The sequence below is a fragment of the Rhipicephalus sanguineus genome, chromosome 1 (assembly GCF_013339695.2).
Source record: "Rhipicephalus sanguineus isolate Rsan-2018 chromosome 1, BIME_Rsan_1.4, whole genome shotgun sequence".
Classification (NCBI taxonomy): domain Eukaryota; kingdom Metazoa; phylum Arthropoda; class Arachnida; order Ixodida; family Ixodidae; genus Rhipicephalus; species Rhipicephalus sanguineus.
The window spans coordinates 212,516,702-213,620,294 of record NC_051176.1 but is presented as its reverse complement, the minus strand read 5'-3'; the positions used below and the strand labels follow the sequence as shown (position 1 = coordinate 213,620,294).

Sequence of the window (1,103,593 nt, the reverse complement as noted above, 5' to 3'; positions counted from 1 at the left end):
ACGGTCCCGCGGTGACGGCGGGCGGTATCCTCGCGGGCTGTTCGTTTTATTTCTAACAATTTATGCCCACTTTTCAACAAGGCTTGCTATTCTTCGAAATGAAACACTAAGCATTCGTGCATATTTGCTCGTCCGAGATGGGGTCATGCCGCAACTTCAGAAAAGTATTCCACGCATACCGCGCTGCTTTTTTGCTCTTCGAGCAGCGCAAGTATTCGCCCCGAGATAGGGCTAAAGGGGGCAGCACCGTCGCCGCGGCGCGTATACAAATGTACGCGCTTCGCTGTGAGCGGTTTGAGTAAATGGATCGCGAATGAAACGCGTTGAATGCAGCCTAATAGTAATATGTACGTTCTCCAATGCCGAATTGATGCGTGAAGCCCGGCCAGTGTTACTTGCGATAGAAGCGCAATCTGCCAATGAACGGGATGCTCGTCCTGGTTGACAGTCTGCGCTTTCGCACTATATGATGGTTTTTTTTTTTTTTTTTGTACGTGTTTAGCTTGTGTTCCGCCTACTCCGCACTGCTGTAGCGCGACTGAACTAATTATTTACTTCTTGCTCATCTGGATACAAAAAAAAAAGCCCGTATCCCTGCGTGACGAGTTAAAATAGTACTGCGTGCACGAATGCTCGCATCCGCATTTTTTTCTTATTCAGTTCTCCATGAAACGTAGGAAAGTTGATAAGTTTAGTCAGGAAAGCTACGTGTCTGACAGCGCCTTAGCGCTACGGAGACGTCTAACACGTACGCGCTTTTTTTATTCCAGCAACCGTATAAAAGGTAACAGTTCCGCACAGAGCTTTCTTCGATTGATTACCTGCATGACAGTGATGCAACAAAGGTCCGGTTATTTTATGGGACAAAAGTATGTTTTTTTTTTTTTTTTTTTGTTTTTTTCAAGCGAAGAATATCCGCTGCCTTGCGTCCATATATATAAGAACGCCACACAAACGCTCATGATAGTGTAAAAAAAGAAAAAAGAAGAGGTTTCGTGCGAAAAAACTATGCAGAAATGTAAGACACACCGTCTGGATTAATTTTCACCATCTGGGTTCTTTAATGCGTAGCTAAATCTAAACGCACGGGTGCTTCTGTATGGGTCATTCCATGCCAAATCACCCAGCGTTTTTCCGACCATCTCATATATGGCTGAAAAAATTTCCACGTTTTTCTTGAAGTTCAAAACTCGTCCTGCTTGTTTATTTCTGTTGCCAAAAATTTTCCCGCCTGTTTGTGAGAGAGTGTAGTTTTGCGCCGACTGAGCTAAAGGGTATCAAACAACAATTTTTTTCAAAGGGCGTTTACGGGATGCACTCGATAAATTGGTATTTCCGGCAAGCTAATGAAGTGATGTAACTGTAAAAATAATGACTTATTTACGTATATCGATTCTTCGAGGGCTTTTCGCACGAGCAAAATTGAATAAAGTTGCAAAGTTTGATATTTTTTTCCAGGAACAAGGCAAACTCAAAGGGTAGAAATTAATTATATACTGGAAGCCTGTTCGACATACTACAAAAGAAAAATAATTTAGTCGCTGAAGGTGTAGCAAATCGTCTGAAAAAAAATTGCGAATATCACTTTTTTTGAGAAAAGCTCTATATTCATCGTCAAAAAACTTGCCTTGGTGGTCGGACTAAAGATATGCACGATACTTCATTTGAGAGCTCTATGTATTAGCTGTACATAGACAAAGTTACAAAAGGGTATTATTTTTTTAACTTGAGAAATAATTTTTTTGAAATTTTGCATCTCCACCAGCTTTTCGCCGACGTAACTCAAGCGGCATGAAACACTCGCAAAGGCAATCTTCAGCCCATGCCCACTGACCTGGGATGCAGACGTCAAACATGGTACTGTATATAAAGCAACCCCATTTCCTTTTCGATTACTTTATAGACAGCACCATGTTTGACGTCTGCATCCCAGGTCAGTGGGCATGGGCTGAAGATTGCCTTTGCGAGGGCTTCATGCCGCTTGAGTTACGTCGACGAAAAGCTGGTGGAGATACAAAATTTCAAAAAATTATTTCTCAAGTTAAAAAAATAATGCCCTTTTGTAACTTTGTCTATGTTCAGCTAATACATAGAGCTCTCAAATGAAGTATCGTGCATATTTTTAGTCCGACCACCAAGGCAAGTTTTTTGACGATGAATATAGAGCTTTTCTCAAAAAAAGTGAAATTCGCAATTTTTTTTTCAGACGATTTGCTACACCTTCAGCGACTAAATTATTTTTCTTTTGTAGTATGTCGAACAGGCTTCCAGTATATAATTAATTTCTACCCTTTGAGTTTGCCTTGTTCCTGGAAAAAATATCAAACTTTGCAACTTTATTCAATTTTGCTCGTGCGAAAAGCCCTCGAAGAATTGATATACGTAAATAAGTCGTTATTTTTACAGTTACATCACTTCATTAGCTTGCCGGAAATACCATTTTATTGAGTGCATCCTATAAACGCTCTTTGAAAAAAATTGTTGTTTGATGCCCTTTAGCTCAGTCGGCGCAAAACTACAGACTCTCACAAACAGGCGGGAGAATTTTTGGAGAACAGAAATAAATGAGCAGAACGAGTTTTGAACTTCAAGAAAAACGTGGAAATTTTTTCAGCCATATTTGTGATGGTCGGAAAAACGCTGGGTGATTTGGCATGAAATGACCCGTATAAATTTCGTCTCAAGTTAAAATTGCGGACGGCAACTCAGTGTTATCACTTCCATGTCATTCTACTTTTTGCTCTTTTTAGGGGACAATTTATGTACCGAAGTGTCAGACTTCACTTGACAGAAATATTTCTCTGTAACATGACTAAACGAAAGTCCCGCAGTTATACACCTAACAACAACGCGAAAGCGCATGACTTAGAGCCTTGTTTTTGCTTACTACCGAGTCGCCAAAACGCTGCATCCCAACGATATTTAATACTCCTCATATTTAGGACAACGTCAAGTGCACTTGAGATGTGAAGTGGCACCCACACTGAAATAATTCTGGTGAACGGACCGTACGACGACAACAGCGCTCTCATCAAGTGCACTCACTGATCTTATTACAGTGCCAAGGCCAAATGCTTCTGTACATCGTGTTAGGCATACGTACAAGCACATAAAAGTGCGCTAACACAGCGGAAAAAAACCGCCCTCTGAGGACGCGCTTGATGTACGCGCCCATGCAAACGCAACGTGGCTAGCAGACGACGCAGGGAGCAATGCCTAGAGGTGTGCACGGGCTCCGGGTAGCCCGAAAGCCCGACCTAACCCGCGGGCCGGGCTCGGGCGGGCTGATGTATTTTCCCCTCGGGCCCGGGCCGGGCTCGGGCTACTTGAAGTTTTATCGGGCCGGGCTCGGGCCCGGCGCAAAGCCCGACTCAAGCCCGAAATATAGAGAATGAGCGGGAATTGTTTTTCAGCACGCATACAGCGCCTTTTCCGCGACCGTCCTTTACCGCTTTTCCTTTCCATTGCAGTTGTTCAACGAGTTGTGCGACAGTGGTGAGAATGTAGCAGTTACAAAAGATGAGCTCTCCGATTATTTCTCCATGGAATCGCCCTCCGGTCCATTTGAAGTTTTAGTCTCCTGGAAAAACAAGCAGCAGAAATATCCCAAGCTTGCCAGGCTGGAAAAAAAGATATTAGCAATTCCGGCGACGAGTGCAAGCAGCGAACGTAACTTCAGTTCGGCGGGCTACATAATGCAAAAGCGCCGCACTTCGTTGAAGCCGCAATCGTTGGACTGCTTGCTGTTTTTGCACGACAATTTGTAATCTGTGTAATAGAGACTGTTCGTCGTGTGTCGTTTGATCATATTTGATATGCTCAATAAAATGCCAAAATTACCGGAAAACGATGTTTTGTTTTTGCAACGAACCTTCAAAAAGCCGGGCCGGGCCGTGCCGGGCCGGGCCCGGGATTGTGTTTTCGTACGTCGGGCAGGGCCGGGCGGGCTCGCAGCCTTTTGCCGTCGGGCTCGGGCGGGCCTTCGACAAAGTCAGCGGGCCCGGGCCGGGCTCGGGCTCGGAAATACGGCCCGTGCACAGCTCTACAATGCACACCACTAGGCGTGGTTCAGCCAGTAGCCGATTTTTTCAGTTTTGCGCAAGTGCCAACATTCATAAAGGGTGGTTTAACCGGTTTAACCGCCCCATCCCGAAGAAAAAATTTGTGGCTACGCCCCCGTGTTCCCTGCGCAACCCCTGGCGGAAAAAAAAAGGGGGGGGGGGTGTTACAATCCTCCCAAAAAAATATTCATGAGCCATTCCACTCTGATGAAAGGTCTTGAGCGGTGACGGCGATCATTACCGGACTTTGCACAGGCGTTCGCTGTGCCACGAACGTCTGCTTTTAGATGCGAAGTATCTTTTGCTCGGGGGTATGTAAGGCGGCGTGGTAATCCGCACGCAGCGTTGATGTCCGCACTCACACTACGCATGCGCGACTCTCCTCCTTCCCTCTCTCCAACAGCTGCGCGTTACTCTCTCCACTTTTCTACCAGCACCTGCGTGCGCTTCTGCGTTCTCGCTTCTGCTCTTACGGCGCATACGCTACTCTCCTCCTCTAGTCTCCTCTCCTTCAAATAGTAGAGCGCTGCGCCTGGCTGCGCGCGTTCAGTCCAGCGCTTGCCTCGGTTAGCTCCTCTGAAATGCGGGCTCGACATGCCGAAATTCTCTCCTGCGCAGCGCCGCGATGAGGGCCAGCGCATGCGCGTCCCCTCCCCCTCTCTCTCTCTCTCCTCTCCTACTCTGCCTCTCTCTCGCGCGCCTGTCGACGTTCCCCGCACGCCCTGTGAGAATTAACTGCTAGGCTAGAGGGAAGACGCGACGCGCGTAGTGTTCCTCTTCGCGTTCCACGACGCGAGGTCGGTAGCATGCCCAGCGAGCGCCAACGGAACGCGATCGTGCAAGTGATCCGGCTTCGCATCGCCTCATGGTCCCCTTTAGCGGGAGATGGTGTAATTTTTTTATTCGGTGTGATACCGGAGTCCTTTGATGGTAATACATGTGAACGTTCAATCATGAACGTCATGAACGTCCACAAACGAGCACCGTTCACTGCATTACCATTCATTAGTTTGTTTCACCGCCGATAAGTGACGCGACAAACGAGATCGCAATTCGTATTCTCGTACACAAAGACGCGGAGAGTTTCGCCATAGAGTTTCCTACATGAGTTTCGCAATGATTGAAGCATGGAGTATAGTGTACTAAAATTATTCTAGTACACTATAGCATGGAGGAAGGATATTTCCTCCATGATGGATGGGTGGAAGGATGCTATGAGCCGCCCGGAGCCGTATATTAATATACGGCTCTGGTGCCGCCCACCTGGCTCAACAAAAAAATCTTTTTCCTGTTTCTTTTTATGTTCGCCTAATGCCTCTACTTCGATAAAATTTATCTTACTACAGGAAAAAAAAAAAACGTAAATTCTCAGCCCAGTCCTCTGCCCTTTACGGCAGACTGTCCTTATTTTTTCCCCAAGCGGCGCGTTGGCGTATTAGCGAAATATGGAGAACCGCGAGAGGGCGCCATCTGAAAATGTAATTTTTGTGTGTTACCTGCTTAGCTCTCATAGTGCTCATAGTGTCTACAAATAATTTCGTTCTCATTCAACATGTGATTTTTTGTATGTGTGGAATCGCTATAATGACAGCATTCGATGCAGATGGGCTGCCCGACGTGGTGCTTCTGCAGATATTCAGGCTCTTGAAGTTCTCTGATCTATGCAAAGTTGGGAGGTGAGCGGTCAGATCAATCACTTCGCCAGCATGTCTAAAGGGTGCATTGCGAAAGCTATCTTGAACAGTGAAAGCAATACCCGATACAATATTAGCGGGCTGCACCCGGCCCAATTTCATACGTAGCATTGCTATTCCCGAGAATATGCCATTTTTAAGCTCCAGCATGCTGAACTTGTAATCATGTGTGCGGCCTTTGTTACAGTGTCTAGGCGTAGTCTTTGTTCAGATTGCGCCTACTTGATTGAATTACAATAACGCTAAGCAGGGGTTCATGTCAGAAATACTATCTCGGCGTTGCATAGTCCAGCGATCAAACTGAAAAAATGTGGAAAGGAGTGCCGCCAAATGGATTCAAATGTCAACAAAACGTTCGCGGCTTGTGGTACCATGTGTGGTAGTAAGAGAAGTTGTCCATTTGAAGTCTCTGATTAATAGCCTTAGAGCGCACGCCCATGTGGTCCTACTGCATGGACTAATCTGGCCGTGAATAAAGCTGCGGGATTCGAAATCGTGCTTTGTTTGCTACGTGGGCGCAGCCTCCTCCAATTCAAACGCAGATCCATCGCTATTTCAAGGTGTCGATGGAGAGCCAGTTTTTATCTTCTTGATTTCACACTGCTTTGTGCCGTTTGAAGTTCAACGTCAGTTTCACACATACCCTAACTCGGCTCTCAACAGAACTGCGGTCACTTCCGGCTAAGCTGCAATGCATTTGACTTGCGTCACTTCATCAACGATGGGTCGTATAGCAATTAGAATATGCAGCGTTCGAATGAGGAATGTTGAATAATTGAAAGCACATGTTGGAAAGTATGAACATGGTAGAATTCATCGGTATAAATTATCGGTGAACTCGACTGTGTAGTGGGTAGCGTGCTGTCAATCCGACGATGAAGACACTTCGAAGGACGCTATCGTGCGAACAGATACGGGCATAGAGTATGACATGAGTGCGGAGACGCGTATTCATTACAAGGCACTGGGCTATGAACGTTATTTTCTTTGGACCCCTTGTTCCGACAACTGTGTTTAGGTGCGCCATTGAGCGCATGTGACCAGTGTGAAGAGTGGAAACAACTGTCAAGCTGTCAGCAGGGCATCGAGTGCGCGGTGAAAGTTAGGAGCACTTCGTCACTGCTATGCAAAGTTAATAGCTGAATATAAAATCGTGAAGCTTTAACGCTCCGGAGGCTGTAGAGTGGGCTACGGGGAATGTCGTAGTAGAGGGCTGCACGTTAATTTCGTCCATTCGATGGCAGTTTTACGTGCAAAAAAAAAAAGCATGTCTCAATCCCGTTCCCAATCGGCATGCGGCCGCCGCAGTCGGGGACCCGCGACCACGCGCTCAGCGGCTGATTAACCCGTTATGCCAGTTGGTCTGTATTCGCACCTTATTGGGACATTGAATAAAGTGTATTCTATGTGGGCCGTACGTATGGCAGTGCTTTAAAACTTAGTAAATCCTCAGTGCAAAGGTGCAACCAGCACGCTGAGAAAACACAGGCATCATTTTGATCAAAGCACAGGAATCTCAATACAGCTGCAATAATTAGATTTGTACTGATAGAAAAGGCATGGAAGGTAATGAATATTGAATATTAACTGGAAAATAGGTGGGGAGATGTGTAATGTTCACCAAGGAACTTGTGCTTCTCCCAGTCCCATAACTAACCATTTCATTATGTTATGCCTTCATCAAGGTATTCCTCCCTGAAAGAGGCCGGAGCCTGGCCAACTGCCTTAGTCAGTGATTACCCTGATGAAGGCTAGACTCCGGCCAAAACATTAGAAAAAAACAACATTTTCGTTTGTTCTCTTTTTGAATGTCTTTTGAATATATATATATATATATATATATATATATATATATATATATATATATATATATATATATATATATATATATTCATCTTATGATTTCACTATTGAATCCAACTGCCTAAAGAATGTGCACTTTTGTTTGACAGTTGGATACCAGGGGTATGCTGAATGTGAAAGTGTTATTGAAACAAAAAGGGGAATGCCCATATGTCCCTACTTGTACGAGAGAAGTTAGGACGGAACGTGAGGTTGATGTAAATATGTTCTAGAAAACAGTGGTGTGTTTACCTCTGTGGCATGCTGAAAATTCACAGCTTTCATGTAATGAGAGTTCAGTAGTGGCCACACAGAGATCAAGCACTAAATTAGGCGAATTCAATGTCTCTCCGAGCTTGCAGCTTTTTTGTGCAGTTGCTGGCGAACAAAACAATTGGCAGCACCCCTTATTCTTTTCACGTATTGTACATTGAAGACCTTGAACTTTGCAGTCTTGATGCCATGCAGTAGAATACAAGGGTTCACTGGCCATTTTCCCGTGCCTATGTTAGCTGCATAAAATAAGTAAATAAACCAACAGTTAGTCCAACCGGCAACAGCCCAACTAGCCTTCTTCAGTCTTGCTGCTAAGTTCACATACTATGTGACACCTGCATGTAAAAGAATGCATTGTTTTGGCCACGAGTGGTGCCAGCTGGCAGACCTTGGGTTGTATACTCAAGAAAGTCGATGGTAGCTCTAAAAGCACCACACATATAATGCAGAAGATGTGGGTTCTCTCTCCACCTGCTGAAAGTCGCCTTTTCACGCGCTGTCATTTCCATCCACCTTGTTTTTTCTGCATACCAATTAAACATAATTAATTTACCATATGCTATGTCTTCAATGTGTGCTCCTTTGTGCAGTAGTGACAGACATAAAAAAATATTGAGCCCTAGGATCCCTGTATTATTCTTGCTTGTTGAACTTGGAACTGATTTTTCTATAATTAATCATTGTGTTTGATGGTACAAGCATGCCACTGACAATGAAGCATCGGGCTAGCCTTCTTGCATCTGCTATTAGTGTAGACTTGCAAGCACTGGTGTATTGATATTATGGTGCAAATTATAAAACCCAGTGTGGTTCATCTTGTGTCTCACCTAAACAACACCTTTCTTTAACGAAGTTTAGCAGTAGAGCATGAAACCTCCCAAATTTATTTCAATATCTTTTACCAAATGCCACTATGCATTAGGCTAAAATATAATGTGAAAGGTGCACTGAATGGAACCAAATGTAAGAAAAGTGAAGCTACATGGTAGCTACTCCTGCTCATATTTTTTATCACCTTTACGTAACTGTGGGAAACTTCACAACATTCAACAGGCGTAGAAAAAAGTGTGAGGTTATGGCCCTCTGTGGCTTAATAGCTGTTTTAATTGGATGTTTGCTGAAGGTTTCCACATGTACTGCGCAGTAAATATGCATGTTCATTGGTAGTTCAGAAATAGGCAGATGGTATTTATTCACCATGTACTACTCATGTACTTGTTGGTTCCAATTGGATTGGAGCAATCTTGAAGAACAAGTTAAGAATACTCATTGTGAATTTGTGCATTTCATTGTGAAGAGTGATGGACTATAAGTGAAACGTTTCTGTGCCTCTGGCAGGGTTTGCCGCCGTTGGTATGGTCTCTCACGGAGCCAGGCCCTGTGGACGTGCGTGGATGCCAGTGCACCTGAAATCAGCTCAGTGCAGATGGACAGGTTGGCCTCAGTGTTAACAGACTCCGTTCGGTGGTTGTACGTGTCCAGCTTCTTGCACTGCGGCCTTTTCCTGTCTCCAGGAGCTCTGCGTGACCTCCGAGCCCACTGCCCTTACTTGTCCACCCTTGTCATCAAGAGTGCCCTTTTGACAACTCTTGATGACTTTGCCCCTGTCACTGTTGGGGACCTCCCACCCACTCTCAAGACCCTTTCACTTCGCCACTCTTTTTTTCAAGTGGACCAGTTCTTCTCACTTTTGGCCATTCGTAACCTGAGCATTCTCGACTTGAGCTTTTGCTGGTGTGTCTCAGACCAGGACATTCCCTTTGTCACACAACTCCCAAACCTTCGTGAGCTCTACCTGGAATATTGCGAGGACATCCGGGACACGGGTGTGGCATTGGTTGTAAGCCGTGGCCATAATTTGAAAACCTTGGCCCTTGATGGTACTAAAATCACAGATGAGGCCATCCGCACTATTGCCGAAAACGCATTTGCACTGGAAAGATTGTATGTTGGCAGCACAGCAGTTACTGACATTGGTGTTTTACACCTCTCTAAAGGAAAGTGCTTTTCATTACAGGAACTTTGTCTATTTAGCACTAGGGTTACTGTACAGACAATGAAGGTGCTGGTTGATGTTTTCCCACAGCTGCAGTGGCTGAACTTGGAGAACACACTCATTGATATTGGAGATAGTCACCTAATTGCCAAGCATGCACCACCCGGCTGCACTGTTCTTGTGGATGGGGTACGCTTTCATCTAGGGGTTGGCTGCAACCATTCTGTGGACCGGTTGCGACTACAGGACTGAAGATGCAGCATGTCTGCCATGCCAACTTTTAAGTGTGCCTCGTGTGCTGGGGAGCTCAAAGAAGTATCATTGAGACAATGAAAAGGGCCAGAGTGGCACTCGTGATCATCATAAGTGGCCTGAACCAACACTTTTCATGTGGCCCATGCGGGCGCTGTATAGCCGGCTCATTTCGAGTAATAGAGCATACTATTGGTTTTCACTGGTGTCAACCATACGAGAGTCAACCAAAAGATAGCTTGCTTCTCACTACAGAAATTGGATGCAGCATTGTCATCCTAGAGCAAAGGGGCCCTGAAATTATTTCTTAATGTCATGTTGGAAAGCAAAAAAAAAAAATCAGTAGAGCCCATCTGTGCAACGATGTAATGGACTGAAAGTGGCCCCATGCATAGAGCACAAGACATTGAAAACACTATGGAAAAAAGAAAAGAAATGCTTGTACCTCTAGTATCATCAGAGTGGAGTGATGTTGTAGTGCATTTTCTGATCATAATGGAAATGTTGCTGCTGTCTTCATATCCAAGGAAAAAAGCAAAGCTGCAGCTTCAAGGCAATCACTTCACTGAAGTAGCATGGATATGTCCTTGAGTTGAGGTGTGTAGTGTGAACTTTCAATTCGGTTTCAACACAAGGTGAAGGCACTTGGTTTTCAGAGATATGAATATTTGATTTGTCATGCTCATGTGAAAACACCCCGGTGACATTGTTACAAGGCCCCATAACAAATACTTCAAATCCAGGATTTTTTTTTTATTGTTGCACTCTTTATAATTTACACTTGTATAGCCTGACAGATATGTGCATCTTGGCCAAAAAGTGTGATTACCACTAAATGCACCATATTGCTCACCTCTCTTGTTTTGAAAGGCACTGAATCTGTGTAGGTGAAATTGGATTTCAAGTCCAGTGCAGCTGTGCTTAGTAATTTTTAACACCACGTACATGGTTGTTGAGCACCGACTTGGAACATTTAGTGTGTGATCACTCAGAGTAAGAAGGGAAAGCCACTGTGTTTGTTACATCGAAATGTCTACTTAAGATAGCTCAGCAATGTTGCTGAGGTGACATTTTTACTGCTTACATGAGTGTGTGCAGGGCACGGTCACCGACATACAGTGAATGTCAAGTGTTTTTTTCAGAGGTGTTTTATGGATTTGCCTACCTGTGCATGTTGTTGCCTTGCTTTTATTTATTCTTATTTGTGTTTGCATATTAGTTTGTGTGTCCACAGCTTTCTTGCTTTTTTCATATGCTAGAAATGCATTTACTTTTTAGTATAAAGTCACCTGCGCACAAGACCGGCATAAGCGAATAGCGAGGATTAGCAAAAAGTGCAGAATTTTATTCACCTTTTATTTTATTTTTGTATTATCTTCATTATTATATTTTTGTAAGCAACTTTTTCTGGTTATTGCTTGTGCAAGTTTGACCTGCAAAAACTGACTCTTGATATGTGTATGTCCTGCCTCTTCTGACCTTTTAACTGTCAGCTTAAGCTAGATTATTTTACTGTGTGTGGAGAGGGAGTGGTGTCGATACCACAACATTGTTTATACAAATACCATTGCATTACTATGTGTATATTTATGTCTTACATGCTGTGTATGTGCAGTTCAATATTGCGTCTATCACTTCTGGCAGGAACTTCACAAGTAGCTGGCAGGCCAGCATTTTGAGTGTCCATGTGGAACCTGTCTTTTGCAATTGGCCTTTTGCACAAGAAGGCACTGGTAGAGTTTATGTTGATGGAAATTGTGTTTTTTTATGTGACAGCTCTATAGCAATTTTTTTTTTTCTGCCACCTATAGTACGGTTGGTGGCTTCAAAGTTAAACCGCTTATATATTCTGATCATATTGTAGCTTTCTCTTTGCAGTGTTGAGAATGGCAGTTATAATATTGTTTTAAGGCAAAAAATGGACTTTTAGATTTTGTTTGCTTATTTATACTACTCATTTCAAAGGCCTGATTGGAGTAGGATATACGCCTGTGAGTCTCGCAGGTTTAATAGGTTTTTCTTAGGACAAAGATGTGTAGTAAATGCTGCATACTGCACATCCTAATTGCTTTTTTATGCAGCTGTTGTTATAGCAGCTTCCGCTGCCAAAGTCATGTTTTGAACCTGTGTGTTTGTGTCTGTGTGGGAAGCTGACCATGTGCTTTGTGGGCTTTGGCCTTAACACATGCAAGCATTGATGTGTTCGTCCATTTGAGAAGCTATGTCTATTTATTAATTATTCACTACTTCCCCACTTGTGGTCTGGAATGGTTGAATGATCAGAGTTCAAGGAATCTGAAGGGATGACGCAGCATGAAATATTATAGTGTGAAGAAAGTAAAATGTGGAGTTTGACAGAGGGTGGGAGCAGATGAAGAGCTAACATGATTGTCTTTTCATTTCTGCCCTTTCCTGGCTTTGGAGGCTACATTGCCACCATTTATTTTCATAATCAAGTGGTTCATTTTGCTGCATTATCAGCAAATGTCCCTTGAAAAAAAGATGTCATTTAAATCTAAGCCTTGAGCAAAACCAGAGCCTTGTGTCCTGTATGGTCTTCCACTGTTCAGCCAAGGACTTCTCATTGAGTGCACCATGTTTTTAGGGTGCTGTTGTTTGGCTGCGTTTGTACTTTGTTCAATGTGTCTGCTGCTAAAAACCTAGGGGTGATGTCTTTACCAAAGTCTAGGCAGACTGTCTGCCTTAATGTAGTTGTTAGCCTCAGCCAGGGTGCAGTGCACACCTCAACCGATAGATTTTTTAAACATTTAACAATATGCAGTTTTTCATGACACCATTGGCCATAAGTGCATCAGCCACTCTTTCTGCAAACGTATTGTGCAAGATGCTATGGTACTTTAATAGTGCATGGTACAATATGCAGTCTGTCATCACTCATTGCTTATTGCAGGTCAACATCAGAGCACATATGTTGACATCCCTTCTTGTGTGGTTCCTGGGTTCTGTGTTGTACAGGGTAAATCTAGCTCATGTAGTGTAGTGTTGAGTGTGTTACTTTTATGCTTTTTTGAGCACTGTATATAACACTAGGCAAGAGGATTTCTGCTGTTCTGGTCTTTGGACTACGGACTTTGGTGAGGAGGACAAGCTTTATTGGCACAGCCTGGAAATTGCAGCTTGTGGTCATTGCAGAATAGCTTTGTAGTACAAGTGATGTCTTCAATGTCATAGCTAAGTACACTTAAAACCAAACTATTCAGAATACTTTCTCTTTGTATATCCATGATTGCTCGCTGCATTTTTCTAATGTCTGCAGGGTTTTTAAGGATGTACTGCAGAAAGACTGATTGAAATATTTTGGTGCCGTCACGATTTTGCCAGACTATTTTTCCCACTTTGTGCTTCTGCAGTGGCACTCACAACTTGTAGAATTTATAGCAGAAGTGTGTGGTTGCCACTGAAGAAATCTTTATGGCTAATGATGTGGTAATTTAATATTGGCAGGAAATATTCAAACATAAATAAGCTAGTCTTTTATTAAAGCTCTCTAAGTATTGTTATACCATGGTAGCCCAGTGGCTATGGCATTGTGCTGCTTAGCTCAAGGTCATATGTGTGAACCCAGCCACAGTGGCCACATTCTGATGGGGGCAGAATGCAGAAATGTTTGGTTAGTTAGATCTAGGTGCATTTTAAGGAACTTGTGCATTTTAAAGAGCTTCAAGTGTTAAAAGCTAAGCTAAGGTCTCCCGCTATGGCATGCCTCATAATCAGGTCATGGTATCACCAGCCAAAACTGCAGAATTAATTTTTTTCAACATTGTACTTCGTAAGCAAGATACATAGCAAGCATATTATACCACAGCAAATTACAGTTCAGATTGCACATTTAAGTTATGTGTTCCTCTTATTTTCATGTGACATACAAGGAGTTGCCATAGAACTTCGTTCTGCATTAAAGAAACCACCTCTCATGGCAAAACGTCACGTATAGACATTCTTTTCTGGGAGCTGAGAGCACAGGTTTTGTCTTGGAAGTTCACTGAATTGTAAATTGCGCATTGGCAATTGATACCTAGATTTGTTTTTCTTGTTAACATTATCATTGCAAGCATGTAATACAACCTGCTTTCCAATCATATATTCAAGGCAAAATTGTGTTGTTGATATAATGTTGACTAAGGTGCTGCAGAAGACTAATTTATAGTGTGTGTATGTTCGTTGACATAGCTATATGCCATTTTGAATATTTGTTCAAAAGCAACTAGAGGTGACCCTGAATAGTGTGATATACTGGTAATAAGAAGTAGTGCTCATTTAAGCTTATTTAATACATCCCCACTGAAAGAAAAAGTCTAACTTTGAGCGTACTTGTGAAGCCGACAGTAGAAAAATTGATCTTGGGTAATCACCTTGACAAGCATCCGGGATCTGTGATACATAAGAAAGTTCAAGTGAGAGAATAAACATACAACTACAGGAGTAAAGGGATAAACTATCCTGTCCGTATGTTTAGTACTGGTCAGTGTTATGTGTGTAGTCCATAGCTACAAAAAAAAAAAAAATGAAAAGCTTTTATGAAGTGCATGTGAGAACTCAAGAAAGATTGGTAAAGTGGTTTGTATGCTTGGTCTATGCATTTCAAACCATTCAAAAGCCAATTATGCAATTGTGTGCCTTTCAACAACCTGCCGAAGGCATAAGGAGTGTTAACAAAGAAAATGATGCTGCTGGAAGTGCCCTGGCAAAGAGCGTTTGTAAAGATGCATTTGTAGTGGCATAGCACGGTAAAATTTTTAACGTTTGAATGTGTAGTTTATGCGACAAGAATGAAAGAGTGCTGAAAGCAGTGTTTCTGCCATTTCTGTTAACCTTTGCTTCTACTGGTATGCATTAGTTTTTTTTTTTCTTTTTTTTTCGCACATTGCTTACATTGATCTGCTGAGTATTTTGTTTCATTATGCAGAATGTGTGCATAAATTGTATATGTACATGTTAATCCATGCATGTTATTTGAGGATACATATCGTGCTAGTGTTGACATTTTAAAAAGGTACTTGGAATAGTGTTTGGATATATTAACAGTCTGAACTGCTGTGGACATGGTTCTAGCTTGGTGCAAGTGTCGTACTGCAGAGCATAGCAATTTGTGTGTCAGCAGTTTTTTGGTAGAAAAAAAATGTTCGTTCTAGCTGATTGTCTTGCTTTGATGAAGTGGGTTTTTTGTAAGAGTCCATTAAGTGGACAGCCCATTTCAGCGAACGCTGATTGGATAGAGCTCGACAGCTGGTAGAGCAATGCCAGTCATAACCACTGCTCTAGAGCACCATCTAATCATCGTGCGCCGAGGCGGACCATCCTTTTGGTGGACTCTTACAGAATACCAGCTCTGGATTCAATAGAGTATTGATGAACAGAACAGTGCTGGCCGTATTTTTTTCTTGTGCTGTCTATGTTGGCACTGCTTCATTTATACTTGTTCTTGAAAAATTTTTCAGTGAGGTTTTAGTGACCTGCACCATCTTTACATTGTGTGTTACAATAGCATATCGATAGTGGGCAGCTGTACACAAAGACTTGTAATGCCACTTCTGTTAAGTTCCTATGAAAATGATTTTGGTACTGTGAACTAACTCTTGTAGGCACACAGATTTTTTGTTTAGTTTGGTGTCTATTTACTAAGTGGTTCAGGTCGCAATAATTGATGTCTGTTGTGGAACCACACAGCCCTGCGCAGGTTATTTCCGTCTTTGTTGAAGCAAGTTTTTTTTAATTTCTGTGCTAGCTGACATTACAACTGTGCCATCAGTTTAGTGCCCTTGCTTCTTCACTGTACAACTTAGCTGTGATACATGTATATATGACACCTACAATAAATGTGTATGCAAATCATAGTATAGCACTTGAATGTTTTTATTGACTTTAAAATGACTGGTTGACTTTAATGACTATAAGTGGCTGAATATGGAAGATGCTTGAAAGAGCTAATTTTCATCTTCAGCATTATACTCAACCAGTGCTAATTCACCCAAATGTTAATTCTTCCATTGTATTTAAGTTCATTGTACCTACTTGCATATGTATGCAATGGGTGTATTGGCCATTATTATTGGCTGAGGCGAGTACAGCTGCGGGGTGGTATTAATTTAGTTAAATTTGTAAAGAATGAGTAGTATATACCACTAAAGTAGTCTTGGCAAAGCAGCAGGTATGGTAATCTTATAGTTTTCACGTTACCAACCTTTAAACAGCACATAAGCTGGCGCATACAGCTTGTGGTTGTTGCTATGACGTGACACAGGGTGAATGCGCATAAGACGAAGTCAGATTAGGTGACGCATGTGTTTCAAAACTGTCAATTGCCCTTTCTAGGAAAGAGCTATGTTTCTTGCGTCGTGACAGGAATTTTGTGCAGACGGCGCACGCGTGATGTGTCACGGGGTTTTTGCTATACATTTGGTTGCTTGTGTCTAAATAAAATACTGTTGTAATCAGCGCTCATGTGTGTCAAGCCTCTTCACTGTCTTCGTCTTATGCGCATTCACCGTGTCATGTCACACCAACAAGCCCTGACTTCTACCTTAGTGTAGTTGCTATGACACAAATACAAGACCAGCTCAGTGGGTCCCACCTTATCTTGTAGACCATGCCAAGGAGCCATGCGTTTGAAGTTCTGCTTAATTCCTGGCAAACAGCAGGGTTAGCATTTCTTTTTTTTTTTTCACTTTCGGTACAAAAAACTGCTATTTTTGCAAGCTTTTCGTATGATCACCGCTGGTATTTCAAATGTCAAATATTGCATTCTGGATTTTCTGTATCTGCACCATCTTAAATGAGGCATTTATGTAGTCCAAACTTTTATTGCAGTTTGCCTTTAAACAGATATCTGTTACCATTCACATGGGCCATTTATTCCTCGATTTAGTAGTATAGCATATTTACCGGCAGCGCAACCACACACACGGACAGAGTAGTAGTAGTAGTATAGCATGTGTAGTAGTATAGCATGTGTAATCTGTGACGAAGAGCTGCATGTCCTGCTTAGAAAGGGGCATGCCCTTTCAGGGCATTAAGCTATACTGCCCTATATCAAACTATATATGCCCTATGTTAAAGGGCCGAACGACCAATTTTTATGGCGCCTCTTTAGTGCAATGGAAAGCATACTGGTGAGAGTGTCTATTCATGGAATGGTAACGTGGAAAACGCTGTGAAACATTTGTAATCAGAATTTTTCTATCTGCGGCGAATATGAAGTCGTAAACACAGGCGAAAACCCATGTTGCAAAGAGTGAGTGCGAGAGCGATTCGTGTTCAAGCCCGGCGACTTGCTGCGCATGCGCTGCGGCTCAACATGTTCCACTGGCAGCGCTGTGCCGCGAAGGCAGCACCTCTTCTCACCATGCAACTCATTTCACCTCGTAAGCAGAAAAAATTGACCAAGCATAGATAATAATATACCTACTCAAATTTTCAGGAGTAATTATGGTGTGCATGACAACATCAGACTAGGCGACTACGCACAGCCAAGTGATTGATTCCATAATCCAGCTTCAAGGCTCTTTAAACACGATTTAAAAATATAAATCCTGCTCACAACGCGAAAAGGATGCTGGAATCTGTCAGTCTGCTTCACGGTCTTTTCATTTCTACCAGGCTGTAATCACACGTTATCAGTTGTCAGTCCCTTTCACCTCAGTGCTTTCAATAAAAATTTGCATCACTTTTACTAATAAATTGTAAGGTGCTGCTCTAATCCGCTCACATAAAAATTTTATTCCAAGACTTTTTTGCGCAATTACTTCGTTTACTTCCATTCAAACCACCAATTATTAGGCTGCAATTTTGTGTATCATGGTATATGCTGAGCACAGTGGAGTCATTTCAGAAAAATTGCAAAGGGGGGACACAGATCTTGCCACATATTGTTTTTATAAATATAAGTTTTATTTTTATTAGAATCATGCTTTGAAATAAAAAAATGAGTATGGGATTCACATAGCATGTAACTGTATTGCGCTACTGAGTCTTCTGGGAAACCGGTTGAATGGCAGTTGCAATTTCAATAGTCTTGCACAGCCGAGGAGTATTGAACGCAGGTATCACTAGAAGATGAACAGGTGTTAAAAATAGTTGAATACAAAACATTCTGTACAATACGAGTAATGACCACCTAGGAGATCAAAGTATGCATTCGACTAGCGTAGTCCTCAACAGATATGTTTGAAAGATAAATCTCAAGGAGGGACACTTGCAAGAGGCGACACCCCAGCCTAAACACAATGGGGTCAAGACCCCCCCCCCCCCTTGATTATGCCAATGGTTGAACCTAACAAGACTTTTCATAAAACTTTAAAACAAATGCACCACAAATGCAACATATTTTCAGTGGTAGGGGTACTAAAAGTTGTGGCAGATTCCACATATTCTGGGAAACAATTTCATGTGAAGCAGTCATTCACTGAGTAGCTGCTTATGCCGCACTTTGAGCCAAGCATTACAAGGTGGGCAGACTCTTTTTGCTGTTCCGCGTTGATACCGATGGTGAATCTCCTGTGGCGCGTACCCACATACCATAGCCGTATGTGGGTATACACCACACGACTGTGAGAAAGGGTTTCGTGTTGTGACCTGTCAGTCACATTTGTCATACATGCATACCCTCCTATACCAATCTTGGTATATACCAAGTAAAGGAGACGACCACAAGAGTGCCCAGACGTAGGTGGATAGATAGACAAACACTCAAAGTGCCTTTGGTTCGCTAAGAATGCTGCACATTTAATATTGGTTGCAAGTTTCCGCACGGTTACTTTAAGAAGACAATAATGCCTGGCCATATTCATCCACATCTAAACTAAACGCCTTCAACGTCTACTACAACTGCTATTGGCCACGAGATCGAGCAGAGTCGGCACCTAGCGGCGAGCGGACGAAACCCCGTGGTGTGGATGGCTCCTTGCGTCGTCTGCTAGCCACACTGTGCTCGCATGTGTGTGTACGTCATGCACGCCCTCGGAGGACAGCTTATTCCATTGTGCTGGCACAGTATCGAATGCTTGTACGTATGCTTACACGGTATACACGAGCATTTCGCCTTCAGAGACTTGTATGCGCTCTAATAAGTGAGTGCAAGCACGTGTCCATATGTCGCTAGGTCTAACCATCGTACCGCCCATTCGCCAAAGTCATTTCAATGTGGGTGCCACTTTGTCGGTTCAAGCATATCACGTAGAGTGCATTTGGCGCCGTCCTAAACGAAAGAAATGCTAAATGTCGAGGTGCGGATGTAGCATTTTAGCGACTGCTTCTCGTAAAGTGTTGGCGATTTCGAAATCCTTGTGATAGCGCAAAGTATGAACTAGCGTCTGCAAAGGCCGGTTAGCGGTAAAAAAAACCCAAGTCACGCGTTTCTATAGCAGTACACGTATTCATGCAAACAGAAAAGTAGAGTGCACAAGGTTCTACTTCATCTAATTACGCAGAAATACAGGCTCTCTTTTTTGTAGCCGCTAGAGCAAGAAATAAATAATTATCTAGGTCGCGCAACACTACTTATATTGTGGTATATCGGCAGTATAGAAGTTAAACACGTACAAATAAAGCAAGAAAAAACATCGAGCACAATGCAAAACACGACTGTGACCGAAGGCCAGTACCCCTTTGATTGGCAGATTGCGCTTCTCTCACACGTAATAGGAACATTAGTCCGGCTTCGTGCATTCATGTGGCAATGGAGGGCGTATACCGTATTTACGCGAATCTAGGCTGACCCCGATTCTAAGCCGACCCCCGAAATTCGCAAGTCCAGAAAAAAGAAAAACTTAATCATTGTACTCGAATCTAAGCCGACCCTCCCACTTTCGCACATCGTTTTTTCGAAAAAAAAAAACATCGGCTTAGATTAGAATAAATATGGTATATCACCATTAGGCTGCTGTCAACGCGCTTTATTCGCCGACAATCTACTCAAACCGCTTACGACGAAGCGCCGCTGCGTATAATAGTATACGCGCCGCCGACCGCCTATCCACACTAACGCTGCGGTGGTGCTGCCACCTATAGCCCGATCTCGCCGCGAATACCAATTAGCCCTAGCGTTTACATAGTGTCTAATAAGCCTGAAGAGAAAGCAGGCCCTTTGAGAACTCCTATGGCTCATGTAGAATGCAGAGAAATTGTGTACCTGTTATATCTTGCACCATGTCAGTTATGCCACAGTTATGGCAAGGAGTGTGTCGAACAGTCCTCAGCAAGACAGGTTGAAATGACAGAACCATGAAATTTTTATTAACATATAGTGCATTACCATTTCATAATTTATATAAGCAATCATGGGAAGTGCTACAAATGGCAAATTTGCCAAGAAATTTATTTCTCATGGTGCTATGTCCATGTCAACTTGCCAAAAATTAATCTTTTAGACGAGCCACAAGACTCCTGTCCTTGTATACAACATTAAAAAAAAAAAAAGACAACCCACAAAGCTTTCATGTAAAAAGATTATTATTCTATCTAACAAGACATAGAATCCAAATTCCTAGTGGCCTTTTGATGAATGATCCTGGTAGAATCGAAGACCACAGTAGCCACAGGTGTGGTTGCCAGGTGCATCCTGCAAAAGAGGCCAAGAGTCAAGGTACAGCAACAAATTATACATACCTTACACTCAGCAATACAGTCCTCAAGTATGTATTTACATCATGGCCATACATGTGCATGAGTATACACACTCGTTACAATAAACCAAGGATGGTGCCAGGTGGGAGGAACTTATGCGCTGTGTGTTGACTATGTTTGCACGGGGGAAGGGGCAAGCAAAAATTATGGGTGGGTGGTGGCCTCCCCCCGACGGTGCCGCCCTTGCTATGAACTGGCCTCAATAAGCACGTATACATAACAGAACAGCTGCATGCTTTATTTTTTACATATCTGACTGGTTTACATCTTTACATCAACACTTCAATAGTCATCTATGATGATTATCCAAGTTGATGTAAAGCATTTCTAAACACTATAAAGACAGATATCAAAAAAACGGCAGGAAGGGGATAGGAAGGAAGATGGAAGCTTGCGATCTAAAAATCAGTAAACGGGGTGGGTGCTCGAGTCGACATTTCGACAAATGGACTTGTCTTCTTGCCTTGAAGTTCCAGCCTTGGAGAAGACAAGCCCACTTGTCGAAGCGTCGGCTCGAGCACCCACCCCTTGTTACCAGATTTTTTTCATCATAAAAGGCATACGTAACGTGTAAGCTTTTTATTTATATGTACTTGTTCTGTGATGCACTGAGCACTACTGCAGCCCAAAGTGAGCCATTCAATGATATGTCACTCCAACTGCATTTTTTTCTGGTAGGAGAAACCACAAGACTGTAGCTTCAACTGCACTTGCTATGTCTTTGTACAGTACATGCAACCACGACATTACATGGGTGACCCAGAGCCACATTTTGATCGGGGTGAAATTCCACTTTGATTTAGGCTGGTTGGTTGGTTTATAGGGTTTAACATCCCAAAGCGACTCCGGCTACGAGAGACACCGTAGTGGAGGGCTCCGGATAATATCAACCGCCTGGTGTTCTTTAACGTGCACTGAAATCACACAGTACAAGGGCCTCTATGATTTCGACTCCATCGAAATGAAACCATAGTGGTTTGCTATCACAGGAATTGAACCACTGTGCAGGGATGTGACCGCAAACCAGCCTCTTTCATGTCGGTAGCCAAGCGCCATAACCAAAAGCTACCGTGGTGGCATCTTTGATTTAGGTGCATTTTAAGAAACCCAGGTAGTCAAAAACTAGCCCAGAGACCCCTACTAGTGTTTCACACTGCCTTAGTGTTGTTTTCAGATGTTAAACCCAATGATTCAATCGTGTGGTTGACTGATAACTTCCCATTTTTGTAGGCTATGTCAAAACTAAATTAAGTCATGTTGCACTTCATTGTAACAAAAATTGCACTTCTACCAATGTTGGCATTATTTGTACCTGTGAGGCAACAAAAAGGGCCCCTCACCAGGCCTTATTACAAATTATAGTTACACTCTGGAAGTTGTAAGGTGCCATTTACAGAACTTTTGCCAGAAAGATTTTTCAAATTGGTCATTAGAGAAGTTAGAGAAGGAATTGAAATATTCTGTTGCCATGATGTTAGGAGGTGAGCGTCTTTGTCAACAGACACTACCCTTTGCTTTGGCTAATGTCTGCAAACAGAATTTCTTTTGTGCATTATTCCAGAGCGAACCAGTTGAGAGGCGAGCCCTCCTCTTTTCACTTTGTGTGCATTTGCGCATATGGCCCTGGCTCTCAATCAGAAAAGAAGGGTGTGATTTTTTTCTTTGACATTTTTACCACCTTTGTGCCACACAGCCATTCCACATGTGCACACATGCACGGTGAATAGATCACTTGGCACTTATTTACACATCATGCTTGTTTGTTTGCAATGCCTAAACTTGGTGAGGAGCACTGAACAGCATGCTGACAAATGGCTTGACACAAAATTTTGTCTAGGCTTTCTTCAGTACAGTCTCCGGTGGTGCATCAAGGCACTAGATGGTCACATAACTCCATGATGCTGAGAAGTATACTTGAAATCCTGTAACGGGTCCTAAAGTGAACTTAGGAGCCAACGTTTCTACACAATAGAGTAAGTAACTTGTGAGCTGGTGTTTAACATGCAAAAGCAACATCCTAGCTCCAGCTTTCTTTATGCCCTCAGACAGTCTCCCTTTGCTCAAGAAAGGCCCCCAGGGCACATGTGCAGTTTATATGCAGGTATTTGTGTGTGTGCAGGAGAGGGAGAGAAGGAGCTATGTATGTGTGCATGTATCGCTTGTCAGCCCCCCCCCCATTTCCCCTTAAATTTTGGTGGAGAACAGCCCCCTCCCCTCTTGACATTAAAGGCCCTGTCCTCAGAACAAACTTTACTTGAGTAAAAAGTCATGAGCTTCATGTTCAAGTATCTCCTCATCATACTGTTCTGCTTTGGCTAACTAGACAAGTCAGCATAATGAAGCTGAGCCAAGCCAACAGCATATGGCTCTGATGGTACCTGTTTCAATAAATATCACAGTCACCTAAACCACTGCCTTATGTTGCAAAATTAACTCGCTTGAAAACGAAATATGAAAGTATGACATACTTTGAGCTTAGAAATCTAAGCTCAAAGTTTGGGCAGCAAATAAAGCACAAGACCATATTTAGTGATCCTTCAAATTGGCATCCAGATGCTTCACAAAGGGCACCTCGAGAGCGTTTTGTAGTACAATAATTCTGCTGCATTTTCTATTGGGTATACCAGGTAATAATGAACCAGAATGATGAAAGGCTAACCAAATTTATGTAAACTCTGGGATGGCCCAGGGCTCCACTGCCACCATCACACCATGTTGTACGGGCATTGACTGCCTTGGGAGGTACTTCTGCGATCAACTTGATGGCAAAATTTGGGTTTATCTGGAAAAAAAAAATTTTAAATATGACAAACATAAAAGTCTCATCAGTGGAAGTACGACTGCTACAGTCATCAGAAGTTTTCGTGTGATTAATAGACTACTGCAGGACGAAGCAATCCCTCGACGAAGCAATCCCTCAAAGATTTCCCATTATTCAGTTATCCACCGAGGTGATGGAGTCAAATGGAGTTTGACTCCCTAAGATGGAGTCAAATTTTGGCTTGACTCCATCTTATGGAGTGAAATCATAAAGAGTACTCAATTGGCTTTTGTCAAAATGGAACAACAGGTGCTAAAATGTGTGTCCTCATTTTGGTTATTTTGGACTTTACCTTGAACCAGAGCAAAATTATGGGAATCTCTAAAATCAGCTAGGACAGGATATTACAAAAGTATGAATGCACAGAAATAGTACTCATGTGTAGCTGCAGAAGAAGTCTCAGAACTAAGGCCATACAGTAGTGTCAACTTTTGCAAGTGCTGCTGCACCATCAGAAGTAGGCTACCATAGCATAGCAGTAGTATTGTTCGGAAGTCTGCAAGTGCTAGAGTCTATCACTTGCAGACACTGGTGAAAGCATGAACAGGTGCTGACAAAGGTGTGAAACTTCTTCCCTTAAACAACTGATGTTTCAGCCTCCACACAAAAGTATTGTTCACAATGAAGAGTGAAGTAGGAAGGAAACCAGATCCTGACAAGATTTTGTCAAACCCTCAACTTGCAGACGCTGTTTTTTAAACATTTGCAAGTGTGAACAACTATTTCAATGGCTTGCTATTCCAATTGTCATTCACAGTTCAGTGCATGCTAGGTGAGGGCATCCTACTGAGGTGTTTACATGCACTGGCATAACTATTAATTACAATGAATTAGCTGCTTTTGTACAATGCAAATGGTTACTACAACCAGAGTCCTTTGATACTTTACTGGTTATGAACTTCAAGACCAGTTATCTATGCAAGCTGCTACATACACTAAGCAGAGAACTGTCTAGTAAACAACCAAACAGTAACTGCAATGCACTGCAGTTTCTACATATCTTATTTTCAACAGAACAGCTTCATACTGTTGGGCATACTGATGGCCCTCAGCTTCACTCTTTGGCACTACAATGTCAAAAGAGTGCCTTCCAGGATGCACTTATTGCTAAGAATGATGCCTTGTGGAAATACATTCCGCACGAGTGAACATTTGGATGACTGAAGGAGGAAATCCCCATTTGGCCCACTTTGCCTCCTCGTGCATTCCAGCGTCATTGTACAAAGCGAACAATGACAGTTTTTCATCCGACTCTCTGTAACATAGCAACATTGGCGCACCCAACAAGTCTTCGGCATCGTTCTACCCACTGATGATCATTTGAGATTCTCAACACATAAGTAGAAATAGAGCATGCATCCACGGCAAAAGCACCACGCCAATACATTGCTCATCAGGCCACTGCTTGCCAAATGTCTCCTTGCTACTAGTCGTGCCGGTTGGAAGCATATGAACACTCCCATAGCACAAGGGGGAGTTTTGTGTAAAAATATCAAAGGACTGCTACAACTACATCAAGTACTTGCACATTGTATGTAAGGTTTTATTGGTTCTCATTTGCCTGGGGAAGCCACACCTCACCAACAGGCATGCTCATCCACTAGGTGCAACAGATAAGGAATAAAAGTAAAAAATATGTAATGTTCACAAAATACAGCCCAAGGGTTATTTCATTCAGGTGGTATTTGTAGCAAGCACTTGCACACAGTGTGCAAGTGAGTGAATTAGTTTCGATTCATTGTTGCGATTTCATAATAATATGTAGCTCCATTCAAAGGTGTTCATGTCCCACTGCCAAAGGGTGGCGGAGGGGACCAAGAGCTGGCTTTGACTGGGAGGGAAGGGGGGGACTAAAGCCGGACTAACTGTACATTGCAGGAGTCACACAAAATAAATCTGTTGCGATCAAAATTTAGCAGTTTATGCAGATTTCATTCTAGCAGTATGCCACTTATCTAATGCAGCTGCTAATCAGGCATACTAAAGAATGTAGCTCGCCAGTGGACAAGATCAGGGAGGGGGAACATTCGCTTCCCCTACTCTGTAATTGATGCCTCCGTTTCCATTTACGACCCCAAGTTTTAGTCTGTGATGTGCAATATTAATGAGTCAGCAAGCTGGTGGGCAAGAATGAAAACTTTTAATTAGGTCTATACAACCTTTATCAGTTGATCTAAAACAAAGGCTCGCATAGTGTCCCCCCCCTCCTTTTTTTAATGCAGACATCGAACGTCCTGTTCATACATCCAAATATGAACTCTTGTAAATAACATCAAGGTGTAACGAAGGAGTAACTATGCAGTTTTCCGGCTTTGATTTCTTGCCAGCTTTTAGCTTTCCTCCATCTCACCACCTCCTTTCTTTTTTTAAAGGCAATAACATTTCACAGTTTTTTTTTTTTTTAAGCTTCAGCTTTAGTCTCATGGTATGTTTACGACTTTTCAGGACACTGGTAAAATATTGATCATGACTTGCGAATGTGTACGTTGGAGTAGGGACAAATACATGTTCAACTCCGCAGTTCCCCAGCTGCAAAGTCATAATTTTCAATAAAAGCAACTCAAGCGGGCACCATCAGAAGTATTACAGCTTGCAACTAAAACTTAACAACTGCAAGCATATCTCACCTGTTTAGGGGTTTCCATAAAACGAACAAGTCGATAATCATCCTTGTCCCAGTGCTGAAAAATGATATGTTTCGTAAATTTCCACAAGGTCAAGAACAAGAGCCGTTAGGTAGCATTTCATTCAACACAAATCCCGCACGTGTGACTCTACCTGAGCATTAAACTACGGTACACTACAACGACGCACAAGACCGAGGCTGCAAGTAGCATTAATGAAATGGGTTCCGCTAGGTTACCTGCCCAGTGTGTGTTACAGGATCTTTGGGGGGTTCCACATCTTTCACCACATTAGAACTTGAACGACACTGCAGTGCCAGGCGCTGTGCAATTTGAGTGAATTTCGACGGATTTCGCATGCACGAATACATGACCTCTACGGGTCTGTGGGTCTGTGGCAAACTGGACACACGGTAGACGGTAGAGTCAGGTAGAGTCAGTAGAGTGTACCGAGTGTAGACGTCGCGAAGTGTGCTGTACCCAGCCAAAGAGAAGCCGAAGCTGGCCGAAGCCAACGAAGGAGAGTCACAAATCTCAAAGGCTATGTAGCTTCTGTATATCGCGAGTGTCAAGTTCCGTTGTGAGAACAAGGTTCTATAAACGCTGGTTGTTGAGAGCCGTAAGCGGCGATAGCGGCGACAGCCAGAAACGCGTCATGGCCGCGCCGATGATTCAGTCAAAGCCAGTCAAATGATTAGCCAAGCGGGAGCTGCACGCTGCTAAGGTAGCTACTTGGTAGCTAAGGCAGCACATGCACGCAGTTATCGCGGTTATCGCGTTTTAACTTCTATGGTTCGAAGTTTCGAAGCTTGAAGAGCGAGCAGAAGGGTGGGCACGCCTTTTCGTGTCCTGCCAGAACCCGGAGCGTGCTGCTCAGCTGTTAACAGATAGAAGGGGTGGAATCTAGCACAGGTACGTTGTACTGAAAATACCACATGCTGAGAGCAAGTCTCCTACTAACAAGGAATATATTTTGTTGTCGCTAGCATTGATAGACATTGACCACTTGCATGAATGTTCGGTGATAGCAGTACATTTCGTCGAAACAGCGCGTAACTAGTCGAAGGACAGAAAGAGGGGTGCGCAGGACATGCACTGTCCTGTTCACTCCCCTTCTTGCCCCATGTCTAGTTACGCTCAACGAAATGAACTTCAACCAACTCGGCTAACTTAACATCTTGGTAACAGTGCAGGCTCATAACGCCTTTCTATAGTGTTCAGTCGGCCAATTTGATAGCCGTCTTTTGTACAATAAAAAACGGGCCTACGTTCCAGTGAGACCTAGCAGCCAGTGGCGGAACGCATGGAACGCGCCGCTTCTGAAGGTTGAAGTATGTCGAGATGTTTACAAGTAGGGACAGACGCAATTTAGGCAGACATAACCATCCATGGTCCTAGGACGGTGCGGGAAACCGGTGGGGAGACTTCGTTAGGCTGCTAGCAGGTGGGACCAGGGCTGGGCAAAGGTAATTCGATATTGTATCACGATACGATACAAGGTACTCGGTCATGAAGTATTTGAGATACGGATACAAGATACTACCGGAATTATTGTATCCGATACGATACTTCTCAATTGTATATTAAGATACTTGGATACATTTACAAATTTGTTATAGATCTATATAATTAAGCAGCAAGCGCCTATGCACAAAAATGTTGGCTTGAGAATTTCTTAGCTGCGAACAACTTTGTTTAATTTAAAGGAAATGTCAGTTAGTATCACAAAAGTTCTGTCTTTTCTGCTCATAGTATATTAGCTTCTCTCCGAAAGAACTTATTCGCATGCTTGGGTTGCTTAACATGACAGCTCTTCGTACGCTGCGCTGTCACTGGTTTTTGCTTGCCTCATTTGTAATTAATGGGTGTCGCTGCTCTCTTTGCGGACCAGTTGTCATCTACTTACAAGAACATCAATAAGAAGCCTTTGCACGGTGGCACAAATACCGCTGCACAGACTTACCTTGTCCGTAAATGTATTAGCATTTTCGCAATGCCAGATCACTCGACAGGTGCACAGCAGAAACAACGCTGGTAGCGATATTCTTTTTTGACGCATTGTGTGTACACTGTCGTCCCTTATGAAAGGGAACATGCGAGCGCGTGGCCTGCGCTCTGCGGCAGCTACCTGCAGCGCCATCAACTGGCAGCTAAAGAAAGCACGCCCGCTTCTGGCGTCATCTACTGGCAAACAAAATTATAAGTCATGGCCGGTGGACAAGCGCTGTTGGATTACGCTCCCGCTCCGGTAGCGCAACGGGCGATGCCGTCAAAAGCGGACATGCTTTCTTTAGGTGTCTGTTAATGGTGCTGTACGCAGCCGCCCCAGAGCGCAGACCACGCGCTCACGTGTTCCCTTTCATAAAGGATGACAGTGTACGTAGAGGACATAAAACTGCAGTAACACTTCATATGCTACTCATGTGCTGGCGTAAAGAGTTCGTTCGCAGCATATTCACTAAGAGACGTCTGAGATGTATTGTAGTGACACACAAGGCATTGTAGGATACCACTGCTATTCACACCATTGCCAGTTATAGCTCTGATTACCTGGTGATTTATGAAAGTAAAAAAAAGAAAAAAAAGTCTCTTTACGGTGACTCAAAAAGGAAAACGAATCCAAGTAAAATAGCAAGGCGGTTCCGTATCAATCAAGTGAATAAGTATACATGGTGTTTCACGTAACTAGAACCAAATATTTTTTTTACAAAGTGGTTAACCGGAACTGAATCAAACAAATGGCATGTGTTTTACAGTCATTTGGTGCTCGTTACGGAGCTTTTTATATTGCACTTAATTGTTGAGTAGCTAAGGCAAATTATGCAAAATATTAAGTATTCTTTTTAGGGCCAGGTGCGTTTCGCCACGTCATGGACGGCATTCCAAAACAACCGATCCATTTTTTTGAGGCTACATACATGCTGTGTGACGATTTTTACTGGCTTTTAAAGAAAGCCCACAAAATTTGAAATAAAGCCATGTGACTGTGCTGATGTGCTATCGTACTTCAGCACTCTAAAGGGACACTAAAGGAAAATAACAATCTGTCAGAGTAAAAGCTCAATGTATGACGTCTAAAATGGCAATATTATCAACAGCAGTGCCCTAATTACCGAGAAATTAAGCTAAATGTATCACACGATGAGCGCCACGAGTGGGACATTTTCGAAGTGACCCCGATGACGTGTGAGAGTCAATACAATTAATCGCTAGTAATCAAACTAGCTGCAATAAAGAAAGAACCTTCCGTGCATAAAGAGACGTAATAAAATGCTGCTTGTTTGTTTCTGTTTGATTCACGGAAAAAAGAACCTCTTTGGCGTTGCCATGGGGAACGGCGTGCGTGGTTCAAAAGTTCCTTTTTCGCCGAACTGCGCTTCGCCCGGCGCCCTGCTTTGCTCACGCGGTCGCGTCTCAGTAGTAACTTCGGTATCGCGTACTGCTGCGTGTGTTTTACACGCTCGTGAAAATCGCTTTGACAGAAAGTTCGACAGAATAACGCATGCATGTGATGTTGCCGGATGCCCGAATGGTGCACGCCGCCAGTGCATGCTGCCACGCAGTAAAGGCAGGCAACGTTGGATACGGCAACAGTGACGTGCGAAATACCGGTTTTAGGCGGGTGATTTGAAGTGCGCTAAAGCGATGTGGACCACTAAAACGTGATTTTATTTCAAAATAAGCACTTCCTTGGCATAAAAGTAACACTACGAGGTTTCTGGACCGCTATTTCAACAATCAACGTCAACTTAATATTTGACTTTAGTGTCCCTTTAAACCTGCTTCGGAGTGATACAACCGGCGCCAGACCATCAGCCTGTCGCCTCTCAGGGGCAATGGAATTTCCTTGCCATGTGCAGCCTTCAAAAATGCTAGTGCACTGGGAAGCCGATGCCTAGAGCCGCGGCCACTCATTGCGCCGCAGTCCATGCACCGGATGTTTCGCTCGAAGCACGTTTGAGAGCGCTGAAGTACGGTAGCGCACAAGCGCAGCCACGTGGTCTTATATCACGGGCTTTCTTTATACGCCGGAAAAAATCTCCACACAGCATGTACGTTGCCACAAAAAATTGGATTGGCCGTTTTGGAATGCCCTCTACAACGCAACGAAACGCACGTGGCCCTAAAGTGAGTAGTAGAAAATTTGCATAATTGATGTAAGTTTATTAACCAATTAAAGGCAATATAGAAATACCCTCATGAGCACCACATGATGATAAACAATATGTCGTTGGTTTCATTCAGTTGCGGTTCACTGCTTATTTTTTTTTTTAATATTTGGTTCTACTTACGTGAAACACCCTGTATAAACATAGTACAAGCGGCACCTCTAAAAGCTATAACAGTTGAGCATGATGCATTGTCATCTTAGATGTTAAGGTTAGACAAAGAAAACTCAGTGCCTATGGAAAATAGCATAAAACTGCTATTAGGGACGATCATGAGAAAAACTGAGTACTTGGTATTATGTTTCTCGAATCCCCCTCCTAACATCTTGAAGATGTTTGCTTAAAATTCCCATTACAACACAAACTGAATTTAGCTATTTTACTAATTCGTATTGAATACTCTAGGTATGCCCAGATTATTCTACCTTTGTCTTCAACATCGCCATGACACAACAGTAATCTCAAATGGAACGTAGATATGTAAATAGTAGAAATGACGCAGAATCGCATTTGTTTATAAGTCAAACTCATTGTGTGTAAGTTAGCTTACATCCACGAGATTTTCAAATCGCTGATGTGTGAAAACCGCAAGATGCAAAGTAACCCCATTCTTGCATTCTTCAGACTTCTTAACGAAGCATCATGCAAGAGAAACTTCGATAATGACACTATAGCGGCATCAGAATTTGTGCGAACACGCCGCACGCATAGCGGTATGCACCACGGTGCAGTGGCTACGAGCGAGTGTCATGGCACCGACACAACTAAAAAGAAATGTAGAGAAAACAAAAGGTCGGCTGCATGTAGACGTACGGGTGCTTGTTTTTTGTCGAAATGGCACGAGAGCCACCACGTGACTTTGCTCCACCACTTGGGATGTGCAGACCTCATCGCCTGCTCTCACTGAAGGACTCTGGCGGAAAGATAGCAGAATGCCACTGTTTTTAGGTGGCTTAGTGGCAGAAGCACCAGCTTGAGAGGCGGAGTCCAGCCAATGTTTATTGTTTCGCACGGTGGTGTTGCTATAGCAGTATCTTGTATCTTAAGATACACAATACATTATTGAATGTATCGGAAATTGAGATACTGATACACATATTGCGAGACGTATCGTGATACAGATACAAGATACCCAAAGAGTACCTAAGATAGTATCCAAAATACATGTATCTTCGACACTGCCCAGCCCTGGTTGGGACTACCAACTGCTAGCAGCTGCTACAAGGTAACAGCTGAGGACGCTGGTGCAATATGCAGCCAGCTATTCTAGACAAGTGCGGTTCAATCTATACTAGTTAGCTTGTTAAAACTCTGGCTGTGGCGCAAGACAATGCATCCAGAACATTTTCTTTTTGTGCGAAGACATTAAAATGTACCTTTCAGTAGGCTACATTCTTGGCTTGTAAAATACAGTTGCAGGTTAAAGTTTCTGTTTGGTTCTTTGTCACTTGATGGCTAGAATATTTATTTCTGCATTCTTGTTGTTGATTTCACATCTTCTGTTTGTTTCAGGAAGGTGTGAGGTTGGCCATCTGCTACCGTGATGTCCTTGATTCAGTGCTCGGCAATCATGCTCAACATTGCACGCCTGCTGAATACCAAATCATGCACAGCTATGCGAAAGTTCAGCGTCCTCGCTGCAAGAACCAGCCAGCTGAAGAAAGCTTCTACTCAACCTCTTACAGCAGAAACTCCATTGCAAGTTGCAGTGAGGACATTTAAAGACTTGGATGTTCTTACTAAACGATGCAAAGATTGCTACTTCAAGAAAGGAGATGATCGTTGGTATGTCCTGTGCAAGACGCATGGAAGGCACAAGCAGAGGCAGCGTCTACCTGATGAGCGTCACTTCTGGATAGTTACTCACAAGACACATGGCCCAAGAAAAAACTTTTAGATTGACAAAGCAATGTAACTACATTTGAATTAAACCTGATATTTGCTTGAAGTATTACAAGACCATAAGTTTTTGTGTTTGTACCGTGTTTGTTTCATAGCTACAGCAACTTTGCTAGTAGTACAAACGATAACAAGGTTAAGCCACCTGTAATAGCTTTGCCAGGGCACAGTTGTGTCTGCAAGGTTGCAAACGTTTTCACCTTATTACTTTTCCTCGCAATAAGATCTGCAATGTCATTCTAAAATATAATTTATGCTGCACCATACTACCACTGTAAAAAAACGCCAGGCCTGCGCGGAAAGCGCAGAACAGTTACAGCGAAAGCTCGAAGAGCGCCATTTCTAGAGCCCGTTATAAACTCTTGTGGCTACTAATACAACTACACTGGCAACGTACCCACTATGCCACAAATAATTTTTTTGAAGTTGGGAAGCACCCACCACAACATTACTCGTCATTCTGCGGAGAAGCGAGGTACCATCTGTAAGGCATTATGTGCAGTTTCTTGATGCGACGGCTGATGACGAAGTATTATGACTGAGCCTTTTGTAATGGGGTTGGAGGATTTAAAGGACCCACTAGTTACGTAATTCGCACTGTGTGACGCCCGGTCGTTATTTCACTCTCCCACCACGCTTTATAACATACACTAACGTTAGAAAGAAATAGAGAGAGGGAATTAACTTTATTGAGACCATGAAGAAATAGATCATGGGAGCCTTATGAGCTTCCTTGGCAACCAATAGAAGTGCACTTGCGAGGAACTCACTACGCTATAAATCATAATTTTTGTGAAGTAGGGAAGCAGCCACTATGCAATTTTTCGTCATTCTGCGCAGAACCATGGTACCTGCTAAACACCTGTAAGGCATTATGTGCACTTTGTTAATGCTGTGGCTAATGACGATGAAGAATTATGGCAGAGCCCTTTGTAATGGGTTGGAAGCATTCAACAACCCGCTCGTTGTGCAATTCGCATTGTGTGATGCCTGGTTACAGAATTCGCGTTGTGTGACACTTGGTTGTTATTTTACTCTTCTACCACGCTACATTACATATGTTAATGTTTCCCGACATGAAGCCTGTATAGGGTCTTTTTGCAAAGCAGTTTCAAGCACTGGCATGGCTCTGAGGTAGAATACTGGGCTCCCACGCAAAGGGCCCAGGTTCGAACCTCGTTCCATCCTGGAAATTTTTTCTTATTTTGTTTTTTTGCTTATTTTGAGCGATAGTGGTTACGGACACCGGCGGCGGACAACTACGGCGCCAAAAATGGCCCTTGTTGTGATCTCATAACAGCTTTCGCTGTAAAAGGGACTTGCTTTATTAGTGTGGTACCTGCACAGCATGATTAGCCGATATTGTGTCACAGAATGTTTTTTTCCCACATGTGGTGGAGGCCACATCTGACAGGCTCATTATTTCAATACCTAGCATGACCAATGCCACTTGGTGGACATCATCTTGAATTGCCTCAAAATGTTCACCAGTACACCCCTGGACTGGATTTCCTAACCTAGTGGCACATTTTGAAGCAATATATTTTGTACATAGATTAATAAAAGCCGTATACTGGTGCTTGAAGTAATATGAAACCGAACGTCAAACATGGTGGTGATACAACCCTGGTAATCAAGACAAGCAAGATATTTCTAATTGCATTCAACTGCTGAGACTATATTATGAAGTGTAATTGGCTAATTACTTTATTCCTAATTTTAAATAACACTTTTAGTGCGTAGGTTGCATTTGAAAAGCTGTAAAGCCTGCTCGAAAAGGAATGAACTAAGGGCTCGTTTCTTTGTTAGACACAACCTGGTTAAGCCAACAGACAGTGAAGCCAAGGGAGGCATAGGGAATATTATTTGTAGTTTTTTTTTTGAGGGGAGGGGGGGGGGGCCCTGTAGTGGTTTAATTACGACATAGATGGAAAGGAATTAAAGTGGATAAAAAATCGACTTTGCTGCGGGTTGGGACTGAACCTACAACCTTCAGATAACGCGTCCAATGCTCTACCAATTCAGATGCATGCTTGAAACATTCGATGGAGCTACAGTGCTTTCATGAATTCTATTTAAAAATATGGGTCTTTTTCCATGTGCTAAAAAAAAATCAAGCACTTGTGCTCGAAACTTAGTGAGTTTTTCATCCCAGTCCACAGGACGAACCGCATAAAAATATGGAAAGAGTTTCGTTCAGTTTTTCTGAAATGGTCGTACAACTTTTTATGCACAACTATAATAGGCCTTAGAGCAGTATAAAAATTTTGCATTAGTGAAATTAATTAGCTATGTAATTACACTTTAAAATTTTTCTGTAACTCAGGGGAGGGGAGACAAGCCAACCGTGCTATTTTGCTACAGTTTGCTGTCTGCACCTTGATTGCTGTGCCCATCTAAGTGAAACTAGTGCCAACTGTGCCAAGGTTCACTATTTTCGACTGTTTACATGACAATGGAGTGTTTTTTTGACTAAAATGTTTTTGGAATGGCACCAAGCACCTAAACAGCTTTTTAACATTGATGTCTCTCTTTTTCCACTGATGTGCTTTCTCTCACATCAGCGCTGCCGTGTCAGCCTCTACAAGTGACATCTTGGTACATTGTCTTTAGTCTGGAAGATCGTCGCTGTTGATGAGGCGATTTTTATTTTTATTATTATTACTTTTAGCCACTGTGCACATTTGGCCTTACGGCAACCACTTCAAGCACTGCGCTCTGTGAATGACGTGTTCATGCAAATCAAGTGTTGGACGTGTAAAAGTTTATTTTATTTCTCCCCCCCCCAAAAAAAAAATTGCATGCCAATTGTGCTGCGGAATGTTCTTCAAGGTACCGGTGGTAATTCTAAGCCTTGTGTAGCAGATGGCGGGCATGAAGCACCACTCGCGTCCTTTGAAGCACTGGTCGCACGTAAACCGACGTAAAGCTGTACATGGCAAACCAGCGTGCATAAAAGTGAACCATGTGGACCATAGAGTCTCCTACAAGTAATATTGTAAGAAAGTCCTTGATGCAGATACCGAAGCGCCATGGGCCACAACATCTGTGACCACAAATAATGCATGACTACACTTGCAAGTCTGTTATCAAACGCTGCTTGAACAGCTAATATTGTCATCAGTCAGCAACAACAGGCCAGACAAGTAGCTCTCAGCTTGTGAAACTTCCCTAATAATTCCCACTCGCATGTTACAAACTATGCTCGTGAGCACAAATCTGCAAGTCTCTGCAACTCTTGCAATGACTAAGAGTCTTGAGTGCCGCTGGCGCATGAATGCAGTGGTCTTCTGCATCTACATGGCTCACCTAGACGTGCTACTCATAGGCTACTGAAGTGTGGATGCGCAAGGGCGTCCGCAGAACTTTTTGCAGGAGGGTGCATACGCAGGGGGGGGGGGTCATTCAGCACTGGCAGCGTTTCTTTAACTGCCATGACATGACAGGCAAGATTATTCAGTAGTTTGTAAGTTGCGAAATTGAATGGCAAACCTGAAGGCCAGGACCTGAGTGTGCTAATCAAACTGTGTAGCTTATCGCAACTGCATAAAAAAATATTATCCGAAATTCCAAGGGGGGGCAGCTGCCCCCCTTGCACCCCCCTCCGGACGCCCATGTGGATGTGGCACTCAATGGCTTTGTTCAATCCAAACCCATGTAACAAAATTGGGTTTATAGCTTACTTGACTTGGCTTCATGGCAGCTTGTTAGAGCTAAATCAAGGCATAATAACATAGATATTGATCCACAGTGTGACATCCGCAGACTGACTTGTGCTTAATTGTTGCCAGGCATGCATTCCAGACATGACATGTAGTGAAAAGCTGTTTTCCTGTATTAACCGTTATCTGTGTAATAAATTTTGCTGCATTTCAGGTCCACTTGCTCTGATGCATCCAAACATCTGGCAGGTGCCAGCAAATGCACGTACAGATTGCAGCCATTTGCAGTGCTCATATTTTTCTGCTTTAGATGAACTGCTGCGCCTGCCACCCACAGAGATGAACTTCAAGCTTGGAACAAATAAATTTTTTTGTATAGCTATGTCATTGTTTTGTGAAATATGTTGATGATATGCATTACAAGCAAGGCAAACTTTAATTGAACATGGTTACGTGCTATTTACCAGCTTGTGGCTCACTGTGTTGAACACAAGTTCAAGTCGGATGTGCCATTCCCACAGTTAAATAGTGTAGAACTGTTGTAGGAGGATCAGTATCGATTGGAACAGAGCTTAGAATAAATAAAATGCTCTAAATTAGAAATGTCAGTAGTACAGCTTATCACTGAACAGAGCTTAGAATAAATAAAACGCTCCAAATTAGGAATGTTCGTGGTACAGCTTATCACTGCATTCCTAAGATATTATTGGAGGGAGCATTGGCCGACTATTTGACATTTATAGTCTTTCATGTCTGCATTCTTGTCTTGGCCAAGCTTAGCTGTAGATGTCTTGCTGGCTTGAGCAAGCTAGTAAAAGGACATCTACAATCCACAATGTGACAGAGACATACTTGCTATGGTATTGCCCAGGCCTGCATTTAAGCTGTCTTTGCCGCTTTGGAGTAGTAGTAGTAATAGACTTTTATTTCAGCCAAATTCAGAGGCCCTGCGTTTCAACCGCCTGCGTGACCAGTAGACGCTGTTCTTCCCCTTCAGCGCCGAATAAGTCGAGTCAGGTGGTGATGGAGAGGGAAGGAGAATAAGAGCAGGATTGCTGAGCATCTGGACGGTAGAAAAGGCAGTGTGACAGGTCTGTATATATGTAGGGGGACAATTGTGACAGCAAGGGTCAGATCTATATTTATAAAGAAAAAGGCGAGAGAGGGTGATCAGGCAATCCATTAGGATATGCCACAGAAGGCGAGCCTCTAGCACAGTGAGTGATGGATGTGGGGAGGGTAGAGGTGCTTGTCCAGTTGGAGCTGGAGGTATACCTCCTTAATAGCACAGCGCAGGGAGGTCAACAGGCCTCTGGCCTGACCAACCACCTGACCATGACCATTGGATCCATGGAGCATTTCATCATTCACCACTAGTCTTTCTGCACAAATCATACTTGTCTATTTTTTACAACCTTTTGCATATGCCTAAAGGGCAAGCTTGTGAAATTAAAAAGAAAAAAAAGAAAGTCCTTAAGATGGGTCTGTGTCACCTGGACTGTGGCCTTCTCTCTTTGTTTACATTATAGCAGCATTTTCTGTTAACACAGTGATAAGAATGTGCATCAAATAAATGCTTATTGTACTGCTGCAAGTGATCCCAAACACCATTTTGTCTGCTCCAAAACTGCTAAAAAAACGGCTGTTCTGCTCCAAAAATTGTTCCAAACCTTAACTGGTCGTATCGCCACTACACATGTCATTAGCATCATTTGCCTTAGATGTGACACCTTTTTAAAGGACCCCTGAACAGGTTTTGGCACTGCAAACAAAAATGAGCTGTGCTTTGAGTCAAGGTCACACGCACAAATGCCCTACGCAACATACATTCTACCACTGGATATGTGCAGTAAAGCAAAATAAGGAGGAAAAGAAAGGGAGGCTGGGATCATCATTGAAGATGACATGGCCTCTCTGTTCTGATACAAAAAAGAACACGGAAAAGGCAGCCCCAAGCAGAGGCAAAGCAGGTGGAGCACACCCACTATGATGCTAGCCTCATAGTGGCATGGTAATAGGACAGTTACACTTCTCAGCTGTTTTAATAATGGTTTATTAAAACCTTTATGTCAAATTATGGCCTGTGGTCCAAGTGTGGGTAAGGTATCAGGTGAAGGGAAGGATGTTTGCCTCTTTAGCGAAGGGAAACAGAGCTTTAATTTATTTGGTGGACAACGAATGTTAAAAAATTACTTTCAATGTGTAATGAAATTTGTAATGGGGCCCAGTGAGGGAGAGTAAGAGCTTAGTTCAAGTTCAATTAAAATACTCACTATTAGTAGTGAAAAAAACTGACGAGAAGGGAAGCACTTATCAGTCCCTTTTGACAGCTCTACCAAAATGAATGTCAGCCAATGTTTGTCATCTCCTTTCTGTATTTTACAGCAACACCAAAACTTATAACACCTTTCAGTAGGTGAACATGGTGAATCAATATTAAACTTTATGGTTTTCTGAACTATGTGGCAGTCATCTGACGGCGGTGCAAACAAATTTTTTGAAGCCTTTACTCCAAAAGCTTTTGTACTTAGGGGACACATTGCACAGAATGTGTGAAACGAGAACTATGCACAACATTTCATACGTACGAGAAAGGAAAAATGCCTGGGCATTAGATTAAACATATGCTAAGGATAAATTGGTATAAGTCTGGCAGCAAAGGTTAAGCGCAACTATTATTAAGCTTAACCATTATTGGGATAGACACTGACGAAGAATTTGACAATGTGTTCAACGCAGCTGCTGGAAAACAGCAGGAGTGCCTGTTGTTGATAGTTCAATATTTTGACGGAATATTTGCTGGCCATCTTAAATACATAGCATATTGCAGCAAACATTTAAAACTAGGGCAAATGACATTACTTCCGATCCAGTCATTGACCTTTGCTTTCAGTCTGCTTGTCCTCTGCCTTCATCCATATCTGATACTGCTGAAAGGGTACTTATAAATGCGAAACATATGGCCCACGAAGCGAAAAATTCAGCGTTAATACCCCATGGCACCAAAACCCATATTCATGTGCTGTTCCATGTGTGTGGAGCCGCACCTCACAGGAGATCGTACCTGCAAAAAGAGGCTGAAGCCAAACCGTTTCCTACAGCACACCGACGCAACTCAGCACAACAAACCATCCTGAAAAACCCCACATCAAGCCCGATGTGTCAGCTCAGATGAGGAAGAAGCAGCCTACATGTGACCGAGATTTCCTGAGCCTCAGACATGAGTTCTTCAAATGCACTCCGCAAGCGAGACACCAATGAAGATCTCGGACGAGATCTCAATCAAGATCCAGAGCTCGCAGATCTGCCACAACCCTCACCCTTGCTTCAAATCCTCCATCCTCCCCAAACACCCACCCAAAAGTCCAGACCAGGCCACCAGTAAGGGCAGCAGCAAACTAATCCACATGTAGGCTGGGTGCAAGTTGCATCACCCGCTGCCAAACAATAACTCAAAGTCCCGAATATCAACATATTGCCGAAAACAAACTCCTTAAAGCAAGCTTAGCAGAAGTGAAACAAGAGCTGGCCACACTCTGCTCCACCCACACTCAATCCAAACCCACAAATATGGAACTGGAGATAGCCAACGAACCTGCGAAGCAAAACTCTAAAATCATGATATGCATCAGATCGCAATTTTAGCACAGCAAATGCAGAACTTACAGCAAAAAATATGCACCGAGCTACGAAACATAAAAAGTAGGGGTGTGCGAATATTCGAAATTTCTAATATTTTTCGAATAGTGTTTGCTATTCGATTCGATTCGCACTGGAATTTTACTATTCGAACTATTCGAATTTCCCAAAAACAAATACAGTCAACGTCCGATTGAAAGTGACCCCTTCAGATTTTTAATATGCTTCACCTCATTACTCTCGTATTGCGGCAAAGCTGCCTTTTCAACTCCGTTACGGTCGAACTTTGCCAAGACACAGTCAACGTCCGATTGAAAGTGGTCCCTAGATTTTCAATATGCTTCACTTCATCACAACCCGGTATTGCGGCAAAGCTGCCTTTCAAGCTCAGTTACGGTTGAACTTTGCCAAGACACGATCAAAGTGGTCCCTAGATTTTCAATATGCTTCACCTCATTACACCCCGGTATTGTGGCAAAGCTGCCTTTTAAGCCCTGCTACGGTTGCAAATGTACTCGCTGAAGAAAACGCTGGTTCCAACATGGAGATGAAAGATGTGGCAGAGGTGGGGGCTCAATTAATGCTGTTTTGGACCTGAAATTTGAGCAGGAAGTCCGAAAAATTGGAAGCCGAAGCTTTTTAACATCCAAAATTTCAGATGTTCTTATATATCGACGTTTACGAGGCAGGTTTGGAACTCCGGACTTGAAGGGAGCTCACCCTTGTCTGCCACTTCAGTTGGGTTTCCACAGAAGTTGAAAGAGGAGGAGAGGCTGAGGAAATGGCATCTTTGTCTATCACGTGTAAAGTGTTAATTGTCAACAACACATTGGTTGCACCAAATCATGTACATAAATACAATTGGCTTCTACATTGCCTCATTCTTGATAAGACAACTATGAAACACCGCCCCACCAGTGCTTCATCAACCTAGTGAAAAGAAACACTTTCATGTTGCTATCTCATAAGAATATGCTTAGGAATTCTCTCTAACTTTTCTTTCTGCAATTTTGCTTCGAAGTATTAGAAAAAGATTCGATTCGCACTCACACTTAAATATTCGAATTTGCTTCGCACCCAAAATTTTGCTATTCGCACAGCTCTAATAAAAAGCTATTTAGATGAATCTGTTAACAGTGTCTGTGATGCCATGCGCAAGTGAGTGAATCTTGGCCCAGAAGCCCCAACTTGCTTGAAGGCAATGGAGATGACAGACAGTGAAAGCCCTAATCATGGCCGATTGTCGCATGAATTCAAACGAGACCCTCGAAAATTAGCAATGGAATTGTCGCATTCTACACAATAAGATAGCTTCATTATTCCACTTCATGCAAATGGCGCCAATTCAGCCAGACGCAATACGTTCTCAGAAACTCAGTAACTAAATTCCCACCCTAATGGGTTATGTTCACCACACCCACCCCGACCACACAAAGCTCACAGCGCTGGTTCAAAACGACATCACAGTGAGTGTAAGTTACATGTCCAAAACAAATATCCAGCACCAAATTCTAATGATCTGGCCCTGTGAATGTAGCGAATCAGAAACTGTCATAATGAACATCTATAACCCCCCCCCCCCTCAAGGAGGCAAATTCTCTATTTCAAAGATCTATCTTGGCATGCAAAATGCCTAGTGCGCAATCAAGATAAAGTACTAATACTTGGGGATCTCAACTCGCCACACACAGACTGGGGGTACCCGACCAACCATTAAGGTCGTAACCTTGTCGAGGCAATGGGGGGATCATATGAGGCTAGTCATGATCCTGGACTCTCCCATGCAAACAGAAAATAAAATCACGAGACACACTTTTCTGGACCTCATGTTCGTGAACACTTTACACCGAATCAGCTGGGCTAACCTTGAGGAAAATCAAGGCACCAACCACAGCATTATAAGCATCTTGGTAAACTCGACTAAAATAAGATGGCCACAGGGCCAAGCAACAATGACTAACTGGCAAGTGTATCAGTAAAGTCAACCAAACACCCAGCTAAACAATGCAGCAACATGGGCGGAACGATTATGGATGGCATATAGGCGGACTGCAAAAAAAGGTGTCACTAACCGACGACATCCCAGCAGTCAACCCCGCCTTACTACATCTCTGGGAAGCCAGGTGCAGCTTCATAGAATGATGAAAACGACAAAGGCATAATCAAAAACTAGAACTTAAAATAGTGCAAGCCGTCGAGACAAATAGCTGGCGAAATCCAAGGTACCGATGAGGAACTCCCCAATAGCAGCACTACCCTGCCAATGGCGGCGCAGCTAATTCTTAGACTGATGCCCGTGCAACCATCACTATTACTAAAGAAAACCACGGCCCCGGGCAGTGACCAACTCACTAATGCTATGCTAAGGAATCGCAGCCGCGAAACCTTCAATCAAATCACATTAACAAAGAGGTCTGGGATACTGGCACAGTGCCAAGGGAATGGAAGGAAGCTAAAATAATTTTAATACCTAAACCCAGAAAAACCAAAAACCTCCAAAATATGCGACCAATCTCCCTCACATTCTGTTTAGGAAAACTATTTGAGAAAGTCGTGCAAATGCGCTTAACTGAGCATATAGAAAGTAACCAACTGTTCCCACAGTCAATGTTCAGATTTGAGCCCCACCTCTTGGCCCAAGACATTTTCCTCATGTTAAAAAACAAAGCGATAACTCGCAGCTCTGATAGAAAAGTGGTAGCACTAGACCTCAAGAAAGCATTCGTTAGCATGTTGCCCTGGCTCAAAATGGAAGTGCTGCAAGGATTAGGCTGCGGTTATGTTATATCCACAGCCATAAGTTGGCAAAAGATTTGTAACTCCCTCAGACTCACTGATGAAATATATTTTGCTCTTTGGGCTCACTCGGACTCAGACTCACCAAAATTTTCCTCAGCTGGACTCACTCAGACTCAGACTCACTAAAATTTTTTTCAACCGGACTCACTCGGACTCAAACTCGCCAAAATATTACTCACTCAGACTCACACGAGATATTTTTATGAAGAATTTCCCGTGAAAGAGTTTGTGTGCAGATGTCAAGGCACCTTCTCCCTGCCTTCCTTCATAACTTATGCCTCTGAACAACAATATTGAGCTGGCACGTGCATGCTAGTGCGTTGAAGTATGTGTGAGTAGACGTAAGTATAAACGCGAGCCGCTATAAGGCTGATAGTAATGCTGAAGATGCGTAGATAGGACCATAAGTCGGCAATAAAAGGTAGAGCTCACTCAGACTCACTCAAGAAATATATTTTGCGCTTAGGACTCACTCGGACTCAGGTTCACCAATATTTTCCTCAACCGGACTCACTCGAACTCAGACTCACTAAAATTTTGCTCAACCGGACTCACTCGGACTCAAAGTCAACAAAGTACTAGTACTCCCCCGGACTCACTCAGACTCAGACTCACGGCTCCATCAGAGTCCTGAGTGAGTCGGCTCATGAGTGAGTTTGCCGACCTATGCCCACAGCAACTCGTGGCATTAGAGTAAGATTCAAAGCACACAGTGTGGCAGCATAAAAGCAACATATATAAATACACATAACATATACAAGAAGCTAGCTCACTAATGTAATAAGAAAGTGTATTTTAGTAATCAATTAAAGCATACTTATACGAACAATAATAAACAATAATAAATTACAAGCACACAAGCGTATAGCAGTGATCACAAGAGCCAGCATGAGTGATCAGAAACTGTAATGCAGGAAGAATTATTTCACCAGTGCAAAAAATAGGTTATTAGACAATGTAATTACGACACTCATCTAATCGATTCCAGTCACCTATTGTTTTAGAAAAAGAAGACATGCTAAATGAGTGTGTTTTGCAGGGGAATTCCAATACCTTATACTTGTAGTCAACTCTTTGGAAATTAGTTATAGGAGCTTTGATGCAAATATGCCTGTCAATGCCAACTTCTGAATGACAGATATTATGAAATCTATCATGTGTCGTCGACAATCTAGTGTATCCCATTGCAATAATTTTTTCATGCGTGTAGGACTGAAGCTTCTGTCGTAACGTCTACAAATCGAATGGCTAAATTCTGCACCCTTTCAAGTTTTTCTCTGTTGCGCACTGTTGAAGGCCCCAACAACACATGTGTAGTCAATAATAGAACGCAAGTATGTTTTATAAAGCAATTCTTTAGTAGGCATATCAAAGTTCTTCGCATTACGGCGAAGGAACCCCAGCGCCTTCCTGGCCTTGCCTGCTATACAGGGTGCCCCACCTAACTCTAGCCAGGATTTAAAAATATGCCGACGTACTCCATGACGACGCGACCAAATGCATGTTGCTGACTATTGCATTGAGCAAGTCACCCTATTTTTTGTGTTCTGCTTAATTGCCTAATTAGACACGTTTAATTAAGTAACTTTGGACGCAACGAAGCTGGGCAAAAAATTCCAGTGAGAAAACTGGAGATCGGTTTGCAAAACGTGCCATTAGACAATTTATAACTTTCTACCTATTAAGTATTAGTGTTTTTCTGCTTACTACAGATGCCCGTGAAATACAAAAAAAAGATACAGATACCACATGACATGACTGCCTGCATGCCTGCGCGTGCCGCGGTTCTAGTGCACCCTAGCATTCCACGCACAAACAATAGGCTTCCCTCGCAGCGGTTCATGACAGCGATGAGCAGAAGCAGCGGTTATTGCTTGTGTTGCCGATAGCAAAACGTGCACAGCCACCATCATCATCACTACCCTGTCGAGGCAGCACACCTCGCCAAATGCTACGGTCATTTGAAACACGTAACGTTAAGAAGCACTGCAATCACGGCATGCATAGGTGCGCAAGCGGGCATTTCATGTGGAATTTTTTGTATTTCGCTGGCGTCTGTAGTAAGCAGAAAAACACTAACACTTCATAAATAGAAAGTTAAAAACTGTCCAATCAGACGCTTTGCGAACTGATCTACAACTTTCTCATTTGAATTTTTTGCCCAGCTTCGTTGCTTCGAAAGTTAGTTAATTAAACATGCCTAATTAGGCAATAAGCCGAAAAAAAAAAAAAAGGGCGACTTACTCCATTAAACTCTGGCTAAAGATAGCTGGGGCTACCTGTATAGTCAACATGTCACTGCCAATTTAAGTTAGACGAAAAGTAAACTTCTAAGTATTTGTATTCGGTAACCTTACTTATAATGAGATTGTAAATTGTCTATGAGGTTTGCGACTGCCTACACAAGCTTTTCTGCAGGAGCGCATGACCACCATTGGTGCTGACTCAATCTGATGAAATCAAATACAGGTACTAGGCAGAGGCACCTTGCAAGGTTTCACCTTGTCACCACTGCTATTTAACATCAGAATGCGCGAGCTCATCTCTCCTGGCGACAACACCAGATCTAGGTCATGCACTGCATGATTATGGGTGTCAACCGGGTCAAGCAGGCACAAGGAAAAACCACTTTGAGAAAACACCCTGCAGGAGGCAATAAACAAAGTTAAAGCTCTCACTGACACCATGGGCATGTGCTGCACACCGAAGAAATTGGAATTTATTTGAATTCAAGCTAAATATACACACACTGACCCAGAGATCGAACTAATGCTCCAAGACCAACCAATGCAGCAAGTACAATAAATGTGAATTCTGGGCCTCTGGCTAAGCAACAGCAGCGTCAGTCACAGTCTACTGGATACAGAGTGTGATGGATGCACAGGGTAACTGACCACAGGAAGGGCTTTAAGGAGGTTGAATCAGATTAGTACAAGCTCTTATAATCAGTACGGTGACAGCCTAGGTTACCAGCAGCCTACCAACACTGAAGTAAGAGTGATTAACATACCAATACGCACTGCATACAAAACCGCCCGAGGACTACCTAAAAATACCACCACAGACCGACTAGAGGCACTAAGATTGTACAGTACGTGTGAAGAGCACGCTGCCACTGTAATAGTAATATAGTGTCTCAAAGGGAAAGACTGAGTATCGATACAGGCAGGACCCTGCTTGTGTGCTTAGACTTCAGTACCTAAACAAGGAACCCAGCCCAATGCCCTGGAAAATATGGAATAGAATAATAATATCTCCAATACCAAAACACATGAGCCTTAAATATCACCCAGCTAGAAGGCAGGCAAGGGCTAAGAATCTACAAAATCGTTTCAGCTTGCATTCCGGAACGCTCTACAGGGACGTATCTAAAATGCAAAATAAGAGATACTCCCTAGCATCTGAAGGCCAGCGATCAACCATAACAGCCTCTACCAAAGCAAGATCAGCGAGTATGGCAGAAGCTGTGGCAATTGTCCTAGCCATCAAAGATTAAGATCAGAGAGGTGAGTCGGCTTTGGTACTTATGAAATCCCAAGTAGCTTGCCGCCTATATTTAACAGGATACATACCCAAGGCTGCCTTGAAAATTCTGGGAGATAATTTGCAAGAAGATTATGCGATTGTGTGGCGCTCCACACACACGGGACTGGAGGGAAATAAAAGGGCGGAATGGCCAGCTCACACATTTAACGTACAAGTGCCAGCTAACCCTATCGGCAAACGTGCTCACGTGACATCAAAGAAAACCAACGATCAAACCACCAGAAATATGGTAATCTGCATCCTGACCTAACCATGGAGCAGGCTTGTGACTGGTGCCGACTGCAAACAAGCACATATGCAAATATTTGCAGACGGCACCATACAAGGCCCACACAATACATGGACATCTGCCTATGGTGTGGAGAGCGGCCCACTCTTGCCTACATAACATGGGAATGCTATTCGTGGCTCCTGAATATCAATTCCCCCAAATTGTGGCAAATACCCCAGAACAGGCAGTGGGAGACCTGGCTTAATTTCAAGCACAGAAAAGCAGACCCAACTGGCCCTTCTTGACCAAGCCCAGCGAGCCACAAAGGCCAGTAGAGCCCTGGACCGAGAACCCCATTCACCGACCCTAAATCCCCTTCAGGCAATAAACGTTTATTACTGCTATTACCAATGCTACTGCTACTCAACGGCACTCTGAAACTTCTAGTGTGTAATTAAAATTTGCAATGAGACCCAGAGAAGGGCCTTAACTTGCTTGAGTCAATCTTTTGTGCCCACTGCATTTTAACAATGAACAATTTCCAACTTGCCCAAGCTCCTTTTACTGATATTCAAATGATTAGGCATACAAGCACAAATTTTACCAAATGGCGAGCATGCCAGGTGTAACAAAAAGAAATCACTAGTCCCGACCCAGTCAGCACCATTGCTTTTTTCCACTTCTGACCAGTACTCAGGAAAAGGCTATGCTTTCTACGTACGAGAGGTTGACAAGCAAAAAGCTGCTGTTTCACTGTTTCAGGGCAAACTGCAGAATGTGGCCAAGCTTCTGAAGAGCAAGATTCGTCTATTCGGCCACAAAACAGGGTCTAAGCCATGCAATGTTGTGGCGATGTGGTTCAAGAAAGCCCAGCAACAAGAATTGGGCGTACTTCAAATACTGGAGCTATTTGCTCAGAGCAACAAGAGAAAAACAAAACGATTATTTTGAACACAGATAGCTGAAACTAAACCTCCTCATTGCAGTAGAGCAAAGAAAGCCTGAATGGACACTGAAGCTTGATATCTAGGGTCCTGAGGGTACCATTTATGCAGCAGGATAGTTTTTGAACTGCATTCTGGCCAAATTTCATGTAAATTGATCTACTGCAGTAGTAAAAGCATGTCTAGTCAGCTTTTAACTTTTTACTTTGTCTTACACACTTTGCCATCTTTATCGCTTGAGGACAAAAATGCATGTGTTTCAATCTTGGTCAAATGTTGTATGAAGCTGCACGGGTATATTAGGTGTTCTTGTACTTTCCGCAGTTATGGTCTGATGTATTTTACAAAACTGATACTCAATCTGATCAGTAACTGTAGTGTATTAACATTTCTTCTTTGAATAACAAATCTAAACGTCTTTATTTTTGCTTACTTGCAGTTACTTGCTTAAAAAGAGCATAAAAAGTTATAAAATAACACTCCTCAAGGTCTAGTACGAAGCCCAGTCCAGAATACAGAACGTCAAAAAAAAAAGTAACCAGACAAAGTATTGAGACATTAAAATCAGATTCAACTGACGCAGCTGCTCTACGGGCCTTCACTACCACTGCATTAAAATCGCTGTGAAACTCCCCTTACAAGCTTCACCATAAAAAAAAATTTTAAAAGAGTGTGCCAAGTTCTTTTTCAGAAATTTGATTTTTACTCAAGAAGGTCAGTGACAGCCACTCTTTTAAAAAGTTAAGATGGTGATCAGCATGCAGCGGCGAGCACAGATTCACTCCAATGCAAGGAGACTGGCAAGCTGAAAACATGTCAGCCTGCCCTCGCAACGAAAACAAAATATGAAAAAGAGGGGTTACATACGAGGGTCAAAACAGACCTGATACTAAAGTGAATAAACTGGGGAAGTTCAGCGATGGTAATGAAGAGTTGTATTCAATAATTTCTCGTATTATTGGTTGAGCATTATTGAGCTCTGCACAAATGTAATTCCTAGAGCTGTGCGAATTGCAAAATTTTGGGTGCAAAGCGAATTTGAATATTGAAGTGTGAGTGCGAATCGAATCGAATATTTTTCAAATACTTCTAGGATGTTTCTCGAATACTTTAAAGCGAAATTGCAGAAAAGTTAGAGAGGATTCCTAAGCATATTCTTATGAGATAGCAACATGAAAGTGTTTCTTTTCGCTAGGTTGATGAAGCAACAGTGGGGTGGTGTTTCATAGCTGTCTTATCAAGAATGAGGCAATGTAGAGGACAAATTTTATTTATGTACATGATTTGGTGCAACCAAAGTGTTGCCGACAACACTTTACACGTGGTAGGCAAAGATGCCATTTCGTCAGCCTCTCCTCCTCTTTCAACTTCTGTGGAAGCCCAACTGATGTGGCGGACAAGGGTGTGCTCTCTTCAAGTCTGGAGTTCCAAATCTGCCTTGTAAACGTCGACATATAAGAACATCTGAAATTTTGGATGCTAAAAAGCTTCGGCTTCCGATTTTTCGGACTTCCTGATCAAATTTCAGGTCCAAAACAGCATTAATTGAGCCCCCACCTCTGCCACATCTTTCATCTCCATGTTGGAACCAGCGTTTTCTTGAGTTAATACATTTGTGACCGTAGCGGAGCTTGAAAGACAGCTTTGCCGCAATACGAGAGTGTAATGAGGTGAAGCATATTGAAAATCTCAAGGGGTCACTTTCAATCGGATGCTGACAGTATTTGTTTTTGGGAAGTTCGAATAGTAAAATTCCAGTGCGAATCAAATAGCAAACACTATTCCAAAAATATTCGAAATTTCAAATATTCGCACACTCCTAGTAATTTCACAAATACAAAGTCTCATTCCATTTGTGTTTGAATATCAGATACACTGACCCGAGACTCCTGAATTGCCCTATCACTTTTCAGGTTACTCCTCAAAAACTTTTTTATTCAATGTACTCAAAGTAGTTAGTGTTGAAAAGCAGGATCTGCAGGCAGTATGTTAAGAACACTGGTAGCTTTAATGCTGCCAAGCTTGCTTATTTCAATGAAACTCTTGTGCTTGTCCGTCTCTCTGGTTCTGTGCCGAGTGACAACTTGCCTCACAGCCATCTTCACAATAGTGCACTCCTTAGTCGCCTTTTTCTTAGCCAATGCCTTTTGAATGAAGTCCCTGCCTGGTGGAGGGTGTAGCTTCCTGTAGTCAAAATTCTCTAAGCACATTTTCATTCACAGACTAGCCTCCCCAAGAGACATATGTTTTAGCCGAGTGTGTAGGTCTGTAGTGCCAGTAGAAACTGCTAGTTACAGCATGCTACAGGTGATGGCCTGCTGTAAAAATGGGCTTCTAATCTGTGAGTGGTTGTTGAGGCAGGAACTGCACTTCGCTTTGCTTTTTTCGGTGTATATATGCTTTAATTTCACTGCCTTAAGTGCATTCTCATCTGCAACTTCCACCTTAGACATGGCAGGCACTAAGGTGGCCTGAATTCACATCCCCCGTCCTAGATAGGCTCACAATCGAGTTGTGAAGATATGTTATACCACACCATAAGAGCAGGCATGAACTTTTGTTCAGAATTAGTGCCAACACTGGTGGGTTTCTGCTGTCACATGCTTGGCCGTAGCTTGGGATGTTGCCAATTGGGATAAAAAGCGAGAGTGAGTTACCATTGGTGGCAAGTCCACTCAGTGGCTTTTTTTTTATATGCTTCACTTACCTTGAATTCATTCCCGGTAATGTTTTGGATATGGAAATACCAGTGCAGTATACAGATTTAGAGCTCTTGATAAAAATGAATTTCATTACATATTCGAATAAGTAGATTGAGCCTAATGCTTGTCACACTCAGCCAGTCTCTGCTTACAAATGGGGTCCTCCTTGCTCACTGTACCAGGAATGCACTGATGCTACCGAGCACATCTAATTTGGAGCAGTTTCTGGAGCAGCAAAATTTTCATTTTGGAGCACTTTTGAGCAGCTAAAATTTTTATTTTGGGGGACTTTGGAGCTTCGGAGAGCACACTGGTGCAGCTAATTTAACATTCTGGAGCATGTTGGAGAAGCAAGTGGCATTGACATTCACACATCTGAATAATTATTATGAACTCTAGTGGTAGTTACATAGATATCTAGATTTGTTGTAAATCTTATGGAGAAAATGCTCTCCAGAGGAGAGCACTGATTATTGCACTCTATTATGCGAAAATAAGGGCGTGATGCCATTGGATGTTGTGGAATAACCTCCTCATCTATTTTCCTTTCTACACAAGCAAATAAACAGAATATTGGATCAATAAAATTGTATATTATGAAATAACACTCTAAATACAATTATGTGGTCATTAAAGTACAAGGCTCCTGCTACGAATCTGTAGTCTTTATGTTTATAAAATGTTGCCCTTTAAAACAGCAGAAGTGAGATAAAAGCCGTGGCATACAACAGTGCCTCAATACATGAGTGTCGGCAGAACTTTGAATTGGGGTTGGGGGGGGAGGGGGAGTGGAGGAGGAGATGGGGGTGCAAATACCCCTTTGGGTGCCCTTGCTGACGCCCATGCTTCATGCTAAAAATTCACTGCCCCTTGTTATGCATTCTAAGGCAAAAGCCAGAATTTTGTCTTTTTTCTTGTCAGTTGATTGTATTGATCCTTTTTGATTGATTATTGAATATTACCTTAATTACATGGCGTGCAGCACTTGAAATGAGCTACCAGCAGTGTTTCTGGAACAAATGATGTCAGCCAATGAATTGCCGCCACACTTGATCACCACCGATTGGCCTAGAAGTCACGAGCCTCTGGGGAGAGCGTGTTTCGCCATTGAGTCAGAGAATATCTACCACTTTAGAGAACGGAAACTGTACCTTTGACTGTAGTACGGAAATAAGGGTAGCGGCGGCGTACTGAACTGCAATAGAGCGAGGCGAGATGGCGCTGCAAGTACTATCATCATCATTAGAAAAACGCGTTTTTACGGTTGGTTCGCCCTGGTCGCGCTACTGCGCGTTTTGTTCCCTGTGGTATTTTGTTCTTTGTCGTTGCTAAATCGCTGCTCGCGTGTGTAATAGTTATCGCCAGGTGACCAAACTGGCCTCGACTGGCAAAAACAACGTCAATCAAGTAAGGTTTGCATCGTTTATTGTGAGTGCCCAAGCTGGTACAAGCAATGTATACAGTCAGGTCCAAGCAAAACAAGTCACTCATACACGTCGAAAGCTTTCAAACCGTACGTGTGTAATCAGTCTGAAAGCTGACAAATATGTGCATATAACTGAACACCGAGATCGCTGAAAGAACGTTGCTCTCGTTGTGTAGCAGCGTCCGAGTTTTAACAGCATAGCTTTAGGACAAGGGTCTTATCCTTCCGTTAGTTATGCGGCGCTTGCCAGCTTGTGTTGATCTTTGAGTGCATGGTGTGGAGTCGGAAACGAAACGTGCGCTACGCCGACAGATAGTTGGCGCAGTGAGAGCAATGTAGTTTTGATTAATCTTTTACGTAAACAATCGCGGATGCGTACAGTTCTGCATCCTTCTCGCTCTGCGATGTCACCTTGAATGCGTTACAAATAAAGAATATCGCGTTGTGTCTACAGGGCAGGCACGAATTTCTCGGCTATATTCTCGGCCGTGAAGCCATACCATAGGTATTACGTATTCAGGTAATAGGTGGAAGAAAATATTTCAGGCTCGTTTTGTTCCTCGATATAGTTCAGTTACACAGTTTCTACAGCTAGAATTTCTTGGCGCTAGTAGTAATCGGACTGCTGAGAGTGCAGCATAGATGAATGCTAAAGAAACAGAGATATAAGGCGAGTGCTTACAGATTCTAGAAGCACAATTCTAAGAAAATAAGCTTTAGGCATGCAGTGTACATCTTTGTTGGTGTTCGCACAGAACACTAAACAACTGCTCAGCCGTAAGCACAATCTCTGTATCACATAGACATGTCGATAGAACTTGAGCACTCTATTGCAAGCAGACTCACGAAATCAAGCTGTGGGGCATGATGTGAACCTGTGCCAATGCTGGATAAATAAAGGTCATATATATATTGCATACTTGTTATTGTGTTATTTACTTTTTCAATATATTTGGGCTTGGGAGCTCAAGTATGTATTCTCTCTGCCACTTTTAGAAGCTCCGGCTTGAAATACTGCCACATGCGCACCTTTCTTTCTATGTTTTATGTTATTGGCCAATTGCACGTGTAGTTACTGCGTTGCGCAAACCGTGCCAGAATGTCTCGGAACATTCCAGATTATTTTAGGATCTTCTGTTAGGCTGGAGCGTGCAACTGCAAACAGCTCACTTTATTGTCGAACTAACGCAGCCACCAGTGATAATGCTCAAATGTTCGATGCCGCAGGTACAAATGCCGACGCGCCTTGCCACAGATCAGTTTATCGACGGCCGACGCCTGTTCGCCGCTATCAGTGTGCAGTGTGTATTGCTGTAGTTTGACTTTTCGTTTCCCGGCCACAAGTTCGGCCGAATAAAAAGTTTCACCTTGGACACACCGACTGCTGCTTTCGTCGACGTCACGACCCCGTGACAATACGTAAAATCTTGTAGTGTGGCTGTGGATAAGTCCAAGTTCATGTATGTTTTAAATTACCTCTTCGATTTCCTAGTTTTTTTTCGTGACAGTAGTTCACAGACTTTCACTTCATAGTGGTAGGTGCTACAACTGTGACATGTTAATTTAATCAAACAGCAGAACTAGGTGTGTTCAAACAAAGTTGGGACGTTTCTCTGCTATGTAAAAAAGAAAACACTACCATACTCACTGAACACAATCTCACTCATCACGACAACGTAAACGTGCTTGGTGAAGCTGTGCTGGAAGAAGTGCTCGTCACACTTATAATTTGTTTATTAGCTGTAAATAATTTGAAGGAGCCCATTGAACATATGTGCAAAGGCTAATGTAATTGAGCACAGCCTTGTAAAGCTTTGTCGTATCTTTTTGTAAACTTCTATGATCTAAACACAGTTAAGGCAAAACAGTTTTGGGTATAGTTTGTAAACTGTCTCATAATACACAACTAAATGTTCCATTTATGTTGCGCGGTGGCTGCATTTTTCGATGGAGGCGAAAATGTTTGAGGCCCGTGCACTTAGATCCCAGGTGGTCGAAATTTCCTGAGCCCTCCACTACGGCGTCCCTCATAATCATATCGTCGTTTTGGGACGTTAAACCCCAGATATTATTAGATGTTGGAAAGACTGTTAATTCCCCTCACTGCCGTGATGTTCGTTTTGTAATGTGATTTATAATTAAAAAAAAAACTGACCCTACGTTTCGAGACTCGTTTGGTCTCTTAGTTTTTTTTAATTAAGAAGACTAATGATTAAATGTGGCTGGAGAGTCTTTCTATTCTTATCATCTTGCCCAGCCAGACAGACTTCTATATATTTACCCTTAAATTTATTATTTCTGATGATTCACATGCAAACCATGATATGATTATGAGTCATACAGTAGTGGGCAGCTCTAGATTGATTCTAACTGACTGGAGTTTAACAAACGCAGTTGTAGCCTTGAAGAAGACAGGACTGCTTGTCGAAACATTTGCTCCAGCGACACCTCTTGTTCACAAATTTTTCGTCTCTTCAAGCTTCTGTCTTTCCCTGAACTTCAGACGCAGATCTAAGCACACGAGTGTCTTTGCATTTCACCCCCAATGAAACGTGGCCACCGTGGCTGGGTATAAAACCTGCGTCGTTGAGCTCAGCAGTGCCAGGTAACGTAACTAATGCACGGAGCTAGTGCTCAATTTCAACGCTATTGCGGTGTAGATTGCATGACACAGTAGACAGCTAATACTTGTAGACGATTGTAGGCACAGCTCCATGAGATGCCTGGTAAACCATTCACAAATACAGCATTGCAAGCGTGAGGTTCAAGATGACCTGTTGTAGCAGCAGACGTTCACATGTTTCCCCGCACTTGCAGAGTGGACATTCGGGGGTAGTCACCCTGTCGTTGCCTGACAATCCTGGAAAAACAAGTAATGACATCACCAGATATTGATAAGCATAATCAATTAAATATTAAATTTTGCAAAAGTAAACATATGAACATAGTGAACAAAAACAGCGGTTTGTTATACATATATGTAAACGTACCTCATAATGCATGTTGTATCACTCGGGCTAGCTTCTTTACAAGGCGTGTCATGTAACAGGTGCCTTGCTCATTGCACACAGCTGTTTCCTTGTCAGGCCAGGAGGCTACAGCAGAAAAAAAAAAATATTTCTGATTATAGTGACGGTTTTTTATGACACTGAAGTGAAAGTACACTCATAATTATGTGAATCTTTTGTTACACTAAATGTGTAGTAAAGGTAACCTAAACTAACAGCAGGAGAAATGAGACCTCCCTGGCTTCTCAAATGCGATCCGGCAAACTATAACTCATATGTTTTTTGCACTGATATACGGGCTAGTTACGAAGATACATGCGAGGCGTTGGTGATGCAATTGCCTCCCTTTATTTATTGCAGTGGCCTGGTTAATGTTAACCGAACGATAAAACTCGGCAACCCGCTCCCACGTGAAGCCACGCCGCAAGGAACGCACGTTTTCTCAACGACAGAGTATGACGTTGAAAAATTGAATATTGCAGTGCGTCGCCTCCGTGTGACACCCGCACAAAGCCATTGGTTAAAAAAAAACTGAAGCAATGGGTTTTTACTCACCGGTCCGTGTATTCTCGGGCTTGAAACGAGTGTCATCCGGTGAAAGCTTCAACGGTCCCTTCGTTCCCCTGAAGTCAGCTGAATGCACTTCGCGAAGGGATTTTAATGAGTCAAAACGAACAGAACAAAAGCGAGTGTCGGCCGGCAGTGGCTCGAAACATTTACAGCGAAACGAAACAGCGCGAGACCCATCCCAATGCACCGCGAACCGTTACCCGTCGTTGCGCCGCGGTATATTTTGAAATGAAGATAATGATGCCGATAGGCTGCTGACAACTACGAGTTTGTTGGAGCAAAAACTATTACAAAAGATTGATGACGTGGTACCTGGCGAGGCAAGGCCACTTCGTATAAACAGCAATTTGTTTATTGAAGTGTAACAGTAAGCAAACAACTAAACTTCCTTATTTCAAGAATATTTTAATTTGAAGTTTGGGCCCGACGAGGGCGCCCCTACATAAAAAGTCAAATAGCGCGAATGGCGGCCACCACAAGGTCGCCATGTTATCCTAACGCAGAGGTTAGTAGATCCACTCCCGGTGTTTGAAGCTGGAACTCGCCGCGGTCGATTTTTTCGCCCTCTGTGGCGATCGCTGGAACTTGAGACTTTCCGGGGCCTGATTGAGTCGACTTGCTCAACAGAAGCTGCGTCGGCACAGTGCATGGAGTTTTGACTTAATCTAGATGCACATGCGAGCACTGTTTCGTCTGCAGAATAATCCTTGGTCCGTGAATGTGACTTTAATGGCCCCAAGAGCAAGCTCCACATGTTTTGATGTGCCGGCGGTACGATTGCCCGTGATAGACGCTGTCAAACCCGATACTTTGGCACAGTTTGGTGCAATTTACGTCGATTTTATCAGGATGGCACAGTAAATCCAATTTGGCACACTTTGGTGCAGTTGGCGCAAGAGTGGAATCACTGAGGAATGCAACCTGTGGCAGCAGCAGGTGTATGCCATTTCATAGCATGTATTTCAACCAACGTTACTAGAACAAACTCAGTTTCAGAGCTCCGTATCTCCGCCAGCGGAGGAGGGTGGTCCGAACGGCGGTCGCGAGAACTAGCGGCGCTGCAGTTCCGTCTTGCGTAGAGTTACTGTTAGCATATACAGTAACTCTAGTCTTGCGCCACTATCGGCGCGTCGTCTGCTGCCACGGCATAACGCTGCGGTCCGCCGCGCAGTTGCTCGCGGCAACTTTCTTATTGTACTAGTTAGGTGGATACTTAGGTGGATATGCATAAGGTCGTCTGTATGCATTGGCCCGCGTGCGTTGTTCATTGATTGGCTAAGAATCGATGTTCGGTCCATATTGCCACGCCCACTTCTTGTTTTATTTTTATGTATTCGGGTTTGACCAGCAAGGACGGTTATCAACGCTCGACGCTTTCCACGAAGCAGTGTTCGAGAAGCTTTGCGATTGTAATAGATCATTTTGGTAAGATTGCGCGCTGCACGCGAATGTTCCAGCTTTGTGGAGAGATAACGCCGCCACCAGCGATATCGCTGGAAAGTTCGATAGCGCCTATATATAAAAGCCAACGCGCTTGACCGCTTGTCAGTTGATCGACGGTCGACGCTCTGTTCGCCGCTATCAGTGTATTGCTGTAGTTTGACTGTTTCCCGGCCACAAGTTCGGCCAAATAAAGAGTTTAATCTCTGACCTGCTGACTGCTGCCTTCGTCGACGTCACGACCCTGTGTTGAGCTGTCTACATTGCGCTTAACTTCCAAGCATAGGAGTTTCTATGCGAATGAGGGTTTTCAGAGTAATTTTTATAACTACCACCACAATTTTAGCCGCTGCCGTCTTATCGAGACCAAGAACAACCCAACACGTTTGTAAAAGCCTTTATAGTGCACAAAGAAACGTACTTACTCGAGATACAAAAACGTTCTAGAAAAACAGTACTCATGTTTCTACAATTTATTGAAAAAATACTTTCTCGAAAAACATCACCAATGCTTTGCAATGTTTACAAGACACGTTTTCGCGACGGTTAAAGGGATACTGACCCAAAATCGGAAAATTTTACGAGAACTCGGTAAATGAAATCTCAGTGTGCGATTACATCGAATAGATGTCGTCTCTGAGCAATTACTTCAGCGGATAGTTGTATTTTCGGTGTCCCATCTTTCTACGCCGCATCCTTATACGGTGCCTTAAACAATTCGAACAGATCGGCCGTGCCCAGGTGAAAATGTGCAACTGGGAATCCAACTGGTTTCAACTGGTATTAACTGGAATCAAATGGTCCCAGTTGCAGTCCAACTGGCCCCAGTTGGAAACCAATGGGTCCCAGTTGATTCCAGTTGCAACTGGTTCCAGTTAGCAGCTGGTCCCAGTTACAACTCAACTGGTCCCAGTTGATTCCAGTTGCAACTGGTTCCAGTTAGCAGCTGTCCCAGTTACAACTCAACTGGTCCCAGTTGATTCCAGTTGCAACTGGTTCCATTAGCAGCTGTCCCAGTAACAACTCAACTGGCCACCAATGGGAACCATGACCAGTTGAACTGGAAGCAGCTGGTCCCAGTTGGAAACCCTAACCAGTTATATTGGAAGCAAGTGGTCCCAATTGTGCGCTGCCTGGAAGGGGGTGTTTTACCGAAAATAAATAATGAAAATAGGTGTTTTTCTCGAATAGTCAGGCCTTCACCAAGTGCCCCCCCCCCCCCCCCCCCAAAAAAAAAAGATTCCTGGCTACGGGCCTGATATCCAGGCTCCAAATAAACAGTGATTCCGCTTCATTAACCGCGGTTGAGCAGAGCACTCGATCGGCTTCTCATGTTGAAACGAAGATCATGATCGAGCGAGGGTGACGAGACACACGTGGCGCAACGAAAGGGTTTTTCAGCGCCGCTTTACCGTTCGGAAAAACTTTACCGTCGTGGAATTGGCACGTAGCTTTTCTAATCATGCCACTTTGATAATCTAATCACGTTAACGTACGCTGTCAGCAACTCGCGCGGCTATAATGTTATAGAAAAACTGCGTGTCGACCACGACAGTACAGTGTCTCCGTACCTGCCCTGCGGTAAACAGGCACTGGTAAAGCACACTAAAGAAAAATGTGCAAACGCACGATGCTTGCGAATGAATCGAGAACACAGCAGCGCCTAAATAGCGGTACGTGTTGTTAAACACCACAGAATAATAACATAGAAACCGCCATGAGACCGCAACCGGCATAGAAACAGCCGATTGACCAAAAAAGTGAACTGGTGCGCGGCGTGGCGCCAGAGATGCTGCGTGTTAATTGTTATGAACTTTCTTTTTTTCACGTTAACATAGAAACCGCCATGAGACCACAACCGGCATAGAAACAGCCGATTGACCAAAAAAGTGAACTGGTGCGCGGCGTGGCGCCAGAGATGCTGCGTGTTAATTGTTATGAACTTTTTTTTTTCACGTTCCTTGCTTCTACAGAAGGTCCTAACCTTAAAAAGAAGCTTTGAATAATATTTAAATTTTACAGCAATTTATGCTAAGCAAGACAAGTAGCGCTATAAAAATACAGGCGAAAATAATGTGGTGCAAACCAGGTGTAAACGTCGTTGTCGTGCGTCCGGCTCGCCCGATACGAAGACAAGCCGAGCTTGCGGCCAAGCCAGCCAAGCTAAGCCAAAAAGTTAACTCGGCGCACGCTTTGTGTAATCTCGACACGTAAGCCTGCTTACACGGTGTTTGCTTTAGTGTATTTCCGCGACGAGAACGTGAAGGCTATGTTCAACGTGCACCATAAGAACTCAGCCACAAATGTCTTGGATTATGACTCTACAAAGTGGCACCAAGAATAATGGCAAGACGAGCAACAAGCTTACGTCAAGGCCCATGTGCTCCGATTGTTCGGTGAGTTGAGTGCATGGTATTTACTCTTATTTAGTCTTTGTTTGATATTGCCCTTATTTTTTGTATTAAAAACGTGGGACGAAGCAGAAAGATCGGGAAAACAAGTCCCTCGTCCTCCGTCTCTGGTATCTGATGACAGCGAGACCAGCGACGCTTCAGTTCAGACGCTTTAATGGAGGTTGAATTATTGCGCACATATATTGTTGCAGTTTGTTGTTGTGTTTGTCTCTATGCACAAAGAAACATAAGCGTAGATCAGGGCTGAAGGACCGGTGCCCTGCTCGTCAGTGTAGTTGAAGTCTCGCAAACCCTTTGTGTACTTTATGCTCAGCGTGTGTGTTGAGCCAAAAACGCGTTTATCGGCTCTAGTCGATGCGGTGTGTGCGTTGGCGTGCGCACCAATCGGCTTATCAAACTTGTTCGACATAACATCACAAGAACGATATAATTCGTTACAAAATGTGCGTAACGTATGTTCATTGGTGCGGTTTATTAATGCTGTTGGCTTAATTGCATAAGCATGTAACGTGCAGCACGTGTTTTAGCCAACTCATTGCAGCCTGACTGCTGTGTTGGGCTTGCAACGATATGGAATCTAGGCTGCCTTGACTACAATCTGTTATATCTTTCTGACTGCCTCATCGTGAATCTACCATAGCTTAATTTAATTACTTCATGCCATCTTTAAGTTGACATTTAGTGGCATGCTCTATGCGTAATAGTCACCACCATCCCGAAAAAGATAACCATACAGATTGTAAGCGATTATTGAAATAGTTTGCAGTAATTCAGTGTTAACCACACAATGTATAAGCTTGGGCGAGTTTGCAGTTCATGCTTGGGTGAATCTCAAAGAACACAGGACGCAAGCATGTAAACAGGCTAAGGCACCACTCTTTTTTTTTTTTGCCCTCTCTTCTAATTTCCTTCCTCGATTGCCGCAAAATTTTGCAGATATGCTGTGTTCTTTTACGCAATAAGCCACAGTTGGGTGTGTAATATTTCACTCAGCCTTCCGCAACATTGTGAACATGTGCGGTGAATCACAGGTCTAGATAATTTTTCACTGTACCCCCAACTTTGTACACATTGCTATCAAAGTTAAAGTTCAATAAAGAAGTGTTACAGTTTTTCTGATCTCATGGCTCTGTTTATTTTCAGAATTTTGGAGGCATTTCCTCGAGTGCCGCTGCGGCTGCCCAGAAGAAAGTCACAATAGACATAGTTGCCTTGGCAAAATGGTCGCTGACATCATGAAGGGCCAGCATAAGCATTTGTAGTTTTGATTATGAAAATATATTTGAACGTATGCCTCATTCATCCACTGTGATTATCATTGCATGGGCGCTGCTATATTGCAGGCCTTCTGCATGACGACGGGACACCCATGAAACACTTACTCAAGGCTAATTCTAATAGGGCAAAAAATGACAATAGGACAAGCGGGCAAAAAACAATGACAAGCTGAGACCAGCTGCAGTGAGGAAACAACTGGGACCAGCTGCAGTGGGGAAACAACTGGGACCAGCTGCAGTGGGGACCCAACTGGGATCAGCTGGGACCAGTTGCAGTGGGGACCCAACTGGTCCCCGCTGGGAATTGTTCCATAAACCATTTGAACTGGGACCAGTTGGGACCAGTTGCATTCCCAGTTGCAAATTTTCACCTGGGTGATGTGAGCACAGAGCAGTTATTCGCGCGTACTCTGTCGCTAGAAGAGTCGTCAGTACTCAACTTCAGTTTTTCAACTTCACCGAGCAGATGTTCCATGCCCGCAGTACTTTACACTGTACGACAGCCGTTTGCATTTCGTGCTGTAGCCGTTCACTACGCAGTTAAACTGCTCGTCAACTACAATTATCTTTTGCACAAGTAAGTCTCCGTTCCCGAAGCAAAGTGTGGGATTGGGCTAGTTGGTATTCCATTATTATGCTCAGCGCAAAAAAATTTGACACGGTACACAAAGAAAAGACGCGAACCAGCGCTGGTCCTCGTCTTTTCTATATGTGTACCGTGTCAAATTTTTGCGCTGAGCAGCCCGTTCCCGAGCCGGCGGGTGTAAAATATTCCGCACATCTTGTTCAATACCTCTATCGTAAAATCTCTCGAAAATCCACTGCTTTGAAGGCATAGCGACAGCTGACAATTGATTGAATGTTAGTGTGATGCAACTCTCAGTCTCGGTAGCGTATATAGGTAATCGCCTTTCGTTTTGCTGTTCTATTTCTGGCGGCTCCTCCAGATTGGGCACTGGGCTTTCGCGGGACACCGTGCGTTTTGGGGGGGGATTTGCGCCTAAACCCCGAACACTTTGGCTTTGAAATGTGGGGTGGAAGTGCTGGGAACAAGCGCGGCACGGCACCTGGCGCGAGTTCCCACTTTCCACGTGGGATCAAAACTTCTTGTCCCGCAACGACACGACCATAGTGCTTTACAATGTCGTCACTCTCAAAATGAACGTCACAGACCATGCATTTCGCAGTAAGTTTTCCATCTTTGCGATGCAAAGCTTGAATGGCGTAGGGTCTTTTGCAGGTCCGAAGAAGTGTCGTGAAGCGGAGTCGTCGTTGCGGTAGCCGCTCTTGCAGCCCGGCGCAAAGCAAGTCGGCATACCGCACTGTGAATCTGTTCGCCCTCGTTACGCTTCGTACATCATGCACTTGTCTCGGTACAAGACGCTAAGCCTGGTCAAGAACAGTCGCAAATATGACGAGCTAACAAAGCGCAGACGACGCTGTAACCCACGTGCGCTCGTACATCGACGGCGCCGATCACAAGCGCCAGCCGCGGGAGCTAGACGTGACTGCAGCGCCACTAGTTCTCACGACCGCCACGCGGACCGCCTCTCCGGCGGAGCTTTTAAACTGAGTTTGTTCTAGTAACGTTGCTTTCAACTACATTTCTTCACTCATTCCAATCTCTTCCTTAGATGGGGTACTAATACTCATCACACTCTGCCACTCTTCATTCACACACAGGATTCTCCTCACTTGTCCTTCTAGCAGTGCGAACCATGAGAGCAGCAGGAGGCATATGCCATTTCATAGCATCTAAAAGTACCTGCTTCAATCACGCAAGCCACTTGTGATTGTACACCCTTCAATGTCTCAATGAAGTTACCACTTCCTTCTACACTATATGCATGTTAAATATTGCCAATGTGCTCCCAAATGCCATGGGAACTACTCACAGATGCAATGTTTATGAAGAGTTGTGTTCAAATTAATAGCCGTTACGTTCCGGTACCTTAAGTGACTTTGGACTGCTAATCACATTAGCATGATCAAGTTAGCTCCGTATGCACAGAGAGAGAGAGAGAGAAGAGATGAAGAAAGGCAGGAAAGTTGACCAAATGTAAGTTTCGATCTGGTTATGTGCAGCGTTTGCACCTGGGATTTGTGACTTTTTACAGGCTCAAAATTACTTTGACATCAAGAATATTCGTCCAGAGCTTCGTCATACACCGTAAAATCTTAGGGTTGAGCATATGAGTTGTATTTTTTTTATACTGACAAAAACAAGCCATTATATTATTTACAACATGGAAACGGTCATCTAGGTAAACCACTCTTAGATAATTTAAGGATATTAAGGGTATTAACGTTTTAGTCTCTTTGTCAACTGAAAACAGTTTCTGCTACAGCCTCCACTGTATTGCACAAGGGTTCTGAGCTGGGCTAGTTTATGTTCATTAAGACAAAAGAGTGCAGATGATGGGCTGGATAGAGAGACAAAACTATGCCAACTATCAACACTGCTGTACACAATGACTCCCATTTTATGTGTACCGAAAGCTTAATTTTTAGAAGTATCATATCCCCAACCAGGAATCTCAACTGAAACCAGTAAATAGTTATTTGGCACAAAGCTTCAGGATGTGCCTCCAACTAGAATGGCTCCTTACCGAATCGCATATCATACGTGATACACATTGAAGAAAGAATTTTTTTAGCACAGTAATACAAATGAAAAAAAAAAAAAGCGGTGCCTTTCAAGTTAGAGAAGTCGGCATTTGGAAGCATGCCTTGAAAAATTGGGGGACCCTTAAGCTTCGCCTTAAGAGTTGAACGCAATAACGAAATCCGGCCCCTGGTGCGCACTTCAACCACTAAGTGCATACTTATTAATGTGTATTGTTACACACAGACACACACAGACACACACGCACGCACGCGAGAATGGTACATACAGGTTTTTAATCTAAAGCAAGAGTCGCATGGCCTCCAAGATGCACGCCGCGCGCTTGCCATCTCGGAGGCCATGAAAAGTCTCACAATGCCTCACAGATGGCAGCACATTATCTAGCGTTCGCTGTTTGCTTGATCAACGCCTCCTCTGGAAAAGGCGGCATTGGCTTGATATGTTTTCCGCTAGATGGACATAATTGTCCATTTCCTTTCTCGATTTTTCGCTCACAACCAACGGTCCCCGCGGTCCCGACACCGACGACGGAATTTCTGCGACACGAGCTCTCTAACGCTATCGCGTTAATATAGCAACAGGACTATATTCAATCTTTGAACTGTGGCCTGCTTGATGATCGTGTGAATGGCTCAGCGAGGAAATGTAAGCCTCTGGCATCTGCAGCAGCAAAGTAAATGAAGCATTTATCACACAGCAACTGGCAACAGACTTCTTAGGCTGATTGAGCAAAACAAATAATCAACCCACTACGTTTATTTTCATACAAAGGCTGCAATTTTTCAGCTCCACAATTAAGTGAAAAATGGTAGGACACTATATATAATAAATTGTTTTGAAACATGGAAGACGAACTAGAAACCTAGAAATCCACAGCATGTCACTGCAACATATGTCGAGAGCTGCAGAGAAGCACTATGAAAATGAAGTCTGTTTAATGTACACATATGTACAATCTTGTAAAGACTAGACCTATAAGCTCGGTCATTGGAAGATTCCTATAAGCAGTAACATCATTAAACAAGAGAACAGCACCTGTTTACACCATTGCTAGTACAGCAGTATCGATGCTTACGTTAGTACAACTGCAATTACAAATACAATGCTCTGCTACCCCATAGAATGGGTTTCCCTGCAAAGGGTACACTTTAAAGCATGTTTACATACACCAATAAAATGAGTTAAGTTATCTTTTCCAAATACATAGAATAACAGCACATGGAAAAGGACTAAAAAGGTGAAGGATGAACAGGGAACTGTTTGTCAGTCAGCTCTTTAGTCCTATCCAGTGTGCTGTTATTCTATTTAGCTTCAACATGTACCGAATGGCCCAAGAAAGCACTCTTTTGCTGCACGTTTTTTTTTCATGCATGACATTGCAATCTAGTAAAACGTCAAAGTCATCCTGGCGTTTCTGGTATCTAGGACAACTAAAACAAATAAAGAAAAAAACAATGGTGGAAAAAAAAAAGGGAGGGGGGGGGGTCATTGATCTACTAAACTGTGTAAGTATCCGTTTACAAATAGCTTTCCTAGCTGTATACAAAATTAAAATTTCTGCTTCATTTGCGTCATAGAGCACAACACACCAAAAAATACGAAATTGCACCAAGCACTCTATTATATCGCAGGTCTCTTATCAAAGCGTAACAACATAATTTTCAAAACAGATTCTGCCTCCAGGTGACAAAGCCAAATAGCTAGAGCAAGGCCATTTAATCCATGACCATCAGAAAAAACGCATACAATAAACACCTTGCAGCAACCAGTTTGCACATTGGAAACAGTTGATAACAACAGTCATATGAAGACCCCCATCAATATCCAACCTTCTGCGAAGCTAAAAATGTGAGGTGAAAGCAGGAAACCAATTTTTTAGGTACAAATTAAGTTCACTATAATGTGGAATTAGTGTGCAGAATTTCACGGACATAGTGTTTCTTGTTTCTGAGAAAAGATACATTTAATTTCACACCCCAGCCTAAAATGTGGTTCTCAAATACAAAAAAAATGCAAGAAAGGTTGCAGGGAAAAATTACATCGCGTAAAGGCCAAGATCATTCTTATTAAACATGCAAAAGTTCCCAATAATACATGAAACAGTTGTTGAGATATAAAGCTGAAACCAGACGACCCATTTGTCCTACTATACCTTTTAAAGGGCCAGTAAACAGGCTTAAACTTTTTTTTAACACCTCCAAAACAAGCTCACTAATTCGTGCAGAAAGCCATGACGATCGCACTTTCAAATACCACAGCGCGGCGCAGACGCTCGATTTCGAAAAACAATTCCCACGCTCCTCTTGTGCGCCTAACCAATCCTTTTTGCCCGCACAGTGACGTAATCTTGCCCATGGGCAACATTACATAGCACTGACTTCATTGATTGGTCCTTTGCACTGCGACGACGCCTTGGCCCTGCGGTGATGCAGTTTTGACTGCACAGTCCGCATTTTAATTTTCCTGTGCTGCCCGCTGCCGTTTTGGTAGAGCTGAGACAACCGGGACAAGTGGTATCACCAGAACGAAAAGCCTCAGAGATCAAGAGGCATCTTGCGACTTTACTGCTTGGGGAAGTGCGCATGCAGCGTAGCATCTGTGTGTACCCCGCCAGAGCCTCGCACCCCTCTTCCTCACCATGCCGCTTTGACAAGAGCAACACGTAGAGGAAGCCTTGCTCGGTTGTTGGCTGCGTGCCAAGTAATCGCTGACGTCGTGCTTTGTTGCTGAAGTGGGCGTAGTCATGACAAAGGACTATGCCTACCCCTCTTCGCTGTTGAGAAGGCTGGGAAGGCCCAGCGAGAAACCGAAACCAGCCAAAGCGGGTTGCTCTATACACTGTAACTTCCTTATTACAGCACTTATTCGCAAAATTCTTGCAGCAGCACATTCACATCGTACAAGTGCGCAGTTATCTCTCCATCACAAATTTTGGACCGCGAGGTTGTTTACTGGCCCTTTAAGACAAAGTGCTTATATTACCTGTTTACTAGATGAATAATAGCCCTGTGACTTTTACGATGTATACCATACAATTATAACAAATGTAGCTGAAATGTAGTTCAACTTTTTTTTTTTTTTTGCCCTTATTGTAAGGTGAGGAAAACATGTCATATTAAAGGAGTACTGCACAAAGCTTTGAAGGCAAGCTAACCTGTGTGATAGATTTGTAAAGACACACACGCATCATCTGCAAAATATCAACAGCTAATATAGCCTAGAACATATTTAAAATCAATTTTAAAGTGCGTGTCGAGCAACAAGTTGGCTCCATTGTAAACAACTATCAACAACCGACATCACGAGTTTGTGCTGGCTGCCATGCTCCTCGCGAATGCTCTTTCCTAGCATACGTTTTCAATGGAGAGAGGTAGCACCTTCTTTATAGACCAGCCCAAGAGTACAAATGCTGACGTCGTTGCCTTGCAGTGCATTTTTAGGGAGTAACGCATACTTACAACCACCCAGAAGAAATTAAGGTGGTACCCAGGAAGCCTTCGTTGAAAAAAGGTGTCAATGCAGTGCTCAGTTTTGTGCGCTCATGTAGCCAGTTGTGTTTAAATAAAAACCCCGCTTGGTCCTACCGTTCTCTGAAACCAAAACTGCGACTGGGCACTATAAAACCATCTCCAAATAACTAACTGTCGCACGCTTGAGCAAACGAGAATTCCAGCCCTGATTAATAGGTTGTTAAACTACTTACTGCAACAAAACAAGGTGCAAATTTTTTGTGTCGGTACTCCTTTTAAAAACTGCATTCATGGGAACCTCCATACCTCTGTCGGGTGATCGTTTCGACCTTGGAGGATTAAAAGCTGCTTTGAAATAACAAAGTTAAAGCATATTTTCTATTCACACATCTTCCAGAGGCTTCATTTTATTTGCAATAGGCTTAATAACATTGCCCAGAGCATGCCTTGCAAATGACTTAAAATGAAATCACTTGGAAAGCTCAACAGACAAGAACATGCACTTCACTAGTTATTATGCAAATAATTTATTCAAATCATGTTTTATTGGCAAAGCTATAATTTCTGATTGAAAAGAAAGTGCCTGCCATTTTTCACTGTTGTACTGAGCAAGTTAGGTCACTTGAAGTTTCTAAATAACCTAAAAGTTTAAAACATAAACTTTACAAAAATGCCAAGTTCAAAGACACCAATGAAGAAATATAAGTCATAGTTCAGCAAGTTTAACATAGTGTCACATTTTCTCTTGTGTCTTAATTTGTTCAATTTTAAATATCCATCATTTCTCACTAAGCTCGCCTAACCACATACAACACCAACAGAGTTCCAAAATTACGTCCGCAATTTAAGAAACACTTTCCCAATGTGCAAATGGTCACTGTGAAGCTAACCTCCTCAGGAGATTTAATGAATTCGTTTGTGAGACATTCTCAAGCCCCAGTACTTCAAAAGTACTCGCTTTTTGCTCTATTAAGAACAGAAGGAAATGTAGCAAAACATTTACAATTAACAATTTGACAAAGAGGCATCCAACTTATGCCACACTATTATCTTTCATGTAAAAAAAAAAGCACACACACACACAATTCAGCCCCCAACTTTAAGCTTGCTACACAGCTCAGTAGCTCAAGATAAGCAGCTTTAGCTGAGTATTGGTTACAGTCCACTCTTCTCAATTTTGACCAACAGGGCACTGCAGAGAACTGCGTTGTTTTTCTATTTTTCATGAGAGCATATCTCAGAGACAATAGCACCGCACTGCCAGATTGGCCAACAAAAATTACAAAGAAGCCAGGGGTGCACCATCACTCTTCTCTCAAAGCAAGAGCAGTGTTCTACCTTCCACTGTTCTGGCAAGAGCATTGTGCACACACGCTAGCATTCCCACAGTATGGCTGTGTGCAATTTGTTAGTACACACCGCCCCAACATGAGCTGACTGTAAATACTGCTCAGCTAAAACTCTAAAAAAAAAAACACATGTATAATACACACTGCAATGTACAAAGCCTGTACCACTTGTTAAAAAAATTATGTTGTAGGCCACCTGAAATAAGCGAGGTATAAAAGGCAACATATAAAAGCCAACAAAGAGAGTACGAAAAAACAAAAACAAAAAAACAGATAAGATTAGTTCTCATGTAACCCAAGCACCGTTTCATTCAAATAGATGTTTTGTTGTCACATTGACGATCGTTTTCTTTTTACACCGCATCATATGTAACTAACACCACACAACGCTCTCCAAGGAATTGTTCAAAGGATTGACACATTAGACCTTCTGATTGTTGTATAAGTTGGATCAAAGAAGCTAGTGTCATCAACATTATCAGTATAGAGGAAAAAAAATGCTTATATAGCAAATAAAAAGAATTGCTAATCTGGCTGATCCAGTGGTTCTTATGAATTATCGTGCAAGAATAAGGCAGAATAAACACGTTCGTTCAAGAAATCTGTAAACAACTAAATACGATGAGCTGGTGACAGGTTGAGAAACCAAAAAAGTCTGCTTCACAGCCTTCAGAGTAAAAGCCCACTATTCAAGTTCTACCACAAAAAGCATGTGGCAACTTGTGCATGTTAAAATATAACCACATACTTAGTACTTATAAAGCACACAGTAAACACCCAATCACAGACTGAAGTGAGCTCGAGGCACAACTGTGAGGCCCGTAGTACAGATGCTGCACATGGGATCGAAACGGGTAACTTTGCATAAGCATCAAGCTTCTAATGATAATGACGTAAACATCCACTCATGCAAAACTTGAGCTTCTGCACTCTAGGCCTGTTTCAGTTCACATTCAACAATTCCAGGGTAGAAGAACCTTTCTGCCATCATTATCTGCTCCCTGTAAAGTGGACAGCACTGATCTTGAGGCCTGTGCCCTCGTCATCTATATCAGCTCCCTGAGAAGAAAATCCCTCCCCACTCAGGTAGGCCATACTTCCATCTTCCTGTTGTTGTACTGTCAAATAGAACTGGTCTTGTTCTGCCGGTGTTGCTAGAAGTGATGATCCACTGTCGTCTCCTGCTGCAGATGAGGGAACCTGGACCCATTGCACATGCACATTGAATTAGGAGTGAGCCAGAACACACTCTAGCCCTAAACATTAACCCTTTCAGACACCACACATGAAGAACTGTCTGAAAATGTGTCAAATTTACACAACGTTATCTCAAGGCACTCAATATTATATTGCTACAAAAATAATGTCGTAATACATTGATTTATACATTTTACAGTAATTAATGTTAATGTTTTTCTAATTACATATGTATTTATCCATAACTTGTTCATGTTCCGTTTTTGCATAAGTAGAATCAAATTTCACATTAGTACAAATATAGTGCAAATTCCTTTTTGGTTATGTTAATTTCGAGCTAAGAAAAATGATACTTTTGACATGGCTCACAGAAAGCGGCACGTTGAACGGCTCGTCGAACATCGTAGCGCCTTCAGCAAAGTGATTACATGAAACAGTACACTGCAAAATGTAGTCAAATGAAGACACATTTATGAAGCAGGATGTTCAATTCATCCAAACCTCAACGGATATTTTTCTTTCTTAGCCACTACTCGACACAAATAGCAAAATTAGGTGGTGTACACAATTGCGTACAAAGTGTCTCAAAGGGTTAAAGGTCACTACACATGTAACAAAGGTAAATACAGAGAGACAGGATGAAACTCCAAAGAGCTTTTACCACAAGCAGAGTTGAAAATACTGTTGTAGAATGGGTACCAGGGTAAACTAAAAGAAAAAGCAGAAAAAAAAGACACATCTGAACTTCATGTGCCTTGTTTGTTTACACATATAATCTTGTAAATATAGACGGCACAAGGAAGCGCATGAGATGAAAAAGGAGAAGAGGTCATCAAGGTGCACCTAGGTATGAAAGGGGTCCTGAGCCACACCTTGGGCTTGGTGGAAAAACACATTCTACGAACAGCAAACAATGCTGTGAACATCTCGGCTAAATTTTGTAGTCATGTGTGGCACGCAGAGTATCCAAGCGGAGTGTGAACGTGCCACTTTCTCAAGTGCCCTCTCTTCATCCAGAGGCCCCATGCTCGCCGACACTTCGGTGGGGGCGGGGCACCAGCTGTATGCTGTCAAACAACAGACTGCTGCTAATGGCTGATAGCTCAAAGAAATCAGGAGCGGCATTTGCATTATGTGCTTCTTGCCATGGTGTGTCGCCACATGCTGGCATAGAAACACTAGCACGCACTGAAATCACAATGGGAGAGAGCACGATGTCCGTGAGGCTGATGAGGGGACTGTCCAAGAAGGCCTGGGTGTGGCACCCAAGGAGTACACAGTGGTCTCTGGCTCAATGTACACAGGATGGTGAGCACCCACGAAGGTAGTGCATAAAGCTTGTAGACTCCCCCGTTGTAATTCTGAGATGGACACAAACGTCTGGTTTACTTCTTTACTTATACATCCTTCTCCTACTGCCCGCTGTACATGCATTCAAGGGGTCCTGAACCGCTGTTCCAAGTAATCATCAAATGACCTCAGTATCCTACTGGAGTTTATTGTCTCATGAATCGATTGCCGCAAAAATTTCTCGAATCCATCAGGCACAAGTAGAGTTGCAGGGATCTCACATTCCATTTTACAATTTGTGTATCCCTATTGAGAATAAATTGGTGCTGTGTGAACTAAAAGGAAGCATTGCCTTAGGTTACAGCGCCCTTTCCAGGCCCCTGGAAAGGTGGGAGGGGGTGATGATGATGATTGCGAACGGGCGGTGAGAAGAAGGAGCAGAGAAGAGAAGGAAGAAGGGTAGGGCACAAGCAGTAGAATAAAAGATGGAGTGCTTGGTCTAGGGCTCGGGTCTTTATTACACAACATTCTTTCTGGTGCCGAAATCCCCCGGTCATCGCCCTTCGAAGACTTCTAGCTTTGATGGCATCAGTGGAGTGGCTGCGCAAGAACTGTGGCGTCGTCAGGGCGAGCGTCATGCGAATACTTACACTCCTGACTGATGAACTGCAGGCCTCTGTTCCCGATGTTGCTCAAGTGGACTCTCACGTTGCTTAGCTGATTCAAAAGAACGCCGAGCTCATCAACCTCAACAAGGAAATCTTCAACGCTACTGATGATGACACTTACGAGGAAGAACTCGAGGCTGCAGAAGAATACGACCGAAAGGTATCTTACGCCGTGTCCTGAGTGCAGTTCTTTCTTCGAGAGCATGCCAACAACGTGACATCAACGAGTACTTCAAGGTCAGAGGCTACTTTACCAAACGACGATGACGGTGGTGCCAGCACCTCAGCACACAACGAGGTCAGTGGCTCTTCACCTCGAGTAGCAGAGACAACTGCCAGTCAAGGAACCGTGCCGCATCATCGCACAGTGGTCCTGCCGAAACTACAGATCCCTACGTTTTCCGGTGCGCTTCGCGACTGGCAGTCCTTCTGGGACCACTTCAGTGCCACGGTACATCTGAATGAAGACTTCTGCAGATTGAGAAGTTTAAGCACCTGCTCTCATATATGACTGGTGCAGCCAAGAGAGCCTAACTGAAGGTATTCGACTGACCGAAAATAATTACAGCATCGCGATGAAGACTTTGACGGAGCGGTTTGGTCGACGCGACTTGCTCATCAACGAGCACTTTGACCACATCCTCGCCTTGGCACCAGTCAATTCTTCGGCAGAGATTTGAAAAACTTCGACTGCTCTACGACAAAGTGCAGTTTCGGGTCTCCACATTCACTGGTTTGGGTGTCTCACCTGACCAGTATAACGTTGTCCTCAACCACGTCCTAATGAAATGCCTGCCTAACGACCTCGCGATGCTTTATCGCCAGAAGCCGAAGGAGGCGCCGCAGGATACGTCTGGTATCGTGACCCCTGAAGAGAGCTCGACAGGCTGCAGAAATGCTACGTTTTCTGTGCGTCCGGGTTGAGATAAGAGAGGGAGGCAGGCCAGAGCGAACAGTGTCAGCTTCCCCGCGTTTGATACCTGAAGAGGACGTCCAACCTCTGCCAGCACCAGTGGGACATCTGCCAACGGCGTCCGCATTTGCTGCCGAGACTGTAGCAGTTACGGAAGAAGCGTGCCCCCTTATGCAACAGTTCTCACCACACCATCGCGGAATGCAACGTCCAGCTCTCGGCAGATGAAAAAAGGGCTCGCTTGTGCAGTGCTCGATGCTGCTACCGTTGCGGCAGGAGCAACCACGTGGCTCATTTTTGCCGACGTGCGCACAGCATCATGTGTAGCAAGTGCCATTGTCGACATTTGACCATCCTCTGTGAGTTGTTCCAGCCAGCTGCACCAACCCGCACAAACGCGACAACAGTTGATCAGGACGAGCCACGTGTGACCAGGTGAGGCACGAACACGCCTCCAGTGACATCTGCCCCAAGTGCCCTGAGCGGAATCAACGCAGTCCTTCTCCAGACAGGCAGGGTGTGGATTGAGTGGGGGTCACGAAGGCGTCTCGTGCGCATTCTTATCGACAGCGGCAGCCAGCGCATATTTATTCGAGCGGGTGTCTCAAAGGATCTCAGATGACCGGTTATCGGAAACGAGGAACTTTCTTTGGTTACATTCGGCCACTCGAAGCCCCACAAAGCAATGCGCAGTCGACAGGTAGCTTTGACTCTTTGAGGCCAATGTAAGGACGTAGCGGTAACTGTGGAGGCCCTGGAGGTACCTGAAGTGTGTACGGTTACAAGCCCGTCGATCAACAGTACAGTCTTGGAGCTTCTGTGTGGGAAAAACTATGACGTTGCGAACAACTTTCATTCCGATACATGGCGCCTACAGGAAATCAGCGTGTTACTTGGTTCCTATGCGCACTGGAAGGTAGTAACTGGAAGGATCGATCACTTGACCAGCGATCTGATAGCCATGGAGACAAAGTTCGGATGGACTGTTCAGGAAACTATGGAACTCGCAGAAAGTTCAACACCTACGAGCGCTCTATTCCTGAACTGCAACACGACTTCCCTTACAGACTTCGATCCTTCTACGATGCGCCGTCTCGACGTCATCGGAGTCAAGCCATCCACTGAGGAAAAGGACAACGCTCTGCAAGCACTTGATATATTTGAAGAGAGCACCGTGGATTTATACGGACGCGACCAAGTGCCGCCGAAGACGCAAGTTCCAGGGATACCTTCAGGCAGTGATAGTCTAAGATTAGCAAAGCGTTATTTGCAAGCGCAATGCAACACGTTCAAGGTACAGCCCGAACTCCTGAAGCAGTATGACGCAGCAATCAGAGCGGATTTTAAGGAAGAACAGGCAAAGTGAATTGAAAAACCACAGTCACAAGAGAATGCCTATGATGTGCCTCACCGTGCAGTCATCCGCCAAGATGCTATCACGACAAAGCTTCGTGCTGCGTTTGACGCTTCACTGCGCATGCTGGTTAATCCCTGCCAGAACTATGTCCTAGTCAATGATACAAAGCTCAACGCCAACATTGTGCAGCTGCTACACGCCTACAGATGACAACCAGTCGTCAAATGGAAGTTTGTTGGTGATAAAGCTCCTTGGTGGGGAGACTGGTCAGAGCACATCATCATATCGAAGCATTTGGGCGCACCAGTCTAAAGATGAGGCCCTCGCTACTGTTCTCTGCGAAGTTGAAGCGGTCATTAACAGCGGACCTCTTGTTTATCTTGACTGATTAACTACAACCGCTGACTCGATCGCACTTCTTGTTTGGAAGACGCGCCCGTATGCCAAGTGCAGACCTTCTTCGCCACGCGCGCTATCATGAGTGTCTCACAGCGGAGCTACGGACCTGATGGAAGTGGCCGTACCTGCTCTTACTTCGATCCGCGCACAGTGGGCCTGTTCGTGAACTGCCTTGCCTACGTGCTGGTGATGTGATTGTGTATAACTACAGCGACCGTCACCTGCTACGAAAGCTGAAGAGTCCTGTCAGTGCACTCGGGAAAGGACGGTATTGCGTGAATTCTGGAGGCAAGTCAGCAAGAATCAACTGTCTAGTGACTGCCTTGGTCCCTTGGGAATATGTTGATGATTATTGTGGACAGACGGCGGGAAGAAGGAGCAGAGAAGAGAAGGAAGAAGGGTTGGGCACGAGCAGTAGAATAAGAGATGGAGTGCCTGGTCTAGGGCTCGGGTCTTTATTACGCGACAGGGGGTGCAGGGTAGTGAAGTAGGAAAAAAGCCTGCCATACGAACTTCTTTTGTTTGTTCACAAAGGAGCTGTACTTAATAAGGAAAGGTGATCAGAATTGTTTTCCAGCAGCATATTCTGCTGAATCTTTTGAAGTTCTGCATGATCAAATGGTGGCAGATGACATACGTGCGATCGGGCAGCAGCCAAGCAGCCATCCTGACCACAAGACAAACCACTGCAGCTGATCGCCGCCGCCACCCCTTCAAACGAGGGAAATTAAATCCATCGCCATCTACAATCCTTGTCACAGAATCACACTTGCAATGGACACCAGATGGAACACTGTATCAGGCAAGCACTCCTGTCCTTACTGTGTGACACAAATAGTTGGGCACAATCGGCTGCGTGAGGCAGCAGGTACCATGTTTCAATGAAAAAGTGCCAGTTTTCACTTGAAAGCAAATTTCACTAATGTGCACACAAAACCAGATGAGTTGTCTGCTCTGCAGTCACAGCAGCTGCTGTGTTCCCTGTCACTGCTTTGAAATGTTTCTTGGTAGCGCCACCGTACAGAAGACTCTTCTGCACCGTACAGTTTCACACAGCTATGCAACAGTCAGAATTTTTTCAGCATTTTGGTGAAATAAAAAAAAAAGGCAACATTTACAATGGCACTGCATGCATTTCTTTGTTGGTAGTAGCAGCAAATGCCAGGAGGTGCAAGTTTGTGCCTGGCATTCAGTGCATACTACTATATTTAGTGTGTAGTTATGCCATGGGGCCAATGCCTCCATGCTGCCCTGTAACATTCTGGGCAGCAGCATGCCAAGCTAAATGTGCTGCTTGCTTATGAGAGGCATGTTTAGGCTGTTGGAGAAGCCATTGCTTGGACCCTGTTGGGTTAATAACAAAACAGCACATTTCGGAAACCACATAATGAGTCAGCATAACAGTACACAGAAACCCCTCTATGTACGCAGTTGCCTCTAATTTGGGGAAGTGCCGGAAGTGCAACTTGCACCTTTCAAGGATGGCAATATACTACCAATGTTGATAGTGTGCCGTGTTGCCGCTTTTTTCTTTTATGTGTGGACTGTACGAAATGAAGACTGGTTGATTTTACACTCAAACCTCGATATAATGAACACGGATATAACGAATTATCGGTTATAGCGAAGTAAATGAAAAATAGTCTTGTCATAGCTACAGCGTTTAAAAATATCGCTTATAACGAATTTTCAAATATAACGAAGTTATTTTCGTGGCAGATGTGACTTTGTTATAATGAGGTTTGAGTGTATATCTGTATTGTCCAACTAACTTACAAAAACAGTTTATTCCCCTTAGTGGCTGACGCTTGAGTTCACATTTGGTAGCAGCGGGTACAAAAATTTGACAGCTGTGCTAGGCCTTGCAATACAATGGCTGAACATGATCAATGTTGGTTCAAATAGAAGTCAAGGATGTCAAGGGCTGCTAAGGTTCATGCTGCTGACAATAGAATTTAACTTGCTACCCACCACTTTCCCACACTCTAGCCCTCCACACAGAATGTAAATTCTAGTGACCAGCAACATTTAGTACCAAACACTCTCACGAACAATGAATCCTGATCACTGTCGATTCATTTCAAGAATGCTCAGCATAAGCTACCATTTACATAAGAACACAACTTGGCCAGTAACTATGAATAAACCAAGGAAAGTGCTTTGAGGCAATTAATAAAATTCCATTCTAATTTATCTGTGAAACTGTCAAGCTTGCTGTTTTGAAGAAATGACAGAAGTGTGCAGGGGAACATATTTAGCAAATTTCACTGAGGTCCACTAACCTAAAAAAATCACTGGAGTTGACGCTGACAGAAATCATGTGCTTTCTTCAAAAGCGGCAAAAATATGCTGACAGCTGCAGCAAGGTTTATCGAAGAGTAAATAAGAAATTTCAACGTTTGTATGGTGCTGGAGCTATCTATGTTAATGGGGTGCAGTGGCACTGCCCAGACATAAAAGATCAGCATGACAACATTTAGTGGGAAGGGACATCCTAGCATTACTGTGGCACCATGGCTTTCAGCTAACTCGGTGTGATAATAGAGAAGTTTTTGGAAGTCAACATGTGATAGTGAATAGCAGCTCATACAAGCATTACTCAAAATTTTTTGCTGAAAATAAAATTCACAGGGCAACTTACATTAATTACAAACACATTATTTAAAAGGTGTTAGACTGTTGAGCATTTTCTAACACGTGTCGTAGGTCTCTTTTATTGACTAAAATTAGCATTTTTATAGTGACAAATTGTATAAATTATACCCTTACGTAGTTGCCCGATGTGGGGAAGTGAGGCAGCAGATACACTACTTAACCAATGAAAATAAACGTGTTACACAACTGGCTGTAAATGTGAATTGTGCAGTTTTAAGACCCTGTACTCAAGGCTTCACTATACATACATTCTTACCTGTATAGTGATTGTCTGTGTACCATCACCAGTTGAGTATGTAGTGACACCAGGAGGAAGATTGGCAGATCCTCCTTCCTGCTGTAATGCACTTAGACAGCTATAGATGAGTTGAGCTGCATTCAAATTGCCTGGTAGAATACCTTCCAGCTGCTGCAGGGTGCCTGCAGACCAACAAATGTTAATAGGTGAGGTGCATGCACAAAGCAGACCACATTAGTTATGGGCACGTTGCTCTGAGCCTGGCATGACACAAATCAATTTGAACTTTGAAATTAAAGCATGTCCAAAACTATTCATGCACCAGACTTTCATCATAGCAAGTGTATTGGTTTAGTGTAGTGCTCACTGGTGTGCTAATAAAATAGTAAACTGAAAAGGCAGGTCAAATTGGTTAGTTACAATTGATACCTCAAATGCAAAGGAAAATGCTCTTGATCACACCAGGCTTTAATGTGATCTAAAGTGGTTTAACAAGGCTTGTTGCTGGAGCCAATGTTTCAACAAGGGTACCTGTTGTCACGTTTGCACTACACCCTTATCCCTTTTCAAAATGTTCACTCCAGTGGGGTCTTATCTTCGTGTGATGCTTTGTCTTGTTTGACAATATTGAAGAGCTTTACTGGGTGATTTTTAAAGGGAAATCAATCAATAATTCACTTGCACTAATAATTTGCTTTGTTTATCATTTATTCTTTAGTGCAAACGGTACTTCATGATTGAGTAGTTTACTTTTTTTTACTGCAGGTGATGGTCTGTGGCTGACAGGTGAGCTTTGGGAAATACTACCAGGTGGCCTCCGGATAAAAACTGTGCATGTTCTTCGTGCTACTTTATGGATATATATTTATATAAAAAAAAGAACTCCTGTTGACAAATATCTTGAGAAATGACACTTTTAAAGGCACTTTAATTGCTTTAGCTTCCTATGGCATTGGCCTGCAATAGTGACATTTCAATTCGAGCCTTAAAAACCTGTAATTGAAATGTAAACTAACTATTCTTGCTACTTAATGAATGGCTTGTGATGGCAGCTTGCCCATATATTGTCCAATGAAATACAAGTGAAGAAGTAGTCGCCAGTGTTCAGGCATTCTTTTATAAAAATCAGTTTTTACTAAAAATTAGAGCTGTGCGAATAGCAAAATTTTGGGTGTGAAGCGAATCCGAATACTGAAGTGTGAGTGCGAATCGAATAGAATATTTTTAGAATATTTCTAGAATATTTCTTGAATACTTCAAAGCGAAATTGCAGAAAAAAAAGTTGGAGAGGATTCCTTAGCATATTCTTATGAGATAACAACATGAAAGTGTTTATTTTTGATAGGTTGATGAAGCGCTGGTGGGGTGGTGTTTCATAGTTGTTTTATCAAGAATGAGGCAATGTAGAGGCCGAATTGTATTTATGTACATTATTTGGTGCAACCAAAGTGGTGCCGACAACACTTTACACGTGATAGACAAAGATGACATTTCCTCAGCCTCTCCTCCTCTTTCAACTTCTGTGGAAGCCCTACTAATGTGGTGGACAAGGGTATGCTCCCTTCAAGTCCGGAGTTCCAAATCTGCTTCGTAGACATCGATACATAAGAACATCTGAAATTTTGGATGCTAAAAAGCTTCGGCGACTGACTTTTCGAACTTCCTGCTCAAATTTCAGGTCCACAACAGCATTAATAAAGCCCCCAATCCTGCCACATCTTTCATCTCCATGTTGGAGCCGGCATTTTTTTGAGTTAATACATTTGCGACCGTAGCGAAGCTTGAAAGGCGGCTTTGCAGTAATACGGGGGTGTGATGAGGTGAAGCATATTGAAAATCTAGGGACCACTTCCAATGGGGCGTTGACTGTCTTGACTGTTCGACTGTAACGGAGCTTGAAAGGCAGCTTTGCAGCAATACGAGAGTGCAATGAGGTGAAGCATATTAAAAATCTGAAGGGGTCACTTTCAACCGGACGTTGACTGTATTTGTCTTTGGGAAGTTCGAATAGTTCGAATAGTAAAATTCCAGTGCGAATCGAATCGAATAGCAAACACTATTAGAAAAATATTCGAAATTTCGAATATTCGCATACCCCTACTAAAAACAGTTACCTGGTAGAGCAGAACTTCAGTGATACTTTCCTGTTTGCAATGTTCTCCTGGAATGCAAGCTGTGAAACACCAGTACCATTTACATCCCTAAAATGGTCATGTGTGTTAGTTTCTCATTTGTTATGTTCGCCAACCCAGATGTTACATTTATAACCTGCAACAGCATGTCATCATTATGGCATTATCTTTCAGTGGGGCCTACATTGACTGCCACATGTAATAACTGAAAAAACCTTCTCATATTGCTATGTACAGCAGCAGGTTCGCTTGTTGAGATGGTCCCCAGTTATACTAAGCTCTATATGCTTTATGATGTCAAAAGTGAACAGGAGGTGAACAAAGGCACAAGCAGTCGTGTTAGTTGACTGCACTGACATGTACTGTCATGGTACTCTATATCCTGCAAAATTAGATGGATATGAAATGCTACATATAAATTGAAAATGGGTTCTGAATGCTTTGGAAAAGGATCCTACTACTTGACAGTATTTGACTCAAGCACCAGATACAAATTACAGGCTTCTTGAAGTTTGCCTTATTCACTGTTGCTATATGTCGCTTTAAGAGCAGTATATTGTCCAATCTAATTGACAGCCAACGATAATGAGCTTAACTTAGCAGGGTCTCAATAGTTTGTTATTTCTATACAATGTCAACAAAGTTTTGTGTGAGAGTAGCTTTATGCATTGTCATATAGTATTTGCCTTGAGATCTTGGAGTGGCGCCCTCTCGCGTATGATGTCAGAGAGAGGACTCGGGTGACGCTCTTCGTATGCATGCTCGCTACGTGAAGGCTGCTTGACGCTGCCGGCCAGTCTGTCCTGCTCGAGTTATTGAAACATTATTGGGCAAGTTCATAAAGCAATTTGTACTGAATGTTCAAGCAAAATGGTGAGCCAAATCGAGCGGAGTTGCCGTCAGGAGCACGTTCAGTGTCAATTGTTCCTGGTGTTGTCTGCTAGCCATCGATGTGTACATCTTCATGTATGGCGACAATTTCTTTTCGCGACCGTTCTATGGCTGTGATGCACTCAAAGCGACTTTCCGGCCAATTTTCGATCACTGACTTCAGCGTTCGGGCTTTCGCTTCCGTGTCTGCGTTAAAGTGCAATATACGTATACTGCATGCTGCGCGTTTGGTTGCCAAGCCTGCTCCTTCGGTTCAATTCCTTTGTTCGGAGTTTTAAGCACATGACAAACGATGTGTGATATCATTCAAATAAATTAATTGGTCGTTACAGGCAACAACCTTTGATTAAATCCAAGTTTTCAGCAGCTGCCATGTAAGCCCGCCGTAAATACTTGAAATTTAAGCAAGAAATAAATAAGTTGAGAGCACGTGTCAAAAGGGGATGCACGACGGTGATATGAAATGTTGGTAGGTTGTGCGGAGCTTTTTTTTTTTTGCAGCATATTTTAATCCCTACGTTTACTTTAATAAATCAACATTTGCTGACTCGTTCACGTTTGTTTGAAAGTATCATGAACAGAATTAGTGTAATCATACTAATGTAGATAAATACAAAGCTTTTGCATTGGCTTTCCCCTTAAAATATTCATTCTTGTTACAGCACGGTAAAGAATAGCAATAACTAGCCAAAGGGGCCAGAAGAATGGTGGGAAAGAGCTCTCTTTCTCCTCTTCCTGGACACATTTGCCAATTTTTGCTACTGTTTACCAAGCTGTACTATCGGTGACAAATGAAACAAGAACAGCGGAGTGCGTTCCCCAAGCATTAGGAACTGTATAATGCGCACCGTCCTGTCACCATTGACAAGCACGCACACCCGATTTGGCAGCACTGCACAATCGAAAGCATGAATCTGGCTCACAAGCATCAAACCGCAAGAGCTTATCTATCTCTAATCATAAGGGTGCGAACTGTACCACGCGCACCACTGCTGGAGTTTCATTCGGAGCCGATAGTACGTGTAACAAGTTTTAATGTGCATCCAACTCGCCCAATTTGCGCTAGTTGTCTGCAATAACCGGCTGGTCGATGAAGTTATCAACTTTATTTTGTCAGCAAACGTGTTGTGTACACAGATCCACATTACTACAATTGGGAGTGGAGTGTGAATTTTCATTCAACTCAAGTCTGTTTACATAACGCTAACTTCTGCGAATAAGCTGTAAAATTCATCGCATTTCGCTTCCAAAGCAGCGTAGACTCTCTTTAACTAGCTTGGCACGACGTTCACGCTTTCACGTAAGCTATTTTAACTCCATCCAGCCCAGTGAGCGACGCTACAAACTTGGGGGCATGATCCTGACGGCGATGGCTATACGTATATAGAAGACATGTTAAGGGAGGACGTGGCAATGGAAATGGTAAATTTGGTCAAAATGTTCAATTTCTCAATTTATTTTTTTCTGCAATCATGAGACCATGTTTCATGTCGTGGTGAAATATTAGACCAAAATAAGCAGAACTTGAAAAAAAAAAATGGCATTTTACTAGCGTGCTGTCATCAAAAATTATGAGAAAATTGGGCTTTAGAAAATGTAAATCTGCAGTTTTCCCTTGACACAGTGCCACCATATTGGCGTCATCATAAAGAGGACAGATAGAGCTCAAGATAGCCACATAGCTGCATTTCTCCAATAAAAAATAAAACCAGCTTTTTTCTGAGGTCCATTTTCTTAGCTTTTACCTCCATTTTCTCAGCTTTCATTTTTTGAACAGCTGCTGTCAGTCATCCCTGTGCCATTTCACAACAAATAAAGATACACTCGAACCTCATTATAACAAAGTTGCATCTGCCACAAAAATAACTTCGTTATATCCGAAAATTCGTTATAAACGTTTATTTGTAACACTGTAGCTATGACAAGACTATTATTCATTTACTTCGTTATAACCGATAATTCGTTATATCCGTGTTCGTTATAACGAGGTTTGAGTGTATAACCATTCCGTTTTCTGCACTTAGATCCTGAGACATTGGGGAGTGTCGTAAAGCTGTCCATATTTTTTTTCAAAATTGGCTAGCGCGAAAATGGACAAGGACTGAGAAGGAACACTGATGTACTTCTCAGTCCTTGTCCATTTTCGCGCTAGCCAATTTTGAAGATTATGAACCAACTAGCCCAACAACGTATACTCTTAAGCTGTCCATATTTGTCTGCATGCCATATAGATTTTTATAATTGGCTTCTTGTGAAAGTTGTTAGTAAGAAAATGAGTACAAGAAATTTCAAAAATGTTTTTGTGCGCTCATTTGAATATTAAAAAAATAAACCAATAGATTTACGGCACAGAATGGGCCTTTGTGAATATGCTTATGCAAAAATCTTGACAAACTTATGTCCAATTCATTAATTCATTTTGGGATGACAACGAGAGTCTATCAAGTGTTGTAACTCAAAAACTACAACAGATAGCTCAAAACAGACTTCAGTTATGATATCAGCACAACATATCACATCTGCATGCCAAATTTCATCACTTTATCTCCATAAATAACCAAGATAGTTTTCATTGCCACGTCCCCGCTTAAATGTTAACATTTTTTAACCTCCTGTAATGCTAGCAGCCATTTAAAGAACTATCATTACAAGAAAATACAGCTAGTAGTCGAGGAATGCCGTGCCACGCAAGCGAACTATAACAAAAATGCTGCTGTTCTAGCCAGAGCCTAGCAGACGACAAAAGCCGAATACCCGCCTTTGCGTCACCGGAGCGATGTTCGCAGCGGCACCATCGGTGGCGCACGAGGCGAATAATGCTGGAGGAAGTGTTATCACATGCTACATTGTCAAGGGTTGTGCTTTTTCTTTTTTCTTGGCTTCATAAGAAGTGTATCAGTAAGGTTCTACTGTATAGTACTAAGCATGGTGTGTTTTTTGCTATCTTACTATGTTACCAAGTTTGTCACAAAATAGAGGAGACCTGTTACAGTGATGTTCTGCCCACACAATTAGAACAGACAAGTTCAACACTAGGCATTGGTTGCCATGTACCTTCAGGCAACTGCAGTCCTTCTCCCTCTGTGCTGGCTGTGGAGGTGGCTGTACTTGGGCTGGAAAGCTGGGCAGGCACCGCCAGGAAACCTCGTTTATGGTCTGACATGTGGTTGGTGTAGTTCTCTTTGCTCACTGAGCGAAAACTGCACAGTGAACAAGCATACAATCCATCCAGGCCAGGGTGCTTGTTCTTCATGTGCATCTTGTATGAGATGGCCTAAAAACAAAAAGGACTCTCCTATTAGCCCAGTGTATGTATATATAGAAGAAAGCATTGCAAGAAATGTTCTGTAGACACACACGTAGATGTTGCAAATAGATTTTCTTGTGTATATCCGTATATAAACCTTGCTGCTCCTTGCATTCGTACATTGGTACATGTAAGAAGCAACTCAATATGTTTGCTCCCTTCTGTTTGTGTTTTTCACCATGCCTGCGATGTGAAAGCCAGTGATCGGAGTTATCAAGTGAGATATGTTCAATGCATGCTGCGTGGACACACACCACACTAGCAAGATTAATAAGTACTATACGAGTGTTTACTGCAATATAGAAGGCTGACAAAACCATGAACCTTTTTTACAGCTGTCACATGCACTGCTACCACTTTCCAACACCATACAACTATAATTATGAGTGAAATGTACAAGTTGCGTTAAATTGACATGATGCTCATTTGATAGCAAGTTTTGCAAATGAGCTCCAAGATTATGCTTCATTTCCAAAGAAGTGCAAATTCTAATTCACTTGCCTAGCAAGACTTTTGCTCTTTCAAGCAAGATGTTCTTGCACCACCTAGCCCAATGAGTTACATCGGTGAGTAGTGAAATCATGTCCCTGACTGCAATGGCTGTCATCATATGAAAGATTAATTTAAATTAAATATAAATCTTTCTTGACTTTCTAACACTTGTATTTATTTAAACTAAAAATACAAAAATATGTGCATTAACCCTTTCCCTACCATAGACGAGGTGAGCTCGTACACACGGTTTGTACCATTCCCATCGAAGACTAGCTGGGCTTGTCAACGTTCAAAGAAGCGTATGGGAGCACTGCAGTTAAGCTATCCCGATTCATTTTGCCGAGTTCTCTTCAGCTTGAACAGATGGCGCAGTAAAAAATTTAAAAACGTGCTCAAAGAAAGGACTTCATTCTGGTAATCGGAATTAGAAAATGGTGCCGTCCTCTGTGCACAAGCGGTGCACGCGTGCTGGCAACAGCTCTGTTAAGAAAAAAAAAAAAAAGAAAAAAAGACACACTTGTTTGTCAGAGTTTTATGGGATGAAGAAGAATTTCAGTTCTCCTGTAAGTGTGGCAGCTACTAGACAGAGCAGCACGTTTCATCTAAATCATCGGATTCGGATGACGACCACATCTCGACATATGGGCAGTGGATGCTGATAGATGTAAACAAACTCCCACTGGTGTGTCCAAGGTTTTTTTTTTTTTTTTTTTTTCATGGGCTCACTTGTTTCTGTGCTTTATTTTTTAAATTTCAAAGAGAAATTTTCTTAGACTGGAGAGGTTGTAGTGCAGTGCAGTGAAACCAACCTTCTGCATACTTTCCATGTATCTTGCCAAATTTTACGTGTATTTTACGGATAAAGCACCTTTACATGCTTTTTTTTTTGTTGTTATTCAAGGACACATAGCATGAAATAGGCAAATAAAAAATAAGTCGGTATTTTTGTATCGTTTCTGGCCAAAACACTCGGTAGGGAGAGGGTTAACTGAAGAGTGCCGTGCTATGTGAACACAATTGGAGCGTGAACAAAATAAATGAAAATGCAGCTGTTCTAGCTGGAGTAACACCTCAATCTGTATTTTGGATCAGTACAGCATGTGCCCACAGATGCTGTCTTTAACAAGTACAGCAAGTTGAACGGTGTAATCACAATTCAGTATGCTTCAGTAACACATGTAATTATTAACATTAGACTTTTTGCCAGAGAATAACATTTCAGCTTAGCCACTGCACAGCTGCTTATGATGGATGCTGTAGGAGAGGGTTCAGGAATACTTTGGCTACCTCAGGTACTTTAATGGGCCTCGTTACATTTTTAAACCTCCATATTTCCTTTAAATCTATTCTCAGAATGCCGAACAACAAAGAGCAAAAAGATGATGCCCGAAAACCTAGCTTATTGCTCAGGAAATTTTCATAGTCCAAGAAAAAGAAGAGATACCCTCAATTCAAATTTTTGTGGTCCTAGATGCCAAAAATCCCACAATATCACAGTGTGGCTACAAATAGCACAAGTGTATTAGAGAAAGTCGAAGCACCATGGCTACCAAGCCTGCTCTGCTTGTAGATGGCATTCTATGTCCTTCATGACTAGGGCAGTTTGAGAAACCACGCCATCGTTTATCTGATTACAGCGGCTTCCACGAGGAAGCCATAGGTGTGCAAAGTGCTCTGCACGTTGATGAATTATTCCCATGGTTGCCACGCCTCACCTGTAGCTGTGCAACAGTTAGTTAGAATAGTTGTAATACATAATGCCACGTTTTTTTTTTCCACAAAGTACTTGCAACGTCATGCAAACACAAGTCACAAATTATATTTTATGTGAATGGCTACGGTGACCAGCATTATGATGCTGCTAATGGTGCTGCCCAACAAGGTTTCTTGGGAGTGCGACAAAGTATATCTGTGTTTTTGCAGTTCATGCTTAGCAACAGAGTGCCATAGCTATGTAGCCACTATTGCAAATATTGTGAATATTAGAACTAAATGCGTTTAACAATTAAACTTCCTTTTACTTCACGACAGTGAACTCAGCTACTCAAGCTGGTCAGTTCTGAAGGCATTTCCATGGGAATTCCCTGACTAGTGCCAGTTCATTATGGCCAAGCAAAATTATGAAGTTTAGTGTTTCAAATAAACACATAGACTAGGAGAGACGTCACAGTGTGAATGTTCCAAATTAATGGTCTCGCCCACACTACAAACATGAAATTTATTGTTGTCCCATTTATCTTTGTCTCATAGAGTAAGAGAAAGGCTTTTGGCACATCTGTCATTATAACTGGGAATAGAGAAACCAATATGGCTAAACCCACAACGAAACTGGGCACTTGGGATACACTTAAATTTCAAGTTCCACTTGCTGCCATGGTTTAGTGGCTGCAGTGTTGCACTCCAGAGCATGAGGTCGCATGTTCGATCCTGGTTGTGGTGGCCAAATTTTCATAAGAATGAAAGGCAAAAACATTCTAGTACAACACATATTTATAGCTGCATATTAAAGAACCCTGGGTGGTGAAAATTAATGCAGAGTGCATCACTACAGTGTGGCTTGGTTCATTCCTACAGCCGTGAGCCAAAGGGCAACTTCGGTGATTTTCTTCCCAAATTATATGCAGTTTCAAATAGTATGCAGTTGCAATGAGACACCTAACATGAGTGACTTGGACACGGATGTTCTGGCGGCGATGCACTTTAAGGTACTTCCATGCCTGTCAGGCTCCACAGACAAACTGCATGCGTGGAATGTACAGAGTCTGTTTCCAGGCTGTATGCCTTCGTGGTCACGTGAGCGTACGGAGAGTGTCACAACCCGCAGTTAATGAGCCTGAGCGGTATGCAAGAGCCTTGTCCACAGCACGTAATAATTGTTCAATGAATTATTCCAATCATATCTACATAGGAAAAAAATAAGTGTCGCAGAGATCATGAGGTTTAAAGATCACCTCGAGCAAAGATCACATGCCACATGACGCCTTCTGGCAATAGAATGTTCCTCACTCACCGCCTTGGCTATGAGTGGTGCTGGCTAAAACTCCCAGAGGTAACATGCACAAGAAATACTTGACAAAGTGGACGGGGAAGCGCCTTCCATCGTAGCTCAAGTGGTAAAGCATCGAATGCTTAATTCAAAGGTTGTTGGTTTGGACTTCCCCGACGAAAAGGGTGCTTTTTCATCCACTTTAATTCCTTTTAATTTATGTCATAATTATTACACTACAGTTAAAAACAAAAAATAATGTCGCTTATGCTTTCCTTGGCTTAACTGTCGGTTGGTTTCATTTGATGGTGCCTAATGTTGTTTACTAACCTGGAGTTTATAGCTCGCCAGGGTCTACAGACAAATGGGTCAAGGGATGGCTGTAAATGTTCACCTCTACTTCATGCACAACCATAGTTATCTTTTAAAAACATAAGAAATTGTGACCTCGTTCAATATGTTCATGGTGATGTGAACCAATCATTCAAAATATATGACTCTCCAAGGTACTTGCTCAAATATTAATTTCCATTGGATATGATGTGCACTGCAGAAATCAGCCCAACTGCATGCAGCATGATTTCAAGCTGCCATGTGTAGCAGTGGAAGGACAAGGCTTTACCAGAGTATATATGTTTTAAGGTATGCTAATGCGTGAGATGAAACGTTGAAAGCCAGCAATCTAGTGGTCATGACAGCTGTGAGCTCAAGGTGAAGAGCATGCGTAACCGTGCATGAGGAGATGGCAGTGAAGGCCGTACAACACATTTGCCCAGTTGAATGAAAATAACGTCCGTGGAAGCCAACTCTAAAAATCTTAAATTGACTAGCTTCAATATTCTAGCCTTGTGGTATAAGCACAAACTGTGGTATGAGCTTTGTTGGCATGTTGAACAGCCTCTAAGGGTCAACCTCACAGTTGGCACCCTTTTAGGAGCCAGAAGTATCCACATAGCTTGGTGTGTGTGTGCATAGCACTTGAGTGAAGCATCCATTTCTGAGTCAAAGTGCCCTCCAATGCAGATAAGCCCATTGTCAATGACGGACGGCCAAAGAAATAGAAGCTGAAGCAAAACAAGAACTGGTGTACGAACGGAAAGTATTACATTGTAAGGTAAGTGTGGACGTTGGACTTGTTTAATCCAGTAATGGTCAGCTGGTCTGCTTTCTACAGCAGTCAGAGACAATGAGGTCATGATTCTCACATCTCTGTTGTTTTTCCACTTTAAGTGAGAAAAAGGTACGTACGTAATATGGCGAGTCACGTAGAATATATCCAAAAATTGTAGTACGTGGACAGTAGGTATCAGTGAGGTTTAGGCTGCTTTTGTGAAAATTGCTTATTTTTAAATTAAAACTGCAACTACAGATCATATAAGCAAACCAATAAACAAAAAAATAACGTGACAAAGGCTTATTACCTCACTGTTGCACATTGCTGCAATGCATTTCATGCTATTGATTAATACTTAATCTTGGTTACTGACAGTTTTTTGGATGGTTTCATTAGTTTGATTTTTCATCACAGTATTGGATACAATTAAACTACGGCAATATATTCACAGAGGAACACGTTAAGTGCATTATATTTAGCGGCAGAGTGCACCTGGACTTCCTTTTTTTTTTTTTTTTTTCAGCTAGAACCATAAGGACAACATCCTGCGTTACCTGCCTTACCTGGCAAGTAAAGAACAATCATAAGTGGCAATTATGCTGGTTATTTTTGCCTGCACTACTAACAAGTTATGGCCAGGCTTCTGTTCAATCTAGGACATGTGAGGATTACATATTTGTGTAGCTGTTCAAACAGATAATGGAGCACAATAAGAAAAACATGTAAATGAATATAATTAATGCTCATACATCTAGTAAAGCAGAGAAAAAATAAAGCTGAAAGCAACCCACCTGGATGCAGGCATAAGGGCAGTGTGGACATTTGTATGGCTTGGTACCAGAGTGACGCATTTTGTGCCTCCGCAGTGAGTTGTGATCGCCTGTGCGGTATTCGCATAGGTGACATGCAAATGGCTTCTCTCCTGTGTGCTGGCGGAGGTGAAGTTGCAGCATGGCCTTCCGTGCAGACATGTGGCCACAGAATGAACACACGTATGGCTTCACCTGCAATGATTTATGGGCTTAGTCCCTACTTGCATCAGTTACCAATACATGACATGACAGAAATCGCTATATACGTGATCATGAGGAACAATTTGGACATCTTCCATCACAAGGTTTAACCCACATCCAAGAAAAAAGTGAAAGCAATTAATTCAGTGCCCAAAGGGAAGTAGCCAAAATAAAGCACAAAACCAGACCTATGCAGCCAAGCGGGGCAATTACAATACAAACCCCTCTGGCTTATTTTCAAAATTTTCGTTAAAGCTTAGGGGAGAGTCGGGAGGTTTGGCACGGTTAGAGGAATGGGACAACTCGTACATCTCTCCCGTAGTTAGGTCAAATATGTTAACCAACTACTGATAAAATGGTAATAATAATAATATCTGAGGTTTTACATCCCAAAACCTGAGCGACGCCGTAGTGGAGGGCTCTGAAAATTTTGACCATATGGTGTTCTTTAACGTGCACCTAATCTAAGTACACAGGCCTTCAACATTAGACCTCCATTGAAATGAGGCCACCACAGCCGGGATTTGATCCCGCGACCTTCGGGTCAGCAGACAAGCTCTATAACCATTAGACCACCACCGCGGGTACTGATAAAATGGTGCTAGCGTACCAATAGCCTGGCTGTAATGCCAGTCACCTTCGGCGGATGGGGCTCTCTGTAACCAGAATTCACCTCTTTCATGTGTCAAAAGTAAGTTTCTGCTATCTCAATAGCAGCTCTCTTAGATTTAAACCGCTTTGTGGACAACCAATACCCATTCGTCTTCGAAAACACACACCAGCATCATACGTTTTGCAAGAGTAAGTTTAGGCATAAAGAGCAGACTTTTACCGTTGAGTGTTGTTTACTATGCATAACTTAGCTTGAGAGGAATGGGACGGTTAAGTAGAGGCTGTCCCATTCCTCCCCAGTATACGGCTGGTGATTGGCAAATCAGCTTCATGGTTGAGCCACATTAGCCCAGAAAGCAGTTCATTATGTTTATTTCACATCTTAAGCTGGCCTCGAGTGCTTGCTGGATAAATCCGAACACCTTTTCTATCGACTCACGCTCAAAGGCAGACCACCCAAGGGATACAGCCAGGACCGAGCCGACAAAGAAATCCAAATTCGCACAAAAAATGGCAGGCCTATTCCTATAGTAGACCAAATCAGAGTCCTTGGACTCATCATCGAATCCAAGGGCACTAACAGAGAAACCGTCAGGAGGCTAGTAACCAAAGTCACCAACGCAATAAGGCTAATCAAGAGAATCACAAACAAACAGGGCATGAAAGAGGCTAATGTCATCAGGCTTATCTATTCCTTTGCCATAAGTCACATTTTATACGTAGCAGCATACCTCAATTGGTTTACAGCCAAAAAGCCAAGATCAACTCACTCATGTGAAAGGCAAGCTCTAGGCCTTCCAGATAGCACCAGCACAGAGCGACTACTTCAACTGGGCATACACAACACTTTAGAACAGCTGATAGAGGCTCAACAGAATGCCCAGTTGGAGAGACTAGCCAGCACGCGCATAGGCCCGAGTATCCTCGGCCAAGTTAGGGATAAACTATCAAAACCAACGACGATGTAAAGTGTCAGTTCCAAAGGTGATCAGGGAAAAGATCCAGGTCCCCAATCTACCCAAGAACATGCACCTCCGAACTTAATCAGACCAGAAGAGAAAGCAGAGCTACTCAAGGTCTACGGTACAGACAAGGAGGCGTTGTTCGTGGATGCAGCGGAGTACCCGAATCACGAATCCTACATTGCGGTAGTAATAAACTCGAACGAAAGTGCATAAGCGCATGCTCAATACGCTCAAATAACTCTGAAATCGCAGGAGAGGTGGCTATTACTCAGGCCATAATTTACCCTAACTGTAGGTATGTCGTCAACGGCTCGCAGTTGGCCATCAGGAACTACGCGCGAGGAAGAATATCGGCCGAGGCCATTAACATACTCCTCGGGAAGGCCAAGCTAATATCGTCTGAGGAATTCGAAGAAAGATACTACGTCATACGTAGTACCAGGTACCGTTTCTGCCTTTCTCCGGGATGACTGTCCAGTGGGTGCTTGTGCTTTTTCGGTCGATGTCAAGGACTTATATTATTCGTTACCTCAGAATGATGTGTGTGCTGAAGTTGGTAATTGCATTGACAGATACGGTGTTGTTAAGTTTCAGAACGCGTGTGGAATCACTGTAGACAAGTTTTTAGAGTTTTTAAAGTTTTACATGCAATCGACCTTCATCAGCTTCGACGATAAGCTTTTTATTCAACGGAAAGGAGTCTGCATAGGCTCATGCATCGCCCCTGTTCTCAGTGACATTCTACTAGCCAGCTATGACCGTAACCTCGAGAGCAAGCTCAGACAGACTAGCACGGTAAAGGTGATGCGATACGTGGACGACTTTTTAATTTTTTATAGCACTAACTCTCATGACGTGCAGCCTGCTGCGAAAATTTTTGACGTGTTCCTCGCGGAATTAAGTCCATTTGAATTGACAACTGAGCATCCCTCAGACAATAGGCTACGCTTCTTGGACTTGGAACTTTCGTTCTCAAACAGCCATGTATGTTGGTGTTATGCCCTAGGTCTCAAAAGAGCCTTCTTCCCTTTTCCTCTGCGCATTCAAAATTGTCAAGCGCGGTATTGCAAGGGCTTGCATGAAGGCGGCGCTTGAGAGGTCCTGTGACCACCAAGTCGAAGCGAGCTTTTTGTTCTCAAGTACACGCCTGAAGCTTGCAGGTTTTCCAGGAACGCTTTTGACCAGTATCGCAGAAAGCCTCGTGTCCTGGTTTTAAAAGCAAGTGCGCACCTCTGTTCAATCAGTGACACACCCGCTGAAGAAAGTAGTGGTTATTCCTTATGTGCACAAGGTGGCACATAATCTGAAGAAAGTGGTCAGCAGGGCAGGCGTTAGACTGTTGTTTCCTGCCAAAAATAAGCTTGGTAGCCTGTGTCAGCAAGTACATCGAGAGACCAAGACGAAAAGAATGCAGCAAAAAGCATCGCCAGAAGTATGTTGAATGTTGTGATAGTGTTGTGTATAAGATACCTCTTTCTTGCGGCCGTTACTATGTCGGCCAAACGGGGCGGTGCGCTAATGACCGCATGCGCGAGCATGCAAACAACGTCCTAAACAAGCCAGAGATAGTCAATTGGTCGCTTCACTGTAATGAATGTGGTTGCCAGCCATCTTTTAAAGATTCCGATTTTCCTGTCGAAGTACCATGATGAACGGGCGCGTGTCATTTCTGAAGCGTATCATATCTATAATGGCGGAGAGGCATGTGTCAGCCTCCCCTCGATCTCCTCCTTCCGAAGGAGTTAACGTTTCTGTCTGTTTGAAGATTTTTTGGCCTCTGCGCAGGCTAATCATCTTTTTTCTATGTTTCTTTGCCTTTTGCTTTGTTGAGATTGTGGCGGAGTATATAAATGCAGACTGGAAGAATAAAACACATTTGGTTGTTAGTCAGCGCCGTTGTTTGTGTCCTTTCCTCGTTCGTCCCGTCTTTTAGCGCTGTTTCTACAGTTAATCATGAACCAACCAGCCCAAATGCGTACCTTATTGCAGTTCATTTCTTCTACATCGGGCTCTTTTTTTCTTCGTTCACGCCTTTCTTGTGTTTGCGTTCTTCTGTTGTTTGCATCAATCTGCTTGCCACTGCAACTTGTAGAGCTCGTCTCTACACCTACTCGCTCAAAGCATTGCTACCTGCCGCCGGAAGTTTCCCGTCTTTTCGGGGCTCTGATGCCTTCGGAAGGCCACGTCAAAAGGATGTGCCGCATCTTGCGGTCAGAGGCATACCGACAGGTTCGCTTCTACTCGGACTGCTTGCAGGTTGTGAACCGCAATGAACTGCCTTTACCCAGTGCCCAGAAGAGGTTTCTGGAAGACCTGCGACTGGCGTCTCAGACGCCGACTTTCTTGGGGCAACTTAGTCGCTCGACTGCCAAGGAGCAGACATCAGTATCCAGAGCAAGGTAAAGATGTGATGGTACTCGGAGATGCCTCAATCCCGAAGAACGTGGCTGACCTTCTCAAGCTCGGACCCAAATTTTGTGAGCATCCTGCTTTGGACAAGACGGAGCTACTCGCCTCGTCAGAACAGCTGCTGGTAAAGCAAGGACAGATGAAGTTGACCGTGTATTAGGGAAGGAGTTGACTGCCTGCCTCAGAAGGTTAAAAAAGGCAACACTGTAAAGCTCCGCTCAGCGGTTGCTGTCCTTCGAGACGCCGACCTGAAGCTGCTCCTGTCTGACAAGAAGGAGGATTCGTGGTGGTGCCTCGTGGTCTGTACAAAGAAAAAGCTGACGCGGCCATTGACGGCAACTTCAACGAAGTGAAAGGAGTAGTTCTTACGAAGGTGAAAACAAGGGCTGTTCAGCTATGCGAAAAAGCAGGACTTGCAAAATTGGCATCATCCGTGAAGGCGTGCAAAGGAACCAGCCTTTCAGCCTTCTTCAGCGCTAAGACTCACAAGGAACTTTGCCCGTTCCGGGCGATCGTTTCTGAGCGCGGAACGTGGCAACGAGAAGTTGGTGTGTTCCTGCAAAGGTTTTTGTGCCTCCTTGACATCGACGACCCTTTCCTCATAAGGACACCAGGTACCGTTTCTGCCTTTCTCCGGGATGACTGTCCAGTGGGTGCTTGTGCTTTTTCGGTCGATGTCAAGGACTTATATTATTCGTTACCTCAGAATGATGTGTGTGCTGAAGTTGGTAATTGCATTGACAGATACGGTGTTGTTAAGTTTCAGAACGCGTGTGGAATCACTGTAGACAAGTTTTAGAGTTTTTAAAGTTTTACATGCAATCGACCTTCATCAGCTTCGACGATAAGCTTTTTATTCAACGGAAAGGAGTCTGCATAGGCTCATGCATCGCCCCTGTTCTCAGTGACATTCTACTAGCCAGCTATGACCGTAACCTCGAGAGCAAGCTCAGACAGACTAGCACGGTAAAGGTGATGCGATACGTGGACGACTTTTTAATTTTTTATAGCACTAACTCTCATGACGTGCAGCCTGCTGCGAAAATTTTTGACGTGTTCCTCGCGGAATTAAGTCCATTTGAATTGACAACTGAGCATCCCTCAGACAATAGGCTACGCTTCTTGGACTTGGAACTTTCGTTCTCAAACAGCCATGTATGTTGGTGTTATGCGCCTAGGTCTCAAAGAGCCTTCTTCCCTTTTCCTCTGCGCATTCAAAAATTGTCAAGCGCGGTATTGCAAGGGCTTGCATGAAGGCGGCGCTTGAGAGGTCCTGTGACCACCAAGTCGAAGCGAGCTTTTGTTCTCAAGTAGCACGCCTGAAGCTTGCAGGTTTTCCAGGAACGCTTTTGACCAGTATCGCAGAAAGCCTCGTGTCTGGTTTTAAAAGCAAGTGCTCACCTGCTGTTCAATCAGTGACACACCCGCTGAAGAAAGTAGTGGTTATTCCTTATGTGCACAAGGTGGCACATAATCTGAAGAAAGTGGTCAGCAGGGCAGGCGTTAGACTGTTGTTTTCTGCCAAAAATAAGCTGGAGCCTGTGTCAGCAAGTAAATCGAGAGACCAAGACGAAAAGATGCAGCAAAAAGCATCGCCAGAAGTATGTTGAATGTTGTGATAGTGTTGTGTATAAGATACCTCTTTCTTGCGGCCGTTACTATGTCGGCCAAACGGGGCGGTGCGCTAATGACCGCATGCGCGAGCATGCAAACAACGTCCGTAAACAAGCCAGAGATAGTCAATTGTCGCTTCACTGTAATGAATGTGGTTGCCAGCCATCTTTAAAGATTCCATTTTCCTGTCGAAGTACCATGATGAACGGGCGCGTGTCATTTCTGAAGCGTATCATATCTATAATGGCGGAGAGGCATGTGTCAGCCTCCCCTCGATCTCCCTCCTTCCGAAGGAGTTAACGTTTCTGTCTGTTTGAAGATTTTTTGGCCTCTGCGCAGGCTAATCATCTTTTTTCTATGTTTCTTTGCCTTTTGCTTTGTTGAGATTGTGGCGGAGTATATAAATGCAGACTGGAAGAATAAAACACATTTGGTTGTTAGTCAGCGCCGTTGTTTGTGTCCTTTCCTCGTTCGTCCCGTCTTTTAGCGCTGTTTCTACAGTTACGTCATACGGTTCCCAGCCCAAAGCTCCTGTGAGTCCGCCGTTCCCAACCTCAACAAGGAAGCCCACCTCGTTGCACGAGGTCTCATTCACCGCACATGCGAAGAAGCTTCCATCGAGATAAACGGGAGTGGAGGCCTGGAAGCAGAGGGACAGAATGTTTAGATTCTGTGACATTATCCAGTCCTACCAAAAGTTGAGGTGCACATTTCCACCACCTAGCTCCAAATCAGACAATCTCGGGAGGTTGACTAGAGGTGACTTCAAACCAGTGTGTTTTAAACCTCATGCACCTAAATCACATCTACTCCGAGCTATACCCAGATGATTCGTGTGAATTATGTAATATGAAACAAGCCACCCTAGAACACATTTTATGGGACTGCACACATATACAGGATGAAAATGCAGTCTCTTACGAACAGCTTGGGGCGCCGTGGAAAGCTGCGCTGATCAGCTCAGATCGCCAAGATTAAATATGGGCCATCCAGCGAGCACGGGAGGCAGCTGGGAGCACGCTTTCGAACTTAAGCACGCTTTCCATTTCAATCTTTGGGAAGATGTCAATGGTGAACAAGTGAACCTCTCGACAGGGATCATGCATCAAAACGTGTCATGCTGGGTGCTGTGAGATTAGTGTGCGATGAAAAGAAAGGTATACAAGATGCAGCAGAGGCTCTTAAGGTATCAATACCATCGCTTGGTCTAGTAGTAAAGAAGTACAAGAATTGCGGCAGCATAGGCAGCCTCTTTTTCAGGTCCAGTTTATTCTGCGGAGTGGTCTTTGCAGCAGAAGATGAAGCATTCTTGAAAGAATATTTGCTGAAGGCAAGCAAGATGCATTACGGGCTTATGAAAATACAGGCTTGTTCACTGGCATACCAGTTAGCAACAGCCTTAAAATTAGTACCCAGTGTCATGGGAAGTCAACAAATTAGCTGAAAGATATTGTTTTATGGGCTTTATGGACGGCCATCCTGAGCTGTCACTTTGATTGCCGGACGCGACTAGGCTCGGTCAGGCATCAAGCTTCAACAAGCAGAATGTGGATTAAGCTGTCTACGACCAATAAAGCTAACTCCAGAACAAATCCACAGTGGTAATGAAACAGGTTTCACAAGTGCACACAATCCACCAAAGATAGCAGCACAAAAGCAAATTCGTCAAGTCACATCAGGAGACTGCGATGAATTGGTGACCGTTTTTTGCACTGTTAATGCCATGGGGAACGCCCTGCCGCTGGTGCTAATTTTTCCACGCATGAAATTTGAAGTTTTCTTTTTCTGAAGTCTATTAATTGTCTATTAAACAGGTACAGTTGAGGGCAGTGATAACATAGACTTCAGTGTCCAGATCCTCTGGAAGAAAGAAGAGAGTTTAAAGGTTTACTTTCCTCCTCCTCAGGACATAGGTACTAATGACAGACATTGTGATGAAGCTGCCAGTGCCAAAACTCTCAGGTGATGAAAGCGTCTGTAATCCTGCTTCAAGTTCAATGTTGAACTATCAATTTATAATGTTGGCTGAAGATCTTTGGACCATTGTGTTACAGACGTCCCATACCTCCCAAGCGATGTCCCGCTCCACCCAGAGAGGCGGGTGGAATTGGACATATTTTAGCTATCACAAACTATCTTTTTGCAGCTGCTCCAGAAGTGGTAGCAACCACTACTTCTCACAACTTTTTCAGCGTGTTTTGACTTGTATTATAATCCATCAAAGATCATTTTGCGTTCCAAATAGAGAAAACTAAAAATACATTCGTGAAAAGTGTCCCAATCCTCCCGACTTTCCCCTACTATAATTCGGTTACCCCTGCTGTTGAGAATGTGAATGCTAGCTTCTCATCCACTAGACAGAAAACAAAAATTTGAGTGCTATTGCCTTAAGACAAACATAAACAGACTATGACAACCTGGGAATATTAACAGAGCTGATCCATACAAACTGAATTCCAATATCTCAAGGTGTGTGACCATCGGTCACACTCCATTTGTCACACATTTGTCACGGGCTTTCTTTATCAGTCGGAAAAAAATGAGTATGCAATTAGCACATTGCTGAAAATAGTGCAGTTAGATGCCATTTGAACATGCCTACAGATGCCTCAGTGACATTCTGACAGTCAGGTCAGTACTTGCAGAGTTCCACATCTAATTATGACTAATTAATTAAACCTCATTAATGAAAAAATTAGTAGCAGCTATTCCAGTGTACTCTGGGAATATGTACTCGATTTGCTTTGTGTAATGACATTCCTCTTTTTAAAAATCTTGCTGTACGATAGTTGGGGCACTGCACGTGTGTGTGCGTGCATGTATAACCCACGAAGAAAAATGATCCTGAAGAGAATTTCTCTGAAGCATGCAACCACAGAATCGAAACAGCGACCCTTCGCTTCATGGAAAGACACCTTAGACCACTCTGCCACAAATGCACACAAGCGATGAACTCCTGCACACAAGAGACGAGCAATTTATAGACAACCTTTACAGTTGGCAGTACGCACATTTCTGAGCTGCTTCAGTGTCGCAGAGGCTTGTTTACTAACACACGAGAGGGCGCAAAAGGCCTAAGGCCATGGTGAAGGCGCGTAGCTTACCGCGGCCTTGCTGGCATCGCCACTCACTCCATGTTCAGGAGAGTGCCAGCACTCAGTTGTTGGAGGTCTAGCAATGTCGGAAAGTTGCATCAGTTGTGGTCAGGCACGGTAGTTATGCTGTAAGTTCCTGTACACACGCCAGCAGCGTTTTGATTGCATCTCGGTGACACTGAAGCGTGCAGTGGCTCTGCTACAAGTTCTCGTGCACACATTGGCAGCATTCCGTGGCATTTAATATGATACACTGACGCCACCCTGTTGGAGCACCAGTACGGAGGGTTGCTGTGTACGTAACATTATGTGCAAGAAATCTTATGCTTTACGACCTAAAATGCCCTGCTCACGGGAGCCGCTTGTCAACCATTCTACATGCGGCTTGTCGTGGCCATTGAGTCTCTCTCTCTTGTTCCATGCGTCTGCACTTACTTAGCAAGCTGATGTTTATTAGCATTCATATCGCTCCTAAAGCTAGTAGCATTACTTCGTATAACATTCTTAATTTGTTGCTATCACATTCATTGCTTCGCCCAGGCAGCAAAACTGTGACTTTTTGTCAGCCGTTAGAGCAAGAAAATCTTTGCCCTTGCAACATTAAATATGCGACTTTCATGAGCATCTGGGTTGCCTGCCTCTTGTAGAATGGATGAGCCACCACTTTTGGCTCAGGCCAGTGACTTGTGGTACAGGCATACATCAGCACTGAGTATTAGCTATTCCTTGTAGTGCAAGTGAAGCTGCTTTAATTATGATGACTGCTTTGATGTGGCCTTTTCCAGTGTTTTTTTCTCGATGTTGACCAGACATGCTTTGTTCAATGTCACTCCCAGAATTGTCAGCATTGTTACCCCTGCTTGAAGCTAAGGGCTGCGAACAGAGCCTCTTTGCCTTGGCACCGGAGTCTAAATAGACATCAAGTTTTGAGTCATACAGAGGAAGAGCACAGAAAGCCGACGAAGACAAAGAGATACACAAGACAGATGAATAACCAACTGCTGTGATGAATAACGAACAAGCACAACTCATCTTTAAGCTTCTTTTCTGAAACAACACCCCTAACTCCTTTTTAAATCCAGACTGAAAAACTTGGAAGAATAGAAAAAAAGGTAGCTATTGAGCTCTTAAAAACCTCTAAAAAAGAGCTTAGGGACTCTAAAAACGCAGCGCTCTCTCGGTACAAAGCATAGAATGTAGCTCTCGGAACTCAAGCATAATGTCCCAGTGACTAGTATACAGGACATAACTTTTCACCACTCTGTTCAAAAAGCCAAGATTCTAGTTTAATTATGGTGTTATTATCTTCAGATTTTTTATCTGTTCTGTTATATAAACAGAACAAGTTATAAAATGGCTTTGCAACAAGGCTATGAAATGGCAAAACAATGCACCTTCAATTAAAGACTTCAGGGACCACGAGCTTACCCTGGACACCACCAAGATTACCTACATGTGGTGCTCACAACAAATAGGCTCCAAAAAGGAAACAACCCGCTTGTGATAAAAATTCAGTCACCCATTAACATGTGACAGATTTTTCGCACGCTCATAAGTCACAGTCGCTTTCTGTTGTGTCTACACTCCAAGAAAAAAAATAGAGTACCTATTTGGGGAGTATTTCTGCCACACAATTATAATCGTCACCTGCCTCGCGTAATTTCCTTGCGTTATCACAACGGTCCCGGGATTTCCTGGTCACGAATGGTGTGTGCGCTATCAGCATGACATAGCATTCTTGATAGGGCAGTGGCGAGAGCCGGGTTTTAAATAAAGGAAACGCGAGCGAGGCAGATGATGATTAGAGTTGTGTGGCAGAAATACTTCCCAAATACTGTCTATTATTTCTTAAGAGTGTAGTGGCATACTGGTTGCAGGGTATAGATACTATACTATATGATCCAGCAAACATATCGGCATCTTGCGGGTAAAGAAGCCTCAGTAATCCTAAACGTATTAAGAAAAGCTTGGCCATAGGCATGTCTCATTTTCTACCTTCGTTTACGGGTAAAACAGCAACAGTTGCTAGGAGTGCTGGTTTCTCTAACATGACTTTGGACGTGGCAAAGCTCAACGCAGAAATATTCTTCAAATTTAAGCCTGGCTTCAAATATGAAATGACCTTTTCTTAACACCTTTGCCTGGCAACATGCAGGTTGCATTAACACTCAGCGAGTGGTCACACTGTGCTGAACTTGCTAGTTGAGCAACCAAGCCAGATGCTACACTCTGTTCATATCCTGTCCTATTCTTTCTGTCTATCATTGCTCATGTTCACTTGTTTTGCTTGTTCGCACTTTGTGGTGGCCTCAAACACAAACTGTGAGCTGAAACCAAAGCCTATTTTTCTCCTTCTTATATGGAATGCTGTCACTGGTGTGTCAATACCGTTACGGCTTATTAATCAAGACAATCAGCACTTTGTGCAGGAGCAATTAGATCACGTTTCCCTCAAATGAGGCGAGCATGCATGGCCACACCACAGAGCTTTCACGAGATCCTAGCCTGAAACACTCACTTCAGGCTCGCATGACAGTGAGGCATTAGCAGTTATGTCACTCATGAGCATACCCTGAAAGCATGGATGTTGCGATCTTCTACAGATCAGGTTCACCTAGATTATGCTGCAGAAATAATCAGTGCCAATTTTCTGTATGTGTAGGACTGATTATGAGTTCCTCTGGTGATAAGTTTCAAGTACTGCATTAGGATATATGTATTGCCTAACTCGTGCAGGGTCAAGTAGATTGTCGTGAAAAAGCCAAAAATGCTGTTGCCCGCAGACATTGATGTGTCCATTCCTGAGACACATGAAATGTCATGAAAGTGGTCAAATGGTAAAGCTTCAGTGAGGAAGTTAACAGTTGCTAGCACCATGAAGGCTATATATGGTCCATGTATACTTGGCAGGGTTAAATTTTTCAAGCTTTCATTGACTAGAATCTCAGTTAATCTTGCATTTTGTTCCGGTTTTAACAACTTCTGAGTTCAGAGGTTTCTACTGTACTTACAAAATGTAAATAAATGTTCTTTATCCCAGATGGGTTTTTTGATAAAACTGAAGTGTCTGCATTCCAAAGAAAACTAACATGATCTATAAAAAGCCCTCCATCATAGTGCTGTAGTACAAATACAACACATGGTTATTCACTTTTAATCCTGAACCATGACAGTGTCTTGTAAAACCCACACAAAAGAAACTTCAACCCTATCTAACGCACACGATTGCCTAGGGTCACTACAAAAAAGGATCTACTACTTGCAGTAGCCAATTTGGCTGATTAGCCATACTGCTTTGCATGCAGCATGTAAACAAAAGATATTAAGCACCTGCTTTTCCAACGTCTGACGCAGAACTAGAAAATGCTTATGTGGAGTACTGCAAGACCTGAGCAATGTGGCAGTGCACTAAGGTTTCATAAAATAAAATCATAAAATAAAATCATAAAATACTCCACAAGTATTTTATGATTCTAAGTTATGGCCCTACATTGAAAACTTAAAAGAATCACAAAGCTTCCTCCTAATTGAATCAGATATGTTGTTAGGAGTTGTGCAAATTAATTTTAAGGAGCAATTGAAGATACTACCTTTCCGTGAACTGCCTGATGGTGCTTGCGTAAACATTTCGAGTCTGAGAATGTGCGCTGGCAGAGTTCACACGTCTGCTGGCTGTACCAACGCTTATGTGGTGTGTTTTTGCGGTCCAAATGCACAACATGATGGTTCCGTAGCTGTGAAAGTTGCTTGAAACCCTTTCCGCACTGAGCACATGTGAAGTCACGCTCCTCACTGTGAATTCGTGCATGATTTTCAAGCTTGAAAGCACTGAACGTCCGGTACTCGCACTGTGAACATCTGCAAATTGAGAAGAACCAACTTTAGGCACACTTAATGGTATTGATAGGGTGCATGAATTAGAAACTTTTGAATACACATCGAATAAAACTAAGGTAAAGAAATGTGTCTGAATATCAAATTGAGCAGTACAGTAGGACCCCGTTCAAAAGCAGAAATGCTACCCAGGGAAACGTATGATCCAACGTTACTAAAACTTGGAGCAGTTTTCCCTGAAAAGTGAAGGATTACCAGGATACCAAAGAATATTACCATTGCATGAAGATTTAGGCACGTGGTTTTATGAACAGTGAAAGCTGCAGTAAACACCAGCTTATTGACTGAAGCATAGTGTAACGTGCCCGAAGTTCACTCGACGACAGCGAGGATTAGCAAAGGATCACAACGGTGGCAGCGCTGGGAGCGGAAGGCACATGTGCTGTCTCTTGCTTCAACATATAAACTACACCACATCTCCAGGCAGATCCCGTAACATCCAACACTAATTAAAGTCGCCACTTTTCTCAGCATGCTTACACCGAACATGTGGTGCATGTGCATGGCGTGTGGGCTGCGTCATGCTCAGCCGTGTGTATTCGTCATGTGACCTCCAACATTCACCACATGGAAAGACGCATATATCAAGAGCATTGGTGTTGCACTAACAGATCACATGACCGCACACCAACGTCATACGAACCAAGACAAGATTGCTGGTCAACTGGGCCACGCATCATATGTGTGCGTGTTGACAGTTGCCACTGCCGCAGTCCAAGCTCAATCAGTGGCGATGTCTCTGTCCACTCGAGAATGTTCAGCATTTTCTTTGAAAGTTATGCTTCACCGATGCAATCGCTGCAGCTGTCAAGCAGATCAATGAAAGTGTAATTACCTAGTGAACTCTCTTCATGACTGTGCCATTCCAGGCTGTGCAAGCTGTGCACAAGGGCAGAAGACATAAAATGGAAACCACGCATCCACTCGGCTACAAAACCTAGCCAAACCACACGTATGCTTGTTGGTGCACACGATGCACAAAACATAGCAAAAAAAAAAGGGGGGGGGGGAGGAAGGGGGTGGACGAAGAGCAAGGGTGAGACAGGACAAGTGCCCTTGTCCCTACATAGCCAGGATTTGGGGACGTGCATGTTGCGTCATCTCTTGCCGGTGGCAGCGGCGGCCGGCTGTAACTGAAGGGTAAATAGGCGAAAAAAATCATATCTGATGTAAAAAGCTAGTTACCAAAAAGGACTCCAGGTTCTATACAGCAGAGACCCACTGGAACATTATGGTAAAATTGCAGTGTTGCACTACAAATCGTGTGGCTTCTCTGAGTGTTTAATACTTTTTAATGCGGCCCTATGTGTTTCTGATGGGTGGTGTTCAGCTGTCCTGGGAAGCCACATGCTTTGTAGTGTGATACTGCAATTTTACCAAAACATTTCAGTGGGTCTCTTCTGTATAGAAACGGGAGTCCTTTTTGGTAGCTAGCTTTCTTCATCAGATATGAATTTTTTCGCCCATTTCCCTTTCAGTTACGGCAGGACGCCGATGCTGCCGCTAAGAGATGGCACCACGTACAAATATCCCCAAATCCTGGGAGTGGTGCCTCGTTCATACGATGCCTTCTTTATTAGGATGAATTACCAGCACACCTAAACAGTCTCATTTCTATCGCACCCACCGTCCTGCAAAGTGCAGAGTCGCATCATGCGAGGCACTGACGACATGTTTAGTGCAGTGCGATGTAATCACCTGCACAATCTAATCAGCAGCTCTTGTCTGAACCGCGCACTAACAGTATCACATTTCTTGCAGTAAAAAGATGATGATGCTTGCACATCGCTTCAGTGTGTGTGTAAGCATTCAAACCTCATTTTGTTTTACTTTTTTTTTAAGCGAAAGCTGATGCGCAGCTTACGATTGGGAATGCCAGATCGATCATGTTTTCGAAGCAGGCTTAGGTGATGAGAATTTTGCTGGCAGGGTTCGTGTACAAGTTACTGCACCAGATTTTTTTATACATGTGATTTTTAACAGTGGAGCTGTTTAAGTGCAGCAAACTCTTGATTTGCCTTCGCAAAAACTACTATCATCATGCCGGCGAGCGCTCCATTCGTCCTCTTCTTCAACCTTTTCTTTGCTCCCCGAACACATGTGCCTGATGCGCGCTCTCCCGCTGCACTGATTTGTCCAGTGTGGAATGCAATCACTTGTATGGGCGAGATAACAAGTACAGAGAAACAGAGAAAGTTCTTTAATGAATGTCACTTTATAACTATGCATTCTAAGGAAACGTGACCTCATTTCAAACAGCAAAGCGCTTGTCCTTGAATGATCATAAAATGTATTCTTGCTTATTTCATCTTGACCATTTCGCTAGTTACTTAGAGCCGGTTTTCTTTCCATTGCTGCTATCCAATAAATCTTTTCGGCCTCTCTAACTTTTCGCTTAACTCCCTTAGTTGCCATATTGCTTACACTGCCAGCCGTAAGCTTGCTGATGAGTCTCCTAGTTCTTTTTCTCAACTGTGAGCGAAAGCTCTTCCCATACAAATACTGGAACGCTTCCTCTTCCCGTCTGCTGCCTTTCATGTTCTTTAGTCTCTCTTCAAAATTAATGTTAAAACTGCTGAAGTCGCTACCAACTTCAGTGCTACCACACATCTGCATGTTGTACAATGAAGCATAGTCTGTACTGTATTATTATTACACTGCGCTATTTTTTGTGTAGGGCAAAATGTAGGGTAATAAAAAAATTGTGTAAGGTAAAGTGGGATAATTTTGACCACGACCTACTGCACTCCTGACCTGCCCAGATGGCCCCTCTCCAGCGCCCATGTTCTAGTTCATACCTCCTGCCGCTAGGGACGTAACCTATGAGCATTGTGACGCTAGTCAGCAGCTGTTCGACGACGTCTGCTTTAATGCTCGTGGTGATGGCTTGCGAGTGCAGAGCGCTCACATCAAGTAGTTATTGTGCATAAATGCAAAATACTTCAGAAATAAAAAAAAGGAAAGTGATTTAGAACTTTTGTATTTAAAAGGACACAGCCGTCGTCCTACAGTATGCAAGTGTACGGCTTCTCACGTTAGTCAACCAGTGTGCAGTAAATACTTAACCGCACTGAATAGCTTACTTGGCCTTCCATCTAAGTTTGCAGAAACAGTCACATAATGCTGGCAGTTCGTCACATAATACAGGCGTTTTTACTCCAGCACTGTCCCAACGGTCGCAGAGTAGCAGACAAACAGGTTATAGGAAGTGCCACCAACGGCGAGTAGTTGAACGAGAGCAGGGACGTGCGCTCCCATAGGACCTCCGCTATCTGGGCAGGTCAGGAGTACAGTAGGTCGTGATTTTGACCGTGACGTAGGGTATTTTCCAAAAATTGGTTGGCAACACTGCCGCGCATGCACTTTTGCCAAAGGAGTACCCTTCGCAACACTCCGCTCCTGACCATACCCGGAATTCACGGTTGGGGTGAGTATCTTGTTGGGTCGAGGCAGCAACAGTGAGCTACTTTAATTTGTACAAGTTACACGCACTCCGCGCCTTCACGGTGCACTTAGCAGTTCTGCACCAGGTGGACACTCACACAATTAAACATTCACATAATTGTTCATATATTAAATCATGCACTGATTTCTGGAAAAAAAGAAAAGAAAAATAACACTTTTAGAAGCATATTTTGTGTGTTCTTTAGTACCCCAAAGGGTGAACGCGCAAGGCAGGTTTAGGGAAATCAATGTGGTTGCAATGTCACATGCGTACTTTAGATTTCATACTGAAAAATTCAAGTAAAAGCTGGGAATTAGTCATGTTAAACGTGATTAAATCTGGTTAAAATACTAACGGCTCAAATGTAGAGGTGATGAATCGCCGACCCAATCTCCATAGTCTGTGACCCACAAATACTTGTTTCTGCGTGGTCTTACTGATAATGTCGACTGTGATAACTTTTTGTCAGGTTAACAACCCACAACTTACAGTGTATCCAATACCACGATGTGCCGCAAAATACCGACTGCCTTTTCAGTAAGCCCAGAGAATGGGTGACCAATGATGCCGACTTTGGTGTAATTGTGGCAATGCCTATACGGATGAGCATCAAAAATGCATAGAAGTGTAGACGGTAGCTACCGACTAATGCGCCAGCATGACTTATCACCAACCGCTCTATAACAATAAGCATTTTCAACTATATTCTCCGAGTAGTCCGTGTAGCATAGCGCTGCTGTTGTACCATACCTCATGCTGTTAATGGGCGATAACCCGAACATGCTGTGCCACCAGTCGATGTACAGGACTGTTTCAAGTGTGCGTCAAAGAAATGAAAGCAGCATGGTATCACTGCGCCAGCCTATAATGATACACAACCCACCACAAAGACATTCCCATGGCAAAGGCATGCGTATGGGTACAGCAAGTGCGCTGGTAGCAACAGTGTGAGCTTAGTAGGAAATGCAATGCACGCAAATACCTAGCTACAGGGACAATCTGTTTCACACAGCAGCAGGTACTGCATTTCAATGAAGCAGTACTATTTTTCACTTATTAGCAGATTGCTTTACAAATGAGCACACATATACAGGAAAAAGCCGGACAAATCATTTGCTCTGCTGCCGTGTTTTCTGTCACACTAGTATTGCCAACGCGCTATTGCACAGTCGAGCAAGTCAAGCTTTTTTTTCCATGCTCTGGTAAAAAGAAGGAAAGAGCCTCCTAGTACTTCACAACTAGTGCGTAGTTAAGCTGCGCATTTCTGACAAACACGTAATAATGAGTGCAGGGTTCTCCCCATTTCACAGCCCACCGCTCTGGTTCAATGCCCATCGCTTTAGATAGACCACCCCCCACTCCGACTGACGCCTTTGATGCACACCTGAGGAATCAAGAAGTAGCAACTGTGGCCGCGCAACGCAAGCAAGCCGTGCCTCCCAACACTTGATTACTTAAAAAGGAGTCAAAGATCGACAACTCCAGCGACAGCACTAGAACACAAGTGCCCCTGCTTCCGTTTTCTGTCTGCGTCATAGATGCCAGAAATGTGTAACCAGAAGTGTAATGTAGATGTGCGTCGAAAACAGGAAGTTTGAAAACTTGAAATTCTTAAACTTAATATTTACACCCCCCCCCCCCCCCCCACCTTCCCTCTCACAAAATGTCCAAACCTTAAACCTAAAAAATTTCTAGGGACAACCCAAATGTAGTGTAAAACATTCTGGGATAGAAATTTATTGCCTTGTCAGTTTATTGCCGCATATCCTCCCTTCAGCTACTTCTGGTCAGCCAACTTTTTGGTTATATTATCAGCAGATTTTTTTAAGTTAGAATAGACTTAACTCAATATTTTGCACACCATGACATTAGTAGACATCCCCAAGAACGTCTTTAAGAAAATTTTGTGTTAATTTGTGCACCCCCTTCTCAAACTCTTTAAATAAAAAAAAAATATCTGCAAATTACACGGGTATATGAATACGTAAATAGAGTATTAATTCAAATTGCAGTTATCAAATGCTGAACAGTGCTATACACTGTCATACTACACTACACAAGTTTTGAGGCACCTGGCAGAAATCCTAGCTCTGACTGCTTTTTTACTTTGTTTCTCACCCTCAGGTAAACTTCACTGCAGGATACATAGCTTACATCAAATGATGCAAGGGAAGAAATATTCCAGCATTACAGGCACATCCTAGAGACTTAGATGTACACATGTACAATGTATACGTCTTCCTAGTATATTGTTATATTAACTTATAACTAATACCATCATTTGCATTTGGTTTAACGTGAAAATAATAAATGTAACCATGTTTTATTGCTTAGCCACATCACAGCATTTAACACAAACTCATACAACAGAACCAGGCTCTAGGTTTCAAATTCAACTACCCAATGAAAGTAGGCATGCATCAAGTAAAGTAAATACAGAAAAGTAAAAAGAACTAGAAGTGTAGCTCCCAGTTACACATGAAAGCCCATTCACAGCAAGAACACAGGATGTAGGGAGCAGTGTAATTGCAGACAATGAACAACTGTATGCAAGGTAAGCAAGTCTACAAGATGGTATTTTCAATATCTAAAAGGCACCTGTGTAAGTCCAAGTCCAGCACGTGACTTCTCCAAAGATGCATAGCAAGGCTGCGCCAATGATCTCTCTGTTCACCACACTCAGGACAACGGTATGGTCTGGGGCCAGCGGGTGTGTGGCAACGTCCATGGTATTCAAGGCTGCTTTCAGTGCGAAAACGATAACCACAGCTGCGTTCCCCGCACCTAGAATATAAACGAGGACATACCTATCTACTCACTTGTGCAATAAAACTGACAGATGAAAGGGCAGCACAATATACAAATAAACCTACACATAAATATGTTGATAAAATAAGGAACTTGCTTAGATACACTCAAACCTCGATATAACGAACATGGATATAACGAATTATCGGTTATAACGGAGTAAACGAAGAGTAGTCTTGGAGTAGATACAGTGGTAAAAATAAACGTTTATAACGAATTTTCGAATATAACGAAGTTATTTTCGTGGCAGATGCGACTTTGTTATAATGAGATTTGAGTGTATATCAAAACATTATTTAATTACAATTAGACCTCTTATGCAAAGTATAGCTGCCAATGGATTCCTTTTTACACGGAAAAATCTGTAAAAAATGTTCAAACAATAGGAAAGCTGGAAGTAAACCTAACTTCAATAACGAAATAAATTATAGTTTTCTTGAGCCTGATAGCCAGCGAGTGCATTTACAGCTTGAGCAGGGCCAATGAAGTTCTCTTCACAGCAACTGTACACAAGTAGAAAGCTGAAAGGAATGCAGTCTAGTTCACAGTGGTAATTCGGTCTAAGCAAAGCTATTGCGCCCATTCCATCACTGCGGCTGGCCAGGAAAACATTTAGTGTCCAGAGCAGTTCGACACCAAATGCCATGTTCACCAAATAGAACACCCCAAAAAACGAAAAGAGTTTTAGCGTGACAGTGCAGCAACACCTTTGTTCACAGTGTGCACATTTTCTGTTTTGTGAAATTGCACAAGCACATTATGTCAGAAGAACTAAACAAGATCTGGTACAGCGAGTTCAGACAGCATTTTTCGACTTCAGGGCGAGGTATGTAGCATTACAAAGCAAGCAGCAACATTTTTTTTTCTCTCTAATCGAGAGTATTTCCTATTTACTATCCTTGTTGACAACATCCTTTTTTTCAACAACCACTTGCAAGATAAGAGAGAGGACATTTCAATCAGTACTGCTGCCTCTACAGCAATCAAAGTTTGTCACTAGAAAGACGGTGACAAAAGTGTTGTATTGGGCACTGATGCAAGGCGCACACAGCACAGAATACAGAACTATGCTGTGTACAGTTAATAACATGAGGAGCCGATGCAGGTGCCCCATTCTGCTTCTATAGCCACTGCCCTAACCAGCTCATGGCCTTCAAGGTTTTGCAGTGCATGTTGGATGCCATGACCAGCTGCTACCAGACAAAAATGCTGCTCAGCTTTGGCGGGCCCTCCTTGATGTGCGGCGCACAATTTAGAGAATGAATTTGCAAGAACTATGTGTAATTCAACCATATGACCACTGGCCGCCACAGAAGTTTCAATTGATTGCCTTAACCTTCTTCCGCGGCAGCAGTGAAACTTTTGTTATATTGAAATTGTGGATAAACATGCTTCGTTTTATTGAGGTTAAAGGGACAGACAACCGCTCAGAACACTAATTGAGATAACCCTACTAATGGAAAGATTGTCTATCGTATTGGCTAAAACAAGCCATGTTTTTCTCATCAGATGTGGATTTATATTTTTATTTCTTTATTAAAAGTTGCGAGAAATGACTTTTGGAGCCCCATGTGGTAAAAAACATGAAGATGCAGAAAAGACCGATCATGTGACCTTCTACTGGTGTACGCAGCTAATGGCCTCTTTATTAGTATTGAAATGCAACACTTTTCTCGATTATAATCTTTTCAAACTTAAAATCTGCAGGTAAGCCTTCGTCTGGCATGAGCGGAACAGTGGCGCTGCCTTTGCTTGGCATATGATCCGATGCTCAGGAGTGGCAGCATGAAAGGTGTTAGCTGAGGGACTAGCGGCACCTCCCAACATGTTGGAGAAGTACTAAGAGTTCCTGGCTCGTGAGGTGGTAAAGAGACTTCACGTGACAAGTGTTCGGAAAACTTACTCTACATGCCTTTTATATTCAAAAACGATTGAAAATGTCAAAATGAAGGCGGTTAACCACAGTTGCACTCACTCATGTGAACGCAGAACATTGAATGTAATGAAGAGTTTGCAAGGAAGGCTATCGGCATCGCTATCACTTCTCAGCGCTGCTGGAAAAGGGAATTACTTTTTAGTGGCATCTCAGATTGAAAAATTCTGCTTACAAAATATCCACGCGCTTTTGGACCAAACACTGCAATGACCACTACCAAGGGGGAGCTTTCTGTTGCGCTTTAAAAAACTGGGTCCAGAAAAATAGGTTGTCAGTCCCTTTAGTATACATGGTGTTTAATGGACTTCAAGTTCTAAAAAGCTAGAAACTTTGTTATATCAATGTTTAAGTGTAGTACACTTCACCATTAGACTGTGCAGACCTCTTAAGACTACAATTCTGGTCCTTATTTTATCGGCTTTCAAACTGATAATGAGCATGATGTAGAGTTGATCCTCGTGAAATAGTCACATGCAACACAAAAATGCTTTTGCTATATGCTATAGTTATTTATCATAGCATACACTGATAAAAAAAGAGATTGATTTCATGAGTTAACAACACGAGTGTGACAATACCAATAAGCCAGCTGAGGGGCCGTGACAGATTTTAATTGTAAAGGGGCTCACAGTATCAATAATGCATGGGAGTAACAGTAAATTGCATAAAGGTAGCAACTTGGGGCCAAACACTTTCACAGGTTTTAAAGCCGGAAATTGCTGGCTTGTGCTGTGGCAGGTTTGGTTTAGGTTATATGACATGCAAAGAGAATGTCATAAGAACAATTCACTCCAATGAGGATGCCCTCCGAAAAAAAAAAAAAAAAAAATTCTGTCATTTGCACAATACAGCAGAAAGCAGTTTTGGATGCGTCAAAAACAGTGTCAAAAACGTTTTGATTCATAATAATAATAATAATAAAAAAAAACAAGTAAGCAGTACTGAGAGATAAATGCGCAGGTTTTTTTCTTTATGTACAGTAAACGCGACACCAAATTTTTTAGTACGACTGGTATGCGCAAACACTTGAGATAACCACATAATGTCACGACAAATCTGGTCTCTAAAGATAATGTTGGCTGTGATGTAGCTGTTTTGAGTTGAAATTAGGCCGATACGACTCAAATGAAGACGGCAGAAACGAAAATATGTGCATCACTAGCCCTAAATTGTTCTATTTCGATCCATGAGTCCTGTACCTCTCCTTTTCGGACTCCTTTTTTTTATTATGACCCCTAAATGGCCCAGTTCATGCAGTATGTTTGGGGTGTGCACAAACTTTATTTGGACAGTAGTGCTTTGTAAAGTACAAAGAGTCAGGCTAGGTGTCAGAAGAGTACTTGCCTGTATTGCCTTTCAACAGCATTTTCCTTCTTTGGACGCCGCCGTCTAGCTGGCGCAACTAAGTAGTCTTCTTCAAGGTTCTTAGGTGGGCGTACTCGACGCTTGCCAATGGCTTCATTGCTGCCATCATCCAAATCTCCGTCTAATATACACACATATATATGTATAAAAAAGTGACACAGATAAACATTTACATTTAAAACTCAATATAACAAACTTCAATATATATAAGCTTCTAGGTATAACGTAGCAAACATTGATTTTATAACTTCATGCCTACAGAAAACTACGTATTTTTAAAATCTCAATACAATAAAATGTGCCTATCCAGGATTTTCAATCTGTGGTTTTGAGACGTTAAACCCCAACAATTATTATTAATTACAATTAGGATTTTCAATCTAGCAATGTTTTACTGCTGTCACAAAGGAAGTCCGAGGCAATAAATTAAAACTTCTAAGGGTGCACTGGTCAAGTGCTTGAGTTATATACAGTCTTCGCGAAAGCATTTCTTCAAATCGCACACGGTGTGAAGTTGTTAGCTTATTAGCTTCTGCCAGTGCATTTCCAGAAAACAACAGGTTGAAAATGTCAAAACTATTTCTCCTCCACCTACTGCATGCATAGATATTAATTTGATATGGAATAAAAAAAAATGCATAAAAGAGAAAAGTGGCATGCATTCTATGCATGTGATGACCAAACAGTAGTTAAAAGAGCTGAGAGCGACAGCTACAGAACAAAGAGAGAACAACTTGAACAAGCATGGAAAAGAATTTCCGTCTGCCTTGGCATTGTTGCTCTCCTGCCACTTTCCTAGAGTGAATATAAAGCCTTAGGGTATCTCGGGGTTCGACTGCATATTTTTTTCTAATTCACAGCTTCATTATGAAGAACATAGATGTGCTGGCAATACCTATAGTAGGGTACAACTTTAGACAACACAAGCCTGCACCAATAAGCATGCAGTCTAGACTGTCACGAACCAGACAGCTGGTGATCCTGCTGACGGAGAACATGGCCGAGAACATAAGCAAGACTATTTTTTTAGTCGCAGAGGCATTCGTCTGCCGCGTTTCAGGCAAAGTTGCACCTGACCATAGTGGGGGTCAAAGCGTTGTGTTATTTTAGGATTTGCTGGAACCAAGAGTACCCATGGCCAAAGCAATGAAATGACAGTTATGAGCAAAGTTCTTAATTATTTTCTGCTCCCTGGTGAATGCACATTTGAGGATAAGAATGTGGCTACAATATGATACATCTACTACAGCCATCATCTTAGCCATCGATTTGTCATCCTTATCAGTATAACGGAAAGGATAAAACAGGCAGATGGACAAGTAAAACAATACTCAACAGTAAAAGCAGCATTACTGTTTTTGTGCACAGCAGGAAGGCTAGAGACAAGTATAAGAAATTAAATCACAGATCTCTTACTAGACACAAACATTCAGACAAGATATCAGTTCACAGAAGGTAAAGGCTTCAGTGAACAAAAGTGGTCAAAAAAACAACATTGCTAGAAATTTCTGAAGAAAACTTGTCTTTATAAGATGTGCAAACTGTACAGTCCACACTGTTCATTCTTTACATATTAGCTAGAATAGACTGACTGGCATGTAGACCCACTGACTACGCTTTCAAGCAGGAGCTTGCAAAGTGTGAGAATTCAGCTGAGGCACTCTTCAATCTGCCATCATTTTATGTTTCTTGGCTAATCCCACAGTCATGGCTTTTCACAATGATTTTGTGTGTGCTGCTGATTTGGTAATGCACATGCAGTGTGGACAGCTTATAATATAAGTTACCGGTAGTCACAAATCTCTACATTGAAAGTGGTGTGGCAACATAACCGAACATATTTTTTAAAAGCTGCGCACATGCAAAACGTACATATCAAGCGCATATCCAAGAATCACAGAGTGCTACTGGATGTTTGCATCGATTTAAATTTGTGAATGTTGAAAGGTTAATGTTTGAGCACCCGTGATGCAACAAAGAAACATGGGTAAAACAAAGAAACAAACAAACCAAAACGCACACACGCTATAATGAGAAAGGAAAGTCGTGGACTAATTTTTCTGACATGCTCAGCCTGCAGACTTCCCCACAGTACCACCACCAACTCCACAGATCTAAGTAAAGCGGTGACTGAAATTCCACACGCTGTAAGTACATCATTCCAACTTTTTAAATGCATCCATGATGTTAAAAACATGGTAACCAAGAACCAAGACAAGCTGCCACCATTTGAGCGTTACACATGTTACCCACTCTCTCGTTTTCATTGTAAATGTGATCCCCCCCACTCCAAATGTTGCCACTGGGAATGTTTCGTTGACTCAGCACCAAACTACTACTTTAGTCGCCCGCGGCACCGGTCAACAAAGCAGCGAATGGTTATCAGGCTTAGCCTACAGGGTGCCGGGAGGCATGATGTCATGGGAAGCTTGCCCTTGATATGTTCACACTGTAGACAACATGGAGATAGGGCACAAATGAGATAAGTGGTACGCGTATGGATGGGAAGTTAAGTAGGAGTTGGAATAGACCACATCATAACCGGTCTTGCACACCAAGTGGTTACATGATAAGGTCCGAGGTGCATTTCCTTTAAGTGTATACATTTGAGCTTTGATACTCACCATCAACTGACTGCAGTGCATCTTCAATCACATTAGAACCACTGGCAGTTGAGCAGGGTGTGACAGATGTGCTGCTCGATAGTTGAGGCAGAACTCGTGGCCGGCCTCGCTTGCGGCCAGCTGGAGTCTTCTTTAACTCTACATCACACTCAGCAGCAACTTTCAAATCATGCACCTGCAACCAGTGTTTTAATGTCACAACCACAGTCCAGCTGGAATTTCCACAGGCACAAAGGAAGAAAAATTACAATCAGTTGGTCACCTCCTAGGATACACTAATTTTGGGATATGTAACATGAAATGGCAGGTTTTGCAGCTGCGGAGTAAACGCTTATGTAATTACAGCATCACTGAAAAATTTTTTTACCAATTCATTTGCAATACATTCTGAAATACAGGGAAGCCTCACAAGAGATACCCTTCCAACAAGAAGAATCTAAGCACAACATGACTTCTCTCACAAGACCAAATGAAATTGTTTTCCAGCAATGGTTGGTGGCCAACATTCAGAAAAAATGGTGCTCCATTCGCCTTGAAGGATTACATAGTCACAGAGGCACAGATGAAGAGTCTCATATTCCTGCTGTAAAGAGTTCCTATGCAAAATATGGAGCTTGAATGTTTATTTTGTTTGATTCTTAAGAGTGCATAGGCATCTTTGACCAAGTATTACTAGCAAATGCTTCCAAAAACATATTTCAGCATGGACTTAATGTCTGCAAGGTTGGATCACATTAAATTGCAGCCAGTGTCATATCAACTTGTTCGCGAGTGGGGGTGCACAGGCATCGCTCACTGTCTGCCACACATACCCACACAGATATATATATATTTACACACACACACACACACACACACACACACACACACACACACACACACACACACACACACACACACACACACACACACACACACACACACACACACACATATAGCGAGAGAGAGAGAGAGAGGTGTATCAACTTGTTCACAAATGGGGTGCACGGGTGTCACTCACTCCGCCCATCTGTCACACACACACAAACACACATATAGCGAGAGAGCGAGAGAGACAACTACATATGCTCTTAATTTGATGTGATTTTTTATAGTCATAGAGATGGTGAGATGATTTGCTTTTAAAAACTGTTGTCTGAAGAATCTGCTCAAACAGATTGTGCAGGCTTGGCCACCCTATACCGCGACAACACAGCAGTGTTCAATAACATTACGGAAAAATTACCATCAATTTGAGAAAGTACAGCCACATTTAACCTGTTCTTCATCTGAGCATTCCATCTGCAAACTTTAGTCTCAGTTTGGCATTGTAAATACAATGAGTATGAAAAACCTGCTATGACTCTAGTACCTTAAATTCGCACTTATTAAAAAAAACATGTGGCTGACAAAGCAAGGTACTTCGCAGAAGTCTTCAGAATAAGCTGAGTGCCAACTTTTTTACTGTTAGAGCCCTCTAATATAGTCTTTCTGAAGAAGAAGACCAAGTTCAGTCGAGTAATATTTAGAGAAACCACATTGAGCTGATTACAAATGACTACGAATTTATATACTAGGTGTCGTTCCTTGCCCTCCTACTTTTCCCAGCTTGGGTGGGGGGTGGATGAGAAAGCGGTGAAGTGACCTTTTACTCCTCCCCTCTGACCCCTCCCAAGTAAATAAGCTGACGTAAACTGCATAAACGCAAATATTCTTTGAAAAAATGTGGGTGATTATAATGTTAAACTACTCCGCATTGTTTCCTTCCGTATAGCTGTTAATGATTGGCAGAAATTTTCTGGGTCATGCCCAAAGAACCTGCTCGTAACATGACACAACAAATGACGCATAAGTGATCCACCGTGTAATTACTGCTTACGCATGATTACGTAATAAAAAAAAAAACTTTTTGGTGATTGGTTCTTCACTATTCGTCAAAAATTTTCGGTGTGCCATAAGATCGCCTCCTTGTTACGCGATGTCACAAGCCTGCGAAAACTCGCGGCGTTATAATGAAGTGTGCACAACAAGCAGCGCATTACTGTGCTGAACAATAACAAATTTTTTTTGGAATAGCCAGACAGTGTCTCATACCGCTGCCAATCACATTGGCAGCGGCTACTTATAGCAGCGGGCAAGATGGATTCATATATGTATAATAAATATTTCTGTTGTAGAATAATGATGTTGAGCTATTTTTGTACGTATACAACTCTCTGTGAACTCATTGTTGCTGACAGAGGTAGAGAGAGAAATAAACATTATTAGGAACAGACACAATCCTTTGCAGGTGGGCAGCCTTTTTAGTCCAGAAAACGATGGACGGTGATCATCTCCTTGGTCAGGAAGATCAAGTTATGGGGCAAACTTGAAAGCTGGGCTTCTTAATGTGCTCTAGTCCACTGCCTTGTTACAAGCCGCCACGATCGCTGCAGGCTACACTATGATAAGCAAGGTGGAGCAGGCTAATCGGAGACTAAAGTGGGAATCTTTTTTAGCTCTCCTGGCTAGGCATAACTGAAACTACTCGACACTTCTGCACACTCATCAACTCACAGCAGCTTGGATATGGAGCAGTGGCGATGCTATTCATTTTCAAAGAAAGAAGCTAAATTTCCTGAAAAAGGAGACTGCTTGATTGGGCTATAAAACATTTACTGGTTCCCGCCCATATTTGCATCACCAATTACTTAAATTTCAGGCCAGGCAGAACAAAATAAAATCGTGACACACTGTTCTAATGTTATAGAGCCCCTGCTGAGCGATAGCCTCCTCTGCAATGCTCGAGCACAAGGCGCGAAAGCGTGGCATAGGCAGCCCACACCGCAAAGAGCCTACAGTGCGTGGTCATGACACACGGAGGACAGTCGTCACAGCAGAATTTTAGGACAAATTTTATTACATAATTATGTTATTGCTACGTTCAAGTAAAACTTTGCCTCACTTGTTAGTTTCCCAGTCTGCAACGGACAATTACCACTGCCGAAAGTGGGGGAGGGGGGGTCACACCCCCCTTGCCCCCCTGGTAGATACGCCTATGATTGCAGCATCTTGCAACATTAAGATCAACATGAAATTGACGGCTCTAATCCAATGAGTCAATGTTTAACAAGATGGAATGACCAACTGAGGCGGAATGTCCAAGACTAAATTTCCAACCATAAAAAGTAGCAAGAATTTGCACAACGACACAGGCTAAACAGTAAGTCACCAGGTATTTCATATAATGTCAAACCTTGAAATAGGAACCTCAATTGAACAAAATCCACAATGTAATTTACTACAGTTGAACCTCGATTTAATGAAGTGATCGGGACTCACAAATTAGTTCGTTAAATTGGGAACTTTGTAAAACCAAGAGAAAGACAAATTCATTGTCTCGTGAAAAAGCTTGTGATTTTGGGATTTTCATCAGCACACTTCGTGAGCACACAATTCTCGTAACTGGCCAGTGAAATCAAAGCGTCCTCGGCACCCTCATGTGCCCCAGCAAACCGCCTCAGAAGGTCGACGGCGTCCATCACCTGGCTTGGTGTGGGCACGGAAGCTTTGACGGTATCCGGATCATTAGCATCTTCAGACTCTTCTTGTGCGACAGAAACAAGCTGCACTATCTCCTCGTCGTCAAGAACTTCTGTTGTGTCAGTGTTCGCGTCAGCGTCGGCGATCACGAAGTCGTCTAAGTTATGACTTGCGGCCACCTCGTCACGCCGACAAAGCTATTCCTAACAAATGGGTGATGCCTCTTCCTGCTTGTGTTGGGCTTGTGGAGCCCGATGCAGCCTCGACGCAGCCTGGCAGCACACTGCCAGGATGCGTCTAGAATGTCTGGCAGCCACTGCCAGACACTCTAGACATTCTAGAATTTGGGAAAGCCTATGGGTAACTGCAGGGGAATCCAAATTTGTTTGTTAAATTGGGAAATTCGTAAAATCAGGTTTCGTAAAATCGAGCTTCAACTGTATTTTCATTTCCCAATCTTAACTCCATTAAAACCATGTACTGTTTTTCTGGTTACTTAGAGAAGTAACTTCGTGCTGCACTTTCAATTTACTGAAATTCTCGTGCAATACATAGATGCACCTGGTCCTTCCATGAAAAATGAGAGATTAGCAAGCATTGGGCAGGAAAGAATAGATTTTTTTGTAGCAAACCTTTCTGGTGGAAATGTTTCTGACAGGAGAAAAAAAAATTACAGCATATCCACGGGTGAATGATGAAGAGCTTGGCCGAAGCTCCTGAAGCAATCATGGTTACACCGTGAAATGTTCAGTGGTTTCGCTCAGCAGTAATCAAAGCGATATGCTGCTTTGATTACTGCACGCCATCTAGCGTGCAGGGTGCTGCTGCTTTTTTTTTTCTTTTTTTGCACACATATTGCACACATCTCTATGGGACAGCGCCATCTAGTATTTCGTCACCCAACTGCAGTTTGCATGCATCTCTATGGGACAGTGCCATCTACTGAACGATACGGGAGGCGCGACGGCCGGGGCACGCCGGATGGAGCGACGACCGACCAGGTGATGCTATAAGGAGCTTTGCCCCTAAAAAAACCCAGTGAGTAAACAGAATGGAATGCATAGCCATGCTAATAATAATTTCTTAGGTTTTACACGCTAAAACCCTGACGAGATTATGAGGCACAATGTAGGGCAGACTCTGGATTATTCTGACCTCCTGGCATTGTTTTACAAGCCCCATGTGACGACTTCAGAAGTTTGATGCCTATATGAATAAGGACTGAAAATAATGGCTGATATTGCCATTGAGTGAAAGGACTGGAAGGCACCCCTACACTATCATTTTTTTTGTCTGTAAAAGTTAAATGAGCTCTTCAACCACATCAGTGTGGCCTATGACACACCGTGCCTTTCTATTGCAAAGGCCAGCCAACCAATAATTATAACCTTGCCATGATGCCTACACGGGGAAGCATGGAGACGTAGTGGCAGCCACTGAAAAATGCAAGAGTATGACTTATTGCTGACAATCCTATTGTGATCAGCAGTGTATGCAGTGTAGTGCCGTTGTAACACGTACTGCCCACTTTTAATGGGCAACAACCCAAATGCATCACGCCACTCTTCTGCTGCCTCCTTGTGCAGGGCCTCTTCAAGCATGTGCAACCTGCAGAAACAAAAGCAGCATAGCTGCTACTGCTCTGGCCCAACAGGACACACACTGCACAACTGCACAGCCAGGAGCGACGCAGGCATGAATAAACTTGAAGGCACAGATGCTTTTAGGACATATACGCATGTGTGTTTGGTACAGGAAATGTCCTGGTGTGTTGAAGGTGATGCACTGCCCACAAATAGCTTGGAACGGTCAAGGCCCCACCCACAGTACCACTTTTCAATGTAGTTGCACTAGTTTTTGCTCAGTGGCAGACCATTCGACTAATACGCACACATGTGTCAGCGAAAGTTCTACGAGCTTCGAAATGCTCCTTGGTAGTATCACTACCATGCGCTAAAGCACGGTCAAGAGAGAGAGATTTGGAATATTTTCCATTATTAGAGTTTCTTCTCGGCTCTCATGGCATGTAGTTGCGCTTCTTTATGCTTACTAATGTGACGCAGGACTATTCTAGAAACCTCAACTAAATCAAATTTATGATAAAGCTTTTGCAGCAAGCATGATTTTGTGATATCAAGGTTTGACTTTACCATGCCGTGCCTCCACAGGGGCAAAGAGGGCACCAAAACTGGATCCCAAAATGGTTTGCTGGAGATCACAGAGGGCTACGTATACTAGGGATGTATAAGATTGCCTGTCAGCTGTTCACTACAGTGGATCTTATACACTCTCTGGTACGTTCTGGTCTCAGTAGCCCCAACCCACCAGTTGGTTCGAGCTTTGATCACCCCAGTGCCCTTTCAGCACCAAGAAGATCCTATGCTGCCCGCTTTACTATAATGAAAACCAACAGGCAAGGAAGACAAGGAAGGTGTAGGGGACATTATTTGTAGCCTTCTGACTGTATTGTAGTAATTATTATATAAAAGTGAAGAAATTAAAGTGGACGGGAGCACGACCGTCGTTGTAGTTCAAGTGGCAGAGAATCAGACGCGTTATCTGAATTTCGTCACATTTATATCGTAATTACAACAATACAGTTAGAAGGCTACAAATAATGTCCCCTATACCTTCCTTGGCTTCATTGTCAGTTGGTTTTCATTAAGGTTGTGCCTAACAAAAAAAAAAAAAATAAAATAAACAAGCCCTTCCCCTTCCTTTGTTCATTCATAGCGAGGGTGTCGTTCCAGAAGACTTGATACCTTCACATAGTCTGCGAGGGCTTATTGGTCAGCTGCCAGCTCGTAAAAGGATCATGTGCTACGTGACGTCAGCTGGCAAAAAAGTGTGTTCCACACTCGCTGTCACGGCTACGAGAAACGGCGACTAACACTCCCAGGCTTACATGCACAGAAATATGCGATAAAGCAGACGGGAGGTCGACTGCCGCCGTAGCTCGACCGGTAGAGCATCAGACGCATTATCCAAAGGTTGCAGGTTTGGTCCCTACCAGCGGCAAGTTGCCTTTTCGTCCACTTTAATTTCTTCACCTTTATATTGTAATTACTACAATAAAGTTAGAAAGCTACAAATAACGTCTTCGATTGTAAAATCCCGAGAAAACACTCCTACCCGAGCAAGCGCCCCCCTCCTTTTTTCAAGAGTTGAAATATCCGCCAATGACAAAACAAGTGCTCCCCGCCCTCCCCTCCTGTCATTTTCACTGTTTCATTCACTGTTTTGGGAACACCAAATGTATGCGTACTCAATAAAGCATTTCATTAGAAGCACGGATGTGCATTTTTTATTCTTAGGGGCTCTTCTGCCGCCATCTTGAATTTTGATCCGCGACCAAGCAAGGGCCTCCCCCACCAAATCTTGCCGGATCATCTTTCATCGTAGGGGCCTCTCCTCGATCGGGATTTTACAGTATACTTCCCTTGGCCTCATTGTCTGTTGGTTTTCATTAGGGTCGTGTCTACCAAAGAAAAATGAGCCCTTAAATTCCCCTTCCCCTTTGCTATAATCTCACGTGCTCTCCAGAGGCCTCCATTTGCCAGTTAGATGTGCCTTCATGAAGAAGTAGTGAAAAATCCAGCTCTCAACCAGTGAAAGGAGGGACCAATGTTGCCGCATTCCAGGAATTGCAAATGTTTAACATGGATAAATATCCAGCCAGGATATTGACCAATAAGCCTGAATGCCCACTATTAAACATTCCAGTTCATTGGACATTGAGGCTTGATGGATATCTAGGTTGCAACTGCCAACATGACTAATTCGGTGTCTTTTAGGCTTCTTCTGAGGCCTGCTGATGCCAATGATCAGGTTTTTTTATGCAAAGTATGGCATGAGAAGAGCCTCCTCCTCTGCGAGCTTGCTTGCCAACATTTTCCAGACTTCTTGCTGCCTATGTAAGCACTCAGAAGGCAATCTGCATAGGTTTATGTATGGCCTCCATGATGGAGCATTACTATATGGTAGAACTTTGTACCATGAAGTAGGGTATCAACCACAGCTGTTCATTCATTTGCTCATGCCCCATTTTGCAAAGAGCAAGTGGAAGGAATGGGTTTAGTGTACTTGGATAGAGAGAAGCATGTCATCAGCTGCTTAAAGGGGCCCTGCAACACTTTTCCAAGTAATCATCGATTGGCTTCGTTAAAGGAGTTTATTGCCTCACAAATCGAGTGCCCTAAACATTTTTAGAATCCAAATACAAGCGGAGTTACAGGCATTTGTTGCACGCTTTAAGTGCTTTCTCACTCCTTTCATACCAACGAGTGTGCTGAAAGCTACACGGGGGGGGGGGGGGGGAGTACTTTCTTTTCTTTCTTTTTTTTTTCCTTCGAACGACAAGGGGGCAACAAGATCTTTTCTTTTTTTTTTCCTTCAAACGCATGGCTTACTTTTAGCGTGATCTCGAGCATGCACGCTGGCCCGTGGTGGCATCCCACGGTGGCCGCGGTAAATATGCAGCTCACGATGCTCAAACCAGCCAATGGCAATGGACTTTGGGTTTATGGCACAGTCATTCGAGTTTATGGCATCATTTGCCGAGAGAAGAGAGAGCGATTTCTAGCTGACTTTGAGAATTAGCTGCAAATTCCAGGCAGCGTGCCACGCTATAATGTTTGGCTCACGTGTTCTCAGGAGCCTCCACTACAGATCGGCAGCGTTTTCCAACCATGCTGAGAAAGTGTAGCAGGGCCCGTTTAACAGAAAGGAGGCAACATGGCTGTGACAGTTATTACAGTCAGAGGGGGCACCGTTTGTAAACTGTATGACCAATGCTTGCTCCAACACTTTTAGGGTGGCAATAGTGCTCTCCTATTTCATAAGATCTGTTCTGCCTCGGTCACCTTCAAGAAAGCTAAGCAAAAGAAAGCTAAGCAGATGGTCAAAGGTGGCCCAATCACGGAGGCAGTGCAAAACCAGGTCAGGTGCAGAAAGCTTGCAATCAGGGGCGTAGCCAGGGGGGGGGGGCACACCGGGCCCGTGACCCCACCCCCGAATTTTTTTTCGCCATGGCATACACAGCTCAAAATGACACTCGATCACATCTGCCTGCCCGACCCCCACTTCAGATCAAGGAGGTGCACCCCCGAAAAAAATTTCTGGCTACGCTCCTGCTTGCAATGCCTCCGATCCTGGAGGCAGTGCAAGACCACGTTAGGTGTAAAAAGCTTTCAGAGTGGGGCGAAGGAGGATCAATACATCGACTGAGAAAAAAAAGAAGATGGCTTTCGCCTTTGAGTCGTCTTAGGCGAATGCATAAGGGACCCCGTGAGTTTTTTAGTGCCACGGGCAAGTCTCATCAATGCCAAGTGTGATCCAGTAACATCACAGTTGACTTGATAAAAAAAAAAAAAAAGATGCTTCAGGGAATAGGGCAATATACACCTCAACCATATGCTCCTTGCATTCGTCCAGGGAACCAAAGCCATGGCTGCACTGTCCACAGATGAAAATGTGTCGCTCCTGGGCTGGCACTGGTTGGCCATCCTCACCCCTTGGCAGCAAGCTGCTGCCACTTGTCAATATTTCATTGCTGCCAGCTGACACCATGCTGGCCAGAGCACTCTCCAGCACTAAGGAAGCATCCATGGGAGTACGACTGGGCACGGGGTCAGTAGCAAGCTCTGATGTGGTTTCACTGACTTGCATGTTGGCTGGTGTGCTGGTGAGAGGTTGAGGAGGTTCTACTTGTGCAGTCACTGCAGGCTCCATAGCACCAGAGTCGACTGCAGCAGACAAGCAGTAATATGGTGAAAGTCGGTTGAGGCAACTCATACTACCATATTAAATTTCATTTGTTTGCATACATTTCATGCAATGTCTTTGAGTAAGCAAAAGAGTGAACAATTATTTATCAGAATTTGATGTCCTAGGCACTTCTTTACCATGAATGCTCCATTATAATCAATAACCAAGAGGTTCTAGAAAACATGTTGCCCTGCCTTGAAGGAGAATGGTATCCTCCTCCTCTACTAAATGTTGTATCAGTAATGAGCTAATATGGAAGTTTTTGTACAGGAGGACACAGACCTTCGTTAACACTATGTGCCTTTATAGTAGTACAACGAAGCTCTTCATGATGTTTCCATCACTTCATTACTGAACAAAGGCAGCCTTGAGTGTAAGACCCACGGGAGTGGCTTAGGCAGCTAAGACATCGCGCTGCTAAGCACAAGGGCGCAAATTGAATTCCTGGCCACAGCAGGAGCACTTCGATGGAAGCGAAATGCAAAAACACCTGTGTACTCTGATTAGGGTGCACAATAAAGGGACACTAAGGAGAAAAAAGATTTTTCTCGTATTAATAAATGACTCTTTCACAATTCCAAGAACACCATGCCTGCTGCAAAAAGCTGCTTGGCAAGTGAGAAAATGCGCAAAAAGAAAACGTGGGTGGCGATGCCACCTTGAAGCTCCCGCCTCAATCGCCGTGACGGTGTCTACTAGGGCCTAAATAGTTCGTTATCTATAAAAATGAAGCACATTGTCTTCTGAGGGAGCCAGAGACTTAACATACCAAGTTTCAGAAAATTTCATACAGCCAATATGGCCAAAATACAAAAAAAAAGAAAACCCTTGAAATCCGTGACATCATTAATAGTTTCAGTGGGAAATGTAAAAGTTAAACTTTTGACATTTATTTTCTCAACTATTAATAAACCTGTGATAGTGAAATTAACGACACTAGAGTTTGCAGAGTGCAATTTATCAGTCTAAACTAATTTGACTTTACAGTTTCACTTTAGTGTCCCTTTAAAAAACCCCTGATGGTCTGATTTAACCAGGAGCACCCCACCGCAGCATGCCTTGTAATCATACAGCGGTATATTGGGCCTTGGTGTACAAACGAAACTGTTAAAGAACACTACGACCTCAGCCTGCTTCGAGGCATCTTTATAATTTGCCAGCACGTGTGTCCAAAGCTCTGGTACCAATTTATGAGCGCCTTGTCAGAAATAGAGCTTCTAGAAATGTGTCAAAGGGGTAAATGAAAGCCTTCATTCACTTATTTGGGCTTTGGCGTCTAAGGAACAGCATGCTTCACTATTTATGGTTGAAACTGTAGGTGCAGATGCAGTAATGAAGATCAAATGTGGCAAGTTGAGGACCTCGTTAGGTATCTTGGTAGAACTCAGTCCAAAACCCAAGCCTCAGGTGGACGAGTGAGGAGGACAGGCACCAGGCGGCCGAGTCTAATCTCAAACATGCCACGGCCAAGGGTGATCAGCTGGCACTAAATAAGGGCCATTACAGCACTAAGCAGCAGTCAGATTATAGTCCTGCTGTCTCTTTGTGTCTGCACTGCAAAATATGCACATTCTACTGGTTATTTTTGAAATGAACAGGGTGCTATTTCATTTTCGCACTTTTCTCAAAATGTAAATTTATGACCGTTCAATTTTGAGGCCCATATATCTTGGCATCTAGGGCAGGTACAACAATAATTCTTCTTGTAATGGAAACACAAATATGTAGAGAATCCAAGTATGGGAGCAGTATTTTAAACACCATCCTTTTTAATTATTTAGTCATCAAAATTGTAACAGGATGCCAAGTGCTTTTCAGAATGTAAAGTTCGTTCTGCTATAAAATAATTAAGAAAAGCAAACAAGAAAACTGCTTGCATACTTTCAATCGTTAGTCATTAGTAAACATCGCCATAGTTTAAATTTTGCTTTTAATTGAGCACTTTAATTTCTATTGAGGCCTTAAACAATAGGGGGTGAACTTAAGTTATCTCGGGAACTAGACGACTTAGAGGAAACGTAATTACATATTTGCAATCAGCAGAAAAAGCTGCACAAATCTGTGCAGATTCATCAGAATTGATGGAGAAATAAAGAAAAAATGTCTAAGATGAGTCCGCCCCCTTAAGAGATTTCCATTTACTGAGAGTCTACTGTACTATGAACACTCTATTGTACTCTCCATGCTCAATAAGTACTTTTCACTAGCTTTGTGTTCTAGCAATGTGTCATATTCATCTTCCTTGTGACTTCATAAGTTCAAAATTTATGAGGTTCTCTGCCATTGAAACTTGACACGGCACACCCCAAGTTTCATTCTTTCTTACGAGCATTCCTACAGTCTTCCTTCCACCAATGCATGTGTTGCTTCTTTGGAAACCCACTTGTTTGTGGAATGCATATTAATGTGGCATAAAATAAAAAGTTCCTTTTAAGTAAACAGCCAATCATATATTTCAATTTCTTGTGCAAATCATATTTGCCACATCAAGTAATAAAGTTGAAGGACTATGATTATGCCACTTGTCACAAGCAATAAAAAAAATTCTGTAAGGTATTAAAGGGCCAGTAAACAGGCTCTGACTTTTTTTCTTACACCTCCCAAACAAGCTCGCCAATTCGTACAGTAGACCGCTGCGATCACATTTTTCGAATATTACAGCGTTGCGAGCCATGCAGACACTCCATTTTGAAAAACAATTCCTGTGCCTCTTTACCAATCCCCCCTCGTACACACAGAGACGCAAACTTCCCCATGGGCAACTTGACGTACCACTGAGCTCGTCGATTGGTCTAAACCAGGTCTCAACACGTTAATGTCAGTTCCTGTTTCCACCCACCGCTACGAAACTGTGCCTCGTTTCTTGGCCCTGCGGTGATGTGGTTTCGGCCACACAGTTGTCGAGTTGTCATGCGTATATTCCTCACACTGCATAGCACCTGCGCACACTTGGCCTTCGACATGAGCAACACGTGGAGGAAGCGTTGTCGACTGCAAATCGAGCGGAGAGAATCCCCAGTAGCTCGGACGGGTCGCGCTTGCTTGGTTTTCCCATTGCATGCGCGACAAGCTGGGTTCTTTTCTCTCGCACTCCTTCGTCGTCTTGGAAAGCAGGCACACATTCCTGCTGCATTGTGAACTGTTACAAAGGTTAAAAAATACTGAAGAGCCAAAAACTGCCCGTCAAGTTACGGAGCACGTGCGACAATGTAAACAATAAACAACCAGGAGGCGCAGCAAGCAGAAGTGCATTGCGACTGATTGAACTCGCCGATGGCGTCAATTGCTGATGTCTTGTCACGTTGCCGAAGCGGGTGGAGTCACGACGACGGGCTATGCCTTCCCCTCCCTATGGCGGAGAATGGTGGCGAGGCCGCGCGAAAATTTGAAGCCAGCTGAAACGGATGTTCTAACCCCTGTAACTTCCTTATTATAGCACGTACTCGCAAAATTTTTGTGGCAGCATGTTCATATAGCAAAAGTGCGCATATTTCTCTTCATTACAATTTTTGGACCTTGGGGTTCTTTACTGGCCCTATAAAAAGGACATGCCATGCATATGGTGGTTTTACTATATGTTCCCCACTGAATGTATACTGCATTTCCTATCAAAGTGATAATGCAGTCATACCTTCTATGCTTGGCTCGGCTCTTGCACAGGTAGCAGTACCAGCAACATCAGTGTTCAAACCAGGACCTGTAGTATTTAAAATGTATTGAAAAAAAAAAAAACTAACTAACTAACTAACACTTCAATTTTTAAAAGCTTGCATCCTTGCAGCATTTAATTTGCTTCCATTAATAGTCAAGTACAACTTTAGAAGGCAGTGGCATTTCCACCGCAAAGGTGAATGCACACAAGCTTGCCCCAATGTGTGGCGTGCACTCAAGAACCACGTCGTTAGCCGGATGGTTGGTGACCCTGCTGTAGTCGAGCACAGTCGCATAGTCGAGCACATCAGTGGGACTATTTCTAGTTGCAGAGGTAATCAGCTGCCACGCTTCAGTCACCTGGGTGTGGCCTCTCCTGCCTTCTTAAGTTGTATCTGATTATAGGCTATCACTCAACGTTGTTATTTTAGTTCTTGAAGTAAAACACTTCATAAATGGTGCTTCACACCTTCTAGGGCACAGCAAAGTTCACCATGAGGCGTAGTGAAAGGATTTTTAGAGACATGAAAGAAAAATATTCAGGTTAGCTATACGTATAAGTAATTTATGTTCTTACAAAGCAAAATGACTAGTTTTGCTCTTAAGGGAGGTTTGGTATGCTTAATGAGATGCAAGAAAAGGCTAGCAATACATCCCTGTAGTTCCCACAAGAGCTCAGTGACATCGGCACTTTTGAAGTTTACTCGGCTTCACTTACAATCACTTATTGACAAAAAAAAAAAAAAAAAAAAAAAAAAAAAAAAAAAAAAAAAAAAAAAAAAAAGGAAGAAAGAAAAAAAAAAGAAAAAAAAAAAGGATCAGCGTGCTAAAGAAAAACAAACACCCAACCACACTGTCATGAGCTTGAGGAGTGCAAAAGATAGCGACTCTCCACATGGCTAGCTGGTAACAAAAAGCATTTCAGAGGCACCCAGACGCACCTGCTCTCAAGCTGTAATCCGATCCGCGCACCGGGAGGGCACACTGGGCTGTCTGTCGTTTACACTATGCGGCGTGTGTGTTACAGTAGGCGAGGCGCCATGCCACATCTCCCTCTCTTAAATGACTACCCCGTAACGGTCAGGCACAAAGACTCTGCAGCCGGAATGGTTGGTGGTTGCTGGAACCCTCGATGTCTCTGCTGGAGCATCGTTGAATGGCTTGGGCAGTGAATTATTGCTGTCATTCACAGCGGGTCACCTCGCTGGGACGAAGCTCCATTGTAAAGGGCAGCTAGCGGTACCGCGACTGTCAACGGCTCGAAGTCTTCGTTGTCAGTGTCGAAGAGTAATGAGGTGGGAGGCGGTTGCGCTTTCTTCTGTGAGGCTGGCAATAGGATAAGCATCTTTCTGTTGCGACGCACGTGTCCACGCTCTGTTTGGACCAAGTAGGAGTGGGGAGTGTCTGCTTGTTGAGTTATCTCCCCCTTGCAACTGAGGTCTCACATCCAGACATGGGTGCTTGGAGAGAGAGTTGGTAGGTCCCTGGCCGCATGACGATGGTTGAAGTTCCGCCTCTGGCATTGTTTCGCTTCAAGGTTCCTTTCCGTCGCTTCTTTGTTGTCGACATTTCCGGGAACGAGGAGGGCGGGAAAGGCAGGGACTCGAGAGCGTAGGTGGCGTCTCATGAGCAATTTAGCCGGGCTGAAGCCTGTCGGCCCCTGCGTGTGTCTGTAGGCCAGATGGGCGAGTTACAGATGGTCTGCTTTCTCGAGAAGATGCTACATTGTTTGAATGGCATGTTCCGCTTCCCCGTTGGTCTGTGGATGAAGAGGGTTGCTTGTGGTGTGGTTGAAGCCGTATGCTTTCGTGAATTCTGCGAATTCCGAGCTCGAGAACTGCAGGCCGTTGTCGAGATACCACTATCACAGGGATGCCATGACGAGTGAAAATGCTTGTGAGGTGGCTAATGACGACGTCTGCGGAGGTGGAAGCCAGGTGTGCGATCTCGGGGTACCGTGAGCGATAGTCCATACACACCAGGTATAGTTCTTTTCCCGAAGTTGAAGTAAGTCGATCCCAATCATCTGCCACGGAAGCTCTGGTATAGCTGTCGGCAAAAGCGCTTTAGCTCTTTGTGGTCAGTTCCTAGTGCAGGTTTCGCAGTTAGAAACCATTCACTGGGTTTCCAATGAAATTCCAGGCCACCACACAGACTGCTTTGCCCTCGCTCTGCAGAGTTCAATGCCTTGGTGATTCATGTAGACGAGTGAGAATTTTGCTTCTCACAGAATGAGGAATCAGCAGACATGTTCCGTACAGCAGGTTGCCATCGTTTTCAGACTTGTTCGGTACTGCCAAAATGGGGGGGGGGGGACGCTGCGTTTTTCCAGCCATCCGTTGAGGTAAAAGCACAGAAGACACAGGCAGACCTCATCCTCCTTTTGAGCTTTCTTCACAGGATTGAAGGCAGAAGTTTGCAAGCCCATGAGTGCACCCTGTACGTAGGCGTTCACTTCATCGCACGTGAGAGCTCCTGCTGTCGAACTGCTTGCAGTTGGTGCTCTCGAGAGAGTGTCAGCAGTAGCAATGCTGATAATCTCCTGCTCAACTGCTTTCTGTAGGGGCACAGGAATGGGCCTTGCCACGGTTACAGAATACAGCACAGCCGTGGGATTGAGGCGAATGGTGTACACACCCGGCAGCAGTGCCAGACCATTGGAAAGGTGGGGATGTCGTACTTCAACGCATTCTGTGGCACAGAGAAACTTGACGAGTCTCAAGCTTTCGATGGCAGGTAATCCAAGGAGTGGATGTTTCAGCTGCTGTACAGTGTAGACGACTTGGTTTGACCTTCGCGACCTCCACGTGTTTGTTGCGTCAAATTGTCCGACGATCTGAAGTGCTCTGCTGCTCGGTCCTGAGAGGGTTTCTCCTGCCGGCTGAAGATGTGCAGGAATTCCAGCAAAGGTAGCCGGGACAACAGAAACTTGAGCACCGGTATCAATCTTTGTGATCAGTGATCAGTGGATAGCCGTTCAGGTCAACTTCCACAAGCCTCGTGTCGCGCTGAGCGTCGACTGGTTGGTTTACAGCCCCAAGAAACATAGCTGAGGTTCCTTGCTCAGGTGTTTAGATGTCTAAACATACCCCTCTAGCGATGACAATGATGTTTGGTAGATTTTTAATAATCACAACAGTACACAACTCAATGCAGTTATTCCAGCTTGTCCCCCCCCCGGCAAATGGAAAACATACCCCTCTAGCGATGACAATGATGTTTAGTAGATTTTTAATAATGTGACTGCTCATTGGAATGCCCATCTTTGAAGCCACCCCATGCTTAGTGACAAATGATGCACCCCAGTGGTTCAAGCACAAGGGCAGCAATTCATCATGCTTAGGCAGCAACCCCGCTCTTTTGTCCCCACTTCAAATCCCCGCCCCGTTTTTGGGATATTTGTATCTCTCTGCCCATCCCTCGTTTACTCACCCCCACCATGACTCGGGTGACCTTTTCTCACCTCTTGGCAGACCTGTTTCGCCCTGTCAAAAAAAGTCAGACTACTCTGTGCCCTCAAGCTGTGAAGACATATTTCTTTCCTCCATTAGAATGAGCTCCCAACAAGCGGTTACCAGGTACTTTCAAGCTTTCTAGAATGCTAGCCATGCCCGACATTGGTACTACTGCTGACAGAGATGACACTGGAAATACACCTCCCATCATCGCCAAGCCTCATCTGCCTACCTTCTGGCCCAAGAGCATGCGAATTATGTTTACACAAGCAGGCACCCATTTTTCAGCTTCAGTGCATTCCAGTGCAGGCAGCAAAGTACCTGCACATTGTCGCTGCATTGTCCCCCAACATCGCTTATGCTGCAGACGACTTGCTTGCATGTACACCTTCTGCCACAGCATACGACAACCTTGAACGCATGGTTCTGCAGTGCCTCAAGGCATTGCAACTTCTTTCCCAAAAAAGAACTCTGTGATCAACGACTGTTACAACTGCTGCAACGGATGCGTCATTACTTGCTGAGCACTCTTCAAACGAAAGCCAACTTTCTATTTTGCACGAACTGTCCCAGTAAAGGCTCCCATAGATGACACGCGTGGTGCTAGCGGGCTCCAACGATACGAGTCTCGATCAGCTATAGAGCGACACTCGCCGACCACATCTGCTACTGTTCATCTTGCACATTGCTACCTATCACTGCTACAAAAGTCACAGAGCAAGAAGACCGACTTTTATGCCTGGAGAAAAAAGTTGACTGTCTCACTGCAGCACATGAGGAGCTGACAACTCGCAGCAATGCTGATGACCAACCTCGACACAACAGTTTTCCTTCCCATGAGAGGACAATGCAGTACCACAGTAAATATAGAGACCCACAGCAGCATTGTGGTGGCCCCACCATTGCTTTTGCGAGAAGGTCAGAGCAGTGATGCAAGCGGCAGCAGGCCAAGCGGAGTTGACCGACCCCGAAGCTATCGCTGGGCACGAGCTGAACAAGATCGGCAAAAGGCGTGCCCAGGAGACTTCCGAAGAATGTTCTAGGCCAAATGTGTGCAATCAAAGCATTTCTAAAACATTCTGCATGGAATGCCCAAAAAGGGAATGTGTAGCACCAATATCTTTGCATGTAACTTTCATTCACAAAGTGAAATGTCAATATAGTTCTTTACAAAGTTTATATGCTATAAAATCATTTTAATTTTAGTTTTCTACTTTGCACCCATAATATGTGGGTGTGTGTTCAATTCAGGGACGTATTAATATTGGGGCAAATCCTGTTAAGTTAATCACTCATGTTTTTTTTCCTTAACTTTGGTTAACTTGACCTGCTGGAAGTAAACTGCATTATCAGAAGTGCATACATGTGTCAGCTTTCAACCATACAAAAAAATGAAATGTCATGTGCAAACACTTATGTATTGGGTAGGCCTATTAAAGGGTGGCACTGACATTCCTGAGCAAGCACAGCTAAGCGTTGTGCCTACCCGCTTCTCCCCGACAGTGCAACCTTTGAGTTGATAGTCAGCATGTGTGCGTTTTCCATTTCCCTTCTCTTGTGTCACTTTTCCCATGATGAATGGCTACCAACTAGCTCAACTTTCTGTTGTGCTAAAACCACGGTAGGTTCTCACCTGCTGTAGTCAGGGCAAAAGCCACAGCATTGTTTCCTGCTCTGGCAGATTTAGATGCTGGCTTCACTGTGGACCTGCTGCTAACAGGTCGTTCAACAGGCTCGAGGCTGCCACTTGACGATGGGGCCACGTGGCAACTCCTGAAGTGGGACATAAGTCCAGAGCGCCAGGCACAGGAGAAGCTACAGAACTTGCAGTGATACGTAGTCACCACATCCATGAAATCCTCCAGACGCTCCACTCGCTCTACACGTCGAACAACAGTCTGCAATATTCAAGCGCACAACACACCACATTAATGGCACTGCAAAGAAACTGCAGTGTGGCATGTGGCAGAGATGCCAAACTTCAGTTTGTGATGTAATCACTATGGTGAAAGAGTACTGACAGAAAACTTGTTCACGAGAGCCGTTTAATAAAAGTACCCAAAAGATTCATTTTTACACTGCAAATGACGCAAGAATACTAGAATAATACAGCAGTCCAAAAAAACCTAATTTTTTTGTTATAAAAATCAATTTTTTAAAATATTTCTCTCCTAACGTGAATTTTTATTATTCAGACACATCTCGACCATAGAACTAAGTCTATGTAAGTGGCAGGCTTGTGTGAATAGTAAATTTTAGGTTCAAAGCGAATTCGAAGTCAACAGTGATTTGGTGAAATAATCCAAATTGAATTTGAGTAGTAAGTACCACATATTATAAAGAAAAATGAGCATATTTGTCATGACCCAACTAACCAGCACAATATTTTTTAAAAATTGAAACAAGGCACGTGCAAATGTCATTCTCTTTAGTTCAAAGGGAAGTGGAAGCAACTTTGAATAGCAGCAGGATTTGACTTTTGGTAGAATGCAAGTGATAACCAGCAAAATATGTTACGTTTGAAAATTTATTATACTTAGAGCATATAAGTGGTATAACAAGATTTTAAACTTAAGAAATGATGAATCGATGTGAGGGTAATATGTTCATTTCACCTTAAGGGGAGATGCGGGTCGAAAAACGCGAGTTTTCTAAAAAATTATCGATTTTTTGTTTTCATCTGCTTTGTTAAGATCAGTACCTCTACTGTTCTGAAAAAAAAAAAAATCTATGTCGAGACTAACTGGAAATGCTTTAAAATTGCGTCTAAAGAGCACAAGGTGGCTGTCAAAAGGCCGAAAGTGCGTCATCTTCGAGCACCTTGCCGCTGATAATGCGCTGCCGCTCGCCATTGTCGACCGCATGAGGCGAAGAGCTGAGCCTCACTCTTCAAATAACGACGATTTCCCGCGCTGCTGCAGCGCAAGAAATAATAAAGAGAAGCATAGTCTTGCCGCCTTTTTCGAGCGCTGCGACTGGCTTTAAATCACGTGGTACGGATCACGGGCCGCCATTGGGCGCTGCGTGCCTGTGTGTGCTGTGAAGCCTACTTGCAGGATCCGTGTCTTGTCGAGCAGCGCAGCTGAACAATGCTTTTCTCGAGTGCTTATCCGTTATGGATGTAGAAAGCCGTAGGAAGCGCGGTCACCGGCCTGTGAAGTTTCACGCTGTGCATAAATTTCGAGCACGCCGGCGCAAATCAAAGCCGAACACTCAAACCATGAAAAGATCGTCTGCTGCCGCAAGGAACAGTGGCAGTGACGTCGATGCGTCCGACGAGTTTGCCGCGGCATTCGAATATGTGAGTGCCTCCCAGAAAAAGATCAGACTCTTCGAAGACGAAGAAAAATCACAGGACGACGAGTCTTCGTTGATTGCTGATATGACAGCACTGAACATGCTTGTGTGCGGTGCAATGTGTCCGACGTGTCGCCATTTGGGATTACGTGTCCGGGAACCGGCCGACAAGTGGCAAGGACTTGCGTCGTTCGTGGAACTGCACTGCCCAAGCAATGAGTGCCCCGAAAAGGAGAAGCAAGGGCATGTCGGCGTGCGCTGAAGGAAAAATCTCTTGTTGAGGAGTCAGCTCGAAAGAGCCGTGAGGGCCAAACCTATGGTGCTGGTGCATTTTAATGGCAGTGGCCACTACAAGGAGGATTGTTCTTTCTTGTGTACAAATTTCGTCGCATTCAATGACACCTCTGATAAATAAACATGCAATTTTGACTTTAAAACTCGTTTTTCTCAAAACACAAATTTTGCCATTTCTGTCAATGTGCCCCTCCTTTTTCGGGTACTTCTGGTGCTCAGATCTGCATGAAATTTTTCCCAAATTTTTTCCAAAGTAGGAGAAATGCAATTATCTTGTTTAAGTTTAAATATTCTTATTATATAATAAAAAAAAGTTATGTAAACTTTTACTAGGGTACGAGAAATATGAACTTCCCACGTTAAAATTTTTGACGTCTAGTACATATTTTGTATGGACTTCCTAATTAGTTATTTGCATTCCACACTTTATTTGAAACATTATGAACTATCAATTGTAAAAAATTATTGAAGTTTAGGTCTGAAAAGAGGGGGGGGGGGGGCAGAAGGCTTAAGTTTTTCACTTTGTCATGTTGCAGAACTAAAAGTATGCAACTTCCAAGAAAACTAATTATATATTTGAAATCAGCGTAAAAATCTCTACAAACACCCCAAGTTTCATTGCTCTAGGATGAATATTAAAAAAAAAGTGTCTTCGACCCGCATCTCCCCTTAACCCTGGATATGTGTATTCACAGTAGAGCGCCCCTACGCTGCAGTGAAACCAGCTTTACAGGGGGTTAAATGCAGTTTATATATGTCTATTCGTTCATTTTGAATACTTCGAAATTTCCTATACGTGAATTCGAACACTTTAATATTCGTTCGAATATTCAAAGTGCTCAAATATTCGCAGATGCCTAGTATGTGGTATTTTGCACAAATTTTGATTACAGTAAAACCATGTTCATACACACAATTAATTAGACCTAAGTGGCACAGTCCAGCCAAGCACCATAGAACACCATATGATAAAAAGCACATTAATTCGCACACAAATAGGATATGACATGGATAACTGAACAACTGCTGGTTAATTTCTTCTTATCCACCAACTTCTAGTCAAAAGTACATAGCTAAATCCAACTGAGCTCACAGGTGCTGGAAGTTCATCAGCATCCGATTCATCACCATCAGGAGTGACAATGGCAACTGCAGTGCCAGTGTTTGTCTGGACAACATCCTCCATGGAAGTACTGTTTTCGTCAGCTGTTTCCTTGCCCACCTGGAGGTACATTTGCAGAGGCAGTGGCTCCCCATCTAGAAAAGAACAGGTCATGGAATTAATTGAAAAAGGTCATAGAGAAATAGACACCACCTTGTTTGTCACTGTGAACAGTGAACATATATGCATGCAATGTGTCTTTTAGATTACTCTGAGAAACAACAAGTGTTACACATCAAGTATTATGCAACAAAGTATAATCAGCCTATTGAAAAAGCTTGTATGCTCCCAAAGTATGAAAATGTTTGTTTCTACATAGACACTATATATTCTCATAAAATCATATGGGATTATTACAGATGTGGCAGTTATAGTACATATGAATTCTTTTCAACTGGGCACTATGATGAAAGACGAGTCATAGTGATTATGCTTTCATGATGAATATCCACCAACTCTCACGATTTATGAATCTGCTGCAGTATATGCCACAGAAATTGAAACAAAACAGCCATTTCAACTGTGTCCACACGAACCACTGTTTATGAATACTTAATAAATAGCGCAAAAAAAAAAAACAAAACGAGACACAAAAAGAACATGGGACGGGGGATTACTGCCAAATGATATGCTTATTTCGCAAAACCATGCTTTTCATAACATCTGTCACTGACACGTGTCCAGGAGGGTCCGAAAAAAAAGTTAAAAAGAAATTGTTTCATAGTTTTAACTTCTCTTATCGGACAGTCCTTTGCACAAAAAAGGCAATGCACTGATAGAAATAGCAAACTATCAGCAATTTCACAAAATAAGGGTTATATTACAGGCAGAATAGCTGCAGTAAGCATCAGCTTACTAACCAGAGCATGATGTAACACGCCGAACATGGCAACAACGCCAGAGACAACTCTGCATGATTGCCAGTAAAGGATTAGGATGTCAGCAATCACACTGGTGCTCATTATTGGTGCTGGTACAGAGTACACACGTGTGTAATGAAGGGACAAAATGTGCTGTGTTCAGTAACAGCAGGTAGCTCCCATCCCAATCTTAGTACGCTTTTCCATATGACACCAGAGTTGCAAAAGCAACTTAAAAAGTGTTCGAAACGCGAGCGACCAAGGCCAGACTGTCTCAGTGTTTTTTTAGTGGTACAAACGCCGAGTGACACTCGTTCTTTTCCAAGCATATCCAGTTGAGCACTTAGTTCTGGTTCCCTGGATATTCATAAAAAGGTCTACTAAGAAATAGAAATCAATTGTTCTGGTTCAAGTTAAGAGTTACATTGGATACATACGATATCGAAGCATAAGTTGACTTAAGATAAGGTCCAATAAAATGTCAGGACAATCAATGAAAATTATTTGAGTTCAGTGAAAAATTGTGAGCATCTGGGATCATTGTGGCACCTGGCGGAGCATATCTCAACCGCACGCTTCTGTCTATGTGGCTTCCAAGATCCGCTTCGGCAGCACGTGAAATGCAAATTTACCCAAGGAATGCCCCAGGACACACCAACGCTGATGTACAAGTGCCACTACCAGACACCTAAGTTAAGGATTAAGGTTGCCTCCATAAGCTTTTTCCTTTCTTCCTCAGTCAACATGCAATTGTTGGTGCATGCGATTTGGCTAGCTTGGCCCTGTTAGGAACATGAAAACGTAAATGTTCAGCTAAAAGCGACAAAAGCAGCAGATATCTTCAGGCATGGACAAGCAAAAAGTAAGAATTAACCGAATTTATGCAATGGAGGAGTTGAAATTAAGCAGCTTCAAAATACACTGACAACAGGGCAGGCCAACCAAAAATTTGAAATTGTTTGAATTAACTGAAAGTTTAAATAATCAAGAGTCTACTATACAGTGACTATAGGCTGCTTTCATTTCTGCAAGAAATGCATATTTGGCCCAATCCTAATGAAAGAGGCAATGGGGAACAACAAATTTGGATTGTTGCCTACTAAGGATATTCCGTACACTTTCAATGGAACTACATCACATGTGCTGCCATTCAGATAAATGAAGAAGCTTATTGCAATAGGGTTGATGATGGAGGCGATAGCTGTGAATGTGACATTCAACAGGCAGTGAGTTGATTTAAAGGGAGCGGAAGAAAAAAACTGAGCACATGACAATGTGTCCTCATGACACACGCAGGCAATTATACGGCAAGGATGCTGCTGCAATGAATGGCTATGGCACCGAATGCTCACAGCTAACACATTTCCTTGTTCACGAGACCTAGCAGCCTTAAAACGTCACATATGATCAGTTTGGCAATATACCGAAGAACATAGGGGTTGAAAAAGTGTTTTCTGGGAATGTATCAGTCGGTGAAAAAAAAAAGCATATCTGTATTGGGTCATTTTTTGTATTTTCAGTCGCAAACGTTGGTGCTAGGAAACCATACAAGACCCGAATGTATCAGTGAGGTTTGGTGAATGTGGGATTATTTATGCAGTGTGAGTGTTAGCCAGCGTTCTTCACCACCATGGCAGTGCATCTGAAGCACCCATTCAATCAGAGGCATCACATACCACAAGTTTCAAGTTAACCCTGGCCATTGTACAAAAACAGCCATAACAAGGCAATTCTTCTGTTAGTACCTTCAACTGGGACAATACAGTCACAAAAATGAAGGAGGTTTAGTGCGAGAAATTTCTGCCTAATGCAAGTAAACACACAGCTCTTTCTTCCATTGCAATCCTAAAGTGAAGGCACTGACCAATTTTAGCAATCCAGTAATGTAAAAAAAAAAATTAAAGCAGTCATAATTTACCATTATAACCCTTTCAATATCTGACAAATATAACTGACACAAATTTAATCTGAGCATCATGCCACAGATGTGAGCAAATGCCACTTCACACTGACATAACTTTTTTGTGTCAAATATTTTTTTTTCTGTTGCAGACCCTCACCCTCTGCCCCTCCCTTCCTTTTTGCCTAGCCTTGCACGTCACTGGAGGGCTCACATTGTTGTGCAATTAAAACTTATTATTATTATTATTATTATTATTATTATTATTATTATTATTATTATTATTATTATTATTATTAATGTATTAACACCATTTCTTAGCCCTCAAAAAGCAAACACAGTCAAAACACTATATAACAAAGTTGGTAAACTCACAAATTTACTGAGTTATTTCAAAACTTCATTATATTGAAATTCGACCTTTTAAGCAAAGTATAGTCAACAAGGAACACAAATTTCAAGAATGCAAAAAAAATAATTTAAAAAAATCCGAGATCCGGCAAGCGTGACTTTATGCTATGCCGGCGAAGTCCTCTTCGTTGAAGCCGAACGTCACGCGTGAACTACAAAGAAATGCAGGTCCTATGCACCGTCGTAATATGGGATAAGCAAAGCTATTGCACCTGCTCTGCCACTGCAGCTTGTCAGCAAAACCTCGGATGCTGCCTAGAGTGGTACTATGCTGACACTATCATGTACATTGAACTAAAGCACTTGCTTTCCACTCACTCCCATGAGCACGCAACATCAAAAACCGTCGCATGCCACGAAATTAAAAGAGCTGCGGTCTCACAAAAGCAAAGCAACAAACAGAGCATGTTTGGGTACAGCGTCCTACTACTAGCCCAACTAGCCCAACTTTCAATACTATTGCAAAAAACAGAATTATGACACCTCTGTTTATGGTGACGACATTTTCTGTTTTGCGACATTACAACCGCAAGTTTAAAGAATCGAGCAATACCCAGTACAGCGTCACGAATTTCGGCCTTCGCTATGCAATGGTTTTTTTAAGTCGTTTTTATCACTGAACATCCACATAGTACATGCTTTTTCTCGCCAACCGAGATCGTAGGCAGGTACCAGTCATGTAGGCACCATCCGTTCCCTTGATGATTGCCGAGAAGATAAGAGCTTGTCATGTTTAGTGCTGCTTCCCCTATGGCAAATCATGTCTCTTACTTGAACGAAAACACCATATCTGGCACTCGGGCACCACCTGTGCGGCACAGAATACCAAACTACATCACTACACTGCGTAGCAATGGGCCAGGTTTCCTGCATGCCACAAATTTGCCGCATGCTCTCCTTTTCCTCCGCTCTGAAGGTAAGGAAAGCAGTGCGGTGCACCCTGTCCCGTTGCCACAAAGTGCACTGCTCCACTTCGGCGGCCGCTCTCGGTAGCACTATGTGCGATTTGAAAAATGTGCTAGCAAAAACCACGTGCAACAAGACCATGTGACCACTGGCCCCTGCATGAGTTTCAATTTATCGTCTCGGCCTTTCTGCACTGCAGCAGTGAAACTTCGTTATATTTAAATCACTGATGGACATGCTTTGTTATAGTCAGGTTCAAAATACATGGGATTCTATGGACATGAAGTTGTGAAAAGTGAAATACACCATTAGATCTAGAATTTTATTATATTGAGGTTCGTTATACCAGCGAGGTTCAACTGTACCACCAGTGGATGTGCGCATAGCTAAACGTACATACATGTGGCAACAATGGGCACGTTAAGTTAAGGAGCTCGAGCATGCTCTAGCTGGCGGAGTGCACTCTTCTAAACATAATGGTTAAAAAGCAACTTCCGGTGCGTGATTACGAAGCGCGCTCCAACCCCAAGATGGTGCAAGAGAACTCACGCCTGCTATGGCTTCCAGAAAAATGATGTGTTTCAGACTCTCTCCTCCAATGAAGTGCGTTCTCCTTCCCCACTCGTCCCTAACGCGGAAGCAACATAACATTCGCCGTGTAATGCTTTTATGACCCCGAAAGCAGTCAGCGGAAATTGCCATTAAGCATAGAGTTAATATACTGCCGTTAAGCTAAGCTCCAAAGGCGTTGCACTCGAGCGCATTCGAGAGTGTTCCATTGGAGTTCGGAGCGCGCTAACTTTGACACACCCAATGTCTTAGGAGGTCTGTATGGAATCAGAGTAAGCTCTCCAGTACTAACTATCCCTCCTCCACGTCCCAGTAAGCAAGTGCAGCAACCTTGAAACATGGGTTCTTCAGAGTCTTCACAAGGTGTAGAGCTGCCAGCTTCTTCTCGCTGTTCCTCTGTGCTGTCAGTGGAGTTTTCAGCAACTGCACCTGATGCTGCCAATGCTATCTGCACATCATCTCTCTGGAGTAACGTCCCATCAGGTGATACCTGGAAGCATTTATGGCATAAATTTAAGTACAAAGCTCTATCCACATCAAGGGAAACAACAGAGCAACACTAAAACAAGGTATTTTCTTCAAGACCCTACTTTAGGTGACTTGGTGAGGAAAGATTAATACTTGAGAAAAATTACAGCCAAGCTTGCTTGTCACAAGTTTTGGTGAAACCTCCACACTGGTATGTCATTCACTAGAAGGACTCAGCAGTGGCGAACAAGGAATGTCTCTCGAGCCAGTGTGGCGACTGTGGGACTTGTCTCGTCGAGGCAACAATTGCCATGGCCACTCAATGGAAGAAATGCAGCCGTGAAATTGTTTTCCTCCGCAATGTCTACAGAGCTTACTCTCTCCCACCAACACTGGCATAGTTGAAAAAGTGGGTGCATACACTAGGATGACAAAAGCTGTAATGTGCAAAAATGAACGCATTTAGTTCTGTTGGTAACGGAAAGGGCAGTGGTGCAGGTGCCGTCAACTCTTTCACATGGTAGCAAAAACAGACAAAAATCTTTGCATGCAAGCAGTGGCTGTCAACCTCTGTGGCATATTTTTCCAATAAAACAAAGTAAGAGGAGACACTGGTTTGAGAGATGAAAACAAAGCAATAAGATCAACTCGAAAGAAAAAGGAGGAATAACTGAATTGAATCAAGAGACATGTATATGAATTCATTTCTCTCATGCACTACAGACTAGTACACGTTACTGAAAAGAAAAGTGACCAATTACAAGTCAGTAAAAAATGTAATCGATTACAGTTACCAATAACAGCCTCATGGAAGCAGTTGATGACTTACTTAAAAGTAATAAATTATTTTACGTTGCTTTCCTTCCAATTTTATGTTTTTATGTGCCTAGCATTTATTTGCCTACTCGCACCAGAATAGTCGCTTTTGGCATGACCCGGCCTACAATTGAATAGCCCATTCTTAGAAAAATTTTGTAGTTTGGAAGTTGTACATATCAGGGACCTCACACCCAACAGTGGAGTCCCCCAACTATTAAACTACGTACACAGTCTTTAAGGTATGAATAAACTTCAATCATATGCATAAGAAACCTGAAAAAAAAAAGAAAGAAAGAAAGATAGAAGAAAAGAAAAGGGGGAGGGGGTCAACAGTGAAGTTATGTTTGCATAACACTCCGTATTGGTTTCATTTATGTAGCAGTAGAGGTTGCATGAACAGTCGGAGTCACACGTGTCTAGAGAGGCTAGTCGGCCGCTTCAGCTGCCGTTTTTTGCAAAAGTATGCAGACATCCACACTGTAATGATACCAAACGTAGTCATACCGCATGCTAGGTACTTGTGCTATAATCCAAGCATGACCGTAAGATTGTAGCAAACGGCAGCAACTCTACCTCACATCTCTTGCCATCTCTTGTTACTATTCCATTGATATCACATATTAGTATCACCTATAGTGCAGCGAAGGGACAGGAACACAAAGAAACGACATGGACGCAGCGCTAACTTCCAACAAAAGTTTTATTTACGAAGCAGACGCATGAAAAATATAGGAAATGCCGAGCAACGCACGCAGGCGCATAAGTACTAGATTATTAATTATCATGACACATGTTGAAGACGTGTAGACAACGATAACATGAGAGCGCAAAAAATATTTACAAGATTGTTGGAAGTTAGCGCTGCGTCAACGTCGTTTCTGTGTTCCTGTCCCTTCGGTGCGCTATAGGTGTTAAGATGGATTAGTACCAACATGCCCAAGCTCACATTCTTTCATGATATCACATACTATTCAATTCTGTTTTTTTAATGATGCTGTACATTTATTCAATGTATAAGGGGGCATTGTTTCCAAATAAACTTTCAGTTGATAGTAGCACCTTGTCCTATGTTGTTCTAAAGTCTTCATTCTTAGTAGCACTGTACTATCAAGAAAGTGTGCTTATAGTGACTCTGTGGCTTTTCATAGTGTTATGGAGTTGTTTCTTTCCAAAATAATTGATCTTCATGTGATAAATGTTTTGTCATGCAACCTAAAAAATTTCATTTTTGTGATTAGGCATCTACATCAATAAGAGAAAAATACAGTATCAATAAATATCCTGGTATTAACATAGAGCACATCTGAGTTTTCACTTTTTTTACAAGGTGAAAGCACTTGGAAACACTTTAAGACATTCAGTGATGACAAAATATCACAACCTGGAGTAGCACAGGAACACCAGAATTCCCTTGAACAAGGCCAACCGTTCCTGGGTCAATGTCAACTTCCAACATATGCCCGTCAGCTGTTTTTAGGCGTGTCTGGCCATCTGCAAAAACAAAAGATATGTGAGGGCAGGGGGAGTTGGCAGAGGATATATCTAGTCATGGTAAGCATCAATATTAAATCGTGGAGCGATCCATCAAGAATAACACGGCTATACAAAACTATCCTCTTAACCTGTCCTGCTTAAAATTTATTAAGCTATACAAAATCAGCCTGCACCCAATGGCCCTATAGGCACACCAGTGTATACCTTTGATCTGCACAGTGCAATGCATTGTATACAAGACAAAAGAGAAGACATCTGGAATGTGTCCATGTGCTTTTTTTTTTTTCTAGCTTCCACTCTTTTTGCCCTTTATCACTGGCTTGGACAGACACCTTTATCACAATTCTATCTCTGTGACTGGCCACTCAGTGCAATGCATAAGAAAGGAATGCAGTGTAATGCATGTCTATCAACAAGCGCCTCAACGAATTTTGCGTTCAGTCACGGCCCTCCCTAATGTCGTGAAGATCCACCAAATTAGTTGAAACTTCACGCTTCAACCTCCCACCATTTTTCTCTTCGTGCACGACTTCAAAGTGGCCGCCCTTGTCGCAGAAGTTGCTGGATGCATGGTGAGCTGGGAACTCTGCATGGGAATGTGTCGCACACCCACAGAACAAGCAAAGATGGCCAGGTTTATCAACCAATGCTAGCTTCCCTTTAAGCATCTGCATAGCATCGACGGCAAGCAAAGGTGATTTTTCTGAGTCACGTTTAATTTTGCATTCATTATCAGGGTCTTTGTTTTCGTGCGCTTGAGTCAACGCTTCCTGTAATGTTAATTTAGGGCTTTGACAGAGTTGGTCTGAAAGCCTGTGGTCAGCCAATCTTTAATAAGTAGAAGATGAGCAGTTGCAGCGCTTTACAATGTTACAGAATGCAGTGAAAAATGTATTAGCGGTCTTTCCCGGCTGCTGCGTCCGGCGGTGGAAACGGGCAGACTCGTACAACTCGTTGACTAGGTGCACGAAATGGTTGGTGACAGCCTTCTTGACAGCCGATACATCCTTAACAGTCTCCTTGTGACTGCATTGTCAACAGAACAACCGTTCTCACTTGTGGCCTCATGCAGTAAAGCATGGACCGGACATGGACTTCCTGTGCTACTGCAATAAGTCCCACTGAATAAAAGAAGTCCTCGAACAGTAGCAGCCATGTCGGCCAGGTACCATGTCGGCCAGCGCACACCTTTGTTTCAGAGCGAGAAAATGTTAGCCGTAACAAGCTTGCAAATGCAGCTTACGCAGTTACAAGACGTTCCAACTTCGAGAGATTCTAAAAAAATTAATTTTTTCTACGCTTTCATGATTTTTATATTAACATAAAACAACTTTGCAAAAACATAAACGAAAACCAAAATAAAATAACACTACATAACCAAAATTAAATGGACTCAACTGTCTGTACAAGTCCACTTCAGAAACAAAATATGAAAAACATTGCTTTTCAAGAAGCTAAGAAATGGACATTTTTTAGCTATATTTTTCAGCGTCTTATGACTACCTGTTTCTTTTCAAATTTTTTTGTGCTTACTTTGTAAAATGCTAAACATGCAGCAAAATTAATTTTGTCTTTCCTGTGTAGCAGTATTTTCACTATTAGCGGCAAACTGAAAATTCGTGAAATGCCGGAAACTCATGACCAACATTTTGCTGCTTACCAGCCAGTTGCTCGAGAAAAAATTGTGTTGCTGGCCCACAGCCATCATCAGACTGCAGTGCTAATGTGGACAACATGGCGTTGCCATGAGCTTCCATATCTGCCTGGTCAGGGAGGCCACCTGACACCACCAAAGTCACAGGGACACTGATGCCAGCAGAATACAATGTGCTCTGCGGGTTGGGCTCATCGCTGCTGGTGTCACTGACAAGTATGCCACCCAGTTGTGGTGCAAGGTCTTCCATTCGCCCAACAAGCAGCTACAGCCTGGTGATGATAGTCCCAGCTGTTGCTGGCTGAAAAAGATTAAAGGTTTTAAATGAACTGATCTGTTCCAGACAATACGTTGATGTCCCAAGCTTCTAAAAAAAATTCTGTAAACTTACACATAGCAGGCAACCTTAAACTGCAAGAGCAAAAACTAGTGTATAATGTTAGTTTTAGGTGACCATAAAAGTCCATCTCCACACAACAATGAAGGGGCCCTGCCACATCTTTTAGACAAGGTTTGGAATGTGTCCAGTATAAAGGGTGTCTCACCAGGTTTACTGGGCATTGCAAACATGCAAGTATGGTGAATTGATCACGAGGCAACAGTCGTGTCTGGAAGGTTTGTGCCAATGTACAGATAAAAAATGCCAGGCCTGCGCGGAAAGCATAGCACAGTCACAGCGAAAGCTGAAAGAACAGCATTTCTAGAGCCGGTTATAAACTCTGTTGTGGCTACTAATACAAGTACACTAGCAACGTGCCCACTACGCTACAAATCATAATTTGTGAAGTTGGGAAGCACCCACCACGACATTATTCGTCATTCTGCGGAGAAGCGAGGTACCATCTGTAAGGCATTATGTGCACTTTGTTGATACGACGCCTGATGACGATGAAGAATTATGGCTGAGCCCTTTGTAATGAGTTGGAAGCTTTAAACGACCCACTAGTTACGTAATTTGCATTGTGTGACACCCGGTCATTACTTAACTCTCCCACCACGCTTTATAACATACGTTAATGCGAGAAAGAGAGAGAGAGAGAGGGAATCAACTTTATTGAGACCCTGAGGAAATGGATCATGGGAGCCTTGTGGGCTTCCTTGGCAACCAATAGAAGTGCACTTGCGAGGAACCCACTACACTATAAATAATAATTTTTGTGAAGTAGGGAAGCAGCCCCTATGCAATTTTTTGTCAATCTGCGGAGAACCGTGGTACCCGCTAAACACCTATAAGGCATTATGTGCACTTTGTTGATGCTGTGGCTGATGACAAAGAATAATGGCAGAGTCCACTGTAATGGGTTGGACGCATTCGACGACCCACTCGTTGCGCAATTCGCATTGTGTGACACTTGGTTACAGAATTCGCATTGTGTGACGCCTGGTTGTTATTTTACTCTGCTACCACACTACATTACATATGTTAATGTGGTTCCTTCTCGATATGAAGCATGTATAGGGTCTTTTTGCAAGGCAGTTTCAAGCACCGGCATGGCTTTGAGGTAGAATACTGGGCTCCTACACAGAGGGCCCAGGTTCGAACCTTGTTCCATCCTGGATATTTTTTCTTATTTTGTATTTTTCTTCTTATTTCGCGCGATAGTGATTACGGACACCGGCGGCCACGGCGGACAACTACGGCGCCAAAAACGGCCCTTGTTGTGATCTCATAACAGCTTTCGCTGTAAAACCACCTGAAAGTTCTACTGAAAGTCTGCATGCTCTTATTTTCAAAGGAGCTGCTTGCCCCTTTGGCAAGCTGACATCCCACATAATGGCACTTCCATGACACACACACAGCCTGCACACAATGTATAGCAGCATCAATGAGGACTCAGGAGTTGCAGTGACATAGACCATCGGATGCATTATTCGAAGGTTGCAGGTTGTGGTCCCTGCCAACGGCAAGTTATCTTTTCGTCCACTTTACTTTTTTATTTATATCATAATTACTACAAATAACATCCCCTATACTTTTCTTGGCATTACTGTCTGTTAGTTTTCATTAATATTGTGTCTAACATAGAGTGAGAGAGTGACATAGAGTGGGTAGAACCACCTCTGAAGTGTAACATGCAGCAAGACTGTAAAAAACTATGTGGATCCTTGGCTTTGAGGTGAGGAAAGGTTGTGGATCTTCGTAAAGTAATGGGCAAAGCATCTGCTATGTGAAGGCAAGCATGCCTTATCATAAAACTTGCTCCGACATTTTGTTTAGTCACCTGCTACTGAACATATTAAAATTTTTCTAATATGCTCCTTGGTTGGTATTTCACCTCCTTGTGTGTAACGAATTTTGTCCAACACTGCCTGATGAGGTGCAATTTTTTTTCTTACAGTAACTTTAATGAACCTCGTACAAGCATAATTATCAGAAATCAAATTCAGATGCTGCCAAGCTCTCACGATTCCCCCTCATTTTGGTTCTTACTGTTATGCAAGTTGTGCCACCATGCACATGTGGAGCAATTTGACCCTTTATCCTTTATCACACTGGGCTTTGACAACGGCATGACCTATAGAATGAGTGATATGAGCCACCATCGTGCTACGTTATCTTGGAGGCCACAGTAGCAGCCCAGTGGTATCATTATTGAGAATGACATCTTGAGGGCCTACTTGGTTTATGTTAACTGTATTACTTCATTGTGCAAGCACAGGAAAAGACAACACAGAAAAAACACAGATAGTTCAGGAGCAGACCACCAAGTGGTTTTTTGAAACTTTGGCTATTGCAATAAAATGTGCACCATTACAATGCATAGTAATTTCCTGGCACCCACACAACAAGATTACCGAGACAGCACCCCATCATCCAGATATGCCTGTGTCAGTGACATGGGCATTATTTCTGTTCTGAATAAAATAAGCTTCCTAAGCTTTTAGGGCATATATTTTATTGCTCCTGCCATAAGTTCTTACAAAAAATTATGGCAGCTTCGCACTAGTGGTGCCAAGCTTGAAGGAAGAGCACAGCTGGGTGGCCATCCTTTTTTTATCTCTTTCTATTTATTTCTTTCCCGCTCCTTCTATCTTTACTTCTCTTTCTTTGCTTTCTTTCTTTCTCTTTCTGTCTTGCTCTCTGTTTTTTCTAACTCTTTTTCGTGTCCGTTTCTTTCTATGTCTTTCTCTTTCTTTCTATCTTTTTATGTCTTCATTCCCTGTATTTTTCTCTTTCTCTTTTGCTCTCTCTTTTTCACGTTTCATGTGCTCCACTTTGACGAGCAGAGTTTTCGTTTAACGCTCGCACCTGCTGTACTCGGTAGTGGAGCTTGCCCAATTCCTGTGGCACATACCCACCTGTGGAGTTTTTGACGCCAGAGCACAAGTTACCAATAGCTTAAACAGCTTCACTGTTAAAAAAAAAAGAAAACAAAAGAAAAGGTCCCTAACTGCAGGTAACGCGATGGACGGGCAAGTTACACCTTTCATTATTTTGATTATCAGCTCATGTTCTCGTGCTCGGTTGTCCATGTAGAGTCTCATCTATTTTTCATGAACCTTGCCACTTGTCAATGGTACCTCACACACCACTCCCACACTACAACACACATATGAACTTGCATGGTTCCTGAAGTAGCCACCAGAGTGTTTATCACCACTGAAAAATATTGACGCGACACCGTTGGTGACACGGGCAAAAGAGCATGAATTTATTGGGCCCAGTTGCATATATATAGCCTGGGGTCATGACATGATGCCCATCGTCTGTGTTGAAGATCTAGAAACAGAACATAGCCGATGCAATCAGGAGAATTATCTGAACGCAACCTCACGAGTTTCTGTGCAGCAGAGAACACCACTGGTATGTCGTATCAGCTTAAAACGTTTCCAAGTTGTGCAACACCCTGTACATGTTGCATTTTGTTGCAAGAAAGGCATCATTTGTAGGAAGTGCAAGTGCTCTTCGAGAGACTCGCTGGCAGTCTAGCTGTTAAGAAACAAAACATTGGCCATGAATATTAAACCATTGGTAGTTTCTAACTGGAGAAGGTTTTGACTCTACAGCTAAACCGACAGTTACATCCGAGTGAGCTTGATATGCTTGCATCTGTGCATGCACAGAAAGTGTCACTGACAGCTTGGCCACTGTCATTTCAAATAGCACGCATTATGTTTTTATGCAATGTTTATGTATATTATCAGTTTCCCTTTTTGAGCTTGTGTGGAAGTCCCCAAATCTAAATGATTAATTACTCAATTGAAAGTATGTGAATAACCAAGTTAAAAATGTTTAGTAAGTTAGTCAAATGAGTTGCCATGGTGCAAAATCGAGTACGGTCATGCTGTGCCACACACAAGACTTCAGATAATGAACATTGAAAGCTGCGTAATTCTAAAACTAATATCAAAAGCTAGTTTTCCGTAAATGCTAAGCCCATCAGACAAGTGTACAAGTGGGTCAGGCCCGTAGCCAGATTTTTTTTTTTTTTTTGGGGGGGGGGCACTTGCTGTAGGCCTTCACTATTTTGAGAAAAACACCTATTTTCATTATTTCTTTATGGTAAAACACCCCTCCATCAAAATTTCGGGGAGGGGGGGGGCCTGGGCCCCTAGGGCACCCCCCTGGCTACGGGCCTCTTCTAGATATAGGATGAGGTGGAGAGGTACGTGTAGTTTGTATATTTTGTGGAAACATTTTTGCCTTCGTGCTGCGATACGAGGACACGTGATAAAATATGCACAATTGTTGATGGTTCTTGGCATTTTTTACATGTGGATTGTTCCACCTTTGTAGGTAAATAAAAATGTTTTATGTAATGCCCAGCCCTAGCTATGGTAAATTATCCATGGTGCTCTAATATTTGCCACATTTTTTTAAGGTTTTAAAAGCTTGATCCTTTACGAAATGGAAAAGAATGGGAAGTGAAAAATGTCATGACAGTGCAATGCAAGAAGGGCACGGGGTAAATAACATGAAAGATTTGGTGGCCCTTCAGATTGAAAAAAACTGATAACTATCTAGTTATCCACTGTTTTAGATTTCAAACACACATCGAGGATTCTAATTAAAAGGCTTGATGTAGGGCTGCGACTAGATAGCTGCTAGCAATGAGGATTCCTTAACCCCTTAGTAAGGCAATGTTTAGAGCAGTACACTTGCATGTAACAAATTAACGACTGAATTTTATTTTCAAGAAGATGCTTCTGCCAAAATGCAGGCATGAAGTTTATTAGGATAACAGAAAAGAACACAAATACATTACAGTGACATGATTAGACCAGATGTGCAAGGCGAAGTCACCCAGGGATTACAAAACACATGCGGTGTCACCCTTAGAGGAAGTTCCCTACTTTTCAAAGTTAAATGCATGGTCACGTTTTTTTGCAGATATATTCAAGTCAAGTTTGCCAAGACATCTTAGCTTATCACTTGGCTAAGCCGTCTTTAATTTGGCCAGAGCGAATGCGTGTCTTAATGTATGAATGAGGACACAAGGGCGTTGTTTCTCACAATTTGTTTTGCTTATTTTATTGTTTTCACACTTTCAATCATGACCCTTGCACGAGGTTGCTCAAACCGTAGCGGGAAATGTGCTGAAGTACAAAGTGCCTCACTAACACATAGAACACCTTGCTGCCACATAGCCACTATGTCCCAATACCAATTTGGTGCAGGTGCAAATCATGTAAAATTTCTAGAAGAGACTCCTCATCCTATAGTCTTTCTAAGGCATGTACTTACCAGCACCCTTTAAGAGTCCCTCAACAACTTTGCTGTACCCGAGAGTACTGCCCAGACTGCATATGTAGAGTATCCCTCATTAAGTGGTTTGTCAGGAGAATATAAAGTGAAGGCAGCAGAGGATTTCTGTACTGAACTGTACAGTTCTATACACAATGCCTTACAACTTCTATACCAGAGAATTGGAATAATGCCATCACTATAATCTGCAAGAAGGGTGACAAAAACAGCATTAGACCCAGCTTGCTTTCAGTATTGTGCAAAGTACACATGAAGATGATTTCTGATAGGATGAGGGCAACATTTGATTTGAGCCAGCCCCCGAGGACAGGCTGGTTTCAGGAAACAATATACTATGATGGATCATATTCATATCATTGAACATGCAGTTGAGAAATCTCCCGAGTACAACCAACATCTTTATATGGTTTCCACAGAATACAAAAAGCATTTTATTCAGTGCCACCCAAGAATGTGAAGTACTGGAACACATATATTTTGTTTGAAATGTTTGAAAAAAGGTTTTGTGGTTTCCACTGCACTTTTGTTACTTATATTTCACAAAAACATTGCATGTTATTGCACTGAACATTTAATGCAGCACTTGGCACTATTGCATAGTTTTAAAGGAGAAAGTTCACATTCGATTTCACTTATGAGGATGGTAGCTGCATCCAAGACAGCGTAAGAATGAACTTCTTTCACCATCTGCCGGCAGCTGCAGAAAACAGCCTTTCAAGGAGGGCTGCCGCGTGTGCTAGAGAAGCAAGCAACACATGGCAGCCCATCTTTAGTATTATGCTAGATTACTTCAGAGTTTGAATGATCACTACTCTGCCCGAGATAACAGGAGCAAATGTCGATGCATAACATTACATGGCATTCAAAACACCACAGCTAGTTTTTTTTCAGTTCTGAAAAGTGGTGCAGCGAGACAAAACATTAACATATATATGTGCACACATGCACCAGATATCAGTACATAATAATCCCAGACATCAAGTTTTTTTTCAGTGTTTAAAATGACTGTGACAAACAAAAGTTGACGAAGTCAAGAGTTTGCTTCTACTCATATTACTCACAGAAATACCTATGCTAAAACCATGTGTTCAGGAACAATTTCTTACGAACAATTTCAGACATAAAAGTGTGTTGAGATGAACAGGTGGTGAAATGTGGAAATCAACAATACAAGCTTTTGGATAGCGTCTTTTTATCAAAGACTAGAAACATAAAAAAATTACTGTTTTGTGTCAAGCCACTTTGGAACATTCGAGCGCCAAGACTCATGTTAATGAAGACTCTGAGAGCAAAATTAACCTGCATAATTTAATATACCACCGGCGGTACCATGTGAAAGCTAGATAGTGTCAGTAAAAAAAGCAAAGGAAGAAAGACAGAGGAAATGTGGAAGTCGGGCTACGCGGGACGTCGTTACACGCGTTACCGGATGTTTAGTATCGATGGTTTCATTGAACACCCTGTGACATGGCACACGTGGGCGTTTCTGCGCTTCGCCATAACGCAGCCAACTCCTGTTGAAAAGCCCCTAACTCGCACGCATTGAAACCGAAACCGCGGCATTTGGACTCTGCACGTGGGTCAGATTGTGCTACTTACACGAGTTTAATTTTCTATTAAAACATGTTGAGTTCCGAATATTTGCTGAATTTTATCTACGAAAGGGCATCCGGAGTTCTCGTAAACTGAACAACTATTGTCAGTAGTGACGTAACTTACGAGTTTTTATGGGCTTTAGCAATGCGGCTAAGACCGTCACAGCAAACGCAGTCGCAAATAAGTAGCATACTCGACTTTCTAGCGTGCGATGCCCGCTCGGTACCTGCGACCGGCACTGCACCAGTGACACCAAGCAGTAGCAGCGTGGCATGCGTAATAGTAACGCTACCGCTAGAGAAATTTTGGGCAGGAAATGACCTTCTAAAGCCTAACGTGCACACCATGCGCACGGAAATTTGCAAAGCAACTGACACTTCAGCAGAACGTGTAAAAGCCCACGTAATACACAAGATGATTTAGCGACACACAATGTGCTTAGAAGCCCACTCGCGGCAACTGCTTCGCAGACTTTCAAGAGCTCACAACATAGTGAAAGCGTTAGGCTACGAAAGAAGCGCTACTATCCACTGAATGCAGTAACAATACACCGAACAAAAGCAAAACAGACGTTCACAGCATATGTCTGAAGACTTCTATGTGCTGCTGAATCACTTGCGAAAAAAGGAAGCTATCAACGACTCCACATTCAGCACACAGGAACGCAACGCTAAATAGTGGTGCATACCGTTAACACGTTCTGAACCAATACATACTGAAACGTCACGCAGTCAGAGAACATCTAGTGATCCAGCTATGGCGATACGGCGATAATGTAGGCCTAGTCACGTTTTCCTATGCTACTCGTACAACGAGGACGCGTATTATATAGTTGTACAGCAATAACTACCAAATTACACATAAAGCCTAAGCTGTTTTATTGCAACGACAAGTTGAAGCCGCCGAATACGAGCAGACGTCAAGCCGCCGGCCATAGATGCGAGGCTTCTTGTCTTGAGTCGAGGTTATTTTCAGAAACGCCTTTGGTGTGAGGGTATAATACTCTTTCCGCCATGGCTGTATTGCGTGATTACTCGAATATAATTGACTGGAACACCTACAGAGCTGATCGTTTGTATGTTTCATTGTATATCTTAATTTTCAGGCATAGATAGCTTCGCTTGAAGATCAATAAAGGCAGAATTTTTGCATTCTGGGCTTACCTGTGAAGGCTTCGACGCCATTGCAGTTTCTTGGTTGTGTTGTCGCACTTTTATCCCATTGGCTGAAAGCAGGCGAATCGCAATCTTGCCTTGGTATGGCGGTTATTTCTCCAAGTCTCATTGGATGGCTCCTATTTGGATAGCCCAACCATATTTTTCTTCAGCACGCAGGAACCCCTGTAGAGACTATTCCCGACTTTGCACCTTAGGTAACAAAATTTCTTTGCTTGTAAATAAAAGACACGTGCACTTTTGGTCCGCTTTTTTACTTTGTTGAACATAGAAGTTTTATCTTGCACAGGTTGTAAAAGTTTGAAACGAGTGCCTATCGTTTTCAATTTATCGAGCTGTCCTCCCTAGCCTCTCGACGAGGTGTTCGTAGGCTTACGGAATCAGCGCCGCGTTTTTGAATTTCTCACTTGGCGGATGGAGCATGTGAGTTCGTGGGATGATATACTTCCTGAGAAAAAGAAAAGTAGCCAATAATTTATGGCTTGTTTTCAAATGTGACTTCGAAGTTTGTGTGATCACGCGAATTACCTGCTCTAATAGCAATCTACTTGTTCACGATGTATAAGTTCCTGGATTGCCGTCCTGTCATTCTGAACGCGGCATTTCGTCTTTCAGGTATCGAATGCGGCATGAAGGTGAAGCTGAAAAGTCTTTAATTACAGCAGCTTGGGGAAAATCTGGAATCAATGGATTTTGGAGCATCGTCAACCGATATCCTCAGCTGCGATATTTCCGCATCTAGTCAAGCGTCACAAATTGCACAGTGCCTCGAAAACTTGGAATCTTCAGCAGCCGGTGTTTCGGGAGGCACTCCTGCGGCAGGCACTCAAAATGGCAGCCTTCATATTTCATCTATACCGACTTGGCTTTCCAATGGAATGTTGGGCACTACAAGCACGTCCGATACCCAGTCAACCGGTGCGTTGCCTCCGGTATCGGAGCTTCGGCCGGGTGGGCCTCGTGCCGGAGGTGGTTTGCAGCTGTGGGCACTTCTAGCGCAGATGACGAACAATCAGACAGGTCCAGAGTCGCCTAGAGAGTCCGCGGAGAAGCATATTGATGACATGCAAGCCTGCACAAGTCAAAATGTTGAAACATACCATATTGACAGCGCTAAAATGCAGGACATCAATGAACAATCTCATCACCATGGTTACCAAACGGAAGCCACATATTCTTATTGCGACATCCAGAGGTCAAGCATCTCTCCTGATGAATCGCTGCCACCCCTTGGAATTGATGTTCAGCAGATGGCACATACAGAAACAGTGCTTGATGTAGACAATATGACATCAGCTTACCAGCAATACTCATGCATTCCACTCTTAAACATTCCAAATAGCAGTGTTTCATCTGAACAGCCATCTTCATTAAATGGGTTATTGGATGACGCACTTTATTGTACTGCTAAGTCAAATTGTAGCATTCCATGCCCACAGCAGGTGCAGACAGCTCAAGAAGAAAGGCAAATTGACAGCCCATTAAAAGCACCCAGTTTTACAAACTCTAGTGATATGACTAGTATGCAGCATATAGTACTTAAGCCATCCGTCTCTGACACACAAAGGATACTTACGACTGAGGCAGTCGCAAGCCTTATAGGTGACTCACTGAATAAAACTGGAAGATTAGTCCCTTCTCCAGCCTCTACATCCCCAAAGTTACCTCAGCCTGTTGCTTCTCACGACACAGACAGTAGCAGAAAAAAAGGTCTTAATCAAACTTCCATGCCAAAGAATACACAAAATGAACAAGTTGCACGGAAAGCTGCCAAGAAGAATTTTTCTGCTGCAAACCTCATTGAACAGGTTGTCTGCTATCGTTGCAAGGTTTGCATGTTTCTTCATGAATCAAAAACTGAAGCCCTTAGACATGCAGAGTTCCATCGTCAAGGTAACAAGCCATCTGTCTCTGCTATGCAGAGAAAGTCTATTCAACAGGGCTTTCAACAACCTGTTAATCGTGCAGAGAAGCGGTTTCTTTGCGGCAAGTGCCGCCGTGGCTTTTTCACGCTTGATGATTGTTGTCGTCACTTAAGTCAAGCCCACCAAGCAAAGTCCAAAAAGATACGCTTGGAGTGGATCTACACCAACCAGCCAGACCAGATGCGAGCTTCCACTCCAGCTGAAGAAGTGTCATTATTTGAGCCTGTACCCACCCAAGATAGTGCCCCAAAACAGCCTGCACAAGCATTGCCGGAGTTCAGAGCTGGGCCGCCATGTCAGGTTGCCATTGGTTCACTGAAGCAGGCTGTCAAGCCCGTTTGCTCAACACCAAAGAAGAAAGAGCAGTGCCGTAAGACATTACCAAGCGAGACAAATGACTCGGCAATATCTTCGTCTCAGATGGCTTGGAGGCAAGAGATCAACAAGGAACAGGGAAGTTTCATGTAAGTTTCAACTCCTGCTTCTGTAAACATGCTTTTATGAGTGCACTCAGAGCACTGTATTTAATGTTCCTCCAATTGTGAGGTGGCCTTTTCTTTATTTTAAGAGAACACGAAACAAAGCTGGATGTAGCTATATAACTCTTCTAGAATTGAAAATAGGTTAGCCATACTTTGAGTAGAGGCTTAATGAGCTGCAGGTTGGTGGAACCACACATACACGAGATCATGAAAGCAGTAAACATGAGAGCTTTATTTCATGTTTGCTGAAGTGTCCCCAATCTTTGCTTCTGTGTCGTCTCTCTGTTCATTGCATACTCCGATTCAGTTTTGCTCACTTCATCTCATTGGACTTCTACACGTCACATACCCATTGTTCACATGCCTACTTCTGCGTACCCATTGGCACATATGCAGTGGTCCAAGTTGTCTATTCGAAGTGGGGCGTATGAACTAGTCCATGAGTGGGGAGGCAAACATACCTCCCTCCATCCGCGTGCATTTACATATATTGCGGGGATCAAGGTGCCATCCCCTTGTGCCTCATTGCCAAGCTCGTGCTTTGTGCTGGCCCGGAGCCGGCTTGAGGAATGGCTGACATAAGTGCAAGCCTCGGCCAATTGGGTGCGACCAAAATGCAAAATTGCGTCTCAGTGCTGTGGAATACTAAAGGGGTGAGTGAGGATGGGTGATGTCTTCGGATGAGGTTTTCCATTTTCTGAAATTCCTTAAGAGCCGCAAAATTGTTTGTCCTCAAGCTGAGAGGTGGCAATGGTTTTTCACTCCCACAGCTGAGCTACTTTCAGGCCCAATCTCATGGGTCATGATTCTTATGCATAGATGGAAGCTTTGTGCATTAGGAAAATATAAGGACAACTGTCTATGCAAACATGTGGATTCTCTCAAAGTTTCACCCATGATGTAAATGTCTAGCCCAACCACAGTGGTTGTACAAAAAGCTTTCATTATTTCTGAACTACTGAGATTGAACCACTTCACAGAGCAGTTTTTGTTTTGTCTCTTCTGAAAATGTTTTTTGGGAAGGGAGACATGGGTCTGGCACCCATATCTGTGCTTTAGCTGGAAGGTTTAGGGAGGACAAAAGGCAGGTTATATGTCCACATCAAAAAGTACACACTGTCCCTTGAACAAAAATAAGGATTGCCCATTTCTCGGATATCACTCTATCCTCAATTGCTTGTGGGCTCAATGGTCAATCCTGTGGACCAGCTGGCATGAACTCATGAAATATTCCAAGTAAATTATGCTAATAGATGCTCTTGTGAACCATATAAGCTCTTGGTATCAGCATTGCTTTGCACCTAGTTATGGAAAAAGCGACTATTCTGGACAAACTGCTTCTGCAGCTGAACAATTTTGTACTATAGTTTTTCACTCTCACTGTCTCCTTTGCTAGAATAGGTACACATCTATAATATGCATATCACAGTGGAGACACGCAAGTGAAACCCAGATCTGTACAAACCAGATATTGCTGCACATGCCTGGAAGGTTGGGGGAAGCAGTGGTAAGTTGCACGTCCATTTCGAAAATGCCTCCACATTGGCCCATGAGTAAAGGTGGCAGTCCTACAAACTTCTGGAATCTCACTCTATCTGCACTGGCATAATGGCCTTTCCTACTCGCTTGCTGTTAGGCACTGGGTACGTAAGTTATCCAAATAGTCGTTACTAAGAGAAATTTTGCTAAATAGTCCCTCTTCCTTTCTCATTTTATACTTCCCATATTTTGCTCACATTTTATTGCACTTCCACCCCCATTGTGGGCCTTTGTTCAGATGTCAACTATCACCAGTGCCTACAGCATAACATATAATAATTAGTTGCTTATTTCTATAATAAGTTGGGACCTATCCAACTTCCATCTGCACATCTAGCTTCAAGAAAGCAGGGCAGCTCAATAGTTTCGGGGGAGGGGCTTGAGCTCCAATCACCTCTTAGCTGTGCCACTATTGAAAATAGAACATCGATACATTCTAGGACTATCTCTGGCTTAATGATCTGCTATGCTGCTGTTCAATGTGCAGCCCATTGTAGCAGATAACTAACCAAGCCAGAAGCATGTGCAAGAACATTAAGATGCTATGCTCTCCTGCTACTACATAACTGAGTCATGACATCATGCACATACACCTCCTGGGAAACAAAACCAAAACTGGCTTGTAGCAAAGCTATAGGAAAATATTTAGTACACTCTGACACTTGCCAGTATATATACTGGGGTTTCAAAATGCAGGGCCTTCATTTACAGCAAAAGCTACAAAGTAAAAAAGGTCACGTCGGTCTTTTTTTAAGTAAGGTAGCATTAAATGGACACTAAAGGCAAATCTTAAGACAACATGTATTGCTAATATACCATTCCAGGGACCTTGCAGTGCTGATTTGGTGCTTTAAAAAATGCTTAATTTAACAGAAAAAAACGTTTGAAAGGTCTGCATATCCCTGTGCAATCCAAATTGCCCGCCCATGAGCAGATAGAATAACCACATATGCCATCTGCACTGTTTACTGCTTGACAGGTGGCACTATGGTTTCTGGCCTAAAATGTGCCTGAAATGCAAAACTTGGGCACGAAAGCAAGCTGACAACATCACATGGACATGGCATGTTGTGTTTCTTGCAGTTAGAGGTGCTTTCACGATCAAGGAAAGCCAGCAAAGCACTTTACATTACAAGACTAATGAAATAGGAGTGTGCGAGTCATGAAACTTTTCTACCACCTGCATTGCCTGCACCGCTGTCAAAAGCAACATTGATCAAAAGTTGGTGCTTTGGGACATTAAACCCCTGATATTATTATTATTACATTATCAAAAGTCGGTGCCTTAAACATGGTGGCCACGATGTGTTTTTGGCTCCAGGTGTTGAATCTGGCACTTGCAGTATCGAAAAACATAGCATTGACATTGGTGGCTGTTGGCATCATCGCTGACATGCACACTTGTACAGCACCTAAGCTAATGTCAAGATGATTGGCTTGGCTTGGCGATGCGCTTATGGTTGGGTAACACTGCAGAGAACACAGTACTTACGTTGACTACACATGAACAGTAAACCAGTTGAAGTTTGCGCGCGTTCTGTTAAGCTGTGTCCTGTGTTCTTTGTAGTGTTCGCCAAGCACATAGCCAAGCCAGCATGAACCAACTAGCCCCTTTCGTCGCACGACTGTTAAGATGATCTTTTCTCCAAGAATTGAATAACCATTCCTAGCTAGCAGTTTATGCCATCTAGGAGTATGCTGCATTGATCTTTTTATTATGAGGGGCTGTGTATGTTCAGATACAACTTCAGAAGTCTGTGGCATTTCCTCCTCAAAGGCAGATGCACACAAGCGTGCACCAATGGGCGTGCACTCCAGACAGATGTCATGAGCTGGACAGCTCGTAGCCTCGCCTTTGGAGAACATTGCCTAGTGCATGAGTAGCACTATTTGTTTAGTCAAGGAGGCAATAGGCTGCCGTGCTTCGGACATCTAGGCGGGGCGTATACAGACTTCTTAAGTTATATCTTATTATAGGGACAGAATTATACTGTGGGCATACTATGTCATCAGGTTATTGCTAGAATGTCCTGCTGGAGCTGCCTTTTCTATCCTGCATTTACATTAATATCTCAATCACTACTGTGCTATGGTTCATAATAGTGACATTTTAATTCTTTGAAGTATTAACCTATCAATATAGCCTAAATTGTTATTTGCATTTTGTGTCCCTTTAAATAGACTCGAAACACTACATTGGTCTAGACAGGCAAATCATTCTTTCAGAATTTAGGCATAAATAAATGCTTTTTTGAGGGCAGTATGTCCTGGGGAGCAATATGAGCCACTTATTTTAGATGAAGAGGAAGTGCTTGAAGTCTAATGGATGTGAACGAGGGGTATTCTCTGGGTCTTTGGAAAACCAAGATTTTTTAAATCTTGTATTAGGAATTATTTTTTTATTCATAAAAATTCTTCATTCATTTATTTAAAATTATTTTTTTCATGTCACTAAAATTAGGATATTCACTTTAAAAAAAAAAAGGGGGGACTTTATTCTTTCCCTGCCTTTTTCTTTATGTTTTGATTTACATTAACCACCGGCTTCTTGGCCAATCCCTTATAGTGGGTAAGAGCCTGTTTTAAGGAACAAGCAAGCAAGCAAGGATTAGGTGTGCCGTAGTCCGCCATTTTCGTTTTGTGGCCCCACTCTCTGTTTCCTGCCCACCACATCGCCTTGTTGTTTGTGCTGCTGAATCATTAGTGGCATGTGTACCGTATGTATGAGCTTTGCTGACCACCAGACACCAGTTCTTTTCACCATTCTGCACCAGTGTCCCTATGACATCATCCAGACCATGATTTCCTGACCACTTACCCTGGCCTCATTGACTGCTCTTTTGGCCTTGTACAGTTATAGTTTCCTATGTGCCCAGCCTCGCCACCAAGTAAATTCCATGTTTATGTGTTCTCGAGTTTATTCACCTGTCTCCAGCCACTTTGACCCGCTACCACAACCTCTCATCTTGGCCTTCAAGTTTGTGTAACACGTCTTTTTGGTGCAGCATGTTGGTCTGCACACGGACCTCTGGCCTTGACTCTTGATGCCCCACAATCATCACCTGAAACCCCTTACAGTAGCGTTACCTCTGATGACCCTTTTGATAGTATGATTGTCTCAGGACCATTCCTCTTAGTCTGTTGACCTTCATTACTTGTTAGCATTTGATCAGAATGTTTTTCGTTTTTGTTCACACTAACTTAGCTAGACATGGTTGATAACCCATTGCATCAATATTGTGGATGCTAGGCCATAGAAGTCCATACCGAGTGCCGCTGAACACCACATAGGTTCGTTCCAAACAGCTCCGTTCAGAAAAAAAAAGAAAGAAAGACGCTTGTTTGCCAAAGTTCGCCTGCGAGTGTGGCAGCGACACATAGCAGTATATTTTTTGTAAATCATTGAATTTGAACGATGAGCGGGTCTCGACGTGTATGCACTGGACCCCGCTACATGTAAACAAACCCCCACCTGCGCGTCCAAGCTTTGTTTTCACGGACTCGTGCAGGCGCTTTGTTTTTTTAACTTCAAGGACATTTTCAGCACCGAAGACTGGAGTGGTTAGCGCACTGTCAGTGGTGCAGTGCAATGAAGCCAATCCTCTCCATAGTTTAAAAAATATATATATTGCTTGTATTTTGCGAATAGAGCGCTGCCTTTAAATAACTTTTTTAGTTGTTTCAAGACACGGAAAATCAAATAGGCAAATAAAAAAATCTATTTTTGTATCGTTTTTGGCCGAAAAACTCTCTAGGGAAAGGGTAAAATAAGTCTGCTAAGGATCCTTAATACTTGCTCTACCGGCTTATTGCATTAGTACAAAAGCATTTCAGGGTCCCCTCAACAACATTAGAAAAAAGTGTTTACTCTTTGCCACGAATATATGGTGCACTCGGCCTTTTCCATAGAGTGGTTGTTTTTCCGCCACTAAAATAAACTGAACTCATTTTCCCATAGCACACAGTACTCTTTCTATAGACTGTTTTTATGGCTATTGGCAGATTGCCACTGAAGAAGGTTCGGGGAAGACCCCCTTCACAACGCTCGTGGGCTCTGCCTATTTGAAGTCATGCACCCACTGTGGCAGCTTAGTAGATAAGGTGTGGTGCTACTAAGCTCAAGGATGCAGGTTCGATTTTCGGCCATGTTGGCCACACTTCAATGGAATGAAATGCAAGAACACCCGTATGCTTAGATTTCGGTGCTTGTTAAAAAAAACCCAGGCGGTCAAAATTAATCTGGAGTCCCCCATTACAACATGCCTCATAATCGTACTGTGGTTTTCACACGTAAAACCCCATAATTACATTAGTTTAATGCCTGCCCTCCTAATGGTAACATTTCATAGCAACATTTTAATGGTTGTAACAGCAATATAATAACGAATTATAAGTCCCTTCATCGCATTTCGAAGTAGTCTAAATTGACCAGCATCTGCGACGACTGTCAGAGACTCTGCAGGTATTTGGCAATGCTGGTTTTGTTACTAAAGTCTTCCAAAAGCTGTTTTGGCCATTTAGCGATCACTGCACTTGTTCATCATGTTGATGGTGCAAATATATGGCCCGACCCTGAAAAAGTGTGCACTATTCCAAACTTTCAATTCACCATCCTTCTCAAGGTGCCTACTCACATTGCAGCCTCTGCTGACACATTCGTTGTTTTGTTTAATTCTTTGCAGAGATAGGACAGCCCGCATGTGTGCTCCCAAAAGACATTTCTTTTTTCTGGGTTCCTGCTCATGCGTCTGCCATTTTCCAACTCTTTGCCCTAGTCACTTTGCCACTCAAGTTGGCTCACATTGACAAGCCCTATTATGTGCCTAACACTGCTTAACTGTGCGTGCAGTGAATCTTTTCCAGGCTGTTATTGTTTGATTTTTTTTTTGAAAATACTGCAGGGGGGGGGGGCTTACTCGGCCCTTGCAGGAGTGGTAACAGAATGCAACATGAAACAAAAAACAGTCATAAACAGAAATCGATGAGTTGTACTTTAGAAACAAAGGATTCCACAGTATTACAATGCACAACACTATCAGGCACCTTATTCCACCAAGAAATTACTGAGGGAAAGAATGAATGTTTGTGTAGGTTGACGCAGCTCGAAGGCTGTCGAATTGTTTTACTGTGGTTAGTTCTTGATGAATGGGGGAAAGGATGACGCGATTTACTGAGCAGGTACTTTTTGAGCTGTACTCTAATGTGATGAACCTTTTGTCTTGTGAATGAAGAGCATGGCCTTACAGTGTTGAGGAATTGAGGAAGGGAGAGAGGGCTGCCCCACTCTGTTATTTTAGTTGTGGTCCCACTCACTGTCTCATTGTATGGCAAATGGTTTATATGAACATCCTTTTTGACATATTTTCAGGGGGCAATTCACAGCATTGTTATTGCTTCCTTTGTACTCACAGGCCCTTTTGTTTTCATGACATACTGATAGCCTTCATAATCAAAATAAACCAATGTAGAGAAAAACTATTTTTAGCGCATTAGTATACAACAATTTTGCAACACCAAAAACACCACTCTTACCGCGAAAAGACGCCTGGTAAGCGAGAAAATGCGCAAAAAAGTAAATGTGCGTGGCGACGCCGCCTTAAAATTCCCGCACCAAACGCAGCGACGTCATAGATTTTGACGGCGTCTACTAGTGCATGCTAAATTGTTAATCGGTATAAATAAAGCACATTGTCCTCTGAGGGGGCCGTAGACATAACATACCAAGTTTCAGAAATTTCGTGGAGCCAATGTCGCCAGAATATGAAAAATAGACCTTGAAATCCGTGACGTCACGCACGGTGATTTTGGCGCGAAATTTGAAAATGATACTTTAACCTTGATTTTTCTCCTCTATTAATAAACATGTGATGGTGAAATTAATGACATTATAGTTCTCAGAGTACAATTTATCAATTTAAACAGATTCATTGTTTCACTTTATTGTCCCTTTAATAAGTTCTTATGAGAGCTTGCCGTTGAGCTTGTCTTTCGTTTTGGCATTGTTTCTGGCAATTACATTTTTCTGAACTTGTTATAGTTTTGTTAGTTTTGTTTATTTTCCTTGCCCTCTCTTCCTTTTCTTGTAGCTGTGAGCGTAAGGGCTGCAATGTTCGCTTCCGTGAGCTGGAAAACCTGGAATATCATCTCAAATGTCATCGAGCTGATGCACCTGACTTCGCCTGTCCCGAGTGCTCAGTGGTCTGTCTTCGATGGCGAACCATGACTGGTCACCTTTGGAGGCACCACTTGTGTGACATGGAGCTTCATCAGTGTGACCAGTGTGACTTCCGGTAATCTTTGTGCTTACTTTATTCAGCATTATTGCAAGTTCAGTAATGTGCTTGTCGTTACACATACCTAACAAAAGAAGTTCAGGCAAGGTGCAGTGTACATGGGAAATGGGTGCTATAGAGAAATCATTTGCTTGCATGATCAGTTAGGTGTTTCATTGTTTGCCCTCCATGCATGTTGCCATTTCAGAAAGCCACAGTATGTGATGCAGGGGGTACAACCTGGACATTTTCACTTTGGTGTGGATAAAAAAACTGCTGTGTTTCTCTGGTTAATTCATGAGTACCTGCCACATAAATAGCTCATTAAGATAAATAATCCATCTCTCTAGCTTATGTAAGAAAGCATTAGACCATCATTGAAGATATTGAACCTTATTGTTTGCATCATGCTAATTGAATGTAGTATTCCTTGAATTCAAGGCCTACAGCATTGCATATCTGCCTTGGAAAGGCCAGCTAGTGTATCATGACAGCACTCCCAAATGTGTCATAATTAAAGCATTGCTGTTTATAGACCCTGGATTTTTTTTATCAGACACTTAGACGTTATTTTTCATTCTTGTCTATGTAAATAAAGGAACTGCAAGCACATATGCAGGATGTCGGCGGGTGGTACACCATTTACTTATAGCTGTCACAGTGTTTTTTCTGACTTAGATTACATTAGTGATTTATTGACCTTGGCTTAAGCTAGGTGGACATTTTCAATGATGTACTACAACCTCATTTGCAGGGTCGGAGAATGAACAGTAGTCGATGCATTTTTTTTAATTGGAATTTATTATCCTCAGGATTGAGAACAGAACATATAGACTGTTCCAACATAAGTCTCTAACAATTAAAAAAATAACTGATGGCTTTACACAAATGGCTTTCACTGTGTCACTATGTTGATTAATTGGCATTTTTCGTGCTACTAGTCCTGTTTGTGTTTAAAAATTGTATATAAATAATTTTTTGAACTTTTAGTTAGCCCAATTGACATTGCATCAATGCAAAAGTTGTGGAGGATACAGATAAATTAATTAAAACAGCATTTTAAACCGCCTGATTCCTTGTAATCGTTTTTCCTTATGAAAAAACGAAACTAGCAAAATTTTTAAAATACCACATAGCAGCACGTCTGTTCGCCACCTACTCGGCGCAAAAGTTTCAAATGTAAGCCTCATTATCTTGTACACATGTTCAGCTGGGGTTTTGTTTTTAGTAAGGACTGAATAGACCTTTTTCAAGCACACGAGCGCCACCAACGGGCACGCAAGCGCTCATGGGAGATGTGTGTACGCTGCGATGAGCGTGCGGGCCTCGCGCTGTAGCTTTCCGCTTGCGCCGTGCCAGGACTTCTTAGATACAGTGAATTTAGCAAGGTGCAACATGTTACTGCGCAAATCAATCACGAACTTCAGTGTTTAGCTGTGACGGCCTCTCGACGATTTCCATCTGTCCCACTGTTGGACCAGTTGAGCGGCTCAGAAGCGTCGCCTTTTATTATCTTTTTTGGCGCCAGTGCGCCTTACGGCATAAATGGAAAAAAAATACAACTCGGTTGTTTATGAAGTACAGGAGCGGTCTATGATTCACGGATGTATTTGGAATCAATGTCCATCGACACTGTCGACGAGTACAGTGTGAGGTTCTGATATTTAAAGAGAACACTAGAAAGTGTAGTCGGCATTTGGATAAATGCGATACATTCATTGCGTCGCTCGCACCATATATGTAACGAACGATAAGTGCCTACTAACGTTCGTTGGTGCTATAACTACAGGTTGGAATAATACTTAGAGTGAAAAAAGAAAGGAGCAGTACAAGGAAGGAAATGCATGCACAAACCAGTGCTCACACACAACTGAAAGTTTATTGCACGCGTGAAAAAAAGCATGTATACAGAAATGGGAGTGCATCGCGCGTGTCATAAAGCGGCACAAAAAGTCAAACAACCAAGGCGCGTGCTTACAGTCTATTAATAAAGTTGAATTCCTCGTTTTGTAATGACTGAGAAGGTTGACTGACACAAAGTGTGGCGTTATTTGTGACATGATATGCCTTCGAAATTTCTCGCGTTGTCTGATTAGGTTGATGGTACAAAATTACTGTGCTTTCAAAGAGGGGATTACATTTTCATAGTGATGCAAGATGAGACGGCTCCATTCAATGAATTTCGATGCTCGCTGAGGCGCGTATTAATACATCGACCAGCCTGGCTGATGTACATGTGGACACAAGAAAGAGAAATTTGCAGTTAACTCCTACATAATTTACAAAACAATTGGCATGCCTCTGACCTAATTTTTCTTTGCCCACCGCAGACCCCTGCGACCTTAATGCGACTAAGCTTATTTGGGGCGGCAAACACAACCTTCACCCCCACATCGCTTCCCTACGTTTTTTAGGCCATGCGACTTCTTATACATATGTGGAATAACTGCAGTATCTCCAGTTTCTTCATTATTTACGGATGGAGGACGTCCGTGTTAATCTTCCTTTGCCATGCGAACAGATTTTCGCAAACCGATACAACGATATGCAGGATATCCCGCCTCTTTGATCACTTTGCATCAGGGAAACTACTGCTCATCTTATGTGTGCAAGTTTTTTCCAATGCCGTGCGTAATCATGACATCACAATTCCTTGTTTAACAATATGCATATGCGCCGACGCGAAATTAAACAGCGCTTTCGCTGAACGCGGGCTAAACTACCCGCAAACATGCTCCGCAGTGAAACTTAAAAGCATGTATAAAGAAACTGCAAGTTATCAGAGCAAGGCATCTCACAAGTGAATTCTAGTTCCATCCCTTTTTCTTTAAACACGTTTAGAATGTGCTCACTTCTTTGTAAGCACGTGACTTGTCAATTAAAATCAAATAATCATCTGTATACCTGAACACTGTAGCACCTCTCTACAGTTTGGTTAAACCCGATCACGAGCTGCTATGGCATTAAATGTCATAGCGGCTTGTGAACAAGTAATCATTGAATAAATACTGAGGGGGTGTCCGCTCTACGTACGGCTGGTGCAGAAGCCTAGCTCCGGTCCCAGCCGCAAATAGTCGTACCGTGTCAACGTCCCCTTCCCGTAGCGCGCGTCATCGCAGCTACGACGGGTTCGGGCGAATAAGGCAACAGGCTAGCACAACAAACAACACTTTATTGCTACGTTAGCAATAACGCGTAAATGTCGCGTAGAGGGATAGTCCGCTCTCGTAGAAAAACAAAGGGTATGGCTTACACCTTCGGTCGATGTTCGGCTCGCGGAACTTGGGGCGGTGAGGTGTTACCTCGCTGGTCAGCAGGGCACGAGAGAGCGTCTCTCTGCCTGGTCGGCAGTTTTGTTCACCTCCCGTGTCCCTCCCCACCGCGAGGGTTGATTCCCTCGCAGGGCGAGTTCCCTTTCCCGCGAGCCGGGATGCGAGGATTAGCGCGAGGAGTAGCGGGAAAGAAGGGGTTGTCCGGAAAGGGCGACTGTGCTCCTCTCCTAGTGGTTCCTTCGCTCCCGCTGTCAGTTCCCGATCGCGCCTGCCTTAAGGAAAGGAAATGGGCGCGCGTGCTCTCCCACATCCTCCTCCCCTTAAGAAAGCCCTCGGACGACAGAGACTGCACCATGAGGTAATATTTTGTTATTCCTCATCGAGAAAGGCTAGGACGGATCGGTCCAGGTCCGTGCCCTCCTGCGGTCGGCCCTCTGCCGTGGGTGTCGCCGGTGCCCCCACTGGCGTCGCCGCTCCCTCCGAAGTAGCCACCACCGGCCTCGTTGCGGTCTTCGCTGCCGTGCCACCTTGCGTCATGGCTTCCCCAGTCGTCGCCTTCGCCGTCACTGCTGCGGTAGGTCTGGCCTGCTCCTGCAGCCCCGTGGTCCGGACCGCGTCTCCTTGGGCCCCGCCTCTCTGGTTGTTGGTGGTGATTGAGAGGAGCGAGTCAGCGAAGCGTTTCATTCCAGGCGGCCTCTCCAGCATGGTTCGGGCTCCTCCGGTCTGGCGGGGCTCGGGGTTTTCGGCGTGCTGCGCCGTGGCCTTGAGGGAGCATAGGCCATCGGGGTGTCCACACAACCCTGGCACGTCCTGGTGGCTGCGGCCCTGAGGCAGCTGGCTCTCCCAGTTGGGTTGGCCTTGGTCTTCGGGCCTCTTGTGTGGAGGCCGGGCGGTGAGGCGATGGGGTAGCGTGGAAGTGGCGGTGTGATGTACCGGTTGACCTCCAGTCAGGCGTCCATGGCGATGTTTGCCGGTGGTGGTGGGGCTGCGACAACGACTGAATGTGAGTGTGGGCTCGCCGTGAGGAGGCGGTCTCCTCTCCGAGCCGTCCCGGCGGCACCTATTTCCCTTTTGCTTATCCAACATGCAGAGTTGTCTCCGCCTGTTTCGCAAGAAGTACCGCGGCTCAGGGCTCTTCACTCGGTTTCGAGCGTTCCCAGCCGCCGGCCGCGGCTCGGAGGGGGACTGATAGTCGTCCCCATGCTCCTCCCGTGACACGTAACGTTTCAAGTCGCATACGTGCACTGGTCCGCCGCTCAGTTTGCCTTTCATGTTCGCGAGCCGATAAACAAGCGAGGAAACCTTCTCTCGCACTCGGTACGGCCCGGACCATTTCGGTGCCAGCGAGGCTGCAAACTGTTTGCTAGCGTCGCTAAGAACATGATGGCGTCGCAGCACCAGATCGCCCACTTCGTAGTGTACGTTCCGATGCGAGCGGTCGTACTGCGCCTTCTGTTGTGCCCTAGCAGTGCCGAGATTACTGCGTGCTTTACGTAAAACTTCCGCTAGCTTCTCGCGCAACTGCGCTGCGTATTCAGCTCGTGCTGATGACGCCACTGGCACTCCACTGCGATCCGCGAGTACAGTCTCCATCGGATTCGGCAGTTCTCTCCCCAGGTTTAGAAAAGAAGGCGCATACCCAGTCGAGCGGTTCACAGTCGATCGCAACGCAAACCCGATCTCTGGAAGGTAGGTATCCCAGTCCTTGTGCCTTTCAGAGAACGCGACAAGCATGTGCTTGATGTTGCGATTAACTCGTTCCGTGGGGTTCGACTGAGCATGGTAGGTGGTTGTTTTCTTGTGCTTAATGCCAAGCGCGGCGCACGTGTCAACAAACACCTTCGCAGTAAAATAAGACGCGTTGTCTGTTATCAACTGCTCAGGGAAACCAAACCTGGTGAAAACCTCCATCAACTTATCCAAGATCACACGAGCCGTCAGCTTTCTAAGGGGGAAAAGTTCTACCCACTTAGTGAAGTGATCCGTGATCACCAGCAAGAATTTGTTTCTGCTAGGAGTTGTGGGGTACGGTCCCATTACGTCACATGCCGCGATTTGCCAGGGAGTCTGGCTGTTGATCGGCTGCATGAGGCCGGGCGGTCGTCCGCCTCGGGGCTTGACGCTTTGGCACACGTGGCATGAACGGGCGTAACGAATCACATCCCGCTTCATGCCTGGCCAGGTAGCGAGGCGACACAACTTAGCATAAGTCTTAGGGCCGCTCGCATGCCCAGCAATGCACGAGTCATGAAAGTAGCGAAGCAGTGCTCCTCTCAACTTGCGCGGTATCACGACCTTGAATGACTCACTTGTGTCATCGTCGGATGGGATGTACCTCAGCAGGACGCCATCAGAATCCAGCAGATACGAATCCAGCGCGCTCACAGCATTACCAGCTGTTGCCGAGCGCTCCGCACCGACAGCAATACCAGCTGCCCCCGTGTGCGCGGTGGCCTGGCCACCCGGCTCCCGGAGCCCGTCGAACACCTTTCGACAAAACGGATCTTTCTGCTGAGCTTCTAACAGCTCCCTTCTGCTGAAAACAATCCCCGCGCTAACGACAGCCTCTACGTTGTTCACGCTTGTGCCTTGAACTGACGTTTGTTCTACTGTTTCTGCTAGCGCTACTTCGATTGTCTCGCTCACAGTCCGTTCCGGGTCAGTCTCGTGACGGACTGGAGCACGCGATAGTGCGTCGGCCGCGGCATTGTTCTTGCCCTTGCGGTAGCGTACGGTGAAGTCGTAACGCTGCAGAAGCAATGCCCAACGAGCCAGGCGGCCACTTGGTTCGTTCAAGCGCCTCAACCACGTGAGCGCCATGTGGTCTGTCTCAATAACAAACGCCACTCCGTCGATGTAATAGTCAAACTTACGGAGAGCGAAAACTATCGCGAGACACTCTTTCTCTGTTACCGAGTAGTTCCTCTCTGCCGGCGTTAACGAACGGCTCGCGAACGCAATCGGTCGGAGGGCACCTCCATGCTCCTGAAGCAAAATTGCTCCTAACCCCAGGTCGCTTGCGTCTGTTTGAATCACAAACTCCCTGTTCAAATCGGGTAGCTGCAGTTCAGCCGTGTTAGCCAGCAACTTAGTGAGGCGACGCAGTGCGGCCTCCTGCTCTTGACCCCAAGCCCAACGCTCGCCTTTCCTCAAGAGCTTTGTCAAAGGCGCCTGCACTGTCGCGCAGTCTGGAATGAATTGGCGATAGAAGTTCGCCATCCCCAGAAAGCGCCTCAGCTCGCCGATGTCTTTCGGCGACGGATAGCTGACTATCGCTTCAAGCTTACCCTTATTCGGCAAAATGCGACCCTCGTCAAGCGTGAATCCCAACAATGTTATTCGGGTCGCCGCTATCTGAGCTTTGTTCGGGTTCAGAGTGATGCCCGCAGACCTCAGCCTTTCTAGAACGTCTCTTAAGTGGCGCAAGTGCTCATCGAACGTTTTCGAGTAAACCACTATGTCGTCTAGATATGCGAGGGCGTGCTGCCACTTTGCATCTCCCAGAACTTGGTCCATTAGCCTCTGATAAGTAGCGGGAGCCCCCACCAGGCCAAAAGACATTCTCCTGAATTGGAAAAGTCCCCTGTGGCATGTGAAAGCTGACTTCTCTCTGTCCCGCTCGTCCATTTCGACCTGAAAATATCCGCGACTAGCATCGAGCGTCGTAAAGTACTTCGCCCCGCCTAGGTTGGATACTAACGATGAAATGGATGGAAGAGGGTATGCGTCCTTCTTCGTAACCTCATTCAGCCTGCGGTAGTCTACACAAAGGCGATATGTATCATCCTTCTTTGGAACTAGAACCACCGGGAAACCCCATGGGCTGTTTGACCTTTCGACCACGCCTGTGTCGATGAGTTCGTCCAAGGCGGCGTCAAGTGCTTTCCGCTTAGCCAAGCTAATCGGTCGGGGATTGCATTTCCAAGGTCGTGCGTCACCCGTGTCGATTGTGTGCTTGACCAGCGTAGTGCGGCCCGGGCGGTCAGTGAAAATCGCGTCGTACTCGTACAACAGCGACGACAGCTGCACCTTTTCCCTTTCTGGCATGCTGTGTGCTTCTGCCAAAAGCGGGTGCACTGACCTTCCCTGTACTGCGGCACATTGCTCTGGCGGGGTTACTAGCTTACTCCGCGCGCTTTCCTCCTCTCTCACTCGCGCTGCTCCCTGCGATTGGCATGCCGTTGTCAATGCGGGTGCTTTCGAGAAAAGCTTTAGCGCGTCTCCGTCGCGCTCTCGGTAACCTCCTCTTGCAACGTCAATGACAATCCCTGACTTGGCGAGAAAGTCTCGACCCAGGATTAGAGGCATTGACAACCCGGGAAGATGGACAAAGCGTTGTCGCCTCACGCGTCTTTCCCAGCGGATCACAAGTCTAGCCGCACCGCTCGATTGCGCTGTGCCCGAAGCAAGGCGGAACGTGGTGTTGCTTTGTCTCAAGCGGATATTGTTTTCGCAGAGATGGTGCAACACCTCGTCCCCAAATAATGAAGCGCTTGCCCCAGTATCCAAAAGTGCTACAAACTTCTTTCGAGCTATCGTTAACTCGATTAACGGAGCGGGCGAGTCTACAGCATTACCTGCGCGACAGACTGTAGGTGCTAGTGATCCGAGCGCATCGGTAGGACTACTGATCGCCGCGCGGTGCCCGACGTGGTTCACCGGCGGCGTCGTCCGTTTCCCGAACCGCGCGTTCGCTCTTGAACCGGCGTGCGGCCGCATTCGCGGGCGATGTGCCCCGGTGCGCCGCACCGGTAGCAAGGACCGCGGAAACCACGCCGTGCCGGGCGCTCGTCGCCACGATCCGGCGGGCCTCGCTCCGCGTTGCGCCGCTCGTCTGGGCTCGTCTCGACCACGTGCTCCTGCCGCGGAACGTCACGTGCAGGCGCAGCACGGGCCGTACGAAGCGCGTAAGCGTAGGGGTCCAAAGCGCGGTCTGACAGTTCCCAACCGCGCGGTACGTGCTCATCAGCGAACGATGCTGACGCGTTACCCCTAAACGCCTCTGAACCATAGAGTTTTGTCTGAACTGACCGCGCCACCGTTCCACGCGCAGCGAGGCTCGAGTGACTGCGCTGCGGGTGGAGGCGGGCGGTACGCTCGCGCCGCGAGGATGTCCCCTTGTATGCGCTTCGCTTCGGCGGCGAGCTCTTCTAGGTCTGCGAACTTGCATCCCCTGAAGTGAGCCGCAAAAGTCGGGTGCGCTTGCCGTGTAACGCGCTCGACTTTCTCCGCGTTGGTGGCGAGAGGGTTAGCGAGGCGATACAGTTCGTCCATCGCCCGTACGTACTCCAGCAAGGATTCGTCCGGATGCTGGGTGCGTAGCTCCAACTCCCTCCTCAAACGCCACTCGTAATTCGCCGGAAGGAATTCGTCGCGGAAGCTCTCGCGGAACTCTTCTACCGTGCGGGCACGATGTCCGGTCAGTCGGAACCATCGGGCCGCTTGCTCTGTCAGCGACACCGGGACCACACGCGCGAGAAGTTCGGCGTCGGGAAGCCCCATTGCTTGCTGATGGTAGAGCAATCGGTCGAGATACTCATTTGCGCTCCTGCAGTCGTGGTAGCCACTGTAGGTAGGCATGTCTACCTTGACACGTGGTCCCGCACTTTGCGAAGGAGGCTGCGCTGTGTTTTGCAACGCGCTGGCTAAGCTCTGCATAACTGACAGCGCATTCTGCAAGAGTACCTCGCTCGAGGGCACACTATTGCCCGAAGACGCGACCACATCTGCGGCTTGTGCCGAAGCAACATGTGGCGGCATCTCGCTGTTCGCGTCGCGAGGTGACGGGGCGCCCGGCGTGGCGCTCTCCGTCGTAGGCCTAGACCCTCCTAACGCGGTCGCTGCAACACCTTGGTTGTCCCGCGTGAAACAACCAAAATTTACGCTGTCGGAAAGTCCAAACAATGCCCCCGCGTTAGCCATAGGATCGACATTCTGCGACGCGACATCAGACAACATGAACAAATCCTGGAATTCAGACATGCCCGTTGTCCTACGTTGACGGAGCGTCGGTAGTCGCTCGCGTCCACAAAACTAGCCGCGTTGCCAAATTCGTTAACGTTGGGCGCCAGATGAGGGGGGTGTCCGCTCTCGTAGAAAAACAAAGGGTATGGCTTACACCTTCGGTCGATGTTCGGCTCGCGGAACTTGGGGCGGTGAGGTGTTACCTCGCTGGTCAGCAGGGCACGAGAGAGCGTCTCTCTGCCTGGTCGGCAGTTTTGTTCACCTCCCGTGTCCCTCCCCACCGCGAGGGTTGATTCCCTCGCAGGGCGAGTTCCCTTTCCCGCGAGCCGGGATGCGAGGATTAGCGCGAGGAGTAGCGGGAAAGAAGGGGTTGTCCGGAAAGGGCGACTGTGCTCCTCTCCTAGTGGTTCCTTCGCTCCCGCTGTCAGTTCCCGATCGCGCCTGCCTTAAGGAAAGGAAATGGGCGCGCGTGCTCTCCCACAATACGAATTCAGTGTTCCAGCTCACATTGCTTACGATAGCACGTTTTGACTGCATGTATCGGCACGTGATAACTCGCATGCCACTTAACTGCTACATCCGGTATACATCCGCTCGGTAATACCTACACTGACTGCATCATTCCCTTCGCATTTCATGCGTAGAGATATATGCAGGTGCTTTCAGACACGTGTAGTATTTAGGATTTATTAACAGTCAACCAGCGGCGACACGTTTTTTTCGTTTGGTGCTCCCACGGCACCAACGAGCAGTGAGCGGTGCAACAGCCGGCGGGCTTGCCGTACACACTTTTCCCATAGTGCTTCGCACGCCCGCGGGGGGTTCTGGGATTGCTTGAAAAAGGTCTATAAGTGTGCCAGAGGCTGTTTACACATAGGAAGGCCAACACAGCCAGTCATTCCCAGCACAATAATCTAGGCTTTATTTGATGAGGTTTGTATTATCAGTGATTCCACTCCTGCGCCGAAGGGTGCCAAATTGGATTTACTGCGCCATCCTGATAGTATCGACGGAAATTGCGCCAAACTGCGCCAGAGTCTCGGGTTTGGGGACGTCTTATCACCAGCAATCACACCACCGGCGCGTCACATCTGCAGCTTGACCTTGGGGCCACCAAAGACACAACCACGGGCCAAGAATTATTCCGCTGAATAAACAGCACTCGCGCGTGCGTCCCAAGTAAGCGACGACGCCATGCACGGGGCCAACGCAGCTTCTGTTATGCATGTCAGCTCGACGGCAAAACGCGCTCTCCGCAGTGGCTCGTGATGTCTAGGCCAATCGGTAGTGAGATAGTGAGGCAGCAATTCATCGGTTGACGCTGTCTGTTCCAGAAACACTGCTGATTGCTCGTTTAAAGCGTCACATGGCATGTAATTAAAGCTATGTTCAATAATAACTACACGCGTGCTGCTAAAATGTCTGTCATTTCTGTTTCTGGTCATTGTGGAATGAAATATGGGAACGCTAGAAACAGATATACGAAACAATATTGAATTTTCCCTGCTTTGCGTCCATGGAAGAACACGTGAACGGTGGTAACACACCGACACTTTTCCTGAAATGTACTTTATCCATGGATCTTCGTCCAGAAGAGCTTTTTCATAATTCCTTCCACCATCACATCCGAGTTAGTAATCGCTCTTGTGGTAAATACCCTTTAAGAGGCCGTGCCCATTCGAGCTCGTGAGTGCTAGAGTCTCAATTCGAATTTTTTGCTTGCTTTTTTAAAAATGTCATCTCATTAATAAAATCATGCGACCTGGTCGGAGTAGCCGCAATTCGATTTTAATATGGGCAGCTGTCAGTAGCGGGTCCGTCGCTGAAGGCCCTGGCATTGGAAGGCCCACTGTGAAACGGCTATGCCCTATTACACGTCCGCCCCTCGCTTTCCAGGGTCAATAGCTGATGGTTAAAAAAAAAAATCAGTCTCGCTTAAGGGCAAAGCAATGAATGCGCGATACTACCAACAAAGTGTATTGTTGTGCGAAGTAAGGCTAGCAGCTAACTCTTTTGGATCCGACCTTGCGTAACTCAACAAAATGCTGGTTTAAGGGAATATGGCCGCTCGAGGGATCGAAGCGGTTTTTGTGCTGTCAGTTTTCTAAATGCGAAGTAAGCGTTGCGAGCGCAGCAAGTTTACAAGCCGTCTCCTTATGCTTCGAGATAGCTTGCGTGCCGGCAGCTGCGCCCTTCGAGTGATGCAGCCCCTCCCCCCTCTCCTGGCGTCCCTTCATGCTCCTTATGAAAGACAGGCAGGGCGTTTCCTGTTTGATGAGCAATCGACGGCAGGCCTTGCACGGGGGATGATGGCGAGTCTCCACACAACGGAGACTCGCCTCGTTTCATCTCTGCTTCAGCCACGTTTGTCGCCAGCGCTTGCGAGCAAAGCTCGCGGTTAGAGCACACGATGCGCGGGGTGATGTTATCAATTTGGACTTTATACAGAAAGTGACGGCGACGGCAAAAAACCCTCTGGGAGTGTCCATATAGTTGCTATCGCAATGAAAAGAGAAAAAAAAATTGAGGAGCCGTTCCACTGTCTGAGGTGGATAACCAGTGAATCTGTTTAGCGCACAGCACAGAGGTGACATGGTGGAGGCCATTTTGGTATGTAAGGACAGCTTGTGAACGGCCAGGCTCTTAATGTTCAATACGCAATATTAATGCGAAAGCCTTAGATGCCTCATCAGACATCAAAATTGGCCCTCGGAGGCGGCGGCGTCAACACGAGCAATGCAAAAAATCATCATCGCATGATGACGCCATTATGACGTCATACACCGTGACGTCAGATCATGACGTCATCACATGACATAGTCGCTTTGCACTGCCTCCATGATCGGTGCATTGATCACCCTTGAAGTGCAGAAAGCTTGCAATGCCTCAGATACTGGAGGCGGTGTAAAACAACATTAGGTACAGAAAGCTTTCAGAGGGGGGCGGGAGAGGATCAATACATCAAGTGAAAAGAAAAAGAAGCAGATGGCGTTTGCTTTCGAGTCGTCTTAGGCAAATGCCTAAGAGACCCAGTGAGTTGTTGTTTTTTTTCCACTGCTCCCTAGAGGGCACGAGGGGATTTTTGGCGTACAAACGAAATTACCTAGCCATATACAGCTTCGCTGTAAAAGGAAAATAAAGTTTCTTTTGTCATCTAGTCCCCCATTGAACACACTCTCGGACACCTTCGCAGAAGCTCGACTTGAAGTGGAGCTCCATCTTCCAGGCAACCCGGCGTGTGTGCACACGATAAGTCTGGAAGCACTGGGAGAATGCTCTTGCTTCAGCAGAGAGAGGGAAGAGACTGCCAGAGGAGGTTGGCTTTCTGAGGCTAGCTGAGTGACGTCATGTTGTGCCCAGCAGTACAATCAATCGAGAAGAAAACATACCTGGCTTTTGCCTTGGAGTCGTCTTAGGGGAATGCATGAGGGACAGTGTGACTCTTTAGCATTGAGGCACTGTTGTACGTCGCGGCATCTGTCTACCACTTCTGTTGATTATCACATAGATGTATTTAGAGTGTTATTTCATAAAGTACAATTTAATTGATCTAGTACTCTGCTTATTTGCAAGTGTCGAAAATAATCGCTGAAGAGGTTATTCCAGAGCACTTAGCTGCATGACGCCCCTATTTTAGTGTTATCGAGTGAAACATGGAGTGCTGAGATGATTTTCTCCATGAGATTTGCAATGAATCGAAATATTTCTTGCTCTTCATAAGAGTCCCATAATAATTAGTCAGGTGCTTGAATGTAAATGCAACTTGCTTCTCCAGTGTGCTTCACGATGTGAAATTAGCTGCTCCAGATTGCTTCCAGATGCAAAAAACGTGCTCCAGAGTGTTCCAAGATGGAAATGTTCGCTGCTCCAAAGTGCTCTAGAATGAAAATTTTACTGCTCCTAAAATTGCTCGAAATCAGAAGTCCTCAGTAGCATTACTGTATTAAGAACCAATGAAATCTCTGGCAGTTGGACATGACGTCACGATGTATTTCTTTCTCCTTGGGAATAAATGAGCTCACTAGAACTTGAGAAGGGTGGTTTGCTGGGGAAGTTGGTAATGCACCTTGATGAAAGTGGTGCGAAACAACGCTTACGAAAGGAAAGAAAAATGCAAACACAGCACACAAAACCTTGGTTGCTTTAAACATTGTTATTGGTCATTTCTCAGCAACTTTTGCATTGACACCTTAGGTTAATCAGAATTTTGTTTGTGAAAAAAAAACTTTCCATTATTTTCTCATTTTTGACAACATTTAGTTGGGACGGCTGGTAGAAATGAAGGCAGCAACAGGGCACAACTCTAATAAATTTCTGCAAACACTGAAAACACATCTCCCTTTTCCATTTTTATTTTTTCTTGGTCTTTCACAGCGTAGCCTTTTATAAATGATAATTTATTTTTACATATTGTACACCTTTTTTCTATTAAACAGTTAGTTGCACTTGAAAACATTGCACCTGTTTTCAGTGTCCAAGGTATTAGTACTGAATATTTTCACGATAAAGTGTGTGATTTAAGGAACTGTTGCCTCTGATGCAGTACATACAGTTTGAGCAAGCTGGAAAACCTGCACAAGCGAACTCATGGGGAGGAGCGGCCCTTTCTTTGCGATGTTTGCGGCAAAGGTTTTAAAACAGGGAAGCAGCTTCGAAACCACAAGGTAATATTTGCTTCAAATGTGCAGTCACCCCTTTCCTTCTTACGTGGTGTCTTATTTAGAATATGTAAGGTGCCATTAGTCTGACAACTTTGTAGCCCGTATTTTTCTGAGCCCAATGTTGGTTGAAGTGCAGAAGGAGAAAGCATTGATGTCAAAGTAAGGTATTCTTGCAGTGTTTATTTTCTTCTCTATGATATGAAAAATTCACAAAAAAATTTTGAGCCCCTTGATTCCTCTCCTCGTTAATTTTTTTTTTACTTACAACTTTACCATGTGAATAACTCTCTGACATGGAACATGACTTGTAGGGATGGGCGAATATTCGGGCATTTCGAATATTCGAACGAATATTAAAGTATTTGAATTTGCATTGATACGAATTTAGATTATTCGAAATTTCAAAGTATTCGAAATGAACGAATATATGTATATATTTGACCACACATAACTCCCTGTAAAGGTGGTTTCACTGCAGCGTCTGGTTGCTGTGTTGTGAAACCACCCATCCAGGGGAAATCTGCAGTGCCGCGAAGCCACACTTCAAGGTTATATGTACATATTTTTTTTTTTTAAGTTTAAAAGCGTGTTATATGGGCTTATATGTGCTAAGTCTAGTCATTTTTAAATTGTAACGTATTGTACCACTTATAACTTGCACCCTACTGCTATTCAAATTTTTATACTATTCAAGGTTTCTTCCACCTAATTTCAAACCAAAAAAGTGACATTCACTCATACCTAGTTCCAATTCTTATAAACATTGTGCAAGGGTCATGACGAAAATGCTCATTTTTCTTAATATGTGGTGAGTACTATTCGAACTATTCAATTCGAAATTATTCGACCAAATCACTATCAGCTTCGGATTCGCTTCGAACCTCAAATTTACTTTTCGCCCATCCCTAATGATTTGCCTTAGCTATCATGGATAGTTTAACTATTATGACTGATGTGGCATACACCACTATGACTGATGTGGTATACACTATCTTACTCTTTAGTGAGACCATATCTGGTTTAGTGAGACCATATCTGTTTGGCAATGGTTATTGAAGTTAAGCACATGTACATGTATAACTTCAGTCAGTTGGGTTCACCATTCACTTCGGAAGCCATACTGGTTGAAGAAAAGAGCTTATTCATTCTAGGAAAGCTGACATGCTTTAGCATATGTTCAAGAGGCTTGCGCTAGTAAAAGATTTCAGATTTTAGTTTGATGCCAGAACATTGTCTCCAGACTAATGTATTAATTTATGATGTACAGTAAAACTTCGGTGACACGAATCTCGTGGGGGTTACCAAAAATATTCATATCACCAGAAAACACAGAAAATTAGTATGCGACAAAAGAAAGTTGGCATACATTTTGATTTAGTGTTTCTCAGGGCCGCAGCGACGTCATGAATGCCTCTGAATGATTGCCAGTAAAGTTTTTAGACATCAAGGATCATACTTGTACTCGTAGATATACGGTGCATGCGCGCGTGTGTAATTAATGAACCAGATGTGTTGTGCCCCGTGACCGCTAGTAGCCGCTTCCTAACCTTACTACGCTTTTTTGCATGACACCAGAGTACTGCGGCGAAAGTGGCTTAAGAAGCCCTTTGCACACGCTAGATAGAGGCCAAGCTCCTTCGCCAAGACCGTCCGCTTCGTCTCCTGGGGCCTTCATCCACCTATCATGGGACATCATGACGGATCGGCAGCCCAAGTATCAGTCTTGTTTCGTAGAACGTCTGATTGCGGGGACATGGCTTGCAATGTGGCAGGCACGTGTTAACACAGTACAAAGACGCTGCTGCCTCAAGCACAGGAGCACGCGTGAACGCGTCGGACAAAAAAAAGCGTGACGTCAACATCATCTGTAATCTAAACGCGAAGGTGCATAAAGGCCTCCAAGGTTCACGCTCACTATTTCGGAGGCAACGACGCACTGTTAACGATCACGCAGAGCGCATGCCTGCGCGCGCGCGAGACTGCTGCGTCTTCTGCGACAGCACGGGCAGCACTTGTTCGTACCTGTGCGCTAACGTACGTTCGTATCAAACGTCGCGGGGTGCAAATCGGTTCGCAACAACCGAACTCCAATACATTGCAGGCTAATGGGCCTTGGCCGGGACCACAGAAAAATTTGTATCACCCCGAAATTCATACGAGCCGTGAACGTATCACCGAGGTTTTACTGTAGTTACCTTACAGTGGGAAGGTAGTTTAGTCAACTGAAAACATCTGGAAATAGGCCAGGCCATTCTATTTACCTTTTAAAGGGCGAGTTCATAGGCCCTGACTTTTTTTTTTCCACCTCCCGAAGAACCTCAGTCATTAGCTGCACACTATGACGCAATCGCTGTGTCGTGTTATGTTGCCGATGTGGGCGTAGTCACGACGAGGAGCTATGCCTACCCCTCTGAGTGACGGGGAAGGATGATGAGGCCGAGTGAGAAACCGAAACCAGCATGAATGATTGTTCTGTCCCCTGTAGCTTCCTTATTAATGCACCTATTCACAAAATTCTTGCGGCAGCATGTTGATGTTGGGACTAGTGCACAGTTATCTCTTCATCACTGCACAAATTTTGGAATGTGGGGCTGTTTACTGGCCCTTTAAGAAAGTCACTTGGTATACTATTGGGGCCACTAGACTTTTTTGGTGTCAGTGTTCCTTCAACAGCTGTCTTAAAATACGGCCTTCTGTAATGTTTAGATCAGCATTGTCCACCCATCGGGGTAGCTTAGCAACCAAGGTGTTTCGCTGTTAACAGGGGAAGCTGCTTTTTGGGACAAAAGATTTCTAGGGGTGTGTGAATATTCAAACTTTCGAATATTTTTCAAATAGTGTTTGCCATTTGATTTGAATAATGTTTGCTGTTCGATTTGAAGTATTCGAACTTCCAGAAAATACATATAATGGTTTTGTTCACTAAAAAAATCAAATCACAGCGCTTCTAAATGATATTTTAAAACTATGGCATGCTCCTATGTTGACGATCACATGAAAAAAAAAAAGGGCAAGCACAATGCACCTCCATAGAAAATGAACTTTATTCTGCTGGCAGTTTCTTTCCTTATCTGGTTTTGCTGTCCTTAAAGGGCTAGTAAACAACCCCGAGGTCCAAAAATTGTAATGAAGAGAAATATGCGCACTTTTGCTATGTGAACATGCTGCCGCAATAATTTTGCGAATACGTGCTATAATAAGGAATATACAGGGGTTAGAACATCCGTTTCATATGGTTTCAAATTTTCGCGCGGCCTCACCACCCTTCTCCGCCACGAGGAGGGGAAGGCGTAGCCCGTAGTCGTGGCTCCGCCCACTTCGGCAGCGTGACACGACATCACCAATTGAGCTCGATCGCTCGCAATGCACTTTCGCTTGCTGCGGCTGCTGGTTGTTTATTGTTTACATTGTCGCACGTGCTTCGTAACTTAATGGGCAGTTTTCGGTTCTTCGGTATTTTTAAACCTTTGTGACAGTTCACAATGCAGCAGGAATGCGTGCTTGCTTTCCAAGACGACGAAAGGGCGCGAGAGAAAAGAACCCCACTTGCGGCGCGAGCAATGTAAAACCAATGAAGCGCGAGCCGTCCCAGCTACCGGAGATTCCCCCTCTCTCCGCTCGATTTGCAGCCGACAACGCTTCCTCTGTTCCTCCACGTGTTGCTCATGTCGAAGGTGAAGTGCGTGCAGCTGCTATGCAGTGCGAGACAACCCGACAATTGCGTGGCCGAAACCACATCACCGCAGGGCCTAGAAACAAGGCGCAGTTTCGTAGCGGTGGGTGGGAACAGGATCTGACGTTAACTTGTTGAGACCTGGTTTAGACCAATCAACGAGCTCAGTGGTACGTCAACTCGCCGATCGCCGAGTTTGCGTCACTGCGCATACGAGGAGGATTGGTCAGGGGTAGGAAAGAAGCGCGGGAATTGTTTTTCAAAATGAAGGGTCTGCGCGGCGCGCAGCGCTGTATTATTCGGAAAACGTGATCGCCGCGGTCTACTGTACGAATGAGCGAGCTTGTTTGGGGGGTGTAAAAAAAAGTTGCAGCCTGTTTATGGGCCCTTTAAGGTTACTTCTGAATACTCCGTGATTGCATGTTGTTTCAAGGGCAGTTACCTCGACAAGCTCAGTCTACACAGAGCTGCTTGAGAACGTCTGCAAGCTTGTCATCGAAGTGCAGATATTTTCCCTTTTTTGGCCCTTAGAAACTTTTCCTGGTTGACGCACGGCTGAGGACCTCCTTCCTTTGTTTGCACCACTCATGGACACAGGTTCCGGGCGCGCAGAATAGACGCGACGTAGCTGTCCTCAGCGTGCGAAATAATTTTCCTTTGATATTAGTTTTCATAATAAGATGGGCGCATCACCCTTTCCATTATGCTGGGAACGAATTTGATGCATGCAAACCGTAGTTAAGCTCGAAATGCGCCAGCTTTAAAATTTGTTCTGCCACCATTTTGTGATGGTGATGTCACTACATCTGCCACTGACGGTCCGTTGTTGCTAATGCCATGAACATGGTTTCGGTTTCGTACTCAATCGACTCATTTAGTGAAATGTGCTTTCCAAACGATGTTTTGGCGTAGCCAAATCAGCCTGCAATATGAAATTCGTTAGTATCGCCCTAGAAACGGTTAAGTATCAAGTTATCCAGGCTTGCGCCAATACTTCACGTTATGTCATCCGCGTCACTACGTGACGGCTATCGGCACAGTTTCGTTTTCACGTGGCGGACTGTGTGCTGCCGCCAGGTATATGGGTTACCATGCATAAGGAATGTTTTGTTTTTGGTCATGTTTTGCACTGCAATTTAAGTGAAAGCGTTACTTCGCCAGGTTTACAAAAAAGTGTACTCGTCCGGCATTAGCAAAAGCCCTATGAGAGAAAAGCTTGCGACCTTTGCCATGGGAACCAAAGCCGGCGCCAACTGCTGCAGAAAGCACTCGCAGCCGTGAAGTAGGGGAGAGGCAGCAGAAGAGGAACTCTGTACTCTAAGGATGCGCGCCCTTGTCCACCACATCAGTTGGCATTGCTTTTCTGTGGAGGCAGTGTTGCAGCAACCCTTAACACTGCCTCCACAGATATTGTAACACGTACCTGTAGCAAGTCTGATGCCGATGTTGTAGACGTAGCGTCAACATTGGCAGAAGACTCGTCGACATTGTTATTTATAGTACCTCGATGAAGAAATAAAAGAGGATGTGTAAAGTGTTGTCGACACCACTTTGGTTGCACCAAATCATGTGCATAAACACAATTCGGCCTGTGCACTAGTACTTCATTCTTTATAGCACAACTCGGGAACACCACTTCGCAGCATCCCTCCGTAAAACCAACCTAGCCAAAAGAAACGCTTTCGTGTTCCCATTTTATAAAAATATGGTTGGGGATCCCCTGCAACTTTTTTCCCTTAAAGGGACACTAAAGAGAAACAATGACTTGGTTTAGATCGATAAATTGTGCTCTGAGAACTCTCATGTCTAATGATAATGGTGATGCTCTTTGTCATTGCAGGCAATCCACAGGCAAGCTACGGGCCAGTGGTCAGCTGTGGCAGCGGGTCAGGGAAACGGCAACACCAGCTCATTGCCAGCTGAGGCATGCTCTGAGTGCGGCAGGTGCTTTCGTGTGCGACGCCTGCTTCAGCTGCATCGTGACTCTGTTCATCGAAAACTGCGCCCTTTCCTCTGTTCTTACTGTGGCCACCGAGCATCATCACAGAGCTCACTCAAGATGCACCTCCGCCAGCACACAGGGGAGAAGCCATTTGCTTGCAACCTGTGTGAATACCGCACAGGCGACCACAATTCGCTTCGCAGGCATAAGATGCGACACTCTGGTACCAAGCCCTACAAGTGCCCACACTGCCCTTATGCCTGCATCCAGGTGGGTTGCTGAAATTTTCCTTTCATTTATTTATTTTTATTTTTTTTCCCGTGTATTGTTTGTCACTAAAGAAGAATGATATTAAAGGGGCTTGAAACCCCTTTCCAAGTAAGAGTAGAATGGCCTCACTATTAGACTATGTTGTCTTGTGAACCTCCTGCCACACCTTTAGGCAACTTTTTGTCTCCTTTTGTCTGTGTTAGCATACAGGAAGCTACACAGGGATAATGGCAAAAGGGCATTGCCCTGCCCAGAAGGTGCGTTGCTGCAAGTCATGGCCTTAGGAATATTTAAGTGCATAGCACTTTAGGGGCTCGGCTTGTTGTATGTAGATCTCATGTGGTGTGGTCACGCTCACAATTAAGTGCACAATACAGGCCTAAAGCAAGGCTAGCAATGCTCAAAACTGGGTTAAATTAAACAAACAAGGTCTAAAATAATATAATTAACAGAAATAACCAAGAAGTAATCGCAATAATTTACTTAAAATCACTAGAAACCTTTCGGAAACATGCGTCTGACAACCATGCCGTGCAAGAGAGGGCGCCACTGCCTCGCCAAGTGCGCAATTGCTCCTCCCACCGGCGTTCCTCCGGCGCCTTCATCGCTACATCTGAAGGGGGAAACAACCTGACGGAACTCGCTGCAGAGGACACGTGTCTCAACTGCCTGCGTTTAACACTGTTTTGCCTTAGAGGGCCTGTAAACAGGCTCCGACTTCTGTTTACACCCCCGAAATAAGCTCGCTAATTCGTACACTAGACCGCAGTGATCACATTTTACGAATATTGCAGCGCTGCGTCCAGCGCAGACCCTCCATTTCTAAAAACAATTCCCACGCCTCTTTCCTACACTTGTCTTATCCTCCTTGTATACGCTGTTACGAAATCTTGCCCATGGTCAACATTTTGTACCACTGAGCTTGTCGATTGGTCCTTTGCACTATGAAATGGCGCCTTGGCCCTGTGGGGATGCAGTTTTGGTGGTGGAGTCTGCATTTTCATTTTTCTGTGCTGCCCTCTGCCGTTTTGTAGAGCCCGAGACTACTGGGACAAGTGGTAATGCCAGAATGAAAGCGTCCGAGCTTCGGAGGCTCGGAGGCTTCCATAAAGTTCGGAGGCTGAAAGCCTCCGAACTTTACCGCTCTGGGAAGAATGCATTCCTCGCCAGTGCCTCGTACTCCTCGCACTGCGCTTCCTCCCCGCGCCGCTACGACACATGCACACGTGGGGGAAACTTTGCTCGGTCGTTGGCTGCGCGCCGATGACGTAGTCCCTGACGTCATGTTATGTTGATGTTACGTGGGTGTAGTCACGAGAAAAGGCTATGCCTACCTTCTCCGCTGCGAGAGAAGGGTGGGAAGGATGAGCGGGAAACCAAAACCAGCCAACGCGGGTCGTTCTATACCATGTAACTTCCTTAATACAGCACTTATTTGCAAAGTTCTTGTGGCAGCATGTTCACATTGTACAAGTGTGCAGTTATTTCTCTATTAGAAATTTTGGACCACATGGTTGTTTACTGGCCCTTTAAATTTTATTCACTTTGTTACAATCTGTTTCCTCCTTCAAATGTTCGATCTAATGAGGAAAAGCGCTTTAAGTTTCCTGGCTCCACGGGAATCTGCATGACGTACTGCTAGAATTCTGGAAACCAGCTTTGTTCAATAAGCAAGAGTAATTGCTTTCTTTTGTACCACATTATACCAACATTACAATCAGTGCACCCACTCATTGTCATGTGCAAATATTTGAGTTCGAATCACACCGAGTATCTTTCCCCTTCAAAATGTTCTTCAAAGTCCACAAAACTTACTTTCTGTGGTAGTACAGCTATTATGCTTCCATGCAACTCCATGAATAATATTATAACAAAACAAAAAATCGTGCAGTAAAGGGTTAACGACAGAGAGGAATTGGAGCACCAGTTTTCTGTCTGTTACTGTACTTTTCATAAACAATGGAATTTCAATGCAGTTGATATAAAAATGTAAAAGACTGACTTTGCCAGCCTGGTCATGTTGAAGCTTGAATGTAAATGTATTTTGCAGATGAGAAAACTTGCCAGCACTTGTTTGTGATTGTCAGCGTCGTGTTGTCTTTGAGGCCAGTTTTGTGTGTTCAGGGTAGATACAGAGCGTAAGAGACACTGAAAGTTTATCTGTGCTGTTTGTTTTTCTTCTGGTTTGCATGAAATACTGTTATGATCATGACTGTAGAATGTATTGTTGCCTACTGATTACAGTCTGTCTTTATCTAGCACCCTGCTATGGTAGTCGAAATCAATTTCTGTGACATACTGCTGCTGAGCATGACGTCACAGGATCAATCCTGGTTACTGCAGCTGCACTTCAATGGGGCAGAATGCAAGAGCACTCTTGTGCAATCTATTCAGTGCACTTTAGAGGGTCTTGTCAAAATTAATTCGTGCACCCCCACTACGACGTAATCAGATTGTGGTTTTGGCATTCTATTATTATTTTTTTAATGCAACATGACAAGGAAGTGTAGAACATTGTCACTTGAATTGTTGTCTCAGTGTGTGTCACTTATGTGCAGTGCAAGTGAATGGACATTTTGTTTCTTTTTTTTTTTTTTTTACCTCCAGTCCAGTACATTCAAGAGCCACCTGCATCGCAAGCATCCAGGTCAAAGTGACAGCCTGCTCTTTGCATGCCCTCTGTGTTCATTCCGGACTGTGCGTGAAGACAATTACAAGGCCCACTTATCTGATCATAGTTCTTCAGAGGCACAGTCGCTAAGTAACGCCTCAGCACCATGTTCTGCAGAACAGACGGCCAACCTATCCTCAGCACTCACCTTAGGAGACATTGTTGGCTTTGCACAGTCTGCTTCATGAACCACTGCTGCTTTCAAAGTCTCGTAAATGAAGCTCTTTCACTAGTTTAAATTGTACTCTGGGGCCTGTTAGTGAAAGAGTAACATTTAAGATCATCCGCTGTGGCAGCTTAGCAGGTAAGGTGTAATGTGCAAGGACGCATGTGCGATTCCTGGTTACGGCAGCCACATTTCGATGGGGGTGAAATGCAAGAGCACTATTGTGCTTAGATTTAGGTACACATCCAAGAACCCCAGGTGGTTGAAATTAACCCGGAGTCCCTCAATACGGCGTACCTCATAACCTTATCAGGATTTTGGCATGTAAAATCCTAGCAATTATTAATTATTATCATTAGCATTTAAGATTCCAGAATGTTACTGAAATGATGGAACACATCCAACATAAGTACATACCACCATGTCTGCTTAACTCCAGAACAAAGCAGGCGCTGTACGTATGTGATGTATGTTATCTCCAACACCTTTTGTTACACTGGGCATCAAGATGCTAAAGCAACATGCCTCAGCTCAATGCATAGAAGTCAAGCTGTGCAAGTTGTTGAGCTAGGAACAATATTTTACACCTCTGTCATATGTAAAGGCTGGTTAACATGGTTGTCAAACTTTGAGAACTAGTCTAATTTGAGTGTGTGCAGGTATTTGTCTTTTTTTCTCTCACTTTTGCTCTGTGGTGGGATGCTGAAAACATATGTTGAGAAGGCTGTGCTCAGTTTTAAAGCATATTATTACGAAAGTGAATCCTTCAGGAAGCTGCACACTCACACACACAGTCAAATTCCTCAATAACGAAATTACTGGGGAAGCGACATTTGTTTGTTCTCGTGAGAATTTCTTTGTCACAAAAATAGGAAAATACGCACACCAATTACTTCGCAGACCCAAAATTTACTCAAAGAAGTCGCCGATCTTGCTTTGTTTCACGTTGCTTTGAGTGAGCTTGACGGCTGGAGCATCGCAGCTTAATAAACCAAACTCATCTGCAATATCTACCTCGCAGATTTGGCGATGATTTTAGACTTCTCCTGAAGCGTCAAGAACTTCCGCTTTTTAATAGGAGACATCATCTTTCCGAAAGGCCAAAAAACACTGTAGGTAAGCAGATCTCGGTGTGCACATGGAGAGATTTGCGACGAATGTCTATCGGCATGACGTCACTTTCGTGGGTGTTGTCACTTGAAACGTCATACGCGGACGCAGTTTCCACCGGAGGCATTAGCAAAAAACTGTGCCCAGCGAAAAAAAGAAGTATTGTTGCTATCATCATCATCCGACCAAATGTAAACAGCAATGGTTGAAACAATGTTTGTTGGCAGAAGCTTATGTGCCCAACTTGTCGAATGAGCGGTGCTGCAATTTTCGAACTTCTGGCTTCCTTACTAGCTCATTGGTTGAAAAAAATGTTGTGGATCACTACCTGAAACTTTCGTTATTGCGGGAGTGGTTTTTGATAGGCTTGTGCTAATATTCGAGCCCTTCAAATATTCAAATGAATAATACAGTATTCGAATTCGCTTCAATTTGAATTTAAATTATTGGAAATTTCGAAGTATTCGAAATGAATGAATAGGTGTAAATTAGAATTAGTCCGCTTGTAAACCCCCCCCCCCCGTAAAGGTGGTTTCACTGCAGTAGAGAGTTGCTGTACTGTGAATACACCTTTTCAGGGAAAATCAGCACTGCCGCGAAGCCCCACCTCAAGGTTAAATGAACATATTACCCTCACATCGATTCTTCATTTTTTAAGTTTAAAAGCTTGTTATACTGGCTTATATGCTCCAAGTATGGTAAATTTTGAAACTTGACATATTTTACAGGTTATCACTTGCATTTTACCGAAAGCCAAATCCTGCCACTATTCAAAGTTGCTTCCACTTCCTTTGAACCAAAACGAATGACGAATGAGAGTGTCCATATAATTGCTATCACAATGAAAAATTAAAAAGAAAAATTGAGTAGCCATTCCACTTTGTGAAGTGGATGATAAGCGAAGCTGTTTCGCGCACGGCACAGAGATGACATGGTGGAGGACAGTTTGGTATGTAAGGCCAGGTTGTTAACGGTCAGGCTGTTAACATTCAATACGCAATATTAATGCGAAAGCCTTAGATGCTTCATCAAACACGAAAATTGACCGTCAGCGACGTCAATCAATCGATGCAAAAAATGATCGTCATGCGATGGCATCATCATCACGTCATAGATCGTCAAAACTTGCGATGTCATCATGGCGTCATATATCGTGATGTCACGTGATGATGTCATCACATGACATCGTTGTTTTGCACTGTTTCCATGATTGCTGTGCCCATCACGGAGCTAGTGCAAAACCAAGTGAGGTGCAGAAAGCCTGCAAAGAGTGGGGGGGGGGGGGGGGGGGGGAGCTTGGAGTTGTCTTAGGGGAATGCATTAGGGACAGTGTGGCTCTTTGGCATTGAGGCACTGCTGTAGGTCACGGTGTTTGTCTTCCACGTCTGCTGATAACCACATAGATGTATTTAGAGTGTTATTTCATAAAGTGCAATTTTATTGATTCGGTATTCTGTTTATTTGCTATTGTTTAAAATAAACCGAAGAAGTTAATCCAGAACCCTCAACTGCATGAGCCCTTATTTTTTCATTAGCGAGTGAAGTATGGAGTTCTCCTGAGATGATTTTTTCCATGAGATTTGCAATGAATCGAAATATTTCTAGCTCTTCATAAGAGCCCCAGAATAATTAATCAGGTGCTAGAATATTGCTTCTCTAGTGCACTCAGGATGTAAGCTGCTCCAAAGTGCTCCCAGATGCAAAATTATCTGCTCCAAAGTGCTCCAAGATGAAAATTTTTGCTGCTTTAAAGTGCTCCAAAATGGAAATTTCGCTGCTCCTAGAATTCCTCCAAATCGGAAGTCCTCCGTAGCATCGCTGATAATGCTTGTCTTCATTTCGCATCACAGAGCAGCTGAATAGTAGTCCAGCTTTGTGGCAAAGGCTGCAAGGAATGAAAGGAAAGCATCTCTTTGGCACTGGCAGACTGTTCCTTTATCGATGTTCACAACACATTGGTGTGGCTTTATGTTCATGGGGTCCTTGCTATGTTATTGATTGTTCTAATACTAAATATTGCATGAACGAAAGAAGGGGAATATTAAGGGTTCGTTTTTCCTTTGCTAGACCCAACATTAATTAAAACCAACAAGTATAGGGGATTGTTGTATATAGTAACTATGATATAAATGTGAAGAAAGTGAAGTGGACAAAAGATAACTTGTCGCGGCAGGGACCGAACCTGAGACATTCGAATTCGAAGGTCGCAGGTTCGGTCCCTGTCGGTGGCAAGGTATCTTTTCATCCACTTTACTTTTTTCAGATTTACATCATAGTTACTACACACAACATTCCCTATACTTTCCTTGGTTTTCTTGTCTGTTAGTTCTAATTAATTATTGCATGTGTCTTGCTTCATTGATTAATTCACCTTTAGAAAACTAGCTCATGCTACATATCAATAGACTCCTTAGCTAAGGTTGGATAAAAGAAACAGTGTGCATTTGCATCACATTTGCAATTATAGTGCTGCTCCATGAGAACCAGCAATGACAACAACATGTTATCAGTTGAAACAGAAGTTGACTGTGGAGAGAAGAGGCTTTACAAATTGCAGTGCTCTCTTTCTGCACTCCATGAATGCCATGCTGGTGCATAGGGGTCCACTGAATGCCAAGTTTCGTGACTAAAGATGAAGAAAAACAAAACAAATGATGCAGTGATGCAACAGCTGCGCCAATAGCACCAATTTGATACAATTCCATATTTTTGCGCCAAGCTGAGCCAAAACCGTTAAATTTGTTGAAATTGCGCCACGCTGCGCCAAAATGCCTGATCAGCTTCAAAATTTTCTCAGTTGCGCAAACTTTAGCGAGAAATGGAGGCCGTGTTGGTCATCTGCAGTGTGGGCATCATTATCATCAAATACAGATGCGCAGACCCTAGCCCTAACCCCCCAGCGAAAGAAAAAAAAAGTCAGTTTCACTGCAAGGACGAAGCAATATATGCGATACTAACAAATTGTAATGTTATACGAAGTGAGGCTGGCAGCAAACTCTTTTGTATTCGATCTCGTGTCTCTCGACAAAACGTTGGTGTAAGAGAATACGGCCGCTCCAGGGAAAGATGCTCTTTATACACAGTACGCATTGAGAGCGCAGCACGTAGCAGGATATACAAGCCACCCGCTAATGGCTGCCGAGATAGCGCGCGCCCGACTGCGCCCTTAGAATCAAAGTTCAAAGTTGCTGCTCGAGCAACACCCCCCCCCCCCTCCCTCGCGTCTTTTCATGCTCGTTCAAGAGGGGCGGGGCGTTTCCTCTCTGCTTCGACGGCAGGCCTCCCGAGCGGAGTGGTGTTATCGCATGCGCCCTCCGAGCGAGAGAGATGGGCTGGCTCGTTTGATTTCTGCTTCAGCCGCGTTCATCACCGGCACTCGTGCGCTTTTACCCGCGGTTGAACATACTATGCGATGGGGGATGTTATCAATTTGGACTATGATCGCTTACGTCTAAAAAATTATTGGCAATCATTTGGAGCTGTTGTGTATGGCGTTTCTGCTGCCTTGAGAAACATACAGACAAAAACGTACGCCAGTTTTATTTTTTCCCCACTTGCTCCTGCTTTACGAAACTCCCGAATTTCGAGGTTGCCAGGTTCGCAGGTCCACATTAGCATTTGCAGTGCCTGTCAAATTATTTGACAGGCCCTGCAAATGCTAATGTGGATTTGGTCATTGTTCGCACTGTGGGGTGGCTCAACACACTGCTTTTATTGAAATAGCAGAGTTCACGTGCACTGTGCACGAGTTAGCTGATGTTGAATGGTTTGTACGTATTTTTTGTTTTCTTTTCTAAAAGTAAGCCTTCTGTGTTGTACTGCTCCAAATTTCGGATTTCGTGCTAAAAAATTCACGGTTTTTTTTTCGTAACCTGCTCCAAATGTGGATTTTTGCGCTCCAAAAGCAACATTTTGCTGCTCCAAAATTTGCTCCAAATCCTATTTCGGCATTTGCACCCCTGAATGATGCCCTCAGACTAAATCTGCTCTCGATTCTCACAGGAATTAAAAAAAAAAAATGAAGCTTCCATAGTTTCAGTGTACGCTGTTATAAATGGCACATAGAAATCAGATAATGTTGCCAAATGATTTTTGTTAGGCAGGCTCAATTATAGGGACTTCCTCGTGGCACTGTTGCCTTCTCTGTTGAACCACTGCATATTGGCCACTGAAATTTTGCATTCAATAAGGTATCGCTCAATTTTTCAGACATGGCGCACATCACAAATATGGGGGCCATGAAGAAAGTTCCTGCCAATTAAGTTGTCACCCATCTCCCGCCTATGAGCGATGCAGTTTAAAGGCTGTGAGAATGCCATATGGCTATTACTTTTAGATTTTTTTCTTTAGAAATTACTTTAGGAATAGAAAGTACAATGCAAGATTGCATGGAATCTTTGGAAGGCATGTGAGTGGATCAGACACTAAGGAGCACTTATTGAAGGCAGTATTATCATGAAGCATATTGTAGGAAAAAATTAAGTAAATTAAGCATAAAAGTAATTTTTACTGATTAAGGTTATTTTTTAGACTGTCATGTTATGCAGACATTCTTGCGGCCTTTCAAGTCATAAAATTCAGTAGGCAACTGCATATAGGCTCATTCAAGTCATGCAATAGCACGTCATGGCATGACTGCTACATAACACAAAAGGTGCAGCCTGTTGCGTGGTGCCGAAATGCCGTCTCGGGCCTAGTTTTCCTCGTGCCCGCTGTGGCGTCACTGCTCGGGTACAGCTGTTCACGGAGAAGCGCTTCCACAGTCGCATTGCTATGCATGACACTGACTCTAATCAGGCCGTAAATAAAGCGTTTTGTTGCTGCACATTACGGGCTGAATATTGAAGTCGTTATTAGAACTGCCGATTACCCCACATATGTGAACAGTTTGCCCTAGGAGTGCCAATCTTTTGTACAGTGGGCCTCACTACTCTCCATGAAGGTTGCCTGCTTGACTCGCCTCAAATGAAAAGAAGCGCTCGTTATTACGAATTATCCTGAGTAGATTTACGTTTTACTTCTCAGGACGAAGCAGTGAGTGATGCTGGTACGGAGGAGGGTGGCCGGAGGGCCCAGATGCCTTTCCCCCTGAAATCTTACTTTTCCTCTATCCCTCTGTCCTCGGCAATCTGACAAGTGCAGCAGGTTGGGCAGGTTGGTAGAGAAGCATGACTTGCAACCAGTAGCACGTAAAGAAATGGTGACAAAATAAGATGTGTAGAAATGACAAGCTCTTTTTCTTGCTTAAACTGGCCACTTGGTTGCTGATAAAAACGGCAGTTTTGTCTCCTTTTTGCACTTTTTGTAATGCACGAAGAAAGGCCTGAACGTCTGTTGTTGTCATAAGATTAAGAGGTGTTCCGGCATTTCATCTCGATCGGCCTGCAATTTTTTTAACTGTTCTCCTTGACGAGTAACTTTCTTTTTCAATCTGTTCACTGCTTTCTTCGACTCTTATAAAACATGTACAAGATCTTATGTGGTTTGGTAGGCCTGATCTACAGAAAGACTACGTTGTCTGCACGATTCAGAGGCCGACTGGGGAACGAGCGCTTTGACCTCGTCTTTCAGAGGGTGCGAGGAACTTTTACTCTTAGGGCTTTCTCCTGAGCTTTCACAATCACTTGTGTCATCAGCTGTATTCATTCAACGGCGCTTTCTGGGCTGCGCGTTTTTTTTTTTTCATGTAATGTGGATTACCGCAAAACACAGTTGGGACTGCAGTTGGAAGCAAAAGCCTAACCTTCGTGTTCTTTTTATAGTCACTCTCAATAAAATGTAATGAACGTACCAGTGATCTATCACTTGGCTCTCACTTGCTTCCTTTCCCCGACGGTCCTTAGCGAGAAATATTCTTCAGCCACGCTTCCCGACGCTGTAGATCATAGGGGAACTTGTGATACTTCACAGTAGCGTCTTTTCTAGCGTTTGAGTCGCACAGTGGAACACAACAGCTTCGTGGCATCGCACAGGTAAAGAAACCGTCAGCCACACACACGCACACCAAACAACCATATACCCAAGCACGGGAAACACGAGGCAAGCTGCTCACACACAAGATCGCACAAAAAAGCACATGAAAAAGGACAGGAACACGCGTAAAGCCTGAGGCAACTGCATTCTAGGCAACCGCATTCTAGCATGAACCGGCGTCTGCCTTGTGTACCGGAGCAGTGGCGTCCTCACCAAAAACAGCGGTCGCAACTGTCAACTCAGCCGACATGCACGCGCGCATTGACGGCGACGCGATGCAACAGGCCGCACCTTTATTATTTTTTTTTTATGTAGTGACCGTGGTCATGGTTTTTTCCAAAAATCAGACATGCCCACGCACCAATCTTTATGCTTTCCTGTTGCGTTTTTCTGCCGGTGGCATAGCTTTCACTTGAGAGTAATGCCACAAACATACTGAAATAATAAGGAAACAGCAGTAAGTGTGTGGCAAGTGCATGGCAGCACCCTGCTGCCATTCACAGATATTTAATTCATCAGTGTAGGGCCCTAACAGCAGCTAGTCATGCTTATAATCCTAAACTTAATCTTAACTAATGCCTACCTTAAAGAGCCCCTGACACCAAAATCGAAACCCTGAGATGTTTGTTTTGTTTCATTGTCCTGTATACGTGGGCGCTTCTGGCTGATTATTAGTGGCGAACATTGTCTCTAGGGCATTTTAATTTGGTTTTAAAGTAAGCGTGAGTGCTCATCTGAGTTGGCAGCACCTCGCGACATCGCCACTGGTATGACGTAGGTGAAGACCCCATGTAGCATTACACAAGAAAAGCGAGTATTGTTGACGTCGTAAAAGATTCGCGGGGCGCACACAAAACCACGACTGGCACCCGACGAGGGCTATTGTTCCTCCTGCCCCTCTCACTCTGTTGTCGGGCTGCTCTCAAGGTGGTTTTGGCTGCTTACGCCAGGAATACTTTTCTTTTTCCCGAGGGGACGCACTCTTTACAGGCTTAACTCATGCCAAAGCGCCCACATTGTTTCATTCTTTACTGCGTGCGGGGTCGCGGTTTGAAAACTGCACGGTCAACGTCACTAAACCTTGAACGCACGTCGTCTCAGGTGCTCGCTCGCTGTGGGGCACTAGATTCTTGCAATTTCTTGCAAACACAAAGGCAAAGCGATTAGACTGCAGGAAGCATGGCATGGATGCACCTCTGGTGATGAGCCTATGCCACCGTAATGGCTCTGGGTTACAGACACCGATCTCAAAGGCCTTGCTTTTGCTAACTAAGTGTGTCATAGACATCCTCTTCTAATTGCAGATACAGATCTCGAAAGAAAATTGCTTGCAGGAACCAAAAAATCGTCATGGTTTTCGTGCGCCTAGTTCAAGGTGCGATCATTATGCAGGAAAAAAAAGAAAATCAAATTTTAACGACACATTTCTGGTGCAGATGCTTAGAGGTCGGGTTTGCTAAGCACGATTGGATTTGATTCAAGCAGGCCAGTGTTGCCTATGCGTGGTGCACGATCAAGGTGCGGAGCGAGAGAAAAAGGGTAGGAGCACTTTTCCAGAACGGCGCAGAAATTTGCAATTAGCAGCGAAATTGGAGGGGCCGCTTGCTCGGAATTTTACAGCTGTCATGGGGCACAGCACATTTTGTCCCTTAATTAGACATTCGTGGACACGTGTGTCTAACTACTATTGCAAATGAATGCTGCAGAATCCCACAAGGTGGCAGACGGGTTATGAAAGGGATAATTGATAACCGCTCATTTGTAGCACGAAGCCACAAGGAAATCCATATGTATTTGTCAGAAAGAAAAGCTTCTTGAAGAAAAATTTGCCCCGGTCTGAGGATTGAACCTGGGACCAATGCCTTTCTGTGCCGGTCGCTCTACCAATTGAGCTAACCAGGATGCTAGCAATAGGCAGTGTGTGGGTGAATTAGTCAACAACTTGAAACACATGAACACAGAATATTGTAAATGAGGTCTGCAGACTCCCACATGGTGACGGAAGAGTTGTGATAGGGATAATTGGCAACCAGCGTTTTGTAGCATGAATTGCTGTACTATCATACTGGTACAAGTACCAGTATGATAGCGACATCTAAAAACCATACTGGCAATCATTCATAGCTGTATGACATTGTTGCAGCCTGAGAAACAAATAAAAATGCAGACCACTTTTCATTGACCCCCCCCCACGAATCTCCGGAATTGGTCCCCAGGCTGGCAGGTACGTTAATGTGAATGTTTCATTACAAAACAAGGTGGTATGTGGCCCCCAGTCATATGCAGGGTGCGTACAGGTCCTTGAAAACCCTTGAGTTTGGAAAGTATGTTTTCAAGGCCCTTGAAGGTCCTGGAATTGTATTCTTTCCTTGAAAACCCTTGAATTTCAGGACCAGTGCAATCTAAAGTCCACAGTGCGATCTGCTTTCTGTTGTAGATTAACATCGATGCGGCATACTTTGCATTTCAGAAACCATACACCGTGCGAGTTTGCATGCATATTCTGTGTGTCCATGCCTTGTCCTATCGTTCATTTCACTCCTCGCCCATCAGTGCATCTTGTCTCTTTTTCTCTCTCTCTACTTCTTACGACTTCACTCTTGTCTCCTGCATTTATGCTGCTTTTTTCCCTGTCAAGCGAGCGGTGCACGTGGTTAGTACACTGTAGCTATGTCAAGCCTTGCTAATACTTGGGAAGTCTTGGCACCTTGCCTGAACATTTGTTGTTTGTTGGGAACTACTTTAGATGGCATCAAGGCTAGACTTTTCTTTAGCATTATAACACAAAGGTAATACTCGATCTAACAAAACCTGATTTTATGTAGTTCCCAATCTAAAGAATAAATTTGCATTCCCTGGCGGGCACTCATCATTGTTGTCAGTCCGAATTAACGAAACTAACATGGAACCACAACCGATTTAACGAAGCTTTTTCTTAAATAAATGAGTAAAAACATCTGTCACCCATGAGTAAAAACATTGCATTAAAACATGTCACCCATAGTCATGAGCTTGGTTTTATTTTGACAAGGTTACACCCACATGCACGGAACAGTGGACTCAACAGTTGCTCTGTTACGTTCCAGATGGTGCTACGGGTGGCGGTGGTTTATTGTTCCTGACGACGCTTCTGTGTGCTTTTGTTATTTCATGATTTATGTAACAGATGACACTGATCGTCTCCTCACAAATTTCTGGCTCGCCCTGCTCGCATAATCACTTCAGTCGTTCTCCCCTTCTTTGCATTTTGGTTGCATGTCATATTTCACGTGACTGTCTACCTGGCCTGCATTGCCCGGACCACATATGCAAGGCTCAATGTTTGGTACACCTGAACACACTTTTCACACAAGCATGCATGGGTTAGCGACAAAAACAATGCCATGATAGATTTTGGGTGTCTCTGTGTGACAATTTTAGGTTTTGAAGAACTGAAAAACCACTTTCTCGATTTTACAAACTTTCTGATTTAACACAGTAATTGGAGCGTGGTGATGACTTTGTTAAATCGAGTTTCAACTGTGTATGTGTAAGTACAGTAAAGTTAGTCAGAATTTGAAACATTGTTATAGTAAAAAAATGAAATCCTCATGTGGATGCAGTTTCTTAGTCCTTAAAAAACGTGTGACAGGCCCGTGAAAGTTCTTGAATATCCTTGAATTTTCTCCTTTTAAACCTGTACGAACCCTGATATTTGCGAGAGCCTCTGATAATTTAAATAAAATCCTGGCATCCCCTCGAGTTTGAATTAATGAGAGCCTACTGTAAATCCACATGTAATTTTAGCAGATTCCTCCCTCCCCTCCCCCGCCCATCCCCCATCCCTTGGAAATCATTTACCTTAGACTCTAGTGAATACATTTGTATGTTACCCAGTGAATGGGTTGTCTTATTGCCAAGGGCTAAAATTCCAGGAGTCCTTGGCATCTAGTGAGCAGATTGAATGTTTCAAACAACAACATTTTTCACAGAAGAGAGCAACTAGTCAGAACAAGAAAAGGCTTGGTGATCAGTTCGAAGCAGCTTAAGCATTCCATTTTGCAATTCATACTATCTAAATGTGCTAAAGGTATTGGCTGTGAAAGTATATTGTACAGTATTGTGTAAACTCCTAGCTTTAGCATGAAAGTCAGGGCTTCATATGTATTATTTGAGGTGTTTTTGGTCTCAGAGAAAATGGCATGTATGCAAGAGCTGCTCAGGAAAATTTAGCATGTTCTTGCTGCACTGGCTCTGCAGCAAATTTTCAACAGTTATCCTGGATAAGGACATTTACTTCTTGCCTCGTGAGGGTCACTCTGCAAAAGCATGCCCGTCAAAGTAGCAGTTTTGGTTCTTCTTGCATACACTATAGCTTTTGCTCGTCTTTGTGGCTGTCTGGAATACACTGGTCTACCTTGTGGCCTGGGCACTGAGGCACGAGGTGTACCCAACTTCAGATGTTCTCGGAAGACTTTGGTTGAATATTAGGCGCTCATGGTCAGCCATCATCTAATGCCAGCAATGGATTCACTGCTTTCTGTGTGATACATGGGACTAGTGCATTGTTAATCATAAGACTACTCTTTGTTTTTATCTTCTGCTTCCAACATCGCTCCTTAACTCAATATGCATGGTCCCATTGACATCACACTACACCGTTTTCAAGATCAAAATGGGAGCCGACAGATGGATATACGGGATAGGTTTGAAACAGGAGAAAGTGCCTCAGAGAAGGCTGGCCGACGTTTCGATAGGTGGACCTATCTTTGTCAAAGGTGCCTTGTCATCCCTGGCGTGTTAGTTTTAAAGGGTTAGTGTTGACGTCATATCCAGCGCTGGCGCTGTTGGTAATTTCTGCCTGGAAAGAAAAAAACGAAAAACTCGGAAGCGGCAGAGTGTAGCTCTTGCCACATCATTTCAAAAATGTTTGCAACGGCGATCGGGGCTTTCATCTCAGAGGTAAGAGAAGCTGGAAAAAAAAAGAACAAAAGAAAAAAAAAGGGGGAGGAAAAGCGGGGTGGGGGGGGGGGGGGTGGCGGTCTAACAAAGCTGGGGCCATCAACGGCAATACGAAGAAAAAACGGGGGAGCTTGTAGGAAACTGGAAGGGTGCAGCGGCAGCAGCGCGGCGAGTCTAGCCACTACAAAGGGCCACAGAAGATGATGGGGAGGACAACTACAGTCCGGGAAAGCAGGCAGCGTGCGTTTAAATGTCCACATTTAAACTTTAAGTGATATTGAGGGGGGTGTCCGAAAGGAATAGGTGAAGTCATTGGCAGACATATGCACCACGTGTCGTCGAAAGCCACAGAAGTTGGGCCGCCGTCCAGTATTTAAAAAAAAAAATATGGAAAGGAAAAGAAGGGAGTTGGGGGGGGGGGGGGCATCGGAATAGGGCGCGGAGAACCTGCTGGGTAGGCGAGCGCTGTGACATTGCGGGGCAGGGGCGGTCGTAGAAGGGCGGAAAGGGGAGATGAAACCGTGGTTCACAGGTTCTATAAAGAGAAAATCACTTAAGAATGACATACGTACACATACTATATCTACCTTTATATACACATATATATATAGTAAGATAGAAATAATTTTCAAAAAGAACATTGGTAGTGTATTATGGAGTCTAGTAGGGATTTTATGTTGCGAACAGAATATTGGACAAAAGATTGTTAGTGTATTAGGGGGGCTAGTATGGATTTTAAGTTGCGAATAGAATATTGGTCAAGGTTATTTGAAGGCTGAGCGTACTTTACGTCCCCTAATATTAGAGAAATCATGCTATGGCTTTTAGTGATTCCAAATTGCCACGTGCTACATTTATTCCTGATGGGTGTAGGGATTGAAATTTGTGTATCAAATACGATTCCATGTATTTCCTCTCATGTGGTGTCCGGAAATTGGTATTTGATAACCAACAAACAACGTCTCCCGATCATGCAGAGCAGGGACAATACAGTGCGAGTATTCCTTTCATTCTGTTATACTCCTTTTTTTTGCCATCCGTCATTCACAATTGGCAATTCTGATAATTATGTGGGAGGAAAGTCATTTAGACTACTTCCAGAGCAATATATATATATATATATATATATATATATATACACGCACAGTCATAGCACAGTAGCAGTTCTAGGTGGCAATGCGATATGTTAGGTTGTAGTGACCCTGTGGCACATTAAGAGATGAGGTAGTGCGTCTGCAACAGTAAAGTGTCCTTGTGCAAATGCAGCATGCTGAATGTGTAAGTTCAGCATGTTATACTGAATGTGCAACACTGCTCATTCAGCATAAAAGTGACAATTAAATTTGTCTCTGTCTTGGAATTATCACAGGGGTTATTTGTCTTTGGGGTTATCAGAGGAGCACAACGCCTTTTATGGTAAACCAAAGAAGTTTTTACCAGTTGACGTGGAAGAATCCTGTTCTCCACTTGTACCTAGCACACTCGGCTCCCAAATAAGTCACTTTCCAGTTTACTTATATTACGAAGCTCTAAAAGCTAGCAGCAGGCTGAAATTTGGTGTCCTTACTTCACAAATTGCTCCAGAAGTGCAAGGACGACCATCAGTGATAACTTAAACATTGTTAAACTTTGTCACTGTGTGGTATGTATGGCCAGGAGAGTTGCACCAATGTATCATGCGCAGGGCTCCTGGGTTTGTTGCTATGGCATTTTGTTTACTTGTGCAGTATGGGAACACTGGGACAATGAGTGCTTTGTATTGTCCACTGTGTCTCTGTACTGTATTGTAACTCTGCACACACACTCAGAGATAAGTTTGGTTGTAGAACATGTGTAGAAGGCCTGCAGCAAGGATAGTTCCCTTGAGGCGATTACTAGAACCTGTGATAGTAATGGGTCTTCAATTGTCCACTGTGTTAGTTCAGGCAATGACAATTAAACATGAGTATCGCCCTGGCAGTGGAATTCATTACAAATGCTAGAAGTGCCAGTCTACTTGGTTTATCAGTCTTCTGGTGTAGCTGACCATATTGGTTGATCTAAGTGTAGTCATATTTTATTACATAACATACTAATGTGTCATCCTTGATCACAGCATTTATAATACTTTTACCTTCGTGTGCTTCTAAGGGCAATGACAAAGGGCTCTTGTGCTTAGGCACTAATGTCAGTTCTCGTTGCAAAATATAGGAAGAATTTCCAGAGTGTTGTTTGTCATAATTATCTACTGTGTTTCTGCAAAGCATTTGTTTAGTTGTCTCTGCATTTTCAGTATGCTGGTCTTATGATCACACAGAAATGCGCAGTTGGGAAGTGGGGAGAAGGTTGCACGGGGGGGGGGGGGGGGGTGGATGTGTGAGATGATGTATTGCTGCATAAGGAATATGTATTTCAATCACTATCTGCTTGGCATAGAACGGCTGTGTTTGCTGCAAGATGGGTACTCCTCAAGTAGTAGTACAGCTATGCGAAACTACTTGGCATCGTCAGACTGCTGTAAAGAGAGAGCAATACACCCAAACACAACACTGAGCAGACACTAATAGTAGCTTTCTGTGCTTGATGACAAGATGCCTTGGTGAATTTTCGGGATGCCAGCTTACATCAGCAGCGAAATCCAAGCTTTATGCTGGAGATGCAGAAACCAGCTGATTGCAGATGCAAAATTCAGGACTTTGAGCTTGGGAAGCAGGGGCCTGGCAATTACGTTGGCTTAAGACCTTGTGCATTGAGTTGAGGAAGCAGATACAAATCTGTTATATCAGCACTGAAACCCAGGGCTTAAATTCCTTAAATTCAGGGGGCAGCAGTGAGGTTATTACATTTCCACTAATATCCAGACCAGTGCCAATGTGAAGTAGTGGTGCAGTGGCCAGGTAGCATGGAGACAGCTAATTCAACTCAAAGGGCAGTCAGCTATGCTTTTAATGTTAAATACAAAAAGAGGAAGTAGGAAGGTGTGATTTCTTTCTTTTCTCTCTGTTGTTTTTATTGCTTGTGTGTCTGAAATGGTGCTTGTCATCTTGTAGCTCGGAGCTTCTGTTGGTATGAATATTGTGATAAAGGACAACAATGAATTTTAGGGAAAGAGCTCATTTTTATTGCAGTGCAGTTGTCCTATTCGCTAGAGCCAGTAAATAAATGATATAGTTTGCCAATTTTAAGTACCATGTATAAATGGCTCTCACAAGCAAACAAAACTATTGTAACGGTAACACTGCAGTGGTTCATGAAAGGTGAGCGTGCCAGACCTATAATGCCATTTGTCTGCATGTTGGCGTTAGAAGAGCTAGAGTAGGAGCTAGTTGGTTGTGCATAATTGACACTTGCGACACTCTGCTCGAGCACCAAGAAAGACGCACACAAAAACACTCGTAGTACAAGTAGTCGCGTACAGGTAGTGCACAATACATGGTCTTGTGTACTACGTGTTTTTTTTGTTTTGTTTTTTGTGCATCTTGGTGTTCGAGCAGCACGTCGACAGTGTCAACTATGATGGCATTGTTGAAAATGCCTTATGCCCATTTTTAAATGTCATGGTTATTTTACGACGGGGCAGAAGTGATGTGTAATTGGGTTAAAATAGACGAGTGGTGATGTGTGGTATAGTTTTCTTTTGCTGCATTTTTCTTTTGTGTATGACATTAGCAATTCAGAATTAGACGTGTGTTGCGTTAGGTTTGCATTTTCATACTAGTATTCGGTTGGCTTGCATTGTAGTCATTTCTAGTCAATCATTGGACCTTTACATTCTCTTTTTACAATGCTACCACTATGGGGTCTTTTACCTTGCATTACTTTGGATTCTCTTCAGAAGCCCTCAGAGCTTACCTCTCTTCTCTTTTACTGTTCTTCTTGTGGCACGTTAAGCTATTCAGTCAGTAATACTTTGCTTGTTCATGGTCATGGTTACTCAAGGCTTATGTTGGGCTTCCATATTTACAGCGCGAGACGACACCACAGACAAAAAGGCACACAAGACACACAAAGCGCTGTGTGTTTTGTGTGAAAGCTAGAAACCAACTCGCCCAGCATATTGTTATGTTGTGCTACCATACATAGCAAATGTCTGCACTGCAGCAAGCAAATGCTGTTGTTCCCTTCCTGAAGTATGAACATGAAATGTTAGTGCACTTTTGTTTTAAAACACTGTTTTACAGCTAAAACATGGATGTACAGTTTGTGAAGAGAATTTGGTAGTACTAAAGTTGCTACATTATCCTGCTCGCAAAAGTAAGTTCTTGTGCTGTCATATGGTCAATAATTAATTTTTGATTTAATAGACATAAATGTACAAAATATTGCAAAATGCGCATGTTCCAATGCCTTGCTTAGTCATCATGGATATATTTTAAATTTTTGCATCAAAGTTGCAGTCTTAGCAGCATTAAAGGGTCCCTAAAATGGTTCTGATGATTTTGTACGAACGCATCGAGCCAGTACCACAGGTCCTCCAGATCATTAGCAGATCGATTTAAGTTCCCTGCGTAAAGTGTGTGTTTACTGTAATCTTTAAATATGCGAATCGCTACAGATTGCAGTGTCACAGCCATTCGAGTTTTCAGCCGTGCCTGCCCATTTCCGAGCAACCTCATGCAGGCATCCGATGCGATTGGCTGTCCTACCGATGTCGTGGATAATTTTTCCAAATTAATTGTTAACAGTCATTGTTGGTAATAGTTGGAGCACTTTATAATTCGCTGTATATTAAAAAAACATAACAGAAAGAGAATGCACAATCACAATTGAATACTACACTTGGGAACTTCACGTGGACAGCGAGCACAATCTGCCTGTGTTGGTGCAATGCTCCATGTAGACATGAGCTGCACAACCAGTATTGATCTAGAGGTTTCTTGTTATGGACATTATGAATTGCCCTTGCTGCAGGCTGCAAATCTAGCAATTGGAGACATGTCAAGCTACGACACTTGTGTGTCTGTGCAAGGCAGCTAATGAGTTTAGTGGCCACAGAGCATCACAACATTGAGCATGAGGCTTTTGGTACACAATAAGCACCAGTACCCGCACATTTGCAGTTCATGCCCGAGGACTACCACCACATTTCTTGTGTTTCCGTTTACCGGTGATCATTGTCAGAGAGGGTTAGTTTTACACAGACTTCTTAGCATTTGTATATTGTAGGCTTTCGGGAGAAGAAAATGTGAGTGGCCAGTGGTCGGGATTGTTGTGGCACCTGGTGGCATAGACCTCCACGGCATGCTAACGGACGGCCGCTGGAGGCCCACCTTAGCCCCGAGCATTGGTTTCCATTGAGTTCGACTACTCGGCGAATGAGTTGAGGAGGATCAGCAGTGTTAAAAGAAAGGGCTACATTTAATCACCCATAGATTCCTTGATACAAGATGCTTCACTTAAATTATGATGTGAGCGATTTGGTAATGGCATAACCTAAATGTTTGCACAAAATAAAAAAAACTTTTCAGGGACCCTTTAAGCTCATAGTATGTGTTGTATGTGAGCTGTAAGACAAAATTTTTGAATAAGATTTCTTGCTATGTCCTCTCTCCTTTGTTTTTTCTCTTAGTTTTTATCTCGGCACCGTGATTGATCATGCTTAATCTATTTTGAATTATAGACACACTGCTATTGCATGCCTTCACTGCCATTGGGACTCTAATGCTATGGTTGACTACTTAATTGCTGGTAGTTGTCGTGATGGTTGTTGGTGTTCAGTGTACTCACGGTGGAGATCTGTATGTGCAATGTAATCTCTGTATTTTTGTCAGCAAAAAAAAAAAAAAAAATTCAACTACGCAAGCTTATGTGAATGTTGGCTTGTGAAACAGATGTGGAAACTCTTGAGAGAAGTTGCTTTGCTTGTAGTCTTGGTCTGTTGTTTTTTATCATGCATCTTAATGCATTTGGCTCACCTATTTTGCTATATATCACGTAACTCTGTCCTGTACCAATTGTGATGACATTTAATAGCCAAGTTGCTGGACACTCTGAAATCTTAAAAGATTCCGTGCTCTTGTATACCCTTGTTCTAGGTGTGTGTATGTGTGTGTGTGGCTTTTGACAAGCCAGCTACCAGCTCTGTTAGCTGGACAGTGATTGCAGTGACCTGTACAATTGAGTCATTTGTTGTTTGTTTCATTGTTTTATATATTGCATTTTAACCTTACTTCTGGTGACAGTCTAACTTCCGTGCTCTTGTGTGAGATTTAGCCACCTGTATTGTGTATTTTTGCTACTAAGCTTTTCAGAGAAAGTGTTTGCCTACCGGGCTGATTTTAGCCAAATATATAGGGCCTTCCTTCTATGTTGCATTGTTTTGTGCAGTAAATTCTGTCACTTTCAGTTAAACTTTTGTTTAGAATTGCAAAACCAGTGGTTGAGATAATGAAATCAGCTGGCTCAATTCAAGGCAAAAGGTTTTGAGTTTGGCAAGAGCTGTATGAACTTCTGCTTAGTCTTTGCTAGCTACACAAAATGAGGGTTTGAGAGAGCATCTGCCATACATTTTCACATCCATTCGATGGCGTAAAACAAACATTGCTGTCTTGCAGTAAAGAACAAAAAAGTGGGGGATGAACTAATGTGCTACCACAAGCACATGAGCATGACTAACTGGCAGGGTCATTGCACACACTTATGTCATGAGGCCAAATAAAGGTAGCATCCTGCCCTGCATAATTTAATTTTTTTTAATTCTATGTGGAATTTTTTTTAATCAAAAGTAATTTTTTAATCCAAATGTTAAGCCTTGCAGTTGAGATAGTCTTAGTCTGGCTATGTGAACGTGAATGGTAAGCCGCATAAAAATAAATTATCGCATTAATCCCTGCCTTTATCTGACTTGCATTCGGCTCATATATAAACCAAAAGGGCAGAACTTGCTGTTGTTTGTTTCATGCAATAGTGTGTGGACTGCTTTTGGTTATACAGTCGAACCTGCATGTATCGAACTCACACACAAAAAAAGAAACAGGAATTAGTTTATATATCGGATAATTCGATATACAACTTTTAATGAAATTGTATTTTTGGTGTGCAAGTTCGCTTCACTGCACTGTTTTGCGATAATGTAAAGTGCTTTCACGGCAATACTGTGTATTTTTTCGCGCTTTGTAGTTGAGGATGCGAGTTTATATGCAGGGGCGTGTTATACACGAGAAAATACACTATGTATTGATGTAAATAGTGCCTCAAAATCTTCATACACAGCTGATCATACTCGTTGGGCACCGGAAGCGCCTGGTCTGCCTTGACCCTAATGTCGGCCTTTCTTTTTCAATGTCGTACTCAGCGTGCTTCTTGGGATGCTGTATGCAGTGGCGACAAATGGCTCCTTTTCCCCACATTCCACTGTGTTGATTATCATCAGCTTTGCGAAGAACAGCAGGTGCTTCTGTTTTACGGCATCCGCGTCGCGTTAACCCGGCACGACAAGCAGCACAGTGCAACGACGAGGAATCATGGGGTAAACGCGTGATGGCAAGCAGTAGTTTCTACTCGCTCCATGCGGCACCCTGCTAATCACACCGCCCACTCTCCCAAATGCACACGGGAAAGTCCCCTTCCGTGAGGAAAAGCCACAAATTTGTGAGGGAAAGCCAACTTCTTTGGTCGTTTCGCACTTCCCGGTGTTCGGTATATCAAGTGTACCAGCTATTTTTGTTCGATGTAGCCATAGATTTTCCTATGCAATGACGTTAAGTCATTTTCGTGTTTGAAAATAGTTCAATATAGAAGATAATTCAATTTACCCGAGTTCGATATAGTCGGGTTCGACTGTATTTAGTAGTTTATGCTAGTAGTTTCAGAATTGATGCCATAAAAAGTACATGGTTAATCTATTTTTAAGGCAGCTGTGTATAAAATTGTTTTAACAGTGTAAAAAAATTGCATATCTTGGTTAAACCCCAATTAATTTTGTCGGAAGACTAATTGAGCTATATAGACCCTTTTCATAATTGTAAAGCTAGCTTTCCTGCCATGCAGTTTGCCCAACTAATGGCGGCTAGTCACTTACTGCAAACAGCGTGTTCAAGCGCATTTTGCTTACGCTATGACGTGGAAAATGTAGACTCGGCTCTCTTGACATAAATACGCATAATAGACAAGCCTCAGCACGTGCAACTACGACCTCGTCTCCACTCTAAGGAAAAGAGATGCCGCCATTAGTTGTTCAAATATGCAGCGCAGAGAAGCGCACTTGCGGATTATGAAAAGGGTCTATTGGGAACATTTATGCGTTCATGGGAAAAGGCATTCTGCTGCACTATTGGTTTCTAGTGATGCTGTATGCAGTTGCAGTTTTGTGTGTGGTCTTTGAGAATGCTCATATTTTGGGCACCGTATATGTTTTTAATCCACTTTACTGTACGAGTCATGTTTTTTTTTTAGTTGCACATTCATCAAAACAGCATATGATATCTCTGCAAAAGTGATCCCTGGAGTCTCGTATCTTGATTGACCTAGTCCTTTTGTGCAACTGAATTGTGATCCAAGTGCCTTGTGTAACATTTGTCATGTGCTGTTTTTATTAAACTATGGGGACTTGTGGATGAAGCTGTTGGGTGATTCTTAAGTGCATACGGCTCGATATATTTTTTTTAGTATTGGGTACAAAAATGACCCATGAATGTACCTTATCCACTCAATGAGAAGGATGTACTATTGCATTTAGTATGAGGTGGAATGCGTGAGCCCTGGCCACAGCATCGCTCACGAGAAAAAAGTTGAGAGGAATCTGCTATTCCCGCTATTCCAGTAATACACACATGCCCAGTGCTTTGTTGTAGAAATGTACACTAGCCCACCATGCAGTGCAGGCACTCTTGGCATCTAACGCAGCATGCTTCGTAATTGCACACTGCTGCCTTAGCTTCGTGGTTTTTTGATGGAGCAATAGCCCAACGCGAAGAATAGTCGACAGAAAACAAGGGGCACGCACAATGCTGAAACAGCGAAGCCCTCTCCACTTTCCCGCTGTAGGTCACATGTTCCATATCATATTAAATGCAATGGTACCTTGTACTTCAGTATTGTGAGGCCTGAAGTTCTCTTGGTAACGAAGGAAGCGAAACCACTTGCAACCCTGTGAATCATGTTCTCCCATGTTGGGCACCAATATCTTAGGGCCCGCTCACGCTAGCGGCAAGCCTGCCGCAACGGCGCGGTGCCGCAGAACGTCGGCCGTCGCCGCACGCGCGACAGCTGTCCAACTTGCACGGCAAGCTACGCCGGCGAGCCTCCGAAAAACATGGCCGCAGTGCAAAAAGCGGTTGTCGTCCACCTCGAATCTATCAAGTGGCCGCCGTGCGCTCTGTAGCGTGTAATTTCCGAACTGATGCTTCCATTTGCTTTAGATTCATGTGCTTAAGCTTCGACAGCAAAGTATTCGTGCCGATTCGGCCCCGTTTTTGAGAGCCGTACTCAAATAATCGATGCTGTAGGCTTAGCGAGTCGAGATGGGCGCTTCCGAATGCTCGGAGGACATAGATTACGCGTTTGTTGTTGCTTCTAATCCTCCATAGCTGGCGCCACTTGACCTTGCGCCAGCTTGGGGACACTTTATTTGGTTTTAGGCGACGCTTAAGTTTCTTTAATGCCGGACAGACTAACACGCCCTATTGACTGCTGGAACCATGCCTGGCAACGACACGAACGACATCCGCACTTCTAGGGTGAAAAACGCGGAGCAGAAAGCAAGCAGCTCGAAGCGTCCAGCGGCAGACGCACACGACGCGGAAAGCCGAAAGCAGACGACGCGGCGCGCCGTTGTCATGGCAACCGCTCCTCCGTCGCTGATTGGCCATGTTAAAGTACTTTAGCCATGTCGCTCTGCGGCAGACGGAGAGACGGAGGACGGCGAGAAAATCAGCCTGAGAACGGCAAACGGCGAGCTGCCGTGCCGCTAGCGTGAGCGGGCCCTTACACATTTGCAGGTGCGGCCTCACAAACAAAAGTGTTTCTAGTGACAAAAGCCATTGGATACACCCTACCAGTGGAACTAGTAACCAACTGCAGCTATGAATAACCTGGCTTAGTTCATTGGCTTAGCCTAATAGGTCTATAATATATGTTAGTCCCAATGGCTGTCAGACTTGTGCTAAAAATGCATTGATGTTTCACTTGCTTTTATGACAAAATGCCATTTTTTTCGCATGGAAGCACCAGAATAACGGGAATTCCAGAGTACTTCGTTATGCGCACTTTAAGAATCAGTATGGTGTTATCTTGGAAATTTGTTCCGAGCGAGTACACCTTGCGAACTCATGGGTTACAATTGATAAATATCAATAATTGCCATAAGGTGATTAGGTTGTCGCCGCGGTGGTACGATGGTTACGGTGCTCGACTGCTGACCCGGAAGTCACGTGTTCGAGCCCTGCCGCGGCGGTCCCATTTCAGTGGAGGCGAAACGCTAAATGCCCATGTAGTACATAGATTTAGGTGCATGTTTAAGAATCCTAGCAGGTCAAAATCTCGAAGTTCTCCACTATAGCGTGCCTCATAATGTTGTGGTTTTGGCACGTAAAACCACAGATATTCAGACGCTCCGGAAGTCGTTCGTGAAAAGGGGGGAGGGACTCGAGATACCTGCTAAGCCACGCGTTCCGGCTGGTTCCAGGATAAAGCTTGGAACCAGATTCTAATGTGCACGCACGTTTCTGATCTCTTTATACTTGGCATGTGACTTACAGAAAAGATTTCTCAGATTGTAGGATGGGCATTTCAACCATGACCATTATTTTTATTATTTTTATTTCTTTTTACTCAACTAGCTTTTTTCATTAAATTAAGAGCAAATTAATGTATCAGTAATTTGCATTTTCTGAATAAGTAAAACATTTTTTTATAGTTTATCCGTATCCATAGCAATAAAATGCCTCCAAACTATCCTGTTCGTCGTGCATACGGCCTAGCCTCCTAGGTCACGGTGTGAAAGGCAGCATTCCCTGGTTGTTTATATAACTTGATTTAAAGGAGCACTGACATCAAATTTACGCATGTCAAGATTTTTGCATCCACGAGTAGTTATCTACCCCCTAGTAGCGATTCGCGACCGAAAATGCAACTGAGGGAGGAATAGCTATCTGTTTTATTTATTTATATCACCGGTATCTAGCACGATTCAAAACGGCCTGCAAGCCCGCCATTTTTTAGCGCTGGCAGCGCTCCCTCGCGGTCAACTACAGACCGCGCCCCAGTTTACCACTTGTCCACAGAAAGGAGTGACGTGAGGGTCAGCTGCTCAGCTAACATTTCGTCTGCTAGGCGCGCACGTTCAGCCATGCCTTGTCACCAGTGTCGCCGTCAAAAATATCGACTTGTGTTGAAGGCGACATTCTGGAACTTAGAATCAGACGTCGCGAATCATTTTCGCTTCGACCCTTTGCAAAACAGCGATTCAGAAATGGACGCCGTTCCAAGCAGCAACGAGGAGGTGCCCGGGGACGCACGCTTGGGCCATAATCGCTGGTGTGTCTCAATTAGCTATATCAGAGAATTTTAGCGGGCACGGCATTCCGGTATACGCAAAGGGGTCTATAGAATATCGGCATAGCGAATGCACACCAGTGGAGAAATAGAATACGATAGGTTTCTACAATAACAATCCTGTGCTTGCCAGGTTCTTCTTTGCGCCGCCAGATGGCCCCACCTATCCGGCCTCTCACGGTTACGGCTGCAGTAACCCGGTATTACGCTAGCGCAAGGAAGTCCACGGACGAACTAACACTTACTATTAACGCTACATGCGTGTTACTTGTTAGCGTTGTTTTTTACCTATAGGCTACTCCACTTTGATAGCTTATGGTCGTGTTGGCGTGTACCGTACGTGTAATGAAACGCCACGCACTTTGCGCTTTTTCCGTGCCTCGACGAGCAGGTCCGCACTACGCAGCGGTTCCCCGACATGCTGGCACATAGTCGCTCCGATTGATCGCACTCGCGCTGTGGAGCACACGACAAATTAGTCGATGCGACACGATGAATCGCAAGCACGGATCGGGACAGCAAGGAGAGCCACTGGCTGTAGAGTTACTGTATATGCTGGGAGTGAGAGCGTCGCCTGGCGTCGGCGCCTCAATAAATACACTCAGATCGGCGACGTCACTGTTGCTAGCGTATCGTCACTCAGGATGGTATTTGCGGAATGTATCACACTTTACACGTAGCACTAGTGTCGATGTCGCAGCGTGATCAATCTTCCGTTGAGCTTTTGTACGCTGTTTGCCCTCGAAATAACATTACTTCCACGCGACGCACGCCATTCAAATTTGGCCAAGAAGACCTATGCATACCGAGCAATCGAATGAATGGCACATCTCGACTTTAAAATTTGATGTCAGTGCTCCTTTAAAGGGACACTAAAGGAAAATAACAATTTATGTCAGAGTGAAAGCTCAATGTATGACAACGTCTAAAATGGTAATATTATCAACAGCAGTGCCCTACTTACCGACAAATTAAGCTTAATGTATCACACGATGAGCGCCACAAGCGGGACATTTTAGAAATGACCCCGATGACGTGAGAGAGTCCGGCTACAATTAATCACTCGTAATCAAACTAGCTGAAATAAAAAAAACCTTCCGTACATCAAGAGACATAATAAAGTGCTGCTTGTTCGTTTCTCTTTGATTCATGGAAAACAAGAACCTCTTTGGCGTTGCCATGGGGAACTGCGCTTCGCCCGGCGTCCTGCTTCGCTCACGCGGTCGCGTCTCAGTGGTAGTTTCGGTATCGCGTACTGCCTCGTGTGTTCTGCGCGCTCGTGAAAGTCGCTCTGACAGAAAGTTCGACAAAATGCCGCATGCATGTGATGGTGCCGGATGCCCGAACGGTGCACGCCGCCAGTGCACGACGCCGCGCAGTAAAGGCGGGCAACATTGGACACGGCAACAGTGACGTGAGAAAGACCGCTTTCAGGCGGCTGATTTGAAGTGCGCTAACGCGATGCGGACCACTAAAACGTGATTTTATTTTGAAATAAGCACTTCCTTGGCACAAAAGTAGCACTACTAAGTTTCTGGACCGCTATTTCAACAATCAACGTCGACTTAATATTTGCCTTTAGTGCCCCTTAAAGACTGTGCAACAAAATATATACATACTTGCCACTTAGTTGTTTGCAAATGGCTGTTTACCGTCGCTTATCTATTTTTTAATATTACCTTTTTGATCAACAAGCTTGTGTTTCTAATATATTTCATTTCTAGCGCGACTATAATAAAGATCTCACTTCCTGTCTTCAAACAAAAACAGTCATAAATAAATTAGGAAGATATACTACGAACAACGTTTATTCAGTAAGGTGAGCATTTACACTTTCAAACAGAATCTGCTCAATCACGTCACGCTCAGTAAGAACCACGGAAAGAAATACTTCCCTCAAACATTTTACCGAAGCAAGAGTTCCTCTTCCACATACATAGGCGCATGCATTTCCACACGCAAGAAAATTTTAATTGCCGAACCTTTACAGATTTAACGAAGCACAAAGGTTATAGGTGTGAACAAGGAAGCTAACGTATCATGGGCTGGCAAATGCGTCTTACACATTAGTAAAATTCTGTACGATGGCATAGTGCATTAGAGGAATCTCAACACGAATATGCGGGATGAGGAAGGAAAGTAAAAATATGTGCGATCAAATGCGCCGGTGCGTCGATTTACAAACATAGAATGCTCAGTACTCAACCGTAATTAGGGTTGGTTGGTTGGTTGAAAAACTTTATTGAGGTCCTGCAAGGCGCGCGTTAGCGGACAGCGGGCACGAAGAAAAAAAAAAGAACAAATATATCTAGCATGAACCAAAAGTTGCTAAGCGTTCGACCATTTTCGCGATAAATTTGTTGTTATCTTTATCCAGAAACAAGTTTCCCGTTCTTTCTCGGTGGGCGTGCAGAAGGAGGAGATGAGTGAGACGGGTCTGCGACATGCGATTCCGAAGATGCGTCTTCACTCGCCGCAGTGCACTAAATGTGCGCTCTCGTGGTGCCGCTGATGCCGCTACTTTCAACAAAAGCTGCACGAGTTTGACAACCTGGTCAAAAAGATTCAGAACTGTTTGAGACTCGGCCCTCGGTGCTTCATCAACACCTTCAACAGTGGTTATACCTGCCCCAAAAACAACTGTTGGCAGCACAAGCTGTGCCACAAGCCTGTCTAAATAAAAATCGGCTACTCCGAGCGCTTATTTCAGTTCCTGCTCTGTTAATCGCTGTCCACGCGCACTGCTGACGCTCGCACATTCGAGCTTTACTCCATGCCAGGTTGATCGAACCGTTTTTTTTTTTTTTTTTTTTTTTTTCACGCTGTCATCTGCTGCAAAGAACTCTTTTCGGAGGTTGACCCTTGCATCCAATATCGCTAGAGGAGCAGGCTTATTTGATTGCTCAAATCGCGTGGTCAGTTTTACGCGTCTGGCGACCGCGGGTTCACTCTGTAATCTGTTCAAGGCCCAACCTCATGGCGGCATTTTGAGTTTCGTCAAAAACTCGCTCAAAGCCGTCCTTCTTCTCAAGTCCACCACAGTCTGACAGTGCTTCAGCTGCCTGTTTGGTCCCGGTCGCACTGTATTTGGCACTCGGAAGAGCCCTGGCAACTTGCTCGCATGGGCCAAACTGTTCCTGTGACATGTTCACGAATAGTCTCAAACTTTTGCGGCTGTTTTTCATAACCTCTCATAATCGCTCCACGGTCATCTCCTAGTGATCGTAGCCTGAACCTTTTCATAGTTCTTGATGAATCGTTTGATTGAGTTCACTCTCACTGTCCACATCGTCGGACACAGTGGTAGAAGACTGCTTGCCTTTGCAGACGCTGCGCGTGAATCAGCGACGCGTGGAGGAATAACGATGCCGATGTACGTGGCCTTCAGTTTCGCAGAAGTAAGGATTGCGTTGGAAACGTCTTCACAGCACAGAGCGCATCTGCAACCATTACGCTGCTACGGCCGACTTCCCGGAGAGCCAAATCTAACGAATGGCTGGCGCACGTAAAGTGATTTCGACGTAACGTCGACTATTCTCTTTTGAACAGAAGTGTCCAGACCTTCATTTCCGCTCTAGCATAAATACAAAACCGAGCAGCCAGGTTCGACTTGGGCCACTACGGAAGGAGGGGGTGCTGCACTGCAATGAGCTCGGGTGGGAATTCCTTTCTGCCCATCAAAATAAGTCGAGATTTAAATTTTAACAGCGAAGCTGTCTAAGCGATCGGTAACTTGTGCTCCGTCGTGCAAAACTCTGGGTATGCACCACAGGAATTGGGCAAGCCCCACTACCAAGTACAGCAGGTGCGAGCGTTAAACAAAAACTTTGCTTGGCAATGTGGAGCACGTAAAAGAGAGATAAATAAAGGGAATGAGGACATAAAAAGATAGAAACAGATACGAAAAAGAGGCAGAAAAAATAGAGAGCAAGACAGAAAGCGAAACAAAGAAAAAGAAGCAGAGAGAGATCGAAAGAAACAGACACGAAAAATAGATAGAAAAACAGCAAGACAGAAAGAGAGAAATGAAGAGAAAGAAGCAGAGAGAAATAAAGATAGAAAGAGCGAGAAAGAAAGAAAGAAATAGAAACAGAGAAGAAAAGAAGGTCACCCAACTCCACTTTTTCCTTCAGGCTTGGCACTGCTAGTGCGAAGCTACCATAAAATTCGATTTACTATAACGAAACCCGACTTAAACCTACAGAAACCTAATTACATTTCATAGCATACTGACCACACTTGTAAAATTGAAGGACACTTTGTAAATTCCAGAGTGTGTTCGGCGAAAGCCTGTGGCCATTCGACTGACTATGCCATGGTATCGGGGGAATCCACATTCTTGGGACGCTTCTCCGAACCGCTTGCCGTGGAATCATCACCGGGCCGCTTGAGGAGCGTTCCCGCACGCGCCGCTGTGCCATCACGTGATTGCTGAGAGAGAGTGAAGGAGCTCGGACCACACCGTGGCTCGGACGGACGCCGCGTTGCGCAATGAAACGCGCGATGGAAGGAGCAACGCGCAACTATTGCTACCCGCCGCTGTGCCATCACGTGATTGCTGAGAGAGTGTGAGGGGGAGAGGCCACAGCTGGCACCGTGCCAGGGCACGATCGGACGGACGGACGCCACGAGTATGAGACATTAATAAAATCCTGGAGTACTCTGCCGAGACGAACATGCATGCCAATTTATTTTTATTTTTTAACAGCGATGCTGTTTAAGCTATCGGTAACTTGTGCTCCGTCATGCAAGACTCCACGGGTGGGTATGCGCCACAGGAATCGGGCAAGCCCCACTACCGAGTACCGCAGGTGTGAGCGTTAAACGAAGACTGTGCTCGGCGAAGTGGATCACGTGAAACATATTAAAGAGAGAGGGAAAGAAAGAGAGAAATAAAGACATAAAAACACAGATAGAAAGAAACAGACACGGGAAAGAGAAAAAAAAAAGAGGACAGGAAGAGAAATAAAGAAAAATAGAGAGAGAAAGATAGAAATAGAAAGAAGCAGATACAGTACAAGAAACGGAGAGAAATAAGAGAAGAAAATAGAATCAAGGAAGGCCACCAAGCTGCGCTCTTCCTTCAAGGGACCGACAACCGATTTTTCCCGGCCCAGTTTTTTACGGCGCGATAGAAAGCTCACCCCCTTGTAGTGTTTGTAGCTGCAGCGGTTAATCCCAAAAGCGTGTGGTTATTTTATTAGCAGTGTTTTTCGATCTTAAAAGCCCCTGAACTGTACATAGATGTCCTCCAGCAACGCTGTGAAGCGATATCCAGCCGATAGCCCTCCTCGCATTATATGCTCAAGGTTTCGCTTTCACAGGAGTGGTTTAAACTGTGATCAACCACCTTAATATTGACATTTTCGACTGTTTTGGAATATAAAAAGCAGGTAGAATGAGTTTTCCGAACGCTCGTCGTCACATGAGATTTCTTACCGCCTCGCGAGCTAGGCGCTCGTGGCCTCCGCGATTAGTTCCGGTAACGCGTCGTCGGATGTAGTCTCGGAGGCAGCGAGGCGCTCTTCGTGCTTTTCCAACACCAGGGGCTCCGGAAGTATATCTGATGTGTGGGGGCGACGACATCTGTAGGCTGATGTCGCATCGTGTGTGTGTGTATATATATATATATATATATATATATATATATATATATATATATATATATATATATATATATATATGTGTGTGTGTGCGTGTGTGTGTGTGTGTGTGTGTGTGTGTGTGTGTGTGTGTGTGTCTTTGTGTGTGTGTGTGAATTACCTTCACAAGAAAACAATGCTTCGTGGGGAAATTTATCACGAATGAGGACGAGGTTTACGACTACTAATACGACGCGACTGCCAAGTGAAATTATTTTATGAAGTTTTTTCTCGGCTGTCGGGAGAATACGCACTACAGGTTTTCCCGCTCACTTTGATCCAAGTGCCAGCTAAAATAATCCGAGCGTCGCAGAAATAATCTGAGCGCCAAACTATTTAATCTATGTGGTAAACATTTAATCTTAGCGCCAACACATTTAATCCAAGCGCCAGCACAAATAGGCTGCATGCCAGTGAATTTAATCTAAGTGCCGCCATGTTTAATCCAATCGCCAAGAGCAATAATTCAAGTGCCAGCCAATTTAATCCATACACGAGAAACAGCAAAATGGGGCATGAGAACGACACTGCTAATAAAATATTGTTGCCACATATGAAATATAATAATCTAAAAGTAGATAACAGCACTAATATATGTAGTCACTGCTACTGGTTATGAAATAAATTACGGCCATAGTTTGATTATGCCGTGCTCATTCTCTGCTGAGCCCATATTTCTAGAATAAAATCCCACGCCGGTGTTATCCCATTGAAGGGAGCGAAAGCAAAAGCATCCACGTGCTGTTCATAAAGAAGCTTTTGTAGTTAAACGTGTTCCTCACCACAGCTTTATAAGTGGATTGTGTTTTCCGCATGCAATACTGCCATTCCTGGGCAGGTCACATAATGCGAAGGACAAGTCATCTGTGGTCAGTTACAGCGAGAGAATAGACACCAAAAATGAAAAACCTAGGCGAGGACAGCAAAGGGTTATGTGAAGCGACAAAATTAATTAGCTGGCTTGTGCAGGGCAGGGCAAAGTAGAGATAATTCGAAGAGGCTTGAGTCCTGCAGTGCGCGTTAAAGATAAACTGCTGCTGCTGATGATGGCACCGAAAGTTATATTGTACAGTTATTTTATTCGTTATTCTTTTGGTAAAACAAAATAATGTGTTCATGCAGATTTGTATAGTATTAATAGTTGGGCTAGTTGGTGCGGAGACATCTTTAATGCAGCGCGAAAAGACGAAAAATGAGGAAACAGACGGACAAACGGTTGTCCGTGTGCCTATGTGACAAGTTTTAGCATTACATTTTCTGTTTCAAACAAGAGAATAATTTTTGAAGTTCCCTATTGGCAGCTATCTTCCCATTTCATCATTGGCAACATCCCCATTGAAGTTCCCCATCGCCATCAATGGGAAATTTCAAAAGTTATTCTCTTGCTTGCAATAAAAAAGTGTAAAGTCAACACTTACCATGTAAGAACTATATATTTGCTTTCGATAGAGGTGAAAAGCTCATTTTCAAATGGAGCACCACATGGTGTGTGTGTCGCAATGCGGGCAAAATGAACTTTTTCCTAATATATCAATTTTTATCGTAGCATTTTTAAATATCAGTAGTCCGAAAATATGTTTGATGCAAAAGTTATCTGCTGTATTGTAGGCACTCATACTCAGATATTCAGGCATAGATCAATATTACACTGTCTTTTTATCTTATTATACGAGCAAGAATGCAAACATCATATTTTTGCAAAAATTTTATGTGTAGTATAAGGCAGAAAGAATGTAGCAATATTATGGAGCAGTGGTTCTCAAATGGCGTTTCGCGGAAACCAGCGGCGTCCGAGGGGGAGACCCATTTAAATAAAAGCACGTACTTCAAGCTGTATGCTGTATAGTGACCCCCCCCCACACACACACACACCTGGGGTCCCTCATCTATTCCACTGGTTGACAAGGGTTCCCGAAAATTCATGGCTGAGAAACACTGATACAGCTTCAAACACCTTGTACAAATGTCTTTGCTTATCTTGCAAACCGTGCTTGGTATTGGCACGAGAAACGATACTTCCACAATAATTTCTCTGATTAACATCACTCAGGCAACCTTCTGCAAAATTCGTAAAGCTCCCACGTGACCAAAAATTTTTTGTCTCAGAAATATTCTAAGGATTAACCGTTCTCAGTGTAGTAAATAAGTACCACTTTTTCGAATACATTTGAGATGGTCGCCGAATGGCAGGGACATTTGATGTGGAATGACCCATATGGAAACAAGCGTGCTTCCCGAGGTGTGATGCCCAAGCTTCGCCCCTTCATAGTGTTACAAGTGAACACGCTTCAGCGACATATTGTCGTCTATTACATGAATATGTGCGCCACCTTTGGTGCTTTTATGCAAAACTTATTGTGCATAAAACAAACACATGCATCCTTAGTTGTCTCAAATTGTTATTCTTTGATTTCAACAATGAGCGAATGTTGTTTGTTAGTTACCATCACTCTCATCATGCCAAAGAGAAAACTGTGAACTCTATTTGCGAGAAGCGAGAAGATAGCCTTAATGCAGTCTACTAGCATACGACAGTGAAGCTCATGCTATCAAGGATGTACATGATGTCCCGAAATTCTGCAACAGCAATGAAGCATTAAGTGACTCGGTGCTTTAGACTCTTGCCGCGTGCTGTCTGAGCGTATACATTTAACACCCGAACATGTAATTTAACCACGCTACTTCAATTATAAGGTTTCCCACCAAATCGTTCGGGGAAAATACCGCAGTTTCTTATTTCATAAGCGCTAGCAAACAGTGGCAAAAAACGTTACTGCTGTCGTGTCATGTTGACTCTGTTCCGATATCATAAGTGTGCGCACGAGGGGGCAGAGGGGAGCAGCCTTCCCCCCCTCCCCCAATCAGCTAATTGGCGGCGCCAAGTCTGCCCACTGATATCGTTACACAGGCGGACCTGTCCCGTCATTGTTTAAAGAGCAGGGTTATGGCCATGCAGGTTTTTGCAATAATGACGGTCGAAGGCCCCTGGCGTTGCAATCCAGAACCTCCCGGAAAGTCATACACCATGAGAAGCACGTCATCGCCTCATTTTCATTTTTTTCATTTATTGTGCAGCAAATTGTCTTTTGGACTCGCCCAATGTGGCGAGGGTGGGGGCACTGCGATGAAGCTTTGCCGTCCCTTATTAGGGAAACCTGCGCACGACTATGTCCGACATTTAGATGACCTAAACTTGTAAAACTTCCGTTTCTCGTGCGTGGATTAAATTGGCTGGCACTCGAATTAATGCTGTTGGCGAGTGAATTAAACATGGTGGCACTTGGATTAAACTCACTGGCACACAGCCTATTTGCGCTGGCGCCTGGATTAAATTTGTTGGCATTAGGATTAAACGTTTGGCACATAGATTAAATAGTTCGGCACTTAGATTATTTCTGTGGTGGTCGGATTATTTTAGATGGCACTTGGAATAAAGTGAGCGGGAAAACCTGTAGTTCACTCGCAGGGCCCTCGGATATTTTTTCTTGTGTTTTGTGCCTCACCCGGAGCCTATTTCGGCCAGATGACGCTGATATGCCATCTCATGAAGCCACCATAACACGTTTTCGTGAAACATCAAACGCGAAATCTTGAGCTGTATCACGCAGAAAAGGAAGTATCGTTGTAGCTTACCGCATCATTGAAGCTGACAGGGAAGTCAATGTTCGTTGTCCGCCTTCTCTCCTGAGCAAGGAAAGAATACTGATGCGCACACACATAAAAACACGGACTCAGGAGACTCGGACGAACGCAAACTTTCAACTAACTTTATTTTTCGTCGTCAACAATATATGCCATCAGTCACGTGGTCACAACGCTAATCGCTTTTCACTGTCAGATCACAACAAGCCACGCAAGAATCTCTTTTCACCATGCAATAAGGAAACAGTAGACTGGCTAACACACGCGTTTCCTCTAGTTGAGATAAAATAGGATTCCAAAAGTTCCCTTGCGGTGCTATCTTGGCTTCGGCCCAAAACTCTGATCGCTCGGAAATTCGGTGCGCACATGCAGTGTCGGACATGCGCTGGTAAATGCGCGTTCTCTTTATTAATTATGGTCAATTCATGTTCCCTTGCACGAACGTTGATGCACCTTCCGGTCTGCCCGACATAAGACTTTCCACATGAAAGCGGAATCTCATAGACGACACCAACCGCGCAGGCTATATAAGGCATTTCGTGCTTCATGCCACACACTCCAGGACTCTTCTTAGCCGAAGAAATTTTCGGGCAGAGCTTTGCCAGCTTGCGCGGGGCTGGCAAAGCTCTGCCCGAAAATGCGCCTGACAAAGGCCTCTGTACCTGAAGTTCGCAACACACACACTTTTCTTGAACATATGAACAATCAAAAAAGTTTTGACACATCATAAAACCACATGAACGCTAAGAAAGGAGTACTGCAAACAACACAAGCAACACATGACACACTTAAGATACTGCTAATACACAAGTCTTGCACACATAAGAAAACAACAGAAAACTCGATGCATCGTGTAACCACATAAACAATAAAAAACAGTATTTATCTGTTAGAAAAGGATCAATGACACACTTTCCATACACTAGCAAACATTTCATACCACGATGTCACTACAAGTTCTGTACAATATTGTCTAGGGGTGATAAGTTATTTATTTTTTCAACATGATTTCTTTAGCTTGCTTTTTAAATGCCTGTACACTAACTTCAAACTTTAAGCTATTATCGAATTCATTAACTAATCGCATTGATTGGTATTTCACCGTTTGTTTTCCATAATTTGTCCTAATTCTGTGTAAACGCTGTAAATTTATTCTAGCAGGATAGCGTTGGTGATTTTCTTTTGGTTTATACCACTTGTTTTTGTGTACCTCTTGTAGTAGTTTAAAATAATTTATTTGGTTTGCCCTTAACATTTCATGATTATAAAAGAGCACTGAAGTGCGCAAACAGTCTATTCTACCGCGGCCAATGTTTTTGGCGCCATGGTGCTCTGGTGCTGTATGCACAATAAATGCACCACGCATGCAAAGCAGCAGGTTGTAATTTCATATTTACGGTTTTACCTCAAGAATACATCACTATACATGGCTCATAAAGCTTAGAAAGGGCAATGAACCGAAGTCCGGCGCACGTGTTTCACTTCCGAGAAGGCGACTTTGTCTGCCGACTAGGAGCGCGAACGTTGATTTGGTGAGCAACAATGAGTTCACACGTGACACTTACCCCTTGCAGTGAAGACGTCCACACCTCGAAGTCTGTTAAAAATTACTTTATATAGTCAACCCCTATGCACGCTGATCGGGGAACATGTCGTTGGGAAAGTACTGCTACACAGAGAAAAAAATGAGGAGAGGGAACGCACTTTGATAGAAAAAAGTAGTCTGTGAAAGAGAAAAAAAAAATATATATATATATAAGGAAGAAAGCTCTCGAAAGCCTATTATTATTATTATTATTATTATTACTATTTTTTTTTTCAAGTCGTCAGTTCGTCCCGGCGTCTGCCCACGAAAGCACGCCGTATGCTTGGAGGCTGACATGCCCGATGAGTTGGTAAAGAGCTTTTCGAGCGCAGCCCTTCAGTAAAAAGACCGTGGGCCACGCTTTTCCTTTCCGATTTTCGCTACCGTCATTACGTGTGGAAGAACCAAGGTGGTCTGGGCCGAACCGGAAGAAAACATTTTAAGCGATAAGTTCAGTGGCGAAGCCAGTAGGAGGTTTGGGGTTTCATCCCCCACCGCCCTGAATTTATTACCTTTTGTGTATATATACGCGCACCCATACAAACACGCACAAGAACATAGATGAAGAGAAGTCAGACCCCCCCCCCCCCCCAAATATTCTGGCTATCCCTGTGGGTAGGTTCACGGTTAAAATCATGCTTATGTGGGATTAGGCTTACACCGACCTTTTTTATCTGATTGCTTTTCATCGGCTTGGATAGGAGCAAGGAAAAAGGCAGAGAACGAGATGCATTCTGAATTCGTGGCGCTGAGACGTGCTCCTGCAAGGGCTGTAGAATAGAGCGTCAGCCTTTGCCTCCTGGAGAATTCCACTTCAGGACGGAAGATACATGGAACCAGACGAAAGCAGGCAGTGCTGTTTACGCAGACAAAGTACCGACAAATAGAGTGTAGAAGTCGCAGGGTTCAAGAAAATTGTTTCGTTTCTTGAAGGAAGGGAGCACCCTTTAATTAGTCAAAGGAGTCTCTAGCCTCACGGGTGGTATCAGGGGAGAAGAAAGAGGGGGGGGGGGGGCGATTTGAGCATCCTTTAGTGTGGGGGCATGCCCCTACTGGTTTTGAACCTGTGGGGGCGACGGCCCCCCCTGCCCCCCCCCCCCCCCCCGGTTCCGGAACCCCTGTCCAACACGTCGGCAGGTGCCGCTAAGCCCTCACAGACGGCTCCCTGGGCGCCGCCATAGTTCTCTTTGGGCTGCGCTAAATAGGCGTGACCCCCCAAAAATGCAGCCTCGAGGCCCACCACTGGAAAACGCCGGCGCCACCGTCGGCGTGACGTGGTTGGCAGGAGGTCTCAGCGGCCGCGTCGGCTGCTTGTGGAGCGCCGCCGCGTGCTTTGGAAACGAGTTTCAAGTACCACATACGCTGCGGTCTATTCAAATACGGAAGTTTTAATAATAATAATAATAATATCTGGGGTTTAACGTCCCAAAAAATACGGAAGTTTTCTCTTATTTTCTGCTCAATCGAAACCATTTTAATAGAGTGGCTGCCTCTGAAGGCGACGAACATGGAGCTCTAACGCTCGGTGCCGCACTGCCGCGCTTACGCAACGGTGCCCAGTGTCAGCCTGCACGGTAACCGCGGAACAAGAAACTGCGTGAAGCATGGGTTGTAAAGCTAAGAACCGGCAAGTCGCCACCCTTTACGAGTCTTGTGTGCAACAAGCACTTCCACGACGAAGACTTTCATTACTGCGTCGGGCCTGCGCTGGTCGGTGAGTAGCAGACAGCGCGCACTGAGACGATGGTTCACGCGCGCCTCCCGCCGGCAAATGATGCTTATCTGCCGCAGGATGGAAAAGGCGCTAGCTTTTACCACGTGCGATACCATCTCAGAACCCTCCCGTGCGACCTCTTGATCGTCGGCCCCGTGCTCAGCATAAACAAAATCAACTACAGATGCGCAAGTCATTGTTTAGATACGTTGAATGAAAAAACCCACAGGGTCCCTTATGCATTCGCCAAAGATGACTAGAAGGCGAAAGCCATGTTATTCTTCTTGTCAGTCTAATGTATTGATTCTCCCGCGCCCCCCTCCAAAAGCGTTCTGCACCTAACGCGGTTTTGCACGGCCTCCGTGACCGATCACGGAGGCAATACAAAGCGACCATGACGTTGAATACGCCATCATGTGACGTCACGTTATGTGACGTCATAATGACGCTACATATTTTGGCGGTATATGACGTCATGATGACGTCATATGATAACGCCATCACCGATCACGGAGGCAATGCAAAGGGACCATGTCGTGTGAATACGTCATCATGTGACATCACGTTGTCACGTCATGGTGATATCATAATGAAGTTACAAATTTAGGAGGTCTGTGACGTCATGATGACGTCATATGTTGACCTCATCACGTGACAATTATTTTTTGCGTCACTCGTCTTGACGCCGCGACGGTCAATCTTTCCGTTTGAAGAAGCATCTGGCTTTCGCCTTCATAAGCTACGCGACGTTTGCTGGTGGACCTACATAGCGAGAGTCAAATGCTGCGGCTGTGTGCTGCAGTTATGCTGCCAATAACATTTCTTCAGTGAAGCTTGCGTTCCCCTGACGCAAATACTATGTCCCAAATTTATTTATGTCACTCTCAAACTGATGTTGGGCCTCTCCAACCCCATGTATTTTCTTGGAGCCTCATTTATTTACGTGGGAAAGATGCCACCCTGTTGGTGTTAGACACGACACTGCTGCCAAAATTTCTGGGGTAGTCGTCAAATATTTACTATCTTGTTTTGCGGCTGCTGGTTGCTGCAATAACTTCTATTTTATTCACCGCCATTTCAAGTTCACGTGGGTCCTAGCTCACAGCCGACGTTTGCAGAACAAGTCCGGCGAACGTTACTGTAGTTTCTTTCTTTTCCTTGACGTTGCATGCTACTACCATGCTCGGTCTCGTAGACTACTACTCCTTCCACCAGCAATCTCGAAGTGGTGAAGCTTTGGTCTATCAATATGTTGATGAGAGAGAGCGGCAAGTTCACTGGAATGCAAAGGGATCGATATTTAAGGAGCATTAAAATAAAAGGCGTCGCATTTGCTCACGTTGAGCACCAAACGAAACGAATGCACTGAATAAAGAAACGGAAGCAGCGGCATTTGCCCGCTGAGAAGGCTGATCAATACGCAGTGCGAGACAACTTGTCAAAAGACATTTAAACGTACACGAATTAAGACCGAAAAAAAAAACAACACTGAATCGTCGGGACGGCACATCCGCACCGAAGCCGTAATTGTAACGAAATTGTTTTTGAACTGCTCCGATAGCGTCCGCGCAAAAGTAGTTGTTTGTGTACTCACAAATTCTCATATTTTGCGGCCTAAGGTTCACAGCGCGGTGCCAAAACGCGCTCGTACCAAAAGCGAAACCATCACGAACATACATGCAGACGCTCATACATGCCGAGGCACCGTCAATCGTCGCGAACCCGTGCGATCGCTGGCTTAAGGTTCTTTCTGTTATGCTCCGCTTGGTTATACAGGCAGTCTACTCTAACGAGATATTTCACATATTTTGCACTCAGCGAGTGACTACCTTTCACGCAAGAAGCCGGTTCAGGGGTCTCCAACGCGGTGACCGCGTGAAGCGGGTGCTCGGTTTTCTGCAGAGAGACAGCGACTGTAGACTATCTTGTGCTTTCTGTTCGTCGAAAATTATTCTTTTGACAGGAAAGAACATATTTCTTTTCGAAAGTACCTGCAGAAATGTCCCGGAGGGCTTCCGCGAGGTGATTTTATAGAGCGCCGACAGCAAAACCTATGGGGCGCGCGCCGGCGGCATCCTGCCTAGCACGCAATCGAGGCGCGTCCGATAGAGGGCGACTCCGTAACTCCTCGCCGCCAATACATAAGGTCCCTAGATAGAGGGACTTTAACAACGTTCACTCCAACGTTGGTTCACGCGGGTTCACGCTGCCGCTAATGAGCATCGGATCATACGTCAAGCGAAGGCGGCGCCACTGTTATGCTCAGTACAAAAGAATGCATATCTGCACGTTTTACGTTCGAAAAAGATTATAATAAAAAGTTCAACGCTAATATAGAATTATTTATATGTGCACGTCCCCTTTTTTGCCGCCAGATGCGCCAAAAGTAATTTTGAGTGTAGAAATAAAAATATAAATCCGCGTTTAACGAGAAAAAGAGGGTTTCTTTTAGACAATACAATAGACAATCCTTCTAATAGTGGGTTTATCTCAGTTCGTGTTTTGAGCGGTTGTCGGTCCCTTTCAGGCTTGGCACCGCTAGTACGAAGCTCCCATAATTATTTCCTTCAAGCGCAGTGACAGCTGACTGGAGAGCAAGTGCACTAGTGTGTGAACGAAGATGTATTTTATTCAATGTTTAACCCCGCTGCTATATTAACACCATTGGGCGCTACGGGATCATCGAAGAATGAAAAAAAAAAAGGAGGGGGGTGCTAATTCAGGATACTATAAACCACGTGAAATAAAACCACGTGACTTCGCTCGTGCTCTACCGTACTGCAGCGCTTTGAACCGTTCTTCGAGCGGAAGTCATAATTCACTTTATTCGAGGCGCCTTTTAGAGCAGAGCTGCTGTGCCCGCCGTTTGTGCGGTTCGCGGTGTAGACAAGAAGCAGTCATCATGCCGGCGCTCGCTCGCTTCCTCATCTTCTGCTTCGGTCCCCGCTCGCTCTCCCGCTGCGCCGATTTGTCCGGCGTGGGATGCAATAACTCGGATGGGCGAGAGAACGAGTACAGATAGAGAGAAATAAATAAGAAGATAGAAGGACACAGACATAGAGGAAGAGAGAGAAAGACAGACACAGAAAAGACAGAAATACAGAGAAATAAATAGAAACAGCTAGAGACACCCCGTCGAAACCGATCGATACCTAGCCAACACTCGTGATCTACAATGTGATCATGTGAACACTCCGTGCATCGGCGCGTGAATGCGCGTGTGCCTAGTCCAGCCAGGGCCAGCCGATTGCCGACCAGCTCTGCAATGCCCCATCCTTGCGCGACTCAGTGCAAGCTGCGAAAATTTTTTTTAATGCCCTTATCATGAAACGTGAATAACTATTTAGACAGAGGGCATCCATGCCTCAATCCTCGGCGAATGTCGACTAATTCTTTGCAATAAATATATCGACGCGGAGCCATCTTATGGTGCTGCATGGAACAGAGCTTTGCGTTCCATTGTTCATCGCTCATTGGTGGAAGTGGTAGCTGCTGCACCTCTACTATTACGAACAACGGGCTATCTTGGCGCGTTGCGAGTCTAGTTAGATGGTATTCTTCAGGCCACTGGTTATTGTCTCTGTGAGCGTAAAGAACTTGCACTAACAAGCTCTCGTACACTCGCGGTGTCACCGTCAGCGACTCGATCGTGCTTAACAACAAAGTTTAGGCATCGCGACGTCGGCTGTAGGTAACGGGCTGCAGCGAAGCAGTCCGTTTGAACCACCGTTATCCTTCTTGTGCTTCCCTTTTTCGGTAGTTGCAAAGACAGCTGCAACTGTCAGTGTTTACAGAAACGTGCGAATATACGCAAATCTTGATTATCGAATATAGGAACCTATTCGGTTCCGTTTTCGAACCTAATGTACATTATTCATAAATGCAGATATTTTTAATACTGCAAAAATATTTCAAGCATAACAATTAGGCCCAAATAAACACAAAACTGGTGCAAAAGTACGATAAATGGCATGCGAAAAATCTGATCATTTGTTCCTGGTGCCCTCTTTGTGCATTTAATGCTAAAATTTTAGTACTGGATTGTCAAAATCATTTTATATGAATTGTTAAAAAGACTGTTTAATATTCGAAATGTGTTTGATATTCGATTCTTCTTCGAAAATCACTATTCGCACACAGCTAAATGTTTTCAACTTTCCGGTTTGTCTTCGTTCTGCTACTAGCTATTCTCGAAATCAAGGATTTTCAAAGTTGTTGTGGTCAGACTTGATGTTACTTCATGAACCTTTGGAAAACGAACACTCAGAATAATTTTCTTCTTTTTTTGTTGTAGTTTTTGTAAATCCATCTTCTCTGCAAGGTTAGTGTTAATGCGGCGAAGTAGCAGTGCTAAAATGAACTAAAGGGAACTAAAGGGATTGTTCCGAAGACTCATTACTGCGTAAGTTGCGCAAGCTCAAGAACTAATTATCTGCGAATATCAGCGCTACTTGTGCACATCAACTTTAAGCAGCGATTCATTGCCGGCTATGTCTTTTTGGTGTTACCGGCGCCTAACGTCGTCGTGGAATTCAAAGCTACGAGAGCGTCGATCGCCCCTCACTGCTCAGATACGAGGGTATACTGACTGAGTTTGGTTTATACACACAAATAAATGTCCCTGCTACGGTCCAGCTTGTCGTAGAGTTCGTAAAGGGAGATGGGCAGCTCGAGACGCCAGAGGTGCGTGTCGTCTCTCCTCTGGTTGTCGGTACTCCGACTTTTTTTGAGGATTCAGCGCAGTGTGCTTTGTACCTGAAATATGACATGCGTCCTCTCAATAAGAACAAATCTTGTAAGGAGGGAAGCCGCCGAACGCCTGCTTCGTAGCGCCCGCGGGTCGCTCCAGTGGCGCCACCGCCGCTTGTCGGTCGTCTAGCCTTATATGGCGCCAGAGATTTGAGCGCTCCTGCGTGCCGCGCTCAAGGGCAAGTCCCAGAGGCGTTAACTGCGCGTGCAGAAAGGGGCAGGCGCGCTGTGACACTGGTGCGATATACATATCTGTTCAAAGGCTGCTTCCAGCGCTCGAAGAATGACCAGCGTCCAGAGAAACCTGTGGTATCTTGCCTTGCTTCAAATTTCGCTCTTAACGCTGTTCGCTAGCAGGCATGGTATCTTCGCGGACGTAAACAAATCATGTGAGTAGGGATTGTGTGTGTGTGTGTGTGTGTGTGTGTGTGTGTGTGTGTGTGTGTGTGTGTGTGTGTGTGCGCGCGCGCGCGTGCGTGCGTGTGTGTGTGTGTGTGTGTGTGTGTGTGTGTGTGTGTGTGTGTGTGTGTGTGTGTGTGTGTGTGTGTGTGTGTGTGTGTGTGTGTGTACTGTTGAGCGCGTGTGCAGCTCGAACGGGCCGGCGAGCGCGGCACACGTAAAGAGAGACATCTTTCTTTACCAAACAATGCGCCACTACTGGTCGCACCTTTGGAGATATTCTGGCATCGGCTAAGCATTAATTAAATCTCGACAGTCGTGTTTTTGTTTTTCACGCGTGGATGCAATGCGATTTCAATTGTTATGACTACTACTGATATACATACATACGAAAAATAAACAGACGTCAAAATACGCATTGATTTATGATGACTGATCGTTCTCACAATTGTAATGTGTTAAAATACGCTTTCTCAATTTACTGGATTACGTGCATATCATTCCAGGAGGAAAAATCGCAATGTTTGAACCATGCAGATAGCAACAATCGACAAGCTTGAGTTATGTTTCAGTTTGTCAAATCGGTAAGCGAGTTTGTAAAACGCAACCGAAAAAAAAAGGGGGTGTGGAGAAGCCAGAGCACATTGTACTAGAGATTATTTGAGACTCCGAAGGTAATTTGATATTATAACACTTTTGCCGCTGCGTACAGATTTCTGCTAAAAATTCTGTAATCCTTAAACTTGCCATCATATAGAATTAATAGTGTCCTAATTATTCACACAAGCAAGCTTCGAAAATTAAATGAACACACGTCCCATATTTACATGGTTTTGCTGCTCTACATTGGTTCAATTCGGTGGTTGCATTTCAGAAAAGGCCTTTTTTGCAAGTTCTTTTGGATTATTCATTGCCAAATGTAAAGAGTACGAGACTTTAAAGCGAAAGCCTAATTTAGTTTCCTGCAAATTATTTTCGAAAATACCATTTTCGTTGCGGTTTCGCTGTGTTTATTTTTTAAACAATCATGCGTTATTTTTCTCTATTCGCGCCGGACTACACTTCGCTGTGTAGTCATGCGAATTGCAAAGTGTTTTTGTCGCGTTTTTGTCACTGGTGGCTAAGTTTATTTCTGCGAACTTGCTGAGTTCAGTTTTTGACCTATTTTTAGAGGAAAAAAGAAGCTACAGTTGATCTTCATTGACGTAATATTAACTAGAAACAAGCACATTCTTTCAAAATCCACGATGTCACGACCAGCTGGTGCGAAACTTAAAGGCCGGCGTCGCCACCCGTCTTTCGCTTTTGCGTATTTTCTGGCTCGCCAAATTCATCGAATAAAGCTTTACCTTTTTTTTGTTTCATTGTAGGTGCAATTTAATAATACCGACTAAATTCTTTTTGTGCCGTTTTTGGTTCGTCAATAGAGCGTTTTACTGAAATAGATTTTGAAATCGGTTCATTATTGAACATGTGGAACATGTTAAAAGAAATTGAACTCTCCGTTCCCGTGCCTGGATGCAGGAAGTCAGCTTCACTGCCAACGTCGACATATATCCCTTAACCTCTCTAGCGTTCGCAAGCGCTGCGTCCCCGAACAGTCAGAGGCGAGGGGCTGTATGTTGACGCGCTGTCCCTGCCTTTTTTTTTGTATTGCGACAACAATTACATGGACACTGCCGGCGCGATAATATCGCCCCACGCGTTGTATATTCTACGCGAAAGTGACAGCGTCCGAGCGCAGCCGATAATCGCGGCTCAAGCGGAGAAGAAACACGCCGGCCGCCTTTCATCGCGCGAAAGGCCCACGGAGGGTGGGGGGTGGCTGCGTCGCGTGGTTTCGGCAGGAACTCCGCACTTTTCTCGGCTGGGCGCGGTCGCGCGCACTTTATCCTGACAGCGATCAGCAGACGGCTCATACCTTTGCACGTGCTGTTCCCACCGCTCGATTTGCGAGGAAATGGTAGAATGTATTAATGGCGCTTCGCTTGCTGCAGCGGTTGCGTTTCCTTGCGCCGACCCGTGCTGTTGAGTTACGCCAGGTCGGATGCCACATGAGTTAGCGGCTAGCCCTATCTTCGCATAACATTCCCATTTGCTGCTACCGAATTCACTGCTTCGCCTTTGCGGCGAAACTGTGACTTCTTTTTATTATCTACCTATCTCACTTCTCAGCGCAGTCGGCGCGCTCCTCATTGGATGAAGAACCGAGGTCACGTGCCAAGATCAGTGACGTTCACGACCGGTCAGCTGGCATGTATCGCGTGCACACGCGACTCCACAGACCGATCTGACAAAGGCGGCTAACGTAGGTATACGTGCATGTTCTTTAGCTTGTCGTCTGTCGGAGCGCTGTTCCCGCCTAATAAAGGGGCGTGCGGCGTCCTTTTAAATTTCGACCGTTTTCGCGGCACCCAGGCGTTTCGTCACCGCTTGTCCTGTGCATCAGTGTTATTTCTCTGCCCTGTGTCGAATCCGCTCTATCCAGTATTTAAGGCGCTTCGTAATTCGCAGACACGATCGCAACCGAGTAATCTATACATTAGGCTTGCTTGTTTGCAGTGCCCAAACCTGGTGAGGAAAAGAAGGGTCAAGATGTACTTTTGGGCTAATTGGTTTATATTCGCAGTAAAACAGCGTCGGCGGAAACATCAGACCAGACGAGGAGAGACACGTAACACAAGGCGCACTAACTACTGAATGTTTATTCAGTATTTGCACAGAATAGATACTAGAAGGGGAATGTTTTCCATGGGAATCGTTTATATGTCAGTATAAACCAACAGCCTTGTACCACCGACTGAAATCACCCTTTTCCACCGACGGAAAGGGTGATTTTTCGTCCACTTCAATTCATTTCAGTTTACGTCGCAATTAGTACACTACAGCTAACGACAACAATTAACGTCATCTATGCTTTCCCTGGCCTAAATGTCTGTTCGATTCATTTGGTTGTGTCTAACAAACCTGCTGATGGGCCATTTTAAAGCAGAATGCTTCCTGCAGAGGCAGCACCGTCGTGTGGGTGTTTTGTTGGGCCTCGAAGACAGGAAGGTGTCCCTGAAAACGCGTAAATGAAGAACTGCTCTTATACGAATTGCAATTACTTCTTCTTCCTTCGCAGTTAATGTCTCGTCGCTGTGCCTACGGGACCGGCATGCTTCGCTGTACCGGACCATCGACGGCGCCGTGCTGACATCTGAAGGCGAGAGCAACCTCGACTGCGTCATCACCTTCCAGACTGACTCCATCTTAAAGCGCTTCTTGCTTCGCTTCGAAAGACTGTCGTTGGACTGCCACGACCATCTAGCCATTTTTGATGGCACCCATGCTATAGGACGTAGCAAGGTGTAGTCATGCTGCTTGCTTGGATTTCGTAGCAAATTTCTGCGCCCGGTAATGATACCGCAGAAAACTTTGAAATGCGCTTTAATTTTCCTATCGCCAGTGTTGCATGTGAACCTGAGTTTAACAGAAAGTTAGAAGTGTCGATATTTTCATTCCAACATTATTAATGCCGTCATTTTCGGGCGTCATCTATCACATATACTTAAGCCTCAGAAACCTAAGCACTGTATTATTATCAATTTTTAGTACCGGGTTCTTCGTACCGTATTAGTAATGGGTACACGAAATCAGTGCTCATGAAAGCTTTGTGGTGTCGGGCGTAATTTTTCATGAATGCAGTCAGTATACAACAGAGCTTTTGCGCTTCAGGGATGGGTTGCGGTGCCGCCATACTGGGCTGTTAACCTTGCCGCTTTGTTAACGACTACACGAACAGTGCTACGGTAGACGCATAAGCATGAAAACGGTTGGGTTGGTGCATTCGACGTTTCATGACCTTATTAATTCATGTCGCGGCATACAACAATTAAAAAAAAAAGAAACAGCCCAAGGTGGCGGCGCCCATATGTCTTACGTAAAATTGTCTATATAAAGAAAAATGTCATAGGGTGCAAAGCATGGGCATTCTTTTTTTAAAAATCATGTTTGATTGAACGGCCCCTCTAGACAGTGCGGTTGTTTCTGCGCCAAGGCGCCATCTTCCATATAACAAACTGCGAATATGTTCTGCGCAGATAAAAAAAAAAACCATGCGCAAATATGATGTTACAAAAAAAAAAAAGGAAACATATTTCCCGCGTATGTATTACAGCGCTGGCTTATCTAAGATTTTGTGACGCCTGTGTGATATATGGCAAAAGTTTATGTGTGCATGCTGCTGGCGCTTGTGGCTGAATATTTAAGGAACACAACAGTACTAACGTTTTGCTAATTGATTGCTCGTTACGTCAGCGTTAGGAATAACTGGTTACAGTATCACAGTTTACACGCACCGATCATATGTTCAATTTTTTTTTATTGTTGCCGCAGCAAAAACACTGTGTGATCTTTTACTACGACAGAAAATCGTAGCAAAACGTTTTCTACTCAGTGTCCATGTTTGATTCCTGCGCATGTAAAACCTATTTATTTCATAACCGCAGAGACACTGTATAGATTGGGTGTGTTCAGCACGAATATATATTGGACGGACGTATCCCGGGCCACTTGGACAAGCCTTTTTTTTTTTTTTTTCGACAGACACGCGTGTGGGGCAAAGACGCGTATTTAGTTTATGCGGCATGTAGATAACATTTTAAAAGTATGAATCTAAATGACGATAATCACATTCATGCCACAAATGGTGGGACGGCCGCAACGTTTCTAGAAGTATCTACAAACTAGCGGTGCGCGAATATTCGAAAGTTCGAATATTCGAAAGGCACTTTTACTATTCGAAATATTCTAACACCCTAAAATTTCAAAGCATATTCAGAACTTGTTCTTAGAGCGCAGAAGTGATATAAAGATTGTTTTATCGGCCAAGGCCGCGAATAATTTCACGCAATTAAAGAAAAGAATTTCATTTCTCAAGCCGCGCTGTACTTCCGCAATTGCACGTCTACGGTGGCCGTGGCACCACTGAGCGCCGCCGCCGCCGCCATCTTGGTCTGGAGCGCATTCCTCAATCTTCAAATATGCCACTTCGGCCACTTCGGCCACCGAAACAAACGCTCAAAGAACAAATGCCTGAAGGTCGTTTTAAGCCCTGCGATTGGCCACGTCCGCCAAATGGCTTCAGCGCGCTTCCCGATTGATCCAATGCTCTCGCCGGGGGAGCGACGTCGATGTGCACTCCTTGCTCCTCGCGTGTTAACGCAGGAGCTGGTTTACTACTGCCAAAATGAGCCTGCATATTTCCGAGTTCCGGCTCGTACCGTCATCACGTATCGACAATCTTAACTATACGCATCACTTTGGCAGCCATGAACGGACATGCAGCTATGGTCAAAAAGAAAACGCGAACATCGCAGAAGCGCGGCCGATCCCTCAATTACTCGTTGTCTCACTGTCCAACGCATCACGCGCTGACACCTCGGACCAGCAGTTATAAAGATTTTCCCGCAGCTCGGTCTGCAGGACAGGGCACATTGAACGCGGACTTGCCGGATACCGGGACGAAGCACAACCAGCGACGACTGCTGAGAATTGCGGCCAGAAATGATGCGCATCGACGCCTTGAGCTGCGCGATCAAGAACATCGCGCGAGGACTCCTCGAACCTGCGGCTAAACATTTCGCAGCTCGGAACCTCGGACGAAGTACATCGTGCATCGACTGTTCGGGAGCGAAGCTGGCAACATTAAATAACTGCAGACAATGGCGTGCGCACGGGGGGTGCAGCCGCCCCTCCCCCTATTCACCTAAAGGGGGGGGGGGGGGGCGAAAATTCAGCCCCACACATTGACATAATAGGGAGGGGGGCGCTGCGACGAACCATCGCCCCCCCCCCCCTCCCCCCCGAAGTCAAATCCTGCGCACGCCTATGACTGCAGACGTGGTACTATCAAGCATGATACAACAAACTTGCTCTTGCATCTCTGGTTGGTGGAAAAAAAACAACGTTTTTTTGCAAAAGTGAATAGTGAAACTATTCGTATTCGAAAATATGTGAAGAATATTCGATTCGATTCCCAAGTGAATTTCATTATTCGAATTCGCTTCGAAGTTGAAAATTTTGATATTCGCACACCCCTACTATAAACGTTGGGCCTTGGTGGCTTAGCGGCTATGACGTCGCGCTGCTAAGCACAAGGACGAAGGTACAATTCTCGGCCACGGTGGCCGTATTTTGATGAGGGCAAAACGAAAAAAAAAAAAGTGTATTTATCCTTAAGTGCGCGTTAGATAACCGGAAGTGGTCAGAATTGATCCGGTGTGCCTCATAATCACCACCCGTGTCGTCCTCCATGTCTTCTTCTGTCTGCGTACTTTTAGCATCAAATTTACTTTCCCACATGCAGCAACTAGGCCAAACAAGATAGCATTATGATATATTTGGTCTGCATTATTTCATCAAGGAAAAAAGATATTTTTACGCAATTTGCAAGGAAGAGAGAGAGGCGACAGGACCACAGTGTTCCACATAAACATTCAATTTTATTGCTCACGCAGCGGTATGTAAATTCGAAGGCGAAGGGGAGTGGGGGGGGGGGGGGGGGAGAGATCTGTTTGCAAGCATGCTGCAACTATTAGATAGTGAGATAAACCTCACTATCTAATAATTAAGTGGTTGGCAAGGCAGTATCTTACCCGTCACACGTACGTAGAACGCCTCACATGTCTCTCGAGCTTTCTGGACCTTACATTCTACAACAATTACGCACTTTTGAGATAATTAAGTGCACGAGAACGTACCACCGACGACTGACGTAGCACAGGAGTTCCCGTCATATTTCGTTAACTTAATAAAGTGTCACATGTCCCCACAAAGTAATTGCAGGAAAATTCACCGTGAAACTTCTCTCATCGTCGCAGAATAAACTTGGTTTGTTGTGAAGGGCGCAAATAACGAAAATGCATCCATCGCAGCCTGTGGAAGGTAGCGCGCAAAAAAAGTACGTTAAGTGCTCATGTGAATTTTATCGCTGTCGTGCGGCAGATGCTATACATTGGCAAAAAAAAAAATCATGCTATCGCGATTGCGGTATATGTTTATATTGGAATATTAAGATGATTGTTTTCGAAGACAACTCTTATTTCACGTCTGTTGATCAGATTTGGCACACATTCAGCTAATTTGGCATTCAGAGGCATCGATCTAGACACAACGTCTGCGATGTAGCTTAGGGCACGTGGAACACCGTTTGCAAGATGGACGAAGCTGATTAAAGCTGCGCTGTTGCTGTAATGGCTCACGAAAATAAGCAACGACCGACTTACTCTCTTACGTCTGTCAACGTTACCCCGTGGCTTGAGGTTCGGTCGAGATACACGCCCCTGAATGAAATATTATCTTACTGTCACTTGAATTTGATAATGAATACATTGAAATAGATAAATAGACTGTTAGTTTAACTTTGAGGACTTCGCATGGTGCCGTGGCAAACAGTGTATTTGCAAGGCTGCTAATAGCACTCTGGTTTGTTGCTTTCCTTCCTTCTTTTGCATTATGCACAAAGTAATGCATGTTCCTCGACGAATGAATGTTTCGCCAACCAGCCCAATCAGGCACTCGATCGTTATTTCCGTTCTTTGTTGGGCACTTCCGTGACTCTCGTTTCAAGACAACACAACACACTTCTCACACTAATGAGCGATAACATCGTGACCATTTTCATTAAGCGATAAGCTTGTTCTAGTTATGTACCTACTTGCGAGCGCAATTTATTTTACATTTATATCGTGTGTAGCCGTATATTTTGCTACGCATGCAGCATGCGAGCTGTAGTCGTATACAACTTTAGAAGTCCGCGGCATTTCTTCCTCAAAGGCGGATGCACACAAGCCTGCACCAATGGGCGCGCACTCCGGACTGACGTCACGAGCCGGACTGGCGGTGAGTCCGCCTTCGGAGAACACTGCCGAGTGCTTGAGCGGGATTACAGTGTACTAGAAGGGGGCAGTGGAACGAACATGGACAGGGAGGGGCAGCCGATCAAGGATCGACCGCTTTTATGTCTCGCCATCCCTCGCTCCCAGCATGCACTCCTCCTGGTTGTGTTCTTCCGCTTTGAGTGACCATTGCCTCCTTGCTTTGAGATTCGCCGATTCCAACCTCGTAGCACAGGGCAAGAGACCGTGGCGTCTGAACCCACGGCTCTTAAAAGATGAAGAAGCCGCTAAAGATGTTGCTGGGCTTCTCTGCCGTTCGCTGCTTGGCGGACAGGACTTAGGCGGCAGCGAATGGGATGCAGTGAAGGCCAGTGTCGCGGAGTGCTTTCGGGAGTGGGGCAAGCGGCGGGCACGCGAGGAGCGTGCTGAGATCAAAATCGTCTCAGACGCTATCCTCCTGCTCTCAAAGCCGCTGTCCGGTGGCCCCGGAGTAACTGCGGCTCTGACTTCGCTTCGCAAAGAACTTAGAGTCCTGCTTCAGCGACGCTGGGACCGCTTGCGAGCCACAGCGCGTGCTGAGCAGTGGGAAATGGAGGCATGGTGTAGCAGGAACGTCCTTCGTAGGCACTTAGCTCGAAAGAGAGCGGTTATGACCTCTCTCACAGATCCAACTACTGGTAATCTTGTTGAAACGCAGGACGGAGTTTTGGAGCTGGCGAGGCAGTTCTACAAGAACCTTTATGCCAAACCACCTTCCTCCCCGTACTCGTTTCCCTTCGTCAAGTCCTATGAACAGGTCGATATTTGCGACTCCCCACTTGTTGAGGAGGAGCTTCTTGCAGCCCTCAAATCTATGAAGCGCAATCGCAGCCCAGGCTCGGATGGCTTGACCGTTGAATTTTACGTCAAGTTTTGGAAGGTTTTGGGGAAGCCCTTTACCACTCTTGTAAACAGGCTTCTTCGTGAGGGGACCCTGTCAGCAACTCAAAGGGAAGGGCTCATCACTCTCCTGTGCAAGGACGAGTCGAGACGCACTGACCTGAGAGCCTGGCGGCCCATCACCCTTCTGAACTGCGATTACAAGCTCATAGCCAAGTGCCTGTCCGTACGACTCACTCCAGTGCTAAGCACGGTTTTGGGTCCGTACCAGGCATGTTGTGTTCCAGGGCGGTCCTGCCAGCTTCATGGCTTTGCTATCAGGGACCTGATCGAATGGGCGAATGCACGGAATCTCAGCGGCATTCTCTGCTCATTCGATCAAGAAAAGGCGTTTGACGTTATCAGTCACAGGTACCTTTTCAAGGTTTTAAGAGAGGCCGGCTTCAGCGGCCAGTTTATCAGTATGGTTAGGGCTCTCTATTCTCGTCCCAGCTCGGCTGTTGTAATACAGGATCGCATCTCGGAGCCTTTCGACGTAGGTCGTGGAGTTAGGCAGGGGGACCCGCTCTCGCCTGCCCTCTATGTGCTTGCGTTCGAGCCGCTTCTGCAGAGGCTTTCCAGTGACAACAGCATCGGTCGATTTCCCCTTCCACCAGGCTCCCCTCCTGTCGCACTGTTTGCCTACGCAGATGACCTCTCCATTGTTGTCCCTGACGAGGCCACAGTTTGCACCGTCTTGGACGTCATGGAGGGGTACTGCTCGGCGAGCGGAGCCAGGATAAACAGGTCCAAGAGTGTAGTCATGTATCTGAACTCCGCTCCTTCCAGTCCGCGTCCTGTTCACGGCCTACCCGTGCAACAACGCCTACGTATTCTGGGTTTCCATTTCGAACCGGATGGCCTGACTACTGAAAACTGGAGGCTGGCTAAGCAAAAGCTGACCGACAGGATTCAGGAAATCAGTGCCTTGGGATGCCCATTGACGGCCAGAGTAACGATCATTCGATCGCTGCTCTTTTCTTTTCTGACCTATGTAGCTTCCGTTATGCCGGTTGCAACCCGAACCAAGCTAGTCTTGGAGGGGCTCCTCTTTCGTTTCCTATGGAGTGGCTCCTCTATGTATGTGGCGCGTCCTGTGATCAAGTTGCCCAGGAATAAGGGAGGACTCGGAATTCCCGACCTGGGCATCGTGGCCACTGCGCTGCATCTTAGATGGACACGGGTAGCTCTCGAATCGGATATGCTCCTAACTCGAAGCTTTGCGTCGTTTTTCCTAAGCACACGACTGCGGCTGTTCTCACCTGAGGCATTTTCTAACTCAGTGCCTCGGGCGGGAACTCCTTCACCCTTCTATGCGGGGGCCGCCTCCACTCTGGCTCGTCTCCGTGACGCCAACCCAGGGATAGAGCTAGATTCTCTCGAGCTCCATGATCTAGTCGACTTACTCACGCCGGACCTCCCGGCCCACTGTGTGAGATATGACCTGTCCCGCCACAGTCCTAACTGGAAGCTAATCACTGCCAGTTTTCTGGACGCCAAGCGCGCTACATTCATGTACCGCATGGCAAGAGGGTGCCTGCCCATAACATTCAGGCCCTTCACAAAAATCCCTACCAGAGGAAAGTGTCCGTTTTGTGGCAGTAGGGAGGATTTGGTTCACATCTTCTCTCAGTGTGCACTCCCAGCAGCCCTCCTTCAAAGGATAGCTAGCTTGTATGGCCACCCCGGAGTTCCATTCGAAACCGTTCGGTTCTTGAATCCCCTGCCTGCGCAGGCGGTTAACCAGTACGTGCTTCTTCTCGTCGAGTGCTCTTACCAAGTTTGGGTGGCACGGTGCGCTGCCGTTTTCGATGGGAGGCGGCCGGGTCTTCACGAAGTACTTGCAAAAGTGCGGAAGGAGATCTGGTTTGTCCTCCACCGGGAACGGCAGCGCCTGGGCGTTAAGAAGTTTCTCGAAACCTGGCACCGTCCAGCAGTCATCTTTAGTGAGTCAGGAGGGCAGATCACCATCACCTTTTAATGATGGCTCCCTTTAAGGTACACCGAACTGGCCTAGCGTGCCAGTCACTTGTGTTTGCGGAACCAACAGCCCGAGCCGGTCTGGGTGCATGCGACTTCGGTTGCTACACCGCGGTGATGACGGTCGAGGTCTCCGCTGTTGCTCACCCGTGCTTTGCATGCGCCCGGGTAATCCAGTCGCCTTGTTGGGCTCCACCCACGAGGTCCACGTCGGTCGTTTGCGTTCTGTGCTCGGTGACTTTGTTCGCCGCGACGAACGGCGGCCCCCTTGTCCGGGTAGGACACCGCTGGCCTTTGGCCACGCGGTACTCCCTGGGTACGTCTAGTTTGGGTGCGGTGACCAAGGTTGCCGCGCCAAACGATAGCCCCAATGTGGTCACAGTTCAGTGCGCGACGATTGGACTCGTCGAGCCGAACTGTGGCCCCCCCGTCCGGGTAGGACCCCGCCGGCTCCCAGCCGTGCGGTATTTCTCGGGTACGTCTGTTTTGTGTGTGGCGACTGAAGTTGCCGCACCAAACTGTAGCCCCATGGCCGAGTCTCTCTGGCGTGGGGCCGTGAGACTGGCTACGTCTGTTTGGCGCTTCGCGCCGAGCGGTAGCCCCCTTGTCCGGGCAGGGACCGTCTTTCCGAAACAAACCTTCCCCTCCACAACCCGAGGGGGAGGAAGTGCCGGGATAGACGTACGGATGATGATGGGTTGATGAGTATCGTAGAACTCCGGGACAAAGCGCCTCCGGGCGCCGCGTCTCCTTCCCATCTGACAACGGCACGAAGCGGCCGCGCCGTATCTCGGGTACTCGGGTGATGCTCCGACGGGCGATCGTAGCGGCGGCGCTGTAGTCACTTTGTACTGAAGCTGTGGAAAGCGTCTGCATTTGGCGCGCGCGCGTCGCAGCCTGCGAAAGCGTGTAATTGCGCGTTTTGAGCGCGTTTAATGCATTACTGAGCTTTAATCGATATCTCAACGCCTGCTACGCGCCGTTGTGCACGAGTGAATATGCAGGCGTGCCAAAATTGCGCCGAGATATTCCCTGTTTTTGGAGCCTGCCGGCCCCCAAAGAAGGCGACAATCGGATTTTGCACCTAGCTGCTCACTGATTGCTGTGCGGTTTGCAACCAACACTTCGAGCCGCGCTACACTATAAGCGACTATGAAGAAATAACAAACCAGCGACAAAAGCCTACCATTCTTCTGCCGGCAGTCTCTACGATATCCAGAGCATTGATCCTTACATGAGCTCCAATGCGCTCGGCTGTTTCATGAGTAACCTGAGCAAAAATAACTCTATCACAACATTTATATTAGTGACGGCTGAGTGCTGCCAGTTTTGCTCTGTTTCTTTAATGCCGAAAGGCTATCTTGTTTCAACAGCGGGCTTCCGCGGTTACTATGCATCGGTGCACGTTCACCTCTGAGGCACAAACTTCATGGATCAGGGCTTATCTCAAGCATCCTAAAATGCGCAGATGTACATGTAGCCCGTCGGTTATTCTGGCTAAATTCACTACAACCAGTTCTCCTTTTCAATGGACAGCTTATATTGCACTTTTCCTGACCTATCGATGCCATTGCAAAAACTTCTTTTTGACAATGTTTTGTATTATAATTTCATTGCTTCATCTGTAAAGTGTCAAAAGTGAAGCCAGGAGGGGCGGTGGTGCTCTACGCTTTGCTATATATATATATATATATATATATATATATATACACGCACAAATACGGGTAGTATACAGTCTCACCTCCCCACCCGGCGCCAATAACAATATCCATGCAACGCCCCTGAGGACGACCGTTATTTGTACCGGTCGAGCTACCTTTGACTTCCAATCCCTTTGAGCACTCGTAATGTCGAAAAAGTCACATTTACACATCGCATTTATAAAGATACGCACCGTACACACAGCTTCGCCAACGCGCGGTAAATGTTCGGCGGGCTTTCGGCAGAATATCAGCACACAGCTTTCTGAGCACAGTTAAATTTCAATAGAGCAGCTCAGTTACTCTGAATAAACTAGACGCCGAATCATCACCAGAAGAAAACGTTAAAGCAGGAGAAATCAGAATAAGGCATGCGCCCTTTCTGTTTCCTCTGTCTCTTTCTTCTGGCGGTCGTTCGGCGTCTAGTTAATTGAGAGTAATGTACTAACTAGCCTAGCAATGAGTTCGGCTCAATTAAACCGAGATCGTGAATCTACACGGTCGGTATCAGCCCGTTTTCATTTTTATATTTTGCGTACCTTCCAGCAGTCACTTCGGCTACAAGAACTGATTTGCAGTATCTCACAAAAGTATTTTGAAGCAAGCATCCATTAAAAGCTTTGAAGTTTCGTCCATCAAGGCTTACCACGACAAGTCCTAAGCTTAATAATGATAGACACGCAACGAAAGCCGCATCAGTAATAGCGCCGATTAGCCGGGTGCCGCCGACGCGCCCAGCAGTTCTTGCGCGCGGCGCCGCGCGCCTTCAGTACCGAGCGACTGCAGCGCCGCCGCTACGGTCGACGCGGAAGGCATCAGGCGGAGAGGCGCGTTCACGCCACTCGACAGTTCTAGTACACTCTAGCGGGATTATTTCTTCAGTCGCGGAGGCGACCTGCTATATTATATGGTGCGGGCCGAGGTTTTATTCTTTTTTTTTCATACCTCACAATAAAGAAAGTCGCGGAGGCGATCGGCTGCCGAGCGCTTCGGTCATCTGGGCGGGGCCTCTCCGGACTTCTTAAGTTGTATACGTCTGTAGTTTCGTATTTCAATGGTTGAAGTAAATTTCGTGCTAATGATGCTCTCCGTAACAGCAGCAACGTGGTAGGTGGGAAAATAAGACAAATAGCTGACATACATGTTTACCTCTGGCGGCTGCACGCTCGAGCCTCATTGCGCGACTTCGTTTGTGTTCGCAGGCAAATCTGTCTTGTGGAAGCTCACCCTCAGACGTCGGGGACATCTCCACACAGGGAAACTTCGTGACCCTCAGATATACGACAGATAATGAGAGTCCTCAAGGGAGCGGCTTCAAGCTCGTCATTACGGCCTACAGGAACCGCTTTAGAGGTACTGGTTAGCGAGTCGATCGTTCATGATTTATTTAAGATACCGCGCCAGCATAAAGCACGCTGTACGCGCGTTCCTTTTGTTGTCTGTGTCCGCATCATTCAAACTTTGGGATTTCTACCGTAAAAACTAACTTTTTTACACTAGAAATCTTATCAGCGGAAGCTTCATTCTCGCATCACCCTCCAACGAAAACCCCACGCTGACGCCCCGCTTATCTTCCGGCGGATGGTGAGTATAGTCCATGGTGGAAGCATCTCTTGAACGCAATAAAGGAAATTTCGTTCGACCAATCTATAGTTCAGAAGGAAAAAACGTTTCTAGTTCAGGCAAAGTTCTTTGAAATGTGGTACTACAGTTTGTGTATATAACTGATATTTTAAGCGATCCATTTATTCGCACTGCATTGTCTTCATTGTGCCGCATTGTCTGCATCGCATCGTCTGCACCGTAATCCAACTGGGTAACAATGCAGTCAATGCGATGTGAGCGTTAACCAGGGGGCTTATCCCTCGTTTGCTCAAGGGGTGCCCGACATCGCACAGGAGGGAGCTCGCTACTATACACGGGATGCTTGTATGTGTGCAATGTACGCTTGTGAAACGTTGTATGTAGATGAGCATGTATGGCTAGCCACCAGGAAAGAGGAACCCCCCCCCCCTTTTAAATATTTGCGGTAGAGGGAGTATAACTATAGTGTACCAAAATGAACCGAGACAATGGAAGCGTTTTAAGAACGCCTGTCTTGTGGGCTGAAATCGCACCTTGTGGGGGGTGATTCTATTTTATTATTTTTTTATTGTTATTATAAAGTATTGTGCATCGCAGCTCCTCGTGCTGGCCAAACACCTCTTCGGCATCCATGCAGGGAGCATTTATATATATGAACGGGAGATGCGTAAACTTTGCAATCGACAGTATACCAGCCCAATGCATGCATTTTGAGCTGCACTATCGTGGCCGATGTAATGGTGATTGGCCGTTTGACGTCGTTGTGAGACTTTGCGAGGGCAACACCATTTTTACGCTGTTTGCGCACGGAGACGTGGAATGTACTTACGAGGTTTTCGCACCTGTTAGCTCCTATACCTTTAGCTATAGATTAAAAGTCATGCAGTGCTTTACATTGCGAAGGCGGCCTTGGCACGGTGGCATTCGAGCAACCCTTTCTTACACCCTTTCTTACAGCTTTCTTACACCCAGGTCTGCTGACAATCGCTCGTGACTGCGTTAATTATTAATTTGCGGAAATAAAAGAATTTCTTCTGTTAAGGCGGCTCGTCATGTTCGCCCCTAGATTGCTTCAGCGCGCTGCGCTCCTCCTCTGCTTCGCGGTTGTCGGCATAATGCAATGAATTCATCCTATTCTCACCACCACACTTTCCCTTATAAATTTAATTGACGTAGCAACTGCGTACATTTGTATTCGTTGGAACAGATGTTGCCCAGCTGTCAGCTTGCCGTAAGTTATATGCAAAGATTTATCATCCGTGCAGTGTGACGTAGAGCACTGCACATGCCGTGATTCTTGGCCCGGGTCCCCCCGAGCCTGGCCCGATGCCTCAAAACGTGATCCGCGCCGGTATGAGCACGAAAAAAAAAACAAAAAAAAGAAAAGAAAAGGATCTCCAATCCGACCCATAGCCCTGCCTGACCACAAATCAGGCCCGATCGAGGCCCGAACGTGCCGTCGGGAGCAAGGTGCTTCAAATAGCGATAATCGGTGTTTTGAGCACATGCATCGCTAACAACCTTCAGTAACTTATTTTACAAAAGCGCCTCGCGGTATCTTGCGCTGCGGCACACAGTACTTATGTTTTCCGGAAACGTATACAGCGCTGGTATAATTATCAAGAACGTTTTGTAACAGATTTTTTAGCGATTTGTAGCACCTGCCCTCATTTTAGCCGCAGGTTACCGTAAACAAACACATGGTGGGCGCCAAATTTGTTGGCTTTGTTACACATGTAGTCAAACTTGGACACGAACCAAGCTGTTCGTTTCCAAACTTTTCTCTCTTGAATCTCACGTATTTTTCACCAACATTAAAAAAAATGCACATGATATTTTCGACTTAGCCAAATCTTCGTACACCACGCGCACTTATTCATTGGAAGGCGTTTAGGCAGGCTAAAAGCAAGCGGTCTGATATTGCTCTTGTCATGTCACGTCATGCACTGCAAATATTCGCAGTCTATTAGTCGCCGTTTGCAGCGTAATTTACAGTTTTGTGTCTGATTTTACACGTTTTGTGCTTATACATGCCTGTATATGTTTCTGACACACTGGTGGGAGCTTGCGCACGCACTTACATATCTAGACGAGTCTGTGCACACACACACAAACACACGTGCGCTCTCACACACATTCCCACGCTCACACTAGGAGATTTTCCTAATTCAGTCTGGCCACACTGATTTTTTTGCCGTCCGCCATTAGTAGGGCTAGTAGGGCGTCATTTCAGGCAGTTGCATGGGCAGTGTCGGAGAGCCCACACTACAGCGTCTCGCTTACTGTTTTGGTGGTGATGTCGTGGTCCAAAAGTCTCGCAGTTATTCCGGAGACTCTTACGGAAGAAAAAGTGGAAGCCTACAGCGCCTCAAAAAGGTTAGCGAAGCACAACGATGAACGAAGTCACAAGTTTGCTGTGGGAAGCTACGTCCAAACCGCCTCGATCGAAACGTCTTCGTACACAGGGCTATCCCGAAAGCACTCAACGGAAAACTTTCGGCTCACGCGCTTCTCCAGATGGCTACGCTCTTGTGCTGCAATGTCGAGCGCTCGCTCTGCTTTGTACAACGAACTTTTAGTGAGCTCCACTTCTTCGGCTTTTTTCTTTACTTCCGACTCTAACGCACGGACACGCGCCGTCATTACGTCGAGTTGTTCGGTGAGGTCGGAAATCTTTAGCGAGCACGCACAACCACACACCACGCCATCGATGCTGCTCGTCACCGATGTAGGAGAGCAGATGTCTACGTCGCTCACATCCGCGGTAGTCGATCGCCCGCCTTCGGAAGGCTCTGTAGCGCCGACGAGGTTAAGTGGTTCTCGATTTCTTGGCTTTTTTCTTGGTGGAGGCCTCGGAGCACTAAACGCGAAGATGCTGGGCACGGCGTCTTGCTTCAAGAAACGACGGTTTCCGGCGACGTTTGGCAAGTAGTTTGCTTCAGTAAAATGCCTTGAACAAACTTTTGTGAACTTCGTCACGGTGAAGAAAGGGCCTTCGTCACGCTTAATAGCTATAATCCACCTTTTCCTCCAGTCCGTATCCTTCGGAAAAGAAAAAAAAAAAAACGAGACCTGCAAGAAAAGGTAGGCATCAGCCGCGCACCGATTGTAAACAAAGCCGCGGGCAAGCGCGCTTCTGCTTACCTTCGACCCATCCTCGTCTCGAAATCCTCTTTGCGTGCACTGCGGTACACAGCAATGGGCTGGCATTGCGCTGATCCTGTTATATCGGAAACGGCAACTATTTGCGCAAACAGGATCGCACGCGAGCGTTCAATCTGAAGCGCGCGCGCGTGTACTCTGACTGCTCTGACGGCGCGCGACCTACTAATGGCGGCTGAGAAATGCTTCTCGTTGCTGCCGACAGGTGGCGCTGAATTAGGAAAATCTCCTCTTGCGCGCGCTCAAACATCCAGACACACCAGTAAGTCGTGTGTCTGTACAGCGGTATACTCTCACATAAACGGAAGTATTTCTGACTCCTCATTTGGTATTCATGAATAGTTGTCGCATAGTTATCTTATGGTTATAGTTATCTCTTAGTTATCGTATAGTTTCGAAGTATGTGCGCTAGCTCTGTTGGCATCCATGTTCTAAACAAGTAAATTAGCGCTCATTGGCAATGTTTGCCAATCGATGCCCATGGTTTGTGTCAAGTCTCTCTCTCTCTCACACACACACAAAAACACACACACACACACAAACGCGCACGCACGCACGCACGCGCACACACACACACACACACACACACACACACACACACACACACACACACACACACACACACACACACACACACACACACACACACACACACACACAACGGCCTTCAGAACGTGGTTTTAACGCTAAAAAAGTGGCCATCGGAGTATTAGGGCGGGAATTAACGGCTGGGAGTGAATGAACAGATTTCGAGCAATCTTTGGCGTTCATTTCGAAGATAATAATAATTGTCGGGGTTTAACGTCCCAAAACCACGATATGATTTTGCGAGACGCCGTAGTGGAGGGCTCCGGAAATTTCGACCACCTGGGGTTCTTTAACGTGCACCTAAATCTAAGTGCACGATCCTCAAGCATTTTTGCCGCCATCGAAAATGTGGCCGCCGGGATTCGAGTGAATGAACAGATTTCGAGCAATCTTTGGCGTTCATCATTCCCAGGATTTGGGGACATTTGTGCGTGGCGCCATCTCTTGGCGATAGCAGCGGCGTCCTGCCATAACTGAATGGGAAGTGGGCGAAAAAAAATCATAGCTCTTGAAAAAAGCAGGCTATCAAAAACGACTCGGGGTTCTATACAGTAGAGAATGGAACGTTTTGGTAAAATTGCAGTGTCGCACTACAAAGCGTGTGGCTTCCCAGGGCAATTGAACACCGCCCATTAGAAACACATGGGGCCCCACTGTAAAATTTTAAACAAGGCAGGGAAGCCACGCGGTTTGTAGTGCGACACTGTAATTTTAACGGAATGTTCAAATAAGCCTGTACTGTATAGAACCGGGAGTCGTTTTTGATAACTGGCTTTGTTCGTCAGATATGATTTTTTTCGCCTATTTCCCCTTCAGTTACGGCAGGCCACCGCAGTCACCGACGAGGGATGGCGATACGTGCATATGTCCCCAAATCCTGGTCATGTTCGAAGAGGTTCTGTGATAGTGACCCTAGTAACCTTCTCGATGCCATTGGTGGTTGTGTTTCGAGGTAAGGGGACATCTCCTGGGGCGGAAACCGTAACTGTCTCGTTCAAGCCGGGGTTGTGGCTACAGGAATATACTGCAGCTTTAACGTCACTACATGCCTGTACACTGTAACAGCACTGTGACGGAAATCCCATGGAGCTCTCGCAGCGTATAGGGGAATAGAGCATGCGTTCATCTGGGCCCACACGATCGACGTGTTCTTCTCTTGGCACCTGACCACAGCCGTGCCGGAGGCCTGGGGATGTTTCTTTTTATTTTTGTCTAGTGCGTATACGTCGTGAGACTCGTCGCATATCTTTGGTTTCCGTGGACGGCGCCAGCTTTCACAAACGTTCCCTGCTTTGGAAGCCTGTCATCGCTCTTGCGACGATAAATAATAAATGTGATTATCGTGTTGTATTTAATACTGCGGTTATAATGAAACATTTGGAATATAAAGTATAAGGTATGCAAATAAAAGCACATTACAATTTTTTTAGAGCTTGGATACAAGCCGCTGATCCACCTATTCCTCGCTCGTTCGGCGTGATCAAATAAAATTCGGTGTTCCAGAGAAAACTTATCCAACTGACTTGTGTCACATAAAAGCGACGCTGGTTCCAGATAAGTTATCTGGGACGTATATGTATAAGCAACCTATGTGGAGCCAGATAAAGAATGCACCAAAAAACGAACCCGACCCGACCCAACTCTCAAATCAAAACCAGGCCCGACACGTAGCCTGGTCCGCACTTAGAACCTGGCCTAATTAATGACTGGGCCTAGCCGGGCTCTGGCTTTCGGTTACACCCGAGTCCGTACAGTGCTTCAATGTGCAGCGCCCATGCCTTGGCCGAATAATTAAGGCACCGGCTTCTGAACGCCTGTATAGAGTGTTATGATCGACCTCTTTTTACTTAACCATCGTATACCGTTGTTGAGTACAAATAACCGCACAATTAGAGGAGCTCGTTGCGAGGTAATAACAGAAAAGCCGCCGACGCTTTTTTTTTTTTTGCAGCAATATGTAATTGCACGCATATCTTAACGCGCCCGTTTACAACCTTTCACTTGAAAAGTCTTTTCTATGACTGTACACTGTAAACCACTTTACACCCGTATGGGTGTAACTTGGTGTCTATAACTCACACACCTACACCCCAAAAAATAGGTGTACCAAGCAGGATTACACCTATACAATGGGTGTAATTTCAAACTTTCACCCAATGGGTGTAAAAGCATATTACACCCAAATGAAAAAAAGGGTGTAGGGTGTAAAAGCACATTACACCCAAACGAGAAAAAGGGCGTTAGGGTGTTTATGCACAATTACACCCAAACACCCAGGCAAAAATTTCCATAATTCGAGTGGTTCCCCCCTCCCAGTTGGCTCCCATTGAAACGCTAGAAAGCTTACCTTTTAGCTAGTCCTTTCAAGGGCGCATGACCTATTATAGTGGCTCCTGCCACAGAGGGAAAATCCTGGCAGCAGCACAGATTTTATAATGCATATGAAGCACGGCATATATGGCCCTTACATATACAGTGCAATCGTGACTTAATACAAAGTTATTACCTAAAATGTGTTGACACATATTGCAAGATGTTCACACAGTTATCCAATAGTACAAAATAAAGTCAAGCTTTAATAAACACAGAGCTCGTACATTCCAGACAAATTCTGCGGTATTCAATGACCTTTCTCGAGTGTGCGGAGCGGCATCGCGTATGCCGCCAAACAAGGAGCACAAATGACCAAGGCGTTTGTGTCAAAATATGAAGCAAGGGCGTTATTTCCACTTCATAATGAGGAATTCAATTTAACATGCTTCATTGTAACACAGCCGTATAGTGCAGTATGGGTCTTAGAACAAGCTACACCCGTGCGAGTGGGGTGTAATAGATGAAACCGCCCTCGAAAGGATAGCAGTTACAGGGAGAAGCACAAACGAACCTTCTCTGTCAGCCCCCTTGGGGCACTACAGACACTTGGTCCCTTTGGGCACACCCCAGAATGAATTTTCCCACTGTAGTTGCCCTTCCCAAGAAGGGAAATATTGGTGCCACTTCTTATACCTGCACTCATGCTGTTGATAAAATAAGGTGCCATCGTCTTAAATGTGCTGCATAACATCAGTGTATGTGTTTGAAATCAACTGGAACACACAAGGTACGGTCTGGTCGTTCTCCTGTTAAGGAGATAGTTCAGAAATGTGCAATCCCTTGATGAGAAAGTGGATTGATAAAGTTTCAAAATTCCAGCAGTGCCCACACCATTGTGCCTGTTGTCGACTTTCTTAGTAGGGTAAACACTGCCATCACACAGCTGTAGCTGATACACGAGCAGGGTATCAATGCTCCGTGACAACTCACGCAACATTATAAGGACTCAGAACGTCGTTTTCCCCAGCAGGCCTCCATATTATCTCTTTTCTGGGAAAGTACATGAGTGAAGTAGAAAACTGTGCACATTGCTGGAATTATGAAATATTTCCCACTTTCTCAAGAGCAATAGATTGTGGCTCCAACACAAGAAAGTGAGCAATCGGGCCATGACGCGCACGTCGCAGCGCATGCTAAATGCGGTAATATGCAGGAAATGCATGGGAATAGGGACGTTATGACAACAACAGCACTGCAGAAGCATTACCTACATAACAAAAGTGGAATCAAATTTTACACGGGCATGTTCAGAGAAATTTAAAGATTATCCCTTTCCAAGCAAAGACAACAGAATCATTGGTAATTGAATAAAACGAGTATTTATTTCTTTAAAAAAATATTGACAAAACTTAATGTCAAAAATAAATTTTAAAACAATATTCGATGCACTGATTTCACTGACAAGTACTGGCAGCTTTGTTAAGCTAAAGTTTCAATAGCAAAAGATCTCAATTATTAAAACTACTGCAAAAAAGTCACAAAGCCCTTTGAATATAAAAACTAAGCCAATAACCACAAAGTGGAATGACCTGCGAGAACATGTTGAAATCGGCAGACAAAATGGCTTGGATTAAAATGTCACAAGAAAATGAGCAAGAAATTGAAATGAAATACTAGTACCGCCATAGTATTCGTTTCTGTATAATGCAAAACAAATAACTACTCGTTACCATATGAAAATATAACTTTATGGCTTACGCTCGGGTTAATCACAGGTGGCGACATACTTTAAGCAGAAGCTAAGGCCTATTTTCTAGGCTTTCTTGAAAATGTTCAGGAGCTTTACTACTTGTGTCCTCGGAGTCATTACCCACTGGCCAAGAAGGAGCCATTCAACAGCGACGAGAACGTTGAACACCTTGTGATGGCAGTCGATATTTAACAGCCAATGTGCTGCCATGAGTGCAGCTACTCATTCTTCGGCATTGGACACACTGAAGAGCAGTTCTTTGTCCACAGGGAGGAAAAGCTTGCTTGCATAGGGAAGATCGGGGCCATCGTACACAATGCAAGGTGTTATTGGAACGCTCTCTCCCTGCATGATAAAAAATAAAAAGATCATTGTCTGGAAAGCGCTACGCAGACTTCAATTATTTGTTTCAGTAAATAACAGTTTCTGTACCGTGTACTATCGTGAGTAATATGGGCTCGAACATGCGAGCACGTGGAAAATAGCCTTAAAACTGAGATAGGGTGATACGTGGATGGCGTTGCCGAAACTGGAGGGGATAGGGGGGGGGGGGGGCGCTGTTCCGCTGACTGTTGGTACTCCCGCCTCGCTAGCGTTGCTGCGAGATGTCGGCTGATTGCGTGCCAATGACCGCTAGCAATGATAACAAAATAAATAAATGAGGCGCGGCAAAATCCTCAGCCGACACCACCGAGATAACGATGCGCAAGCATGGCCTGCGCATCGTGGCAGGCTACGTCACAGCCGATATCTCAGCAGCTACCTAGTCTGTTCGCTTTGATGGGAATTCATATCACCGCTAGCGGCCTCTGACACTCTCTAAGATGCTGTTCCGCATCAACAATATCGAAGCGGGAGGGTCAACAGCTAGTGGAAGCGCGGCGGCCTTTCGGCTTTGTTTCCGACAGGCGCCGCTGCGAATCAGCCGACGTAAGGTTCAAGGCTGTTCGCCACGCGCTCGCATGTTCGAGCTCATATTGCTCACGATAGTACCATCCAAATATTAAGCTCATAAGATGCCCCATATGGAACTGGAGAGAATTAACAGCTTTTCTACGAGCAATTAGCTTGTTTGGGAAAGAGAAAGTACTATTTGACAAATATCATCCGCATTTTTAAAGAAAAAGGAGCATTCTTTAGTGGCATGAAGGATTCCTGCACATCGATAAAAAGCATATAAAACAAAACTATGCACAAGGACTTCTCTTCAAGGCTGCAACTTGCAGCCTTGAAGAAGATTGGAGAATTTAAAATCTCTTATAAATCATTAGGCTTGTCTTTTACCAAATAATATCATTGGAGGTGGTCGTGCAAACTGCGTTTTTGATGTTTGTACACGTAAAAGTATTTAGCGAAGTTACAACGCCAAAGCGAGGCGAGGCGCATATAACTCTTAATAACCACAACAAAATAATGAAAGCTAGACATAATGGAAACAAACAGAATAAAATAAATTGTGCTCGAACGCGGGCACTCAAGCGTACGCACGAAGGGGGGAGGGTGCGCCCCCCCCCCCCCTAGTCAATTCAGACAGAGGGGGGGGGGGGCGCAATGTCTGCCCCCATACTTTGACTTTTTAGTAAGGCGGGGGGAGGGGGGCAGCGATTAACCTTCCTACTTCCCTCCGCCCTGATGGGGAACCCCGCGCACGTCTACGTGCACACTGATGCTCGAGCACAGTTCAGGTATTTAAGGCGATTCGGCCACACAGACATGAAAAATTCATTCGAACACAAGTCAAGTTTAACGAACGGCTCCCCGTGCAGGGTGCCGGCATTATCAGGAAACCTATGTTACGGATGACTTAAAACATCGGTACGAATTTAACGAAACGGAATGTATTAGCACTTAGGCGAGCTTCGCGCGGCGTACCTAAAACGAAGCAACATGCTGCGTTAAAATGACCCACACGCATCAACCCGAGCATCACGGTAATTTTAGCGCACAAAACGAACACGGACGGAAAAGAACGACGCGGACACCACGTCGTTGTTTTCTGTCCTGTTTCTTTTTTTTTTTTCTTGTGCGACAAAAAATGCACTTGAATTACCAACAGGCCGAAGCATACGCGCCTTAGACACGCTTGACGCTTAGAGGTAACAGGCGCCGTCACAACCCAACTATTCTTAAATCAAAATAGTGGTTCATCGAGAGCGGGGCCCCCTTCCAACACCACCGCCGACAGGCGGGCACCGCCACAACTACGTTCAAATCCCCCTCCGAATCACAGCCGCGCATGCGCACACTGCTTTCAACACCAAACAAAGCAAAGCCTGCCCGCGCCTAATGTCACACAACTTTGCCTTCATCCCGATGAAACAATGCACTCACATATGCTCGCTACGTTAACAAATGCTCACCGATCGTCAACCAGTTAAGAAAAGCTTAGTTAACGGCATTAGATCGCGCTCTCGGAGTTAACAAAGCGCTGGCCGTAGCAACGTGATAGTGGTACATACCGTTTCAGTTCGAGTGCTCCACGATATGAAGCTGCAGGTCTCCCTTTGAGTATAGTGCATCTTCGTAATAAGCAGCACTGGCAGAAGGTAAAGGACGAGCACACAGAGCAGGCACACTTCAAACAACCGAAACACCGACTGCAAAACTCGACCGATCGGGAGGCGACGCACAACACACGCAGAAAACGATGGAGTCCGGCCAGATGTTCTCTGGTCCGGCGGCGTGTCTGAGCGCGTTGCATAAGTCACGTGGTGATAGAGCTGTTCCGCGCGCTGCGCACGCGCGGCGGCCGCGGCGGCTGCGCCGGCCGAGGAGGTGGCGCCCCGGCCGTTGTTGGGTCGCGTGGGCGCAGCTTTCTTTCTGCGGCAGTGTTATGTTTTGTTATGCTTTACACAGTGTATTCGAATCGCAGTAAGCATTGCGACGACACAGTAAGGGCTGCATGACTACAAGCAGGGCTTAAAGTCTCCCTTCACTGGACGGGGGGCCCTCACAAAGCGGCAATATATATGTATATATATAATCTCAAAGAAAAGATCGCCTAGCAGCGATCTTTTCGCCGCTAAACTGGTGCTGCTGTGGTCTCAGCGGCTCTGCTACGCGCAGATCGTGAGTTGTTGGAACGCGGTGGGAGCTGTCATAGCGAAGAATAAACGCAGGATTTCTCGATATATCGGTCAAGATCCACTTTCGCGGTCGTATTATCCAGTTTTGGCAAAAGTGTGATGGTATTAAACGCATGAAAATGCAATATTTTCAAGGGATGTTGGCAGGAAATAAAAAGGAGAACGTATTAGGCTGAAAAACGTATTATGCAGAATCGTGTCAACGAGATTTCACTGTATATGTATGCTATAGATTAAGCGTTAGGAGAGGTGTTTGCGATGATCACAGTGCAGTGAAGCCAACTATCTCTAAACTGAACAAATGCTTATGAATGCTAAACAAATACATATATTATTCCGAATGTATTTCGGGCATTCATTCAACGTGTCAATCCAATCAAGCAATAAATAAAATTATTTTGGAAACGATTTCTCAAAAATAAATCTGCATGTAAAGGCTTAAATATATGTGAGCTCAAAATAAGTAACATCAGTTGACTCACTGCATTCAGAACCTCAGGCACGACAATGCTATATTTTATTTTCGCTACCACTTGCCTAATAAAGTAGGCAAAATACATGCGTCTTTGTAATTACAGCAGACTTGTGATGCACTACTAAATAAAAGAATGAAAATTTAGTGGCAAGCTTAGCAGACCAAGGTGAACCATTACTGATTCACGAGCAGGTAGCTTCACACTCAGGTGCCTCGTGAAACAGTATCCTGTGTCAAGACGCTCTGTCGAACAGGGTGGTGACCCGTTCTTTCAGAAGCCACGGAAGTGGCTATTTCGCGCAAAGAAAACAACAGGCCGAAGCATAGCCAAATAGCCACTTCCGTGGCTTCTGAAAGAACATGAGCCGACTAGCCCAACAACGCGTGCTTCTGGTGACCCGTGGTTTCAGGAGGCGTTGCCCGTGGTGTTCAGTGTCTCAGTTAATTGCATTCAGCAGTACAACGATACCTGTTTACACCTATGGGTCAATTCAATGCGTGAATTGACCCATAGGTGTAAAATTCAAAGAACACCCATGGGTGTTTAACAGAACATACACCCATTGTACACCCAAAAATAAAAAAGGGTGTGCGAAGGGTGTGCGAAGAAGACATTACACCCTTTCGGATAATATTGACAGAAAAAAAGGGTGTACGATAGGTGTTTTATCGCAAATACACCTATAAGGGTGTGAAACGGTTTGCAGTGTATAAAATTGTTTTGGTAAATTATTGCTCGGATAATATTATTTGCCGCGATTTAAAGCTTCCGTTTACAAGTACGTCTTCGTTAAATCCATCGAAATTATACCTGTTTGTTTGTTTTTTAAGTATATTTTAGGGAGCGTATATGTATGCTTTCAGACGTGGGGCAAGTTCATTAACCCTGAAAGGGAGCGAAATGTCACAGTAGTGTGCAACATAGAAAATATATGGCTCAAACTTAATTCATGTACGAGTCATATAAGACGACTAATTGTTAATAGTTAGTTGACCATTGTAGTTGTACAGGCAGAACACTCGTCGACTCGTCGCCCATGCGCGAACGCAGAAAAGACAACCGCGTTTGATTTTCTGTGTTCATTCATGAGCCTGCAGTGCGTGCCCTGCCTCTCTACAACTATACAACGACCGATTGCTTCACATTGCACGTGTCCTTATCTGTAACTACAGAGTTTTTTGACGTCGCTTGTGCTTGCAGATGACATGCCCAACCTGAGGTGCCAGGATTTTCAGTGTAACAACACTCTCTGCATCTCAAGCAACTTGACGTGTGATGGTGTCAACCACTGCGGAGACAACAGCGACGAGACGAGCCACGCTTCGTGCGCAGACTAGGAAGCTCATTGCGAGCTCGAGGCAGAGAATCTGACTCGCTTTGCGAGATTGCCTGCCTGCTTTTCTCTCTCCCTCGCCCGTCCTTCAGAAACACGTTCTGGTTGACCTCCCGGTCTTAATATCCTGCGTCATTCGCGCTCTCTCTTCCGAGTAGGCGATAATTCTACATTCTGTAGTCAGTTCAACTGCAGACTGGTGCTGAAAGCGAACAGAAACCAAGTAAATGTTTTTTAATGCGTGTCGTTGAGGATGAGCATTCGCTTAGGACGAGTTTCCGCTCCACCTACTGACTTCCAGTTTCGAAGGAAAATCTGCGAAATATACAACCATATGAAGAGGGCTGTTGTAGTTAAGGTCCATGATAGATATGACACCGTAGCATAGGTTTAGTTTGAAATAATTTCAGATATAGCCGATTAAGTGTCAAGAATAATTATTTTATTTATTTATTTATTTATTTACAGGTTCTGCAGGCCTATACTTAGGCCCAAGCAGGAGGGGCAACAACAACAAAAAAAGTACAATGTCACAGCACTTAATTAGACAACTTATAGTGCACTTGCACAACAGTGTTACGGCACATAAAGAGTGATCAGAACACCCATGCGCAGCAGAAGTCAACTAACTACATTACTCGGGCACTGCGAATACACACCATATGGATACATCATTCAGAACTAAACAAAAAAAGTTTCAAGCTGTTTTTCAATATCTTCGGACTGAAAAGCACTTATTGGCAAAGAGTTCCAGTCAGCAATAGTCCTAGGAAAAAAACTATTTTTAAAAGCAGTGGTACGGGCAAAAACTGGCGCCAATGAATATTTATGCTTATGTCTTGTTTTTCTAGAAGACAGAGGTTTCACACAGTTGGGCAGACTTGTTGTAACTTTACCGGAAAGAATTTTGTGTAGGAACGTTAACCGATTAATTTTCCTGCGAGTTTCCAGTGTTTGGATGTCGTTCAGTTGCATAAGTTGTGTTGGCGAATCATATCTTTTATATTTGCTAAATATAAATCTGACAGCCTTCCGTTGAACTTTTTCAATCAAGGCAATATCTTTTTTACATTGAGGGTCCCAAACGACCGAGGCATATTCAAGTTTTGATCGAATGCAGGTGTTATACGCCAATAATCTGGTCTCCTTCGTGGAGGATTTAAGTTTCCTCTTAAGAAACCACAGTTTCCCAAGTGCAGCCGTGCATATGCTTGTAATGTGGTCTGACCACGTAAGTGACTTTGTCAAAGTGACTCCTAGATATTTGTATTTTTCTACGTCTTTGAGTGGGTTATTGCGGAGAAAATAAGTATAAAGGCTGGGAGTTCGTTTTCTTGTTATTCTCAAGATAACTGTTTTGTCACTATTAAGTTCCATGCCCCAGTTTTGACACCACTCGTCTATACTTGTAAGAGACTGTTGAAGTAATATGTGGTCATTTACACAACATATTTCTTTAAAAACAACACAATCATCCGCGAATAATCGGACGGATATGTCCTTATGTACGACATCAACTAAATCATTAACAAAAATTAAGAATAACAAGGGGCCTAACACACTACCTTGTGGCACACCGGAAGAAACATTTAGCGAAGAAGAAGAACAACCCCTGACCTCAACAAATTGAGTTCTGTTAGTTAAGTACATATGAATCCATTTAACGATACCCGAAGGTAGCCCAATATTTTCGAGTTTAAACAAAAGTTTTCCATGAGGCACCTTATCAAAGGCTTTGCTAAAATCTAAAAAGAACACATCAGTCTGCCCAGATATATCTAGAACCCGTGCGAATTCATGCACTGTAGACACAAGCTGTGTTACCGTAGACATATTTTTTCGGAAACCATGTTGATTAGGCGACAAAATATTATTTTCTGATAAAAATGTGTTAATGTAATTTGCAACAACATGCTCTAACATTTTACAGCAGCTACTAGTGATAGAAACAGGACGGTAGTTTGTCAAGGAATAGCGGTTACCCTTTTTAAAGATCGGCACAACACGAGCTTTACGCCAATCGGCTGGTATCTGACCATATTTGAGTGATACATTGAAAAGGGCAGTAAGGAAGTCAGTGATTTGTTCAGCATAGCGTCGTAGGAATGAATTACCAATGCCGTCAGGGCCTGACGATTTCTTAGGATTAACCTTAAGTAACATTTGTAAAACACCTTCACGAGTTATCAGAACATCATCCGTGATTATGGGCATCGGATCTCGCAGTTCATAATACTGTGGTTCGGAAAAGACGCTCTGAAAGTATTTATTAAAATGATCAGCAATTAGTGCCGGATCTGTTATCGTGACCTCATCAACTTGTATTTCAGAAACGCCTTCTTTAGTTTGCTTAAGATAGCGCCAAAATTTATCAGGGTCTGTCTTGATGAATTCAGGTAGTGTGTCGTTAAAAAATTGATGCCTAGCCTTACTAACACTCTCTAATAATTTTTCTTTGAGATCGAAAAAATGTTGCGTACTAGTCTTGTGTTTTTTTCGTAACCTTTTTATCTTTCTCTTGATCTGTATAATCTCACGGTTTATCCATGGGTTATGTGAACGCCTGCGTATTCTCCTAAGCGGTACAAAGTTCTTTGTACAGAAGTCCACAATACCACGGAAGCGTTGCCAGGCTCTATCAACATCACTAACAGATGTGGGGAGATGTGTTTCTAAATAATCAATTACTGCAACATCATCCGCTCGATTGAAATCTCTTACAACACTTTCCACTGGCGTTTTCACTGATTTACAACGTCCATGCCTGTCCCAAACAAATGATATTAATCTATGGTCAGAAATACCGGTTTCAACTGTGATAGTCGCTTCGGTAAAGAGTTCCGTTGTAAATAGCAGATCAAGTATCGAACTCCCCCTTGTGGGGTGTCCTACCATTTGGTCAAGGCCTAGAGAAAACATTATGTCTAAGAGTGTGTCAGCTGAAGAAGAAGTACCATAATTTATATCATCCCAATTAATGGCTGGCAGATTGAAGTCACCCGTCAAAATAAGATTTTTGCTTCGTAGACACAGTAGTTCATCGTACAAACCGCTCATAAAAGAATCATCAGCATTAGGACATCGATAAACCGCACAGAGAAAAAATGACATATCAGCAAATGAAAGTTTTAAAAGCAGACTCTCTCTCACTGGAAAACGCTCAGCAATAGATACATCAATGCCATACTTGATAATGACAGCCACTCCACCGCCCCGAGAACCACGATCACATCGAAAAAGTTGGTAGTTCGGCGGAACTATCTCGCTATCGCCAATGGCTTCATGTAACCAAGACTCTGTTATCACACAGACATGTGGATCGTGCGTGAGCAAAATATTTTCCAGCTTTTCAATTTTATTTGTTATACTCCGTGCATTGAAGCAAAGCAAACGAAGTTGGTGCTCCCCTAAGTGCTAGCTGGGATTCCCTACGGCACTCTCATGTGACACTTTCCTACGCGCATTAAGCGAGTCGTCCCAACAGAAAAAGGTGCGATCAATACGAAGCTTATCGTGAACAAGAGCAACCTTGCTACCGCTTTCTCTGTCTGCTTTTGACATAGCCGATATAGCCGATTAAGTGTCAAGAATAATTAGAGAAGTGCCACGTAGGGACGGACTGAGCCGGGTGCGCGACCCCGTCGCGTTCCGCAGGGCCAAATAAAGTTGTTTTCTATTCTTTTCTATAATTAGAAAAGTAACCCCCGAGGGCTGCCATTTTCTTGCCGACTCCTAGTGTACATACAGTCAGGACAACTTGACGTGGCAGCCTAATGCATACAGTCAGCTGTAGCAAAGTCAACCTTTCGTACTATGAGGTGAAGCATCCCGGATTTACATAGAAGCAGAAGCCGAGCTCCCGCAAAAAAAAAAAAAAAAAATCAATAATAGCAATAGTAACATAAACAAATAATGAAAAATAAAAATATATACATAAACAAAAAAAAATGAAAAAAAAAATCTTGCGTGGCTCATGCACGCATTCCGTGTTCACGCCACACAAGACAAGCTTTCGCGAACATTCGGGTTGCCTCGAATTTTTGTGAATACGGACCCAGAGCGACAAAGCAGTTCTCATGCCATGCTGCTTCGTAATATGTGCACGTATGATTACTTACAAAACAAAAAAACAATTCCGAACGCGGCCCACATCAGCAAATTGCTGTACCTTTGGTGCGCTTCGGCGCATTTTATATATCGTACACAGAAACCTGGAAAAACTGTCATCATATGAATACTTAAGACATAAACGCTGATACGAATACGATTCTAAATCGGGCCAAGACAGATTTTAAGTAAGGAACTCGCCAGTGTTCCTTATTTATCCACGGTAGTTAATAAAAGCTTTGTAACCTATTTTCTGCTCTTTTTTTTTTTTTTTCTTTTTGTCGAGCACTTATATATATGTACGTTTTAGGTCAAAACAAAAATTCTTGAGGAGTCAATGTGAATGCGGTTACTGCTAGTATAACGAAGGTCACTTGAGAGTGTGCATTAATTACAGCAATTGTAGCTTCAAGGATACTGTGGGTACGTATACATTTTGTGGGGCACTAAAAAATGGCGCAATCGGAACGGCAAGCGGTGATTTATTGTTTAACAAACCTGTCGCGCTATGTGTAAGTACGACAGTATATACGGTGCGCTTCTCGTCTTGGCATTCGCTATAGCAGGTTGAGAACATTGACGATTGCAAAAGTGATCTTCGTACACCGAACAGGGGAAGATGGAGGCCTGAAGTGATGAACAATCGTTGAACAACCGTTGAACAGGGAATGCCGCCGGAGCTCCGGCGGCATCCCCTATTCAGAAAAAGAAAGAAAAAGGTGTTCCACACTCGCCGTCATGGCTACGAGCGGCGCTGACTAACGCTCCCAGGTTTAGACGCACAGATATACCCGATAAAGTGGACGGAAGGACGACCGTCGCCGTAGCTCAATTGGTAGAGCATCGGACGCGTTAAGGGCGAGACAGACGGTACGATTTTCCATGCGATGCGACGTCCGACATGGCGGCGGGGAAACCGGAATGGTGACCTTTCACAGCATCGGACAGCCACCATTCCCTCTCCCCCACCGCCCCGTCGGCCGTCGCATCGCATGGAAAATCGTACCGTCTGTCTCGCCCTTTATTCGGAGGTTGCAGGTTCGGTCGCTGCCGGCGCCTAGTTGTCTTTTCGGCACTTTAATTTCTTCACATTTATATAACAATTGCCACAAATAACATCTCCTGTACTTTCCTTGGCTTGATTGTCTGTTAGTTCTCATTAAGGTTGTGTCCAACGAAAAAAAACGAGCCCTTAAGTTGCCCTTCTTTTATTCATTCCTGCCTATTTTATGTGTCCTTAGTGTATTTATTTATTTATTTATTTATTTATTTATTTATTTATTTATTTATTTATTTATTATTTATTCCAACGCGCTTCGACGAAGGAAGCTGTAAATGTAAGTAAAGAAAATATTTTGAATAGTGCAAGTAAGTGAGAAGAAAACAAGAAAGAAGACAGGGCGCTCTTCTCACTTGCATTATTCGAAGCCTTTACTTACAGTAGCATACCAACGACCACAAACTGCCACCATGGTGAAGTTGTAAATGTTGGTGCATTGGAGCTTAATGCTAGCAGGTATATGCGCCGCTAGCATTGACATGAAGATCACTAATGGTTCGCGTTGAGCATACAAAAAAAAAAAAGAAACGACGAACTACATGTATTTCAAGAGAAAAGCTGCTCTTAAAACTAATTGAGAGTGACAATAAAATTGATTTCTTCTCTTCCTGGCGCTATTTTGACTCGTATACAGAACTGGTGTCCATAGTGTCGCTAATCACAAATATATCGCAATTTGTTCGCTCTTTTTTTTTTCTTCAGGATTGTGTCACGATTTTACCGACCCCAGTAATGTCACAGCTGACGGCGGATAAAAATTACCACGTGACTCAAAGGATTACTGATTATTACTGAACATCCGCATTAGCATCGATTGTTCGTTCTGCTTATTTTCTCAGATATGGCTCGGCTCGCTTCAGGATTTTGCAGAAGTGGAATATGTCAATTACCTTCTAGCAACTGCGTGTAACAGTGCTTGACGAGATGCCCAAAGGTTATTTTGACGCTACCCGCAAAATCGGGTTTACTTTGACCGAGACTGTCACTTGCACTTTTAGAAGAGACAGCGTTTCATAACCATCCTTTCCACGCGCTAAACTTCCGCAAACTTCGTCATAACTGAAACGAATGCACATGTGTGGCACAAATACAGGAAAAATGGCTTCACAACGACTGAACACTTTAAACAAATGACTCTGAAAAAAAAATCGGCAGATCCCACTGCGTAGCGTGAGAGTCGATGTTATGCGAAGCATGCGGCGGGAAGGTTACTGTGGCGTAATTTTTTTTACTGAGCGAAACGTTACAAAGTGACGCTAAAGATCTGTATAAATTTTATACGCATACATATACGTTGAAGAGCCGCATATGTATTATATAACCAGTTGTTTACAGTTGGGTAACGCTGCCAACGGCAACGTGAGCATTACCAAACCAGAAGCAGTAAACTGATATGTAATGCTTGTCCTTATGACGGAGAACGTACACACGTTTCACGAACCCGTGTGCGTGTGTGGAAAGGTTCCTAGCAGTTCTTGAACAAGGTCATCATCACTGAGGACCAACAGCTGGTTATGCCTTGTTATTGGATCTGGTCGTGATCGCGGTGACGAGGGGTATAGTGCAGCTGTTGGAAATTGTGGATGCCTCGGTCATTTCGTCGACAAATTGTGTCGATAGAGCCGGTGACATGTCGGAACCTGAAGTCACCCTTCGTGTTGGTGAGGTATAGGCCGTCGAGGCTGTAGGCCTGGATAGTGCTACGTAGACCAACATCAGTGGATGGCGCTTGTATTCGTAGACTACCTGGGCGTATGTGGCCTACGTAGCCTAGTCGACAAAGCGGCTGTCAGTCAATGTGGCATCATCCTCGGTGAACATCAGGCCATCGCTCAGCTTCGTAAGAAATGAAGAGGACATTGCGCCGCTCTGGCGGACTAAGTGCACTTTACGGTGCGATGGTGTGAATATCATACGTAGCTTTCGTTAATGTATTCCTCCAGGGTCGAGCAATGCTTCAATATAGCTTGCTGAATCATAGGAATAGAAATGTAATGTTTATTAGACTGCTATAAAAGTGGAGCCAACACTGGAACCACAAACGTTAATCTGATATGACGCCTGTATCGTAGGAGTATCATGCAGTGTTTATTGCTTTCTTGCAAAATTAGATAGCCAGCACCATAACCACAGTTGACGTTGCACCAACATTACGCCTGCATAGGCTGTTTTTCCAAACCAGTTTATATACCTGGCGGGGCTCTGTGGTAGAATACCTGATTGCCACGCAGAATGTTTTGGTTCGATTCCGGCTGTGATCCTAATTTTCATTCTTTCCATTCGTCGGGTCAACGCTGCCGATGTTGGTTTTTCTTAAAGGGACACTAAAGGCAAATATTAAGTCGACGTTGATTGTTGAAATAGCGGTCCAGAAACCTCGTAGTGCTGCTTTTGTGCCAAGGAAGTGCTTATTTTGAAATAAAATCACGTTTTTAGTGGTTCGCATCGCGTTAGCGCGCTTCAAATCTCCCGCCTGAAAATACAACTTTCATACGTCACTGCTGCCGTGCCCAACGTTGCCCGTTTTTACTGCGCGGCCGCCGACACTAGTAGCAGCCGAGCGGAAGTAGCGGGACCCACAGTAGCAACAACGGCGCTGCGGCAGAGACTTGCTCGGATGGGCACATTCAAAGCCTTCACCAAGTTGCAGTTGGTCTCGTAATCCTCAGTACGAAAGTGCAGCGAGCACACACGCAGAGGTTTTGACTGTTTAGCACACTGGCGCAATGGCATGACACTAAGCCACTTCGAGCGTAAGGGTTCATTCCGCGGCACCCAGTGAAAAGACGCACCGGTTTCCTTGCTGCAGCACTGGCGTTGTGCATCATTCGGGCATCCGGCAATATCACACGCATGCGGCATTTTGTCGAACTTTCTGTCAGAGCGACTTTCACGAGCGCGCAAAACACGCACGGCAGTACGCGTTCCCGAAACTACCACTGAGACGGGCGAGGCGCAGTTCGTCGAAAACGGAACCTTTGAACCGCCGTTACCCATGGCAACGCCACGGAGGTTTTGTTTTCCATGAATCAAGCAGAAACGAACAAACAGCATTTTATTACGTCTTTTGATGCTCGGAATCTTCTTTTTTTACTGCTGCTAGTTTGATTACTAGTGATTTATTGTAGGCCGACTTCCCTACGTCATCGGGATCACTTCGAAAATGTCCCACTCGTGGCGCTCATCATGTGATACATTTAGCTTAATTTCTCGGTAAGTAGGGCACTGCTGTTGATAATATTGCCGTTTTAGAAGTTGTCATACATTGGGCTTTCACTCTGACATAAATTGTTATTTGCCTTTAGTGTCCCTTTAACGCTCTCCCATTTAAGTTACGAATGTCTGTTCTCGCCGTTCCTGGGTAGATATAAACTGTCAATCACCTGTGGCGCATACCCGTACACCGCGGCCAGTGGGAAACGGGTATGTGCCACACGTGTCTGGAGGAAATGGTTTGACGACGTACGCGACAGGATTTTCGCGTTATTCATTTCATGACCCGACAGTCATATTCGTCAGAGCTTCTTACCCTCCCGTTCCAATTTTGGTCTACACCAAGTTAAGGAGGTGATCATGAGAGCACTCAGACGCAGGCGGCTAGATAGGTAGATAGATAGATACGTAGATAGAAACGCTCAAAGTGCCAAAGGTTCGCTAAGAAATGCTTCGCATTTAAAACATTTACATTTAGAAACTCGGAAAGGAAACCACACCTTTAGCCATGTTCCGTGTACGAGAAAGTTCGTTTTTCCGCGCTAACTTTTTTAATGCGAAGAAGCTGGATTGACAGGGACGAGATGCGTTCAAACACGAGATCCTACAGTTAATGAACAGATATTACATATGGAAACGGATCTCTCTCTTTTTTTTAATTGAATTGCACGTGCCAATCTAAGCTCTAACCAGACAGACTCTAGATGGGCTTTGTCTGAAAAGGATTTTGAAGATTTGAGGTTTACAGTCGAGTTACTATCTAGAGCGGTCCGGGAAGATGTGAAAAAAAAAATCAACAAATACCAATGGTAGCTCACGATATGAAGCTGTAATAAGCACAAGCACTTTATTATTATTTATTATTATTTATTATTATTATTTTTTTTTGCGAAGCAGGAAGCGTTGCGTTGATGACGAAGACAAGGCTGAAGACACCGTGAGTACGCAAAGCGAAACTTTCAGAAGCTAGACGAGTGCTTAGGTAGAAGTAAATTAGATGCATCAAACAATTCTCCGCGCCCACACAATTTCTTTATCCGGCAGGCAGCCGCAAACAGAGGGGCGGACGGACGGAGAGGTCCACCCCACGCGTTTCAAGACATTTGGCCTCTGTAAATCTAGCTTCTCTGCATTAACTTCGTTATAGTGGGGAAGTTAACTTGTTAGTAGACGGAACACGACAAAAGTTGAGAAGTATGCGAACTTGAGCTTGTTGGTACACATTCATAGGAAAAAAACAGCGCGGAAACTACAAGGACGAGACAGCGCTAGTCCTCTTTCATCTGTCTCGTCCTTGTAGTTCCCGCTCTGTTTTTTTTTTACTATGAACGACAAAAGTCGCGGTTTTGTTTCTTAGTTTCTAAATGCAAGTACTTCTTTTTTCCTTTCAGAGTCATTTCTTTAAAGTGTTGAGTTGCTGTGAACACATTTTCCCAGTATTTGTATCAGCACATTAATGCGTCACACGTGTTCATTCGTTGTGGTTATGCCCTAGCAAAAATCACCCATAGAAAAACCAATAGCCTATCGGATTATTGAACATATTGGTCAATTGGTATCATATTGGTCTATTGGTATCATATGGGTCTATAGGTGGCATGCTGGTCTGTTGGACCTCTATTTGTTCATTGGTGTATTTGTCTATTGGCACTCTATTTGCCTATTGTGTATTTGTCTATTGGCATTCTATTTGCCTATTAGTACCGTTAGTACTGTATTTGTGGATTGGAAATCTATTGGCCTATTTCTCCGCTGGGAGCCCGTAATTTTGGCATATCAAATAATGGGCATTTGAGGACTGCAACATAGCAGCGCCTGTATAAAATGAACAAATTCTATTTGAAGGGAGGAATGTGCTATATTTATCATTATTACAGGATAACTTCATCAAATCGGCGATCTTCCCCGCAACAAGCTTTCCAGCTAGGCATGCTGTGCTTCCTTGTCGAATATATGCCACTGCACCGCTTCTCTAGGTAGTGCCTGAAAAAAAGAAACAAACATAAAATACTAAAATACCAGGAAGTAAGAAAGAAAATATTTAGATGCGCTACTGAAAGAAAACTGAAGCATTAGAATAAAAAAAAAATGCAGATACGACACACTGTAGAATCAGCATAAGGGAAATTCCGGTGAGCTGGCTGTAGGTAACAGCTTAACATGACAGGGACGGATCTTTTGTCAAATTCGTACAGCAGATTCGATTATACTTGTATCCCAGAAGCATAACCGCAGTCACGTGTGTGGACTTCGGACACTAGTGGGAAAGGCCAAACAGCACTAGCACCAAACCGATCGCAGCGTGTGAATTTCGGGACTTCACGCAGAGATCTTCATTAAATATAGTGCCTCTCTACTGCAACCATGTGTGTCATAGAATGGGGTTCAGTCAGCACGACTAGTAATTGATGATGGGACAGCCACACAGGATTTTTATTACCAATAAACTTCTTCCCTCTCCCATAAGTGTATTATTGAGGGTGAACGAAGGCATGATTACATATTTTAGTCTCTTTAGATTATCGCGAAAACAATGCGCAAGTCGATAACGTACGTCTATGCCAGCGTCTGTATATGCGAACAGCCCACACGATGTTCAAAACTATTGTACTGTGGAGCGGAATAAATACAAACGAAGGGGCTAACTTAAAAAAAAAAAAACTATGCCAAGTTCTCAGACTTATTCCATACCAGTTACAATGCTAGGGCCGTGAGAGCTGGGCACATTGTTAGATACGAACTGCGCACCATTGCAGCATCCAGCTTTTCGGCGGATATGTGCGGCATTCTCACGGACGCATAGGAGTGTGAGTCATCCCCAGAGCGACGCCTTGCCGTCAGAGCCGAGGTGGTTCGTGTTCCACGTACATCGACCCTGGGACGATGGCCTCGCCGTGATGCAACATGATGCACGGATGCATTGCATCCCCAGGCGTGCGCTCTTACCCGCAAGGAGTGCAGTCCCCCGGCAACACGGCTCTGGGTCCCCCATTGGCAGAAGGTGACGCCACCTGTTTGGGAATGCTGATTGGACGGACCTGACATCATCTCGCCCCAGTTCTTGATTGGCTGGAAGTGACGTATGGGAAAGCTTTATAAGAAGCACAACCATCGAAAGCCGGGTCGTGTTCTCCTGGCCGTGGTCCGCAGCGTACGAGATGCTGCCGGCCGAAACCATGTTTATCTGCAGTCTTCTCATCCTATTTTATTAATGCTCATATTGTAAATAAATCTACGTTCTTCATCGCACTTCCGCGTCAATCAAGGCCAACTCCCGCACCTCAGCGGCGGGATGCAATAACTGGTGGCAGCGGTAAGGATGGACCCTCGATCCAAGAAGTTCTCAGCGACAGGGAACGGACTCCGGAAGGACTGAGCGTCTGGGTACGGCGAGTGAGGAAGCCTTCAACCCGCAGAGTCCTGAGCAACTGGGAAGAAAGACAGAGTGGAGTCTTCGACCCAGAAAGTCCTGAGCAACTGGGAGCAGCGGACGGATGAACCAAATGGCATGGTGTTGCATCCGTGGGTGAGCGTGTGGCTTTTTTCCTTTTGATTCGCCAGACTTCAAAACTTGTGTGTTAATTTTGATTGTTCTGGGAATCGGGTGATTTGTCGCAACTGAGTGTTTGCACAAATTTAAGGAAACAGTTCGAACCACCGGTCAGAGCAGCTGAAATGGATCTGAGAAGGTTGACGAGGTCAGACCTGCTGTTGTTGTGCGATGAGTTGGGAGTGGATGTGGACAAGAATATGAAAAAACCAGCTATCCAAAAGGCAATTAAGGAAAGTGAAAATGACGATGAGAGTATTCGGATTGCTTGGGAAGTGTTGCAGGACGCGCAAAAGCGAGAGCTAGAGCGGGAAGAACGCTTGAGAGAACATGAGCGACAACAGCAAAAACACGAAAAAGAAATGGCTGAGATACAGGTTGAAATCCTGAAGTCGCGTGCAGCGGCGGGTATCGAAGGGGACAACCTTGTGAGACCAAGCGATGTCGAGCCATGTCGGATGGACCAGTGGATTAAACCCTACAAGATGGGAGAGGACATTGCGTTGTTCTTGGTCCATTTCGAGAGAACTTGCGAGAGGTGTAAATTTTCTCCGAGCACTTGGTCGCAGCGCTTAGTGACGTTGTTACCCTGTGAGGCGGCGAATGTAGTCGCAAGATTGAGTGTGAGTGATGCGGAGGACTACGGGAAAGTAAAAGCAACGCTTTTGAAGAGGTACCGAATTTCCTCAGAAGCATTTAGGCAGCGTTTCAGAGACGCTAGCAAAAAGAGTAACGAGGACTACTCTGAGTTCGCGTACAGTTTGAAAACAAACCTCGTGGAGTGGCTTAAAGGAGCCGAAGTCTATCAAAGTAGAGACAAAATCGTGGAGTGTATATGTCTCGAACAATTCTACCGCAGTATTCCACAGGCAGTGAGGCTTTGGATACAAGACAGAGATGGTGTAGATACGGTAGACAAGGCGGCGCTGCTAGCTGATGAGTATGTGATGCGGCGAAAGCTCACTACTGAAGACGAGCGTTCGCAAGGAAGAGATAATCAGGGAGGATTTATCTATCCCAAAAAGCAGAAACGGGAAAAAGCTATTGAGAGGGCCGAACCTGCGGAAAAGACACAGGAAGGGAACCACGATAACGGAGTTAGCAACACTCCCGAAGAAAAACAAAAGAAGGCTGACGCTCGAGAATTCGAGAAAAGACGGCCGTTCCGATGTTATAATTGCCAGGGTCTAGGTCACTTTGCTGCGGAATGCAAGAAAGAAAAAGCAGTAGTGCTTTCCTACGTGAACGAAAGCGAAGAAAGCTTTGAGCTTCTTCGTCCATACCTACAGGAGTTACGTATTAACGGAAAGACCTGTAGTGTATTAAGAGACAGCGGAGCAACCATGGACCTAGTTCACCCTTCTTTTGTAAGCGCAGAGGACTATACAGGGAAGGTAATCTGGATTAAATCAGTGCTAGAAAAACACAGCGCTTGCTTAGTCTGGGCGGCCCAGAAACTATCTTGTTATCTATACGGCGCCAAGTTCACCTTCGAAACTGACCACTGTCCTTTGACATGGCTCCGACACATGTCACCAAAGAACGGACGTTTGCTCAGATGGAGTCTAATTCTCCAAGAATATAACTTCACCGTCCGGTACAAAAAGGGCAAGTTAAACGGGAATGCGGATGGTTTGAGCCGGTTTCAGTAGATCTTCCTTCCCTGAATATATGTTTTTTTTTATTTTTAAGAAGGGATGGAAGTCAACCACGTAGCTCCCAATCATGTGTGTGTATGATTTTAATGCTTTCATTTTTTGTTCACTTTCGTTAACTTTTCTTTGCAACGACAATGGCACGCGGACCTTGTCGGCATTTGAGGAAAAATGGAAAGCTGTTTTGAAGGGTTGTTCGAATTTTTGTGTCAAAATCGAGCATAAAGACAGTGTTGATTTCGAAAATGTATAAGCCTGGCGAGTCAAAGGTCAAGGGCCTGCGCTTGCGCATGGAGCAGCGCTTTGTTGTTTTGTTTGTTTGACACACTTTGTCCAGGACGTGGGCCAAGGAAGTCATCGAACAACGGTCGCCGCCAGTGGGCTACAGGCTTCACCTCCGTTCTTCATGGCCAGCGAATTGTGTTCACCGGCCATTCCGAACTTCCGGGGCGAGGAGGAGCTGTTAGATACGAACTGCGCACCATTGCAGCATCCAGCTTTTCGGCGGATATGTGCGGCATTCTCACGGACGCATAGGAGTGTGAGTCATCCCCAGAGCGACGCCTTGCCGTCAGAGCCGAGGTGGTTCGTGTTCCACGTACATCGACCCTGGGACGATGGCCTCGCCGTGATGCAACATGATGCACGGATGCATTGCATCCCCAGGCGCGCGCTCTTACCCGCAAGGAGTGCAGTCCCCCGGCAACACGGCTCTGGGTCCCCCATTGGCAGAAGGTGACGCCACCTGTTTGGGAATGCTGATTGGACGGACCTGACATCATCTCGCCCCAGTTCTTGATTGGCTGGAAGTGACGTATGGGAAAGCTTTATAAGAAGCACAACCATCGAAAGCCGGGTCGTGTTCTCCTGGCCGTGGTCCGCAGCGTACGAGATGCTGCCGGCCGAAACCATGTTTATCTGCAGTCTTCTCATCCTATTTTATTAATGCTCATATTGTAAATAAATCTACGTTCTTCATCGCACTTCCGCGTCAATCAAGGCCAACTCCCGCACCTCAGCGGCGGGATGCAATAACATGCAGCGATAAAATCATGGCAGGGTTCTGTTTGGTACTGTCTACGGTGCCGGCAGCCGGCAGAGCAGGCTGCACGGGATAATGCCGGCACGTCGTCTCGATTGGCTGGCTGCAGTCATGTGACCAAACTGCCGGTATTTCTGCTTTAGTGGGGTAGTGCCGGCACAGTAGATCATGGCATTGTGCATGATGCCCGTGTCACTGAGGCGCTTTGCCTGGCTTCGAGAGACGTTTAGTACATTTTCCTGTTGCTTAGTGAAGGCCCTCTGCGCCCTTCGGGCGCGGAAAACCACGACCTCCTCTATAGGAGGTCGTGCGGAAAACTAATCGTGGCTTCGCCCTCGCTTCGCGAGTGCGGCCATTTCGCTATCGCTCAATGGCCGGTTGGCAGGGTCACGGTCACGCGCTACTGGCCGCTGTCGCGGCCACGCGCTGTTTAGCCCGCGCGCCTGCCCCTTCGGGGCAGGCGCCCGTCCGTGCCAGCGTCCGTGGTGTGCCCGTGTCACTGGGGCGCACGTAACCCACGAGCCGGTTCGCGCTTCTCAGTCTGGTGGTTCTCAGCGTGGTTCGAACCAACGTCCTAGCAGTTCCCAGCACGACACGGTAACCGCTGCGCCACTAGGGCCAATCGGTTAGGTAGGTTTAACGGGCTGCATTTGTACTGTCACGCTGGACGTAACTTTAAGAGTCGTTATTCTTACGTCCAGAAGTAACTGCAACAGCTCCTATCGTTACGTCTAGACGTAACGCTAGACACTGCCAAAGCAGAAATACCGGCAGTGTGGTCACATGACTGCAGCCAGCCAATCGAGACGAAGTGCCGGCATTATCCCGTGCAGCCTGCTCTGCCGGCTGCCGGCACCGTAGACAGTTCCTATTTGAACCGTAAGTGAACACTGATTTATCGCTCTTGTCCTCGCTGTCCGGTGGGCACGCTGGCAGATGCGCGAATTAGTAGCCCAGCAAGAGCAACTTTTACTGACTAGCAAATATATAAAAAGCAGTTCACTTACCGAACATCGGCAGGGTATGCCCTCCGAAGCAACCACCTTTGCGAGCAGCATCCTGTCAGCACACTCGGTACCACTTACTGCTGAAGTCCGAGACGCTTTTAGCGCTGAAACGTTTAACTTCTTTGACGCTCATGAACGACCTTGCATTGTCGTCGCGATTACACACAACATTACTAAGCCTGACTTCGACCACGAACATGCCGCACCACACACTCGTGACTCGACCGAAAACACCCGCTGCGGCTGTGGCTGGCTGTAGTCAGCTCGCTTGCTGGCTGGCGCTCGTGCCGTGGCCATACCACAAAAACAAGATTTTATTTTTTGCTATTGTATTGCAATATTTTGCTCTATTTCCAACCCCTCGAAAATATTCAGCTGCTGACACATTGGGAGGAAGGTTATGGAAAGCGTAGCGAACCGAAATTTCAGCTGCGAAATGAAAAAGAAAATAAAAGACATACAGCGCCTTCACGCGACAGCTATTATGCTATTATCTTCAATGAGCTCTTTTGGCAAGCCTGTATCACTTTGGTTGCTCGGCGTGGCTCGGCGTTGGTTGCTCGTGATTTTGTTATCGTTATCGTGTTTCCGCATGTTTCGAACTTCAGGTTTTTCTATTTTTTATTTGACGCGCATTACGGGTGACCCCGCAGGTACAGTAACCTGCGGCAGCGAACGCGATGTTCACCGTCGTAAGAAGTGCAAGCGCTCGAGCGAGCTTGCACTTACAACCTACCACCTACTACTTACAAAGGCGACGAAAAGAAACGCGAACAGCGCTGTTCGCATTTGTTTTCTCCGCGCTCTTAACTTGGTGACAATAAAAAGACGCTAGTCTCGTGAATGTAACATGGATAGCTTGTCTTATTACCAGCCAGGCTACAACTGTTTTGAAAAGTAATGCGACCAGCGGAGCTGGTAGATGCCGTACTGTTCGCGTTTGTTTCCATAGCGTGCTGTCGAAGAATCGCAATAGCCCACCGGCTGAAAACAACGATGTATACATTATGTGCACACATTCAAGCAGGAAATGACGACTTCTACCTTATATGCTGACTTCGCTTATTTTATTAGCAGCTTATTTTCCCACCCCGTTTGCACCATGCAAGGATAGCAGAGTACAAATTGCTGCCGTTACAAGAACATTGAGTACCCCAGTTAAAACATTACCTACTGTGGCGTTCCCTTTTCAATTATGATAACTTTCTCTTTCTGTAAACCTGTCTTTTTGCGGGTTTATCCCACAAATATTTCATAACCATAACCTTGAGTACAGAATGAAATTGCACAAATATACAGGCGTCTGTGTAATTATTTTGGTGAGATTTATGAAAAATATGGCTGCGATATTTTGGAACACTAATTATGTAAAACAGCTGCCACTTTGCTCAAATACTGAACAAATCAAAAACTGCCTTTTGGCTGAATTCGCTACTGCATGACCCTGTAAGTGAATTAAATACATATAGGTGGCCTTTTAATACCATGCATAACCCTGTGACTTTGGTGGCAATTCACACCTGCTAGTTCTATAAATGACAAATAGGTGCTATTTATTGGTTCTATAGGTGACAAATAGACGTCGCCTATTAAAGCCTATTGGTGCCTACTGGTTCTATAAGTGACAAATAGCTGCCATCTATTGGTACTAACATATACCTATTGGTTCCATTGGTGACAAATAGATGTCTCCTATTGCACAACTAAAAATTTATTGGTCCTATCGGTGACAAATAGATGTTGTCAATTGGTCTCTATTGGTGACAATAGAATTCTAATAAGACCTATAAAGCTCCAATTGAGCACTTATACAACAAATAAGATTTTTCTATAAGACCAATAGAAAATTCTATTGGCATTTTTGCTAGGGTGATGACGACCGCGGAAGTTAATTCAGAGCATGGAAAGGGATGGTTATCTAACGCGCTTTCCTCTTTAAAGTACAATTCTAATTCTGAATCAAAGTAAAATCAACGTAGGTAGTGTAGTAATCTTTTTTGTTATCAATTGCAAAAAAAAAAAAAAACAGTCTAGATTCTTTGTTGTATTGTGACGTCTCCATCTCAGTTATTGCTCTTACTTTTCTCTCATTCAAGAGGGCGTACATTTCGAATATCAAAACTAAGAAAAGAATATTTTTAAAAAAAACGAGTTATTACCATAACTGTTCTCATGTACGCAGCATGAGTTTACAACTGATCTTTTTGTTTTGAAACCGAGGAGCAGAATGCGCGGGGCAAAGTGTTGCTCAAAAGTGGCTGCAGTAAACTGCGCCTCGTACGCTTAAAATTTGCGCCTAGACACCCTCATTATATCGACATAGACAGGTAGCACCTTAACTGGTGGCATACGCAATACTTCATTTGGGGAAATTTGCACGCCACCGTCGTCTCATATGCTCGCTCCGTCAGTAGCAACATCATTTGCGGGTCTATGCGCAGCTTCGCTTAGCTTTTTTGGCGCACGACTGTACTGTCGCTGTCGAAGAAACAAAATTTGCGGCGCCGCAGTTGCAGGATCCGCGGAGTGCACTGCACGCCGAAAAAGCAGGGCGGGCAGCATGAGGCGCGCGGCCGCACGGAGTTGTTCTCGGCGCGTGTCTGCCTCGCTCGATCGATTGTCGGCAGTCTGACTGCTGTGCATATTCTCCAAGTTGCGCACAGTATTTTTAGTGGCAAGGAGCTAAGCGTACGCCGCGTCAAAGCAAGAGTTTGCCTCCTTGCAAGAAGAGCGGCCGTCAAAGGCGCGCCGCCAATCGCCGCCTGCGGGGCCACGAACTTCGGTGGCGCCGCCACTTGGCGGCGCCGGCTAGCCCTAGATGGTGCGAGAGATGCCGTCGGGCATGGAGGCGAGCCGTGGAGGCGTTGGCTGTGCGTGAGCAAGCGGAAGTCAATATGACGCCGACGTGATAGCCGCTCGAAATTAGCTGCAGCCGGCGCTCGAAGAATGGCGAGCGTCCAGCGAGATCACTGGTCTTTTGTCGTGCTTCAGTTTCTGCTGCTATCGCTGCTCATTTGCAGGCACGGTGTCTTCGCGGACCGGAACAAGTACTGTGAGTAGCACGGATATGGAGCCTCTTCTTGCGACTTGCCCCGAAACCGCTTTCTCGCCGCCGTGAAGCGAGCCGATGATACGCGTGAACGTTATGGGCGTGCACGGCGTGGCTCCGGGCCGAGGACGCCTCCGACACGGCGCGCTGCGAGCCGCCCTGAGCGCAGCCCTAAATAAGGGGGACGCGGGAAAGAGGGAGTTCCATGCCCTGGAGGTTCGCACCCGTGCAGGCTCGCGCGTGCACCGCACGGAGCGACCCTATGCAAGTGCACTCGCTTTACTCGGCGCCTTATAAGACGAGAATTCGGGCTCGCTCGCGCGTGGAGCAGATTCTATTATCACCATTCATTCGTCAGCTAAGTGGGCGTGGGATGAATCCCAAGCAAACAGGAGGTACGCATGCACGCATTGCGTTCAGTCGGTCTTCTACGTATTTGTTCGCAACAGAACCAACCACATTCGTCTTCATGATGTACGTACGCTTGATAGTAATGGTTTCCTTATGGTGTGAATACAGCGCAGTCGCTTGACCGCAACTACTGAATAAAACGTGGCGTGCGTATTCAAACCCACGCAAGACATCGTAATTAATGCGTGGTCTGCTTATGCAGGGATGCAGAATGCAGGGATGTTTATGAAAAATACGTTAGAATAAGCGCACATTAGTGTCGTGCATATATATATATATATATATATATATATATATATATATATATATATATATATATATATATATATATATATATATATATATCAGGCCCGTAGCCAGGAATTTTTTTCGGGGGGGGGGCACGTGCTGAAAGCCTTGACTATTTAAGAAAAACGCCTATTTTCATTATTTATTTTCGGTAAAACACCATGTATCATAAAAATTTCGGGGGGGGGGGGGGGCGCCCCCCCCCCCTGGCTATGGGCCTGATATATATATATATATATATATATATATATATATATATATATATATATATATATATATATATGCATAGGATTGTTTAAGATTACGTGCACCAACTTATATAAGCTCCATAAGAAGAGCATGTGCTGGCTATATATACTGTGACATTTTTCTCCTAAAAAATGAAATTATTGCTGGAAACATTTGCATGAAAGTTTTAACTCTAACCTGGTTTTTTTTTTTTTGCCATTCACAGTTCACATCTCATCATTGTGCATGGGAGAACGACACTACCCTCAGTACAAGAAGATTGATGGTGCCGTGCTGACATCTGAAAGCGAGAACAACCTGGAGTGCGCCGTCACCTTCCAGACTGATTCCATCTTGCAACGATTCATGCTTCGCTTTGAAAGGCTGGCCTTGGACTGCCACGATCATCTAGTCATTTTTGATGGTGCCCATGCTATAGGAAACCACAAGGTGCCAACAATAATGTCCCTTTGCACATATTACATTAGTGTTGCTGGACCAAGAACCAATGCCGAGAAACATAAAATACTCTTATCTTGTCATCTCTATGTCACGAGCACTACTCGAGGAACACCTATGAGTAGTTTGTGTGTAAATGTAACACAGGGTGTCAGGCTCAAACATCATGCTGCTTTTTAAATTACATGACCATCCCCTTTCACCAAGAAGATAAGTTCATAGAGTGTCTTCAAGTGATATGTCAGAATTGAAGATTATAGTGCTCTGGTTACTCCCCTCATTTAGCTCTTGACGAGCAAAACAAGTGCTTTGGTATGCAAGCTGGCTTCACTGCAAAGTGACAATGTTTGCAGTGAAGCCGGAGCAAACGCATGGGCAGGCATGCAAAGGAAAACGTCGGGTTGTTTGCATTTTTAACTTTCAGTTGCATATGCCGAATCCTAATTTCTTGCTGTGCTATACATGTATAATTTTTCAGAGAAGCGCCAATGGCTGGCCATATGCATAAACACTTATATACCTTCATGGTTGCTAATATAATAATCTCTTTTTGCTCATGACACGTATGCAAGATTGCTCAGTAAATTAAAAAATTGGCAGCCTCCTGCCCCAAGCCGACCAATATATTTTTAAAGAGAAACAAAGAAAAATAAATAAATAAAAAAGGCACAAGATTCTACTCTGCAACTTTTAATTTTGTCAATGGCATTCTATGTAGTTTAGTTTGCACTAAATTATTTGAATGTGCTTCAGGACCTTGTTCTTACATGAACCTTGAGCACCACAATTATTTAGAGAAGTGGGACATTTATGCAAAAGCAAACCTTTGCATTACGTTCGCTACACTGAAGAATATAATATGGGTACAACTTGTATAAACTGGTGCGGTATACTTATCAGCAGCCTAAATAGGATAATATTTGGTATTGAAAATACTTTGAATGAACAGAAAAACGATGGGCTGCTAAGACTTTCCCTCGCACATAAAATACAGCCATGGTGAAGTAATAAGAACTGGTTAATCACTGTAATTGCAAAGTAAGCCTGTCGTGGTAACATTTAGGGGCTCATTTTTGTTACCAATTATTCTTGTTGGAACAACAGCTGTGAGACATTCAAGTTACAATTCAGCGGAGACAATGAAGATTATTGAATAACTGCCAAAACTTTTTTGATTGCAAGCATATTGGTTTTTTCTCCTCACACTGTTGTGTACTGAAGTGCTTATATTAATGTGCCTGGAAAAGGCTTCTGCGTTATTGTTGCTCCTCATGAAAGATGCACACTAACTTCACATTGAATTTCTTCCTACTAGAAGTTAAATTTTAAATTATTCTGTTCTACCACGACACGGCTGTAGAGCTTTTTGTCTGCAACACAACCGAAAGGAGGGAGGAAATTCCATATTTCACTGATCTGGTAATGTTTGAACCTTGCCCCTGCCATCCTTCGCATTCACAGGTGGATCTTTCATGTCGGAGCACACGATCGGATGTGGGAACCATCTTCACCCAGGGGAACTACGTGACCCTCAAATATACCACAGACAGCTGGAGCCCGCAAGGAAATGGCTTCAAGCTAATAATCACTGCCTACAAGGACAGCTCACTTCCTGGTGAGATAAGAAGACAGTAGAGACTAGGACAGGCAGCAGCTCTTTAAAGAAGTGGGATTTGCAGGTTTACTGACAATTTATTAGTGAAGCAAGATTAAATTATTTCACCATGCAATGTAGCGCACACTATTCTTCTACTGCCTGACCCTGAACACACTGTACTTGTGTAAGTTGTATACATTGTGTGTATATATATATATATATATATATATATATATATATATATATATATATTATTATATATTACGAGTGCTCAAAGGGATTGGAAGTCAAAGGTAGCTCGACCGGTACAAATAACGGTCGTCCTCAGGGGCGTTGCATGGATATTGTTATTGGCGCCGGGTGGGGAGGTGAGACTGTATACTACCCGTATTTGTGCGTGTATATATATATATATATATATATATATATATATATATATATATATATATATATATATATATGTGTGTGTGTGTGTGTGTGTGTGTGTGTGTGTGTGTGTGTGTGTGTGTGTGTGTGTGTGTGTGTGTGTGTGTGTATACAATGTATTGTATATATATTGTATCACATATTGTATCACAGTTGTTTAATTGTCAGTTATTTCAGGTGACATATAATTTTTGTTCCTGAATCTGAGACGAGTCTGTTCTTATAATTGAGGAAGAAGAGTGTTTCCGACGTGCAATATTCTAACGCTTATGGGCCACTAGACTAAAACAATTAAGCAGTTTAGGCTGATAAAGTATTCTTTGAAAACTCTAGTGTCCTTAATTTCGCTATCTTAGGTCAAAGTCTCATGTTTAAATCTCACGTCGAAATCTCCACAAATAAATGTCAGTGTGACGGCTCAAATTTGAAAGTGGAAAGTGTTTTTTTTTTAATATTTTGGCAACATTGGGTCAACAAAATTTCCTGAAATTTGGTATGCTATGTCTCTGGCCCCTTTAAGGCAATGTACTTCATTTTTTACCAAATAAGGAGTTTGTAGACCCTAGGAGACTCCATCAAAATGTATGACGTCATGGAAATAGTTGCAGAAACTGCAAGGTGACGTCACCTCTTGCATGCATTCTCTTTCTGCACATTTGCTTGCTTACCAGGCACCTTCTCACGTCAAGAATGGTGCTTTTGGTTTTATGAAAAGTTAACTTACTAATACAAAAAAAATCCTTTTTCTCTTTAGTGTCCCTTTAAATCATGCTTGCTACATAGACAAAAAATAAAACAAGTTTTATCCGTTACAATTACTTTTCATCTGTATACACTTATAATGAATTATTATGATGTCCTAAAGATATTTCCAATATCTTTTATTATTTACATTTCAGATCTCAAGCATGACCTGAAGTGCCGGGATTTTGAGTGCCGCAACACTTTCTGCATCTCAAGCAACTTGACATGTGATGGTGTTAACCACTGTGGTGACAACAGTGACGAGACAAGTCATGCTTTATGCATAGGTGAGCAAGTTTCAAACTGGTATTCTACAAAGCTGGTTCATTTTAGTCGTGTAATTATGTATGTCTAGTTTAACCACATGTAAAAGTAATCGCTATGAAATCATTGACTGTATATTTATTCTTAATGCATCAAGGATATAGCTATCATGGATCTTCATGCCAAAGGTGTACATACACATAGCTCTGATTTTGTTGATAGCAATAAATCACATGAAAGTAGTGAATGTAGTTGTATGACTATTCTCGTAAGTGTAAGCTCCTGTGGATCTATTCTTAATTTCCGTTACTACTGTTCAACTAAGCTTCTTGCCTGCAAGACTTTAAACTTATCATTTTAGAAATAGCAGTCAGGGTTCACATGGCCTAAGCAAAAGCATCAACATGTGGATGCAATGTCGTGATTATGTAACTTAAAAGCTAATCAGGTTTGAGGAGTCTTTTCTTATAGAGAGGTCTTTTTTTTTCGTTTTCATGTTTGACAACTCTTATAAAGCTTTATGCGACTCTCAGGTGGCTAGCTTCGGTTACTGAATACCATAATGGTAGACTGGCATTCATTACTGCACCACTTATAGCAAAGCAGAACCATTGCCAAACCTGTCATATTGTAATGTTAAACTCTTGCCTTCTATGCACTACACCAAAAACTGATGGCAGTTGAGTTGAGTTGAACAAACTTTATTTGTCCAACGGTTGTTATTGTTCCTGGGGCTAGGCTGCCAGGCTGCTGTCGTTATTGATGCACTAAATAACCTTCTCACAGTATGGTAACCTTTAGTCTTTTTGTTTCAATATTTTCATGCTCAGCTTCAATTTATTTCTTTTTTGAAATCAAGTGTTTGACAAAATCTCGTCTGGTCGGGAACAATCATGGTCAAAAGAAAAAAAAGAAGACGCCAACCAAAAGCACTTACAAAATAACAAAGATGTTTCAGCTCCCGTACGGGGGCCTTGTTCACAAAATCTGAAGATTTCTTTGACAAGGCCCCCGTACGGTAGCCGAAACGTCTGTTATTTTTTAAGTGTTTTTGGCCAGCATCAATAACGCGTCCGATGCATCGGACGCGTTATTCGAAGGTCGCAGGTTCGGTCCCTGCCGGCGGCAGGTTATCTTTTCGTCCACTTTACTTTCTTCACATTTATATTCTAATTACTACAAATAACACCCCCTATACTTTCCTTGGCATTGCTGTCTGTTAGTTCTCATTAATATGGATAGCATGTCACGACTGTGCCCACTGCCATCATTGTGCTTTAAGTGTCATTTGATTTTCCAGGCACCAGTTCACCCAATAAAGCATGAAGTGTGTGACTCACAGAGCTGTATGGTTCTTCATTATCACTGCAATGCAACAATATACTAACAGTCACAATATTTCATTCTGCTCTTATGCAGCATCATTCCTACACTAAAGCTGCAACATGCAAAACAGATGCACGTATGGGGTTAGTCATTAGAAGTGAGGAGCAATGAGGTTAAAAGAAAATCCAACAGTGAAAGCTGAAATCGCTAGCACAGCAAAATGTGTTCTGATAGAGAACAAAATTTATGCCATTAGACAAAAGAATACATACTTTAAATGGAAAGCAGAAGAATATGTTTTATGCTATTGTGATGACACTTTTTATATTTATCAGGCAAACCTGGCCAGAGTTATGGATTATGGGACCATTTCTATTTTTTATATTGAATAGAGTGCCACAGAATGCTTTGGAAGACATGCTTATTGCAGTTCACATAGAAACAATTTTTCTTTGCATGCTGATGAGGCAAGCTTTTCTTTTTTCGGTTCATAAAGATATTAGTATTAGAACAAAGAAAGTAACAGTGCGAATGAAACAAGGACGACAAAGGAACGAAGACCACGGGACAAGCGCTGACTGCCAACTGAATGTTTATTTCAAGAAAAACCAGCCTTTTATACATTCTCAGAATGAACATGAGCACAACAAACACTCGCTAATCACACTCTCAATCTTTCTTTTAAGAAGTTTATTTCTCTCTCCGAGAGTAGAAGAGAGGGCGAACTGATACACTTATCACCTTCGTTATGGATCCAAAAGGCCTCTAAAATTTCCCTTTCCTTCTTAGATTTACCATTTCCTATAAATTTCGTTTTTTCAAACATGGGAACACATGCGCACTTCTTACAGTGGTCAACTAAATGACTGCCATATCCATTTTTTACATTATTGCAGTGCTGACGCACGTGATCGTTGAAACATTGTGCAGTCTGACCTATATAAACTTTCCCACAACTCATGGGAATCAGATAAACCACATCACTCGTGCATTCACAGAAGCGGGTTTTGTGTTTAGTGGAGCATGCGGGAGGCTTGTCTCTTGGTTTCATGCGTGCACATATCGAGGACAGCTTGCAAGGCGCACTGAAAAGCAAGTTAACATTGTGCCTATTTGATACTTTCTTTAGATTGTGTGACAACTTGTGCAAGTATGGAACTACGTGCACTGGTCTCTTGTCTTGCCCTTTTTCTTTTTTGCCTGGTTCTGTTTTTGCTCTCTGCAGGATTGTTTCGCACACGGACGTGATGACAGAATGGGGAAAGCCTGCATCTCGTAACCGTGCTAGCTGAATCCTCAGGCTACGCTCGCATTCGTGCTCACATGACTTATTCAATGCCGCCTTAATACAGGTGGTGGCTATGCCCCTCTTAATCAATTTGGTCTGTGCGCTGTCATAAGGCATCAATTTTTTCTTTGATGTAGGCTGATAGGCCCAGCATACATGGTTAGACGATGAAAAACACAGGTTGATGTCAAGGAATTGAATTCGGTTACTGATCGGCAATTCGTGCGTGAACTTGAGCCCTCCCGATGACTTGATGAAAATGTCTAATACCTTATCGACTTGGTGACGTATATGGAAGCAATCGCTGTTCTTCATAACAATTAAGTAATCGTCTACGTACCTGAACACTTGTGTTACAGGTGTGTCTACTAACTTATCTGCGATAACATTGTCAAGAGATGATAAAAAATATGTCGCATAAAACAGGAGCTATGGCTGAACCTATGCAAATTCCGGTTCGCTGGATGTAAAAATGGCTGTCAAACTCAATGGTCGTTGAATGAAGATAAAATTCTAAAAGCGTTAAAAAGTTGTTGCTGCTAAGACCCACAGAATTCTGAAAATTCACTTCCCCAAAATCCTCCATTTTTTCACGCACAGCTGACATAAGACCGACATGCGGCACAGAATAATACAAGTCCTCGATATCTATTGAAAATACAGTTTGATCAGTTCCTTGAGCTGCGTTAATTGCCAAAATAACTTCTTCGGAGCTTCTTACCAGGAAAGGGTCCATTATCGGCAGCTTTTTGAGATGAGTCTGCAGAAAATTCCCTAGATGGCACTGCCAAGACGTCTTCTCGGACACAATTACCCTAAGAGGCTTGTGGGTCTTGCATGTGAAGAAAACTTCCAGGAACTCTGCATCGGCGGTGTTGACGAGCTGCCTCAACGAGTTCAGGTCCATGTCCTTGAGTAGCTTCAGGGTGGCTTTCTTTTGTTTCTTCGGTTCGAAAGAAACTTCCTTGAAATTCTTGAAAACGGCGTTCCTAGATTTTTATTTCATTAATGTTTTGGGCAAAACGACGAATCCACCTTCTTTGTCTGCCTGTATCACTTGTAGTGCGTCGTTCTTTAGGCAAGTAACAGCGCTCCTCAGGGGCGCTGCTCCTGAACTCTTTCTGGGAGCATGCTTGAGAACACAGTCCACTGCCTCGCCGATAACTCGCTCGCGGTCTTGGTCGTCCGCTCTGTCTCCTATGCTCCTGCCCATGGCAAGAACCTGCGGAGCAGTCAATCGGGGCTCAAAACTGTACTTTGAGCCTTTTTCCAGGATCTTCTTGACATGGTCTGGAATTTCCACATCCCCAAGCGTGGTTACCACGTTTGTGGTGGTGGTCTTGGCTGGCGGCTTCGGTAAAAAGAGTCTGGTGCGTTGCCATAGAAACTCCGTAGACTGCCCTGCTAGTCTTCTGTAGGCGCACAGCGTTTGGTCCTTTCGGCATGGGTCCTTTCCTTCTTCTACAAGTACTTTCAGCCAGTCATTGTAGAGTCGAATCTGGCGCCATTTTTCAGACTTCAAAACCTTGCATATCCTTCTTGCGTGTCCCCAAAAAGGTTCCACGAAACCAAAAAGGGTGTTGATCTCAGGTGGAACGATTCATCTTCTCAGGAAGTATCCCAAAGAACGCGACTGACAGCTAGCGACTGCGATGAGGTTGATGCATACGTACGCTGGGTCTGTACAGGCCGGTGATGAAAGGAAAGAGCCCATTGTATGGATATGGATATGGCAGTCATTTAGTTGACCACTGTAAGAAGTGTGCATGTGTTCCCATGTTTGAAAAAACGAAACTTATAGGAAATGGAAAATCTAAGAAGGAAAGAGAAATTTTAGAGGCCTTTTGGATCCATAACGAAGGTGATAAGTGTATCAGTTCGCCCTCTCTTCTACTCTCGGAGAGAGAAATAAACTTCTTAAAAGAAAGATTGAGAGTGTGATTAGCGAGTGTTTGTTGTGCGCATGTTCATTCTGAGAATGTATAAAAGGCTGGTTTTTCTTGAAATAAACATTCAGTTGGCAGTCAGCGCTTGTCCCGTGGTCTTCGTTCCTTTGTCGTCCTTGTTTCATTCGCACTGTTACTTTCTTTGTTCTAATTATGAACCAACTAGCCCACATCAAGTTGATATTAGTATGTGCTTTTTATCCTACCAAGTGTATACTGATGGCATAGTGTTGCTGCATGATGACAATTTCATATGCTGACCATACTGCCTGAAAACAAGCTGCATTACTCTATTCTTTTGCAGACGATATGGCCAGCAGCCAGATTCTTGGCCTTGGTGTGAGTGTTTTTGTGACACTGGCCCTGGTGGTGATAGTGGTGTGCCTGGTGCTGTGTGTGGGCGCCCTGTGCCTGTGCCAGCGGCTGCAGCAGCAGCAGCAGCAGCGCCAAGCAGCCGCCGGAGCAATGACTTTGCCGGGGGGCCATCCAACTGCCCTGCAGGCCAACCACAGCGCCTTCCCCAGTAAGCGTGTAATGACGCTTTCCTGGCTTCCCCCCTGTCTGCTCTGCTGCACTACCCTGCCTGCTTGTTGGAGAGGATGCATCTGCTCCCAGTGGTCACGTACTGCTGTGCACTGACCTGCGGCTCTGCTCAGCCGCAATGCCTAGTTGGTGTACGGCATACGTTAACACTGATGCTGACAGGATCGATAAAATACAGTGCCTTGCTGAGAACCTATTCCTACACGTGGTTTTATCTCTCTAGGCAGTCGTAAAACTATGCATAATCAGTGCATATTTTTCGCCAGAAAAGTGGAGGCGGTAGCGAGAAGTGGGACAAAGATCTGACACCTTGTCTCATTTCATAAGAATTAGTGTAATGGTAGCGCTTCGTAGCAGAGTGATTCAGTGTGTACTTATCAAACCATTTAAAAGGACAGTTATAAATTAGCGATGCACGGCTCTTTATGCAAGCTTGTTGCATGTTCTTTTTGCATGGATAAAACGAAACAATAAGACGGATGCATCCTTGCTCCTACTCCTTTGTCCCTTAGGTGTTTCTGAAAAGTGCACCATTGGCAGCATGTTGTGCCTAACAATATCACTGCAGCCTGAAGGAATGCAAATTCAGTCCTTCTTTTATAAATCTTTCAACACTGTATGTTAAATGCGTGCTTGGGCTGTGACAGGGCCTTATGAATCTACTCACAAATAACAGTTGAATAGAAAAGCATTGAGAGTGCTTTGTGGCTGAAAGATAGTGGGAGTGCAACAGTCACTTTTCCACTGGTACACTGGTGGAATATGACGTTTGTGTCGGCAAACATTCTTGAGTCTGGAAGAAAACAATGGCCTTCCGCTCCCCTAAATTTGATGCTGCTCTTTCAAAAGCAACTCCAGTGCTTCAGCAATAAAGAATTGGGGCTTCTCTTAATACCGACTATTATTTGGTTAAACTAGGAGTATGTTACTAATATCGTTTTTAAATCAAATCAAACATGATTCGAATAATGATGGTACCAAATTTAAGATGAATTTAATAATGATAACAAATCATACATCAGTGATTGCAATGAATTAAATAAAAATCAGTTACTGAATAATTTTCAAAAGGTTATTTAAAACAATGCAAACCATTTAATCGGTATTAAGATTTCTTTGGGGGGCTTAACTTATATTTATAGCAGCACAATAATTTGCAATTTGGAAAGTAAAAAAAATAGGTGGTTTAAATAGCAATTTTTTATTCAAGAACTCAATCAAGTTGCTACTGTTCAATTTGAGTGCCAGATCAGCAAAGCTTTCGGCTCGCTGCTTGGATTCACACACACAATCTAATACTATTTCAAAAACAAAAAATGGGGGTCATATGTATTCAGGATGCAAAGTACTGTTGTACTGGAAAGATTACAGTCGCTAGGTACTTTACAAAAGTAGACTTACAATGCTGCTGCATAACACAACTTTTTTATAATGCACAGGTAAAGGATCACATTCACTTTTCTCTGGTGAATGATTGCGAGCCTAAGTCCACAGGTATCTTTATCATGCTATACTTCAAACCTCACAGAGCAATAAATTAAAACAGCTTAATATTCAGGCCTACATGCAGTCAGAATTCTCCTCAAATTCAGGAACAGAGACTGTAATTGGTTATATATAATGCACAGCATAGCTCCTGTTAAGCCATAATTGATGAATCCAAGATCACTAGCACTTTTTCATAAGCTTGAATTGTTTTAGGAAAGGTTAGCGCTAAGAGTTGTTCCTATGACAGGCCACAATCAACAGAGTGCCAGGTGAACATGCTTCTGATTTGCATAGAACTGTCCAGTATCAGTGAGGGGTATCCTTTGTTTGAGAAATGTCCCTGATCTCTTTGAAGGACATCAGGCAGCCAGCCCTCAACAATATTGAAATAGTTTGGCATTTGCAAAGCACTTCTTTTCACATTTTTGGCCAGTCTTGATGGTTACAAACATTATATGTGAAGCAGTGTATACTCCTTTCATCAGTGCAGTTTTTATGCGCTTAAGGCACTTCCTGAGGCAGACATCTGATATTTATCTTCAAACGCTGCTAAATCACAGAATGAGCATGCAGATTTGAAATTATTTAGGTGGGATTTGTTCATTCGTTTCGTAGTTGCCTTTTCATAAAAGGCTATACGTTATTCAGTACTTTCGCATGATAGCTTGTCGTGCACGCAGTGTATGGTGTTAGCGAACTCTTTAGTTAATGTTAGGCTCAGTAAAGGACTCTGGACATTAAGAGCTTATCAAACTCTCTTAAGCATGTATACACGCTTAGCAAAACAATATTTATTTGGGAATCATGCTAAAAATAACAAGGCCAGCCTCATCAAGAACATTTTCCAGAAACTTATTTTTCTTTATCTCACAAGTGTAAATTTGTTAATAGAAAAAATCACTGGTAGAAAGTACAAAGTGCAGCACAGAAAGTGGTCATACAGAATAAATTTCACCGTACAGAACCAGGAAAGATCCCTTGCTTAATGAAGATTGGTCTGATGAAAGCATCCAACCCACAGGGTACCTGTCTGAGGATAGCTTGTCCCTGCACAGTGCTACTGGGGCAGTAGGACAGCCAGTGCACTTGCTTCACAGGCCTGACCTTTGAAACAATTCCACTGCTTCGGAGGACTCTTTGGCCCTTGTGGCACTGGGCAGAGACAAGCCTTTGGGCGGGGGGTTTGCTAAGGGCATTGACCCCCGAGGGGTGGTGTGTGTGACCCAGGTCACCAGCCTGGAAGCGGAGGTGTTTACGGGGGCACTGCCGAACGCCTTTGCGAGAAGCCTCCCCCATATCCTGGAAACAGCTACCCCCCAGCGGCCGGCATCACATTTCACGTTCCCCAGGAGAGCCTCTACTACCCAGCCACAAAGTGACCAGGCCCGCAACGGCTCCAACTGGCTCGTCTGAGCAGAGCCTCCAGCACGACCTGTCCGCGTGTCGAGAGCAGTTCTCCTCGCCGAGGCCACTGGATGCTGTTCCTCCTGTTTCTCCGGCCGGTGTCTCCCCAACTGGCATGTTTCGCCCGGGGTCCCTGTCGTCACAGCCCGACCTGTTGGCTGTCACACATGGGGGGGAGGCCCCACCACACACCTGGGCAAACACGCTGCCCAGGGGTCGGCCCGATGTACTGGGCCCCAGCTTCGCCATCGAGCACGTTGAGACAGCTCCTCTGCCATGGGACATGCATAATGGCACGCTTTCTACGGTACGAGGAAAAAGCACCGAGCGTCCTCCAGACTCTGTGCAAGTACAGCATCACAGTGTTGTCTCCTCTCAGCCCACTGGCTGGGAACAAACTTGGCTCTGAGCCAAGGCGTTAGTCATAACTAAGAACGGTGAATGAAGCTTTCATCACCCCAACAATAAGAAAATTTGTTCCTGAGCAGATGGCCAATGAGGATAACGTTAAATTTGCACAGATTGAGGCAGCCATAGTTTATATTCAGTTTACATGTGTAGATGCTGTGTTGCACTTATTGTGCAGGATGTGGTAATTTGCATTATCAGTAGTTGAAGTGCATGCCCTGAATGCTGTCTTCTGAGAAGCAAGTTTTAAAACTTTGCAAACTGAAAAGGAAATGAGGTAATTTAGCTGTCACTGTTTATCCTTATTTAATTATGCCGTGTAGAAATTCTTGCAGAAATGGCCTTGATTAAATATTTTTAGTTCACAGTAAATAAGAGTATATATTTAATTTGCATTACCAATTACTATTTATTATTTGTATATGATATTTTTATGCAGATATATTTTATTTCAGAAATACATTTCATATAATGTACAAATGTTTAAATGAAGCTCGAATATTGTCATAGCTTCTGTGTCCTTTTTTTAAAAGCTGTGTTATGTTCAGTTACAATAGCTGTTAGTTAAACAGTATGTCACTATGTGTAAATGTGTACTGCTTGATATGAACCAAAGTGATGAATTTTACTACAGCGTATTGTGATGTAAACACAACCAGATTCTTGTTTACTAAACATTCTGGTAGAATACAAATGTTCTCTAGTGATGCAAATGTACCAGCATGGTAGTAGTTCATTGCACTTGTTAGGAAGTTTGACATTGAAATTAATAGGAACATGCCACCTCTGGTGCTGTTGATGGTCAGCTGCCAGCAGCTTACTTAACCCTACTAATGTCAAAATTTCTAGTATAGGCAAGCAATTCATTACAAAATACATTACCCCTCGACCCCTGTTTTACTGCAGCCATTGAGCTGGGCAGCAGTAAATGCAAGGATGGATAGCCAGCAGCTTACTTAGTAGTTGCAGCTAAATGTTAAGTTACATAATTTTTACAACACTTGCAAATGCTGTACAGTCAGACTCCCATGAAATCTCTGCAAGATATCTAGTCACAAAAGTTTAAACCAGGTGCTAACTCATGAGATATGGCCTACAAGTGGTAGCCAGCATTATTAACAAGGTAAGCATTACTGTCCATCAAGTACTGGCTGTCTAGCCAGTATGTGAGACTGTTAAACAAGCCTTCACTGTTTAGCAATCCACTATAAAAAATGTAGATATAAAGAGTTGAATTGTTTTTGAGTGGGACATAGCTGGACTAATTACATTTATCCAAAATCATGTGTCCACTTGGTTCCTATAGGACATCACTGTGGGATAGTTAAGACAATTCCAATATATTGGTTAGAACGACAGATAGTTTGGAAGTAGTCATTACAAAAGGGGGTGGGCATGCAAACACAGACACAGGAGAAGAGAATGAGACAACACGTGTCTTGTTCTCTTCTACTGTGTCTGTGTTTGCACGCCCACCCTCTTTCATGAATATTGGGTCACCCATTAGAGTGTAATTTGAGCCAAAGGGCCAAGTTGCAAGTTCATCGATTGGTTCAACATCTCAGTTCACCAATTGCATGGTCATTCAAGTTTTCAGAGGTACTGATTAGAATCTATAAATACCAACTAGTCCTAATTAGAGCCTAAATACTTGTTGGTTTTAATGAGGCTCATTACAGTGGTCTCAATTGAAAAACATATGGATGAGCAGACCTATGAAACAGCAAGACAGTTAATAAACATAATAGCATAACTAAAATGCAAGTCCTAAAACAACAGAACTTTGTTGTTTGGCCTGAGCAATGGCGAGCAGCACTTACCTTTTTTTTTAAACATATAAATCTTTTGTTAAACTCTACAGATTTGTTTTGAAGCACTGGTTCTACTGATTGACCCATCCACTTCATGTTACACGAGTGATATTAAATAAGAGAATGTGTGAGCCCCCCTTTGAAGTGAATTGCTTTTGTGGAAATGAATTACTCTAGTGCATAAGTAATCTTGCTGAATTGAATTCAAATCAGGTTACCTGGTTATTTCAACGTAACGTGCTTCATTCGCAGATGTCCTGCCGCTTTTAGTCAGCCGGTCGAGTGCTAGGTACTAATTACCTTCAAATGGCTGACCCTAGCCGTCTGACCACTGAAACACCCGTTACTTCAGTCAAGATTACTCCAGATTCCATAACTTGCAGACCACAGGGGTATATTGAGTGAGCTCTTGAGTAGCTTCAGTTGGATGACATCAAGGGTCCAGCTAGATGACCACTCAAGCACCTTAAGTGCCAGTTGCCTTCAATTGGATTGCAATAGAAATCTGATGGGGTAGCCAGTTGTACTTAAATACGTATATCCCATAAGGTCAAACTGTCTGGCCAATCTCTCACCGGCTCTATCAAACTGGCCACCATCTTAATATGGCCAGGTGGCTTGTAGACACCTGATAGTGTATCACTTAATAAATGTAATGGTCTATTTGAGTAGGTGACAAAGGTCAAGCTGATTAAAAACCAGATGATAGCATTTACAGATTTTGCATCTGAGCCCCTGCCTTTTTTAATTGGCATTCTTCTGGTCAATACTCTCATGTATAAGTACAGTTCACAATGTCCCGTTACCTCAGCTATTGTCTTAATTCTTCATTCTCTGGTATATTTTCTGGCAAACAAACCCTGGCCAATTGCAAGTTTTACTTATGGAGTCATTTAGTGAATAACTACTGATTACATTCTAGTGTATGTTTATATTCAAGTTTGGTTTAATACTTACTATTTCTATTAAATTTAGATTTGTAATAACATTATATAATCAAGTTTAACCATTGCAGTGATACCATGAACTTATTTGTTTTACTCAGTTGTGGGAGGAACACTCTTCTAGTTAATTTTTACATGCAATGGAAATGCACACAGGATCAGCGTCCTTTTCCAAGCATGGGCTTCACTAACGTTGCTTAAAAGTAAAAGCACTGCTTTTCGCTCTTCAGCTTTAAGTAAGGCTATGGTTAAAAACTAAAGCTCACATGTACATTTTTTTTAAATCTTTTATTTGGGCAATGAGAACACGAATAACTTGTATTCCCTGGCAGACATCTCAAGTTATGTTCCTGGCAGCTGGCTATCTAAGGCCACTGAAGAACAATGAGTACAATTTAAGGTCTGAGCTTCAGTAACTCTGCATCACATGTACTGGTGGAGAAAAAGCATTGGCTGTGTGTATATAACCTGTATGTGTGCATGCTTGTGTAAAACTGATCCTAATGTAGGGCTGTACTGATATATCCATATTTTATGAATTCATATAATTTTTCTGTCACATATGTGAGAAAAATCTTTTGTTTGTAAAAAAAAAGGAAAGCTGAACATTTCAATTAGACCAACACATTTGATGCTGCATGCCAGTATAGTGTAGGCACACGTATAGTAAGAAACAAAATGTGAACTGCTCGTCATTTGCGTGCATGTGCGTGACAGTTATTCACAAATGAAATTGTACTATGGGAGCGCACACACCTTACCTCTTATAATGGTGCCAGAAGATCACAGTGCAAGCCCATGGGTGTGTGCATCAATCTATGTGACTCCATCTGTTTTGATGCATAATTCTCACCTTGGAGGCTTCGTGTTAAATGGAGTCGTCTGTATGGGAATCAAGTCCTTAAGGTTAGATTAACTTGCATGCATTTTTGAGAATTTTCATATCCGAGTATCTTATGGAATTTGGCCTGCATAATGGGGTGTGTTTTTACCACTGTTTTTGGACTTTCTGACAGTGTTTTTTTACAACTTGTCTAGCCTTAGAACACTTTTTATATGTGATGTGAACTCTTGATAAGAAGAGCAGCCTGTTTTTCTGGTTTTTTTTTTGGCAGTGAAATGCCTTTAGGCTGTCATGTATGATGAAGGCAAGAGTGAGGGAAAGGTCGTGGACAATGCTTTTTTTATGATGCTGAAGCACTCTTACACATGTGCTTTGCGGTAAGAGATGTGCCAGTATTTTTTATTTTTGCCACTTCGTATGGGTGGGTTTTTTTACAAGAGCTGCATGGCAAAAGGTGATCACGTTTTTTACATTTTTTAATGCCTAGATCTCATAATTTTCCAAATATTTTCTGAATATTTTGATTTCCTATACAGTTTTTTGCATTTCTTATTATTTTTATCACTCACAAAAAGCCCTGTTCTCTTTAAATCATTCGTGGCACTCGAGTTCTGCTTTCACATTTTGCCCAGCTAATTTTCTATTGACATATCACAGCCCATTTGCGATACAGTGATGTTTGGCAATATGTAATGTCATTATTACATAGATCAGCAATATAATACTTTATGTAGGCAGTTGGATGTGCAATGCTGTGATGAACTTTTTTTTTTTTGCATGGTCTGATATATATGATGCACATAATGAGTGTACAAGGCTGTGCAGTTAAAATACTCATGTAGCCTTATTACTGATAAGAAAATTGAGCCATTGTCATTAGGTCAGGGTATCTTATACATATGTCGCTAAGAGGAAAGAAATATATTACCCACTATTAGCACAAAAAATGAAAAGGAGTGTATGAAGGATTGTGGTGTGTCAGTGCCACATGAGAGAAACCGCTTGAGCAAGAAAAGCACTCATAAGCTAAATTAATATAATTGTTGAGACTTTGTTAAAAGACCTAGATGAAAAAAAGCTAGTTCAGGCTACAACAGCAAAGTAAAACAAACTATCTACTAAGAGCAGGTTCAAAAGGGCAGTAAGTTGGATAGGCAACTCATAAATATCAACATAGTGCACAATTAATGAATAAAATGGTGATAGCATCACTTTAAAGTTAGTAAATTTATGTAATTAGTTAGTGAATTGGTGCAATAGTTTTCAGAATGATGTCACGAAAATTGATTAACAGTCTAATGAAATGAAAAGAATAGTCCAAAGGGAAAAAATAATCTTTGTAAGCATAAAACCTGCAATATTTTATCTCTTAAGTTTTAAACGTGAGTGTCAGAAGTGTGGGTCAATGTATAATTTCCTGGAGGCATGAGCTTTGGTGTTGCACTGTTCCTTAGCATTTATAATGCTGTTATTTGCGGTGAAAAATCAAACAGAACTTGCTATTTTACCAAGTTTCTTGATTGATGGCAACAACCAACCAACATGGAAGGAAAATTATACTGCTTCCACACTCTCTGGAATGTTCGTAGCTCACTTTTAGGCAATCAGGCTCAACTTTATTAGGGATGTACTTATACTGAAGTCTGCTGGCTTCTCTCCATCTTGGGGACGTTAGTTTTGTATTCTGCTAGCAACACCGGGCCTACTATTGACAGACTTTAGTTATGCAATCACCTTTTTTTGCACAAGCATAATGCGACTGACATTTGACTATTGAGTTTCCGCGGACCAAGCTAGTTTACATGATGTGCAAAAGCATTGCAGGCATGATGGCCAGCATGCATACTGAAATCGACCTCCTGGGAAGCTTTGAGCATATCATGTTTTTTATGAAAGTTGTTTTGTGTGCCTGTGTGGGCCTTGTGTGCACACTGTAGAACTGTCGTGTTATGTCGGTTGCAAGAATCAGGGCTCCAAAAGAATAAAATGATCAATTGGAAGTTGACTGTGATCTCACGACTTCATTCAAGTTCAACGCTGTGCACTTGTTCCTCACTAGACATTAAAATGTGACTATTGCAGCTCTACCTGATTACAAGCAGGCAGAGGTTGATTCAGAAGTCTACAAAAAACACATTCCATTCGTGGTGGCGGTGGTGCGACACACAGTTGTCTATCTCTTCTTTTTTCTGCTTTCTTGATAATTTCATTCTTAGTATGCCTATGAATATAGTTTTATTCCTATGATGTAGTTATACTTGACAGAATAATTTAGACGTCATATGTGTAACAGCAGTCGGTCGAGGATTGCTGATGGATAAATGGATAGATGGATGGATGGAAAACTTTATTCAAGTCCTGCAGAGCGTTTCTCAGCGCGCAGCGGGCCGCTGCCTCTCAGCCTGCTGGACAGCCCAGAGTTGGTCGGCCAGAAGTGGGCTGCGCAGAGCCGCCTCTCACCTGGCCGATGTGGCATCAGCAGAAAAGCGTGATTCGGTGCACCGCCAGAGCATGTGTTTGAACATTAGCTATCTCCCCACACAGGGTGCAGGCATCAGTCATGTCGCTATCAGGGTAGATCACACGCAAGTGATGGGGATTCAGGTACATCCTCGTCTGCAAGAGTCTGAGCATGAGCGCCTGGGCCTTGTTGAGCAGCTGGTGGGTGAGGGGATAACCTCTAGGTGCGAGATAATAGTGCCTAGTAATCTCGCTGTATGTGGATGGGGCATCACGACTTCTGATTCTACACATTAAATCCTCATTTGTGTACAGATTGCAAATGTTGCACAGCGTTTGTTTTATATGCAGGCGTACTAATACGGAATATAAATCAGTCATGATCCCTACATCTGCCAGATAAGTTGCGACTTTTGCGGCTGTGCATGTGTACAGTAATTTACGGGCACAGCTGACAAAAAGCATAAATTGAAAATGTGCCATCTGAACTACATAAGTGAGCTACCACAGATGTGTTAAATGTGCCGCCTGCATCACCTCTTGTTAATCTATTCAATACTATTAGTATATTCACCTTTCATGGCCATATCTTCTAGTTCGAGTAGTCACCTTCAAGAACATCAATGACAGTAAAAGAAGCGCTATAATTTCATACGGTTTACCTGCCCAGCCATAACATTGCATTAAAATGGAATTTAAATTTCTTTCACTCTTGCAGTTGGTACATGTTGGTATATGTGGAAATGCATTGATTTCTCAACTCAAAAAGTGTAACAGGGTGGATCGGTGAGCTAGTTGGCACTGCTTTTTTTTTTAAATTGCGATAGCAATTATATGGACAATCTCGACGGGTTCTGGCCGTCGCCGTCATTTTCCGTATAAAGTCCAAATTGATAACATCACCCCGCGCATCGTGCGTTCTACCCGCGAGTAAAAGCTCGCGAGCGCTGGCGACGAACGCGGCTGAAGTGGAGATGAAACGAGGCGGCCGTCCCCGTTGCACGGAGGGCGCATGCGATAGCATCATCCCGCGTGCGAGGCCTGCCGGCGATTGCTCATCAAGCAGAGAGGAAACGCCCCGCCCGTCTTTCGTTAGGAGCATTAAGGGATGCCTGGGAAAAAAGTCGCAGTTTCGCCGCAAGGGCGAAGCAATGAATGCGATAGCAAGAAAAGCGGCCCGTGATGGACGCGCTGCTACGCTGCAGAAAGATTTGCCCCCCGGCAGCAACTACCGCGCGAGCAGGCAGCGGAAGGGCAAGGTTCTCCCTGCGCAAATATTAGAAGAAGTGAACGAGCTCGCCGACGACTTTTAAATGCGCCCGTTGCGCTCCTCGTGCCATCTCGCTGGTAATGAAGAAACGCTTATAAGCGCCTGCCGTCTCTGAGTCCTGCCAGCGGTAAAGGGTGTGTATATAACGCTCGCCGTTAGCTTCCTGAAGGATGTGCGCTTTGTGGCGTAGTGGTTAGCGCTGCGGAGCGAGCGGTCGTTGGTTCGATTCCGCGCATCGGAAGCAATTTTCTGAATTATTTTTCTTTGGGGCTTTTATGTGTGTATGTGTATATATATATATATATATATATATATATATATATATATATATATATATATATATATATATATATACACACGGTGCATTGTCCATATAATTGCTATGTGTGTGTTTGTGGGGGGGGGGGGGGGGTCGCTGTCGCGCGCTCTATCTCGACAGGCATCAGGAGACAGCTCGTAAACTTGCTGTGCTCTCAACGCGTATTTCGCGTTTAGAGAGCTGACAGCACGAAAACCGCTTTGATCCCTGGAGCGGCCATATTCCCTTTAAACCAGCGTTTTGTTGAGTTACGCGAGGTCGGATCCAAAAGAGCTGCTATAGACTTACTTCGTATAACATTACAATATGTTGCTATCGCATTCACTGTTTCGCCCTTAAACGAAACTTCTTTATTTATTTTTTTATTTTTTTAACGCGTGAGGTGTGTATGAATTCCCTTCTTCGTCCGGTGTCTTTTCATTTGCGCCTCAAGTGTTATCAAAATGTGCATTTGTTGCTGTAGTAAACCTGAAGAAAGGAGATGTGCAGTGCAATGAAATCTATGGGCCAAAGAGAAGAAAATATTGACTCCTTGAAACAAAATCATGAATAATAAATTACATTAGCTGGCAGGAAACCTCGTGAATTGAACATTCTGTCACCCCCGCAGAAGGAATAATCAACGAACTTCCTTTTCTTTTGTTTTTTTTATTTTTCTTTTACAAATTCGCCAACACCGTGCCAAGTGTACCTAACAGAACTCACGCGACTTAAATGATCCAAGTACGGGGGACACTCGAAATAGAAAGATAGGTTCGATGACGTCCGTCGGAAACGGGGAGGTTCTTCTCTAAGTTTTTGACTTTGGGGACTTCGGCGTGGCCTTAGTGTGGCCAATCGCACAGGTACGGCCGTGATGGCGGCTTCCTCAGACAGCGTCCTAACTTTTCACACCCAGGAGGTGCCCAGTGCTGGAACGAGCGTTTGAGAATGAATTAATGAGCTCAGTTGATCTGCTACATAAATAGGTGAGAATGATGAAAAAAGAAAGTAAAAAGAAAGATAGAAACTAAGTAAGATCGTTGGTGTCACTGTATAACTTTGAGCGAGGGCAATATTAACATCGAGCGTATCCTGGAGCAGGTTTGGAATCGGCCGCCATTTATTGCAGTATTATATGCTGGTCAGCACAGAGTTAGTATAACAAGTTTGTATATTAATTCTGCGCATGCTATATAGTGAGGCATCTTGATTACATGTATGATTACACTTGCTCCTTTTTATTCCATCTGCAATGCTTCGAAGAAGATAATGTGCACACGTTGCTACTAATCGGTGATGCTCCCTGCGTGCACGAATTTCAGTGAAGGAAACGTCGACCCTGTCCTATCAGCTAGAGAACTCTCAGCTCACACATGACAAGAATTGTCGTGTTAACACGATCCCATTATTATCAAACAAAAAAAAAATATTGATTCGTCTGTGTATGCTTTTTTCGCATTTTAAACACGATCGTGCACGTGAACTTGCCTAACACAACTGCTAATACTAGGCAGCAGCAACTGGATCGATACTTTGCACTAATTTTTCCTTTCGTCTTTTGTAGAAATATATGGCAATTCCGCATCTACCATGCATTCCACAGCGCCGCTGTGCATCAGTTGGCCGCGCTTTCTCGAGCTCGCAGGTGTGCTCACCGATATTCTGCATCTCCACCGGAGAGGTGGCTTCACTGCAAGCAGATACAACGCGAGGGGAAGCGTCAGGTGCGGTGACTGCGGAGCTTTAGCGCATTAAAGGGCGTGGCCTCCTCGATCAGATCCGGCAGCGTGCGTGCCCCATAGTAATATCCTGATTTTGGCCCGTAATACCCCTACAGTTTAATTTGTTTTACTTTAACCAAAGAAAGAATGAAACTGAGACGCGATGGCTAGTTTACATCTTAAACTGTAGCGCGTAGGTTTCAGAGTACCGGAGTGTGCAAGTTCGAGACATTCTGTTTACTGATCACGCACCGTAAGAAGGGTAAGACAGCGCTACACGTGCTCGTAACCACAAAAAAATGGTCGCTGCACGACGAATCCGGTGTGGTGAGGTGGCACAGTTCGGTGAACGAGAGTGTTGCAAAGAGAGAGAGAGAGAGAGAGAGCAGCCGCGCCTGCTGAAACCATATAACTTCGAATATACCTCCAACTAGGTTACATAGTCTAGTGGCGAAAACAATATCCAGCGCTGAATGCTGTAAATGAGTGTGACGGAAAATGTACAAAGATTTGGGACATATCTTTCAACAATGGTTTGTTTCTCTTTTGTGCTTACTCACCATTACGGCAGCGTCGCACCAGTCTAGCTGCGGTTTGCCAGGAATTAATGATGCTCTGTGCTCGCGGTAAATGCCGAGGATGGACGCCATGCTTTCGCGATATTCAGCACTTTTCGGCCTGTAACAAAAAAAAAAGTAAAATCGCTGAAAAAATGTTTTCGCCCTGGTTGCCACACGGCATAATGTCGGAATTAAACTTAAACATCTCGGTCCGGGCCATTTTACGAAGATATTGCAAAAGCAAGGCGGAATGTTTTGTCCGTGAGCCATCGTTCGTGTCTTTCAGGTCGTTCGCATAACTCTACACTACGATGTACGTTTTAGGAGAGTTTCTTTTTTTTTTTTTTTGTCCCAGAACACGTCCAAAGCAAGTGGTGGACATCTGTTGCAAACGCAAAAAAATTCGGCAGATCCCACCTGCCGTGGGAATCGACGTGATGCGAAGCATGCGCATGATGGTGACTGTGGCGTAATTTTTCACACTGAGCGAAACGTTACGGAATGACGCTAGAGAAATGTGGAAGTGGTATACGCACACTTATATGTTCCAGAGTAGCATATGTATTATATAAGCCGTTGTTTACAGTTGCGTAACGATGTCAACAGCAACATGGGTGTTACCAACACCAGACGCGGCAAGCTTATATTCTTCAATACTGGATAGCACGAATCCGAACAGGACAAAGAAAGAACACAGATGCACAGGACAGGCGTTACTCGCAACTAAGCTTCATTCAGGATAGTTTCCCTAGATATATACATAGCCGAGTGGCACGCGCAGGCGCACTGCACGTACGTTACAGTCACAGTTACAGTTGTTATGCTTATACTTTTCCGGTATGACGGAGAACGCACGCACGTTTCACGAACCCGTGTGTATGTGTAAAGGGGTTCTTGACAGTTCTTGAACAAGGTCACCATCACAGTGATCAGTGAGCACCAGCAGCTGGACCGGACTTGTTAATCGGATCCGTTCGTGATCGCGGCTATGAGGAGTCTAAGTGTAGTGAAGTGCGAGATATTGTGAAGCTGGTGGAAATCCTGGATGCCTCTTACGATGAAATGATCTATGATGCCTTCTGTCGTGGACATGGCAGCGAGGTCTTTTGATGCCCTGTCCACATCCAGGCCGTCTTTCACACAGTATAAGCACCAATCATTGTTGGGTCTTGATAAATCAATGTTGAAGTCACCGGTAATGATGAGAGGCCTATTTCTCTCAACAGATTTATTGTAGAAAGCATTGACCCAGGTTTTTGCGTATTCCACGTGGTCCGCGTTGCGGACCACTTGGACGAGTGGATGGTAGTTGAGCGTCTTCCACGGGTGTTCTGTCTTCAGCTTCCTCACTTTCCTTGCGTCCGCCGCGGTGGTGTAGCGGTTACGGTGCTCGGCTGCTGACACGAAGGTCGCAGGTTCGATCCCAGTCGCGCCGGTCGCATTTCGATGGAGGCAAAATGCTAGATGACCGTGTACTGTGCGATCTCGGTACACGTTAAAGAACACCCAATGGTCAAAATTTCCGGAGCCCTTCGCTATGGCGTCTCTCATAATCATATCGTAGTTCTGGGACATAAAAGCCCAGCAATTATTAATATTATCGCTTTCCTTGCGTGTCAATATGTGTGTTCGCGGTTACTGTGTTGGTTGAGACTTTGTATCACCTGTGGCACATACCCGCATAACATGAACTCTGGTGTACGGGTATGTGCCACACGTGACTGAGAGAAAGGGTTTCATGACGTACGCGACAGGTATTTTGCGTTATTCATGTCATGACCAGTGAATTGTGTTCGTCATACACTGATCCCCTGCTACGCCAATCTTGGCATATTACAAGTTATGGAGACGACCAGGAGAGCACCGAGACGTAGGCGGCTAGATAGATAGATAGATAGATACGTAGATAGAAACGGCCAAAGTGCCTGAGGTTCGCTAAGAAATGCTTCGCATTTAAAACTTCGCAGACTGGACAATGTCTTTATATGAAGGATGTATGACTGACTCCATGTACAAGTGATGACATGGTGCAGTATTTGTTCAATTGGATTTTTTTTTCCAGCACCTCCGATTTATAGCATCGATGTTCCGCCAAAGTCTTGTTAGGTATACAGGCAGTATACTACGAAAGAGACATGTACATTGAAGGAATCAACGATGCTGGAATCAACGATGTGGAAGTACACCTCCATATTTTCATCGCACCAGTGACTGATTTAAGTCCCGCAATGCACAGTCCAACTCCACCCTTCCTGGAAAAAAATTACACCATCTCCCACTAAAGGGAACCATGTGGGGATGCGAAGCAGCTCATGGGTCGACTTAAAGTTCCGTTCATCACGGGCACCTTGCCCGATGTTAACGCGTCCTTGCAAGTGGAGCCCACCATGAATTCACTGTAGTTGCTGTTGCTGTTACTCGTCCCGAACTCTTGTTGGAGCACGCCACGCGGGTTCATCGCGCGTCTGCAAATCTCGTTCCCCGACACCATCACGTGATTGCTGAGAGAGTGTAAGGGGGAGAGGCCACAGCGTCTTACCCAGCCCCTTACAACGGCCCGAACGCGCTAGCACGTACCAGCACACATGGTTTTGTCTGCGTTACGCCAAGCTAGGACACATATGGCAGCCCGGGCCCCTAATGTGCTCTGCACGTATCATCATCAAGGCGGTCGAAGAACAAGAGGAAAAAGACTTCTTGGCGCGAGCGAGCGCTCAGATGGCTATGCTAGGTGGTAGAAAGTGGACGGTCGCCAATGGAACTACGGACACAGCCCAGCGCAAAAGCTGCTTCGCATCCAATAGGAGAGGCTACGCCTCTGCGTGACCCCGTTAGAAAACTTAACCTCTAAGCCGCCAAGGTACACACCCAATCCAGGGGAAGTGCCATTGTCCTATACCTAGAATTATTACCCCTAATGCACGTATGTTAACGAGCTAGCCCGCTGTTCTTTGCGTGCCTACTCTAGCAATGGGATCCCCTTCAAATAATAACTATTTAATATCATCCATGTATTCAGAAAAATATATTGTGCATATACATATTATTTTGTGCTAGTCCGCATCCTATTTTGCCTCAGCCGCCATGACAGAAATTAATAAATAATTGGCATTTATTACCAACGTGTGTAACTCTTTCGGTGAAGAGAATGCGCTTGTATCGTCGGTACATGGTTACTTCAAAGGAATTCACATATTTATTAGGCTGTTCAGGTAATTAAGTCTGACACAAAACTAGACCTATTATCGTTCCTTGCGGAACATCTTGAAACAATAATCTTGGAGATGTCGCATGTTTTGCCAACGAGAGGGGTGTGTGTGTGTGTAAGGGGGGAGGGATCTTTGCGAGCATTGGCGTAGCCGTGGAAGGGGGGGGGGCGGAGTTGGGAGGTACCAACCCCTCCACCCTCACCCCCCCTGGTATTTTTAAGTTTTCCATGTATATATATATGCACACACGCACGAACATACATAAAGCATGGTTAAACTCCCACCCCTAGGCCCCACACACAAAAAAAAATTTGCCCGGGTACACATATCTGACATTAAATTTCTAAAAGATCTCCTATTCGTTCCCGAAGTTTACAGACGCGATTTGAATATAACACCGGTGAATTAAGTATTTCACTCACCAAACTGGATACTTCTCTCCGGGATCGCGTCCGAGGTGGAAGAGAACTGGCGAAGCAGTGTGGTTGATTTGCTCGTGAGACGTCACGTTGTTGACCGCCACACCTGGACAGAAGTCGTCGCCCTGCATGTAGGAGATTCACCGACTACGGCGCCGTACGTACAGACACATCATTCGCCACACGTATCGTGATGCACCGGCGAGGCAGCCGTAAACTCACTATGGACATTCTGCATACATCTTCCTGATATATTGCATAAATCGGGAATAATCAAGAAAATCAGCCGATGATTCCAAATTACAGTCGCCATACTGACGCCTTATGGATCTTAGAATAAGCGCCTTAGCGTATCCAGAAGCCCAAGTTCCTCTTGAAGTATTTTATGCTATTTTTATACTATTGTTACCCGCTTTGGCTTCGATTTTTCTATGTGTTGCCCGACGCACACATGTGCAAATACACAATTCTGACAGTGATTTACTTACTGTTTTGAATTTAGAGCTTAATCCATAGGCGGTCTACACAAATAACCATTTAAACATATGGTCGCGGTGTCAATACTCGGCCACAGTAAATGCATACAATGTCTATGTGTAACATAAAGAAGTAAATTCGACAATATCTAATAGATGACTAGAAGCTAGATTACTTGTCGGAAGCTTACAACCAAATACAGAACGCGCAATGTTACACAGTGCAAAGACCGTTCATATATCCTTATAATAATATCTGGGGTTTAACGTCCCAAAACCACGATATGATTATGAGAGACACCGTAGTGGAGGGCTCCGGAAATTTCGACCACCTGGGGTTCTTTAACGTACACCTAAATCTAAGTATACACGGGCCTCAAACATTTTCGCCTCCGTCGAAAATGCAGCCGCCGCGGCCGGGATTCGATCATGCGACCTTCGGGTCAGCAGTCGAGCGCCATAACCACTAGACCACCGTGGCGGGGCGTTCACTTATAGTAATAATACATTTGATATAGCTGTCACAAATTAATGAACCATAAGTTGATGAGAAATCGTTGAAAATCGGGAATGTCGCTGGAGACAATGTTTCAACAAGTGCACTTGTCGAAACGTTGGTTCCAGCGAACATTGGCGTAGCCAGGGAAGGGGGGGGGGGGGAGGTTCAAATCCCCCGGAAACTTTTGGTGCATATATACACGCACACATGAAAACTCGCACTAACACACATAGAGAGGGGTAGGACACTGCACCCCCACCCACTCCCTCTCACCCCCCGAGATAACTTTCTGGCTACGCCCCTGCCAGCAACGTTTCGCTTTTCAACGACTTTTCATCACTTAATGCATCCATCTTCCCTTGAGCTTGTCTTGCCTGAACAATAAACTCATAGAAAGAGTCAAATCAGTAATCGTGTAACAACAACCAAAAGACTGTCACACGCACACAATGACAATATGCAGTCTAGTAAATATACATTTTCATGCAAGTCATGCCATCCAAAGAATGTTAAAATGTCTATTAATTGTACGGAGAATGGCTTAATGATCGGAGCTCCATTTTTCGACATTAAAAAAGTTGAATGGCAACCACGCACAGCCGAATCGCTCTCTCCGATCAATGCAGCAGCGTACGCTGCAAATACGTCGCGCGTGCGTGACAACTCGTTATTCAACTTCCAGCACTAATTCACAGAATTGAAGTGTTTCAATTTTATTGCGATAGCACTTAAATGAACACTCCCGGCGCATTTTTGCCGTCGGCGCCGCCGTAAGGTTCCGTGTGAAGGCCATATCGATAACATCGCCCCTCACGTCGCTTGTTTTATGTGCGAGTGAAAGCGTGCAAGGGCTTGCGAACAAACGCGGCTCAAGCGGGGAGGAAACGCGCCGGCCGTCTCCGTTGCGCTAAAGGCACATGGAGGGGTGGCTCCCAGGGAGGGGAGCGGGGGAAAGGGGCTGCGTCGCTCCGGTAGACACTGCGTACTTCGACCGGCCCGGCGTGGTCGCCCGCGGTCGCACGCGCCGTATCTTGACATGGATCAGCAGGTGGCTCGTACCTTTGTCCGTGTTGTGTTATCATCCAAAGTTTGATTTAAAGCCATAGAGAGCACGAAGGTCACTTCGCTCGCTGCAGCGGTCGCGTTTCCTTACGCCATCTTTTTGTTGAGTTACGCCAGGTCGCATGCAAAAAATGCCAGCTGATAGCCCTACTTCGTATACCATTCCAATGTGTTGCTATCGCATTCATATTGCTTCGCCCTTGTGGTGAAACTGTGATATTTTTTCATGGCAAAAATTATTCTCATTCATCTGAAATGAAATCATTATAGTGGCTCGAAACAATGGCAAAACACCTCACTTCGCCGTCGAGCATCAATGAGAAAGATGTACAACATCCCACGGGATTTGAGTGCCTCGATGTCCGCTCGCCGATCTGGAGCGGCAGGCAAGGAGGACACTGAGACTCCCTATACGGAGTGCTTCTTTTTTTTTCTAGCCAGTTAAAAAAAAGGTTGCGGGCTCGTCCGAAAGGCGAAGTATTGATAGCACAGTAGCTATAGCAGCGCATTATACACAAAAGCAAGGTCCGCCTTCTTTATCGGCATAAGTTGCAGTATCCATTCGCTTACAAATTAAATTTACGAACATGACGTTTTAAGGGCGAAGCACCTTAGGGTACGGCGTGTCGGTGTGCATCGTGCATCGTCGTCTGCTGTCGGGACGGTCCATTTGCTTGAGCGCAAGAGAAGGCGCCACCGCCTCAGCGCTCGCCGTGTGGCGAGAGAGAGCGAACGGCGCGCGTTGACAATGGAAACGCCCTTTCTGCAATGAATGCTGAACTACCAGCTCGCAAGGAACGAGAACGCGCCCTCGCCCGCGAGAAACAACGCCGACGCAGGCTGCGTCTGCTAGCGAGTCTTGATTGAAAAAACCGACTGCTCGCGCTGCACAACCGTTCACCGGCCATCGTGTTGACCCGCGATGTAGTGCCGGTGGCAGATTTCTCTTGTGCGTAGTTGAACAATAAAGATTCAAAGCGTGCACCTTAACGAAAAGCGGACGGCGGGTCTCTCTTTCTTCTGTCTCTCATTGCCCATTAGCAGTGATTTTGCTCTGGGAGACACCGGCGCACACTGCATGCTTCGCCCCTCCACAGGTTTCACGTTAGTGGATCTGTTCCCCAGTGGAGCTGAACCCCCGATGTACGAGGTCCAATCGTGGCCAGCGAGAAAACGTTCGCTTTTTTTTTTCTAACGCTCGCAGGAGGACTACGCACATCAAGTCACCATCCTTCCTGTCTCGCCCGCGCACACTCTTCTTCGTATATTCACAGCATGCGTCGTGCGAAGTGCGGTAGTGCCTTATCAAACTTGCACTTGACGAGCTGTAACTTAGAAGAACAGACTGTTGGGCGAGTTGGTAATGCATTCTGTAAAAACCGCGAAAAAACGTGGACAAAGGAGAACCGGCGACACAAGCGCACCGGACGACAATGCGCTTGTGTCGCCCGGTTCTCCCTTTGTCCACGTTTTTCGCGCAGTTTTTACAGAATTGACGAGGTGTATCACGGCAGCAGCGAATGTTCGTCTGAAGTGCCCCCCCTCCCGCAATTTTTTCCGGAAGGGGGGCACCTTCTTGATCCGACATTGGGTCTGGGCAGATAAGTGGGGTCGAGTGTCATTTTGTGCTCTGTATCACATGGGAAAAAAATGTTTCGGGGCGGGGGGGGGGAGGAGTTCAGAGGCCTGGTGTGCCCCCCGGACCCGTGATATCAGTGCTGTCGCAATAAAGAAAAGAAGTACTTTCTCTTTCAACTGATTGCGGGGCGAACAGGTAGGTTGCTGTACGCAGCTTACCGAGTCATTTTTGCAGTAAATACATCAAGGCGGAAGAAAAGAAAGAAACAGACGAAGGAACACTCCAGGGCAGACCGGATGCCACACCGCTTTTTACAGTGTTTTTTCTCCTTGCCTTCGCGCCCGTATGTCTATACCAGTAGTGTGGCCAACTATTGCTCAAACAAAACAAAAAGCTTTGCGTTTTTACGTCACTCTTGCAAATTGAATTTACGTCTAGCAGTATTTTCTTGCTTACATATTCCCACGTAAAGAGCACAGAGAAATATTTCAGCGCGGTGTTAGGAATTAAGCTCATCGGCGCTGTGGGGTCTATAAGACTGACTCTCAGAACACACGGACACAGTAGACGCCGTTGCGCAACGAACACGTGTACATTTATTAACCCTTTCCCTACCGAGTTTTTTGGTCGAAAACGACACGTAAAAGCCGATTTCTTTTATTCGCCTAGTTTGTGTCTTGAAACACCTAAAACAATTATTCAAAGGCGCTTTTTTCGCAAGGTAGACGCAAAAAAAATTTTTTTTTCAAAAATGTGCTGTGGATGGGCTTCACTGCGCTCCACCACGGAACGTGCCCCAATCTCTCCAGTCTTCGGTGCAGAAAATGTCTCTTTGAAATTTAAAAAATAAAGCGCAGAGACAAGCGAGTCCGTGAAAACAAACCTTGGACGTGTCGATGGGGGTTTGCTCACATCTAAGGGCGTCCACTGCCGATATGCCGAGACATGGTCGTCGTCCAAATCCGATGATTTAGAGAAACTGCGCTGCTATGTGTAGTCTCTGCCACACACACAGGAAAACTGAAATTCTTTGTTTTACAAAACTATGGCAAACAAGGACTTTTTTTTTTTTTCTGAACGGGGCTGTTCCGGCACGCGCGCACCGCTCGCGCACAGATGAGGGCGCCATTTTCTCATTCCGTTTGCATGAATCAAGTTTATTAGCGACCAAAATGCATGGTTTGAGCGCGTTTTTTAATTTTTTTTACTGCGTTATCTATTGAAGCGAAAGAGGACACAGCAAAATAAATCAGGGTAGCTTAACTGCGGCGGCCCCAAATGCTTGTTTCATGACGGACGAGCTCAGCTCATCTTCGGTAGGGAAAGGGTTAACTGCTTTTACAACGGTGAGCTCGCCAGCCGAATCTTATAAATAACTGGTAACATGACAAATAATCCAATATAATGACAACGCAAACACACAACAATATAAAAAACACAATGTATACCGTGAATGCGCCGTCGCCGACGTCCGACTCACCACGAGAGCCCGCGGGAACGAACCGCGGTATCGCACCCACGGACCCTCCCGGAAGCCGACCGTCACCAACCACGCCAAACCCCGAAAGACACGCCAAAGCGCTCTTCCTCAAGCGCTAGCGTAACCTCGCTTCCCACCAAGCAGCGCCATCGCGCGACCACAGCGCCTAACCACGCTAACTACGACTAATCCGCCGGACGCGCGTGCACCATTAGGCGAAAACGATGCTAGCACCCCCACAACCCCAAACACTGAACTGTATGTGCACTTATTTCGGATCAGTTGCACCAGTGATCCTGCACTTGCCGCTATCTTTGCCCATACCTGCTGGAACTCCTCCAAGGAATTTGTCCAGGTCCAGAAGTGCGCCTTGTAAAGACCATGTCGCACCGCCATGAGCTCGTTGCCACGGTAGTAAAACACTGGCCTGCGTAAAAGTAACAATTATACCCTCTGAAGGTACCCTTCACAACAGTTCAATTGTATATTACTATCAAAATTTGAAACCGTGCCAAACAAATATAACCGCAAGTCAGCAAATACCGCATTTTTAGCGTCACGCGCGGCTGTCTCGAATCAGCTGCACAGTGTCCCCAAATAATAATAATAATTCTTGGGGTTTAGCGTCCCAAAACCACGATATGATTATGAGAAACGCCGCGGCCAGGATTGTCGCCGAATAGCAAGCACCTTATGCCCTTCTATAAAGTTATTTTCAAAACTTTTATGTTATCAGGCCCGTTGTCAGGAATTTTTTCGGAGGGGGGGGGGGAGCACTTGCTGAAAAGAAAAACACCCATTTTAGATGCGAAAGCATCTTATGCTCGGGGCCAAGACCTACTGTACTCCTGACCTGTCCAGATGTTCCCTCTCCAGCGCCCACGTTCTAGTTCATACCTCCTGCCGCTAGGACGTAACCTACGAGCATTGTGGCGCTAGTCAGCACCTGTTCGCTGACGACAGCTTTAACGCTCGTGGTGATGTTTCGCCAGCGCAGAACGCTCATATTGTTTAATTATTATGCATAACTGCAAAATACTTCGGAAATAAAAATAGGGAAAGTGAATTAGAACTTTTTTTGCATTTAAAAGGACACATCCGTCCTATACTATGCAAGTCTACGGCTTCACGTTAGTCAACCAGTGTGCGTAAATACTTAACCGCACTGAATAGCTTACTTGACCTTCCGTCTAAGTTTGCAGAAAAAGTCACATAATGCCAGCAGTTCGTCATATAATACAGGAGTATTTACTCCAGAGGCGTCCAAACGGTCGCAGAGTAGCAGACGAACAGGTTATAGGTAACGCCACCTAGGACGAGCGGTTGAACGAGAGCGGGGACGCGCGCTCCCATAGGACCCCCGCTCTCTGGGCAGGTCAGGAGTACAGTAGGTCGCGCTCGGGGCAGTGTCCGTTCTACGGCGTCCGCACCCATACTGCGTATGCGCCAACTCTCCCCCCTCCTCGCGCTCACGCGAGGAGGTGGAGTGAGCACTGCCTCCGCTTCATTTCTCCTCTCCCGTTTCTGCGGCGCGCGCTCGCTCCCGTTGCACTCTCCTTCGCAACGGCGCTATGGACTCTCGCGAAGCTGAACGTAAACGGCAACGCCGGCAAGCGTTGCACTCTCCTTCGCAACGGCGCTATGGACACTTGCGTAGCTGAACGTAAACGGCAACGCCGGCAAGCGAATCTCGAAGCTGCGAGGCTTCGAAAGCGCGCGTTCGCTGTGCTTCCGTCATTCTCTCTCTGTGCAAAGGTGTGCGAAACGCCATGAACAACGTCAATGTTGGCGCTAGTTGCAGCGGCAGCGCCCCCGCCGCGGAGCAGAGGAAGGCTCGGGAAGCCGAACGTCAGCGTCGGCAAGCGGTAATTCAAACGCCTCGACAACCACCGTATAGTCACATAAGAGAAACGGAAACTCGATGCGCTCCCCCCGCGATGCTTTCGCATCCCACTATGGTTGCCCGTAGGGGGAGATGACGCGTTATTTTTTATTTATTTTTGGTAAAAACACCCACTTCACCAAAATTTCGGGAGGAGGGGGGCTAGACGCCCCCCCTCCCTGGCTACGGGCCTGGTTCACATAATAAATTGTCATGTTTTTACATCCCAAAGCTGTGCATAGCTGATGGCGAAGGGTGAATAGGCGGATTCATTTCATTCTGATGCTCTATCATCATCCTCAGTCTATTCTATGTCCACTGAAGGCGAAGGCTTCTGTCAACGACCTCCAATTTACTCTGTCCTGTGCAAGTCGGTTTCATTTTATGCCTGCAAATTTCTTAATTTCATCACCCCCCCCCCCTAACTCTCTGCCGTCCTCGGCAGCGTCCTCCATCCCTTGGTATCCATTCCGCCGCTCTTACTGACCATTACTCGAGTGTGTTCTCTTTTAATTTATTTATTTTTTGTCCCAGTCAGAATGCGGTCACCAGTACCGGGGAGGCAACTACTCAGCAACATGCGAAAGGTGATATCCTCTGCTGCATAATGATCCGTCATTTTTCTACTAACACCAAACGCTCGAGGCAGCACATTGCGCTATGATCATGCACTACGAGACGTATTGCATACCTGTTGCGCTGAAGGCGTCTGCCAGACAACGACGATTCCGCGAGCAGCAGATGTGTCATGCTGGCGCCGTCTAGGACTACATGTGGGGGCAGTGCCACTCCGGCAAGGTCGCACAGCGTCGGCAGGAGGTCAAGCACGGTGGCCGCTACTCCGCTCACTTGCTGCGAGACAGTACGTATCATGAGAAATTTGTTTCATTTTTGGCCGCCTTTCTAGTACTGGATATTCACACGAGAAAGGAAGAAAGGAAATGGCAACTTTGATGTGAAAAATTACCAGTCGAAAAAAAGAAAGAAAACTTCAATGACCATTTATACAGAAATACAGACGCCGATATATGGAAACACAGAGTAAACGCTATACGTAATCGGTGTAAATCAATTCAATGCGGCCATGCGAGTCGCACTCAGTTTTGTCGTCCAATCACTGCGTCGCCGTGGGGACGAGAAGAGGCCAGACACCGGCAGGCATTTCGGTGAACTGACTGGACGCGTGCATCCTCGAGCTGCAGAGAGGCTCACCTTTCCCGCTGGGATGGTGCCGGGCCACCAGGCGATGGCGGGCTCCCGTAGGCCCCCTTCGAAAGTGGTCTGCTTGCCGCACAGAAAAGGACCGTTGCTGCCGCCTGCTCGACGAATGAAGTTGCTCGGTCAGTATTGAAGAAACACACGCGAGCTGCAAGCATGACGCCATTAGCCCTTGAGATTGATCAGTCTGCATAGAACCCACTGATAATAGTGTTTGGCTTCTTGAATCATCCGGGAAAAATGTGTGATCCTCTATAAAGGGCTAGTACAGGCTATACACACACCAGGAGACGATGCGCGTGCAGGTGCGTGTTTGTTTATTCATTTTTTTTATTATGCGCTATTTGTTGTCATGGAGTAACAAGTGATATTTCGCGTTGTTGCGTAGTGACACATTAGGTCCGCTTAACAAGGCGAATGAGAGAGAGAAACATAAATGAAAGACAGGGAGGTTAACCAGAGGAAGCCTCCGGTCTGCTACCCTGCACTTGGGAAGGGGAAAGGGGCCCGTAAAAGAATGAAAGAAGAACAGTCTGTGACGACAGCAGGCGACAAAAAAAAAAACAGTGTCATGATTGTAGCACCCTCCAAGTACTACACAGCAACATTTTCTGCCAACAGTCACAGTTTGTTATTCAGTCCGGTTGCTTGAAGGAACCGCAACAATGCCCTCAGAACGGCTCGTGTTGAAGACCAGGTAGGCCAGGGCCCTAGGATTTTGTTCTCCGTAATATGGAGGTTGTCCATCTGCATGGCCTAGTGCGGCTGAGAGGGCCGCTCTTTCGGAGTTGAAGCGGGTGCACTCACAGAGAAGGTGCGCAACTGTTTCGCCCCACCCGCAGACTTCACATGACTGGCTATCAGCAATTCCAATAATAAATTAATAGGCATTTGAGAAGGCCACTCCAAGCCACAGACGGACCAGTAGAGTCATGCACGTCGTGATAGGCTGGACGGGATGCGTAGTTCAAGATCAGGGTCCAAGTTATGCAGCCGTGCACTTGTAAATGTCTCTGACCAGTCCAACGTTAGACGACGGGCTAGCATACGAAGGTATTTTGCGGAGTCTGGTCTTGAAAAGGGAATGGCGATACTGCTGACGCCGGCGTGAGCGGATCAGGCAGCTGCGTCCGCTTGTTCATTTCCCTGAATGCCACAGTGACTAGGCAGCCACTGGAATAATACTTCGTGCCCTTTTTCTACTGTTTCATGGTGAACTTGCCTGATTCCCGCTACGAGTTGCTCATGTGAGCCACGACGTAAAGCGGAGGGTAGACTTTGGAGGGCTGCTTTGCTATCGCAGAAGACAGACCACGAATCAGGTGTCTGTAGCTCTATGACAAACTGAAGAGCAGCACGGAGGGCTACTAGTTCAGCAGCTATAGAAACGATCAGCGCAAGAACGGGACGTAGTAAAGACGACATCACTGTATCTGTAGTTTAGAATAAGGTTAATTAGAACATAAAAATCCTCTAAGGAGCGCCAGGCAGAAGTTGGTTTCACCCAGCATGTGGATCGACCTGCAGACCAAACCAAGCTAGCTAGCTCAACGCTAGTAGCTAGCATTCACGTGCAGGACACTCAAGTTTTATTTCGACAATAAGTTGACCCCCGTGTCTCTCACGAGTTCACGTGACTCGTGCATAGTGATCGGCTGGTGCGATCATCATCGTAACCGAATGTGCGAATCTTTTGTCACCCTAGTTGCCCCCGAAATAGAGGAATCGGAGTGGCAGGTCATTTACTCCTCCAAAGAAGCAACTAATTTGATACCCCTCCTTCTACGTTACGTCGTAGTACGTTTAACCTTTGAATATCGTGGGCGTCCACTTTTCGTTCAACTCAAGTGCAGTGTACTAATTAGCCGGCGACGTAGAGTTTATGCGCGCCTAATATTTTCTTTCACGGATACTCGCCTTCCGTTTTGCTGACCAACGCCGCTCCGTTGTCAGAGGTGAAGAAGACAAAAGTGTTGTTTTCCGCCCCTGTGCGCCGAAGGGTTTCTAGTATGACGCCCACGGCATAATCCAGCTCCATCACGGCGTCCCCGTAGCTGTGGTTGCAAAGAAAAATGAATAAATATTTTAGAGTTCCAGTCTCACAATGTCTGTCACTGATACTGGCATTAGTAATAAAGCAAAGTATAACCACCGTTATATGTATAATGATAGAGACACATCTTGGCGATGACACCCTGACTTGCCGATTCCATCCCCATAGCTTTGGTATAGCATCGCCCATGGCGCATTTACAGGACCATGGATCCAGACTTAGAATGCGTCATATTCTCTGGGTACCTGGTAACATTTGATGCATACTATAGGCAGACGGTCACTGCAGGCTCTACAGAAAGCAATAAACTCTTCGTCGATACAGCGTTTCCATTCGGTTACGACCTGTCGTTGATTCTAGACTTGGTGCATCTGTTGCAATAGAGCTTGACGGTTTGCAACGACGACGAGCTTGGTGCATCGCGTAGTGTTTGCGACCGTGCACGTTATACATAAGACAGCTCCAAGGTCCGAGTTCTACTTCGTATGAGTGCTTGTGGAAGAGTTCCTTTCCGAAGACGCTGGCCAGATCGTTCTCAGCTCTATCTACGTAGCGTTTCTATTGTAGTAAAGCGCTTGACTGTTTTCAGCGACGCGTTGACACTTACAGTGCGATATCATTTTTCTCACATTCCCCTGTCGCGCAGCTAATCGCCGTCCTGCTGCCTTGGCATGACGCACTTCTCTCATCACAGTAACTTGCGGGGATTCGTAAGGTGATTCGTCCGCTCTTTATAATCTCTAGCGTCACTTCTCTGCGTGTGAAAAGTCAGGTGTAGCTAAAAAGCGAGCATCGTGTAAGTACTAAAATGCGGACTGTACGCTTGGGTAGAACAATGAGACATTTTCACCAATGTTTCAATTTTTGCCAAGACTTTCGAAAAAATATATAAAAAGGGACAGAAGCTGTGTTTTCCTGCCGTTCAAAATTTCCAGAAATTTTGCATCCCTAGTTGTGAGATGGTAGATTGTGCTATGAAAAATTGCATAAAACAACGTATCTTCTTGGCTATGAAACGAATATCGAGTATGGAGAATTGAACGACAGGCAGCGGTGACATCTTCTCATCTTGCTCGTGGAAGCACGTTGTGTATATAAGCTCACTCACCCTGATGACTGATCACATAAGTATATTGTGCACACTAAGACAGAAACAGCTCACTAAGATCGCAGTAACCCAATTTGTAAGCACGAACATGAATGAGACATTGTATACTGAGCACGTACATATTGGCTTCATTTCCGCGGAGTGAAGATGTGTATAGGAAAAGATCGGTGCCTGTTTTTACCAGAAGCGAGTACGCTTCCTCACGGCGAATATGCGCAAGCCGACTCACCCAATTCGTCGCGTATCATCACCACCTGTTATGGGTCTTAACAAAAATAAACCGCTCCGATAGCTGTATTATTATCGTGTTTTTACTTACATTTATGGTATGGAAAAAAATTTGGCAGTTTCGCTCAAAGCGATGCATTCATGCAAATTGAGCATGGAGCGCTTGTACTCATTGGGCTACGTTTTATGCATGCGTCATGTAAGCACGACGCCACACGCATCGCCACTCTGCTATATGTCTGTAGAAGTGCAATGTTCAGTGTGCATTTCGGCACACTATCCATACAAGCACCTGGTTACTTGTATGTACAGTATGTACAGGTCATGTGCACACTCTCAGTCGTGTGTTCATTCGGACGCTGTTAGTATTCAGGGCATCGCCTATGGGATGTTCGCTCATGTGACAAAAACAGTGCGATATGTTGCCTGCTCCAGCTTCTTCATGTGTTTGTGCCGTTAGAAAAAAGAATAGCGAATATTTAATGCAACTATACGCCCACGCGCGGCGTCTGTTTGTACGTATCAACATCCAGTAACGTATCTTTGTAGCGTACGAAAAAAGGCTTTCGGAGTGTTTCGGCAGTGTGAACAGGCGAAATGAGGATGATCGCTTGTCTCACTATAGTGAGACAAGCGATATATCACCGAAGAAAGCTGCGCCTCCTCTGCCACTCCAGCGCCATGTTTATTTTCTTTTAGATGCGAAGCAACCTTTGCGCGGGGCTCTGCACTGCGCATGCACCTACTCTCTCTTCCACTCTCCTCCTTTACGCAGGTGTTCGGTCGCCTTCTCTCCTCTCCTACCCCGCGCTGCAGCCGCGGCGCAGCCTCTCCTCCCACGTGATGCAGCCGCGCCGCAGCCAAATACAGCCTGTAACCCACTCTCTCCTCTCCCTCCCCCATTTCATGTGTATATAAGCGCATGCGCTCGGTCGGCTTCCGTCATTCTCGCTTCGCTCCCGTTCAGATGAGTTGTAACGTCAACGTCGCCGCCACTCGTTCACTCGGCGCTAACGGAAAGCAACGCACAAACACAACGTAATGATCACACAAACACTAAATACAAACCTCACACACTAACGGAAACGCCTAGTGAACGTAACGGAAACTTGGTGTACGCTCTCAATGCTGCTTCGCATCCCCTCATGGTTCCCTTGAGTGGGAGATGGTGTAACTTTTTCCTTCTCTTTTTCAACGCACTTACGGTCCCCTCTGACTGCGCCCTCTGAACACCTCGGACGAGTATACGGGCCCGTGCGAAGCGTCGGGTGCCCAATACAGGAAGAAGGGCTGGCGCTGTGCAGTCTGCTTCTCAATGAAGTCCACAGCCTCCTGCGGAGAAAGTAGCACCCATATATACGTTAGTCGCGCATAAACCTATTGGTTCCTCCAAACGAAGACATTCTTGCTTTGCTTTTTCATTGAAAAAAAGATAAGAATGTTCGCATACTATGCCATAGTTCTACGAGCTATGTAACTATGCACACTCACTTATCCTTTCACACTCCCGGTCCCAAATAGTAGCTGTGCGATTTTCATTACAGGAAGAGCAGCAGAGCGCACTCGTCTCAGTGTTTAGAACTTGTTGTTGGGCGAGTTGGTGCATCTTAACACAAAGGGAATAACCTGCGCAACACACTGCGCTTGTGTGTGTGTGTGTGGTCTTACGTGTGTGTCAGGTTGCGCAGGTTATTCCTTTTGTGTTGTCTCAGTGCACGGACGGGTATTCATGCGCGTATTCGCAATAAACCTAAATGCGAACAGGGTGATACAAGACGAAGACTGGATAACGCAGTAGTCTGAACTGCCGAGCACTCATCTTGGTTTAAGAATATATATATATATATATATATATATATATATATATATATATATATATATATATATATATATATATATATATATATATATATATATATATATATATATATATATTGGGTCATTCCACGCCAACTGTCCCAGTCGGGGCGCTCGACAAAAATCAATTTCTTTGAAAAAATCTGAGAAAATTACACACATATGGGCATTAGTTCTACAGTATTTTCCCAAAATATTTTGAGCGGCAAAAATATTTCGGGCATGTGAGCGCCATTTGAACTTCTCGATATGGTGGAAAACCAGGTACGAAAGAAAAATTCGCTATAAATGAACCGTTTCACGCGTTCATTCGAAACTTGCTTTTTTGTGTTTTTAGAGCATCGCGCTTTTATTATAAGACAGTTGCTTAGAGTAGCTTTATATTTTTCACTCCTTGGTGCGTAGGTAAAATTGAGTAATTTGCTGCGTTTTCGGGAATTTTTTTACAAAAGAAGATTGTAGACCAAATACATCAATTATTTTTATAGAACTCTCCATAAAACGTACTATCTCCCAAAGTTTTTAGTTTGCCTGTGTGCGGCGCACAGGTTCTAAAATAAAATCCTGAACTTGGAAAAAACGCTACATTGGCCTATGTTCAGACGTCTGTAGCACCCTAAGGTGGTCCAAGAAAAAATGAGCAGAAAAGCGCATACGATTGAGAATCATAACATCTTCGTCCACAAAAAGTTTAATTGAAGTAGTTTTTGTTTTAGTCAAGAAACATTTTTTTGAAGTTTAGTCCCACCATTGCATTATTTTGCTATGGGGGCAGTGCAAACCGACTGAATTTGCTGCATAAAAAAAGAGGTAGTGTATTCGTAGCACATAGTTTACAGCTCCTTTTGTTAGTACTTTATAATGTATGTTACATATCAAGGAGATGATCAACAGAGGTGAAAATATAACAAAACCATTGGCTCAGATGCCGAAATTCCCCAATAATGAATCGCATTACTTATTGCATGCGGCTCTGAGAATCAATTGGCGTCAAAATAAGTTAAGCCTCAAAGTTCATGTAAACCGGAGAAAGGAAGCGTGAGCGCGGTCAGTATAGCGGATCCAAACGGAGTTCATCTAAGTATTCCGCAACGAAGGGCACATGATGTGACAGCGCGCCGCGTATTTACGCATTCCGTCCGTCGTCCGTGACACTACGGACGGGATATGCCAAGCTATTTTTCACATCCCTATTTGGATGGTTGCAGGAAGCAGATTTTGGTTAATGTAGAATTTGTCTGTCTGGTAACATGCATTGTTTTACAACTGTTATGAGATCACAACAGCCTATTTTTGTGGCGTAGTTGTCCGGCGCCACCGCCGCCGCCTCCGGTGTGTGTAAACAATGCAATAAGTAACGCCATTCATTATTGGGGAATTTCAGCATCTACGCCAATGGTATTGTTATATTTTCACCTCTGTTGATCATCTCCCTGATATGTAACATACATTACAAAAGTACTAACAAAAGCAGCTGTAAACTATGTGCTACGAATACACTACCTCTTTTGTTTATGCAGTAAATTCAGTCGGTTTGCGCTGCCCCCATAGCAAAATAATGCAATTTCGAAACTTCGAAAAAATTTTTCTTGACTAAAACAAAAACTACTTCGAATAAACTTTTTGTGCACGAATGTGTTATGATTCTCAATCGTATGCGCTTTTCTGCTCATTTTTTCTTGGACCACCTTAGGGTGCTACAGACGTCTGAACATAGGCCAATGTAGCGTTTTTTCCAAGTTCAGGATTTTATTTTAGAACTTGTGTGCCGCACACAGGCAAACCAAAATTTTTAGGAGATAGTAAGTTTTATGGAGAGTTCTATAAAAATAATTGATGTATTTGGTCTACATTCTTCTTTTGTAAAAAAATTCCCGAAAACGCAGCAAATTACTCAATTTTACCTACGCGCCAAGGAGTGAAAAATATAAAGCTACTCTAAGCAACTTTCTTATAATAAAAGCGCGATGCTCTAAAAACACAAAAAAGCAAGTTTCGAATGAACGCGTGAAACGGTTCATTTATAGCGAATTTTTCTTTCGTGCCCGGTTTTCCACCATATCGAGAAGTTCAAATGGCGCTCACATGCCCGAAAAGTTTTTGCCGCTCAAAATATTTTGGAAAAATACTGTAGAACTAATGCCTATATGTGTGTAATTTTCTCAGATTTTTTCAGGGAAATTGATTTTTGTCGAGCGCCCCGACTGGGACAGTTGGCGTGGAATGACCCATATATATATATATATATATATATATATATATATATATATATATATATATATATATATATATATATAATATATATATATATATATATATATATATATATATATATATATATATATATATATATATATATATATATATATATATATATATATATATATATATATTCTTTTTTTCTTAAACCGAGATGAGTGCTCGGCAGTTCAGACTACTACGTTATCCAGTCTTCGTCTTGTATCACCCTGTTCGCATTTAGGTTTATATATATATATATATATATATATATATATATATATATATATATATCGAGTAAGGAGTCTATGCTTACCTTGGTGTACAAGTGGGTCAAGTTGGAAGTGTGTGCGGTCAAGTTTATGGAGAAGTCCTCAAAGTACCTGCCGTCGAATGAAGAAAGAAACATCGTGGAGTGTATTTTTCACGAGGTGAGTTCTGTTGAATTTTTAGAGTATTCCTTGACACTTTCAAGACATTTTTTGTTCGATAAACCACCGAATGCGAATAGTAGGGACCTCAAACATCTGACGGACTATAGGCAATTATGCAAAGCTTCGCGTCAGTCATGTGGCTATACAGTGATATGCAAACGCGTAACGGCCACCATATTCTCCCAGTTGCCTTTCGCGGCTAACCGTACAAATCCCCCTTACCATGCTTCGTATATTCACCTAAGACTGATAGCACAAAAATAACAATACGCCTCGTACACCAAAGTGTAAGTGCCCTTTTTTTGGAGGGGGGGTGCACCACTGACGCCTCTAGCAAAACTGATTTTCCGCACCAACAATAATGGCCGTGTAGCAGGTAGACTTGCATAAAAGGGAGCAAGCAGTGCAAAAGTCGATTCATACAGCGCACGCACCCTCGCAATCTATCATTTCTCACTTTACCAAGTCACGGAAACACGTATTTCCTGGCGGCCACCAGATACACATCACGTAGGATGCTTTCGGAAGACATACAGTGTGTGGCAGAGTTGGTCTTCCGTTTATTTGCATGTCGCATACGCAGACAAAAGAGCTAATTTTCCACGTGGCTGCAATAATGAGGAATTGAGCCTAGATTGTTTCATGCCTTCATGTTGCAAGAAAGTGACAAACGTAACCATCGTTGTTATGTAGGGCTTGTCCCATAACCATGTATATATGGGCCTTATTTCTTTCATTCTCTCTCCCTATCTTCTTTATTCACGCTCTCTTCAATCGGTAATGACGAGTGGAGTACGTGCAAATCAGCGACCGCTTTATGAACAATGGCCAGCTATTCGGTCGCAAGTGACTTGGTTTAGACTATATGTAATGTTCGAGTAAAAGTAACAGAGGTACTTAAGTCTCCTTACGTGCTTTGAATGACAAAGCAGCGCGGAGCACAGAGAGGCACGAGCCGGCTAGCGTGTCGGAGCGCTGTCTCTCGACGTCCATGTCACGTGACATTGTCTCATGACTTCATCACTTGGTCATGTGGCCTTTAAACTTAAGGTTCTTTTCTTACTTGGTCATGTGAATGTCACATGACGTGATCATTTTGAGCAACGTGACGTCATCACTTAGTCACGTGTATTTTGTTACCGTCGGATGTTAACGTCCGACCTTCGCCGGATATTCCGTTTCGTGTGGAATATATAATGATTTCGCATTGATACCGAGATCGCATACCTGCCTATCATGTGGTCATCGCGAAAAAAGGCGATGTTCGGTCGCTGGACGTTGTCGTACGGGCCGAAGTGGCAGTTTGGGGAACCAAACCACTCGTGGAAGCCGTGTCTTAGGGGCAGGTACTGCTCATGGTGACCAAGGTGCCTGCGTGGATGTGTGTGATATACTGCAAGGTATCTCGCTCACAACATAGGCAATTGCGCTTTTCTTGTTTGATATTATACGGGTTCACGTCCACGCTACTTGAGCGCCGACCGCCTTAGTTCGGAGCAGAGCAGCATGCATTGAAGTTATTAGGCTGCACTTTTTAAGGTTTCGACGTCATTCATCAACGAAAGCTAGTCTTCTCATAAGACCGATATATAAAACTTTGCTATAACTACACAGTGAATATATATATATATATATATATATATATATATATATATATATATATATATATATATATATATATATATATATATATATATATATATATATATATATATATAATTCCAAAAATGTGCATGCAGATTATGATAATGACGACTACAATTCTATAACTCACCCCAAGTACGGCGTGCGTTCCAACTTCATGTGACGTAGCAGAGGGGTGTAAAGTTAGCTACGCCACACAGCGCAAGACAGTGGCCCGTTTTGGCCCTGCTGCAGAAGTGACTGCACTACGTATATTGTCAGTCGGGTGCTCCTCAAAATTGCAATCAACACCGCATTGTGGATATATATAGACATAGATACAAATGAGGGAAAGGCAGGGAGTCTAGCCGGAGTCGAAACATCTGCCCTACATTGGGGGGAGGAGAAAAAAGCGTGGAAAAAATATATTGCGTGTCTTTAACTGACTTAACGTCGAAAAGGCCAATGTAGAGCGGAGCTGAGGGGAAGCTTCAGTGAGGAAATGCAAAGTGATGCCAAGCTAGGCGAAAGTGGCCATGGTTTAGCACCGAAGGAACGGCATCTCCGCTTGACCACCTGCATGTTTCCAACCTCCAACACGTCTCCCTTCTCCACTCACCTCCGCCATAATACGCTATGCCCTCCCTCCTCCTTCTTTCTCTCCTCTTCACCCGAACATCACTCCTCCTCACCCTTATTGCTTTTTCCAACCCCCTTGCTCTACTATACCATACATGGCTGTGCTATGCTATACCCACTCTCCTCCCCCTTTCAATCCCCCTCACTTCCCTTTCCCACCACTTGCTATACAATACTATACATGGATATGCTATGCGTTAACCCCGTCTCCTCCTCCTTTTCCTGTCAAAACTACCATTGCAAGCATTTGCAGTATACACGACACATGTTCTGCATTCAAGACCAAATTACGGTGATCAAACGCTGCGCCATGCCATTGGCCGTTACTTAACACTCTCAGTAAACCATCATGACTGTCATCCTTTCAGTTATGTGGCCAAAATTTGTCGTCTATATATTACTTGCGCTTTTTTTTGCGAATGTGTCTTTTCTTTTTTCTTTTCAACATTGACGTATTTGCTTGCATTCCTGTTGATGTTCACTGCAACTGAAAAAAGTATTTAAATTCCTTATTGTTTAAGGTTTGTTGTACGTGTTCCCAATTACCGGTGGAAGACAAACATCGTCAGAACAATGTTAATTTTAATTGTCGTTTTTTTTTTTTTTGTCTGTATACCCCTGTCATCCGTAACTTGTATGGATGCGAAATAAAGATCAAAGCTGAAGCGCCGGCGTGTACGGTAAGTACTGTAATTTAAAAAAAGGGTAGTTGGTAATTTTTTATTTAGTGACAAAATTTTTCGTTTTTTCCTGAAAATGTTGTCCGCCAGGTTAGTTATCTCATCTTCAGTTATGTAACTCAAGTAAGACACCCAAATATAATAATTACCTGGAAAAGTATGAACAGGCATTCGATTTGGCAAGGCTCTTAGTGTTTAGTAGAACAGAGATTTGGGCAAGCTGGTTGGGCTCTTAGGTTTATCTGGTACCCTAGTAGGGCAAAGTTGCGAGGACCACTGCAACCATGGCGCCTGCTGAGCAGAGGCGTCATATTGCAAAATCTTTTCGTTCGTAAGTACTGTTAACCATAGAGCAGACGCTCTGACTGATATTCCTTCCGGTAACACGATTGGGCTGCAATTGCCCCTACAAACAATTTTAAAGTAATAACTTTATTGTGAACAGTATTTCAGGCGAGCATATGCGTTCTAAAGCTGGTGAGATCACTTTTTAAATCGTTAATGCGCGTTCGAAGCAACTTTGCCTAGCGTGTCACTGTGTCTATCTCTCTTAAAAATGAAATTGTCTCTTTGTCGAAAGCCTTACACCAAAGTATAGGTCCATCATGCGGAATGACTGCCATTTTGTCTGAGGCATCCATGTAAACCATGGTTCGCAACTCCTAGCTATCCCTCTCTACATATATTTTAAATACTTAGCCACGTAAGCACCTCGAAGTTGGGGCCCACTGCGGCAGCGAATAAACCATATATAACAGGTTCTTTGCCGCTATCCTACAGCGCCCTAGCTAGCTGCTGTGTCGACCCGCCTTGACGACAGACCCCTGTCGGAACAGTCAGTGCTAGAATGCCGACCCGAACTGTCTTCACACCGGAATTCAATTAGAGCTTTACTGATTTTTTTTTTTTTTTTTTGGGGGGGGGGGGGGGGCATGGCAGTGGCCTATTGGATAGCCTATATAGTACTCCCACTCTGGACCTTCCTTTTTTTTTTTTTCGTGCGCCTGCTTTCCTCTCCGTTTCCTTTCCATCTTCCTTTCCATTTCCCCCTCCCCTTAGCGAAGGGTAGCACGGATGCTACAATTCTGGTTGACCTTCCTGCCTTCTCTCATTTTATTATCTCTCTCTCTCGAACTGGGGCCCTCAGAGGAACGCAGTTTTTTCTACTTCCAATCCTCAATTCCGCCGCCACCGATTATCTCTGCTCTTCGGCCACGATTTACCGAACAAGGTGCGTCCACGGAAGAAGCAAAAACGGCTCGAATAACGAGACAGAGACGAGGAGATAACAAAACACTCCACCGCAAGCTGCTCGCACCATTTGCCGACGATCTTGTTGCGGTAGCCGGCCTGGGCCAGGAGCTCGGGGATGAGCACTTCGCTGTCCTGGATGCCACCCACGATCTCCTGGGGCGTGTAGCCTGCGCACGTGCGCGAAGGACCGCGCGAGTCTCATCAGCGTGCGTGCGTGCTTCACATTCGTCGCATGTCCGTACCGTTTCTGGAGTGGTTGTTTGAGGTGTAGAAGCCGTTCCTGATGGGTAGCCTGCCCGTCAGCAACGCCGCCCTGGCTGCAAAAGAAAAAAAAAAGAAGGTAAGAAAAGAGTCGTTGATGCGCGCCGGTCAAGTGCGCTAAAATTCCCGGTGGCAGCACACGGGCGCCATTGCTGACTCGTTCAGGCGAGTGCGATCATAGCCCTTCGGTCACTCGGTGCTGTATGAATAAAATTATTTCGCACGTTATATATGTACCACTTCATTTGTATCGTGAAGTTCTTGCCTGGCGTAATCATTTCTGCACGTCGCGCAAGCCATGTATGCGCATTTCTGTTCCGATACACACATGGATTTCATGGCTTAGCTGTTTGTTGAGCACGGTGTCTAAAGGTAATTGGGAGCGTCGCATGTGCAACGCGTGGTTTCAGTTTCTGTTTTTAAGTATCAGTTCATTACACAAGAATTAATTACAGACAGTATGTAGTCGAAAATCCCGAAATTTGATGAGTGCAGCGTGACTCTTGGTTAAATAAAGATTTGTTCACCAGCAGAAAAGTATTACGTTACTTTCCAGCTTTCGGTCATACTTCACTGTCAAGCGAGTATCCTTATACGAAACTTAATGCTCACGTGATTTAGTCAAGAGCACTACAGTGGCAGCGTTCTTGTCGTTGCAGCGTGCAAGATACGTGTATTCAAGTATCACACACGTGAGATAAAATCTCGCGAAATCTCCTGTCGCATAGCGGAGTCTGTAATAATGTTACTCTCCTGCTTCATATATTGGGTGGTTCGCACAAGTACATCATACTTTCATATTGATACAGTTGCATCCGCTGGATATACTGCCATCGGCCATATATTTAGTGGAGGCACCTGTATGAATCTGGAAGTGTGGTGTACTTCGTGTCGGTCGACTGCCATGTGTACACGTTAAGCAAATGATTCGCCACTCGGCTTAGCATCTCAAGGTAGTTATTACGTCGTTGTACCAGCCTTGTATGTATTCAATGTACGAGTATAGGGAAGCTTATATTACAATTTGTGTCAAATTTGCTGGGTTTTTCCGTGTCAGCATCACTCAAGCAATGTATTGTGTTCTTTCTGTTCCTTTTCTCCGCTTTCGTGTCACTCGCGCAACATCGTTACCGATGCGTCATTGAAACGTTCCACCATTGAAGGCTCACAAATAAAGTGCTACTTATGAAGGCAGTGTGTACCACTCACATGGCGAGCACAGTGGATTGGCCGTGTAGAAGTCAGTGAGCAGCACCCCTTCGGCGGCCATCCTGTCCAGGTTGGGGGTCTCCTTGGCCGGGTTGCCCAGGATGCCGAGGTCTCCCCAACCCATCTAAACGGAGAGTGATGATGGCGGAAGCTGGAGAGGCTAGTCAGGCGTGGCACGCTCGTGATTTAAGTAAATTACACAGCGCACGCACAATGAGAACAGCTATCCTCATCGCGCGTAATGCACAGCCAGTGTTCTTCACCGATGACAGCCGTGTTTATACGGAACCAAACATATTAGTTTTGACGACCGTTTTAAGTAATATTTAATAATAAGGTTTTCGAAGAAAGGAGAAGATCTCTATGTGTTTCTCAGGTGCGGCGGGCGCCCATAAATGCTAACCGATAGTTACTTAACTAATTAACATTTAGTTAGTCACATTATGATACACGTTGTGAGTTGCTAATTGTAGTCGTGCAAGGAATATCCTGTTGGAATGAATTCTGAGCGCGGCGCGGGTTTTGAGACATGCGTCATAAAACTTGCGATAAAAATGCACCATTCCAGTCACTTTTTTAACATAGCGCCCCGTTTTGCACATTGAAGTGCAAAACTAGAACGCTCACGTATTTCGCAGTACACACTGGTAAAGAATATCTCGAGAATGGTGCGATCCCCAATATTCCTTCAAACTGTGCGTCTTGCGAACGCATCGGTTTTTCAATTCGTTAATTGCAATACCTGCCTAAGTAATTAATTAAAATTTTAATTAGCAAGTCCATAGTTAATCAGCTACTAATTCACGTTCATTTAGGTTTTGTGAATGTTCGCCGCACCTGAAAGTTTACATTGAATTAATTTTCTTTTTTCCTCGGTAGCCCTGTTTTTAACTATTATTTGGTCGCGAGCCATGGATGCTTGGACTGAGGAGTCCACCTATGCACCTTTGGGCTCAAATCAAAGAAGCCTGGCCAATCAATAACGTTTATTTCTCCTTAAATTGTTTGTGGAAGCACCCAAGATTAAAGCTATATCGTGCGAATATTTGAAGTTCTGAATACGAATGGAATAGTACTTGGTATTTCATTCGTTATTTGATGCGAGCATTCACTGTTCAAAGTTGTCGAATGCTGTAAAGCGGTTACTCCAGTCTAGTGGGAAATGCTGATACAAGTTGAGGTGCTTTTGAATTATAGTGCTGCAGAAGAGAAGTGATTGTTACAAAGATTTAACAGCTCCCTAGCGAATGCATCATTAATTCACAGCACTTTTCAACCATGGACGTAGCCAGAAATTTTTTTCGGGGGGGGGGGGGGTCAACTTCGTGTGTGTTTGTATGTGTTCTTTTTCGGGAGAGGGGGGTGGGCACCCTCAACCACCCATTCCTTTGCTATGCCAGTGTTTTCAACCATTTAATAAGCATGCCTCACCTTAGGCAGCCTGGAGACATGAATTCATGATAGTTAATCTCACTTTATGTTTACATTTCTCCAAGAAAACGTGTGTTACATTAGTAGCATTTAGATCTTTCAACGTCTTCATTTTTACTGCGTGCGCCTCGCGATGTGCTGTTGCTATTGTATCATCGTGACCCGAGATGCAAGTATAATTTTTGTTTCAATCTCACTTGCAAGTGTCTCACTTGAGCTGACATTAAGTGTTAAACGAAATCCGATGTATCAAGCGATGTAAATAAGCCTTCTGTTGCATAGCAGATTTCACGAAGCCTTTGTGTTTTACAGGAGTGTTGAAAATGAACATGGTGGCACAACTTGAAACTTACAATTAGCGTTACACGACGGAAAACAGGTGGAAACACACTAAGTTCGCTCTATAAGCACCATTGAACAGAGCTATAAGTTGGGATGATTGATTTTTATTCATATTGATGCAGCGCTGAGCGAACGCTATACGAAAGCTTACACCTCGTTCCTCGTATATTGCATTCATTTGGTATTTATTGTGTTTGCTGCCCGTCCTTTGTATCTATTTTTGTTGCGAACTTTCGCATATAGTGTTCACTCAGCGCACCATCAGGATGAATGAATGCCGCGTATACTGCTTCCCCTGTGCGTGTAAGCATGTGCACCTGACCGCGTATCCATCACGTTGGAGAGGTACAACGACAAATTGACTGCAAACGTACTCACGTCATCCATGAGCATTATAATGAAGTTTGGCCTTGCAACAGAAGCGTCCACGTGGGAGAAAACAGTTCCCGTAAACAGGGTTGCGCAAGCTAGAAAATGTGCCAACATCGCGCTCGCTGTTGCGTTTTGTATTCGAATGTCTGCCGTCGAGCGTCGTCTGAAGCACGCCGTCGGGTGCCTATATCGACCGACTTCTTCTTGCAAGACTCGAGTGCGTTGGAGAAGTAATCGTCCGCCGATGTGTCCTATCTTGCAGCTTGCTCCGGTTTGATAAGCAATCTCAGCTCTTTTCCGCGCACGTGTGAGCGCGTCTTGCCACACTCATCTCTACAGAAAAGCGTGATAATACCCAAGAAATTATGGCTATATACTCCGTGGATTTCTTATAAGACATATATGTAGTAGAAGAACAATTCGGAAGTGCATGCAGCCCTGCGCGAGGCATGTGCTGCAGCAATTAGTTGGCGCATTTTTTTATCCTTTGCCGAGTGGCCAACACTCCTCTGGAACATTCGGCTTTAGTTTTACCTCCTGGAGCGCTTTGTGCGTATAATATCCCAAATACCGGGGCACAGCCACCAAGGGACGATGGATGTCCATCGCAGACACAAGTGCTGGACCCTTGGGACACGTTAGTGAATTGTCTTTTCAGATTCCCAGGAGCACGTGACAACATTATTCAGGGCACAGCCCAGCCCAAGGACTGCGAAGGCAAACTTCCTCCACCCGGGAAATGTTATGGTAAAGAAAGCAAACACGCGGGGATGTAAGCGCACGTTTGTCCCATAGGAGCGTAAAGTTCTGTGCTTGATGGAGAGAATATTGGTCAGAACTAAGCGAGTCTGGAGGGTCATCAGGCAAAGATGGTCAGCGAACCATTCAGAACTAAGCGAGTCTGGAGGGTCATCAGGCAAAGATGGTCAGCGAACCATTTGGCGTCAATGGCGTAACCAAGATTTCATTTACCTCTCTCTCTCCCGGCAATGCCAAAGGTATATAGGCCTCTTTGTTGAACGGACAACCATTGTGTATCTAAATCTAATCCACCGTAATGCTTGTTCATGACAAGGATTCCGGTCTTTCAGTAGCATAGATGCATGTTACTACCGTTTGAGAAGAAAACCAGTCCTCTTTATACAGCGATCAATCAATCAATCAAAAATACACGTGCAAATTTGCTTCGTGTAACAAGTCTAACAGTGAACGGTGGTAAGTCCATGCCTACGGGCAGTCTTTCGAAATAAAAAAGGTCAATCAATCAATCAATCAATCAATCAATCAATCAATCAATCAATCAATCAATCAATCAATCAATCAATCAATCAATCAATAGCTCGTGTATCAAGAAGGCAACGAGAGTAAGTAAATTTCGACGTAAAAAAGTTCTTAATAAGCCTCAAAGACCTCAAGAACATGCTCGACATACCACGGCACATGTTTTTGGGAGCATACCGAAACGATAGGATACCGTCGAAAATAAGTAAAATGTCAGGGATTAGGGCCGGTGTGCTGCATTTCACCGCCAACGTACACAGTTTTTATACGCAATCTTGTTAATGCTACACTATAGCATTTAAGGATGGCATATATATACTCTGTTCCAGACTCTTTTCCAGACGTTCCGTGCAGCAGAGCCAAGGCTACACTACCCTTCCACAGTGCTGCACGGAACTTCTGAAACAGAGTATAGTAAGTGCACGTCGTGGAGGTACAGCCACTTTCTTTCTACAGTGTAATCGCCCATGCTCGTAAGAGAATGTCAGTCGCTGGCGCCGTCTCAAGTACTGACCGCGGGCATGTAAAGACAGATATATATGCAAATCTAAAATGGCGTGGACATTCGTTCTATAGGCTATTCTACTACTGATATATTTAATCGATTACGAGTAATAATAAAACATCACCTCTGAATATTGATGGAGTACTAAATATTATCGAAGTCCTAAAAGTGAAATACGAAGTTTCCATATCGTCGATTTAGTCGCCGATAAGGGAGGCTTATCCAAGTCATTCAGTACAAGCATGCGTAATGCCGTTTCCAACCGGATGACCGGTCAACTGGCATTGTTCCTCCTTGCTCGATTCTCCCAAAAGTGCGTTTTTCCCTGATCTTTAAAAAGGCTCGAATGCTTTACAACTTCCAGAAGGCAATGCTCGAATCGAATGTTGTATTGCTAAACAGCGTCACGGACGCAGACAGAAAAAATAGGGCAGTGCGCTGTTTCCTTCTTATCGCTGTCTGTTTCTGTGGAGCTGCTTGATAAGACTGTGACCACCCAGGTTCAGTATCTCATTTTGCAATCGAATACTAATCGAACACCCGAAGCTGTTTGGTTCGTATTCGAAAGTTTTAGTATTTGCACGCACAAATAGCAAACCATTATGTACTTCAAGTTATCTGGTGAAACTTGGCATTAGAGCAACGAAATGCCAAGGTTATAACATTTGCACGCCGTATTGCCGTTAGATCAGCAGCTTAGAATGTCGAAAGCAGACAAGGTAACCATCTGGTAATGTCATGTAACGATAAATATTATTTTATTCGTTTGTACTTTAACATTGCCTATACTAGAATGAAGCAATAGAAACTTTGTAACGATTATTTTTTATTTGTGTAATTAATGACTGCCCTTTAACAGGTAAAAGAACTAGTAGCTTCTGTTTCAGCGCTATCTTCAAGACATGCCCAGTGGCATTCAAAATAAGAAAGCGGTGAAGGTAGAGAGGCCTCTACTCATTTTATTCGGACTTTCATGCAAGTTAGTACGGCCACGGGCAGCGATACGGTCTCGACGGCGGCACTGGCAGGCACCGGTCGATCTTCTCGCAGCCAGGAGGAGCCCACTGCTGCAGAGAGAGAGAGAGGGGGGGGGGGAGAGGATGACACGCGAGCGAGGGAGCCGCGCACGCACCCACCATGGCAGCGTCGTCGCACCAGTCCAGCTGCGGCTTGCCCGGCACCAAACTGCACCTGTGCTTCTGATAGATCTCCAGGATGGGCCCTATTTTCTCGCGGTACTCTGACGAATCGACGCTACAGAGAGGAGGGAGAAAAGTGCACTTGTCACATGGGCGTCGCTGCTGCCATTACACAAATATGAGGCGATGCCACGTAATTGTGCAGATTTGGAGGGTTCACGTAACAATATATTAGAGTCTTTTAGCAAGTTACGGAAATACGGTACGCAAATACGGTAAGGCAGTACGGTACCGCTCCTCCTTTCCCGGTCGTTGAGCGGCCAAAGCACAACCAGCGGGAAAGGAGGAACGCTACCGTACTGCCTTACCGTATTTGCGTACCGTATTTCCGTAACTTGCTAAAAGACTCTAATAATATCTGGAGTTTTACGCGCCGAAAGTACGATATGATTACGAGGCACGTCGTAGTGGAGGACTTAGAAAATTTCGACCATCTGGTGTTCCCTGCACTGACATCGCGAAGTGCACGGGCCTCTAGCATTTCGCCTCCATCGGAAATGCGACCGCCGCGGCCGGGATCGAGCCAGCAACTTTCGGGTCGGCAGCCGAGCACCGTAACCACCGTACCACCGCGGTGGTTCATGACCGCGTAAGAATCTGCGCAGGCACCATGACGTCAAGCAGCTTGCCTATGACGCTGCCCCTCCTGTATTCGCGATTTGTAAGTGCGTTGACTCGTAGAGAGTATAGCCCTCCAATGTTGCCGAACCTTTGATTGGTTCGTGATAGACAGTGACGCCCATCACGTGGTCAGGGCCAATTTTCCGCTATAGTTCCGGCCACGCGGCGCAGTCGCGGAAGCAACGTGTACGAATCGGGTGCGTCGAGAAAATACGCGTGGTTCAGAAGCGATCAAAAATCGTGTTATTTTGTGCCTGCTCACACTCCTGCCAAAACTTTGCTAGTGTTTCTGGAGCGCTGCTGGAGCTTTATTAACCGGCTGGGTGAACGTTCCACGTAAGAGATTACATATGCACTTGCGCTCGGTCGTGACGTCGAGCAAGCCCGGCTGACAGCCCAAACAATCAGAGACAAATGAGCCGCGGCGCCTGTAGCATGCCGGCGTTCGTGCTTTCGTCGCGTCGTGCTCGGGCATCATCGGAATGTACGACCCTCCTGCACGACGTCATTGCTGAGAGCGCGGAATGCATCGCGTTAATAGAGAGGCGTCTGTGCATGCACGTGCATATGTATACACGTACGCGTCATCCGGACTTGCTTGCTTTTCCGATACGCATTCGATGACTGAAGACCCGTGGTGGATAGACAACGTTGTGAGCATCGTGGCACAAGTGCGTTAGCAAAAAAAAAAAAAAAAAAAAAGAAGGAAAAGAAACATAGAAAATCGCGAAACGAAGGGACAAGCGAGAAGATTTCCAGAGGCAGGGTGGACGCCGAGCCCCACCTCCCTATACGGCCAACAAGAGGGCAATCGATCGCCGTCCCGTTCACTGGCCGCGGGCACAGACCACCGAGGACCATGATTAGCGAACGCGCACGGGGGCGTTTCACGCAGCCTTCTGCGAGCGCGCCGATTCAGAACGACGCAAACTGTCGCGCGCACACCGACTGTGCAACAGCAGCAAGTTTAGAAGCCGGATGGCGCGTTGTTGCACGCGCTCCGTATGCGCACTTTGAAGAAACTGCTGAATCGATCTGGGGTGCTATGCAGGATGGCCCGAGTTTGGCGAACTCGGGATCTTTCCCAGCTCTGGAGACACCCCCTTTTGAACGAGCTAATAGTACGAGAAGGTGAAATCCATCCCTCAGCGCGCGCTCCGTTCCATTGGTTACGATGGAACGCGGCGTCACGTCAAGGGTGGTCGAGAAGGTTGGGTGGTGTCGTCAAACTTCTTTCATTTGTTTGTCGTTCCACTGAGTGCAGAAGTGCACCCATGCAAGAAAAGTGGCAGAAAGCTCTACTAACTATATTTTTTATGTGTGCGCGGGCCGTTTGAATTCATTTTCAAGCGTTTAGTGTCTGCACTAAGTATCCTTTAGGATAATCAGCACCGTGTCCTCTGAGATTAGTTCCGACCGAGCGCCTTAAAACACGGCGGCTAGAGCTAATCGCCAAGGCCACGTGTATAATCACCATGGTCGGCCTGTACATACTAGCGCGTTGCTCGGCCGGCGCGCGCCCTCGTCGTTCTCTTCTTGATCGTCTGCTCGGTCCAATAGCACGTGCGCCCGGCTGATTAGCTAATTGGCTGGACGGTATACATAGCTAAGTCAGGACGTGCTATGACGAAACTGGTTAGGCCAAATCATGCTAAGGCTGAGCTAACTTAGCCACGTCTTATTAAGACCATGCTAATGAAGTCGTGTAAAGCTAAGAACAAGGTAACTAAGATTATGCTAATTAACATGACGTTAATTAGGAGCGTGTATTTAAAACCAAGGTAATCAGAACGTTAGGATCGAGATTGTGTTAATTATGATCGTGCTAATTAGCATTATGCTAATTACATCTGTACTATTTGGGACCTTGCGAATTAAGCATGAGTAATTAATGTCGTGGTAACTAAGACACTATAAATTAATGTTAACTAGCAAAACGCTAATTAGGAGCGTGTTAATTAGATTCGTGCTCATTAGAATTATGCTAATTACCTCTGTACTATTCAGGACCTTGCGAAATAAACCTGAGTCATTAATACCGCTGTAATTAAAACATTGACAATTAGTGCTGATTAACACGAAGCTAATTAGGAGCGTGTACTTAAAACCAAGATAACGAAGACCTTGCTCACTGAAGCCGTGTTAATTAGGATCCTGCTAATTAGTATTATGCTAATTACCTCCGTGCTATTCAGGCCCTTGCGAATTAAACCTGGGTAATTAATGTCGTGGTAATTAAAGCATTACCAATTAAGAAAGGGCTATTCAAGATCATGTTAGTTGAGACTTTCCTAATCAATAGCACCAATATTGAAACCGAACTGACACGGTCATTACTCCGAGGCAGACCAAGCGACGAGCCACGTAAAAAGCTGGAAGAAGCTAGGTGATCACAAGCTCCTCCGATGGCCCAAGCCCTGCACAAGCACTGCAAGCTGACCAAATTATTTTATATGCTAAGAAGCTGCTGAGTAGCGTCCACCGCATAAAACACTTGACAAGCACACCGGCACTATGACAGTTACGAGTTGAACTGGGGCCTTTTCAGAATCAACGAGTTTGTGCCCGAGTTCGCGCGTCAATCAATTTGACTGACAGACGCCCGCGGCGAAGAGCGGGTCCGCCCATCGCGTTTCCTCTTGCCGAGGAACAGTGCTCACGACGCAACGCCAGCGAGCGGCACGATTCATCTATGAGCCTAATCGCACAGACTATACACACACGCACGAAGAACTAAAGGTTATATCATCACGTGGCTGCGATGTCTCACATTCACTTTCACCGCTCTCACGACGTACCACTCACAGCTATGAAGCAAGCGCCCCTGGTGGGATTTTCGGCGAGAACTATTTACTTGTTTACTATTTACTTGTTTGTTGAGGCATCGTTTCTACCAGGGGCGTAGCCAAGGGGGGGGGGGGGGGGGTTGGGGGGGTTCAAACCCCCCCGAAATTTTCCAATTTTGCTTGCGTATATAGGCACGCACACATACAAACGCACGCACGAACATGCATAAAGTATGGTTGAACCCCCCCCGAAAAAAATTTCTGGCTACGCCCCTGGTTTCTACCGATTCGCTACTACAGAAAAATTTTCAGACGTGTAATGTAAGTATAACAGTAACCTGTGCGTTTATTTATCTGTATTATTTCAGAGAAGCGAAACGAGCTGCACCAGAGTGCTGGGCGTGCGCCCTTGTTGCCTTCGAGAGTGGAAATTTCCGTGATGCAGGTGGAACGAAAGAATTTTCCGAAAGAGGACAAACGCCCACGAACACCCCCGTGGGAGGCGCGATGATCAGTTGGCAAAAAAGATAGCGCGACGATCACGCTGACGGCGCTGCACTGTCAAAATGTTGACAAAGTGGCGGCGCTGTCGTGTTCGGACGCGGTGTTCCTTTGAAAACCGCCGCAAATGTCGCACATGCGTTTGTGACGCCATTCTCGTTCTTGTAGCCGTTTTTATCAACGCTGCTATCGCGTGCTCCGCACTGTCTTCCTTTCATGACCGCCGTAATGCAAGCTCGGAGCAAACTCATGTGCCCGAGAAGCTCGGGCCATCCTGCATAGCACCCCTGAAGTAAACCCGCTGACACCAGCAATCATTCGTTCTTGTTTTTTTTTTTTTTCAAAAAAGACAATAAATGCGAACAGTTCAGTATGACGTCAGAGCACGTGATTTGTCAGTTTCCCAAACGAGTTGCCCCTCGCTATGACACTTTGCAACACGGATTTGTGTGGTGGCCAAGAAGTTACCTTAAAAACGGTCCACGTATTTCTTTCTTTTTCCGCGTTTCGATCAATCAAACCCGATTTGACGTTAACGTCCGAGTTAAACACGTGCGCCCCGACACCCGCGTTGGCGTCGAGACGTGGCTTTACCGCAAATGCACATATTCAGGAAGCTCTGCAGCGAGAACAAGGACGAAAAGAGACACATGAAAACAGGACCAGCGCTGACTTTCAACGTTCAACCACGTGATGTGACACGTATATGTGTGCGCACATCATCGAAAAATTAAATGAAACTTGTCAAGTAATCAACTTTTTTTTTTCAATGGTGATAGCGATGACATATACTGACTCAACTACCTCCTTCGAGATTAATATAATAAGCCTCAATGATTTCGCGTTCAAGCTTATCACGTGCCCGTATACAGTGGTCATACATGGACACACGTGGGCGTCTTTGACGTGCACCGAACTAAGCTATTGCTAGCGCGAGTACATGAGGACTGTCAGGAAATGCAGTCGAAATTTTCCTATGTGTTACAAACATCTCTTTATCTATGGCACACCAAAAGTGGTTACGATGGTACACGGAAAGTTCAGTAATTGGGACTTCAAAACTAAAAGACTGCGCACGTACGGTATGGGAAACTTCTCTCCCGGGTCCGAGCCTAGGTGGAAGAGCACCGGCTGCTGCGTGTAGTTCCGCTGCTCGTGGCTCGTCACGCCATTCACGCTCTGTCCCGGGCAGAAGTCAACGCCCTGCATGCAATGACAACAGATCGGTATAAAGCTCCTGTATTCCCTGACCAAGGCCGGACACAGGCCGAAACGTCGGAAGATCATAAAAATGTATAAAAACATAATATGGAGCGCACCCGCTGAAAATCCTCCCAAAAGTCTGTCCAGCACCAAAAATGGGCCTTGTACATGCCGCTCCGAATCGCCATCAGCTCATTGCCCCGGTAGTGGAAGATCGGCCTGCACGGCACAGCGATTGGATGCTCGTGAGCGGCGGGTTCCTCTGTATACATTGTCACAGACCAACATAGATTATTACAATAATCTGAACGGCAATACGGCTGAAGTTAAGAAGCGAAACGCCAGGCCTGCGCGGAACACGTAGCACACTCAAAGCGTATGCGCTGAAGGAGCATGCAGCTTTAGAGCCCACTGGAAGTATAGTTACGGAGCACCCGCTACGCCATATAATTCAGAATCATTTTGCGAAGAAGCGACGTACCATCAATGTGTGCACGCATACGCAAAGCTGGGGAAGGGGTGCAGGGTAGCAAACCGGATGTTTTCTGGTTAACCTCCCTGCCTTTCCAAATTACATTTCTATCTCTCTCTACGTAAAGCTGCACACTTTTTTGATGCTGTGGCTGACTACGACGGCGATGGCTTACGGTTGAGCTCTTCGTAAAGAGTGGATAGCTTTAAACCGCCCACTCACTGCGCAATTCACATTGTGCAATGCCTGGCGCCATCCCACTCTTCGGCCGCGCAATATTACATCTGTGAGCGGGACTCCACATTCGACATGATGCCTGTATCGGGTCGTTTTCCGAGGAATTTCAAGCGCAAGCGTGGCTTTCTGCGGTAACTGCAGCAAGGGAACATATTGTGCAGGACAATTCTTCCCATGAATGGACCATGCACACAATAAATATTCCTGACCAGAAAGCACAGAAAGGTAACATCGGGAAAGGCATTCAAGACAGAATTTCCAATATAGTTTGCTTAGATAAGAGACACAAACTCACTTTGTATCCTGGGCAGACAATAACGCGTAAGTTTCAGGCCGTAATTAGCTCGTGGTCAACGAATAAGCCATGTTCTGTCTGTCTTCTTACGGTGAGAGGTGGAAATTTACTTGACAACGTGCGTATGTGGCGATTACCATTCCAAATTATACCGCGGTAAATGTTGTTAAATATGCGATATTTATCCAGATAACAATAATATCTGGAGTTTTACGTGCCAAAACCACGGTATGATTATGAGGCCCGCCGTAGTGGAGGTTTCCGGAAGTTTAGACCATCTGGGGTACGTGCACTGAAATCGCACAGTACACGGGCCTCTAGCATTTCACATTCGTCAAAATGCGACCGCCGCGGCCGGGATCGAACCCACGACCTTCGGGTCAGCAACCGAGCACCGTTACCGCTACACCACCGCGGCGGGCGATATTTATCCAGAATCGCAGTTTCTATTAATTTAAACCTAACAGATATTTCGAACGTGTGCGCGTTGTGCACGAAGAACTGCAACACTTTATTATTTTTTTTTTGTAGTGCGACCAGCCTTTTCGGTAGCCAAGTCCAAACAGAAAAATCCGGTATTGAAGCGTGGAGAAAACATAGCAATACATTAATGAGACTTTCGTGGCTGTGGTAATACGCATTCACACTTGCCATGCTTCGCACACTTAATGATGCCCGGCGCGTTCTCACTGCGATTATGATGTGCGATTGTCAAGGAAACCTAATACATATTCTACCTGAATATATCTGGCGCACTTGTAAAGGAAAGGCACGCTGCGCAAAATCGTGGCTCTTTAAATGAGGCAAAATGTGGTTCTAATTATGACTGACACAAAAAACGCGAGTCATTGCGTCCATCAAATAAGTGACCGCTGGAAATGTACAATATCTACAGTTGGCGTCATAACTATGGCTGATGTTTATGACATTTTCGTTACGCGTGTCTGTTTCCACATGCTACGGGCACCCAAATGGTGCGTGCAGATCCAAAGATATCGTTCTGATCAGGATTACACCGGAAAATCTGAAAACGATGTCAGTCAAATAGTAGTTAGTTATTCCGTAGGATCGTTTGGCGTGTATATATATATATATATATATATATTTCCTTTCAGTATCGATATGGTTAACGAAAGTTTTACAGTGGACGTGCTAATAATAGCTGAAGCGTACGCTTCATCGAGCCACGAAGGTGTTGAGCGTGCGTGCATACAAAACGCCATCGAGTCTGCGAAGTCCCGTATGCGCTCAGTAAGGCCCTGTTCGCAACCCGCCGGACGTTTTGGGCGCGCTTCACGACAGTAAAAAAAAAATTCTGGCGGCTCGGGCACCGCGCCAGGAGCGGGCACGCGGGGAGCCGCCAACGTCGACCGCGCGGGCGTTCACCTCTCGCTCGGCGTCTCGTTCCGGCCGAGCATGCTGTCCACAAGACTCTGTCCGTCCAGCACGAGGCCCGGCGGTAGCGTGATGCGAGCCAGCTCGGCGATGGTGGGCAGTAGGTCCATGTTGGAAGCCGGCCACCGGCTTACCTGCACGCGACCTTTCCAGCTCGCGTTATTTATTTTATTTATTTATTTATTTGCAGAGTAAGAAACTGCGTTCTTTGCTCTATTATTGCAAACAGGTTACAAGACAATTTCCTTTGGTTGTCAGAAGGCGCTGTGACATTAATTGTCATTGTTCTTGGGGGTGCTGTTCTGAACCTTCCTGCCTAACCTCCCTGTCTTTCCATCTATTTATTCCTTCCTTCCGGATCACGGTCCTGAGTACGTCAAGTTGTACCGTACTTTCAAATTCCTTTTCTTATCTGAAAGACAGAATACGTTGTCTTCGATTGTATAAGAAAGCGAAAAAATGGCGAAAATGACAGTGTCCATAAAAAGCCTTTCTGCTCGAGCAGTGTAAATGACGCCACCTACTTCAGCTTCCAGGAACAAAAAAGAAACAAACAAATATCTATATTATGAGTAAAAGTATGCGATACATGATACCTAGAGAACGAACTAAACCAATGCAAAGAACAATGGCCGGTGCTATACAGACGGTTTATTTGGCTATAAGCTTTCGAATGAGCTTGCTACTCTATTTGCCCAATAGCATTTGCTACTTTACTTCGTTTATGCATATATGTTCCTCAGTACCTCGAGCAATGAAAACTTGAAATAATAATAAAAAAAGCCTATAGATGAGTACGGCAAATATTATTGAGTGAAAATATGATAAAAATACGCTACAAAAATAAGTTCAACCCTCCGTCCCCTTCTGAAGCGCCTGACTATACGGCTATTGCTCTTTCGTCATCTTCCCGTTAAATATCTTTAACGGCTATTACGTCACCTCTGGCGAATAGTATATGACCTCTTATTCGCAAATAGTTCGTCTGTCACGAGTGATTTTTCAAGACGTGCCGGCCAATCGTACATATCATGTATTCGTATAGCGGTCAGCGAATCGTTCCCCGCACGAGCAAAATGCTTTGTGAACTCGGCAGCCTTTGGATTAGAGAGGAAGATTTAAAAGGAGGACGGCATGCCAGAGATTGTTTCCCAGCAGCCTTGTACTGTAATTCCTGTGTCATTATGCCCACCACGATAATCGAGCTCACCGAAACTTAGGTTCTAAAATAAAAAAAAAGACATAAGTTTTTAGCGAACAATGAGCATCATGGGCCCGTAGTCACAAGGTCCCTTCGGTTGCAGCTCCCTTTCGTCTGACACATATATACGGGTTGGCGTAAATAAAAAACCTTAGATATGCGAGGGTACGCCGGTCACTGTTTGGTTCGAGCCAGTGACGTACGTGTACAGATTTCAGACCAAATAACACGCCCGGTTCCGTTATGCAGTCTTGATAGTGTCGCGTAGTAATTCCACTTATGATCAAGCCCGGCGGTTCACTCACCGTGCCAGCAGGGAAAGTTCCGGGCCACCAGGCAATGGCCGGTTCCCGGACGCCTCCTTCGAAGGTAGTTTGCTTTCCGCACAGCAAAGGACCGTTGCTGCCACCTGCGACGCCGGCATCCGCTCACGCGAAACGCTCGTGATGAAGAATCGCACCGAGAACGCTATGCATACAAAGGCTGCAAATTTTGTATGAGAGCCCCCGCTTAATTACCGAAGTTTAGTCCGGACCCAGATTTCGACAAATAGGTATGTGCTCATCTTATGTTCTAGGGTATACCCTTTGTATATGCAATCTTCCTCAGTTCGACATGTTTGACTTTTCTCTCTCTTTCTCTCTCTTTGTCGTTATCTGAAGGTTTTAGATCTCGAGAAAGTTATCGACAAAATTTTTGTCAATGACAAAATTTAAATGTCACTTCGGCACTCTACAACAAAAACGTTTGTGCACCAGGAAAGAGTACCGTTCCTCACACGTCAAAAAAGTGAGACGTCGCCTGTTCAGCAAATTATTTGAGTTTGAGAGAGAACTCACCGTTAGTCTTGGCGTATGTGGCTGCCCCGTTGTCTGATGTAAAAAACACGAATGTGTTCTCTGCGACGCCCGTGGTCTTCAAGGCAAGCAGAATAGCGCCCACGCCTCGATCCAGTTCAATTACCGCATCGCCGTAACTGCGCCGTTCGCGAGACACGCATCATATGAGCACTGTTAGTACACGCTTAAAGGAATCGACCCTAACAAGCCGATTGTGTAATTGTTCATCCAGAAAGGTGCGTAAGTACAAGAGCGAACGTTCTTATTGTCAAGATTTTACTCTCCATAACACCGTCGTATATGCAAACATAGAGATAGCACTTAACACCGGGCAGTTCTGTGGTATATAGTAAAATGCAGGTTTAGCGAGCGCGTGAATTGGCGTTGCTTCTAGTGAAAATTCGTGCTCTTCATCCCCATTTTCGCGACGCCACGCTTTTTCCGGCTTCTTGACGGCACATCACCCACACATCTGTAACCTGCCAATTAAGTAACAACGTTCCCAATAGATAAACCAGGGCGCAGCACGAAACACACGCGGCAATATTAATAGTTAGGGATCGCACAGAGCATGATACCTCTGTAGTGACGTGATCCCCACCATAAGAGCGTTATCATGTATGGTGTATGATAATGTAGAGCGTGATGATTGATGGGTACATAACACCCGCGGTTTGGTGCATTCTTCAGTTAACGCCACCACCATGCGCTGGAAGAACAGTCTGCGAAACTTCAAAGACCATCACTCGAGGTATAGTCACATGCCTTCAGACACGGCACACAACACCCGTTAGCGGCGTTCTAATTCCTCTTTCGTGTGAAAATTAATACGAATGAAATTTGTCACATTTTTAAATAGGCATTCAGAAGCGAGTCGCCATCGCATCGCAGATCCTGCGCTTTTGGCTTTCTCTCACGTAACGGGTGCGGACACTGCACTGCCGGTGCCAGTCCACAGGAAGTAGCTATGTGAACTGGACTATGGAATGACATTGTCGGCCGTATCGACGGGTCTTTTCTCATTTCTATGCGGACAAGCGCAATACCGAAGCATGCGGTTCCTTCTTGTTGCTGCTTAACCGAACTAGTATAATCCCGTCCAGCTGGTAGTCCATCTATTGTGTTTGCATATCTTATGATGTCGGCAATTGCAATTGACAATTTTCATACTGAAAAAACCCTGCGCCGCAGACATACAAGGGCGACGGGGCGACACAAGCGCCTTATTCTGTCTCGTTCTCCTGTGCACTATATATGTAAAGCTTTTTATCAGCATGAAATTGCAGTTGTATATATAAAGCGTAACACGCTATATGTAGTGCAGGATGTAAGCGATGGATAAGCTATCAGGACTGTAACAATTCCTTCCAGTCGTGCAAATCAAGGTGCACGGGTTGGCACCAAATGAAAAAGGTGGCCGTATACAACTCATCGGCTGATCCTTTTAAGAATTTATTTTCGGTGTTTCCACTAAGTCATGTAATCTATTTACATTTTTATTCGTTTCAATGTTATTAGGCACTTTTATCTGAGAGCATAGAAGTTTTGTGTTGGCGTATATTTAGAGACACTACAAAAGAAATGAATGTGAGGCTCAACCGCAAGCAAGCCTATTCTACGTTTCTTTTTTTTTTTTAAGTGTGAATAATGTTTGTGTAAGACTACATTCATGTTGTTTGCGTAAAACTACATTCGTGTATACTTGCAAGCATACTTTTATATAGAGATGTGGACCGAAGCAGGGGAACCCGTTATGAATACATATATAATATCCTCGCTTGTCCAATAAAAGGCTTCGGCGGGCACTCACGCTCCACGGGCGCTTTGGCTTCTGACCGCCGAGGAAGAGTAGACGGGCTCGTGCGTGGAGTCCGGTGCCCAATACAAGAAGAAGGGTTGACGCCGCGCAGCTTGCCGATTAATGAACGACACGGCCTCCTGCGTATGAGGACGGAGTCTGGAAGCACTCTGAATAGTTCAGCGACATACGATGACAGAGAAGGAGGAAACGCAACAAACGAACAAACAAACACCGTTCCATCAAGTGGGTACATTATAATGCATGCCGGAGAGAGGACACACGAGAAACGAATAGATATACATAAAAGTCTTGTGACCGAGAGACCAGTCGAACATAACTGATGGTGCGAAATCGCATTGCCCTCCTCCTCCTCCTCCACATCACCATCGTCGTCGTCGTCAGTCTATATATTCTATGTCCACTGCAGGACGAAGGCCTCTCCCAGTGATCTCCAATTTACCATCTTGAGCAGGCTGATTCAATTTTATGCCTGCTCATTCCTTCCTTTCACCGCCTCACCTAACTCTCTGCCGCCCTCGCGTTTCCCATCCCTTGGCGTCAATTTCGTCGCCCTGGCTGACCATCGGTTATCCGTCCTATGCATGACGTTCGTGCACTCTTTTCCTTGTGGCAACGAGGATATCAGCTACCCCTGTTTGTCCTCCAATGCACTCTGCTATTTTGCTATCTCTTAATGTTAAGCCAATCATCATTCGTTCCATCGCACACTGCGTGGTTCCTAACTTCTCTAGTTCCTTTTTAATCCTCGAGGCTTCTGCCCCTAGAATGCAATGGTATAGTACACTTTCCGCTTTAGTGACAGCGGTTAAGTTGCCGGCCGTGAGTTGAGTACGTGTATACCATATATGCGTACCAGCCCATCTTTATTTCCTTTGCGCGACTAGGCTCCAGGCCTGTAGTAGCTGACATAAATATGCGCACTTTTATACAGATTCTATTGGGCCCGGTTGCCGTTCTCTCGCCGGGCGGCCGTCGTGGTAGACGGAGATCATTGAATTGCATCATGTTCGAAAAATGTTCAGCTTACGTACCTCAGTGTACATAACTGTAATGTTGGACATTGCTGTCTTCACGTCGATTTCGAAGTCCTCGTAATACCTGAAATACCAGAATTATCCATCTGTTTCATTTGCAATGGCTTGCAGAGTATGCGTAAAGGCGTGCCAGCGGGCCATGTGCACGGGGAAAGACTCGTTGACCAATACGGCAGTTCTACTGCACGATTCTACTGCTTTTGGCCTTACTGAGGTTATTGATGCCAATTTTGATTGATTGATTGATTGATTGATTGATTGATTGATTGATTGATTGATTGATTGATTGATTGATTGATTGATTGATTGATTGATTGATTGATTGATTGATTGATCGATTGATCGATCGATCGATCGATCGGTTCCAATTAGTAATCCCAATTGATTATGTTATCCCAAATCGAGGTGCGTTGCCTGAGCGTACACTAGAGCACTGCCCAGTAAATTTTGTCTTTTCACACACTTTTGAAGTTAACTTTTCCCTTCCTCATGTGTCATCAACAAACAGCTTAGCGAAACTGCAATACGAAAATGCCAACAAATTTTCGGGAACCGAACGGACATCATCTTTTGAACATCATGTTTCAGCTCTTCGTTGTTTGCGTGCTCGGCTGCGCGTCGTGCAACGTACACGTGATGTTCTATTTCTCGCTTCTTGCCTGCCAATCATGTGGTCGTCCCTGAAGACGGGGATGTTTGGCTTCGTCACATCGTCGAACGGGCCCGGATGCGTCGACGGCGAGCCGAAGAACTCGTGGAATCCGTGACGTAGTGGTAGGAACTCCGGTTCGTGACCCAGATGCCTGCGCGTCACCCGATTTTAAGTAAACGGTCCGTCGCGACGCAGCTAGTTTGCAAGGGCAACACTGCTCCGTGCAGCCATACGCCAAGACACGGCGGAAGGGCGCCTCAAAAGCAGGAATGGCGAGCCTTCGCTCTTCCAGCTGTTTGGAAGGTGGCATGGATGTCGCTTTAACGTAAAATTTCCCCAAGTGCAAAGCTGCCCTGTGATGGGCGTAGATACTCTGTCTTAAGTGCCTTGTTTTTTCAGGTACACTTTAAAGCTAGCGTGTCCGCGCTGAATGTCCACTCAACTACATCCACGCAAACTGACGACAGAAATTTGGTGAACCAAGTAAGGCAGCGCAATGATTTCTGAAGATGTTGGACGCCTAAACGGTGATATAAAAAGTAACGTCTGAGGGGTTATTCGCGGCGTGGATCTAGCTGATGCGAATTGCAGACTTGGGACATATCTATAGTTAGTGCAAAGAGCACGTCAAAATAAACCAAGAAACACACTTTTTCTGTCGTGTGCGTTCCTTGGTGTCGTTCAAGAAGGTTATACTTTGTCTCGTCCATACCGTGGTCTCGTCCGATACATTTCTTGCACTAATTAAATATGTCACAAGTTACCATTGTCTCTGCATTATTCTTATGTTGATGGAGTATTATTTTAAAACACTATCGTCATACAAGTTCGCCCGATTATTTTCGCTTCTCATTGTATTTCCTTGCTTGCCTCGCTCTGCCACGGTACTTGCATATGTGACTTTCTGTTTATTTAATTCCCTTCGTACATATGCGCAATTTTAAACATCAAATCGCCCACTTACCTCTGATAAAGTCCACAAGCTATTTTTAAATGAACGAAAGAACGAGTAAATGCGATGCTATTTCCTTTTTCCACTGCCCTTTTCCTATAAATATTGTATACTATAAATATCTGTTCATCTAGAGTATACAGATCGGCCTATGACGCTTGCTTTCTCATGAAGTGTATGTCATACAAAAGTTGCTGCGTTCGGAAGTCATACAGATAAGTGTACCAACAATTTGTTCATGAAAATCGCGCACTAAAGCCATACAAATACTGACAGGTGCTGGCTCGGTGTACCAACCATTTTCCGATGATCATGTTTCTGTAGCCGACCTCGGCAAGGATTTCCGGGATGAGCAGCTCTTCTTTTGGCATGCCGCCCGCCACACACGGTGACACATACGCTGTGCAGGCAAGCAATGGACGGGGAGAGTGAGGGAGTCAGCAGGGCGTTTAGGCCGCGAACATAAACGCATCCTTCTTTTTCACACAAACAAGAATATCTTAATTCTTTTCGAAACTCAGTTGTTGCTTTAAAGGAGTTGAACTTTAGACTAGTTGGTATTTTGGCATTAAATTCATCGTATAAATCGCTCAACGGATGTGTTCGCCTTCCCTTCTGTTGCCCCGTTCCGTTGCGCTATTTACGATTATTCTAATGTCCCTTGTCTTTTTTTTTAACGTTCTTATTCAAAGGCGTGCGCACGGGGGGGGGGGGGGGGGGGGGCGCAAAGTCTGCCCCATACTTTTAATAGGGAGGGGGCGCTGCGTAGACCCCCCTCCCGCCTGAAGGGGAACCCTGCGTAGGTCTGGTCTTATACGATTTGACTTTTCACTACTCGCACGCTCCGATACACGGTAAATTCAACAGTGGGTCACAGAACAGCCACAAAATGAACCTGTCACCACCATCTGTATTCCCAATTCCAATAGCGCCAGTCCCGTCCTCTCTGTCTGTCCGTGTGTTGCTCTGTGCTACAATTTTTTCCAATCTCCATGCACATTCAATGTACATTCTCCAGCCCAAAGTGTAGGTATATCTGAATAGTGCAGATTGAAAACAGGACGATCTTCTACCATCGCTTCAATTTAGAGAAACAAGATTTCTTTAGAGTGTTCAGAAATAGCGACCGTTACAGGTTTTCCCCCTTTATTATTCTGCCATTGCTTCACACTGATCATAATTTGCCACTTGAATCTAAATTGCGCGTCTACTATCTTCCCTGTGATAAATGTTAGAGCATGCACTTGTCGCAGTAAATGAGCTCATAGCAAAAGAATCGCTGAAAGCACCGCTCGTTTTTTGTTTTTTTTTCATTGTTCGCTAGTTTGGTTGCTGCAGTCTTAAAGTTCCTGTTTTAGCGGGTACTAATTTTATTACATAGCGACTAATTAACTAATTACTCGAACTAATCACATGCTCGTGCGCAGCTTTAAATCACATCATGTTTGGAGGCACCGCTGCTTCTAATTCAAGAAGAATAGACTGTCGGGCGAATTAGCAATTCATGTCGAGAAAAATGAGCGCGAAAGTAAAGTGAGACAAGACAACGAAGGCCACAGGACAAGCGCATAACTGAGAACCGAAGGGTTTATTGAAGAAAATGCACATTCACAGACAGCCAAATACACGTGTTCACTAACAACTAGGGATGGGCGAATATTCGGGCGTTTCGAATATTCGAACGAATATTAAAGTATTCGAATTCGCTTCGATACGAATTTAGATCATTCGAAATTTCGAAGTAATCGAAATGAACGAATATATGTATACATTTGACCGCACATAACTCTCTGTAAAGATGGTTTCACTGCATTGTCTAGTTGCTGTGCCGTGAAACAACTCCTCCAGGGGAAATCTGCACTGCCGCGAAGTCGCACTTGAAGGTTAAATGTAATTTTTTTTTTTTTTAAGTTTAAAAGCATGTTATATGGGCTTATATGCGCTAAGTATGGTAATTTTTAAATTGTAACGTATTGCACCACTTATAACTTGCACCCTCCTGCTGTTCAAATCTTGACACTATTCAAGGCTGCTTCCACTTCATTTCAAACCAAAAAAGTGACATTCACTCATACCTAGTTCGAATCCATCCCAAAAATGCTCATTTTTCTTAATAATATGCAGTAAATACTATTCGAACTATTCGATTCTAAATTATTCGACCAAATCACTATTCGCTTCGGATTCGCTTCGAACCTCAAATTTACTTTCGCCCATCCCTACAAACAACAGAAACAAACATACAGTATACAGCAAGTATACAGCAAGAAAAGGGTCAGCCACACAGCTGTATCACCTGCTTTCATAATAAAGAAAGCTTCAACGAGTACTCGTGCCGTCCGCTCCTAATGACGCGCAAGCAGATTAGCATTGGACAAGACTCGAGTGCACCTGCAATCACGACAGTGAAGGGACACACTTGAAGAAGGTTGCCCTTCCGCTTGTGCAGTCTGTGGTCTCTCAAGCGGTCGTTCAGACGACGGCCAGTGTGTCCTATATAGCCTTATCACGAGGAGGACACTTGATAGACAACACCATTCCCGCACTCGGATAACCTATCCATATATGCTTCACTTTGCACTCGTGCCACGTATCTGCACTCTTTTCTACCCTCGTTTCAACAGCAGCGCATATTCTACCCAACTTATTCTTCGACGAAAACAAAACATTGACATCACACCTCGAGCCAACCTTCTTAAAACGGTGCGAAACACGGTACAAGTAAGGAATACTGGCAAGTGGCTTCTGCCAAAAACCCTCGTTTCAAGTTGCCAAGAATCCTTTCATAAAGGCGGCCCAAATTAGTAACAGGGTAGCGCACCTGCCGGAGCATATCAAGCTGCTTAGTAAAACTTTCGCTCAGTAGGTGTGGACACGTTTTCTTTAGGGCAGAGGTCAAACAGGAAGCAACAACACCATTCTTTACCTGTTTCGAATGAACAGAGCGGAAGTCCAGAATTGGCTTCACTGATCTGAGAATTTTTGTTTCCGTTCTTTGTGAACACGTGTTTTTGGCTGCCTGTAAATATGCATTTTCTTCAATAAAACATTCAGTTGTTAGTTACGTGGTTGTCCCATGACCTTTTCTTCGTCTTGTCTCGCGCTATTGTCACGCTCATTTTGCCCTTCCATTTCAAATGGCTTCAATATACTATAGGCACAGTGTGATAGCCAGCCAGCTATGCAACAGTCAGCAACGTATGCGTATACGAACCGTTCCTTGAGTGGTTGTTGGTCGTGTAGAACCCGGTCCGGATAGGCAGCCGACCAGTCAGCAGTGCCGCTCTGGCTGCAAGAGTTGTCAGCCACGTATAATACGCTATATCTGCGTAATTTCGTGGTTTGTAAATTGACAAATTTTTATAAATTTTACACAACACTTTTTATAGATTTTACACAACGACATCCTGCTTGAGCAGCTCGTGTCTCGTAACGTGTTTTCGATTTCTGTTCGGCAACCTTAATCGCGCCAGCGCCGCATGCGGGCACCACGGAGCACTCTTCGCAAGTTCACATATAATTTATGTGCATGTGCTCTCAATTGACCCTCCACGCATAGCTTAGTGAGAGACAGAGAGAGGCGTAAAGGCGATGACGGTACGCCCAACAATGCAAACACGCAATTCGAAACTTTGCGCAGTTCTGCCGGAGGCCGTGATATTGGCCAACGATTCAGAGAGGCTTATCGCCTTATCTTGTTTCGCTCGCAACATTTACTTTGAGACGACAATCGGAAACATGAACGTTTTTCGGTCACCCACAAGGCGAGCAGACAGGGCTGGCTGCGTAGAAGTCGGTGAAAAGGATTCCCTCGGACGCCATCTTGTCCAGGTTTGGAGTCTCTCTAGCGGGCTGACCGTAGATACCGAGGTCTCCCCAGCCCATCTGAGGGAGAAGACAAAACATTCTGCTGAAGCCACTTTCACGCATTCACGTAAAGGGACTAGAGAGGTAGCGGGGAGCTCCGTATTCAAGTTTTCCTCGTCGACACAATGGCGAATTTTCTTTCGAACGAGAGTTCCCCTTAAAGACAGAAGCTTTAGTATTTACGGCATGTTTATTCTAAAACACGAAAGGACAATGATCAATACTTTTGGCCGCAGCTGTACGGAAGTGATCAGGGGGGAATCCTTTGTACGATTATCCAGCTTTATTCTAGGGTTCAAGATTCGGCCAAAAACCTATGCACAAATTCGAAAGCATCTTGACACCATATATCATGATACTTTCGGACGCGATACGGTATTACGATACCGTATCATGTTCGTTTCAAGGACGAGTATAACACGTCCATATTTTTTTTATTTTGTCTAGTGAGTATCATGGACGAGTGGCAGTCGTTTCCAGAAAATTAATTTTTTGAGCTTGCAGTCTGGCTCGTCTCCGAAAGGTAGCAAGAAGTGGGGCGGGTCGACGACGGCCGCCTTTTTAATGGCGTAGTAGTGATGTTTTAGCATTGCGTACACAATTGTCATTTTCTGCGCAACTAAGTACAAATTAATTTCACTGAAGCAGCATAGCGAAAGTCGCAGCAACTGCTTGATATGCAGTTTACGAGAAATTGTTTCCACTTGTGAGGGCAACAGCAGATTCTAGCACTATAATATATACAGCTGCGGCTTTGGGTTTTTGTTTATAAAGTAACGTGTGATACTCGAGATGCGAACGTTCAATATCCGCTTAATGCGTCGAAATCTTACTCGTGCGGTCTTCTGGACTGGCATTGCGCCTAACGTTTAATATTACAACGGCGAACTAAATATTGCCTTCATAAAACCTGCGCAGTGGAATCTCGTTGATACGATCTTCACGGGAACCCGAAAATATCCAAAAACCGTATTAATGAAAGCAAGTTACGAAAAGTTTTAAAGCAGTCGTGCATATACGCAGTGGCAAACTCCATAGCACGTGCTCTTGAGGAGTCGTGCGTCACTATATACTCCATACAACACACCACGAGGAGCAGCATCACTCGCTCGCTGGCGACATCTCCGCACTGCTGCTGCACAATATACACGGCTACGGACGTGTAAAACGTTGTTCATGGGTCGTTGGAATGTTATTAAGGCTAGCACACCGGAATGAAAAGATGTTTTAGAAATACCAGCAAAAGGTCGCTTGTGCAATCGTAATATTCCAAATTCAGGTAAAAACGTGAACGCATTAACCCTATAGTATGCACTGCGCGTGTGAGACATTGGCCAGGGAAAAAGGAACGCATTATGCCCATAAATGTACTATGAAGGATCGTATCGTTTGTGTGTATATGTGATCATTGTACATATCATAGTCATCACCCGACAGCTGGAGTAGCAAGCCAGGCGATAAACCAGGCTAACATCTCCGAGAACTTCATTAAAGATTATCTCTCTCTCTCTCTCGTATCATTGATATTTCAGAGTATTCTTTTTTACGTTCATTATGATTATCGCATATATTTAGCTTATGAGCCACAACATTAATCAGTCATTTGCTGCTGATATAAGCTAGTTTGATATTGTACTTGCCTGCGATATGGCAATACTTTTTGTACTCTTTTCGAGCGGAGATTATTTTGTTGTGATTGCGCTTGCACATAAGCTTTCGTGTTGGGAAGTTTTTCATAATAAATACCATTTGCAAGTGAGCGTCTTTCCTGTCATGTGCACTTTCTTCTTAACCGCTTCTGCGCTCCCCTACGCAAGATGTTGAACCAACTTGCCTAACCAACTCACTATTTTAAAATATTCCTTGTGATATAGCTCACTTTATGCACAGTACACAGCACAGTATATAGGAAATTAACATGTTGGAGACGTATATACTCTTCTTGATGAAGTAAAAACGCACATGTGCAAGGCGTCCAACCTATCATGCACAGAGCTTTTTTTTCTATGACATTATTCCACGCTAATGGGGTGAAAGCATGTTGTTAGAAAAAAAAGTAAAAGAAAAGTGGATGGTCTGAGCAAATATTAGAATCTTGTTGAGCAAAATTTTATTTGAGAATCATCGTTATATAGATGACAGATGGAGGTGTTTTCAGCAAGATACACGTGAGGCGTGTAATTTTTTTCAGCAAAGAATGGCTGCGCACCCATATACGCTCAGGATGGCTGCAGCGCCCATCATACTCTCAGTGTGAGAGGAAGCCATAATCATCTGTTATGGGCCGAGCTGCGACCTTTAACTGCGCGCCTGTTTCCGCAGCGCAGTTCCGGACAATCACTGCGCATCACCATCAAGGAAACATGCTGCCTTGCGAACCTGAGATGCCCCGCCACGGTGGTCCAGTGGTTATGGCGCTCGATCGCTGACCCGAAGGTCGCGGGATCGAATCCCGGCCGCGGCGGCTGCATTTTCGATGGAGGCGAAAATGTTTGAGGCCCGTGTACTTAGATTTAGGTGCACGTTAAAGAACCCCAGGTGGCCGAAATTTCCGGAGCCCTCCACTACGGCGTCTCTCATAATCATATCGTGGTTTTGGGACGTTAAACCCCAGATATTATTAGATGAAGAGCTTGCGTTCCAACTGATACTATGTCATGAGCGCTGCTGTCCAGTGCGTAAGGGTGCGCACTCACATGGCGTACGTCACTGGCTTCCTCTTTTCAACAGCAACAAAAAAAAAAGTAAATACACAAACCTTTGTGGAAGAATTCGGCAGATCCCACGCCTTGTGGGAATCGGTTTCATGCGAAGCAGTCAGCGAGTACTTCTATGCTGAATTTTTTGGCTTTGAGCCAAGTGTTACGAGGTGGATCGATGTGTTTTTGTAAGTGCAGTAGTTGTGTGCACATCGTGGGCTTACCAGGCACGTCGACAACACTGGCGTTTGAAGGGTAAATTATGGTCCGATGTAACTTCAGAACTCACGTTAGAGCACATACGCCAGTATTAAAGCAACAAATTGCACTTTACGGTGCGATGATGTGAATATCATACGTAACTTTCGTTACCGTATTCCTCCGGGGTCGGGCAACGCTTGAATATAGCTTCCTGAATCGTGCGAATACAAATGTAATGTTTATTAGACTGCTATACTTGACATGACGCCAGTGGCGTACCAACTTGTTCGCGAGCGGAAGGGGGGGGGGGGGGGGGGGGGCAAGCTTCCCCCACTCCATCGGCCGTATCTATATATAGGGATACAGAGAGAGAAATGTTTCATTCACACTCAGTTTCATGTGATTTTTGATATACAGAGGAAGAATTTGCTTAGCTGTGTTTGACAACATTATAAAAGAAGTGCAGTCAGTTTTACGTAGCATACCCTGGGACAACCATACATACAGGGTTTGTCCGAAAAGTAATGTCAGTGATTATATTGTGAAGTGATTGTATGCCGCAGCGCGCCAGGGCCGGTTGGGATTGGCGGAGGGCAAAGTTCGCTTATGCACGCACGGTCGCTCAGTAGTCTGTGACCATCTGAAGAACAGGCTTTTCCGTGAAACTCGTTTTCATTCGCCGTGCAAGCCGCAATACTACGCTCGTTGGAACAAAGGCGAAAGGATTGGCACCAACCTTTGTGTGAAACTCGGCAAGTCCACAGTCCAAACTTTTCATATCATAAAGACAACCTATGGCGACCATGGAATGCCGGAGTGTCGAACATCCCACGAAAATACGTCAATTTGGGACAGTTGAAAAAGCCAAAAGGGTTTATACCAAGGCCCTAAAGGACATTCTTAAAGAGGCCTACAGTGGCACCATCAACGCCTGGAAATCTTGCTGAAAGCGATGTATCTATGCAGGAGGCGCCTATTTTAAAACCTTTTAATGTGTTGTATAACGATCTGATCAATTATTTTTTTAATCGACTCACTGACATTACTTTTCGGTCATTTCAAAACCTTTTAATGTGTTGCATAACGATCTGATCAATAATTTCGGACATACCCTGTATGCGTGTTATGCATGTAGTAATATTATAAGCAACACTTTTTGTACAAACCACGCAACTTTATGCATGCACAGAATTATGTCGATGGCGGCATTCCGAGTAGTATAGATTTGTATCATTCCATGAAATTTCGTTAATGTCTAAGAGCTTCTCATGAATAATTGCGTTTTTAATGTAGGTAGCAATGAATGGACATTTTCTTTTCATTAATTAGTACTACCATTTCTTGCACATATTCAGGTTTGCGATATTATATTTTGACTTGTTTGCTCCTAGTCGAAATAGTGTTTCTAGTGCGTTGATATTATTGTTACAACTGCTATATTACTAGTGTTACATTACCATTGTTGCTAACTTGTCAACCACACGTTTCCTTTAAAAAAGTAACAATTTGTGGTACTGGAGGTGCAGAACATTTTTTACACTCATCGCATTTGTATTTGCAACATTTCTTGGAGGGCCATACGGTCCCTCCAATTAAATTCGTCTATGCTAACGGTGTAAGCACTAATTTTCGTTGAAAAAATGCGGGTTATTATAACGTTAAAATACCCCCGATTGTTTCATTCCGCATTGGTCATCAGCTGTTTACGATTAGTCGAAATTTTCTGGGTCATGCGCACAACACCTGCTTGTAAGGCGATGCAACAAATGAGGCGAAAATGATCAATCGCGTAGTGACCACTTATGCACGACTACATAATAAACTAGATAATACACTACATTCAATACGACATATTTTTGGCCATTGGTTCTTCATCATTCGTCAAAACATTTCGACGTGCCATAAAATCGCCTGCTTGTTACGCGACGTCACAGATCTGTGAAATCACTCGGCTTTAAGATCACGTATGCACACTAAACAGTGCATTACTATGCTGTAAAATGCCTAAACTTTTTCGGAACAGCAGGAAATCGCCTCATTCTGAACGTAATTGAAAAAGGCTGCCCGCTGATCACGCAGGCAGATAGCAGCTGGCGAGGTAGATTCATATGAGTGTAATAAATATTTTCAGTTGTAGTATAACGATGTTGAGCTGTTTGTGCACGTATACAACTCTGTAAAGTCATCCTTGCTGAGAGAGAGAGAGAGAGAGAAATAAACAGCGCATCGCGTGTGCGCTTCCTTCCTTGCCGTCCGAGTTGTAATTTGCCCTGTGCAAGTGAATTTCGGCCCAACTAAAACACATAACACTTCTGCACTCTCATCGACCCAAAGCAGCTCTGATATAGAGCAGGCCCGTAGCCGGGGGGGTCTCTGGAATTTCGGTGAAGTAGGTGTTTTTACCAAAAATAAGTAATGAAACAGGTGTTTTTCTCAAATAGTCAAGGTTTTCAACAGGTGCCCCCCCCCCCCCCCCCGGAAAGGTGCCTGGCTGCGGGGCTGATATAGAGCAGTGGTGAAGCTATTCCTTTTCGATGAAAGAAAATTAATTTCATGAAACGGTAAGAGTTTCATCGGTCCATAAAAGGTTTACTGGTTCCCGCCAGTATTTGCGTCGTCGATGATGTAAATTTTAGGCCAGGCAAAGCAGAATAAATGCATGACAGAGCGCTCTAACGTTATAAAGTCCCTGCTCAACGGTAGGCTCCTTTGAAATGCTGGAGCTCAAGGCCCGAAAGCGTCGCATAGGCGGCCTGCACCGCAGAGAGCGTATACAGTGCGTGGTCGTGAGTCACGGAGGACAATTTTCGCAGCAGAAGCGTAGGACAAAATTTATTATCGAATGAGGTGATTGCTGTGCTGAAGAAAAACTTCCCATCAATTGTTCGTTTCCCAGTGCGCAGCCGACAGTGACCACTTTCGAAAGTGGGGGGGGGGGGGCTCCGCCCTCCTAACTTTTCTCAGTGGGAGGGATGAGGGGGGGAAGGCTAGCGCCCTCCTTGCCCCTCCCGGTAGATACGCCTATGCATGACTCCTTTATCGTAGGGGTACGTATCTAGAGTTTATTGCTTTGTTATAAACTTAGATAGCCAGCACCACGATCACAATTGACGTTGCACCGACATTACGCCTGCATAGGGCGTTTTTCCAAAGCAGTTTCTAGACCTGGCGTGGCTCTGATGCATGGTAGGATACCTGGCTGCCACGCAGAATGCTTGGGATCGATTCCTGCTGTGATCGCAATTTTTTATTCTTTGCATTCGTCTGGTCAACGCTGCCGATGCCGGTTTTTCTTAACACTCTCACATTTAAATCACCCATGTCTCTTCTCGCCGTTCCTCGGTAGATATAAACTGTAAGTCACATGTGGCGCATACCCGTACACCGCGGCCCGTGGTAAACGTGTCTGGAGGAAAGGGTTTGACGATTTACGCGACAGGATTTTCACGTTATTCACGTCATGACCAGACAGTCATATTCGTCAAATCCTCTTACCCTCCCATGCCAATTTTAGTCTACACCAAGTTAAGGAGGTGATCACGAGAGCACTCAGACGTAGGCGGCTAGATAGATAGATCCGTAGATAGAAACGCCCAAAGTACCAATTGGGTTCGATAAGAAATGCTTCGCATTTAAAACCTCGTTTTAACGTCACTCGCAATTGCATACAACCCCCTACTTCACAATGACAGCACCGATCAAAAGATCGCCGATTGCCTTCTTAACACGAAAGTGCTTTATGACGGGGTCCACCAAGACTTCACTGACATCATTTCCGTCACAAATGTGACGTCGGGAAAATGAACACGAGCAGATGACTAATACAAACCTGAAGAAAAAGTTTCGTTCATTATGACTTGGGAGTCGAATCCACGACCTCTCGGTCCGCGACGGTAAGTGCCAGGCGCTCTACCCACTCCGCTTCCGACGCGCATGCACGCGGCTTCACAAACGCGCCTTATATCTCTCACACCTTCACCCTTGCACAGTGGCCTTGGTTGGCGAGAGGCGCTGTCGCCGTCTGGGATCGGTGAAGTGATGCATCATGACACTAACGAGCGCCGACAGGGAGCGCTTCGGTACTTTCAGCTTTCGGTACAGCGAGAGACACGGGAAGAGGAACGCCTTCCCGCGTTCCCGCGGCTCAAGCTACGAACTCTTGTCTTTCGCGTTCCTAATGCGATGTGCGGTGTATGCATGAGCACAGGCGCAGGGTACTCCATTACTGGAGGGCGCACACCTATAGGCGTCTCTCTCCTCAAATTATGACGCTTTGAATGAGTACGTATCGAGTACCAGTGTTTATGATGTGCTTGTTGATGCCATCTTTGCGCGGAATTCACCATATGTTGTGTCCGGCTGTATGTTAACTACTTCAGCTGTCACAGGGGTTAAATCATAATCTTCGGCGTTAGTCATCGGTATGGAGATGTGCCACTATAGCGTCAACGTGGGTGCATCCACGTCAAACGGTGCTATAGCTGCCAAACACCAATAGGTATCGTGCAAGCTCTCATGCATCAATGTACAATAAACGATCAACTATACTCCAGTGAAGACGCGGTTCACTTTCGTGTTATACCGACTCTTATTACGGAGGGATCAACATAGGCGTGAGCAGCGTTCCCCTTCAGGGGGGGGGGGGGTGGAGGTTCGTCGCAGCGCCCCCCCTCCCAAATATGTCAATGTAGGGCACTGACATTGCCCCCCCCTTACGTGTCGCAGCGCCCCCCCTTCCTTATTATGTCAACGTGTGGGGCTGACTTTGCGCCCTCCCTCTTAGGTGAATAGGGGGGCGGCAGCCCTCCCTGCCCCCCCCCCCCCCTGTGCGCACGCCTATGGGGATCAACCACGTTTATTTCTAAATCGAATGTCAGTGACTGCAAAATTTACTAGCAGTTTCTCAGCAAGATTCTAACCAACATAGGCTTGGTCTTATTTGCTCATAATCATCCGTGTCGTGTGTGTTTTTCTTGTTTGAGTTATTGCTGTTGTTTTTAATTCAGTGAATGACCGCCAGAAGGACCTTTATACCTATATGCAACTCGGTAAGGAATTGGACGACACGAAGGTAAGAGAACACAACAGGGTCACTGGCATAGCCAGGGGTTGGGGGGTACAGACCGCCCCACCCCCGAAATATGTGTATATACACACGCACGCACGAACATACATAAAGTATGGTTAAACCCCCCCCCCCCCCAAAAAAAAAAAGAAATTTTCTGGCTACGCCCCTGCACAGGATAACAACATATCTTTATACTAAAGACATTTGATTGCTCTTAATCGACCGATGCGACAAGCCGTTGTCACGTTATTAAAAAATACTGAAAGTTTGACAAGACAGTAGGAATTTATCATGATATTGCAGCGCGCACAAAACAAGCGTGGACAGAAGTGGCAAAGGATACAGACAAGCGTTGTCTCGAAACTCAATTTATTAATGCGAAAGCCTTAGATATGCCTTATCAAACGTGAAAATTGATCATCTGCGGCGTCGGTGTCAACACGAGAGATGCAAAAAATCATCACAACGGGATGACGTCACCATATGACGTCATCACGACGTCAGAGATCGCCAAAATTTGTGACGCCACCATGACGCCATCACATGAAATCGTCGCTTGGTCAAAAGTGGGCCGATCACGGAGGCAGTGCAAAATCATGTGAGGCGCAGAAAGCTCGCAAGCCTCCGATACTGGAGGCAGTGGAAAACCACGTTAGGTTAACAGCTTAACAGCTTTCGGAAAGAGCGGAGGGAAAAGGGGGGGGGGGGGTGGATCAGTACATCGACTGAGAAGAAAAAAAAAATGTCTTTCGCCTCCGAGTCGTCACAGGCAATTGCATAAGGGACCCTGTGAGGTTTTTTTTTTCTGTTTTTTTATAGGAGGTATACATATATAAAATTTCACAAAAACACGGTCAAGTGGCGCTCAAAAACTTGAACTGCTTATCAGTTAGTATTACAGACGGCTCACTTAATTACGCATGTATCTGCAAGATTCTTTTTTATATAAACGCTTCGATTTTTTTCTTCCTTTTTTTCTTTTTTTCCTATGAGCAAACAAAATTATAGTATCACAGAGCTAGGACAGGTTCACAAAGACAGCTCTTGCGGTGCTCTCCCACTTGAGCAACCACTTTTTCCTTCCTGCACGGCCCAGGACAACGAGTTTCACGGTGTCCTTCATCATCTGTTTTATTGCTACAACCACAAAGTGCTTGGGCAGCACAAGATGCTCGCCTTCGACAAAACATTGCGATTAATTATTACAACTGAAAAAAAAAAGATTTCATAGTGCCAAAGGCTAGCATGGACAGAGTCAAGGCCTCCTTGTATGTTCGACTGCAGCGCCCCCACTAGGTTGTGAAAATAGCGAATATTTGCTAACTCCATCTCTGAGTATTTGTACGTGTGTGCGAGCGCGTGCACATGCGTGAGAATATTCCCAGATTTCTTATGTCTTGGCGATATAGCCATATGTGCGTGGTTCTGTTGGGCAGGTTGAGAAGGATGAGGTACGTATATATCTTATCCTGCAAAGTACATTACCGAAGCCCCGCTGTAATTAGACCGTCAGTTCTCACGCTTATCTTTGCAATGTCAAGAGCGCAAGCAACAGCGATGGTTTTTGCAAGACTGCAGGTCGATATTCGGGGTCACACATATCGTCTTGCATGATGGCAACATGAGCACCTATAATGCGGTAATTACGAGATATAAGCAGCTTTCACTGCTACCAAGGGGAGACGGATTTCAAGGCAACGAAGTCTACTCTGCTGTTTTTAAGAACGGACTTTCCTTATAGCAAGTGGCTTCATTTCTCAGGTTTTTCTTCTCTCTCTCCCTCTCTTGTGTGTGCTATAGAGACTTGCATACATGGATGGGTTTCATATACAGGAGGAGGTCCCATAGACTCATTATGGATTTATTTTACTATATGATTCCTTTTTTTTTTCTTGGACACAGAGATGGTCACTTACGTCATCCATCACCATGACGACAAAATTCGGTATGGCTTCAAAGGAGCACTGCGCTACTTCCAGGACCACGAGGCACAGGCACAATGCGCTGAAAGTGCTCTTCATCGGTGCCATCGTCCACGGCACCGAGTTCACCGATTCACACGACGGAAAGTTGTCCGCGTTCGTTCTGCATAGTGCGTATTACTTGATAAAAGACGGCGCTTTCTTGTCAGGCAACTCGTGGATGTGAACAGTCTTCTAGAGTGACACCTGGGCAAATAAATAGCGCCCAGCGCCGAATGCTGCGGAAACCGTCTATCTAAGAAATATCTCCATGATGCGAACCGCACTCCTGTCCTCCTCCTTTCCTACGACTGGTATCAGTCTAGCACGAGATAAGCTACACGTACAAGTGCATTCCCCTTTTTTCTTTCGCTATCTCTCTCTCTCTCCTTCGTGTCTTATTTTCGACTCAGCTGGAAGCAAACATAGGCAGCACCAATACGTTACAACAGTGTTATCCTTCAAAAGGGCGCCTCACGCCCAGATTCAGGCCTTACAAACGAACAAGCGTGCAGCGTCGATCACGCGGTGGCACCGTTTCTGCATTGTGTGAAATGGCTGCCTGAAGCGGAAACGGTCGAAATTTCAAATAGAAAGGCGCCCTTCTCGAGGAAGTCGCACGTCGAGAAAGAGAGCTGTTACACGCACAAACGCTCTATGCAGCACACACTGCTTCCATCCTGAATGGTCATGACACGAGACTTCGGTTCATGATTCAAAACGGAAACTCGTCGCGATCAAAGCAAGATAAAAAAACAAAAGGAAAAATAACAAGAAACGCCAGGCCTGCACGGAACGCGCAGTACAGTCACAACGTAAGCTGGAGGAGCGACCTTCATAGAGCCCGCTGTAAACTCTCTTAGGGCGCCTATACTGCAAGTACAGTTCCGAGGTACCCACTACGCAATAAATCATCACATTTTGCGAAGTAGCGAAGCATCCACTTCGCGTCTCTAAGGCAATATGCGCACCTACGTAGCCACACACTATTGCTGATGCGGTAGATGATAGGTATATGAAAAGAGAAAGCTCTTTAATGAAAAACAGAGAGTTCTGCCGGCCTACATAAAGGCGCCTACATGATACTCTGTATAGGGGAGCGGATTGAGGATAGGTATATGAAGAATTATGGCTGAGCGCTTTGTGCTGGGTGGAACCACCCTCTTGTTACGCAATTCACATGGTGTGACGCCTGAAGCGAGTCTACTCTTCTACCACGCGATATTACATCTTTTAACGCGATTCCTTCTGATACACGACGAAAAAAAGCACTGGCGTGGCTCTATGGTAGAACACTCGCTTTTCACGCGGTGTGCCTGGGTTAAAATCCGCCTCGAGCCTCGTTTTGTGCGACGAGAAATTAAAGTTAGTTGAAAGTTTGCGCTTGTCCGTGTTGTCTCCTCGTCTTTATTTATTATTATTATTTATTCAATATTGTGGGCCTTTTCAGGCCTATACAGGAGAGGGCATACAAAATAACGTGGACTTCATATTGGGAAAATAAGAAGGGAAAATCCGCAGTACAAGGTAACCATAACAGTGACAACAGCAAAGAAGGAATATATGTTTATTAATGTTGCACTTTTTTATCCTTCAATACCATGAACAATCTCGCCAAAAAATAAGCTTTATTGAAGAATGCTATGTTACGCTGATGTCACGCACGGCGTTCTTTACCTCGAAGGACCGGGCGTGCGACGATAACGGAAGGCATGCAGGATAGCCGGCAATTATTGCTGTGGGACAGTAATTGACGCCCGAAACACGCTCGTTCTTTTTAGAGTGCAGCATCGAAACACCTAATTCTTAGAGCGAAGCTTTAGGCGCCCGTTCCTGCGTTGAGCGTCGGAGTGCCTCGTCCGTCGTCACCGAGAGAACGAACACAGCGAAAGATGAAAACGAACGCGGAGAGGATGAAGAAAGGGTGAAGAGGAAGTGCCGCTCGAGGCTACGAGGTGACGCCAGAGTGGCGCATTTTGGAAAGCCTGGTAAAGCCCCTGAAGCTTCCAAGTTTCTAGCGCGTCGATCGTGTGGGAGGGCTGACGTCGGCGGGTGCTGTGAATCGCGCCCTGCGCTGGCTCTCACGAACTCCAGATCAGTGAGGTAGTCACGCCAAGTTTCGCCCTATGTGCAACGTGACAGATTGTTCGCGCCATCTCGAAATGAAAACAAGTACATAATATAGCTGCGCTCAATCAGCGGTGATTTTCTTTTTGGCTGGCTCTCCAATCACAGCTGCGGCTTCTGCAGCGCTACAAGTGCAAGAGCTCCGTGTTAATAAACATTTTTCGATGCTAGACACAAACGTTGTAAGTGCGCTCTAAATTATTTTATTTATTTTATTTATTTTTACATACTGCAGCCTCAATGAGGCTATTGCAGGAGTGGGAAAAGAGAAAAAGAAAACAATAACAGCAAATCAACATTCATGAACAGGCTTCCAGAAATTTTTTGAGTGGTAAGCAACGCACACTTCCGCACATAATGATATGTGCCGACTCACGCTTCTAAAGAGAGAGAGAATGAAGTAATGAAAACAGTTCTGTAGAAGTAAAGCATCTGTTAGCCATGGGCGTTACCCCAAAAGCGCCTAAGAGTCACTACGAAAACTAGCTCGTTTTTCTAGTGACTGCAGTGGGGTTGAAGGCGGCAGTGAACTGAATAGACCTTTTTCAAGCAATCCCAGAGCGCCCCGCGAGCGCCGGAGCACTATGGGAAAACTGTGTACGCCGAGCGAGCCGGCTGTTCGCTCGATGCTGCTCGTTGGCGCCGTGATATCGGTGGGACCTCGAAACGAAAAGAACACGTCGCCGCTTCTTGACTATCCTTACGCCGTAAATACTGCACACATCCGGACGCATCTGCATGTATCTCTACGCATGAAATGCGAAAGGATTAACACAGTCCAGTGTCGGTATTACAGAGTGGGTATATGCATTGGATGTAGCAGTTAAGCAGCATGCGTATTATCGCGTGCCGATATCATCAAGATGTATTAAATATGGGCTGGAACACCGAATTCATCCTAAGAGACAGGGCGTGCAAACACGGACACAAGGAAGAAGTCAAGACACCACACACGCCGACTGACAACTGCAAAGGTGCGCAACGGCGAAAGAAAAAAAAAAAAAGAAACGAAATCTTATCTGCGCATGGCCGTGCAATAGGCAAACCTATCAATCCGGCACGCGTGGGGATGTCTACATGACAGATAACTGTTAAGGCATTTGATTTCTTCTTAGGCAAGTTAATCGACGATTAACTCACGCATGCGCTATCACTGCAATCGATATGCCATGCCTCAATCATTGAACGCGTTTCTTCATTCCTGTGCCACTACAAAAGAGCGCATTCATCGAACTTCGACGTGCACTTACACTCTCGGCAATGTAAAGAAAGATTAGGAGGTGAGCCTCCGGTTAGCGATTTCTTATGTTCCAGTAGCCCGTCTTTCCTACGTGGAAGCGGCCGCAGCTAAAAGGAACCACCACACCTGTACGGCAATCAGTGAATTTGTTGGAGTGTTTTACGAAACAAATGTCGGTCCGTATCTTGTCTATTACTCGCTGATTCTTCCTCTGCACAGCGGCACAGATCTTACCTAGCCTGTGTAAGGAATGTAAGGAATACGACACGTTTTTTCCTGTCGAATTTCTTTAACAAAACCGACTTCTTTAAACGTTCAGTGACAGTGGCCACTGCAACGCGAGGATAACCTCTATCTAAAGGACGTAGATAAAGGTTAAAGATGTAGATGTCGGCCATCTAACCGAATTCATGTTTATTCAACGATTACTTGTAATGTACTGGCACCAGCGAGACGAATCGTATTGCCAGAGACAGAGTTTCGCTTGAGCGTTTATGAACCCTCTTGCGCTTACCGACTGCACTTAGTCGCTATGGCCTCAAAAATGTAATTTCCTATTGGTCCCGAGCACGACTATACATATCCACAGTGTGGTCACATGTGAGGCAACACGCGAAAACACAACCGGCGTTTGTAAAATATAACATTTGCCGTAAGTGTCAACGAATGGCGATAAAAGTTACCTGCGGTTCGAGCGACGCGCACGCTGTCTAATCAATGTATCTTACTTTGCTAAGTGCATACTGTCTCGCGCAATCTTTAGGTATTAGAGCCTGACCTTGCGCTCGTCAGCAGTACCGGTGGGCGTTGATTTCGAATGGATCCACGATTCACGAACAATAATGACCGCTCGCAGAATTCGTCTAGGAAACCGAGTTGTATCTTTTTGTTTCATTTATGCCGTAGGGAATGCTGGCGCCAAAAAATAAAAAATAAAAAATAATAACGACGCTTCGGAACCGCTCAGGTGGTCCGACAGTGGCACGCGGGAACACTAGACAGATGGAAATCGTAACGAGGCAGTTAAGCACAGAAGAAGTTCACGACCGATTTACGCAGTAATATGTTACACCTTGTCGCATTCACTTGATCTGACAAGTGCTGGCACGGCGTAAGTGGGAAGATAAAGCGTGAGGCCCGCGCGCTCGGTGCGGCGACTGCTGTGGCGTACGTACTTTTCCCATGAGCGCTTGCGCGCCCTTTGGTGGCGCTCATGCGCTTGAAAAAGGTCTATTCCCCCGCTTTCGGCCACGTAGGCGGCCGACCGCTTCTGTCCCCCATGAACAGATGCGCGTCCTCATAAAACAGAAGCGGGAAACTTCTTTATTATATTTCATTTTGTATAAAGCTCTAGTTGAATTATTTTTGGAAGGCGCATACACCCTTCAGCGGCAGAAACAGCGACGGCCCCATATGCGGCTGTCGAGTCAGCTTGTAGTCTCCTGCGGCACTCTGCTTCGCTCCTCTCCACGTTCGTTTTCATCGATCGCTGTGTTCGTTCTCTCGGTTAAGACGGACGAGGCACGCCGACGCTCAACGCTGGTGCGATATTTAGGATTTTAAAGTACAGCTAGAGACGTTTATCTATTCTGCGTATTCTATATACAGGTAGAATAAATTATTTTTGGAATGCACCTACCAACACGCCCTAACTTCCCCCTTTCTGAAGGATAGAATAGATGCAGAGTCGTAGCCAGGGTTCGGAACACCGGGGCCCCGCAATTTTTGTCCGCTATGTTGCATCAGAAGACGCAAGACAACACCCACCTGGGGTACTACTCTGGCTATTGTCAAATTGCGCTGAGTTAGAGTGTACTAGAACTGTTTTGAGTGGGCCGAGGGGGTTGGGTGACCAGTTTTTCATTGAAACGTGTGCATTGACGCAGTGCTGCGTTAACCGAGTACAAGTGGCGCGTTCCGTACACTCTAGCGTTTCGGAGCGCTTCTTGTGGCTGCATGGATAAAACTGCCTGGCGTCCCCTCAGATTAATTGTAGCGGCCGCTTGCGCGCAGGCCGGGTGTAGGTCGAGTATAAAACATAACAGTCAACAATCAGCAACTGCCGCGGCCGGCAACATCTTTTTCTTCCTCTCAAGTTGATTATAACACGCGCCCACCACAATTTCATGCATATGTCGTTTTGCCTGTCAGCTTACACGAAATGTAGTTTTCGACGAAAATCCGTTCTTCGAAGAATGATGAAATGTCCTTCATGAAGCAGAGATAGTATGATGGGTGCGTGGCGAGATACGATTATGCAAATAATAATAAAACGTCATGGTGTCTGCTTTGAAGAAAAATGCATTAACGCGAATATAACGCACAACTGTATTCCGGGCGCCATTTCGGATTGGCGAAAAATGCAGTTATGAAATTCACAATAAAAAAAAATGATGATGCGTAGCTTAAGAGTACCATTGTTCTTAAAACACGAACTATGACTGCGAGAATGCGCTTCGAACATAGAGGGAGGACGCGCGCGTTCTTTTATTTGCGCATATCGCGTCTCTCCTCTAGCCCAGCGCGGTGAGCCTGCGATACATAACTTGCAACTAAGTCACACCGCGGAACTCTGGGATACGATTTCGCGGCATGCGCCGCCATTACCGAGCACATGACAGCAGACGACACCGATTCAAGCTGTGCGGCATTTCCCGTCAACGCTGCACATCGCAACGGCGATTTGTGCGTTACTTGGCTGCTGCACGAGAAGTGTAAATCAATAATAAAGAAAAGACCAGACGCGGGGACGTATTGTTTGCCAAAAGTGATCACAAACCCGTACGACCACACGAAAGAGCTGTCCGAGAAGCGGAGTGCATGGCTTATGCGTGCGTAAACAGGAAGGACCTCAGACGTTGCACAACGTTTGTGTGTGCGGGTGTCACTTCATAACAGGCAAGTTATTCTTCCGAATCTCCTCACCTTTTCGCCGAGTGCATCACCACGGAGTTATGCGCGAGGTCAATTTTTGTCGAAACGTGAAGCACCGAAGTGAACACAGCGATCGCGCCTTGGTTTTCGGGAGGCCCTCTTAGCTCTTCGGTGAAACGAACCCCGACCGGACGCCAAACATGTTATTGGGCCATGGTTTTATGCAGCAATCAGCGACGAAATCTGTACAGTTTGAGTGCCGCAAAATGCAGGCGCGAAGAGCGCCGCTGTAGGAGACTCGTGCGAAGTTGTTTCAGCCATTACGTGCGACACCACTGACGACACTGACGGCTGCATGATGTCCTGAACGATTCTCGTTCGTCATAAGCGCAAGGCAAACGATCAAAACACTCGCACTACACTGAACAATCCGCACACGAAAGTAAACACAGCGCAGTCACTGATACGTATGTGCTCGGTGATGGCGGACGGAAGACAGGAACTGATGTCACTTGCAAGTTCTCGCCTGTCGAGGAACGCGGTACTCCACGGTACCTAAGAGTGCCCCGCAAGAGACGCCCATCGGCGTCCCTGCCACGCGGGGTCCGGGTCCAAAAGAACGCTTGGCGAGAAGCGCGTGCCCGCATAGCGCATAGCGCCACCATATTTTCCACACGCGGCGCATCACCCCCAAGCATGCGCGGAGGTGGGCGTTCGGCCCACTCAAAACGGTTCTAATACACCAGCTAAGTTGTTAAATTCCGCCATTTTTCAATTCTGATTGGCCCAGAGGGCTGCTACGGACTCTCTGATTGGCTTAAAATGCCGTCATTACGAAATTTGACCATATGGCGGAATTTGAGCGTCCAGAGTAGCACCCCTGGCTAGCCCCCACTTCCAAGTCGAGAGAACTACCCCCCCCCTCCCCGAAAAATAATAAAACAAATAATCTGGCCACCGCACTTTTATGCATTTTTACGCACGGTGCTGACAAATGCTCGAAGTTCTTCCGTTTGTTTAATCTCCTGCAACACAAGTACACAGTAGTCTCCTTTTCGAATATGAAAGCTCTGTTACTTCCCTTTCTTTCTGTATTTTACAAAGGAAGCAAATGTGCTAGCGCACATTTACTTCCGAAAGACAGACAACATTTTTGAATGAAAGACTGCAAGTTTTGCTCATGTAATTGTGGCTGATGTATACTTCAAATAAACTATCAGTTGGCCATGACCACTTGCTTTGTGGTATTTATTCATTTGTGTCCTTGTTTTAGCTGCACTGTTAACTTCAGTATATACTTGACCATATGCACTTTGGCTGCCAACATGTAAACATGTTTCGGCATGTTATCCGCATTTTTTAAATTTTATTTAGATGCACTGTACATGCACAAGAAATTGTGCCGACAGCCTTGTTTTTACAAACACATACATACCCATTTTTTGCCAACGTCAAGAGCAATTAACAATAGACATTGCTGCACAGCAATGATTGTGGCAGATGAATTGTATCAAGCACTTCAGTTGCCAATTTCCCCAAATAATTAGGGGGGCATTGTTCTTAGAGTAAGCACCCCTTTTAGAGTAAGCAGTTTTGATTAAAGGGTGTGTTCAGATAAGGACAGACCAAGGGGGGTCCCGACTATTTTTTGTTTTGCATGAAATTTTTATACGACCTGGGCAAATATCTCTGTATAAAGGAATGAACCTTCGTTTTGCGAAAATTGTCACGGATTTCTAGGAAAAAATTCGCGTTTCACTACAGGTGGAAAAAGGCACTTCTTCAACTTTCAGATTTTACAACTTTGGAGGCCTATCACTAAAAACTTAACGCATTGTGGACATCAGTATTAGTTTTTCCTAAGTCTACACCAATAGTACTATCGGCCTACGGAACTTTAAATTTGTGTCACTGACAGTACATTTTTTGAAATATTGCCAACTTTGATTTTTCAGCGACTGGCTCTGGCTGACACCAAATTCAAGGGTCTTTTTTCGCAGTTTTCGCTAAGGCGCTGAAGCTGAAAATATTTCTCACAAGACTACGAAAGATTTTTCGCTAATTAAGCAAAAAATTATGCGACTATAAAATCCCCAAAATGTCATAATTGCAAAACTAGCGAAAATTGCAACATTTTAGGGTCCTTTAAAAAATCATCATAATCGATTTTTATGAAAATGATGAAAAATACCCGACCATGACAGCTAAATATTGTGCTGCAAAAATATGTTGCATTATTTTATTATAAGTGAGAAAATTGAGCCTGTCTTATTACCCATGTATGGTCTTAACATCGATGTGTGGCTTTCTTATGATAAAATAAATTTAATAGACATATGTAATTCGTAACTCGCATTTTTGGTTTTAATAAAGACTAGTGACCCGGATTGTGTCTTGTTTGCCCATTTAGAGTCACAGAAAAGCTGAGCTTGAATTTTCAGGCCTTCTCTGTCTGTATCCCCAGCAGTACGTTGAGGCAGCCGGCACGCGAGAACGCGTACAAATGAAAGCTCGTGGTGTGGAGTGCAAAGCTTTACACACGTCAACCATTTTAGTTCACATCATACCACGTATCTAACGCAAAAGAGATTTAAATTTCCCTAACAGTACGGGAAAATGTTATTGTTGCATTAGTGTGGCTCGACCCAATTGCTCGCTGCTGGGTGATAGAAAAAGGGGGCCCGAAGTGAGGTTCGCGTTTGTTTCTTTAACGAAAATGATTGACTACTTGAGGGCCATATTTCGATGAAAATCCTGCAAAAATATATTCCTATACTTTATTGATAATAAAAGCCTTCGTTTTACCATCTTCAACTGCGTACTTACCCTGATTTTCTTCCATCAAGCAACGAAACTTATGGTGACTGGGTGGTAGAAAAAGGGGGCCCGAAGTGAGGTTCGCGTTTGTTTCTTTAACGAAAATGATTGACTACTTGAGGGCCATATTTCGATGAAAATCCTGCAAAAATATATTCCTATACTTTATTGATAATAAAAGCCTTCGTTTTACCATCTTCAACTGCGTACTTACCCTGATTTTCTTCCATCAAGCAACGAAACTTATGGTGACTAGAGTTGGTTCCAATAATGTACAGGTGGCTCGAGCATTACCGTTGTATGGGAATATTAAGACCGTTGCAAGGCTAGTAGATAGTGACTAATTTATCATTCGCCGAAATGGGTTGAGATGGTGGGTATGAGGGAGTTATGAATCTACAAGAACCACACGTTCATGTTGTGCAATAAATAGTTTATTCACGTCACCTAGAACGAGTAATAGCCAGTCGGGCAATCAAATTTTGCACACTGCAGATTCACAGCTCCTTCCACTCTGTGTCTGCGCACCGCGCTACGTACAGGGAATTCCCTTGGTCGGATTTTATGTGTTTCCACATGTGGGTTGCCTGAATCCCTTGAACCCGTCTGGCAAGTTTCCATTCCTCCTTCTTTAGTTCTCTGAAGTACAGTGTACTAGAATTCCTCTAGTACACTGTACTCTGAAGGCTTCCACTTCACTCTTCTCCATATGCAGTAAGAAAACCTTTTTTTTAAGTGTACTGGCTACAATAGAACCGAAATCACTTGCACACTGAATGACCTCGGTGGCGGGTGAACGCAAGTTATGTAGTGTGGCTTGGTGTTTCACAACGCCACCGACGCCGTCGCAGGCATTTTTGCCGTGCCTTGTTGCATAAAAAAGCCACTTGGTTGTGTGAAGCTGACTGCATTGCAATTCGTGCAGTTGGAAGCGGTTCTTAAAATGGGCAGGTGCTCCATCCCTCACAAGTGTTAGTTTCGTCTAAATTGGAGTATAATCTCCAATGTGATCCTTGATTTTTCTCAGAGCCAAGCAAGCATGTGCAGAGTCGTGGCAAACGTCGTCGCTAATTATTGCGTAGTTCCATGTCGACTTTCTTGTCGATATACAACGGAAGTAAAGATGCTAACTTGCGCACTTTGCCAATGGTAAGATTGTACTTCATCTGGGAGTACGATGGACCAATTTTCGGCAAAGTCGAAGTGGAAAACGATGGAACCTTTTTCACAACACTGTTTTTCCTAGTGTATGGCATTTGCTTGCGTGCGCCTGAGGTAGTTATAAGGCATCTATTTCATGGTCACATTTTGAAATTCCTTTAGGAATGCTGGAAGCATGATGGTCTTCTTTATTAGTTCACCTGATTCCCAAGTAGCATATACAATTTCTTCGTCCGGTGCTATGCCATGAGTTCCCAGGCTGAGACCATTCTTCAGAGGACATTGTTCGCACTCGCCTAAGAAGCATTTGGTGCTAGGTTGCGTGCACACACAGAGCGCCTGCACATCATCAGTCGACATGAAAGACTGCGACGTATTTTTTATTCCAATAAGGCATAGTTTGAAATTTGCACAATATGCACATACACACAGCTCTCGATGCGGTGAACATTTGAGCCATTCTAGGCGCAAAGATATGGACTTTAATTGTCAGACCAACCGCTGACAGCGGATTAGCAAGTTTGTAGATGGAGTATGCCTCTCGTAGCGACCGCGTCATGAAACGCTTCGAAACGAATTCGGTTTTTCCATCAGTGCGCACGCGCACCACATCCTTCTTGTTTGGACTCTGTCTTGAACAGTTCAGCTCATCCTTTGCGTAGTATTCGAGGATTTTGTTGGTGTCTGCTACACTCAATTTTTCTCTGCAGTATGGCTCCAAAAAAGCTCCACACACCTTGTTCTGCAGCTATCTTCCTGGCCTTTAGGACCGCGTGCTTCGTTGCCTCTGGAATCAAGCGTTGCACCTCTTTTATTGTTAGGCTCAGAGTATCAAGGACAGTACGGCAGCGCTCTCGGAAAGATGTGCACTTGATGTAAGCTGTGTGTAGGTATTTCTTCCAGCTGGCATAGGCGCAGCAACTGAATTGTGATGGAATGTCTTTAATGCCGCATGCTGTGCGAATTCCGGAGCGAATGTTTCTTACAGCAGCCCTAGTAATTTCATCTACCTTGCGCTTTGCGTAGGAGAGTCTCATCCCTTTCTTTACACTCCGAGGAGGCTTTAGTGGCGACACTACTAATGGGGCACCAACGACTGCATCAATGCTTTCCATAACTTCCTCTGTAGTCTGGAAACCCTGATTGGACTGACTGGATTCCTCTTCCATATGCTCAATGCCTTCTTTAAAGTTCCTAAAGCAATTCTGGCACACAAAGTGCGATTCATGCACTCTGTGCGCTGTGTCAGCTTCCAACACCTTTACATTGTCAATTCCCAAGTCTTTGACACTGCGGAAATTCCTTTAAAACCTCATCTTCCTGCATGTCTCTCTTTAATAGTCGGCGCAGCAATTTCGTTCAGAAAACTTCGCCACCAGAACTGTGCCACAGTGCGGTCTCAGTGAGTATAAGGCACTCTCTCTTTAGGGTGAAGGTAGCGTCCAGAAGTTCTTAGTGGAATAACGAAAGTTCAGTAGCCGGATCGCAGCTGATGTCTTGACACCATAATTTACGTGAAGGGAGCTGCTTCCAGTGGGCTTCTTACACACGCCGCAATCTCTATCTTATCCACTTACGAAATAACTTATTATTAATAATAGAGGACGACACGAGAGCTACTACAATATGATGAAAATATTGTATCATTGACACACGTACAAAACAACATGACTTCTTTGTTCGAGTTCACTATCCAGACTGACATACGGTCCACACCCAAAAAGCTTCTTTTCAGGGGTGAGGGGTACGCTCTCCTGTCTGGGTCCGACCGTTGCAGGCGCACCGTGGTGCGTCTCGCATTTCACGATGGTCACGTGTTCTCCGTCACGGAGTGCTTGGCTGTTATACGTACTTTTGTTTCCCCCTCTTGCGGGTGGTATTACGCTCTGGTCTTGCTGTACGCGCTCTCGTGTGCCTGCTGCCTCAACGTACCGTAGTATGGATACGGACAGAGGAGCTCTGAAAATTCAAGCTCAGCTTTTCTGTGACTCAAAACGGTCAAAAAAGATACAAGCTGGGTCAGTAGTCATTATTAAAACCAAAAAAAGCGAGCTACGAACTAAATATGTCTACTAAATTTATTTTATCATAAGAACGCCACACATCGATGTTAAGACCATACATGGGTATTAAAATAGGCTCAATTTTCTCATTTAAAATAAAATAATGCAACATATTTTTGCAGCACAATATTTAGCAATCATGGTCGGGTATAGTTAACCATTTTCATAAAAATCGATTTTTTCTACCCTAAAATGTTGCAATTCTCACTAGTTTTACAATTATGGCATTTTTGGGATTTTATAACGAAGTAAATATGCAGTGTAGTAGCATAATTTCTTGCTTAATTAGCGAAAAACCATTCGTAGTCTTGTGAGAAATATTTTCAGCTTCAGCGCCTCAGCGAAAACTGCGAAAAAATACCCTTGAATTCGTGGTCAGCCAGAGGCAGTTGCTGAAAAATCAAAGTTTGGCAATTTTTCAAAAATGTACTGTCAGTGACACAAATTTAAAGTTCCGTAGGCCGATAATACTATTGGTGTAGACTTAGGAAAAACTAATACTGATGTCCACAATGCGTTAAGTTTTTAGTGATAGGCCACCAAAGTTGTAAAATCTGAAAGTTGAAGAAGTGCCTTTTTCCACCTGTAGTGAAACGCGAATTTTTTCCTAGAAATCCGTGGCAATTTTCGCAAAACGAAGGTTCATTCCTTTCCATAGAGATGTTTTCCCAGCTCATATAAAAATTTCATGCAAAACAAAAAATAGTCGGGACCCCCCTTGGTCTGTCTTTATTTGAACACACCCTAAAGATCCTAAAAGGAAAAATGGCCTTGGTATTCCTGCCCTAGCTTTTTGTGAAATCATGAGATGTGAACTGTATATGCTCAATGCTAGTAAAGTATTCTAATATACAAAAATAACATTACATTCTAACAGTACCAAAAAACTCAACCAGGAAAGTTCTGACAACTTTCTTAAACAACAATGTTCAAAACATGCAAAAATATTTTTAAATGTGTGACGTTATACTGGGACGTCAGTTTAGGAATGATATCCAAGATGGAAGACTTAGCCCTCCATCTTCTCCACCAGTGACAAACTTGTTATTGCCAAACAAATGCAAGCCGAGTACTGAAAAGCAAGTGCTTCACAAGACTAAATGAACTTCGTGTTGCTCATTGCAAATTGATATAACAGCCTGCGCATAGTTTATTCTTTCAGCTTTATATTACCTGAAGAAGACAACCTCAATTACAGTAAGCAATGATTCATTTCGACTTTATTTACAATCTACGCAGTATGTTGTAAAAGACTACATATCACTGGGGCTTCATCTTGTCTCGCAGCATCTGCCGCAGCTGGCCTCCCGTTGGCATAGGTTTTATGAGACCCCGCTTGACAAGTATCCGGATGGCTATTGATGTTCCACCAAGTGTAACTGTGTAACGAGCTGGAGTGGCCAACTTGTACATGGCTGAAGCTGTTGCAATGTAGTTCAGACCCGACTTCCGCAAAGGACTGATGATAGACTCGGGCAGCCCCAGATATTCCATGATTGGAACAACATCGACACCGCTGCAGGAAGCAGGGGAGAGGAAGAAGTGAACATTCAATCGAAGCAGACTGCACTTGCTGCCACTCCACTAAGCCTGTGCAAGGTACAAGGTTTCAGCCAGACACAAAAACAGTGCTTGCTCTGTATCCAAGACAAAGTATTGTTGATTTGATGTATGAAAGGTAATTCGTTCGACAGCCCACGTGTTTGAATGACTCGAGAGAAATCCTTTATCATGGCTGGCAGCTTACCATGGTTTATTGGTCAGCAGCCCCACTCCTAAAGTTCGTGTACTACACAGCTACCATTGTAGCTCAATTAATACAGCAACACACGCATAATGCGGAGGGTGTGAGTTTAGATCTCAAAGATATCTATTAGATTTTTGTACACTTATATTTCCCTCAACCTCATCTGTTTTACACTTTAATAAAAAGAACAAGTACTCTTCCCTATAGTTTCTTTGCCTTCATTAACTGTTGGTTTCATACAGTTCTTGTATAGCAATGCTATTAAACCCCTCAGAGATGTTACACTAATTGCACTGATGTGCTACTCCATGATCCAAAGAGCTTCTATTTGTTAAAAGGTCTCAAAACACATTTACGTGTCTTGCACCCAAGACAATGGCTAAGGATATCTTCCACACTTTCCTACAAGCATGCACATTCACAGTGTAAAAGTGTAACATGTGCAATATGGCAGATGCTGTATGTGCAACTTTCAACCTTCAGTGATGAACTGTTATACAGTAATGAGACTTCACATGCTTGTTCACTTAGCAGGGCTCTGGTCTGGTACGAGTTATTCTGACGCAAGCTTTTCTCGCAAAAACAAACAATACAAAAGACCAGTAAACAAAGAAACACAAACGAGCATTGCCGGTGTTCTTTCTGCACCGTCTGTGTTTCTTCGTTTCCTGGTCTTTTCTCGTTTGTTTGCAATGGCAAAATTTGCATCTTCACTAAGCTGTTGCAATTTAAACAGTGAATTATTTATGTGTACTACACGACCTCCCACAGGCCACCTTCCAGAGTTTATCATTCCATGATCCTGAAAGTATAGTCTATTTTATCTGTGGTTAGATGGGGTAACTTTAGCACATGTACCTGCGATAGTTTAGCATCACATGGCAATTGTTTATTTCTATGCAGGTGCTTTCCTGAGGAAAAAGAGGCCAGAATTTCTGTTCCGAACGTATCTTAATTTGTTTCTAAAACCAACAAAAATTGCACTTCCTTTTTTTTTCTTTCATTGCACTCCCTCTCCCTTTCATACAGACTCATTGTGAGACTCGTGCTATAGGCACAAAGCTCTGCTGCAACTGCCCAACTCCTTTAGAGTTACCTGCCCACAATAAGAATCAGTCTATTCACCCGGCTCACCAAATTGAAACAGCAAATATTGCTTCTGTTAACCATATTTCAACGACATTTGACCAACAAATATTAACAAATTATTGATTCTGTATAGCAACAGCCATGTAGAGGATAGAAAAGGGCACATATTAATAACGACACAACATGCATTGCATTACTATATCTAGATGTTTTCACTTAATGTTACCGAAGCAACATTACTGACAACCGATTTCTATTAGAACTGAAACATGGGACAGCTGCTTTTTTTTTCCTTTGGCACTTCATTTCAAAGATGGGTTTCTATCGAAATTCCATATCAGTAAAACTTCTTATAGCGGGAGCTAAAAAGAAGGCCTGCTGTGCTCCACCGCTCCAAAGCTGTGGTGCCCACAACTAGAGATGTTTTGCTAATTGCGGACACTAGGTGCCTGCAACTAGCAAAAGACTTGTATGGTTCTGCCATGTTCAAGTTCTGAGTGTGGCAGGAATAGCTGGCTACACCGAAATAAGTTGCAGGGAGCAGGTGCAATCACACATAGCTGCCACAGTCCAAAAAGTAGACATCTATGGCCACTGTGATGGTCTGCAGGGAAAGTAGAAAACCTTTTCTCTCCCCAGGTTAATGATGCCAAGAGGGAATGACTTTGCCTACTTCTCGAAACTTGGTGCGAAATACTAGCCAACTGGTCCAAGAATTCAATGAATTAGAAAGATAGACAAATCTAAAAAAACCCCTGAGCAATTTTGACAAGATCAAAAATTGTGAAATAATGTGAAGTGTTAAGAATTTAACAATTAAATCATCCTAATTCAGATAGAAACTTCTCAATGGCTGCACAGGCATCCCATGACAATGTCTAGGAGAGGTGGCTCCCAAGGACAGAATATAAGGAATGGCAATGTTCAATCCAATCCAGTTGAATAATCTTTTCAACACATTTTTCCTCAATGACGAGAGTAGCAGCACGACAAGAAGCAATCTTGTCCCCTTGTCCAATACCTTGTCCCCACAAAATGTGCATAACAGGAAGTAAGGCAGACCAGCTCTGTGCAGATGATTGTTTAGGGCATAGGTTGGCAAAAAATGTGGAGCTAACTTAGACTCACTCATGAAATATATTTTGCCATTAGAGCTCACTCGGACTCAGACTCATCAAAATTTTCCTCAACCGGACTGACTCCAACTCAGGCTCACTGAAGTTTCTCTCGGCCGGACTCGCTCAGACTCAAGCTCACCAAAATATTACTCACTTAGACTCAGACTCACGTCTCTATCTGAGTCTGAGTGAGTCGACTTATGAGTCGGTTAGCATATAACTGGCTTTTTCGACCATGGTGTCAATGCTCTTTAACACCAATATCTCGTATAGTTGGTGCTCTACTTGGCACCTTTTGATTTCGTAACTTCAAATATGACTTATCAGTGGTCGCGATCCAGTAAGGACACTTTGACTGAAAGAGGTGACTCACACGTGACATTTTTATCAAGAACTTCCTGTGAACGAGCTTGCGGGGGGGAGGTCAACCTGCCTACCCCCCCCCCCCACTTCTATGTGACTCACGCCTCTGATTAATAAATATAGAGTTGGCATACGGACGCTAGCACTTTGAAGTATGCATGAGTCGGTGGGCGTATAAACGTGAGCCAACATAAGGCTGATAGTAATGCTGAAGTTGTGTAGATAGAACGATAGGTCAGCAAAATGTGTGCAGTTCACTCAGACTCACTCAAGAAATATATTTTGCGCTTAGGGCTGACTCGGGCTCAGACTCACCAAAAGTTTCCCCTACCGGAGTCACTCGGACTCGGACTCACTAAAATTTTTCTCAGCTGGACTCACTCAGACTCAGACTCACGGCTCGATCTGAGTCTGAGTGAGTCGACTCATGAGTGAGCCGGCCGACCTATGGTTTAGGGTATTCCAAAGTACTATTTAGTGCAGTTTTGAAAGTACAGCAATAAGTTCGACTTCAAGGGCATGAGAGGTATTGGTAATCAGTTAGGTTTGTTACCTATGGGTACCAGTGGACTTGCACAACTACACACTTTCTGAACCTGGCAGTAGTTGCAACCAAGCTGTCTGCTGTTTTATAACACCATTCCTTTGCATCCAAGTACACAGACCACACACACTAACAGGGGTTCAGTGAGAGGGAACCAGCGAATGTGTGAACTACTATTTGCAATGAGAGATGAACATAAAGAGTCATATACTGTCACAATTGTCATGAGTGATAAATTCACTTTTCATAGAGCCAAAATAACTACTAGAAACACTGCCACAAGTACAAATGTGAAGTTAGGAAGTCTCAGTGAAATCAATTAGTCAAACGGAATAGAATATGGCAAATGCCCATTTTCATTCAGTTTGTGAGACCTATGTTACAATGATACCATTAATATTTAGATCCATTAGGTGATTTTGTAGACTATACAATATACTGAAAGTTGGATGTATTGCACTGCTTGAACAGCTATCATCAAAGATAGTCTGAAGGTACTCTTTCTCACTTCGAATAGGTGGGACCTCAATATTTGTACATCCAATGATCTAATAAGTGTCTGTATGAAGAATACCTGAAATGTATAGAAGTGAGGCCAGTATGACAAAAAATAATGCAGGCTGAGAAAAAAAGGACTTGTAATTTTATTGGGCTCTCTACATCTTTTGGAGTATTTGGACAGTTAAGTAAATTCTACACAAAATAGAGAGCAATCGTGCTTATAGGTGTAGTACATTGTTAACAAGGAACTTTGGTGAATGCAATTTTTTGCTACAGCACTCAAATATAAGACACATCCGAAATCTAAAATTGTATGCACGTACACCCTTGAAACCTTTTAATAGCATTGCGCGAGCTTCGACCCCACGTTACGGTAGTACCTAATATTGGCGAGAGGCAACGAGATTAGTGATACATGATCAGCTTCACACTGATGTTTTGAACAAACTGTCTAGCTGAGGGCAACTGCACTCGAGTGTACTTTGTGCACTTGCACATCATACAGCAGATCTTGTTACTTATCGCCGATTAGGCGCTACCATGGTCGGGGTTAAATGCTCATGTGATATCATTAAACGATTACAAGGATGGGCATACACATCATAAATTATCACAACATGGTCCCTCCACATCCCCTACCGATTCTGCTTTTTTTTTTCTTTTAATTTGAAGAAACATAAAGACGAACAGTGTGTGAGATCATTACCACAGTAAATGTGCCACTACTTTGGCTCCACAGTATTACATTTCTCAAAAGATAAAAACTTCACTCAGCATGTCATATTTATTTTCTTAAAATGTTAAAGCGAAAGAAATTACTTTTGAGTTCTTAGAACTACGGTTGATTGGTCACAAAAGATAATGTAAAAATGTTAATTGAGGCTAATAACCATGCCAGACAAAATAAAATTACCCAAGCTGTATGCACACAAGATTTAGTACTTCACCAGGCACATCTTGACGGCAAGCAGTGTCAATAGTTGACAGGTACTTAAGTGTTTGGCAAAAAAGAAAATGTTTCTTGCAAATGGGCACTGGCACAGATATAGTGAGGGCATACACAGTGCATGCAAGATATACAAACAGCATGCTGAAGTTCATGTACACTTACCATGTTGCCAAGTAGAAGAACGAGCCAAACCAGACGATCGATGTTGCAATGTGCACGGGCAACATGACATACCAGTATTCTTTGAACATTTTCTTGTACCGCTGAAATATATTTAATTTTTCTTCCACAACTTCATCCTGTTTTTGATCAGCACTGCCTTCCAGCGGCCTCGCATCTCTTTTAAAGTCAGCTCTCGTGTCCGACTTGGTGCAGTACTTTGAAGTACATGTGGGGATGAGGAACGATGGCCTTGCTGATGTGACACCGCATCCAAATGCAGAGTGTTTGATGTATGCCTTGTGCCATTGCAAATCTGACAAGAAATACAAAACGGCGTAAGACTCAAGACAGCAAAACACACGTGCCGAACCAATATCGGGCACGTGTTAACAAGTGCAAATGGGCCCTCCAATGAAGGCTATATAAATCTGATGAAACTGCATTCCGCAGCGATTTCAATGAATCAACAATCGTGACTTCTCTCGCGGCCCTTCGGTACAATCCATATCTTGCTTTGGCGCGGCATATTTTTAGCCTTTTTTTTTTCTTCTTTTTCACAAATTTGCACTTTCAGGTGCAACATCGGCGAGTGGCCGCAAGTGTCCTTGTTAAAACGCCTGCTGCCGAAATGACCCTACACAACTTCCTAGGCGTAGATTTTTTTTTTTTTTTTTTTTTTTGCTTTTCGGCGGTATATGTCACGCGGCATCACCTGAAAATTTATTTCTGGTGTTATCCAGTGAAACCTATGTAGGAGATTTCCACAGGACTCTCCGGATAGACGTTCAAGCACAGAACTGCGCCACCAAATGAGAGTATTTGTTTTTTTTTCCTTCAAAAATAAGAAGCTTTGTACTATGAAATCATAGGTGACTTGATCTTGGAGACGTGCACTCACAGGGAAGTAACCGGCCGGTCTTCTGCAAGGGGATCTGCTTAAAATATAACAGCCGAGGCAGTCTGCAAGACGAAACTTCGATTCTCCACAATAAACTAAGAGTTGACGACATAGCGGAAATAACTGCAGAAAAGTTCCTCAAATGACCATCTGCGCAAGCGGGGCGGTGAGGCAAACCCGCAGACAGCCTCAAATACACGTGCCGATCGCAAACCTCAGCATACCCAGCATACGTACGAACTGTACTGCGAACAACAGCAACACTGGCAATACCGCAACATTACCATGAAAACAACAATTTTCAGTGCCAAGTACTGTTGAAACAAATATTTCATAATGAAATTTTCATAGCACGTCCTTTTCTAAGATAAATGCTTGGCAGCACTGAAGATAATTAAGGTTAGTTCATTTATATCACATACAGCCATTATCAGCATCATGAACTGATGTCCGTCGAGCGCCAATGTTTAAATATCATCGGCGTCTACAAACGTGCTGGTCCACGGCTGCGGCTTAATTAACGCTTAATTCCACTGTTTTTCCAGCTTTCCGTTGACTTTAACTAGAGTTGTCTTCGCCTAACCTCCTGGATTTGCGGTTGCTCTTGCTGGTCATCTTGTATTTTAGAATCTTCGACAAGAGATTTCGTGCTTACCCCTTTTCTTTTCTTGCTCAAATTTCGTGGAAAGATCAAATTCAGTGGCCCAGAACGTTTATTGTAACATTTAATTGGCACTATCACTTGCCTAGCTTTTCCGGAGAGAGAGAGAGAAAAAAAAAAGAAAAAGTTGATCTCGTTTATGGAAGCTTAGTTTCCCACGGTTGACGAGAGGGCACACACACACAGCACTATGGGTTTCGCAGGAACACGAGGTAACCATTCTGATACGGCTGCTGTCTGCATGCGTGGTGCAGGCAGTACGTAACAGAAGTCTACGCTAGACTTGGCAGTTGCTAGTTACTTATGAACGGAATCAATTTCTCTTCCCCCCCCCCCCCTCCCCCAACTCCCTGAAAACGATTTCTCGCTATGCCCCTGTAGGCAAGTAATAGTGTCAATGAACTGTTACATTAAACGATAATGACCATCCGAACAAAGGTTTTTGTGTGAAAGCTTTTTATGAGATATTGAGCGAAATATGCACGTCCCTGAATATATATATATATACCCATGAAACACAAAACCTCTATAAAATGTCTTTAAAATGTTTAAAACCTCTATAAAACGTTTTATAGAGGTTTTGTGGGTGTGTATATATATATATATATATATATATATATATATATACATAGGTTGGCAAAAAATGTGGAACTCACTCAGACTCACTCATGAAATATATTTTGCCCTTTGGGCTCACTTGGACTCAGTCTCACCAAAATTTCCCTCAACCGGACTCATTCGGACTCAGACTCACTGAAGTTTTTCTCAATCAGGCTCAAGCTCAACAAAATATTACTCACTCAAACTAAGACTCACTGCTCAATCTGAGTCTGAGTGAGTTGACTCATGAGTCCATTAGCTTATAATTAGCTTTTTCAACCATGGTGTCAATGCTCGATAACACCAATTTCTCGCACACTCGGTGCTCTACTTAGCCTCTTTTAACCTCGTACCTTCATACAAGAGTTACCAGTGGTTCTCATCCAGTAAGGACATTCTTATTGAAAGAGATGACTCAGACGAGATATTTTTATGAAGAAATTCCCGTGGAAGAATTTTCGAGTGGAGTTCAAGGCACCTCCCCCTCCCTTTGTAACTCATGCCTCTGATCAATATTGAGCTGGCGAATGGACGCTAGTGCGTTGAAGTGAGTATAAATGTGAGCTGACAAAAGACTGATAGTAATGCCGATGTTCATTAGATAGGACCATAGGTCGGCAAAAAATGTGGAGCTCACTCAGACTCACTCATGAAATATATATTGCCCTTCGGGCTCACTCGGGCTCAGACTCATCAAAATTTTTCTCAACCAGACTCACTCAGACTCAGACTCACTAAATTTTTTTTGAGCCGGACTCACTCAAACTCAGGCTCACAAAAAAAAAAAAAATATATATATATATATATATATATATATATATATATATATATATATATATATATATATATATATATATATATATACACACACACACACACACACATATACTTGAATTGGTGTGCTCATATGTTTGTCCGTTTAATATGAGTGCCTGTACATATATACACAAGCCCCTCCACAAAAGTTGAGGTGGCGGCCCTCTCCCACCTCCTTTCCAGTCACGAAAACTTACTACATGCACACATACATACATATACCAGGTGCCTATGTGTGGTGCAGACACTCTAAATAATTATCTAGATATATATGCAGTACTTTACATACACCTGTCATATCAATATTTATCCCTTTACAGTTACATCATGCATAACCTTCAAGTTTCTGTTATATATTTGTGTCATCACACATGTTTAGACATGTCACATGTTAATCTGCCTTATTTGGTGTTCGCATTTCAGCATAGCCTGTGAGGGATGCAGCGCATGGATATAAAAATTGCATGAGATAAAAGCTGTGACCTTTGCGGTGGATAAATGAAGACATTGCACGAAGTTTTATGTTGCATAGGACTAAAGTAAACTCAATTGAAGGCATCGCCATTAGTTCCCACGAAACACAAGACTTCCTGAAATGACTTTAATGTAAGCTTAAGTGTAGACATTTTGGTGTATTATGAAATGTTGACTAAACTTCAAGAGCACTTCTAGATACCGTTATTTCTCCCTGTGGATACCTCCTTGTACATTATATGCTCAAGCTTCTGCAATTGGTTGAATTGCTTTGGAAAGGGTCATTTCCGACTAACGTTCAACATTTTCTTGAATCATTCCCATGCATAGTGAAGCCTGTCAACTAATTGCGTTCAACAAAATATTCACAAATACCAAGAATATTGCCACCTAGGAGTTGCAACAAAATACAATTACATGTAATTACAATAAGCAAAGAGACTCACCATATTCCGAGATAGACAAGTTAAAACACAGACCATTATCCACGTACACATGCAGAGAGTGCTCATTTACTGAAATTCCATGTGCACAATGCATAGCGCAAATGGAAAAAGAATGAGTCGGTCTTCTCTGTTGTCTTGTGTGCACCCCATTTGTGCTATACATTTTGCACTGTGTCTAAGGCTTAATCACTTAAGAAGAATAAGGCAGCTGTATTTTTGCAGTCACATATGTTTGCAAGTACTACGCAATACCACACACTCCCTGCAGTTGCAGGTGAGATATTTGTATATGCAGGTGACACATCTGCATTGCCACAATTGCACTAAGGTACACAGCATGTTCGCAATATGCTCCCACTTTATTGATTTATAAAATTACAGCCATATAAACATTGTAAAGGCATGATGAAAATGTTTAATGCACGATCTGGTATAGTGGAGTACTTGTAACGGTCCATAGAGAAGTTTAATGCCCAAGAATGTGTTGCAGGCTCCAGCTTTAGCAAACATTTAAAGGTTATGCAGTACAAAAGATTCAGCATAGAGGTCAATGACTGGAACCTTCTGTTTCCAATAGCGTGTGCTTAATCATGTATACATTTAACGGAACAACAAGGTATTTTGGTGCCATTATAGACTATATTGCAGCAGGAGGAGTGGGTGTAGACTCCCGGGACCGCCGCCTCCGTGCCCATGACATTACCGAGTTGCTCGACTTCTTTCACCTTCTCCACTATGGTGCACTCACCTCTAACCAATTCGCCCTCCCTAACTGCCTGTGCATGCTCACCTCTGCCCTCTGCCTGACTTCCTGCACATTTGAAGACGGCATGAGGAGAATTCGTCCAGTAACACATGGCAAGATCTACGTACGCTATAGGATGTGGTACCACACAGGTCATCAGGCACTATAGATAGTCAAAGGTGTTTTGTTTAGTTCGAACTCTGTTTTATTATATTCCAGTTTCCCAGAATTCCAGTTAAGGTTCCACTGTACATTGTTCCCACTGCCACTTCACTGAACAAGAAACTTCATATCTTCAGGACGTTTTAGCTTGAGTGCACATAATGCCTCCATCTCCATCAACGTACAGAAATGTTCTTTCTTTAAAATATGCAACCTGAGACCTTGCCTGTCAAGACTCGGCTATGTTCAAGGTACATTCCAACAATTATCACCTCTGGGACATGCCTGAAACTGTTTTGTTAGCTGCAGAGAAATGACATATGTTTTTTTATGTGATGCGCAATGAACTCTTAAAGCGGACACTTCTATAAACCCTCATTTCATCCACTGTTTGGTGCTAACTATAGCTTTCTTTTTTAAATTTTGAAAGCTTGTCCTTAAAGGGGTATTTACACGAAAATTTTCAGTTGTCGTATTTTTGCATCAAATGAAAGGCCAAGCCCTCGCCTTGAAGATATACCAGTAAGTGTGAGTGCAGCCTGAAAAAGTAATTACAGTGTTTTTAAAAGCTATAGTCGTATACAACTTAAGAAGTCCAGAGAGGGCCCGCCCAGACGGCCGAAGCGCAGCAGCCGATCACTCCGCAATTAAAAAAATAGTCCTGCTCATGACAAGGACCGACCATCCGGCTCATGATGTCAGCCTGGAGTGCGCGCCCATTGGTGTAGGCTTGCGTGCATCTGCTTTTGAGGAGGAAATGCCATGGACTTCTTAAGTTGTATCTGACTGTAGTTTCGGTTCATACTGTATACGTCACAATACAGCATGAGCATCGTAAAATAACTAGCAGCACAAGAGGGTTAGAATACGGACAGAGAGAAGAAATGGACACAGCGCTGAGCTTATCGCCACGTGCTTGTACAAGGTATCATGATGAGGGCCACTCCACTCTGTGCAATACACAAGTGGCCATTTTGAGTGTTTCTGGTGACGCACAGGTGGCCGTTTTGAATGTTTTGGTACCCCACGTCATCGCAATTAGCTATGCTGGTGCATGAAGTCACCAGAATTGACACTGTAGCCTGACTTCACAATACTGTCGATGTCAATGTGCCATGTGAAAATCGACATTAATATCAAAATAAAATACCTTATCAGTATTTACTAAGCTTCACACTTGCGCAGAGTCGTCTCTGTAAACAGGAGATTTGTCTCGCAGAGTAAACTCACCTTCGAAAATTCATGTCGGTGCCCCTTAAGCATAGTAGATCACGGTGTCAAAGATACACATATAAATACACATCCATGTACTGGCTGTAATGACGTTCCCTTTGACATGTTTATACTTATTGGAGTGCATAGGTATATAGCCTGCAAAAGACGCATCTTGCAGCATATTGCGAGCACATTTCCTTAGCAACTCATTCCATTAAATTAATTGGCAAACTGAAACATTTATCTAAGAAAAATGAATTTCAGCTGGATTAGTATTTCGTATTGGTAAGGTGTTCATCTTGAGGAGCTTTATACGAACACCAAGATATTTGTTTTAGCCCGAATAGTCTAGTGCCTAACATGTATATTTCAAGTATGAGTATGAATTCTGTACATGCTTATGTGTCAGCATGCAAGTAAAGAAACTTATTAGCTTGTGTGTGTTTCCTGCCAGTGTCATTTGTGGCTTGAATAAGTATAATGCAAAAGAAAAAAATTGCAGCAAATATTTCGAAGGGGAATGCTTGTGCGTTAAGCACAAGAGTTCCTCTGTCGCTGCATATGCCATGCATCAGCGATAGCAGCCAACCAGGGCAGTGGGGGTGGGGTTTCAACCCCCCCCCCCTATTTTCAATTTTGCATGTGTATATATAACGCAAACATACAAACGCAAGCACGAACCTACATAAACTATGGTTGAACCCTCCCCCCACCCCCAATAAGCAACAGGCAATGCCAGCCAACATTTAGTAATGAACAGTCAGCCAATATTAGTCGCTGCTAGCGAGCATTAGCTAGCACTGTTGTGTGTCCAGGGGCCCCTCACTTTTAATTTAACATCTGTAATGCCCACCATATGAATACCTCTTTCAAAATTGATCTTTTAGTTTATAATTTCATGTTCATAATAGTTTTTAGCTCCAACTTCACTTCACTAGTGCTTTCTTTTTTTGCACCTTTAGCCCTGAAAATAGTGTTTTTTAGTAGAGCTGTGCGAATAGCAAAATTTTGGGTGTGAAGCGAATTCGAATATTGAAGTGTGGGTGCGAATTGAATCGAACATTTTTCGAATATTTCTCGAATATTTCTAGAATGTTTCTTGAATACTTCGAAGCGAAATTGCAGAAAAAAAAGTTGGAGAGGATTCCTAAGCATATTCTTATGAGATAGCAACATGAAAGTGTTTCTTTTTGATAGGTTGATGAAGCACTGGCCGGATGGTGTTTCATAATTGTCTTATCAAGAATGAGGCAATGTAGAGGCTGAATTGTATTTGTGTACATGATTTGGTGCAACCAAAGTGTTGCCGACAACACTTTACACGTGATAGGCAGAGATGCCATTTCCTCAGCCTCTCCTTCTCTTTCAACTTCTGTGGAAGCCCAACTGATGTGGCGGACAAGGGTGTGCTCCCTTCAAGTCCGGAGTTCCAAATCTGCTTCGTAGACGTCGATAAGAACATCTGAAATTTTGGATGTAAAAAGCTTCGCCGTCTGATTTTTCGGATTTCCTGCCCGAATTTCAGGTCCGAAACAGCATTAATTGAGCCCCCACCTCTGCCACATCTTTCATCTCCATGTTGGAACCAGCGTTTTCTTGAGTTAATACATTTGCAACTGCAGCGGAGCTTGAAAGGCAGCCTTGCCGCAATACTGAAGTGTAATAAGGTGAAGCATATTAAAAATCTAGGGACCACTTCCAATCGGACGTTGACTGTCTTTTGGCAAAGTTCGACCGAACGGAGCATATTAAGGCAGCTTTGCCTCAATATGAGAATGTAATAAGGTGAAGCATATTAAAAATCTGAAGGGGTCATTTTCAATCGGACGTTGACTGTATTTGTCTTTGGGAAGTTCGAATAATGAAATTCGAGTGCGAATGGAATCGAATAGCAAGCACTATTCAAAAAATATTCGAAATTTCGAATATTCGCACACCCCTATTTTTTAGTGAATCCAGAAACTGCTTCTGAAACCCCAGTATCTTTAGTCCAGATACATTTTTATGATTGCATAAATGGCCATTGCTACAGGTTACAATATAATTGTCATTATCAGCACTGTGTTAATTTCGTATTTACCAAATTACCAGAGTAACTAAGCTATAAAAAATTTCTTTAAAACAGTCTGTGAAGATTTTCTCGACCACTATAATGAAAAGCATTTGTCGCTTGGCATATTCTTTGTTTGTGTCCTTGTCAAAAAGTTGCATTCTATTTACTGTTGTGACCTATCATCATTTGTAGCTTTAAGTATGTAGTGCCTCCTAATGGAGATTCTACATCCTTTCTAATGTAAGCATTATGGAATGAAATGTGTGCAGTCGGTTTTCAGTACATACTGCACTTTCTAACAGTTCAAATGTTCAGTCATAACTGGTCTGGTCACAAGGAGGCATGAGGAAGGGGAAAAACACAGAAAAACACCGACTAAAAATGAAAGGTCTTTAATGCATTTTGGCTTCCAATGGAAGCCTTTTGTCCACATACAATGGCTCTATAAGGCAAGGGTTGTTGTTCGTCTCTGTGTATGCTTGTGGAAGAGTGCCACAATTTCTATTAAAGAGTTTTCTTTTAGTCTCTAGGAGAAGAGATTCCAGATAATGATGAGAGCAGCAGTTCCTTTCTTTTGCGATTACGGTTGCCTTGGCGCAGTCAATCTCATAATTAGAAGTTGCCACATTCTCTGGAACATGAGGCAATGGGTGATTGTTGGAAGTCGTTGCACTTTCATCGCCTATACAAGTGCGCTGATGCAAAGAGTATGTGCGCAGCTAAGTTGTGTGGTGCATGCATTATCAACTGTAAATACTATAGTTCTTTGAGATGCACATATTATTCATATCTATATACTATTGCTTCAAATGGCTGATTAGTGGCTCTCTTCTCTACAGAATTAAAATGAAGCCTAAATTTCCGCATTGCTACAAACATACTGTTCAACCACATCATTTCTTTCATAAAGTAAATGTCTTTCTATAAACATTCAGCCAATTGCTTATATTCACAATCATCATTCATCGTTTCTGTGCAATATTTTCTTTTTACAACTAAGCTGCGTGTGGTTTGGGTTCCATGTATTTTTCATGTTTTTGTGTAAACAATATAAAAGGTGTTCGTCGGCCGATCCCGGAGATAGTGCAATACCGGGCCAACCAATGGTGGAGGTGAAGCAGGATTTAAACACTCCACCTTTAATAAGTAATAATAACAAATAATTAGAGCTGCGCGAATAGCAAAATTTTGGTTGCGAAGTGAATTCGAATATTAATGTGTGAGTGCAAATCAAATTGAATATTTTTCGAATATTTCTCGAATATTTCTAAAATGTTTCTCGAATACTTTGAAGCAAAACTGCAGAGAAAAAAAAGTTGGAGAGGATTTCTAAGCATATTCTTATGACATAGCAACATGAAAGTGTTTCTTTTCGCTAGGTTGATGGAGCGCTGGCGGGGTGGTGTTTCATAGTTGTCTTATCAAGAATGAGGCAATGTAGAGGCCGAACTCTATTTATGTACATGATTTGGTGCAACCAAAGTGTTGCCGACAACACTTTACACGTGATAGGCAAAGATGTCATTTCCTCAGCTTCTCCTCCTCTTTCAACTTCTGTGGAAACCCAACTGATGTGGTGGACAAGGGTGTGCCCCCTTCAAGTCCAGAGTTCCAAATCTGCCTCGTAGACGTCGATATATAAGAACATCTGAAATTTTGGACGTTAAAAAGCTTCGGCGTCCAATTTTTCGGGCTTCCGGCCCAAATTTTAGGTCCAAAACAGCATTAATTGAGCCCCCACCTCTGCCGCATCTTTCATCTCCATGTTGGAACCAGCCTATTCTTGAGTTAATACATTTGCAACCGTAACGGAGCTTGAAAGGTAGCTTTGCCGCAATATGGAAATGTAATGAGGTTAAGCATATTGAAAATTTAGGGACCACTTCCAATCGGACGTTGACTGTCTCTTGCCCAAGTTCGACCGTAATGGAGCTTGAAAGGCAGCTTTTCCGCAATACTGAGGTGTAATGAGGTGAAGCATATAAAAATTTAGGAACCACTTTCAATCGGACGTTGTCTTGGCAAAGTTCGACCGTAACGAAGCCTGAAAGGCAGCTTTGCCGCAATACGAAAATGTAATGAGGTGAAGCATATTAAAAATTTGAAGGGGTCACTTTTAATTGGACGTTGACTGTGTTTTTGGGAAGTTCGAATAGTAAAATTCCAGTGCGAATCGAATCGAATAGCAAACATTTTTTGAAAAATATTCGAAATTTCGAATATTCGCGTACCCTTAGTTCTCGGCTTAAATCTCCAGTGTCGCCGAAGCAACAGTACCATCAATCCACTACCTTCACCATGAAATTCATGATAATGTTAACTCATGAAAATTGCTTAATATTAATATTTATGTGTCAGATTTAATTAAAATTTGTTGACAAAGTGCCACCTTGAATACTGTTGTCACTGCTATATTTCATCCTGCATTTACAAAATATTTCGAAGGGTCTAAAGTTGCTGCTGTATACGAGCTTGCCACAGTTTGAATAATTGTGGTATTTTTGTATCTGTTTGCAGTAATCATAAGGTTCCTTTGTCTAAGCTTGTGAATATTTGTTTCACATAAAATGTTGTAGAAATCTTGGGCTCTTTTCAAAATTGTTACCTTACCATTTTAGGGTTGCTTTGAAAATGGTTGCCTTAATATTCGAAAACTATTCGAACAGTGTTAGATTTGTTCTTGTTCTGCGCTAAAAAATGTAACAGGGGGACGACACGGGAACACAGACGTTGCGCATGTCTGTGTTCCCGTGTCGTCCCCCTGTTACATTTTTTAGCGCAGAACAATTAAGAACGATGCATACCAACTAGCCCCCATTGAATCCTTATTGAATGTTAGATTTGTATTCGTTTTCAATTCGGTGTCATCACTATTCGATTCGTATTCGATTCAATTCTGAAATTCCCTATTCACATACCCCTAACATTTAATTTGATGAACTATTTTTTTGTTTCATAGCTTTACTTATTTCTGTGTTGTCCAACTGAAACTGATTGGTATATCAGTAAAGTCCAATTGGAACCAATTGGTTGAATTCCCATTAGAACCATCTGGTGTAAAGGGTCCTTAGCCTGTTCCTATTTATAAATTTTACTATGAGACTATCAATTAATCATTCGATCAACCTGACCCCTGATACATTTCTTTTGACTGGATATGAAATGTAATTAATATCGATTAAGTATGTAATGAGGCCCACCTGGAACTGTACTAGCACCAATTGGACTCATATACCAATGTCAAATCGAATGCATGGACTTGTACATGGACCAGAATGAGTGGGATCTGCGAATTCTTTTCCACACTGATTCTTATAACCTGTGTGCCAAAAGAAGCAGTTCATGAACGAGATGCCCATGTCATAACGTCCCACAATTATTCAGCAGTTTCTTCTCTTTTTTAGAGCACAGCTTTTGCGCCCGTTCCCGCATTGAGTGGCATCACCGTCGTCGGCATAACCAAAAGAGCAAATGAAGATGAAAGAGAGTGAAGGCAGAGTCTTTTGATGGGTGCACCAAACATGTAGATAAATACAATTCGGCCTCTTATGAGATAGCAACATGAAAGTGTTTCTTTTCACTAGGTTGATGAAGCACTGGTGGGGTGGTGTTTCATAGTTGTCTTATCAAGAATGAGGCAATGTAGAGGCCGCACTCTATTTATGTACATGATTTGGTGCAACCAAATGATATATCCAAACAATGATACATCCTTGCATAATGATATATCCAAACATGCCGACTGGAAGAACAATGTTCCAATATTGGCTGACCCCAATTGGAATTGCACAATCAATTGGATTATCAAAATTCTAATAGGGTGGCCAAAATGAAAAATTTACACCAATTGCCATGACCATTTGGAACTATCTATTCCAATTGAGCTATCAAATTGATGTGCAAGTTTCCAATTGGTTTTAGCTCATGATCCAACTTGGGGCCAATTGGTATGGCCATTTGGACCAGCTGAATTTTTTTTTACTGTCTTGGAGAACCAACTGGAGCAGAGCCAATGGGTTAGCATTCCATTTGGACATTTCAGACCATCCAGTTCAAACCCATTGGATAATGGGTCACACCAACTGGGGCCAATTGAGACTAACTGGAATTCCCTATTGGTGTCAACGGTTTTTTTTCACTGAGTTTGGTACTCCTGATAAGTCAGTTTATTCAAGTTAACTTGCATAGTCATCTGTAGAGGTATATGTCTGTTCAAAAAACATAGTTTTTTTTCCCTTGCCTACAGTTGTATGCTACTGCAAGGGCAAGTTCTTCAGATTCTACTGAGGTGACCTGGTGCTGGAGAATGGGTCAGAGGCCAAGGACTAGTTGAGCAGTGTACACAAACATTCACAAGGGCCCCCTCTTTTGTGTGCTTCACTCACTCTGTCCTTGTCTTCCAGTACAGTTGCCGGGTTCTGTTTGGCCAATTTAGTCACCCAACATAATACCTTTATTCAACTAGCAAACTCTAGTAATACTGGCTGCAGATAGCAACACTGCCACAATGTTACAAATGCAACGTTCAGAAATGCTGTGCAAACACTTGCAAGAGGTAATATTGCATTTTTATGTTGAAGCAAGGTTGTCAAATGTTGATAGATGTTGGTCATGATCATAACAGCTTCTTTTTTTTTTCAAGATTTTGTTTTAGTGCAAAGAAAATTTCTGAACTCTGCCACTTTTCATTATTCTAAGAACTGCAACTTCCATGCAGGATTGCAAAAGTCTTCCATCATCATTGCTTTTGAATGTGGGAATTATTGCAAAAGTGGACATTAGCCATATATAGTAAACATTAGGAGGTAATGTTGCCCCATCATGGCATCAATGCATATTACTATAAGGAATTGAATGCCTCCCGGTCGCAGATCCTATCGGAACTGAGCTGGACACAAGTGAATTTATTGCCGTCCAGTAGGTTTCTAATGCGACCAATTGTCCTGTGAAGGTTATGCTAATGATTAGAAATCCAGTGGTGAAACACAGAGCACAAGATGGCAAGATTGCAAAACGAGGCTGTTAGATTCCATTTGGAACCAGCTTGATACCATTTAAAAACAGTTGTATTCCCAGTTGAATATTTTTGCACATGAATGCCTGTGCACCTATAGCATGAATGTCGTAATGAAGTGAATATATCATTGGGTTCATCACTAATGCATCGTGAAAGAATAGAATAACTTTGCCGTGAACTTGTGACTAAGACTTCATTCAGGCTTTTCCTACATTCTATCATTTGTCAGTAATTGCTGGAGCGCTTTCTTATTCTGTTTATGAGCATTCCCTTTTATTATGTCAGGAATTTTCACACGAGAGATATTATCCACTATTAAAAAAAATTCTTTTATCATTCTGTAGACATGTAAACATGTATTTCTTGCATCTTCTTGGGATGTAGTCCATGAAAATACACAGGAAACTTAACAATGCCTGCGCAGGACTGCGCCTTGTGGATAGAATTTCCTCACTCTAGTTTTTTTTGGAGTCATGTAGCCATGGTTCACCATATACGGCGAGTCTAACTTTGCATGTTTATGTGCAGGTTTCGACCAGAGCAATGTTCTGATGTGGGAGAAATTAATCTAGGAAAATAATTTTGTTTGCAGATGCTAATGTTGAGGCAATAGGAGAATGCCTCTGCTACAGATAGGGTAGCACGTCTTTTCGTTCGCTGACCTCCCAACTCTTCACTTGCGTCTATTCTATGGGTACTACTGAACCCTCTTTAAGAATTATTGAGCTAGAATATCTGCTGTTTGGATCCATGCTGCTTTGGAACTTCTCGGGTAAAATTTTCAAAATGATTGAGATAGTTGGCAATACTGAAGGAGTACAAAAGCAGCGCTTGTCCCATCATGTTGTTTTTTCACTGTTTATTACGTTCAGTATAACATTCAATTTATCAAAGCGATTCACAAGTAGAACATGTGGACTCATGACTGTGGCTCCTGAGCTGGATGCCCAGCTGACTAGTAGGATATGCTTTGTTGTTACCATATATATAGTATAGAGGCAATGCTACTTCTTAAAGGAGCACTGACACCAAAATGTTGCATCTTGTTTTTTCTGTTGCAATAAGTAGTTAATGACCCGCTTATCATGGCTGGAAAGCTCGTTTGCTCGAACGCGCGACCGTTAATTATTTCGAGATGGTTTTATAGCACCAAGTCGCAGTTTTGGTTTTTATGAGTGGTTTTTATGTAAACATAGCTGGCTACGTGAGCACACAAAACAGCGTGCACATGAGCACCGTGTCGACAACTCTTTTCAACGAAGGCTTCCTGAATGTGGCTACAATGCCCTCTGAGACGTAAATATGTGTGACCCCCCCAAGATGCACTGCCGAGGTAAGGACATCAGCCTTTGTACTTCCGTGCAAATCTCCCCTTCTTTCCGTTGAAAAGGTCTGCTAGGAGAGAGTGGGAGAGAGCGCCCGCAACAATCTTGGCAGCCAACACAAACTTGTGACGCAGGTGGCGGTTGGTTGTTTACAAGAAAACCAAAGGTGCGTTTCGCGTAGAGTGATGTGACACGCACTTTAAACGTGATTTTAAATATGTTCTAGGCTGTATTATTCGTTGATATTTCGTAGATGATGTGTGTGTGTCCACACAAATCTATCCCACAAGTTATCTCGCCTTCAAAATTTTGTGTCAGCACTCCTTTAATGTTGTCTTTTTTTGCAAGTATTATGGAACATATAATTAAAAAGCAACATTATTACAATGTCTTTTCAATACTAGTTAGAAGCTCCTACAATACTTAGGTAACCTTAGACTAAATCACTTGCTACATACAGAAATGTTAATGCAGTGTGTTTGCAATGCTACTTGAAAGTCGCCTGTAACATTGCTCGTGGTCATAGGTGTGACATTACTGAACCCTGTCAAATGTTGCAACATTGCAACAGTGTTGCATCAAGAATAGAATTCCTACTAATTAATAGGGGGGCTCTTAGACACAGTGCCAGCAGACAAATATGGAGCACCACATTTGCCTGGCCATGCCCAGGTACCAACTGCTGATGCTGCTCTGGCAGTGCAGATGCCTGGGCAAGCCTGGCCATGGGCACACACCCTAGTGATGGCAGTGCTGCATCTTTAACTGCCCATCTATCTGATAAAATTCTCCCTGGTCATGGTGCCTCAGTACTATTATGACGCATATTTTAAGTGGGAAGCTATATATTTGCACAAAACTACCTGTCTCCTAGGACTATTCACCTGGTTAATAGTATTTTCTATAACAAAATGGCAGTTTTTATTAAACCCTAAGCTTTGGATCCGACTCTGTTCTCCTGCTTAATGTCATCCAATTAAACATTGGATGACAGTGGACTGCAGCTGTTTAAATGTTTTCAAATTTTAAAACTGCCTACTCCCATCCCTAAAGAATGATCATGCTGGCCCAAAACATGCACGAGCGAGCACACGAGTGAGCACGCAACAATGGGCATTTCTGAAAACGCGTCCTCTGCACCGGTCACAGTGTGCTGACGTCACTGAGGAGTGGAGAGGCCTTAGCTAGTCTAGAGGGTGTTGCTATGGGCCCCTGCTTAGGGGTCCCTCCTTAGTTTTTGAATTTATGTCCCCAAGAAGAGGACCCATCAGCTGACACCCCCCTTCATGAAAGAAAGAGTCCTGTATTCACCCTTGTACACTGCCAGATCACACTCTGCAGACACGATTGCCACTGAGCGATCTAAGTGTTGCACTTCTTTATTTCTTTACAATGCCCAAACCTGGTGACAGGACCTTTATTATGGCCTTAAACAGATATATAACCAAAAAAAAAAATATCCAGAAAGGTGGACTTGCACTTGTATATGACGATTTTTTTCTGTCATTTATAGTGTCAAGGGGCATTTGTGCTTTGTATAAGAGTGTACAGAATTCTCCAAGAAGAAAATGATGTTGCTAACAGCTGCATGATAAGCCATGATATGTCCACATGCAGTCTGCAATGTTCCAATCAGCAACATGCCCACTTATACCATTCTTCTGTGTTACAAAGTCAATTTGGTAAGATTTCTGCAGAATTCAGTGTAAGCTAGTGAATGCTATCTTTGCACACAAGACGACTGCTGGTTGTATGGGTATATTGGAATAATTTGAGGTTTCTGTTACAATTTGAATTAGTGTGCCACCATTCTTTTAAATAACCTTCAGGAACCACATGCTTTAGAAAGCATCTTGTATGCGTGTGTGCACACACACATACACACACATTGAATTTGTTGGCTGAAAAAATCATGGGTGCGATGCAAACAACAATTTTAATGAAGTGATCTAGTATGATTTCATGTTGTTGCACATTTTTCAGATTGCCTTCACAATGCATACTGTTCTGCAAGTCACAGTATGGCTGGTGCACGTATGCCCCAGTCATGTCTCTTTCTGATGCCATATCAATTGGGACATCACAATACCTAATTCGTTCCTAAAGCTTTTTAAATACCACAGGACGAGACAAAGAGGAAAGACTACATGAGGCCAGTGCTCATGTCGTGCAGTCTCTGCTCATTGCCTCGTCTTCTGCACTGGTTAACCCTCTCACTACCGTTTATGAGTATAGTCATGAGATTTTGCAACAAAATGACCGATGACGACTATACTCGTCATCAACAAAAATTGGTCCATGGAACCAATGAAGACTATACTCATCATACTTGTGTTTCTTGACACTACATGGCTACATTTCTCCATATTGGGCCATTTGTGTCTTGGCTTTCATGTTATTGCCATTTTTCGTCGTATTGCCATGCGGTGGACCCACCTTTGAGTTATCTTTTTTTTATGTGATTAGTGAAATAAGCGAACTCCAGTGAAGTGAAAGAATGGTACCGTTTTATTCAGAAAAAAAGAAGCTCTACAAATTGAGCGAAAAAAAAAAAATGTTCGGTAATTTTGGCACGTTTTTCTTCTTTTCTGACGGTAGCGAAAGGATTAAACCACTTTTCTAAGTAATCAATGTATGGGCACAGATGCATATGTGCCGAGAGCGGCTTCTTCCACATCCTTATCCAGAAGTGTAGCATAGCTTGGTGTGACCTTTTGGAGGCAAACAAGTTGTATAAATATATGACTAATAAGTAGGGGTGTGCGAATATTCGAAATTTCGAATATTTTTCGAATAGTGTTTGCTATTCGATTCGCACTGGAATTTTGCTATTCGAACTTCCCAAAAACAAATACAGTCATCGTTCGATTGAAAGTGACCCCTTCAGATTTTTAATGTGCTTCACCTCATTACACTTTCGTATTGCGGCAAAGCTGCCTTTCAAGCTCCGTTACGGTCGAACTTTATGTCAAGACACAGTCAACGTCTGATTAAAAGTGGTCCCTAATTTTCAATATGCTTCACCTTATCACGCCCCGGTATTGTGGCAAAGCTGCCTTTCAAGTTCTGCTTCGGTCGAATTTAGCCATGACACAGTCAACGTCCGATTGGAAGTGGTCCCTAGATTTTTAATATGCTTCACCTCATTACACCCCGGTATTGCGGCAAAGCTGCCTTTCAAGCTCTGCTACGGTCGCAAATGTATTAATTAACTCAAGAAAACGCTGGTTCCAACATGGAGATGAAAGATGTAGCAGAGGTGGGGGAATGCTGTTTTGGACCTGAAATTTGGGCAGAAAGTCCAAAAAATCAGAAGCCGCAGCTTTTTACCATCCAAAATTTCAGATGTTCTTATATATCGACGTCTAAGAGGCACATTTTGGAACTCCGGACTTGAAGGGAGCACACCCTTGTCCGCCACATCAGTTGAGCTTCCACAGAAGTTGAAAGAGGAGGAGAGGCTGAGGAAATGGCATCTTTGCCTATCACGTGTAAAGTGTCGTCGGCAACACTTTGGTTGCACCAAATCATGTACATGAATACAATTCGGCCTCTACATTGCCTCATTCTTGATAAGACAACTATGAAACACCACCCCGCCAGTGCTTCATCAACCTAGCCAAAAGAAACACTTTCATGTTGCTATCTCACAACACCATGCTTAGGAATCCTCTGTAACATTTTTTTCTGCAATTTCGCTTCAAAGTATTCGAAAAATACTCTTGAAATATTCAAGAAATATTCGAAAAATATTCGATTCGCACTCGCACTTCAATATTCGAATTCGCTTCACACCCGAAATTTCGCTATTCGCACAGCTCTAATAATAAGATTTGTACAAGATCACAGTGAATGCATCCTAGATGACAAAACACAAGAAACCAATGAGGTTGCCTCCCCGAGTGAGATTACTTGCTGCATAGAATGGGCAAGCGCACACGAAAACATTTGGAGAGCTTGATTGGTAGAGTTCTCATACCTTTAATTTATCTTTCTAATTGTAGCCTCTACACTGAACACTTTAAGATGGCAGTGAACCATAGTAGTGTGCATCTGTGTAAAATAGTCACAGTGTCCAAGTCAAAATAATGGTATCAAACAGATAAATAATTCATGGCAGATAGTAGACATCAAATTATTTTTTTTACTTATACTTTTCAAATATTCATACACTTCTACTTTTAGGCAATATGAAAGAGGTAAGTAATATCATCTGCCCTTGCCTGAAACAAGTTCATGTGAGCTATCAATTCAGTGTGAAAATTAATGTTGGCCAAAATAGAATGTAAGACCAAACGAGGCTGCATATGCACAAGATGGTTAGATGGTAACCTGAAAGCCACAGGAAATGTCTAAAAGAGTTTATAGAAGGGAGTATAATTATGAAGTTCATACCAATGCCTTGACATGTTGCAGCTTTATGATGTACATAGCAGATGATGCAATTAATTTATGCATGCATCCTACAACAACAATGCAAAGGCAATGTGTGATGTTTTCATTCTTTTTCTGTCTCATGAAGTGATATGCAAAGGGGGAAGGGAGGAGAAAAAGACTGTATGTAATGTGTAAAAGTGGCAAAGGCACAACAATGAGGAGAGACAATAAAGTGAAGTATTGATGAAGAACACCAAGCAATGTGCATTGCCTTGGCACTAAATGAGAGGTTTTAAGAATCATCTGGAAAAAATGGTTCTCATATCACGACCTCGTGAAATTTGCGTGACTCATGCATCAGTCATGCGTTAAATTCCACCAGAAATTAAGTCTTCTTGCAGCATGCCTTCTTGTTACTCAATAAAATCGCTTTCCAGAACTGTAATTTTCAATGACCACAACACGGTAACATTTGCACCATTGATGTTCCTTGTTTTTTTTTTGTCTGAAATGAGCTTAATTTGTTGCTGAATGCAAGGTGAAATGAGGCTTTAGTGAAGGCCTTAGCGAATATATGAAAAGAAAATTACGCTTCACCATAGTGGGTCATTAATCGGTGCATTTGTTCTATGCCATCAATAAACTAACGACGTCCTTCAAAATTAAACTCAGCATGACAGGCGCTGTGCACTGACCAGAGGGTGCTACGTGGCTCAAATTTAAAGGGACAGACAACTGCTCAGAACAGAAATTGAGATAACCCCACTAATGGAAGGATTGTCTATTGTATTTCCTAGAGCGAACCCTGTTTTTCTTCTTTCACTAAAGTCGCGAAAAATTACTCTTGGCACCCCATGCGGCAAAAAAGCAAAGATGCATATGGTCAAAAGTAAGAAGACGCCGACCAAAAACTTAAAAAAATAATAACAAAGACGTTTCGGCTCCCATACGGGGGCCTTTTGAACAAGGCCCCCATACGGGAGCCGAAACGTCTTTGTTATTATTTTTTTAAGTTTTTGGTCGGCGTCTTCTTACTTTTGACCATGATTGTTCCCGACCAGACGAGTTTTCGTTGAACTCTTGATTTCAAAGATGCATATGACCCTCATCACGTGACCCGTTACTGGTGTACGCGGTTAATGGTCTCTATGTTAGTGTTGAAATGCGGTACACTTTATTATAATTTTTCTAACTTAAAAATGTGCAGCTACGCCTTCATTTGTACTGAGCAGAACAGTGACGCTGCCTTCGCTTGACGTATGATCCAATACTCACGGCAGCATGAAAGTTGTTAGCTGAGGGCCTATAGTGGCACCTGCTTATGAGTTGGAGTACGAGGAGAGCCTGGCTTGCGAGGTGGTAAAAGGACTTCACGTGACGACGAGTGTTAGGAAAACTTATTATACCTGCTTTTATATTAAAAAAAAATGGATGTAAATGTCAAAATGAAAGTGGTTAACCACAGTTGCATTCACTCCTGTGAAAGCAGAACGTTGAGCATAATGAACAGTTTGAGAGGAGGGCTATCAGCATCGCTATCGCTTCTCAGTGTTGCTGGAGGAGGGACTCTAACTTTTTTTAGTGGCTTCTTAGATAAAAAATTGTGTTTAAAAAAATATCCCAGCAGTTTTGAAATTAACTGCTGCAGGTTTAACCACTACCGAGGGAGAGCTTTTTGTTGCACCGTAAAAAACTGGGTCAAGAAAAATTCGTTGTCAGTCCCTTTAACAGCCCAGTGTCGCCAATGTCACCTGGAAGGTAGAGTTACTGTACAGGCTCCCTTTAGGGGGAGTCATATACAGTAACTCTATAATGAGGAGTATGAAGGAAAGAGATGCATGCACGTGTCCCTCGTATGGTCCGGCAAGAGTCCAGCTCCTATGGTCCAACTCACCGTCAATCTGGAGCGCGCACTTAAAAAAAAATTGAGATGTCCACTGCAGACCTTTCATGTTCAGCCATGGTCCTCCCAATCGAGTTTTAGTGAGAGGGAGCCCTAGTCGTTGGGTTCCCGTGCTCTTTTAACAGCAGAGCTGTTTAAGCTTGAGTTCTGATCATATGGCTGGCGACTGCAGAAAACTTGGCCCAGCTGTGCAGAGCAAAGTGGAAGCATGGCATAGTCATGTACAATATATAATATAGTGTAGCAAAGGGTGGGAAGGGGAAGTGAAAGTGAGGAGCAGTAATATGAGGGTGAGGAGGATAAAAAGGAGGGGAGAGGGTAAACATAGCATAGCCATGCATAGTATAGCGAGGGGTGGGAATGGGAAGCGAAGGTGAGGAGGAGGGGAAGGCCACCAGCTCCGCTGTTTGCTCAGTCTTCGCGCCACTAGTGCGTAGCTGCCCCAATTTTTTTGCTCTCCCTGCTTTAGTCTGTTTGCCAGACAGCCCTAAGGAGAGTGCAAAGGAACACGAGCTTGGGCGCTTGGGTATGCAAGCCACTTGGCGAACACGGCACTTAAACTCGTGGAGGAAGACGCACGCGTTGCGTTTACTAGCAGTTCTGCCACGACCTAATTTTGCCCCCCCCCCCCCCCCCCCCGCGCTAGGATCTGCGGTCTCGCTGCCGCATTTCACGGTGCCTAAGGCGGCCACATTTCCATTCCGCGCTGTTTGAGTTTTTAGCCAGTCAAAAGGGCGCAGTCGCACTGCGAATGAAGATTTAATTCACAATATCGATGAACATCAATCGATATGACGGCGAATTGGCCATTGTAAATCAAAGTCCGGTGAGACACCGTCAGGTCAATGAGAAACGTTTTTCGTCTTCCAAAGTATGCCCAGTATGCCGCAGACCGTTAACATCATAGAGTTCCATTCGTCGTACCGCGCCATACCTGGCCATACCTCCTACATTGCCTACATCTCCACAGGAGCCGCCGAGTTTGCGCATGCACAGATTCAAGAAAAAGAGCATGCTCTTTGGCAGCAGCGTCAGCGGCGTAAGCATTGATTGCGATTACAATTCTTTTCCTGAACCTCAATTAAAGAGGTCAGGAAACATATTGAAGTAACTCTATTCTCTGCTAGCAGTAACCAGGACGTTGGTTCCTGTTAGCCTAGTGGCGCCAAATTATGCGGCGGGTTGTAGAACTTTGCCCAGTTTGAAAAGAGGGCGCTGCCTGTGACACGTTTGCGTGCAAGCAACTGCCAGTGATGAGGCAAATGTAGGGCTGGCAGTCAGGTGGCAGCGCATGCGCTGTAGATCCATTTGTGGACTTAGTCTTCAACGCAGTTAACAGTGCCGCTGGCGAGTCTTTGTCGCCATAGTTGATGTGAATTGGGTCCGATCATGTTGGAGATGAATTCTCTCGAAGGCAGCTCGGCGGCAGGGCTCAAGGTAAGTGAATTGTAATTGTAGACGGAAAAGTGAACTCGAATTGTGGCACTGCTTATTCTTAGAGGACACTTCGTGGCTTCCAGCCTGATGAGGCCGCTTAGGCACAGCCAGCCGCATTTTCTAAGTCGCAATGGCGACGAAATTTCTAAGTCCAGAGGTGGCAATGCCAGTAGGGCTCGTGAATGCTGTGTGTTGGCGTTTGCTCGATCGCGTCAGTGTTTTTGAAAGTAGCCGAAATGTGTTTGAATAAATGGTGGCCTTAATTTGGAGAATATCGTTTTCTGAACAGTTTGGGAAGTGGCGTTCCGTTTCAGAACGCGGCGCGGTGTAACGACCGGTGCTTTTGTCTTGTTGAGCTTTCAATTCGAAGTCTCATTTTAAGCAGCCATTCGCACTGAGGCCACTTTTACTTCTGCCGACGCGGTTTCCCTGTTGAATGGTGTAAGCGCTTTTGTGTGGATCCCATCCGCATAAAAGTTAACCCCGTTTCTTTTATTATTTTTTTCTTTGCAGTCACCAAGCGGAAGCCACGGGGATTGCGGCACCGTCTCTCATGGTACGGTCTGGATTGGGGGAGAGCTTTGGCCTCGCTGATGCCTCGTGTTGCTTACGGCAGTATTGGGTTCATTGCGCCGTGAAAACAGATCTTGTGAACGCCTGCGTTACCCGTATGCACCTTACGTGTGAAATGTCAACTGAATGGAAAATGACATGTTTCTGCGCTACTGAATTTAATTATTTGGCTTTGCCGTCCGGCGTAACATTCTGGCCATCGTCTTACGGACGGCGCAGATAACTTGTTTTAAGAGCGTCTCAACGTTGTATATTTAGTCGAGTCCGGTAAGAGTTCTCGATATTACACGATTGTTTGGCGACTTCTCGACTTGAGGATGCTGGAAATCCAGTCGGTGCCATTGACTGGCCGCTGCACACCGCGTGCACGAAACGGCGCACACTAGTGAAAACTCGGTATTTTCGAAGGATGCCCACCTAGGGACTTCTCACGTCAGTTGGCTTCTACCGCCGGAACCTTTGCCGTTCATGCCGGCACTGCGCGTTGCGCCGTGACCGAGGTCGGGGAGAGGAGGGGGAGAGAATTTGTCGCAGCGCAGTAGTTGGCAGGTTTTGTTCTTCGTGAAACTTAGCGCGGTTCCTCCACAGCTTTGATGTTGAGCGTAACATTTGAAGATTGCCTGGCCCAATGCTGTAACGGCCCGGCAACCTTTACTGCGCCGTTTCTTTTTTCCCCGCCACACGCACGGGCTTTTTTTTCTTCCCGTTACGTGACGCCTAGGCACAGCTCGGGGAACGCGTGCTTCCGCATAAGGTTTTTATCGGCTACTCTCGTAGCTTCTATTGCCTGGTGCGGTCTTCTGCTCAAGGAGACTTCGTCGATGTGCCGCGATTTCACATACGTAATTGAATGTGACCTTTCAAGAACATGACGCATTTTTTTCGAACGCCAGCTGCCTCCTTTTTTTACGTGTTCTGGAGGTTGTTTGCGTAGGCAATAATTGCTCTGGTGGCCAATAGTTATGGCCTTTATTGAAGTTAATGCACACCGTCGTGGAGCGTTGCTGTCAGGTTTGAGAAAATATTGTGGTGGATACGTTGGTGGTGCAAAAAAACTAGTTTATGCTGATGTGTTAATCGGCGGCGATTCTGCGCAGCTGTAGTAATATCTTAACACGGGAAATATTGTAGGCACTGAGTTGCCCGTATACGTACTAAAATTTGACAACTATATAGCCAAAGGTGAGTAGGAGGGTTTATCTGCATCTAGATGAACAGTTAATTTCTGATGCGTGTTTGTTGCATTTATGCAACACCGAACATCTAGTGAGTGGGTCATTGCATGTTGGAAAGGACACTGCAATACTTCCTGTGATACAGACCATTGTTCACGTCACCTGTGTGCCTTGTAAGAAAGGTTGTTTTACTTCGTTTTAACATCAAAAAAAGGCTAACTTGTTTGTTAGTTGACATTAGGGGTGTGCAAATATTAGAAATTCAGTAAGTTGAACAGTATCTGAAGGCTGTCGTTGGAGGCTTAGGTAGAAAGACTTGCAATTTAGGTTATTTGTGAAGTGTGTCTAGTGTACTCGAGTAGCACTGAACATCCAAGTGTGGGTCATTGCATGCAAGGTATTGTAAGGCGTGCAATTTAAAAAAAAAAGAAAAGTGGCACCAAGTTGGCAGACAGCTCACGTTTGTGAGACCGTTCTGCGATTCAACGATTTTAGTATCACATGCCTACATTGTTAGTAGCAGGTGCCAAAAGTGACAGCTTAGCCAACGTAATGGGCAAATGCAAATGAAAATACATGGCAGCAGTCACTGTGTTCCTTTTTATTATCTGTTTTTATTATATGTGAGAAAAGTTCGTCTCATGTTTTGGTGTAACAAACCAAGAAAGAAAAAAAAAACTAGTCTTTCAGCAGTATAAATATGGTGAGAAATTTGGGAAAGAAACTGGTACTTTATTGAGGGGGAAAAAACAAACTTACTCTTTCTACAGTTGCTCTGATTGAGTCACGATACTGATGCAAATTAATTCAAGTTAACATTATATCTTGAACGAACCACAGCCGTTGAAAGAACCACATTATTTTTTTACTTGCACGTTTATCGCACCTAATGAACCTTCAAATGTACACATTTACCCCCCTGAATTCTACCAAAAGCCTTTACATTTTCTTGAAATGGTGCCACTCTAATGTGCAGATGCATTCAATTCTTGTAAACCACAGAAAGTTCAATTCGAAGAACTATCTTTCAAAAGAAAGCTGGTGCTATTTTTGTAGCTTGGCGCAATGAAACTCACTGGCGTGTTGTCAAGGTGTAAATCTTTGTCCCCGCCGAGTTGCCATAAGTGTTCATATTATGGACTGAGGGAACATCGAAAACTGGCTAGTTTATACATTTTTTAGAAAGCGAATTAACTGTGCTAACATGGCACAAAGAAAACAGCGCCTGTCCTTGCATTTTCTTCATCCCGTGTATAGGCCTTATTTGAGACACGGCATCCAGCAATGTAAGAGTTATTTAATCTGAAAACCATTCTGAAGCACTACATTAAGACTTTGTTGTTCTTGGACAATGGTGCAGAGCTATGTAACAGATGCTTAGCTGCCGTAGTCTCAAAGAGCAAGCAGGCGCGACTGCTTGCCGTTCTTCCGACGAGGATGAGCCCGCTGCCGTCACAGGCGCTCGCGGCAACGCGGAGTTAGAAGTGCAACATGCATAGCCTTGTTCATTTTGGCGATTCACCTGTGCGCTTTGCAGTAAGGCCTTTTTATTGTATTGTGCTAGAAAATGTTACCTGGATTAGAAGCTGTTAACATTTGGGGTGTGAAAACATTTTCAATTTTTATATACAAATTGAATACTCTGCTTGATTCTGTAGTTAGAAATCTGAGTGTTTCTTAAGCCAGAAATTGTAAGAAATTACTGTTAGAGGCTTTAGGTAGCAAGACGTGCAAGGGAAGGGCAGTAGGCTTTCACATGACATCGAAGATTCTTACTTGGATTTCTGCAATGTGGCAGTAACCTATAGGCTTCTTGCTATAAGCTCACTTGTGTGGTGATCAACTCTGAATACAGTTCAACAAGAAATGTGCAGCCATTCTGTTGCAGGAAACATGACTGCACATGCGTGGCAGTTAATTGTGTGAGCAACTGGAACAGCAAACTTTTTTGCATTTCATAAAGTTACGGACTATTTTGCCTCATTTGTATGCCACCTGAGGATTTGTATTTTTGAAACTTTTTTTTTTTTTGTAGACCCCATTGTCCGCATCATTAGAGCAGCACATAGTATTACACATGGCTGCATTTTTGTATATTGTCGGTTAATGTCATATTAGTACACAATATATTTGATCTATATCATTCTAGTTTACTTTATTACTGTTGATATTGGACATGCATGTCCTGTGTTGGGCATGCACAAGCTGCTGAGTGCTTTTTAGAAAACAAAACAAGAAGCAAAACCAATTCGAAAAATGTCTTTTGAATGCTTCTAATGAATTAAAAACTGTGTTTGTCAAAAGTTAATGTTGAAGAACTCACATGAATTGTTTTAACGCCTCTTGGAATTGTGAAACAGGCATATTGCGACAAGATATAAGAACTGGCTCAGAACTGAATCAGCAGTGTAAGCAACTACAGTGCAGGAACAGACAAGGGACAAATGTAATTGGTAGGTATGTGTTAAAGAAATTCTATGTGTATCTTTGAAATTCAAAATAAACCTTTATTTGAAGTGATTGCTTCTGTCCATCCCAGTTATTTGTCCCTTGTCTGTCTTTGGGCAGCAGTTTCACTTGTGGAATCATTAGTGTAATTCAAAGTCTCTTATGGACACCTTTAGGGATGTCAAGTAAATGACCTTAATGGCAGCAACCTTGCTGCATTTTTGCTTAGCTTCCTAGGAGTGACAACCTCAACACCAGCTTTGCAAGAGAAAGAAAGTGGCCAATGTGAATAGCTTGGCAGTTGTGCACATCTGGTATTCAAGCTGCATTAGTTTCTCTGTATGCCACTGCACGAGTATTGAGCTTTCTGGCCTTTGCCATTCAATGCTGGTGTACCCACTGCTGTAGCCCAGTGGCTGTGTCATGTTGGTGAGCTCAAAGTCATGGGTCTAATACCAGTTGTGGTGGCCGCATAACGGTGGTGGTAAAATGAAAAAACACTTGTGCTATGCATTGGGTGCACACTTAACAGCTCCAGCTGAACAAGCTTAATTCGGAGCTCCTTAAAGGGACACTAAAGGCAAATATTAAGTCGACGTTGATTGTTGAAATAGCGGTCCAGAAACCTCGTAGTGCTGCTTTTGTGCCAAGGAAGTGCTTATTTTGAAATAAAATCACGTTTTTAGTGGTCCGCATCGCGTTAGCGCGCTTCAAATCTCCCGCCTGAAAATACGACTCTCATACGTCACTGCTGCCGTGCCCAACGTTGCCCGCTTTTACTGCGCGGCCGCCGACACTAGTAGCAGCCGAGCGGAAGTAGCGGAACCCACAGTAGCAACAACGGCGCTGCGGCAAAGACTTGCTCGGATGGGCACATTCAAAGCCGTCACCAAGTTGCGGTTGGTCTCGTAATCCTCAGTACGAAAGTGCAGCGAGCACACACGCAGAGGTTTTCACTGTTTAGCACACTGGCGCAATGGCATGACACTAAGCCACTTCGAGCGTAAGGGTTCATTCCGCGGCACCCAGTGAAAAGACACGCCGGTTTCCTTGCTGCAGCACTGGCGTTGTGCACCATTCGGGCATCCGGCAATATCACACGCATGCGGCATTTTGTCGAACTTTCTGTCAGAGCGACTTTCACGAGCGCGCAAAACACGCACGGCAGTACGCGATGACGGGCGAGGCACACACAGTTCGGCGAAAACGGAACCTTTGAACCACGCGCGCCGTTCCCCATGGCAACGCCACGGAGGTTTTGTTTTCCATGAATCAAGCGGAAACGAACAAACAGCATTTTATTACGTCTTTTGATGCTCGGAATGTTCTTTTTTTACTGCTGCTAGTTTGATTACTAGTGATTTATTGTAGGCCGACTTCCCTACGTCATCGGGATCACTTCGAAAATGTCCCACTCGTGGCGCTCATCATGTGATACATTTAGCTTAATTTCTCGGTAAGTAGGGCACTGCTGTTGATAATATTGCCGTTTTAGAAGTTGTCATACCTTGGGCTTTCACTCTGACATAAATTCTTATTTTCCTTTAGTGTCCCGTTTTAAACGAGACATGCCTCATAATCTGATCCTGTGAAGTGTACACTGCTACTTGGGCTTGCGAGGTTGCTTACACCAGTTAGTGTAGTTTCTTGTTGCTTTTAACCCCCTTATATCCAGTTGTGATTTCGTGACATTACGGAATCTGTGCTACTAAATAAAAGTGACTAAGCTAGGTTGAGATATATGTAATGTTTGTGTGTCGCCATCTCTGAGAAAATAGTGCTATGCATATGAAGTTTCCAGAAAAAAAGTTTGAGAAGCTTTTATGGCTGCATGCATTAATGGTTACCTCTTCATTACTGTCTGGCCGGCTTCTGTGAGATGCAAAGTCAGTAACCTGTGAATTTAGAACTGGGACAATGCGAAAATAGGCAAATATAAACTTATGTTCAGTGATAAACCCTAATACAGTTATTGGAATTGAGCCCAAAAATTGCTTTATATGGTAACAAATCCTGTGAAGCTTATCAAGGATGTTGGATTTTAATCTCTCAATATTTTGAAGAGCATTTCAGATGTTTTTCTTCGAAAGAAAAAGTGGCTGCACGAGGTCTAAAACAATTGCAAGGAACAGGCCAACATTTCTAACAGCAGTACAAAACTTCAAAAGTACTTCCTTGCTGTTCGCCATACAACTTGATACAGTTTGCAACGTGTTTCAATAACAAGCACAATTTAGTATCCAAAATTATCTTCAGGTTACTTCCCTTGTACATTTATCATTTTAAAGTTGGTATGTGGCCCCATATGTTGACAGTTTCCAACCTTTCTTGAAACACACTGCATCTATAGGTTCGATTTAGTGTAGGGATCATTAAACAAGGTGCTGCGCAAGAGAAACATGTACGAGAAGAGAATGAGGACGGGCGCAGCACGTTGTTTCTTTTCTCACCTCTTCTTGTCCATGTTTCTTTTGCACAGGACCTTGTTTAATGATGCACGACTGACTCGCCCAGCAACATGCATTAGTGTAGAGACCCAGAGTCTCTCTCCAGCTTTCAACATTTTTGACTTTATCCCAGACTTTGCTTCTGTAGCAAAAATGCAGGGTTTTGAACATTGCTGTCAACATGCATAGGGCAGATAAATGTTTGACAAAAACCAAAACAAATGTTTCATGTAGAAAAAGTCTAGACCATTTCAAGTCTGCCCACTGCGGTGGTACAGTGGTTACAGTGCTTGGCTGCTGACACGAAAGTCGCAGGTTCAATCCCGGCTGCGGTGGTTGCATTTCGATGGACGCAAAATGCTAGAGGCCCATATACTGTGCAATGTCAGTGCATATTAAAGAGCATCAGAAGGTTGAAATTTCTGGAGCCCTCCACTACGGCTTGCCTTGTAACCACGTCTTGGTTTTGGTATGTAAAGCCCCAGAAATTATTAACATTTTAAATCTAATTAGTGGCAAACTATTGCTCACAGACAAAAGTGCAGCAACGTATAATATGGCCCTTCAGACTGTTTTACAGCGAAAGCTGTTATGAGATCATTTCACCGGCTGTTTTTGGCGCCGTAGTTGTCCGCCGCCGCCGCCGGTGTCCGTAACCAGTATCGCTCGGAATAATAAAAAAAACGATATAAGAAAAAAATATTCCAGGATGGAACGAGGTTCGAACCTGGGCCCTCTGTGTGGGAGCCCAGTATTCAACCTCTGAGCCATGCCGGTGCTTGAAACTGCTTTGCAAGAAGGTCCTATACAGGCTTCATGTCGGGAAGGAACCACATTAGCATATGCAATATAGCGTGGTAGAAGAGTAAAATAAGCACCAAGCGTCGCACAACGCGAATTCTGTAACCAGGCGTCGCACAATGCGAATTGTGCAACGAGTAGGTTGTTGAATGCTTCCAACCCATTACAAAGGGCTCTGCCATAATTCTTCGTCGTCATGAGGCACAGCATCTACAAAGTGCTCATAATGCCTTACATGCGTTTAGCAGGTACCACGGCTCTCCATAGAATGACGAAAAATGGCACAGTGCCTGCTGCCCTACTTCTCAAAAATTACAATGATTTATAGCGTAGTGGGTTCCTCACAAGTGCACTTGTATTGGTTGCCAAGGAAGCCCATAAGTGCATGATCCATTTCCTCGGGGTCTCAGTAAAGTTCTTGGTCCCCCCCGTCTCTCTCCCACGTATGTTATATAGCATGTTATACCACGTACTACCACGTATGTTATACAGCATGACGGGAGAGGCAAATAGCAACCGGGCGTCACCCAATGCAAATTGCATAACTGGTGGGCTGTTTAAAGCTTCCAACCTATTACAAAAGGCTGAGCCATCGTCATCAGTCGTCGCATCAACAAAGTGCACATAATGCCTTACGGACGTGTAGCTGGTGCCTCGCTTCTCCGCAGAATGACGAATAATGGCTTACTAGGTGCTTCCCAACGCCACAAAAATTGTGATTTATGCCGTAGTGGGTACCTTTCTAGTGTACTTGTATTGTAGCCCCAAGAGAGCTTACAATGGACTCTAGAAACGCCGCTCTTCCAGCTTTCGCTGTGACTGTGCTGCGGTTTCAGCGCAGGCCTGGCATTTTTTTTTGAAGCTAGTAATGAATGATGCGATAGCTGCACCAAGAAGTGAAAGCTGCTACATTTCAGGAAAAATCTCGCAATTTGCACTGAGCGTGCGCTGAAATGTCTTTTTTGTGGTCTTTCGAAGAAAAAGAAATCTGCAGGCACTCAATATAACTAATTGATAGATCAAAATTTTAAGTTTATGTGCGTGAGATTTTTTTGCAGCAGTCCACTAGATTTCTATAGTTGGGTACAACTTGAGAAGATGGGAGGGGTGCTGCTGTCCAGGGGACCAATGCATGGCAGCCATTTGACTTCGCGACTAAAGAAATAGTACTCATGTTTGGCCAAGCTCTCATGACCTTGGGATCACCGTCTCCCCGACTCATGACGTCAATTTAGAGAACGTGCTGATTGGTGCAAAGCCTGTGCGCATCTGCTTTTGACGTCGCCGCTGCCTTCTAAAGTTGTACAGGTCTATAGAAGCAATTGAACTGTAATTCTAGGTGCTAATGTTTCTTGCCAAATGGGTGGGTGGCGAACTACCCCATACTGCGCGAGTAAAGTTTTTTTAGACTACTACTATACCATTCAGTGGCATAACATTAAGACGAGTAAATATAGTAAATATAAAATGAATACTTTAGGCACAAAGGACAAGTTAATTATTAAACCTCATATCCTGGAACGGCGTGGAAATTTGAAGTTGGCAGTGAAATTGGAAGGGGGCGTTTGCTCAGAATTTTACGGTAGTTAATCACTACTCATGTATTTTAGAGGTCCATTTAACTTCACCTGTTGCCTCTTCCTTCCACTGTCTGTCTGTCTGGATTACTATATGACTGTTTCTCTAGTATATGTGTCTGTGAATATTTAATAGTGTCGCAAATCTCTCTGGGGAAGAACAGCATGAGGAAATTCATGGCTCTTGCGAACTGCCTTGTCACACTATAGTGCGAGATGCCCAGGTCTGTTCCCGTTATCCTCTTTTGCAAAACACAGTGTCACAGATATGTGACTATTAGACCATGCTAGATATCTTCAGATCAGTGCGTGTCAGTGACAAAACAGTTTGAAGAAGGAAATGAAACTTGCCGTTGAATGCCTGTTGATGTCCCAGTCGAGTTTGACATTCTCTCATTGTCCGTGCTAAAATTGGATGCATTCATAATATTCACTCCGTGTTATCGTCATCAAGTGACGCCCTGACATAATCCATAGAAAATTCTCAGTTTCCACTGAGCAGGCACACATGTTGACGATGACATTTTGGAAACAAATTTAGGAACCCTCGCCCTATAGGGATGACGAATCAACTTTTATTGAGCACATATAAATATGCATGTGACTGGTGTACCTTCGAGGGCAGCAATTCTTTGCACTCACGGGCAACTGTTTTTTTTTTTTTTTTGCGTACAACGCCGACATCTGTGATTCATAAAAGCTTTGATTAAAATGCTCGTCACCCCTTACTATAGAGACTCTCTAAGATCACCCGCGTATGAAAAAATAAGCATAAAATTATAACTAAAGGAATAGTTTTTCTTTTACTTTTTAGATACTGTTAGCTGTACAAAAGTGCTTGGAGCATGACAAAATTTGATTTTGAAGTAATTTATAGCAGACTGTCAATGGGAATATGCGTAGACTGGAAAGTGTTTTAGGGCAACTCTGTTGATCTTTTTTACCATATCAAGGTAATGGTAATTTTATGTTCTCGAGGTGCCCCTTTCACACGTCTGATGGTAGAATTGCTTAGACTATCAGAAAATATTTTAAATAAGCAAAAACTGAGCTGGAACACAACTTAGCAGTACCCCTTTGTGCAAAGTAATTGTTAATACAAGCTGGGAAGGTTCACAAGGCATGCTGGTACCACCAATGCAGAGGTTGAAAGCAGCAAAGATCTAGCAGATGCTTAGCCACTTTGTTGCTGTGTAGTATCGTGGAACCAAATCTTCTCGCAGCTTTGAATTTGACATAGTTAACAGACATTAATGACTTCACATTCGACCCTCCGTCATGTGTGCCAGTGCATCACACCATGCTGCAACATACAAAGACTAGCCCTAACCATTGATTTTATCTTGCTATATTAGTGTTTTACCCATTTTTAAAATGGTACTTCGCATATTCACCTTCTTGGAGCACTGCTTTCCACACTCGCACAATTTCTCTGGAAGAGCACCTGTGATAGTCCAAAGCAGTGCTGAGCAGTATCGAAGATACATGTATCTTCGATACTATCTTAGATACTCTTTGGGTATTTTGTATCTGTATCGCGATACGTCTTGAAAAACGAGTATCTGTATCTGTATTTGCGATACATTCAATAATGTATCGTGTATCTTAAGATACAAGATACTGCTATAGAAACACCGCCGTGCGGAGCAGTAAACGTCGACCGGAATACCGGTTCTCAAGCTGATATTGCTGCCATAGAGTTTCATATAGATACACTAGAGGGAACTTTGGCGCTAGTGTCTATGGGAGCTGCAACGCATGGCGCTTCAGCCAGCATGGGAATGGTGGGTAGTACACGGATTTGTCTAGACTTCCTTCTTTCGGCTCCGTTTGGCTCCGCGTCGCCTGCATCCGCTTTGTCGCAAAACGAAGTTCAGCAAAATTCAGCTGTTCCACTTCACCACTTTAACTTTTTTAGGCTCACCAATTCAAATCTGGTCACGAAGTTCATAACGATCCATTCTTTCATCCGAAAGAAAACCAAAACACAGCAGTAAACAAAGCCACAAGTGCGTTCGAAGCCCGCAAGTACGAAGACTAGGCAAATCGGTGTACTACCCATCATTCCCATGGTGGCTGAACGATCGCAGCGCCAGAGTCCCCACTAGTTAATTTTAGGAAACTATGATTGCTGCCACTAAGCCACCTGAATAAACTGACGACAGTAACATCATTGTATATTTCCGCAAGAGCGCTCCAGCAAGCACAGGCAATGATGAGTGAAACACACAGCGCGAAACTACGACGGGGACACAGGAAGGAAACACACACAGCGCTGATGTTTAGGCGTCCCTATTGGTGGAGCAGAGGCACGTGATGGCGCTCGAGCCATCGCGACAAAAACAAGCGTGCGAACGTCTCCGCGCAGCTTACCTTTTTTTTCCTGGATGTTTTCTTTCTTTTTAGTTGTGTTGATGTCATGGCACTTGTTCATAGACCCTGCATTCTGCTGCGTGCTCCAATGCGTGCGGCATCTTTTGCACACGAAGTTTGTCTTGCGTGATGCTTCGTTGCAATGTCTCACGAATGCAAATATGGGGATGCTTTGCGTGTCGCGGCTTTCACACATTAGCGATTTGAAAGATCTTGTCGATGCAAGCTTGACTTACACAGTACGATCAGATCGACTTACATGCAAAGGAGATTCTAACAACCGTCCCACTATCGTTGCTGACGTTAGATGCAATAGAACCGGCATTTACGTAACAGGAAATATTTTGACGTACTGTATCTTTGTTCTTCCTGCTAAATTATTCGAGAAATTCTTTTAATGATCATTTGATGTTAGCATAAGCGCTTTCTTTGCCGTCTTCCGTTTGCATCCCATTACCCAGTCCTCTGTGTAGTTTTTCGCCCGTCTGTTTATTGTAATATGCCTTTTGTAACCTGCTGCTAAAATACGTTCTGTGCTTTATTCTTATTTTTTAACTGTCTGCGAACGTGGTTTTATTCCATATTTCACGGGCTTTCTCTAAAAGCCCGAAAATATTCACCACGCAGCATGTACGCTGCCAAAAAAAATTGGGTCGGCCGTTTTTAAATTCGCTCTACAACGTGTCGAAGCGCAGTTGGCCCTAAAGTGAATATTAAAAATGTCGCAATGTCGCATAATTGATCTTATTTAATTAACCAGTTAAGCTTAGTACAAAACATACCATAACGAGTGCCACATGACGGCAAACCAAATACCTTTGGTTTCATTCAGCGGCGGTTAACCACTTGTTTTTTGAATATATTCAAAATGTTTTGAATATTTTGAAATACCCTGTATTCTTATTCACTTTGATTGTTTAATACGGAACCACCTTGCTATTTGACTTAAGTATATTCGTTTTCCTTTTTTTAGGTCACCTTAAAGTATTCTTATTGTTACAAATCCGCATGTAAGCAGAGCTAGAAGTGGCAATAGTGAGAATAGCAGTGATAACCTGCGGCGTTTTGTGCCGCTAGAATACGTCTGAGACGTTTAATGGCGGCTCAGGTTCTCTCGGAGAACAAGTGGCAAAAGATTGCATGTTAGTGAATATATTGCTAACGAACGCTTTACGCTAGCAGATAAGTAAAATATGAAAAATCACTGCAGTTTTATGTCCTCAATTAATTGTGAGCGCCGACTATGTAGTTCATCGTCTTTACACGACGCGTCACAAACAATATCGCTACCGACGTTGTTGGTGCTGTACACATGTCGGTGGAGGCGGTATTACGAAAACAATACGCTTGCGGACAAGGTATGACTGCACAGCGGTATTTGCGCCATCATGTGGAGGCACTTGCAAGTAGATGGTAACCAGCTAGCTGGTCGCCAAGTAGGGCAGCGACATCAATAAACTACAGAAGTGTCAAGCAAAAACGACTAACAGCGCAGCAGTTCAAGAGCTGTCATGTCAAGCAGCCAAACAAATCCCAATAAGTCGTTTAGAAATGAAACTAATACGCCTTGAGCAAGAACGTTTGTATCTTGTGATACAAACAGGTATTTTGTTAAAATTAAACAAAGCTGGTCGCAGTTAAGAAATTTTCAAGTAAACACATTTCTACATAGGCCTCTGCTGCTTCATTATATATATCTATAACAGCAAATTTGCAAATGTATCGAAGTATCTTAAGATACAATTGGGAAGTATCGTATCGGATACAATTATTCCGCGAGTATCTTGTATCTGTATCTCAAATACTTCTTGCCCGAGTATCTTGTATCGTATCGCGATACAATTTCAAAGTATCTTTGCCCAGCCCTGGTCCAAAGCAACAAATGGTGCTTTCATTTACATTGACAGGTCTAGTGACTGCTGATCATTCACTTGATGTAAAATGCAAGCCGTGCCTCAATAGCATCAAATAATGCCTGAATATAGCAAAACTACCATATTTTGTGCATGTGAGCAGTATTTAATCTGTTGTAGTTATGCTGGCACGAGTGGATTTAGAAGCAGCAAGTGGGAGACTTTATAGCATTTGATATTCTACTGCTTAGTTCTTCCACTATTCATATGCTCAATAAACTAGACTTAGATTATGACTTAGTGCATGGGCTCACTTAAGGTATGAAGTCTTCCTTCTGAAATGCTGATGCCAATGCTGACTGTTGGTAGGTAAAGCAGGTGACTCTTTAAGATGTTCCACCGTAAGGCCCACCACTTGTTGTCCGTTTGGTGTAACAGGCATACGGTATCTTTGTAAGTTGGATAATCTGCCAACATAAGAATACGCACAACTGCTTCCGTGTGCATAGCCACTTTTAATTTATGGAAGTGCCGGTGAGTACGACTTGCAGCCTTTGAGGATGGAAACGTACCAGGGTTAATAGTGCGCTTGTACTAAAGTTCAGGTTTGCTGGCAGCTGATGCACCAATTAGGTGGGTAGATGGGCAATTAGGTGGGTAGATGAGATTAAGAAGTTTGTAGGTATAACGTAGCAGCAGAAAGCACAGGACCGGGTTGATTGGCGGAACATGGGAGAGGCCTTTGCCCTGCAGTGGGCGTAGACAGGCTGATGGTGATGATGATGCACCAATTTGGTGGCTCTGCTAGGACTTGCATCTAAATGCTATTAACATCAGCCTAAACTGTGTGTGTGGTTGATGATAGCTGAAGCACATGTAGCCAACAATGCAACATCACTTGACCATCCACCATTCACATGTGACATAAATTTTAGCGACAGCAATCTATAGCACCTAACGATGGCTCACTGATGTTGTGTTGACTCCTGAATGCTGCTGTCGTTGCCCACTGTTAATTCCCAGCGTACTCTGCGTATGATGGTAGTAGTGTAGCTGGCTGTTTTGAAGAAATGACTGATCTGTGCAGGGGAATGCACTGTGAACTTGGCATTCATTGAACATCAAGATTGATTCCACCCCCTCCCCCCTTTTCTGTAACCGACTCTTTAGTTCATTTTCAGTTGCACACACACAGTTAAAAGTAACAAGTTGTCATTTACAAGCATTAGGAAGATTTCTTGTTCAGTTTTTTGTTAGTGCATTTGCAAATGTGTGATGAATACACAGTAGGAAGCATTGTGAGTATAATTTAGGCACTTTTTGTTTTACAGGCTTGACAAATGGTGTGAATGGAGTGGTAGTCAACAGTAGCAGCAGCAGCAGCAGTAGTCACCACAAGCCATCTGACAAACATAACCACAGCAGTAGCAGCAGCAAGCACCATAAAAGCAGCAAAGAGCATAGGGATGACCATCACAAACACAAAGACAAGCACAAGGACAAGCACAAGGATAAGGATAGGGAAAAGGAAAAAGAAAGGGAAAAGGATAAGGAAAAAGAAAGGGAAAAGGAGAAGTCTTCCTCTGGGTAAGCAGATGGTATCTTCAAGTGTCTTTTCTTTTTGCATGCAAGAGGGTTCAAGGGAGTGATCTTTATGCGAGCTCATTTGCAGAAGCATTCGTGATTGATATGTATCCATTAAGGGTGTGCATCAGTTGAACGAGGCCTTTCTTGATTGTAAAATACAGGGTTTGTATGAAAGTGCTGTTTTAACTTGAAATGGCCTCTGGTGACATCAGTGCAATTCTGTATGGCAAATTGAGTCATTGCAACTCCTTTGATCTTACACTATTTGATGTGTGATTCTGATTATAATACCAGGTAACATCAATAAATTGCAAGCATATAGTTCCATGCAGCATAATACAACCATAATGCTCAGAACGGAAAAGGAAGACTTATGGTGTTGCCAAAACTGAAGGTTTATTTTACATGTCCAGCATAAGTGCTGTCAGTATAAATAGTATGTGCAGCAATTTGTGCTAATCTACAATGTCATTCTCTCATCAGGGGCATCTTAGCAGGAAAGGTGTTTTGTTGCTACACTCAAGGACATGGTTAAAAGTCCCTGCCATGGTAGCCACATTTTTATTGAGGCGAAGTGCAAGAACTTATGTGTACCTATATTTAAGTGCACGTTAAAGAACTCTAGGTGCTCTGAATTAATTCGGAGTCGGCCACTTCGGCGTGCCGCATAATCATATTATGGTTTTGGAACATAAAACCCACAATTTAATTAATCTATACTGTCTAAGATACATAAATGTCTAACGGACTTTCCTTGGTTAGTGCAGACCGTATCTTCTGATTGCTCTATGCTGCATGGAATGCCATCACAACTAAACTATCCCATCAGTCTGCCTTTGCATGCAATTCTACCTTGTTGCTCTTCATTTCATAACGATGTGAGGGAGGGTACTTAGTGTACAGGTTTTAATGATACTGCATTGCTCACAGGGCCAGCATCAGTGCCTCGTCTTCCTCTGCAAAGCACAAGGAGGGCCATCATGTGTCGTCATCCTCCAAAGGACATTCCAGTGGCAAGGAGCACAAGTCATCTTCCTCCTCCGCTTCATCCAAACCCAAAGATGCTCTTTCTTCATCATCGTCTGTTCATAAGAGCACAGAGGTCAAGAAGGACTCCTCTGCTAGCAAGGAGAGTAAACCATCGTCAGAGTCCAAGCACAAGGACAGCAGCACCAGCAGCACCAGCAAAGACAAGGACAGGCACAAGGACAAGCACAAAGAGCATAAGGATAAGGACAAACACAGGGACAAAGTAAGCAGACTTATGTTGCCTATTTAATCCTTTGTCTTTAGGGGGTTAAGAGGTGCAGGTCCAACCCCAATTCTTGTCTGCTTTGAAACATTAGCATTCCTGTCTTTTTAAAGGAGTATTGACGCAATGTTTTTATTTTTTTTTCTTCATTAAATGAAGGTAAGGTACCTCAACACCATAAAAAAATGCCAGAGAAATAAAATACTGCTTACGTCGTTACTAATTGTGATGACTGATGTAGTGCCGTAGAAGACTGAGCCAGGCACAGTGAGTGTCACCTTCTGGATCACGCATTCTAGGAAGCAAAACTGAAACTGCTTGAAAAAAAGTTTTTTGTTTTATTTAGGGTGCTCTGAGACATTGCAGCATCTTCTCTATGGCTTTTTTAATTAGGGTCCCAGGCCATCAATTAACACTGACAATGTGTAGTCAAAAAATCTTGCCAGTGCTATCTCCTTTAAAGAGGCCCTGCAACTTTTTTTTTAATATAGCCAGATAACTCTGCCAATCTGTATTGAAGGCACCTGTGAATATCTAAGGCAAATATTGCACTGAAGCAGCAGGGCGTGCACCTAAATGTACGTACACAGGCCTCGAATGTTTGAGGCCTGAGTACTTAGATTCTTAAATTTAGGTGCACGTTGAAGAACCCCAGGTGGTCGAAATTTTCGGAGCCCTCCACTGCAGCGTCTCTCATAACCATATCGTGGTTTTGGGACTTTAAACCCCAGATATTATTATTATTATTATTATTATTATTATTGCAGCAGGGAATTAACCATTTCGTCTTCACAGCTGGGCATGTCTGAAAGGCACGCATGGCCATAAAGTTTTCTAAAGATATATTTCTCTCGTGCATCGTGTTATCTCCAAGGGAACTTGTACCCTTGCTGTTGGTAATAATCAGCGTAAGTTGTTTTTTTTTTGTTTTTTTTTTTTTGCAGAGGAAAGAATGTGAAAACTGAAAGCCTTGATTTTCTTACTAGGTGATATATCATACTGCATGTCATATGAAAACAAAGCTAAATAAACGCTGTTCATGAAGCCCAGAAATTGGGGATGGGCAAATGGTACATTTAAAGTTCGAAGTGAATTTGAAGCGAATAGCGATTTTGTCGAATATTTTCGAATCGAATAGTTTGAATAGTATATATCACTTATAAAAAAAAGAATGAGCATTTTTGTCATGACCCAACTAACTTGAACAATATTTTTAAGAATTGGAACTAGGTGTGTACAAATGCCACATTTTGGTTCGAAGTGGAAGCAAATTTGAATAGTGTCGGGATTAGAATAGTAATAGGGCGCAAGTTATAAGCTTTAAAATGTTTCACATTTTAAAATTTACTATACTTGGCACATATAAGCGCATAAAAATGCTTTTAAACTTGCATTTAACATTTAAGTGTGGCTTTTTGGCAGTGTGTATTTCCCCTGGATAGGTGGTTTCACAGCATAGCGTCTCCACGCTGAAGTGAAACCACCTCTTCAGGCGACTCACATGCGGTCAAATATCCAGATAGTCTATTCGTTCATTCCAAATACCTAGAAATTTCGAATAATTCAAATTCGCGTCGAAGCGAATTCGAATACTGAAATATTCGATCGAATATTCGAAGCACTAGAATATTCACCCTTCCCTACCAAAAATATTAAATTGGTTATTCTGATGGTTGATAAAAGGGAAGGTTGTTACAGTTATGCTGCAGTTAGAACATGGGTGATAAAATTATCAGAAGCAGCTCCACAGCAGCACCGTATTGCACCGAGAAGAAATACTGTTATTTTCTGGTGTATAAAGCATTCCTTCCCCAGAAATTTTCTTCAGTGTATCTTGTGCCATTTTGCAGCTTTATTTGCTTAAAGGACCACTAAACCACCTCCGATAATTTGTTTAACATTTTAAGTAAACGTGCATTGAGTGCAGAATGCTGTCATGATCAACAATGCCAAACACGGCAGCACTACGAGCCGTGGGCACCCCACAAATTCCAAGAAACAATCCTTTCTCTCCGGGCCTTTTGGCATTCCTCCTTCGCTCAATGGTTCGCCGTGACGTCAACATGTCGTCTGCTCGTCATCTACGACACCTGTTTGTCCGCTTGCAGGTACGCGCGCTTGCTGCTCTTCTTCCTCGCATGGCGAGGAGGAGCACTCGTCCAGGAGGAGAGACGAGCGAAGGGCGTGTTTTGTATCATCAAATGCATGTACAGTCAACTGCCGATTTTTCGGACTCCCTACCGACCTCGAAATCACCCGAAAAATCGGGCAGTCCGGAAAATCGAATTCATGCTTTTTTGTTTAGCTGAAGCGGTCAAATTGCCCCAGCCATGTCCGAAATAGCTTTAATGCCTCCCAGTGCAATTATTAGGCATTTTGCTGCGCGTCCAGGCTCTCGCAAATACATTCGGTACCTGCCACGAACCCGGCTTAACTACGTACGTGCCAACCACCACTTTTGCATCTCGTGATGATCGCTGCTGATAACAGCAACGCGCGGAATAGATTACGGCTATCTCGCATGAAGCGTTTGTAAACGATGACTCGGAACACAAAGACTGTGGCGGAAGAGCGGACGACTCGTCCGGCTTTCTCCGGTGCGTGTGCGCATGTAAACGATGCGCACACACATCGCCGAATCGCCGCCGATACGCAGCATTTGCTGCCGTGTCAAGCCGATCGTTTCTAGTTGTGTGCAGCACATCGCCAACGAAGCTGACCGCGGTCACTTTACTGTTGCTGTATCGTACCCAAGCATTTATCATGAAAGGGTTCGTGATGCGCACTTAGTTCCTGACCGCACACGGGCACGGCAATGGCGAGCTGGTTTCATCCGCGAAGGCAACACGTCTATGCGGCGCACATAGCGGTCTCACACAAAGACGCAGCAGGAATGGTGGCGCGTCGCATTTGGGTTCTTGCCTATTGAATGCGTGCAGTACGCATGCATCTGCGCTAGGCCACGTGCACTACCGAGCAGTTAACTGAAGATGCTTGTCGTAAGGGTTGTCAGCGATTAAGCCGTACTGGCGCGTTTGCCAGCTGCCGCTATCACGCCTCCGTGCATTTCCACTGCTTATCTGTAACATCGCCGCACGGCGCCGCGATAGCGGCCCCTTTGAATTTCTGGTCTGCTTCACCCCATAACGCTTCGGCATTGCGGCAAAGCTGACTTTCGGACTCTGCTACTATCTCAAACAGATCGACTCGCGAAAGCGCTGGTTCGAACCTACAAGATGTCTTTCGGACCTGCAATTTGGGCAGAAAGGCCGAAAAATCGGATGCGGAATAGCTTCAGTGTCCGAAATTTCGGACGTTCTAATACATTGAAGTCTATGGGGCTGGTGACGGTGCCGCGAAAGCGTCCGAATTTTCGAGCATGTCCGGAAAATCGGGCGTCCGAAAAATCGGCAGTTGACTGTAAATACATGGCACCGTTTCGAAAAATTGTCACGGCTACGTGTTCATTGTAGACTCACGCACAACTGCAACACCACAACTAATTTTCGACCTCTGGGTGGTTTAAGGGCCCTTTAAAGGGGCCCTGCAACACTTTTCGAGCATGCTCAAAAAGCGCTGCCGATCGGTAGTCGAGGCTCCCGAGAACACGCGAGCCAAATATTATAGCGATGCGCACGGCCTGGAATTTACAATAAATTCTCAAAGTCAGCTGAAAATCGCTCCCTCTTCTCTCGACAAATGATGTATTAGTCCGCAAAATATGACGCGATTGTCGGCAGTTCCACCATTGGCTGATGTTATAATCACGATAAAACCCTCATTATTACTTTCGTTGTTAATTTTTAGTTCAATAAGTAGATAATATGTATGTTTATATTATGTTATCGCGTTAAAAACACCGAACAAACATTAATATTAGCACTTCCGGTCTCACCGACAGCTCGTCTGCTCGTAGTTGCGTGGTTCCGTTTTCTTCGCCATGCGCAGTGCCGAAAACGTGAATATTTCTGTGCTTTTGACCATTGCCGGTTGCCGTTGAGAGTGGCAGCCGTTCGAGTGTTGCCTCGTCAGCTGAGAACTGCATCGTCGGCACGTTCTCACGACCGACCGAGGCACGGGCGCAGCGTGTCTCCGATAACAATGCTGGCGTCCGGTAATGGCGGCGCTTCGGGGTCGTCTGCCAGTGCCGTCTTACGAGGCGGTGTATCGGAGTATGGGCCGAAACCGATCTCAGCTGTCATTCGTTCCAAACGAGCGCGCACGTTTGCTTCCATGGCTGGCAGAGCGATGAAAACACCACGGCGTTCGAGGTGCACACCCAACATTACCAAACCGACGCGCAGTTTTCAAGCACGCGCGATACACAGCGCGATCAACTCCGCTCGATGAGAACGACGCAAGCCGACCGGAAGTGGCGGCACAGACCACGTGGTTGCGCCGAGACGCCAAAGAGAAAAAAATGAAAAAAATGCCGCCGGCGCTGACGTCGCCTCCTCGCACCTCCGCCCTCCCTCCCTCCCCTCACGCCGCGCGCAGCTTTCCGCGCGCTCGCTGCGTTGAGTTGAGAGAGAAAGCTGCGGAACGTGATCTCTATAATTTGGTAACACCACTTAGACTTGACGGATTCGAAAAATTTTTGCGGCATATGGCTCGTGAAGAGTCATACGTCAATAATGGGACTATTCCAATATAACAAAGAAAGGTGTTGCAGGGCCCCTTTAAGACCATGTGTGCTGGCATTAACAATATGTGCATTTTTTCCATGAGTGGCAGAATTCTGAAACAACTTGAATTGTCTTGTAAGACGACTGCCACAGGCGTTTGGTCCTTAGGCTTGCTGCCTAGGCAGCATAGTAGTATCAAGTAAAAGCTAAGCAGTCATGATGTCACTTAGTTGTGATGGTGAAGAACACCGCTGTCAAACTAACACCGCTGTCAAACTAGTAATGATCAACTGTCTAGTGGGTGAAACTGTGCCCAGCAAAACCAAACGTTCACAGTACAATGATAGCGATGAGCACAATTGTCACTCAACAATCTGATGCTTGGTGAAACACGTCTTTTATGCATGCGCCGTTGTACATTCCAGTACAGTCGAAGCCGCTTATAACAATCTATCGGTTATAACGACCATATTTCGGTGCACTTACGATTTTCCTGTGCTACCCATTGAAATTGCGTCCACATATAGCGAACATTTTTCAAAGCCTCCTACTTTTACAACGAACACTTCAAACACGGTCGCGGTAAAAATATGGCGTATATGAAGCGAAAAAAAGTTAAAGTAGGCCTTCTAAAGCATGAGAGGCGCTCGCGCGTGCTCCGGTCCAGTTTACTCGTGACGAAGATACCCAAGATTGGCGAGCACCGCACACGCTGCTTTCGGACGCTACGAGCGATGTCGCTTGCTTTCCAGTCGTTTATTCAGTGGCAGAATGGCAGTGGGGAATAAAGAAAGAAACGAAAGAAATAGTAGGCAGCATGAAGCCTTGCAGTCAGCTTTCGTACGGCAACCTTTCCTGGCACCGTTCTCTGCAGCTACGACCGCCTACGATGAACCTATGCCTTGGAACGCAAGAAGCCCAGTGATTCCACTCCTGCGCCAAAGTGCGCCAAATTGTATTTACTGCGCCATCCTGATAATATCGACGAAAATTGCGCCAAACTGCGCCAAAGTCTCGTTTGGGGGTGTCTATCACCGGCCATCGCACCGCTGGCGCGTCAGAACATGTGCAGCTTGATCTTGGGGCTGCCAAAGCCGCAATCATGGACCAAGAATTATTCCGCTGAATAAATAGCGCTCGCGCGTGCGTCCCAAGTAAGCCACGATGCCATGCACAGTGTCGACGCAGCTTCTGTTCTGCAAGTTGGCTCGACAGCAAAACGCGCTCTCTGCAGAGGCTCGTGACGTCCAGGCCTATCGGTAGCAAGAAAGTGCGACGGGAATTTATCGGAGGACGTCGTCTGTTCCAGAAACGCTGCTGATAGCTCGTTTCAAACGTCGCACGGCACGTGATGAAAGCAATGTTCAGTAATAACTACATGCGTGCCGCTGAAATGCCTCGCTTCTGTTTCTGGACATCGCGGAATGAAATCTGGGATCGCTAGCAGTAGATATATGGAACAATATCGAATTTTCCTTGCTTCCCATTTATGGAGAGCACGCGAACGGTGGGAACGCGTTGACACTTTTCCTCAGATACACTTTATCCATGGATCTTCATCCAGAAGAGACTTTTCGTAATTCCTTCCACCAGCACATCCGAGTTTGTAATCATTCTGTGGTAAATGGTAAATATCCTCTAAAAGGCCCTGCCCTTTCGAGCTCACATGCTAGGGTTCTAATTCTAATTTTTGCTTGCTTTTTTAAAAATGTAATCTCATTAATAAAAGCATATCTCCTGGTCGGTGCATCCGCAAATGCGCAGCTGTCAGTAGCAGGCCCGTCGCTGACGGCCCACAGTGAAGCGGCTACGCCATGTTACACGTCCGCCCCTTGCTTTCGAGGGTCAATAGCTGACGGTTAAAAAAAGTGTTTCGCTTAAGGGCGAAGCAATGAATGCGATACCAACAAATTGTATTGTTAAACGAAGTAAGGCTAGCAGCTAACTCTTTTGGATCTGATCTCGCGTAACTCAACAAAACGCTGGTTTAAGGGAATACAGTCGATCCCGGATATATCAAACTCGGATATATCGAATTATTGGCTATATCGAACAGTTGAGAAATCCCCTTGAATTTCCCATTCAAAAGTATAGGGCTGGTGCACACGTATATCGAACTCCCGCACAGCGAAACATCCGATATATCGAACGCTGCGCCGCGCCAAACTCCTGGGAGTGCATTTTTCCTAACAAATTTTGGTCATTTTCGGCCGCGTTCTGTCATGTTCCGATCACTCTTCGCGCGCAGGTGACGAAAAGGCGGTGTCGTTGCATAAGGTTGATTTGGTTCGTTGCGCAGCGCTTGCGAGTGCACCGGCTTGTTTTATGCGCGATCTGTAGGTTGTAACGCGCGTGCATAGTGTTTTTCAAAGGGGCCGATTGCAGAAGGCACCAAAATGAGATGAATGCGGAGATACTCGGCAGTCTCGTCGCAATGTTCGCATTCCCTTCCGTTTGTTCGCACACGATGGCATGCGGGCCCGAAAAGCATGGCCTTCGAGATCCGCAACGTCGTGACGTATTTTTGGCGTTTTCGGTTATAAAATGCACATCTCGGAGGCTACGCTTTTTCTTGCTTTTCGCGCCAAAGCAGCGGCTCCTTGCTACAAAGCTACAAGTGCCATCGCCATCGCCAAGATGTCGACGGTGGCAACTTGTTGTCATTCCTTCGTTGTTTGTGGGCTGCGTAGTCTCTTGCGGCTTGAGGACTCGTGTACTTCTCGCTTCTTTCCTGACACATCTTCATTCGGGAGTCGAACTAAACATTGACCCGCTCGTACCGATAAAATGATGACTGCTGCTTGTAACGACGTCAAGCAAAGCACCGTCGCGAACCGTTTCCTTGCGGTCTTTGGTGCCAGGTGACGACTTTGGGTGCGTCATGACCGCTGACAACGGCGTACGGTGCCCCAGTGAAATGTGCAACTTAGCATTTCCGGGCGCGCTCTCGGACGGGAGTACAGCAAGCAACTTCATCGGTGCAGATGACGAAGTCGCTGTTTCTGACTGCATCGATGCCGCGATCAAGGCTGACGTTGCCGGTGCTGCGGAAGTGGACCCGTGCGGTTATGAAAATGTCAACGCCGTCGCTAAGTCAACACTGCCGCTAAACAACCTCTTACCGCGCTCCAGAACTTGCATCGGCGTTCAGCGTCAGTCACCGCTGTTGTGGCCGAAGGCGCTGAATTTGTTTATTTGGAAAGCTTCAATGATATTTAGGATGACGATGAACTTGACGGCGCACAAGGAGCAAGACAAGTTTACGGACTATTTTCGTGCGAAATTAAGTGCGGTAACTTGCAAAAGAGGAAGTTCCCACCTTGTTATATAGCATACTAGTTGCGAGCGAATCGTCAGTTAGCGCTTCTTACGAATTCCGGAAACTGTTTCGAGACCTGCAATGCATTAATATAAGCCTTAAATACGCATATTTTATATTTCGAATTATCGATATATCGAACTATTTCGCGATCCCCTTCGAGTTCGATATATCCGGGATCGACAGTATGGCCGCCCCAGGAACCGAAGCGTTTTCGTGCTCTGAGTTCTCTAAACGCGAAGTAAGCGTTTAGAGCACAGCAAGTTTACGAACCGTCTCTTGATGCCTCAAGATAGCGCGCGCGCAAGCGACTGCGCCCTTTGAACGATGCCCCCCCCCCCTCCCCCCGCTCTTCTGACGTCCCTTCGTGCTCCTTACGAAAGATGGGCGGAGCGTTTCCTCTCTGTTTGGTGAGCAATCGAGATCAGGCCCGCATGCGGGGAGATATTATCTCATGCGCTCTCCGTGCGACGGAGACAGGCGGCCGCTTCAGCCCCGTTCGTCGCCAGTGCTCGCGAGCTTTTACCCATGGCTGGAATGCGCGTGGTGATGTTATTAATTTGGACTTTATACAGAAAATTACGGCGATGGCAACGGCAAAAATCCGCCGAGGGTGTCCATATAATCGCTATCACAATAAAAATTTAAAAAAAATTGAGGAGCCATTTCAGTCTGTGAAGTGGATGATAAGCGAAGCTGTTTCGCGCATGGCACAGAGGTGACATGGTGGGGGAGAATTTGGTATGTAAGGCCAGGTTGTTAACGGCCAGGCTGTTAACATTCAATACGCAATATTAATGCGAAAACCTTAGATGCTTTCTCAAACGCGAAAATTGACCGTCGGCGGCGTCAGTCGATTGATGCAAAAAATAATAATGTGGTGACGTCATCATGGCGTCATATATCGTGATGTCACGTGATGACGTCATCACATGACATTGTCGCTTTGCACTGCTTCCGTGATCGGTGCGTCGATCATGGTGCTAGCGCAAAACCAGGTGAGGTGCAGAAAGCTTGCAGAGAGGGAGGGGGAGGATCTACCCGTCGATCAAGAAAAAGAACCTGGCTTTGGCGTTGGAGTTTTCTTAGGGGAATGCATTAGGGACAGTGTGGCTCTTTGGCATTGAGGCACTGCTGTATATCACGGCGTTTGTCTACCACATCTGCTGATAACCACGTAGATGTACTTAGAGTATTAATTCATAAAATGTAATTTTATTGATCCGGCATTCTGTTCATTTGTTAGTGTAGAAAATAATCGCCGAAGAGGTTAATCCAAAACACTCAACTGCATGAGCCCTTATTTTTTCATTAGCGAGTGAAGTATGGAGTTCTCCTGAGATGATTTGTTTTCATGAGATTTGCAATGAATCGAAATATTTCTAGCGTTCATAAGAGCCCCATAATAATATTCGGGGGCTTGAATGTTAATGCAATATGGTTCTGTATTGCACTCCAGGATGTAAAATTTGCTGCTCCAGAGTGCTCCCAGGTGCAAAATTATCTGCTCCAAAGTGCTCCAAGATGAAAATTTTTGCTGCTACACAGTGCTCCAAAACGGAAATATTGCTGCTCCAAAAATTGCTCCAAATCAGAAGTCCTCGGTAGCATCACTGGAAACCATAAAATGCAATAAGCGATGACCGCGATAACTTTTTGGCGCTTAAATGTTCACTGCGTCGGCGTCACAATGTGCCGCAAAATGTCTTTCATCTTTTCGGTAACGGCAGAGACTGGCCAATCAATGATTACGACGATTCCTTCACGGATAAGCATCAGAAGAGAGAGAAGGCGATGAACGGGCCATTATGATTTATCGCCGACAACCTTATCACAGTCATCTGCAGCTATCGGCTCGGCTACACGTGTGGCGTAAACTGTTCGGGGTGACGGCGGTGCAAGCAATACAAGCGTGCAATGCCATTGCTGTTCGAAAGTTCGCCGCGCCGTGCGAGATAAAGTGTGCGTCGCTTCGTGTAAATGAAACTAACTCGCTGGTTTTGAGTGATACGGGCACCGAGAAACGTTGATGCACTTACAGCGAGCGTATACAGCATGTTTAATTTGGCGGCAACCCAAGCACGCTGCGCCTGCCGTGCAGGGCCGCCAGAGCATCGCGGAGACGTAGAGTGTGCGTTGCTTGCAAAATGCTTGTCTTCGCCACGTTGAACAAACAGGCCGCTCGCCGCACCCGTGCACGGTCCGAAGTGAAGCGGGCACAAAGAGTGGTACCGCGGTTCATTGAAACGGTGTCGGTTCACTGCAAAGGTGGTTTAATTCACTCGTGCATGCAGCGGGCCTCGCTTCACAACGCGAAAAGGCCGAACGTCTCACCGGAGGAATTGTTAGCACTTTTCAATAAACATGCGCAGAAAAAAAAAGCGGCTTGGTCGCTAAATGCATGTTTTTGAGGGCGAGTCCATTTACAACAAACTACTGATATACCAGTTTTCGCGGCACTTTCGAGTTCGTTATAAACGGGTTCGACTGTATTATTGTTAGTGGTCACATAAGTTCTGAAATATACTTGACTAAATGAGTCAGTTATTGAATCCAGGTAGAGCATTTGTAAACATTCGAGGTTTCAGTACGCTGAGGGGCGGCGTGTGCCAAAGAGTTGCGTGTGTACAAGTTTTATGTGGTAAAATTTGGTTGCCAATAAAAAAAAAGTCAAAGATAATAGGTGGCTCCATGTATGGGGGCTTGCGCGTGGTAGATTTAGATTGCTGCTGCAGTTAATGTTTTTCGAGTAATGTATAAGTGTACAGTCGGATCGCTTCTGTTTCTTCTGCAGGAACGCGAGAAGCACAAGAGTTCATTGGAGAAGCATCGGGATAGCACCTCTCCTGTGAAGATCAAGCAGGAAGTGGCAACTCCTAAAAAGCCTGGTGCTGAAGGCATGTCCCCACCTCCAGCAAAGGTGAAGACTGAAGTGTCATCGCCACCCCACCCTCCGGCTCCACGGATGACCCTTGAGACCGAGACTGTCGACATCAGTGAGATCAAGGGCGAGGTGCTTAGCGATGATGACATGCCACTGGTATGTCTTCTTGTTGATCTTTTTTTTTTTTTTTTCATTGTTGCTACAGCCAAATCTTAATACAGTGAATCTCAAGGGACCACTAAAAATCATTCTTTGTTTTAAAAAATTGTGAAAAAAATCACATTCGCGCTAAAAATTTTTAATACGACAAATGGAGTCTCCTGCCCTTGCTAGGTATACATTAACGAACATGTTGTTCTCGAATAAGCCCGAAAAAAAAAAAACAAAAACAAATGAAGAACATAATCTTTGCCTGGTGGGTGCAGCTTAACTGCTGTAAGACGAACTCTTCAAAGTTTGCATCTTTCTTATGCACTTCGAAACATCATCGTTAGGTACAGATTCTTTGCATTGGTTCACATGCGCTGTTTAAGCATCTCCTTCACTCTCCTTGTTGCTGTTTCCTTGATGATGACAAACTGTGTTGATCTCATAAGTTGTCAGTTCAACCATAAGTTGTCAGTTCAAGTAGTGTTCGAATGTTACTGACGCATCCACGGCAAGTCTTTCTGTGACTTCATCCCATAGGTCACTCGCGTTGAATTCTTCACTAACTTGCTGAACGAGGAACCTCTGGTAATAGCCGCTGCTTTTCTTTCGTGCTGCTTCCGGAGCTTATCACGATCGTACAAACACCAAGGCGAGCAAGAGTCGTGTAGCAAGTGTGCAGACCATTTCCGCCGTGGTGCAGACAGACCGTAAAACCTGGAATACTGGAAAACCAGGAATGCCTGGTTGATTGCTAGAGGAAATACCAATTGTGTCAGTGCGCCCTTGATTGGTTGTAGTGCAAAAGAAATCGCGTATCTGGATGATGCAGGCTTGCACTTGTGATACGGTTTTGTGGTGATGGTTGCTGTTTTTGCATTGCTGTATAAGTAGTATTCACACGAGGGAGAAATCTGTGGGGGACACTGGGATATTGCGGATCACCTGACTGCGACGTCACGGATTAGTGAGTGGGCGCGACCCCCCCCCCCCCCCATACGCCTCCTCTGAGGACACGGAAACCTTTTCCCCAACACACATTGTTGCACTTGCTCCTGCAGAGAGTGGCAGTTGGTGTCCATTCTGCATCTGGTCGTCTGCAGCTCTTCGTCAGCAGCTGGTGAAATGGGCTGTACAAGCCACCAGAGTAGTCTGGTAATACTGGTCTCCCCCTCATTCGCCTCGTCCGTGAGAGTGGTAGACATTTGTGGGAATTCTCGCGAGCTGACGTCACTAGGCTCCGCCTTTATGCTCCGAGGATTTGTCCCCCGTGTGAATGCCGCTATAAGTACAACATGTTTTCCGAAATAAGATTCAGTTGTGAGTAGCGTACATCCCGTTCTCTTTCTGTGGTCCCTGTCTTATCAGCGCTATGGCTTCAATGAATGTAAGCCGCTCATTGCTGTGCTTGCCCCTGTGCCAAGGGTCCCCAGTGAAAGCAAGGGTTTATTCAGGTAACAACTTATAAAATTGCCCGGTTTCATCGCAGTTCAACATATCTTCGGGCGCGAACTGCTGGAGCCAGGACAGTAGCCGAGCACAGCTATAACTTTCAACAGCAGACTGGTTGACCGCGGCACTCTCGCCACACATTTTCTTAGAGCTCAAGTCATTTCTTTCCTTGAAATTTCGGACCCAGCAATCACTAAATTTACAGCCCTCAATTTTCATGTGGCCAGGGTTTCTGCCTTTTTCTTTAGAGCATCACTGGTCACCCCTACCTGTCTGGCAATCATGGCTTTCAGCCATGTGAGAAGAAATACTTCCAAGTTTTGGGCGGGCACCTTGGCTGACATTCTTCAGTCTCGATCCAGTTGACTTTTTGGCAGCTGCTAGAATCCTCACCTTGTCATTTAGGTCGTCTGATATCGTCTGCTTCGAGATTTCAAACTGTTTTGTAACGTCCGCTTGCGACTGACCACTTTGCACTTGCCTGATAATGGCGGCCTTCTTTTCCACCGTCAATCGGCTGCAATTTCCGCACTTCGAAGTTTTTGTCGAGGAGGCGTACAGGGATGGCGGTGTCTGTGCCATCGGTCGCAAGTGGCGATAAAGCCACGATCGGTTCTTGAAGTGGCAATGCAAACAGCTGAACAAGTGACACCGCAGGCGACTGATGACAGACTGCCTCGGGGGACGGTCGTAACTAGGGACAAAGCGGCACCGACAGTCAATCGGCATGTGCCTGCTATCGAGGCTATATGCAAGATCAGCTGACCATACACATGTAACGCGGGTTCGATGCTGCGGAAAAACAAAATGGCAGCGATGTTGTGTGTGTTTTCGTCGGGTTTCGGTAGCTTTTTGGTCGGTGTTATACATTGACTCCATGGAGCACGTGACGGTGCCATGGCAAAGTCCGGATATTCAGGCAGGTTTGAAAAATCGGTCGGCGACTGTATTCCTGTTTTACGACGAAACAAAGACAGCGAGGCAAAGCCTGGCGAGGAACACAGGTACAGTCGCTGACCGCTTATTCGGACACTGAAAATTTGGCCATGCTCGTTTATTCGGACACCCTTGTGGCACCGCCACTCGTCCCACTGAAGTAATGTAATCTCATGACCGAAAATTCGGACGCTCCATAGTGCATCGCTTGATTTTTCGGACTCCGGCTAGATGATCGAGTGCGATGTCGAATGCCATGACAAGCTGTCAGCGATGTTTACAACATTTTAGCTAAGTTGCCAGCATTGAAAGGTTGCACTGGCTATGGCTGGAGGTTGGGCCAGTGTCAAAATCAACGCAGAAATTACATCTTGTAATGGTTGCTTTTTTTTTTCCTTTTTTTTTTGCTTTATCCAGTCAAATACCCATTGAATGGTTACCACGGCCAAGCCTGCAGTCAGCTGGTTGCAGCGCAATGTTTCTAGAACCTAAAGACATTGTGGTGCGGTGTTCGAGCGGTTTGAGGTCTGAAGTGAGTGATGGCGCATACGAGCACGACATGGACACAGAGAGCAGCACGAGTGCTCAACACCAACCAGCCCAACGTCATCCCATTTTGGCGTTTGAGGGTTTGCTTTGTCAGATGTTTCTGTGGATAGACGTGATCTGCGTCTCACGCTTTGTGTCTTGCTCTCTTGTTTGTTGCTTGTCGTGCGAGCCCTGATCTTCTGAAATGGCTCCAACGCCACCTGTTCCATCTGCGCCGTAGGGAATAATGAAACGCGGCAACTACAAGACACTGACAATGGCGAAAAAAAGCACCGATTATTCTCCAGGTGTAAGGCGGTCGTTCTCAGTCTGAAGTTGCTCGGGAGTTTATGCAGAGTTGGACGATATCTTCCATCAGGTCCTCGAACCAGTGCAGGTGGACAGTCACTCCAATGATGACGTGCTGTCCACACCACAGCCATCAAATGCGGATTTAGCGCACGCCATAATAGTGCTATTGTCGAACTACAGCGATGGCCAAATTTTAGTTTAAATACAGGCCAACTTGGTCGTGCATAAGTGTGTTGTGTGCAGATGCGCATTGACAAGTTTTTCCGGCCACTGGGCCAAGGTGCTTTTTGTAGTGAATCCTTTCTTTTGAACTCTCGATTATTAGGTCTTTTCGGCAGTTCCCGCAGAGTCTGCATATTGGGTTGGCGACTGTATAGGCGATGGTGATGGCAATAGGGCTATTGCACATTTAGAATAGGGCAGGCGCATAGAGAAACAAACAGGCATTCTGATGATGATGATGGCATGTACGGAACTGGTCATTGTTTACATTGCCGTAATTTTTTAAGTTTGCAGCTGTGGGGGGGGGGGGGGGGGGGGGGGGTTGAAGTGTTGTTGATACACAAGGGAGGCAGAATTCAATGTTATTCTGAAACATTCGGTGTTCTGAAATTTGTAGCGGTGAAATATTTTTTTATTAAACTAATTTTCTTGGAAGGGAATTTTTGAAATATTTAATTTGGAAAAATGGTTGATCTGCTTTGAGTCGTTCTTTTTGTCGCTTATCTTTAGCACTGCTTTATTACAGTATAACCTCGTTACAACGGATCTGTTTACAACAGACATTCGGATATTACATACCAATTTGCGGCGTTATGCCGACCTCCGTATTTGTTCCATTGATTGAGCTTCGTTTACAACGGATTCTGGTACAACGGACATTCGGATATAATTGACTAAAATGTCAGGCCAGCAAGGTGGTCAGGACTCCTTTACAGCGGACTTTTCCACCACGGTCATTAACTTTCGACTTCAAACATCGCTTAGCATACTTTTGGGACGGGAGCAGCACGCCACGGATATCGACGTACCGATTTAAGAACGAAGGCCGCCGATCTCCAGTCTGTCAATGATCAGCTATGCCTAGCTGTAGCGACAAAAAATCAGCGCGCAGCGTGCTTGGTGTTGCGTTTTGGGACGCTGACACACGAAATTGCGAGCCGCTGCCACCGCTTCTCGGAGCGGTCGCTGCGCGGCGAGCTTGGCCGGGGGGTCCGCTGCCGATGTGCAAAATGCCCATCCGCGGTTCTGAGGAGCCAGCGGGCGATGCGATTCGTTGCTTGCGACGACGAAGGACATTGCAGCTTCTTCGCTTTCGCATGTCCGCTAGCGCGATGTTCTTGTCCGCAAAGTTCGGATTTGTCTCGTACATCAGCACCGCGAGCGGAGTTAGTCCTAGCCACGACATCGAGTAGAAAGCTCGGTTGCGATGTGCGTGGCCGCGGTGCCCAATGTTTCAAAGTATGTCATGCTCGATTGCGAGTACAAAGAGTTGTCCCGCAGTGGTCTTCGTCATCAGCTCCGAAATGCTGATAAGAAGAACCTCGAACAGCGGGTCCAACGGTCAACGCTATTAGTCGCACGTCTGCGATGTTCTACGCACGTCTGCGACGAGTGCGGCGCGCTATCGTAATTTGATGATTGAGCTTCCGCTCGTAGCTGCCCAACTAAGGCGTTCTAAATTATCGTCGACCCGTGAACACAGAACGAGTGTGAACGCGTCACTAAGTAGCGCAAATTTCGACAGCCATGACCTCGCGACGCACAAGCAGCAGACGACGATCCCGAAGCGAGCATCACGGAAGCAGCAGCCAAAACATGTGCTTTTTGTACGCTTGTTACTGAAAGGAGGAGCCAGCTGAAACGGAGAACTTGAACACGGAGAAATGCTCCTTACGACGAGCCCAAAATGGTGGCGCCCGGTTGCACCGTTGCCGACCTATAATTTTGAAAAACGCGTTTTTTTTTTTTGCTATTCCCGCAATTTTCGCAAAGTCGGCAGATGCAAAGAAAAATTTTTATAGCACTTCTACGTAGTTTTCATTGCAGATAATTTGGAATCAGAAAATGCGCTACAGAAACTGAAACTTTTTTGGTCCCCTGTTAAAAATAAGACCATGTTTGTGACTCATAATTCTCTCCGGTTATAACAGACCCATTCAGTGTTTACATAAAAGTCTGTTGTAACAGTACTTAAATTTTACATACTCCTTTTACAACAGACCAAAATCTGCTTCACTATGAAGGTCTGTTGTAACGAGGTTATACTGTACCCTTAACGTCAAGCCAACTGACCCAAGCTTCTGCATGTTACTGCACCTTCCACATTTTCTGTTCAAGAGACAATTTTAGCAGTGTAGTTCACTTTATTTGGATGCAGGCCTCGTTTCTACCGCATTTGTCACGTTTACGATCCTAAATACGCACTTTACTCTGGGACTTATCCATATTGTGAGGGTTGAATATTTCTATGATAGAAACCATGCATGAGATTTTTTGCAGTTTGGTAAAACTAAATGTGCATTCTCATCTGAAAAGGGAGGGGTGGACTGGTTATGGAGACAGTGGAATTTACCAGCCATGTTTGAAAAAGGTTGACTGATTTTAATGTAATAAATTATGCTAATTTAGTATTTTGTTTCTTTACAGTCTGCACGTAAGCCACAGCAAAGGCTCTCTGATATCTCACCTGTAAAAAACAAGCGTGCTTTGGAGTCTGATTCTGAAGAAGATGAACCCCTTGCTATCAGGTGACTTAAGTTTGTAGAGTTCTTTACTTTTCTTTGACATGCAATCTTAAGTTCTTCTCATTGACATTGGGTTGTGAAATATGTACAGTTTCCAAAACTAGCCTTTAAAATGTGCACATTTGCTTAAGGGGGGACACTGCGCCTGAAAACTTTTTTTTACAATTCTTTACCAATTTAAATCAAACTCGCTGAGTTTATGTATATTTGTGTGCTGATTTCAAATATGCAATTTGTTTCCTAGTACAATGTGTAGTTTTTGAATTCCATGTGCCATTTTGGGAGCCCCAGTATGCCCAAACTGAGAGAGTTACAAAGTAATTAGGCACATCAGAATGACCTGGAATGAGTACAGAGTGCAAGAAAACAAGAATGGATGTTCTAAGCCCATTTGAACAAAAGTTGTGGCATGTTGAATATTTGTGGCTGAAATCCCAGCTTAGAGTAGACTAATTTGGAATGTTCATCGTGCCATAACTTTTGTTCAAATGGGTTTAGAACATCCATTCTTGTTTTCTTGCACTCTGTACTCATTGCAGGTCATTCTGATTTGCTTAATTACTTTGTAACTCTCTCAGTTTAGGCAAACTGGGGCTCCAAAAAAGCATATGAAATGTTTGATATTTTAAAAACTACATGTTATACTAGAAAAATAATTGCATATTTGAAATCTGCACACAAATATGCATAAACTCCGCAAGTTTCATCTCAATCGACAAAGAATTAAAAAAAAAATTTCAGGACCCATGTCCCCCCTTAACACTGATTGCGTACAACATATTTGCTAGGCACATTTTCATACCATTTTCTGTGAAAGGCAAACAGTAGCTGCTCTAAGAAAGCTTTGAAAGGTGCTTACTCACTGATGCAGATTTTTTTAGTTTCTTTGTTGTGTACAGAGTGGAGGGCTCGCATTGGTGTGAGTGAGCTTGAGTGGGCATATTGTGATGGAGTGTGACAAATTGTGCATAATTTTCTTTGCATTCAAGCCATGACTGTTGCTCCACACTACATGTTCAGGTTTATTTGTGTTAGGAGCGGTCACTGTGAAACTTTTTTATGCTTGAGCTGAAAAGCATATGTGGTACTGTTTATTTTTAGCATTAACATGATGATGTCATACTTTAGGTCACAGAAAGCTTCAAAGAAGAGCAAGTCTGAAGAAAAGGCCAAGAAGAAGCGGAAAGCTGAAGACAGTGATTATGAAGAAGATATGAAGGTACGCATTTTATTTATTCCTTGCATAGTATTACCATAAAAACTCAAAACAAGTGCCCCTACCCTAATGAAAACTTTCACATTGTGCAGGGATGCAACAGCTGCACCAATTGTGCCAATTTGATACAATTCCTTATTTTTGCGCCAAGCTGAGCCAAAACCGTGAAATTTGTTAAAATTGCGCCACGCTGCGCCAAAATGCCCGACCAGCTTGAAATTTTCTCAGTTGTGCAAATTTGAGCGAAAAATGGAGGTTGCGTTAGTAATCTGCAGTGTGGGCATCATCATGCAATACAGGCGCGTAGACCCTAACCCCCCGCGAAAGAAAAGAAAAAAGTCGGTTTCACCGGAAGGATGAAGCAATGAATGCGATAGCAACAAATTGCAATGCTATGCGAAGTGAGGCTGGCAGCAAACTCTTTTGTATCCGATCTCCCGTAACTCTACAAAACGTTGGTGTAAGAGAATACGGCGTTTCCAGAGAAAGATGCTCTTTCTGCACCGTGTCTTCGCATTGAGAGCGCAGCATGGAGCGAGATATACGAGCCGGCCGCTGATGGCTGCCGAGATGGCACGCGTGCCAACGATCGCGACCGCGCCCTTAGAATCAAAGTTCAAAAGTTGCTGCTCGAGCGACAGCCCCCCCCCCCCCCCCCGACCCCTCTCGCGTCTTTTCATGCTCGTTCAAGACGGGTGGGGCGTTTCCTCTATGCTTCGATGGCACCGAGCGGAGTGGTGTTATCGCATGTGCCCTCCGAGCGACCGAGATGGGCTGGCTCGTTTGATATCTGCTTCAGCCGCGTTTGTCGCACGCACTCGCGCGCTTTTACCCACGGTAGAACGTACTGTGCACAGGGATTTGTTATCAGTTTGGACTTTATACGGGAGATGACCGCAAAAACTCGTCGAGAGTGTCCTTATAGTTGTTATCGCAATAGAAAAGGAGAGTAGTTCTCAAATTTCCTGATGCTTGTTTTATAGCGTGCAGAACGCTTTTTAAGCCACTTTTGCCGCAGTACACAGGCGTCCTGCGGAAAAGCATACTGAGATTTAGAAGGGGCTATTAGCACTAGCTGTCCAGGGACACAGCACGTTTTGTTCCATAATTACTCATTCGTGCATGCGCCGTGTAATTACAAGTACTAGTATGATCGCTGATGTCTAAAAAATTATTGGCAATCATTTGGAGCTGCTGTGTATGGCGTTTCTGCGGCCTTGAGAAACAATAGACAAAAGCATATGCCAGTTTTCTTTTTTCACCACCCCCTCTCCTGCTTTACAAATCTCCCAAATATACAGGTTCGCAGGTCCACATTAGCATTTCCAGTGCCTGTCGAATATTTTGACAGGCCCTGCAAAAGCTAATATAGACTTAGTCATTGTTCGCACTGTGGGGTGGCTAACACACTGCTTTTATTGAAATAGCAGTGTTCACATGCACTGTGCATGAATTAGCTGATGTTGAATGGTTTTTGCGTATTTTTGTTTTCTTTTCTAAAAGTAAGCCTTCTTTGTTCTACTGATCCAAATTTGGGATTTCTGGCTTAAAAATTTAGGGTTTTTTTTTTTCACAACCTGCTCCAAATTTGGATTTTCGTGCTCCAAAAGCAACATTTTGCTGCTCCAAAAATTGCTCCAAATCCTATTTCGTCTGTTGCACCCCTGATTGTGGCATTTCATATGCATAGCACAGAGTCAAAATGGAACTACTGCTCGCTCATCGCAACTGCAGATGATGCTATTAATTAGGGGTGTGCGAATATTCGAAATTTCGAATATTTTTCGAATATTGTTTGCTATTTGATTCGATTCGCACTGAAATCTTACTATTCGAACTATTCGAACTTCCCAAAGACAAATGCAGTCAACGTCCAATTGAACGTGACCCCTTCAGATTTTAAATATGCTTCACCCCATTACACTCTCGCATTGCGGCAAAGCTGCCTTTCACACTCCGTTACAGTCGAAATTAGCCAAGAGACGAAGTCCAGTTGAAAGTGGTCCCTAGATTTTCAATATGCTTCACCTCATCACACCCCCGTATTGCGGCAAAGCTGCCTTTCAAGCTCTGTTACTTGCAGTGTGTTTTTTTTATAATGATGTGCGTACACCAACCACTTGTACTCTAGTACACCACTCGAGGCACCAAGCTGCTTGTGGTCACATATTCAACAAATGTGCAACTAAAGGCCTTACTGCCATTTTTTGTATCGGTGCCCTCATTTGTTGCAACTGGGTTGTCAGTGATGTGCTGTTCTTGAGTGCAGAAACCACTGCAAGTTAAGTCGTCCAAGTGCTTTTAGCACACCCAATAAAGCTTGTAATGAAGAGCTTGTTTGACGAGTTTCGCTTATCTACCTGGCTGTCCACTAAAGGGCCAGTTATCTTGCCAAACACAATTTGAGGGCAGTGACTTGTGTAATAGCTCTATTTTAGTTTGTCCTTATAGTTCAGTAGTCTTACTAGAAGTGGTTTGATGTGTTGTTAATATTTTTAATTCAGCTTTTCGTGGTTTATTTTCCAGCCTGCCAAGAAAGCGGCTGCTCCCAAGCCTAAGAAGGTCAAAACTGAAGTTAAAGCCGAGCCAAAAATAGAGGAGGGCAGTCCTAAGAAGAAAGGCAAAACAAAGAAGGAAGAAGAAGTAGAAGTATGGAAGTGGTATGTGCTGTTGTAGTAGTTCCATATTTATGCATGTAAGGCCCACACCACCAATTAATGAAGTCCGAAAGAATAATTTTTTTTGCTACCAACCTCCTACATGATGGTTAAATTGTGCAAGCCACTGCTGAAGTGCGGCGCAGATTTTGTTGTCAAGTTCTCTGCTGGCAACTGCTGCGGATGCTTACCAAATTTGTGTGTGCTTACTGGACAAAAGGGTGTAAGCTCATGTACGGGCCTAAATCCACTAAAACTCTTGAACTAATTTTTCTTAGCACAGCTTAAACTGACAATGGCAGGATTCAGTAACACAGCCTGGGTCTGCACTTCTGGAAAACCCTGTATATTGGGTCATTGTGACAACCACCCATTGCCTTGGCCTTCATGAAATTTTAACTGTCTAGTAGAACAAAACGCTGCAGTAGTCTGTGAAAAAGTTTTATTCTATGCTGGTTTACCATTGCAGTTAAATGTTGTCGACTGCCTCATTATTAGACATTCTCGTGGCTTTATCCGCGCTCAGAATCATTTGGAGACAGTAAATGTGTTGATAGCCAGCCGCCAGTGGTTCTTAATTTTCATAGCAGTCTTGAGCCTTCAGTGAGCAACTATAAGCCTATGTTGTGGAGAGAGTGCACCTAGTAATATGTCATAACTGAGTAGTCATCATGGTGTCTAGAAACAATGAAAAGACAAGCAATTTTGAGCCACTGGGAGGTACGGGGGAAAGCGTGCAGCCTCTGCATTGCCCCATGTAGTGCACGCAACTGGATGACACAAGGCTTTGCTTTGCTATCACTAAGTTGCCGACATGGTACGAGATTGCACAACATGTTCAAGTTATTTGGTCTGATGTGATCATTGGCTCGTCAGAACCTTTTGATAAGCGCCTTTTCTCTGTCGGCACATATATGAGCAGATTAATGTTCGGCTCTCTGTACGCCGCTATGCAATTCTGGTTTCAAAGTATTTAAAACTGGAGTGTTTGTTTGCCACTGTTTACGATAGCAAGTTTAATCAATCAACGAAGTTTTCAAAGTAAACCTACAGACGAGCACTCTGTTGGCAGTGTTGGTGTGCAATTTGCCATAGTTGCAGCCATAGGACGAACACATACATTGTGAATTTCGTTGGAACTGCCTTCATCATCAGTCTTCACTTTTTTTTTTCTTGCCACATTTTTTCTATGTGCAACAATTATAAGTAGAGACATTTTAGGCGAATGCCTATTTTGTTCCTTGTGCTCCTATTGCCCCACTTTGATACATGACCATGAATTGGAGGTTAACACGGACTTTTATAGTGTTTTTTATAGTGCCTATAAATGCCTATTTTGATGTTTGTGCCTAAATGCCTATAAATGCCTATTCTCAACATTGGCGCCTATGTAAACACCATTTAGCCTCAAGTTTTTTTTCGAGTGCAGTTTAAGACCGTTATTCATGTTACCGGGCAACATCGACTGTTCATGGCTTTATTGGGAACAAGTGCCGCTGACCAACACTCCCATGTTTGCATGCACATAAATGCTCGATAAAGTGGACTAGAGGATGACCGCCGCCATAGCTCAATTGGTAGAGCATCGGGTGCGTTATCCGAAGGTTGCAGGTTCGGTCCCTGCCGGCGACAAGTTGTCTTTTCGTCCACTTTACTTTCTTCACATCTATATCGTAATTACTGCAGTACAGTTAAAACAGTTCTATTAACGTCTCTTACACGTTCCTTGGTGTCATTATTCAGGAAAAAAATATTGTCAAAAGAATACTACAAGTGCATTTGGAGAATAAGGGCAATTGTAATAAATATATTTTGTGTTCTTTGTTTTTTTTTTATCAGATTCATGGCTCATTTCTACAAAATGGCATCGATTGCATTGCTCAGGGAATTATAGTTAAAATACTAGGTGAAAACCTGGGAGAGTCGGTGAATTTGATTTGTGCAATTTGCTAGACACCCTGGTCATCTTTGAAAGCAGTGTTGAAGGAGAAATCTTGCAATCCTAATTTGATGTTCATAACAAAATGCCACATGGATGGGGATATAGCTAAGCTGTGTGTGATGCTGATGCAGGTGGGAAGAGGAGAAGCACAATGACGGGAAGAAGTGGCACACACTGGAGCACAAAGGGCCAGTGTTTGCCCCAGCATATGAGCCTCTGCCAGATAATGTGCGCTTTTACTATGACGGTAAGTGAAGTTTCTAATGTCACAGCTGCTTAAAGTGCTAAATATGTTTAGAGAAATTGGAGTGATGTAATGCTGGTGTGGGGTGATAGGGTAATTTCAGCAAGCAAGACTTGTCTAGTTTGTTTGAGGGCATGTAGCAATTAACCCTTTGAGGGTCGAATTTTTTCGCGAAATGCAGTCCAAAAATGTGTAATTTTTTTATTGCTGAAATAAATTCTTCAGACGATTCTATTTAAGAAAAAAATTGTCTAAAATTTTTTTTCGTGACCGTAAAGTGACAAAAAAATCAGTTTTGTTGCTACATACATATGGTTTATTCGTAGTAAAATCAAGCAGAATCCTAAAAAAAAGAAGCTTCACAGTTTTTTATGAATAAAAATTAGGCATTGTATTAAACATAGCTCACAAACATACAAAAATAAGCGTACCAGACTACGTTTCCGGTTAAAAACGCTCGTGCTCAAACACTAAAAACTTTTCAGCGTGTGATAGTCTTTGAAGCATGGCTCCCCGCGCACGCGTTTCAGATGTCGCTCCTTGATCGTCATCGGAGTCTGAACTCGTCAAAACTCCTCGTCTGACGAACTGAAATCCAATGAATCAGATTCTGATCGGCAATTGGGGAATAGTCCGCATCGGAAGAATCGCTGCTCGACTCACCGGCAGCAGCGCAACCGACGCGCGCTTCCATAGCGTGAGCGAACTGCGTTAGTGAGCGCACGGAAGAAAACTCTATGGTTCTGCGCCCGTCCGGAAAGCAAAACGAGTGAAAAAGCTACAGTAATACTTCGTCTTATCGCCAACAAGACGTAGTTAGTTTTTCCGAGAACCCAAAACAGCAAACGCAATCACGGCGGCGTCGTTTGTGTAATTTAGCGCCGCGCGGAAACAGATGTAATCACGCGCCGGGGTGCAATAAATGAGAGAGTAACAAGCGGTCACCCTTTGAGAGATTAGAAACCAAACAGCCATCCGCTCTGCGGGCGCAAGAAGCGAAAACCACCCGAAGGACGAAACCGAAACGAGCCGGACCGCGTGCGCGCGTGCTGATGCGAGACTACAAGCCGCCGCGCCTCTTTGGAAAGAAAACAAAAAAAGACGGAGAGACATTGGCGCATTTAAAAAATTACACGAATTCCCGAAGCGTGGCAGCACATTCCAAGCAAGAGAAATGGGAGAAGGCGCGCGTTTGAAACCAACCGCGCCGCGGGCGCTCTCGGTTGCGCAAGCGATAGCCGGCGCGCGGCGCGCCATTTTGCGAAGCATAAAAAAAGCAACAACGGAGAGACATCGGCGCATGAAAAAAATTCCACGTATTCCCGAAGCGTGGCAGCACATGTCAAGCAAGAGAAATCATCGAAAAAGGCGCGCACTTTAAACCAGCTGCACCGCAAACGCGCTCGGATGGGCAAGCGATTGGCGGCGCGCCGTTTTGGGAAGCGAAAAAAAAATACAACGGAGAGACATCGGCGCATGAAAAAAATTCCACATATTCCCGAAGTGTTGAAGCACAGGCCAAACAAGAGAAATGATCGAAAAAGGCGCGCGTTTTAAAAATAAACGCTATGCCGTACATGTACGACGAAAACCCTTTGGTACCAGGAAGCTTCTGCCGTACATGTACGGCGAAAACCCTGAAGGGGTTAAGGGGGGAGGTGGGGATCGAAGCTGAAATTCTTTATTTTTTGTCGTAGAACAATGAAATTTGGCATGCTTATTGGGAAGTGCACTGAATGACTATTTACAAAGTTTCATTAAGATATCTCCAGCAGTTCTGACATTATAAATTTTTACTTGCATCATTGTTATACCAAACTTGCAGAAAGCCTGGCGTGACAACAAAACATGGTAAAAGCCCAAAGTTGCCCTCATATTTTAGCCATAGGAATGGTTCATGCTATGACATTCTCCAAATATTTTTATTACCCCGATTTTTTTTACACGGAACATTACATCCATGCTTGCATAATGCATTCGTTATCGTCATGTCAAATTAGCTAAAGAGTAAAAAAACGAGGGAGTAATTCAAAAATATAGGATGTGGGGGAGCACGCGCGCCCATTTCCTTTCCTTAAGGCTGGCGCGATCGCGAACTGACGGTGGTAGCAAGGGACCACTAGGAGAGGAGCACCGTCGCCCTTTCCTGCCGGACAACCCCTTCTTCCCCGTCACTCCGCGCGCCAATCCTCGCTTCCCGGCTCGCGGGAAAGGGAACTCGCCCTGCGAGGGAAACAACCCTCGTGGTGGGGAGGGAGACGGGAGGTGAATAAAACAACCGGGCATACGAGCAGACGGTCTCTCGTGCCCTGCTGACCTACGAAGGAACATCTCACCGCCCCGAGACCCGCGAGCCGATCATCGACCGAAGGTGTAAGCCATACCCTTTGTTTTTCTATGAGAGCGGACTATCCCTCTACGCGACATTTACGCGTTATTGCTAACGTAGCAATAAAGTGTTGTTTGTTGTGCTAGCCTGTTGCCTTATTCGCCCGAACCCGTCGTAGCTGCGATGACGCGCGCTACGGGAAGGGGACGTTGACACGGTACGACTATTTGCGGCTGGGACCGGAGCTAGGCTTCTGCACCAGCCGTACATAGAGCGGACCCCCCTCAAGGAATGTCATAGCATAGAGAATTGACTAGGGAATACAATGCAACAAACCTCATGAAAATCCATCAAGCCATAGTCGTGCTACGCTTTCTGCAAGCGGGGCAGTCAGGTCAAAACACACTTCTGAGAAAACGGGCCCTAAAGTTGCACAGCCACTACATGTAAAAAAAAATGCCCTGGGGCTGTAATATTTAGTGTCTTTGATTGCAGGGGTTTTGTTGTGTCCTTGATCTTTCATTTTTCTGCACTATGTGCTTTCCTTTTTCTTTGTTGGTTATTTTTGTCAGCTCTTTGAAGGGTGAGCCTTCAGGTTTAATGGCCAGACTTGCATATTACAAGTCTGTGGCATGCAAATTTAGGTGTGCTGTGGCAGTTATGGCCAAGACATTGGTGGCACAGGAATTTCTGAGTAGTACTTAATGAAGCGAATTTGGCAGATAAAAATTCGTCCACTCCTTTACACAAGTTCATTTGTCACCCCCGCCTTGATACGCTTCATCATTCACCCGGTCGTGGTAATGGTAGTCTGCGAGGCTTTCATTATTTCAGTACATTTACAAAGGCTTGCTGCGATACCATGCACGGCTTGAAGCGCGCCTAAATTACATCACCACTGAGTGCTTATTTCCCCGCGAAGTGCTCGGCCGCGGGGTTCGGGAAGTCTGTGCCCGGTATGCTGGGTGGCGGCATTTGCTGGCGATGCGCAATATCCCAAGCCGCAGCGATGAAACATCGTCGTGCAATATGCTTGGCCTCGCATTTTGGGGCGCCGACGCGCGAAATGTCGCGGTGCTTCGAGCGATCGCTGTGCGACGAACTTGGGGAGATCGAGCGGCCGTGGCCGTGGGGTCCGCGGCGCAGCTGCCGATGCGTCAAATGCCGATCAGCGATTCCGAGCTGCCAGCGGGCGATATCATTAGTTGCTTGCAACAAAGCGCATTGCGGATTGTTCGCTTTCGCATGTCTGCTAGCACGATGTTCTTCCCGGCAAAGTTCGAATTCGTCGGCGCCGTGAACGTAGTTAGGCCTAGCCACGACTCCGAGCAGTAAGCACGGTCGCGGTGTGCACTGCCGCGGTGCCCGATGTTTCAAAGTTAGTCATGTTCGATCACGAGCACAAAAAGTCGTCCCGCGGCGGTCTTCGTCACGAGGTCCGAGATGCCGACGGGCAGAACTTCTAACCGCGGGTCCGACGAGCGAATGCAACACAGGTCCGAGACGTGCTTCTGCGATGTTCGCGAAGAGCGCGTCGGGCTATCGCAGTCTGATGCACGGTCTGAGCTTCCGGGTGCAGATGCTAACGCGTAATTATCGTCGACCAGCGAACACAAAACGAGTGCGAACGCTTCAGTAATTAGCGTGATTTTCGACAGCCGTGACCCCGCAACGCGGAAGCTGCAGACGACGCACACCGGGAGCGACCATCGGACCAATGGCGAGGCGCGCTGGAGCATCATGGCGGCCGCGGCCAATCGGGGGCCTCGAAACGACCTTTAAACGTTTGCTTTTTGTGCGCTTGTTTTTAAATGGAGGAGCCAGCTGAGGCGGGGAATTTGAAGACTGAGAAATGCTCTTTCAGACAAGCCTTAGATGGTGGTGCTCGGTCGTGTCGTTACGGAGCTATAATTTTTTGAAAAACGCTTTCTTTTTTGCGATTTCCGCGATAATTTTCGCCACCTCAGCGGGCGCAACAATTTTTAATAGCACTTCTACGTGGTTTTCGGCGAAGAAATTTTGGAATTAGATAGAAAAAGGGCTACAGAAACTGAAAATGTGATTTTCAGAAAATCGATTTTTTTGCCATTTTTCGCGATTGATCCCCGCGTCCCCCCTTAACCACATGTTTAAAGGGGTCATGAACCACTTTTCCAAGTAATGATCTATTGACCTCAGTATCGGAGTTTACTGCCTCTCGAATCGATTGCCGCAAAAATTTCTCGAATCAGTCAAGAATCAGCGGAGTTACGGGGGTTTGGCGCACGCTCCCAGCGCTTTCTCTCTTTTCTCGTGCCGACGAGCGCACTCGAAGCTAGACAGGGAGGGATGGCACGGGGGAAAGAAGTTAAGTCAGCGCGCGTCATGAAAGGCGATCGCTCTCCCGCTGTGATTCGCTTGCGCGAGTGCGGCTACCGTGTACTGAGGAGTGCGGCGCTGGCAAGTGGCGGCACCCCGGGTCATGAAGCACATCTGATCTGAACGCCGCTCTCGATTTACGTCGGCTATCGGCCAATAAGCATGCTATGTCTCTTGCGACGTAAACTGGCAGATCCGCGACGTCAACGTGCAGACGCCCCGCCCACCGACGAGAGTGAGAAGCGGCCTCTGTTTGAAAAGAGGGCGCCGGAGAAAACGGCAACTTCGCGCTCCGCTTGCACCCTTTACGCGGCGCGCACGACTGTAATATTTGGCAGAGCAGTTCATAGCCGTGTCAGCTTTCCGCAGGATGTGTTTTTTCAACAAGCCCAAGGGGTGCTTCATGACCCCTTTAATTGCTACATGTGCTTCAGCATTTGCTTGTTGCCCATGCCACACAATTTTCGTGCAAAAAATTCAAAGCATCCTATGCAGTTTCTGATGCTCTCGGGCTGTATGTTGAGAAGCGTGTGGTCGACGAGCTCAACAAGCCAGATGTGTTTTCTTTTATTGCTGTTGATGAAGCACCTCTTCTATAACAGGTGCTATCACAGAGGTTTGTGATGTTTTATGTGCAACTATGCACAAACTCATCTGTGATAATAATGTCATCTTCAGTGATTTTGTAATAAAGTGCTGTGGTTCTATATTTCATCATTGGCTTTGTCTACTGAACAGGGTCAGGTTAGTCGTGGGTCATATTTATAATTCTGTGTTCTTTTATACTTTTATTATGCTTGAATAGCATGCAGCACATTGTGCTGTTATCGGTCGTCTGTCATGAATGCAGTACATGTCTCGAAATACTTCTAGCAACACCTGCTCCGAAAGCTAGTTTTGCTGCTCGAAGACGCATTTTTGCCTGCTCCGAAAGCTGTTCCAAAGCAGCCTAAGCCAGTAGCATCACTGTATTCTTGCTTTGATGCAGCAGTTAGTGTCGCCATCGCTATCAGATGAATCGCTTGTTTTACCGCACTGTCCATGTCGTCCGCCACTACCACCAAAACGCGCCTACCGGCGGTGTCCCCAAGCAGGCAAACGGTATAAAGGAAGTGCATCACGCAGAGTTCTGGTCCACTTCGCTGATTTCGGTGAAGCATTTCTTCCTGCTGTGCGGAGCGACTCCGGCTCTGAATCCTATCAGACTTGACTCCTGCCCTCAGTCTATCATTGGAAAAACTTGAGTTGCTCAACTCCGCCATTGGAATTCAACGTAGCTGAAGCTACTCCGTGTAGATTGGGCTCGTCTAGGTAACTGGGAATGAGCACACGATCAAGGCATATCCACAAGCGATTTTAAAGCCAGGTAGTCTGGATTACAGAAGGAAACAAACTGCCAGAAGAATGAATTTTTCGATTCTAAGAAGGCAGACTGTACCTGTCTCACTCTCTCTCTCAACCTAGTGGCACGAGAGTTTTCATTTTGCAGACGCGAAACTTTGTGGGTGTTAGATTTGAGAAAGTTTTTTTCTTTTTTGGTACCAGAGGGACGTCATATGATGGGGGGGTCTGCGTAAAATTGTCTTATGATTGATCTTTTTAATACATTATTTCTATGAGGGTTTTGCCAGGACCGATCTGATGCATTGTAAAGTGCAGGTCGTTGCAAGGCGGGGGACGTATAATCGAGTTTCCACTTCATTTGGTTTTTGTATTCAATTTAGTCCCATACGCTACTAGTATTTGTGCACTCTTGCAATCAACTGTGCGGCTACATGTATGATTTCGTCAAATCAAGGTTCAGCTCTACCACAAAACACAGCAATGTCAGTGCATAACTGGCAAGTTATGACAAAGGATGCACACTCCTAGCTGAACTTCCAATTGTGCCACGAAATTTAAAGGTCCCCTGGACAATTTAGGGCCCAGCCTAAAGAAAGAAGGGGATTGTCTATGTCTTAAGTGGAAGCAAAAGCCCATGTTTGCTCTCATGGCACTGTAGCTGTTCTATTGCCATCAAGTCTCTTGACATGTGTGTGATGTTTAATATCGGTCATCACCAACTTGTCCAAGTTTCAAGTATCTGTGCTTTGAGTAAAAAATCATTGTGAGTCTTGAGCACTGTTGGGGAAAGGTTTGATTGCTTTTTTGAAAAGTTCACAAGGCTTCGATTATAAACTTTGGCTTGAACTTCTGTGAACTTCTGCAGGTGTTCCGGTCAAGCTAAGCCCCGAGGCTGAGGAAGTAGCTGGGTTTTATGGTAGGATGCTTGATCATGACTACACTTCCAAGGATGTTTTCAACAAGAATTTCTTCCATGACTGGCGGAAGTGCATGACTTCTAAGGAAGCAGAGCTCATCAAAGACCTCAAGAAGTGCAATTTCAAAGAAATTGATACTTACTATAAGCTGAAGTCTGAAGAACGAAAGGCCATGACCAAGGAGGAGAAACAGGTAATAATCTAGTGCGATGAAGGATTTTGATTTGGACTGGCTTAGTATGTCATGGAGGGAGTGTTGATTTTCTTGTGGGTCATGGGACAGTTTGTGCATGTTTGTTGGTAACTGTTGAGTGTATTTACCACATGGTTTTACAGAAAGTGATTGGGACAGGGAAAAAAAGCTGCATGAAAACAACTTGACAATTCCCCATGTCTCAGATTCACTGTGGCAAAACACGACTGCAAAAGCAAAGTAAACTTAAACTGTCATGTAGTATCACAGAATTAGTTCACCATCGCCATCACTTTGTTGCATCTAATTGATGGGGACTTCCAAGATAGCGCAATTGCTGTTTTGGAGGTTTCACAAGGACCAGTCGATGACTGTCAAGCTGGGTGATATTGGGGCAAAGGTGTGCTCATTTTTTCATAGGCCAACTTGACTGTTGAGGATTGGCCTTTGTGATGAAACATTTTGATTACTGTCTAACCCGTTCATAACGAACTTGAAAGTGCCGCGAAAAGTGGTTGTTTCAGTAGTTCATTGTATATGGACTTTCTCTTAAAAATGTGACCTCGGCAACCAAGCCATTTTTTTCTTTTCTGCGCATTTTTATTGAAAGTTCTAACAATCCCTTCAGTGGCAAGCCCTTTCGAGTCACGAAGTGACGCCCGCTGCATGCTCACAAGTGAATTAAACTGGCTTTGCTAGGAATTGACACAGTTTCATTTCTTGCATTGTAAGGCATTGTTTGGTTCTTGATAGGAGGTCAAAACTACAGAGAACGGTGTAGAAAATGTTGCCGCATGAAAGTTGACCGCAGGGTATGATGCTGCCTATTTCTTTCTTTTTTTTTTTTCCTTGCTGCATTTCTGCCACTGAAGAAATGTCTGAAAAGTGAACGACCTTGCTCGCAGCGTCCGGCGCTCACCGATGTCAGATAGCTTTGACACAAGTAAACTGAAGCGGGCCATGCACAAGCGCGCAGCTCTCTCATGCTTTAGAAGGCCTGGTTTAACTTTTTTTTTCTCTCTTCATATGCGCCATATTTTTATTGCGACAGTGTCTGAAATCCTGTAAAAGTAGGAGGCTTTTTGTAAAAGTACGAGGCTTTGAAAAATGATTGCTGTATGGGGACGCAGTTTCAATGGGTGGCATAGGAAAATTGTAAGTGCCCCGAAATATGCTTGTTATAACCGATAGATCGTTATATCTGGGATCATTATAAGTGGGTTCGACTGTATAGCTAAATTGCTTTCTCAGAGTCATTCAAATTTCAAGTGGGACATTGCATTGCATGCAGGGCTGCAGTTGCCCAGCATGTCTTGATGTGCTGTTGATACAGCACAATGCCCGATTTTAGAAATGTGAGAATTCTAATGAAAGACAATTGCTCATCAGAGATGGGCAGAAAGGTTTCATGCTGCAAATTTCTGCAGCACACTGCATTCCAGACGATTTCACATATAAAACTTGGAACTACAGAAGAATGCAGATACTGACTCATTTAGCAGACACCCAAAAGTGTTTTATAGCTCATGCCTCACTGTAGCGTGAGCATGAAATGAGAGTTTTGAACAAGCTACAACCTCATTCAAAGAAGTGCATATGTGGGTGTTTGTCAGTGCACTTTGTCAAATAAAGGTCACTTTTGCCAAGTACTAGCATGCATGCATTGCATCAACGACTGTACACCTGAGTGAACATGTATGAGTTTTGGTGGAGGAAATAAGTGGGAGCATAGCATCTTGCTTCAGTTCGTGACATCTCTTGCTGCCACTGGGTAAAAAGCGAATGCAAATGACCTTTACCCATTGCCTAGGCAACCAGCATGTGGGAGGGCAAAGGTGTGCTCTCTCGTTAAACGGAACCTGAAGGGACCAGGAAAATATGTTCAATTTAACAGGAGTTTCGTTTAATGAGAGATAAACAGGAGTGCAGAATTCAAGTATGAAACCAATCGTATTAGTGGCAGTTCCATTTGAGAGATTTCCATTTACTTAGCGTCTGCTGTACATATACCTGGCTGAAACAACTCCAAATGCACTGTGAAGCTTGAAACTTGACAGATGATGTGCTTTTAGAATGCAAAGGTGCAGGTATGCCAGTCACATTGCAGGGCTGAAACGCGGAAATGTACCAGTACGTTGGTGAGAGGGTTAATTTGAAGTTGCTGTGAAGGTAGATTGTTTTTACTTTCCTGCAATATCACCGCTGTGCTTCAAGTATGAAAAGCATTTCGTAGCTACTTTTCCCTGACATTTTTGACGGAGCAAAAAGCAGTTGACACTGAGCTGGGGAAAATTCTTGGCACCAATATTTTGCAGATATCATTTCAAGTTAGCGAGAGCTTAGTGTGAATGATTTTTGTCAGTGCACTGAACGTTCCCTTCTCACTTGCAGGTAATCAAACAGCAGAATGAAAAATTGGTGGAAGAGTATGGATTCTGCATCATTGATGGTCACAAGCAGAAGATTGGTAACTTCAAGATTGAACCTCCTGGCTTGTTTCGTGGTCGTGGAGAGCATCCAAAAATGGGCATGCTAAAGCGTCGTATCATGCCCGAAGATGTGATTATTAACATTGGAAAGTGAGTAAATACTTTTGTGAAAATTTGTTGAAAAGCCTGAGAAGATTTAATGAAGGGTAAATATAATGTGCAATAAATTTGAAGCAATTGCTTCAGGTTGAGCATGCCACAACCATCCTATTGGCCGCGAGATCGAGCGAAGTCGCCGCCTAGCGGCTTCTGGCTGAACCGCGCCTAGTGTGGATTGCTCCGTGCATCGTCTGCTAGCCCCGTTGTGTTTGCATGTGCGCGTACGTCATGCGGATCCTCAAAAGGCGTTTGTTTCGTTGCGTTAGTGCAACTTTAACTGCTCGTACGTATGCCTAACACGATGTAAAGGAGTACTTGGCCTTGATCGGCTGTATATGTACTGTAATAAGATCAGAGAGTGCACTTGTCGAGAGTGCTGTGTGTGGTCATCGCACCCTCCTTTCACGAGAGTCATATCAGTGTAGGTGCCGCTCAGTGGTTCAAGCGCACTGCAAAGTGCACTTGGCGTTGCCCTAAAGATAAGAAGTATTAAATCTCATGTGAATATAGCCTTTTAGCAGTGCGGTGGTAAAAAAAGGCTCGCATGTACTTGAGTGTTGTGGTTAGGCGTTGTTTATACGTTACACGACGAGCTCTAGTTGTGTACGGTCCTGGTCTCGCTAGAGAGAAATATTTCTGAAGTCACGTCTGACACTTCGGTACTTAAATTGTCCCCTAAAAAGAACTGAAAATGAAATGACACGGAGATCGCAAAACTGAGTTGCCTTGCGCAATCTTAACTTGTGGCGAAATTTATACAAAAACACCCGTGTACTTAGATTAAGGTGCGCGTTAAAGAGCACTGATGGTCAAAATTAATCCAAACGACGTAGTTTACATTTATGTCGTAGTAATTTCACTCGAACCCACATTTTTTTCTTTACATTAGCGTTGTTTAGATTGACGGAAGGCAGTGGACATTATTCGTATGAAAAAACGTACTTTGGTCCCGTGAAATAAGTGGACCTTTGTTCCATTACTGTCGTGCAAGTAATCAATCGAAGAAATTTCCGTGCTGTACAGTTACCTTTGTGTACTGTTACTGGAATAAAAACAAGCATCCACGTCTCCGTAGAGCTAAAGCGCTGTCAGCCACGTAGCTTTCCTCAGTAAACCTATAAACTGTCCTACATTTCATGGAGAACTGAATAAGAAATGCGAAATACAGTAAAAGCTCGTTAATTCGACACCCGTTAATTCGGAAATTCGGATAATTCGGACGGCTCTATTGGTCCCGGCCAAAGTGCATGTTAATCTATGGGACCAAACCTTCGTTAATTCGTCAGAATTGGGCTCCGCACCGCTTAATTCGGACAAATGCTGACGGCTGCCGCTACACAAAAGTGTGGTAAAGCATCGCTGGCACCACTGGAGCGAAACCGAAACCCGAGTGACATCGCCATCGTCATCAACTAGTGGGGGCGATTGCAGCGTCACCGAACGTCGGCGTCTTCTTTCTTCGCTCCAATGCGCCTCCGACGCCATTTTCCCTTGTGTTGTGTCGGCACAGTCTCTTCTTGCGGAGTTGTCTTTTTTCCCCCGTTGTGACCGTGTTTACATGTGAGGCCCGAGCATGCGGCAGTAGCTGACAATGGCATCGACGAGTTATCAGCCGAGTCCACCGACGATGACTGTCCGACCTTCGATGCTGTCCTTCCCACAAATATGACCCTTCAGGACTACATCGCGATTGATGATTGTGTCGCCACGACTGGTCTCCTGCCCGATCAAGAAATTATTAATGATGTCGTGACCTCATCGCACCTCACGGGAAGTCTCGGAGGCACTTTTGATATAGAGGACGTTTGCCTGAGCACTTGCAACAGTTTGCGTGCTGTTGGCCGTTAGGAAGAGTTAAGAAAAATTGTAATGTCAGCCGGAATCTGCGCGAAAACGCAGACGACCATTACAAAATACTTCAGCAAATAAAGGTATGCTTCTGCAACTTGATTTTAATGTTGTTTTTCCTGTTTATTCGTTAATTCGGCATTCGGTTAATTCGGACATTTTTTCCGGTCCCGTGAAATACGAATTAACGAGCTTTTACTGTAATATTTCAGCACGCAGTGCACAAAGTGCTATTTCAACTCATCGCGCAGGAATACGGGCTTTTTTTTTTTTTTGTTGGGGGGCATCCAAATCAACAAGAAGTAAATACAGTCGCGCTATACAGCAGTGCGTAGTAGGTGGAACACAAGCTAAACATGTACAAATAAAAACAACAAGAAAACGTCACCCATTGCGAAAACGCCGACTGTCGCCGAAGGTGAGCAACCCGTTCGTTGGCAGAATGCGATTCTCTCACAACTACACTCAAACCTCATTATAACAAAGTCACATCAGCCATGAAAATAACTTCGTTATATCCGAAAATTCGTTATAAACGTTTATTTGTAGCACTGTATCTGTTACAAGACTATTCTTCATTTACTTTGTTATAACCGATAGTTTGTTATATCCATGTTCGTTATATCGAGGTTTGAGTGTAATTGTAATGTTCGGCGCGCTTCATGCATTAATTCGGGAATGAAGAGCTCACATATTACCACAAAGCTGCAGTCAACGCATTTTGTTTGCCGGAAATCGGGTCAAATCGCTCACAACGAAGCGCTGTTGTGCACGTTTGTATACGCGCCGACAACCGCCTATCCACACTAGCGCGGCGATGGTGCTGCCACCTGTTGCCCGATCTCGCGGCGAATGGCAGTCTTTAGACTTGAGTTTTGATCATGGAGGTGGCTCAAGTCAATAATATTGAAAGGCTTTCAAGTAGCTCATTAAAGCAAAAACACTTGCATGATGTAACAAGTTTATACATGTTAAAATGTTTGGTGTGTGTTCGGGGAAACTTTAGTTAATACCGTCTTTTCATTTCTCGTGCTGGTGGATGTTTTATAGTGTGCCAACCTTCACAATTCTCATACAAATACTGATTAAAGTTCCGAATAGCAGACTTTCTATTGATGGACCAGTGTACTTGACATGAATATTGATTTATCAGGTAAAGCTTCTGCCATGCACAGCTCCAAACCAATGTGTGAGTTTACAAACGTGATAAAAAAGTTCCAACGGCGAAGTCTTTGCACCTTTTTTCAGTGTACATTAACCCTTTGAGGGTTGAATTTTTTTCGCGAAATCCAGTCCAAAAATGTAATTTTTCTATTGCTGAAATACTTCAGATGATTCTATTTCAGAAAAAAATTGTCTAAAATTTCCTTTCTTGACCGTAAAGTGACAAAAAAATCATTCGTTGTTACATACGCATGGTTTATTCGTAGTAAAATCAAGTGAAATCCCCCCAAAAAAGACTTAACTGTTTTTATAAATAAAAAGTATGCATTGTATTAAACATAGCTCACAGACATACAAAAATAAGCGCACCAAAGTACTTTTCCGGTTAAAAATGTTCGTGCTCTTTAACACTAAAAACTTTTCAGCGTGTGATAGTCTTTGAAGCATGGCTCGGCGCGCACGCTTTTCAGATGTCACTCCTTGATCGTCATCGGAGTCTGAACTCGTCCAAAAATCCTCGTCTGACAAACTGAAATCCAAAGAAGCAGATTGTGATTCGGCACTTTGGGAATAGTCCGCATCTTAAGAATCGCTGCTCGACGCACCGGCAACCGGCACGCGCTTCCATAGCGTAAGCGAACTGCGTCAGTGAGCGCACGGAAGAAAACTGTGCGTCCGTCCGGAAAGCAAAACGAGTGAAAAAGCTACAGTAACCCTTCGTCTTATCGCCAACAAGATGTAGTTAGTTTTTCTGAGACACCAAAACAGGAAACGCAATCACGGCGGCGTCATTTGTGTAATTTAGTGCTGCACGGAAACAGATGTAATCGCGCCTCGGGGAGCAATAAACGAGAGATTAGAAACGAGAAATTAGAAACCAAACAGCCATCAGCTTTGCGGGCGCAAGAAACGAAAACCACCCGAAGGACAAACCGAAACCAGCCTGACCGCGTGCGCGCGTTCTGGTGCGCAACTGAAAGCCGACGCGCTGCTTTGGAAAGGAAAAAAAAGAAAAAGAATGAGAGACATCGGCGCCCGGAGGTGCATCGGTGCATTAAAAAAAAAATCCACGTATTCCCGAAGTGTGGCAGCACATTCCAAGCAAGAGAAATGATCGAAGAAGGCGCACGTTTGAAACCAACCACTCCGCGGGCGTGCTCGGTTGCAGAAGCGATAGCCGGCGCACCGTTTTGCGAAGCATAAGAAAAGCAACATCGGAGAGACATCGGCGCATGAAAAAAATTCCACGTATTCCCGTAGCAGCAGAGACGAAGCAAGGGAAATGATCGAAAAGGGCTCGCGTTTAAAAATGAACACTATGCCGTACATGTACGACGAAAACCCTTTGGTACCAGGCAGGGGTGAGACAGCTGCGCATATTGCGCATTTTTGATACGATTCCGTTTTCCTGCGCCAAGCTGCTCCAAAAGCATAAAAATTGCAAAAATTGCGCCGAAACGGCCCCACAATCAAGAATTTTCAAGCCGGCGTCATTTTCAGCGTGGGAAAACGTAACTTTAGAAGCAGCGCCAGGGATACGTTCGCAGAACACGTTAACGCGCCCAAGCGTGTCCTTCTACGCGCCTTTGTAATAGAGGCTTCCATAGTGCTGTGATAATCGCCTCTGAGCGGTTGTAAATATGTGTAGTGTCCGAGGGGTAAGGTTTCTCGGCGCTCGCGACGCATTTTTGAAGGCGGTCCCTCACGAGGTGGCAGCAAACGGTGGCGCAGCGCGCTTTTATTATCACCTATTAAAAGCGTGCGGTACACTTGACGCTACGCCACCCGCGCAGCCGAGCAGATAGCTGAAGGCGCTTTATTTTAGGCAGTTTTCGAATAGCGTACGCTAAGTTAGTGTTAGCGTTTGCGGCCCGCTATTTCCGGCACTTAACGGGAGCCCGAAAGCGGTTAGCGTACGATGCATGCGCAGTTGTGGGAAAAGCCAACGCAAAGCTTTGCGTACGCTATTCGAAAGCTTCCTGAGGGTTCGCCCTTCAGGGAGGGCAAATACTAATCGCAGCGCCCCTCCTTCCGATTAAGTCAAAGTATGGGCGGTATCGACTTTGCCCCCCCCCCCCCTTCGTGCGCACGCCTATGGGGGTGGTCATACTGGCGCATTCGTCGGTGGCCATACTGTTTTTGTTCTTTCCTGATGTTACGCGCGAAGGCGTCGCCGCAATCGCGTGCTAGTCGGAATCATTCATTGACCGTTCAAAGACGTACTGCTATGTGACTACACAATTCTTGTGCAATCAGTTTTTATTGCGATAGCAATTATATGGACAGTCTTGAGGGGTTCTTGCCGTCGCCGTCATGTCCTTCCGGTATGAAGTCCAAATTTATAAGATCCCCCCGCGAATTGTATGTTATACAGCGGGTAAAAGCACGCGAGCAGAGGCGACGTACGCGGCCGAAGCAAACGAGCCGGCCCATTGCCGTCGCTCGGAGGCTGCATGCGATAACATCACCACGCTCTGAAGGCCTGCCGTCGAAGCAGACAGGAAACGCCCCGCCCGTTTTTAACAAGCCTTAAAAGACACGAAGACTCGAGGGGGGGGGGGGTGGAGTGTCGCGCGAGGAGCAACTTTGAACTTTGCGCGGTCGCGATCACTGGCGCGCGCGCGCTATCTCGAAAGCCATCACAGCGGGATTTTTTTTTATTATTTGAGAAGTTTGATGTTTTTTCTTTTCTTATTTTCAAATGTAAAGTGAACCTACTTGGAAAAACTTTTTTATCTACAGTGAAACCTCGTTAATACGTACCTGCCGGGAACGCGGCATAACTACGCACTAAACAGTAGTACGCATTAACCACCAAGTACAAATTTGCCTCTCCTGGCGTACGCCATCGCCGCCAGCAAAGAAAAAAAGTGCCGTAGCAAATATTGCCTAAACTACCCACTGCAAAGCCTTTTCTTTCTTTTTGCCAAAGTAGAGAAAAGATCCTGGCACTCTCGCACGACTGCCCGATAGCGCGCGGTGGCCGCCACGCGGCCCACGCCAAAGAGCACTTCGAAACTATTATACAGGGTCCGGGATACTCAGTGCCCGACATAGCGACAGAACAGACAGTGTCTGCATTCCGCGATATATGTGTATGCGTCTGTGCCGCGATCTACTACTAAACGAAAACGGACACGCGGAACGGCTGCGTGGAGCCGATCGTCTCCTGGGTAGTTGCGTGCAGCGCGTCGCCTACTTGGCTCACGCCGTCACTGCCGGGCCGCTTGCCGTACCGCACGCGTGCATTAGTCGCGGGAGTGTTCTTCATGCCCGCTTCGCTTCAGACCTTGCACAGATGCGGCGAGTAGCTTGTTCAGATTACGCGGCGATGTCGTGCTTCCTCCGCGACGCTGTAGCGGTCCTGGCAGCGGACGGAGGTTCGTTGGGTGGTCGCCTAATAAAAGCGTGCAGTATGGGTACAACAGCACTATGCTTGCTGTACCGTACGCGTGCGTTTAGCGTGATAGCGTCAATGCAGCGACATTTCACGGCGTCCGCGCCCCGCAGCGCTCAACTCCGTAACAGCGATCTGCTTTCGTTTCTACAAAGCGGTGCGCGCAACACGGCCCCGCACGAGGTGGCAGCGATCGGCGGCCCGTGCTGTTCAGGTTGTGGCCAAATAAAAGCGTGCAGTATGCTTAAAGTAGCGCTGCGCTGCACGCGAGCCCGAGCAGATAGCTGAAGATACTTATTGTGATAAGGTTGTCGGCGCTAAGTCATGCTGGCGCGTTTGTCGGTGGCCGCCGCTTCGCCTTCGTTCTTTCCCGATGCTTACCTGCAAAGGCGTCGCCGCAATCGCGCGGAAGTCGGAATCGGTGATCGACCGATCTCCGCATGTCTCGAAAAGACGGGAAACCTTTGGCGGCACACTGTGGCGTCGAGAATTTCACTGGTGCAGCAAAATTTTATGGCAGAAAAAGTTATCGCGGTACGCGTAGGTACGCACTAACCGGTAGGCATAGGGCGAACCACTACGGCTTAAGCGGTCAGCGAATGCATTGGGCTCTATGGGACTCGGCCGGGGATTCGTCGCAACTACGTTTTAACCGTTAGTACGTTTAAAGTGGGTACGTATTAACAAGGTTTGACTGTATTTCATATGTTGTTACCAGGGTTATATAAATTGCGTGGTTTGTAAAAAGGTAGTGTAGTTCATACCTGGCAATAATCTGTTAAGAAAAGCTTTCTCCAAAGGCTCTTTGAATGTTATGTGTATTCTAAGCCGATTAAAATATGTGCTTGTTCCTCCAAGTTACTACAAATTTGTTTTTTCAAGCTCCAAAAACGACATAATAAATGCCGCTAACTGCTCCCAAACAAGGTTCTCCTGCTCCTAAATTGAAATTTTGCTGCTCCCAAAACTGCTCCCAAATCGATTTCAGCCGTCTCACCCCTGACCAGGAAGCTTCTGCTGTACATGTACGGCGAAAACCCTCAAGGGGTTAAATAAGACAGTAGAAGTCATTCTTGTACTTGTGTAGAAACAGTGTAATGTTGCGTAGTGTGTATTTTTGTTGTGTGTGCATCGCCTTATTGAAAGACAGCATTCTCATAGTTTGGTGGGCAGGGTTTATTTATTTATTCATTCATTCATTTATTTATTTATTTTGTTTATTTATTTATTTCGAGTATCCTCAGGGTATTATAAAATACATTATAGAGCAGAGGGAGATACATTACAAAAGATAATGAAAAAAATCAAAGTAATGAAAAATAGAACATTTGGAAAAGTTATTCATACAAGTAAAATGCACATAGTGGTTATACATTCCAAGTACAGTGCAGACAAGTAATGATAGTGCAGTATTTTTACACCAGGTTAGATAGAGCATTTTTAAAAGCACTGTGATTAACTATGTTTGTTGTGGAGGCAGGTAAACGATTCCAGTCCTTTGCAGTTCTGGGAACGAATGATTGTGGGCCTGCAGCAGTTGAAAAGCGTGGGATGTTTAACTTATGTGAATGACCAAGCTGGTGTGAGGGAAATGGTGCTGGAAGTATAAACAAGGAACGAATAGCGGGGTTGTGATACAGTTTCTGAAAAAGACATATTCGAGGCATATTAGAGCTGGGGCCAAATGTAGGTACTATAAAGTAACAGTTTTAGTGACAATGGGGCAAGGTTATGTAGTTAGCAGTTATTATTGTGCTGCTTTGACTGACCATTTAAAGGTAGTGCTGTTTTGTATTCATTTGTACAGGGAAGCTAAAGTACCAGACCCGCCACCAGGGCACAAGTGGAAAGAAGTTCGTCACGATGACAATGTGTCATGGCTGTCTTCGTGGACGGAAAATATTCTTGGGCAAACAAAGTACATTATGCTGAATCCTAGCTCAAAGCTGAAAGGGGAAAAGGACATGCAAAAGTATGAAATGGCCCGCAAGCTAAAATCTTGTGTGGACAAGATTAGGCAGAACTACATGAATGACTGGAAATCCAAGGAGATGCGCATCCGGCAGCGTTCTGTTGCACTCTACTTCATTGACAAGGTATGTACATCTTGGGTTATGGTAGGCCTATCAGGGTTTGGTTACATTGTGGCGTTGTTCAGGCTGTGAAGTGTGGTAAGAGTGCTTATATGCTAAGCTAGGGAGTAAGTTGATTCTACTGCAAAAAAAATAAGGTCAACTGCTCATTGCCAACCATGGTTAAACAGTGTCTAGTTTACTCGTGATACGCTGCATGTGCCTCAAGCAAGGGCTCTTGACCTTTCTCTGAATTCCACCAGCCTACTTTGTCATTGTGAAACCTCCTCTTCTTTCCACGTATGTATTTACGTGTTTTCCGGTGTATGAGACGCAACCCTTACTTTTTACGACTTTGGCGGGGAAAAATGATATATAAGACGAACCTTTGTATAAGAGACTCATCTATTTCACTCTGTCAGCATGATAAAACACGACGACGCATGCTGAGTACATTCATTGTGAGGTGCGTAGTCTCGCACGGCATTGAATATTTGTAAGCAGCAGTATGAAACTTGTATATAACGCAGTCTTAAGGCGCAGGAAACCTCTATTTACAGTAGAACCTCATTGATACGTTCCCGCTTAGTACGATTTCCCGGCTCCTACGCTCGAAATCGCGAAAATTAAAAATAACTCAATACAGTTGTGGGCCTTAGGCGTTGACGGCTTCACTGGTGGCACAGGCTGGCAGCAACGCTTCAAGACTTGCTACGGCATCGTTGGAAAGACTCTGTCTGGCGAAAGCGGTGCAACAAACAGCCAGGACACAGAGAAGTGGCTATTCGAAGAGTGGCCGAACATTCGCTACAACTTTGCGCCGTCTGATATTTACAACGCCGACGAAACGGTGCTGCTTCTGGCAGATGTTGCCGAACAAGACGTTGGACTTGAAAGGAACCTCGTGTCATGATGGAAAGATGAGCAAAGTGCGGGTCTCGATTTTGCTCGCGGCGAACATGGGTGGCTCCTGCAAGCTGCAGCCGTTCGTTATCGGCAAGAGCAAGTCGCCGCGCTGCTTCAAGAACACGAAGAGCCTCCCAGTCCGATACGCGTTCAACAAGAAAGCGTGGATGACGCGGGACCTTTGTTCCGAATGGATTCGCGCATGGGATGCCGAATTGGAGAAGTCGGATCGCAACATTTGTCTTCTGGTGGACATTTGTTCCGCACACCATGTCGTCGGCCACTTGAAAAGAATAACTCTCAAGTTTTTGCCGCCCAACACCACTGCAAGGTTGCAGCCTCTCGACCAAGGCATCATCAAAGCTTTTAAGGTCGGATACAGGCGACGTCTGGTGCAACGGCTCCTGATAAACCTTCGGTTGGGGGTCGAACCGAAAATCGACCTCCTTGAAGTGATTCAAATGATGACTGGGGCATAGAATGATGTGAAAAAAACCACAGTCGTAAACTGCTTTGGTAAAGCTGGCTTTCTAGCGTCACCTGACGACTTCAAAAGCGACATCACAGCAGACAACGACATGGGGTGCCTCGAGAATGACATTCGCCAACTCTCAGCATTGGCACCACTGCAACAGATTTCGTCAGCGCTGATGACGACGTACAAGTAGTTTCGGACCTCACCGATGCCAAAATCGTGGCCGGTGCCAATGAGGCGGACTTCAGCAGCGATGATGCTGACGACGCCTCGAAGCAACCCTGCACCGCTGCAGAACTTGCGTCGGCATTCAGCCTCATTCGCCGCTGTTGTGGCGCAATGGAAGGTGCAGGACTTGGCTGTCTGGAGGGCCTCAGCAATATTGAGGATGGCCTCATGAAATTCATGGCTCAGAATAAGAAGCAATCCAAGGTCACGGACTTTTTTCATGCCAAATAAAGTGCGGCTGTTTTCATGTATTTTTTTTTTATATTCTGCGCAAGTCGGCAAGCTCCTGCTTGGCAGACACTGGAAACCGCTCCGAGTCTTGCCGCGTTACAAGGTAACTCTTAAATGGACACATTTTATATTTCGAATTATCAATATATCGAACTATTTCGCGATCCCCTTCGAGTTCGATATATCCGGGATCGACTGTAATTGCACAATCTTATCCATGGTCATCGGCAGGGGTATGCAAAAGGAGCACTTGCCACATCACTACATGCTTGAAGGCAGCGGTATAGCTCTGCCGATAAGGCGTCGTCATGCCATTGAGCAGCAACAAATGCATATCACAGGTACAAACTGGCACGTCACATCAGGTGTAGAAGCAGTCTCGAAACGCCTTTGCAGTAAAGACGCATGACCAGGTATTGCAGGAAAGTGCCTGCCACTGACCTACCCAGTCACATAACCACCACTGGCACAGCGGCTGCAAGATCCCTTTGAGCTCAGTGGATCAGGATTTTGCCGTTGTCTTTGCAAGGGGCAGCTGGTGCTTACCACTGCAACGGAGGAATTGTGCTAGATTGTCTTTATTCACAGATATAAGTGAAGAATCATTGGTCATGAATACAGGTCCAGGGCACATTTTGGGTAAGATTTTTGAGGGGGAAGAAAGGCCAAGCTGTATTCAGTTAAATATGGTAAATTTGAATTCGTTGCGAGTAATCATTGCTTTATAAAATGGATTCAATATTAGTGAGATTAGCATTAAAGCAATGTAGCTGCACACCATATGGCCACCTAAACGATCATGTATGATATGTGTACTGCAGCTCAGTTCATTTCTCATGCTTTCTTGCTGACATGCTGTGCCATCTCGCAGTGCTGCCACGAAGTCTGGATGTGGCATGTCTGAAAACATACTTTTTTTTTACATGGGATTGATTTTGCCCAGCATGAGGGAAAGTGGTTTTTGCCATTGAAAGTAGTATATATTCACTGACCCATGTCACCCCAACAGTTGTTTTCGAACCCCGTTCCCACTTAGGTGTAGACTGGCATACTGAAAACTTGGGAAAGTTCCCAAACAGTGTGTAATTGCTTACAAACTAATTCTCTGGGTCCTCTCTTGTGTTGCTTATCACTAAATGAACAGCATTTCTTTTATAACTGTTTCAGAGAGCCTGTAGGAACTCGGCTAGCCATTTCCTCATTGGTGACATGCCTTGTCTTTTTCCCCTTCCCCTTTAGCTTGCTTTGAGAGCTGGCAATGAAAAAGAAGAAGGCGAGACTGCTGACACAGTGGGCTGTTGCTCCCTGCGTGTTGAGCACATCACACTGCACGATGAGAAAGATGGCAAGGAGTTTGTGGTGGAGTTTGATTTCCTTGGAAAGGACTCGATTCGTTATGTGAATGCTGTTCCAGTGGAAAAGAGAGTTTTCAAGAATCTAAAGCTCTTCATGGAGAACAAAAAGCCTCAAGATGACCTTTTTGATCGGCTGAATGTAAGTAAATTGAATGCACTGCCTAAAATTTGATATAACCTCTGTCCATTTTGGTGTTTTATTTCTTTTCTGTTTATTCTTCTTTGTAGACAAGCATTCTAAACAAGCATCTCAATGAGCTTATGGAAGGCTTGACTGCCAAAGTCTTCCGTACCTACAATGCTTCTAAGACACTTCAGGAACAGTTGGAACTTCTAACTGAAGGTATGCCCTTTTATTGTCTAGGCGCTTACCAGTAGCAAGAGCCATTATTATTAGTGCCACTGGCATAAGCAGCCTAACAGTGTTGTTTGCCCTGCAAACTTGTCTGTCTGTGATAGATGCCTGCAGTACTTGTGGAATGGATGAAAGGTTATTGAGCCCAAGCAGCCCTTAACTGCATCATATTGATAGTGATGTTGCAAGGTGCTGACAATTCAGATGTGCACTCGCGCTTTGAAACTTTATCAAATATGCTCAAGGCTACATTTAGCAATAATACAGTCAAACCAGTTTATAATGAACTAGGAAGTCCTGCAAAAAGTGCTTGTTAGTTTGTTGTATCATTGCCCTTCAAAATGTTCGCAAATTAGCAACCAAGCCATTTTTTTTCCCAGCGAATTTTTATTACAGGGCGCTAACAACCCCTCCTGTGACAAGTTAAGCCTTTTTGTGTTGTGACGCTTTACGAGTGAATTACCCCCCTTTGCAGTGAACTGACACTGTTTCACTAAAATGCTGTACAGCCACGTGGAGCTGATCATCCCTGACTATAGTCGGATACAACTTTAGAAGGCAGCGCCATTTCCTCCTCGAAGGTGGATGAACACAAGCCTGCACCAATGGGCGTGCACTCGGGACTGACATGAGCGAGACGGCCGGTGGCTCCGCCTTCGGAGGAACATCGGCGCGTGCATGAGCGGGACTATTTTTTTTTAGTCGCGGAGGCGATCGGCTGCTGCGCTTCAGTCGTCTGGGTGGGACCTCTCCCGTCTTCTTAAGTTGTATCCAACTATAGGTGCGTGCAGCATGTTGCCTACTTGGCTAGTGCTGTCACTGTCAGACCACTTGCTATACCGTATGTGTGCGTTTGTCATAGGTGTGTTCGTGCCTGCTCCACTCCTGACTGTGCACAGTTGGGGCGAGTAGCCTGTTTGGTCAACGCATCAATGCGGCTATGTCAAATAGCCTGTTGGTTCAACATGCACTCGACGTCTCCGTGATGCTCTGGTAGTCCTGCACAACGAGGCGTGATTGGCTTGGGTCGTCGCCAATAAAACATGCAGTACGGTCGGTCGCTGTCAGTGCATCGACATTTCTCGGTGCCTGTGCTGCTGAACTTGGCACCAGTGAGCTGCTTTCTTTTCCTCAAAGCGACGTGCATTTGAAAGTGGTCTAGCACGACGCAGTGCTGGCGAACATGTGAATGGCAGCATGGTGCGCGTATACTGCGGTCAATGCGCACAATAGCGCTTAGCCACACACATGCATAGCCGAAAAGAGCGTGATAAGGTTGTCAGTGATGAGTCATAATGGCGCAGTCATTGCCGGCCGCCACCTTGCCTTCGCTCTTTTCTAATGCTTATCCATGAAGGCATCACAGTTGCACGTAAGTTGGGATCATTGTCGACCGGCCTCTGCAGTTACCGAAAAGACAGAAAAATTTTTGTGGCATGTAGTGGCGTCGATGAGTTGAGAGGCGCAGTTAACTTTTATGTGATGAAGCGTGTGGAGATAAGTTTGCGAGACGCTTACCCTACGAGGCGACTGGAAAGGGACGAGACGTTCTCCACTGCTGCAGCGAACAAAGATGCTACGGCCGGGTTCGTCAACTCTCCAGCACGGCGCAGAAAAGGCACTCGAGGCAGGATGTCAACAAACAACACGGGTTTATTAACCCAAGATGCAGCACAGTACGACAGTCACGGGCTTGCAGGCCGTAAGGGGAACTCCGCAAGGCTGATCGAGTACGCTTGCCAGTGGCGCTACGACTATCACACAAAGGGCAGCTGTCAAGCACACGAACGAGAAGCCGCCTGCTAGAGCAGCGCGTCAATCTCTCGTGCTGCCCTGAGAGCATCTACCACAGGCAAGCCAGCACCAGACAGAAGCGAGCTCAAGGGGAAAGGGGGTTGTCACTGGCGGCCAATGAAGACAGGCATTGTGCAGTGACGTGGGCTAGCGTGGTCACGTGGTGGCGCCAGCATGCTCAGGCATGTTTGGACGCGTGGCTCATGCGGGGAAGACCAACGCATGGCTTGCACCAAGCAAAAAGGCCTGGCGGCGTAGCCACGGTAGCCATGTCGCCGATTAACGGCCGTTCCCGGCGTTCGAGCCGCGCGGGGCCAGCACATGCGCTAGCTGGGGAACGAGGCGCCAAAGGGGAAGGCGCGCTCGATTTCCACAAGCGTTATCACGATTATCGCTGATTGCATTGATGGCTTCTTGCATTTGAAGGTGTTGTCTGGCTCATTGCAGGTTCATTCCACGTAAGATCGAACAAACGATGGCTGGTTGACCTCAAATTTATTTCAAAATTTCATATATTATTGCCTGATGAGTGGAAAGAAGAGATCCGCAATTTGTTTTGCCGCCAAAAATTTTGTCGAAGCACAGGAAATCAATAATGACGAAGAGGTGGAGTGGAGCGCTCATCCGCTCTGCTGTTTTGGCCAACTTTCGTTATGAATTGCACAAAATATATTAAAGTTAGGTAGCTGAAATTTCTTTAACTAAATATATGCATGTTTTTGCTTCTGCTCAGGTATTTTTAGTTTTATGTGTAGTGAAGATGTTTTTATAAAAAACCTTGAAATTAGCCCATGGAACGTTATTTTCTTTACTTTCAACGTCCTTATCTCAAAAAAGCCTTGTATCAGAGTGACAAACAAATATTCCGCAATACGTTCTTCACATGCTTATCTACCAAACTGGTGAATCTTATAATTATATAACGTTTCAGTAAAGAGAGATGATCGGGCTAACTTCAAGAAAACACCGAACAATGGAAACTTCTGACGACAATTTAAAAAAAAAACATTTTTTACATTTCCTAAACTTTGTCTACTTATTCTCCTCCACATCGGCTTTCACAATCATTGAAAACATGTTGCATAATGTTGTTGCACTAATAGTTACGGCCCCTCCAATGAGACCCGAATTCTGACTTCTTGCCCAGCGAGTGTATAAAATGCAGGCAGGATTGAATTTCTTTTTATTAAAAGGGCAGCAGTACCAACAAAAGGTGTCGAGAGCACTGAAGACGTTAATTTTGAAATTATTTGGTCACTGCAGCGGCCACGAGCGCCGGGCTACCAAGCAGGCACACGCGCACCCGAGATGCTCGTTGTAAGAGACGGCGCAGTGAGAGCTCGGTTTTCGTGTCCTCAGACCGATTGAGTTCGAAACAGCAACACCTCTCGGGTGACTTGAATGCACATGCACTGGAGCTTTACTATTCTATCCACCCTCTGTTCGCATCGCAGCTAGGCGCTGATAACACGGCGGAGCTGGAAGCAAGATGAAAACCCTATAAGGGAGCTATGAGCGCTCGCTTCACGCATGCTGCTGCCTGAGAAAGTGCGCTGCGCCATTTGCGATCAGTGAAAAGCATGAACGTGGTGCTCCAGTGGCAAAGAAAAAAAATATGGAATGTGAAAGGAAAGAAAAGCAAAACTATCGGTAACCGGATGCGCTTGCCTATCTTAGATGTCGGTTGCAGACGGCCTGAATTGGCGGCGCGGATAGGTCTTGTGCTTTGCTCCTACTCTACTCCTCCTGTGCGTTTCATGGCGAGAAAGTATAGCTCTGAATGAGTGTATTGTGGAGACTACCTTTCGAAGCACATTAAAGGAGTACTGACACGAATTTTTAAAAAATTCGGATTGTTGCTCTAAATAAAAATACTGGTGTCGAGAAACCTAAAACAACTATTGTGGTGCCTGGGATTGCATCGTATATATTTTAATTAGCGCCACCTTAAAAAGGACACTTTTGGTTTCGATATCGAGGGGGTGGCTTCTCAGTGTCGTTTCATAGCAGTGTGACGTCACGGAGATAAAGAAACTCACGACGTACTAGCGGCAAATCCGCCATCTGCTCATGGTGCACATAAACAACGATGAGTGAATTGTCGTCCAGTGACCCTGACAGTGATTTCTATGATTTAGGCTGCATGCAGGACGCAGAACTCGCAAACTCGGGGGAACTGTCTTGACTCGTCGGGATAATGTCCTTGCAGTGGGGCTGGGGCTGGCTTGCAGATGCTAAGCGACGAAAACTTCTAAGTCAAATTAAAATATTTTATACGTGTTCTCCGACTCCAGTGTGTGGACAGCGTTGACACTGCATACCAACGAAGCAAAAAATGTCCCTTTTGCGATGTCTCAAAAATCGTGTCGCTACTCCTTTAATTATTGCAAAGAAGCCAAAATTTCGCAGAGTTATCGACCTAGACATAAATGCTTTGAAGGAACGTTTAACGCTCGAAAGATCAGTGACTGTCAGTGAGACGGACTACTTGTGCTACGCGTGCTTTTGCTACCACTGCAATGAAAGATCTTCACGGAACGCACAGTTTAATGATGACAAAGAAATCGATGTCATTAACCAGATCACTGCGACTACCGGTGCACGTGCGTTCAAGTCACCTGAGAGGTGTTGCTGTTTCGAACTCAATCGGTCTGAGGACGCGAAAACGAGCTCTCACTGCGCCGTCTCTTACAACGAGCATCTCGGGTGCGCGCACGCCTGCTCGATAGCCCCGTGCTCGTGGCCGCTGCAGCGACCAGATAATTTCAAAATTAACGTCTTAAGTGCCCGCGACACCTTTTTCGGTACCTGCTTGCCTTTTAATAAAAAGAAATTCAGTCCTGCCTGCATTTTATACACTTGCTGGGCAAGAAGTCGGAATTGCCAATCCTTGCCTAAGGGTCTCATTGGAGGGGCCGTAACTATTAGTGCAACGACATTATGCAACATGTTTTCAATGATTCTGAAAGCTGATGTGGAGGAGAGTAAGTGGACAAAGTTTAAGAAATATAAAAAATGGGTTTTTTTTTTAATTGTCGTCAGAAGTTTGTGTTGTTCGGTGTTTCCTTGAACTTAGCCCGATCATATCTCTTTACTGAAACGTTATATAATTATAAGATTAACCAGTTTCGTAGATAAGCATGTGAAGAACGTAATGCGAAATTTTTGTTGCTCTGGTACAAGGCTTTTTTGAGATAAGGTCGTTCAAAGTAAAGAAAATAACGTTCCCTGGCCAATTTTGAGGTTTTTTATAAAAACATCTACACTGCACATAAAAACTAAAAATACCTGAGCAGACGCAAAAACATGTATATATTTAGTTAAAGGAATTTCAGCTACCTAACTTTAATATATTTTGTGCAATTAATAAGGAAAATTGGCCAAAACAGTAGAGCGGATGAGCGCTCCACTCCACCTCTTCGTCATTATTGATTTCCTGTGCTTCGAAAAAATTTTTGGTGGCAAAACAAATTGCGGATCTCTTCTTTCCACTCATCAGGCAATAATATATAAAATTTTGAAATAAATTTGAGAGGTTGACCAGCCATCGTTCGTTCGATCTTACGTGGAATCACCCTGCAGGTGCTTGTAGTTGTAGAGAACGGCGTCAGAAAATGTTGCCCTGTGAAAGCTGAACGCAATTCAGGCTTCGTGCTTCCTCCTATTATTTTTTTTCCTCACTGCCATACTGCCCCTGTAGAAATGCTTGGAAACTGAGCAACCTCTCTCGCGTCATTGGAAACCTGCGGGCGTTACTTGCCGACCTAGGGTGTCTTCGTTGTGATTAAACTGCAGCAGTGCTTGCGCGAGCGCATGCCTCTCATGCTTTAGAAGGCCTGTTGTAATTTTTTTTTCACTTCATATGCACAATATTTTTACCGCGACCGTGTCTCTAGTGTACATTGTAAAAGTAGGAGGCTTTGAAAAGTGTTTGCATATGTGGACACAATTTCAATGGGTAGGATAAAAAAAATCGTAAGTGCGCCGAAATATGGTCCTTATAACCTGTAGATCATTATAAGTGAGCTCGACTGTAGTCGGATCTACAGTAGAATCTCGACGATGCGAATCTTGCAGAGTGGTGAAAAATGTTCGTCAGCCGAAATTCGCATCACTGAAAAACATCGAAAACTATAGTATGCTACTAGTATTCCTAGTGTGTGACAAAAGAGAACTGGTGTGCATGTTTATTGTTTTTCAAGGCTGCAGCAACATCATAGACATTTCTGAATGATTGCCAGTAGTTGGAAGTCAATGATCATACTGGTACTTGTAATTTGATGGCTCGTGCACACTTGTGCAATTGAGGGACAGGAAGTACCGTGTCCCCTTCCCCATTTTGGCACGCTTTTCTGCATGACACCATTGTACTGTGGCGAGAGCGACTAGTGTTCTTCATGCGATAGAACAAGGCCAGAAAAATTTTAGAACCACTGTCCTTTGTTATTTTCTTTTTGCAGTGGGGTTGGGGCTGTTTTGGGAGATTTATGGCCATGCTTGGAAAATCGGGAGACCCCCAGATAAATCAGATGAGTTGGCAGGTCTGGATTCCCCAAAAGTCGGTCATGTTTAGAAGGCCTAGTTTCTTCGCCGTGTCCATCTCCTTCCTCCTTGGAACCTCGTCCACCTTTCGTAGGAAGTCCCACTGGGAGACATGACTTGCTTCAATGAAGCACGTAAGCGTAAACAAAGAATAACAACATGGCCTTGAGTGCAGCAGCGCACATCGATGCCTTGGAAAAAAAAAAAACCGCAATGCCATCATTTGTAATCTAAAAGCAAAGGCACACGAATGTGTATTAAGGCCTCCCAAGATTCGTGCACACCATCTCGGGGCTTACGACGTGCAGTTGATAAACGATGCTGACAGCCAGCGCATGATTGCAGTGTCTTTCGCGGCAGTGCGAGCAACACCTGTTCGTTTCTGCGGGACAGTGTATATCGTATCAAATGTTGCGGGTGAAAACCGTACTCTAGCACTTCGTAGGATAATGTACCTTGGCTGGGACCACAAAAAAGTTTATCACCCCAAAATTTGTATGAGCCGTGATCATATCTTGATTCTACTGTACCTACATATGCAGGAGGATCAAACAGTGTGGAGGTATGAGTTTTCACAACTTTAGTTCGATTCTTTTAGGTTTTGTGTTCACTAACCGAAGTTTTGCAGCTAATAGTGATTACTGTCCGATTGCCCACGAACCCCATTTACCGTTAGTTACATAGTTGTTAGTAGACTCGAATGTAGGTCCCCCCCCCTCAAAAAAAAAAAAACCTCTCCTAAAAAAAAATCTACCAAGCACATTTTGTAACATACAGTGGAACCTCGATTATGCGTCCCCCGGATTTGCGATGACCCGCATTTCACGACGAATCGGTTAGGTCCCGGCAAAATCCCCATAGAAATAACGTATTAAAAACCTTGGTTATACGATGCAGTTTTACACCGACCCCGCATCTTACGACGACTTTCTGATTCCGCCCGAGAGAAAAAAATCACCTTCTTTAATCGTATCTGGATGACGACCAAGTATTTGCGAGTGCACAATAAGAACTCTCGTTGCCCTAGGTTGACGATTAGAAAAGTAGAGTGTGAGACAGTAAATTTATTCTCCTGGCAGTTCATGCGCTTCTGCAATCCAGTTTTCCTGGCTTTTAAGATAGCTTCTGGATACGCCTCGGTTGCGTGCATATCCAGGGTCGTTGCCTAGACAAACTCTCTTCACATTGAGTAGCTTCAGCTGACCGGTCATTGAGATCCAGATATTTTTCACGTTTTCGGTCCATGAAAACTTTTCCTGGTCGACACACAGCTGGTCTCCTGCCCTTGTTTGCGGCAGTCGCAGGCCTTGACCACGCAAAAGGATGCGACGCAGCTATTTTGACCGTGCAAAATAACTTTTGCTTGACATGAACGTTCATAATAACAGGTGGCATCACCAGTTGCACTTCACAAGGGCACAAACACGATGTACACAGCTCAGTCGCGCACGAAAGCATTCTACGCAAACTCGTGCTCCGTCGCCATTATGTGATGGCGATGACACTGTGTCTGACTCCTTTTGACGGGAGGCTGTTGCCAACGCAGTTTCGGTTTCGTTTTCACGCACAGGCAACTTTCGAACTTGATTTATCGGGAGAAAGATGCGCACTGGATTCAATTTTTTGAAGTCGACGATAACGATTCGCTCACACCTCTTTCAACTAAGTAATGCTGCCGTTAGCTGCCATTTTCAAAAATAATTTAATATACCTTCCTTGGAGAAGCTTGGAGAAGCAGTCATGTCGTTGGCTTATTCAGGTGGTCTGTTCCCTTTTTCTGGGCAAGGCTGATTGCCACTGCCTATAATCTTAGTTTTTCGATTATACGACGGTTTTGCGTGGACCCCTCAAAGTCTCATAATCGAGGTTCTACTGTATTTATTTACGTAGTTGCTGGACTGACTACACATGCTTACCAGTCATAGTCAAACCAGCGCTCTTCATGGACTTCGTTGCCCAGGCCCTCCTGGCTTTGAAGTGCATCCTTCGAATTCCCATTTCTGAAGTGAAAAAACTGGCTTCTTGCATGAGTATTTCGTGTGTCACCAGCAGAGACCGATTGCATAGTTCCTTCATGTGTGCCACAAGCTCCGGGATGCATCCAGACTTCAGCCTGCAAAAATCCCGGCACTTGGAGTCACGTGAAAATCAGGTCACACTGCTGTTGCACTTAATGCACCACCCTTTGAGAAACTCCATACTTGTGTCCCATTGGCAGTTAATTTTTGCATAATGAGGATGACATTGGCACCCCTGCTGAAACGCTGCTGGGAATGATTGCTGAAAGTTGTTTTGTCCAGAACATTCATAATGATGAAAAACTGTGATCAAGCACAACAGTAGCACATGACTCGGCCTAGGTGCCGTTCTAGCAACAGAGTTACTTTGCGAACTATGTGCATGAAAGTCAGACTGGGAAATTGAGCCAAGGCATTGTACGTGCGGTATGCAACATTTCGGACATTGGCTGTTTTTGTCTCTGATTGGATCCCTCTGTCTAATGGGAAAAGTTGCATTGGACAAACCGGCAGTGCTAGTTTGTCCAACAGCTGTCGAACAGTCGGGCATTAACTTATCAGGGACGATGGCGCTTCCTTGCCGAGTGCGGCTGTCAGAAATGCTGACGCACTGTGAAACCAATTGCTGGAGCCACGGCCACTCATTTCGCCTAGGTCTGCGCGCACAGTTGTTTAGCTTGAAGCGTGGTTGATAGCGCTGCAGTAAGGTACATGAGCTCTGTTAAGAGGCTTTATTTGATATTTCGCGGACTTTTTTTAAACGCTGGAAAGATTTGCCATGCAACATTTATGTTGCTAAAAAAATTGGATTGGTCATTATGGAATGCCCTCGACAACGCTGAGAAACGTACTTGGCCCTGAAGTGAATATTAAAAGTTGCATAAAGAATATACTGACGAGTGCCGCATGGTGGCAAACCACATATTGTTTGTTTCATTCAGTTGCAGTTAACCACTTCCTTTTTTTATTTACTCTTTGGTTCAAGTTACGTGAAACGCCCTGTATATTTCCTTGGGAGCAAGAACCTATTTTTAGTTCTGTGAGATTCTGTGATTGCAATTCAGCAGGGCTGGGCAGTATCGCGATACAAGAGTATCGCGATAGTATTTCAGAGATACATTTGAGTATCTGTATTTCTGTATCGAGATACATTTGAAAAATGTATTTGTATCTCAGTAGTGAAATACATTTACAATGTATCTGTATCGTGATACAACGCAGGACACGGGTATTCCGTTACAATTTTTTGTCGGGAATGAGTTGAGGCGTGTTTCCAAGGGGGGAATGACGTTTTTTTTTTTGTGCCAAGACAAGCAAAGGCGCGCTGCCGGTCGCCAACAGAAAGGACGGCGATGGTTTCCCCTCATGCGCAGAATGGCCCATGTGGTATAGAGTCACTGGAAAAATTTTCCAGTGATTCTAATGTGGTAAAGCGCGCGACGCCACAGGCGGCAGAATCGCGGAGGCAGTGTTGTCGGCCTCTGCCGACGAAAGTCGCTGTCTCTCAAGGCCACTGCAGCACGCCTAATTTTTTTCGGGTGGCAAGCCATTACTTCGTGACCCTCCCGCGCGGTTACCGCCTTGGAACCGAGGGTTTGCAATGCTTCGTGTGCGTTCAGTTCTCAAAGCGGCGGCACTTCGAATAGCTGTTCCCGTAGTCGCGGCGGAAGTGACTAGAAGATGGCTATCTTTGTCGCGCTTTCAGCCACCTCTCCAGCGTGTCGGGGTGCGTTCCTAATTGATCACAAACGTGAAACTGTCTTTTGTGGTACCAGGCTCCCCCAACGTCGGAGCCGACTTCGCCTGTGGCGGCTTGCTGAAATGGGTGCTGGTAGCGTCGGTGGTGATGATAGCTTTATTGAAGAGTGACCCTTTCGGCCCAGGCGATGAGTGCTTGCTGTAGTTTCTGATGGGGCGCTCTGAGCAGCTGTCCCTGTTCCCACGTCTTTTTAGAAAGCTGACAGGAGCGACTTGGGAGGGCTTAAACCCTCTCACCCCCAAACAACGTGATTTTAGGAAGCCTGTGTATGAATTGTGCTGTTTTGACGTATTGGGTTCCATTGCGCGTAGGTAATTATGGCCAGCCTATATGGGCAGCGGAATCCTCAGCCGTCTGACCTGGCGCTGACCGGACCAGACGACTGAGGATCCGAGGATAGAGACAGACTTCAGCTTCTGAACAGACAGAACAACCCATGTGAGGGCGGAAGTGTTTCGGTATTTAGATGACCCGAGAAGAGATATTGCCACGCTGCAGGGCTATCCGGCTATGAAGGCGGCATTTATTCACTATAATACGAATTTGTGCTCGTCTGCAGTGGTAGAGAGACTTTTATTATTTCCCGAGTCTTGTGGTGAGGTCGAACCGACGCTGTCTAGAAGACAGTCTATTTGAGAGGCTCACACAGCAACCTTCTCAGCAAAGCAGATCTTATGTGCAAAATAAATTTGTACTTTTTCTCAGTTCACTGGGGTTCATTAACGATTTGAGTGATTTGCTTAAACTGTGCTATTTCTAGCATAGCTCATTTTGTTGTCACCAAGTATGTCGATCGCGGTGTCCAATGCTTGTTACTCTTGCTGTGAAATAGCGTACTTTTTTATTGCAATTGATACGTGTAACTATGTCATTATTACTAATTATGTACTTTGTAACCCCCTCCCTCTGCAATGTCTTATTGGCGCTGAGGGTACTGTAATAAATAAATAAATAAATAAATAAACTGAAAGTATCAATGCGCTGCAACATTACTAACAACATTATGGTGGACTTATAGATGTCTTTGCGGAGTATGAGCATCCTTGAAATAAAAAAAAAGTATTCCAGTATCTGTATTGCTGTATCTGTATTCCGGAATACTTTTTTCGTCCTATTGCGAAAGTATCTCCGAAATATCCCGTTATGCTAATGGCAAATGTATCTCAGTATCTGTATTTTAGGCTTCCAGTCCATGTATTTCGATATCTGTATTCCGGAATACTTTTCCGGGTATCTCTGCCCAGCCCTGCAATTCAGTCAGTTGTGCATGTTTTACTGTGCAGTTATGCTGAAGGAATCATGCACATTGTAAAAAAACCTGTGACACCTTCTCTGTAGCTTTAGTTTAGTCTGGCTTGCCTTAAGGTGTTGTCTGTTTTACATGCTCTAGTTCTGCAGTTTTTTATTTTTGCTCGTTTGAAGTGTGTTTGATGTGGAGTGTTTTTAACATTAACATTTTGTACACGTTTCCTTGGGATGTTTAACCTCATAAACCAACCAACATCATATGCATGCAGGAAAGACATTCTATTGGAGATAAGTTATATGTACTATTTTGACGAATATTACTGTGAATGCCTTATTGATGTGCATAAACGAGCTCCACTCTGTTTACTGACTTTCTCAGTTAAAATTGAGACTATATGTGGCATATCGATGCATACTGGACACTGCGCCAAAAGTTCGAATGGCTCTTCCACCACTGAATTGGCCAGAGGATGAGAGGCTAACAGGAAGCACTTTTTTCTTTTAGCTGACATGTCCCTGCCTGAAAAGATGCTGGCCTACAATCGGGCAAACAGGGCTGTAGCCATCCTCTGCAACCATCAACGAGCTGTTCCCAAGACATTTGGGAAACAAATGGAAAACCTGCAAAAGAAGGTGAGTGTGGTGCTATTCCTACTACTAATACAGTAGAACCCCGCTGATACGTTTTTGAAGGGACCGTAGGAAATAAACGTAAGAGACGGGAAACGTAAGAGCCGAAAAACAGGAAAAACGGCAAAATATTTAGTGGTACAGAATTTTATTTCAATTCTTACGAGCAGCACGAAAATTGGCGCGCTCAGCCGCGATCTAGTCGATGGATAGAAACGCGGAGCTTAGGACGGCCTCATCCACAGAAATGTAATCAACGTAAGTGATTTTTTTAACACCAACAGCTGTAGGCATGAAATAACTAAGCACATGCAATCACGACCGGCGCGGCGAGTCCGACCGCGAACCGCACGCACGACCATGCGAGCTCCAACCAGCTCGAACTCCTCCCGTTCTCCGACAAATAACGATGATGATGAGTCTACGCCAACGCGATGGCAGAAGTGAATGCCAATCTCGAAGGCCTTGCTTTCGCAAGCAATTACGTCATACACGCCATGTTTGTGCAATGCAAATCTCAGAGGCTATACTTTTGCCAATAGTAAATGCCAATCTTGAAGGCCTTGCTTTCGCGAGCAGTTACGTCATAGACGCCATCTTTGCAATTCGAATCTCGAAGGCCATGCTTTTGTTTGCATCAATTGAAAGATTCTGTTGCTTGCCCCTCTCATGCGGCTAATATTACGGTCAAACGAGGCCAAGCTGCGTGAAAATGCACCATGGCCGCTCTCTTTGGTAGTCACTCGGTCGGCTCCGGGCGCACTTCGCGACGTATCATACGGGAACGGTCCGACAGTTATGACGTAAGAGCGGGGTTCCCAATACATTGTATCCTATGGGAGCTATGCCGGGACCGGCGGAAAACGACGTAACAGCCGGGAAAACGCAGCAGTGAGGAACGTAACAGCGGGGTTCTACTGTACCTGACCCTTGGCTCTAACCTCATTATAACGAAATGGAACATAAATTCTGGCAGTAAAAAAAAAAAAAAAAGAATTTTATCTGTAAAGGGATTTATATATATTAAAAACCTTTGTTTGGCTAAGTAAAATTGTATTGCTGCTGAATCAGTGTCTACTAATTTGGTGAACCGAAAACTCTCAGGAAATCTGAAGAGTCTGGAATTAATGCTTTTTTCATGAAATGACAAGGTCAGAGGACTGGGCCTGTTACAACATGATTGGAGGGAAATAACCAGCTAAGAACAGCCTTCTTTACTGTGTGTGTTGCATATTTAGATAGTTGCAATCACTGACCAATTATGTGGACTTTGCATAGATTGTGGAACAACTAGAATTTTCAGAAAAACTTAAAGGGGTACTGACACAAAATTTCGCGGCCGAGATAGCCTGCTGGATCGATTTCCGTGTACGTGCGTGTACCATCTGCGAAATATCGACAACGAATAAAGCTTGGAAGGTATTTTATATGAATATTGAAGTTCGCGTGCGCGATCCAGCATTATAGGGTGCACCTATTGCATTGACACCCTCGGAGGTGACCCGAGGTGACCCCCCTACTTCCCCTACGTAACCGTTGTAGCCGGTACAACAAGTTGTGATGACGTCGTAGCCGCCATTTTTGTTTTGACGCGCTCGCCGCTGCGCTGTTGGTGTCTCAAGGAAATCGTCGCCAACAGACGACGATGAGGAGGACGAGGACAACGAGGACGATGATGGCGACGTCATCGCGCAGCACGTGCGGCAAGCGTGCGAATGCGAGGAGACGACGCGAACAGCGCGGAAGTGCGTCACACTTCTGTGTGCTGACGTGATCGAGCGCTGCAGCCGCTAGGTGGTGATAGTTGCACCCGGAGGCTTGTCGTTTTTGAAACCGAAACTGACACTGGTCGGTAATGAGGAGCCTGTAATTAATTATCTGTCGCGCGCTGCAGCAAACGATGTGCCGTGTTATGACTAACAGGCCCCCAGCAACGCATTGCAGCAAAAAAACGCGAGGCCAAAATTTTTGTGTCAGTACCCTTTTAAAGCTTCGCCTTCAAGAGTAGAACGTGATAGCATAATCGGGCCCCGTGCGCATCGCCTTCTCGATTGCTAGCCTGGCTTAAGGGGGGACGCGGCAATGGGAATGATGAATTTGGCCAAAATTTTCGATTTTTTTATTTATTTTTTTTCGCGATCCTCAGACCTTTCTTCACCTCGTCGTGAAATATTATCATGATATACGCTGTAGTAATCGAGAAAACAGCACTTTATCAGCATGTAGTCATCGAAAACCGCGAGAAAATCGGGCTTCGGATGGTGCCGCCGCGCCGCGAATTACGCGGCTCCTGCTCGGCGGAGCGCCGCCATCTTGGTATCATCGTAGAGAGGAGTGATGGGAGCTGAAGATAGCCGCAGTGCCGTATTTCTCCAACGAAAAATAAAACCAGGAGAAGCGAGCGAAAAAAGGCAAAAGTGGCATCGCGATTGGTTGCAATAGTCACGTGGGGGCACATGGTGCGCTCCTATTGGTTGTTCATGATTTGAATGGCTTTCGCGCGCATTTGCACAGCAGCGAGCTGCGCGCTTTGTTCATTCTTGCGTTGATCGCCGCAGCCCGACGCGCGTGTTTTGCGATGAGCCCCAGAGGAGCAAAGTACCGAACGGTCCACGCGTACGGAAAACTGCGAAAGCCATGGAATAAGGGGAGAAAACGCGACACAGGAGCGAACTCCGCTGACCCCGCCGAGCAGGAAGAGCCGGTGCCCGCGGGAGATCGGGAAAGCTCCGCCGTGTGTGATTGCGACAGTGTGTCCGTTTGCGCCGGTCACGGCCTGGCCGCGGGCCATGTTGACGGCGCGTGTGGCGTTGAAGACGCGTCCCTGTGCAGTGCCGACGAGTCCGCGTGTGGTGTTGATGTGTTCACGTGCCGGGTTAACGGGTCCGCGTGCGGTGTTGACGCGCCCACGTGCAGCGGTGACCGCGCTTCTGCGAGCAACGGCATGACATTTACAACCACAGATGTTCGCGCTTCGAGTATCCAACAGAGGATTTCGGCTCCAACTCTCACTGATGAAGAGATTGCGCGGCGGGAAGAGGCGCGAGCGGACACTTTGAACGCGTTATCGGCAACCCCGGCAACAAAGAGGAAATTTCAGCTACTGAACGATGAGGAAAGTGACAATGATGTTGTTCCCGAGGCATCATTTTTTGTTGTAAACAAGGTGATGATGAATAAGCTGCTGTCGGAATTTTGCTGCCATCGGTGCGGTAGGGCCCCAGTTCGTTTTGAAACTGGACTTAGTCTTGGGCTCGCAACAAAAATGGAAGTTATATGTGACCACTGTGGTACAATAAGTAAAGAGTGGTCGTCCCCAAGGTGTGCTGGCCCTCAGCAAATCAACCCCTTTGAAATCAATGTTCGTGCCGTGAGAGCTGTGCAGTCTGTGGGCAAAAATCAAACTGCACTGAATGATATTTTTTCCCACATGGACATTTCACATAGGGGTTTACACCACAAGTCATACAGGAGGCTGCACTGCAAGCGTAGTCACCCTGCCACTGCATCTGCAGCCACAGCAATAGAGGCTGCAAGTGCCGAGAAAGTGCGCCAGATATATCAGGACCTTGGATGTGCCCCCGGGAACATTGACGTCATTTATGATGGCACATGGATGACGAGGGGCCACACAAGCCACGTCGGTGTTGGCTGTGTCATTGAGTTATACTCTGGCCTTGTCCTGGACCACTGTGTTCTCTCCAACTACTGCCAGGGCTGTACTGTTGGACCAAAGCCTCAAGACAGTGAATACTTGGAGTGGTATGGAAAACACAAACCGCATTGCCAAAAAAACACAGAGGCGAATGCAGGGCAAATGGAAATTATTGCAGCAAAGACTATGTTTCAGCGGTCACTTCAAAAACATCTGCTCCGCTATACAAGCATCCTTTGTGATGGTGATAGCCGCACGTTTACCGCCCTCAGTGAGGATAAGGTGTATGGCTTCATACCCATTCACAAGCAAGAATGTGTAAATCACGTTAAGAAAAGAATGGGCACAGCTTTGCGCAACCTCGTGGAAAAAAACAAGAGCAAGGACCGAGAGCTCAGCATGAGTGGAAGAGGCCGCCTCACACAAGGCCTAATTAAAAAACTCACGGACTATTATGGATGGGCCATCAAAAGTAACTCAAATGATGTGCCTGCCATGGAAAAGGCTATCATGGCTACTTTTCACCACATCACATCGACTGATGATGAGCCTCACCATGAGCATTGTCCAACTGGAGTCAGCTCATGGTGCAAGTTTAATGCTGCGGCAGCCTCGGGGGAACCAGCACCTGCACACAAGCTGCAGCTTCCTGCACATGTTCGGGCAGCACTCCTGTCTATATACAAGCGCCTTTCTGCAAGGGAACTTCTGGAAAGATGCCAGCAAGGCAGAACTCAGAATGCCATCGAGTCGCTCAACAATGTGATTTGGTCGCTCCAGTCCAAAACACAGTTTGCCTCTCTTCTAAGTGTTGAGAGCGCTGTGGCAGATGCAGTTTGCCGTTTTAATGCTGGCTGTGGCAAAGCACTTCAAGAAATTACCCCACAACTTGGCTACACTCCAGGATCATGCTCCCTGCGGCGGGCTGCTGAAAAGGATGCACGGCGCATCAAGAAGTCAACCAAAGTGCACGACACTGCTCCAAAGAAGCGCAAAACTGACTTGAAATCTAAAGAAAATGTGTCCTCAAAGGCAAAGGACTACATCCCGGGCGGGTTTTAGGTGCTCATAGCTAATATGAAACTGCTTTTGTGTAACAAAACTTTGAGCTCCGTTTTCTCAGCTTCCATTTTTTGTGAAGTTGCTGTCGGTCATACCAGTGCTACTTCATAACTATTGAAGCTAAAATCATTCTGTTTTTTAAACTTAGCTCCTGAAACACTGGTGAGCGCCCTAACGCTATTCATTTTTGCCTGCAAGTCGTAAAAAATTTTATAATTTTGTTTTTGCAAAAGTTGTCGGTAAGAAAACATGGTATAAGACATTTCAGAAATGTTTACTGTGCTCATTTTGACATAAAAAAAATAAACGAATAGCATTACGGCATACAGTAGGCCTTGCTGAATATGTGTAAACAAATATGTTACCAAAATTATGTTTAATTAACCAATTATTAGCGTATGATTGTAAAGGTCTATCAAATGTTGTAACTCGGAAACTATATTAGATATCTTAAAATTGATTTCATTTATGATATCAGCATAGCAAATCACATCAGTGTACCAAATTTCATCAATATATCCACATAAATAATGAAGATAATTTTCATTGCCACGTCCCCCCTTAAAGGGGTGGTGCCATCAAATTTCGAGGCTATAACAAGCCTGTTGTGGGTTTCCTCTGTATGCAAGGACATTCCACACGAAGGGTCGGACACTGCAAACGTTTAGAATATATTTTAATTCACTTCCAAAGTGTACCTAAATGCTCATTCTCCCGATCGAAACCCATCGCTAGCGCGCCAACAGTGACGTAGATCTGTAGGATGGGCAACGAAAGTTGTAGTGACGTCACACCAAATCTGCTGTAGTAACGTGAGTGACCTCCGGACCTCCGCCACTTCCGCAACGTACGTACCGGCTGTAATGAACTAGAATACATTCTAGTTCACTGTAGTACCGGCAAAGCATCGGTTGCTACATCACTCCCCGAGTTTCGATCGCTTCCTGGCTATGTGCGTCACAGCCTTGTGTGGTCACGTGACCACGCCTCCTACACTTCTACGTCACTGCCCAACCTCGGCGCCCAGAAACCGAAACCGAAAGTTGTCCAAATCAAAAGGCGATATTAAGTTATTTAGCGAGAATACATTAATCTTGGTGCGTGCATCATGCTTCCTGGAGCTATAGGAAATGCTTACAGCAAAGAATGCGCAAGCCACAAATTTGGTGGCACCACCCCTTTAAGTTCTCGGTGCATGCCTCAACTGTGCCGTAAGGAAACTGAACGACTGTGCGCATAACATTGGCTGTTTCAAACTATCCTAGAATGCTTACTGCAAGTACAGTTAAGTGCCCACTACGCCATAATTCTTCCTTTCGCAAATCAGCGAATGTCCTACTACGTGTCCGTAAGGCAACATGCGAACCTACGCAGCTGCTCACTTTGTTGATGCTTTTGCTGATGATGATTCAATATGTCTGAGCACTTTGTAATCGGTGGGCCTTTAAAACACCCACTCGTTTGTGCAATTCACATGTTTTGACGCCTGGCGCGATTCTACGCTTCTGCCCCGTAATATTACATGTAGGGGTGCGCGAATATTCGAGATTCAAACCGAATATTACCTACTCGAATAATTCAATTCGACTTTCGGATAGTATTGGAAGTTTCGAATAATTCGATATCATGAATATCTAAAACGCGACGGTCATTGGTGCAACTTGGTTAGGATGAGGTGGCATAAACTAATGCTAACGTCGTTACAGTAGGCTTTACGTTAAACTTTCATGAATATCCTGGTTCAGAAGCGAGCGCATGTATATTTTAAAGGAGATTGTAATTTTTGCACGTAAAAAAAAAAGCACATGAGAAAACTCAAGCCCTTCACAACTTCGCTTCCGAAACGAAGGCACGGACTTCTTGTGTAGTTCGGTTGTGTATACTGCATGCAAGTGCCGTAAAATGTCCCGACTTTGGTCCATGAAAATTTCGCATGTGAAACTTTGTTCACGCTGTGCAGTCGCCACTGCCGCACCGCTCCGCTCGTTCAGAAACTCCCATCGTTCCCGGCGCACAGTTAAAATGCTGCTGTGAACGGGCGCCCGAAGAGTTTTGCGCCCGGAGCACCCATGGCAATCAAGCACAAGCCTACTGTTGTCAGATTAGCTGTATTGCGCGACCATTAAAAAAAAAAGAGAGAGCTAGCTACCGTACCCCCCTCTGTTAGCTCTTAGGAGATTGGGAGTGGCGCTGCTGACCGGAATGGCGGATCTTCTATCAACATGCTTGTGCACCCCATAAAAGCTGAAAAAAAAAAATAGAAGAGGCGCTGCGTGAGATATGGACACCATTCTGGCAATACGTCGGGAAACGTGAGTGCTGTGTTGCGGGCTGGTAGTCCCGGCGCAGCGGCAGGCGAGGACCGGCGGTGACCAACGCGACCGGCGGGGACGCCGGCCAGCCCGAACACGCGGTGCGCCGAAGGAGAAGAAACATCCGCACTCATCGAGTACTCTCCACAAAGTCTCTTATTTACACGTCGCCTGGGTAAAACAGGAATGCCAGAGCGGCGCCCCCTGTCATTCGTACAATGCAATACTGAACTGAAACCGAAACACAACATGAGCTTGATCACAACATGAACCGAAACACAAGTTTCAGCGCAGTCGCATTTTCACCGCATCTTAAGAAACTAGGGTCTTTAAAATTGCTTATCTATGTATTTTCTATTAAAGGAACACACCACCTAATACTTACCTAATGATGCTGCGCCTCAGATGTGCGTAATAATAACTTTTTGATCGACAACGTTCACAAGTATGAACAGCCGTACCAGTTCAAGATGGGTGGGCGGTAAGCAAGTGGTTCAACTTTGGCCAGGTGGCTGAATCGAGTGACGTGCCGACAAACAGAAAGACAGACCAAAATTTCTGCATTTAAGTTCCCCAAGAAAGACTATCGTCTTTAAAAAACAAACAAGCCCTCCCGAACAAGCGCGTAATAAAGCTGTCAGCGCGGCGTACAGTCCCCGATTTTTTTCCCTTTGTCTAGCCGTAACTGGCAGTACACGTTTCGTGTAAACATACTATTCGATTCGAGATGAAAATTTCACTATTCGCACACCCCTAATTATGTGTGTTAAGGAGACTCCTACTACATGACATTCATATAGTTCTTGTTTTGTTTTTCTTTTTTTTTTTCTGAAGCAGTTTTATGCAATAGCGTGGCTCTGTGGTAGACCACCTGCTATCCACACAGGCTGCCTGGGCTCGATTCTCACTTGAACCGAACATTTTTATTATTTTATTTTCATCTTTCTTGATATTTCAGTCATGGACAAGATGATGATTTTTTGCTCACAACCACCAACACCGACATCGGAATTTCTGCCAAACAAGCTCTTTAACTCTTTCGCGTTACAATGAAACGAGCAAGAAAGCATTTATGTTTTACCTGTCCTGAGGCAAAAAAAAAAACAACAAACTGGCCAGTGTGCTGTTCCACGGCATTCCGCTTATGCATAACCAAATATGCTTGTATTTAGGCATCATGGTCTTGCATAAGCATAACGAAAACATCTGAGGGCTTGCACATCCTCTCCATTAAGGCTCCACATTACATGGCACACTATTCTCAGAGTTTTTCTATGCCCACGAGCACTTGATTAGCGATTTCCTCGTCATTAAGTTCGGCACAGGACACTGTGGTACTGTCAACATAAGTTTCCAAAGTCCACACTGGCCAGAGTCGGCGTGTCACTGCTTCGCAGATCCTCAATCAGGTTGTCTGTGCTCACAGCCTGCATGGGAAACATACAGCAACTACAGGTGGCGCAACAATGTACAGTGCCACGAGCAGCGACTAGTTTCCACCCGTGTTGTATGCAAGTGCGTGTGCTCGATGGTTACAGGTCGAATAAAATGGGTAGGCTTTCAGGTCAACATTGCAGGATTTTGTAGGGCCTCAAATAAAGAAAAGAGACATAATTTATACCGAAGCAATTATGTTTTGGCGTGACAGAAAAAAGCATGGTCGTGTGACAGTGTTTTGAAAGGGCGGTGCGCACGACAGGCCAGCGTAAACTTGGAAGCATACACCATCACCGTCCATGTTTGTGTGCATTCTTTCTTACTTTGCCTGCTATTACTGAGTGAACGATGAAACTTGCATCTTACATGTGCTGTTGCGTGATCTTGAAAGTCTTCGACAACCTACCGTAAAAACCGGAATATCGGTCGAACCCCCCTCTTCTTACTACTGAAAATCGAAAAAACAAAGTACATAGAATGGCCAAAGTATAAGAAGGCGCCTTTATCATGAAACAAACTCAATTTCAAACGGTGCACAGTCCAAATGCCATTTATTTACACGTGTGTTTACACGTAATACCCCGGTCACACTGGCAAGTTGTGTCATTTTGAGCGAGTGCACTTACGCCCCCAGGATGGCACTTTGGCAGTGCGCTGCTACACGAGAAAGGGAAGTGCACTTTGGAAATGATTGTAATGGCGATGGGTACTTAAGTAGCACAACAGCTATTCGTTATTTAAGTAATACTGTGTTACAGCTATAACCAGTCCTTAAAATAAAATTTACGCACAAACGCTGTGGCTGCAGCCATTGCACGGCGTGCGCTGGGCATACCCCTGGCGGTCGGGGCTGTAAACTGCCCGTAGTTTTTTGTATTATAGTATGTTCTACTGCATAAAATTATTCCTAATAAAGAAAACGATAGTTCAAAAATGCTATGAACGCGGCTTCTTATAATTATTTATTTATTTTCGAACCACTGCTATCGAGGCCAGACACTCCGTCTCGGTGAAGTGAGTTTGGCGAACGCACTTGCCGGCAAGTGCGTTTTGCAGCGAATGTCACTAAACGTTCCTGTGTGACAGCGTGCGAATGGCACTAGCGGCGAAGTGCACTCCCTTAAAGTGCACTTAAGTTGCCTCGTGTGACAGGGGTATAAGTTCCACATGGCAGAAGGCCTAAAGATGGGCTCAAGCATTATCCTTGTAAAACATCACAACCGTCTTGACCGCACTAATTTGGGTGCACTTTGAGGTCCCCGATAGCAATCGCGACGCAAGCGCGGCTCTCTGTTAAACTGTGCAACCTTGGTCTCCAGCTCTAGATACGCTGCGGTCTGGCACTGAAACAATGTTTTCTTCTGATCGCTGGCTGCGTGTCGTGATGTGATCCTTCAGCGTCCACCAGTAGTGAATGCTTCTGTGGTGCACTCGATCTGCCCACTGATCATAGCCATACGTGCGATGCCGCTGTAATCAGAGCTGCTGGCATCGCAGGAAGCAACAAAGCAACATGCCAGCGTTGGACGCGAGATTTTAGTCGTCACGCAGCACAAGAACAGCAGGGTGGTCCCTCAATCGACTGTGCTTGCCATGCGTCCGAGGCTTCTTCCTTACTGTATGCATTTACAAAGTGCACCTGTGTGTAGAATTTTTTCCCCTTAATTGCGCCCTCCTGACTAATGCGTACCTTTATGTACTTGTAAAATGACGTTTGCCTAGGGTAGCCATATGTAGTCATCGGCCTTCGCATAACAACTCGCATACAGCTAACAAGCAAGGGAGACAGCTTCGAGTAATTTAATCGACAATGTGGGCATTGCCTTGACCTTAGATGATTATTGGCTGATATTCATAATCTTATGCACACATGCGCTGTACATGCCTGCGCTCTGTTCAGTATGGATTACTTTAAACTGTTCGGACCAAAAATGCACATTTTTCAATTGCACGTCCCAGTGGCCGAATATCACTGCAACTAGGCTGGTCTCATCACCAGTGCTCACTTCAACTGCAGGGATGGAGTTCAAGGTCACTGCAAACATGTCCAGAGTCGGTAACGAAAACGTCGCAACCAAATGCAGCAATTCATGCGCGACATTGCAAAGCTCCACTAACAACTTAAAACATTGCTTGATTCATGGGCTGGCTGCTGCACGGAGCACACAAGGCACTTTCGCTCACTCCTGCACAGTGGCACCACTGGCTCATATATATTTCCCCCATGTGTTTAAATATGACACCTGGGAATAGCGAAAAGTATTATGGGAAACTTTGATGAAATGACCATACTCGTTGTAGACTCCCACTCAGAGGAGTGGTGGTCAGCAGTCCCACTGCTGCCCATTGCATACCTGTCAAGTCTCCCGGATTTCGACCATTTCTTACGTTTGTATGGTTGGCGGGAAAATCTCCCAGATATTGAAATTTCTGTGCGTGATCTGGCCACATTAACAAAATTCCAGCCCAATCCAACTCAGGCTTTTTGCGAACCCATTGCGTATAGCATTACGTGTACCAATTTAGGAGGCGTTGATGTAAACGTGCAGTAGAATCTCAGTGATATGAAACCAGCTGATACGAATTCGGGAAATTCCCCAGCCAAATTCCACTGTGTCCAATGGGCCAAAATTCGAATGTTCTGAACACTTTTCCACGCCATCATGGGTGATATGAAGTTTGGTATTGAAACCCTCAAGCGGCGGCCGAGAGCAGCGTGCTGGAAGCTTCGGAAGTACGCGCATACGGCCAGCACACACATTGTCAGTGCTGTGGTTATCGTTTGCCACAACCACTGTGGACGAAGCCGCAGTCGCTTTTGACACGATCATGTATGCTAACAACGAAACTGACTGAAATCTGAAAGTGAGTGCGCCTTCAACTCTCACCCAGTCAAAGGGATGCTGTTTACCGCAAACGCTGTGCACAAAACCATAGCAGATGCAATTATAGATAGCAACAAACGACATAGTTTTCGAGGCACGTGCGCGGCCAGCACACGCGGATTGAAAACGGAACTACTATTTGCCGCAAACGCCATGCACGAAGACTAAACCACGGTCGCTATCGACACGATCGATAGCGATTACGAGCTTTGAAGGTACGAAGCTGACGCAGTGGTAGATTAAAGGCAATAAAGTCCTAAAACAGGCATGAAGCGTTTCGGCGTTCCTGTTGATCTTCGCTTACGACTATGGTGCAGCGGACTTTGGCGCTTAGTTTTCACTTGGCCTGAAGCGAAGCTTTGACACATGCTTTCACGACAGCGAGCTGCGCCGTCCCTTACTGGTCTGTTCACGTGTGTCCTAGAAAGACATACGCAAGTTCTTGCCACGGAAATAACCGTTTTATGCTTATATCGTGGTTTTAAAAGATTTTGCCAGTTTATTCATTAAAAAATTTCAGGCGATACGATTATTTTCGCTCCCCCTTGAGATTCATATGACCGAAATTCTACTGTACAGTCGACGACCGATGATTCGGACTCCACGGGGAACGTAAATAAGTCCGAATTATCAAATGTCCGAAAAAACGAATGTGTCAGAAAATACTTTTATTGACACTTCAGTGTCCCGGTGGCCGAAAAAAGTTGGCAATGCGTTGCTGCATGCACTTTCGTTTATGTGCAACCAAGTCCGCCTGTATCTCCGCCGGTGTGATGTGATCGCTGTACGATGACGAAAGAACTGCGAGGGCTTGAGATGAGGCCCGTCACCGTATTACACTATGGTGACGGGCCCCCTCACTATTCCGATTACACTACGCTGACTGCGCTGATGGGCCCCGTCACCGTAGTCACTGCCTTAGCGGCACGCTTTACCGCAGACACATTCGGCAGAATGGCGGCGATAGCAGCAATAGCAGCAATCAGGGGCGTAGCCAGAAATTTTTTCGGGGGGGGTTCAACCATACTTTATGTTCGTGCGTGCGTTTGTATGTGTGCGTGCCTATATACGCAAGCAAAATTGAAAAATTTCGGGGGGGGGGGGGGTTGAACCCCCCCAACCCCCCCTTGGCTACGCCCCTGGCAGCAATAGCAGCGCAGCGCAGGGATACAGGAACCGGAATGTAGGATGCTCGCGATGTAGATACGATTTCACACAGTTCACCAGTGCCTCCAAGATCGGAATTTTCAATTACAAATCCATAATTGAAAAAATTGGGGGACGCTTAAGCTTCGCCTTTAAGAGTTGAACGCGATAGCAATATCCTCCCCTAGTGCGCACTTCGAACAGTACGAGTGTTTAACAGAATGCGTGCACTAAGGTGTGGGCCTTATGTAACGGGTAGCCTGCTTTAAACCAAGAGCAATTATGCGCGAGAACCTTTTTCGAAGCTGCGATGCACCCACTACGTGGTCTTAAGGGAATACGCGCAGTAATGTGTGTGCTTTTGTAATGGGTGGCTGTCTTTAAACCACCAAGTTGTTATGATATTGATGTGCACATGGTGTGACACCCGATGGCAATGTGCGCTTGTACCACGCAATATTACTGCCATATTACATCTCGTACTGTGACACCTGTATACAGGACGCGCATTTTTGGGAAGCATCAAAGTTACTTTCAGTGCAGCTCCAAGCAGAGGCGTGGCTGTGTGGTAGAACACCTGCATGCCACGCAGACGGCCTGGGTTCGATTCTCACTCGGACCCAACATTTTTATTATTTATTTTATTTGCAGCTTTTTCGATTCTTCGGTCACGGACAAGATGATGATTTTTCGCTCACAACCAACGGTGCCGGTGCCGGCGCCGACGGCGGAATTTCTGCGATACGAGCTCTTTAACGCTATCGCATTAAAATGCGGATCTGGTGCCGGTGGAGATAATGGCTGGCGATTCGGCGTGCGCGACAGTCTCGGACAGGGTCTGGATTATCGAATGTAGATCTGGCAGCAGTCCGAAATATCGGTCGTCTTTACACATTACTTCTATTGGATCATCGGTGGTGCCGCGCGACTGTCCGAATTACCGAGCATATCCATATTATCGGTGTCAGATTTATCGGTCGGCGACTGTAGTTGGGAAACCCTACCTGTGCTGTTTGTTTGGCCACTCTAAGCCATTAGAAGACCGAAACACCAATGTTTACGGTTACGGGCCTGTTCAGGACTTCAGATTCCTTGAACTTGGCAGGTATGCCATTGTTGGGGAACTCTAGCCCTCTCTCTTCAGATTATGACCTCTAGAATTGGTGCAGGTACATCACTTGAGATTTCTTGTAAGCAGATGGCACTGCTAATGTTGCACGTGATTATTTCAGATGGAGGAAAAAGAAGAACAGATCCGACAATGCAAAATGGAAGTCAAGCAGCTCAAATCTGACTACCACAACTCACGGTCAGAGAAGGACAAACAGTAAGTTTTACAACATTTCTTTTTACAAAGTGAGCTATAGAAATTTAATACAGTAGAACCCTGCTGATACATTTTTAGGAGACCATAAAAAAAAAATGTAGGAGCCAAGCAACGCTACAGCTGAGAAACAAAAAAAAAAATACAAAAATTAGAATTGTGGTGAAATGCACACAATTTATTTCAGCCTTACTTTTAAAAAAACGTGCAATGTTTGCTTGTAAATTTTTTACAGCCAATCTGTGCAAAGTGTTTTTTTTTTTAATATTTTAAAATAAAAGTAAGGCACCTATAGTGCCATGTGGCTCTCACCATCACCACTTGAGTGTACATTTCTTCTAAATAAATATAGTGCCTCTACAGCTGATGTGGACGTTGGCTTCGGCACCTGGGGCGGTATTGGGCGCGAGGAGATACCATGGCACCACTATGCAAAGGCATCCCTGTGATGTGCAAGGTTGGATTGCTCCGCCAGCTCTCTCCCGCACAGCCCACAGCCGCTTTCGCGTCTCGTTTTTTTATTATTCTCGTTGCACTTCAACGAAATCAGTAAAATACTGCGGCGACTTCGTTACTGACTGTACGAAATGCTAAATAACTGCTCCGAAGAAATGTTATAATGCCTTAGACAACGCCCTGACTGCCGACGTCGTTTTCTACGGCCACCTATAAGGAAGCCATTGGGGCCGAGCACGCAGCTTTTGTAAAAGGTAACAAGCCATTTTGTGTCTAATTGAAGCCCCAAATGGGCTTTAGCTCGTGCTTGCGGCAGATACACATACAGTGACCTCCCGTTAACTCTTTCCTTACCACGCCACTAGGCATCGTTCACCGGTGAACGATGATTTCACGCTGCTATTTTTCAACAACCGCCGTGCGCTTCGACATGAAGCGCCATCTAGACGATTGTACACACACTAGAATTGCTGTTTCTGCATGGTTCGCATTTTTACCGCGAGGCGGCGATTTTTAAAGGGCGCGTGCGTTCAAAGGTTGAAGCGCACGTGAGCCGCGCGATGGTGTTGACATCCGAAACGACGCGCGCTCGGAAAAAAGCAATTTCGCTCGATGTCGGCGCTTTGACGAGCAATCTTTTGGACTTCTCGAGCAGTGATGAATCAGACAACGATGTGGTGACGTCGGCTTTCAGCTCCGATGAAGAAATTTCACCAGATCAGCCGGAAACGTCAGCTGTTAGTCGCAAGTTTCGTTTTCACTTTCGCTTTTGTTTGTAGTGTTCTGGAGCCGGCTGAGTTGCTCTGTATGTGTCCCACATATTATTATTATTATCTTTAGCGTGTCTACTTCATGTGGCTTCCTTCCTAAAAAATTTTTCGAAAAATTTTGATTTTTTTTTTGTATAGGAATTTCTTGGCCAAATAAGTTTTTTCTATTATTTTAAGATAAACAGCATTCAAAAGTACGTTCATTTGTCTTTATTTTGATGTATTGCATGGCACTGTAAACCTAGTAGCAACGGCACAGAAAATTCCTAGTTGCAACATACAAAAATAGGCCAATTTCCCCGTGGTAAGGAAAGAGTTAAGACGAACTCGGTTAAGACGAATTCTCGCTTATGCCAAACAACAAAGAACCGTTTGTTTGTTTTCCCATAGACTCAATGCAAAAGAAAATTCGCTTAAGACAAACCGCCCAACTGTACTGTTCTGTTAAGACGAACTTTCGCGGTGATCGACAACATCGAAAACGCTGGTGATTCTGCGAAACGAACACTGCAGTCTTGGTGGGGCATTCAGGCCACCGAGAAAAAGCAAAAAAGCAGAGAAAAAGCACTTCCGTGAGCAAAGACAGAGCAAAGACAGGAAGCAGCCCCAGCCTGTGGTTGGGGGAGGTGCGGGCTCTATCAGCAAAGAAAGCAACAAAAAGAGTAGGGGGATTTACAACTGGGACCCCCAAGCCATTGCGTCCTTTTGTATTAGGTTTCCCAGCTGGAGTACAAAGGGGAACAGAAGAACACAAGAGCTTGGGGCCCCTCCCCCGCAAACGCAAGGGGAGTGAAGGGAAAAAAAAATAAAGAAAAAGCCACAAGGGGAACAAGGATTGTCTGTCACAGAATGGCGGCCGCACATTTTGTGGTCAGCTGGTGTCGGCGCGCGTTGGTTCGCATAGGACCTGTGTGCGTTGTATCTGTTCCCAGTGAAGTGCAAATTGTGATTAGCCATTTTGATTATGGAAGTGCACCACAAGGGAAGCCCATTTTTGTACACTGAATAGAGCTGCGTGGTGTCTTTTTCGTGTGCGCGAGGCTTGTGACCGTGAGTAGCACAGTGGGATATCTTCAGCTGCCCGTCGATCAGGAAAAGTTACTACGGGCCGAAAACGGGAAAATATCCGGACCTCGAAGAAAACCTTGCAGACTTGCTTAAGCACCTCAGCGTATCATGACTTTGTCAAGGCAACAGCACGCGACCGAGGCGTATCCAGAAGTGTTCTTAGAGCCAGCAAAACAGGCTCACAGAAGAAAAGGAACTGCCAGGACAATAAATTTACATTATTTGAAGGAAAATTGTGCTTCTCTCTCTCTCTCTCTTTTTTTGTAATCGTCAACATAGGAGCATGCTACAGTTTTATCATTAAAATGTGGTAGCAGTATCTTCATGAATTTTTTTATTTTTGAACCCGCTAAATCAGCTGCTCGTACGACTCGTGTAAATACTCTGCTTGAAGGCATAGGTTTTATCTAGATGAGCCAAATAAATGCTTTTTCTTGTCTTTTTGCCCCCATTGTAAGTCTACTCCATTCAGTGTTTTCAAGTAACATATTTAGATGCACTTCGCATGTTAGCATCTCTCTTTTTGGGGACACTTCTGATAAGTCGAACTCCTGATAAGACGAACAGATGACCGCGGTCCCTTCGAGTTCGTCTTAATGGGAGTCTACTGTATTTTTGCTCGAAGAAATGCGTGCAACCGTGCAAGTTCATTCATTTTAGGTTTGCATCTAAAAACTGGCCGCAGTTGACACGACAAGCATGCACAAATTTACATTCCTGTTTAGCACACGTTTCTCTATGAAGCACAATGCAAGCAGATTCTCCGTTTTGTGGGAAGACACCAAGCATGCTTAGAGCTGCATGCAGCCACAACCTTTCTGATATGATTGGTTGCAAATGCAACGAGCCATACGCATGCGTTGCCTCATTTGGAGTTGGAGCTAGATAACATTTCACATGAGCACAAGTTTCTCTGCGGCACCATTTTAATATAATCTGTTGCTCCTTACTGCGCAAATTTTTTATGGTTGTCACAGGGTGCACTTTCGATCTCCATCTAGCCACATAGGGATGAAAATTTTCGACAGTTGACTTAGTTCTCCAGGTTCTACAAAAGGGCTGATCGCGGTTGAAAAATACAGTACCGATCAGCTCAATTGCGATAGCAAATAGCACAGACAGTGGTGGAAGTTACACTGGCGAGACGGGTAACTTTCAGCAAAACTCAAGCAGGACATGCATAGTGTAAGAAAGGTTTCATCGAACGTGCAGGCCGAGCACACAGAACCAACGGGCTAGACTGCGATAGGGCAGAAATAACGGAAAGGGAAAAGAACTGGACTTCTCGTCTTATCTTGAATCTTGTGGGGTCTGATACGATAAAACCGCCGCTCTCGGAACACACGGAGACAGCTCACGCGGTCGGGCAACAAAAACGTGGAGGTTTATTAAAACACTTCTTTAGTATATGGCGAGCTCGCCGGCCAAATGAGTAACACGCTAAACTTATGCGCTCTGACAATGAATACTGGGAAACGACACTCACACTCAAGACAATGTAAGACATACAATACAACATAAGACATAGATAAGACATAAAATAAGACAACATAATACAATACAAATGCGGTGCCGTAGATGCACGACTCACCACGAGGGCCCGAGGGAAGCGAGCCGCGGTACCGTCCCCCACGGACCCCACCGCGAGGAGACGTCCATCCGCGCCCGCTGCGACACCTCAAAAAGGTCTCAGTACAGTTCCTATGCACTGGCCTAAATTCGCGGCGGCGATGCCGGCGCCACCGCGCTAAACTCTGGTTGCAGCCAGCGCATCCCTGACCTTGGACGAACGTCTCCGCTTACGCCAAGCACGTGCGTTCCAAACACAGCGGCCGCGCCCAAGCTACGGCAGTCCCTTTTACGGGGGTGCTATAGCACCCCCACAATCTCTGGCAATCCAGACAATGGTGCACACGCTTAACCCTTTAACGCCTGAATTATGAAAGCGCCGAAGAAAAAAAATTTGTTTTTCATTTTTCAGCTTTAAATAGCAACCTTAACTTAAATGAGCAGTTGTATTATCCAAAATGCAACTTTAATGAATACTTTTAGGTATGTCGCGAATTCGCGACTACCGGCACTTAAGCCAATAGTAGCTCAATATAGGGATATGTTCAATGCAACGCAAGTATGGCATCGCCGCATCAATGAAGCGGATCTGTTCAGGGCAACGTAACCTGGCGTCGTCATTGTTGTTAAATGCAAGTTTGACTTTATTGCCTCCTACCAATCACGTGACATCCTGTGGGCCACCGTGTGGGCCCTAGACTCCGCCGCCCAGTGTAGCCGACTTCTTGGGAGTCGGCAGAATGACATGAAGGTGACGGCAGCGAGAAATAGATTTAGCTCGCGACGAGACAGAGCCAGTCCTTTGTTCGGATTTTTCTGTGTCGCAAACAGACTGCTCTGCGGAACGATGTGATCCATGAAGGTGTCATAAAAAAATTCCTTGAAGTATTCAATAGGAGCTCGGACAGTGTCACATTGAGGAACGGTGGTTTTCCAGTGTGGCATTTCCCGCTTTTCTTGAGTCTTTTTTTTTTCCACCGCACTGCATGTTTTAGACAGGTACTAGCTTGGTTGGTCTACCACATCTTCGTCTTCATCCTCACTGCTCGATGAAGACACTCATGCTTGTGCATGAGGATTGACATTGTCATCTACGCTGTCACTTTCATCTTCAGGTGGCAAGCGCGTGCGAAGCCTTTTTTTCCCATGAAATGAGCGGAAGTCCTTCATGAACTTGTCATACCGGCAGTCATCACTGATAGACTCAAATGCCGGATGTTGCGAATTCGCGGCTTACCAAAGAAGCGAGGATCGCGCAGGAAATAACGTACTTAAAAACAACATGACATGTCGTGTGCAACCTCTTGTATGCATGCACATCGATAAAATTTTCCAGGAGATGGAACTTACGTCCCTCGGGCAGAAAACAACGAAGAAGTGAGAGCCGTTGCACGTGCTTTGCGCTCTCCGGCAACTGATGCACATCACTGATTTCCAGCTTGCAATACCTTACATGCAGTGGTGCGAGATGTCTCGTGCTGAAAGATACGTTCGCCGCAAATACGTGACAGCTGCCGTTGAAGGCAGCAACGCGTTTCTTGTCTTACTTGGCGTCTTTCAGTATGTCGCGAATTCACGATAACCGGCAGTAAAGGGTTAAATGTAATGATGGGAACTTCCCACACCTGTACACATGTTGCTATGTCATATTTTAAAACACACCTAACCAGACTGTTTGTGCATTCATTTTTCGTTGTGAACAAGGCTCCCGTGCGGGAGCTGAAATGTCTTGCTTTTATGTGAACATTCGTGGTCGGTGTCCATTTTAACCCCATGGGCTTGAAATAACAACAGCAGCATCATGCTATTGCAAAGCAGGGTAAGGGTAAAAGTGAAAGCTCTTCTGAAAGCTCAAGCCTGGCTCCTTTTCGTATGTAGCGCACTGTGGCACAGAGCAGAAAAGTACCATGCCGTCGATAACTTTTACTGCACTTTTCCGGATTGTGTAGCCTCTAAGGGTTTGCACACGTAAAGGGAGGGCAAAACAACGCTGTTCAAAGGGCAAATCGCTGTTAAAAACAACACATTCAACCGTCCTCTTCCCTTTGCCACAGTGAGGTGAGATCGCGTGATCCAACCCTGCACGTCACAGCGATTGCGCTGCCCGCGTCTCCAGTGGTAGGCCTCGCACTCAATAGTAAAAGCTCATTCATTCAGATTTCACGGGACAAGAAAAAATCTCCAAATTAACCAAATGTAATTTATCTAAAGTATCGAGAAAATAATAAACAAATGCCTGTTGTGTCTATACACATTTATTTGCTGCAGGCATATGCCAATTCTGTTATAGCTTTGCGTAGATGCGGTGTAAAAGCCACAATTTTCATCATTCCGCGACTTTGTTCACAATTTGACCACGGCACATGACTCTTGTGTCTTAAGTAGCCAGAGACGGGCTCTGCACCCCTTCCTTATTACATACCAACACCACCATGCCCATGCAACAAATTGACGACTTTTGTTGCCAGTAAAATTGCTGGCAACTGATCGTTCGTCCATCGTGATGTAGCAAGCAAGTTTTATGCCAGCTTGTAGACCATAGCTGAAAGGTTTTCATCTTCAGCAGCTTCTGCCATGTTTCTGTTTTGTGACATTGCACGCGCATTGCATCAAGTTAAAACAAAGCTACTGAGTGCTGCGATCGTAGGCAGTGTCAACGCAGTTCGGAAGGCATGCAGTGAAAACGAAACTACTGCTTGTCGCAGCTGCTGCAGTCATCATGCAGTTCCTATCACCGCTATCGTAGTGCCCATGCAGTTCACATATGCCGCGTAAAAATGAAACAAGTTTGCTGCAACCGCTGAGCCTTGGTTGCCAACAAAGCAATTGTGGATGGTGACCACGCTTGCCTGAAGGCCTGTGGCCTATGTGGTGTCACACACGGTGGTAAACGCAAGTGGGCAAGAAGCGTCCTGGCTTTCCTGTTGTTGCTGTACGTATGGTGCTGACAGTGATGGCGATGTGGACTGTTCCACCTCGTTTTGGTTGTCCGCGAATGCAGTTTTCACTCTTTTGCATCGCACATTTGCGGTGGTTTGCTCACTCTGTGCTCCGGGGATTGTCTAAATTAACGGTGCAGCCACATATGACCTATCGTTTGTTTTATGCCATTAAACGATGCGTATGCTTGCCGGGATCACGGAAGATGTTCAAATTATGCGATTTTCTGAATTAACAAGCTTTTACTGTATTCTGAAGTGACCGCCCACTGTGATGCTTTCATTTTAGCAATATTATCACTGGATGTGTCCGCGTCTGAGCTTGAAGTTTTTGGCCCATCGTCTTAGCACGGTTGACAGAGTGATAGACCGGCATGGCCTGCAGTAGGATGAATGCCTCGCAAAGAAAAGTGCTTCTGAAAGGAATCTTCTGGAAATGTGGCCCCTGCTCAATCTCCTCCTAAACTACATTGTTACACTAGTGCATGCATGGGCATACTCGGCTGTGATTTCGTCATTGGATGGAACCGCAGAAGTGAGGCGGCATAATCCATAGAAACATAATGATATGCGATTCCGTTAACACCAACAGTTGGAGACGTGAAAGAACTAAGCTCACGCAGCACACTTGCATAACCTCACGAGAACATGCAAGATATGCAAAAATAGCGCTAGGACACTGCGGGAAGCATAGACACGTTGGACAAGAACAACGATTAGTCCAAGCCAAAGCTGCGGTGGCAACAGAAGCTGATATCAAAGGCCTTACTTTTGCTAGCTGCATGTGCCAAATCCAACTTCAGGGCCAAAACACAACATAGTCGCCATCTTCAGATAGCGAATACTGATCTCTCAAAGGCTGTGCTTTTGCAGGTGGGTGTGATATCATGGGTTCTGTTTACGCCACATAGTGCGGCCAATCCCAGTCAGCCAGGACAAGCTGTATGCACGGCAACTCTGGCTAGGTCGGGGTGCCTAGTTTGCAGCATATCGTATTGGGACAGTCCCACACTTGTGAAATAACAGTGCAGTTCCCTATGCGTTGGATCCTATGGGCTTTATGCTGGGACTGGCTGAAAACCAACATAGCTAGGAAAACGTAGTGCGAGTAATGGGGTTCTACTGTAAATGCAAGGTAAATGTTTATCTTTCTTTTTTTGTTCTTACAAATTCCATGTATTGTCATATTGTGCAGGCTATTGGAACGCAAGAAGAAACGCATGCAGCAGCTGGAAGACCAAATGAAGAAGCTGGAGGTGCAAGCCATGGATAAGGAAGAAAACAAGCAGATTGCTCTGGGCACCTCCAAGCTCAACTATCTTGACCCGAGGATTAGTGTTGCCTGGTGAGGGAAATTGCATGCTGGTCTACAAAATCGTATACTTATTGAACCTTTTGCTGCTGTGCATTACTTTATCCATGTGTTAGTTTAGAGGAAGTGGTTCAAGGACCTACCTTTTATTGGTTTCATCAAAAATTTAGAAAAGCATTATATGTCGTGGCCAGCCTACACATTAGTAATGTAGACCACGGTGACGGAGCCAACATGTATTAGGTGGTGCCCAAATACGTGCCCCAATGACTTCTCTCTGGTCAGCAGAAACAGATCTCGAAGGCTGTGTTTTTGCTAACTCCATTTGCCAGAAGAAAGTATTCCAGAATGGTTGGTTGCTGGGCTATAGTTGGTTCATTGCAACTCATGTAACAGCACAAAAAAGTGGTTAGGTCCATATCAACTTGTGCTATTTCAAGCTGATCGATGTTATTCTTCGTTTTGATTTTCTTTCTTTTCCTTACCTGGTGGCGCTTTGTATGCCTACATATATCTGGTATCGTCGGCGGAATAAACATTTGGAAGTCGGCGCTCTTTACAGTCTGTCTCTGTTGTCCCACTTTTTCGCGTTGTTACAAGAGTTGCTTTCAGGGAAATATAGAGATAAAAATGTGAGGAGGGTCTGTACAGCAGTGCATGGTTATTGCAATAGCTTTTTTCAAAATTGACTGACAAGGTGAAAATAAATGTGAATAATTAACGACAGTTGCACTCGCTTCCTTGAGAGCTGCCCATTATTCTGATTTCTCAATTTGCAACGTTGGTTACTGGCATCAGTCAATACTGGAGTTGGGACTCCCACTGTTTTAAAGATAGCTAGGATCGAAACATTATGCTTGCTTAATTCTCTGGTTGCTATGGGTGTCACTGCTGCAGGTGTAAACACTTGCAAGGATGACATTTTCATTGCTTCATTTAAAAAAAAAAAAGATCACAGTTCTTCAGTTCAATTTTTGGACCTTTTAAGTACATTTTAAGGTTGCCACTATGTAGGTCCTTGCAGAATATTGTGTGCAATAAAGAGCAAAGATGGTGTGTTCACTTTACTAACGCTAATATTACCACCTTTGCAGGTGCAAGAAGTGGAATGTTCCCATTGACAAGATCTACAACAAGACGCAGAGGGACAAGTTCCGTTGGGCCATAGAGATGGCAGGTCCCGATTACAAGTTTTGAGCAGAGGCCTGTCTAGTAGCCACTATCATGTTGATCCCATTGGGACTGAAGTGACGAGTAGCTCCTCCCCTTCTGCCCTCCTAGCTTTGAAGTGCTGGCCAAGCCAGCCATTGGGTTCCCCCACAGTTCGCCTAAGCTTAGACACCATCAGAGGGGGAAGGGCAGAGGGGGCAGAGCCCTTTTCCCCACCATTGTTCCCGCCAGCCATCTTCTCACTGTCCCATAGCTGTGGAAAGGGAAACTGCACCATAGCCAGATTATTTCATTTCAGGTCTGTCTGTTTGCTCAACGTGATGCTGTTTGTTTGACCTTGCTTTTTTTTCTTCCTCCCAACCCACCATGTGACCATTGCCTCTTGTTTTTCTCCTTTTGCTTGCTGTGTCAGTGTTATCAGGGGAATTGAGTGGAATGAAATGTATTTGCTGGGAGCACTGCTGTTTTATGTTTTGCTTTTAAGCTAAAAAAATCTTTTATTTATGGTTGCGCACCTTTCGGTGCATCTGCATGTATACATAAAACAATTGTGACTTCCTCCTTATGTTGTCTGTTGCCGTGAACGGGGGCAAATAACTTTCTTTGAACGAGGGGTAAGGATCATGTCCAAAGTATACATTGTCAGTGTTACGTTGTGTGTTGTTTTTGTGTGCATGCGTGTGTGTGAGCTCAGATATATCTCATCTGGCCTTATTTAAGCAGCCCCACAGTGAATGCCGTTGCAGATTACTCCCTGGTGATGCATAAATGAATTTTTATGGTAATAAAGCATGCTCTCTGCATGGATCTTAAAATATTTGACCACTGTAAACAGTTATGACCAAGACAGCTTTGTAAGAATACTGGCATGGCACTTTCGTGGTGTGCTTCAAATTATGGATGTTCAATACTGGGAGCAAAGGGGAGCATCAAAGCATAGTCAAGTAGTCACAGAAGCAGCCTGCATTGGTATGGCGATTGCAGACAAAAGTAATGTACCTTGGGCCTCATGGCATCTGCGAAATATAAAAGTAAATTTCCAGTGTTCTATTTTATGTTCATTCTAGCAATATGGGTGCACTAGATTTTAGGTACAAGTGTCATTACTATCAGCATGTGAAACTTGTACACCAAACTCGCACATGATCATCGATGTACACTGGCACTCATGATTTTTCAAGTAGTTGTATCTTGTGCTGATGCATTGGGTTAGCCTTTCATCCGCACTGTCTGGACAAAAAAAATACTGGCAGTGGTGCTCTTTGTTCTTTCTGGACCATCTGTAAACGTGCATTATTCATTTCCAAGCATTGTCTTACCATATCAGCAGTAAAAGTTAAAAAAAAAAAATTGTGTGTGTGTCTGTCTTGTGCTCCCCGAGAGTTGAGGGTGCATGTGTAAGACTGTCGTGCCTGGGGGCTGAGCAGGCAGGCAGTTGTCTCGCGTCGCTTTATGCTAGGCATTCTACTGTACACAACTATCCTTGAGGGCGGGTGGGGAAGGAAGGACATGTCCGGTTTGCGCTACTTGTGGCCATGCCCCTGCTCTGTGCGCTTCACTTACATATAATAGTACCTTGTATTATCTTGTTCAGTTTAGGGTAACGGAGTGGCCCAGCAACGTCACTGTGAAAAGGATTTTACGACGCACAAATTTCATGCTCTCGGCAACCGTTTTGGTACGGTTTCCTGTAACGGTACTGAAATCGCGTTATGTGCGCTTTTTTGAATCTTGTGCTAACCTTTTATGGTTTTATTCTTGCTTCTTATTCGAAGGACAACGGAATTTCTCACGCAATGTATATAAAATGGCTACAACGAAAAGAAAGTGACTGGTGACCGGAGCAGCAAAATCTCTGCTTGCATTCGAAATGCCGCGCTTTGTAGATCGTGCCTGCCACTCGTTTTGGCATATTGGAGAGCATGCCAAAACAGTGTGTCGATTTTCCCGCCCAGGTCATCGATTACTTTTTTTTTTCGTTTCCAGCCGTGCGCTCTTATGCCAGCCTGCATTTACCTAACAAATGCTGATGATATTGTGGGCGACGAGAGCGGGGCTTAATGGGAAATGCATGTTAAATTGTGTTCTAAACATATATTGCCCTTTGCCAGTGCTCGGCTTTATCCCTCCCTTTTGCGTAAACGACTCCTCTTGGCTGCTTCGTAACTGATTGTTTCCCGAGTTTTCTGCTTGCCTTGACATTAAACTATATTGAAATATATTTTGTTTCCCTGATTTGTGTGAGCGGGAAGTATCCAGAGCACAACCCGAGACTGCTATTGACAATTTCAGCCTGGCATGTGAAGCTTATGAGGAAGTATATAGGACGATTCTCAAAATAGGCGAATGCGGGTCGTCGAAAGTCAAACGAACAGTGTGCCCGTGCTTCTGAAGTATAGGATCTTGTTTGGCGAAATGGCGGCCACGACGGCGGTTGCTCGTTGGTTTGCTCCATCGACGCTCATCCGAGTGAAGATGTCGGGTCGAGACTCGATAAGCGGTAATACAATAATTTGGTGATCCACGTTGGTAGTCGGTCCAAGGAAAACAGGCGAGCACGACACATATAGAGGCAAGACTGGACTTAAGCACGTGACCAACGAACGCGCCCAAAAAGCCGGGACTGGCTTTTATTTGGTGGAGGTGCGAGATTTGCTACGGCGCGCTGCTGACACCGGATGCTGGTGTCGGACAAGGCGGTCTAGATGCAATTAATGTGCCCGCTGACAGATGGGAACATCTCTTGATACGACCGAACACTGGTAATTTCCGGAAATCTTAAGGGACACTGAATAGAAACGATTTCTCTCGTATTCGTAAATTACTCTTTCACCACGCCCCCGAAGACCAGGAGTAGGCCGTCCAGCCGGACAGGGCCGTCGCCGAGGACCTCGGAAGATGTACTATCGCCGCTATCGCGCTCAGTATGAGCTACACCACGCGAGCGCGTTGCCGAGCGCTCTGCAAGGCTGTACAGTGGCGCCGATTATGGCATATTTTCGAGTTATTGGAAGAGAGTTTGGCTGTCCTTGCGAGCTCACGTCGCCTCCACTTGCTTTCATCCACGCCCTCGTTTTGCCCTGCGGTGATATCAGCTGCGAAAATGATAACTTCGAGGGTGAAAGCAAACAAGTGGGGGCGATGCGCGCTTGCAGGGACAGCCAAACTCTCTCCCAATAACTAAAATGTGCCATAATCGGCGCAACTGTACAACCTCGCAGAGCACTCGGCCACGCGCTCGCGTGATGTAGCTCGTACCAAGCGCGATAGTACCTCGAACGGTGGATCCCTGGCAGCCTAGCCCCGGGTACGGTAACAACCGTTGGACAAATAAAGTTTATTCAACTCAACCTCGTCTGCCGCGAGAAGACGCTTGGTAAGCGACAGGGGCGTAGGCAGAAATTTTCTTTGGGGGGGGGGGGGGGGGGCAGCGCTTTTCTGTCGTGGGGGCCGGGCAGGCAGATGAGTGTTTTGTGCTTTATGCCATGGCAAAAAAGGAAAGAAATTAAGGGGGGGGGGGGGGCATGGGCCCGGTGTGCCACCCCCTGGCTACGTCACTGATAAGCGAGAAAACGCGCAGAAGGAAAGTGTGGGTGGCGACGCCACCTTGAAATTCCCGCACCAAACGCTGTGACGTCATATTTCCGCGGCGTCTACTAGGTCGTACGTAGTTGCTAGTCAGTGAAAATGAAGTACATTGTCCTCTGAGGGGGCTATAGACTTAACATACCAAATTTCAGCAAATTTCGTTGAGCCAATGTCGAAATACGAAAGGTACGTTTTGAAATTCGTGACGTTGCGCGCGGCGATTTCGGCGCGAAATTTAAAAAATGACATTTTGACCTTGATTTTCTATATCAATAAACCTGTGGTGGTGAAATTAATGACGTTAGAGGTCTCAGGGTACTATTTATCAATCTAAACCGATTCATTGTATCACTTTAGTGAGCCTTAATATCTAGGGTAACCATTTTTTTCTATTGGCGAAATGCGGTACACTGACGGTGAACGAAGGCACTTGACACAGCACGATGAGATTTTAAAGACGATAGTCTTTCTTGGGGAACTTAAACGCAGAAATTTTGGTCTGTCTTTCTGTCTGTCTGTCTTTCTGTTTGTCGGCACGTCCCTCGATTCAGCCACTCGGCCAAAGTTGAACCACTTGCCCAAGGGCCAGCCGTCTTGAACTGGTACGGCTGTTCATACTTGTGAACGTTGTCGATCAAAAAGTAAATATCATGCATATCTGAGGTGCAACATCACTAGGTAAGTATTAGGTGGCGTGTTCCTTTAATAGAAAATGCATACATACGTAATTTTAAGGACCCTAGTTTCTTAAGCTGCGCTGAAAATGCATAAGAATGGAAGCTTGAGCGAGTTGGTATGCGTTCATCTTTGTTGAAACAGCACTCACTAGACGACAACGAAGCAAAAGAAGGCACAGGACAGGCGCTGCCTGTCCTGTGCCTTCTTTTACTTCGTCGTCGTCTAGTGAGCGCTGTGTCAACAAAGCTGAAAATGCGACTGCGCTGAAATTTGCCTTCCTCCGTGCCCTTCGCACGAGCTCATTGTTGTGTTTCGGTTTCGGTTCTGTATTGCACTGTACGAATGCCATGGGTTGGTGTTGAAAAACTTTAGTTTTGAGAAGGCCAAGAAGGTGAAAAAAATACTTAAAAAATAAAAAAGCAGCGTTGCGGGCGGCCTTCAGGCTGCCGGTTGTGGGCGCCGCTCTGGCGTTCCTGTTTTACCCAGGCGACGTGTAAGTAAAAGAGTGTGTGGAGAGTACTCGTTGAGTGCGGACGTTTCTATGCTTCAGCGCTTCGCGCCAAACCGCGTTTTCGGGCTGGCTGGCGTCCCCGCCGGTCGCGTTGGTCACCGCCGGTCTTCGCCTGCTGCGCCGGGACTACCAGCACGCAACACAGCACTCATGTTTCCCGACGTATTGCCAGATGGCGTCCATATCTCACACAGCGCCTCTTCTATCGTCTTTACACGACATTTGCAGCGAAGCACGCAGATACGCGGCCAATTTTTTGTTAACTATTTGGAACAAATGTTCTCTTGCATCTCTACAACAGGGAAATAAAGTAGTGCAAGTAGATGTTCTCATATACATATGTGTAAACGAAACTATTTGCGTCAGCGCGCCTTCCCTTTGCTAACGCTCAGCGCGCCCGTCTCGTTCCATAGTGGGCCGGCGTGCCTGCAATGCTACTGTGCTCGAATGCGTGCTACCATTGGTCGACTCCTTTCACCGGCACAGCCAATCGCGCTTCCGCACTCTCCTCCTCTTCAAACCCCGTTATCCGATACCGCCATAGCTTCGCCTTGGTCAACGTTTATAGAACTTCTTTTGGCCTTGGTAGCCTTGGCTCTGTTCCTCTATTGGTCGCGAGATCGAGCGTAGTCGCCGCCTGGCGGCTACTGGCTGAAGCGCGCCTAGTGTGGATTGCTCCCTGCGTCGTCTGCTGTTTGCATGTGCGCGTACGTCCTGCACGTTCTCAAAGGGCGGTTTGTTCTGTTATGTTAGCGCGAGCTTAACTGCTCGTACGTATACCTAACATGGTGTACAGAAGCAAATGGGCTTGCTCGGCTGCATGCGCATTGTAATAAGACCAGTGAGTGCGACTTTCGAGAGGGCTGTGTATTGGTGTCGTACGCTTCGTTCGCCAGAATCATTTCAGTGTTGGTGCCGCTTTCTGGTTCAAGTACATCCTAAAGTGTGCTTGGCATAGTCCCAAACATGAGGAGCATTAAATAGTGTGTGAATGCACCGTTTTAGCGACTCGGTGGTAAACAAAAGCGAGGCTCATGCACTTTCGCGTTGTTGTTAGGTGTATAACTGCGGCACTGTAGTTCATGATGAGCTGTAGTTGTGCTTGAGATGTCCTTTTATTCTACGGTCGTGGTCCCGCTACAGCGAGATATGTATTATAGAAAGTGAAGTCTGACACTTCGGTACTCAAACTGTCCCCTAAAAAATAGCAGACAGTGGAATGACACGGCAGTCATAAAACGAAGTTGCCGCGCGCAATTTTAACTTGGGGCGAAATTTATGTAGAACCACCCGTGTGCTTAGATTTAGGTACGCTTTGAAGAACCCAGATGTTCAAATTAATCCCGACGGCGTGCCTTACATTTATGTCGTATAATTTCACGCAAAACCTCATCCTTCTTTTACACATTATTTGTTTAAAAAAGACACTTACTCCATAAATAACCAGTTGCATCACTGTCGTGCACGTAATCAATCGATGAAAGATGCTAAACTCTTACCTGCGTATTCGCGCGAACAGTGCTATTGAACTCATTGCACAGGAATATGGGCTGGTATACAAATGAACAAGAAGTAAACAGTTTATTTCAGTCGTGCTGCAGCAGTGCGTATAGTACATAGAACACAAGCTAAGCACGTATATACAGCGCGAGCATCCCTTTCATCGGCAAATTGCGCTTCTCTCACTAGTAATAGTAACATTGGATGATCTTCGTGCATCGATTCAATAATGAAGAGCGTATATATTACCAGTCAGCTGCAATCAACGCATTTTATTCACCGACAAGGCTTAAACCGCTTACAACGAAGCGCCGCTGTGTGCATTTGTATACGCGCCGCCGACCGCCTCTCCACACTAACGCGACGATGGTGCTGCCACCTATAGGTCGATCTCGCGGCCAATAGACTAAAGGCTACTCCTCCCTAGGGAGCCTTCATACACACACGCCTCCCGCCCGGTTGCGTGTGTGTATGAAGGCTCCCTACCCAGCTTCGCCCTCTGCACGCCGCTACCCTCTCTCTACCAGGCTCAACCTGAGCACCGTTGATCGAGACTAAGAGGAGTTGCCTCTGTTTTTAGGAGCGTAGCTCCTCTTAGTCTAACCTTGTCACGTCTCCTTTGTCCGGCGTAAGCGGATCTCCCGTATGATGCAATAGATGGCGCTGTCTCATAGAAGTACATACAAACTGCAGTTCAGGGACGATATTCTAGATGGCGATGTACACAATCTGTGTCGTCATCACCATTTCTCGTCTCATTTCCTAGATGGCGTTGGTCCAATAGAATTGTGTGCAATATGGCGCTTGTGTGAATCGACACTAGATGGCGCTGGAAGTGCCGCTGCTCTCCGATTGGCTGCTGCGCGGGCTGCGCGGGGAGCGAGCGCCTCTCTCATTCTCCTGTATCGTCGCCGTACGTGTCGGATTGTTGGCGGAGCATGGACGATGCGCAGCGGCGGGCGCTCGCTTGGCGGCAGCCAGGCGGATCCCGTGACGGTGCGCGCCAAGGACGCCGCTGCGAAACGGGCTGAACGAGAAGCGAATCCCGAGACCATGATTGCTTCAGGAGCTTCGCCCAAGCTCTTCATCATTCACCCATGGATATGCTGTAATTTTTTTCCCGAAAGAGACGCTGCTATACTTTAATTTATGGAACTTGAAACAGTCAGTATAAGTTTTACAGAGGATGCTTTCGCAATCATGAAATCGGCAGTGCACTGGCTGTGTCCGTCCCTTCAACACGCAGTTTGCCGAGAGGAGAGCACGCGATTTTTGGCTGCATGTGAAACATATTCAAACAAAAACATATTCACAGGCATGTTCACAGGAGCCTTCAATGCTGATCGGCAGCGTTTCTTTATTATGTTCAGAAAGTACCCCGGTAAGTTGTTTCGGAATAAAACTAATATACTTTCAGCAAGAAAGACAGAACTTTTGTAATACTAAGAGGTACTTCATTAAAATTAAACAAGGTTGTTTACAGTTAAGAAATTTTCAAGCAAATATTTTTGTAGATAGCCGCTTGCGGCTTTATCATAGATCTAACCAATTGGCAAATGTATCGAAGTATCTTAAGATACAATTGAGAAGTATCGTATCGGATACAATTATTCCGGTAGTATCTTGTACGTGTATCTCAAATATTTCATGCCCGCGTATCCACAATTTCAAAGTATTTTTGCCCAGCCCTGGACAGGAGCGGTTTTCTTTTCACCAGCTTTATTCCGCGGCTCTCTTATTCTGTACTTTCGCATTCTATAGATCGATACAGTAAAATAACTATGTTACCTAAACAATATTTATATGCTTCAAAAGAGAAAAGGCTATGTACGAGTACTACATTGCATCCTGCTGCTTGGTATTTCTAAGTGAGAGGGTCTTTTCCCCCTAAGGTGCGTTGTTCCGGCACGTACAGTGTGCTTACCGTGTGAAAATGTCAAGCAGGTAATTTTTCTTCAAGATTATAATTTTTAATGAGTTCATTACCAGAAGTATCTTCAATGTGCTGCAGTTAATGACATGCAGTTTGATTAATTTTTCTTAAAGGAGTAATAAAAGCTATTGTTACTTTCTGCTTTGCAATCTTTCAACGATACACGCAGATATTCGATTCGGTATTCGAACACAGTTTTTCGACTTACTCATATTCGATTCGTATTTGAAAATTTCAGTATTCGTATACACCTAAATTGAAGTTTCCCAGCCCATCTGGCAATGACTCTAGGTTGTAGTGCTTTAGTGCTTGCTATTACCTTGGTCATTGCCCCAGTCACTACAGGGCCATCTAATTGTTAATCGATCTTTCTTTTTTTTCTTTCACATTCTTTATTGGTGGGAGTCTGTTTCGCAACGAAGCCTTTTGAATGAAACTTTCGCCGTGCTCAAATGTAGCCTCTTTTTCATTAGTGCTGCTGGACACTACACATAGTGTGGCTTCGCAGGCCTTTCGTTTTGACTTGCAGCTGATTCAGAAACTCGGTTACTGCCGATGTGTCAGTATCAGGCTCGTCGTGTCTGTGGTCCGGCATTCTTGGCTCATCCGTGGTAACCATGGTTGTCAGGCGGCAGGTGAACATGGTAGCCGAAAGGCGCGAACGAGTGGTAGCCGTGGCCGTGCGACGGGCCGCGGTACACTTTGATGCTGACGTGACCCCCGTAGCCGGCGCCATAGCCGGGTGCAGCCTCCGACACTCGACCGCACAGCAACAGCAGCATGCCGCATGTGGCTGCCAGCAGCAACAGGCTGCTCTTCTGCAAAAGAGGTGCAATGTCGGTGAGAATGAACATCGTTCTAATGAAAGATTGGAACTTGGAAAGCGAGCTGCCTCAAGACGGAGAATCTGCTTGCCAAAACTTTCCTGTACTGAATGGAAGCAAGATTTGGTTAAAGTCTTGAGGCAGCTGGCTTTCCCAGTTCCTTGCTAGTTTCTGTTTCTGAGAAGCTGCGCAGACAGTCAAGGGGAGGTAACACGGGGGGCGCTTCACAGGAAACAAATCCCAAGAGGGTTGCAGTGATACCGTATCTACACGGCATCTCACATAAACTCAAAAAGATAGGCCAAAGAGCGGGTGCGTCGGTAGTTTTTTCCGCGCCGAATAAACTGTCTCAGTTGTGTGTCCGAACTAGTCCTGTAGGAAGTACCGCGAACCATTGCAAAATTAAGCATCGAAAAAAGTTTGTTGAGTGTGCAAGGGGAGTTGTGTACAGTATACCCTTGTCTTGTGGACTAAGGTACGTTGGTCAGACAGGCAGGTGCCTAAATCTAAGACTACAGGAACATGGCCAAAAAGTAGGAAATGTTGGGAGGGACGGTTTTCTGGCTTCTCATTGTTCTGAATGCGGATGCCAGCCGTTGTTCAAAAAAGCAAGTGTTCTCGCGACGCAGCCTAACGAAGGCACTAGAATCATAATTGAGGCCGCAACAATAGCTCAAGGAAGTTGCATCAGTAAACCGTCCATTTCCTTATCGGAAAAAGAATTGACGTATTTGAATTCTTCGGCACGTGGTGTCCCGAGGTGATATCTTGGTTCTTTGGGGGTTCTTTCTTGCCTTTTAGGGTTTTTTTTTTCTTTTTTGTTTTTAAGTGCCTGGATAAGCATGTGATCTTATTCTGGTCTGTAGCCTATATATGTGTGCGTTTTTGTAATAAAAATCAGTTTGAAGTCTGCGCTTGTCCTCGTCGTTTGTATGTGTACCGTGTAAAAATTTTTTTGCGCTGAGCAGTTTAATAATGGAATACCAACTATAGCCCAATCCCACACTTTACTTCAGTGGATTCACCGACTTCACGGTGTATGGAACGTATAGAGAGCACTGCAATTACAATGCGCAAGCTGGTATGTCATGCTAATAATTATAGTAGAAAGTTAGAAACTGTGAAATTGGACAATTTGCAAAGCGATCTACAAGTTTCTAATTGGAATTTTTTGCCCACCTTCGTTGCTTTAGAAGTTAGTAAATTAATCTTGCCCAATTAAACAGTAAACAGAATTCACAAAGAAACAGTGCGACTTACTCCATGCAATAGTCAGCAACATGCGTGTGTTCGCGTCGTCTTAAGTACGTTGGCATATTTTTAAACTCTGGCTAGAGTTAGCTGAGGCACCCTGTATAAGCACGGAGGAAGAAATACTTAGGAAGGAGTATTACGTCGCGCAGCCAGCCTTGGTAGGCGAACGCTTCGTGAAGCCAGCAGTGTCTGCCCAACACGTGACCTTTTGTGCCAAGATCACGCAAGAAGTGAGATCTGCCGAGACCTTGGGGCTCGGTGCACAGTAGTTTTTAATCGAAGCATACTTGTCACAAACGAGCGCGTCAATAAAGCGCGCGCGCGACCGCTTTCAGACGACAACGGGAATTCGCGGCGCCAGCCGCTCGCCCAACAAGCGTGCGCAAGGAAAAACAAGTATCAAAAGACGCCGGCGCGCCGACGCTCCTCCTCGCCCACTCGAAACAGCCGTAGACAACCAGCCGCCTCGGATCAAACGCCCGGTAAAGTCTGGAAATATCTAGAAGGAACGAATGATGCGACGCTGAGTGACGCCACCGCAGGGGAATGATGATGATTATGATGATGCAAACTTTATTGGGGTCCAGAGAAGACGCAGAGGAGACCCCGCGCCACCCGGCTAGTCCCACGTAGGGACCGCCAAGCCGAGCTTGGCGGCCCGTTCGCGGGCACTCTGGACGGCCAGGGTTTGCTCATGGAGTTCTGGGCTGCGCAAGAGCGCTGCCCACCTGTCCTCGCTGAAGGCGGAGCCGATGGCTTCACATTCCCATAACACATGGTTCAATGTTGCTAATTGTCCACAGGCAGGGCAGTCCGCACTGGCATACCGTTCAGGGTATATTGCATGAAGAACCGCAGGGTTAGGATACGCACGGGCTTGTAATAGTCTAAGGGTAACTGCCCTCGCACTACACAAGGCAGGGTGTGGGAGGGGGAATACCCGTCTTGACAGATAGAAATGTTTAGTTATCTCGTTGAACGTCAGCAAGGGTTCCCAGCGAGGCAGGGGGACTGCGGAGGCGGCGCGGTCAGTAAGTCCTCGCGCGGCCTCGTGCGCGCCCTCGTTAGGGTTGGAGCCCTCAGTCGACCCAAGGTGAGCGGGAAACCAAGTGATAGAATGGGGAGTTATGCTTTTGACGCTTTGGAGAATGCGGAGGGCCCGAGGGGCGACCATCCCGGTTTCGTAAGCCTTGATAGCTGCCTTGGAATCGCTGTATATTGACTCTCTGCGACTATCTAGCATAGCCAACGCGATTGCAACCTGTTCGGCTACCACGGGCTTCGATGTGCGTACCGTAGCGGAGCAAATGAGCCTGGAATTTGAGTCGACTATGGAGACAGCGAATGCCTCGTGTAGGACATATGCCGAAGCATCTACGAAGCTTGCCTAAGTGTGCTCGCTACGGACATGTGCGAGCAGAGCTCTACCCCTAGCCCGACGTCGACCGACGTTGTGTGCGGGGTGCATATTGCGGGGAACGGGTGCGATGTGCAGTTGAGACCTGATGTCTCTGGGAATCTGCACGACGTCGGGGCACTGGTCAACAGAGTTGAGGCCCATTTCGTCGAGTATCTTGCGGCCGGATTTGGTTCCGGAAAGCCTGAGCAGCTGCGAGCGCTCTTGCGCCTCGATTATCTCTTCGAGTGTGATGTGAACTCCAAGCTTGAACAGGTTTTCGGTGCGAGTGCTTACAGGCAAGCCTAGGGCGAGCTTGAAAACCTTTCTGATGAGGGAATTGAGCTTGCTCCTCTCTCCAACGAGCCAGTTGTACATGGCCGCCGAGTACGAAAGGTGGCAGAGCACAAAAGCATGTATAATGCGGATGAGGTTGTCTTCCTTGATTCCCCGGTGTCTGTTCGCAATCCTCCGGATGAGGCCGAGAGCACTCTCCGTCTTGGCAGTGATCCGCCTGAGTGCGAAAGCGAAATACGGCTTTTCACTGGTGACGGGTCCCCAGTGCCCATAGTGGACTCGCTCCGAATACTGGGGATGTATATCGAGTCTAACGGTGCCACCGCGAGGGGAATCGACGAGAAAAATCTCGCCCTTTCCCTAGCTTTGGCTGTGCTGCACGCCGGAGAACACTCCCGACGCTTCTGGAACCCGGGGGTGAGGAGATAAAAGCGTGCACCGACGACAAGCGAGCAGTCAGTCGGTCCGGAGATGGTGAAGTTATGTTGAGTGTGGTTCCGTCGGCCAAAGAAGACGTGTTTATGATGTGTGATCAGTCGACCGTCGATCTGGAAGAATCGGATGACGACGCCGTGTCAGCATGCGACAAGTTACGTGAGTGTTTCCTGGAAGAGAGAAACATTCGGCACCGCCGATGGAAGGAACCACAACGATCAGTGCTGGAGTTTGCGTGAGCGTTTCCTGGAAGAGAAGCATTCAAGTTTCGTCCACTGAGAATTGTGGACTGGATACGTTGTTTAATATTCAGGACTTTAACTGTTCTTGAATAGGTTGGAATGTATGAGATTGCACTTGTAGTACGTGATCTGTTTGGTTTAGTTCCCGTTGTGTTAACATGCGTCTGAGTTATATTGTGAAGTTGTAACTGATACCAGCCGAGTTTGCATGTTTGTGTGATGCTTGTACTGCCTTAACTGAGAATATATTTTGTTTATGTTATCAACTCTTGGCTCTGACTAGGTCTTTGGACCACAACAGGCGTTTGCTGGCGCACTAAAGGACCTACTCTAAATTGTCCGCGCTTTCGTGGTGCGTTTCGGGGGGCCGATACGTCCGCCCTTGGAATCTGCCCGGCGATTGCCATCCCCATCAACGGGATTAGCGACAGTTACTGCAGTTCGGCCAACTTATGGAGGTCCAAAAACAGAACTAACCGAGAGTACCAAAACACTTACCGGGTTCTCTGACGTTTTCCGGCCAACACAGTAGGTTTCAATCGCATTCAGCAAAGCTCCCTTTTAACGTTTTCCTTTCTCCGTGCTTCTAAGCGTATTCAACAGTTTAAAATCCGTTTCTAGACGTTGAACGTTTCGTACGACTACGAGGGAGCATGAGCGTACCCTTGCTTCCCTTTCCCCTCCCTTAAAGGGGTATTCAGACGGGGGAGAATACTTGGGGGATAAAGGCGGAGCCTAGTGACGTCTGCTCGCGAGGAGAAGTCTCCGCAAATGCCCCCCACTCACACGGACGAGGTGGTGGCTTGTACCACCCGTTTGACGAGCTGCTGACGACGAGCTGCAGACTGGACCCTGTTATGACTGGCAGTCGGTGGCGAAGCGCTGACCATGAGAATCGGCGGGCGAGGCGTTCTCACACTGCTAGAACACCTGCATCTTTCCTGGAAACGGCGTTCCCGGGACGGCAAAGCCGGAGACAATGGGTCACCTGGGTTTGACTTGGTATGCTGCCGAAACGATATGACCTGCATATTTGGACAGGAGTCGCCGCCGACCCTTTTCTGCCTTCGGGGAAGAATCGGAGGAGCAAACACGTTCTGCCCTTCGGGGAATAGAAGAGTACGAGGAACGAGCCCGAGAAACCTGTCGCCTTGCTTCCCCCACAAGCGTGCCGTTGACCACCTGACCCTTGCTGTATCAAAAGTGCAACGACCCCTCAGCGACAGTGAAATGGAATGTGCCATGGTGGGTGGGGTCATGTGTGTGATTGGTGGTCATCAAGAAGGAGGAGCCAGCCGGAGGGGTTAAAACGACGGTGCTGAGTGAGAAATGAGGCTCTGAGCCCTCGGTAACAGGCTCATCCAATTCGCTCGTCGCTGAACTCTGTCCTTGTCACGATGTAAATTGAGTGTACAAAAAGTGCCAGTAAACTTGTTATTGTTTTCCCATCTTGTTAGCATCAGTTCCTCAACCCGGAGACTCGACTACGCTACCAAACGGAGTCCGGGTACGACGCTGCCCTATCGTAGCAACAACCTGGTTGCCGAGAAGGGACGGATCCAAATACCCAGGCACGACAACCCCCACTGCAGCTCTGTGCAACAATGTGGCCAAACAAGAGCCCGAAATTCCGCCATATCCCCCACCGCCGGGGGATCGTTTGTCCTGTCGGGGAAAAGGTCCCCGTATTCTCTGAGGTGTCGCGCCGACCCCCCCCCCCCCCCCCCCCCCGTGTTCCCCGCCGATTTCTCCCTCGTGTGAATACACCTTTACTGACAATGGTGTCACGGGTTGTAGTCAAAGTAAAAAAAAAACTGAACAGGGCACGGTTATGTGCGTAAACGCGCACATGCGCCCGATTGACGGATGGCACTGCCATCTCTGAACATGCGCAGATGAGTTTCGTGCCTACCTTCTCTCTGCCACAGTTCGACTTCTCAGTTGATAATCGGAGTTTGTGTCGTCTATTTCCCTTCTGTTTTGTTCACGTCTGCATGCATTTTCCAACGTTGAACTTTTCCAATGTCGGTCCAGAAATGAATACGAGTTGCATATGCCTTTATGTCCTGTAAATTTCTTCCACATTGCGATGTGTCCATAACTATACAAGTAAACTACTCGCCGTACTCTAGTCCCCTGGAAGAGGCAATATTTTGTCAAGAGCATTTTGATAATGAGCGGGCTTGTCGTCATTCTCCTTATTAGAGAAACAACGTTAGCTCCCTCCTTTGTCCTTAGCCAAGCGTGGGACAGCAGACCGACTCCGTATTCTCGTGGCCGGACAACAGTGTTGCCGACGTAGCTTGCATCCGTTGTCATGAGGATCGATGGCTGTTTGAGCGGTGTGCGCGCGCCCATGGGAAAACACTGGACCTTGGCGATTTCCGTGGGAAGACGGCGAACATGGGCGGCGGATGCGTCTGCCACGACGCGCCACCTGTGCGCAGCCATTTTTTTTTACACTGAATCTTACACAAAGGGGAGCACTGAAAGAAATGCCAAGAAATGAAATATATCATGCTAGGTTAGCAGATTACTCTTCCGAATTGCTTCGATATTCAGTATAATCGCGTAAGAAAAAGAATTCAACTAACCGCGAAGAAACGAACATATATAGTGTTTCAAAAGTGTACACTCTGGGCTGATTTAGCATTTCCCTTTAGCTGTCTTTAAAATCCGCAACGCCTTCCAGCATTTAACTAACCTATTTTAAGGACGATTGTGCTTCACCAGCCGTATAGCAACTCAGCACCTTTAGGTGGCGCGCTGCTAAGCTCGAGCATGCGGGTTCAGTTCCCGGCCTCGTCGGCCGCACTTCGATGGGGTGAAAGGCAAGAACACCCTTGTACTTAGGATGCACGTCAAAAAAACACCAGGTGGTAAAAATTATTCTGGAGTCCCATACGGCCTACCTCATATCCTGGTTTGGCACGTAAAATCCCCCCAAAAATTCTGTGATTTATTTTTTGTGTGATTTACAGAATTGATTATTTTGAGCATTTAAATATCCTCTTGTGCTGTGGCCAAAACCTCGTGTCACCTACCCAGTCACAGTGGACTGTATCGACCGAAGCAGGATTTATGTTCTATGAAGTAACATATGAAGCATATCTGTATGCGCTTTTACACAATCTCTGTTGGGTGATTCCACGAGAGATCGAACATGCCTGTCCGGTCGATATTTTTGTTTTCTCTGGGTTTTTTATATGTTATATGGGCAAATTCAAAGTGCACGGAACCGAAAATTTTATTTCCAGGAAACGCTCCAAGCGCGCCAAAAAAATATTTGAAGGTGGACGCGCGGGCCTCCTGTTTTTGCTCGCTGCAATGTTTTGTGATTTCACGGCCAAATTTAACGCGAACTATAAACGTTGCATCGAAAAATCATTTTGCTGGTTTTAATACGCATTGCTGTGAATTACATTCATGCCTTTTTATGTCGTCCTCAAAAGGAAGAAAATGTGAAAAAATGGCAAACACGGCCGAAATCAAAAAAGTGTGCTATGTTTGAGGTCTTTCGTACTTCAAACAGAAACCTCAAAACAGTGTGAAACATAGACAAGAACATTTACAACATTTATACGGAAGATCATTTTCCTACAGGCAGCGTAAAAAGAGACAAAAATAGTTAAAGAAGAGAGCTTTTTCAAAAATGTTCATTTTCAAAAAATAAAATAAAAAACTCCCGTCTCAAATTTGACGACAGTTTTTTATCGAAGAGCCCTTATGTCAGTAAACACGCGGTTTTAATATCATATGTCCTCATTTGCTTTGTTCACAAGATATAACAGGCCAAAGTGACCCTTGCTGTGTGTACTCACTTCAGTGCGACTGATGGTTGTTATCAGCTTGCATTGTGTGTAAATCTCAGTTTTAATTATTCTGCTGCAGCAAAACCTTGCTCTGGTGGCTTTTCGTCAAGAAAAATGTGTACTCAGATTTTATTTGCGTCTAGCGTGTGCGAAAGTGGGCTGCTGTGCCATTATGATATATTTTCTTTCTGTATTGTATCCCACCCTGCTAAAACCCCGGAAAGGGTTGAAGTACCAATAAATAAATAAAGATATGCTATCCAGCGAATTGGGTCGTCGCCCCTTAAGGCTGGAGGACGCGGCAGCGTTAAGGTCAGGCACTATACTCGTGATATTTCTAGAGAAGAAAACGATTCTACAACTTCTGGGGAGCTATTCTCGATGCGTTCATCCAAAGGAGGTGTCCACAGTCCATTTCGGCAGAGCGCATTCAGTGATTCGAAAAAGCGGTGAGCCGTGATGTCACCACGTCACCGCACCGAACCCGCCAGCTCATTCCTAGCGTAAGAGAGTGGACGAAATGCACAGAAACAGGACCTTTTCAAGTCTGAATTTGCATGTGAATGTGTCCCAAATGTTTGAGAACGATGCAGGGAATGCGTACCGACCTTACGGCTGCGTTAGACGAGCAGCCGCATTAAACCTAAATAGATGGCTGACACGATCAAAAGACATGGGCACCGAAAATCGGATCTCTGAGGGCTTCGTTCGTTGCATTGAAGCGCATTCCGTCCCTATCATTTGTGTCGAGAGTGTTTGAAAGCTTCATGATGTCATGATAGTTCTAGAAACGTTGGTCATGATGGCGCTGCAGAACAAGAACCGGAAACAGGGGGCGCGCTTCTCGCCGAGCTCCCGCTGCTGAAATGGACAGTTCATTACATGGACACATCGAGAAGAGCTCCTCCGGCGAAGTGCTGTATTTTATTTCCAGATTCCCCATGCGAAATAAAAGAAAAGACTAACGGCGGGGCGGCGGCGGCGTGATCTCTCTTGGGACTTCGGCGGCGGCGCGAGCGGCGTGACCAAAAACAGGCGGGCGGTGCGGCGGCGCACACCGGGACTATGCCACGAGGCGCGCTTTCCTGCGAGGCGATTCGGAGGCCGCGTCGTCGGCTCTTTTACTAGGGGCATTCGCGGCAGGTTGTGGGACGTCACCGCACCTGGTGTAAGTCGCCTGTGCTTATAGCCTGCGTGCAATAAACGGCTTAAGTATTGGCGAGGCGCTTAAACGCGGTCAAAAGCTTACCTAAGTGTGGCGCGTACGGTGGGTAACTGAGGTCACTGTCCGCGAAGTGCTTGCTGCACACGGTCGATGAAGGCGTGGGGCGCTTTCCCATTCTGAGCTTGACTATCCACTTCTTCAGCTTTGGGTCCTTAGGATAGTTGTGAAAGCTTTTCACGAGCGGACGAAGTACACTGCGGCACAGAGCAGTACTTCACCATTGCGCAGTACTCCCCGCGGAGACAAGCGTAGGCTGTTCTAACAAACAAAGAGCTGTAGTTCTAAATGAACGTTAAAAACAGACCCACGGTTGTTCGAACAGCGTCAGTAGCCACCATATATACGCAAGATAACAAAATGAACTGCTTTTTTGTTGAGATTTACCACAACGGTGGTTTCAACACAGCGCTGGGCCTACGTAGCAGACGAAAGCGCGTGAATCCTCGCTCTGACGTCATGCAGGCGCCGTTCGCAGCGCCGCCATTGGTGGCAAACCAGGCCAATAGGCGCCTACCTATATATATACGCCTGTGTCGTGTTTCTTTTATGTACCGAGCTAATACACGCTACGTACTTCCAGGGCCGTAACAGAGGGGGGGGGGGGGGGGGGTGAGGGGATTCTGACACCCTCTGAAATGTTTGCATGCTTTAACCTTTCGAATGACACTAAAATACTTGCACGCCTTCACAGCAACCACTATAGTTGCCAAAGTTAGCCGTTCTACACACAAACAACACCCGAAAAAAATTTCTGGGTACGGCCCTGCCGCGTACTTCTACCCTACTTATCGACATTTCTCGGATGTCAGGAACGAACACGGGGCTTCAACTGGACGTAGTGGGGAAATGGATAGGCATGGCAGCGCAACAAGCAATCCGCAATTTGGCAATTGCCCTGCAGGATATGTGTGACAGTGCATGGTATTTATTGCACATTGGGCATGTCTCGGACATGCCATGACCGACCCGAAATTTGAACGTTGATAAGTCCAGTTGGGCTCTATAGTGAGAATTGGCTTGGTTCATGCCCAAAATGGACTTGGCCCTCGCTCAAAATTTGGGTGGCTCACCCCCAAAATTTACTTTACCCAATTCGAAAATCCAGTTGACACTGTTCAACACCAGCCTAGCCCATTCCCAAAATGGATTTGGCCCACCCCCGAAATTTGGTGGCCCTGGCCATCTTCAATATAGACTTGGCTCACACACGGAATTTCGGTGTCCGAGAAGCTATCGAAGCGGAATGTCAAAATGTCAAAGACGTCCTCCATGGGGGCGGTGGCGCAGTGCTCTGCGGACTTTCGTGAAGGGACGGCGATGTCGGGCACAGCGCCATTTCTTCCACTCTCGTGCTTCCCTTCCTTCACCCCAACTCGTTCCATTCGCCCAGTGAAAATGTGACCCACCCCCTCAACCTTATGTCACCCTCTGGTTCCGCTCCTGTGAACTGTGCGCTTGTTGCTGTTGCCACACTCGCAGAATTGCAACGATATAGTGGCACGCCAAGTGGCCGACCGGAGCTGACGAAAAAGTATTGCGGGATTTGCAGATAACTACTTAATGCGGCCTGTATTTATATGTGCTTATTGTGAATACCATAATTTTAACCTATCAGCAGTGTACTACGTGAACCGTTCAGAGAAGGCACCGTCATTCTCCAATGGAAGCGTTCGGGTCAAGTGCGTACTTTTTTTTTTGTCAGTGTTGGAGGCGCAGCCAGATAAGCAGTCATCATCATTACTTGCAGCCAGCCCGATAGCGTCTCGAGTTATGGACAATGGATACTCAGCATCAGAGCCGTATATTCCTTCGGAGAGTTCGGCGGAGGGGCGGAGCCAACAACCATCCAAATTTAGCGGCGGCGCGGCGCTGTCCGCCATTTTGTGCCGCGGCACTGTAAGCTCGCGTTGGCGTGCGCCCGCAACGCTCCGTCTCTGGCGAACCCTTTCTTCAGCGAGTTGAGGGGCTGATATACTCCAGCGTAACGTCGACGCGCGCGCACGCTCGGCACAGTGACGCTACGCTAACAAACGTGCAGCACTCTATAGGCCAACGCGCGATGCGACTGACGCGCTCAGCGTCCGTCAAGCGTTTTCGATGGAGGCGAAAATGTCTGAGGCCCGTGTACTTAGATTTAGGTGCACGTTAAAGAACCCCAGGTGGTCGAAATTTCCGGAGTCCTCCACTACGGCGTCTCTCATAATCATATCGTGGTTTTGGGACGTTAAACCCCAGATATTATTATTATTATTATTAGCGTCCGTCAACGCGCCCCGGCTGCAGCCGGCGCGAGATGCGACATGCTGCATTCCACGCCGGCGACGTTATCCAGACTGAACTGCGTCTGTGTCTCTACGTGAAGAAGGGACGCGTAGTGCGTCGCGCAAGTGGGAGTATAGAGTGCTCTGTTTTCGCGTCAACGTAACGTGACGAACCTAGCGTCGCCAACTCCGGCCGCCGCGGGCTGACGCGAACGCACGTCGGAGTATAACAGAGCCTTTAGAGCAGCCTACCGCGCTGCAAGCCCCCGTTGCGACGTCCGTGCAGGTCCACGATGTTCCACGCAGCCGACACGTGCACGAACAGCAGCAAAGACACACCAGGTCGGTCACAGAGGAAGCATAAATGCCGACAGCGACGTCACGGGTACAGCATCACGAGAAACCTCGGCACGAAATGGCGTCGGCGGCGCGGAAGCGCGCTGTTGCCAGACTGGCGGCGAGATCAAAAGAGCGCCGAACTCTCCCAAAGGGAATATACGGCTCTGCTCAGCATAAGCCCAGTCAGCCCAACTGGCTCCCCTGGTGGGCGGCCCTCTCCGTGCCCGACAAGGTCGCGGGATGCAACGATCTGCTGGAGATCCTCCCCTCGGCCGCAGGTTGGTTTTCTGCGGCGCCTTCGCCAATTTCGAACGGTGTGTGTCGTGCCGACATTTCCGAGCGAGGTTTGTCCCATAGCGAAGCGCCTATCCACCCAAAGAATGACTAATGGTGGCGGCTCTCTATGTTGATTCGTCTTACTGGATTCTGAACAACCAGCCTGTAGCAGGCGTCGGAAGGATTTTGTCTCGTGTTGCATCGCGTTGGCAAGGGTGGGGGTGGGGGGTAATTGCTGTTTTGGCTTGGGGGGGGGGGGGGGGCTGATGGCCCCTTTTGCACCCTGCAGACACTCATGAACAGGACTGCCTCTTGTCGAGACTTGTTCGGAACAAATTACGTGTAATTAATTAATTGCAATCAATTATATTTGTAAGAGTTTTGCAATTATTTGATTACATTTGTTTTGCTCGGTAATGCCAGCTGGTATTTAGATTATTGACGAGAGGGTATAACAGGCAACGTACACCACAGAAGACCCGCAGTTATGATATACTGTCAGCCTTGTAGTTGCATGTGTTTAGACAGGCAAATCAGGGCGCTCTGCATTCGATTATTCATCTCAACATTCCACCAGCTCTTTCGCCTTTTAATTAGCCCCTCTTAGAAGCTGCAGCTTCTCAGAGGGCGTCCGGGTCCTGTCGCAACAGCAAAACGCTGCGCTTCATAGAAGACCCAGACGCAAGTGTCACGGATGTGTAACAACTCCCTAAAAAGGGACTGTTACATAAGGGGCAGGAAAATTAAAATGAACAAAAAAACTTCGACCATCTCCCCGAAGGGAACCCTGATGGGATGCGAAGCAGCAGCGGTGCGCACGGCGCTGACCCGGTTGAAACGGGCGTCGACGCGGGTGCTGGAAGAACGGTTTGAAGCGAAACTCGGTGTAGTGTTTACTCGAGTAAACGTTTGTTTGAAACGCAAAGACACGGGAGGCGGGTTGGGTTTCATGTAAGTTTCATTAAAGCGTTTGGCAAGACTTCGTAGTCGTTGTTTCTTCAGAGTCGAGACACGGGCGCTGGACCGGAGCAGGCGCGCGTTACGCCTTGACTACCACGGGTGAAGCGAGAGAGAAGTGACACGTTCAGAGGTGTTGCGAGCGGGAGGAGCAGCCGGCAGCTGCGGGCGCTACGGCGAGCATGCTGCGGGTGAGGGAGAGAGTGACGTCAGCGCGCACCTGCGAGGGAAGCGTGCGAGGGGAGCGTGACGTCAACGCAAAGCTGTGGCGTGACCTACTTGCTCCAACACCTACGGCGAGGGGAACGCGTTGCGGCGCATTCGTACGGATGCACGTAACGTACGGCGTTACACACGTGAGTCAAAGAGCTGCTTCGCATCTAAATATCGCAGTCTCTCTAAAAAGGGGCTGTTACGTAAGGGGCAGGAAAATTAAAATGAATAACATATCGCGATCTCTCTAAAAAGGGACTGTTACATAAGCGGCAGGAAAATTAAAATGAACAACATATCGCAATCATGACATACAAGCTGTCAGTAACATCTTTACTTACTAAAGCCCGCATAGCTAGAAGGCTATTTTAGCGACGCACTACTTAATTTTATTAAACATGACCACCAGAAAGTTTAGAGCATTATCAAGGAAAAAGAATAAGTACCATCAACGAACATCCTCCATGATAGCGTTCCAGTAGCGGGTCCTAAAGCCAGTAGCGTAGCCAGAAATTTTTTTCGGGGGAAGGGGGGGGGGGGGGCGAGGGGTTTCAACCAGCTTTTCTGCGTGTTCGTGCGTGCGTTTGTATGTGTGCGAGTATATATACACAAGTAAAATCGAAAAAAAGAATTATTGGGGGGAAGGGTGGCACTGCGATGCAACAAAGATCTCAGGGATCTTTGTTGTATCGCAGTAGCAACTCCCGAAGTGAGCATCATAAAGGAGTCCTCGTTTAGAGGACAGAGTGTCCTTCGCCATACTGAAATGTCTCTCCGCTGCCGCGGACGAAGGCAGGGCTGTGTTGAACACTGGGATGAAATTAGGAGAGCACTCGTTCGCTCCCCACTGTTTCCAGGTGTTTCCCAGCACCTCGCCTCGATGTCCTCCCTCCATTCCCTCCAAATACTCACTTGCCGCCCTACAGCCCCATCAAAAGAGACTTGGCGCCATCCTTATTTCTGGAGATTAGCAGCTAAACCGTCGCGGCGACGTCCTGTCGCTGTTTTGATGACGCCTATCTACAACCTGTCTCGAAGCTTGGTTGACCTTGCTTGACTGAAGGATAGTTGAAATGCGGGGGTTGGGACCACAGAACTTATCGTCGTTTTGTCTAAAGAAAAGCCCTCTCTTCAAGGTGTACACGCGTTTGAAACCTCTGCATCCCGTTGCCCTTGTTGTCTCTCCCTCCGTCCTTGGTAATTTTTCTAATCCCCTAAGGGAAGCGGACATGCATGCTATATTTCAAAGGAAATTGAGAAAGTAATGAGTAATTTTCTTTAAATTACTCGCTTGAAGTAGTTATAATACATTACTTCACACTCATTACTGGCAAGTCTGTCAGTGAAGAGTTCGCGAGAGTCACCCGACTTTGTACAGTTATTTATTTATTTATTTATTTATTGCTTTTATTCTTGACAGTGCTGGTCAGGTAGACGAAGTATTGTTGAATTTTCGCAGGGTTTTTGTTGTTATAAGCAAAAAGATAATTTATAATTTATAATTCATTGCTTGCCTCATCATTAGCGGCAGTCCCATCGTATACTGCGGTCATTTCCGGCGTTCCGTGACCCACTGCTCTTTATTTTCTGTATAAAGTCGCAACATATGACAACCAACAGACAATCAAGCCAAGGAAAGCATAGGGGGCGTTATTTGTAGTAACTATCATATAAACGCGAAGAAATTAAAGTGGACGAAAAGGCAACTTGCCACAGGCGGGGACCGAACCTGCAACCTTCGAATAACGCGTCCGCCCGGTCGTCCTCCCGTACACTTTATCGGGTACTGTGCCCTGATACTTTCCTTGGCTTGTTTGTGTGTTGGTTTTCATTAATGCTGTGTCTAACAGAGAAAAGTGAGCCCTTAAATTTCCATTCTTTCGTTTATTTTCTGTAGTGACATAGTCGATCAAATGCCTCTGTTAATATTCGTTCGTTTGCTGACGATTGGCATCGTCTTCTACCACAGAATCGCCGATCAACTCGCAGTTCATTCAGCCTTGAATAATATTGTTGCATGGAGTAATAAATAGGGGATATGAAACTCAACCCTGAAAATTATGTGCTCTTACGCACCACTGAAAACAGGAATACAACAACAGCAACAAACACCTAACGTTTTATAACACCAAGTGGCCCAGCCCCATCCAATGAAGTCAGCAAATATAGTGGATTTGCAGAAATAACGACCCATATTTGAATAGCCAACATAATAACATCGTCCCTTATGCCTTTACAACAACTATATTTTTTACGCCACGCAATGGACACTAAAGAGAAAAACGATTTTTTCTCGTATTCGTAAATGACTCTTTCACAATTCCAAAATCTCAATTCCAGTTCACAATTCCAAAATCACCACGCTTGCCGCGAGAAGACTCTTCGTCAGCGAGAAAACGCGCGAAAAGAAAATGCGGGTGGCGACGCCACCTTCAAGTTCCCGCACCCAACGCCGTGACGTCATAGATTTTGGCGGCGTCTTCTAGGTCCTACGTAGTTTCTAAATCAGTAAAAATTAAGTATATTGTCCTCTGAGGGGGCCATAGCATTAACATACCGAGTTTTGGGAAATTTCGTAGAGCCAATGACGCGAAAATACGAAAGATACACTTTGAAATCTGTGACGTCACGCGCGGAGGTTTCGACGCGAAATTTAAAAATGAAACTTTCACCTTGATTTTCTGCTTTATTAATAGACCTATGGTGGTGGAATTGACGACATTAGAGTTCTCAGAGTACAATTTATCAATCTAAACCGATTAATAATTTCACTTTATTGTCCCATTAAAGGAGCGTATTCATAGCTTACACCAAGAAAAAAAGGTCGGCATAGTCACTAACTAAATACTAACCGTTTACTTGTTACAAAATACACTAGCCTCTTTATAAGTGAAGGTAATAAAATGCAGGTTAGTGAAACTTGCTACCTAGTTAGTAAGTGAATAGTACTAGCTCGAATGGCTAGTCCATTACTAAGTTGTTAGTAACCGCGCTAGCAACTTACTAACCGTATTAACTGCACTACATTTAGCCAATTAGAGGTTTACACCTATTTTGTTTATATGTGCGTGTGCACTGCCATATCAAGATGATTCTATCAATTCTATTACAAAAGTACCTAAAGGATTAAAAAAAAACGAAGTGGCATTGCCCTGGTACATTAACTAATCACCGCTAATTACTTCATGTAATTACCATGGTAAGTACACATCACAGCAACATACATAGAGGCATGAATTGATCACGAATGAGAACATACGCAAACGCACACACAGAATAGCAAAACTTTTACGCAGCCGATATCTACTCTAGCAGCGGCTTGAAGACTATTTATCCTCCTACTTTGGGACAGCACACTGTGTACTGGTTAGCAACCATAGAATTTAGAAGAATAATTGATGTTTTCTACACATTATCGTGTGCCCTCATATTTGCTTATATGCGTGCCATCACGTAGCACGAAACTTTAATTCCAAGGTAATCAATAAATTTAAAGTTTGTTTAAATTTTGCTAAAGACCGTCACGATTATGGCAAAGTATACTGCTCTTCTACGGAAGATCTGGCAGCGTGGTTGGCTAGTAGTTACTTAGTTAAAAACACCAAGTAAACTTTCTGGTTAGTGAAGGCAGCACTTGACGACCTTTACTAACTGCTGGCTAGTAAACTGATTTCGCAAAGGTTGTAAAATACGCTCGAAACTAGTAAATGCAAGCATTTACTAACCATTTACTAACTTTTTTTCTAAGAGTGCACCCTTATTCGACCAAAACAGGAATCATTTTGTGTTATTTAGGCTCCATTCCCCGAGAGTAGCACTAATGCCCTTGAGTGAGTGCAGATGAGAGCCATTCGTTTTATTCTTTCGAAATACAGCCGCGAGGAGTCCGTGATGGGTTTATAACGCGCTGACGGATTTCGCACCCTTCAAACTGTATGTGCTGAAACATATGCTCTCCCTATCCCGAAGCGACACCTCACTATTTCTTCATCCCGCCAAGCTCGTTATTCTCACTCTGTTATATAGTTTCAGTTACATTGACAAAACTCCAAGTTCTCCTTTTGTTACCAGAACGATCGAAGAATTAAGGAATATGCGAGGCCCTATCCTTCCCCTGCAAAGTCACATGACTCACTTGATCTGTCTAGACTGAGTTGTTATTCTGTGCCGTGTCGTTTCCTTATAGTATCCTGCATTGTTATATCGTTTGCTAGGTTGTTGTTTTGTACTTATCACTGTACTTATCCCTCCAACTCGGGCCACAAGGCCTGCAGTGCGGTGTAAATAAATAAATAAATAAATAAATAAATAAATAAATAAATAACCACCATTGCGCCTTTATATATACTTAAAAACGGGAAATGTGTACGTTGTGCACAGGACGAACACTATACTATGGTGGCGAACAACAACAGAACTCTCGATTATTTATGTTTACTGCTTGTTTATGGCTAGCACGTTGTCTTGAAATTGTTCGAGAGGTTTTTTTTTTTCTACATTTTTTCCCTATTCGCTTTGTACCGCCGGGGGATACGTCGCCGCGCGGATGATTGACCTCATACGGGATGCTTGTAAAGAACTAACGATTGTGCAAGAACATGCTTAGGGTCAGAAACATCGCGTAACCGGAAGCAGTGTCCTGATATCCGAGAAGTTTATTGACCTGACACCTTTGTCGTGACGTTAGTAGCTAATTGTCTTGCGCATCGCAGAAAAAAGCACCTATGGGAAACACGTGCGGTGTTGACCCTGCACGATTAGCACAGTTCGATCTCCGATCCTCACTTTCTTGATAGTTCTAATGGCCGGCACAGAACACGCAGCATTGTGTTCCCTCGAGCAGGCACTGAGCCGTCCATTTTTATTGTAACCCTTTCACAAGGATCTCAGAGGTGTGTGTTTATAGACATGCGGTGCAGAATTACTTGGCCATGAACTCCGCACTTGTGAAAGGTTACAGGACATTCATCAGTGACTGTCTGTGATGCCATACAGAGCCGGCCACCGTGCATGCAGTGTGTAACATAAGCGCAAGCTTGAACAATTCAAATTGGAATGCAGGAATATAGCTTTAACTTAGTAAGTACAAGGAATATTGCGATTTAATTAGGTTAAATATTGGCGCAGCACATCTTCATTGTCCCCGTAACGATAAGTAAAACAACACGCGCGGATTACATGTTGCTACGCGGTCTATCAACATAAGAATTAGGCGCACGTGCTTTACCACGCTACATTAAGGTCAAAATTCAATCCTGGGCTATTACTAGCCAAAACTACGATCATTTTATAAGGCACGCCGCAGTGGGTAACTGAAAGGATTATGTGGTTTTGAAGAACGAAAACTTGACGACGAAACTACATCGACGAAAGCGAGTACAGGAAAGACGCTCAACTTGCAACTGAGTTATAGGTAGGCATGGAATAATGCCATATACAACAACCGCGCATGTCCCAGAACCAGTGTGCCTCTTGAGAAAAGCGGGCTGACCAAAAGCAAATATAAAACAAAAAGATTTGATCTTAGCACATATTACGTCGAGAAGTGAACTAAACATGAGTTTTTTTCAGTGATAAGGTACTTCGAGTGAAATGGCGCATGGCGTGCACGTATACAAACAAACAGGATGAACTGAGAAGGGGTAACAATGTAAAACAACTCGCCAAGTAAGATAACTCCCTCCATGAAAGGTGTACGGAAGGTACATACACTGTAACGCACATGTCTCCGGTTACGTTGATGCTATACCCGCGTCAACAATCTCCCTCTCCAGCCTGCCCCTAACTCTGCCAATCACCTTGGCACCAGAGAAGAAACACATGTCTCACCAACTAGCCCAACAGTTCACGCTTCCATGAAATAATGTTGATCATGTACCTGCACGCAGTGCACAGCGCCCGAACGTTTCATGCGTTCCACTACTACCGGAAATAGTGCACTTTGCACCCCCGCTGTTTACACTGTCTGCTGCATACACGTGCTCTTTGCAATGTTGCAACAACAGGGCCGTGAAGAGTGCCTCGGCACATATTATACTATTTAGCCCCCAAAAATACGCGACGATAAATGTGCTCGAAGTGGTACAGCATATGCAGAATGTGCGAATAGAGAGGCACATATCCATCGCTGCAGTCTAGAAACCGCATGCCTCATTTGTCGCTTGTGAGAAAAAACGTTTAATTAATCTTCGGTGCGAGTGGTTCTGAGCAAAAGGAACTGGACACGCTCACCAGTGACCTGGCCATGTGTCCCTCCGTTGTCCGGTGCACGTGCGCCTCCGGGGTCTCCCCCTCTTATATGAGGAGACGCCGTGAAAGAAACGTCGTCGGCCCACATGTCCTTTTTCCCGTAGCAGGAGGAAGTGTCGGAGGGCGCGCGACGTCTCCACCTCGGACGGCACTTGTGCCTGCGCTCTGTCCGCTCCGAACACATCTCGCCTTCGAGACACTGCGCCCGCTCAGGTGTGGAGTGCCGCTGCTCTCTCCTGTGACTGCACGCCCGGACGACGCCTGGCCCCCGCCGTCGCGCTCCTTCGCATGTCTTGGGAGTTGTGGACGCGATTCCGGTTCGCTGCCTGCGGCGTCGCCACCCGTACGCTCGTTGACTTGTGCTGAAGCGGCCGGATACTTGCTCATTTTAATCACGAGTTCAAATTCACGTGCACCAGCAGAAAAATATGCGAAGCTTTTCATGGCTCTTACGACAAGCTCCCGTGGCCAGATAATTTAGTAGAAATTGAAGTCATTGTTGGCATAGGCGTGCGCAGGGTTCTCCATTAGGATGCCCCCCCCCCCCCTTCCCCTTGCTGGTCGAGTCCGAAAGAAAACGAGCTCCCCAATTGATGCAAAAATGAAAATTAAGCGTTGGGGTGCTTCTCACAAAGGCCTGCCATTGGTCCCTGGCTTTGAATGTTCTTGAACATTCAAAGCCGGGGACCAATTTGAATGTTCTTGAACGCTTTTTGAATGCAACGTCAGGGGTCCTTGGTCGCCATTATCGTCAAAAAAAAAACAAACAAACAAACATATATATACGTAGCCATAGCCCCGCGCATTAAAAAATGACGTGAAAGGTCAAACTGAGCGAATGTATGGGGCCAACTTGGCGCCTTTCTTTAGGTAATTTTTCTTGGGGGGGGGGGGGGGGGGCGGGAAGGCGTTCCCCTGCCCCCCACCCCCTTGCGAACACCTATGATGTTGGGTATCTCACACAAAATTACGCCTTTATATTGATGCTGCCACCCTTCCAATAGGCTGCGCCGTGCTCCCTTATGGGTTGCAGAAGTAAGCAGCTTTTCCAATCTCAAACCACTATCACGTCTTGGGTTCGATTTCGCACTTAGTATGTATACGTACCGCAAATAAACAGGGACACAACGAGGGAGACGGAGGAACAAGTAGCGCACACTTAGTGCATATTAGTTACAAATTTGATTGTCAAGAAGAACCATGATTAGCTAAACAGAAAAAAAAAACTTGTTTATTTAGAACGTTAAATGTGATTGCGGTGAGCATGCGCGGCGTGAGTAACGAGGTTTATGCCCCAGTAAACGATTAGGCGCTACGCGTGTCTTCTCGCCTGTTGTGTTTGTTTATCGTGCACTGCACATATGAGGAGCAGATGTGTCAACTCACCCAAATCGCCGCACAGTTCCATTACTGACGCTACGGACCAATCGACAGTCCGGGAAAGCAACTGAGCCCTGTTAACTGAGGCTGCAAGAATGAAGAACACATTTTCATAGCACGCGTCGGAAATAATTTCGGAAAGTGCGCGCTGTCACGTAAAGTGTGGAAGAAAAAAGGCCGGAAATATTTCTTTGTATACTAATGCCACTGGCGGTCAATGACTCTCGCGAATTCAGGAAAAAAAAATTGCTTGCAGGGGCGTAGCCAGAAATGTTTTTCGAAAGAGGGGGGGGGGGGGAATAGGTTCAACCATGCTTTATGTATGTTCGTGCGTGCGTTTGTATGCGCCTGCTTGGTATGGACCACGCATTGGAACACAGAACAATAGCGATCTAATGGCATGCTTTTAAGGGTGATGACAAGTGAGCAAAAACAAGAGAGTGTGATCCGATCACTCCTGGCGAACATACGTGCATTAGTTCGCCACTGTGGCGACCACTGCGCACAGACCTACGCAGCCTCCGTCTCGTCACTGATTAGCCCGGCGTGACACAGCTACCTGCTGCAACATGCTTCCGATAAAAGACAGCGCCACGCAGTTTCACCGCAGGCTTACGTCACCACTGTTGGCTATATAACCCAAGCTACCAAGCTTGCTTTCATGTTTTGTTTCTCTAACCTTCTGAAGCGCAGCATCGGCATGCTTGCCCTGCTGCTGCTATTACGTTAATAAACATCGTTTTGTTTTATGTTGGGATCCGTCCTTCACCGACTCCGCATCCCACATGTGGTGACCCGGACGTGATGTGTTGGGGCAAGGGCCGAGTTCCCTCAGATGAAACTTCGTGGCCGAGGAAGCGGACGACGGAAGCGCCTAGCGTACTTTTTTGGATATTGACGAGTAGACCGTGGTCGTCGAGGCGTTGGAACAGCAGACGAAGGTGCCTGTGGTGCTCTTCGGCGTCGCGGGAAAATACCAGTATGTCGTCAAGGTAAACGAAGCAGAAGTCGAGGCCGCGGACGACTTCGTCGATGAAGCGCTGAAAGGTTTGTCCAGCGTTCCTCAGGCCGAAGCTCATGAAAGGAAACACGAACAAGACAAAGGGAGTGATGATTGCCGTTTTCGGGACGTCATCCGGATTGACGGGTATCTGTGTGTACGCCTTCACCAAGTCTAGCACGGAGAACACGTGGCAGCCATAGATGCGATGGACGAAGTCCTGTATGTGGTGGATGGGGTACCTGTCCGGGATGGTGCGCGCGTTGAGGGCACGGTATACTCTCCGCAGGGCCACCAGCCTTCGGTCTTCTTCGGAACAAGGTGGAGTGGCGAGGCCCATGGACTGTCAGAGCGGCGGGCGATTCCTTCGCGGAGCATGGCCTCGAACTCTGCTTTGGCTATGCGCATGCGGTCCAGGGCAAGGCGACGGGCGCGGCAGAAAACCGGGGGGGCCTGAAATGGTCCGGATGTAGTGCACGGTGGTGTGCTGCACTCTGCGTGGCAGTCCGCTGGGGCGCGTCAATCCGGGGAATTCGGCGAGGATGGCGTGGTACGGCGCATGATTGTCAACACTGAGTACCTTGATGCTTGGCTGTTGGGCGGTCGTTCGCTGGCCTGGTGTGGAATGTCCCGTTGTCGCGTCGATGAGGAGGTCGTTGCGGCGGGCGATTCCTTCGCGGAGCAAGGCCTCGAACTCTGCTTTGGCTATGCGCATGCGGTCCGGGGCAAGGCGACGGGCGCGGCAGAAAACCGGGGGGCCTGAAGTGGTCCGGATGTAGTGCACGGTGGTGTGCTGCTGAGAGTGGCGTAGAGGACGGGTGTAGAAACCTAGTGGATTTTGCGAGCCGTTCCGCTGACGGGTGGCGCTGCGGAGAGACGCTTCAGGAGGGCCGAGTGGATCCGCGAAAGAGCGGTCGCACCGGGCGCGCTTGTGTACGTGGGCGCATTCACGGGCTTCTCCGCGGCTGGTGGCGCCGTTGTAGTAGGCGCCTGTGGCTGGTGGTGCATCGTCGCCGACGTCATGGGCGCCGAGACATACACGGGGAGATGTTGCGGCGGCGCCGGATGCAACACCGTCGTGGTGGTCATGACGGGATGGTGATGGTCCTGCGCCAATATCTGCGGATGGGTGAACGTCGGTATCTACACCAGGGAATGGCGCTGGTCTGTCTGGAACGCACCCAGCGTGGGCTGGGCCAGCATGGTCTGCACGTGCAGCATGGCCTGTAGCTGTTGTAGTGTCAGGGGCTGTCCTGGGACTATGGCAAACAAGGGGGGCGGCATCATGCGCGGCGGCGCCAGAATGATGTTGGGCCTTGGCCCCAGATTCTGTGGGATGACCAGGGTTGGGGTGCCAGGTGTGGCCTTGTGCTGGTCCGTCCGGGGAGACTGGGACCGGGTGGTCGCGGTCGGTGCGGGCGTCATCTTGTTTGCGCTGCCGCTCGACAGCCTGAACAGGATCTGCGGTCGGGACAGTCTGATGTTCGAAACCAACCAGCGTGGTCGGGACAGTCTGAGGTGGCTCGGTTAGGGTGACATCCGTGGTGCCAGCGAAAACGTGACAGGCAGCGCTGGTTTGGGTGTCGCACCCAGGATCAGTAGGCGCTGATGCCGTCATGCTCACCGAGGTGTCCACAGGCGTTGACCACTCTACCAAAGGCTGTTCGTCGGCGATGGCAGGAGTGGCAGGCAAAACAGTTGGCGGCAGGCGATACGCAGTCGTGGCACGTGACGTGAACTGTGTCGTCCTGTGCGCCGCGTCGAAATCGATGTCCTGCAATGGCTCTGTGGTTACGTGTAGCGCGGCAGGGAGTATGTGACGTGGCGCTGCCGGTTGCGGTGGGGCTAGCACGAACCCTCGAAGTTGGTCGTATGCCTGCGGCCCAGGAGGAGGCACAACGCGTCGCAGAGCAGGAGGAAGCATAGCTACCGTGATGGCGTACTTGTCCTGCTGCGAGACGATGTTACGCAGGGAGAAACCAGCCTCCATCTTGATAAGCCAGATGGCTGGACATCTTGGCCAAAAATCGGGGAATGGCGGTGGTAACAAGATGCAGTGCGCCGCAGCTTCATCTGGTAGTCGCGCCATCGTGATAGGCGTGTCAGAGGTCGGTTGACTCGGCGTGAAGGTCCCGTGGAATCTTCTGGAAGGTCATTCCAAGGTCCGGGTCATGGCGGTGCGGTTTGTTCGTTTTCCGGGTCACCAGATGTTGGATGCGGAGTCGGTGAAGGACGGATCCCAACATAAAACAAAACGATGTTTATTAACGTAATAGCAGCAGCAGGGCAAGCATGCCGATGCTGCGCTTCGGAAGGTTAGAGAAACAAAACATGAAAGCAAGCTTGGTAGCTTGGGTTATATAGCCAGCAGTGGTGACGTAAGCCTCCGGTGAAACTGCGTGGCGCTGTCTTTTATTGGAAGCGTGTTGCAGCAGGTAGCTGTGTCACGCCGGGCTAATCAGTGACGAGACGGAGGCTGCGTAGGTCTATGCGCAGTGGTCGCCACACCCCTACTAAATAACTTGCCTACTTGACGGTTCGAAATTCCCGCGCGTGAAACTACGCGATGACAGAAGAATAATTCGAAAACTCTTTGTTTACAATTTCTTTGTTTTTGTTAACATTAATAAAATTTTGGGCAATTGAGATAGGAAAATGCAATGAGAAAACTTGTGGCAGCAGTCTTGCGACTGAGCAGGTGGCGCATCGGCTCGTTTCGTGTTCTTTGGCCTCGATTTGATCTCGGCGGGCTGTCCGCCATATTGCAATGTTGTGCGGCGTCCGATCCTCTTGAACAGTCAAAATTCCAAAGAAGTACTAGTTCTCCGTGCGCTGTTATGTCGTCCTACGCGAAACCATTCACGCACTAGCCGGTACGTTTTAGGTTTTATGTTCAGACGAGCTCTAGTCAACTGTTGTGAAGCACGGCCGTCTGTGCAGATTACGGAATAAATCCGGATTTTGCAGTCCGGCGCCCGATGCCACACCAAAGCCGGTGTGCTGTGTGACGTCTTTAAAGTGCAAGGGCGACTTTTTTTACAACTTTTAGGAAAAATTCCGCGAATGGTCCGTGTGGCTCCGGTTCTCGCGCTTTCTCTGAGTGTGTATTTATGCGCTGAATTGGCGTTTTACGCCTTGCAAGTGTCGTCGAGGTGCCGAGGGACTCTCTCTAAAGCCAGCCTGCTAGCCCTAACGTCCGTAAGTTAACATGTGCTTTTCAGTCGTTTTCTAAGCCTCTCTGAAAGTCGATTCATTCAACGTTCTTAACCTTCAAAACGAGATGGTGGAGTGCATCACTTGAGGTTGTGATCCTTTTGTAACGCACCATTTTGCTGCTGTGTTAACGTGAACATACTTGTTTGAGCAGTAACAATAGTCGGGATCGGAAGCCTCGATAGTTTTCTTTGTATGCAAATCCGTGGTGTAAATCGTCTTGTGCTGTGTAGTGAGTAAAACCTGGCCTTCGTTTAGGCGATCACATTCATGCTGTGATGTAGCGTAAGCTTATCTTTTTGGGGTATAATGTGCTCGTGGGTGTGCGTCCGTCGGGCTGTGCCGTAATGAATCCGCGTGCCACGCCGGTCACGTTTCCGCGATTTATCTCCCTGTTCAAGCATGTCTCTGAAATCACTCTGAAAATGCAGCATTATTTTGCACTCGGATGTATTCGCTAACTGCAACAGAGTAAGGGTCCCAAATAGGCCCTCCTTGTGTGACCTGTTGCAGCGTTTGCCGGCTCGGGCCTTCCATTGCAATCCTCTGTACTTAACAGTTTTGCCCCACTCATTTTCCCCTTCATTGTTGCTTCTTTTTCGTTCTCATTTAAACTTTTGTGTGCCCACCGCACGTTTGCATGTGGTCACTTGCAGAGAAATGGCTTTTATTAAATCGGCCGCTGTTGTGAAACGCTTACCCAACGCCCGTGCTTACCCTGCTGATTGTTTCCCCTGCAGGAACGCTTGCCTCAAGATCTCCACTAACCTGCTGTTTCTCCAGATTGGTATGTTTTAGCTCCTCATTTAGAATTGATGAAATGAGGTGCTTTTGATGCCGGCCACCATTCAGATAGTTGCATGTTCAATGTTGACCGTTTATGGAAGAAATCGACACTTTTTTTTTTAGCTGATATTTCATCTTTTTTTTTTCCTGGAAACCATATTAGCTCAGTCTTTTTTTGCTGTCCAACTTTTTGTCTAATGGCCATTGTTATGAAAACAATGTGTTTGTCAAAATATTGGCACCATGCGAACATGGCCCTGTAATACTTATGTTTTAGTGTGTTCAGCCTGACGTAACACTTGGCATTGCATAGCACTTTTAATGTATTTGTAAAAGTGTACTGTGTGAATGTGTTTTTGGTGGTACCTCAAACACTCAAGGACACAAGCCACACAGTATCATTATCATGCTGGATGAACATGCATTATTAATGTTGAGCATGTGAATGGCTGTATGCTGTCATTGAAAGTTCTGTTAATCCATGCGTTTGTGAGGGGAGTAAAAAGGGTTACAGCTTCCTTGTGTGCATATCGTCCCAGTTACAGATAGCGTATTGCTTAAGGGGCCCCCCAACACTTTTTTTGAAGCGCCTACATCGCTGCCGACCGCATCAACGTGTAGTGGCGCTCGCCAGAACCGTTGCGGGCGGAAATGACGAAGATGAACACAGGCCTATGATTGGATAAATGTAACGTTAGAAGTAATCACGGTGTTGCATCACAGAAGGGGGTTATTATTGGGTTTAGTTTTTCTTAAAGGGCCCCTGACAGCGAAATTTTTGTTGGTGACTTTTTGGCTGTAATTTGTAGCTTTGTGTCTGGTAATCTCTAAATTAAATCGTAAACGCGCTAGCGTATCGTACAACTAATTCTAGCGTAGTTAATTGTGACCATTTTAGCATCACTTCAAAACGCCCGCCTAAAAACCACAAGAAACTGGCGCCCCATGCGGGGGAGCGTCAAAGACCACGTGCATTCAAGCTGTGGTGACGTTGACAGCGCGGTTTTCAAATCGGGGCCCCGAGCGCGGTAAAACCTGTAAGCGCGTGTCCCCTCACGAAAACTTGATATCTTATTATTAAGATATCTTAAAGGCAACGTTCGTCACTAATAATCGGTCAGATGTGCCCCCGTATACAGGAAAGTCAAACAACACAAAGATCTCGAGGTTTCAATTTTGGTGTCAGGGGTCCTTTAAGCATGCTTTTTCAGTTAACACCAAATAGACAAACGATCTAGACTTTTTCAGCTTTAAAACTGCAGTGCCCGACAAAGAATGTGCCGAACGCCACGGCGCTGGAGGAAACGCGCTGGGGACGCTCCAGGCGCTGTTGTTCGAAGAAACTGAAGGGGAAAAAATGCAAGAGTGTTGATATAGATGCTGTCGCAACAAGAAAGATTACTAAAACTACAAAACATGATAGAGGCGTTCGCGATCTGCCTCGTTTCGCACGTGCAGTTCACTCTTCGTGCACCACATTGTTTGTTACTATCGCAACGGCGTCATCTTTACGTTGGAAAGAACGGGCAACATTGTATGCAAGCTTCCCTTACGTAGGATCTTTCAGTTCATTGCATTGGGGCGCCATCAAACGTCACAGGGCAAGTGAAATGTGGTCAGGTGACCCCGCGAAAATCAAGTTGAGGGTAGGCCTCCATTTTATTGTATTTTGAGTGTTCTAGGCTGAATAACTTCGGACGGCGTTCCCTTATTGCAGCCATTCTTGCTGCAAATCTCTTCAGCCTTCAGTCTATGCAGCCCGCAAGTAAAAAATGTAAAGCAATGAGGTCTGGAAAAGTGTTAGAGGGTCCCTTTAAGTCATGTTATGTGGTAATGAGATCCTTCACTGAGTGTAGGGAACAGTGCTCGTGTTGAATAGCAAGATTACTTGATAAAAATCTTGATTACTTGTATGATTTGTGATGCATGATGTACTGTGTACATTGTCATGGTTGCCGGCTATTTGAAAATGTCAGACATAAATTGCGCGCTGCGTAGCTGCTGTGTTTGGTCCGCACACTTTGTGTTGGTTTTCCTTAACCACTTAGAAAATTTTTTTAAGTCTTCTTTTTTTTTTTAAATACTATTCACTTCATTCGTATAATAACTTGCATTCATATATGTTTTACAGCCTCTGCAGTAATTCACATAATTACTTGGAAGGAAAAACGTACACACTTTCCGGAGTCAAATGTTACCCATTTTACATTTCCATTTGTTGGGCATTATTAGACAGCACCTTTTCCTTTTATGATACCTTTCCGAACAGGCTGTCAGTCTCCCTAAATTGCACTTCCTTCTGTTGGATTCACTTTGATAACTTTTTGGAATTCTATAAATACGAAGCTTTTGTCACAAACCACATTGTATTGGACACGATTCGAACATCACAGTGCGATTATATTGCACGTAGCAACTACCAGGTTAACATGCTTCCCAAATCCGACTTTTGCAAGTTTCAATTCTGGGTTAGAACAAATTACACAGAAGCGTTTGCCTCTTTTTCTCTATGAATGTTTGTAGTTTTTCAATAAAACTCACTGTTATGGAGTTGCAGTATGTTTGGAACCAAAGTGACCATTATTGATTTGACACAAGTGTATTGTAGTCCCAAGAATTTTGACAAGATGTGCCATGAGCAAGTCAGTGTTACATAATGAAATAAGAGAAGTGCTAAAACCCAATGCACTGGGCAAATGTTTTGTGAAATTCTCACAAAGCATAAATTCTATCTTTTGTGCACTGCTGCTTCCCAAAAAAATGTGCCCAGGCATTTTATCACCCTGTTATCCCAAGTTAAGGCCACATATGACACAAGTGATTTTTAAAGATCCCAGTTACCAGCATGTTTTACTTTTTCTGGTGGAATAAATCTGCTCCTGCTTGTGTACAATCCACTACCCTAGCAGTGTACAATCCACTACCCTATGGATTGTACACTGCTTTCAGCCAGAACCATAAGAAAGCACCAAGACAAAACCAGCTTGTTGATGGCACTGCTAGAAGATGAAAAGTACCATTAAGAGTGTACAGTAGGGTACATTGACCAAGTAACTGTTTTTTTTATTTCATTACTATAAAGTAATGCAAAGTGTGAGGAGCAAAATCCTGTAGTGGCAAGCATGTAGCGGTGCTCAAGCCATTTAAAAATGTAACCAGTGTCCTTCAACACTTTTCTTCTGGTCATGAAACTCCCTCCGAAGATTCATATAGGGACAAAAGCTGCCACCAGAGGCTCCACCATGGGCACCGATTCTGAAAATTACCGGACTGGTTACATTGAAATTTCCTAAATTATTTTGGAAGCCCCTTCCAAATAATCTGAACTAAAACAATAAAAAACTGAGTTACGCCTAAGGTACGTGACAAGTGAGGGCAATACTTTTTTCTTGTGAGGTATATGTAGGAACCCATTTTTTAGCTGGGGTTAAAGCCACTATCATGTGCCATAAGTGTGCAAAATATTATGGTTATACTTTTATTTATTTCTGATAAAATGTCTGTGGTCATTCCATGCCAAACGTCCCAGACATTGTGCGTGACATTCCCATATTCTGTTCTAAAAAATTGTGAGCACTCATTTTAGTGCACCATTTCGCATTCAAAGTGTTTTTGCAAGAGAAAAATTTTTCTATTCTTAATACTGATTTGAAAGTGGCGTAGTGGGTGAAACCTAGGTTGCTGAAAAAAATACCTCAAAAAATACAATACTGCCCAGAGTACCTTAAATCTTTGCTGGTTGCTAGAATAGCAGTGGCGCTTTCATATTCCCTCCCATTAGCGTCCACTACTTTTTCTCACAATATGCTTTGTGGTAAAGCAGTACGGAAATTCAGCGCCCATTTTGACAATTTAAAAAAAATCCTACAAAGTCTATAAGCACAATACAGCTTCATCACATGGTTCATCGCAACTCCATCACATGGTAGATAGTTGCCAGTAAGCATGTCAAAAAAAGCATGGAGGTCGATGACCTAGCTGTTTCGAAGAGGAAGGGTTGCAAACATAGAAAAATGTGTGAAATGACTCATAAGCCACATGCAGGTGGGTGATACAGCCCAAGTAAAAATGCATGCTTTCACTTATTTGGAAGGGCACACCAAGGAGATATATTTATGAAAGATTAAAGGGGTTGTGAAACGTTATCCGAAAATTTTCAACTACGTGTGTATTCGGAATCCTGGCCGTTCATTCAATACTATGCCTCGGCTCGTTTCATCGTCCGGCTCCATTTAATTATAAAATCACAATTACGATTTCCCAGCTCACGTTCCCCTCAACTGTACAGCTGACGTCGCTTTAAGTCGGCCAATGAAAAGTCTCTGTCGTCGACAAAACATAGCAACGCAGCGATGTTTGCTGAGCCATAGTTGGCCAAGATTCGTAGCATTATACCGCCTCAATTGTGACACCGGCAGCTTATGAAAGCGAATGTTGTTTCCACTTCGATAAGTTGTACGGCACTGTCTGACGACGTACACGGTTGGCATAGTGAGGACTAAGCCAGCCAAAACATGCCGTAAAACACAACCTAACGCAACCAGAAAGAAAAAATTGGGGCACTGCAACGTGCGAGCGAAGGCAAGTATACACACGACGGAGCCCGAATGTACTTGAAAGCGGAAGCAAGCAGATCAAGTGTTGTACTTGCACATTATGCAACTCAGAGCTCAAAAGTTGCTGCGTTATTTGTTTCTTTTCTAGGTTTCTATAAATCTATTATTTTAGAGCAAAAAAAAGCTAACGCTGTGTTTATAACTTCCCTTAGCGTGACGTCACACGTTAGTGCCTATGACGGCCGGTAGTGCCGCATAGTCATTTATGGTGCATTTATACGACGGACCGAATCCAGATGTGGCGGGGCAGACGGCGCGTCACGTGACCTCACATCAGCGATTCGCCGCAGCTTTAGAGGACAAACAGGCTGGCAACCAGTACACTTTTCTTCTGCTCGAGCCTTACTGCTGTCCTCGCACTTGATTTCAGCTCTGCTGGCACTTAGTTCAATTTATTTCTGGGGTCATAGACGATCACCTTTGAGATATCTATCACTTTTAATGCGCGCTGATTGGCAGGTTGGAGAGTAGCAGGTAAGTTGTCGCTTCAACACGCAGGATTCTGCGGCAGGCAAAGTGGTGCTGTCGCCGAAAGAGGTTGTCTCAGAACACAGTCCATGTTTGAACACTGATTTTAAGGTCAAGATGCGAACTGAGAGAAGGAAACATAATGTGCAGCAGTGCAGTGTGCACTGTCAGTACCTGTTGTCTGCAAAAGAAGAAAAAAAAAACTGCCGATATCGGCACATCGCTATATCCTCGCTTCGTATCCGGGGCCCCACACGTGACAGCAGCCAGGTCAGTCTCCAGCTACTCTCTGTAAAGAAGATTCTTCTTTCCATTCAGCCAACAACACCGATTTCACCGATTTCAACACAGATTTCAACAGCCATCCGCATCCACAACAAATCCGGATTCGGTCTGTTGTCTGAATGCACCTTTAGGAGCCCAAGAAAACTGAGATTTCGAACGGGTGTCATTAATTATAGACTGAATATAGAGCCGAAATATTTCGGAATCGGCATGTTTAATCCTTGTTGAAGCAGGGAAAATTACAACCAGGCTGCTGCATTTTCTTTTCACGACCCCTTTAAGGGGGGACATGGTGTGTGGAGATATTTTCTGTATCTTACGTCCAAACCTGATGAAATTAAATAGACTTGTTTGGTTTTTCATGCCGATTTCAAATATACAATAATTTTTCTTGTAAGCAAACTGGTTTACGAGATACACAAAGCTGCCTCTCTGTTGTTTCCGGAGACAATAGGAGAAAAGCCGTTCAGCAGAAAGTGAATATTATATCAGATAGCTAGATACTACTATATGCAATAAGTGCAACGCTGCAAACAGTTTTCAGATTGGATCATAACTAGTCATTCTGCAGATGATCGAAATTCAATGTTGTACCATGACTGCTGTAAAGAAAAAACAAAATCAATTTTAAAAAAATCTATGAGCAGAAAATTAGAATTCTGCTTTCAGCACTTTGTGATACACACATTGGGCTTTATGTTAAAAAAGTAATTACAGCTCTAGCTGTTCTAGATCATGAGATATCACTCCGACAAGCTAAATAAATGACCCAAAAACATTTAACGTTCAGCTCGTACTCGTTGCACACATCTAAACTGCAGATGAAATACTGATCTTATAAGACTTCTCTTAGGCTTTACATGCGAAATAATAGCTGTAGATGTCAATAATATAATTTAAAGAACACTTTTTTCTTTGATGATTTTTTGGTCTCCACAAGCCATGTCCCCCCTTAATGGGAGTAAATTTTGCTTTAAGCGAGAAAAAAAATTTTTATGTTGAGCATTCGCCCAGTTGAGATGGCCTGTAAGTCCGCTTCGCTGCGCTGTGCACTTCCTTGGGACAACAGAAAGGTGTGGTGACCACGCAGGTGATAAGATCGTACACGTCTGTGTTTTTGACGTTGTGACATTCATTGGCTTTCCGCCCTGCTGCTGACAGAGTTTCGTTTGCTTAGAAAGATGGTTCACTTATAAATATACTGTTATATATAAAAGTACATTCTCAAAACACTTGAAGCAATACGCTAGGAGACTGCACATGCAAACAGGAAGTATACTTAATGAGAAGCAGCTAAATATGTATATTTTTGTTCGCGAAACTGAGTGTCAAGTGACGTGCTTCACAGTTGAAAACCAAGGACAGCTTTTACTGTGTAACAGGTGTCAACTGCAGTTGATGGTTACTTTAGTTCACTCCGGTTCACTGTGGTTTGTCGTTACCTGCGATACGATTGTGGTGCAGGTCGGGACAATTTCTAAATGTCTCTCTCACTTTCTGTGGTTTGTCGTAACCCAGGTTAGCCTGCCCGTGTAACTAAGGTATACATGCCATAAGCTTTGCCTTTAACTCATCACATATAGTCACTAGTTTTAACTAGTTTTGGGCCCTATACAACAGTGTTCTTTACTTTTGTCCTTCACCTTGAGCAATACTTATTTCCCTGAGTGGACTATACAACCTTGTGTTTGGTGCTGTTTGACCGTAGTTGCCCTTGTGCCAAAAAAAAAAAAATCTACCATCATCATCGTAGATATTCCAAAAGGAGAAGAAAGTCAAGTGACTTGGAGGGGAAAAGTTGCAGCTAAATAAGAGCATCTTTAAAGGGACACTAAAGGCAAATAACAATTTATGTCAGAGTGAAAGCCCAATGTATGACAACTTCTAAAACGGCAATATTATCAACAGCAGTGCCCTACTTACCGAGAAATTAAGCTAAATGTATCGCATGATGAGCGCCACGAGTGGGACATTTTCAAAGTGATCCCGATGACGTAGGGAAGTCGGCCTACAATAAATCACTAGTGATCAAACTAGCAGCAGTAAAAAAAGAACATTCCGAGCATCAAAAGACGTAATAAAATGCTGTTTGTTCGTTTCCGCTTGATTCATGGAAAACAAAACCTCCGTGGCGTTGCCATGGGGAACGGCGCGCGTGGTTCAAAGGTTCCGTTTTCGCCGAACTGTGCCTCGCCCGTCTCAGTGGTAGTTTCGGGATCGCGTACTGCCGTGCGTGTTTTGCGCGCTCGTGAAAGTCGCTCTGACAGAAAGTTCGACAAAATGCCGCATGCGTGTGATATTGCCGGATGCCCGAATGGTGCACAACGCCAGTGCTGCAGCAAGGAAACCGGTGTGTCTTTTCAATGGGTGCCGCGGAATGAACCCTTACGCTCGAAGTGGCTTAGTGTCATGCCATTGCGCCAGTGTGCTAAACAGTCTGCGTGTGTGCTCGCTGCACTTTTGTACTGAGGATTACGAGACCAACCGCAACTTGGTGACGGCTTTCAATGTGCCCATCCGAGCAAGTCTTTGCCGCAGCGCCGTTGTTGCTACTGTGGGTCCCGCTACTTCCGCTCGGCTGCTACTAGTGTCGGCGGCCGCGCAGTAAAAGCGGGCAACGTTGGGCACGGCAGCAGTGACGTATGAGAGTCGTATTTTCAGGCGGGAGATTTGAAGCGCGCTAACGCGATGCGGACCATAAAAACGTGATTTTATTTCAAAATAAGCACTTCCTTGGCACAAAAGCAGCGCTACGAGGTTTCTGGACCGCTATTTCAGCAATTAACATCGACTTAATATTTGCCTTTAGTGTCCCTTTAAGGAATTCGTATTTGTCAATGCAAGTGCACTAAAGATCCTCTTGCTATCTTTTAAATATGCCTTTATTAGTGCTTACAAAATTCTTGAAGTGTCCTTGAATTTTTACGCAGCTCTCCTACTACGAAAAAAAAAAAAGTATGGACATTTTGTATCCTATAGACACGTCCTTCAGTTTCAGGCTCATTACAGCAGGCTGACAGGCTTCCAGAACTGTGTTTAATTCACTTTATGGCTTGTTGTTTACACAAAATTTTATAAGCTATAAATTTTGGTGCTGATTGTCATTTACAGGTCTCCAGCATCTGCTGTTTTTTAGGGGAAAAGTGAGCATGCATGCCTGATGCTTATTTTGGCCCTGCTCTTGTTAAGATTCTTTTTGTGTATATCCAAAGACATCAATGCAATTGCATAGTTTTAAAAATGTATCCGGTACATATTATTGTGTTGTCGGTGCTTGTGATATGAAAGGGTGCTTCTTTTGTGTTTTTCTACCATATTTAATTTGCCTTTTAGTGCATTGACATCAGTTTTGACATTAATTTTTGACCATGAGGCAGGAGTAGAGGGCCAGCTATCTGAATATCTCCATTTTTGCCTCTTTTCACTCATGTTTTTATGTAGCATTAGTTCACATGTTGGCTGGCAGCCTCTTTTTCAATGAAATATGGGAATTATACTGAAGGCCTTCATACCGAAACAGTTATAATGGAATCTTATAGTGACAGCTCTAATGGTTCACAGCTGTAGCTGCAATGGATTTATTGTGCACCTGACAACTCTTTCTACAATCTTATGAATGCCGCTTCAAAGTTTGTGGAAAATTCTGTTCACAAAAATGCTTCGCTAATCTGTCTCAAAAGGGGCTCTTGGAAATATGTCACAAATACCCCAGAGAGATACTTGGCACAAGCAGGTCTGTTCAGATTTCTATAACAGGCAAAATCAGCAAGAGCGAAGCTGCCGAAAAAGTTATCTGAAAAAGAAGCAGTGCACTGCTTGTCAGTTTGGGCTGTTCAAGGCTGTTGCAGCTCGTGTGCTGTGTGCATAGGTAAGTCATCATTAATGTAAATTGCATATGTGTCTCATAAAAGGCGTGTTAAGGGATATATGTATATATACATACAGACATTCAGCTGATTCTTTGACCCTCCCCCCTCCCCTTCCACGTGTTTGAATTGTCTGGAATTTTTGTGTCTTCATAGTTTAGCAGTTAGTGACTGATTCTTGTTATATGTGAACATTTGTTTTTGTGTGTGTGTTTAAAGTTTCACAGTGTGTTTATAGGCGAACTCCTCAATAACGAAATCACTGGGGAAGCGATTTTTGTTTGTTCTTGGGAGAATTTTGTTGCGAAAATAGAAAAATACGCAGACCAGTTACTTCACACAACCAAAATTTATATAAGGAAGTCGCTGATCTTGCTCTTTCGAACTCCTCCGCAATATCCACCTTTCTTCTGCTTTTTGAAGCATCGACATTGTTCTAGACTTCTCCTTAAGTGTCAGAAACTTGCGCTTTTATTTGATAGGAGGCAGCATCATCCTGAAAGGCTATATAACACTGCACGTAAGCAAAGCATGGGAGATCTCGGCGTGCACATGAAGCGCACAGCAGAAAGCAGTTAGGTGGTCTACAGAATATTTGTCGGCATGACGTCACTTTCGTGGGTGTCGTCACTTGAAATGTCATGTGCCAACGTAGTTGCCAACAGAGGCGTTAGAAGTGTTCTCAGCGAAAAGAAAAGTCTTGTTGCTATCATCGTCTGAGAATCTAAAGAGCAATAGTCGCACCGATGCTTGTTGGCGGAAACATATGTGCCAGACTTGTCAAATTAGCAGTGCTGCAATTTTTGAACTTCTGGGTTCCCAACTTGCTCATGGGTTGAAAAAAATGTTGCGGATCACTACCTGAAACTTTCGTTATTTCAGGAGTGCTTTTTAAAATCTCTTAGCTGTCAAGAGGGAAACTCTATGGACGTTCGCCGGGGATGCCATATTTCTTTGTTGCCGTGAGAATTTCGTTCTTGAGGGCTTTCGTTATTGAGGGGTTCAACTGTATGTACTATTCCTGAGAAATAAAACCAAACAACCATGCCATTGAGCCCTAATGGCTTTCTGTTACTTCTGTGCAGGTTTGGGGCGGCAAAGGCGGCTTGTGCGAACGATCAGGGCAACAAGGGAAGCAGTTTGGCAGCAGCAGGGGCCACCAGATGCCTTTGCCCAGCAGGTCACGTGTCTACACAGATGTCAACTCCCACAGACCGAGGGACTATTGGGACTATGAGTCACATGTTGTTGAATGGGGGTAATTGCATTTAATTTTCTCTTCATATTTAACGCTGTTGTTTGCGGGGTCTAGCTGGTAAGCTGAAGTATCTTAATAGGTTTTCATATCAGGATAAGACTCGTAATGTAAATGTTCACTGACTGAAAAACTCTTAGCGGTTTGACGTGCATTCAGTATTGTTTGCCTCGCACAGACTTCACTGATAATCTGTTGACTTTTACAGTGTGACATGAAGACGAAAGGTTGTCTAAGTCATTATTTTAATGCATTTGCTGGCGGAATGGCTTGAGGGCAGATAATGACAAAAAGTTGCCCAAATATTGAGTGTTCTGGCAAATCTGCAGTGGTGGAACCAGGATGTTGGAACAGAGACATTTTTGGTCTTGTATTAGTTTCTTCCATACAAAAGTTTTGGTTCTGCTCTAAAACAAATATGTTACAGTATTGTTTGCATACAAGTAAGCTTCTAAACAAAGTCAAAGTAAAAAATTTCACTGCCGAAAATGCCCGCTTCACACTGATCTGTATGGCTAGTACGCTAGGGCTACTTTTGTTAAGTGTACAGTCCTGTTACCATTCCTTCTACATACAAGCTATTGCTCTAGGCTCTGTTGAAACGCCTACAGGAATATCTGCTTGTGCTCTAAATGGTTGACTTGAATTGGCGCCGGTAGTGGCAAAACCAATTGCCTGTCACTCGAACTCTCCTTGTCTGAGAGGCACGCCAGTGCTGGTGTTGTCCCACTTTTGTATTATTTCAGGTTACTGACTTTTCCCCTGAACTGAAAATCAATAAAAAGATATTTTGGTTATACGCTGAAACAAAAAATTGTGTTTTTGGTTTTTGTTTTATTCTGATGCTTGGGGGAACAGCTGCCAAATTGTGCCAAGAGCTATCTATTGCGCCATCCTGCTCTGAAACCGCTTTTAAAAGGACCGACAAGTGGCCTGAACGTGTGATTAGGTCCTGGTGGAGAGGAAAAGACCATGAATTATAGTTAGATTCAAGTATCCTTTTCGCGATCTGAGTATGATTTTAATTTTTAAATTACATGTAAAAGCTACAAAAAACTGGTATGTCGCGCAGATTACCGGAGGAGCCTTGAAGCTGGATTATGGAGTCGTTCACTTTGCTGTATGTAGTGTGGTGCTTTCATTCACACTGTAATTAGTGCTCAAAATTAGTACATATATTTTTATCTATCCCCGCTCTATTCTGTGCTGCTTACGAGGTAAAAGGAATTGCATGCTGAAAAGAGGCGCTGCCTTCACAGCAACTAGTGGAACATGTCTGGCCGCAGTACACGCATGTGCAGTGCATGGATGTGCAGCAAACCACAGCACACAAATGCGAACTGCTCCCGCACTCACCTTTCACTGTTGGTAGTGGAAGCTAAGTGCGGGATTTTGTCTACGACGTCGCTGCAGATAGAAAAATTTTGGTTGTAAATGTTTTACTGCTTTTTCCACATTGCCTTACCGTGATTAGGCACTCTGACCGGTATGCTTTTTTTTTGCGCTAAAGAAAACAGGCACCATAAAAAATTGATTGTCAGTTCTTTAAGCGGGTAATTCTGCCGAGCCTGTGGCAAATGATGCGCACGCACGGCTGTACCCTCTCGCCACCCCTGCAGAGGGCAAATAATCTTTGTTGGCCGGGTTCCGAGAAAATCCTCAAACAACGCCAAGCTGCCATCAGCTTGCATTGATTTATGGCTGGTGCACTTGCAGCTTGTCCACCATCTTGTCAGCTTCTCGGTGTGTGAGGGTAAACCGTGCTTACCTAGCTTTGTTTGCGATAACCACGGTTAGGAGACTGGGAGCAGTACACTTGCTGTGGGCGCTTCATTGAAATATTTGTGTTGGCAGATTAAGAGCAATCTGCTGGACAGTGCATAAGTTCTGTATCAGGAATTGCACATATCAGGAAAATTTCAACTTCGTGAAAATGGAGTACCTAACCCGTCTTTACATGATCGCGTGATGGTCCTTCCTTTGGGCTGTTCTAGAGGCTGGTGAACGCTGGAAAGAGCATGAGACGCCATACCAATTCAGCCCGAAAACAGCATTCCAGAGACAGCTGCTTCCTGCAAATAAATAAATAAATAAATAAATAAAAGCAGAATGTTGAGCATGCCCTAGCCAAGCTTCGCTTGCCCCCATTTCCCCAGTAGGGTAAGGGCTCCTGAATTTTTTTTGTTTTCTGATCAGTGTCAGAGGGTGAAAATCAGTTAGTGGAACCATCGATCACTTGTGCTTAGTCTGAATAGTAGTGGTAACAAAAAAGTTAAACGGAAGTCTCTGATGGACCAGCAGAAAGTCTACTGCAGACCTTGATGACCCATTGACATCCTGCCTTGCATATATGAAGCATTGGAGTATCATGCTCCAGTGCCTGACGGAGTGTGCTGACTTGAAGCCACATCTAAATGCAAGGATCTACATACAATGTAAAATTTTTCAGTTAAAATGTTAAAATTTAATTGAGAACATGTGATATACACATTCGTCCACAGTGGTCCAACCAGCCAAGACGCTGGACAGAACCTAGCATATCCAGTATGCATAATTTCAAGTTGCTATTGCCAAATTTCTGTCAGCAGATTTTTTGAAAATGTACAGTACACACTCCATTCTCCACTACAATTGCATGTAACCAGTGACTTTGCCTGCTTAGCTTATTCTGCTAAGCCTAATGAGTGTTGATTCGGCAACTGATAATGTGATTTTGTGCCAATTGACGTGACATGGCTGCTGTGTTAATGGCATTGACATGGGTCATGCCTGAATTGTGATATGGATTCCAAAATATTTATTATTTTTCTAATGCTGGATTTGGTGGTGTTTCAGGGAGGTTGGGGAAGTTCATTGTCGGAAAAATAAGTTACCGTATTTACTCGATTCTACCGCGCCCTCGATTGTAACGCGCACTCGTTTTCCGCGACCAAAAAAAAAAAACCCCGAAGACATCGATTGTAATGCGCACCCAATTTTCGCGAGAGAAAAGAACAAAAAAAGTTCGTAGAAGCCTACCTTCGCACATTCCGAAGAATATGTATATAGATTTTAAAGAACTGAAGTTTCAAAAAAAAAAATAAAACACAGTCAAACAGCGGGCCTTGCCGCTGAAGCTCTCACCACTACGGCCGCGATACGAGTCGCGTAATGGATCAGTCCTCGTCGCTGTAAACGCTCTTCGATTTCGGGAAACCGGCCCTGCTTTGGTCCACTGAAACCTTTTCGTGAAGCTTTGCTGTAAAAAATCTTCTGCTCTGTTTGCGCCAGTATCGCACGCACGTTTCGGGAACTCCGAACGACCGCGATGCGGCCCGATTTCCGTCCGTCTCTGCACATGTAATAACTTTTCTTTTAAATGCGGCATCGTGGTGCTCTCGTCGAGTATTCGGAGTCGGCACTTCCATGCCGTCGATGTGAACGTAGAACGGGATGGCAAACTCCTCAGCACACGTACGAACTGAAACAAAAGGCAGAAATAGCCGAGGCGCGTTGCGCGTAGGAAGCGGCCATTTTGAAATGCCGATGGCAATATGATAACAGAGTTTTTTTTTCGGTACTCGATTCTAACGCGCATGCGATTTTTGGACTCGTTTTACCGAAAAAAAGGTGCGCGTTAGATTCGACTAAATACGGTAGCTGCATTTGACATACATATTATGAGAATTTATGTTAAGCACCTTCCAACAAAAATTTTCTTTGACAGAACCAATACTGAGTTGGATGCCTTGTTTTTGATTTCAGTAGAGCAGTAGAACACCTTTGTTATACCCAGTACAGTAGAACCCTGCTGTTGTGTTCCTTTCTGATGCGTTTTCCTGGCTGTTACGTCGTTTTCCGCCGGTCCCGGCACAGCTCCCTAAGGGTACAATGTATTAAGAACCCCGCTGTTACGTCGTAACTGTGGGACCGTTCCCGTATGATACGTCACGAAGTGCGCTCCGAGCCGACCGAGTGAGTACCGAAGAGAGCGGCCATGGTGACTATTCATGCAGCCTGGCCTGGTTTGACCGTAACATTATCCGCATGTGAGGCGCAAGCGACAGGTACTTTCGGTTGACGCAAACAAAAGCATAGCCTTTGAGATCCGTATTTCAAAGATGGCGTCTATGACGTATTTGCTCGCGAAAGCAAGGCCTTCAAGATGGGCATTTACTTCTGCCATGGCGTTGGCGTAGACTCATTCACGTGGTCGTGCGCGCGGTTCGCGGTTGGACTCGCCGCGCTGGTCGTGCTTGTGTGTGCTTAGTTCTTTCACGCCTACAGCTGTTGATGCTAAAAAAAATCACATACGCTGATTACACTTCTGTGGATGATGCCGTCCCCAGCTCCGCATTTCAGTCCGTCAACTAGATCGTGGCTGAGTGCGCGAATGTGTGCACCAGTGACGAAATTGAGTTGATAGAGCAGGGGTCCTTTTCTTCGATGACCTCGTTCGGGGGTACTTCTACTTTCGCAAGGCGTTCGACCGTTTACTACAAGCCATGGGGGTCCGACACTATGCCAATGGTCCTACAGTATCGCTCGGAGACGCCAACGCAACCGGCAACAATCTCGCGAAGGTATCGCCATAAGTCATCGCTTGTCAGGTGTCGGCAGTGGTGGCACTAGATTTATGTCAGGTGCTCGAAAAACTTTTCGTGCTGCTCGAACATGAGTAAAATCACCAGACAACGTTGCATGGTTTTTTCACGCTTAAGCATTGAAATGAAATTCTGTACCACTAAATACTTTGTCGTTTTTCCTGTTTTTCGGCTCTTGCATTTCCCGTCTCTTACGTTTATTTTCTACGGTCCCTTCAAAAACCTGTCAGCGGGGTTCTGCTGTAGTTCGTTATGTTGGTGTTCATTACAATGAGATCTGACTGTGTACTTCCATTTTATAGTTTGGGTGTGGGCGCTGGCTGCTATTTATCTTGAACAGCACATAAATTGTCTATAGAGAGAGATGATACCAATGCCATCTGCCAACTTAACTTGTTTGAAAGAGATCTCGTATATCTATGCATGACCAGATAAGCAAGGAGAAAAGGACGGTATGCCAGAAAACAAAACTATAGGGGATAAACTTGAAAATTGCCCAAAAATGCCATTTTCTCTTTCTTAAAGCCTATTGAAAGTTGAGCAGCACCATGTTTTACAGTACCATATGCCTGTGATCTCTGTGGTACTCTCAACTCACACTGGTAGAGACCGTGGGTTCAGGCCACGGTGTTAGAAGGTGGAGTGATGGCGCGTGGAAATCCGGGACCTGTTTCCTTTCTTGCCGAAAGGTGGTGCGCGTGACTGAGGTCGCCTGGTTATGCGCAGAGCAATCCTGGCGCGTTTAAGGTTTGGTTTTTAGCGTGGTTTAATAATATCGCAAGGCCTTGTGAGGCTTGTGTGGTTGTGTAATATCAAACACGTATTGAAACACTCAGTAGTGTTTTATGCATGACAGTTCGGCATGTGGCACCACGGAGCTCATAAACACCACCTTCGGCCTCGGCAACACCGTGGCCTGGGATATCGTGCCCGTATTGTTTACAGTAGTAAATCTGCGGTTGCCTGACGCATGTTGAATTCACCCTTAATTCGGCCTCACAAGGTCAATTCAATGTATTTGTGGTCAGCATCATATAAAGAGCAAGTATCATGCGTAATGTGCATCATATACCACGACTGCCATGAAAAGAAACTGGTATGCGTATAAAAATAGCAAGAGCAGATACTCTGCGCAGAGACATTAGAAACGCATATGAAAAAGTCCAGCTGTGATAAAATGGCAAATAAAACCATCAAGTTTGATCAGAATGTAGCAAAAGTGTCGTGTTTAGCAGGACTTTGCATATGAGATCAAGGGACCCTACAGAGTCTTTTACTATTAACCGCTTATTCACTAATTCTGTAAACATTTGCGAGAAGACGAATGGATTGGAATAACTTTATTTAGGTCCTTCGTGGCGTCAACTAGCACGTAACGTGCCGCTTCCACGTTGGGGAATACCAGGATTGAAAGAGAATGCAGTAAAGTCGGCGGCAGCTTGTGACTGATGAAGCTGCTCTTTGATAGAAGCAAGCTTTTAAAAATAAATGAATGGCTATACGTAATGATGCGTCAACAATTTTATTCACAGTATTGGCGCTACCGATGAACTTTGCATATTTTTTACCTTAAAAAGCTGCTTTAGCTCGAGTATTATATGGTGTGGCGTTATTCCTGTTATTCACAAAAGAAGAAACTGGAAAGCAAAATGTTAGGACGCTGACAATGAAACGAGCACGACCATTTCACATTTGTGAACCTAGTGCCGGACACAAAGTTCTACTACTGCTACTGCAACAGGCAGCAACATGTCTGTACGGAATGAGAGGCACAATCAGAATGGCACACGATGGGCCATGATGGATTGGTCTTTAAATGGACGTTAACCTCCATTACCACACTCCAGCCAGCAGGTATACACATTAGGGGTGTGCGAATAGTGAAATTTCATCTCGAATCGAATAGTGCTGAACAGTGGCCAAAAATATCGAATACTATATTTACATGAAATGTGTACCGCCAGTTACAGCAAGACAAAGAAAAAATCAGGGACGCTACGGCGTGCTGACAGCTTCATAACGAACTTGTTCGGGAGCGGCTTTTGTTTCAGCTTTTACGGGCGCGCAAGCATGTTGATAGAAGAGCCGCCATTCCGGACAGCAGCGGCACTCGTAACCTCCTAACAGAGGGGGGTACAGTAGCTAGTTTTCTTTCCCTATGGTCGCGCAATACGGCTCATCTGACAACGGTAATGTTGTGCTTCATTGCCATGTGTGCTCCGGGCCCAAAGGTGTTCGGGCGCCCGTTCACAGCAGCGTTTTAACTGCGCGCCGGAACGATGGGAGTCTGAACTAGTGGTGACTGCCCAGCGCTGGTGAAGTTCGATATGTGACTTTGTGAGTGCAGTATGATGCTACAAATTTTATGTTTGTAGGCGGTTTGTTATGTTTACATGTAGTGCATCTGAGGCAGGCCACATAGTCATTGTTTTTTTTTTTGCAAAAGCTAGAATATTTTTTTAATTCGTGTTCGCCTGTAAACTCATTATTGCTCTTCGCACAACCTATATATCCCTATGTGTTTCTATCTGTTGGCCATTGCCTCTGAATTTTCTTGCTGTTGTGTATTTGCTCAGAAATCAGAGTGATATGTGCGGTTACCATGATTAAAGATGAACTGCCAACAGTTGAAGAGGCCCTGCCACGGGGGTCTAGTGGTTATGGCGCTCGACTGCTGACCCGAAGGTCGCAGGATCGAATTTCGGCCACGGCGGCTGCATTTTCAATGGAGGCGAAAATATTTGAGGCTCGCGTACAGTATAACCTCGTTATAACGGATCTGCTTACAACAGACATTCGGATATTACATACCAATTTGCGGCGTTATGCCGACCTCCGTATTAGTTCCATTGATTGATCTTCGTTTACAACGGATTCTGGTACAACGGACATTCGGATATAATTGACTGAATTGCAGGCCGAGCGGACTTTTCTACCACGGTCATTAACTTCCGACTTCAAACATCGCTTAGCATACTTTTGGGACGGGAGCAGCGCACCGCGAATATCGACATACCGATTTAAGAACGAAGGCCGCCGATCCCCGGTCTGTCAATGATCAGCTATGCCTAGCTGTAGCGACAAAAAAAACTGCGCACAGCGTGCTTGGTGTTGCGTTTGGGACGCTGACACGCGAAATTGCGCGGTCGCTGCGCGGCGAGCTTGGCCGGGGGGTCCGCTGCCGATGCGCAAAATGCCCATCCGCGGTTCTGAGGAGCCAGCGGGCAATGCGATTCGTTGCTTGAGACGAAGGACATTACGGCTTCTTCGCTTTCGCATGTCCGTTAGCGCGATGTTCTTGCCCGCAAAGTTCGGATTTGGCTTGTACATCGGCACCGTGAACGGAGTTAGGCCTAATCACGACATCTAGTAGAAAGCTCGGTTGCGATGTGCGTGGCCGCAGTGCCCGATGTTTAAAAGTACGTCATGCTCGATTGCGAGTAAAAGGAGTCGTCCCGCGGTGGTCTTCGTCATAAGCTTCGAAGTGCTGATAAGAAGAACCTCGAACAGTGGGTCCAACGAGTCAACGCTAATAGTCGCACGTCTGCGATGTTCGCGACGAGTGCGGCGCACTATTGTAATCTGATGATTGAGCTTCCGCTTGCAGCTGCCCAACTAAAGCGTTCCAAATTATCGTCGACCCGTAAACACAGAACGAGTGCGAACGCGTCACTAAGTAGCGAAATTTTCGACAGCCACGACCTCGTGACGCACAAGCAGCAGACGACGATCCCGAAGCGAGCATTAACACGTTTTGGCTGCTTCTGCGGTAATACCGCAGAAGCAGCCAAAACGTGTTTTTCGTACGCTTGTTACTGTATGGAGGAGCCAGCTGAAACGGAGAACTTGAACGCGGAGAAATGCTCTTTACGACGAGCCCAAAATGGTGGCGCCCAGTTGCGCTGTTGCCGAGCTATAATTTTGAAAAACGCTTTTTTTTTTATATTTCCGCAATTTTCGCCAAGTCGGCAGACGCAAAACAAATTTTTTATAGCACTTCTACGTAGTTTTCATTGAAGATATTTTGGAATCGGATAGAAATGGGCTACAGAAACTGAAAATGCGACTTTCCAAAAATCGCATTTTTTTGGTCCCCCGTTAAAAATAAGACCATGTTTGTGACTCGTAATTCTCTCCTGTTATAACAGACCCATTCAGTGTTTACATGAAAGTCTGTTGTAACAGTACTTGGATTTTACATACTCCCTTTACAAAAGACCAAAACCCTCTTCACTATGAAGGTCTATTGTAATGAGGTTATACTGTACTTGGATTTAGGTGCACATTACACAACCCCAAGTGGTCGAAATTTCCTTAGCCCTCCACTACGACGTCCCTCATAATCGTATCTTGGTTTTGGGACGTTAAACCCCAGATATTATTATTAGCAGTTGAAGAGTTGTCACAAATGCCGCTTTGTAAGTGACATGGCCCCCATTGAAGCGGCTAACGTGAGGGTCTCGATACACCCAGTGCAGCCTGTAGGAAAAATCACAGCATATCCACGGAGTGAATGATGATGAGTGGGCGAAGCTGCGGAGGTTCATCGGTAAACCGTGAATCTTCCGTGAATTCTGCCCAGTACATCATCACCGACGTGAGATCGGGCGCATTTATACTAAAGGTTCGATGAGTTATGACGACTTGTAGCTCACTTTAATTTTACATGTACGCTGTGAATTTTCATTGTTTAGAAAACCATTGCTTTAGAAAACATCTGGCGTCTTTCGTTAAGCAGCTGGCGTCTTTTCGTTTTGCTTTAGAAACATCTGGCGTCTTCCGTTGGTTTATTTCATCAATCAACGGCGTTCTGAACAAAATTTTTATTGTTTAATCACGCACAGGAGAAATCTCACCAGGCACTACCTTGGAGGTAAACAATGGCTGCTAATGGGAATGAGAGACAGAAGAAGTCGGCTTTTAGCTAACACTTACACTTCTGGTACTTCTACTAACGTTTCCTACTGGAACATGCCAATGGCTGCTAATGGGGAATGAGAGACAGAAGAATTCGGCTTTTAGTTAACGCGCACGCTGCGAATTTTTTATTGTTCAACAACGCACAGGAAAAATCTCCCACCGGCACCACTTTGGAGGTCAAGATCTGGTACTAGCGTTACGACTGGTTATGCACTACGACTACGACAACTACGAGGGACGAACGGGTGCCGCTTTAAGGAGCTTCGCCCCTAAAAAAATGAAGCGCGTCTCGGTGTTCAGCGGGGAGGCTGTGTGGCTCTTTGAGGTGCATCTTGTATGCCCCATGATTTCAGCAATATTTCCCTAATCCTATACCACTGATAGGATTTGAAACTCGCATCAATGGAGTCCATGCAGTTGTTTTGTGCTCGCATGATGCTTGAGTGAACTGTGTAATGGAAGCATCCGCAAATAATTGGATGTTGAGCTGATATTTACATAAGCTGATGCATTTGGTTTCAGAGTTCAAGACGACTACCAGCTTGTCCGCAAGCTTGGTCGAGGGAAGTACAGCGAGGTGTTTGAGGCTATTAACATCACTAACAACGAGAAGTGTGTAGTCAAAATATTAAAGGTAAGTTGTTTTTTTTTTGTTGACTGTGAATGAACTGCTGTGTGAAAGTTAGTCACAGATTGTTTTTTTTTTTTTGTCTTATTTAGTTTAAATTTGAAAGGGAAAATGACAACCACCGGTTTTGTTGCACAAAGCTTCAAGGAAATTATTGTGGGTTTCTCAAAAATAAAGATTCTTAGTTGGCAAAAAAGTAGTCCTGGTCAGGATCAACTGTTGAACCTGGGAACAATCCCTTTCCGAGGTAGGCACTCTACCAATTGAACAAACTAGGATGCTAGCAATTTGCAGTCTGAGGGTGAATTAATCGACAACACGAAGCCCATAGACACTGAATAGTGCAAATCAGTCCTGCGGAATTCTGCAAGGTGTCGCAAGGGTTGTGAAATGGAAAATTTATACTTCAATTAAGAAGCTTTCTTTCCGAGAAATCCATATGGATTTCCTTGTAGCTTTCTGCTGCAAAACAGGTGATGGTTGATTTTTCCTTTCATAACCCTTCTGCCACCTTGCAGAATTCCGCAGAACTGATTTGCATCAAATTTTGTATGTTTTGCCAGTGGAAAGGTAACTTAAAAAGCTAGCCGACAACCCCGAGGTCCAAAATTTGTGATGTTGAGATAACTGTGCACTTTGTACAATGTGAACATAGTGCCACAAGAATTTTACGAATAAGTGCTGTAACAAGAAAGTTAAAGGGGATAGAAAAACCATTTCATAACTGCTTCAACTGGTTTTAGTTTCTCGCTCGGCCTTCTCTACTCCACTGCGGAGAGGGGTAGGCGTAGCTCGTCATCGTTACTACTGTATTTAAACTATCGTAGATTGACCCATTTTTATCTAAACTTGAAATCAGAAGTTGGGGGTCGACTTACAATCAAAAAGAAAATTAGTACCATCAGTTCCAGAAGGACAAACGAGAAATCAGGGACTGTTTACTGGCCCTTCAAGTGAAAGAGGGTTGGTTAGGTAGATTCAGGTGAGTAAGTACAAAGCTAAGAACTGATGCAGTACTTCGTTGTAGCTGTATTGCTGCTTCTGTGTATGCCTCTAGATGCACTTTTTTAACCTAGGTAGCAGTATTTATATAGTTCATTCTTTGACAACAACTGTTACTGCCTTGTGCTCCTTGACATCTGTTTCGTGCTTACAAGGTATTGCTTGTTCTTTGTTTCAATCTCTTTTTATATGATATTTTACTTCCAGCCTGTGAAGAAGAAAAAGATTAAACGAGAGATCAAGATTCTGGAAAACCTTCGTGGTGGGCCAAACATTGTCACATTGCAAGCAGTAGTCAAAGACCTTGTTGTGAGTACATATACAGCATTTTTTTTTTACTTCTGGTAAAATGTGCTGCTAACACAATTTGTTAGTCAGTGTTGTGTCTGCTTCCTGCGTTCCATTGTTGCGCTGCTTGGTCTGCTTTTTTTATGCACCTGTTAGTCCAGTTCAGCACCCTCCTGTGTAAATAGTTGTCTGAAATAGGTCTAGCACAACGATATAGCTGGTTTGATGCTGGCCACGAATAGAATCCGCATTCTGGTGGTAGTTCGTTCCTATCATTTTGACAGAAGTGAAATGCAAGAGTGCTTTTGTGTTTAAGGGGGATGAGGGTCTCGAAAAAAATTTATTTATTATCCTATCTTAATGAAAACTGGCATGCATGTGTATCATTGAATGGAGATTTTCAAATTTGCAAACATATTTCAGATATTTCATTTAGAAAGGAAGTTATGACAAATTTCCTCATTGTAATTAGGTAATTTCTTACGGGTCGTTGTGTTAACTTAGAATACAAAAAGTTACTTTTCAGGACTACGTGGTTCTTCTAAAAGGTCCACCTCACAGGCTAAAGCAAATTAGATGTCAAAACAACTGTTTCTTTGACCAGAAATAATTTTCAAACTTGGAAGGTAAAAGTTAGCTTCCAGTAATTAGCTGGTACTTATCAAATAATTACAATTTCATCAATGTTCAGGAAAAAAGAAAAGCTTTAGCCTGAAGTTCAGGTGCTGCTGAAAAGAATGATACCAAGTTTGTTTAAATATGTTCATAGAAACCTCCTCAAAACTTCCGTAAGATAGATTAACTTCACAAAAATAACGAAGCTGAGAAAATCACGTTTCAAGATTTAAAAACATTTTAAATTTAATTAGGGGTGTGCAAATATTCGAAATTTCGAATATTTTTTTAATAGTGTTTGCTATTCGATTCGCACTGAAATTTTACTATTCGAACTATTCGAACTTCCCAAAGACAAATGCTGTCAACGTCCGGTTGAAAGCGACCCCTTCAGATGTTCAATATGCTTCACTTCATTACACTCTCGTATTGCGGCAAAGCTGCCTTTCAAGCTCTGTTACGGTCGAGCTTAGCCAAGAGACAAAGTTCGATTGGAAGTGGCCCCTAGATGTTCAATATGCTTCACCTCATCACACCCCCGTATTGCGGCAAAGCTTCCTTTCAAGCTTTGTTACGGTCGAATTTAGGCAAGAGACAGTCAACGTCCGATTGGAAGGGGTCCCTAGATTTTCAATATGCTTCACCTCCTCACACCCCTATATTGCGGCAAAGCTGCCTTTCAAGCTCCGCTACGGTTGCAAATGTATTAACTCAAGAAAACGCTGGTTCCCATATGGAGATGAAAGATGTGGCAGAGTTGGGGGCTCAATTAATGCTGTTTTGGACCTGAAATTTGGGCAGGAAGTCCGAAAAATGGATGTCAAAGCTTTTTAGCATCCAAAATTTCAGATGTTCTTATATATAGATGTCTACGAGGCAGATTTGGAACTCCGGACTTGAGGACTTGAAAGGAGCGCACCCTTGTCTGCCACATCAGTTGGGCTTCCACAGAAGTTGAAAGAGGAGGAGAGGCTGAGGAAATGGCATCTCTGCCTATCACGTGTAAAGTGTTGTCGGCAACACTTTGGCTGCACCAAATCATGTACATAAATACAATTTGGCCTCTACGTTGCCTCATTCTTGATAAGAAAGACAACTATGAAATATGACCCCACCAGCGCTTCATCAACCTAGCGAAAAGAAACACTTTCATGTTGCTATCTCACAAGAACATACTTAAGGATTCTCTGCAACTTTTTCTGTAATTTCACTTCGAATTATTCGAAAAATGTTTGAGAAATATTCGAAAATTATTTGATTCGATTCGCACTCAATCTTTATTATTCGAATTCGCTTCGCACCCAAAATTTTGCTATTCGCACAGCTCTAAATTTAATCTTTTGAGCATGTAAGAAAAAGAAAAGCCATTTTGCCATAACATGGTATTTTTCCAGAGCATAATTTGGACTACAAATACTTGAAATAGTGATTTCCAAAAGTTGACATTTTTTACGATTTTTTGCTATTTTAAGACCCTCGTCCCCCCTTAAGGGGATATGTGGGCCTTTGAAAAATATTTTTCAAAATTTGAGTTAGAATGATGAAAATTTCAAGGTTTATGTAGTTTTGTATGCTGATCTTAAATACACAGCTTGTTTTAATGTATATTATACCATTTTTCCTTAACAGAGACGTTTTGGTAAAAATCTTTTGTCATCTTTCCAAAAAAATGTACTGCATAGTTTTTGCTAAACTCCATGTCATTATAACCTGCTGTAACCAAGGAGTGCCAAACAACAAGTTTCGTCATTCTAGCTTGTCTAGAACAAAAGTTGTAGGCATTTGAAGTTCATGTTTGCAGTACCAGCTCGATTACTTTGATCAAAAGTGACATTTGTTTTAATAAATAACATTATCTTGCATTACTTGGTAGTAGTACGGCACTTACCAAACACTTAGGTTCTAAACAAAAGAAGAATGATTAAAATTGGACTTGTGGAAGCTGAGAAAACGTGATCAGAAGATTGCACACTGGCTGAAAAAATGAAGCTGAGAAAATCAGAAAAGACTCAAAGCATTGTTTTTAAGGGGGGAAGAGGCACTTTGACATGAAGCATCTTTTTATTTAAGTTAGGATTATGAAAACTTCGGTGATCATGTATTTACACGTGTAAATATCAAATATGAACTCAGTTTTTATGTAGCCCTTATGACAATTTTTTAAATTAATCATTCATTAAAATTTCGTTTAATCACCTTTTTGATATATTGGCTACTCGGATCCTGCTGAATTAAATGTCATTGCATTCTACAGTTATCAGAGTTCAAAAAGCAAATTTTATGGTTCTAGCTTTCCTACAACAAAAGTTATGAAGCTTCAAAGTTCGCCATTCGATTACCGAGAAAATATATTTTTGTTATTTTCTCTCTTGTAAAAACTTACGCTTTTCTATAGTGACATATGACACTTTGTTGCACTCGCTAAACATCCAGCTTTTCAGTAATACAAAAATGATCAAAATCAAGTGCACCAAAGCTGAGACACGCTCGCTAAAAAATGAAAGGTGGCCAGAAAATTGAAACTGAGAAAAAAGCAAAAAACAAAGCTCTGTATCTTCAAGGAGCGCTACACAAGTAAAAATGCTTTACTTTGCAAATAAATGCCTTAGAAGACACCAGGAGAGTAGTTTATCACATTTTCCAATCGAAACGGCCCCAGTGCATGTCCTTTCAAGCAGTTTGTTGATTGCGGAGAAGTCGACGATGCCGTAGTTAGCCGCCGACGGGTCAGAGCCCTCGCACGCTGTTGCGAGCGTCCGCAGCTTGCGCTCGCTAGCGGAAGTTGCCGATAAGCCGGAGATCTTATCTTCAGTCTTTTTCTGCTGTCGGGGCGCACGATCGGCGCTAGTCAAGAACGTCGTGTCGATCCTTCTACCACGCTGCCTATCACTGACGTCGTCGAGGCGGCCGCCGACACAGGTGAAGTCGGCATTTCGACCAATGAATCGCGTTCCCCCGCCACGCCGTCCTCCGCTGGATGCGCTTCTGATGCACCCGAGACGTGATCTCGTTTTTTTTTTTTTTTTCGAATTTATGAGCGCTGCGCAACTTTCGATGTGGCTTCGCCACGATCAAAGTTCCAAAACGCGGCCGAGAGCGTAGGCCTAATTCACTCCCGGCGGCTGCGGTGCACTTCGTCTAGCTCGCTTGGCGCCGTGCCAGTAAGCCGCCGCAACGTGCAGTCTTTGTTGAGGATGATAAAAACGCCTGCTCCAGTTTCTTGCCAGCTTGCGCGGGTTGGAACTTTACGGACGAAAATCGACGAGAACAACACAGTTATACTACGGCGACATCACTTGCCGCTTTGCGTGCACTGTAGCAGACAGCGCGGGAGGCCCGACGAATCGGAAGGCGTTATTTAGTCACGTGGGCTCACTGTGCCAATAGGCTCACGCGGAGGGACCTTTTTTTGGCGCGGATTTTCTACATGGATTCTGAGTGGACGGAAACAAGGGCGGCGGGATATTCAAGAAAAAGCGCGGCTCTTTCGAATGCGACCAAGATGGCTGCCGTAGGGAACGTAGAACGGCAACAGCGCAGAGCTGAATAAGCCCGTTTTTTAAGCGTTCATGGCTAAAAATTTAGCTCGCTGATGGCACATAAAATGCTGTCACGGCTAAAATACTGATCTAAGACGAATGAAAATTGGCGATGTTATGCATCAGTAGCGGCAGAATCCAAATAAAACATTTTCAAAAATTCGATTTTTTTTCTGATTTTCGGTCTCAAAGACCCGCTTCCCCCCTTAAGTGCGTGTTAAAGGACCACAGACGGTCAGATGTTAATCAGGAGCATACATTATTGCACATACCAGGCCGTTCATCTCATAAATCCGCCACGATGGCCTAGTGGTTGCTGTGCCCTGCTGCCAACCTTGAAGACGCGGGTTCAATCCCAAACACCCCCCCCCCCCCACTTCTGGCTCTGCCTGTGCTCTTGAAGGACTGTCAACTGCGTACTCAAGCCAAGAAGGTGTACAGTACATTTCTGTAGCCACATTGCAGTATCATGGTTAAGTAGTAGCACTGACCAAAGCTAAGCCTGTATTTGTTATATGAAACATAAGGCTGGTTGTGTCCTGAACATTGGAATAACAAAGGAGTTGCATAGATCTGTCTCAGCTGTACACAACCGCTATCAAGGCTACATGGAGGATAAAAAAAGTGATCGATCTGACAAAGGCAGCGAAGAAAAACATTGAAAAAGAGGTACTTAGTATCAAGACAAAGAGGGAGGTTTGAAGTACTGTATATTGCCGATTATTGGTGGATAAGAATAGCATAGAATAAGGCGTAAGAATAAATGTAAGCTCCGCCCACGAGGCCGCATTGCTCATATTTTGCATGCCTCCGCGCTACAAAGGAAGTAGTTCCGCAATAGCATGCCTACATCTCGGCGTTGTTGGTTACAGTGAAACCTCGTTAATACGTACCTGCCGGGAACGCGGCATAACTACGCACGAAATGGCGGCGGCTCCTCCCCCTTACGGGGAGGAGCCGCCGCCGGCCGTTCCCATGTCGGGACAGGCAGGCTGTGCCTGACCGCCGTGTTGCGGACCTTGTTGATGGCCCGTAGCTGGGTGGCGAGGTCGGAATGAATTGAAATATTTCTAGCTCTTCATCAGAGCCCCATAATTTATAGTCAGGTGCTTGAATGCAAATGTAACTTGCTTCTCCAGAGTACTCCAGGATGTGAAATTAGCTGCTCCAGAGTGCTCCCAGATGCAAAATTACCTGCTCCAAGGTGGAAATTTTTGCTGCTACAGAGTGCTCCAAAATGAAAATTGTGCTGCTCCAAAAATTGCTCCAAATCCACCGACTTAGTCCCATAAGAGCTTTGTGACATTTCTAGATTTAGATGCTGTAGCCAGCGATGTTTCACTACTTGTTGGGCTAATGGTTGCGGGCACAATTCCTGAAGAACTCTGCTGCATGTTTGTTTACGAGATGTGCCATCTTATTTTGCTGGCCTAGCGATGCTTCACTTAAGCGGGGACATGCCTTGTAAAGACCAAAAAAACGTCAAAGAAAAAAGTTTTTTTTTATTACATCTACAGCTTAGATCTATACAACGAGTGCGATCTTGTCGTAGTGATACCTCGTGATTTGGAACATTTAGAGCTGTAATTATTTTTTTAACATAAAGCACAAACTGTGTATCACAGAAGGGCTGAGAGCAGAATTCTCATTTTCAGCTCGTAGACTTTTTACATCTTTTCTTTACGGTAGTCATGGTACATAAGCTTTTGCGTATTGCACTTGGTACAGTCCAGTAGACTGCTCCAAAGAGAACCAAGAATGAACAGCTGTAACTAAAGACATCTCTGCAAGTGTTGACAAGGTAGCAAATCAAGTCAGAAATGTCCATACATTATGTAAAGCAGCTTTTTCTTTTCAGTCAAGGACACCTGCCCTGATCTTTGAACATGTCAACAACACTGACTTCAAGGTACGTTTATTTCAGCTGATATCTTGTATATGTTAATCTTTAGCTTTTCTAAATAGAAAAACTAAGCCTGAAAACAAAAATTTTGGAGTAGTTAGCTTTTATGATGTTGACTGTACTATTCCCATTTGAATTAGGGTGTGGTAAATTGACCTGCCCTCATGTTTTATGAGTGCTGCTTTTCATTGATGAGTAGAAGTGCCATACCTTAATACTTTCTATGGTGTTCAACCATTGCACCTTGTTTGGTACCGTTCCACAAAGAAAAATGCAGTAACTGATTGCGATTACAGTTAAACTTATATCAATATATCAGTGTGGGCTCTGCAAAATAGTTTTCTATAGCCAGAATTTCGTATGTCAGGTCTTCAGAAAACATGTGAAACTTTTGTGGTATGGTGAATACTCGCTTCAAAGTATTTATCGTTTTGGTTGTGAGGGGGTCCGCTCTACGTACGGCTGGTGCAGAAGCCTAGCTCCGGTCCCAGCCGCAAATAGTCGTACCGTGTCAACGTCCCCTTCCCGTAGCGCGCGTCATCGCAGCTACGACGGGTTCGGGCGAATAAGGCAACAGGCTAGCACAACAAACAACACTTTATTGCTACGTTAGCAATAGCGCGTAAATGTCACGTAGAGGGATAGTCCGCTCTCGTAGAAAACAAAGGGTAACGCGTACACCTTCGGTCGATGTTCGGCTCGCTGAACTTGGGCGGTGAGGTGTTACCTCGCAGGGCAGCAGGGCACGAGAGACCGTCTGCTCGTCTCCCCGGTTGTTTTATTCACCTCCCGTCTCCCTCCCCACCACGAGGGTTGTTTCCCTCGCAGGGCGAGTTCCCTTTCCCGCGAGCCGGGAAGCGAGGATTGGCGCGCGGAGTGACGGGGAAGAAGGGGTTGTCCGGCAGGAAAGGGCGATGGTGCTCCTCTCCTAGTGGTCCCTTGGCTACCACCGTCAGTTCGCGATCGCGCCAGCCTTAAGGAAAGGAAATGGGCACGTGTGCTCTTCCACAGTTGGAATAACTGCAGCAGTACAGCCTGCTTTTTAACACTTTCCCTACTGCGGGGAAAATAGGTCTTCTCTGTAGGTAACACTACGTTTTTTGCTGAAGGAATTACTCCACCTAATATTTTATGTAATACATAGATGAAAAGCAGGATGAGTGAACTTTTCATGCATACAAGTTTCATTAATGAGATGTATGTTATGTGAGGGATATAAATCGCCAGGTTCAAGATTGTGGGGCAGAATTGAACAGAGTTTGTGAAGACACGTTACTATCTACTAAGAGAAAAATATAACAGAAATCATGAGATACACTCAAACCTAATTATAACAGTCACATCTGCCACGAAAATAACTTCGTTATATCCGAAAATTCGTTATAAACGTTTATTTGTAACACTGTAGCTATGACAAGATTATTCTTCATTTACTTCGTTATAACCGATAATTTGTTATCCATGTTCGTTATATCGAGGTTTGAACGTATACAAAATGTACTGGCGTATGTTGCTGCTGAATAATCATATTTTCCTATTGCGTTATTTCAGCCCTATTGGGTTATTTTTAGTTTTCGCGATTACAAGCGTGGGAGCTGGGAAATAGTATTAACCCTTTCGGCCGTGACGGTGTCAATTGACACCACCACAGAACATTTCCCCTTAGCATCTTGGAAATGAAATCAAAACTGCTCATTCTGGGGGGAGCGCTTCATCAATTATCCCCACTGCGATTGACACCAAAGTTTTGGCATGTTTGCGGAACTGGGAGCCGCAAAGAAGAAGCTTGACCGAAGTCATGGGTGACGCCGAGGCGGGTCAGCTGAGGCGGGTAAGAGCCGTTTTCGGGACGTCGTACACAAGCTGTTTCAAGAAGTATCACACTGAAAAATGAGACGTGGTTCACGTTTTGTGTACTCTAGTGAGTAGCAGAAATAAAGAAGCCATTTTCCTCATTTCACAACCACTGAGCCCTGATGACCTCATTTGATTCCATGCTAATTAATCCATAAATACTTGCAGCACTGGCTCGATTTTTCGTTTTTGGTCTTCGGATGTTTTAACTATTAAGAAAACACGCTAAAAAAAGGTGTGCGTCTAAAATAAAAAAATCCAGGGCTGAAAGGGTTAAGCGTTGGAACGTATCAACGAGGTTCTGCTGCATATGGAGGTTTGACTATGATAAATTGGCATGATCAATAGTCATCCTGATATTGGTTACTTATGCTGTACTGAGATAATGTTGGACAGAAATCATTTCTTAAAAGTTTAGCTAAATGGTTTGCACTTATTGTTTAGAAAAGCGATGAATTGAGCAAGTTGGTTTGATTCGTGGTTGGGAGCTGTGCAAGAAATGTCATGAAATGGCATAAAGACAGAGCCATGTTTGTCATCTTGTTCTCCTTGTTGTTGTTCCTTGTACTGCCTCTAACTATTACAGTTATTGTAATCTATGTTCTTCCTGGACGTGTGAGTGAACAAATATCTTTGCATTTTTTTGGCCCTGCTGTTGTTGTTCCTTGTACTGCTTCCAACCATTGCAGTTATTGTAGTCTCTGTTCTTCCTGTACGTGAGAGTGAACAAATATCTGCATTTTTTCGGCCCTGCAGCAGCTCTACCAGACGCTGACAGACTACGACATTCGCTACTATTTGTACGAGCTGCTCAAGGCATTGGACTACTCCCATTCTATGGGCATCATGCATCGTGATGTCAAGCCTCATAATGTGATGATTGACCATGAATGCAGACGTCTGCGCCTGATAGACTGGGGTCTTGCTGAATTCTACCACCCTGGCCAAGAGTACAATGTTCGTGTTGCATCCCGGTACTTCAAGGTACTGTCCGTAATCAAAAATAGTTGGCACATATTTCTGTACACCTTTTTCTGTGATATGTATTGATTAGGAGTGTGTGAATACTCTAACTTTTGAATATTTTTCGAATAGTGTTTGCTATTTGATTCGATTCGCACCAGAATTTGGTTATTTGAATTAGTCGAACTTCCGGAAGATAATTACAGTCAACATCCAATTTTGTGGACTCCCTAGGGACTGCGAAATCATCCGAAATATCAGGCAGTTTGAAAAACGAATTCATGCTTTTCTTATTTCGCTCTCTTATTACGGCTCTCTCGCATGGAGCGTTTGGAAATGATGATGCAGAACAGACTGTGGAGGAAGAGTGGACGACTCGTTCGGCTTTCCCTGATGTGTGCACACGTTAACAATGTGCATGTGCATCGCTGAACCTCCGTCGATATGCAGCATTTGCTGCAGCTTGAAGCTGATCATTCTTAGTTGTGTGCAGCACATCACCAAATAAGCTGGCGCCGTCACTGCCGGGGCGCTTGCTGTACCGTACGCATGCATTTGTCATGAAAGCGTTTGTGATGCCCACTCCATTCCTGACCGCAGACGGGCGCAGCGATGGCGAGCTGCTTACGTTCGTGAAGGCAACGAGTCTGTGTGGTGCAACTTAGTGGTCTCGCACAAAAGAGGTAGCATGAATGGCAATGCGGTGTGTTTGGGTTATACACATACCACTGCGCTAGGCCACATGCTCTACTTAGCAGTTGGCTAAAGATGCTTGTCAGAAGGGTTGTCGACGATTAGGGGACGCGGCTTTCGTATCGCGAGAAATGGCACACAATCGATTTTTTTGAAAATCGCATTTTCAGTTTCTCTAGACCCTTTTCTATCAGATTCCAAAAATATCTTCACCAAAAACCACATAGAAGTGCTTTAAAAAGTTTGTTACGCCTGCCACAGTGGCGAAAGTTATTGCGGAAATCGTAAAAAAACACTGATTTTCAAAAAATAACTCCGCAACGGCGCCACCGTTCGCCGATATTTTGGTCTCGTCGGAACGAGCATTTCTCCGTCTTCGAATTCCTCGCCTCAGCTGGCTCCTCCCTTCGAAAACAAGCGCACAAAAAGCAAATGTCTGAAGGTCGTTTCGAGGCCTCCGATTGGCCGCGTCCGCCATGTTGCCCCAGCGCGCCTCGCCATTGGTCCGATGCTCGCTTCGGGGGATCGTCGGCTGCTGCTTGCGCTTCGCGAGGTCACGGCTGTCGAAAGTCGCGGTCTTTATGACGCGTTCGCACTCGTTATGTGTGCACGGCTCGAAGTCGACAATCACGTAGAACTTAACTACGTTTTGGTTAGGAGCTGCAAGCGGAAGCCCGATCAGATTACGATGGCACGCCGCGCTCGTAGTGAACATCGTAAGCGCGCGTCTCGGTCCGACCCTTTAGTTGACTCGTCGGATCAGCGGTTGGAGGTTCTGCTATCAACACTTCGTACGTAATGACGAAGATAATCGCAGGACGACTCCTTGTACTCGCGACCACGCATTACGTACTTTGAAACAAACATCGGGCACCGCGGCCGGCGCGTCTGTTGCTCGGAGTCGTCGCTAGGCCTCTAACTCCGCTCACGGCGCCGGCGTGCAAGACGAACCTCGAACTTTGCGGGCAAGAACAACGCGTTAGAGGAACCGCGGCAGTGTGCTTCTTCGTAAGCAATGCAGCGCATCGCCCGCCGGCTCCTCGGAACCGCGGATGGTAATTTTACGCATCGGTAGCGGACCCCACAGCCAAGCTCGTCGCGCAGCGGCCGCGCGTCGGCGTCCCGAAATGCGAGACCAAACACGTTGCGCGCCGATTTTCCGTCGCCGCACCTAGGGATATTGCGCATCGTCACCGAGTGCCGCGACCCAGAACATCGCGTGCAGATTTCCCGGACTCCGCGGCCGAGCACTTCGAGGTGAAATAAAGCACTGTTGATGCAATTTAGGCGCGCTTGGAGCCGTGCGTGGTATCGCCGCAGGCTCTCATGAATCTGAAAAAATAAAAGCCTCGCAGATAACCGTGTCCGCAACCGGGTGAATGATGAAACGCGTTACCGAGGTTCACAAATAAGCTTGAGTGATGAAGCAGGGAGATGAGTTTACATCTGCCCAATTCGCATCTTGAATAAACTCTAAGGGATTTCTATTCCACCAATGTCTTGACCATAACTGCCCGTTATTTAGGAGGAAGGGATAGGCTGTTGTCATGATGAGAGCCACTCTCAGTATCCTATAAAAATCATTCAATGATCAATTGCAATAAAGACTTAGTGATAGCATGAATACAAGAAAGCTGGCAAAGCACCACAGCATATGGCCTAATCACATTACAATATAACGGGCAGCCGAGGAAGAATCTCTGCGCTTGAAAAAGGCTAAGAATCGATCACTAGAGAAGATGGAAAGGCGGCAAAGAAAGAGAGTGCCAAAGGACACCTCCAGTTATGCTGCAGGATCATTTTAGAACTACATATGTGCTCCAAACTTTCAAACGTCGTTTTCTCAAAATGACCTTTTTGGCTAGTGAGGCTGCTTATCCCAGCCATATCTCTGGAACCACTCATCGAATTTCCATAAGTCTTTTTTTATTATGTACTTGAATAAATTTCTGAGGGTGTGACAAGCCCCTTTTTTCAATATATTGTCTGTTATTTATTATAGTTAATCAAAATTTGATTGATAATATCCTAATCACCAACACTAAATTCGATGGTCTGCTAAAACTTTTCAGCAAGGAAATTAAAAAAAAGGGCTCTGTTACCCCCTGAAGTATCAATCTGGGAATCATCATAGTTAATTTCACAGTTCCAGCACCTTTTGAAAGTTCTCCAGACCTCGGATAAGAGAACCATGTGCACTATTCTGACATACTGCTGTAACTTGAGAACCAGTGAGCATAACTTCATGAAATTTTGTAATTCTTCTAATGCTTTTGCTATGAGTCTATCCTGAAAATTTCATTAAGATATCTCAATAAACAAAAAAGTTTGTGTCCGAAGGTAGCCTCCTCCCTTAAAGGGGCCCTGCAACACTTTTTGAGCAGGGTCAAAAAGCGCTGCCAATCGGTAGTCGAGGCTCCCGAGAACACGCGAGCCAAATATTATAGCGAAGCGAGCGGCCTGGAATTTAAAATAAATTCTCAAAGTCAGCTGAAAATCGCTCCCTCTTCTCTCGACAAATGATGTATTAGTCCGCAATATATGACGCGATTGTCGGCAGTTCCACCATTGGCTTATGTTTTAATCACGATGACACGCTCATTATTACCTTAGTTGTTAATTTTGAGTTCAATAAGTAGATATGTGTGTTTATATTTTGTTATACCCTTAAAACACTGAACAAACATTAATATTAGCACTCCGGTCTCACCGACAGCTCGTCTGCTCGTAGTTGCGTAGTTGCGTTTTCTTCGCCATGTGCAGCGCCGAAATCGTGAATATTTCTGTGCTTTTGACCACCGCCGGTTCCCGTTGAGAGTGGCAGCCGTTCGAGTGTTGCCTCGTCAGCTGGAAACTGCATCGTCGGCACGTTCTCACGACCGACCGAGGCAGCGGTGCAGCATTTCTCCGATAACAATGCTGGCGCCGGCTAGCTTAGGATACCTGTGCTCGCTGTATGGCGAGAGTCCCGTTCGCTGTCTGTTCAGTATGTCATCGAGCCGTACCTCGGCGTATCCTCCCCGTAGTCTCAGGTTCCCGAGAAACCGCGACACAGCAACCAAGCAGATCCGCATTTTCACGGTAGCTGCAGACAGCCGGGGGATGGATCCGCGCCGGCCCGATGCCCCACGATCCTTTCTTCTAGTCTGTAGTTCTTTGTTGTCAGCCCGCACTCGCTGTGCGCCCGCATTCGAAGAGCAAACAGCATCGAAGTACCGCCACTGGGAGAAGGATGCACGCAGCTTTGCCGTGTTGAATACGATTCAAGCGCGAGCAGTGCGAAGAGGCGGTGTATCGGAGTGTGGGTCGAAACCTATCTCAGCTGTCATTCGTTCCAAACGCGCACGCAAGTTTGCGTCCATGGTTGGCAGAGCGATGAAAACACTACGGCAGTTCGAGGTGCACACCCAACATTACCAAACCGACTCGCAGTTTTCAAGCACGCGCGATACACGGTGCCATGGGCTCCGCCGCTCGACGACGACCGCGCGAGCCGACCGGAAGTGGCGCCACAGACCACGTGGTTGCGCCGAGACACCAGAGAGAAAAAAATGAAAAAAATGCCGCCGGCGCTGACGCCGCCTCCTCGCACCTCCGCCCTCCCTCCCTCCCTTCACGCCGCGCGCTTGCTGCGTTGAGTTGAGAGAGAAAGCTGCGGAACGTGATCTCTATAATTTGGTAACACCACTTAGACTTGACGGATTCGAAAAATTTTTGCGGCATATGACTCGTGAAGAGTCATACGTCAATAATGAGACTATTCCAATATAACTAAGAAAGGTGTTGCAGGGCCCCTTTAAGCCGTACTGGTGCATTTCCCGCCTGCGGCCATTACTCCTCCGTGCATTTCTGGTGCTTATCCGTAAAGACATGACATGGCAGCAAAGCTGCCTTTCGGGCTCTGCTACGGCTGCAAACAGATTGACTCACGAAAGCGATGGTTCGAACCTCACTTTCGCCGCAGTACTGTGGTGTCATGCAGAAAAGCATAGCAAGATTGGGAAGGGGCTAGTAGCGGTCACGGGGCACAACACATCTGGTTCATTAATTACACACACGCGCATGCACCGCATATTTACGAGTACAAGTATGATCGTTGACGTCTAAAAACTTTACTGGCAATTATTCAGAGCTGTTCATGACATCGCTGCGGCTAGGGTGGCTAGAATTGGGAGGTGTGAAAACCGGCCGCTCTAAGTTGGCCCCCATTCGCGATCCCGCAGCGGTGGCGCTGTAGTCGGAGGCGCTGCCAGCTTGCGCTGTGGTAATGGTGGTAATGCACTCGCGCATGGGCGTCGGCAGGATTTTGTCTTCGGGGTGCAAACTCGTGCTGCATCGCGTATGGTGGAGTGGGGGAACGCTGGTGTGGCTCCAGGGAGGCGGGTGAAATGCCCTCTGCCAACGACCATGCGCTCGCGTCGGTGCTAGATTTTCGCCAGCTATGAAAGAGCTTTATCAACATAAACATTTTTACTCACTCAAGGATCACGGCATTAGTGCGAAGCTTTCGGCCGCCAACAACCAGGCATAATTCGAGCCTCCATAATCAAACCATTCTTCGATGAAGTGTTATTTCGAATGAACCAATGTTTACATGTTTGATGATGGCAAAATTATCTTCATCGTCATAAGATTTATCTAGACATTTACGGAGTAAAAGAGAAAGCTTCTTCCTGCAGGAGCGTTATATCTTTGACGATGTTTTCTAACATTATCACGCGATAACCTTTGATACATTGTAGTTACTCGTACTACTAAATATACCTCGAGAGTGTGCCTTGTCCATTTGTTCCTTGCCATTTACTCAATGCTGAATTTGCATTACACTCGAGGTCGCGCTGTCACGGAGCCAGTATGCTCAAAGTTGAATAGAAATTGAGACAGCAATTAGTTTCATCGCTTCAACAAAATTTAATTAGCATCATTTTGTGAGCAATACACTGGTGGATACTCTTGTAGGTGATGCGCATGTATTCATTTTTTTTAATTTGTCCTCGCTTTATCCCTGGTTGAGCCCCTTCAAAGGCAAATGAACCCTCGATAGTGATGCAAAAGAATTTGACCACTGATATTGTCCACTCTTCACATACATGTTCGACGTAGCCAATTTCTGCAACACGCTCCTTACAGAGCTGCAACAAGCTGCCTACTATCTTTGAATGCAAGCGCACTGTGCTGAACACAAGTGTCAGCCTGCTTTACATATAATATCTGTGTCAAGTTGTATAGTAACTTTGATGGATACAGCAGCCCTCCAATATCCCATTTGCTAGTTATCTGACTTTGCAGCTGTCATGCAGTGCTTTCTATTAGCACGATGCATGCGTTTTTGCAGTGTGTGCATTCGATAGTAGAATGCGCTTTGTAACTGCGTAGCTCGCTATTAAATACACAAGGTGAGCATCGCTGCGTTGCTCTTTATAGTCGATGAAAGTATAATAAATAAAATAAAACAGAAGACGAAAATAAAACGTTCAGGTTATTTCATTTATCACTTGCCCGTGCTTGTCACAGACGCACGCAAAAACCTTTGCAGCACTTGAACGGGTTCAGTACATTTACCTTGTGTCAAAATGTTTTTTCACAGATGGCCGAATTCTCGCTGTATCGCTCTGTCGGCCTTTGGAATTGCCCGCTTCCAAACTGCTAATCTGTCTGCATGCCGGCGCACGGGAAAGTGACACTTTTTCCGCACATGTTCTGCGCACCGAATTGCAGCGCCTGGCACAAAACACGGTCCTTGTGTATATCTTTGTCTCCGTGCGTTTGCACGAATCTGTTAAGATGGTCGCTGAGTTTCTTCTTTTTTTGTACACGTCATTCCTCTAAAGGAATACTAACACAGGGAACTCGTAAAAGCACGTGCGCGCCAACGAAGCTGACAAGCTTCGGCCGCAAGTGGCTTACACTGCCGTCTCCCCTATCCCCCATGCGAGCAGGCAGCGCCTCCGACTGCCGCGCTATATCTCGACCTAGCGGAGGGATCGCGCAACGCGGCACCTTCGGGCAAGGGAAACACGGCTCGCTTTTCACACCTCCCCATTCTAGCCACCCTAGCTGCGGCCCTCAGAAACACTAAACCAAAACATATGCCAACTTTCTTTTGTCGCATACTAATTTTTCATGTTTTCTGGTGATGGATTCCGGATGATACAAATATTTTTGGTAACCCCGCGATATTCGTATCACCGAGGTTTTACTGTATAAAATGGCAACGAAATAACTGACGTTTCTCATCCATAGTGCTCTTATGTCTGTGCTTTTTTAGTATAATATCAAGAACTGGAATAATATTGTCAAACTCAAACCAACTATGTTATACAGTAAAAGCTCGTTAATTCGGATTTCACGGGACCAGAAAAAATGTCCGAATTAACCGAATGCCGAATTAACGAATGAACAGGAAAAACAACATTAAAATCAAGTTGGAGAAGCATACCTTTATTTGCTGAAGTATTTTGTAATGGTCGTCTGCGTTTTCACGCAGATCCCGGCTTACATTACAATTTTTCTTAACTTTTCCAAATGGCCAACAGCACGCAAACTGTCGGAAGTGCTCAGGCAAATGCCCTCTAATATCAAAAGCGCCTCCGAGACTTCCCGTGAGGTGCGATGAGGTCGCGACATCATTAATAATTTCTTGATCGGGCAGGAGACCAGTCGTGGCGACACAATCATCAATCGCGATGTAGTCCTGAAGGGTCATATCTGTGGGAAGGACAGCATCGAAGGTCAGGCAGTCACCATCGGTGGACTCGGCTGACACCTCGTCGATGCCACCGTTGGCTACTGCCGCATGCTCGGGCCTCACATGTAAACACGGTCACAACGGGAAAAAACAAGAACTCCGCAAGAAGAGACGGTGCCGACACAACCCAAGGGAAAATGGCGTCGGAGGCGCAGTGGAGCGAAGAAAGAAGACGCTGACGTTCGGTGACGCTGCGATCGCCCCCACTAGTTGATGACGACGGCGATGTCACTCAAGTTTCGGTTTCGCCCCAGTGGTGCCAGCGCTGCTTTACCACACATTTGTGTAGCAGCAGCCGTCAGAATTTGTCCGAATTAAGCGGTGCGGAGCCCAATTCTGACGAATTAACGAAGGTTTGGTCCCATAGATTAACATGCACTTCGGCCGGGACCAATAGAGCCGTCCGAATTATCCGAATTTCCGAATTAACGGGTGTCGAATTAACGAGCTTTTACTGTATTATACCTCAATAGCTGGTGTTAATGAATAAGGGTGGTTGCCTTCCCTATGGTATAGTTTTTCAGAGTGCAGTGAGAGGCATAAGGACAGGAAAAACTCTTATTCATTGTAGTTGGGAATCGTCCACTTCAACAAAATCAGCTCATGGAACTGCAATTTGAGAATACCTGCTCCTAAGGATGTTTGTGGGCTTTGATGTTGCAGGGTCCGGAGCTGTTGGTGGACTACCAGATGTACGACTACTCCCTGGACATGTGGAGTCTGGGCTGTATGTTAGCCTCAATGATCTTCCGCAGAGAGCCTTTCTTTCATGGTCACGACAACTACGACCAGTTGGTGCGCATTGCCAAGGTGCTAGGCACTGAGGAACTTTTTGAATACCTTGAAAAGTACCAGGCTGAGCTTGACCCGCGTTTCAATGATATCCTTGGAAGGTTGGTGTCTTGTTCATTATTGCCAGCTTATAACGCAGAAGTACTTGATATCGTAACTGCTATTTGTTATTGACTCTGCAGGCATTCACGTAAACGGTGGGAGCGCTTTGTGCATAGTGAAAACCAGCATTTGGTAACCCCAGAGGCCCTGGACTTCTTGGACAAACTTCTTCGCTATGACCATCAAGAGCGTCTAACTGCCAGAGAAGCCATGGAACATCCTTATTTCTGTGAGTCTCATGACTTCATTGCAAGCAGTCAAAATTTTTCTGTTGTCAAAGTGGGTTGGTTGTAGGAGCCAGTGTGCTTCCTTCGCAGATTCCACTTAGTGTTGTGAATACATATCAGTTGCACAGATGGCTGTTTTTAGTCGAACCTGCATATGTCAAACCCACATCTAACAAATTATTGTGTTTTATTGAATAAAAATCCCCTTGAATATATATTCATTTTCGATATATAAAATATTTGATATGTCAAATTACTTATACAGTCGATCCCAGATATATTGAACTCGAAGGGGACCACGAAATAGTTCGATATATGGAGGATTTGAAATACAAAATGCGCGTATTTAAGGCTTAGATTAAAGCACAGCAGGCCTCGACACAGTTTTTGGAAATCGAGAAATCGCGAACATGATGATTCGCTCACATATGCTAAAGAACAAGGAGACAACTTCTTTTGTAAGTTACCTCACTTTATTTCGCATGAAAATAGTCCGCAAGCTTGTCTTGCTTCTTGCGCGCCGTGAACCTATCAAGTCATTGTCAATATCGTTGAAGCTTTCCGAATAAGCAAATTCAGCACCTTCGGCCAAAACAGCGGTGATCGACGCTGAACACCGATGCAAGCTCTGTAACGCGGTAAAGGGTTTAGCGGTGTCAGTGGCGGTGGCATCTTCAAACCGCACAGGTCTTTCTGCAGCACTGGCAGTGTCGGCTATGATCTCGGCATCGATGCTGTCAGAAACAGCTACATCGCTAGCTGCACCGATGAAGTCATTCGCTGTGCTCCCCGTCCGATATGTCGTCCGGAAACGTAATAAGTAGCAAAACACACTGACGCACCGTATGCCGTAGCCGGCGGTGACGTACCCAAAGTTGTCACCTGGCACCAAGGCCCGCAAGGAAACGGTGCACGACTGTGCTTTTACCAAGAACGAAGCAAGAAGTACACAAGCCCACATGCTGCAAGAGACAAAGCTGCACAAACAAGGAAACATTTCTCCGCCGTTGACATGCTGGCGATAGCGCTAACACTTGTGGCTTTGTAGAAGACACCTGCTGCTTTGTCAAGAAATGCGAAAAAAAGCATAGCCTCTGAGATGTGTGTTTTAAAACTGAAAACACCAAAAATACGTCACGAGGTTATGCATCTGGAAGGCTATGCTTTTCGGGCCTGCATGCCATCGTGCGCAAACAAACAAGGAAGAGAATGCAAACATTACAACGAGGCTGCCGAGCCACTTCGCATTCTCGTTTTGGTGCCCTCTGCAGTCAGCCTCTTTGAAAGACACTATGCCCGTGCGTTAAAACCTGCGGATCGCGCATCAAATACATACTGGTGCACTAACAAGCGCTGTGCAACGAACTAGATCAACGCAATGGAATAACGCCGCTGAAAAATGATCAATATTTGTTAGGAAAAATGCACTTTCTGGGCTTCGGCGCTGCGCAGCGTTCGGTATAGCGGATGTTTCGCTGTGCGGGAGTTCGATATATGTGCGCACTAGACTTATACTTTTGCATGGGAAATTTAAGGGGATTTTTAAATTGTTCGATATAGCCAATAATTCAATATATTTGGGATCGACTGTATATAGAACTTTTTGTAATCCTCTTCATATTCGATATATCCGGGTTCGGCTGTAATTGCAATCACGGTGTGGTAAAGTTAGTTGTGAAGTGGTAAACAATGGTTCTTAACTGTCTTTTATGATTAATATTTTGTAATCAGGTTTAAGTAAAGAGGGTGAGCGAAGTGAAAGCCTTGAATATATTTTGAGTTATTGTGTACATGCTGATACAAGCTGTAAGCGCCTGGCAGCCTGCCTCTTTATTGGAACAGAAGTTTTTGCCACCTATGGCTTATTTGAATGGTCCAGACAAGTTGCCCAGGGCCGTTGTGAGCCATTGTCAGGTGTCGGATGTGGAAGTCTGATTTGGCTCCCCCCCCCCCCCCCCCCCCCCCGCCCCTTTTTACATGCGTCAATAGAGCACGTGCACACAGCATTCTATGCATTTTGTCGATTTGATGGTAGTTTGAAGATACTTTTTTAAGTCATTATGGCTCACTGGGGATGGTGGTAGTGATAGCTTTTTGTCCGATAAGAGATAACCTTGTCTGCTGTTGGCTGTTTTCGGAACTTCTCAGGGTGTCTAACGACCAGCAAACCAGGAAAAGTAAGGGAATATTGAGCCATGAGGAGAAGTCTGGGAGCTGTCGGAGAAATATTAAGAAGCAACACAAGTCAGGGATAACTTTCTTGAGGCTGCACCTTATTTACAACTCACATTCAGAACCCCCCCCTCCCCCTTTTTTTGCAAATCTTTGACTGTGCTTTTCTAATATGATATCAAGAGCTGGAATAATGTTTTCAAACTTGAACCAACTATGTTGTAAATGTCATTTAGGTATATTTGCACCATCATTAGCGTGTTGTGGCTGTTGCGAAGATTTGTGTTGTATGTTGAGCCAACCGTGGTCAAGTGGGGCAGTGACGAGACGCAATAAGTCCGACATGGCGGTACCCTTTCACTGCACACTGCATCCATAACTTCAACTGGGCGTGCATGAATTTTTGGTGTATCGTTTTTATGCTCGTATGTTCCTGCAGTTCCAACGTAGTGCGAGTTATGGAGCACAATGATGTTGGCTTTTGTCACTTGAATGATTCTGCGATAGACAGCATCTCCCGGGAAGAAAAATTCTGTCGGAGTTCAGCATTTCAAATGAGTTTCAGTGTTATGCACTCCTCATCTGCCTCAGCAAAATAGTATTCGCTGAGGATTTTACGATGGAAGCAGTGTTTGTTTAACCCTCTCGGCCCTGGTGTCCTATAAGAAGGACACGAAGAAATATTGCTACAAATTATTATATAAACAAGAAATTCAAAGAAGTGTCTGAGCTATCCTCAATACACCTGTGCAAACATAGGTACAGTAAAAGCTTGTTAATTCGACTCGTTAATTCGAAAAATCGGTTAATTCGGACACGTCATCCGGTCCCTGTAAATATATGCATCACTCTATGAGACTGGACGCTCGTTATTTCGGACAGATTTGACCGCAAATCGGATAATTCGGCTACTTTCGGGCCGCTGGCGAGGCTCGAAATCGAAAAAAGAACCATTCGGAACAAAAGTGAAGCTCAAACGCAGCATCGCTATGGACATCAATTATCGGCTTGGCTTGACTTGAGACTGGTTGAATGCCTTTTCTTCGCGCGTGATAGCGTGTGGGGCGTGTGGGTTTGGCGCGGTGTCATTTTTGTTGCTTTGTTCCCGTTGGTGTACTGCATCGTTGAACGCCGTTTTATCGAGGAACAATTCAGTACGACTCCTTTAGCTTGATCGTTGCTGATGCTTTTGTGCTGACTTCTCGTGTGAACGCACTCTCCGCCGATGGCAGCGCCGGCGAAGCGGCCCAAGTACGAGGCCAAGGACTGCACCACCAAAGTAGAAATTTTGCGTGCCCTGAAAAATGGGCTCTCCCGGCAAGAAGTAGCTCCTGTGCCATGACGTCGGCAAACAATACGGCGTGAGTCTCCTGAGCGCAGTTAGCATTCTTCGCGTGTGTGTGGCAGAGCACGCCTGCGCACGCCATTGCCAACTGTTTCAGGCACAGTGGCTTTGTTGTACCCGACTCCAGCGATGCCGCAGTGGCCGAAGTGTCGTCGAACGACGGTGCCGATGACGGGCAGGATTTCGGAAGTGTTATGCCTGATGCAGTGACACTCGACGATTATATCGGCATTGATGGCGTTGCCAACTGCCGGCTCTCTGACTGATGAGAAAATCGTCAAGGAAGTGATGCATGGCGACGAATCCGAGAACAAAGAGCCTGAAGAGCAGCAGCCACACTGAGCCACACAGGCCACCTCGTACTGTGAAGGAAGCCGCGGAGGCCCTCGTCGTTCTTAAAGAATTTTGTTTTGGCACTGCAGACAGCATACGAGCTGCTGAGCACTTTGAAGGGCTCAGAAAAATTGTGTCCGCGCGAATTTCTGCTCGAAAACAGAGACGCATCCGCGATTACCATGTAAAGTAAAGGTATGCTGAAAAAACTCTTGCATTTATTGTGTTTATTTCGACCATTCGATAATTCGGACATTCGGTTAATTCGGACATTTTTTCCGGTCCCTAGAAATCCGAATTAACGAGCTTTTACTGTTGTAGCTTTTTTATCTTAGTCTCCCTCGGAACTCTGCAAAGTGGCCGGAAGTGAAAAAGTTGACAAACGCCGCAACCATATGTTTGATGACATTTTACTGATTAACTGTTATCTCGCTAGCTATAATTTTTTTCTGTTTTTCCTAAGATGTTGAACTGCTTATTTACAAGTGGGTCTTCCCTAACATTTATGCATTGCCCGCAGCAATGCACAGTCTTAGTGTCCTAAATATGGCACACCAGGGCTCAGTGGTTGTCAGTTCTCTGAATGCATTGCATGCTGATCCAAAGCTGTAATGCTTGTGTCAACTTCCAATTTCTTTTTGTTGTTCTCAGAAATCAGCCAGGATTTCATGGCTGGTTTGTAAGGGGGCTCCAATAGCGAGATTGTACTTAATGAATCTGAATATGTTTTCTGCACTACAGTCTAACCCGTTTATAATGATCTCGAAAGTGTCGTGAAAAGTGGTCGTCATATCAGTAGTTCATTGTACAGTGAACTCCCGTTAAGACGAACTCGGTTAAGACGAATTCTCGCTTATACCGAACAACACGGGACCATTTGTTTGGTTTCCCATAGACTCAATGCAAAAAAAAATTCGCTTAAGACGAACCGCCCAACTGTACTCTTCTGTTAAGACGAACTTTCGCGATGATCAACAACGCTAGCGATTCTGCGAAACGAACACTGCAGTCTTGGTGGAGCATTCAGGCGACCGAGAAAAAGCAAAAAAGATGAAAAAAAGCGTTTCCTGGAGCAAAGACGGGAAGCAATTCGCGACGCAGAGGGTGCGAGATAAACGAAGAAGACCGGTCAGCGGATAAAGCCGGTATCCCCTCTCACCCCCAGACTGTGGGTGGGGGAGGTGTGGGCTTTATCAGCAAAGAAAGCAACAAAAAGAGTGGGGGATTTACAACTTGGACCCCCAAGCCACTGCGTCCTTTTGTATTCCCCCCCCCCCCTCCCCCCCCCCCGTTCTTCGGCTTCCCAGCTGGAGTACAAAGGAGAACAGAAGAACACAAGAGCTTGGGTCCCCTCCGTGTGGTCAGAGGGGCAAACGCAAGGGGAGTGGGGAAAAAAAAGAAAGCGACACAGGAACAAAAATGGTCTGTGCATTACAATCGAGTACGAAACCGAAACCGAAACCACGATCGCGCACTCCCGTCCGAGGGGTCAGGTGCATTGTCATCGCCATCACACAATGGCGGCCGAGCACATGTACGCGTTCTATCTGTTCCCAGTGAAGTGCAAATTGTGATGAGCCATTTTGATTATGGAAGCGCACGACAAAGGAAGGCTATTTTGCACAGTGAATATGGCTGCGTCGTGTCTTTTTCGTGGCGAGGCTTGTGACCGTGAGTAGCCCGATGGGATATCTTCAGCTGCACGTCGATCAGGACAAGTTACTACGGGTCGAAAACGGGAAAATATCCGGACCTCGAAGAAAACCTTGCAGACTTTCTTAAGCAACTCTGCGTATAATGACTTTGTCAAGGCAACAGCACGCGACTGAGGCGTATCCAGAAGTGATCTTAGAGCCAGCAAAACAGGCCCACAGAAGAAAACGAACTGCCAGGACAATAAATTTTACATTCTTTGAAGGAAAATTGTGCTTGTCTCTTAATTTTTTTTTCTAATCGTCAACATAGGAGCGTGTTACAGTTTTATCATTAAAATGTGGTAGCAAATATCTTCACGAGCATTTTTATTTTTGAACACGCGAAATCGGGTGCTCGTAAGATTCGTGTAAATACTCTGCTTGAAAGCATAGTCTTTATCTAGATGAGCCAAATAAATGCTTTTTCTTGTCTTTTTGCCCCACACTGTAAGTCTACTGCATTCATTGTTTCAAGTAAAATAAGGCGTTTAGGAGTAGCACTGGTTTATAAAACAGAGGAACAGTTACGATAAGTTACGTGCTAATGGCGGAACCAGCCTAAGCGCCGAGACAACCAAACGTCTTCTTCTTTTCCACCTGAGTGGTACCCTCTGCCTTTCCGAGTAGCACTCATCTTCTTCACTACATTTTCTTCCCCTCCGGAAAAAAGCCATCCTGGCGACTTAGGGGCAGGAGACGACAGATGGGTCGTAATACGGTTTCAGGCGGTCTATGTGAACAGTCTCACGTCCACGGCGTCGTTGATCAGAGGACTGCGCAAGCGGCTCCACTATGTAATTCACAGGTGATGTTTGTTTGACCACACGGTAAGGGCCGTGATACTTGGAGAGAAGTTTCGTTGACAGACCAGGGCTGGTTGATGGGATCCAAAGCCATACAAGTTGATCAGGGGCATAGGAGGCCGGAGGCGTCGAGCTATCGCGATGGTGTTTCTGGCGTTGCTGGTCAGCAGTAGTGAAGGAGCGGGCAAGCTGGCGACACTCTTCCGCGTATTTAGCAGCTTGTGACACCGTCGTCGACTCAGCCACATCAGGATGGTAAGGGAGGATGGTGTCTAGCGTGCAGGAGGGCTCGCATCCGTAAAGGAGGAAGTATGGAGAGAATCCAGTGGTTGTCTGTACTGCAGTATTATGCGCGTACGTCACAAAAGTGAGAACACGGTCCCAGTTGGAGTGGTCGGAAGCGACGTACATTGACAGCATATCCCCTAATGTTCGGTTGAATCGTTCTGTCATGCCGTTTGTTTGAGGGTGGTACGCGGTGGTGGTCCGATGAATGACATGGCATTCCTTTAGAAGTGATTCGACTGCGTCCGACAAAAACACGCGTCCGCGGTCGCTGAGCAGCTCACACGGTGCACCATGACGTAGAATGATTCGATGCAATAGGAAAGAACCGTCGTCACTTGCCGATGCAGATGGCAACGGTGAAGTTTCTGCATACCGCGTAAGGTGATCAATGGCGACGATTATCCAGCGATTTCCAGCAGGTGTGATTGGAAGAGGTCCGTAGAGATTATACCAACACGGTCGAATGGTCTGGCAGGACATGGCAAGGGCTGTAGTGGAGCTGGAGAACGGGAAGCTGGATTCTTCCGGCGCTGGCAAGCAATACAGGAACGGACGTAGCGGCGAACGAAGCGATACATTCCGCGCCAGTAGAAGCGTTGTGATAGGCGGGTGTAAGTTTTTAACACTCCCGCATGCGCGCAATGTGGGTCGGCGTGAAAGGAGGCGCATATGTCCGAGCGGAGATGTGTGGGAATAACCAGGAGCCATCGGCGTCCTTCAGGGAGATAATTTCGTCGGTATAGCAAACCATCGCGGATAACGAAGTGCTGTATTTGACGGCGCATACCTCTAGGGATGGGTTGCGAGGGAGGCCGACGCAACAAGTTAAGAATTGAAGCAACCCATGGATCCTTCCTCTGCTCCAGAAACATGTCGTTGACACCAAGTGCAGATACGTCGTGTGTAGGCGGAGGCGGCGACTCGTCACTAGATGGTAGGGGTGATCGGGACAGAGCATCTGCGTCGGAATGTCTTCGGCCAGATCGGTAAATGACGTGAATGTCGTACTCCTGGAGCCGAAGTGCCCAACGGGCGAGGCGGCCGGAAGGATCTTTTAAAGAGGAAAGCCAACATAATGCATGGTGGTCTGTAACCACGCTAAATGGGCGCCCGTAAAGATAGGGTCGGAATTTGCCTATTGCCCATATAATGGCCAGACACTCTTTTTCTGTAACGGAATACAGTTGAACCCCTTTATAAGAGGCATGCATGGGGGAGAAATTCTTGCCTGTTATATGAGGTGTCTCTTATAAGCAGGGTACTAAGTTATGCATTTTCCTATCAACCCTTACTTTCATGTAGCACGCTGGTGTCTCTTATACCCCACGTGTCTCTTATATCAGTGTCTCTTATAAAGGGGTTCAACTGTAGTTGGCTTCCGCTTTTGTGAGCGCACGGCTGGCGTAGGAGACGACGTACTCATCAAATCCAGGCTTACGCTGGGCGAGCACAGCAGCGAGACCGATACCGCTAGCGTCCGTGTGGATTTCTGTCGGAGCAAGTGGATCAAAATGTCGCAATATTGGAGGTGATGTAAGAAGGCGACGGAGTGTGGCAAATGCATCATCACACGCCGATGACCATCCCGAAAGATCGCGGTTGCCGCGAAGAAGTTCAGTCAAGGGCGATATGATGGAGGCAAAGTTGCGGATAAAACGACGAAAATAGGAACATAGGCCGAGGAAGCTGCGAAGTTCTTTCATCGTCTTTGGCTTAGGGAACTCTGCAACGGCACGAAGTTTCGTCGGATCCGGACGAACACCATCTCTAGAGACGACATGGCCCAAAATTAGGAGTTGTCGTGCGCCAAAGCAGCACTTCTTTAAATTGAGCTGTAGACCGGCGGAACTGAGGCAAGTCAGCACTGTTTCGAGGCGCTGAAGATGTGTTGAAAAGTCACGGGAAAATATGACAATGTCGTCTAAATAGCACAGGCAGGTTTGCCATTTCAGGCCACGGAGGATGTTGTCGATCATGCGCTCGAATGTGGCAGGCGCATTGCATAGCCCGAATGGCATGACGTTAAATTCGTATAAACCATCGGGGGTGATGAAAGCCGTTTTTGGGCGATCAGCCTCGGCCATCGGAACCTGCCAATAACCGGAGCGCAGGTCTAGCGACGAGAAGAACTCGGCGCCTTGTAAGCAGTCGAGCGCATCGTCTATGCGAGGTAACGGGTAAACATCTTTGCGTGTGATCTTGTTCAACCGGCGGTAGTCGACGCAAAATCTTATTGAGCCATCTTTTTTTTTTACTAGAACAACCGGCGAGGCCCATGGGCTGTTAGAGGGCTCAATAACGCCGCGCTTCAGCATGTCGTCAACTTGTTCTGCGATGACACGGCGTTCAGATGCCGACACACGATACGGACGCTGACGTAAAGGTGCGTGAATGCCAGTGTCGATTTGATGACATACAGTGGAAGCACGGCCCAAAGTTGGTTGCTGGTGGTCGAAGCTTGTGCGGAAGCGCTCAAGGAGGGCGATGATGTCGGCGCGCTGCCGGGCCGTAAGGTTGCTGTCGATGCATCGCGAAAGTGCTTCGGTGAACGATGGCTGAGAGGGTAACGTGGAGCAATCAACGGCGTCGATATGAAGCGGATTCGAGTGATCAGGAACGACATGTGCACACAAGGGATCAATGTCATCTGCAAGGCCTAGCCACTCTCCGCGCAGTAATTTGGAAGGCGAGGGAAATGGATTAGAGACATAAATTGCACTTGATCCATCGTGAATAGTGAGAACGGCAAAAGGAATCAGGAAGCACTTGCGCCGGACAGCGGTTTCAGAAGGCGTAAAAAGAACAGGTGAGCCAGTAGAGATGTCGCAGGAAAGCGGTACTAGCGCGGATGAGAAAGGGGGTATCGGTGTGTCGGCAGCCACAAAAACTTTTGCAGGTGAAGGTGGCGAGTCGACCACAGCAGATGCACACAACGGCGAGAACTCGACTTCGGCACGGGCGCAGTCGATGACAGCATGATGAGTGCAGGGAAAGTCCCAGCCCAGTATAATGTCGTGGGAACACGTCGGCAACACAACAAACTCGACGGCATAAATTACGTCTGCAATCGCAACGCGTGCCGTGCACGCAGCGAGAGGGCGAATTCGTTGCTCACTTGCAGTGCTCAAAACGAAGTCGTGAAGAGGAGTCGTTACTTTTTTGAGTCTGCAGCAAAGTTTCTCATTCATTACAGACACTGCGGCGCCAGTGTCAACCAGTGCTAAAACAGGGACACCTTCAACGGAGACAGCAACGACATTAGACGGCGAAAAACAAGGTCTTGTAGAGTTCGAAAGCTGCGCAGTTCTTGCCTCCGGAACTGCGGCTTCTAGTTTTCCTCAGGGACAGAAGGAGGGCGTCGTAGCATAGGGGAAAGGGAACGGCGCCGAGGTGAAGGCGACCGGCGTCTGTTGAAGTTCTGGCGAGTCGAAAATGTGTCCATGGCGGCAGGCGGGCCAGATGGAGCAGTCTGAGGTCTCGGCGGGAAATCGTAACTGTTTGGCCGCACGTCGTCACGTAGGAGAAACTCACGCCGTCGGCAAAACCGTGCTACGTGGCCCGCAAAACCACAGGCGTAGCATATGGGGCGGTTGTCTGGAGTGCGCCATGGGTTTTGAATGCGTGATGGTGTTGGTCGGGAGAACGGACGGGCAGCGTGATGCACAGGTTCAGGCGGTGCGGCAAAGGTGCACGCGGGAACGTAGGAGTTCCCGACAGGCAAACGTCGGGGTGCGGTCAGTGCTTCAGCATAGGTCAGCGGAGCAGCCACTGGTGGTACATGGGCTGCGGGCAGCACCTCGGATACTTGCTCCTGAACGACACGCTGTATTGATGGCGGCAAAGTAGATGGGGCAGCTTCAAAGGTGTAAGGTACAAGAGACAGCTGGCGCGCGACCTCCTCGCGTACAAACTGCTTGATCTCAAGGAGCAAGGCAGAATGGTCTTCCGCAATGCCAGCCGACGTTAAAGCGGAGATCGTTGCACATGACGCACTGGCGCGACGAGTGGATTCACGCTGTTTCCAGAGCTCGTCATAGCTCTGACAGAGTTGGATTACGTCAGAGAGCGTTTGCGGGTTCTTGGCGACAAGCATCTGAAATGCGTCGTCACTCACATTTTTCAAAATGTGTTTGATCTTCTCGGCTTCCGTCATGGCCGAGTTGACACGCCGGCAAAGGTCGACCACATCTTCGATGTAGCTGGTGTAATTTTCACCATTTTGCTGAGCTCGAGCGCGCAAGCGCTGTTCGGCACGTAGCTTGCGAAGCGCTGGACGGCCGAACAGATCCGCGAACGCCGTTCTGAAGGCCGACCAGGTGGGAAGGTCCCACTCGTGATTACGGTACCACAGACTGGCGACGTCGGTTAAATAAAACTGGACGACGGTAAGCTTATGCGCATCGTCCCATTTGTTGTGCTTGCTCACCCGGTCATACTCGTCAAGCCAATCTTCCACGTCCTTGTCATCGGTACCGCTGAAGGAAGGTGGGTCGCGTTGCCGAATGGGGCCGGAACAGACAACAGGCGGAGTAGTTGAAGCCGAGGCGGCTACCTGCTGATCTTCGTCCGTGGACATGGTAGAAACCGGAGGCAACGTACGGTTTCGAAGTTCCAGGATTATGGAGTACCCCGCACCTCCACCAGTTAAAATAAGGCGTTTAGGAGTAGCACTGGTTTATAAAACAGAGGAACAGTTACGATAAGTTACGTGCTAATGGCGGAACCAGCCTAAGCGCCGAGACAACCAAACGTCTTCTTCTTTTCCACCTGAGTGGTACCCTCTGCCTTTCCGAGTAGCACTCATCTTCTTCACTACACAAGTAACATATTTGGATGCACTTGGCATGTTAGCATGTCTCTTTTTGGGGAAACTTCTGATAAGCCGAACTCCTGATAAGACGAACAGATGACCGCGGTCCCTTCGAGTTCGTCTTAACGGGAGTCTACTGTATATGGACTTGCCCTTAAAAGCGTGCACTTAGTGGCCAAGCCGTTTTTTTTTTTTTTTTTTTTTTCTGTGCACTTTTAATAAAGTGTTAACAACCCCTCCAGTGACATGTTAAGCCTTTCACTCGTGAAGCGACGCCCGCTGCATGCTCACGAATAAATTAAACCGCCTTTGCAATGAACTGACACCGTTTATAATAACTGTTTATAATAACACCGTTTAGATACCAGCGTACATACAAGAATGGGGATGAACGCAAAGGCAGGAGCACCTTCATCTTTCACATTATGTGTTCGCTGTTTTGCTTCCATGTGTTGCACCAATAAGCTTGTCTACACTCATCTCACTGTCTTCGTTTCTGGGGAGTAATGCTGCACCCAGATTTCGGCGATTATTGCTAGGAAAGTATTGCTTTCTTGTTTGGCGTGCTGCAGAAGTCGATAACATGCATGACTATGTCACTTTCAATTCAAGAGTCTGCTCCTGCAGCATCCCTTTTTTCAGACATAATGTGAAATCTGAGCATATTGTGCACGATTTGGTATGCTGAACTGGGTTGCGGCCAAACATGACAGAATCAACGAGAGTTCGATGCCATTGAACAATGCATATGCTTGCTGGGATCAGAGAATACGTCCAGGTTATCCGATTTTCCTCATTAACGGGGGTTGAATTAATGAACTTTTACTGTATGCGCATGATAGGGAAGGAGCATCGTCTATAAATCTAACACCATTTGCAAACTTGTGACTTCATTGTGCTGTTGCAACACGAATGAATTGTGATACAGGAGAATCTCGATAAACGGAAATCGCTTAAACGGAACAGTAGCCCGTAAGTTGGTTGGTTCTGTATTCAGATAAGGTAAAAAAACTTTCGTTAATCGGAACTAAAATTTGCGCTTCACCGTGTAAACGGAACCGAAAATAGAACTTCTGGCAGACCCATTGCCATGAGCATCAGCCTTTTCCGGTTCCGGCAGTTTTTTTTTTTTTTTTCCTAGCCTCTTGTAAGCCTCGCCTCGTTGGTAGTCAGCGCAACGAATGCAACATTGCAGTGCTTGATCAAGTCGTTCGGTCTCTGTTCGAGTCGCCTAGGTTACAGCCGCATCGTTCCTGCCGTCGTGGTGCCTATCGTGCTTCATTGCCGCGTTGGTGTCTTCCAACTTCGGTGGCTCGTAAGCGCTCGCGAAGTTTAGGCCGTTGTTTCGATGGCGACACAGAAGCGGGCACACCATGCGCTGACGTTGGAAAAGAAGATGGACATCATTCTTGACTTCGAAAGCGGCTCATACTCGAAGACGGCGCTCGCGGCGAAGCACGGCGTCCCGAAAAGCAGCTTAACGAGGATCCTGCACGACAAGGACAAGCTACGAGATGCCTTCGAAACTTCACGATTCGGGCCCCAAAGGAAGCGTCTGCGTCATGGCGACCACGAAGAACTGGAGAAGTGTCTGGTTTTGTGGCTTAGGAGAGCCCGGAGCCAAAGCATTCCCATCAACGGGCCACTAATCCGTGCCAAAGCAGAAGAGATTGTTCTTCAGCTCGGGATAAAGGACTTCTTGTGCAGTGAAGGCTGGCTGACAAGGTTTAAAGAAAGAAATGGCCTCGTTTTTCACACCATTGCGGGAGAAGCCGCAGCAGCTGATGCGACTGCGTGTCGTGACTGGCGGGCAGGACGGCTGCCGGAGATAATGTGGCAGTTCAAGGATGAAGACATATACAACGTGGATGAAACGGCACTTTTTTTTAAGCTCCTGCCATCAAAATCAATCGCTTTTAAAGGTGAACTGTGCACAGGTGGCAAACTGAGCAAGGACAGACTGACTGTTCTTGTTGGAGCTCATATGTCGGGCAGCGACAAGTTGAAGCTCCTTGTGATAGGAAAATCGAAAAATCCTCGCTGTTTCAAGGGCATCACTACTGTGCCCGTCACTTACGAGCCAAACTCGAAAGCTTGGATGACCCAAGCCTTCTTCAGCAAATGGCTTCACACAGAGAATGCACGATTTTCGCGGCAAAATAGGAAAGTCCTTTTCCTCGTTGACAACTGCCCTGGACATGGGACTGTAACAGGACTGAAGTCAATTCAGTTGGAGTTCCTCCCAGCTAACACCACAGCACTGTTGCAGCCCATGGATCAGGGAGTTATCCAAGCCCTCAAGTCACGCTTCTGCAAGGGTCTCTTGCAGAGGATGCTCTTGTGCATGAGCCAGGATAAAGAGTACAAGGTGGACGTTCTTGACGCTGTTCACCTCATTGCCGATGCCTGGAGGCAGCTGACTCCCACTAGCATAGCAAATTGTTTCAGGCATGCAGGATTTTCTTCAAGTGACCTGACATCTGACTTGGAGGACTTTGAATGCGACAGCGAAGATGCCCTTGAAAGGCAAGAGGTAATTGAGCAGTGTGCTTTAAAAGAAATCACACTGGACTTCGATGAATACGTGCAAGTTGACAACGGCGTTGCAACTTGCCCCGACAACACTGTGCAAAGCATTGTTGCAAAGCAAGAAGACTCTGAAGAGGTAGCTGCCACAGAAGTTGCCACATTTCATGGGGCAGAGTCTGCTGTGGTTTACCTGAGGAACTTTTTTTCTTAAGGAGCCAGAATCGGAAGTGTTTCTCCAAAGCCTAAGTGACAAGGAGAAAAAGATTCTGAAGATGGAGATGCAAGGACTCAAACAAAAGAAAATTGATGCATTTTTCAGTCCACAGTGATTAATTGCTGCCTAATAAACTTGTGAATGCTGTGTAAAAACCTCATGTAGTTTCCTTGCTTTCTAAAAAACTATGAGCTACATTCACCTCATGGTGTTTAGATATCCATAAAATAGTAATAAGAGAGTGTGCCCACATAAATCTGCACTTTTTTGCATCTCTCTCAGTAAACGGAACTCCTGTTAAATGGAACAAATTTTTTTTGGTCCCTTGGAGTTCCGTTTACTGAGAGTCTACTGTACTTGATCTTCATTCTGGAATGAATTTCAAATTCTTTCCTGGTGTAATTCGCTAATAAGGCAGACATCTTTGCACACTTCCTGTGTCAGTGTTTGCTCATCTGCACAGTGGTTCAGTTGAGTAAACATTTGGCACATTGTCATATCCATGAGTATTCAGTGAATTTTGAAGTGCACTTGTACCTCGATATAGCGAACACATATAACGAATTATTGGTTATAATGAAGTTAATGAATAGTATTGTCATATATAGTGTTATGAATATACATTTGTAATGAATTTTTGGATATAACGAACTTAATTTCATGTCAGGTGTAGCTTTGTTATATAAGGTTTGAGCGTATACAGGTTGCAAGGTGTGTGCTATACTGTATGCAGTGACACAGCCATGAACGCCTAGTGCCTGTGTCTTGTTTTTCTTGCGTCCCTGTTTGCTGAGCACTATTTACTACGAAGCCTTACAGTATAGGTTCAGCATTCTTTCACTGTAATGTTTACTTGCTATGATATACTTTTATGCAGATCCAGTTTCTAAGGAGCAACAACAAAAATTCATGGACCGTCGGACGGCTCACAGTGGGTCACCTCCTCCTGTGTCTGCAGGTGAGAAGGCTGTTGTGCTTTACTTAATTGCTGCCAGATTGACCTCCGGGTACATTCTTGTGCATTTTGAGGTCAGAAATCTGCTTTTTGCTTGAGCAAATCTCCCTACACGGGCAGGTTCTTTGCCAAGACTCCTTTCAGCCATAGCTTCAGAGCCTCTTCTGGCTCTTGCTGTTTGAATTTTCAAACACGGTCAAAATCTTTGTCCAGTTCTTGATGTAGTCGGACAGCGCTTGCTCTTTCTCTCTTGCTACATCAACCTGGGAACGTCCACTTTAGCTTTATGATGGCCACTTTTTTTGCCAGCATCAGTCTCTTACCTCCCACATTTCTATGCACCACTTGAATCGCACGATGGCACAGGTGGCAGCGCCATAGCACCACACACACAACATTCAGAGTTGCACACACAAAGATGAGCACATCTCCAAGATGCACTTGGTGCATCACCACGTGCGGTATGGCAACTGAAAAAGCCAACTATGTTGGAAAAACAAACATAAAAACCTACTCCCACTGAAGTTATGATGACGATAGTGCTGACTGAAAAAGGAAAGGAGGCATTCCCTAGAGTGTTCTGTCAGCCAAGGAAGAGCGGATTTAGCCTCTGAAAGATGGCACATGCTATTTTTCAAGAGAGAGTGAATGCTTGTACGAGCATGTAAATTTTGCCTTAATTTAGCCTAGGTTTTCAGTATAGAACTATTGATTAGTATTAAAGCTTTCCTTGTTTGATCATCCCAAAATTTTACAGGCTACACAGCTGACTGGAAGCCAAGCCAGCGGAAAATTCAACATGGCGGTTTTTAAAGTTTAGTGGTGTGGCGAGAACGGGTGATTTAATCCAGAAAATCAAACTTTGGGGCGTAAATTCGTCTGTAAAATTGGTCGCGAAAATGCATTACTTCTATGGGAACCTTGACTGCCTATATATAGTCTGGAATATCCATCAGGTTTAAGTTTTTTAGTCTGAAAAAGCCCTCAGTAACTACTAATTGTACCTTGGTAAGTGTCGGTACCGCTCCAACAACTACCGTATTTACTCGCATAATTTGCGCACTTTTTTTTCGCGAATTTGGAGCTCCGAAAAGGGGGTGCGCAAATTACGCGGAGATTTCGCGAGCACATCTGAAATAACGCAAAATATATAGTCCTAACACGCGCGATATAATACATTAAAGAAGAAAATTAATTATAGCGCAAACATTAAAGAAGAAAATAAATTATAGTGCAAACAAACGGTTTTTAACAGAATTAGCACGTACTTTAACAAGCCAGATTCGGTCATGCACGGTCTAGTCAGAATCACTGGTTGAGAAGTCCGACTGAGAATCATCGCCGCGGCCGCTGTCACCGCTTTTCCAAAGCGCGTCGTCCTTGGTTCCGTCGAGTGCGTTGAGGCGTCTTCTTGAAGCTCTTCGCGACAATGCTGGGAGTAACGATGTGCCACTGCACGGCGATACCGGTGGGCCTAAGCTCTCGCACATACAGTCGAACCCGTATATAACGAACTCGAAAGTGTCGCGAAAAGTGGTCGTTATATCAGTAGTTCGTTGTATATGGACTCGCCCCTAAAAACGTGCGCTTAGCGGCCAAGCCGTTTTTTTTTTTTTTTTTTTTTTTTTGTGCACTTTTGTTAAAGTGCTAACAACCCCTTCGGTGACAAGCTAAGCCTTTTCGCGTCATGAAGCGACGCCCGCTGCGTGCTCACGAGTGAATTACCTGCCTTTGCAATGAGCCGACACCGTTTCACCGAAGCGCGGTACCGCGACGTGGAGCCGATCATCCCTGGCTAGTTGCGTGCAGCGCGTTGCCTACTCGGGTCGCGGAGTTACTGCCGGGCCGCTTGCTGTATGCCGTATGCGCGCGTTTGTACGTTCTTCGTGCTTGCTTCACTCCGGACCGTGCACGGGTGCGGCGACTAGCCTCTTCGTTCAACGCGGCGAAAACAAGTATTTTCCAAGCAACGCGCACTCTACGTCTCGCGGCCCTACACGACGATGCGCGGCGCACTTGAGTTGTCACCTAGTCAAACACGCAGTATACGCTCACTGTCAGTGCATCGACGTTTCTCGGTGCCCGCGCCGCTCAACAACAGCGAGCTAATTTCGTTTCTACAAAGCGACGTGCACTTTAAAGCGGTCTCGCACGACGCGGCGGCGGCGAACTTGCGAACGGCAGCACGGCTAAGCATGGCGCGCTCGTACCGCTGTCAATCCGCTGTGTACGGCGTAGTACGCCACACGCGCAGCCGAGCAGATATCTACAGATGACTGTGATAAGGTTGTCGGCTATAAGGCATAATGGCACGTTCATCGACGGCCGCCACCTCGCCTTCGCTCTTTTCTGATGCCTATCCGCGAAGGCATCGCCGCAATCGCGCGGAAATCGCTATCACCGATCGACCGGTCTCTGCCGTTACCGGAAAGACGGACGACTTTTCGCGGCATATTGTGGCGTCGACGAGTTTAGGGACGCAGTGAACCTTTTTGCGATGGAAAGTTATCGCGGTTATCACTTCAATTGCATTTATGCCTTCTTGCGTTCAGAGGCATTGTTTGGTTCATCGCAGGCGGTCGTAGCTGCAGAGAACGGCGTCAGGAAAGGTTACTGTGCGAAAGCTGACCGCAAGGCTTCATGATGCCTACTATTTTTTTTTCCCACTGTCATTCTACCACTGAAGAAACGCCTGAAAAGTGAGCGACCTCGCTCGCAGCGTCCGAAATCTGCGTGCGGTGCTCTCCGATCTGGGTATCTTAATCGCGAGTAAACTAAAGCGGGGCACGCGCAAGCGCGCGCCCCTGTCACGCTTTAGAAGGCATATTTTAACTTTTTTTCGCTTCGTATGCACCACATTTTTACCGCGACCGTGTCTGAAGTGTTCGTTGTAAAAGTAGGAGGCTTTGAAAAATGTTCGCTATATCTGGACGCAGCTTCAATGGTTAGCATAGGAAAATCGTAAGTGCACCCAAATATGGTCGTTATAACCGATAGATCGTTATATGTGGGATCGTTATAAGGGGGTTCGACTGTATTTGAAAAGGTACTCTTCAATGGCAGGAAACTTTCCATGCTTCGGTCCTCGGAACGGTCTCCTTCTTGGTCTTGTATTAAAAAGCGAACTCTTCTGCGGCACAGTTCCCGTTTCCGTAGGCAAATTCTATAACAGTTAGCTTGAATTTTGCCGAGTAGTTATTGTAGCCCAGCGCAAGAGAACAGTGAACACGCAACTGGCTGATCGCGAAACCTAAACTGCTTAAACTTCCGAAATCAACGAAGGCTGCGTCGCAGCGCGGACGCAGAGGAGGAGGGTCAGCGCGGGAAAATGTTGGCGTGACTGGCCCTCGCACGCCTCCGATGCAGAAAGTAGTCCGTGCCGTGTCGCGTGCATGCATTCTCACGGCGGGAGAACGCTCGAGTAGTTCCGACAACCGGTGAACAGATTTAGGTGTTCGGGTACGGTTGGTACGGTCGTACGGTCTCGGCGGTTTCCGGAGAATAGAACGAAGTAATCGGAAGAAGGGACTTCGCACTCGCAGCCTGTCTTGTGTATGACTGCTCTCGCCTGCTCGGTGAGGGCCGCGGGGCGCGGCCGTCCAAAGTTTCCCCGTGCGCGCGCACCGGCGAGCTGGCTCGAGCGGGGCGGGGAGCGCAAAATATGCAAGTAAATCATTTTTTTTAGCAAAGCTGGTTAAATATTAGGGGTGCGCAAATTATGCGAGGGCGCAAATTATGCGGGTAAATACGGTATGTATCACTGAACACTTAAACTTGGCTGCTCATCTTGCTGTGCGTCTTTCGATTACTTTGTCACATTGGGCTTTGAGATAAGGGTCAGAGGTGATTGGGTAAAATGTAGAGGCATGGCAAAGGCCACTTTCTACACTCGATATTGCTTACGTACAGAGATTTCTAATACAGGTGTATCCACCTCTGCCTTGCACTTGGCAGCAGGAATTTCGATGTACTAAAAGCAGTGTTGGCGGTAACGTGTTACAAGTAACAGCATTACCGGTAACGCATTACTTTTTTCGGTAACTTAGTAACGTACTCGTTACAATTTCGAAACTGTAACGAGTAACGTACTTACGTTAACATTTTTCGGTAACGTGTGGTGTCACGTTACTCGTTACTTTTTCATCCTGTAGGCGCCATTTTCCCAGAGCTCGCCCCGGCGAATTCTTTTGTCGCAGCGTCGGACTGCTGTCGGTCTGCCAGGCATTGTCAAAAAGCCCTGGCGGAATCGCTTGTCGCCACACAAAGCTTGAAGAAAGCCGCGGAATCCTCCATGAGAAACTGTACAGACATGCTTTTCGTGGAAGTGGATTGTAGCAGGTGGATTGCTGGCACCTGCACCTTTTCGTGCCCGAAAGACAGGCCGCCCGAAGAGAAAGCACAAGGGTTGGTTTACTCCACAAAATGTGCTGATCGTGACACTTCATACGTGGGGGAAACAAAGATCTACCCCGAGAGGCTGCGACAACATAAAAACGACGTCCGGAAGTTCGAGTGACAGTGGAGTACACTCGCCGAGCACAGCGTGGTGAACGAACACCGCATCAAATTTGACAACTCCCGCGTCGTCTGGTTAGAGGCCAATTACTATTAGCGGCTTTTTGTGGAATCCTGGCCCATCCAGGAGACAGCCGGTAAAGTCAGCTGGTCTGCAGGTGCGCTGCCGATCGAGAGTCTGCCTCAACGGAATTCTGCACATCATGGAGCAGAGGCGTGACCCCATGGCAGGAAGAAAACCCTGAAAAAGAACGCGAGTGGGACGCGAAACTTAGGATTTTTTCTTGTTACGCACAAAAAAAAAACTAATCTTTTTACTCATTACCTTGGTTGGCGTCCCTCTGTTTCAACCAAAGCCCATTAATACCGCTGTCACACGAACAGCCTTAACCGCGGTTAAGCTAACTACGGTTATGGGCTCACCACGGTTACAGGTAGCTACACGGCAGACATAACGTCGCAGTTAGACTTCTAACCGTGGTTATCGCAAACAAGTGATTCCACGAGAGATCGACACGGATCCGAAAATGGATATTTTAGATCTGATCGGGAATTTAACATTTTGTGCACGTAGCACTCAACAGCCCGGAAAGAAACTTGGTTTTTTTTTATAACTGCATAATTTACGAGGGAGAAAATATCGAACATATTGGGACGAATTTGATTAGCTGTCGTTCTCGAAAGTTCACGGCAATGCAAAACACAAATATTGCCGTTAAGAAGAAGACAGTTTGTGTATGAAATGTGTGCGCAACAAATAGTAAAGTAACATTGCTTGAAACTTGTAGAGCGAAAAAAAAACTATTTTTGAAAAATGTCCAGATATGCGAAATTTGATAAGGCTTATGAACTTTGTTTTGAAAATAAGTTTCGGTTCTTTCTATCCGCAAGTGGAGCTAAGTTTCGCGAGTGAGGCTGATCTTGAACACCCTCACATAAAGGCTCACAATTCTTGCGGTAATTATACAGGTTAAAGTGAACAAAAAATGTTTATGCACAGATATTTTTTTCCGTGACTAGGCCATTAAAGCATTTTTTTACTACTAAAAAATTTGCCTATCTCTTTTGCTACTAGAAGCACATTGTTAGAATTACTGTAAATTTCTTGAGAGTTAAGTGATGATTTCTTTGCGGATAGCGATGAAGATTAAATCTGATATTGTGTATAATCTCACATTGAGAAAAATGGATTCACCATGTGCCAGAATCAGAAGCCATCACACGAAACACTACAGGCAACTATAAGCCACTATATAATTCCTAAGATCTGGTACATTTGTGGAAATAATTCAACCCGTACTACACGCCTGAGCTTTGGGAGCAAGCCTTAGCCAGCCTTACCCTTGAAGACCAGCGCCAGCTGATAGCGAGGGCTGTCGACGCGGTGAAAGCCTATGGTTTAATAGAAGGGGGAGACCACCCCGAAGACGACGCTTAAATATTACCGAAATAAAGATGTTTATTCTCTCTCTCTCTCTCTCTCTCTCGTTAAATCAGCATTTTGGGTATAATAGTTGTTTGGGTTAGAAGTTGTATGTGAAACATAAATTTGGGGTTTGAAAAATTCTTATTGTGGGTTCCTGCAGCAAGGAAACGTTGATTAAAATTTATGATTGCGGAGTAACGGCAGAGGTAACGTCCGTTACTTTTTTTCGGTAACTGTAACGCGTTACATTTTTTTTTTTGTAGGTAACGTAGGGCGGTAATGCATTCCTTTTTTTATAGTGTAACGAGTAACGTATTTAGTTACTTTTTTTCAGTAATGCCTACAACACTGACTAAAAGTTATGCTAGTACATTCTATTCCTAGTGCGTTGATAGCAAATGGTTGAGCACAACAGTAAGCCATGTGTGTGCATGCAGGCGGTGCTCCTGTGGGCTCCAATGCCCTTGGCATGCTCCCCACGTCACCGGTCACGTCACCCAGCGTTGCTGCACTGGGCAGCACCACCTCGACATAGGGGGTCAAGGGTCACTAGAGCAGATGTGCCCCGGAAAGTGGGCGCCTGCCGCTGGGAAGGCGGAAGGGAGCACCCGGCATGCCCTGCTGGCCGGCCAGCGCTTATTCACCAGATGGCTTCTTCCTTCCCCTCTTCCCACCACCCGTGTCAACAGACCAGTCCCCGCACGGACTGCAACCAGGAGCGGCCCCCTAACTGAAGAAAAAACAGTAGTCTGTCAGGACCAGGGTGTGGGCTAGGCACCAACGCTTTCCTCCTTTTTCTCTTTCAACTGCCTCCTCGCCACCCTTTGGTTTCACCCCGTTTTGCTGCTGCCCTGTAAAGCTGAACCTGCCATCTGTCATGCCCCTTTTGTGTCTCTTGTCTGCACATGTGATCGATCTTCGTACAGATTGGGGGAAATCTAGCTGTTGCAAGCAGTGTGGAGAGTGTGCAACTAAAGTGTAGATGCAGGACTCTTTTTTTTTTTTTTTTTGCCCCCCCCCCCTCCTCCCTGTTGAGCCCTTGTTCACACCTTTATTTGCCTCTCTGCTTCCTTTTTGTGCGCATGACTGTTATGCAACATTTGCAGCCTTGCTTGTGAGATGCCTGCCTTTCCATCTTAATTTTAATTTTCTGTGCATTCACAGCTTGGCTGCAAATGTGCAGTAGTTAAGACTGCCTTTTTTTTGCGTGGTGGCTTTTCTTTTCTGTTTATTTCTCATGAGACTTCAAGAAAAAGAAAAACCAAGTTTTCATTCTGCCATCTTGAAATGCTTAGCTATTCCATGCTGCACAGTGGTTCACACTCGCGCGTGACTGATTCTCCCATGTACGCATTTTGTTTTCCCCGCCCCCTGAATGTTCGATCCATTTCATTTTGGTGTGTGCTTTGATTGCGACGTGCATCTGCCAGCTGGTGTGTGTGATATTGGCTTCATATGGTGGGAAGATGAAGCAAGCAACATCAAATAAACTCTACCTTCATTTTTTCCCCCCTGGTCACGGGTTGTAGGTTTTAACATTTCCCATGTCTGATTTATTTTATTTGCGTGTGTGTGTGTGTTACACAGGGGTTGCAAGTGTTGTGAAATGCTTTGTGTGTAGGCAAAATGTCTTCAAGAGCTAGGCCAGTTCCAAAGAGTTTCTTGAAAGTGCCGATGAGCTCGAGCTTCTGCCTATGCTTTTTCCCCCACAGCTATGCAGATGCCGTTGCAAAGTCAATGGGCAGCTGACAATTGTTCAGACTTTTCTAAAGGACCTTTGCGATCGTGATGTGGTTATAATTTGCAACATGTGCAGATGTTTGCGCTTGGCTCATGAAATTGTGAAAAAGGACTTTGGCACTGACATGCTGAACAGGACGATGTTGTCCCTCTTGTGGTATGATGAATAGAGTTTAGAACTCTTGTGAAATTGAGGACATTCGTACCCCTGCAAGAGTCCTGTCTGGTTTGTACCTGCCTTTATTAAATTGCAGTTACGTAATCTAGCTTTTGCTGTTCAGAAAACCTTTCTTGGTTACTTGATTTCAAACACATTTTTAGTGGCCAATCGCGTTTGACGACACACTGGTACCAGTACAGCCACATCGGTGAGAAAGTTGTGTTGCTGTTACATTTTGTTCTGAGGCTTCCAGCTGGCAGTTTCATTCGTGCAAAAAGCAGTTTACACAGAGCATTGCCATGTGGCAAGTCTGTATTTATACATTCTACATTTAATTTTATACGTAGTTGAGCAATACTGCGAGTGTGGTAAATGTAGTGCAGCCACGGAAATCCAGCTGGCATTGCAGTGCTGTTCTTGATCTGGTACATTTTCTACCTAATTGCTGCATATATTAGGACTTGTGGATGAAAGTTCGTATTGGACATTGTGGTTTGCGATCTACTGCATTTTGGTCCTGAGTGCTTATTCGCGCTGGCCGCTATTTGCAGAAACCTGTTGCTCCACAGTTACTCTGAGTACATAATGCGCAGGCATTCTGCGCTGGCATTTGGCAAGACGTGTGGCGGCACCTTTCGGCACCAGAATGAGGGATCAGTGCATTGTCTACACTCCCATAGTCTGCCTGCGTAGGTGTCTGGCGCGAAGCAGCGATAAAACTTTATTCTGGTGCGTGTTGCGCGTATTCTGCGTATTTGCACTCCTCACCCCCAACAACAGGTTGAAACTTTTTTTAGCGCGCACAAAAGACGGAGGACACAGAAAGAAGGTACAAAAAGCGCTCGTTTTGTACCTTCGTTCTGTGTCCTCCGTCTTTTGTGCGCGCTAAAAAAGTTTCAACATGAATTCACACCAACTCGCCCAGCTCTCAGTTTTACCCCAACAACAGGAACAAAAAAAATCTACGACCCTAATGCTTTTGTGGTGCGAGCACGTAATGCGTGTATGAGAACTACTTAGTTTTTCCCCCCTTTGTATTTCCTTTGTTTTATTTTTTGCCCCTGTTCTGCTTGTGGCTCATACACGCATCGTTAATCGTGACTTAACTGATGAGCATGGGTGCTATTTTGGGCACTCAAATTCTGCCATGGTAGACGAAGAACGAAAACAGCGCTAAACACGGGACGAGAAGAGGACACAAACACGGCGCTGAACTAACAACCAATGTTTATTGCAAAAAACAGTGCAATAAATAGGACACAGGTATCTGCGCAGAAACCCGAAACATAAACCAAAGTCACATACATGCATAAGGCCAAACGGCGAATATCAATTTCGCTTCACGGCTGTGAAATTAGATATCTGGGGTCCACTGATATGACAGGTTCTTGATAATGTTCGCCGTTTGGCCTTTATCACATCTATGTGACTTTGGCTTATGTTTCGTGTTTCTGAGCAGATACCTGTATCCTATATATTGCACTGTTTTTTGCAATAAACATTGTTTGTTAGTTGTGCGCCGTGTTTGTGTCCTCTTCTCGTCCCGTGTTTAGCGCTGTTTTCGTTCTTCGTCTACCATGCAGCACCAACCAGCCCAATCAAGCACCTTGTTAAAATTCTGCCATCTTGTCAATTTTCGTGATGGCTGTATTCTAAGCCAATTAAATTTTTGCAATCTAGACAATGAGGCGTTGGTCCAGAATAACGCATGTCATGCCACGACCTATCGGTCATTTGCCCCTATGTAAATCCAGGATGCTTCACCTCGGAAGTACAAAAGGTTGACGTCTGTGGGCATTAGGCTGTAGCCTAAAGGAGTGGTGACAGAAAATTTTGTGCACCTCTGGCTCATAATCGGTGGCTACTGACTCGTTAATGGCGGCAACAAAACTCATTTGTCCGAGCTCGTAACGAATGTTACGACCGGAGGCAGTTTCGATTTCAAAGAGCACTCGGTGGCCCCGGTGGCCCCGTGGTGTAGTGATGTAGTCTGCCTACTCGTTAAATACTACCAGTTGACCGCGAGAGCCAGTGACGTCACTGGCTAGCTTCTGCCATGTCAGCGCTGCTGTTTCATCTGTTGTGTTGAGAGAGCGTTGCGAGTGCTCGTTTCCTCAGTCGTCAAACAAAGTTGCTTATCTAGTGCGGCGATGGACGAAGGAGCTGGGAGGAGTGTAAAAATCGGTCAGAAAAGCTCGATTCACTTCTCGAATCTCGCCGGTGGCTGCGATTTTGTTCTTGTCGTCCAACTCGAGGCTTGGAGCAGCCGCAGCATTAGACGTGCTGAAACATTTTCGCTTCGATCATTTGTAAAGCAGCAGCTTGACATGACGAAGGAAGCAGTGAAATCACAACATTGACGCTTATCTGTAACATGCAAGTGGCGTGATGTACGCTTTGCTGACTCGTATTTAGAGTGGGCAACGTTGCGTCCTCAAGGAATACTAGTCCCACGTACGCACGTCGTAACGCCGAAGCAGTTATCTGTCCACTACGCAATACGATCCCGGCAGTAGAGAGCTTTAGTTTTTCTGTAGATTTCCCAATGTTTGCGGATAACTGGTTACCGGAGCTGTTGACGGCTGCAGGAGCCGGTAGCGACATGTGGCGTTTTGTTCAAATACAATATATATATTTTTTTCTGTTTTCTCCGTCGCGTTGCTGTTGTCGCAAAACAAGAGCAATGCGAATATTGTGAGGGTAAGCTGCTGCAATGTTATTATTGCGATAGCATTTATATGGACAGTCTCGGCTGGATTTTGCCGTCGCCGTCATGCACCGTATATGTATAAGTATGTATATATATATAAAAGCCCCAAAGAAAAATAATTCAGAAAAATGCTTCCGAAGCGCGGAATCGAACCAAGGACCTCTTGTTCCGCAGCGAGTGGCGCTATCCACTACGCCACGAAACGCAGATCCTCCACGTAGCTAACGGCGAGCGTTATATACATACCCTTTACCGCTGGACGGACTCACAGACGGCAGGCGATAATAAGCTTTCTTCATTACCAGCGAGATGGCGCTAGCAGCGCGACGGGCGCATTTAAAAGTCGTCGTCGAGCTCGCTCGCTTCTTATATTTGCGCAGCGAGAACATTGCCCTTCCGTTGTCTGCTCGCGCGGTTTTCTCGCGGTGAGGGGAAGAGGAATGTTTCACGCTTTCACCGTGATGTCCGCGCTCATGTTACCGAGCGTACGAAAGTCACTCGAGCTGAAGGGACGCCGCTAAACGAACAAACAGAAGATGAGCGCGAACTATCAAGTGTCACAGCTCGACAGTTGAAGCACGCTAGTTTCCTTCGCTGCTTCGGCCGCCTTTGCAACAGGAACGCTGTTCAAACTGAGAGTATCCATTGGCGAGCCTCACTTCGTATAGCATTAATTTCTTGCTATAGGGAACCAGCGCTGGAGTTTCCGCGGCCGCCCTGGCGGTCAAAGCGCGCATACTCCAGCCGCTCCCGCGGGCGAGAGTGGCGACTGGTTGAGGCGATGCGGGCGTGTATCGCCGAAACAAAACAGAGGATGCTGGCGGTACTGTTGCGCATTCAACTGCCACAATACGTAGAAATGAGGGAGGACGTATCCTTCTATGTTTTTCCTTTTAAAACATATGAATATGAACGGATGCGGCGTTGCATCCCGGCAGTCAGGCGAGCACAGTATGTTCTGCTCTTGCTCTAGTGGCGTCGGTCTGGTTTCTAAACCGAATTGCGCGTGCCTGCTAGATTTATTCGATAGTGAGGGCCACCAGTGGAAACCGGGGCCAACGAGAAGAATTTAATCGGTGTTTTGTCGTAAAAAAACGTACATATTATGCAGGATGCAGCATATGTAACAATTTTTTCATCTGACCACCACCAAGTTCATTTCTGATGCCACCGCGTGCAATGAATGATACGATAGGCAGGTAGTCTGCATCATTTGCAAACAGTTACGCAGAAGGAAAGCTGTCTGTCTACGAGATGTGTACGGGGGCAGGTTCGCCGAAGCCGCTGCAAAGTTATAAGAAATACGCCCGCGATGGATGCCTCCGTTGAACTTTACTTGGGCTACAGACAGAGTTGTCACGAACAAATCAGCGGATTACTCAAAGCTTAGCTTACTGGAGTCAGCCGATGCGGTAAAGCTTCTTTGTGTATTAGCTGCCGCGGCGAAGTGCCATCGCAATTATGCCTCGCTAGAAAAGGGTCAAATATCTTGGATTTTTACTCGCCGTTTAATTCGCCTAACGTACTGTGTTAGTTTTTTCGCTTGCCTGTGCCTGCTTAGAATAAACGTGTTTGATCAACATCGACACTTGCTAGCGTTTTAAGTGCCAAACAAGGTATGATTATGAGGCACGCCAAAGTGTGGGAATCAGGACTTATTTTGACAGCCTGGGGTTCTTTATTGTGCACATAAATCTCAGTACGCGGGTGTTCTTTTTATTTCAACTCCATCGAAATGCGGCCACCGTGGCCGGTAATCTGTCCCGCGCCCTCGAGCATAACAGCGCGACACCGTACATGCTTTGCTAGCACGGTGCTTTGCTTGAACGTACGCGTGCATACATACCGCAGGCTGGGCATACATACCACGGCAGAAAAACGTTGACGCAGATACCCCTTGCCTCTTATTATTATTTTTTTTTACTGCAGTAGTGGGCAGCTGGTATCGACGCAGCACGTACTTATCAATGGAGGCTTGTGAGCCTGCACTAGCTTGACACAAATCCCAGGACGCAACCAGAAAATGGTGACGACGGAGTCGCCACCAAGGCACAGCACTGTCTCTTGACGCCGTATGCACAGACGTAGTCTGCTTTGTAGGACTTCTCTCCGTTTTCCAATGCTTTCCTGAGAACGTAGCCTTCAGACAAAGTTATTTTTTTCTAAACCATAGAGCAGTATTACTGGCGCAATGGCTGCTCGAGCTGTTCGCGCCAAAATGAAGCACGGGAACGGCACACGCGCGTGCGCTCACCGCGGTGCATTGCGGCCGGTCGTTTGAGTGCGAGCGGCATGGCCTCCGAGATTAGCCGGCGGCGCGGAGGCCATGCGAGCGGCTGAGTTATGTCGCGACTCCCCGCCAGGCGCCCTTTTTCGGCGCGCCACCTATCCAGCGCTGGTCTCCCATCGCATTCATTGCTTCGCCCTTGCGGCGAAACTGTGACATTTTTTTTGTAGGTATCTGGGTAGGCTGGCTGATATTGTACAGATGGCCATTAGTGTGATGCAACACTCAAGTTGTGTCCGAATATTTGTGTCACCACTCCTTTAAGTTGTCCTGACTCTATACAGGGACTCTTGGCAGGCAGGCCCCGGTGTTTTCTGTTTTTCTTCCCCCCCCCCCCCCCCCCTAAATATTGCTGACACTTCATCGGCTAGATTCGAACTATTCCATACTAAACTTCGGCTCTGGTATTTTACGAACCTTCACTACAGCCACCCTTTTTATATGGGTTTATTCGCAGATTTTGCAAGATTCGCTCGAGAGAGAGAGAGAAACTGCTATGTTCCGCTGATCTAATATAATACGCCCGGCGCAGAATAGCAGATAGACTCTTCCACCTGAACCGTAAAGGCGAGCGCTACAGCGGCGCACGCTACAACGAACGCTTTTGTCAAATTCTTACTTTTCCGAGAGTGGGGTGCTCGGCGAGAGAAAATTTTGATTCAGTGAGCTTACCCGACAGCTATTTCGCTGCTTTTCTTTTTCCTTGAACATCGTGCGGAGCCTCGGGGAGGTGCACGCTGAAATATGCCGCAGGATCAAGTAGACTACTGCTCGATTTAGCGTGTAATATATAATGCATGGCGTTGACTTCACACATTAATTTGTTGCAGGCTATGTGACACCAATGCTAGACCTATAACATTAGGTCACTGCATGCCAGGGACTGCACGGCCGTGTATGCGAACGGACGGCGCCCTGTAAAAACTGAAATTGGAAATTCGCAAAAAAAAAAAAAGAGACACGGACGAAAGAGGAGACATTGCTCTGTATTTGTCTTCTCTCTCGTCCGTGTCTCTTGTGGCGCAGTCATACTCAAGTAATGGACTACCGACTTGTCCAGAATGCTGCTCTCATTACAAACCACCTCTTATGCAACATCGCCGCACGTACGCACGGTTTGGAATATTGCAGTTTTAACTGAACCATAAACATGTGCCCCAAATTATTACCTAAACATCGTTTATGACAGTCTTTTAGTTCCTTCCCGGTAGCTACGCCGCCTGGCCTCCTGCGATGCCCAGGCGGCGATGCGAAAATTAGAGTTATTGTGTATGGCTCCATATACAGTAACTCTAGCAAAAATATACGGTGAGCGTTTTGGCATCGCAGGAGGATTGTGGATTCAGCGTCATGTCTTATTAGTACTAAACGCTAAACCGAACTGCATTTATTCACCTGTATCTTCGTGGACCGTGTGACCTATTTCTTCAGTACATCTCACTGAGTCGCCACGACCGCCGCGGTTCTAAGGTCACGGGATCGAATCCCGGCCGCATTTCGATGGAGGCGAAATTCTAGATAATTTACGTATGTTCGTGCGCGCGTTTGTATGTGCGCGTGTATATATACGCAAACAAAACTGAAAAATTTCGGGGGGGTTTGAACCCCCCCCCCTGGCTACGCCCCTGCTCATAATCATATATCGTGGTTATGGTACGTAAAACTCTAGCAATTATAACATTGAGTCGTCGCGCGATGTTCGAGCAAAAGCCCAGCAAGCTCGTTGGATTCAATTTTCCTCTTGTCAAGCATATGGCGAGCCGTCAACGCGAGAGAAGACGAAGTTGCGCTTCAGCTGCTCCGCACGTTCGAGCCTAGCGGGTGAGAAGAAGACGCCCGCAAGAACGACAGTGGCCGGTTGGTTTGGGTACCAGGCCACACTGGACTGATATTAAATGAAGCGGCGGACACTCTGGCGGCAGCATCCCTTAAAGGACCGGTCATAAATGTTCTGAGGCCGTCTTCTAATAACACGATCGCACGATTCCGAAATTTTTGTCTGCAAGAGGAACGCACTAAATCTTCCGTCCTAAACAATACATATTTTCAGCACCTAAGGTTTTCGTGGAATAGCACATGGTGTAGTACAAGGCAATTGGAAGTAACGTTAACTAGACTGCGATGCAGAATACCGTCACTAAATTTTTATTTACACAGGCCTGGTTTCGTTCCTTCCCCTAACTGTAATTATTGTAATCAAGCGGAAACAATAGAGCACTACTTCACAGAATGTCGAAGATACCAAAACATAAGGCAAAGACTTCTAAAACCTCCTTTTCAAAAACTTGGCCTTGAGCTTTCCACATCAGCATTACTCTCCCTGGGGGCGTCGGCACTAGGGCAATGCAACAGGGGCATATATGATGCCATATTCATTTATATTAAAGAAACAAAGAGACTGCCATGTTAATATTATAAGTAGAAATATATCTTTTCATTCCCTTACTTAAATTTTTGTAATTGCTTATTTATTTAATTTTATTATTTAACAATCGTTTAATTAACATTTCATTAAAGAAAAAAAAAGAACCAAAATTGCCCAAACATTTTTTTTTTCTTTACTATAAATTATCTTTTTCGCATATTCATTTTAACTTATTTTTTCACAAAGTCTACTGCCGCACGCTTCGTGGCCGATCCCCCGTAGTGGGTTGGGCTATTCCCCCAAGGAACCAACCAACCAACCAACCAAGGCTGTGGTTGTACATCGGAGAGCAAGCAGCAATAAAATATGTGGGAAAGTGAACGCCTCACGTCATCCCACAAGTGGTGACCCGGACATCGAACGGCAACGCGCCCCCTGCTCGTCCCTTCGCCAACGCACTGAGCGTCACGGCCATCCCCGTTTCTTCGGTGACTACAGTAAGGACTTCAGCAACGTACATTCCGACTGACCATGGACACCACACCCAACAGTGACGCAACGCCGAATCCCACGGTACCCGACCCTGTCGTCGCTACTCTCAAGATACCGGAGTTTTGGCAGGCGGACTCGGAACTCTGGTTTCTGAGCGTCGAGCCACTCTTCCGACGACACCAGGTAACATCGCAATCAGCGAGGTACGACTATGTCATCGGCGCTTTACCACCTGCTGTCATCGCCATCGTAAGAGACATTCTGCGCTCTCCGCCTCCTGACAACCCCTACGACACTCTTAAAGCAGAGCTCATCCGCCGGACAACCGAGTCGGAACAGCGTAGGCCGCAGCAGCTGCTCACCGCGGAGGAACTCTGTGACCGCAAACCTACGGAGCTTCTGCGTCGCATGCGACATCTCATCGGGGACAACCCTGCTGCATTGGACGCATCCATCCTACGAGAGCTCTTTCTACAGCGACTGCGGCAGCAGGTGCGGATGATTTTGAGTGTGTCCTCCACGAAAACTCTCGACTCACTGGCACAGATGGCCGACAAGATTATGGATGTCGGTGCCCCGTCCATATCTGCAATCGAGAGACGTGATTCTTCCCACTTTGCGCCGGTCCGCGATGACCACTTAGACCTCCTCCTTCAAGCTAACGAGGAGCTCAACCCCAAAATGGACCAGCTGGCCGCTGAACTGAGCTTGCTGAAAGCAGACCACCGACGCAATACGTCACGACAACGACGCCAAAGCCGCGATAGATCGCCAAGTCTGCCTCGCAGCGTCTGCTGGTACCACCACCGATACGGGGCACGCGCTCGTCAGTGCCATCAGCCATGCCAGTTTGCGGGAAACGCACGGGCCACGCCCTGACGGCGGCCAGTGTTGCAGGCCCGACATACAGCCGCCTATTCCACGTCACGGACCGCGTCACCAAAGTTCGGTACCTCATCGACACGGGTGCCGAAGTGTGTGTTGTTCCTCCTACGCTGGAGGACCGTCGACGACGCCAGACAACGCCGCCTGTCACAGCTGTTAATGGTTCCACCATACGGACCTACGGACAGAGGTCTGTTACGCTTGACATCGGCTTGAGACGCACGTTTCGTTGGATTTTCTTAATCGCCGACGTGCGTGTACCAATTATCGGTGCGGATTTTCTTTGGCATTTTAAGCTTGTGGTGGACCTACGACATAGCCGCCTCGTGGATTCTGAGACCCACCTAACAGTTCAAGGCGTGACATCGAGTTTACCACCCTTACATCTCGTGCAAGCTCATGCCAAAGTCTCTCCGCCGTGGTCTATACGCTTCTGGAAGAATTTTCCGACCTCTTCCGTGCTCCATCTCTTGAAGACCCAGTGCGCCACAATGTCACTCATCACATTGTGACAGTAGGAGCACCGGTGTTTGCACGTGCTCGTCGTCTCGCACCTGACCGTTACAAGATTGCACGGCAAGAATTCGAGCACATGCTTGACCTCGGATACGTCCGCCCCTCTTCCGGTGCCTGGTCATCACCGCTACACAGGGTCCCCAAACCCTCAGGTGACTGGAGACCGTGCGGTGACTATCGCGCCCTCAACAAAGTGACGGTACCGGACCGCTATCCGATACCGCACATCCGGGACTTCACGGCATTGTTGCACGGTTCCACCGTATTCAGCAAAATCGACTTAGTGAAGGCATACCACCAAATACCTGTCGAGCCTTCCGACGTACCGAAGACTGCCATAATAACACCTTTTGGCATGGTTGAATACATACGGATGCCCTTCGATCTACGAAACGCAGCACAAACCTTTAAACGGTTCGTTGACCAGGTTCTTCGTGGTGTGACCTGCTGCTTCGCGTACATCGACGACATCCTCGTCTTCAGCACTTCAGCAGAAGATCACGAACTTCACCTGCGTCAGGTTTTCACGCGGCTCCGGAAATATGGACTTGTCGTCAACGGATCGAAGAGCGAGTTCGGAGTTTTCTCACTGGACTTCCTTGGCCATCGCATGGATTCCCGTGGGATCTCTCCACCGACGGCGCGCGTGGAAGCTATATTGCAGTTTCCACGGCCAACAACTACGAAGAAGCTGCGTGAATTCCTCGGGCTTGCCAACTATTACCGTCGGTTTATTCCACACTGCGCGGCCACCTTGCAACCGCTACATGCACTTCTGTCCGGTCAAATGAAGCCGAACGCTTCCATCTCCTGGACAGACGACACTGAGACAGCTTTCAGTTCCATCAAGGAAGCTCTGGCTAACGCAACGCTCCTCGCGCATCCAAAGAGCGACGCTATCACGTTACTCACCGTGGACGCCTCCGACGTCGCCATCGGAGCAGTCCTGCAGCAGTTGGTCGACGGAGTTTCGCAGCCGGTCGCTTTCTTCTCTAGGAAACTCTCACAGACCGAGTCCCGTTACAGCACGTTCGGTCGCGAACTACTCGCGGCCTATTTGGCTGTCAAGCATTTTCGTCACGTCCTCGAAGGTCGGCAATTCCATATCCTCACCGACCACAAGCCGCTCACGTCTACCTCGACCGCTACCAACTCTGCCCACACCCCACGTGAGATCCGCCAGCTTGCCTACCTATCGGAGTTCACGAGCGATATCCGGCACATCAGTGGCAAAGACAACCCCGTGGCTGACGCACTATCCCGCGTAGAAATCAACGCAACGATGGATGAGCGCCCGCCAGTCGACTTTGCAGCCATGGCTACTGCACATCAGAAGGACAGCGAACTTCAGGTTCTCCGACGCCAAGAGAACTCCCTCAAGTTCGAAGATGTCCAACTTCCAGGCTGCGTGATTCCCCTCGTTTGTGACATGTCTACCGGTTGTCCTCGCCCGTGCGTTCCAGCGCCATTTCGCCGCAGTGTCTTTGACGCCTTGCATTCCTTGTCGCACCCCGGCATACGTGCGACTCAACGCCTCATCACAGCGCGATATCTATGGCCACGTATGAACATCGACGTCCGCCGCTGGACACGTGCTTGTCTCAAGTGCCAGCAAACCAAAGTCCAGCGTCACACAGTCAGCCCACTGGGTACCTTCACACCTCCGGACTCACTGTTTAGTCACGTGCACCTGGACCTCGTAGGCCCTTTGCCCCCATCGGAAAACCGCCGGTATATATTAACGTGCGTAGACCGGTTCACGCAGTGGCCTGAGGCACTACCGCTCACCAACATCACCGCAGAGTCAGTTGCCCACGGACTCATCACCGTGTGGATAAGCCGCTACGGAGTTCCCAAAACCATCACAACGGATCGAGGTCGTCAATTTGACTCCGCTCTTCCGGACTTTGTCCCGCATGCTTGGTGTCAACCACATCAAGACGACAGCCTACCACCCTATGTCGAATGGCATGGTTGAGCGGTTTCTCCGCCAACTCAAAGCCTCGCTCATGGACTCACGATCGTTGATACCCTGGACGGAGAGACTGCCACTCGTCCTCCTCGCCCTTCGCAGCACGATACGCACGGACGATGCTCCTCAGCTGAGCTCGTTTTTCGCGCGACCTTAAGGCTTCCTGGCCAGTTTTTCGACGTGTCTCCGGTACCACCATTGGACGTCGCTGATTATGCCAGTCGCCTCAGGAACGCCATGAAAGACGTGTCTCCTATCCCACCACGTCAACACTCACGCCCAAGTTTCGTCAGTCGTGCTCTGCGGGATTGCACACACGTCTTCGTACGGCACGACGCTATCAGACCACCACTACAACCGCCTTACGACGGACCCTTTAGAGTCATCAAGCGTTGCCCCAAGCATTTTGTCCTGCTGCTTAATGGACGCGAGGACAGTGTCTCCATTGACCGCATTAAGCCGGCCTTCCTCGACACCGACGCCGTCCTCGCAGACGACAAGCCATCCTCCAACACCAGACGAACGCGCTTCGCAACAGTAGCAACTACCAGCTACTCATAAAGATCGCTCCTTCGCGCACTGGCTACCTCGCTAGAGGGGGGGCCCTATGGCGAGCCGTCAACGCGAGAGAAGACGACGAAGTTGCGCTTCAGCTGCTCCGCACGTTCGAGCCTAGCGGGTGAGAAGAAGACGCCCGCAAGAACGACAGCGGCTGTGGTTGTACATCGGAGAGCAAGCAGCAATAAAATATGTGGGAAAGTGAACGCCTCACGTCATCCCACAAGCACATCGTACGTGTTGATCGTGGCAAAAAATGGCATTTTGCTACAGATAGGTGCGCGCGCTAGCGTTTTCGCACCTCCGCCGCCACGCTGCAGTGAGCAGAGCTTGATCACTTACTTCAGCTGATCGCGACAGCGTGCTTTTCACTAAATGGAAAGCGGTAAGATCAAATATTTGTATCCAGTCAGTCTTATTCGCGGCAATTTACGATGCAACCGCAGCACCAATGACGATGTTTCGTGGTTACTCTTGCCGCTCGAGCATTGAGCTTCCTTTTTTTTTAAAGTCGGAAGCCTTTAGTGTCTCTTAGCGCGGCGCCTTGAGCAAGACACGGCAGGAGAATGAACAGGTACAAAAAGCCACGTGACTTCAGTCAATAATGACGTCATGTGAAGTCGCGATGTTATGAATAAATGATTAAAAGAAACTTTTCACTCCGTTGCTGGAGTTTGAACCTGGGCCCCCGCGCTCCTAAAGCGAGTGTCACTAAAGAGAAACAATGAATCAGTTTAGATTGATAAATTGTACTCTGAGAACTGTAAGTTCGTTAATCTAGCCAGCATAGCCAACTGTGATGTTGGTAATGTAGCCATCATAGATTTATTATTACAGGAGAAAATGAAGTTCAAAGTTTCATTTTTTAAATTTCGCGCCGAAATCTCCGCGCGTGACGTCACGAATTTCAAAGTGTACTTAACGTACTTTCGCGCCATTGGCCCAACGAAATTGCTTCAAACTTGGTATATAAAGTTTATGGCCCCCTCAGATGACAATGTGCTTCCTTTTTACTGATTAGGAACTAAGTAGGCCCTAGTAGGATGTGACGTCACGGTGATTGGTACGGTAACTTCAAGTTGGCGTCGCCACCCACATTTTCTTTTTGCGCGTTTTCTAGCTTACTAAGCGTCTTCTCGCAGCAAGAGTAGTTTACTAATACGAGAAAAATCGTTTTGCTCTTTACCCACTTTTTTTTCTTTAATGCATGGAAATAGGCTGATCCACGCTTGTGAAAGGTGACTTTTTCTCTAACGTGACTGCATTTTACCCACGATGTAGGGAGAGGCTACTTGCTATGAAAAGGCAGAAGTTCAGGGCAAGATGGAAGCTTGAAGAGATGAAAAAAATTAAGGCAGCTTCAGGGGTGCCGAGCCTGAAGGAAGTGCGGAGCTGGGCGGCCTTCTTTGTTTCTCTTTAGTTTTCCTTTGCTCTCTCCGATTTCTCGGTCTTTTTTCTTTATTTATTTCTATTTATTGCTCTATTTTCTCCCTCTTTCCTTTCTCTCTCTTTGCCTATTTTTCTCTAGCTCATTCTGTCTGTGCTATGCTTTGCTCGCTCTCGTCCTCACCTCCCTTTCTCACCCTCTTTGTTTGTCGACCTCACTTTCTCTCCCTGCCTTTCTTTCTTGCTTTTTCTATCTTCTCTATCTTTCCCTTTCTTCCTTTCCTTTCTCTCGCTTTCTTCCTCTTTATTTCTATCTTTTTCTGACTTTCTCTCTCTCTCTATTTCTCTCTCATTCTTTCTACACTATGCATTGCTCTCTTCCCTCTTCAGCCTCACAACTCTCCTCCACACCCTCACTTCCCTGTCTCACCCTCTTGCTACACTATACTATACAAGGCTATGCTATGCTCTGCTAGCGTGCCTGGATAGCCGAGTGGTTACGATGCTCGCCTTCGGATCGTGGGAACGCGGGCTCGAACCCCACCTCGCCAAGACTCTGTCTTTTTTTTTTTACTTTCTTTGTGTCGTTCTTTCTTGCTCTTACTCACTCTCTTTCTCTCTGTACTCGTTCTCTTGTTCTGGGAGCGAAGCAGAAGACAAAGACGACGAAGAAGAGGACGAAGAGGGCGCGTGCCGGTTCATGATGATGATCATTTCTGTCTCCGATGGACAAATTACGGCGAGCTTAAACAGCAGCGCTGTTAAAAGTCGTGAACACGAGCCGACATTTCGACAAGCGGAATTGTCTTCTTCATGGCAGCCTTGAAGAAGACAAGTCCGCTTGTCAAAATGTCGGCTCCAGCGACACCCCGTGTTCACGCATTTTTCATACTTTCTATGAAGGCTTTGTTGAATTTCGTGTAAGTGCCATATAACCCCTCTGCAGGACAAGATGCAAAGCCAACGTGGAAGACATCAGGAAAATTTGAATTTGGCGAAAAATTTGATGCCACACACACATTTCGGTGGTCGATGCGCGTGCCATGGGGTCGTTCGAGTCGCTGACAAGCGCTAGAGAGATGGAAGGCGCCATGCCAACGCCGCCAAGAGCAACGTTCAAAAACTACGGTTACGCATCACTTGAAAAACTCCCAAAGTGGATTGTACGTGGATTTTAGTGCATTACCAAGTGTGGAGCAGCCTTTCGTGTTCAGGTGTTACAAAGAGTGTAATATGCTGCAGAGCTTTTCATGGCTCAGGCGAGTGGATCAGCCATTGAACGACGTCCGTTTTATATAAGCGGAGAGCTTCAAAATTCTTTTTTCTGGGTTAAATGCGTTAAACACAAGAAATACGCATTAGAAAAAATACTCTTTCGCACCCAATAACTGGGCAAGGGAGTTATATATGTATATATATATAAATATATATATATATATATATATATATATATATATATATATATATATATATATATATATATATATATATATAATATGCTAGGGTCTAGGGTGTCACTACGCACGCCCGTTAGAAAGGGTAAAGGAAAAAGTCATCATCAGTCATGAAAGCCATCGGATGGTAAACTGACTGCAGCATATGCTTTGCATGCTTGCAAGAAATTCTGTGACGAATTGTGACAGAGAACAGACGGCGGAACGGTAATGTATTTGAATCTTGAAGTCTGGCTCCTTATCCAGACTTGTCGCAAAAACCATCGGCAAAACGTCAGGAGAACCGCAAAAGGCGTGACGTTGGAGATATGTGTACGGCAAATACTTTTTTTTTATACATACTTTTAATGAAAATTCTGTGGCACCTGTCGTCTTTGCACACGAACTCTGCGTCGAGGCGGAAATACTCTGCCGCACTTAGACGCGTTCACACTTGGCCTCGAAAAGGGCGAAAGTGGCAAAACTAACCGGAAATCCGCTCGCGCGGCCGGAAAACCACGCCGCTAGACCGACGCGAAAAAATCGGTCCGAGACCGATTTTTCCGCCACCGCGATAGAAAAAGAGCAGAACGCCTTTCCGCTTCACGGGAAGCCGTACTTTGGCTGCGTTAGCTTATAAACCACGTGGTGTATAACGTGGTGTATAACGCCGCAATTTCAACACGGAGGCCAAGAGTCGGCGGAGTTTCGCATCGGCGCAATCCGCAAACTAGCCGTGCAGCACGACGAGGCTCACGGCCTTGCAAGGACGTGTTCTTGAGCCTGATTTCGATTAAGATTGCTGAGAAGATTGGAAGTAGATGAAGGCGCAGCAGCAGCGAGTCGGCGTGCCCCAACGCATCTCGCTTTCGTACAGCCGGGGGGAATCCGCCGCCGCCGCTGTGTCCGCTTATGTTGTTTCTGCTAGTGTATCTCCCGAAGCAACGGTTTGAAAAGGTGAAAACTATTCCTTTTTCGTGTTCTGCGTGCATAACTTGCATTCGGTATGAAATTAAAAGCTCAGGACACGGGCAAAATGGAATGATTTCTCGAAGCGGCGGCGGCATGCAGGAGGGGCAGAACAAATGTGAACGTTTTCGGCGCGTACGAACGTGGTTTTCCGGCCGCTCTGGCGTTTGCGCTTTCTCTTCGCTTCTCAAATATTAATGCGCCATTAAGGTTGTATTGAAATAATTATCAAAAACTGGTTAATTAACTTCATTATTAACTTCAGGGCAGCTGTTTGTATGAAAAAGTTGTAGGACGTGATAATCTATAGCATACCAATTTTTCAAAAATTCCAAGAAACACGCGTAATTTGAAGCATTAATAATCGAAATTCAAGGCCCCGATCCTGGCGATATGGAAACTGAGCGCGCCGGGCGCTCAGGAAATGTCGCCGCTATGTCACGTCAGATCGCAACTTTACATGACGAAGCAGAATCTGGCCAGGAAAAACGGCAAGTCGTTTAAAATACGCTAGTGGACCGCTTATTCTTTGCATCTGGTGTGTAGCGCGCGCTTATATATTTCTTCCATAAACTCCAAATACGCGAAAAGAACTCGTTCGCTTCTCTGCTAAGAAGCGCCACAGTGGCTGCCCCTTAGTTTTACGCTGTTCAGTGAAAGAAAAAGCGGAAATTGCGGTTTTCTTGGGTACAGCGCGAAAGAATCAGATAAAACGCGAAATATGACATGCAATCAGTAACCGGTACACCTGTGTATTTCAGACGTCTTCCGTTTTTCCTGGCAGTGTGCTGCGACGCGCCTTCGTGTGCGTTCGTGTGCCCCGGTGTGTTCCTTAGGTGAACGAAGCCACGTAGAAAGAAGCACGTGGTTGAGATCTGATCCGTCAGGTGCCGCATCGACCCCGAAGATATGGGTTTTTGAGCTGTAATTGCTATCTATGCTAAGTTTTAATTATATGACTCCAGTTATAATTTATGATGTACCTCAATGTCTATTCTATCGTATATATATATATATATATATATATATATATATATATATATATATATATATATATATATATATATATATATATATATATATATATATATATATATATATTAGGGGTGTGCGAATATCAAATTTTTCGAATACGAATCGAATACGAATATCCACCTTCGAATATCGAATCGAATATCGAATATCAAAGGAAAAATGCCTCCACACTAACAATATTTTATTTAACATGTAGCTATTTGAAAAAAAAACATTAACAGCCTGACTGGCAACACAACATACACTGCTATCTGCAGAACACAATGTCCAGGCTAGCACAATGCACCTCACAACACAAGCAAATATCACGGCACAATGAAAGTAATGACTACATGTTATCATGAAGAAATATGAGTTGCTCCACATGATCAGGCAGCAGGTGCTCCCTTGTAACAGAGACAACCACCCCCCCCCTGCCACTGAAAAGGCACGCTCGCTTGGAACAGAAGTGGCTGGTATAGGGAGTTACATGGGGCAAAGCTTTGCCAGACTGGGGTATCTGAAGGTGCCTACAGTCCGCCACCAGTCACGTGGGTCACTGTCTTTCTTCAGAAGTGGTCCCGCATAGTGAATGAGTGGTAGTGCGGCACGTTACGGCCGCATAATATTGAAAATGTGCGGTTACATGATCGCCAACAGCGCTGCACGTCAGAGATGCACCAGCAATAAATCATACTGGTAAATTTAACGTTGCGCAACGTACACGAGGACAAGAAAGGAACACTTAAACAGACAAGCGCAACAGACTTGCGCTTGTCTGTTTAAGTGTTCCTTTCTTGTCCTCGTGTACGTTGCGCAACGTTAAATTTACCAGTATGCTTCACCAACTCGCCCACATCAAGCTCCTTTTGCAATAAATCATACGTATTGGGGCGCTCGTCGCAGGCAGGTATCGTGCCTCCGTGTACTTACGATGTTTATCCCTCCTCTTGGCAACGTTTTTAGCGATACGAACGCAGCAGAATTGTGGAAGACGAGTTATTTTATGCATGATAATCGAATCGTGTATTCGAATTTTTCGAATATTCGAAACTTTTCGAATACACGATTTTCGAATCGAATACGAATATTTCGAATGTAATATTCGACGAATATTCGAAACTTTCGAATATTCGCACACCCCTGATATATATATATATTTGATTATATATATATGATTATATATATGATTATATATGACTATATATATATATATATATATATATATATATATATATATATATATATATATATATATATATATATATATATATATATATATATATATAATCATCAGCCTGTCTACGCCCACTGCAGGGCAAAGGCCTCTCCCATGTTCCGCCAATCAACCCGGTCCTGTGCTTTCTGCTGCCACGTTATACCTACAAACTTCTTAATCTCATCTATCCACCTAAAAAAGTCACAGTTTCGCCGCAAGGGCGAAGCAATGAATGCGATAGCAAGAAACTAATGCTATACGAATTGAGGCTCGCCAATGGATACTCTCAGTTTGAACAGCGCTCCTGTTGCAAAGGCGGCCGAAGCAGCGAAGGAAACTAGCGTGCTTCAAGTGTCAAGCTGTGACACTTGATAGTTCGCGCTCATCTTCTGTTTGTTCGTTTAGCGGCGTCCCTTTAGCTCGAGTGACTTTCGTACGCTCCGTAACATGAGCGCGGGCATCACGGTGAAAGCGTGAAACATCCCTCTTCCCCTCACCATGAGAAAACCGCGCGAGCAGACAGCGGAAGGGCAAGGTTCTCCTTGCGCAAATATAAGAAGAAGCGAGCGAGCTCGCCGACTACTTTTAAATGCGCCCGTCGCGCTCGTAGCGCCATCTCGCTGGTAATGAAGAAACGCTTACAAGTGCCTGCCGTCTCTGGTGTGTATATAACGCTCGCCGTTAGCTACGTGGAGGATCTGCGTTTCGTGGCGTAGTGGGTAGCGCCACTCGCTGCGGAGCAAGAGGTCCCTAGATCGATTCCGCGCTTCGGAAGCATTTTACTGAATTATTTTTCTTTGGGGCTTTTATATATATATATATATTGTACCGGAGCATATCGGTGTCAGCTCTGTGCCAGCGTGAAAGAAGACGTTGACGTTCGTGTGGTTCGTGCTTGCCGGGTTTCTGCCTGAACCAGCTTGGCTGTCTCACGCCTTCTACAGAATAATAACAAGTGTTTGTGGGAGAACACGCTTGTTGCATTTGGTGGAGGTGCTGGGTAGTCCCCTTCCGCGCCCTGGAGCTCCGCAGCCGTACGCTACCATCCGATTCCAGAATGACTGAGCGCGTCGATCCCTCGCAAGCCTCTTCCACCCCACCGTCGGTCATGTGCTCTGGTGTATTTCGTCTGCGCGACCCTCCAGTCTACAGCGGCACTGAAGACCGTGATGTCGAGGACTGGCTGGCAGACTACGAACGTGCCAGCGCGATTAACAAGTGGGATGACCCTGCGAAGCTGACTCACGTCATCTTCTACTTGACTGACTTGGCCAACCTATGGTTCATCAACCACCAAGCCGATATCCCCACTTGGTCGGCTTTTAAAGAGACCGTGACGTCGTTTTTCGGTCGTCCAGCTATGCGGAAACTTCGCGCTGAACACGGCCTGCGGGGACGATCTCAACAAATTGGTGAGAGCTTCACGAGCTATATTGAGGATGTCATCGGCCTCTGCAGGCGGGTGGATGTGAGTATGTCGGAGGCTGACAGAATACGACATATAATGAAAGGCATTGACGATGACGCATTTCATATGCTTGTGGCCAAAAACCCACAGACTGTAACCGATGTAATTCAGCTCTGCCAAAGTTTCGATGAGCTGCGCAAGCAGCGAATTTCTACACGTCGCGCTAACATACAAACAGCTGACCTTTCATCTCTGGGGTCCAGGAGTATTGGTGCTGACTACACCGCATTGCTGCCACAAATTCAGCAATACATCCGTGAGGAAGTTGCTCGTCAGCTCTCCCTTGTGGCCACCATCAACGAGCCCCCCACTGCACTGGACCACTCACTTCGTCGTGCTATCCAGACACAAGTTGCTGAGGCTCTCCCTTCGCCGGTGCCGCCAGCACAAGTTGCTGCGCCGCTTACTTATGCGGAAGCCGTCACCCGAGCTCGTGCCCAAACGACACCCTCTTCATTCAGCCCAACCACCAACTACTACAGGTCGCCACTTCCGGTACACACGGTAAATGTACCCTTCTCGCCTCCCCGAGCACCTGTGAACCCTTGGCGTACTCCAGATAACCGGCCCGTCTGCTTCGCCTGCGGTATTCCAGGGCATGTTGCTCGCTATTGTCGCCGCCGTGGACTCTATTTTCGTGATGCTCAGCCCTCCGGCTACATCCCTCAGCAACCAGATTCTCATGTTACACCTGATGCACCTGACTCCCGCTCACGTCGACCCGAATTGACCTCACGTCGACCCGACTTCACCTCACGTCGATCTCCTTCGCCCCGCCGCCGGTCTATTTCCCCCATGCTTCGCCGTTCCAACCACGCCCAGGAGGAAAACTAGCAGTCGCAGTTCCTGAGGCAAGAGCTGCGCCACCGACGAAATTTTCAAGGCCTCATCTTTCGCCCCCTAACGAGATTGCGGTGTTTGTCGACGGTTTCGCCACAAACGCTCTTGTCGATACAGGCGCCGCTGTTTGTGTAATCAGTGAAGTGCTATGCCGTAAACTGAACAAAGTGACGACGCCACTGTTTGACCTTTCCCTACGCACGGCGAGTTCGCAGCACGTCAAACCTTCGGCCACATGCACTGCGCGTGTTGTGATTCAAGGCGTGCTTTACATAGTCGAATTTGTCGTCCTTTCACACGCGTCGCATGCAGTTATCCTTGGATGGGACTTCCTTTCCGCTAATGATGCGGTTGTCGACTGCGCTCGTGCACAACTCGCCTTGTCTCCGTTCAGTACCACAACTGTAGATCTCGCTTGCTCGCCCGAAAAGGTGGTTGTCGCTGCTGACGTCGTCGTCTCTGCTTTCTCTGTCGCCATGGTGTCCATTTCGTGTGCCTCTGTTCCCGATTCGACCGCCCTCTTTATGCCGTCTAAGGAATGCACTCGTCGCCGGAACCTTGTCGTCCCGTTTGCCGTCCTCACGTTTGCCGGTAGTTCCAGCACCGTTTACGTGTGCAATCCGTTCCCTTGCCCTTCTACTTTATTGCAAGGCGAATGTATCGGGCGTCTTGACGCTTACGATGCCATCTTCCCTTTCGATGTCCCTTCCGACACGACGCTACTGCCCGTGAATGCCGTCACGTCTGCCGCCGCACCCTCACTACCTGACGAAGACGTACTGTTGCGCAGCGTGGACACCACGCTTACGCAAGATCAGCGCAATCAGGTCGTTCAACTCCATGACCGTTTCCGCGCCTCCTTCGACCACGGCCAACCTGCCTTGGGACGCACGTCAGTTGTTGTTCACCATATTGACACTGGTCATCATGCTCCGCTGCGCCAGCGTCCCTACCGAGTCTCCCAGGCTGAGCGCGACGTCATCACTCAACACGTCGACGACATGCTGCAACGTGGCGTCATTCAGCAATCACACAGTCCTTGGGCTTCTCCAGTCGTCCTGGTGAAGAAAAAGGACGGCTCAATCAGATTTTGCGTAGATTATCGGCGACTAAACAAGATCACCCACAAGGATGTCTATCCCCTGCCACGCATTGATGACGCCCTGGATTGCCTTCAAGGTGCGGAATTTTTCTCTTCGCTAGATTTGCGCTCTGGATATTGGCAAGTGCCGATGGCTGAACCAGACCGTCCAAAAACGGCGTTTGTGACCCCTGACGGCTTATATGAATTTAACGTAATGCCCTTCGGCCTTTGCAATGCGCCTGCAACTTTTGAAAGGATGATGGACAGTATGCTCCGGGGACTTAAGTGGCGCACCTGCCTTTGCTACTTGGACGACATAGTTGTCTTTTCTCCTAATTTCGAGACTCATCTCACCCGCCTTGAGCAAGTTCTTCAGTGCCTTACAGCAGGCGGGTTGCAATTAAACTTGAAGAAATGCCATTTTGGCGCTCGCCAACTTACGATCCTAGGCCACGTCGTCTCAAAAGAAGGAATTCTACCAGACCCTGCCAAACTCCGTGCCGTTGCTGAGTACCCCAAGCCTACTACCCTAAAGGAGCTCCGTAGCTTCGTCGGCTTGTGCTCCTATTTCCGCCGTTTCATCCGTAATTTCGCCTCTATTATCGCTCCCTTGACGCAGCTTCTTTCCGGCAGCGCTGACCTCTCGGCCTGGACTTCCCGTTGCGACGACTCATTTACGACGTTGCGCCGTCTCCTCACATCTCCACCAGTACTCCGCCACTTCGATCCCAATGCGCCTACTGAAATCCACACGGATGCTAGTGGTGTCGGTCTCGGTGCCATTCTCGCTCAACGCAAGGATGGCTGCGACGAGTACGTTGTCGCTTATGCCAGCCGTACCCTAACGAAGGCAGAGTCAAACTATTCTGTAACAGAAAAAGAATGCTTGGCCATTATTTGGGCTATAGGGAAATTTCGTACTTATCTTTACGGACGCCAGTTTAATATTGTCACCGACCACCATGCCTTATGCTGGCTATCGTCCATGAAAGACCCTACTGGCCGCCTTGCTCGTTGGGCTTTACGCCTTCAAGAATACGACATTCGTGTTGTTTATCGCTCGGGACGCAGACATTCAGACGCCGATGCCCTATCCCGTTCTCCGCTACCTCCTGACCCTGTCTGCTTACCCACTGACACCCGCGATTCATCATCTTTGAGCGTCACTGACATGCCGGCCGAGCAGCGCAAGGATTCCTGGATCGCTTCCCTGCTCGACGTCCTCTCTCGCCCTTCGCCAGCATCCACCTCACGCTCCCTCCGTCGTCAAGCAAAACACTTTGCTGTGCGTGAAGGCTTGCTCTATCGCCGAAATTACCTGACGGATGGCCGTAGGTGGCTGCTTGTCATTCCCCGTCATTTGCGTTCCGATATATGCGCCGCCTTCCATGATGACCCCCAGTGTGGCCACGCTGGAGTCTTCAAGACTTACTCCCGCCTTCGTCTAAGGTATTACTGGCGCGGCATGTATCGGCACGTTCGCCAGTATGTTCGGTCATGTGCCGCGTCTCAACGCCGCAAGACGCCTCCTCACAGTACAGCTGGCCCTCTGCAACCCTTGCCATGCCCGGCAAGACCGTTCGACCGCGTCGGAATTGATATTTACGGTCCTCTTCCAAACACTTCTTAAGGCAACCGGTGGATCATTGTCGCCGTAGATCATCTCACGCGCTACGCGGAAACATCTGCGCTGCCAGCTACCACCGCGAAAGACGTTGCCTGCTTTCTTCTTCACCATCTCATTTTGAGACACGGTGCCCCTCGTGAATTACTAAGCGACCGTGGCCGCGTGTTTCTCTCGAACGCCATCGACGCACTGCTAAAGGAATGTCGCATTGTCCACCGCACAACCTCGGCATACCATCCTCAAACAAACGGCATGACGGAACGCTTTAATCGTACCCTTGGAGATATGCTCGCAATGTACGCCTCTGACGATCACACTAATTGGGATCGCGTGCTCCCTTTCGTCACGTACGCCTACAACTCTGCGCCACAAACTACCACCGGCTTCTCTCCGTTCTTCCTTCTATACGGACGGGAACCCTCGTGCTCCATGGATACCATTCTCCCCTATCGACCCGATGTTTCCGAAGCCACGCCTGTTTCCGAAGCAGCTGCTTATGCCGAAGAGTGTCGTCAGCTCGCTCGCTCTTTTACCGCGCAAGACCAATGGCGCCAAAAAACTCGCCACGACGCCTCAGCATCTAGTACCCACTATACGCCGGGAATGCGGGTTTGGCTCTGGGTCCCGTCCACCACTCCCGGACTTTCTACCAAGCTTTCGTCGAAATACCACGGCCCATACCGTGTGGTGCAACAAACATCACCCGTCAACTATGACATCGAGCCGATCGACCCACCATCCGACCACCGCTGCCGAGGGCGTGAAACAGTTCACGTATCACGGCTAAAGCCGTGCTACGACCCTCCTGTCGTGTCATCTCCTTAGGTCGCCAGGATGGCTCCTTTTTGCGCGGAGAGTAATTGTACTGGAGCATATCGGTGTCAGCTCTGTGCCAGCGTGAAAGAAGACGTTGACGTTCGTGTGGTTCGTGCTTGCCGGGTTTCTGCCTGAACCAGCTTGGCTGTCTCACGCCTTCTACAGAATAATAACAAGTGTTTGTGGGAGAACACGCCTGTTGCAATATATACATACTTATACATATACGGTGCATGACGGCGGCGACGGCGACGGCAGAATTCAGCCGAGACTGTCCATATAATTGCTATCGCAATAAAAACGAAAGGCCTTCGCAGAAAGCGCAGCACAGTCACAGCGAAAGCTGGAAGAGCGGCTATTCTAGAGCCCGCTGTAAACTCTCTTGGGCTACTAATACAAGTACAATAAAAAATTGGGGGACCCTTAAGCTTCGCTTTTAACAGTTGAACGCGATAGCGAAATCCGGCCCCTAGGGCGCATTTGAACCACTAAGTCATCGTCATCATCATCAGCCTGTCTACGCCCACTGCAGAACAAAGGCCTCTCCCATGTTCCACCAATCAAGCAGTCACCAATCAGAGTGGAAGAAGAAGACGAGTTTCTGATCTGTTGCTGTTTCTGTACGACTGTGACTTTTATTGAAATTTACTCGTATCGACGCCTCCGTGGCGGGTATGGCGTCAAAGCAATGACGGACGCTCCTAATCCCCGACGGAACATACTCGCTGTTGATGTGGATACACGAACGGCCCTCAACGCATTGAAAGCTGTTACTCAGCTCGGCAGCATACCTGTGCGCTCCTTCGTTGTACAGTGGTCAACTCTCATGTCTATAACGCCGGAGCGTCGTGCTGGGAACTGCATGAGCGACATCTACAGCTTGAAACGGGCCACATCAGAGCATGCGCAGGGTCGCGGATGCGCTCGCCATGTAATTTCCGTCCTTGTTATCGCCGCGGCCGCGACAACTAATTTCGCCGTCAGAAGCGCTGCCAACCGTATAGCGCCTAAAAAAAATAGAGTGTGCAGTCACCGGATCGGCGTGTTTTATACTGCGCACTTATTCTCCGTTCGCAGTATCATAGCATACCGACAATGCGCGGGACAATGGATATTGCGCATCGCTATGTGAATCGCTCTGTGAATGACCGCGAACGGCAAATCAACACGCAACATAGCTTTCATCGCGCGCTGACAAAGGTTCGCTTCGCTTCGCTTCGTTTCCTTTTTTTTCTTTTAACACGAAAGTGTTTTATGCTGGGGTCCACCACGGCTCTGCTGACGCATTTCCGTCACGGATATGACGTTATAAAATATAGACTAACATATGGCAAAGAAAAAACTAGAAGAAAAAGTTCCGTCACCTGGAATCGAACTCGCGACCTCTCGATCCCCAGCACGCAGCGCGAAACGACTGCGCCACAAACGGCACGTTCTTCGCCATACTAACGGCGTGCTATTTATATACACCACTTACCAGCGGCGGTACTCTGAGATCAGGGTACATCAGCGTGTTTTCGTTATCACTAGCGAGATGGCGCGAGGGGCTCGAAGAGCGCGCTTTAATTGTCGTCGCCCCCCCCCCCCCCCCGCGTTGAGATGAGCGTGTGTCTGTACAGGGCGTGGTCGCTCCTGCGCGCGCGCTAATCTTGTACGTCTTGCGCTCTCACCGCAAGCTTGCGTTCAAGTTACAGAGAGCACGAAGGTCATTTCGCTCACCGCAGCGGCCGCTTTTGCGAAAGGAGCGCGCTGCTCACAAACGAATAAGCTACAACTGTGACAGTTCGCGCTCATCCTGTGTATACTTATGCGTTCGTTTCGTGCGTCCTCCTCTGTATTTGACCAGCGCGCTTTAACTGTTGAGCTGTGAGAGTTGTTTGTTCGCGCTCATCTTGTGTATGTTCGTTCCGTGCGCCCTTTCTGCTTGAGCAACGCGTCGGAAGTTTCGAGCTGCTTGCCGTTCTTCGCGTGACATTACAACTTGTCGGGGCGAAACAATGCGCAACAAACGCTCAGCTACATCTGTGAAGACACGTTTTACTTTCGTGTTATACCGATTCCTATGACAGAGGGATCAACCATGTTTTTTTTTTCTTTTTTGTTTTTGTGATAAACTGTTGACAGCGCTTCCAACGGCCAAAGCAGTTGTTGCATTCGCGGTGATAACCAACGATCGAAAATGCAAGGTAGGCGCATCAGTGGGGCTGCGCATGCTCAGAGGTGCCCCGTTTTCAACTGTAGATGTCGCTCGTGCAGTTCGGAGCACGACGCTCCATCGTTATAGATATGAGAGTTGACCACTGTACATGGAGGCTGCACCATTGCTGGTGTGATTTCCGGTGTGGATACGGATATTGATGACAGCGATCTATCAACGCTGATTACCTCTGCCCATATCACAGACATACACCGTTTTGGACGGTCGTGATGTGTGAAGATAGTTTTTGAGGGCAACAACTTGCCATCGCGTGTGAAAGTGGGCTATGTGAGGCATCCTGTCCGCCCATATGTTCCTAGGCCATTATACAATGTCGCAAGTGTCAGAAACTTGGGCACGTGAGCGCTGTGTGCGTGAACAGGTTGACATGCCCCCGTTGCAGTGGAGATCACGATGAGTCGATATGCGAGGGATCTAATCTAAAATGCTCCAACTGCGATGGCGCGCATGAGTCAAGGTCGAAGGAATGTCCAAAAATAAAGACTGAGTTGACCGTACTTAGGAAGATGGTACGAGATCACTCCACGCACAGAGAAGCGGCTACCAAGGTGCACCGTCGCCAGAGGCGCTCTCGTAATCGCAGAAGATCAACATCGGCTATGGTACGACAGCCTGTACTCCCTGAAGAGTCAGCACGTGCTCCTGTTATATCCAAAGCGGGGTCTCTACCTCCAGCCACATCCTGCCTGAACAGCAACAAGGACGTTACCACATGGCCTTCCCTGCCATCTCGGAGCGCGGAATCGCAGGCGCCAGAAAGCCAGCATGAACGTGAGACTTCGTCATCGGATGGGCAAATCAAGGCAATGCTTACGCAGTTGATCCGTGCCTTGCGAATGTTACTTGTTAATGTCAAGACGCCCGTTGCTAAGGCTGCAGTGCAAGTTCTAGACGGACTAGAACCAGTGCTTGGTGCTATATAAAAACCAGCACAAAATCATGGCGTCAGCAGCCTCACCACCATCACTGACTGAAAGGATTAACCGTTCTGTTATATTTCAATGGAACGCACGAGGTCTACGAGGTCACCTTGCAGATTTTAAACAGAGAATGTTGAAATATCGATTTCCTGTTGCTGTGATATGCGATCCGAATATGGCTTCAGCAGTCAGGCTATCTGGATATGAACAATTCACGTCTCAGACGAGTGGGAACCCTAGCAAGCTTTTACTATTTGTACGCTGTGACCTCACATATTCCCAAAACCAAATTCCTGTGCATAGCAGTAATGAGTACGTTTCCATCACTTTGAAGCTAAAACGACGCACGATATCGGTCATTGGTGGTTACATTCCTCCGAGAGGAAGATTTGACGCTGGATACCTGAAACTTGTCATCGACTCGAGCCAAGGACCTCATGTCATCGTAGGCGACTTTAATGCGCATCACCATCTTTGGGGCAGCAGTGTCATAAGTACTCGGGGAAGACAACTTCTAGATTTCACAAGTGATAATGGCCTTCATATTCTCAACGAGGGCTCACCGACATATTTCCGTGGCACAACGTACAGCAGCTGTCTCGACTTAGCTATAGCTTCTCGATGCCTTTCATCATCTGCTGCCTGGTGCGCAGACATTGAAACATATGGCAGTGATCACCTACCTACTTACGTACAACTACGATGGTATACCGGCGTTGCAAGCATTCGTAGGCGATACACAGATTGGGAGGCTTTTCAAGATGAGCTAGAAAAGTCGTGTGGTTCCATAGTTTCTCCGACAGAAATTGAAGAACGAATTGCCAACGCAATGCAGACAACAACACGTGTCGTCACAGTATCTAATTCCAGGAAGCCTGTTGATGCCGTATATGAAGAGCTGCGGGCAGTCCGTCGTCGAGCTGAACGCAAACACAGGCGAACAAGATCGATCTTAGACATGAGGACCTCCCGCAATGTGCAAAAGAAAATTCAGAGGCACTTAGAAAAGCTTGGCCGGCAAAACTGGAAGACATTTTGCACCACCCTGGACCCACGAAAACCATTGTCTAAGATATATGGCACGTTGTACGGGCTCTACCATGTTCTCCTCAGCAACTACGTCCCTTCCGCGCATTGGCCATCATCAGGTCATGCAGCGAGAAGGAGATCGCGGAAGAATTCTGCCTACACATCTCTGGCTCTGCAACAACGGTCGTTCCACTGCTTCGATGCGCACCCCCTACAGCAGACGCCCGTCTCGATCTTCCTTTCACGCTGCAGGAGCTGCGTGCGGCAATTTCTATTTCACAACGCTCCAGTGTGCCTGGGCCTGATGGCATCACCTATTCTACCTTGCGCCACCTTGGCCCTCGAGCGACCGAAGAACTTCTATCCTTGTACAACCTTTCTTGGACATCTGGAACTGTGCCGGCACATTGGAAAACAAGTAAGATCGTGGCATTGCTGAAACCAGGCAAGTCTCCCCGTGATATGGCTTCCTACAGACCTGTGGCACTTGCAAGTTGTGTAGGAAAACTCATGGAACGAATGGTTCTGTTACGCTTAGAATGGTTTCTAGAGAAGCAAAGGTATATCCAGACGCGATGACTGGCTTCCGGAAGGGAAGATCATCAATCGACAGTGTGATCGATTTAGTAACGACCGTTGAACACCAGAAACGGCGCCACCGATTGACGGCTGCAGTCTTCCTTGACATCAAAGGTGCATTCGACAATGTTCTGCATGACGCGATCCTGAATGCTCTTGAAGACTATGGTATTGGCGGCCGTATGCATCAGTGGATAGCCAGCTATCTTCAAGAAAGAGAAGTATTTATGACAACTGTAGACGGTGATACAAACAACCATCCCGTCTATCGCGGCGTGCCTCAGGGAGGAGTCCTGAGCCCAACATTATTTCATATTGTACTTATTGGCCTCGTTAAAAAGTTAGGAGGCAAAATCTCGGTATTTGTGTACGCAGATGACATCTGCATTTGGACCACGTGTCTAACGCGTTTGCAAGTACAGACGAAGATACAACGTGCGGTATCGATAACGTCCACATATCTTAATAGCCGCGGACTGCAACTCTCCCCGACAAAATGTGCAATCCTGGCATTCTCGAGAAAGTCAATGGCTTGCTACCCTGTAGTGATAGATGGGAACGTCATACCTTCTGTAACTCACCACAAGTTTCTCGGAGTTATCATCGACCGGGATTTATCTTGGTCGAAGCACATCTCTGCACCAAGAAAAAACTAGACAGCTTTGTCCATGTCATTCGCCATATGTCTGGAAAATCGTGGGAGCCATCGAAGTCATCTCTACTACAGCTATACCAGGCACTTTTTGTTGGATACCTCCGCTACAGTGCTCCTGTTCTTTCTCGTGTTTGCACATCTGCTGTCCGTACACTCGAGAGTGCTCAGGCCCGCGCCCTCAGAATTTGCCTAGGAGTACCTCGATGTACTTCTACATGGGGTACTATTACAGAAGCACGCGCTTGTCCAGCTCGCGTTTATCTTGAACACGAGCCACTGCGAGTACATCTGAGGTTATTGACAAGGCACCGAGACCATCCACTGAGAGACATTAACACACGACCCAATGCTGCATACTCGGAAGCTGTGATGTCGCAGCAAGATCTGCTGCCCTCGAATTGTGCACCACAAGCGACTCCCGGAGTATCTCTCTGGACGATGCCTAAACCGATCGTGCGACTCTCGATTCCGGGGATAACAAAGAAGTCAAAAATACCAACCGCTGGACTTAAAGGGACCGACAACTGCCCAGAACATGAAATGAGATGACTGCACTGATGGAAAGACTGTCCTTCGCATTGACTCAAACCAACCCTGTTTATCTCGTGAGAGGTGCATTTATATTTTTATTTCTTGATTGAAAGTCGCGAAAAATGACCTTTGGCGCCTCTGGCGGCAAAATCATAAACGGTCCGATGAAGCCGGTCACGTGACCATTGAGGTGTACGCGTTCGATGACTTTTCTGTTAGTACTGAAATATTGTTCATTTCTTTTTATTAAAAGACATTACTCCATAAAAATGTACATATAGGCCTGCGTTAGTTGTATGGGTTGTATGCAACAAAGTGGCGCTGCCTTCGCTTGGCGTAATGATCCCATGCCGGGACAAACCATCCATGACACAGGCGCAGGTAACCTTGGGCGCAGGCGCACACAACGCTGTGCAAATACCGAGAAGGTGTATAAAGCCACATCATCTCATTGTAACAGCTTGCTATTTTCAAAAATGGTTGGAAAGCTCAAAATAAAGGTGGTTAAGCATAGCTACAGTAACTCCTGCGAAAGCAGAACAACGACAGCTTTCACAAGGGCTAGCGGCATCGCTATCAATTCTCAGCGTTGCTGGAGCAAGCCTCCATGCGTGTTTGGAGCCTTTCAGATCAAAAAATACTGCTTATAAAATAACTACGTGCTTTTAGCATAAACCACTGCAGCTACAAACGCTACGAAGGGTAAGCTTCCTGTCGCCCCATAAAAAACTGGGTCGAGAAAAACCAGTTGACGGTCCCTTTAAGCATTTTGCTTTATCGTACATTGCCCATATGTACGGATATTTTTGCTGATGGGTCTGTCACGCAGACGTCCTCAGCAGCAGCTTTCACGGTTCCTCACATGGGCATCACGAAACGCTTCAAGATAGCGCATCGGACATCATCTACTGCTGCTGAGCTGACCGGCGTTCGACAAGCTGCCCGCTACATTGTACAACAGAGTCCAGCGAAATGGACATTATTTTGTGACTCCAAGCCGGCACTTCAACTTATCAGCAAATACATGAAGCAAAGAACCGCATACAGTCCTCTGGTGTGTGACATAATGAATATGTTATCTGAGGCGTCTCAATCCGGGCATACCGTTGCATTGCAATGGATTCCCAGTCACTGTGGCATAGCTGGGAACGAGCAAGCTGACGCAGAAGCAAAAATGGCGCACACTAACGGCGAAGTCATATCAATTCAATTTTCCCGATATGACATCAATGGCTTGCTCTCTGAATCTATGAAAGCATCTATGACACGCTTATGGAATGACCCTAATTATCGCCAAGAACGTCTTTACAGACTTGACTCTGGTCGTGCTTTTCTGATTCCATTCCGGTTAAGAAGAGACCAGGAAACATTACTACATAGATTGCGGCTGGGTGTTGCGTATACACGAAGATACCTTTGCAAGATTGGGCAGGAGCGAACTGCAGTGTGTGTCACACGTCTGAGACTATTCACCACATCCTGTGCGTGCTCCCGACCTTTTTCGGAGGAGAAGCTTTTGGGTGCTTGGGAGCATGCAGACCAGGCCCAACGAAGGTTAAAGTACCTATTGAGATTTCTAAGTGATACAGGTTTAGATGCTCGTCTTTAGAGCATGTGTGGCATAAAGACTTTTGCATACAGACCGTGCAAAACAGTGTGTACAGTGACTCATTTGCCATACCATCGTCGCCTATCATCACACCTCCCTCTTTCTCTTTCTTTCCCCTTTCCCCTTACCCCCGTGAGGAGTAGCAGGCTAGAACCCGCTTTCCAGGTCGACCTCTCCTCCTTCTTCTCATTAAAAGCATCTTCTTCTTCTTCCGGTCCTGTGCTTTCTGTTGCCACGTAATACCTGCAAACTTGTTAATCTCATCTACCCACCTAATTTTCTGTCTCCCCCTCACGCGTCTGCCATCTCTTGGAATCCAGTCAGTTACCCTTAATGACCACCGGTTATCCTGCCGACGTGCTACGTGCCCGGCCCATATCCATTTCTTCTTGATTTCAACTATGATATCCTTAACCCCCGTTTGTTCCCTGACCCACTCTGCTCTCTTCCTGTCTCTTAAGGTTCATTTTCCTTTCCATCGCTCGCTGCGTCGTCCTCAATTTAAGTTGAACCCTCTTAGTAAGTCTCCAGGTTTCTGCTCCGTAGGTAAGTACCGGTAAGATGCAGCTGTATATATACCTTCCTCTTGAGGGATAGTGGTAGGCTACCATTCATGATTTGATAATGCTTGCCGAATGAGCCCCATCCCATCCTTATTAAAGACGATAGTCCATAGAGTAATATAAAAAAGGATAAGAGAGGACACTCCCGTAGGCCCCTGCGGCTGATTTGGGTTCGCAGCGCACCAAACGGAAGTGGGGAATCCTAACAGCCGCCTCAGAGATCGAAAATCGCAAAAAAAAAAAAAATTAAGAATGCCGATCTCAGAGGCCATTATTTAGCTATAGGTAAAATTACACGGCCCCCGAGACCACTTCTGTTCGTGTGTTTGTCTCAAAGGTCATATATATATATATATTCTTTAACTATACTTTCATGCATAAGTACCTTCGTGTAAGCCAGACCGCCAGAGCGGCGAGCACACAATGCCATTGTTTATGCAGACATGACAATCGTTGGGAGAGACGAAACATTTTATTTCACGTCACATTCTCAGTAAGCACATACAAAAGATGGGTGCACTGCACAATGCAAGACAGCTGCCACATGTTGAGAAATTGCACAGTAGGAATAAATAGGCGATATTTAGAAAATTCCCACAATACAATAAAAGTGCAGAAGACAGCATTAGCATCACAGAGGAAAAGGGGATTTCAGAGTGAAAAGGGGACGATTTTTCAGAGTGAAAAGGGGCCACTCGATTTAAGCGAATGAAGAATATGTATGACCATCCAAACACTAACTAGCTGAACGGCAAAATAGTGCGAAAGATACGGACATACTTTGATAGTTAGCTAATGACAACCACAACTTCAAAATTACATCTTGGAAAGGTGCAAAGGACTACCTGTCGTCTCGCGGAATCCTGAACCACTTAGTACCACGCTCTCTCCCTATCCTGCCGCTGTTGCACCACGCAGCGCAGCAGTAGCTGCCGTAGTACTTCGACTCCGGACGGCATGACCTGGAAAAAGAGAAAGAAGTTTACCGTATTTTCTCTGGCCTTCGCACAAATTGTCTCCGACGCACTTCTCAGCGCCCTTTCGCGAAAAACTGTCCCAAGCAGTTGCCGCAGTGAAAACAAAGCAACCTTCGGTGCATGAACTACTGAGGCAGTATTTAACGAGAATATTACGTCGTAGCCACGGCCAACGAACACTGTTCTCATTTCTCAAGTTCTCTCTAATTTGGCTCTTAATATAGGCATCAAGCAAACTGCGAATACCCAAATAACGATTCTAAGCATAACTGCACTCTTTCACACATTTGCACACCCATGCACTGAATTAGAACTGCGTGTAACGGCATTGTATGCACAAAGAAAACCTTACGACGCAAGCGGCGACTCATTTTTGGCGCCAAGAAACGATTTCTTCGCTAACGTGCTGCGCAGCATTTCAAGTTGCTATTTCTTAATGCAAAGCAATTCACGAGCATCATACGCGAAGCGTGAAGTACAAAGAAGCTTTCGGCGCTAAAACACAAAGTGCGTCAAATGTCAACTTAAAGCTGTAGCGACAAATACATTGCAAAGTAATGAAGGGAAAAAAGAACCTAATTGAAGGCGTTCTTACCAAGCAGCCGCCAAGCAGAGTGACTTCCCGGCAGACGATACATGTTCTCCGACTCCATTGTGTGGACAGCGTTGACACTGCACACCAACGAAGAAAAAATGTCCCTTTTGCGATGTCTCAAAATCGTGTCAGTACTCCTTTAATTATTGCAAAGAAGCCAAAATTTCACAGAGTTACCGACCTAGGCATATACGCTTTGAAGAAACGTTTAACGCCCGAAAGGTCAGTGACTGCCAGTGAGACGGACTACTTGTGCTACGCGTGCTTTTGCTACCACTGCAATGAAAGATCTTCGCGGAACGCACAGTTTAACGATGACATTCTTATGCCCCCTGAAAAAGAAATCGATGTCATTAACCAGATCACTGCGACTACCGGTGTACGTGCGTTCAAGTCACCCCAGAGGTGTTGCTGTTTCGAACTCAATCGGTCTGAGGACGCGAAAACGAGCTCTGACTGCGCCGTCTCTTACAACGCGCGCCTGCTCGGGAGCCCCGCGCTCGTGGCTGCTGCAGTGACGAAATAATTTCAAAATTAACGTCTTCAGTGCCGGCGACACCTTTTTCGGTACCTGGTGGCCTTTTAATAAAAAGCAATTCAATCCTACCTGCATTTTATACACTTGCTGGGCAAGAAGTCGGAATTGCCAATCCTTGCCTAAGGGTCTCATTGGAGGGGTCGTTACTATTAGTGCAACGACATTATGCAACATGTTTTCAATGATTATGAAAGCTGATGTAGAGGAGAATAAATGGACAAAGTTTAAGAAATATAAAAAATGGGGTTTTTTTTTTATTGTCGTCAGAAGTTTTCATTGTCCGGTGTTTTCTTTAACTTAGCCCGATCATGTCTCTTTACTGAAAAGTTATATAAATATAAGATTCGGCAGTGTGGTAGATAAGCATGCGAAGAACGTAATGCGCAATTTTTGTCGCTCTGCTACAAGGATTTTTCGAGATAAAGACCTTCAAAGTAAAGAAAATAACGTTTCCTGGGCCAATTTTGAGGTTTTTTATAAAAACATCTACTCTACACATCAAAACTAAAAATACCTGAGCAGAAGCAAAAACATGCATATATTTAGGTAAAGAAATTTCAGCCAGCTAACTTTAATATATTTTGTGCAATTCATAACGAAAGTTGGCCAAAACAGCAGAGCGGATGAGCGCTCCACTCCAACTCTTCGTCATTATTGATTTCCTGTGCTTCGAAAAAATTTTTGGCGGCAAAACAAATTGCGGATCGCTTCTTTCCACTCATCAGGCAATAATATATAAAATTTTGAAATAAATTTGAGAGGTCGACCAGCCATCGATTGTTCGATCTTACGTGGAATCACCCATCGGGGCGTGCGCTAGAGGACAAGTCCATTTAGTCCCATCTCGGCTTTTTTTTTTTGCCCTGATTCCGCAGTGCCTGCATGACTGCTGATGTCTCCACCGAATCAAATGCCTTCTCGTAATCTATGAAGGCTATGTATAGGGGTTGGTTGTATTCCGCGCATTTCTTTATCACCTGATTGATAGTATGAATATGGTCTATTGTTGAGAAGCCTACGAAATCCTGCCTGGTCCTTTGGTTGATTGAACTCTTAATGTCTTATTAATTCTGTTAGCAATTACTTTTGTAAATAGCTTGTATACAACGGACAGTAAGCTGATGGGGCTGTAATTTTTCAGGTCCTTGACGTCCCCTTTCTTATGGATCAAGATGCTGTTGGCATTCTTGCAAGATTCTGGTATCCTCCCCGTCGAGAGACACTTCGTGTACAGGGTGGCCAGTTTTTCTAACATAATCTCTCCACCGTCTTTCAACAGTTCTGATGTTATCTGATCCTCACCAGCGGCTTTGCCTCTTTGAATTCCCTTTAGGGCTTTCTTTACTTCTCCTGTCAATACTGCGGGATGTCAGATTCCTCTGGGCTATTACTGCTTCTTACGTTATTATCCTGACTGTCTCGGCTGCTGTACAGATCTCTGTAGAACTCTTCCGCTACCTCAACTATTCTATCCCTATTGGTTGTGACCTTGCCTTCCTTGTCCCTTAATGCATATATCTGATTTTTGCCCATGCACAGTTTTGTCTTCATATATCTTTGAGGCTTCTTCCATTCTTTACAGCGTGCTCAATTCTCTCCATATTATACTGTCTTATGTCGGCTACTTTACGCCTATTGATTAACTTCGAAAGCTCCGCCAGCTCTATTTTGTCTGTTGCATTTGAGATTTTCATGGCTTGACGTTTCTTAATGAGGTTTTTCGTCTCTTGGGATAGCTTACCAGTGTCCTGTCTAACGACTGTACCCCCGACTTCCACTGCACACTCCTTAATGATACTAGTCAGATTGTCATTCATTGCGTCAACGCTAAGGTTGGTTTCCTCGGTTAAAGCCGCGTACCTATATTCTGAAGTGATACTCTGAATTCCTGTACTTTTTCTCTCAGAGCTAGTTCATTAATCGGCTTCTTGCGTATCAGTTTCTGCCATTCCTTCCTCAAGTCTAGTTGAATTCTAGATCTTACCATTCGATGGTCACTGCATCGGATCTTGTTAACTACTTCCACATCCTGTACATTGCCCGGATGGACACACATTAGGAAGTCTATTTCATTTTTTGTTTCGCCATTAGGACTCCTCCACGTCCAGCTCGTTTTCTGTAGAAGGTATTCAGGATCCGTAAATTGTTGCGTTCTGCGAACTCTACTAGTAACTCCCCTCTGGCGTTTCTAGAGCCGATGCCATATTCCCCAACTGCATGATCTCCAGCCTGCTTCTTGCCTACCTTTGCATATAATTTTTATCACGATTTTCGGACAACTCGCACTGGCGCTTGACAGGACAACGAAGAGTGTCACTCAGTATTCGTGCCACTAAAAGGTCACAGTTTCGCCGCAAGGGCGAAGCAATGAATGCGATAGCAACAAATGCGAATGTACGAAGTAAGACTGGCAGCCCACTCCTTTAGCGTGCGACCTGATGTAACTCAACAAAATGGTGGCATAAGGAAAGGTGGGGGCTGCAGTGAGCGAAGCGACTTTCGTGTTCTTAGTGGATTTAACGCAATCTTTGCGATGAGAACACAGCAGGTACAAATGTATGAGCCGTCTGCTGATCCCTGTCAAGACACCGCGCGCGCGAAAGCGGACGACCACGCCCGGCTAGGGGCATTATGCCCGGCGGGTCAAAGTACGCAGTTTCTGCCTCCCTGCCTTCTCCTTTTCGTATTCCTTCCTTCCATGCGCCTTTCGCGCGACGGAGACGACCGGCGCATGTCCTGTCCGCTTGAGCCGCGATTGCTGGCAGCTCTCACACGCTTTCACTCGCACAGGGAATAAACGACACACGAGGCGATGTTATCGATTTGGACTTTATACAGAACCTCACGGCGGCGTCAAAAACACGCAAGGAGTGTCCATATAAAAACCGCTATCACCACTTGCATACCTCTAAGCAACAACAAAAATTACACCATCTCCCACTCAAGAGAACCATGAGGGGATGCGAAGCAGCATTGGGGGCGCACACCAAGTTTCCGTTACGTTCACTCGGCATTTTTGTTAATAATAATAATATCTGGGGTTTAACGTTCCAAAACCACTATATGATTACGAGAGACGCCGTAGTGAAGGGCTCCGGAAGTTTCGACCACCTGGGGTTCTTTAACGTGCACCTAAATCTAAGTACATGGGCCTCAAACATGTTCGCCTCCATCGAAAATGCAGCCGCCGCGGCCGGGATTCGATCCCGCGACCTTCGGGTCAGCAGTCGAGCGCCATAACCACTGGACCACCGTGGCGGGGCTCGGCGTTTTTGTTAGTGTGTGAAGTTTGTATTTAGGGCTTGTGTTATCATTACGTTGTGTTTGTGCGTTGCTTTCGTTAGCGCCGAGTGAACGAGTGGCGCCGACGTTGACGATACAACTCATCTGAACGGGAGCGAAGCGAGAATGACGGAAGCCGCACGCGCTTATACACACATGAAATGGGTGAAGGAGAGGAGAGAGTGGGTTACAGGCTGTATTAGGCTCCCCAAGCATCGCTTAGTGGCGCTGCTGCTCTTGACAGGCAGCGCCATCTCTGGCATAAAAATACGCCAGGCCTGCGCTGAAACCGCAGCACAGTCACAGCGAAAGCTGGAAGAGCGGCGTTTCTAGAGCCCGTTAAGCTCTCTTGGGGCTACAATACAAGTACACTAGAAAGGTACCCACTACCCCATAAATCACAATTTTTGTGAAATTAGGAAGCACCTACTAAGCCATTATTCGTCATTCTGCGCAGAAGCGAGGCACCAGCTACACGTCTGTAAGGCATTATGTGCACTTTGTTGACGCGACGACTGATGACGATGAAGAATTATGGCTCAGCCCTTTGTAATGGGTTGGAATCTTTAAACGGCCCACCAGTTATGTAATTTGCATTGGGTGACGCCCGGTTGCTATTTCACTCTCCCGTCATGCTGTATAACATACGTTGACGTGGGAGAGAGACGGGGGGGGGGGGTCGAAGAACTTTACTGAGACCCCGAGGAAATGGATCACGCGCTTATGGGCTTCCTTGGCAACCAATACAAGTGCACTTGCGAGGGACCCACTACGCTATAAATAACTGTAATTTTTGAGAAGTAGGGCAGCAGGCACTGTGCCATTTTTCGTCATTCTACGGAGAGCGTTGGTACCTGCTAAACGCATGTAAGGCATTATGCGCACTTTGTTGATGCTGTGCCTGATGACGATGAAGAATTATGGCAGAGCCTTTTGTAATGGGTTGGAAGCATTCAACAACCTACTCGTTGCGCAATTCGCATTGTGTGACGCCTGGTTACAGAATTCGCGTTGTGCGACGCTTGGTGCTTATTTTACTCTTCTACCACGCTATATTGCATATGCTAATGTGGTTCCTTCCCGACATGAAGCCTGTATAGGACCTTTTTGCAAAGCAGTTTCAAGCACCGGCATGGCTCAGAGGTTGAATACTGGGCTCCCACGCAGAGGGCCCAGGTTCGAACCTCGTTCCATCCTTATTTCGTTTTTTTTCTTATTTCGAGCGATACTGGTTACGGACACCGGCGGCGGCGGCAGCAGCGGCGGCGGACAACAACGGCGCCAAAAACGGCCGGTGAAATGATCTCATAACAGCTTTCGCTGTAAAATACAAACTGGGTGCAAGCAACGCGCGTTTTCCCTTCTCTCCAATGTGCTGCTGCTCGCTTCCGTGCACGTGCAGAGCTCTCGCGGTGCACTTGCGGCGCCTCACAATGTACCGCCTGCAGTGCGGCTTCAAAAAGATCTTTAAGCTGGACAGGCACTTCCGAAAAGCGAACTTGTTAAAAGGAGAAAGGCTCGTCAATCACGTTTACGGTGAAGAGCAGACGATCGACGACAACGACGTCCGACTCAAAGGGAAATGCATTTCCCAAATCGCGATTACACCGTGTAGGACGTATACCTCGAGGTAAGTCTCATTCTGTCATGGTAAAGATGAATAATGGTCCACATACGCTCCGAAATGAAGCCGTACACGCTATCGATGTTCTGCGGTGTGGACTACGATTCATATTATTGTTTTTTTTTTATATGGCACGCTTGCAGTAGCAGCCGTGTACTTTCGTGAACAAACGTTTGCGGCGTGCGGAAAAAAGAAATTATACGGCCATGGCACTGTTTCCTCAGAAGGTTACAGTCAAGTCCTCCGTGCCACTGGAGAATCACCCGCCGATTAAGACGCGAGGCAGCTAGCTGAGCTTTAACCACTGTGAAGCAAGATGAACTGCACGCCTCGTTTTTTCGGCTCTCGCGTCATGCTTGCACTCACTTTTTATGAGGATATCGACTTGACAGGCGTATAAAACCTGCTGCGCGAACGCGGCTAGAAAATCGCACAAAGTCAGAAGGTGGTTACATCAAGGTTGCAATGGCAAAGCATGTATTAAGTGCCAGTTATATTTAGCGGCTTAAATATCACCCTAATGAAGTGACAAAAACAACACAAACCTGCAGAACAATGTCAAATGTTGCTGAAAATGCACAGACGTTCGTTCCGGCTTGATAGCAGCCTTCCCGACGCGTGAATTGCAGGCGCCGAACTTCTGACATTGTGCCGAGTTCAGTTGAATTCAACCAACTGCGCAACGTTAACGGTATAACGCGAGTGTGAACGTTCAACAACGACGGGTAGGTCTCACAAACACGAGGAATCAAAACACAAAGTTGTTTCACCTACAACCGTTACTGGACTTTCACAATGCGACAAGACAGCGAGTAATCATTACTGTAGTCGCTGCGTGCATGCACCGAGTTACGTACTGATTCATGTAGTCGAAACGAACGAAAGCGATGAACTCAGACAGCCTAGAATAGAAGGCGAGACAACGCTGTCAGCTATCCACGCTTGCCGCCTTTATTTCTCGTGCGACATGCCCGAGAACCGATACAGTTTCACACGTGAATCGCGTGCCTTGGTGTTGTCTGCAATGTTGTGGCAGGCCACGACACAGCAATACTTCGGACCTCGCTTGCGCTTCCGCGGGGTCGCTTCTGCCAACGTGGAAATGCAGCTTCGCACAGCAAGCCTCTCGGTTCAGCGTGCCAAGCTGTCGGCACGGCGCCCCAGTTCCCCGCACCGACTGAGAAACGCGCGCGCGCGCGTGTTCCCGCTGCCGACAAACAGGCCGAGTCGGCTGCGCTTGCACCCAGTTGCGCCAAAGCTCTCCAGAGCCGCAGCGCGGCGCTGTCGTCGCGCTGTAAACTTGAGTTCGGGTTCCCTTTTGGCTGCGGCGCGGCTGCATCACCTGGGAGGAGAGGCTGCGCAGTGGCTGCAGCGCGCGGGAGGAGAGGAGAGAAGGCGACCGAACACCTGCGTAAAGGAGGAGAGTGGGAGAGAGAGTAGGCGCATGCGCAGTGGAGCGCGGACGCCACCACCGACGACGGACACAGCCCCGAGCAAAAGTTGCTTCGCATCTAAAAAAAGTTATAGTGACGTTTCAGTCCGTGAACGCGAGCGACGCGCAAGCGAATTGGTGCTATCTCCTTACAGGCGAAAGAGACGGTATGATTTTGCGTCCGATCCGACGTGCGGCGTACGACGATTCAGCGCACATGCGGGGCAATCAACCGCAGGCTCTGCCCATACCCGGCTACCCGGCGCCTCGGCATGTCCACTCGGGAGACTTCGTATCCTAGTAATAAAGCAGAAAACAAAATTTTGCACAGTCACGTTTTGTTCTACAAGAAAATAATCGATAAAGCTAAACCTTCGCGAGCGACAAGCACATCGCAACAGCCCGCCGACAGTCTCCGAGAGGTAAGCCTAGCGAGGCGGACGCCGGCCGTCGCCTACACTGTTAGCGATCATATGCGAGCTCGTTATAGAGCGCTAGTTTCTGCGAACACGATTAAGCTCTACACTATTATGTAATGTGTCAGCATATCCGATTAACTTTCTCGACGTCATCGATGTGAAGAGCAAAGTGGAAGCGAAGCGAGACGGCTGGTGTCGCTGTGTTTACCTGCGAAATGGCATTGTATCGCTGCTCGCGATCTCGCTCGCGGTTTGGGAATGGGCGATGTCTTGCAGAAATGGCACACTTCAAACATCACTTTATTCAGTCTGGAATTTTTTCAAGTCACAAGCAAATTGTACTCGATAGCACGCCGCCGCGAGCGGCGATGTCGCCTTGCCATGGTTAGGGTAGAGAGGCTAGAAGTATGGTGACTAGAAGGGTTGGCCACCGTACCATGGTGATCGGAGCAGCGACAGCGAGGGCGCCACCAACAGCGTGACGTCACACGTCTTCCGCGCTGTCATTGGCTACGGCCGTCCGATGGTCCGATGCGGCGACGAGATAATCTGCCCGGTTTGGTGCACGCCGGACATGGGATGCGGCAGGGGCGTAGGCAAAATTTTTTTTTCGGGGGGGAGTAGCACCTCTTTGATCTGAAGTGGGGGTCGGACAGACAGATATGGTCGAGTGTCATTTTGTGCTCTGTATGCCATGGCAAAAAAAAAAGAAAATTCGGGGGGGGGGGGGGGGGGGACGTGCCCGGTGTGCCCCTCCCCCCTCCCCCCGCCCTGGATACGCCACTGGGATGCGTCGGTCCGATACGACTAGAGTGTACTAGATAGGGTTAGGGGGCCAGGGAGAGCCGGCGGCAATGGCGCGCAGTGAACCTCGAAGTACGGAAATTCAAACCTGCCGCGTGGCGGCAGGTTGGAATCCCTTTCTAGTACACTCTAATACGACGAAACGTCACCATTCCGGCTGTCGCACCGCCGCGTCGGACGTCGCATCGGATGGAAAATAGTACCGTTTGTCTCGGCCTTTATGCATTGCGCGTAGAACGTCTTTCTGGCACACTTCACAACGGCGATTTAACAAATGGGGCATTTACGCCTGCGCGTAAATGGGCTTGCCCCGCTCAGGGCTGGGCAAAGATACTTTGAAATTCTATCGCGATACGATACAAGATACTCAGACAAGAAGTATTTGAGATACAGATACAAGATACTGCCAGAAGAATTGTATCCGATACGATACTTGCCAATTGTATCTTAAGATACTTCGATACATTGGCAAATTTGTTTTTATAAGTCCATATAATGTAGCAGCAAACGCCTATGCACGAAAATGTCTCCTTGAAAATTTCTTAACTGTGACCCATTTCGTTTCATTTATTTATTTACATCATACTGTAGGCCATGTGGCACAAGCAGGAGGGGCAAGGTACTACATAAGAAATACACGTACAAGGCACAATTGAAAATCTCAAACGAAGGAAGGCAAACAAATAAACGGCTCTCAATGAAAACGTTTTTGCGAAATAGTGAGAATGTAATTATGAATTTATTCAGGTGAGTCCAGATGATGAAAATGTATCAGGTTCCGTTCCTCAGTAGATTGAAAAAATAAATAAATAAAAAGAACATGAGTGAAATGTCCGTTAGTATCACAAAAATTTGCCCTTCTTCCACAAATCACATTAGTTTCCTTCCGAAATAAATTATTGGCGTTTGTTTTAGCTTCTTAACAGGACAGCTCTTTATACGCTTCGCTGACAGTGCTTCTTGCTTGTAATTTTTGCAATTGATGGGAGTCTCTGCTCTGCTTGCCGGCCAGCTAACGGGTTGCCATGTAATCACAAGAACTTCAATAAGAAGCCTTCGCACAATGGCGCAAATACCGGTGTGGACTTTTTCCTTGTCCGTAAAAGACCGTTGGCGCAATACCGGATCACTGGACAGGTGCAGAGCAGCAAGAACGCTGGTAGCGACTTTTTTTTTCTTGACTCATTGTGTATACCCCGGGTCTCAAGCACGCGGCCCGGCCCGCACATATGACCGTCTTCGTCCCATTTGTTTTAATTTGTTAATAAGTATTTACATGAGCTACACGGACATGACTGCTCTCAATCATTCTTTTCGTGAGGACATGTGGTCACCATGTGTTGACACATAACCATGGAACAAAAACCCCGTTCGATCCCGGCCGCGGCGGTCGCATTTCGATATAGGCGAAATGCTAGAGTCTCGTGTACTGTGCGATGTCAGTGCACGTTAAAGCACACCAGACGGTCCAAATTTCCGGAGCACTCCACTACTACGTCCCTCGTAATCATATAGTGGTTCTGGGACGTTAAACCCCAGATATTATTATTATTATTATTAACAAAAACTCGATATTTCAGAATCCGCGTCCCGATTTCAGTCATTCCGTAGAACGGTATCGATGTTTATAGAATCTTTACTCCAAAGTCCTTTCAGAAATGATCTATATATGAGATATGGGAAAGGCTTCCTTTCAAATGGCAACGTTGCTGTCATCTTGTTCAAGTCACTCCCCCCCCCCCCCCCCTTCAACCGTCACTTTACTGCCCTGGCTCTTGCGGGACTGCGTTTAGTGACTGCGGCCCGCTGGCTATACGGCGAGTTTGAGACCCCTGATATATACGTAGAGAATGTAAAACTGCAATGAATTTTCATATTGTACTTATCTGCTGGCGTAAAGGATTGTTTGTTCACATAGTCACTAAAGTACAATCTTTTAACAATTTTCTTCAACGAGAAAACATGTGCAATCCAGAAAAGTCTCAGACGTATTGTTTAGTTGCACAAAGCGTCGCGGGATACCGCCGCTCTTCGCGCTATTGCCACTTATTGTTCTGATTACGTGGCGATTAGTAATACTAAAAAATTCAGGAAGGCCTAAAACAGGAAAACAAATATAGGTAAAATAGAGAGGCGGTTCTGTATCAAACATTCACACTGAATCAGTACAGAAAGCGGATACAGACGGTGCCCTTAATAGCTATGACAATTAAGCACGAAGTGTCGTCAACTCACCTGTTAAGGTGATACAATAGAAAATTCAGTGCCTATGTAAAATTGCCTGAAACGGGTCGTTAGGACGCCCATCAGAAAAACAGAGCATTCGGTATAACAACGTTTCTCGAACCCCCTTGCTAACATCTTTAAGATGGATCCTAATAATTTCCTCTTTTATAACGCAAACTCAATTTCGCTATTTTACTAAGCGGTAAGCAGAATGTTTTGTACTGTATACTCAAGGCGCGCCCACGTGATTATATATGTTTTCAAAATCGCCTTGGCAATATTTGAATGTGTAAGCAGTAGTAGAAATAATGCAGACAGCCAAAAGAATAAAACAGAGATCTTATTTTGATAGCCCGTTACAAAAGATATACTGCAGTGACCAGACCGTAAAAAAAACAATACAGAGACCTAGCTAATGTATGGGATGTAAAAGGACAGCTAATAAAGCACTTCTGCTAACATTCAAATTAAGATTTCGTAAATCATTTAAATAAAGACAGCAGGAAGAAAAGATACGGTAGGCCAAGATATCTTCTGTTAGGTAAACGCTCGCTCTATTATGTTTAGCATCAGTATCAGTGCTAAAGTTGTTAGAATCTTATTCGCATGTAAGTTAATTCATTGCATGCATGTAAGTCAAACATACATCCCCGAGATCCTTCAAATCGCTGATATGTAAAAGCCACGAGACGCAAAGCAACCCCATCATTGCAGGCGTCAGATTTTGTTACAAAGCAAGACGCAAGAGAATCTTCAATTAGGACACTATAGCAACATCAGAATTTGCGCGATAGACGCCGCACGCATTGGAGTACGCGGCGTAGGACAGTGGTTAAGGGGAAGTGTCATGGCATTGGCGCAAATAAAAAGAAAAAAGATTGAGAAAACAGAAGGTACGTGAGATGGGCGTAGACGTCCGCGCGCTTGTTTCTGTCGAGACTGCGCGAGCGCTGCCACGTGACTCTTCTCCACGAATAAGGGACACGCAGACCTCATATTCTGTCCTCACTGGAGGGCACTGGCGGAAAGAAAATTTCATCACTGCCTCTAGTTTTATTCAGATGGCATAGTGGCGCCAGTACCAGCTTGAGGAGCTGGGTTTGGCCAGCGATTATTGTTTCGCACAGTTGTGTTGCGATAGCGGTATCTTGTATCTTAAGATACACGATACATTATCGAATGTATCTGAAATACAGATACAGATGCTTGTTTTGCGAGACGTATCGCGATACAGATACAAGATACCCAAAGAGTATCTAAGATAGTATCTAAGATACATGTATCTTCGATACTGCCCACCACTGGCCCCGCTATACCTCTTCACCCTAGCTTTGGGAAATCAAATGTTCTGGGTCATAGAATGAGATGTGTTTGCTTGTGCAACTAGACTCCATGGTAGTTAATTTAATTAGTACGCGAATTTTCCCCCGCCTACTCGCGTTGTTGTTCTTGGCTCACAAACGCCTCCTTCGTGACACTTCATCGCTTCGTCTTTCTCCTTCTCCCACTTTACCTCAAAGTAGCAGTACTTGTGGGGGACATATTCAAGCGGCAGCGATTTGACAAATGGGCCATTTACACTAGAGCGTAACACACCCCCCCCCCCCACCACCACCACCACCAAAAAAAAAAAAAAAAGGAAACTGCGCACAAGGGCTGACATAACCACACTGCACCTGGACGCTGCGCCGTGCTCCCTCAAGGTCTGCACAAAGTAGCGTTTTGTCTCATCCGCAACCTAGAAAAGAGAAGCTGGCGATGTCATCCTACGCTGGATCGAGCTGTGACAGCCTTTCAAAACTGAACAGCGACGATTTGAGCGTGGAAGTATCACCGTTTGCTTTTGACCTGCCACCGCGTGAAGCGCGCGGTAGGGAAGTGACAAACGTCACAAACGCCGGGTGGATGCATTCAAAGGGGTGATTCTGGAGTTGGCTACCAATTCATTTTCAGAAAAACTGACTTGCGGCCCTATCGTTTGGCAGATAGCATCACAGTGCCCAAGAGAACATATGTTGAAAATTTTGTTGAGATCAGTGCACATCAATCATTGGTGTTCCCCTTTCAGCTTTGCTATGCATCCACTTAGATAAGGAGGAATGAAGCCAGGAGGAACTTTTTAGTCTTCACAGTATTTCCCGCTGTGTGTAATACGAAAGTGAAGGAGGTATTGTCCCCCCATCTCTTCCTTTCTTGGCCTCTTTTTCCAGTGAGTGTACAAAAAGTATGGACAGACGAAACGCTGCTTTTCAAGCTTCAGGAGCGCGTTGCATTCGAAGTAAAGGTTGTGGCAACTTCCTAAAAATTGTTGTGCAGAAAAAAAATTAAGGCAGCTTCGCACTAGTGGTGCCAAGCCTGAGGGAAGTGCGCAGCTGGACGTCCTCCTTCGTTTCTCTTTATTCGTATCTTTCTTTTTTTTCCCCTCTTCTCTCTATCTTTTTCTGTCCGTTTATTTCTATTCCTTTCTCTCTCTCTCTCTATATATATATATATTTCTTTCTCTTTCTTCCCTTTCTCTATTTCTCGCTTCCTCTTTCTTTCTATCTCTTTCTGTCTATATATTTCTCTATCTATTTTTCTTCCATTTCTTTCTCTCTATTTATCTCTTCTATGCTATGCTTTACTCTCTCCCCTTCTGATTTCCCTCCTCCTCACCCTAACATCTCTCCTCCTCACTGTCACTTCCCTTCCCCACCCCCTTGCTGTACTATACTATACACGGCTATGTCGTGCTCCGCTAGCGTGCCTGGATAGCCGAGTGGTTACGACACTCGCCTTCGGATTGTGGGAACGAGGGTTCGAATCCCGTCTCGTGAAGAATTTCTCTTTTCTTTTTCTATATCTGTACTCGTTCCCTCACCCATCATAGTTATTGCGTCCAGACAAATCGGCGCACGTGTTCGGGGAGCAAAGCAGAAAAAGAAGAGGACGAAGATAGCACGTGCCGGTTCATGATAATGATAATTACCTGTCGACGCGAAACGGCATAACGAAAAGCTTAACAGCTCTGCTACAAAAAGCGGAACACCAATGTCCAGTGTTAGAACGAGCATTCGATATTAGTGGAAATTTTCGCTTTGTTTCGTAAATTTAAATTTTCTCGCCCCGTGTTTGAAGCAGTGACGGCAACGTTCGAGTTGCGAGCGATGCCGGAGCCGGCCAAGCCAAGCACCTGCCTTCAATCAATAACCACGTGTGATGAACGGCAGTGATTACTCAATGTATCGCTTCTAAATTCTGCTATACGCAGACCACACAGTTTACTATTAGGTCTGGTAGAACTCTTGGTGTAATGAAGCATGTAAAGGTGATTATAGGCGACGGGAAGCTGCGAAAAAAGTTTCCAGAACATTATGATTCACCTTCAAATTGGATGGGTCGTAGCCATGGTAATAGCTCAAGATGAAAAATGAACATTAAAACGAGTTGCATCCTTATTTGTTGGAGCCAGGTAAAAGAGCTATATTTTATAGATTATGGCGCAAGAATTAATATTCCGTACTCTCACATTTCGTCGCACTGTTCTCTTAAGAGGTGCCTGTTTCGGTAGATATTCTACCGAAACAAAAGAAGGGACGTTTTTGTATTATTTTTCAATGCATCCAAGACCTATTAGGTCTAGATATTCAGCATCGAAATTTGTGAATCTGACCATGATAGAACGGTTAATATCGTCTTGTCCACATATGAAGCGAATTCTGACCCGTACCAATTGTATCATTACGGTTCAACTCCTTCCTCGACGAACTTTTGAATATAGCCAACTGCTGCCTACAATGCGCATGGGTTCTTTACTCTTGGGGATTTGTAAAAATTGCGTGTTAATGTAAACAAAGTTGCAGGAGAAGCTGTCTATCGATGTCTGGCACAATCAGTGCGTATAGCGTTGTCATTGATGAGGTGTTTTTCAAAGTACTTATTGCGCCCACATTCAATTAAACGGCGAATCGACAACACTCCATCAGTGTTCTGAATCGCGCCAAGCTTCTCAACACGTTGGCTTGAACGGAGGAAGTTATTCAGGAGACCATCAGCGCACCAAGCTAGCAGAATATTCAGATCCTAAAAAAAAAAAAAGAATTAATGGCGTCGATGCCAGAATTAAAGCATTTCCTGATACCGGCTGAACTGGAAGTGATTCCAGACATCGTCTGATAATTGAAACGTGGGAATTCAGGAAGTTCGTGATCGGGTTCGTTATTAAGATCGAAAAAAGAAATCATTAGTAAACACTGCGTCCACCGGGATTTGTAATCTTCCGAAGTATCGGTCCGAAAGCCATCGACAACTCGGAGGAATATCGTTGAGCGCAGCACGAACGAAATAGAGTGAAAACACAGGGTACGAAAAATTGAACACGAGTAAAAGAGGGCCATATTTTTAATTCAGTCCAGCTGGCAGTCGCTTCTCTCTTCTTCTTTTGTTTTTCGGAATATGCAAAAAAAAGCAGCGCAAAAAGGACGGACCTTTCAAAGGCCTCCGTTCTGTACAGTTCCACAGAAACCTGTTCGGCGCAGGCACCATCGCTGTTTCTTTGTCCGTCACGTGACGTGCACAGTTATATAAAAAGGTGGTACTTGGAGAAGTCAACGGTGAATGGTGAGGAAAGACTTGACATGTTTTGTAAGGTGGGAACAAACATTTTAAAAATTATACATATCTCGGGCTTACGGGATAGCTGCTAGCTGATTTGTGTCTTTGAGACGAAACGCATGTCGGAGCACCGCTGACGTCACCGGTTAGCAGACACCACATTCGGAAGAGTCCATTGCAGGCGCGCCCCGTTTGACAGTCACGCATGCAGAGTCGTTGTATCCTGCCCACCAATGTCCTGTGCTGTATATGGGCGCCATCCACACAGTCTACGTTTGCCCCCTGCCGCCCTGTGCTGCACCGTAAGACCTGTGCAGGGGAGGGACATCTTCGTCCACGTGGGACGACGCCGTCGTGACCTAGTCCTGGGTTGTGTCTTTGTACGTTGTCGGTACTACGTTGAGCATCATTTGTATAAGGATCGTGAATTTTCCTGAAAAGAAAAAAAAATTGGCGGTGAACCTCACTTAAGTGAAGTGTCGTTGGGACGCATTTGTTGCACTAAAGTACCATTAAATTAATTGAAATTCATCTTAGCAAAATCTTTAAAGAGAATTAAAATCGGTGTTGCGGCAAAATAACACATCAGACCCCCTTTAATACATGCGCCGAGCCTCTATCCGTCGGTCTACGCTATGAGGGGGTGAAGTTTTCAAATCGACACACACACACACACACACACACACACACACACACACACACACACACACACACACACACACACACACACACACACACGCACGCTAACACTAGTCTGGTTACTAACTAATTAGTTTGGTTACTCAGGAGAGTTGTTTTCTTGATAAACACCTGTTAGTATAGCAGTACGCATGCCCGCCATTTTTTATTAATGTTGGGGTATTTTGTGACAAGATATAAGTGCTGAATTCGATAAAGGTTCAGTTGGTAGTCCAGCGCTAGTCCTGTTGCGTGTGTTCCTTCGTTGTCCTCGTTTTTTCGTGCTACGTCAAGTTGTTCGCACGCTGAAGCAGTTCTGACCAGGCACGTAGCCAGGATTTTTTTTCGGAGGGGGGGGGGGGGGGGAGGGCAAGGCCTAATTGTTCGAAAGAAAGTCTCTCCATGGCAAAAAGAAAAAGAATGTTGCCCGAAAATATAGAAGGCTGGACGAATTTCGGGCGCGGGGGGGGGGGGGGGGGGGGGGGCTGACTTGCTACCTCACAGGCTCACTGCGAGGTAGCAAGTCAAGACTATATACGCACCCACCTTTTGCGCGTGCGAGCGTAGTCACGTGTTGTTTTTCATATTTCGTAGGCTTTCTTTATCAGCCGGAAAAAATGAGCACGTAAGAAGTACGTTGCTGAAAATAGCGCAGTTAGATGTCATTTGAGCATGCGTACGTATGCCTCATTGACATTTTAATGATAAGGTGAGCACTTGTCAAGTTAGAAACATAATTATGTCTAATTAACTAAACCTCATTAACGAAAAAATTAGCAGTGGCTACGACAGTGTACTGCGAACAGTATGCACCAGTTGTGCTTCGCGTAACGACGTTCCTCTTTTTTTAAATCGTGCTGCGTGATAGCTGGGACGCCCTGACATGCACCGACGTTCTTATCTGAACACACCCTTTCAACACCGCTTCGCATGCATATACTCACGCATTATGCCGAGCCTGAGCCTGTAGTGGACGAATGGCACGTAGAAAAGGAGTCCGGAGACGATGAATAGGCAGGCGTAGACGTACTCCACCTGCGGGTTCTGGATGATAGGCGCCGCTACCAGGTAGATGGACAGAATTAGCACGATCCACGGAATAATGATAGGAACCTGCGCAAAACAGCCGCCGCATTTCCTTCAATGATGCTAACTGCATGCCATCTTGACGCTTCAAGCACAGCAGTGAACTTCAAAAAGTCGAATTAAGTTTCATATCTGCATAGCATTGGAAACAACATGACTCCTGAACATAATAGTTCCAAGTCAGAGTCGCCAGGTTTGGGTATACCTTGCGCCAGGCTAGTTTTTTAGGCCGGAGGCGGGAGAACAAATGACTTGGCCACTTGGCTATTTTCTTGTTCCCCCGATTTGAACCATATTAGCAATATTTGGCGACGTCGCAGCCGGTGGCGTACGACAATGCCGTGTGAAAACATGGTGGCGAAGGCTTGCGTTACACAAAATAAAAGGCTTTTAGATGCGTGGCTGCGACTCTTGGGAAAACTGTCGCATGGGGCCTCGTTTTGCTGACCACGTATTGCTGAACGCGACTTTAAATCGTAATTGGAAGTGAAGAGGACAATCGAAAGCGCTCCGCATCTTGGGTGCTCTGCACGCATCTACGTTAGAAATCGAATTTCCGACGAACTGCTTGCGTCATTTCTTAGGATTTGGTGCGAACTGCGACTCAGGAACATTAACTGCTCAGACTTCGTCATCACGCAAGAAGTGATTGCGAAAATGACCATATAATATGCTTCAATGCGATTATCCCAGCAACTGTGAGCACAGTCATGCCGTACTCATTTTTACTGCCGCCACAAGGCTGTTGCTTCTAGTCATCGTAAGAAAAGTCACGCAAGGCACCTGAAGAGAGTGTCACTAGAGAGTTTCACAATGGGACCCGTAGCATTTGCGTTGCCTCGGTACGTACGCTATTTTAGAAATATAACGTGCGTACCCAAGTGGTTAGCGTACGTATGCGCAGTGGCACCGAACGGTAACGCAAAGCGTTGCGTATCCTATTCTAAAACAGCCTATTTTTGCAACAGCGCAAGAAACTTCGTTATCCCGCACTAATCATTGCTAAAGTCAGCTATTTATGTTTGGATCTCGGCAATTCTGAATATGGAGGATTCATTCAGTACATTAGATTTTGCCAAAAGGCTTTTGCATTCAGTGATATAAATAAAAACTTCGCCATTGTTTTCACACACGCGTGGCTACTTTTGGCTACTTTTACTGCCCTTGGCTCAATATCGCTACTTTTAAAAATTTTTGTCTATTTTTTGTCTTTTCGACCTGGCAACCCTCATTAGGCTTATGCCACGTAGCTATAAATGAACTATTTTGAAAGAAATATAGAGAAACACAATGACCATACTGCAGGACATCAAAAAAAGCTTTACAACTTGTAGGGTGTCATCTTTAGCGGAAGCCCTAAGTGGTGCTCGATACAGATATATAACCAGCTCGATGACAACGACGGCACGGTAGCTCACGCATTGCGGGTTTGGCATTGAGTTCTTGGACCGTAATTTTTAGCGATTTTTTATCACTTTCCTCCTCTCTATTGGCTCACGAGAATCCGCTTCCTCGCTAAAGCATGGATCAGCCATTCAGTGTGACAGATATGAAGAAAAAAAAAAGAATAGACGAAAATGGATCGCTACGGAATGTGGTCCTTTGCTGGGGACAGTGCTTTAATTTTCTCCCAGCTTCTGCTAACCAAAGATAATGATGAACATTACGTTGTATACGGACCACACACATCTAACAGTTAAATATAGCTTAATTGTTACCGCTTCAGGGTAACAAAACCATACTAAATCAGACCAAAGTCTGCACACGTCTGCAGCACGGCGCTGTTCCATTGGGCAACTATGTAGAGTATAATGGTGGCCGGCATCTCCAAACTACAAGGGTGCTAGTCGCCGTAGTTTTCTCCTGTAGAAGAGGGAGAAGAAGTGCGTTCGGGCATACTTGAGCTTCGAATCAGACTCAGCATTGACTGCTTCTCCAGAGTATAAGCACCTTTCATTTTCCTGGCGCAGCAATTTATCCACGTCAAGAATAATGGAAGTAGTCATGACGAAATTTCGTTGCCGCGTTAGCTCCCTCAATTCTTACTTACACAGAGCAGGTTTAGCGATTTCCCCACTGTGCCTCTTCTGCAATCAGGAGGAAACAATCGGTCATTTCTTTTTATCCTGTCGACGGTTCACGACATTGAGGAAAAGAATCATAGAGCCACCTCTTCGAAAGCTGGGCCTGGAAGTATCAGAGCCGGTTATACTTTCCTTTGGGGCCACCACTCTGGGATACAGTCACATCGATGTTTTCTTCCTGACGACCACTGATCAAACGAGACGGAGGACGTCGTCCCTCGAGATGGGGGACCATCACCCCGACGAGACCGCAGGCCCCAGCCGTCTGCCTACTGATGGACCGAAGATGGGTGACCGTGTCGTCGCAGCCGCTCGTTGCGATTCCAGCGACAGCTCATCCGTGGAAGAAACGGAATCGGAAGCCGATTTCACGACATTCACCGCCCGGCGGTTGAAAAGAAAGCTTCGAAGGACGGATTTCGAGGGACTCGCAACCAACGACGGATCATGGCAAGCAGTCTTTCACAATTTCATACCTGCCTACCTCTACGACAGACAACTTGAACTCGCTTAACAGGCAGTCCTTAACGGAATATTTCGGGCAGGTCGCGCTAGCGCAAGTGACTGAAATCCGCATCAGTAGTAGGAAGAACATATTGTCAGTCGATGTGACAAACAAAACCATCCGCGAGAGACTGAAGGCCGTCACGCAGCTGGGAAGTACCTCAGTGCGCTTGTTCCTTGCTCACGGGAAAGGAACGATTGGGATTATAAATGACGTGTACATTGACATCACCGACGCTGATATCCTCAGAGGCTTGTAACGTCAACAGTCAGAATCGTGACCGTCCGCCGCTTCGGGCAGTCTCGATACATTAAAATAGTCTTTAATTCTGAGTCTCTGCCTGCAAGCGTCAAGGTTGGATACGTCAGACATCCGGTGCGCCCTTTCGTGACACGGCATTTGCAGTGCCACAAGTGCTGGAAGTTGGGACACGTCAGCGCTGTGTGCAAAAGTGTGGTAACTTGCCAGCGGTGCGGAGGACCTCATAAGATTGACGACTGTGACGCTGCGGCTCCTGAACTGCTCCGGTGCGCATGATGCGATATCGAAAGATTGCCCGAAGATAAAAGGAGAAATGCGCATACTGAGGAAGATGGTGAGGGACAACTTGACACACAGAGCGGCTGTCTCATATATTCGTCATCATAGACGCCGTTCAAAACGCAGACGCCAACGGAACCACAGCGGCCACCGGACTGATAGATCGACTACAGCACAACATAAACAAATGACTGCGCAGTGTAAAGCCTTTACTCCCATCTGGAGTGCACTCCGACCGAGTGATGCACAAAAGGGGGCCGAGCCGGCGTTGCAGGAAGATGCTTCAGATGCTGAGTGGTCTTCACTACCATCTGGATCAATAAGGACGACCACATCATGGGCTGCAACTCCAAGGGTGGCTGAAAAGGATAGGCAAAACTTTGACAAGACACAGACTACACTGAAAAACCTGCGAAGTCCCTACATGCCATTCTCTGCGAGCTACAGTAGGCGCGAAGGCAGCAGTGCAGATCCTCAACGTGTTGGAACCGCTCCTGGTAGCGCTTCCATAGAACAACATGGCGACTTCATTCGAAGATAGAGTACACGCATCTGCTATAATGCAGTGGAACGCAAGAGGTTTGCGAAGTAGGCTGTCTGACTTTCGGCAACGGATGCTTAAATATCAGTTTCCTGTGGTTGTTATATGTGAGCCAAACATCGTATCACCTTTTCGAATATCCGGATACGTGATATTATGGTCTCACGACGACCGAAGTACGAGCACAGTGATTATATGTATACGTAGTGATTTAACGTACGTGACTCATGACGTGGCTCCTCATGCTTCAAATGATTATATATGCCTGACTATGAAGCACAAGCGACGTTCGATATCCCTCATAGGTGGATATATTCCCCCAGAAGCCGCGTTGACTGTTCCCACCTCTCGTCTGTGTTCCAAGCTTGCCCAAGCCCACACGTTCTAGTAGGAGATTTCAATGCGCACCATTCAATGTGGGGCTCTGCTTCGATGAACGCCCGCGGCAGGGACATGGCTGATTTTGTGCTAAATCGGGGTCTCATGACCATCAACAATGGATCCCCCACTTTCCTTCGCGGCACATCATACAGCAGCTGTCTGGATGTTTGTTTTGTGACTAGAAATCTGCTGTCTACCACCTCTTGGTGTGTAGATGTAGAAACGCACGGAAGTGACCACCTCCCGACGTATATACAACTAAAAGGATTCCGCCGTTCATCTCCCCGTTCTGTACGAAGCGTAGACTGGCAAGCCTTCCAAACATCCGTGGATACTCAGTGTGGCAATATTCAGTGTATTTCCGAAATAGGAAGCGTTATAGCGTCAGCCTTGACAACAAATACCAGACTCATCAGTGTGCCGAAACCCAGATCACAGGTTGACGCACAATACGAGCACCTGCGTGCAATCTGTCGCCGCGCAGACAGAAAGTACAGGAGGACGAGATCACCATGAGACCTGTCTACATCTCGCCAAGCACAGCGACATGTACTCCGACATCTCGATAAGCTCGACAGGCAACGGTGGAGAACGTGTTGTGGTTCTCTGGATCCCAGGAAACCCCTATCACGAATATGGCAGGTTGTACGAAGCCTTCGGACACCTTACGCCGCAGTTGTTCCCTTTCTGAGGTGTGGCCCTAAAGCAAGGCCGGAGCCAAGTATAAATAGCAGAAGAATATTGCCGATTGCCCGTCCTTCTCACCGGGATCGCCGTCATATTATGCCTAACCACCATCTTGTGACGAACGTCTCGACTTGCCGTTCACTTTGCACGAGCTCGACGCTGCGATCTTAGCCTCCCAACACTCCTCCGCGCCAGGTCCTGGTGGCATCACTTTTTCGGCTCTCTCTCATCTCAGCCAAGAAGCACGGAAAGCTCTTTTGTCGTTCTATAATACTACGTGGGACACGGCGAGAGTGCCGGATAACTGGAAGTACAGCCGCATAGCGGCCCTATTGAAACCAGGCAAGTGCTCCAACGAGCTCTCGTCCTCTAGACCAATCGCCTTAGCCAGTTGCGTCGGCAAGGTAATGAAACGTATGGTGCTTACAAGATTGGAATGGCTCTTAAAGAATACTTTCACCTTGCCAGATTTCATGAATGGTTTCCGCAGGGGTCGTTCGTTCCGCACGGGTCGACTTCACGCATGGATTGCCAGCTATGTCAGCGAACGTACCATTTTCATGTCGATGGCTGATAGCGACACCGGCAGGCATTACGCCAACCATGGTGTTCCACAAGGCGCGGTCCTCAGCTCCACACTGTTCAACATCACGCTCATTGGTCTTGGAGCGGAGCTCCCCGACAATAGGCGCTTTTAGCTGACCGTATTTCGCCTCCCGCTCCGCTCACCCGTCGGTGGTGGCGTCACTGCGCATGCGCCAGACGGTCAGGCGCTGAGCGTGTGACCGGACCGTCGAGCGAGGGATCACGTGACACGAGGAGAAACAACCAAAATGGCAGCCTCTTGTGCCGCGAGTCCGCGCTGCTCGGAAAACAGCGGTTATTCGGCCAACACGCAAAACATGACGGCACTTCAGGATACACGAGGATCTGTGGCTTCTCCGAGAAGTCGTCGCGGCCAATCCCTTTGAATATCCGCGCATGTGGGATGACGTTCTACGAAGCGTCGTTGCAGCGATACATCGAGAGCTGACACTTCGGGCCATGAAGGAGCGTCTCGAGCTGCTTCTTTGGTGCTTCCGTCAACAGGACTCCGCATACTTTCGCAAGTAAGCGATTTCATGTACAATAGTAACAATTTAGCTTTTAACCGCAGCAGGGCACCGCGTTTGAAACGCGTTTGTGCTGCTTGAAAGCGGTGTCTAAGTTCAAGCGCTTCTGAATACGGGGGTAAGCGTCCATACTGCGTCAGCTCATCTGAGCTAACTCATACTTTGCATTGCTAGGTCTGGAACGGAAGAATTTTCACCAACTATAACGCCGGCCTTTCTCTGCTGCACTTGGTGATAGGACTCTGTTATTGCGCTGCATTGCCTTCGTGATTGGTGCACCGATCACAGAGGCAATGCAAATGGACGATGTTATTTGATGAATTCCTAATGTGACGTGATGTAATAGGACAACATATATAGTGACGCCAGAGAATTTGGCGATGTGTGATGTCATGTTGATGTTCTATTCTCGCGAAAAACTGCTAACGTTGTGTCGACTCTCATAAATGTTTTTCAGTGTTGTAGTGCTGGCTGCATTCTCATGGCTGTGGGTTATGTGAGCATTACGTTTTGCTTCCCATTTCGTGGTGCCTGTTCGTAGCACTGTTCAGAGAGTCGAAAGCACTCAATCTAAATTTATGGTTTTTGAAGCGCCGTGAGAAAGGGGGGCGAGCAAGTGCGTAGACATTGTTCATTCTCACTTGCTTTTCTCAATGTTTGTCAAACTCAATATCAGCTTAATGCGTTATGCGCAACCTAAATTTTCACACCAGCTCCACACAGGACGAGAAGTATGTTGTACCGGAAGTGATTTCCTCATTGCGAGATTTCATCGCTTATTTGCAATAGTGTTCCGCTGGGTAAGAATTTTTTAAAAATTTCACTGCTTTGCCCTCTATTTTTCTGCAGAAAACCAGTCACCGGCATCACTCCTCTTGGAAATGACTGGAGGTGAGGAACCTGAGCCACCAGTCCAAGCGAGTAGTGACACTGCAGTGTCGGTGGACAACAGACAATATGAAACCACTGTGCAAGAGCCAGATGATGTCCAGGCATTTGTGCCGCACCGTCACCGTATCTGTACCCTTGTTCACAATAAAGAAAACAACACCACACCTTTGCATCTCCGGGTTCACTCCCACTTTCAGTGATGTCATTGATCGAAGCAAATTAAGTCCAACTTCTGGAGCAGATAAAACACCGATTTGGAGCGGAAAATGAGCCTTTCCAGCATTATTAATCCAATACCTTCGAATGTAAATATTTATTTCTGTAACATAAGCAGCTGCTCAGTTTTTAACGAAATGGAATACCCTTCTACCTGCATGCATGTGCACTTCAGGCAGAGAATGACGGGCCTGCTGTATCTCAGCAGTTAACAAAATGGGTTCAAGAGTTTATAATCGTACTGCTCAGTGTAATTAACGCAATAAGTCACACAAGATGCTGTCGTTAAATAAGAACTGTAGTTGCACGAAGTATTATGCATAGTGCCTCTACTCCGAACAAAACTACTCTTTGGGCTGTGTGGATTGTATCCGGTATGAGCAATGCAGCCTTCAGTCTACGAGTACTCGCTATACACAAAGGGTACAGAACACAGCGGAACTTGGGCGGGCACAATGTATACCTAACAGCATGAAGACACCATGCACATAAGATTGGATAATTGTAGCTTACATTGCAGTCCAGCGCTAAGCCAAGGTGACAAAAAAATAAAAAGGCTGATGCGTCAAGCACCACCGTAAGTCGAAAATAAATCAATTCACTCTGTTTTAAAACAGAATTTCCTTTCTTGCTGCAAGACAAGTACAATTTTTATTTCCATTTTCAACGTACTTGTGACTTTCATGCACAGGTGGCGTCGCGCTTGCCTTGACCGAAAGACGCTTGGCTAAAACCAAAAACGCGCGTTGCGCTCCGGTAACGTTGAGCGTTTGAGCGGAACGGGGAACGGACCGCAGAATCGGTCAGCTAAAAGCGCCTAATGTTAAAATCAGCGTATACGCAGACGATATTTGCATATGGGCCTCTGGAGTAACGCGTCCACAAATGTGAGCAAGACTACAACAGGCTAAGTCAATAACATCCAAGTACTTGCGCCGTCAAGGCCTGCAACTTTCACCGGCAAAGTGTGCTGCATTGGCGTTCACAAGAAACTCAATGACGCGGTATCTGATCTTCGCGATTCCTGCTGTCACGCATTACGGATATTTAGGTGTCGTTATTGACCGCAACCTATCTTGGTCGAAGCATGACACGGCGCTACGGACCAAACTAGTCAGCTTTGTAGTCGTGCTTCGTGTTGTAGCTGGACTAAGATGGGGCCCCTCTGAGAAAAGCCTTCTGCAGTTATACCAGGCATTGTTTGTGGGATATCTACGCTACAGCTTACCTGTGTTTTCAGGTATGCGTACAACGTGCATTCGTAGGTTAAAAAATTAACCGCCATATCCACGAAGTGAATGATGTTAGAGGAGCTTGCTCGGAGATGATCGGGTAACCCGCGAATGCTCCGTGCACATTCCTCTACCATCATATATAGACGTGACAACGTTGTTATACATACATTACATCCACAATGTTTATTAATTTACGGTTGGATGCACTATATACATTTTGATGAAGTATATATACATTTCCATGAACTATAAACATTATATATACAAGAGATGTTGTTTCACCAAGTTCAAGGGCGTCCCTCGATGAGTTCGGGGGCTGGTTTCCCTTTAAAGATGATTGCTTTATGATGGATGAACTATATGCATTACATATACGCAAGAGATGTTCTTTTACAAAGTACAAGAAGGGCGTCCCTCGATGAGCTTGGGGACTCGTTTCTCTTTAAAGATGATTGCTTTATGATCAATAAAGTATGTTGCCAAGGGATCATCGACGTGGGACGCAATGGAAAGTTCGAGAAGGCAACATCGATACAGGTGCCCCTGATGGTGGGGGGACGTTTGAAGTCGTACGATACGCATCGGAGAGCGTAACGTGACATCATGTGTTGGCTGGTTATTGGCAAGGCGAGATCTTCCCGAGCTGCTGCTGCGTTGCAGAGCCCGTCGCGCTGCTGCCGTTCATGCTGCGGAGCGGCAACGAAGAGTGTTCACTGAGTGAACTCCCGGCGAAGAGAAAGGAAGCAAAGGAAGCGAGCCAAACGAGAGGTGCGGCCCTCGAGCAGGCGCTTGCGCCGAGCGTGGTGTGTGCCGCCTTGAGAGGCGGCGCCATCTAGTGAGCATTCTTGAAATCACCGGAGAGAGCGCAGCTAAAGGGCTAAAGCCCCTCCATCGCGTCTACTGGTCTACTGCCGGCGGAAAACGCATGGAGGGGCTTTAAGCGCAGCTACGCCGAGCGTGGTGTGTGCCGCCGCGCCGACGGTCACGCAGGTGAGGACAACGCGCGAGCATAAGGAGCTTGGCGAGCAAGCTCCTAAAAGCCTTCAAGCGCGAGCACTCCGGACATGCCTAGGCCTCCCGCAATGTACTACAACGTCAGGCACCATTGAAGAGTCACGCACCTACCCTATAGAGATTTACATGTCTTGTGAACCTCTTCGAGTCCACCTTCGGCTGCTGATCCGGCATGCACACCACCGCCTGTCTTCACTGCAGACGAACCGACCAGGCTGCGCCTACTCATAATGCATCAATACTCACGGGCGTACCATTCCTGAAGGTTTTGCACCAACCGTCATCCCTGAAGTGACACTGTGGACACTGCGTAAACCACTGGTGTGCCTTCAAATACCTGGGATTCCGAAGAAATCCCATGTTCCTTGTGTTGGCCTCAAGCAACTCATCTTGGCATACTTGACTGAGTGATACAACGACACTATACACGTATACACTGATGGGTCTGTGACTCCGCGCGTTTCGACTGCCGCTTTTGTGATCCCTCAACTGGATATTTCCCGGCAGCATAGATTAGACCATAAGTCATCATCAACAGCAGCAGAATTGGTTGCTATACGAGAAGCTGTTCGATTTGTATCCGACCAAGTGCCACGCAAATGGACAATACTCTCTGATGCAAAATCCGCATAGCAAGTCATTCATTCATGCTCAATAAAAGGACAATATTACGTATTGGCTTCCGAAATCATGCAGGCATTCGATCTCACGCAACGAAATGGTCACTTTGTCATCTTCCAGTGGGTACCTAGGCACTGTGGCTTGGCAGGCAACGTGCTAGCTGATGCCACAGCAAAACCGCTGTGGGTAACAGCGCCGTTCTCGTAAAAATTCCGTATTCGCGAAGTGACGGGAACTCTTTGTTAAGATCGCTTATGCGAGAGTTCACAACTTACTGGTCTAACCCAGACCATCGGCGTAGGCGTATGCGGAAAACAGACCTTCACATGACCTTTGGACTCCTGGCTAAAATAAAGCCACGCCACGCCAGTCTGCTGCACCGGATTCGACTATAGGCATCGCCTTCACTCGACGTTACGCACCTTATCGGCCCTGCGGACAGCCCGAACTGTGAGCGCTGCCAGGTAGATAAAACTTGAATCCATATATTGTGCGACTGCCCTCTGTACGTGTCCCAAAGGAAGACGCTAACGTTGGCCGGCATCGGTGTGAACACTCTAAGTGAAACTAATCTGTTGTCCGCAATGTCCGACCAGACAGCATCAACGACTGTTATAAGGGCATTTATAGATTTTCTCAAGAGAACTGGACTTGACAATAGACTTTAAGAAGACCACTGTGTTACGTGGTTATTGTACATACGCATCACCTCTTCCTGTCCCCATCATGATTTTCATTACTCTTTTCCCCCTTCCCCCTTTTCCCCTGTGCAGAGTAGCAGGCCAGAGCCAGAGCACTCAAGCTCAGGCCGATCTCTCTGCCTTCTAATAAAATCTATCTATCTATCTATCTATCTATCTATCTATCTATCTATCTATCTATCTATCTATCTATCTATCTATCTATCTATCTATCTATCTATCTATCTATCTATCTATCTATCTATCTATCTATCTATCTATCTATCTATCTATCTATCCTGTAATTGTGATCGTCGATAAGAAAGGGCCGATTGTCGTGTGAAAACGTGCAAAAATGTGCGCAGAAAATATTTCCTGTATGCAGGGATGAGCAGATATGCAGTCGCTGCTGAATACCTTGTAGGGCCTCGGGGCGTCCTTCTTGGTCCAGCGCAAGATGATGAGGGCTAGCATGGTGGCACCGTAGAACATCCACGCCGCAAAGCTGAAGAAGTCGATCAGGCTGCCGATGTCAGCCAGCGACACCATGCAGATGGACAGAGCGCACTGCAGAGAGCGTCACGCAATTGTTAACGATTCGCCGGCGCCTAGCGGCGCGTCCATACTCACGTTGAGAGCCAGGGCTGGCACAGGGGTGAGCCTCCGCGCGTGTGCGTACGACAGGACTTCGGACAGGTGACCCTCCCGAGCAGCCACAAAACCAATCCTGCGAAAAGGAGCCGTTGACGCCCCACAAGTGCATACGGTCGCAACCTTGGCTCGACGCTGTCTGCAAGACTTACATTTACAGGAAATTTTCCAATGTGGAAATTTCACAGTGTTCTTCAAGACGTCCGATTCCGCAGTATCTAAGAGACTTACTTACCCACTTCCCACGTCATTAAGGGTCGCCAAATATGAAAATAACTGCGCGAATACCCGCCTGCAAGCCACCATACCGCGGTCTATTGATTTCGCCAGTGCAAACAAGGACATGACGGCGTGAATTTCGAAGACATTGTTTGCATCACTGTATCGTTCATTTCTCGTCTTCTCAACGCCAGCGCGCTATAGATTAAACGCACTATTTATTCAAATACATGCGGCACGTGTGAAAGCACTGCGACATCGGGAAGTCACACGCGTTTCTCTATATCGCGGGTTTTATTTATGATGTGGGAAAATATCGCATAAATACGAAGACACTAAACGCTTCTCCTTAATCGGGCGTTTCCTCGAACCCTGCAATATCCTTATTATGATTTTCTTTTTCCTCAGACTTACAGGGCTCACGGACTTGATTAATCAATTTTGATGAAGTATGAAATTGGGGAGAACGCAACAAATCGTGTCATCGGTCTTATAGAATGGCAATCAACATGTTTTAGCTCGTGTCCTCGTATACAGCGCACCCGATCACTTCGAATGCCTCTGCTACCCACGGCCCGAGCCTAGACACCCTGTACATGGTACATTACTTCTAACGCTCACTGAACTCCTTGCTGCAATAATGCGGAGAGGGAAAGAATAATCACTTTTGTTTTGAGAATGTACATACATTTCACTAGCGTAGCCGGGGAGGGGAGGATTTTGGGGGTGGCACGTCCAATCCCCCCACCCCCCCCCCCCCAAAAAAAAAATTCAATTTTGCATGTGTATGTACACGCACACGAATAGTGGACATGAGTGTGGCTTCGTGTTACGAACGGGTGGTTGTCAATTTCTCTTTCATACACGCACACATACAACAAACACACGCATGAACATTCCTAAAGGGTGGTTGAACAGCCGCCCTGGTATACTTAACCCCAACCACACTAACGAGCTTTGGGAGAGAGCCTTGGCCACCTCCAACCTCGAGGATCAGCTAAGGCTGATAGCGAGGGCTCAGGAAGCGGCCCGCGAGCTCAAGACATTCTGGACTTTATATCGAAGGGACCCGTGTTCTCCGCAGAAGCTGCAAATATTATCGCACACAGCTTCAAATACAACACGCGGAGGTTTATCGAACGTCCTGTCGCTGTTCCAAGTCCTGTCGTGACGTCCTCCGCGACACTTTCTTATCATGATCCAACCGCAACATCTCGTTCTGTGGATGCCACAACTTTCTGCGCTTATACAGTGGCTAGAAGACACGGAGGTCAGGTCGTGTCCACCATTCACTGCTCTGGTTTTTACAGCCTGTAACTCTACGCCTGACAAGGCCTTTCTTTCCTGACGTGCGTAGCCCGTGGTTACCGGACAGTACCAACGAAATGAACGCGTTCCAGGCGATAGTAGATACGATGTTAGATACGCAAAGTCTGCTATACAATTTTCGCCAACAATAACAATAATCATACGCATAAGTAATGAGAACTTGTTAGCGATGGATGAGGAGGAGGATCCATCGCTCACTCTGCTAGATGCTGGAATTCTACGACACATCCAAATGAATTGCCTCATCACCCCCTCTCGCCTTTTCCTATACAAATATAGATCTGACCCCTGCTGTCCCAATTGACAATCTACATATGCAGACCTGTCACACTGCCTTTTCTACTGCCCAACTGCTCAGCAATCCAGCTCTTATCCTCCCCCTTCCCTTTCCATCACCACCTGGCTCGACTGGATCGGCGCCGAAGGGGAAGAACAGCGTCGACTGGTCGCGCAGGCAGTGGAAATGCTCGGCCTATGAATTTGGCTGAATAGAAGTCCATTACTACTACTACTTATTAGCGTTATTAATAACAATAATTGTTGGGGTTTTACGTCCTAAAACCGCGATATGATTATGAGAGACGCAACTTATTAACATTTATTTTCTTGTCGCAATTGTAGTTTACCTTTGAAACTTGAAGACAGTCGTATTTTTTAGAGCAACCGGAATTTGTTTAATTCTCCTGGAGGGCTTCCAGTCCGAGATGTTCATTATCAAATATGAGAGGCAGTCAGCTAATTTTGCACTCAGAAGCATGAAGCTCGACAGAACATCAAGCCGTGAGGAAACACTGATAAACACGGAGAAAGGTAAAAGTCACTGCTTGTCAATGTCAGCTGAGAGCGACAGCACCAGCTGTTCTCAGCTTTATGCAGCTTGCAAACGATACGTCACACGCAGTAAGCCACGACGTAGAAGGCGCGAAGACGACGACGGACACATAGGGCGCTCTCTCTCTTGTCCGTCGTCGTCTTCGCGCCTTATACACCGGATCAGTAAGCCACGTCACAATGGGGGCTTGGCACTCGCCGTTGTAACTTAGCGGCTAGGTTTTGCGTTTTGGGTTCGCTGAGGTGTTGCGCGGATGCGGTTTCGATTCTCGACCACGGCGGCCGCATTTCGCAGGTAAAAGAACCCCGCGTCGTCAAAATTAACCCGAAGTACCCCATTGCGGCGTGCCTCATAAGCATATATCATGGTTCTGGCGCATGAAAACTCAGAAGTTAATTCAAAATTTAGTTTGGAGGCTTCACTTCGTGCCGGGATCCATGCCCCCGAATGCGAAAGCTGATCGAGTGTCAAATTTGATTATGCATCTCGAAACAGACGCGCTCCACGAGGCGGAAAAATGTGACAAAAAATACATTTTGCTTCAAGTTTCAAATATAAGCCTTAACATAACTGTGACAGCACGAGAAGTCAATCACTATACTTTGGTTACTCATGGGTTTGATGACTTAGGTTGGTCACGTGCATAGGTCGGCAAACTCACTCATGAGTCGACTCACTCAGACTCAGATCGAGCCGTGAGTCTGAGTGAGTCCGGGTGAGTAATATTTTGGTGAGTTTGAGTCCTAGTGAGTCTGGTTGTGAAAAATTTCAGTGAGTCTGAGTCCGAGTGAGTCCGGTTGAGGAAAATTTCAGTGAGTCTGAGTCCGAGTGAGCCCTAAGCGCAAAATATATTTCTTGAGTGAGTCTGTGTGAGCCCCGCACTTTTTTGCCGACCTATGGTTCTATCTAAACAACTTCAGCATTAATATCAGCCTTATATCGGCTGACGTTTATACTCCTGTCGACTCACACATACTTCAAAGCACTTGTGTTCATACGCCAGCTCAATATTTATTGATCAGAAACGGGGGGGGGGGGGGGGGCCGCAGGTGATTCCTTCTGCAAGCTCTTTCACAGGTAGTTCTTGATAAAAATATCTCGTGCGAGTAAGCTCTTTCAATAAAAATGTCCTCACTGGAGTGCAACCACTGATAACTTATATCTGAAGGTACGAGATTAAAAGGCGCCAAGTATAGCACCATTTATGCGAGATATTGGCGTTGACAACATGATTGAAAAAGCTAATTATGTACTAACGGACTCATGAGTCGACTCACTCAGACTCACTCAGACTCAGATAGAGCCGTGAGTTTGAGTGAGTCCGAGTGAGTAATATGGAGAGTTTGAGTCCGAATGAGTCCGGCTGAGAAAAATTTTAGTGAGTCTGAGTGAGTCCAGTTGAGGAAAATTTTGCTCAGTCTGAGTCCGAGTGAGCTCTAAGGGCAAATATATATTTCATGAGTGAGTCTGAGAGAGCTCCACATTTTTTGCCGGCCTATGGTCACGTGCAATGTAAACGTCGAGACTGCTTTTGTACGAGCGAGACAAAACAGCGCCGGTGGTGTCGTACTACATCAGACGACTCACCTGGCCGTAGTGAATGTGGTACCATTTCCGGAGCCGAACGTGGAGGCGGCAACGAAGAGCGAGATGAGCACAGCCGCCGGCCCCAGCACGTGATTGCCGAACCGCTGCACGGTAGAGACACGGCGCGTCGGTCAAGGACACTTCTCGCGTGAACGCGTTTGCAGAACTCGGTGAGCACACGGCCGCACAAATGGTTTCGGGTAGCGCAGCAAAACTGCATAGTATTGCATCTTCCTATGCACAACATTGGGGTGCTGCTTCACGAGAATATCGCTGTGCGGTCCAGGACCAGATCTGACCACGTCCACCGCCGATATGACTGGGAACACCGATACGGCTTGCGTTTAAAGCCAGTATTTTTCGTTGTTGCATGCGCTGTATACTAGGGAAGTGTAAGCATTAAAAGCACAATGACTGGGATTCTTCAACATGAAAAATGTTTTACAATTAGCAGTTAATTACTGCGGCTATAACATGTTTGACAGATAACTTTAGCGCAGATTAATTGTTCCCTTTCATATCGTTCCAGCATGGTTGAAAATGACAGCAGAACTTGCCATCAGGACAACCGATATTCCTGCTGTTACAACAAGATTTCTCGGTAGTTACTACATATTTCTGATGAAGCGACAGACTCTTTTGTTATGAGCAGACATTTTTTTTGTCGTGACTGCAGGAGTTAATTCTGTCACGCGTGTGTTTTTATAACAGAGAGCTGAAGTACCACTACGAATGTTCGTAGTATTGCAGAAATATGTGTTGCCACAACAGGCTTCAAAAGGCTTCAAAAATTTCGCTTTCCTCCCGAGTGCCGGATTTGCGCAGCACACGTGTCTGATTAGAAAATGCCTTGCATGCTTGCTTGTACGGGCAACGGCGTCTGATATAGACGTCGCATGCTATACACGGCACCAACCTAACATTCCACCTGGTATTTTGTGAGCTTCACATTGCAGTCAGGCCTCTTCTTGGCCGCATTGACCTGGCGGCACATTCGCCCCAGCTTCCCGGAGCTGAAAACACTACCGATTCCCTCATCTTTTTAGTCAATATGAAACCTTGTGCCAATATGGTCACTTTGACGAGCACGTGTTTTGCTCCAGCCTGCGCGATACAGCACGTATGCTAGCTGTGCAAGACACAGTCGAAAGCACAAATATTTCATTATCATTCGGCGCACTCCAAGCTAGTATAAAAGAGCTATAGCAAAAAATTGCATCCGCTCTGCTCCAGCCAAGTTTCTACCAGTCCGGGTTCTTGTTCGCTAGTATCATGTTCCATAGTTATAACCAGAACCAACTAGCCCAGCTGTCTACGCTTAGGTAAGAGTATGGCGGTCATTTTATGCTACAGTACTGTCTATAATATTGTTTTCTGGCTCTTTTCTCGCCCTCGCGAAACGTCGTTTGTATAGCAGCAAGAATAACGCAAGGCTCTGCGTCGTTGTCGGATGTGGCCCACACGTGCAGCCGAGAAGCGCCATCACGTGCACTCCAGGCACAATGCCCCTTTGTTTGCGCTGTTCTACGTCGTGCGATGCTCGTACACCGAGTGTCGCTACCACGTTCGCTTAAGCGGAACGCGAGCGCGGCGCCAACACACGCCTGTTATTGTGTAGCCTGCAAAACAAGGACCGTTGTATATGCACTCCATGCCGCTGTATTTGCGTGCATCTGTTAGGATAATTAAGGGAGGGATTAAGTACAACAAAGATAGTCACGAGAGTCATCGGTGCCATGTCACACGACGGCGGCGCTGAAGCGTGCCCAGTGTACAGGTTCGACGTGCGAATGATCCGCATTTAGCCACGCGCGTCCGCATCACGCACCTGTATACGCCGTGCGCTACGAGCTCACATGTTCTTTTCGCACGTTCCTTGTGTCTTCGCAAGTGTCTTCCCGCTTCATACATATTTGCCCACCAGAGCATACGATATGCCAGTATATATTGTATAACAGTGTTTTCAGAGGACGTTATTTGGGGGTTGGTGGTGCAAGAGTGCGAACGTTATATGGGGGTTTGTGTTGTGCCAGTTTGCCCAAGCTTCCGCGTATTATGGGACCATTGGCGTGACTGTAAATGTAGGGTTTGAGTTCACTCGGAGTCTTGAATTTCTGAAAAGTACGGGGCCAGACTATACAGGCGATGAGCATAGTTATCAGCTATGCATGTTGCCCCTTCCCCCTGTCGTCATCGTCACTCGTCCTGTTATTACTCTTTCTTTCCATCTTCCCCGTATTTCAGAGTAGATTCTTACCTCTGTCCAAATTATTTGCCTTTCATGTCATTAAAGTCATATATATCGGCCAGCCATGCCGAACTATAAGTCAGACTTCAGCATCATTAGGGCGAGTCAAGCGACATGCAGTGCACTCGCTCGCGTGTATGGTGAACGGTGTGCGCTTTTCAGCAAAGCTGTATATATGGATAGGAGGTGGGAAAATGTGGCGGTCCGTGAGTGCGCAGAAACGGTAACGGAGAAGCAATGCTAGCATACGCCACCTCGAAGGGTTTCCGCGCTTGCACTAGTTTCTCGTTCTGTTTTGTCAGCATATATATACCCACCGAAGTATGAATCGCTCCCCATAAAATCATTAAGGTGCTCTGAACATAGGCGCGCGCAGGGTTCCCCATTAGGGGGGAAGGGCAAAATTTCGTATTAGCCTCCCCCCCCCCCCCCCCCGCGTTGGACGAGCCCAAAGGACAACATGCTTCACAGCGGATGAAAAAAAAAAAAAACATGGAGCGATGACGTGCTTCTCGCAATGGCCCGCCTTTGGTCCCTAGTTAACCGGCAGAAAAGATGAGAAGTAAACCGTTCTTGGAATGCAACATTAGGGGCCTTCGGCCGCCATCGTCGTTCAAAACCTGCGTGGCCATAGCTGAGTAAACGTATCGGCCAGACTTTGCGCCCCCTCCTCTGTGATCAGGGGGGGGAGGGGCTGGTGCGCACGCCTATGGCTCTGAATATCCTTTAAGCTAACGTCACCAAACGTTTGAGGCACGCATCTCTTAAATGTGGCGATAGATAAATCAAAAGTTACAACAGAAGACACTTCGATAGATCGCAGCCCGTGGCAAACACAGGGGCCGTACGTTTCATCCTCGCTGGTCAACCAGCTGTACGCGACGCCTGAGCGGTGGTTTCTCTCTTTTTTTTTTTTCGGAGTTACCGAACGAACTTCAAGGAGCAAACAAGGTAAACCGTACCACAGCGACGGCTTCGGAAGCGAGCAGTTCAGTGGCAGACATGACGCTCATGTAGGACACGTTGATGAGAACGTAGCACAGAGTCACCAGGGGAATGCCGATCAGTATGGAGCGGGGCAGGTTGCTGCAAACCACACAAGGCAAGTGCGACTGTTGTAACTGTATTTTGCATCGCTTGCACCGGTTATATTTTCCCTTCCTTTCACAAATGCAATTACTAAAGTAGCTGACAAAAGGTACACCACTTTGGCACTTACACGTATGGGTTGATCAACTCTTCCGTGATGTAGTTCAAGTTATTCCTGGAACATCAAAGCAACGATATTAGTTGTCTTTCCTTTTTTTTTTCGTCGTGTACTGAATGCAGCTTCCTGTTTTCTTTCCTGTCAGAACTTTTCGCTTCACATTATGCGTCAGCGGTTTCTACTCAAGCGTCGCTGGTTATGTGAGCATGCGCAAAAGCCTAGCGCCTAAGCCTACCACTAAATGGCCAAAACTGTCCAGACCATCCGTCGTAAGCCCACAGTCCGGAGTAAAAGGCAGTGGCAATGTCAGACACCGAGGAGGTAGTCCCTTGAAAACCAGTGGCCAGGTACTGCGTGTGGCCTGCACAGCGGGAAGAAGTCGGGAAATCAGGAGCTGCACTTGTGGCAACCACCGAGCATACATCGAGACAGAGCGTCGATCGTGTCACCGATCCAAGCTTATGCTCTGCCTGATTGGGTAACGAAGGCACGGCGTTGCATTTGTGGCAGACGTTTGTGCAGAAACATTCAACTTACGATATCGCGTAATTCTAAATCACGCAAACAAAACCGAAATATTTTGGTCGGTCATCTATAAGCATTCGCAGTTGCACGAAGAAACAGGCAACGAAGCTCGACAGAACACATTTAATTGTTGCGTTTAATTGAAATGTACAAGCGATAACGCCAAAGGATATCGAAGTGGACGAGAAGATAACCTCATTATATTCGGTGGAGTGGTCGCCGAGAAAAACGATTTCTCTGTTCCCGTATATTCTGATAGTTGACCCAGAGCTCAACGAAGATGGAAAATTAAGGCAGCTTCGCACTAGCGGTGCCAAGCCTGAAGGAAGTGCGCAGCTGGGCGGCCTGCCCCTTTTTCTCTCTCTTTATTCTCTCCCTTTACCATTTTCTTTCTATCATTCTTTCTCCACTCTCTTTCTGTCTCTCGCTCTATTTCTTACTTCCTCTTTATATATATATATATATATATATATATATATATATATATATATATATATATATATATATATATATATATATATATATATATATATATATATATATATATATACCTTCCCGGGCACGTTAAATTAATAATAATAACAATAATTATCATTATTATTATTATTATTTCTGGGCTTTTACGCACCAAAACCACCATATGATTATTAGCCACAACACGTAGTGAAGGACTCTGTATTAATTGTCACCGCCTGGTGTTCTTCAACGTGCACCTAAACCTATTGGCCTGGTGTGCGACCGATGGCGGCGCTGCGAACGGCGCCTGTATGACGTCAGAGCGGGGATTCGCGCGCTTTCGTCTGCTACGTAGGCCCAGCGCCGTGTTGAAACCACCGTTGTAGTAAATCTCAACAAAAAAGCAGTTCAATTGGTTATCTTGCGTACGGTGGCTACTGACGCTGTTCGAACAACCGTGGGACTGCTTTTAACGTTCATTTAGAACTAAAACTCTGTTTTTTAGAACTGCGGCCGCTTGTCGCCGCAGCGAGTGCTGCGCAATGGTGAAGTACTGCTCTGTGCCTCAGTGTACTTCGTCCGCTCGTGAAAAGGGCGTTAGTTTTCACAACTACCCTAAGGAACCAAAGCTGAAGAAGAAGTGCATCGCGAGCTCAGAATGGGAAAGCGCCCCACGCCTTCATCGACCGTGTGCAGCAAGCACTTCGCGGACAGTGACTTCTGCCACCGTACGCGCGACTCTTAGGTAAGCTTGTGACCGCGTGTTTAACCGCCTCGCCAATACTTAAGGCGTTTATTGCACGCAGGCTATAAGCATAGGCGACTTACACCAGGTGCGGTGCCGTCCCACAACCTGCCGCGAAGGCCCCTAGACAAGGAGCCGACGACGTGGCCTCCGAATCGCCTTGCTGGAAAGCGCGCCTCGTGAGCTCAGTTGAGCGGCGCAGGATATCTGAGACTACTGCCGCATTTGGATGTCGTACATACGTATTTTACTTATGAAGGCAAGCGCGCGCCTTAGCGGACTGCTTATGATAAAGTCATAAGCGAAACTTGTTGCCGCTGTTTAGTGCACATTCTCTAAAAGTTTTCACCTGAGGCAGTGCAGACGATTTTTTAAAAGCGTTAATCTTTTCGTTAGGCTGCGTGGCGTGAAACTCGACCCTGCTTGCCTTTGCCACGTTATTCTCTGTGGCCCTGCGAGTGGTATAATCAGCGATTAACTATTTGTTATGTTCTAATACCCTTGTACCGGCCCTGTGCGGTAATGATAGGAACTAGGACGTAATATCGTTCTCACTGAACCAACATTACGGGACAAACTGCGATCATGGGCATCGGCAGTGGGGTGTGCAAAAACGCGGCACTTGCGCACTTGTTTGCAGGACGAAAGCAGCGGCGGTGATGCGATCTCTGTTGACGACCTCGACCGCGCGTTCAACAACGTGCTCTGCGTCGTACACCGCCTCGCCCTCGATGAGGCACCGCTACCTTTCACAAGCTTTATCTACATACTATGCTGGAGAACGGCACGCTTACTGAAATATCGAAAGCACCACCCAAACTAATAAATATCGTACGGCGGAAACAAGATAAGGAGCGAGAACACTCACACATAGTTTCACTTTCTTACGAGCAATGCGGTCGGTGACATCGGCGTACTCGTCGGCCATCCGGGGGATTTCTTGGCCCTGTCGATTGGGCCGCAACTATAACAAGTTCAAGATTACACTCGAAAACATTCGTTGCAGGCGTTAGTTGACCGTCGCGAGGTTGTGTGTTCGACAAAGTTCCCGCCTGAAGCAGACGATCCGCATACAGGAGCAGCGGCTGCTGCAGCGCGGTCAGCGCAGTTGAGAGCGACGTCGCACGCGAGAGGGCGCCACTCCAAGATCTCGAGGCCAATAGGCACACAGGTGTTATCGCATTTCGCCTCCATCGAAATGCCAATGCCGTGGGTAAGGTGCGAACCCGACGAGGTGCTCTAGTGGTTATGGTTCTGGACTGCTGACCTGGCCGAAGGTCGCTGGATCGAAACCCGGCAGTGTCGGCCGCATTTCGATAAAGGTGAAATGCTAGGGGCCGTGGTTTTAGAACGCAAAACCAAAACAATTACAATTATCGAAATAAAAAAGGTGTATACAGTTGGAGCCTTCTGAAGGCACCAATATCTCCTAAGAATCATATAGTAAATTTTGTGCGTCTGCGTGAAAATGGAATGTGTCATCTCTGTTCACACTGCTTTCATGCTCTTCTCATGGCATAGCGGAACAGTCCGTCAGCAGATGTTGCCAAGATCGAGATGGCAGCACTACTCGCGACAATTACAAAATTTCACAACAGGAACACGGGGACATTGTTCGTGCCAAGCACACGGTATGTTATGCGGGGCCGCTAATTAATTGACTCGGGTATATACGCACCTTTGGCTATCATGACAATTCCAGCGATGATGATGACCGCCACGGCCACGAGCTTGGTGACGGTGAAGATATTCTGTATGCGAGTAGCCAGTTTGACGCTGAAGCAGTTGACGAATGTCACCAGACCTGCGCAGTGTCATACAGCGTACACAGGGGTTATATCGCACGCTCCAGTTTCCCATAGTCAGATGCCCGCGGGCGGGCACGAAGCCAGCCGAAGCATCACTGCACCACTCGACAGTAAGGCAGACACACGTCAAGGGGGTACGTCTATTCCAGCAGTCTCAGCAATAACGTACACAGGGATGTGATGCAAGTAGGTTGAAAGCTTTCTGCTCAGGGCACGGAGAAAGAAGTACTTGAAGAGGAGAATCTTCCAGGCGCGCGAGGGCGACGCGATAGCGTCACAGAGGAAATGCGGTTTTCGCCGCAGCACGACAGGTGACGCTTCCGTCGTGTTGGCATTAGTTGGCATTAGAGTGCCTCGATGCGCGCCCCCGCGCGCGGGCATCAAGCCCTAGTTGGCATCGTTTACAGTGAAGTGGAGTATAGTTTCATTATAGTTCACTATATAGTTTACATGCTCTTCTATGGACGCGACGCTTAAAAATCGTGATACCGCCTCGTACATTGTAAAATTTCTCAGATTTCTGCCTGTAACATCAATTCGTAGATGTGACGGATATCTTAGCTGGAGTTACTAGAGCTGTGCACAGGCCGTACTTTCGAGCCCGAGCCCGGCCCGGGCCCGCTGACTTTGTCGAAGGCCCGCCCGAGCCCGACGGCAAAGGGCTGCGAGCCCGCCCGGCCCGGCCCGACGTACGAAAACACAATCCCGGGCCCGACCCGGCCCGGCCCGGCTTTTTGAAGGTTCGCTGCGAAAACAAAACATCGTTTTCCGGTAATTTGGCATCTTATTGAGCATATCGAATATGATCAAACGACACACGACGAACAGTCTCTAATAGAGACTGTTCGCGGCACTTTTGCTATACAAGTAGACGGCCTCATGCCAGCAACAATGGAGTTCGCTCGCAAAACCGTCACGTGTATGGGGTATGCCAATGCAAGCGTCAGCTTGCACGAAGGCGATCTACGTCGGGTCGCTCGTCGCTGTTGCGTGCATTTTCACTAATATGGGATTTGGCCTTAAATCTAACGCGAACAGTCGCGTGGCGCCATCACTAGCTCAGGTAGTGTTACTTCTCTGTTTGTCGGAGTGCAACAGAGGCAGTGCTTTACCTGCTCCCCTTTTGTTTAAAGTGGCGAATGGAAAGGAAAAGCGGTAAAGGGCGGTCGCAGAAAAGGCGCTGTATGCGCGCTGGAAGACAATTCCCGCTCATTCTCTATATTTCGGGCTTGAGTCGGGCTTTGCGCCAGGCCCGAGCCCGGCCCGATAAAGATCCAAGTAGCCCGAGCCCGGCCCGGGCCCGAGGTGAAAATACGTCGGCCCGCCCGAGCCCGGCCCGCGGGCCGGGTCGGGCTCGGGCTTTCGGGCTACCCGGAGCCCGTGCACACCTCTAGGAGTTACTAAGAGATCCTGCCCGAATTATAGGCCGTACAGCGCTTGAAACGGGCTACTAGTTCTGGCCCCTGAGCAGACGACGTCTGCCGCATGCATGGGTCCTTCGCTCCTCGCTCGCATGTGGTGCCCACGCATGCGTAGGTGGCCTTGGGAGGGAAAGTTCCCAATGCGGGAGGGTAAGCTGTCGCGCATTCATTCGCGATTTTCAGGCTCGCTGTCTCTTTAGCGCGCTCAGTGCGCTTTTCACGACGAAACAAAGGAGAGAACTTTGCAGATTTCCACTAGTGCTCCTTCTGGATGCAGCGGAAATGTGTCGCGCCGAACTGCAACAGTGGGTACATATTCTGCAAGGTGAGGTTGGAAGCGCAGGCTCGTGCCATACCAAGGAAAGATCGAGAGCTCACGCCTAGAAGCACTTCTCGGAGAGTAAGTCCCATCATTCGTTGAAAAAAACTCACATGGTCCTTTATACATTAAACTAAGACGACTCGAAAGCAAAAGCCATCTTCTTCTTCTTCAGTCGATGTGTCTGTCCTTCTCCCCATGCAAAAGCTTTTTACACCTAACGTGGTCTTGCACTGCCTCAGAGGCATTGCAAGCTTTCTGCACCTCACCCGGTTTTACACTCCCTCAGTGATCGGATGCAGTTCAAAACGACGATGACATAGGATGACGTCATAGTGACGTCATGATGACGTCACCAATTGTGGTCATATGTGACGTCATGATAACATCATGTGGTGACACCATCACGTGATGATGATTTTCTGCATCACTCATGATGACGCTGAGGTTCATATACATTTATTCTGCGTAAAGCGCGAACGGCGAATCGGTTCCAAATGGCCTTGAACAGGCGAGCTTCGTCGGAGAGCGCGACGCACGCGTTTTTCCTTCTCCGCTAGTGGACTCCCACGACAGAGGGCGCGTCACTGCTGTGCCCGCGATTCCGTGACTTTATTAGGACGCCCGAGCGAGCGCAGTTTTGCCTCCTCAAGAATTCTTGCTCCGTGCCTCAGGGTCCTTATATGTGTCAGAAGCAAGGGATAGATAACAGTTTACCGCTCCTACATTTAAGTCCGTTAGGCTCTCTTTTTGAACGCGCTGTGATACACATCAGAACGAGAGGGGAAAAAAAAGAGACCTGCGCTGTCATCCGTGCGCGTCTGCGCTACGAAGCACACAGGGTATTAGCCTTGCAGCCTCCATATCAGGAGTGCAGCTGCAAAAGACGTTCGATATAAACAACGTCGTCCCTCGCCAGAGCTTTTGCTCGATCCTGCTGCTATCTTTTCCATGAAGCGTATGCAAAAGCGTCGCTTACAGATCGGTCACCTGCAAGCGCGACGGGGGCCGAGCAGCTGCATCTACGACAACGGACGTCGACCAGACGAATACGCGTGATGCGACGAAAACACCTGCATGCGTATAGCCCAGGACGTTTTCTGAATGCGTGTGTGCAAACTGTGATGAATAACGCGGCTTTGTTGCTATGCGGACGAATAACGCGCATTATTTATTTTTCTAAACATTGTGTGTGCGCGCGTGTGTGTGTGTGTGTGTGTGTGTGTGTGTGTGTGTGTGTGTGTGTGTGTGTGTGTGTGTGTGTGTGTGTGTGTGTGTGTGTGTGTGTGTGTGTGTGTGTGTGTGTGTGAAAAACAAGAACATCGGAATCTTCAGCAAGGTAGAAATTTGGGCTTGTTGGTACATTATCGTCGAAGAAAATAGCGCCGGTTGAACGAGGACACAAGAAGAAGACGCACGACACAGGCGTGTGTCTTCTTGTCTTTTTGTTCAGCCGGCGCTATTTCCTTCGATCTGAACCCTGGCCAGCACTGTCGTTATTACGGTATACAATGAATAGACCGCGGCACATTGTACGCAAACTACAATTGTTCGTGTTCCGCAAAACTAAACAAGCATTCGCGCCCAGGAACCGCAGCAAGATAGCCTTGCCACTCTGCATATATATACTGCAAGGGTGCATGGAAACAGCGCTCACAGATGCATCCGGCGGCGATCATCTTGGTGGGCACGGGCGGCGTGTCCCCGCACTCGGGGAAGGCTGGCTGCACGATGTATTTAGCGAAGCTGAGCGCCATGATTCCCAGGCCAGCCGGTTTGAGCAGCAGCACGGTGGTCCAGGCATGCAGGAAGGCCGGCACGGGCTTTATCCCACCGCGCGCAGGAGGATCACCCGCAAACGCCGTCAGGATGTAGATGAAGTCGCCGCCGGACTTGTGGATCATGGTGCCCAGCTCGGCTAGCGACAGCGCACCTGTTATTGCATAGCGATTCTTCATCCATTACACGCTCTACCACCACCTTAACGAGTCTTGCACAGTGGCAGTTCTACACACACCGGGTGTTTCTCCGAAGAATGCCAAAAACTAAAGAAAAGAAAAACTAATAATATTAAAGGCAGCTAAAAGTAAAAGCGTGATTTCTGAAAACTTAGTTATCAGCAACGGTGGAAGTCAGAAAAAGAAGCTGCGTTTTAATGTCAATTGTTTGTTAGTTAGACACGCTAATTAACTCACCTAGCGTAGTTACGTGGCTACTGACAACAATACGAAATTTGTAGCTACTGACGAGGTGATTCTATATAAGTTTTCAAATCGCACAAAAAGTCCTTCTCCGTGGATCCTGCATGCATCACGAGAAAGTTTGAACGAAACAAGCGGAATTCATCAAGGGCTCGTTTTCTTAGTTGGAGACAACCGAATGAAACCGGCGCACACTTTTTAACACTTATTCGCCGAGAAACTGACATTGGGCGTCACTGTCTCGACTTTCACCGGCTTGGCATGCGTAACGGCGTGCTTTCAATCCACGGTACTGTCACATAAAAGGAATGCGTCGTTCAGGGTACTGCGCTGGGGAGCCTGCCATGAGAAAAATAACGTTTATGTACCAGGAATGTTCACTTCCAGGTTGATTCAGAGCCGCTAGATAGCGTACGATCACTCCGTTACAAAGTGTTTTCAAAGCGAAGATGATGGACAATGTTCTGGAGTGCTGACATTAGAGTGAAACCATAAGTACGCCGTAAACAGCACGTCGAAATAATAATGACATAAAAAAAGATGCCTCAGTTACGTAGGTAGAAGCCAATAAGACATCATCAGGTGACGGTTCTTGTAAGTGTGATTAACGCAGCGTTCGGGGCACATATGCCAAGTACAGAGACAAGCCTCGAAGGCCGCAGGGAGGGAGGCCACTCACCGAAGAGGGAGAGGATGCCGCAGCCGGCCCACACGATCAGGCTGAGCGCCACGGAGCCGGACCGCTCGAGAACGCCCTTCGGCGAGACGAAGATGCCAGAACCTGCAAGATGCCAGAACGAACAAAAGCTCGTTGAATGCGTGTGCATATATATATATATATATATATATATATGCTCTCCGTCGTCGTGCGTGTGACAGTATACACGAGGTGTGCCACAAAAACCACCATTGCAGGGATGGCTAGCCAATTATATATATATATATATATATATATATATATATATATATATATATATTATATATATATATATATATATATATATAAACCACCATTGCAGGGATGGCTATATATATATATATATATATATATATATATATATATATATATATATATATATATATATATATATAATATATATATATATATATAATTGGCTAGCCATCCCTGCAATGGTGGTTTTTGTGGCACACCTCGTGTATACTGTTATATATATATATATATATATATATGTATATATATATATATATATATATATATATATATATATATATATATATATATATATATATATATATAATTGGCTAGCCATCCCTGCAATGGTGGTTTTTGTGGCACACCTCGTGTATACTGTTATATATATATATATATATATATAATATATATATATATATATATATATATATATATATATAGTATATATATATATATATATATACGACGGAGAGCGCCTTTGGGCGCACTCCGAAGGCAGGCGCATAAAATAAACGATTTTTGCGCAAGCCGTGAGGTAGTCGCTTTTCTTCCGTGCTCTTCGTGCCCACGACAGTTTTCACCAGCTCAGCTGACGAAAACAACTGCTGAAGGGGGCGTTCTATATCAATGCGAAAGCACTGTATGGCCAATGAAGCGAAAAATGTGGCATTGAAATCGTATGGGACCAAAGCCCATGTGACCAAGTGGTGACGTCACGTTTGAAATGATCGCATGATGTGCTCACGTCATCATGTAAAACATCGCGTGATGACGTCATGACTCCAAGCGTTAGGTTGCGTGATGGCGTTGTGCGATGCCTCTCGGAGAAGGAGAGCGCAATCCGTGCTTCCCGCTTCTTTGCACTGTCTTCGAGATCGGCCTGCATTTTCCCGCGAGGGCGCGAAAAATGCCGACCAACTACACTCTAAGAAGAGAAAGCGTATGTGTGACTCCTTTCGAAGAGTCCTGCTTTGCCTCGTGTATGACTCTCTTTAAAGAGGCACGTTAACTCTCTCGTGGGTCACACGGCTCTCCGAAGAGAGCACAATCATCTCCAAAGAGAGTCTTTAAAGAGAGTCATGTAGTACGCGGAAAGCCAGGACTCTCCGAAAGGAGTCACACATACTCTCTTTTCTTTTTTAGTGTAGAAGCTGCTGCAACAAAAGAAAAAAAAGAAAGAAAAGGAGGAAGTGTAGTTTTCTCAGAGATCAGAGACTAAGGCCCAGAAATCGTGCATGGGCTCATTTTCTGAGATCGTCACGGGCCAAGGGATTTGTCACTGTAGTTCTGGTGGAAATGTTTATGGCCACGTTGTTTTCAATTATTTCGAGAGTCTGCTGCATTTCACGAAGCCGGAAGTGTTTCTTTAACGAGGTATTTCTTTAATATAATTTAGATACGAGAGAATATATTGTCAAATTGACGAACTTCTACAATTGCCTGGCTGTAAAGCTAAGTCGGCTGCCTATGTGGTTGGCTGCCAGCAGCTGTTCGTAGTGAAACTACCGTATATACGTGTATACGTGCTATAATGATGTCAAGAGGGGCTTATGAAATGAAAAAGCACTCAATTACAGAACTGTGGCAGTTATTCAAATACGATTATTATTATTATTATTATTATTATTATTATTATTATTATTATTATTATTATTATTATTATTATTATTATTATTATTATTGTTATTACTATTATTATTATTATTATTATTATTATTATTATTATTATTATTATTATTATTATTATTATTATTATTATTATTATTATTATTATTATTATACCATAGCCTCGTTTTGCGTCGCGCTATTCCACGAATGTCAGCTGCGCGATTATGCTCGCTCTCTGCGTTGCGTTATGTACTACGGCTGCGCATCGCTCGTTTTATTTTCAGTGCGTCCAACAGAATCAGCGTAAGTGCGGGCTTCGAACATCTCCAGTGATAATGTGCTTGAAATGAGTGTCCGTAACCCATGTACCACACAAGGTAGGCGTTATCTGATTCGAAAGTGTGCGAGCGCTCTTGAGATACCTCTCGAATTGAGCAGCAGAGCGCATCCTTCTGGTCGATGGATGCATGAGAAAGCGTCTGCACTTAGGGACTCTATACAAGCGAGCGAAAGATGTATCCCACGTGTTGCCGCGTAACATGAAGTAGGCCCACTTGACCTTTTTCACTTCTTGACGCGCCGACCTTCTTAAATAAGGATGGTGTTTCAGGCGAAATTACAATGATGCACTTTGAGTAGAGAATTGCTGGAACGTTGCCAAACTAGTTCTTAAAGATGTAAACAGAATAAAAAAATGTGACGTTACACAGTAAAAGAAATGGTGACTAAATGAAGTAAAATATCACATAAGCGATACTTCGCTCAGGCAAAGTTAATTAAGCAATTCAAATTAAATGAGGTTGGTGTTATGTGTGTCGGATGTCAGAACACTTATGTTGCATGCGTTCGACCCCCTGTTGCTGTACAAGCTATAAGGGGCGGAGTTCCGGAATCGATAATCTTTTGAACCCTTTTTCTTGTTTCCAAATTTATTATTTTTTAAATTATTTTTCGACGTAAAGGCTGTAGCCATACGACAAGAGGTTTTATTACGTTTGGTTGAGCAGATACAGGCGCCCGAACTTGGGAATGCAAAACTTACGGAAAGGAGCTAGATTACGTTTTACCACGGTAGTTTGGACGATACATGCGCACCTGTTGCTCTACGCGATGAGAGTGTGAAATGTTAGACTTCATAACATTTTACCTCCTTCACTTAGAACGTCAAGATTTTAGGGTAGCTCCCGACTTATTTGTCATATTTGCTTACGCTTCATTAATACAATTTTATATCGTGGATTTCGCGTCCAAAGTCATTTTAGCACAAAAATTTCATGGCTGGTCGAATTACGGTTCCCACAAATCTTGAATGACTGTCAACGACCTTGAAAAAAAATAATAATAACCTGGGCTTTCAAGCCAAATAAATACTTCGCAATAAAGAAAAAGATCGAGAGATACACAGTGCAATGCAACTTCCTCATGAGCCAAACATATACCAAAGCAATGGCATTTCCGGGAAACGTGATTACATACATACAGGAAACATCATGAAAATATCACAAATGCTATTGCAATTTCAGACTTTCTTGTGTGTGTATGTGACATTTCCCGCAAACGCCATTCCTTTTTATGTGTAAGGACGCTCTTGGTTCACGAGCACGTTGTACACTGTCTCCCTTTTGTAGCGAAGCTGTATATTGCTTGGGTTCTGTGCATTTTCCCGTGCGTCAACGGAGCCCGTTGTTTCCAGCTTACTACCAGCACCTTACATTCCCAGTAACTCTTTCCGTTTTTCAATGCTGCTGAGCAAAAAAGAAAAAAAAATACAAGGTCACCCTCCTGGACCACGGCACAAGTGGCTCCATCATCGCTCTCGCCATTTTTTTCGGGAGACAGGCAGGGAGAGAATTTACGGCAGTTCAATTGACGTTGCACCGGTGCATTTTTTTATAGATTTTAGAAAAACGAAGAACAGAAAGGGGCTAGAAAAGGACGGCGTATCTCAGCGAATATTGCACCGTCGGGCCAGCAGGACCGACCAGAAGACGCTCACCGATCATGGTTCCCACGATGAGTGCAACGCCACTGAGGAGGCCCACGCGGCGCTTGAGCTGCACGGCACCCTCTCCCGCTGATGCCGCCACGTCGTCCTCCGGCCGCGCGCCATTGGCCGCCACATGCCCATTGGACTGATCCAGGGGCGCCGTAGTAGGCTTGTACACTGCACAGCACACACACGCACACACACACTTCAGACTTAGCTCCCCGAAGGCAGTGACATGAAATAATAAAAACGAAAAACATTAGCCATTGGAGGCTCAAACGTTGCCTTTATAGGCTTCACTGTTTTGTCCTTTGCTCCTCGGCACGTCATTTTGGATGTCGTTATCGGTACTCAACCAGCTGTGCCAACAGTCACCCCTGACTTGTAGCTCCCTTGTCCACCTGATTACTGCATGGTACTACATTCGAGCGTTCGCGATAGGCAACCGGGCCCTATAGAATCTGTAGAAGAGCAGGTCTAACAGGGGAGCCTACTAATGTAAAGAAAATTCTCTGAAGAATAAGGATTGGCTGGAGCGCATACGGTTGACATTCTCAACTCGCGATCGGCAAGTTGCCACAGTCACTAAAAGCGGGAAGTGCACAACCATTGGATTTTGCCTGTTCTCACATACGGAGCAGAAACTTAGAGAGTAACCAAGAAACCAGAAGAGAACCACAAAGCGAGCGATGAAACAAAAAATGACAGCGATAACATTAAGAGATGGGACGACAGCAGAGTGGATCAGAAAACAAACAGGGGTAGCCGATAATATGCTACAGATATAGTATAGATATTAAGAGAAGGAAAAATATGGACCTGGGCAGGTGACGTCGTGAGAAGGGCAGACAACAGGGTGTCGGAACGAAATGTTTTTCGTTTCGGTTTTAGTTTCGTTCCACAGCAAAAAGTTCCGTTCCGTTTCTGTTCCGGAACGAAGAAAAAAAATGTTCCGTAACGGTTCGTAACGGTTTTTTGCGCCAAAATTTGAAGTAATCATAAAAAAACATTGGATTTGTCATGTAGTTACTTGCCCTCCTCTTTGGAAAGCGGGACAAGGGTAAAACACGTTCATCAGAGGAGCGGAAGCAACTCTACCACGAATTCCTACCAACTCGCACAAAGCAGTATTAATTTCAAAGTCATAGTACTTATTTATTTTCTCAAAAGACAAATACGATTTTTTTAGTGGGCTCAATGCTTTGTGTCAAGGGAGTGAACACGATCTCAGAAGCAGCACGTCACTTAGTGTACTCTCTGATGTCCGAGACCGCTGTTCTGATAAAAGTATCGCCAGGCCTACGCGGAACACGCAGCACAGTCACTGCGAAAGCTGGAAGAGCGGACTTTGTAGAGCCCGTTGTAGACTCTCTTGGGGAAACTAATGCAAGTATACATGCAGGTACCCACTACGCCATAAAGCATCGTAATTTTTCTCAAGTAGCGAAGTTCCCACTATGCAATTTTTCATTTTTTGGAGAAACGTGGTACCCGCTACACATCTGTAAGGCAGTGCACTTTGTGCTGTGGCTGATGATGATGAGGAATTATGTCTGAGCACGTTGAAGTGAGTGGGAAGCAGTGTTGCGGAATGGGAGCCTCCATACCATTCCAGTTCCATTCCGGGGAATTAGGACTTTCCGCAATTCTATTTCTTTCAATTCCTCGGAATGAAAAAACTTAGCCCATTCCCACTTCGGGAATGGCCGGGCAGTTCAATTCCACTCCTGTAATTCCTCAAAGCAGGAAAGGAGCATCTTGATAGTTTTGTCGAGTTAAGAATGAACGCCCCATAAAGCTGATGCCATCAGATGCATTAAGAACTGCAAAAGTACGCAAAACGCGTTACCAAGGTCGAGGGATAGTAGCTTGGTGACATCTCGTGCAGTACAACCACCGCACTAATTCCCATAGGGGCACTTCATCCGCTGCCTATAGTATTTGCACGGTCAGCATGTTTGAATGAATGGTGATGTTTTAATAATGTTTAAGCTTAAATGTGTTAATGCTAAAATGACGACATAGCGTATTTTTATGCTGAAAAAAGTAGTATTCAAGAAGACTAAGCAGTTTTACCACGCGTCTGGAGCGGTCGTGAATATGGACAAAACTAAGATTTGGTTAATGGGGAGCAAAACCATCTAGATCTGCTGGTATTACTTGGAACAGTGCACCTCTCAGGCACCTTGTGCCTTTGCATCGAATACGAAACACTGGGCCGCACTACTAGTCAGCACTGATGGTTGTCAAGCGCTCCTCGCAAGCATGGATGTGGTGAGGAGAACTTTCTGTGTTCGCCTGTGCGCAGGTATGCAGTGTCTTCCTTGTGGCAAAAGTTATTTACGTGTCACGTATTAAACTGCTCGTGAGATAAAGATCAGGCTGTGCATAGAGTATTGGCCACTTTCATGTGGGGGTATCAATGCGAACCAACGTGCAGGGGTAGTTTGTTTCTCCCTTCAGTATCTGCTGGGATAATGCATTTGTTTGTACACTAACTTATGCCTCTGTTTGTAGTAGGTGCGTTGCTTATAAATATACCGTGCTTGTGATCAGCCAAGTCATTTTTAAAATACTGCGTTATTGTTAAATTCGAGGCTCTGACTTACTGATGCTTGAAGTTTGAAAAACAGCACGTAGACGAAAACGTGCTCTAATTTCGGAAAAAGACGTAATTTCATTCCCATTCCATTGCGTGCAAAAGGCCCTTAATTCCATTCCCGTTCCATTTCTCCAAGCGTTGTCCGCATTCCATTCCGGAGTCGCGAAAATGTGGAATGATTTCGGAGTCATTTAACTACTGGAGTGGCAACTCCCCAACACTGGTGGGAATCATTAAGCCACACACTTTGCGCTATTCGCATTGTGTGATGACTGGTTGTTATTTTATTCTTCTGCCACGCTATATTACATATGTTAACACGATTCCTTTCCCGATATGACACCTGTATAGAGTATTTTTGCGAAGGAGTTACAGCACCAGCGTGGCACTGTGGTCAAAGACCCGACTGCCACGCAGAGGGCGCGGGTTGAAATCCCATCCTACCCTAGAAATTTGTTTCTCATTCAATTTTGTAGTGTTAGCTACACTAGCCTATCCGAGCCAGTTTCGCGTGGCTCAAGAGCCGTGCTGCGCATGCGCGAGGATCAGTGATGTCACACAGCTGGCGCATCGGAGCCGGCACCTCCCGCGCGCTCCGCTGTAGCCGCGCGCGACTCGCTGCCGCCGGTCTGCGCTTTCCAGAGGAGTGACGTCGTAGCCGAGGTAGACGTACCGGCGCCGGCGCAAGCGCAGCTATTCGCCTTCGCTGTGCAGTCGCCGTCTGACACTGCGCTGGAGCCATTGATAGCACCTCTGACTGGCGTTTGCCGGTGCGGTTTAGCCATGGAGAAGGAGAGCGCAAATGCTGCTCAACGGCGTAGAAGAGCGGAGAAGCTTAACACGCTTAACTCATCGGATCCCGAAGTAGTTGCCTGGCAAAATAAATATACAGTGGTCAACTCTCATGTCTATAACGCCGGAGCGTCGTGCTCGGAAATGCATGAGCGACATGTACAGCTTGAAACGGGCCACATCAGAGCATGCGCAGTGTCACTGATGCGCTCGCCATGTAATTTCCGTCCTTGTTATCGCCACGGCCGCGACAATTGATTTCGCCATCAGAAGCGCTGTCAACCGTATAGCGCCTAAAAAAAAGATAGAGTGCCATCACCGGATCGGCGTGTTTTATACTGCGCACTTATTCTCAGTTCGAAGTATCATATCATACCGACAATGCGCCGGACAATGGATAAACTTATAAGTGGACGCAAATCTGCTGCTGGGACAATGTAACCGCGAACGGCAAATCAACACGCAGCATAGCTTTCATCGCGCAGTGACAACGGTTCGCTTCGCTTCGCTTCGTTTCCTTTCTTTTTCTTTTTTTTCTTTTTGTTTTTGTGATAAACTGTTGACAGCGCTTCCAATGGCCAAAGCAGTTGTTGCATTCGCGGTGATAACCAACGATCGAAAATACAAGGTAGGCGCATCAGTGGAACTGCGCATGCTCAGAGGTGCCCCGTTTTGAACTGTAGATGTCGCTCGTGCAGTTCAGAGCACGACGCTCCGTCGTTATAGATATGAGAGTTGACCACTGCACATGTGCCACATAATATGTATACCATGTGTGTGTCATTGGAGCAGCAGTAAGCATGATAATCAAGCTAATCCTAGACAATCAGGAAAGCTAAGAACAATCAGCTGAACCTTTGCTAACGCTACGTTATCCTGGCATAGCCGAGCTAAGCCGCTGTAACATTTTTTTCTTATTTCACGCGTTAGCAGTCATGGACAACGGCTGTGGTGGACAACTATGGCGCCAAAATCAGCTGTTGCGATCTCATAACAGCTTTCGCTGTAACAAACTTCAGCGCCGACCATGCCCTCTCCACTTTGGCATGCGTGACAGGCGCGCAAAAGTCCACTTGCGTTAATATAAACATCTCTGGTTGCCACTCTTTTCGTTTTTCGCTCAATTTCAACATATTGCTTTGGACATATTGCCTGAGGTACGTGCTAATACTCTACCCTGAGATATGCTCACATTGCACGAGCTCAATTGTTCCGGATTGCGAAGTTTTCTCGTGAACCGAAAAACGATTGAAAAAATTTCGGTTTCACTCCGGAACGAAATAATATATAAAGTTTCGGTTACGTTTTCGTTCCGTTCCAAAACATCGTTTTTTTTGTGTTTTTCGTTTTCGATTTCCGTTCAGTTCCGACACTCTGGCAGACAAGCTATATACGGTCAGTTAGAGCGCCGGAATGGATATGGAGATATGGGAAGCATGGCCGAAGAAGACAAAGGGTTCGGTGGAGCGAGGGAAATTAAGAAATTTGCAGGCATACAATGGAATTGGCTCGTGCAGAACAGGGAGAGCTGGAGGGGAGAGGCCTTCGTACTGCAGTGGACGTAAGATAAGCCGAGGACGACGACCACGATGATGATGATGAAGAAAAGACTGGATAATTTCTTCACAGTGGCTCAATCTCTGTGTCTTACAGGTAACAAGAGCGTCGTATTTAGAAGTGACCATGGCGTGAATTTTACTGTAGAAATGATATTGTTATCTATGAAACTGCATGGCTGTACATTCACCCTCGTGAGCGGACCCGGAGAATTATAAGCCTTCATTATAGTTTGAACATACATTTATAAAGGTTTATATTATTAATTAGGCGTGTTTGATACAAACTGCCGATTAAATCGGATTACTCTAAGCTACGACTATTGCGTTACAAGCATTCAGTTTGACATGTGCAGGTGCACTACGCAATTTCTTTCTTTTTTTTTTTTTTGCAATAGAGACAGTTTTTCTTCGGCCTTCTGGAAAATGTCGAAAATGTGCGGTTCCCAGTGAAGATTAGACGCGAGTTAAGATCCTGGGGCCGAATTCACGATACTTCTCTTTCGTATAAGGGCTTTATCGCCATTCGCCGGCCTGCTTCTCTAATGACACGCCAAACATCATGATTGGCCGAAATATTCTCTTACGAATATTTTTATCGTAAGGCATTTTCGTGAATGCAGGCCCTGATGTTCAGCCTGATTGTTTTTGCTGATTTCTGCGCTTCCGAGCTTGTAGGCAAATTTAAGCGACATTTTCTCGTCGCTGAAGGACCCGCCGTGGGAGCTTAGCACGTAAATTGTCGCGCTGCTAAGCTCGAGGTCGCGGGCTCGATTCCCGTCCACGACGGACGCATTTCGAAGGACGCGAAATGCAAAGAGCACCCGTGCACGTTAAAGAACCCCAGGTGGCCTAAATTAATCTTGAGTCACCCCCACAGTCAGGGAATGGGGAATAAATACCCTTCCATCTAAGGCCGCCTTCATCACCTGCATTTCTCGTTCCTAAGCTGCCCCTGAACAGGACCATTTTTCAAGTTACGCAGCCTAGCCTGACCTGCACCTGTCTGTTTTGCTTCGTGCGCACACCACGTGTAAGGTCCAGTTTCGCGGGACTTTCCAGGTAATACGAATAAAGGAAAATGTGTTTCCCCCCTCCATGCCCTCCCTCTACCCTAACCCTCAACCACCTTGTTCTGGTCAGTCGCACGTTCTCGCAGGGGACTGATCAAGTAAGCTTTTACTGACTAGAAAAGAAGATATTAGAAGAAAAAAAGTGAAAGGGGTGTGGTTGTGGCTCATCACAGATGAATATACTCTGTTCGGAAACGCCTGTCACGCTTCTATATGTTTACAAAATTGGACAAATAGATACGAGGAATACGGGGAATTCTTCCTCTCCTGTGATTAGAGGTCAAGCAGCTTACAATTGAACAACTACAGAACCTAAGCTATTGCCTTCCGTACACTCCAAGGCTGGCTGTATTGCCTTTGCAAAGGGCGAAACTGGAAGACCCCCAGGGCCTCTGTTTGTAAACTATCTATGCCGCATCTCACGCAGCGTATAAGCGTTTCGTAGAAGCGGCATTGACGATACCGTAATGCCTTGAACAAGCATAGAAATAGGAACGTAGGAGCAGTTGACGTCGGAACGAATGGACGCTCTCTGTGCTGTATTACATGGGCGCGCCGGTGATCACGAACACGACGAAACTCCCGTGCACGCGACAGAGAGCAACGCGGTCGATCTCGCGTACAGCACATTGTAGCGCGCATTCACCGAGAAGCCGCGGACCGCACAGGAGACGCACTTGTTTCTCCCCCTGCGAGAATCCACCGATCGATTCTTCGATCCGCGCGGACGACAACAAAGATCATCGGACGAAAAGCGTATACGGCGCTATAGGCACGCACGCGAAGCGTGGGTCGTACGGGAAGACGGCGTATACTATGCGCATGAAGCGAAACTTAATTACTGTTAATGAAAGCCAACAGCCGGAGGGCAGTGCTGACGCAGGAAGGTTCGGCATTCTCGTTGTCTTTAAATATTGCATGCGCTATTGCGTCTCTTCGCTCTGTTTTTCACGTGCGTATGAAGGATGACGCGGAGTACAAAAAGCGCTTGCACTCGTTGCTCGCACCCGTCTTCGTCAATGCAACATCTCATAATTCGACCACGAGAACGCGACGTTATCAAAAGAATGGCCCGAATCTATACTCGGTGGGGGAAAAAAAATAACGTATACACTCTAAAGAAAAAGCGCGTATTTGTAGCCTCTTTCTGCCACAGTGGTATTCGTCCTCTTGATTGCTTGCAGCATTTCCTTTCTTCAAAACTGTGCGCTTGCTGCTTTTCTATCAAGAATGCTGTGTCACGGTGGAGTATGGGATGTTTTTGATTATTTCTATTTTTATCTGTATTGTTTCCTCGCTGTATATATATATATATATATATATATATATATATATATATATATATATATTATATATATATATATATATATATATATATATATATATATATATATATTTTTTTTTTCAATTTCCAGCTGCTGTTTTGTGATAGCGACCTCTTCAGTAGACATACTTCCCATACCATCGCAGTCAATGAACAAAAAGAAAGGCGGGTGATGAAGGGGGTCTTAACAACCAGAACTTAATCTGTTGACTCGCTTCGGTAAGGCTGCAGTCAAGAAATAATGTGCATCTGCGAGTGTAGCGCCCGTCCAGATTATTAATAGCGCAATCATTTCTATGTCGACTAGACGAGAAAACTTTACGTCCGTCCATCCCCGTGGCACGTAAGACGATCATCACTGTAAATAAATAATGCATAAAACAAAACAAACTTTCTTAGTGCGCTCGGTTTTGAACCCTGGTCCCCACAATCCGAAGGCAAGTGCCCCAACCACTGGGCCACGCACCCACGCTTGCAGACTATGCATGTATCTAAACCGTATGAATGCTTTGTACCCGCAGTGAAAAACAAGCGTAAAGAACACTTTCTATGAAGGCTTCGTTGAATTTTGTGGCAGTGGAATAAAAACACTAGGACAAGATGTAAAGCCCACATGGAGGATCGTATACACCAGGAAGATTCATGCTTCACGAAAACTTGATGCCAAACACGCGTTTCGGTGGTCGCGGGATGCGCCTTCCATGTGGACTTTCCAGACGCTGACGAACGCTAGAAAGATGAAAGACGCCATACCGATGCCGCCGAAAACAGCGTTCTGGGGAAGAACTGCAACCTGCGATAAAACTCCACGCTTACGTATCACTTAAGACAACTTATAGGGGATATTCTGAGTATACTTTTTTTTTCTGTCTGAGTTCACGCTACTGCGAACGCATAGAGGTATATGCTTCCGTGCCCGACCAAGACGAGAACCCGACGGTCAGCTATCGCGAACACCATGCGAGGCCGAGCGCGCCGTAAACGGCGATCAGGAGATGATATTCCGCGCCGCGTATATAACGTAGTGGTCGGCGTTCGTTGTTATCGAAGCTTAAAGAAGCCTCTGATCGCGACTATGCGACAAGTTTCGGTCAATGCGCTCTGCAGCAAGGCCTCGCGTCTCTCCTTTCTGAGAGGGCCGCGGAGGGGGACAGCACGCTTGGCTGATAAGTGCGAAACTCGTTTTGGTGAGAGCAGCTGCTGAAGCGCTGAATCAACCTATTCAAAGCTTGTCGGTTCTCGGGGAGCTGTTTCTTTTGTTTCTTTTTGCATGGAATTTAGAACCGTCCAGATGAAGTAAACGTGACAAAGGAAGAACAAAAGTTTAGGGGGGGGGGGGGGGCTGCAATACAAACGCAAGAAATGACGGTGTTGGGCACTTGAAAATTTTGAAACCGGAAGTGCCCGCTGCGGAGAACGGCGTGTGCTACTGGTTTTTGCCTGTTGTCTGTTGGGAATACGTTAAAAAACAAGATTGAAACGCTGCGGGATTGTTTCTGCGTTTGCTAAGTGCACGCGCGTGCATGCGGGCAAGCGTCCTAATGAAAAAAGAGAAGAGAAAGAGAGTTGAAAGAAAAAAAAAAGAGTAGGGAGATTGTAAACCAGAAAAAAAAAAGAATCCCTGTTCATACCAGAGCCCTTCGATAGCTCTACTGATACCCCACACTGGAGGATGGAGGAGGGGGTGTAGAAATGCAAAAAGTAAATTGAGAGGGAGGGAATGTTGCAGTTCAGCCAATTTCGTTTTCTTGAAAACTGAGATTATGTATACTTTGTTCGCGGAAATACCACATGTTCAACAACAGGAACTTGAGATTACCTGGATGTGTAAGGATGTTTTTACCGAACGCTTGCATTGGCTGCAGTGCAGCCGGAAAGCCAATGTGCCGATTCTAAGCGTGGTTGCATACAAGCGGTCGTGTACGTGCAGTCGTGTCAGTCGCGTCATGTGATGAAGTTTTTCCGTCGCATTTGTTTTACGAAAGCGAGCACAAACTATCGATCGTAGAATAAAAGGGGATGACACCGTGTCCATGAATACAGGCATGTTAAATTAAACTCTGGTGCTTTCCGTACCAAACCCACGATAAGTGATTATGAGGCACGGCATAATGGGGTACTCCGTATTAATTTTCACCACTCGGAGTTCTTCGACATGCGCACACGTTGAAGTAAATGTGTGTACACCAAGAAAGTGCCCCACAGTGCACTCCAAATCGTCAAAGCATGCTTTTGACGTTGTTGTTTCTTTTTTTGTAATACACGGCTTTCGTGCTTAGAAAACTTTGTCAACGGCCAAAAGCTAGCTAACAGCTGCTCGTATTTACTTCCTGCGTAATGACTGCTGTATACTTGCCTTCAGTACGCGCTAGCGAAGCTTTTTGCGTGCGCTATACTATATATATCTGCATGTGCACGGAAGAGGCTTTGTTGTAGAGCACCGCGTCGGCTGTGTGCCTCCCTTCACCGATGAATTACGTTTCGTAGAAGCAGCATCAGAAAATCACGACTACAGACATACACGTACGCGAGCTTTTAAGGACGGCGCATCATTGAGAGCGTAAGGGCGCATACGCGTTTACTACGACGTGGTGCCTCGAACAGTCATCGATCGACGGGTCTGAAAGCTTCGAATGCTGGAACCTGTTTGAAATTATACAGTGGAACGTGTTGGAAACCTAAGTGCGCATTGTACGTATACAGTCTAGATCACACATGCCCATAAAGAAAGCATGGTCGAGTAACCGGCTATATACATATACGTGGACTATGTCATCTTCCGTAGCCGCATGATATACCTATAGCAGCTGACGCAAGTCCCATATGCAGCGCATGAAGCTATATCATGCGTGGTCTTACTACGCCGTTGACATGGTACGTTGATTTGCTGCTACATTCTTGCGTACGGTTCAAGGAATCTAAGAAACAGCAGTTTAGATATCTTCAAATTCGCGACAAAAAAAAAAAAATGGTGCCCTAAACTATCCCTAACTACCGAACTTCCAGACCAGAAAGAACAAACTAACTTTTGTTAGAAGGATGGCCTATAAATTAAATTGTAATACAGCGCAGAATGCAAAGATTCAAGATGGAAACACAAACAGGACGACGACCTCGAGGAAGCTTTCACGCACGCCTTATAAAAGTATAATCAACAGACAAGGAAAACCTTTTGGGGAATTATATGTAGTTTTTAAATGAAGGGTAGTAATTATGACAACTAATAGGGCTTGCTGGCACTACCAGGATTATACGTACAGAAATACCCAATGAAGTGAACAGGGAAACGGCCGCCGCCGTATAGAGCTCAACTGGTAGAGCATCGGACGCGTAATTCGAAGGTCGTGGTTCTTTCCCCGCCGATGACGAGTTGTTTTCCGTCCACTTTATTAATTTCCCCTAATTTCACAATTACTATAGCATTCGATTATAAAAATTGAGGAGCCATTCCACTCTGTGGAGGTGGACGGCCAGCGAAGCTGTTTAGCCCACGAGGTGACGCACAATTCCGAACCATGGCCGATCACACACCCTGATGCAACTAAACCCAAAATGTCTGTCCAGGAAGACCCTCTTGAATTTATCATATGCTCCTTTAAAGTTTTCCACTTGAGCAACGCACGCGCCGTCTTGTCTGGCTTGGCGCATGCGCTTGACGTTTCGTGCACGATTTTAATTGGTGCTCGCCGCCCGTTTGTCCCCTTATGCACCTTCAGTGGGTCAGTGGCCAGTGGTGAGTAGTGGGGTTTTACCAATTTCTTTGTCACATACCCGGAGTTTGTGACAAACGGACAAATCCCCTATAGCCATATAAATATTCGCTGTAAAACTACGTATAATTTCCCCTGTGATTTCCTTGGTGTCATCATCAGTTCGTTTCATTAGGTTGCGCTTAACAAAGAAACTGGCCCCTAGATCTACCGCCCTGTTTTCGTTCATTCCGACTATCAGTAAAGGGCTGTTTGAAACACTTTGCTTACATAATCAATAAACGTTGGCAGAGGACAACAGAACGTGGAGCCCTGCTTTATACAAAGCGTGAGAGATGGCCACTTAACGCCGAGTGTACTGAGCCGCGCAAGTAACGTCATTACAAAACAACTCGAACTATACGGCGCTGTTTTTTTTTTTTTTAAGGAAACGACAGCAAGGTAACACCAGACCTTTCTCCCTGTCTTATATCTACCTTTTTGGCGTACGCTTTATTATTACTGATGCTATCACGCCCCCTCGCCCAGCTGTCTCTATTTTCGCAATCGCAAATAATGTGACTGCAGCGCGGTTTCAGGTGCCGTAAGCGCCTCTCGCAATACCCATATGATAAGAACGGCACGTGAGAAATATCTCAACAAGCTTCGCCGCTAACGAGAGGCACAAGTACTGTTCTTTCTGACAGAGAGAGACCTTCACTGATTCAGAGGACCAAGAGAGAAGGTGTACACTTCTTTCTCTTTTTTTTTTTTTTTTGTTCTTTTCATGAGAAAAAATTATAATAATGTGGGTCGTTAGCATTCGGCGCGACCTGCCCTTTTTGCCTATACTCCTGCAGCTGTCCTCGCAGACCTACCGCCCATTGGCATGATATTCTCAAGCACTGCGCTCATGAAAACATCCCTATATCTGCTAAATGTGTAGCCTCCTACGTCGCAGCCGCCTAACTAATTACCATCTGCGGATCGTTATGATCCGTGCCACAGATCTCTCTCGCACTTCATCGATAACAAGTTACAGATGATCTACTGTATCACTTGCATGCGAGTTTTATGTCGCATGGGCAAACTTTTCAACATGAAAGAGGCTGGGCGTGCGAACACGGACACGAGAGAAGAGAACGAGACAACACAAACGCCGACAATCAGCTGACTTTCAGCTAATTGGTGATGAATACCTACCAACTAGCTCAACCTCCTGTCATTCTAAATATTTAAACTTCAAAAAAAAAACAGTTCAGGACTGATAAAAGGCATAAAGTACATGAATATAATAAATGCGAGGGCTAGTTGGCACACGCATACCTCTTGTACAGTCGAACCTCGTTATAACAAAGTAGCATGGGGACCATAAATTAGTTCGTTACAAGAAGGGAAATCTGGGCTAGTTGGTTATAGTTCATTTTCGATCAGCTTACAGCGCAATAAAAAGACGAGGACGCAGACCAAGGATGTGACGACACGAGCGCTGCGTCCTCGTCTTTTTATTGCGCTGTAAGCTGATCGAAAATGAATCAGTTCGTTACATCCGATATTCCTTGTACTAACAGTAGGGCTAGAAATGGGCGCTAACAAAACGGCACTCTGGCTCGCGTGAAAATCCTATAGATACAAAAACTAATTATTCTATCTACAAACCAGGTAACTTGTCTGCTTGTGGCATTTCAAATTAAACAGACCGAAACATGAAAAGGTGAAATTACAACGGAAAGTTCGTTTGACAAAACAGGCCGGCGTTCACATTTATTTGGAGAAGGATGTGACCACATTTCTAACCAAATTTTTAACGTCAAAACCACATTTTTAAGAACAATGCGGTTTTGAATTGTCTTTGAATAATTCATTTGCTTCTTACGCTACCTTTTGAGTTTTGAACCTTGTGCAGACTAAATATTTCTTCGTATCGCGGATATCACAGCGGCGCTCACGTTTTCGTTCTACAAATGAAAAATGTCGTTGAAACGAGGCGTGTCCAACCTAAGTTCGCAATAACCGATAATTCGCTATAACAGTGTTCGTTATAACGAGGTTCACCTTTATGTAGAAATAGCGCATACGACAGAACGAAAATGCATAGGCCGCGGTGCTTCAATGGCACGTTCTGGGCCGCTGCTGCGACGGCTTCGTTCCGACGAGAGCCGCTGGATCTAAAAACGCTCGTGCACCGAGCTCTGGGTTCATATCCCAGAACTACAGGTACGATACGGAGTCCGCAATGACGTCTCTCAACGCTCCTGCGCTGTTTCAATATACGCTAAACACCGTCGGACATCTGAAAAACAGAGCACAAACATCGGTCATCTATAGAAACTTGGTTGGCGATCCTTTTTTCTTTGTGTATGCGAGAGAGAAGGAGGGAAAAGATATGATTGATCTTTCGATCGATCTGCCGAGGGTGGTCAAGAAAAACCTTGTCGCGCGTCTTTTGGTTTTATTTCTTGCTATGCTTTTATTTTGCAGCGCTATTTTTGCCCGGTTGTAAGAAGCTCGCTTTTGTTATTTGACCCGAACGCCTTCTGTCGGCGCAGAAGAGGGCTCTGAGTTAAGGTGATATGCAAACGCAACATGTATGCGCAAGAGTATACCTCGCTGAACGCAATAAAATACTGCGGTTTTCTTGGCAACACGAGCGAGATTCCTCTGCAAGTACAGGCCGCCACTGAGAACGACGCAGTCGCGAATACGTAATACCGATCCCGGAAGAATTACTTGAACACTTTCGTAGCTGGCACTTGCGCGCACACGTGCATATCATATTTGTAGCAAAGCGCTGGCGCCAAGGCCGTTTCTCGGTCCTTATCGCAATGGCGTCAACGATATCACCAAAGACCTTAAAGACCGCTTGCATGATTTAGTTCCATGTCCGCCTGCGCAGGATTGGACACTTTCGTTGTCAACTATAGCTGAATATACACTTGCGTCACGGTTCGCGTTTATCCACGAGCGTTTAGAAGTGTCGTAACAGCACTCGCTTTCCGCCTCGTCTCCTCATCGCCTACTTTGATCAGCGCGAAAGGAGTTCTCATGGGCGGCGTTGCGCGAGTCTAGCGCTATAACTTGAGGCCGGGCCAAGTGTTCCGTCTGAACAATGTCCTCATCGGTGGTGCGCGTTGCTCTGCGCTCGCATCGCGTGTGCACGGTATAAGCGTGCATGGAGCAGCCGCCATCGTTGACCTGCAGCGGCACAGCTGTGGATGCGAACCGGCGGCGGCATTCTCGTTTCGTCGAAAAGGGGACTTGTGCCCCTCCCTCTTCTATCTACATTTTTTTTAGTCGTCGCCTAATCGTCCAGTCAACTCCCGTGCCTACCCTTATTTGGTGGAGCCCTGCGTCGCCCGATCACGCTTATCGACCTTCTTGCGCTGCTACGCCCTTACAAAAATGTATGTAGACAGTCTATAGACTGTCTAAAAATGGGCTTAGACAGTCTATAGACTGTCTAAATCTATTTTTGTAAGGGCGTTGCCCTCGGCCGCGGCTTTGTAGTGCTACTACGCGATATAGAGAACGACAGCGACGAGGGAGAGTGAAGGCAAAAATGACTCGAGTGGAACGCAAACGTGCAGCACACAAATGGTTTGCGCAGGCGCAGCAAGTTGCGTCATATATTTTGTTTGACGTCGACACCTCGAAGTGGTCACTAATGGACAGAAGAATGTCGCCAAATCGTGCATGCATAACTGCTGCAATCGCCATCGCTCGCACACGCGTGCGCTGTTGTTTATATTCCACCTCGCGTCTCGACAACCCCTCCTTGCCGCTCAACAGGCAGTTAATCCATCTGTCATCACCGCACGACGTGAGAACGGCATACAGTTTGCCTGACTGCGCGGCCTATGTTACGGCAGCAACCGTACCCGTAACGCCAGGCCTGGCGCGCACATGCGCGGGACACTGCATATGGTGCAACTAACGACAAAAAACAGACCATCGTGTGTTGGCGCAAGTGTTTACGAGTCTCCCGATGTATATATCCCACGTCAATGGAAGCAGGAGCTCAGGAAAAGATAACAATAATAAAACCGAAAAACGGCCGTTGCATCTGTCTCCGTTGTGACGACGCAGGAGTGGGTATGGTTTACGCAATGACCAGAACAGGAAGACCAGCCGAGCAGATATGGACAAAGGCACACAAGGAACCGTTTACAATGAATCTGTTAGCAGGCAATGCAGCAAAATAAGGGAAAAGTTCCTGCATCTTTGCCTGTTTTTAATTCAGCCGACCTACACGACGCATATAGTCGTAACCGGTCTATATAGTCTGCAGTGGTGGAGGACAAAGGGAAAAAACACATTTGAATGAGAATTCGAGCATAATGAAGGTGTTCGTGACACATATCCGGTAAATTTGAAACAATGGCGTGGCGCACCTGCAAGGAGCGCGATTCGCAGAAGCTGCATTCTCTCGCTCAACATGTATGTAACACACGAGAGTCATTATAGCGTCGGACTGTCGCGCAGTTCGTTTTTTCTCGCCGCAACTTGACAACTGCCACTGCTAACCGCTGTCATGCTCGGATATAACACTTTTCTATTGTTGCACGCGCGTTTTCCTTTATTTGGAAGCGGCAAAGAGAGGACTTGACCTAAAAGCTGCATAACCATTAAACATCTTATCAGTTGTTTCATTCATAAATATGCTGAAAGGCGGCTTCGTGGGTGAGAACAAGCGGTGGATTGGGCTCACGGCGCAGACGTGTTTCGTATTAGTGACGCTTGTTTGTCTTCCCTATTAATAATAACTTGTGGGGTTTAACGTGCCAGAACCACCATATGATTATGCGAGGCATACCGTTGTGGAGGGCTCGGTAAATTTCGACCATCTGGTGTTCTTTAACGTGCACTGACATCGCACGGGCCTCTAGCATATCGCCTCCATCGAAATGCGACCGCCACGGCCGGGGGATAAGCAGTTGTTTGTCTTCTATGTGCAGCCAAATTATTAGGAAGCATGCAGTGCTTCCCCATAGGACACAAAGAGGACATAGTTTCCTGCCAAAATGCAATAGTAAACAGGGTAGAGAAACGCCGCGGTCTTCCTTGTTTGACGACGGTATATACCGTGAAGCTGAGAGTAGAAACCGCGAACTCGTTTCGGGCTCTTCTTTTTTTCTTTCGCGACCGACCGACAGAAATAAAAGAACAGAGAACTAGTCGGCTGCTCTGACTTTCTTGGCGCAGAAGCCGGTCTGCATTACTCTTTTTTTTTTTCCTCTCCTTTGGAGGGAGACCGTCCGAGGTGTTCGCAGCGAGAAAGAGTTTGTGAGCGAAGAGGTCTTGCCCCGGTGGCGCCGGGTCGATTGCGAGAGACGCCGGTTTCCTCGAAGGGCACATCGCGCGGCCGCTTCTTTTCAAGGATGCACGGCGCCGGCCGTTATCGAAGCCCGCGCGCTGCTAGCTCGTGTCCACTGAACTCGCCCGGAAGAATCCCAGCGAAGGGCCTTAATCGAATCAAGCGCACGCGCCCACGAAGCGACCACCGGGAGGTGTTCGGCCCACCTGGGGCTTCTTATGCGCCACAGTGAGGAGCCATTCAGAGACCTCTGGCTATCCATCTGTCTGAACAATTACGGAAAGAGGGGCTACTTGCTTGGCTCTATGGGCTCTGACATGCAGTTACTAAGCGCTCTTTGGCAAGGAACCTGCCCCTTAGAAACGTAAAAACAACAAAAGGATCCTAGCTCCATCCTCTAGATGAGATCGCTTTGCCAGCGGCCCGGAGTCATGAAGCCAGCAGCCGCTTGGATCACTGTGTTTCGTGTGTGTTTCTATTGACGGCTAGATTCCGACGTCCTCCTCTTCGGCTTCATCAGACATGACCATGAAATTCTGATTTTGTTGCAGACTACTCCAACAAATGACTTCAGCATACGTACATGCGTAATCATTTGTTTCCAGCTGCGTGGTGGGGAAGGGGGGAGGGGGGGGGGACGACGACGACGACGCCCTTGGCATGAACACATTGGCTTTACGATGTCGGGTGCAGTGAACTGTTACACGCGTTGACACAACCGCATAACTCCACGCACTGTTGCATGCGGAAGCAGAATGACCAGACTCGACCTCGCTGAACTTGGCAACGTGCCTCGACACGTTCGCGTCCTCTGTAGGTTGATTGTTTTACGGGCGTGTCCAGTCAACCTTTCGATTAGTCAGGTGCGACCGAAGAATCACGCGCCTATAGAATGCACGCCGATATATGCGAGTGCAATGAGCACGCTGGTGAGCTCTCGGCATTACTTTAGAACCTTCGGCTGATCGCTGTGGTATATATGTGTCAATACACAGTATGTATACCGACTAGCCCAACAGCAAGTACTTCTGATCGCTGTGACGCGTAATCGTCGCCGTGACAGCACCGATGCGACTTATTTTTCTGGGGCAGTGTTAACGCCCTGTCGGCATGCGACGAGCTCGGTGCGTACTGCTCCAAGCAACCAAGCCCTTGAGTGCTTGCGAGACAAGTCTACATGCAAGAAAAGAAACGAGGTGGAGCTCTTGACTTCATAATCAAAGCCGGTGATCGCTGAAAATATACGTGTTCGCTTTTTAGAACATTTGGTTCAGCTATAGAGAGCACGACAACTCAAGCGGTTAACGTAAGTCTCGCATATTTCTCGCAGTCGTAAAACTCCTCTATCTCAAAAGAAAACGAGGGGAAAACACCGTGCGGCTTTTTGATGCGTAAAAGAACGAGGAAGGAACGTGCGCCTTTTCGCAACTTCTACGAGCCCTACGCACGTGACAAGAGATGGCTTGTGGAGATTGTACGCAGCGATATAAAGAGATACGCGCGCACTGAAATAAATGAAGGTGGTTATGCACTTTTCGGCTTCACCGAAAGCCGGGTTCCGCTATACCTCGGAACGCACAGCCGCTTTTTCCTGAATGTAAAAGATGTATCCAAATCAGCAAAGTCCTACATTGCAGCTCTACCCGCCGTGGTAGATATTATGGGTAATCGAGGCTTCTCAAAGAAAACCATGCCGATATGTTTCCAATGCACAGGGTTCACTGTTTTCCAAGTCAATATAGACTTTTTGCGGCAAAGTCATGCTCCTATATAGTGGGGCTCTTTCAGCATTTGTGTTAACTCTGCGCTGCTCGATCGTGGAGACAAGGCATGTTTGCGATGACGCAGGTCGAACGTAGACGGCAGCTGCGCATTCGCACTGCGTCGCCGAGTACTCTCCCTTCCGCGTACAGCCCATGCAAGGCCAGTCGCAACCGGTTCGTCCCAGCCAGCGAGACTGTAGAGCCGATTAAAAGAAAAGATGAAGAAGGAGGAAAGAATAAATACGTCGCAGCCAACCTACACTGCCTACAGCTTCGCGGCGGTGCGGATGCGAGTGAGGCGTGGCGCACGAAGCTGCAGACACGGGGGCATCACTGCACGCCACTGCTTTCCGGCAGTGCAGCCGACGCATCACTTCCGGCACGCCGGCGGCCCACGAGAAGCTTTCGTCGCAGCTGCTCCATTGTGCAGCCGCCTTTGTTGTTTCCATTTTTGACGATTGCGTTCAATAGCCTGTCGTACACGTAGAACTTAGAACATGTAGAACACGAGGCAGAGCATATGGCCAGTGACTCTCCCTTTTCTTCCACCTGTAGTGGAGCAGATGCACGAACGAGTATGCGCCTGTGAAAGAGGACGAAAGACGACCCGCGCTCTGATTGCTCGAGAGCCTGCACCGCCTCCGTCAGCATTGCACTGCGTTGCCGTACGGTCCTTTTTCGTTGCGATCGTTGCAACTTCGTTACTCCAATAAACCTCATCACACACCACAAAATAAAGCGCGCACCTGCTACAGCTTCGTGCGTTCGCTCGGTTCGCACGTAAAGGAACACTGCGACTGAATTTGATCATATGTAGTGTAGGGAATGGAGTCTAACTCGCATTCAGGTCAGATCATTGCAAAAGGGGAGAAAAAGTGCGTGCGTGCGTGCGTGCGTGCGTGCGTGCGTGCGCGTGTGTGTGTGTGTGTGTGTGTGTGTGTGTGTGTGTGTGTGTGTGTGTGTGTGTGTGTGTGTGTGTGTGTGTGTGTGTGTGTGTGTGTGTGTGTGTGTGTGTGTGTGTGTGTGTGAACAGCGAATGAGAATGCGAGCGAAATTACGCGTGAAATAAACATCAGAAAGAAGGAGTACGAGTGGTTTTCGAGAGCTATCGACCGGCATATGCCTTGCAAGTGAGGAACAGAATTGAGATAAAAAATTCAAAAACCCATTCAGCGATATGGCAAACGCGTTTCGATTCCTATATGCGATTTATTATTAGTGCGTTGCCTTTGCGTGATAGCAATGTCGCAAGGGATGCCTTGGTAGAGTCGGCTCCACTGAGTCACATATTTTCAGCAGTGCGAGTTCGCGGCCGGGCCCAAGCGGCACCAAGCGGCGGCTCTATATTCGATCGTAAGAGTTGAAATCGAAAGTAAAAGCCGATTATGCTGACTATCAGATTCAGTAATGTTCATGTAGCTGAGAAATACGCGCTTCGAGGGGAAAATAGCAAAAAAAAAATCATCTCACTAGGAACAGCTCGGTATACCATGGTCTCGCCTCGCTGTGGTGCAGAGGCCATTCACATCTGTGCTATCTATCGGGAACAGCAGGAAGCTGCCCGGTCTTCGAAAGCCTGCGGTACACGAGACACCGCCCCACTCCTCTGCCTGACTTGAAAAGGCCAGATTGAAGGGCTTGCCGCGGGCTGGCGCATGTTGACCGACGCTGTCCTTCTCGGCCACTCCTCTCGTGACCGGCCCTCCTCGACGGCGAGCATCAGACGGACTTTCGGTGCGGTAACGGGAGTGCACTGAATGGCTCCCAAACATGCAACCTCAGTAACGTCCGTTAAGTGTTGCGTCGGTTACCGTGAAATATACGGAGCAAGCTACACCACTGTGCGGGGAAACAATCGCGCCTAAACGCGAAGAAATCTAACAGGCGCTAAAAACCATAGTGTTGATTACAAAGAGTAAAAATTAGGTGGCCGTGCGCTGTGATGCATCCCACGCAGCCATTATTTACTTTATTTGGGCAAATGCAAGCAGGAACAGCTTGCATTTGCCTAAATAAAGTAAATAATGGCTGCGTGGGATGCATCACTGCGTATACGGCCGCCTAATTTCACAAGCTGGACCGCCTAATACTCACAAGCAGGGACACTTTTGTGCGTCCTTGGAGTGCAGTGTGATTTGATGACGCCTATAATAACGCAGACGCAAAGATAATAGAAGTACTTAGTAATGAACTCAAGAGCATGCATGAAAGGCTGGACATGTATAACGAGCTGTATGAATCTGCAAAGACTAATCATGCATCTATACGCCTAATACAGAAAAAGAAAAGACGCGCTTGAAAGCAGAGCATAAGTTGCTCATTGCACGCGTGTCCGGTCCTGTATATGCAAACATTCGCTCATCATTAAGAAAGTGGTGGATCCCACACTCACAGATGTAGAGGGAGTACTGCAAGAGCAGAGCGACCGTATTACTCTCGCCAGAGTTCTTTAACGCCGTGGGGGAGTAGTGGAGAGTTAGCCGCGGAACGTACTCTTTCCTTGAAGGCAGAGTAAAAGGGACCGCGAACTCTCTGCTACTCAGATAGAGTTCCCAATCCACGGAACTCCAGCCCCGACGTAGCGTGAACGGGGTCGGGAACTCCCTGCCAAGCAGACGGAGTACAAACTAGCGCGAGCTTCTGACCGACGCCGCACAGCGATATATAACTGTCTCTTAACCATAATCTTCCGAGCGTAGACGCCACAGATGTCACTTTAATGGGAAAGTTAATAGGATAGCTTTCAGTAATAACAAAAGAAAGTGTTTGTGATCATAAACCTTTCTGAAACGCCAACAGAGGCAGCTTCGAAGCCTCGAACATCGGCCCAAAGCATAATTGCAATAAAAAAAGAGCCGAAAAAAAAAAAAAAAAAAAAACGTCTGGCAGGAGGAAGTGAACCTGCCACCCTCAGTTTCTCAGCCAAGTTCTCTACGCGTATGTGGTAATCGGTGACAATCAATTCTTCTTTCTTTTTTTTTTCTGCTTGCGTGAACTACCTTCGCGTGTACCACTGCCTCAGAGCCCGTCGCTCAATTATCGCTATATTCCCATTTTTTTTCTCTTTATACTTTCTCCACACTGAGCTGCTTTTGTTGCCAATTTGCCTCTCAGTGTATTTTATTTAGCTGCCCGATTTTCGATAGTATCCAGAAAATTCTGGGGATTTCAGTAAACCACGATATGATAATGAGGCGCGCCGTATAGTGGATGACTCCGGTTTCATTTTGACCACTTGGCGTTCTTTAACGTGCACTTAAACCCGTACGCGGGAGTCGAACACGCGCCCTCGTGCTTAGCAGCGCAACAGCCGCTAAGCCACCACGGCGGATATACAGTCTAATGTCTCAATAAATGCGTGCAGTCCATGATGACGCTGTGTAAGTGACCTGCGGAACTTATCATCCATCCATAAGTGCTCGACTAGTCCGCGTTCTTATCTCTTCGGATAACGGTATATACTCTTCCTGAGGCATTCACCAAGAATGACCATGTACTTAGTGATCATGTATACGCGTGCTCCTGAATAAGCTGAATATACTACGACAGCCCGAGCAGCTCTGCAGCTGCTGGGAGTCTTAATCCAGTGTTTTCAGCCCTTCAGTGATCACCTTGGCTCGCCTACGGCACTCTTTTCGCACTGCAGAAGGGCCGCGATTTTCCTATCGAATGCCAGAGCGCTGAAGTTAGAGAAGCTCCGTGCCTCAGTGACTGCACGTCCTTCTCTCTCTCTCTCTTATCCCCCGTGCAGGGCAGCAAACCGGACGCTCGTCTGGTTAACCTCTCTGCCCTTCCTCTTCTTGTTCTCTCTCTTTTTCTCTGGTGGCAGAAACCAAATGGCGTGTCATTCCCTTAATAACGGACCAGACTGTTCCAACATTACTGTAAAAGTACGATGGCAGAGAGATACAGGCAGGAAAGGAACACGAACGCGAATACCTCGACAAAGAAGGCCAGACCACTGACTGTCATCGCCACTACACGCCGCTGGATTCCAAACCACATGTAACCTTTGGCATGGCGTCGCTCTTCATCAGTGCTTGTACACAAATTTTATCCACGGTGTTTGTGTGACTATCGCACCTTGTAAAATGGGCGCAATGACGAATCGTCGCTGCGAAGCGACGCCGCGTTCCGCGCAGTTGACAAGGGCGACTGCTTCAGTGCGTAGCGCGGCCCTCAGCGGCAGTATACCGCAGTCGCCACTCAAGAAAAACGATGCGGTGCGCGGCGCTGCTCGAGTGTCAAGCGTTGAGTGCTCCGCCACTATCGCTACCGGAGACGACGACGCGCGTGCGGCCTCGTTAGCTGGACTTTGTTCGCCGGGTATCGCCACCACCCACAGCCTTCGTCCGTTCGCCATGGCCCATTCGAGTGTGCCGCCCCGGCTTCCGGGATTTGCCACCCAACAACTGGGTCACCCAGCGGCGAGGCCCGAGACAAGGGAGGCCCAAGTGCGCTCGGGTTCGCTTACGCGCCAGGCGAACTTGCCGGCCCGACCAGGCGTCGACGTTTGTCATTTGGCGGTATGAGACGATGAACGCAGCCAACCAAACCCACCTCGCCTATCCGCAATGGTGATTAGCTAATAAGTCGACACTTGGACAAACAAATTCTTCAAAGAAACAGGGCTGGAAACGACGCTCCCAGCTCTCTATCAAGTACTTCTGCCGGTGCGTCAGAGGAGAACAATATATCCTCGGTATTTGATAAGATTCGCGAAGGCCAGCGCGACAGAGCAATGCAGTTGGGCCTGTCGCGGGGCCTGTCGCGCACGTTTTTGCTGACGTGTCACTATACGACATTTACCGAATCCTGCCGCCAACAGACCGCGAGACACGGTCACCGGCCACATCGTAGGACACTAAAGGTGTTAGGTAAACAACGAGGGCGCGCGGGCCGAACGTGTTTTGGCCGCGGAGCTTTTCTTCCTTCGCGCCACAACACGCAAAGATTACTTTACACCAAGAGAAAAGCCTGCCGGATTAGTACACCGATGTCATTTCAAGTGATGTGCACTGTCCGTCGCACAGTAAACCACTTTACACCCCTAAGGGGGTTTTGTCGTGTCTATAACTGACACCCATACACCCTAGAAAAGGGGTGTTTTCACGCATCAAAACACCCATACCATAGGGTGTTTCCAATGGCCTAAACACCCTTATCACTGAAAAAAGTGAAAAATAAAATCTACCAGTCAGGGAACACGCAATTACAGATGACATCAGCATAGAAGGTGCACGCACGCGCCAAACCACACACACAACAGAGCGTATTGTAAAATACTACATGGACGGAGCGCTCGTGCTACACAGCCTTACACTGACCATCTGGTATATATAGCCGTAGTATCTTAAGCCGCCGTTCAGTGCCGATGGAGATATTCCTGTTCCATATAAATAAACATTAATCATTAAGAGAATAGACGTAAATTTATGGTACGCTTGTAGATAGCCGTAAAAGAGACATATCTTTTAATCTAAACTCGCCTAGATCCAACGACATTTTACTCAGCGAGTCCCAGTTATCATCTGGCACGCTGTGGTATGGGCCATGGGTGTTTCGATAACCCATAACACCCTTAACTCCTCAAGGGTGTTTAGTTAGAGCATTACCCCTTAAAGGCTATTTTGGGGAAGGAAAACACCCTTACACCCTAACTTTTGCAAATTTTGGTTAAGCGAAAGGATGTTTTGCTTGCTTGAAACCCCCTTAAGGGTGCAAATTAAGTGGTTTACAGTGCGGCCGCAGAACCGTAATGGATAACTTCTGCTAAAGGCACCATCGCTTCCTGTCGGCGAAGAAAATTGGGCTTACGTAAGACGATATCCACTCTCCCGGTTTGCCGGCTGACAGCGAACCCGATCGTTCACGTATTTGCATAGCCAGTAAGGAGCCAGCAACTGCGAAGGTGACATTTGCGGTTGGGTGTGAGTGGGTGAGCCCACGCATATTGCTAGCGGCTCTTTGTATTGAAACAAAGCATATGTTCTCTACCCGTTATCTGGTGTGGTCATCAATAAAAAGGGCGCAATGTAGCCGATGGCGCCGCTTTTGTCCATCAGTTCACCTCGCGCCGTTGTTAACGCAAACCCGGCGAAGACAGATGGGGCGGCAAGTGGCGACCTCTTGGTCAATAAACTTACTTCACGCCTCAGTCGCTGAATATAGACGGACCAGCATTTTCACGGTCGAGGCGAGACGACGTCTCGGGGAGCGGCACGCCGTCGGGACTTGAAAACCCTTTCCCGAGTCGTTGGGCTGCGCGGCAACGAAGCACGTAGACCTCTCCTCGGCAGCACACATTACGGGCGAGTCCGTAAACACGCGACATACGTAGGCCAGGGTCGGCGAGACCACGTGATTCGAGGAGGGAAAGTGGGCGATTTTTGAGTCGTTAAAAACGGGAGGCGACGCCCGCAAAAAAATAAGGAAAGAAAAGAAAAAGTCGTTCTGAGCTAGAAAGACTACTAGCACTGGCGTAGCCAGAGGATAACACCCCCCCCCCCCCTGAATTTTTTTAATTTTGCATGTGTACAGAGTCCACATACAAACGCAAGCATGAACATGCATAAAGTATGGTTGAAACTCCCCCCTCCCCCTCCTCCCCCGAAAAAAATTTCTGGCTGCGCTACTGACTGCTAGTAGTTCTCGGGTCTCCAAAAGTCGGAGGTTGCCCGCGGCAGACGGCGGTAACTTTTGACAACATGCTGTACATAACTTTTTGCTTCTAACCTTCGTTGTATATAAACCTGCATTTGTTTTAGCCTCTCCAGTCTCTGCTTCGAAGCCATCGCAACGACGGTCTTTGACAGTGCACCTATGGTGCGGAAAAATCACCGGCCTGTGTTCAGCCCCAGGCGGAAAGGTAAACGAATGAACAAGGAAGAACTCGAAATTTACTGCGATATATGCCGGTACTATACAGCGAGGATTTCTGCAGCAAATTTGTCTATATATACAACGGTCCTTACAGCATTGAAGGTTTCCACGCACGTTAAAGAATATAGCATATCCAACTTTTGTACGATGATGAATTACGCAATAAATTAAATTTTCCGTTTTCTGTGGAGAAAAAAAAAAGAATCAACTGACAGCTCGGTTTGAATGACTACGCGTGTGGAGTGGTAAAAAGCCATTACGAAGTGTACATCAGATTTTTACACATTGACAGCTTATTCCACTGAAATCCCTAAACGTTTAAAGCACACTAATATGGCCCTGTCCAACATAAGAGATCAGCAGGCAGGATGTACAAGCAGTATAGATGTACGCCGTGTGACTGCAGCGGTACTAATTATTTTCCCGCACGACTGTTTCAACAACAGCACAAACAGGAAAGGTGTCAAGAGGAAACCATTGCGCACAGCAGAAAACGTAGAGCAGTTATACGCCAATCGCGCGCTGCACTCACGACCATACAATGACAAGAAACTTTGTCTTGACACGCGCTATTAAATGTCTGTTAAGAAGTATTTTCCGAAAGGATCGATCCTTAACTGATCATCCGAGTACCGTAACGTCACTCTCACACATATTAGAACGTGAATTGTTTCTTTCGTTAATCTTATAAATCCACAGATCCGCGACGTTGAATGCTTCTTAACATGGTTTAAAAAAAACATTTGCATAAAATAAATATTTGAATACACATTTAGAGAAGTTTAAGGGACCGTGATTATACGCAGTTTTTTAAGAGTTCGCTTTGTCATGTATCTAAACATAAATATATCGCCAGTACGATCGTGAACGCAGCAACGCTGATACAGGTTGACAGAGGTTGAGACTATATATAGTAAGACACAGAATGCCAGGCGATTGATGCATAGCCGTGTGACCGCGCGCGATGGCGTTAGCGCTGCGTATAGGAAATGAGCGGCGTGCCTGTATTTTACATTATTAACGCACCAACATCTTTTCTTTTTTTCAGAACCTATCCGAAGAGCCGTTTCTTCGTCTCACTACATGCATGCCTGATAGGCAGCAAAGCACACGGCGCTCTTTACTGGTCAACGCTGACACCCTCTTGAGTTGCCTCAATAACAGTAGCTCACATAAGTGCCTAAATGTACAACTTAGCATATTGGGGACTCCCTCAAATGGTCTGAAAATTTCCGCACGTCATTCAGAGACGCTGAGCATTTGGACAACGGTGGTACACAGCCGATGAAAAGATTATAGTGTGTGTAGAATCCAGCACTCTTAAGAAAAAAGGGCGCGATTGAGGTGCCTTTCTGCCACGCAACGGTAATCGCCATCTGCGTCTGGCGCTCGCTACTTTCCTGTCAAGAGTGTTATGTCACGCCCCCACCGTTCGTGACCGGAAAGTACCGGGCGCGCGGCGATAACGCAAGGAAAGCACCCGAGACAGATGACGATTATCGTCGTCTGGCAGAATGACGCCCCAAATGCCGCTTTCTTTTTAGAGTAAGGATGAAATAATGAGGCACGTGTTTTATGAGATATGCCAGCTAAAAAGAAAGAAAGGATAAAAGAAACAGGCAGTCTAGCAAACATATAAATATACATCAGGGTGTCGTGGTTACACAGGGCGATCGTTCGGATGACGGCGTTAAACACAATAAACAAAGCGGACCATCGATGGGGAAGCGTGCATACGTGCTCCCTGCACGTCGAAGGCTGGGTGTGCCGTTCCTGCAGGGACGATTGTTTACCGCCGGCAGCCGGCGTTGCGCAATGAGCGGTCCGCTGATATCGGAGCACAGAGGCTCGTTTGCCGTGCTTGGGGGTCTTCGCAGGGGCTTAAGACAATGGGCACGTGGTCTGGTGCCGTCCTGCGAATGGCACCGTGACGTCGTGGTGGCAGCGTCTCCTTTGTCAACAGCAACGACAATCGTTGTGTCCTGTGCTCCACTCGTGGACGTTATATACCGATTAACAGCTCACTGAACCTATCGACATGCATTGAGAACATATTTAGGTTCGTTGCCGGAAAATCATGGGGACCATCCGTGCATTCAATGCTGCAGCTTTATACAGCCCTCTTTCTCGGATTTCTACGGTACAGCCTTCCTGCCCTGTCCAACACGTGCAAGACTAACATCCGTGCACTACAGAGCGTGCAAGCCCAAGCACTTCGGACATGTCTTGGGCTTCCAAGATGCTCATCGACAGTTGCAACTATCGCTATCGCACAAGAACAGCCGGTCGCAACTCATATCATCGTTGAGACGCTGAGAGCGTACATACGGCATTTGTCACGGCTACCGTCACATCATTTAGCGTGTTTGCCAGCGCGGAGGCCCCATGCTTCATTCTGCGGTATTGTGACAAAACACTACGACATATTACCACCTGGCTTCAAACCTGCGATGCGTCCGGCATCTGCATTGTGGACTCTGCATCAACCTGACGTGTGCTTATCGGTTCCTGGAATCGTTAAGAAGGCACGCATGTCACCGCTAGCCCTGAAGCAGTTGTCTTTGCGTCTGTTGGAAGAAACCTACATTGATCGCAAGCATGTTTACACCGATGGCTCCACTAATTCCAACAGCTCACCGGAGCGGTGGTTGTTCCATCTGATGACGTACTGTTACAGTTCAAGTTTTCTCACATCACGACGTCGACAGCCGCAGAGCTCGCAGCGCTTCAAGGTGCGGTCAAGTACATCCTGCAGCAGCCACCTAATCGATGGGCCATCTTTTGCGACTCCAGGTCAGCCTTACAAACACTACGGTTTGCTTTACGGCACGGATTACACGAACAATCCGTGTACGAGATAAGGCACGACTACCACCAAGCACTCGAGGAAGAACATGATATTATATTTCAATGGTTGCCGAGTCATTGCGGAATTGTCGGCAATGATCGCGCGGATGAAGCTGCACGATCGGCTCATGACCAAGATCTGCGGACACCCATACCACTCTTGAGAACAGACACCGCGTGGCGACTACAATCACTTGCACGCCGTATCACTCTTCTGCAATGGAATACGCCGGGTTTTTCCAACGCGCGCCTGTATTCGATTGACCCAAATTTGCAACTTCGTTTGCCATCAGGGCTTTCAAGACGCGATGCAACTTTACTGTGCCGCATGTGGTTGGGCGTGGCATTTACGAATGCGTATTCGTGTCTCATTGGAATGGCCAGCAGTGCGGCATGCAACATTTGCGCCTGCGAGGAGACGCTTGAACACATTCTATGCCACTGCCCATCATACCAAGCTCAACGACGTAGTATGGAAGTCAAGCTCCGTCACCTGGACTCAAGACCACTGACAGAAAAGAAGATCTTGGGACCTTGGCCTACGGTCTCGCATACGCGCAAGGCCACGAAAGCCCTCTTGTGCTTCTTGAGGACCACCGGACTTCACGAGCGCCTGTGAACTAACAACGCGAGTTCGTGTTGTGTAGTTTCAAACTGTTCATTCATCGCTTTCTTACTCTTCTTCTTTATTCTTTGCCCTTTTCTTTCTATTATTTCCCCTTCCCCCACCCCAAGTGCAGGGTAGCCAACCGAGCCAAAGCTTGGTTAACCTCCCTGCCTTTCCTCTTCGTATCTCTCTCTCTCTCTCTCTCTCTCTATCGACAGCCGCGCAAACGGTAACATGATAGATGAAGCTATAGCGTTGAAGTACCGAGCATTGCCAAAATACTATTCCTGTTAACACATGCAAGAGCACGGGGCTCCGGCTGTGTATAAAAGTATTCTTCCAGAGGAAAAAGAGACGCAGTTCTCAACCAAAACGAAATACAGCCCTGTAGCTTTTATAGGGTTACTAAAACGAACATTTCCAGGTTTTTTTTTTTTTTCGTGAAATGAAGGCCAAGTCCTGAAGAGCCTAGAAAAAGTACTGGCAAGAGTGAGTGCACCCTGAAAAATTGATCACAACATGTTTTCAAAGGCTAGTTTCGGTTCCTACTGTACCCTCACGTGACGACACGGCTTGAGCTTCTCGTCACATGCTCGAGGAATATATCAAGTCCCCACGGCCGCTCCGTGCATGTTGGTGAGCATGGAGGAAGGAAAAAGAAAGGATGGAGCATGACGTCACGCAGCCAGCCTTGCCAAGCCAACCCGTTTTGAAGCCAGCAGTGTCGGCCCAACACGTGACCTTTGCGTCATGATCACGCAAGAAATTAGGTTTGCCGAGACTTCGGGTTATGGCGCCCGGTAGCTTTTAATCGAAGCGCGCTTGTTCGGCGCAGACCAGCCGGCGTTTCAAATGGCATCTTCGACAATTCGCACCGGTGTGCACCGGGGCGCCCAGGCGCTACGATGATTGGACTAAACCGCGTACCAAGGCGCCCCGGTGCGCACCGGTGCGATTTGTCGAAGATGCCAAAAAACAGAACTCCACCGGTAGTACTAAAACCTACCGCGCGCTGTGACGTTTTGATCACGTGTTGGGCCGACACGGTGGGCTTCAATCGCGTGACGTCATGCTCCCTCCTTTCTTTTTCCTTCCTCCATGTTGGTGAGGCACAAGCGGCCACATCACAACCAGCCATACTTGTGCATGAGGTCACCATAATTGATACTGTAGCCTGACATCACGCTAGTGTCGATGTCAGCAGGTGCGCCATGCGAAAATTGACTTTAACGGATGGGTGGACGGAACAACTTTATTAATGTCCTAAGGAACGCGCTCTATAGCACGCAGCGGGCCGCTCCCACGACGGAACAGAAAGACCAAGTCTCTCAGCTGAGTCGCGGGCCCATCGGACTGCCCATAGCTGTCCGTCGAGTCCGGGGCTACCAATAGCAGCCTCCCAGTTGGACGGCGTGATGCCTTCGCCCCCGCGTACCCCTTTAGTGCCACTTCCACGTCAAAATAAGATATCAAGATATATTGAGCTTCACACTTGCTCAGAGCCGTCCCTGTGTACACGCGATTTGTGTGGAAACTGAGCTTCGGAAATTGGGGCCAGTATACCCCTCTAACTCTTGAATACATATCAACTAAAGCACGCGAACCTTCCATAAATATATACCCATTAACTAATGAGACTGGCGTCATCGCCGCCTTAATTCATTCCCGAGTGCCGGCTTTGCTTATTATGCTTCTCGCTCTGTCGACGGCCTCTCCGGAATCGCTCCTGCTGTGACACATTCTCGCTCTGTCGACGGCCTCTCCGGAATCGCTCCTGCTGTGACACACCGGTCTTGCCGCTCCGAGCGGCAAAGGGCCCGCGGTGTGGCAATGCGGCGATGTTGCGAATAGCACAGCGCTCTTACGATAGAAACTCTATTCCTACAGCACTGGCCTTAACCTCATCGATGGACAAACAAACATATACCGTAACAGGTCTTGCACAATCGCTCGAGGGCAGAAATGGGGCAACATCGCCTTCGTATAAGGGTCCTGCATGCAGGTTTGTTTATGCGCGCACGGCGCCACTGTTTGACACTGCTCCACACAAGGTCGCACGCTTTGGGCTCCGTACACTCGTTACAGCTGACAGGACTACAGCTGCGCGTCAGAAAGCGGTCGGCGTCGCTCGCAAACGTCACGACGTATGTAACGCGACACACAACAGCGGATTCGATGTTTCCGAATGTTATCATCAGGAGACAGCTATAATTACACGAAGATAGTGCTTAATCTGCACTCAGACGTAAGCATGAACGGAATTAAACTGTATTACTGAGCAATAATTAAGTCTATATAAGTAGAGATTACCAGTAGATCAAGATGGGAGAAGTATAGGCTACATTTGATATTAAACACAAATTCCATTCAGGTGTATAACAAAAATAAGTGGATGACCCGAAACTAGGTGGTACTAAAAAAGAAATTGATCCCGTAATTGTAACCTGTTTGCTAAATGAATCATGCAAGACTACAGGCGTGCGTATAAGTCAGACAGGTGTGTAACCAGATTGAGTATATAGGTGCGCTGTGAATTGCGGCGAATAGTAATTTACTGGACATCAGTGACAAAACTGGTGCGTTTATTCGGGACATGCTCTACGTGGTTCGTGAACTGGCATGTGGTAGGAGCTTGCATTAGTCACCATCCGTTGCGAACCTTCACTCGGCGTCATATGCGCTTATCAAAGCCGCCTTAGAGTCGAAATAAGAGTCGAGTCGTAAGTTGAGAAGCGACAGCGGCGATTACTAGTGCCAAGAGTTAAGGGTGAGACGATTGGTGACCAGTCTAGACGCGATACAAACCTCGACATCGCCTTTGAGCTGCGCAATCAGGTGCATATCCTTAGCCGCGAAGTGGAAATTTTTTACAAGCCACAGTGAGACAGCAGTGGGAAAACTAAGGTGAGAGCGTGATGAAGGGACATGTCGAATGAATCTTAAAAGATTACCAGGTGACACAACGCACGGCCAGAGCTGTTTGAGTGGCTCCGTGACGAAGCTCGGCTACTCGTGGCGCCTCACTGTCGCACGTATATATGCACAAAGAAGACGAGTATCGATCTCGTCGACATCTATAGGGGGCATGCTTTGAAATATTGGCTTAATTATAGAAACACAGCTATAGCTGCGCTACCTGCAATCACTTTACAATCTATCTAGTAATTAAAAAGTCTATTTGACGCTGTGGCTCAGCTGTAGTTTATGCATGCTGCTGAGCGCACGGGATTACCGATTCGATTCCCAACTTGTGGTGGGCGAATTCTGAATGAGCGTGGGATGCAAAAACCACTCGCGTACCCACCTTTGAGTGTACGTTAAAGAAGTGCAGTTCAGACATTAATCCAGAACTCCGCATTTAAAGCGCAGGATTGCAGGTTGAGGACGTAGAACTTTGCAATTCATTTTCGTTCAGTAAGAGGCAGTTTTCACCGCGATAGTTCTCTTGCAATCGAGACGAGTGTTTCCTTTTTGCGCTCGCAACTCTACGTCCAGGCTTACGTATAAGTTATAGTACGTGAATGCGACACGCTGTTGTTTATCCATAAAAACTGGCCAACTGGCAATACGAACTGCGCGCAGGTGCCGGTGCCGTAAATCGCATTGGGCCAAGGACGGCAGGTGTGCACCCGGCACTCCCATTCTGCAAGACTCGAAGCTCGCCGTGGGTGCGCACTACAAGTAGCGCGTGGTGAACGCGGTCGCGTATGCTTCCACCGGGCCGCACCTTTCAAATGTACCCACGAAACAATCACGGATGGTAACAAATATCAACCGCTCAAAAAGCATTATACCTTAGGTCCTCGCCTGCACGAGACTTGCACAATGTAAGGGCCGTTGCGCATTGTCGGGGGGTTGTAATTTACACGAGCGGCGCGGAGGCTTGCATCTTATTTGAGACAGTGGCGGATCCAGAGATACCTTTCTGGCACATTTCTGTTTCATTTGCACTGTGCCCAAGAAAAGCGCAATTTCCACCTTTTCTTTCAATGTACTACAGCTTCGAACTAGGCAGCCACAGCGGCGCTACTTCTCGCGCGCAACCGAACGGGTTCTTTGCACTTCTTGAGAGATTAATAAAGAAACAAATAAGCACACGTGCCTGTTTTCCTGATCAGATTCTGCTGCTGCGACGCGCCTTTTTTCAATGTTTGTCGCGTGAACTTCCCGTCTGACATAGCAGAGCAGGCGCATTTGCTGCGCGCTCGGTGCGCTTAGTTTCGATATCGCCTGGATCGGGGCTTTGAATTTCAATTACTATTATCTCAAATTACGCGCGTTTTGTGGATTTAAAAAAATTAGCATACTATAAATTGTCACGCTCTACAACTTTTTCCCGTAAACAACTGCCCTCTAGTTAATAATTAAAAAAATAATTAACCAGCTTTCGTGAATTACTCATTTGAATGTAACTTTAGGCGCGGCAAAGTTCTTTCCCCTCGGCATACAGTTCGTTTGCGAAGACGACAGGGGCCTGACTGTCATAACATTTTTATAAAAAAATCTGTATTGTCTAAAAAAAAAAACACCCTGCATATACGCGTAAGTGAAGCGGCTCGAGTAATCGGTGCTTTCGGTACGGCATCCCGGTAATTAGTTGTAAAATGGACCGAAAACTGGTCAGAACGTGTGACTAGATCCTGGTGGAAATGAAAATACCGCGAATTACAGTGACAGATTCAAGCATCCTTTTCGCGACCTGAGTAGGATTTATATTTTTAAATCGAATTTAAATATGTATATAAATAGTCAGACGCTTTCATGCGCACCATAATTAGCGCCAAAAATTAAAGTATGTATATTATTATCCATCCCCGCCCCATTCTTTCCTGCTTACGAGGTAAAAAAGTTGCACGCTGAGAAGCGGCGCTGCCTTCGCGGCGACTAGTGGGGCATGTCGAGCCGCGGCGCACGTGCTCGGTGTACACGCATACGCGCAGCAAACCACCGCGCACAAACACGAAGCGCTCTCGCGCTCACCTCCCACTTTTTGCAGCATGTGTTGTGCGTATAAGACTCCATAATCGCCGCAGATCCAAACAGTTGATTATAAATGTTTGACGGCGTTTTCCGCGTTACCATGATTAGACACCATGACAGAGTGCGGATAAGTGCGAGAGATGCGTCGCACTGAGAGAAAATGAGTGCGAGAAAATGGGTGCAGTGAGCGAGGTAAGGATGAAAGACGCTCAGCAAACACAAGTCGTTTTGGCCTCCAGACTGACGAAACTTTTTAAAGTTCACGGTATACACACATCATAAGTTTTCTAATTTTGTCGCCATTGGCGAATACGTAGTCTCTCATTATTGTGTCAATGATTAAAGCTCATTATTGTGTCACTGACTGTGTCACTGAATTGGACGCGGACAAGGGAACGTATACGTTCTCCTGCGCGTGGAGGAACGTAGAGATAAAAAGAAAAAAAGGCTGCGCGAATTCAGCTCCCATTTCTCGTTAGACATTCTCTTCCATGTAAAGAGCAAAGCAACAAACGGCGCTGTAACTCCTGGAAAATTGCGTAAATGACTTAATTTTGCCGAGTACCAAATTTTTTAAAACATTCTTTCTTCATTATTTCTTTTTAGAAGCTGGCCCGATCGGTCGGCGCAGATGTTTTCCGCAGCACGCGCTCGGAATTTACGAGGAAGATATATTCCCGAACATTGCCCTTAGTATATTGCTTGACGCCTCGGCGAGCACCGGGATGTCACTCTTGTAGACGCGCGCAAGGAAAGGGTTCACATCGCGTATATACCGATCTCCCGGAACCGGCGTGCGTTCCTGTCGTTGGTGGACGCCGCCACAATTAGCAGCGAAGGATAACTAAGAACGCAAGCTTAATTAAGGGAATGCATCAAGAAACGTGCGGCCCGGCTCTAAAAAGCTGGTGCGCACGCTAATAGGTTTAAAACTGAGGTCCACGGATAATCTTCTTTGTGGTGACTGCGCTGTTGTCAAGTGACGTGATCTTGCGGCATTTGCGAGCGAGCCGCGCTGCCTTCTGAAGTCGCTGAGCACACGGTGCATGCACGCGCTGCAATGAATAATAAAGGCGCGGTCAAAACGATCTTAAACCATATCCCTGGCCGCGGCATGGTGGGCACCTCATGTTGAGACAAATCATCACACGTGTAATAAAGAGAATGCGACCCATTCTTGGCTATAGCAGCTTTACTATAGCTCATTGGCTTTAGACGCAGTTCTCTGTATCGGCTGCGCGTTGGAAGAACAGTTTATCCGCTACCCACGCGCGCTCTACAGCAAAGCATCCGCCATGCATGTATGCGGTCAACGATCGTTGCACCGTGACTGTGCGCTGCCGACAAAGAGGGCGGTATATTTAGCCGCGGAGCCTACCTGTAGAAGTCGAAAAAACAAATCGACCAACGAAGGACGTTCAAAGTAAGTTGGTGACAACGAAAGCCAAAGCAAGTGGGCGCGCATAGATTTTTTATGCCGCGCGCGATTTGGAAACTTGCGAACCCCGTGCTGACGACGTCAGACCTATTCTTAACGTTCGCGAAGCGCGTTCGAGTCAAAAACAAACCGGAGAGGCCAGACCAGCGGAACGGGCGCCACTTTAGGGAACAGAACCGGGGGGCCGTTCAGCGATATATGCGACCGTCTGGGGGCATCGCATCGCATGAGGATTGCACGGTCGCAATAGATGGTATACGTAGTCGAGGGCTTTGGTATAAACGCGACGCACAGGGTCCTTTTACATGCGCTGCAACGTAAGCATGCATGGGCGTTGTTGCATTGCATGCAATAAAACAAAAACAAAGGAAACAAAAGCATGACGTGTCGCGGCAGCTGCACGTACGCAAACCTCTATATCCGACGCGTCCCAACAACCGAGGCAGTTGTAACCGAACCGCTGCCGCCGACGGCGTCTAGTCGGTAAGGCGGCGGCGCCGGCGCGCATGGAGATCGCAGCAAGCAGCGGGCGCGAGCCACGTGCGCGGCACGGCAGCGCGTTGGCAGGCAAGAGCGGTGTGGTTGTTGCATCAGCCGGACGGCGCTGCGCGCGCCACCCGCTTCTGGCAGCGTGGCGGCCTCGTGACGCGGCCTGCATACATTGAACGGAAGCAGACCGTTCCCCACGAATAGCGCAGCGTAATCTCTACGTGTCGGCGCTGTTTCGCGCCGAGACAATCGGGGGTCGTGTTTTCAAGCAACTCACCTTTCGCCCCTTCCGCTTATTTGGCATAGCACATCGGATATAAGCGCAGAGATCCACGCGCTTCTCGCTTCTCTCTCATCTCGCATTTCTCGAAATTTCTAAGGAAGTTCGACACAGTCATGAGGTTAGAAACTTCAGTATCCATAGAATTTTCGGTATCTGTAGAATTTCCAGCATTGAAGTGTGTGTGTGTGTGTGTGTGTGTGTGTGTGTGTGTGTGTGTGTGTGTGTGTGTGTGTGTGTGTGTGTGTGTGTGTGTGTGCGTGTGTGCGTGCGTGCGTGCGTGCGTGCGTGCGTGCGCGTGTGTGCACGTTCGTGACAGAGAAATACCCAAGCAAAGTGAGATTCAGGGCCGTTGTGCATGGCAACGAGACGTCATGAAGGCGGAAATTACCGCGCTCACTTGTTACAAACAGCGTATATTCATGCGCACAAATGCAGCGCAACGAGAGAGAGAGAGACACACACAAACGTTATTGTGCTTGAGCTATAACGATTAAATATGGATACGATTAGCGCCCGTCCTGTGCCTCTCGTTCTTGTGAATGTCTGGTTTTGCGCTCTAATGTTCCCAAAACGATTAAATATGCACATTATATTTCGATATTTAAGCATGTCGCGACAGGTACAATCGCAGAGCACGAGCGGGATCTAAACAGGGATGTATATATGGCGGAAAAGTGCCGCCACTTGACAGCGCCGAAGGCGAACGATCGCACGAGCCTCAGGCTAGCGACCCGAGCTCCGTTTCGCCGTCACCGTGTCGCCGCGGTCATCGATCTGCCTCCCCTGCACGGTCGTTCCTCTCACGCGACGCGGGAACAGTCGACGCGCCCATTCGCACCAGCGACCATAATATCGTGACCAGACTACGCGCAATTCAAAGAAAGAAAGAAGATACCGGTTCTCGTACACTGTGTCTGATAAGTCAATCTTAAACAATTAGCTGATATTTAATAAAGCGTTGTTCACGAAGGTGCCAAGTGAAATGTTTTAGGGATCACCGAGAAACACCGACGCTCAACAACAATCCGAGGAGGCCATCGACACAAGCCGACGTTATTCCCATTGAGAACAATGCTTCGGAAAAAGAATAAAATAATAATATCTGGGGTTTAACGTCCCAAAACCACGCTATGATTATGAGAGACGCCGTAGTGGAGGGCTCCGGAAATTTCGACTACCTGGGGTTCTTTGACGTGCACCTAAATCCTAAGTGCACGGGCCTCAAACATTTTCGTCTCCATCGAAAATGCAGCCGCCGCGGCCGGGATTCGATCCCGCGACCTTCGGGTCAGCAGTCGAGCGCCATAACCACTAGACCACCGTGGCGAAGCGAAAAAAAAAAAACGAAAAAAAAAACAGAGAGATGAACGTGGCAACGCATCTGCCCCTCCTGAAATTTTGAGCTATACCGTGACCCAGAGGCACTGCTGCTTCGAGCGAGCAGGCCTTCAATATTTCGTTTAGAAGACTAGCTAGGAATGCCAAATTGTTCGTTTTAATGCTGATGTTGCGCCTTTTCTTTCTGACTATATATTTCTCACGTTGGGTGAGAAACAAAGAAAGAATTGCGGAGTTTTCGGGCCAACGCGGAACGAGCCTCGACTATCGCGTCACCGCAACGGTGCTTGGCTACGCCACCACTGTTTCTCAGGGCCCCGTGGGAAACATGCCCGGATGCGACTTGCTGACAGACACTCTGCAGAAAGCGAACAGAACTCTCTGCAGGCAGACACAGCCGGGCAGTGGAAAGGACGCGGCGGGTGTCTGTATCTGTGTGTCCCTGTGTGAAAAGAATGAAACTTGTGTTACTGCTACTCTATCATCGAAGTGTCTTCTTTAATCGCTCACCATCCGAAGATCTTCCTGGAGAGGGGGTAATATTAATCACGTTGAAGTTTTCCATTCGCCATTCTAATTGTTATTAGACTAGCAAATATTATTATTATTATTATTATTATTATTATTATTATTATTATTATTATTATTATTATTATTATTATTATTATTATTATTATTATTACATGAAGTGCGCGTGTACAATGAAGAAATCAGGCAAATAAGAGCGGGCTTCCACCGTGAGGGGCCCAACACCTACGTATTCTTTATAGGAAGGAAGAGAAATAGAACTTAAAGTTATGAAGAAAGGAAACGAGAAAGGTAGAAAGAACAAGACAACAGGCCACAATACTGCAGAGAAATGGAAAAAAAATATATAACAGCGAGTACCAACGGAGCAGACACGCAGTAAAAAAAAAAAACATTTTTAAAATTTCGTTTCTCGGTAAACGTTTTCCTCTCTCTCTCGGGAAACAAAGAGCTTTAGAGACTTCAAGCCGGGTCAGTGTATTGTAGAAAATAAGCAGAGAGCGATGTCTGTGGTCGCGTCGAGAAGCACAACTGGCACAACTTCTCGGGATCAGGCAGGCCAAGCGGACTATATCTCGAGGTGCACTGCGCAAGGAAGGCGAAACACTCTATGATATGGGGCACTCGGGTGTATGGCGGGAAAAGAGGCATACGACGGACTGTCCACGTGTCCTTATCGGTACTAATGCACAGGTTCAATTAGCACAGACCTCCCGTACCCAGTTACCCTCATCGCTCCACCCATCCACACTTTTCTTTAACATATTGTCGGTGGAACAGAGTGGCCACACCGAACAGCACAGACCGTGTAGTTTTGAATACCGCAAAATCACACCCACCGCGCCTGTGGGGCCATGAATTCCCGTATGAAGATTGGTGACAGACATTAATGGGGTGATTCCACGTAAGATCAAACAAACGATGGCTGGTCGACCTCTCAAATTTATTTCAAAATTTTATATATTATTGCCCGATGAGTGGAAAGAAGAGATCCGCAATTTGTTTTGCCGCGAAAATTTTTTTCGAACCACAGGAAATCAATAATGACGAAGAGGTGGAGTGGAGCGCTCATCCGCTCTGCTGTTTTGGCCAACTTTCGTTATGAATTGCACAAAACATATTAAAGTTAGCTGGCTGAAATTTCTTTACCTAAATATATGCATGATTTTGCTTCTGCTCAGGTATTTTTAGTTTTGATGTGTAGAGTAGATGTTTTTTATAAAAAACCTCAAAATTGGCCCAGGAAACGTTATTTTCTTTACTTTGAAGGTCTTTATCTCGAAAAATCCTTGTAGCAGAGCGACAAAAATTGCGCATTACGTTCTTCGCATGCTTGTCTACCACACTGCCGAATCTTATATTTTATATAACTTTTCAGTAAAGAGACATGATCGGGCTAAGTTAAAGAAAACACAGGACAATGAAAACTTCTGACGACAATTAAAAAAAAAACCCATTTTTTATATTTCTTAAACTTTGTCCATTTATTCTCCTCTACATCAGCTTTCACAATCATTAAAAACATGTTGCATAATGTCGTTGCACTAATAGTTACGGCCCCTCCAATGAGACCCTTAGGCAAGGATAGGCAATTCCGACTTCTTGCTCAGCAAGTTTATAAAATGCAGGGAGGATTGAACTTCTTTTTATTGAAAGGCCAGCAGGTACCTAAAAAGGTGTCGCCGGCACTGAAGACGTTAATTTTGAAAATATTTGGTCACTGCAGCGGCCACGAGCGCGGGGCTACCGAGCAGGCGCGCGCGCACCCGAGATGCTCGTTGTAAGAGACGGCGCAGTGAGAGCTCGTTTTCGCGTCCTCAGACCGATTGAGTTCGAAACAGCAACACCTCTCGGGTGACTTGAACGCACGTGCACCGGTAGTCGCAGTGATCTGGTTAATTGCGTCGATTTCTTTTTCAGGGGGCATAAGAATGTCATCGTTAAACTGTGCGTTCCGTGAAGATCTTTCATTGCAGTGGTAGCAAAAGCACGCGTAGCACAAGTAGTCCGTCTCACCGACAGTCACTGATCTTTCGGGCGTTAAACGTTCCTTCAAAGCATTTACGTCTAGGTCGGTAACTCTGCGAAATTTTGGCTTCTTTGCAATAATTAAAGGAGTACTGACACGATTTTGAGACATCGCAAAAGAGACATTTTTTGCTTCGTTGGTATGCAGTGTCCACGCTGTCCACACACTGGAGTCGGAGAACACGTATAAAATATTTTAATTTAACTTTGAAGTTTTCGTCGCTGAGCATTTGCAAGCCAGCCACACTGCAAGGACATTATCCCGACAAGCCAAGACACTTCCTCCGAGTTCGCGAGTTCTGCGTCCTGCATGCAGCCTAAATCGTAGAAATCACTGTCAGGTCACTGGACGACAATTCACTCATCGTTGTCTATTGCACCACGAGCAGATGACGGATTTCCCGCTAGTACGTCGCGAATTTCTGTATCTCCTTGACGTCACACTGCTATGAAACGACACTGAGAAGCCACCCCCTCGATATCGAAACCGAAAGTGTCTTTTTTAAGGTGGCGCTAATTAAAATATATAGGATGCATTCCCAGGCACCACAATAGTCGTTTTACGTTTCTCGACACCAGTATTTTTATTTAGAGCAACAATCCGAATTTTTTTAAAATTCGTGTCAGTACTCCTTTAAGCTTCTTGTGCTTCGAAAGGTAGTCTCCACAATACACTCATTCAGAGCTATACGCTCTCGTCATGAGACGCACAGGAGGAGTAGAGTAAGAGCAAAGCACAAGAACTATCCGCGCCGAATGAAGTGTGAACAGCCCACCGAACGCGCGGCCAGTTCACGCCGTCTGCTGCTGACATCTAATATAGACAAGCGCATCCGGTTACCGATAGTTTTGCTTTTCTTTTCTTTGACAATCCATATTTTCCTTTGCCACTGGAGCGCCACGTTCATGCTTTCCACTGATCGCAACTGGCGCAGCGCAGTTTCTGTGGCAGCAGCGTGCGTGAAGCGAGCGCTCATAGCTCCCTTATAGAGTTTTCATCTTGCTTACACCTCCGCCGTATTATCAGCGCCTAGCTGTGATGCGAACAGAGGGCGGATAAAATAGCGAAGCTCCAGTGCACATGCGTTCAAGTCACCCGAGAGGTGTTGCTGTTTCGAACTCAATCGGTCTGAGGACGCGAGAACGAGTTCTCACTGCGCCGTCTCTTACAACAAGCATCTCGGGTGCGCGCGCGCCTACTCGGTAGCTCCGCGCTCGTGGCCGCTGCAGTGACCAAATAATTTCAAAATTAACGTCTTCAGTGCCGGCGACACCTTTTTAGGTACCTGCTGACCTTTTAATAAAAAGAGATTCAATCCTGCCTGCATTTTATACACTTGCTGGGCAAGAAGTCGGAATTGCCCATCCTTGCCTAAGGGTCTCATTGGAGGGGCCGTAACTATTAGTGCAACGACATTATGCAACATGTTTTTAATGATTGTGAAAGCTGATGTGGAGGAGAATAAGCGGACAAAGTTTAAGAAATTTAAAAAATGGTTTTTTTTTTTTTAATTGTCGTCAGAAGTTTTCATTGTTCGGTGTTTTCTTGAACTTAGCCCGATCATATCTCTTTACTGAAAAGCTATATAAGTACAAGATTTGGCAGTTTGGTAGATACGCATGTGAAGAACGTAATGCGGAATTTTTGTATCTCTGCTACAAGGCTTTTTTGAGATAAAGACCTTCAAAATAAAGAAAATTTTGCCGATTGGGCCATTTTTGAGGTTTTTTATAAAAACATCTACACTACACATAAAAACTAAAAATACCTGAGCAGAAGCAAAAACATGCATATATTTAGGTAAAGAAATTTCAGCTACCTAACTTTAATATGTTTTGTGCAATTCATAACGAAAATTGGCCAAAACAGCAGAGCGGATGAGCGCTCCACTCCACCACTTCGTCATTATTGATTTCCTGTGGTTCGAAAAAATTTTTGGCGGCAAAACAAATAGTGGATCTCTTCTTTCCACTCATCAGGCAATAATATATAAAATTTTGAAATAAATTTGAGAGGTCGACCAGCCATCGTTTGTTCGATCTTACGTGGAATCACCCAATGGCATTCACGGGATATTGCACGGCGCCGGCCCGTTCGAAGATGCACAGAATCGCAGTTGCGAAAGGTCGGTATTACCGCAGAGAAAGCGTTTACGTTGCCCAAACTGCTTTTCTTTCGTTTCTTTCTTTCTGGCTTTCTTTCTTATTTGTTATTCTTTTGAGCGCAGAGGTTGGAATGACTGGAGAATTCGTGCGCGTGACCCGCATTTGTTTATGCGTACGCCTCTCGTCTGGCAGATAACCAGCTCCTGGTTGGGAAAGGATAGCCGAAGAACGTCCCCTTCCACCTTCCGATGTTGCGCAAAAGGCGAGCAGCCGTCTCGAAAAGATAGGCGCTCCGTCGCCGCAGGCCGCCTTCTAGAGGGAACGACACGTGGGATGTTGACAAACGAGATCAAGTCCACAACGTCACGCGCTCTCGCGCCAGCGGCGTTACGCGAGGCGACGAGGTTGACGCTCGGTCGGGTTCCGTGCCCTTCGTAGTGACTCCGTTCCAGTGGCTAATATACAGTTGTCACTCCAGGCTCGAGCTGCTGTCCAGCGTTATGCTCCGCACCTAAAGGAGCGTCCGCGGTCTTCCGTTCGGCCGTATAGCTGTCAAAACCTGCTCGTTCGATCTTGTCCAAATGTTCTTTCTCCAGGTGTATCCTGTGCGCATGGAGGGGAAATGGGAACGAAATGGAGAACACGTAGGACAAATAGACGAGGTATAGTCCGTTGCCTTCAGGCATTGCAGAGACTATCGAGGACCTTTCTGGGCCGAGGTAAGCCTCATCACCGCTGCCGCCCAGTCGACCTTAGCTTCGGTTTATAGTCGCAGATAACAAAGGGCTTCGTGAAATTGGGCTCCCGGTCTTGCGACGCACGCTCGGAAGGTGTAAACGATGCCCAACACAGAGCGGATACGCGCAACTTGCCTCTGACCTTCAAACTCAGTTTTCAAAAAAAAAAAAAAAAAACGAATAAAAGGAACTGCATCGACTGCGCGTCCTATATACGTATCTCGCGAAGTCTAACTTAATAGCGCATTAACGCTGTGCAGGGGCGTAGCCAGTGGTTGAACCCCCCCCCCCCCCCCGAAAAATTTCTGGCTACGCCCCTGACGCTGTGTACACGCAAACGCAGTGACTTTGCATGCTGGGTATTGTATACAATCTGAGCAGCGTCTTTTCTTCTTCTAATTACATTTCTGAAGCTTGCACTGCTTTTTTTTAATGAAGCAATGACACGCTAAAGCCTAAGCATGTCGCAAATATTGCGTAAAGTGCCGAAATAATTAGGCGTTTGTGAAATACAATCTTGCTTTTGATTTATTTCCAAATAGATGTCACTATTGGTGACCTTTATCTCCTTCTGCGCAGCTTTAACGAAACGGTGTTCCTCTGATTTTACCGCAGAAGCGGGCTTTCTTGAAGTTTACCGCAGACTTCCGGATGCAATGAAAATTATACGCCATCGCCTGAGATATATATGGTGGCGCCAAACCAGTAGCCGTTTCTAACTCGTTTACCCTTTGATAAACTCGAAGACCTTGGCGTGTCACCACCAAATAGCATTGGCCGAGAATCGAGAGACGCAGGCAATCGGTGAATAATTATAGCATATATTTCTATAGCGCTCGATCAAAGAAGCCAAACCGTCAAAATAGAACGACCGGCAGAAAGCTTAGTTAGCCGTTAGAGATTCATCATATAAAAAATAGCCGCAGCTTTTTTTTTTCTTTTCTGCAAGATGACTATTAGAAGAAAAAAAAAAACAGAACATGGAATTTTTCTACATCGTGCAGTTGATATGCGGCGTTTTACGTGTCTGTTTTCCTTCACTTGCGTCCACGCCCGCACGCTTAACTTTCTGAAGAGAATAAAAAAATGTGAATTACCATGCACGTCAGGTTCGGGTGATATAATCTGCGCGTCTTAATGGAAAGGGACAAATAAAATTCCAGAATGAGACGGATGAAGAAATGAACGCAATAATGAGAACTTTTTTTTTTTTTTTTGCGCATACACATTCCCAATCTGGGCACATACTGCGGGTGTGCCCCACAGTACGGATCCACTAAAAGATAGCAGCGCAAGAACATTCGAGGGCTGGCCAGACGGGTGCGGAGCCAGTTTAAAAAGAAAAAAAATCATTGATTAAATTTTGCTGCAAAACCGACATCGCGAAGACAGTATAGGAGATATCCCAGTACGCAGTTTAATTGTTCTTAGCGATGAGCACTGCGAAAAACCGGGGGGGAAAAAAAGATAGAAACGATGCTCGGCAGAGAATTTTGCACTGCACGTGCTTTAAGAAGGTTAAGAAGAAAAAAAAAAAGAAACCAAGAAATTTCTAAAGGTCATTGTGTTATGCAGGAAGACAAGACGGCAAACACAATAGAAAGCTAGAAAAAAAAATGAGGCGCTCTACGCGCCACAACAATAGCTGAACTCCAGTGCATGTCACTCGATGTCACTCGAGTCACACGTATACGTATGTGACACTGCAATGCACGAACGTACGTTATCCGGAGTGGGGTATGCACCGGATATAGCGTGTACTTGTGCTTAGCTCGCTGGTTCTCGCTCGCGATCTGATTGTGAGGCAAGCCGTAGTGGGTGACTTGTACACTGAACTTGACCACCGGGGTTTCTCTGACGTGTACCCGATGCACGGGCGCTTTCGCAGTCCATCGAAGTGCGGCCCCCACGGCCCGGATCGAACATAGATGGCTCGCGCCGATCACACCGAAACCGCCAAGTTGGAGTACCGACATGGCGGGATGCGAAGTTTGCGATGTCACGTTAACGTTATCAGCACATGGCATGCGGGTTCTTTCGTTATTCATGCGCAGAAGTAAACAAAAAATAATAATTGGGGCAGCTACGCACTAGTGGCTTGCTAGTGGCACGAAGACTGAGTAAGTGGTGTGCGCTGCTCTCCTCCTCACCCTCACTTCCTTTCCCGCCTGTACTATACTACGCATGGTTATGCTTGCTCTCTCTTTTTTGTGTCTGTTTCTTTCTATCTCTTTCTTTCTATTTCTTTTTCTCTCTCTCTTTATGTCCATCTCTTTCTCTCTCTCTGTACTCGATCTCTCGCCCATCAGAGTTATTGCATCCCACGCCTGACAAATCGGCGCCCGTGTTCTGGGAGCAAAGCAGAAGATGAAGAAGAGGACGAAGAGAGCGCGTGCCGGTTCGTGATGACGATAGTTTTCAGGTGTCATGCGATACAAGACAGAAAGGGCGTGCGACTGCATGGCAAAGCAGAATAGGAGGCAATTCGCAACTGACATCCCTCGTATATACGGACCAATCGAGAGCTTATTTCCTCGTGACGTCACGTGAACAAACTGCTGGCGTCACGAATTGAGGCGAAAACGCAGGAAACGCCAGGAGAGAATAACGTGCTCGTTCTTTTTATTTTCAGAGGTTGATTGGGGCCCCTTAAGAAACTATACGTCCACGACGTCACGTGCATGCTGTCAATAAGCAGTGCTATGTCATATAGCTGCCAAGCTACTGCTGTGGCTGGTGTGTCCGCTATTTCTAAAGCTTCCTAATAACAAATGCCATGCTGTATAGCAAGGTCTAACTATGTTGCATGAATGTCCAACTGTACTGCATGTCGCTGCGACAGCGCGAGCGAGAAACTAAATAGCACGACATGCAGGACCGCCTCTCGATCGCGCCGAGCGGTTTCTTCTTTCAGGCAAAGAATGAGTGACGTGTTGCCGAACAGGTCGGAGCATCGTGCTTACTGGAACATGTTTTATAGCACGATCCTGTGTCGTCCCACATTTTCTGAACATTTTTTTTAGTGAGCACCAAGCAGCTAGCAAGACAACACGCGTCAGATCGACCGAAGAAAAACCCAAGGCGTTGCTTTCAACACCCCCCCCCCCCCCCGTATGCAGAATATCAGCAGTGAAAAAAATTGGTCGCATCTGCGTGCTTCGCTGCAAATGTCGTCTAAGACGATAGAAGAGGCGCTGCGTGAGATATGGACGCCATCTGGCAATACGTCGGGAAACATGAGTGCTGTGTTGCGAGCTGGTAGTCCCGGCGCAGCGGCAGGCGAAGACCGGCGGTGACCAACGCGACCGGTGGGGACGCCGGCCAGCCCGAACACGCTGTTTGGCGCGATGCGCCGAAGGAGAAGAAACGTCCGCACTCAACGAGTACTCTCCACAAACTCTCTTATTTACACGTCGCCTGGGTAAAACAGGAATGCCAGAGCGGCGCCCCCTGTCATTCGTACAATGCAATACTGAACCGAAACCGAAACACAACATGAGCGTGTGCAGAGGGCACGGAGGAAGACAAGTTTCAGCGCAGTCGCATTTTCAGCGCAGCTTAAGAAACTAGGGTCTTTAAAATTGCGTATCTATGTATTTTCTATTAAAGGAACACACCACCTAATACTTACCTAATGATGTTGCGCCTCAGATATGCGTAATATTTATTTTTTGATCGACAACGTTCACAAGTATGAACAGCCGTACCAGTTCAAGATGGGTGGGCAGTAAGCAAGTGGTTCAACTTTGGCCGGGTGGCTGAATCGGGTGACGTGCCGACAAACAGAAAGACAGACCAAAATTTCTGCGTTTAAGTTCCCCCTGCACAGTCGAAGAAAGCGGATTGCAAAATAATAGAGAGACTGTAACGGAGACCGCGATAGCCTCGCCACGGTGGTCTAGTGGTTATGGCGCTCGACTGCTGACCCGAAGGTCGCGGGATCGAATCCCGACCGCGGCGTCTGCATTTTCGATGGAGGCGAAAATGTTTGAGGCCCGTGCCCGTGTACTTAGCTTTAGGTGCACGTTAAAGAACCCCAGGTGGTCAAAATTTCCGGAGCCCTCCACTACGGCGTCTCTCATAATCATATCGTGGTTTTGGGACGTTAAACCCGAGATATTATTATTATTATTATTACGGAGACCGCGATAGGCGATCGAAAACAACGTCAGAGGCGGCAAAATAATACTATCCGGGAAACCTGCCGCCACACTGACAACAACGTGACCAGGCTATATACAGGCCCGTGCGACTTTGAGGATTACAACAAATATTCTGCAACGTACAAGATATACACTTCAGTCTGAGGAGAAATTCCTCTTTATATATATATATATATATATATATTATATATATACACACGCATTCTAATCTGCACTCTCTCATTCCGAAGCTAGGTCGCTGTGAGCACTGAAATGTCAGCAGGGTGTTTGCTCCGAGTGTAGGCGGGAACGCGCTCATGGAATCCTGCATACATTCAGGAGTGCGTGTACCGGCATGGTGCTGAATACAGCTGTTAACCCGTCGATGCCAGAGGTCCTATGCTTTGCGAATTGAATACCCAACGTTTTTTTTTTTTTTTCGGTCCTTGAACCTTTGTACCTGACAGTATACGCTCACGAGATACGAGATACGTCTGAGTTGTTTCCTCTTTCGACATGCCCTTAATCTGCTGGAAGGTGTCCTGTCAACCACCGCTGTGTCTCAGATACTATACGGCAAAGGCTATATGACAGGTGGCGGGCTCAATTTCGGGCCGTGGTGGGGGTACGTGTCACGATAAAATGTGACAAACTTTAAAGGAAGCCACATGGTCAAAGCTCATCCTGAATATGTCCCTCTAGTCCAGCCTGCAGGCGTTGGGACGTTAATTTCAATCAGTCACACGGTGTCATGGCAAGGTGACCTGTTTTTATTTGTCTGAGTTCTTTTATGTGGAAGCCGCGTGCAGATGTCTGCAGATGCAGTCGTGCATGAACACGACGGTGCCTGCGGAACTTTTTTTGTTTGTCAAGATGAGGCTTGTCAGTTGCGAGCTACACGATGGAAAACAAAGGAAAGATCAGTGCAGTCGAGGGCACAAGTAATTATAGAGACTCACAGTAAAACATTAGGGCTAGTAAAGATATGTCGCATTACTTTTGTTATACGGCTCTTCTTTTTTTTTTTTGGCAATGTGGATTTTTAATAAAAAGCCTACGACAGTCAGGCTTCTGTCGCTTTCGCACAGGAACTCTGGGTACGCGTGACGGAAATACTTGCGGCATCTGAAGTGGCATTGAAGTGTCTAATTAACAAAGCCGGTAATTAACTTTTTTAGATTATTGACTCGAGGGCACCTGCATGTTTACGTGAAAAAGTTGTAGTCCGTGACAATTTATGGCATGCCCATTTTTTTTTTTTAATCACAAAAGTTGCACGTAATTTGACATATTCATCACCGAATTTTAAAGGGGCCCTGAAACACTTTTCTAAGTAATCATCTAATGGCTTCATACAAGCAGTTTATTGTCTCACGAATCGGCTGCCGCAAAATTTTTTGGAATCCGTCAAGTACGAGCGGAGTTGCAGGGATTTGTCGCACGCTTCAAGCGCCTTCTCTCTCTCCTCTCGTACCATCGAGCGCGCTTAAAGCTACACGGGGGGGGGGGGGGGGGGCAGCAAGGGGGCAAGAAGCGCGCGTCATGACCTTGTGCACTTTCTTTTTTTTTTTCGAACGCCCGGCTTACTTTCAGTGCGATCGCGATCGCGGGCACGTGGCGGCATCCCGCGGCGGCCGCGGTAACTATGCAGCTCACGATGCTCAAATCAGCCAATGGCCGTGGACTTTGGGTATATGGCGCGGTCATTTAAGTTTATGACATCATTTGCCGAGAGAAGAGGGAGCGATTTCTAGCTGACCTATAATTAATTGTAAATTGGCGGCGTGCTGCGCTATAATGTTTAGCTCGTGCGTTCTCGGGGGCCTCGACTACCCATCAGCAGCGTTTTCTGACCATGCTGAAAAAGTGTAGCAGGGCCCCTTTAATGGTGGTATTGAAATTGACCACGCCCGGCGCGCAGGAAACGCGGCCACTCTGTCACGTCATGCCGAAAGTTCCCGTGACGAGGAAGTGAAGAAACTTGAATCAAGGTGCGTCTGCGCTCGTCTGTCTCTTTTTTCCATTTTTCTTCTGTGCCCATCTGCTGCGCAGATTGCTAGAAGATGTGACGTCATAATGTGACTCCATAGTGACACCATGAAGACGTCACAAATTTTAGCAACCTGTGACCGTGTTGACGCCGCAGACGATCAATTTTCGCGTTTGATGAGGCATCCACCCTAGCTCGAAGCACACCGCTCGGCGCGTTCTGTAAACCACGCGCTGGAGGCGCGCTGTATACTATCTAATTCGATTATCTGTGCCCTCCAGACGAAAATATAACCTAAAAAAAAGTAATTTAGCAAGATGACTACTTACAGGAACGCACCTCGCGCGGAGTACTATCGTTTTAATATTTATATGCAACGTTTACAAAATACAAAAAAAGTGAGGTTGCCACCAGGCCTATACTTTATACAGGAGCTATTCGAACAGTGCGCAGTACTGCATGAAAGAATTACGAGTGCTTATGGATACCCGTACTGCTAAATGCAATAAGTCACGCACTGTGGTGGCGGCTTAGCGGATATGGCGTTGTGCACGATCGAAAGAGCGAGTTCGAATCCCGGCCACACGCTTCGATGGAGGCGAAATGCGAAAACACTCGTATACCTTGATTTAGGTGCACGTTATAAAACACCAAGTAGTAAAAATTAATCCGGACTCCCCCAATATACGGTGTGCCTAATAAATCGTATCGCTGTTTTGTTGCGTAAAATCACACGATTTATCTTTAATAGAACAAGGAACGCACGGACGCTTAAATGTATAAAAAAAAAGGATATCGAACGAAGACCATTGTAAAAGTACAACAGGTAGCAAATGACCTTTCCTAAGAGTATATAAAGCAGTGGTTTGCATTCGAGTATTGTCTATCGTATACTGCACGTTTTATGTTCGGTGCGTGGGTGTAAGTATCATCGCTCTTGCCAAATGTCAAACGGAGCCTCTGTCACGCCTCAACGTCCATTGCTATCGCGGCCGTTTCTGTAACAGAAACAAGCGTGTTCTCGAAAACGAAAAATACAGCTTAATTGATGGCTGAACCTACCATCGATCGCTGGATCGTGCGCTTCTTTGTGAGAAAGAATACGCACGCAAGCGAAATCGACGTCGATATCGGCTTCCGGGCGACTAACGCTTGCGAAAAGATACAGACTGCGTGACATATTTACATATATGCAGCGCCATATCGACAGAAAGCCTGCGCATGACTTTATTATTCGGCACGCAGTGTGCGGTCGGTGGTTCTGCGTGTTTTCCGACTAGGCTGCACGGAGACGCAAAGCTCGTAGTGAACGTGCATCTGAACTATCCTTAATTTACTCGGACACAACGCGGTTCAAGTATGCTACGTCGACGTTCCACGGCCGTGCTTGCAACGCCATCGCCACCCGCAGCGTGCGACGTCCGCGCTTATAGCAATTCCGGGTGGCTTTGGTCATGCTTCCGTTACGCGGTGCATATTGGTGCTTCGTTTGGCGGTTTTATACAGCTCCGGAATAAGCCCGGGATATTGATCTTCCCGAGTCCACGACGTCGCTTGTCTGGCGAGGCTTTCGAACCCGATTATAGAGAAGGTCCGACCGCTCGCTTTCCAGGCCACGCGGAGCGCCTGGCTTGCACACCGTCCGCCCACAGCCGGTGTACATATCGTATTCTCTGGTGCTGTATATATGCGTGGTGCATGGGCGTACAGGAAGTCGGTCGAGTGTATACGCGCGAAGGGCGGCGGATGTCGCCACCGGGGCGGGCCCGAATCCTTATCGCGCGCCCGAAAAGCGTCGAGAAAGAGCGCACTCGAAGAACGACGACACTCGCCCACCGCAGCAGTCCCTCACTGCGGACTCCACAGATGTCGTCGTTCGTTCAGGCTTTTATTTTTATTTTTTGCCAGGTACATACGTCGCGAACGCAACTATAGACGAGAAAAAAAAAAAAGAGCAGCTGGAACAATAAGTGCTGTTTCGGAAAACGTGAAATGGGAGTGAGTAATATACATGAACGTGGTACAGGCGTCGACCGTCGCTGGAGCCAAGTCCTTGGGCAGAGAGAGTACGCAGATTAAATCAACCGAGCGCATGGGTTTTAAGGCACAGGAGGCGTCGATTATAACATATACCTGGATACAGGGATATATCGTATCAACAAAACGTTAGCAGTCTATGTGTCATTATTAATCCCATTGTATTTGATTCCTCCAGTATATAGTGCGGCTGCAATGACATGAACGGGTACAGCGAATAGGTCGTATATACTGTAAACGTTACGGTGCCGGCTGTTGTCCCCGCTGGCATCGGGACACCGGACGAGTGCGCAACGGAGCCTCTGCAGCTATCGCACACACTGTACACGCCCGCTATCCGCTATGAGCGATTGTTCAGCGAGACACCGAACAATACGTCCGGACATAAAGTCTCCTTCTGGTGAATTTTTTCGTGCGCAGTCGCTGTTTTTCATTTATGCGAACGCTATGCGAAAACCGGCTGCCTGAGCGCAGGATGCGCAGCTGCGTGCGAGCTGTTTCGCTAGCGTTTTCCTCAAGCGGCGCTTACAAAAACATATTATTGCACGACGGGAAGTGAAGTACCTCTGCAGAGAAGGTGCTTCGCGTAGTTTCTTATAGTATCTCCCGAACGAGACCAATGCGACTGATTACCGACTGAATGCGACTTATTAGCCGCATATACATGGCGCGTCCATCATATACGGGTGTTTCAAGAAATGTGTCCGAAATCCTAAAAAAATCTGAGAAATGCGATATTTGTTCGATGCCGTCACAATTACTTCTTCTGTAGCCGCAGGCATCTTAAGATGACTCAAGACATCATTTGGTATCATAATTAAGAAAGCTAAATTATTTAACTTTTTAATTAGGGGAGTTAAGTGGTTATGTCAAATAGGAGAACTCAAGTCCTTCATGCGAAGAGCCCATTGTAGCTTTGAGATTTCGAAAAAGCGGTCTCTATAGTAATAATTGCCAAGTAGTGAAATTCAACCAAATTCAGCAGCGAAACCGAAACGCGAAAGAGCGCAACTGCCATATTCCTCTGAGGCGCCCCGAATGAGTGAGCGTCGTTACATCAAGCATCAACCGACTTCGCTGTGTGCGGGTTGCGCTTGCAATTATAGCACGCATGGCGCACATACGTCAACGAACGCGGAAGACCTCTAATCGTTGTCTTGAACAGTGACGTCATTCTGGTCATCTGCTCGTTGCGCTCATCGGTGCTTCGGTTTCGCCGTTGAACTTGGTTGAATTTCATTACGCCGCGGCGATAACTAGAGGTCGCTTTTTCTATATTACATAGCTGCGATGGGTTCTTCGCAGGAAGAACTTCAATTCTCCCATTTGACATAACCGCCTAACTCGACTAATTAAAAAGGTAATTAATTTAACTTTCTTAATTACTGCCCCAAAAGATGTATTTAACCATCTTAAGACGCCTTCCGCTACAGAAAAAAACAACTGTGAAGGCAGCGAGCAAATATCGCATTTCCTTGATTTTTGAGGATTTTGAATGCACATTTTTTGAAACACCGTGTATGTACCTGGTATACAAAGCCAGAGACACGCTATGTCGACATTTTAATGCGATGTGACCCTCGTAAACAAGCCTTGAACGCGTACAAGACGCAGATTTCCAAGTGTTGCACGTCGAACGTGCAATTTATTCGGAAGGAAGCTCGAAATCACGGTTGTTAAGGTCGGGAGATACGGTGTCAGCTTGTATAGTTGCGTATATGATATATACTAAGTTGGGGCAGCTAGGTTAAGGAAACGAGGTCAAGGGCGAGAGATGAAGTAAGGTTTCCAACTAAAAGAACCAAACTACGTGGGTGTTACCGTGTTGGTATTTTACTTCGCAAACCAACGCGAGTCTGCAGAAAGGGTTTCTCATGCGAGACACAATAAAGTTCACTATATATCTATTCCCTATAACAATGATGAAAACTTTCAGACCGACCGCACATTCGTGGTCTTCTCTAAAGTATTTCAGCATGTCGCCGACTGTCGCCTAATAGAAACGCTTTCGCCACTTCACCGACCGGCAATTACGCTTCATCTTTCATTACTGACGTTTCGACCGGCGTTCTCCAGGGGAGCGTGTTGGGTCCTCTACTGTTCCTCATACTTATTAGCGACTTGTCATTCATAAAGTAAAAAAAATGATTATTCGCAGATGTGTTGCACAAAAGAAATAAATTCAAACAGTAATAGTAGTGCGCTTCAACATGCTTTCGACCGCATATCGCGTAGGTGTGCGTCATAGCAAATGAGTTTAAATATTGACAAATGCAAAACCACGACCTTTATCAGCAAGCAATCGAATTCCCGGCTTACATTTGCTGCTTTTTTTTTTAATAGGATGCGTCCTGCAGCTGCAGAGATGGGGGTGAAGATTTGCTGCTCGTTGAAGGCAAAAAGCAAAGTGGCAGATACATTTACAGAGTAATACTCCATGTTCAACTTGAAAGGATGATTTCTAAAAGGAATAATTTCTAGGAATTAGGTTTTGCCAGGGAAGGTTTCTTTACGTCACGATAACGTCAAGAGAAAGAGCTGGCGCCCATTTGAGAAGCCGAACTCGAATGTCGCCCTCCTTTGATGATTGGTCGCCTGTACCTCGGCCTCTTTTATGGAATGGGCACGCGAGGACGCAGCGACACCCATGAGCCTGTGAAAGCATTTCACTTTATGCTAAATCCGAAGCCCCGTGGTGCCCATCAGTCAGAGCACTTCTCGACGGTACTCAACACCTCCCGGGCCGACGCAGCTTTATATCAGCTCAAGATTGACCGCAATGCCGAAAGTCCGGAGCCCCGCCCGGCGACAAGTAATCAGGATCACCTTGCGGACAGTAAACGGGGGAATGGCCGGAGTTGTGTATACTGTCCGAAGGAATTGAGGCGAGCTTATCTACGTAAGTATTTACGACTCCACGGCAGGGCGTTCAAGTTCCTAAGGCTCTATGCACGAGAGATCCTTCCCAAACTTCGGGCCGGCTCCGAGAAAAGCTGCCACGTCAAAGCGAGTTCGACCAAATATTTGAGCAGAGAACACCCGTGTATTTCAGCGCTCCGAGGGCTCGAAAGTGCTGTGCAAGAAATAACAAATTCATTATTATTATTTTCTGTTGTCGTTGTTGTTGATGTAAAAAAAATTACTCAGACGGGTATAATGGATAGCGAGGATTTATAGGACCGTCCTGCGGCGGGCGCACCAGGAGTTAAGCCCCTTTCATTCTTGACGGATGCGGGGAACAGCGCAGCTGCGTCGGCCGATGAGCTCCGTATACCTCGCTATACGCCAATTGGTCCCATCCTGCGGTGGGCGCGTCCCACGAAAGCGCTGCTGCCACCGTCTACACGCAACCGCCCGAGTTGAAGCTAGTGCTTGGCTCCTTCAGCTCGATGGAAGAGACGTTACGAAACACTCCCCACCTTCAGTGACTGTGCACCAAACCCGTGCACCCGCAGCTCTCGTCTTGCACTCGACAGTAGCGAAGCCGGAATTTTTTTTTTTTTCGGTGGAGGGGGAGGCCAATTATACTTTTGTGTGTTTGCGTGTGCGTTTGTATGTGTGTTTCTACATAAGCACATGCAAAGTTGAAAATTTTAGGGGGTGGGGGGCACTGAACCCCCAATCCCCCCCCCCCCCCCTCCCGCGCCAGTGGCACTCGATGCACGATGCCCCGTGTATCGCTAGAGGTATTCGTGTACTTCACCGGAACCGTGCACAGACGTCCTCCTCTAAACCAATAACATGACCCGTGTATCGTAGTGAAGCCTTGTCGCCCTTTCCAGCGCCTTGTAGTGGGTCGTCCTCTTCGGCTCCTTTCTGACAGAACGCCGCTTGAGCGGGGAGTCAGTGCTCTGCCTTGACTGTCGCCATTACCCATTGTCGCCGAGTGCCGATAGCCGAGTCAAATAAACGCCTTTACAGTGTAAATACCAGCTTCCTGAACCAATGATTTATTGAGCGTGCTGTTGTGCCGGAGCAGGTGACCGAACGTCGAAGCAGGGATCAACCCCTGCATGCTTGTCTGCAATCCGGGGAAAACGGCGTCTTCACCCGGCCGGCCCCGTCCACTGACGCCAGTCGTTCTTCAAAGCTGCCCAGCTATGGAAAGGCTGCTCAACTCCTGCGGTGTAAAGGAGGTTCAACACCTGCGGCCGGCGGATCGACAGGTTAGAAGACCGTCAACACCTGCGTGCGGCTTCTGGCAGCTCGTCGCAATTGATACTCCTGGCAGCGCGCCGCAATTTGGAGAACTTGGATAGGAGCCCAACACCTGCGACCGGCGGACAGTCAGCAGGACAATGGACGGCTAGACGATTTAAGGCCGTGCCGGTCCGTGGAACGAGGAGAGAGAGGGAGATCGGAGAAGGAGAACGACTCGAACGGAGTCGAACCAGCCGACGTGGTCGGGCTGGCAGTCATGTTGCCTGGCAGCAAAAATATGTAAATAGTGTACATAAAATCTTTTCCTTCTTCACCTTGCCATTACTGACTACTCCGAGCACGACAGCGATGGACCACGCTACCCCAGTCGTAACAGTGCCCAGGAAGCAGCCCTGAGGTTCGAGTGCTGGTATAAAACAACTTAAAAGTAATGACAAAGAAAAACCATATTACAGGCGAATATAACAGAAAAGATATAAGATAGTTAGAGTAACAGCGTACAATATATAAGTAAACATAGTAAACATAGTAAAAAAAAGGGCAATGATAACAAGGGGAGTTTCCCACAATAAAACGCAAGATGAGCTCTAAAGAAAAAGGAGAGAAGGACTTGAGCAATGCGCGGTACCTTACTATGATACAGTAATACCAAACTAAAAAAAGAAAGAAAAAGCCGCGTCTGTGTCGTGTCAAAAATATTGAGACCAATATAATAACAAGAAGAGGAACATGCACGCGTTATAAGTGACGGACGGATTCTATCCACACATGTTCTGCCTTGCGTATTCGTTTCATGCCATAGAAAGCAAGGAGCAGCGCCCTTTACGCTGCTCCCCCACCCCGCTATCCAGGCATGTTATGTTTTTCTTTTTTTTTTCATTCTCCACCAACGAATCTCCGACGCCAGCGCCGCGCACGCAACGTACGCGGCGAGACGCGAAAATAAATAAATAAATGCGCGACCGCGGCTTATCAACGCCGTGAGCAGCACAGACGGCGGCCGGTCTATAGACGGGTGCGCAACTTCAGACCGGTCGTGCGCGGACGAAACGAGACAACCAACAGGTTTTTTTTTTTTTTTTTTTCTAATGGCACTAAGCAGTATGCGCTCATTTTTCATACGATTGCAGGAACCTTGCTATTATGTGAATGGCAATAACGTTTTGCTACCACTCTCGCCTTCTCAGTATTGTCGCTTTTGTTTCACTCGGTTTATAGCCACGTGTGTCGTGCCTTCTCTATATTTCTGAGCCTCTCCTTCTCCGCGATAAGATAAACCGGCGCGGAGGACTGGGCTCTCTTGTCCCGCTTGCTCGCCACCGCAAGACCTCCCTGAGACTGAGCAACCGGGGGCGTCCAGCGCACCGCGCAGAGAGGCCGACAGAATGCGCGCACGTTTAACCAGACAGCGGAAGCCGGTCGCAAAACGTTTGACTCCTACGTACAATGGGGAAAAAGCAAAAATGGAGAGAAAGTGGCGAGGGGCACTCATTATTTGCCCAATTAAGCAACTAAATAATTAACAAAAGCTCGCCCGGCCAAACAGCCACGCGGTGCTATAGGTGAAACTTTCACGTTTGATTGGACGAGCGCAGCATATCTTTATAGCTAACACATTTGCCTCCGGAAAACATGCGGGCGAGCACTGACATGCTACTCAATGGGACTTTTCTAGCACCTATTGTAATCGCTTACTTAAACCCTATTCGATACATCGGCGACATCGCTTTCGGCGACATCGCTCTCAGTGGGCTTTCGTTAGTTGAAGCATTCTTGCACATTCCTCGTTAATGGACATAGATGCACGTCGCTTGGGATGTCCACTTGCGTCAGGGAAAAAAAAGAAAGTATCTTCGGAAGTATATAAACTGGTGAAAAAACACGCTCTACGAACAGCAAACGTTGTCATAAGCAGATCAGGCAAAATTTTTTGTCGTGCGTGCGGCACGTAGAGCTTACAAGCAGATCGTGAAGTTGCAACTTTCTCCAGCGCCCTCTTTTTCATGCAGAGGCCGGTTTCATTCTCCTCGAAGCTGCCGGCGGCAGCTCTATTTCGTCATAGAGCAGACCGCTGCTATTGGCTGACAGCTGACATAAATCAAGAGTAGCGTTTGGATCACACGTGCTTCTTGCCACGCGGTGCGGCCACATGCCAGCGCCGCGCTCTATATATATATATATATTTGCTAACATCACACAGTAGCGGCACTAGCGCGCACAGGAATCACGCCGTGAGTGGGCGAAACTGTTTCGTGACCCGCGCTCAAGTTCATGACGTATACTCTTGCCCCTTTGTCACCTCCCTCCCTGTGTAGCTTTCAGTGCGCTCGTCGAGATGAAAAAAGAGAGAAGGCGCTCAAAGCGCGCGACCAATCCCTGTAACTCATCTCGTTCTTGGCGGAATCGAAAAAAAATATATATTTCTTGCGGCAATCGATTCGTGAGGCAATTATAAACTGCGATACAGAGGTCATTCGATGATTAGTTGGAAAAGTAGTTCAGGGCCCCTTTAGCGTCCTCTCATTTTATTTATACACACCGCGCGGTGGTGTGGTTATAGTGCTGCTGACCCGAAGATCACGGGATCGAATCCTGGCCGTGGTGGCCGCATTTCGACGGTGGCAAAATGCTAGAGGGTCGTGTGCTTAGATTTAGGTGCACGTTAAAGAACACCACGTGGTCGAAATTTCCGCAGCCCTCCACTACGGCGTCTCTCATAATCATATCGTTGTTATGGGACGTAACCCCCCCCCCCCCAATCATTATATTATTATTTTGTTTAATCGAAAGTGGAAGTGCTAGCCGCGTTCAAAGTAGCCTCGGCCGCCCAGGATTCCATGCACTGCATTTCGTCGTGATTATCTTTTCTTCGAACGAGGAGCGAAGCGAAAAAGCCTTTGAAACGATCATTGTATGCCGGAAGCTTTTATGCGTGCAAAGGACCAGAAAGACTGTCCAGGGCTTGATGTTAGAATTAATTACATAAGTTCTGGCACAGGCATCGCAATAGACGGAGGGGACAGCCCTTACCAGATGCCTTGTGTACTCAATTCTTTTTGCAGCAGTTCGTCCAACATAAGATGCTCAGTTTATTTCGTTCGCACACCATCGTTTCGTTGCACGCTCGGCACGAGAAGTCTGCTGTTCACGATGGAAAACCTGGCACAATTAAGGCTCGAGTTTCACAACACCGCCTTCGCTGGCTCAATGTGAAACTTACGCTCTTGCCAAACGTGACAACGGTCACTACCTGGCGTGCCGTTACGATACACAATGAGTGATGTTAGGACGTCAGAGTCCCGTAGTCAAACGCGTGAAACGAGCTCAGTCAACCGCAGTTTATTTTCCGGCTCTCTCCGCGGGAAGAAGCATCCCGCATCTGTCCGGCATAGAGAGGATGAGCGAGGTCGTTCACTCGGCAACGACGCGAGATAATAAGCCGCGCCTGGTGGGCTAACGAATGACGCGGCGTTTACGCGGATGTCAACGGGGCCCGCTTGCTTCCGTTGTCTCGAATCAGCAGCGTTCGCCAACGAGCGCTTCTCGACGTCGCCATCGCAGAGAAGGCGGCCTGAGCGCGATGAGGTTTCAGCACGTGGACCGTATATGCGTAACCGCATAACAGTCCAACAGCGACCCGTATAATCAGTGGGCTCTAAGGGTAATGAATGATAACGAATGCGAGAGAGACCCCAGTGAGTGTTCACCTCGAGCGCGTGGCGTCACGATGCCGAGTGGTCTTCGAGACACCCGGGTCAGTGAGCCGCCATTCGTTCCTATATACCGAGAACATCGTGCGAGCAGAGGTCGCCCCTGCGGTGTTTGCTTTAAAATTTACGCGACTATCTCTACCAACACGATTGTTTGGATGAAGTACATCAAAACCAGTGACGTGTGGCAACACATACTGAGAATAGAAATACACATAGGCGGGCGCAGGGTTCCCCATCAGGGGGGGGGGGCAAAGGTTAATCCAAGCGCCCCCCCCCCCACCCTACTAAGTCAATGTATGGGGCAGATTTTGCCCCCCCCCCCTCTTATGTGACTAGAAGGGTCAATGTACGGGACAGATTTTGCACGCCCCTCTTAGGTGATTAGGGGGGCGGCCGCCCCCACCCTGCCCCCCCGCCACCCTGTGCGCACGCCTATGGAAATACAGGAAAACAAGCCAGGACCATGTGTGCGTCGCATTAGTGCCCATACGTGTGTGACGAGGAATAAAGCACCGCAAAGATGAGATTAGGAGAAGGCGAATAGTTAAAACAAACAAAAGATAATCGTTCAATGTTGCGGATACGCTTTTCTTGTTTCTGCATTGAAATAACAGTAGTAATAAAAAATCGTCCTTCATCATTCAACTCGTATGTAAAAGTGGGAGACTTGCAACTTGATTGAGCACAAATTAAGTGCTCCCTTTCATGGAGCAGTGCAAGCGTGATTTTTCATTATATACGCAGTCGATCAATCTGGTTCTTGTTCCAGTTTTATAGGGATATAATTTCGCGGCTGAACTCGAATATCTTAAGTTTCATTAACATGTTTCGTGTAACAAGCTTGGGCAGCAAGCTCCAAATACACTTGCGGCGGGCTTCGCATCCCCCAAAGCTTACACGTATCTTAAACATACACGTTTCCATTCACACTCCCATGACTGCGTCTTCGTTATACGTTATTAAACATGTGATGCTGTACGACATTCGTTCGCGACGCCTCCTGCTCCTTTTCATTACATCGAAATTTAGTCGTTAAGAATTGGTGCAGGCGAAGCGTTACAACGTGCAGCAAACTCGCCAAAGACAAGCGTTCGAAAATAGTACCAGTGAAAATTTCGCAGTGCAGACAAACAAAGCTGGCTGTCAAATATTATATGTATGCGTTAACAAACCAAATGCGTACTGTAAAGAACGTCGGTTCTGGCTCAGATGGAAAAGTTCACGTGACTAATAGTTACGCAGTGCGTAAAACGACTTCTTCTCCGGCAAGTTGGTGTTTAGGCTTGCTGTACGTACTTGTTTTCTCATTTCGTACTTGTTCATATGGCGCGAGATTTTGTTCGCGAAACGCTGACAAAGGAGAGACAGACAGTGAAACGTTAACTGTGTCCAACGTGTATACGATATCGCTAAACTTAGCGCCTCCCAATATCGCATGCAACGAATGGAATATTAATCAATCGCAGTCATAAAGCCAAGGATTCCACATAGGTAAGGTGGTTTTCAAGTTTCCACCCCAGTCTCCATAGCGACCTATCTCGTTCCATGCAGAGTTACAGAAGACACTGTATGCTGGCGACGCGATTTCCTCCATATGCAAAGAGTGAGATCCAGCTATGGCACGCGTCACAAAGCGAACACCAGTGGCCTTCCTCCTCAGCTGCCATCCCAGTTGAAACACGCTCACAAGGAGCCGAAGGAGCGTGGTTCGCATGCCTCTAGCCACGCTGCAGTAACCATATCCCTGCTTTGGAGAGAGAACGTGATGCCTCGAATGCAGAGCAAGTAGCCCAATGAGCAACAATGCCGACTTCGAAGTAGCGCCAAAAGTTCGTGTTAAAGCGTCAGAACCGTGCCAATTTGCGCGAAAACATCCAAGGGCCACAGAGCGGCTTGTTCGGTCAAATGAGACTTCGAACGCGACGCCACTTTCGAGAAAACAAAAGAGAAGGAGGAAAACTTGCAACTTCGGTGACGGCCCTGTCGAGGTGTTGTGTTATCTATATGAGCGACAACACCTCTCCTTCCCACTCTCGTAGACTACTGCCATATCGTAAACCGTATCGTAAAACTATGCACATAGCAAAAAAAGAAAAAGAAAGAGGAGAGAAAGAATTACAGACGGGCGGCAAGAAGGGAACGCGTAGCATGCAAGCCCTAAATAATCTACTCGCTCTATTAGCGATGTGAACCTGACCCACGGTGACCTGACCACAGCTTGTGGTTATTGGGGACTAACTGCCACATCACTTCTGTATGATGGCTGCTCTCGTGCCCGTCTCGTTTGTTCTCTCGACGTCGGTCACAAGCGTGCACTTGGCTGTACACGTGCCTCGCATTCTTTGACGAGCTCCCGAGAAAATCCAAGCTTGCGCGGCACATATGCAGCGCATAGCGGAAGCAAGATCCCCCTCTTAACTCTCGTGCAGTTATCACAAATGCATACGGCTGTAATTCGCCGAACATACAGCGATTAGAAAATTCATGGTGCCCGCTTCGTCATGCGGGCCTGCCGACGCCTGCATGCGAGCGTTGAGGGGTCGACGGCCGCCATCTGGGCTGTCGTAAACGCCTTTCTATGATGGAGTGATTGTCGCCATGTTATTCCAGTATTTGATGACAGCGGGGAGGAAACACACGTTCCCGCGACATACACATTTAACAGAAGGCGTCAAACGCACACCTCCAGATTTGCCCATCCGTTTCGCAAATATTTGTCTTTCATTTACGTGGTGGGCACATCGCTAGACGCTAGAAATGTGGAGCGTGGCCACAATGGATTGTTTGCCCCTCCCTCCCATCCATTTCACTCACCATGAAGTTCTCGGTACGGTTTTGCCGTGACTCAAAGCTGTTTTCTCTATCAGGTATTGTAGACAAAGAGTTCTCGAGCAATAAATTGCTCCTACTGTTTCGGCACGAACGTCCACACTGCAGGACATAATTGCCGCTAAAACGACACAAAAACGCAGGAAAGAAACACAAACATGATACGACGGTCTTTCCTGTGTTTCTTTCCTGAGCTTTTGTGTCATTTCAGCGGCAATTATGTCATACAGCCTGCTAGGCCGTGAGCAAGTCGTCCACACTCGCCGGACGTTAAACAGCACTGGAGACGCCGGGCCGGCGAATTGAGCAGAATGCATGATGCGCTCTCCCACACACCTAGAGCGCGTACTGCCGTGGGCAAGATGTAATTAGAGTTACTGTATATGCTACCTTTAGGTAGCTACCTAAAGGTAGCATATACAGTGACTCTAGGTGTAATGAGTCTACCGCGCCATCTCTCGAGTCTGCCGGTTCGCGCTTGCTTCGCAAGGTGTTGACGGAAACACTTTAATCCGGCGAGAACTACCACAGAGGTCCCGAAATGCTCTTCCACGGGAACACAATATCGACACAAGCAGCGGCACTACAGGTCCAAGATGGCATTCTACTTGCACCGCGGTGTGCCGCAGCAGATTGGTGACGTTTGTCTACGTATGTATCCATGTGTCAGGTGTCGCGTCTCTTTACTTAACACCCTGGAAGACTCTGTTCACAGAAGTTGCGACAACCGAAAAGTAACGAATCAACAACGCTTCGCTTCTCAATAATTCCCAAACGCCACTGACGATGAAAGAAAACAAAATTATATGGCGCTGATGAACGTTCACAATGGGGACGAGCACGTGGGGGTATCAAGATACTGAACACAAGTATACTTACTGTGCTTATCAATCCTTTTTTAGCAATCCAGTTACCGCGCTACAGAACATAGGCTGCAGAAAAATGTGCTGATGTTAAAACAGGGTAATAAACATGCTTCTAGCTGCACTTCCCGAGTTCTACAGGTTCATTCAGGATATTCGCGCTAGATTCGCATACAAGTAAACACAAAAGTTATGCCGGAGCCCTTATCAAGACTATAAACTGTCACTGTGACACTGCAAGGCGCAGCCAGACGTGCTCACAGACATGCTGAGCTATCAGCCTCTCGTCAACATTTTTCCGCGAAGAATGAGTGACAACCACAAACACTGCGTCGTTATTAGATAAAATTATAATGGCACTCGTTTTCCGTCCACTAGATTGTTTGTGCACAGTCATTTTTGCTTTTTCATGAATACAACGGATTCTTATATGTAGAACCAACGCTAGAACATACTGCGTGCCAGCGCTCAGTAAATCTATCTGGGAAACTGGGTCCGTGTTCACAAAAACATCTTATGCTATAGGATTGTACGTAAGAGAAATTTTGAGCCAACCCTGGTGCTGTGAATGTTATCAGTGAAGGCGACCTACCAATGGTTAAGACGGTTAAATAAATGCGCGTAATCCTTGTTCGCGAATATCAACTTTCCTGTCATCCGTTCTATATATATATATATATATATATATATATATATATATATATATATATATATATATATATATATATATATATATCGTTTTCTACCCTACACTTACGCGTGAAGTAGTGAGAAGAAAGTAAGCACTGAAACATTGTAAACACGGGTACACCATGCGATTGAACTTTTCCGCAAAGAGCAGACGTTTCATAAAGATGTCCGTTTCACGACACCCCTCGTTAGAATGCGTAACTGATTGAAATGTCGATTCGTTTAGCAAGAAAAAAAAAGCAGTATTGATTAACCGCAGTCTCTCCCCAATATCAAATACAGGCAGGCGTCAATTAAGGACAGGGCGCGGCAGATATGGCATGGCTCAGTCACTGGAGGGCTCCGGATTAATTTTGATTAACTGAATTGTTATTATCTGATTATCGACCCCTTACGTATAATCAGTGCTGGGCAGTATCGAAGATACATGTATCTTAGATACCATCTTAGATACTCTTTGGGTATCTTGTAGCTTTATCGCGATACGTCTCGCAAAACAAGTATCTGTACCTGTATTTCCGATACATTCGATAATGTATCGTGCATCTTAAGATACAAGATACTGCTATCGCGACACAACCGTGCGGAACAATAATCGCTGGCCGAACTCCGCTCCTCAAGCTGGTACTGCGCCACTAAGCTATCTGAATAAAACTAAAGGCAGTGATTAAATTTTATCTTTCCGCCAGTGCCCTCCAGTGAGGGCAGAAGATGAGGCCTGCGCGTCCCTATAGGTGGAGCAGAGTCACGTGGCAGCGCTCCCGCAGTCCCGACAGAAACAAGCGTGCGGACGTCTTTACCCAGCCCACGTACCTTTTAAATGCGAAGCATTTCTTAGCGAACTTCTGCGACTTTGACCGTATCTATCTATCTGTCTATCTATCTATCTATCTATCTATCTATCTATCTATCTATCTATCTATCTATCTATCTATCTATCTATCTATCTATCTAGCCGCCTACGACTTTGTGCTCTCCTGGTCGCTTGGTTAATCGAATGTGCACCAAAATTGGTATGGCGTAACATGACTGTATGACGAACATAAATGACAAGTCATAACATGAAAATCATGACACGAATGTCATGTACAGCATGATTTACATGCTACGCTCATGGTGCGCTGGCGGCCGTTTCGCTAGCTTGATATACACCAAAATTGGTATCTTGTGACGTGACTGTGTGACGAACATAAATAACACGAATTAACATGAAAATCATGACACGCATGTCATGTACAGCATGACTTACGTGCCACGCTCATGGTGCGCTGGCGGCCGTTTTGCTAGCTTTATATACACCAAAATTGGTATCTTGCGACGTGACCGTGTGACGAACATAAATAATACGAGTTATCATGAAAATCATGACACACATGTCATATACAGCATGACTTACGTGCCACGCTCATGGGGCGCTGGCGGCCGTTTCGCTTGATTGATATGCACCGAAATTGGTATCTTGCGACGTGACCGTGTGAAGAACATAAATAACACGAGTTATCATGAAAATCATGACACGCATGTCATGTACAGCGTGACTTACGTGCCACGCTCATGGGGCGCTGGCGGCCGTTTCGCTAGATTGATATGCACCGAAATTGGTATCTTGTGACGTGACCGTGTGACGAACATAAATACCACGAGTTATCATGAAAATCATGACACGCATGCCATGTACAGCATGACTTACGTGTCACGCTCATGGGGCGCTGGCGGCCGTTTCGCTAGCTTGATATACACCAATATTGGTCTCTTCCGATGTGACCGTGTGACGAACATAAATAACACGAGTTATCATGAAAACCATGACACGCATGTCATGTACAGCATGACTTACGTGCCACGCTCATGGTGCGCTGGCAGCCGTTTCGCTAGCTTGATATACACCAATATTGGTCTCTTACGACGTGACCGTGTGACGAACATAAATAACACGAGTTATCATGAAAATCATGACACGCATGTCATGCACAGCATGACCTACGTGCCACGCTCATGGGGCGCTGGCGGCCGTTTCGCTAGATTGATACACACCAAAATTGGTATCTTGCGACGTGACCGTGTGACGAACATAAATAACACGAGTTATCATGAAAATCATGACACGCATGTCATGTACAGCATGACTTACGTGCCACGCTCACGGGGCGCTGGCGGCCGTTTCGCTAGCTTGATATACACCAATATTGGTCTCTTACGACGTGACCGTGTGACGAACATAAATAACACGAGTTATCATGAAAATCATGACACGCATGTCATCTACAATATGACTTACGTGCCACGCTCATGGGGCGCTGGCGGCCGTTTCGCTAGATTGATATACACCAAAATTGGCATCTTGCGACGTGACCGTGTGACGAACATAAATAACACGAGTTATCATGAAAATCATGACACGCATGTCATGTACAGCATGACTTACGTGCCACGCTCATGGCGCGCTGGTGGCCGTTTCGCTAGCTTGATCTACCCCGGAATTGGTCTTGCGCGACGTCACTGTGTGACGAACATAAATAATAGGAGTTAACACGAAAACCATGACACGTATTTTCCTCAATGACATACAAGACGATGTATGCAGCTCTTTGCTGGCTGCTTCGCATTACATCGATTCCCACAATGCGTGGGATCTGCCGGCTTTTTGTTTTCTCGATTTCTTTTCTGTTTAGTAGCGCCAATGCCACGATACTTGCTCTTAACCACTGTCCTGCGCCGCGTACTCCCATTCGTGCGGCGTCTATTGCGCAAAATTCTGATGTTGCTATAGTGTTGTTATTGATAATTATCTTGCGTCTTGCTTCGTAACAGAAATCTGATGCGTGCAAGGATGGTGTTGCTTGGCGTCTCGTGGCTTTTACATATAACTTCAGAACGGCGCAACAAGGAAGACGAAAAGACGAAAGATCACACGAACACAAGCGCTTGTGTTCGTGTGATCTTTCGTCTTTTCGTCTTCCTTGTTGCGCCGTTCTGAAGCCATGCATCTGTACCAACTCGCCCAGTTGTCAGTGCTACTCAGTTTTACATATAAGCTATTTGAAGGACCTCGTGGATGTAAGTTTTGACTTGCATGCAGTGAATTAACTTATACGCAAATCAGATTCTAACAACTTTAGCACCACTGGTACTGATGCTAGATATAATAGAGCAAGCGTTTACCTAACAGAATATATCTTGGCCTACCGTATCTTTTCTTCCTGCTATTATATTAAAAGCATTTATGAAAACATATTTTGAATGCTAGCACAAGTGCTTTCTTAGGTGTCCTTTTGCATCCCATGCATTACCTCTAGGTCTCTACTATTTTTTTTTACGGTCTGGTCGCTGCAGTATGTGTTTTGTAACGGGCTACCTAAATACAATGTCTGCTTTATTCTTTTGACTGTCTAATACTGTTTACATATTTACATGTTGCCAAAGCGATTTTGAAAACAGATATATAATTATGTGGGCGCGCAGTACAAAACATCCTGCTTACGGCTCAGTAAAATAGCGAAATTAAGTTTGCGTTATAACAATGTAAATTATTAGGAGCCATCTTAAAGATGTTAGGACGGGGGTTCGAGAAACGTTGTTATACCGAATGCTCTGTTTTTCCGATTAGCGTCCTAACGAGCCGTTTCAGGCAATTTTGCATAGGCACTGAATTTTCTATTGTCTGAACAGGTAAGTTGACGATACTTCATGCTTAATTGTCATAGCTATTAAGGGCACCGTCTGTATCGTGTTTCTGTACTCATTCAGTGCGAACGTTTGATGCGGAACCGCCTCTCTATTTTACTTGTGTTTGTTTTCCTGTTTGAGGCATTCCAAATTTTTTTTATTATTACTAATCGCCACGTAATCGGAACTATAGGTGGCAACAGCGCAAATAGCGGCGGTATCCCGCGACGCTTTGTGCAACTATACAATACGTATGAGACATTACTGGTTTGCACACGTTCTCTCGTGGAAGAAAAATTGTTAAACGACGGACGGACGGAAAAAACTTTATTAAGAAAAAAAAAACCACCTCCAAGGTTGCCTGAGAATAACCTTGTTAAACGATTGCACTTTAGTGAGTATATATCAACAAAGAATCCTTTACGTCAGCAGATAAGTAGAATATGACAATGCATTGCAGTTTTACGTCTCTACGTATACACCATGGCTCTCGAACTCACCTTGTAGCAAGCGGGCCGCAGTCACTAAATGCACTCTCGCAACAGCCAGCGCAGTAATGTAAAGAAGGTTGAGGGGGGGGGGGGGGAGAGAAGCGGCTTGAGTAAGATGGCAGTTGTTAGCTGCCATCTTGTTCCATCTTGTTAGCTGCCTTCGTGTTATATATGAGATATGGGAAGTCTTTTCCATATCTCATATGTAGGTCATTTCTGAAAGTAATTTGGAGTCAGGATTCGAGAAACATATCGTCTGAAATATCGAGTTTCTGTTAATAATAATAATCTCTGGGGTTTAACGTCCCAAAACCACGTTACGATTACGAGGGACGCTGTAGCGGAGTGCTCCGGAAAGTTCGACTATCTAGTGTTCTTTAACGTGCACCCACATCGCGCAGTACACGAGCCTCTAGCATTTCGCCTCCATCGAAATGCTAGTGGCGTAAGCAGAAAGTTTTTTTCGAGAGGTGCACCTTCTCGATCCGACATGGAGTCTGGGCAGATAAGTGCGGTCGAGTGTCATTTTGTGCTCTGTATACCATGTGCAAAACAATTTCGGGGGGGGGGGGGGCACAGGCCCTGCGTGCCACCCCTGGCTACGCCACTGCACGATGCGTAAAAAAAATTCTCTACCAGCGTTCTAGCTGCTGTACACCTGTCCGGTGATCCGGTATTGTGCCAACGGTCTTTTACGGACAAGGTAAAAGTCCACACCGGTTCTTGCGCTGTCGTGCGAAGGCTTCTTATTGAAGTTCTCGTGATTAGATGGCAACCCGATAGCTGGTCGACAAGCTGAGCAGCGACTCCCAAAATTGGCAAAAATACAAGCAAGAAACGCTGTCGCGAATTGTACAAAGAGCTGTCCTTTTAAGAAGCTAAAACAAACCCCAAAAAGTTGTTTCGGAAAGAAACTAATTTACTTCGAGCAAGAAGGGCAACATCTTGAAATAATAACAAACATTTCATTCTCTTTCTTTTACAGCGAAAGCTGTTATGAGATCATTTCACCGGCCGTTTTTGGCGCCGTAGTTTTCCGCCGCCGCCGCCGCCGGTGTCCGTAACCAGTATCACTCGAAATAAGAAAAAAAAACGAAATAAGAAAAAATTCCAGGATGAAACGAGGTTCGAACCTGGGCCCTCTGCGTGGAAGCCCAGTATTCAACCTCTGAGCCATGCCGGTGCTTGAAACTGCTTTGCAAAAAGGTCCTATACAGGCTTCATGCCGGGAAGGAACCACATTAGCATATGCAATATAGCGTGGTAGAAGAGTAAAATAAGCACCAAGCGTCGCACAACGCGTATTCGGTAACCAGGCGTCACACAATGCGAATTTCGCAACGAGTAGGTTGTTGAATGGTTCCAACCCATTACAAAGGGCTCTGCCATAATTCTTCGTCGTCATCAGGCACAGCATCAACAAAGTGTGCATAATGCCTTACATGCGTTTAGCAGGTACCACGGCTCTCCGTAGAATGACGAAAAATGGCACAGTGCCTGCTGCCCTACTTCTCAAAAATTTCAATGATTTATATCGTAGCGGGTTCCTCGCAAGTGCACTTGTATTGGTTGCCAATGAAGCCCATAAGCGCATGATCAATTTCCTCGGGGTCTCAGTAAAAATACAATGATTTAGAGCGTAGTGGGTTCCTCGCAAGTGCACTTGTATTGGTTGCCAAGGAAGCCCATAAGCGCATGATCCATTTCCTCGGGGTCTCAGTAAAATTACAATGATTTATAGCGTAGTGGGTTCCTCGCAAGTGCACTTGTATTGGTTGCCAAGGAAGCCCATAAGCGCATGATCCATTTCCTCGGGGCCTCAGTAAAGTTCTTCGCCCCCCCTCCCCCGTCTCTCTCCCACGTCAACGTATGTTATACAGCATGACGGGATAGGGAAATAGCGACCGAGCGTCACCCAATGCAAATTATATAACTGGTGGGCCGTTTAAAGCTTCCAACCCATTACAAAGGGCTGAGCCATATTTCTTCATCGTCATCAGTCGTCGCGTCAACAAAGTGCACACAATGCCTTACAGACGTGTAGCTGGTGCCTCGCTTCTCCGCAGAATGACGAATAATGGCTTAGTAGCTGCTTCCCAACTTCACAAAAATTGTGAGTTATGGCGTAGTGGGTACCTTTCTAGTGTACTTGTATTGTAGCCCCAAGAGAGCTTACAACGGGCTCTAGAAACGCCGCTCTTCCAGCTTTCGCTGTGACTGTGCTGCGGTTTCAGCGCAGGCTTGGCGTTTTTTATCTTTACTTTATTTTTCTCCTAACTATTGAGGAATGGAACCTGATACATTTTCGTCATCTGGTCTCACCTGAATAAATTCATAATTATATGCTCAATATTTCCTAAACAACATTTTCATTTTAGAGCTGTTTGTTTGCCTTCCTTCGTTTCAGATTTTCAATTGTGCCTTGCACGTATATTTCTTATGTTATACCTTGCCCTTCCTGCTTTGGCCATTTGGCCAGAGTATGATGTAAATAAATAAATAAATGAAAAAAAATGGCCACAGTTAAGAAATTTTCAAGCAGACATTTTCGTACATAAGCGTTTGCTGCTACTATATGGATTTATAAAAACAAATTTGTGAATGTATCGAAGTATCTTAAGATACAAATGCCAAGTATCGTATAGGATACAATTATTGCGGCAGTATCTTGTATCTGTATCTCAAATACTTCTTGCTTGACTATCTTGTATCGTGTCGCGATACAATTTCCAAGTATTTTTGCCCAGCCCTGCGTATAATGTAAGTAGACGTGCGTGCCTTATTCCGTCATTATCAAAATATAGTCGCTCTGGCTTACGATTCGACCCCGCGACCAATTTGAACCGAAGGAAGGTACGAGTCTGAATTTCAGATTAAACAGCACTTTTCGTTTGTCTCACACGCACGTTTCAGAATGCACAGCCTTCAAGCAAGACTGGAGAATTACACAATGCATTTCGTTAAGTGCTGTTTTTCGCTGGCTGGCCGTTTTCGTTTATTATATGTCCGACAATTCCAGCTTCAAAAACACATTTTATTAACACCGGGCCTGTTTTGTCTAATATAGTCTTTCTACCTCCGGTTATCTCGTTGGCGTGATGGGAGCGCTGACCACAACTTACAAGATAGAAAACATGCAAATGTACCGAAGATATATTTACGACCGTCACGAATTGCGCGGTCATGTCAAACACCTGTGCTGCTCCCAAAAGTCACCCTATTGGGAGTGTCCTCTTGAGGGTAAAGGAGGAGTCACCCATGCGCCGACGTATATTGCACTCGCGCTCGCTCGGTGCGTCTATAATGCGCATGCGGCGCGAAGATTGAGTGCACTATAAGTAACAAGATAGCTGTCACAACGCGAAAATCAGCTTTGTGCGTTGAAGCAGGGAGAAACGTCTTATGGACGCCTCCGTGGCATCGCCGCATTCGAATTATCCATGTGTACGGCGGAGGGACGTCTGACAGGTATTACTTAGAACGTTTCTAAAGATTAGTTACATCGGCTACTTTGGTCGTGAGCGTTTCGAAACAACGAACTGCGCACGATCGCCGCCGCCGATGTGCAAATAATATATTATTACGGCATCTTTTGCTCGTAGCTGTATCAATTGAGAAAAAAAAAGGGGGGGGGGGAGGCGTTGGAGTGGAGAGGGTGGAATATTGTTGTGAAATCTAAATTGACCTCGCTGAAATCCCACCAACCGCAAACTTTCAATCTGCTCGACTAGCTTCGCGCCACAGCACAGCCTTTAAGCACGCGGCAAAGGGTCGAACATGGCAACGGACACCGATCGAGGAGCGAGGTTTTGCGCAGTTTGTTCGCGAGATCCGTTTGCATCCCATCGTATCGGGCACAAAAATATATATATATATATATATTCGCTCGCATCAACGGGCCGGACATCCTCCCGTGCTCCATCCGGCGCGTTGTAGCCATAGCGTCGAACGAGACGGGCGGCCCACGTGGCTTCCATATGCGGACCCCGGCGTGGGAACTCTCACCTGGCGCGTAGTCGTAGTCGTATCCGGCGGTGGCCGACATGTCCAGCTTGAGCGTAATCCGGCCAGCAGGAGCAACGGCAGCAGGTACACTCTGATCGCCCACACGGAGCCGCGGGTCGTTGTCGATACGTGCCTGTCTTATACCCAGCGGCTGTGGTCCTAGAGCCGGGTGCTGCGTGCGCCTGCCGTGCCGGTTGGCCCTCGCTTTGCGGCTCCACGCTACCACGCGCGGTTATGTTCGCACGGGAGCAGACGATTTTTTCCTGGCGTCACGCTGGCAACGCTCCGTGGCGCCATCTGTGTCTCGTCGACAGACATAGGGCCTTTCGCTTGCGCGGCCCGTGACGTGCAGATGCGAGGGCTCGGGAAAAAATACTTTTGCAAATTCCTTTTTCTCGTGTTTTTTCAGAGGGCATAAAAACCTGAATATAAGTAACGTTATAAACTTACATAATGAAATGCAAGAAATTGGTGTAAACCATAGGAAAGTTAGGCTGCATATGGCGACACTTTTTAGTGTAAACATGCACGTAACATAATGTTTTATATCCAGCACCCGTAGCATCTTAAGCGCTGGTGTTATGTTCAATCTACATCATTTCTTCCACAGAAACACACTCTCAAAGCCCTTAGACACACGCCATATAGCCTGTCGTCGTACACAGGATCCGAACAGCCAAGGGGGGGGTTGGGGGGGTTCAACCCCCCCCCCCCCCCCGAAAATTTTCAGTTTTGCTTGCGTATATAGGCACGCACACATACAAACGCACGCACGAACATACATAAAGTATGGTTGAACCCCCCCCCCCCCCCCCCCGAAAAAAATTTCTGGCTACGCCCCTGGATCCGAACTAAGCGTATACGTAAAAAGAAAAGTATATTTTGTAATGTCCTAATATGAGTTTTAAAAAAAATTGCTTTGAAAGCCACGAAGGACGCTTGCCTAGCCTGTTAATGGATGTCTGAGTCACTATGCAGACTTTGATAATGCAGTGCAGCATTTCTGAGTAGCCAACGCATGAATATGCGTTTCTAGATGTAAATATGCACCACATTCGAATGGAATTCTATCTCATTTTCATAATGATGGAAAAGGAACGAGTCCCATCCTAGCGTAGTTCTTTTTTTTTTTTTAGGAAAAATCAGCCACTGACTTTTCTCTGCAAAGGGATACATTGACTTCGCTTTGTGTCATTTTAACAATTAGAAGCCCTCCACAGAAGTTCTTTTTTTTTTTTTTTACTGTCAGTTTCGATGGAAGTCTTCATGCTGTCATATTGCAAGGTGGTTGGCTGTCTGCCTGCCCAACTCCAACTAACGCAATTATAGACCAAGAACTTCAAGGTGTTATTGCTTCCGTCCCGTAAGTTAATTCACCATATTTTAAATGAGGCGTATAACTCCTAAAGATGCATTAGAGACACGTTAATCAATGCGGGTAAATTACGTTCCACAAATAAAGCAAATCCCTCTTTTTACCCCAAGAACAAAGAGAGCAGCTAATGAAATTAATGAATTTCGGTTCAGCTTGAAGTTTTCCGCAGTGGCCCGTGAGGACAGCCCACTGAATTTTCACAAAATTTCAATGGATCTACTGTTGACTGTTTTCAAACTATATGGACTGCATTCAGTCTACAATGAATTCTCTAGATTGAGCAAAGGCTCAACCTAGGCATTTCTAAAGGATATCTTGCGCAAACATGGCCGATTTACGAGAACAAGAATTTAAATGCGAAACGTCACTTGTTTGAATAAAAAATCCTCCAGATCCCACGCACTGTGGGAATCGATGCAATGCGAAGCAGTCAGGTAGAAGCTGCATAAACCGCATTATTTGGCTAACTGAGGCAAATAAAGGCATGTATGCATGTATGTATAATCTGGTATATACAATGGCAATGAAACGTATATTGTGGTATATACAATACATGACCTGGAATTTATGTTTGTTACGCACTCATGTCGTGTCATACCAATTTTGGTATATGGGCAGTGAATGAAACGGCCGCGAGCGCGCCAAGACTGCGTCGTGTAAATCATGCCGTACATGATATGCGTTTCATGATTTTCGTGTTAGCATCGGTCATTTATGTTAATTCGTCACTCACTCATGACATGCCATACCAATTTTGGTATATATGAAGCTAGTGAAACGACCGCACCATGAGCGTGGCGTGCAAATCATGCCGTACATGACACGCATGGCATTATTTTCATGTTACCGCCTGTCATTTATGTTCTTCATGCAGTGACGTCATGTCATACCAATTTGTGCATATATCAAGCTAGTGAAGCAAACGCGACTGCACCATGAGCGTGTCATGTAAATCATGCCCTGCATGAAATGCATGTTATGATTTTCATCTTACCACCTCTAATTTATGTTCGTCATGCAGCCATGCCAGGGGCGTAGCCAGAAATTTTTTTCGGGGGGGGGGGGGGTTCAACCATACTTTATGTATGTTCGTGCGTGCGTTTGCATGTGTGCGTGTATATATACGCAAGCAAAATTGAAAAATTTCGGGGGGGGGGGTTTGATCCCCCCAACCCCCCCCCCCCCTTGGCTACGCCCCTGAGCTATGCCACACCATACCTATTTTGGTATATATAAACTAGGTGACACGGACTCGACCGCACCATGAGGCGTGGCATGTAAATCATGCCGTGCATGACACGTACTGCATGATTTTCATGTTACCACTTCTCATTTATATGTTCGTTATACAGTCATGTCATCTCACACCAATTTTGGTGTATATGAAGCTAGTAAAACGACCGCGACCGCACCATGAGCGTGGCGTGTAGATCATGCCATGCATGAATTGCAAGTCATAATTTTTCATGTTACCACCTGTCTTTTTTGTTCATCCTGCAGTAATGTCATGTCATACTAATTTTGGTATATATTAAGCTAGTGAAGCAAACATGCCGCGCTCATGGAGCGCGGCATGTAAATCATGCAGTACATGACATGCATGTCATGATTTTCATGTTACCACCTGTCATTTATTTTCGTCCTGCGGTCATGTCATACCATACCAATTCTGGTGTATATCAAGCTAGTGGAACGACCGCGAGCGTTACATGAGCGTGGCACGTAAACCATGCCGTCCATGACATGCATATCACGATTTGAATGTTATGTCCTGCCATTTATGTTTGTAATACACTCTTGTCACGCCATGCCAATTTAACGAAACGGCCACGAGAGCACCAAGACCGTGGCACGTAAATCATACCGTTCATGTCATGCATGTCATCAGTTTCATGTTACAACGTGCCATTTATGTTCGTTATAAAGTCATGCCTTTTGGTGCATATCCAGTGAACAAAACGGCCACGAGAGCACAAAATCGTAGGCGACTAGATATAGATGTTCTGCGTTGTGGCTATGGATCATATGATTGTTGTTTTGATATGGCATGCTTGCAGTAGCAGCCGTGGAGTTTCGTGAACAAATGTTTGCGGCGTGCGAAAAAAAGAAATTATACGACCATGGCACTTTTTCCTGAGAAGGTTAGAGTCAAGTCCTCCGTGCCGCTGGAGCATCACCCGCCGGTTAAAGGAGCCATGACACCCAATTTTCGATCATATAATCTGTGTTATGTGGGTTAATCCCTGTGCGTTCACAAACAAGCTGGCGAAATTTTAGCGCGTCTGGTTGAGCATTTAATTTATAATTGAATATCTTTACAAACACGCGAGTAGAGAGTCGGGCAACACTGGCGCAATCGCGAATTGCAGCTTGATGTGAGGGCGTCTGCATTCCGGAGAACGATATTCTTTCGTGGTCAGCTGCGCGTGAAATCGAGATATTTTAGCGTTCTTCAGCTTGGCACTGAAACTGAGTCCGCTTTGCCGGTAGCCATTTTATGCTTACATCTACTCTCGATTACGGGAGAGCCAGCCATTTCTTTTATCTTTTTGTCTGTAAAATGAAGTTAAAGGAATACTAATAAGAAAGACGATTTTTTTCGTATTCGTAAATAACTCTATCACAATACCAAAAACGTACAGTGATCAATGCATGCGTGTTCAATTAAGCATTTCATTAGAAGCATGGGTGTGCCTAAATTATTTATTCTGAGCAGCTTTCCCGCCGCTGTCTTGAATCCATGACCGAGCGCCCCCCTCCCTCCAAAGCTTGTCGGATTATCTTTCAACGTAGGGGCCCGGGGGGGGGGGGGGGTCGCTTGCTCGGGATTTTACGGTATGCTCGTGCCGTTTGCCGCATATTTTCCCTCAGTGTTTCGTGAAACAAGCTCTGCTGTGTGTTTTCGCCTACGGTTCGTTACATTCTAGAGTGCATGTACTCTATAGTTACGTCAATGGCCGGATATCTGCTCGCCACCTTCGTTGCAGTTATTCGGCCACTTCTTTCGGTAAGTGAAATTAAGTGCGCCTGACTTTTCGTCATTACTGCTGGAACTTTTAGGGGCGAAGCACCTATAGGGTCTCGGTGTGTCGGCGGGCATCGTCGTCTGCTGTCGCCACGTGCATCGTCGTTGTGACGGTCCATTTGCTTGAGCGCAAGAGAGGGCGCCACCGTCTCAGCGTTCGCCGTGCTGCGAGAGAGAGCGAACGGCGAGCATTGTCTATGGAAATGCTCTTTCTGTGATGAACGCTGAACTACCAGTTCACAGGAACGAGAACGCGCCCTCGCCCGCGAGAGACAGCGCCGACGCAGGCAGCGTCTGCTAGCGAGTTTCTTGATTGAAAAAACCGACTGTTCGCGCTGCACAACCGTTCACCGGCCACCCCGTATACAGTGAAACCTCGGTGATACGAATCTCATGGGACCACCAAAAATATTCGTATCACCAGAAAGTATGGAAAATTAGCATGCGGTAAAAGAAATTTAGCTGGCGTACATTTTCATTTATTGTTTTTCAGGGCCGCAGCAACGTCAGGAAGAACCCCGAATGATTGTCAGTCAAGTTTTTAGATGTGGGCAATCATACCAGCACTCGTAAATATACGGCCAGTACGCGCGTATTTAATTAGTGGACCAGGTGCGTTGTGACCCGCGACAGCAGTAGCCCCTTCAGAATTTTAGTATGCTTTTTTGCGTGACACCGAAGTACTGCAGCGAAAGTAACAAAAGAAGTGCTTTGACGCGATGAATCAAGGCCACAAAATTACAGAACCACGGCCCTGTGTTATGATTTTGTTATTGTGGAGGTGTCGGGGATGTTTTTTTGGGAGATTTACGGCCGTGGCCGCACAAGTGCGACCTTTACGGTCGCGCATGTTGACGTTGTGAGGCCTGATTCCTTCGCCAAGACCGTCCTCGCCTTCTTTCGGTCCTCGTCCACCTTTCATTGGATGTCTGATGCACGAGGCAGGCACATGTAAACACAGTACAACGACAGCAGCCCGCGTCGACGCGTTAGAAAAAAAAATGCCCCCACCTTCCCGAAGGGAATCGTGAGGGAAATGCGAATGCATTTCTTGCGCCGAGAGTACACGGCGTAGTAATCGCTTCACTCTGCGAATCGCGGATAGGATGAGCCGTCGCTACAACAGTCTTCCATTATCATCTTGAATTTCGGCCAATCGGTGCATTGGAGGGCTCTGGAGGACTTGGAGCTGGTCAAACCTTTTATCCTCAGATAAGTTGGAATGTGGTCACTACCCCGCGCTTCCAAATCTGAAAACCAGTGCACTTTTCTCGTGAACGAGCGTGAAACAAGAGTGAGGTCCAGGCAGCTGAAGTAATTAATTGAAGAAAGTTCCGTGCTGTACAGTTCTGTTAATACTAGAATAAAAACAAGCGTGTGCGTGTTAAACGCTTCAGCAGCGCTAAAGTGCTGTCAGCCATGTAGCTTTCCTCAGTAAACCTATCAAATGTCCTACATTGGAGAACTGAATAAGAAATGCGGATGAATATTTGAGCACGCAGTGCACAAAGTGCTATTTGAACTCATCGTGCAGGAATACGGGCTTTCTTTTTTTGGGGGTATCCAGATGAACATGAACAAGAAGTAAATACTTAATTCAGTCGCGCTACAGCAGTGCGTAGTAGGTGGAACACAAGCTGAACATGTACAAATAAAAGAAGAAAACGTCATCCATTGCGAAAACGCCGACTGTTGCCGAAGGAGAGCAACCCCGTTCGTTGGCAGAATGCGCTTCTCTCACAAGTAATGGTAACGTTCGGCGCGCTTCGTGCTTTAATTAGAGAATGAAGAGTGCACATATTACCAGAAAGCTGCAGTCAACGCATTTTGTTTGCCGAAATCGGGCCAAATCGCTCACAATGAAGCGCTGTTGTGTGCGTTTGCATACGCGCCGACGACCGCCTATCCACACTGGTGCGGCGACGGTGCCGCCACCTGTAGCCCGATCTCGCGGCGAATAGGGGAAAGGCTTAAGTCAGCCGAGGAGGGGTTAGCAAAGGTAGTAATGGTGAACAAGGAAGCAAACGACAGCGGGAACAGCCCCGTAGTGGTAGACGCGAAGGGGGAAACAGGTTTGGAAAAGACAGGTGCAAGGGTCACAGGACCCACCTTCCGCGAAGTAGTTTTGGGAAAGGGAGGGGACAGCAGCAGTGGCACGCGCTATAGTAACCGAGGCAGTGGCCAGGTGCGGGACAGTCCAGCAAAAAAGTCGGAGCACGTAATAATCGCCGGGGACTCGAATTTAGTTAGATGCGCAGAAGCAGTCAAGGAAAGGGTGAGAGGCGACAAACGAGTTTTAATAGGGAAGTTCCCGGGACATAGGCTGGGATCAGTGATGAGACAGCTAGCGCAAAACTCGCAACTAAGGCTAATGGCCGTAACCTCGTGATAATTGCGGGAGGTCTAAACGACGTCTTGAATGAAGAATCAGCCGAACTAGCGACCACATTGGCGAAAGGGGTCGATGACATGCGCGCCATTTCCCCTCAGGTGCAGATAGTGGTATGCACAATACCGGAGGTACCGGTGCGTGACGGCAACCTGCAAAGAGCGGTTGTCGACACAAACAAAGAGATATGGCAGATGAGTCGAGAGAAAGGCATCGAGGTAGTGGAAATAAACAGAGAGGTGCACAGGTGGGGTGGTTTTTGAAGAGACGGAATACACTTCGATAGGAGGCGTGGTCATGAGGTGGGTTGGCGACTTGCAGGACGCGCAGTAGCTTTTTTGGGGGGCACGCGAGCCCTTCGGTGCCCAGGGTAGCTTGTAATGAGGAAAACAACCAGGGGGACTCTTGGACAGGCAGTATAGCGAAAAACCAGAGAAAAGGTAAAAGAAGGGAGAAGGCGCGTGTTGCAATTAGTTACATTAACATGCAGGGTGGCAGAAAAAAGGCAAAATGGTTAGAGATTGAGGGACAGTTCAACAAGGAACAGATAGGTGTTTATGCGGTTACAGAAACACACATTAGAGACTTGGAAGAGCCACCACATATTGACAATTATATTTGGGAAGGATGTAACAGGATCACACCAGAAAGGATAGGTGGGGGTGTTCGAATGCTAATTCATAGCAGAACAAAATGGGATAGAGTGAAACAAACGTGTTCAGAGCACATATGGGTTTCTGGCACAGTAGGTGGAAAGAAAACGTGGCTAGGTGTAGCTTACTTGTGGACGGGGAATAACTGCAGAGAAAAGAATTTGGAGATAGTGAAATGCATAAGCACCGATATTAAAGAATTTGGTCATGATGCCGAAATAATCCTTCTAGGGGACAAGAACGCTCACATTCATGACCTTGACGGATATTCAGACACCAATGGCAAGTTATCGCTATATCCCTGCGAGCAACATAGTCTTGAGATAGTTAACGTGGGGCCTAAGTGTGAGGGGCAGATCACGTGGGAAGTCGGAAACAGGCAATCGAGCATTGATTATTGTCTCATGACAGAAGGAATATATGACAAATTTAGAGAGATGAGAATAGACGAGGAAGGCATTAACAGCTTGGGTAGTGATCATAAACGCATAATATTACAAATGGGATATAAAACTGAAAATAAGAACATAGAATCAAAGTTTGGCAGCTTGTATCTAAATGACAAACGAATAACAAATATAGCCGCAAGATTCGAGGAAAAAGTAGACGAACTACCAGGCAAAGACTGGAAGTATAGTGAGCTGCTACATGTAATCACGAAAGAAATGGAAAAAGAGAAGAAAACTATTTGTTGGAAAGGAAAGAGAAAGCCAAAAAGTTGGTGGAACAAAGAAATCCGGGAGGCGATCGAGAAGCGACGTGAGGCATCACGGGAGCACAGACAGGCAAAAAAGGAGGAGCGGCCACAGGACGAAGTCAACCAAATATGGTAAATATATTTAGAGCAAAAATCCATTGTGCAGAAATTAGTCGAGGCAAAAATTAAAGGTGAGAGTGAACGCTGGATGAGAGATTCGCGAAAAGAAGAAGGCCGCGCCTATAGGATATTTTGGAGCCACCTAAAAGCGCTGGGTAGGAAGTCTGTCACAATGCAACAACGTTTGGTAGATGAAGGAGGAAATCAATTGGAAGGGTATGAAGCGCTAGGTTACATCCGAAAGATAACAGCCGATTCGTTTAAAAAGGTCGCCCAGGGGATTCCCCCGGTGAGTAAAAGTACGCAAAGGAGTGCAACCGACGAAGATGTAGTACTAGAGAACTTCAATTGGAAGAAGGCCGAAGGAAAAATTCCTAAGCGCACTACTCCGGGCTTAGATGCGGTTCCCGTCAGCCTCATTAACGAACTCGGACATAACACTAAAGCACTGCTGAAAGCCGTAGAAAAGTGCTTACAGGAGAGGGAAATACCAGACAGTTGGCCAAAAAGTAGAATGAACTTAATATATAAAGGCAGGGGAGAAAAGGATAACATTCGCTCGTATAGACCTCTAACCATTACATCGGTGCTATACAGGTTGGCGATGCAGGCAGTAAAGTTAAAAATAGAAGCGTGGGTAGAACAAAATGATAATTTGGGAGAACTTCAGAATGGATTTCTAATCGACAGGCGGTTAGACGATAATCTGTTTGTTCTTACCCAGTGTATAGAAATATCGAAAATAAAAAACAGGCCCTTATACGTAGCTTATCTAGATATCACCGGGGCATATGACAACGTTAATCAGGAAATTTTGTGGGATATATTGAAAGAAGTGGGCATAGGGGACGACTGTATACAGCTTTTGAGGAAAATATACCGAGAAAATACTGTTTGTATAGAATGGGAAGGAATAAAGAGCAAGGACAGCGTTGAAATTAGCAAGGGGCTGAGACAGGGATGTTCTTTGTCCCCGCTATTATTCATGCTGCACATGGTGAGGATGGAAAAAGCGCTAGAAGGTAGCAACATTGGATTTAATTTGTCACACAAACAGGTCGGCACGATGGTTGAGCAGAAGCTTCCTGATCTATTTTATGCTGATCATATTGTCTTATTTGCGGACAGTCAAGATGATATACAGCAACTGGCAGATATATGCGGAAGGGAATGTGAGGCTCTAGGACTAGGATTTAGTGCAACAAAATGTGGATTGATGGTATTCAATGATCACGAAGACCATGCGGTCCTTATACAGGGCCAAAAAATACCGAGGGTAAGCGAGTACAAGTACCTCTGAGTATGCGTAAATGAGGGGGATAGATATATGAAGGTACAAGAGAAAGCATCGGTAGCAAAGGGAAAGAGGAATGCTGCAATTATGAAGCACAGAGCTTTATGGGGATACAATAGGTACGAGGTGCTTAGAGGGCTGTGAAAGGGTGTGATGGTCCCGGGGCTTACATTTGGGAACTCAGTGATGTGCATGAAGTCAGAGGTACAATCAGGAATGGATGTAAATCAAAGGACGGTGGGCCGCCTCGCGTTGGGCGCTCACGGGAAGACGACAAATGAGGCCGTAAAGGGTGATATGGTATGGACAGGCTTTGAAGTGAGGGAAGCTCAGAGCAAAATGAGATTCGAAGAGAGGCTGAGGAAAATGAAGAAGAGTAGATGGGCAGAGAAGGTTTTCAGGTATTTGTAGAGAAAAAGCGTTGACACGCAGTGGAGAAAAAGAACTAGGAGGCTCACCAGTAAATACGGCCAGCAGTGCGGGCGATATGGCAACAAGGAGCATTAAGCGGAAGGTCAGAGAGGCAGAGAGGACTTATTGGATGGCAGCGATGGAAAAGCTCTGCAGTAACTACCGAAAGGGAAAAAATGAAATAAGGAGGGAAAGGTTTTATGATAATTCAAGGGGAAGCGCTTTACTGTGTGAAGCAAGGTCGGGCTGCCTTGGAACGCGTAGTTATAAAGCGAGATTCAGTAACGAAGAAGAACAATGTACATACTGCGGGGGAACTAAGGAAACGATGGAACATATACTGATTGAATGTGGCGATATTCACCTGCAGGTATACGTGTGGGCACGAGTCTACATGAAGCCTTGGGTTTTAGGGACAACAATGGAAAGCTGAACACGTCCGCGATAGAAATAAGTAAGAGACGGTTAGATTATTGGTGGCAGAAAAGTAGAGATAAAGTACAAAAATAAATAATGGGGAAAAATAAGGTCATTCTTCCTTAAGAGATGGACCGTGGATTTATATTTTTTTTGGTATAATAACATAGATTTAATCAATGTAGATAAGGTATTCGGCCAACATGAAACAAGGAAGTCTTTTTTTTTTTCTTCGAGCCTGGTGGCAGACATGTCACCGCCCCGTTATAAAGGGGACGCTCATAGCATCCAGAAATAGCGATCGATGTTAGAGCTAGTGCATCAAAGAAGCGTCATATATATGTAGCACACTGGGCATATATGGCTTAAAGAGGTCATGAACCACTTTTCCAATAATGATCTCCTCAGTATCGGAGTTTACTGCCTCCCGAATCGATTGCCGCAAAAATTTCTCGAATCTGTGAAGAATGAGCGGAGTTACGGGGGTTTGGCGCACGCTCTCAGCGCTTTCTCTCTTTTCTCGTGCCGACGAGCGCACTGAAGCTACACAGGGAGGGATGGCACGGGAAAAAAAAAATACGTCAGCGCGCGTCATGAAACGCGATCGCTCTCCCGCTGTGATTTGCGTGCGCGAGTGCGGCTACCGTGTACTGAGGAGTGCAGAGGTGCGGTAGAGGAATGCGGCGCCAGCAAGTGGCGGCACACCGTGGCAAGAAGCGCATCTGATCTGAACGCCGCTCTCGATTTTTATCGGCTATCGGCCAATGAGGATGCTATGTCGTTTGCGACGTGGATATGCAGATCGCGATGTCAACGGGCAGACGCCCCACCCACCGACGAGAGTGAGAACCGGCCTCTGTTTGAAAAGAGGGCGCCTGAGAAAACAGCAACTTCGCGTTCTGCTTGTAGCAGAGAACATCCTTGTAGCCTTTTGGCCTTTACGCGGCGCGCATGACTGCCATATTTGGCTGAGCAGTTCATGATGTGTTTTTTCAACAAGCCCAAGGGGTGCTTCATGACCCCTTTAAATATGACAGTGAATTCTTTGCTGGTGGTTGAATCTTGGTTGAACGCGAAACTATATATGGAGGACACGCCGGGGTTAATCGTAAGTCAGAGTGACTCGCCCTATTTCAGGTCATCTTGTTCTTCTGTGGGTTACAGCTCGTGTGTGGGTGTGTGCGCGTGCGAGCGAGAGCTTGCTTGCTTACAACAATGTCGGCCTGCCGCTGACAACTAAAGTGCAACGCTCTTTGTGGGTGAACTAAAGTGCAACGCTCTTTGTGAGTGTAGTTATAGTTGTCGTTTATAAATACATGACAGCATTTTATCACATCTGTAATTGGAAATCTGTCTTTAGAATTACTTGATGCTGTTATTTGTTGTAAATCATACCTTGCTTGCTTGCGTTTTCTTGTATACAGGTTTTCTTCACTGCTGTTTGTAATAGACATTGGGCCTCAGCGCCTCAGACCGTGCCAGCTAGTGTGGAAGCCAGTGCAGTTTCTTTTAGGGGACCTGGAGTGCATTCATGCAGAACTTGAATATTTATTGCTGCCGCGGCAATACGCCTGACCTTGTGTTGTCACCTTCTGTCGTTTTTTGGCCACATTCGATCGATTGCGCTTTATTCATTAATAAAGCCGCTTTTACAAGATCATGGGATAATTTATTGCTTCTGATAAGCATGATTATTTGTGCGCCATACACTAAACGTCATTTATGAAGTACGTGTTCATACTCTCAATGTTCAGTAGTAAACCAATGTGTTGGAATAGAGAAGGCGCTGGTTGGATATATGTGGTGTGCTGAAGTAGTTTTCCCAGCACATGGCACTGACACGTGGCACGTAGAAAATTTATAAATGCCACTGTGAGGACATGACTGGATGTGTTAGTGTGCTTGATTGGTCACCTGCACGACAACTGACATAGGAAATGGGAGAAAAACAGGAAAGAGCTCCCGTGGAAGCTCTTTTCAGTCCCTGTATTATCTAAATTTCTATGGTAGCTGTCAGGCTGCCAACCAAACATGCTGCAAAGACAGTTATAATAGCTTGTTTTTAAGTTCTAAAGCCATTACAGCAAAATTATGAAAATGTATAAGAAACGTCATAGCTTGATCTTGTCAAGACGTTTTTTTAAGGCAACTGTTAGCGTCACATTAGCACGGCTGTCCGACTGTCGGATAGCCGGCTACGGCTACAGAATGTCTTGACCAAGACATCGATGAGCCCTTTCAGCTAGCCATTCAAGACGTTTTTTAGATGTGAAATAGCTTCTTTTGTTTCATGGGTTGTTGGTACACAGTTTATTGAATCATTATAAACACAAAGTGAACATTTCTGCATGCAGAAAGCACTGCTTCGAAATAAGACAATCCTTTTAGAGCTACGCGGCTTGAAGCAGCAAAATTTCATGATTGGGCCTGTTTCACACCGTGGTAAACAAAGTTATATAGTGTCAAATCTTCGACTCACTAAGCTATAGATAATGGGCAGAGTGGTCAATGCCACTCTTGCCCGTTTGTATTTTCAAAGTACGAAATAAGCTCTGCATTTACAAACACGCGCCAGAAAAAAAGTTACACTCGAAGCAAAATTACTGAATGATTGTGGTCAGTATGCGTAGTCATGAGCAGAGTGAACTGGAACACTGAAATTATTTTAAGGGTCATGGCGGCTAAACATTGTTGGCAAGAGCAAAAATGTTTATGACACAAAATGCTCAAGCGAGCGCAAAGGTATCTCTGGCGATTCAGCGTGCGAAATCTATATCAGTACATTGCAAGTAATCGAATAAATATGAATTCGGTGTACCAGCTCATATTGCTCACAATATTTTACATTCGTCGACCGTCTAAATCGCCACTGTAGGTCGAATGCTTCGGCAGTTCAACAAGACTCATTAGCTATTCCAGTGTCACAGTACATTCTGATTATATAGTGTAATTATATAAATACCATAGCAATATTTTTGCGACAAGAGTAGGCGATAACAAACAGGGTATTGTAACGTGGTCGTGACAGCGAAGAAGACTGCAGTCGGGATATTAAAAACGCGTCTTTACTTGGGCGAACTTGTGCCCGGGAAACGAAAAGTCAAAATACAAGAAATGCACGCTGCACACTGATAGCGCCGACCAGAGCATCGGCCGTCGATAATCTGATCTGCAGTTAAGGCGCGTCGGCATTTATACATGCGGCATCGAACATTCGAGCCTTATCGCTGGTGGCTGCGTGAGTTCCAGAATATACTCAACTGTTCGTGTTTGAGCGCTCAAGCCTATCAGAAGATTCTAAAATATTCTGGAAGGTTCCCAGACATTAGGGCGCGGTTTGTGCAAGCCAGTGGTTATACAATAGACCGGTTACGCAAAAGAACGAAATAATTAAGGGGAATTTTTAGTTACTTTTAATTACGGTTACATAAAAGTAGCAGAAGCGCGCATGGCAATATGTATGGCTTCTCGCCCACTTGGATAGCCGTTAACAAAAATTGGACGGGACAAAAAGATAAAAATGTGCGCGAGTGAATGTGTGAATATTCACTTCACCATATTGGTCTATCAAAACAGCACAATACCGTCCGAGCACTGTGCAGCATAAAAGTTTGAAGCCTTATCTTGTGTTTATTTTATGCCACGTATCTACTCAGGTCAGCGTAAAATTCTCGTTAGCTTGCGTTATTGTAAAACACAGTGATTATTTTAGCACTTGTTTTCGCCACCAGTTGTTTTCTCGAGCCACCTACTTTATCTGTTAAAGCGCTGCGTCAAAAACTACATGAAACGAGCGATTTGCTGAACTTAATTTGTCCAGAATTGTGTCGGTCGGATTTTCCTTTTTGCTATTTAAAACCAAAATATCACTTCCGATAGTGACTGCCTTCGAACAAGTTATAGCACCAGTTTCATCTAAATTCATTGCTGGAGTTTTCCGTTTTTTTTTTTTTTTCATCAAAGCGAAAGTCATTGCGCCAATGAAGCGTTATGAACGAGCGAGAAAGCACACGGAGCCGCCGAGCTGCATCGGCATCTACATTCAAAAGGGGTGGCTTTCCTGCTTAACCTGGATGCCTTGGCTAGCAAGATAGCAGACCGACACGTAACTGTTCTCCCGTAGGGAGCATATACAGTAACTCTACAAACTCGGACACGTGAACGCCGCCGTGGTTACCGACGACTTTTGGAGATGCGACAGTAGCGTCAGGACACACAGCTTAGCGAGTAGAAGCAGTAAAATCAGACCCAGCAGTGCCTTTCTTGCGGGGTCACGCATACTTACAACACCCCAGAGTGGATTAGGGCCACACCCTGGAAGCCTTGGTTGAAAAGGTGCATAGAAGGGACACACTCGAGCACGTCGATGTGTTTTGCAAACGTCTCATTTTCTTGATATCCCTAGCGGCCAATGCCAGCGATACTGAGGCGGCAAATAAGAATTCCGTCACGCCTTCAGGTCAGTGAAAGGTGCCTATTGCACAGTGCACTCATATACACGACATCACAGCTCGATATCACAGCACCATTTATGATGGCGTCACACGCCCAATACCAATATACAACATATGCTCTCTCTTCTCTTTTTCTTCCTTCTTTTGTGGTTAGTAATGGTTAGTAGATGTTAGTGACGAGCCATTTCATCTATTCACAATATTTTTCACATCAATGTATGGACTCAAAATGTAAACAGAAAAGGCATCACTACAAAATACAGGCCTTGGGCAATACAATATGAAAATATGAGATTTCTAGTGTGTGATCAAACAGTTTAAGAGTAATTCTGTCCCAACTTAGAATCCCCCGTCACACACAAGTGTTTGCAACTTTCGGAGAGGCCTGCTACGCACAAACACACGGCTCGCTTGTAAGACTCTATTAGGGGTGTGCGAATATTCGAAATTTCGAATATTTTTCGAATAGTGTTTGCTATTCGATTCGATTCGCACTGAAATTTTACTATTCGAACTTCCCAAAGACAAATGCAGTCAACGTCCGGTTGAAAGTGACCCCTTCAGATTTTCAATATGCTTCACCTCATTACACTCTCGTATTGCGGCAAAGCTGCCTTTCACGCTCCGTTTCGGTCGAACTTAGTTAAGAGACAAAGTCCGGTTGAAAGTGGTCCCTAGATTTTCAATATGCTTCACCTCATCACACCCCCGTATTGCGGCAAAGCTGCCTTTCAAGCTCCGTTACGGTCGAACTTTGGCAAGAGAGAGTCAACGTCTGATTAGAAGTGGTCCCTAGATTTTCAATATGCTTCACCTTCTCACACCCCCGTATTGCGGCAAAGCTGCCTTTCAAGATCCGTTACGGTCGAACTTAGCCAAGAGACAGTCAACGTCCGTTTGGAAGTGGTCCCTAGATTTTCAATATGCTTCACCTCCTCACACCCCCGTATTGCGGCAAAGCTGCCTTTCAAGCTCCGTTACGGTCGAACTTAGCCAAGAGAGAGTCAACGTCCGTTTAAAAGTGGCCCCTAGATTTTCAATATGCTTCACCTCATCACATCCCCGTATTGCGGCAAAGCTGCCTTTCAAGCTCCGCTACGGTCGCAAATGTATTAACTCAAGAAAACGCTGGTTCCAATATGGAGATGAAAGATGTGGCAGAGTTGGGGGCTCAATTAATGCTGTTTCGGACCTGAAATTTGGGCAGGAAGTCCAAAAAATCGGACGCCGAAGCTTTTTAGCATCCAAAATTTCAGATGTTCTTATATATCGACGTCTACGAGGCAGATTTGGAACTCCGGACTTGAAGGGAGTACACCCTTGTCCACCACATCAGTTGGCCTTCCACAGAAGTTGAAAGAGGAGGAGAGGCTGAGGAAATGGCATCTCTGCCTATCACGTGTAAAGTGTTGTCGGCAATACTTTGGTTGCACCAAATCATGTACATAAATACCATTCGGCCTCTACATTGTGTCACTCTTGATAAGAAAGACAACTATGAAATATGACCCCACCAGCGCTTCATCAACCTAGCGAAAAGAAACACTTTCATGTTGCTATCTCACAAGAACATACTTAGAGATTCTCTGCAACTTTTTCTGTAATTTCACTTCGAATTATTCGAAAAATGTTTGAAAAATATTCGAAAATTATTCGAAATTATTCAATTAGATTCGCACTCAATCTTTACTATTAGAATTCGCTTTGCACCCAAAATTTTGCTATTCGCACAGCTCTACTCTTTATATTAAAAAAAAATAATCAATCTTATTCACCTCATCAAATAGGCTGGATGTTCACACACACAGTGCAACTATTCCAGCTGTTTCATTAATGAAATCCTTTAGACTGATTAATTTAAGGTGATCAGCAGCGATCACCTTTTCGCCTTGGACGAAACACAGTGATTTAATGACATAATCCAGAAACTTCAGCACATATCTAAGTGAAAGTGTCGCCATGTCCCTGGATGTCATAGCAGGCTTTCTTCCTTTGAACAGTGTTGCCAGCACAAGCAGTAGATTCTGGAGTTACGAATCCCCATGAGAAACAAAACTGAATGCATACATGTAAGCAGAACACAACAACAGTTCTTTCATACAGTTTGATGAAATAAGAGCGGTAAATACTAGGGGTATGTCGCACGTTGTTGGTTATATCGACAAGCTAGAGGGCAGGAAAAAAAGGTGCTCAAGCAGTACATGTTCACCCATGTTCACTGTCTTTGTTGTCACTCAGTGTCATAGTTCCAATTGACACATTTGCATGATCAACAGTTCACAATGTTGGGGGAAAGGAAAACCCTTCCTTCTTCACTTTTGGCTGTTTCAATAAGCGGTGCCCGACGAATGATGAAAAAAAAGTACTTTTACATTGAATCTGCAACAACCTAAATGTCAAAGTATATTTATAAGCTTTTTTCACCACCACAGCGCTCCAAACACCTCTTCCTTATCTTTAACTGACACTCTTGAAAGTAGCTCTGCATTCGTCACTGCCACTGCCTTTCTCTTTCAACAAAATCACTGCTGTAAAGAAGCTTGCAGATAATGAAAACTGGGCATACATTTGCAGTCGCTACATTTAATGCTCACCTGATATATTCTCCGTACAGTAGGTAAATGCAAATCACTAAGTAAGACACAATCCTTGCACTGAATTGTGGCAGAAGGCAGCGACAAACGCCCCAGTCATAGCACTACTGACACCAGCGTCCCTTTTGTTGACAAAATTGAAGTGAATCTATAGACCCCAATTAAAGCACGGAAGACTCCATAGCGTGAGGCTACAAACTTGCAAGGTCATCGGACACGTGCAATTGGAAAAATTGTCATGCCATCAAATAACAGACACCACGAACTGCTTCATCAACAATGAAGTGTTGTGAAGTGAAATCTACAATGTCAAAAAATCCACGTGATACTGTCTTAATTTTGGTTATACTTCAGGAAATAAAATATGAAAAATTAGCACAAAGCAGTTTCTACACAACTTGCATTTTATAAGCACCACCATTTATTGAGACTTCAATAAAAAGTTGAAAAACTGTTTAGATTGAGTCCGTACAGCTGTAGCACCTCCTTCACTTAAGGCAGAGCTCATTAAGTCAGCCATCCTCAAGGCATTTCATTGAGGTATATTACAGTAAACAAAATGGGATATGCTATGGCATTGATAAGTTGCACTGTAGGAATTCATGCTGACCAACTGCTGCAGTTGGCTGCATATGCTCAGCACCACTTTCTCTACACTATGAAACTAGAATTAGCTTGACAAAGGAAACCCATCCAAGAGTTTAACCTGAGGGAGCAAAACCTCAACATGATCCTTGCACTTGGACATGGAGTTTCCTTCCAGGTTGAGCTCAGCCAGCATGAGGCAGGTCTTCAGAGCAGTTAGGCAGTCCTTGTTGCATATTCCTGGGGCAGTTGTTAAGGCTTCTGAATCATAAACATCATTAAAGTTCTGGTGGTATAAGTGATGCTGGTACTCATGTAATTACGGTTCAGCATAAGTGGTGAAGCCTAAAATATAATGAAAAGTTATGCAGATTCTATTATAGCAAAAAATGCTATGTAGTTATGATCAGCAATTATAAAAATTTCAGTTCAATTTTAACAAGTAATATCCAAACAGCCTTAACAAGAGACAGGGAGAATAGGATTCAGCAGGTAATGCTAGAACAAAAGGAATGTGACAAATACCAGAATGTCAGACTTCCCAGACATGAAATGAAAAGCAGTTCATGACAGTGATAGGCAGTAAAAACGCCACATTCATACCACCTTCAAGCAGTATGGCAAATTGAGGGCAGGAGACATCATCGTCTTCTTTGCTGGCTCATAGGGCGTGGTGCCATGTTTTGTTCCTGTATTTTATAGAGTGTGATATGCTGGAGTGTGCATTTTGTGTTTGGACCTATTGGAACAATTGTTTTACATCCCGTTGACAAGTGTACAAGAACTTGTAGCCACAGAAATATTTCTGCCAGTTCGGCAATTCCAGTCTGGAACAAATGCATACCTGCTGTCACTATTTCGGATGCACATATTTATGACATGGACACAGTAAGCTCATTATGGTAATTAAATAATGCAAACAAGTCAGTGCCGTCCAAGTGCAAGATATATGAATCATTGCATTGCATCCAAAGCTGCATATTGTCATGTTTGTCTAGGGAAAACAGCACTTTATATGTGGGCTGAAGTTCGTTGCATCAAAACCTGCCCACTGAGCGAATTTCCCTAGTAGGCAATACCACCACAGAAATACCGATTCTTTCTGAAGCAAAAGTCCACCAGTAGGTGGCTTTTAGGGCCTCTACAGGCAGTGCACACCACTTATAACTCACACTGCTCCAAAGGTCAGAGTCACACTATATGGCAGTAATCAGTCCTGACGTTACTAGCAAAAATGTAACATATAACATCACATACTTTTACAAACAAATGTGCATCACAACACACACTACCTGAAAATCTGCAAGCTGACATACCATGTATCCCATGCCAGAATTGTATAAAAAACTTTGGTTACTGTAAAATTTCAGTGTTGTTTATTTTGGGAACACTCTAATGTCATGTCTCTTATGTCTCCTGTAATCCAGCTTCTCCTGGCGTATGTTCCACAACCATGTTCTGCAAATAAGCAAGAGATGGCACGACTGCTCTTACGGTGGCACCTACTGATGGCATGGTTACTTGGGCACAAGAGGACCTTTGTTCCTCCTCTCTGTTTGGGACTGATATTGTGTGCAGTCAACATTGCACGCTCAATGGGAGAGCTTCGGGAGAAGTGTCCCGCTGATGCCTCCCCGACTCCTCAAAGGTGCCATTGCTCACGAAACTTCACCCATGAAAAACTCAAACGTGGGTTTCTGGCTAGGGCGCACATTACACTGTGGCATGTTGCGTAGAATTTCCTTGATTCCGCAACAAGTTCTGTTGACATGCTACATTGCTTGTGCAATTTAGCTAGCTGGCTTATTGTACAGAAGGTGCAACAAATGTTCCTTTGTTGTTACGCACTACTGTGTACTGTGTCCTTTGTTCCTTCAGTGCAAGAGACGCCACATTACTTGCACTTCAAGTGTACTGATCCTTCCCAGTATCAAGAGAATATTGGTACTCTTTAAGTAGCCCAAAATTTCGTGGCAATGGCCTTTAGTTAAGGGGTACATCAGGAATAATGACCTAGCAACTGTTTTAGCAATAGAGTGGTTGTGATCGGAAGAAAGGTCCCGTCTCTTTGTTGGCTACTGTACGTGCTCCTTGCTGCATCATTACCCGTTACTGCTAGTTGCCACAAAGGCTTATAAAGCATAAACTGCCAGACTAAAGGAGATTGCTTCCCATGAAACACTGTAGTAGTCTGTTATTGCTTTGTAATTGTCATGGCCCCTTGGCATATGGTAGTTAGTTGCTCAGACAAAACTATCGTATTTTGTCGCATTAGTTACTCATGCTTCTTTTGTTATGCATTATGGACAAGAATTGGCAAATCAACACCCATGATTGAACAAGGAGTGCACTTAAAAAAACGACACAAGAAGGAACAGGAAGACCAGACAAGCATTAAGGGCCAACATCCATGACATAACCTAACAGTAGGAGTAAGTGCAAATGTGCTAATAAGCTGATCAGGTTGAAATCAGTCACTCATTGCAACAAAAACACGAGCAGTCACGAATTAAACAATACAAAACATCTTCCTGTAAACTTATCAATGCTAACAAACACCTTTTCACACCAAAACTTGCCGCATTTCTATCCATCGACTAGATCGCGGCTGAGCACGCCAATTTTCATGCTGCTCGTAAGAATTGAAATAAAATTCTGTACCACTAAATATTTTGCCGTTTTTCCTGTTTTTCGGCTCTTACGTTTCCCGTCTCTTACGTTTATTTCCTACGGTCCCTTCAAAAACGTATCAGCGGGGTTCTACTGTATATCACACATATTGTGGTAAGCTTTAGAAAATGACTAAATAAAGGTGTGGTCAAGCATAACAGCGCACTCAAACACCCCTAAAAAAAGGATACTGTTGTTTCGAAGAGAGAGGACGGTCAGTGTGTTCAGCGAACCAAGGCCCTCACAGGTCTCTATGCAGTTGTCATCTAGTACCAGCTTGCGAATGCTCAGAAGGCATCCAAGCGGCAATGTTGACTTAATCTGGTTTCTACTGAAGTCTACTTCATGTAAGAGGGCCAGGTGGTCGGTGTGATGTATGCTAGTCAGGCACTGGCCAGAAAAATCTGCAGTCAGGTCATTTTTGCCCAACTGTTCAATGACACTCTCAGCAGCAAACTTTGAATCTGTAAAGGAAATGGGCACCAATGGCAACACCATTTTACAATATCACTGATGGGCTACTTCAAGAGAAATAATCATGAGTAGGTACAACAGCGCCCACTTTCTGTGACTTCCCAAAGCAGGATTAGCAATGTTCAAGAACTCTTTTTAAAAAGAGGATAACTGTGCTTCAATGCATAAAAGCCACAAAGTAATTATGAGAGGCACCCTGAAAGATGCTTCATGCTCATTTTTAGAACATGCGGTCTTTAACATGGGTCTAAAGCTTAGTGCATCAGTACTTTTACATTTCATCTTCCCATAAAAATATGACTGCCAGGGATGAGAATTAAACCCATGACCCTAAGCTCAGAGGCAGAACTTCCTCAATTGTGGACAGGGTGTCGGAACGAAATGTTTTTCGTTTCGGTTTCAGTTTCGTTTCACCGCAAAAAGTTCCGTTTCGTTTCTGCTCTGGAACGAAAAAAAAAAAAAAACGTTCTGTAACGGTTCGTAACGTTTTTTTTCTTTGTATAAAAAAAGAAAGTATGAAAAAGGTAAAGCAATCATTAAAAAGAAACATTGGATTTGTGATGTAGTTGCTTGCTCTCCTCTTAAAGTGGGACAAGGGTAAAACACGTTCTTTAGAGGAGCGGAAGTAACTGTAGCACGTATTCCTACCAACTAGCACAAATCAGTATTCATTTCAAAGTCATAGTATTTATTTTCTCACAAGAAAAATACGAATTTTTTAGTTGGCTTAATTCTTTGTGTCAAGGGAGTGAGCACGATCTCAGAAGCAGCACGTCATTGAGTGTACTCTCTGATGTGCGAGACCGCTGTTCTGATAAAAAGATCGCCAGGCCTGCGTGAAACACGCAGCAAGTCACAGCAAAAGCTAGAAGAGCGGACTTTGTAGAGCCCGTTGTTATCTCTTGGGGCAACTAATACAAGTAAACATGCAGCGTACCCACTACGTCATAAATCGACGCAATTTTTCTGAAGTAGCCAAGTTCCCACTATGCCATTTTTCTTCATTCTTCGGAGAATCGCGGTACCCGCTACACATCTGTAAGGCATTATCTGCACTTTGTGCTGTGGCTGATAATGAAGAATTATGGCTGAGCACTTTGCAGTGGGTGGGAAGGAGTGTTGCGGAATGGGCGCCTCGATTCGATTACAATTTCATTCCAGGGAATTAGAACTTGCCGCAATTCCATTCCTTTCAATTCCTCGGAATGAAAAAAACTTAGCCCATTGGCACTCAGGGAATGGCCTGGCAGTCCGATTCCATTCCTGTAATTCCTCAACGTAGGAAAGGCATCTTGATAGTTTTATCGAGTTAAGAATGAACGCCCCATAAAGCTGATGTCATCAAATGCATTAAGAATTGCAAAAGTACGCAAAACACGTTGCCAAGGTCGAGGAATAGTAGCTTGGTGACATATATCGTGCAGTACAACCACCCTACTAATTCCCATAGGGGCAGTTCTCCCGCTACCGATAGTATTTGCGTGGTCAACATGTTTGAACGAATGGTGGTGTTTCAATATTGTTTAAGCTTAAATCTGTTAATGCTAAAATGACGACATAGCGTATTTTTATGCTGACAAAAGCGCCTTTGCATCGAATACGGAACACTGGGCCGCACTGGCTGTCAGCATTCACGCTTGTCAAGCGCGCCTCGCAAGCATAGATGGGGTGAGGAGAACTTTCTGTGTTTGCCTGTGCGCAGGTATGCAATGTCTTCCTTGTCGCAAAGGTTATTTACGTGTGTCAGGTACTAAACTGCTCGTGAGATAAAGATCAGGCTGTGCATAGAGTATTCGCCACTTTCGAGCGGGGGTATCAATGGAAACCAACGCACAGGGGTAATTTGTTTCTCCCTTCGGTATCTGCTGGGATAATGCATTTGTTTGTACACTAACTTATGCATCCGTTTGTAGTAGGCGCATTGCTTATAAATGTACCGTGCTTGTAATAAGCTAAGCTATTTTAAAAATACTGCTTTAGTGTTAACTTGCGAGGCTCTGACCTACTAACGTTTGAAGCTTGAAAAACAGCACGTAGACGAAAACGTCCTCTATTTTCGGAAAAAGACCTAATTCCATTCCCATTCCATTCTTCTGATCGTTGTCCCCATTCCATTAAGGGGTCGCAAAAATGTTGAAGATTCCGGAGTCATTCCAATTACGGAGTGGTAACTCCGCAACACTAGTGGGAAGCATTAAACCACACACTCTTTGCGCTATTAGCATTGTGTGATGACTGGTTGTTATTTTACTCTTCTGCCACCCCTATATTACATATGTTAACGCGATTCCTTGACCGACATGACGCCTGTGTAGAGTATTTTTGCGATGGAGTTATAAGCACCAGCGTGACACTGTGGTGGAAGACCCGACTGCCACGCAGAGGGCGCGGATCCTAGAAATTTGTTTCTCATTTAATTTTTTCTTATACCACGCGATAGCGGTCACGTACATTGGCGGCTGCGGACAACTATGGAGCCAAAATCGGCTGTTGTGATCTCATAACAGCTTTCGCTGTAACAAACTTCAGCGCCAACAATGCCCTCTCCACTTTGGCCTGCTTGACAGGCGCGCAAAAGTCCACTTGCGTTAATATGAAGATCTCTGGTTGCCACTGTTCTCGTTTTTCGCACAATTTCAACATATCTTTGCTTTGGATTTCCTGTCTGAGGTACGCGGTAATACTATACCCTGAGATATGCTCACATTGCATGAGCTCAGTTGTTCCGGATTGCGAAATTTTCTCGTGAACTGAAAAATGATTGAAAAAATTTTCGGTTTCACTCCGGAACGAAATAATAAATAACGTTTCGGTTACGTTTTCGTTCCAGTCAAAAATATTGTTTTTTTCGTTTTTGGTTTTCGTTCCGTTCCGACACTCTGATTCTGGAACATGTTCCATTGGTATGCTACGTTGCTTCTGCGGTATAGCTAGCTGGCTTGCTGTATAGAAGGTGCAACAAATGCCATTCTGTTGCTATGCACTACTGTGTATTGTGTCCTTTGCTCCTTGAGTGCAAGAGACACCACATTATCACCAATAAGAGGCCCTTCAAGCAGTTTGAATGAGGGGAAAAATACTTCGTAACAGAAAGGGCAGAATGGCTGTAGCAGGCAGTTATGCACAACCAAATGTCCAGTATTAAAGCTATTAATACCACTATTCTAAAGGTGTTAAGCATCATGGATCTTACACTTTTCAATATTTACATTTAAGGGCTCTAAAGCATTTTTCAAACAGATTAAGGAAGCACTGCCAACCTATAGAAAAGGCTCATGTAAATATGTGGGTTACATATTATTGCACAAGAGAAAAGGGTCAACAACCTAAACACTACACTAGGGTGACCACCTTCCTTCTAGTGAAATGTGGGTCGCACTCCTGCAATATTTGTCATCTCTGAAACAAGAAAATATAGGGTGTTCTTTCTTTAAACAATACAGATTTTTAATAAAAATACTATGACAGTCAGGCACCTGTCGTCTTTACACATGAACTCTATGTCGAGGCAGAAATACTTTGCCGCACCTAAAGTTAGATTGAAATGAGTAATTAACAAAAACTTAACTAACTTTTAATTAACTATATGGCAGTTGTTTATGTGGAAAAGTTGTAGGACATGAAAATATATGGTGTACCCATTTTTTACAACCCTTCGTCGTCCCCCCCCCCCCCCGCCAAAAAAATCGAGATATTAATCATCAAAATTGAAGGCCACATCAAAACTGAGATCCAGGCAACATCAAAACTGAGAGTGGCAGGGGTGCAGCGAATGTGGCTTCCCATGTTACATCATACTGGAACTTCACGCGACTAGCTTTGAGAAAAATAAGGCATGTTGCAGTGGAATCTGGTCAAGAAAATTGGCAAGCCATCTCAGATACACAAGTGGACCACTTATCCTTTGCATTTCGTCTGAAGTACTTATATGTTTCTCTGTTAAACTCTACAAAGAACACTCTCGCTTCTCTGTGAGAAGAAGTGCCGCAGTGGCTTACCCGAAGTTCTACGCTGTACAGTGAAAAAAACAAACGGCTGAAATTGCGGTTTTCTTGGGTACAGCTGTGACATGCCTCTCTTTCAATGTTAGTCACGTGAAGTTCTGATCTGACGTAACACAGCAAGCCACATTCCCTGCGCGGCCGGCACTCTCAGTTTCGGTATAGCCTGGACCGGGCCTTCAATTTCAATTATTAATACAGTAAATTACGTGTGTTTTGGGGACTTGTAAAAAATGGGTATGCCATGAATTGTCACGTGCTACAACTTCTCCATATAAACAACTGCCCTATAGTTAATATTTAAAAAGTTAATGAACGGGACTGGTGGTCACCCCGTGCTACACTACGAAAGATGTAGTGTAGTCAAACTATTATTTAACTTCAGGTGTGCATGTACAATGCAAATAGCTCACACTGCTCACTTACACAAGAAACTTACTTAGGTCATTGTAATAATTTCGCCTCATAGGGTCAACAGCAGTTAACTTAGCCAGGAATTTTTTTATATCCATTCTAAACTTGCATCCATCTAGTGCCCTCATAAGCAGCACACAAGTAAGGAGAGGCCCTGAAAAGAGACGAAACAAATTATTTTAAAAAAGCCCACAAGTACTACACTATTAGAATGCTATTTATGCAACATTAGCTACTGTACTGCTTGATGTGATATGGAAATCATCAAAGCTTAAATAAGTAAATTGTGGAGTATAAACTAAAAAAAAAAATCAAAAGGGGCCCAATATAATTTTGACCACCTGCCTAGATTTAGGCTCTTTAACAAGACCCTAAATCTAGGTAAGCGAGCGTTCTTGTATAAAATGTGGCCACCATAACCAAGAAACAAGCTTGCCTCCTCATACTCAGGAACAGAAAGCCATAGCCAACGAATGCCATAACAAGCAGTAGTGTGCCATAACTCGGCATTCTCAACAATCGGGGTAATGACTATTTACTACAAAAACAGCACTTTATTGTAATAAATGACAAATTGATCGATTTTTTATTATTTAATACAAGCAATATTGACACAGCTTTAAGTAATCTGCTTTAAATATTGACACAGAAAATCTGAATAGGCACATTAAAGTGTCATCAATTCAAATATAACACCTGTAAAACAAACAGTCTACATTTTCTGACAGTGCATTCTTTAAAGGCTGCATGCTTACAATTTTACAATACGCTTGATACCAGAAGCAGCATTCAAGGTGAAAACAACTAGTATGTACTCGTGTATAAGTTGCACTATTTTTCATCAAATTTTTGCTCAGGTGCGGGATATACACAAACCAGGTCTATAGCTACATATTACCATAGTGTAGTGCCACTGCAACTCCTGCGTCAGATAATTCAAACACTGGTGACAGATGTAAACATTTCATTTACTATTCATTGCCACTTTCGCACTAATCACTATCAGACTACCCCACCTCATCAGCATGCTCCCAGAGCTTATCATTTCCTGTGCTGTCCATGGCGTTTGATAGCCCCATGACTCTAAAGCTCTTTGGGATAGTGTGCACTGACAGCCGACACCACACATCCAGGATTCAAATGCACACTTTAGTAGTTTTTTTCCAGATTTTTGCATCCGAAAGTGGAGGGTGCAAGCTATATACGGGGGCGGCTTATACACGAGTATATGCAGTAATTATAAAGGCAACAAGCTTTTTCTATCAATGTCTGAGACCATTACATTCTGCAGAATTTACTAACTGTATGTCACTTAAACTAGCTAAACTAAAATATGTTCAATTTAAACTTTATGTATACATGTTTAAGGTAATAAAGTTATATGCTTTGGCTATGCTTCACACTATGTTTCACTGACTACAAATACCCCGAGTTGTGTCCACGTAAACTGAACATGCAGGTTATCAGCAATATTATTTCTTAAGATGGTGGAAATAATGAAACTGAAAATAAGTAACCTACCAAAAATGCAACATGGAAAAGCTACCAACGGCTATCAGTGGTAAATAGAATCAATTTCTCGAATTCGTTATTAAAAGGTGCCAATGAAAGAAGAGAATTTATAGGGCTCGTTTCTTTGTTTGATAAAACTTTAGTGAGGACCTACAGATAATGAAGCCAAGGTAGGCTTCATTATCTGCTCGTTTTCATTAAGGTTGTATAAAAGGTGCCAAACAACACAAAAGTGAAGCATGACCATTTTAATTTCTGCTCCTACAATAAACATCTTTAAAGAAAAGAATTTACAAAGCTGGAACATTGCTGATCTTGTCATTAATTTACATTTTGAGTTCTCAAGACAATAAGGTTTGAACACGAAAATATGCCGCCAAGTTGATTACACGTCTCGAAAATATTTGTGCCAGGTGTTTTGGGTGTTCCTTGTTGTGTGCCAGAGCTTTTCTAGGGTAAATAAAATACAGTTTCTGTTGGAGTACTATGCTAGTAGAATTCAAATTCGAATAGCGCTACTTACATTGCTAAACATTGTTTCAAATTTTTTATCCTAATATTCAAACAAAAACAATGACTATCATATCATTTATTTTAATTAGGCTAAGTAGTATTTTGTAAAGAAAAAATTAATATGGGTTAGTTTGCAATCAGACTCTTTCAAATTAAAAATAACAAGTTCTTAACTTGGGCATCACTTAAAAACCACGTGGGTTTCATTGGCCAGTTACACTGGAATTTTTGAACAGCATGCCCTTTGAGCAACGCACCTGTTCCATTGTTACGTGTTTAAGAAAAGAAAGAATGCTTTAATCTGAACCAACTGCAGAAATTAAGCCTTTGTCCACAAACATGGGGGTACTGATGTGAGCAAGTACCCAAGCATCCCACCTGATCAAGAAACTTGTTTTTCATGTTCGTATGAGACCAATTACAATACGAACACACTTGAAATGTTACAGTATCAACAGGATTTTGTTCCGCCTGAGAAAAGTAAGCACTGCTGGTGCTACTCACTCATTCTGAACATAAATTTTTTAGATGTGAAATAGTGTAAAACAGTAGGGTGAAAAAAAAAAAGAAAAGGATGGTTTGTTCAAGCCCGTGACCATTACATAAATACACTCAAAGCAGGGTGCATGAAGATGGGTGCTGCAATGGTGATGCAAAGCCTATAGGGCTCAAATGTAAACCAGAAAGTAAGTTTGAAGCAGTTGTAAGTATATGCAAGTTACTTGGGCTTCACTACCATTAGCATTTTCAGCTTGTGGTCCCTGTTCTCACACTGAACGCTGCTCTTCCACACCAAATGTGTAAGATGAAACAAATACACATACACACAACAGAAAAATAAACATACAAAGTCTAAAATTCAGTTAATAAATGTCAAATAAATTAAAGATGATGCCTTTATTCCTAAAGTCAGTTCAGAAACCAAACATGATTCTTTCTCAGGTGGGACAATCGCTGCTGGGGAAGTTTGTTCATTACCACTCAGAAACATTTTGTTCAGGCCCTTACACTTGTTGAGAGGCTCGAGGTCATGTAGCTCCCTACATGTCTTCAGCTCATTCTCCAACACTGAAGTGTGGGCTGCACTGAGTTCACAACTGAAAGCAAACAGTTAAAATAAGGAGAGACACACACATTTCTGTACTGCAACATGAGTACACTGCATGAGTTAAGAAAAAAATCATTTTTATGGCCATCATATTCAACACTCCTCACATGTGTGATATCTCTCCAGGTCAGCATGATTCCTATGATGAATACTGCTGCACAACCAAAAGATGAAGTCCCTATGGTCACTTAAGGCCAAGTCCTCATATCATAGTTCAATATATGTACTGTTTTCCATGTCAGGAATGAAAGCTTATATAAAGTTTGACACATCAGTGCAGATGAACCCTGTCACAAAAGATATGTAACAAGGAGCAGTTTGTGTCCCTCATATAAAGGGTATCTTATAAGCCGGGTACAATCTTTTCATTTTCTGATCAACCTCTATATCAATATAGGCAACCTAGAAGTAAATTAAGCGCAAGATAAAGCTACAGCTTTTTGCAAAAGGTCTATTATATACCATTTGTTTTAATGTTATGAGATTTGCTTGGTGGTTGGTGGACCACTACACAGAGAACACAATGTTTTGTACAACTTTCTCACACTACTTGCTTAGTGTCTTTCCTTCTTGGAAGTTGGCATGATCGTTCATTCACAACAATGAGGGTGAAGCTGATCATTTTGCTCAAATTAGTCACTTAGACTCATCATTACCATCATTAACAGACCTCCAAATATAGTGTTCCTGTTCCTTGACATACCGTTTAACAGAATTATACTGTACTGTACTCAAACACTGAAACACGACGTTTTTTTTGTTATTATTAAGACTGCTACGAGCAATTGCTCCCGATAATCGCACCATGTTGCTGCAAATCTGGCTGCTAAAGGTAATGTTCGCTCTGATGTAAGTGCTCGAGTCAAAATTACGCCGGTATTACGTTAACTGTAGACACTGGAAACGACAGTATATGCATTATACTTAGCTTTAAATTTTTGCATTTCAATTCGTGAGTATTGTACATGCAAGCGTATTTTTTGGGCAGACTGCCATTACACCTCAGTTCTTTCCAAACAGCCAATAGAGTCAAATAAATGCAGTATATTAAAAGGTGATCTCATTAATGCCTGAGACATTCATCAGTTCTGAGATTAGCAAAATGCGCTGCACCTGAACAGATGATTGCGTGGAATGTTTCCAGTGGTCTTTGATTCCTTTTGTGCTGCTGCTATGAAAAGAGTGGCAGTTGCAAATTCATTATCCTTTGCTTGCACTACAGCTTCCAATGTGCAATCACCAGGTAGTGAGCCTTCATGCACATGGCACCACTGAAAGGAAAATAAGGTGCACTGTTATAACAATCATGACATCTCTTGTTTCAACATGCAGCATCACAGCAGGTACACATTTCAGTAAGCTACTAATGCTAATATAGCTGAAGTGCACCATTTGAGGAATTATATTTGGGAGCGCAACACTTGCTGGGGGCCATTTTTGGCAAAAACTCAGTCGGAGTTTATTTTTTAATAATCTTTACTCCACAAGAAAATTACAAACATAACCAAACCTACGTGACCTTCAAGCTAAAATATGCAATGTCACTCACTGACAAGTACTGAAGTAAAAAATATCTGAAAGCGGGTGAGCTTTTTTTTTTTAATGGGACACTAAAGGCAAATAGCAATTGAGGCTACGCTAATTTATTCATACTTGAGAACATTTTAAAATGTCAATATTATCAACAACAGTGCTTTAGTACCTGAGATAGTCAAGTAAATATATGACACAAACGGCAACTCCAGCTGGACTACATTATTGTACTAGCTCAATTATACAGTGCGTCCTCACTATAATTCTGCCACTGGTACTCAACCACTGACAATAAAAGCATCATCGCAGTGCATTGCAAGGCAGAATAAAATGCTTGCTATGCACTTCTATATGATTCTAGGAGAAAGTTATCTTTTTCGTGCTGGCGTAGGAGGTGTATGGACTCGTATACCAGCATCGGTATGCAGACTCTTCAAACGAGATTCTCTTTTAAATTAAGCATTTGCTTGGCGTGAAACAACCACAGCGAGGTTTCCAGACATTCTACAATCCAGCGAGGTTTCCAGACAATGTACAATCACCTATTATTTGCCTTTAGGATCCGTTTAAAAGCTACTGATAATTTTCTGCATGCATGTAATGACAAAGGAAACAATAATGTTAGGGTAGATACTCACCAGTCCCAAACCTATGCTAAAGAAAAATATTAAACACACTAAAACAGAACAATAGAAGCAAATTTTTGCTACAATAACAATAAACCCACATTTATTGTAAAAGAAGGCTTGACACGGCCGAAAATTTTGAATATTAAAGACAGGCGGCAACACCACATTGAATTTACCACACCACCTCGTCGTGACATCGGATAATTTGACGGCATCTACTGGGGCCTAATAAATTTCATACCGGTAAAGATGAAATATGTTGCATCCTCAAAATGCCAAAGACTACTTAGAAAATTGCAATAACTAGCACAGTGGACTTCCATCAATTCAACCCCTTGAATTTGATCTGGACTGAAAGTCCCGGCCAGTGCCCATACACTGTATGGGACCAAACTTTCACTACTCTGACCCAGAGATTAGCCTTCACCAGATAAATCAAACTTGTCTTCTGGTCATCCTACACGTGTCTGACAGCAATGGCGAATGCAGTAATAGTTCAAAGAGCAGCTGCATCCGACTTCAGCGCTTATGGTACAGCCAATGTATCAAAGACGTGTCATCGCTTGTCGAAATTGCCTATGTTCTAATGCGAAGCCTTTAATGTGAAAACGGTAGCTTACAAGCAGTCATTACAGCATTTCTTCTGATTCTAATGTGTGCCTTTTTTTTTCTTCTACTTTTCATCGAGAAAATTCGTCTGGAAATTCCTCGGGCAGTGTGATTCAATCCAAAAGCAAATCTAAAAGTGCACAACACAGTCAGAGCTACCGTAAAGGCTTTTTAACTGTGCTAACAAACATGGACAAAAGAAGAGGGAAGACTATGTGTACAGACTCACAAGTGAATGCTTAATGGGTTAAAGATGACATATATACAAAGAACTGGATGAACCATGTGGGGGTGCTATAGCACCCCCACAACCATGCTCATTGGTCATCTAAAACAATGTTACACTGCCGTCACAAAGTAGCATCTAAAAACCACAGCTCACAATCGGGAAGTGTCACTAAAGTTTTGCTTTAATAACCGTGTGTAATATTTATCTTTTATGCCTCGACCAGCTCGTAAGTGCAACGGTCCCTATGACGGCACAAAATCTTAGTTTCATTCAGAAGCCGATGGCAAGTGTTCTTGTTTTCTTCTTTACACTGTTTACAATGCTTCCCTCTTTTTTCGTCCATGTTTGTTAGCGCAGTTAAAAAGCCTTTACGATGAATGTCCACCGACTAGCCCAGCTTGGTGCTCTACTTCAGCAGTCAGAGCCAGCCTGGCCAGCCTGGAGACAGCTAAGAAAGCAAAATCCGAAACATAAGCAATGTGCCTCGACTGTCACAAATCTTGCCAGCATGTTTATCTGTGTTTGTGGTGCGCACTTTCCTGTTCATGCTTGATCCGCTGGGCAAAACCTTTTCCATGATGCTGTGCACAAGCCCCACTTCAAGAAGCTGCTTGAATTCCTTTCTATAAATTAGCACCACAGAAGAAGTAATCTATTGCTCTTGTGCTTGGAATCCAGCTGTTATTATTATGGGCATATTTTGTTGTGCATAGGTTATGCTAAACGCACGCCGCAGTGACTATCTTGGCAGCGCTGGTTCAAGTTGGCACAGTGCATGCTGTTTCATGCATGTGAAATGCATCACAGTCACTTTCCTCGCTGTTTTTGTCTATTTCAAGCTGCCACCAGGTCTGATACCGCATTAGCCCGAGGGTGGTCAGTTGCACTCGTTACTGTCTGCGCTGTGCATGTGTTTCACTAACTAAACGTGACGGTGAAGCTCTTCCCCTCTATTGTCAGCTGCTCCCAGCTCATGCACTCTCGGCCAAGGAAAATGCACGCAATGCAGGACAGACTAAAGAAGTGGTAAGTCTAGCATGGGTCACCAAACCATTGCTTACTGTTGAGAAGTCACGTGATAAATGCAAAAGGAACTGGCAACACATTTTGTCTTTTAGAGCAACAAAATGCTGCCTAAGAGTGAAAATGAGGGAATTTAGGTAAATAAAGTTTTATGCTGTGAAGCTGCTTGCTGCTTTCACATTTTTGTTATTGCCAGAATTGAAAATATGCAATGCTCTTCTAACTAAAAACATACTTGCCCATTTGATTTCTACGAGGTTTAGACGCTCAAGTGTAATTTTTATCACAGATTTCTACTTTGGACTCGTAAAATGTGGTTGCATGTTCGATACGAGGACATGTTACAATGCAGGCAAATACTGCCAAATGAGTCAGTGGTGTGTTTTATGGTCTTTCCTGCCACACATTTAATTTGAGCTGCTGGAAAATTAGAACAAGTAAATTGGTACATTCATAGTCGAATTAATGAAAGTCAAATGTACTTCAAAACCCATGCCACACTGATGTACCAGTGTTATGGCTTCGGCACAAAATTAAGGAAATGGAAGCATGGCCGTTATTTTTCATTTTCATTTTCAGTAATTAACATCTTAACATAATATTAACAAGAATAGAGTTCTAGGCTAGTACTCCATGAGGCCAAGTCTTTTGCCCTAAAGATTAAAGATTTTGCTTAAATTAAAGCTAGACCAGCAGACTACAGTAAACACATGGGTCACTTCAACCATGAAATTTCTTTAAAGAATTGCTAGAGAGAATTATTCCACTAGCTTCTACGGGAGCTGCAAGCAAGGGAGTACAACCAGGATGGGAATGACGGGTAGCACATGAATTTGTGCAAGCTTTGTGCTTCTGTCTTGAAATGGCTTTGTAACTTTGCAATTTGATCATTTCAACAAAATGATGTGTTATAAATGCAACAATTATAATGACCATGACTGCGTCCAGAGTTTTACTGCCTTGCTGTCTTTAGAAAACTATGGTTTTTTTGGATATTTAGAAAGGTAAAGTGCAAAAAATAATGCCACAAGAATGTCTGAAGCCAGAAGCACAGAAAGTAGACAAATCTATGCACTACTGATCATTCCCCAGACCAGTGGTTCTCAAATGGGGTTCCACAGAGTCTAGGGGTTCCGCGAAGCCGTCTTAGCGGTTCCCCGACGCCATCGCCCGCAAAAAGAAAAAGCTTTTGGAGGCAAGTTTCGACCTATTCCTAGTTCCAGGTCCTGCTCCAGGAACTGCAGCAACATTATGAACAAGGTCACCTCGGCTGCCCCAACACCTCAATTAAAAGCTAAGCCTGCTACCTGCTACATCAGCCACCCCCCACTGGTTCGTCACATCAAGGGGTCCGCCACCGCTGCGACCAGTCCACAAGGGTTCCCCGACACATCTACGGCTGAGAACCACTGCCCTGGACAGCTGAATGGTTACAGTACCAGAGTTCCCTATAATATATATTTTTTTCTGAAAATCAGTTTAAGCACAAGCAGAGACTTGATATGCCAAAAGAAGAAAAAAAGAATGATAAAAAGAGCTAAAGGAGGTAGTGATGAACCTTGAAATTATTTCTATACCAGCTGACCACGACTTTGTCAGTGTTTACGTAAGGCTAGGTGCTTAATGATCAAAAATCTATTCCAGTGCTAAGCCCAGAAAATTTTACAGACCTTTCACACATAAGAACCAAACATGTGAAGATTCTGTCAAAACTCGGGATGTCATAATGACATTACTCGGGCTGCTGTTTGGGCGTGAAATTAGAAAAGGCAGGCTTGACATTTATTTTCTTGGGCCACATTCAATTTTCTATCGTTCATCAAGGAAATGCAGACAGACTTAAAAGAGTAGTTAATCAGTAGTACAAGGTGCTTTAGAATTTCTGTTTAATGTCAACTGATATTATTCAATCTGTGTAGGGCAGTTTGATTAATTCATAATTTTTTGTGGATTCTGAAGAATGAAAATAGAATACATTTTTTTTTATCTGTTCAAACACTTGATTCTTAACATAATTTTACAACTTTGAAGCATGAACATTCAGGCTTACCCAAAGCGATGAGCAAAGTGACTGGCATGGAGCTTCCCATGAAAGTTGAAGTGATGACCCATTTACAGTAACAGAAATCTTTGTATCTGCAAGCTGTAGCATGGATGAAAAAAAAACATTAATATAAAAAATGCTACACTTCAGAAGACACACAGGTACTATAACTCACATATTGGATAATTGATCTATACTATTAATTACAGCGACAGGGCAACAAGAGAATTTTCTGCTGGGGAAGTTTGTACTATCTGATTAACGTACTCAATGATGTGAAACTGACAAGACAAAGGAAGAAAATGCAAATGCCTTTCTGTGTCCACATGTGTGTGTACTTATGGAAGTACAACAGCTGAGCTGCATTCAGCACCCTATTTTCAACTCAAGCACAGAAGTGACAACTGTTCAGAACAACAAATTAGTGCCCTGACGTCTTGGACACCACTATAATATCTGTTGCAGTGCCACGCCAAATGCTAAAATTTTGCTCAAGTGCAACTTAACCGCCTTTAACCGTCACGCTGTGGCCAACTACAGGGGGCCGCCCCATCAGCATGGAGGCCACCATATGAACTACAGATTTTATTTGTGCAGGGCGAACACTATGTCATAGAGAAGCAGACTCCACATCAAGTATTGGAGTAGTAGAGTGGTTGTTGTTGTCGAGAATGGAACTAGCATTGAGTCAGGCAGGCCTGATTCAATCAAACGAGACGGTATTCAGGCTGTTGAGGGGGAGGACAAAGTGCTTTAGGCTGTGCTGAATCACTTTACACAAGCCACCATAGGCAGTTGCAGGAATGGGTGGGTGAACTGTCCTGTGTAACGAAATATATATGTAGCTGGAAATTGCATGGCTGTCAAGGAAGAGGGCAATATGCCCCGAATGCTGCACACCTGCCGAAATACCTGCTGCATGAACAGCTTGCGGAGGATGGAGGTGTCGCATTAAGCTGCGTGGTCACTGAAAGGGGTTGCATAAAATGCAGCAGCTCAGTTGACTTGTGGATGTTGATTTCCTCCACAGTGTGGAGCTGATGCAATCAACACTTTTCAGACTCATGTGGCAGACTGTTTGGCAGAAAACTGGCAGAAAAGTTTCACTGCTGCCACAAAGGAAGGCTGAGACAATAAACTGAAACTTCTGGTGGTGCCAGTGGTCAAAACGCACAACTTCTGCAAACACAATTTTGAAATCATGCGAAGCACAGCCGAGCAGCCACCTAAGTGGATCAGCATCTTTTCTGGCAGCAGTTTGGGGGCAAGGGGGAACCTGAGTGCAAGTGCCCTAGCACATCACACCACGCACTCTACAACTGGCGCAATTCCATATTTCGCACCATGGGAGCCTAGCGTCAGTGCCATTAGGTGCCTTTGTTGTCACAAGACCAGCCATAGAGGCAGTATTACTAAAAGCACCGAGCTTTTACTCATCTTGCAAGCTATCCCCACATTTCAGGAAACAAATGTCGCCAACAAAGCTATCTTTTGAGCAATCTCAATTGGCAAAAAAAAGGCCATCACCTCTCATTTCAAATGATTACCAAGTACGTTCACTGTAATCCCCAAGTCAAAAGAAGCTCTTCTTTATTCGCTAAAGAAAAGGATTAATTCACAGCGACAGCAATTTAAACAGGCACTTTTGCTGCAAATGAAAGGTTTTTTTAGTCAGTGCACCGCTGTAACGAATTCAATGTAGCTGACAAAGACAGTAGGGAGACGGATAAAAATGCTAGGCGGAGATGCACAGTGGGTGTCAGCATGGGTGCATCCATGTTGTAGTCGGCCATGCCGACTCAATTGCAATACACACTGTGCAAATTGTATTTCTTAATGTCTAACAGACTTTCGTGTTATGAACAATTCCTATGAAAGAGGTATCAACTATTTTTTTTTACCGCCCTAGTATTCAAACATTTTTGCTGCACCCTCTCATATAAACAAAAATCCCATTGACAATTATATATTTTGGACAAAAACTCAAATTTCAATATATAGTGAACTTTCAATATAAAAAAGAAAATAGCCAATTTTACAAACTTCATTTACAAGCTTCACTGCACTCAAGTTTGTTTGTTTTTTTCACTATCAGTATACTTCACTGCTTCAACTGGCTATGTTAAGTTAAGCTTACTAAAGTGAATCTGTCATTATGGTCAAGACTGTTGCTACACAAGCCGTCCATATTTTGAGACATGCACCTTCTCTTTTCCTCCATGGCATGCGATTCCCTTGAGATATAATAGCTTGTTTAGCAGCATCTGCCAAAATGCTGCCATTTTGTCTGTAATAATATTTCTAAGTAGCTCAGAAGTAATCATGGTACGTAGCAAAGGAGAAGCAAACATGCAAGGGTGCAGTGCAGTGCAGCTTTCAATACACCAAAAGTGGCAACGAACATTTTCAATGCATGCCTACCTAGTACAGTGTTATACTCTTGCACGATATTTCCAAGATGTTACAGCTGCTCGATACAGACAATTCAATACGTGTCAGTTCGATTTGTCCAGGTTCAACTATTACTAACATTAAATCAATTCCAGTATCACAATCTTTTTGTGAAGAACTTGAAAGAGATGTTAGAAATATAAACACTGCAATAGTTCACTGATAACAAATGCTTTATGACCAATGAGGGCATGCTCACCGTGACGTGTCTGGTTAAGTGGAGAATGATCCTATGAGTTTCCCTCGAAACATAAAGCAAGAGAAAGTCCAGAGCAGGCCTTTCTACAAAAGGCACACAAATCAGTTTCAATTAAAATGTTGAAACCATGAAATCCACACATGAGAACAATTCTGATTGCAGCCATTAGCAAAATAAAAAAACTAGAAAAATAGGGAAATGCTAATCAAGCTCAGAACATACAAATTTTCTAAAAGTTGAAAATGAAACAATAAAAATTTCAGTGAAGTTTAACACTTTCGGTCAGGGTGTGTACAATTGTACACATCAACTTTAGAGTCGCATCACGGACTGCGTGTTTCTTCAAATGGCCTGAAACTTAATGTATACATTCGTGCAGGCTTCCTGAGTGGACAAATAGCAGCTATTTAACTTCATTATGCTGCTTATTACTACAGATTATCACTTTGCTAGAGACACCACCATGTTCGACGATCGTTCGACGTGCGACGTTCCAGGACCGACGTGAAGAGTATTTTTTTTCTTCGCTCGAAAAGCATACAACCAAGAAACAAACTGTGCATGCATTTTGGGCCTAATAGTTGATTCCTTTTATGCAAGGATTAAAGCTGGCTGATTGCAGAATAATGAGATATTTAATTACACGCTAATTAACATGAATTGCTGAAACTCACAAAAACAACACATTCCTTCATTTTATTTGTTGGAATGTAATACTGAGTGCCTTGAAATCATGCCATTCAAATTTGATGCATTTGCAGAGAGTGCATCATAAATCGTGACTGAAAGGGTTAAAAACAAGATCAGTTGGTCCCTAGTGTATTTATCATTTTAGGGGGGAAGTGCCACTTTTATAATACATAGTTCCAACTATTAAGCCTATGCGATTTGAATAGAATAATGAAGCCAAACATATGCAAGGTTCTGAGCAGGTCTCATGAAGAGAAACAGAAAACACCAAGGTGCACTGATTATGGAAGCACCATAGAGACAGTTCCATAGATATTATGTTTGGCACTGAATGAAAATACAGCACATTTCCACAGTAAATGTCGGCACCACACTTTCTTGCTAGGGTGGACAGCACATTACCATTGCACTAAATCAATAGGCAGCTCACTTGTATGCTCATCAGAACGTGAATGGTAAGCTGGCCTACCTTTCCTTGTAGCATTACAACTTGAGAGCATACTTTTCCGCATTACCACATGTTTGAGTGGCTCTTCTGTCACAGTAGCACTGCCATAGGTCAGCCAACTCAATCATGAGTCAACTCACTCAGACAGACTCAGACTGACCAGCGAGTCTGACAAGTCGGGCGGAGTAGAAGTTTGGTGAACTTGAGTACAAATGAGCCTTGCAGGGTGAATATCCTAATGAGTGTGGCTGAGCATAATTCTTGTGAGTTTGAGTGAGTGAGGTTAAACAGAATATTTGTGATTTCCAGTCCAGGTGAGCCCGGCATAGTTGAATTCTGATGAGTACGAGTCGAAGCGAGCCCTTTGTAGAAACATGCATAGCGAGTTTAACGAGTTCCGTTTATTTTGACAACTGAAGCTACCAGCTGAATGAACTGACATAGAGGACAAGGAAGAACACGAATTATCATTGAAATTCTGGCAATAATTTAAGCCTATCACAGTTGCGGTACATTAGCGTTCTATATTTACCTGTTCCCCGCAGTCCTAAAATGGTACAAGTCCTACTTGACAGAATTACTGAACTCTGTCTGGCATACAGTCCTGAGCACTCACACTCACTGCATCAGAACTCATGTTCCTGTCACTGAAACTGAGGTTCATTCTCACAAACACACATTTGTGTGTCTAAAAAAAAAGAGGACTTGGCCAAATATGCAACCACGGCAGCAATGTGAGGCAGCACACTGTGTAGTGCATTATGCAGATGGATTTTAAAAAATTGACAGACAACTCAATCACTCGAGTGAGACTGAATGAAGACAATGTTGCTGTCACAACAGTGGATAAGCAACATTAACCCAACATTAGTCAGTGCTGGTATGTGCTCTGCAAGTAAACAAGGTAGCTAGCTAAGGAAGGCCTCTACTCGAGACAAGGCAAACTTGGTCAGAAATTACACTGACATCACGAACATCATGACCCATTACAGTGAGTGGGTGAAAAATGCAGGGGTAGACATTTTCTTCAAAACGACCAAGCATGACACTACACAGCTATCATTCATGTTGCTGTCCAACTCCACAAAACTATGCAACCATCCTTCCACTCCACTTCCCCTCCCTCAAAGCACATGCACCAGTTCACGCGTGTTTCCAGTACAGCACCAGCAGTGTAACTAGATGCCACTTTCACAATGTCATGTACCATACACTTGACTTCATCACCGCCCTCCCCGTTCCGTCTTTGCTTCTCCAGGCTGAAACTGAGTCTCCACAGCCCAGTGGAGGTAGGTTTGGAATGGAAGTGGGGAGAAAGCAAACTGCCAAGTACAAAACGCCCAGGCATATGTGAGTAGTGTGTGTTGTGAAATTCTTCTCATTCACTCGTGGGGTGAGACACGACCTGATGATATGCGGCATGCTGTGGTGTTGTATGAAGTGTGCGAGATCCACACCAGGAGTTTCTGATGTTTTACGCTAGCTCGAACCTTCCCTTCTTTTCTCTAGATTGAGCATCAGCATTCTTGCTTTAGTGGGAAGCAGTGCTGACTGGCCTTCAACCCAAATGATGACTAAGTGACTGTCACAAACAAGCGCATCAATAAAGCACGCGCGCGCAGCCACTTTTAAATGGCAACGGGATAGCACGGCGCCCGACGCTCGCCCAAGAAGCGTGGGCAACGAAAAAAACAAGTATCAAAAGACGCCGATGCGCCGCATCCCCCTTACCCACTCAAGCCACTAGCAGTCTCAGATCAAACGCCCGGCAAAGCCTGGATCTTTCTAGAGGGAAAGGATGACGCAATGCCGAGCGATGCCGCCGCGAGTGGAACTGGCGAGAAAAACCTTGAACATTCTACAGCTTTGGCTGTGCTGCCCACCGAAGAACCCTCCCGACGCTTCTGGAAACCGGGGGAGAAGGGATAAAAGCGTGCCTCGACGACCAAGCAGGGAGGAGTGAGACAGTCGGCCCGGAGATGGTGAAGTTATGCTGAGTGTGGCTCCGTCAGCCAAAGAAGACATGTTTATGATGGTGTGCGGTCAGTCAATCGTCGATCTGGAAGAATTGGATGACGACACCATGTGAGCCGTAACAAGTTACGTTGACGTAGGGAACTACGCGATCACCGCTGGAGCTAGCGTGAGTGTTTCCTAGAAGAGAAGCATTCAAGTACCGTCCAAAAATTGTGGACTGGATACGCTATTGTATATTCAGGACTTTAACATTCCTTGAATAGTTGCAATGCATGAGATTGCATTGGTAGCGTGTGATCTGTTTGTTTAGTTCCCGTTGTGTTAACATCGTCTGAGTTATATTGTGAAGCTGTAACTGGTACCAGCCGAGTGTGCATGTGTTTGCGATGTTTGTGCTGCCTTAACTGAGAATATATTTCGTTTTTGTTATCGACTCTCGGCTCTGACTCGGTCTTTGGACCACAACCGGCGTTCGCTGGCGCACTAAAAGCACCAACTCTAAATTGTCCGCACTTTCGTGGTGTGTTTTCGGAGGGCCGAGACACCAGCCATTGGAATTTCGCCTGGTGATTGCCATCCCCATTAACGGTAACAGTGACAGTGACCCTGTGGCACCGATCCTCTGCTGGTCATGCTGAGCATCTATACTTCTGGCAAAGATGTGCAGTGATACTATTAGTGATAAATCTTCTGGAGCAACCAGGACAAAAGATCATAAGCAGCATAACATTGTTTGGTACATGTAGTTTTTTTTATAGTGGCACCATCGTCACCATCAACCCTCACCTGCCTTAGCCAAGCACTCTCCAGTTTATGCTCTCTACTCTCCAAGTGCTTAGTGGCTACACACCACCACTTGCACTTCATGTGGTGAAAGCCTAATTTTCCATGAGCCTCTCCTTATACTTTTTCATGACTAGATGCTGTAATGAAGCTCCCTCCTGTCTTTTTTTTCTTCTGTGTCTGTTGCTGTGGTTCGGCGAGATTGACAGCAAATATGTCAGGGAGCAAAATGGAAAGGCGAGCTAGTTGGTACTGATTCATAATGGTGTAATAGTAGCGCAAAAAAGACGAGGACAAGAAAGTGAACACCACAAGCGCTTACTCACAACTGAAAGCTTTATTGCTTGAACAGAAAATATATCTAAACTTGACGCTCGACTAATTCCCGCGCATGCTGCCTTCTGCCTTGCCCACGATGCGCATGCGCGGGAATTAGTCGAGCGTCAAGTTTAGATATATTTTCTGTTCAAGCAATAAAGCTTTCAGTTGTGAGTAAGCGCTTGTGGTGTTCACTTTCTTGTCCTCGTCTTTTTTGCGCTACTATTACACCATTATGTCAGGGAGGCAGTGTCAGTGGTGGAACTGCACATCTTCACTTATGGCACTTCCTTCATAGACACAAGTGCTATTGCTTATGTGGACCGACTGGGACTTGCGAAATTCTCAGCGCCTAGAGTGATGTCTGGAAGCTCGGAAAGCAAAGCAAAGAGGCAGACTGTACAGCTGTGGCGAACAAAATGGACAACAATCCTTTTTGTAACAAGGTCTTCTTTAGTCCTCTCCAAACAGCGGGAATCGAGCAAACGCAGGGAGTACACTGGATGTTATCAGACAGTGAGAGAGATGAGAAATGAAGATGAGTACTCATAAACTGTGGAATATGGAACCAAAAGAAAAGGGAGTGAGAAAAGCAAGCTCTTGCACTAAGCAACATTCAGCACCATGGGTCAGAGCCGTGTCCGTGTGCTTGGTCAGGTGTCTTCACGGAGGTTTGTCACAACATGCTTGTGGGACACCCAGCTGAGTTGTTTATGGCTGCAGGGATGGTGTACAGTTGCCGCACCTCTAGTACAAGAATTTTTGGCAGCATCCTCGTGAATCATTGTAGAAAGGCATCATTACATAAAGTAAAGCTTTCTTCGTGCAAAATTTTAGCAGCTCCCTCTTTGATTTACAAGGCAGGCCTTCGTACAGCTCAGTGTCAGAAAGGAGACAATTTTATTTTGATATGCCAAAGATGCACACACATGCCCATTCAAACCAAAGTATGTACATGTCATCACGCATACACGCACAAATACAGATCAGAATTAAAATTTTAGAGATCTCTTCAGGCAATCTTAACCTTAAAGAAAATATTTGCAGCACTGTAAATATAGCATGCTACATTGATTCTCTTCCTACAAGACATTGAAACACACGAGAAAGAAGCAAATTTCTTTATGCGTGGTGCATAATTTTTCTTAATTGCTTTAGAACTTCTGCATATGTTAAAGATTACGTTTGTATAAGGGTCTTTATTTAAGGGATTCAAATTACCAAAAACCCCAAGTGATTGACGTTCTGCAGTCCACTTGGATCTGTCCAATACCGGCGAGTGAGTCCGAGTTAGTCTGTGTGAGCCCAGAACACAAGTTTGACAAGTATGAGTGAGTTTGAGCAAGCATTTCAGCAAGATTTTGGTAAATACCGAGTCTGAAGGAGCATGGTTGAGCAGAGTATTGATAAATTTGAGTCCATGTAGGCCTGAATGAGTAGGATTTTTATGAGTCCGAGTGAGCCCCGTAAAGAAAGATTTTGGCAAGCCTCGCAAAAAATATATTTTTCAGTAAGTGAGTTCCGTTTGTTTTATCAACCTATAAGCAGTGCTGATTCATCGATCTACAAAAAAAAAAACACAGCTTTCTTTGTGAACCTCAAGAAAAAAAATAAAAGCAATGGCTCATTTCTAGTCTAAAGGATAAAAAAACAAGGTTACAGAACTTCTTACAATGTTCATTGTACATTTATTTGTTCACTAGAAAAGTGGCCACGATTGTAAGAAGAAAAAAAAAGAAAAACGCATTGCAAATAAGTAACAGGGGATCACAAACATAAGCAACAGAAATATATAGAAGAATATGTTTCAAGGTATAATGTACATATGCACCGCTTGCAGAATTAGTAAACAAACTGTACAGTTAGTATACTGTTTACCAACCAGGACTTTCACATAAGCCTAGAATATCGAATGCTAAAAGCACATACATTATGATACGCTACTGCATTGTTTACCTCTTCCTGTCAACCACCTGTGGTAAAACCAGGCACTCTGATCTCCAGGATCCGTGAATGTTGCATTTTGGACCAAGTTGTACTCTTGTTTGAGAGACAGAGAAGAATGTAAGTGTAACAGGTAAGTGCACTGATGTCATTAGGCAAGAAAAATTTAAATAACCGTGTTTACTTCACCAAAATAACAGAAATACCGAAGCACTAACATAAGCACCACGTGAAGGGGCCCTGCACCACTTTTTGAACAAAGAAGACTGCCGATCGGCAGTCGAGGCTCCAGAGAACATGTGAGCCAAATATTATAGTACTGCATACGACAGGAAATTTACAATTGCATTTCAAAGACAGCTAGAAATTGCTCGCTCTTCTCTCGGCAAACTACGTCATCGATGAGTGATTGTGCCAGTGAAGTATTACTGAAAAAGCACTCAAAATTCAAACAAAAGCCGGCACACCCTGTTGGCTACTAATCTGTCATTTGGAGTAGGGCAAGAAAAAGTCACAGTTTCGCCGCAAGGGCGAAGCAATGAATGCGATAGCAAGAAACTAATACTATACGAAGTGAGGCCCGCCAATAGATACTCTCAGTTTGAACAGCGCTCCTGTTGCAAAGGCGGCCGAAGCAGCAAACGAAACTAGCGTGCTTCAAGTGTCGAGCTGTGACACTTGATAGTTCGCGCTCATCGTCTGTTTGTTCGTTTAGCGGCGTCCCTTGCTCGAGTGACTTTCGTGCGCTCCGTAACATGAGCGCGGACACCACGGTGAAACCTTGAAACAACCCTCTTCCCCTCACCACCAGAAAACCGCGCGAGCAGACAGCGGAAGGGCAAGGTTCTTCTTGCGCAAATATAAGAAGAAGCTGAGCGAGCTCGCCGACGACTTTTAAATGCGCCCGTCGTGCTCCTAGTGCCATCTCGCTGGTAATGAAGAAACGCTTATAAGCGCCGGCCGTCTCTGAGTCCGTCAAGCGGTAAAGGGTGTGTATATAACGCTCGCCGTTAGCTACACGGAGGATCTGCGTTTCGTGGCGTAGCGGTTAGCGCCACTCGCTGCGGAGCAAGAGGTCCCTGGTTCGATTCCACGCTTCGGAAGCATTTTTCTGAATTATTTTTCTTTGGGCCTTTTATATATATATATAAATACTTATACATATACAGTGCATGACGGCGACGGCGACGGCAAAATTCAGCCGAGACTGTCCATATAATTGCTATCGCAATAAAAAAAAACGTATAAATTTGGAAAAGCAGTTTGTGAACGTCACAGGCAGCGGCTCACTGAAGACAAGTGACAAAGATCAGCGCTGTAGTCAAATGAAACAGGAGCCTGAACAGTACTGTGAAAGAATATTAAAGAAGAGGCTTCAAGACATAGCACACCCAGATTATGCACCTTGTATATTTCCGCACATCCTTGAAGGTTTTTATGCCAAAATGATGTGTCTAAACAGTATTTTTTTTCTTGTTTTTCAAAACCCATGAACACATTTGTAAATATCCTGCCTACAGAACATGGGGAGCAGTCGAATAGCACTAAATTTTTTTGTGTGTTTGCTTTGGAACACACACATTTTCTGGAATACATACGCAGTTGTTAACAATCATTTGCCTTTAAACTCAATATGCATGAAGTGGCAGACTTGCAACAGCAAAGACTGTCAAGAACAGACAGTTTTTTTAGAACCCAGCGACACCGATACTGACAAATCTGCCTGGTTCGAGAACTTCTCAGAAAAAATTTGTCTGACGTGAGTACCCCTCTAGCATGTACTGTCTTGTGGTGCTGCAAAAATGTAGCATAGGCACCATCACATCTCCTTTTTAGTGTACACTCTTTTCAATCCTACACCACCACATTACTGCTTTAACAAGTTTTGATAACGGTACTTAGTTTTACAAAACATAGTGCCATATTCATAAAATCAGAGAAGAAGCCAAAATTCATAAAGTCTATCAAAAATTTGGGAGTATTGGCAAGTACATCGAAACCGTGACTTTGGTGCAATTGCACTTTTGTAGGCGCACTAGTTCTATTAATGGAACACTAATGGCAAATAGCAATTTAGGCTGCACTAATAGGCTTAATGTGGCAGTGATGGTGTAGTGGTAGAGCATCAGCCTCGCATGCAAGAGGTCCATGGTTCGAATCCCGGTGCCGGACAATTCCCAACCGGATTTTTTTAAAAATGCGTGATGATGGAATTGTGTAAAAAGGCCTGGGGTGCAGCCTCACTGGCGACCACAGCCAGCAATGCACTCCCTCACCAGAGCAGGATTGGCCACCCTGGTGTAGTACTTGGCCACTACCCTCCCACATGAATACACCAAGCAACTGACCAAGGCGGCGGTCAGACCTGCGACACAGCAGAGGGTGCTAAGAATCTCTGGGTCCGGACAGGCCGCCATTGGAATCTGAACTTGGCTACGTATAACGCTAGAACTTTATCTAGTGAGGCGAGTCTAGCTGTACTATTAGAGTAATTAGAGGGTGTTAAATGGGATGTAATAGGGCTCAGTGAGGTTAGGAGGCCACATGAGGCTTATACAGTGCTGAAGAACGGACACGTCCTATACTATCGTGGCTTAGCTGACAGAAGAGAACTAGGGGTGGGGTTCCTTATTCATAAAAATATAGCTGGCAATATAGAGGAATACTATAGCATTAATGAGAGGGTGATATGTATTGTAATTAAGTTTAATAAGAGGTACAAGATGAAGGTGATACAGGCCTACACGCCTACATCCAGCCATGATGATCAACTGGTCGAACGCTTCTACGAAGACGTAGAGTCAGCAATGATTAAGGTAAAGACACAGTATACTGTACTGATGGGCGACTTTAATGCAAAGGTAGGCAAGAAGCAGGCTGGAGATCATGCAGTTGGAGAATATGGCATCGGTTCTAGAAACGCCAGAGGGGAGTTACTAGTAGACTTCGCAGAACACAATAATTTACGGATCTTGAACACCTTCTACAGAAAACGGTCTACTCGTAAGTGGACGTCAAGGAGTCCTAATGGCGAAACTAAAAATGAAATAGACTTCATAATGTGTGTCCACTCGGGCATTGTAAAGGATGTGGAAGTAGTCAACAAGATCCGATGCAGTGACCATAAAATGGTAAGATCTAGAATTCAACTAGAGTTGAGGAAGGAACAGCAGAAACTGATACGCAAGAAGCCGATTAATGAACTAGCTCTGAGAGGGAAAGTACAGGAATTCAGAGTTTCACTTCAGAATAGGTACACAGCTTTAACCGAGAAAACCGACCTTAGCGTTGACGCAATGAATGATAATCTGACTAGTATCATTAAGGAGTGTCCAGTGGAAGTCGGGGGTACAGTCGTTAGACAGGACACTGGTAAGCTATCCCAAGAGACGAAAAACCTCATTAAGAAACGTCAAGCCATGAAAGCCTCAAATGCAACAGACAAAATAGAGCTGGCGGAGCTTTCGAAGATAATCAATATAGACGTAAAGTAGCCGACATAAGAAAGTATAATATGGAGAGAATTGAGCATGCTCTAAAGAACGGAAGAAGCCTCAAAGCTATGAAGACAAAACTGTGAATAGGCAAAAATCAGATGTATGCATTAAGGGACAAGGAAGGCAAGGTCACAACCAATATGGATAGAATAGTTGAGGTAGCGGAAGAGTTCTACAGAGATCTGTACAGCAGCCGAGACAGTCAGGATGATAACGTAAGAAGCAGTAATAGCCCAGAGGAATCTGACATCCCACCAATATTGACAGGAGAAGTAAAGAAAGCCCTAAAGGGAATGCAAAGAGGCAAAGCCGCTGGTGAGGATCAGGTAACATCAGACCTGTTGAAAGACGGTGGAGAGATTACGTTAACTGACCACCCTGTATACGAAGTGTTTCTCGACGGGGAGGATACCAGAATTTTGGAAGAATGCCAACATCATCTTGATCCATAAGAAAGGGGACGTCAAGGACCTGAAAAATTACAGGCCCATCAGCTTACTGTCCGTTGTCTACAAGCTATCTACAAAAGTAATTGCTAACAGAATTAATACGACATCAGAGTTCAATCAACCAAAGGACCAGGCAGGATTTCGTACAGGCTTCTCAACAATAGACCATATTCATACTATCAATCAGGTGATAGAGAAATGCGCGGAATACAGCCAACCCCTATACATAGCCTTCATAGATTACGAGAAGGCATTTGATTCGGTGCAGACATCAGCAGTCATGGAGACACTGCGGAATCAGGGCATCGACGAAGCCTATATAAACATAATGGAAGAAATCTACAGCGGATCCACAGCCACTATAGTCCTCCATAAAGAAAGCGACAGAATCCAAATAAAGAAGGGCGCACGGCAGGGAGACACGATCTCTCCAATGCTATTCACCACGTGTATACAGGAGGTTTTCAGGGCCCTAGATTGGAAAGAATTAGGGATAAGAGTTAATGGAGAGTATCTCAGTAACCTGCGATTCGCTGATGACATTGCATTGATGAGTAACGCGGGAGACGAATTACAGCTCATGATTACTGAACTGGATACAGAAGGTAGAAGAGTAGGTCTGAAAATTAATATGCATAAAACTAAAGTAATGTGGAACAATCTTGGCAGAGAACAGCGCTTTGCGATAGGTGGCGAGACACTGGAAGTTGTAAAGGAGTACATCTACTTAGGACAGGTAGTAACCGCAGAGCCGAACCATGAGAGTGAAATAACTAGAAGAATAAAGATGGGATGGGGCTCATTCGGCAAGCATTATCAAATCATGAATGGTAGTCTACCACTATCCCTCAAGAGGAAGGTATATAACAGCTGCATCTTACCGGTACTTACCTACGGAGCAGAAACCTGGAGACTTACAAAGAGAGTTCAACTTAAATTGAGGACGACGCAGCGAGCGATGGAAAGGAAAATGATAGGTGTAACCTTAAGAGACAGGAAGAGAGCAGAGTGGGTCAGGGAACAAACGGGGGTTAAGGATATCATAGCTGAAATCAAGAAGAAGAAATGGATACGGGCCGGGCACGTAGCACATCGGCAGGATAACCGGTGGCCATTAATAACTGACTGGATTCCAAGAGATGGCAAACGCGTGAGGGGGAGACAGAAAATTAGGTGGGTAGATGAGATTAAGAAGTTTGTAGGTATAACGTGGCAGCAGAAAGCACAGGACCGGGTTGATTGGCGGAACATGGGAGAGGCCTTTGCCCTGCAGTGGGCGTAGGCAGGCTGATGATGATGATGATGATGATGATGATAGGCTTAATACATGAGAACAACCAAAATGTCAATACAGTTGAACTCCTTTATCAAAGACAGTGATGTGAGAGGCAATTGGGTATAGGAGACACCAGTGTGCTCATCAGAAAATACGAATAGGTGTTGATCAGAAAATGTGAACGTGGTACCTTGCTTAGAAGACACCTCAAATAAGGGACAAGATCTGTTCGCCAGTGTGTCTCTTTTATAAAGGGGTTCAACTGTACTATCGACAACAGAGCTTTAGTAACAACTTGATGAAGGCTAGTTGGTTCATAATTAGAACAAAGGAAGTAACAGCGCGAATGGAACAAGGACGACAAAGGAACAAATACCTTCGTTCCTTCGTCGTCCTTGTTCCATTCGCGCTGTTACTTCCTTTGTTCTAGCTTTAGTAATTGAGATATTAAAGTAAATGCAGGACACAATTTGCGACTCCAATTCTAGCACTAGCCCAATGATGCAGTGCATCCTCACAATTCTGTCAACAGCACTCCACCACTCATAACAGAAAGATCCTTGTAGCACATTGTAAGACTGGATAAAATGCTAGCTATGCATTTCTATACGATTTTTTAAGAAAATATCTTTTTTTATATTGGCCTGGGTAGTGCATAAACTCACACCCAACACCAATAACAGCCACAAATCTCAAAAGGCTACGCTTTAGGCTACTGCGAGCGCCAGGTTCAATAGCGGAAGCTGGAAACACACAGTAGCCATGATGCTGAAGCCACCATCTTTTGACGATGACGGCAACATGGTTAGCCAAAAGTTTCATCACCCACACACTACCATCTCACAAGTTTTGTTAACATTTAGTGTGTCATTAATTTTCCTCGATAGCATACCTTCCTCTAATTGCTAAAGAAATGTCCACATCCATGTTATGTTATCAGCTCACTTTCTGGCTACAATTTTGCATTTTAGACCCATTTTAGGCAAGAAACTGTAGTGTCGCCTGTCGGACTGGCTGTAAAGTATGGTGGTGATGTATACACCATCACGCACGCTCAGTGGGGCAGGCGATTTGGACTGTGCTATGGGTGTTTGAACTGTTCAAGCATAACTTTCTCTTAAATTAAGCATTTTTTTTTTTCACAAAGCCAGTACTGCAAGCGAGATTTGTGGAATGACATTTTAACAATGCCTGTAAATTTAATATTTGCCTTTAGTGTCCCTTTAAGACTACCATAACATTTCTACTGTTGCTTAAGTGATACTTGTTAATTTTTTTTGTAGTAAGCTAGGCTTTGATGACTCATTATTTTAGTTCAAACTAGCCCACGGCATTCTTCCATACTTTATTTACCTTTGTCATTCTAGATTAATTCTGTATGCTAAGCTTTGGGGCAGGGATTGTTTGAATGTAACACCAAACAAAAACAAAAAAAGGCAGAAGTTCAGGGGAAGTTGGAAGCTTGAAGAGATGAAAAATTGTTGAACATGGCATGTCGCTGGAGCCAACGTTTTGCTTGTCTTCGCCAACTTGCCTTCTTGAAGGCTGCAACTGCTGCAGCCCTAAAGAAGACAAGACAGTTGCTGCCTTTAAGATGACAAGACTGCTTGTTGAAATGTTGGGTCCAGCAACACCCCATGTTCAAGAATTTTAACAGCGGAGCTGATTAAGCTTAGCAAAACTCCGTGCCGCATCGACAAGAAACTATCATCATCAGCGGCCGGCGCGTACTGTCTTAGTCCTCTTCTTCATCTTCTGCTTCGTGCCCCGAACACGTGTGCCCGGTGCGTGCTCTCCTGCTGCACCGATTTGTTCGGTGTGGGATGCAGTAACTCGGATAAATGAGAGAACGAGCAGAGAGAGTAATAGAAAGAAAGAGAAAAAAAAGATAGAAAGACGGATAAAGAAATAGAGAGAAAGAGATAGAAAGAAACAGACACAAAAAAGACATAGAATAAACAGACAGCAGGAAAGAGAGAGAGAGAAAGAAATATATAGTATAGTACAGCAACGAGCGAGAAAGGAAAATGAGGGCGAGTTGTGTGAGGGTGAAGAGGAAGGAAAGGAGGAGGAGAGAGGGTTGTTAGGACGCATGTACGCGCGGCAGAGAAAGACAACCGAACAGCATGAATCCCAACTCTCAACTGATCTTGTCTCTTCACTCTCCTCGCCTTTCCCTTACCCGCGTGGTGAGGGAGTTGAGTAGGCGAGGGGAGAACCGGTTATGGAGAGGAGGACTGCCGCATTGTCTTTGCTTGCTTTGTTGGTTGCCACCACAGGGTAAAGCATGACATAGCGTTGTACAGCATAGTTTAGCAAGGAGATGGAAAAGGGAAGTGAGGGTGAGGAGGACTGTTAGGGTTAGGAGGAGGGACAGGAGAGAGGGCAACATAAAAAGAGATAAAGAAAGAAAGATAAAGGGCAGAAAGAAGAAGATGAAAAAAGAGCTCCATCTGCTTTCCCCAGGTGGTGGCGCTTGCTTGCAAGCTCCGCTGTTTACAAAGATTGCACAGGCGTGGAACTGGCTTTAATTTTTTCATCTGTATGTTTTTTAATAATATCTCAGAAACTAGATATCCTAGGACAATTAGCTGCATTTTTTAAATGAATAAATGAAAGTATGCAAATATTGCAAGCTTAATCCAAACTGCTCACATTAAACAGAAGTGCTCTGAAATATAAGGTGTTGGGGGGAAGCATGAAGCAGATTAATTGGCTCAATGATTCAGACAACTACAATTATTTTTCAATACACAAAATTCATAAGACCCCAAAATAAAAGGAAAACATTCGTTCAGAAATCAATGCTGATATGTGAAAACTGAATTCTAAACTTCATTTTCTTTGGTAGATTTAGGTGAATGTTCCTGGTCTACAGCTATGCATATGTTCGAATGGATTCCATGTTTTGCTTTGTGGAAATTGTTTTCCAAATTAAGATCTTCCAGAACTTAGTGAATCTACTCTCTGATTGCACTGGAACGTCAAGTGACACAACTTGAGTCAATTCCAGGGGAAAGTTCACATTTAGACGCAGAGATCCCCTAAGTTTGGATCTTAGGTCACTAGAACACATTGTGCCCGGACTAGAAGCCAATATATTTTACTAACATTTTCACTGACACAAGTGCAGTGTGCTCAAAGCTATAGGCACTTCTAACGTGAACATGCCTTTTGATACTGAACTCACCTGAACTGAACTTAGTGAATATGTTTTTTAGATGTTATCTAAGTGCAAGTTGCGTTATTTTCACTGTTTTGAAGACTGCATAAAGAATTGAAGCCAAAAATTATTTTATAAAAAGGCAGCTAGTTTCAGCAGACTGGATAAAATAATCATGCAACCACTTGCAAGAAAAGCTTGACAGCTGAAGCCTATTTAAATGTGCAATAGGAAATATCAAAAATTCTGAGAGTAAGCTTTTCCATGCATCTAATTTGCCCAAACCAAGGTGGCCACATCCCCACACGAAGCTCTGTCAAAGCCCAGACATGCATTTTAAGGTTTGAACAATACAATAAATGGAGAAAAGCAGGAATGATGTCGCCAACCCACATATTACTATTGTATACTGAGGCATGTCATTTTGATTAGCTCAAACAGAGTGTGTGGAGCAGCACACTTGCAGAGTTTGCATATCAATAATTCCTAAATTATGGCAAAATTTTGCACTAAACCCAGAAAAACTCTGAGCACTTACCTTCCAAAAGGACTTTCTCCTCAACTGTCCCCTCCCTCGGACCAGGATGAACACTTGGTAATAATGAACTCCTGTAGTGCCAAGCTGAGTAGTTAGAAAAATTTGCCGCGATTCGGTCCATGGTAAATGCCAGCTCCATTTCAGCAGTCACCTTAGTATGTGTACACACAAACCGCCGATAATCCCAGCAGTGAACTGCACACAGATATGAACACACGACAATATTTTTTCTAATGCCACCATTAGAAATCACAGCTGATAAGAAGTTTTAAAATGTTGCAAAAAAAAATGTTAGCAGAAATAGAAAAAAAAAACATAAAAGAGCTAGGCACATTTTTTTTATAGCCTCAGTCAAACAAAATATGTAACAGCACTAAGTCAGTTAGTGGCAATGCAAATCTGTCACATGTGACATATTTTAATAGCAGATAGAGCTATCTGGCATTATGGTACTTTTGAAGGACACCATTAGCAGCACAATAAACACTAATAATTTTGGATAGTGCACACTGTGGTAGCAGTCACTATCTGCTGCATCCACATCAGCACTTCACAAGCTCATTCAACTTACAGTTTCGCTCATCTTGGTCAAGGAAAAGGTTACACAAGCGTAGCTCTTTGACCCAATCCATGTCTGGGAAATTTTGCATGGCCCAGGCTCGATGACTCCAAGCTCCATATGACTTTGGGTTTTTCTGTAAGGCTGCTTCAGTCAGAAGCAATTCTCCCGCACCATCTTCAACTGTCTTTTTCAAGCTACAAAAAAGAAAAAAAAAGAAACAATCAACACCAAGTGTTCAAAGGTCTCGCACTCTGAATGACATGCAAAGAAAATTAGGATTTTCATTTATGACCTCTTTGCAAAATGGAACAATCGGATCTCAAACAACAGAGCACAGCAGCAACCCAGGTGGGCAATAACAGGAGTGGTAAAGCAATAATGGTACCCTTGAAGAGTTGAAAAGATTTGCCTCAAATCTAGGCCAGAAACATTAACGAATTGCAGTAAAACTGATAGCTGGGTAAGTTGGTATGAATTCATGATTAAAAATTTTTGTAGCGTGCACAAAAGACGGGGACACACGGACGAGGACACACAAAAAATAAATTAGTTGTGACTAAGCACTCGTTTGTACCTTCCTTCTGTGTGTCCCCGTCTTTTGTGCACACTACAAAAATGTTTAAGAAACATTAAGTTCCAACTTGAAAACCTATGATAAACACTCCAAATGCCAATTATTTTTTTTTGCTTGAAACTTATTTTTAGAGCTGTGTGAATAGCAAAATTTTGGGTGCGAAGAAAATTCAAATATTGAAGTGTGAGTGCGAATGGAATCAAATATTTCTCGAATATTTCTAGAATATTTTTCGAATACTTCGAAGCGAAATTGCAGAAAAAAAGTTAGAGAGGATTCCTAAGCATATTCTTATGCGATAGCAACATGAAAGTGTTTCTTTTCACTAGGTTGATGAAGCACTGGCGGGGTGGTGTTTCATAGTTGTCTTATCAAGAATGAGGCAATGTAGAGGCCGAATTCTATTTATGCACATGATTTGGTACAACCAAACTGTTGCCGACAACACTTTACACGTGATAGGCAAAGATGCCATTTCCTCAGCCTCTCCTCCTGTTTCAACTTCTGTGGAAGCCCCACTGATGTGGCAGACAAGGGTGTGCTCCCTTCAAGTCCGGAGTTCCAAATCTGCCTCGTAGACGTCGATATATAAGAACATCTGAAATTTTGTGCTAAAAAGCTTCAGCTTCCAATTTTTCTGACTTCCTGCCCAAATTTCAGGTCCAAAACAGCATTAATTGAGCCCCCACCTCTGCCACATCTTTCATCTCCATGTTGGAACCAGCGTTTTCTTGAGTTCGTACATTTGCGACCATAGCAGAGCTTGAAAGGCAGCTTTGCCGCAGTACCGAGGTGTAATGAGGTGAAGCATACAGAAAATCTAGGGACCACTTCCAATTGGACGTTAACTGTGTCTTGGCAAAGTTCGACCGTAACGGAGCTTGAAAGGCAGCTTTGCCGTAATACCGGGGTATAATGATGTGAAGCGTAGTGAAAATTTAGGGACCACTTCCAGTCGGACGCTGACTGTCTCTTGGCAAAATTCGACCGTAACGGAGCTTGAAAAGCAGCTTTGCCGCAATACAAGAGTGTAATGAGGTGAACCATATTGAAAATCTGAAGGGGTCACTTTCAATCGGACGCTGACTGCATTTGTTTTTGGGAAGTTCGAATAGTAAAATTCCAGTGCGAATCGAATCGAATAGCAAACACTATTCGAAAAATATTCGAAATTTCGAATATTTGCACACCCCTACTTATTTTACTTTATATATTTATCACTTATTCACCACTATCTGAAATAGACAGCCAAAGAACAAGCTAAAACATCAAATTTTTAGCAAATTTGACTGACGTTTTAAAGTACTGGCACAAAATTGTGATGGTGAGATAAATTGTCTGACTGATTAGTGTGGACACATACACACATCATCTACACGATATTGAATGGCATATACAGCCTATATTAAAATCAATTCTAATATGTTTGCCATGCAAGTGAGTGCAAAATTCAGAACATCATAAAATCACGATAATTTGTTTGAATGTAAACAAACAACGACCATTTATGTCACGAGTCTCTGGAATTGTGACACAGGCTCAGTCCTCTCTGGATGAAAAAGACAGCACATGGCATGTGTTGCCACATGCAGCACGAACATCACAGTTTTGTGTGGTCACATGGCCAGCTGAGTTTACCTTCAAACCACCCTGAAGCTGCCTTGCTCATTGCTCCGTGAAACCAAAACTGAAACTGGGTGCCATAAAAATGGCTCCAAATAATTAATCATTGCTCTCTGACACAAACAAGATTTCCAGCCATAATAAATGGGTCATTTGGCACTATTTGCAACAAAAAGAACAAGATACAAAATTTTTGTGTCGGTACCTTTTAGTTGTGAACTTCACATCTCAACCAAGAAAAATATTTCAGCTATGTGAACAATACTGACCATGTCACAGGTGGTGTCATAAGTAATAAACACAGGCCATTTCAGATGTTTGTGTCTTGTAAATTACTACTCTCAAAAAAAAAAAAAAAAAAGAAAAGAAAATCAGGATTGTCAAAATAACTAAATGTTGATGCCAAAAGCAGGTATCGAAACAGTGACCAACCCTGCCTCTTTATAAGACTACTTGAAGGCACAAGCCATCATCTTTTTCTTCTCAGCCGATTGCAATGATCCACCCCCCCCCCCCCCCCAAAAAAAAAACTGTGCACCTAACGTGCTTTTTGCACTGCCTTTGGGACTGGCCCACCAACGACGTCAAATGATGACATCATCACTCGTTCGGAGATGGTCCCATGGGTTTTACAGCAAAAGCCGTTATGAGATCACAAAAACAGCCGATTTTGGTGAGATAGTTGTCTGCCACCACTGGTGTCCGTAACCACTACCGTGCACAATGAGAAAAATATATCCAGGATCGAGCAGAATTTGAAACCAGGCCCTCAGTGTGACAGTTGGGTATTCCACCACAGAGCAATGCCAATGCTTACAACTCCCTTGCAAACAGACCCTATACAGACATCATGTCAGGCAAGGAATCATGTTAACAGATGCAATATAGCATGGCAGAAGAGTAAAAGAACACCAGGCATCACGCAATGTGAATTGCATACTGAGCGGGTGGTTCAACTCCTTAAGTGCCAATTAAATTACAAAAAATTGTTCGAAAATTGCCACATTTTTTTATGACGTGAAATGCTTCAGTAACAAGTTGAAAACAGAAAAATGCTTGCACAAACATTTTACGACAGAAAAAAAATGCTTTATTTGTCATATTTCGCACCGCCATGTAATACTCAGGCCCGTAGCCAGGAATATTTTTCAGAGGTGGGGGGGGGGGGGGGGCATTTGCTGAACGCCTTGAAGAACACCCATTTTCTTTGTTTATTTGTGGTAAAACAGCCCCCTTCATCGGAATTGTGGGGGGGGGGGGGGTGCCCGGGCCCCTAGATCGCCCCTGGCTGCGGGCCTGGTAATACCCCATACCTGGGGCACTTGATGTGTATTCCGAAAGAAATTTCTACAACTCCGTAAAGTAAGGGTTCCATTTGACTTCCTGTGTAAAAAATGTACTATTCCTCGATAGTACAATACAGACTAGATAAGGCTAGGATCCTTGTGGTAACGTTCAAAGCACGGCACTGCACCATGCTCGTTTATAATGCATGGGAAACGCAAGGCGTGCATTTCGCCATTTAGTGTGCAGACTCTCATTTAATAAAAGTGCCAATCACGGAACCCGTGCTGCCATCTATGTTTTAAATAGGAAAACACCATTTGATGAGCTGGGCGCGTCAAAACCATCTTGAAACCTTGCGGAAGAGCTATGACAAGAACAAGTCGTCATAAGCAAAAAAGTGACGTTTGCTCCTGACAAGCTCAGGTTGTCATAAGCGCTTAAGAAGTTAAAGCTTCCCACCAGTTACAAAGGGCTCGGCCATAATTCTTCATCATCATCAGTCACAGCATCAACAAAGTGCACATAATGGCTTACAGACGCATACAGGGTACCTTGCTTCTCCGCAGAATTATGAGTAATGGCATAGTGGGTACTTCCCCACTTCACAAAATTATTATTTATGGCGTAGTGGGTAACTTGCAACCGTACTTGCAGTAGTCACCCCAAGAGCGTTTACAACGGGCTCTAGAAAGGCCGCTCGTCCAGCTTTCTCTGTGACTGTGCCGAGTGTTCCACGCAGGCCTGGCGTATTTTGGGCAGAGCCTCGTGAGACCTTAGGAAACCTTTGCGAGCCCTTATAGTCTCGCGGCAGGAGTGCGAACATAGCCACATAACGCTTTCGGCTTTAAAAAATCAATTCCCAACTTTCAAGCGCCACTGCAAAAAACCATTTCTGGTTGAGGGTGAAACACAAGCACATGTTGCAAGTTTTGCAAATGACATTTGTTTTGTGGTGAAGTTTCTTGTCCTCATAGCACTTCTTGTATCTTCTCTGCCTCCCCAATCTGTAGGGTTTGTGTTGAATGTACACAGCGGTGTTAAAGGGAACATCCAAGCGTGTAGCGGCAGCTCGGCGCCACCACCGGCCGGCGGCTGCAACGAGTTTTGCGCAGGCGCAGTACACGCTGTGAGTCGTGCTCTTTGTTCGTCTGCTGCCGTCTGCTTCCACGATTCGAATCATCGCGAAGCGAACCGGTGACGCTAAAAGAGGAACCTTAGTTCACGCAACGAAAGAGCACCGGACACAGTGCTCACTGCGCCGGCGCGAAACTTGTTGCAGCCGTCGGCCGGCGGTGGCCCCGAGTTCAGGTGCTCTGACATGCCATTTGCAACGCGTGTAAAAATTATGGAGCTGCTAACACTGGCAATGTTCATGCAGGATCACTCGTGAGGAGCATTGCTTCACTATGTAGCATCTATCTGAAGTGAAGGCTGGGCTTTCTTGGGATAACATCACTCTTTGATCGGCTAATAGCAGCATATCTTGACAATATGCTGTAGAGACACTGCTAACAAAAGGTATAATACTGCAAACATCCTTACTACATCTCAAGTGAAATAAAAGATCAGTCACCTGTCATGTGGTTGAAAACAAAACTTGCCACCTAACAGCCGACAATGGTCCCAGTCTTGTTCTGAAAGGCTCCATCGTTCTAACTAAAATCCGATTATTTGATATCATTACAGAGTCATAGCTGCTAGAAATATCAAAATCACCTGAAGTTGCAACAGAATCGTGATCAAGACCCCGTTTGCAAGACAGTCCTGCCCATCTTAATAAACTACACACAAAATTAAGCATCAGTGCTTACAAAATGCACTTTTGAAATTTTTAATGGCGTCTTTAATTTACAAATGACCCATGTTGAATACGGGCAGTAAGGAAAGAGCTAACACTTGCCTTTTATTGAAGTGTATTATGAACACTTCCCTGCGGATGTTCCACATTGTAGTGTAGTCGGGGTTACTCTGAAGGATTTGTGCCGTGATATTCAGCAGTTCATCATCAAGTTCCTGATTCTGTCGCTGCACAAGGCATGAACAATTTGAACCACAGAGTGAGCCTCTGGAGTTGCAAATAATGATTCACATGCTTACTTTTTCCATTACTCGCTGTGTTGCAGCTTTGTAGATTTTCAGCTTTTTCTCCCTCTCCTTTCTTTTTTCCTCTTCTTGCTCAGCAGTGGTCTTAACCTTCACACGTCCATGCTTGAGAAAAAAAAATCAGAAAAAGTCTTGTGCAACCACCACATACTTTTATTAAAGGGGTCATGAAGCACCCCTTCGGCTAGTTGAAAAAACACATCCTGTGGAAAGCTGACACGGCTATGAACTGCTCAGCCAAATATTGCAGTCGTGCGCGCCGCGTAAAGGCTGCAAGCAGAGCGCAAAGTTGCTGTTTTCTCAGGTGCCCTTTTTGCAAACAGAGGCCGGTTCTCACTCTCATCGATGGGCGGAGCGCCTGCATCCTCATTGGCCGATAGCCGACCAATGAAGCGACCAAATCCATCAAGAGCGGCGTTCAGATCAGATGCGCTTCTTGCCATGGGGTGCCGCCCCTTGTCGGTGCCGCACTCCCAGTCTGCTAACTTTACACGGTAGCCACACTCGCACACATGAATCACAGCGGGATCGCATTTCACAACACGCGCTGACGTAACTTCTTTCCCCCGTGCCATCCCTCCCTGTGTAGCTTCCAGTGCGCTCGTTGGGACGAAAAAAGAGAGAAAGCGCTGAAAGCGTGCGCCAAACCCCTGTAACTTTGCTCGTTTTTGATGGATTCGAGAAATTTTTGCGGCAATCGATTCGGGAGGCAGTAAACTCCAATACTGAGGTCATTAGATCGTTACTTGGAAAAGTGGTTCATGACCCCTTTAACAGAAAACATTTTCTCAAATGGCAATTCCTTTCTTCAAGCTGTTACAACGGATAACATAACCAACCAGCAGTCATTCTACTGTATTGTGCAACACTCAAGCATATAAAATGCAGCAGCTTCACATTAGTGCAATCACTCCTTATTAACCATACTTGTCTTACAAGGTACAATAGAGTCTGAATAAACAAAATCTGGCGGGGAAATCACATAGGAGCTTAACAGTCAGTAAACACACACACACATCATTAATTTCGTTCCTCAGCTGAATAGAAGGGGTCAATGGTTTGTAGTCCACGTAAACTACTGCCATTTATTCTACAGATGCATGCTGTAACACGACATGAGGTGTACTTCCCCATACCTCACAGTTATACTGGTCCAACACAGTTGTTTCTACCAGTTTCCCCTTTCTGCATCAGTGTGTGCCTTTTCTTCTTCTTCTGATGTAATAAGTGTAAAATGTTAATTGGAAAGTTCTTGACTCACTTTAATAACTGCCTTTAGAGGGCTAGAAGTGATTTTTGTTAGCAATGTCATTGATGGAAGCGACATTTTGCTTTTTGGAGCAGATTCTGGAGCAGAAAAAATGCTCATTTGGAGCAGCTATCGGTGTTTTCAGAGCAGATCGCAAAATATTCGAACCACTTTTGGAGTATAAAGCACCATTAATGCGTTCCATAAATATCAATATTTGGTATTAAACATTGCACATACAATAACAAATAATTACGTAGATGGATGGTCATTGAATACTAAGTAAGATGAGCTATATAGTTAAAATACCAGTGTTTGCGGCAGAAGCGATATAACAGCGATAAACTTGAGCACCAAATTATAAAAGTACCAAATCACATATAACTGCTGCCAAAGCAGCAGTTTACAATCGGTACAAGATCAAAGCAATCTATTATTTTCAGATTTCACCAAAATAGCCTGCATTGAAATTTAAAAAAAAAAAGCGGAATGAGCTATACACTTCGAATGCCAGTCCTTGTGGCATAAATGAGGCTTATCTGATAAAGCAATAAATGCAATCAGCCACACATGATAGTTGTCAACGCAGCAGTTAGTAATCACTATGATATCGAACTAATCTGACACACTTGTAAGGTACAAACATAAAGCTAAATCAGATATATATCGTGCCAGAGTACTTGTGGCATTGTCAATATGATAGAATGCAGCTAGTATACAACCAGCATACTATCATACTAGGATGATAGTATACAGCTTGTTTTTGGTTTCGTTTAGGCTCGCTGGATGGTCACGTGGTTAAAGTTCGTTGTTTTCAGTTTCCCAGCACCATTTTGGAGCAGGTTCGGAGAAGTTCCCAACAAAAATTACAGTTTGGAGCAGCATTTCTCTTTTGGAGCAGTTTGGAGCAATTGGAGCAGCACTTCCATCACTGCAATGTGTACAGTTATGTGAATGGAAATGCTATAAGTGGCTTTCCATCCAGCTAGAATGATAGCAGGCAGCACTGAGCTTCATTTAGATGTAATAGCAAATGGTGTTTCGTCTAGTAGAAACTACATGGTCAGTCGCAAACATTACTTATGTTTTGTCTCTACTGTGTCAACTGCCTGCCAAATCTGACAAGTCAATACGTACACCATGACACAGGGTGGCGAGGCCGCGCAAGTAACCTATTCTCACTTCCCGCTGGTGTACAGGAGCAGCGTACATATGTAACGTGACAAGCGATGTCAGGAGAAGGCGACGAAGAAGAGCGTGCAATAGAACAAAAAGTGTGGCGTATGAGCCACGGCACAACTCCCACATCTAGCGTCACATATATTACGGTAAGGTGCAATTAAAGTGGCAGAGGTGAACCTGGCACAGAACGTTCCAGCCAACGACGAACTCACGGTTCTAGCACGCAGTGATGAGTTTTCAAGCTGAGTTAAACACCACATGACAGACTACCAAATTTGGGCACTTTGTTACAATAACCAACCAGCATTTAATATTGTAACACATCTGAACGATCGTAAAGCAACACAAGCACTTCGACAGCAGGTGGGAGGAGAACGGCAGCCGTGCCCACTGTCACTGTGGTGAAGACACGACCACCACTTGTATGTGCACGACCCTCTCCGCGGTGACAAGCAGAATTACTTACCATGTTTATTTACCGGAATGTCGTATATTGCTCGGGGAACTTAAACGAACATACGGCTAGCGAGACTCTGTTCACAACTGCAGCCAGTCGGACGTCAAACGCGCACCTTCGCGTGAACAGTCGCACGTATCTCGATTTTGGCCGCCGATGGATCGCACTTGCGAATGCAGCAGAAGCGGCAGACAATACAGAATCAATTAAGGAATGCACTGACACACATTAGATGGAACAGAATGCACAAAGCTGGACGAGGACGGTAAAGCACACACATTGAAAGCACCACGGTCCCCCAGTCATGCTCGCCAGTTGGCATGCAGTTGGGTAGTTTCAGCGTTTCAGCCGGCCGCCACCGCTAACGATACCCTCCGTCCACAGTTTCTCTTTACACTTGTTCAGTGATAACAGTCTAAACATTTATGAGAATTAAAGCACAAAGCAATGAGGATCCATTTTAAATAACTTATTGTTAATGTTTATGCCACTACTCGTTGATTCCGATGCAGTGCAATTCCGATTCCTACAAGATTTTTGAGGCTAATACAGGTCGAAGTGGGCGCAGATGCTGAGAGGAGCGTGAAGCTTTTGCGGTGAACAGCCGCTAGGGGCGCTTACGAGGGCTGTCACGAATTACTTTGTATATTTTTTGTGTATTACTTTCTACTGTGGTTTTTTTTTTTCTGCCACCACGTGGCTGAGGTCCGCGCTTAGACTGAGCGGACTGAGCACGTGCACGCACAGTGCCTTGAAGTGTAGCGTGTTCATTGATTTTGTGGTTCCTTTTGACTTAGGGTAGTGTATTTAGTACGCCGTGATTATTTGTGACAGTTTTATAATACGTGGGTATCAGTGAACAGATCTAGCGATGGTCAAAAAGACCGTAAAATGTTCAGGGTGCGGGGTAGGTTGGAAGATGGAAGTTTGTGCGGACGAGAAGGCAGAAGCTGACGCCAAGTGCAGACAATGCGAATTCGAGGAGAAAATGGAGAACATGATGGCTGTCCAGAGTGGGCTCATGGCGAAAATCGCAGAGCTGGAGAATGCATTGGCGACAGAGAGAGAAAAGACGAAGGCCATGGGAGAAAGGCTCCGGTCAGCCGAGGAGGGCCTATCGAAGGTATTCAAAGGGAACAAAGAAGACGCAGGTGACGGTGGAAGGATTAGGGCGATGACCCCCCGTGCGGGAGGGGCGAAGGGAACAGCAGGCGTGGCAAATGCAGGTGCGGTGGTCACAGGGCCCACCTTCCGAGAAGTAGTTTTGAGGGAGGGAGGGAACAAAGCCGCAGCCGTGACTCACGCTAGTCACCCAGACAGCAGCCAGATGCAAGATACAGAAGGAATGTCTGAGCGGGTCATTATTGCCGGTGACTCAAATTTAGCCCGATGCGCAGAGGCAATCAAAGAAAGGGTGAAAGGAGATAAGAGAGTCTCGATAGGGACATTCCCAGGACATAGGCTGGGGACAGTCATGAGGCAAGCGAGTGAAGAACTCGCAGCTAAAGCTCACAGACGTAACCTCGTGGTAATTGCGGCAGGGCTAAATGACGTGTTGAATGAAAAATCGTCAGGATTAGCGACGACCTTGGTGAAAGGGGTCGATAACATTCGCACCGTGTCCCCCCAGGTGCAAATTGTAGTATGCACAATACCGGAAGTACCAGTGCGCAATATCAACTTGCAAAGAGCGGTTGTCGACGCAAACAAAGAGGTATGGCGAATTAGTCGAGAGAAGGGTTTCGAGGTAGTGGATATAAACAGGGAGGTGCACAGGTGGGGCGGTTTCCAAAGAGACAGAATTCACTTCGATAAGAGGCTTGGTCATGAGGTGGGCTGGCGGCTGGCAGGACGCGCAGTAGCTTTTTTGGGGGGCACGCGGGCCCTTCAGAGTCCGGGGTAGCTAGTAACAGGGAAAACAACCAGGACTCTTTGACAGGTAGTATTGGGAAAAACCAGAAAAAAGGTAAAAGAAAAAGGGATAAGGCGCGTGTTGCAATTAGTTACATAAACATGCAGGGTGGCAGAAAAAAGGCAAAATGGTTAGAGATTGAGGAGCAGTTAAACAAAGAACAGATAGGCGTTTATGCGGTTACAGAAACACACCTTAGAGACTTGGAAGAGCCACCACATATTGAAAATTATGTTTGGGAAGGGTGCAACAGGATCATATCAGAAAGGAAAGGTGGGGGTGTAGGAATGCTAATTCACCGCGGCGCCAAATGGGTTAGAGTGAAACAGACGTGTTCAGAGCACCTCTGGGTTTTGGGCACAGTAGGTGGAAAGAAAACGTGGCTAGGGGTTGCCTACTTGTGGACCGGAAATAACTGCAGAGAAAAGAATCAGGAGATAGTGGATTGCATGAGTGAGGATATTAAGGAATTTGGTAATGGGGCCGAAATCATCCTTCTAGGGGACATGAATGCCCACATACACGACCTTGACGGATATTCAGACACCAATGGGAAGTTATTACTAGATCTCTGCGAGCAACATAGTCTGGAGATAGTTAACACGGGGCCTAAATGTGACGGCCAGATCACGTGGGAAGTCGGAAACAAACAGTCAAGTATTGATTATTGTCTCATGTCTGAAGGAATTTATCACAAACTGAGAGAAATGAGAATAGACGAGGAAGGGATTAAAAGCTTGGGTAGTGATCATAAACGAATAACATTACAAATGGGATATAAAACTGGAAATGAGAGCATAGAATCAAAGTCTGGCACCTCGTATTTAAATGACAAACAAATAATAAATATAGCCACAAGAGTCGAGGAAGAAGTAGGCAAAATACCAGGCAAGGACTGGGAGTACAGTGAGCTATTAGATCTAATGACGAAAGAGATAGGGAGAGAGAAGAAAACTATTTGCTGGAAAGGAAAGAGGAAGCCAAAAAGTTGGTGGAACAAGGAAATCCGGGAAGCGATCGAGAAGCGGCGTGAAGCATCACGGAATCATAGAAGGGCAAAAAAGGACAAGCGACCGCTGGACGAAGTCAACGAAATATGGGAAATATATCTAGAGAAAAAATACATTGTGCAGAAATTGGTCGAGGCAAAAATTAAAGGCGAAAGTGAACGCTGGGTGACAGAGATTCACGAAAAAAAGGAGGCCGCACCTAGGATATTTTGGAGCCACATAAAGGCGCTAGGTAGGAAGTCTGTCACAACGCAACAACATATTCTCGATGAAGGAGGAAATCAATTGGAAGGGTACGAAGCGCTAGGTTACATTCGAAAGGTAACAGCCGATTCGTTTAAAAAGAGCGTCCAGGGGATTTCCCCGGTGAGTAAAAGTGTGGCGGAGAGAGCAACCGAGGAAGAGCTAGTGCTGGAGAATTTCAATTGGAAAAAGGCTGAAGGAAAAATTCCAAAGCGCACTGCCGCGGGTTTAGATGGTATTCCCGTTAGCCTCATTAACGAACTAGGAAATAGCACTAAAGAAGCACTGCTGAAAGCTGTACAAAAATGCTTAAAGGACAGGCAAATACCAGATAGTTGGCGAAAAGGTAGAATGAACTTAATCTATAAAGGCAAGGGAGAAAAGGATAACATTCGCTCGTATAGACCACTAACCATTACATCGGTACTATACAGGTTGGCGATGCAAGCAGTAAAAATGAAAATAGAAAAGTGGGCAGAACACAACGATATTTTGGGACAACTCCAGAATGGATTTCGAGTCGACAGGCGGTTAGACGATAACCTGTTTGTTCTCACTCAGTGTATAGAAATATCTAAAATAGAAAATAGGCCCTTGTACATGGCTTTTCTAGACATCACTGGGGCGTACGACAACGTTCATCAGGAAATTTTGTGGGATATATTGAAAGGAATTGGCATAGGCGACGACTGTATACAGCTTTTGAGGGAGATATACCGAGAAAATACAGTTTGCATAGAATGGGAAGGAATGAGTAGCAAAGAGAACGTTGAGATTAGCAAGGGGCTGAGACAGGGATGTCCTTTGTCCCCGCTGTTATTCATGCTGTACATGGTGAATATGGAAAAAGCGCTAGAAGGTAGCAACTTTGGTTTTAATCTGTCACACAAACAGGGCGGCGTGATGATTGAGCAGAAGCTTCCAGGATTATTTTATGCTGACGATATTGTCTTATTTGCTGACAGTCGAGAGGATATACAGCAGCTGGCGGATATATGCGGAAGGGAAGGGGAAGCTCTAGGACTAGGATTTAGTGTAACAAAATGTGGATTGATGGTATTCAATGACCCTTGTGATCAGGCGGTGTCAATACAGGGCCAAGAAATACCGAGAGTGAGCGAATACAAGTACCTCGGAGTATGGATAAATGAGGGTGACAGGTACATGGAGGTACAGGAAAAAGCCTCAGCAGCAAAAGGAAAGAGGAATGCTGCAATAATGAAGCACAGAGCATTGTGGGGATACAATAGGTACGAGGTGCTTCGAGGTCTGTGGAAGGGTGTAATGGTTCCGGGGCTTACTTTTGGGAACTCAGTGGTGTGCATGAGAGCAGAGGTGCAATCGGGAATGGATATAAATCAAAGGACTGTGGGACGCCTCGCGTTGGGTGCTCACGGGAAGACGACAAATGAGGCTGTAAAGGGCGATATATGGGCAGGTTTTGAGGCGAGGGAGGCTCAGAGCAAAATAAGGTTCGAAGAAAGGCTAAGGAATATGAAGGAGAGTAGATGGGCAGAGAAGGTGTTCCGTTACTTGTATAGGAAGAGCGTGGACACACAGTGGAGAAAAAGAACTAGGAGGCTCACTAGTAAATATACGGCTGGTAGTGTAAGCAGTATGTCAACAAAGAGCGTTAAGCGAAAAGTCAGAGAGGCGGAGAGGATTTACTGGATGACAGCTATGGAGAAAAAACCGGCTTTGAGTAACTACCGGAAGGGCAAAAATGAAATAAGGAGGGAGGCATTTTACGACAATTCAATGGGAAGCGCTTTACTGTTTGAAGCGAGATCGGGTTGCCTTAGAACGGGTAGTTATAAAGCGAGATTCAGTAAAGAAGAAGAACAATGCACGTGCTGCGGGGAAGATCAGGAAACGGCGGAGCATGTTCTGATTGAATGTGGAGACATCCACCCAGGTGTACGTTTGGGCACGAGCCTACATGACGCCTTGGGTTTTAGAGACAATGGAAAGCTGAACACACCCGCGATTGAAATAAGTAAGAGACGGTTAGAGTATTGGTGGCAGAAAACTAGAGAGAAAGGACAAAAATAAATAATGGGGAAAAAAAAATAGGGACATTCTGCCGTAAAGGGCACAGAACGAAGCTGAAAACTTAAGGTTTTTTTTTTGTCTTCTGGAGTAAAATAGTTTTAATTGAAGTAAAGACACTAGGCCAACGCTAAAAAAAAGGAAAGAGAGAGTAAAGGTTTTCTTTTTTTTTTTTTCGAGCCTGGTGGCACACTTGTCACCGCCCCGTTATAAAGGGGACGCTCATAGCATCCATCCATCCATCCACGAAGGTCATGAGGTGGGCTGGCGACTGGCAGGACGCGCAGTAGCTTGTTTGGGGGGCACGCGGGCCCTTCATTGTCCGCGGTAACTTGTAACAAAGAAAACAACCAGGGGGGGGGACTCTTTGACAGGAAGCATTTTGAAAAACCGGAAAAAAGGTAAAAGAAAAAGAGAGAAGGCACGTGTTGCAAATAGTTGCATAAACATGCAGGGTGGCAGAAAAAAGTTAGAAAAATGGTTAGAGATTGAGGAGCAGTTAAACAAAGAACAGATAGGCGTTTATGCGGTTACAAAAACACACCTTAGAGACATAGAAGATCCTCCACATAGTGACAATTATATTTTGGAAGGACGTGCGATAGTCATATATCAGAAAAGAAAGGTGGAGGTGTAGGTATCTAATTCACTGCGGAGCCAAATGGGATAGAGGGAAACGGATATGTGTTCAGAGCACCTCTGGGTTTTGGGCACAGTAGGTGGAAAGAAAATGTGGCTAGGGGTATTTGTGGACGGGGAATAAGTGCAGAGAAAAGAATCAGGAGATATAGTGGATTGCATAAGTACAGATATTTAAGGCATATGGGCCGAAATCGTCCTTCTAGGGGACATGAATGCCCATATAAACATGACCTTGACGGATATTCAGACGCCAATGGGAAGTTATTGCTAGATATCTGCGAGCAACATAGTCTTTAGATAGTTAACAGCTAGGGGGCCTAAACATGATGAGCAGATCACATTGGAGGTCGGAAACAAGCAATCGAGTATTGATTATTTGTCTCATGACTGAAGGAATTTATCACAAACTGAGATATAGACAAATAGGGGTTAAAAGCTTGGGTATATAGTGATCATAAACGCATAACATTACGCATATAACATTACAAATGGGATATAAAACAGGAAATAAAAGCATAGAATCAAAGTTTGGCAGCTCGTATTTAAGTGACAAACAGATAACAAATATAGCCGCAAGAGTTGAGGAAGAAGTAGGCAATTTACCAGGCAAGGACTAGGGCTATAATGAGCTGTTACATGTAATGACGAAGGAGATAGGGAAAGAGAAGAAAACTATTTGCTGGAAAGGAAAGGAGAAGCCAAAAAGTTGGTGGAACAAGGAAATCCGGGAAGTGATCAAGAAGCAATGTGTAGCATCACGGGAGCATAGACAGGCAAAAAAGGAGAAGCGGCCACAGGACAAAGTAAAAAAAATATGAGAAATATATTTAGAGAAAAATCAATTGTACAGAAACTGGTCGAGGCAAAAATTAAAGGTGAAAGTGAATGCTGGGTGACAGAGATTCACGAAAAAAAGGCCACACCTAGGGTATTTTGGAGCCACATAAAAGCACTATAGGTAGGAAGTCTGTCACAATGCAACAACATATTGTAGATGAAGGAGGAAATCAATTGGAAAGGTACAAAGTGCTATAGGTTACATCCAAAAGGTCCGATTCATTTAAAAAGATCGTCCAGGCGATTTCCCCGGTGAGTAAACTTATGCACGAAAGCGCAACCGAGGGAGAGCTAGTACTTGAGAATTTCAACTTGAAGAAGGCCAAAGGAAAAATTCCAAAGTGTACTGCCCCGGGTTTAGATGGGTTTCCCATCAGCCTCATTAACGAATTAGGACATAACACTAATAAAGCACTGTTGAAAGCCGTAGAAATATGCATGCTTACAGGACACCTAGGCAAATGCCGGACAGTTGGCAAAAAGGTAGAATGAACTTAATCTATAAAGGCAAGGGAGAAAAGGATAACATTCGCTCGTATAGACTGCTAACCATTACATCGGTACTATACAGGTTGGCAATACAGGCAAGTAAAATTAAAAATAGAAATGGGGGCAGAACATAACAATATTTTGGGAGAACTTCAGAATGGATTTCAAATTGACAGGTGGTTAGACGATAACCTATTTGTTCTTACATATCTAAAACAGAAAACAGGCCCTTGTACGTGGCTTTTCTAGACATCACTGGTGCATCTGACAATGTTACCCAGAACATTTTGTGGGAGATTTTGAAAGAAATGAGCTAGCATAGGCGACGACTGCATATATACAGCTTTTGAGGGAGATGTACCGAGAAAATACAGTTTGCATAGAATGGGAAGGAATAAGTAGCAAAGGGAATGTTGATATGAGCAAGGGGCTGAGGCAGGGATGTCCTTTGTCCCTGCGTTGTTATTCATGCTGTACATGGTGAGGATGGAAAAAGCACTAGAAGGTAGTAACATTGGCTTAATCTGTCACACAAACAGGCCAGCGTGATGATTGAGCAGAAGCTTCCAGGTTTATTTTGTGCTGACGATATTGTCTTATTGGCAGACAGTCGAGATGATATACAGCAGCTGGCGAATATATGTGGAAGGGAAGGTGAAACTCTATAGGACTAGGATTCAGTGTAACAAAATGTGTATAGATGATATTAAATGACCCGATGATCAAGCGGTGTCAATACAAGGCCAGGAAATACCGAGAGTAAGTGAATACAAGTACATCGGTGTCATGGGTAAATGAGGGTGATAGGTACATAGAGGTACAGGAAAAAGCCTCGGCAGCAAAGGAAAAGAGGAATGCTGGAATAATGAAGCACACAGCATTATAGGGATACATACAATAGGTACGAGGTGCTTCAAGGTCTGTGGAAAGACGTAATGGTTCTGATGCTTACATTTGGGAACGAAGTGGTGTGGATTAGGTCAAAGGTGCAATCACGAATGGATGTGAATCAAAGGACTGTGGGACACCTCGCGATGGGCACTCGTGGGAAGACAACAAATGAGGCTGTAAAGGGCAATATGGGATGGGCAAGTTTTGAGGTGAGGGAAGCTCAGAGGAAAATGGGGTTTGAAGAGAGGCTAAGGAATATGAAAGAGAGTAGATGGGCAGAGAAGGCATTCTGGTATCTGTATAGGAAGAGCATTGACACACAGTGGAGAAAAAGAACTAGGATGCTCACCAGTAAATATACAGCTGGCAGTGTAAGTGATATGGCAACAAAGAGTGTTAAGCGAAAAGTCAGAGAGGCGGGGAGGATTTACTGAGTGGCAGTGATGGAAAAAAAACTGGCCCTGAGTGGCTACCGACAGGGAAATAACGAAATAAGGAGGAGGAATTTTATGAAAATTCAAGGGGAAGCGCTTCACTGTTTGAAGCGAGGTCGGGTTGCCTTAGAACGCGTAGTTATAAAGCGAGATTCAGTAAAGAAGGAGAATAATGCACATGCTGTGGGGAAGATAAGGAAACGATGGAGCATGTTATGACTGAATGTGGAGATATCCACCCAGGTGTACATGTTTGGGCATGAGCCTACATGAAGCCTTGAGTTTTAGGGACAACAATAGAAAGCCGCACACGCCCGCAATAGAAATAAGTAAGAGACGCTTAGAGTATTGGTGGCAGAAAACTAGAGGGAAAGGACAAAAATAAATAGTGGGAAGAATAAGGACATTCTTCCATAAAGGGGCAGAGAACTGGGCTGTGAATTTATGTTTTTTTTTTCTATATTAAGATCGATTTAATCGATAGACAAGGCATTAGGCCAACATAAAAAGAAAAGAAAAAAGTTTTTTTTTTTGGTCGAGCCTGGTGGCACACATGTCACCGGTCCGTTATAAAGGGGACGCTCATAGCATCCATCCATCCATCCGTCAGAGCAGCCTAGGCGATATAACGCGGTAGTCATGTTACCTATGTTGTACGTCACTGCAAAACATTAAAACTTCAATGGATAGTGTGTCTGTGTGTGTTTTAAAAACCTGCCTTCCCCATGATCCAGTTTTTTTTTTTTTCACGAGGGGGGGGGTGTGTTGGAATACTAACATCTGGTGGATCTCTCTAAACAACACCTTCTTTATTGTTGCTCTAAAGTATGGTGAACGCCTACGCTTGTGCCTACATATTTCATTCTTGGAAGCTTGCCAATCGAAGTACCCTTTCCACTGTTTCACTGAGATAAAAGGCTTAGCTGGGTTGAAAAACGTTCGTCAGAAGAAAAAAAAGTGACTGAAATTCTGATAGCGTATATATTTTCTACAATCAAGCAGGCATTGATAGCCGCTATCTACCTATCGGAACCAGCGTACGTATATCTGGACTCGAACTACCACTCAAAGAAGGTGCGCACATGTTAAACTGTTTCGCGCCAAATCCTTTACACAAACTGCAGACTGGACTTGTTGAAGAAATCTGTCTGAAAATTCTCAAAAATAAGGAAAATGGGATATTTGCTCGCTGCCTTCATAATTACTTTTTTTTCTGTAGCAGCAAACATGTTGATGGCTATACGACATCAATTACGGTAGTAATTAAAAAAATTGAATAATTGTTTATTATTGGAGAGAGGTACGTGGTTGGGTCAAACGGGACAATTGAAACCCTTCCTGCGAAAAGACCATTGGTGCTTTGAGATTTCCAAAGAACGACCGCTGGTAATTTTAGCAGAGTGATAAAATTTGACCAATTTCGCTGGCGAAACCAAAACAAGAAAGAGCGCAACTGCACAACTCTGGCACAGGAGCAAGGCAGCAAACGCTGCCGATTGGCAAATCCTGACTTCCACATATATATATACATATAACTCCCTTTAAAGATACAAGTTAACTCTGTTTTGGAGATCATTATACCCTATCCGGAGAGTCGCATGGGAGGCGCGACTCTCCGTTTTTATTATTTTTCTATTATAGTTTCTATTATTTTCAAAGGTGGTGACAACAGACCCATCTCTATTCCAATAGCATTTTCTAAGGTAATTGAAAAGCTAATACACTCAAACCTCGATATAAAGAATGCGGATATAACGAATTATCGGTTATAACGAAGTAAATGAAAAATAGTCCTGTCATAAATACAGCGTTGTGAATGCATGTTTATAACGAATTTTCGGATATTACAAAGTGATTTTCGTGTCAGATGTGACTGTTATAATGAGGATATAGTGTACATAGACGAAAAGTGTCTTTTTCAACTTAGTTTTTCAATTTGGTTTCACAAAGCGGGGTTCAAATGAAACTGCTCAACTAATACAAAAATTGCAGAAATCATACTGGATGCATTATAAGAAAATATATACATTTAGAATTGTTCTTGACTTCTCAAAGTCATTTGATATAATTAACCACATTACACTAATAAAAAGCTGTGGTTTTCGGGGTAACTATGGTTTCTGGGTATCTATGGTTTTCGGGGCACTATGGTTTCTGGGGTAACTTTTTAACTCTCATGAAATCGTACTTCAAATACCAGCAGCAAAAAGTAGAAATTAATGGCTATGCCTCTAGTTTTAAAGAATTATCGTGCAGCGTGCGCCAAGGCAGTATCCTGGGTCCGCTATTTTTTAATCTTTGTGTAAACGACTTGGTGAACATCGATAATTGTGCCACTTTTATTATTTATGCAGGTGATACAAGCTTATTTTTTTTAGGACTGCAATTTGTATAAGCTTGTAGACAAAGCAAATGGTATCTTGGAGTTACTGAGATTTTAATTACAGCTGGGTTACATTGTATGTGCTATGTATGTATTGTATTTAAACAATTGTATGTTAAGATGCTTTTCTCATGTACAATTGCATTACATTTATCACGAGTGTTCTTTTATGTAACATATGATTCGTTTTTTGCTTTTTTTCTCTGTATTTTTTAGGGGAGAAGGACAATAGTATATTCTTGCAGCTCTGTGTCCATGTTGCTTTCTGTTGGTGCCAAGTTCAAGGGACTGTGAGCCTCGTCAAGCCATTTTGTGGCTTTTAGCTCACGGCCCTCATCATCTGTATTTTTCGGAGTCTGATGTTGAAATAAAAACGATTCTGATATGGAGCGCATAAACAATAATCTTTAATTATAAATCCCTCCAAAACAAAATTTGTACTATTTTGTTCCAAAAATAAGCTCGTAAACTGCTATTTGGCCCAAACGATTGGCTCAGTGGGCGCGGCCCGCAGCCGACCCTCCCTCTTGAGGGGAATCGGCTCCTCAGGACAATTTATAAATAAAGTTCATTGACTGACTGACTGACTCAGACCAGCCTGGCTGGTTTTTTAGATAGCGGGCCGGTTGCCGGTCCCTAACTAAGACAGGCCACCATTGGCTGGATTTTTTGTCATAATATCGCAATTATTTTATTTCTTGGGTACTTGTAAGCATCAGTTCGAACAGCTATGACGGTAAATATTTCTCGTCAATCACCAACACTCTTACGCTGTTAGTATAAACCACTTTTTAAGATCCCTTAAAGTGTAGCGATCATTGGAATAAAGCATGTTACTGCACGTGTATGTATATCCCACATTTTTGTGGCATATGCACTGTATACATTTTAACTTTTGTTTGTCTCTATTATGTCACTGGCCTGGTGGATTCAGATGCAAAGAGCTTTTTATGGACAACGTATGTGCGGTTCTTTTTCAGTGCAGTGCATTCAGAGCAATATATATATATATATATATATATATATATATATATATATATATATATATATATATATATATATATATATATATGTATTGCTCTGAGACAAACAAAAGTTAAAATGTATACAGTGCATATATGCCACAAAAATGTGGGATATACATACACGTGCAGTAACATGCTTTATTCCAATGATTCCATATATATATATATATATATATATCCAAAATCTTACTTTTAGTACAAGCATCATTTCAATCACGGGTATTTTTATGCCAGACTATAGTTAGTTAGCTCAGTGTTCTGCTTTGTGTACTTGTACATTAGGTTTGTTTTGCTGAAGGAAAGCAATGTTACAGTTACATTAAATGGAACTGCATGTCAAAGACATGGCATCTGTTGTTCAACATTGATTTAATCTCCTGTTGTCCCGGGGACCCCCCCTTCTCCCCGCCCCCTTGAAGGACCATTTTTTTTTTTTCGGGAAAAGGTGGCAACCTTATTGCCAAATGATGAGCTTTTTATTCCAACAAGCACTGCACAGTTTTTACAATAAATCACTTATACCGTTCATTTCTATAAGTATTTTATTACATGTATTTAAAATGCAATTGATATGATCCTCAAAAGCATGCTTGATATTGCATATATAGACTTATTATTTTTAATATGTAGCTGTTGCTCTGTGTTAAATAGGGTGAAAGTCAAGCCTTAATTTAGGCTCGATTCACCCCATAGCATCAATGCTGCGACAGTTGTATTGTCTCCTCTGATGTTGAATCCCTGTCTGCGCTCATGGGATTACTACGAGGTGAATCCAGATAACAATGAGCAGACGGTCCTGGTCACTATTCTCGATTTTCATGAAGTTTACTCTAGGTCAGGGGCATCAAACATGCAACACGCGTTCCTTTCGCTTGCAGGCCCCGTCCCACATGACTAATCTTTTTCCTGTATTTATTTTTTGTTTCTTAATAAATATGTTCATAAGCTACACAGACGTGACTGGTGTGAAGCAAATTTTTTTTCGTGAGGCACCCCGTGGTCGGTCACCAGGTGTTAGAACATAACTGTGGAACAAAAACTCAATATATTTCACAACAGGCGCCAGACTTCAGTCATTCTGGAGATCAGTGTCGATATGTTTCTTGAAACCTTATGTCAAATCCCCCATATATTATATATGGGAAGGCCTTCTTTCAAATGGCAACGTTAGCCGACATTTTGCCCAAACTGCCCATCCCCGCCCCTACCTTCTCCACCATTCCGGCCCATCGGGATGACTAAATTTGGTGACTGCGGCCCACTAACTGAGGTCAGTTTGAGATCTCTGCTCTAGGTGATGGTATAGTAACTCGTGTGAAAAGAAAAAAGAATGTTTGCCTAAAAATATACAAATTTCGGCCACCGGAAATACTTTTTCGTAAATCTCACAATTTCTGAAATTGTGCGCACTTAGCAAAAAAAAAGTACACTTTCTTGCTGATCACTATAACAAGTGAAATGCAACCTGATGAGTATTTTATAACACTTTGCTGCGGAATTCAGGACCTTCCCCAGTAGCACCAAATGTTGACACAACGTTGCCGCAACTTTGAAAAAGTTGCTTCAATGTTGTGGCAACGTTGCATGCTACTAGGGTTTGAGAAAAAAACAACTTGCAAACATAAGTTAAACTGAATAATAAAACTGGGAATAATATTGACTGTATATTTGCACTTTCTTTGGAGACAGTTCTTGTGGCTTAAGCACGTACTGTTATATTTTAAAATTGCGTTGAAACATTTGTGGTTTACCATAAACATTGAAATTTGAAAATAGTTAAAAAAAAAGGCCATTTCTTGATTAAAAAAAAATCGCTGTAGTTAAGATAATTACTTTGTTTAACATTCCACATAAAAAAAAAGAGAAGAAAAACCACTGCATTATTTAAGCACCTAGACGAAATCAGATTACGGTGATTAAAATATAAAACTACAAAGTCAGGAGATGCGAGCAGACGATCCGCGCCGCGTTGGTCTAGTGGTTATGGTGCTCGACTGCAGATCCGAAGGTCGCGGGATCGAATCCCGGCCGCGGCGACCGCATTTTCGATTGAGGCGAAAATGTTTAGAGACCCGTGTAAAAGAACCCCAGGTGGTCGAGAATTCCGGAGCCCCGTCCCTCATAATCGTATGGTAGTTTTAGGACGTAAAACCCCAACAATCATTATTAAAAATTCGGACGATTAAAGTACTGAGAACAAAAAAAAAAAATGCACCGCCAGGTGCATGCCGCTTCGATGGAGAGCTAGCTATGGTGTACATGGAGGAAGATGGTGTACAAGCGAGCTTCGCTTGCGAGTGAAAACGGTGTTCAATAAGGAACGTAGCACTGTGAGAAGCCAAAGCCGGTAATCGTCAACAAGGCCCATATCGGCCCATATCATGCAATGAAAAATTTGCAGAGACCTTATTTACATGGTGACTTGATGCGCGCTGTTGGCTATGGCAGCGCCATAGCGCGGCAGTTCACCGCAGAAGCCTCATGCGAAGGGCGTTCTGTCCTGCGGTTGTCTGCTGTCCTGCGATATTGTTTGGCTGCAGTCTGTCGCACGTGTGCCAAGCGCGCTTACTTTGGTTGACGTGCAAGGTAAGTAAATGTTAATTTAACTTAGATAGTATCCGTAACATCACTGCGTATAAAAAAACGGATACCTGTCATTTGTTTTATAACGACTTTTTCGGACATTTTTATGCCAACAAGCTTTCTTGTCGGGCGCTGAGCATGTTATTCGACATGCGTATTAGGTGCGCGCTAATTAAAATGCGCTTCTTTTATTTAATCATGTTTCTTCAAGGCTTATTTGTCGAATTAGCAAGTGCTGGAACTAGTGTCGCCTTCTTACAAGCGATAGCAGGCCAGCGTCGATTGCTTATGGGCCTCACCCTGGCTACCTAAACACGGATGACAGCAAGTGCTACATTGTGCTTCTGTTGATATGTGTGTGTTGTGCATGATATGACATGGCACCGTTAATATTTACGTAGTTTGGCTGTTACGTTATAAGATGAACTTGCGTGAACTGTCGTTAGTGATTTCTGCTTTCTACACATTGGCATGTCAATGTAAGTACACATTGGCATGTGATGCGCTATTTATCTCGTAGCGTGTGTTTTGTTATCCAGGCACTCTGTCATGGAGAAAGAGATAACAGAGGAGGTAGAGCTGGAATATGTCCGCTCCGTCTTGAAAGAGCCGTTGACATACGAGTGAGTTGTATTTTGCTTGATACTGTTGATTAACAGCACGGGAACGCGTGGCCGAACGAGCTTCAAGATTGAGCATGGCTACCAGTTCCCCTTACTAGCAACTTCGGCATCACCCAGAAGTAAGACTAGACGTCAGACTCTGCCCAGGCGGCGCTGCGAAAAACACCGCCACCGGCGCCCTCATCGCAGCCCTGGCCCTAACTGGATAGTGCAAAGAGAGCCGTCCGCAAGCGAATGTGCATAGGCCACAATAGAAACCCCTCTTTCGTTTGTGTCGAGGCGCGGTTGCCTGAAAATCAAGAACCTGGAAAGCTTCTTTCGCCAGTCCACGCTGCAGAAAAATGGGAAGCTCATCAAAGCGAACTGTGGGTACAGTGCAAAACAAGTTTCAGTTATTTCGGCATGCCGCAATATGCAAGTACAAGCAAGCATCACACGACATTGAGTTCGAGGCAAGCCCTCCGATGTCCGTTCTGTAGCGCGTAAATGCGTTAAATTTTGGTATCTACAGAATGTCAAAAGCGATTAAGTACATATATGATCAATTTAGTTAGCTATGTATCTTACGATCAGGGGCACAAAGCTCGCTTTATCAGGGACGAATGGCCCCGGTGATTTTTCGCCTTTTCATTTGCATTCTCCCTCTAGCTCTCGCTTCCTGTGCATTAAGTGCACAGGAAGTGCATCTTCGAATGTTCTGTAGACGGTTGTCTTCCATTTGTATATTCTGAATATGGGGATACATGCATGACGGCTTTCGCAGGATACAACCGCAGGCAAAACAAACCTGAAGGTGGTGATGACTAACATTTTGCGATTTACGTGTGTGACACATGTGTCAGTATTTCCTAGTTAAGGTGGCGGTCCCACTCCAGTGGCAAGCACTCGACATTTTAGTCGTTGTTTACTGGCTCACTGTGCTTGCTCTGCTCAATGGATGAATATGAGTTGCATCGCATTAGAAAGCTTACGTTCTCCGCTTTCTAACGATAGCTAGTATTGTCGCATAGTCTGGAGCGTTAGTTCATGGAAATGAAAACAGTGTGAGGGAAAAACAGCATTTTTGCTGTACAAGCCTCCGTTGTACTGCCAGTGCAGCAAAACTGTTCAACATAACGAAATGAAATTTGCAGAGCCTTTTAACGAAGCGTTATGCAAGGTTTCTATGAAGAGATATTGCCAGTAAACCAATTAAAAATTGATGCACGCTCCAATAAATATGGGCAAAATATTGAAAGTTTATGAGTAAATAACTTTTTTTCTGTTCGGTGTAGAACAACAATATTGAATGGGTTTCCAGGCTACGATGTACTTTATGTCTACGCGAAGTTGTTTTGTGTTCTGACGAACAGTTATTGAATTATTACTACTTCAATTCAGCAATTTATGCCTCTACTTGGTCAGGCATTACCGACGAAGGGACAAAACTATCCAAGCTGAAACTCCGAAATTTTCAATATTCAAGCAGCAAGCCTTTCCCTAGGTTTCTATGAAGAGAAAATTGTCGTAAGTTAATTAGAAAATTTGTAGGACAGGAGTGAATTCAGCTCATTTTTCTGCTTGCCAGGTTCGTGCAAATTTCCTTTTTTTTTTCCTTTTGTAGGCTAATTCACAACAACTATTGCACATTAGAAGGACCATGTAGTGTCTTGTAATCACCAGTGCTCACTAACTTTACGAAGCGGTGCTTGAAACAAAAGATTTTCTAGAAATAATAAATCTCGCAAACATTTTTTTGGCGGTGGCGCCATCTCTGAAAAAAAACATCAAATTGTTTCGCGTCAGTTCGGATGTTCGTCAAAAGTGGCGCGTCTAATCATTATTAAGCCGCCAAAACACGGATGGGTTATTTCTCCAGACTTCAGAGGCTAAATCTACTCGCCACGTCTTCAATGCACAATGTAACGCCATGAGGCTGCTGAAAAAGAAAGAGTGGGAAAGAGAAAAAAAGAAGGGAAGAAAGCGTGTTGCCCTGTGCATCATGAATGCATAGCCAGCAGGTTAGGCTATTGTGCCGAGGATTCCAGGAATTGCTTGGTTGCTCGCCTTTGTACTCAGGTGACTGTAGAAGTGTTTTTGAAGTACAAAAAGAACTTGACCTTGCCTCCTCATATTTTTGAGGGTCGTAGGACATTACCTGGAAGCCTGCTTTCCCCTCGCAGGGCGGTGACGATTGTTTGGCAGTGTATGTGTGTTTGACATCTCACGTGACGCCGGTTGAACGATAGGATAACAATAGACTTTTTCTGGAGACTAGTCTGCGCATGCGAAGTGGTGGTGACTTGACGCGCGCCATGTTTTTGGGGGGTCACTGGGCCAAACGTTGCACGGGCGGCGACAGGTGTGAACTGAGAGGCAGTTGCGAACTGAGGGGCACCTGGCGTCGTTTGCAAATTATCCCGAAAAATACCAGACCCATGAGATTTTTTTACCGGTGCGCAGAGGCCACGGACCCCCAGTTTCGATTTCGGTGATCTCCGCTGGAGGCGCTGTTCGGACCTGAAAAAGGCCCATTGACACTGCAAAATAGTGAGCGACCCCTGGCCAACACCCTCTAGACTAGATGAGGCCTCAATTGACGTCATCACACTACGACGGGAGTGGAGGACGCGTTCTCAGAAATGCCCATTGCTATGCGCTCGTGTACTCAACGGCGCGCTGCGAATCCATTCGTTCATGCTGTCTCCCGTTTTCCTAAAGTGCCGACAAAGCAACTCCGTCGTAGAGGGTGTTGCATCTGGCGCCCACTTTGCAAACACCTGTAAAACGTCTTCCCTGACTGCTTTTCTCCTCTAAGCGTGTTGACCCCCCCGCATTCATACGAAGGTGCAGGATCAGCACCAAGGCTTCTTCAGGAATGTCACGCCTCATTGTAAGTTTCCTCTTCCACTGAGAGAAAGGGGAAAACGAAAGAAAGGAAAGACAGGGGTTAGTGGTAAATGGGAAAAAAATATTCGTCTGCTAGTCTGTGGTTGATGCTTTCGTGTGGAAAACAAGCTTGCTCGCATATGCGCAGTAACTATTTTGCAAGCCGTCAGTTAGCGAGCCATATTTCCCCGACTGCAGCGAAAAGTGCGGATGGCTGCGTGAACTCTAGCGTTCCCAGCCGCGCGCAGCAAAACGAACGGGACGCGTCCCGACGCCTACCGAAGTTTGGAAACACGGGAATAAAGCTTGGACTGCGTGAAATAGACAACACGCGCACAATTTATGCTATTCAACTAATAACCTCTAGCAAAACTAAATTTAGCAGATAATCCTTTTGCTCACCTAGAACATGTGACGTCTTATTTTCGTTCATGCATATAATATCACCATTTTTGGCTTATTGCAAGGCACGAAAAGGGGGCTTTGTGTAATGATAGCCAGTAAGTAGCGGAAGGGAGCTTTCTGGGTAGCTTCTGAATGTAGCGACATAAGTATCAAGCGGACCATGTGCGACACCTACACTATATTTACAGTCGATCCAAAGCTGGTGACAGTGGAGAAATCTATAATTACTATGCACGTGCACAAGGTCGGGGCTGTTCCACGTGACCCAACACTGCCGGTGTTCAGGACCACTGCAGAACTTCCTCGAGAAGTTACTGCACAAACGAACGGTCTTCCACTCTTTTTTAGCGAGGGAGAGAAAGAGTCGGTTCAGAAACCAAACCATTATTTCCAGCAACCCTTGCGGCAGCGCAGCTCAGCGCCTAATCGTTCTATTGTGAATAGTTATACGTTACCAGGAGAGAGAGAGGCACCTCTTTTCTGGACAGTTGCACGGGAGTACAAAGGCTCTCGGGTCTGTGCCTTTTTTTGTTGCTGTTGGGGAGTGGGGGGGGAGGGGGGGCGTCACGCACATTTGAAACGTTTCAAAGGAGATAATGGAAGCAGCGGTACCCCGAAAAGAATGGATTAGTTGCAGCAGGAACATGCCCTTCGCCGCCGCATGCTACGACGGCGGAGAGTGCATTTTCCTCCCTTTTTTTCCAAACGTGACTTAGTGGCGTCTTCTGGTGACTCAAGCAGAAACTACTCGCAAGATGGCGACGGTGGTACCGTCACCTTAAAACCGGAACACTGGGCCTTCAAGAAGTACGTGCGTGATGCTGTGCGGTGACGACCAATTCAGATTATGGGAGGTAGCGGTGTACGTGATGTTTATTACGTGTCTTCAGTCTACCTCTAGCTGCTCACTACATGTTACATGGAACGCACCATGATCAGAGACTCTGCTAAGCTTCATAGTCAAGGTTACCACAGTTCTCCGCCAGGGCTACATTAAACAATAACAGCAGAGCCACGTTGTCACACTTTCTCACGCGACCAGCTGTGGAGAATACGAGTAATTCGCTTACCCGAAATGTTCAACTGCCTGTATCCAGCGTTCTTTACCTTTCTGCTTCACACAAGAGCTATGGAAATTGGTAAAACTGAACGTTGTTATTCAGTCCTTCACATCCGTGTCAATTTACAACGCAACAGTAATGTCGATTGTGGCATTTCTTTGTAGCTCACGGAGCTGTTGTGTCTGCTTTTGTTTTCACCATCGTTCTGGCAAGTGATCCAACAAACACTTCATGGCAGTTCGGTGGCGCGTCCGACTAGTGGAGAGAAATTCATAGCTCTCCATCGGAGCATTAAATACGCAAAACACGCAATATCAAGCTAAATCGTTTTGCACCCGCTAGTTGCACCTGGTTCCATAGCAAACTGCAAGGGAGTCTGACGTTGCACTATCCAATACTGTTCCGACAGATGGCGCTACGCGTTTTCGAAACTCAAGAGTCTGACATCTCTATAGCGTGTGGTTGTGGAAATAAGGGCAAGAGGAAGCCATCCGTGATCTTGAAGCTCGTTCGGCCATGTGTAATATTGAGCACGATTGTCTTTGCAGAGAATAACTTTTTAACCTCAACTGCTATTTTCGAGAACAGTGTCGAATGGTTTCACAAAATGCTCTTTAGGAAAATTGGCGGAAATTGTGACCCAATTTGCTGGTATATGCAAAAGGATATGTAGAATGCAAGTATCTAAGAACAAACTGCAATATGGGGTCTTTGCCTTTTGTATGCCTTGCAATTTGTGACCCTCAAACGCTGTACAATGTTCTTGAAAGTAGCTGTAGAAATGAAAATGTTCTTTTTTGCATATAATAAAGCAAAAACAAGGTAAATTTATTGTTCTTGATATCTGGGCTCTATGTGGGTCAATGTAGGCTATTCTCCTGGAAGCTGGGAGAATTTTCGAAAATAATTTTGTAAAATGACATCACCTATAGCTCACAGAAATATTTGCTATTGGTAAGCAGCTGGGCATCTTCCATGCACGACAACCTTGTTTGCAATAAATACTTCCACAAAGCACAGTTTTTAGCACTCAGTAAACAATGTGCCATTATTTAGCATACTAAGTGGTGCTACTAAGCATTATTTAGCATACTAAGGAAACCCCATTTAGTATGCTAAAGGTACCAGTTATAGACGGTTTCACCAGTGCTTGCCATTCTCTGGTAACATTGCACTTTCACCGGGAATGCGCCCTAGGAAACATCTGGTTATGCGTGTTGTCGTATGCTTTGCTGGGCTGCCACTGCTTGTTTTGTGATCTTTTTGTGGTTAAAGTAATTTCAACGAAGCGCTTGATATTCAGGCATTTCTGTGTAGTGTTAGGTTGCTCTATGTGGTAGGCGCGCACTAATTAAAATGCGCTTCTCTTATTTAATCATGTTTCTTCAAGGCTTATTTGTCGAATTAGCAATGGTGAGAACATTCACTTTCCCGAAAGAGCACCCGGATTGCGGCTGATCAAGAACGACAACTTGACTTACATGAAAAACTTGCGTGGATGCTCTGTCCACTTTATTCAAACCAACTAAGCCTAATGCATACTCTAGCGGCACTGATGTGATGCTGAGGTGTTAGTCCAAAGCATCCAATTACAAACACATTTTCCTATCCATGTTCTGTGGAAGCTGCTGTCATCTGCCCATGCCAGCTCACAGTGCCTTCTCGAATGCCAAAGATGCCTGAGGCTGAAAATTCGTTGGAAACTTCTTTCTTCTTGTGGCCACTGTTCTTAATGTTCACTGTCCGAAGCAGTGCTTGTGACACGTATGCGGCCGCACTCAAAATCTGCCGCCATGCAGAACATGGCGCGGTTATGGCGGGGCCCGCGGTTACTGTTTGTTATCAATTAATGAAAGGCAGTTACATTTATTATTGATGGAGAGCAATGCTGGTGAGTGCATTCGCGTAGCTGCGAACTATATACATGTCACCTGCAAAACCTGCGTGGTCAGACAGTGCGAGGATGTGCTAATCTTGTTGTCAATGGTCATCGTTGCAGCCAAGTTGACAAATCTTTGCTTTTTAACAAAGGCTTTAAATGTAAACATACTACAATGAAGGTCAGATGCATCCGATGCATCTGTAATGCGCTCATGAGAGCACCGCAGCAACCCAGCCAGCCTGGCGGCTTAACATAATGAGTATGCTATGCATTATCCCAGTCACGCTGGACACTATCGAAAGTGCCCAGTATATGACACTGGCACAGTAAGAAGCGGTTTATTCTTATGCAGCGTACTGCAACAGTGCTGTTGAACGCAGCTACTGGCCCGTTTTAGGCAGCAGATTTGAGCTCACATTCACTAAATGCAATGCTTCATTCTCTGCACCATTGTGTCCTTTCAGGTGTAGTTGCTATACATTGCTCTAAACATGTCTGGGAGAAAGTGCCAGAAATAACTGACCAGCAAAAACAGATGCACCACGGTGACACCGCCGGGCCCATTGAGTAAACAATACCGGAAGTCTCATACCAGAAGTTTCCTGGGGTGCACCGTTCAGGCATACACAGTTTTGTTTACAAACAGCAAAACCGTCTATGCCAGTAGGCTGGTACATGGGCTGTTTCATGAGTTGGGGCTTCTTCAACTTGCCAAGGGTGCACAAAATTGACTGTCGACTACTGTGGATAGCCAATTTTGTATGCGAACCCCCCTTGGCAAGTTCCCAGGGGGTGTTCCCAATCCAAACACTCCCAATCTCACTCTTACAATCCGTGGCCCCAATCCAACTCCCCACCCTGGTTCAAGTTTTGAACACCTGTCTGCTCCCTAGGTGCTTGCAGATACTGTGCTGCCGACTTTTGTATAATCTCCTGGTGCGCTCCTGAGGCCTCCCTTTGCCAATTACATATGCCTTCCTACAGCACTAGTTGTAAGAATCTAATTTCGGCCCTTGCAATCATAAGCTCGACTGTTTGGCTGCATGCTATGAAAATCGAAATAAAAAATGGTGCTTGCAGACAAATAAATTGCTAGCCACATAGAGGAAAACGATAGGTGCCCTGACGGCACATTTTTTGAAGCGGGAAGTGCAGCAATCTTCATGGGCCATCTTCTTTTGCTTCTCCAATTAGTTTGCCCGTGGCAGATGGGTGCAAGGCTGGAACTTTCAGTGCGACAATCCGCTGAAAGTGAACACTGCTGCTGCACGTCAAAACGAGACCTATGAAACTTTTTAAAATGTTAATGAAACAAATATGGCCCCACATATTTTCACGGCCTGTTGAGGAAGATTGTGAAGACCCATGCTTTGATTGCATGAGAAAGAGCATGGGTTGCTCGCTGGCATGCTGATGTTCGCACTCGCATCTCACATATTCAAAATGCGATTTTAAAGTTCACACACCACACTGCAGACACAGCACGATCTGGCTGAGAGCACATGTCACATGACACTAAACGTCGTTGTTGCCACGGTTGTTGACAGGTGACAGTGCCAGCGGACATTTATTTAGAATTTATACCTTTGGGAGTTTCGTAGTCAAACATTTTTCGGAACATTGTGCAGGTTTGTTGGATTGTGTCCGTGCTGTTTTCATGCATTCAACCTGGCTTTACTGCACGATGTTAAAGCGAAGGCAGCTACTAAAGGCACGAAAGTCATCAGTGCTGCTTTTACAGCACCTCTCAACCGAAGGCCCTAAAGGTAGCAGCTCAGATGACGACGATGATGATCACCAAATTGATGCAAACAAGTTTGCGGAGCTGTCGCTGCGTTGACATACTTCAGAGCTGGACGTCGCCATTTGTCGACGTTGTGCACTAATGTGTCTTTGCATAGTGGCTTCCCGTGCTGCCCACGCAGTAGTGCTGCAGGCGCTGCTTCGAGATCACTGATGCATTTGGTTGGTACACTGCGCCTCCCACTCAGATTGGGAGCTACACTCGGATCTGCCGACTCTGAGCCAGAGGACCAGAGCTACTATCCGAATACACCATTAAACAAAATGTGCTGTGAGAAAAGCGTGTTGCAAAAACAGTTTTCTCATTTTCGGAAGCCCAAAGCAACCGGAGCTTCTCCGGCCCGGTTGCTGCGTAAACGTGTACGTTTGGCCCACTAGCCCCAGTAATTCATTGTGAAAAAGTAAAGACTGCAATGAAGTAGGTTTGGCAAGGCCTTTCCTAACCTTTCCTTCCTCCATGGCTAGCCAGGACACGGGATGTATTCCGGGCAGTTTGTCATACCACTTCCAAAAACCACTAGGTGACTGACAGGATAAGTTATTTTCAGAAATTCTTCCAGCTGCTGGGGGAATAGACACTCTATTTTATAACTCTGTCTTAGTTGTGATACAAAGCCCCAAATTTGCACCAATTTTTAGGGGATGTTAAAAGTCGTGTTCTTGTAGACGAGGGATTAATCGACCCTGACGGCTTAGATAAGTTATTTGTCTACAACTAGCACGATGTGTGGTTGTCAGTAATGACTATTAGTGGGCTGTTGTGCCACAACCTTGCAACTCTTGTTTTTACTGAGACATTCTTTTTTATTATTATTTGTTCTGTTTTTGTAATTGCACTTGTTGCTGTTCTCGGCATGCCTTTAATGTCGCATCAAAGTGAATGCGTCACTAAATACTGGACACGGGTCGCTTTGTAATTATCTATGTTAGAAATTCTATTACTGTTATTCCTTGTATTAGTTGGCCAAATGTTGCTGTTTTCACCATAAAAATAGACTAGAAGTGTTCTTATATAAGTGTGCTTGTAACTATTACCACGTAGAAAAAATAGAGATAATTCGAAAAAGAAACAATTCAATTTGCTGGTGCCGCTTTCTTCTGTCATTCCATCGAAACATAATAATGAAGGGCATGTTTGATTTATTTATAAACGCTTTGGCAATAATGCAGCCTTGATGTCTCCCAGTAATTCATCGATTACATTTATTGATATATAGCACACCTTTATATGCCTTTTTTCTAATGTTTTCTCACACCCACAAATTTTGTCCATGTATGTGTGGCCCTGTGTGCTCATGTGGGGCATCATGTTCAGCAACAAAATTTTGGTTTTCTCATCATATCGCTATGCATCAATTGCTGTACCATCATGCCACAGAAGTACAAAGTCGGCCATGGTTCACACTAAAAATCTGCCTGCAGGCCACCTGTGGCCCCTGGCCTTCCGTGAGAGGCAACCCATTGACTGCATTACCTTACATGAAGTTCTTGACTGATCTGTGCGCAGTTGCCTCTGGATGAGCCTCTCCATTCTATCAGAATAATTTGCATGTTATGCCACTTCAAATTGACCAAAAAAAGCGATTTTTTGATCTTATTTGAAAAAAGTAATACACATGCTGAGGAGTCAAATCGTGCATTGGTGAGTGCATAGGACCACTCGAAGACATTTAAAATTGGCACCAAAAGCCACGCCTGCTGATGGTTGCGAGAGCTTGTTCACATGTTGTTTTCCATCATTGTTTCTGCATCTATGTATTTTTTTATAACAAATATGGCTAGATCGGTTAAATATATTCAATTCTTGCAATTTTCATTAGCTTTGATTGCAAATTGACCCACTAGGGATGCTTTTGTAGCATAGCCATTGCTTTAGTCTGCGAGCACTTTCTGCGCATGTTTTTAAAAGTAGAAGTGCGTTTTATTGCGATAGCAATTATATGGACAGTCTCAGCTGGAAAATGTCCATCCCCATCGCCGTCATTCACTGTATATGTATAAGTATGTATATATATATATAGAAAGGCCACAAAGAAAAATAATTAAGAAATTCTTTCCGACGCGCGGAATCGAACGGGCAACCTCTCGCTTTGCAGCCCGCCGCGTTAGACGATAGGCCACGACAGCAATGTCTCTCAGCCTGCTAACGGCGAGCTATTTATATACACCATGTAATTCAGCATGCTTTCTTAGTGGCCACATAGATGGCGCGAAGTGCGCGCGTGTTGCGCGCTTTAAAGATCGTCGCCCCGCCCCTGCGAACGCTGTTTCTGTTCGCTTTACAGGGCGTCGTCACTTTCGTGCGCTTATCTCAAGGAAAGAAGGGGCGGCCGGTGGGGTGCTTCGCTTCGCTCGCTGCAGCGGCCGCGTTTGCGAAAGGAGCGCGCTGTTCAAACAGAAATAAGTAACAACTGTGACAATTAGTTCGCGCTCGTCTTGTGTGTACCTGTTCGTTTGTTTCGTGCGTCCTGCTTTATGTTTGAGCAGTGAGTTTCAAGTGCCGAGTTGTGACACATTAGTTCGCGCTCGTCCTGTGTGCGTTCTTTTCGTGCGTCCTTTGGGCTCGAGCGATGCGCTGGCAATTTCGAGCTGCTTTCCGTTCTTCGCGTTACATTACAATTTATTGCTATCGCAATCATTGCTTCGCCGTTGCGGCGAAACTGACTTTTTTTTTCTCACGATCAGCTTTTTTTAAAATTATCTTAACTTGATGTACTTTTTCTTTAAAACTATCTGACTGATTGCCCTGAAATTTTATCAGATTATACTTAAATCCCTTCCAAATAATTTGAACCTAAAATTTTGAAAAAAAAATGTGTGAGCTATAATTAATTAAAAAATATATTTAATGGGCAAGTCTCTCTTACGGCATCTAACAAGTGAGGACAATATTTTTTTTTCCTTTGAGATAAATGTAGGAATCCATTCTTTTAGCTAGGGATTAATGCCACTACTATGTGGAATTAGCATGCGAAATTTCATGGTCATACTGTTCTTTGTTTCTGAGAAAAGGTACATTTCGTTTTACACCCCAGTGTAAAATTTGGTACTTAATACAAAAAATTAGGAAAAGCTATGGGGTAAAAATTATACAAAGTGAAGGCCAAAAGCTTTCTTATCGATTCGCAAAGTTTCAAAATAAAATATGGAACAGTATTATACAAAGTGAAGGCCAAAAGCCTTCTTATCGATTCGCAAAGTTTCAAAATAAAATATGGAACAGTTCCTGATACAACTAGAAAGATGTGCTTATTATATCAGTTTCTCTACACCTCCAATAGTGCCTTCTTGTGTGCGGGTCCACCACAAAACTAACCTTACATACGTCTACTGCCAAAAAGAAGAAAAGCAGGAGAAAAAGCTTTGAAATTTGTTGTCTCATTTTGCTCTTATCCAGCAAAACGTGTACTACAAATAATTGACATTCGTAAATTAGCTGTGTTCATATACTGCCAAATAAAATTTAATTTAATTTTTTTAGAAATACATCTGGGATGATCAAAACAACAATTTGTGAAGCATTCACAAAATGTATGCCTTGCACTGTGACACGCAAAAACTCCCTTACCATAAAATTCTGAGCAAGCGCCTCCGCCCGTGGAAGTGCCCCTCCAATTCCACCACTAATTTCAAATTTCCATGCCGTTCCGGGAGAGCGCCCTCCCCCTCCAGCTCTGCAACCCGATCATGCACCGCGCGTCCATGCAACACTGGCCTGATTGAATCCCATTCAATCCTACTTAGCAGTCCGATCTCCTAGTGCCCACTCCTGAAATTTAACATTGAAATTAGATTTTTTTCTGTCTCATAGTGATCGCACCCCAAACTTGGCACAAGACACCCATGACTATTTTTCAGGGTCTCGTGAGCAAAAGCATGGCCTTCGAGATCTCTATTCCGGTATGGTACCTATGACAACGTAGTCAGCAAAAGTAAGGCCTCCGAGATCTGTGTGTGCTGCTTAGAGCTGATGCGTTGGCTCATCATCGGAGGTGCTTACGTGTCGTGCCTCCGTTACAATGCATTGCGTTACGTTTGTGTTTCTTATGTTTGTGAGCCATCGTAATGCACTGTGCCAGGAACGAGAGCGAAAAGATTTCTGAGAAAGTCAATGTGCACTGTTTTTTTTTTTTTTTTCTGACGGGAAAGCTTTGCCACCGCCATATTGAATTTTGGTGCTGTTCCGGGAAAGTGCCCCCCTTCACTTTGCCAGTAATTTCAACTTGCTGAGGGGAGGCACTTGCTTGGAATTTAATAGTATAAAATTCCACACCTATACCAACATTGTTAAATAATCACTCAGTTGATAAACAAGTTTTAAAAGTTTTAAAAGTGATCAACCCAAAGTTTATTTCATGCCACATTTGTTTCTTTGATAAAATTTATTGAATCTGTTTCACAGAGTGGCTTTGCCTTGTAGTCCAAAGTTGTGCATGGTGTTATCTTCAGTTACATTGTTTACCATATATGAACAATTTGCATTTCTTTTTTTACTGAAAGAGATTGTATTTCTAGTAGTTATTCACATATTTTTCCTTGTTGAAGTTTATTTCACTTCATTCGATATTCAATATTGCGTAAATGGGTTGAGTGGGTATGAGTGCTGAATAAAGCTTCAAGCCTTTATGCTGGTCCCCTAAGTAACTCTATTTGTATGAATGAATGAATGAATGAATGAATGTATGTTATCTTACTACTCACCTTGGGAATTAAACCAGCACATGCTTTTGTTATAAGTTGTCAAGTGAGATATGGCATGAGAAATTGCGAACACCACTATTGAATATTTTGATTTATATTTGCACACTTATAGATTCGAGTTAGGATGTGATTGTCTGTTAATGCATTTCTGCAGAAAAGTGTCCCACCCATGCTTTCATTCCCGGTTTCAGGACCCTATCTGGATGCAGCTCAGCTTGCTACTTTTTACAGTTGCTTGCACATCTGTCTCGGTCTATAGTCAGTGTTCTTATTGGGTGTTGTTTACATGTGGCTGGAAATGCAGAACAAACTCTGAACAAGTGAGGAGTAACGTAGCAGTGAACCACTCTTTCCACAGGAAGGTGCAGCATGGAACAGTATTTGAAATTCAGCCAGAGTCAACAGATGAAGACAAGGAAGAAGAACAAAAGTCAGCTTTCGAACCTGCTAAACTTATGGAAAATCTGCGCCTTGACTTGCTGGGTGGAGGGGAAGATGAAGTAGATCCAAACTCTGAAATAACCCTTCCATTTGAGAGGATGGCTTCATCTATGCAGCCCCTCACAAAAGATGGTGGAGTCCTCAAGAAAGTAAGTTCATTGATATGTGATTAGTGATGACAGAAGGCATCTGTATTTTAAATTTATTGAAGGTAGATAAAACAAATGTGTTATACCTTGGAGGCTGCACATGCAACAGGCTCTTTTAGCATTACTTCTACTAAATACTTTGGCTACTTGACTAAGGTGCACATTTCTGTGTTCCTGTGGGATTTGAAAACCTTACTTGTTTTTGCAAAAAATATTATTTTCACACACTAGGCGATGGGGTGACAATGGAGTGCATTATATTTTGGTTAATTATTGAGAAATAACGAGTACAGATATTTACATAACTTAAGTTGGTCTTTCTCTTTGTAGTATGACATCCATTGTCATCATACATTTCTGCTTGGAGTACATATCTTAGCAAAGCCTGTTACAGCAACCTTTATCAATATCATGGTAATGTTTATTAGCAGTGACTAGATAATACTGGGCTGATAGCTTTTTAAGCAAAGCGTCTATGAGTTACAGATTTCAGTGGCAGTGGCGGCTTGGTTTGCGAAAAACCCTGCACTGGTGAGCTTACAGAAATCTGGGTGTACACAAATAGGCCCCCAATGGTTCGCTGGTCACATGCGTACTTGTATGTGCTTTTTTCCAATAACTGATGCTCTCTTGATCGTGGACTTGTCGGCGATCAACCATTTGTGATATGCAAATCTGATCTTTTATTGAGGTCTTTTGTCATGTCACGTTGCCTCGTTTCAGTGTTGTCTTTCATTCTTGCATTTTATTGTTTCAACTTCTTCACAAATTTTATGAAAGTCTGTGAAAAAGTTCTGCTCAACGCTATTTGAGTCTTCTACTAGCAATGTTTTACAGTGAAAGGATAAGAGATGTACTTGCTTCGGTCAACTTCGTGCATACAAGTTCCTGAGGCAGGCATTGTTGGCAGCAGCAAAATTGCTGAAAAAGCCATCAATATAAAAAATGATGTTGTTTATCAGTCCTTGCTGTTACATGTTTGTTAAGGATCTTATGCTGCATGTAAAGTTATATTATCCTTTATTTAACATGTGTATCCCATAAGAAGCATTCGCTCATGTTTTTACAAAGTTGGAGCTATTCCACTGCCCTTGTTGGTGTTCTTCATAAGCATGCTGCTCCTCGGGCATTCTCACAGTGCACTGTCGATCCATACTTGCCACGCACAATCACGCCAATGTAGTGCCAAGACTCGACTGACATGGCGAAACACGTACAAAACGCACACTGCTCCACTGAATCTTTCTGCACCTTATGTGGTGTTGCACTGCCTCCGGGTTCGCCCAATCTTTGATTGATCGATAATATAAATTCCTGACATCATCTGAAGGGATTGCCTGACGTCATGATGACATCACAAATTTTGGCGATCTGTGAAGTCAGATGGTGACTTCACTATGTGATGTCATCGCTTGCTCTGAGGAGGTCATGTGCGTTCTTTTTTTGTACATGGACGGACACTGCAAAATCAAGCCGGTGTGTCATTTACAGCTCTGCTGTTAAAATCTGATCTATGGAGAAATGGAGTTCAGCTCGAGTTTTGATGAAACTGACCCGGAGTGCAAAAATGGGAAAAATCTTCTGTTCTATGTGAATACGAGTTGTCCTAAACATGTGTAGTGTTTCCTTGTGGTCCATAAATTTAGCTGGATTTTTGTTGCAAACTACAGGGATTACTTTGTGTCATTTCCACCTCAGAAGTGCAGTCTGAAACCTTTTAGCTGAAATGCAGTCTGAAGATTTTTAACTTTTTACCTGGGAAGCACCTACATGAGAGTAAGAAAGCAAACTCATCCTTACAGGTAAAATGAAACCAATGCAGTGTTGTTGAAGCCCGTATAATGTATGTGTGCATCTTTTTGTAACTCATCAGATTACAACCTGAGATGGCCTTATAATTTCAATAAGGGTGCAGTAGAGCATATATAGAACACCTAACCATACTAATTGTGAAGATCAATTTTATCCATTGAGTATTTATCAATGTATCAATTAATACAAAGCACAAGCTTAGCACAGTGAGGTAGCTGGCCGCCTTGTTTTGATGTGGTTGATGGAATTCATGTAGCTGTCGATATACCACCAGCAGTCCCAACTAAATTTGGGCATTACTAAAAGGCAGTGCAAGGAAATTTAAGTTTAAACCACCAGTGCAAATCTTGTCAAATACAGGCTTAGCTTATCACACCGAGAATGAGTAGTGAAGCTCTTTCCCTGATTCATAAGCACCCTTCAGAGTACAGGGGCAAGACTCCTGTGCCAGTTGTGCCAGTTTGACACGAATGCAGCCTCCTGTGCTGAACTGTCCCAAAACGGATAATTCACCGAAATTTCGCCCCGCTGTGCAAGAACAGCTTGAGCATGTGTAATCCCAGCCACTGTGGCTGCATTTCGATGAAGGCAAAATGGTTGAGGCCCGTGTACTTCGATTTAGGTGCACGTTAAAAAAAACCCGGGTGGTCGAAATTTCCAGAGCCCTCCACTATGGCGTCTCTCATAATCATATCATGGTTTTGAGGCTTAAAACCCCAACAATTGTTATTATTATTCAGGGTGCGTAAAACAGCGAGTGCATTTGTTACCAGAAAAATAGTGCAGGTGTTCCTATTCTGAAAATCGCCGGGATGGTGCCTACCGTGCGGTCCTCACCACTTTTGAACTTGTATAAAAAGCTTCCGTACCGGCTTGTTGTACGCTCACTGGGTGGTGCAGTAGTACTGCAATTACATTTTTGTTAACTGTGCCCCTCCACTCGCAGTGTGGTTGTCTTCACAATGGGCCGCAAAACATCTTCAGCCTTTTCAGCAAGCTCAGAGACCAGCCGACTAGTGATTCTGACTTCCGTGCCTGTGCGGCAAAGCCTAAATGGATAAGCATCAGAAATGCACAGGCATGATGACAGCCATCAATGAATGCACCCACTCTCTTATTTTGCTTAGCATATTCATCTGTGTTCGGAAGTGCTTGTGGCGTAGCATGGTTGTAAGCATACTGCATGCTTTTAAATATGTGACAACCGAAACATGCCACGAATAAGTAAAGGAAAACGGTGCTACACAGGCAGCATGCAGCACGTTCTATTGAACCAGAGTGTTCTCACTTACTGGCAGAGTCCTGTACGAAAGCACACACGAAAACTGAGGAAAGCCAGGCAGTTCAATGGCTTTACTGGTTTGTCAGCCACTGTGTTGTTTATCATCTTTCCAAAATGCTCCGTGGTATTCTCACGCAAGATAGCTGGAACATTTTCCCTTGTTTTGGTAAAAAGAAACAACAGACAATTTGAAAGGCCTTGTGACTACAGTTGACGTTCGCAAGGCCGCCAAATCGGCAGATAGAAGTGAATCATTTCACACGGCCTTTTCCCAAAAAAGTGATATGGGCACTTAGGATCTCCTTAGATGTTTTGAGTGCGAAAGCAGCGTGGAGCATGCAGAGAGGCACAGAGCAGACTGGTGAGGCTGGCGAGGCCGTAGCTGTCAAGTATGGTGTAACGGTGCTCCACTGTACCGTAAGATGGCGCCAGTGTTGAAACTGCTGCTCCGCCATGATTGGAGTCATCCGGCAACCAGAGGGACATATACGTGGGGAATGCGAACCACTTGTGTGCTGGAGTTGGGGCAGGGCTTCAGAAACAGTGGTGAACTGTGCCATGTTGGTTGCAACAGCACACAGAAACGTAGCCCGGAGATCAGAGAACGCCTCCGATATGTCGACTTTTTCCGCATCCCGAAAGTCATCTTCAGTCAGTGCAAGTGTACAAAAGAGGTCATCGTGTGACGAAGAGAATGGCTCCGGCGTGTATCAGTCGGGGTGCTTTGACAGCTCGGTAACTCACTACCGCGTGTGTAGTGAACATTTCATTTCCGGTAAGTTTTCAGAACCTTCTATATGCAGTATCAAATCGGCTGGATTTTGCTCTAGGCTGACATGAAATGCATAGTTGTAGCAGCGTGTTAAACACGTTTGTTTACATAGCTGAAGACAGGCGCGCGCTACGTCTCGAGCTGCTGCTCAAGAAACAGTCAGTTGAACACTTTTGCAGTCAAGTAACAACTACAGACTTGGATAGCTCGATAAATCACTATCGCTTGTGTGGCAAATACTTTATTTTCGTTAACTCTTTCATGCACAGAACGGCATTTTTGGCAAGAAACAGAGTTTCATGCAAAAAACGGTGAATTCTTTTTGAGAAAATGATTTTCCCACAAGCAAAAAAAATTGGCACCCATAGTTCAAAAGATATAAGGTGGTCTACCTGTCAGTTTCGGTGGAAGGCTGCAGAACAGTGCTTTTTTTCCTGCAGCAGCACGGAGACATTGTATGTACCACACATCCATCTCAATCTTGAAGGCCCATTAAAATATTTCGCAAAACGTCTCCTCCAAGCACCAATAAAAATAATATATTACCAGCCTTCTAAGACTCTTCATGCACGGTGGTCACTCTAGGTGATCACCAACCTCAGTGACACAGTGCTCTGTGCTGACTGAGTACAGCTCTTAATTTCTAGATTCCTTGATATTAGCTGCTTATACAGCGTGTTGTCCTAAGCTATCAACTTAATAAGAACCGAACATACTTTTCTTTCTGTAAAAATATCTCTGGTCCATCGTGTAGCGCGCCTTGACGACGGCAGCCGGATGAAAACAGACGTAACCCGTAACATTGAAGCCCAAATGAAGTGGCATCATCTTTGTCATTATGTCACTATGAAAGCTTTAGAAACGCGCCGTATAAAATCTGACTCGAGGGGCTCGTGTGCTTCAAGAGAAAAAAAAATGAATAAAAGGTGGTTATCGGGGGTGACCACCGTGCCGGAAAGAATTAATCTTGCAGAACATATGAAAGATACGGGTTTTGCCCTAAGAAGGTTGTGTGTAAAGCTGCAACTTGTTACCCAACTGTTTACACAACAGTAGATGAGCACGTTCTACGTTGCTGGCTGGTTGAGAAATCAGTTGGCTAGGCAGATTAGCAGTGACATCGTTGCTGGTTGCGTTTCGCTGGAAGCCCTTCGTATGCAAGCGATGAAGCCAATCTGGACTGGCTGCTGTCCCTTTCCCTTGGCTGTATTACCCATCCACTTGTGACATAGTTGTGGGGATACAACGATTTGTAGGCCTTTACTTCATCCCTGGTCGAGAAACTTGTTCTGTGAACGAGGAAGACTTTGATGTCCGTCAACTCCACACGTGCGAGAAGGTCCACATCACACACTGCTTCGCTGCCGTTGTAGTCGTAAGGGTCGACGCCGCCGCAAAGGTTAACTTCCTGCTCATAAGAATTTTCTCCGGACCCCAAAGGACACATGCGTAGGTGCTCGACCTTATTGTTTTGCCCGTTGAGAAATACCCCGCACACAACTGTTTGCCTTACATTTTTTTCCAGGAACAATAACTCCTTACTTTGTGGCTGAAAGAATGCGCATAGCAACATTATATGGCACTGAACGTGAGAAAAAGTGGCTGTTATATTTATAAGCATGTAACATATCGTTTGTAATTTTAACATATTTGAATTTCTGTGACATTGCTTCAGCACCTTTGAGCTTTCTCAGCTGAAAATGCTTGACAAGTATTTATTTGAAACACCTAGAAATACATGTACATACTGTTTTTAGACACAAAATGCTTGAAAAAACGTACTTTGAAATTTTCGCGTGATATCTGATCCAAGGTACTGTGCCGAAAAAAAAAAGAGAAAGAAACACATGACTAGCGCATTCGCACGCCGCCATCCTACTGCTCTCAGCTGTGGCTTGAGCAAACGAAATCAGCTGTGGCCGCGACTCGCCGGCTCCGTCAAAGCGGTAGGCCGATAAGTTGGTGGTGGTTTCTTGGCCCGTGTCAGCTAGCTGGCGCGTGTAACTGTGCAAGTTGTAGCGAGTGCGGGCCAAGAAACCACCGCCAACTTATTGGCCTACCGCTTCGACGGAGCCGGCGAGTCGCGGCAAGCAGCTGATTTTGTTCGCTCAAACCACGGTTGAGAGCAGCATGATTGCGGCGTGCAAATGCGCTAGTCACCTTTTTTTTTTGTTTGTTTGTTTCGCGGGCTTTCTTGGAAGCTTGGAAAAAATGGTACATGTGAAACTTTCTTTATCGCAAATAATGCAGTGGGGGTTTCTGAAGACGCGCTTGAACTTTGCAAATCCTATTTCTTGCCTAAAGTCAATATTTAGCAATTTAGTTGAATTATCCGAATTAACAAATTAATTACAAAATAAAAAATTGTCTGTAGTGCGCAAGGTGGCTTTCATCAATATGCAACTGATTTCACTTGCCTGCCTATAATATTGCATTTTTTGTATATATATATATATGTATATATATATAAAAGGCCAGTTACTGGAGAAGTGATATTAAATAAATTGACTTCATGTATTTTGTCCAGATTTCATGCTCACTATTGGGTCATTCCAAGTGAAACCAGCCCAAAGTTCGACCATCAGCGATTCTATTGAAAAAAATTGAGCTGATAGGTAACTGTACGAGAGTGATTTTACTGAAGTATTTTCGTCCAAAAAAATTATGTGGTCACGTGACCGCCCTTCAAATATGCCGGCAAAAACGAAAAGTTAGGTGGGAATAAATTATGCGTATTCAACCTTGAAATTGGGTACAATGGCACAATGGGTTTTAAAGTATTCTGTTGTCATTGTACTTTCACGTGACGTCACAAGTAAAACCATATATTCATTTTGCGGCCTAAATAGGCTTAGCAAAGAAGCAAGAAAAAATGCAAATTCAGACAATTTTTGTAAAAAAGGCGGCGACGTTTCAGCAACACAATTTTTTTGCTCGTTTACCAATACATATAATATGTGCTAAAAATATTTTCAACTTATGTAAACCAATGTTTATTGAGAAAAATGCTTCCAAAGTTGACAAAAATGACTTTTGGGGAGGTTCAATCGCAAGTTAAGCCCTGAGGCCCTCGCGCTAAAAATACACAAGATAGTTCATTATATGCTCCCATGTCTTGTCTGTTGATGTGGAAAATTTTATTCCTGTAAATTTTGTTTAAAGCGAAAAAATAATTTTTGATGTGCACAACCAACGTCACTGGTACGCAGTACCAATGTCTGTCTTTGCTGTAGAACGCGTGCTTGTTCTTGGTGATTTTTCGGCCTTGTCTGAGGGCCACGTCAGTTGCTCAAGCCAATTCTGGCAGTGTTCCTTCGCATCAGTGTATATATATCGGAACCAGCTTACTTTTTTCCCTTCATAACTGGCCTTCTTGGCATTAGGAAAAGTCAGGCTGACGAACACAGCATGGGCATGAGAGTTTGGCAATGGCATCTATTTGCTGAATCTGCTTCATTTTATCTGCCGCAGATTCCTGAATCACATGGTTCCTTGTTCTCGGGTGGTTGATACTAACAGAAAAACAGTGCTTCATGGTTTACGAACACAAAAAAAAAAGGAAATTTTGGCTTCCGAAACGTAAATTTCTTGTCTTTCAGGTCTTTTGCTTCCTGATGTGTTGTCCTCTGGTCACAGTTTTGACACCTTAATCGTTAATATCAAAGTACGCTACTTTATCTTTCACACTAGCTTTCTCACTTGAATTTCATGAGTTTTGGAGAAGGATGTAAGACCAACGTGAAGTGTAGAAAGAGTGGACGGTTTGAAGTGGTGCAGTTGTCGGGTCCCTTTGACAGCGATCACCATGGCGAATCTTGGAGCGAGCTTGGTTCTTTTTTCTTCAATTGTGGAATGTGGCACCCAAATTGCTGTAATTCCCTTTACCTTGCTTTTGGCCCAAACAAACAAACCGTGTGGTGTCTGAATCTGACCACCATATGGCCTCTGTAGACTTGCCTTTGCTGCCAGACGTTTTATTGTGCCGCCGACACCATCACATGCGCTTTTGCCATGTGAAGTGGCAAAGAAGTTCCACTCTGCTGACAGGTTGTGGTCCTCCTCATGGTAGCAAAGGTTCAAAAAGTTCTTTTTGTTTTTATATTGAGAGGAAGCTCCATCAGAAAAATAATGGATCTTTTTCACTTGTGGCAGATCTTGTTTCACTATCTCCAGTACTGCGCAATGCGTGTACTGCGACTGTGTCATGCTCCGGACAGTCTGAAATAATGGCAAAACATCTCACAGAAACATCTCTACGGGTGCTTTGCTGTTCAATAAAATAGACAACTACAGGGTGCACTGTGGCCTGTGTGTTAACCCAGTGGTATGACTGAGGCGCGTCCTGAATTATAAAACTGTAATTCTCGGCGAAATCCATCACCACGACAGCTTCTTGAGGACTTAAGCTTGACTTAATTTCTCGGAAGTACCTGGACTGCTGCTTGCTAACGAAATGATGGGTCTTCAGTTGATTCAACATGTCTACAAATCTTTCAGAAAATTCTTCTTGTGTGAGGACAATGGTTTCGAGTGAGCAACGAACTCCGCTTATCCATTGCTGGACATGTATGTTGTCTCTGCTCTCGACAATACGGGCGAGACTTTGCTGAAGCAGAGTCACTGCAGAAGTTGTACCGGGGCAGGATGCGCACTTGCTAAACATGCAGTCTTCATTATTAAGTCCGCATACCGATGTAGCCAAGAGCTCTTCAGTCGTCTCTTTGAGGCCACTGGCATGAAGCATTAATTTAAAGTTTTGGTGACTCATGCACACGCACACTGTGTGCGTGCCACTCCCACCAGCCAGGACACAGTGGCGAGGACGCAGAGAGGCGAATGTCGAGAACCCGCACTTTAAATTGTACGTCCTTTTCCATTCTTCATGCATCTCTTTGAGATTCATCAAAATTAGACGCTTCTGTTTGCCATGCAACGTGTCCTTTTTCCCTGGTAAGCAATATGTCACCGAATCATCCTCATAGAATTCCCTGATTGATGATTTTATTTTTTCGCTGATTGAGCTGCCATGTTTTTTTTCTCGTGTACCGAGAATCCCATCGCGAGCCTTGATCTTCAAGGCTTCGCGAACTTGTCTTTCCGATGCGCCGAAGAACTCCATGGTTTTTTCACGAGACCAAGACTGGGGGGCCAAAGTAAGGTACTGAAGCTTTTTTTCTCGGCTTTGTTCTCGCGAAAACTTCTCTTTGAGGTCTTGCATCAAGGTCACGTAATCACTGAAAACAAGGCCATGGTCCTCGTGCCTGTCACAGGTAGATGACTGACCAATTTCTGGCAATAGGCGTCCTCTTTGTAATTTCTGGCCAGGTTCCCTCTCCACGCTTCCGTCGCCCATGCTGCACCAGTTTCTTTCGCTACCAGTAGCTACGTCTAAGAACTCTTCTTCTGTTTCAGCAGCTGATCGTGCAGGCGCGCCTTCACTTCGTGTGGACAGTGCAGCGAATTCTTGTTCAGTGTGCTCATCCTTTTGAGCAATATATAACTTACGCCTGCATGCTTCACAAATTCGACTTCCCGGAACAAGGTCAAGGGAAGGATGGGCATCAGCAAGGGCTATTGTGATGACTGTCGACCCGTGACAGTGCTTTGTATGTCGAAGAAATGGGTCCGAACACAGCTTTGAAGCGATTTTCGAAGCGTATCGGCGAAGATAAAGTTCCTTGTGGTGTTCACAAATCGTTGCACCTTCATGCAAACTAAGCTTCGAGCGCAGTAGGAGAAGACGCTGATCTGTGTCACTCAAGGTGCTAACAGTTGTCAGTTGCCGCCGCCTGCAGTAGTACGTCTTGTGGCAGTTTCTTGGCCCGAAAGTGCATGGCTGAAGTTCGTTTCCTGAAAAACGGTTCCAAGCATGTGTCTCAATATCTAGCAATAACCGTATTTGACTCCAATTTGATTCTCTAGGTACCCGCATGAAATATACCACACTGTAAACATACACCACACTGTAAATGAAAATGTAAGCAAACATTAGTAACCTCGCAAATTCTGCCTACTCTTCATACATAGGATGCATCTTTCAGGATGATGCAAAATATGAAGAACACAGCGAATTGTGATTCATACAAGCAATCTTGCTAAATTGTGGTGCCCCTATAAATTACTAGTTAATTCTAGGATCAGTTTCTTACCTTTAAATTCCGAGGGTGGAGATTCAGGGAGGCATTGTACAGGAGTTTGGATTTCGTCATCCATTCTCAAGTTGTCGCACCAAATCCTGTCCGCTACTACAGCATATTAGGCATCTGTAAGCTCGAACTCTGCTTACAATAATATTAGCAGCCTGACGAATACCTCGCCTGCTGTCTTCTCTGACTATCGACTCACCAGTTGCAGAAAATTCGCTGAACTGCCAAATGCGAAAACAGACGTGTAATCGGAAAAAAACAAAAAGGCACCCAAAACGAGGACAAGGCATTTTTTTTTCTCTACAACACAAAAGCGAATGAAAAATGTCTTGAAATTTTCAAATTAAGTTTACATACTTGCTGCCGTCTGCTTTTCAGCAGACGACGAGAAACGTAGCAGATGAGCAGACGACGAGGAGACTGGCAGCCGCATGTGTACACAGTTTACCAATGCCTACCAGTGACGTTGGTTGTGCACATCAAAAATTATTTTTTCGCTTTAAACAAAATTTACAGGAATAAAATTTTCCACATCAACAGACAAGACATGGGAGCATATAATGAACTATCTTGTGTATTTTTAGCGCGAGAGCCTCAAGGCTTAATTTGCGATTGAACCTCCCCCAAAAGTCATTTTTTGTCAACTTTGGAAGCATTTTTCTCAATAAACATTGGTTTACATAAGTTGAAAATATTTTTAGCACATATTATATGTATTGGTAAACGAGCAAAAAAAATTGTGTTGCTGAAACGTCGCCGCCTTTTTTACAAAAATTGTCTGAATTTGCATTTTTTCTTGCTTCTTTGCTAAGCCTATTTAGGCCGCAAAATGAATATATGGTTTTACTTGTGACGTCACGTGAAAGTACAATGACAACAGAATACTTTAAAACCCATTGTGCCATTGTACCCAATTTCAAGGTTGAATACGCATAATTTATTCCCACCTAACTTTTCGTTTTTGCCGGCATATTCGAAGGGCGGTCACGTGACCACATAATTTTTTTGGACGAAAATACTTCAGTAAAATCACTCTCGTACAGTTACCTATCAGCTCAATTTTTTTCAATAGAATCGCTGATGGTCGAACTTTGGGCTGGGACGTTTCACTTGGAATGACCCTATTGGAATTCAGCGTAGAATTAGTTACATCATTAAGAAAGTGGCATGACGGAAAAAGACAAAAAAACTTAAAAGCACACAAGCACAAGCACTTGTGTCTGTGTGTTTTTCAGCCTTTTGTTCAATCTTTCTGTCTCACCGTTTTCATAATAATGAATCCATACCAACTCGCCCAATGGTCAATATTAAAGTTACAGTCAGTGAAATTTCAAAGTGGTTTGAATCCACTTCTGTGAGATGGTTGCACACATGCTAAGCATTATTTCATGGCTCTTCTATGTGATACTGTATCGTATGTGTACTATAAACAAGTTTGGAGGAAGGAAACAATTTAAGGTACCTTTGCACTAGTGGTACCAAGCCTGAACGAAGTACGGAGCTGGGTGGCCTGCCTTGTTTCTCTTTATTTTTTCGGTTTCTTTCTTCCTCTTTTTCTCTTTCTCTCACTTTTTTTTTTCATCTTTTTTTTATCTCTGTTTATTTATATTTCTGTCTTTCTTTCTCCATTTATTTTTTCTCTTTCTCACTCTATCTTTCTCTCTTTCTCCTATTTGATTCTCTTTTTCTTTTTGTCGAGCTCTCTTTTTTCTATTTTTTTTTTACTCTGTGTGTTTCTATATCTTTCTATTTCTTTCTCTTTCTTTCTTTCTCTCTCTCTCTCTGTACTCATTCTCTCGTCCATCAGAGTTATTGCTTCCCACGCTGGACAAATCGGCGCACGTGTTCTGCGAGCGAAGCAGAAAATGAAGAAGAGGACAAAGAGAGCACGTGCCGGTTCATGATGATGATAGTTTTCTGTTAACTCTGCATGGACTAACAGTATTAAAGTTTTATTCGCTGTTTAAGTTTTATCTTATTTCATGTTAAATAAATAGCAGCAGCAATCTTCAAGGTTGCTTTTTCTGAATGAAATGATTGAATCTGAAGAGACAGGCTAAGAGGCAAATGAATTTCTGTGCATTAGGAAAGGTGTAACGCCTCCAGATCGGTTAGTTGCTATCTTCTAGGATACCAGCAAAATACGCCCACGATTACTTCTTCCGCAAAAAGCGATCGGTACGCAAAGTTTCATCTTGGGCAAGACATAGACCGAAAATTTCGCTAGAGTTGCAAGTGCCTGCAACATCTACAAGCAAGATCAGTAATTAACTGACATTTACACTCTAGATGGATTTTAAAAGAAGATTTCGCACATCACATGAAAACACACGTGCTCAAGCATAACTGGTACAAGCGCACCACGTATGGGATCCCGCAGGCGCTCGCAAAAACCCGTCCTCCTCTGGTGGCGCAGCGGCGGCGGTCCAGAAAACTAGCCCTGTCACGGCGGTTTCAGAGCATGCGGGAGGCCGTACCGCGTGCATTTCAATCCAGCGGCCGTGGTACAATGCTTCCGGCTCTGCATTATGATTGGCTTGTGGCAGCAGTCGGAGCAGTGTGTGTGCGAAGCGGATGATGTGACTGCTCTTGTTGAGACAGAAAAGTTGCAATGGAGTCGTTTTAGTGCTAACACTCCTATGCAAGGATTTCACCCACACTGTTGTATGCTAAATGCCAGGTGTACAAAAGAATGCAAACCGGTTTACAACAAAACACAAGCAGGCTTTGACTTTATGTTCATTTATGCTACGCTACGACGCTAAATATAAAACTCTCTACTAAACAAAAATGTAATTATAAATGGTGTGTTTTGCTATTCTTCAAAATTTTAAACTTGCTATCGCAAAATGCACGTTTTTTATTGTTGCCACAAAATGAAAAACTTATTGGCACTATTGTGACAATTTGCATGCACAAGGTGGCTTCAGTTTCAAAGGATAATCTGCTCCAAACTTCAAGTTGGCCTGTTTGACATTTTGACCGCACAAAAAAAATGAGGACAGAGGAAGGTACGGCGACACGGGTGGCCCGTGTCGTCGCACCTCACTCTGTCCTAGTCTCTTTTTGTGCGGTCAAAATGTCAAACAGTAAGCACCAACTAGGCCAAACGCAAGTTCTTTTCAAGTTGGCCTGCTTGAAATTGCTTCGAAATGAAATTTTACCTTCTCCAAATTTCTCCAAAACAAAATTAGGCCTGTTCTAAACTGTTCCTGTATACAATTTTACTTATTCCAAAAGTTGCCCCCAAACGACTTTGAGAAGTCCCACCCCTGAGTGTACAGCTTTGCTTCTTACCAGACACGAAGCTCTGGCTTTTGAATGTGTACAAGATGATGAGGATTAAGTTCAATGCTGTCGCTGACATGCAGATTCTATCAAACCTTCATGCGCTATTTTTTTTTTTTCATGAGAAAAGAAAGGACTGTGCAAGATTTATATTGGTTTAAATGTCTTCATCAGTTTTTTCTTGCCATTTGCTGCAACTTTTACCTGTGTTGTTGTTGTATGCAGTTGAGTCGCTGGCAACTTCCGGTGACACCATGACTTATATCGGCTATTTAACACGTTATTTAAGCTCACTGAGACATTTCATTGTGGCCTGAAGAATACCGTCTAACCATTTTATGTACTGGTAACCCCGTCTGCTCCAACCTTCCACTTTGGCTAACATTAATTAATGCTCTATTGAAGCAGTAGTCTGCATGGCATGACTGAAATTCTACAACTGAAAGTTCAGTTGTAGAAAGAAGTGTGCTAGAAAAGGAATCCCATTTAGAACCTGTGTATTCAAGTTCAGTTCTGATAAGCATGATGTCCAGCAGTAATTTGAAAGGAGGAGGAGCAAGAAAGAAGTTAGAAAAAAAAGATAGCCTAGCATGCGCTTAGCATAGTTGTCATTTCAGTGGTTGGACAAAGCTGGATGAGCTAAGGACTCTGCCTTCTTTTTAAATTTTAAGGAAGTTAATTTAGTAGGATTGCAATGAATCTGTGGGAGCTAAACATGGTGGCTTGAATTGCTTGGACTGTGAGAGAATTTGTGTTTGCAGATCTAGTCTTGGAGTGTAGCCACCTGCACTTGGGCATGAAGTCACCCTTATTGACACTCAGCTTGGTTTATCTACATTTCAGTACACTTTAGGTCATGAAATGAATGTGCCACTGTATAATCCTATTCAGGTTTATGTTATAATGAATGAAATTAAGACAAGAACCTTCTGCTTTTGTATGGACGTTATTTCTGGATGTTTCTGGTATATAGCACTGGTACTTCTGCAGGTAATGAAGCCAGGCACGGGTCCCATGGTGCCACCAGGCAGTGGTGTATGTTTCCACTATAATGCCTACCTGGAAATGGCTGATGAGCCATTTGATTCCACACGACTGCGGGGCCATCCCTTCCGCTGCCTGTATGTAGTCCTTGCCTAGAGGTTGTTGATGAACTCATAGAGGAAATAGAAAAAGCAACTAAGAAGCGTAGTGGGTTGTAAATGATACAAATGCCAGAAATTTTGATTGGGAAATGTTTATGTCATCATATACGTTAGTAAAATTGTCCGGCTACAGTTCCTCATGGAAGCTTTTGAGTGTAAATGGCGCGTTAAGATATGGGAGTGCCTTTTCCATTGATGTGAACGCTACAAGTCTGTGATGGTTGTCAGGAAGAATAAACACAAACCATGTGGTATTTGAGACACCCTTAACATCAGTGGCAGACCCTGCCATTTTTAACAAAACATTTCACTTGTATGTACAAACAGGGTTAGGTGTGCTGTGCTGTACATAAACCAAGACCGTTTTCAGTCAATTTATTTTGCACATTCATTTTAGGGGCGAAGCGAAGCACCTTAGAGTCTCACCTGTCAGCGTGTCATGTCGTAGTCACGGTCCATCATAAACAGGTATGCGCCACAAAAATAGGGTAAATCTCACTACTCGCCACTGGTCCATACTATGTATATTATGAGTTAAAGGTTCGTCGTTACTGCCTAAAACATTATGTTTGGCTTAGCAGCGGTGTCAGAATCCCCGACGAAATTTACCAAGGCACTCAAGCTTCTTATCTAAAACCAGATACACAAACGTGCATATCTACGGTAAAGTAATCTATTTGAAACTTATCTACAAAGTAATGGTGCGTTAGTGGGCATGTGGTGAGTAAAGTAGTAAAGAGTAAAGATCTTGCTGTGGGAAACACCGGCGCACACTGCATGCTTTGCCCTTCCCCAGGTTTCACGTTAGTGGAGCTGAAACACCCTTCCCTACATGCTTCGCCCCTCCCCAGTTTTTTTTCTAGTAGTTTTCAGCATGCACAATTGACAAGAGCACAAAATAAAGGAACATATGGACACATACGCTGAGATGCAACCATTGTTTATCAAGGAAACTAGAATAGGCACGATTGTGGTGAAAAAATTCAGCGAAATGTTCATGCAGGGACAAAAATATATGGGACATTAGTTCAACCCTTTCTGCTCTGTTAAAGCATGATGCTTCTAATTTAACGGATTACTGTATATGTTGAAAAACACTACTACAGGGGAAAATTTTAATTAGATGCTATGTATCCAGGCTAAGTAGCAGTTCAGGTTTTTCGCAAATGTCGTATTGAATACACAGTTATAGCTGGGTGTACATGTCGTGTTTATTCTGTGTCCTTGTGTATATGTGCATTGAAATGCACAGGAAAATGAATATGTTGAACTCACCCAGCTTTCCATTCTGCTGATCCCATATAACCAGAAAATTTAATACTGATGGACCACTCATGTAAAGCTTCTTCACTGGGGCCTTTGACATACTTTAAATAAATGAATGTTGGGCCAAAAATGTATACTTGAATATAATCTAATCACATGTGTGGGTGACACATCTGAAATAGTGGATTGGTCATGCTATCGAATACAGGCAGTTGTTGTGCCAGAAAATAACATAAAAATGGAATATATACATTTTTATGGAGTTCATTCTCCTCACATGTAATAAACTGGGTATCAAGCAGAGAAATACCTGTTCGGTTCACGTTAAACATACTACACTGGTTGAAGTTCGGTGGGGAGGAATAAAAATGACGGTTTGTGGACTGGTTCAATCAACTGTATCATCTTTCTTGGTGGCACGTTGTACAGTGCTACTGTCATGTGCACACGTAAAAGTTTTGACAGGTAGAGGGAGAGATTGACTTCCTCTAATGTGCTTCTTTGAAATATTGCTGTGCTTTTTGTAGGTTGGATGACATGATCATCCCTGGGCTCTCCTTAGCAGTGGCCACAATGCGAAAGGGGGAAATTGCTCGATTTCTGGTGGCACCACAGTATGCATTTGGCCGCATGGGCTGTCCACCACGCATTCCAGCCAATGCTACCATCCTGTATGAAGTGGAGCTGCAGTTTATAGTGAGTGCCAAGGATGAACTCGAGCTGAAGAGCTTCATGCAAGAAGGAGATGAGCGGCGCATGCCTTTCACCGAACTTGTTGAAGTAAGAATTTCAGTAAATAATACACTTTTTATGTTTGTACTTTTTGAGCAGAAATGTATTTGGTCTGAAAAAGTGGCTTAAACAGCCTTTGTAGTCATTCATATGTCTACATACATATATACTATCTATTTTTCAGTCTCAATAGCTGTAGCCAGTGCGTATGCTTAAATGTAGCCATATGTTTGCTTTGCTGCTGGTGTCCCTCATACTGAAGGAAGCTAGAATATATTTGTAGAATTTGAGTTCCAGCATCATCATTGAACTTGAATGTGACAGCTTCTGTTGGCTTGGAGCTGCTTTGAGACTTGTGTTTTGCCTCCCACTTTGACGAATGAAACTGGTTCATGCACGTACAACTTTTCAGGGTGCGTGTGCTGAACGCCGTGTTGACTTCTTGTAAAAGCGGCATAATAGAGCAGCAAAGCAGGAACTTGCTGACTTTGCTGGTTCATGAATACATTGTGCAGGGTATGATAACAAAGTCAATAAGGGGTAAAAGGAAATCTCCAGAGAGAAATTGTTGGCAGCACATAGTAGGTGCGGTGTTCTGTTGGCTGTGGCGTTAGATGGCACCCTTTAAAGGGCCCCTAAACCACCCAGAGGTCGAAATTTAGTTGTGGTGTTGCAGTTGTGCGTGAGTCTACAGTGAACACGTAGCCGGGAGAATTTTTCGAAAAGGTGCCGTAACAGCGTAGTTACATGCGTTTGATCATAAAAAAGACGCCCTCGCTTGTTTCTCTCTTTTCTTCGCTATGCTCCGTTCGTCGGCTCGTCTCTCTTCCTGGCTGAGTGCTCCTCCTCGCCATGCGAGGAAGAAGAGCAGCAAGCGCGTGTACCTGCAAGCGGACAAACAGGTGTCGTAGATGACGAGCAGACGACTTGTTTACGTCACGGTGAATGCTGAGGGGATGAGGAATGCCGAAAGACACGGAGAGGAGACAGGATTGTTTCTTGGAAATTGTGGGGCCTCCGCGGCTCGTCGCGCTGCCGCATTTGGCATTGTTGATCGTGGCGATTCTGACCTCGATAGACACGTTTACTTGAAATGTTAAGAAAAAATGTCGGAGGTGCTAGCTGCCAGTTTCACAGCACTGTCATGTGTAAACATTCAGTGGTCTTTTTGAAATGTCTACAAAAATTTATGCTAAGCAAGATGTATGTGCAGCCTCGACAGGAAAATGATATGTATCATGGCACCATTTGCTCTCATTTGTAGTTTGTCTGTTAACATCATCTGGCCAGGTCAGTGAATTATTAGAAAAACTCACCAATTCAGCTTCATATACAAACTGTAATCCTCACTCAAATCTCTACAGCAGTTGTCATGTCTGTGGGATACTGCTTTGGAGCAGTTCTCCAAAGTTTTATCTGTTTGTATTGTGCATTCATTTCCTAGTATCAGCTAATCAGAATATTTTTGCAACACTTTTTGTTTGTCAAAGTGCTTAAAGAGGTGCAACCAAAACATTGGTTGATATGGCTGCACCTCTACACATTTCTCATGACATTACTTCAGTAGAAAAAACATATCACCATATTTAGAGCAGATTTGAGCTCATGTTTCAGACATGTTTTGAGATGGCAGTTGGCTTCTCTTTGACATCTATTAATCTGTTTGACGATGTTAAACAGTCATCAAAGCATAGGCATAAAAAGTTTGTATAATATTTATTTTAATGCTATGTACAGATCTGGAATTCTCTGCCCGGTAACATTCATTCCTTACCACTAAAAGATTTTTGGTTGCCACTGGCAAGCTTTTTGCTAACATGCAAATTGCTTCATTTTTATCTTTTTTCTTTTTGTGTGTGTATGGTTCTCTTGACTGTTGGTCCAATTATTTGCTTGCATTTTTTTGTTTTGTTGACTTGTATTGAACACTTCTGTTGATGTATTGCAGCAGAGTTATGGTCCTAACCCTCCTGTTGAATTTCTCAGGCTGTGTTGTGTACAAGTAGATATGAGGATGTATGTTTGGTTGCAACCTAATATATATGTAGTCTGTCCCAAAAGTTCCCGGAATTTTTTTTTTGGTAGCCGGCAAAGCCGCTTGGCGGGGCGGGGCGGGGCTTTGGGCGGAGAAGTTAGAGGAGGATATAAGCTTCAAAATGAGTCCGGTTTCGGTTGCCTGCGGGCAGTTGTTGTTGTCAGGTCATGCTTTGCGCAGAGCTATCTACTGCACCCTTGTTGAGAAAAAAAGAATAGGCCAGTTTTTGGAGCAGCGTTATGCAATCAAGTTTTGTGTGAAACTGGGTAAGAAAGGGCCGGAGATGCTCGAAATGCTTCAGAAAGCCTACGGTGATGACGCATTTAAACAAAGCCACACTTTCATGTGGTACAAAAAGTTCCGGGAAGGTCAGAAGTCTGTGAACGACGACGACTACTTGGGACACCCATTGAAACCACAAACGGACGACTCGGTGCCAAAAGTGCGCCAAGTTTTGGACAAGAACCGGCGAGTGTTCGGATGATAGCAGAGGAGTGTGGAATACCCAAAACAATCGTTCGTGTTTTGACGGAGGATCTTAAAATGAGGAAAGTCTGCGCGAAAATGGTGCCAGAAGTCTTGACGAATGAGATGAAGGAGGAGCCACACTGCACTCATTGTCTCAGTGTTGCTGGCCAAAATGGGTGTGGCAGTGCTGCCCCAGCCACCGTACAGCCTCGATCTGGCACCACCGGACTTCTTTTTGTTCCCAATAATCAGAAGAACCTCGAAAGGAATTCGGCATGGGACAATGGAGACGGTAAAAGCATCTACGACGATCTCACTGAAGGAGGTTCCCATTAACAGCTTCCAGGATGCCTTCACTTATTGGCTGAAGTGTTGGCGACGGCGCATCAAAGCAGGGGGAGAGTACTTTGAAAAGTTCTGAAGAGACTGTGAACTAATACTGAATAAATTATTTATAGCAAAAAATTTCCGGGAATTTTTGGGACAGGCCATGTAAGCAGTAATCCCTCGTTATAACGAAGCCAGCGGGACAGCGAAAAAATTCGTTATAAGTGGTATTTCGATATCAGTGGCTACTCGAAAAAAGCTGAAGCAGTTGAGCTTTAATTGTGCCACAACTGTCAGGAAATCAAAACACAATGTATTCAGTGAAGCACAACTTTATTCAGGTGCAAAAAACGCAGTGAGCTGTGGCTGTTTCAAGTTCTTGCCAGGTGCAAGCAACCCCTGCTCCAATTCGACCAAGCATTCCATGAGGTCGTGGTCGCCGCCAATGCATTCAACTTTCGCTGAAGGTGTAGTTAATCTCACATCTGCATCATAGTTGGCACTTCATGTGGTTCTTCGTTTGCCGGCTCTTCATCATCGTCGGGACTACCAACACTGTCAATTATCTCTGCATCTGTCGCTGGGGTGACCACAGGAGCAGCAGCATCAGCCAATGCAAACGTCTCGAAGTCGCCTTCTACCTCTTGGCCAGCAATTTTATGAACAGCCTGGTCGAACAGGTCGCTGCAAGTCCGGTCATCGTCAGGCTGGTCATCGTCAGGGACGCTGACGACTGCACGGGAAAAGCCGGCATGTGCAAAGCAGTTGGCGACCTTCGAAGGTTAGAGTTCTTTCCATGAAAAGTCACAAAAGGTCATGCCGTGCTGTTTATTGAACCGCTCAAGCCAGCCACAGCTGTGCTTGAAATCTTTATGGCCCATTTGGAGGGCAAGAGCTTCGGCTTTTGCAGTAAGTCCAGGTCAATGCACGGGAAGATTTGCACTCCTGGCGTTCTTCAGCCATTGTAGAAGTGCACCTGCCACTTCGGGGTATTTCAAATCGCAATTCCTTTCTTTTCGCTGAGAAGCTCTTTTCAAAGCCATGCAGCACAGCTTCCTTGTTTTTCAGTACAGTTGACAAAGTAGACGGCGGTATGCCGAATTCCTTCGCAATGTCAGTTTTCTGCCGACCACCTTTTTCCACTTCTGTTATCAGCAGAACTTTCTGTTCCAAAGTCAGACACTTTCACCTGAAGCCTGGTGAAAGATCACAACAACACACCTGAGGCATGCCTAAGGAAGCACTCTGAATAGCACAATCGCATGGCCCGTTGCACGGATCCAAAGGCACGTGCTGTCGGCACCAAAGTGACTGAATGCGGCGGGCGACACAAAAGCTTCAAAATGCCATCAAGGCATCTTGGAGGGCAGCTTTGGACGAGCAGCGACATTGAAACTGGCAGCAAGGAGAGGCGAGGAGTTGACATGAAGGCGAGCGAAAGCAGTGACTGGCATCTGAACGGCTCGCAGACTGTAGAGTGAATGAGGAGTGGAAGGCAGTGGCCGCTTTTATAGGGTGGTGTGGACGTCACTGAACGCTACGAGAGTTTCGCGCTGGAAAGCACAGGAAATGCCATGGCTCAAGTCTGAGGTTGTGTTTCTTGTGCTAAAAAAACGTGCAATCGTGAAAACTGATGGGTTTTGCAGTAGGGTCTTTGCGTGATCACTGGGCGATTTTCTTCCCGAGGCGGGTGAAGCTGCGAAGTTTGCAAAACGGGTTTTTTGATTCCCCGTTGTCACCGAAACTGCTAATTCTGCAGTTCGAGTGTCCGTATTCACGCACTGTCGCGTCCACGCCATTGACAAATGTCTAGCACGAATTTGGACTATTTGTCTAAGGTCGGATGGCGCGTTTCATCACCAGAAGTGCTCTTTAGAGCGCTAAAACTTCGCTTGAGCGCACCCTATGGAATGCTACAGCGCAAGCCTGCGGTCTTTTGTCCACTTTTCGGCATCCAAGATTTTCTGGCGATTTCTGGCATTGCGAAGTGCCAGGAAAGCTTTATTTTCATGTAGATTCTATGAAGGGGGACACCAGCGATGCGATTATGACCACGGTTAACGGTTTGGATACGCTGCACCATGGAATTTGACAGCACCCGTTCGCTTCGCAGTAAATAGCTGAGAGCACTCAGCATTCACTTGGTATCCGTTACTAGGCGGTCATCGGTCGTGGGTTTGGTACTTTTGTGACCTGTTCTGTGCCTGCATGAGACTAGTTCTTCGGCGGCATTAATTTGAAACTGCATGCGCAAAAAGGTCGCCTCCGCTCGCCACTTCGTTATAAGCGGCTCTAGCTCTTCGTGCGCTTCGAGTAATGTGGCTTAATATGCATTCGTTTCGGTTGGGACTGAAAGAAATTTCGAGTAAAGCGATTTCGTTATAACTAGGGATTACTGTGTGTGTGTGTGTGTGTGTGTGTGTGTGTGTGTGTGTGTGTGTGTGTGTGTGTGTGTGTGTGTGTGTGTGTGTGTGTGTGTGTGTGTCTATATATATATATATATATATATATATATGTACTTAGATTCATTCAATTATATTAGTTTATTTTCATGATGTCACACATTTGGTTGTGTTTTTATGATAGTCCAACTTTGCCGTTCAGATGCATGTTCGTGTCGCTGGTTTTAGATGGACAACTTGAACGTTCTGACAAATTTTATCAGAAATTCTGACATCAGTACTCAGTCAAAAGGAATTTTTTAGTTATAAAAGAGAAACTTTTATTATTCCAATCTGTCTAGTATTTACAGTAGCAGAGAGGAAGCACTTGTGCTTTGGACGAAAGCCAGATGGTATAACTCTTTTTACAGTGATGAAGAACAGGCACACCACTGTTTTGTTGGTGAAGCTTATATTTATTCTTATGTTGTAACCAACTGTAAAATAGGAAATGTATGAAATTATTTTCGTCTGTGCTTGTTGTTGATGATTCTTTTATTTGTTAGATATAACTCTCTTCTTTTCTTGTTTCAGAGGTGTGTTGCCAAAAGGCGAATTGGTAACACCTTCTTTGAGCAAGGTGAATACCAATATGCAATTAGGAGCTACATGTCTGCTATAAGAGCCTTGGAAGATGCACGAACAAGCAACGAGGAGGAAGACAATCAACGTTCTGAAGTGCTGCTCATGCTTTACAACAACGTTTCACTGTGTTTCATCAAGACGGGCAAAGCAGAGGCAGCTATTACGTATGGAAAGCGAGCACTGCTGAGCCATCCTGATGACGCTCGTGCCCTTTATCGAGTGGGTGTGGGACTCAAAATGACTGGAGAATTCGATAGTGCAGCTAAATACCTTCGGAAGGCCCTGCAAAAGCAACCAAACTCTACACATGCAGCCGAACAACTGAAAAACATCGACTGTTTGAAACGGCAGCTCTTTGCCAAAGAGAGTGACATGTGCAGGTAACTCACCACCATTTTACAAGCAGTGAAAGCTATAGTCTTGTCTTTTCTTGTCTCTCTCTTTTTTTTCTTCCCAATCTTTTAAGCAGGCGTAGACCCCTTTCAAGCACTGTGTGGACATTTGTGCACATTAAAAAAACAAAAGTACTGATGAAATTATTGAAAATTTCACGCGTACATTTTTAGACATATTTTATTTGACCTGTACTGCAGGCTTAAATATGTGCGACGTTCTTTTAAAATGATAATTTGAAGTCTTGCATGTTGAAACCACGATCTGATTAGGCCACACTAACGAGTGACTACAGATTAAATTTATACCGCATCTCTGAGGCGAGGCTTCTGTTAATATATGAGTCAAATTTTGCATTGCATACAGCGGGAAATTTACACCCTCGTTTCGAAAGCAGCCAAAAATCACTTGCTCTCTTCACACTGTCATTGTCAGCTACACGGGAAATGGTAGCAAGCAGGACAAACAAGTATTGGCTGATTTCTTGATCTCGAGAACATTCTCAGCAGTAGTATTACTGCTATTTGTTGCTTAGCTAAATTAGACAGCCATGCCTCTAATGCGAAAAGGAACGAAAAAGTATTTTATTTCTTTTTCCGGTGGCACCTGGCATATATGTGTGCTCTTTCAAACACTATGCGCCTGTGGCAGCTGCTTGTCTTGCACTCGACGGCCAGATTGGTGCTCTGAGAGTGCGTGCATTCTAACCCTGTTGTGCGTATACCAAAGAATACATACTGTGTCGACAGCATAGTGTAGATGCCACAGCTGCCGAGGGATGCTGCTATATTCTGTGATAATTCTTATTTTGACAACATTTTACGTCTTCACTGAGACAACCAGTGTGTGTTTTCGTTGTATAATGTGTGTGTGTATTTGTCATTGCGATAAACGGTACAGTCAGAAACAAAGAAATGCTTTATTTTACAGTTCTTCAATATCAACTATTCTGCAAAACAACATTCGTGCAGTTTCAATAATGCGTATTTGAGTGCTTGCAAAGTGCTGCATCTGTATAATAAAACATAGACAAAAAAAAATCTGTCTTCAAGCATTGGAAAATGCTGGCGCTCATATAATAGTCCAAGACAGCAATAAATGAGTCTTTTAAGTACTGATATTGTGTAACCATTTATGAAGTGGCAGGAAACCTATATTGATCCAAATTTCATTTAAAACAGGATTCTTGTTGTGGACAAGCTTGGCTTGTTGAGTATTTACCAGTATTAGGCTGATGAGCTAGGCTTGTCTAAAGCACTTAAAGGGTTAATACATAATAATTTTTTTTGCTGTTCAGTTGTTTCCATTTCTATAAGCAACATAGGGAGAATTTTAATTAACTTGAGAACTAATTGACTAATCAAATGAATTGCTGTGTAAGTTGCCTGCATTTGAATGTGTAAGACATCATGTGTATTCTCAAAACCTTTTTGGCAGCTAAGTTTACACGTTTTTCTTTTTCTCTGTTTGACAGGAGAATGTTTAATACTGGGAAAAGTAGCACTGCAGAAGATGAGGCAAAGCGTATTGTTGCTATGGAGAAATCTGGTGTGACCCCAAAGATGAAAAACAGCATTCGTGAGCGCCTGGAAAAGTTCAAGCAATTGCCATCTAGCACTCCTATAACCTTCACAGCTGGATTCAGCGAAGCACATTTTGATTATATTCGTGCTGTTTCAAGAAGTTTGGGGCTAAAATGTGAGGACTTGCCAGAGGAAGGTGTAAAAGTGTCCATTGAATAAGTTCATGCTCTACTATTTTATGATGGTTTTGTTGCACATTTGCACGCTTTTCCCCCTTATTTCGTCACAAGAAAGCTGGCTTTATTTAATGCGTGTTTTCTAGAGAGACGAATAAAGCTCTTTCAGTCATTTGTAATTGTCACTTGCTGTTGCCTGCAAGCAGTGTCTACACTCTAATAATTCAAGAAGTTAATTAGTTGCAGTCAAAGTGTGTCTAAGCTGTGTGGCTTGAAGAAGTCTGCAGAGCACGTGAACATTAAAATTCTGATTTGATGACTGTTGAAGAAAGGGCACAAAGCTACAAGGGCAACCTTGGGACTGAAGCTGAAGAATCAGTTTTGCGAATGTCTGCAGAATTCGTTTGCCGATTGATGTTCCTGCATTTTCACTGTTACAATAATTTGTTTGCCCTACCCCCTGCTAAACATCCCATTAATAATGCGACTGCCCCAGTAAGGTGAGCATATTACCAGTAGAAATTGTCACCTGCAAAGCCCTCAGAGTATTCTGCATGGGCCTTCTTTGTCACTTTGTGCCATTTTAATGTTTCAGCATTTGATAACAGTGTAACAAAGCTAGAGCAGTTGTGTTCAGACCAATTCATTGATATTGACGAAGCTTTAATGCAGTCGCATTGCATATGTGCTAAGAAAGGATTCTGCAGTTGCTAATGAGTAGGCTTGTGCGAATATTCGAGCACTTCGAATATTCGAACGAATATTACAGTATTCGAATTCGCTTCAAAACGAATTTAAATTCTAGGAAATTTCGAAGTATTCGAAATGAACGAATAGACATATAAACCGCGTGTAGTCCCCTGTAAAGGTGGTTTCACTGCAGTGGAGGTGTGCTGTACCGTGAATACACCTTTCCAGGAGAAATCCGCACTGCCGCGAAGCCAAGTTTAAATGAACATACAGTAAAACCTCGTTAGTTAAAAGTCACTGGGACTGTGAAAAATCTTATAATTAAGAGGGTTTTCGGATTAACTAAACATACAAAAAGCGGGATGCAAGGAACTTTAAATTACTGGAAGTAATCCGAGGTGGTCGTTTGCTGTGCCTGATAGTTGTCGGCTCCAAGGGTTATGTTTTCCAGCAATACCCGGTCCTAATTTTGTCGCTAAACCGGGGAAACGGCGGGCCTCGCTGCTGCCAGCGCAGGAAAAAAAAAAGAGGAAGGAAAAAATCACAGTTTTCGCCGCAAGGGCGAAGCAATGAATGCGATAGCAAGAAACTAATGCTATACGAAGTGAGGCTCGCCAATGGATACTCTCAGTTTGAACAGCGCTCCTGTTGCAAAGGCGGCCAAAGCAGCGAAGGAAACTAGCGTGCTTCAAGTGTCGAGCTGTGACACTTGATAGTTCGCGCTCATCTTCTGTTTGTTCGTTTAGCGGCGTCGTTTAGCGGCGCTCCGTAACATGAGCGCGGACATCACGGTTAAAGCTTGAAACATCCCTCTTGCCCTCACCACGAGAAAACCGCGCGAGCACACAGCGGAAGGCCAAGGTTCTCCTTGCGCAAATATAAGAAGAAGCGAGCGAGCTCGCCGACGACTTTTAAATGCGCTCGTCGCGCTCCTAGCGCCATCTCGCTGGTAATGAAGAAACGGTTATGAGCGCCGGCCATCTCTGAGTCCGTCCAGCGGCAAAGGGTGTGTATATAACGCTCGCCGTTAGCTATGCGGAGGACCTGCGTTCCGTGGCGTAGTGGCTAGCGCCACTCGCTGCGGAGCAAGAGGTCCCTGGTTCGATTCCGCGCTTCGGAAGCATTTTTCTGAATTATTTTTCTTTGGGGCTTTTATCTATATATACATACTTATACATATACGGTGCATGACGGCGACGGGGACGGACATTTTCCAGCCGAGACTGTCCATATAATTGCTATCGCAATAAAAAAACCGGCATCGTGGTCAACTGAAATGTGCGCCTGCAGAAAAAAAGACGTGCTTCATTGCAACACAGTGGTGACACGCGGGCATCATGTCACCTGCTCCTCGCAGCGTCACCGCGTCATGATTCGACCATTCGCCCATTCTTTCTGGTAAAATAACGAATTTAATAATGACCAGTGTGACGGAATTCGCGATATGTTCTGGGTAAAAAAGATGATCATTAAAGTTTTCGAACTGAGTTTTCGAAATAGGCGTTGCAGGCAAGTACTCCGCCAGCAGTGCAAGTGCGCAAATTGCCGGAACAACCGCCATTCGGAGGTTCGCATACATCGCAAATTCCGTCAGACCGCCCTTTATTAATTTCTCTATTGTCCCAGAAAGAATGGGTAAATCATGACGCGCTGACGTTGAGAGAAGCATGCGTCATGCTGCCCGCGTGTCACAGCTGTATTGTAGTGAAGCACGTCTTTTCCGCAGGCGCACATTTCGGCTGACCACGAGACCGCCTTTTGTTTAGTTTTTTTTCTTGCGCTGGTAGCAGCGAGGCTGGGATGCTTCACTTGTCACTCATTAGTATCGCTACAGTGTATTGCCTTGTGGCTCCTAAGGACCATCGTTTCTGCGGATTTGCGGCTAAATCGGGATCGAGGAATTGGCACACGGCACCCAAAGTTTTCGAATTAACCGTGCTGGTACTGACCGCCGCTTCAAATTATCCACTCAAACTTACATTGCAAAATACGGGGCCAAGGAAATCCTTCTAATTATGCAGGATTTCGAAATAACGGAGTTCGAATTAATGAGGTTTTACTGTAGTATTACCCTCACATCGATTCATCATTTTTTAAGTTTAAAAGCTTGTTATACTGGCTTATATGCTCTGAGTATAGTAAATTTTAAAACGTAACATATTTTACAGGTTATCACTTGCATTCTACCGAATGTCAAATCCTGCTATTACTCAAAGTTGCTCCCACTTCCCTTTGAACCAAAAGTAATGGCATATGCATATGCCTTGTTTCAACTTTAAAAATATTGTGCTGGTTAGTTGGGTCATGACAAATATGCTCATTTTTCTTTATAATACAAGATATAAACTATTCGAATTCGCTTCGACCAAATCACTATTCTCTTCGAATTTGCTTCGGACCTAAAATTTACTATTCGCACAAGCCTACTAATGAGTTTAGTATGTGTACATACTTTGGCATCGTAGATAGTTTGTGATCTCTAGCCAGACAAATTTCTGTGATATCTTGCACTGCGCATTCAGCGAGTGCTAATAAATCTTTTTGACCTGGTAGCGGCCAGAAATTTTCACTGATTTGTCTACCTCTTGGAATATTTCTTTGTTTTGGTCTGCATCTGTGTTCATGGTATTACTGTAAAATCTGAAGGATGGATTAATGCATTTGAATTCTAGAATTTCCTCCATATTGCATGCAGGACTTAAAGTGATCCTTTTGTGCGGACCTAGTTTGCTGCGTGCGTGAAAGTGCAGGGAGAAAATTGTATTAAATTCTGAAATGATTGATCATATTTTATTGGGCAAGTAGGGTGTGGAACCATTTGTGAAAATGGAAAAAGTCGAAAATCTGGTCGAGAGGCTTCTACAATATGAGCCACTTACTGAGGCCAGAACAACATTCAGAAGCTGCACACTGGTATCTTGTTGCAAGCCTGGTTCAGGAGGGCGATGTCCACCTGACTTATTTTTTCTTGGGCTTTGCCAACTAATGTATTCATTTGGTGCACCGTCACTTGGTATGCCACTTTTAAGATGATTATGTTCTTGGTGTGAACCTGTTGAGGATTTCATTTATGCGAACCTTGACCAGAGAACATCTACAGCTGACGCCGTCATGGCCTAACATGCAAATTGAGGTGGCTTTCATGAGATAAACCTCTGAATGAAATGTGTTGCACTTGAGAAAGAGAAATTCTAGTGAATTTTTACAAAAATTGCCAAGAATGGGTAAGGTAAAAAAAAAAGCACTCATAAATCTACGGCTGTACAGACTGATATGTATTTACAGCTTAAGTGAATTTGTTTACCATAGTTTTGCGAAAGTCATACTCTCTAGTTAATAATAACAATAATATCTGGGGTTTAACGTCCCAAAACCACGACATGATTATGAGAGACGCCGTAGTGGAGGGCTCCGGAAATTTCGACCACCTGGGGTTCTTTAACGTGCACCTAAATCTAAGTATACTCTCTAGTTAGTGGCATATTTCAGGCAGGTGTACAATACATGTTTTGCCTGGTTTAGATGTATTATGTGTGGTCTCCAGTGTGTTGAGATACTGCTTTTTGTTGCTGATTGGGCAGCAGAGTTGGAAACTTTATAGTTGTGTTTGTTGAATTTGAAATATTCAACAATTCTTATAAAAAAAAATTGACAGCCTGAGTAAGCAATCTGCTTTCTACAAACACTAGATGTCAACCTTTCTTTAAAAGAACATAACTAGTGCTCTAGTTGACGAGAAAGACAATTTCGCCATTCTCTTATTATGACATCTTGCAGTGACACGTAGTAATCGGTACACGCGTTATCTACAGGCTCAAATTCTGTATTTGTAGTATCTGTAATGTTTAAGGTGTGTTGCATGCATAACACACCTAAGGTTAGAGATGCAAAATTATCGAAATATGCGCGACACAGTAGAGAAGATTGGTGTCTGGAGGGGTTGAGGCATTTTACATTGGTGACGACCATGCTGTTACATTTTTGTGGTTAATATAGTACAGAAATTGCACATGGCAAGTTACCATGTTGCATAAAGTTAGAGCAGTGCACCATGACAGTGTCATTCTTTCATATTTCTTATTCACAACCAAAGGTATTGATAAAGTGTGCAAAGTGATGCATTGCACAACTTCAGTGTAAAGCAGTGATGGTGATGACCTGTGGTTATGTCGAGGATTACTGTTCAAAGTGCTAATTTACGGTGTTTTCGTAGTTACCTGCTCTTTTTGCCTGCACTGAACTCTTCCATCCACAAACATGGCCCACTTGGCTATTTCTGCAAACTTGTATTGATGTTGCGTAATGTTCCAGTGTACAAATTTCTCTTGTTTTAAATGCAAAGCGTTTCTTAGCAAACCTAAAGCACTTTAAGCGTTTCTATCTACGTATCTATCTATCTATCTAGCCGCCTACCTCTCGGTGCTCTCGTGATTGCCTCCTTAACTTGGTGTAGACCGAAATTGCTATGCGAAGTTAAGTGTTTGACGAATATGACTGTCTGGTCATAACACGAATGTGAAAATCCTGTCGCGTATGTCGTCAAACCTTTTCCTCCAGACACGTGTGGCACATACCCTTATACCACAGGCTGCAGTATACGGGTATGCGCCACAGGTGATTGGCAGTTTATGTCTACCCAGGAACGGTGAGGACAGACATTGGCAATTTAAATGCGATAGCGTTAAGAAAAACACACCGGCAGTAGAGACCTGATTGCAAAGAATAGAAATTAAATCCCAGCAGGAATCGAACCCAAACCAAGCATTCTGTGTCGCAGTCAGGTATTCTTCCACAGAGCCACGCCAGGTCTAGAAACTGCTTTGGAAAAAGACCCTATGCAGGCATAATGTCGGTGCAACGTCAATTGTGGTTGTAGTGGTGGTTATCTAATTTTATAACAAAGCAATAAACACTACATATGTACTCCTATGATACAGGCGTCATGTCAGGTTAACATCAATTGTGGTTCCAGTGTTGGCTCCGCTTTTATAGCAGTCTAATGAACATTACATTTGTATTTCTAATATTCACCAAGCTACATTCAAGCGTTGCTCGATCCTGGAGGAATACGCTAACAAAAGTTACATATGATATTTGCATTGTCACACCGTAGCGTGCACTTTGTTTCTATTACACAGACGTGCGTTCTCTAACGTGAGTGCCGATACTACGTCAAATCATAAGTTACCATTTAACCCTTTGAGGGATAATGGTACGAATCTGTCCACTTTTCTTCTTCAATAAAAGCTTCCTCTGCCACTGTGTGTCGCCATCAGCTCTATGATATTCTGCTGCCATGGGTGAGAAACATTCAGGAAACCAAGAAAAAATATTTCATATGTTTACGATATATGGTATCGGTGATACAATGAGTCTAAATTTGTTTTGTTCTGTAGAAATTTTTTAAAACTGCTGTTCCATTCCATGCAAGATAGCTAAAATTCTAGATTTATGGTATGTTTCTCCTTTTCTGAATTTCGAGATAAGTAGTTCTAGCAGAGAACTATAGATTTTGTTTCAGAATTGGAGCAGTATATCGACCAACAATCGTGTCAAAGCGCACTTGAAAGAAAAATGAAGCAGTTCCTTGCCGAGCCCAACTACATAACAAGCACGCATAAATATTTTTTCAAGTTCAATGGACATTATTACGTCAAAAGAACGCTTCATGACGATGAAGGCCCTGAAATTCATTTTTTTCCTGTTTTACCACTGCGGTACCAGTGGCAATGAGACTAAAAGCTGTGGCTAAGACATTGTTCCTGAAATGGAGGCCCAAAAGCAAGGAATGACGAAATCAATTCTCTAGAGAGTCGGGAAGCGAAAGAGAACACAGATATGCAAAGCTCAAGAGAAAAGCCAATACCTCAGACCTGGATGGAGTTCATGAATGCATTTACAGGATTCAGTGCATTCGGTGACACCATATTGATGTGGCTCGCCTTGATTCATAGCTGCAATATTATATATGGGTGCAAATTTAGGCATAACTGAGGTGGTCGTTCTTATCTACGTCAACAGAAGAGACAGAAAGGAGCTAAAACAGTTGGTGTATGCGAAAAGGTCAGACAGAGCCGCTGGCACAGCACAACAGGCGCAGGCGCACATTGTGTACCACAACTAGAAACGAATCGCACCAGAATTTTTTTTTTTAAGTTTCCGAAGTGCCCCTCTTTACCACTTGCTTCGAGCGTTTTCGTGCAAGAAATTTGGCGAAGAATTACGGCTTGGTGCACTCATGAGACAATGCGACAGGTGTTGTCCCACTTTTTCAAAGATACGTCATGGGTCAATCGGACACATAGGTCTCACTTTTTTCTCAAAAAAATGGTCGTATTTTGTTGAAAATTGCTTCATACTATTTCTAAGCACGTTATTTAGATATTCCGCAGGCATATTTTCTGTTGTCGTGTGAAAAATATATATGAACTTGTAAAGGGTTAAACGAGAGTGTAGTCAGCGTGCCTGGTAAGCCCAATATGTGCACACGTCTCCATTTACAAAAACACACAGGTTCACCTCACAACGCTAGCCAGAAACTACAGCACAGAACTACTGGCTGACTGCTTCGCAATAAACAGATTCCCACAAGGCGGGGGATCTGCAGAATTTTTCACTGCCTCATTAAGACAATGCATTACTACTCAACTGTTCCGCTTTCTTATGGTATTTCTTTTCCCAGTGGAATGCTGGTATGTGTTGATACCATAGGTTGGCAAAAAATGTGGAGCTCACTCAGACTCACTCACGAAACATATCTTACCCTTAGGGCTCACTCGGACTCAAAACTCGCCAAACATTTCCTCATCCGGACTCACTCGGACTCAGACTCACTATAATTTTTCTCAACCGGACTCAGACTCACCAAAATATATTTCACCCGGACTCACGGCTCGATCCGAGTCTGAGTGAGTCGACTCATGAGTCCGCTAGCCTATAATTAGCCTTTTTTGACCATAATGTCAATGCTCTTTAACGCCAATATCTCGCATAATCGGTGCGCTACTTGGTGCATTTTGATCTCGTACCTTCAAAGAAGAGTTACCTGAGTTTGCAGTTCAATAAGGACGTTTTTATTGAAAGAGATGACTCGCACGTGATATTTTGATCAGTAACTTTCCGTGAAAAGGTTTGCGGGGGGGGGGGGGGGGAGGTCAAGGCACCTCCTCCCCTTCTCCCTCCTCAACTCATGCCTCTGATCAATAAATATTGAGCTGACGTATGAACGGTAGTGCATTGAATTATGTGGGAGTATACGCGAGTATAAACGTGAGCTGACATAAGGATGATAGTGATGCTGAACTTGAGTAGATAAGACCATAGGTCAGCAAAAAAATGTGGAGCTCACTCAGGCTCACTCATGCAATATATTTTGCCCTTAGGGCTCACTCGGACTCGCACTCACCAAAATTTTCCTCAACCGGACTCAGACTCACCAAAATTTTTCCCAACGGAACTCACTCGGACTCAGACTCACAAAAACGTTACTCACCCGGACTCACTCAGCGTCTCGCGAGTCTGAGTAGACTCATGAGTTTGCCGACCTATGGTTGATACTGTACAAAGCTTACTTGCAATGTATATATTTCTTGTTGTATTACCCCCTTACTCAATGCCTCCCATGAGGCCTGTTATTTTTGAATAAAAAGAAAAAAAAACAGCTCCTCCTACTCAACAACAAACAAAAAGTGCAGTGTAATAGTAAACAACCTCAGCTAACCACTGGACCTTGGTGGGTGCCTTGGCAGGCAAAATATGTGACAAGGCTAACAGATGTATGAAAACTCTCTCTTTAATCACAATAATTCTTAAGTTGTGGCATTGCGTACTTGATTCAAGCAACATTTTGACAGACTTCTTAACAACATATTTACAGAACCAACGTTGTGCTCCCTCAAAAAGACTAGATAGCTGATTAGAACCAGTTCACTTGAAAGGGTCAATTCAACAGCTGTGCTCTCATTCTGCAACTGCAATATGCAGCCTTCAAGTGGACATGACACTGGCCATGAAGGTTAGCCTTGCTGTTCACAAGTCATTGTGCCATCAGTCTTTTCTTGTTTTTCTTCTTCTGCAGTCAAGTCTGCACGGAAGAAGATGCGTGCGCTGCTCAAGGAATAGTTGAGAAGGTCAAACTCGTGCCGGTAAGTATCCAGGCGCTTTCCTGTTAGCGACATCGCTTGCTGCAGTTTTTCATCTTCTTTGCCAGCTGCTTCTTTCTTTTGCTCCCTGACTTGAGCAGTGTCTTTTTGGAACTTCTCAGACACCGACTGAAACCAGTGCAGTGAGTCAAAGTCTTGGTACTGGTCCAGCAGCTTCAATATGTATGCCACACCCATGGCAAAGCCATCATCAGTGAATGCTGCCCCGACTTTGTTCTTGCGACTCATTCTCTCCTTGCAGGAGACTGCATGCTCAACATAGTTGAGGGTCAGTGGTGGGAGAATAACAAAGAAGTTTCTCAGGTGCATGTTGCTGGGATCCCGGAAAGTGGGAGAGAAGACATCAACCAGCAAGCGAAAGTACTCACTTCCCTCAGAGAAATTTTTGGCTAAGCTTGCCACAACCGCGTCCAGCCTGCGGGCTGCTTCTGTGCAATCATCCTCCAGCAGTGCTTCACGAGACAGCGCTTCAAAGTTAGCTACATACTCCAGGTCGGGAACGAACTGGATAGCATTGCTGCAGCAGTGCAGCCCACCTGATCGGATCATGCGTACATAGCCCATTGCATTGCCCACCTGGCTCACAAGAGTGCGAAACTGGTCGAGAAAGCTTTCACCATCGGGTGTAAGGCCCAGCTTGCGGATGCCACGGTTGAACTTCTCTGCACGGTCAAACGGATACTTTGGGTCACTCTGGCTCCGGAGTTCTCGGAAGTGCCTTAGGTCTTTGATGAGTCGAGACTTGATGTGTTCATCATACAAAAATTGGGAAAAAATGTAGAACTTCTTTCGCAGAAACTGGTATGTAAAGTTGACTGTTGTGTTCATGATGCCTATGCCATGTGTACGAATGGAATTGGCAATATGCCGAATGTTGATTGTGTTCAGATGCTTATTGTTGCTGGTGCGTTCCACAAAAATCTGGTTGTTCAAGTTGTAGTAGTAGCGAGAGACAAAAATGTGGATGTTGCGCATAATCTCGAGCACATCCAGACCTTGTTCTAAAGTCTGGCTAGGAAGGTGGTCTTCAACAGTAGTCAATCCATATTTCTGCCGTGCCATGCTGCGCATCTCGCCGTAAGTTTTCCAGTCATGAAGTGCCACGGTTGTCAGGTTGTAAAAAGTTTTGTCAAGGTAGTGCTCCACATATGCCTTGACATTGATGACCTGGCCAAACAGTCTTATGGGTCTTATATGCAAGATTTGGGCATAGTCCTTCAAACCCACACGGAATGGGTTTCGGTCATCGAGTTGAAGGTGGCAGTGCGTCTGCAGACGCAAATCTGTTTCCACGTCCTTGCAGAGTTTGTCCAAGATGTGTTCCTTGAATTGTCCATATATTTCTTCTCTAAAGTTATTCAGGATAGCCTGGGGATCTGAGTCATGCTTTGTGGTTTTAATTGCTTTGGCAGTGTCCTTCAATGCAGCAACAACATAGTGAATGCGATGACCGTCCACGGCACTTTCATATACATCATCCAGAAAGATGGGAAATACAACTCTGTGCCAGTACAAAAAGCTCCCATCAGCCCCTTCTTGAAGTTTCTCATGTAGCTCACCAATCAAATCGAGCTTTCGCATCACAGAATAAAAGGAGGCAATTTCTTCATCCTTGAAACATTTCATCTGTACTCCAACAGCAATGGCGAGGTGGATGATCAGTCGCCTTTCCTTTGTAGCTGGGCCACTCAGGCACTTCTCAACAAGCACAAGTGCGGAGAGAACATCTAGCCTGCGTTCACTGTACTTCTTGTCAGAAATGAGCCTTTTTTTGGCATTACTTACAGCAAATAGGGCAACATAGGTCAAATGCTGCACAATGTGGGTGACAGAATCACATATTTTCAGTGTTTGCTGATGGAACATGCTTTCAATGGCTTTCATCATCTCAATCATCTTGCAAAGTTGCAGAACAGATGACTTTGTCATAGGCTTGTTCAATGCCACATGCAAGTTCATCAGAGTTTTTACCTGATGAGAGATGTACCATGTCAAGTAGATGCCCTGAAGCAAGAGAGAACTACGGCGATTCAGGTCCTCAAGCAGTTTGTCTGTATCCTTTTGGAAAACTGACTCCATGCGGAGAAGCCAAGAGGAAACCTGTACATGGAGTGCCTGAACATCTCTTGACAGCGCTGCAGATTTCTGTTGAAGGTAGCCAAGCCGCTGTGTTTTCACAGAATCTTGTGCTTTCTTGTCCAACGAGCGCATAACCTGAGGCATCTGTAGCAACAAGAACTGGTCTGGAAACCACAGAATGTTGCCCAAAATATGCACTGCAGGCACCTTCTTGTAAACATCCCACAAAGCTTTGAAAAACTTCTTGTCAATGTTTCTGTAAATGTAGTAGTAAAGAACATACAGTGCATATATTCCAATAAGCTGCTTGCGTTTATCCATTTCGTTTGTTTCACCGAGTTTGGCATCGACTTGTGCAAACCAATTGCGTATGTTGAGTGCAAACTCCTCAGCAAAAGCACCATTTTTGGCCACGCAAAGGGTATTGTCATCAAAGCCTTGCTCTACGCAGCCCATGAAAATGCGACCTTGCAAGAGCTTGTACTCCAAATCTGCCATCAATTTGTCCAGTGCTTTCATGTCTTCTGGTACGACACTGAACTTTGCACAGTTGTTATGTACAGACTTGAGCATCCTTCTGTAAAGCGTCCAGTGCTCACGGAGGCCCCCTTGTGCTTGCACAACCTCGTCAAGGGTCACGAGCGACGCGAGCATTTCACCCAAGTGCTCAAAAACTGTCTGGAAGTGCACATCTGTCACATCGATAACGCAAGATGTCTTACTCCTATCATAAAGCGCAGACATTTGCTGAATGACATTTTTTGCAACTAAGTAGCACCGGCTTACGTGACAAGACAGATCTTGCATTAGGCCGATCATTCTGCCTACAGCGACCTGCGCCTCGCCGTCAGGCACGCTGTTGCTGGATAGACTTCCTTCTCCGTAAAACAGGAGAGCATCGTGGAATCTAGACTTCGCTTCGTGACAGAGCTGCTTCATTTCTGAACACAAGGCTGCGAGAACAGTCATCACTTTGTTGAGGACCTTGTTGTCAGTAGAAATAAGCTCCAGGAGAGTAGTGTTCTCGTAAGGCACCCAGTGCAGCGCAATCAGGTCCGAGTCTATGTCCCATGCTTCGGTGATTCCCTCGTCTAGCGACTGTTCAATATTCTTAAATTCAGTGGTCAGGTCTTCCATGAATTTGCCATATTTACGCAGTTGTAGCTGCCCTACTATTCGGACGACTCCCTCGTCGATATCTTTGTCCCAGCGCTCTCCAGCCATTGTTCGGTAGAGAGGGATGCTTCTCGATACTCGAGGTTGATTTCCCCAAAGGGAAAAAAATATCGTGCGTCCTTGCAGTTCAGTCCGCAGTGCAAGAATTGCTGCTCACATCACAGCGACGTCGGCAAGTGGCCCCACCGGTGACGCCTCCCGACTTCGGTCGCACGAATGCCGCAGCGCTGGCACGCAAGAAACATGAACGAATAGTCCCAGCACAATTACAGTGAAAGTCCGCAGCTGGGTGCGAGGAGGAAGCGTTAACAGGACTTGGTTATACACTAGCTTCAGTTGCAGAACAGGCTCCTGCAGTGTAACTTTGTGGACGCGTTATCGCCCATGGTAGACGGTGGCATGTGACGACTGTAGCCGCTGTAGTAGCGCTGTGGCCACTGTAGCCACTAGATTGCACGGTGCGAGATGGCGTCGGCGCACAGAGCATCAGCCTTGTGGCCTTGCATCAGCCAGTCAGTAGTAGGTGGTCTCTGTCGAAACGCCCTACCCTTATCTCTTTTGCCGCAATGACGTTCCTCCCAAGGAGCGGGGGCCGTGGTTCATGTCCTCGCTTGATGCTCTGTTTTCCCACAGGTATTCACAGACGCCACAGTAGAGTGACCTAGAATAAGGGGAGTGTCCAAAGCGCCGCGCGAATACATGGGAGAAGCGAGGGCCTTTTGCGGTGAACTCCCGCGCCGCGGCGCTGCCGTGCCGGACCCGTGGGCTTTCTCCGCGGCGGAAGCCGCGTCAAAGCGGCGAGCGTCTGCTACGCGCGTGATATCTTGGCCGCTATTAGCTAAAATCGCGGAAATTTGGGTAATATTTAATACTGTGTCACTGCAACATAATACTACAACGACTCATCACACAGAGAACGCGTTTGTTAGTTTGTATGTTGTGAAACGGGGATTTTGTATATATCCTTTCAGCTGGTTTGTCACCGCATTGGTCCACACTTCCGCGGCTGTTTGAGGAACGCATCCTGCACGCACTTTATCGTGAAAAAAGGCGCTTAACTTACTTTCGTGTGGAATGACGAACGTAAACTTGCTGCAGGAGAGAATAAACTGGAGATAACCAGGAGAACGTAGCAGATATGCACGTAGTAACTAGCTCATGCATGCTAACGCGTTTGCACCCTTCATGTCCTATCTTTTATTTCGTGCATTCGATTTGTCTTTCAAGGCTGCCTCAGGCGCTCTGCTGTTTCAAGCCATTTCATGCGAAGCCGAATCTGTAGGCGTGGCCGCGGTACCAAAAGTAAATAATTACTCGCGTAACGCGCGTCTCGTTCACTTGGTATACACGAAAATTTGCACGGAGGGGCACGAGTGTATGTATGCCCAACACGACCGATAGGTCATGGGTCTTGACATGCTTGCCATTTGTGCAACGACTAACAATAGTAATATGGTGTGTGGCGCGCAAACCCGCTTTCTGTTGCCAGAAATAATTCTGACGATGCGTGGTCTGACGATTTGTTTCCATCAGGGTATAAAAAAAACGTGGTGGTCACCAATATTGATGTCAACATGTTAGACTTAACCATACATTTTGAAGAGCTGAGCGCATAGGTAAAATGTATGCGAAAAAATTGCATGAAAAAAAAAAAAAAAAGCATGGTCCCTTATGCATTCGCCTGAGATGACTCGAAAACGAAAGCCATCTTTTTCGTCAGTCGATGCGTTGATCCTCCCTCGCCCCTCTCCGAAAGCTTTCTGCACATAACGTGGTTTCGGAATGCCGACAGGATCAAAGGCATTGCAAGCTTTCTCCACCTTACCTGCTTTTACATTGCCTACATCGGGGGCCAGTCACGGAGGCAATGGAAAGCGACCATGTCATGTGATGGCGTCATCATATGACGTCGCGTTGAATGACGTAATAGTGACGTCACAAGTTTTGTCGACGTCATCGCGTGATGATTTTGTGCATCACTCGTGTTGGCTACGCGGGACGCCGACGGTCAATTTTGTGTTTGATGAGGCATCTAAGGATTTAGAGTTAAAAAAAAAAAGACAAATGAAACGATAACAGTGCAACATTGTGTATGCCTCACTTCATGTTACGAGCGATCGCCCGAAAACAAACGTGATTCTCAGTACAGAGCAGCTGATTGCACGCGTCTGCGGGCTTGCTTTACCCGTCTGGTCATTTCTTTATATTTATTTATCCAAGAGATGAGCAGACTTGCTATTTAAGTACTCCGGAGCTTCAGCACGAAATTGTGGTGGACGCTATATTGAGGTCATCAGGAAAAAAGCGGGAAATTGCTGTCGGGTGCCCTGTTGGTGCGCACTCAACTGCCGCAGAAACAATTGTATTTTATGTAACTAATCCACATCTTTTCGTAAAGTCTCTGAACCGGGCGAACGCTCACCTCCGAGAACCGTGAAAACATCTGAAGTTGAGAATGAGTTGTTTGAAACTGTTTTCATTTCGTATGGTGAAGACTTGAAGCAAGGCACGCATCTCGCGTGAACGTTTCATACTGACGTTCAGCGATCCAATGCAACATGCGATAATATATATATATATATATATATATATATATATATATATATATATATATATATATATATATATATATATATATATATATATATATATTTTTTTTTTTTTTTCTTACCGTACTTTCGTTCAGGCAGCTTGTACAGCAAGAATGGGGGCGTTTGCAACTTTGTTTCATGATATCTGGATATTTGTAATTTGTAAAGCCTTTTCTATATTACGTCTTTTATGCAAAAACTTGTGGAATAGGGTTAGTTTGCCTGGCATTGCTTTTCTTTCAAATGTTTGCGCACGGTGAGCCTTGTTGTAAGCTACCTCAGAAACAAAAATAAGCCAACAGCATTGCGGTCGTATGGCCGTCTCTACTCTTTTTTATCTTTTTTTTTGTTCCCCTTGCGCCTTCCCGGTGTGCTCCGTACATGATAAAGAGCTTGTGGAGGCTAATGAATTGTCAAATAAAGCGGTGTGCATATGGCTAGCAAACCAGTGGCGACTATGAGTAAAAAGCTCGTGAAGTCACTGCGCGCAAGTATTTCAGCTGACTGCGCGTGCAATTTACTTTTTTTATTACTCTTAATTCGTGCATGCGTGGTGCTATTGCCCGATTACTGGTGCGAATAGGGGTTTTCTTTTCGTTCTTTGCTTGTGCATGTCCGTTTTGCGCGTTTTTACACCCGCACCAACGTTCTCGAACTCTGTGACCGGAACTAGGCCACGCTGATGCCGTTTGCCACATGCTTTTTTGCATTCTGTTGTTGCCCCAGCACTAACACAACGCTTAAAGATGGATAAGCTTCATTCAGCACCACATTACAAAAGTTAAGTAGACTTCAAGTGCCCTGTGTGGAAACGCGGCGCAAAAAACTACAGCGCATAGCAGACGCCCCTCGCTTTCCGCGCGCTTCCCGAGCGCGGAAAGCCCACGGGTCCGGCGCAGCAGCGGCGCGGCGCGGGAGTTCACGGCAAAAGGCCCACGCGGGAGCCGGCGCTTTGGACACTGCCACAGATTGTAATCGGGTATTCTTCTTGATTGATGATGATGATGTTTCGACCTCACTTGTCCTCACCTGAACATACCTGAACGATAATACAAGCGCACAAGTGCAGGATTAACAATGAAGTAGGCGGTACAAAACCAAACAGCACAAAAATCGAACATAAGAAAAAATCTTGAACTACCGAAGCTGTCTAGAAGCCTATTAAAGGTGACGTTTCCGATTGGAAGCCTGCTGGCCTGCTGATGACTCACACGTGAAAAGGGCATCGCTGCTAGCAACCATGTTTGGCAGCAGCATGGCCGAATCTGTTGTATTGGCGGCAGGAGGTGGGCTGTGCGGCAGACAGCGCAACCTTTTTTTTTTATTTAATCTTTTTCATTTCTGTCCCCTAGCTCTGCCTGTGACGACGATGGTCACATTTCACGGAATAGTAACATTGTTATCTTAAGTACGTTACGCGTTTGCGATGCATACTACGGAAGTTGGCGTTAGTAACGTCCCTGCATTTTTAGTTAAACTATGGAAGCTTGTCGAAGACGAGAAATGCAACGACCTGATCAGCTGGAGCTCGGTACGTCGCGCTCGTCCCTCTTGATCGGTTAGGGCTAGGCTAGTGTGTACTTCGTTACAAAACAGCATTTGTTTAGCCTTTTCGTGCTGCCGGTCTATCTGGCACCGCGGTGAACCACCACAGCGACCACGGCGTGAAGGCGAATTTCAGCTCCGCCCACATGACTGTGAAAATGACACTTGCTGGCAATTGGACGGCGCTCGTAGTTACCAATCATGTAAATTTCTAGTCGTCAGATGCACTGCAAGGCGTGCATAACCACTACGAAATGCCTTTGATAATTTAACGATGTCGACCACTACAGTTATTTTTCTTTTTCCACGTTCCGCTTATTGCCTGGAGTGTAGTAAACAGTGTTCCGAATCGTACACCTGTTACGTAAAGCCTTGATTAGCAGCTGCGGCCATCTGGCAGTGCGATTTAATCGAGCAGCAGCATCCATTCTGGCCTTACTTTGCTGCTCGCTTTTTCGCGCTTCCAAATTAATGCCGTTGTGTCTCGTGAGCTACCCAAAAGCTGTTTTCTTTTTTTTTTTTTTGAACACTTGGTCTACACAGTCATTTTCTTTCACGCAGTGCGTCTTGTAATTCTACAGACTTTTGTTATACTTCGCTTGCCCCCTCCCTGTGTACGTACAGTCGCACGCAATATGACTTGCAACAGGGGAGTGCGTGGCCTCACTACTTCAAAGATTGCGCATGGCTTGAACATGCCCTCATTTCCACAACTAATTAGTGTTCTCTCTTTGGGGATGGTCCTAAATGAAAAAATATTGTTTAGTTGAGGAAATGAGCGCAAGTTGAAGCCATGCGCAATCTTTGAAGTAATGAGGCCACACGCTCGCTTGTTGTAAGTCATATTGAGTGCAACTGTACGTCTATGTCCTTGATGTATTAATTGACGTAGTCAACAATGTCTTGTTTAGCAACTCACGGCCGTTTCCTCATCGGTGACCCGCTTGCATAGCCGTAAACTGAGCAGTTGGCATTGTTTATGAAATAAAAAGAAAGTTACTTCACAGAAAGTACGATCTTGTGCTACTTAATACTTAAAAATATATTCTGCGATCCATCAGCTCATTTCTCAAAGCGCATGCTGTTTACATAAGCGCATTACCATTAAAGTAACATTTTGCCTATGGTTTCTGTTTGACATTTGAATGGTAGAGGTTATGCACTCCTTTATCACCTGCTGCCATGCTGTATGCTTGTGATTAACAGGGACAGTTGGGCGAGTTGGTGCAAGTTCTTACTCGAAAGCGCAAAAAAAAATGCAACACGGAGAAACTAAGCGCATAATCCTGTCCCCTTTGTTTCTCTGTGTTGTGATTTTTTCGCACTTTCTTCAAATATGCTTGTGATAAGTTAGTTAAATTGGCCGAACTTCAGTTTTCACCTTTTTTATTTGTTAATAGAATGGACAGAGCTTCATCATACACAATCAGACGCAGTTTGCCAAGGAACTTCTGCCTCTCTACTTCAAGCACAACAACATGGCAAGCTTGATCAGGCAGCTGAATATGTGTAAGTATCTGTTTTAAAAAGGATTCATTCATACTTTAGGGCAATGAAAAAATTAAGACTTCAGTGATTCCCCTGATCTACTGCAACAACAAGAAGCTCTCATCATGGACATGACCACTGTTCACATGTGCTGGCCTCAAAACGTGGCTCATACCCATGTTGGGGATCGAGCTAGCAAGTATGCAGCAAAAAAGGAATAACCAAGCAAAGAAGGAACGAGGGAAAAAAATGAGCGTAGGAAACAAAACACCACAACTGCACTTAAAGCAGTGCAGCATACTAAACTTTATTGAACTTGTGGAGAGAGATACCACAGCAGGCAGCCAACAGAAATAGACAGGCATAAAAATTGCAGGTTTATAAGTAGGTGAAACAATATCTAAAGAAAGGAAAAATGGTGGCAGGAAATGGTCAATTTTTTAAAAGCAACTTGTGAACTGCACAATGCCGTCTTTGTTTACTACTGTATTGCCTGCTGTGGCCTCCAAAATACACACTTCTTTATAATGAATATAATGAAGTGATTCTCTCCATATTATACCTTTGCATGTAGGCGTAAGGTAGCCAACATAAGTATGTATAATATGGAGAGAATTGAACATGCTCTAAAGAATGGACGAAGCCTAAAAGCGGCGAAGAGAAACCTGGGCACAGGCAAAATCCAGATATATGCACTAAGAGATGAGGAAGGCGATGTCACTACCAATATGGATAAGATCGTGAAAGTAGCTGAGGAGTTCTACAGAGATCTGTACAGTAGCCGGGAAAACTAGGCCAGTAATCTAAGAAGTACTAGCCAAGAGGAGTCGGACATCCCACCAGTGACGACGGGAGCAGGGGTGTAGCCAAGGGGGGGGTTGGGGGGGTTCAAACCCCCCCCCGAAATTTTTCAATTTTGCTTGCGTATATATACACGCGCACATACAAACGCACGAACATACATAAAGTATGGTTGAACCCCCCCCCCGAAAAAATTTCTGGCTACGCCCCTGGACGGGAGGTAAAGAATACCTTGGAGGGAATGCAAAGGGGCAAGGCCGCTGGTGTGGATCAGGTAACATCAGGTCTGTTGAAAGACGGTGGAAAAATTGCGTTAAAAAACTGGCTACCCTGTATACAAAGTGTGTCTTTACTGTGAGCGTACCACAATATTGGAAGAATGCTATCATCATCTTAATCCATAAAAAAGGGGATATCAAGGACTTGAACATTACAGGCCGATCAGCTTACTGTCTGTAGCCTGCAAGCTATTTACGAAGGTAATAGCTAATCGAATTAGGGTCACATCAGAATTCATTAAACCAAAGGACCAAGCAGGATTTTGGGCAGGCTACTCGACGATTGATCATATTCACACTATCAATCAGGTGACAGAGAAATGCGTACAATATAATGTATATGGCGCTTATCGATTGCAAGAAAGCATTTAATTCAGTTGAAATCTCTATAGTCATGCAGGCATCATAGAATTGGGGTGTAAGAATATACATATATAAGAATACTGGAAGAAATCTACAGCAGCTCCACAACCACCATAGTCCTCCATAAAGAAAGTGATAAAGTGCTTGTTAGGCAATAAAGGTGTAAGGCAGGGAAATACATTCTCTCCAATGCTGTTGACTGCATGCTTACAGGAGGTTTTCAGAGCCCTGAATTGGGAACAGTTAGGGATAATAGTTCAACGAGGGTACCTTAGTAACCTGCGATTCATTGATGACATTGCCTCACTGAGGAACTCAGTAGACAAATTGCAAAGAATGCTTACTGAATTGGACAGGAAAAGCAGAATGGTTGGTCTGAAAATCACTATGCATCAAACTAAAGTAAAAAATTGGGGGACGCTTAAGCTTCGCCTTTAAGAGTTGAACGCGATAGCGATATCCTGCCCCTAGTGCGCACTTTGAACATTACGAGTGTTTAACAGAACGCGCGCACTAAGGTGTGTGCCTCATGTAATGGGTAGCATGCTTTAAACCAGGGGCAATTATGCGCGAGAAACGTTTTCGAAGTTGCGATGCACCCACTACGTGGTCTTAAGGTAATACGCGCAGTAATGCGTGTGCCTTCTGTAATGGGTGGCTGTCTTTAAACCACCAAGTCATTATGATATTGACATGATGTGACGCCCGATGGCAATGTACGCTTGTACCACGCAATATTACTGCGATATTACATCTCGTACTGTGACACCTGTACACAGGACGCATATTTTCGGGAAGCATGAAAGTTATTTTCAGTGCAGCTCCAAGCAGAGGCGTGGCTGTGTGGTAGAACACCTGCTTGCCACACAGACGGCCTGGGTACGATTCTCACTCGGACCCAACATTTTTATTATTTATTTTATTTGCAGCTTTTTCGATTTTTCGGTCACGGACAAGATGATTTTTCGCTCACAACCAACGGTGCCGACGCCGACGGCGGAATTTCTGCGATACGAGCTCTTTAACGCTATCGCGTTAATATTCAACAATCTCGGAAGAGAACTATGCTTTCCAATAGGTTGCAAGGCACTGGAAGTGGTAGAGGAATACGTCTACTTAGGGCAGGTAGTGACCACAGATTCGAGCCATCAGACTAAAGTAACTAGAAGAATAAGAATGGGGTTGAGCACATGTGGCACAAATTCTCAGATCATGGATGGTAGTTTACCAGAATCTTTCAAGAGAAAAGTATATAACAGCTGCATCGTACCAGTACTTACCTACAGCGCAGCAACCTGGAAGCTTACAAAAAGGGTTCAACTTAAATTCAGGACAACGCAGTGAGCAGTGGAAAGAAAAATGATAGGTGAAACCTTAAAGGGGCCCTGCAACACTTTTTTAGTAATCATCGAATGACTTCATTAAAGAACTTATTGCTCATGAACCGACTGCCGCAAAAATTTTTAGAATCTGTCAAGTACGGGTGGAGTTACAGGGATTTGTCGAACCGCTCAAGTGCTTTCTCTTTCTTTTCGTGCCAGCGAGCGCACTGAAAGCTGCGCAAAGGGGGGCAAGAAGACGCGACCATTCGTCAGTGCGCATCATGACCTTGAGCACTTTGTTTTCTTCGAGTGCGCGGCTTATTTTCAGTGTGATCACACGAGCGGCCACGTGGCAGCATCTTGCAGCAGCCGCGGTAACTATGCAGCTCACGATGCTCAAATCGGCCAATGGCCGTGGACTTTGGGTTTATGGCATCATTTGTCGAGAGAAGAGGGAGCGATTTCGAACTGAGTTTGAGAATGAATTGTAAATTCCAGGTGGCGTGCTGCGCTATAATGTTTGGGTTACGTGTTCTTAGGAACTCGGCTACCAATCGGCAGTGTTTTCTGACCACGCTGATAAAATGTTGCAGGACACCTTAACAGAGAAGAGAGCAGAGTTGGTCATGGAACAAACAGATGTTAAGGACATCTTAGTGGAAATCAAGATCAAGGAATGGTCGTGGGCAGGGCACGTAGCGCGAAGGCAAGGCTGGTCATTAAGATTAACAGATTGGATTCCAAAAGAAGACAATTGGCGAGGGATAGTCAGAAAGTTAGGTCGGCAGATGAGATTGAGAAGTTTCCAGGAATAACGTGACAGGCAGTAAGCACAGGACTGGGTTAATTGGTGAAACAACGGAGAGTCGTTTGGCTTGCAGGCGGCATGGTCAAGCTGATGATGATGTTGATAAGGAAGGAAACCTAAATTGCCTCTTGCCGCCTGCCACAGTAGCTTAGTGGCTGTGGCATTGCTCTGCTGAACACTAGTTAGAGTATTTATCAGGAGTCCCCCACTACACCATGTCTCATAATCAGATTGTGGATTTGGACCTCCCCACCCACTGTGGTCTAGTGGTTATGGTGCTCGACTGCTAACCCGAAGGTCGCAGGATCGAATCCGAGCCCTATTTCGATAGAGGCGAAATGTTAGATGCCCGTGTGCTTATATTTTGGTGCACGTCAAAGAACCCAGGTGGTCAAAATTTCCGGAGCCCTCCACTACGGTGTCCCTCAATCATATCGTGGTTTTTGGAGGTAAAACCCCAACAATTATTATTAATTAGATTGTGGATTTGGCTCACAAAACACCAAAACTTAAACCTTCAATGTTTCTCACCAATGCCAGGTTACGAATACATGTGTGAATGGATGTGTGACATAGCAGATGCATCTAATTGTCGGATTCTTCTTTGTAACTCTAAGGTTCGACTGTACATGCGTAGACGCTACCACTTCATTGAGCATGTTGTGAAAAACTCCGCACAAATTATTAATAGTCAAAGCTGTGCACTAGTGCATTGGTTCGTGCACGGACCCCCAACTGCTATAGGGATATGAGTTTATTTTCCAGTAGTAGTGGTGGGCAAAACTGCTTTTTGCCATGTGGCAAAATTGAAGCTGCAAACACAAGGAGGTGGCCCAAGGACACCATAATGGCAATGACAGTGTCATAATGGAAAGGATGGATGGACAAAGCAAACCTGGGTTCTCATAATGGAACAATCTTGCTCAAATTATTTTTTTTTGCAACACGCATTTTAGGACTCGTCTAGCAGCTAATGGACATAATGGGGAAACTATAAGCCATTTGGAAAGCTTGGTTTCACAAACTATTAGACTGCATGGACAAATAGCAACTTGACACAGTGGCATGAAAGAAAAGACCATGATTAGACTGGTCCGCGTTTTCGTCATCAGTTGAGTAGCACACGCAGTGCTCTTCCTCAAATTACAGGTGACGAGCTTAGAAACAAGCCATAAGCCTACCAATTAACCAGTCTTGGGCAGTAACTAGTTACCGGTAACACATTACCAGTAACTAGTCACTTTTTTTCACTAACTTATAACTATAACTAGTTACTTTTAAGTTAGAGGAACTTGTAACTGTAACACTGTTACTTTTTTGCACAGTAACTGTAACGGGAAATACCGTTACAGTTACTTCTGTTTTTATAAAAAAATTATCCAACAGCAGCACTCCTTAAAGCGCGACGTTAAACGCTTTCCACTTTTTTGAACTTCCTTCTTTACTATATCCTCTCCATCGTTCAACTTTCCACAGTAGGGCTCCCCTTGCAGTTTGGGAGAGGAGGTCGCTAAGAGGCTTATCTTTCCTGCAGATGACCGAGGTCGGAGGTTGATCTTTAACGCAAGTTCAAGCTTACATATCGTAAATCAGTCATGTTGCAACGGAACAGCTTGCTAAGTTCATGTCAGTTTTTTTTTTCCCGGTATATATATCGTTTTTGTCACTTGAGCTTCTAGCTCTGTTCTTGGTGTACCAGTGGAGCATTAGGATGCATGGTCTCCTTTGTCCGTGGCTCCGAGGTAATCGTGTTTGACAGGTGACTAGAAAGCAGCAGCGCGCAAAACAGCTGAGAGCCAGCAATACCCTGAACTAGCGAAGCAATTTTTTAAAACCTCTTTTAAACTGATTGTAAAAGGTTTACTCCGACTTGACACAGCAATTATTAACAAAATGACATAGACGTTTCGCCTACAATGCAGGTTGCATCCTCAGGTTGTTGCAAGCTGATGCGTTGCAGCGAATGAACCACGATTCCAGGAGTTTTCTTCCCCCTGCCTTCGTTCATGAGCCAGCGTGTCCCATTGTTTAGGTGAAAGCTGTATGCTGTTGTCCAGCAGTGTTCAACAAGCCCCATCTTAGAACGCGACGCATGGATTGCTTTAGCAACATCCCATTTTTCCTGCCTGTTTCACCGATGTAAGTCGCGTCACTATCCCCGCATTGTACATGTATATAACCCCCTGTGATCATCTGCAGGTGTGGGGTCTTGGTTTCGCGAACACATGTCCCAAGGTATAATGGGGCTTAAAAACTGTTTGTATGTCCAGTGGTCGCAGAGCTTTTCGAACACGGTTTGATACACCTTGAACATGGGGAATAGTACACGCAATGGACGTAGTCTTCACTCGTGATGCACTCCCTGTTCCTCTTCGCATGCATTTCTGAGTATCGTTAATAAGCGTCCTAGGATACTGCTGTCGTTCCAGTGCATCAACCATGTTTTCCAGTTACAGTATGCTAGGGCGTTTACTGAAGCGACAAAATAAGGCAAACACAACGATTGCTTGTGTTGGCCTCCCTTTTAGGTTTCCTTCGTCTAGGGTTTTACCACCTGCAATTTTGTCTATCCGCATGCCTTCATATGTTTTTATTAAATAAATTCTATCATTTGTTTTGTGATCTATTACTTATTTTATACAGTAACAAAAAAGTAACGACGTTACTTTTTCGCTGTAACTGTAACAGAGTTACTTTTTTGGCTTAGGCAACAATAACTGTAACACTGTTACTTTTTACTGGTAACGTGCCCATGACTGCAATTAACATGGCTATGGGAAAGCTACTCACACTCGGCCTCTATAACACCTTAATAGAAATAATCGAAGCCCACAGCATAGTGCAACTGGAAAGACTTGTAAAGAGCAAAACAAGCAGGAAAATCTTAAGCATCATTAGGTATTACATATCACACCCAACACAGACTGAAATGCGACGTTCTGGATAATCTCGGAAACGTCATAACCGTACTGCCACTACCCAGGAACCATACACTCGGAGTACCGCGAGGGCAGAAGATAAAGAAAGCTTGGGACATGCACAATACGGCAATTCCTCTGAGGTAGTCTATGTTGTCACTGCCAGATACAAACGGAGGCAGTTGTTCGAAGCAGGGGTAGGGGACTACAAGGGGCAATACAATACCTGCAGTACGACATGCGCGAATCAAATTGAAGCAGCAGAGGAGGCGGCCATTGCTTTAGCAGTGGCCACCACCTCGGCTTAAATAGTGACTCGCAGACAGCAGTACGTAGCTACGCTAACAGCCACATTTTGCCAGAGGTGCTGCGTGTACTTGCAAATATGCCACAAGAATGAGAGGTCTGCTTGTTATAGGCTCTCACTCTGGTGATTCCCGGTAATGAGGCGGCGCACGATCTGGCTCGAGGACCAACCGACTGAGCCTTCAGTGTCCCGGATGTTGGGCTGGAGAGGAATGATCGGTTAACAAGCTACAGAGAAGTAACACAGCCTTACAGATTGGAAAGGGAGGTATACCCCTGCCGCACAAAATTCTCATTAGGCGACAAACGGTTGCGTGGCAACGGCTTCAAACAGGAACTTTCCCCAATCTAATGATGTGGAATATATGCTACTGGGATCTTTATTCAAGTAAATGCAATCACTTTTGACTCTAGGGCTAAGCTAAACCATATGTTACGGGGAATGTAAATGAAGTCCCCACTGGGACTCAGCCCCAGACTGTGCGCGGTGGGGGAGCTGTGCTGCTCAGCTCGGACCCTGAAGATCAGTTTTGGGCTGTCCAGCTAGCCGAAGATGCCATCAGAGCCCAAAGGCTCATGGCCACTGTAACTTGATGGACACGAAATTAGGTTATTTCTCTCTCTTAATCAGTTGTTCAAGTGACAACACTCCACGTATGTTATGAGCAGAATCAGTTTTGAACAGTGCTTTCCAGATGATGCAAAAATAATTAATTGAAAGGAATCTTTGCAATATTCCACCCATGTTTCAATCGTCTAACTGCTGTTGTAGTAGAAGTGTGTAGGGGACAAGAAATTATGGAATACAAGAGCGTCCCAAGACATCTCATTGAATCCATTGTTTGCTAATGAAGGTGGAAGTGTATTATCTTGTGTCTTTATATATATTTGTTTATGTGTTTAGTGTGGTGGGAGCAGTGCAGACAACAGTTGACTGTTGAAATGCCTCGGCAGTGTGGAAAATGTGTGCATAACTTGAAAGTTCTGTGGGCCAAGAACGAGATGAACGTTAGCAGGGAATGAAGCACAAACATTGAGGACAATGTGATAGGAAGTTCATGCTTGTCCTTTTATTTGTTCTTTATGTTCATATTCTTTGGTACACTTTGCCGCATGAAAGTACCAACTAATTCACTGACAAAGTATTTTTAAAATACACTAGATAAAACGATTAACTTTGGGCTGTGTGTTAGTTAATTGTTTATGTACAACAACCAAAAACATTCCGCCTTAACCCTATCATGATGAATGTTGATATGGCAACTAGTTTCCCTAGAAACATGCGCCGTCATTAGTGCCCCCGTAAAGTCTCATTTGTGGTATGTGTATATAGTGAACATATATGACCCGGGTTCAATTCTCCCCAGCAAGAAACAAATTTAAAAGGCACCTTGTTTTTTGTTATTGAGAATCAGATACCCATTGAAACATGTAAAGTGCCCAAAGTTTGTGTAAAAGGAGTTTATTGAAGATCAGCACATGCCCAGTGTCACTTACACCCCTGTCACACTGGCAAACTTAAGTGCTCTTAGAGCGAGTGCACTTAATTGACCTGCTGTGGTAGCTTAACACTTGTGTCACGCTGCTAAGCTCAAGGGCGCTGGTTCGATTCCTGGCCAAGGTGGCCGCATTTCGATGGTGGTGAAGTGCAAAGAACACCCGATAGCTTAGATTTAGGTGCATTTCAAAGAACCCCAGGTGGTCAGAATTAATCCAAACTCCCCCATTACAGCGCACCTCATAATCATATTGTGGTTTTGGCACGTAAATCCCCAGCACCTAAGCAGACTGATTGTCACTTTGGTGGTGCACTGCTACACGAGATAAAGAAGTATACTTTAGAAATTGTGGTAATGGCAATAGGTCACTCAGTATCTCACAACATATATTTGTTATTGTAGGCAATATTTGCTTAGTAATAATGTGTGATAGTTATAAAGAACCTTTAGAATAAGCTTTAGGTACAATAGAATTGTTGCAATCGTATAACCATGGTCGATCATAACGAGCCAAGACAATACAGCTACCTACATGCATGAAACGGTGTTCACAATGTGGCGGACGTAGCCATTGCGCGGCCTATGTTTTGGCACGCCCCTGGCAGATCTGGCTGTAAACTGCCAGAAGCGAAAGTAAACTATTCTTTTTTTTGTAGTATAGTGCGTTTTAATGCATAACAATATTTCTAATAGCAAAAACAGTGGTTTAAAAATACTAGTGGCTCAGTTTCCAATATTACTTTGTTTGCTTTTGATCCACTGCTACCAGGCTACACTTCAATGCAGTGAAGTGAGCTTAGCAAACGCTCACACCGGCAAGTGCATTCTGCAGCTAGTGTTGCTAAGCATTCCCTTTGTGGGCTCCCATTGTGGGTTTGGTGCCCACAGACGGCAAAGTAGTTTTTTCATCCACATTAATTTTTACTATGTGTTAACTACTACACTGCAGTTAAAAACTACAAGTAATGTCCCCTATGCCTTCCTTGGCTTGATTGTCTGTTGGCTTCATTAGGTTGTGTCTAACAAAAAAATGAGCCCGTCGATGAATTCTCCTTCTTGCGTACTAAGCGTTCCTGTGGGACATCGTGCGACTGACACTAGCAGTGAGGTCCAGTAAAGTTTGCTCGTGTGGCAGGGGTATTACCATGGGATTTGAATTGGTCTGTCTCTTGATATTGGATCTGGTTTCATGATGCAAATTTCATTGGCAGGCACCACTGCAGTGCGGTGGCATTGGCAACGGCACTTGTCACACCAGCGTTACAAGGCATCTGGAAGCTTCTATAGGGCGGAAGCTGTTTCCACCTAGAAGCTTTCTGGTGGAAGCTATTTTCTTCTAATTATAGCAAGCATTGCATTGTGTCCTGCAAATGTATCCTGAAAACATGATACATTTGTGTGGAACATCACTCAATGAGTTCAAGTGCTATGCTCAATTATGCTATGACTGTCAATGCACCACTTTGAGCTAAGCTCACATTCTTTTTTGTCGTACCGTACATCTAAGAAGCTAGCAGAACAGTGTATTTTTCTTAAAACCTATTATTGACTGCGATAATATGGGTAGACTTGAGTGAGTTGTCTTAAGTACATTTGCCACGACAAAGCATACTGACAAAAACAGGACTGATTTTTTTCTCTGCATCTTCACTCACTTGGAAGTCAAAGCAAATATAAGCACTCACAATAGATTGTCTCATTCATGTTCATGCATAAAAATTGGGTTACTGTGATCCGGTCATCAAATCACTGCAAGTGAGCTTGTACAGTACTCATAGATTGAAACACAACAGTTTTTTTTTTAGTACGGTGACTTCTAGAGCCATTGTTCACGATAACTGCATCATGTTGCTGCAAATCTGGCCGCTAAAGGCAGGGTGTCAGAACGAAATGTTTTTCGTTTCGGTTTTAGTTTCGTTCGACTTTGATAAAAAAAATCGCCAGGCCTGCGCGGAACACGCAGCAAAGTCAGAGCGAAAGTTGCAAGAGCGGCCTATCTAGAGTCCGTTGCAGACTCTCTTGGGGCAACTAATACAAGTACACATGCAAGGTACCCACTACGCCATAAATCATAGTAATTTTTCTAAAGTAGGGAAGCACCCACTATGCCACTTTTTGTCATTCTTAGAATCGTGGTACCTGCTACACATCTGTAAGGCATTATGTGAACTTTTGTGCTGTGGCTGATGATGAAGAATTATGGCTGAGCCCTTGTAAAGGGATGGAAGCATTCAACTACCGACTTGTTGCGCAGTTCGCATTGTGTGTCGCCAGGTTGTCATTTTACTCTTCTGCCACGCTATATTACATATGTTAACACGATTCCTTGTCAGACATGACGCCTGTATAGAGTATTTTTGCGAAGGCGTTACAAGCACCAGCGTTGCTCTGTGGTAGAATACTCGACTGCCATGCAGAGGGCGCGGGTTCAAATTCCATCCGATCCTAGAAATTTGTTTCTGATTTCATTTTTGTAGCGTTAGCTACACTGGCCTAGCCGAGCCAGTTTCGCGTGGATCCTCAAGAGCCGTGCTGTGCATGCGCGAGGATCAGTGATGTCATGCACCGGCGGCGGCGAGTCCCGCGCACTCCGCCGCCGCTGTGCGCGACTCGCCGCCGCCGGTCTGCGCTTTCCAGAGGAGTGACGTCGTAGCCTTGGCAGACGTATTGGCGCCGGCGCGCGCGCAGCTATTCGCCTTCGCTGTGCAGTCGCCGTCTGACACTGCGCTGGAACCACTTGATAGCACCTCTGACTGGCGTTTGCCAGTGTGGTATATGGAGAAGGAGAGCGCAAATGCTGCTCAACGGCGCAGAAGACCGGAGAAGCTTAACTCATCGGATCTCGAAGTAGTTGCCTGGCAAAATAAATATACATGTGCCACATAATACGTATACCGTGTGTGTGTCATTGGAGCAGCAGTAAGCATGATAATTAAGCTAATCCTAGACAATCAGGAAAGCTAAGAACAATTAGCTGAACCTTTGCTAACGCTACGTTATCCTGGCATAGCCGAGCTAAGCCACAGCAACATTTTTTCTTATTTCACGCGAGAACGGTTACAGAAACCGGCGGCGGCGGACAACTATGGCGCCAAAGTCTGCTGTTGTGATCTCATAACAGCTTTCGCTATAACAAATTTCAGCGTCGAGAATGCCCTCTCGACGCTGCGTGATGGCACGCAAAAGTCGACTTGCATTAATATTAGGGGTGTGTAAATATTCGAGTTTCGAATTCGAATCGAATAATACCCGATTGAATAATTCGATTCGACTTTCGAATAGCTAGTGCTCGAAGTTTCGATTAATTCGACATGACGAATATCTAAAACGCGAAAAAGGCCAACTTTGCAACTTGGTTATGGTGGGGTGGCTAAAACTAACGCTAACGTCGTTACAGTCGACCTTTCGTTAAAACTTTCACCGATATGCTGGTTCAAAGCAAGCACATGTTTATTTTAAAGGAGATTTATACCATTTCCGCAAGCAAAAGGAACACGCGTGAGAACTGTCAAGCCCTTCTCAACTGCGCTTCCGAAACGAAGGCACGGACTTCTTGCGTAGTTCGGTTGCGTATGCAGCAAGCGCCGTAAAACGTCCCGACTTTCGCCCGTGAAACCCTCTGTGATTGGCTTGACATGTGAAAATTTGTTCACGCTGTGTAGTCGCCATTGCCGCACCGCACCACTCGTTCAGAAACTCCCATCGTTCCGGTGTGCAGTTAAAACGCTGCTGTGAACGCGTGCCCGAATACTTTTGGGCCTGGGGCACTCATGAGGATGAAGCACAACATTACCGTTGTTCATTCTTTCAGTTTTCAATAAACTTCTTTGTATTCGACATTTTCGGCCACTATTCGGCACTATTCGATTCGAATTCGATTAGAGATGAAATTTCACTATTCGCACACCCCTAGTTAAATATAAACATCTCTGGTTGCCACTGTTTTCGTTTTTCGCGCAATTTGAACATATCTTTGCTTTGGAATTCCTGCCTGAGGTGCGCGCCAATACTGTACCCTGATATATGCATAACTACACTCACTTTGCATGACCTCAGTTGTTCCGGATAGCCAAGTTTTCTCGTGAACCGAAAAATGATTAAAAAACTTTTGGTGTCACTCCGGAACGAAATAATAGATAAAGTTTCAGTTACGTTTTCGTTTCGGTCAAAAATATGGTTTTTCTTTTTCGTTTTTCGTTTTCGTTCCGTTCCGACACACTGGCTAAATAATGATAATATTGCGCACGCAACACAAAGACACAGATGAAAAGTTCACAAGGACCAGCGCAGACTATCAACTGACTTTATTCAATAAGAAACAACAATATATACTCGCTACACGCACCTAATGATCATTGCGCATGCGCAGCACGGCATAGCGTATTCCTTTACATACAGAACATTAAAGCATCTAACATACACGTTGCACTATCACATCTTGTTTAGCAAGTCAATTTCGCTTTCATTCAACGCTACAGATGGATGACTGACACACATGTCTTGAAGTCTAGAGATGTGCCAAGCTTCTACAATCTCTCTTGTTGTCTGATTAGGATGAGTGTACATAACATCAGTTTGGTTAAACAAGGGACTACACGAACCCGCAGAACAACTTGCACAATGCATTGCTAAATGTGTTTACGGCCTTCCCTTCAAATTGGCCAAGTGCTCCTTTAACCTGCGCTGGTCCTTGTGAACTTTTCGTCTGTGTCTTTGTGTTGCGTGTGCAATATTATCATTATGCAACCAAACCAACTAGCCCGCCTTTCCGTTTTATTACACTGGCTAAAGGTAATGTTGGCTTTGATGTAAGTGTTCGAATCAAAATTGCGCCGATATGACACAAACTGCAGATGCTGGAAATTAAGGTATGTGAGCCCTAAATTTTCGTATTTCAATCCATGAGTAATGTTCATACATACTCAAGCAGTATTAAATGATACCTTCACTATCTGTCATTCAATTTCCCATAGTCAAGGTTTGTTTCCTAAGCAAGAAGATACATTACTTCATGCAATTTTTTATGGCACAATACACCATTTCACAACTAGGGATCGTATTTTGTAGCGACGTGTTATGCCTTATTTTAGGTAGTCTTATCATCCACCACTAGTGGCTGGCTTACCCCATTGATAATGTGGACAGACTGTCACTCTGACCGCTGGCCAAGTGCAAAAAGTGCAACAAGGCATTAGCATCAGAAAAGGCTTCGCTACAGTGTACTGGCCTAAAGACGCAAAATTTCTGGAAATCTTGAGTGGCAGAACAAAAAAACTTTTTTTTTGTTGTTTGTTTTTTGGCAATCTTAAGAAAAATTGAAACGCCAGTGAAAGCGGGTCATATCTTTATTCAAGCCTCCTTGTAGTATTTCCACATTGCTTGGTTTTTACCTCCCCTCACTTTTTTACACGGAATATTGATGCTGATGTTAGCATGCGATTCACCTTACAAATCCCCACAAATCTGCGATGGCAAATACACATGTGTAGATGTGCAGTGAATGTTATTTGAAAAGAAAAAGGATTAAAGCAATTTATGCCTGCTGTTTCGTCAAGGTACTTTTTTCCAAAATGAACAAGAACCTTATAAAATTACGTGCACGCTTACGCGATTGCATCATACCAGCCATCTGGCAACTTCAGAAAAGTATTTCGCACATACTGCAGCTTTCTTGTACCTCGCATAGTGAAAGTATATCTCCTTTTGACTGGCTGTTTCATACAAAGAAGCATTTGGCACAGCTACTTACCTTGTGGAAAACTGCCATAGTTCATGCCTGTTGCTGTCTGAAAACTTATACTACAGACAAACAGATAGGGCTTGCACGGCTACTGATATATACTGCCGTGGTATGCAGCATCTCCAGTTCACCGGCATGGCATAACGTGTATTAGTATTACCACAACATTGTGCCTGGTCAAATATGCCACATCAGTCCACTGTAGATACTCTAATTTAACTGTGCCTTCGCTCCCTCACATTGTCATTTGTTGCACACAAGACAGCGACAAATATGTATATATATCTATGGAATTTTTTAGGCTTTTCCTTGCTTTTACGGTGCCGTAAGAAAATAAAAAGGATGTGTTTCTATTTTTTTATCTTCCCAATTTTTGCTGGACCTTACATCTCTAAGTTAACGAAAGCCCAATGCTTTCCTTCATGTCACATTGATCGTGGTGAGCAAGAACATTATCCATTTGCACAAGCAGAAGAAGCTGCATCACTATGCGCTATTTCGCACTTTACTACACATCTGCATATAGCAGGTGTCTCAAACTCACCTCAGCTAACGGGCCACAGTCACAAAATTTAATCCCGTAAGGGCCGGGAAAGTGTAGGTTATTGGGGCAAGGGGGGGGGGGGGGGTATTTGAAAACGTCAACTAACATTGCCATTTGAAAGAAGGCCTTCCTCTTATCTCATATATGAGTCAATTTCTGATTCTGATTCCGATCTCCAGAATAACTAAAATCTGGATGCCAATTCAGAAATATAAAGCTTTTGTTCCACGGCCATGTTTCAACATAGGGTGACCGTATGGAGTGCCTCACGAAGAAAATGCTTGAGATCAGTCATGTCTGTGTGGCTTATCCGAACAAAGCAGTATTAATCTCAATAGAAGAGAAAATAATGTGAATACCATTTAGCTAACAAGCTCATGAGCATACTCATTAAGAAGGTACAAAAAAAAGGGGGAGGGGGACAAAGACACTCACTTGTGGACTGGGCTGCTAGCTAAAGGTCCGCGGGGCACGTGTCTGAGACCCCTGGGATATAACATATCGGTAAGGCCAGCAGAATTATCCTGTATTTCCTCCAGCTGTCATATACAAATAGTACATTTTTTTTTTATATAATCATACGCTGTCATACCTGGACACTTGTAGCCATGCATGCATAGAATGAACCTTTCTCCCACTTCTTCCTCATGTGACGATGAAGATGTTTGTATATGTGCGTGATGAGAGGGGTGGGAGGTAGAAGAGGGGGACATGCCCGTATGACAATAATGATGATCTTTAATGGCGTCTTATTTAAAATGTAGTGGTAACAAATAGTTCACCTAGTCAGTAGGATCAGAGGGAGAGTAAATGCAAAGGAGAGGTAGGAAGGTCAACCAGGTTGCACCTAGTTTGCTACCCATCATCATAATGTATGTTGGAAGCAACCAACGGAACAGGACAACGTAGAGAAAACACAAGTAAACGAGGCACTTGCATATACTTGTGCTTTCTTTGATTTGTTTTGTTCTGTGGGCTGCTTCCCAACTTGTCCAGCTGTCAACCTTGTTGAGCTTGCCACTTTACACTGGGAAAACGGTTTTTGCTAGATTTATTGCAGTGTAGCATCATGTCTGTCGCATTTTGTTCCTTTCTTCCTTGATTAAATGCTATGTCTGCATGCCTTACTCTTAACTGATTTTTCAACCTATACTGCAAACGTTTCTTGCTCATTTTGACTGCTCAGCAGTTACTGCCTTCATTGGCATTGAATCCTAAAATTTCTGAAAGCAACCCCACCTCCTTTTTCCTTTTGCAAACCCCCTTCCTCCTTGAAACAGCCGCTGCTCCTAAACTCGCTTTCACATTCATGTTTACCTTAATTTTGTGCAATACGATCTATGCAGTTTTTTATTACTTCACAGCCCGCTTCCTGAAGCTTTTTGGTGTGAGGGGGGAGGGGTCTCATCAGAATATGTCGATCCCCTTCCACAAACCACCTTGAAGCTGTCACCCTGTATTTCCTTAATTTTCATCTTTATTCTTAATTCAACACCAACTTTGCACATTTTTGGGTGTTTCACAAATTTTTGTTGCAATGAGAGGCGGAAGGGCAGTGAGTGGTTTGTCAGAAAATTTGGGGGTGGGGGGGAGTGAATTGCCCCGAATCTCTAACCCGCTGGCTTCACCGTTGGTACAGGTGATCCAAATGCTGCCATTCATTGATTTTTCAGGCTCTCGTTTTACTCTTAGGCTACAGTCGGTTGAAGTAATGTGCATGGATATAATTTTATGATCAATCAACACAGATTTTTTTGATGCTGTTGTCAACTTCCAAGGTCCGTTATGAGGCATATAGGGCTGTGAAATTGATTAATCATATCCTTTCCTTACAGATGGCTTTCGCAAAGTGGCCAACATAGACCAGGGTCTTAGGTCAGACCGAGAAGGAATTGAATTTTTCCATAGCTGCTTCATTCGGGGACAAGAATGTCTGCTAGAATACATCAAACGAAAGGTAGATACTGCATGCTTTTGTAGCACTAGCTGTTGTGTCATGCCAACAACACACTGCACAACATTGCCAACACAATACTGCCAACACAACACTGTCAACACAACACTGCCAACACAACAATGTCAACACAACACTGCATGTGCAAGTGTTGTGTCCCTCCGTCTTGGTCTTAGTGTTTTTTCTGGGCTAAAAATTTATTGTCATTCCACAGTTTGACTTGTAGCTCTTCATGATTGATGTTTTTTCTAAGCTATACTCCTGACTGTGAAATTTAAGTGTGAATAGATACACTTTTACCCTGTTGAGACACTCATTTACTGTGAAGCTGCAATGCTTGTGGTGTCACAGAAAAATTGAAAACTCCCATCACAGCTGTTTTGGGTCTGTGTTGCAATGATGTGAGCAGAAATTTTGTCCTTTAGATAAAGGGGAGATCCGTATCAAAAGAATATTCCTTTAATTTGTTACAACGTGGCTGAGAATTCGCATTACAAAGAGGCTGTTGAGAGATTTGTTAAATGTGATGAGCATTCTGAAAAAATTCTGGCAGATCCAACGCATTGTGGGAATCAGTTGCATGCACAGAAGTCAGTGAGTACCAGCCTAAGCAGAATCTTTTTTTGTTGGAGCCAAGCGTTATGAAGTGGATCGATGTCTTTGTGTAAGTTAATTTGTCAGCTTATCGTTGGCTTACCAGGCAAGCCGTTTATACACTGGCAATGAAAGGGTAGCTTATGGCCCGATGTAATGTCAGCACTGATGCTGGAGCAGAGACGTCAGTTTTATCGAAACTACGTGCACGCTACAGTGCAGTGATTGGCGTATCATAAGTAGTGGTTGTCGGGGTATTCCTCCAGGGTTTGGCAGCTCTTGACTATGGCTTATAGAGCCATAGGTGCACGTATGTAATGTTTATTACATTATTATAAAAGTGGCTAGCCAAACGCAATTGATGTTGCCCCAGCATTGCATCTGCATAGGGTATTTTTCCAAAACAGTTTCAAGCACTGTTGTAGCTCTATAGTAGAATACTTGACCGTCATGCAGAATGCCTGTGTTCAATTCCGGCTTCATCCATGATTTTTATTTGCGTCCATTGGGAATTTTCTCTCACCGACAACGCTGCCAACAAAGGCAGTGGATTTTCTGCGACACGGGCTCTTTAATCGTGCTCTGTATCAAGCAGAGTCGGCACCTAGCGGCGAGCGGATAAAACCCCATAGTGTGGATGGCTCCTTGGGTCATCTGCTAGCCACACCGTGTTTGCATGTGTGCGTACGTCATGCACATTCTCTGAGGACAGCTTGTTCCATTGTGCTGGCATAGTATTGAATGCTTCTACGTATGCTTACAAGATATACACAAGCATTTCGCCCTCCGAGACTTCTATGCAACTCTAATAAGTGAGTGCATGCACGTCTCGGCATGGCGCTAGGTCTAACCATTGTACCATCCGTTTGCCAAAATCATTTCGATGTGGCTGCCACTTTGTCGTTCAAGCACATCACATAGTTCATTTGGCGCCGTCCTAAACGAAAGAAGTACTAAACATCAAGGTGTCAATGTAGAATTTTAGCGACACCTTCTCGTAAAGTGTTGGCGGTTTCGAAATCCTTGTGACACCGCAAAGTATGAACTAGCGTCTGCAAAGGCCGGTTAGCGGTAAAAAAGCGTTGAAGCCACGCATTTATGTAGCGGCACGCGTATTCATGCAAACAGAAAAGTAGAGTGCACAAAGTTTTACTTCATCTAATTATGCAGAAATACAGGCTATTTTTTTTGTAGCCGCTAGAGCAAGAAGTAAATACTTAATTGGCTCAGTCGTGCAACACTATTTATATTGTGGTATAGGCAGTACACAAGTTAAACATGTACAAATAAAGCAAGAAAAAAACATCGAGCACAGTGCAAAACACGACTGTGACCGAAGGCCAGTACCCCATCATTGGCAGATTGTGCTTCTCTCACACGTAACAGGAACGTTAGTCCGGCTTTGTGCATTAATGTGGCAATGGATGACGTATATAGTATCACCATTAGGCTGCAGTCAATGCGCTTTATTCGCCGACAATCGACTCAAACTGCCTACGGCAAAGCGCCGCTGTGTACATTTGTACACGCGCCGCCGACCGCCTATGCACACTAACGTGGCGACGGTGCTGCCACCTATAGCCCGATCTCGCGGCGAATAGCGTTAAGATTTCCAAGGTCCGATCTCTCATTTCCTGGTTTGATCTGGTTATGCTTAAAGTGCAACGCGCACGGGAAACGATGGACGGTAAAAAATGATATGGAAAATGCAAGTTGTCCTGTTCATTTCTGTATTTTTATTTTTTAGGTGTTTTTAGGCCGACATGGTTGTGATAATTATAGATATCTATATTGTTTCCAATAAAATTTCAGTTGAGAGTCAGCGCTAGACCTGCTTGCTTCTTCTCTTTCTTCCATCGTTTCCCGTGCTCACTGCACTTTACGCATGATGAAGATGTACCAACTCGCTCAAGTTTCTATATTGTCGATCTGGTTCCTGATACGACTTGAATCGCCTGTGGTGCATACCCACATTCCATGGGCCTTGGTAGGTGGGTATGTGCCACATGTGACTGAGGGAAAGGGTTTCATGACTTAGGCGCATAGCTTGGCATACTCACTCACACTCATTTGAAAGGCGTGAGTATGAGTAGGCGTGAGTATGAAGGTGAGTGAGTACAGACGAGTGTGAGTAGGCGTGAGTGTGAATGGGAGTACTCGTGAGTGTGAGCAGGCGTGAGTATAAACTTGAGTGAGCACCGATGATTGTAAGAAGTGAGTATGAACGAGAATGAATACCTGCGAGTGTGAGTGGATGTGAGTATGACCATGGGTGCCTATGAGTGAAACTGAGTGTGAATGTGAGTGAGTGCCCATGAGTGTGAGTAGACGTGAGTATTGACATTGACATGAATGAGGTGAGTAGAAGCGAGTATGACTGTGGGCGCCTATCAGTGAAAACTGAATGTGAATGTGAGTGCCCATGAGAGTGAGTAGACGCGAGTGTTAACGTGGATAAAGTGGATAGACATGAGTATGACTGTGGGTTTCCATGAATGAAAACTGAGTGTGAATGTGAGTGAGTGCCCAGAGAGTGAGTAGATGTGAGTATTAACATGTATGAGTTCCTGAGTGTGAGTAGATGTAAGCAGGAACGTGAGTCAGTACAGATAAGTGTGAGTAGACGTGAGTATGAACGTGAGTGAGGAGCTTTGAGTGTGACTATATAGGAGTATGAACATGAGTGAGTACGTAAGGGTGTGAGTACATGTGAGTATGAATGTGAGTGAGCAGCTTGGAGTGTGAGTATACGCGAGTATGATTGTGAGTGAGTACGTAAGGGTGTGAGTACGAACATGAGTAATTATGTAAGGGTGTGAGTACATGTGAGCATGAATGTGAGTGGGTAGTTCGGAGAGTGAGTATATAGTATAAGTATGAACGTGAGTATGTAAGGGTGTGAGTATATATGAGTATGAACGGGAGTGAGTACTAAGTGTGTGATTACACGTGAGTATGAACATGAGTGAGTATGTAAGGGTGTGAGTGCATGTGAGTGTGAACGTGAGTGAGTAGGTTGAAGTGTGAGTATATATAAGTATGAATGTAATACATATGGGTGTGAGTGAATGTGAGTGAGTCCGAAGCCTGAAAAAAATTGGGGCGAGTGAGTATGAGTGAGTATTCTCTTGTAGTTTCGACATATGCGTAGGTGACAGGCATGTCACATTATTCATGCCATTAAAGAGGTGGACGGAAGCAAGGATAGGCACCTGTTACTCGCAGGAAATCGTTTCATGAATGCGAGTTTGTGCAATACCTAGGCTAATCACTAATGCAATGCACTATGAGCAAGCCTGCTGCTGTTTTCCTTATAATAATTAATGCCCTTAACACAGCGTTCAGTATGTTAAGGCAGCTGGAATATGTGAGCTATTAAAGGGAGTTATCAGTAGGAAACGCAGAATAATGCAGTCGTGTAGAAAGTCGGTGACAATACTTTTAAGTAAACCTTGAATATTTAAGGTATTTCGGGGTATAACTAGAGAACTTGGTCTTTTAGCAAAGAGGAAGTAAAAATTATGCAGATACCATGCACTGTGGGAATTGGTGTTTTAAATGCTGATAGCTGGCTGTTGAGCACTGTTTAGAGTTCCACAAAATATTACAAGGCAGACCAACTTGTTTGTGCAAAGGAAACAGTTGTGTGTGCATAGCATGAGCAATTGTGTCACGATCGCAGAAAAGTTATGACGATGGAGATGATCATAAAATTATAGCAACAGCATGACTTCTACTCCGGCCCTTATCTGCGAGTTTAGGACATGCTGGCTTTTCGATCTTGTAAGGTAGTAGGCCGGCATAAGTGAGATATGCTCAAATTATGATCTTGTCCGTTCCTAAGTGTTACCCAATTGCACATACCTATGCCTGTGTCGTATTGTGTAGGTTAAGGTGACAGTGACATTTGTGGTTCAGCGATGAATCGTTTTAACGTGTTCGACCTTGGCTGATGGTGAAGGCAGTAGAACAGCTTCTACGTATGCCCACTGTGGTGGCTGAATTTCAATAGGGGTGAAATGCAAAAATACCTGTGCATTTATATTAAAGTGTATGTTAAAGAACCCCAGGTGGTCAAAATTATATCCGGTATCCTTCACTGCAATGCGCCTCATAGTCGTATGGTGGTATTGCGGCATAAGCTTCCCGAAACAAAAATATAATAAACTACTACATAGCTTTAGGCGTTATAAGGGAAGGATTGTGGAACGTGGGCTGTTTCTGAAGGCAGTGCAGTCTAACACAGCATGTCGAAGGTCTAGCTGCTGCAAGGGAATAATGTGAGAAACAGGTTTGTGATGCATGCACCAAATGTGTCAGACACCTAGTTGGGCTTGTCACCACAGTAGTGAATGTGGAATCGTGACCTTATGGTTAAAGGGGCCCTGTGCCCAAATTTTACACAGCAAGTCTTGCATTGCAACATGTTCCTTGTATTGTCCTGAGATGAATGCAAAAAGAATTTTGAAGGTAGACGCATGCAAACAAGAGTTATTCAACTTACAAATTCAAAATAAGAGCAGATGACAGAAATTGACATTCTTTTTCGTATTTCACTCACAAGTGATGTGTCACTCTGGTTCCAGTCAAAAGTTGGCTTACATATTGCGGTGCCAGAACCATTCTGCACATCGTGGCCTTCCTCCCGCAAGAGCCACCGCAGTTTTTGACGGCTTCGTTACCACCACATGGGCCATTTTGCCGAAGGCTGAAAACTGCAGAAAATTCATTTAGGCTGAGAGTAGAGTGAAACTGATAGTTTTGCCATAGCTAAATGAACGTGCATTTTTATGTTTATCCAGCGTTTTTCTATTGCTTTTCTGTTACAAAGCCTTCGGCCTCAACGGAAACTCTTCCCCGGCAATGCTCGAACGTTTGCCGTCCGTCTATACGCTCATCTCTGGGCGGTTGAGGTGTGTTCTGAAATCTACTCTTTGCTCGCAAGCACCGCGTCTCAAAGTTTGGTGAGGCATTATGAATGGATCAGTGCGATGTTCTTGTTTCGATGGATGGTGACAGCGCAGGTGGCTCTCGCCGCTGCTCTGGACAGCGCCCTTTGTATTCGTTTCACACAAACTGGAGTATACACACAAACTGGAGTAGTAATGTACAAATTTGTGTTTTTTAGCTGCTCTAACTAGCATAAAAGATTTTTCTACTTTTAAGTTCTTCATAGTAAGTACACCGTGAGCATACGCAATGTATTCTTTATTCCCGACCACTCAACATTCCTAGCACGATACCTTACTTCTGCTCCCAGGAATTGTTGATGTACTATGCTCCATTTGGAGTGGGAACCGATATCTGGAGTGAATTAAAGTATCAAATGCATTGCTCTAGCTGTTTTCACTGGTGCTATAGTTATCATCAAGACTCATAGTAAGCAAACAAACGATAAAAACAACATGTGTAATTTGGGGTTCAGGGCCCCTTTAAAGCATTGATTTGCTGTGCTGGAAGCCATGAGTTGGTCACAGAGTTGGTCATGGATCATTGGTCGTTGATTTCTTTTATTGCGATAGCAATTATATGGACAGTCTCGGCTGATTTTTGCCATCCCCGTCGCCGCCGTCATGCACCGTATATGTATATGTGTATATATATGTATATATAAAAGCCACAAAGAAAAATAATTCAGAAAAACTTTCCGACGTGCGGAATCGAACGGGCGGCCCCTCGCTTCGCAGCGCGCGGCGTTAGACGGTTAGGCCACAAACAGTGCCGTCTTCCAGCCTGCTAACGGCAAGCTATTTATATACATCATTTACTTCAGCATGCTTTCGTAGTCACCACATAGATGGCGCGATGTGCATGCGTGGCGCGCTTTAAAGATCGTCGCCTCGTGCCTGCGAATGCCGTTGCTCTTCGCCCTACAGAGTGTGGTCACCTTCGTGTGCTTATTTCGAGGAAAGAAGGGGCATCCGGTGGGGTGGTGCGGGGGGTATGAAGGTCACTTCACTCACTGCAGCGGCCGCGTTTGTGAAAGGAGCGCGCTGTCCAGACAGAAATAAGTAACAACTGTGACAATTAATTCGCGCTCGTCCTGTGTGTACCTGTTCGTTCATTTCGTGGGTCCTGCTTTATGTTTGAGCAATGCGCTACAAGTGTCGAGCTGTGACGCATTAGTTCGCGCTTGTCCTGTGTGCGTCCTTTTCGTGCGTCCTTTGGGCTCGAGCGATGCGCTGACAATTTCGAGCTACTTTCCGTTCTTCGCGTTACATTCCAATTTATTGCTATCGTATTCATTGCTTCGCCGTTGCGGCAAAACTGTGACTTTTTTGTTGAAGCGGCATGAAACAAAGCGAGACAGAAACTCACCTACTACAGTGTGTCTGAAACGAGGCTAACAGTGCTTCGCATTAGTGGTTCCACCTTTGGTACCTAAACCATTCAAATGCTAGGTGCACAATAGTTTACATTGTAAACATGCGCGTCTATCTTTGAGAGTGTTATATTTCCTGCCTATTTGCCAGACAAGTTCTCCACCTTTCGCCTTGCAGCTGTGTTGTAAAACATTCACCATAACAGCATGTGGTATGGCAGTGCCTGATAAGCTCCTCTCCTAATATGTACCCGCATTTGCAATGTTGCCTAGGAAAAAAAAAACACCAATAAAACAATAATGAAAGCGTCTCTAGACCAAATTTCAACACCTGCAAGCAGTGGGTGTTGAAAGGTTCTCTGTGCTAGAATTTGTATAAGATCACAAACGTGTAAAAGCATCATGGAGAACATTCTTTGAATGCTATGCAAAAAGCAACACGTCGCAAGGCTTAATTCGGCTAGCTAATGAACTGCTCAAATATGATTGCAGCTTTTGTTGTATTGCCTTCACTTTCATTGTATAAGAAGAACCTTGGCGATGTACACAATAATTCTGGATAAGATCATAAAGGAAATTAATTTTAAAATATTTTGAACATTAACTGTAGTGACATTGAGGACGATGAAGTTGCGGGTGTTGATTTGGTCAGTTTCATTTGCACTGAACATGCAGATGGATGAAGATGTGCAATTAAAAAGAATGCATGTATATTTAATGCTGTGCAAAATTGTAAAGGGATGTGTCAGTGAAACAAACCTTTTTGTCCTTCACTTGACCCTTTAACACCACGACTTTCAACTTTGAGCTCAGCGAGCAGCGCAAAAGCTTTTGAATTGTGGATACCTCTCCAAAGCCTCATGCTATTTGTGATGCATGCTTGGCTTCAAAGTTATTTTTGAAGCGACAAATGCTATGGTATTCATCCAAAACACCTGTGTAGGAGGATGACTTCACAACTAGGGAAATAGAAGATCACGACTAGAAGCTTTTGTTCCCGTTTCACGCAGAGCTGGTTCAGTGCTCATTCAGTTAGAGGGCTGCAGAAGCCAGTGGAGGATGTGCCACTGTGTCTGAAAAAATACCACAACTGCTTTTAGTTTCCAGGCATGTGACACACTCCTGAATTTTGTGACCATGTGATGCTTTCTTTACAATTGTGCATGTACCGGCAAAAAATAAGCATGGCAGTTTTCTGTTCGCCGTTGCTCTTTATAGTTTTACTAAGTCTTGTTTAAGTGGCTTCTTGTGAAATATTTTGAAGTGAAGCTTCTATGAGTTACAGATGTCGGTGGTGGTGGCGGCCTAATTCACGAAAAACCTGGTGCTGGCGAGTGTACAGAAATGTGGGCGTACATAGATAGGCCCACGAAGGTGTGCTGGTCACATGCATATTTCATATTTATGTGTGCCGTTTTCCGGTAACTGATGCTCTCTTGATTGTGGGCTTGTCGGCGATCAGCCGTTTCTGATATGGCAATCTGATCTTTTATCACGGTCACTTGTTGTTTCACATTGCCACATTTTATTGTTACCTTTCATTTTTGCATTTCGTTGTTTCACGTTTCACAGCCTCGTTGCCTGTAGCAACACAAGTGTTGTGCTGCTAAGTATGTGGGTGAAGGTCCAATTAGGAAAAAGTTAGGAGGGAGCATTGTGCAATGCGATAGAAAGAAAGAGAAATGGTAGGTCAGACACGCACATGCCAACCTACGCCCCATTTTTCCCAGCAGGGGAAGGACTCGTAATTTTTTCTACTACAGATGCTAAGTAGCACCTCAAAGAGCTCAATGGCTGCATCTTTTATTCACGTTGGATTCAATGCTTCTTAAGCACATCCTGAGTGCTGGGCCTTTGATTATTCACAAGTTCACCTGGACTTGTGGATAATCTTAAGGCCCAGCACTGCGAGTGAGTTTTGTCAGTTGTCTTTAAACATGATGCACTTGCTGCTACACTGCAGAGCTGCTCAGCTCTACTTACCATTATCTGGCTGGCCATTTGCAGGTGCCATCTAGCCGGGGTGGAGCAGTTGTCCCTGATGATGGACGAGCACGCAGCGAGGTTTTCAAGGAGCTGCTTTCTGATGTGGGCAGCATGCAAGGTCGTCAAGAGCAGATGGACCAGCTGCTTGCAGACATGAAAAAAGAAAATGGGGCATTATGGCGGGAAGTGGCTCGTTTACGCCAGGAGCACCTGAAGCAACAGCAAATAGTTGAAAAGCTTATCCAGTTCCTAATCACCATGGTGCAAGCCAACCGTAACATCACTGTAAAGCGCAAGATCCCACTCATGCTTCATGACAGTCCCAGCACACGTGCAAAGATGCCCCGACTGGCCAAGAATGCCTTTATTGCCGACTACCATGTTAGTTCAGTACGTTCAAAGTTTCTTATCATGGTCAAAGGCCTTTGCATGGAGAAGGTTATGTTAACTTCTCCTTTTGCACAACTTTAAAAAATATTGTTTGCCTGCTTTTTGGTGTGTTATTCTAACTTTTCTTTTGTCCAAGTTACATGACTGTTCAGTGCTACTCTATTTGCAGTTAAGGTGTCCTTTCCCTTAGTTACTTGGTTCTTCAGCATTTGTAACTGGTGCACTTCTTGCACTTTGCAGCCTGCTGGTTCACAAGTCTCTGAAGGTCCCGTAATTCACGATGTGACTGATCTAATGGAAGACCTTAGTGAAACAAGTGCCATTGTTGGTGATCTGGTGACTCCTGCCCAGTCCCCCAAGACAATAGAGGAGTCAGCTCCTGTGACACCAGTTCGGCTGATTCCATCAGCAGCCTTCAATTACTTGGATTCTAGTCCTATAGTGGCTAGTCCTTTGAGTGCCACCGAAGCAATAGAACCCCTGTGCCTCCTTGACCCCCTTCAGGATGAGGAGGGGTGAGTGACCTCATCACAAAGTCTATGTTGTATCTTTTCACCAACTCGCCAAACTTTTCATCCTGCTGTAATGCTCAATAGCCTGACGAAAGAGAAAGAGTTCACAATTGGAAATCAACCATGCGAGTCTGTACAAGAATATGTGTACCTAGGGCAATTACTAACAGAGGAACATAATCACGAGAAGGACGCCCCGCCACGGTGGTCTAGTGGTTATGGCGCTCTACTGCTGACCCGAAGGTCGCGGGATCGAATCCCGGCCGTGGCGGCTGCATTTTCGATGGAGGCGAAAATGTTTGAGGCCCGTGTACTTAGATTTAGGTGCACGTTAAAGAACCCCAGGTGGTCGAAATTTCCGGAGCCCTCCACTACGGCGTCTCTCATAATCATATCGTGGTTTTGGGACGTTAAACCCCAGATATTATTATATTAATCACGAGAGGGAATTAAATTCACCGAAGAATAAGGAAGGGCAGGATCACATATGGCAGGCACTCACAACTAATGACTGGCAGTCTGCCAGTGTCCATAATGCTAAAAGTATACAAACTGCAAATTGCCAGTCGTAACATACAGGACTGAAACATGGAGGATAACAAGGAAACTAGAGAAAATGTTAAGGGCCATGCAGTGTGCATGGGAACGGAAAATGGTAGGCATGACATTAAGAGATCGGAAGACTGCCAAATGGATCAGGGAACAGATAGGAGTGGTGGATATTCTTGTTGACATCAAGAGACAGAAATGGACCTTGGCTGGCCATGTAATTCATAGGACAGGCAACTGGTGGTCAGTTAGAGCAACAAAATGGTTACTATGGGATGGGTAACGCAGTAGAGGAAGGCAGCAAGTTGGATGGAGTGACAAAATAAGGAGGTCCATGGGAATAAAATGGAATCAGCTTGCACATGGTAGGGTGAACTGGAGATCATTGGGAGAGGCTGAAAATGATGAATGTCTTGACAGTGACAAAATGCTGCTTTGTAAAACAAGTTATTTACGTGATGGTCAGAGACAACAGGAAGAAAGGGAGGGCTGTTTATCTGGGAATTTTTTTTCTTAGTTCAGCGTGACTAAAGACCCAGTTAAGTAATGTAAATGCGAAGCTTCTCATGCCACAAGTAGCCGCAACAGCTTGCTGGGGTTCAACAATGTACTTAGTTATGTACTCTGTCACTGTACTCTGACAATGTACTCTGTCAAGACACTATAGTAGTGCACATGGTTAAACAGACTTCACAGTGCAGGAAAGGTGTACCTTTGATGGGACCAGAAAGCTTAGCTACTTCTTGCAGAGCATATTGCCTTTCTAAAATGCCTGTAAATTTTATAACTTAGCAATGATCAATACCCTCACATTGTCACAGCTGTGGTCATCAGTGGGTTACTCTAGGGAAAATTGAACACTGAATAGAGATCAGTCGAGGTCAAACTTCAGCCAGGCTTGGGCAAAACATACGCTGTCCTCTGTCACAGGCCTCATACACCCCCCCTCCATATTGAAAATCTGGCTGCATTTTGTTATTGACGTGTAGTATACTGCTGTAATTAACCATACATGAATAAGCTTCCAAATTTCGATCAAAACAATGATAGATTTCTTTTCTGGGCTTCCCTGTATGCACAGCTAGTTCTGCGCTTACATGAAGCCGCGTGGTGAAATGGGTAATGCTGTGCCTCTGTCTACCCTATCTATAGCCATCCAAACTCTGTCCCTTGCTTTTTCTTTTCTTTTTTGCATGCGTAGACACTCCAGTACTTCCTATCCTCTGGGAGTCTCCTTGGTCCTTTCAGTCATCTGTGGTGACCTGACAAGCAGAAACTTTGGGGTTTGGGGTGCTAATATAGGTGCTGTCGCTCCTGCACTTAGAAAGGGCACTGTTGGATTTTAAAGCTATTTTTATGTTTTGAATTAATTACTAATGCCCTTGGTTATTGGCAAGCAAAATACACGTGCAATTAATGTGATGCAAGTGTTCTAAAACTGTCTCTCACATTTCCCTGCATCTGTTTTCTTAAAGCTAATTAAAGATATAGTTAAGTGTTAATTTATCCAGGCGCATCTATTCTTGCCATCAATTACTTCTTGTTCTGGCTCAGCTGTTAGTAATTATGGAATTGTTTGAATGTGAGTTATGGTGAACAAGATTTATAATGAGCACTAATTAAACCATGGCTGGTCTTCACTGGATCAGAAATTAAAATAGCATGAGAATAGTCCCAGTTATGATGATGGTACAGTTAAAATAATCTCATTTTCAATTTACTATTGCCATTGTAAATATTTCACTATGCAAATATATTTGCTTGTTTCAGTTCGTATGTGCTACCGTGTGGCATTGAAGAAGTGGTCATAGATTCATCTGATGACAGGCCAAGAGAACCAACTGCACCCTCTTCCAAAAGTCTAGTAGTGCCCAATGAGAAGGCTCTTCAAGTTGTAACATCTCCTTCTACTGCAGACAAGCAGGTCATGTCTGCAAATTCAGTAAGTTATGTGGTAAAGTTTTGATGGCTTTGTCTAAGTGTGTCGTGCTAGATGTGTTTGAAGTTGCAACAGTGAAGAAAGTAGGGGTGTGTGAATATTCGAAAATTTCGAATGACTAATCGAATAGCATTCTATTCGATTCGGTACTCGAATCGAATAGTACATACTTGAAATACCGAATATTTTTCGAATGGTTTTCGAATAATTAGCGCCGACGGGAGAACCCCAAAGCAATGAAACTTTGGAATAGTTAAAGGCCATTTTTCTTCTTTTAATCACTAAATTACCAGTATGCATGCAGCCCAAGCTTTTACGAAACTACCGACGCTATATTGATTACCGGATGAAGGCGTTTTTTTCATGAAAGCTCCATACTCGCTCAGTTTTTACTATGCTGCAGCTGCATCGTATTAATCAGTTCCTGACTTCATCTTGTAATAACTGAAGGTGCACCTGCATTCAGCTTCATGAATAGCAATAGATGCAAGGGTTGTGTTTGCGTAAATTGTTCTTGCAGATACAGCTTTCAACACCGATGTCTACATGCCTTCAGTGCCGAGGACCATGTTGCGATGGCAGGTTTATGTGTTTGATTACCGCCTTAGCTGTATGCATAGTCTTCGGTTCAAAATTGTTTAGATTTTATGTCTCAGTTTTATTTAAAAGCAGGCGACAAAGTATCTGCAGTCACTGTTGTATGTCAACCTACAGGTAATATATCGACGGCCCTGGTCGTTGCTGTATACGAGCTTACCTCAGATTTCATAGCTGTGGTATTTTGAGTCAGTTAAAAGTAAGCGCAACGCTCTTTGGTGAAAGTTCGTGAATATTTGCTTCAAACAAAGAAAAAAAAAAAAAAAAACGCTGCGGAGTTCTAGGACCGTTTTGAGAATGGTTGTCTTACTATTCGAAAACTATTCAAAAAGTATTCGATTAGTATTCGTATTCGATTCGGTGTTGTCACTATTCGATTCGTATTCGATTCGGTTCCAAAATTCACTATTCGCACACCCCTAGAAGAAAGTCTCGCCTGGTTTAACATTTTATGTGACAAGTATTTTTTTCGTAAAATCACCAGTATTTCACAAATCTAGTTTACTGATTCATTGTGAACATCTTTCATTTTTGCAGTATGAGCCGCGCATTTCTTAACTTTGTTATCATTTATTGTTAATCTTTCTATGTTTTTGACTTTCAGATAGGCATGGCGACAGAAACACTCATAAGGAAACTTGGCATTTCTTTAAACAGAAATTAATCATTCTTTTGTAGTCCTTCATGCATCACGTCTTTCATGGTGTTGTGAGAAATGGAAATTGCAAAGGCAAAGGCAGCAGAACATTTTTATTCAGCTCCATCCACACAAGAGAGGCTGCCAGAGGCTTCACCTTTATTATCAATACAAGGTTGAAGCTCTGAAAGTTACTCACTAGAGCTATACAAGCCTAATTGCTTAGTTGAGGTAACGAAACACTCAAAAATGCCAAGATTTTGGCTGATGCCGCCACAGCAACGACCTAACTCCTTGCTGCTTTTTTTTTTTTAAACTTGGAGGAACCAAACTTCCACTGTTTTCACAAACAATGCCCCACAAAAGAATAATTTATGTCGTGAAGCTAGTGCCATCCAGCAATGCAGCACTTACACCACAATGATAAAACTGTTGCTGTTTGTCAGTTGAGAAAACATACTTTCTGGACAAGGAGACTTGTCCTTGGCATGGAAAGGTTTAAATATCTGTATGACCACTTGAACTCTTTAAGGATGAGACATACCTGGAGTAAATGAGTTTATTTTTATTGAGATTTGCATAATAAATAAAGAACAAGAAAATTAATCAAAAGAAAAAAGCATGTTGATAAAAATATTGTGAAAAAATATCAGCAGTGGTTACAGGTTTATCTCCACTGCAGCACCAGGCAAAACAATGGAAAAGAGCTTTTCCTCGTGTCACCTATGGCATTGCGTAGTACTCGTAAATACAGTTCTCGTCAGAAGTGCAACAGGAGTGCGCATTGTATCTTTCCCTACATTTCCTGCGTGATACCATAGCATTCACGGATTTCACATTGGTTTTTCTCCTCTGACTACGTTCAAACGCAAGTTGTTGGCCAAACTTTGCGTTCTCACTTCCTATTCTAACCTAACAAATGATGCTCGTGACCTATCGTTCAGTGTTGGCCAAAAAGTTTAGCTAGAATCTACATATGCAAATTTACTAGAAACTAGAGAAGAAGAATTTTTGTTTTTCTTGTATATGGCCTCTAGGCAACCTTGTCTATTAACATTTTCGTGACCGCGAAAAAATTGGTTGTTTTTGAGTAGTCCAGGAAATATTTTTTTCCTGCCACAAAAATTGTTTGATGCTAAAGTGTAGGGTATCAAATGACAGAAGAAGAATTGTGCTTTCCAACAGTATTAATTTTAAAACAAGATATTTATCTTTAACCTTATCAAAAATGATCAAAACAAAGAAAAATGTAGCAAGAAAAAAAATTCATAAAAACATCAATGCTACTTTGCATAGGTTAAACATAAAAAAGATTTGAAACGTATGTTTGGATAAAGAGCCTTAATAGAATAATACTGCAAATATAAGCTCTGTAAGTACAAGAGTTACTTACATACATACAAAAATGTAAGCACTAGTGCCTATCATGCCACCGCGCGAAGTAGTTTCTTGACGCTGTGACATGTCTCGTTGACAAGTTGGCTGCACATGTCTCGCATGAAAATTTTTTTTCTGCTCAACTTTCCTCATAGCAGTTCTGGTAATTTGCAGTTTTTGGTGGTTGGTGTAGGGGACCCTGAGGCACCTTACCGTGTATACGTTGATATGAACAGTGTACGCTGTTTCCAAATCTTCCAAAACCCATAATTCGCATCCTCATTTGACCACTTTGTCCCTCATATACTGCCAAACACCAGACTGACCTTTTGATTTCACCATTTTCTCATTCACGGAAAGGTTTCCACGCGGTTGAAAAAATAGCGCGTATGAATCGTTCATGTGTTGCAGTAGAGAAGACAGGTGGTGAAACTTCACGGTCGCCTTCTCTAGGTTAGAGACACTCAAGAAGGCAAGCATTGCCTTGAACCTTTTCCGTGGCATCACTGATGATGGAAGAAGGCCTGGAAATATGTGTCGACTCCAATAGCAATGCAGGCGCGAGACTTGGACGATTCCCGTGTACACCAGAAGTCTGATGAACTTGCGCTTCTCCTCCTCACTGACCTCCCTCCAGGATCCGTCCCTCTAAATGTGTGTTGGTTTTTCAAAAATATACATCCCCGCATACTTATTTGTGTGGTTGCATGGCTCTCGGACAACTTTTGAGGTGAAAAACGACATGAAGAAGTCACCACGCGGCACTCAAGTGTGCTAGATCAAGGTCCACTCTTCACCATCATCGTGGAGAAACTTTTTCTGCAGCCGGCGCCGAATGCTCCCACTCGAACGAAGTTGTCATCTTGCAGATAAGAGCTGTGACCTTTGGTATGCACCGGCTACATCCACATCATTGGCAGCAGCAATGAAATGTCCCGAGTGGAGAGCGAAACTTACCGGCAGATACCTGCTGATGTTGCGGGACGGTTTGAAGCGCTATGGTCATCCGTACTGAAGTCTGAAGATGCCACTACCATGATCCAGAGATTCCCACTCATATTCGTCGGAATCCATTGAAATTCGCCGTTTTCGTGGAGCACCCGTGAGCGATGTCAACGCCATTACCGAAACCACGAGTACTCACCTCACCGACTTCAAAGGAGCTTTAAAAATTCCCTCACGGCAGAAAAAAAAAAAATTAAAAGCGAAACTGATGAAGTACTTTGTCTTTTACCCTTTGGAGGGAGTGAGCTGTCCAGAAGTGCTCAGAGAGCACCAGAATTTGAACTTGAAGTTGTGCTTAGTGTACTAACGATGGGAATAGGCACGATCATGAAAGTGGTAAAAGTTTAGTATGCTTGGTACATATGGACCTTTACAAGGTAGCATAACCAAATGGGTGTTTCAGTTAATGTGTGTCAGAAATTAAATAATCCACATGTGCATTCCAAAAATGCAGCGAGCCTAATGTTTGCTGTTCCATTGAACAACTTGAAAGTATTGTCACTATGAGCTTAGGTAGTAAATTAACAATAAGTAACCAAATTTTTAATTATTATAACAAATGCAAGATCTTCATTGAAGGTTTAGGGCCTATTGACATATATTTAGGTGAGTAGTTAGTTCTTTCTGTGATGATAGACGCTGGGGCTGTAATTGTTGGCAACTCCAAGGAAAGGCTACGTGATTTGAAAAAGTACCACGCGACTCGGCACTTGCACACGGCGACATCAGTACCCTCAAAAATGCTACCAATGAGTGATCGATGCTGAATGCAGATCAAAGGCATGAATGGGCTTCACGCAAAAAATGACAGGCAACAGCCTCTCTTGCAATTTTATATGCAACAACATTTGTCACCAGCATCTCACGCTTTGCATTGTCGGTCAACAGCAAAAATGTTGACAGAGCCTCAAGAATTTCTAGATGTTACTACATGTCGTACGGCTGGCTCCATGTGCTTTTTTGCTTTGACAGGCACGTTAGTGGGGGCACTGTATTTGATCCATTCTCTATAGCTTAATGCTTGCTTATGTCTTCAGTCTGCATGCACCATTGACCATTCATTTGCAACATGTTTGAGACCACGAATGTTGCTGCACTCGAGTACCTAGTCAAGTGATACTTTTTCAAATATTTTGTACTTTTTCTCCAACTCCGAAAAATTATAACCACAACAGCTACCATAATGAAAGGAAATTATTGGGAAATTCTCCATTGAATACATCAATTTGTATTAATACTTAAAAATTTTCTGAAGTATATATTGTTAACTACCTAAGGTTATAGTACAAAAATATTGTTGCTTGGTAGAATGTTGAACCATACAAAGTTAATTGCATTCTCATGCAGCTGAATTATTTAAAGCTTGGCCTGAGTTAGCTGAAATACCCTGTACGTACCTCACAATAGAGTTTCTGAGTCTGCCCAACTGGCCGTCGTTGCGACGTTAGGGTTGCGTCGGACCCGCACTCCGTTTGGTAGTGTGACTGAGTCTCCTGGTTGAGGAACTATTGCTTGAAAGTTGAGAAAACGAAAACAAACAAGTTTGCTGGCACTTTTTGCACACTTATTTACATAGTGAATAGGTAAGAGTTCAGCGACAAGCGAACTGGATAAGCCATTAATCCAGGGCCTAAAGCATCTTGTCCCACTTAGCACCGTCGTTATAATCCTTCAGGCTGGCTCCTCCTTCTTGGTTGTAGCCAATTGCACACACGACGCCACCCACCATGGCACCAGCCAATAACACACTGTCGCCGATGGGTCGTTGCACTTGTTGATGCAGCAAAGTTCCTGCGGTCAATGACACTCATGTGGAGTCAGCCGGGAGAACAAGATGTCAGGCGAGCTGCTCCACCTCTTCCCAGAAGGGCAGGAAAGGGTTTACACGAACTTATAATTGCTGTGGCCAAAACAGACGAGTTTGGTCGGCACCGTAGCATCCCAACCATGCCAAAGTGACCCATTGTGAAGACGGCGCTAGCTTTGACGTCTCTCTGCTGCCCATCGGCAGCAGAGAGATGTCAAAGAGAGACCTCTTTCATTTCCCACCGCGGAGAACCCGTTTCTAGGAAGGGTCAAGGTGTTCCGAGTAGTGGGCACGCATCTCCAGTCCACTCTCATAGGCAATGCGTCGCCAGACACGGTCAGTCATAACAACGTTGAAACCTCGATATTTTGTGCAAACTACATTTTTGGGCAGAACAGAGGTAGGTAAGATGACCAGGTACTAAACGTGTCTGTAGCACTGAAAGCAAGATATATAATGAAAGCTTACAGGACAGACACTTGACTCGGGATTGATATTTCAGGAAAAGATACCATATGTGTTTCATTCGTATGAGCGGATGACATGTCAGATAGAGGGCACTGTGAAGGACCAGGCATAAATGAGAACATTAAGTAATGGTACTGCTATTATAAATATGATTTTAGCTAAATGTATTCACTTCTGTTCAGGCAAAACTAAGGTTCTACTGAAGTATGTTCTCTATATGTGTTGCTATATAAGTGTGGCACATCTGTGTGAAGCGCATCATCTTTCTCGATCAGTGCAATGAAATGTGGCTAACGAGGTTTCTGTTGCTGTTATGAAATATTGTTATTACTCTGTCTTAATATATTTATTCTGTAATCTGGTCAAGCTGTACGAGAATGCATCCTACTCTGACGCCTCAGTGTTGTCTCTAATGTTGTATGTTATAGTATGGAGGTGATACACACATGTTGTTTTGCGTAACTTGAACCAAACTATAAAAACAGTGTGGCTTTACAAATGAGGTTGTAGTAACAGCAGCCATTTGCCGGCTCCCTTTGTGGTGCTCACCTATATGCGAGCTACAGAACAGATGTTCTTGCCGATTTCTTGCTAACTGAGCTACGACTATGGCATGCGGCTCCTCTGGCTGACTGCCATTGCCAGTGCTACTTTTTACTCAAAAAGGCATACATCCTGAAACAACCAGCCATCTACAGTACCAACAGTATATAATTTGCAGTAATTAGTTAAACAATTTGTCTTAGTTGTAAACTCGACTTGCTGCGCAACCAGCAGGAAAGAAGGAGGGAGATAGGAAAGAGCGCAGACTACCAACTGTTTATTCCCTCTCCCTCCAGGAAAGAAGGAGGGAGAGGGAATAAACAGTTGGTAGTCTGCGCTCTTTCCTGTCTCCCTCCTTCTTTCCTGCTGGTTCCGCAGCAAGTTGAGTTTACAAGTATGAACCAACTAGTCTGCAAAGAAGTATTGCTGCAACAAATTTGTCTTAGTGTGATTAGTTTCTAACTTGTTATATTTAATTATATGTAATTTTAAATAATTATTTGGGACACAATGCATAGTACAGTAGACTATCAGTAAACAGAAATCTCTTACCGTATTTACTCGAATATAGGCCGGCCCCCGAAATTTGCAAAGCCAGAAAAAAAAAAAAAAAAAAACCTAATGATTGTACTCTAATCTAAGCCTACCCCCCCCCCCCCCCCCCACACTTTCGCACATCGTTTTTTCGAAAAAAACATCAGCTTAGGTTCTAATAGATATGGTAAATGGAACTGCTGCTTAAATAGAACAACTGCCTCCGATATGATTGGTTTCGTACATGAATTCTGCACCCCTTTTCATCTCTCAGTAAACGGAACTCCTGTTAAATGGAACACATTTTTCTAGTCCCTTCAGGTTCCGTTTAACGAGAGTCCACTGTACTGGAGTCGCAAAGTGTACTCAGAAAGACCTACCAAAACTAGTTTCCGTAATGTTATTCTTTACGGTTCTTCATTCCAGACTCTCAGAAAGCCCATGAATATGAAAGCAGCTTGATTGCTGTGCTCTCAGGGAAAATGAAGCTTGCATACTCATCAAAAGACGAGTGTGTATCTGTGCTAATTGTGGGCTATCCCTTAGTATTTAGGATCAAGGCAGATATTGATTTTTATAATAAAGGTGCTGATGGGTATGCTGGACATGGTGGCTGATTGCTTTATTTTGCTGTGGCCATGTGGGCATTCCTCTCTGGAAACCTGATGGAAATTTCAGTCATTGGTTAGACAAGAGCTCAGTGACATCATTTTTTCTCTCTTTTTTTTCAGAATCTGGAAAATAGGGTATATAAAATCGTATAAGGCACTAAACTTCATTTGATGTTTCTGAGCGCACTATACATCTTCTAAGGTAGGATTATGTTAAATTCATTGGACTGACAACCACACAGAATGTGTTATGAGTTCTTGGTGAAAATGAAAGGGCCATGATTTATAGTGGTAGAACAAGGCATACTGTTGATAATATAAGTAGAAATTTTAATTTCAAACTAACACAAGTCGCGATAAATGGTATGTCATGCCAGCTTGTAGTGAAACTTTGGTGCTAGAGACTAATACACTCGGCGTACGGTATATAAGTAGCTATCATTAAGTGTGCCATATTCATTGTTTTAAGATTACAGTCTTCATATTACTATATAGGTACAGGGGTGGTCAGAAGTTCCCTGGCCATGCTGCCGTAGGATTACATGGGATAGCAGCCTGGGAACTTTTGAACACCCCTGTACCTGCATTTGACTCTGTACTTATTATGGTACAAGTATTAGCTAAAAAAGTTAATGCTAACTAGCGGCACTGCCTTACAGCAATGAGTGGAACGGCAATCTGCCGAGTGCTTATTTGTATGTCAACACGCATGAGTGCTTTTTGTATGTGCCGGAGTTTGCAAGAAAGCGCACCAAGTTCTGGGGTCTCCCTGTGAGATACAGAATGTCACGTACAAAATCAAAAGTACTTGTGTGGCTATACGGCAACACACTAAAGTGCGTGTCATGTGGAAAAGTTCTGTTTCACTTTCAAAAGCTTAGCTTGGCATGGTTGAATAGGTTTCCTTTATTGGTACACAGTAAAAGTAATTGGACAAGAAACCACAAGATGCAGCTATTTTAGATATAGTACAAAACTTCAAAAAATGTGAACATCGTGGATATTAGCTTAATAAATGGCTATACGGCTTTTAGGTGCAGTCAAACCCGGCTATATTGAACTCGGGTAAATAGAATTATCCTTTACATTGATGTATTTTCGAACATGGCAATGCTTTAATGCCAATTCATAAGAAAGCTACAGCTACATTGAACAGAAATAGCCGAAATACTTTATTATACATCAAACATCTGGCAGAGCAAAATGCCCCGAAAGTTGGCTTTCCCTCACAAAAAGTTGGGTTTTTCTTGTGGAAGGAGGCTTTTCCGCATGCATTTGGGAGCTCGAGCTCTGCCAAGGCGAACTAGAGGCTTGAGGCATGTGACGAGTACGTACAGCTGCATCGATACTTTATTATCTCGCCTATAACTCGCCCCTGCAAATAACCCGCACCCCCAACTGCAAACTATGGAAACAAAAACTAAAAAAAGGGTCCCTGCATATTGCCATGAAACCCTATTCTTGCATTATCATGAAGCAGTTCCGCGAAGCCAGCTTGCACACCGAAGTTCGCACCAAAATGGCCGTGACACACAATTTTCGATCATAATCTGTGTTATGTAGATTAATCCTTATGCATTCACAAACAAGCTGATGAAATTTTAGCGCATTTGGTCGAGCACTTAATTTATAATTGAATATTTTTATAAACCTGCGAGTGGCCTGAGAGTTGGGCAACACTGGCGCACTCGTGAGCTATGACATAACAAGCTGCTTGCTGTGCGAGCGTCTGCATTCCATCGAATGATATAGTTCCATGGTCAGCTGCGTGTGCAATTGAGCTATTACGCCTTTCTTCAACTTGTCATCGAAATTGAACGATTTGCAGTGGCTGAAACTTTGGTAGATGACGAAGGCTCCGCTCCATACAGCACGTGACGTCACACACACCATGGCGAAATGGCGGCTGCCAGCGGTAGGCGGGATTTAAAGCGGGCAACTTCTAGGGCTTATATTGCATTAAAATTTTCGTTTACAGTCCATTTTTCATATGCAGTTAAATCTCTATTTAACGAAGTGATGACCGCGCTCTATTTATTTTGTTAAATCGGGAAGTTCACAAAATCGAAAAAGGAATTTTTTGATCCTTCAAATATAAAATTGTAACGTAGAAGCACCCAAAAGCTGGTGCAGCTTTTTATTTGCCGCTAACACACGCCTGCAAGTCTGAAAAGTCCGCTAGGGCAGCCCGGGTGATACAGGCGAGGCACTGCTAGATGGTTACGTAAAGCTGTGGCAAGCTGCCAATGTGCAAATACTGGGAGAATGAATGCACTGATTGGGTGAGTAGGCAGAGGAAGAAAGTTGCGAGGAGATGATCAGTGTGATCTGTTGTATAAACCATTAAATAACGAAAGTAACCACTATGTTCCTGTGGGAGCATTTACAGGGACAACGAACCACCACTGCCCCATGCACAACTTGGTACACAAAAGAGCTACTGACTGTTAAGTCCATTGTTCCTTGCATTGGCGCAACGTGCAGCCTCGTCAAAGGTTTTGACTAGGTGACTAGATGTTTTCAAGTGCGCCACCCAAAGAAAACCAGTCTGTGTTAATATTAGAAAAAAATGACGACATTTTTTGCTCATTTATTTCCGGGAAAGCTTCTTTTAATTGGGTTTAGTGCCATGATAGCTTTGTTCATTCGAATTGATGACAGCATTGAACCCTATGGGTACCTGCTAGGGGACGAAAATTTAATCATTAGGTCAGGAAATTTGTAAAATCAATTTCGTTGGATTGAGTTTTAACTGTATGTATAGCCACAATGGACCTTTTACCTCTATTGGTCACTGTAAAGGGCAAATTGCTGGGTGACCGTGTCTTGGCCCCTTTAGAAGGTTTGTTGGATTACATGATATCTCGAAGTAATTCCCATTTTTTTTAGTTCGATATGTGAGGGCTTGACTGTAGCTAAGGCCACACTTGCCATCTGCTTTTCACCAATGCCAGCATATCACACTCACCTGTAACCGTTTTCAGCTTCTTTGCAGCATACAACTTCATGAATATGATTGGAACTACAGATAAGAAAAGTCATGATAAAAAATGTTCCACAGAAATTTCCGTGTTACTGCTGCAGGATTGAACACTGACTGGTAAGTTCTCTGTTGCGCTTAAGAAGACAAGTATCATGAAAATACGTTGTAGGTCCCCTTAACTAATTAGCTGACTAATCACACTCCAAAGAATAGTCTGATTGATTCAAGATGATTGCAAATAATATACTGTTGGTCTCATTAGTCTAAGTTTTTCCACACTATTTTTTATGTTTGGTTCAAGTTACTTGAAACACTCAGTATATGTGTGTGTTACTTTTTCACAAAGCCAAAACCAAGCATTTCATGTGACATGCCTTTTCATATCAAATGGCATGCATCTGGGCATTCATTTCATCATTGTGCCAGCATTTGAAAATTGAAAAGCCGTATGTATGCATTGCGAAGGTCACCCCCGTTTGCCAGTCATTATTATAGTTATTTTGCCTAGAATGTTGGACATACTGCATATGCATGTGAAACAGTGATATAGTACTTCCAGCAAGGTGCAACCAATAAACAGTGTTTATTGCTGTTTAACTCTACATTTACAAAGTACTTGGCCAGGAAAAGAAAGCGACTGAAAAGAGGGCAAGGGAAGGAAAGCAAGAAAGAAGTACATGTACAGATAAATGCATAATAAAACTTTCCTTAAATCTGATACCGCAGCATATCGGTTAAGCAGAAATTTTTTCCCGCCACAATGTCAACATGTATTTTTAGTCCTTATCTCGAAAAGCTTTTTCATCGTGCACATGGTAACTCAAAATACTGATCCAAAAAACGTGCGCAAAAATTCACTCGCTAAAGGGTTCTCTTTTGTGTGGCTGTGACATCGTCAAGAAAGTGAGAACAGAATTCCGCATTACCTTTTGTATTGGCAGGTGTGGGTTTCCTTGGCAATGGGGTAAGCATCACAGTCTAATGAAAAGAGAACAGACGTGATGCTACGAAGCTAGACGTAATCGGGCCATGCTACCACCTTATCTTTACATCGTGCTTTCTGTATCTCATCGCTCGTGCGCTTTCTCTGGTGCTTGCAGCCACTTTGTTGTGGCCTAGCAAGCGATGAATGCCCTGCACACAAATGAGGGGAGCATGTGAGCCAACAGTGTTTTGGCAACATTGTCTTGATAAGGAGGCTCGCTTTTAGCTTACAGCGTAGAAAGAGATTGCAGAAAGAGCGCTTGCTTCAGGCTTGTGACGTAAAAAGAGAGATCGCAGCTTGCTAAGGACACATGCTTCATGCTTCTGCTATGGTGAAGCAAACAGCGCCTCATTTGTAGTGTCTGTTAAAAGGCATGACGTGTTCTCATACACAATTTGTTTTCGGTATTTAAGTAACAAATTTATTATGCTGCATTATGCTGCATATATTAGTAGCATCAGTTTTTATTGCTTGTAACCAGTTAAGAACTCTTTGAATGATGGGCTTAAAATTGCATTAGGATCAGCTCACTTAGTGCCAGACACTGTCTTGGCACAATGCCAACAAAAGCTATTGTCCATAAATGGCAATGTGCACATCGGCTTTATTGGCACAAAAAAAGTTTGGCAACGCTTCGGCAGCCAGAGATTGTCAGAAAAGTTGTAGTAAAATATGCAAAAACTGCACTGTTTAGAGCATGTTCAGAAAGCCAGCCTCATCAAAAGAATTCACAACTTGTGTAATAGGCACAAGCATAAGTCGGCCCCCGCAGGGGCGTCTGCGCAAGCAGGCGTTTGGTGTGTAGCGACACCGCGGACCCGAGCTAACGAGGGGTTTCGACCCCTCCCACGCCTCACCGTGCGTGGCTTTGCCGTGTCCGGGGAAAAGGGGATCCTGGGGGTTGAGCCGACGCCGGGTGTTTGGACCGTTAAGGCCGCCCGGCAGACGCAACACACCCCTTTGGCCCCGGCTTCACGTAGACGGCACCCCTGGGCTGACCCACCCAGGGGAAATCGGCAGTCGCCTTTTCCTGTCTCTCTCTCCCCATCTTCATCTATCTCTCTCACTTTTAACCTTTCCTGTCCTCTCCTCTCTTCAATTAACTTCCGTTTCTCCTGGCGGCAAGGGTTAACCTTGTGCAAATAGCCAACCTTGGTCTAGATGCATTAGGTTATAGCAATGATGTACGGCTGACGCGTGCAAGTAATCCTAAACTCGTACCGTCCCCTTGTTGGGCTCCGTGGTGGGTGGCCGCCATCGTTGCCGAAAGAAATATACATGTCATGCATAAAGCGTTTCCCTTGCTAGCTGATCGCACTGCCACAAAGCGGGTGCACACCGAAGCCTCCGTCAACGTCTTTTTCAAGCAGAATGAGTCTTTCCCCCGCTATCATGTTATACATAGCAACAGACCTGAGAAGCCAGTAAGAGCGATCTCGCCATTCCTCGTGGCGAATTCACTGACACAAACAATAGGACCGGGATATAAGGTGAGCAAAATGGCAAGCGGCGACCTCCTTCTGGAGCTGTGTGACAAGGCACAATATGAGAAACTTGCTAACATTAGAGCTTTTGCTGACACATCAATAACAGTAACGCCCCACCGATCTTTGAACACTGTCCGAGGCGTAGTCTCTGAAACTGACTTGCTGGAACTTTCAGAAGCAGAGCTTTTGGATGGCTGGAAGGACCAGAATGTCATCACTGTAGAAAGAATAAAGATCAGACGAGAGAACACCAAAATACCAACAAAGCATCTAATCATCACTTTTGCCTCAAGCACCCTGCCAGAAACCCTCGAAACGGGCTACACAAAAACCCGAGTAAGACACTATATTCCAAACCCGCGCTGATGCTTCAAATGTCAGAAGTATGGCCACGGCTCTCAAAGCTGTTGAGGCCACCTTACCTGTGCAAAGTGTGGAGAGAAAGACCACTCTTCGGAAAACTGTTCTGGCAAAACCCACTGCATAAACTGTGATGGCGATCATCCTGCATATTCTCGATCCTGTGAAACCTGGAAGAAAGAAAAAGAAATAATCACCCTGAAAAATAAGAGAAAACATATCGTATAAAGATGCCAGAAGAAGGTGCTCCATTTTTCATAAAGGAAGCTTTGCTGATGCGGCGCGTAAGGGGGCAGCGTCGAACCAGCCTGCGCCACTCCCACGACCCGCCTGTAGCGAGCCGCTGGCTGTGGCGCCCGCCCCCGTGGTGGCAGTAGCTAAGGCTGCTCCACCGACTCAGTCACAGAGTCCCGTGACTCCAGGGTCGTCGGGCCTGAAGACCACGCCTCGCGAGGCTAGGTCTGAAGCACGGACTGTCAGCCTGCGTGCGCGGGCGTCCAGCGCCTCGCGGGAGGCAATGGACACAACACCGGCACCTCTGGTGCCTAAAGACCGGCGCAGCTCTATCGAGCACGCCCCGAAAGGGAAGCAGAAAATCCATTGTCCAGAAAAGGACTCTTGATAAGCCCAATGTTCTCCAGTAGACGCAGAACACCCTCCTTTATTCTGTCATCATGGTTACACAGATAATGCAATGGAACGTGAGAGGACTTATTCACAACCTAGATGACATAACTGAACTACTCTGCAACCATAAGCCTAAGGTGTTCTGTGTCCAGGAGACACATCTAAATCCGAAACAATTTAACTTTCTACAACAATTCGCTATTTTCCGCAAAGACCGTGACAGTGCTAATGCCTCGTCCGGTGGGGTGGCGATTATTGTAGACAGGTCTGTTGCCTGCCAACAAATCACACTTCAAACCGAGCTTGAAGCAGTCTCAATACGAGGGATTCTCTTCAATCGATTAATTACTATCTGTTCAATATATCTCCCACCAAACTGTCAAGTGAGCAAGACAGAATTTTACAGTTTAATTAACCAGCTTCCGGAACCGTACATTCTAGCCGGTGACTTTAACGCCCACAACAGCCTGTGGGGAGGCTCCCGCTGTGATGGAAGAGGCAGATTGATAGAAAACTTCCTAGTTAGTTCCGGTGCCTGTCTCTTTAATAAAAAGGAACCGACCTACTACAGTACGCAGCATCACTCTTACTCCTCAATAGACTTGACAATTGGTTCTGCAACACTTTTTCCACATCTAGAATGGGATATGATCAGAAATCCGTATTGAAGTGACCACTTCCCTGCAGTGTTAAAATTAAGGGAGGAACAAAGCTCTCTGCCACAGTTTCCTCGATGGAAGCTAGCGTCGGCTGACTGGAAGGGTTTTAAGGAATCATCTCGCTTGTCTCAAGATTTCTTGAAGAATTTAAACATAGATGATGCAGTCACCTATTTTACTGCTTTTATCATTGACTCTGCACAAATGTTCATCCCCGAAACAAATGGTTATTCATCCAAAAGACGTGTTCCCTGGTGGAATGAAGACTGCAGAAAGGCGCGAAAGAAGCAAAATAAGGCTTGGAGCATACTACGCCATTATCCGAATGCTGAAAATCTCGTTGAATTTAAACAGGCTAAATCACAAGGAAGACTTACTCGACGGCAAGCCAGGAGACAAAGCTGGGAGAAATTTATCTCTGGCATAAATTCGTATACGCAGGAAAGAAAGGTATGGAATGGGCTGAGAAGGCTGAAGGGAAAGGAAACTTATCCGTTGCCCTTGGTAGATGAGCAAGGAAACAGTTTGGAAGAGCAGGCAGATGCCCTTGGTGCTCATTTTGAGAGCATTTCTAGTTCCATGCACTACACCGAATCATTCCGCAAATACAAAGAAATCGAAGAATGCAAGGCACTCAACCGCAACTGCCAGCAAAATGAGCCATATAACCGTCCTTTCAACATGGCCGAGCTGAGAGCTGCGTTAAATACATGCAAAAACTCAGCACCGGGAGCTGACAAAGTCGTATACGACATGATTAAAAACCTCCATGCAGACACTCAGATGACATTGCTTGCGCTACTTAACAATATTTGGGCCACCGGATATCTTCCTGCCGCATGGAAAAAGGCTATCATTGTCCCCATCTTAAAACAGGGCAAAGACCCATCTGTATTAACAAGCTACCGCCCGATAGCGCTCACCAGTTGCTTATGCAAGCTATTTGAAAAAATGATAAATCGCCGTCTGTTGCATTATCTTGAATCGAACAATCTGCTTGATCCACACCAATGTGGCTTCAGAGAGAGTCGTTCAACAACCGACCACCTTGTTCGCATTGAGGCTAACATATGCGATGCATTTGTTCATAAGCAGTACTTCTTGGCAGTGTTTCTTGACCTCGAAAAGGCATATGACACCACGTGGCGCTTCGGAATTCTACAGGACCTGTCAGCAATTGGTATCTGTGGAAATATGTTAAACGTTATCGAAAGCTACTTAAGCAAGTTCCGAGTAAGAATCGGCAACGTGTTATCTAAGCCATATGTGCAGGAGACTGGGGTACCACAAGGTGGAGTACTAAGTTGTATGCTCTTTGTTGTAAAAATGAACTCCCTGCGCAATTTTATCCCACATAATATGTTTTATTCCATATATGTGGATGATGTGCAAATAGCGTTTAAGTCATGTAATATCGCTATCTGTGAACGACATATCCAACGGGGCCTCAATAAAGTGTCAAAATGGGCTAATCAAAACGGGTTTAAGCTTAACCCCCAGAAAAGCTCTTGCGTCCTTTTTACAAGGAAGAGGGGTCTAGTTCCAGAGCCTCACATTGAGCTTTACGGGCAGTTACTACCTGTGAGCACAGAACACAAATTTTTAGGTCTAATACTAGACTCAAAACTCACCTTCCTTCCCCACATTAAGTACCTTAAAGCTAAATGTCTAAAAACTATGAATATAATCAAAATACTTTCACACACGACATGGGGCAGTGACAGAAAATGTCTACTGAATCTACACAAAAGCCTTGTAAGATCACGTTTGGACTACGGTAGCATTGTGTATGCCTCTGTGGCACCAAGCGCCCTGAAGGTATTGGATCCGGTCCATCATCTGGGCATCCGCCTTGCCACCGGTGCTTTTAGGACTAGTCCTGTCCAAAGTCTCTATGTTGAATCCAACGAATGGTCACTCAATTTCCAGAGGCAATACCTTAGCGTTGCATACTTTTGGAAGGTGAATGCAAATATATATCATCCTTATCGCTCTGTCATTAATGACACTGCATGCGTGGCCCTTTTTCATAACCACACTACAGCTAGAGAGCCCTTCTCATTGCGCGTGAGGAGGTTCTGTGAAGACATGAATGTCCCACTTTTTACGCATGAGCTAATGGCACCAGCGAACCTTCTACCGCCCTGGTCATGGCAAGAGATAGACCGCGATATGACATTTGTCGAAGTTTCGAAACGTGCCCCAGAGGCGCATATCCACATGCATTTCCTTGAACTTAAAGAGAAATGTGCTTGCCCAGCATTTTACACTGACGCGTCCAAGTCGCATGCCGGTGTAGCATATGCAGCGATTGGCCCGTCATATTCACAATCGGGAGTTATGCACCCAGAAACGAGCATCTTTACAGCAGAGGCCTTCGCTCTGTTAACTGCCGCAAAGCACATAAAAAGCCTTGAGTTAAAAAAGGCAGTAATATTTACTGACTCTCTAAGCGTAGTTAAAGCCTTAGTAAAAGTCCAAAAGCACAAAAATGCAGTAGTTCACAATCTGTACTCTGTTTTATGCGGCATGTACGTGTTAAACCAGCGCGTGCCTCTGTGTTGGGTGCCGGGCCACAGGGGGATTGAAGGAAACGTCCTTGCCGACGAACTTGCTACATCAACAGGGATGAAAGGTGGCAACACTTCCTTAGCGGTGCCTGTTACAGATTTGAAACCACTCCTTCGCAGTAAACTTAGAAGCTGTTGGCAGAACGTGTGGGACAGAGAAATATCAAACTTCACTTAATTAAACCCTATTTAGGTAACTGGCCATCAACGACGAAGTCCCGTAGACGTGAGGTCTTGATCTGCCGCTTAAGAATAGGTCATACCGATACTACCCATAACTACTTGCTGACTGGTGAGGACCCTCCCACCTGCAATAAATGTGGTCAAAGGCTTACAGTTCTTCACGCTCTCCTAGAGTGTCGGCAAGTTGAACCTGAAAGAAAAAAGTATTTTCAGCAGGCTTACTGAGAAAACATTCCCTTGCACCCAGCAATGTTCCTCGGAAGAGATCCAATATTTGACACAGACACAGTCCTGAATTTTGTTGACAGAACTACCACACTGCATATTATTAGTCCTAAAAATACGTAGCACGGCCTACCTTGAGAGGCCGCTGCTGCGATGATTGTACGCCTTATAGCACGTACTCGTCGCCCTTGTCTCCAAGGACCCTGACGAGGTATGAAGTGCTACCTTCATGCGAATCTCATTTGATAAGTACATTTATGCATACCATATTAGTATACTTATTGTATGTCTCAGAAATCATAACATTCTTTTAACAGCTATTTATGTCTTACGCACTTTACAGCAAACGTTTTTAGGCCCATATACAGCCAACGTTACACACTGCCATTGTCATTGACCGCATCATCTCCTACACATCAAATACCTTTTGGCGCTCTTTGGCCATCATTGGCCCTTGCACCACAAAACAACACATATCATCATCATAAGTCGGCCATAAGTCAAGGCACGAGTCATTTCTCGAAACCAAGTTCTTGGAAGTATTTACATCTTCGTGTTTCAATACATAGGCATGTAATTAGAAGGCACATTACTGTTAATGGTTCTTTGTATTTATGACATTTTGGTTGTACTGTTTTTAAGAGTAGGTAGTTGTGCATGAGGTGTGTGTGCCCGAATCAGCCTGGCTAATATTGCTTCTATAAAACATTCTTGATAATAGCACGCTTTCCATCCTTTGAGGATAGATTGAACTAGATGCAATTTGTTGTTCTCGTTCACCTTCCATTTACATGCCATTTGAGGGTCAGTGCTTTGTGAATGGCTCGAAGTGTATTCCTCTCAGGTGCCCTCATTTTTGAGACAGTTTGATGTTTGGCATCAGGTGTACACTCGTCTGCCTTTTGATTTCCCAGGATCCTTGTGTTTCAAGGGTGGAACTTTCTGTTTCTGGTGTGAAAAATTTGTTTCAAAGATGGATGTTAGTCTTGTTTTCACTATACTTTCATAATACTTACCTAGACAGCTAGGCTGGTAAATTGATGATTTTACTAACTTTGTCAGTGCTTTACTAACTTTGTCAATGACTGTTAATATAGAGCATAATTTACACAGAGCATCAACAACATTAAATACAATAATAAGAAATTGCATAATACAAAACAATAATAATAATTAACTCTACTTTTTTATATTGCATTGTATTTGTTGATTTGTATTTTTTATATTTCAAAAACAAACAAGACAAGTTCGGGAGAAAACATAGGCTTGAAGTAATAAAAGATTGTTGAACAGGGAATGCTGCTGGAGGCAGCGATTTGCAGCTGCTGCCGTGATGAAGACAAGTCCACTTGTTGAAACGTTGACTCCAGCAACATTCCCTGTTCAACATTTTTTCATTATTTTAAAAACAAAAGCTCTCACATTCACTCTAACACTGCGGTGCCATATTTCTGGTGATTCATTTTTTTACATGACAAGGCAAAGTGTAGCAAATAATAAACGTTGGCTGGTATGGTATTAGTGTTGCACGGTATTGTTGCACGATATGGTATTAGTGTTGCACGAAATTGGCGGGAAAGCCAAAAATTTTTGCTATTGCGAGAATTTCGTTATCGCGAATAACGCAGCAAAAATGGCGAAACAGTCGCCAAAATGAAACTTTAATGCCAAAACTCATTTAGCTCACCTTGTCAACCCTGCCATGTGGCAGTCGCATAGATCTTCCTTAACAATGCAGCATGTTTGCAGAAGCAGCGCCACACGAACTGGGCATGATACATGATGCCCAATTGCATAGTCACATGTAGCCTCAACCGCACTAGTGGCATGCCCCCTGCAACGCCGAACTTGCATCCGTCACTGCACAGTGTCGACCATGCGAGAGGTGTACGAAGTGCACGGCAAGCTTCGCTGGTGTGGCAGTTGTGACATGGCGACACACCACATAGCAAGCACAGAACTGTGAACGGAATGGAGTGGATGATGTGGTGCACTTATCTGGCCATGGCACCCATTCTTCCTCCGTCACTTTGCGGCTGCCGCAGAATGTCATTAAAATGGGTCCCGGACCTGTTCTTTGAACGGCAAGACAAACTTGACGTGCATGAGCAAGAGCAAAACTACTTTGTGCAAAGCAGCCGGAGAATGGCAAACAGCGAGCCACTGTGCCAGTAGCAGGAACGGCAATGCCGCTATGCATAAAAAAAAAGCAGTCTAAGCAAGCAACATGGTGGCAGTGACAACATACGGTGTGTGCGGTTACTTCCGGTACCGGTCTGATTTTGTAAACAAAGATAGCCATGCCCATGCAAGTGCAATGCGGTGGTACTTTACACAGTTTAAGTGTGAAGCAAAGACATTTGAGTGCGTTTCGGAGTATGCTGACCATGTGCGCGCAGATAACATGTGGGGAAGCGTCCCATCAATTTTTGTTATTGTGGGGTTGCAGTTTAGCAACATTTCGTTGTCAATATGTATGAGATGCATTGATCGTATGGGTATACGCTGGGGACAGGAAGATATTTTGTTGTCACGAGAATTTTGTTGCGCAATTTCGTTACTGTGGGTTTCATCTGTAATTGCCATCACAAAAAAATCCACGCATATCCACGAAGTGAATGATGATGAATGGACGAAGCACTGGGGATTGTTTGATAACCATGAATCTCCCGTGACATTGCCCACTCGCACATGTAAATGTGTGACAACACGTGTGTACAGTTATATACAATGTGTTTTATTGGTCATAACTCTTATGTCGTGTTCAGTTGTGGATTCAGTTTTGCCTTCATTATTACTGCTTTGTGGTTTGTGAAATGTAGAGCCAATGGTTCTTCAATCGGATCTAGCCTGAACTTGGCAAAGACGAGATCGCGTGGCGCCGCGCCCGAGAACGGTCTATTTTGGGACCATGTGCGCGCTATGCGCGCTCTGTAGATGGTTTTACGCATATTGTCACCTGTTAATCGATGCGCTTGTTTTCGAGCGGCTTTCGAGCGGCGCCGTGCCGAGCACGGTCTATTTTTAAACCATATGTGCGCTATACTCACTCTGTAGACGGTTTATGCACAGCTGTTTTGCACCTGTGCTTTGACTGTAGACTACGGCGGACGGACGGACATTGTGAGGTCTTAAGGTGCTTCGCCCCTAAAACACAGGCGACAGTCATCATTGAGACATTGAGGCAACAAAGTGCTGTGTCAACAGCTGGTGGAGAACAACTGTTGAACATGCCAGAAACTAATGTCATCTGGTTGAGGTGATTTTAGTATTAGGTTGTTTTGGTTTTCTGAACTACTTGTGTCCTAAGAGGTGTTGAGTGATCTTTTGGACATTGAAATGTGACACTTGGTTGAATATCCAGTCACTGTTGCAGCGCTGCCACAAGCCCCTGGATGTGTAATGTTTAACAATGACTGAAATGTCTGACTAGAGCCCCTACAGCACACATGTTGATCTTTCAGACTGCATGACAGCTTGAAAACTATGGTACCATTACTAGCACAAAGAGTTATGGTTTTTGTATTGCTACATCGCTAGTGGTTCCTCAAAACCAAAAGGACATTTCTAGCGTAGTCATTTTGGTAGTAGCCAGTCACACCAAGCCAGAGCTGGCAAGCCATTATGTTAGCATTTATGCCTCGTACATATCTTGCATGTCGAATGTTTCTTGCTTAACATAAAAAATATTTACACGGTGCCAGGTGACTTTCATGTCTTCTGTTAAAATTTTTGTTTCCCTGAATCATTAGCCAGCTCCACACTTGCCATCTGTGGTGATGCGAGTCATGTTGAAGTAAAATAAGTGCTGTGTTGTGAACCCATGACCATTCCACTAGAACAAAGGTCTCAAACTAACCTCAGCTTGTGGGCCGCAGTCAGGAAATTTAGACCCATAAGTGCCGGACAGTGAAGAAGGTCGGTAAGAAGGGGGGGGGGGGGGGGGGTTGAACCAAATGTCAGCTAATGTTGCCATTTGAAAAAGGCCTTTTTCATGCCTTATTTATGCATAATTATTAAAGGGCATTTGGCATTGGGATTTGAGCACATATCAATACTGATCTCCAGAATGACTGAAATCTGGACATTGATTCTGAAATAGAATTTTTGTTCCACGGTTATGTTTCATCACATGTTGACCGTAGGGGGTCCCTCACGAGGAAAATGCTTGAGACCAGACACGTCTGTTTAGTTTATTCGAACAAGGCATTATCAATCGCAATAGGCAAGAAAATAATGTGAGTACCATTTAGCAAAGTCGCAAAGCTTTATTCCTTGTGAAGCACAAAATAACTGCTAAAGTTCTAAACACGGTGGCTTAGTCAAGCTGAGGACAGCTTGATTTCTGCCATCCCCCATCTGTACTTTGTAAAGATGGCAAATAAACAATTTCATTTCATTTCATTAATGCCTGGCAACGTTTAGCTGCGATGAGAGAAGAAATGTCCGCATTAACTTCTTGTGCGGAGACTATCCTCATGGTCGATCGAAAGTGTTCATCAGTCATCCTCGAGATGAGAGCTGACTTGCTTACCTTTAGCAATTAGAACAGGTGTTCACACTAGTAGGTACTTCCGAACATGGCGATGATCCTAGTAGCCTGTAGACGTAGCACTGGGAAGCATGTATCGTCAAGGAACTCATAGAAGTCTGGCACACCCAGACAGTGATGTGCTGGTTGGGCTGCTAGCAAAAGGTTTGCAGGCTGCATGTAGCACGTAGGTCGTGTGTTTGAGACCCCTGTGCTGGAAGAAAACAGCGTGTTTGTTGAAATTATCCGGAGGTGCAAATTTGGCACAAGGATTTTTTTGGAAAAATCTAGTATAGGCAGCTCGTTCACAAGCTTTCCTGGCCACATAGAGAATAAAGACACTATTTTTTTTCCCCACTGATGAATCCTTTTTTATGGAATTCTGACGGATTGGTCTTTCAGAAAATATCCACCTATAGTCGTATACAACTTTGGAAGTCCGCGGCATTTTCTCCTCAAAGGCGGATGCACACAAGCCTGTACCAATGGGTGCGCACTCCAGACTGACGTCATTAATCAGACGGCCAGTGACCGCGTCTTCGAAGAACATTCCCAAGTGCACGAGCAGGACTATTTCTTTAGTCGCGGAGGCCTTTGGCTGCTGCACTTCGATCTTCTGGGCGGGGCCTCTCCACACCTCTTAAGCTGTATCCAACTATAGTCTGTGTAATTCATCGGTCAACTGTATTTACTGTATGATATTGTGCATGCTCAAAAACATGCTCGTTTTCTTGCGACGTTCAACTCCACCCTAACCTGGAATTATGTCTAATACAAAATGGCCTAAACGGATGTTTTTTTGCGTCATCTCACATCCTGACATAGCAAAATGAAGTGAGCTTTGTGATCAAGTGACAATAAATTTAGTGTTATACAGGTGAAATATTTTGTTGACAGATAGATGTATGTTTGCAGTGAAATTAAGCATGAAATTTCATTGTGGAAATTGCGAGAAAACTGTGCCACGCTTGATACATGGTTGCTGTGCAAACTGGATTAAACTGTAGTACAGATTGCATTCTAATGACTTTTGTAAAATGAAGTGTGTATGTCATTATCATGTAAAGTATGTGTACTGCAACTTTACTGTGATAATAGAAATGACAACATATGACCTGTAGATTACACGGGGCCACATATCGTGAAAGGTGAATATCTTGTGTTTAGGCGTAAAAGTGTAATTGTTCACTCATTTGCACAGTTTTATTTTTATTCCTTCAATAGGCATTTTCTTCATCTATTTCGGTTGATGACGAAAAGTCAACAATTCTGGGTCATAAGCAGGCGTCCAATGGTGCATCAGATCTGCTAAGCAGTTGCATCATGCTGGAGGATATCCCCACGTTGGAGGGTGAGGTAGAGCCTCCTGAAACAGCCTCTCCATTGGGCCTGGCTGACCTTGCAACGGAGGCGAGCTCCAAGCACAAAAAGGAGAAAGCAGTTGCACCTCGCAGTCCAGGAATGCAGGTGGCGTTGCATGACAAGGCTGCTGGTGCCGCAAAGTGAGCAAAACTTTCAGTGTATGCTGTGGTAGCCTGCTAGCAAGCAGTAAACTAAAGGATAATCAAAAACATGGACAGGCAACCTGCTCTTGTCCTTGCTCTCTTTCTAGTGCTGTTTGCTAAGGAATGTGTGCTGTGTAGCTTATGCCTGCATGTTTCTGCATGTTCTTTGCTGGCCAAGCATCAATGCATAACGTGTCCTGATAACCAGTGTCTTTTTCTGTGGCAGGTTATGGTAAAATCGGGTTAGCGTTACTTTTTACAAGTAAAAATCGTATAAATGTATAATTGTATACACTCTCTGGTTCCTACGAATGTATTCATATTGAATGGAGTTGAATTAATTCATTTTGAGACATTCGTTCACGGACCAGTTATTTAGAAAAAATTTTGAAGTGTTTCGATTGTGGAGTGCCACAATTGTGTGATGCAAAAGCAGGGGCGGATCCAGGCGCTTGCTTTGGGGGGGGCGGTTGGTTGTTGGGGGGGGGGGGGGGGGGGGGGGGGGGGGGGGCGTTGCCCAACTTTAAAACTTCACGTTAGTAACCAAATGCTCATTATTTTTGTTCTCAGTTGCATTGCTCAGTGCCATTTCATTATCTAAAATTTCGCATATTTCCGCTAAACATTGGGGAACACGTATCAGTGTTGTTGGTAAGAGGAGGGTGAAAGAGGGAAGGGCAGGCCACCTGCTCGATAAATGAGTATTCCCACAACGGCGAGCTCTAGTATTCCTTGAACGTAGTTTCGGAGTAAGCCTCCCTTTGTTACCCCGCCCCCTCCTCCCCATTGCCTTTTTTTCTGGCCGGTCGTGTTGCCAGAAAATGCCCTTTCTATCTCCGCAGCCTAAGGACGGTCAAACGGAGCTTTCGGAGTCGCGCTCGATTATACCCCGCGCACGTGCTCTCGGAGGCTTGCTCGGTACTTCGGCGAATATAATTCACAGCACCACTGCCTGCCTTCCTTCTTTTTTTTTTTTTTTTGGACCAGCCGCTGAAGGTTGACTAAAAGGTAACTTGTTCTGCACGCTTTGTGGGACCACGGCCGGGCTAGACTGCACGTGCGCGCTCAAGCGCGCACGTGCAGTCTAGCCCGGCCGTGGTGGGACGAAAGATGCCAGTTTGAATGACACAGAACAGACTCCTGTCTCTGAGAAAAAGATGGGAGAATTTGAAGACCCCTCGCTTTGCTGAAGAGCTGATGGCCCTGGGAGTGGGGAGGAAACTTTAGCTCGCTTCCATAAAGGCAGCAGTTGCTTTAGCAAAATAGTTGAGGCTTGTGCTCGTCGGTGCCTATTTGAAAGATGCAGGACGCAGAAGAAATCTTTTCTAGAAAGCCTGTTTCGCTCTTAACAAAAGCGCTGGGCTGTGTGAGGGGTGCTTCCCTAGTCTCGGATTGGGATGGACACAGCGACCACCTGAAAAAATTCTACGTTCTGAAAAATGGCCTTCGGTGAGGTGAAAAGCGGGGGGGGGGGGGTTGGGTTGGCTTATAGCTTTGGGGGGGGGGCGATCGCCCAATCGCCCCCCCCCCCTGGATCCGCCACTGTGCAAAAGAGCAAAATTAGCACTAGTACTTGATTGAAATGAAGCCGAGTAGTCACATCATTATAGTGATCTGTGGTGACTGTGCAGAAAGGACAGAAACACTTAACACTTTTAATGCATAATCATTGTGTGGAGAGTACCCTGGGGAAATATGTCTGTAGCGTGATGTAAGGCATTTCCCATAGGAATGCATAGTGCTTCACAGAGAATGCATAGGAAGCCTGTAGAGGTATATAGCAAATAACGACACGAACCCATGACTTAACTGTGTCGGGACTCAAACCCTCGACCTTCTAAATATGTCTAAACAAATAAATAAATTAATAAATAAAGAGACAAAAGATGTTGCCGATGGTGAGATTCGAACATACGATCACATGCTCAGAAGCAGCGCCTTACCCACTGGGCTAAACACACTGTTCACAGAAGTTTAATATATCTGAAACATTTGTAGTGGCAATGGCAGTTTAGAAACTATGCAGTGGTGTAGGAACACTGAATGGTCGCGGAAGTGCCATCAGTGGAAAAAGGAACAACTAGAGGCACAGAGGAGTATGCATAAGCATTGTGCCACTTGCTCGTCATGCTTATTTTGCATCACTTTGTAACGAGCACCAAGAAAATAGAACAGCAGCAGCATCAAAAATGACCAAGATGAGCAAATGGTGCGATGCTTATACATACTTGGACAGTTCCAGTGGAGTGTCCGGGGACTTTTTAAATTGAACCTTTCTTTTCCTCTTTTTTCTCCTGTCTGAGTGCTGGCTGCTGTCACATGTGATTCTCCTGTATTAGACGTAACACAGATAAGCACCGGATGTGATGCATGTAAGCTCGGACATTGCAAACAAGCAAGGTCAAGCTTTTGCATTGCACAGAGTGTATGGCCTACAGTGATGGTGTCTGACAGGCTTGTTCTTTTATAATTTTTATTGTTCTTTTGTTCCTTCTTTATAGGCTTCACAAGCATCCTTTCTAACCATAACTGTACTACAAATATGACCTCAGGGAAAAATAACCCAACACTTATTCCATTGGCTAACCAACACAAAGTCGCCCGTCTTTTGCTATTTTATAAAATTTTCCACCGTTGAAGACTTCACTATGACTTCATACAACAACCTCAGTACATTTCAAACTGTGTTGATCATTGTAATAAGGTAGGAATTGCATCATGTTACACTAATCCTTCCTTTCAGTCATTTATTCCCTGTTCATCTCGGGACTGGAACCACCTTCCTTCAAGTATCGCGGCCATCACTGACAGCAAGCTTTTCCACAAAACAATAGCTAACATTATATATCCAGGAGAATTATCTGTTACCCGTACTCACTGCACTTTTTTTCCTTATTTTCTTTTTTGTCTTGAATTAACTACACTAGTTTGTATAATCTGGAGAAACATTCTGTTACCTGGATTCACTGCACTCTTTTGTTCTGTATACTTCATTCATTGTAACCACTCCCATTTTTCTCTGCCATTTGGCTCTGAGGGTAGTATACCTTAATTAATTAGCTAATTAATTAATTCCTATGTTCTGAATGCAGGGTTTTCTCGGAGCATGTGGAATCCATAGATTCCGACCTGGATTGGTTGCAAGATCAGCTGATGAGTGGAGGACTCAACTTGGACACTTCCACACTGATGGGGGTATGTCCTGACTGGACAGGGCTTCTGTCAAAAGCCTCAAAGGTAGATAGGATATGAAACCATGACGCTGCTTTAGTGCAGTGCTCACACATTTTCTGTCTAAACTATGCAAGGCAATATTTTTTTCTCCCTGGCAGTGCCTATTGCCATGCATATTTTTTCTTTCACATTGTGCACCACCTTCTGGGCACCAAAGCATGCATTCCGCCTTATAATGCCTGTTTGCAAGTTTGAAAATTTAGAACGACTGAGCACAGCATTTAAAGCATAATTAAGACAGCTCGTAATGTCACTAAATGATAAGTTGTAGGGAACTCTAAAATTAAGAGCTAAATCCTTTGCTTACTTACTGCTAGAGTTACTGTATATGCTCCCTACGGGAGCAGATAAACAAGCTGAGATGATAAACAAGCTAAGAGCATCGCCAGTAAAGATGGAAATCAACTTCCACTACCCTTGCAAAGGAGTGCTGATAAAGATAAAAAAATCAAGTATCGCACGGCTCTGTTGGGATCACATGGCGAAACCAAAACCATGAAACGGCGTTGCCATAGATCGCGCGATGCACTGAAAAATTAGTTCTGTTTATCCTATCTCCGCAAGAAGGTAGTATAATCAAATTTCAAATGCCTCTTGTAAGTCCTAGGGGGTGGCAGCACCTCTCACTGAGCATGCATTGGCATTATGGTGCTAAATTTCTAAGTGGAGGGTCGAAGCCATACCCTTACAGCAAAGACCCTGCGGGATGGAAAACCGCCACTGTGCATGTACAGCAAAAACTCCAAAGGGTTATTTGCACAAACTCTTTAACATTGAGAAATACCAGCATGTACAGATAACGCAAAATAACTGCTGCTGAGAATGTAGAGTAACGATATAGCAAAAATGATGACTTACTATATATTTTCTCCATTTTTGCAAATGCCTATGAAATGTAGACACATACTGGGAAAGGTTGAGTAAGGAAGAGACAGTGTAGTTGAACATTCTGTGAGGTTTCATTGCTTTCAGTGCTTATGGCTTTACTTTCACTGCAATTTTGTGAAAAACATCTGTAGCAGAGCATAAACACATCGCAGTTCAATTTTCATACTTGTCTCTGTGATATTAAGTGTACTGAATACCTCGTTCATGCACTTTTGTGCAGTAATTTTGTCCTGATTCGGCTGTCTTGGCTTTCCTAACATCTATTGTGATTTCAGTAGATAATATTTTTTTTGTGTGGGTTCTGCAAGCCAGTATTATTTAGCAGTATATTTAGTGGCTAAATGAAAGGATGTGTTAAAAGTTGCTTCCTTTTTGACTATGCAGAATTAAAATTGCTAGTAAAAGGGCTTTTACCCATTGAAGCACTGAATATTATTGCAAGTTCTGTGTGCCTTTTCTTTCTTTCAATGTGTTCTTGCAGGACAGTCCTTTAGACTTGGGAAACGTGACTGTTTACAGGGCTTCAGCTTCTGGAGATTCTGTAACTTCCTAGCCAAATGAAACCACAACAGCTTACAAAAGTGTGCAATATGTTATGCTTGATTTACACCCCAGTTTATTCATTTGCACACTGCAGAAATGAATGTCTATGTGCACATACTGTGGAAACTCTTTAATATGTACCTGTCAGGAACATGCTGTAATCATGCACTAAATGGTTGTGCACACTAACAAGTGTAGATTTGCAGCTGTTTCCGTTTGTCGCTGAAAACAAAGAAATGCAGCACCACAGTAAATGTTGCTGAAAACATACATTAGGAGGGTCCTTTCTTTTCTTTTCCCCTCTTTTTCTGAAGTAGTCAAAAACAATTTCATGTCCATGACCTTGCAATAGAGGACAGGTGATACCAATACTAGTGCCAAGCACAGTGCCATAGTGTGAAAGAGATGTTGCATCAACTTATCAACCTTTCCCTTTTGTGTGTGCGTGTACAGTGCTCACAGATTTAGACACTTCAACTTAGGGCCAAGTAGCGTGCTTACTACTTTCATTCCCACTGTCTTCCGCTCATATTACATTGGTGTAATAGTATCAGCTCATCCACTTATAGCGGAGCCATAATCACCTATAGTGACCAGATTCGTAGTGACATGACGCGACATGACACAGTTTTGTTGTCGCGTGCCGATCTGTGAGCTCTTTACATGTTTGTACAGGACTCTAGTGACAGAGACTGGCAAGGCTTCTTTAAAATTTAGTACGAGCTGTGACGCGGTGCAGACCATACCACACGGTTTCATTGCAGTGCATCGTCTACTGAACACAAGCTATCCTACTGGAATAATTGCCGTATGCGTGCATGTTTATGGCAAAATTATGCTTATGTTTCATGCTAGCATTTCTATGAAGACTGCATCATGGATTTGTCACAACTATGTGTTCACCATTTAATATTATAAGGCAAGCAAATAACTGTGCCCAGAAGCAAAAAGCGTTTTAACAAAATAGGCTACAGAACCACAAGCTCCACTCTCAGAGGAGGGATGGGGATGTGGCTGCAGCAGCACCTGGCATGTGTCTTCACTGCAATCACCTTCCGTCAGAAAGGGAGCCATCCTGGTGACTTACAGGCAAGACAGGACAAGCGGGTCATACAACAATATGGTTTCGGGCACTGAACGTGGACAGGTTTAAGTCCATGAAAGTGTTGCTTGATAGGCAAGATGACAGGCTTGATGACATAGTTCAGTCAAACCTGTTTAATGAAACCGGGTGCAACAATTTATGCTTTACATTGAACACGCAAAGCTGTCTTAAGAGTTAAGAGCGTTATTCATGTGAAATGCACTTTCTATAATGAACTGTACATTGGATATGTTGAATTTAGTGCCCACGATTAATGAACACCCACATGCACTGGCATTCCAGGCCGCTGGAGCTGTGTCACTGCAGTGGCACTTGAGAAAAAAAAAAGAATCATGACGTATGGTTTTGCTGTGCCAACTGCAAAATGTTGTGCGAAAACCAACCAGGTTGTTAAGTTCCGCTTGAAGGAAGGTGCGACTAAGCAGCATCGCACATGTGCACATTTTGTTGGGAACGCAGTAGATTTTTGTGATGTCATGCACTCCGCTGCGCGTTAGTGTATCCGAAGTAAATGGACAAGGAGCTGACCATTTCATGGGTATAGAAGATGCTGTGCGTGCACACGGCTGGGCTTGACTGGCATACAGGCATGCTCACGAATGAGGGCGGCACATACCAGCCCAGCTGTGGCTCGTGGAACAAGCTGGCACAGGTGCACAGCAGGCACATTCGGTGACTGCTCACCACGTGATCAGGCATCAAGCTAAGTGAAAAGAAACCTGAAGACAGGCATCAGGAGAGGAGTGCAGGAGGCCGATGTGACATGGGCTACGTGGATGCGCACCACGTCAACTGCACACCTCCTTTTTTTTTTATCCTCCTTACCTTCTTTGTTCCTATTTAGATGTTTGGTGTTGTGCTTGTGCGCCGTGCGTCATTTAGGTGGACCTGACTGTTCCTGCATTATCATACCTGCAGCATTCAGTGTACCTTAAAGATGACGACAAAGCAGCGGCAAGCTCTGCCACTTTGCGACAGAGTGGATGTTATTTGCTGCATTGCATATGGAGAAAAAAAAAATCTGATGTCGCAGCGCACTTTGGGATCATGAGAAGCTTAGAGCACGATTCTGAAAGAGAAGGCGGCCATTCAAGCCAGTGCATGGGAACAACCAAGTACCGATAGCTGTTGCTTCCAAAAGCTAGCCTGTGACAAACTTGAGAAACAAGGACCAAATACTAGTTTCTGTAAAAGCTAGTGACACATCTGGAAAAGGCTTCAGCCTTTCTTTATCAGGGCAACAAGCCAGAGCCGCATTTGGCGAGGTTTGCAATTTAAACCACTGCATTACTCATTTGGAAATGTATTGTCATGCTTTTTTAAATTTCACGTGGTTTGTTTCTTATGTGTCTAAAAAAAGGGATGATAGAAGACCTGGGCTGATTTTATCACTGTGTCGGCATTCTACATGATGTTTAGATTGATGCCGTATTGATTGAGGTAATTATAAGGTGATTGAAACTAAAGAATATTTTGTGCAAATTTATGTTTAATCATGACTTACATGAATAATGCCCATCGTACACATTGGCCATTGTTTGTGTAAAGCCCCACATTGTAGATAAATTGTAACAGTTTGTATACCGTAAAATCCCCAGCAAGTGCCCCCCTTACGGTGAAAGATAATCAGGCAAGATTTAGGGGGGGGGGGACTTGCTCGGTCGCAGACCAAAATTCAAGATGGTGGCAGAAGAGCCTCTAAGAAGAATGCACACCTGTGCTTCCAATGGAATGCTTTATTGAATAGGCATGAATTTACTTTCTACTGAGCCAGAGAATCCTCGTGTGAAATTTCATGTGTAATGACAAGGGGGGAAAGACATTCTTCGAATCTTCTGACAATTTGTGACAACTCAGAATGTGACCCCGAGGCACCACACTGTAAAAGTACTCAGAAATCATGCACATATCTAAAGACTTTCAGAATTTGGGCTCCTGGGAACCGCTGCTGCAGGATCCTGTAGTGGAGAACAGGTCGAAAAGAAAAAAAATTCACAGCATATTCACGGGTGAGTGATGAAGAGCTTGGGCGAAGCTCCTGAAGCAGTCATGGTTACACCGTGAAATCTTCGGTGGTTTCGCCCAGTACATCATCAAAGACGTGACAAACACTGTATATATTTATACAAGAAATTTTATTAATCGCAAGTGGTAGCTAGACTTGGTTTCCGTTCCCCCTTCATTATAACGGCTTTATGGTCGGTGAAGTGATAGATCGGTGATGGGTCGTAGTGGGATGTTTGCAAAGACGAAGTAGTGGGCAGTTTGCAAAGGTGGTTACGCTGGACAACGGAGACGTGACAAGGTTAGACTAAGAGGAGCTTCGCCCCTAAAATGGTGGGAGGAGAGCCTTGCTCAGTCACTGGCACATATTTCAAATCTCCTGAAAAAAGTACGGGGTGCTTGCTCGGGATTTTACGGCAGATGAAATGTGTGCAATAAAAAATGCATTACCTTATATAGATTTTTTTTTCCAGTTGTTTTCTCCCGAAGATCCACTGACGTCATGCTTGGGGGTAAGCTATATACGTTAGCAGTGTGCTATCTACTTCCTGCTTTTCAATAAGTTTTGAAGTTTGCCCATGGGGTACAGCAAATGTGCATATTTCAATAAGGATATATTTTATCGTGGAATCCTTGGAACAGCGCTATGGAAAAAAAAAAAGAAACATGCTCTTGACCCTTCGATGCAAGCTGAAATGTCATATATTTTCCCATGACATTAAAATGGATCATAGACAAAAGTGATTTTGTTCTACTTGAGATGTGTGTGTAGCTTCAACTGTGTTTCCACACACTGGGAGCCCTGTGCAAGGTATTTGGCGCAGTCTTGGCTTCGCACTGTGAAGTGCAATGCTTGGATTCGCACACTCTATTGTAAGCATGTTTTCGAGAGGCTGTTTTAGGATCATTTAATATTTATTTTCGATAGGTGTGGAGTTCTAGTGCTCGCTACTGCCATGCTAGCCTGTTTCTGGTGTTCATGCTGGAGTGTTTTTCTTTTTATTTGTGCCTGTATGAAGCTAATGCTTTTCTATGATCACTTAGATCAGTTGTTGATCTCAGTTTGATGTTTATGTTATAGTCAAAGAATTTTTTTTGCTAGTTTAGTCATTTAGATTGTTTTGAAATGTCTGTTATTGACACTGGCTTCTTGCCTTTAGTAACTTCAGACCTTTAGTAACTTCAGTAACTTGCCTTTAGTAACTTGCTGTACCAATGATGTCATCATCAGTCTTCACTTCTTGTCCACCCATACAGCCCTTATAGATTGTTCAGCTGGTACAGTGTAACTTGACCTACCATATCCTACTGATCCACCCAGTCCAGTCCAAAGTCACCTGTTTTCTGCTGAGCATGTCCGTTTGTCACCGCAAACTGTCACTTGCATTGCCATAATGCCCTCTTCACCTGTACCTCATGGTGAATATGTGCTCGCACCCATCACAGCCTTCCTGTTGATGGACAGCATTGCTTTTCCGCACACTTTTATTAACATACATGGAAACCGTGCTTGCATTCCTGTGCTGAATTTCAGTTTGTGTCCACACGCAAGGAACTGTCCTCGCCATGCTGGTGCCCACCGACGACTGCATCATCTCAGCTTTGTCCCTGCATGATGATGGTCGTTCGCACTCCAAGTGTACCTGTCTTCATTACCAGGTCAATCTGTTGACCCGAAAAAATGATCTCACCCGGCCTTTTGTTGGACCACGCTGACGCGCTCTTTTGTTTCCTTGCCTCATACTCTGATGTCTTTGACTTCTGTGACAGTTCGCTAGGTCAAACCTGGGATGTGAAGCACTGCATTAACACCAGCAATGCCCATCTGATCCATTGAAGGCCATGCTACGTCATTCAAAGGTAGGCCATACATCATTCAAAAGGAAGTCGACAAGATGCTTGCCAAAGACATAATCAAGCCACCCTGCAAACTGTGGACTCCCCCTGTAGATCTTGTTAAGAAGGACAACAGTTGGAGTTTCTGCATGGACTACAGAGAGGTTAACAAAATCACTAAAAAAGATGTCTACCCGTTACCACGCATTGATGACACCCTGGATTACCTTCACACTTCACAGCGCCAAATATTTTTCCTCAATCATCCTTCGTTCAGGATACTGGCAAATTGCCATTGATAACATGGACCGTGAGAAGACTGCTTTTGTGATACCAGACAGTCTTTACCAGTTTAAAGTCATGCCTTTCAGTTTATGCAATGCTTTGGCCACCTTTGAGCATATGATGGATGTCTTCCTGCATGGATTTAAGTAATCTATTTTCACCAACCTTTGAAACACTCCTTGACTGCCTTTCCTCTATCCTTTCTGTTTTTCACAATGCCAGCCTGTGATTGAACTGGTTAGAGGGTTATTTCGGCTGACAGCAACTTACGAGGCTGAAGCATCTTGTCAACTTGTTTGGGTTCGCCCTGATCCTGACAAAGTTCAAGCCGTGAGGAACCACGGCCGGTCTAGAGGCGCACGCTCGCTCCTTCCCTTACGGACTGAGCAGCCGCCGAGAGTACAATGGAACTTTTTCTATACAGTCACGACGGCGCGCTCCGCGTGAGGGCGTCGCGAGCCAACCGCCCAAAGCGCGTTTCGCCGCATGTGCTTCGTGTTTTAAACCAGCTGTGCCCGGCCAATTTCTCGTGCTAATTACTTCTTTCGGTTGTAGCAAGCGGTGAAGGAAGTATAGGTGCGTGCGGGGACAGTCTGCCTTTCTCGGCACTCGGCAATAGAAGACGCACACGCAGCGCTACTAGCAACAACAATATTTTTTTAAGACCCGACCACCTTATATTCGATGGAGGCGAAAATGCCTGAGGCCCGTGTGCTTAGATTGCTGTGGCTGGAAAATGAATTTTCAGGCTACATTAAGCGCATCCAGGATTCTTCTGTCGCCGCTGGCGTAGGAAACTTTACAGACGATACGTAGTACACTGCCCTGCTTTTCACCACAGTGGAGTCCACAGTGGAGACAGTCCGATTTCTTCTGAGAAAAGGAGTAAACTATGTGCTCACGAAGAAATTTTGGAAAATTGAGGGCAATGTGCGGGGGCAATGACGCGCTAGACGCAAGAGCCGTCACAGCTGCTTTGATTCACATTGTCAAGGAAAAGGCGCTACCTTCAAAAGACATGGGCATTCGCGACGAAAACATTGAAGAAGCGGCGGTGTCTATTCCGGAAGATGTTATTGAGGAACTTGAAGCTCTGCGAGAACCTCCTCGCAAACCACCGAACTCTGTTGCCTATTCAAGCTTAGTGTATGTAGGTGGTTACATTGCCAAACTCATCACTGATGTCGGTTGCAAAACATGCGCCATGCTAGTGACGACAAACAAAACGAGCAGTCCTTTGTATAATCTTCTCCATCAGCAAGAAGCCTATGATCTACACTACCCAAAGCCGGAGTTACTACCAGTGCTGGACACAATTGTGACGTTCTTCGAGAAAGCAGTCAAATATCTTCCTCGAACGAAAATCCTCGAGACTCTGCAATTGACTGTTGAGCCATACCTTGAAGATTCGCCACTTCTGGACTGTCCGGAAGGTGTGGACAAGAGCCACGCGAGAGTGCTGGCTTATATTATTTCTGAGAAGTTTCTCCGGATTCTTCTTATTAACTACACAAAAAAGTTAACAGATCAGAATGACAGGCCTTCCGGTTTTATTCACAAGCCCTCGCGGAAGCATATCAGGCTGTGACAGACTTGACTCCTTTAAACTGTGATCGTCACTACAGTGTTTTACCAGCAGTGATTTTTTTCAGTTCTCCATGCGCATATTGTTGTAGTACCAAGGAAAACATTCTGTTTCCCATTGAAAGGATTCTCTGAAAGTTTTTTATGTTTCCTCTTCGTCTGCAGCTTGGCCGTCCCCATTATGCAGTGACTTTCACTTTTTTGAAGTATTTAACTGTTTCAATATTAAAGCACGGATTAAGATGCCTCCAACAAAAAATGTGCAATTTTGTTATTTTCAAGTCTGCAGTGATGGCCGGCACATACATTTGAAATAAACATTTCCTAAACCATGATTAAACCGTTTCCTCAACCAAATGCGATGTTCATCCTCTTACTTATTCTCGAAGTTACAGAAACCTAAAAAAAAAAACAAGGCTGTGTTATAACCGCGTCGATGCTTTGCCGAGCAACAGAAGCGGGCTTATGAGTGGCCTGCGCCACCACTTCTGTAAAGCGGAATTTACCAGAGTCATCATATATACTTGCTACCATGTTTCTATCGCATTGGTACCATGAATACCATATAGAGTAACTTCAGAAAGCGCCACGGTAAGTCGGAAGCCGAGCACTCCCTGCGCGCGCTAGCCTCCGCAACGGCCGGGAGTGAGTTAGGAAGCAGTTGGCTCGGAGCGCCTTCACGAAATTGCGGCCATAGGTAGTAACAGCCCCCCGTGCTCAGGCCGTAAAGGAAGGAGCGAGCGCGCGCCTCCAGACCGTCCGTGGAAGAACTTACCCGTCCCCCTGCTTCCCTGTTCCACAGCTTTCTGGGTCTGCGATCATACTTTGGACATTTTGTGAACAATTTCACGGACATCGCACATCCTTTCACAGACTTACTGAAAAAGGTGTCCCATTTTCTTGGGGCGCTGCACAGCTTAGGGCGTTCTCCATCTTCATCATGTTGCTCACGACACCACCTGTTCTGACCCATGTCGATATTTCGGCCCCAACAGAAGTCTGCAACAGATGCCAGCGGTTATGGAATCGGTGCTGGTTTGGTTCAGGCGTGCCCTAGTGCCTGTGCCAGCTGTCTCCTCTCTCCAGCCGAACGGAACTATTCAATCAATGAAAGGGAATGCCTTGCTCTCATTTGGGCGGTGGGCAAATTCCAGCCCTACTTACATGGTCTGCAGTACATCGTCACTACCGATCACCACACACTGTGCTGGCTTTCGTCCTTGAAGTATCCCCACTGGGTGTCTTGGTCACTGGGCACTATGGCTCCAAGAATATGACTTCTCTCTCTCCTACAAATCTGGCCAATTGTGCCACGATGCTGACTGCTTTTCCCGGAATCCAGTGGACCCTCGTAAGGCTTTAGATGAAGCGCCAGCATGAGTACTGCAGCGCTCCGCTTTAAGGGGGTGTGCGTTGCTGAAGAGTCAGCTTTTGAACTGCTGCACTAATTTTGATGAAAATTTTAGGGATGGCTTACCTTCTTGTTATTAGAAATATTCCATATTTCAGCACCCTAGCAGGAATACGAAAAAACTTATGGTCGTTATAATGATCAATCATGTGTGCCAACTTAGGAAAGCTGTCATTTCAAACATAATGAAAATGTACTAATTGTTTGTCATAAGATGTCTTCTAGGTGATGCATCTTTGAAATGGGCAGTGCAAAAACAAGGACACGAGAAAAATGGCATAACCAATTCCAACTTGCCCAAATGTCCATTCTGCCTTCTAGGTGGTTTGTGGTGTAGGATAAGGCTAGTCACATAATTTTTATGACCTTTATGCAGAAATGTCGTCACTCTAAAAGCGAAGATTATTTTTTCCCTTGTCACTGTATGTGAGACATCTGAATTTCTTTTGTGTTAGAAAATACTTGGGGATCAGAAGAGTACCTTATCCTGTTCCTGACAAAATCTCAGTCTAGAAATAACCTTGCAAGCAGGCCCGTAACTAGGGGGGGTTGAGGGGGTTCTGACCCCCCCCCCCGAAATTTTTTTGATGCTTTAAGTTTTCGGGTGATACTAAAATATTTACACGCCTTCACAGCGACCACCAGCTGCCAAAGTTACACTGCAACTTTCCTGGCATTGCTTCCCTCTTCTTCCTTTCTTCAAACCTACCCTTTTACCAGAACACCTCAGCGCTCCCTCCCTCGCACCTGCCCTATTTGTACAGCTTTGCACTTCGCCCTCGCGTTCCTTCGTCTTTCACCCCGTAGCAGCTCCTTTATTGATTCCAGATGCTTTCCTTGTGCATTGCCGCTGGAGAAGTTATCCGTCTGTGCGGACCGCACGTGTCGGCTTTGGGTTCCTACGAAAAGCGCGTCTCCTTCTGTGAACGTAAACAGTTCGACAGCAACGGCAACACCAACACGACGTGCGCAAATTTGCCAGGGAACGAAACCCCTAAGCGGAAAAACTCAGCGGCGCATTCCGAGGACGCAGGCTGCAGGGTAAACTTTTCTCAAACTGTAGTCCTCGCCACCGAAACGAATCATCGAAGATGACATCTACTGAAAGACTGGCATATCCGAGCAACTTCGAACAACCTTAACCACACGCAAGGAAATCTACCTCTTCTGTACACAGAAGGTATATGCGCCTCCCTACAAAGCGCACAAAGCGAGGATACAGCTGGCACACAATCCGGCACCAGCGGTCAACTTTCACGGGAGAGAAAACGCCGCCAAGCTGGGCTGCGCGCGGGAGTACAGAGGCTGACGTCACAGCCTACAAAGTGCATTTTTGGGGGGTCACGGCTATTTAATTAGCGCAGCCCAGAGAGAATTATGCAGGCGCCCAGGGAGCCGTCTGTGAAAAGGTGACTTTTTCACAGGAACGGAGCAACACCTCCTTTCTGGACTGTACCACGGGAGTGCAAATGTCTCGGCAGTGCATTCTTGGGGGTTCACGTATATTAAGGGGAGTATGCAGTGCCCATGGAGTCTTCTGTGAAAAGGTCTTTAAGTAGCGTTAATCCAGTTTGCTGCAGCTGGAGTACAATAATGGGCCTGCATGCACACCAGCTGTAGCGGCGTTCAGAAAACACATGCGCCACGCGGGAGCCGGCGTGTTCATCACACTTCTACATTCTAGCCACTGTAAAGTGGATAAGAGAGGAAGAAAACATCGCCCGCCGTTCACGCCAGGCAGTCGAAGCAGTCGCAAACGTCTTTTTGGAGCCACTGGCCACTTCTGTGTGCGTGCACAGGATTGCGGCAGCAAAATGAAAAGACACTCTGCAACAACGAAGCAAAGGAGTCTTGCGTCTTACTTCAAGAAAGTTCGAACCGATGAAGCGGACGGAGAAGAACCGCCTCCTTCGAAGGATAAAACTTCGCCCTCCTCAGCACTGGTGGAAAGCCAAGCGCGTCCGAACTTCTGTAGCGACTCAGGAGAATGCACCGGTTTATATGAATCACCTGAGAACGAACACAAGCAGGACACCCATGCGCCGCCGGGAAATGATGGTGGCCGCAGTGCAACTACTAGTGACCTTTGTTCTACAGTCAACGCTGGGCAAAGTGACGCCTTTACCACTGGGCAATGCCCAAGGAAGGTGAGTGGCATGGCACCTACACATTCTGGTTCGCCTCCCCTCACACGTCTCTGATCTCTTCACTGTCTCTGCTTACGTACGGAACGACCTAACCTGCTGCCATTCCCGTCGCCGACTTCGCGCTGGCGACGCTACAGTGGCAGCTTGTAACACATACATACCGTTTTTGAACCGCGGTTACATTGTGTTACTTCATCAGGAGCCGTTGGTCGCGGTGTCCCCGGCTTTGGTGGTGCTATTGTCCAAACTTATTTCTTGCTTTAACCAGAATTTGAGGTTGACATACCAATTTCTTTATTTGGGTACAAATAATTGAAAAGTACCATCGAATTATTACAAGTAAGCGATGTACTTGTTTTATTCACGAAAATAAGCCAGTATAAATCTTAAAAAATGGCAGCCGTTCTACACGCAAACCCCCCCCCGAAAAAAATTCCTGGGTACGGCCCTGCTTGCAAGCAGCTAATGGCAGAGAAATAGGGAAATAATATTTTTCCTAACAGGCTTGTTCTCTCCAAAAGTGTGAACTGAGAAAAATGAGTTCAAAGATTTCTCAACAAGCTATTTATTTCGATGGTCAAAATAAATTAATCAAAGTGACCTGCTGCACAGCTACTGCCTTCCTCTTCAACTCTTCAACATGACACTGTTCTGTGACAGTTGCATTCAATCGTCTTCAGTTATGCGCAGCTTTTGAGCTGTGAATGTTGCTCACAACATGCGTTGGTCACAAAACAGATCACCCGCTGATCGCAATGGACTAGAAAGAACAGATAAGCAAGTAGCACATAAACACAGCAGGAGTAACTTAGAATTGGCGCGAAACCAGCGGTAGATTGTCACGTGACATATTTTCACCAATGCTAGCTTTGGTTGTGGTTTGCCAGTGGCTCTGCTGTCGCCGCAGCTAAGAATGTGCCTTTTTAATTTATTTGTTTGTCCTCTGTTGCACTCTCGACAGAAGGCCTTCCGTGACTAAAAGGCGCGAAACGCAAGCGTCCTGACATGGGCATTCACTTCGCGTTCGGCTTCTTGCCCGCTTTGCAGCTGCGTCTCGAAAAAAGCGTTTCAGAGACGCTTTCGACAGCAAATGCATGCCAACGTCTTATGAAAAGAATTCGTTTTATTAGTTTCTGCTGCACAGGTAACAACCCAACTTGGTGAGCATGTTCTTTAAAATGAGCCAGCAATCCCAAACAACTCAAACTTAAAAATGCATATTTTTTCGAAAATCGTTTTTTAGGCCCCACATCCCTCCTTAACACTTTCGTGACCACGAAAAAATTGGTTGTTTTTGGGTAGTCCAGGAAATATATTTTTCCTGCCACAGAAATTAATTGATGCTAAAGTGTAGGGTATCAAATTATAGAATAAGAATTGTTCTTTTCAACAGTTTTAAACAGCAGATTTATTTTGAGTATTATCCAAAAATTATCAAACCAAAGAAAAATGTAGCAAGAAGAAAAAAATTCATAAAAACATCAATGCTATCTGCACAAGGTAAACATTAAAAAAATTCAAAAGATACGTTTTAAATAAAAGACCCTAATTGAATAATACTGCAAATATGAGCTGTGTAAGTACACAAGTTACTTAATAGTACAAAAATATAAGCACTAGTGCCTATAATGCCACTTCATGAAGTAGGTGCTTGATGCTGTGAAACAAAGGTTGGCTGTACATGTTTCGCATAAAACATATTTTTTCTGCTCAACTTTCCTTTCCTTGTAGCAGTTCTGGTATTTTTCAATTTTTTGTAGTTGGTGCTGGGGACCCTGAGGCGCCTTCCCATGTATACGTTGATATGAACAGTGTACCCTGTTTCCGAATCCACCAAAACCCATAATTTGCATCCTCATTTGACCGCTTTGTCCCTCATGTAAGGCTGAGCACCAGACTGACCTTTTGATTGTACCATTATCAGCCATGGAAAGGTTCCGACACAGTTGAAAAAATAGCGCGGATGAATCGTTCATGTGTTGCGGTAGAGAAGGCACGCAGTGAAACTTCCCGTGGGATGCGACGGTGGTCTTCTCTATATCAGAGACACTCAAGAAGGGAAGCAACGCCTTGAACCTTTTCCGTGGCATCACTGATGATGGAAGAAGGCTTGGAAATATGTGTCGACTCCAGTAGCAAGTAAGGCGTGGGACTTGGACGATTCCTGTGTACACCGGAAGTCTAACGAACTTGAACATCTCCTCCTCACTGACCTCCCTCCAGGATCCGTCCCTCTAACTGCGTGTTGGTTTTACGAAAATATACATCCACACATACCTATTTGTGTGGTTGCATAACCCTCTGACAACTTCTGCGGTGAAAAACAACATGAAGAAGCCGTCGCGCGGCACTCGAAAGTGCTAGATCAAGGTCCACTCCTCACCGTCTTTGCGGAGAAAACTCCACTTTTTCTGCAGCCGGCACCAAATTCTCCCACCCGAACGAAGTTGACACCTTGCAGATAAGAGCTGTGACCTTTAGTACGCACTGGCTACATCCACATCAATGCGCAATAGCAATAAAATGTCCCGAGTGGAGAGCGAAACTTACCGGCAGATACCTGCTGATGTTGCGGGGTGGTTTGAAGCACTATCGCCATCCGTACCGAAGTCTGAAGAATCGAAGTAGTCTTCCGTGTCTGTGCTACTATCATCATCCGGAGATTCCCGCTCATATTCGTCGGAATCCATTGAAATTCGCCATTTTCGTGGAGCACCCGTGAGCAATGTCAACGCCATTACCGAAACCACGAGTGCTCACCTCACCGACTTCGAAGGAGCTTTAAAAATTCCCTCACGGTGGAAAAAAAAAACTCAAAAGCGAAACTGATGAAGTACTTTGTCTCTTACCCTTTGGAGGGAGTGAGCTGTCCAGAAGTGCTCAGAGAGCGCCAGAATTTGAACTTGAAGTCGTGCTTAGTGTACTAACGATGGGAATAGGCACGGTCACGAAAGTGTTCAGCCACATCCGTGACAAACAGCACTGAGATCTAGTCTTATGCGACCTTTTTCAGAAGCTGCATTCTGCAACACCTGACCCGTCCACTTGCCTGTTCGTGCTTGTGGATGGCACATTAGACCGCCACAACGTCGACACAAATTGGCGTGAAGTACTCCTGGCTGTCCCTTCTCGCCTACGTTTGAACGTTATCAGCCAGCTGCATGACGTCCCTACTACTGGTGACCTTGGAGTCGCTTGGAAATACGACCGTGTACAGCGTTGATTTTACTGCCGTGGTCTTCATCACTTCATCTGCTGCTATGTCACCACATGAGATCTGTGTCAACGCTGAAAAAAACAACCTGTGCTTCCTGATGAATTCCTCCAGCCACTCAACGTTCCCTTTGACCCCCTCTTCCGAGTTTTTCTTGACCTCCTGGGATCTTTCCCAGCCTCTGCTTCAGGAAATAGGTGGATTGCTGTGACAACAGGTTACACAACCCGATACGCAATCTTGCAGGCTCTAACCCAACCTGCTGTGCCATGGACATTGCTGATTTTGTGCTACACGACATCATCCTCCTTATGGTGCCTCTCATCAACTGCCTTCAAATTGGTGCCTTCAAATGTGGTGCCTTCAAATTTGTGGCTTGCACGTTCTTTGTTGTAAACGTTTCTTATTGCTTTAGGAAGCATGATACACACTTCAAGATTCACGCATTCACGCTAAATAATTTGTTTTATTTATATGAACGACTTTCGGTTTCTGGGCGCCGAGTTGGACAGTGATGTCACTGTGTAGGAAGCTTCAACTTGTGGGGCCACAAAGCTGTGATGCACGCAGTGCTGCATCGTCTGCTCTTGCACACACACGCGAGCAACTGCCATCCAGATGCCTTCAAAACTTGCTAAATTTTCTAACAGAGAATATTAGCGTCTGCGGAATTCCGATATACACAGAGATCTTTGCAGAGGACTGGGTTACCAGACGATGGTATCGACATCTTGTTACGCTTCGTGCGACCACAATTATAGGTGTGTTTCTTTGATTTTGCTAAGTGACTGTGGAAGAAAATGTTTAAAAAGATAACGCATTCAGAAATATGTCACTGCTGAGAATTTACACCATCAGAGAAGTAGAATACATTCGATTTCTGCAACAACAATTCTGTGCTTGCATGGTTCATCTTAGCGTTGCCAGGTGGCCCCACCTATCCGGTCTCACGTTTACAGCTACGGTAACCCGGTATGCTAAAGCAAATAAGTGTGCAAACCAACCAAAATTCTCTAAAGTCTCTTCTGTAGGTTTGCGTGACAGTGCGAAGTACTTTTCAAAATGCGAGCAAGTTTGGCTACTTCGGCATGATGCTGAGAAAAAATAGTGTAGGTTCACAGCCGATGATCTCTTGCTTGCCTGGTGCAGCGGAGCTGTGGGTCACCGCTTGTTGCACGTCGCTTTAATATGATCTGACATCACGAAAACTTTCATTACACTTCCTACACAGCGACGTCGGTGTCAGTCATGCTAGCACTGGGTCTCGATCCCGAGAATGAGCATTTAGGCACACTTTGGAAGCGAATTAAAATATATTCTAAACGTTTGCTCTGTCTAACACTTCGTGCTGAGTGTCCTTGCGTACAGAGGAAGCCAACAGCAGGCTTTTTATAGCCTCAAAATTTGGTGGCACCACCCCTTTACAGATGTTCTCTAAAGAGTTATTGATGACCTGCTTCATTCCTGCAAAACAAAACATAAATTTAGGACGGCTTATGCCTACAAACAGCTTGACTGAATCATTCAACTGGACAATAGCTGATATGTATGTTTCTTATCATCAACACCGGGACATTGTATTGCCCTTTGTTACATTTGCGTACAGTTCCTCCCTCCACGATATAGTTGGTTTTTCACCCTTTTATCTTTTGTTTGGCCATGACCCAAGATTATCTTTTGGCACCATCTTTCCGGCTGCCATCGATTCGCTGACTGAGTACGCCCATGATGCTATCTCCAGAGCTCGAAAAGCACATGCGATTCTTTGTAATTACCTTATAGCATCATAAGACCACCAGAAGCAGTGTTATGACCCCTATCATCGTGATGTATCCTTTACCCTGGGTGCCCTTATACTTTTAAGGACTCAGGCTCTCGACATGAGACTCTCCTGGAAATTACTTTCCCGGTAAAGGAGGACCCTACCATGTGTTACGCAAAGTAGCAGACGTCGCCTATGAGATTGGCCAACATGCATCTTCCTCTGCCTTCGCTTCACCGTCTACAGATGTTGTTCATGTGTCCCGCCTTAAACTGTGCCGCTCAGCCACACCATAGAAAACACCGATACAATGTTTCAGCAGCCAGGGGTCAAGCTATATTTCTATATTTCATACCGAAAGACAAAGAACAACATTGAGGAAGATGACATGATTTGAGACTGCTGCACTCTTAGCCATCTTGTTCGTGCCTGTCATAGTGCAAATAAATTGTAAATACGCTTTGGGCCTCTGATTGCTTTCGCATAACAATATGTTCTGCTTAGGCAAGTGCAAATAGTAAATTTTAGGTTCGAAGTGAATAATGATATGGTCAAATGATTTTGAATCAAATTCGAATAGTATATGTCACATATTATAAAGAAAAATGAGCATATTTGTCATGACCCAACTAACCTGCACAATATTTTTTAAAACTGAAAAAAGGCATGGGCAAATGTCATTCTTTTTGGTTCAGAGGGAAGCAACCTTGAATAGTAGCAAGATTTGACTTTAGGTAGAATGCAAGTGATAACCTGTAAAATATGTCACGTTTTAAAACACTATGCTTAGAGCATATAAGCCGATATAATTAGCTTTTAAACTTACAAATTGATGAATCGATGTGAGGGTAATATGTTCATTTAACCTTGAAGTGGGGCTTCGCAGCAGTGCAGATTTCCCCTGTATAGGTGCATTAACGATATAGCACCCCTCCACTGCAGTGAAACCACCTTTACAGGGGGTTACATGCGGTTAAGGGGGGACACTGCTCTTAAAAATGTTTATTTCTTGATCGATTTTGATAAAACTTGGCGACTTTATATATATTTGTGTGCTGATTTCAAATATGCAATTACTTTTCCAGTATACTGTGTAGTTTTTAAAATACAATATATTTCATGTGCCTTTTGGGGAGCAAGATTATTTCTAAACTGACTGCGTTACAAAGTAAATCAGCATATCACGATAATCTGCTATCGAACTCTGTGCAGTGCAACAAAAATGGATGTTATAAACCCATTTGAATAAATGTTATGGCATGTTGAACATTTGCGAGTGAGTAAATTTCAGGCTAGAATTTCACTCGTGAATGTTCAGCACATCATAACTTTTGTTCTAATGGATTTAGAACATCCATTTTTGTTGCACTGCACACAGTTGCGATTGCAGATTATCATGATATGGCTGATTTACTTTATAACTAACTCGGTTTATAAGAAATCTTGCTCCCCAAAAGGCACATGAAATATTTTGTATTTTAAAATCTACACATCATACTAGAAGAATAATTGCATATTTGAAATTAGCACACAAATGTACATAAACTCAGGAAGTTTAATCAAAATCAATCAAGAAATAAAAAACTTTTTTTCTTTGAAATTTAGAATAATTTAAATTTGTTTTGAAGCGAATTCGAATACTGTAATATTCGTTCGAATATTCGAAGTGCTCGAATATTCGCACAGGCCTAATTCTGCTTCTTTATATCATAAAATGATCGAAAAAGGCAGAAAGAAGGGCCACAAAAGCATGTTTAACTTGCTAAAATGGTGCCCAATGTTGTGATGAATTGTTTTCAGTTGATTGGAAGGGAACGAAACAAAGCATCCATTCAGGAAAAGAAGCTACCTACTGAGTTTATAGTGAATGCCAAGGATGAACTTGAGCTGAAGAGCTTCATGCAAGAAGGAGATGAGCGGCGCATGCCTTTCACTGAACTTGTCGAAGTAAGAATTTCAGTGAATATACACATTTTATGTCTTCACTTTCTTACAAAAATGTATTCGGGCTAGGAACTTAAGCATCCTTTGTGGCCATTAGAGTGTCTGCAATACATATATATTTTTTCAATCGCAAGAGCTGTTGGCATTGCGTATTCTTGAATATAGTCATATGTTTGCATTGCTGCCGGTGCCCCTCACACAAAGGGAAGTTAAAATATGTTTATAGAATATGAGTTCTAGCATCACCACTCACTTTGAATGCGGCAGCTTTTTATGCTTGGAACTGCCTTGAGGTTCGTGTTTTGTCTCCCACTTTGACGAACAATACTGGTTTGTGCCTGTACAGCTTTTCAGGTAAGGTAATTGATTGATGTGCATCTGCCGAATGCTGTTTGACTTGCCAAAGCAGTGAGCATAGTAAAGCAGGAACTTGCTGACATTGGAGATTCATGAGTGCATTGAGCAAAGTATGACAACAAAGCCAATAGGTGTTAAGAGGCAGTCTCCAGACAGAAATGTTTGGCAACATATAGGTGCTGTGTTGTGTTGGCAGTGACAATGGAAAGCACCATCTATCCAATCTAAGTTCACCACCTGTTTTCACAACACTGTTGTGTGTAAAGTTTGTGGTCTTTTTCAAATCTCTACAAAATTTTTTATGTTGAGCAAGATGTATGCACAGCCTCGACAGGAAAATTATACGTATCACGGCACCATTTGCTACCATTTGTAACTTACCTGTTCACATCATCCGGCATTGCTGAAGTCTGTGCATTATCCGAAAAGCCAACCAATTTAGCCTAATATATGAACTGTGGTCCTTACTCAAATCTCTATCATTGGTTTTCATATCTGTGAGATTATGCTGTACGGCAGTTCTCAGGAGTTTTATCTGCATGTGTAGTGCATTCATTGCCAAGTATCAGCTAATCAGAATAGTTTTGCAACACTTTTTATTCATCAAAGTGCTTAGAGAGGTGCAACCGAAACATTGGTTGATGTGGCCGCACCTCTCCACATTTATTATGCCATTACTTCATTAGAAAAAGCATATCGCCATATTTAGAGCAGATTTGAGTTCATGTTTATTCTGTAGACGTACTTGGAGGTGGCAGTCGACTTCCCTTTGACATCTATTAATTTGTGTGGCGATGTTAAACAGTCATCAAAGCATAGTCATAAAAAATTTTTATTTTAATGCTATACAGAGATTTGAAATTCTCTGCCTTGTAACATTAATTCCTTACCGCTTAAAGATTTTTAGTTGCCACTGGCAAGCATTTTGCTAACAAGCAAATTCATCATCGAATTTCAAGGAAGAAATCGAAACTGATTGTGCCGGGTGCACACGAAGCCCGATCGTTCTGTTACGTCAGACCGGAACGACACGTGACAAGGCAGTGGTGAAACTTGAATCAAGATGCGCCGAAGCAGAATCTGGTCAGAAAAATCTGCAAGCATTCTGAAATACACAAGGAGACAGCTTATTGTTTGTGTGTGATGTGTAGTGCTTGTCTATTTCTTTCTTAAACTGTAAAGATGCGCAAAAAACTGTTTTGCCTGTCTGCAAGAAGAAGCACCGTAGTGGCTGCCCCTGAGTTTTATCCTTCCCAGGCAGCTCGAAAGAAACATATAAACACAAAACACTACACGCAAAAGTAAGGCGATGCACTTGCACAAGTGAGACAACTTACAATTCTTCACGAAATGATATGGCTGCGGCGCGCCTTTATTCAAATTTCATCACTGCCTGATCACGAGTTGTTCCTGTCTGACGTAACAGAACGGTCACGCTTCATGCGCGCTGCGTGCAATCATGTCAATGACATTTTAGCTGTAGAAAAGTATTTCCGCCTCGATGTGGAGTTCGTGTGTGAAAATGACAGGAGCCTTACTGTCATAGTATTTTTATAAAAATTCTGTATTGTCAAAAAAAAAAGCACCCTGTATATTGCAGCAGTGACATAGGCAGAGTTATGGGCCTAACCCTCCACTTGAAATTCTCAGGCTATGTTGTGTACAAGTAGATAGGATGTATGGTCAGTTGCTACCTAAGAAATAAAGATAAGTTCTGCCGACAACCACTGCCGTGCCACACAAAATGAATTTGCGTAGATGCTCCATCTGTTTATCGTCGCTTGTTTTTATAATGTCAAGCATTTCTGCACAGTTAGGATAGTCTAATTTTGCCGTACAGATACACGCTTGTGTCGCTTGTTTTACATGGACAACTTGAACGTCCAGACAAATTTTATCAGATATTCCGACATCAGTACCCAACCAAATATAATTTTTTAGTCGGGGAAAGACAAACTCTTATTTTCCAATCTGTCTAGTGTATTCACGAGACCGGAGATTCCCAATAACTCTGTGCACTCTTAACATTTGAAATAGCACAGCAGGCTTTTAGTTGCCTCCCTTGATATCTTTTTGGAAACAGTAAGATGCACCACACAGGAGCAAATCCACATCTTCACCATGAACTTGTTTTGAAGATGTACTAGATATAACATGTGCAACAAACTGCATCACTTTGTGTAACTGCTAGATATCTTTATTTTTTATGGTGGCTTTCTGCAACAGGCTACTGCATGAATCGTGAAAAATCTGGGTAATATGCATTGATGTGTTGTCAGTATATTACTGTTGTTAGCTTATGTCCATCGAGTGACTGTACAGAAAGACACTGTGAATTAAGCTCTCATGATGCTATTAAAGAAGGAATGGCATGAATAATGTCTTTCTTTGAACTTTATTATATATCGAATGCATATATGTGATATGATTTAAGAGTAAAAAAAAAAGTAAAAAAACACATGGCGTGAAAGAAGGGGGTAGACACAAGACAGTCAGTGCTACAAAGATGGGCTAATGCAGCTAAAAGCATTCAACTGAGCATGTAACTGAAAGCCAATAAGACACAATTTAACACATTGAGGTCCGAAACCTCAACCTGCCTTCCATCCGTTGCGTTCCGAAACTAAGGAAAGCAAAGCTCAAGTAAAAGAAGATTACGTCCTCTTTTAAAGGTGCGCGTGAATCAACCACGAATGAGCTTGTCCAGCACTGCCCAACAACAGACCGCTGCGGCCGTGATGCGTTGTCGGGAAGGACAACGGACTGAAAAGTGTTAAGAGTTAGTGGGGGGATGGACACAACACCTAAAGAAAGCGCAGACAGCGGGAAAGCAGTTGCCCCATGTCTACACCCCCCCAATCTTAACTCATGTCCGTATTAGCTATAGAGCTTTCAGTTACATGCTGAGTTGAATGTTTTTATAATTGCATTAGCCTATCATAGTAACACTGATTTCTTCTACTTGTGTTACAGACCTGGGAGCTTAATATGTGCTCTTACAGGGGGAAAGCAGTAGCGCCATGTCTACCTCTTCCCCTTTTTTTGTTTTGTGCTGTTTCCCTCCCTCCAATCTTAACTCATGTCCGTATTAGCTATAGAACTTTCAGTTACATGCTCAGTTGAATGTTTTTATGGTTGCATTAGCCTATCATAGTAGCACTGATTTCTTCTACTTGTGTTACAAATCTGGGAGCTTAATATGTGCTCTTACAGGGGAAAGCAGTAGCGCCATGTCTACCTCTTCCCCTTTTTTTGTTTTGTGCTGTTTCCCTCCCCCCCCAATCTTAACTCATGTCCGTATTAGCTATAGAGCTTTCAGTTACATGCTCAGTTGAATGTTTTTATAGTTGCATTAGCCTATCATAGTAACACTGATTTCTTCTACTTGTGTTACAAATCTGGGAGCTTAATATGTGCTCTTACAGGGGAAAGCAGTAGCGCCATGTCTACCTCTTCCCCTTTTTTTGTTTTGTGCTGTTTCCCTCCCTCCAATCTTAACTCATGTCCGTATTAGCTATAGAGCTTTCAGTTACATGCTCAGTTGAATGTTTTTATAGTTGCATTAGCCTATCATAGTAACACTGATTTCTTCTACTTGTGTTACAAATCTGGGAGCTTAATATGTGCTCTTACAGGGGAAAGCAGTAGCGCCATGTCTACCTCTTCCCCTTTTTTTGTTTTGTGCTGTTTCCCTCCCTCCAGTCTTAACTCATGTCCGTATTAGCTATAGAGCTTTCAGTTACATGCTCAGTTGAATGTTTTTATAGTTGCATTAGTCTATCATAGTAACACTGATTTCTTCTACTTGTGTTACAAATCTGGGAGCTTAATATGTGCTCTTACAGGGGAAAGCAGTAGCGCCATGTCTACCTCTTCTTTTTTTGTTTTGTGCTGTTTCCCTCCCTCCAATCTTAACTCATGTCCGTATTAGCTATAGAGCTTTCAGTTACATGCTCAGTTGAATGTTTTTATAGTTGCATTAGCCTATCATAGTAACACTGATTTCTTCTACTTGTGTTACAAATCTGGGAGCTTAATATGTGCTCTTAGAGGGGAAAGCAGTAACGCCATGTCTACCTCTTCCCCTTTTTTTGTTTTGTGCTGTTTCCCTCCCTCCAATCTTAACTCATGTCCGTATTGGCTATAGAGCTTTCAGTTACATGCTCAGTTGAATGTTTTTATAGTTGCATTAGCCTATCATAGTAACACTGATTTCTTCTACTTGCGTTACTGATCTGGGAGCTTAATATGCGTTCTTATTTGTTTGTATGAAGTGAGTGTGTTATTTTTATGCTTTTCAACACCTCTCAAACAACAACGCAACATTTCTGTTTAAATTTGTGTTGACTGCCTTCTGCTTAGAGGTAAACACACAAATTGTGCTATCTTCATTTCAGGACTTGGCTACTGAAAGCAGCTCTATTTCAGACACTGTTGGTGAGTGCATCTATTGTCTCTGTATATAAACTTTAAAGTACAAATAGTGTAGAAAATCGGGGAGTATTTTCCTGGTAACATTACTAGCTGCTGCTTTCACTACAAAGCATATTGCCCTTGCACGGAAAATTGCAGCTGAAGGTCCTGAAGATGCTCTCAATTTCATTCAGGAGGCAAGTTGGTCTAACCTGCATATAACTGCTCTGTGTACTGTTTTTCAATCAGCAGTGCCGATGTCACATGAGAGGTACCATAGTCCCAAATAGGTTGTGCCACTTCAATTTTTTCTCATTTTCTTACTGTATTACTCACAAGTGCTCTCTTCTTGCTGTGAATGACAAATTTATTGCAGAAGCCTAATACAGTAGAAACTAGATTTAACAAAGTCATGACTATGCCCGAATTATTTCGTTAAATCGAGAAATTCATAAAATTTGGAAAGGAATTTTTCAGTCCTTAGAACTCTAATATTGTAACGTAGTGACACTCAAAAGCTACTGCGGCATTGTGTTTGCCGCTAATCCACGCAAGTGTTTTGAAAAGTCCGCGAGGGCAGCTCAGACATGCAGCCTCCCATGTTCATGTGATGCAGGCCAAGTAGCTGGTCACGTCAAGCTGTGACAGCTGCCGTCATACAAAGACGAGTAGAATGACAGCAGTGATTGTGCGAGCAGGCCGACAAGCAAGAAAGTTGAAAGGAGACGATCAGTGCCATCTTTCACATAAACCATGAGACAAGGAAAGCAACCACTGTAGTACTCCTGTGGGAGCATTTCACAGAGACAGTAAAGCACTGCTGCCCCTAGCACAATCTGGTACATTAGAATGCTATGGAATGTTGAGTTTTTGTGCATTGGTGTGGCGTGCAGCCTCGTCAAAATAAAACTAGGGTCATGACTAGGGCAATACACGGTTTAACTAGGCAGTGTTAGAGCACACGCTCGAAGGAAACCCCCCGTCTGTGTCAAAGTTAGAAAGAAATCACCACATTTTTATTGATTTACTTCAGGAAAAGCTTCGTTAAATTGGGTTGACGACAACATTGAACCCTATGGGTTCCTGTTGGTGAATGGAAGTTTCTTCGTTAGATTGGGAACTTAGTCAAATCGGGTTTCATTAAATAGAATTTTAACTGTACCAGTGTCAAATGGGTGCACTGTGGATTGCGATTAAGCCAAATCAGGTTCATATTTTCCAGCAGTGATTTGCTCCATTCCGTCGTATGCATAAAGTGGACGAAAGTTGTCTTTTCGTCCACTTTACTTTCTTCACATTTATGTCATAATTACTACTATACAGTTAAATCAGCACAATTAACATCCCCTATACCCTCCATGGCTTCATTGTCTGTTGGTTTTCAGTAAGGTTGTACCAGACAAAGAACAAGCCCTTAAAAATTCCCCTCCTTTGTTCATACACATCTTTAAGTGGTTTGAGCAGTTAAAAGAGGAAAAATGAGCATTGAATGGCTATCATCATTTCGGCCAACCTTCAGCCAGTTGTGCCTATGAGAATGTTGAAAAATTTTAATAAACTAGTGAGATTCATCACCTCGCTAAAAGATTTTAACAGCTATTGGCATGAGGGGGAGCTCTCAAGAGTAAATTTTGAGTATGGAATTCAGCGTGTGCTGCTCAGATGTTTCTTCTGGCTCACAGAGGACAAAAAGAAAGCAACAAAAAATACCCGTTTAATTTTGTGCCACGATTTTAAAGGCAAAATAAAGTGGCCCAGGCCTTCTTTTAAAAATCATCACAGATGACAAAAGCTGGTGCTTTGGGTGTGACCTTGAAATCAAGTAAAGCCCTGAAAACTTTTGCCATCAAGGCCAAAAATGCACCAAGTGCACTTATGTAAAGAATTGATCATTTTTGTAGAGTTATGCAGCAGGAAATTGTTCCTTCTTGATGTGCTGGTCAGTCAGTAATTTTGCTTTGAAATTGAACAAGATACAATGTGTGAGGGAAGCATGCAAAATTGTAGCACGGCATCATCACGACAGTGCTGCTGCTCACTGCTTTGGCTATGAAATGGTACTTAAGCCTCACAAGATGGGCCAGCATTCCCCACATGCCCTGCTCATCGGGCTAAGCTTCTGAAGAAAGAATATTTAATGAAAGAATATTTGCTACTGTGCATAATGTGAAGAGAACATTGCAGGGGTCGGTCAAGCTTGAGGAACTCTAGAGTTGCTTCATGAAAAAGGTGTGACAGGTGTATTGATTCCGTTTGAGATTATTTTTAAGGCAACTAAGCACTTTCTATCCTAAATGAAAATAACTTTTTTTTTTTTAATTTTGGAGACAATTTGGTTTATTTTGGTCCTCTCTCATCAGCACTGCAGACCAGGCAAACTAAATTTTTCACGAGATGACCCCTGCTAGTATGGATGCCGTTTTTTTTTTCCTCCCGAGTTATTGTTTTTCTCAAAAAAGACTTGCAACTCACTTGTTTCTCTATTGCAGGAAATGAGGTGGTACAGTACACACCAAGCCTCCTTGACCTGGGCATTGAAGACGACACCTCGTTTCAGCCTGTTAGTGAGCTCCTTTTGCCCGACGATGAACTCCCAAGCAGCTCATCTATGCCAGCTAACATTGAATCTGTCAGCAGGCCTGGCTTCTTAGTTGCTTCTGAGAAGAGCCTAAGCTTGCAATCTGCATCCCCATCGCACCTGCAACCAGACAGCGCCAAACTGGCGCAAACTGTGCCTCACTTAGTTGGAAAGAAAGGAAGTATGCCAAGCAAGAAGCGCCGTGGAAATAGCAAAAAGTAAAATGGACTGTAAAATTGAAAGGGAAAGGAGCTTAGTAAACTACATCCGTATTGAACCCAGTCTAACTAGTACCTTTACCCAGTTTCTCATGTTACATTGGTCTTTATAAGCACAGGATATTAACTGTCTCAAGTATTTGGCATCATTGCCTTCAGTTTTGACCAACACCTCTTAGCAGTACCTTTACATGCAATATCTGCATGCATTTTACAGGTGTGCAGTAGCTTGTTATTCTGCATATTGTGTTCCACGTGTTGAAGATTGTGTATTTATGAGCTATACACCTATAACTATTCTCTATACAACAGTGAGATTTCACCACACTTTTTTGTTTCAACTTGTGATAACATGCCTTTTCTGCCACCCTTTTCCCATCTGCCATTTAAAAAAAAATAACTGTTTTCTGTATCATCTGCTCCAGTGTGACATCTTCACACACACCAAGTACATTGCAAAACCAACACTGTGAGCAGCAGTGTTGGCCAAGAGAATTAAAAAACATTTCAATTGCTTCTGCATTACTTATTGTACTTTAAAATTTCCAGCTGTCTTGTGCACATTGTACACCATTGCAGTGGAAAAACACACAAGGTTGGAGATGGTTAAATAAAAGTTCTGTTCTGTTGGCCATGCTTTTGCCTGTGTATGTGCTTTAGGTTATTGCTAGTGGGCATCAATTTCTTAATCAATTGACCAGCCATAGACTTGTATAGCTGCACGCTAAGATTTCTCAGAATTTCTACTCTTACACAGTTGAAAGTATAAACAACCTGTTTGCAGCGATTACCTAGCCTTTGTGCAAGCATTTTGTTGTAGGCCCATTAACTATTATAGAATTAATTGTTGGGCTAGTTGGTCTTGCATTACGGAAGAGATAAATTAGTGCAAAAATAAAAACTGACGCAATAAAGCAGGAAAGTGCAACTCAACTGTTTAGTAGCAGGGAAGGCACTACATATATATAACCATTTGTCATGTGTGTGCATACGGAACAGTATGACAAGGACATGTGTACATCTAAGGTAGTTGCACAGGTCAAACTCCAATGTCAAAGAAATGTGACTGTTGGCGAACTTACACATTGATCTGTTCTTTTTGATAAAGAAGGCTTACAGTGCTAGTCTAGAAGCAGCTTTTCCACCCCTGCCTGGGATGGTTGTCTCAAAAATCGTGTCACATCCACATGTCGCAATGTGGGACACCACGTGTGTGCCCTTGTCTTTTTTTAGCACGTTCTCTTAAGCAGACATTCATGCAATGTTCAGTTTGGCCGATGTGCAACTGTCGACAAGGCAAGGGGATGCCAGATACCACCCCTTTGGAGCCCTTTACAAAGTGCTTTACTGCAGCACAGGCTTGTCTGAATTCACAGCAATGTTTTTTCTGCCCCCAAGAACCTGTCCAAGTAGTGCTCCCTCAAATTAGAAGATAATTTATTTGGCCTTAAAAAAAAAGAAGAGAGAGATATGACCAGTTGTCGCACCCAATATATTTCTGCAGACTCTTGCTGTCTGGTCCAAGACAATAATATGCACTAGAACTGTAATATCTACCAATGTAATGATTGCCACAAGCTTCGATATTTTCTTATATCATGTAAGTGCATCATTTGAGTTCTTTTACTAGTGTTGTGAACGAAGTAGTAATCGTAGCGAGACAGCGAGTTCTAGCTACCTACTCCATAGTACAGACGGAATCACTTGTCTAGAGTACCCAGTCGGCCGCTTCAGCCACTTCAGCTGTCGTTTTCTGCAGAAATATGCAAAGACTGACGCCGTAATGATACCTAACATAGTCAAACTGCATGCTATGTCATTGTGGTATAATTCAAGCATGAATGAAAGCTTGTAGCTAAGGCGAGGTAGAAGCTGCGGACAACGACAGCGTCCCCAGCTACGCGCTCCACCGCTCTAGACGAGTGTAATTCCGTCTGTACACCCTTCCACCTCAGGGATCATTACTAGCCTAGGGAAGTCCTCATGATAGGAACACAGTTGTAAATTCCACACCTTTATTTTACGTTAACTTGTCAATACCGGCCTGAAAGACTATCTTTATTGATAGGATTGCTGTTCAACATGTTAGTCGTACTTTTCCCATTCCATCATCAGTGAGGTAGATCGTAACATTGGTGAGAGTTCAGAAAAAGCTGGGTTCCATTTAACCGCAGTTTTGTAACATTGTTTTTATAGGTGAACAACCAAAGTCGATACCACTTTCCCATGTATTTGGACATGTCTATTTGAGCAAGTTCTCTCCAGAGCAGATTGTTCGTTAGAGGGGCCCTGCACCATTTTTCCATGCAACCATACGAGTGACTCACTCACTAGTAAAGTCTACTGCCTCTTCAATCTCCAGCCACAACACTTTTTCAAATGCAGCCAATATAAAAAGGCTCTGAACACTTTTTCATTGTGATAGCAATTATATGGTCACACTCGACAGGTTTTTGCCGTCACTGACATGTTCCGTATAAAGTCCAAATCGATAATATTGCCTTGCACATTCTACATTCTACGCGTGAGTAAAAGCGCGGCGCAAGCGCTGGGGACCAACGTGGCTGAAGCAGAGAGAAACAAGCCAGCCACCTCTGTCGCACGAAGAGTGCATGCGATAACATTGCCCTGCGTACGAGGCCTGCAGTCGCCGGCTCCTCAAGCATGGAGCAAATGCCCCGGCCATCTTTTCTGGAAGGGGAGGGGGCTGCGTTGCTCAAGCAGAGACTGCGAACTTTGCTCATAAAGGTGCGGTCACGAGCACTGGCATGCGTGCTATCTCGAAAGACATCAGGAGACGACTCGTAAACTTGCACTGCTCTGTGCTATGCATTCAGAGCACTGACTGCAAGAAAACCACTTTGGTCCCTGGTGCAGCTGTATTCCCTTAAACCAGTGTTTTGCTGAGTTACACAAGATAGGATCCAAAAAAGTTAGCTGCCAGACTTACTTCGTATAACATTCCAATTCGTTGCTATCGCATTTATTGCTTCGCCCTTGCGGCGAAACTGAGTTCTTTTTGTCCCGACAACTGTGCTGAAAGCAACATAGAGGACGACAAGGAGGCAAGATCTTGCATCAGCGTGCATAACGGCGTTGAACATTTCCTTTTCCTTTTTGAATGGATGGACGAAGGAAAAGAACCTTTTTTCCTTCCTCCATGTTTGGATGTGTTGACGTCACCTTTGGTACAGATGAGTGCGGCGACAGCACATGGAAGCACCTTGTGGCAGCCGTGGTACCTACGGGCTATAGTGTACTATTTGGATACTATGCGACGCAGAAAATATGTACAACTGTCGTGCTAGTCTGGCCGAGCTAGGTACACACTTGGTGCCGGTAGACACTGGCTTTGTCCTGCATCAGCCTGACCAACAAACAGTAGCCCAATTCACATTGTGTATTGTGAAGCAGTTTCAATTAGCTAAATACCAAGCGATATCTGTCGAGACATCTAGAAGAGAGCTAGCAGCCACTCGCAAGCGTACCAATGATTTTGGAGACAATATGCGTCAGTACATATTGTCGTAATGGGCTCAGTAAATAAAAGTCGCCAACTCTGGGTATGTAATGTTGGAAACTGCATGGGTAGTATGCATGGTGCCACCTCACATCAGTGTAGGAGGAAACAAAACATTATGCCGATGACCACTGATAAAGACCGTAAGTGCAAAGATTTTTTCGGGTGTTTTTGAAGATGAAGACATGTATATATATATTTTATTTATTAAACTTGAAACACTGTATTACTGAGGACGTGTTCACGATCATGAAATTGGCCAATGCCCATGTTAGTTCAGTCTGCTGCGTAGTTGGCAATTGATTTTTGGCTGTTTTTGACACAAAACTGTACATTTCCTGCTTTGTGTAGGGAAATATTTGGCTCGCATGTTCATAGAAGTAGCCTTGACTACAGATCAACAATATTTTCTGACTATGTTAAAAAAGTATTGCAGGGAACCTTTAAAGGCAAATGACATTTTTTTTCAATACAAGCAACTTGTACATTTACTATACATTTTAATTAGAAAAGCACAGGAAACAAGACATTTTTACACAACCAAAGTGAAATCTAACATTACCAGCATGATAAAGACAAAGACAGCACTACCTGTGCGTATTTCATTCAGTGTTATATATCTTTGTGCTCAGTGTACCTGCCCTAGAAGTATCGTAAATGAGCACTGAATCAATGCTGCTTTGAAAAGGAGGGCCAACACCCTTAATTAAAAGAATACTGTGTCCAAATACCTTGCCTTCTATACACCAAAAACTCATGCAAATGGTATGCTTTGCGACCGCTGCTACCAACGAAAGACTGTTTCTAAATAGTATAATGTTAAAGAGCAACAACGCTGGCCGAACTGAGCCGACAGCATTCAGGTTTTTTTTTTTTCATCATGCCTTCTTTTGGTAAAAGAAACATGTTGGCAGGTTAATGCTACAGACAAGCCTTCCTCGTTAGTGTTTTCTTCCTCCAATATGTGACAGTGAAGAGTCTCGCTTATTCAGAGATTTTTTTTCACCCCATTAATGCCACAGTTGAGCGGCAATTATCAATTCAAAGTAAATGCTGCGCTATTGCATGGAACAAGCTTCCCAAGATTTTTTTCCTATTTCATGGGTACAGTTAAAGACACAGCAGAAGTCTGACATTCCCAAGTTTACACAAAAAATGGAGTTAACTATTCACAGCAACAATCACTTTTTTGAATGCCAGAAGTGTGGTGATAAGCTCTGATATTTTAATAACAAAAGCCATTCACAATAACTCAGTTATAAAATAATAAACAAAATTTTGGTAATCATCTACACACCAAAAAATGACAAGCTATAGGTTAGCCTTGTAGTTTGTCTTCCTTGCTTTTAAACACACTAGAATACATATAAGGTATGTGCCACTTCAGGTTATGTGCATCCTGAAAACAGTGTTCCAGCTCATTTCATATCTCTGAAATGTGGCACAAACAGCTGCACATGTGGATCCAAGAAATGAGTAGATGAGATTCTACTGATAGCAGCATGTGTAACACATGATTTAAATATTGCCCCACATATATATAACACTGTAACAAAAATTTATGTAGGTAATATCAAATACACATGAACACAGGAAAGTTTTCATAACATGAATATGTATGGCTTGAAATCATGTTATAAATGCTGAATGCATCAGTGAATATTTGTAATAATTAAGACATTGCAATTTCTTCTCCTATACAACTAATATTTTTTATAACTAGTTGCCATCTGCAGTTGACACCAGCATCAGTTCTGTGAGGCATGCCTGATGCAATTGGCTATGTGCTGTAATGGACTTTACGTGAATGACCATGTAGAATATGCATTTGTGACATCTCACTGTGTTATACCAAATGCTTTTGATTATCAGAGTATAAAAATATGTACACGAACAAAAAGATCTATTCAGAACACATACATCATATAAATGCATAAAACTTCCTTGGTGGTAACACACCCCACAAAGCTTGTGCAGTGACCTACTAAATAATGTTTTCTTTATATTGACACTGTGACTGCACCATAAGATGATGACTAATCACGTGTATATTTTTCACCTACAGGCTAGAAAATGTGAGGTCCTTATGTACGTGGTGAAGCCACCTTATTATTTCTAAGTTACCAGTGGAAAAAAGGAAGGATTGCAAAGATGTAGAATACAAAGTTTTTGTGCATTCCTCTATCCCATCTGCAACTGCTTAGAATAGCATTGCCTGTTTGATAAACAAGGGTGCAAATAACAGGCCACATTGGCATTTTGAGCACAATCCTATAATGGTGGCAACACTCCAACACCAACGCCACCCTCGTGGGCACACATTGAAGCTATGGGCGTCCATTGGTCAGCCTCAGGGTCATAGACTTCAACTGTGCTCAGGTTGGACACGCCATCATAACCGCCAACCGCAAAAAGCCGGCCACAGTTGGCAACAAGTGCAACTCGGCTACGCGTGACATTCATTGGTGCTACAAACTGCCACTGCTGGGTCACAGGGTCAAAAGCCTCTGTAGTCTGGAGAAATGTGGCCCCGTCATAGCCCCCACAGACGTAAATTTTCCCTCGTAGCACTGCCACTCCAAGGCGACACCGTCGTGTCAGCATTGATGGCATGGGGCTCCACTGGCCAGTCTGCACGTCGTATCGCTCCACCTGTGTAGGCAAATCACCATAACTTCTCAATAGCTCAGAAATTGTTCTAACTACAACACAAAAATATTGTGAAGGGAAGGATATGTGTATGTGTTTTTGGCAATAGCATGGTTATGCAGCAGAAGCTTGGCTGCACACAATGTAGATTGTTTCGGCTAGGCTAGCCTGTACATTTTGTCTAGAAGAGAAAAAGCACAGTTTGGGCTGTTTTCTGTCCTGCACAATGCACAAATACTGTACAGTGGGGTCCACTGTTAAAGGGAACACTCTAATGAGCACCTTTCATTTTGCTGGCCCTCTAACAGCAAGGGGACAGGGAAACATTGCTTATGCACTGCATGAGTCTGTCAAAAAGAGGCAGAACTGTCAGCCACCAGTAATATGCAAATTTTAGCCACTATGTTTTTGCAAGAGAGGGTAATCCAAACATGGGCCGCATGCAAGTGTTCCCTTTAACAGTGGACCCGTCTGTACATGTCCTTGCCAACTGAAATCATGGCCGAGAGAGAGAAATAAACTTTAAAGGGACACTAAAGGCAAATATTAAGTCGACGTTGATTGGTGAAATAGCGGTCCAGAAACCTCATAGTGCTACTTTTGTGCCAAGGAAGTGCTTGTTTTGAAATAAAACCACGTTTTAGTGGTCCGCATTGCGTTAGCGCACTTCAAGTCACCCACCCGAAAGCGGTCTTTCTGACGTCACCGTTGCCGTGCCCAACATTGCCCGCTTTACTGCGTGGTGGCGTGCACCATTCGGGCATCTGGCAACATCACATGCATGCGGCATTCTGTCGAACTTTCTGTCAGAGCGACTTTCATGAGCGTAGAAAACACACGTGGCAGTACGTGATACCGAAACTACCACTGAGACGCGACCGCGTGAGCGAAGCCGGGCGCCGGGCGAAGCGCAGTTCTGCAAAAACGAAACCTTTGAACCACGTGCGCTGTTCCCCATGGCAACGCCAAAGAGGTTCTTTCTTCCATGAATCAAACAGAAACGAACAAGCAGCATTTTATTACGTCTCTTGATGCATGGAAAGTTCTTTTTTTATTGCAGCTAGTTTGATTACTAGTGATTAATTGTAGTTGGATGCTCTCACATCATCGGGATCATTTCCAAAATGTACCACTCGTGGTGCACGTCGTGTGATAATATTGCCGTTTTAGGCGTCATACATTGAGCTTTCACTCTGACATGAATTATTTGCCTTTAGTGTCCCTTTAAGGAGTAGATGGCAATGGTCATCCCCAAATGAGCAGCATGTTCACTCTAGGACGCCATGGTCCATTGCCACCCATTGCATTTCTCCCCCACTCAAACTGGTTCTCAGGGGCATGAGTAACATATGTGGGTCATTCCATATCAAGTGGGCCCGGTGGTTTTTCGACCATCGCCAATCATGCTGAAAAAAATCGTGCTCGTATATGCGAATGTGAGTAGTAGTAATTGAGACATTATATTTCGGGAAACAATTATTTCTCGCCTAAAGGGCGCTTCGAACTTTGCACACGGAAGTGAAACTGTGTTGGGCTAAATAATTTATATAAAATTATTGGTTTGAGCAATTACTACGAAACAATTTTTTTCTTGATCAGGCGGCACCGACGTTTCATGACTATGAGAGTTCATTCATTTTTGTTTTAACTGTCCTTATTTCTGGCCATGACGAAATATCGCAAAATGGTGCACGTTTAACATTTTTTTAGAAAAAGCACACATTTTTTTCGAGAGTAATATGTTCACATTGTGGGCTTTATAAGTTCACATAATACATGATAAAAGTACTATGGGATTTAATGAAGGAAAACGTTGTGACAATATTATGACAAACCTGGGGAAAATAGCATTTTGAGCCATATTGCAGCTTCATTTTTGCAATGTAGCAGTCCAAGTAAAAATATGGCTTATACATCGTTGTGTAGTATGCTTCGTTAGTATAATATCCAAAAAGTTTGAACAGAGTAATTTTTGTTTTAAGAGAGAAAAATATTTTTTAACTGAACAACCACAAGGTTGTGCAAAGTTTGCCTTTGCCTCCCCGTTAATGCAGGATTCCAGTGGGCACCTTTTCACAGTGATTAATACTAAAAGTCCCAAAATTTTTTGTCATTTATGTAATATCACTGTATACAACGTCAGAAACACCAATAGCGCCAATAGGGGTAAGGGCACTGCTGCAAAAGCAGTCGACCAACTTGCTGGAAGTGGGGACCGAACCCAACACCTTCAAATAACTCGAATTTAGGTTTGGTTATAAAAGTAACTTTTTATAACAACCAAACTTAAATTCATATGCTACAGCACAAGCTTTTGCAAACTCAAACACTCACTGATCCAAATATGGAGAGTCCATCATGGCCACCTAGTGCATAAATGTGGCCATCAAAAGCAACAACTCCAGCTGCACTGCGGTGCTTGGACATGCTCGTTACCATAGTCCACCTGTCAAAATTTCATGGTTAAAACGATGCAAATAGAAACTTCACATCCGATAATGCACACAGCTGTAAACAAAGAGAGAGTGAATTTATCAGAAGGCAGAGAGCTTGTGCACAGGGAAAAAGAAAGAGGAAGGGAGAAAAAGAGTGAAGAAGATGATGATGGGGACAGAAAGAGGTGATGCGCATGTACAGTAACCACGCAACACGGTGCTCTTCCCAAAGTCTACTGTCAAGTCCAGTACTCTTGAGAAAGCTGTTAACAATACTTTCATAGTCAGCACTGGAAGGCTTGCGAGAACTGAGGTATCACTATGCTAATATGCAATTCCAAACAAAACGAAATTATATGGCCTCACAGGTAAAGGAAAGAAAAAATTAGACATTTTCTTTGTAGGTAACTTTTACTCTAAGAATAGTATAAGCCATCAAAAAAGACGTGAAAAAAAAAAAAAAAAAACCTAGCAAACTTCCAGCAATGAACTAATCCTATGACAAATTACTTTGCTCAGCTCTTGATGTCATGCAGATACCTATTCTAGATGCAAGGGTATGTCATTATAATATTGATATCGTGGTGCTTGCCATAATCAAGGGCCGTTCACTAGGCCCTACTGCAAATTTTAGTTATAACACCAGAAGTTTCAAGAGGTGTGTTTTACCAAAACAATCCTTCAAATTGGTCAGTTATTGGAGGAGATAAAAGGGACTGAAATGCCCTGTTACCATGTTACCACGAGGCGAGTGCTACAGTCAAGTTTATCCATCTTGCTATTTGCTGTGTAGTGCATTTCCAGCTGTAGCATTGTGCATTCCACATTGAAAAATTAACTGAAGTTACATGCCATGGCTGGTGAAATTGCAAGCAGTGGATATTGCATAGGGGCATTTGTGCATACAACCTTGACTCTTGCTCAAAGCACAGCTCTCTTGAGATGAAGGGCACGTGGCCGTCTGTATGAAACTTCCTGTTTTCTGGAAGCTGTTTCGTAATTTTAGACAAGATGACTAGTGCATTATCTGCATGCTGCACTTGTTTGTTTGCAACGCCTAAACCTAGTGTGGGGCAGCTTTAAAACTATGATAGAACTTATAGGCCTTCTCAGTAGTACACTCAAACCTCGATATAACGAATTATCGGTTATAACGAAGTAAATGAAAAATAGTCTTGTCATAACTACAGCGTTAAAAATAAACATTTATAACGAATTTTCGGATATAACGAAGTTATTTTCGTGGCAGATGTGACTGTTATAATGAGGTTTGAGTGTACACCATCTGCTACACCCACCAGTTCTCAGGTAATGGCTGCCAGTGTCTTTTTCTGTTTCAGACACATACAATAGAGTATGGGTATGACATAGTCAATGGAGAGAGTTGGTTTGAGTGCTTGAGTGTGTACATGAAACAAACTGCTACAAACCTTTATTCTGAATACTAGAATGGTACTAGAATGGTACCGCAACTGGAAGAGAAGGCTACAGTATATGGCATAACAATGCAGAAGAACAGTACAGTAAAAACTCGCTAATTTAACCCCCCTTTCATTTGAAAAACTGGATGATTTGGACATATTCTCTTGTCACGGGAAGCATATGCACTGTTTAATGGCATCAAACTCTTGTCAATGCGGTCATATTTGGCCACAACCAAGTTGATTCGGACAATCCTCGGAGCATGCCCAGCGCAAGGCACCGCAAATGTGTGGCTCAAAAGAGTGAAAATGGTGATCGCAGACGGACAACCGAAATAAGTTGGTGCACTCTGCATCGCCATCATCATCAGTGTGAACCGTACGACAATGACAGGAAAGCCAGAATGCTTCATGCCTATTTGCATTAACCACCGCGTGTGACACCGCGTTGGCCGCAGCCCTTCAAAAAGGCATGGTCGGTATCCACAATCACGTTGTTTGCAACCAAGAGTTCAGAGGCTGCAGCAAACTTATTTCGTTTTTGTTTTTACTCAGTGCACATGAGCTATGTGGGCACTATGTATAATCGCGTCGATAGCAACTGCAGCATCGGCAAGCAGCAATTTTGTCTTCGCCACCTGCCTCACAACTGCGTAGTCACCATGCACGATTGTGCATTAGCGAGTGGCTGCGGTGCTCAGCAGTTTTGTTCAGACTTGAGTGCGTAGGCCGCGCAAATGCCTTCAGAACTGCGTGGACGCTGCCTATGATCACGTTGTTAGTGACCACGATTTCGTCCACAGTGGATCTGGCACTCAGTAGCTTCGTTTTGACTTGCTATAATGTGCGCCCAATGTCACAAAACTCAAACATGGCGCAAGCTGTTGAAGATGAAGAACTTTCAGCTATGGTCCGTATGTTGGCATAAAACTCGCTTGCTACATCGTGATGGACGATAGATCAGTTTCTGGCCATTTTACCGGTGAAAAAAGTATCATTACGTGCATGTGGTGGTGTTGGTGGCAGTACGTAACAGGAAGCAGTGCAGAGCATGTTTCGGGCTAATTTAGACACAGGGGTTTTGTGCCGCAGTCGCATTGTGAAAGTCACAGAATCATGAAAGCACTGCTCTTATGCAATATAAGTACAGGATTTACATATTCATCAAGAAAATGAAAGTGTATTGACGTAATAAACATTCTTCTGTTTTCTTGCACCTGGGGTGTTGGCTTGCCATTCATGATCTTGCCATAAATCTTGTGGCAGAGGATGCCACTGCTCTTCTCATATTGAAACTTTGTAAAAATAGAATATGTTGCAAGAACATTAGCAAAATTTCAAATTGTACGTAATTTAGGGGTTCTCAATTGCCCACTTGGTAGTTTAAGTAGACAATCATAACCATAAAGGATCACTACTAAAGATTTTTTTTTAATGCAAATATCACTGATATAAGATCTGGTAATAACGTAAAGCAGAACCAAAGCACTCACTCATTTTTTTCAGGGTTGTAGCATTCCACTGTGTTTAGGGAGGATACTCCATCATAACCACCGCACACATACAGCTTGTCGTGAAGCACAGCTGCACCGACAGCACTACACAAAAAGGCAAACATTTATCTGCATGAAAACTAGCAGGAGATCAAGCAGAAAAAGCACAAGTTGCATAACAAATTATTTGGTACAACAATACATGGTGTGCTCTTCAATCATGAGTTGTAAAGGAAGTTTGCCTTGATTATTTCATACTGTTCTTAAATTGATGTTTTTACATATGCTTTTGTTTTTACAATACTATATGCAAATGCACATTTTTGCTTATAGGGTGGTGAGAAAAAGAGAGTTGCGGGCAGTAATGAAGAAGCTCTGCAATTAGGGACTTAATTCTGCAGAAACTTTGCAGCAACATGACACATCACAGCATTTTAACCATAGACAAGGCAGTGGTTGAGTAGTTTTACAGCGAAATAAACTGCAAAAGGGTATGATGTTGGGCTAGTTGGTGTTGCATAGTTTGAAGTGAAGAACAGCGCGTAAAACAAGGACGAAGGGAGAACGAACGACACCAGCGCTGGTGTCGCTCGTTCTCCCTTCGTCCTTGTTTTACGCACTGTTCTTCACTTCAAATTACAGCAAAAGCTGTTACGAGGTCACAACAATAGCCGATTTTGGTGGTGTAGTTGGCTGCCACCATCGCCAGCGTTTGCAACACACTATCGCGCACAATGAGAAAAAAAAAAAATCCAGGATCGAGCGGCATTTAAACCCAGACTCTGCATGGCACTTGAGTATTATACCACAGAACCACACCAGTGCTTAAAGGGACACTAAAGGCAAATAACAATTTATGTCAGAGTGAAAGCCCAATGTATGACAACTTCTAAAACGGCAATATTATCAACAGCAGTGCCCTACTTACCGAGAAATTAAGCTAAATGTATCACATCACGAGCGCCACGAGTGGGACATTTTCGAAGTGATCCCGATGACGTAGGGAAGTCAGCCTACAATAAATCACTAGTAATCAAACTAACAGCAGTAAAAAAAGAACATTCTGAGCATCAAAAGACGTAATAAAATGCTGTTTGTTCGTTTTCGCTTGATTCATGGAAAACAAAACCTCCGTGGCGTTGCCATGGGGAACGGCGCGCGTGGTTCAAAGGTTCCGTTTTCGCCGAACTGTGCCTCGCCCGTCTCAGTGGTAGTTTCGGGATCGCGTACTGCCGTGCGTGTTTTGCGCGCTCGTGAAGGTCGCTCTGACAGAAGGTTCGACAAAATGCCGCATGCGTGTGATATTGCCGGACGCCCGAATGGTGCACAACGCCAGTGCTGCAGCAAGGAAACCGGTGTATCTTTTCACTGGGTGCCGCGGAATGAACCCTTACGCTCGAAGTGGCTTAGTGTCATGCCATTGCGCCAGTGTGCTAAACAGTCAAAACCTCTGCGTGTGTGCTCGCTGCACTTTCTTTCGTACTGAGGATTACGAGACCAACCGCAACTTGGTGACGGCTTTGAATGTGCCCATCCGAGCAAGTATTTGCCGCAGCGCCGTTGTTGCTACTGTGGGTCCCGCTACTTCCGCTCGGCTGCTACTAGTGTCGGTGGCCGCGCAGTAAAAGCGGGCAACGTTGGGCATGGCAGCAGTGACGTATGAGAGTCGTATTTTCAGGCGGGAGATTTGAAGCGCGCTAACGCGATGCGGACCACTAAAAACGTGATTTTATTTCAAAATAAGCACTTCCTTGGCACAAAAGCAGCGCTACGAGGTTTCTGGACCGTTATTTCAACAATCAACGTCGACTTAATATTTGTCTTTAGTGTCCCTTTAAAGGCCAACTCCGGCGATTTTTTGACCATGTCAAAGTAATAGTGCTTTTATGTTCCTGAGACGCTCCAGTTACGGGCCCAATAGAAGAAATACTCGGCAAATTGGAGAATAATTTTAAATAAGCAAAAAATCGCAACACCGAAACCAAAACCCAACCAAATGTACTGTCTACGTATGACGTAGCCGTTGTTACGAACGAACCGGAAGTCGTGCAAGGCATGCCGGTCACGCCGGCGCGGAGTATGAAATCTGTGACAGCCGGGACGACCAGCGAAGCGCCGGCCAAACCAGCGCTGTCTGTCGCCTTGTGCACAGCAGACACTCGCTGTAGCGGCCGAAGCGCCAAAGTTAGCGGTGCTCTCGGCTGCGTCACTTCCGTCGCCTTCCCAATACTGACGTCACAGACGCAATGTTGCCAATAATTGTGGGAAGCCAGGAGGGCATTTGCAGACAATCTTTAAGATTCATTTGCAAACAATCTGTGCATGTCTCAAGCCTGTAATTTGGCATAAATGACGGAAACGTGCAAAGGAACGTACCCAGCGAATTTCATTGAGATCCATCGACCTTGAAAAATCGCCGGAGTTGACCTTTAACCCCTTCACAAAAAGATCCTATGCAGGCGTCATGTCGGGCAAGGTATCACGTCAACAGATGTAACATAGCGTGGTAGAAGACTAAAATAACACCAGGCGTCACAAAATGTGAACTGCGCAGAGAGTGGGTGGTTTAAAGCTTCCCACCCATTACAAGAGGCTCGGCCATTATTCTTCATTGTCATCAGCCACAGCATCAAAGTGCACATAATGCCTTACAGATGTGTAACGGTTACCTTGCTTCTTCGCATAAATAATGGCATAATGGTTACTTCCGTACTTTGCAAAATTATGATTTGTGGCGTAGTGGGCACCTTGCAGCTATACTTGTAGTATTCGCCCCAAGAGAAGTTACAATGGGCTCTACAAAAACCACTCTTCCAGCTTTCGCTGCGACTGTGTCGAGTGTTCTGCGCAGGCCTGGTGTTTTTTAAACTACCAAAATGATAGGATATTGACAGGAACCCTAAAAAAAGTCAGTGTCAGTGAAATGATTTCCTGAAGGTTTTCTCACCATTAATCAATGATGTTTTTTGGGCCTATCACTTCTAAAAGAAAAAGGACACTGGTTTTCTTGGAACAGAGAGCAAAAGTGAACCACGTAAATAATTTGGAAGATGTCCTCAAGAAGGAGATGCTGCCTTGGGCTGAATCATACTTTGACCATATCAGCAGGATTCAACTTGAGCTCACATGGCCAAAGTGGTGCACCAATATTCCATGAAAAACTTCTATGATTAAATTTCAGCTTCATGTGATTTTGGGCCATGGCTCCTATTTTTGCAGCGTGTGATGGTTTTTGATGTTGCACGATCATTGGACTAAGTATAGTTTGGTTCAGTGAACATGATAACATTGTCATCGCATCACTTTAGACAACATGCAACATTCTCATGACAATGCTTCTCATGACATTCTCATGACACATGCGCAACGCTTAAGTCACTTTCGCCGCAGTACACTGGCACTCATGTGCATTCTTAGTATGCGGAAAAGCATACTAAGAATGGGAAGGGGCTAGCAGCTGTCACAGGACAGCACATTTTGTGTCCCTTGATTACGAACGTGTGCATGCGCCGTATAATAACGAGTACCAGCATAATCGCTGATGTCTAAAAACTCGCACTTTACGAATATTCCGAATTTGAAGGTCCCCAGGTTGGCGGGTATGTGTATGTGAATGTTTCATTTCAACAGAAGCTGGTATGTTGCCCCGAGTCATATTTATGAGAACGTCTGATAATTAAAAGAAAATTCTGAGTTCCCTTTGAGTTTTAATTATGCAGAGCCTACTGTACCAAAAGTGGAGGTGAATGGGAGCTCGATACGTGCATAGTATAATTCTATGCTTTTGCATGGCATTTTCAAGAAAATTTTACAGCCAATACAGCAAATAATTCTGTGTACCTGTGTTTGACTGAATATTATGGTAGCTATAAGCAAGACCATAATACCTAGCATGACATCCAACATTTGTGCTCGTCTAATATTGGAGGCGACATGCTTGCATCTCTCATTGATGCCACACAACTTAATATACAAGCACATCAAAGTGCAAATGCACCAGTTCCAAGTGAACTGTGTGCAGATGAAAACTGCTAAGACAAGGAAACAGTCTAAACTCAGACACACACCTGCGCTTGCAATTCATTGACGCTACTCGACTCCAAATGCGGCTTTCAGGGCTAAACACTTCTACAGTACGAAGTCGTTCCAAGCCATTGTAGCCACCAATGGCGTAAAGCTTTCCTCTGAGTACAGCAACACCAACTCGACTTCTAGTCATTGACATTGCTTCGGCAACCTGCCAGTGTCCGAGCTTGGGATCATAAACCTCCACAGTACTCTGAGAATCACCTGCAAAAACAAAATACAGAGTTCAGCACTGAAAGGCATGTAACAGAAGCAGCAGAGAATGAAATGTAATGTACAAGAAACAAAAAGAAATGTAAAAAAAAGACTAATTTTTAACATCTTGTTCACAAGCCAAGTTTCTCACTTTCTGTTCCATTTGTAGACCTGAAGACAATAGAGTTTCATTAACAAAAGTTACTTAAAGAAGCACTGGCATAAAATCTTGACAGCGAGATAACTTGTCAGATAGATTTGTGTAGACACACACATATCTTTATCTACAAAAATATCAACGGCAAATATGGCCTAGAACATATTTAAAATCAATTTTGAAGTGTATGCTGCACACTTGAGCGCAAAGCGGAGCACCTCGCAATGTTGACATCAATTTGAATTTAATGTAAACCACTAACAGCCACCCATGCCAAGCTGTTCACTGGCATTCCCCGGCATGTGCTCTCTGCCACGGTGGTTGATGTGGCACTCATGTGCATACACTGCCGTGCACAGCGTGCACGTCACTGTTTTGTGTGGTCACGTGGACAGCTGTTTACAATAAAACCGCCCTGGTCGAACCTTCTTTGGTGCTCTCTGAAACCAAAAGTATGACTGGGCACTATAAAAACGTCTCCAAATAATTCGGCGTATGTGCTTGAGCAAACAAGGTTTCCAGTCATGATAAGCGGGTCATTAGCTACTTAGTGCAACAGAAAATACAACATTGGATTGCTCAGTGCTTGCCCATTCTATGTAGAGTGGGCAGAGGTTGCCAAAAGCCCAGCGTGAAGCACCACTGTGGTTCACTTGTGATGCAAATTTTTAATAACCCACTACTAAATTACATTCTTTACACGGAGCTAATGAATCCTGATCTAGATGATCAGGACATTCCCTACCAACTCACTACATTTGTATACAACTGACAAGATAGTTTTGGGGTATCTTTCAGATGAGAACGTAAACCTTCGATAAGCTGCAAAAAGGTGCAGAACTAGCATAAATAGGCTGCTTAATTGTTCATAACCCAATAACTTGGAATTGTGCCTGTAGCACATTCTTGTTGGCCTTTTAGTAGAACGAAAGCACAAAATATATGAACATGAGCTAGTGCTGTCCTCTCCGAAGATGAAGACGACAAGTGTGTGTGAAGTGCTTGCTCGTGGGGCTCCTCAGCCATCTTGTTTGGCTACTGCTACACTCCTGTAAATATTATTAAATCGACCTCTTACCTCCGTCACATTTGGTGGAAGGGCTGGGTAAGTGCGGCAAATATAGAATATAGTATATACAGTATCAAACATTTCAGGATTGAACAAAGGAACGAGAGGAAAAACATACTATCCAGCACTGGCGTAGACAGGGGGGGTCCAAGACCAGTAATCCGCTTTAAAAGATAGCAGGTAATGATAACATGTTTGGGTAAGCACATGCTAAAGGTGTGCAGTATGCTTCTACTACACTATGCCACACATGCTGTCAGAGAGGTGAAGTTGCTTATCATGACATAAGTGTGTGCTGCAATTTTCACAGGACATGGTTACGTGAGTACTGCAGAAAAGTCCTTGTGGCGAGCAGCCTTTTACTGTTCATATGGGATTTAGCGGACCAAATGCATATCATAAAAATCTCAGTTGGCCAATGAACTAGATCAGGGGTTCTTAAGCTTGCGAGTCTTGGGGAACCTCAACAGCTTTTTCAGAGTATGATGACATTTGGAAGCAAGTGGGAAGGGGGGGAGGGAGGGTTAGGAGAGGATGGTTCTCGATGCATGCAGCAATATTAACACCACCCGCATTGGCCGGTTACCTTTAATATATGGAACTACAGATAATACATTCCTCCACCCCCACCCCCCCTAAGTTGCGCAAGTTGCGTAAAGTGCCCACTGACCATACACTGCATGATTAAGGCACCATGCCGTAAGCAATGTGTTCATGCAAACTAAGCGCAGTATGTCACAAGCAGGGGCATAGCCAGGGGAGGGAGGTTGGGAGGGTTCAGCCCTCCCAACCTCCCCCCTGGCTTAAATAGGTGCAAATGGGGTAAAGCGGGAGCAGGTCGCATTCGTTCTGACCGCTCACGGAACCTTTAAATGTCCTTTCATGGAACCCCTGGGTTCTGCGGAACCCAGTTTGAGAACCCACATACTAGATGAATGTTGGTGTCGAAAAGCTTCTTCTGGGAATGTATTAACAGGGAAATAAGCATCACAACTCTATAAGGCCATTCTTGCATTGCCAGTAGTGAGTGTTGGCACAGGGAAATCATGAAAAATGGGACCGTATTAAAGGGACACCAAAGGCAAATATTAAGTCGATGTTGATCGTTGAAATAGCGGTCCAGAAACCTCGTAGTGCTACTTTTGTGACAAGGAAGTGCTTATTTTGAAATAAAATCACGTTTTAGTGGTCCGCATCGCGTTAGTGCGCTTCAAATCACCCACCTGAAAGCAGTCTTTCCGACTTCACTGTTGCCGTGGCCAACGTTGCCAAAAAAAGTGAGCACGCAATTGGTACGTTGAAAATAGTGCAGGTAGATGTCATTTGTACATGCCTACATATGCCTCAGTGACATTTTAATGATTAGGTGAGTACTTGTCAAGTTAGAAACATAACGGAGACTAATTAGCTAAATCTCATGAGCAAAAAAAATAGTAGTGGCTACTACAGTATACTAGAAACAATACGCACTAGGTGTACTTCGCGTAACGACGTTCCTCTTTTTTTAAATCATGCTGCTCGATATTTGGGACACCTGTATGTGTGTATGTATATATTGTGGGCATTCATCAGGCGCTTCATCATCTGTACATTATCACCATCACATAGTGTTTTTCATCATCTTCGCTTGTGGGGACATATCTTGAGATTGTTCTGTGCCTCGGATGTGTTCGGTTCACTAAGTCTCGAAGGCTTATTAAAGGCGTGTCAACTGTGACGTCACAAGTGGTGGAGAGTGCTCATCGGTTCCCCGTCCTCTCCTCGACCGCTTTACCTCCTGGAGCTTCGTTCAGGTCGCCGTTTGTGCCAGTTGTCCACCAGCATGCCCCATGACGAACCCTCAGGCACTTCTTCATCTACCTCTTCCGCTACGGCTGCCGCGGCTTCTCCACCTTGGATCGTCAGCGGGCCCCATCGCAATCCCCATTTATTCGCTGGACTTTGCAATGAAGATGTGGAGGATTGGCTCGATCAATACGACATCGTCAGTGCTGCAAACCATTGGGACGATCCGCACAAGCTCCGCCACGTCTCCTTCTACCTCACCGGCGTGGCGAAGACATGGTTTTTCAACCACTAGATTGACTTTTTCGACTGGAGCACTTTCAAAGAGCGTCTCCGACAAGTGTTTGGCACTCCAGCGGTTCGGTCCGCCCTTGCGAAGAGAACACTGGACACTCGCAAACAAGAACTGGGCGAGTCTTATACCTCGTATAAAGAGGATGTCCTTTCCCTTTGCCGTCGCGTCAACGCTTCCATGGGACAGTCAGACAAAGTGCGTCATCTCCTGAAAGGCATCGCGACTGTCGCCTTCAATGCTTTGGCGATAAAGGACCCGGCTACCGTCGCTGATATTGTAGCTACGTGCCAGCGTCTGGACGAGCTCAAATCCGCACGGTTGCAGCCGGACACCCCTCATAACAACCATACTGCGGATATCTCATTGCGCGCGATGGTCCGCGCCATCATATGAGAAGAACTGCAGTCGCTCGGCTTTTCAGTGGGTGCGGTCCCTTCTCCCGCCTCCAGTACCAGTTTGCATGACGTTGTTAAGGAGGAGTTGGTGGCTATGACTGGTGCTGTGTATACAGACCCTCTCGTCCCTAGGCCACAACCAACATACGCACAAGTCGCCGCATTTACCCCGGCCACCGTTCCATCGATGCCACTGAAGGCGACGCCAGCCCACCTGGCTTCAATATCCCCCAGCGCACATAACCAGCCCTACTATCCACCATGGCGCCCGACGCGACCTACGTGCTACTACTGCGGCTATCGTGGACACATCGCCCGCTTCTGTCGCAAGCGTCAGCAAGACGAGCGTCGTGGGTTTGACACTTACGAACGGGACGACTTTTCCACTGGGTCCACTTTCCAGTGCCGTCCTTCTGAAACGCTTTCCGGCCGCTCCCCCTCTCCACCTGCAACGTTCGAGACGACTCCGAGCTACCGTCCTCCCAGGCGCTGCTCGCCGTCACCACTTCATCGCTCGACATCACCACTTCGACCAGCCTCTCAGTTCGCCGACCATCGCCCGGAAAACTAAATTATGCAGCTTTTGGAGGAAAGGCTGCATCTAGCGAAATGAGAGAAATTCCTCCCGCACGTCCACATAATATCTCTGTTTTGGTAGAAGGCATAGAAATGGAAGCATTAAGAGACACTGGTGCTAGTTTGTCAGTTATTCACGGTGGTTTGTGGTCGCGTCTCCGGAAAGTTACTACTCCCTACGGTGGACCTAGGCTGCTCGCTGCTCAAGGGCACGCCATTCGACCTTCCGGCATGTGCACTGTTCGTGTCTACATTGATGGAGTTCTGCATTATATACGATCCGCAGTGCTTAGTTCGTGTGCCCACCAGCTCATATTAGGATGAGATTTTCTGTCAACGGCGTCCGCTACCATCTGCTGCCAGCAACGTGTTCTCCACATGAATGATACCGCCTATTCGCTTCACGCAGATGACACACCATTTCGCTTTCTTGCTGCAGAAGACACCGAGCTGCCTCCCCGCAGTCAGCGAATTGTTGCCATCACGTCTGATGCCATTGACCATGGTGACCTGCTCGTACAACCATCTGCACGCTGTCTCACCAGAGGGATAGCCTTTCCATCAGGGCTGGTGCGTTTCGACGATGGCTCGGCATTCGTTTGTGCAACAAACCCGACATCCGAAAAAATTATAATTCCTAAGGGTATAATTGGCTTGCGTCGCTATATCAGAGCCTTTTTCTGTTGTTCCTCTTCAAGCGGCTTCCCCTGAAGATCACTCTGTTGGACCATCCATATCCATCTCCACCCTTGAAGCTGCCATCAGCTCCGACCTGACCCCTTCGCAGTCACAACAGTTGATCGCCTTGCCAACCAAGCATCAAGCTTTGTTCGACGTGCATTCCCCTGTATTAGGGCAGACATGCGTCACCACGCATCGGATCGAGACTGATGGTACGACATGTTGCGACGGAAGATAATACGCCCCTCGGCTAGTCCTTGGTCATCTCCCGTCGTACTAGTTCGAAAAAAAAAGATGGTTCTGTACGATTCTGCGTGGATTACCGGGCGCTAAATAAGATCACGTGCAAGGACGTATACCCTATGCCACGTATAGACGACGCATTGGATTCGCTGCAGGGGGCCGAGTACTTCTCGAGTCTCGATCTACATTCGGGATACTGGCAAATACCGATGCATGAGGACGATAAAAAAAAAAAAAAAAACGGCGTTTTCGACCCCAGATGGACTTTACGAGTTCAATGTAATGCCCTTCGGCCTCTGCAATGCTCCCGCAACATACGAGCGCATGATCGACACCGTTCTGCGTGGCCTCAAGTGGAAGACTTGCCTGTGCTATTTGGATGATATTGTTGTTTTCTCGTCAACGTTCTCTCAACACCTACAACGTTTGGAGGAAGTGCTGACGTGCCTTGCTAACGCTGGTCTTCAGCTGAACACGAAAAAGTGTCATTTTGACAGCAAGACAATTAAGGTCTTAGGCCACATTGTGAGTAAGGATGGCATTCGTCCTGATCCCGACAAGGTTTCGGCGGTTCGTCACTTCCCTCGTCCCGAAAAGAGCAAAGATTTACGCAGTTTCCTTGGCCTCGCTTCCTACTTCAGCCAATTCATATGAGACTTTGCTTCAATAGCGGCACCTTTGCACAAATTACTCGGTTCTGGTGTTCCCTTTGACTGGTCTCCCGAATGTGAATCGGCATTCAGCCATCTGAAAAACGCCCTCACGTCCGAACCTGTACTTCGCCATTCTGATGAAACAGCACCTACGCTCCTGCATACTGACGCTAGTGGTCACGGCATCGGTGGTATTCTCCTGCAGCGAGATCAGTCATCACGTGAGAGGGTTGTCGCATATGCAAGCCGCGTACTGACCAACGCTGAGAAGAATTACACCATCACTGAGCAGGAGTGCCTAGCTGCTGTTTGGTCGGTGCAGAAGTTTCGACCTTATCTACATGGCCGTCATTTTACCATCGTTACAGACCACCATGCTCTATGTTGGCTTTCAACACTCAAGAACTTATCAGGTCGCCTTGGTCGATGGATTATACGTCTGCAAGAATACCATTTCACTATTACCTACAAGTGTGGTAAAAAGCACCAGGACGCAGATGCGCTTTCTCGCTGCCCACTTCCTACGGCACCGTGCACTGGTTCTGCTACTAACTTCAGCGATGAATGCTCGGACAGTCCTTCCATGCATGTCTCTTCCTTAGCCGCTCTTGACCAGATCTTTCCTGACGACCACGGCTCGATGATGTCTCATCAACTCGCTGACTCCTACTGTCGACGCATTATAGACCGCCTTCAGGGAAATTCGCGGCCACCTAATGCCCGCCTTCGTCGACAGCTCACGCAGTTCAAGCTTGATAACCACGTCCTTTACCGTCACATCTATCACCCAGACGGTCAACGCTGGGTGCCCGTTCTGCCTCGCTCTCTTAGAGCTGATATTCTTAAGGGGAGACACTGGTCTGGGAGGCGGCAAAATTTCGAAAAAAACAATTTTCTGAAATATTTTGTTTGATAATCTAGAAGGTCTAAAAAAAGCCATTTATAAAATATTACAGACATTTAATGCATACTCGTTGAGTTATTTGGTCTTGAAGCCAGTTTCATGACCATTTTTGCTCACCAAAGCACCTCAAAAAGTCCCATTCAATAGCGCACCGTGCAGAAACCACATTAAGTATCACAGCCATTTTGGTCTCATTTGAAAGACACACTTTTCTACTAGCTGTTCCTAGCACAAGAACGCTTTTCATCTGGCAGAGGCGAAGCCATTGCACTTAAAAAAAAAAAAAAAAGAAGTGCTTGCACAGCATTGGTGCATTTCTATCACACGCGGTAAATTATTCCTTCCATCTTGGATACTTGAGGATGCTTCTACTAGACAGTGGTGCATCGTCGCATTGTCCACCATTTTGCGGAGATGCCTAACTGATGACAGTGCAATGGCAGGAAGTCATTAGAAGTTCAGAATTGCTCGTGCATTTGGGAGGAAGTGATATCGGTGGCTGCAAGAATGCAGCATATCACCAGCGAGGCCAGAGTGAAAAACCATACTAAGATGAATAATGATGACTATGTTCCTGGTGGCTTCTACTATCCTAAGAATACCAATTCAGGCCTTTTGCAGTTCAAAATAAGTGCCCACCATGTTTCTAAACTTCTTTTCCCATTTTCTCAAAACCACATTCTTCATCACTATATAGGCTGTTGCCCAAATATCTTTTGATGTAGTGGTCAGATTTTGATAATTTTTGCAGTATTTGAAAGCTTATGCATTGATTAGTGCAAGAAAACCAAGAAATTACAACATTTTTATTCGGAACTGTGATTTAATTAGCAGTAAAATTAAGCAACAGTTTCTGATTTCTCATGAGTGTACTTGTTAAGGCCATAACTTTTGAATGGATACAGCTAAAAATTAAGTAATGGTTATGTTGCACTCTCTGGTGTTTATAGGATGCAGTGATATCAAACTCATAAAGGTATTTTGTGAGAAAGCTGTCAAAAGTCTGGGCAGAATGCAAGTGTATGGAACAGTCAATATCTTAAAATCCATGCATCATAGACAAAAAATAATTGCATATTTGTTTTCAGCAGTCGAAAATCCATATTGTGTGTAAATTTCAGCTAGAAATACTGAAAATTAAGACAAGCAGTTTTCAGACCAGTGTCTCCCCTTAAGGCCTGTCACGACGACATGACTGCTGATCACCTTGGTTTCCAGAAAACGTATGACCGCATTAAAGGTCGCTTCTATTGGCCTGGCCTATCCATCCACCAGTGTAGCGAAGTACGCCACTTCCTGCAACCTTTGTCAGCGCCGAAAGCTTACGACATCACCTCAAAGCGGCGAGCTGCAACCACTTCCGTGTCCGTCGGCACCATTCGAAGTCGTTGGCATTGGATCTGTATGGTCCTCTTCCCACGACTCCCACTGGTCATCGCTGGATAGTGACAGCTGTCGACCAATTGACACGTTACGCCGAAACAACCAGCGTGACTTCGGCGTCGGCTTCTGAAGTGGCTGCATTTATGCTTAAAGCCCTAATCATGTGTCACAGTGCTCCTCGTGTCATTCTGAGTGACCGTGGAAAAGCTTTCCTTTCACAAATTGTTGAGGAATTGCTCCAAGCCTCCGGTACCACGCACAAGACAACCTCCAGCTATCACCCCAAAACCAACGGGCTAACTGAGCGATTTCATCGCACATTCTCTGACATGATAGCCATGTACATTGAGCCATACCACACAAACTGGGACGCAATTTTGCCATTTGTAACTTTCGCATATAATACCGCCGTACAACGCACAACTGGCTACTCTCCATTCCTTCTTGACGTCTCTTTCTTGTCCACTCCTGTCACTCCATCTGCATCTTCCTGTGAACAATATGTGTCCCGCATCCTCCACTGTCGCCAGCTCGCCTGAGTGAACACTGAGGCAAGACAACAGCACCGCAAGAGTCTCCATGACGCATCTCACAGTGCTGTGTTCTTCCACCCCGGCGACGAGGTGCTACTCCGAACACCAGTTCGCACTTCTGGCTTGTGCGACAAATTTCAATTTCGGTTTCTTGGCCCATACATAGTCTTGGAGCAGACCTCTCCCGTTAATTATTGCGTCGAACCTGTTATTGCTGCAACTGACCGGCGCCGTTGCGGTACCGAGATTGTGCATGTATCTCGTATGAAGCCTTTTAACAGGCGTTCTCCGTACCTTTAAGTTGCGGCCAGGATGGCCGCTTGCACGCGGGGGAAATTAGTGCGGGCATTCATCAGGCCCTTCTTCATTATATGTAAATTATCACCATCACATGGTGTTCTTCATCATCTTCGCTTGTGGGGACATATCTTGAGATTGTTCTGTGCCTCGGATGTGTTCGGTTCACTAAGTCTCGAAGGCTTATTAAAGGTGTGTCAACTGTGACGTCACAATATATTTATATATATATATGAGGTGAACTCGAGTAAGATGCACCCCTCTTTCTTCCAAGGTACCTTATAACTAACACCCAATACAATTTCAGCCATGATTACTTTAGACATTTTAATGATTAGGTGAGTTCTTGTCGAGTTAGAAACATAATTGAGACTAATTAACTAAACCTCATTAACAAAAGTTAGTAGTGGCTACTACAGTATACTGGAAACAATATGAACTAGGTGTGCTTCGCGTAACGACGTTCCTCTTTTTTAAAATCGTGCTGCTTGATATTTGGGACACCCTCTGTGTGTGTATGTGTGTGTGTGCGTGTGTGAGAGAGAGTGTGTGTGTGTGTGCGCGTGCGTGTGTAGGAGGTGAACTCGAGTAAAATTAAAATGCACCCCTCTTTCTTCAAAGGTACCTTACCAATACAATTTCAGCCATGATCACTTTAGAGTTCCCTTTTGTAGGACCGTCTATTGTGCTAAATTACAAATCACCAAGTTGCTTTAAAGATGCCACGAAAATGAACTTGCTTTCTGGTGCTGACTGAACTCAGTTCTAGCAGGTCTATTCTGTTGGACGGATCGGCTTGGTGGAGTGCTGTATGCATAATTATTTTTTTAGTTTGTCACATTGTGCTTGTAAACATTTGTGTGTTATTACAAATTTTTATTAGCGTATACCTGTATACCAAATTCTTGTTTCTTAGAAATAGTCTTATGTTATTCTTTTTTTTTTATTTACCTGTACCAATATTTACGCTTATTCTTTTGCACAAACTTTATGTATGCCCTTGTGTTCTGTGCTGCCTCATTGTTAGAGCAATGTATAGGTGACAAGGCATCAATCAGGCAGGCAATGTTCTGCCATTAGCCTTGCCATCCAAGACTCACTCTGTGTCTGAAATAAATAATCTGGGAAAAAAAAACACACACCCTTTTAGAATTATGAGGCATGCTGTATTGCGCCACCTCGAATTAATTTCGACTTCCTGGATTTTTTTTTTAACACACACCTTAATCTATGTGTACAGGTGCTTTTGTATTTTGCCACCATTGAAATGCAGACGTGGATGGGAATCGAACCTGGTTAGCAGTGCAGCCAATAGGAAGGGTAGGCCAAAACTTTTCCGGTTCTCATGTATTTTGCAATTTTAAATTGCAACATTCAAGTAGTGGAACTGACCTGCTTTAGTGAGACCACCAACGGCATAGATGTGACCTGCCACATCAGGACAGCAGCGAGGCCGAGTGCGAAAACCCTGCAACAATGGCCGACGCTCAGGCATGAGCAAATAGTCTCGTGCCTCATCCAGTAGGTCACGACATCGGTGGCAACCACGCACTAAAGGCTCTGCAGCTACCCGGTCTGCCAGAAACTGGGGGCTCAGCAGTGGCAATCGGACATGTGCCAGCACCTCTGGCAATATTGCGCCCCGGTTTTCACGGTCATACAGCACCCATGACATCACTGCTTCAAATACCTGCAAAAGGGAACAGTGCAAGTGAACAGTGTTGCTGCCAGGGTGGTCAAAATGTAAATCCCAGAAATAACAACTACACAAGCTTTTGGACGCAAAGTCATGTGGTATTCAATGGGCACCAGCAATCTAATTCATAAATTACTGTGGTGGCATTTTACAACTTCAGCAAGTGCAAACTGATAACACTTATTTAATGAAAACAAGCACCGCACAAAATATTAAGAAAAGCAGGTTTGCTGAATGGAGCACCAAGCACACCCACTTGAAAAAAAAGAGCACGAGCAGGGTAAAACACAACATGCATAGACAGGGAAGCTAGAGAATAGGGTCCAACAGCTGAAAGGAAGTCTATAGTAACTCTGCAGCATTTCTAGTACACCTGAAGTTCAACTTTTCAGGAATAAAGCCAGCGAGTGAAGAGTGTGAGAAACTGAGCTGCCCAAAATGATGATTGCCTAAAGCTTACAGTCTGGCATTGCAAAAAGAAGTGCTCAAACATGTCACAGCAGTATCCACAAGTTGGACACAAAGAGCTTGGCACATGTATAAGCCACAGTACAAGACCTACCACATTAATTGCACTTGACATGCAATTTCAGCACAATGGGCCTTACATAGAAACATGAGACATTGGGCTAATCGGTGCAACATTTGAAGGTAAATAAGAGCTAATGCCGAGGAAAGGAAACAGATACAGACAGAAAACATGTTCAATTTGCAAAACAATCTTTCCTGCTCTGTTTCCTTAGCATGAGTGCTCATCTACCTTCAAAAGACGCTTACACAATGGTTTAAATCAGAAACCCTGGTAACACACTGAGTATTGTAGGTTGCAGCATTATAAACATAATGTTACTATTATTATTTTTTTTTTGTGAGCAACATTATCATACTGCTCATTGCTGAATGTTAGCAAATTTTTCTTTGTTTCATGACTTCACGACGATGCTCATCATGTCATGTCCAGAGTTTCTAGACAAGCTATTTGCAAATGAAAGTGATGTTTTAATCAATGCTTCCTACTCCTCAAATTCATTGAGTGTCGTCTTTCGAGAGCAGCAAGCATGCTACATTGTTTATATAACTTTTGAACATATGTGCTAGTACTCTCTCAAAACTTCCAGAATATTTGTTTCTTCACTTTAGTGATTACTTTAGGAGAACAAGAAAAACTGATTACACCATTTCACTTTCTAGCTATGCAAATTTAGGACATTCACCTATGAGCCACACTAATTCTTCTGTTCACTGTGCTATCCATGTGCTCAAGGTGCTCATGCACACAGTGTTGGAAACCACTCCCTTCTGAACAAATCATGTACACAGGTTCAGTGGGACTTGCTCTGTATCGCACTATTTATAATAGAAGCCACTTAAATCACTACGCGATAGGCATGCAAGATGAGAACACACAAACATCATTATACAGCTTGCACCACATGTTTAGTCAGGTACCACTTTAGAAGTCTGCGGCATTTTCTCCTCAAAGGCAGACGCACAGAAACCTGCACCAATGGGCGCATGCCCCAGACTGACATCGTAAGCCAAATGGGCGGTGACCCCGCCTTAGGAAAACACTGCCGAGTGTATAAGCGGAACTATTCCTTTAGTTTCAGAGGAAATCAGCCGCTGTGCTTCGGTCATCTGGGTGGAGCCTCTCTGGACTTCTCAAGCTGCACCAGACTCTAGTTCCTATCCGAATATCCAGACGCTGAATTTTTTTGTTATTAAATTAGATGAATTCTGGGGCTTTACATGCCAAAACCATGATCTGATTATGAAGCGTGCCATAGTGGCAAACTCCAGATAAATTTTCACCACCTGGGATTCACAGGTGTTCTTGCATTTCGGCTCCATCAAACGCGCCAGCTGTGGCCTGGAATCAAACTCACATCCTCGAGCTTCGCAGTGCAACACCTTACCTGCCATGGCAAATTTTGTATGGTGCAATCTGTGAAATAGCAATTTAGAATTGAGTCTCAGCTGAGACTCGAGTCTCAGCAACGGGAATGTTTTTCTTAGCATCAACACATCTGCTAATGATCAAGGCTTCGTTACAGCAACCTGCCGAGAAGCTTGCTACGTAATGGCTATTACCATTAAAAGCAGTATGTCAGATATATTGAGGTGCAATACTACGGCAGTCTACTATTCATTTAATAATAATAAAAAAAATTTGTAGTGTACATATGTGTATGAAATAACTCATTTTTCTGCCTTTTCTCAGCAAAATTTGTTTTCACACAATGTATACCCATTTTTGCTTGCCTAATGTATAAACTAGAATCAGTATTTATGTTGGAATGATGCATGAGACATATAGAAAGCAAGAGTTATAAATGTGATAAAAAGCTCAATCCCTTTGCTTAAGCATACCTTTGGTTTGCACATCCTTTGGTTAAGCATCCCTTTGGTCTGCAGGTAGCTGCCATCAGGCAACTACCTGCACAAAGTTTTGCAATATAATAAAGTGCTGGCAGAGCTGGTCTGCGCATTGTTCACCCACCATTTGAACATTGCCACTTTCTCACCTCTTCTTAGTAGGATGAGAACATTTAAAACATCCAATAAAATTAGAAATCCATTAGTAGTACATGTAGAGAAACAAATGAACTCCAAGGGGCAAATGATCAATAGCATGCATAGTATTCAGAGCATGGAAATCAGTGCCTTTCATTCGTATCTGCTATGTAAACACAGATGCCTAGTAAAGCGTGGTAGCAATGTTGGTGTCACCCAAACTAAGAACCTATTTAAATATTTTCCTTTTTTCAATCTAACAAAAAGTCTATACCTGCTCCTCAGAAACAACATAGAGCTGGTCCCAGCCAATGATTTCAATCGCGTCTTGCAGGGGGAGTGCAAGGAATTCATCTGACTGGCAGACGTCCAAAAAGTGCTTCTGAATGAATTTGTTAGTGGCCTCAACCAGGCCAGGGCAGCCAAGAGTGTCCGCAAACGAACGTATGCCCAAGACATTGGTGGGATGAAGCCTGCGCAAAATAGGCAGCAACAGGTTACCATGGAAGTTCGAGGGCACGCCAACAGTGTGTACCCAATTAAAATTAAAACACCAACGCTTACCTTTTAACAAGGAACTCCGAACACGCCTCCCTTACTTTGAGCAGCTGGAGAAATGAAGCACCAACGAGCAAAGACTGCACGTTGGTGGCTGTGATATTCACCTTGCCGCTATACGCAAAATTGATGAGAGCTTCCAGTGCCCTAAAATACAAAATAATGTGAACGTTCCTCGCACGGAAAGAAGAAATATTAACTTACGAGGCCTCAATGCCACGAATGGTAATCTCCTTTTGTTTGCTTTCCATCATATCGTGCATGAACATAGCGTAAAAGTAGGGTATAGTGGAGGCCAGGACAATTCTATGCGCGGTGAAGATTTCATCGTCGACCTAGGCAACCAAAGAGAGCCAAGCTTTACATTTTTTCCAAGCACTCATTGTAAAAAGGCAATGAACACAAGGTATTCACCTTGAGCGTGATGTCACATAGCTTTCCCTGCCTCCGAATTTCCTCAATAAGTCCAAAACTTGATGCTGGCAGGTCGCTTTGAGAAAACATGTAACATTCATCCGCAGCCATGTCCGCACTTAATTGCTTTCACTTAAGTACAAAGAAACTTTCAGACATAATTGCGCACGCTCAAGAGGGAACGCAACTTAGCGACCAGCCGAAGAGCAGCACTCGCCGCAGCTTTGATAACACATAAAGCTACTTGACGTGAAACCGGTCCCGCCTTTGATCGTCTCGAGATTACTGTGCAAGAAACATTGCCATGGAAGGCACTGAACAGTATTCATGAAGGCATCGAAAACTCATCAATGGTTAAACCAGTTAAACGCTATCGAACCGGAGCGAGTGAGCAGACCAGCAGACCACCGTCAACTTGTCGAGCTTTAATGAAAGAAAAAAAAAAGTGTATCCAGCTAGGGGCTTCAATTTTCTGCTTTTAAAGGGGAAAAATATAAAGCAAACGTGGTGTTTGACTTATGGAATCAGTATGTCAAATTTTATCTACAATTTCAAAAGTGCGCACGAATTTCTGCACGTCACGATTCGGAGTACCGTAGTTGCCGTAGTTACGATGCGTGCGAGGAGACAGATGCCTCTATGAAGTTATTTTCTTTTTCATACGAAAGCTCAAAATAACGGCGCAGTTCAGTGCACTATGCAAAACAAGTCGTGTCACATGCTCAGTAATTTTTTTTTCTACGAGCGTCGTGTGGGAAGGCGAAACAGCAGGCGCGTTGGGCGGATGGTGCGTACAGCAGTGCCATCTCGGCGTTGCTGGGTTTGAGCATGATGCTCAAACCGTGTGCAGTGCGCCTCCGTCTACACCGGAGCGCGTAGGTTGCCGTCAACACTCCGCGCATGTAACTGTTGTAAAAACAAAGAAAACAACAACAGGCACTGCAGATCCGGCATGAAGACCAACTACGAAAAGCTTGCAACACAAGTTCATCACCAGGGATCGCCAACGAGGCAAAACGCTCAGCACAGCCTCCCGGTGAGCTATTAGATGTTTTATCGATAATTCTTTCCGTTTCCTCCTTTCCGTTCTTTTGTATTTTTTTTAACGGGTCGTCGTCTGTGGTGCCTCGTTTATCGCACCGTGCTACGTCATGTCCTGTGCAGAATGTATAATTGGTTGCTACCTCTCCTGTGCTGCAGCGGAGTTGGCGGAGTGGCTGAATAAAAACGGCCAATGTGGTTTTGTTGGCCTACAGCATGTTTCGGTTGCGCCTGTCGTAGACTGGGGAGACAATTTAGTGTACGGATGTAGCATGGTAGCCACTTGAAGACAGGAAGCATTGGAGATTAAATACTTTCTGTGTGTTCGCTCTGGACGGCGGCGTCTTTTGGAGTTGTCGCATCCTCTCAACCGCGCAGCCGGCTCGGCACAGGTAAAGAAAGTACCGTACTACATACTGCGATGCTCGTGCACACGTGCCAGTACGCGCTGTCTCCGCTCGTGTTGTGGTCATTGCGCGGCTTTCTCCGCGTTGTCCCAAATTAAGGCAGTGCCTCTTAGAAAGAAGACGTTGATGTGATGCGCAAGTACGATCCCACGATCTAGTCCCATTCGCCTCAAATTATGTCGTTTGTGCCGGGGAATTGACCATACTCGGCCCGACTTTCATGGTTTCTGTTGTGGACGTTTCAGCATGAATGAATCATTGGTAGATGTGTCTTTTCGCAAGCGAAAATCGCTTGCAGAACCGTGGGCTGCGAGCCGCCGCATACTCCAAGGAACGACATTGATCCGTACGGTAAGCTGGCGTAAATATAGACACCGGCTTGCGACACGTACCCGGATAGACGAAAGCTTTATCGATGAGCCGCTGACGAAAACAATCGATTTAAAGCGTACCGGCGTGCGACAGTCACGCATGGGTCTTGCCGGGCCTAATTGTTTGGCTAACCTTTTTAGCTCCTATATTGTTAGTAATATCTTACAAAGTTCCAGTGTGCAAGTGACATTCTTTGATCATGCTTAAGATTTTCTATGGCATTTGGCAAAACGGGAATCGAGCAGAATGAAGTACAGGTGCGCTTTAATGTGACCATGTGGCAGCATCTGGGCTGTAGTGAGTTAGATTTCATTTGATTCAAGTATGCTCAAAAGTGCCCATCTATGAGAAGCATGACATATGTTGTAGCTTGAATGAAGTTGTAGCTCTCTGTAATAAAACATGCACTGTAGTGTGACTGGTAATGGGAGCAGCATCTCGTGGTGGTTGGTCAAAATGAGAGTATGTTTTGGCCTTCTAAATAGCCTTTTCAAGATGTAGTTGATACTAGTTGATTATGTTTGCTAGACTGTTGGATACGTGAAGCTTACGGGACCAGACAACCTTTGAAAAACAACATTCAAATCTGTAGTGCAACTACACTTTTCTTGTCAACATACAAATATTTTAAGCTTAGGTGTGTTGGTAGCTGTTCATTCTGATGGTGTTCAAGGCACACATGTATTCAGAAAATAAGGAACGTGCACGCAGTGAAAGAGCATTGTGAGAGAGAGAACTGTGCAGAAATGCAAGGGAGCAAAGTGAGCACTGCCAGCTTTTCAGCTCTTCAATGGATGGTCCCCCTCAGCCAAGGAGTCTAGCACCCATTGCCCTTCATGCTCAGCAGACCGGTTAGAGCAGGTCTGTCAAGTTTGGGATGGACAGTACTGCCTCCCATTGCCATGTGGCGGGATGTCTAATAGGTGTGAGCTGTGGCATGTTATTGCATGCCCATACCATATGGTGGAGCATTGCACATTCGTCGTAATGTGGGGATTTACAATAGTGCTGACTAGCAACTAATGCACTGTGTGGGTTCGTCAGGGAATTCACTACCATGACTGCATTCGTGCACTTTTAATCATACATGGTAGTGGCTCAGCAAAAGGCCTAGTTAATTTAGGAAGTTATTGAGACAAATAATAAGCTTGGTGATGCGAGTGTAACCACACTGATGCATAAATTTGAATGCCTTGCACAGTTCTGAGACAGTTGTCGGCATAAGCTTGAAATGTGACAGTTGATGTATGACATCAGTTGCTTTCTTTGTCTTCTCTTTTCACTAGTGTATACATATCTAGTTCATCACAAAAATAAAATCAGCTGGAAATTAGCACTCCTGTTGTGGTTGCTTAGCTACCATGGTGGCAATGCTTTGACGGGGGGTGAATTATGAAATCACCTGTGTACTTGAATGTAAATGCACGTTAAGGAACCTGAGGTGGTCAAAAGTTAATCCAGAATCCCCCTTTATGCTATATCTTATAATAATATCTTGGTATTGGCATGTAAAACTACAGTATTTAATTAAGTATACAATGTTTCATCCTCTACCTGTTCCTTATTTCCTTAATATTTGCATGCTGTGAAGACAATTTAAGTGAATACATGTTCAAGAAAGGACTATAATGTAAAACATACACAGTACAACCATATTGTTATCGTTGGGTACCATCAAGTTGCTGATCCTGGTGACACCATGATTGTATGACCAGCATTGAAATCTATTCAGAGTAAGTTTTGCAATGTTTCCCTGTGGCCAGCGAACACTATTTAAACATTTCATGCAAGGGCAACCTTGCTTTCTCTTACCTTTCACTTTGGCTATTATATTTTCTTGATATGGAAGAAGCGTCATGCTAGAAAAAAACGTGTTATATCACACAAAAGGGCATACATCAACACATCAACACCTGTATATGTCCTTTTTTCATGTGTGCTTCCATGTGTTTTTGTCAAGTGCGATGCTTATTCCATATCGTGGCTCACCAACTAGCCCATCAGTTTCTATTAAATTAGTTTTCGCCCCATTGAACCAGCAGCCCTCATGACATGATCAGAATAAGAAAATTTGTTTCAGGACCTTTTCGTCAAATAGTAGGCTCTTTTGTGGTTGGGATAATGGTTCATTTTACAGTCTGGGAGATTCTGAGAACTCTTCGACTGAACCTTAACTGAAAAAAATGTTGCTGTTTTCTTGCTTTATTCCTTTGTTTAGTTAAGTTTCACAACTCAAACTTGCACATCACCACAGAAATAAACAAACAGCGTTGGCCATGTGAATTTTAGTTCTGATGCTAACATCTTTGTTTTTCATTATCTTTGAGGGTCCAACCATTGCTCTCTTCTAGTGCTATTCACCAAATTTATTTAGTAAAACTGCCATATTTGTCAATACTGAATCATAGAAAGACATGTTCTACAACAGCTACGTAATTGTTCATCTGAACCATACTTTTAGACGTTGGTTTCAGAGGCAACTGGGACATCGCGAGGGGAAAGCAGTGGCAAACTACTCCTTTACTGCTAGAAAAAAACCATGATTTTGAGTGGAAATACAAGCATCGTGTAGTAAACGGGTATTCCACTCACAAGTGAGAAAAAGAAAATGAAATAAGAACAAGGAATATTAAAGTACTGATGCAGTGCTTTTTTAACCATCGATAGATGGCCATCGACCCGGTAATTATACTATAAAGCCTCACTTTGTCGAGAGTGCAACAGTCGTATATATGGCATCGTGTATAGTGACCAGGTCATAATGTGCATGAAGTGCAGCATAGTTTTGCGTGTGGAACTGACCGGTTAAAGAAACTGAGGATGCTGGCTGTGACAGACAACACTGATGTGCACCCACACTGTTACTGTGCCACTTGATGTGGAGTCTGTTGAGCACTCGTTCTGACGTGGGGAGAAAAGGTGACGAGTCCACCTGCTTTCCTAGGAAAGGGATCAGGATTGTTCCATGTTTAAAGTACGGAAAGCAGATCAGTTTGCTCATGTACATCTCTTAGTGACACAGTCAATAAGCGACATTCAACTGATTTACCTGGCTGACATGTACATGGTTATTTTGCAGTGTGATGTGCTTATCACTTCCAATTTCTGTGATGTAACCAGACCCATGTTTCACATCCTAGGCTTTCACTGCACTTGCAGATAATCTTGAACAGGTCGCATTAAAAGGAGATGTGCATATTTGTTTGGCTTTCAAGTGGTGAGTCTTCATACCATAGTTACATAGTTGAGAAGTGTGAAAAGAAAATCCTCTAGGTTTATTCGTTGCCCTTTTGAATTTCTTTCTTTAGAGGAAACTTTCCCAGTAAGTATTAAACACGCGTGCTCTACAATGTATCAAATTTTAAAAATATTTGTTATAAGTTTAGTATTGAATTATCTTGGAATAACTGCTTTTAGCGTGGGGTCTTCACATATGTTGTACTTTAGTACCATACAAGTGCCTATGCGTTCTTATTTTCTTTCACAATAGCCTTCTTATGTGCAGCACTTACAGTAAATAGGATATACTTTAGGGTTATAATGTTATAACACCTTGCATTTGCAAATATGTGAGTGGAAAAGCACACATATTCATATCCATTTCATGTTGGAAGTTGGCACATGCTCATTAAGTGGATTGACAGTGAAATGCTTTTCAACATCATGCATACATTGTTTTAGACACTTTTTAAAGATTGCCACTTTCGCTGATGTAAATATAGTCATAGTTTGCACAGGGTGCTCTGTGTACCATGCCTTGAAACTTTTCCTTCATCGTCTTGCCTTTCATGTGTAACAGCTCATGCTGCAACTTGTAGGTGGGAAAATGAGCATGGATATAACGGGACTGCAATGCAGGCTTGGGGTAATGCAGTATGTGATGTACTGGGCCTTCTCGAAGGATGTATCATGGAATGAAGCTTTTTCAGTATTCACACTTGGAATGTTCGTGATGTACCTTTAGCAGGTCAGAGGCTTGGTCGTCTTGATTCAACTAAAATATCTGGGCTTGCTACATCTGGGAAGTGGTAACTTCCCAGATGGGCAGGGTAAACAGCAGTAAGATGGTGTAACCTGTCGTTTTCTTTCTGTACACAAAGGCAAGCAGCAAGCTTTTTTTTCTGCTAACACATGTGAAAAAGGCCAATGGCCAGGAATATTCCTAATATTAGTGGTTGCATGGAGCTGTGAGCAAACCTCAGGACGTGTGTTCCAACTCTCTTCAATGCACTTTGTGCTTGTCAATTAGTCCTGCAGCATAGGTCCACTCAGAAATGTCTTAAACATGCAACGAAGGAAGAGCAATTTTAGGGGCTCGTTTTTCTTTGCTAGGCACAACATTAATTAGAACTAACAGACAAGAAAGCCAGGGAAAGTATTGGGGACATTATTTTGTAGTAATCACTACAAAATAACGTCGCCTATACTTTCCTTGGCTTTCTTGTCTGTTAGCTCTAATTAAGGTTAAAGATGTAACATATTTTAAATGTGAGTACTTTAATTAGTAAATATAACTTTGAGGCATTAATTTGGTGTGTGCAATTGTATATTATAGGTCCTCAAAAGTGTATGGTGCCTTACTGCAAGTGTTGGAGCTATGTGTGCCTGTGATCATCTCTAGCTGACTGAGCACTGCTTTCGCGTTTAATAATAATAATATCTGAGGTTTTACGTGCCAAAACCACTATATGAGTGAGGAACACCGTAGTGGAGGTCTCCAGAAATTTTGGCCATCTAGTATTGTATAACATGCACTGATATCACACAGTACATGGGCCTCTGGCATTTCACCTCTATCGAAATATGATCGCTGCTGCTGGGATCGCCATGGCAGGTACTTCACCATCATAGAAGAACTTGTTCCTGGGCGAGTTGGTGCCTAAGTTTGCTAAACGTGTTATTTCTGGCGCAATGCTTGAAACATGAAGAAAGGACAGAGAAAAGAGACTGAGGAGCACCAACTAACAACTGTTTGTTGACAGCAAAATCTGGAAAACAAGTAAACTTCCAAGCATGCGCAGATGTGTGAAAGAGTGACATCAAGCATGTCATCACGTAAGCTGTCCATTAAAAAAGCATATCTCTGATCTACAGGGTGCTTTTTTTAGACAATACAGATTTTTTATAAAAATTCTATGACAGTCAGGCTCCTGTCGTTTTCGCACATGAACTCTACGTCGAGGCGGAAATACTTTCCCGCAGCGAAAATGACGACGTGACTAATTAACAAACACTTAAGTTACTTTTTTAATTATTGACTTAAGGGCAGGTGTTTATATTGCAAAGTTGTAGTGTGTGCCAATTTATGGCATACCTATTTTTTTTTAGAAATCACAAAAGTTGCTCGTAGTTCGAGATATTCATCAACGTATTTCAAGGGCGAAATCGAAACTGATCGCGCCCGGCACGCACAAAGCACGACGGAACACCAGAATGACATGTGACAGGGAAGTGATGAAATTTTAATGAAGGTGCGCCAAAGCAGAATCTGGTCAGAAAAATCGGTAATCATTCTAAAATACACTAGTAGACAGCTTAATGTTTGCGTGCGATGGGTGGTGCCTATCTGTTTCTTTCTTAAACTATAAAGAGGCACGAAAAACTGTCTGCAAGAAAAAGCACCGCAGTAGCTGCCCCTGAGTCTTATGCTTCCCAGGCAAAGGAAATGCTCATTCTGTGGTTTTCTTGTGCACAGTTCGAAAGAAAAAGATAAGCACCAAACACTACGCGCAAAGGTAAGGCGATGTCCAGGCACAAACGACATGATTTGCAGCTTTTCACAGAAACATACCGCCACGGCGCGCCATCATTCAAATTTTGTCACTCCCATGTGATGGGTAGTTCCGGTCTGACGTAGCAGAACAGTCGCTTTGTGTGTGTCGGGCATGATCAGGTTTGATTTTGACGTTGAAATTTGATGATGAATATCTCGAACTACGTGCAACGTTAGTAATTTCTAAAAAAATAGGCATGCCATAAATTGGCACGCACTACAACTTTGTAATATAAACACGTGCCCTCAAGTCAATAGCTAGGAAGTTAATTAATGAGTTTTTGTTAATTAGTCACAACAATGTCATTTTAACTCCGGCAAAGTATTTCTGCTTCAACGGGGAGTTCGTGCGTGAAAATGGCAGGAGCCTTACTGTTATAGGATTTTTATAAAAAAATCTGTATTGTCTAAAAAAAAAAACGCCCTGTATATAGCACAATTGATGTGTCACTGGTCACTGACACAGGTGGACCCAGCCCCCCCGAAATTCGTCCAGCCTTCTATATTCCCGGACAACTTTTTTTTTTCTTTTTGCCATGGAAAGGCTTTCTTTCGAACAATTAGCCCCCCCCCCCCCCCCTTCGAAAAAAAATCCTGGCTATGTGCCTGGGTGAACCCATTCCTTCTAATGTGAAACGCTCCTAATAGTTCCCTCGCCGTTTGGTTTCTCCTCTTGTCAGTAATCTTAAATTGCACGCAACGCGGCATGCATGAGCATGACTTGACATGCGCCAGAAGATGCGCACCATCATCTTTACCAATGCTATTGGCATGCTCCCCTGAGGTGGTCGATGTGCAACTAACTATATGTGCAGCTTTCATTCTAAAGTAATGCTTTAAGGTTTGGATCATCTGACACAAAAGATGTGGTGTCGTGTAATGCAGGAGGTGGGTGGAGGTGGCGCCTCCGACTCTGAAAACGACTCGGAGGCACTGCCTTTGGCCCAAGGAACAGCTGAGGGGATGCGCACTGAGGAGGCCTGCCAGCTGCCCTTTGAAGTGGTGGCCGAGCGGCTCGGCACAGACCTCCGCCGGGGCCTGTCCTGGCATGAGGCCCACCGCCGCCTCCTCACCGTTGGGGCCAATGAGTTTGAGGTGCGCCAGGAAGAGCCACTATGTAAGAAGTACCTAGACCAGGTGTGTACCCGTTTTCTTGTACGAAGTCTTTTCGTTGATCTGTCAGGCTACTGTAACTACAGTAAAAAAAAAAAAAAGTCAACAAATATGACATTTAAGTCTGTGCAATGGTTGTTAAAGTGTGCAGGCAGAGTTAAATGAGAATGACAGTCAATGTTTTATTGGCTGCTAAAGCAGCATGCAGCACATTGAAAGCTACAACTTGGCTTTCGATAATTATATTGTCAAGGAAAGTTTCTTCTTTTCTTCTTGTTAGGACTCTGCAGAGTCCTAACAGAGGAATAGTAAGGACTTTGCAGATATCGTGTTAGAATTATGTCATACAGAACTTACTCAATTCACATTAAGTAGGAGAAAATAAAATGCTGTTAGTTATGTGCCTCTGTAATACAAGAATACCTTATCTATTGAGTGGTTCATGAAATTGTTCATATTGCCCGGCACCATAGCCACAACACTGAATAACCTTACTGCATACTAATCTACGGTTGCATAGCAGACACATTATAACTTTGAGTTGTTGGGCATGATGAAGACAGTGTCCTCCATATGTTATGCATATTCGTCCTACTTGTAGCCAGTAGACTGCTTGTGTATATGTGGTAGTTGATAGTAAAGTTCATGTTGTGTATTTTACAATTTATTTGCAATGATCATCTTGTTCTGAGTGTCGTTTTATGGTTTTCATTTCAAAAGTAGCTTAACCTGTTAAAAAAGCTTTTGTATTAGCGGCTTTTTATGTTTAGATAATGTTGCACAGAATCAACTTTTGGAATTAACGGCAAGGTGCACTCTAGCTATTATGATATATATGCCAAGCCACCACTTGTGTTACAAATATATACTGAAATTTCATTCTGTGTGGTCATCCATTTCATGTGGCTATGTGTTTCGTTCATGTGTTTGATTGCGCAAACTTTTGAAACCTGGTGCATTTTTTTTTTCTTTCTACAGTTCAAGAATCCTCTCATTGTGCTCCTTTTGGCATCTGCTGTGGTCAGTGTCTGCATGCAGCAATTTGATGATGCGTTCAGCATTACTGCTGTAAGTGAATGCTTCATACTACTCAGGCATTGTGTTTTTGAGAAGCTAATTTCTTAATAATATATTCTTTGTGGAAATTTGTTATTGTTACCAAAGAATCCTCTCATTGTGCTCCTTTTGGCATCTGCTGTGGTCAGTGTCTGCATGCAGCAATTTGATGATGCGTTCAGCATTACTGCTGTAAGTGAATGCTTCATACTACTCAGGCATTGTGTTTTTGAGAAGCTAATTTCTTAATAATATATTCTTTGTGGAAATTTGTTATTGTTACCATCAATTGCAGTTACTCATACATAACACTTTGAAATAGTTTTGGTGGCTTGTATAAAGCACTTTTATTTATTTGTCAGTCATCCTGGTTGCATGCAGCGCCAATAGTACGTGCCTTCACATTTACTGTACAAATGACCAAAACCTTTGCTTAGTTCAGGTGCTTGATCATATCAAACCAAATGTATATTTCCTCTTTCGGACGAGGAAAGAAAGGGGTAGAAACATTAAAGCTGCTGCATTGATCAGCTTGACAAGTTGACTGTCCCCTTACTTTGTGCTACCACTTAACTTGAGAATGATTGCTGTGATGCGCAAGGCTTAGTGAAGGCTGCAAAGTGAAATCAGAGAAATTCTTTCCTTGAATTTAAGCATTTTGAACGAACATTCTGCTTAGCATTGCTTAAGGGGCAAAGAAAAAAAGCACCTTCAGTCACAGTCTCTTCCCCCATACCCTCCCCTCTGTCACTACTGCAACAGCTGTGTGCAGTAGGTGTTCTTTGCTTGGCAGGCAGAGCTCCCTGGAGGTTAACTAAAACAGCTGCTTCACATAACGCTTTTTTTTTTATCTTCTTTTTTTATGAACTCTGTTCTCAGCTTGTATATCATACCTGCCACGTTGTTTTCCGCAAAGTGACATTGTCTTTTTTCTTTTTTCATATTTGGTTTCTGGTTCTCTAAGGTCATTTTTCACATGAAACTGCTGGGGCAGTACAATAAAAGGCCTGGCAGGTACAAGTGGGATATTTGTAGGTGTCGGCCTATTGCTGTTTTTGAGCTGACTGTGCATCAATAAATCCTTTGCCATAGCATCAGACCTGCTATGGCCAGTAAGCAGTTGAAATATATGTAGTTGTCTGTCGCAGTTGCTCTCTCATCGGCCTTTTTTTCTTTTTTCACCTCACTTTATATGTGTTTTGTGTGGTCTGAATCATCACTTCTGACAGAAAAGTAGCAAAAGAGACATTCAGCAGTTGAAGCTGTGCGTTAAATAATGATAGCACTGCTGGAAAGTGCTTATTGTATAAAGGCCAGCCATAGGTCTGGCTTTTCTGCAGCTGTTGCAGGTGTCAGTCGAGACTTATGATAAGCTGAAATGTCTTTGTAAACTAGGCTATGCAAGTCTCCTCACTGGCTGACTGCAAAGTGTCAAATGCAATAAAATTGGAGACTTATGTACTTCTCTATGTATTGTGTGACAGTTTTTTACAAGATGTGCTCGTAAATACAACTTCATTGTGTAATGGACACTCCAGCTCATGGAATGTCAATCAGCTACAAGTTGTGTGCATTATTTTTGTGTAAATATATTTTTGCATGTGCAAGTTTGTATGTACATGGGTAGTATTCTTGACTGTAGGTTTACATTATTCTGTCACTGCTTAGTCACTCTAAAAGAAAGAACTATTTTTGTGTAGTTGGCACAGTGTTATGCAGTAAATGTTTATTTCTCATATGGAGTGCACATTTTAACAAATTACGTTGTAACACAAACTTTCTACTCACTGTTATTGTGCTTGTTGGTTCAATTTTACTTGAATGCAACATATTTTACTCTTTTATGCTCTGAGGATGTTCTTTAGACATTCTACATGCAGCTGTTGTAATGAAGAAGGCTTGCAAGCACCTGCACTTATGCTGTTAGAACTGGTCTTCACAGTGCGGAAAAAGGAATCATAGAAATGATAATGTCATGTAAACAACTCTCTTAGGTGTTCTTGAGCACACTTTAGAAATTTTATAATACTGTTTATACCCAAAACAAGTATTTTTTTAAATTTGAATAATTCAGCTCAGCTTTTCAGTTAAGCACACATCATTACATTTTATAAATAACCAAAGGCGACTACAAACAATAGACAATTGGTCACATTTTCATATGATATACTAGTTAAAAAAATGGTTATTGAAGTTTTATTAAATGCATGGTAGACTGCTTGTTCATGTACCACTCTGTTCTAGCTTAGCCATCGAATTGGCTGTCTTGATTTACTGCAGTTCAACCCTGTGTGTTCAATCAAGTGATGCCACAAGTTATCAACTATTACATTTTTCTTAACTCAAAGTAGATGCTCTCTTTTTAAGATCATTTTTACTGACTTATTGTGCTGCTACAAATTGCTTGCATTGGTCAAAATTTGGGCTATGTGTGCCTGCTTATGGCCTAAAGAACATTTTTTAACATTGCTTACTTATTGTACCTTTTTATTTTGTTCCTAGACATCTGGCATCTAATTTCAGCAAGGCAATAATCTAGTTTTCAGTAGTACACATTGCAACTCTTTGGAACCTACTTCCACTGTTTATACCAGAGCACAGGTGCTATGCACTGCATGGATGGGCAAAAAATATCTTCTGACAGGGTTGTGCATGCGCATCCATGTTTGTGCACAGCTGTGAGCTTAGCTTTGGTGGGAGCACCTTGCTTAATGAAATACTCAAGCAGGCACTCATAATTAGCCGTACACATTAGAGCTGTGCACGGGCCGTATTTCCGAGCCCGAGCCCGGCGAAAACAAAACATCGTTTTCCAGTAATTTGGCATTTTATTGAGCATATCGAATATGATCAAACGACACACGACGAATAGTCTCTATTACACAGATTACAAACTGTCGTGCAAAACAGCAAGCAGTCCCACGATTCCGGCTTCAACGAAGTGCGGCGCTTTTGCTTTATGTAGCCCGCCGAACTGAAGTTGCGTTCGCTGCTTGCACTCGTCGCCGAAATTGCTAATATCTTTTTTGCTAGCCTGGCAAGCTTGGGATATCTCTGCTGCTTGTTTTTCCAGAAGACTAAAACTTCAGATGGACAGGCGGACGATTCCATTGAGAGATAATCGGAGAGCTCCCCTTTTGTTTAAAGTAGCAAATGGAAAGGAAAAGCGGTAAAGGGCGGTCGCGGAAAAGGCGCTGTATGCGTGCTGGAAAACAATTCCCGCTGATTTTCTATATTTCGGGCTTGAGTCGGGCTTTGCGCCGGGCCCGAGCCCGGCCCGATAAAACTCCAAGTAGCCCGAGCTTGGCCCGGGCCCGAGGTGGAAATGCGACGGCCCGCCCGGCCTGCGGGCCGGGCCGGGTCGGGCTCGGGCTTTCGGGCTACCCGGAGCCCATGCACACCTCTAGTACACATCAACACTTCGAGCTGTCACCAAACTGGTACACATTAGAGAAGAAAAAGTTATCACTTACAGTTGCTTCCTTCAAAAATGTAATTTACCACAGACATGGATTATTGCCTCAAGGAAGTGACTGAGGAATTACATAAAAGTAATCTAATATACAATATTTTCCCACCTTTCATTAACATTGTACAGTGGAACCCCTTTATAAGAGACACTGATGTAAGAGACGATTGGGTATAAAAGACACCAGTGTGCCTACATCGAAATGGGGGTTAATCAGAAAATGAGAACCTGGTACCCTGCTTAAATTATTTTGCTTAAATTCACCAGTTATGGTTTAAATTTCTTCAGCACAATCAAGTGTTCAACATTTACATCGAAGTTGCTTTGTCACAGAATTTTCACTGTACAAATAACTACAGCATATGAAACAGTAAGGATTGTTCTTTTTCTGCAAGTTTCATAGTTCTGCTCTACTTCTGCACTATTATAAAAAACAGACTTTAGAGAGCTACTTAAGCTTATTGCTATCAAACAAATATGTGAATGTTTCATATCCTCAAGAAGGCAAACTAATACAAGAATCTAAGGACCAACTTCACGTTCTGCTCTGTGACCATCTACATTGACAGGCGCATGTTGAGATTTACCTGTGGAAATTTTAGTGCGACTTAGTAGTGTCTGCTGTCGGGCTAGTTGGCACATAGCTGAAGTTGAATTGAATGGTGCAAATGCTCGGACAGGGTCGAAGAACACAGGACAAGCGCTTCTTAGTCTCTGTCTGAGCATTTGCGCCAGTCTTTTCAACTTTAGTGCTGCACTCTGTCGATAACAGAATGGAACATCAGCAGTGACCTCTTGCAAATGCTGATTTCTTGTTAGCTGTTATACCTTTTGTCCAAGGGAGCTGCTATATTGAAACAGTTGGACTGCTAATTGGAGCATTTTTGATAGTTCATGCTACTGTATCAAGTCCAGTACCTTAAGTGACATGCTGCACTATTTTGTCATTTGCATACTATGCACCAGCATGCTCAGTGTGACATTATTCTTGAGCTTCCAGTCACTGTGTATGGTGAATTGAAGGTAACCACACTGCTTGCAACGTGCATTCGACAGTCCTCAAATTTGGTTTAAGATAAGGGCCACACATTGTCTGAAACAAAACTGGCATGACACTGTGGCCATCTTATTATTTTTTTATAAACTGTTTATCTGTGCTCAGTGTTTATTTTGTTCTCTTTTCTATAGGCTATCATTATTGTGGTGACAGTTGCTTTTGTTCAGGTGAGTTTTCAATTTCAATTTGTGTACAGGGCTGTAGAGCAAGAAAGACTAGTCTTGAATTATTTCAAAACTAGCTCTGCATATGCATTTGTGGCATTTACTATATGTACAGATAAACCATGTGAAATGGTACAAGATGAACAACCACACTTTTTAATACATGTTAATTCTGAGCTTTTACGGCTTCACTTTTTTACAGAAGTGCTGCTGATAGTGTAAATTATATGAGGGAGAAATAGTAGCCAGTGATTGGAGTTACTGGGCAGATAACTACTTTGTAAAGGCTCTGGTATTTTTTAAATTGCAGATATAGTTTAGATATTGTTAACTTCAGATAAAAATTCATATAAAATTTATCTGTGTTGTGGAAGTAACCTGAAGTGCTCCTTAACAAAAGGTAGATGATTTGAATGATAGAGAGTATTCTCATAAAAAGAGTTTACTTGCATTAGACTTGTATTAATTTCTTGAGCATTGTCTGTTGCTAATGGATCATGCTAACAGTCTATTTGCTGAATTGAGAGCATTGCTGCCCGCCATTATATGGTTAGTAACAGTTGCACTTTTGCCAGCTAAAAGTTATAAGTATTCAAGCCAGTCAAATACTTCATCTGTATCGTGGAGGAAAAGTGATCTACATGGCACTTTTACTTATTACAGAAAGCTTAGCCTACTAGCCCTCATGGCAAATATTACCTGCTTTCAGTGCTTGAACAGGAATGAAGAGCTTACATAGTGTGATTTTTCTAATTCTGTGCAAAAAGAGTGTTGCCATTCAGGGTTCTAGACACAGAATGTGAAAATGCTTGTCTCCAAAGCTTAATTACCCCCATATCGTCAGCAGTAAACTATGATGTCACTTAGAGTCATTGTGTTTCTTTGGGTATTAAACCATGTCAGCCTGAGTAAGTCCTTAAAGTAACCTCCAGTGCACTTTCACATTCTTATTTGAGCGATTGTGTTAAAATAATGAGAAGGTAATATCAAGCAATTTATGGTAATATATTTGCAGAATACATAAAATAGTATGACCCCTGTCTGAAGACCTCAACTTGAGTAACTTGGCAGCTTCGATTTATATTGCACATTGGCTGCATACTGCATATTCCAAATATGCAGCTTTTTCCCCCGCTATCCTCGTCATGAATGTATGGTCATGGACAAATGAAATGTGAACTAGAAATTACAAAGTGGAACAGCTTCCTCATGTGATAACTGGATACCGCAAACTCGCACTGGTAGTTATGTGGTTTCCACTGATTGTTTAAGCTCCACATTATATGTTCAAGTCAAAATCATGCAGACCTTGAGCATACCTTAGAAAGGAAAAAAAAGAAAAACGTATTTTAGTTAGCCCTAATGTGTTCATATTTAAGTTGGGTGTGACTGTACATTCCGTTGTGTACTGATGTTGGGAAAACCAATTTGCAATACCTCCTTGTTGTCAGTTCAGTCAAGTTAGGGTGAACAATCTATGGAAGCACACTCATTGTGTGGTGTCTACCGTAAAATCCCAAGCAAGCAAGGAGCAAGGATTATCCCCCCCTTACGGGGATGGATAATCCGATAAGATTTGGAGGGGGGCACTTGCTTGGTCACGGATCAAAATGTAAAATGCACAGCCTGCTTCTAATGAAATGCTTTATTGAATGTGCCTACATTCACTGTTTGTCCGCACTCGCCGGGCGAATAAAAACAGTGAATGAAACAGTGGAAATGGCTGGAGGAGAGAAGGGGGCGCATATTTCAAGTCTCCCGAAATAGAGGGGGCCGCTTGCTTGGGTAGGGGCGCTTGCTCGGGATTTTACGGTAGCTCCTCGAGTGGGGTTAACATTTAACTGTTGATATCGAAGACATTTGAGTTTAAACGTGTAATATAGATTTGATTGCATAACAAGTTTTAGCAGTTTTGCCTAGTCTTGTGCAAGTAAAACTTGGAGGCGTGTGGCACTTTGAACCTTGAATTTCATTATTGAAGATAATCTAGCTTCAAATGCACATCAGCAGCTAAATGGAACATGCCAGCGTGCAACTAACTTGCACTGAAGTAATACTATATTTGTAGGTGCAGTGTGCAGAGGCAGTGTAGGATACATTGCATGGTGGGTGCATTGGGAGGAACAAGTGCTGCCTGCTGGGAGTTGTCTGATGCAGGGCCTGATGCTTCCTGGCTTACCACAAAAAAATTTGCTCCTGCTATAGTCTTGATTTTCTCCTTAGCTGTGGGACACAATGTACATGTGCTCTGTGACATAAGGGGGCCTGATATCAGAGTGAAACCACCGTCAACTTATCGGCCTACCGCTTCAACGGAGCCGACGAGTCGCGGCCGCAGCTGATTTCGTTTGCTCAAACCATGGCTGAGGGCAGCATTCTCTCGGTGGGCGAATGCGCTAGTCACGTGGTTCTTTTTGTATTTTGCGGGCTTTCTTTGCAGCTTGGAAAAAATGGTATACGTGAAACTTTCTTTATCGCAAATAATGGAATGGGGGTTTCTGAAGACGCTCTCGAACTTTGCAAGCTGCACTTCTTGCCTAGAGTCAATATTTAGCAATTTAATTAAATAATCCTAATTAACAATTTAGTTAATTATCAAACAAAAAATTGTCTGTAGTGCGCAAGGCGACTGTCAGTAATTTGCAAGTGATTGCACTCGCCTGCCTCTAATATTGTATTTTTAAACCCTTGGCTAAAGATGGCTGGGACATCCTGTATATATATATATGTATATGTAGACACACACACACACAGGCAGAAACAGGCAGAAAATGAGTGTTCCACACTTGACGCCATGGCTGCGATCGGCGCTGTCTAACACTCCTCCTATAGGTTTAACTGCACATACATACCCCATAAAGTGGACAGAAGGATGACCGCCGCCGTAGCTCAGTGGTAGAGCATCGGATGTGTTATTCGAAGGTTGCAGGTTCAGTCCCTGCTGGCGACAAGTTATCTTTTCGTCCACTTTACTTTCTTGACATTTATATCCTAATTACTACAAATAACATTCCCTTCTTCTTTCCGTGGCAATATTTTCTGTTAGTTCTCATTAACTTTATATATATATATATATATATATAGTGTGGGTGTCTTGAAATTCCTAGTTTCCTTTCCGTGCAGCTGTGGTGAAAAAGATGTGATGTAGTATTGGAAGATTTCCTTTGTTAACTGTGGTTGCAATTACGCTAATCAAATTTTGTGAATTGTACTTTCAATATTTCACTGCAGGAAAGTATCACTTACAGTAGTATGTGTGGAGATTTATTCTTGCAAGCTTTTGTTGAGCTTCATGAGTGTTTGCTTATTCATTTGCTTCAGCCTTTGTCAAAGAGCTTGACCATGCTGTAGTAAGAAAATAAATAAATACTTTTCTCACTGGAGTTCCGCATACTGTTTATATCTGTCTTGTTCTATTTCATTGCAGGAATATCGTTCAGAAAAGTCACTTGAAGAGCTGAATAAATTAGTGCCCCCAGCCTGCCATTGGTGAGTTATATTTAATATGCATGGTAAGTTTTTCTTGCAGCTGACAGCGGATGGCGCTGTTTTGAGTGAGTTAATGTGCCCGATTAGTACTTTCGAGAACTGCCTGCCTTAATCTAGGCCGTAGCTAATAACAAAGTGTAGCTTATTACTTGTTCTCTTTAAAAAAAAAGCAATCGGAGCAGAACCTTTGCTGACTTGGACACTTTTTGTTTGCATATACCTGATTGGATTTTTTTACACCAATATTAGCATGTAAGCTCATTGCGAATATTGGGTATAACGAAAGTACTTTCATGTTGGATAGGGTTTCATTACAATGAGGTCTAACTGTAGTAACCTTTTTTTTCTGTAAAATGAAACATAATTTGGTCTTTAAAGAATGCCAATCAAAAATTTATTGTCGCGCTCTAAAGCTCGACTTAAAAGAAATGTATTATATGGATAGGATGTATAATTGGGGTACTTTATCTGCTAGAAGCAGTTTTAAGGTTCGGAGTTTGCATCTATATCGTACATACTTCAGTTTACATATCATTGTGAGATTAATGCTGACCACTTGGCAGAGGTGAATCTTCATTTCAGCCACAATAGCAGTTTTCATCGTTGGGAGGCTACTTGAAGGTCACAAACTTCAATCGCTTATGCGGGCATTTGACGCATACTTGCTTCCAGATGTAGTTAATGGATAGATAGAAAGTGCCAGAGGATGGAGTGAGTCTGGACTGAAGATCCTTATTATTTTTTTTTTTAGTTCTGGAAGAAAACCACAACATTCTGGTTAAGTTCCAGTTCGTACGAAAATCTTGCTGCATTTAGACATAAATTGCATAATCTTTGCCGAGGTTTTTCATCATATTGTAACGGGGGTAAGAGTAATAAAAAAAAAAATGTGTATTTACAAAATATGTAAAGGGAGAAGGAGCTGCAGCCAAGATGGTGGAACAACACAAGCGGTACAGTGATAGTCTTCATTGCCTTGCTGTAGCATTCTTCCTTGTTCATGGTGGCATGTTCTTCAATGTGTGGGAATGGTCTGTAACATATGCAGGCCATTCCTTCACGTTGGTGTTGTGGTGCTCTGAAGGAAGAGAAGACAGGCACTCAATGTACGTAGTGATATTTTGAGTGGCATGAGAGCAGACACTCGAGTGCTCTGTAGTTAAATAGTGTCCCAAGGCTAGTCACTACATGCTGAACAGAGGATATTATGAATTAAGCTGATGCTGATGAGCCTGTAAATCAATTGTCATTGCTCGACAGGTGGAGCTTACCAGTCCTAAGTCTAATCACCATTTGTGCAAAAGCTCAAATGTACTGCTGCCCATTGAGGCCGTCCCGCTTGGGCACAGTTACCTGTGCCTGGGCACCACTTCTTGCAGTGGGGTGGCCGGCAGCACGGGAAATCGCAAAAGCTTCATGTACTGACACTGATGTGCGCAAATAATCATCAAAGGTCACCACATAGTTTAAAGGGACACTAAAGACAAATATTAAGTCGACGTTGTTTGTTGAAATAACGGTCCAGAAACCTCGTAGCGCTGGTTTTGTGCCAAGGAAGTGCTTATTTTGAAATAAAATCACGTTTTTAGTGGTCCGCATCGCGTTAGCGCGCTTCAAATCTCCCGCCTGAAAATACGACTCTCATACGTCACTGCTGCCATGCCCAACGTTGCCCGCTTTTACTGCGCGGCCGCCGACACAAGTAGCAGCCGAGCGGAAGTAGCGGGACCCACAGTAGCAACAACGGCGCTGCGGCAAAGACTTGCTCGGATGGGCACATTCAAAGCCGTCATCAAGTTGCGGTTGGTCTCGTAATCCTCAGTACGAAAGTGCAGCGAGCACACACGCAGAGGTTTTGACTGTTTAGCACACTGGCGCAATGGCATGACACTAAGCCACTTCGAGCGTAAGGGTTCATTCCGCGGCACCCAGTGAAAAGACACACCGGTTTCCTTGCTGCAGCACTGGCGTTGTGCACTATTCGGGCGTCCGGCATTATCACACGCATGCGGCATTTTGTCGAACTTTCTGTCAGAGCGACCTTCACGAGCGCGCAAAACACGCACGGCAGTACGCGATCCCGAAACTACCACTGAGACGGGCAAGGCACAGTTCGGCGAAAACGGAACCTTTGAACCACGCGCGCCGTTCCCCATGGCAACGCCACGGAGGTTTTGTTTTCCATGAATCAAGCGAAAACGAACAAACAGCATTTTATTACGTCTTTTGATGCTCGGAATGTTCTTTTTTTACTGCTGTTAGTTTGATTACTAGCGATTTATTGTAGGCCGACTTCCCTACGTCATCGGAATCACTTCGAAAATGTCCCACTCGTGGCGCTCGTGATGTAATACATTTAGCTTAATTTCTCGGTAAGTAGGGCACTGCTGTTGATAATATTGCCGTTTTAGAAGTTGTCATACATTGGGCTTTCACTCTGACATCAATTGTTATTTGCCTTTAGTGTCCCTTTAAAACAACATCCTTCAATCACAACACCGTTGTATCAACCACGTAAGCCTAAACTGTACCAACAAGGTGTTTTTTTTTTTTTAAATTTTGAAGCAGTCTGCTTGTATTCTACACGATAAACCCTTATCGTAATCTGCAAGTGTGCTTCCCTGCGCTGCATATTCATTCAGCTTTACCCCCTTTCCACACATCTGGTGCAACACTGTGGAGGCTAGCAAGACTTCTTGCTGTAGATGTGTTCACATTAAGAAATAGTTCAGTGTTCTTACCACCCAGAAAAGATTTTTTTTGTCATTTTTACAGTGATTAGTAATTGAAGATGTTTTGGTCCTTACAAATAAACAAACAATGTTAGACGTCTGTTATTATGCAGCTGGATCGCTTAGCGTCTAGCTGCTTTTGTTTTTTTTTATTTCACTTGCAGCCTGTCGCGACACGTCACACACAGGCTCGTGCTCGGCTCGCACGAGCATTTACGACAAAAGCCGACCACGAGACACGCGTAGTTATACATTCTGCTGACCGAACTTCTTGCATAGCTTCCCCAGTGTTGCACCTGATGTGTGAAGTGGAGTATAATGGCGGCACCTGTCGTGCTTCAAGTGGAGGCTGAGTTCCTAGTTGCACGTGCTGGGGTTTGTCTATTATGCATATTTATGTCAGGAGAGCTGAGTCTACACTTCCATGTCATAGCGCAAGCAAACCACGCTTAAACGTGCTGTTTGCAGTAAGTGGCTAGCCACCATTAGTTGGGCAGACTGCATATACTGCTAGCTTTACAATTGTGCTAGCTATCTTTATGAAATTGAAATTATAAAAGCTAGCTTTACAATTATGAATAGGGTCTATAGCACTTGAGTATCGTGTGAAGTTCGTGTGACACACGAGAATATGCACAAGAGTGCATTGGCGTTGTGATGCACTATTAACATATCTACATGTGTGGCAATGAGTGAGTACTCCTGTGCTGTGATAATGAGTGAGTTTGACGCTACCATACAGGTAGAAATTAATTTAAGCACCTTTCACCTTGCTTGATTATGCCTTACATCGCATTTCGTCATCTACATTGCACTTCATGGAAATGAACGTACAGGCACCCTCAGTTCGGCACTACCACGTCATTGATGGTGTGCTGATGGGGCACCATGTAGACCACAAAATAAGACCGCAATAAAAATGTCACAGTTCTGTTTGGAAGCATCAATATTTATAGCAGTGTATTGTACAAGTGCATAACAAAAAGGTTTGCAGTTATCAGCCTCATATATGTTGCAGTAAAAATTTGTTTACTGGTTAAAGTAACAAGCTTAGTGTCATGTGCACACAAGCCAACAGAAATGAATCCCACTCGATGATGCCTAATGCTCACTCTCAAAATGCTGGTAGCATTTTCGATGGAGCCGAAAATGCTTGAGGCCCGTGTACTTAGATTTAGGTGCACATTAAAGAACCCCAGGTGGTCGAAATTTCCGGAGCCCTCCACTACAGCGTCCCTCATAACCATACCGTGGTTTTGGGACGTTAAACCCCTGCAATTATTCAAATGCTGGTTTGATAAACAGGGCAGGCAACGTATCTCCAAGAGAGCGTTAGACGTGTGGAAAGACTGTCTGAATGAACCTTAGCAATCCACGCCCACCCAGCCTTTGAGCCTGCTGTATATTGCCTGTACGATAGGCATTTGCAGAGTTGAAGTCACTCTATGCCCCTTCACAGTGAAAAGATATAGATAAGTTAAACCCATAAATCCATTTTTGGGATACTCTAAAGCATAAGCATGCATGTGTGCATATATTAGTTGTCATTCAAAAACATGACACTACTGCTATAGCTAGACATAAATATTTCCACTGGAAAGTGTGTGACTGATAATTTCTCCAACGAAAGTTTGATTTGCTGTTACAAATGAGGTGTTAGCTGAGGTTGTTTGATCGACTCGCATCAGTGGCTTGTTTTTAGTGAATAATGCAATATATATTCTTTCTTCTTCTGCAGCCTAAGAGGGGGCCAAGCTGAAACATTTCTTGCAAAGAATCTCGTGCCTGGTGATATTGTTATTCTTAATGTAGGAGATCGCGTGCCTGCCGACATCAGACTATTCAGTGTGAGTAATGTGTGAGAATTGTGTTATTGTGTAATTGGAGTAATAGAAAACAGTATTGTAGGTAATGCTTCTTGTGTGTTCAGGCACCATAGTTGTCTTTACCTTTTCAAAGTGGTACAAGTAGTGAGCATGTTATAAACACCACACCATCAATGGATATGAGATATCAGTATTTTCTTTGAAGTTTCATGTGAACAAAGATCCTTGGAAGAGGAAATGTACTGAAGCAAGAAGGAACTTAAAATAATGAGGGACATAAGCTTTTTCTTTCTACTCAATGTTTATTGTCTTTTGTGACAGAACCATATTGTAATGCAAAGGAATGGTTACTTATTTACTGGCTACTGCTGCTGCTATATTACTCTTCACATTGTTGACAACTTCAGCCAGACTACTTGATCGTATTCATATCAGTTCTTTATTTACACCATGTACAAATACACATATAAAGCGTGAGTAAAGTTTTCGATGGTTCTTTGTCGTTGATCACGGAGATCTTGGATGGTGTTCAGCAGTGATGATGAGCTCACACGCAGGCAGCAGCGGAGGTCAGATGAATGAAGTCGTTTATGATAACGCGAAATGATACATACAACTCAACTTAGAAGATACAGAGTTTAAAGCAGAACAGATATAGTCTCACTCTTCTACTTGTTAACAAAGTTAGAGCCCAGACTGTCCTAACTCGCGATTGCCACTAGCCTCACTGATATATCAGTGCTCTGATTACATCCCAGGCTAGCTTTACGCGTATTGTATGGAGCCTCACCAATCTGTCAGCAACGCTGATTACAGCCCAGACTGACGTGCCACTAACGTGCTGGTCAATATCTACTGCAACGAACAAAGAAAATGGGCGGCGCCTGCTCTTTATCCCTCCCTTGACCACGGCGAGCGAAAGAGACACGGCCTTCCCCCCTGAAAACGTAACGTCAGCATTCTTAGGGCGCGCCACCATATGCGGGACAAAAAAAAAAAAGGTTGCCAATAGGTGGCTTGACTCTTCAGTCTCACGTAATGATTGGCATATGGGCAACAACAATGAAAAGCAGTCAATAAACAAATGAAAACTTATGATCAGTACAGAAGGCAAGTAAAACAAGATAGTAAAAAAAAAAAAGGGAAAACACAACGCTAACATAAGTGGAATCAGTTGTCTTATAGGAAGAAATAAATAAATAAAAATAATGGATTGATGATGATTGTAGAGAATAAAACAAGCATTCCATGCCAGTATCTAAACAACACGTGACAACTTTACAATGCTCATGACTTCTAGTGGTATAACGGTGCTCATTTGTTTGTGAATGTGGTAAAGTATTCACGTTATGTATATTATGTCCAACTCATTTTTAAATCTAAAGCTCAAGTGATAATAGTATAGTTTGTAAGCTGTAATACCATTAGTTTTTATGGAAAAAGCCTGCGGTTGTTGCATTATACCCAGTATTGTAAACCTTACATATATATCGCTTCTGCATGACATGAATTTTTAGTAGATTAGAGAATGTTGTACCCCAGGTGAGTTGGCAGTGGTTAGATGTGACTAGAAGAGGGAATTATAAACTAATATTAACAGAGCCTTTCCAGAAACTAAAAACTAGTGTTAATGGAGACTTTCTCATATTTTGCTACTGCATTTGTTATGCAGGTGCAAGGTGTATATTATTTGCGGCAGTGTATAGGTACTCTTCATGCAGAGCTGTGTGACTTCGCCTGCATTTAAATTTTGATGTTCTGTCTTTTGATTATTTGCATTAAATGAAAGGATTAAGACCCTTAGTACAGAAATAAAACGGAAACTTGGGCCAGTTGGTTGTACTTCATATTTACCAGCAGCGCAACCACACACACGGACAGAGAAAAGCGAAACGGAAACACAGCGCTGACAGTACAGAACTTGTGCAGAACTTAGTACAGAACTTGTGACCTTCAGCATTGCTGTTACGTAAACTTTGTAGAGTGTGAAATGTGTGCCTGAGTGCCATGCTTGGCAAGCTACATGTGGCAGTTTGTTTCAAATATTATGAAAGAACCTTAACTTGAACAATTTGTTACAATTCTGCGCAGGCTGTCGACCTAATGATTGATGAGAGCAGTTTCACAGGTGAAACTGAACCAGCTGCCAAGGTGACTGCACCACTGGAGAAAGCAGGCAATGGTATTGCCTCCAAGCGCAACCTGGCCTTTATGGGGACACTTGTTCGTTACGGCAATGGCAGGGTTAGAATTGCCCTTATTTTTCTTATCAAGCTCTGTCATAGTAAAATTGCTTCCATTTGTCATCCAAGTGGTCAGACAGTTTTGCTTTTGCATCACTTGAGCGTTATGCTCATTATGTCAGTTGATAAATATTCACAGCCTAGTGAACCCGCCACAGTGGTCTAGTGGTTATGGTGCCCGACTGCTGACCTAAAGGTCGTGGTATTGAATCCCAGCCGGAGCGGCCACATTTCAACTGAAGTGAAATGCTCGAGGCCTGTGTGCCTAGATTTATGTGTACGTTAAAGAACAGATGGTCAAAATTTCCGGAGCCCTCCACTACAACGTCCCTCATAATCATATCGTGGTTTTGGGACGTAAAACTCCAGCATTTATTATTGCCACAGCATATTGTGAACGACTCAAGCAAATAGTTTCTGATAAAAGTACTTGTTATGGGTGAAAATTGTTATAGCATCAAAGGAGGAGTGCAATATCTGGAAATGTGCCACATCGCTAGGTGCTTTTATGTAGCAACATTGGCACTATGAAATAAGTTTCAAACAGTCTGCATTACAAGCATATTAATTGCACTTTGTGTGTTGTGTCAATAGAAATAACACTGGATCACTTTATCTCAATGCATCATTCAGCTTCTGGACCAAATCCTTTTGTGGTTAAAGAGATATTATAAAGGTTGGGTAACTATTCGCAATGCCCATAAACTGTCGCGCCACCAAGCAGAATTTAGGAGCGTCCTCTCGAGGAGGGTTAGTAGACGACAAAATGGCAGCACTACGCAGTCGATCCATTGTTCGGCTGTGCTAACCTCAGTGTTAACGCGTTGGCAAGGAAGGAACACTACGACTCTGCATGTTCCCTGCATCAGTGAACAAACCGGGCCCTCCGTGACACGAGAAATCTGATTCGTCCTTGCAAGACGCGAAGTTTTCGTGAAAATACGTGGCAACTCGCGCTTTCAATGCTAGCCCACAGTGTACACATACTATCAGCTTCGGGAGGCTTTCTGTAGCCACGTAGGTTAGTTAAATGTTATCGTCTGACATATTCAGTTGAAGCTCACCCTGTTTTACTTGCATATAGCATTGGTCAGTGTTTCTTGTAGTGCATGAATCCCATAACACTGTACGCGGGAGGTCGCGCAGGCTCGTGATATGCTCTTGTAAAACTGAGCGATCTCAAGTTGTCAATACATTAAAATAGGGCCTCTATCCTTTGTCAGCAAAGCACTGTTACGAATCGTGCGAGCGACGTTTAAATCATTCGAGGACGCGTCTGCTAGACGCCTTCCGTGGAGTGGACGCTTTCCACGCCGTCCTTCACCAGTGTGTTGGTTTCATAGTCAGCGCTGTGCCGCTTGTTTTTGTATGTTTGTTGATAGGTGGCAACACACTGCAAGCGATTTGCTCGTTGACCGATCTGAGAGCAAAATGTTCTCCGCGCCGAGACATCTCTCTAATTGTAAACGTGGTGACGCGGAGTGGTCGAAGTCGTTCGGCGGAGGAAATTCTTCAGATTGCTTTCAGCAGTGATGTTGAAAGAAACCATCTTGACGACGAGGATTTTTCACTGGACGTAGAAGACTGTGAAAGCACCGAGAGTGACAGCGACGATGAACAATCAGCTGCTAACTCACGAGGAGCGAGTTGCACTTCACGTCCCCTCATGCGTTAATGTTCTTTCACGCTCATAAGTCACTTTGATTGTATTAAATGTATAATATCCTTGAGCGAGATCAAAATAAAAGCATAGTTCCTCTTGTGCATTGCATGTATCACAATTATTGTGGATATTATGGAGTGCCGCGATGCCACTAATATGCTTGAGCTCGACCAGCGAACCGAAATGGTTAGAGAGATGGAACGTGCAGTCACGGCCATAATCCACGCCTCTTGGCTAACTTCTTCGACGTTGCGAAAAGGATACGTCTGCATTCTTTTCTATATTCATGTTTCGATCATGCTGATCGAGCCTGCAACATGCTATTGAACTGAATTGCACATGGCTAGAGTCTCAGCATGGCTGTGACACAAGCGCTACTGAATGGGATGTTAAATGCTTGTGTTCCGTTGAAGACGTAACTCCGCGTTCCCGACTGCGCAAGTAATGACGACGGCGTATTATGTTTGCAAACCATCACCACGTTAAATGTGCGGTCCCGTGCAGCAGCGAAGGCGCTACTCGCTGGCGGCCTACTACTGCGGCAAATCCGTCAGGCAGGCTCAGTACGTACTACCTCGGAGTGCCAATCAGCTCATACGTCAATTTTAGTTCATGCAGTTTTATGTAGCACGCACGGGATTTCGCAAAGCATCATTATGCACGGTAACGGAGCTGAAATATAATCTTTCACACCGCAGCAAATAATCAGGTGGTGAGTACTTAGCACTTTCCATGGTTTGGGAAAGTATTTTAGTCTCATATCCAATTCAGCGCAGCTCATGACTTCATCCGGTGAAAGTGGCACGGGCCGTACGTCCACACGTACTATCTGTTCCTGTGCTAACAAATGGGTTGACCTTCCTCCTGGCGCCATCTTGAAAAGCACGGCGCGCCACCTATAGTTCGTGGGCATTGCGAACATCATCTTTCTGTTAGTTTCATCACAGATATACTCGGGTTACTGAAGAGGCCAATAACTATTACTGTGTCAGTCATATTCTTCTCAGTTAGCAAGCATGTTGTGGAAAACCTAAAGACTTTTTAAAATTTAGCCCATCTTTGTATTTATTCTATTTCAGGGCATTGTGATAAACACAGGAGAAAAATCTGAGTTTGGGGACATATTCAAGATGATGCAAGCGGAAGAGGTGAGATGCAACTTTGCATTAATGATTTTAGCTCGCTTTGCACTTAAGAAAAGGCTGCTTCAAAATTATTTAATACTTTTTCAGTCCCAATTTAATGCACACATCAATCTACTTTTATGAGTCTGGCTTTATTTTTTTCAAGATAGCAAAAATGATGACTCAATGTGACTCTGTCAAGCAGCCAGAAAAATAGCTAAAACACAGGACTGTCAACTCTTGAAAGTGGGACAAAAGAAGGAAGTAACTTATGTTAACAAAAGTAAAGCCACCTTTAGTGGCTTTACTTTCATTAAAGCTGTCTCTACCTGACCCATTTGAGTGCCATTTTACACTCCAGTTAACCTCCTTGGTCATTTCATTGATGCTACATGTGTCTGGCCAGACCCGGATGTAGGTCTGTTTACAGACTTTCCAGTTCCTTACTAGGCCAATGGTGTTTGCAGTTTCATAGGACTATGCTCCTTTTTCTGATGTTTTGTCAGTGACTTTGTGACAATAGTGTGGCCACTCACTGACTTTCTAGAGAAAGACGTCCCTTTTTCATGGGGTTGTCAAAAGCTGCAACTTTCATTGAGTCCCCCATGTCACAACACTGCCTATTGAGCGGTATTGGTTTAACGACAGTGAGGCCTTGGTCATGTTATTGCATATGCTAGCGGGCTGCTATCAACAGTGAAATTTAACTGTACAGAGCAGGAGTGTCTTTCACACGTCTGGGCAGTTGAAAAATTTCGCCCTTACTTGTACAGCTGACCTTTTCTGTGATTACTGGTCATCATGCCCTCTGCTAGTTGTCATTGTTGAAAGACTCCGTGGGATGGCTCTCACTGGCCTTTACACCTTCAAGCGTGTTTTACTTTGTGACACCTACAATGGTAGCTTAGCAGGTAAAGTGTTGTGCTGGTCAGCTCAAGGATGCGGTTCCAATTCCCAGACTCAATGGCCGCATTTTGATGGGGCCAAAATGCAAGAAAACCTGTGTGCTTAGATTAAGGTGCACATGTATTAGGAGCCTTGAGTTTTCACCATTAATCCGGAGTCCCTAACTATGGCGTTGCTCATGATTGTGTGGGGGTTTTGGCACGTAAAACCCCAGAAATTATCTTTATCATACTCGGTGACATGCAAGTCTGGCCTCCTTCACTAAAACATCTACTGTTTTTCTCAATATCCCATTGACAAGCCTGACATCGGCGAGGCTGGGTCTTGTCCATCTGTGAGCTTCTCCACATTGGCACTGAGCAATGTCATGACTAGAGACCGGGTTTTAGGCAAATGCCTATTTGTTTCATTGCGCTCCTATTCAGCCACTTTGATATATGAGCATGAATTGGAGGTTGAGAAGGGCTTTTAAAGTGTTTTTAAGTGCTGATAAATGCCTATTTTTGGCGTTTGTGCCTAAATGCTTACAAATGCCTATTTTAAAAATTGGCACTTATATGAACACTATTTAGCCTCAAGTTTTGCTCCCGGGTGCAGTTTGAGACCATTATTTATGTTACTGCACAACATTGACTGTTTGGAACTATGGGGTTCAACCTAGGCCTCTAGTTAAGCCAACTTCCGGAAAACAACCGCTAGCAGCAGTGAAATGGGATGCACCATCCAGCATTTGCCGCCGCAGAGACATGGCGCGAGTTGGCAAATGTGAGACCGCGGAGAGTCGTTAGCGGAAAGGAGAGTGAAGAGCAAAAAACATGGCTGATCCCTCTGTAATAGGAATCGGTTTTACACGAAAGTGAAACATGTCTTCACAGACGTAGTTGAGTGTTTGTTGTGCATTCTTTCACCCCAAGCGCAAAGGAATGAATGCTACAGCATCAATTGTAATGCTACGCAAAGAACGGCAAGCCGCTCGAAACTTTTAATGCGCTGCTCATACAGAAAGGACGCACAGAACAAACATACGCAGGATGAGCGCGAACTGTCACAGTTGTAACTTATTTCTGTGTGGGCAGCGTGCTCCTTTCGCAAAAGCGGCCGCTTCAGTGAGCGAGGTGACCTTCGTGCTCTCAACGGAAACTTGTGCGCGGAGCACAAGACGTACAAACCGCCGAGATCACAAGATAAGCGCTCGCACGAGCGACCACGCCCTGTCGAGGCATGCGCTAATCCGCGTGGGGGACGACTTCTAAAGCGCGCTCTTCGAGCCCTTCGCGCCATCTCGCTAGTGATAACGAAAACACGCTGTACCGCCGATCTCCGAGTACTGCCACTGGCAAATGGTGTATATAAACAGCTCGCCGTTAGCAAAAACAGAGAACATGCCGCTTGTGGCCGAATCGTTTTGAGCCGCGCGTTGCGGAGCGAGGGGTCGTAAGTTCGACTCCCAGTGTGGGAACGTTTCCTTCTAGTTTTTTTCTTTGCCAGCTGTTAGTCTTTATATTTTTCAGCGTCATATCCATGACGGAAATACGTCAGTGGAGCCAGGTGGACCCCGGCATAAAACACTCGTGTTCAAAAAGAAGAAAGAAAAATGTGATGTGCACGCGGCTTTTGTTTTTGTAATTTCTTTTGTAAGGTGTTGACTGCAGTAGTGTAGCCAGAAATTTTTTTCGAAAGGGGGAGTGGGGGGTTCAACCATACTTTATGCATGTTCGTGCATACGTTTGTATGTGTGCGTGTATATACACATGCAAAACTGAAAAGTTTAGGCGGGGGGGGGGGGGGGGCTGAAACCCCCGAACAAACCAGTGTTAACCAGTGGTTCACTGCCAGGGAAGAAATTGGCTCTACACAATTCGACCCAGCCAATAGGAGGAAACTTCAGTAAAGTGACTTGTTGGGCGAGTTGGTTCATTCTTATGGTAGAATTAGCGCAATTAGCGAATTCTCTCATTGTGGTATTTGCGCTAATTCTACCATAACAATAGGAGCAATCCCCCCTTTCTGGTCTTTTAGCGATCTGGCTACCTGCTCCTGCTCTGCCCTTCTTAGTCGGGCTGAAAAAACACCCAGGAGTGTGTTAATTCGACAGTGGATACTTACTCACCGTGCAGAACACGGGACAGACCGTGTTCTGCGAACCGTGCGTGACAAAGCACAATTGCCCGGCTATGTTCAACTATTGATGCCTTTGTGCCATCTTAAGCAATAACATTCTTGTTTTCCTGTTGTAGATAGAGGTCGCGCACATCATGTTTGAAGTTATTTGCAATTATGTGAAAATTTATTGTGCCTATATTTACAATTTTAGAAGCTTAAAATGTTGTTTTGCCTGCCTATTTTTTTTGCCTAAAACGAGGTTTTTTAATGCCTAAAAATCCACCTTTTAGTCATGACGCCCTTTTGCAGACACTCATAATCACCTTTAATCGGGACCTCCCGACGCATTGATACGCATTACACGTTTGTGCTCCAAGATAATGTGCTCTGTCTGCGCAGTTTTTTCATGATGGCGCTGAACTGCTCCTGTTCATATTGAAGCACCTGCATTCAATTATTCTACACGAATTTCGTGATGTGCCAACTGCATTAAATCTGGAGGTCTTCTGAATTTAAGTTTGCTGTCAGTTTTTCTGGCCAGGACTCGCCCACTTTATTCAGCATTATCTTGATGCTTGTGGCAATGTCAGTGCCACAAGACCTTAGCTACCATGCCTACAGGCTGCCTGCAGCCAATCGACATCCTGGTCTAACAATTTTTTCATGTTGGTCTCAATCTGCTCTGTCCGTTCCCTACATCTATCTTGGGGAATAAATGGGTCGCTGTAGTTCCAAATTATGCCACCCGGTATGCCTTCACGTGTATGCTACGTACCTGTTGTGCAGCTTATGTTGCAGATATTTTACTGAATGATGCTACTTTGCATTGCGCCGTTCCATGATAGTTACTTGCAAATTATGGCCATAATCATTTTAGTCAACTGCTGATTTTTCGGACGCCCAATTTTCCGGACATGCTCGAAAATACGGACGCTCTCGCGGCACCGTCACCAGCCCCATAAACTCCAATGTATTAGAACGTCCAAAAATTCGGACGCTGAAGCTATTGTGCGTCCGATTTTTCAGACTTTCTGCCCAAATTGCAGGTCCGAAAGGCATTATTTGAAGCCCCCACCTTTGCCGCGTCTATCATCTCGTAGGTTCGAACCAGCGCTTTCGCGAGTCGATCTGTTTCAGACAGTAGCAGAGTCCGAAAGTCAGCTTTGCCACAATGCCGAAGCGTTATGAGGTGAAGCAGACCAGAAATTCAAAGGGGCCGCTATCGCGGCGCCGTGCGGCGATGTTACGAATAAGCAGCGGAAATGCACGGAGGCGTGATGGCAGCTGCTGGCAAACGTGCCAGTACGGCTTAATCGCTGACAACCCTTACGATAAGCATCTTCAGTTAACTGCTCGATAGTGGACGTGGCCTAGCGCAGTTGCATGCTGAGGGGGTCCGCTCTATGTACGGCTGGTGCAGAAGCCTAGCTCCGGTCCCAGCCGCAAATAGTCGTACCGTGTCAACGTCCCCTTCCCGTAGCGCGCGTCATCGCAGCTACGACGGGTTCGGGCGAATAAGGCAACAGGCTAGCACAACAAACAACACTTTATTGCTACGTTAGCAATAACGCGTAAATGTCGCGTAGAGGGATAGTCCGCTCTCGTAGAAAAACAAAGGGTATGGCTTACACCTTCGGTCGATGATCGGCTCGCGGGTCTCGGGGCGGTGAGATGTTCCTTCGTAGGTCAGCAGGGCACGAGAGGCCGTCTCTCTGCCTGGTCGGCGGTTTTGTTCACCTCCCGTGTCCCTCTCCACCGCGAGGGTTGATTCCCTCGCGGGGCGAGTTCCCTTTCCCGCGAGCCGGGAAGCGAGGATTGGCGCGCGGAGTGGCGGGAAAGAAGGGGTTGTCCGGAAAGGGCGACGGTGCTCCTCTCCTAGTGGTCCCCCGGCTCCCGCCGTCAGTTCGCGATCGCGCCAGAAAGGAAATGGGCGCGCGTGCTCCCCCACATCCTCCTCCCCTTAAGAAAGCCCTCGGACGACAGAGACTGAACCATGAGGTAATATTTTGTTATTCCTCATCGAGGAAGGCCTGGACGGATCGGTCCAGGTCCGTGCCCTCCTGCGGTTGGCCCTCTGCCGTGGGTGTCGCCGGTGCCCCCACTGGCGTCGCCGCTGCCTCCGAAGTAGCCACCACCGGCCTCGTTGCGGTCTTCGCTGTCGTGCCCACTTGCGTCATGGCTTCCCCAGTCGCCGCCTCCGCCGTCACTCCTGCAGTAGGTCTGGCCTGCACATGCAGCCCCGTGGTCCGGACCGCACCTCCTTGGGCCCCGCCTCGCTGGTCGTTGTTGGTGATTGAGAGAAGCGAGTCAACCAAGTGTTTCGTTCCAGGCGGCCTCTCCCGCATGGTTCGGGCTCCTCCGGTCTGGCGGGGCTCGGGGTTTTCGGCGTGCTGCGCCGTGGCCTTGAGGGAGCATAGGCCATCGGGGTGTCCACACAACCCTGGCACGTCCCGGTGGCTGCGGCCCAGAGGCAGCTGGCTCTCCCAGTTGGGTTGGCGTTGGTCTTCGGGCCTCTTGTGTGGAGGCTGGGCGGTGAGGCGATGGGGTAGCGTGGAAGTGGCGGCGTGATGTACCGGTCGATCTCCAGTCAGGCGTCCATGCCGATGCTTGCCGGTGGTGGTGGGGCTGCGACAACGACGACGTAATGTGGGTGTGGGCTCGCCGTGAGGAGGCGGTCTCCTCTCCAAGCCGTCCCGGCGGCACCTATTTCCCTTTTGCTTATCCAACATGCAGAGTTGTCTCCGCCTGTTTCGCAAGAAGTACCGCGGCTCAGGGCTTTTCACTCGGTTTCGAGCGTTCTCAGCCGCCGCCTGTGGCTCGGAGGGGGACTGATAGTCGTCCCCATGCTCCTCCCGTGACACGTAGCGTTTCAAGTCGCATACGTGCACTGGTCCGCCGCTCGGTTTGCCTTTCATGTTCGCGAGCCCATAAACAAGCGAGGAAACCTTCTCTCGCACTCGGTACGGCCCGGACCATTTCGGTGCCAGCGAGGCTGCAAACTGTTTGCTAGCGTCGCTAAGAACATGATGGCGTCGCAGCACCAGATCGCCCACTTCGTAGTGTACGTTCCGATGCGAGCGGTCGTACTGCGCCTTCTGTTGTGCCCTAGCAGTGCCGAGATTACTGCGTGCTTTACGTAAAACTTCCGCTAGCTTCTCGCGCAACTGCGCTGCGTATTCAGCTCGTGCTGATGACGCCACTGGCACTCCACTGCGATCCGCGAGTACAGTCTCCATCGGATTCGGCAGTTCTCTCCCCAGGTTTAGAAAAGAAGGCGCATACCCAGTCGAGCGGTTCACAGTCGATCGCAACGCAAACCCGATCTCTGGAAGGTAGGTATCCCAGTCCTTGTGCCTTTCAGAGAACGCGACAAGCATGTGCTTGATGTTGCGATTAACTCGTTCCGTGGGGTTCGACTGAGCATGGTAGGTGGTTGTTTTCTTGTGCTTAATGCCAAGCGCGGCGCACGTGTCAACAAACACCTTCGCAGTAAAATAAGACGCGTTGTCTGTTATCAACTGCTCAGGGAAACCAAACCTGGTGAAAACCTCCATCAACTTAATCCAAGATCACACGAGCCGTCAGCTTTCTAAGGGGGAAAAGTTCTACCCACTTAGTGAAGTGATCCGTGATCACCAGCAAGAATTTGTTTCTGCTAGGAGTTGTGGGGTACGGTCCCATTACGTCACATGCCGCGATTTGCCAGGGAGTCTGGCTGTTGATCGGCTGCATGAGGCCGGGCGGTCGTCCGCCTCGGGGCTTGACGCTTTGGCACACGTGGCATGAACGGGCGTAACGAATCACATCCCGCTTCATGCCTGGCCAGGTAGCGAGGCGACACAACTTAGCATAAGTCTTAGGGCCGCTCGCATGCCCAGCAATGCACGAGTCATGAAAGTAGCGAAGCAGTGCTCCTCTCAACTTGCGCGGTATAACGACCTTGAATGACTCACTTGTGTCATCGTCGGATGGGATGTACCTCAGCAGGACGCCATCAGAATCCAGCAGATAAGAATCCAGCGCGCTCACAGCATTACCAGCTGTTGCCGAGCGCTCCGCACCGACAGCAATACCAGCTGCCCCCGTGTGCGCGGTGGCCTCGCCACCCGGCTCCCGGAGCCCGTCGAACACCTTTCGACAAAACGGATCTTTCTGCTGAGCTTCTAACAGCTCCCTTCTGCTGAAAACAATCCCCGCGCTAACAACAGCCTCTACGTGGTTCACGCTCGTGCCTTGAACTGACGTTTGTTCTACTGTTTCCGTTAGCGCTACTTCGAGTGTCTCGCTCACAGTCCGTTCCGGGTCAGTCTCGTGACGGACTGGAGCACGCGATAGTGCGTCGGCCGCGGCATTGTTCTTGCCCTTGCGGTAGCGTACGGTGAAGTCGTAACGCTGCAGAAGCAATGCCCAACGAGCCAGGCGGCCGCTTGGTTCGTTCAAGCGCCTCAACCACGTGAGCGCCATGTGGTCCGTCTCAATAACAAACGCCACTCCGTCGATGTAATAGTCAAACTTACGGAGAGCGAAAACTATCGCGAGACACTCTTTCTCTGTTACCGAGTAGTTCCTCTCCGCCGGCGTTAACGAACGGCTCGCGAACGCAATCGGTCGGAGGGCACCTCCATGCTCCTGAAGCAAAATTGCTCCTAAGCCCAGGTCGCTTGCGTCTGTTTGAATCACAAACTCCCTGTTCAAATCGGGTAGCTGCAGTTCAGCCGTGTTAGCCAGCAACTTAGTGAGGCGACGCAGTGCGGCCTCCTGCTCTTGACCCCAAGCCCAACGCTCGCCTTTCCTCAAGAGCTTTGTCAAAGGCGCCTGCACTGTCGCGCAGTCTGGAATGAATTGGCGATAGAAGTTCGCCATCCCCAGAAAGCGCCTCAGCTCGCCGATGTCTTTCGGCGACGGATAGCTGACTATCGCTTCAAGCTTACCCTTATTCGGCAAAATGCGACCCTCGTCAAGCGTGAATCCCAACAATGTTATTCGGGTCGCCGCTATCTGAGCTTTGTTCGGGTTCAGAGTGATGCCCGCAGACCTCAGCCTTTCTAGAACGTCTCTTAAGTGGCGCAAGTGCTCATCGAACGTTTTCGAGTAAACCACTATGTCGTCTAGATATGCGAGGGCGTGCTGCCACTTTGCATCTCCCAGAACTTGGTCCATTAGCCTCTGATAAGTAGCGGGAGCCCCCACCAAGCCAAAAGACATTCTCCTGAATTGAAAAAGTCCCCTGTGGCATGTGAAAGCTGACTTCTCTCTGTCCCGCTCGTCCATTTCGACCTGAAAATATCCGCGACTAGCATCGAGCGTCGTAAAGTACTTCGCCCCGCCTAGGTTGGATACTAACGATGAAATGGATGGAAGAGGGTATGCGTCCTTCTTCGTAACCTCATTCAGCCTGCGGTAGTCTACACAAAGGCGATATGTATCATCCTTCTTTGGAACTAGAACAACCGGGAAACCCCATGGGCTGTTTGACCTTTCGACCACGCCTGTGTCGATGAGTTCGTCCAAGGCGGCGTCAAGTGCTTTCCGCTTAGCCAAGCTAATCGGTCGGGGATTGCATTTCCAAGGTCGTGCGTCACCCGTGTCGATTGTGTGCTTGACCAGCGTAGTGCGGCCCGGGCGGTCAGTGAAAATCGCGTCGTACTCGTACAACAGCGACGACAGCTGCATCTTTTCCCTTTCTGGCATGCTGTGTGCATCTGCCAAAAGCGGGTGCACTGACCTTCCCTGTACCGCGGCACACTGTTCTGGCGGGGTTACTCGCTTACTCTGCGCGCTTTCCTCCTCTCTCACTCGCGCTGCTCCCTGCGATTGGCATGCCGTTGTCAATGCGGGTGCTTTCGAGAAAAGCTTTAGCGCGTCTCCGTCGCGCTCTCGGTAACCTCCTCTTGCAATGTCAATGACAATCCCTGACTTGGCGAGAAAGTCTCGACCCAGGATTAGAGGCATTGACAACCCGGGAAGATGGACAAAGCGTTGTCGCCTCACGCGTCTTTCCCAGCGGATCACAAGTCTAGCCGCACCGCTCGATTGCGCTGTGCCCGAAGCAAGGCGGAAAGTGGTGTTGCTTTGTCTCAAGCGGATATTGTTCTCGCAGAGATGGTGCAACACCTCGTCCCCAAATAAAGAAGCGCTTGCCCCAGTATCCAAAAGTGCTACAAACTTCTTTCGAGCTATTGTTAACTCGATTAACGGTGCGGGCGAGTCTACGGCATCACCTGCGCGACAGACCGTAGGTGCTAGTGATCCGAGCGCATCGGTAGGACTACTGATCGCCGCGCGGTGCCCGACGTGGTTCACCGGCGGCGTCGTGCGTTTCCCGAACCGCGTGTTCGCTCCTGACCCGGCGTGCGGCCGCATTCGCGGGCGATGTGCCCCGGTGCGCCGCACCGGTAGCAAGGACCGCGGAAACCACGCCGTGCCGGGCGCTCGTCGCCACGATCCGGCGGGCCTCGCTCCGCGTTGCGCCGCTCGTCTGGGCTCGTCTCGACCACGTGCTCCTGCCGCGGAACGTCACGTGCAGGCGCAGCACGGGCCGTACGAAGCGCGTAAGCGTAGGGGTCCAAAGCGCGGTCTGACAGTTCCCAACCGCGCGGTACGTGCTCATCAGCGAACGATGCTGACGCGTTACCCCTAAACGCCTCTGAACTGACCGCGCCACCGTTCCACGCGCAGCGAGGCTCGAGTGACTGCGCTGCGGGTGGAGGCGGGCGGTACGCTCGCGCCGCGAGGATGTCCCCTTGTATGCGCTTCGCTTCGGCGGCGAGCTCTTCTAGGTCTGCGAACTTGCATCCCCTGAAGTGAGCCGCAAAAGTCGGGTGCGCTTGCCGTGTAACGCGCTCGACTTTCTCCGCGTTGGTGGCGAGAGGGTTAGCGAGGCGATACAGTTCGTCCATCGCCCGTACGTACTCCAGCAAGGATTCGTCCGGATGCTGGGTGCGTAGCTCCAACTCCCTCCTCAAACGCCACTCGTAATTCGCCGGAAGGAATTCGTCGCGGAAGCTCTCGCGGAACTCTTCTACCGTGCGGGCACGATGTCCGGTCAGTCGGAACCATCGGGCCGCTTGCTCTGTCAGCGACACCGGGACCACACGCGCGAGAAGTTCGGCGTCGGGAAGCCCCATTGCTTGCTGATGGTAGAGCAATCGGTCGAGATACTCATTTGCGCTCCTGCAGTCGTGGTAGCCACTGTAGGTAGGCATGTCTACCTTGACACGTGGTCCCGCACTTTGCGAAGGAGGCTGCGCTGTGTTTTGCAACGCGCTGGCTAAGCTCTGCATAACTGACAGCGCATTCTGCAAGAGTACCTCGCTCGAGGGCACACTATTGCCCGAAGACGCGACCACATCTGCGGCTTGTGCCGAAGCAACATGTGGTGGCATCTCGCTGTTCGCGTCGCGAGGTGACGGGGTGCCCGGCGTGGCGCTCTCCGTCGTAGGCCTAATCTCTCCTAACGCGGTCGCTGCAACACCTTGGTTGTCCCGCGTGAAACAACCAAAATTTACGCTGTCGGAAAGTCCAAACAATGCCCCCGCGTTAGCCATAGGATCGACATTCTGCGACGCGACATCAGACAACATGAACAAATCCTGGAATTCAGACATGCCCGTTGTCCTACGTTGACGGAGCGTCGGTAGTCGCTCGCGTCCACAAAACTAGCCGCGTTGCCAAATTCGTTAACGTTGGGCGCCAGATGAGGGGGTCCGCTCTATGTACGGCTGGTGCAGAAGCCTAGCTCCGGTCCCAGCCGCAAATAGTCGTACCGTGTCAACGTCCCCTTCCCGTAGCGCGCGTCATCGCAGCTACGACGGGTTCGGGCGAATAAGGCAACAGGCTAGCACAACAAACAACACTTTATTGCTACGTTAGCAATAACGCGTAAATGTCGCGTAGAGGGATAGTCCGCTCTCGTAGAAAAACAAAGGGTATGGCTTACACCTTCGGTCGATGATCGGCTCGCGGGTCTCGGGGCGGTGAGATGTTCCTTCGTAGGTCAGCAGGGCACGAGAGGCCGTCTCTCTGCCTGGTCGGCGGTTTTGTTCACCTCCCGTGTCCCTCTCCACCGCGAGGGTTGATTCCCTCGCGGGGCGAGTTCCCTTTCCCGCGAGCCGGGAAGCGAGGATTGGCGCGCGGAGTGGCGGGAAAGAAGGGGTTGTCCGGAAAGGGCGACGGTGCTCCTCTCCTAGTGGTCCCCCGGCTCCCGCCGTCAGTTCGCGATCGCGCCAGCCTTAAGGAAAGGAAATGGGCGCGCGTGCTCCCCCACAATGCGTACTGCACGCATTTAATAGGCGAGAACCCAAATGTGCCGCGCCACCATTCTTGCTGCCTCCTTGTGCGAGACCGCTAAGTGCGCCGCGTAGACGCGTTGCCTTCGCGGACCAAACCAACTCTCCATTGCCGCACCCGTGTGCGGTCAGGAAGTAAGTGTGCATCACGAACCCTTTCATGATAAATGCGTGCGTACGATACAGCAACAGTAAAGTGACGGCGTCAGCTTAGTTGCCGATGGGCTGCACACAACTAGAAACGATCGGCTTGACACGGCAGCGAATGCTGTGTATCGGCGGTGATTCGGCGATGTGTGTGCGCATGTTTACATGCGCACACGCATCGAGGAAAGCCGGACGAGTCGTCCGCTCTTCCGCCACAGTCTTTGTGTTCCGCATCATCGTTTACAAACACTTCATGCGAGATAGCCGTAATATATTCTGCGCTTTGCTGTGATCAGCGGCGCTCATCACGAGATGCAACAGTGGAAGTTGGCACGTACGTAGTTAAGCGGGGTTCGCGGCAGGTACCGAATGTATTTGCGAGAGCCTGGGCGCGCACCAAAATGCCTGATAATTGTACTGGGAGGCATTAAAGGGCCCCTCACCAGGCCACATAGCAAATTTTAGTTAGACGCTGGAAGTTGTTGTGTACCGAATGAAGAGCAGTATGCCGCAAGAATTTTTCAAATCGGTTCATTACGAGCTGAGAAAAACAATAATTTGTAGCGGCGCGAAACCATGATGCGAGGAGGCGAGTTTTAAACCCTTGCCACTCGCCCCGTGTAGCCTTAGCAAGCCAAATTCCTTCCCTGCCTTCTTCACTTGACACATACGCAGGAACACGTCATGCGCTTGCATGGTCACGTGCGCATGACGTGCCCGAGCAAGCCCGAGCACGCGAGCGGCGTTGCACGGCCGCTACCTTTCTTTTTATGTAGTGGCCGTGGGCGTTTTGTCGGCGTTCTCTGTGGTGTACTGCCTGTTTCTGCGGGACGGGCATGAAAGTTGCGACATTTGTACGGGCACCAGCGTGGCGGTATCATGAGCCAGTGCCGCATTAACGTTTACTTGGACGCGGTAGAATAAATGAGCATAATGAGTGCTCGAACGCACCAGAACATTAGTTTCGTTTCCAGGGCTGGCGTCTGCTCGATGCGCTAACCATGGGGACACGAACGCATGGGAAAGGGAGGCGCATTAACCCCGCATCTCGCTGCAATTCACGAAAAAAAATGAAAAAGACGCACACATTCCCTTTATGTGACTCATTATTTCTCTCAAGTTTTATTATCTATTCAAGCAACAAATTACACGAACTACACACGTCGTGTAAAATAATTATCGTAGTGTGACGTGCTACTGTTGGCGACGTCAGAGCACAGTCGTCTACGTAGAGGAGCGACGCCACAGCACTACCTTCTACGTAAGGCCATTTTCTCATGCACGTCATCCCCTCATTCTCTAAAGCGCGCGCCCGCGAGAGGAAGGGCAAGCAGCGTTCACCTTGAAATTTGACCCATTTCCGCGGCGCGTAGCGTTGCAAATTTTGGCAGACGCGATCGTGAACGCGCAGTGTATGCATTGCGCTCGTTATCTCAAAATTGTCAAACCTGGTGAGGGGCCCTTTAAAGCTATATCGGACGTGGCTGTGGCGATTTGACCACTTGAGCAGAATAAAAAAGCATGAATTTGTTTTTTCGGACTGCCCGATTTTTCGGACAATTTCGTGATCCCTAGGGAGTCCAAAAAATTGGCAGTTGACTGTATCTTGAGTCATCAACAGCACTGTCCAACCATGTTTTGTATAACACAGCTTTACCACTTCCTACCATGTGCAGAACTGTTTGAACGCCTGAATTGTATGCTGACCAAAGTGCTTGCAACATACGTATCTGCTGATCATATCTGCAGAGGGGAGGAGGGGGGTATACATTTAGCCGACGTGACAAGAACAAGTTTAGATCAAACTGATGTTTCAACATATCTGATATTGAGTTAATGAAGGTTTACTATATTTATATGCAAGCATTACAAGCATTGTGATGAGATTGAGATTGTACTTGATTCATTCTATTCTTTTTGTTGCCAGGCGCCGAAAACACCTCTGCAAAGGAGTATGGACAGCTTAGGCAAACAGCTCTCATTATATTCATTTGGTATTATTGGTCTTATCATGCTTCTGGGCTGGATTCAAGGCAGGCCCCTGCTTGAAATGTTCAACATTGGTGTCAGGTCAGTTGCGAGTTGTACTTTTGTTTAATTGCTGTATACATCATAATGGAAACATGAGTGTAAAGTAAAGTTTTAACAGTGCTTGTACTTACTTATTAGGCCATATTTGGCACTCTTGTTGAAACAGTGGCTTAGCATCATTTTCAACAATACATTTTATTTCCTGTTGGTAAATAATTCACCGAAATTCATGCACTAAAATTTTTGCCACAGCAGCAATTTTCTTTTGATCAGGTGTGTTACGGTGGTCTAGGGTAATTTATCTGCCTTTTGAGAACCACACAATAGTTGTAGGTACTGAGTAATAATATCAGGATTTACAGCTTGTATGGAATGTGCATTGTTGGCCACTTTTCCATTACCTTGTGTATGGAACTATGCACATTGTTCAGCTGAATTATACACCTTTACGTCAGGACAGAGAGCACCTCCTCTGTAAATTGGGTGCCCACACAAAACTCACTCACTGCAGCTTACTGGGCATTATGGCAATGCTCAAGGAGCTCTTGTTGGGAAGGTATGAAAGGTTTAGCTTTCATTCCTTTCAGGTCAGCACACTGGCATCCACAAATTCTCCCACTTCTATGACTATTACCAGATAAAAGTGACAAGCTGCTAACAACTGTTATGCTTTCAAGATGTTTCATGTCAAAGTTTATGAATGATGGGCATCAGCTTTTCTAACCACGCTGTGTATACTGGACATTTGTGTTGTGATAACATACTTTAGCGCCATGCACGGTAATGTTGCCGTGCATGGTTGTTTTCCACTGGAATTCATGCAGGAATAAAACTCCTTAGCAGCATGCACGTTTATTGCACAATAAATATGTAGGTTTTCCACATTACTATCAAGAAAGGAGAACCATGTTTGTTGTCATTGTTTCTTCTTGGTGTGCTATTGTTTCTTCTAGGTGTGCTTGAGTGCATGTCGGTGGAGATTTTTTTTTTTTTTTTTAATCTCACAGTGCACTCGCCTATATCAGTGCGACTGCTTTCATGTGAATTCAGCTTAGTTCTCAATGCCTTACATTGCTGCTTACATATAACTTTATCCTGCACACTCATTAAAAAAATTGGAAGTTACACATTAGTCTATTGTGACTGATATTTGGAAGTAAAGCTATGTGCTGCAACTTTCTCTCTGCCTTTATTTTCCTGATCTCACGGTAACCACATTCTGCCAAAAAAAAAATTCTGCACAAGGTGAATTTTACTGTAACAGGCTTGCTTGTGTAGGATTTCGGCTGTCTGAATTGTGTTTCATCTTTTTTCTCCTTGAAGCCTTGCTGTGGCAGCTATCCCAGAAGGTCTCCCTATTGTGGTCACCGTCACCCTTGCTCTTGGAGTGATGCGCATGGCAAAGCGTAAAGCCATCATCAAGAAATTGCCAACTGTGGAAACTTTAGGTGGGAAATTAGTTTTGTGCTGTGTCTGTGTTAATGAAGCCACAGAAAAGAGTTTGCAGAAAATACCACATCTGTTAATTGTAGTTTTGAAAGGTTTTTCAGCAACATGGACATTAAAAAGAATTTTTTAATTAAAAGGTCTGTTTCAGACAATTGAAAATACAGTTAACCATTTCAGGCCCAAATTATTTATTCACTGTAAGCAACTGGTTTTTACAATTTGAGATGCACACGATCATGGTAGTCCAAAAATATTTAAAAAATCTGTGCTTGCACTGTTCAGTCAAGAGTAATTAGTGGCAAAGTTAATTTATGAATTTATTATTTTGCAATGTTTTGATTATTTTTTATTAATTTCTTCAAAAATTATTTCTAAGGGTTAGCATAATACCCAATAGTCAAAATTTGAAATTTCAATACAGAACCAAAATACATGCCCTACTTCTGCACAGTGAAAGAAGCTGCCTCAGCGAATTGCAGGAAAAGTGTGACCGCTTCTGTAATTTCTTCATTCACACATGACCTCACTTTTTTGTGTGCACCAGGTTGGCAGCATAATTAGAGCAGATGCTAAATATGAGTTCTAGCAGAACAACCCATTTTTTTTCATCAGGTGGTTGCTTAATGACCTACAAAATTGACTATTCCAATTGGAATCACTAGGCCTGAAATCTCAATATAACAAATTCATCAAAACTCAGTATAATGAAATTCTTAATATGATGAAACCTTAAGTCCATGGAACACAAGGTATTCTTGACCTCAGTATAGCAAAGTTTCACTGCTGATTCAAAGGAAGACCAAGACAATAAATTGAAACTTCTGCTGGTGCCTGTGGTCAAGTGGGTGAGTTTCACGTGGTTTTTGCTAACACATTTTTCAAGTTGTATCTTGCAAGTGACTACGATCATTCAAGAAATGCATTTGTCCAACAAGGCTAGTATTTTGCAAATAATATAGATTGCTTGTTTGGCGAGAAAAAAGGTGTCGCTGCTTGTTTCTGGATATTACAGAGTTCACCCTCTACGATTCTGAACTCGCATGGAGGTATTCTGGACTTTCTGAAGAATAGGATGCATTCCGAGCAAAAGTGATTGAAACTAATAATAGGTGCATTTACCACAAATTAAACGATTTTTCAGTGAGTGCACTGCTGCAACAAGTTTTAGCTACACTCAGCGACAATTTTTCTTGGCAGCACTGTGGAAGCTACAGAGCCGAAGCACATCCCTGCTACCGTGCCAAAAAATAGTACCGGTGCTTAAGTTTACTGATAATCTTCTCAATGCTGCTTCATTTATTATGAGAGTCAAACAGTTGCGGGAAGTCGTAGGCAAAATACAGTTATTGTTCGCTTTGCAAGAATGCCTTCCTTTTCTTTCCATTTCTTAGACAGCACCACCTTTTTAGCACACCCGTTTTCCAAAGTAAACTTGGTGTCCATGACGTAGCGGGTCTGTGTGTGGCCGCAAATGCACTGTTAAGGTGGCGGTCCCACTCCAGTGGCAAGCGCTCGACATTTTAGTCATTGCTTTCTGGCGCACTGTGCTTGCTCTGTTCAGTGGATGAATATGAGGTGTATTACATTAGGAAGTTTAGTTCCCCGCTTTCTGATGACAGCTAGTATTGTCGCCTAGTCTGGAGCGTTATTTCATGGCAATGAAAACAGTGTGAGCAAAAAACAGCGTTTTTGCTGTACAAGCCTCTGTTGTACTGCCAGTGCGGCAAAACTGTTCAACGTAACGAAATGAAATTTGCTGAGCCTTTTAATGAAGCATTATGCAAGGTTTCTATGAAGAGATATTGCCAGTAAAGCAATTAGAAATTGATGCAGGCTCCAATAAAAATGGGCAAAACAATGGAAGTTTATGAGTAAATAACTTTTTTCTGTTCTTTGTAGAACAACAATATTGAATGGGTTTCTAGGTTTCAATGTACTTTGTGTCGATGCAAAGTTTTTTTGTGTTCTAATGAATAGTTCATGAAATATTACTACTTCAATTCGGCAATTTATGGCTCTACTTGGTCAGGCATTACTGACGAAAGGACAAAACTATCCAAGCTGAAACTCTGAAACCTCCAATATTCAAGCAATAAGCCTTTCTCTAGGTTTCTATGAAGAGAAAATTGTTCTAAGTTAATTAGAAAATTCGTAGGACAGCCGTGAATTTCGCTCATTTTTCTGCTTGCCAGGTTTGTGCAAACTTACTTTTTTTTCTTTTACAGGTTAATTCACAACCAAGTATTGCACATTAGCAGGACCACGTAGTGTCTTGTAATTACCAGTACTCACTAACTTTACGAAGCAGTGCTTGAAACAAAAGAATTTCAAGAAATAATAAATCTCTAACATTTTTTGTGGTGGCGCCATCTATGAAAAAAAATATGAAGTTGTTTCACGCTAGTTCCGACGTTCGTCAAAAGTGGCGCCTTGTAAACATTACTAAGCCGCCAAAACACGGATGGGTTATTTCTCCAGACTTCAGTGTTTAGCCCAGTGGCGAAATCTAGTTGCCACGTCTTCAATGCACAATGTAACCCCATGGGGCTGCTGGAAAAAAAAAAAAGGAAGAAAGAGAGGGATAGAGAGAGAGAAAGAAAGAAGGGTATGAAGCATGTTGCACTGTACATCATGAATGCATAGCCAGCAGGTTAGGCTATTGTGCCGAGGATTCCAGGAATTGCTTGGTTGCTCATCTTTGTACTCAGGTGACTGTAGAAGCATTTTTGAAGTAAACAAAGAACATGACCTTGCCTCCTCATATTTTTTAGGCTTGTATGACAATACCTAGAAACCTGCTTTCTGGAAACCACGCGGTGAGGTGGTGAGTGCATGGCAGTGTATGTGTGTGTGACTATTTCATGTGACGCCAGTTCAGCGATAGAGTTAGCAGTCAAACAATTGAAACTTTGCAAAATAGTTAGCGCCCCCTGGCATACACTTTGCAAACATCTCTAAGTTGGCTTTCCAGAAAGAATATTTTCCTACAAAACTCTTCTTTCCCTGACTGCTTTTCTCCCTCTGAGCGTGTTAACCCCTCCACATTCCAGCACGGGCTCAGCACCAAGGCTTTTGAAAACATACTGCAGGAATGTCACGCCTCATTGTAAGTTCCCTCTTGCACTTAGAGAAAGGGGGAAACAAAAGAAAGGAAAGACAGGGATTAGTGGTGAATGGAAAAAAAAAATTGTTTGTCTGCCCTTCTGGTAGAGGCGCTCCTGGGGAAGCATTGCTCTGTAACTATTTTGCAAGTTGTCAGTTATAGCGAGTCTTGTTGCCCCGACTGCAGCGAAAAGCGCAGATGGCTGCGCGAGCTCTGGAGCTCCTAGCTGCGCGCAACAAACCAAATGTCACGTGTCCCGATGCAAGTTTTGAAACGCATGATTTTCAGTAGGTTGTCTTGTCGTCGAAATATATATTGAATTTACAAGCGTAATAATTACACTCGCGTAATGGTAACACATCGGCTTTCGTCATTTTTGTTTAGAATGATCATCGTACCCTTGAAAATCACTGATGTGACTGCCATTTGCTGTCGCAGTGCGCGGCAAACGATAGCAGAAATAAAGATTGGACAGCGCGAAATAGACAACACGTGCACAATTTACGCTCCATGAACTAATAACCTCTACAAAACTAAATTTAGCAAATAATCTGTTTGCACATGCAGACCGTGTGGTATCTTATTTTATAGGCACCCCTCACTGACCAAAGCGCTCGAGGTAGCTCTTATTTACCATCTCATAATCGGCGGCCATAAGCATGTCCCTCCTATGGACCTTTTCAACGAAGGCTTTCTGAGGAGCTTCTGAATGTAGGGACATATGTATGAGGTAAAGCGGCACATACGCGACACCCTCAATATATTTACAGTCGAACCAAAACTGGTGACAGCAGAGACATCTCTAATTGCTATGCACGCGTGCATGGTCCGGGCTGTTCCACGCAAGCCAACACTGCGTGCGTTCAGGGCCAATGTCAATCTTTCTCGAGATGTCCCTGCACAAACGAACGGTCTTCTTCGCTTTTTTTAGAGAGCCAGAGAGAAATAGTTGGTTCAGAAACCGAATCGCTACTTCTATCAACCCTTTTGGCAGCATGGCTCAGCGCCTTACCGCTCTATTGTAAATAGTGCTACCTTTCCACGAGAGAGAGGGGGCACCTCTTTTCTGGACAGGGGGGAAGGTTGGGGGGGGGGGGGTGCGTCAGGCACATTTGAAACATCCCAAAGAAGCTTATGGCAACAGCTGCACCCCTGAAAAGAAGGGAAGAGCCTGCAACAGGTGCAGGCTCTTGCATGCTACGACGGCGGAGAGTGCCTTTTCCACCATTTTTTCCAAACGTGACCTAGTGGCGTCTTCTGGTGGCTCAAGAAGAAACCACTTGCAAGATGGCGACCGTGAAACCGCCACCTTAAGTTCTCCAAGAAAAATACACTCGTAAAATTACACTAAAATGTGCACTGAACAATCAAAATATTTCTGCCATTCACATTTTTCGTGTACGTTTATAATTTTCTAACCACGTTAACAATGCGAACGAGCAAAACCGAAATCGGCCGCAAGCTGCTGTGCTACTTGCGGAGCAACACGAATGTGCGGATGCCCTGCCTCCGTAGCCTTTGCTCCACTGTCAAGATAAGTTGTCGCTGAGTCTAGGCAGCCTTATTATTTATATTTTTTCGAGCAGCTTACAGTTATGCGCTGGCTGCACAGCTACCAGTTCTATAATATTATGCTGGTGTTCTGTGATAATCGCAAATCATGAGACTTCTGTTGAACCAATGCGTAGCAGCAACCGTGATGTTGCAATACAATCAACGCGGCTACTATAAATTGAGGTGCCGCAATTCAGGTTGTTGCCTTGCGTTCATGCAATTTTCGACCAAAGCTGTTTTGCTTTTGTGGCGTGCGACAGTTTTCGATGTTGAGCATTCATGGGACTAAGTGGAGAGCAAGTTGTTCGGTTTGGTGAACATGATAACATCGGTGTCGTAACATTTGAGGTTTTGGTGACAAGCCACAGTGGCGAAACAGGTGTGATAGCTTCACTTAAGACTTGTTATGACATTACATAGGTCATGGGTTTATGTGTGATGTATGGCCAGTGTGAAGAGTATTTCGCCAGCGTGGCATTGCATCATGGCCGCCAGTTCTCCAGTTCAACAAAATAGGATTGTTTGTAAAGGTTATTGACTTTTTTTCTTTGTGCTGCCCTATTTTAAGATTCTTGTGGCACTTTCCATCTAAAAAAGAATCCTTTAGCAACTATAATTTGCATAAGAGACCAAATTTCAATTTAATAAAGTTGCCCATTTTACCCAAGTAACGAAGTTACTTTGTTATATCTACATTTCGAGGGTCCCTGAAATGTTTTTTTTTTTTTTTTTAAGTTGTGCTAGCATTTAGGCTACAGCATTATCAAATTGTTCACACCATAAATTAAGCAACGCACCTTGTATCAAGGCAGCTACGGGCAATTCGGTTGTTCTTCTTCATAGCACTGCATTCCTCCTCAACTAATAAGGCACAGTCGCAGCTCTTCACTGCCAGGTGCGGCTGAGATACAACCGACTTGCCGCTCACGTTTTCTTCTCCACTACACCGATAGTCTGCAAATGTTAAGAAATATGTGGACAAATAAAGCTTTCTGAGACCGATCACCACTAATCGTAAATATGGAAATTGAGGTGGTATAGGGGGCGAAGTTAAGGCTGCAGACACGCAGATCGTGGCGTTGGTTAGAAAGAGAGAATCTAATACTCAATGTATAGATGCACTGCAGGGATTCTTTTCGCCGGTCGCTTTGCACAGGCACATAATGTCACAGCTTGACATGTCACCAATCACTAGATTTGCAACCTGCAGTGCAGCCAGGACGACCCATGGTGTTCGATAAAAGAAACCTTGAGTTCAACACTTGCTCTGCAGCTCACATCAACACCGAACATGTAACACAGGCAGACGACGCTTGCTATCCTCCATATGCTTTGAAGAGTAGGATGAAATTCTGATTGTGTATTCTGTTTTTGTTAGTTTTCTTATTACAACCAATTTTATATGGTTCCAATTTGTGTGAGCAATACTTGTTCACAATTACGGGGAGACCCTGCTTCAGATACATATTTCTTTATTTCTGAGTAGAGTTTTATGACACTTTCGCAGCTCGTGTATTTTTATGTCCTGATTTCAAATATGCGATTATTTCTCTGCTATATCAAGATATCAAATATTTATGTATACTGTTAGGAGCAAGATTTATTTATAAATTGTGAGAGTTATAAAGCAAATCATCATATCACAATAACCTGGAATGAATACTGTGTGCAGTAAAACAAGAATAGATGTTCTAGGCCCGCTTGAACAAAAGTTATGGTATGTTGAACATTCCCAGCATGATCCCAGCTTGACTCAGCTTGACATCGCTCACTTACATATGTTGCATAAGTCAGTTGGTATTATCACAAAAAACCCACATAATTTTACAGTGTGTGTAGCACTGCGAGCAGCTCCAAAAAATGGTCAACTACTTCAAACTTGTAGCAGTGAACTTGCCAAAAAATTTTTTTGTGGTAAAAGCATGTATTTATTCTGATTGCCTTTGTGCCTGGAATTCATCCTGTTCTTCAGAGAGCCCCATATAGCTTTTTTTCAATGTCTGGATCATGGAGAGCAAGCTCTGTGGCACCCCGAAATAAGTGGCAACGTCCTCTTTCTCGCTGTTCGAAGTTGCTTAAACGATACTAATCTTCTCAATGTCATCTGTTTCCTGAATGATTAAGATTGCATGCAAATTAATAGCATCTGAATGTGAGCCAGTTGGTACGTATCTATAGGTAAAACAGTGCAAAAGGAAATGCGGACAAGTAGAAACAGCCCTAGTCCTGTGTCTACTTGTCCATGTTTCCTTTTGCATTGTTTAACCTATGGATCGCTTGCAAGTCAAACAAAATCTCATTACATTTAGTACTGCTGCCTTTACGGCTACTCGTGCTTGTCGTTTGACACACTGTGATTCAAAAACACCAAATTGGGTGCTGGTGTGCGGTGTTATTTTTAAAAATATGTGCACAAAAACTGTGTTTAACTAAGCCATTTGACCACTGGTACCAGTAGAAGTTTCAATTTGTTGCCTTCGTCTTCCTTTGCGGCAGCAGTGAGGCTTTTTAATATTGAAACCACAGATAAACACACTGTGTTATATTGAGGTTAAAAACGCATTGTTTTCCATGGGCATAAAGTTGTGGAAAATAGGATTCGTTATATGAAGGCTTCTACTTCTATGGGTCCAAGCACCACCACGCTTGTCATTTGTGAATTTGCATGTGGCAGTGGTACTGCCTTCCTAGCTAAAGTGTCCATATATGAACTACCAATGAGTATAAAATGCTGTTCTTTTATTCCTGCAGGTTGTGTTAACGTTGTGTGCTCCGACAAGACAGGAACTTTGACAAAAAATGAAATGACTGTTTGCTCCATCATGACATCAGAGCTTTACCATGCTGAGGTAATGTTATCCGTCATTATCAACATTACTATGGGCACTTTACCAGTACTGACTTGGAGCTGTGCACTAACTTGCCTTCCCAGCATGGTTTCGCAGCTGCTCTAGTCAGATGTGCTTTTGTCTTGGAACGTTTTTTTTTTTTTTGTTCTGGGCTGTTCTTATTTAGCACAACTGAGCAGTTTAGTGCTAAACTCGATGCGGCATTTTTTGCACTCCATATAGCTTGCTTCAAACAGATAGTGCTTATGCCATGCTAACTTTCATTGCTTCAAGACCTGCCACTTCACCAATTGCTCATCGGTGCTATTGCTCATTGTGGATTCAAGCCAAAGTTCCCAAAGAGATGGTATGGCCAGACAGCACTGCTAGTTTAGTGTACACTCGAGTAAATGTTTTGTGGTTTTTACTAATGTTTGCCACTGTATGTTTATTGAGACTCGGTCGCATATTAGTTAATGATGCACTTTGTTGAGTAGTTTACATACTATGTTACATAGAAATGTTCCAAGCTGAATGTTTGTTGCCAGCCACAACGTAAACAAGGGATGAATGTCTTTTCTATAAGTTGCTGCAAACATTCAAGACATGAATACAGATGTCTTAAGCCAGGGGAACGGCATAAGTCACTGCGATGGCTTAGTGGTCGTACTGCCTGGCTGCTGACCCAACAGACGTGTGTTTGATTCTGGCTTGGTGGTTGCATTTCAGTGTAGCCGAAATGCTAGAGGCCCATGTACTGTGCGATGTCGGTACGTGTTAAAGAACCCCTGGTGGTCCAAATTATCCGGAGCCCTTCACTATGGTGTGCCTCGTAATCATATCGCAGTTTTGGCACATAGAACCCTAGATATTATTTTTATTAACCAACATGTTGAAGGGAGATTGCATGAAAAATGAATAATACGTTTTTTTATTACACCAAAAAATGCTATTTAACTTTAAGCACAGCATCCTGTGTTGCCCAGAGCCTTGCCAATAAATGTAGAAAACACGATAAGCAAATGAGTTAAACTGATTTCATACACTGACTGAACAATCTACTGCTGCATTCTGTGAAACATTTTCTAGCTTAGCCTTCTAGCATGTGTACTGTACAGAAGTGCTTGCACTATTCTCACTAGCTTTAATGAGCTCCAAAGGACAGATTTGGGACATTTACAGGTCTTCTGAAGTATTGAACAAAGTCTTTGCTGTTCTTGCAGTCATTGTTGACAGCAAACAACTTTGGCTTGCTGGACTGTACTGTCGTTATATACTTATTCGTTACTTTCCACGTGAGGGAATTGCAGTTATGGGATTGGAGTTGGTGGGGGTGACTTTGTAAGCAGAGGCCAGCTCAGGTAATCGTTCCATATGGCACATGGTCAGACATGGAGACGTCCACAGGAGCACAGTGAAAAGGGTGTACTGTTCAATATTACCTATGTATATGCTTTATTCATTATATTTAGCATGAATGTTAAAAATGGGATATAAAATTTTTTTTTGGAAAATCATAAAAGCTTTTTGTAATCGTCGCCAAGCACATATTAGTGAAACACGTTTATCCTACAAAGTGATATGCTTAGATGCCAAAACTGAGCAGTCGAAACAAGACAGAAGTCCAGACGTTGTAGAACAAGAAGTGTTGCTGGAGCCAGCGTTTCGACAAGGAAACATTTCTTTTTCACAGCCTTTATAAAGACAAGTTCTCTTGTTGAAATGTTTTCTGTAGCAACAAACTGAGCAGTATGTGACAAAATAAGTTCACCTGTATGGTTTATTGCTGATGAGTACTGTGAAAGTAGTGCCAGTGTGGAAGAATAGGATACAGGGATGTTTGTATAAACTGGCAGGATGATTTCAGCTCTATGGGTTAAGGGGTTGATCAGAACATCTGTTTCTTTCTTTTTTCTTTTCAGGTTACAGGTGTTGGCTACAATGCAGAGGGTCATGTGATCCTCACTGAGCCTGGGGAGAGAGATGTCCAGATGGATTCAATGAGGTTACTACTTGAGGTAAAGCTATCAGTGCTATTACTTCTATTTTTGGGAGCTGTTGTGCGGATTATCCATAATTTCAGATTTTGCTTTTTCCTGTTGGTTCACTAAAAAGTTACCGAAATGGGCTATTAATTATTAGTAGGAGGTGGGAATATTCAAATTTTCTTATAACATATTGAATAGTTTCTTCCTTTTCATTCAAGAATTTAACCCCTTCAGGGTCAAATTCTTTTTTACCCAAACGTGTGCTTTGGTTTTTACTTTATTTTTTCTTTGTTGCAGACTTAATATCTTACGAGTGACTTAGGTAGTTTTTTAAAAATTCACCCTTAATTTTTTTGTAGTGACCGGAAAGTGACAAATAATTTATATAGATATAGACGCATTGCTAATTCAGAAGTAATAAAAATTAAAATTAGAAACAGATTTCTTTATTACAGTAAAAATAAAGTATGTTAGTTGGAATAGATATGTTTTACAGGCTTAGAAAAATGCACACATGAGATTACTGTCACTTTTGTACCATTCAGAATCGTCATGCCGCACTCTTCTGAGAAGTTGCTCCTCGGCCATGTTTCAGTTTTGAACTGTTTGCAATGCCTCATCTTGTAGTGTGCACTTATCTCGCAGGAGTACGGCCACTAGCATAGGTTCGGACTTAGCGAGCCACAGAGCCGCGTCTGCCGTCGCCTCGTGTGAACTAGCGCGCCGCTGCACACGCACGTTCGAGCGCAAACAGAGGCGCCGAGCGCAGCGCGGCAAGTACACAGTACTGCTCTCGAGATCCGCAACACTTTATTGCCTGCGGCAACACCACAAAACGTAGTACAACGCCCGCTCCCAAAGGCGGCGGGAGAAGCAGCAACAGGCTTAACCACGCCACGGGCGAAAGTACAACACAAAGGGTGCCGCGAGCACGTCTCCGCGGGCAAAAGGGCTCACGGCGGCACGCCGCTGAGGGAAACGGACCCTCGCGACTATGCTGCGTACTCTTACGATCTGCGACCACAGGGCCCGATCGCTCGAGTGAGGGCAAACCTTGCGTTGGCTTCGATAGGTATGGTTTCGGCGTAGTAAGACCACGTGCGAATGCACCGCACCGCTCTTCAGCCTAGCGTTCGGAAAGGACAACGTAAGGTAAGCGCTCGCCGCTGGCGCAAGGCACTATTAGCGAACTCCGTCCGAGCGAGCCAGGGGCGTAGCCAGAAATTTTTTTCGGGGGGGGGGGTTCAACCATACTTTATGTATGTTCGTGCGTGCGTTTGTATGTGTGTGTGCCTATATACGCAAGCAAAACTGAAAAATTTCGGGGGGGGGTTTGAACCCCCCCAACCCCCCCCCCCCCTTGGCTACGCCCCTGGAGCGAGCCCAAACAAAGGAGCCGATGGATGGGAAAGAAAATACGTGCTTACCCTACGAGGTCCAGAGAAAGTCTCTCCCGCCGCGCTAAACGTCTCGCGAGACTCGAACGCGGCGCCACCATCGAGATCCGGCGCCGGGGTGAGGGGTTTTGACATCACCCCCGCTCGCCCAGCGCCGTAGGACGGTGGAGGAGGGGAGCGTCATGATCGGACATGAGGATGGCAAAAATAGGCGAAAAACCCGCGCAATGGCGACAGGCAAGCCGCAATCCTCACAGTCTCAACGGCTGACATCTAATGAATCTGATCCTGATTTTGCATTTGGGCAGTACTCTAAATTGAAGGAATCGCTGTTCACTTGTTCACAGCATAGACAGCAACATGCATGCCCCATAGCAAATTCCAGCACTTACAAGAGAACTATGGTTGTGCGCCCTCCGAAAAGCCAAACCAGGGAGAAACTACCAGTAACTGTTCATCTCATCGCCACTGAGAGGCAATCAGTTTGGTGATTCCCAAGAAAGAACATGCGCAAGCATGTTAGCATCGTTTGTATACGGTGGTATCGTTTGTATATACCCGTGCCTGCCTGTGAACAGCTGAAATCGCACCCGTGGTCAATGAACAAGCTAGTATCAAGTGGCCATCCTTTTGAGAGACTAGAGACCAGATAGGCATCAGTTTTTTGCGAGTGCAATGGAACCAGCTTGCAAAACAAAACTAAATTTACCGCTACGGGCCTGCACATGCATGGATGTACGTGCAGTAGTCAAAGCCTCTGCGTTAGAAACCTTGAAATGAACACTGAAGAAAAATTCTCTGTATCCCCACAGGGTGAGAGCACTTGCTGGGCGAAAAGGAGCTAAAAAAGAAGCACCAAAAATGTATGGCATCGACCATTTGAGAGTTGTTTGCAGCACCTTATGTTGGCCTTCAGAGGTTTAAAGTAGGCTTGTGCAAATAGTACATTTTAGGTTCGAAGCGAATAGTGATTTGGTCGAATAATTTCGAATCGAATTCGAATAGTATATATCACATATTATAAAGAAAAATGAGCATATTTGTCATGACCCAACTAACCTGCACAAAATTTTTTTTTAATTGAAACAAGGCAAACAATTCGGTTTTTATGGCACAAAAGCAGCTAAGGCTATGCTGCTCCAGTCACAAGGTATTGAGTAATGAACAGTGAAATTATGCAAACAAGGCATGTGCAAATGTCATTCTTTTTTGTTCAAAGCAAGTGGAAGCAACTTTATTTGACTTTCGGTAGAATGCAAGTGATAATGTGGAAAATATGTTATGTTTTAAAATTTACTATACTTAGAGTGTATAAGCCAGTATAACGAGCTCTTAAACCTAAAAAATGATGAAATCGATGTGAGAGTAATATGTTCATTTAACCTTGAAGTGGGGCTTCGAGGCTATGTGGATTTTTCCTGAAAAGGTGTATTCATGGCGTAGCACCCCTCCACTGCAGTGAAACGACCTTTACAGGGGGGTTACATGCAGACTAATATACACCTATTCGTTCATTTTGAATACTTCGAAATTTCCAATAATTTAAATTCGAATCGACGTGAATTCAAATACTGTAATATTCGTTGGAATATTCGAAGTGCTCGAATATTCACACAAGCCTAGTTTAAAGAAGTATTGACACACTATTTTTACTTCTCTCTCTCTTTTTTTGCATTAAATGATTATGTGGGACCTTAAAACCACAGAAATAAAAGTACTGCCAAGACTTAGAGCGCCCTGAATAATTTAATTAAACAGCTCTTCTACAGCCAATTTTGGTTTCGTTTATTAAGGTTGCATTGTATCGTGATGTCATGAAGCAGAAGCTGGTCACATGGGAAGAGGACATTACAATGTTTCAGCTTATCTTGTATCTCGCTTGACCTCGTTTTGTGCTGCTACTTGTTGTGAAGGCCCATGTCTTAAAATGAAGGTGCCACAATGTCACTTATATCCATACAAGGCCACCAACCACAATGAAATATTTACAGCTCTGTCCTCTACATAGAGGGAAGGGATTGCTATCGCTTCATGATTTTACTTAGTCTCACTTCTCACTATGCCTGCTTTAGCAAAGGCGGGAACATTACTAAGGCCACGCGAAAAGTTAACTTACGGGCACTGCATTTTGCTGATAGACAAAATTAGTGACATGGAACTGGCTTCTATGAAGGAAAAAATTGTTTTCTGTATTCTGTATTTTGTTTTCTGGAGCGGTCAGTGGAGAGGGTATAAACATCTGTATTAAAATAATAATTTTAACCCTTTCATTGATTTTTTTTCAATTGCAGATTTAAAATGTTCAGTGTGTCCTATTTAAATAAAGTTTACCCAAATTTTTTAGAGTGACCACAAAGTGAGAAAAGGTTATGTTACGTACGTATAGATGCATTGTTTATTCATGGTTGGTAAAAATAAAAATGAGAAAGAAGTTTATATGAATAATCAAAGCATATGTTAATTGGAATAAACATGTCTCATGGACTTTAAAAAATGCAAATGCCAGATTACTGTCACCTTTGTGCCATTCAGAATTGTCGCGCCATGCCTGCTTCTGGGAATATGCTCCTTGGATGAATTCCTATTTAGGACTCCTTATCGATTCCTCATCTCGACAGCTGAAATTCTATTAATCCAGTTTTAATTTGGCATCTGGGCAGTAGTGCAAATCGAAGGAATTGCGACTTGACTAACTCACAAGGAAACCGGCGGGCACGCTCCTGTTGTCATCACAGTGTATGTGAGTGTATGCAAGAAATTTCTATGGTTCTGCACCTGTCACTAAGCCCAAACAAGTGAGAAACTGCTTCAGATGACCATTCATGGTATCGCCATCGAAAGGCTATCGATTTTCATGATTCTCGAGACAGAAAACGTGCAGACACGGTTTCGTCATTCGTATACAGCAGCATTGTTTGTATGTACCAGTGCCCGCCTCCGAAAAGCTGAAATCGCACCCCTGTAAGCAATAAACGAGTTAGTATCAGGCATTCACCGTTTGAGAGATAGTAAGCCAGTTAAACATGGGTTTTACGAGTGCAGCAAATGGAAGCTGCCCACAAGACGAAACCAAACTTACTGCCGTGCACATGTGGATGTGCGAGCAATGCTTAGTGTGCCGGCCAGCACCACATCTAAACAAACCGTGGAAAAAAAAACCAAAGGTCAACGGTGCAAGAAAAAAATTTCCTGCATTCCTTCAGGGTGACAGCCCTTGCTGGGCAAAAAAGAGCTGAAAAACTGTTGCATTTTTTAAACATACAGTAGCGCCATAAATATTCGGCATCGGCCATTGGGGACTTGTTTTCGGCACATTTTATTTACGTCATAAGCCCTTGTAGGGTTAATACATATGGCCTCAGAACCTGTTTTTGACTCCACCCACAACCAAGAAAGAATTAAAGAAACAGTCATCAAAATGTCAAAAGAAAAATTATATACTTAGTCTAGAATTGTTATCACTCTTTGGTAATCAAGAATAGCCCACTTTTTAACTGGTGAGCTTGTTTCTTCCTGATTGCCGCTTACCTGGCGATGACATTGCAAAGAATAGAGCAAGCAATTATTGGCCATGTTTTACATGAGATTGTAAATTTTTTGCTGCATGCAGTGCAATGATATTTGTCTCACATAATCTCATGAGCCTTGTCTACAGATCCAAAACGTTTTCGTAATTTGTCCAGAAAGTATTTCAGGGCCCCTGTAAGGGAAAACTGAAGCGCTATAGAAAAAAAGAAAAGACAGGGCGATGTTATTTGTTTTATGATTTTTTGTACAGCGAGCTTGGAAAACACAAAGAATTGGCACATGCTAGTACAAATGACCCTCCATTATTTGCAAAAAGCCGTGGCAGCTGCCTCAGGCAATACTGCTAACCTTGTTGCCTCTTATGATTGGTTGAAGCTTCGTGTCCGCTTATAGATGTTTAGTTAATGTTTGAGAAAAAATTTCACAGGTATGCTATAGAATGTTACTGCTTCAGAACTTGCATTAATTTTGCAGATTGAAAACCACTTTAGTTGCTCTTGTTGAAAAGCTTTTTTGAACAGATCCTCATGGCAACTTACTTCGATACTACTCTAGAAAAATTGCACGTTTTTATTTTAAATAAGATGTCTTGCAAAGTTAGTGTGTCTCTTTAATTTTGTTTAATTGGAAAATGTCAGAAAGGTTTGAAAAGTGTGCATCAATGTTCTTGCCTGGATTATTTATTGTATGCCTTTAGTTTTCTTTTTTATGTCAATAAATAGTGTGAAAAGGTGCTTTAGATGTCTTGCAGTATTGCATTTAAGTAGCATTGAGTGAAGGTAACCTGCAAAATATGCCTCAGAGGCAGTGGTGTATGCTCCTTTATTGAATGGCCCTGTACACACTTTTGATATTGCCATGCTTCCTTCTCGCAGTGTGGCTCCATCTGCAATAATGCTGATATTTTGGGGAGTGAGCTCAGAGGGCAGCCAACAGAAGGGGCCTTATTGGCAGCTGCTCACAAGGTATGTTAATTGGATTGCTTGCTTCAAAAAGTTTAAAGGTAACATTTTCCTCTTGAGGAAGCACACTGGATGTTAGTTTACTTAATACTTGGGAACATCACACTGTGTATGAGTGTAGTCAGTACTCACTGCCAAACAGTGGAGAGTAAGGGAGTACCAACTTCAACAGATGAAACACATGCAAACAACACAAGTCACCATGGCTACTGAGTGAGGTAATGTCTGAAATGCTGTGACAGAAACATGAGGCCTTTTGTCAGCAGGCTTGACCATGGTATTTGGCTGCACCAGGAAATAAGTACTTCAGAAACATTTTATTAAAGGGACACTGAAGGCAAATATTAAGTCGGCATTGATTGTTGAAATAGCGGTCCAGAAACCTTGTAGTGCTACTTTTTTGCCAAGGAAGTGCTTATTTTGAAATAAAATCGCGTATTAGTGGTCCGCATCGCGTTAGCGCACTTCAAATCACCCGCCTGAAAGCGGTCTTTCTGACGTCACTGTTGCCGTGCCCAACGTTGCCCGCCCTTACTGCGCCGCGGCGTGCACTGGCGGTGTGCACCATTCGGGCATCCGGCAACATCACATGCACGCGGCATTTTGTCGAACTTTCTGTCAGAGCGACTTTCACGAGCGCGGCAGTACGCGATACCGAAACTATCACCGAAACGCGGCCGCGTAAGCAAAGCTGGGCGCCAGGCAAAGCGCAGTTCGGCGAAAACGGAGCCTTTGAACCACGTGCGCTGTCCCCCATAGCAGTGCCAAAGAGGTTCTTTTTTCCATGAATCAAACAGAAACGAAAAAGCAGCATTTTATTACGACACTTGATGCACGGAAGGTTCTTTTTTTATTGCAGCTAGTTTGATTACGAGTGATTATTGTAGTCGGACTCTCTCACGTCATCGGGATCATTTACCAAATGTGCCGCTCGGGGCGCTCATCGTGTGATACATTTAGCTTAATTTCTCGGTAAGTAGGGCACTGCTGTTGATAATATTGCCACTTTAGACGTTTTCATACATTGAGCTTTCACTCTTACATAAATTGTTATTTTCCTTTAGTGTCTTTGAGCAGCCATTTGAATTTTATGCTGTGTGTGTCACCACTTAGGGTTACATATGCTTGTAGTCACACATGTTATTGTCGAGTTTGATATTCATCCCATCTTTTTATTACAGTAAACCCTCGTTATAACAAAAAGTGATGTGATAGCTGTTTCAATTGTGCCAAACTGCACCAAGAGGTGAAACCTGCTATATCCTACTCCATTTCGGCGAAAACCTCATAATTTGCACGCAGCGTGTGCCAAGACATTATTTGTGCCACCTTTCAGAGAGAAACAATACAGCAGGTGCTCGATAATATGTGCAGGAGGTTGTTTCCAGCAATCTACTACGTGTCTGGAGTCAGTATACAACTTAAAGGGATACTGAACAAAATTTTCAACTGTAGTGCGGCCTCTTGAGGGAGGTTGTTCTGCGGCAGTTTTAAGGGAGGCACCAACCTTCTAGCCCTTGTGCGCAGGGACCTGTACTCCATCTCAGAAGTTCCCTTCAGCACTGTGGAGGCTACAGGGCCCCTTAGCCAATAGCAATGGCAAAAATCCCTCACGATGTATTCATCAGCGTCACTTCTGCTCAGCATCCCCCTGGCGTCTGCGTGCAGCCGTGATGCGAGTAAAGCGAGCAGATGGCAGCGTTGAAAGAAGAAAAAAAAAAGAACATGACTGCACCCATCAACGCTGGTGCCCTCCGCCTCAAATTTATCACGTCATCGTCGTGCGCTGTGTGGCCCATAAGTTCCAAACTGACCCTTGTATTTGCTTCACATTTATGTCTTGACACTTCGACAGCAATGTATTCGTGACTACACTACACTATTTTTATGAACCGTTATCAAATTCTCGGCACGTTAGGCATAACAGGCATGGCTAAACCAGGGTGTCTACTGACCGGGAAAACCGGGAATTCTCAGGGATTTTGGGTAGTCTGGAAATTCTCAGGGAAAACTCAGAGAAATTGGGCTCCCATCAGGGAAAATCCACAGTATCTTTATTGAAAGGCGACGAAAATCGCGGTAGCGCTTGCTCGATATTTTGTGAACGCATTTTTCAAATCAAACGGCCGCTGCGGCTGCGGGGAAGTGGCGCACCTTGATGCTGTCATCGCCTTCGGAGCGATGAAGTGGAAGAGAATCCGGCTAATGCGTGGCATGCGGGAACCGCGAACCACGACACATCGTATCGCGCAATGTTGTCAGGATGTTCTGGGAGTATGCGGTGTAGTTCTGTAATCTTTCTCGCGCGTGCTGTGCGTTAGCGCCCGATATGGTGTTTTTGTTACCGCCGCGTGTCAAGTAACAAGCATGATTAGTTGTAGAAGCGGTAGCAGTAGATGTAACGAGCTTGAGTTATCTTGCAAGCGATCGCGATCGCGCAGGAAGCGGATGTCTTCGACAAGGCTCGTATCTGGCAAGCCATCCCGATCGGCGAGAAAAAAGACGCTTGTTGGCTGTAATCGGAGAGCTCACTCCAGGGGCGTAGCCGGGGGGGGGGTTGAACCCCCCCCCCCCCCCCCCGAAATTTTTCGCTTTTGCTTGCCTATATATACACGCACACATACAAACACACGCACAAACATACATAAAGTATGGTTGAACCCCCCCCCCCCCCCGAAAAAAATTTCTGGCTACGCCCCTGGCTCACTCGCTGTGATCCCGAGCTTCAAAAATGCTATTTAGGACTCCGTGAAGAATATAATAAATTTCCAGGCGAGAGCTAGCGTAACTAACAGGCCCATTCACAGCAAGTGAAAGCTTTTTTATTTCTTTTTTCCCGATGAGGGCACTGCTGAAACAAGTTTTAGGCAGTCGACTGAAGTTTTTTGGGGCTGCAGCTGGCAATTACCAGCCACACCACGTGGGTGTTTGCTACAAAGCCGAATTACAAAACTTTTTAGAGCCATGGCATAGCGGCGACCGAAATTCGCGACACCGGCACGGGTCCCACATGCTCGATTCGGCGTGCGATGTCGGAAAACAGTAACGTCTCCATCATAATCGGATGTGCCGTAATTCACGCTGTTGCCATGCTTTCATGCGATCTTAGCCCGCAGCTATATTGCTTTTTTTTTTTGCGATAGCAATTATATAGACACTCCGACGCGAATTTTTTGCCTTCGCCATGATCTTCCCTATCAAATCCAAATTGCGATTACATCACCCCGCGCGTCGCATGCTCCATGTGCGAGTGAAAGTGCGCGAGCGCTGCCGACGAAAGGGGCTTTAGCAGAGATGAAACAAGCCGACTGTCTCATTCGCGCGGTGGGCACATGGATAGGAGCCGGCGCCTTGGGAGGGGGCGGGGGGGGCTGGCTGCGTGAGTCCGACAGGAAGTGCGTACTTTGTACCAGCGGGCGTGGTCGCGTGCGCCGCGGTATCTTTAGTGGGGATCAGCATACGGCTCATACCTTTGTAGGTGTTGTGCTCTAATTGCAGAACTTCCGTTGAAGCCATAGCAGTGGCAGATCCCGGGGGGGGGCGGTAGCGGCGATCGCCCCCCCCCCCCCCCCCAAGCCAGCCCCCGCCCCCTCCCTTCAGTGCCTGTCGTCCACCTCCTTTGTCAGGCTTGCTTGTCGAGTTTGCCCCCTTTGTCAGGTTGCTTTGCCTGCCACTGTCCAAAAGGGGTAAAGAGAATCTTGTCCCTGCTCTCTACCTCTCACTGCTCTACCCTTTCCTGCTTCCCTATGCACATTTCCAACGAAGGCTTCTTAGGCACCGCGATAATCCCCTCTGGGCCGTTGTAAATATGCGTGACCCACCAAAATGCACTGCTGAGCGTTGGATTCAGCCTTTGTACCCCCCCCCCCCCCCATAATGTACCTGAATCCGCCCCTGAGCCATAGATCATAGATAGGGCACTTCTCTTAGTGCAGCGGCTGCGTTTCCTGAAGGAGCGAGCTGCTAGCCTATATTCATATAAAATTCCTCTTTGTTGCTATCGGATTTACTATGTTGCTCTCGCGGTGAAACTGACTCTTTTTTTCTAACGTGGGATGGTTTTCAATGTTGTGCGTTCGTGGAGAGCAAATAGTTCGGTTGGGCAACATGATAGCAAAGGCGTTGCATTGCTCTGGGCAACGCGCGAGGATTTGACAACAACCCGCAGCAGCAGAACAAGCGCAATTCCACAGTGCATTAAACCCGCATTTGTTTCGTCTTTACATGTGACACTCTGGCAAGGCATCTAACTGTGATTGCGGCATCTCAGGCTCAACAAAATTGATTTTTTTTCACGCAAAAAATTAAAAAAAAAAAGGTTTTTTCATGTTGCCATATTAGTCGAGCATTCTTGTGGCCTTTTCAGTTTAAGATTAATCCTTCAGTAACTATGCTTTGCATGAAAGGTCGAATTGCAGTTTAACGAAGTTTCGATATAACGAAGTGAGTTGCCGCTTTTACCAACTTCGCTATATTGAGGTTTATCTGTTCTATGTACTATTCAAATGGGATTCAGTCGTTTTCATTTTCTAAAATGCGTATTAGAGAGTGACATCACCGAGCGATATGGTCTCTACCCATCTTGACATAAAACAAAGTTCTGTTTCACTCAGGGAATTTAGAAATGTCAACTCGGTAGACGCCCTGGGCTAAACAAACAGCTTATCTCGCCAATCACGACAAAACGTACCTTCGTGAAAAAAGTTCCACGTCACTGTTCTCCACGTCACTGTGTCGCGCTGTTTCTCGTATCGTTGAACATGTACCAACCGGCCCAAATACGCACCTTAGTACCTGATGCTTTGTCCTCATCATGAGATGGCACAAAGCGATGGCTCATTCAACTATTCTTTATTGCTGTCAGCGCTGTGGGCAACTAACAAGCGCAAGTTCGGATCGAAGCGGGCGGTCGCATTTGCATGGGTGCTGCCATGTTGATTTCTAAGCCCTGTTACCTGCAGTTACTGACATAGGTCGGCACAAAATGTGGAGCTCACTCAGACTCACTCAAGAAAAATATTTTGCCCTTAGGGCTCACTCGGACTCAGGCTCACCAAAGTTTTCCTCAACCGGACTCGCTAGCACTCAGACTCACAAAAATTTATCTTAGCCAGACTCACTCAGACGCAGGCTCACAGCTCGATCTGAGTGTGAGTGAGTGTGATTGAGTTGACTCATGAGTGAGTTTGCCAAGATATGGTTACTGATACAACAATTGTAGCTGGAACTATGTTTTGCATGCAAGCACGTGGCTTGCTTACACCCCGTAGCTTTGGTAGTGCTGAACGGTAGCAGTGAGATGGAGTATAGGCGAGGCATTGGTGCCACGTGTACACTTTCATGTTCCTTATTTATTATGATCACCTGATCTATAGCCATAGCCATTGGTCTTGCTACATGTCATTCTTGCATTTTTAATCTGCATATGTTTTACGCTTGTGTAGAGCTATTGATTTTAGGCCACTTTATAGCGAACTTACATAACTCATTGCAATTCATTTGTCACCGCTAATTCAACGTCCATAGTACTGGCACTCTTTGGCCACGCTTGGCCCTTGTGCCAAGAAACACCATCATCATCATCAAAATTTCTGCCACTGAGATTTTCAGCCAAATTGAAAGATTGGCTGCCGAAATCAGTAGACGTAACCTTCATTTCAGGCATAAACTAGCTGAAAATAATGAATTTAATGTGTTTTTCACAAACTGCTTCATCTAGTGGCCACGCTGTGAACTAGAGGAGGTGATGTTTAACATCCCCGGATATGGGCGTGCCGACTTTGCCAGCTATTGTCTGCATCTCTCAACCGGCTCTGCTCCCACTATGGTTCCTAGAACCACTATGATCCATATTAGAGATATAAATATTTGCATTCGAAAATGTGATTGGTAACTACTCCAGAAGTCTCGTTTGCTGCTCCAAAGCGGGATTTTATCTGCTCCAGAAGCTGCGCCAAAAATGGGTTCAATCAGTCACATCACTGAACAAAGTGGACAGGATGGTGCAAAAGTTCTATAAAAGTTGTAATTCGATAAAAGCAACTCTCAATAAAAGCTAAAAACGTCAAGCTTAAATACGCTACAACTGTGAGGAAGTCTAAACACGAGATATTCAGGGAAGCAAACCTTTATTGAGGTGCAAAAATAAGGGTGTGCGAATATTCGAAATTTCGAATATTTTTCGAATAGTGTTTGTTATTCGATTCGATTCGCACTGGAATTTTACTATTCGAACTATTCGAACTTCCCAAAAACAAATAAGAGTCAACTTCCGATTGAAAGTGACCCCTTCAGATTTTCAATATGCTTCACCTCATTACACTCTCGTATTGCGGCAAAGCTGCCTTTCAAGCTCCGTTACGGTCAAAATTTGCCAAGAGACAGTCAACGTCCGATTGAAAGTGGTTTCTCGATTTTTTTTTTATATGCTTCACCTCATCACACCCCGGTATCGCGGCAAAGCTGCCTTTCAAGCTCCGTTACGGTCAAACTTTGCCAAGACAGTCAATGCCCGATTGGAAGTGGTCCCTAGATTTTTTTTTATATGCTTCACCTCATCACACCCTGGTATTGCGGCAAAGCTGCCTTTCAAGCTCCGCTGCGGTTGCAAATGTATTAACTCAAGAAAACGCTAGTTCCAACATAGAGATGAAAGATTGGCAGAAGTGGGGCCTCAATTAATGCTGTTTTGGACCTGAAATTTGGGCAGGAAGTCCGAAAAATCGGAAGCCGAAGCTTTTTAGCATCCAAAATTTCAGATGTTCTTATATATCGACGTCTACGAGGCAGATTTGGAACTCCGGACTTGAAGGGAGCACACCCGTGTCTGCCACATCAGTTGGGCTTCCACAGAAGTTGAAAGAGAAGGAGAGGCTGGGGAAATGGCATCTTTGCCTATCACGTGTAAAGTGTTGTCTGCAACACTTTGGTTGCACCAAATCATGTACATAAATAGAATTCGGCCTCTACATTACCTCGTTCTTGATAAGACAATTATGAAACACCACCCCGCCAGTGCTTCATCAACCTTGCGAAAAGAAACACTTTCATGTTGCTATCTCATAAGAATATGCTTAGGAATCCTCTCTAACATTTTTTTCTGCAATTTCACTTCAAAGTATTCGAAAAATATTCAAGAAATATTCTAGAAATATTCAAAAAATATTCGATTCGATTCGCACTCACACTTCTATATTCGAATTCGCTTCGCAACCGAAATTTTGCTATTCGCACAGCTCTAGCGAAAAGGCAGTCAGCCTTGTCTGTCTCGTGTTTTTACCAGGTGTGAGCAATCCCTGCTCCGATTTGCTCATGCATTGCATGAGGCCATAGTCGCCACACATACATTTAACTTTGTTCTGCAGCTGACGGAGGTACTCTAGAGTCTGCGCCATAGTTGACATTTCACTTAGCTGTTCAGCCATCGGCTCTTCATCGGGGCCATAAAGAAAAATGTCAGCTATTCCTGCATCTGTTGTTGGAGCGACAAGAGGAGCAGCATTGTCAGCCAGCGCAAATGAGTCAAAGTCGCCTTCCACTTCGCTGGCGATTGCATGCACTGCCTCATCGCTGCATGCCTGGTCATCATCAGGCTTGCTGGAGCGGGAATAGCCAGCATGCGCAAAGCAGTTGTCAATGCACAAAGCAGGCCACAAATGTATATGCGGAGCATGCAAGATGAACTCTCAAAACACATCTACACAGTCTGCAGCAGTACAGCATGTATCCAGACAGGTGCACAGTGGGCACTGAAGTGACTGAACCATGGCTGAACTCTGAACTATGCGACCGCTGACCACCATCACAAAGAAACTAGCACGTAGCTCAGGAACTGCCGCACAACGCCACTAGTGCGACTTGTGGTTGAGTGACCCTGAACTAGCGCGGGGCATGTTGCACAGAGTAGTATACATCTGCCTGTTTCTTTGCGCACTATTTTTGCTGCGTGCTGCGCTCATCTGATCCACGCCACTCTGCCCCGAACGAAGTCGCAGCAAGCAGGAAATGGGACGGGGCGGGGGGGGGGGACATGGAGGGAGGTGGATGCAGGCTTCTTTCATCAAGGCTGATCGTGTCCGCTGCCGCTTTTTTTCACCCCTTCCTCTTCTGTGCACGCTAGCAATGGCAACAGACTTCTAGAAGGAGAATCGCGAGCCGGGCTAATTGGTGGATATAGAAGGTTCTAGAAGGAAATGGTTGGCTGTGCGCAGCGCGGCCACTCTTAGTGGGCGAGCTATTAGTATGCTTCGAGTAAGGCAGCTTAAAATGCCTATGTTCAGGTCAGGTCAGGACTAGAGGAAATTTCGGTTGGAGCAATAATTAGAGCAAGGTGATTTCATTCTAACGAGGGTTTACTATATTTATTTTTACCTGAAGGACTTCATTTGTAGCTCCGTTGTTATACACATCTGTCATCTTTTCATTTCAGATGGGAATTTACGACGTGCGAAACCATTATGTCCGGCTTCAAGAGATCCCTTTCAGCTCCGAACATAAAATGATGGCAGTGAAGGTCATCCCTAAGTTTGGAGGGGTGAGTCGTCTTTCTTTCTGTAGCATTTGGACACATATAGATCGTTCTCTATTTCAGTTCACTGTTTGCCATAAAATATGTGTGAACAGCTTGAGTAACATTACCCTGTACCTTGAAGCTATTACCAATAAATGTTAATTAATTTTACCTATATCTAATTTTACCAACCCTGAGTAGTTTGTTTAATATGCATCTAATTTTCATAGCTACACTCTAAGAAGAAATCGAGTATTTGGGGAGTATTTCTGCCACACAACAATAATCGTCATCCACCTCGCATACTTTCCTCTCATTATCATTGCCGCCCCGGCACTTCCCGGTCACGAACGGAGCGCACTTATCAGCGTGACATAGCAATCTTGATAGGAAAGTGATGAGAGCCGGATTTTCAAGACAGGAAACGCGAGCAAGCCAGATGACGATTATTGTTGTGTGGCAGAAATACTCCCCAAATACTCTAATTTTTCTTAGAGTATAGAACATACGAAAGTGTGACATATTCGTACTGAACACCCAGTTTTGATAGTCAGAAGGTAGGAAAAAGTATGCTGACATATATTTATAACATCCACCATTTGATTGCACATAAAAGGTCATTCTTTTTGTCTGCACAAGTCTTGACCAAACATAACACTTGCGTTGCATACGATTCCTTTGTGCCAATTAGTGAAGCTATTTCAGATTGCCTGCCCGTTTTTACCTTGGTAGCTCCTTCTAGCTGATTCAGCTGGTGCCCATTAAATTTCTTAAAACTGCAACACAGATTGAAATTAAGGAAAGTTTGCAGTATTTCATGCTAAAATAATTTATTATGAGGGTACATCACTTTGTAATATCCTGTAAGGAGTACCCTTTACGTAAATGTTGGCTATGTGTATTCTTGGTCCTGTAAAGGTTGCACTAACATGTGGTCTGAGAGGGGACAATATGCAATGGTGAGTATCGTCATATGATTCAGGCACATAATGGTTGATAGAGTACACACGTAGTGCACCAGGTGCCATCTCTCGTGATCATAGCATAATATGCAACATTAAGCAGATGATTTACCTGGAAAAGCAAATATGAAATACAGCACTCTCAATAATTCAAACTTTCGGTTAGTTCAAACAAATTTTAAACTTTTGGTTGGCCCATTATGTTTTTAGTGAAAGATCCATGAAATTTTAAAGCTGCTTAATTCAAACTGCTCCGTTGCATGAATTTGGTTAATTCATACTTTTTGCTTGTCCATGCCTTAAGATATCTGCTGCCTTTATCGCTTCTAGCTGAATAGTATTTGCGTTCTATGTCACGAACAATCGTAAATAATGCCGGTTGCCTGCCTGCAAAGCGGCCAAACTGGCCAAACCATGTGTACTGACAATCTCAAGTTGACTGAGGAAGAAAAAAACAACAACAAAACGAGACAGTCTGGCAATCACGTGCCAAACGCTGTTTGAGTCATTTTAGCTGCAGTACAGTGGTGTCATGCGGGAAAGCTTACCGAAATTGAGCAGGTGTTACCAGCTGTTGCAGGAGACAGCAAATTTTGTCCCTTCGTTACACATGCATGCACGCACGCACTGTGTCCCCTCTAAAAACTTCACTCACAATCATGCACAGCTGTCTGTGATCTTTCTGTAGCCCCAAGAAACTATAAACATTACAAAGATGTTGGTATGACGCACCTAGTTATATTTCTGAAAACTTCTGATAATTCAAATGGAATCTCCGGGTCCCCTCAAGTATGAATTATTGAGAGCCTACTGTACTTCCGTCTTGTTGAGATTGCAGACTGGTAGACAGAGACAGACAGACAGACAGACAGTGAACTTTAATGAGACAGACAATAAACTTTAATGTTCAGGCTGGTAGGATTTTCATTTATTCAACTCACTTTACAGTAATAGTACTATTGAGAATTCTCCTGCAATCAAGAAATTGTGCAATACCTGCCAGGCTCATTTGCTGCATATTTGATGATGACATTGCAAAGGAGTAAGCAAGCAATTTTTGGCTGTTCTTGACACAAGATTGTGAACTCCCTGCAACATGCTGTGCAATAATATTTGGCTTGCATGTTCAAATGAGCTTCATTTACAGATTTGTGATGCTTTCCTAGTATGTTCAGCAGGTGTTTCAGGGCCCCTCTAATATTACCTCTTTCAAATGTCACTTGCAATGCTTTCTGAAATTTTTTGCAACTCTTCTGACATCTCTCTAAATTGTTGTGTCATATTATGATTGGTTCTTGTTAACCTGTCACAACTTCACTTGTTCAGTGGCTTTATAAGTACAAGGAATGTAGTTTTCGCAATACTGAGTATGTTTTAAAATTGTGTGTTTCTCCACAAGATAATTCCTTGTGTTTATGTGCATGCAGCACCTTTTGTTTACATTGATAGCAGCTCACCAACCTTTCTTCTTTTTTTTTTTTCATGCTGATTTTTGTATTATCACCCACTGGAAAGTTGGTATCCATCTGAAGGTAGCGTAAACCTACAAATGGAAGCAATATTGGTTACTTGAGGAACACCAGGGCTGGGCAAAGATACTTTGAAATTGTATCGCGATACGATACAAGATACTCAGGCAAGAAGTATTTCAGATACAGATACAAGATACTGCAACACTGATTGTATCCGATACGATGCATTCCAATTGTATCTTAAGATACTTCGATACATTCTCAAATTTCTTAATATATATATCTACATAATGCAGCATTAAACGCCTATGGACATAAATGTTTGCTTGAAAATTTATTAACTGCGACCAATTGTGTTTCATTTGAATGAAAACTCTGTTAGTATTGTACTTCTTGATCAAGGTATTTGTGTTTTATTCCGAAACAACTTATTGGTGCTGTTTAACTGCTTAACGTGACAGCTCTTTATACAATTCGCTGTTAGCGGTTCGCACTTGTACCTTTGGTAATTGATGGGAGCTAGTCACTGCTCTACTTGCTGACCAGCAAGCGGGTTGCCAAGTAACTATATGAACTTCTATAAGAAGCCTCCGCACGATGGTGCAAATACCACTGTGGAGCTCTACCTTGCCGGTAAACATATTACGGCTTTCACAATAACGGATCACCGGACAGGTGTACGTCACCAAGAACATGTGCAGCCCAGAAACGTTTCAGACGTATTGTACAGTCGCGCAAAGCGCTGTCCACGTTATTGATACTTATAGATCTGATTACCTCTATATTAGCAACAGTAAAAGGATTCAGAGAAGCTTAAACAACGAAAGCAAATATACCTAAGTAAAATAGAAAAGCGGTTCCGTATCAAAAAAAGCTAATAAGTATAGAAGCACGATATAGGAGGTACCCCTAAGGGATCATAATAATTGTTGCGTTTTACGTCGCAAAACCACGATGTGATTATGAAAGACGCTCTCTTGAGGGCTCCGGAAATTTTGACCACTTGGGGTTCTGATACCTACACATAAGCACACGGGCCACTATACCATTTTCCCTCCATCGAAATCCGGCTACCGCGACCTTCGGGCCAGCAGTCAAGCGCCATAAGCACTGGACCACCGCGGCGGGTAACCTCTAATAGCTACGACAATTAAATTCACTGCCCATTGAAAATGGCATAAAACGACTCTTTGGGACGCTCATGAGAAAAACGGAGCATGTGGTATAACAGTGGTTTTCGAATATCTTTGCCAACGTATTTAAGATGGCGCCTAACAATTTACATTATTATAATGCAAACTCAAATGTGCTAATTTACTTAGCAGTAAGCAGAATTATCGTTACTGTATACTCCAGGCACGCCCGGATTATTATATATTTGTTCTCAACATCACCTCTACATAACAGTAAATTCAAGTGGAATATAAGTATATAAACTTACATTCCATTTGAAGAAGAACAGCAGCAGAAATGACGCAGACAGTTAAAACAAGGAGGGGGGGGATAAAGCAGAGCTTACATTGGCAGTACATTAAAGGCATATTGCAGTAAGCAGACCGGCAGAAAAAAAAAACAATGTATAGACATAGGTAATGTACAGGATGAAAAAGAAGGACAGCTAAGAAATAAAGTTCTGCTAACAATCAAATTATGATTTTAAAAACTCTTTGAATAAACGAAAAACAGACGTACCCCAAGACAGCGTCTATTAGGTGAATGCTTTTTTCTGTTAAATCCAGCATCGGTACCGTTGGTGTTATAGCTAGCTGTTAGAATATTATATGCATAAAAGTGAATCTCATTGCATGTAATGCAAACTTACATTCACGAGATCCTTCAAATCGCCGAAGTGTGAAAGCCACGAGAGGCAAAGCAACCCGCATTTTTGCATTCTTCAGACTTCGCAACGAAGCACCACACAAGAGGAACTTCGATAATGACTTTACAGCGGCGTCAGCATGTGTGCGAAAGACGCCGCACGCATTGTAGTACGCGGCACAAGAGAGTGGCTAAGTGCGAAGTGTCATGGCACTGACAAAACTAAAAAGAAAATCGGCAGATCTCACGCGTTGTGGGAATCGGTTTCATGCGAAGCAGTCAGCGAGCACTTCTATGCTGTATTTTACGGATTTGAGCCAAGGGTTACGAGGTGGACCGACGTGTTTTTGTAAGTGTAGTAGCTATGTGCACATCGTGGGCTTAACAGGCACATCGACAACACTGCCGTTAAAGGGTAACTTATGGTGCGACGTAACGTTAGCCCTCACGTTAGAGTACACACGTCAGTATTATCAAAACCAAGTGCTCTTTATGGTGCAACCATGTGAATATCACACGTAACTTTGTTAATGTATTCCACCAGGGTCGAGCAATGCTTCAAGATAGCTTGCTGAATCACAGGAATACAATTGTAATGTTTATTAGACTGCTATAAAAGCAAAACCAACACTGGAATCACAGACGTTTATCTGATATGACGCCTGTATCGTAGGAGCGCATATGTAGTGTTTACTGCTTTGCTTAAAATTAGATAGCCAGCACAAGAAGCCCAATGGACGTTGCACCGATATTACGCCTCCGTAGGGTGTTTTTCCAAAGCAGTTTCTAGACCTGCCGTGGCACTGTGGTAGAATACCTGATTGCCACGCAGAATGCTTGGGTTCGATTCCTGCTGGATTCCTAATTGTTATTCTTTCCATTCGTCGGGTCAACGCTGCCGATGTCGGTTTTTCTTAGCACTCTCTCATTCAAATTACGAATGTCTGCTTTCGCCGTTCCTGGGTAGATATAAACTGTCAATCACCTGTGGCGCATACCCGTACACCGCGACCCGTGGTAAACGGGTATGTGCCACATGTGTCTGGGGGAAAGGGTTTGACGACGTACGCGACTGAATTTTCACGTTATTCATGTCATGATCCGACAGTCATATTCGTCAAATCATCTTACCCTCCCATGCCAACTTTGGTCTGCACCAAGTTAAGGAGGCGATCATGAGAGCACCCAGACGTAGCCGGCTACATAGATAGATAGATACGTAGATACGTTTGAAGTGCAAAGGGTTCCCTAAGAAATGCTTCGCATTTAAGAAAACGATTAAACAAAAATTCGGCGGGGCGCAGACGTTCGCGCGCTTGTCTGTCGAGACGACGCGAGCGCCACCTCGTAACCCTGCTCAACCAATATATAGGGACGCTCAGAGATTATCGCCTATCCTCGCTGGAAAACTCTTGCGGAAAGATAAAATAATGTCCCTGCCTTTAGTTTTATTCCAGTGACTTAGTGGCAGCAGTATCAGCTTGAGAAGCTCGAGCTCAGCCAACGTTTATTGCTTCGCGCGGTGGTGGTACGATCGTAGTATCTTGTATCTTAAGATACGCGATACATTCTTCAATGTATCGGAAATACAGATACAGATACTTGTTTTGCTGGACGTATCGCGATACAGATACAAGATACCCAAAAAGTATCTAAGATAGTATCGAAGATACATGTATCTTCGATACTGCCCAGCACTGAGGAACACAATTGCCAGCTTTCTTTTTTATATGTCGAGCTCCTTGTTGCAGATTTTTGCTTTACTCATATTTGGCTAAGCTCATTGAAGGGCATATTCATGGTTTTAATGTATATGTAGTAGGTTTGCTTGTATTTATGTAACGTCTGCTCTTGCTATTTTTAATTGTTTGTTACAAAGTAATCTGAACAATGCCTTATTTGTTTCAATGCAGGAACAGGAGCAATACTTTGTGAAGGGTGCACTTGAAAAAATTTTGGCGCATTGTACCCACTACAGTCATCACGGTATGCAGTTGCCAATTACAACTGAACGCACAGCTCAATATATCAAGGAGGCTCAGTTCATGGGTCGCAAGGGTCTCAGAGGCAAGTTGCATGCTTTGTTGTAATAATAATATGATCACTACCAAGGTGTTGAACCCAAGTAATTATTTGTATTGGCTCTGTATAGATGTTGTTTCCGATGCTTTAGCTGTTCTTGTTTAACATTGCAGTTCTCTCTCTGGCAAGTGGTACAAACCTGAACCAACTCAAGTTTCTGGGTCTAGTGGGCATTCTGGACCCTCCCAGGCCAGGAGTGCGTGACTCCATTGAGACACTCCATAGCAGTGGAGTCAATGTCAAGATGCTTACCGGCGACTCTGAAGAAACTGCCTGTACTGTTGGTGGGCCCTCATCTTTCGTCATCTTCAAAAACCCTAGACAAAAAGATTCAGTAGCATGTAAAAAAGCATGTTGAAGCAACAAAATTGTGCCGATTTCGGTGTTTTGCTATCGTTTATTTTAATTTTTTAAAAATTTCTTGGCACACTAATTTTGCCCTTGCAAGGAATAAGAAAAAATATTCACAGTTGGCATGCTCTTGCTTTTCCTGGCTCTCATGAAAGTTCCTTATGCAATACTGTATTATATTCATCAGTTGTCCTAATGTGTGTGGGTACATTTAAAGCTGGATATAAACTTGATATAAAGCAGAAGTGATGTACCACGAACACAGCTAGATTCCCTCTTTTCATAAAGCACGCTTCCATTAACTTGCATGCGGTCTGATCCTTGCTCCTTCCCAGAATCTTTTTCTCGTGGATGCGTGGTTGCCACATGCAGGTCTTTCAGTATTGGTGCTAATGCAGCACACCATTTTATTGCGATAGCAATTATATGGACAGTCTCGGCTGAATTTTGCCGTCGCCGTCGCCGTCATGCACCGTATATGTATAAGTATGTATATATATATAAAAGCCCCAAAGAAAAGTAATTCAGAAAAATGCTCCCGAAGCGCGGAATCGAACAAGGGACATCTTGCTCCGCAGCGAGTGGCGCTAGCCACTACGCCACGAAACGCAGATCCTCCACATAGGTAACGGCGAGCGTTATATAAACACCATTTACCGCTGGAGGACTCAGAGACGGCTGCGCTTATAAGCGTTTCTTCATTACCAGCGAGATGGCGTTAGGAGAACGACGGGCGCATTTAAAAGTCGTCGGCGAGCTCGCTCGCTTCTTCTTATTGCGCAGGGAGAACCTTGCCCTTCCGCTGTCTGCTCACGTGGTTTTCTGGTGGTGAGGGGAAGAGGGTTGTTTCAAGCTTTCACCGTGGTATCCGCGCTCATGTTATGGAGCGTACGGAAGTCACTCGATCTCAAGGGACGCCGCTAAACGAACAAACAGACGATGAGCGCGAACTATCAAGTGTCACAGCTCGACACTTGAAGCACGCTAGTTTTCTTCGCTGCTTCGGCCGCCTTTGCAACAGGAGCGCTGTTCAAACTGAGAGTATCCATTGGCGAGCCTCACTTCGTATAGCATTAGTTTCCTGCTATCGCATTCATTGCTTCGCCCTTGCAGCGAAACTGTGACTTTTTTTTATTAGGTTTATGTCAAGTTCTTTGGCTTGTTCGCTTGTCTTTCACACCTGGTCTGTTTGATGCAGGACTTGTCCTATGTAGTGAGAATTTTGCGCACTAACCTTATGGCACACTCCTCGTATGTCGAGCCATATTTCTTGCCGCAGCCTTGCTGGCAGTCTCTTCTTGAGCTGTTCGAGAGATGAGTTCAGCCAGCCTGACGGGGGCAGAAAAAGGCTATGGGCACCATGTACTGGCCTGCACCTTCATGAGGTTATGGGCAGCCTTATTTCATTTAATTTTATTTGTTGTGCCCTCAGGGCCGAAGCATTACCGAGGGGAGTGGTATCAAATACTAATACAGTACGTAAACTAAAAAAATACAGATACATGCAAGAAAACGAGGAACAACAAAAAACATAAGGTGAAATAACAAATTACTGTTAGTTAAAGTGGTCCTGAAAGGTTGATGATTGGTAATGTCTGCAATGAAAGCAGCAAGGTGGTTCCAGTTCTCACAAGTCCTAGGAAAAATGAGTCGTACAAGAACGAATGGCAACCTTATTTAAGTGATCCATGCATGATAATACATACTGGGAAGGAGAGATGAAGTCGTCGTGTTATGAACGATGATGAAATATACGGTGAAAAAGACACAAGCAGTAAATTTTACAGCGGGATGATAGTGGTAGTAGTTCAGGGCTTGACTTCATATTACTAACACTTGCAGCAGTCTTGGGCAGTAACTAGTTACTAGTAACGCGTTACCGGTAACTAGTTACTTTTTTCAGTAACTTGTAACTGTAACTAGTTACTTTTAAGTTAGAGGAACTTGTAACTGTAACACTGTTACTTTTTTCGCAGTAACTGTAACGGAAAATACCGTTACAGTTACTTCTGTCTTTATGGAAAATTATCCAACAGCAACACTTTTTCGAACTTTCTTCTTTACCATATATCCTCTCCACCCCTCAACTTTCCAGAATAGGGCTCCCCTCGCAGTTTAGGAGAGGAGGTGACTAAGCCTATTATCTTCCCTGCAGAAGACCGAGGTTGGAGGTCTGTCATTAACGCAACATGTAAATCAATCGTGGTTCAACTGAACAGCCTACTAAGTTCGCGTCCGTTTTTTTTTTTTTTTTTTTCAGCATATATATCCTTTTCGTCACTTGAGCATCTAGCTATGTTGTTGGTGTACAGGTGGAGGAGCATTAGGATGCCATGTTTATAGTCTCCCTCGTCTGAGGCTCCGAGCTAATTGTGTTTGACAGGTGGCTAGAAAACAGCAGAACGCGAAATGGCTAAGGCCAGAAATTCCGTGAACTAGCGAAGCGATATTTTAAAACATCTTTGTAAGTGGTTGTGAAATGTTTACTCCGACTTAATGCAACAATTATTAACAAAATGACAGACGTTTCACCCCCGTTGCAGGTGGCATCCTAAAAAAGAAAAAAAAATGAGCCGAGGTCAACCAGTCCACTAGTCACACATGTCCTTGTAAATGTCCAGTGGGGGGCCGCGGCTGTTTTTGCAAGCCGCGGCGAATGAACCACGATTCCAGGAGTTGCTTTCCCCCCACCTTCGTTCACAAACCGGCGTCGTCGCATTGTTTAGGTCAAAGCTATGACCTGTCATCCAGCAGTGCTCAACAAGCTCGGTCTTAGAACGCGTTGCATGGGTTGCTTTAGCGACATTCCGCTTGAGTTCTTTAGGCCTCGTTGATCATTTCCTGCCCGTTTCGCCGATCCCCGCATCGCACTTTTAGATACCACCATGATCATCCGCAGGTGTGCAGTCTTAGGATTTCGTGAACACACGCTGTCATGTTCCAAGGTATAATAACGGGACTTAAAAACGGTTTGTATGCCCAGCGGACCGGAAGTTCTCTGAACAGAGTGTGGCACACCTTAAACATATGGAGCAGACACAATGGACGTCGTAACCACTCGTGATGCACTCCCCGCTGCTCTTCGCATGCGCTTCTGGGTATAGTTAATAAACGTCTTAGGATATACTGCCGTCGTTCCAGTACATCAACCACGTTTTCCACTTCAAGTAAGAGGCGTTCAAAGTGATTGCTGGTGTTGGGCCCCCTTTTATGTTTCCTTCGTCTAGGGTTTTACGATGTGCAACCCTTATTAAATAAATTCTGTAACTTGATTTGTGATCTATTATTTTATACAGTAACGGAAAAATAACGACGTTACTTTTGCACAGTAACTGTAACTGTAACAAGTTACTTTCGGAAACTCTGTAACTGTAACTGTAACAGAGTTACTTTTTTGGCTTAGGTAACTGTAACTGTAACACTGTTACTTTTTACTGGCAACGTGCCTATGACTGACTTGCAGTTTGGGCATAGTTAAACATAATGAAGCATGTTGAGTTATTCTGAATCATTTCAAGTGAGTAAATTAGGTTATCATGGAAAGGGTCCTAAACTCAGGTGGTGTATTCCGCCTTTGAATGATGTGGTGTTTTGTAAAATAAAAGTTTGAGAGCAGGAGGGGCACATGAAAAATTTCGTCAAAGGTATCAGTTTTTGTGATCCCTTATGAGGGATCACTGCAGGTCTTCTCCAGTCAAAGAGGCTTGCACTAAGGCTCTAAAGGATATTTTGGAGTAGGTTTGTCATTACTCCTTCGACGCCTGGAAATTTCACTAGAAGCAATCTATTGATGCAGGAAGAGCCTATCTTTAAACCTTTCACTGTGTTGTACCAATATCATCAATAACTTTCTTTAATCTACTCATTGTCATTACTTTTTAGACATACCCTGTAACTGGGTCGCATGGAAAGCAAAGGGGGGTGGGTGTGCCGGCAGATCTGTAGTTGGAGATCAATAATGGCGGATCAACTGGTACCCCCTGCCCTTTTCTTTCCAGCCATAGATTGTGTTGTCTCATTTAACTCAATAAGCATGCCCTGCTTTGTGGGTGCTGCCTGTATGCACAACGCTCTCTAGTACACTTCATTGACTACAGAGGCCGACCCATATGCTCATATAGCAGGAGTCACATGACAAATGAAATTCTGTGGACAACTCTGATGTAAATGAACTGTCACGAGTTGCACCGCCAGTAAATTCCATGGGGAGACCCTGCTTCAGAAACATGTTTTTTTTTTCTTTTGAGCATGCCACGGCAGCTGCATTTTCTATGTAGGCAAAAATGTTTGAGGCTCGGGTACTTAGATTTAGGCGCACGTTAAAGACCCCCAGGTGGTCAAAATTTCCTCCACTACGATGTCGCTCATAATCATATCTGGTTTTGGGACGTTAAACTCCAGATATTATTATTATTAGGTTTTTGAGCATATTGTTATGCAACTTTCACAGCTTATGTATTTTTACGGGCTGATTTCAAACATGCAATTATTATTCTACTACTGTATGCAGTTTAAAAACTATTAAATAGTTTTTGTATTGTTAAGAGCAAGACTGAAATTTGAAATCAGGACAAGAAAATATATAAGCTGCGAAAGTTTCATGAAAATTTACTCAAAAATAAAGAAATAAAGAAAGATCTACTCAGAATAAAAGTCTACTCAAAAAAAAGAAAAGAAAATGGGCCTCGCCCATTTCTTTTTTTTATCCGGTACAGATTATATGCAACAATGGGCACAATAGTCCATATATCCCCTTCAGAGCAGTGTGTACAATTCTGCACATCAACTGTGGAGGCTTGTTACTCGCCACGTGTTACTTCAGCTGGTTTAAAACATGGTGGACACATTAGTGCACGGTTCTTGGGTCGACACTTAGCCCTAATTTAACTTCACTTTGCCGCATATTGCTGCAGAGGACAACTTTGTTGAAGACGCTACCATGTTTAGTGAGCCGTTTGACGTGTCCCGTTCTGAGAGCCACATCAGAATTGTATTTTTTTTTAATGCTTGGAATGTATATAACCGATAACTTATTGTCCATGTAATCCGAGCTTGATAGTTAATTATTTTTATACAAAAATAGAATATGACTGGCTAGAGAATAAATGTATATGTAATTGCACACTGTTTAGAGGGGCCTTGCAACACTTTTCCAGCATGGTCAGAAAACTCTGCCAATTAGTAGCCGAGGCTCCTGAGAACGTGCGAGCCAAACATTATAGCGCAGCACGCGGCCTGGAATTTACGATTAATTCTCAAAGTCAGCTAGAGAATGCTTGCTGTTCTTTTGACAAATAATGCCATAAACCCAATGTCCATGGCCATTGGCTGATTTGAGCATCGTGAGCTGCATAGTTACCGTGGCTGCCGCGAGATGCCGTGATGTGCCCGCATGCATGCTTGCTATCACACAAAGTAAGGCGTACGATCAATTGAAAAAAAAAGAAAGGAAAAGTGCTCAAGGTCATGACGCGCGCTGACGAACAGACGTAACTCCCCCCACCCTCTGCGTAGCTTTCAGCACGCTCGCTGGTACAAAAGAAGATAGAGAGAAAGCACTTAAAGCGTGCGAAAAATCCCTGTAACTCTGCTCGTACCATACTTGACAGATTCTAAAAATGTTTGCGGCAGTGGATTTGTGAGGCAGTAAACTCCTTTAATGAAGCCATTCGATGAATACTTGGAAAAGTGTAGCAGGTCTTCTTTAGGATTATTTACAGAAAAATGCACAAATCAACATAGTACCACCTTCTCTTTCTTGCAATAGAATATCAAGCACCTTGCCATAAAGTTGTGTAAATTTGACATATTTACAGGCAGTCCACCATAACCCACGCCTGAAGGCGATATGCACTGAGCTGTCGTAGCTGCACTAGCTAGAGGAGGAGATATGCACTCACCTGTTACCCCTCCATGCCACACGCAGCCAGATTTAATTATTATAGCTGGCAATTGGACATGGGTTTATTGTAGTATGCTATTTATTTTGCCATAGAAGACATATACAAATCTTTGCTGTACAGTGGCTGCTTATTGTTGCATTCAATATATATTTTTAAAACTGCCATCATTATAAGCCGGTTCAACTGTACTCACAAACACAAGATGTAAGGCCTGCTTCACCCTCATTGAATTGGTCTTTAATTTTGAGTCATGTAGTACTTAATATGAACTGTCTAAATGTCTTTTCTTTTTTTTCAACAATGTTAATTGTTAGAATTGTAAACTGATTTGCGCAAATTGATTGTGTATGCAAAAAATATGTTGGATTGACAGCATTATGCTTGTGCAGCGGCTCGTCTTGGTCTCCATGCTGTGGGCAATGTTGTGCTTTCTGGCGATCAGCTGGATGCAATGACTGACAGTGAACTGCAGAGGATCATTGGGTCTGTGTCAGTGTTTTACAGGACAGGACCAGGACATAAGCTTCGAATTGTAAAGGTTTGTATTCACATCCTATGACCTATTAGTTACCACAGTGATTCCACTCCTGCACCAACTATGCAAACAATGCCTAATAGAATTTCCTGTGGCATCCTGATAAAATAGAGGTAAATTGCATGAGAATGGCCAGAAGGAGTCTCAAAATTTGATTGCATCTTGTGCCGGCAATTGCACCACCAGTTTGACAAAATGTGTGCAACTTGGTGCACTCTCGATTTGCATTTTTGTTAATAATCCATTTGCCACCAGCAATAGTCGCTTTGTTGTAACTGTGCCATGCTGTAAGTGATCGCACGCACACACACACACACGATGCCCAGATATGATGATGTGCTTTTGAGCGGGTGGCCTTGTGGGGCGGTGTCAGTGAAGGTTGGCTTGCAAACGGCAGCTAAATATCTGTGTGACGTCACGCCTTCTAGTTTTTTATTGTGATAGCAACTATGGGAAGCTTTTATGCAAAAATTCACCATCAGCTTGTCACTTTGATGTTTCTTAGAAAGCCTTATTGCAATAAGATCTTATTGTAGTCCAGCGCTGTTGTGGGTCACTTTGCGTGTGCTGTCTTCCAGCACACCTATTGTTGAAAGTTCATTATCTCAAAGTTTTAGAGGCATGTTGAAGTGTGAGGCAATGCAACACACTTGCTCACCTGTCTGGCTTTGTTTATCATGTGGCAGCATATGTTTGCAGTTAACAAGTGTAATCTGTTTGTTTGCCTATGTGGTCTACCATAAAATCCCGAGCAAGCACCATGCTCCCTTCTTTGGGAGATTTCAAATATGCGGCCTCTTCTCCCCTCTCACCACTTTCACTCATTTCAAAATTTTTTTTGTAGACATACTTTTGGTATGTTCAGCTGATCGTGGTATGGTCATATCATTTAACCCATTGAGGGTTTACGCTGTACATGTACATCATCACCTCTATGTTTAAAATGCGCGCCTTTTTCGATCGTTTCTCTTGCTTGGCATGTGCTGCCACACTTTGAGAAACATGGAATTTTTTCGTGCGCCGATGTCTCTCCGTTGTTTTTTTTTTCTTTCCAAAGCGGCGCACCGGCTTTCGCTTGCACATCCAAGTGCATGCGCGTGGTGCGTCTGGTTTTGGTTTCATCCTTCGGGTGGTTATCGCTTCTCGCGCCCGAAAAGCTGATCGCTGTCTGGTTTCTAATCTCTCAAAGGGTGATCTCTTGTTACTCTCTCGTTTATTGCTCCCCGGGGCGTGATTACATCTGTTTCCATGCGACGCTAAATTACACACACCATGCCGCCGTGGTTGCGTTTCCTGCTTTGGGGACTCTGAAAAACTAACTCTGTCTCGTTGGTGATAAGAGAAAGGATTATTATAGATTTTTCACTCGTTTTGCTTTCTGGACGGGCGCACAACCATACAGTTTTCTTCCGTGTGCTCACTCATGCAGTTCACTTACGCTATGGAAGTGCATGCCGGTTGCTCTGCTGCTAGTGAGTCGAGCGGCGATTCTTCCGATGTGGACTATTCCCCAAGTGCCGAATCAGAATCTGATTCATTGGATGTCAGTTCGTCAGACGTGGATTTACTTACGAGTTCAGACTCGGATGATGATGGAGGGACATCTCGACTATCACATGCTGAAAAGATTTTGTGTTGGAGCAAGAACGTTTTTTACCGTAAAAGTACTCTCGCGTGCTTATTTTTGTATGTCTGTGAGCTACGGTTAATACAACGCATAATTTTTATTTATAAAAAATTATATAAGTGTTTTTTTTTTAGGATTTTGCTAGATGTTACTCACGAATAAACCATGTGCATGTAACAACAAAAATGACCTTTTGTCACTTTACGGTCATGCAAAAAAATTTTGGACAATTTGTTTTTTAAATAGAATCGTCTGAAGAATTTAATTCAGCAATAAAAAAAATACACATTTTTAGAGTGCATTTCGTGAAAAAATTTGACCCTCAAAGGGTTAAGGTACAACAATTATATTAGAGGATGGCCACAGTGGATTGGCCATAAAAGCCACTGGCTGTTTGTGTTGTGTGTCTATTTTTTGTGTCTGTCAGTGTGCTTGTAAGCAAGCATGCATCCCTATGTTTGTGTTTTTGTAGCCAAGCTGCTGTAGCTTTGAATTGCCAAAACACTCAGTAATAGTGTTGTTGAAGATACCTTGTAAGAAGCACTTTTAGTGTGGAGGATGGTGTTCGTGACCTTTGCTAGTTGTGCCTTTTTTCTTTGCTGCCATAGCTTTTCTATATTTAATCAGTATGATGCTTGTTTTTGCTGTGTGTTATGAAGCCATTGTGGTTTCCATTTAATACTTAAGTAATGCTATTGTGTTTACTCACAGAACAGAGGTGCATGTGCCCATGAATGTTTAGGATGTGAAGCTTCTGAACTTTTTTTCCCCCATGAGCATGCAGCTTTGCATCCAAAGGCACACTACATCCCATATAAACCTTCATAGGGCACATCTAGATTTCCAGCTGCAGACTTGGACAGGGAAGAAATTCAGCCTTTTCGTGGTGACCACTAAACTTTATTGGCTAGATATAGAAAGTAAGACCACTATGATATGTTGATTTGGTTGGTAAATACTGGGTATGAGAGGTATCCTTGCTAAGTTCTGGATTAACATGTAAACATTAACATTTTCATTATATATGCCTTGGAATTCAGCCTTCTTCATCAGCCTGTGTATCAACTATCTAGCACGTTATCCTTCAGTCCTTCACCCTTACACAGGAGATGAGAGCGTGTGCAGCCCTACCTTAGCTGCCGACCTTAGAGACATTGAGATTGATAGCTTCCCGAATGTGACAGTCTCGATTTCCATGTAAGAAAAGAGCACTGTGGTTCTAGTGGCGAGTTGCTATCTGACATAAAGAAAGACACACTGCCAGGTGTCAAGTGTCATTGGTAGTTAAAGAGTTTATCCATCAGGTGCCAGTGACCATAAGTGAAAACCATGGCAACTCAATAATGGCCATTGTTAAACAGGTCCAGGGGCTAAAGTCAATAGCCAGGCTCTCTGTGAACAAGGACATTAGCTGGCAGTTCCACATAAGAGATTTACGTCCTTTCACATGGCTTGTGCAACATTGGTGTCACTGGCTATGAACTTTTATGATCACACCGCTCCCGTACTCCTGGTCCTAAGATTTAAATCTGCTTCTCTGAGCAAAGTGACGCTAAGTTGAAGACAAAGAAACAGCAATATAATGTGAAGAACTTGTTTATGGCAGCTGTTGTGAAAGCTGTAGCCTATACCAGCAAGCATAAAATGTTTTTGACACTGCAGTCAGTCAATTACTAAGGCTGAAGTTGTTTCTCTTGAATAGCCTTCACAAACAGCCATGAAAGAGTTTAAGTAAATTTGGGGCTGTCTAAATCCTTCTGAAATTTTGTTGAATTTCCTGAAGCCATTGTTATGTTCTCAAATACCCCAAACACCCAGTATAAAATGTAGCGAAGTTTACACCATATTACCCGATTTTAACATGCACCCAATTTTTCTGGGTTCAAAATAAGTGGCTTTCAACTATAGAAACAGGAAAACAACAGAGTGGATAAAAAAAATTACACCATCTCCCGCTAAAGGGGACCATGAGGCGATGCGAAGCCGGAGCACTTGCACGATCGCGTGCCGTTGGCGTTCGCTGGGCATGCTACTGACCTCGCGTCGTGGAACGCAAAGAGGAACACTACGCGCGTCATGTCTTCCCTCTAGCCTGGCCGTTAATTCTCACAGGGCGTGCGGGGAACGTCGACAGGCGCGCGAGAGAGAGGCAGCGTAGGAGAGGAGAGAGGGGGGGAGGGGACGCGCATGCGCTGGCCCTCATCGCAGCACTGCGCAGGAGAGAATTTCGGCATGTCAAGCCCGCATTTCAGAGGAGCCAACTGAGTCAAGCGCTCTGCCATTTGAAGGAGAGGAGACTAGAGGAGGAGAGTAGCATATGGGCCGTGAGAGCAGAAGCGAGAACGCAGGAGAAGCGCAAGCAGGTGCTGGTAGAGAAGTGGAGAGAGTAACGCGCAGCTGTTGGAGAGAGGGAAGGAGGAGAGTCGCGCATGCGTAGTGTGAGTGCGGACTACAATGCTGTGTGCGGATGACCACGCCGCGTTACATACCCCCGAGCAAGAGATACTTCGCATCTAAAACAAACATGGTTAACTGTTATTCTAGTTGACGTTAGAGGAAACAGAATGAAGCTGGGCATGTTATGCAATGCGTAGGACAGATAACTGGCAGTCACGTAGACCTATGGAATGAGTACCGAGCTACGAGAAGTGCAGCAGAAGATGGCAGAAAGTTAGATGGGGCCATGGAATTTTAAAATATGGAGGCGTAAAATGGAATCAATGAGCGCAAGACAGCAAATTGAAGATCATTGGGAGAGGCCTTCGTCCTTTGGTGGACTTAAAGTATGATGGTGGTGGTGGTGGTGGTGGTGGTGGTGGTGGTGATCTTACAGGTGACCGATTTTCATAAAGAGAACAAATAATGTGGCCCCAGTTTTCATGTTTATAAAGGAATGAAACAGATTTTCATTCAAGCTGTTCACTGTATTTCATGTTCCAAATTTCTTGAAAGACTCAACCATCCTGAATGGTGTGGTGGCCTAAGCCTCAAAACAACCACTTTGCCAATTCTGGCAATGCACGTAACTCTTCATTAGTGGAATAACACCTGATACAGTAGGTTGCTGCAAAGAAAAAGGATGATTGGTTTCTAGTGCAACTTGCTGTGAACAATAATGCGATTCTTATTAGCACTTTCAGCACCATAAATAAGTCTTCTGCAGTCCTAGGGGTTTCCTTGCTTACTTTAATGCAAGTGTAAACTCATATAATCAGAGCGCCATGGAAGTTATCTGGACACCAGAATACCCAAGCGCCAAATGCTCCTGACGTGAGTGCCTTTAATCCCAGCACCAATACTTTTAGTCCCAGTGCCAACAAAAACAGGCCATGCACGACTATATTTAATACAAGTGTCAACATATTTAACCCAAGTGCTGTTAAATTAAATTTATACAAGAAAACAGCAAGGTTTTTTTAGTGCTGCAGCCAAACCTATCGGGCCCTCCGGAGATTGTGGCAGATGGACGATTCTGTTTGTTCGATTTTGTTTCATGCGTTTGTCAAGAATCTCTGCCCCCATGTCTGCAGCACGAAGATAAATTTCTGGTGTAGTATTTTAAGTGAATTTTGCAGCCTCAAGTAGCTTTATGTGTGCAGCTATTTATAGGCCATGAAGGTAAAATTTTGCCTTTCCATTTTCTCAGTGTTTTCTTACCTTTACATTTACTATGATATATTTCTGCCATTTTAGGCTCTGCAGCGGAACAATTACATTGTAGGCATGACTGGTGATGGTGTTAATGATGGAGTTGCTTTGAAGAAAGCTGACATCGGTATTGCCATGGGTAAAAATTGGCACAGATGTTTGTAAGGAAGCAGCTGACATGATTCTTGTTGACGACGACTTCTTCACAATCATGTAAGCAATGCACATTTTACCATATTTGCTTTATTGAGCAGTGTTGTGCTGTTATATTTATGAAAAAAAAGATGTGGTTAGTCCACTGTAATTGAAATAAGAATATTTTGTGTTTATCGTACTTCCAAAGTATGACCAAATGACTTGTACACTATTTTCACCTATAAAACTTCTTAGTTTATTCTAAAAGGTTTCAGTTCCCTTGCTGACAGGCAGCAGCAGTAGCTTTTATCCGTGTAACTAACATATTGTTGCACTGTTTGTACATTAGCCCAGAAAAATATTTGTTACATATATTGACTGCATGTTGAAGATTTTTTTGCAGAGTAAGTTTCTCGCAGGCTTTTCAGCAGCCTTTGTGTGTGAAGCACCTTCATTTAGTGACCAGATGCATTTGAAGATCTAAAGGGGGTCTTACTTTTGGAGGCTATTTTTACATGTATTCAATAATGAAATACTCATTTTTTTTAAAATAATTAAATGATTAGCTGTGGATTGAAGAGTCTGAGTTAATATGAGCCGTTTACAAGCTAAATCACTGTGAGACCATATTTAGTACAATACTATCTTTTATGGTGCATCTTTAAATGCCTTATCAGCTGGCCTCATCAAAAATTTTGGTCATGTGCTGGTAGAAGTCCTTTTCTGGAGCTCAACTACTACAGGAATTTTCGAAAAGGTCTTAGTAGTAGTACCATCAACAGAGAAACAAAATTTTTATGATGATTATTATATCATAAAAATTTGATATAATAGTTCAAGGATGCTAGCTACCATTTGCTGCAAAGGCTGGCAGCACCATTGTCTTGATCAGTGACTACATAAAACATTTATTCGGTGCAGTCTCCCATACCACAACGCATGCAATTTTTTAGTCTTAATGTCCTCTTTCTTCTCATTTTTATCACGCCCTCCTTGCTGCACAGCACATTACTCAGGCTGGTTTCGTGGGTTCTCTTTCATGCAAATTCCCAAGTTCGCATTGCTGATGACTATTTGTGCACTGCCAACATGTACCACAGAAAGCAGGCCAGTTACATCTCAGAGTGCCAGCAGATTGGCTTCTCCAAGAAATCATGCAGGATTTCGGTGCAGTTTTAAGCTGTTGTAATGGTGTACATGACATAATATTTTAAGGTACATTTTTCAGTACCTAATTCATCTTTGCAAGGCCCAGCTCCTAATAAGGGGTCTTACCAGGAGTTGGCCATTGCAGGATATTTTCCCTGGAGTTGGGAAAATATCAACCTTAGGGGATCTATATTTTTCTTTATTTAAATATCTGCTCATGGTGGCCTTTTTAGTTGCACACTTAAATTCTTCAGTGGGATTTTTGTTTTTGTAAATCAAGTAAGTGTTCTTCCTAGTGGTATTGAAGTGATAAGAAATTAGACACTTTCCTCAACTGAACATACTCTTTGGGTGCAACAGCATTTATTGGTGCCCACTCGCAATCAGACCTTCATGTTCCCAAATTCATACTGCATAGTCGGTGTCAATTGTTGCCTTGTATGACATAAGAATAAGAAAAAAATTACACCATCTCCCACTAAAGGGAACCATGTGGGGATGCGAAGCAGCGCATGGGTCGACTTAAAGTTCCGTTCATCATGGGCCCCTTGCCCGATATTAACGCGTCCTTGCAAGTGGAGCCCACCACATACCTGCCATGTCTCCCGGATTACCCAGGAGACTCCCGGATTTTGAACGTTTCTCCCGCTTGTACGGGTCATAGAGAAATCTCCCGGAAATCCATGCCCCGCGCGTCCAGTGCTTTGTCTGGCCACATGAGCAAAGTTGTCTGGCCACGTAGTAGAAAGGATTCTTCTTCTTCTTTTTAATGATGGTAGAAAGGTTCAACTCAGTTTCATTGCGAATGAAGTAGGTGTGCACTTTGCGCCGCAGTCCAGCACTTAAAAGGGTAGCCGATGTCTGTCGAGATAGCGCGTTCGCCAGCGCTCGCGACCGTCCCCTTACCCTTCGCGCGACGGTGACGGCCGGGTCATTTCATCTCTGCTTCAACCGCGTTCGTCCCTAGCGCTAGCGCGCATTTACTCGCACGTGAAACAGACGATGCGTAAGCGATGTTATCGGTTTGGACTCTGTACAGATCAGCGGCGACCGCAAACTCCCGCTGACAGTAGGCAGTTTTAGAATTGCGTACACTAAGTTAGCGTTAGCGTTTGCGGCCCGCTATTTCCGTCACTTACCGGGAGCCCGCAAGCGCTTAGCGTACGACGCACGCGCAGGCGCAGTTGCGCTAAAAGCCAGCGCAAAGCTTTGCGTACGCTGTTCTAAAACTGCCTAATGTACATATAATTGCTATCGCAGTACACCCCCCCCTCCCCTCCCCCACGGTCGGCATACTTTATACCCTCTCCTCCCGCGGTCGAAATATTTTATACCCCCCCCCCCTTCCGTTGAGTAGATCTCCCGGATTCCGTTTCTCCAAACTTGGCAGGTATGCCACCATGAATTCACTGTAGTTGCTGTTGCTGTTACTCGTCCCGAACTCTTGTTGGAGCACGCCACGCGGGTTCATCGCGCGTCTGCAGAATCTCGTTCCCCGACACGTGATTGCTGAGAGAGTGTAAGGGGGAGAGACCACAGCGTCTTACCCAGGCCCTTACACAGGCCCGAACGCGCTAGCGCGTGCCAGCACACGTGGTTTTGTCTGCGTTACGCCAAGCTGGGATAGCATACGGCAGCCTGGGCCCCTAAAGTGCTCTGCTCGTATCATCATCAAGGCGGTCGAAGAACAAGAGGAAGACGACTTCTTCTTGGCGCGAGCGCGCGCTCAGATGGCTATGCTAGATGGTAGAAAGCGGATGCCACCGCCGGACACAACCCCGAGCAAAAGCTGCTTCGCATTTAAAATATATATTCAACAACAGATTTTTTAGGCATGCTTGATAATTTAGGCATTCACCACATGCCTCTTGGAGCCAATGTTCACAGAGAAGTGAAATTTCGGATGCTGAAACTTTTCAGTTCCATTTTTCAGACTCTGCTCAGATTGCAAGTTAATAGGGGTTAATTCAAGACCCCACAGCTGCAGTGTTGATTATCTTGCGGTGTCGAACCAGTGCTCTCGTGCGCTGATCCGTTTGTGGCCATAGCGGATCCCAAAAGTAAGCTTCGTCACAATGAGTAGGCGTTATGGGGTGAACAGTAACAGGACTCGAAAGGGGCTTCTGTCAAGGTGCATAGTGTGTGTTCCTTAATTATGCATGTGCACACCTGTTGTCTCCTCTTCATAATACCTTGTTATTACGTACCTGTTTTAAACATACTAACGCTTAAAACATAGTTGCAACAAATCCATGACTGAGTCTCCATGGAGCTTAATATATATTCACAAACTTCTTTAAGTCATAGTGACTCATCGTATGCTATATCCACTGGTTCGTGCTTACTGTGATTACTTTTTGTGTCATAATGGTTAACAGCACGCCTCAACTCGTGATGTCAATGTCACCACAAAGTGCCATGAAAGGTCTTTTCATGGCACAAGTGCACAGACCTGTCAAACAAACACTCCGACTTCAACATGAGTATGGCAAAATGCACAGAGGTGTGATGGTAGCTACCTACGAACGGGCCCATGGGACTTATTGCCAACAACCCTATTACGATAAGAATCTTCAACTATATGCTTGCTAGCACACATAGCATAGCACCATTGTTAGCCTATTGTACACTTTTAAACCATGACCATCTAAATGCACCATGCTGCTATTCACTGCCTCCTTGTGCATGAGCCATGGAGGCTTGAAGTCTATGTCATTTGCAAAAAAGGAAAGCAGCTTGCTGTTGCTGTGTTGGCCCAACAAAATATTCGTCGTACCTGTGCACAGTCGGGGGCCAACCTGGCACGAAGAAACCTCACTGCACACACATTCCCAAAACAAACTCGCGCATACAATACAGCAAGTGTCCCAGCAGAGTGATGCGTGTGCCTTGTAGGTGGCATGCTGCACACAACTAGGTAGGCACAATCGGCTTCATTTGGCTGCAGATACCGCATTTCAGTGAAGTAGTGGAGGTTTTTGTTTAGTAGCATATAGCTCTAATCATGCACACTCAGCTGGACAAGTCATGCTCTCTGCCACCACAGCTGCTGTATTCCGACTCATATTTTTGAAGTCCTTCGTGACATCGGCGCTCTGCGCTATCACATGGCAAGAGAGCCAGAATCTTGTCTGCACTTTGGTAATAAAAGAAGGAAAAAAACCTTTTAATGTGTATTCAGGCAGCATTTACTATATGGCACCACATTTATTGTAGGGCTTTTTTTTTAATTCATGGGTTGTTTCAGCACTTTATTCTGACAAGGCTTGTTTTTCAAACGATTCACTGCTGTCACTGTCATGCATGTAAGACAGGGGTCCTTTCAAAGTGTTGAGATGAGATTCTTGAGAGAATTATTGTGAATCACTAATGTATTTTGGTGTAAATTTGGTGACTAGAATAAGGAAACTGGAGTTTGTCATTCGATTTGTGCCAAGTCAGCATGGCTTGAGTACTGGCTGTCTTGTGTTGCAGGATTTCGATGCATGTGCTAGTTCACTAATTTGACAATTAGTTACTGTGGTTGTTTTATTGTGTTAGCCACTGCTATAATGTAAGCCACTAAATATTTTTCGTTTGTCTAAGATCTATTTTGAACATTTGAAGATGGGCAGTGCTAAAACACCCAGTATTTTGGTGATAAACCCTCTTTGGGGAGAAGTGGGCCAAAAGCACAGATACAAGACTTGTGATGGTTTATTATAGAATTCCGCTATATTCAGAGTCACATGACCAACACACTCTGTAGCCATTCCCTTGTAAACAGCATTGTTTAAGTGATCAAGATACACGGGACTCCTACCCTTATGCAAAATCTAGTAGCTTCCTGTTGAGAAATATTTGACCAACCTATTGTCATATGTGGATACTCACACATTTTCTGCTATACAACTATAGATGGTGTGTTTTAACACAGGTGAACTTTCACTTGAATTAATGCAGTCCTCGTACTCTTCAAGAGAATCTTATTTGTGGCAAGCATTATCTACACATCTGCTTCCTTCTTCTTTATTTTTTCAGGGCAGCAATTGAAGAAGGAAAAGGAATATTTTACAACATCAGGAATTTTGTTACATTCCAGCTGAGCACGTATGTCTAAACTTGCTTGGTTTGCATAATTTGTCAGTATTGTTTGTCATTTCTGCTGTGAAGTACTATATAGTGGCAATTTTTGTGCTCCCCTAAGATGTTCTAATTTTGTTCCACCAGGAGCATTGCAGCTCTTTCTCTAATTGCATTGTCCACACTAATGAAGATTCCCAATCCTCTGAATGCAATGCAAATTCTTTGGATAAACATCATCATGGATGGACCACCAGCACAAAGGTTGTACTGTTATGCCTGCTTTTTTTATGTATATGTTTGTTGTTATAAAATTAACCACTTTTCTGCGGTTGTATCAGTTTATATATTAGTTAGCAGATTCGCGGCATTGTGTTTTTGCATTCAGCTTACCTAATGTTATATAAAATACCTGGATATGTACACGAACAGAGAAGTGTTCCTTCTGCTGTTCGTGTGAAGTACGATTGAAGGATGGCAGCCATTTGCCTCCGTGACTAAAAAATAGTCCTCTTCATGCACTCGGCAATGTTCCCTGAAGGCGAGGTCACCGGCCATCTAGCTCATGACGTCTGTCTGTAGTGCGTGCCCATTGGTACGGACTTGTGTGCCTTTGAGAAGGAAATGCCGCGGGCTTCTAAAGTTGTGTCCGAATATAGCTATAATAAATTTTCATAGTCACCATATTAGCATAACGTGTCTGTTGGTGCATTTGTCATGACAAGCGCACTGAAGAACTGTTGTATTCGAAGTTATGAGAGGCTTATTTGGCTGCATCTTGCATACCTCAGACATCTTAACTTATAGCAGTGTGAAAAGTAAACGTTTCTCTTCTCACCTACATTGCATACACTATTACACTGTATGCACCTTGTAAATCCTTTCTCTGCCTATGTTATGCGATGCCCATTTTAATGGAAGCAACAATGTAGTGTCAGCTGAATATGTGGTTTTAACTGGCAATTAGATTGTTGGAACTAAAGCTTTTTTGCTCCATTGTTCCTACCAAATCAATATTTGCAAAGATACCTGTTTAGCTTCCTAGTGAAAAAATTGTGGCTTTGAACTGGGGTCACCATATGCAGAACTATTCTGATCTGTTTCTTTTCCAATTCCGCCATTAGCAAGTACCCTGCGATTGGTAAGATAAACTACTTCTAAATCTACGCCTTTGTTGTCATTATTAGTATTAGTAAAAAAATTTCAGGCTGCACCAACCACACAAAACTGTGAAAGCTGAAGACGTCCAAGTGACATGCCTTCATTAAGCATGCATTATTATGCTGAGCAAGACTGTGTTTTTTTTTTGACAGCCAGAGAGGCCCCCCATTCCAAAAGGCATAGAGGATGGCTGCCCGCAGAGGCATAGGTTTTCCAATTTCACGCAAGGAGGGGGTGAAGAAGGGCGTGTTTCCATACCCTAAAAAGCGCAGTAGCGGAGCTTCCAGTCGCCGTCGCATGCGGGAGAGTTGCGTCGCCTGAGCATAAAGGCCACGTATGACGCCTTTGATAGAGCGGCACATCGCTGTCAACTCTGGTTCTAGCAGTAGTGATGCTGGTAAAATAGTGAGAACCACAGAGCAAAACGGCGTAGGTTACTACCCCCATGTGACGTGGGCCAACAAGTGACACTGGCAAAATAGCAATACTCGGAATTTTTTATTTTCCGATAACAAGCATCGGAAGCTTTTCAGTACCAAGCATGTTGCTGCGTACAAGGACTGTAAGCCGTTCCTTGCTGTGCTTGCCACCGTGGCAAAGGTCCCCAGCAAAAGCAAGGGTTTTTTCAGGTAGCAACTTATAAAACAGCCTGGTTTCGACACAGTTAAACGTATCTTCAGGTGCGAACTGCTGGACTACAGTGATAACTTCCAACAAGCGACTCGCCGACTGCAGCACTCTTGCCACACATTTTTTTGAAGCTCAAGTCATTTCTTTTCTTAAAGTTTCAGACCCAGCCATCACTAAATTTGCAGCCCTCAATATTCGTCTACCTGCCACTGCGGTCTAGTGGTTATGGTGCCGACTGCTGACCCGAAGGTCACGGGATCAAATCCCGGCCACGGCGGCCGCATTTCGATAGAGTTGAAATGCTGGAGGCCCGTGTGCTTAGATTTAGCTGCACGTCAAAGAACACCAGATAGTCAAAATTTCCTGGAGTCCTCCACTACGCATCCCTCATAATCATATAGTGGTTTTGGGACGTGAAACCCCAACAATTATTATTATATCAATATATATTCATCTGAAGCACCAGGGTTTCTGCCTTTTTCTTTAAAACATCACCGGATGCTGGCACCTGTTTGGCAATCATGGCTTTCAACTGCATGATACTATCTTCCTCAAGTTTTGAAAGGGCACCTTGGCTGACATCCTTCTGTCAGGATCCTGTTGAGTTCTTGGCAGCTTCTAAAATCCTCACACTGTCTTTTAGGTAGTCTGATATTATCTGCTTTGAGATTTCAAACTGCTTTGCAACATCTGCTAGCGACCAGCCACTTTGCACTTGCCTGATAGTCAATTGGCTGCAATTTCTTCGTTTCAAAGTTCTTGTCAAAGAGGCGAACGAGGAAGGTGGTGTTGGCGCCATCAGTAACAACTGGTGATGAAACCACTATCGGTTGTTGAAGCGGCAATGCAAACAGCACAACCGACCAAATGTGACATCGTAGGTGACTGAACGGCGGATCGAGGCTGCAGAAGAACAAAATAGCAGCGATGTTGTTTTTGTTTTCAGCGGTAGCTTTTGATTCGTGATCAAAAGAAGAAGTCTGGAAAATCGAAGTAGAGGGGTTTCAAACATCCGAAGTTTTGGTTGGCATTATACATAAAGCCTCTATGGAGCGCGTGACGGTGCCATGGCAGAGTACGGATATTCAGGCAGGTCCAAAAAATAGGGTATCTGAAAAATCGGTTGGCGAATGTACTTATAAAAAATCATACTGTGGATATCTTCCACAATATGCCAAGAAGCAATACGCCATTTGGATAGCACATACTTTGTATACATAACACTGGTATAAAAAGCAACAAGCCACCTATAAAGCAGTTCATTTCAACAATTATACATAGGTACTATAAGCACAATGGTTATACCACTAGATAATTAACTGATATAACATTCCTTCCTAGATGCAGTAAACTGAAATCTGCACTAATGGCACTTAAATTACTAGAAGCTCATTTGCACTTACAGATGAAGTCGTAGATGCTGGTAATCCATGGATTTAAAGCTCTAAAAATGGTTATCTTTCTTTTCAATTTTTTTCCTGATTAAAATTATAACAATCTAGTTAAGTTCAGTACGGCCGCCCCAGGGAGAGAAGTGGTTTTTGTACAGTCAGTCGTCTCAATGTGAAGCGCTGAGAGCACAGCACGTAGAAGGGTATCTGAGCTGTTTGCTGATGCATTCCAGCGCTTGCTACCATGCCCTTATGATCAAAGTTCGCAGTTGCTGGTCAAGCGACGCAGCCCCCCCCCCCTTTCTCCGGTGTCCCTTCATGCTCCTTCGCCGGATGAAAGACGGGCAGGGTGTTTTCTCTCTGCTTGAGGAGCATTTGACGGCAGGCCTTGCACGTCTCAATGTGTTATCGCGTGCGCCCTCCATGCGACGTAGGTGGCCATTTCGTTTCATCTCTGCTTCAGCCGTGTTCGTCGCCAGTGCTTGCGAGCATTTACTCGCAGGTAGAACATACGATGCACGGGGTGATTGCTGTCGATTTGGACTTTATATGGATCATGTTGGTAACGGTGATAGCAAAAGCCTGCCGAGAGTGTCCATATAATTGCTATCACAAAAAACAAACCAAAGCCACCCACTACAGTGCCTGTCAAAACTTGTAAGTTACTTTGGTGCATATACACTCAAATTTTAATTTGGGGCAACGAGAAATGGTCTACTTATTCATATAAATGTTAATTGTGCTTCTTCTATATGTCTGACGCTTCGCTTAATTTTTTTCCTGTAGTCTCGGTGTTGAGCCTGTGGACCATGATGTGTTGAAGCAACCGCCACGCAACACCAAGCAGCCTATGATCACAAGAGATCTAATATTCAATGTGGTCCTGTCCTCGCTCATCATCATTCTTGGAACCTTGTTTATCTTCCGAAAAGAGGTAAAGCTTTGCTTTGAAATCACTTTGGCCCTCTTTTGTTTCCAGTGTGCTATCTATTTTTAATCTCTAACTTAATCTCTACATAGTACAGTCAGTGTCGGGATTTTTCTAACTTCCTAGGTAGTGCAAAATAGTATTAAAAAAAATGGCAGTTTAAAAAAATAGAGTATATGCTTCTTGCTGCACTTAAGCCCTTCAATCATCACAACCACATCCGAAGTAGCTCTGAAGATCTAACAGTAGACTTATTAATGCCTCGTTGTTGTGTTCATTGCAGACTTGTTTCACGTTGCAGAAAATAAGTAACCGATTACAGTTACAATTACTTCCTTTAAAATGTAATCGATTACTTTTGCGTTACTTTCCTTCAAAATTTTATTGCCGTAACACAAGTTTACTCAAACGACAACGAACTACTGTGGCTTGCATGGTAGAGAGAAGGCTGGAGGCTTGCGTGAAGGCTGGGAGGCTTACTGTGGCTTCTGTGATATACTTTTACATGTTGCTTTCAACAGGAGTTCTTTTTCAAAGTTGTTGTCGCTGATTCTTCCTTGTTTCCTTGTTAAGAGGTCAGGTGCTACACTGAACACTCTCTCAATGCATGCGCTGGAGGGAAGGGCAGTATTATAATGTAGGAACACCTTGCGCACCAGCTCATAGTTGCGCAGTGCTTCGATGCTAGTGTCCATGTCCTCTATGAAGTGCCGCGCTTCATTATTGCTGGCGCTCGAGTAAGGTGTTACAGGTAAGGCCAAGGAAAAGGTGAAAAAAATAGGCTCTGTAGGTACTTCCTGTCTGACAGGATGGGGGGTCCCTACGGAGCGGTCACATATATTTTGGGATGAGAACTTCAGTAGAAGTTCTGACCTCAGATATTGAATGTGCACATTTGTCTTACTCCCACAAAGATAGTAGCAACTAGAACTGTGCACGGGCCGTATTTCCGAGCCCGAGCCCAGCCCGGGCCCGCTGACTTTGTCGAAGGCCCGCCCGAGCCCGACGGCAAAGGGCTGCGAACCCGCCCGGCCCGGCCCGACGTATGAAAACACAATCCCGGGCCCGGCCCGGCCCGCCACGGCTCGGCCCGGCTTTTTGAAGGTTCACTGCGAAAACGAAACATCGTTTTCCGGAAATTCGGCATTTTATTGAGCATATCAAATATGATCAAACGACACACGACGAACAGTCTCTATTACACAGATTACAAATTACAAGTAGACGGCCTCATGCCAGCAACAATGGAGTTCGCTCGCCAAAGCCGTCACGTGTAAGGGGTATGCCCATGCAAGCGTCAGCTTGCACGAGGCGATCTACGTCAGGTTGCTCGTCGCTGTGGCGTGCATTTTCCCTCATATGGGATTTGGCCTTAAATCTAACGCAAACAGTCGCGTGGCGCCGTCGCTAGCTCAGGTGGTGTTACTTCTCTGTTTCTCGGAGTGCAACAGAGGCAGTGCTTTACCTGCTCCCCTTTTGTTTAAAGTAGCGAATGGAAAGGAAAAGCAGTAAAGGCGGTCGCGGAAAATGCGCTGTATGCGTGCTGAAAAACAATTCCTGCTCATTCTCTATATTTCGGGCTTGAGTCTGGCTTTGCGCCGGGCCCGAGCCCGGCCCGATAAAACGCCAAGCAGCCCGAGCCCGGCCCGGGCCCGAGGTGAAAATACGTCGGCCTGCCCGAGCCGGGCTTGGGCTTTCGGGCTACCCGGAGCCCGTGCACACCTCTAGTAACAACATGCAATTTTTGTGTGATGGTCTTCTAAACAGTTGACCACTTGCTGCTCCAGAAAAAGTATACTACACTGAGTTATCACAAATGAACTCAATGCAACCATCAAAGTTTTCAAGCGTGCAGTTTCATTGCATCTCAGATATAGCAAACATATGTAGACCAACATCATATTTGGAGCATATCTGCTAGTATCCTGTAACGACCTTTAGTGGTGAAACTCTTTTATGTGCTTAGTTCCTTCCTAACTTCTCCTTTGATCACAGCTATCAACCAGTTAGTAATTGTGCCACCATATGGCTGGTATTGCTAAGCTCTCGTCTTTTCCTTAGTAATTGTCTTGTCATTGTATTCCTGTTATAATAATAAGAAAATTTGCTCTGAATTGAAGTTTCTCTTAAAGTAATTAATGTCTTACATTGTGCAGTGTGGTGTGCACAGCACCAGCATGTTGTATTCTATGCCAATTTCTTCACCAATGACTGAATAGAAATGAAAAAAAAAAGGCAGAATATTAATGAAGGATTGGTACTGCAGTCTTCTTCATAATGAAGTGCAATTTATCATAGCATAATGCTCATTTCAAATTCAGAGCATTGCTATTGATGCATCATCTGCCTTAGCCTAATATCAACTCTAAAGCAGCTGCTCTGTATCAGAGCTGTCACTGTCTGTCTGTTTGGTACAATTTACAAACCACTATTTCTGAATGTGCATTGGAGAAGTGAATTTTCTGTAGTGACATTTTGTTGACATTAAATGTTGCCATATTTTTTTTACCTCATTTTGAGAAATCCACTTGTCGCCCAATGATTGGGTGCAGTGAAAAAAACCTTACCTAGTGGCAGCCTTTATTGTCTTTTATTTTACTTTTTCCAATCAGTCCTGTCTGTGGCAGCACTTAGTATGCTTTGCTGAGCCACTTGCTGTGTCTCATGCATTGTGTTCTAGTTGTTCCATCAATACAAGAAAAAGAACCTCTTGTGATTTAACATAGTTGACACGACTTCAATATTGAATGCACACCTGAACGCTTGAGACAGAATGAGTGAATGTTTCTTTTAATCCTCTGCCTCTTCAGATGAGTGACCAAATCGTGACACCAAGGGACACCACTATGACATTTACTTGTTTTGTCTTCTTTGACATGTTCAATGCCTTGAGCTGCAGATCACAGGTAAGTAATCAATTAACCTTTTTCTTTGTCTGTGTGTTGGGGAGGATGTGTACAGTACTCACGGATTGAAACTCGAAAATTTAGGGCTAAGTACTTTTGTTTTGAATGTCTACAGTTCGTGTCATATCGGCATAATTTTTCCTCGAACACTTATATCACAGCCAGCATTACCTGTAGCGCCCAGATTACAGTGACCTGATGCGGTTATCATGAAAAATTCCTCATAGCAGTTGTACTAAAAAAAAAGTGCTGTTGCATTTCAATCCGCGAGTACTGTACATGCAGACTTAGATGTGTGTATATGTGTGTGGGTGTATCGTGTGCCCTTTAAGGCAAAGGGAGAGCATTTCTTTGAGTCCCACAAGGGGCATTTTAAGAAAGGAGCTCCTATTGAAGGCTACTGTTCCTTCCGTGTAGCTTAGCATGAGTGGAGGCAGACAATAGAAGTGCCCTTCAAGCCCTCTGTTCTAATTGCCTGAAGTTAACCATTGCTTTCACTGCACTGCATGCAGTTGGCACGTCGTAGTGATAAAGGTGCCCAGGAGGATGATAGCGAAGGCAAGCAAACAACTGCAGTGGCTGGCCAGTCACTTGTAACATTGCTATTTTGGCTTCATATTGAAAAATTCCTGTAGCTGCATGTTCATGTAGGACTGATACACTCCTATCGCCACATAAAATTTTTCCAGCTTAACGTGGTCTGGAGCCCTCTAAAATGCTACTGAGAGTAACTGTCCTCAAAGAATAATGTGAGCTTTCTAACTGGAAGGCTCAAACAGCCTTTTGTAAAATGTTGTGTAGCACGAAATGCTCACATAGTGGTACAGTAGAACCCCGCTGTTACGTTCCTCACTGCTGCGTTTTCCCGGCTGTTACGTCGTTTTCCGTCGGTCCCGGCATAACTCCCATAGGATACAATGTATTGGGAACCCCGCTGTTACGTCGTAACTGTCGGACCGTTCCCGTATGATACGTCGCGAAGTGCGCTCGGAGCCGACCGAGTGACTACCAAAGAGAGCGGCCATGGTGCATTTTCACGCAGCTTGGCCTCGTTTGACCGTAATATTAGGCGCATGAGAGGCGCAAGCAACAGAATCTTTCAATTGATGCAAACAAAAGCATGGCCTTCGAGATTCAAATTGCAAAGATGGCGTCTATGACGTAACTGCTCGCGAAAGCAAGGCCTTCGAGATTGGCATTTACTATTGACAAAAGCATAGCCTTTGAGATTTGTACTGCGCAAACATGGCGTGTATGACGTAATTGCTTGCGAAAGCAAGGCCTTCGAGATTGGCATTCACTTCTGCCATCGCGTTGGCGTAGACTCATCATCATCGTTATTTGTCGGAGAACGGGAGGAGTTCGAGCTGGTTGGAGCTCGCATGGTCGTGCGTGCGGTTCGCGGTCGGACTCGCCGCGCCAGTCGTGATTGCGTGTGCTTAGTTCTTTCATGCCTACAGCTGTTGGTGTTAAAAAAATCACATACGTTGATAACATTTCTGTGGATGAGGCCGTCCTAAGCTCCACGTTTCTATCCATCGACTAGATCGCGGCTGAGTGCGCCAATTTTCGTGCTGCTCGTAAGAATTGAAATAAAATTCTGTACCACTAAATATTTTGCCGTTTTTCCTGTTTTTCGGCTCTTACATTTCCCGTCTCTTACGTTTATTTCCTACGGTCCCTTCAAAAACGTATCAGCGGGGTTCTACTGTATATACGTATGATAACATTTCCAGAAGTCTATGCTGGCTCTTTCATTTCAGACTTCTATCAGTGGGATATGTTGATTCAATTTTCACTAGCTTTTGTCTGCATGCTCAAGATATCGGAAGAAATCACACTCTCAGGATTCTAAATATTTGTATATTATGAGTGCAAATGTCAATAGTGTTGCACAAAATTTTATCATGGTATAACCAAGCATGGATTTCGCATCAAATGCAATTAAAGTTATGAAAGAAAAGCTGAAAATTGTGTCAACTGCTGTGACCATAGATGGTGTTCTGCGGCGGTGCCAGCTAGAGCCACCGGAGCGCAGAAAGTGCCTCAGACCTTTTATCTTTGTTGCTGTGCTGCCGATAGGTCAGCTGCCGTCATGTGGTTGCTTTCAGCAATAGATTCCACCCCGTAACCAAACAGACCTACAGACAAAGGTACACGTATGCACTAGTGATGTGGTCTGATTTTGCATTTTCTGTAATTTAGGGCATATGTAGCTTTCATGTACTTGTAAATGTACCTATAAAGCACAAAAAGAATTGCCGTTTTGCTGGGCTTTAGGGTGTGGCAACCACCGGGAGTGCAGGAAAGCACTTATCATATTATTGCACAGGATGAAACGCAACAAGCTCACTCCTACATTGGGAAGTGTTTCCTCTGATGCACATTTGATGACGTGCAAAGAAGTATCATTTAACTTAAATGCTCGTGTAACTCAACGCAGGTTGGAGCTATAGGTTGTGTTTGTTGTAAGTTTGTGTTATAAACTAAAACATCGTTCAATGCAGCACCAATGTCATAAACATTGCTAAAAAACGTTACTTAAAAGAAAAATGTAATGGCTAGTTTCAGGACATCTTTTGACTTATGTGGAGTGCTGACTTGGTTTTTACTTGTCTCGTTTCCTTGCACAGACAAAGTCTGCATTCACCATTGGGCTCTTCAGCAACCGTATGTTCCTTCTCGCGGTGGCCTTTTCTGTAATAGGGCAGATGTTGGTCATCTACTTCCCACCACTGCAGAGGGTCTTTCAAACTGAAGCTCTAACTGCATTAGGTATGCCTTACTGCATGTCATTGCAAAGTCTCGGAGCTATTGGAGCTGCTCCCACTCTTCTCTATTTTTTCTTAACAGCTATAATTCACTCACATGTTGTCCGTTATGCTAACTTCCTATGTTTTATTCATTATACCGGGTGTTCAAAGTTAAGCTTTATGGTTTTCTTAAAATTCGGCACCAGGAAGAATGTAAAAATCACCTTTGCAGATACGTTATGTATGCAGGGGGACACAAAGTGAGACAATAATTATAGCTGTTGGCCGCCCAGTAAACTAAGATTGAATAATGAACTTTTTAGTGACTGCAGCAAGCAGGCATGTTTGTATTGAAAAGTTGGAGGCAGTCGCGTTTCTACACAGTTCCACTTTAAAGACTGCTTCTAGCATGTCTGTGCTCCGACATATCTTGCTGCAAAGTTTAAATGCGGTTTGCATGATTACACTCTCAAGGCAATGAGGATCGGGGCAATGTTCCTCCTTGATGTGTTGAGCAGTCATTGTTTGCTATCACCAGCCGGTAGTAAAAGGGTAACTGTTATCATCTTTGCCTGTGCCTTCGACTTGTCACATTAAACGCTGAACACAACTGCCGTGGCACATCAGGGAGGAGCATTGTGCCAGTGCTTTTGTTTGTCAAAAAACATGCAAAAGAAAGAAAGTATAAAGTTTTCTGGCAAGCAAAAAAAATATTATTATTAAATTTAATTTTATGTGCCATAATCATGATCTGATAATGAGGCACATCTTAGTGGGGAACTTGGATAAGTTTGACCACCTGGGTTTCTTAACGTGCACCTAATGTACATGGCCATTTGCATATTTTGCCCGCATCAAAATGTGCCCACTGGTACAGAAATTGAACCTGTGACCTCAAGCTCAAAAGCACAAATCACAATGCCATAGCCATCGAACTACCGCTGTGGCCATTGGCAAACAGGAGCTGTAGCCTACTTCCCATTGGCCCCAATCTATTATTTGCAGTTTGTCACAATAGTACATTGAAACAGTAGTATTGAAAATGCTACTGTTTAATGTTTTGTCATTTTGCAAGCTCATTTGTCATTTCTATTATCTCTACTGAAATTGCGGAAATTTACAAAGTATTGGACTCTGAAGGCCGGTATGACCATATACTGAAGATAGTAAATGAATTATCACCAATTTATGCCACCAAAGATACAACTTGCGAATTACAGAAAAAAACAAAAAAATTTGTTACATATGCATCTTGTCTCCAATCAAGCCCCACCACGGTGGTCTAGTGGTTATGGTGCTCGATTGCTGACCCGAAGGTCGCGGGATTGAATCCCGGCCGCCGCGGCTGCATTTTCGTTGGAGGCGAAAATGTTTGAGGCCCGTGTACTTGGATTTAAGTGCACGTTGAAGAACCCCAGCTGGTCGAAATTCCCGGAGCCCTCCACTACGGCGTCCCTCATAATCATGTTGTGGTTTTGGGACGTTAAACCCCAGATATTTTATGTAATCTCCAATCAAGGAGCTCTGGATAGCCGTTATCATGAATGTTAGCAGAGCCTGAAATAGGCCTAGTTGGTATAGCTTCATCTGTATGCTGTGTTCTGGCAGGTACTGTTGCAACAAAGTTAGTAGGGGGGAAAATAGGAAACACACCTCAAGACACATGAACTTGTAGTGTTTTTTGTTTTCTGCTTTATGTGTAACAATGCTTGCCAAAGAGCAAGATAAAGATGATATCATACCACCCAACTTCCCTAAAGTTTCTGTAGAGGTTACGAATCGGGGCTTATTCTATAAGTTTTTACAAATGTTGCGAATTTAAAAGGTGTTGAAATAATGAGGCACAAGTTGCAAAAAAATACATATACAAATACATATGCATTCAGCACACTTCACCATTCACATATGCACTTTTCATTTCCTGTGCCTGAGGCTCTTCACAATCGCAGTTGACAAGATTCCTCAGATTGCTGGGGCTCTCATCAATTACTCATAGTAATTGTTTATGTGAACAGATATTTAGTTCTGCAGACAAAAGCTAAATGTAGTTTTGTTTGTCAGTATCTGACCATGCCCTTGGAGGTCTTTTTGATGTTGAAAGGACTCTAGAGGAGTACTTGCTTCTAGCAACTTTATACAGACAAATTTTGGGCCAGGTAGTAGTTTAGTGGAAAAAAAATTACACCATCTCCCACTAAAGGGAACCATGTGGGGATGTGAAGCAGCACATGGGTAAACTTAAAATTCCGTTCATCACGGGCATCTTGCCCGATGTTAACGCGTCCTTGCAAGTAGTAGCAGTACAAACTTTATTGAACTGAAGGGAATTAGGGCGAAGGTGGGTGGGTCCCCTAGTCCAGGGCCCCACTGGCCTTTGCGGCTCGCTGGGCCTGATCGACTAGATCAACTTGGCTCTCCCGATCATTGCTTGCAAGCCAGACCTCCCACTGCCTCTCGAATGGGTTTCAAGTGGAGCACACAATGAATTCACTGTAGTTGCTGTTGCTGTTACTCGTCCCGAACTCTTGTTGGAGCACGCCACGCGGGTTCATCACGCGTCTGCAGAATCTCGTTGCCATCACGTGATTCCCCGACGCCATCACGCGATTGCTGAGAGAGTGTAAGGGGGAGAGGCCACAGCGTCTTACCCAGCCCTTTACATAGGCCCGAACACGCTGGCGTGTGCCAGCGCTTTCTGACTAGCATACAACGCGTTGGTTCATCGTGCGCCTGCAGAATCTCGTTCCCCGACGCCATCACATGATTGCTGAGAGAGTGTAAGGGGGAGAGCCACACCGTCTTACCCAGCCCCTTACACAGGCCCGAGTGCGCTAGCGCACGCCAGCACCTGCGTTATGCCAAGCTTGGACAGCACACGGCAGCCCGGGCCTCTAAAGTGCTCTGCACATATCATCATCAAGGCAGTCAAAGAACAAGAGTAAGAAGACTTCTCCTTGGCGCGAGCGCGCGCTCAGGTGGCTACGCCAGGGGTAGAAAGCAGGCGGTTGCCAATGGAACTACGGACACAGCCCAGCGCAAAAGCCGCTTCGCATCTAAAACATCTTTATTGGAAGGATGACCTTCAAGGGCATTCAAAATGTGGAGTAAACCTTAGCCATGCTTATCTGTTCACAGCAGGGAGTTTAAACCAGTGTTTTGAATATTCAGAGGGGGGCATGCAATACGAGGTGCTGTTCATCATGTCTTAGGCCATATTTGTTCTGCGTGCTGATTTGAGTAGTTTGACTACATCTAATACTTGCAATAGCTGAAGCGGTTAAAAATAAGTCATATTTGTGTGTAGTCGACTAATAGGATTCTCTAGCACTGCTGTTCCATTTTTTCCACTTTTTTGTTATCCAATGTGTCAGGACAACACTTGCATCTTCTCATCTTTTGTCAGTCCACATGGGATGACCATAGAGCACAGAAGGATTAGAGCATGTGCCTAAGAAAGATAGAGGCAATTTTTGCTATCTAGGAGCCATAGTCTGGGGTTAGTGACTTTTAAGGGGATGTCACAGGGTCTGTTTGGCATGCTGTTTGGAAAGTAAATCAGTACTATGGATTTTAGGTATGACAGTATGCCCTGGAACCCATTTTATAATGCTTTTGTTGTGTTAATGTAGGTTAGGCTGGTGAATACCTTGGGCTATTTGTGGCATGGTACTAGTTCTTCATATCAGTCTGTTCTAAGAACACTAGCTTCACTGCTCTTTACTATTGCAAGTAGGCTTTAAAAGAGTTGAATGCTGGGTGAGTTGGTGTTTGGACATTAATATCATCATAAGTAGCCCAACGAAACAGCACAACAGAAAGGAAGACGAACACAGGTGCAATTAAAGACAGATCCACAGGTTTATATATCCACAAGCTGTGCAGGCGCACCGTCACAGTGACCAATGGAGATAATCAAACAGGAAATTATCAAACCAGGCATGAAAGAAATTTCATTTCTGCATCGTACAGTACAGTTGATGTGTCGCTCCTCAATTGCTTTCCTGATAAAAAAATGCTTATTACAATTCAGGAGCCGTTTTTTGCTGACTGAGGCCTAGGATTTTTGTGCACCAGGAATGTGGTTCACAATTGGAGCATGCCATGCAGTGGTCATCAAGATGATTTCTCTTCTCATTAGTCAGATTTTTTGCATGCTCCCTGCACCTTAGCACCTGTGCCCGTTGCGCCTGTGTTCGTCTTCCTTTCTGTCGTGCCATCTTGTTGTCCTACTTACGATCATATTAATATTGCAAGTAGGGTCACCGTAATCGCGTTTCAAAAGGTCGCTAGCTCTGTGCATATAAGCGTGTTGTTTTCGGTCACTGCTCAGATTGTGGCGCTCTATATGTCAGATTTCTGCCACCTAAGTGAACTGAGTGCAGTTTATATCAAGTGAAGTATCACTAAAGTGGATTGCATAATAAATTAGAAGTGCTGTCCACCCCCTTTCTAAGCCCCTGTTTTTTTTGTGTGTGTGTGTGTGTCTGTGGGAGTTTTAGTATTTTAATGTTTACAGGTTTGTGAGGATGCATTATTTTAGGCATGGTTTTTGGTGTCTTGACGGACCAATTTTTTAGTTTGAAGATTTTCTAGAATATTCTTGTTAAGTGCAAGGAAAGGTGCCTTTAATAGAAAAGTGTGACAAATGTAAGATACTAATAAAGTAGACAATTTTATTGTCTCCATGTGAAAGTGATTTGTACATGTATGCAGTTCTTGAATCTTCCTTTTGCTCTTTTTTTTTTCAGATATCTGCCTTCTTGTTGGAGTATCATCAACAGTTTTTATTGTATCAGAGCTGAAGAAGTTCTTTGAAAGAAGCATATCGAGAAGGGTGCGGAAAAAGCAGTTTTTTGGCTCAGATTTTGTTTAAAGTACTGGGCCTTGACTGGTCTTTCTATAAGTCGATATTAGTCAATGCAGTCCCTGGATCTTTGAATGCCTTTATATTTTTTTTATGAATTTTAAGTTGGCTGGCAGTTCTTATTTTAGAAGTGGCCTTTTTTTTACTTGTGTCTATCATTGCAGTGTCAATGCACAAGTTCATTCAAACTAGACAGGAAAAGTTGCTAAGTGATGCAGCTCATTCATCATGAACTATGTAAATAGTTTTTTGTAAATAACTGCAATAGGGCAAGATCATGTGAAGAGCTGGGGAACTTTGCCTGATGACGTACGGTTTACACATTAAAGACTAGCCAATGGTTGTGGCATCATTATGAACAGGAAATATGCAAAATTCTTCTTCCCCTGCCCCCTTTATTTGACAAAGGTCCTCAATATATTCCTTTATCCCCCCTCCCTTCCCATTTGTTTTATTTCTTTCTGTAATTTACTTACATAGTTGTGTCAGCGATAAGTATATTCAGACATCTGCAACGTCTCAGTCATGCACATTCTTGGCTATTTTAGCGTAGCGCAGCGATATTAGTGCCTTGCAAATTACATCGTAGAGAACCAGCAGAATTTTGTCCTTTCAGTCTCTGCATATTTCTAAAGTGAAAAGTGTAATGTTTGTTTTTCATTTTTTTCTTTATATGTTAAGAGCACATCTAATTTATTAAAGTATCATAATTCACTGGCTCCTTGACAAAACTGCAATATAACATTCATGCCTAAAATAATAGCTAGTTGGATCGGAAAGGAAGAATATGATGTTCTTTTGTTTGGCCATAATTTTGCTTTTTCCATGGAGACTTCATTCTTGTATTTTACACTCAAACCTCATTATAACAAAGTCGCATCTGACACGAAAATAAGTTCCTTATATCCGAAAATTCGTTATAAGTGTACATTTGTGACACAGTATATATGAAAAGACTATTCTTCATTTACTTCGTTATAACCGATAATTCGTTATATCCGTCTTCGTTATATCGAGGTTTGAGTGTATGTACCCTTGTGTCACATCTGTAGACCGGAACTAGCCATGTTGATAAGGCTTATCTTCACATTTAGATTTTAAGGCTACAGCAAGCTCTCACTTCTGTTGTTGACGCTTTTGAGTGTCATGCCCAAGTGTGCCGTAGAACATTTCCATGCAGATCCCTGCCTACTCTCTGCCCATCCTAGCTGTGTTCAAGCTCGGAGAAAAATTACACATGGTTGCACAACGAAGTAGAGCAAGATAATGGGACACAGTAAAGATGGCAGACACGGCACAGAGTCTACTACATCCCATTGTTGCATTGTTTGTTCTGCTTTGTTATGCACCAACCAGTCCACTGAAGTACCCTCCTGGTTCCACAACACTTGCAGGAGTTCCTAAAGTAACCATTCTAGAGGTTTCATATTTCAAGGACAAATGCAGACTATCAACACTGCAGCTGTGGTTAAACTGTTCCATTATGGCACATCAATACTATTTTTAATGTAAAGTTTGAAGCATAAGCATATCCACAAGTGTTCTTAAATTAGCTTGAACTGAGAGCGCAACAAATCACACACACAAAGACAGTGATGGACACAAGAGCTCTGTTTCTCAAGAGTGCTGTGGTGTGGCTCTTTGTCTCTGTGTACATGATTGCTTGCACCCTTAGTTTCAGCAGTGCAGTACCAACAAGCCCAGAAGACAGTTTGTGTTGTAGCTATTCAAGGCAAACCAGTATGTTTCATCCGAGTATGAATCATAGGAAATATTTTTGTTGTATATGTCATAGGTGAATTTGTAGGTACTATACTCAATAGGTAGGCATTGTGTCCCAGTAATATTAGACCAGCTTACAGGGACACTAAAGAGCAAAACGATTTTTCTCATGTTAGTAAAGTACTCTTTCACGATACCAAAAACACCACGCTTGCTGCGAGAAGGTGCTTAGTAAGCGAGAAAATGTGCAAAAACAAAATGTCGGTGGCGACGCCACCTTGAAGTTTTCGCACCATTCGCCGGTCAGTCATATGTTTTGACGGCGCATACTAGGGATTATGTAGTTCCTAATCGGTAAAAATGAAGTACATTGTCCTCTGAGGGGGCCATAGACTTAACATACCAAGTTTGGGGAATTTTGTTGAGCCAATGGCGCCAAAATACAATAAATACACTGAAATCGGTGACGTAACGCGGAGAGAATTTTTAAATTTCACGCCGAAATCTCCCCGCGTGACATCACCAATTTTGGCACAAAATTTAAAACTTTAGCTTTGAACTTGATTAATAAACCTATGATGGCGAAATTAACGACATTAGAGTTCTCAGAGCACAATTTATCGATCTAAACAGATTCATTGTTTCTCTTTAGTGTCCCTTTAAGGAAACAAACACACCAAAAATATACAGCTACGAGACTTATACAGTATTTGGTCATCTGCCCCCTTCAAACAAGCCCCACAATTTTTGTGTACTAATTACTCATCTAATCAGAAAATTTATAGAAATTATGCAAATTGCTTAACATTAACTCTGGTGCTCTGGATGTGTCACTAGGTCACCAGTATATTTCCTGAAGCATAGCTGTGCACAGGAGAAACAAAGCATGGGAGACTGGGATGAGCTGCTTTAAAAACACAACATAAAATATGCGCCCCGACATTGGTGAAATGTTCTTCACACGCAGCTTTTGGCAGGTTGTGATAAAGTAGAATTGAAGAATCATGTACATATTATCACGCTCCTACAGGAACTATATTTTTCTAACCATTCAGCAGTAGACGTTAGGATGTTACCATATATCTGATGAAGTCTGTATGCATGATTTTTAAATTTAAAAACTGGGTTCACCAAAATCTAATAACTGTTAATATTTCAGGTATCCCATTAGTACATGTATGACAGTGCAATAGAAATAGCATCAATTCAAGCTTGAAATGTTTTGCATCCTCATTGCACGCAACAAAATTTAATGCAGGTAGCGTAGTTAAAGGGCCCCTCACCAAGTCTGACCATTTTCAGCTGGGGAGCGCAATGCATACCCTGGGCATTCACGATCACGTCTGCCAAAATTTGCAACGCTACGCGCCGCGGAAACAGGTCAAATTTCAAGCTGAACGCCGCTTTCCCTTCGTCTCGTGGGTGCGCCCAAAGAAAGAAGGGATGACGTACTACTAGGAATGGCGCTACGTAGATGTCAGTGCTCTGACGTTGCTCCTCTACGTAGACATCTGTGCTCTGACGTCGCCCACAGTAGCACGTGACACTGCAATAATTACTTTACGCGACATGTGTAGCTTGTGTAATTTGTTGCTTGAATAGATTAATGAAATTTGAGAGATATAATGACACACAAACGGAATGTGTGCATGTTTTTCTTTTTTTTTTTCTTTTTTACTGGAAATCGCAACGAGATACGGGACTAATCTGCCTCCATTTCGCACGCATTTCTGTTCTCTTGGTGTGCGCGTCGAGCAGACGCCAGCCCTGACAATGAAACTGTGTAATCTTCTACCCCATTCCAGCGCTTATTAGATTCATTTATCCTCCTGCATCTACCTAAATGTTCATGCAGCACTGGCTCTTCATACCGCTAGTCTCGTGCCCATACAAATGTCGTAGCTTTCATGCCCATCCCACCGAAACAGGCAGTACACCACAGAGAACGCCAACACAACGCCCACGGCCGCTACATAAAAAAAAAAAGGTAGCGGCCGTGCAACGCTGCTCGCGTGTTCGGGCTGGCTGGGGCACGTCATGCACACGTGATCATGCATGCGCATGACGTGTTCATGCGTATGCATCATGTGATCCTTCGGCTCCGATGCATCATGGTTTTGTGCCGCTACAAATTATTGTTTTTCTCAGCTCGTAATGAACAGATTTGAAAAAATTCTTGTGGCATAATGCTCTTCATTCGGCACACAACTTCCAGCGTCTAACTAAAATTTGGTATGTGGCCTGGTGAGGGGCCCTTTAAGGAAGTTAGGTTATATTTACTGTAAAAGAACTTGTTGTTGGGCTAGTTGGTACATCATTTTTATATTTACTATCCATCAGTTTCCTTTAACGCTTAAATTGACATTGTAGCCTCAATGAGCATTGTGCTAACAATGTGTGGAGGGCATATTTTTTCTCTTTCCCTTTCTCTGCACTATTAATTGTCGTAAGTGCCTTAAACAAAGTATTCATTAAAAATAATTCTTGTGCTCACCTATGCTTCTATACAAAACAAGCAAGAACCCAGGGTTGTGGAGTTTAGTTCACTCAGGACCTCATGAAAATGTTTTTAATATGAATAAATGTACTGTCCAATATCTTCTACAACAATTTAACGTAACTTGAAATTATTGAGACCAACTTTCTGTGTCCTGTTTTGGCCCACTAAAGGAAGTTAGCCTTATAGGCTTTAAACAACACTAAAAATGCCCATTGAATTTGGTTAGACTGATAACTTTTTGCACATGGTTGATATAGAATAACTTCACACAGTAGGATCAAAAATGTAACAGTCTTAAATATTTGCCCGTAATGTGTGTTTAAAACCTCTGAGATACACTTCTTGTTTTTTCCTGAAAAATATATGGTGGTGGCTAACCACATGATAAGCATGTAATTAGTAAACTAATGGGTTCTCTTTGAAATTTACAGGCCTGAAATCAGTTAACAAAAAAATACTAATGTTTGCTTTCTGTTTATCTGCCAGCTGGGATGTTCTGAATTAGAAAGACATACAGGTGGTTAGGCACACACACACTACAGTGTGCATTTATGGATTATTTTGTGAAGGGGAACAGATAGTGGTTTTCTAATAAAAGGATGAATTTGATGGCAAAATATAATGTTTCTATGAGTTATACTGTGCTTAGCACCGTTATTGCTATAGATATGTCAGAAACTGAAATGTCGATCAAGCAAATACAGTGGACATGGAGTGGGGCCTGTGGCCTTTCAATAGCTAGTGACAATAGCAACGTTACACAACTATTGGAAGAGGGATAAAGCTTTCTTTCAATTTGCACCAAGTTTCTAAAGACAGCATTTCAAATACTCAAATAAAAGTGCCATAAAAGATCTGGCCTAGATGTCAATGCTGCCAATCAGTCAAAGGTAACGTTATCAAAGAACTTGTACAAGTTATGCTGTGAGAAATCTCGTCATATTTTACAGTAAATTTTCGAGCTATTTCTACGTTTCTGATCTCTTTAGTTGGTTTTCTGCAATTCGATTGTCTTCTGTATAGTAAGATATGTCTATACTGCACGGTTTATCATATTATGATACATGCCAACTTTAGCTGAAAATTTTAGCTGTGGATTTATTTAGAAAAGTAAGCTTTCTTTGCACATATCTGGCTTTTAAAAGCTGGGCTGATTTTTTTTTTTTTTTTTTTTTTTCCGCTAGGATGTATAAAGATGACAATAAGGGGTCACCTGGCACTCTCGGCACTTTTAGGGAATATTATTTGAACATCCCATGCATCAAACTCAGTTTTACTCATGCACAAACTGCGATGGTGGTGACATGATTGCTTTAATGTTCCAGATTTTGTGGCCCCTATATATTGCATAATGTGAGAGAATTTCCTCAATTTCCATTTTTCTGATGTGACACTTGTTACAATGAGCCTTGGTTCTGCCATTATTGACTAGGTTCTTGAATTTAGAACAAGACAAGAGATGCAGAAACTTTCTTTCTTCTAATTTATGAAGAGATAGTTGCAAGCTGATTGAGCTGCCTCCTCTGCCATCATTTTTTTAATGCGAAACATTCTTTGGTTCATTCCATGCACTTGGCAGTAGGTAGGTTTTTGTCTTGTGCAATTTCCATCATCTTCATTCTAAAGAAAGGTTGTCCACTGGTGGGATTGAACCTTGGTGTGTTCCGCCACAGAAGCTCTATGCAGAAACCATTAATCATGATTGCATCTGCGACATTGTGTAGAATGCGCGAAACCATATGCATGTGCTATTTTCCATTTAGCTCCACAGTTACGACTTTCTTTTTTCTGTATCACATGTGGTATCAAGAAGCTGCTTATAAAAGTACTATGAGCATACAAGATGCTCTCATTGTTTTTTCATAGCAGACCGCATTTTTTTAGATGTGTTTCCAGTGTTAAAGGAAATCATCCTTAATACTAACTACAGGTTCTTTGTAAACATTATAGGCCAAGCTTTTCATTTAATTCATGGAATTCTTTTTTAGGAATGTTCCTTAGAACGCATATTTTTACTGGACACATTTATTATATGTTGCAGTATACTTTTATGTTCCCACTTTACACCACCTTTACAGACAAGCACTTTGACCCTGGCAGAAGTGTATTGTGTACAGTACTCACGTATTTAAGCATCACATTTTTTTTACTATAACTACTACTATGAGCAATTGCTCATAACAACGGCGTCATGTCGCTGCAAATCTGGCTGCTAAAGGTAATGTTGGCTTTGATGTAAGTGTTAAGTCAAAATTACACCAATATGACATGAAATGTAGATACTGGAAACGAAAGTATGTGCATTACTTAGCTCTAAACTTTCGCATTTCCATCTGTGAGTACTGGACATGCCACATTGCCTGTGGTTGTAAATTCACTGCATACGTTTCCTAGTGCAGTATTGTTTCTGTTCTGTTGTCTTTCTAAGAATAGGTAATATTTAACATCTTCACAAAGTTGACTGCATCTACTACAACATGTTGCGAACTTTACTACAGCAAAAGATGTTCTATGAGGGAGTAGCTTGGCCTTTCATTACGAAGTGAAGTTTGTAGTGGTCCTAAAAAAAATCTTGAAAACAAATGTTTTTTGAAAAGAAATGTTGTTTTGCCCTTCTTTACAAAAACGCCATTTTCTGGACTTTGAAAAGCTTAGTGTTTACATTTTTTCGTGTGTTTTTTAAATAACATTTTGTTCATAGAACTCTTTGTTCATCTGGTTGCTTTTCGTGCTTCTACTGTGATGCGAAAATCATGCCTTTGCATCTCTCATGCTGCTTGTAGAATGTTGCTTCTTTGTATAAATTCTTTCTCAGACCCTTAGGGAAATATCGAACCACTGCATGCTCTGTCAAGTATTCAACACAACATGAACCTCCTATTATAGCAAGATTGGCTAAATGATTTGTTCTTGTAGGATGCATTCATTCATTCTTTATTCCACACTCATGGGTATTACAAAGTGGTGTGTTTGCAATAGTTGAAACAAAAGGTGAAGAAACACAGACACTTCTTCCGTGAAAGCAGATGAGCAGGTGATGGCAGCAATGTCATAAGGAAAGCTTTCTTCCAGTCTACAGTTGCATGAGGGAAAAAAGATGAAAATGTGATAGTGTGCACTTTGCGGCGAGCGGCATTTAAAAAATAACTTTTGTGATGTGATATCCATGCCGGTAAAAAGATGTATAGTGAGAGGACGAGGGGACTGTAAAAAAATCTGTGAAATAATGATAATCTGGAAATTCGGCGTCTATACGAAAAAGATGGTAAATCGAAGGCTGCTTTTAAGGATGATATGCTGGTGTCTTATGAATCACAAGTTGGTTACACAGCATGAACATTTGTAATCTCAGAGCTAAATTTTTACATTCCAGTAAAACATTTCATTTTACGATGGTAATGTACAGTCGCACTGAATATGACTTGCAACACTGGAGCGTGTGGCCTCATGAGCTCAAAGATTGTGCATGGCTTTCACTAGCCTTTATTTTGTGGGTACTGGGCTTGCTGCGTCCCATCCGCAGTCAAAGCAAGGAAGACGGAGGCTTCAACTCGCAACAAACAACAACAACAATTTATTTAACTCTACGCTGCATACGGCGGGGCCGGTCCAGGCACACGAGACGACGAGGCGACGACCATGATCGGCGGCAGCAGCAATCGGCCAGCGCGGGTGGCCGCATCCGTCCTTCCTGGCGTCCCAGGCACGTCTCTCCTGGGCAGCGCGCAGGCTGCCCCTTTTAAGCCGCGCAGCTGGGCCACGCGCACTGCCTTTGCGCAGCACGGGGCGCTATCTCGCGATAGCCGGTGGGCGTGGTTCCCACAATTTCCACAACTAAATGACGTTCTGTCACTTGGCGATGATACCCAATAACAAAATCTCATTTAGTTGTGGAAATAAGGGCAACTTCAAGCCATGCACAGTCTTTGAGCTCGTGAGGCCACGCGCTGCCGTGTTGCAAGTCATATTGAGCGTGACAGTATGTGCTAAGCTTTGTGTTTTATACAAGTAGCACAAATATTGCTGCTGAACATAATTTAGCTTTGATAGTACTTTTTGTATCTGCACTGTACACAATAGGGTTCCTTGCTAGTAACATTTTTAGCATTCAAACAAACAAGTATTTGCTTTTGGGCTTGCCCTTTGCTGTCACTTCTTCCTTCCTCTATGTATTTAGCTTTTTTTTTTTTTACGGTTTTCATATCCTTACCTAGCCACATTATACAAAAAGTGCACTGTTTTTAAGCCATTTGTAGTGACCATGGGAGTTCAGAGCTAAAACATTTGCTCCAACAAAGTGAGAGCTTGCTGTTTAGGTATAGAGCAACAGAGCCTATTCAAGGTGGCTAGTAAAGAGTATTATATTATGTATATTTGTCTATACTTTTAAATGAGAACTGTCATTACTGGGTTCTTGCCATTTTTTGGTGATATGTAGCTAGACAGATAGCAGCGAGAAAATTTTCAATGCTAACCCCTTCAGGCGTGAATTGTGATGGACTGTCTATAATATAATGTGTCAAAAGGACACAACTTTATCCCAAGTCACTCGATATTCTATTGCAAGAAAGAATCTGGTAGTGTGTTCATTTGAACATTGCTTAGTGATTTATCTAAATTAGAAGGTAATTTAACGTCTATTTAATCTGAAGTCAGTCATATTTTATTTTTACATAAAAAGAATCAAATGTGAAACCTGAAGTACATGCATAATTTAATATTGGTTGTATTCATTTCGAGCAAATAAAAATTGTACTTTTGACATAGCTGTTGGAACACAGCATGTTGGGCGACTTGTCTAACATGGTAGTGCCTTTAGCAAAGCGATTGTCTGCAGCAATACGCAGTGCATTGAAGTTAAGTGAAGACACATTGAACATGCAGGAGGTTCAATTCGTCCAAAGTTCAGTGTCTCTTGCTTTTTCTTGGTGACCAATCAGCAGAACTAGCAAAAACAAGTTGAGTGCACAAATATAGATGCTTACACCACGTCTAAAGGGGTTAATTTGGCTGATCTTAAATATGCTAATAACTTTCGGATCAACTTTACCGCACATGTAGTTGTAACATTCAAGCCAAGGAATAGTTAAGCCATGTCTGCTTAGCAAGTAACTAATGCCACTTTTGTAATGTTCATCAATCTGTTAAAATATACCGCTGTTTCAGTCAAGATCGTTCCAAAGCGTTACAGACACGCCTTTGGAAAACTTAACTGGAATACCAATGTATGCCATAGCACATTTTAAAGGGGCCCTGCAACACTTTTTCAGCATGGTCAGAAAACACTGCCAATCGGTATTTGAGGCTCCTGAGAACACGCGAGCCAAACATTATAGCACAGCACACCGCCTGGAATTTACAATTCATTCTCAAAGTCGGCTAGAAATTGTTCTCTCTTCTTTCTACAAATGATGCCGTATATCCAAATTCGTGGCCATTGGTTGATATGAGCATCGTGGGCTGCATAGTTACTGCGGCCGCCGCGGGAGGTTGCCATGTGCCCGCGTGTGTGCTTGCAGTCACACGGAAAGTAAGCTGCGCGTTCGAAGAATGAAAAAAGAAAAAGTGCTCAAGGTCATGGCGCGCACGTGACGCAACTTCTTTCCCCCGTGCCATCCCTCCCTGCTTAGCTTCCAGTGCATTTGTCAGGACGAGAGAAGGGAGAAAGCAATTACGACAAATTTCTGTAACTCCACTCATACTTGATGGATTCTAAAAATTATTGCGGCGTTCCATTCGTGAGGCAATAAATTCCATTAGTGAAGCCATTCGATGGTTACTTGGAAAAGTGTTGCAGATTGCCTTTAAGGTTATATATGTCAAAAGTGGCAATAGTCACACTAAAAGAGACTATTATAATTTTTAGATGGATGCTTATGAATTCTACTATCTCTTAGTTGTAGTTGTCGCCTACCGTTCATAAATAATTAAAGTACTTGAGGTATGTTCTTGTATAGTTCTTGCAGATAGCATTTTCAGACGTTTAACATTTTACTTCTGTGATCACTTTTTTTTTTCCAGTCTTAATTTTGTTGCAGCTTTTAAGATCTTTCTACAATATTCAAACTTTCCCACATCTGCCCTCTTCAGGCAAAACGCTGTTTTGTCCAACTTCATGTTCCTTTTGCTTTCTCTGATTCTTTGTGATAGCAAAATGTATTGCAAGGCTAGTGCAAAAAAAAAAAAATGGCTTGCACACCTGAAAAACTAGTTTCTCATATTGCTCTTGTGTGTGTGTCATATTTCCATTGGAGAAAGTGTTCTTTTTATCCTAGCATAGGAAGCAAATGAAGTGATAATGGAAAACATACCGAATTCAGCTTTTTTTTTTTTCTTTGCTACACTGCTTTGATGACACAATATAAAAGAGAGAGTGAAAATATACAGCTGTGCATGTCGGGTACATATGGCATAAGCAAAAAGGTTGAGAAAACTATCAAGTATAGTAAAAGTAATTATTAATGGTATTGGATTGTCACACGTGGCAGTTTCTTTTTATGCATGTAAATATAAACATATACTTTAGTGCCTCCGATTCTGTGCTCATGTCATTGCATGGCACATACCGTAGTGTTACTTGTACTTCTATTATCTTGTTTGCGCTTTAACCCATTCCATGCCAAGGACAAGCTGAGCTCGTATACGGCACCTTACCTTCTCTTGCACAGCCATGGACGAGCTGGCTTCATCTGTGTTGGTGCTTTGCCGTGCTCTAGTAGACGGCAGCACACGTCTCACTAGGCACTGAAAATAGTAGCAAGATTGTTTACACAAAGAAATTAAAATAGTTGGCAAGAGATCCACAATAAAAAATTGTGGCATTTTGGCCGCATTTCGATAAAGGCAGAATACTAGGGGCCCGTGTACTTTGATTTAGGTGCACGTCAAAATTTCTGGAGCCCTACACTATGGTGTCGTTCATAATCATGTCATAGTTTTGGGACGTAATACCCCAACAGTTATTTTTGGTCGGAGTTTGTGTGGCAAAGAAGTAAAGTCACATTGAGCCAGAGTCAAAATCTTTTTTGCAAATTTTACATCAGTAGCATGCAACATGTGAATCTGAATTTTCTAAATTCTTAAGGCTACTTGCAGCATGTTTGTCTTTCTCAGGAGATATTCCTTTTTGCCTTACAGTCTCACAAATAAAAAAATATTTCGTACATCTCATTATTGACACACATGCAGTAAATTTATATGTGCGACTTAAAGCTCATCTGTTCTTACTATGCACTTGGTAATCTGGAAGAGCAGTCTTTTATGTTGAGAATCTTGTGTATAAAATACCATTCGCATAGAAAAATGAATAGTAGTAGTAGCAAGTGGTTGTTTATTTAGAGAACTATATATGCATGTATAAATAAAGGAAAAGGAAATTTTCCTTTCATTTTATTTATTCATGCACATGTAATCCTCTAAATTAACATCCATGTACTATAACCACTCTTCACGATTTCTTACCATAATATGGTCCGGTATAAAGGTAACCATGAAAGGGCAAATGGGTGGTGTTTGTACGAGAGTCTGAAATTAAAAACAAGATAAAGGAAGTGTCTAGGCTTTGGGGCCTGGCTTTCTCGCTAGATATAAGCATTACAAATAGATAAGCATGCTGCATATATAGTATCACGTAGTGACGATTGTGTCCGAAAAGTATGATGCTGATGTGTGGCTAAAAAAAAGTCGAATATGAAATGCTTCCGAAATGTAGTGCCTGGAGAGCACGCAAAACTGCCTCTCTGCAGTCTTTCATGTCAACATGCCATGCAGCAAAAAGAAGGTGTAGGAAGAAGAGAAAGTGGTTTTGGGTTGGGGGGATGTGTTTGTCTGAAATGTCAAGAGGGCTGTTGGCTACTACACCAGAGAAGGCCAGAGAGAGAGAGAGTGATGAAAGAATGCATAAAAGGTAGGGGGTTTAACCAGAAATGTCCAGTGTGCTACTCTACACAGGGGGCTAGGAGAATGGACTACAACAAGAAAGAAATTGAGATACATAAACAGAACACATGCACAGAATCACTGCTGTTCAAAGCACAGGACAATACTTGTCGGTAAAACCATTCATGCAGGTTTGTTGTTTGTAAGAAGTGAACAACACATTCGTAGTTGCAACAGAAATGTTAGCTATAGGCAATGGTCAGGGTAGTGGAAGAGAGAGCCTTTGCGTTGGCAATACATTATCTCTCCACACACTTGTTTTTCGACATTGTATTCATTTGTATTTCTGCTACTGATGAACGTTTTAGAAAATCGTGGTTGAACACTTTCTAGATCGCACTATGAATTTCTCATACTTTTAATGTGTAACCAAAATTTTCTATCAGAGTTATGTGCAGAAGCAGTAAACTGCCATGTGTGCTTAGGCAAACCTCATTGCCAACACTGATGTAATAGCTGCACCAATTACGCCAAACTGCCAATAGGTGAAACCTCCTACATGCTGCTACATTTTTGTAAAAATCTCATAACTTGCGCCGAGCATACACCAAGATGTTCTTGCGGAGAAAAAGAAGACTGAACGTGCTTGCAAATCATATTTAAGTTAACACTAATTTCGAGTGCATTGGATCATATTGACAAGTGCTATGTAGTTTAAGTAGTTGCTAGATGCAACCCTGCCAAGCAATCCACACTGGCCCTTACTGCGTAAATGAAGTTTTCTGCTACAACTAGGCCATACTACAAGATTACACTAATATGTTCGGTAAAATAGCTTCTCATTTTTGTGGACCAAGCTAGAGAAAAGTAATACATGGTGCAATTGAAAAATCATGGAAGACACTCTATTTGATTGATTCCATTAATTACAGTGGGCAGTACATGTATGTTCTCGAATAGACCATTTATTTAGATTTTTCTACAAAAAATTGTACCACTATTTGTTGTAAGATACTTCCATAAAAGTTCATGCAGGGGGCTTAATTGTCAAGTTCAGTCTGACCATACAATCGCCATACTTTATCAACAATTTTACACACTGCAATGGACTGTGGGATTCTGCTGAGAAAGCATGGTGCCCCAGCATCCGGGCATCTCGGTTCTGTTTCTCGACCGCAGCAACAGTTCGTGTTTGAGAACTTGTCAGAGTTAAATACAAAGCCTTCTATTACCGCATATTTCATGGAGCACAAATTAGACTTCGGACACAAAGGACCAATTAGTAAAACCTGTATTTTATTAACTGTCCATGAACACGTATCTTAACGATTCTCTCCATAAAGCATAACCGCAGGCACTTCACCACGCAGTGAAGGCCTATAGGTTCTGAAAGCACTAACCTCATCAGAATAGTAGTTCTGGATAGTAAACAGAATACATGGAAAATTTACACAGCTTGTGCTTCCAGTACTCTAACAAAAGCATCAGGGAAAGTCATATTCATTTACAAATATGAATTCCAGGAAAATGTTGAGTGCCCTGAGGTCACGGGGCTAAAGAAACTTAAGGCTGTCCACAGAAAAATGAAGAGCAGTAACTTAATTTCATCTTTTGCGATATACTAAGTAAACATGCATTTATTTGTCCATAAATCTGCTAAACATGTGGTACAACTGTTCCAGCTTAGAGACAAATAGTCGCGCTTGAAGCTGTATGCTTGGTAACTACCCCAAAAGGTTGTTACGCTGCTCCAAAGCAAGGTTTTCGCTGCTCCAAAAGCTGCGCCCAAGTGGCTTTGGTCGATCACACCACTGACCACATACTTTTACTGTACCCATTGGTTTACTATTGCACGGCCATGCGTCTTCCTTTATTCTATTGCGTGGCATGTCACCGAAGCACACTAAAGTGTACCAATTAGCCCTGAATTCTTGATCATTTTAATGCACATTAAAAGACTGTGTCGTCAACATTGGTCCGGAATGCATCACTACCATATCCCTCATAGCTCGAATGTTGTTTTTAGATGTTAATTATGATCAACTAATCATTATCAGAATGTTTTCTTATTCTCTGCTTAAACTTAGCTGCCCTTGCTTAATACCATCTATGCACCTTTGTTTCTCTATTTGTCCCTGCTTCTCTGTCATTTTTCTGTTTTTTGTATACAGGAGCTTATTGTCTCATTCTTAGTCAAGGCAGCAAAGGTTTGCAGTCTGATGTGACAAAAAAAAAGTTGTTGCCATTTTCATACTTTTGAAGCTAGTACTTCAGAGTAACCACAGGCTGACTCTTATAGTTCCTTATCAGGAACAGATGGCACTTTAAGCTAAGTGTGGCACTACATTACAGTGCTACCATGTTTCATTAATTAGGGTCATGTCGAACATGGGCATGGAGCAGTAGCAGGTTGTCACATCACAAAGGTATGGGGAACACTTTTATTCAACTGTGACAGCAATGGAAAGTACACACTTTCACTGTGGCCCTCTTGCAAATATGTGCTGTATCATTGTGTACTGATCTATGGTAGAAATGGTACACAAAGCGCAAACGTTTGTCCTCTAAGTGTACTTTTTAATTATTATATTTTGGTTTGTTTAAACATATGACTGACCGTGTGTGCCATAAATGCTTGCACCAGGAAAAAGATTGCTGCATTATTGCCCAGATGCTACACAGACTGATTTACTGTGACATGTTATTAAAGTGAAAATGAAATGGCACCAAAACAGGACACAGATAATGGACACACACCAAGTGCTGTTTTTGTAATTCTATTGTCTCTGCCATGTCTCATTGTTATCCAGCTTTGCCTACCACCCGTTCATATGAACTCTATTTTACAATTCTCTTATGCTCTGTACAATAATTCTTGAAAGGTGTGATTTTGTTTACAACCAATATGTCTGGTTTCCGAGAATTTATTTAGATCTACATAATTCAGTGAACTTGCTACACTGCAATGCTTTACAACACACCTCCACAACCAAATTTTGTGCCATCAAAGCACGTGTGATAGTGCATCCTTGATGATGCTTTTTGAAGGAGCTATAGCACTGTACAGAATTTCCAGAAGCTGCTTTTGCAGTGTGAGTTGTGATTAAGCTACAAAATGTTGCAATACATATTCACTGCTGAGTGTAGAGCAACAATCTCCTACACAGAAGCTTTGCCTTGAACTGCTGTGAAGGGACTTTGTATGTTGTGACCAAACTAAACTCATCCTGTGCTTGCTTGTTGCTGCCCAAACCTTATTATGTTGCAACTGTGCTTGAAGGCTTGCATTAAAAATAAAATACTTATTTCTAGCAAGTATAGATGCTCAGCTATTCTGCCCGGTTGTTGAGTGAAAAAATGGTTTCGTGGAATTGTCAGTGAAAAGTGCTCTGGATTTATCATGCGTTGAATCTCACATCATGCCTGCAATTTTTTACATTGTCATTAAAATAATTTATGCATAATGTGTGTGTCTAAGTGTTGACTGTACTTTCTACATGGCCATTCCAGGATAACTGTCACACTGACTAAACATCCACACTTGAAGTGACATAATGTGCCTTTTTTGATCTTCACCATGCTGAGGTTAGTTGGAGCCTACTTTGACAAACGCAAGAATGGGTAGATGTTGTTGTGTGCTAACAGATTTCTGGTCTACATTTCATTTGTTTCATGCTCCCTGAATGAATGAACAACGGTAACGTTATTCGGTACCCTTTCAGCCTAGCACCATATGTGTCCAGCAGCGTACGCTTGCACTTTGCACTGCATGTGAGAATATGTGCATCTCAGCACTAGCAAGATGTGGTGCACATGCACTTCAAGCTTTCAGATATAAAGCACTGCACATGTGGAAGACAACCGCAGGCCTGTACTGTATTTAGGTAGTTCCTGGAGGCTGGGATTACAAATACAGGGTGCACTACGTGGAGCACATAATGCATAAAGCTTCATATCCAGTGTATGTAACTATACTAGCATCTTAACGGTGGATGCATTTTCAAAGAAACACTGGACAGCAACACCAAATCGGTATATTTTGTTTCCTCTGCTTTTTTTTTTTCTTCTAAAGCAGTTCAATTCTTCAAATACGAAATTTCACCTTTCCTTCCTTATTGCCAAAACTAGCACTGGCATGTCAGTAGCTGCTGTAAGCTTACAATAGAGCAGGCTTTGAATTGTCAGCTTCTGCCAGCAGACAGCATTCCTTCCAGTTTGCTGTTAGCATGCAAGCATTTTTTTTAACTGGTCGAACTGTAGAATCTTCAGTATGTTACAGCGAGGATTAATAGCATTTAGGAATTGGCTTTTGAATTTAGTGATGCTTTCTTTGAATTTATGGTGGCAGCAATGGTAGGCATCATTGCTGCCACCATAATCTACTTTGCTGCAGCAAACTGTGATAGTGCTTTAAGTGGATGCTTAACTTATAGGTGGATAATCATCATTGAAAAAATTAAGTTGTCGATACATGCCACATCACTTGCACTTGAAAAAGGCACATAGCACAGCAAAGTGCACAGCCACGCACAAGAAACTGAAACCCAGCTGCTAAATAACATGAGTGTCTTGTGCCCTTGAGCAAAAACCGCCCAGCATTGGGTATACAGCATGCAGAATTGCACAAGGTATAGCATGGCTGCCTTCACTGGCCATGCAGACATCTTCAAAAGATTGGCTCACAAATGGTTCAAGAGATCTTGCACATTGTCACATTTCACAATTCCACTCGTCTTATTGTGCAATTCATATTCTTGACAGTGCAGCCACATTTCAGATCTGCACTGCCCAGCGTGGAATGCACGTTTGGTGCCGGGTCTTGAAACCAATGAAGCAGGACAAATCCAATATCACCTTCAAGTTTAGTGTTCTGCTGGTTTCTACTTAGAGCAATTATTTTTCCCATTTTCATCAGACAAGTAACGAAAGTGGTTCTTTCCTTGCATGCCAGGGGATGGAATACTTGATCAGGTGCTTGATAAAACTTGTTGAAACAAACTTATTTGCAGCTGTACTGTTTTTACAATTATGAAGGTGCAAGAAATGTAATGAAATTTTCAACTGACCTGAAGGGGATATACACTCTAAATGACCTTGACCAAGCCACAGGGTTGGTAATTGCAATCCCTTAACCATCCATACCTCTTAATCTTGCTGTTGTACGTGAATGCAAAGGTGATCGCTAGCTGTGCATTATACTTTGGGCAAACGGTAATCTTCCTTGCAGGGGCGTAGCCAGAAATGTCTTTCAGGAGGGGTTCAACCATACTTTATGTACGTTTGTGTGTGCGTTTGTATGTGTACGTGTCCATATACACATGCAAAATTGAAAAATTTCGGGGTTGGGGGGAGGGTTGAACTTCCCCCCCCCCTGGCTATGCCCCTGCTTCCTTGCCATGATTGGGCATTAGAAAATTGGTCAACAATAGGAATTTTTGTTGACCAAGTGTCATTAGCATTTAGTGAAAGTTTCAGTTGCTATCATTTTCTAGCTTTCACTCTGTGCTTTGTTTTTCAATTATATTTGTGTGCACGCAAGTTGTATATTTGTGTGCACACTAACTT

At 44.7% G+C, this 1,103,593-nt stretch overlaps 18 protein-coding genes and 2 long non-coding RNA genes across 34 annotated transcripts; 11 read left to right on the top strand and 9 right to left on the bottom strand.

The window, feature by feature from the left end:
• The first annotated feature begins 5,557 nt into the window (after positions 1–5,557).
• Positions 5,558–15,984, top strand: LOC119407158 (F-box/LRR-repeat protein 12). Its single transcript, XM_037674026.2, has 2 exons — positions 5,558–5,737; positions 9,212–15,984. Exons 1-2 carry the CDS (start codon positions 5,628–5,630, stop codon positions 10,119–10,121), a joined length of 1,020 nt encoding a protein of 339 aa, XP_037529954.1. The 5' UTR covers positions 5,558–5,627; the 3' UTR covers positions 10,122–15,984.
• Positions 15,985–20,570: 4,586 nt separating this feature from the next.
• Positions 20,571–26,632, bottom strand: LOC119407165 (NADH dehydrogenase [ubiquinone] iron-sulfur protein 6, mitochondrial). Its single transcript, XM_037674040.2, has 4 exons — positions 26,447–26,632; positions 26,211–26,264; positions 23,422–23,544; positions 20,571–20,697 (listed from the first exon to the last, which is right to left on the bottom strand). The coding sequence occupies exons 1-4, from the start codon at positions 26,576–26,578 to the stop codon at positions 20,623–20,625; spliced, it is 384 nt and encodes a 127-aa protein (XP_037529968.1). The 5' UTR covers positions 26,579–26,632; the 3' UTR covers positions 20,571–20,622.
• Positions 26,633–26,794: 162 nt separating this feature from the next.
• Positions 26,795–32,333, top strand: LOC119407171 (uncharacterized). The gene is made up of 2 exons (XR_005186641.2): positions 26,795–27,119; positions 31,889–32,333. It is a non-coding gene; the product is annotated as an uncharacterized LOC119407171 (long non-coding RNA).
• A 26,037-nt stretch (positions 32,334–58,370) lies between these two features.
• Positions 58,371–59,934, top strand: LOC119387575 (uncharacterized). Its single transcript, XR_005182530.2, has 2 exons — positions 58,371–58,618; positions 59,780–59,934. It is a non-coding gene; the product is annotated as an uncharacterized LOC119387575 (long non-coding RNA).
• Positions 59,935–63,460: 3,526 nt separating this feature from the next.
• LOC119407127 (zinc finger protein 142) lies at positions 63,461–151,569 on the bottom strand. Its single transcript, XM_037673993.2, has 16 exons — positions 151,455–151,569; positions 142,995–143,289; positions 141,222–141,331; positions 138,884–139,043; positions 133,838–134,001; positions 130,787–131,051; positions 125,679–125,744; positions 121,685–122,025; positions 112,781–112,955; positions 110,136–110,277; positions 106,646–106,831; positions 100,299–100,566; positions 87,792–88,004; positions 82,153–82,372; positions 76,094–76,257; positions 63,461–68,558 (listed from the first exon to the last, which is right to left on the bottom strand). The coding sequence occupies exons 2-16, from the start codon at positions 143,236–143,238 to the stop codon at positions 68,349–68,351; spliced, it is 2,928 nt and encodes a 975-aa protein (XP_037529921.1). The 5' UTR covers positions 143,239–143,289; positions 151,455–151,569; the 3' UTR covers positions 63,461–68,348.
• Positions 151,550–186,199, top strand: LOC119407142 (zinc finger protein 667). 2 transcript variants are annotated; one of them, XM_037674015.2, is made up of 6 exons: positions 151,550–151,663; positions 152,082–153,855; positions 161,499–161,702; positions 175,464–175,584; positions 181,095–181,466; positions 184,074–186,199. In XM_037674015.2, the coding sequence occupies exons 2-6, from the start codon at positions 152,153–152,155 to the stop codon at positions 184,323–184,325; spliced, it is 2,652 nt and encodes an 883-aa protein (XP_037529943.1). In that variant the 5' UTR covers positions 151,550–151,663; positions 152,082–152,152; the 3' UTR covers positions 184,326–186,199. The 2 variants fall into 2 exon arrangements, with proteins under 2 accessions (XP_037529943.1, XP_037529935.1); XM_037674007.2 differs by lacking the exon at positions 151,550–151,663 and adding an exon at positions 151,821–151,889.
• Positions 186,200–225,282: 39,083 nt separating this feature from the next.
• On the top strand, positions 225,283–253,380 carry LOC119407119 (low-density lipoprotein receptor-related protein 10). The gene is made up of 4 exons (XM_037673980.2): positions 225,283–225,520; positions 228,655–228,878; positions 239,211–239,361; positions 252,168–253,380. Exons 1-4 carry the CDS (start codon positions 225,415–225,417, stop codon positions 252,302–252,304), a joined length of 618 nt encoding a protein of 205 aa, XP_037529908.1. The 5' UTR covers positions 225,283–225,414; the 3' UTR covers positions 252,305–253,380.
• A 17,314-nt stretch (positions 253,381–270,694) lies between these two features.
• On the top strand, positions 270,695–289,407 carry LOC119407097 (uncharacterized). 3 transcript variants are annotated; one of them, XM_037673943.2, is made up of 6 exons: positions 270,695–270,986; positions 272,137–272,360; positions 273,831–273,984; positions 275,292–275,423; positions 280,265–280,483; positions 283,341–289,407. In XM_037673943.2, the coding sequence occupies exons 1-6, from the start codon at positions 270,881–270,883 to the stop codon at positions 283,802–283,804; spliced, it is 1,299 nt and encodes a 432-aa protein (XP_037529871.1). In that variant the 5' UTR covers positions 270,695–270,880; the 3' UTR covers positions 283,805–289,407. The 3 variants fall into 3 exon arrangements, with proteins under 3 accessions (XP_037529871.1, XP_037529880.1, XP_037529890.1); XM_037673952.2 differs by having other exon boundaries at positions 270,701–270,986; positions 280,265–280,491; positions 283,219–283,595; XM_037673962.2 differs by having other exon boundaries at positions 270,706–270,986; positions 283,219–283,595.
• A 2,775-nt stretch (positions 289,408–292,182) lies between these two features.
• LOC119407091 (N-acetylgalactosamine-6-sulfatase) lies at positions 292,183–321,497 on the bottom strand. Its single transcript, XM_037673929.1, has 14 exons — positions 321,274–321,497; positions 319,123–319,246; positions 317,895–317,969; positions 317,717–317,819; positions 314,684–314,827; positions 313,339–313,405; positions 310,132–310,259; positions 307,456–307,592; positions 305,533–305,636; positions 305,012–305,172; positions 302,763–302,865; positions 297,346–297,467; positions 293,715–293,832; positions 292,183–292,362 (listed from the first exon to the last, which is right to left on the bottom strand). Exons 1-14 carry the CDS (start codon positions 321,379–321,381, stop codon positions 292,276–292,278), a joined length of 1,581 nt encoding a protein of 526 aa, XP_037529857.1. The 5' UTR covers positions 321,382–321,497; the 3' UTR covers positions 292,183–292,275.
• A 2,374-nt stretch (positions 321,498–323,871) lies between these two features.
• Positions 323,872–352,354, bottom strand: LOC119407081 (N-acetylgalactosamine-6-sulfatase). Its single transcript, XM_037673919.2, has 14 exons — positions 352,014–352,354; positions 342,024–342,147; positions 341,477–341,551; positions 338,560–338,662; positions 337,318–337,461; positions 336,656–336,722; positions 335,613–335,740; positions 333,803–333,939; positions 333,269–333,372; positions 331,754–331,896; positions 329,480–329,582; positions 329,242–329,363; positions 324,190–324,307; positions 323,872–324,120 (listed from the first exon to the last, which is right to left on the bottom strand). Exons 1-14 carry the CDS (start codon positions 352,125–352,127, stop codon positions 324,034–324,036), a joined length of 1,569 nt encoding a protein of 522 aa, XP_037529847.1. The 5' UTR covers positions 352,128–352,354; the 3' UTR covers positions 323,872–324,033.
• Positions 352,355–365,534: 13,180 nt separating this feature from the next.
• LOC119407071 (uncharacterized protein C18orf19 homolog B) lies at positions 365,535–945,390 on the bottom strand. 2 transcript variants are annotated; one of them, XM_049419256.1, is made up of 4 exons: positions 945,384–945,390; positions 371,712–371,861; positions 370,814–371,126; positions 365,535–365,856 (listed from the first exon to the last, which is right to left on the bottom strand). In XM_049419256.1, the coding sequence occupies exons 2-4, from the start codon at positions 371,821–371,823 to the stop codon at positions 365,601–365,603; spliced, it is 681 nt and encodes a 226-aa protein (XP_049275213.1). In that variant the 5' UTR covers positions 371,824–371,861; positions 945,384–945,390; the 3' UTR covers positions 365,535–365,600. The 2 variants fall into 2 exon arrangements, with proteins under 2 accessions (XP_049275213.1, XP_037529838.1); XM_037673910.2 differs by lacking the exon at positions 945,384–945,390 and having other exon boundaries at positions 371,712–371,945.
• Positions 392,744–491,114, top strand: LOC119407061 (DNA topoisomerase I, mitochondrial). The gene is made up of 18 exons (XM_037673902.2): positions 392,744–392,942; positions 393,456–393,498; positions 407,521–407,776; positions 408,707–409,028; positions 419,767–420,012; positions 425,881–425,981; positions 427,107–427,197; positions 429,721–429,854; positions 431,925–432,040; positions 438,934–439,178; positions 441,570–441,757; positions 449,983–450,271; positions 453,327–453,581; positions 453,671–453,785; positions 465,664–465,791; positions 479,518–479,612; positions 487,607–487,756; positions 488,818–491,114. The coding sequence occupies exons 1-18, from the start codon at positions 392,895–392,897 to the stop codon at positions 488,918–488,920; spliced, it is 2,925 nt and encodes a 974-aa protein (XP_037529830.1). The 5' UTR covers positions 392,744–392,894; the 3' UTR covers positions 488,921–491,114.
• LOC119407040 (casein kinase II subunit alpha) lies at positions 521,980–585,699 on the top strand. Of its 4 annotated transcripts, none has more exons than XM_037673873.2 (11): positions 521,980–522,136; positions 523,217–523,263; positions 533,583–533,755; positions 543,778–543,889; positions 545,093–545,194; positions 551,186–551,236; positions 553,841–554,068; positions 562,152–562,381; positions 562,463–562,611; positions 577,675–577,755; positions 584,131–585,699. In XM_037673873.2, the coding sequence occupies exons 3-11, from the start codon at positions 533,661–533,663 to the stop codon at positions 584,226–584,228; spliced, it is 1,146 nt and encodes a 381-aa protein (XP_037529801.1). In that variant the 5' UTR covers positions 521,980–522,136; positions 523,217–523,263; positions 533,583–533,660; the 3' UTR covers positions 584,229–585,699. The 4 variants fall into 4 exon arrangements, with proteins under 4 accessions (XP_037529801.1, XP_049275200.1, XP_049275205.1 ...); XM_049419243.1 differs by lacking the exon at positions 523,217–523,263 and adding an exon at positions 522,231–522,461 and having other exon boundaries at positions 522,007–522,136; XM_037673882.2 differs by lacking the exon at positions 521,980–522,136 and adding an exon at positions 522,226–522,461.
• LOC119407021 (b(0,+)-type amino acid transporter 1) lies at positions 633,598–737,380 on the bottom strand. Its single transcript, XM_037673851.2, has 13 exons — positions 737,140–737,380; positions 666,186–666,353; positions 662,327–662,428; positions 661,104–661,379; positions 657,577–657,702; positions 654,434–654,533; positions 654,185–654,229; positions 653,928–654,051; positions 650,718–650,821; positions 646,730–646,826; positions 646,517–646,666; positions 635,451–635,619; positions 633,598–634,261 (listed from the first exon to the last, which is right to left on the bottom strand). The coding sequence occupies exons 1-13, from the start codon at positions 737,177–737,179 to the stop codon at positions 634,188–634,190; spliced, it is 1,575 nt and encodes a 524-aa protein (XP_037529779.1). The 5' UTR covers positions 737,180–737,380; the 3' UTR covers positions 633,598–634,187.
• Positions 643,511–851,676, top strand: LOC119407002 (inactive peptidyl-prolyl cis-trans isomerase FKBP6). 2 transcript variants are annotated; one of them, XM_049419242.1, is made up of 7 exons: positions 643,511–643,514; positions 813,720–813,803; positions 826,882–827,113; positions 841,404–841,534; positions 843,352–843,604; positions 849,362–849,792; positions 851,280–851,676. In XM_049419242.1, exons 2-7 carry the CDS (start codon positions 813,730–813,732, stop codon positions 851,545–851,547), a joined length of 1,389 nt encoding a protein of 462 aa, XP_049275199.1. In that variant the 5' UTR covers positions 643,511–643,514; positions 813,720–813,729; the 3' UTR covers positions 851,548–851,676. The 2 variants fall into 2 exon arrangements, with proteins under 2 accessions (XP_049275199.1, XP_037529756.1); XM_037673828.2 differs by lacking the exon at positions 643,511–643,514 and adding an exon at positions 813,119–813,183.
• LOC119407013 (geranylgeranyl transferase type-2 subunit alpha) lies at positions 755,057–799,228 on the bottom strand. The gene is made up of 13 exons (XM_037673838.2): positions 798,692–799,228; positions 795,789–795,899; positions 795,592–795,716; positions 790,217–790,401; positions 789,646–789,840; positions 780,735–780,818; positions 774,563–774,645; positions 771,919–772,011; positions 766,959–767,116; positions 765,746–765,834; positions 762,738–762,866; positions 758,015–758,287; positions 755,057–755,393 (listed from the first exon to the last, which is right to left on the bottom strand). Exons 1-13 carry the CDS (start codon positions 798,692–798,694, stop codon positions 755,239–755,241), a joined length of 1,683 nt encoding a protein of 560 aa, XP_037529766.1. The 5' UTR covers positions 798,695–799,228; the 3' UTR covers positions 755,057–755,238.
• On the bottom strand, positions 859,969–864,243 carry LOC119406991 (WASH complex subunit 4). Its single transcript, XM_037673817.2, has one exon. The coding sequence runs from the start codon at positions 863,657–863,659 to the stop codon at positions 860,210–860,212; it is 3,450 nt and encodes a 1,149-aa protein (XP_037529745.1). The 5' UTR covers positions 863,660–864,243; the 3' UTR covers positions 859,969–860,209.
• LOC119406937 (heat shock factor protein) lies at positions 867,459–951,909 on the top strand. Of its 7 annotated transcripts, none has more exons than XM_037673745.2 (12): positions 867,459–867,733; positions 869,148–869,256; positions 885,650–885,771; positions 894,692–895,060; positions 895,301–895,575; positions 897,892–898,063; positions 921,534–921,751; positions 924,847–924,991; positions 930,002–930,040; positions 943,568–943,714; positions 948,466–948,505; positions 950,971–951,909. In XM_037673745.2, exons 1-12 carry the CDS (start codon positions 867,629–867,631, stop codon positions 951,279–951,281), a joined length of 2,052 nt encoding a protein of 683 aa, XP_037529673.1. In that variant the 5' UTR covers positions 867,459–867,628; the 3' UTR covers positions 951,282–951,909. The 7 variants fall into 7 exon arrangements, with proteins under 7 accessions (XP_037529673.1, XP_049275166.1, XP_037529666.1 ...); XM_049419209.1 differs by having other exon boundaries at positions 921,531–921,751; XM_037673738.2 differs by having other exon boundaries at positions 921,474–921,751; positions 924,847–924,949.
• Positions 951,910–956,935: 5,026 nt separating this feature from the next.
• Positions 956,936–981,638, bottom strand: LOC119406964 (kelch-like protein 18). The gene is made up of 9 exons (XM_037673784.2): positions 981,230–981,638; positions 981,020–981,150; positions 980,822–980,962; positions 980,532–980,730; positions 977,440–977,737; positions 966,863–967,085; positions 962,796–962,900; positions 959,781–959,892; positions 956,936–957,449 (listed from the first exon to the last, which is right to left on the bottom strand). The coding sequence occupies exons 1-9, from the start codon at positions 981,338–981,340 to the stop codon at positions 957,069–957,071; spliced, it is 1,701 nt and encodes a 566-aa protein (XP_037529712.1). The 5' UTR covers positions 981,341–981,638; the 3' UTR covers positions 956,936–957,068.
• Positions 981,639–982,005: 367 nt separating this feature from the next.
• Positions 982,006–1,101,342, top strand: LOC119406926 (calcium-transporting ATPase type 2C member 1-like). The gene is given in 25 exon segments (XM_037673721.2): positions 982,006–982,265; positions 989,708–989,959; positions 990,914–991,003; positions 995,649–995,684; positions 999,109–999,170; positions 1,003,641–1,003,749; positions 1,005,820–1,005,972; positions 1,008,714–1,008,782; positions 1,022,130–1,022,272; positions 1,023,557–1,023,681; positions 1,031,091–1,031,188; positions 1,033,090–1,033,185; positions 1,038,956–1,039,045; positions 1,047,471–1,047,575; positions 1,053,717–1,053,870; positions 1,053,999–1,054,169; positions 1,060,529–1,060,677; positions 1,065,995–1,066,096; positions 1,066,098–1,066,162; positions 1,071,254–1,071,322; positions 1,071,443–1,071,559; positions 1,075,264–1,075,411; positions 1,078,216–1,078,311; positions 1,080,945–1,081,086; positions 1,085,813–1,101,342. Coding segments are annotated over 25 exon segments (2,850 nt in total). The 5' UTR covers positions 982,006–982,181; the 3' UTR covers positions 1,085,938–1,101,342.
• The last annotated feature ends 2,251 nt before the right edge of the window (positions 1,101,343–1,103,593 follow it).

Bases quoted from the DNA above. Each gene is read 5' to 3' on its own strand.
- LOC119407081 (XM_037673919.2), bottom strand. From the start codon at position 352,127: ATGGCACCGATGAAGAGCACTTTCAGCGCATTGTGCCTGTGCCTCGTG. The intron at 337,462-338,559 runs GTTGGTACACCG...GGTGACGCGCAG, and splicing joins AACATGATCATCGGAAAATG to GCATCTGGGTCACGAACCGG. The intron at 324,121-324,189 runs GTGGGTGCGTGC...CTCTCTCTGCAG, and splicing joins GGTGCGACGACGCTGCCATG to CAGTGGGCTCCTCCTGGCTG.
- LOC119407142 (XM_037674015.2), top strand. From the start codon at position 152,153: ATGGATTTTGGAGCATCGTCAACCGATATCCTCAGCTGCGATATTTCC. The intron at 175,585-181,094 runs GTAATATTTGCT...TTGTCATTGCAG, and splicing joins AGCAGCTTCGAAACCACAAG to GCAATCCACAGGCAAGCTAC. The intron at 181,467-184,073 runs GTGGGTTGCTGA...TTTTACCTCCAG, and splicing joins GCCCTTATGCCTGCATCCAG to TCCAGTACATTCAAGAGCCA.
- LOC119407071 (XM_049419256.1), bottom strand. From the start codon at position 371,823: ATGTCGTCAACTCTTAGTTTATTGTGGAGAATCGAAGTTTCGTCTTGC. The intron at 371,127-371,711 runs GTGAGTGCACGT...ATTTCTTGTCAG, and splicing joins GACCGGCCGGTTACTTCCCT to ATTTGCAATGGCACAAGGCA. The intron at 365,857-370,813 runs GTAAGTGTACAT...TGCTTCCTGCAG, and splicing joins TTCTTCTACTTGGCAACATG to CGGTGTCGATGTTGTTCCAA.
- LOC119407040 (XM_049419243.1), top strand. From the start codon at position 522,327: ATGGTCCGTGTGGCTCCGGTTCTCGCGCTTTCTCTGAGTGTGTATTTA. The intron at 545,195-551,185 runs GTGAGTACATAT...TTTTCTTTTCAG, and splicing joins CAGTAGTCAAAGACCTTGTT to TCAAGGACACCTGCCCTGAT. The intron at 554,069-562,151 runs GTACTGTCCGTA...TTGATGTTGCAG, and splicing joins TTGCATCCCGGTACTTCAAG to GGTCCGGAGCTGTTGGTGGA.
- LOC119406964 (XM_037673784.2), bottom strand. From the start codon at position 981,340: ATGGCTGCGGATGAATGTTACATGTTTTCTCAAAGCGACCTGCCAGCA. The intron at 980,731-980,821 runs GTAAGCGTTGGT...TATTTTGCGCAG, and splicing joins TCGGAGTTCCTTGTTAAAAG to GCTTCATCCCACCAATGTCT. The intron at 959,893-962,795 runs GTGAGTGCTTTG...AAATTTTGACAG, and splicing joins TACAACCCTGAAAAAAATGA to GTGGACTATGGTAACGAGCA.
- LOC119407002 (XM_049419242.1), top strand. From the start codon at position 813,730: ATGGAGAAAGAGATAACAGAGGAGGTAGAGCTGGAATATGTCCGCTCC. The intron at 827,114-841,403 runs GTAAGTTCATTG...GTACTTCTGCAG, and splicing joins ATGGTGGAGTCCTCAAGAAA to GTAATGAAGCCAGGCACGGG. The intron at 843,605-849,361 runs GTAAGAATTTCA...TTCTTGTTTCAG, and splicing joins CTTTCACCGAACTTGTTGAA to AGGTGTGTTGCCAAAAGGCG.
- LOC119407127 (XM_037673993.2), bottom strand. From the start codon at position 143,238: ATGGAAGACCTTGCACCACAACTGGGTGGCATACTTGTCAGTGACACC. The intron at 134,002-138,883 runs GTTGCTGCACTT...GTTCTTTTCTAG, and splicing joins TGAAGAACCCATGTTTCAAG to ATGGGGAGCCACTGCCTCTG. The intron at 112,956-121,684 runs GTGTATATTGCC...CACTGGTTGCAG, and splicing joins GCAAGGAGCATATGGTTGAG to GTGCATGATTTGAAAGTTGC.
- LOC119407158 (XM_037674026.2), top strand. From the start codon at position 5,628: ATGTGTGGAATCGCTATAATGACAGCATTCGATGCAGATGGGCTGCCC. The intron at 5,738-9,211 runs GTGAGCGGTCAG...TGCCTCTGGCAG, and splicing joins GATCTATGCAAAGTTGGGAG to GGTTTGCCGCCGTTGGTATG.
- LOC119407061 (XM_037673902.2), top strand. From the start codon at position 392,895: ATGTTGGAGATGAATTCTCTCGAAGGCAGCTCGGCGGCAGGGCTCAAG. The intron at 432,041-438,933 runs GTAAGTGAAGTT...GAACTTCTGCAG, and splicing joins TGTGCGCTTTTACTATGACG to GTGTTCCGGTCAAGCTAAGC. The intron at 439,179-441,569 runs GTAATAATCTAG...TCTCACTTGCAG, and splicing joins TGACCAAGGAGGAGAAACAG to GTAATCAAACAGCAGAATGA.
- LOC119407165 (XM_037674040.2), bottom strand. From the start codon at position 26,578: ATGTATTCGTGCATGCGAAATCCGTCGAAATTCACTCAAATTGCACAG. The intron at 26,265-26,446 runs GTAACCTAGCGG...ATCATTTTTCAG, and splicing joins CTGTAACACACACTGGGCAG to CACTGGGACAAGGATGATTA. The intron at 23,545-26,210 runs GTGAGATATGCT...TTTTTTTTCCAG, and splicing joins TTATGGAAACCCCTAAACAG to ATAAACCCAAATTTTGCCAT.
- LOC119406937 (XM_037673727.2), top strand. From the start codon at position 867,629: ATGCATACTACGGAAGTTGGCGTTAGTAACGTCCCTGCATTTTTAGTT. The intron at 869,257-885,649 runs GTAAGTATCTGT...CTTTCCTTACAG, and splicing joins GATCAGGCAGCTGAATATGT to ATGGCTTTCGCAAAGTGGCC. The intron at 921,752-924,846 runs GTGAGCAAAACT...TTCTGAATGCAG, and splicing joins AAGGCTGCTGGTGCCGCAAA to GGTTTTCTCGGAGCATGTGG.
- LOC119407013 (XM_037673838.2), bottom strand. The intron at 780,819-789,645 runs GTAAGTGCTCAG...CTCTCAAACAAG, and splicing joins GGAGAAAGTCCTTTTGGAAG to AGTACAACTTGGTCCAAAAT. The intron at 762,867-765,745 runs GTAAGGGCCTGA...GTCTCTTTTCAG, and splicing joins CCTCGAGCCTCTCAACAAGT to GGCCTCTCCTTACTTGTGTG.
- LOC119407119 (XM_037673980.2), top strand. From the start codon at position 225,415: ATGACCAGCGTCCAGAGAAACCTGTGGTATCTTGCCTTGCTTCAAATT. The intron at 225,521-228,654 runs GTGAGTAGGGAT...CTTCCTTCGCAG, and splicing joins CGCGGACGTAAACAAATCAT to TTAATGTCTCGTCGCTGTGC. The intron at 228,879-239,210 runs GTGTAGTCATGC...TTGTGTTCGCAG, and splicing joins ATGCTATAGGACGTAGCAAG to GCAAATCTGTCTTGTGGAAG.
- LOC119407021 (XM_037673851.2), bottom strand. From the start codon at position 737,179: ATGTCGGCCACCGCCGGATACGACTACGACTACGCGCCAG. The intron at 654,534-657,576 runs GTGCGTATATAC...CCCGCTGTGCAG, and splicing joins AATTGTCATGATAGCCAAAG to GCCACACGCAGTACCTGGCC. The intron at 654,052-654,184 runs GTAAGTGCCAAA...TGTGGTTTGCAG, and splicing joins GAGTTGATCAACCCATACGT to CAACCTGCCCCGCTCCATAC.
- LOC119406991 (XM_037673817.2), bottom strand. From the start codon at position 863,659: ATGGCTGGAGAGCGCTGGGACAAAGATATCGACGAGGGAGTCGTCCGA.
- LOC119407091 (XM_037673929.1), bottom strand. From the start codon at position 321,381: ATGTTGGCACATTTTCTAGCTTGCGCAACCCTGTTTACGGGAACTGTT. The intron at 305,637-307,455 runs GCGAGTATCCGT...TTCGTCGAGCAG, and splicing joins GTTGGTCAGCAAAACGGAAG to GCGGCAGCAACGGTCCTTTT. The intron at 305,173-305,532 runs GTGAGCCTCTCT...ACTGTCTCGCAG, and splicing joins GCACCATCCCAGCGGGAAAG to CAAGTGAGCGGAGTAGCGGC.
- LOC119407097 (XM_037673943.2), top strand. From the start codon at position 270,881: ATGGCGAGCGTCCAGCGAGATCACTGGTCTTTTGTCGTGCTTCAGTTT. The intron at 270,987-272,136 runs GTGAGTAGCACG...TGCCATTCACAG, and splicing joins CGCGGACCGGAACAAGTACT to TTCACATCTCATCATTGTGC. The intron at 272,361-273,830 runs GTGCCAACAATA...TCGCATTCACAG, and splicing joins ATGCTATAGGAAACCACAAG to GTGGATCTTTCATGTCGGAG.